The sequence below is a fragment of the Anopheles coustani genome, chromosome 2 (assembly GCF_943734705.1).
Source record: "Anopheles coustani chromosome 2, idAnoCousDA_361_x.2, whole genome shotgun sequence".
NCBI classification, from domain to species: Eukaryota; Metazoa; Arthropoda; class Insecta; order Diptera; family Culicidae; genus Anopheles; species Anopheles coustani.
This window is the reverse complement of record NC_071289.1, coordinates 73,082,651-74,187,444: the sequence shown is the minus strand read 5'-3', so window position 1 is coordinate 74,187,444 and position 1,104,794 is coordinate 73,082,651. Positions and strand designations below refer to the sequence as shown.

At 44.8% G+C, this 1,104,794-nt stretch overlaps 36 protein-coding genes across 49 annotated transcripts; 15 read left to right on the top strand and 21 right to left on the bottom strand.

The window, feature by feature from the left end:
* Positions 1-28,841: 28,841 nt before the first annotated feature.
* On the bottom strand, positions 28,842-34,060 carry LOC131266993 (uncharacterized). Its single transcript, XM_058269714.1, has 4 exons — positions 33,949-34,060; positions 29,630-29,904; positions 29,408-29,561; positions 28,842-29,331 (listed from the first exon to the last, which is right to left on the bottom strand). The coding sequence occupies exons 2-4, from the start codon at positions 29,870-29,872 to the stop codon at positions 29,231-29,233; spliced, it is 498 nt and encodes a 165-aa protein (XP_058125697.1). The 5' UTR covers positions 29,873-29,904; positions 33,949-34,060; the 3' UTR covers positions 28,842-29,230.
* An 11,935-nt stretch (positions 34,061-45,995) lies between these two features.
* Positions 45,996-56,771, top strand: LOC131266980 (antichymotrypsin-2-like). 7 transcript variants are annotated; one of them, XM_058269691.1, is made up of 5 exons: positions 45,996-46,126; positions 46,237-46,427; positions 46,508-47,308; positions 47,379-47,520; positions 56,435-56,771. In XM_058269691.1, coding segments are annotated over exons 1-5 (1,278 nt in total). In that variant the 5' UTR covers positions 45,996-46,125; the 3' UTR covers positions 56,578-56,771. The 7 variants fall into 7 exon arrangements, with proteins under 7 accessions (XP_058125674.1, XP_058125679.1, XP_058125678.1 ...); XM_058269696.1 differs by lacking the exon at positions 56,435-56,771 and adding an exon at positions 53,404-53,828; XM_058269695.1 differs by lacking the exon at positions 56,435-56,771 and adding an exon at positions 53,150-53,389.
* Positions 56,772-63,559: 6,788 nt separating this feature from the next.
* On the bottom strand, positions 63,560-75,467 carry LOC131264994 (longitudinals lacking protein, isoforms N/O/W/X/Y-like). Its single transcript, XM_058267256.1, has 3 exons — positions 75,305-75,467; positions 70,003-70,294; positions 63,560-63,572 (listed from the first exon to the last, which is right to left on the bottom strand). The coding sequence occupies exons 1-3, from the start codon at positions 75,465-75,467 to the stop codon at positions 63,560-63,562; spliced, it is 468 nt and encodes a 155-aa protein (XP_058123239.1).
* Positions 75,468-77,377: 1,910 nt separating this feature from the next.
* On the bottom strand, positions 77,378-90,145 carry LOC131264993 (protein lingerer-like). Its single transcript, XM_058267255.1, has 4 exons — positions 90,133-90,145; positions 86,395-87,306; positions 78,207-78,642; positions 77,378-77,534 (listed from the first exon to the last, which is right to left on the bottom strand). The coding sequence occupies exons 1-4, from the start codon at positions 90,143-90,145 to the stop codon at positions 77,378-77,380; spliced, it is 1,518 nt and encodes a 505-aa protein (XP_058123238.1).
* A 17,443-nt stretch (positions 90,146-107,588) lies between these two features.
* Positions 107,589-176,578, bottom strand: LOC131266963 (longitudinals lacking protein-like). 3 transcript variants are annotated; one of them, XM_058269668.1, is made up of 8 exons: positions 176,460-176,578; positions 143,231-143,515; positions 142,800-143,099; positions 142,557-142,707; positions 141,232-141,924; positions 140,931-141,020; positions 113,760-114,533; positions 107,589-111,253 (listed from the first exon to the last, which is right to left on the bottom strand). In XM_058269668.1, the coding sequence occupies exons 2-8, from the start codon at positions 143,402-143,404 to the stop codon at positions 109,767-109,769; spliced, it is 3,669 nt and encodes a 1,222-aa protein (XP_058125651.1). In that variant the 5' UTR covers positions 143,405-143,515; positions 176,460-176,578; the 3' UTR covers positions 107,589-109,766. The 3 variants fall into 3 exon arrangements, with proteins under 3 accessions (XP_058125651.1, XP_058125650.1, XP_058125652.1); XM_058269667.1 differs by lacking the exon at positions 176,460-176,578 and adding an exon at positions 148,781-149,135; XM_058269669.1 differs by lacking the exons at positions 113,760-114,533; positions 176,460-176,578 and adding an exon at positions 148,781-149,135.
* Positions 176,579-199,967: 23,389 nt separating this feature from the next.
* Positions 199,968-260,284, top strand: LOC131266964 (protein bric-a-brac 1-like). Its single transcript, XM_058269671.1, has 9 exons — positions 199,968-200,198; positions 200,275-200,439; positions 254,409-255,170; positions 255,406-255,550; positions 256,446-257,156; positions 257,245-257,429; positions 257,503-257,960; positions 258,049-258,346; positions 259,840-260,284. The coding sequence occupies exons 1-9, from the start codon at positions 199,968-199,970 to the stop codon at positions 260,272-260,274; spliced, it is 3,390 nt and encodes a 1,129-aa protein (XP_058125654.1). The 3' UTR covers positions 260,275-260,284.
* Positions 260,285-289,343: 29,059 nt separating this feature from the next.
* On the top strand, positions 289,344-300,330 carry LOC131266982 (uncharacterized). Its single transcript, XM_058269700.1, has 9 exons — positions 289,344-289,550; positions 290,866-291,007; positions 291,317-291,349; positions 292,839-292,961; positions 294,091-294,309; positions 294,402-294,487; positions 299,370-299,550; positions 299,619-299,752; positions 299,837-300,330. Exons 1-9 carry the CDS (start codon positions 289,344-289,346, stop codon positions 299,999-300,001), a joined length of 1,290 nt encoding a protein of 429 aa, XP_058125683.1. The 3' UTR covers positions 300,002-300,330.
* Positions 300,331-303,420: 3,090 nt separating this feature from the next.
* Positions 303,421-313,941, bottom strand: LOC131266975 (uncharacterized). The gene is made up of 5 exons (XM_058269685.1): positions 313,038-313,941; positions 308,278-308,591; positions 307,514-307,864; positions 305,021-305,354; positions 303,421-304,940 (listed from the first exon to the last, which is right to left on the bottom strand). The coding sequence occupies exons 1-5, from the start codon at positions 313,126-313,128 to the stop codon at positions 304,543-304,545; spliced, it is 1,488 nt and encodes a 495-aa protein (XP_058125668.1). The 5' UTR covers positions 313,129-313,941; the 3' UTR covers positions 303,421-304,542.
* Positions 313,942-314,492: 551 nt separating this feature from the next.
* Positions 314,493-316,431, bottom strand: LOC131266991 (uncharacterized). The gene is made up of 3 exons (XM_058269712.1): positions 316,251-316,431; positions 315,489-315,623; positions 314,493-315,412 (listed from the first exon to the last, which is right to left on the bottom strand). Exons 1-3 carry the CDS (start codon positions 316,282-316,284, stop codon positions 314,925-314,927), a joined length of 657 nt encoding a protein of 218 aa, XP_058125695.1. The 5' UTR covers positions 316,285-316,431; the 3' UTR covers positions 314,493-314,924.
* A 1,220-nt stretch (positions 316,432-317,651) lies between these two features.
* LOC131266984 (uncharacterized) lies at positions 317,652-319,560 on the bottom strand. Its single transcript, XM_058269702.1, has 2 exons — positions 319,392-319,560; positions 317,652-319,234 (listed from the first exon to the last, which is right to left on the bottom strand). The coding sequence occupies exons 1-2, from the start codon at positions 319,459-319,461 to the stop codon at positions 318,243-318,245; spliced, it is 1,062 nt and encodes a 353-aa protein (XP_058125685.1). The 5' UTR covers positions 319,462-319,560; the 3' UTR covers positions 317,652-318,242.
* Positions 319,561-319,898: 338 nt separating this feature from the next.
* On the top strand, positions 319,899-321,236 carry LOC131266986 (solute carrier family 25 member 35-like). The gene is made up of 4 exons (XM_058269703.1): positions 319,899-320,035; positions 320,118-320,293; positions 320,367-320,502; positions 320,576-321,236. The coding sequence occupies exons 1-4, from the start codon at positions 319,964-319,966 to the stop codon at positions 321,116-321,118; spliced, it is 927 nt and encodes a 308-aa protein (XP_058125686.1). The 5' UTR covers positions 319,899-319,963; the 3' UTR covers positions 321,119-321,236.
* A 530-nt stretch (positions 321,237-321,766) lies between these two features.
* Positions 321,767-322,846, top strand: LOC131264992 (double-stranded RNA-specific editase B2-like). The gene has a single exon (XM_058267254.1). It carries the CDS (start codon positions 321,767-321,769, stop codon positions 322,844-322,846), a length of 1,080 nt encoding a protein of 359 aa, XP_058123237.1.
* Positions 322,847-323,224: 378 nt separating this feature from the next.
* On the bottom strand, positions 323,225-325,407 carry LOC131264991 (solute carrier family 2, facilitated glucose transporter member 3-like). The gene is made up of 6 exons (XM_058267253.1): positions 325,390-325,407; positions 325,036-325,301; positions 324,007-324,619; positions 323,722-323,934; positions 323,552-323,654; positions 323,225-323,478 (listed from the first exon to the last, which is right to left on the bottom strand). The coding sequence occupies exons 1-6, from the start codon at positions 325,405-325,407 to the stop codon at positions 323,225-323,227; spliced, it is 1,467 nt and encodes a 488-aa protein (XP_058123236.1).
* Positions 325,408-325,813: 406 nt separating this feature from the next.
* Positions 325,814-330,013, bottom strand: LOC131266972 (solute carrier family 2, facilitated glucose transporter member 3-like). Of its 2 annotated transcripts, XM_058269680.1 has the most exons (7): positions 329,684-330,013; positions 328,097-328,201; positions 327,657-327,817; positions 326,951-327,593; positions 326,650-326,862; positions 326,486-326,588; positions 325,814-326,355 (listed from the first exon to the last, which is right to left on the bottom strand). In XM_058269680.1, the coding sequence occupies exons 1-7, from the start codon at positions 329,777-329,779 to the stop codon at positions 326,096-326,098; spliced, it is 1,581 nt and encodes a 526-aa protein (XP_058125663.1). In that variant the 5' UTR covers positions 329,780-330,013; the 3' UTR covers positions 325,814-326,095. The 2 variants fall into 2 exon arrangements, with proteins under 2 accessions (XP_058125663.1, XP_058125664.1); XM_058269681.1 differs by lacking the exons at positions 328,097-328,201; positions 329,684-330,013 and adding an exon at positions 327,924-328,003.
* A 1,663-nt stretch (positions 330,014-331,676) lies between these two features.
* On the top strand, positions 331,677-332,952 carry LOC131266990 (sugar transporter SWEET1). The gene is made up of 5 exons (XM_058269711.1): positions 331,677-331,938; positions 332,004-332,081; positions 332,141-332,367; positions 332,443-332,618; positions 332,692-332,952. The coding sequence occupies exons 1-5, from the start codon at positions 331,862-331,864 to the stop codon at positions 332,818-332,820; spliced, it is 687 nt and encodes a 228-aa protein (XP_058125694.1). The 5' UTR covers positions 331,677-331,861; the 3' UTR covers positions 332,821-332,952.
* Positions 332,953-333,765: 813 nt separating this feature from the next.
* On the top strand, positions 333,766-335,638 carry LOC131266994 (alpha-(1,3)-fucosyltransferase C-like). The gene is given in 3 exon segments (XM_058269715.1): positions 333,766-334,251; positions 334,254-334,311; positions 334,412-335,638. Coding segments are annotated over 3 exon segments (933 nt in total). The 5' UTR covers positions 333,766-333,815; the 3' UTR covers positions 334,851-335,638.
* Positions 335,639-337,600: 1,962 nt separating this feature from the next.
* LOC131264990 (alpha-(1,3)-fucosyltransferase C-like) lies at positions 337,601-338,907 on the bottom strand. The gene is made up of 2 exons (XM_058267251.1): positions 338,153-338,907; positions 337,601-338,050 (listed from the first exon to the last, which is right to left on the bottom strand). The coding sequence occupies exons 1-2, from the start codon at positions 338,905-338,907 to the stop codon at positions 337,612-337,614; spliced, it is 1,194 nt and encodes a 397-aa protein (XP_058123234.1). The 3' UTR covers positions 337,601-337,611.
* An 18,786-nt stretch (positions 338,908-357,693) lies between these two features.
* LOC131264989 (glutamic acid-rich protein-like) lies at positions 357,694-358,599 on the top strand. Its single transcript, XM_058267250.1, has one exon. The coding sequence runs from the start codon at positions 357,694-357,696 to the stop codon at positions 358,597-358,599; it is 906 nt and encodes a 301-aa protein (XP_058123233.1).
* Positions 358,600-360,610: 2,011 nt separating this feature from the next.
* LOC131266970 (uncharacterized) lies at positions 360,611-364,899 on the top strand. The gene is made up of 5 exons (XM_058269678.1): positions 360,611-360,700; positions 362,786-362,860; positions 362,920-363,080; positions 363,155-363,328; positions 363,402-364,899. The coding sequence occupies exons 1-5, from the start codon at positions 360,611-360,613 to the stop codon at positions 364,858-364,860; spliced, it is 1,959 nt and encodes a 652-aa protein (XP_058125661.1). The 3' UTR covers positions 364,861-364,899.
* A 2,193-nt stretch (positions 364,900-367,092) lies between these two features.
* On the bottom strand, positions 367,093-371,359 carry LOC131266967 (uncharacterized). Its single transcript, XM_058269675.1, has 4 exons — positions 371,083-371,359; positions 368,935-369,496; positions 368,528-368,852; positions 367,093-368,453 (listed from the first exon to the last, which is right to left on the bottom strand). The coding sequence occupies exons 1-4, from the start codon at positions 371,357-371,359 to the stop codon at positions 367,236-367,238; spliced, it is 2,382 nt and encodes a 793-aa protein (XP_058125658.1). The 3' UTR covers positions 367,093-367,235.
* Positions 371,360-380,570: 9,211 nt separating this feature from the next.
* Positions 380,571-396,987, bottom strand: LOC131266971 (uncharacterized). Its single transcript, XM_058269679.1, has 6 exons — positions 396,831-396,987; positions 396,496-396,627; positions 382,884-384,149; positions 382,286-382,476; positions 381,661-382,207; positions 380,571-380,713 (listed from the first exon to the last, which is right to left on the bottom strand). Exons 1-6 carry the CDS (start codon positions 396,973-396,975, stop codon positions 380,571-380,573), a joined length of 2,424 nt encoding a protein of 807 aa, XP_058125662.1. The 5' UTR covers positions 396,976-396,987.
* Positions 396,988-427,948: 30,961 nt separating this feature from the next.
* On the top strand, positions 427,949-429,223 carry LOC131266983 (snurportin-1). The gene has a single exon (XM_058269701.1). It carries the CDS (start codon positions 428,005-428,007, stop codon positions 429,097-429,099), a length of 1,095 nt encoding a protein of 364 aa, XP_058125684.1. The 5' UTR covers positions 427,949-428,004; the 3' UTR covers positions 429,100-429,223.
* A 634-nt stretch (positions 429,224-429,857) lies between these two features.
* LOC131266968 (uncharacterized) lies at positions 429,858-432,462 on the bottom strand. 2 transcript variants are annotated; one of them, XM_058269677.1, is made up of 3 exons: positions 432,285-432,462; positions 430,839-432,214; positions 429,858-430,757 (listed from the first exon to the last, which is right to left on the bottom strand). In XM_058269677.1, exons 2-3 carry the CDS (start codon positions 432,201-432,203, stop codon positions 430,005-430,007), a joined length of 2,118 nt encoding a protein of 705 aa, XP_058125660.1. In that variant the 5' UTR covers positions 432,204-432,214; positions 432,285-432,462; the 3' UTR covers positions 429,858-430,004. The 2 variants fall into 2 exon arrangements, with proteins under 2 accessions (XP_058125660.1, XP_058125659.1); XM_058269676.1 differs by having other exon boundaries at positions 429,858-432,214.
* A 1,353-nt stretch (positions 432,463-433,815) lies between these two features.
* LOC131266973 (uncharacterized) lies at positions 433,816-435,717 on the bottom strand. Its single transcript, XM_058269683.1, has 2 exons — positions 435,577-435,717; positions 433,816-435,506 (listed from the first exon to the last, which is right to left on the bottom strand). The coding sequence occupies exon 2, from the start codon at positions 435,493-435,495 to the stop codon at positions 433,930-433,932; it is 1,566 nt and encodes a 521-aa protein (XP_058125666.1). The 5' UTR covers positions 435,496-435,506; positions 435,577-435,717; the 3' UTR covers positions 433,816-433,929.
* Positions 435,718-436,160: 443 nt separating this feature from the next.
* LOC131266981 (isocitrate dehydrogenase [NADP] cytoplasmic) lies at positions 436,161-439,735 on the bottom strand. 2 transcript variants are annotated; one of them, XM_058269698.1, is made up of 2 exons: positions 439,607-439,735; positions 436,161-437,568 (listed from the first exon to the last, which is right to left on the bottom strand). In XM_058269698.1, the coding sequence occupies exon 2, from the start codon at positions 437,559-437,561 to the stop codon at positions 436,320-436,322; it is 1,242 nt and encodes a 413-aa protein (XP_058125681.1). In that variant the 5' UTR covers positions 437,562-437,568; positions 439,607-439,735; the 3' UTR covers positions 436,161-436,319. The 2 variants fall into 2 exon arrangements, with proteins under 2 accessions (XP_058125681.1, XP_058125682.1); XM_058269699.1 differs by lacking the exon at positions 439,607-439,735 and adding an exon at positions 438,917-439,038.
* A 998-nt stretch (positions 439,736-440,733) lies between these two features.
* On the top strand, positions 440,734-442,224 carry LOC131266977 (uncharacterized). The gene is made up of 2 exons (XM_058269688.1): positions 440,734-440,952; positions 441,019-442,224. Exons 1-2 carry the CDS (start codon positions 440,734-440,736, stop codon positions 442,207-442,209), a joined length of 1,410 nt encoding a protein of 469 aa, XP_058125671.1. The 3' UTR covers positions 442,210-442,224.
* Positions 442,225-445,310: 3,086 nt separating this feature from the next.
* LOC131264988 (RNA-binding protein Musashi homolog Rbp6-like) lies at positions 445,311-681,245 on the top strand. Its single transcript, XM_058267249.1, has 6 exons — positions 445,311-445,807; positions 524,179-524,219; positions 649,979-650,060; positions 674,891-674,975; positions 678,492-678,533; positions 681,234-681,245. Exons 1-6 carry the CDS (start codon positions 445,737-445,739, stop codon positions 681,243-681,245), a joined length of 333 nt encoding a protein of 110 aa, XP_058123232.1. The 5' UTR covers positions 445,311-445,736.
* A 3,963-nt stretch (positions 681,246-685,208) lies between these two features.
* LOC131264987 (uncharacterized) lies at positions 685,209-687,454 on the bottom strand. Its single transcript, XM_058267247.1, has 2 exons — positions 686,263-687,454; positions 685,209-685,240 (listed from the first exon to the last, which is right to left on the bottom strand). Exons 1-2 carry the CDS (start codon positions 687,452-687,454, stop codon positions 685,209-685,211), a joined length of 1,224 nt encoding a protein of 407 aa, XP_058123230.1.
* Positions 687,455-718,981: 31,527 nt separating this feature from the next.
* On the top strand, positions 718,982-972,839 carry LOC131266988 (RNA-binding protein Musashi homolog Rbp6). 3 transcript variants are annotated; one of them, XM_058269709.1, is made up of 13 exons: positions 718,982-719,266; positions 720,426-721,073; positions 777,154-777,193; positions 795,496-795,588; positions 906,751-906,799; positions 943,209-943,291; positions 943,364-943,448; positions 945,811-945,813; positions 950,243-950,275; positions 952,450-952,533; positions 971,720-971,785; positions 971,918-972,159; positions 972,285-972,839. In XM_058269709.1, exons 3-13 carry the CDS (start codon positions 777,185-777,187, stop codon positions 972,324-972,326), a joined length of 789 nt encoding a protein of 262 aa, XP_058125692.1. In that variant the 5' UTR covers positions 718,982-719,266; positions 720,426-721,073; positions 777,154-777,184; the 3' UTR covers positions 972,327-972,839. The 3 variants fall into 3 exon arrangements, with proteins under 3 accessions (XP_058125692.1, XP_058125688.1, XP_058125689.1); XM_058269705.1 differs by lacking the exon at positions 945,811-945,813; XM_058269706.1 differs by lacking the exons at positions 945,811-945,813; positions 950,243-950,275.
* A 41,984-nt stretch (positions 972,840-1,014,823) lies between these two features.
* LOC131264986 (uncharacterized) lies at positions 1,014,824-1,031,672 on the bottom strand. Its single transcript, XM_058267246.1, has 10 exons — positions 1,031,564-1,031,672; positions 1,020,549-1,020,975; positions 1,020,079-1,020,450; positions 1,019,525-1,019,797; positions 1,017,895-1,018,043; positions 1,017,598-1,017,793; positions 1,016,730-1,017,536; positions 1,015,487-1,015,716; positions 1,015,239-1,015,419; positions 1,014,824-1,015,157 (listed from the first exon to the last, which is right to left on the bottom strand). Exons 1-10 carry the CDS (start codon positions 1,031,670-1,031,672, stop codon positions 1,014,824-1,014,826), a joined length of 3,078 nt encoding a protein of 1,025 aa, XP_058123229.1.
* An 8,295-nt stretch (positions 1,031,673-1,039,967) lies between these two features.
* LOC131264985 (3 beta-hydroxysteroid dehydrogenase type 7) lies at positions 1,039,968-1,049,245 on the bottom strand. Its single transcript, XM_058267245.1, has 4 exons — positions 1,049,212-1,049,245; positions 1,041,144-1,041,251; positions 1,040,648-1,041,061; positions 1,039,968-1,040,578 (listed from the first exon to the last, which is right to left on the bottom strand). Exons 1-4 carry the CDS (start codon positions 1,049,240-1,049,242, stop codon positions 1,039,968-1,039,970), a joined length of 1,164 nt encoding a protein of 387 aa, XP_058123228.1. The 5' UTR covers positions 1,049,243-1,049,245.
* Positions 1,049,246-1,055,789: 6,544 nt separating this feature from the next.
* LOC131264983 (protein rogdi) lies at positions 1,055,790-1,065,749 on the bottom strand. The gene is made up of 6 exons (XM_058267244.1): positions 1,065,663-1,065,749; positions 1,058,831-1,058,886; positions 1,058,258-1,058,660; positions 1,057,345-1,057,548; positions 1,056,775-1,057,263; positions 1,055,790-1,056,359 (listed from the first exon to the last, which is right to left on the bottom strand). Exons 1-6 carry the CDS (start codon positions 1,065,747-1,065,749, stop codon positions 1,056,291-1,056,293), a joined length of 1,308 nt encoding a protein of 435 aa, XP_058123227.1. The 3' UTR covers positions 1,055,790-1,056,290.
* A 4,125-nt stretch (positions 1,065,750-1,069,874) lies between these two features.
* On the top strand, positions 1,069,875-1,076,659 carry LOC131266596 (troponin C). Its single transcript, XM_058269179.1, has 5 exons — positions 1,069,875-1,069,968; positions 1,070,983-1,071,010; positions 1,073,645-1,073,788; positions 1,073,862-1,074,113; positions 1,075,839-1,076,659. Exons 1-5 carry the CDS (start codon positions 1,069,966-1,069,968, stop codon positions 1,075,862-1,075,864), a joined length of 453 nt encoding a protein of 150 aa, XP_058125162.1. The 5' UTR covers positions 1,069,875-1,069,965; the 3' UTR covers positions 1,075,865-1,076,659.
* Positions 1,076,660-1,076,711: 52 nt separating this feature from the next.
* Positions 1,076,712-1,078,832, bottom strand: LOC131264982 (putative sodium/calcium exchanger 7). The gene is made up of 7 exons (XM_058267243.1): positions 1,078,761-1,078,832; positions 1,078,476-1,078,696; positions 1,077,988-1,078,403; positions 1,077,553-1,077,879; positions 1,077,127-1,077,480; positions 1,076,985-1,077,052; positions 1,076,712-1,076,918 (listed from the first exon to the last, which is right to left on the bottom strand). The coding sequence occupies exons 1-7, from the start codon at positions 1,078,830-1,078,832 to the stop codon at positions 1,076,712-1,076,714; spliced, it is 1,665 nt and encodes a 554-aa protein (XP_058123226.1).
* A 143-nt stretch (positions 1,078,833-1,078,975) lies between these two features.
* LOC131264981 (mitochondrial sodium/calcium exchanger protein-like) lies at positions 1,078,976-1,080,883 on the top strand. The gene is made up of 4 exons (XM_058267242.1): positions 1,078,976-1,079,230; positions 1,079,294-1,080,059; positions 1,080,140-1,080,496; positions 1,080,570-1,080,883. The coding sequence occupies exons 1-4, from the start codon at positions 1,078,976-1,078,978 to the stop codon at positions 1,080,881-1,080,883; spliced, it is 1,692 nt and encodes a 563-aa protein (XP_058123225.1).
* Positions 1,080,884-1,083,026: 2,143 nt separating this feature from the next.
* Positions 1,083,027-1,089,735, bottom strand: LOC131264980 (uncharacterized). Its single transcript, XM_058267241.1, has 8 exons — positions 1,087,361-1,089,735; positions 1,087,106-1,087,289; positions 1,085,190-1,085,535; positions 1,084,486-1,085,104; positions 1,084,247-1,084,418; positions 1,083,993-1,084,163; positions 1,083,756-1,083,914; positions 1,083,027-1,083,478 (listed from the first exon to the last, which is right to left on the bottom strand). Exons 1-8 carry the CDS (start codon positions 1,089,733-1,089,735, stop codon positions 1,083,149-1,083,151), a joined length of 4,356 nt encoding a protein of 1,451 aa, XP_058123224.1. The 3' UTR covers positions 1,083,027-1,083,148.
* Between the last annotated feature and the right edge of the window lie 15,059 nt (positions 1,089,736-1,104,794).

Sequence of the window (1,104,794 nt, the reverse complement as noted above, 5' to 3'; positions counted from 1 at the left end):
TGACACACAATTTTGAAGTTTAATAAACAGGTGTAAATTCTGTCTAAATTCTGTCACCCTGATAGAAGAATTGTTTCTCTGCCATTTTTCTACTGAAATTTTGCATTTTTTGTATACTTCCTCACAAAGTTTTCAGCTATATCGTTGAGCAAGAAATTTTTTTCCTGTTCGCCTAGTGTTTCGATAGTTTCCTCTCACATCATATCATTGCACTCTTGCATTTTATTCCTTACTTTACGATAAATTGGATGATAAATTGGCGTCATCGAAGAAATGTTACTCAAATGTTACTTGTAATTTCAATATTTTTAATTCGCTTAATACATTATCGAACTTCTTCTTTACTTTGGACAATGGTTCAGTTAGTTTGTAAAAAATGTTATATCACTCCAGGGCTCATGAACATCATCAGGAAAGTTTCACGTATTCCATCGAATAGAGTATGTGCTGCGTAATTATTTATTCCATTTGTTCCTAGCACTCGAAAAATCAAACTATATTCAGAATTAAATTACAGAATCACACAAAATTCACCATCCCACGAAGGTGGGCATTCCCATCGGTAATGCATCTCAGCCCAACCTCATTAACGGTGCGCCCGGTGGGCAAAATCCACGGCAATGCACTCATCATCAATCACGGGTGCTTTGATGTAACACCGGCTGCATTAGGCACCGACTGTGGGCCGTGGTTTGCTGCTCTATTAACGGGCCGATCGAAGCCTAAACCAGCCGTGCTTTCGTCATTTCCGCCCGATCTGACCGCCAAGTGGGATCGCTTTCGCATATTACGCGGGAATATGTTCGCACCGTGGGCATAAATTAATGACACGCAGAGACATTGGGCCCCGACGATTTGTAAAGCCTAGGTGCTATTAGCGAGGGATGTCCGCAAACGAGCGTCCTTGCAGAGATATACACACATACCTGAGTTTGCCGATCCGTGCCATCGTCCCATTTCCCAATCATGGTGATTTCAAAACAGCGAGTTTCCGAAGCGTTGGTAGGACGTGGAGCTTAAAAATACCCCACTGGTACACGGATGTAGCACGAGCTTGACCCAGAAAATTAACCTCCCCCTAACTTAGGGCACTCATTATTTGGCGCTTTTCGAAGTTCGAACATATTTCCGTATTGGGCCACTTTTCCCCCGCAGCGACCGCAGCGAGACACAAATTGTCTTGGACCAATGGAATTTGTCGAAGCACGGAACCGTCCTATCGCCGCCGAAACAGAAAAACAAGGTAAAGGAAGGTGACAGCCTGAAGCGAGGCTTGGGTGTGTGTGTGCGAGAAGAGCCTGATTCTCATTAGGCAAATATATATTAGGCCGGTTCCCGGGCCGGTGGCCGATGATTTTCCGCTTCAACGGAGCAGCCCCCAGGGGAGCATTATTCCGAAACCGGTGGTTTGGAGAGTCGGCAACCGCAGATTAGGCTCGTTAGATAAAGATCCAGCCAGTCCCCCAAAATGCGATCCTTGAGACGTAGGTCTCAGCAGGAAGCCGATGCGTGCCGAGGACGATATGGACCATAAATGACCCCATAACGGACCGGGCACGATGTGCGACGTTTCTTCGAACCGAAAGGTCGACGTCTCGTTTTGCGACTGGGCGGGGGGGAGGGTCAAGGGAGCTGGACGGAAACGGACGTAATTAATAGAAATCATGATCCGGTGACACACCATCTGGCACCACCGTCCCCGGAATCAGTAGAACAACTTCCCAGCCAATATCCCCCATCGTTGACGTCTCTTAGTTTCCAATGGTGGAAACAATGGCGGCGGTGGAAAAAATCATTACACAAAACCAATAGTAATCGACCCCCAGACTGGCGGAGGCAGAGGTAGAGCAGAAGCTAGACAAGATAAAAGAAAATAAACAAATCTAATCTCGTGGGAAATAAAACAGACACCCCATCTGGCAGCCGGTCGCGGACTCGGTTCGATTCTGATGAGCGTTGTCTAAACGACAGCATGCAATATGGGCCGTCGGTATGCAAACTCTAATGGTTCCCACTGTGATAATTGGATAAGAGGAGCGATATCGGTCCTGGGCAGGCGATTACATTGCAATCCTCTCGAAAACCTTGTCCGTTTCGGGACAAACTAGGCCAGCCGAGCGTGATGTAGAGAACTTTTCACCAACGCGCAACTGTTGCGTATGCGGATGTTCACGATTTGACTAGCTGAACGGATCGTAAAGCCGGACAGTGAAACGAGGCGATGTTTAAAACTACATTTTTTTGTACTTTCTAAAAGCCTAGCCTATGGCGGCTAGAATTCTTGCCGGTTGAGTGAATCTTTTCACATGAATTCGTGAACACTACGCTGATTCAAGATTTCTAAATATATTATCCAAGTGTAAACATTTATGAAAAATCTCAAATGAAACTCAATCATCAGATATCTTTTGACTAGCGTTAGTTAACAATAATATGAATCATTTTCAATACCCTCGTACGTGATGACAACTCTAGAACGAAGATCTAAATGATTCGATTTTTTTTTTGACCTATTCTGGTTTGTCATGCAACCAACATAGAATTGTCTAAAACTTAGCAAAGTACGCAACAAAAAAAACTATAATATTGGACAAGGACTTTTACTGTCATCTTTTCGCAGAAATTTTCTATTAAAATAGGCTCTGGCAAGGCGTCATCTTAAGTTGTTTTGTGAAAAAAATGTCTACCAAACAAGATGAGCCACGAGAATTCTCTTGACGTTGTAAAGCTCTCACGTCAGGCTTTTCAAATTCCAAGGAAAATTACCTGCATTCGCAAAAAAAATCTTCAAAATAGCTGACTCAACACAGCGGTAGTTAATTTAAGCGAAGCGAAGTGTTTATTTTATTTTCGTTTTGACCTATAAGAAACCGGTCCAGGAATCAAATTCCATCAGCGCCAATAGTGCCGAAGAATTTGAAACACATTTCGGAGACAGTCGGCTCGGGCTCGGAAACTCGTGCCGTTGTCAACGCGACACTCCTGCCAGATTGAAACACAATATGCCCTCCCAATTTCGCCAAATCTAGCTCGTTAGGAAAGACAGCCCCGCCACAAGCGCCAACTGTTGGGCGACACAACCCGGACGGAAACGGGCCGTCTGTCTTCCCACGAGAAGCGGCGGAACAGCAAAAAGGAACGTTTACACGCTGGAGGCGCTGGGCAAAAACACAGGTCAGGTCTTCTACAGCCTTTATTCTCGAAAGGTTTACGGTAGGCGGACGGACGGATGGTGAAACACGGTCTGGATCACAACAAACGTTTGCCAAATAAAACTGTTTGTATTTACTGCTACGACGACGACGTCAGCCCCAAGCCGATTTGCTGTCCCCTTGGACGTGGACGGGAAGGCTGAACCGTTTTTCCTTCCTCGGGCTTCCGCTTTCATCTATGCGTCGGTGCGCTCACCCGAGTTTACCCCGGCGGAAACGGTTAACCCCCTTCAGTGAAGCATCCCAACGAGGAGAAAAATTGAGTGCAAATACTATGTTGAAGGGTGTAAAAACCAACCCGGCACGTTGAGAGGCAAACTCCAGCATGCCAGTTTGCCGCCAGCTTGCACTTAATTAAACTTACGTAGGGTGCTTTGGTCGCATGGTTACTGCGAGCTTTACTCTGGCATTTGCTCCCGATGCACTCGGTTGAATTTATGCATGTGTAAAATTCACTTGCAAGTACTGGAAATTTTGTAAAGTTTTTAAAATTTGCACAATATTTGAGCTGTATAATTTGGCATATAAACATAATTACAGAACCGATAGAATTACATTTATTTCATTATATCGATCACGTAAGAAAAATGGCAAGCATAAGATACAGAAAACTAAACTGTATATACAAAAAACAATATGCGCACAGTTAGAAAAAATAAATGATAATATATTAGAGCAATAAGGATGATAAATAATCTCCAATCTCCGATATTCATCAGATGAAATGGTGTCCCGAGATAACAGCTTTAAAAAGCTGTGCAAAATAAAGAATGTACTTCACAATGGTTAAGAATTAATCTAGTCCTTGAATGTGTTACTTTAGGGTGTACCATGGGAAGCATTCACCATATGTTTCTTGTTTTTACAGCCACCGCCTTTTGGGTTATATACTTTCTTTATATATATTTTCCTAACCTTGTTGTTCCTCAATACTTAAAATATAAAGAGAGAGAAAGAAGGAGGAGAAAGTTCTCAGTTAAGACGGATTTCAGAATTTCAGTCTTTCAACAGAATCAATCGCGATTTTGTTTTAAATCACAATTTTTTTCACTCAAAAATCCGTTATTTTCTCCCACAAACCAAACGTCACTCAATAAATGCCAGCTGTCATTAAAACTGAAATGAACAAGGATAACGCTTTTGTTACGTTCGCATATCAAGATGTTGGCATCTCTAATACGCCATTGGAAAACGGATTCAATCAATCTTAACATGAGAAAAATAAAACATGTCTATCACATTTTAAATGACAAAACAATAAATGTTTTCATTCGCAAAGCCCTTTGCACTTCGAACAATCAATGATTTCTTAAAGCGAAACTATCAGAATTGTTTTAAGCCCTCTGCAACAAAACGATATATTTGTTTCCAGTTTTTTATTCATTCTTACAGATTTTTTATAGGCAAAGTGTGTTTTATGATCGATGTCAAAAAACGAAAACATTGCACTTGCTATAAAAATGGATTCGGTTGTGAACAGTCCAAAACTTTCGGCACACCGAAGCTTATTTGCATTTCAATAGGAATAAATATCTTTTTCGAACCGTTGAATCTGCCAGTTCCACGCTGGTTCTCAGTGTTGTTCCACAGCCTTTTGAGCCTACACGGTTGGCTTTCATCGTAAAGTACGCTTGATCGCTTCTAACCATCGCGATTTTTCAACAAACTACGCGCCCGGTTCCCCGTCTCCATGGGGTGCGCTGCCTTTAATTGCATTTATTCGTCCGATGAATAGATAAATGAAATACATTTATCAAACCGAATCGAGCAAATCAATCGACTGTGCTGAGGGGTTGGTCACTGTTGCTGCGACTCGGTGGTTGAGCTTTTCCTTTCATCTTGACCATCATTTTTCCACCATTCTGCATTTTGCGCAAGGGGCAGCACAAAAAAGGAAGCTTTCCCCGAAACTCGTGGAAATGATGGGATCCCAAACAAGAAAGGAAGCCCATCGACTGCGTAAACCATAAATCAACCTTACACTTCAATGATTTTTCTCCAACACGCCGAAATGGATGTAAATACAGCCACAGCAATTCACGGCACATGTTCACGAAGGACACCTTTGTCTACTTGCTTTTCCCATTTCCCGTGAGATCGTTCCCAAGTGTTCATTGCGTAATGGTGGCCGTTCAAAGCCGCGCCGTTTGTACGATTATCTACTTCTTCTGCCCGGATTGCAGTTAACCTCGTGCGTTCCGTTTTCCCTCCCACTGAGGAAAACTCGCTCAGAAACGCGTGCCACGCCGGTGGGTGTATATGTGGCAGGCTTGTATCTTGCGAAAAATGGGATGATTTATCGACATTAGAGAACTGCGTCGCTGCAAACGGAGCTGCACGGCGCGAAGAAGCAACTCCCAGAAGCGCTCGGTTAGGTAACGCATTTACCACGAATGATACCCCGCTACCTACCCACCATCACCCAGCGCACCCCCTTCCATCTCCTTCAACTGCACTCGGTACCATCGGGGCCGCTTTCCCACGGCGCTCGCTTCCGTCGCAGAAGAAATAGGATCAACTATTAACATCCTCATCATCGCCATCAGCGCCCAAACAACCGATGCAATTTATCACCACCAACACCACCACCACCACTACGACCAGGACCATGGTATCGTCTGGCGGGAAGTTTTATTTACTGTTTTCCAGAATGTTATGCTCGGAAGTCATTACAAGTTGGTTGGCCGAGTTGAGTTCGTTACGGCAAAGGAGAGGCAGTGATTGACGGGGGTTTTTCCGCTAACGCGGATAAACGGTCGCAACGATTGTTTTGAATGTGTTTTCGACCAACTTGATTGTAATAGTCGATCGAAATAATTTTTTATCCATTCGGCGTACCTTTCTCAACTTGGAAACATGGGGAAAATTACTTCATGCAAGCTATGTATACATCCTGATTGTACGTTTCTGACAGCACATTGGTTTGTATGGTAAAATTTTCGAATTAGTTAATGTCAGGTGAAAGGCATGTGTTTAAGTTGCATGCGAAGAAGGGGTTTCAACTTTTAATTAAATTTAATTTCGTGTTACCCGTCGTAACTACTTCACGACCAGGACCACTACTGATACGAAATAGTTTTACGTTGAACGCACCACGTTATAATTCACCTGATACTTTTCATCAAGGATGGTTACCGAAAAATCTTTCTAAATCTAAATTTTAAGTGGTTCTTGAATCTTGAATAAAAACATCGAATCACAAACGTAAATGGAGATATTGAAAACTCACGTTATCCCTCGAGACAAAAAAGTTCTAAATTATTATGAATACCCTAAATAATTAATGACAGTTATTTCAAAGTTATTGATTGATTCAAATCAGGAATTTATCTACAATTATTTTTGGTTCATCGAATGCTTATATTTTGTAAACAAAAAAAATAGTTCAACTGTTTTAAATCATTGATTGTTTGCATATTCCAATCCCATTACGACTAAAAAAAGTTTCGTATCAAAATTCTGTATACGGAAGAAATATAGTTTCCATATATTTAAATTTTTAGTGAAACACAACACTAGCGAATCTGTTTTGAACACAGTATAGTTTTTTATATGCCTGATGTTATATACTTTTTGTCTATACTTTCAGTTCAATATGAAATTTTCAAAAAAATTGAACGCTCATGAAACAGTTGTTGCAATTTATAAACATAATTTTACTTAGATGAACTCAGTTTCATCTATAAGTTACAGGAAAGTTAATCGGAAGGGATAAAAGGATTGGCTATCAGTGGAATGTTCCCATCTAGTTTGACCTGATCAATAGCTTTAAGTAGTCTTCTCCAGGGAGCAATAAACCTACTATGGGAGGATAATTATCACCGTATAACTTCACTCAACCGAGCAGCTGAAGTCTAACGTTCGCCCAATAAATCGAATCCGCTGGCTTATGGAAGCCTTTACGTTGTACCCTTCAAATTAGGAGCACATTGATTATCCTAATAAAGTGGTAGAAAGCTTATGCTCACCTCTTAGCTCATTTCGGAGGCCATTTGCGTCTCATCATAATTTGCCCATTGCTGTCAGATTTTTGCCGTATGAGAGCCGAACAAAGGGGGACGTCGTCCACCGAAAACCCGCAACCATTACCGGCTGGATGTCGTTAAAGGAGGCTGAATCTTCACTTAAATCTTATCCTAAGCACGCTGCTCCGGAACGCCGAGCCTTTTCAGCCGCAAACCGCGCGGAGTTGATTTATAAAGTGGAAAGCTCAGACGGATCTGATTAAGTCAACCATTCCGGGTTGGTGGACCGACTTTTACTACCTTTCCGAAAGGGGGGATTGACCAAATTCGATACGACAAATCTGTTTAGGCGACACCGAGCAACAACACCCATTAAGCACTTATCGTGTCGAGTGGTGGCGCGGTGGCTTTCATAATGAATCATGCTTGCATAAATAAATTTGCAAACAATTCCTGTCACTTTTTCATCACGAATATCCGAGCGCTCGTGGAAAACCTATTGCTTTATATTCTGATTTTATTATAAGTATGAGTTTTTTTAATCATTAAAATCGATAAGCACACCTTGCAGCCATGACACTGATGGAACGTCTTCGTCTGAAAGGAGGACAATGTAGAGAGAGGATAAAAAAACCTCCAAATAACATCCTCTACCCCGAAAACGTTCGTATCGATCTGGGTGGAATGTGTATATAGTAATAAAATTCTAGTAATCCTACCTTTCGCCAGCTTTTCGGCCAGCGCCCGCGGAGGTGTGGCATGAGAGAGAGGGAGAAGGTGAGAAAGGTGGGAGGATTTTATGACGACCCTTAAATCTAAAATGGCGAAATAAGAAAGCCTCGAGGAGGATGCGAAGGGGAAAGCGTCCATAAGCAGCATAACGTCCCTGGCCCCGGGAACACAACGGGAAACATTTTCGGATCGGCCGAACGGGGCGGCTTTTATTCCGCCGGCATTAACTTGACGCCCTGCAGCATTGATCTGCCCACTTTCCTCCCCCGCGCGCCATGGCAGCCTGCCCGTCCTGCTCCGGCCACAAACCGAAACACCCGGAACCCTTCCATTTGTGATTCAATAAGCGTGAACCTGTGCAAACTGTCCGGACGAATCTGTCGCTTGGTTCACTCGCCCCCCTTGTACCTTCCCCATCTCCCGCAGGCCACGAACATGGTTCGTCTTGAAGGAGGCGAAGAAAGTTTTCGTGCGCACGAATCATCAGCGGGGCCCGAGAAGCCGTCATTAAAATGGAAAATATATCCTATATCACGTCGGCCCGATCTGCTTGTGGAGGCATAAAAACACTGCCCCCGCACCCCGCGGGGTATCCTCGGGTTGCCACTGGTTTTTCCATCCCCGATGATGATTGCAACGCGCTGTCAGTTGTGCGTTCGTTTTCCACGAACTTTCGTGCGTCGGTTTTCCCTGCGTTGGCAGGCTCAAGTCTGGAGTGTGGGCAACACTCCCCTCCGGCCAAGGAGCCCACGGAGGAGTTCGGTGGCTGGAGGCCGCGAGACGCAAAGATATTTTTCCTCTCCATCCGACACTTCATTGCACGGTGAGCCACGTACTTCCGGGCTTTAGCACACACATAAATAGGTTTGTGTTCCGGAGCCGGCGTGAGAAAAACCGCACCGTAACGCCACCATAACGCTTCTTTCGCATCCGCACCGAGGGCGGTAAGTAAGTGTACGCAGTCACAAATTGCACCATTTTCCGAGCACAATGTGGAATAGTGAGGCAAACGGAAGTAATCGAGCGTCCAGGTGGAAAGATTATTTTCTAATTGAATGAGCTACGTTCCTACAATTTCAGCAGCATCCGACCGGGAACGGCGAGTCCGTAGGGTTTCTTACTGTTTGTCACGTGGCATATATTTATTTCTCCAACAAGCGACAGCACCTGACGGAGCCATGTGCCAGAAGTTTCGCACGGGGAACTGCGTCCGGATGTTTGAGGAGCACTTTAATTACCTCAAATACATTATGCAGCCGGACCGGAAATAGGAATGCAAATAGCCGCTCCCGTGCAAATGGAAAGCATGAATGCGTTTCATTCAATCATCATCATAAAGGCAATCGTCAACAATCGCAAAAAAGAGAGTGGTGACTCAATCAATAAGCAGTTGGCTTTTGTAGGAAAAACCGGGTTTGAAGGATAAAAATAAGATTCAACGAAAGCATTTTCTAATTTTATATTGTTAGAAACTTACCCCAGCGTCCGTCATAAACATATAACAAATTTATGACACTTGTCAACTTGTGCAGGGAGCCATAATTCTGATAACTTAAATCGGGGTCGTCAAAAGAAATACTCTTCAATTTAAACGTTTATTATTATAGATTCCGGTTGACTGAAAACAAAAACATAGTTTGTTTTTTCTTCAGGTTGCTTGAATTTTCTGTGTACAGACTGGCCCCTGTTTTTAGAATTGTATCCAAATTGTGTGCGGCTAGAACAAAAATCTGGATACTTCAACCTGGACTTTATTTTTAATTTATTTAAGATGTCGGTCCGATCTCATCGACCTTTTTAACACTCTCTGTCCCATTGCTAGAACCCTGCACAAGTGTAAATCAAATCATGTTATTGTACATTCAAATCTATCCGTATTAATTAAGATTAACACTGAAAGTCCATTTGAAAACATAGAAATCCCAGGAAAAGACAATCCGGATAGGGTTTAAAGAAGAGCCTAAGTCAACAGGGAAAGTTTCTTCCAAAGTCAATCAGGATAAAAGAAACCAATCTAAGGTGGGAAAAGAGGACCGAGAATATCCTTTCCGTACTAGACTAACAGTGCGCTTCCACTGATTTGCTCCACAGCCGGGGTGTGTTCGAAAGGTCGAGGGCGGTACTTTGAACCGTCAGTCACTGGAAACTGGAACGATTTCCCTCGATCGTTTGGACACAAAATCCTTTCACTTCTAGGCTTCCATAAAGAGCTGCGTTGAGAAGAAGGTCACCGTAGACTCTTCGCATACCGAAAGTAGGTAATAAAATTTAATTTATTTATGCATATTCCGAGCGACTGTTCGACTCCTCCAGCAAAGCTCCGTGCGTTCGGAAAGCATTTCCGGCCAATTTGCAACTTATCTCAACCACCCCATATGCGTCGTAGGTTCGGTATCGGTCGTGGCGAATTTATTGCATTTCCGCCCACATGGCCCCACTCCACCCCACCAAAAAAAAAGAAAAAGGCAATCGAATGTCCCCACACAAACCCGATACAAAGTTGCACTCGTATAAAACGATAATTTATGTAACGGTAAATGGACATCCCCAGTGCAAAAGAGATAAGCCGCGTGTGTCCCGGGGCACCAACACATCGAACGGCCGCAACGATTGTGGTCGCGTCTGGGAAAGGTATTCGCCGGAAGACACCAACACCAACCTAATGCAAACGGCAAAGTGCACACTTCGGTCCCAGGCCAAAAACGAGCATAATTGAATTTGGGGATCAGTAAATCGGATGGAATTATTTCGCCCCAGACAACACAACTCGCCGAGTAAGCATAATGTTTTGAACGGTTCCATAAAAATGTCGAACCATTTGCTCGACAGCGATGCTTTTTATGCGTTGCCTCTCCCGCCCGGGGTGGAAAGATGGGCTCAATGTCCTCCGGGAAAAACGCTAGGGTAGGAAGGTGGAAAAACATTCAAATTCCACAAATTTCTACACCGCTTCGTACCGCAAGGAGGGCTTTGCCGCTCTCCGTCGGCGAACCGGCAGCTCGGTGCGCAATTACCATCGCAAGCGAGCGGCAGCATCCTTTTCCGGAGTCGATTGAGTTAGCTCTCGAGAGGATTGAGGAGTTTGCACGAACAGATTCGCTCAAATATCATGTTACTTTTCTACCAATTTATCGTAAGACCAACTTAAGCAGCTTTACTTCTACGCTGGTTTGTAACGCGACCATGGTCTCAGACCAGGGCAGCCTTTTCCCCGGGAAACAATGTTCTCCCCTCGGGCTACGGAGCTTCCTGCCCCACGGACGCTCGAAGCGTTCCGATAGACGCCAGCTAACGGCTTCTTTAATATTCATTATTTTTATTACTTCGAGCACTGTTCGGTCCGGGGCGAGCGATTGAAGTAGCGCAATCGCTTTGCCGACGCCACTCAAGCGCACGATTATTAAATTTTACCAACCCTTCCCCAACACAACAAATTAACGGGCTTCCGAACGGTATCAGTTGTGCGAACGGGAAACTTTTCCATCACAAAGTCTAGTCTTCTCTGCCGGCCGCGCGGAACCCATTCCCGAGTCGTCGCTCCCGGGTACGAGGAGGGATGCATCAAAAACATTGCTATTTCATTCTCTGCCAACCATATCGACCCTCTTACAGATTTTTCGTCCAAATCCAGCAAACTTTCGGGCACAAGAAAATACATCAAAAAGCAAACCCCCTCCCCGGGGTTCCAACAAACCCGGCGTACATTAAAGCAGAAACGAAGCACCTTCCGAATGCGGTTCGTCGTGCTGCATTTCAATCAGTTTGACCTGTTAAGATTTTCATTTACGTTTGTAAAATGGCGCGCTATCAAACACAAACACTCACAGGGCCATAAAACGTTCTATGTCTGCACCGGAACGTACGCAACTGGAGCTCATCCGGAAGGATAACAAACAAATTGATTTCATATGCAAACCTCGAGAAAATCAATCAACATGGTATTATAGGCATATTTGATTCGGCGTTACAATGGAGAAGTATAATGTTGGAATAACCACGAACGATAACCCACGGATTGATTTGTTTTACAAAGCAAAGCGTTTTGCTTCTTCTCAATGCCTTGTTATTTCAAGTAGTAACATTGTTACGAGCTGTTTTATACTTTTAAAAAGTGACACAACTAAAATGTGTGCGTTTATAGGTTTGATTTGTTGTCCTTTTCTTGTTGAAATTAATAAAATTATACATATTTTCATGGTATGTTCTCTAAAAACCTCTTCATACTCAAAAGTATTATCCAAAATCCCTGTACTTCTATATATTTTGCTTTGACTTTAAAAAAATAAAAGTAAAGAAATTAAAGTTCATTGTTGCAACGTGATTATGTTATTCTAAAGTTTCATATTATTTTAATAACAAGTTACTATGGTTCTAAATCATCCACCGAGCAAGTATGTACATAAAGCGTCACGGCTAGTTAACTGGGTTCGTGTAACTATTCAGAACGAAACTGCAAACTTCTACGGTCATCACAAGCGCCTGGTTTTCTCCATTAAAGCCCGTAATTCTCCATTTAGTAGAATGGTAATGAGTGTCAGCGGAAGGGTAACTTTTATTATTTTTTTAATACATCTTCTCGTTTTCTCCCCTTTTCCCTGTCATATTCTGGAGGCTTTCAAAGACCTCTGTACCGTAGCAGGTAACAACAGTGCTGCCACCGATGGATGACATTTTTTTTTTGTTTCTCTTTGCGGTGCTCACCGTTAATGATAGACACGGTCTGGTGCAATTGTAACAGATGTAGTAATTTACATTCATCATTCCATTGCCTGGATGCGAAAGTTCTCGGCCATATTGCAATTTTCTCGTTCTCGTTGCATGGTATTGTCCGCCGGAGCTTGGGTTGCACAAATTTATTCCATGCATATTCCTCTCCAGGCCCACGAAAACACAATGTGGCACGCCATGAGCTCAGGGTACGGTGGACGAACCGCCGGCACGCCTGTGAAGCCCCCGGGTTGAGCCTGTTTTTCTTTACTGCACACCTGGGACCTGTTGTCGAGACAGCAAGTCGGCAAAACAACCGGAGTAAAAAACAACAAAAACACAACACGTCTTCGGCTTGCTTTCGGCCCCGGGAACGAGGCGGAAAGAAAAGCACATTTCAGAAACTGTCCCCAGGCTTTCAAAACTTTCACCGACGCACACACCGTTAAGCCAATGGATAAGTCGGGCTGGAAAGCAATTTGTCATCGCTCGGGTTGCTTTTTTTAGAAATAAAAAAGGGTCATTACATGCATGCGTCGCTCCGTCCCCGTCTCCTGTTGTCTCGGTTTTCTTATGCGGAACATTCGCTTTGGAAAGTTTCCATTCGGTGAAAATATAAAAGTTTTGCTGAGTGATTAGAAACCCCAGTGTGGGCCGGGGAAATTGTCTGACAAAATTGTGTTTTAAAAGTGTTGGCAAAAAATCGGCCCAAACCATTGCCTTCGTATAAAGTTCTGACTTACTTACGCAATGCAATAAAAATGAAATACAACTGTCGTTTCACTAAACAATTCGTTTTTCCCTAGTGATAACCTTAACATGGCAGGTAGAGGAAAGTATTAACTGTATTTCTTATTGAACTGTTTCTTAAAGACTGTAGAAGAATTGGCAATAAATGATCCACGTCCTAAATATCAGAGCGACTTTTTTAAAGCGACTTTCATTTAAAGCTTAAACTCGGTTACGATTTTAACTCACCAATTGTTGTAGAAAAATATTGACCATGATAATAATTTGCTTTGCATTTTCACTGTAAACATATGTAACGAAAAGTCGGACTAATATAAAGATAATTTACATGAGTATACTCCATATATGTGTGTATATTAGTATTATTATGATAAAATTGTGCCCCACTTAGCTATTGTACTATGATAGGTTTTGTTTCAAACTTAATTTTGTTTCAAATTCCGTTTAAAATTCCAAGTGTAATGTTATCTTTTATAGAAAAAAAGATCAATAAAAATCATGAGTAATATTGACATCAAGTTGTTAATTACAACTGGACAGATTTTGCATTGACAAGCATAAATGGCAGAATGAACAAAACAATGATTTAATTACGCCTGGTATGATTTTACTTTGAACCATTTCGTTGGAAACCCACCGAGTGGTTTCTCCCCAAGCGGGAAATATTAATTCACAAAAAATGTCATCCTTCTGCTCCAATCATTGCAAATGAAACACGAGCCAAAGTTTATCGTACCCATGGGTCATATGTTGCGCCTGTTAAATATACACTCAGATTGTTATGTCTTCCTAGAAATTGGTCATTTTATAGCCAAGAGAAATCGTAAAGATAATGTTGTGCATGATCCATATTATGTATAGTTCACTGATGAATAAACTTTCATACACCGATTTAACAACCCGACCCACAATATGCGGCCGGGAGGTGCAAGCGGGCCAATCTCAAATACGTTTTCCATTTCGGGGCACCGCTTTGGGGCATCTTAATCCTAATCCTTCACCACGATTTGCCCAGATGACCAGACCGAGGGAATGTGTCGAAAGTTCGTTGGCCCTGAACATTGGGACTGCGGGAAATGGCCATCCATTTCCCTACGGCGACTTTCTTTTTTCACTATTTCGCTTCTCGTGCAAGGGGCATTAAGTTTAAGCTGCTTTGTGGAAAGCATGCATATTCACGTAGACGGAGAACCAATCTATAGTCATCATCGCATGAGATCACCATATTCCGGATCTAGCTAAATCGATTCACATGCATGAATCCGTAATGATGACCCACATTTGCCGGTTTCGTGATTTTTGCCTTTTCCACTTTGCTCCACTTTGCTGCTGGACAATGGGCTGGGAGAGCTCAGCCAACGTTCATTGGGAGTAGCGGATGGGTCCAAGTCCCCAGAGAAAGGGCATCAAAGCGGTTGGCTTCGGTTCTTTGTAGCACTGCACCAACGGCGAACCTTTGTCCGCTAGTGCAACAGCATGCGACATCCTGGGGCAGGACTTGTTCTCCACTTACTCTTTGTTGTCTACAACCTCTACCAACACTCGTACGAAGTCCTGCTCGCCACCCGCAGCTATTGACGGGGAACAGGCAAAACGAGTCGACGAACAATGGCCACCCTACCCTTGGTTTAATTGCAAGGACTTCCGAAATCGGGCCCCGACCAGCGCCGACGCAACAAACGAGCTACACGACCGATTATGATAATGGCCCAACAGTTGATCTGCGTTTTACGAGCGGGTACGATTTCGGTGCGAATAAAAGCTCCCCAACACACAAAACCACTTCAAACGACGACGATGTCTCCCGGCCCGAACCGCACGAGCCACCAGGCGCCTCCATTATTCACGCCACCGAAACGCCGCTGGCTCCGTGACTCTCTGGTGACGATCTGCCGATACGAACACGCTCGGTACGACCTTTCTTACGCCTGTTTGGGGCTCGACAGCTCCGAGGATTGCATCTGCCCTGCTATCGTCTGGTTGACGGACCGGATGTGGCAAGGACTAGCGCCAAACTTTTCCCCGACCGCCCGGCAGAAGGTGTCACCGGAATGTCACATTCTGCGAATCGTGTACGGTCCATTAGAGCAGATATTACTTTCGGAACGGTAAATACATCGGTGGAATGCGGTCGTTGCCACCAGCTTCGATGCCTTTGAAGGTAGGCGACGAAAGGCCAAATGCTTGAGCACTTTGCAAGTAGTACAATTTATCATACTAGCTAGCATGTTTTCGCACGCGTAGCTTACTGAATAAGGTTCAAGTTGTTGGGGAAATATATATTTGTTCTGAGAATCGTGCTTCTCTCGCACCATTGGTGTGGGTTAATTTATAATCAAATTAATTATATTTGTAGGAGCAGCAGAAAATTGAATCATCTCCTTTTTTTTCATCTCCTTTGTAGCATTATTTGTTATTTCAATTACACGACACTTTTCGTTAATGTTAAAAATTAAGCATTAACAACTTTACGCCTTTAACACTAGAACTACCGCGGTTTTGATGCTTGAAACTTTACCGCTTTAATATTACAAAGAAAATTTCATATTTCGAATACATAAAAATAAAGATTCCATTGGATGTGTGAAAGTCATGCATTGATATTTGGTAGAATTGTTCAACTTTAAGAAATAAATGTGATTGAAAAAGTACCTGACCAGTCAAAATGACTGGTCCGGTGTTTCTAGTGTTAAAATTCAATGATTTGGAACAAAATAGTTTTTACTTTAAATCATAGTTTTCATATACGTGGAAATATCTTTTTTCAGTTAGCTGATTTTACTTTCCTCCTTTTTACATTTATAAGTTTTACTTTCCGTAGTATTATCATCATTGAAAATAATTTTTTAAGGTTTCATCATTGCGGGTAATTCAATATGGCGATTTGGGGCCATATTGCACCAAACAATGAAGGGAGGAAACATAATTAATGTTGGGTCAAAAATGTTGGCAATTTTTACGAAATTACAACTTTGATAAGTTTTGATGAGATGTCTGAATAATATAAAAAAATATAAATTTCTGTCGAATTTCGTTTTCGTTAATATAAATGTGCTTTAACTAAATAAGAAAGGCAATCTTAATATACAACTATCAATTTGAAGACTCAATAAAAAAAAACCGAAGCATAACATGCAAAACAACCTGAGTAGTGTCTGCCTTGAGTAACGGTATTTAGAAGCGAGCAGTAAACATATCTAACTTTCAATTGGTGATCAAAACTCCCACAAAAGTTTGTGAAAAGGATCCTCTGAGGTTGTTGATGTTGCTAACGCCGGGGGTCGTACTTTAATTACTTTGATTGTTTGAAAACATAGTTTGAACAGGTATAAACCTTGCCGCAACTTCATTTAGAGCGAACGCATTACAGTATCGGATTCCCAACCAACCTTTCACGGTTACTCCCCGGGGGCGATTGCGAGACGCAGACAAATCGCGCGTGCACAACTGTCCCCCCGGTCCGCCACGAGGTACCAAAACCCTGGCCACACCGCACAACAGGTTCCAATCCCATCCGCTTGCCGTAACCGAGCCTTTGCGCCCTAAAATTGGCCAGGTGGCATGGCAACCCATCACCACCGTTGATTCCGATCCATCACCGCACTATATCCCACCTAATTGCGAATAAATCTGTAACGCCCAGCCAAAGCTGTGGTTACGTAGCGAGCGCACACACACACACACAAACCGAGGACCGAGGAAGAGCTCGAGCTTACATTAATTGGTTTCCAATCACAACTCGTTAAAGCAAAGCGCCTTTCCCTGTTCAACATAGCTCTTGCAACCCTCCCGATCTGCCTACGTGTTTCGGATTCTCGAGCAGATTAATTCCTGCCGCTCCCATTTCCCGCCCGTGGAAGGAAATGCCATTCCTGGGAATTATCCCCGCTACTCTGCGACGACTTCTTTTTTTACCTACTTCCATTTTCTCAATTTCTTTCCGATGGCAGAGGCTTTTACGTAGGACATGGACGGCTTTTGGTCGCTTCTTTCACAATTACCTTCCCCGTGTTGGGTATTGAAGATGCGACAGTCGGTAGAAAACCGCAGCTAGCTCCAGAGCGTATCCTCAGGTCCAACAATTCACTGTTTTTTTCGCACTTCTTCCTTTGCCCCCTTTGCTTGCTTCGATCACACGTTGCCGACCATTCTATTGGCTGAAAAGCTCGGCGACATCTATCTCCTCGACAAACTATCCCCAACACGCACCCGGTCCGGGGCGCTTGTGTGACGATGGAAACGAAGGACCAAAAAACCGCAATTACTACTTCACTTAGTCACACCGGCTGCGGTCGGTGCGGTTTTTGTGGTGTGCGTGTACAGTTCACTCGAGTGTTTCTCGCTGCACCGCGTCGTACGGCTGCACCACACGGCACCACGAAGCAAGCACTCCCAAGACCACCGTGCAGCGACTTTTCCCCCTGGTTCCGGCCACAAACACTGCACAAACAAACTAACAAACAAACAGAAGAAGTGAAAACCGACGGAAAAGCACTGCTCGGCGTACTCTATTCGCGGAACCCGCTGGACTCGTCACTCTCGTCACCCGCAAATTTGATCACTCGTACTCGGTTGCCGACCCGGACAAAGTTCACCGCATTCGATAAACTACCACGAGCGACCAGGACTCGACGTTACACAACCCAACGACTACGACCCGTGTTTGCGGTCGTTTCGATGAAGCTAGTGGAGTTTTCTTTCTTAGTTCTCCACCGCAGGACGCTTGTCAGGTGAAGTTCCCTCCGTGCAAAGGACGACCGAAAAAGAACTGTCAAGAATGACCAACGAGCGGGGGAGAGAGTGAGAAAGAGTTCGGATGGACGAAGTCGTCGCCGCGATGTTGGTGCGGATTTTACAATCCGTATTTTCACGGGAGTTGTACCTACGCGAACCACGCGCTAGCGTACCCGCTTTCCGGAAAAGCGTCCACGCACACGCACCAGCGTAGGATGCGACACACGCGAGACACTCGAAGAACGCGCACCCAGAATGTAACCCTCCGGCACCCCCCCGTGGTCGCCCTGGCGACACACCCACTAGTGCTGGGTGGAAGTAGAAGTCCTGCTCGACTCGTCGACAGCTCGCGGTAGGGAACGGGAACACGCTGCGCACGGTGTTTGCTACTACTCGCAGCGATGTTGTTTGATACTCTGATGGGTCGCGGGTCTCGCCAGGCAACGCCAAGCTCGTCGGTCGCATCCCCATGGAGGCCAGTGCATCCCATCGGCCGCTGCTTACGATGGTTCGGCACGGACGCCCGAACGCCGGTCCGGGTTCGGCTTTCCGAGGTCGCCATGGCAACGCGCCCGACGCCGCTGGTTGCTGGCGGTTTGCGTACAGTGCAGGCCGTAGGAAACGCAGATTGTTAAAATATTAATATCATTTAAGTTTCCTTTTTTTTTACTTTGCCAACGTTTCCAGTCAAACGTTTAATAGAGTATTAATTTGAGCAAAAATCTAAATAAATAAATCCGTATTATCACATCATATTCTATCATACATAGTTTCGTAAGTTTAATGGTTTTTACTTTGTTATTTATAAACTTTTATAAAGAGTCAGCTGACCGTGTGGATAATATTATTTTTATTCTGTATGCAGATTTATCGAAAATTAATTTCGAGTCTTTTAACCCTTTCAGGACCATAAGCTATTCAAGACTAAAATTGGCAATACAACACAATATTTTGGCTATTTGGGGTGTACAATAAGAGAATATCATCAGAAAAACCTAGAAGTCTGTGTAGGTTTTTTATAATTTAATGGGAAATATTTTTCCCTATAAACCACAAAAGTTAAAAAATGACGAGTATGGTGATGATATCCGAATTTTTTTATTTGCTTCCAATACAAATTTTTTATTTGAAATTCTAAAAAAAAGATCTAAGCCATTTCTATAAAAACATAATAAATTCATCAAGTCTAATAAACTTCCCAAATACTAAGATGTTGTTGTTAGCTGAACGCACGAACGGTTTAGTTTTGGAGCAAGTAATTTTGAAAGTTCTTTTTGTTTATTCGTTCAGAAAGACATTTGCCGCCTTTGACATAATGTTTTCTTTGATGTTTCATTTCGAAAGTATCGTTTGGATGATAGTTGAACAAACAGTAACGAGTTTTGTAGATGAGAAATTTTTTTCCCTTGGTCGTGAAAGGGTTAAATAAAATCAATTAGAAAGGCCACCAACAGCTTTTTCCTCACATTGTGAATCACAGGGATTTAAGCAACAAGTGATATCTCATATCTTCAACGCAGTTTTATAAGTTTTTTATTTTGAACTTCAACATTTCTCATCGGAATGAAGGCAACGAAATAACAATATTAAACAGTAAAACTTTTCATGCCTAAATACGCAACCGCTGTAAACAACATTGAGTGTAACAATCTTGAAATATGTAAAACTTGTCACCTGCAGTGTAGCACAGACCGGGCCCCGAACGTAAACCGCGACAAGAAGTTTACGAACGTTCCCCACCTGTCGTTACAAGCTGGCGGGGAAAAGAACCCGAAGCCCGAGCACATCCTTGCGCAGTGCACACATCATCGCTTGTCGTCCTCCGCTGCGACCGCTCCCCAGGCTTCTGGGGTGTCGCTGGGTGGAAAGGCGAGACGGGCGAGAAAATTTACAACCGACACCCAAACACACCGAGCGCAAAGTGTCCGCGTACGCAACAAAGTCCAACCGGCGCCGCGAAGACAGCAGGCCTCAAAAGGACGCCGAGGATGTGGGTCGGGTGAAGTTGTGCGAATTGGTGGTTTTTCTGCTCGGGGCTGGCGTACGTTCAAATTACTTACTGCACCGGCCGAACTTCCGCGCACAGTGGGGAGCCTCTGGTAGCTGGTTCGGTGGACCTCCGGACACCCGAACCCCAAACTCGTCCTTTCTATCGCCTCGACAAGCCCGGCATGTGCCAAACGGGAGTTCTTTTTCGCGGATACCATGTAGGCCGGAACGCTCGACCGCATTGTGCGGGCAATGACTGCTTACCAGACCGCGTCCACCGCTCCTGCCGGTCCTTCGTGCTCCCGCGTTGCCTTCCGGCGCGTCTTTTAAAATCCGGAGCGTACGGAGTCGGTCTTTCGGTGGGGAACTTGCAGAAGCGTACGAAGGATCCACATCAACCGACGGACGTGTGTTTTTTTTCTTTTCACTCCCCTTTTCGCCCTGCAAATACCTCCACATACCCACTATGATTGCACTTTGTGTGCAAATGTACTTATTCCCACGCTGCAGCGAGCACCGTTGCACAATGGATCAAAGCCTGGGTGAAATTCAACAGCCCAAGTTTTTTACCGCACGAAGTTGAGTATGTTTAATGAAAACGATTGGAAAATTTAGAAGTGGATTAAAGAAAGCTTGTGAATGCAGCTCAAATTTTAAGAAAATTCAGCTGGATCAAAGCCTGGGTGAGTCTCAACAGCTCAAGTTTTTTACCGGACGAAAAGGGAGTATGTTTTATGAAAACTATAGGAAAACTTTAAAGTGGATTAAAGAAAGCTTGTGAATGCAGCTCAAATTTTAAGAAAATTCAGCTCACACACAGCGTGTTTTAAAAAAACACGGAAATTTTACCAGTTTCATATTATAAACGGTATTGGTTGGAGTTATTTTTAGCACGGTGTCATGCATGAAATTGTTATTATTCTTCATATAAGAAGCGCTAAGTTTATCACCCACCAGGCGCCTCCATTACGAAAAACTACCTTGAAGAAATAGATGGGAATAATCCAAAGAATGATGTTGAAGGCATTACACATTTGAAATGCATAAATAAAAAAAGATTTTGAGCATAACCATAACCAACGCACGATGTAAATCATTTTGTAGCTATAAATGATATCACGTATTTATTTTTACAAAAAAGATATAAATATTTCAACTTGAATATCATCCGAGAAATTTACTCTACTTTACCCACAGTGCTTCGGAGCGATCCAGGAGCATCTTTCAGTGCTCGTCCATTATCTTATTCTTCTCCCCGGACGGTTGTCAATCGGCTTTCATAATGTTCCTTCCTTTTCATCGTTCGCCGCTCTTCGCTCGCTCGTTTCCATTTTGTAATATGAAAATATTTTGCGTTTTGGAATGCAACCACATTGGCCATTGCGCGCTCGGCCACCTCGGCTCGGTGTGCCCTGTATTTCATCTGTCAGAGCGTGCGGGCGTGTGAGTAAATGTTGCGGCGGAAATGAGTGCGCCCGGTTGAAATGCGAGCCAAACGTGCCCGACAATAATTTGATGTCCTCTGCTCGCCTTCTCGGCCGCTTCAACACCGGAAACTCGTGGGGCTTTTCCCTGCTGTCCCGAGTGAACAACAACCGGTTCCGAGGCCGGATGGGCCCGCACTTTCCAGCCGCCAGCGTCGTTTCGTCATCTCCGTCCATCGGCACCTCGTCGTGCTTCATTGGTTTCTCTTTTTCTTTCTCACTTTTCCCCCTGGCGAAAACAACCACCACATACCACAAGCTTCCCTGTTCTCGGTGTACGACGGTGTTGGAGATCGATTCGAAATTCGTCGACAACCGATTAACGCCACAAAATCACTTTTCGCAACTTCCGCCGGCACGCTGCGGCATTCCGTCAGACCCTCCCGCCACATCCACCTTCCCGAGGGAGGAATCCTGCTACACCGGAAAAACGGTTGGATGGATCTTCGTCCACGATGGACACCCCCGGAGGGAATGGAGGGCCTATAGCGTGACGACGATAAGTGATCTTCCATTCGACCAGGGTTTTTCTGTGTTTCTTTTTTATTTGTCGGGAAGTGGTAAAACTTTACCAATCATCGAACACATTTACATCACACCCACACAAACAAACACACACACTTGTAAGCAATGAGGCCGGCAGATGCCAATTTGACGGTGGCGGAGTGTGTGGCACGGAATGTGGCCTGCGGGAGGCCCGCATAGTTCCGAGGAGTTTCCTGTATCCACGTGCCCCAGGGGCGTATGTCATGAACAGCTTCTTTTTTAATTAAAATCATCATGCAAACTGAAGCTCGTTGCCGTGTGTTGTTCCGTATCCATTGCGATAGTTTGAAGAAACTTTCAAACACGTGCATACGAACTTGATTTGAAAGCACGACCGGTATTTACAAGTTTTGTTAGGGTAGGTTTTGTAAACTCAAATGAGTACTTCAATGTTGATGCATCATATTTACAAGCCAACTATTCGATAATGTTGAAATCTCTTTTGCAAATTTGTTCGTTTAACTTTCAAATAAACTTCATACTCTAATTGAACCGAATTCAAACAAAGAATTTCTTGTTCTTCTTGAGTCTTTGATGGTTGATATTTAACGTTTTCAAGGCATTTTTGTTTTGGTTCGTTGAACTAAACTTGCTAAAAGCAGCTGATATTTTCGCATTCACTGGCCTTAATAAATAAAATACAACTGAAACGTATTAATTACACGTAAAACCTTCACGGTCAATTTATGCTTTTAATTCTGTGCACCCTTGTGCAAGAAATGTTGTTTAGTTTTATTTATTTTTATTTCTCATGTTTTGATTTAACATTATTTTATTAAATTATCTGCAATCCACTTCTCAACCATTAAATATAAGTTTTAAAGTTACGCTAAAGACTTCCCTGAATACTGCAATTGTTAGGTTAACTGACTTTCGGCTAGAAGCAGCCTTTTATAATGAACAGTGCACTTGCATAAAAACTGCATTTTATTTCTTTTTCTAGCATTTTTTAAACCTCTTACATAATCCGAAAATTGACATTCCAAAGTGCATAGTAACGCTTCTTTATAAACAAAACAGGACACTCTATCCATACCGACAACACTTTACAGGCTTATATTAACTCACCATCAGTCGAAAAGTTTGCTGTATTATTAATATTTTCCATACCGAGCAGCACTACTTCCCAGAGGCTCCTCACTTTTATCTTTATTTTGTTTGCCATAACTTTCCCGAAAACCCATCCGGTTCATCGCTCCGCGCCGTCCCTAATAGGACAACTTCGCGTATCGCAAAAGTTACAACAAGCTTACGATGAAAAGAATTGCGCCACTCCGGCGGGGTGCGTTCGCGCCATGCCGAGCTTTATTTAAATTGCTAGAAGTTGCTGCCCCACCACCCCCTCGCCTCAGCCGGAAAGTGAGCAATATCTTCATCTTTCCGAAGTACTTCCTGTCATGGGCCACATTTTTGCTAAGCAACGGTAACAACCTCAGTGCAAGTTTTTACACAATTTTAAGTTCAATGTAATGGAACAATGGGTACCTTCGGCATAAGTACGTATCGGCAGCATAGAATCATTATAATTCTATTGTAACGATTTTCCCGGAAACGCTACAAGATTAGATGCTTTCGGGATCCTTCGGGGAAATTAACTTGCTAGTTAGTAATGGAACGAAGTATTGTAAACATTATGTTTCCGGTACAATTAGCCTCCATTTCATGCTGCAGCCCAAAAGGTTCGAATGAAAATATGAACGCCATTGTTTGAACGGCACCTTGAAATATCCTGAAGCCCCACGTTAGGTACACTTGTTTGATTTCCGCATTCCGGTTGGGTAAAATTGCTTTTTTAAAGCCGAACCCAGAGCAGGTTTTTTAAGGTAATTTAAAATAAATTTACTTGCCCGGTCGTCTTCCGTTCCCGTTCGTTGGTTTGTGTTCGCAATGAAAGGCAGCGCTAGATCAGCGCAAGATGGAAACGCAATGATTGATTTTCGAATGTTTCATTTTGCCAATGGTACACCATCGAGTGGCGAAAGGAATCAGAAACGTTTCCCACTCAATCGGGCGGTGTGCATTGTTGCGTGGCAGAAAAAAGGAACTGCTTTTGTGCAATTGCCTTTCCTCCGAACCGTCATCCATTCCCATGGGATGCTGCTTGTTTATTATTGATCTTCCCGAGGTTCCCCGTCCGGCATGGAACGTTACCAGGCGTACTGTGCCATGGGATGGTTTGGAAAATTAAAAAACAACCACTGAGCTCCAACTCGCTGGGGGTTGCGCTACCCGTTCCAAAGCATGCGCATGGAATTCCTACGGCGTGTAATTGAATCACTCTCGGTCGAGCGGAAGTTTTCAACTGACCTACACAGCAGCCCGGATGGGACGTCTCGAGGACTTTTCCAAGACAGCTCCTACACCGAGCTTCGTAGCGAACTCAATCGTAAAAGACGTAAATGGTGGCCTAAATAAAATGGAAATCATTTCCGTTTGAAGATTCACCCAATTTCCCGGAGATCGCGCGCGAATTTGCGTACGCGTTTCGGGGGCATATTTGCCACCCAACGAACCGTCGAAATTAAACATTCCCGGACGATGCGACAGCCGGTGGTGGCGAAACCCGTCCAGACGGTTTCCATGAATTTGACAATTTGACACCGAGCCGCGTGAAAAAAGAACCCACCCTCCGGTGGGACTCTACTTCAAACGATTCAGAAAAGAATGAAAATGATTGATGTGCCATCAACCACTAGCTCCCTGTCTCTCTCTATCTGTTGCGTAGTTCCAGACCGAAAAAATTCACCCGACATGGGCGAAAGCATTCCACACTTTGACGGCGCTGAATTTTGCTCCATTTCCGATAGTGAACGGAAACGGAATTTCCAATTTACAGCCGGAAAAAGTTTGACTCGAATTTTACACTGTCATCGAGCGTCGTTTTGGGAACAAAAGTTGCGGGTAAACGACACTGGCCAACATTGATCGGAAGAAGTCAACTGGGTAACAAACATTTTCTAACCGAACGGAGTACGTTTGTCAAATCGAATCGAGTCAAATAATCGAACCGGGTCCAATTATAGCTAAACCGTTGAGATCTAGGTTTTCCTAAAACGATATCCGAGCTTCAACTTGTTGTTGCAAAAGAAGCTTTCTTTATGGGTTTTCAGTAGAATTTTCGGTTCACTTCTGATGGTAATCTGTTTCTGAATATTTCTGATGGTAGTCGTAACAGCTTCTGTATCGTTTTCGTATGGATTCGTTTCAGCAGATTATTTAAAATGTTATAAACAGTGTTAAGGCCAGTATGCTAAGTAGAATTCAAACAAGGAAAATATAATTGATAAATTACTCACGTTTCTATTAACACTCCTTTAAAATTGATATGACCTGTTGTTCGTTTTCAATCGGTTTGAAAACAATTGTGTTTAATGTGGTTAAACATGGGCTGTTTGTTAAGATAAATCAGCAAATTAATTCTGATACCACTTTATCACGTCAAACAATTTGTGGTGAATTGTGAGAGCGAATGCGAGCTAAATTTAGAAGTTTGTTCACAACCAACAACGGCTTATAAAATGTCTTAAACTCATAAAACCAAGTATTCCATGCTGCAGTGGAATTCATTTTTGCTGAAAAGCACCCAAAACAAACTTCGTACAGAAATATTTTGAATCCGACAGCTTATTTCTATGCTGTTCCGTGGCGTATCTAAAACACCTATGGGCTCATAAGCATCGTCTTAATGCTCGTGTATAATCCCCCACTTGTCTAACAAAGGTGTTAACAACTTCAATATCTGTCATTATCGTTCATTTGATTCTGGTATTTCGAACTGCGATTCCACAACCAGATTAATCCAGCATGTGGTTTATCGTTACCTTTATCCCTTTGCTTGTCTTCGAAATGAAGGTGAAAAGGTTTAAGCTTTCCATTCGGTACAGATTCTTCCCGTCCATTTCAGATCTTTTGAAGCGTAGCGTACCATCGCAGAAAGGATCGTTTGCTGAATCCTATAGGATCAGAAATGAATTGATGTTATACTATCTACAAGAGTCCAAATCATCGTTTTAGCAAACTGTCCAATCGGTAAGCATAGGTCAAACGAACTGCGCTTCTCAAGCTCAACGGAACAATTTCCCAAGCCGCGTTGTACAATTTACGCTACAGACTGAAATTCAAGACCGATAATCCCACAAACAGCACAGACCAAGCGAAACTTTCTACATCCACCGACTTCTGAACACCATTAATCATACACCGTCTTAACGGCCTGCATGTGGAGAAGAGGATTCCACGAAAAGCCAAGACAAATTCTTTCTCCTATGCGGCGAATCGTCTGCCAGAGTCTTTTTCTATCAGTTTAAGTTACCGATAACTTCTGTGTAACCACGCGAAAGGGATGAGTTCGGTTTGAATTTATGTAAATATTAGCTCTAGTTCAGATTTGAACCTTAACAAACGGATAGCATTTACCTCTTGGCACCGAGGGGAAAGATTCTCTCGCGCTGATAAACGAATTTAGGGTTTAATCGTGGTGAACGAATCTCAAACATGATAGAGTACACGGAGCATGAAAATTCATTAATATTCATTACGTTTTCATTTCTTTATACATTCCGTGGTTCCTAGAAGGCATTGGATGCTGTTTAATATCCATCCCCCTTTTGAGTTTACGGCTACAAACCATATATTAACTGATGTTTTAAGCAGGGCCTATTTGCAAATTTTACTCTGATTCGAAACACACGATGCTGCAAGGAATTTTAATGAAAAATTAATTAAATTCCTCTCTTAAGCAGTGTCCGGTTTACAACTCACAACCAAAACTGAGGTGCATCTTCTCAATCGGATATTTAAATTGTACTCTTCCCGATTTCGAAGTTACAAAGAAACAGCTCAGCTGGAAGCAATCATGTCATACTTGAGATCGTACTTGACCTACGGCCTCTCCAGATTGAACCAGTTAGTAAGGTTCAAAAGAGAGGGCAAAGATACTAGTTTGAATTTATTATCTAAAATTTAAGCTTTAATTTACTTTTCGATCATTTTGGTGAAGATAGTAGAAATGTGTATCAACATTTATTTCAACGAACGTGTCCATTTCATACGTTCTATTCTATTACGGTTTGACAAGCATGGTTCAAAGCAGAAGTTTTTTGTTATATGAAAATTTATCAGCAACGGTAATCTTCCAACCAACCACTTAGGAAAGATGTACCATGCACCAAGTACCATTCGATAGTAAAGCGTTAGTTTTGATCTCAAATGCCTGGTCCTTGTGGTTTACAAAGTACTTCTAGGAATATACCAAAAGAACAATTTCTGATGGTTGTATCGTTGTGTATCGTAGTGCATAATGTAATGAAATGAATCACTCCACAGCTCCATTGCGGATAAATGCACTCTAAAGCGTCTCCGGAGCAGAGCAAACTGTACAGTTTACTAGTGAGTGTCCTGCCAACCATTGGCAATCACTATCAACGAGCTTAAACGGTACCGGAAACGATGGCGATGAAGTCCAGGGCACCGCAAGCTCTGCAAAGCAGGCTAAAAATTACATCAAACCCTGCCTGAAACGGGCACAGATCTTACCCAACCTTTGAAGTTGCTCTTTATCGAATTTGTACGAATTAGGTTCCTTTCTGAAGGGTCTCCCCGGAGGACACCGAACCCTAACGGTATGAAGATGGAGAATGTTTGCACATCCGTCTGCCGGTACCGTTACCCGAGTCATCGTATTATATCTACCACACAACCCAAGCTTTAAGCCAGCCTTGAAGCCAGCATTCAATGGCCTAGAATATGAACGGAACGGAAAATGTCAAACGAGAAAACCTCCCCACAGCAACGAACAACGACACTCGCCTGAACGTCTTCCGAAACCGGCTAACGTGCATCAGTCCTGCCAGTATCGCCAGAAGGCCTTAACATGGTCCCCGCCAGAACATAATATCCATCATTTTATCGGCCTGTTTTCTGCCTCGTTTGGTTCGGCAACCGCACATCCCCCAACCACCCCACCTTCTAGCCTTGCTCTTGGCCTCATTATCGATCCGACACTCGAAACTATGCCTGCTTCGCCCCCCGTTCTAGGGCCCAGAACCGGTAGCTCCATGACGGTATGCTTAGCATGTGACATACCGCAGGCATCCCTTCGCCCACAGGGGTTCTATGACGTCGAACCCTGGCGCCCTGTGTAACTCACGTCCCAAACCGATGTGCTATTTTTATTACATCCACCTGGCAAATAACGGTCCGATTATACGCAGACACACGAGCGGCGCAGCCTCCACCGTTTTGCCGTAGATTGGATACAATTCCTCGTTACGTGATTTTTTTTGCTTCGACGCTTATGAAAGGTATACCCTCACCGCGTTACCGCTTGTATTTTCCTATATCCATTAATTTATATTTATGTACGTGTTTGTCATCGGCTTTAGCGTCGGTAGTTTTTCTTGACAGTTTGCTACTGTTTTCCATCATGCTGACGCTAACATGCCAGAAACTACTTGAGCTGATGGTTGGTGGGATGAAAGTATGAACAAGCTTCGGTTGTAGCTGAAGGTGGAAAGCTTCTTTCACGCATTGCTCCTTTCTTGCGCGACTCCGAAGCCGAACGGATCGCACAAGCTTTGTAAAACCACCAACGGATACAAGTTTCCAAAGTAGCAAGCATGTGGATAAAGCGAAAATTCTTAGGCATGATGTTTTTCACTACGAAATATTTTCTCAAGCATAGTAATTAAACTAATGAAGCCATCGACGATTCAGTGGGTCAGTATGACGTTTAGTAAACCAAAGTTTAATGAATACAACAATAAGTCTCACAGTGGAACCGAAAAAATGTTGTGAATAAGTTAGTACTACGTGTAAATAATTATCAATCTTCTTCTAACAACAACTGACGAAAAAACGCATCTTGTAACTACCATTTGCGCGGTTAGACATCGCTGTCTAGCTTATTAGTAATTCGATCGCACTCTGAACCTCTCTTCTTCCTTTTTCTGATTTTTTTTGTTTAATTTTATCGCTTAATATATACAGTGTAATGACTAAGCAATTGTATTGCGTTGTGATTTGTATAATTTTGGGTTTTTAACAACGAATAAACTTGTAAAGTACAAAAGTAGAGTAAGATGGCAGGCCCTTTTAGCAAGAGTATTGCGGCTTATCGTCGATATGGCTGCTTTGAGTATCGCCCCCGATCGTTCTCATTCTTCACCGTCACGAAGAAGCTGTAGACCACGATCCACATGTAAACGTATATAACTGGAAAGGGTAAAGAAAGGAAGATTGGATGAGCAAATTCAGGCACACACAGTGCATAAGAGTCGGTGTGTCTTACCGACGGTAAGCAACCCAACGACGAGCCAGAGCGTTCCACCCAGGACGAACCCATCGATGTAGTACACCACCGCGTTGTAGATAACGCTGATCAGCAGTCCGATCGCAAGCATTAGTCCCAGCACTACCCAAGGCATCATGAAGTAGTGGTTTTTCTGTAAGAAATAGCATTTGACAAAATTAACCTCCCGCCGGGTTTGTCGCTCGTACCACAAGAGCTCACCTTCATCACACCCATGATCATCAGAAGAGAGATCAAGATGGTCATCACCAGGTTCAGCGCATAGATGATCTTCACCACGTTCTGCGGCAACCAATCCATCAGGATAGTCTTGAAGTCGATCCGGACGGTGAAGATAAGGATGATCGAAATGATCGACAGAATGATGCCGAGAATGCCGGACGCAATCGATCCGTTCCGGAGCGAGAAGCACCGGCAGCAGGAGTTGACCATCGGTTGTGCCATGTTGATTGTTCAGGAAATCTCACTAAATGCAACTGAAATATGTATTTGAACGAAAGGTAATTTATCATGATAGTTTTTTTAATCTTATCTACATTGCACTGACTCATAAAACTCTAAAAATTGTAGGTTCATATTGCTGGAACTTAAAATGAAATGGATACGTTCCTTTTAAAATGGAATGAAATGGATATAGTACTACTAAATATACTGAATAAATTTAAAATGCATTAGACTGTACGATTTTAACCACCCAAAAAAGTGCTCCAAATCCTTAATATCAAATATTTGTCGGTTTCTTTGGTGAGTCGTCCCAAGAACTTTTCTCGAATGCACATTACTTCCAGTTCCCATTCTTTTCCCAAAAAGCGCATGAACGTAGCGGAACGAAAATAAAATACGTGTGTCACCGTTTTGGCAACGACTTCAACCCATAGATTACAAAAAATCCGGCATTCCGGCTGCCAACCCCGGAAGTGTGTCTCGCCAGCGAGCAAAAACCGCACCCTTTGCACTATCCGCTATACGAAATGCATCACCGATTACCTCTAGCTCGACAAACAATAATACTTTAAGCCGAACAAACGTCCTACCGTAAGAGCGCAACGAATGATTTTATCTTCTCTCAAGGGATCTGAAGCAGGTGGGGAACAAGTTACCCCTATCATATCTCGCTATACTCCAACGACGGTTTGTTTCGACGTACGGGTTTCCTTGCCATTTAAACAGCCTTTGCAGTAGTATCATGCGGTATTCAACAAGCACAAAAAAGTGCTTACCCATCGCTCGGGCATTTAAAGAGCGGAAAGTGTCCATAATGAAGCAGCACTTGACTAGACGAGGTGCAGCTGCCATACGACGGACGAGAAAACTGCGAGTAAGTAAGTTTTTCCTTTTGCAATCTCGTCTTGTTGCACCCTTTTTTTTTAAAGGGAAGTTTCGCTCACCACAATTGCACTCTGCTCCACCAACATCCGTTTGCCCGTTGGCCGAAATGCAAACACAGTATTTACCTTGCTTAATTTCTTTTCATGCGTATTCAACATTAGCTCCGACTGGTACCAATCAACTACTTTTGCGTGATAGGTTTATTTACTTTTCATTTGCTGTTGCAGAAAACGCGCTAGCATCAATGCATGAAAAAACACACATACACAGATTTTTTTTCTGTTGAAAGTTAAGTAAATATGATTTTTCTACGCTGCCAAACTTGTTACATTGGTTCGAAAAAACATTTACCCTTTGCTGGATTTTTTGTTTATGATATTCGTGCTAAGAATACACTGTTGTGCTTCGTACAGTATCGTAAGGCCATAAGCTTAATCGTAAATTAATTAGTAGGACACATTTTTATTATACTATATACGCTGGCGAACGCCCGCACTAGAATGCTTCGCGTACCGGGTGCCATTAACTGGATCGAAAATCTGAGTCTCGGAAGAGTAGATTTAATTAACTTTCGTAAGCCAATCCAGCCGAAAAACAAAGGAAATCCCTGCCATTGACCTTCGTAAACACATTGCGTCAAAATATTCAAGAAAGAGCAGCATACGTACTCCAACTCGCCATTTTATATTTTCCCCGGTTTTTCGAATAAAACTTCGAGAAGATTCGTAAATAGCTATTGCACCAATGATGTTGGTTGAATCCGTGAAAAATCTTGAAATATATTCTCTATCGAACAACTTTAAGTTCATTTCTTTAGATTTTTTGTGTTGGTAAAAACATAGTTATAACTAGCTAAACCCAATGCTATTTCTACAAAGCAAAGTAGTTATCATACTATCAAACTAAAAGTAAATTTAAACAAAAGTAATAATGCAATTATTTCATGTTATCCAGATTTTTCTAACAATAATATATGTAAACATTCTGTTCGCTCATCGTGATACGTTTATTAAAAAACGGTCATTTAAAAGCAATGGTTTCTATTTTATCTGTTCAAAATTTCGTTCGTATGATAAATTTGTAAGCTGAGTATTAAGTGCTTAGGTATGTAATTTATACGTATTATTTAAAAAACCTTTCTTTAATCTAATCCATCCGAGCATTCTAAAAAGTGCAACTACTTCCCGCACGTTTATAGGACATATTTTATAGGTTTTCTTTGATGAGCCTTTCATCTTTAAGTTTTGATTGCATCATTAAATTGACGACTAACGACCAGCAACTTCATTTCAAAACCGTTATGTTTTCGCAACAAAAGCTGATAAGAGATTCTCAACAATTCAATATTCGAAGAAATCTTCACTTATGAAACCCTGCGCAACCATAAGCTCAGTTCAAATTAACGATGATATTCTAGGCCACGTTTGATTAATTCTGTGTATCTTTCCATCCGTCAGCAAACACCCAGCATAAAAACGATGCTGCGTTGCTATGCTCTCACGGACCGCGCTACTCTCCCACACCCGCCAAAGAAATGGGCCAAGTTGATTTTGGATTGGCCTCCAAAGAATTGAGCAAAACAAAAAAAAAGCAACAGTAAGCGAATCCAACCGACGGTTGGAAACTCTAAAACGGTCGCGACTTCGAGACGAATATAAACAAAAATTTCAAGATCATCCATCGCCGTCCGCGGTTTCGTGGTGTGGTGATGAAACAGGTTGGAGTGGCGCACACCGGTACAAATATGCTCCGCCAAATACACACACACACTGTCACTCGCGTGGGGAATGTTTCTTGGTATACGTTCGGGGTCGCTGATGACGGCAGATGCGTCATCCCGCGACGCTTTTGCGTTTCCTATCGCGGCCACGGTAAGTTCGGAAGAAACTTTGCAAACAGAACGCCAACTGTTAACCCATTGATGAACGTTATTGCCATAATGGTTGAAAATGACTAATTATATAACGATAGAAAAATAAATTCAAAATTATGTTTACCAGTGCTCCCTCATGTTGTTTTGTTATAAATTTTTAAATGTTAAAGTTTGTGCAGTTTGTTTGGTTTATATATTTGACAATGGATTGAATAACACATGTATTTAGAATTCCATTGATTTATCCTCATTTAGGTTTGCTCAACGTTATTTCGAGGTAATTTTCCGTTTTCTTTTACAATTTCTCACTTTGAACGCACAGCTAGTATGTTTACAAAATCAAAAACCATTAAAGCTATTGGTTACATCAAATGTTCGTATTGTTAAATCTAAATGCAACCCACATTTTAGGGGATTAGTATATTTTCAAAATTTCTTTTCCCATTGTCATTCGTGACAGTCGATATTAAAGCGCATCTATCCAACATAGCGAAATTAATCAACAGATTGTTTGACTGACGATGCGTCAAAAGGCTCCAACTCGCTGCACTTTACACGCAAGAGTTAACACGCGACCTGCGACTTGCGTTAGTGGTGGTGCTTCCGCCGCCGTCATACGGTTTCCGAGTGTTTCAATCACTTCACTTGGAGTCTCGTTAACGGCTGGTAGAAAAAGTGAAATTTTCAAACGCCCGCCCGGCTCCACCCTTCCTGCCGGCCGCAAATGGCAACGTGCTGGCCGAGAATTGTACCGAGGTGCGGTTTTTATGCTCCCTTCCGTTGCCGTTTTTCTTCCCCATTTTCTTTGAGCTAAAAATAAACGCTGATCGGTTTCGTGCGCTGCATCCGATCTCGCAAACCTCGACGCGCGCGGGATGTTTAAGTTTTTGTTTTTGTACCGCACAGTATTTCACCGATTGCCAACCGGAACTGGGGCGGCTGGGAAAGGAAGCTGGGCGCAAACTTGAAATGATTGCAAGTCTCTGGGACTGAATCGAACCATCACAGCGCGGAGTTTGACAGCTTCAGCGATTAAGGGCTGACAACGACACATTTTCGCATCGCTTATCAACGTCGGCTGCGAAGCGACAGGTTTTATAGTACCCCACACCGTACGACTTTCTACACGCACACGTTGGGCCGGCTGGTGCAGCACACGGTGTCAAAATATGCACCCCGATGCACCCGACTGACTTGATTGCCCGACAAACCATGTGTTGGCCTAGTTTTTGCCTTTTTCTTGGCATTTTTGCGTGACGGATCGAGGCACTCGGACCTAGGACACACACTCTGTGACAAGGTGGCTGCTGACACTTACTTAGGTTTTGGCTAGACGCAGCACAAAATCGCACAACACGCCCACACACAATGACACACCAGCCTGTGACCGCGACACGCAGATGGATGGAGAACGTTCACGAACGCGCCTCTGTACACACGAAGCTCCCGTGTTCAACTGGCGAACAGATCATCAGTCGCGCACCTCGCGGTTCCAGCAGCGTACGGCTTCGCGACACTCTCGTGTGGTGCGTTTTGGGGCGAGTCGCGGGCCACGACCACGATCACGATCACACACAAAGAGGTCTGCGGTTGACCGCAACCCACCTCGGCCCCATTTTTTGGATCAATGAATGAACGGCCTTTTTCGTCGGAACTCCCCAACGCGCTGTCACGCTGCTCTTTGAAGAGAATTCTCTCGCGATCATTATGGCGCCGTGTAACGCCCCGTAACGCATTCAAGAGCTCCCCATATGGCGTGGGAACGATGGCGGGGTGGTTGCTGTGTACCATGTAGTGCGATCGGTTAACCCACGCAAATGCGTTAGTGCTTGTTCATAAATTCCCTGGCCGATCACTAACACAGCACGCATGCGGATTCAATTTGAACGCTTGTTTATACAACCAATAACCTTCCTCGATCACGTTAGTTCTATGATGAAATTGTTAATCAAGAGCAGACCAGGGTAAAGAAATTAGGTACATTCAATTAGCTCAATAAAACGAGAACAATTTGATTTATGTGGCTACTTTGGGCTAACAATTAATTTTTACTCACAATTCTTGCTCAGAAGCTCACCAATTAAATCTTTCGAACAAAGCCAGATATAGAAAACTCATACGAACTCATGCAAATGTTATAACTATTCCAAATTTGATGTTTGAGGTCTACATAAACTATTCAATCAAACAATTGACTTACCAGGTAGCAACGTATGGTTAACACATTGCATTTTTAAGGAACAATTTTTAGTTGGAATAACTTTTCATCAAATAGAAACACGTTATGACAAACTAATTACAACATGTGCACATTGTACCAGGCGTCTCCATCGTGCCAATACGATTCATTTTCCATGAGAATTGCATTCCAATTGCAGGAAGACCTCATGAAACGTGAGGAGACTCGATTTCGAAAGTTTATAATATGTAATAAAGACAACTAAAGTCTGATGAATACGAATGCATCGGGAAAAAAATTAAATCCCATTTAAAATTATTGAACCATTCATTATGATTTTTTTATTGTTCAAAATAGCACACACGTTCTGAAATGAATTACGGCTCAGGTCGCGCTAAAGATAATTAGAAATCAATCGTTTGTAATACCCTCCAGCGGGTGCCATTGTTCACCTTTTGCTGTGCATGTAAAATGAAGAAAGCTCATCAATTTTATGATACCTCCCTGGCTGCGAAAGCGCATAAAGCCCTGGCAAGGCTACTCCAGCATTAATTATGATGCTGTTATTCTGTATTGTCACATGCAATCTCACGTTCGAGTGGCTCGAACACTGGGAGCGCAACTAAAAGGCGCTTATAGCTGTGCCATGTCGTTATTTGCGCGTTTTATGCTCTTGCTCCGTTTTATGGCATCGCAAAACAATGTCCATGAATCACCTCGGTGCATCCGTTGCAATAAAAGTGCATGCGGCGGGCGTCCGAATGTGCTGCGGCGTGTGCCAAGTGAAACACGTTCCGGCCCATGGACCCTGCCGTCCACTGGACGTGGTATAAAAATATGGCACTCCGTTCGAGTAGCAAATGTATTATCGCAAAGGAAGCATGGAAGGAGACAATATGGTGCTAAATATTTCGAGCTATCTTTCAGCCATAGTTTCTTCAATTAAATCGTTCCATTTATTCTATTTTCTACATGTGCTTTCCTCCACTTTTCACTTTACTCACACTCGCTTCCGAATGGCTATTAGATTTGCAATCAATAATTGTAAAACTAAATTTAAAGATTTAAAAAAATTGATCAAATTATTTATTATGTATTAGCTTTAAGAAACAAAATAACCACAAATTTTCTTTGGTTCCACCTAAGCTGGCTTTGCGATCGATAAGAAACCCAAGTGTTTATTTATTGTGTTTTTATTACTTCCACTATCACTATGCGACCTTAAAAGGCCATCATCCTTTACCCGTCTTGAAAACTCGGGAAGTACCTTCGCAAACAATAGAAGGTCCCAGAACAGGGCGGCGTGTAATCCCTTAGGCATCTCGAAGAAACCCTTTCCCATCGTTTGCGCCCATACTTGTCCTTTACATCTTTTGCCAAGCACGATCCGTGAGCAAACAAATTGATACAATATTGCGTACACTTAGCACCAGGAAATCCGAAACCGTCGTACCGAGCACAAGAATTGCCGTTGCCTCCAATCGGGGATAAAGTTCAACCGGTAACCGGTGGCCATGGTTACCGAAGTTATCGAACTCGACGATGGGAAAGTTTTAATTAACCGCTTATGCCGGTTCCGGCGAGCCAACTCCTGGATGCGCCGAGGATTGGGTTGACTTTTCGTAACCCGTTTCACACCAAGCGACGAATATTCTCGTTGTCAGGAGGAACAAGTTCGAAAAAAAGTTTTTCAGCAATTCACAGCGACGAAAAAAGGCAAACTATATGCCATTCTTCGAAACTACATTGGGTCGTGTAAATTTTCCAGCTTAACTCCTCCGACAATGAAACTTCCAGTGCTTCTACTTGCTCTGCTTTCTACACGCTTACCCCAATCGTCCCGAAACGAGCGCTCGAACAGTGCATCGAGTGCATCGTTGCACTTGTTGCGAATGCTAATTAACAATTAGTCGCCGGTCAAATCGTTCAGTTGTGAAAACACGCCACGCAGCACACGATCCACCGCCCGCTAGTGAAAAGGGTGTCCCATTTTCCACTTACCAAAGCGTAAATTGTTAATTAATACGCACCCGAACGAGAACGTCGGGTTATGCTAGAGGTTTCCAGTTCCCAATCATCGTTATCGTCGTTGTCATCGTCGGCGACGGCATCATTGGCCCGGAAGACGCTGGTGTGAGTTTGTGATCCTTTGAAGCGAAAATACGAATGCATCTGCACCGGTCCGGGAAGGTCCAGTGATGATGGTTCCTATGAAGACAGTGCAATCCTCGAGTGCAATGCATCATTCTTGATGATTCGTCTGGCTGCAAAATGGCCCAACCATTTGGAGGGAAATTGTCATGGGCTGCTACAGTTCTACCGGTTAGTCGTTGTCCAGTTAGTGATTATTGTCTCTAGAACTGGGAAGCGTTACACACTGGTATGCAAACTATTTTAATTGGTGGATAACTGGATGGTGCAACAGTTAAGCTTATCATTTCGTTCTAATGGTTCTTGGTTTGGCACCCTTTTCTCTGGTTTGTGGAAAATCGTTTATTGGTTGAGCACATCCAGTATTCATTATTTGCAACAGTCAACTAAAAAGTATGAAGCTTTTACTACAAATGTATATTATCAATTTTTTGCACATGTAGGATGATCCTCCACTAAACCAAATCTCATTCACTTTTAATTGAATAATGAAATTGATTCGATTCTTGGAAAGCAAAGCATGTGTATGAAATACAGTCCAATAACTACAAATAAAACTAAAAATAGAAAGTAGACATATTGAAATTATTAGGTGCAAAACCGAGTGCATGGTGGGAGATATACAGAGAGTATATAAAATGGACTCCAAACGATGTTTATGTTGCAATTACCTGCAAAATAGAATACATGGAACATCTTTGATCTATACGTTGCATCTATTACCATCACTACCAGACATTTTCGATGTTTGAAAAAGCATAAACTATTAGCGCAACCATGCAAACATTATTATCAATGGGTGCACTTTTCAACAACACCTGACTACAATTAATGTGTATTACGAACGGTACGGTACGCTACTAAACAGGACTTTGCCACATTGTCGGTATAGTATCTCCGCCACCCTGCATTTCCCTCCAACCCCGCTGACATATCTTTCCGCCGCATCCTTTATTATCGTTCACTTGTCTGGCGCTGCACGCTTGATCGGATCGGAAAAGCAATGTGCCATTCCGAACATACTCGTCTGCCACAACAGGACAGGGCGAAAAAGTGGAAAGAAATACATCGCATCGAACTGGGGGTGGTAAAATAAGAAAGCATTTCCAACACGAGCGATACAACATCAGGCACAATGTCTGCTCAATCAAGTCGAATGGGCGTCGGTGGGGTCAGGGTACAGGGGAGCATCGGCAAGTGGATTTAGATTTTTCCCCTTTTTTCCACCACCGCTACGAAAATCAATATGCAGCGCGTTCGCTTCACTGCTCATTAATACTACAACTTCTGTTGATCGGGAATGTTGTTACCTGCTCTAAATACTTATTATGCCGCTTGAGTTGGCCGAAGCGGAAACGGTGGTGAGAGGGAAATGAATCAAAGCACAAACTGCCCTGCACTCTTACATTGCCGGTTGCCTGCACTTGAGGGCTTGACCTCAACCTGCAAGTACCAGATGCACCGGGAAACTGGTTCAAACGGTTTTCCGGACACTGTAACGCTTTGAACATTGGTCGGGCGCGAGGAAATCCTAGGAAGGACGGTGCACAACGCAGGGAGGGGGGGAGCGCATGCTAGTGAATGTAGGAAAATCATTAATCCATGCCATTGCACCGACGACGACGTCCGCACACGCTGGAGGAACGAGGCCGACAAATTCGGTTCGGATCCTCTCGAATCGACCAACATACAACCCGACCATGTTGCATTGCAGGTTGCTTCACACAAAAGTCAGCAACAGAAACCGATGGACCGATGAATCGCGATGGCGGCGGGCTCTGCCTTAAACATTAATGCCCCACAAGACATCCGGGGGCGAAACGAAAAGCGAAGGTAACGTTAAGCTTGTCACTAACTTATGTTGAAGAGACATATTTGTTTAGAGAACCGTTTTCTTAGAGAAGTTGTGAAAATTTATGCATTTCATTTCATTTAAAAACTTGCTATGTAGAAATCAATATTTATAACAAAAATTCAATCTTCAACATGTACTTATTTTGATTTGCAATTTAACTTTGTAAATTCATTAATAGTTTAGAACGAATATTGCTCTGAAACTATGGAAGCCTATCCTTATTTGAAAATATTTGTTATCAACAGTCGCTAACGAAAGAATCGAAAGAACTTTAAAATGTAAACCCGAAAAACTTAAGATGTACTTTACTTGTTTCTATTAAACTCGTAATAAAATGAAATAATTTAAAAGTTCACGTTATTTTTAGTTCACTATATATTAATTGACTTGCATTACATCCTCTTCTCGCTACTAATAAACAAGAAACAAGAGGAAAAGGAAAAAAAAAAACAAAATAAAATCGAATCCCATGAGCGTCGGTACAGTTTAGATCAGCCATCACGCGACCATTCCTTCAGAATCGTTTGGCAAGCTCGAGCGGTTAAGCACCCTTCGGCCGATATCTACCGCCATGCCAAACTCAATTACCGATCAACCCAGCAGCAACATCCGATCCCGGTCTGCTGCCATCGAGCCGGAATTGGGTCGATCTCGGTCCCGGAAAAGGTGCACCGGCGGCACTTTATTGCTGCGCTTGCTGCAGCGTACGGAAGTGACGTCGGGCGCTAGCTATAAACACAGACCGCCTTCCGAAACGATGCCCAAACATGCGCAGCATATTTCATAAACATAAAAGAGAATCATAGCTATCGTTTTATCCTGTCGGTCGATCTATCACTGTAATATGAATCACTTTCAACAGGATCGGGTGCCCTTTACAACCCCCGCTGGATACTACTCCACCCATTTCCGTCGTCCCATTTTCTTTACCCACCACCACCGTTGGATGGCCCGTTTCTTGGCCGTAAGGGATAGTAGACGTGGATTGTATCGTTGACAACAACATCAACCACCACGTGCCGGATAGAACAATAATCCTTAATTAACGTTTCCGAGGAAATGGCCCACTTCCGGAGGGGAGACCGCACTTTTTGGTGCATTCGGCCGAATTCAATTACGTTTGCACAATTACCGATTCTAGCAGTCATCAATTTCACCTCATCAGTGACGTTGTAAAAACTGTAACTGTCTTATCACTTATAATTCGTTAATTAATTAATGTAATTTTCAGGAACTATATGTCAATTGCAAACAACAATCAGTCATCAATCTGATAGCTTTTGAGCTACATTCACAGTGATGTATAGGTTACGAAACAGTAAGTTAGAATGTAATACGTTAGAAAATTAGGAGTATAAGAAAACCAAATATATGTAATTCATTCACATAAAATTTTGGTATTGTTTATGAACATCACATTTCGCCTACAGTCCCCTCAGTTCAACACAACGGTTTGAAGACACAAGTTAAAATTATGATTATCAAAATTCACCTTTCGCCTCTCGTTTAGAAAGGTAAAATCGTTTTCATCGTACCCATACCATCAATATTCTTGCTTTAAAATATAAATAAAAACTATTTGCACTTCCCTTACTACTGTAACTAAAATAAAATCAGTTGGATTTCTCATTATTCTCTGGGAAAAAAATATTTTGCACATAAGCGAAACGTAAGCCATTCCCAGAGCAAAAGTCTCTAGTATGGAAATAATGCAACGGAAAACGAGAAATTAAAATAAAAGTTTTGTTTCTTTTACCTAAGCAAACCTTACTCTGGTTAACGTTGGAAAGAGTGGGCGGTACAGTTTTTTATCTAACCAAACAAGTGACGTTAAAAAATTAAACGCCTCAAAATAATACCGAAAATTGGTTTAAAATCAACCGTAAACAAAATCCAGGGGAAAACCAAACAAAACTAGACCGTATAATTCCTTCCTCTAAATTCGCAATTCAGCAGCTTTGTTAAGTGAAAATCCCCCGTTGAAAGGGTGTTAAAAATAGAATCAACTTAACGACACAAAGCTGTGGAGAATTCTGACGACGCTTGTACTGCAAACATGTGTAAATTAAATGCTCACCCAGAGCTTCTTTCCGAAGTTTGCTTCGCACATATTTCTCAGGCCATGGATTAATTAACACCATACTCCATTCCACAAACCGCTCGAAACAATAATGTACATAATCTACCGTAATCGTTGCAAATGGCGGAAGCGAAAATTTCGAACATGAGCGAAAACAATAGCATTATCGGAAACCCTGACGAACGGCTTTCGGTGTCCTTTTGACGGAGTTCGTTACTTTGATGAAACGTTGACATCAACCGTTGCCTTTCGCTGGGCGCGCACTAACTAAGGTGTAATTGAATATATCCTGCGCGAATGCTCATTTTACGGCTCCGTTCGTAAAATCCATTATACGCTGTTGCCGCTCCATGAGCACCCACAGCATCAAACGGGGGGAGGGAGCTTCAAAGGAAACTTTTTTCTCTCCTTTTGTGTTTTCCACCCACCGCCAGCATCGTTGATAAGCGGCACCGGCAATCCTATCCTCGCCCCTTTGTTTTGCTCGGTTCTCAATTATTTCGCAAATTATCATAAACGCAAACATGCACACACACACGCTTCTATCCATACGAGACCCCCAGTTTCGCGTGTGCAACGGTCTTCTTCTGCCTTAAATTCTGCGAACAAACAACCCTAACAACGATACACCCTGCTATTCCTTTCGTGCGTGGGAAATTGTGGGCTCAGCGAGGGTGGGAACTTTTCGCAGATTTTGTTTTCCACCCGTCCCATCCCTTCGCTTTTAACGGCGACTCAAAAAAAAACGCACTCATCTTCCACTCGCGGATGAACTGTTATCGCATATCTCAACAGATCAGATGATCTCGAAAGCTGCCTGTGTGGAAAACACCCACCCAGTCACCCATTGGTCCTCGAGCGCATTAAATCGTTACCGATAGTAAGCACAGGAGCACAGTGCCAAGTTGACATATTCTGGTATTGTTTTGTCCTTGCCGTACACGCACAGTGGGTTGAGCGACGAACATTCCGGGGAAAGACAAGTGTTTGAACGATAGTAAGAATTAGCATTGATGAAAGTCTACTAGAAGAAGAACGAAAAGCGTGAGCTGAAAATTGCATCCATTGCGAAGTTCACAAAATCCGTTTCCAAGAGTAGGTATTTAGATTCATTTGTAAGTGTTTTGTTTACTAGAAATAACGTATTTCCTGCTTCTATGATGAATTTTAACATCAAGATGGAAATATCGTTTTTGTCAATTTCCCTGCATAAGCAAAAACAAAATGCTCAAGACAATAAACTCTTAGTGTTAAACTACCAAGGCTTTTTTGCATTTAATGTACAGTCATTTCAAACATGGTATAGCCTAACGTAGTTATTTACGTTTGGTTTGATTGATCATCTCATCTTAAAGGAATACCGTTTTGAATAAAATGGTTACTTCTACCCGAAATCTCCTCCAAATTATCCCACTGTGCTTTCGTTAAATAATGGTAATACCGTTACCCATAGTAACCTACTCCGAGTGTCCCTTGGCATATAACTGTGACATTGGTACACATCAACTTTCTTCCTTGTCTTCCCCCAACTACCTGCCCCGTCCGGTCCACCTTGACAACATCAATTGCAGGCAATTAGGGGACCGGCGAAAACTTGGCTGCTCCAAAGGAAACCTCCGTTGGCTTCGTTCGGTACGGCACGTCAAATTAAACTTTTCCAACTCGCGTGTTGCGCATGTTTTTCGGCAAGTACGCACTTTTGACTGTACTGCCGACCTTTATTGTTGACGGCAGTGTCGGCCACGCCGTGGATCCTTAACCGTATCGCCGTGCAAGTTACCATAGGAAACGCACAAGGGATTGCTGTACCAACGCTTGCGACATTCTTTTGGGTAATAACTGGTTTGAGCGACAAAACAGAGTCATATTGTATTCAATCACGCTCCAATAGAACGTAGCGACTATTTATATATTGAGACAAATTGAAAGCTGCAAAAATACTCAAAGTTGTGCAATGGTAAAATGGAGGAGAAGTATACCCAATTGTATAGAAGAATTTTAACAAGAATCGGTGAAATTTTTCATCCTGAATGAGATGAGAGTGAGAATTGGTATTTTAGCGTAACCATACAATGCAGTTGTAGTATAAAAATGTTGAAAAACACTGAAAATAACAAAAGCTTAATTTAACACCGTACTCTCGTGCTGTGAATTGTCTGGCCGTCGTGTTTTCTTACGTTTCCGGATTGCATCAGACAACAAAAACGAGAAACCCCATCTTGGAAAAACCTTGTCGAAGCAAAATAATCTATTGTTTCGCCTGATTGTACTTTCGTTGCATGTTTCCACTTCTCATTACATGGGAAATTGTTAGTGATGCGCTTGGTAAAAAGCGATCCGAAACGCGATTTAAACCACCAGAGTACACGCGGTCCTGCTTTACCGGGAACGCCATTTATCATTTATCATCGTTCGTGAATTCTTTGCCCATGAAATGCTTCCCTCATGTAGGCTGTTTGAAAAGATTTCTATCTTTTTTTCGCTACTCTCTTAACGGTGCTCGCATTTTCGTACAACCGAGGAAAACTATGCTTTAAATAGTACCTTTGAATGCAGGTTTCTTGTCGTTCTCGTCGAGCGAGCGGTAGCCTAGGAGCGCATAAATCTTGACATTCCAGGCCGCCACTGAAATGCTCCATTTTCCAAGCGTTGTCCTCCTGGACTGTGGCCAAAGCCATAGCCGCCACGCCACAGGAAAGTTTGTGCCTAGAGCTGTGTGTTGACGCGGCAATTTTGTGTTTCCTCGTGACAAGTTAAATTCTTGTACTGATTTTTCCATCGCATACATTCATTCGCGACCGAAGATTGAATGAGGAAATAATAAAAGCAAAACGGATTCAGATGCGATGTCCAAGGATCTTGGTCGCAGCAACTGCACATGCATTCCAATGTTTATTTTGTATATCATTTACGTAGTTCTCAGCTTATTGCTGAACAATACTATTTTTAAGTTTCAAAAGTGTGTCAAAACAAACCGATCTTATGATTTTGCAATTTATTCAAACCTTCTAGAAATTTTCTACAATAAATAAAGAAATAAGGTAAGTCAATAGCAATCGCACAATCTGTTACTTGATTTTTGTACTGTGGTTTAGTCAGCCTGTGTACACATTAGCCAGCTACTTGTTGTTATGTACTGCGTTTTCTTATCAGTGTCGGAAAGGAAAATAATTAACGCGAGATCGTTTTATACGTCATTGCTTGATTTACATTGATGCCGGTTGGCCGTCTTTTCAACGTTAGTCATGCCTGTATAATGGCAACCACAGATAAGGGATTTTCTGAACATGTGCGCAAGTGTGAATCTAACTGAATGTTGTAAAGTGATTTTTATTTCAAAAATAAATCCCGTTTGTAACAATTTGCATATTTGCTTCAATATGGTACAATCCTAAATTAAAAAAAAGAAACCTTGGCCTCAGTCTTATCGAATGCCAAAGTCAAATTTCACGCAAACATGGTTGAGAAGTAAATGGTAAAACCTTATTTGATAAACTTTTTATTTAAAACAATATATTTCAAAAACGTTTTGCTATTCAAAAAAAAAACCATATTGCAGTTTTGGAAAATACGCCTCGTGTTGACTTGATTTTCTGATCGAGTGCAATATTATTGATCCGTTTGAGTGTACGATTGTGTTCGTTCGTTGATGGTTTTATCAGCAAGGGGTTATCAATAGGTTCAAGGATGCTGTATTCTTGAATTACGAAGGACGGTTAAGAAATGAGAGCAGGGTCTGCGAAGAATAATAAAATTAGTTATTCGTCATGGTAAATCGGAAATTTCCATTTTTTTTGTGAAACTGTTTTAGAGGATATGCAAGAGTGATAGAATTGTGATTTTTTCAAGGCTAGATTGCGATATTTTTTTTCGAATGTTTAATCAAACATTCACTTTAATGACCACAACTGTACCGTTATCGCCTCACTCGCATCGCTCGGTGGGAAGAAATTTCTGGCGGTGATAGGAGTGGGAATTCTACGTTGGTGGGAATTTCTACGTCTAGCGCTTCCCAGCTGAAATCCAGCTTAGGGAATGCTTGTTTCGAAATCGGACCGTTAGTAGATCATTGCGCAGCGAACAGCACGTACATAAAAATTGTTAAAGGTGAGTTGAAGAAGCTTAGTGAGAATTTATATGTGAAAATATGAGTGATGTAGCTTTAATAGTGGAACAATCGATAGTGTTTCATTTGAAAGGGGTTTATGAAAGTGTTAAAGTATTACTGTGTTACCGTTTTGTGTTGTAAGGTTTTTATGGTTTTGTATTCTAATGTGTTTTTAAGTTTAAAGACCTTGGACCTTTGGAAATATATCGAGAGTCCGCACTATCCGCACTATCGAACCGTTTTTCGTGAGAAGCTAAACAATGCTGACTTTGCTCGCTCATTATATTCTTTACGGAGAAAAACTTTTTCTAAGATCCCAATTAATCTTATGCTTACGTGTGAAAAAGTTTTAGAGGTCTATTCCCTTTGCATACGGGAAGTAATTAACCACATTTGAATACATTGATATGATGAAGAGGGCGAGGAGTCACACTTTGCTCTTTATGCTACCGAATCGTTGCCAATTTCTGAAACGTGTAACTGTGTACCTAAAATCGTAGATACGCAAGTGTAAAATTAAGTGGAGCTGACAACTACTTGCGTCTAGTAGTTTTTCTAGTATTTCTAGTTTCACCTAGTTTGTCCGGTAGTCAACAGCCAGTTTCAACATGTTTAGAAAAGTTTCATTATATGCTTCGGATTCATTTTACTTTGTGCACGGATGACCTATATGTGTGTTCCATTTAACCGTCGTTTCAAATCCATGTTCCGTAGCGTACCGTAGGGAACTTTTCAACTATCGTCTATAAACGAAACGCTAAAGCTGGCTGTCAACATATCGTTTGTGTAAACAAGTGTACGTGAAATGTTGATAAATGCTACGCAGTTAAATACTTGTTTGTTTGTTATCAGTTTTTTTCTTAAATCTATTTGATTCTATTTTTCCAAACGCAGTACATTACTTATCGAACACTTTTGTTTTTTTTTGTATTTTTTCGAACGCTGTTTGTTTTCTGTTGGTATAATCTTCAAAATTCGTTCAGTTTTAGCACCCAAAACCTTTCGTTCTTCCGAAACCAAGAAACCGGTTCCGGTGCAACCGCAACCCACCGGTGAAGCTGTTTTTGTTGAATATCGTCACAATTATCCCCAACAACAGTGCATGACTCATCGCCAAAAGCAAGTAAGTGGATATGTGTGAGCGTGCCGGGCGTTACAATGTAGGCAGTATAAAGTATTGCCGTTGTGCTTGTGCCAGATCCAGTCCCAAAGTAACCTTCAAACTGTCCACAGTGTCCGCTGCACGACGATTCAACGTTTGGTCATTCCGTACCACACTCGCAGCAATTCTTCTTGTCCAATTGCGTTTGCCGCTGTCTTTCGGTCAATCACAAGGTTCAAACCAACAAAACAAAGCCATGTCCGAGGCCGTCGATACGCAGTTTGTTGGACAGTCGAACGATTTCGCCATCAAACTGTTCCAGGTGAGTCACGGTGATGAGACACCATGTTCGAGGAAAAATTCCAATGCATGCTTCGATTTTCTCGCGCCTTCCAATTGCAGCAAGTAAGCGCTCAAAATGCCGGTGAAAATGTGGTCATCTCTCCGTTTTCGATCAGTGCATGCCTTTCGCTGGCGGCCATGGGTGCCGGTGGCCTCACCGCGGAACAAATGTTCACCGGCCTTAACTACGGTTCGGCAGCAAGCGCAAAGTCAACGGTGGCGGACAACTACCGGCGTCTGTTAACGCGGCTCGAATCCGACAGCACCGTAAACGTGGCCAACAAGATCTACGTGATGCAGAACTACGGCATCAAGAGTGCTTTCAACGCGATCGCAACCAACAGCTTCCGGTCGGAGGCGGAATCGGTTGACTTCTCGCAGAGCGAGGCGGCAGCAAAGACCATTAACGGTTGGGTCGAGAGTAAGACGAACAACAAAATCAAGGATCTCATCTCGCCCGACTCGCTGGATGACCTGTCGCGTATGGTGCTGGTCAATGCGGTTCATTTTAAGGGCACCTGGGCGTACCAGTTTAACCCGCAGCTTACCCGACCGTTCCCGTTCTGGACGAGCGAAACGGAGTCCCGCGACGTGCCGATGATGAACTTGAAGAAGGATTTTGCGTACAACAACTTCGAGGATCAAGGATTCTCCGCCCTGGAGCTGACGTACAGTGGTAGCGACATGACGATGCTTGTGCTCTTGCCGAACGAACGGACAGGGTTGGCCGCACTGGAACAGAAGCTGCCCAGCTTGAACTTTTCCGAGTTGACCGCGAAGATGCACAAGCAGGAGGTTGAAGTGTTCCTGCCCAAGTTCAAGATCGAATTCACGCGCGATCTTAACGAAGATCTGAAGAAGGTATGTGTCCAAAGTGCTTTCAAGTATCAGCAGGAAGTTATCATGTTTTTTGGTTTGTTTTCCTTCGCAGCTTGGCATGGATCGCATGTTTTCGGATTCGGCCGAATTCCCCGACCTGCTCGAGCAGGATGAACCGTTGAAGGTATCTAAAGTGGTCCACAAAGCATTTATCGAAGTGAACGAAGAAGGCACCGAGGCGGCCGCCGCAACCGGTAAGCACACGTCCTCTTCCTGCTATCTTTATCATCCGTGTATTGTCCTCATCTCCATCATTCCCTAACGCTCGCTTCTTTCCACCCCTTGTGTGGGCTCATCATTCATCGTCTCCGTATTCCCTTTTTGTAGCGGCAGTTGTGCGCATGAAACGGTCCTTGCCACCCAGACCTGTTCGATTCGTCGCCGATCGTCCGTTCTTGTACGGTTTGCTGCTGGGGAATACACGGCAGGCGATATTTTTCGGTCGCCTTGCGAAACCCAACTCGGCCACCTCCCCTGCGGTGGCTCGCGATGAGCTGTAGATGCGGCGACGCAATCGGGCGGCCGTTATCTATACTAGGGCAAGCTAGAGCATTAGCAAGGGCTCGAGGGCGGACACTGTGTCAGCTTCGATCGATTAATCACCCTGCACGTTATCATATTCGAGTCACAGCCGCGCCATGAAACGGAGTAGCTCAGTATTTGTCATTGTAAACGAGACTTAGCAAGCAAGCGACTACCGCCATCTCCTTACCTTCCCTTCCCATTGACCTACATGGTGCACTCGATCATCCTCTCTCCGAAGTTGCAGTATTTTATAAACTCCTATTTGTTTCTTGTTCTCTTTTACATGGACTCATCCAACCTCTCACACTACATCGCACTACACGTTCTCTATAACCAGGCATGATCATGATGTTGCGCTGCATGCCGATGCATCCGTACTTCACCGTCGATCATCCATTCCTTTACATGCTGCGGCACCAGCAGCAGATCTATTTCGTGGGCCGCACGGTCAAGGTGGAGGCCTAGGGCCGGTTTTGTAACCAACCAATGTCAATGACAACAAAAACTCCTCGCCTTTGTAGCGCGCATACGATGCGAAGTATATACAGCTGATCTAAGTCTTTGTTTGTAACAATCGTAAACATCAGTACAAGAAACAAATAAAACGTTAAGCGTACGTTCAACGCACCATAATTCGTTTGTTTGTTTGTTTGATTGGTTGCTTGCAAAGCGAAACATATAAGAACTTTATTTTAAAGTACACTCACGAAAAAGCATTCTCAGTGGTACAATTTACACCCGCTTGCATATATCCCTTACCGACCAACGCTCCAAAACTCGTCATTGCACATTCCAACCTCACGATGTTGAGTAAACCCCGCTAAACCTTGTTTCCCCACCGGATAAGCCCCGGGATCACTTCAGATCCGATAACATCCGAGCTTCAAGCACAAATAATCAGCCACAATGTGGATTACCGTCTGGCGATTCGAATTTAACCGATTTGATAAAACCCCAGACGGGTTTGTTATCGCAAAAGGGACCTCTGTTATTTTATTATGGTTTAGATAAAGGGCTGCACGTCCAATGGCACATATTTTGCAACCTTGCATCTTGAACTTCAAGTAATGCTCAAGTCGCTGCACGCATTTTTAAAGTCGTTTCATAAACCCCGCAAGATATGTTTTCATTACGTTTCCTATGTTGATAATTTAAGAATATTTCGTAACCTCGGTACGTTTAGTTTTATTTTTAAATATTCTTGATTTCAAACACCCTCCTTTGATTTCCGTTGTAAACTGTCGGATTTATTACCCCAACGCATGTTCCCGATTTAGAGTTGTGTGTTTTGCGTGTTTAACATTCCAAATCGGTTTTTCAGAGAAAAAGGCATGACCTCATCGGACGCGCCTGGTTTGGGAAACCTAAACAAAGCTGTTCCCGGCTTATTAACACTCCCGCTAAGTGGGAACACGGCTGCAACCTTGAGTGCAATTTTATTTTTATTTTCGCTGGTGTCTGCCGATGATCGTGAGTTCATCGGATTGCAAATTCGGTTAGGAATGCGTGCCGCGTGTATTGGCATGCGCAAAGCGTTTAAATGTACAACACGACGCGCTGCAAAACGATATAAACAAACAACCAATGGGAGCAATATTTTTAATGGTTCCTCTTTTTGGTTTGTTTGCATTTCGAGTTGATAGCGAAACAGCAGTCGGCAAAAGATATGAACTACACACAGTCGATGAAGAGTCACACTCGGAAGGAATGTTATCAGTGAAACTGGCTCTATAGGCCTTTTTTTATTTTTAATACAGGGAAGTTCGATATCTAAGTTTCGACTCACCCAGGTGGAAATTGAATGAAATTTGACAACATAAAACCATTGTGGATGCAAGTCTAATCATTTGAAATTGAAAAATAAAATCTTAATTGGCTTGAACGCTTTTTTCTACGCAATGTCTTCCAAACATCATCACAGCAAAACCTGTTATCAAAACTACGACCTCCTATCACACATCACTAGAAGGCTATTCGACTCATCTCACTACACACTACATGTTCAAAATTTTACCCATTTCAACCTGCACATCCTAGCCCGCCCTTTTTGTTCCTTTCGCTTCTAGGTATGATTATGATGGCCTTCAGCATGATCATTTCGGAGCCACGCATATTCAAGGCGGACCATCCGTTCATCTATGCCCTGTTGAGCCATGAAAAGGGTGTGTTTTTCGTCGGCAGGACGGCTAAGTTGACCTAAATCCATGTTTTATGGTTTATGGTTTATGCAGTCATTTTCAATGTTAGTTTTTGCGGAGTATATTTTTGGTTCCCAAGGAACAATTCACCACCTCGACGGCGTGGTTTCGAATCCCAACCGAGACCGGACCCTCCCCTGTACGAGAGGACTGACTATCCACGTACTACAACAGGGAAACAAGTCTCGTAAGCCCTTAACGAGCAGGCATGACCAAGAGGTCGTTACGCCAAGAAGAAGAAGAAGGAACAATTTAAAATATTTTAAATTCACGTACAGCACATAACAACCAGTTATGTTAGAAAAGGCCGTCTTGAAACCGCATCATATGACGTTCTCAAATGTAGCACTGCAAAGATCATATAATATACAATTGGTTTATCCACACACTTCATACGTGAGTTTTCATTGAATGTACTTGTGTTTATTTTTGTAACTAAACTGCACCTTTTGTCCGTCAGAACTATATATACCAAACGGTATCAAGTTAAACAAAAACAGTTTATTGCATCAGAAAAGGTCGTCTTGAAACTGCTTCACCCCTGATGCTTTAACGTACCAAACAGAGCAATTGTTTGTATAAGACACTATTGCGACACCGCTCGGACTTCAACATTGCTGCAATCGGGATTTGGCTTTGTTGGATGATCATTTCCCAGCCCAACGCTTTTCTTGTGATCATCTGAAAAATAGGTTCAGAAATTATCGAAGAGCACAAACATACAAGTTAAATTTCTTTTTGATGCAAGATGATGTAGTCTTGGAATACGTTAATCAGTTTAGAGCATATAATGTTATTCTGTCGAGCAGATACTTCAAGCACAACAAGTTAAAAAAGGTTCCCCATTCCACCCGATACACCCAACGCCCATTTGTTTCTCTCCTCTCCTTCTAGGCAGCTTTACCAAGATAGGCAGCGGGATCTTTTCGGAGCCACGCATATTCGAGGCGGATCATCCGTTCATCTATGCCCTTTTGATCCGCGAAAAGGGTGTGTTTTTCGTCGGCAGGACGGCTAAGTTGACCTAAATTCATGACGGTTTACATAGTCACTTTCAATGTTAGTTTGTACCGAGTATATTTGTGCTTCACGAAAATTAAACGGAACCGTTCCTATCGAACAATTTTAACGATACGCACAGAACATAACAATCAGTTTAGTTAGAAAAGGTCGCCAGCATATACAACACTATTGGTTTTTCCAATATCTCACACTCTATATGTGAATTTTCATTGGGTATACTTAAGCACAAACATTTTCTATCGCTAAGTTCTTGTGGATGCAAGCGAAGTTTTGGAATACGTTAATCAGTTGAGACTGTCATTGTGTCGGACAAATACTACAAACACAACAAGTTAAAAAAGGTGCCCCTTTCCATCCGATACACCCAACACCCATTTGTTTCTATCCTCTCCTTCTAGGCTGGTTTGGCGCCACGATAACCAGCGCGATCATTTGGAAGCCACGCATATTCAAGGCAGACCATCCGTTCATCTATGCCCTTTTGACTCGCGAAAAGGGTGTGTTTTTCATCGGAAGGACGGCTAAGTTGACCTAAATCCATGTTGGTTTATGCAGTCACTTTCAATGTTAGTTTTCGCCGAGTATATTTGTGGTTCACGAAAACTAACCGGTTCCTATAGAACCAAATACACGGATATCAAGCGATATGAAAGGCAGCGCGATCATTGCGGGGCCGCGCTCATCTATGCCCTTTTGTGTGTATACTTGGGCACAAACATTTTCCATCACTAAATTCAAATTCTTGTGGATGCACCCGATACTCCCAACGCCCATTTTTTTCTCTACTCTTATTCTAGGCGGGTATGCAACCGTGTTAAGCTCCGAAAACTATATGGAGCCGCGCATATTCCAGGCGAACCATCCGTTCATCTATGCCCTTTTGATCCGTGAAAAGGGTCTGTTTTTCATCGGAAGGACGGCTAAGTTGACCTAAATCCATGATTTTATGAAGTCACTTTCAATGTTAGTTTTCGGCGAGTATATTTATGATTCACGAAAATGAAACGGAATCGTTCCTATGGAATCAAATACACGGGATATCAAGCGATCTCAAGGCAAACAATTTTCAATTCACGCACAATCAGTTTAGTTGGAATAGGCCGCCTCGAAACCGCATCATATGACGATCTCAAATATAGCACAACAAAGAGCATATATAACACTATTCGTTTATCCAATATCTCACACTCTATATGTGAATTTTCATTGGGTATACTTGAGCACAAACATTTTCTATCGCTAAGTTCTTGTGGATGCAAGCGTAGTCTTGGAGTGCGTTAAACAGTTGAGGCCATATAATGTCATTGTGTCGGTCAAATACTACAAACACAACAAGTTAAAAAAGGTGCCCCTTTCCAACCGATACACCCAACGCCCATTTGTTTCTCTCCTCTCCTTCTAGTCGCGCAAACCAGGGTTACTAGCTACACGCCGCCGAGGTTATTCCAGGCGGACCATCCGTTCATCTATGCTCTTTTGATCCGCGAAAAGGGTGTATTTTTCATCGGCAGAACGGCTAAGTTGACCTAAATCCATGATTTTATGCAGTCACTTGCAATGTTAGTTTTCGGCGAGTGTAATTATGATTCACGAAAATTAAACGAAATCGTTCCTATGCAAACAATTTTAAATTCACTCACAGAACATTTTCTATCACTAATTTCAAATTCTTGTTGATGCAAGCTTTGTCTTGGAGAACGTTAATCAGTTGAGACCATACAATGTTGAGACTATAAATACAAAAAGTTTAAATATGTGCCCCATTTCACCCGATACACCCAACGCCCATTTGTTTCTCTCCTCTCCTTCTAGGCATGTTGTTCATGGCATGCAGCATGATCATTTCCGAGCCGCGCATATTCAAGGCGGACCATCCGTTCATCTATACACTAGTTAGCCGTGAAAAGGGCGTAGTTTTCATCGGGAGGACGGCCAAGCTCACCTAAATTGCTGCTAGAATATGCACACGCTTTCAGTGTTTGGTTTCGTCGGGCATTCATCCGCCTTGAAACGATCCATCAGACACCGAACACACTAATCCGCCATTATCATCCAATGCGTCACTTCACCAATACAGGAATGATGATTATGCTCTGCTCGATGATCGTCTCCGAGCCAAAAGTATTCCTGGCGGATCATCCGTTCCTCTACATCCTTCGGGGCCATCAAAAGGAGATTATGTTCCTCGGAAGAACCTGCAAGGTCTAAATTGTCTCCGGAATTCCAATTGGTACAAACCTAAAAAAAATGTCCGTATTTTGGCATGCTGCATGATCATTTCGAAACCACTCATATTGAAGGTGAACCACTCATCTATACGCACCATTGCAGGAATAGAGATCACTTTTCGATCGGGGAAGCTTTCCGAGCCAGAAGTATTCTTTGTGGATCAACCGTTCCTGTTTATCCTTCGGGGCCATCGCAAGGAGGTTCTGTTCATCGGTAGAACCAGCACGGTGTAATTAAAATCTAAAACTAACATTAACGTCTACACCAAAGGCATAGATGTAATTGAACCCAAATAAGGGAGAGGGATAATGTCATAAAACGGTAACTAGTTTTAATAAAACATATAGATTTCAATCAGGTGACGAAGAACTAATACTGCAATTGATAAGTGTTGATACCTCTCATCGTAAACGATTTCATGAAAACGTACAAAAATGAAATTCTGGTATGCATTGTTAAATTTTAAAAATTATTGTATTATTATATGCATTATATACTTAAAACAGACACAGATTTTACCACCTTTTTTCAACTCTATATTGAATTATTGGTACAATAAACATAAACTGAGTTCCAACACAAAAATTACCGTGTGCATAAGATTTCGACGGGTGGATTCCATCTTTGACTACTAGCAAAATTTGCAATGCACTGTTCTGCTTATGCTTTTTCTTCTAGGCACTTATGTGGCATTTCATTGTGGCGGTTGTGAACCCGAATTTGTCACAAATCACCCATTCCTCTACGTCGTGATGGACGGCAAGAGGCACATAAACTTTATCGGAAAAACTATCACATTCCCAAGAGAATCTACTATGCTCTAAAAAGGTAGAGGCCATTCCATTCCTTCCCAAACATGACAAACGTTCCTTCCATAAGGCGTGCCCTTTTGAATACGATACCATTTTTTGGCTTTCACTCATGCATTATAAAAACCAACCTTGCCACAAGCGTTTGCAGACAAAGTGAATTACAAAAATAAACTAGATTAAATAACGCGAGAATAAACATTGACTATGAAATTAAGTTACATTTGTGCACACTAATCAGAACTAAATTTTCAAATTTTAGATTAAATTATAATTTTTTTAAAACTGCATTATTTAACAGGTGTTACAAATTCGAGCCTAAACGACTAAAGTCTGTAACATAAGCATATTTTATTTACGTGTTGTTTTTCTTTTAGGCACAGCCTATCGAATCGCCTGCGGCGGTTGCGGACCCAAAATTACCAGATTTTGGGCAAACCATCCATTTATCTACGTTTTAAAGATTGGCAAGAGCCATATTCTCTTTATCGGGAAAATTGTCACATTACCCAGACCATAATCTACCAGGCCGCCAGTGCGAAGGCATAAAAATTAAACCTAAATGGATGGGACTTTTATTTGTTGCAATTTAGAACAATTAGGCATTCAATTATCCTTTTGTTTGCACAATTCACCATTCTATAATGTTTTATGTTACTTCAAATAGAATGTAATGTGAGAATATACAGTTAATTGAGCATAATAAAAATAGACTTTGTCACACCCGTTTTAGGACGAAGATTTTAACACAAAAAATAAAAACGGGACGACATTTCCAAACTCTAGCCAGGATCCATCGAAATTCAAGTAGCTAATCGTTTTTTGTTGAAATTATGGTATATGATTGTTTTATACTAAAACAGTTTTTTTATTTCGTTACGCACACAAAACTAAGGTTTTCTCCAGCTTGATTATATTCTTGACTTCTTGATCGATTTTTTGTCATTTGCAAACAAAATATCACGAGTGTAATCGTGTAATTTGAAATAAGATCACATTTCCACTTGCTAATAAGCATTAGGCAGCAGTATTCCAATATTAACCTTCCTACAAAAAAAAACCCTAATCTTTATTGTAACATGGCAAAACTTTTGTACAAACGAGCAGAGTCTGCAAAAAAGTATGTTTTAATTTACGGCTTTATCTTTTAGGCATATCCATTGACCGAATATGCGGCGGATGCCAGCCCAAATTTGTGGCAAATCATCCTTTCCTCTACACCCTCATGGACATAAAGAAGCACATGCTATTCGTAGGAAAAACTGTCACATTCCCAAGAGAATCTACCAAGTTGTAAAAATGTGGAAGCTACCTTCCCACTCAAACCTGGCAGACGTTCCTTTCCTTATTGCCCCCATATTCCCTTCCTTAATTTTTTTTTTGCTTTTACTCATGGATTATAGAAACCGACCTTGTCACAAGTGTTTGCGAACAAAAAGAATTACAAAAATAAACCAAATTAGATTGATTAAATATCGCGAGTATGAACATTACACAACAGTTACACAAAAAATCAAGTCTGCAACACAGGCATATTTTATTTACGAGTGTTTTTCCTTTTAGGCACGTTCCCGCGCCCTTTCTGCCGCGGTTGCGGACCCAAAATTCCCAAATTTTTGGTAAACCGTCCATTTATCTACATTTTGAAGATTGGCAAGAGCCATATACTCTTTATCGGGAAAGCTGTCACATTACCCAGACCATAATCCATAAGGCCGCCAATGCGAAGACATAAAAAATTAAACCTGAAACATGGAACTATGTTTGTTCCAGTTTTAGAACAATTAACCTTTTGTTTGCACTATCTCACCATTCCTACACAATCATTATAGATTGTATATTAGAATTTACAGTTAATTGAGCATAGTAAAAATTGACTTGGTCACATCCGTTTTCGGACGAAATTGTTAGCACAAAAACTAAAATCGCAACTACTTTTCCGAACTCTAGCCAGGATTCATATAAATTTAAGTAGCCAATATTTTTTTGTTGAAATTATGTTTTGTTTGCTGTTTTTGCTTTAACATTTGCTCATTTCGCTACGCTTATAATACTAACGATTTTTTTCCAGCTTGATTATATTCTTGAGATTTTCTTTTCATAAGGCGTGCCCCTATTGAATATGATACGTTTTTTTACGTTAACACATGCATTATAGAAACCGACCATGCCACAAGTGTTTGCGGACAAGGTGGATTACAAAATTAAACTAGATTAGATTCATTAAATATCGCGAGTATAAACATTGGCTATGAAATTTAGTCACACAAGAAATCAAGTCTGCAACACAAGCATATTTTATCTACGTGTTTTTTTTCTTTTAGGCACAGGGTTACGACTTTTCTGCCGCGGTTGCGAACCCAAAATTACCAAATTTATGGCAAACCATCCATTTATCTACGTTTTGAAGATTGTCAAGAGCCATATACTCTTTATCGGGAAAACTGTCACATTACCCAGAGCATAATCTTCCAATCCGCCCATGCGAAGGCATAACAAATTAAACCTGAGAGATGGAACTATATTTGTCCCAGTTTTAGAACAATAAGGCTCTCAATTAACCTTTTGTTTGCACTATCTCACCATTCCTACACAATCATAGTGTTTTACGTTACTTGAAATAGAACGTATGTTAGAATTTACAGTTATTTGAGCATAATAAAAATTGACTTTGTCACACCCGTTTTCGGACGAAGTTGTTAGCACAATGTTTCCCCATTTTATCCAAACCATGAGAATGTAAATGTTTTTTTAATTTAAAAACTTGTGCGTTACTTCCTTCTTGAAAGTGGGCTTTTCTTCTAGGTGTATTTCTTCAATTTTACAGCGAGTATTAATTTGTGGTGCAGCATAGATTTCTCTACGTCCTGATGATTGCGAACATACACATAATATTTTATCTAGAAAACTATCACACTCCTATGCGAATCTACCAAGCTGTTAAACTGAACTTATTTAATTCAAGCGAATAAATGTTTAGAGGATTAAAACACTAATATTTCGAATTTGGTGTAACTCTACTCTACGTATGCATGATTTACTTTAATTTTAGTCTAACTTCACTAAAGTAAAATAAAGACAAATTACTAAGAAATTAATTCCCATTCGTGCATGCTAATAAACAATAAGTGCTCAAAATAGGGTTACATTTTGGAAATCTTTATTTTTCTTCTAGGCATAATCATTGAAGTACGTTGTGGCGGTTGCGGGCCCCAAATTAAAAGATTTGTGGCAAACCATCCATTCATCTACGTTTTAAACATCGGCAAACGACACATACTCTTTGTCGGAAAAACTGTCACGTTACCCAACGAATCTACCAACCCGTCAATATGATACAAAAAAAATTAACCCTGAAGGAATGGAACTATTATTTGTTCCACTAAGGAACAATACAGCTTGGAAAATGCACCCCTGAAATAAAATTATCTTTGCGCTATCTTACTGTTTCTAGTCGAGCATGAAATGTAATTTTCCATCGAATGAAATATATGTCCAATTTATTTATCTAGCTTTAGTACGCGCTACAAAACAACGTACATAATAATTTTCACATACAAAAGCATCGTTTCGCAAAAGTAGTAATTGTAAACATTCACTCTCTTTCAAAGATTCGTCATTTTTTAAATATTCAAACATGATATTTTTTCTCAAACGTAAGTTACTATCATTTTATATGTGGTGGTTTTTGTTCCAATTTGATTGATTGCTCATGATATTGCCTCTATCCGTTTAGATAGCAAGGGTGTTAAATGTGCAAGAGTGTGGTAAAAAATTCAATCAATATATAAATATAATAACGATACGTGTATGGTTTTAAGCATTATGCGTTAACATGTTTAGCTAAGTTCATAAACTTAATAATCATTGCAACACGACAGTGAAGGAATAAACATTAGCTATGAAATTAAGTCTCATTCCTGCATGGTAATAAAAACTAAGTGTTCACATTTTAGTTCAATTCAAAATTTTTTTAAATTCATTGTTGAACAAGTGTTATAAATTCAAGTGTAAAGAAGCAAAGTCTTCAACACAAGCATATTTTATTTACTTGTTTTTTTTCCTTATAGGCATAACCATACAACTTCTCTGCGGTGGTTGCGGACCCAAAATTATCAGATTTGTGGCAAACCATCCATTCATCTACGTTTTAAAGATTGGCAAGCGACACGTACTCTTTATCGGGAAAACTGTCACATTACCCAAAGAATCAACCAACCCAACAACCATACGAAGACAAAAAAATTAAACCTGAAGGATTGCCACCATTATTTCTTCCACTAAGGAACAATACAGCTTAGAAAATGCATTTCTGAAATAAAATTGTCTTTGTACTATCTTACCGTTTTTAGACGAGCATAAAATTTAATTTTATATCGATTAAAATATATTTCAATTTATTTACCTAACTTTGGCACGCGCTACAAAACAACGTACATAATAATTCTCACATAACTATGCATCGTTGCTCAAAAGTAGTAGTTGTGAACATTCATGCGAAACATTATGCATTAACATGTTTAAGTTCACAAACTTACTAATCATAGCAACACGACAGCGAAGGAATTTTACATATGATCAAACGAGCGAAGTCCAAATAAAGGAGAATGCTGCGTGACACTTTTTCTTCTAGATATGACCGTTCATACAATAAGCGGAGATCCTGCATTTACGGCAAATCACCCTTTCTTCTACGTCCTGATAGATGGAAAGAGCCGGATACTCTTTATCGGGAAAACTATCACCTAGGACAGCCTGCTAAACTTTAAATGCAAAGAAGACACAAACATGAATCCTTGTGGGGTTAAAAATATGAATTACTCAACGAAGTACAGCAAATGAATTAAGCATTCCTTTACACTACCTTAGCATTCCTACCCGAATGATACGATTTATTATCGCACGGATTGTATTATTTTTTATGATGTACAACGATTGTGATACTGAATTTGTGGCAAACCATCCTTTTTTCTACGTCCTTGTCACAAGTGTTTCCGAACAAGGTGGATTACAAAAATAAGTCAGATTACAATGTTTAAATTTCGCGAGTATCAACATTAACTTTGAAATTAAGTAACATTCCTGCATGGTAATAAAACTAACTGTTCACATTTTAGTTCAATTCAAATTTTTTTTAAATTCATTATTGAACAGGTGTTTTAAATTCAAGCGTACACGAGCAAAATCTTCAACACAAGCAGATTTTATTTACGCGTTTTTTTTTTCTTTTAGGCATAACCTCACATCGTCACTGCGGTGGTTGCAGACCCAAAATTACTAAATTTGTGGCAAACCATCCATTTATCTACGTTTTGCAGCTTGGCAAGAGGCATATACTCTTTATCGGGAAAACTGTCACATTCCCAAGCGAATTTATCAAACGAAAATGAATACTGATGGGATATTGTCCCCAATTTAAACAATAATTTTCGTACTATACGAACATTCCTTTTAAAACATATATTTTAGTGTAGTTTTTTTTTTCGCTTACAACATAACAAGCTTTTCCACACGTGTTTACTGCTCTTAAAACGGCTCGCACACAAAAAGAAACCCAAAATATGCCTTATCAAACTTACCAAACAAGAAAAATGTTGCTCTAACCAAATATCACTTCTTTGCATGTAGCATCATGTATCACAATCAAACGAAAAAGAAAGAATAAACTTTCCCCAACTTGCCTTTGTGAGTTGATTTTCTTTCGCTGAGGTGTCTCGAATACTATTTAGATTTTTTTGTTATTTTAGTACTGGTTCTGCTTTAAAAAAGGTAAAAAAAGTCGATGTATGAACTTACGCTTCAAATGCGGTTTCAAAAAATAGATCACTTTGAAAACTGCAATATTATTTAGTTGTACACGTTAGAAAAGTAGTACATTTGAATGCAGTACCGATCGTACTTTTTTGTTAAAGACAAAAATAACGGTCCGAAAACCTGATAGCAATATTGATAGTCAAAATGATCTCTACTCAGTTACGTGCAGTAGCAAGTCAATAGCCCAAACAATCCCGGAAAAGAGATAGGGAGCAAAAATACAGAGCAATGATTATGCGCTGTTATTTAATGAAAGCCGATCGCTCCGTAAAACTCTCCGTTTTGTAATGATTTTTACCAAATTTGGTACACATACTACTTAAATAGGTAGCCATCCTGTAATAAAATTGCATCCACCTAGACTCTAGATTCTAGAGGAAGGGGTAAGAGGGGCTCCTATCCTACCCCCTAGCTCAACAAAGGTTCAAATGCAATATGGATATCATTTTCGTAGTATTTGGGGTCACTAAATCGAATGGTCGAAATCGAAATCGGCCCATGAGCGCCGAGACCGGACTCTCCTCTGTACGAGAGAGCTGACTATGCACGTAAACATAGGGTAAAAGTCTTGTAAGCCCGTAACGGGCAGGCATGACCAACAAGGTCGTTACGCCAAGAAGAAGAAATCGTATGGTCACAGTGCTCAATCTCTACTTAAACTTCTTAACATGCTTAGCTAAGTTCATAAACTTAATAATCATAGCAAGACGACAGTGAAGGAATTATACATACATCAAACGAGCGACGTCCAAATAAAGGATCATCCTGCTGATACTTTTTCTTCTAGGTATGACCATGTTTATACTGGGCGAAGATGCTGAATTTATAGCAAATCATCCTTTCTTCTACGTCCTGATTCATGCAAAGAGCTGTATACTCTATATCGGGAAAACTATCACACCTCCAGGAGAGTCTACCAAATTTTAAATGCAAAGAAAACAGGTGTTATAAATTCAAGCGTAAACGAGCATAGTCTTCAACACAAGCGTATTTTATTAACGAGTTTTTTTTCCTTTCAGGCATAACCTTACATCTTCTCTGCAGCGGTTACAGACCAAAAATTACCGCATTTGCGGCAAACCATCCATTTATCTACGTTTTGAAGCTTTGCAAGAGCCATATACTCTTTACCGGGAAAACTGTCATAGTCCCAAGCAATCACCCCATTTATCAAACGAAAATGAATACTGATGGGATATTGCACCCAATTCAAACAATAGTTTTCGTACTTCTTCTTGGCGTAACGACCTCTTGGTCATGCCTGCCCGTTAAGGGCTTACGAGACTTGTTTCCCTGTTGTACGTGGATAGTCAGTCCTCTCGTACAGGGTAGGGTCCGGTCTCGGTTGGGATTCGAACCCACGCGGTCGAGGTGGTGAGCCCCGGCGCTCATGGCGCGCGTAGTTTTCGTACTATAACATATATTTTAGTGTACTTTTTTAAACATAACCACCTTTTCCACGCGTGTTTTCGGCACTTAAACTCTTCCACAAAAAGGAAACCAAAATATGCCTTACAATGTATCAAACTTACCAAACAATAAAAATCTTCCTCTTACGAAATATCAGTTCTTAACATGTAGCATTATGTATCACAATCAAATGAAAAAGAAAGAATAAACTTTCCCCAACTTGCCCTTGCGTTTTGATTTTCTTTCGCTGAGGTGTCTCGAATAATGTTTAGTTTTTTCTGTTATTTTAGTACAGGTTTTGCTTTAAAAAAGGTAAAAAAAAACTCTATGCATGCTAACTACTAACGCTTAAATTAAATTTGAATTCAAAACAAACTACACTTTGAAAACCGCAATATTTAGTAATACACAGTAGAAAAGAAGTACATTTGAATGCAGTACCGATCGTACGTATTAGGTTAAAGAAAAAATTAGCTGTTCCAAAAACTGATAGTCAAAATGATCTCTACTTCGTTACGTGCAGGGGCAAGCCAATAGCAAAAACAATCCCGGAAAGGAGATAGGGACCAAATACAGAGCAATGATTATGCGCTGGCATTTAATTAAAGCCGACCGCTCCGTAAAACCTCAAGCAATAAAGCAAACGATCACGCCACATGATGTCATTCGAGGCGTTGCTAGCATAAAAGACGACTCTGAGGCGAGCAGACTTCAGTCTTCGTTTAACCACAACCGTTTTCGGCCACTCACGGTTCAGTAGTGTGGTAATCGTACGTCCGATTAAGTGCATCGTTAGTGCAGTGTTAAGTGCGAGATCACGTGAGGGATCAGTTATAGGGAATTTAGTTTTTCTTAACCTAGCTTACAATCAAACGCATCTAAATACAGCCAACAAAGGTCACTCAATCAACTCTAGCTAACAAATATGTCTCCCGCCGAACTGGCTGAGGTAATTTCACGTATGTTCGCACTCGTAGCGGACATAACTCCTAATGCTTCCTACGACGATCCTCCCTTGCACATCACGCACAGCGATGGTACCCGAGTCGACACGCCGTACCTTGACAACATCCCAAACGTCGTGTTTGATTTGCCCGAGTTTACGGGAAACCCGACCGAACTGGCCAGCTGGATAAGCGATGCGGATAGTTTGGTGAAAATCTTTCAAACCGACTCCAACGCCCCTTTGGAGCAGCAGAACCGGTTCTACACGGTTTGCCGGATCATCCGAAGAAGGATACGAGGAGAGGCGAACGATTGCCTTACGGTGGCGAACGTTGGAATAAACTGGCTCCACATTAAGCGCACACTGGTGACCTACTTCAGACAGAAGTATTTGATAGTGCACCCGAACGTCAGACCGCGAGGTTCACGTGTGGGGTACAATTCAAAACAACAAACGGCCACTCGAAACGATGGTTTACCGCACCGACAGCAGCAGTTCTACAGGGCAGCATATGATCGGGAGTGAGGTTTTGCTTCAAAAGCACTAGAACAAAGGAGATCCTGCGATCGATCAACCGAGTCCTTCACGTTTACCAGGACTAGAATCTATTACTGAACGGTTTTTTTTTCTGGGAGGGGAAAAGTTTAGTAAGTCTAATAAATATCTCATAACCCTCTCCGCCACATCATCCCATTCTTTATGTTTGCAACCAGAGCAAATATTCATATTCCACACGGGCTACCAGATAGGGGGACAGTCTCTCTAGGCACAGAATATTGATGATCTTACTGAAACGTAGGTTACATCACGACCAGTTGTTATTTGTTTGGTACATGGAACTTCTTATGTCTTGTTTTCGCAAAGAGATTATTCAGTCAAGTCGGCACCTCCTGACCTGCATCGATGATACGGCGTTCGAGCCGAGTCAGAGGACCTCGAACCACAATCATCGTCGTCTCAGCGCTTGTCGCAGTCCTTCTAATAGCAAATAGTCGGCGTCTGCTCTTCGTTAGGTTCGGTGTACGATGTGACATTAATATTTACATACGGTTTATTTAAATAAAAAAATGAAAGAAATAATTTTATATTTAAATATCGTAATATTTTAAATAAATATCTATTGAATGATACGAAATGGAAAACACATAAATCTTTGTTTTAATAATTGCAGCCAATCATCTTGATTTGATTCACAGATCCTTCTGAATAACGCATATATTTATAAAAATATATATTTATAAAGGGTTACGCGTTGGAAAGAAGAACTACTATTGAAAACTTAGGACATGGAACTGAAAATCCGAAATAGTAGCTTTTCAAGACGTTCAAGAGGAGACGTTGATGATAACGCACTCAACAACCGTGAGGTATAAACGACTGGTACGGGATAACCACGGGCATATATGCTACTAGATCGCATATGCTACTAGATCGTTCATCTCGTGAGCTTGACGAGCACATGATTAAGTAACGACCCAGCCTTCGGTCAGTGCTGCGCTCCTTTTACTTGGTGCCAAATTTTTCGTGCAAAATCAACCCGTAGTCGGACTGGAGTTTCGTCGCCACGACGCAAACTGTACCAGGGTAACATACCAGGCTAGGAGGTAGCGCAACTCGGACGGAGTGACTTGCGTTTGCTTGCGTAGCATATGACGACAAACCCGAATCTAATTTTTATGGATTTTATGCATAAGTGTACTTTCTTAAAATGCAAACATTTCTTAATCTGCAGCCGTACAAGGAGGTTTTGAAAACAAAAATCGAATAAAAATCGTTTAAATGTTTTCGGATCGCTCTATATTAAAAACAAATGATATTCATGTTGCTTGGTAGATTTTTTATTTTTGTTCGTTATTTTTTCTGCATTTTCTTGTGCACACAGAATACATAATAACTTCCGCCTTGTGGCGCTCTAAAATGTTCGCGTTCACACCATTGCGCCGTGTCTCGACAGTTTTCATTCCGAATTAGTAAAATCAATTTGTCAAAAAAAACACCGTAGCCGCTATGATAAAACTGTATCATTTACACCCTGACCTTCCCGTATCTGTATAACATGTGGCACTACTAAGTGCGCCGTTTGTATTTTGTTTCACCCCTTCCTGCATCAATGCACTCGATCATCACTTTAATATTGATCCAAAATGATAAAGTTTATCATGGAAGATCGTCGTCGAACGTATTTGCTCGCGTTTGTGCACCGTTTATTTCCATTGCCCTGCCAGTGTTCAGCAAATAAGCTTCTGCCTGTCTGCTTGTCTGTTTTTCTTTTCCTGCTGCTACAGTCTTCCATTTCGTCGTGCGATAAACTAAGCATTTCTGCCAACTTAGCACTGTTTTCCTAACGGATTAGTTCGGTACTGTACGTTTTATTCAATCGCTCTTTTGAAACCACATCTTTCCACCTTCTTATTGGTAATGTACTTTCTTGTGATGTGATTGTGTATTGTGTTTTACAGTTTATTAATTTATCGAGCATTCTTGTGGTACTCATGTTTGAACAGAAATTCATCATTCGTGCCCTCCCTTTTCCCATTCTTATCGTGGTTTCGCAACCACCCGAATACATATTGTAACTTTTTGATTCTTATCGAAGTTTCACGTTCTCTTTGACAGTTCATAACTTTGATGTGCGTTCGGCCTTACCTTAAGTTGTTTTACATTGCATAAAACTAACGTCTCGAAGATATCATCATCCACTTCGCCTTGCTTATAATTTAATGTAATCAAATACAAACTATACCCCGCTTGCATCGGTATAGAGCTTAAGAAATCTTTTATCTTTTCGTCCCGCAACATTTTAATAACGGATTCGAGAATAATAAAATCGATATTATCAAACAATCTTGTTCATGTTTTCTGGTCATTTTTTAGTTTTCATATCAGATGTACGTTAGTTGTGCTGGTTTAGCTTTGTTCGTCTAGTGTGTCTTCTCGTTAAAATGAGTTTATTTGGTAATTAGCTCTTTGTATCAAACGGAAAAGTTGAAAGCATGTTTAGTTTGCTTATTAGTAAAGATCCAAACACTGCACCATAGACTTTGGTAGAGTAGTTAAAAAAAACGTTACGTTGGATGGTATCCTATTTACAGGTTTGTAATAGAATTGTCAGGAAAGTTGAGATTGTTTATAAAATTTAAGCCTGCTTCATTTTGTCGTTGATTGCAAAGAAAATTAGTGAAACCCGAAAGAATTGATGTACGGTTTGGCTGAACTATGATTTACGAAGTATAAGTTTTTAATTTGGAAGCTCAGCTGATCCAACATATATTGAGTGGCTTTAAACATAAGCTTCTAATATTGAGCCACTTTTAATAAACTGTCAGTACTACATCCTAACCTGTAATGCATAACTTGATAAACACAAAACTTAAAGAAAAAAAAAACGCAAACTACTCTGAAAATGCGTCAGGACTTTCCTGACAATCCATTACTGTTGGAAGATCAATCGATCGTGATGAGATGCCCGTTCTGGTTGCCTTAATGCTACTACCGATTGGTTGCCAGCCCACTTCAACTGTTTTACCATCCTGCGGATGTCCAATGCTTTACATAACTTTAACGGTAATCTATAACGATACACTGGTTCAACGACATTTGATTGTTTCCCGTCCTAGAATCCGTCCCTTCAGTTTCAGGGTTCGTGGTTGTTGGATGTGTTAAAACAGTTAAAATGATAATATAGTTATTAGCGTGTTACATAAATAGGTCTATTACAACGAAAAATAACTAGCATAGGTTACTCTTTCGCATCTGCGTGTTTCTTTTTGGTGTAGGTACTGCAACAATAAAGTGCGTTCAACAAACGTGTGTGACCCTCGGCATGGAGGTTCCCCTTCAACGATACTTTAGATGTATCAAATATACTTTACCAACAGTGCGTGTGCTCTGCGTCTAATAACATAGACGAGTGTAAGTTTCTGCTTCGCACAGCTCTGTTGCTACTGCTCCTAATAGATTGTTTGACTGTGTTATCCTTTGGCAACTGGTTAATAGTATAATCATTAAAAAGGGTTATCATTAATAATTTAATTTAACAGTTAATAGCGAAATAAATGACCCTGGGTTACGAGAAAATAAATAGTACCTTGGCGTACATGATGATTGTATCCGTTTTTTTTTTTCGTGCGTTTGGTTTGGTGCCTGGTGAATGACTTTGCTTGCAACTCGACGATATAGACACAGACACACGGTACGTTCTTATTCTCTAAAACTCGACTGCCAAAAGTGAAGCTTATAAAATATCCTTTTGCCTTTTCATAAAAGATCTTTCATTTGCACTCGCTGATCGTTTCGATTTTATCTTTTTTTTTTCTTTTTGTTGCATAACTTACATATCCAAAACAAGTTTAATGTTTACATTGTGAGTATGTTGTAACGGGATAATTGTACGATTACGAAACATTTTTAGATCGGATTTGCCCAAAACGATTAATGATGTTGCATTTTTTTAAATTTTCTTTATGTCGGTACACGCAAACGTAAAGCACGTTGGAGAGGTGACGGCTGCAAAAGCATGAGTATGTTATTCAATAACCAAGGATGGCACGTCTACTGCGATTGCATAGGATTTTTCCAAGCAATGTGTTCTCTATTGGTGTGTATGTGTGTGTAACAGTGTTATATGCTTTGTGAGTATATGCTTTGTACTGTTAATGGTTATTGGAACTTGAAACTAGTTTGGTTTTTCAACTTTTTTCGTACTACTCTGCACTGTGTCCTGTAGCATAGTAAAAAGCACCTTTCCTGGGAACCAATAAATGCATAAAAAGCGACACGGAGTCGTTTGTAACATCGTTACAGCATTATACAACTAAACACAATTCCAAACGCTTGTCTCTGAACGGAAACGCTATAGCTGCGGTGGTTGTTAATTTTTCCCCTGTTTACTTCTGTTTATATTGATAGTTTCTTCGCTTTCGATAACAACAATGAGGAAAATCCTCCTTCTCTTATGGCGCTGAGTGGTTTAGAGTAACTGTTTCATAACAAAGTAAAAGATTTCAATTTAAAAAAAAACTTATGGCAGCCGATTTTATCTTGACCGAATGGCACAAAAGTGATCAATGTTTGTGTGATGATGATTACATGTTACAAAATATATGCTCCACGGAGCCGCTCTATTTTATCTGTCCCGTTCTTTGATATAAATCATTCTCTGGCTTCCGGCATAAGGCTGTGAAGTGTAGGAGTATTTGGAAAACTTTCTTTTTTCTTTTGTTTTTATAAAAATCGTATGAAAAGTATGGCATCACATCTATGATGATTTGTTTCCTGTTTGCTCGCATTAAAATATGGCAGTTTTGGTTGTGCATTGCTTTTTCGTTTTTCTTGAGTAAATAACAGTGACTAATGAAAGTTTCAATCGTGTCCGCATTCGACCGATCGCGATCACATTTTCATCGTTTCATTTCATTGGCTTGCTTTTTTGATTCGAATCCTTTTTAAGAATTGGTTGCGTTCACTTTCAGTTGACAATTAATTCGTGTTTGCGTTGCATTACTCGCTCGGAAGTAAAACATTTTACAATAAGACGGAACCACTCACGTACTTTTGACACGCCTTTAAATCGAAACCATTGATAATTCCAAAGCATTATCGGTTCCCTTGTTTTGGCACAATCTCAACAACTCATCTCGCTCTTCCGAGGCGCGTTTTGTCACCCGGGGGCAATTCTATAAGAATGGCCGAATATTTCGAGCACAAATAGAAAACAGAAAGCAATACCCTTTTTCCCACAAAACGTGCACAAAAGCGCACCCTTAACATTATCGTATAAAAATATTATTACATGTTACAGTATTCATTAGATGTATCGTGTATATATATAATGTATATATATGCATAGAAGAATATATAAATAGGAAAGGTATAAACTATTGATCATGACACAACACATTTCCCACGCTTCTCGATCGTCACGCCGAAATTCCCGCGAATCGGGCGCGCATAAAGTCCTACATCTAGGATGTCAAAAATGTTCAGTGATCGGGGGATTGGTGTTGATGGTATTTGATTCGATTAGGCTCCTGTTCTAACCTATTTAATCTTCCCGCTTCTGATAAACTAGCGCTATCCGCTGCTCTCTTTGTTTCTTTTGCCGCTTCCACTTTGTTAACTCGCTTTAACCATGTTAATTTTTGTGGTGTTACTCTTTGGTTTTCGGTTGATTTGTATCTGTTTTAATTGCCCGTTCGAGTTGTTTTCGCGTTTTGTTAAACCTGGTGCGCGACCACTGGGCTGCTAGTACTGGTAGTAGGAAAAAAAAACTGGTCAACTAGTTTGATTTGGTTAGTGCTACTAATTATATAAGTTTTGTTTGTTGGTTGGTTGGTTGGTTTGTTTGTTTGTTGTTGCTTTATATATTCGTACCCTACAATTGCTGCCATTTGTCGACCGAATCATCCTCGAACAGCCGACTGACGGCATCCTTTAACGGTATATTATGGCTCACGGACCACTCCAGGGTCTTGCTTAAAAAGGACACTTGAGTAGTGTTCTGCAGTTAAATTCTCTTTTTTGCATTTTTCTTCAATGAACTTCTGCGCGCTTGTGCCTTTACCTTTTCCCCGTGAGCTCCACCGGAAGAGGTGCGCCCCGGTAGACTGTCCGTATTTTGTTTTGTTTTCCTTAGCATCTAAAGACGATCATAAATAGTACACTGACACTAAAGCATACAAGATACACACACGCAATATTAAAGTACGTAACAGTGGAGATGAGGGAAATAATTTATGGAGATAAAAAAAAGGATATTTATATAAAAAAAAGGTGATGAACACTACTGTCGCACTACATTGGCTGTTAAAAAATTATAATAATTTTCAACGTTTCCGTCAGATTCTTTTCTTTGCATCGGTTCGCAAACTTGACTTGTTTAGCCAATTGGAAGCACACCGTATAAGCAAACGGGATCGTGCCTGGGCGGACCACGTACTGCGTACCTTCTTCCCTTCGCGAAGGGGAATGGTATTGAGATTGAGGTGCCCTATGGGGTTCATCTTAGCAGTTGTCCCCAGTTCGATTAATTTCCATTTCTATCCCTGGTTTCTTACATACAATGTAACAGAGCCCATAAGTGAAGGGGGGGTTTAGCACCAGTTCTGACATTTACCTCCTCCAGCTTCGAGCTCGAGTGGTTTCCATGTTACCTTGTTTTATGTGTGTGTGTATACGGTTTGGTCACTCACTTCTAATCGCCCACTGGCATATACATATCATTAGATTTAAATAAATTAGAAGAACAAAATTTGCTACGATTCTTATGAGAAAATAAATAGAGCTCGGTAAAAATGAACTAAAAAAACGGTCAATCAACACAAAACGAAACTTATAAATTACACCCCCAAATTAGTCTGCCATCGACCGTCAGTCCCGACGACCCCTCGCCGCATGTCGCGATTGTCAAGCGCTTTTCCGAACCGTCGGCGCCGTAGGGCCACTCCTAGTTTTTGTTGGCACACTGTCCCACTGGGGAAGGCCTACAGCTCCCAACCGGTGCCACGGTCACCCGGCTGCACCTTGACATCGTGCGGTACCGCTTCCCGCTCCGTGCTGACCCGTACCATCGTTGCCACCGGATACGTCACTGGTGGCGACTGTCAATTCCGGTTGGACACTTCACTTTGCTGCTGTTGCTGCTGCTGTTGTTGTTGCTGCTGCTGTTGCTGCTGTTGCTGTTGCTGCTGTTGCTGCTGGTGATGGTGGTGGTGATGCTTCCGCCGTTCGCTCATGTGCAGTCGCTTGATGTGCTGCTCCAGGTTCCATTTGCGGCGGAACTTTTTGTAGCAAAACTTGCACTGGATCTTCTTCTCGACGCCGCACTCGTGGTTCATGTGCCGCAGCATGATGCTGCGGGTCGAGTACCACTTGCCGCACTTGAGGCAGGGAAAGTTCTGACCGTTCTTGCGCGCCGCTATTAGCCGGGCCTGCTGGCTCAGCTGGCGTCCCGGGTCGCTCCGCCCGTACAGGTCGTCCGTCAGCGAGCCGAAGTTGTAGTAATCGCTCCACAGCTCTGCACGGACACACCAGAGCAGGTGGTGGGAAAACGAGGTTGAGGGAAGGGAAGTGGCAGATGGCGGAAGGTAGAGACATTCGCCATCGGTTGATGATGGGCCATCAGGACGACAACGGGCGAACACACGGAATTTGGCAACAAAATAACGATGGGAAAGAGAAAGAGAAAGAGAGAGAAAAATAGAGAAAAGGAGATTTGGAAGAGAAAATAAAAGAAAAACAACCTTTCTCATTAGCAACCATCGTGACCATCATCTTAAGGTTGGCAAACAGAAAAACCCGGGCGAATTACTTATCCGAATTTCATTTACCCTTTTGCCAAAAAAAAACAAAAAAAAATCATTCACTGCAGAATAATCGAAAATCCAACACAACATTATGGATATTAAATGTGACAGGCAAAACGAAACAGAATAAAAGAAAAGAAAATGGAGCCTAGGTTTTCTTTTTCCTTGATTTCAGCATATTACAATCCTATGGGATGAGGTTAGTGGTGCTCTGCTTTAGAATGGAAATGGGAATTGGTTTTGTTTCGGTTGCGCATTAGATTTCATTTGCAGTTGTGTTATGCATCGGCATTCGGCAGCAAGTTAGTCAACTGTTTGGTTTATGTACAACAAAACGAAATAAAAAATATATTTTAAACACACACACACACACGAACATAGACACACGACAGGCAGGCAAGAGAATTAAAAACTGATTTAAAATATTTTGAAAACGACCAAATGTGAAAAAAAACCAAAAAAAAAAAAAGCGAAACAAAACTCTCCAGAAAGAATATCGCTTCAGCTTCAGAATTCCAAAAATTCGCCACGCAAAATAAAAAGACAGCTCGTATTTGAACCAAAACAAGAAGGATCGAGCCCGAAGCGTCTGCAAGAGTGGTGCATTTTTTTTAGATTTCACGACTGACCGATTCGGAAAAGGAAACAGAAGGACCGCACAGGTTTGACAGTTTTATTTTTCTTCTTCAGCTCTTTATAAAAAGCGGAACCGTGGCGAACATGACCGAACGCGGAACGCGTAGTAAAGTGTAGTGAAGGAAAAATTACGCAAGAAAAACGCTAAAGTTTGACAAGAGACAAAACCAAAAATTTGCCACTAATGACGTGAAGTCGTTTCACGGTGAAACAGATAGGTCTTTTATCTAACATGATTTTTTCTTTCAGTCCTTGCAAAGTGCATCACACCCAGGGTCCAGGTGGTTTTTGGTTGGTCACACAGAATAAACTCATTGGGCACATTGTACTCTTCCTGTGTGTGTCCTGAAAGAAAAAAAAATGAAAATTCAAGTTAGCATACTTTTGTCTGTGTTTAGTTTAAAAAAAAAAAACCTTGTTCCTTGAAACAACCAGAAAATTTGGTGAAAAGGAGAATTTACTTATGCTTCCGTGTTGATGGCTGAAATGTTATAAAAATGTAATATCATTTTCTGCAAAACTAAATGTGAAAGATAAATGACAACGCGTGCTTTATACAAATCTTAGTAGCTCTATTTCATTTGTCACTTGTCTTAACCAGCTCTCACTCACTCGTTTTCCTTTTCCACAGTTTTTCTGCTCTTCCTCACACTACGGTTCATGTACGTAGTAGGCTATTTCATCACTGTAACAATCATGCAATCCAATGCGCGGAGGAGGAGCAGCTGTTTCTTGGCTTACACTGTTTTGTCCTGACAAAGAACAACCAGCTAGGACACTCCTGTACACTTGCAGACTATCTGTTTTTCAGGACAGCTAACATTAAGCTTGCGCTTACACACTACGCTACGCAAAAATAGTTAAGTCTCTTGAACTGCAGCTTCACCTGGCTTCCTCAGTTCCGCACACTACGTTGTCGTTCGTTGGCGAATGTTATTGTTTACAATATGCAGTGCAGTGGAACGAAGGTGGGCAGTAAAACCTTGGCATCTCAGTTTGTTTTTATGATTTAGAAAATCTTTGAGCGACATTCCAGTAAAACTTTGGAATCGAGATTACACCGTTGAGACGATTGTAGATGAAAATTCATTTTTAATGACGGCCACAAGCTACACGCGTACTGATTCAATCTTATCTGATAAGATATAACAAGTTAGAAACGCGACATGATTACTTGTGTGTCTTAGAACAAAAGAGAGAAAAAAATATATCATTTACTCGTCTGATTTCTGCCAAGGTTCCTGTGAAGTCTCAGTCTGTTTAAAACAATTTTTAAGCTTGCTCAGCTTTTCCGCAGCATTCGTGCGATCTTCCATTTTATATTCTGTTCGGTGAAACTGATTTTCTCCACTCAGTTCCGGTGCAATTCTTATTATTCTGTTTTTCAACCATCGAATCGAATGATCAAGAGGGAACGTAACTAACAAACGAAATAGCTGCTACCATAGCACTCGACGGGTTGGCACTTTAAAGAATAATAGTTTATCTGCATTCAATGGCATGTTGCCATTACGAGAAGCTGGGTCGAACGGAAAATAAACTGATTTGAAAAGAAGAAACATTTTTAACAGTTAGTAGAGTCGATATGACATTTACAACATAATTTCGTTCCTGTTCCTTAACATCCAATCGATATTGACGTACATTAATTAGTTAATCGAATTGGAGAAAAATTTAAGTTACCGCATACTGAAGAATGAACTCAACTTTGATTGATAACTTTCAAAATTTTGAAAAACAAACTTCTTGAAATTGACACGATTTGAAAAAATTTAAGCATTTCCAGTTTACAAACTTTTTCAGTAAACAACCAACACTTTTGGTTGATAATAGTACCATTACGGATCAGGAAAAAAAGAGAGTACGCAGAGGCTACAGCTTTAAACCTTATTTTACTCGACCGTCCAAGTCCTGCATTCAAAATTGATCTTCGTTTCAATCTACGTCCCTGGCTATGAACTATAATTGGTTTTGATTCGTTTGCCATCAATGTTTATCTGCTTCACGTCGCTTTATTGGTTCACAAGTTTTATCTTAAATCTGCGCTTACACTGTCTGTGTTAAACTATTCATAGTACAGTAACATTAAGATTATAACCGCATAGTCAAAGTTTAGTTTCTGTACCCATCGTGTACCTTTCAGCTGTTGAATCAGATCTGATTCGATTAAAGTAAAATTTTGAAAAATATAATCGCAATGTAAAGAAAAAATTAGAATCGTCTGAACCAGACGTAACTTTGCCAGCAAAATAATGCTACACCCATGTAGTAACGTTAAAAAATCAACGCCAGCCAACGCTCGGTTACGGTTAACGCTTCGTGACGCCATTCAGCATTACTTTTCCATACGAGGGATGAGGTAGTAAATTAGAAAAGAAAATTATCGTGTACGATTACCGCAATTACCGTACGTAAGCATTAAAGGGTTTTCTTATATGAATTTCACCTTGCTTTCTGTGACATCGCAGTGACACTCGCTTATGTCTGGTTTTACTTATTGATTGAAAGTACAAGCAACACAGCTATGCAGCGCACAACTTGTATCTGCCAAAAACAATTGCTTCAAATTGCGACGCACATGGTATCATTAGCTATGCACTTTTGAGGGTACAGATAGTCTTCAACAAATGTGGTTTTTCTTCCTCTAGGCGTAACGACCGTCCTTTGGTCATGTCTACCTTTAGTGGGTTTCCTATACTTTTTCCCTGTGTGTGGGTGGATAGTTAGTCCTCTCACAAGGAAGGGGTCCGGTATGGATTGCGATTCGAAGCCGTCGAGGATGCGCCTCATCGCTCGTGGAACGATTTTCAAACCTGCGTACCCGCTCCGTTGCCTTCTAGAACTAAAGTCACTGCGATGTCACGGCAAGTGTCGAACAAGTCAAATCGAATCTTTGATTATCAAACATTAACATAGTCGAAATTAAACTTAACTAAACATAAAGGCTTACATTAGGGTCAAAAGGATAAAAGACAAAAAAGCAGTACAGCGCGCGTTTGTTTAACACTCTGATGGACACCGGGCTTTAGGGGGCCGCTCTTCAGCTGAGTCCTACGCTTCCATCTGCTTATGGCACTGGCTCAGCTGAACGTGCCTAAAGCAGTCCCCGTTTACATTTCATTTTGAAACAAGAGCAATCAAGATGAACAGTGTCATTTCGTTCGTGAATAAATCAATGATCAATTTGACTTTGCGGAAAGTCTCTTATCTCCCGTCCTCAGTCTCAACTGGTTGTATCTGTTTGTGCGAGTTCTTGTTGTACTCACTACTCCTATCTCAGAATATGAGTTTCGTAGCTGCATGGGCAGCATTCCTAGCTATTGTTCCTAACCGAAACATATCGCCTCGTTTGAGATTACCATAGTCCTATAGACGTGTGCCGTTCTGAATATGTGCTTGTGTTTTGTTTTGTCAGAACTAATCCGAACCGAGGTAGTTAACTTTTCTTATCGCTGTCATTAGGTCTCTTAATTTTGTTTTACGTTCATAATACGCTAGGTAAATGCATTCGCGCTTTCGCTGCTACCTGAACTTAATGCACCGTATTTCGGTGTAGAAGATCCTTATTTAGATGTATTAATCAATACATGATTGAACGTATGTAAATCAAACTTAGCATCTATGATGTGTAATACTTGGAATGCAATATAAACTTAAATTCGCCATTCTATTTGAAATGCTTTAAGATGTAAAACTTAATGTAAATGGGTCAAGTTGAATAAAAAATATACGCAAGACATGCAAAAGATCTCAAAAATATATCATACACGTTAAAAATCTTTGATCAGACGAACGGCAGATCGTCTCGTCCTGTAAGTGTCCGATGGGTAAAAACCGAAGAAAAATGAAATAGAAATGAACTGTTTTGCTTAGCTACTCGAATTATTTGTCCTCTCCTGGCCCAAGATGTTATCCACCGTAGCCCTCGAGATAAGTCACAACTTAGCCTGGGCGAGCTGCTGCTGCTGCTGCTCTAGATGCGGCTGCTACCGCTCAAATCATCAGGTTGTGTGAGTTGTCAACGAAGTGAAAGATTTCCAGCAACCCATCGCGACGGTGGCGCTCCATGTGCTTCGCAAGGTTACGCTTCTGTGTTACGATCTTCGGACAGACCGGGCACTGGGCGCCCTTGCCACACTCCTTCATGTGACCGCGCAGGGCGCTCATCTTTTTGTACTTCACGCCACACTGCGGACACACGTAGCGTGCCAGGCCGTCGTCCATGATCATAACCTTCGGTTCCAGCATTTCGATGAAGTCTAGACCTACCAAAAGAGCAAGCGCACACAAACACGCAACCGTACGCACACATACACACACACGCACACACGTACATACAAGCACACATGCCAAACCAACCGAGCGTGATGCATCAGCGACCCCACCAAACAACCAACATCACGTGCAGGTTTTTTTTACAGTTGGAACGAGTTGGTGGCGCGATGGCATCGTCGTATAATGCGGTTTGGCAGAAGAGAAAGAGAAGAAAAAAAAAATACAAGAAAAGTGCATGATTAGTTTCTGTAACACTCGCTTCAAAAGTAGATCGCAAAAGGAAAATGAGAAACAAAAACTAAGAGTTGCAATAAGAAAGCATTCAACTAAAGTACAATTTTGAAAACAAAACAAAAAAACGATAAAAAATTTGAAAAAAAGGAGCAACTACAGGATGTACCTCGAAGGGAAATGATAAATAAATTTCAAAACTATAACGTACAAACGTACCAAAAATTATGTTCGTAAAGGATGTTGGAAGAAGAAAGTGTACTCGAGCGATAGGGAGAATGAATGGGAAAAACAAAACAGAATGCCAATCGATAGTAAAACTAATAAGGAATCAAACAATAACTGTAATGTAAAGTGGAGTACAAAATAAAATAGAGAGGAAAATTAAAAAATAGAACACGTAACAACAGATAAACGACAATAATCATAATTACCTTCGGACTAAAGCCAAAGACTAAAAGTTCGAGAATAGGATTACAATCGTAGCTAGAGTGAGCGAGACCAAGCTAGAACTGTAGTGGGGAGGTTGTGTGGGGCGCTACAAAAAGACGGATAAAAGGATACGAGAAAAAAGAGAACAGCGAAGAAACATAGCAGCATACGGAAGTGTATAAGAGTAGGAAATACTTGCTAAAAAAAATAAATAAAAGAAGGTGAAAGTAAGATTAGGCGGAAAGTCTCGGGTTTGGCTGCGGTTACACGGCTTTGCCCACGCAGAGTGATATGGGGGTTGTGGCTAAAATACGCACGTCAATAATATAACAGGCAACACACTATGCACTAAACACGATTCAAGGGGAAAGGATGATGATGATGGTCACCCTTGGGTGGGTGTAATTTGTGTCGCCCGCTCAGTCGAACGGATAAACGCGGCTGGATGGAACGCAATTCGAGATGTTGCTACAGTTCATCTGAATTCTGAGCGACATCTAAACCTAACTTACGGACGGAAGAGCACAACATAAATACGCCACCAGCACCTCATAGTCACCGTATGCACTACTACATCGTCACCAAGTCAGGGGGAATGGTGACCATTCACTAACTATTTTCACGATTCCACAGGACGATCCGGATGGACCGATGAAAATGGTAGATATTATATCCTATGGCTTACAACACAACTCAAAACTGCTGCCGTGTACATTCATTATTGATTTTATTTTATATTGTCCTACCTTCGCTCGCTTCAACAATTGTCTGTGCTTACACGCAAAAGCTCATTTTGTTCAGTTTCATCTTCCCTAGACCATTTCAGGTCTACCAAATGTGTTGCCTTATCTGCTCGCTAAATCTTAAAAGTCCAATGCTCATTACACAACTAGCGGCTTTCTTTATCAAGCCAGCTGATGATTGTTGATTCATCTTTCTCCGTATTTCCCCCTAACGCCTTCAAATTTTGTTACATCCCAATTTCATCCCCTCCTGGCGCCAATCCACCCATATGGGGAAATGGTTCGATTTGGTATTCCGTTTTTCTTTTTAGATAACTATCGAATATCACTCAACAACGGTCACGAGGCATTATCGTGCCGACTCTCTAAATCTGTTAGTTCTTGGAATGGTTCCCTATCTTGCTAACAATTAAAGCGCCCCTTAGCCTATCAAGCAGCTGGTGTGTGTGTAAAGCCACCCGTGAACTTCCGGGGTCTTCAGTAGTAGCCCGGACTTTCCTTGTGCACCTTCAGCAGGTGCCGGTTGAGAATGAAGGAGTAACAAAACTTCTTATCACACTTCGGGCAAGCGTAGCGCCGATCGGCGAGACACTCGTTGCGCAGATGGCGTAGCAGCGAGTATTTGATCTTGTATCTGCCAAAAGAACCGAACCACCGCACGTTCGGACGATACGAACAGCGGTTTGTGGTGCGCAATTTGTTGCAAGTGGTAGGTGGCGAGGTGAGATGAAGCAGGCAGGCAGATGAAAAACGGGTGAAAAGAGAAGAGATGGAAGAAGAAGAAGAAGAAAGAAGAAAAACACAAATAAACATTTGCACTTCCCACGCGGTGGGACACGGTGGTCCACGAACATTGGTTAGAACAAGGAGGGAAGGAGGCCAGTGATGAAGGGGACACACACTTGAGGTAGATGGTAGCAGCTTTGGACACTGAAGTCGGAAGGTTTTGAGGTTCACTGTAGACTAAACGCGTCATTCTCTCGCCATCACTTTTATTCGCAATGGCAGGGAGCGGTGCCCATTTTTGAGCCTCTTCCCCAGCACAAGTTAGTCCCTTGCGTCTGGGAGGAAGCGTCAGAAACGGCACCAAACTAACGCTGTTTAGCCGGTATTGAGTGTTTCCTTCAAACGTATCCAAAATTCAGTATGTCTTCCACCACTGCACATGCACCCGCGAGTAGCTACCCGCCTTCCGTTCGCCTTTGGAGCACTCCGGAAACCATTGAGTCCCTTCCAAAGGGGAAGTAGATCAGGTGATGCGAGGGGGGTGGGGGTATAGGGTAAATTGGCAACAGTTCTCTCATACTTTCGATCGCACGTTCCAATCGGACACTGAAAGTAGCCCAACTCGTCCGGGCGCCCCACCATCAGCGCTATGTCGTCGCTCAGGGTATCCTGCGGCACGGGCGGGTGCATCTGATGGTGGTTTGAACCGACGGGCACGAACGACAAGGCCCCGTGCGACTCCTCGAACAGCGATGCCGCCGTCGTGAGGATGCTGGTGCTCGTGCCATATCGCGCTAGGCCAGACTTTTCACTCATCACATAGTCTTCATCATCATCACTATCGTCGCCATCATCCTCATCATTTTCGTCGTTCTGTTCGGGGGGGTTCCTTTGCCCACCACCATCGTCATCCTCCAGCGGTTCAACCTTTCCCACCGATGGGACAGTAAACTGTGCTTCCTCTTTCACAATCTGTGTCTGCAACTGGGCATTCTCCTCCGTCGCCGCATGCTTATCTGCAAAAGAAAACAGAGAAAACTATGTTAGTGGAAAACGGGGCAATCTTTGTTGTTTCTCCGTGTGTTTGTGTGCGGGCAGCACTATACAGCACTAGTTTGTCCACAGCACAATCGTGTGGAACACACTATGTGTTTTGCCCCCGGCCATGGAAACTATACCAAGAAAGGAAAGACGACTATTAACACAATTATGAACACGTTTTAACGAAAAGAAAATCTTGGGATGGGTTGGGGTGTTGTGGGTAGGTAGGAGCAGGGTAAAATGTGTGTGCAAGGATAAACGGTCGTTGTCATAGTCTCTGAGAGATGTCTGTCTAGTACGGTACCGGACGTCATCAGCAGGCGGAGGCGGAACAACAACACACACAAACACGCACGCGTTCACACACGCACACACATTCCATCACTCCAGGCAGAGAGAAGAACACACAACGACCAGACTAGAACACCTCAGCAGTCTCATCCAGTGGTCCGCCAATCGTTGGGAGTGTTCGGAGGAACTTTGGCAGTGAAATCGGCCATCAAACAACGTTTGCGCCACAAACATAGGCGAAACGTGCTAGATGGACGGCTGAAATGTGTTTTTCTTTTGAAAGTTTTTTCCTTTTTCTTCTTCAAAATTGTTATCGTTTTTTCCATTTTATATTTCTTTGTTTTTACCTCCTCTCACATTACTTTAATTTGATTACTTTTGTATTTTTTTCGTTTGTTTATTATCCAGTTTTCTTCCACCTTCTGGTTTTCCATTCAGATTCGCTCAAACAAATATCGATGTGTTTACCTTTCTTTCCTTTCTTGTTCATCTCTACCTTCTTTGCCATTTCCTTCAATCTCTTTCCACCTCACCCTTATCCCAATTTTTCACAATTTTATGGACGACCTGTCGTTATGTTTCTTAATAGTTGTATATAAATATATAGCTATGTATATGTATATGCATACAATGTTGCTCGATTGCGATTAGCAATGGCTTCGGCCGCCTTCATCAAATTTCAAAACATCCTCTCTTTTGGTCGACTTCGACTAGTGGCGCCAGCTAACAAATGTCGATCATCCATTGCATGTTTGTTTTACGTTCAGTGTGTGTATATATTTATATACATACATATATGTCCGTATATATTCTATGCGGGTGTGTCACCACATTAATTATTACATTATGGTTTGTTTAGTATTTTTACGCCTGTCCCGCACTTTTCACTTCTTATCGCGAACGTTAATAAACAAACAAAAAAATAGTAAACGATCATTAGTTTTGGTATAAAATGTACACTCACTCTCTTACTACACCATCCTCCCCCTTCGGTAAATCTATTTTAAGGGCGCCCATGAGATGAGCCCAAACAACACTTCGCCATCGCTCACAAAAAGCTTGTATTGGTTGATTTACCCACTCTATTACATTACATGTTTTTTCTTTTTTCTCTCTCCCTCTTTCTCTGTTTAGTTTTGTGTCTCTTTGCTTCGTTAGTAGTGCATTTAAAATACGTTGTTTAACATTGTTTAAATTATTAATTACGCTACTGTTCATTTCGCCCAGCGTTTGTGTTCGTTTAGTATCGTGTTTCTTAACGTTCGCGGATTTCAAAAGTAATCATGCTTCGTTTTACTCTTCCGCGAAACTAAAGTGTCCCTTCTCATCAGACATCCCACCGGGTAGGAGCATGTTATGGTAACAGAAATTACAATCGTTATTTTGGATAAATTCATTCGTTTTTCTTCGCTTAAAGGCCATGCAACTATCGGGCGTTTTGGTTAACTGTTGCATATATCTTATTTAAAAATACGCTTTTGCTCTCGTGGTAACTGCAATGTGTTTTTTGTTTGTTTCGTTTTGTATTACTTTTTGCTTTTACTTCGTTATGATAAGTGCATGATCGCGCGGTTTGACTGCGCTCTTGGTAACTTTCTTCGTTTTATTTCCCCCGTAATTGGCATAGTGTGTGGCGAGTTTATAGAGACATTTAGTTTTGCTGCGAAACTAAACACACTAACGTGTGCTCCTTTCAACGTCTGAAATCTTTTCCACTTCTTCACTACTACACAACACATTTAAATCCTAACACAACATTTTGTGGCGGGCATTTGTTTGCTATGTTTTTTTCTCTGTTTTGGAAACAGAACTTCAGGAGATCCAATTCGTTGATTTTTTGTTTGTTTGTTTTTTTTCGTAAAATGGCGACATATTCTCAGCATGTTTAAGTAAATGTGTCCACTATTTTTCTTTTCTTTTTCTTAGTATAATTTCACTTCGTCTACCACAAGATAGTAACATTTCAGTACCATCCCCGCTAGCCCTCAACGCACACAATACACACCAGATCAGACACGTAGGTCTATGGATATACGGAAGGATAAGAGCTAAACCTTCTGTTTGGATCCGTATACCAGATCCTTCTATTTAGGATCATACAGGAACATTACACTAGCAGCAATGCTAGCAACCAACCGACCACCATTCACAGGGGGAATCGTCGAGCCATAAATTCAAAAGGGCTAACAACGTAACGCAATATAACCCATGTCCAGTAAACGATTCGATACAAGAGGCTACATATCGCAACAAAACTCGACCAGCATACAGAAACTCCGTGCGGTCTATTTTTTTTTTTTGTTGCTATCCTCTATCGAAACTCCTTCGTCCCCCGTAACCCAACTTGGCTGTTGTTTTTACCCACTCCTCTCCCGAACCCTTTGTTTGAATATACTGTACGTTGCGCGCCTATCTTCTTGTTGTTCGTTCATTTCTGTTCCATTATAAATCATTTTTCCTTAATTTGATTCTCTTATTTTTATGATTACTTTTGTGTTCGTAATGTTTTTTGCATTTCATGATCCTCTTTTGATTTCCTCTTGGTGTATACATAGGTTTTATACCATCTTATAACGGCAAACTTTTCTTACACACCCCCTTTTTTCTGGTTTCTTTTCTGTAATAACAATAACAATCACAAAAAATCACATCAATAGTATCATTCACAGCACTTTGATTTTTTTCTTCTTGTCTCTCTCTCTACTGTTTAATGTATTTTTGTTTCCAACTTATTTTGTCTTCTCCCAATACGAAAGCCCGTATCGTTATGTTATATAAGTATAACGTTTTAACAACATTGCTGCCCGTTTGGCGTAATTTGTATCGAGGCGTCTGTGCATGTATGGTGGTGGTGGTGGTGGTGGTGGTGGTAACTGAAACAGGGGTAATGGTCCGTATAAAAAGTTTATGCTTTTCGTTATACGTGGATTTGCAATAACCAACAAATAAAACGAAACAAAAAAAATGGTAGCAAAACTGAACCGTGAAACCTCCTATCGACTTGCATGCATGTCGAATGGTATATCGTGATAAAAACTGTTCCCTGCCCACGTTGGGAATGAAAACTCCCTAACCGTTTCGTGCGGGCCGAGAGAGATAACCGAACGATCGCAACAATCCTTCCCCGTCCTTCCTCCATCAACTTCCTGCTCCAAATCCACGTTAAGTAACTTCTGTTCTGTTGCAATCCTCCACTCGATCGCTTCATGTGCGCGTTTTCGTGCCCCTTAAGTGTGTTTCTCAACAGTGTTTGTCTAGTGGTGTGTACGTGCTCCACTCGGTGGAAAACAGATTCCAGTCGATCTACAAGCGATGAGAAAGTAAGCGGCCATACGCTTTGCTGGTTAAACGGATCACAAATAACAAAACTATGATTACCAACAACCATCATTGTAGTAGTGCTCGCTGCAGGCTCGTGAACTGTCGTTTTCGCTTAGACTTTATCCTTTTCTAACGGCCGGCACATTTGCTCTCTATCTCGTATCCTATATCCTGTTTGCCATCCTCGCTCTTGAAACCCCCCTTCTAAAAGAGACGCTGAGCACTGACGCCTATTTACAATTGTAAACCAATGAAACTACCATTCCTAATCGTTATAATTAAACCCATGTGACAATGGAGTTACATGGAGGCGCGTTCACACGATAGATGGATTTTTGTTGCTAAAACCCTACGTGGCTCTCAATTGTGGTTCGTTTCTGGATGGTTTTCACCTCTCGTAAAGGTAGTAAGCGAGTTAATAATATTACTAACTAAACCTCACATATCGTTTTATATCGCATCCGGTTCATACCCGATAAGGCGAGCAAATCGAACCGTGATCACGATTCGTTTTTATATGTTACATTCTCATTTTCTTAAGTGTTTTTTTCTCTGTTTTTACGTTGCGACCTTATGTTTACATACATTTATATATATACCCCAAATATCCTCTAAACACTCTCAGCGTACGCTCGTTTTCGCGAAAAATTAAATAAGAACGACTATGCTCTTTTACAAATATCACAATCCAATTTTTTCAGTTTTCTTTTAACTACCACCCATGTATCTGCTCCGCTACTAATGTCTCAAACCTCTCCCCTCCCACCGCTACACTAGTGGTCACAAGTAGTAGTAAGGAATTCGTGCTGGTTCGAAAAAGAATGCGATTTCAACCACACACACCATTAGGCCTATGCATGCCACTGCCAGGTAAATGCATAAGCGTGTCGTATAGTTCCATGTTGTATTACTTTCCCATCTTTACTCCTTTACGTACCCCCCGAGAGACTGTACTCCACCGCATTGGCTAGGACCCGCCCCCCGGTACTAGAATTTACCCAAATCCCTAGCATATTGTTTTACAAAAGCGTAAACAATATTTAATGGTAACATTAATGGTGCTTCCTCGCAATTTGAAGATTGCTTGTGTCGGGTGTGTCCTCTTGCCATGCTGAAGGATTTTTTAATTCAGTAGAATATATTTTTTCTAAATTGCCCTAGTTCGTAGTAGATTTTGTGCCGAACGAAAAAAAAACCAAAGAAAAACAACAGAATATTTGTGTTAAAAATAACGAAAAAAAAAACAGAAAACCAAACAACGACCAACCGGAATCCAGTGTTACTGCTGCATGCATGAGTCCCATGAGAAAGCATCGCCTCACTTTCACGGGAAAATTTCTTACTTGCAATGCTTTCTACTACTTGCTTTTGCAAATCATCAGCTACCTTAAATCTTACTTTCATTATTGCACTGCATTTTCCAATCACTTCTGCGCTTCTTCTGACTTCTTCCTGGACGTTCTGTTCAACATTGCAGTATTTTTTTTTAAATAAATATTTTTTCCAACTCACATCCTCTTCCGCTCCCACCATCATATCACTTCCTGTGCACTCATATTCTGTAACTGAGTCTGGTTGGTTCTTCAATGAACGCGTGACTTTTATGAAAGTAAAAAACAACATCGACTCACATTGGATGCGTACTGCGCTACCACTCTACCATGGATTATTGTATACGATGTGAAATAGCTAACCTCTAACCCAACAAATATGCATATGTGTTAACCCGTTCCTAATGATTATTGCTACGCTTAAGGACCTTATCGTCAGTGTAAGTATGTATGTGTGGGGGAGGATTTCCAGGGGAGGTGTCAACCACCCTTCCTGTATCCAATGTATGGTAACCGAATTTTGCAAGTTCAATTTGTTTGACTGTTTTGTTTGTTCATTCAGATGTGAACCCTTATAAACTAGGTTATTGGTACGGGGAGCTTTGCTCCCTGCTGCTCGCTCGCTTTCCTAGGCGTGTATGAATCATTATGCCAAGCAAAGACAAGAACACAAAACACCGATTGACAGTTTGCACGTTTTCGTTTAGAACGAATTGTGGGAGGGGGCAAAATGGCAACGTTGCGTCCTGAATGTTGTACGCCTGGAGCAGAGTTATATTTTACACGGTTTTAATCGTATGACTCGAATTGATTAGTTGTGTTTACGCGTTCAAAACGTACCTGCTGATAGTTTGAGCAGGGTTTGAATTTGCTGTTGGTATGGTTAATTTGTGAAAAACTTTTGGGTTGAAAGTTGTACTTTCGAAAATCGTACCGCGCGCGATGGAACGGAAACTTCCATTCCAGGAGCATTCCAAAGAAGAAAACAAACCGATCAAATAGAAATTTAGTATTAAAAAAAAAAATTTAGCTGCTCATTATTCATTTCAGTAAGCGTTCGTCAAACTGTAACGTATGGATATGGCGGCACTGAGCAAAACAGCAGCAAAATTCACTGCACTATTTAAGAACACGTAAGATACAAAAATAAAATAAAATAAGAATGTTAAGTAACTGACCCACCTTAAAAAAAATATTCATATTTAGTTCTTCGCCATATCTACTCTAGTAGTTATATATATAATGTTGCTGCTTCCGTAAAGTAGTTCTGTAATTTGTATCCTGTCACCTGACTATGTAGTAGATTTGGGAGTAACGCTTCGTTTGACGAGTTCACCTATCTTGTGTTGGAAACAACGGTACGTAAAATTGGCAATTCGTATTACTGTATCATCTGGACCAACGTTCTTTTTCGTCTAAGTAATGTATTTCGGAGACCCTAACTGGAGGCTTCTTTGTTTTTGTTGCTGTTATTGAAAGTTGTTGTTCGTTCTTCAGTCCTTCCCTAAAATTCGTCTTTTTTTTACCCTGCTAAATATGGTACCGTTTTGTTTTCCACTATCTTTACTGCTCTGCAGTATCCTGCAACAAGGAGCAATACGATCGTGATCGTAACTACACCCTCTGATCGCTCGTTTTCTTGCTCGATTGCTTTGCAATTGGCATTTTTCCCTTAGTTCGTGTCGCGTTAAATAGCTAAACTCTACTGCTGATCAATATTTCACCGTCCATTGATCCTCTTTGTCAATCGATTTGATTAGTTGAATTTTTACAATAAGTTCAATTTTTACATCCCGAGAGGATAGTTTCTTAGTTTGAAGGTGTTAAACAGTATCTGTTTGTTGTTTTGTTTCTCCCACTCTCTCACTTGTGTTTCAATGTATATATAATATATATCCACATCACATCTGATCATGCCTGACTAATCTGTTCCCGTATATATAACTATATTCCTCAATCCTATGCCGCGTGCAGCAGCATCGTGTCGCACACGCACTGACCGCACCGCTCGCTCCTCCTCTTTGCTTTGATGACTCAGACTGGTGGATAAGTTGTTTTGGTTAATTCTGACTACAAACAATTCAAAGTAACGATAATTTAAGTAATATAAACATAGGAAGAAAATAAAATAGTATAGCGGCTAGAAGTTAAACCGTTAGATAATGGTAACGAGAAGCAAATAAGGGGAGAAAAACAAAACAAGAAAAATAAAGGAAATAACAATTAGTTCATCATATGCCCTCTTCCGTTCTTCCCTCCCTTCGTATCGCAGACCCTTGTTTGTTCCCCGTCCCTCTTTTTCGTGTATTGTGGAATCGGCCGTAAGATTGGTTTTGGTGCGTGCGCAAGCAAAGCTCCCATCCAGTGGCGGAGGTTGCGTGGCGCGGAATCCGGAATCAAATCGAGCGCGGTCCGATTCAGGTGGTAACATTTTCGAAATTCATCACTAAACTAAACACCGTCGTTGTCCAACCGTGTTCCGGCGGATAGCGGTGGCGCACAGCAGCTCGAAAGGTGAACGTTCGCCCGACATGATGATGACAAACACCGCAACACTCAATCATCGATGCTGGTGGGTGCGCATGTGCAGCACCAGGTTGTGTTTGTGCTTCGACTTCTTATGACACACCGGGCATTCAAATTTTGGCTCCACGCCGCACTCGAATCGAATGTGCCGGTTGAGGCTGTGCGGCCGCGCGTACGAGTTGCCGCACCGCGCGCACGAATACGTTCCGCCGACGATCGGTGACGGCACGACGGGGGGTGGCGGTGGCGTGGTCATACTGATGCCCTTGAATATCGGCATCGGCAGGGCGGCCGCCGTGCTGGCACTGCCCGTGTTGGCCGAGGCGGCCAGCTGCACCGCCGCCACCGCTGCCGACGCGAGTGACTCCTTCGAGACACCGCTGGCAAGCTCGCGCAGATAGGTGGCCGGCGTGAGCATCCGTAGATCGCACGGTTGCTCATCGATCGGTGGCGATTTCGGGGACAGCAACGGCATCGAAGCGGATTGCTGCTGCTGAAGCTGCTGATGCAACGACAGCGCCTGCGACTGCGATGGCAGATGCAACGGGGTTGCCGTGACCAGGTGTTGCTGCTGGGACTGCTGCGAAGACGGCCCCTCGCCCTCGCTGCTGCCGCCGCCTAGTGGTGGTGAGGCCAGGGAGGTCAGCGGAAAGCCACCCTTCACGTCACATTTCATGTAATCGGCTATCACGTTTCCACCGACCAGCGCCGCCATCGCAGCGGCCGTCGCAGCAGCCGAGGAGCCAATCGACAACGCCGGCGGTGGTTGCTGCTGGTGTTGCTCCTGATGATGCTGCTGCTGATTCAAGGCGAGCGCAGTGGCCGCCACAGCAGCAACTACCACTGCGGCATCGCTGTTACTGCCAACAGAACAACTGCTGCTGCTACTGCTACTGCTGCTACTACTTCCACCACTACTGCCACCACATTTACCCTCATTGCTATTACTCAGGTTGCCACTGTTGGCACCACTGTCAATACTGTGGTGACCACCAAAGCTATGACCACCGCCTCCTCCCCCGCCCGTGCCGGAAGAACCGGTGCCACTATGGTGCTGTTGCTGTTGGTCGTCACTACCGGGCGCGTTTGACGAGGGGCCGCCTGCAGCTCCTTCCGCTCCTACCCCTCCTCCACCGGATGGTCCATCATCATTTCCGCTCGCTTCACCACCTGCGGGTACAGAAACTGAACAAGGTTGGGTTTTGGTTTAAATACAGCTCGGTTGCTTTGGTAGACCGCGTTTCTTTTTTTTTTTGTTTTGGTTTTAGACCCCTTCCCATGGTAGTGTGGCAATGGGCGTCGGAAAAATGTACGGTCGACCATTACTTTCCATCTAGAACCTTTTTAAACACATGTTTTTTTTGTTTTGCCTATTATTTTTCTCTATCTCTCTTTTTTTTTGTTTCAGCTTGCTTCCATAGGTAAATCATTTTTTTCACATATTCACATCACACCACAAAATTGATAAAGCAACATTCAATTTATGTTCGAGCTTTTTGTCGTAAATAAAATTTACATAAACTTTTCTTTGTCGAATTTTACGATAATCTTCTCAACAAATAATTGTGTCCAAATGTTAACACTGTTTACACCAGCCAAATGTTGCCAAATGTGTTCCTGTTACTTTTTCTAGTACTGTTCATTTACTTTGGGTTTCTTTTTGCTCTACCATTTTAATGCGCTCATTTGAAAAGAACTTTTGTGTAACTTGTACTGTGTTCTACTATTAATTGTTAACCAATTTGTTAAATGTTTTCTTCATCTGGGAAAGTCCCCTATATGAAACCTTTCGAAACATTTTGGTGTGGTGATTGGTTTAAAACTGATCTTTGGCCTAGAAGCCTAATTTTTAATTTTCTTTAGTAAAAAGCTTACATTTTAGTGTTAATAACTCCTTGTTGTTTGAGGTATAAAGCTCTAAATGGTTTCTATTTGTTTGTTTTTTAGATTTCCCTTGAATGAAAAAAGTACAACGATTTCACATGAGATAGCAAAAAATAGAGCACACATGATAATACATACGCACACACATACATATTTCATTACATTGAAGAACGCGCACACACAGACTGACCACCACACTGGCAAATGGATAGCGCCATAGAGCTTGTCCAGATGGATCGCGTCTAAGGAAACAGAAAAGATTATCCAAAAATGTTGCTTCACAATTTTGCTGCTCAAACTTGCTGACCATTTTCAGTGTGTGTTCTAGTGTGCATTGACAAGTTGTTTTTTTTTCTTCTTGCCTTGGTAAAACCCAGAAAAAAAGGAGCGACAAATATTGCACCGACCCGTGTGCATGTGTTCGCCTCTGTGTGCATTTTGTAGTGCTTTAGGTACTATGCAACGTAAATAGAAAAATTATACATGTTCACGTGACGGCGGTGGTGGGTGCGTTAGGCCAGGCGAGCTATTGCAGATGAACATGTTGGGTTGTTTGTTTGTTAACACTCAGTAGGCCACGAGAAATTCGCGAACTTTTCGCGACATTTTCTAGCGTTTTTTTTTATTTGCTAGTGTAAAGCATGTAGTTTTGAAGCGCTTTCGCCCCACTCCAAACACCTTCCCACACACACACACGCACGCACACAGATACAGACACATACACATGTAGAACACAAACGAAGGGATACATTTATAGCGAGAAAAAGAGAGAATTAAGGTAACATAAGAATGATAAAACAGATTGAACAAAAGATAAACATAACAGTTCACATTAAGAAACGGTAACAAAAAGAAAAGATTTGCAGAAAGAACATAGAAATCGATTAAAAAACATATTGGGATATATAAAACATATCTTTCCACCACCAAAGTTGCGTACTTTGCTATTGAGCAGAGGGGAATGTATGATATGCAGAGAGACGGTAGAAAAAAAATAAGATAAAAGATATATGTGGTGTGTGTGCGTTTGGCTGTGGTTTACATGATAGCGGGGGGTGTTATTGTGTATGAGAGCTGTTTTTGTTCTTCAAATTAATGATGTTGTTTGAAAAGAGGAATCACGTGTGCCGGTCGCAACGCGGATTGCAGGTCACGGAGGCAAACAAGTCATGGCAAAGGGAGAAGTTTTTCCATCTGCAATTGGACACAGCAGTCTCGCTATTCTTACGATAATCCCAGAGAAGGATCATCAGTAAAACCCATCAGCCCTAGCTAGAACCATCGAACTATCTCTCCCGAAGAATGAATGTCTTCCTAAATGGTACTGATTCTATAGTTTTGTCGATGGATGTGTCCTGCTTAACTACCACCTAACACTAACGATGTGTGCCCAACTTTTTCTGTTTCTAGCTATAGACTAATCAGCATAATCTGAGAAATCAATACAAAACCTGTATTGCTTTAAACCTAATTCACACTTATCTGATTGATGGCAATCATCTATTTCGTTTCGATTAGAACTCACTACTATCTTCTGGAGTTGGTTCCGAAGGGCTTTACGAATAATACAAATCAAACACTAATCTCTGCTGTGTACCGATCGACGACCAACCGTGTTGCACCTGCGAAGGCTGACGAAAGAAAAACAAAACCAAGCGGTTACACCTTTATTAACGAGAGTACACAACATAACCAGTAAACGCTAAACGGGCCTGTCGTAAAGAAGCTTTCACGGGCAAGAACTAACTTGCATGGGACGACGATGACAGTTCCATTGATCTAATCATCATCGCTTCATCGTTTGAAAGTTGGAAGTTGAAAGTGGTGAGTTGGAAGAATCTTCTGCTGCTCGTTAATGATGTTTCGATATTTTATTCCACACTCAAAGCGGAACTTAACTGGACCATATGTATCTTATGTGACATCACATCCTTTCCCAAAGACGGTGACACTCTGTATTTCGGTTCGTGTAGCGCTGCTCCTCGGTTACCTAAAAGAAAAATAAATCATGTTAATAAAAATTCTTTTAAAAAAAATGTGTAAAACAAGCACAACATCTCAACATAAATTATTATATGCATAAAACGGAATTCGATCCATGGCCTCATTTACCTTCTGGTGCCATATCTCGGATGTGGTCAATTCTCGAAGCGAAATGTTTTTTTATGTTCTAATTTAAATTCACGTGCGGTTAATTATTTGCGCAGAACGAAATGCAGACACTGCAATGTGCTTTCTTTATTGGTTTCATATCATGTTGTTTCGCATTGCATAGCTCTCAACCAGTTTTTTGTTGTTTTTTTTTTAGATTTTTGTTTTTTGTTTTTGTTCAGTTGCACTCTGTTTCTTTGTCCTATACTTTTCTATATCATCAGGGTTCTGTGTTTTCCTGTTGCACGCAAACTATTGCTCACCCTCAAAAAAACATCTACGCCCTGGTGTGGCACCAGGCTGATGATAAATAGTTACTTATAAATACAGCATTATTGTATTGTATTACCGCGGTAATTTTATGCTGACTTATTTCGCCCCCAAACTTTCGCCATAAAGTGTGTACGTGAAGTTGTCTTCTGAAGGTCTCTAGGGAGAGCTTTTCTAATATATGTGTGTTTCTGTGTACTTTCTCGCAGCTATGTGATGTATTATGCATTTCTTGTTAAGTACTATTTTTTAAATATTATATATAAACTGTTCCTCACTGTAATGCAGCTCATTTTATTTTCACTTTTTTTATCTTTTACTGTCGATCGATGCATACATTCCCTTTTTTAACCACTCCCTCATATGTTCGGTTAAGTCTGCAAATACGATCGAAACGTAAGTCCACTTCCAGACTGAAACTCACTTTTGACTAATCAATACTAGAGAAACAGAACGGGTTCTACTATGTTCGCTTGTACATGCCACCAGTCATATTTTCTTTTTTCATGCCTTTTTTGGATTTTTGCACCTCGCCTAATACACGAAATCCGTGCTACGCTCTTCTCTGCTGCTCCAAAAGACCTGCCCTGCGCCTATATTTATCGCTACTTTACGCTCTTACTTTCTATTATACAGCGTTTGGAGCTACCAAAAGGGAATGCAGTAAGAGTCGGAAAAGGTGCTGCTTGTTGTTCACACCCGGGTGTGTCCCATGGAATGTTCGCAGTTACTTTGCTTTCAGGGTTCACAAAATCTTACAGATAAACTAGTCCCACCCATCAAAAGGAATGATGCCACTGCAGACCAAAAGGTGCCATCACCAAATTGGCGATGACTCAAAACTTGGCGAGCAAAACAATATAAAATAATATAAAAATAAAAGAAAACAAAGACTAATGCGCACCTATAAAATAATGAAAGAAAATACTTTTCTTATCGTAAACCACTCCACGATACATACATAGTAAGTACATCCGACTAGAAAAGTTAATAAGAACGCTAGGATGTTTTTATTTTGACTTAAACAGATCGAAGAAACAAGTTTCGATCGCTACGGTACCGGGAATTAACCTGATTATGGCAATTGTAGACTATTTTCTTTTGGTGATCGTTACCCTAGCGCTTCTCCGCCTAGTGAAATGTTCAGTTCTACCATCTATTCTCTGTTGTTGTCGCGCAACATCGCTCATCATATGGCACACGTAGCTAATGGCTTTTTCGTGTATTTTTTGGAAATGTTTGTTTGGTTCCTGGATCTTCTATTACCACAAAAAGAGCAGAGCAGGTGTTGATGTTCTTTTCTAAAATATTCCAATTTTTAATTAATATGTATGGCAATTGGCCATATTGATCGAATGGCACTACAAAACTAAAACAAATGAGGCGAAACTGAACCGATGTTTCAATTTTGCCTTCGTTCTTTTTACGTTCATTTCAGTTCGTTTTTGGTTTAGACTGCAACACCTTGAAGATGGGCTTATTCACATTGACTTATGAAAAAAATATTGTACTACCAAACTAATACTTTACTAAGCTTTTTGGTGCACTAACCTAGCCTCCGGTTAAGGTACTTAAAAAATGGCAGACGATAATCCATTTAAATAGTAGTGGTAAATAAAAAACAAAAACCCCCAGTTAAAACTAAAAAACAAACTGAACAGTACAAGAATTGAGCAACATTTCATCCTCTTTTTGGTTTGATTAAAAATTAAAAGTGCTCGCGGTTTAAGCTCAAATTAAAACGAAAGCAAACAAACTGATTGGCAAAACAACGGGTGGTTAAAATAGGTTAAAATAAATTAGCAAACTAATTCTAACGTCCCTTTTTGACGTGTCTTTTTTTTTGTTTGTTTTCTTGCTTTGTTATGTGCCCCTCATGAGGGCTTTTGAACCCCGTAGTAGTTATGAACTAAGTTTAAGTGTTTCCAGGCAGAAGCCACACACACTGTTAGTTGGTTGAATAAATAGAGGAAAATATTGAGCTACACTAAACATAGACAAAATAAGGTGCACAGAAACCATGCCAATGACACTAACTGTAAAAACCGTCTTTCAAAACGTCCTACTAAACGTCCTCGCTCTCAAAGCACTCCCGGGCCCCACTCATCTTATATTCTTCCTGCATCACTTTCTTCCTTTCCAAGAGGAGTTTTCATGTACATTTGTAGGGATGCTCTATTGCGTGTGCATGTGCGACAGATTCAATGGTCTGTTATAACTTCTTATGTTCTTTTTATGTTGTCCTTCAATGGTCACTCAGTGGCAACCTAACGAGGCATGTCTCTAATGTGGTTGACTCAAGGTTTCCATTGTGAGTTAATATGAACGAAAATATTAGGAAAGTTTTGAGAAGCGTTGAAAATCAAACAAACATGCGTTTGTTATAACACCAACACGTTAACGGAGGTTAGTTCCCAACAGAAAACGAACAAAAAAATGCCGCATACAGCCTTCCCAATCCTCGGGAATGTGTGCTGCGCGAGAGCCCTGTAAGGTCTTTAGTAGTATAAAATATGTGCACGGTGACTTCCTGTTGTTCCGGCCACAACCCGGCGAATGCGTCGACGTGATAGCCGCGTCGTCGGCTGCTGTTCTTCGGCCGCCACGTCGGTTTCGTCCGTTTTGACTTCCACTTCCGTGATCGCCGCCGGCGGCGCCACCAGAAGAGCGGTGGTAGTGGTGGGGATCGTGGAAGGAGAAGCGATGAAAGAGCCTTGAGAGGACGAGCAGGCAGAAAACGAAGACGACGATGACGAAGAGGAGGAAGAAGCGGAGAAGGAAGAGGTTGATGAGGACGTGGAGACAGCAGCAGCAGCAGCAGTAGTGGCAACGCGCGTCGATGAGGACGAAGAGGCAGTCGCTGCCGCCGCCGCCGCCTGCACCAGGTCTCAGTTGGGCTTGCAGAACTTGGAGTTCAGATGGCGCTTCAGGTTGCTGTGGATGTGCGTTTTGTAGCCGCACATGCGCTCGCAGAAGTATTTCGGCGGTACGCCGCACTCGTTCTTGATGTGACATTTCAGACTGTTCTTCCATTTGTAGTTCCGCCCGCAGCTCTTGCACTTCCACGGCTTGGCGTCGTTCTCGTGCAGGAACACAATCTTCTCCTCCTTCGGCGGTCGACCGGAAGCAACGACGCCACCAGTGCTACTGCCACCGCCGCCACCATTGTTATTGCTGTTCGCCGTACCGCCACCTCCGCCGGTTGTCGTTGTCATGATGGTCATCACGTTACCGTTGCCGGTCGACGCCTTCAGTGGCTTCATGAACGTCACCATACCGCCCGGGGACGACTTCTTCGCCACCATCATCCGACCGACGGCCATCGGGGCGAGCGCTATCTTCGAGGTCGACTTGGACGTTTTGCAGCGCCATGCCGGTATGGTGGCCAGGTTCGCAGCCGCCGAACCGATTGCGCTTCGCTGGGACTTTGGTTGCGAGACAATTGTGCCGGAGGTACCGTGGTTCGGCACCGGGTCCGCGATCGCAATGTACTCGCTGTCGGGCCAGAAGTTTTCCAGCTTGATCTTCGTGATGCCACCACCGAGTGAGCTACCATCCTCCGGGTCGTCCTCTGCCTTGTCTCCTGCAGACGCATTTTATAGCGCACGCGCAAGCAATCATACCGCCACACACGCAACGCGCGGTAGTCATTAGGACAGAGCAGTAGTAGATAGCAGGATAACCGTACAACAGGGGGTGTTGCGTTAGTGAAAGATGCATTATTTAAAATATAATATATATCAAGTAGTAAGTAGCAACAGTGGTTATGTTATATCACATTAATCAGCATTCAGTATAAAATAGTGTTCAAGTGTTGTATTGATGAATAATCCGAATTATCGTCAGATTGACATGTGATAACAAGATACGTGTTTGCAAATTTCCGAAGAGGCGATCACCACGGGGCATGTGTAAAACATTTGGTAGGAGATAAAGAGAAAGAAAGAGAGAGAAAGAGAGAAAGAAATGTTATGGTTAGTTGCTGTTAGTGCCGTTAGTTGCTATGTTTATATTAACGTACTACGAAACGAAGGGTTATTGTTTGCGCTGTCACACTACGATTAGGTGCGCAAAGTTAGACAAAGTAAAACCAAACGGACTGTTGCTTCCGTTAATACCTTCAACCGAATCAAACATTATAAAGCCAAATAAAACAACAACCAAACATATAAGGTACCAGATAACACAGATCAAAAGCACACAACAAAACACAAAAGTCATTGTACCAAACAGAAAATGGTGAAAAACATTGACTCACAAGTGAAGGATATAAATAGAGAGCCGTAAAATGAAAGGATGATTATGAAACGAACGGAGTGTGTGTTTGAGTGTTTGTTTTTTTCCAATGAAACTACACAAAAGATATAAATCAAGAGCTCAGTGGTCCGTTTAAGATAGTGAAGAAACGATTATTATTTGAGAGGACACGGGCAAAAACAAATCCTTTCTTCTACATGCTTTACATTGAGCTCTGACTTGGTATATGATTGAGATAACACACAGTGAGTTGACAAACGTTGAAGGAAACAATTGACGGAATCAGTTTATGTTGGTGCGTTACACAACTTTACTCGGTTCTATTCCAAAAGGCCCATAATGTTATTATAAATACAAAATTTCGTAAACAACCTCACGAGACAAACCGAAATTTTACTTTTTAATAGTTGGTTAATGGTATTGAATGTAGATTAATATCGCGTATTCACGCGATAGAGGAACCAAATCTTGTAGAAAAACAGGGAAATAATTAGCGGACAATACAACTTTGGTTTGTGTATTAGTCATAACAGCACATCGTTGGACAGCCTGATGTCCGTTAGGTCGGCCGTTTCCTCCGGTCCGAGCGATCCTGCTGCTCCAAGTACAGGGATTTATTGATCATTATAACGCCAGCAATACACCGTTGTTTAGTTTTTAGCAACTGCCCAATATTTGGTTATTAGCGAAATTGTCTACACAACCGAACCCTAAACTCCACCGACCCGAGGTAAATAGATGCCATGCTTCTACGAGTTTTCCCTGTGCTGGAACTGAACGTTCAATTAAGGTGGGCAACCTACAAAAATGTGTTAACCATTACCCATCTCCCGCCGCCCATTTGTTCTGTGCACTATGGCTTTTCCTTCAGCGCTCTCCGATCGGTCCGAGTGCTCTCGGGTTTACCTTCGATTGCTTCCGTGTGTGCTGACAACTTAACATCGTTGCAAACTGGACTATTGTTTCTGCTGACGAGATTAAGGTACCTCCTCTATGTGTCCGTGCCTGTACAAAAGGAATTTCAAATTTTAACCTACAAACCGACGTGACTTTAGGTGCCGACGATCAGCGATAATACGGAAACATGCTCCGGGGACACTCCTTCGAATCCAGAGATCACCCGTTTTTGCCACATGTTCCGATGCCACCGTCGCCAGCCCCTTTCGACACGGCAAAGAGAGCGGGAAGGGAAACTATTGCTGGCCGGACACACAGGAAACCTTAGATTACGTCAGTAGCGATCAAATTTGTTACGATTCTGAGTCGTCAAAACACGGTTCCATGTAGAAGCCCAAACCATAGCCAGAGCTGGCTTCCCTTCACTGTCCTCTTCTTTAACCGCAAATCGGGATTTTTCACGTCAGCCGACACGTCGATACTTCTTTCCTCAGCCAAACTTTGCCCACGAACGGCGAACGGCACCTGAAAGAAAGAAAAGTAACATGTTAGTAAAAGGAATTGGTAACGATGCCTTTCATTGCAGTATCCAAGGAGCCCGATCCGTCAACCCTTCCGCGATGAGATACCTAGGAAATAATGAATGAAAAAAAGGGAAGGAAAAGTTAAATGACGTCATATATTGTCTCTTTCGTCCAATGTCTTTTTCACCGAGGAAATAAAGCTGCAACAAAAGATTATCCACGCCGCTATTCATAATTTACACCACATACAACATTACAATTTTTTTCATTATTTTTTGCGTATATTTCTATCAATGCATAAAACAACTTAGGATTTAAATGGTAATAATGTATTAGAATTAATAAAAAAAAACATTCGACCTTGCTACCGATTATTCAATTCAAACGATAACGTTCGGTCCTTTTGCTCATTATTTTCACTGTTGCTTCTACAATCACTATTATGGCTATGAACGCATTTATATGTTTTTTTGCAGTTACAGTTGCGCAATGTTTACTGTCGACAATTTAAAAAGATTTGTTTGTTTGTTTTCCCATTAAAGAGTACGAAGAGCAAAACGAAACATTCGATACAAGAACAGTAGTAGTAACCCCGTAGTAGTAAAGTGTCTTTTTTGCTTGCTTCGGAATGTTAAAACGATCGTGTGATGAGTGAACGCGATCGCTGTCACCACCTGTGTGTGCCCCAAATTCGTTTGTCTTTGCACCGTGTCGGGGTCGTAGATATATTGCGATTGTCCTGTCCTGATCGAATTTTCATTTTCATTTTTTTTCTTTTAAATTAATGAGTATTCAGAATACATAGTTTAAAACAACGAAACAAAGGTAAATAAAAGATTTATAAAAAAAGGCTACCTTTAGACGGAACGACACAGAACAGTTGGAATAGAAGGTAGAAAGTGTCTTTGCTCCTCTCGACCAAGCCGGTGTGTAATTGCTTCTCAACAACCGCTCATGACTTATTCTACTTTTACGCATATGTGTATGTTTGTTTTGCTTTCTGTTTCTTAACCCACTAAAAACTTACAATTCCATGCTTAACGATGGTATGTTCACTTTTTTCATTACATCCTTTTCCGGTTGGCGGAAATCAGAGGAAATCAGCAAAGAAAGCACACTCCTTTACAGGGTGCTGTGTTCTGTTTGCGTGATGACAAGAGCGCTGCACCGCATGGGGGGACCGGCCCCAAATACATACCAGAAAGGATGCAAACATGCATTGTACTACATGATTCTGGTCGTTGAACGGAATTCATGACATGGTGTTTTTTAAAAATTTTGTTTTCCCCAACATGATGAAGTATTTGTTTCCCGAATATAACTTCGACTTTGTCACCTTAGAGTCGCCTAGAACGCAGAATTAAAAGCACACACACACGCACTTCAGCGTATGGAGCGTGAAGTAAAGATGAAAGATGTATGTGCCAATGGCAAACTATTGGCAGTGGAAATAGAGTGCGTAAATAGGGATGGGATGGTTACTTCTTTAAAGCAGCTCGAAATGTGTTTTTGGAAAACCCGAAACAAGTAAGCGTCAGTAAACGCCAGTTTTTTACCGTTAAAAATGCAACGAAACCAGTATTTATGTCATTTACATGAACATGTCGAGCAACACTAAACACGAACGGTTCGTCCCGGTCGATCACACGCTATTCTGTCCCTACTAGCTTTCCCTATGAGTGTCCGTGTAGCGAACGATCTAGTATGCCGATGCGATTGTCAGTATTAACCGTTTGATTCGTAACATCGGACTGCCTGAGATGATGATTTGTCTGTTTGATTTTCTTCTTGCATTGACTCCTTTCCAACCGCACGAAATACGCTCCTCCCTATATCCTATATATTCCATGGTAGAGTTTTGCATTTTTACGCTTCCGCGTTTCATATTGTCCCGATATGCCGATGAAATTTCTATATGGGGGTGCCGAGTATGTTGCTTCCCTGGTTCTATTTTCACCTTGGTGCTATTACCGTAGCGCACGTGTTCTCTCGAGCCTGCCGAACTATTTACAATGAAACGAAAAAAGGTTTTATGGCATGTTTATCGCTGCTGCAATTTTCTTGACCAGCACTTCTCGTGCACTTACTATTTTGCACGCCTTCTTTCTCAACTGCAGCAAACGCGAACCGAAACATAAAAGAAAGACTCAACAATACCGGATTGGGAACCAGCTTTATGACACACAGGTCTGTCTGCTCCTGCATCCTTCTTTCGCTCTTTTCTATCGGCGTTTACGTTCCGTTATAGTGGAATGAACTATTATGCTTCCCCATTCGAGGACATTCTTTTCATTCCACTATGTCCGCATCGCTCAGATCGGATAGACTTTATGGTAAGATTAACACTATGCAACACATCTCGTCACCTCGCCGTCCATCATCGCATATGGGCGCTTGGGATCGATTGCTTATGTCCTTTTTTCATGCTCCTTCTGATCCCACTTCCTTTTCCTTTTTCTAATCTAAATGTATATACCAACTAACTGCTCGACCTATATGCTAGATATCATATCAATTTCACTGAGTGATGAATAATTGGCGGAGGGGGTTCGCTGGGTGTGGTGTGCAGGTATTAGGATTCGGGAGCATACTTTTGTTTGCGGAATGTTACAGCGAAAAAGGAGTTTATTTCGTGGGAAAACAGGATTTGTGCACAAGCTGTGATCATCAAAAAAGATAAATTTACTTCTGTTGCCCCCGATCGCAACCCCAACATACACACACGCACACTTGATCAGCTTAAAAACATGGCAAACATTCGAAACACGCGCCTGGTCAACGATCAAGGCGTTCCTTTTTTTCATTTTTTTACAAAATTGCTTACTTCACTATATACGCTTTGCTCGCCGGTGTAAAGGGGATTGTTGCGCGAGAAATATTTGTAACACCTTTTTTTTCTTGTGAAATTAATCAAATTTTTCGATTTAAACACTCTTTTCCACGAGTGATCCTTTTCCGATCGCTTCTTATGATCAAGTGCGAAAGCTTTTCTAGTTCGATGATAATTTTTGTGTCATTTTCACATGTCCTTCAACATAAACTTTTTGAGTTTTTTGTTTTCTCTGCGTCCTACTGCATTAAAAAATAAAACCTAAACAATACAAATAACAAGTTAAAGAACAAGGCACATATGGTAGGAAACATCTGTATACATAACGCTTATTCTGCGTGATCTGCAGCGCTTTAAATGTGTTTTATACATCCTTCATCACTCTCTGTTTCTCTTTCCGAAACTATCGCGTTGCAATGAACCGATAGTGAGTTGAGTTCATTGCGTTGCCAAATATACTCTCTTCCAAACTCCATGAAAATCTTCGATTATTGCGATCATTCCATCACCATTCTATTTTTTTTTTTTTTTTTTTTTTTTTTTGTCATATTTGTCAACCTGGATTCCTGCCCCTGATTGTGTCGAAAACAATCGAATCCCAAATTGTTGCTAATTTAATTATTTGTCTTGCCCTCTTTTTCTTCCGCCCTTGTGTCTCTTTTCCATTTGTTAGTTATGAATACAAAATGCATATTATTTAGACCTTACATTAGTGCATCGTTCATCGCTAAAGTGAAAAGAAAACTAATAAGAAATTTAACAACACGAAAAGAGAAAGCCCTACTGCATACAATGAACTTCGTTGAGGTAAAACGTTGTTTTTCTTCACTATTAATTAATCGCTGTGTATCGCACTAACGTAACCTAATCCTGTTGCTAGCACCACACACCATACCCGCGCCACAGGCCACCACCCCACCCCGGTCGCGTATCAGGTTTTCCAAACTCCCAACACGTCTTCCGGATTGGGTGGATTAGCGGATGGTGTGTGTGTGTGAGTGTGCGTATGTATAAAAAAAAAACGGTAACAATTTTTAGAACAATAAAATCCTAATAATCTGTCGCCCTTTCAAGTGTAGGCGATTGCCTAATGAGGCTTTGTTAAACATGCGCTGGGTATTGATGTTATGTTGCGTTTTAAAGAGGTTTTAGTTCCCTTGAGCAGAACTTCCTCCGAGTACAGGGTTCTGTTGAATTATCCTTTAATGAATTATTTCAAAAATTCAAAGAAACAAAAAGAAAGACCCCAAAATATCAGTAGTACGTGTCAGTGGATTAAAAGCCATGTGTACAGATGAGTGGTTCAAAACAAACAAAACCGTAAAAAAATATTTAATTATGCTCATAAGGGGAACCAAAAAAACCTTATTTCAGCAAGCTGTTACACTGCACGTGCAATTTACTGCAAAATGCCAGATACTGTAAAGTTAATTTTTTTTCTGATACTCCATTCAACTTGCAAATTTCAAATCCACCGTTGGACTATCCTTTGCATGTTTCTTCTAAATAAATGCGTTAATCTTAAATCAATTCTACGCTACGTTAGACCTAATTTCGGGTATCCTGTGTGTCTTGTTGACTTCGTTGATTTGTGTTTGCTTGTATCACATTCCCATTCTCATTTAAGCGATTCCTGGCTGTGTTCTTTGTGTCAAAACATTTAACATCCTGCAGCAGTTTTGATTGCGATGGCAATATATATATTTATATCTCTAACTGGAATGCTAAATACTGATTTTAGATGTGTAGGAGCACATGTATAACAGACAACAAACAAAACGGTAACCACCCAGTGGTGCAGCACAAACCAATAACGGAACTAAGAATGGCTCAAATGGTGAATACCAAAGAGGTATATCGTGATGATACTGTTGTGCTTAATTTTGCCGTTTGTGCATTTAACATATTTTCGGTCCAAAGCCGGTAGTTTTCGGTACGAGCACGAACTACCTTTTTCTTCTGACGAACCAACCATGTTTTACAGATTATATTGCTTACTCGTATTTAGTACCCATTAAATATTTCAAGTTTCAGTTTTTACGGGAATCTAGTTAGTTTAAAATCAAATTTATGTTCACACGAACATTACTTCGATTTCGCATTTGGAAAAGGGATTTGACCAGGCCATGTCAGCACGACGTGCTCAACTGCGAGCGGGCCATTGAAGAAGAAGGAGAAAAGAGATTTGAGCTTTTGCGTCCAGTGTGGGGATGTTGTGTCAATAAAAAAGTCTAATCGCTGAGTTCGATTGAATGTATTGCGACATTGCCTTTCAGCCGTATTATGAGTATTAGGAGTTTTATAAATCAAGGGCTAACCATTGTACAATATAATCCGTAAAATACGGCAATACGTTGCATGAACCAAATCAATTTCCGCATTGTAAGAATTCGTTTTTACTATCCGAAATGACTAACTGCTACCGTGTTTAATTTTTTTCATTGTTTTTGAGGTCATTTTGAGACCTGTACGTATCGTAATTGAACAGAGGAAAAAAAAAATAATTTTTGTTACAATTTCGCCTCACTATTGTTGAATTGTGCTACAATTCGATTCATTCGGTCTTTTGCTTGGTAGAAATTTATATTCAATCGTCTTTTACAAAGTTGGAATTCATTACATAACAAGATGAAAAGAAAAAAAAATGGAATTCTGGTTTTTGTGTCTTAAATTCACTTACTTATACTCCCTCCTACTCTGGTGCTCTTGGTCAATAAATGGTCCTTTTTTCCGTATCAATATCATATCAATCAGATTGCAAATGGAATGCTTGATTTTGTTGGTGTTGGTTTGTTTTACCATGATCTAACAATATTATATAATGCGTAACTTGCAAACCCGCACAATGTTTATAAAACTCGCCACACCCACTTTTGCCCCCTTGTGTGCGCGCTGCTTCTTAAGCATAAACCATAAAACTCTAACACGATCTCTACTTAATGGCGGGGAATGATAAAGCTGAGTGTTTCTCTGTGTGTGCGTTTTCTAAATCATCATATACAAATTCTTTTTTGTTTTGCACTTTGTGTGGAAGACTGGTAAAATCGAATAGTTCAGTTACAAATAGTGCAAAAATGCGAGAAACGTTTCAATTCCGCTGCTTGCAATCGTTCCCCAACGATGGCATAGATGTTAACTCTCTCTCTCTTTCAGCAGCGTATGATGCATGGTATGGTAAGTGCATAAAGTATCCCCAACGATAGCTCATGCGCCTAACCTAATAGTACGGATATTTCCTTTCTCATTGAACATGATGAGATGAGCTCACATTCCTGCAGCCCTTGCAAAGCAAAACAATTATCATCTAATTATTACGTCTCAAATGAGTATGGGGGTTTATCTGTGCGCATGGGACCACCACCCAGAAAGGGTTCTCTATCCTTTCTTGCTATCAATCACTCACATAAACTCTCGCTTTTCTCTGTCCCCGTTTTGCCTTCCGGTGTGGCCACACACATGCATGCACACAGTATAAAACGGATTACTAGCAATAGGTTCTCTATATCAAAACTCTGTACTATCGGGTGCGAAACACTAAGTCGCGCACATCAAAACTTCACCTTCCTACGCTCTGTATGGCTTCCGATCCTCCGGCTATCCCTGACAAGATCCTGCTTCTCCCGGTTTCGTCGTCCTACTGCCTACCCTTCGTCTTCTTCTTCTGCTCGTGGTTGTGCGATGGCAATGACGTGCACACTCTCCCCCCGTCGTCTCCTCTTGTACTCCACGATTGTTTATGTCCGCACCACACACGACCGCATGTGATGAACGGCGGCTTGGTTTGATTGTTGCTTTGTTTAACACTTAACGGCTAATGGTTGAATTGGTAGCTCGCCTACCTTGCATGTCCGCGCTAACGGCGTACATGTGCCACCTGCTCCCTGTTGCTCCTCCTCAGACGGTATGGTTCAGGTCCAGCGCCAAGCTAGCCGGATCCTCGAGCGCTATCACCTTGTCGCCCTCGACCTTGAAATATCGCTCCTTGTGCATGCGCTCCATGTGCCGGCCGATGTGCATCTTCTGCTTCGCCCGGTACACGCAGTACGGGCACTGGAACTGGGGCTCCTTGCCGCACTCCCATTTCTGGTGATTCCGTAGCGATGATTTCAGCTTGTACGTTCGACCACAGTCCGGACACGCGAACCCATACCCGGAAAGCTCGACGGCCAACTGCAGGGACGAGGCGCTGCTGTTGTTACTACCACCCTCACCGCCCCGGATGGACCCTTCCGCGGCCGATCCACTCCTGTTGTTGTTGTTGTTGTTGTTGCTCGTGTTATTGTTGTTGTTGTTGTTGAGGAGGCTGGCACCCCCGGTCGCCCCGTTGCTACCGGCTGTCCCCGTCGTCGCCGCAGTGCCACCGCCTCCGCCACCGACGGACGAGGACGAGGAGGATGACGCTGACGAGGTGCGATTCACGTTGACCGGGCTCACCGAGAGGTCGCGAGGAAATATCAGCGGATGGTGTCCCTCGCGGAGCGTGGTCACCAGTGGCATGGGGCCACCAGCCGCCGCCATCGAGAGGCGCGCATCCAGCTGGTCCCAGGTAAGGCCGGCTATTTTTGTGATGCTCAAATCCTCCGCTGCACACCGCACGGACACGTGACACGTGCGAAATGCGGAAAGGTAAAGGGGACCGCAAGGGATGCACGATTCGGGATGGGGGATCAAGATATCATACATACATACATACACACACACACACACACACACACACACATTACATTGCACACCAAACGCAAACCGTTCGCAAAGAAGGAATGTTCCATTTGGCAGCAAATTTGTTTGATTGCGTTGCCATAATTGACATCAAAACAAATCGCGCGCGCGCACACACACGCACACAGCAAGCACAAAAGCAACACAACAAACACACACACAAAACATACGAAAAAAGAAAAAAAAGAAAAAACATCAATTAGAAAAATAACAAAATAAACACTATCAAAGGTCTAATAAAGGAATAAAAATTAGAGAAAATAAAAGGAATGACAGGGGAATTGAATGAAATTAACGGAAAAGAAAAAGTACATCACAAATACAAATCCAAGTTTAAGATAAAAAAAAATAAAACAACTCGAAACATAACTTATTCATTGTACAAAGACGTAATTCCAGGAAGAGATGGATGAGTGATAGGAATTAAAAGCTGAATATTAGTGTTAATCCTAGAACACCTCTTAAAACCAACACAAACAACAATGGCATTGCTTGTTTCAGCTGTTTGCATATTTGTGTTATACATTCAACCGATAAAGAAAAATAAAGAACGACCAGTAGGGGTTTCGCCACAGAAGTAAAAGAAACAACTTTAAAAAGCTTAACACACTAAATAAAAATTCTAGCTGCCGTTCTCCTTATTAACACGAAAGATTAGTAAAGTTAATGGACAAATTTACAAGGCACCTGAAATTGTACAGTAAATGGAAAGCATTAGCAAGTAACATAATATTGCAAAAGCCCTTATCTGACACGCTTGGCAGAGCTTAAGCACTCAACAACGAAAATACAACGCCGAACTAACGAAGTCGAAAACATGATGTTGTTTTGTGCTTTTAATGTTTGTTTTTTTATAGCTTACTGAACTACACACTTGTTTCAACAAATGTTTCGTATAAATATAAAGAATTATCTTGCACTTTTTCTGTATTTCTTTTGGCATAAGTTTAATATATACCCCGGCGGTATATACTACTCTCGAAGAGATATGATAATATTGCACATTCTTGAAGATTAATATGGCTCTACATGTTGATAAATATGGCACCACTTTGCGCGTACAAATTACAATTATTCTGAATAATGCTGTACACCAAATGATACCTCCTGTCGAATCCGATTCAAAAACACATTTGGGGTTATTCTTCTGTGTTTTTATCTCAAACTACAATTGGTAAACAAAATACTTTGCTAATAGCTATATAAATTGATTTATGTAATGTTCCATATTTCTTAGGTTTTTGGTTTTTGTTTCGTAACTTTGAAATCCTTAACCTCTCCAGCTTAATCGGGAGCACACTAGGAGTTCGTTTTCCGAGTTTACTTGTCAATTTGGCACGTGTTTGTGTATTTTTTTTTTAAATTCGATCATATATTTAATGCACCTTCTATGAAGCAAACCATCTATAACTCAAAATTAAATTTTAAATCTCCATAATAACCATACAAAAAAAAACAATTTAAATTTCAAAAATTTCACTAAGAAAAAAAAAGATTGTGCTTTGGAATGTACAAAACAAATGAAAGCGATAACAGAAGCAAGCTTTGCTAAAATGCTTTGAATAAATAATTCAACCAAAACAAATTCAAAATGGATGAAGATAAAGCTTAAAGTAGACAATGAAATCTGCTTACTTTGTAAAGGAATGATGAAAAATATTATTTTCAACAATGAAAAATAATAGCAAAATTTATAACGATTTATAAGAAGGAGGACACCCTACGTAGCTTGAGAAATGCAATATAAAATGCAACTAACAATCAAATGATCAACTCTGTTGGTGGGTTGTTCTTGCTTTTGTTCCAGGCGTCATTACGACAGAACCGGTGTGTTGCTGGTACTAGTACTACGGCTACTACTATTGCTGCTACCTGCTGCTAAGGCACTAGTGTTTTCAGTTGGTTGTAATCGACTTCCGGTGGTATCCCGGTCTGGGTCGTTACTACTACAAACCGCGACGACGTTGCTGTCAGAGTTAGACGCAACAGTGGCAGCGTTACCACCAATAGTTTTGGGATGAACGCTGTCGTTAGGACTGTCATTGCCTGCCGGCACGTTATCATTGACATCGAATTCAACTATGTTGGTCGGTGTGATACGCATGGCGGCAGTGTCAGTACCGCTAACGACAGGTTCCTTGGTACTCGTGCAAACTGTAGCCGCTACGTCCGCCAGCACGCTTAAGGAACTCGATGTCGCAACCGTCGTTTCGGCTGGAGGATAACTAACACCGTGCGGGAATGCTCCGATTGCATTCCCGCCAAATGGTTCTTCCTCACCATGCTTGATACGGTTGTGCGTCTTAAGATTATGTTTGTATTTGGTAGCGAAATCACAGTGGCCACAGTGAAACTGGGGCTTCACACCGCACTCTTTGCGCTCGTGTCGCTTCCAGGTGTATTTGGTGCGGTACAGTTTGCCACACTGGCGACATTTGTAGACCATATTTCTCGTCTCAGCCCCGACGACTACGCCAGCTGCCACTGCCTCTTGTAGCTGCTGTAACAACTGTTGTTGCTGCTGCTGCTGTTGCTCGGCTTGCTGCTGATAATGTTGCGGCGCGTCCTCACCACACTTCCCGCCACCATCGATCCGGCCCGATCTGCCACCAAAGGCTTGGGAGTATTTGTATTTGTTTTCCAAATATTTCCACATTAGCCACGACTGGCTAGACGAAGGAGTCGATGATGGTGAAGGGGGTTGGTGTAAGGATGCGGCATTATCGCGCATACGAGACAGCAACTCTCCCGATGGTCCCACGGTCGAGGCGTAGGCAGCCACAGCCGCAGCCATTACTACGCTCGACGTCGTTTCGATGAAGTTGCCTGAAAATGCGGTATAAGTTGAGGAAGTTGATTTGGTGAAAAAAGAAAAGGTGGAAGGGGATTGGTGGGGATAAGGTATTAAATATGGGTCAGAAACGAAACGAAAAATCAGAATTAGTTTTAATCTAAGACCGTTCATTCATTTCTTGATCCTGGCAATCACTACTGCTTCTAGCAGTTTTTCACTTCAATGGACCAGACAATATCTCAAATGTCTTTGCTTTGGTTTCTATCCTCGTCCAGAACAGTGGTTTACCTGAAAAAGAAAGAAAGAAATCATGTTAGTGAAATATTTTTTTCAATTAATTTGTTTTTTTTTTTTGTAAACCGTCAACCTAACGACAAAGAAGAAGAAACTTGTATAACGATCCCTGAAGGATATCAGGAACATGAAGGAAGGAAGGAGAGAAGGAAGGTAATGAAGGTGTAATGACGTGTATGCTGATCGACACAGTAAAGGACATACATAAAAATGATAAGAGATCTAGCAACGGTCACATAAATAAATAAAAAAATAAATGTCGACGTCTTTACAGATCTTTTCGATTTTTCTCACATTCACACATTCAACGCCTACTGGGGCAATCGCTTTCTTACAACAACAGTTCTGTTCATCCACTTTCACACAAGCTCACACTCACAACAAGTCTTAGGTAGTCACTGAATCGGGAAAGGGAGGCTTTGTGATATTTCATCACTCTAAGTCCATTGCACTTATTCGATTTTTCCGTTACAATTACACCGTAAATAAAAACAAAGTCGATTACATGGCTTGTACTAATAACTTGTTCTGTGTTTTTTGTTTTTAAATGTGTTAAACTTACGCGAATATTTTGTTCCTGCACTAATTTTACTTTCCTTTTCCCACTAACATCCGGTAAATTTTCATGATCAGCTAATCTTTTTTGTTTTGTTTTCTTTGTTTCATTTTTTTCTACCATTCTTTGTACTCATTTAGAGTTGCTCGGGTGTGTGTGTGTGTGTATGTACGAGTGTGATTTGTATAATTTGTTCAGTGTTTTTTGTAACCTTTCCAACGTTTTTCCATCGTGCAAATGATGTTATAATACGTTCACATTTACTTGTACATCTTCGAGTTCTATTAGTTACACGTTTGTAACACATAGCCGCTTAAAATATGGATTTTTTCCTGTGTCAGTTTTTTTTATGTTTTTTTTTTCGTTTTACTTTTTCTGCACTTTTCAAATTAGCACACAAATTTAACCGTGGTCCCCTCCCCCCACCCCTCCTTCAAACACGGCATCGATATTTGGCTTCATTTTGCTGCTTGTGGTGTGTGCTTAAACTTTTTCTTATCTTTTTATATATAAAATACGTGTTCTTGAGTGGCATCCATCCTATACAGAAAATAAATGTTGATGCTAATCGTTTACACGTTTGCTACCGTCACAAGGATACGACAAAGGATCATATACTTCTACACTCTCTTAAATTACATACTTTTTACTTTTTTCTCCTGTATTCAACAGTTGTTTTTGCATCTTCGCTTATATTCTTACACGCATTTTACTCTAGTAACTGATTTGTTTTAGCACGATTCTTACTCCCATTCCGACATTTGAATATTTTCATTCCTTTTACTTTCATGTGCTTTTTTTTGTATCTAACTCTCTCTGTGGCTCTTATGAAGCTCCTCCGTAAATAATTTTGTGTTCTCTTGTAAAGAACATTGCTCTCTTTTGATCTTTTCTTATAATAATATTATATTCTCTTTACGGCAATATTACATCTGCTTTGTTGCTGTTGCTTTTCTTTTCCAATGCAGATGGATTAAGGTTCAGCAAAAATAGTTACTCCTTCTGCGAATCTTAAAGATGGTATCGGGTGTTGAGCACCTTCCCATCATATTTTGCATCGCCCACAAATGATTTGTAATGATTGAAAAGGGGAAAAAACAAAAACAAATTTTTGACACAATCGATATAATACGATGCCAATCAATTCTGCCACATAACTCCATACAAACATAAAATGCACTCTTAAATCTTCCGACAGTTGTGTAATGTTGTATAATGTTAAGGAGTGAAGTTTACTTTAACACACACATTTTGATATTATTTACCATTTCATTTCTTAACAATACGTTCCAGAAATGAAAGCATTCCAGTGAAAACCTTCCATGCCTTACTTTAATCGATACGATCTGCGATCCTATGTCTAAATAAAAAATACAATAAAGTATACACACAGCACACCCTTCTTTACCCAAAGCATCTGCGGATCCGCTTCGCTGGTGTGTGTTTTTGCGTGCCAATTTATGTATCGTATAACGATAATTAGACAACTATCTCAAACGCAAATGTATGTAAATGCTGTTGTGTAAACGTTCACAGTGCAAAAACCGAACTTTGAAATGTAGCAGAACGAGAGGGGACGATCGTGTCGATAAGTTGCTCACTCCTTGAACTTAAGCTTGAAAATGGCAAACGCAACAGAGATAAAGTAAAGTCGTGAACTAAACTGCTATTCTACTAGAGACTATTATTAGCGCACACCGGGACACACATACACTTAAGCTTAAACGGTACATCAAACCGATAGATAATAGTCATAAGTAAAATACTTAAATCATTTAAACTGTCACTGATCCAGCTAGCTATAAGAAAGGAGAGCAGGTTAAAAGTAATGCGACCGGGCCACGTGACGACGGGCCACGCTCCGTACGGACGCGATCGGTCGCAGCAAATTTGGCTGTTATGCTTTACGATTTAAAGAAAATCCGGTTTCCATGGATGGCAAAATCCCCACGAATAAGGAACGAGGAATGGTTGGCAAGGAAGGGGTCGGGAAAATGTTATGTCCATTGAAGCAAAGGATACTATGATCTGTATATTTCGATTTGTTTGTGGATCTTTAAATTCCTGCAGTTATACGTTTTCAAAACGATCAAATGCGTTTTAATTTTTATGTTTTTTTAAAATGACTGGTGATCGATTTTAACCAAACGCAAACAACCAAAAACTATCCGATTCATGATCGCAACAATGAACCATTTCGTTTAGACACCTCGTTGTAAAATAATATCATTCTACAAGAGAATTGTGGTACAGAAAGTTTTCGAAAGCAAAATCTGTCCAGTGAGGTAGAAAGAAAAGTAATTTCAGTCGGTTGCACTTTGCTTCATAGGCGATGGAAAGTAATGTGAACCCTCTACGCCGGGACACACTTTTGCATCGGGGATGGTTCGAATTGATTTTGGTGGAGGCTGTTTAGGATGTGGGGCGAGAGGAGAGCCGGCGTACCGAAAAGGATTACATCGAGTCACGCGACTTGTTCGACTTGCGGCGACTCTCGAGCTGCGGCATGTCGGCGTGATGCTTGCGTATGTGTACACCGAGATTGCCACGCTGTTTGGCTTTGTAGCTGCAGTACGGACACTGATGGGACGCCTCCTTGCCACCGCACTCGACGTTCTCGTGGCGACGCAGGGTCGACTTCCAGCGGTAGCGCTTGCCGCAGTGCCGGCACACGTACTGGCGCACCTCACCATCGTCCGTGTCACTTACCATCGACGAGTCGTTGACCGTGTACTCGAACTTTGTCATGATGTTGGTGTTGGCCAGCAGCGCGTACTTGCTATCACCGACAGCCGTGTTCAGCAGCTTCGAACCACCGCTCGCACTCGAATCCGACTTCCTGCCCTTGCCACCCTTCTGCGACAGATCATCGTCATCGTCGTACATGTCGTCCTTCATATCCTGATCACCGTCCTCGTCCTCATCATCGCTCTGAGATCCGTTGTTGTCCAAGTCCGATGGGGAGGCCTTACCAGTGGCAACCAGTGCCACCGTTTGATGTTGCTGCTGCTGTTGCTGTTGCGCGGAAGTCAGATTGGTGGCTGCCTCGGAGGCCGCTGCAGCAGCCGCGACCGCGTTGCTAAAGTTTGTCTGCACCTCATCGGACAGATCCATGTCATCGATCACCGAGTAGTCGAGATCGTCGATCATGCCGGGCGGAAAATCGGCACTCTGCGAAGTATTCGAGCCGGACGTCTCGTACTCGTTCACCGCGGTGTAACGTGTGACCGAGTTGCCGCGCCCAAGGGCGGCCGCGATCGGGATTTGCTGGATGGCACTGATCGCGGTCAAACCGGCCGGGCCTCCACCACCTCCTGCCGCTATCGTGACGTGCTGCTGTGGATGCTGCTGGACCCCGCCGAGCTTACGTGAGAGCGAAAAGTTCAAAAGCTGCCGCTCGGATACGGCCACGGTGGTGGTGCTTGTTGGCACATCTTGCACCCGTGCTGGAAGACGCACTTCCTGCAGCACCGCACCGGACGATGGTGTCACTGTCGGGATGGTTAGAATCGGCAGGGACACCGTGGAGGAGGTTGACGATCCCGTACCAGCAGTGATACTGCTCTGGAAAGGGTTTTTCAAGCGCGAGTACTTGATGCGCGGATGACCGAGCGGTTTTCCCTGGGTCACAGAGACCAGCTTCTTGCCCGACATATTAATACTCGCTCCGTCCGACCCGCGCAACGAGTTGGACGACGGTACCAACTCCGGTGCACCACTACGATTCGGACCAGCATCCATTTTCATGATCGAGATAGTGGTCGGCGATCCACCGGCGTTTGTGACTATCGCTGTTCCTCCCGAGATACCGCCGCCACCCGGAGACGAGGTGATGCGCTTGCCAACGATGGCAGTCGTCGACGCAGGTGCAAGGGCAGGGACACCACCAGCTCCTTTCAATATGGCGCTCGTCGTGGTCGTAGTCTTGAGCGGTAGGATATCTGTAGTAGTAGTAGTAGCACATGCATGAGAGGTGTTCCGCCGAGACCAAGAAGACCAACGGACACACACAAGGGGACATAGCCAATAAGGAGTAAAAAAGGGGAACGGGGGAAGGAAAGAGAAATAAGAAAGAAGAAAAGATGACCATTAATACAAGTGATTCCACCACCATTTTGATGCTCGTCGGTTCTCAAACACTCGGATAGTACGAGTGCCTCAAATGGCACGCGTATCAGCAACAAACACACACGCGGATACGGAGGGTGTTTACAGGGTGGGAATTGATCTATGCGATACCAAACTCACTGCCACACAACACACAACAATCGATCGCGACGCAAATGGTTGGGGTTTTAACTTCCCCCCCTTCTGTGCTCATGCGATGCTTTCGATAAGTGTATGTATGTGTGTATGTTTATGCTAAGTGAGCTGATAGAAGTTGTGCTCAGCTCGACATAGTTAAATGCCGAACTTGCAACATTCGCACGCACAATACTCTGTAATAGAAGGATATTCTAGAGAGGAGAGCAGTGTGATTGGATTGTGTGAAATTGTAGTTTGTGTAATGTGTTTGTGTGTGTGGTTGGTGAAGTAGAGGATCTTAAATGAGTGTATTGTATACTAAATCAGTTCAGAAACGAAATTCGTACAATATGCAAAAGGAATAAAAAAAAACAAAAAGAGAAACCAGAGAAATAAAACGCATTTAAGCTGTCATGTCACAAGTCACTCAACACGATCGTTAGAAATATATAATAGAAAACATGGCTTCAAATACTATGATTAGTAAAAAAAAAAGTAGTAGAAACAAGTATAACAGAAGTAGTGGCAACGATCATTGCAAACGATAGCAATAGCATTAAAGTTGTTGTTATAATAGCAGATTAACTAGTCAAACAGATTGGTAAAATACTAGGCAAGCGCGATTAAAAGAATATGTTGTGTTTGAAAATGAAAAGGCTATCGAAAAGAATAATAAGAAGTCACGCAGCACACTAAAACAATGCTTCAAACGCAATCGTAGGAAAATTATATAGGTATAATAATAGCATTTTTAAGGTGCTTCTATTATTCACCGGAACCGAAGAATAGTAGAAACACACTTGAATGGCAACAAATTTCGATGCGTTATTGCATCGTACCAGAGTAATATGAGACTTATAAAATGATAGATTAATAAGTGAAATAACGAAATCCCACCACAGACAGTAAAGGATACCCAAGACCGACGAAATAAATCATATAAAATACCGCAATACTTCGTGATGAAATTAATATCCATAAGAGACAAACGGAAGGAGCGAAAGAAAAACGAAACAACAAACCGCCGATGTAATGTTTTATTTGATTACGATACACAGCACCCAGCAGCCCAACGAAAGAAGGTAAAAAAGTAAGTCAACAAACCACCAGTCGTCGAAAATGTGTGAAACTTTAGTAGAGAACGAAAGATAGAGAACCCGGTTAATATAGCCAACTGTATTCCCACGATTAGTCAGAAGAGATAGAGTAAGACGGGAAAAATTAATTCCCAGTCATAACAACGTTTGAAGAAACTAAAACGAATACCGGGGATTAGGTTTTACTAAATATTTTCGAACAAATACCATTCACCCAGGTTTAGTGAGTGAAAAATGCTTTAAAACAATAAAAGTACAAAAGTTCGAAAAGAAGAAATAAAAATCTTTCCTGTTTTACAAAACTTTTGCACTTTCTTTTGTTTCCAAAAAAGAAGGAAATACTGAACTAAGTAATTATTAAAACTACCTTTCCATAACGTTGTTAGTGCTAATCCAAAACCAACGAGGATAACTTTCATTTCAAAAGATAAAAGTTATTCCAGAAACAAATTCAAAACAGCACTCCTTCACAGCACTTATCACAAATTTGATATAAGACTCATTAAAGAAACATTTAAATTGTTCAAATGCAAAGATAAATGTGGAAAATCTTGTACAAGACTTCATAAATTCAAAGAAGTATATAAAACAAAATATGACAACTTAAACTTAAAAAAAACCACCACTATAAAAAGCAATAAAGTCAACATACTAAAATCACAAATAACAAAGAGAAAAAGAAAGGAGCGTTTATGTTCGTCTGTAGGTGGTTGAGACGTCATAATGGTTGTGAGAGCTATGTGAAGTGATGTGCTTGTTTTGCTTTTAGACGATAAATAATGTTTTAATTTTCCAATTCACAAAAAGTGGAACTGGAAATCCCACAAAACCATGTCCTGTTGCCAACCATGGACATGTTTTGTTGAGAAGAAAAGAAGAAAGCTAAGGTGTAAAGTGACAGATAATTGTAGTATATGTGATAATGTTGTTCGTGGTATGTAGTGCGTTTGTGGAAAACTTTCGTTTTTATTTCCTCCGGCGACTCTTCCGGTTTTGATTGTTTGAAGAGATAGTGCAAGAGAAAAGGGGGTTTAGTGTGTATGTGGTGTTGTTGTGAGCGAGAGATGTTTTCATGAGGGTGTGTTTGTTTTTTTGTTTGCATTACCGCACTCATCGAATATGTACGTCGTTGCCGTGGTTCCGTCAGGGTGCAGCTCCGTTTGCTTGATAATTTTCTCCTTCTTCAGAAGATCCTCGAGCCGCACGGTGTCGATCACGGTGGTGGTGGTGGTGTTGACAGCGTTGCTGGTGGTAGTCATGCCACTCACTCCGCTGCCACTACCGCCGTCACCGAGTCCACTACCGGTCGCCACCAGTGTAGCGCCACGCATCGGTAGCACGAGCGATCCGGATGCCGAGGACATCGGTTCCGGATCGGGATCGGCCGTGAAAAGGATATAGTTGTTGTCCTTCTTCGTGACGACGATGTTTTTGCTCTCTAGCAGACAATCGTTCAGCACGACAGGGGTGGCGTGGGTTATAAGTGCCGTAGGTACAATGCCCGAGCTGGTGGTGGTTGTGGTGGCGCTGCTGCACGTCGGTAATATGCCCGAGTCGGGGGCTAGCGTTATCGATATCGTGGAATTGCCATTACCACTACCACCACCACTAAAATTGCCGCTTGCAATCATTGCATTTTGCAGTCGAGCACTTTGGCGTAATTGAACAGGCTGTTGTTGCTGCTGTTGCGGTTGTGACGTGTTGCTTATATACGAGAGATCCTCTTCCTCAACCAACAGTGCCGGCTCGGAGGTCGTTACCGTAATTGTTCTTATCTTTTTCCCGCTGGACGTATTGCCACTTGCTGTACTTGGTTGCTGATCGGAACCACCCGCTGCGATTTTCTTTGTCAGGATGCGCACCACTTTTCGTTTACCACCTGAAAGGAAACGGAGAAGAAGGCCGTATGTTAGTGAGGCTATTGTCCCTGGAGCACTAGCAACAAACAAAAATAAAACAGCGACGAAAGGAATTATTACTGCATTCACCAACTCTACAACGTTCTATTCTGTATGCTAGTTTCAGTGTGTTCTTTGTGTAATGTTGCATTTCGAAAGGCACCTTTAACCTTTTATCAACTCTAAATGTTGTGATTTGGTACTTTATTATTTTATCGAGAAGAAAGAATCTTCTTTTGATCTCATAAAGATCATTTTAGTGATCTCACTGTGTGTAGTGTTCGTGACTGTGTTCTTTATGTTGTTCAGAATATTTGTTCACCATTTAATTTGAGGTTTTACTTACAGAAAACATACATGAAACCAAAGGCACTTTAATTAAGAATTTATGTAGCATGACAAAATGTTGCACAGTACTAGAGTTCAACGTTGATAAACCAAAAGTAAGATGAAACGAGACGGCACGAAAAACAATGTTTACTTTTACTTGAGTCAACCGAAACAGAAACACAACATTCGGTTTAAACATCGAAAACGTGATAAAAATTGCATAGCAAACTTTTACTCCATATCAAAACTAGAAAAAGAAAGCGACATTGCATGAGGTTGACTGCATTGGTGATTAAATTGTAGTTTGATGTAATGTAACATTATTGGGGCATTGGGAAAAAATATTACGTAGGTGAATACACAATTACGAACAGAATAGTATCATGAAATAAGGTTGACTCTTATGGCGATGATTTTTACAAGCAAAATGGAAAAAAGCAACATTTCGTTGGCCGAAACATGTGACAAATATTTACAAAATGTGTGCCTTTTCAATTGCTATCCTTTTTATGGAAATAATTTACACAAAATGGCATGAGATGGGTTTTAGAAAACGATCTTTCAACATGTACACTACGTGGGACAGTCAACAGACTGACGATTCAGACGGTTGGTTATCCACTTATGACCGTACAAATGAGGTGCTTGTTTCCACTATATTACCCCTCTTCACACTATTAGGAACACCGCGTACCAATCCGACCAACCAGCCCGAGATCTTGTTTACAAATCTATTTTTGTTTGTTGCTTAAGTCTCTTAGAACTACCCTGAATGTTGTTAGGCGACCAAATGGCGTTGAGTGTGAGTTCGTTACCAAAGGGGGAAGGAGAAGATACTGATAGGTGTTGGCAATGAAGGAATTGAAAGAAGGGGGTAAGCCAGAAATGGAAGATGGAAGTTGCAGTCAATAGCATAGACACACATTGCAAATGAGAAGAGCATGATTGGGTGTTGGGGGAATGAAAAAAGGATACCGATGATGGGCACACAGCTGAATATTGACAGGGGAATTTTATTTACACTTTCTGTAGCGATGATCAAGTCTGATGGTGTAGTTGCATTGTGGCGCGCGCGATCGTGTATGGTGAAATAAATGGATGATGTAATGAAGATAGATGGATAAAGGCCAAACCCGAAAGCAAATGGTTGTTTCGATATTTCATTTTATTTTACGGTAACTGCAAGAAGACATTCGAAATAGGCGGAGAAGAAGTGGGAGGGGGAAGAAACAGATTGTAGCATAGCAAATACGCGATCACTGATCCCCGCAGGCAAAGACGATCGAATTCGAACTTATTTTAATACTTTGTTGCCTTTTCCTCGACACCAAGCTGTCGTGTGTATCAATCCAGCAAAGGGCGAGTATATTCATTTAGCCGACACACACACACACACACGATGGACACCTTCGATCGTATCTTGCGTATGTTGTGCAACTGGCTTACGACGTGATCGTGGCGTCTGCAGCGATATGTACAGTGCGCACAGAACAATCATGGGCCGTTGTCCACACTTCCGCGTGTGGAGTGTACTGCCACGTAGGAGTGTACTTTTTTTTCGTAGGTCGTATCAGACCCTACACCGGTACCAATTCGTTGGTTTATTCGACTTGGGTGGAACGCTCGACGCTTCTGCCGAGAACGTTACATTTCTGACACTTTTTTTCTTCCGTTTCTCGGCTTCCTGAAGGGGGCTTAATTAGATGCTTTGTAGTTTCCAATGTCCACTTCGTAGTAGGTACTGTCAGTTAAGCTAGCGAGCGACGATGGTTCTAACATTAACGAGTCCCGAGTCTCTCTTCCTTCGTCTGCCATAGGTAACAGAATCACAGGGCATGAAGCAAAACCGGAAAGTAGAAAGAGAAAAAACAAGAAAAGAATGTTATTTATTAGAAAAGATGAACACTTGAGTATCGTTTGTTTAACAAACAAAACGCTACCACCAGACGAAGTAAAAACAGCACAGACAAAACATTATCAGCGTAGATATTAATACAAACCTTCACGAGTAAAGTAACCATCGAAAAGATTGACTAGAATCGAGGAAGACCCAAAAAATCAGTTGCCCAAACCCACACGAACACAGAACAACCCAAGGTCTAGTAAGTTTTTTTTTGTTTTTTTTTTGGCATCAGCTATTCCTGTATTCTGTTTATCGTTTGGTACTTATATGGCGATTTTCATTACTTCACTTCACTGACTACGGTTGGTTTAGAGATTTCGTTTTGTTTTGTTTCCTATTCTTCAACAACGGCACCTTACAAAAACCATTTACACAAACCTACCAGCAATTGATTTCACCGTTTTCCAACGTTTATTTAATCTATCCTGCGTTTTACTACTACCGGCTATATAATCGTATGATTCTCACTGCACTCTCAAACATAACAACAACTGGACGTGGTAACACACCACACCACAAAGAGTTCCATGAGGTTTTATGACATTTTTAATGTATATATGTATATGTATATATCACACATTCTACTAGGTAATCGTTTCACCTTTTTTTAACCAAAGGTATATTTTGTTTGCTTCCCTTCCATCATTCCATATTCAGGACTAGATTTTTCGCTAAGGTTGTTCGTTGAAATTTTGTTGTTACGTCAATTTTTTTACATTGTCTGCTGTTTTCACCTTTCCCTTTTTAAGGATCTACAACACGTACTAGCAACCAAAAAGATTTGAAACTGACAGACACAGGACATTCGGCCTCACGGTACGACTGCGAATCTTTGTATGCCGTGGACTTATCATCACTGTTGACTCAACCTTACTAAAGCACCTCCCCAACCACCCTTTCTCCTTCTCTACCTAAACAATAAATAACAATTTCTTCTCCCCCGATCCTCGCACGACACTCCAACGCAAGACTCGATAATCACTCGTTCGCGGTGTGTAAGATAACTAAAACAACACACCAGAGCATAACAATAATAGAAAGAAGGGGGGAAAACAGCTTGGATCCAAGGGGGTTTTCCGTTACCGCAGATGATATGTAAGCAATGATCGAGATCGTTCACCCAAGTATAACCCGCAGATCAGGTGGCTTCCTGATCTTGGTGCATCGTTTCCACAAGCTGAAACCGAGAAAGAAGACTAGGCGGGGGGTGAAGTGCCGGCTGAGAGCACTTATCATAAGAGTAGATCATACTGGACACAACCAATCTGCGAGTGTGTAACGATAAAAATTAATAACAAATCAATCGCATTACCGATCGAAAGATGGTCTTTTTGTTTGGCAAATATATGTATTAGCAGAGAATGGTGTTACATCAGAACAACACCTTCTTCTACCGAGCATTTTTTTTTGAGCATATCAGCGCAACACAGCAACATCGTTCAATGCAACATCAGCAGCAGTTGAGTGCTGCTGCTGCTCGTGCTGCTGATGATGTTGCTGCTGCAGCAGTGATTGCTGTTAGAAATAGTACTTAATGCAAACGCCAGACTCAAGGTGTCGTTTTAGGTGCGACCCTTGCGAAAACGCTTTCCCGCACATGACGCAACGAAACTTCTTCATGCCACCACATTCGTATCTGTAACGAGAAAAAGGAAGCAAGCAAACGTTAGTCGGCTTAAGTTGGGAGACAACTCTAGAAATGAACGATCAAAAGATGGTTCGAATTTAAATGCTGCAAGGATGAGATGAAAACGAATATACACACTCCACCAGCTGGTTGATCGACGATCCTCACCTGATGTGCCGCTGCAACGAGCTGGCGTCCTTGTAGTTCTTATCACAGTTTCGTCGCGGACACTGGTACCGCCCGCTGGCGTTGAGAAACTTGGACAGATCGGAAAACTTCACGTCGTACAGGAAATCGTTCAACTGCAGCTGGAGACTCCGCATGGTGCCACCACCGGCACTACCACCACCGGCGCTACGGCACCGACTGTTACCTGCCCCGGTGGCCGTCACCGTTGTCTCCGATGCCCCTGCCGCTGCCCCCGTCGACACCAGCGAGCCTGCCGGTGACGTTTTGAAGGACTTCTCCATCAAAAGCCCTACAGATTAGAAGAAATGAAAAACGAATCCGGAGGGACCGTGTTCAACAAGTAACCTTTGCGCACACTGAACAGAGAGGCGTGACACACACACACGCACACAGAGACAGTTGGGTGGGGTTCAAGGAGGGGTGGAAAATATACTATTGTAACGACGACGACGACGACGATTGAGAAAACAGTAGGATTTTTTTTCGTGTTTTAATCTAAACTAGATCTAATACACAACGAATGGAACATCAAGTGAAAGGGACACAGAAACAATCCCTGCGTTATGTTGTAACGGTTGTGTTCAAACCAAAAATTGAAAACAAATATCTGTAAAGATCCATTTTTAATAACTTTTCGCTTCTTGACCACGCACCACAAATATAAGAATTTTCTTGACGAGTTGTTTGTTGGTCAAACAAAAAAATTAATGAATGTTTGTGTGTGTGTTTGTGTGTTGATGGTTTTCTTTGCTCTCTATCTCTCCATTAGAAAACACTAAGCACTAAGTAAAGCGACACTATTATTAGATCCTATCATCATGAAATGAAAAATTGGATATTCACGTGAAAGTGTTATCGATCATTTTTGCTAGCAGATGAAAACAAAAATGGCAAACAAGCCACACGCAATAAGGACAAACCAACGGCGGTGGTAGGAGGGCCTGGCGCTTGCCAAGATCTTGCAAAAACAATAGAACAAAACACACACACAATCGCGAAAAACCATCACACGCATGCGTGGGTAGACTTTAGAGTTGGAATGTGGTTTTTAACGGATTAACTAAAAGGACACTTATGGCGGTGTGGTTGTGGTGGTGGTGGTTGTGAGCAGAGAGCGAGTACTAGCATTTTTGTGATGTGTCGTTTTTATGGGTTTTTTTGTTCAGCAATTGGCGGCGCGTACATTATCGTACATATTTACTAATCACTAAAAGAACACGCTAGTATTTCTATCGCCTCTATTATTTCTGGCAGCTACACACACACACACACACAGAGTTTCTGGTGAAGAACCACGTGTGCTTCTCTTAAGAATGGGAAAAATTAACGTTCGCAGAGGCCAAACAAAAATTACATAGAATGATGATAATGCTGCTGATTTTGGACAGAGCCGAAAAGAAATGAACTGCTACCGAATTAGCTGTATTTTTGATGAGAAGGGAAGCTGGAAAAAAACTGAAAAAAAAAAAAATTTGGTAATTAACCGTTCACATAAACTCGACACATTATGGCCTACACCCATCCCCGATTCCCGCGTCTACCCAAAAGGTTATGATAGGGAAAGGCCCTCTACGGCCCATCATAATGGGGAGGGGTTCGTCGTCCAGGAAATAAAAAGTCGTCCCACTTGGGAGACACATTGGTTAGTTTTTGCTTAGGAGTTCATCCATAAAATAATTTGGCGCATGTTTATTGGTATATGGTTCATTGTTCGCTTTTTTACTCGCTTAACCTTTCCTCTTTGACACTCTCCCTTCTCTATTTCATCTATGGTTTCGCACTCGCTGCCCTGTCTAGTAAACCTAATACACTAAAGAACTATAATATCATATATGTTATCGCCACAAAAGCAAAAGAAAAAGAATCTCTCTAGGGTGACTCCCTTTGGCAACCTCCGTTCGCCGTCACTTAGGGCACTAAAGGAAAGTAAGAGAACTAACTTAAGTGGTAGATGAAGAAAAGTGTTTTTGTTTAAGTTAGGTTTTCGATACACAGCAGAAGAAGATAATGAGATGAGTGGTTTGCTGTTTTGAGTAAATGGTAAAAGCGCTTCGTAGGGCAAATATCGTTTTCATTATTACTTCTAAGTAGCCGTTCGGTTGTTGGACACACGCTTGTCTGTCTTGTGCGAATCATGGTCCCACCGCTTTGATAGGTGTCCCAATACTTGTCAAAAAAAAGATACAAAAAATATATATGGCAATCTGTTATCGTTCACCACCTCGATCGTATCTTCGCAGTGATGTAAAGAATACTAAAGTACGTACAATATCATTAAAAAATTAGTTATATATAAGAGATCTCCTAAGCCTTGCGCATAGATCGTCATGTAGTAGAAATAATAATGTGCGCAGTCACGTTTGTCCTGTTGTACTGGTTGTAAAAAAAAAAGTTCAAAAATTAAAAGCCAAACGATATCCGACCGAATGGATTTTTCCTAACGCTAACGCCCATCCCCCCTTTTCTTCCTATCCCTGACAATGTTACACAACCTAGTGGTGGCTTGAATGGCAATATTTGTTGAATTTGGTATAAAATAATTGTATCTTCTAGGTGTAAAAAAAAAAATCTTCCCTCGCGGTGCCTCATAATTTCTTGTAAACCATACCAAAGTTTCGTTTCGTTGGAACAACACACTTGATGGCACCAAACTCCTTCGCTCCAGTGGAACACGGACACTAATTTGGATCAATGATTTGGTATATGACGTACGGAGGAAGTTCCTAACCGCAAATGGCACGTGAAAGGACTTCAAAAGACGGAAGACACACACACGCGCGCGTTTTAAAATCGTATCACTTAGTGGTGTGTCATTAAAAGGTAAAGAAAATAACTAAGACTAAGTACGTAGACAAATGAACGGTCTCGCAGAAAACTGGTGCCGACGCCACAAAACGCGAAAAAATACAATAAATCATGAGATACAGCTTAAAAGTTGGAACGTATCGTTGCGATTGAAAATGAATGGAGGTATAACCCTTTGCGGCGGCAGTGACAGAGACGTGAGACGATAGAGAGCAAGCCAGTTTGTGACAGTGAGTAAAAGTTCCGACAACACACACAACACACAAAACGATGGCCAACGATCCCTTATCCCTTGCTTGGCGAACGAAGCAGGAATAGTTGGTACTTCTATATCCACAAATGGCACGGCGTAGTGTTTCGTCAGCGTTAGTATGTCACCGTTCTGAGCCAGCGTATCATACTTGTCTCTTCGTCTCCGTCTTTCCTATCAATTCGCTCTGGCAGGCGCTCATTGCATCGGCGTGGGAACATTCTTCAGTGCGTAGTCGAAGAAGAGATTCTTGAAGTTTTGGTACATCGTCGACTGCGCGCCATCCGCGTCCGTCATCACCTCCTGCTTTACCATGAGCGCATCGACGGAAAACTTGCCATCGGCACTGTCATCCGGCCCATCGCCACCGTTCGTTGCACCAGCGGCAGCAGCAGCGGCCGCCGCTGCAGCCGCCGCAATGGTGGCCAGATTGCCCCCACGGCCTTTGCCCTTCGCCATCTTGACGTACTTCTGGTGGTGCTGTTCCTCGTTCTCGGTGCCACTGCCGGAACCGCCGGCATCACCATAGCTGCCACCACCGGTCCCACTACCGCCACCACTAGCACCCCCACTGCCTCCACCACCGCCCGGCTTCACTATCGGGCCCGGGTCCATCTGGATGCCGTGCTTGGAGGCCATGTGGCGCACCAGGTGGTACTTGCGCCGGAACTTGGACTCGCAGTGATCGCAGTGGAACCGGGGCGGAATGCCAATGCACTCGTCGCGCATGTGCCGCTGCAGGTGCCGCTTCCGGAGGTAGCTCTTGTCGCAGACCGAGCAGCGGAACCGCTGCAGCGTGATGTCGAGGAAGTTACTGTACAGCAGGTTGGTGGACATTTTATAATCTACATAGTTTAATGAATTATTTTGTCACCCGATTTCCAAACGACGATGGTGTCGATGATGATAGGTGTAGCGATGCACGGTGATGATAGTGATGATGATGATGACGACGACGACGACCACACATATGATCGGGGGGTATGAATTAAATCACACACACGCACACAAATCATTTTCCGAATCATGCGCGGCCCAAAACGGAAAGGAAAACCAAACCGGAAAGGTCACCGAAGGAAAGAAAAAGAAGTGGAAGAGAAAAGAAAACAACAAAATGATACTATCGGCTTTGAATGAAACCCATAAGGATAACGACAAATGTCTTCTGCTCAGCTGCACGGATGCACACACTATCCTCTACCTAAGAAAGATACTGCTCTTTGTTTTTACTTGAAAACTATCTCTCATACGAATACTGGTAGTTCTTTACTGCTCGGTACACGTACAAAACACCCTACGGTGCCCCTTGCTAACGGGGACGCAGAGGTGGGAAACTGGGGGAGGGTTCGACACACATTCCCAGGGTAATAAACCGCCACAAGGCGGGGGTGTTCGACAAGAATCGCAAGGGAGCAAACAAACGAATAAAATGAAAACAGAAAAAAAACTAAAAATATGGACAAACACAAAGTACTAAACTAAACTAAAATCATACTAACTAACGTCGATTCGAACGAACAGTTGTCGTTTGGAAAAACAGAAGGGCGACAGCCTCATTTGTAACGCTAACCGTGCAAAAACGAAAATACAAAACTACTCTATACTGGGTAACAACTGAACAATTCAACTAAACATAAGAAAAAAATAAACTATAAAAAATGTATAACTGCTTAACCAGAGATGAAGGACAACGAGAAAGAACGACCGGTCGAAAACACGCATCGATGGGTGAAAAAAAATAGAGAACATTAAACGAATAGGCGGAAGCGAAATTTGCGCGACCAAGACGGAGATACACGTTGAAGGAGATCATATTGGATGTAGTTCACAATTGAGAAACGGACTATTCTGTACCACAGTTCTTGTATTCTTCTCTTCGTTGTACAATTGCTTTTTATTAACTAGTTTCTTTTTTTCCTGCCGTTTAACAGAGCTCAACAACATTAATTTTTTTTTCTTACTGAAACCACAGTAAATTCTTGACAAAAGCGATCCCGGCTTTTATTTTCCGACTTGGGAAAGGTGGGAGAGTTACACAGTGCGGATTTCCTTCCGGCAACTTTATCAATAACAAAAATTTCCAACAAACAAGGAAAGGAAGTTGACCCTTGACTCCACTTCCATTGAGATTCTACAAAGGCGATCTTCAATACGATCGTGTGTTTTACCAGATTTTACACATTCTTCTTGTGAATGCCATGCTTCTGCTTCAGGTGTAGCTTCAAATCGTACCGCCAGGAGCAGGAAAATGAGCAGTATTCACACCGAAATCGCTTGCTACTGCTGGCCAGGGTGGCGGTGGACGTAAGGCTACCACCACCAGCCCCGATTGTGGCGCTCACATCGGCCTGTAACAGGCCAGAGGTGACGACTTTAATTCTCCCACTAAGCCCCCGGAGTGCTCTACCTCCGCCATCTTGGACAACGATGTCACCCAGCCGTTTGCTACTACTGACAGCGGCGTCGTCCTCGGTGGACACCGGGGCAGTAGTTGTGGAAGGACAGGCGCATGCACCATGCGCCTGATGTGCGGCCAAGCGGCAGTAGCAAGAATTCACTCCGTATCGCCGACCATCGGCCGCTTTCTTTCTACTATCGCCACCAGTGTCAGCTGGCATCGACCAGCACGAGGACGACGAGGAGGATGACGAGGAGTTTTTCTGCGCCGGTGCTGGCTGTAGCGGTTGCCTCTGATGCAAGGATGCTGGCGACGTTGCGAACGTCTGAGACCCCACCACCACCGGCAGCGGCGGCGGTGAAGTAGACGACAACGAGGACGTTAGCAACAACGCTTCGGTGACAAGACTGGTGGAGTGTTGGTGGTGGCTGTAGGCGGACATCATCATGTCGGTAATTGCACCTACCGAGGAGAAAAAAACAAAGAGAGGGAGAGAGTGGAAAAGGCACTGATGTGTTGTGGTACAACGGAAGCGACCCCTAAGATTGATCTTTTTAGCGATGTGATCTGATCTTATGACCAAAAAATCCCACAGCGGAAGGAAGTAAATAGACGCCCCTCCATTGGTGGGTAAAAATTACACAAAATATGACTCTTTCTTCTTCTCTCAAATGAATTAAAATATTCGTTTGACGTAAATAAATTAAACTATTGCAAATACTTTTAAAATGCAGCTCAAATCTGTGTGTGTATTTGTGTAGAGGAGGGGTTGGGGAGAAGGAATAGAAATCTAAGCATAAGAAAGTTTCCTCCCACCGTTCTCCTCCTTTATCCATTAAAAATCATATAAAAAAAGGGAAAAACCAACACTCATTACAAAAAAGATCGTGATGTGAGCGGGCCTTAGTAGTGTGCGCCAAAGTGCAAACAACAATTGGATGGGGAAAGAAAAACAAACACAGCCAACCGAAACAGAATTAGAAAGAGTGATATAATGGAATATTGAAAATAAAACAGAGGAAAAAAAAAGAAAAGATACAACCATAGCTTATGATTTATGCTTTTTGTTTAGCACAACAAGAACATGGGGGATGGAAACAAGGAGTTATCCAACATGAACACCATCCATCCGCCTACCCACTCCCCCCAAAGGCTGAGTAGTAGTAGAGTCTGCCACCATACAGCGAAAAGTATCCTGATTTGTGGGTGGGCGTTGTGTTTGGGGAATTGTGTTTTGTTTGGGGATACAAAAGGGATATGCAGAGAAAACAAAAGAAAAACAGGATGCATCGGTTAGGAGACACCACCAGGAATACCCCTACCTATACACATTACATTAAACGCTCCGATACCGGCAAGTGTGCCTTTCTGTACACCACAATCTGTGCTCTCTTTCTCCCTCTCTTTCTCAACGTCTTAAGTAGTTCTACGAAGATAACTAGTGGATTTGCTTTGTACAACCAATATGATCTCGCTTGGACGTATTTCGCGCGTCCCGATGTCACGGGAAACAACAGACAAGTAGGTGGGGGCCAAGAGAGAAAATGAACAGAAACACAACATCTACAACATCCAGGGGAATTCTCTTCTCAACCGGACTTGATCGAAGGCTTGATTCGCAGTGGTTTTTTTTTGTTTCAACAAAATTTCTTTTATTATCTCTGTAACCGTTTTACAAATATGTGGTGTTTTTGACGCTTGCAGCAAGTGATTCCCTGTGTTCCGCGACTATATTTACATTTCGTTCTTCTATTTGCGTAAATAACCACAAAAAACTCGCATCGCTCTCCCACTGCGCTCTGCTTTGTTCGTTTTTGGTTCTAAAGGATTGTTCTACTAGTTAAGCCCTCGCCGGTCTCCGATCCTTCGGATCAAGTAGTTGGAATGTCCATATCCACCCACAATATCTAAGTTGGGTGGTATTAAGTGTCCACTTGGTGGTGGTTATAGTATTCCTCCTCCTCCTCCACCTCCTCCATTACAGTAGCTTCACGAGGATTCGAAGCCGGTGGCGGCAACGAAGGCGGCGGCAGCAGCGGCCGCACAGTGCGATTTGGTGTTGGAAATATGTGCCTTCAGGATGTCCTTGCGCGAAAAGCGCTTGCCACATTTGAAGCAGCCGAACTGCTTGGCCACACCGCACTCGTACTTCATGTGCCGTTCGAGCGTGTACGAGAGGGCGTAGGCACGCGGACATCGGGGACACTTGAAAGCGGACGGTGACGACGCTGACGAGGAGGAGGAAGTATTGGAGGACGAGCTGGCCATTGCAGTTGAGCCGTGCGAGACGGTGACAGCGCCACACCGTCCGCTGGTGTCGCTTCCGGCACACATCATACCGGGACAGTTGGAACCACCATCACCACCAGTGTCGATTGCAGTGCCACCGCCTTCCTTCTCTTCACTCCCGCAGGTCACTTCCAGGCGATTCTGAGCTGCCACCGCAGCGGCCGCACGCAACGTCGCCTTGAGGAGCCGCTGGGTGCTCGTGCGCGGACACACACTACTGAAGTCGCACACCGACGACATTATGCAGGACGGTGCCATTGGCGGTGGCGGCAGTGGCAAGTGCGTCTTTGTCTCACTCTGGAGCAGGCAGCAGGAAGAAGGTCGTTCGCTGTCATTCGAGGTCGATGATGCTGTCCGCGGTTGGAATGCTAGAAGTAGAGAACAATCGTGTCGCGGGAGTTCGCGGACCGATCGCCGGGTGGGTGGAGAGAGAGAAAAGCGAACAAACGGGATAACTCGACCTGTTGGTACAACCAGGGGGAAGAGTGTAACGGTGTAGCATAATATAAGGATAAAGGGAGGAACGAACGATCGAACAGACGAACTAACGAACGACCGAACGCACATACACACAAACGCACACGAGGACGACCCGTGCTAGCACACATACACACGCACACACACGCGAAAACACGGCTTGGATGAGGCAAAACAAATTAAACAACTCGGGCATGGTAGATTTTCGTTGCAGAACTCAAAGGATTGCTCGAGACGACACGACAGAAAAAGGACGAACGGAAGGGAGTGAAAAGTATAGGAAAGGTTTAAGCCAGATGAGTGTGTTTGTGTGTATGTGGGTGGCAGGGTGGAAACATTAAATTGGATTTCAGATAAACTATTCTTTCCACTTAAATTGTGCAGTAAGAGAATTCTACACCTTAACTGAAAGTTCCAAAAATATGGCGGAGTCTGCTATAGTCGTGATCGCGTAATGGAAACATTATTTACAGTTTATTCAAAAATATAGCATATCCAAGAGTTACAAAAGAGTAACATAAAATTTAAAACCAAATCAACGATCTATCACCACTAAGGATTGCTCTAAAAGAGAGTTGAGTTTTGTTGGAAACGAGAAAAGATACGATCCGCGATTTTCAGAAACAATATTTTTTCAATACTTTAAAAGTGAATAATTGCCGACACAGGAGAACACACACCCACACACCCAAGACTAAGGGAAAGGCGGAATTAGGAAGGCGATTTAAGGAGCAGAGAGACTTTTAACAAGATTCAGTTACAAAATAAAGTACACAAAAAGGACATAACGAATTGTAGCAGTGTTGGCGAGTTTTTTTTTGCGAGCGAGCGTACGCATTTCTCCTTTAGAAATGGATGATTTGGACAGAACACTTTATCGGGTGACAAAAAAACATGACGTGTGGTGGGAGGATTATGGCGGGGGTATGGAGAAATGTTAAAATTGATTTTTGAAGAACAGAAACTTGAGAGAATTGTGTGCTTTGGGGCAAAATAGTATCACAATAACTCATAAGAGGAGAAAATAACCCGGAGGAGCGCCAGTGATAGGGCAAATGGAGGCGACTTTTACTCCTTTTTCTACTCGAGAGAAACATATGCTCGCTGGTGTCGTAAATTGCAATCGTTAAAGGAATTGGATATGCACCATTAAAAGAGACTATTCTTGGCCGAAAAATTCCCCCACCAGACGAATGTGATATTATTATTACCTCACTTTTCACACCCACAGCCAACGATTACACCCAAATCGGACAACAATACAATCGCACACGTATTTGTTTTTGTTTGATTTGTAAAAATGTTCATAACTTATTTTATTGACCTTCTTTTGTGTTGTTACTGCTTTTGCCCCGTTTCCCAACATATTTCCCCAATCTAATGCGAGCCTCCTGGTTTTTTTTATGAGAAGTAGAAAAATACTTGTCGGCAATATGTGGTTTCTGTCATACAATCCATTTTCAGTTTTTTACTTTCGCCGACGATCGTTTTATCAAAACCGATGAAGTTACACCAAACTACCCGTATCAATGTTATTGCCGGGAGGAAAATCTGAGGAGAAACAGAAACGGTCCAAACACTCCTTGTCCCCCGTGAAAATGTGCATGGAAAATAGGGCGGGGCGCAATTCAGGCCCAAACGAGTACCATAAAATTCCACTCTTCACAAGGATTTTATAATAATCCCCACTACAACACAGCAGAATAGAAATGCAAATCAGTATGAAGTTGTTTCCTTGACCTATTGATGGACGGTAGAACATTTTATACGATCAGGGATCAGCCTTTCGTTTTGTAGGTAATGTTATATTGAGACCATAAAAATACACATTTGGAAAGTATTTTCCAATGATGTGTCCTGACCTAATTTGTGGTGCTCTCTGACAAGGATAATTATCCTGGATAAAAACAAACATAGGACGCACATAAACAGCGTAAAAGGAAATACCCTTGCTCCTAAATGATCAGCTTTAAACAATCACAAAGCATCGCCCGCAGCTCCAGCCATAACGAAAACATTCAATTTTGAAATATGCAAATGAAAAATGTTTTCAAATAAAAAAGCCTCCGATGGTTTTGTGCCATTACAATCGTTTGCCATGCCTACACAATATACTCAACATAGGCATATACAAAACAACGACTAGAAAGCGTGTTGTAAACTAGACAAACCCTTCAATTCATGAGAGGCAATTCAAATTCCTACCTAAATTCTTTACCAATCGCTGGCAAACTTGCAGAAAAGATTCCCAGAGCTCCCCCATAATGGACCGAACTTGCAGCGCCTGAAAGCTGTGATGTATCTAATAGGACAATAAATGTCTACCTCGGGCGGCACCTTGTCGCCGAACGAGGCAACAAAAGCAAGTGTACTCCTAAGGACACACCTTTCTTTAAAACACACTTTTCGCGCGCCTCTGTGCTTCCACCATAAATGTCCATGCGTATAAACCACGAAAAATATTACACTCCTGGCAAACGTACGCCCTGAAGAAATGAGGAAGGAGAGCTGCAATGTCTCCCCACCGCCGTGACACAAGGAATTTGATTTGAGCTCAATCACAACCTCGCGATCATTTTACACATCCGAAGGACGCAGCACCCAACAAACGCACCTCCGCGGGGAACTTGTAAATAGAGGCAAAATTTGCATAAATCGGCGCCTATTGCAGCAGCTTTTGCTGTGCCCGTAACGCGAAATTTACGATAAGTGCACACGATCATTTGGGATATCAATTGCGCGGCATAATGCTGACTCTAGCTGTACTGACCACTGGAAGGATTGGTCAAGGCGCCGAGAGCCTCAAATTGTAAGCTCATTATCATTGCATGCGCCGCGCGTGTAGAAGAAAACGAAATCTATTTGAAAACCCGCACCACTTGGCTTCAGAGGATCACGATTCCAAAATCCATCGATTACCAGCCACAAATGAGGGCGCTTATAAATGTCAATCTTCATAAATTTGACTCCATAATGTCAAACCTGCGATTGTCAGTGATTGTAATAAATATTCCTAGGACCGAATCAACTAGTCGATCGTCGATCCGGGGAAGATAACTTGGAAGCACGAAGCGTTTCTATTTTAAACTCTTGTCCAATCACATCCACTTGGAATGCTATGACGTTCAGCGTGAAACAGTGGGAAAAGTTTGCATATTTTAAACATTTGTCATGGAATGAAATATGTGCAGGCAATAAATTTTAAACTGCATCACTGTGAGAGTTGCTAACAACGACCTGTCCCACGAAAATACTATTTTTATGATTTTATCAAACCAGTGCACAAAACTGAACTATTAACTAGCTCGTTTCTGCTTGCAAATGAAAACTGACAACTTTTGTCCAACATAAACATTCCTCTTGCTAAAACCTGACATCATTCAGCTAATGAATTTATAATTTTTCTGGCTTGCACTGAAGCCGCAAAGGTTGAATTCTAACTGAATGTAAACTCCCACATTTTATTCCCTCCTCCATGGAAACATGTGCGATGTTTCGTTTTTTGTATTGCCTTGCCATATCAAGTAATCAATCGAATATACTTACACTTTTCCATTCCTTCCTCAACGTTTCTGAAGCGGGTTTCTCGTTCTATGTCTTTCCAATAACGCATCGACCGACCGGCAAAGATCTTTCCATACCAAATGCGATCATCGAGTGAGCGGAGAGAGAAACCGAAACCGTCGTGGTTTTGTCACAGTCAAAAGTCGGTCAAAACGTCGTCAATCTCGAATGTGATTTCTTGCCAGTCGTCTAAACTTCGTCCGTGTCTTACATGGACAGATAAAGCAGAACACAATCATCAGAAACGATTATGTATAAGTGGAACATCTCTATACGAAACAAATGAAAATATCTGAACATTCAAAATGTAGATCGTGTAATGCTGCAAAATCGCAGTTAAAAAGTGTAACTTCTATTCCAACAAACATAAAAGGACGTTTTTGAACAAAAATCAGTCGTAATGAAATAATAAAAAATGTAGCAATAAAAATACGTTTCATTTTTTCAAACATATCACGGGATATAATTTTGTGACATTCAAACAACCTGTTTTCTTCGACGTTGAATTCGAGAGACAGTTTCCATCCTAAATAATTCCACCAGTTAAATAAGTTTGTCCAGTACATGTGTCGATAGATACTTGTCCGTGTTTTTGGAAGTTTTTGAATGTCAGTTGAGGATGACAATTCAACAATAGGATAGGTAAAATTGAAAGGGGACGATGTTAACATAAGGGATAGGAGGAAAAAAGGACGGTGGTAAAGGGATAGGCTGAAATGCATGATTGTGGTGGAATATAAATGCATCCAGGGATGGTATCTTCTATCCTAACCATAAAGATATTCTTCCTCCGCAACGATACTATTGCAATGGAGGAAATATACTTACCTGCCAACGATGAACTACCTGACACACACATAACTACACCGCTTCCCACACACCACACCGATCTCCATCCGACGATCCAGAAGATGTCCTCGCCTCTCGCCGGGTGGAAGCAAATCCCCCAAAGGTGGAATGGAAGTGGTGTTATCATAAGACTAAAAGGGGGCTAATTCTCCATACCGTTACTCTTTTTTTCTGGTTAGCAAAAAAAAATTGCTACGCGATGTTTGTTTGAAGTATAAAAACATTACCCAAGGACTGCCACCACATTGGGGGCTCGTTATTGCACCGTTTTGCTTGATGTCAAAATTTCGCATACAAAAAGCCACAACGGAAATTGATGCCATTGCAAGGGCAAAATGATGGACAAACGGCCATTAACCTTTCCGACACCTTGTCAAAAGCTTCGTCAAGGAAAACAAGGAAGGAAGGAAGAAAAAAGAGTGTATAGTGCATTAAATCGTTAATCCAAGACATGAAACCTACTCGGAGTGCATCAGCAAGATGATGATGATGATGATGGTGATTCAAATGCACCAAACAAAATATTCCACACGAGATCTTCTTACTTACTTGCCAAACTTTTCGGTTACCTTTGGAGGATGGGAGCGAGGAAACGTATAGCCTTCTCCTCGACCCTCCCCCTCCCTGTATTGATTTATTAAAAATCATTATGTTACGATGCCAGAACAAGAGGCTTGTGAATAATATAATGAAAGAAAATATCATCTTCTCTTAGCGCGGGAGTAAAGAGTAACGAATGAAGAATTAGCGTTCGACCTCAAAAAGTCTTCCTCAAACGCTCGTGATACACCCTTCGATTCGCACCTTCCCCGAATTACTTACCATATACGATTGCGTCCACATCGGCGAGGAACGGCGAAGAGTGCTGCTGGAAACCTTTACCTCACTGCAAATCCATCGATTTGCAGCTACAAAACCAACCATACGAAGCGCAGATGATGACAGGAACAGGTGGGTGGGTGTGTTGTTCTGGGGGTGTATGGATGTGTGGTGCTTGATGTGCTGCAACTCGACGACCGGAGATGATGCTGGATGCAGTTGAACGACCCCTGGAGCTTCCGCCAACGTTGCACAACAAACGATGCACAAACCAATCACGTCTCACTGACACAGAAGGGAACTCACTTGATGATGCACTTGATATACACACTGCCCGAAAAGCACTTGCGCGTAAAGAGAACACAACGAAATATTTCCAATACACTCACAACCGGAACACACGTCGATACACGCACCACACAAGAAACACTGAATAAGGCGCACGAGAAGAACGAATGCACTGATATATGAACACTGGACAAAGAAAACAAAATATCGCGGATTGACAGGACTTCGGCATCGGAACGAACGCAGCAGCTTCCCCGAGAGAGTATGCAAATTTGACTGAATTTTAAAGAAAATGAATTCTCAGAAGGAGAATCAAAAACTGCATCGGCATAGCAGAAGAGGAGGAGCGTTATGCTGCAAACAATTGATGATGGAAGGAAGGAGGGTTTTTTTTCACTCATTTGAAGCGCGCGCGAATTTATTGATCACGGTTTTTGACAGCGACAACCCCCCAAACCTCCTTCTCATCCCCAAAACCCCTTATATGGGCATCTCTCGGAGAGCTACGTTTCGCGAACGGAAATGAAGAGACAAACGATTACAATACAATATATCGGCAAGACACATAATACACACAACGAAAAACATAAGTAAAAAACAACGATGTCGGGGGGGGAATGACGGAAGACGAACCGGTTCCTTTCGTTTTTTTTTTCTTGGGCACCCCCTATCCGGTTTTGACATTTTGACAGATTTGACAGCTACGAACACGCATACACCCCGGACGATTCGCGATTACGGGGTGGTTCTTCAATTTCAATTTATACTATACACATGGGGGACAAGAAAGAGGAGGAAGTAACAGATAGTAGAAGACAGCGACGACCGGGGAGTAAAAAAGTGGGAAAAAGGAAAACGTGTGGAAGAATGAATAAAATAAATCGAAAATATCGAAAGGACACACCAGCCAGCGTTTGTTGGTGAAAGGGAGGGAAAGGGAAGCGACGCAATAGAAGGGATATACATCCCAAGACACAAGATACGAGGAGATTCGATCAGAGAGAAGTGATGAGATTGTTGCGGTTTTTAAATGTGATTTCTCTCGTGTTTTTTTATATTTCTCTCTTTTTATGATGTGCAAAAATTAACTCATCAACTTTTTTTCGCATGCGAATAACTGCGTGTTCCTGCATGAAAAATGCAGTTCCGGGAAAAGGTAACCACGCACGCTAACAAAACAATAAAAAACGAACGCGTATGGAGGTCACACCCATAAAAGGATATTCACCCCTTTTACCAAAACACCGTTCATTGTGAAGTTACTCGCGAGTGAGAGAGAGAAAAACAAGCGAAACAAAATGAATATAAAGTGTGCAATGATGCTAACGAAACTGTTGGTGATTTTATAAATCGAAACTGCAACCAATTGCTTCCGCAACGACAAAAGTGTGCCACGAGATGTATTAATCAAAGAAATCGAAAGACTAAATGAAGGAGTAGATAACACGACACGAACGACAAACGACGCAGCGAAGGCGAAAGGTGTATAAAAAATGGAACAAAATCCAAAAACAAAAATCGGTCGTTGTTGTAAAATAAACAAAAACATGTTAAATCAATTAAATGCACAAAAAAGATAAAAAAAATCAGTAACATCATCATGCATGCACGCAGCAAGGATAAACAAACAAACAAAAAAAGGAAAAGCTAAACGACTAAAAGTAGTAACTAAACAAAAATGTGTTTTGTCATTTGTCGCGGACGAAATTGAGATTTGGGATTACTTGGGTAGATGCAGGAGTGTGGTGGTGGTGCATTTATGTTGCTGTGTGTACAAAACTAGTGACAGAAAGAGTTGGGAAACTGTGTGGAAAGAAACTGGGAAATATAGAACGGAAGGTCGAAATAAAAGAAAAAGTGACAATCCATCATAAACCCACCCGTAAATAAAAAAATTCAAGAGATTTAAAAAAAAACGTCATCCTTTCAGTGAGCTATCAGAAATTTTAAGTATCCGCTCGTTTGAGTCATGGTGCTTTTATACTAATCCCCCCCTTTGTTTGAACCGTACGGCACAAAGTAATGTCTCTTAGCACGAGTGATAATAACAGCCAGAGTCAAATCTTGCTTCTTACATACGAATACGGAGAGTTTCATAGCAGAAAAGATGAAGATGGGGGAAGAATTTTTTAATAATATTTAGCAGAGAAAGGTGAAGCGATGGTGAACGACGTGTAAAAGTGTGTATAATAATTTTGTCGGTGAATGATGAAAAATTTTTGAACACGTGAGAAATAGTAATGGGAAAGGAGAAAGGCGCACAGATACGCGCAAAAACGCACACTCACACACACACACACACACACACACACACACACACACACACACACACACACACACACACACACACACACACACACACACACACACACACACACACACACACACACACACACACACACGCACATACTGCACACAAAATCGTGTCATGGTGTTCCGGTTTTGATAAGTTCTAAGGGGGGGCGACGAGAATTGCAACACGTTTTGTTGTTGATAGGAAATTTAAAAAAAGGAATCGCAAGGAAACAAGGATTGTGTGCTTGAAGATAACAGGGAATGGTGGTAGTACATGATGGGAGTCCGGCGTGGGATTGAACAGGATATTTTAGATAGATAAAAAAACCAGGAAACAGAAGCGCAACACAATTCCGGTCAAGCAACAACGCCGCAGACACGACTCCTTCACGCAACACACAACAACGCCGCAGAGGGGGGAAGGAAAAGAAAGTAGAGTACGGCGATAGACCGGAAGAAACACGGTTGTGATGGCAACAGCGATTAAAAACGACAAACGCAAGCAACCTCCACCACCACTAGACACTAGAGCAATAGTAATATTATGGTAGAATCATCAGCTGTGCGGAAACAATCATGTTCTCACAATCAACATAAATAGGAGGAACGGGGGGGGGGCAGCAGGTGGGCGTCAGGCTGTTGCGCACCATAATTCCGTTCCAATCCACCAGCCGCATAACAGTGTGTGTGTGAGTGTGTTTAGCGTGTACGTATGTAGTTTAAGCAGCAAAAGCGGGCCCAGCCAGCCATAGCCCAGAACGCAAGAAATTTTTGTTGTTGGGGGTGGTGTGTGTGTTTGTGTCTCAACAATCAATAGACGCTCAAACAACACAGCATCTAGAGCTTCTCGCGCACATATCTCTTCTTATCGCGAGACGAAAAACGGGAGTTTAGTTTTAGTTTACTCTAGAGCGCGATGCGCATGAAAGTGAAGGAAAGGTGTTGTTGGGCGGTGTTTTGTGTGAAAGGGGGGGAGAGGTTGGCTGATTTTCGGAAGGCAACAACACACTGCACACAAACTCCAGGTTAAACCGAAAACTAATATGATAATGATGATGGTGATTGGTGGTTGGTGGGTACACAACAGCATAAGTAAACGGAAGGTGATAAAGCATTTATGGGTTGTAAACAGGAAGATAGAGATAGAGATAGAGAGATAGAGGGTTTGGCGTGGTAGGAAAATGCGGTAAAAGTAAGCACTTGATATTTAAAAACAAAATCGCAACAACATGGTTAAAAGGGAGCGGAAGGATATTGGGTGTTTGGGGAGTGGGTGAGGTGAGAGATTGAGATCCTTCACAAAACACAATTACAATTGTTTTACGAACTAAATATCGAATGCAGAGTAGAAAACAGAAAAAAATAACAAAACTAACTAAAACTAGACTAACTAGGGAGGATAGATAGATAGGGGATTTTGCACAATATCTACGAATTACCGATATTGCAAACAGCTTAAGGGTAAGATAATTGTCACAACACTACACAATCACCAAGTTGCAATATATAAAAAAACCCGTAGGCTCAATGTGTAACTAAAAACTATGTATAAATGTACTAAACGATTACGAAAAAAAAATAATGAGAGGTACACAATACAAGAAAAACAAGGGTATGGAGGTTGATCGGGTTCTGGTTATAAAGTTAACGTTGTGAATTCCCTTTTAGGCATTGCAAATGAAAAAAATTCGGAGGTTATGATGCCCTGGTAAAAACCATTTGTATGTAGTTCTTTTTTCCTTTTTCAACCAAATATAGCAGCGTAACGTGTAGAACAAGCAAGAGAAAACAACTGTGATGCCAAACGTTCCATGTAAAGTGCATTCATCATGTAAACACGATCATCCCTGGTGTAAGTTTCTTGTCTAGCCAATATTCATAACATTCTTCCTCCTTCTTCAGAAGGTGCCTCTCATGGGAATATAGAAACATTCAACACCACCTCTTGACAAGAAAGATGTTTTTTACCAGCCGACCTACAATTATATGCATAACACATTATTCATTTCATAAAGATATCATTTCGCACATATTAGTACGGTACACGGTTGGTGCTTCCATTTGCTTCTCCACCAGCAAGATGGTGGAGCAAAAACCATCAACGGATACCCGGGCACATTTTACTGTCCATCGGAACACGGCACAGAAAAGGATACCGGCCACTCCTCGTGTGAGTGTTCTCCTTTTAATTCTCCTCATCTTCTTCTCAACTCCATCGGCTAAAAATAACTACTCCTACAAGCAGCAAACCCTGTTGCTGCACTGTTGGAGAAAATCACGTCATCCAAGGAGGAGGAGGAGTTTGGCCAAGTTGCACACACCTCGGTGTGCCAAAAGTGCATTCCTGCCGACGGGCAACACACAATTTTAGAGCGCACGTCTCCGTGTGCAGAGTGAGTGTTGCCGGAACAGGGAGGGGGGAGGAATACACGAAAGGAAGTGGAAACGCATTCCCCCAAAAGGAAACTCGTCCATCTCCAGTACCCACAGGGACGCATTATTGTGTATGGGGGCCAGCGAATAATTGCATCCAAACACGCATCGGCGAGAGATTGAAGGTGAATTACCACAGCTTAAAGGACAGCGATAAAAAAGAAAAAAACAACAATGCTGCTGGGAAGGGTAGCAGTAATGTCACCACCGTTAAGACACACCTGTAGTAGCACACATTAACAACCACTAGGTGAGATGGAAAGAGAAACAAATAGACGATGGCGAGTGAATAATTGCACCACGCGAAAGAACGTCGTCGCTGCAGCGTGATGCAGCTCTTAAAAAGAATAAAGCTTTCCGCCGCCACTCCACCTCAAAGAAGCGAGAGTGGTGTTTCAAATTCCTTGCGGATGGTGGTACATATTCACATGTACCATCCGGACACCACAAGCATACGCGGTCACGCGTGCAGGTCATCGATGATGGACGTGTGCGGGGATTATAATAAGTAGCGCCGACAGAAGAGAAGAACCTCGCCAAGAAGCTCGTAAATCGTCACATTTTCAAAAGACAGGAGGGAATAAAACCAAGGGACGGTCGTCGTAAGTAACCAAAACAAGAATACAAGTTTCGCGCGTCCATTTCAACTCTCCCCATTCCCGCGGCTCCGGGCTCTTCTTCTCCTTCGACATCTTTGAATGTCGCGCATGTTCGTGGTGTATCTTTTTCATGTCGCCCACGCCTGCGCGCACCAACCGTCGATCGAGTGCAATAAACACACGACATGGACAAAGGGAAAACACACATACACGCCATAGGCCTGCAGGCGTTGCATATACCGGCCACTAAAAACCACCCGCCGCCGATCGGATTGACAACCATGACATGGTGGTGGTCGACGGTCTCGACCAAGGTAAAGCAGGAAAAACGACATGTTTTAACTGCCCAACCCAAAGTACCCCCCACCGTTACACAAACACCTCTATCCCCGGTCGCATCTTGGAGCGAGACAAGTACACGAAAAATTATTCGCGATTACCGCGCGCGCACACACACATCCACTGGTAGAATGCACCAGCAATAACCTCCAATGAGTGGAGGAGGAAAGTGGAGGGCCACTGCTGGCTGGCTGACTTTAGCGAAGGTTATTAACACCGCGTCATATTTTGTCGTCTCCTCCAACCGTTTCTTTTTGTATGGCCAATTTTGGTCAAGGTGCTTTTGGATGAGACACGTTTTGAATGCATGAAACGGCTCTGATCATCTATCGAGAAGCAACGTGCGACGATCGCAATCGCGTAGAAATGCGCCATCACTTGTCATAATGCACAACAAGAGCTTTTCATTTCGATATGTTCCTCTTTGGGCTTCGAATGAAAATAGAGACGCCGCTCCGAATGCCGTGGGAGGACATTAAACATGATTCTCAAGGCGCACCTGTGTCGGAGGTCATCTGGGGAGGAGGAATGTGCCGCAGTCGCATTGCTAAAAGTGCATCATCCAGTGACGCACGCACCGTAACAAGCTGACCTAAGCTAAAAGAAAAGAACACACGACCAAAAACATATTACAAATGGCAAAGAAAATAGCACAACGTGCACACCCACCCAAGCCAACCTTTGAACATGGCAAAAAAAAACGATCAACGCGCCCTCATACAAGGGAAACACGCCACACAATTAGCAGATCGCCTTCGTTACCATCGTCCGCTGATCGGAACTTCCAACAAAGCACACAACACACCCACGAAATGCATCTCACTCGCGATCATCGCGAAGAAAATATGACCGTCATTATTCGTACACATACTAGATGAGGACGACATAGAAACACGCCGTGTTCGCATGTCCTGCCCTTCCGCTCGATCATACTCTCTTGAAGGGGCGCGCGCAAGCCAACGCCATTAATATTCGACACCATCGTTTGCTGATTATATTTGGCTTCTTCTCAATCGGCCGATGATGCTGTCATGCCCAACACCGCGTGCGACGTCGCACGTTGACCTCAACCCTCCTCCCGCGGATCTACCAGGGCCAAGCCAAACAGCAACACACAAACGCGATCATACGGCATCGAGCCTTGTTTAAATTTCACTTCATAATTACGGATGCCGATGGTGCGCTAAAATTTAACTGGAGGGATAAATTAACCCATCCTTCCCCCTTGTGTACACAACCGCACACACTTCCTTCCCCACAGTGGGCCATAATTTCAAATTAAGGCTCACAGAAACCTCTCGCGCCTTTCCATCTTTTCACAATTGTCGTTCACAGAACGTTGCATTACGTGTGCATTAATTGATTTTCTCTTGCCTGCTTTTATACGCTTAACTACTACTATTGGAAAAAAGAGCGTTAGAAACAACAGGGAACGGGAGGCAGAGAGCCATTAGTTTAACGGGTGACGGTGAAAACACTTTGCTGATCGGTGGCGAGCGAAATGCGTTGAAACAAACATATTTTGCGACATTAACTCAATTTCTGTTATTGCAGTGAAATATATCTATATTTACAATTGTGCTCGCGTGATCCGGCCAGCAAGTGTTAAGTTTAAAAAAAGAGAATTTATTAGAAAGTAAAGCAGGGAAACTTGTTGCTAACATTGTTTCGACAAAGGAAAACGAAAACTATTTGTACACATTTTCTAGGCGGGATTGATTATTAATCATGTTTTAGTAGCATGATTTGGCTTTTGCTATATGTCTAGGGTTTTTTGCTTGTGTTGTATTGTGATTATACTTTTTTTCTTCTTTGGGTTGTTTTACGGTTTTAGACTTAAATTTGCAAGTAATAATAGTACAGGAAAAAAAATAACAAACAAACAAACTATGAGAGATAGAGAAAGAGGTAACAAAAATTTACATGTTTTTCGCTTTTGGAAAGAAATACGATCAATAAAACACTACCCACGGGCGCGGCACAACTAGGCAATAATATGGTAAAAAGCCCCTCCTCTTCCGTCTTCTCCCCTTCTCGCCAAGGATCCGAGAGGATCAAGACGCCTTAGATCCATGAAGAGAGGCGGAAAAGACGAGATGTGCGAAAGCAAACAGAACGAATACGCTAGAGAGAAAAGGGCACGCGATATGGTTGATGATTTTTTGTTTAGTTATTTTCAATAACCTTTTTTTCCTCGCGAATAATTAAAGTGATCTTTAAAGAAGGATCTTTATATGCTAATGTAATAAAATAAATGAAACTCCGAGCTTATTAAAGCCGCCTGTCACGGACTCAGCGGCAAGCAACAAAATATGGGTAATGGATCGTAAAGGATATGCAATTCTAACGACGAGTCGGCGTTGCATATTATCGTGTTGGTAATAAAATAACTTTTAACCGCGAATGTAAAGAAAGGCAGCAAACGAGGACACCGCCCTCCATCGCTGTGCGTCGTCGGCGGGAGATGGGCTTCGGGGGTTGACCCTACAACAACACGCGTGGTCATACTTTGAGGGAAATAATGCTGCTGCTTCTGACGCGGCCTTAAAGGCCACACAACATTCGTAAATAGAGAAACTTATTTTAACGATCGACGTTGATTTGACCCGCCTGTTTGTTCTTTTTTCCTTTTCCCTGCTTCATCTTGAACGACACACGCGCGCGCACGCGCGAATCATTACCGCGTGGATTACCATATCTTTATGAGTATATCTCTCTTTGCGCTCGCACTGCTCTTTTCTTTCTCGTCGGAAGAGAAGGGGGCACAAACACACGTGCGGTTGTGTGTATTGTAATGAAGATAATATGCTGGGGACGCGCGCGCCAGCTCATGATGTGTAATACCTCGCGCATATGCAGATAGTTGCGCGTTTTATGTATCGTAAATCTTGACCAATTTGAAGAAACGGAAAAAGCTCGCTTACCTTGTGCGTCTCGATGTTGTCCACCGACAGCGTCCTGAGCGGCAATAAACGCTTCGTTCTGTTCACGATCCAACGGCCATTGTGCATACCCTGTTGTGTTGTGTGGTGTTGTCCACGGCGTATTGAAGAGGTTTTTGTTTTTTGTTCATTTTAAAATAAGTCCCATCATAAATATCACCAGCATCATATATTTGTGTTGCACACAGGTTGCGTTGTCGGTACCGATGGGAATGGAAAAAAAGGACGAAAAACACTTCATTAGCAATCCTGAACAACCGCTTCTCCACGCCGTTGCACCTACCTTGACTAGATACATCGCCACCGTGGCTCGGTCCGGCTTGGTCCAGTTCGTCCATTAGTTCCTCGTCGTCCATCGTCAAGTCCTCAATATTTTCGTCCTGTCCGTCCTCATACTCGCTCTTCGGTTCGATCAGCAGGTCGCCGACGGTGGAGGTGGACGTCTTGTTGCCGCGTCGACCACCCTCCCGGTGGTGGCGGGCGCCCGACTTGACCGATGAGCCGCCATCGCCGTCGTGTTCGTTGTCCGTGAGCTCGTTGCCGTCGTCATGTTCGGTACCGGTAGCGACACTGCTCGGCCCACCGCACCGCTCCTCATCGTCCGAGGACTGGGCGGAGGCGGCAGCGGCGGCGGCGGCTGCCGCGGCCGCGATCTGCTGCTTCTGGAGCTGCAGCTTCATTAGCTCGGCGGCGGCGGCGGCCTGCTGGGCCGTTTCAGTCTTTTTGATGGCGGCGGCCGCGGTGACGGCGGCAGCAGACAGTACGTTCACGGCAGCATTGCTGCCCGCTGCTGCTGCTCCACTCGCCGCACCTCCACCGACCGCGGCTGACGAAGAGGACAGGGACGAGGCTCCGGCGCTGGCGGCCGCGGCTCCGGTGGCGCCACCGACAGCTGCGCCAGCCGTGGCCGCTCCAGCAGCACCCGAAGCGGTATGAATTGAATGTGATGAGGAATTTGAATGCTGGTCATGATTATCTGCAAAAGTCGGAAGGAGAAATAGATTCAATTAATAAATGGTAGAACACATTGCAATAAAAACATTCACCGGACAACAATATTAACAGCTCATAAACAGGAGGTGTTTCCCCCAACCTATGTAAGCTCTTCTTCATATTTGCACGAAGAATTCCGTTTTCTAGTCACAAGCTAGCAGAGCGAAAAAAACCCCTCATTATCATTATATCGATGCGACCGACGACATTGTCAAGAAATAAAATCCGATAAGAGAAGTAAGACCCGAATACGATTCATCATTTTACCACAGACTGGTTTTGTTGTATGTCTTAGCCGAGGACAATTAGTCATGACGCAAAAGGCTACAACAAGACGATCATTAACACCACGCGGGTTGTGTTGAAACAACGGAAAAGAGCGAGGCGTCGTAAAAAGAAGCATTGACATCAACTCAATCGGGGGAAATAAAAACAAAATTGCCAACCATCCCATTCCCCTTCTCTTTGGCTTGAGAAGAAGATATGACATCGGTCAAAAAGATTAGATACGGGAAGGTAAAGGGAACGAATCTTCTCGCACGCTCGGGGGAAGCGAACAGGAACCGACATGTTGCGCGCACTCTTTTGGGTGGGATGAGTACACTGTTTTCTTACCTATTAGTAGGTTGTTCGTATCTACACTCCTTCTGCGGACTTTTTTACGCTTCCTCGTTGGACTAGTGGAACCTTCTCGCGAACCGGACACGTCTGACTCCAGCAGCTCCGACTTTAAAGGCCTTTTGTTTTCAATCGTCAGACCTGATGCCTGCGGAAGTGGAAGGAAGAGGAAAAGCGTAACGCAGCGTTAGTGAAACGAGATCTTATGAGCCATCAGGCAGAGACGGGGCGCATCCTTACCTTGCTTGCAGGTACGGGAGGCTGTAGCGTTTTCGCGGAGGCGGAGGCGTCACTTTGCTTCTGCTGCTGAGTCTGCTGCTGCTGCTGATGGGCGGACGAGCCCGACGACGCGCTGCTGCGGTTGTCGGACAGACCCTTGATCTGCAGCGACTCGGCTGCCTTCAGCAGCGCGGCCAGCTGGTCCTGGGAGATGTTCACCTCACCCCGGTACATGTAGTCCATCATGGCGCGCAGCTCTTGAAATTTCACATCTTTGAGTATGAAAATTGGGTGTTTGTCGTACTGTTGTGAGAGTAGGGTCTGTCGGGGAAGGGGAGAGAAAACATGTAAATCATTAGTTCTCATTCATTCAAATTATTACAAATGCATCTTGATTCGTGAATCTGAATCTGAGTAATCCAACTCGTACTGCATCGTTTTGCTCAACTTACCGCAAAGTAGGGACTGCAGGCCGAGAGAACAACTTTGTGTGCCTTCAGGAATTTTCCTTCGGCCGCCAATGTGCAATCGACCAGGGTGCCATTCTCCAGCAGTGTGTCGAACACCGAGATGAGTGTACTCTGGTGATTGTTCCATCGGAGACAGAACTGCTGATCATCGTCCATGGTGTTTTCTCTGTCTCGAGACCAATGGACTGCGTTGTGTATTTTTTTATTTTCCGTTCACTAGATATTGTGGTGCGTCAGATTTTGTTGTCTTGTTTAATCTTGTCGGTTCTGTAAAAAATATTGAAAAATGACATTTAATTGATTTGTTCACAAGGGTTTGGGGTTAGAGTATTTTCTCCACTTATGTAGGGCGATCGTTACGTGATGGGAACCTATTCCTCCAATATTCAATTTATCCTGTCAAATCATCAGTATCCCCCCATCAACTCGTACAATAATGTGGGCCCAGGACATTTGCATCTACAGCATATGTGAAAGATTTAAGAGTCCATCGCAAACCATTTTTTTTTTATGTGGCACGACATCCCTTAGTGGGACAAGGCCTCTCTCCGAAGAGAGTTTGTGTGACCGAAAGACGGTATATTATAGATCGGTGGTCAGCCGTTCGTAATACCGGAGGGTGCCAGACTCGAGATTCGATCCCACACCTGTGGTGTGGTGTTTCCTCGCGCTACCGCTGCGCCATGGGCACCCCCCTTCCATCGCAAACCATACACACAAGTAAATGAACGTCAATCATTTTTGCCATTTTCCTTCCATTCCAATCACTCATTCTTTGTCCCATTCATGACAAGCGTACCAGTGTAGAACAATAAATTATGGTTGAGGTAAGAAAAAAAAAAACAGTACGATCCTCAGAGGCCCAACCAAACCCCAAAATGAGGCTAATGAATAATGCCGCGAGCGATTATAACAAAAAAAAATGAATCGGCTTGCACAAAATTACCGAGGAAAAGTCAACCAAACCTGAAAGGGTTTTACACATCGTAACACATGGAATATTGAAGTTACGCTGGTGTGTTTCTAGAAAGAGGATCCCCACACGTGCGGTAGAAGGTATTTGCAATGGAAACAACAATGGCCCAGCTGAAGGGGCGGCAGGTAATGTGGTAGGGCACGTACTGACACAAATACAAATATGCGGGGTCAAGACGGCGCGCGGTGGGCGGTAAAAGAAAACGGAATAAAATACAGTCAAAACATGGTGAACGAAACCGACAAGAAAAATAAAAACCCCGCCTAAGAAGTGTGCGAGTCCAGATTTGTGCGTTCACCATATCATCGTGTGTATGTATTCTTCCGTCGATAAATGATGACGCTAAAGTTCGCCTTCTTCAAGACATTGCGGTTGGCTTTGTTGTGTGCGTGCGAATGAAACGAAAGCTTGAAAATATTTACGTGTGACCCACATAAAGGTATTTGATCCGAGGAGATATGGCGCGCAGCGGTGACGAAGAAACCACCCATCATCATCATCATCATCGTCATGAACGCCGTGTTTGGTGGACCCGCGTATGTTTTGTATCGCGCCACCACACACGAAACCACGAAACGCGACACCATCATCATCATCATCAGCGAGGGACAAAAAAGAAAGACCACAAACCAGAGGTTCATCATTGTCCTACGACCGGTGAAAGGTGTTGTAGCGGAAGGGTGGATCGTTTGTTTTTTTTTACTTTTGGATCAACCTTGCAAAAACGAGATAAAAACTAGCAGACACATCGAAAATCAACCCCGGAACAGGTAAAGAAACAAACAGAACTACAACAGCGAGAGAGATAATCATAATTATCGCGGCGAATCGAACCATTCATTTCGCGTTTACCTTACGGAACAAAGGAAAGGAAAAATCGGCCACACATTTTCGAAGCCACCCCACACCACAGCCAAGCACATTCCACACACCTCTTTCGGTGTCTTTCTTTCCGCTCCTCGTGTAGACCCCTTCATCGGGCTAAGACGATCCATTCCAAATTCGTTAACTCGAAGAAATTCCAACCTTCGAACGTACTCACACACATACGCATACGAAAATACCTCCAGGAGCTCCAAAGAGTTCGTGGCGATCACGTGGAATTTGATTCATAGCCTCAGGCGATATATTTGCCGAAGTGAAGGAAATATCATTCGAACGAACATCGTGTGGCTGCTCCTGCTGATCAAACTACGGCAGGAACTGTTCCAGTTATCATTGAACAAACACACAACATCATGTTGCGACATTGGGGCACTTTTTTCTAATCTTGTGAAATAACTCATTCAACGTAAAACCTACAATGAGTACGAAAGAAATCATAATCGATCGCTTCCACAATCAATGCCGTGGAAGCGGTGTAACCGATCGATAAGAAAAGTTGGTTTTATTAGGGTCGTCGTTGCCTTCATCCTCTGTTATGTACGAAGAAATACACAGTATTGAAATTCATTCATGACTGGTTAAAAACAATTCCGCTTTCGTAGTTATTGGGAAAAGGGGAACCAAATTATAGTAAACTATTGGGCCCCCCGGGGTGTTTTTTTTCAGTAAAATTTCCATTTAATTTTTCGGTTTCTGTTGTTGGCCCCGTCTGCTGTTCGCACTCAAAAGCAACAACAAAAACAACATGAATGATCAACACGATTCCGCGTAAAAGAACCGTACGGACTCAGATGGTTCCGCGTTCTTCGTTCCGCAGCAAAATAGCAATGAATGGATCTATATCTACAGAAACCAGCAGGTTTGCCTTTTGAGGCCTTTTTTAATGAACTTCAAGTACAAAATGATCTTTAAAAATACAAACCTGTTTCGCAAAAAATGCTCGTGTTTGCAAAGTTTTCGTAAATTCTTTTTTGTAGTGAAAGCGAACGCGCTGGAGATCGTTCGGGAAGGAAAAACAGGGTTCTTCATCCACGAAGGCAATGCGACGAAAGCAAATGTGAAAAAACATTCAATCGACGGTCGCTCGCTTTCTCTCTCAAGCCAACAAAAAAATGGTAGAACATAAAAATCTCGCGCGGACAAGCTTAGCTGCGCGTCTCAGACGACAAGACACAGACGACAATCATGGGGAAAACCACAAGAAGGAAGAAAAATGGCGACCCACTTAGTGGACTACGAAAAAAAAATAAGCCAAATGAAAAGAGGGAAAAACGTTAAGCACCATCAGCGTGAGCAGGGGGTAGTATCACACGCAGCAGAACGACGACACAAAAAGCACCGATTGAGATGTATTTTCCCCAGGAAGCCCCGCCAGTTGGGGGTCGGGCGCGAGTAAGATCGACACTGGTGCGAAGAAACAAGCAAAGTAAAATGGCAGCAGGCGCATCGAGAGCGACAGAGCGAGGGAAAACCTGAACCGTAGGCGCCATATTGCGCGCCTTTCGAGAACTTCTAGAACGACAAAACGAAGGGTTGTTGGTTCTAGCGGAGCGACCTTTTTCCCTTAGCACGATCGATAGTGAAGTAGTGATGGTGTAACCACCAGACACACCACGCTCCGTGTGCACTACCGATGTTTCATGCCTTGTGAAATTCTCGATCATAAAAAAGGAAAACGAAACGCCTTTGCTGGCGCCGTGAGAGCACCAGTAGCCTAGTAGTACATACTACTCCTATATGATGGCGTACCTGTAAACTCACACACACGATTGAACGACTGATTCGATGCTCGATCGTACTTTTCCAACCGAGTTAAACATCGCGCTATCGATACACATAAGTTTTACAAAACGCGGGACCATGAGTCAAGGGGACTGGCATTCCTGTTTCAATACCTTTTGCTCCTCTACCTTTCTCTCCGCGTGTGTGTGGATCTTCAAGAGAGTGAAAACCACCAACAAGAAAATATGGCGACTCTGATTCTCGAATTGGATCTTCCTTCGATTCGCGCCTCGAATACTACACAGAACACCATCCGGTCCAATTGTGTGAGAACAGCACTAGGGAAATATGAACCTCGCGACATCTACCATCGCTGCCGACGGTTACACGTCGCGACGACGATTATTAAAGCCTACATCGCAGACAAGAGGGAAAAACACATCGGAACGGTAGCGAAACGACGTCAATTTTTCAAGCTTATTCTCCCCTTCGGTTAGTAGCATATATCAACAGCCCACCACACTGCGAGCGCCACATTTTACGAAAAGCACACTGCTGGGGAGCGGAAGAGAAGCAGGCGGCTATCGGCGGAGGGTTGTTTTTTATGTTGCTGTTCTCTTTTTACTGCTCAACGTTCTTTCTTCCTCCTCATTCAACCGCATGTGCTCGGTACGACGAGTCTCTTTAACCCTCGCGGCACAAGCTCATTCAAGCTACGGCACACAGAAGCGCACACACCATACACGAAAAACATAGGAAGGGTCGCGAGAAAGGGATCCCGCGGAAGGGAGACACAAACACACACTCAGGACAAATATGTACACGATGCTTGCATTTTCCATCGCATCATCATCGTTCCTTGCAAGACACACGCGCTATTTTTCTTCGACTCTTTCGCTCCTTAGGTCCACACTGTGATGTTCGTTCTCTTGGAAATTCTACTACCAAACAAGCGTACGACGGTAGGAGTTATATGAAGCGACAATACTCGCGTTGTTCTCGGTCACGGGTAGTGCGTGCGTTTGATCGCCGCCATCGTGTTTTTGTGGGACAAATACAATATCCAATGATTCCTTCAAAACGCTCGAACACTGGTTGTAGCAAAATCTCTCCAGGGGGTACTGACGGGTACTATATGACGTTTTCACACGCTGATTTCACCAGCATATCTCATATTCCAAACACCACCATCCACTGCATTCGACAACACAATAAAACTGATATAAACGAAAATGGATGCTGCAATAGCAAACCAAACCACACCACACAGTTTTTGAAGTTGTCAAACAGCGTGGGCGATGTTAATCCCGTTTGCAGTCTTTCACTCCACCATTTGACAATCGATCGTACTGAGAAGACATTTAAAACCGACGGTAAAGAAGGCTACATTTCCAAGGGACAACACAAAAGCGCACAACTTTCGTACCCGCGAGCCCCATGGCATACAACACCCTCAATTCGTCAAGTGATAAAACCATTTCATTCTAAAACGTGCTTCCACCGAACAATTTCTGACTTCCGCCATTCAACTTTACAACACCACAGCAGCCCGCAAGCCAACTAGATCAGAACTTTTCTCCCTTTACCCCGCCGCAACACAGCTTGATAGGGCCACCACACACCGGACAATAAAGCATGATGGAAGCAATCACACACCACTTGAGCACGGCCAGCACGTCCCCGGAGTGTGCTTGGATGTGACCCCCTAGCGGTGCGCGTGCTTATTACAATTGCGATGATGATCGCGCGTCCATCCGTCGAGGGACATCATCACATTGGGCCGCAGGGCAGGAAAAAGTCAACGGCGAGGGCTGACAAGACATATTGCATACAGAAACATAAAACACCATCCCCATTGCTTTTTTCTAGCGGTTCACCATCGCACGGGAAAATCAACCCCCAACATGGATAAGTTGCGAAGAAAACGAAATGGCACAGTGAAACTTTACCTCACACATTAAGTATCGCATCTGATCGTCGCTTGGCCGTTTGGTACGGGGAAACAAACTGAGGTTGGTGGTTTTGCGTCGCGCGTAGGAATGAGAGAAAATGTGCGGTATTTCCAAAATTTTGCTGCTTTTCCTTTTCTTTATTGGCACTCTTCACGCTGCACACAACACACACAGTAGGCGCGTACTATTGAATACACTCTTTCTCACTCACTGTCTCGCTCGCTCTCAAGCGGCTGTGCTTTATCTTTTTGCTGCTTTTTTCTGCTTTTATGCTTCTCTGACAGTGCGCCACTTCTCACGCACGCCGCATCCGAGGCCGTAACCACGAACCAAGCGACACGATTTGATCGACGCGCCGATGGCAACTGAAAGCTGTCCGCCGAAAACTCGACGGAAAAGCGTACCCGAGCGTTACTCTCGCGGGCACAAACACACACACGCATGCAACCTCCCGCAGAGAACGAGAGAAAATTAAAGAGTGAGAGCGATTATTCTGAAAAGCGTGAGAAAGAGCGAGTGAGACAGCGTGATCGGCGGAAAAGCAAGAGCCGCACACTCTCTCACACTTCCCTCGGCGACGGATCGGTGTGCGGCAAACGGTACTACTACTAACGAATTCTCTCCGTTCCGTTCGAACGACCAATACCATCGCAAGCTCCGCACACACCTAAACGACCCACGACCTCGACCGGATGGGGCGAGAAGTCGAGAACATGGACGTCGTCGTCTTCGTCGAAAGGAGGAAAAGTGAAGCAGGAGAAAATAATAAAAACGATCTCACTAAAAGCCACTAGCAACGCGACCGTCGCTGTTTGGCAGAGGCTGGCAAAAGTGTGCGCATAAACACACACAGAAAAACACACATACAGCATCCATATCCTCCATCATCGCCGATCTAGCAAGTACCCACGGCGTGCGTACGTGCCGTGGGCTAGGCATAGTGTTTTGCGCTTTAGAATTGCCGGAAAAATGAATAACGCACGCATAACAAAATTCTCACCTTTGACACACCACAAAATCATAGGCCCTTTTGGACCAAAGAACGCGCCCTGCCGGACGAGGGGCACACGCACGTACCTAAGTACACTACCTGCGCCTCACCCCGTCTTCCCACGTTTTTGTGACCAAAAGCGACGGGCTTGAACTTTTTTTACATGAAAATTGCCATCATAGGGGACACCTCAGCCCGTAACAAGTACGGCAAGTTTCCCGATAATGTGAGTGTGCGTGTGTGTACGTAATGGAGAGCATTGATGAAGCTGGGGACGGACGCTTCCCGAGGAAAAATAGGGTGATCATTCGATGTCGTAGTGCACCAAATCTCCCTCGCTGTTTGAGGTTAGGGCTTTTCAATTTACGCCAGCCCGAACTAGGAGAGCATTTGGCTGGCCAGTTGTGGCTGGTACGTTTGAACCGCTAACCCCCAGGCAGAAAGAAAAACCAATGCCACACGCTGCACATTTTCCCGAGTTGCGTTTTGTGCCATAGCTCGGCGCAGTACAAGGAAGTGTGCCTCTGTTCCTTTTCCTTGCGGACACACGCACACCACAGCGCTAAAGGCTCACGCATACCAATGAGCCGTTGCAAAGATCTACACGTATCCCTGGGCTTATCCATCGTTGGGACACCTTTTCTCTCCTATTGGATCGAATATTGTCCGTGAAGGTTGAACGATTTTCAGTAATTTATGTTGAACAAACGCGAGTTAATTCGAAATAAAGTTGGATTGATTCATTCATTCAACTAATCACATCGACAAGGACTCGACATCAATTGTAAGCGATCATCATCATTTTCGTGCTCCTAAGAACACAATACAAAATGTCAGATGAGAGGACTTTTAGATGTATTTTGTAAAGCTTGCAAAGAAAGAGAGAGAAAGAGCGAATCGTTCCTGTATAAAATACAATTATGCATACCAAGGCTTCACAGGGTAAGGTAAATGTTATTACAAAAACTCTCCCCACTAATCGAAACGATCGCCATGACAGTGATGATGGATGATGGATATGGTCGATCTAATGCCCAAGAGAGGCACGCATACATCCACGTACAGCAGTTAGCACCGAAAAACAAGAATCCACATCGCTCCGAGGACACATACCACTCTCTCCCAGCCTCTTTCCCCCCCCTCCAGTGTAGACTTTACTCTGGTGGTTCTGGACTGTTCCCCCTTTGTTCCACGAAACTTTCCGTTGATGATGACGGACACCGGCGTCAGATCCAAGGGTTTGCTCCAACACACATACATGGGGGAAAAAGGAAACCCCCGTTCTCCCCGTTCTCCCCGTTCTACTCCGCGTATCCGTTCGCACGGTGGAAGGTGAGCGGGAGAGAGAGAGAAGGAGGCTGCCATTATAAACACATCCCTTGACGCCTTTTAGTTTCCGACTTGTGAATAGCGGTTGAATATCCTCCCAGGATTTGTCCTTTCAAAAAGCTCGCAGAAGAAGCTATCTGTGGATCGCTGATGGTAAAATGTTGAAATGACTTTCCAAGCAAAAAGGATACTACAAGAAAAAGGTTCACGAAGTTTGACATTTTGGTACTCGCGTCGATCATACACAGTGGGGTTTTAAGCTTTCGTCATGATCAATAAACCCTCTCTGTCATTAAAACCCCTATATTTCCGAAGCCCAACAATGGCGGCTTCCGATGATTCATCCTTTAGCGATCCTTTGGTACGAAATTGTGTTCCTCCCCCCAACCTCTACCAAGTCCAGGTTTCTCCAAGAGCGAAACAAAGGAGAGAAAAGGGAAAACGCGAGCGTTTTGTATGTATGTGTCAGCAGCACCACAGCCGGAAGATGTTGATGATGACGACGGCGGCGACGGCGACGGCGACGATGATGATGATGATCTCGCACGCCATTTTCTTTTACCGAGAGGAAAAGAACCTGCGTTTTACTAACACAACTACTACTAGTAGCTACCCCGCGCCAGGGCAAGCCATCCGCGGGCAGGTAGTACACAACGCTTGCCACACCACCACAGCTGCGATGAGGCTGCTGCGGTGGTGCTCCATCGCGGATGGCCTCGGCGGGCGAACACGCGGGGTGGGATTTGTGTGCAAAGGGAAAAGGAAAACGACAAAAAAAAACCAACAAGTGAGCATTTGTGAAGCTCTCCACATACAGGAGGAACACCGCGCGCGGTCATAAAATGTGCCTCGAGAATGCCAACGAGTCAAGTCAAACCCTGCTGCCTTTTGCCTGCATGGGTCGCCTTAAAAAGCACTTTATTATTGGACGTCGCGGGGAGGTTGATTTGTCTTTACTGTCCTTTAGTTGTTGTTGTTGTTGCTGGTGTTGTTGTTTTGAGTGTTGCTGTTGTTATGCCGCTTTTCTACCTTTTTCGTTTTTCATGTTTTTGGGGCCACCACACACCGCGAACGCTCGTTTCCGAGCCGCGCTTATGATTCTCTATTTTTCCTCGTCGCGCGCTTACCGCGCTGCTTCTACCCTACCTCCCCCCGGCCCGCGCGCACATTTTGGCAGAGCGTTTTTCCTTTCCCTGGCTCCCTCTCGAAGCAGGAGGAGGTTGTAAGGTTGTGCTGCGGGGCGCCGTGGGTTCCAGAATATACCGCCACCCCCCGGCCCCGCTTCGCGATCACCATCCACCAATGGGGTCGCGGCGCGTATGTGTGTGTGTTTGTGTGTGGAGGTTGGAAGTTGGTTGATTTTTGCTGCGTGGGACGATGCTATTTTAGGTTTTATGATGCCTTCACATAAAGGCGCAACCTTTTCACAAAACATGTAGCGCGCACACGAGAGACACCCTTGGAACCGCGCTTGCTATAGTACATTCGCGGCCGGCTGTTGAAGGGGGATGTTACAGGACGAAAGGGAAGAGGGGGATACGAGATGGAGGAAAAAGGTCGAGAAAGATCCCCACTTCCAATTCGCCCAACTGGACACAACACGCCGATGATTGATGATTGGTATATGCCGTCCGGATTTTGAATCCAATATAATAATCATTTAGTGATCTCGTACGGTTTTACTTGCCCAGTGCAAATACTCAACAGGACACAATGTTGTTGTCGAGTATTTTTCCACCGGATGTGACTAAAACCTCCAGCGAACCAAAGAAGAGAGAGTCAAGCATATACAAGTGAAGCACCCAAAATATACACCATTATAAGACCTCCCATAGGCGAAAATATGATCTCCATCTTCACTCCATCCGGGGCCAACATATAGAGTCTGTCGTTTACCCGCGTGCGTGTATGGGTTTATGTTTTGGGGCAGCTGGCGGCTCTCGCCGATAATAATATTTAAACGAAATCTGTCCACGCACTACCTGCGCCCTTTTCCCATATTTCCTTTTTCTTTCGACCCCGACACGACCGATGACGACCGCCCAAAACTTTGGGAAAGGAAATGTGAAACTCGATATGGGACACCCTGGTGCGTGTGTGCGTGTGTGTAGCTACCAAGGTTCGTTTTTTCACTGTTTGCGGTGGTGGATCACATACTAAAACTCGAAAAACTGATCGAAATTCAGTAGGAGCAGGAAGGGAAATCGCGACACGCCTGGGAGGGAAAAAGGAAAGCAAAGAAGATCGTCAACAGAAACTAAAAAAGGAAAAAACATTCACATAAGCCTTACAGTGGCCATTGAAAACCCCAACCGTAGGAAGCGCATTTTCTTCCCTCGCTCACGAAACGGTAAGGAGTCGACGGGAGGAAAGCGATGAGGATCCAATGCGAAGAGAGGGAGGAAAACGAATGATAAAGAAGGAGCCAGCAATAGGCAGGAGAGAAGATGGTTTTCTTGGAAAGAACACACCCGAGCCTCGATGGAAAACACGTCTCGTACGCGATGATGGCGATGATGATGCTTCGAAGCGATCTCCCCGGTCGGAAATTTCGGGAACAGACCACTGCGCCCGGATCAGGGAGTGGGCAACGCAAAAGGAAAACGGTCAAAGAAGAAAGCAAAAAGGGGAAAAAAACGACGAAGGCAAAGCACAAAGCAGCAGCAGCCTCTCGAAAAACCGTGGTGCCACTTTTTAGTATACGAACCCCGCGCGTCGCCGCCGTCGAGATGGAAAACGAAGAAAAGAAGGAAAAAAATGGAACCCACAAAAACCGTCCGTACGTACGTAGGAGAGGATTCAAAAATAAAACGCAACAGCACACAAAAAATGCTACTCCACATATGCCGGGTAGGGGGGGAGAGAGTGACGGTGGGCGGTTAGAAGTGAAAGAAACCCACTCGCCGACAAGTTTTCTTACATTCGGCAAAGGAAACAAGGGATGACACACACTAAAAAGCACACGGAAAACCGCAAATCTACATATCGTTAGTCTCTCTCTCTTTCTTCCCCCTTCTCTCCTTCGTGGGTCTTACGTGTCGAAAAGCACTAAAAAAGTTTAAAAAAAAGGAAAAACCCCTCCTTTTCTTTCCGGCACCGTCTACACGCACATCTTATTTCGATTCCTTTTCCCCATCATCATCATCGTCGTCAGCTACAGGCGGGTGGCTGTGGTTTTGTCTTATCTTGTCTTTACCCAAATGAGGGAAGGAAGAAAATAAAACAAACCGGCACACAGTGGGTCAAAGCGGGTGCACTTTGCTGGACGTTTCGTAAAACGAATTTGGGAAAAACTAGTGTCTAGAGTAGGCTTACCCAAGAAGGATGTTGTTGTTGGGAAATCATACCATGTTTGGTTTTGTTCAGTGAACAAACACTTCAAAGCGAGAAATATTTTAAACATAATGCTTTTGCAACAAACAAATTTTCGATTGCCACATTGTACAAAACAATACAAATTGTTTTGCAATAAATATGAAACCAATAACAACCAACAAAATGCGAATGAAAGGAAGGAATGAAAAAAACCGGCTGGAAAAGACACAACGTTTCGAAAAAAAGCTCAAAACTTGGAAAATAAGCACGGAAAAATACACCACAAAACGACGGGCGGCAAAGCAGCAGTATAAAGTGTGGCCGGAAAAAGGGGCTGCGTGCACGACGAGACCGAAATCGGTCCGTAAGGCAACGAACATTAAATCCAGACACGGACACACACTGCCTCTACGCCACAACGGAAAGAAGCTGCTTCATTTGCTTTCCTCTTCAACGATCGCGCGAGCGAAAAACGCAAGGCGAAAAAGGAACAAATGACAGATATTTAAGCTGGCATGCAGCAGCGGAAGGAGAAGGAACCGGAGAGATAGTAGTGCAGCAGCAACTTGACACACAGGCAGAGGAAAAGCGGGGTGTAGTGTGTGTCAAAATGGAAAAATTTTACCACCAGCCCAACAAAAAACGGTGGACGGACCTCAGCGCGACCCAGCAGCGCGCGGGTGAAGAAGTGAAAGAGTGGAGAAGATGACAACAATACGGGGAGGAGGGTGAAAGGGGACACCAACAAGGAAAAAAAACCCGCTCAAGCTAAGCGTGTTGTGTTCGTCCAAAAAATCAACACACGAACCAACGGAAACCTGCCCTGTTGCGCGAGCGCGCGCCCACGTCAAGCGCCTTTTTCTTCGGGCCCCCCGAGGGTGTGACAAAAGATAAAAAAAATGCACGAAAGAAAAATCAAGAAACAAAAAAAAACCCGGCACCAACTGGAACCCGGTTGAAGGAGGCGAAAAATCGACGGACGCCCAAAACGGACGAACCATAATATTGCAAGAGATTTGGGACTCGAGAGAGTTGGGATCTTGGGACCACCACGGCCCGCCCCCTCCAACCCCCTTCCTTCCCTTCCGTGCGGCCTGGAGCGACTGAGGTTAAGAGATGCTGTGTGTGGGTTGATCTTTTCTTCCAAGATCGGGAACGAATTTCGGGGTGGGAGGGGGAGGGAGAGTGAGAAAAAAAAGAGAGAACGAACTACCTGCAAAGATCGATCGATCTCGTACGAATGCTTTTTCTTTTCCTCTTCCATTCTTTTCCTTTCCTTTCTCTTCCTTCCTTCTTCCCCGGATTTTTCGGTTAACACCATTCCGTGGAAGAAAAATGAGTTTGTCTTTTCTTTTTCCCAAAAGCAAACACACACACACAAACACAAATTATTCCCGTAAGCACACCCCGTTTTCCGAGTGGACTCTCCTCAGGCGCGCTTGCTGCTGCTGATCCTGCGTTTAACACCACAAAACGGCAAGCTCGCAAGCAAAAGCACCACCGCGGGGACAGGTCCATTTCATTTGCAAAAGGAAAGGAATGCATAAAAAATTAACCCTTCCTCCAACGCTGCCTGTGTGTGTGTGCACCGTTTTCTTTGCAACAACTTCTTAGCCCATTAGTGGAGGAGTGGTGGCGCGGCGGAACCGGTGCCTTGTGCTGGAGGATTACTTTTTTTATGCTTCCTGTCTCAGGTGTCGACGAGATGGCGGGGAGGGGCAAGAGAGGCCATACTATTTTAGCAAGACATCCGCCAAGAAGCCTGAGGGTGAGAGCAGCGAGTGAGTGGCAGGGGGCGCAGGTAGCGGGGAGCGACTTGAAAATTAAAAGAGAAAACAAGGTACAACATTCGGTGAAACCTCACAATAAAAACACGCACACAGCCGCAGATGTGGCGCGAAGGCGAAAATAAAAACCACAAAAAAAAATGATTCACACAATTTTGCCAATGGATTCACGTTGGAATGTCACTTTGATCACTTTGGAGGGATAGAAACCTTTCCTTTTTGGCGGTGTGGCAACATTCGGGGGCAACGGTTACCGTCGATCTTAAGGATAGTGCAACGAACTAGACCTTAACCCTTGCCAACAAGATGCCTGATACCATACTATGGAGCTTTTGAAGTTCTAATTAACTTGACAACCCTTTGATTTTGGAGAAGGACATCATAAGAAACCTATTGAAGGTTACGAACCTACAGTGCCTATTATTTAGCATCTTGAGTATGGCTAAATTTATAAGATTACTCAATATTTTACATAACACAACAAACGCAATTATGCAAAACAAACAAACAAAGTATGGTTACAGATGTAAAAAAAAATTTAAAAGTAACGAAAGGCGATCGAAATGAGCTATTGTAATATTAAGAACTTCTTTTGCATGACGCAACACATTGCCTGCATGTCATTTTCCGAGCTTTTCAAATGATTAAATGAACCATACCACAAAAAAGCTATAAAACCGATAATGTATGCAATTCCTCGATCGTAAGGAACACAGTTGCGTACTGTTTCTTCACAAAGTAAGAAAAATGAAACACAAATGCCCGTAAGATACACAGATTAGTAACATTGCGATCTGCCGTTGTTACAAGACAAGACTTGAGGCAAATGAAAGCAAAGGGAGGCAAGCAATGAGCGCGTCTGATGCATTAGTCATCCTGGCAACGGAGGGAGTTTTCGAATTCACTCCATTTCCGGCCTCGAATAGCTACAGGTTTCCGCGGTGTTTCTTGGAAAATCCCACCGTCAGTATATGGTGTTGCGGTTTCAGGAAACGCGAGATCATCGGAAAAAAGGCTCGGCGAAGGCGTCGTCATTTCGCATTTAAATAACCGCTCCAGAGACCGGTATATGATCATTGGTATATGAAGGTTAGCAAATGCTTCGCAGAATCCGCTCGAAGTGAAGAAAAATGCTAATGAAAACGATTGCCTCCCCTTCCCTCCCCTCGCTTCCCACACCGCACACGGTTGGGGGAAAGGCCGTGATTTAACGGTCAGAAGTCAACGTTTCGCGAGTTCAGGCAACAGATCCTCTCCCTTCGCGGTTACAATGACCTCCAAAAATCCAGACAAGGATCTCGTCGCTGGCTTGGTTTGGGTGCCCTATGCGCAATCGCAACTTCTCGAACCCTCGTCCGTCATACCACAAACCCGCCGTGGCGTTTTCCTTCGTGAAGGCGTTGGTGAGAGATCGATCCCCTCAAGCAAACGCTATACTTCCGATGGACGCGTCCCGGGGGGGCAGGATGACGCATCGCGCGTGAGGTAAGGAAAACGAAAGGGCAAGATGAGGGAGGAGAAGGGGGCAGCACAGTGCAAGAAAGTCGTAGAACATCGTCATCGTCATCGTCTCACCGTCATCTCTCAGTGCGAAGGTAGGTGCATTTATTTTTCCGACAAACGCGCATGAGCCGTTCGATCCGTCGTTTTGCAGCAGCCTCTCGGTGTGTGCGTGTGTGTGTGCGTGTTGTAGATCCTCTCTCCCTTTTGCCATTTACAACCACAAACACCATTAGGGTCCAGCAGCATAGCCGGGCAGGGTAGCCGCGAGGAGGGAAAGCTCAAGCCCAAAACGAAGAGAAAAGGGGGAAAGGTTGAACACTTTCCGGTTTTCCTTTTGCACCACCAAACCCACGGGCTGTTGTTGGCTGTGTGTTGTGTGTGTTGCATTGCAACTGGGGGAAAATATACTCTCCCTCGTTCGTCGACATCGTCTTCGCCTTCGTCGTCGTCGTCCTTTTTCCACCCCCCGTCGGGGAAGGGGTGATATATTTTATCCTGCGATGTGATCGCGCAAAACCCCGAAAGCAAAAGCCGGGAAAAGCTGTTGCCATGTTGGGAAATGATTTTTCCAAACGTTCCCGTTGCTTCTGTGAGGTCCTATTTGAAAAGGTAGAAGCAACATTTCTATAAAAACAGCACGATCTCTGTTGATTTCCGTAGCTTTTTCGATCTGGGACATGCGCTAGTGGTGGGTTTTCTTTTTTCCAGTGCCAGGAAAAAGGGTGTCCTATTACACACTACCTGCGTTGGGAACCAAGCCGCCACAAGCACATCGAAGGCCGTATACTAACACTTGGAAACACGCTCCAATCATCGCCATTATCTTCATCATCATCATCAGCATCGGCGTCCATAGTAATCATCCCCTAAGCGTTCGTTTGCAATCATTCCTAGATCCACCCCACAACCACACACACAAACAATTGTTGTGGCGTCGTTAGTAGCGCTAGTAGTGTTGGTGGTTCAGTACCGATCTCCCCCTTGTGATATTTTCGCTCGCAACAACCAAACACACACACACACACAACACAACAATGTTGGTGTTAGTCCTTGTTGTTTGTTGCGAGGGGACGCCAAGAACACGGACTGAAGGGACCGACCGACACATACAGCGGCTCTCTTTGGGAGCTTGCCACCCCGTGTGTTTTGAGCCGACACGATCCTTCGATGACGGTGACGTTCGTCCGCACCAACACAACAACCGATCCGAGCGATGCTCCTTTTTCCCGAGGTACGCGCGCTTGGGTACAAAACAAAATGGTTGGAGGCCCTTCCAAGTTGGTCGGGGACAACCAATGGACACTGAAACACAAGGACAAGACAAGGGAGACAAGGATAATGGCGCAGTAAGGATAGCGGTGGTGTGTGTGTGTGCGGGTTCATGTTTCGTCCGTCTTGTCGCATGGATGCAGGAGGTACAGTACCGACCAAAAACGGGGAAAAGCAACTGCAGCGTACTCCATCCATTGTGCCCCAAAACAAAACGGGAACCAACGGAAGGAAGCGCAACTGGAGGAAAACCACACACAAACAAAAACAATGCACCGGAGGAGCATAAGGTAAGCGCGGTGCGGGTTCGTGTGACGTTGAACATCTGCTGCCTGTGTCTGTTTGTTTGTTTTTTTTTTGTGGGGAAAACAAAAGGGATCCTTCTGAAGGGGATAAAATGCTCTTTCCGAACGCCATCGGAAAGGATCCAAGCAAGCGATCGAACAACTGGTGCGTTTTCCGAGCGTATCCAAACTGTCACACGGTATAAAAAAGCGTGGTAAAAACACATGGATACCACATATAATAAGCCATTCAATGTGCTTCACAAAGCGACGATCGATCAGAATTCGGTTCACATAAGCATCTGTAAGAGTGAAAAATGAAAATGTCCTCAAACAAGAAAACTTCCATTACATTTGTCTCCTAGTCCTTACATCGTAGAGGATTCATGTAATGTACAAAGAATTTATTTTAAACACGTTATTTATACAGCAAGAAACGTCCAATGTTGGTTTGTCGTCTCTTTTTGGATCCAAAACACTTTCTATAAAGGATAAGGAGTCGTTCAGAATTACAGAATATTTACAAATCGTATCATTTTTAAATGAACATTTCAAATGTTTGCAACCCGAAAAAGGGGAAAGATTGAATAAATTATCATAATCCTTTTTACGGTGAAAAATAATCGGAAGCTTCCCCAACTTCCCACCGTGGGTTGATGCTTTTCCACTATTTCAATAGAAAGCTGTATTTTTCTTCAATTTTCTTTTTAAAATAAAATTATTCATGATCGGATCATTTCTGTTGTTCGGCTGACACAGTGAAATGAATCAACAGCATGATGATAAAATTATAGTGAGTGAAAAGATAACCAGCGAATTAGATTAAATATTGGGAAAAAATTTTCGTCACTGGTAACCTATTTAAAAAAAAATCTCATCTTCGAAGAGGCTTTTACAAAACAAAGAGCATTAAAAATAACATTAAAAAAGGCATCCACAATTTCCATTTTCGTCGCTCCCGCACCTTTCTGCATCCTGTTGTTTTCGAGCACATCACTATTCTTGGAAAGCGCCACATTCTTGGCGGCGATCGCACCAAGGAAAAGCTCAAAAGGAAAAGAAAAAAAATCATATCTCTTGGAGAAAGAGAATGAGCCAGACCTGGGGGCAAAGAAACAAACAAACCGAGCCAGCCAAAACTTGTTGCCCGGACTACTGCTCGCACCTATCTTTCACCATTCCTTTTCAATCTACCTTCAACCTCCGACGTCTGCAAGTCGTTTGCTGTTTTCCTTGGGCTTCGGAAAAGACGCCAGAAACAAAAACTCATCTTCGCACCAAAACAAAAGAAAAAGCATACGGAGTGCGGGAGTCTCCCTTGTGTTTTTTTTTAGTTGAAACCCCCGAAGCAGAGCATAGCTTTCTCCCTCTTCCTTCGTCCTTCCCTTTAGCCTCGGGTTTCGGGTACACCCTTGCCCATGTTTTGCCCTCCGTACGGCAAATAGTAATCTCTCGTTTCGAAGTTTTTGCGCCTCTCGTTACCCCAAAGGGCAATAATGAGTTATTTCGCTGCGGGGCAAGGATATGTTCCAACAGCACAGAAAAAACACTGTTAACTGCAACCGAATGCTACAGCGCACCAACACACACATTCGCTTAGAGCATAAAGCCACCCCACAAAAGATTACCCGCGTCCGACTTGCAGTTAGCGCATCCGTCGGCGATAATATCCCGCTTTTCGGGTCCGTTTTCCCGTCGCACGACGGCTACAACTACATAGACCCCGCGACCAATAAAGGAAGAAGCCACGACCTACGATAGAAGGAAACCCACGGACATCATGTCCCGCTAGGGAGGGAAGAGGATCGTCGTCTCGTCCGAAAAGGGTGTCGTATCCAAAATCACGTACCGAATCAGATCCACAAGGGACTGACGGTGGCGACGGCAGGCGGATAGAGCGAGAAAGCTCCCGCCACGCGGGGTGTAAGGTAGTAGGCGAGACGTTCGTGGAAAATATCCAACGTTGTTGTTCCGCTGAAACCGCTCGCTACCCCTCGGGAGATCGGATTCACGACACACGTCCAGTCCTCCACCACCACCACCACCACCACCACCACCACCACCACCACCACCACCACCACCACCACTACACCCCTGCCGTTCGGCTCAGGATCATTCCCTGTCGACAATAACGAGGGAAAAAAGGGACTGGATCACCGCCGCCCGTCGCTTGCTGTCGGTGGTTTCACAGTTTTCCAACCATCCCCGGTGGAAACGCTCTAAACGGAATAAACACCCCAAATAAAAGCACCCCCTGATTTCGGGAAACCAAAGCATCGCAGCATCGTGTATCCTGTTCTGCAGTTGCAATGCAAGCAGCATAAAAGAGACACGAAAGAGAGAACACCAACGGAGGAAAGCGGGGACAAGAACAGTGAAGAAGGAAACAACATGCAAAAAAAAAGGGCCAAAGGGAACACAGGCAAAGGATCAGCGCACATTTCCTCCCCGATTCTTTTTTTTTCCTACGAGTGTCCTCGAGGTCCCGGGACGCCCCTCAACACACACACACGCACACTTTCGTTACAGAAACACAAGGGCCCCTCTCTCTCGCCTATCCTCATCCCTTTTTTGGCGTCGGTTGGGATTGGATCTGGCATTTTTTTGGGAATTTTCCATTCGTCCTTCGTCCCTTCGGTGCGTGTGCTCCGTGTCCCAACCCGCGATAATACCCCACCATATCCACACGCGCACACACACAGATACACTGGCTTGTACACCCATTATCCCTGGAAAAAGAAATCCCTGCAGCGATCCCTTCTGTTACTGTTCCTGTGTGGATCGACGGCGTCAAACGCTTTTCCTGCTTGTCTCGTCCTTTCGTTCGATCCACATCGGTAGTTTGTTGCCCTAGGCATGTGTGTGCGTGCCCCCTGGGTGTCCCTTTTCCACAGATTCCTTTTTTTAATAAATTGTTCACGGAAAGCGAATACAGGCAAGTGGAATTTTACCTCATTTAAAGAGCTTGTAATGGACGGGAAATTTGTACAAAAGCTGCTTGATATATTCGTTTATTGCATTCAACATCAACTTATATGAAAATGAATTGGTACAATCAAATGACCTAAAAGATCACACTTTCGCAAGATAAAGAATATTCAAAGAACAACGATCGTTTCCTAATCTTTATGGTTAGAAATAATCATATCCCAAAAATATACTTTAACCGTCACAAATGATCGAAAAAGGATAGTAGAAAATCAACTTTTGTTAATGAAAATGACTTTAGGTAAAGCTGAAGAGAGCTTATGGTATATTGAAAATTAAGTTGATTTTATCCTTTTAGGTTTATTATGGAACCGAATAAGTATGTCCTTTTTCGCTTGATTTTTTTTCCTTTTCCATTCGATCCTGCACCACAATCAGTGTATCGTAGGGAATATTTTCTCCTGCTGCGTTACTGCTCCATCCCTCGGAAGAGCTGGAGATCCTGTGCCCTTTCCTGTTTGAGAATTTGTGTGTTGGTGGTATCCGTTTTCCTTCCCTGCCTTACTCGATCCTTCGCCTTCTATAATTCCACAGGGGATGTTGGTTAGACCGTTTGTTCTATCTCCAAACAACGGAGGAAACGATCCCTTCCCGTTTGCAACAGGACATAACCACTGGAAGAACAATGCGCCGACATGTGTTGTGAATGTGTGTGTGCGCGGAAAAAGGGCCCATATGCGCCGGCAAATCGGGACAGATGGTTGCCTTTTCCATTGGCGGCTCACAAGGGTATCCCTTTGCATTTTCCAATCATTGCGGCTCGCCTGCGCGAGGGGCGACCGGGCTAGCGGTGCGTTGGGTCGGGTCAGGGCATAATAACAACAACAGGCACCAAAATGAAAGCAACTCCAGCGTTCCATCTAGCCTGCCAGCTGGCGCTGCCCTTCACCGCTCCTTTGGACCACTTTTTTTCTTGCTTAATTCGCTCCCGAAAACTTTTCAAACGGACACGCTCTTGCCGAAGGGGAACTTATTTGGGGCGGATATTATTGCCGGGGTTACCTCTTTCGAAGGGTCTGTGTGTGTGCTGTGCCCATTGAGGACGAGGAGGAAACAACGTGATATTTTCTCTGCTCAAGGAACTTAGAAAAAAATTCAACTTCCTTTGCGCAATACAACAATGAAGGCGCACTCTTTATACCGCGATCACTACCACCAATTAAAAAACTTAATCTTATCACAGCGTTGATTTAAAATTTAAATACACAATAGAAAATTATACATCGAATAAAATTAACAAGTACAGAAAACAGCACGTTTCTAACCTAAATAAACAAGCTGATTTAAATAAACAAAGACAACATGTAACGGGGAAAAATGCGGAACATTACCTCAAAGAGTGACATAGGAGCTGTCTGGAAATACTAAACCTTGTCTGGGCTCATGCTTTATAAGAGTTAGGATTAATATGAAATAATCAGGCACTTAATTTTGCAATGGGAAAAACCCAATGCGCTCCGAATTTTCAAACTTTCCCATTTAGCTATAGTACAAAATTACTTCGGCTGATGGAACAAATAATGAAAAAATCGTAAGGTTTGAGAAAAAATTAAGAAACACCGAAACATTTGATGGAAAAGAACACCTCATTAAAAAAAAAACAAAAAGAAAAATCCTGCCGACTTCTACCCTCCAAAACAAACCTAGAGGTCGGAAGAGAGGCGGTGTAAAATTCGCACAAAGAAAAATTCTTGTGTTTGATCCAAAGCCAGCACACAGATGTAAGGAGGAAAGAGCAAAAAAAAAAGTGCAGCTCACAAAACCGGGCACAAAAATCCCCATCTCGTTTATGGAAAACAGGCCACAACGAGGGGATGGCGGGGGTTGGTGGAGGAGACGGTTGAGGGTGCGAAAGGAGAGTTCGAGTGGCTCAGAACAGGAACAACCCTTAGCGAAGTCGGCGCACTAACACACACACTCACCCGGACCCACCCCGCAACACGGCAGGGGTCGAAAAATGGCGCGTGCATCATACGCACCCCTTCAATCCGCTTCTTTCTTCTGTGCAACAACCCCTGCACAGTATGTGCACACACCAACACACACATCCAATGCGAGTGTGTTATTTTCCGCTAAAAATTATTTAACGCTCAGCATTGCACCCGCTTTACCCTCTTTTCTGCAGCCCCAAAATGCATCTAACCCCCCCGGCGCTTCCACCTTTGGCGCATGCCTCCCGATGGTCACCCGCTTTCCTTGCGGGAGGGAGGTTGTTCGCAAAGGCGTGTGTGTGTGTATGCTATGACTTGGCGCGCGGTTAATTCGCCACGGGGCCGCCGAGAGATCGCAAGCAAGCAAATGGCTGCTGCTGCGCTTCCATTCTGGCCACAACAACAACACAACAAAACGCGCTCTCGGTGGTGCACCGTCATGCATGGGTAGCAAACGGTGAGGCGGAGGATGGTGTAGTGAATTTATTAAAAAAAAAACACACTCAACCGCCAGTCACGAACCAAGTCAAACGGCAAAGTCAGGGCAGGTTTTTATGTATTTCTTGGATCCGTTTGGACGTGGAGATGGATGTGTGGTTTTTCCTTCAAAGTTTCCACGTCTTCGCCGAGTGTGATCCGGTCCTGTCACGCCGCCACCCCTCGTCCCGGCGGAAGATCGAGAACGTTTTTTTGCGTCAATTCGAATATTGCAACCCGATCGCGTCAAACTAATGTCGGGGAGGTTCGCTGGCTAAAGTTCTATATGAGTGAGGTTGCCTGCCTGTGTGAGTGTATGTATGTGCGTTAAGACCAGTTTTGCATACCAAGTGGAAAAGAGGGGGTGACCGGCAAAGGGCGACGCGTGAGGCAAATCCATAAAAAACCCACCCAACCTTAACGTCGATTGAACAAACAGGCTTACAACAAACAACCACTCACACACACACACACACACACACACACATGTCCATGCCAGAATCCATCAAATCCCAAAAGCCCAACTGCAGGGGTTGCATACACCTCCCTTCCCATCCATCTCCCACCCCCTCCCTACACTCAGCAGATTTTTTTTATGTGAGTTTCGTGTGCACACGTTTGGTCCTCGTGGCTGATTAACAAAACATAACGCGCTAATGCTCGCGAAGGTCACATGTAGCCTCCTCCTCTCCGAAAGCACAATGCTACCTTCGAGACCCCGCCGCGTGTAGCCTTAAGCCGCGGGCCAAAGTCATCATCTACTAATAAAACATCACGAGCATGGACTTTCGGACTCGTTTCCTTAACAAAAAAAAATGGCACGAACCAGTGATGACGATGACATTCGTCGCTCAAAAGCAACATAGACGACCGGTCAACATAGTTCCCCCGTTCAATTAGCCAGCCCCCCGCAAATAAAAATGCTTCTAAAGCCTCCGTCGCGTGTTGAGAAGGTCTTTCCTTCAAACTCGACCACCTCGCACTCCCTGACAATGATGATAAATGTTGGCCACTAGTGTAAAAAGTAAGACACACACACACACACACACACACACACAGCACACTAGTACACCATAATTTGCCGAACACCTCGGGTGGTGGAGGTAGTTTGCGTACGCATGCTGCTGCTGCTGCTACTGCACTAATGGCAAGGTAAAGCATATTTTCCTCCCTCCCCCCCTTCCACCCATTTTGATGTTGGCCTTCACACACAGTGGGGAAGCTAATCATTTTCATACTGCCTTACTAACCTTCACCCGCCATCAATATTGGTTTGAAAGAAGTGTATATCTGGTATGCTGGCCCTGTTTACAGTAGAACTAGTCTTCGAGCAAACGAGTTCTAACGAGCACATGGGAGAGAATAACTCTGCAAGGGCAGTGTTTCTAACAAATTTATTAGGAACGTGTAGGGGAAAATATGTTGCACTGCAAATCCACATTTTATAGCCCCTGTGATGGGCGATTAGTTTGAAAAGCAAAAACTGGTTGTTTTTGCCAAAAACATGTTTGCTTTGGACACACGAGTCAAAAGAATCATAAGTAAATTGAACATGTTTCTACTGTGTTTCTTTTATGCCTAAAAAAAGAATCTGAAGTAACTATTATTTGCCCAAAATCACTCATTTCCATTTCTTCTAGAACCTCTACCCTGTATGTTTAATCAAAGCACATAAATGTTGCAATCAGGTTTACAATTGATACACTTTCATTGCTATAATTGAAAGAGATTTTTCGAATGAAAATATTAGCTAAAAGCGAGTGCGTGACATTTTGTAAGTAAACAATTTAATTCTTCACAATGTCAAAAAAGATAAGGAGAATTTATTACATGTGAAAAAATAGCATACAGCTGTTATAGGTGTAAAGGATTGCAATAAGAGATATTTTTATTAAGATTGTAAATTATGAACAAAAACAAAAAGCTTGGATACAATGAAATAAAAAGGAGGTAGAAAGCAAACTAAATTTCGTTTCGTTTCATTCCATGCTGTTTTAAAGACAAATAAAAAAAACCAATATACTCCTAAGCATAACTCCAAAGAAAAAAGTGATTTAAATATCTTCGATGCCAATCACATTCCACCATTTGGTAAAAATGTAGCTTAAAGGCACGACGACAACCATCACGGGTACAAAAAAAAACCCATCAAGATCAAGTACAACCTTTTCATGGCCTCGTAAAAAAATTGGACGAAACCACCACCACATGGAGCGATGAGGAGGGCGCCCTTCTACATTAAACGAACTGCAAAACGCAAGTTTAAAAAATATCTCCTCCCCTCCCGCGATGTCGATGTGGAGGGGCACCGTTTTCGCGTTGGCCTGGAGACAGACTTGGTAGCATACTTAGATTAATCGATATAAGTTAGAGAAGCAGACAAAAAATGTGGAAAAATGAAAACTGGTTGAAATGTGGTCTAAACAAAGCCACACGACGGAGACATGACGAACGACGACGAGTTAAGAAACCGAGTGAGAGGGAGATGGACTGATCGTCACGGGATGCTGTGGGTACGGTGGTTGAGGTAGGAGATGGGAAAAGCCCCCCTCCCAGCTCCCTTTCCACCACCTCCGCTAGGCCCTAGACGGGTCGAGAGTGGGGAGGTACATGTAAAATAATCATAAATATAACATGCAAACAACAACTACACATTTCAAGGTCAACCTCCTTCATCTCGGCGGCTGTGTTCGTGTGCCGATGTGTGCGTGCCCCAACCATGTGGAAGACAAGGTGATGTTGTGCGACACAACCAACTCCACGAGCTGCCTATTCCGCAAACCCCTGACAGCCCACCTTCCCCCGCCCACATAGTTTAACCCTTGACGAGCTGCGACTTGTCATGTCATACTACTAAGCGCAGCTGCGCTCCCCAATACTAAACATTATTGCCTTCGAAATTAGACCCCGTGTGGAATGTAACATACATTTCGGGGGGATGGAAGGAAACCGGAGACACGTCAGAGGTTCGGTGGGCTTTCTTGATTGTACACTTTTGAGCGATTAGAGGTGCAAGTTCGGGGAAGGAAAGAAGAAAATCTGCTCGCAATTGAGTGTGGTGTGGAACGGTATCGCACACGACCAGCGGCCCATCCCCCCATCATACGTGTGAGTGGTGCTAGGCAATAGTGGAAGAAAACGATGTTGCGCGAGCCCGTACACCACACAAAATCACCTAGCGCAATGTCATCTCTAGACGGAAGGTACATATACACAGGGAAAAATAAGAAGAAAAAACAGGCTGAAACGCCACTGGGAAAACACACAACACGCCACCAGCGGCCGTCGCCGTTGGTCAAGTATGCATTTTGCACCAGCGTCACTCAAGTATGACAAATACGCCGTCGAACACGGGGCGACAACAAACGGTGCAACGGTGTGTTGGACGACGCCGTCGATGTTAAGGTTAATGTTGCACGAACGTCGGCTGCAATGGAAATTCTAACGCAAACAGGTACTCGATGCGGTTTTTTCAAGCAGGAAAGACCCTGAATTTGCTGCCTACGAAAACAACGGCCGTGCGTCGAGCTTGGACTCGGCCCAACTACCTACCAATGTTAACCCTTCGATGTGAAGGTACATTTTAATGCCATTTAGTTTCAACCTGATAACAGTACAAGAAGAAAATTTTAAGAGAATCAGGTTTTTTTACTTGATTTCAAGAACGTTTGCGTTTCTCAACATTCTTGATGGGGCATAAAGATTGAATTTGTTTTTCTAGCAGATCAGGAACGTCGACAGAACCTGAGATAAGTATCTGAACACAAAGACATTGTGAAACTTTCCTACTGCTTTCGAGAGAATCGAGTCCAAATAACCAACAGCTAGTCCTAAACGGAGGACGGGGCATGCGATTGGACCATAATACAAGACACGTTTGGCCAACATCTGAACATTTTCTAATCCTTCAACACGTTGACTGCCAAGCGTTTTTAGCACACTTCTTTAGTACAATCGTTTTTGATAAAATTTATCTATGATATTAAAAAAACCAAAGATTTTCTAAAGCTAACCAACGACTTAGCTTCCCAAAGAATTAGCTTTTAATATTGCTACAGTTTTTATGTTGCATTTTCATTAATTTATTGGTCAAACACTTTTTAGAACTAATGACAGCTGGCTATCAAAAATACGTCAACGTGTTAATCGTCCACATGATTTGAACTGGTCACCAGACAATGCACACAAACTCAAGAATCGGTCTTATCAACGAACAGGATAGAGATTTTAACTAATATCCTAATTGACTTAGGGCTTTGACAAGCCTTCACCGTCTCGATGAAAACTGAAAATAAAAATAAATCCCAACATCAAATTGAAGTCTGCAAATGTCACTTTCCAGAACAAAATCAACAAAAGTTGATTTAAATCATGCTGCTCCGTGTCCAGTTGATATTCCATCGGCCAAATATTCACCAAACATTTGTAGAGAAGATGTCAAAAACAGGCAATTTTCCTAAATCGTGTTCGAAATCGAGTATACTTTAAATATTTTTTTGGATGGAAAATTATCATACAAACTCTCCAACGGTTAAGAAAAGCCCTGACCGACAAATTTCGAATGGCATAAATAACGACCACCGCATGTCCATGACGGTCATTTGGAGAGGCTCCATCGATACGTTCCTCCTTTTATGCTGCCCATAATAATGCGCCTAACGAACATATAGACCATATATAAAACCCATCAAACCCCATCAAACCAGGCATCCTAAACGCGACGTGACATTCAGCGGAGTGGAAGAGTTAATTTGCTAAGGTTGGCGACTTTGTTTTCTTGCGCGAAAAATAATTACACACACCCGTTCGCACAAACCCATTAGCGATTGAGAGAGAGGGAGAGAGAGATAGAGAGAGCGACGTGGAAGGGTGGATTTTATGCGAACATAATAACGTGACGAAAGGCCAGGCCACGACTTGCCCTCAGGGGGAAACCTTTCCGTTTGGAGTTGGCAAAAGCGGTTCGCGCTAGAGCTAGCTTACTCATATGTGTATATGACTTTTTTAAATGAGAAAATTAAGCAAACACATTTTCCACATTCTTGTCCACTACCAACACGATAGTCGTTTCCAGGGCGCGTGGGGCGGCCATGTTTAGTGCTTGCTAATTCCTTCCTTCTCAATGCTAACCCGCCACCTCATGTATGCTAATAGTTTATGCAAATATACGACACACTGCCATCTTCAGCCACTTTCCTTCTTGACTCGGCATTTGGGAATGGCAAGAAAAAACCCAAACATTCCCGCAGGTACTTTAAGGGTTTGGGAAAAAACCCCATTTCTTCTTGGTGGAGGAATGGAACACGTACGAAGGTTCTGGATGAAACCCTAGAATGATTTTTTGCATAAAAAGCAGGTACGGAAAGCGGAGAGCTTAATTTAAGTGATTTGAATTTTAAAAAATAACGCGTACGTTTACTGAATGATTTACTGGAATAAAGAAACATGTTTGATTACATAAAACGACATAATTTGAGATAAAGTTATATCAAAGAAAATAAGAAATAAAGTCGCAGTGGTGTTCAAATCGAAGCACTATCCATTATGTTGTAAAAGATGGCTATGCTCTCTAAGCAGCATAAATGTTTCTGATTCAATAATGGTGAAGGCGGACGTGGAAGCACTCACACTTTCAGTGGGATTTTCCATTTTCATCATCCTATTCAAGAACGACCATAATTGAAAACGTGGGTTTTACCCACCACCCTTGAACACTCCCGAACGATCGGCCCCAAGCCTTCACCAGCCCCCCGCCGCTCAGAGTACGCAAAGGCAACATAGGAAGCCCCCTAAATAACCTTTGTGCCTTTTCCACCCCACACGTGCCTGTGTGCGCGCGTGTGTGTGTATTTGGTGGAGAGAATATTTTTCAAGAGAGAGAGACCAACAAAAACCACCCCACAGAGTGTGGTTGTTCGTTCCCTCCATGTGTGCGAGAGCGTTTAATTTTTTGTGCTTTCTTTCTTTTCCCGGACATGCGCGCGCATTAGAAAGAAACATGTATGTGCCCGAAAGGAAAACCCAGTCAACCATGAAATGTGCGGCCTACTTAAGTCGGTGCTTTTTTAAGTTTACGACGATGCTCCCCCACCATCGCTGTCTCCTTTCCCGGCCCTTACTGACGATCGGTTTTCCACCAGAAGAAACGCACACACACACACGATCGTTAGAGCGTGCTAGGCATTTGGAAGACGATCTACGCCGGAAGGTGGTGGAATGGGGGAGAGGTTCATACTTTTTAGTCGCTGCCCATACCTAGCACTAACCCCGAACTTTCCTTTCCCCAAATCCCCCCCCATCGCCCACGAGGGAAGGAAAAAAGAAAACATGGTAGTCGACGATCGACGTCAGCGCGAAGGCTCTTCTCACTCTTGCTTCCTCCAAAACCGAACCGCAATTGAGCTTACAGCTAAATGATTCGGTGTGTGGCATTGTAAAAAAGGAGATAAAAAACTACGCAAAGTGATAGAGAGAAAGGGAGAGAGATAACTCGCGGGAGGCACACTAATAAACCGCGAGTTCCAATGCATATATGATGATTATAAGCATACACGCATGAAAACTGTGATGCGGAGGGAGGGATGGGGTGAAGCAAGCGGGAAGGTAGTTGCCGACGCCCCATTCTGCCATTTATGTTCCTTCCTTCCTACCTGCCCGCCCGCCCCCACTAACAGTGTGATCATTCCATCATTCCCTGCTGGTAGGCTTTTAAGCTAACTCACCCTTATCGACACTTGGCGAAACGCAAATTCCATTGCGACATACGCGAGCCGTGATCACGCGGGAGCACAATATATGCTCCCCAACACCACCACCACCACCACCACCACCATTCAAACCCCGTGAGCATAGACCCCCGCGCATGGGAGGTGGTGTGCGTGCTTCGCTTTTTATTGTGCGAGCAAGGTTTCACGTAGGTGGAAAGCCATCAGCAACCCCATCCAAGGCGTCTCCAGCAGCGAGCAAGAAAACACTGGTCTCCGAAGGGCCTCTCTGTGTGTGCTGGGCGGCTTAAGTCCGCGTATGTGTTTCCCGTGGCGGTGCTGTACAGTTCCCCGGGTCGCGCACGGGCCAACAGCACACATATTTTCCTTCCCTTTGGCCGCCGGAGCCATCATCGTCAGCCTCAACACCACCGAATCTCCCCATGTAAAGCGGGTGGTGGTGCCGCACGCCTATGTTTGGTGGGGCGCGTTGAAGAATGTGTGTTGGAACGAAGGGTAGTGTCTCATGAACCTCCAGAGCATATTACGCGCGGTTCCGCGAGGTTCCGTTCGCTCTCGCGCTCCCAAACTGCCACAGGGTCCACACCAAAACACCCTCCTCCTCATCCCTTCCGTGAGGCGGCATAAGTATGCTCCATCCATCGACGATCTGTTGTGTGTGCCGCCGCACAAGGATGACATCATCATCATCATCCATCGCCCAAGCCCAGAAAAGTGAGCGAGTGGGCAGATTAAGATCCCTCTTTCTTAGTCCTCCTCGCATGCCGTCCTGCTCTCCCTCGCACTCCAATACAAGATTTCGCCATTCGCCGATCCATCCATCTAAAAAAAAGGAAAATAAAGCAACGCTCCACTCCTGCGGAGGAATCGCAGATGAAAGTGATTTATCTGACTTCGCCTGGAAGAGAGGCTACCCCTCCCGGCCGTTTTTGCTCGTAAATCGAAAGCCCGTAGAAAACGCCCGAGTGTTGAAAATGTGTGGAAATCCTTCTGGAAGCCACACACCAGCATGAAACTCCCGTGGGATTCAACGATCGAGATGTTTTTCCACTCCCAACTCCCCGACATTGAGAGGTCTGGAAAAAAGAAGTGTTCTAAAAAAAGAACGAACCGATCGAACGTTACCCTTACTGCATTTGGGAACGAAAATGTGGTTCACAACCACAGCCTTTTCCCAAAGCCACAGAACGACCGCTCATATATGCTGGAGGAAATTCTTTTCCCTTTTCAAGCACACGTACTATGTCTGCCCTTTTCTCCTACACTGAGGTATTTTCTTTTCCACCGTGACCACCAGTACAAGCCACACACTCTCTTCTTGTGGTTTTGGTAGTAGATCCTCGTTTGTGTCCCTCTTAGTATCGCCGCTAGAGCGAGAGGGCTGCCCCGCGCGGAAGCCATTTTCATTCTCGCGGTTCTGAAAACTCGCGGGTCGCGGAATCGAACGATCTTCTCCATACATGTAGCGACACAAGCCAGTAGACGACGCACACCAAACACGCGCCCCAGTAGTAGCCACATACAATCAACCCCATCATCGATGGTGGTGCCTACCTGCGATTCCGATTCGGTGCGCGAGTGTTCGAGTGCGTTTCCACACGATATCGCGCCACCGCGACACGGATCTCCATCGTTCCCCCCCCCCGGGTGCCTTCCCGTTGTTCTTCAAGGGCTATGGCGCGCTCGAGCTCCACACACGCTAGCCGCCCTCGAATGGAGTGGTGTGGAGCTGCGTGTGGTTGCGGCGAGCTTAGTGTGTGGTGGGCGCACGAAATAGTAGCGCGGAGTGAAGCGGGAGTGTGCCGTACCACACACAGCCTTCGAATTTGACGTGCAAACGCGGCTCCACGGCGGCGTTCTCGCGCTTTCGGGGAAACGGCGGGGGCACATTTTATGAACCATCATCATCATCATCATCGTGGTCATCACACACCGGCAGAGGCGCGCGCGCTTTCGCGACTGTGTGAGTTCGGTACCATCGTCGCGTGTACGCAGGGGTCGGGTCCGGGAGGAGCATGCGCGCACCGTCGTCGATGGCGATGATGATGTTGAGGGGACACAAACGGACGATTGACGATTTCCGATGACGATAATGCGACCGAACCGAACGTGGAGAGATCCGTGAAGGAGCCACCTCCTCCTCCTCCTTCCTGGGACCAAAACAGGCAAACAGGCAAACAGGGACCCTCCCTTTAGTCGCCGGCTCGAACACAGTGGCTGCTTATCTAAGGAATACATATTTTCTTCCCGATCGTTCGCCGGTGCGGAGGGCTGAAAATGTGTGTGAAAATAGTATCTCCACCCGATAGGTCCACGCGGCCCCATGGACATCACACACTCTTGGGGGCTTTGGGATTTGCAATCCCGAAGGTTGATTTGAGGTGATCCTAAGAGTTGACGTTTTCCCATCGGCTTACTTACTTTCTGAAGTGGCCCGATAACCGCTGAGGGATCTTGGCCTGACGGAACTCCATCCGAAACCGCTCACCAAACTGGTCCTATTCCGTATCCCAGCTTTTCCGGAGGCTTCAGTTACGCCATCTATCCATCACAATTTAGACCTACCACGCCTCCACTGTCCTTGAGGACGGACTAAAACAACATTTTCATGACATGCCCAGCCCAACGAACCCTGGTGAGTCTAATTCACTGTAAGACAGTGAAGTCTCAGCGCAACTCATAGAACTTGTAATTGTTACGGATCCTCTATTTACCGTCCTCACATACGGGGCCAAAAACCCTCCTGAGCATCTTCCGTTAGAAAATGACTAAGAGGGTTTCGTCAGATTTGGACGGAGTTCATGTTCGGAGGCGTATGTGAGCACTGGAACTATACTAGTAAATGTCCGGTTGAGTCCAGGTTCGACTGTCTGTCACAGATGTCGTGAGTGAAAGAGTTCTTTCACCCTTTGACCTTTGACCCAAGTTAGACGAAATTTTAGAAAAAATTCCGTTAACCTACTTATACGTTAGCCGGGCGTAGGCCTTTGGCAATTGTTCATCATTTTAATTTCAGTATCGGAAGTATTCTATAGAAGCCAGCTTATCTCAACACAACAAACATCATCCTTAATGCCTGATGATCCTAGGAGCAATACAATTCCTGCAAATCATCCGAAAGTGTTCGAAAAACTGGGAAACAGTTAAACGTAGAAAACCAGAGAATGATAAAACACTGCAATTACCGCCGGTTAGATCGAAATACTCAGCCGTATATTTGTTTAAAAACTTAATAGACATCTTCATTCCAAAATTTGCCCATTCCCTGATATCAGTTTGTTGTACAAAATTAGTAAATTTGAACCACTCGTAATCGAGCTTTTCCGTTTTGTTCCCTACTTTTTCAAGTCATATCGAAGGTGTCAACAATAGTCAGCTGTTTCAATATTGTTATGTTCTCCTCATTCTAATGCTCAACGCTCGTCTCCATCCGTTCATAGCATGCAACGGACGAGGGTGCAAGAAGAAATTCTATTCTGAGTGATAACAAACAAGGAGATAACAAAACAAAACCAGATTTCAATTTCTCATAGAACTGTTATTGAACAAAAATTCATTTGATCCCGTAAGAAATTTCCACGATTTCCATTCCAATTTTCCTTCATAAAATTATTGACAAGCAGATCATCCTTTTTGCCATTATCGAATATTTAAAACATGTTCTATGCTTAACTCATGATCAACATTATGTTGAGTTTTTTCTACCAGGGAGACGTGCGGGACTTGAGTCCTAGAACATGCTCTTTCCGCTCAACCCGCTGGTCTCGAAAATGGAGTGCAAAAAACTCATCCAAATGTTTTTTTACATCCGTCAATCAGATGGTTCCATAGAACGGTCGCTAGGTCCCAACACAAGCAGATTTTTGTGCCCACATAAATTTGAAGAAAACAGGCACCACCGAAAAAAAACCCCAAGCCAGCTAGTCATCGAGGAAAAAAAGAACGTCATTACATGTCTCTTTCTCTCACTCTTTCTCACTGCTCTCTTGGCGCGAGGAAACAATTTCTCTGACTCGCGCTCATATCCCCCCTCTCGCTCTGTCTCACCGAAAGGACTGCTCTCCTACTCTGCCCGATCGCGACAATCTACTACTCCAATATTACAGCAGCCGCTCGCTGAATGCTGCACGCACACAGTGACACAACAAAAACACACACACGTGCGCGCGTGCCGCAGAAAACCACTTCTACGTCGCCTACGGCGATGTCTGATTTTCCGAAAATGAACAAAGCCAACATAAAACAAAATGGCGGACAGGAGGCACTTATTTTCCAGAACGTTTTCAGCTGCTACTACGCATCGGCATCGGGGGAGACTTCCGGTGTTGGATTGGAAATGCTTCGTAACCATTGCGAAGAAAAGGAAATTGAAGGTAAAATTTTCATTTTCCGCCAACCCATCCCATCGACGGTGCCACAATGAGAATATTATTCCACTGTCTTCCTCCAATGAAACTCTAAAGCTGGCAGCGGAAACCGTCCGTTGGAAAGCGCTTACGTTCGATCAGGTTTTTTCCTCCTCCGTTTAACCTGTGATGGTAGCAGGCATTGATAGGTTAGGTTAGAAGAATCAACACCGAAAATGACCAAGCATAATCGACGGCGATATCCCGCACGGACAGCAGCGGCTGACGGTTGCCAATAGTACACGAAAAAAGGTTCAATAATACGCGAGCCTCCAAAAGAATTTATTGCGTCTCACATAACTTGGACACAAGCGCAAAGCGGTGGTACATTTTAATTTCATCAGCCCGAGAACATCGCTCGCAGGGGGGCAAAGGATGCTTTGCTTTGCACTTATTTTGTGTTTCATTTGCTGTTCATTGAAACTACGCAAATCACGCTTATTGCAACCATTACTACCCGGTGCACAAATCAGACATTTCCGATTCTCCGAAGTCTGTACGGCGTCCATTCTTAAAACCCTTGGTCAACCGGTGTGCGGTTCATTCAATAATTTTTCTCTCACCTAACACCACACACTATATCCAATCAATCGCAACGATCACCTCACTTCCGTTCGACGACGTTCGGCAGAATAGATAAGATAAAAGATAATGAATCACAAAGCACTTACCTTAAATAGCACAGTCTTCATTGAATATCACAAATTTAATACTACACTGCAGAACTGTTACTTTTATCAACTTGTCTCCCCCGTTAACACAATGGCGTCTAGTATGTCCTCCTTCCCAACTTGATCTGCGATTTAGCGACAACAGATCGGTACAAGTGATGGCAGAATCGGGATTCGGGAAGATCCGAAGATTCGATCTCTAGACGGATTCGGAAGATTGAAATCCCATTTGACGGATTCTAAAGATTTGGAACGGATTTTGACGATTTGATTCGAATTGGGAAACCGGATTGTCATTAAAAATATCACTCTCCTTTGAGAATATTCTTTAGACAGCGTTACAAACAAAAATAAAGAATCATACGTTAGTTGATTTTCGACATCATCAGAACTACTTGCAGCGGTGAACCTTACATCGTATATGTATGGATTGTTTTACTACGAAAACAGCGAGGTATCAGTAGTGATTTCATGGGGATTCCGATTAGTATAAATGATTTCCAGACCAGCATTGATTGGTTTATATAGTATCTCAACTGTTTGATGGATTGGGAATCGGATTTGAGGATTCGAGTGCCTTGTAGGGATTCGATTTCCCCACCTCTAGAACGAAGCTGACAACCAGCCACGGTTACTTTGACAAAGCTAATTGATTAAATTAAGCTTTGGTTGAAGAACCTGGAAAATGAAATATTGCATACATCGGTTCGAAGGAATAATAGTAGTCAAGAGAAGGCAGAGGAAAGGAATCATTTATTAAGAAAAAATGGTTTTAAAATAGATAAATAAATTAATAATAAAATTAATAAAATAAATGGTAAATTCCCAATTTGAAGCCCCCTCCGACCCATCTGTTCTAATGAAACATTTCACGTTTGTAGTGAAACATTTCACATACAGCCAAACCTCGCTTGCCATGACACAGAGAGCATCAAAGCGTACCTGATCTAATCTCCCGGTTCCACTGTGGACAAGATTTCCGCATTTCTATGGCAGCGTCCACACGGCATCGTAGCGTAGCGATTTTGACACTCCGTCGTAGTGTAAATGTTGGTCGAGAGGCCTTAGCCACGGCCATAAAAAATAGTTGACACTACGATGGAGTGTCAAAATCGCTACGCTACGATGCCGTGTGCACGGCCAGTATGCGTTTTGGCCATATCATTCAGATTTACAAAGCTTTCCAAACATTCACAAGAATTTTATTAATATTACTCAGAACTCTCAGTTTTTAGTTTTTTGTGTTTCATCTGTCAGACGTGAGTCGATAAACGCATTATACTAGGGAGTAGAGTAACGTTTGAGCTTTCGCATTTGTGCCAATGCAGTCGCTTCAAAAGTAGACAAAAGTAGCCCAATAGTCAAAACTTATATTGTTCTTCTGTCAGTTTTGTCAACATGCATGACCAGTATACTACACTGTCTTTGAGCCGGTGCATTAAGGAAGTAGAGATGAAATCAAAAAACCAAAACAAAAAATTCCTACACCAACACATGGACAGCAGCAAAACTTTGCTTTCTCTCTTTCTCTCTCACCAGCTGGCCTGTTTCTCTCCCACTCCACTTTGAAGTACGCGTACACAAGGGAACATGATTTCCTCTTTTTTATACACACCACCAACGTAGTTAAAGGGTCGGAGACGATAAACACACTTTCCGAGGAGCCCGTCATCAGGAGTAAACAAATGGAAAAAGCACAATTTGTTTGATATGCTGCGCACTTACCCATACACACACACACACACACACACACACACACACACACACACACACACACACACACACACGCAAACACACATTAAGTGCATGCGCAACGACCTGCAAAAAACCGAATAAGGTACGAAGCGAAAAAAGCGACAACCGCGCAATCCTCGCATACAGGCACGTGCACGAAATGGGGAGCAAGAAAAAATAAACAAACAAACGAAACTCTCAGCATTTTGTTCTCTTTTCCCCTACCTTGTCTTCTTTCTTCTCCCTTTGCCCCACGCGGAATGGGCAGTTCGCTCTCTTTCCCGCCCGACTGGCATACTTTCGGTCTCTATTTCATCTGCTCCCCCTCTCCCTTTCACCAGCCCCCTTCTTTCATCTCTTTCCATTCCTTTTGATGACTTTCCGCGTGATCTTTCCACACTGCGCCATCGTTCTCGCTATCTCATACTGCTGTGTGTTTGTGCGGGGCGGTAATAAAACCGCTCGCGGAGATTGAGCCACGCTTCTTCTGCTTTCCGTTGTGCGGGAGAAAAGAATGAGGAGGGTGGAGGAGAGCAACAAACATCAGCATTCGTTTTCCTCTCTCTCTCTTTCTCACTCGACGTTTTACGCGCGTGCTGAGAAAAAGTGTCGCTGTGTTGCTTCACCCTCCGTTCGGTTCTCCGTTTAAAGAGACGGAAAGAGAAACGTCGAGACGATGACGTCCGGCGGTGGCGGTGTCGGAGGCAATCCTCCTCTCCACCTCGAGGACACAACGAGCACGTTGACGAGGGGGTGGAGCACGAGCATCGCCAGTAACGTCTGCTAGGCGAACTTTATTTCATCTAATCAGCAACTCTCGGGCGTACCGCTGCTGCGTGTGGAGCTCGGTCGCACTACTCAGAGCAGTTCGCGCGGTCTCTAGGAGCGCCTCTAGTCTCTAGCTCCTATTCCGGGCGGGAAATAGGAAATCCGAAGGGCACGACGAGTAGCGGCACTATAGTGGTTGGTAGTGTAGTGAAGGGTGGCGGTAGGCGAAAGCGAAATTATTCTTCAACGTTTTTCCCGTTCGGTCGGTCGCGAGGCGGAATGTGTGCCACTTTAGGGGGGTGGGGGACAGTTATAACAACAACTGCCTTCGCAGATAAAGCACACAGGCCGTGAACGAACGTGGCGATTTCTTTAAGCGTTTGGTTCTGCACCACAACGGACGTGCGCTTAGGTGAGTGAGTGAGAAATAGTCGAAAAGCATACACGCACGAGAATAGAACGCACGTTGCGCAAAAATCAACCCCGACCAACGGGTGCATCGGCCGGGAGCAGCGAAAGCTGTAAAGGTGCAAATAAGGTGTTCCTTTTCGGTCGCAGTAGGCGAACGAAGTGAAGGAAAATTGTGAGATTGTGCGACGAAAGCAAAAATCCAAATAAAAATAACCGTGCCATTTGGTGACAAAGTTGCGGCGAAAAGAAACCCCCCGAAGAAAACGTGACAGCGCGCGCGTTTGTGTGTGTGTGGGTTGGTATTTTTGCGTTTTCTGAACAGCGATGCAACTTTCGTTCAACAGTTTTTACAGGTGCATTATTTGTTTTATTTTAGTCTCTTCCGTTCGTTCCCTTTCTTTGTCGTCCACTCAATGGCCGACCCGTTTAGCGCCTTCTAAGAAAAAAGGAACGGAATCGGTTGTGGAAGTTTGCAACAATGGAATGGTCTAGTAGGTGCGTATTTCTCAAATCGGCTGTGGTGCTCTTCTGCTTCGCGTTAGTATCCTTTGTCGACGACGGCCTTATCATCGCAGCACGATGGTAATGTGTGGTGAGCCAGTGAAGTGAGAAATAAACAACAAAAAAGACGACGCAAACAGCGATGAGGAGAATCCGGCAATCTTGCGCCGCGCACGGGGTCAGCAAAAGGACGAACGAACGAACGAATGTGTAGAGAAGAAGCGACACACTCTTTGGATTGCACACACCCAACACCCAGCCCTTTGTGGGGATAGAAATTGAGTCGATGAAACAATCGCGCGCGCACAACGAACGAACGTTTGGCGCTTGAACGACGACGAAAGAAGACGACGTCGACGACGGCGATTACGATCCAGCAAAGAATGGTGGATGAAGACAGTTGTGCAAACAGTTGTGCTCCGCTCGGCAACGGGATCTTAGTAGTCCGAAAATGTTTCCCGTTCGAGTGTGCAGCAAGCATCCACACGGTATAAATTTCATCGCAAAGGTTACCTTCTGCGAACTGCTAAGTGTTTGCAAAGTTTTTAGTGTACCTTACTGTCGGTTCGTTAAAAGTTCGTAACATGGTAAAGTGAAACTTTTGCCACGAATCTTTGCTTCGAACGAGGTTTTACTTTCCTTCCCGGCTGCAGCCACCACGGCTTGGTAGTAGGCGTTGTTAGTGGGCAAATTCTTGCTGCTTCGTTCGTTCGCAGTAGCGCTGGAAGATTGCTGCCTCTCTTTCCCTTTCTATTGCCTCCGCGGCTCCCTTGTTTCCTAAGCAACCCCGAACCACCAACGGCGGCGGCAGTACCATCATCGCCTTCAACAATCCCTTGTGAACCAGTGGCCAAGTATTGTAGCAATACTAGAGCTAGCGAGATAACAACTACATTACAGTGTGTTTGTTTGGTTCCCTTCCCGCCATCGCTTTCATACTTCCATCGCTTTAAGTTGTCGTTTTGGTGCCGGTGTGGAGTGGCGCGGGATGCGTAAACGTATAATAAAGGAATAAATTTTTATTGTGATTGGTCGTGGTCAATTGTTTGCGCTGTTTTGTGAACGCGCTCTAGTCGCGATCGGGTGAGTCGGTGTGTCGGTCAGAATTCAACCCTGGAATGTATTGACAAAGCTCAAGAGACGAGAAACGAAGTCGAAACTGCGTGTGTGAGCATTAGCTTCCCTCCCCGATGTGGTGATAGTAAAACCGCAGCATCCTTGGATCCGATCCTCATCTCCACCACGTCTATTATTTATCTTGTCCCTCGGCTAGGCTTAGCGGGCGAAGTGCGGCAACGAAAGTGAAGTAAGTGTGGCGTGCGTGCGTAGAAAACACAATTTAGTTGCCACTGCTAGAGTGTTCTCCGCAGTTTTCGTTTTATTACCATCTTCCGCCGCGGAATAGCAGCAAACAGCGAACGGTTCATTGAAGTGTGTTTAAAATAGGGCAAAAGTGTCCGCGTGCGTGTGTGTGTTTTTCTCTTGAGCCCCGTCTCATTTTCGCTTTCATAGCAGTGTTCCTCACAGCAGCCCCCGTTTAGTGCGCATACTACTTAGATGTATTAATCGCAAGCAAAACAAGCAAACAACCCGACGAATGCTGTGCGCGAACTAGAGAAAAACCCGTGAAGTGAAGAAGTGAAAAAAGAGTGAACGTCACTATCACAGCCGCGGTTCTTAGTAACGCGGGCTGACGTAACGCGCGATATCGCGTAAAACGAGTCGAAATAGTCGAGTGCGATCGCTGCGATTGGTCCAGCCAGTGTGTGTGTTTGTGAGCGGCAAAACGCGTTCTACTAAGCCTTTGGCGCTGCGCATACTAAACTCGCCTACCAATTACCATTCAGGCGTAACACGGAGAATCGGTTTATGTCGACCAGATTTTGTCAATCAACGATGGATTCGCGGAATCTTGCCCATATGATCATTGAACTGTACCATCGCATGCTGTAGAAGGTAAAGATAAAGCCGGTGAGTAACAGAAGAAACCCATAATGGATGGGACATGTCATCTTTCAAAAGCGCCCGAGAATTCAGTGAGTCGAAGTGCAAGACGAAAGCCCATTTACTCTACAAACTGTTGGAATAACAAGCGCGATGTTTTGTTTGAAAATTATTCATAAAAAATAACTTGGAGGGTATTTTAGTACACTGAGTATAAGTCCAGAGTAGGTTTTGTGCCGACCATAAACAATGTATGAGAGATTCACATAAGCATTGTGCAAAGTTCAAATAAACACGCCGTAAAAAATGGTGCAATCTGTCAACGCAGAACATTTAATTTTGAATGTTCAAATCTTTTCAGTACAAAATATTCTACACACCCGAGTGTTTTGAATGGTGATTCAATTTGCTTTAGAAGACTAACACTGACACGTTCACGTTGTATGTGAACAGGTGCAATTCTTGCTGAAGGACGCAGCTGTTCAAGAAATGTGTATTATTGTTCTGTGAGATAAACAAATCTGGTATGTAAGAGGAAGATAAAATTAAATGCTTTACTTGATCATTGCTGCTACAATAACAAGAACGAATAACCCTGTTAGAGGGTTATCTTCGAAGATACTTTGGTTGTTACTAGTGCCATATCTACAACACGCTGTTTTATGGGATCGAACTGAAAAGAGGTTCTTTCACCTTCAAGCAAGGCAGTTTAATATTTCGAACAACACCGGGGGAAGGGAAGATACTTTCCAAAACAGTATCGTAAGGTAAGGTTTTGAATAAAACCCACTATCATCGTCCTTTCCAGGATACCTTGTCAGCGCGAGGAAGGTATGCTGGTGGTTGGGTTAGATGGCCCCAAAAAGCGGGCAGTCAGCAACAGAAACTAAACTCATGGAGCGAGTAGCAATTCGGAGAAAAGCGGCCACACTCTTGTGGAAGCAAGAAAGCACGGGGAGACGGATATGGCGGGGGAGATCTGGTGGTTCGTCCGACCCCGGAAAACGGGAACCGGCGCGGGTGACGCGGGTGTACAAAGAAAACAGGCTAAAAATCAATATTTTATGGGCAAACAGCGAAACAGAGCGAACGGGAAATGTGGTCTCGCGAAGGCCACGTCCGCGTTTGAGTGAGTGAGCGAGTGAACGAACGAACGAACAAACAACGCAGTTCGCGTTTCCACCGCAGAAGAGAACGCACAAGAAAACTGGGAAGAAAGACGAAATGGTGAATTTCCATTTCCACACGCGCTTTGTATGTGTGTGATTTTCCTGCCAGCAGCTGTTGTTGTTGATGCTGTTGTTCGTTAGGTACGTATGGAAAACCGTTACCAACGGGCGCAGGGGAAAAGCGAGGGAAAAGTAAGGAGAACGCGCAAAGAAGAAGCGTGGTGGAAAAAGCAAAATGAGAAAACCAATTTCCATGAACAACCGAGAAGAGAATAAGCAGCGAACGATATAATACTGGAGGAAAATGTTGCGCCATCGGGGAAAACCCCCGGTGGCTGGTGTGGGGAGCGTAAACGGCGGGGGGAAAAAGGACTAAGAATAGGAAAATGGGGAGCTCTTCGGGTATGTGCTTTCGAAATGCGCACACATACACCCCGACTCACATGCACACACACAACATTCCTTCCGCGAATGGCAGAAGAGTGGAAAATGTCAGAGCCGCCCGGGAGTGATGGAAATAGGAAGTGGGAAGCAGGAGGAACGAAATACACAGAAAATAGTAACTGCGAAGCTCGATGGGGAGCGGAGGCTTTTATCCACTTTCATCGCACTAGGGATGTACAATGGAAAGGAACAGAGGTGGATACTAAGGAGTCGAAAGGAAAAGCGGTCAGGGCACCTGAGGAAATGAGGGTTCGGTGGAAGATAAAGACGACCGGCAATAAAGGAACGCAAAGGAACTGTTGCAAAGGGTCACGGGAGGATGCGACAACGGGTGGTAGGTGGAATGTGTGTGTAGCGGGTAAAGAGATTGCGTCAAATGCAACAACGAAATGAAACGAGAACATTGAATGGATGGGTGGTGGGAGGGGGGGGGGGGGAATTCAGGCACGGGAGAAAGTGTGGAGCGAAAGGAAGATACGAAAGGAGCAAGAATGTGGCCGGAATGGATACATACAGTGCGAGCCTATTTTTGTATGTAGCCAACTTTTCAAAACTGATCTGATAATAATAAATTATATTCATGGTATTTTTGTCCGCCAACAGATCTTAAGTGAGTAGTAAACGATGCTCACATGCAATATTTATAACAATAATGACGCAATTTAAATTGCTACTGGTTTTTTCTAGCTTAGTCTCAGAACGTTAGCGTTTCTGACCTAAACTAAATCCATGGAGTTGAACTACTAGTCCTCTGATTAAACATTCTACAATTATTGATCGTATATATTGTAAGGGCCCGTAATTAAAGCCGATTTAGACGATATCAGTCCAAAGAAACAAAAAAAAATCAGGATCCTGATCAATGATCCTCCATCCATTAACATGAATAGGATCAGGAAGAAATTGGACCAGCGAAGTGCAAAACAGGTTGTAAAAAGTATTTCATGGTATTTTGAATATTCAGCTTCGGAAAACCACACCACGAATGGGTCCCCAAAAGACCTTAAAAATAAGTGTCCAACTTAGTGTTTGTCTGGCAAAATTTTGACTATCGTAAGACCCATTTGGTGACAAAAAGCGAAGCCGGTTCTTTTTTCTAATGTTTCAATTACCCTTCCGCACAGTGTAGCTCTTTTATAGTATTTTGTCACTACGTTTCTGATGTCTCCGTTTAACGTGCTTATCGTCCGGAGTCTCCGCAGTAGAGGTGTTGAAGACGTACTGATTGACAGCCAATCACACCATGTTGAAGTGTTTAAAAGGTTTGTTTTTATGTGGCACGACATTCCCTAGTGGGACAAGGCCTCTCTACGAAGAGAGTTTCTGTGACCGAAAGACGGTATATTATACCCGAAAGTTTCTGTGACCGAAAGACGGTTCGTACCCAAAAAGTTTATATTTTAATAATTTCTACCGTTTTATCTGTGCATTAGATAAATATAACGATTGTTTTGTTCGCTAGCCCGAGAATGGGGAAAGAAAGAGAGCATGAATAAACAGCACGAACATTGTCAGAACAAAAATATGGCAGGAGAACGATGTAAAATTTAACTCTTCATTTTATTTATGCAACTTTTGGTTTTTTCACCAAGCAGTATCCGACGTTCAGCCCTTTGGTGTTGGCAAAAACGGTACCGAACTGTGTTTGTCGTTCGGGGGTCCATGCTTCACTCGCGGTTCCGTCGCTGCAGAGTTTCTTAAACGCGCAAGAAAACAGGAAGACGGAAAATGTGCTTTCCATCGTGGTGCCCATTTCCCAACTGAAATTTTCCCGAAACGTGGAAAACACTTTTCTCTTCCCGCGTCCCCATTCCGGCTCACGTCTGGCCCCACACGTGTGGAAAGAAGCCCCTTGGCGAAGGTGAGGAAGAAAATTAGGAAATACACATTTTCATTTGCTTCCATCCCGTCGCGTTCGTTCGCGTTTGTGTATTCCCTCCTTCCGTTCGTCCTTCATCCATGTTTCTTGCTTGGGGTCTCGCCCTCCCTCCTTCCCGCTAGCTCCATCTCTCGGTTTGCTTTTCTTCGTCATTCGTGTTCTCTTGCGCGCGCGCCCACTGAAGACACAGTTGGGACACAATCCTGCCACGTTTCTTCCGCCCGTTTTTTCCGTCCATTCCTCTCGTTCGCGGGCCAGCGCTAGAGAAATGTCCGATTTTTCCGCCTCTCTGGCAAGCAACCGAAATAACACAGCTTTTCCTTCTGCGTTCCTTCAAGTTTTCCTTCCGCGTGCTCCGGCTCCAACTGCTGTTCCACTTTTGCTGCTGTCTTTTCGTTCTCTCTTTTCCCCTTCAGTTCTGCGGCTCCATTCTGGTATCACCATACCGTTCTTTTCTATCTCTTCCTATCGTAATGTAATCGCACCTCAAACGTCATTCCCCCCATTTTCCCCCCATTTCCTCCTGTTCTTTGGTCTGTCCATAGGTGGTGGACATCACCTTGTTACTTCCTTTGGTTCGTTCAGTTTTCCTCGTACACACACACACACACACTTCTCGCGCTACATTCCGCGGAATGTGGATCCCGTGGCGCCCTTCCCCCTTTTTGCCACGTTCCCTTTGTGTGTGCCCTTCGGCGCGGGACATGTTCAGCCGCATTTGAGCGCGTGCCCTCCTTAGTCTGTTTACTTCGATTTTTGCCCCGGAGGGCATTTTTCCCTCCTTTTTGTCCCATCCCACCACCCACACGCCTCGTTCCATTTCCTTTTTAGTGCTTTCTTTCGATGTTCGTCTTGGGCTGGGAGTGGGTGGAAAGATTAATGTAGCTAAACATGTGTGTGTGTGTTTGTGGGTGGGTGGGGGGGTTATGTGTGCATGTTTGTGTCACTGCTCCATCGTTCGCGCTGTGCGCTTGTAAAGTACTCGTTTCCACACACATTCGCTTCTGAGCGCTTCCACCTACGCTTTTCATTTGTTTGTCGTCCTTCTGTTGTTTTTTGTTTTCTGCTTTTCTTCTGCCTTGCAACCTTTGCAAATGGCTCTTGGTAACCAACAACCTGTCCCTCAACCAACCGTTGGGTGTTGCCCCCCCGCCGTTGTTGTTATTGTTTTTTCGCGTTATATATTCGCGCACCGTGGACACACTATGCCCAGCACAATAAGGCTGAGTTTTTGCTTTTTTTTTAAACATATTTTCCTTTTTGTTGTATCGTTGTACCGTTTAATCCGTTTCGTTCCTATCGCGCCATGTATGCGTGTGTGTGTTTGTTAGTGCGCCTTATTGGTGATTCTTTCTTTCTGCTCCGTCATCAAACTAAAATGCTGCCCTTTGCGTTCGTTTGCGCGAGGCCGGGTTGCCATGGGGCGGCTTTCTTTGGTAGGGTTTTTTCCCTTTGCGCGAGGTAATCAGTACGACGGGGTGGCCGCAAAGTCACACCATCAGGGAGGGCAGGTAGTTTTGCATTATCAAATAGCACTAAAATTTGCCTGCAGGCTGTCGAACGGCTTTTCCAGTGCGGTTTGATGAGATATAGGAAAAAGCAAACGGAAGGTTGTTTGGAACATTGATCTCTGATCATTGATTAGTCATTTTGATCGGTCCGGTACCTTTTAGTCACATTTATTTCTGAAGGTTAAACAATTCTACCTCGACATTGGTGTATGACTTTTACACATCCAGTGGAATGGTAATTTTTATGTATGAAAATACATTATTTCATGACCCAATTCCAATGAGAAACAGCTTGGCTCTGCGCAAAACATTTATAAAAAGTGTGCTTGTTTATCAATAGCCTTATTATGAACTGCAGTATAGCTTGTAAATCAAGATAACAGAAGAAAAAAAAAATAGTTTCACAGTTTGACGAGTAAACACTCTGCCACTTTCATTATTTTACTCTAAACATTGCGTTTGATATGGTATGTCGATCTAAATCTAACATCAACCTAAATCGAATGATTTTTTCAGCATGATACAAGTAAAAATTTATGAAACGATCATCAATCAAAGTGTAGAACCTAAAACACATATGAAAATAACAGGTATATTTTGAAAAATGTTGACTAAGTTTTCACTAGTCAGTTTTTACTGTTCGCGGTAGAGTTGCAAGCGTCAAAATTGCGATAGTTTTAGTGTTAACCCTTTGCGCTCGAGAGCGTTTTCGCCTAAGCCCACCAGCAACTCGAGGGGAAATTGACCAAATTTCGGCGGATTTAACGGTGCGCGGACTGAGCCGCCGCGGTGGGCCCCGATCCCGCAACGGGGCCTGAATCTTCAAGGTTTCCCTTCATATTTAAACAAAAATTATATAGACTTCATCATTTTTTTTAAAAGATCGACAAGTACTCAATTGTAACCGGACAATTACGGATATGTTTACTGCATCTTATAACAATTTTTGCCAAAAACCATGACGAAATAATCGAAGGATGGTGCGGTATATAATCAGAGTTGAATAGTATCAATCGTAAAAAAGCAAACATTTGCATAAAACCCACAGAATTTTGGAATATGTCAAGCATAGGCAGTTTCAATGCAAGCAATGCGTTTTTGACATGTCCTTTAAGATGTTGCCATACATTTGAAAAAGCTGCAAATAGCGTAGAAAAAGTTTACAGTTATGTAGTTTATTCATGAATTAATCGTAAATATAAAACTGTCACTTTTAACGATGAAGCGCGTGGATCAAGAACTACAAATTGAGTAAGACTTGATCGGCTCACCAGCTTCAACCGGCTTGGCGCCGTAGCAGCGCCGCTCGAGTTGGTGCTACGCTACTGTTGGGCGCCGTATCGGCGCCGCTCGAGTGGAAAGGGTTAATAGAGAAACGAAAATTTGCTGAAAAAAGTGTTCAAATAAACTGACATCTGCTATAAGGTTGACTTTTCCAGGTTTTGTTCTTAATGTAGATAAAACAGACGAGAACAAAAAGAATGATAGAGGAATAATTTAGGGTGGATATAAATTGGTAAACATCAGAGAGCAAAATATGACGAGAAAAAAGGATACGTTGAGATTAATTTTGAAATATTTGTTCCAGTTCTTAATATCTTATCTTTATCTTCACTCAAAGCTTAGTAAAACTAACGAATCAATTTACATTTTCAATAACATCTGACTTTTTTGTATTAAGCAATTTATTGGTAGCTTGTAATATTTGTGGTAAAACGACACGTTAGTTAAATGCACCATTGTGTTGTTTAACATTATCCAACATCCAATTTTCTTCTTCATCCACCAGTCCATTTGAAAATCGACCCGGGAAAGTGTTTAAAACTGTTTGGCAATGTTGTAGCCCCATCGTTCGCCGTTCGTGGAGAACGGCAAAGCACAGCCCGAACGATGCTTAGATTTAAGCCCATCACCTCCCCCGCACCTTCCACTACGGCCATCTTCTTCAGACTCCCCTTCCCGACCAAGCTCCCTCCGTTTCACCCGCACGATCCGTACGCCAGCATATAAAGCAAGCAAACGAAACGGAACGGTTTTCCGAATCGTACCATCCTCTCATCGCACCGGCTGCTGTTCTCTTGTTATTCGCCGTCCCTATAGCAACGGACCAACTAGAGAAAGAACATAGCCTGCTATGAGGAAAAATCGAACCAATATATTGGCCGAAACGAACGGGCAACGAAAGTGTTGCCAAGTGCCGTTGTGGAAAAGGATGCTGACGAGCGAGGGAAAACATAATCTAAAATAGAAAAGAATGACGTGTATCGGCCGGGAAAGACAATGGGTAACAAGAGAAAACGAAATGGAATGTAGCAGCAAAACATGGAAAAACGGAAAATAAATGAAACTCGAAAATGCCACCAGAAAAGGAACACAACGTAATAATGGGCGAAAAAGAAGAAACCACCAGCGGTGAAGTAAAATTTTACAGCACAACATAGAGAAGGCTGTGCGGAAAATGGAAAACCTCCGGAAAAGACGAACGAATAAAAGCACACCGGAGCACCGACCGGGAATGGTTTGGAGGTTGTGTAGAGAGACAAAGAGAATGGGAAAGTAATTTTAGGGAAATTCGTTCGTCCTGCACAAGGATGGCACGAAAATCGACCGAAGAGCGACGAGCATGTTCCGTAATAAACAATTCTCCTTTGTGTAGGTCCTGTTGTTGTTGTTGTTGCTGGTGAAGAAATAACAGAGCAGGTCCTCCTGAACATTCGAACATAGCATACATACACATGGCTAGGGGCTCACACATGAACTTTTAGTGCACCGGCTTTCAGTGGAAAGAAATATGTACAGAGACGAATAGAAAAATGTCAGTTAGGTCAGTGATTCTCAAGCTAGATATGCATGTCATAATTGATATTAAGAATTTAGAATATTTTTTTGCCCATGGAACACATGAGTACAACAACGTGTTTGTTGATGAATTATCTTTTGACGATTGATTGACGATGGCCATTTGATGCAATAAGGGAGGTTTTTGATCATAGTTTTGTTGGTGAAATCTTCATGTGAAATCAATGTTTTAATGAATGAAATTTTTTTCATCTTTATTATGTTTATTAAGGATGAGTACAATTAAAATATGACAAAATTGAAAAAAGCAAGTTCGTCAAAGTTGTATTTTGCTAGAAATTCTCCGTTGCCGATTGTCATTTGATCGTTTCAAGTTAAATATAATCAAAGTATGAAGTGTTTTACATCATTTGAAAATAATAACTTTAGGAAGTTAGGAAACCAGCCTGATAAAACTAGGAGCTTGATCAAATTTGAACAGTTTGACCTCCACATCTGGTGATATGCGATAATGGTGTTGTTATATAACACTAGAACTCTAGTCATTTTGACTGGTCAGGAACTTTTTCAATCACATTTATTTCTTAAGGTCGAACAATTCTACCAAATGTTAATGCATCACTTTCGCACATCCAATGGAATCTTTATTTTTATGTATTCAAAACTAATATAATCTTTTTAATATTGAAGATAAATAGCGGTAATTTTTCAAGCGTCAAAATTGCGGTAGTTTTAGTGATACAGCGTTTTACATCTCACCTAGCAATCGGGGCAGTGTATGTAGAACATCAAGAATGATAGCCTACTGCAGAGTATTTGATGTAGAATAGCAAAACCCACAAGTGGCAACACAAACCAGTAAGTAGAATATCCATCAGTTTCTAGGATCTACCAGTATGAAAGTTGTCGCGTGGATGTTCGAAGTAGGCACGACCAGTCGAGGGGTGCAGGTAAAAGTAGGGGAAATCGCTTTTTCGCATCAGAAAACGAGCGCGAATCACAACAATCCTCGCAAAAGTATGTTTTCGACCGGAAAGCGATTTTCCCCTACTTTTACCTGCACCCCTCGATTGGTCGTGCCTACTTCGAACATCCACGCGACAACATTCATTCTGGTAGATCCTAGAAACTGATGGATATTCTACTTACTGGTTTGTGTTGCCACTTGTGGGTTTTGCTATTCTACATCAAATACTCTGCAGTAGGCTATCATTCTTGATGTTCTACATACACTGCCCCGATTGCTAGGTGAGCTGTAAAACGCTGTAATGTAAATCAACCGTGCTTCCACCGCATCATGTCCTAATCATAGGTGTTTTTAGAATAGATTTATGATGCCATACGTCAGATGGCGTTCACACAATGTCGCGGCCAAGCATTGCAACTCTCATGCCGGCGTATATAGGTTGAGAATCACTGGACTAGATTTTGTGCTGAAAGGGGAGACAGAGAGAAAGAGAGCCACAGAGAACGATAAAGAGATGGGCGAAGAGCGAAAATACCGGTGGAACGTTCGTTTTGCTCGTTTTATTACGATTTTGCCCTGGAAATTCTCTATTCGCCCTTCCCGAGCCCGAGATGATGGGACGCTCTATAGTGGCAGGCGCAAAGGGTGGTGGGAGGGGTGGTACCAAGACGAAACGTGCCTCTGTTTGGCGAGAGTTGTTTTACCTATTTTACCGACCACATCCTCGCCCGCCATCCACCCCCGCATTCCTCCCAGATGTGCTATCACGTTTCATCTTCTGCCGCCTTGTGTCTTCGTCGTCGTCGTCGTCGGTTCGGTTAAACGCTTTTCGCCCTGTTCCCGACAGTCCTCGAAAAGTCCGCTTTTTACTACTATCCTCCCGGGTTTCTCCTCCCTTCGTCGGCCGTCTCGGTCGGTACCAGGACATTTTCCTTCCACCCTGCGCTCCGTACGGTTGGAATGCTGCTCGAGGATGCCTATGCTCCCCTTTTTCGAGTGCACCCGAAAACGGGTGGGATGGGGTGGGGTTTTCCGCGAAGGGGTTGATGATGCGGGACCAAGCGCAGCGAAGGGGTTGCTGTTGGATTAGGTGGGACTTGGGTGGCGGTGGTGGGAAAGTCTCTTTGTACAGGCCTTCCGATGTGCGGACCGCGTTCCGTTTTCCATTACTCTCTTGCTTTCCGCCCCCTTTCGCTCATTCTTCCTCGCCGTTCTGTGTCCCTTCGCGTTTTCCACTCACGCGATCTCTCGCTCTTGCTATGTTTTTCCATCTCCTCTCCTTCTTTCGGCTCCGGGCACCGCACACCCCGGCCGGCTTCATTCGGCGTCGTCGTTGTGTTGCTGTCGGAAAAACGGATCGTGTGGCTGAGAGTTGTTTAAAAACCGACCGAAAGCGTTGAAAAACGTTCGTTCGTGCTTTCCTGTGCCTCCCTTCCGCAAAACGCTGCGCCGTCTCTGCAAAAGTGCAAAAGAAATTATGTTTTTCTGCACGATGCTAGTGTGCGTGCGCTGGCGTTGGGAATGTGCGAGACCGGCAGGGAGTCGTAGGGCAGCTAGAACTAGAAAATGTGTTCACCAGGGTCTCTCGACACCCACCCCCCCGGGTGGTTGGTTTTCAAGTCCCAGTACTACAGGCACACACACACACACACACGGTTCGTTTATAATAGGCCGGGGTGAAAATGCGTTCCGAAAATTCCCACAACCAAACGGTTCGCTTTTCCCGGCTGCCCTCACGCCTTGGCCACCGCCGGTTTCCCTTTTCGTCGTCGTGCCGGGTCATCCTTTTGTGCTGCTTTTGTGTGTGGAAATGGCGAGCGCGCTCATGTGGTGGAATGTGCCGGAGTTTTCCCGGGCAGGCGAAATAACTATCGGCCCTAGCACACACCGGGGTTCGTCCGCCTCATGGAGGACCTAAGTTTTTGAGCGAAGAATTATGGCAACTGCACGTGCGAACCCTCCAATCCTCCTCCTCCCCATTGTAGGACCCATTGGCCGTTCCCGGTGGTTCATGAAAAACGCATCGGAAGCGCACCCAGGGCCAGCAAGATTTGCCTCCGTTTGGGAGCATAACTATTTTCGCACTACTCCGGTGTTCGGTCGATTGCGATTGGTCCCGGGCTGGGTTTCAATTTTAGATGCGGAAAATGTTTGCAACGTTTCTTCTAAATCTAACACTCAGTGATTCAAACAGAGGGCAAACGCTTTGGAAGGTGGTGAAAAAAATGATTTCACAAGATTACTGTATTTTTAGTACTATAACAATTTGTACGCGGTTACACAAGGAACTTATCATTACTACTTTTCTGTTCTTGGGAAATTTGGAACCAAAACTAACCAGTTCAAATTAGTATTCACACACCATGTTTTCGATGTTTTGGTCGTAACAGAAACTTTTCATTGAATTATGGAGAGAAGCAAGACATAAATGAACGTCACTGGACACATTCTAACTTTTAAAATAGTAAATATAGTTTGTACTACTACAATCGGAATTTCTTGATTGAATGCAACAGGATGAATCTATTAAAAAATCATCGTTGAGTTCATCACAACGATTATGAAAACTTAGCCAAACAAAGAAAAACAAAATACCTTGTGAAAAATCAAATATTAGCAGGTAAAGGAAACATGTTTTACAGTTTGTGCAATCTGAATAGCTGATTATTCAACTTCAGCTAATTCGTGGAAATTGCAATTAAAAATTGATGGATCGACTTCTATTTTGCCATTTGGTGGAGAAAACAGTTTTCATTCTCTATAAGCTTTATTTGCGAAGAACTTTCTGCTGAATAGAGTAAATATATAATGTTGATTGATGAACTTTGATTTGAAACATGGACTTTTTCAACCGCTTTTTGCTTTTTTAAAACGCTTTAGACTTTTTTTTATACTTTTTGTAAGTTTTAACTATTGTAAGTTTGTTCTAAACCATAGTCAACTATTGTTGGTTTGTTTGAAGTAATTTTTAAATTTTTTAGAATAACCAGCAAAAATCCTCGAAACAAGACTTAGCTGATATTATAAAAGTGTCTTTTTAGTGAAAATATGTAAAATTTACTTCACCTTAATTGTACTACCACAACCATATTACAGTAAATCTATCTGAACTAAGCAACTTATCAGCTTATTCGTACGAGTTCTAGCAAAGTAATGCGTGCTTCCGTCAAAACTGGCGCGCTTTGCCTTTTTCAATAATAAAACACGATCCGGAACAAAAGGGAAAACAAATGCCCATCACGGGACCCAAGGAAAAACAAACCCCCCCACCCGACACATTGAAACGTCAAACCTTCAAGCAAACATAGCGCGCGCTGCTGTGCAGCCAAACGAAAAAAAGGGAACATCAATGCCAAAACAAGAAACTAAAGAGAAAAAAAAACACACGCAGTACTGTTGCCCTAGTCTCCACTGGCTGCTGCTGCTGCTGATGTTGAAGGCGTCGTCTGCTGTCATAAGGACAAGCAAGAAAAAAAAAGTACATCAGGGACACGGACCCACACACACACATACACCGGGCGGCTGTGGCACAATTGGCGGGGTGGTAAAAAAAAAAGGAAACGGACACCATCAAACTCTACCTAGCGCCGGATGGATTGTTGGAATATATTATCAGTTTTGTTTTTATTCGCATGTTTATTTATTCGTTTCTGGTCGTACACGTTGCCAGCTATTTTGAAGACCGCTCCGCGCACCTTTCCCCACACTCTCTTTCTCTTCTACCCCCTATCCCACCAACTAGCGAATGTGTGCCAAACAGTGCGCAAGTGTGCGAGCATCTGCTTTTGTCTGGTGGTGGTTTGTGCGCGATGCTGCGATGATCCGCGGGGAAGAGAACCAACATAGCCAACAATTCGCGGATGACTCTCATCAGATGTACCTCGCCTGTCTCTGTGGCCACTCTCCGCCGCGTCTGTCAAAATGGATAATTGTCATCTCTCCCAATCGGGGCACGACGGTCACTTTGGTATTTGGTTTGTTGCCTTTTTCCACGAACTACACGCGGTCAAAGTCGTCGTCCGTGAGGCAAAAGTTTAGCTTGTGTTTTTTGCTAATTGAAAAACAGCACTCTCTCATACACGAATACCAATGGAATGGTTGTAAAAAAAAAGAAAAACGCAGCCGCTCGAAGATGCAATTCGAGAGTGCAAAAGTTCCGCTTGCTCAGAGCGGCCTGTGCAGCGGCATGCTTTTTTTCGCGTAGGAAAAAACCCACCAACATCCTAATAGCAATAGAGAACAACAAAGCAATCGTGAAGGTTTGGCGCGAAGGAGAAAGAACGATGGGAGAGAAAGAGCGAAACAACGCGAGAAACGAGAAGAGCATGGCAAGATTGCACAAGTCTCTATTTCAACAGATGCGATGAAAAGAGAGCAACACCATGTGATTGCCATTCCGAGAGAGAGAGAGAGAGAGAGAGAAAGAGAGAGAGAGAGAGAGAGAGAGAGAGAGAGAGTGAGATGCTGCAGCAGCAAACGAGCGGAGGAACGTTAGTTGAAAATGAAGTGCGAAAAAAACATGTTATTTCCACTTTCCGACTGTTGCCACATGCCGGTCTCGGAATGATAACAACGGGGAAAAAAAACAACAGAAAAAAACCATTAGGGATATGTTAGTGTGCCTGTGTGTGTGTGGGCATGTTTTGTGTACGCACAAGGCATAACGAAAATGAAAAACAAAACTGTGTTCGCTACTTTACGCGCGATGTTGACTGAGTTGTTTATGGGAAGCAAAACAAAAAAAAAAGAAGAAACGCAGAACAGATCGTCAACATGCGACGGATCCGACCGCTCTTGGGGAGGGAATGTTCCCTGTGGGCGTCAATATCTTGCGGCGGTGTGTGGGTTCCTTGGGGTTTACTTCCGGAAAACAAGCGGTGAGAGAAAAAAAGAGCGGAAAACGGGAAGGAAAACGGTTGCTCGAAATGGAAAGTGCCAGATGAATCCAGATGGGAAATGCATTTCTCTCACGATAAACAGTTTAATTAAGGTTCCAAATGCCTAGTCGCCGTTCTTTGGAATGAAATTTTCCAGGTTCTGTCGAAAATATATGTTTTGGTGCCGTATCTCTAAATCAAATTACCATCCAAGTCACATGCTCATCTTCTGCGTCATGTTTTTTTTTTTTTTTTTGAGGACAACTGTTGCTCTGCATTCCTCTAGTGTACATCTGGCTTAGAAGTCTTAGTTTTTATTTTGGCCACGTTTGTTTCAATCTCATCTTAAAATGTGGTTGTTATTTATTTCAACAACACGTGCTGTCAATTTTACCATTAAATTGATTTTCAATTCTTGAAATAGTCGTTGAGCATAGAAAAAGTCGACAATTAGATATTCATCTTTTGCTTAACAGTTTTGTTTCACATTTTTAAATATATAATTCAAGTTCTTTATGGGCATTTACAATTCAACATCCAACTGAGATCAACTAAGTATAGTACAACAATAGAATAATTCGTACAGACTGTATCGGCAACGCTTGCCATTTTTATACCCGAACTGGTCCGTACTCCGGGTAGGATCCCAGTCACTTGAACACGCGGGTTTTGGATACTAAATTGGATATTACACATAGAAAAATTGGATATCCAATTGAGCCCCTAAACAATCGCCAAATTCAAGATTTTTGGGTGTCGCGGTCGAAGCGCGCCGCGTTATACACACACATGAGCACTTGCCATCACCCGATTTTTGCGGTGTTGCGGTGTGTTTAGGGTGATGTCGGATTGATGACGTCACAAACGCGTTGCATAAAAAAAAAATCTATGTCGTATTTGTTTTGCCCGTGTTCTCCCTCTCTTCGATTATTTCTCCTGCTTTGTACTTTAGCTCCGTGCTCCGTGCTGACTCAGAGAGTCTAGACAGCTGTCTGCTTCTCGTTTGCTCTTACACGCGCGGGTATTTCGTGCCTGTGGGCCTGTGGCGGTGGCGTGAAAGGAAGCGTCATATCATATTATTCTAATTGAAGAGCTAACTTTTTACGGTGCAATTGTTACTGAAAGAAGGCAAGTAAGAATTGATTATCGTTATTTGATGGTTTATATTTACCCATGGAACGAAGTGTTTTCCAGTTGTGCTATCGGCTGCTCTTCTGCATGACCAGTTGGTGATTCAATATAAATAACGAAATGTTTGAATGTAAGCATAATTCAGTTTACACCTTAAAGTGCTACGCAATCTACTATCTAATAATTTTTCGAATCTAGTGCCATTACATCGATTCGTGTTTTCTTTTCCGCTTTGTGTAAAAAGTTCTCCGCATTTAAATTGACAATAATTTTACTAGAGCCAAAGTTTAAAAATTTTCTATGCATGCAGAACGAAAGAACGGTCGTTCTCAAATCCACCAACCAATTCGGATTTGTCACAGGTCATTGACTTGTATCAGCTGATACAAGTGCATCCTGATGCATCCTCAATAACTTGTCTAGATACCAGATAGTAGAGTGAGAACGACTGGTCCTTACTCTCTCATCCTTAGCAGGAGTTTCCCTCTAGCGGCAATTTGTTCGACTGGTCAACTGTCATCGAACCGTTCGTGATCGATCAAGCAGCATCCAAGATCGATTAAATTACATTATTTTCATTATTATTTGTTTATCCAAACCTTGCTCTTCATTTCCATCATCATCACCATCAAACTATCCTGAAGCAACGGATCCAAAAGCGATGGAGTTATTTGTGTTTCTTTTTTATATTTGTTTGTTTTACAGCTGTGTAAATTAATTAGCAGAATGTTATTGTTAAGCAAAAATACAATTCATTTGCTTTACCTACCCACACATTGTGCTCTACACAAAATCTAATTAGAATGGACAACAATACAACAATGCAAACTCTAAGGCCGCGTCCACACGGCATCGTGTCTATGTCTGAAAAATTTGAAGAGAAGTTCACTAAACTAGAAAATCAGAATAGAGAACTTCGACTTCAAAATGAGAGGCTCGAAGCCAAACTGGATTTAGTTCTGCGCAACACTGCGACTACGAATGTCACTTTGTACACGATGGTGGCAGTCAGATGGCCTAGAGAAGGCTTCATCCGTAAGTAGACGGATTTTGAATTTTCTCCTATATCTAGCACAGAAGAACTTTTGAAGCTTGAAGATGACCTAAAAAACGTTCAATTCAAAAGAAAACTGTTGGCTTGGTTGCAAAGTCAAGTCACGCGCGCAGAACTTTCCAATTGTATGCACGATTCTATTGATATTATTTTTGCTAAGCCATTTTCTGCCAGTATTAATTGGTCGGGTATCAGTAGGACACCTAGGCAAGCAACGACAGGTTTGATTAATTTTAAAGAGGTGGTGAGTATTTTTAAGGAAATAGGCAGTAACGAGCATTAAAATAGTAGCTGACAAACATGTTGGTAACTTTTTGATGAAGAAACTGCAACATGCTGCAGCCAGAGTGCATATAAAAGATAACAAGAGGACATCCTGTCATACTAATAGAATTCGATTCTAAATAATCCGTTAAGTTCGGATCTTCGGAATGAATGGATCCTTCTCCTTGATGCTCTTGTGGTTCAGATGGCATATCGGTGCTATCCGAAGGATTAACGGCATGTAATTGTTGTGACACTGGAAAATAAAGCTTTAACACTAATTCAATATTACTAAATCATTATTTTCACTCACTCAATCCACTTGACCCTGCTTCTTCATCGACTGGTAAATCCATCTTCAGGTACTTTGCGACCCTACGACTGAAATTGCCAGTTTATTTTCATTCTATCAAGATCGGACATTTTGGTCCAACGCAAATTATGATTTTGCACTTTATAAACACTGGAAAACTTTGTTCACTTGTAATCAACGCAAATATGGTTTTATATCTACCGCAAGTGATAACTAAAATCGTATTAAACAAATGCAATGTGACGTCACTTCATAGTTTTGGCGCGAAGCGAAAGATGAGCAAAAGAGAAAAAAAGCGCATAAAAGACAGAAAGCGATTTAAATCGACAGACGCAGGGCAATGGCCGCGGGGCATGAAGAATGGAGGAAACGAACGATGCAAGTTCGTGGGACCCAAAAAGGGGAAGCGTGATGCGGGGAGTAAATTCATGCATGGCTCACGCATACACTCGCAGCTCGGTGCCGCGGCAGAAAGTGGTTGCATACCCTTGTGCGAGTGGAAGCAAGAGAGAAAGTGCAAATTTAGAGTGAGAGCTCCGAACAGTATCCGATTTTTGCGATTGGGATGATCAAACCGTGATGCCAATCCAATGGGGAACCCAACTCCTAAACCACGAGAGCAAGATAAACTTACGAACTAGCGTGCAAGCACAGGCGCCATTGTGACATTTGTTTGCGTTTCTTCCCGATACTCTTTTCTATACCCCAAGGGAACGTTTAGAATACGACGCGTTGCTGAACCGCGTCGGATGGTAAACAGTAACAGTATCCCACTGTCGTACATCCTCCAATGTCGCCTGTGGCCAGGCAGGGAGCGCGGATACGTTAGTATCCAACGGCACACCGGGCTGTCTATTTGCATTGGCACGCCGCATGTGCCATCCACCATCGTTTTCCATGGTTGTGGTAAACCGCACTCTCGGTGGACTCGTCGGCGTGGCGCTTGTGGTGAGCCCTTTGTAGTCGGACGATATGGTCGGCACATGATTTTCCCTTATGTTTTATCATTAAACGTATGGGAAAGTAAGCTAGCTTCATATGATCTACTGCGAAAAGGACACATAAAGTAAATTTATACTTTAAGCACCTCCACCATCCTTTTGGTTGAAAGTTGACCAGGACCTCGAGGGCTGTTACACCCCCCAATCCTTTCGTGGTAAAATAAAAAAGAATTATTTCATAACATTCGTAACGGGTCATGAAAATATTTGCCCTAGAAGTACTCCAGTGCAACACGTTGCAGTAGCGATGCGTAAAAATGACGAGCGAATGAACTTTTGAAAGCTCACTTCCGAACGAAGCTGGTAGCTTTCAAGTTGAGTTTTTAAAAAATCTGTTGAACTGATCATAATACGTGAACTCTCTATTATAATTTATATTTCGCTTCTACGTATAAATGGTGTTTGTGGGATTTTAAATTTACCGACGTATGATGTGCAACAACCCTAAAGTCTCCACCAGTTGTTACAATTTGTTTTTTTTATTTCTTTTTTCAGATTTTCTGCGCAACCGAGAACTGCTTGATGCACCATGTATATTAGATAGTCAAACGGAGCCATTCAATCAAAGAAGCAATCAATTAGTCCAATTGTAGTCATTAGCAAAACCAAAACAAGGCAAACACATAGTCAAGCAGTCTATGAGGCTGCTATAAAAAATAATGCATAGCAAATTATTGTAACTAAAGCCAAAAAGAACCGATACAAAAAAAAAAAAGGGAAACGCTCGCGAAACCGAAAAACATGGATACCAAAGCATCATCGTCGGGCCCGGCTCCGACGCACCTGCCATCGTCCACATATCCTGCGACATCGCCGTACTCGAAGGCGGCCAGATCTTCGCATCAGTATTTTAGTTTAAGATGGAACAACTATCAGTCGAACATGACGTCCGTGTTTCACGAGCTGCTCGAATCGCAGTCCTTCGTGGATGTGACGTTGGCCTGCGAGTACAATTCGCTGAAGGCGCACAAGGTAAGGTGCAGCTTTGCACGGTTGGCGATTCTCTGGCTTATCCTGCTAATTTTGTTTCTTTCGGTGTTTTGGACAGGTGGTTTTGTCGGCATGTTCAGCGTACTTTCAGAAAATATTGCTCGATAATCCGTGCAAACATCCCACCATCATTCTGCCCGCCGACATCTGCTTTTCCGACCTACAGTTCATCATCGAGTTCGTCTACCGAGGGGAAATTGATGTGTCCGAGGCCGAGCTGCAGGTGAGTTTGAAACGTAGTTTTATGCTTTGGATTTGATTCAATTTGTTTCGATCGTAACGAAAGCTGCATTTCAATTTTGTGATTGACGGCTCAGTACGCAGCCAAATGCTCTTTGAGCTTTGATTGACCTTTCATTTGTCTACACCTCGGCCGCCGAGCTAGGTTTGGAGCTAGAGGGCGCTAGCTGATTCAATGATCCTCGCTAGAGGGCGCTAGCGGCGTATTACACGTCTCCGGACCGTTCGAAATGTTGCATCATATTTCAGAGAGATGAAATATTTCGCTGGGAGTTTGAATTCAATATGTCCGATTTTATTTGTTGGTTTTTTCGGTTACATATGCTCCGTTTTGTTTTAAAGAGTAGTCTAACTAACAGTGTTCACTTAAACAAGTGCTCCTATTAATTTCATGTGGAAACCGTTCTTCTAGCCTGACTGCGTTCGAGAAAAATCAGCCCTCCTGGGTTTGGATTGGTCGTTGCTTTGATTAACGGTTTGCTTCAACAAAGCTAGCATATGCTCTATATATAGAGCTTCATTTGTTTTTGCAGTACGGCTGTTTTTGATCCGGCAGCATATGCAACCTGTTATTTTACAGGATTTACCGCCCGGTTCTTATCAACAGAAGGACAAAAATAACCAAGTGGGCAACATATGCCATTTGGTCGAAAAAATTTGCATGCAGTCTGACAATTTGGTCAGGACACATTTTTGTTTGTTGTACTCAGTATTTGATCCTGGATGAAATGACTACTGGAGAATGTACATCCTTCTCGAACTTGATAACGGATAAGATCGTCTACTATGTAATTGTGGCTACAGAACGGAACAATGTTTTGGAACATAGAATTTTCTTACAAAACCTGCAATGCTAACAAAGTATTTCCGAGTGACTGCGAACAGTCACTTTTGGTCACCGTTTCGTCCTATTGTCCTATTCGTCCAGCCGTCATCGTCATTGCCAGGGGCTGCCTCCGCTCGGCTGTCGATGATTATATTTATGCCTCATTGAATAACGTCGAGTTCGAGTAGTTTTTTTTCCCCTTTTTTATCTCCTCGTCTGTATAATTTTTATCGACCCGCAACAACATACACACACAAACACGCTTGGCCCCATGCTGCCATGTTCGTCGAAAACCGATGCTCCATCGCGCTTGCACTTCCTTATGCTAGGCACGCGTACATATACGCCCGTACATATTCCGTCTCCCTTTCACCCACGCCGAACTTCGGCCGGTGACCACTAGATTTTTAATTCGCCATTGTTATGTACTTGAAAGAGATGCTTTTTTTTCTCTGGTCCAGTTAATTTCATTCTTTTTTTTGCCTTTTCCTGCACCCCTTAAAAAACCCACCCCTTGTTTTCATCCTTCCCCGCCCGTCGTCACTGCCTTTTTTTATCGAATCTTTTATTTACGAAATATTTGCATTTTAAAAAATTTAAAAAAAAAAAGTTCCAATCGTGATATAGTGAAAAGTCGGGTAAAAAGAAAAGACAGCGAATGAATAAATACTTAAGCCCCGAAGTACATACGAGACACTGCAACCAATGGAATCGGTTTGACACGGGTTCCAAAATAAAAAAAAAAGAAATTAATAAAAGGAGCAATGTTTCCTTGCCGAAGTGTGGCCGGGTGCAGAGTAAGCAATCCTGCCCGGAGGCTGGAAAAACGATGGCTCGGGTGGAAAATTAAGCAACTTAAATGATACTATTAGCACACAAATAATATAAGTGGAGGACATAAAAAAGGAGTGAAATTCCTGGAACCGTTTTTACAATAACGAAAGTTTTAATTTGAAATACCGTTTCTTTTAGAACCAGAGGAAATTTGTTTTTCATTAGGAAATTAAAACCAATTTCTTTATTCTTGCTGATCGTAATGATCTAATGAAGTTCTACAAAAATTGAATGCTTGAAGCATAAATTCATAGATTCAAGATGTGAAGGATTCTCAAAAAGTTCGATGGAAATCGAAAACAATTGTGTCTTCACTTTTTGATCGATAGTTCTTGCTTGACGATTCAAATGATAATTATATCTAGGATTTTGGTTGGTTGGTTTCATTTTGGAGAACGGTTTCTCCTGTGCCTTAAGGTTCTGACACTGATCTTTGGCATAGCAAAATTCGTTGAATCGGACGAAAATGTTTCACGATTCTCGTCCAGAACGTTGTAGTCATAAAACGGCCTCGTACTGTCATCAAAATTCAGACACGCTCCAGTATATTTGGCTCGCCATAGTCAAGCCGACTGTTGTCGGTGGTAGTCACCGCCGTCTTGGTAGGTGTCATTGACATCCAAGGAAGGAAAAGAACAAAAACAACCACCACTCGCATCATCGCCACCATACCTTCGCACTATGGAATAACTGGTGGTGTTTTCGTTCTGCAAGATCGAAAAATATAAATTTATAAGAAGAGTAAATTAAGAAGTGTCATTTGAGCAATGAGAAAGAATCTTTAGAGATTTAGAACGATATTCTTTGTATCCCTTTTCAAGTGCCCCGGAAATATCATGCATTAGTTTAGTATGGGCAACCAAATAAAACTTTGCCTGTAATTTCTTTTCCCATCAATCCCAACATAAAAATCATTGATTCGATCTTATTGTTTACCATAGTGAGGTGTCATCGTCATCGACCTGGAGTGTGCAAATGAGCATATTTCGACCAGCCCGATCGCATTTGACTGCCGGAGAATACGCGAAAGGCAAACATGACGCTAACTCGGGGTCCACACTACAGCGCGACGTCGCCTGACAGGCGCTGAACTCCATATAAAAAAAACCTTGCGCGATGTCGCGCGAATCGCGCTAGGTTTTTTTTGCATGGAGTTCAGCGCCTGTCAGGCGACGTCGCTCTGTAGTGGACCCCGAGTAACACAGAATCAAAATCGACAACCCACCCAAAACCAAACTAAAACTCTTCGACGCACGCTCGTAGACAGGTGGAAGGTGTTAATTCTTAAACCGTCTGCATTGAAGGAAACAAGGGTATGAAGAGCGGGAGGGAGAGAACAAACAAATCTTTCTAAAACGCAGCATTCCGCGAGGCCCCCGTAGTTCCAGAATGAAAGGGACTCGAAATTATTTGCTATGGTGGCCTCGGTTCGGAACGGAATGATCGGAAAAGAGAAGAAGGAAAACATACCCGGGAGTGCAAGTCGTCGTCGTCGCCGTCTTCGATCTGTCGAGCAGATGGTGTTTATTTCCTTGCGTCAGCGGTGACGCGTTGATGGATCAACTCGAATAGAAACCGGCAAAGCAAAAGTCAGAAACGATAAAATTGTGCCTTTTTGTTTTGCTTCGGATTTTTGTAATGTTCTACCGCCTCGTGGTAAGGATGTTGCGTACCCACACACTCCGGCCCTCGTTTGGGATCATGAAAACATGGCTTTGCCGGTGCTCTTTTCTGGATTATTTGGCGATGTTTTCTTACCATATGAAATCGGAAAAAAATCTGATATTTTGTTTTCTTTGGATCAGGATGAGGGAGGTTTGGAAGTGAGAAATGAATTTGCTTATTCCATTGACAACTTTCCTCTTCAAATACTTAATCCTCCAAAAGTGTGTGATTCTGACGTGGCCTGTTTTACATTCTGGGTTATGAACCCAAATTCTCTATTTCCAAACATTTTTTTAAAGGCATGACAATCACGAAGTAAAGCTTCATGTTAAGCAAAAAACATAGCTCATTTTTTTGGAATTAAACAGGCAGCAACGTACAAAACTACCTTTGCAAAGCAGTCTCAAAATCTCCGATTTTTGTTCCTAGCTAACGGCGTTTCGCTACAGCGTTACAGTAGCGTTATGCGCGTTACTATGGATTATTTATGTTCGCCGCATACCGCTGCATACGACCCGGTAAGCCGGTAATGGAGGGGCAGAGCAAAACAAAAAAAATCTATATGTTTACATAGCATAACTCTATACATAAAGATGTTCGTGAACACGAAGAACCTGCTCGTAGATACTTCGCACTTTGCCGGAAGGGAGAGGCATGTTGGGGAGCCTTCTCACTGCTGGAATTCGAGCAGTTGGGGCACCGGAGGATGACGAAACCACCGGCATCGCTTCGTTCTCGTTGTTGTATGTGAGATTTATCTGTCCATGCAGACCATGTTTATTTTTCCAAATCCATTTCCATGCCTCTTCTGGTCACCTTACACTACGAGTGACGAAAGAGTGCGAGATGGATATTTCCATCTTCCTCACGTTCATTGTTGCCCCCCTATTGGTATCCAGTTGGCCGTGGTTTCTTGGGTATTTTTTGCTTGTTTGAACCATCGTTCTGCACCGCGTGATGGCGGTGCAGTCCATAGCTGTCCTAGTCTTTCTCGGTTCTTTCTCACCGATCATTGTCTTGTGCCGCGTGTGTGTGGAGAGTTATTGCTCATCCAACGCCATGTTTGGCATAAGCAACCCGGTGTGTGTCCCTCTATTGGCATCCCATTCATGGATTCAGTCCGTTTTCTACACGATTCTCTCCAGTTCGCCTGGATGGATGCGTGGAAATTCGAAGAGGTACTATTGCATACAACAACCTAGCTGTGCTGCTGCTCCATATTCGCTGCCTTCTTCGATTGATTGCTTCCAGCTGGCGAATGGGAGATGGGTCGCCTCGTTTCCATTCGAGCACCGATGCTAAACTGCTCGAAACCGCTGGCTGCCATTCGGCTCCCTGATATGATGTTGCTTTTCCTCTGCCGACTGGCGTTTGCAGGTCGTTTTGTTTGTTGTTGTCGTCGTCGTTTTCGTTTGTTTTCTTTTTCGGCCAGCTGAAAGCAGCCGGTGCATCGCATCATCACCACCATCATTGTTCGTTCGACCACGTTTCGCGGCAGAGCACTGGGACTCCACGTTGTGTGTGTTGTGCGGTACGATTATTGGATTGCGATCGACGGCGACCATTTGCGCTACGTGGTGTGCTGTTTTTTGCAACGCTCAGTTGCAACTTCCCCTAACGCAGTCCTGTGAGTTTCAAAAATAAAACCCCCAAACAGGTGTATCTATTACCCAAAGGACAGTCTTTTGCTTTATTTCATTAAAATAAGTAATGTTTTAAATTAGGAAAACAAATTGGAATAAACTTATTGGAGCAAAACGAAAAGACATCACCAGTTTCTTGAATGATTAACTGCATGTTCCACAAAGCCTGTTAATGAATACGCAATAAAGTTGTGTGGGAGGTAAAGGAAACGATTGTCTCGTTATCTTGTTTTAGATGATTTAACGTTCGAATTGGACTTTGGGGATTTATTATTTCGACTGAAACAAAAACCAGTACATTAACCGTTCGTTGTCATCCAAGTCTGCCAAGTGCCACATCAGTCCGAGTGCTGGTCCACGGTTCCAAACTGTGCGCGAAATCGCAACGTCAAACGGCGAAAGTGGACTATTTATCCGTGATTCTCTTGCGGGACTGGTTTAGGTTGCTATATCCATCCGTTTCTCACCATCGGTTGAGTACATAAATTTATATACTGTACGTGTGTATGTGTGTGTGTGTGCGTTTGTGTACTTTGTTGTAACGAAACAACGTGATTTGATTGTGAGGTGTTTTTTTTTAACAAACTGGGCAGGTGCAAGTGTCAAGTGTTTCTTGCTTCTCAAGAGTGCGATCTTGCGGCGGAAGAAACTTTTTTACAACACCGCTGTCTGAGTTGCAGGCAGCTTGCCTGAGTCATGGTTTGGCAGTGAAGAAGACATTCGAAATTGGAAAACTATTGGAAATCCCGCATGCGAGCACGGTGTGTGCAAGGCTGAAAAGCTTCCGATTTTCAGGTAAATACTGCTCTAAATCATATCTTTTTCGTCGTAGGATTTGCGTAATTTAGAGATGCATTGGATAGTGCCTTATTTATTAAGAGCCCAAGAGAACAATTATTAATTAGAGCTAAGTTCATCAACACGAATTTCAATATAGTAAGATTTTATCCCTTTCTGATGATCCTCTTCGTAATTTTCTTTAATTTTGAGCCTTAAATTCTTGCCGAATCTAATCCTGTTCAACCAAAAAAAAAAAAAAATTGCACCCTCCAGTACTTCGTCGATCGCCAAACTTCAAAATGGCGATCATGATGCCGGCGAACCAACCAAAGCCGCATATGCAGTATGTCCAAATCGCACATAAAGTTTTGGAGGTTCTCCCGAGCGATGATCAACGGCGTGCAGGCTGTACCTGTATGGGTACACTTGTCTGTATCCCCGTGTGCACGGTGTTCGTGTGCGTGTGGGCTCAAGAAACCCGCAGGAAGAAGCGTCGAAGCGAAATGTTCTGCTCTCCAATTTCGATGATCGTACCCCGTACGCGGGGTACTACCAATCCCATGATGTCGGACCCATTCCAGGTCAAGTGACTCGTGTGTGCACTGGAGTGAAAATGTAGGTTCTGCAGAAGATCATTTCGAGCTGAAATAGAGTCACCATTCCATGGGGTTGGAGTGAGTGCCAAAAACCTCGGATGTGGCTCGTTGTCCCATGCAACCGTCCAGAACTTTCTCTCCAGGTACAGGGGTAGGGTTTTGTGACCAGCTACCTTTCGGGATTTTGGGACGCTGGAATGCTACAGAAGGACAGGTAACGGTAGAAGTTCGGTCCGGTGTACCCCGTCAAAGGGATCATCCGAGTTCGGGGAATACCGAAAGCCATAAACAGGCATTCATGCTGCCAAGGACTAAGCCTGAGAGGAAATGTAGAATAAATGGTTTACTGTCGAGCTTATATGCAACACTGGATTCAGTTGGTCGTCGAATAAACAATTTATTGTCGGGAGATTTTTTACTTTCCTCAGATATGCTGACTTTTTGTAGGCAATCTATACAGAAATGCATACATCGGACCATCTTTAAACGTAACAAATAAGATCTGCAATGTCCCGTCCACAGCACCTGCCCATGTTCTATCGCTAGCCGCAACTTGACGCTATAATTGAATTGAAACAATCCGCAAAATGCTTCGGTAACTGGACCAAGAACCCGGGAGCTTTTCCGTTCTTCTGCTGACTCCGAGACGTTGTGGTTCGGTACAGGCGTCCCTGCCTAAGAATCGATCGACCATTTCGTAGGTATTGCTGATGGACCAGGGTGTAAAGACGTGACGTGACTCCTTCCAGGTGATTTTCTTCCCTTAGATCTTCGAAGGGACTTTCGGCTATCTGTGTGTGTGCGCGTGGTCGGACTACGCTTGACCAGCTTTGTATGCCGCACGACGATGACGCGGCCACCTCAAGCTCGAGCTGCAGCGTTGCCTCTTCTTCTCGTTCATTCCGCCGACGGCTTACGCTTGTTGGGCTGGCTTTCTTATTGCGTGTCTCTCTTCCGACGGGACAGCGTTCGGAGCCACCTGAGCGCGTCCGTCTCTGGATCAAGGGAAAACGGATGCACCACCACCGAGGGAAAACACCCGCCGCCTGGTGCCTGGTGCAAGTGTGAGCGGGACGGGGGACATACATAAAGTAGTGGATCGCTGGGCTCCGAAGCTTTACAAAAGCGGGGGAAGACAGAGAAAGAGAAGAGTTGCCACCGTGGTTGACTGGTTATTACAGTACGCCTCGGTTTGGCGTTACACCGGCCGGCATCTTGTGGCCATCTTTCATTCAATGGGGCAGCATATGGTACGGCATCGATTCGATCATCCAATCAAGGTTTTGCTTTTTCACCTCGATCTCGGAGCAGGTGTTTTTCTTCTAGGTTTTTCTCCCCACGATCGCGTACGGTTTGGACTGATTTCGGACGCTTTCGCCGCTTGGGTTTGAGTTCGGTAAAGGCAAGATGATGAGAAACTGAACCCTTTGCCTAAGAAAGAATCAACTCGAGTTTTCCATACATAAATGTTTAAGATAGTTTTAGTGAAGCTAATTTGTTAAAAGTTAACAAATGGAAATTTTAAATCAACTCTATTATGAGCTCTATTCGTACTTTCTGCCCACTGTTCTGCCTTATCGATTGTGTATATGAAATACTTATAGTCATAATCGTGTCTGCTTTCTGGGTTTAATATTCTATTACATGGTTAACAACAATAAAAGTGCTTTAAGTGTTTTCAACAACAGATTTCCTATACAACGATAATTATTTCCGAAGGCGTCAACCAAACTGAAACATAAAACTGGATACATATAAAAGAAACGCGATTTCTATCAATAAGGAAAAGTTTATTTAATGACCTTTAATTTTGAAGATTTAAAATATCCAGCGTAACAGGCTATTATTATGCTCTGTTTGAAAAATGCTTCCCCTTTTTGAAGACCATTTTCCCTCATTTTAGGTCTAATTAATCAAATCTCAATTGAAATGTATGAAGGTGAGCAATTTATTGTACTTGATGAAGTAAATAATATTATAAATACTGTTTAAACACTTTACAAACAAGCATATTTGTTAAAATACCAAACATTGCTCTTCGATGTTGAATTCCTTGCTTAAACTATTTTCTCAATCTTAACGAAACTGTTTACATGACGTTTGATGATAAGTTAACTTACTCGTTAAGTTGTTGTGGTTTACACTCATATTCGCCGATTGGTTACCACATGAGGCACATGGAAAGCCAAAGAATATCACCCTGTTTTGATCTGTGATGTGGTTTTAATAACTTTTTACATAAACACCTGGTGTCGGGTCTTTTGTTGTGAACGAGACGAGAATGGAGTGGCCAGAAAATCCTCCAGCCGTTCCACGAAGAAGCAGCCAAAACTGGGTGAAAACCATGCAAAAGGACCACGCGATAAACCATCGTCCGCCTTCGCACGGCTACAGAACGCTACGGAAAGATTGTGCCAGCGTTCTCGCATGCTGCTCGTCTTTACTTTCAGCGAGAAGACGGGGAATGGGGAAGACGAACGAGAGATGTTCCGGAAGGAAAGACGCCACGGATAAGGGCGGATAAGACGTTTTGCTCCGGTTGCGCGCTTCCCACACCGACATTTGACCAACAGAACCACATATAAACGTGGCGGCGTTGTATATCATTTCACTTTTATCACTTCCTTGCCTCGCCGGATCGTCGATTCGCTTCGTGGTTTTGCTGCTCAAGAATGCATGCGAATCTTGCGGCGGATGCAACTGTGTCAGACTTTTCTTGTGCGTTCTTCTGGACTTCCCTTCCCGCAACCACCCCGCACATGAGCAACTCGCGAGGGACTTCCAAGCAGCTTCATAAAACTCGTATTGACATGCATAAACATTTTATGGTGTTTCGAAGCGAAGTTTTACGAGCATCGGTGAATTGATTTTCACATTGGTTGGTTGTAATTATCGCTTAATTTTCACATTTGCGGGACGGTTAATGGCTGAAGCAATCGAAATATTGGAGTGTTTTGCTTAACTGGGGATGATTTATATGTTTTTTTTAAAATATTAAATATTTCATAATAAAAACTCTCTTCATTATCCAGTCTTATGCGGATTACAACCGCCCTTTTGAAGAGTTTAATTTGTATCTTACTTGCCCTGGAATATCATAAGAGATAGTTACATTTAAAAAGTGGTAATAAATCTAATTTTAGTTGCATCACAATGATTGTTTTATGAATCAAACAAAACATGGAAAAAATATGTTAAGGTTATAAAAACTCTTCTCACCTTTTTTGGTGAATTACTTGACGAATATGATTTATGTATCTTTTAATTTTACAATTGTTCATATATTTTTCGTAATCATTTAAAGAAAGGGATAGTGTTTGTTGAATGTAGCTTTCGATTTTCAGTTTATATCAAGTTATATCTTTTTTCAATATAAACGAATCTTTTCTGTTACAACAATAGTGTTATACTTAAACGCTCAATTGTTAGGCAGTTTATTCTGCAAATTATTGTTTATGTTGTATTGTGCTTCACATATTGTTAAAGTAATTATGGGGTTTTAAATTTATTGTACAAAAGATGTGTTTGTTTAACAGTTGTTTTACTTTTTTGTTGTCTACAGTTTGGAGGTTTTAGTTTCCTGCACTTGCTTAAAACTAATCCCACTTCCCATGGCATCAAAGTCTGCGGATCATAAAGAGGTACAGCCGTGGCTTGGCCTGGGACCGGCCGGCAAACCGACGCACACCATCGCATCGCGGCCGCAGCGGGTCGTGGCGGGGGGGCTTGGGGGGTGACCCAGGGTCGGCCGGCGAGCAAGGAGAGGTTGTTGCCGGCAGAAGGTTCAAGGTCTAAACGTTCAAAGCGATGATCAGCGTCTCGTCGCTGCTGTTTGGCTCCACGTAACCGCGGCGGCGTCGCTTATGCGTCTGTTTGAGTGTGCGCGCGCGCGCGTCCGGATGCCGGCAACCACCACCAGCACCAAGAGCCGGTCGCGCCGCCGACGCCACTCTCGCAGAGGCCGTTTCCTGTCGATCCCCCCCACCACCCGGGAGGGGGAGCGGGTTCGGCGTGTCGCGGACGGGGTGGATTTTTGCAGACTTCTGTTTCTGCGCCTTTGTTCGCCATCTTCTTGGCGATGCGAGGCTGCGTGCGATTTCGGCTTAATTGTGCATCGCACACGATGATGGAGCATTCGATCAGTCCGGTTAATGGTGGTGGTGGTGGTGGTGGTATTTACTTCATCGTACACGATCAAACGAACACGCTGCGAAGTTGGCGGATACTCGCCCATAGCATTATATGCTCGGATCATGACGGATACCCCGTTTGTGTGCCCGAAATGTTACTTGAATGAGTTTAGTAATGTGCGCCACGACCACGCAGAAGGTTCAGTGGGCCTAAGGCGTTATTCCAAAAACCCACAATAAATGGACAAGATTACAAAGACTCGGTTAACATAACTTTATCCAAAATGTAAAATATGAAAAATAAATTGCTTGCAATTGAACGGATCTTGTTACGAAGGTTTTATCACACGACGAATTTACCTCAAAAACCAAAGATACGAATTAGTTTTAGCTTTTTTTTTTTCTTACTTGCATCAACTTACTAAAAATTCAAACTTAAGAGTCGTCAAATACGATTAAATGCCAACACAAATTCGCTTATGCTTTTATGTTGTACATAAATGCATCCACAGAACCTTACTTTTGAGTGTACTTTGATGAAAAGAAAATTGAGCCTTTAAATTTATTTTTACTTTTTCTCAATACTAGCAAGTTTTTGACTAAATTTGGAATGAAAAAGTGTAAAGCAATTTCATTTCATTTTAACTCTTTACCCATTTAAACTAGCTCGTTGTTCCTTCGTCTCCGAATGTTTTTCAGCGTTCAACGAAACTTGTCAAATGGAGGGCAAATGTTGCGTTTTTGTCGTTGAGTTGCGATTTAAATTTTCTTGTTTGTTTGTTGAATTCTTTTTCGTTTAAGTAATAAGATTACCAATTTCTTCTTGGTGACGGAACAGAGTATTTTTTAAGCTAACTTCGATGCACGCAGTGTATTACCCAAGTTTCCATGGGTACAGCCCGCTTTATTTGTTGATCTTCTCCAGCGTGACTATTATTCGAACATCAATATTCAATGAAATAAATAAAATTTACTTTTATTTGCACTTTCACTGTGTGCTCTTTCAATGTTCCGGAGCTCAAGTTTGTGCATATGCCAACGTATGTATCCGCAGCGCTAACGTCAGCTGGTAGAATTTATTTTCGCGATCATTCGCGAAACAGCCAACCAACTCGCGAACGTTGCCATTGGCTGTTTTGGCGTCCGGTGCTTTTCTAATGACCGCAGGTTGCGTCTTCCGGTTCAATAAACTTTGATGGCGTGAAGTCGAGAGGTTCTTCTAATGGGGGTTGGCGGTTCTTGGAAACAACTCACACTTGCTTCCAATGGTTGGACTGTGGGAGAAGTTGGAGCACTCCGGTGGGTTTGATCTTTGAAACGGTAATGTTTTTTTCAATAATTTGCATTAAATTAATGCTTCTGAACTTCAGCTGTTATTTTATAAAATAAATGTCTTTAAACTAGGTACCATTGTAATAATTTGTTGATGGATATCAAACATGAATTTGCGTTAACATAGAGCCTTTTGGACTTTGACATATGCTCATGGAGCATCCATCTTTCCAGTAATTATTATCTCCGCAATCGATTTCGTGCAATCTATCATCTTCTGCGTTTTATATTGCCCCTCACGCTGAACTAAGAAATCTCGGTCGAAGATAGGCGGGATAGGCGACATATTGCAAGACATTCGACGGGCGGCTTTCGCGCAGGCGTGCATTTATGTAAGCAGCTGTGCGATTAAAAACTGAAGGCGTAGATTTTTCTTTTTTTTGTGCGTGCCACCATGCCACGTTGCTTGACCGTTGAAGTGCAGGACATTGCAACGGACGGGAGTGCCCACGTCCATAGCCTTTTCAGGGAAACTTATCGTGCCCTCCTTGTCAGGCATCTGAAAAGCAACCATAGAATAAGGGCTCGAAAAGGTAGTTGACCATGAATTTTTTTTGAATGATAATAAAGTTGTTGAAAACTACTTGAAAATGTTAATCTTTAAGTCTTTGCATAAACGACAACTTAACTTTTTAATACACCTTTTCGTCCCATTTCTAATTGGCCTAAAGCATGTTCCCTTTGAGCTTTGTGGGACTTATTGCCTGTTTTTTGTGATCAAAATTACTTACGAATTAATATTCTCTACAAATGTACCTAGTTTACCCGCAACTTTAATTACGAAAATGCTGAAAATGTTTCATTAAATTAAAACTCTGTTCCGCGGGGATTTACAATCAACATAATAAGTAAGATTGTTCCTTATACCATACCATTTTTATTTGTTCAAAGATTAATTAATCTACTGGTGATGGCATTTTCGTCTTTCTGATTTTACTGAGCCAGCAACGGAATTTTTCCCGCACGTACCGATATTCATTAATCATAAGGACTCTTGCACATCTTCGATTGATCTTGCGATTTCCCGGCCATATAATTTTCCGACAAAAGCTGTGTGCTATCCCACCCCTCTTCTCCACCCCGGCATTAATTACCAATCCGCGCGGCGGCACATCGATCGATCCACTATTACCTAATGAGCAAAAGGGGGAATGTCTTATATTGGTTACCTCATCGAAGAAAAACCAAAAATGAAAAGGCATTTTTCTCCCAAACGCGAGAATGAGACGTTGGCAAAAATGGCGCTTCTGCTGCCCGCATCGATTCGTCATCGGGTTTCCGGCGGAATTTTCATGGTTGGCCGTTGTTGTTGGGGCTGCCTGCCGTATGGAAGAGTCCCTATGTTCAGCCCGGAAAAGCTGTCCCTAATAAAGACGATGGCGTGCGATGATCGTGAACGGCGACTGACTCCCGGTGACCGTACGTGGAGTGGAGATACCACACACATATACATACATGCCCGCGTGGTTCTTGCCTTCTTGCGAACTAAACGTGGCGCATAAAAAAAAAAACGCGTGTCGTCCTTCGCAACGTTTGACCAGCGGCGCATCGTTTTCCCTCCCCCTGGGGGGAAGGGAGGCGGAAGTTTCTTCACCACGGCAACCCTGGAAGAAAGGGAGGGGGTGTGGGGGGATGGGTTGGATCTTCCGGAAGGAACTGACAGGACGATGTCTGTCGATATATTTTTTTTTGTTCGTCTTTCGTCCAGCTTCTCCATGTTCTGGTGTTTCCTGTTCGTTTGTGTTTGTGTATGTGTGAGTTTCCGGGGTTTTTTTTGGTGCCCCACATGGTTTGACCATTGCCATTGGTTCCCGTTTGCAGCTCGCGCTCACCGCAACCCCTTTTTACAGCAGCCCCCTTACGTTCCTTTTTCCGGTTCGGGAAGGAGTTTTTTCGCCGCTGCACAAAAGTTTTCCCTCAAGCACACCAGCATGAGAGCTTGGGGCTGCCCAGGGGGAAGGAGGGGGGAGGAAGGTCTTGTTTTGAAGATGATCGTTCGTGTGAAGAGGCAAGAAATAGAGCCATCGCTTCACAGTGAGGGATGAAACCGAAAGGGATAGTGAAAAGTTGGGAAGATGGGGCTGCAAGGCAGGAAAAAATCGAGTTCATGGTGGTGGAGCTAACCAACAGAATGAAAAAAATGAAAGATGAAAAAACCAGGAGAAAAGCAGCACATAAACATTTCTTATATTGTGCTGCGTCGCCCCTTCCTGGCCACGTCCTTCCCTTCCCTTCCAGGATACCACCGAGTATCGGGGGGAAGAGGGATTTTTTTTTTCGACCCCACTATCTTACTTCGGCGAAGGATTTTTTCCCTCCCATGGCGTGTTGCCGTTTCGATTAGTATGTGTGTGTGTGTCTACTTTTTTTTTACTCCTCGTCTTCCGTTATATGTGCGCGTGCGTTTGTATACATCCGAGGGAGAGTTCTACTATTTTTTCCTCCTTTCGAGTAAGGCTACTCCGGGTGTGTACGTGGCAGAACTGTGTCTGTGCGCGCGCGTTGTGGAAACTGTTTCTCGCGGGTTCGGCAATCCATCTGTTTTTCACTCCTATTTAAGGAGCAAACTGAACCAAAACAACAACAACAACAGTGAAATAAAAAAACGGCCAAGCATTAGCTAAAGGCCAGGCAACGCTTGAAATGAAGGTGACGAGACACAAACACACACTGAACATCGTCTTCAGACCTTTTGCTTAATGACAGAAGGTGTGCGTGTGTATGTGTATGTGTGTCTATTATGTATTGTTTTCCCGTCATTAGGGTGGAAAAATTCGTCCAAAGTGAGCATGATGATGATGGACCAGAAAGATGAAAGAGGAACAACACTTTCGTCCTCGAACACGTCTCCATTGGGTGAATGCTTTCCGTGCTTGCCCTCCGCACCGAGATAAGCGCGAGAGATGGGACATTTTCATTCGTGGAATTGATCTGTCTCGTACTTCAAACGGTGGAACATTTCACAGCTTACGAGCATAAAAAGGGGCCACATTTAATCACGGTTTGAGAAGAGGAAGCTGTGTCCACTTCCAGCCAAAGGGCAACACGCCATAGATCGGGCGGGCGCGCGCAAATCACGAAAAAAGGGCGTCGTTTGTATTGATTATTTATCTAACCACCACCCACCACCCTCCCCGGTCTTAACCGTCAACGAACGCGAGGGAAGCTGACTTTCTTTTTTAAAAACCCGGAATTGAGCTCGCTCAACCGTTCTTCTCCGAGGAATAATTTGAGAAAAATGTTCCATTGGTGCGGATGGGTGGGGGAGAGGGGGGGGGGGGGTGAGAGCGGAGGCGCTTGTGAAAAATCCCCCCTCCCCACTGTTTTGCGAACCATTTGGCTTTTCCAGAAGGCGAGTGAGAGTGTTCGGTCCTTTTCTTTTATGTATATTTTTTTTTAAATGCACCACCCCCGTTCGGCGGTGGAGAGAAAATAAAAATCTAATACTCCTCCACCCGGTTTTGTGGGGTGGAGGGGGGAGGAGGCGTGTGGCGTGGCGGGGGCCTTTCCCGGAGTAGTTGGTTGTTCCGAGTGGGAAATCCTTTGCTTTCTTCGCTCTTTCTCGGCTCTATGCGAGGACATACAATCCCTCGCCTGCCCCAAACCCCCCCCCCCCCCCCCCCTCCTTCCACCACAACCAACGCCCTTGCTCCAGGGATCCTCTGGCCGTCTCGTTTTCGCGCCCATTCGTGATCGAGGAGCGTTTCTTCGGTAGTTTTTAATTCCCCAACATTTTTTTTCGACGTGTCTCTTCCTTCCTCCGTCGGAACCCTTGTCCTCGGGCTCTAGTCTCTGCTAAAACTTCTGACCAGCACTGGGGTCCTTTCGGCCCCTCGACCACCCACCCCCCGTTCCTCTGCTGCCACGTTCTCGCCCGCGTCTCAATTTCCTCGTCCATTTTCCACCATTTAAAAAGATTCCATTTTTTCCACTATCGTTCGAAGGGGAAAGGAGGAGGGGGGGTTGCGGTGGAACGCAGGGAATTGTGTTTGAAATCTTACCGAATGGTTCTCTCGATGGCCGGCCACTCCTCCGGCCGGGGGGAGAGGGGGATCATTCAGCTAGCCCCAAGTCTTAGGGACATTTTTCTCATTTCAAGCTCTCTATTATGTTAGTTTTTTTTTGTGTGTTATCCCATCCGCTGGAAGAACTGTGTGCTCGATTAAACGAGCGGTGGAAGAAGATGATTTTGAACTTAGCGAGGAAGAGGAAGAAAAAGCTAGCCAGGAAAAGAGGAAAAAAACATGAGAAGTCCATTGCGAGCTGCCTTCTCGGACCTGAACCTGGACAGTCGGCATTCCGGTTCGGTTATGTACGTACCACCGACGAGGGGGAGAGTGGGAGGGTCCACCAACTCAACCTTCCCTTCATCCCGTCGTCGTCCTTCAACGCGAAATGGGAGTTCCGGTGGGAGCAGAAAAATGTCGGTGCAAGGATGGAATGAAATATGTATACCATGCTGATACTGCTGTTGCGTTCCCGCCCTGCACCGTCACTGGGAAGAGGTAGGTGACCGAGGTGAGGAGGGTAGCAGAGGTTTCCCTTTTTTTAATAAAAAAAAGTTTTTGGTTAAATTGTGAAACGGGTAACGGGAATGAAAAATTTAAAAATAAAGGATACAACCAAACCGGAGAACCACGGCTCGGGGTTTTTTTGTTTGCATGTCCCATTTTATTTTTTTTTTTCTATAGTAATTAAGTTTTTTTCCCTCTCTCGTCTTTGATCGGAGCCCATGTGCACACCCTTCCGCTCCTTTCAGCCTCCCTCCGGCCCCTCCATTTAGTACGCACTATACTGACCAGGTCCGAGAATGGCGCACCGCCATCCTTTATCGTGCAACCCCTTGGCAACCCCTTGTGACCACCGGGGTTGGGGATAGCACTGGCATGGTGCCGAGGACGAAGCGCATCAGTTTGGTGTGTGTGCCTTTGAGATTCCCTTTTTTTCGAGTTGGTTTCTCGAAAACCGAACGCGGGTGTCCCATTCCCCAAGACACGAGCGCCACCATCGGCGTTTGGGTCAGGGGGATGTATTATGGTTTGCAATTGAAGCAACTCTTTCTGCTGATGCTGGCGAGAAAAGCCCGGGCCAACTGGAGCCCGGGAAAAAATCACCGGATCGATAACCGCGCGCGCTCGTCGGCCAAAAAAAAAAAAAAAAAGAATACAGAACGGAAAAGTTTAAATAAAAATGTAATAAAAAGAAGATACACACACTGTAGCGGGAAAAAAAGGAAACGAATGCGCCATTTTCCGGTCGCAAGCCAAACAAAAACCCCCGCCCAGGAAAAAATAATTTTACTCTTTCAACAGCATCAGAAGTTTAGCCGAACAAGAATGGGCATTAACAGTAAAAAATGCTATAGGTCACATGGTATTGTAATTCGTGGTCATTTTTATTTGTCAATTCAAATTTGAAAAAGAGCTACAAATTTTAACAATTGAGAAGCCTATTGATGTACAAAAGATTAAAAATTACAAAAAACATTTAAATTAAAGCAAGACCACACTAGCATATTCTTATGTAACTAACAAGAAGGATATAATTGCGCGAGAAAATTATGCAACATAAAACCTAGTGGTGAAAGTACGGAACAGGAAAATGGAAAAGAATTGCACAACAACAAGGTACACCAAACAAAACAAAACGAAATGCTAGAACTGAGATCGTGTGCAAACGGATCGGGCCAACAAGGAGGAATGCAAAGATCAAAATGGAGAGGAGGAAAATATCAACAAACAGCTGATGGTTGTGACCAGCGACGAGAACGAGCCGATAAAAACAAAACTGACGAACCTGGCTCCTCCGGGTGTGGGGGTGTTCGGTGGTATTGTTTGTGCGTGAGCACATGCGTGAAGTGGCAAAGTGGGCAATAAACCGGGGGGAAAAAGACCAAGAGGACAGCAGTAACGGAGGACAAGACAACAGCAACAAAACATTAAAGTTAAATATTACGAAACAGCGGAGCCCGGCCAAAGGAGCACCGGAGGGAAGCGACGATAAAGGCGTATGTATAAAGGGGGATAAAAATAAGCCGGCCGGAGAAGAGAAGTGTGTTAAGCGAGCAGAGTCGTCGGGTTTTGGTAAGGGATGAGGGCCACCGAGAAAGCGAAACAAAACAAAAAAGACCAAAACGCATGGGGAGAAGGGGAGGGGAGGAGGGGTGAAAATGTACTCGAGAATGATAAAAAGAAACGCTGGACCAAATCGGCGCGCTAAGTAAGATGTTGATATTCTACTCTCTTCTATCTGTGCCAAGCCCTTCCTTCCGCTAGTGTGCCTTGGTGTGTGTGCGTAGGAAATAAACAAACGAGAATCCGGGATGTGAAATGGTTGTGTAGAAAAGGGGAAAACATTTTGATGTTTCTGTTTTGCGCCAGCTGGCGTGAGAGAAAGGAGGGTGAATGGGAAATGAAACAAGGAAGAGGATCAAATGTATAAAAATGCACACCTATACCCACCAACCGATGGCCACGTGGCGAAGATGGAAAGCGGAACGGGAGGGAAAATAAAACCAACATTAACAATTGACGCCAAATGTAGAACCATAGAAAGGAGGAGAATAACTGTAAAATGAAAACAAAAAACACAGATTTAATAATGAAAGTCAAACGAGAGAGGAAAACACAGCGCAAAGGAGAATCCCGCGCGTAAAAAGGGCCGCACAAGAGTGGAAATAGCACATAAAAATAAAATTTCGTCACTCGATGCCGGTTTGTTTACGAACAACGGGGCAGGGAAAAGCGATGGGTGAGCGAAAGAAAGTGAGCGTGTGCCAGAGAACAGGGAAAGTAGAATACAACATAACACAAACGGCTTCGACACCGGCTTCGTGTGGGGGAAAGGCGATAGGGAGACACAAAACACACGCCGTTCTGGCACGCACCATGAGAAATATTGCACAAACAAGTATCGGTAGTCGTTCTGTCCTATGTTTGCCTAGACGACGACGACGACGACGAACACGGTGGTTGGCCTCGACCGTGAAATTTTGGCAAATGTCTAGCGTGAAGGCTAGACTCTAGACATCTATCCCCGAAGAGGAAAAGGAAACCCAAACCACGCCGGGGCGCGCACGTCGGGGAAATGTGTGTGAAGGACGAAGGACGAAATAGTTGGTGATGGACAAAAACGAAGTTAATCCCGGGTTCGGAAGCACAAGTGCGTTTGCTGCTGCCTAGGAGGAATAGGACCACGATTCGATTTCACGACCGACTGCGAGCCACTTAGATTGTTTTATTTTATCGATCGAGTAACTCGTTTGTTGGTTGAGGTTACTTTATTTGTGACCATGGGACGTTTTCTGCTTCCATAACATTGACTAAACATGTTATGCTAGCCTACAGCCTAATACCCAAAAGATAAAAGTTTACACAAAGTGTACACCAATCGGAAAATGTAAAAAACTGTTTGATAATTGTTTGATATTGAGCTGATAAAGCAATTTTGTTCCACATATTGATAGTCACCGATTGTTTATCAATTGATTAACATAAACGGTTCGCCGAGCAAGAAACAATTTGACAAACGTAAACAAAAGATTGAAGTAATGTGCAACACTTGCAGCTTTTCCAATCCTGATTTAGTTTCGTTTGTTTGTGTTGTTTTCGTGTAGATTTCGCTGAACGCAAGATTAAAATGTATGTTTCATTACACTAGTGATTTTTATGATAAAGTTTTTTCGTGTTTAGTTATTTTAAGTTTTTAAGGACGACAACAGACCTTAAAAAATACTTTTAAATATTTCCTGATCTGTTCTGTACATTTAGTGATGTTTTGTTCGTTTCGAGAAATGCTTGTTGTGTGTAAAATTGATATTATGTTGTTAGTTAGTTAGTTTGCTTTCAGGAAGTTCATTTTTCACATTTTTGACATGTTTAATATTAATAAAACATGACAAACAAATTCATCTCCTTTATTCATGTTTCACTTGCTTGCTAAATTAGCAAAAATTGCATAACTACCTTTACATAAACATTCTTGTGAAGCAAGTAAGCTTGCATATTTTCCATTGACTTGTGTTGAGACTATAGTGAGAGATTTTTGTTGAATGCTTAGTTTCTCGGGAAATGGATGTCATCGTCGTAGTTTACTGAAACTTAACCCTCATGGTGCAATCGCGCCACCATTAACCCTCGTCATTAAGGCGAGATACTATTCTGCGAGCGAAATTCGAGCACCTTCAAGCAGCAAAACCCCTCCATATGTCCAGAGTCTGGAAAAATAAGTCGAACAGGAAAAAGAGCGCCACCGCCACCATTGGTCAATTTTGATTGATGGGTTACGGGCCGTGGAAAAGTCATTGACTTTGCGTCGCAGCATCGCGGAACAAGGCCCCCCTCCGCTCATTCCACCACCGTCGGAAAAGGCGTCCAGTCCGGTTCCACGCTGTTGGCTAATGGCGCACGGAATTGTCGGCATCCAATTTGATCCACCATACGGACCTCGACACGTCTTAAGCGACCGCCTGACCGGGGGTGAGGTGTACAACAGACAACGTGTCAATCGGCGAACAGCAAAGCGCATACAGTCTCACTCCGTTCTTGGTCCGTTTTCTTCCCAACCAAGACAATCGACTCGTAATTGAATTGTGGCTGGGTTGGCTGAACAAAGAATAGCGTGAACAACAGTCAGAGACCCTAAACAGGAGGTGTACACGAATGTGACCAGGCCTCATATATGCTCGATAAATTTCGCGGTTCTATGTGATGTAACCCTCATCGAGCTCCTCGTCCAGTGTTGTGTACTACTTCCCATAAAGCCTTTGTAAAAGCTTGCCAGAGGAAGAGCTCAGTTGTTATATGTTCTGATAATTCTTTTTCGTTCTTCGAAGAAGAGTTTTGTTGAACAATTTATTTTTCGTTATCCTTTTTCACATTTTACTTCTTTAAAAGACTTTTGAACTCTACAAATTTGTTTCGTTCCCATTAAATTTGTATTGTCTCATCAAGCCATAGCAACTATAAAACAAACTCGAATGCAGTGTTGTTGTTGTTTTGAGAACCTTGCCAACGTGAAGAACCCAGTTGTTTTATGTTCTGATAATTCTTTTTCATTCTTCGTAGACGTTTTTATATTTTATATATTTTTTTACGTTATTCTTTTAAAACATTTTACTTCTTTTAAAGATTTCTAAACTTCACTGAATGTTGATTGATAATTTCTTTTCTGTTTCCCTTAAGACTTATCTTATTGTTCTACAGTTACATTGTCTTGCTACACCTTGATCTCTACAATGTATGAATTTAAAAAAAATGTAATTCTTAAATTATCATCTGTTTGCCATTTTTTGTTTTTCAACTTTTAGAAGTGCTATTTTTAGTTAGAGAATATGAGTAAAAACTGTTAGCATGTACATAAAGAGCATTTGGAATTTATTTGTATGCTTTCATGTATGCAATACTGTTGGAGCATTACGTGAATCATAAGCCTTCGTATGCGATGCTGTAGGTTTATCGATTTCTTATGTTTCGGCCTTGTCGAATGCCAGGAACAGAAAGTTCGGTATGTCCGGGGCAGGACGCGGGCCAGGCAACAGGATGGATAAATTAAAAGGGACAAACATACAGCTTTCCACCGACACGAACGGGAAAAGAACTGCTCCGGCAAAGATGTATGCCAGCGTTTATATGAGCTTATGTGTGCGTGCGTGTGTGTGTGCGGCTCGTTTGCCTGGGAATCAGTATTTAATCAATCATGCAAGCCGGGACCCTGCTTGGTTGGTTGCGCTCCCCTCCCCTCGCTCACTCTTTTCCACCCGAATCCCGTCCTGCCGTCGCTTCTCGCTTTCTCCCGCAAAGGCGACGTTCGATTTCTTCCAGAAAACGCAGAATAAACGGCTTGTGCGCGCGACGGAAGTCCAAACCGGTTCCCGATTTCTTTCTACTTCACTCCCGGACCGAAGTTTCTCCCCTGGCCTCGCCCAAAAAAACCCAAGCCACGACAACGACTTGGTGGGCTGCCTGCTCTTGGAGTGGATCGGACAGGTCGAGATGTGCCCGCAGCCGTCGTGTCCCCCGGACTAGAATTGACCACGCCGTGTGGTCGTGTGCGTTTGGGTGGGGATGGGAGGAGGGGTAGGAGTGCCATTGAAGGGAAAGATCTTCGCGAAAGATTGCCTCCAAAGAATGCCTGCCTTACAGGCTTCATTTCGTGCGCTGCCTGCTGTCCGTTCCGTTCGGGTGTGTGTTAGTACGAGTTCCGCGCCGTTTGCCCACCACAAGGAATGGTCTCCCTTCTTGGCCTTCCCGTCTGCTTTTTGAAGCCTTTTCAATGCCGCACGGAGAATACGAGGGCTCTCCAGGAACGGGGATTTCTTTTTTTTTATCTTCACCTTCACACAATAACGTAAGGGCTGCCCTTTGAGGATCTGTCTCTACCGTGTTGGTCACGTCCTCCAGCTCACACGCATACACACAGAGACCTAAGTTCTTAAAAAAGTTCTATCCTTGACGTACGATAATTTCCACAATTGTTATAAATTTCCTTATTGTAAATATTTATTTATAGTGCAATCTTAAGTTACACCAAACATAACATGTTTTAAATGTGTTCAAAAACATGTACCAAATAGATCATTCACATTTGTCGATGGGTGAAGTTCAAGCATTTCAAAGGCTATTGCCATCGTCGTTCTTGATCACTTCAAGCACCGAATATAGCGCTCACCTCAACGTCGATTGAAGGGATGTTGAAACTCTTATGTTGTAAAACTCTCTTCATTTTCTTCTTCTTCAATTCAATGTCCGGCCGAAGCCCGAAATTTTGTATGCTCAAGATGAGGTTGGTTGGGTTTTTTTTTCATTCCGTTTCTCAAATCGAACCGATTGAAAACCACGATTGTTCTGGGTTTAGGGCACATACCTTCATTCGTCTCGTTCTACCATCATACATTCGATGGGCTTTTCAGTTCGCCAGCGGTTTTTGGAGGAGGAAATAGCGCCTTATCCCCGAACCGCCGAACCCTTCCGATGATGTTCGATCGATTTGTTCGGCTTCATTGAAAGCGATCGACCGGAACGCGGGAACCGCAGATTGATCGTGCGGGATTAAGGTGGTGTTTTTTCTGGTCTTGTTCCACTTCATCATTGGAGGATCACAACATTACTTGATCATTCGTATTGGAAACTAGCGACGATCGACGTGTTACAGCATGTTATGTTGGCGTTTTAATCCAATCCAATGATTTTTTTTTATCGATCATTGAACGTAATTTTATTTTTATGCGATGAATAACTTTATCTCTTGTTTCACAACTTCACAACAACCGATTATTACTTATTGTTACTATATTTTTATTTAATTTTGATTGGATTGGTTTTCTAATTTTCTTCTCCTACGCTTCCCTTTAAACAATTCTTAACTTATGGAAGTTTGTTGTGTCCTGCCAAAAACTTCAAATATTTTGATTTGAGTTTCAACACTTTATTCAAAATTATCAACCTAAGTGCAAATCAAGTGCGTCTTGCAGACAGATTGCATACATTTTCTAAACGCTCGCAAACATTGGATAAAAATGAATCAGTTTTGAGTTTTAAATTAAACTTCTCTGTTTTTTCCTCGGTGTATTGTTTTTTCAATATTCTTCGAATATTGTTCGATGACGAAATTATTTTTTTTATTGATAAGTTTGGCTAGTTCGATGTAAGTTGAAATAATATTTCCATATTTCTTAGCAAAAGTAGAAGGTTTGTAAAAAGATGCGTAACTTTTCTCATTCGGTTGTTATCACCGGTCACATGTTCGCAACGCTATATGCTAGACTAAGCGTTGTGCACCGCGTGATTACGAATCTGTTCGTGAGGTGGACTGAACAAAAAATCTTTCCAAAAAATTTTCCTTCATAAAAACCGTTTCATTCATCGCAAGTTCGCCGATAGAAATGTTGCGTCCCGACAAAAAAAAAAAAAACAGCAGCCGTTTGTTACGAACGGGAAGCAGCAGCGTAAGGAAAGTGTTTGTGTACACATATTTTTCTTTGCCCACCAAAAATCCATACGACGCGAACGAACCACCGCCCGCCGCTCGAGAGGGACACAAGGTCACAAAACCGTTGGCAAATTTCCATCCGTTGCCGTGTGTGCGCGGCTATGTGTGTGTAAGTGTCGTTTATTGCTTCGCACTTGTCGTGGCGTTTATTTTCTCTAGCCACCCGGCTTTTCCTAAGCGTGTACGCGCAGCGTTCGGCACCGTTTTCGGCACGATGGAGCCGCCTGGTGCGTTTTAGATATCGCACGTTTTCGGCTACCGCACACGCATGAAAATTCCCCCCTCTACCCGGCACTGTCCTTCCTTTTGTCCCCGTTTTTTTCGTGGAGGAATCGTCGGAGGGAACGATGCTACTATCATAACATCTCACGTGTGGATGTGCGTGTTCTATGTATCATCCGGTACCTTTCCTCCTCCCGGACAGATTTTCCGCGTTTGAGGGTTGATTTTCTCTTTTCCATGTATCCTTCTTCTGTCGAAGCGAATCTCCTCTCCTCGGTCGTCGGCGCATTTTTCCCATTTCTCGCTCGTGATGTTGGCATTATCTAATATTCACGGTTTAGCTCTTACCACGATATTTCTCTCTCTCTCTCTCTCTCTCTGCGATCCTTGTATGCGATTCTCTATCTAAAATTACCAGAAACAGATGTTTTTCGCTCGGATTTTTCATGTCACGTGGTACGTAACGGCTTCAACGTGGATGACCCTAGAATAGATGAAATTCCTAGCAACGACCTTCGTTTGATGATTCTTATTTGGGCCTTTTGTGGTTTTAAGGATGCCGATAAATAAACTTGTTACGGACATTTCACACGATTGAATGTTCGGCATTGTAATGTGTGATCGAGGGATAGGAAGATCAATATACGCCGGATTTTATCGTTTAAAAATTTGCAATTTCAAGTGTCTTACTCTTTATTGGGAAAATTATGTACTATTATTTGCTTGGAACTAGCTTTAAGTATTTATTTTAGGGCATTTTTTCGCCTTATTCGTACAAATAACCGCTAGTACAACATAAATGAAAACAGCTTTCGACCTTTGACCCAATTGCAACACGTGTTGTTGGTGTTTTCCACGCACTTTACCATCTCGTTTGGCCTTGAAATTAAATCTTCTAGTGCGTTTCCTCTAATAGCGATGCGCGGTTAGACTACGACCACCATGAAATGAGGATTTTTTTTTGCAAACCGCGTACACACACACGTACTACAGAATAGGTGAATCAAATAGGCGTAGGTATTTTTTTTTAAACATATTTTCCACCCTTGCTCTGTTTGGTCGCTTTTCTAGATCGGCGTGTTGCTGCGTGAAGTTTTTCTCGAGCTCCGCGAATATTGCGAAATGGATCCGTACGGAGAAGCGTAGACACACATCGTCGTACGCAAGGACCGTTCTATTTTACGCTCGCGTCTACTTTCCACTGTTCCACCGCCATCCCCCCTCCTTTCCTTCTCTCTTGGTTTCCTTCCATTCGCACAGCTGTTGTTTATTTTTTTTATCTCCTTCAATATCCCACCTCGTTCACCCAACACAAAACGAGCATACTTATACGTCCGTGCACACCTACGCGCTGGTGTCGGAATCCGTCCCCAACGCAACGGTTTTCCTTTTTTTTGTTTTGGTGCAGTGTGCGAATGTAATTTATTTTTATCTACCATACGATAGCTCCATTTTCAAACCGTGTTCCGTTTTGTAGAGCTGATTTCAGATGTCGAAAGCACGTCGCTTAACTACGTCTTTAATCCAAATTATAGACTTTTCAAGGTACAGTAAAACGATTACTATTACTTTTTTATACTTCTAATGTTTCCTAAGTACGTAACAGGCTAAACCAACGGAAAAATGGACAAATAAAATGTATTCAAAAACAAAAATACTGCAACTTCTGTTTCTAAGGAAGATGGTACAGAGCATTCTCCATCAATTTTTGAATGAGGCCTAAAAGAAAAGAAAAATTCATCAAAATTATACTCTAGATTAGTATGTATTTTTTATACAATAAGAAAAAAGTTGAATATTAAATGTAAAGTGTCTTGTCGGAAGTAAGTTGGCTCGAAACATCCAATGTACTTTTGCGAATCAAACCAATAGTTGAAAATGCAACCTCAAGTGTGTCAAGTCCTTTTGGTTGTGGCTGCAAAATACCAAACCGTACCGTACGCCTTACGTACTTTCCCTTTTTTCGCGTGCCATTTTACCGGCTGGATGATGATCCTTCGTCCGGTCCCGCCACTTGCACCGGCGAACCAAACAACGAACGATGGTGTAAACACACGGGTGGAGCAGGATGGGCGGTGGGGGTGTGAGCCGTGCAAAGCATAAAATACTACTACTCCGAGGCCCTTTGCCTAGTTTGGCCGTCCGTCGTTTCCCTTTCATCGAGAGCGCGCGCACTGCCCTTCCAAAGTCGATTTCGTTCTGATTTTACCGATTTTCCTTTGCTCCCTTATGTTCCTCTTCGGATAGGGGAGAGGGGAGGTGCGAGTGTGGGGCGCTAGAGCAGGCTAACCTCCTAACCTTGAAAGCGTAATAGTAGAATCGCGTCCCGCGGGTGGCTCGCTCGCGTTGGCCCAACAGGATCGGGATCGCCGAGATGATGTGGAGGCGTCGCGGTGTGGTACATGTGTTTATTATATTCTCTCTTGTAGCCATCGTTTTCCACCAGCTGCGTCCCTCCCTCCCTCCCCTCCCTACTACTAGGCCCGTCTGTGCGGTGCGCTTTTATCGGTCGTTCTCGGTCGTTCTATTTTCACTACGATTTACGACGATGTTGTGTTTGTTGCCGCTGGTTCTCGAGCAGGCGGGAGCGTCGTGATCTCGTCGTTGCACGTGGAAAGCGGGATCCAAGAAACGCTGCAGCCACCGAGCAAAACACCGAGAGGTACTAAGTGTGTCGGTATGTGTTTGCCTGTGGAAATCAAAACGCTTCAGCCAAAGCTAAAGGGAGAAGCTTAAGAAGCGAAAGAAAGCCATCAACATCAGGCGCGCACCCCACCGAGGCCCGCGATAACGCGACGTGAATGAACGCGCAAAAGGGCAAGGACGAAAGGGGAAGCGAAGGGAACGACGACGAGCATATTGCGTTAGAGAGATGTGGGGCGAAAAGGGGGAAAAGGAGGAAATAAATAGAGACGCAAAGTGCACACACACACGCCGAGGGGGGGAGAGAGAACAGGCGGCGATATGAATGGGTGGGGGTTGCTGCGAGGACAGAAGAAATGAAAATGTGAAATGAGGATTTTCCTTTCTTTTCGGGTGCGCGCCTTGCTTTTATGCTGCCACACACACACACACACACACTCCTTCTTCCTTGACCTAGAGACTGACTTTTCATGTGCCGCTTTTGCCGTCTCTCCGTCTCTGCGAACGTTTTCGTTTCCCAGCCCCCAGTGTTTCCCGCACCCTTGTCAGCCGCTCCCTTTTGTCGACCCGTTTGGTATTATGTTATGTTTTGATATTATGCTGTGTGCCTTGTTTACTTTCCATTGCGCCTCCCCACGGCGGTTCCGTTTGGGCCCCCGATGTTGTGTGTTGTGTCCCGTGGTCGCCGTGTGTGTCGTCCCCGGGTTTTCGGTGTGTTTTTCTTGCTTCCGTTTTTCCCGCCCTAGACCGACCGACCGACGACCACGTGGCGTGAGGGAAATTTTGCGTTGCGTTTTGTTTGGCCCCGGCAGCCTCGACGCGTGTGTGTCTTTTGTGTTTAGAGTGTGTGTGTGTGTGTGTTTCGGTCTAGGGACCGGTTTTTCACCGACCGACGTTTCCGTTTTCCGCCGTTTTCTTATGTCGCCCCGGATGACCTGTATGTGGAAAGGAAAGGAAAGTAACCGATTAGGAAAAGTGGGTGAAGTAATTTCAAGTGGCCAAGGGGCATGTGTGGTAGTTGTTGCATAACGCTCAGATCAGCTGATCGACCTTTCGGGGTGTGGGTTTGCCGGGAAAAAGTAGGGAAAATCTTTCTCCTTTGGTGAGGGTACTTTTTTTAAATAAGGTTCCGGTAAATTGTTACCATTTTTCTTATTAGTGTATTATTCAATCTAAACCGTGAAGTTGTAGGATGAGGTTTTATTTTCCAATATATTCGTTATTCGTTTATATTCAAAAATAGTTAGTTCTCTTTTATAGTTGTCATGTTTATGATTAAAAATATAATGTGAACAATAGTTGATTTTTACAATACCGCATTTCTACGCACTCTGTTACCTATATAAGTGTGTTTTGTTGTGCCGTATGTTATGTTTAAATTAAAATATTCAGATATTTTCTTTATTTGATTGATTGTTTTTTTTTAAGGCGGGTCTGCATTTAATATAATCAATCCAGGACACTTCGGGCACATGCGAACAAAACCGCTTCTTTTTGCGAGCTAGCTGAAATTGCTCGCGAAAAACTCGCTGCATTATATATGCCTATATAAACAGACGCCAGCGCTATTTAGCTACCAATGTTTTTATTCCAATTTTTTCGTTTAATTTCTTTTGCCCGATAAGGGCCAGGTACGTTGGTCGCGTTGCGATAAAAAAGTAGTTAGTTTTATCATAAGAAGCATCGCACACGGTGCGGGACGGGAAGGGTACGTTCAACGGGGATAGGGGGTTTTGGTGCGAAAATAATAACAAAAAAAAATCCGGAAAAACATAACTGTCACACTGGCCACGCCAACATTCGCCAACGCGAACGAGACGGGTATGCTAATGGCAGAGCAGAGGGAGTAAGGGGAAGCATGGGAAAACGAGATTAAAATCGAGCGAGAGGAAAAAGATGGAACGAGGGTTTGCAAAAAGCACCTTTTTTTTCTTCTTCACTTTTTCCTCCAAGCTGAGAAAGTTAAAATAAAATATTCAGAGAAAAATGTTAAAATGCGAGTTTTTCTGTATATGAGGGAGTCGACGGACGTGTTTGTGGGCGCGGGGCGCTTGAGCTCTCGGGGGCGGTGTGGAAATGGCGCAGCGCCGTGCAAATGGCACCCAGTGGCCCTGCCGAACTGGAGAATGTTTTAACTAACCGAAAATAAAATGCTGGAGTGGAGGGCAACAACAAAAAAAAATTAGACGAAAAAAGTTTTCCGCGCAGCAAGGACCGCTGCTGCTGCTACTGCTGGCAGCGCGAGGAAAATCGATAATTACTACATCCAGACCATCATGAAGCAATCTCTTTTTTTTCATATGGTTTTTTTTCTTCGCATGGAATGGCTGGAATTTTTTCCTCCCATCCGCCGATGGCGCTACATAAATATATTTATATACATAATAGGGATCGGAAGTAGTTGCTGCAGCAGCAAAAATACAGTGACGGTATGAATAATCAAATTCTAGCGCTCTCGTCGGTACCCGGTTTTGTTTGCTTTAATTTATTTTTTTAGCAGCATTCACCAATACGTTGAAGTATTGTATACGTACTATTTTGTGCTTTAATGTAATTAGTTGCAAAAATCTTATGTAATATGATTTTCTTTTTTATATTGTGATGTATTAAACCCACCCAATCGATTTTTGGCATGTTAAACCTTTTGATATCGTTTTCCTTTTTTGGTTATTTGAACTCATTTGCGTTAGATTTCGAAGTGTTCCCGTTGGTTTCATCTGTTTGAAAATATTGCTATGTTTTAGCCACGGTATTAGTGTTGGATGATTTCTTTTCTTATCACTAACCTTTATCGCTTCCATTACTTATCTTTTCCAACTTTGTAAACATCTCTCACACGGTTTTCTATCGTTGGCATTTTACTACAATCCTAGAGCCTGTCGTAATTGTTACCCTTGCGTTTGTGCAAGTACTTACCGTCTGACACATATGGAAAAATCGGACTTCGCCATCGTCGGTGGAAAACGTGAGCACTCGAATGGGAAAAAAAATAAAATATAAAAATAAAGGCGAATATAAAAAGAAACAAAACTGACAGCTCTCAGGCTGCGTAATCTGCGGCGAGTGTGTGTGTGTGTGCGTGTGCGCCCTAGTGCCTGCTGCTGCATCCTCCCCAACGCACACCGACGTCGATGACATTTTCCCGACCCGAGGGGTGGAACAGGAAGGGCTGAGGGTGGGTGGGTGGGTAGGATGCATGGGAAAAAATGCCCGAAGAAAAAGGATAGCTTATTAAAAGTATGTTAGTAGAAATGTGTGAGTGTAGCATTTTTTAACTGGTCCTCTCTACCGAGTGATAGAAGAGGGGTGGGCCAAACGTGGCGCAAGGGAGGGTACTGTGGAGTTGAGAAGCAGTATTGCTCTTTTTTTTCACTGTTTTTTTTCCCTGGTTTGCATTTCATTGTTGGAGCTTCCCCGTTTTTCCGTGCCCATCCCATCTCGACGGCCGACCCGGAGCCTTTCTTCTTCCTAAACCTTGGTTTTCCCTAGCAGCCGGTCGCGTTTGGTGGATTGTCCGAGCGCACAGTGGTACGACCGGGGTGCACGTGCGGGATCGAAAGACATTTTGTTCACTTTTTCCGAGAGTATTCACTGAAAATGACAGCACGAGGTTGCACTTTACATAAACCACAAATGAGTTTATGTTTATATCACTTATTTTTCAGGGTTCTACTTTGTCGATACTTAGTTAATTTTTCTCTCTTATGCAATAGTTCTCTGCTGCAAGACTATCAGTGTAGAAGTTTGCATAGCATTGCGTAACACCAGTAAAACGAATTTATTAGAAAACATTTTTAAAATATTATGTTCAATATGTTTTTAAGTAATTTGAAAAAATAATACATTATCAGTTTGTTTTCAATGTTTTTTTCATTGTTTTTTTTTTCATTTGCTATGTCTGCTACTTAAATCTTTAAGCCAGTAAACATTCTCCTAAACAGTAGATAATAAAGATCTTAATGAGGAACCATCTATTCTGTCAAAAAGTACAGCTGTTTAAATAATGTATTTCTCCCGAAAAAGTCCACTTCTCGATCCCACTGTGCGGTCGGTGGAAAAATGGTTGGCGCTGACACGTGGGTATGCGGGAATGGAAGGCAAAGCGAACCCACTGCTCCACTACTGCTGCGTTCGCTCGTTCGCCCTCATTCCTGTGCACATCCGTATCGGTGGAAAACTCATCGAATCGGAAAAACCCCTCCGGCCCTCCGTGCACCATCTTCCACCGGAGGACATGGGGAGGGGGACGGATCGGGGTCGTTGGAGCCGGCCGGGAAAGCGTTACGGTTCGATGGAGAGCTACAAGACGCAGCCAAGTAGGGGAAGAAGAGAAAAAAAAGCTGCCTCGGGAAAACAGTAGCAGCAGTTGGGGAGAAGAAAAAATCCGCAGCCCAAGACAGACAGAGACACGAACATTTCCAAGGCGTGAGGCGAAGGCGAGAAAGAAAGAGAGAGAGGGAGAGGAAGAGAGCGTGGCAAATGGCTGTGATTTTTTTCCCACCGGGCGGTCTCGGGTGCTTTCATTTCACCATCGGGATCGGGAGGGGAACCAACGGCAGCAGCGCGCCACCAACACACGCCTATTTCTACGGAAAAAATACATAATATGGCGCGTGAGTTTTTTTTTCCTTTCGTCCGTCATCACCGTTTTCCCGATGTTCCGTTCCCCCGCTTGCTGGTGTTGGGGAGTTGCACTGCGAAATGCGAAACACACTAGCGGAAAAGCGACCAGATCGAGAGAAAAAGAAAACCCACCACCACCACCACCACCACCATCACCACGATTGGATGGTCCGGAAGGTTATTGATTTGGCTCATCTTTAGTAGTGCCTTAGTGTACGTTTTCTCGCATCTTATCGTTTTTTTTCTTCACTTTTCTCAGCTTCTTCTCTCTCTCTCGGGTAAAGCGTTTCCGTTCCCCACCACCATGGCATGCCAGGAAAATGCACGTCTTGCTGCTGATGAGGGTTCTTTTTTTTCCGCCACCCGCTGGAAATCGCCACCAATTTTTCTCCGCGCGGCGTTCGTGTGACGGAAGGAAAGTGGAGCTCGGTTCACAACCTACAAGGGAAAACACCGGCGAGAACAGGCCAGAAAATAAAAATCCAACCACTATGAGTGTGTGTGTGTGTGTTTGTGTGGGAAAGCGGGCAGCTCAGTAAAATGAAAAAAAGGAACTCGGGGCAACCGAACGAGCACCAAAAAAAAAGAAGTGAAAAAACCTCACGATATCGATTTATGTTTCACATAACTCACACGAACGACACCGAACTCGGGCTCCCGCCACCACGGTTAAAGGCTTTTCCGGCCGGCGAGGAAAAGCGTCGTCTTCTCCACCGCAGTGTGTGGTGCTGGGCCAACCCAGCGTGTTTGTGTGCGTTTTCTTGAAGGCAGAGGAGGGAAACAAGTAGGAAAAAAAATATTAAGGAATAAACCTTGCCCGAAAAAATAGAGTTTCGCGTAAATTTCGCGCGTGGCACTCTCTCTCTTTCTAAATTTAACTTTTTTGCAACACGTTTCGGAACTGGTTGGCCAAAGAGGGTGAACCCCCGCGTGAAGATGAAGATGCTGGCAATAAACGCCTTCTTTGCGTTGTTTGCTGAACGCGGTCGTCGTCGAGATTGCCGGGCAAGGGGTTTTGTACTTAAAAATTCTTTTATTTTCCAACCCAACGTTCGATCAAACTACCACCCCCCCATGGAGAGGAGCGGTGCCAAGGGTCGGAAAACGGATCATATCTCGTTGCCGATCGATCCTAGGCTCGCTCAATTAATGGCGAAGAAAATGCCCCTAGTCGATAAATAAGCGGGCGGAATCACACAAATTCAAACACGGTTTTTTTTTCTTTCAAATAAAGTTAAGGTGGCGAAGGAAAAATAAAACCACCCCTTAAGCACCACTACATTTGTCCGCGGGTGATGGAGAGCGAGGGGATGGTGGAAAATAAGTGACACCACTACAAAGTTGTGCGTGTGAAAAGGACACAAGGGGGAGGGATGGTAGAGGAGGGGAACATGATAAGAAAAGGGGACATCCTTTCATCCTTCCGGCCGCCCCCGGAAAATGGGGGTAGGAGAAAAAAAGCAATTACTTTTCTGCAGCAAATTAGTATACACGCGATGCGCAGGCAAATGAAAATCCGATCGGGAAAAAAATCCCAAACACACACACTCACAGCACACACACCGCCCGCATGATGGCCGGATGGGTGGGAGGTTGATGAACTAACATTGGAAGGGAGGAAAAATCCTTTGAAGGAACTGAAACTGCTTACGGCGAGCGGCGAGTCCTTCATCCGTCGCAAGGGACCAGAAATGGGATGGGGTTCTCGGGAAAAAGAAATTTTCCTTTCCTGCCGAACCTCCCCTGCCCCCCGCTCCCCTCTCCCAATGTATCCGCTTGAAGCGACCTTCGGAGCATCATTAGGCGAAACGAAAGGTTTCAAAAGAGAGTACACGGAAGGGTGGGCCGGATGGGGGATCGAAGGGGGGAATTCGATATAGAAGTAGTCGTTCGAATCGCGGGTTCGTTTGCCTTCGAGGCAGAAATTTTTGCGCCACTGTCCTGTGCGCTTTCGGTTCATTAATTGTCTTCCAGACAAAAACCGGAAAACCCTCCCACGAGCGCACAAAACGTGGATTAATTTAGTTGCCTTGCACATTCCGAGGCGAGATTATGAGGAATGTGCTGTTAGGAAAAATGAAAATTACATAACCAACTGCTCAACGGATCCTGCTTTTGGTTCTGGTGGCTGTAATTATGAAACCACTCGTCGATGCCGTTAAGCCAACGAGCAGCACAACGACACAACAAGACGGTGGTGCGGCCATCTTTATTCGAGCTATCTTTCTTTTTTAATCGCTCCTTGTCAATAGATCGATAGCTGAGCGGAAGATTAGGCAGAGACGCCGCTCACACTCTCGAGTAAACGAAAGCAATCCCCTTGGGAGTGAAGTCAATGATGTTTTATCTAAAGAAGCGCCATGGTAGGTAACCCTTGATTGCGCCTTGGTGTGTAAACTCCAGCTTTTAATTCTCAAGTCGTTGCACACTAAAGTTGATATTTATGAATACAATATATTTTGTATTTGTTGTACGGGCAACTCTTTTCCTACTGGTTTATTTTTTACATCTCAAGCCAGACGATATTGCATTCACAAGTATGTACGGGATGTTTGGGTAAAATAACTCTTTTAAGTTTCAAAATTTTACAGCAGCGTCAAAATTATAATTGAGAATGATGAGAATAGCTTATGAGAATAATCTAACTTTTCGGCTCTAATTAGGAAAAATCCAGCAAAAACTCTAAAAAAAATCTCCGTACCTTACGAATCATTTCATGAGGAAAACAATAGGAATTTAAACATTTATCAATTTAATTTTAACCAATATTAACTAAGTTTTATCTCTAAAACTTTCTCAAAAAATCTCAAAACAACTCTTCCGCTAACCGGATTTAACGGACAGTTATCAATTAATTTTGCAATTACAAAACAATAAAAATCAACGCATGCCAAAGAAGCTTTTCTAAAGGGAGGTTATTGTACCCCTTTGACCTCTACCTATGATCGCATAAATGATAATATTAAACAATAAAAAGAGGTGTTATAAAAATTTAGAAACACTTTTGCTGATGCACATTGGATGCAGATCCATAAATTTTACGAGAAAACGCCGGTTTGTCCAAGCTTTTGTAGGTTCAATGCTGTGCAAGTTGTTTTGGTAAGCCTTAAGGGTTAATCAAAAGGGAAGAAAGAGGCACAAATATCGTTTCGCACGGAACGAAGAGCTGCTGGTTGGCATCGCATCGGCTAGCATTGGGTAGGAAAATGGAGCACCATCATCCAACCGTTCGAAGGAAGTGGACGAGATAAAAAAGATGCGTATGCAAAAAGTATTTACGTCATCGAGAAAATAAATTATAATGACATTCACCACCACCACCACCGCCGGTCGCCGCTTCGGATGGAGCCAACCGAAATAAAAGGAAGACAAATCCATCGTCATCAGTTACACCCGCCTTCGGGCTCCATCCTTTTTTTTTTGCATTTGTCGCCACTTCTCCGTTACCGGATGGAAAACCCACCCAATCCATCGTCTCTCCACAGCACACAACACCACCTTCCCGAAGCGATCTCTTGATCTTGCCCTCCATATAGCTGGCCGTGCTTTTGGGGTGGCTGATTTTCATTTTTCCATCAACGCATCTGCAAACCGTACCGTACGCCAACAACCGTCGACCGACCGACTGTGTTGTGCGATGTTGGTTTGGGGCAGAGGAAGAAAAAGGCACCGATGGAATTTTCTTTTCCCAAAGCAACTCCTTTCGTAGTAGTGTTCGTGTTCGGGCCGAGATGGGGCCAAACTCATCATCATCCTACTGCAATTGGGTGTGAATTAGTTGACGAGAGAGAGAGGATGGTATGCGGATGGAGTTGCTGGGAATCCATCCCTCCTCCCGCGCACATGATGAGAGGGGGGAGTGCGTTCGGAAATTGGCGAAAAGTTCGCCAGCCGTGGAAACGCAAAAAAAAGGCCAACGCATGCCAGCGAACTGCATTCGTTCACCGCCAACGAACGCCAGCCTCCGGATGGTTTGGAAATTTCCTACAACGTCGGGCAGCTTGTAATTTTGGTGCAAATTGTGTGAAAACTTAAGCGTGGCTCACTCGCTGTGTGGAACGCACGGAAAACTCTCAATGTGTAGGGCGATAATGGCTCGAAATTGTGGTGGAATCTTCGCGACAGGAATTTGCAGTTTTATGTTTTCTGTGCTACAGTGAATAAAAAATTTCCAAAACAATCGAGCGACGATGGATAAACATCATCCATTAAACTTCATTTTAAGTGTTTAATTTTGTTGTAACAATTCTATAATGGAAATTACATGACTAGAGCAAGCTTCAAACCGCATCTTCAAGAAAGTGGTTTTGTTCAATCGCTGTGTGATTTGTTTTCATAGTCTTCGCGTGAGTGAATCTTCGCTTTACTTTTTGAAATTTCATACTAAAACTAACAAACTAACTAATGTTTAAAATGATTCAATGCCTTTTCTTAAAGTTTGTGATGTATTTTGTGAGATTATTATTAAATTATCATCAGTAAAAACATCTTTTTTTCAAAACAATGAAGCTAGATAACAACATCAACCAGGAAACTCTTTGGTATTTGATTTTTTCTGTGACATTTGTACAAATTGCACACTTGTAAATGTGTAATGTCCACTCTTGATATACTTTACTGCTTCGCTTCTAGCATTTACCGTGTTTCTGCACTACGGTTTCTATTTTCATGATCTCCTTCTTGCCACTTGATCTGAACTTGTGCGCGCACTTTGGTGGGATTCGAACATTGCGATTGAGGAATGTGGTTTTTTGGTTTCGGTTTCTGGTTTTGGTGCATCTTCTTAGCTCGACGGTTCTACTACCGGTGCCTTACGGATGAGAGCAAACCACCGTGGCGAACGATTCCATTTCCGCCAGCCACGGAAAGCGAAGAAACGGTATAGCGAATTCGGAAAAATCTCTCCACCATCGTTCCTTCAGTGTGCCCAAAGACATCGACTCGGTAAAACGGTAAAACTTTTTTTACTCCTCGTACGCTGGTGGTGCGCATTGATCGCGAATAGAAACCGATTTTGGGGAAACAGAAGGTAGAGGCCAGAAAATTTGGAAAATTGCATCGAGATGGAATACAACCACCGAAGAAAAAAAAAAACGATAAAGTACCAAACACCAATTTTAAACTTAAAAATGGCCGAGAAAGCCGTAATCGGTGTTGATTTTTGATTAGAAAAGCATATAAACTCGCCTTGATTGCAAATGGTGACACCTTTAAACTATTGTTATAAACTTAGCCCAAGCTGTTGTTTAGTTATTCTTTCAGTCAATATCAATTGATATTGTAAGATGAAATACATTCAATACAAATATTTCAACATGAGATCGGTAAAAACCTTTTACTGAATTTAGTTTTTCCTTTTTCTACACACAAATTATCTTTGTTGATTAATAAAATGATGCTCATTGGAAGGCGGTGGATTCTGCACGGTTCAAGCGAGAATACGGACCATCCTTCTGCCGATGCCTTGTTCATTGCATTCCACGCAAAAGAAAATTAGGGACCGAGAATGAAAAACAAAAAACCACTATACGTAAAACAGGCGCAACTTTTCTTTGACGAAAGGAAGGCTTCCGATGCGCAAAGAAAGCAGAAGAAGGAAGAAACTGTTGAAAGTAGAGGGCCGAAAAGACGAACAGTGGACTGGAGTGAGTGTCAAGTGAGTGGGAAAAATTATCCTTTATTCTTTGCTCAACCAACGTTGCTGATCATCCGCATGCATCGAGCAGCAAGCCGCGGGAACGGGTTCTTATGGCCTGAGGGCGTGAAAGGGCAGGCCCAAATAAAAAAAAAGACAAGAATGTGAATGTGATAAAAACGAGATCCTCGAAAAATGCACATCATGTCAGAGCAAAAAAAAAACCGGTATGAAAAACGTAATTTTCCCCCCCGATAACCTTTCCGTCCGTTTTCCCGGGGCTTAAAATTTCTCCTCATTTGCGTATATATACATACTTTTCCAATGTTTTTATAAGAGTTGTATAATTTTAAAATCCATTCCATTCCATTTTTTTTCCTACCGTGCCTTGCCGATATAGCGCCCATTTTTTAACGCTTGCTTAAACCTATTCCTGCTGGAATGGTTCTTGTTTTATTTTATTTCTTATTATATTTTTAAGCTCGCTCATTTTTTTTTTGTTTAAAGGAAACACATTTATATACCCTGTCGGGTCTGGCTGGATTCGCTTTTAATTTTCACCAGCGGAGAGGAAAAAACCTCTATTGTGCATATTATGTAGTGTACAGGCACGCGCAATGTCATATCGAGCGCGAACCGAGAGTACGAAGCCAAACGGTTGAGTATTGCTTCAATTTTTTTGTAAAATGTATTTATGGTACTTCCTTTTTTCTGATTCTATGTTTTTTTTAAACAACTTTTCGCGACAAATATTTTATTTTATTCCATGTTTTTTCCGTCCAAACGCTTTGGTTTTGCTTTTTATAAATCGCTGAGTTCCCTCACAAAACTAAAAAAAAAACATACAAATCAATAAATATATAATTGAATTAAGTTAGTATTATTTTTTCGTTTCTGTGTTACTTTTTTCTTTCCGTCCGTCCTGTCGGTCAGGGACCCACAAGGGAAGAGTAGAGTATGCGTAATGGATTTCGGTGGTGTAGTAGTTAGTGTGACTGTTCCATTATTCATCCTTGTGGGCCGACGATCGATTGGTGCTGGCGGAGGACTCCAGAAAGAGGAGTTGGTTGGTGTATGTGTGTGTGGAAATGAATAATCAATAAGCACAAATCGTGCAAAATGGAGCAACGAGTGAGTCGCAACGAGAGTCGGAAAGTGTCGGATGGGTTTGATGGCTAGACGAGAAATCGTAGAAACAATAGAGTCGTAATTTTCTATCACTGATCGATTTTGGACGTTGCGAATTTTTAATTAAAACCGCTTTTTTTTAGTGTGCGAAACCGTTTGCCTCCACCCAAACCACTTAACGGGTGATCTTATTTTCTACATTTTTTTTGACCATCAGTGGACAAAAAAGAAAGCAACCGTTATGTAATTGCAATGGCTTGGCCCAACAGTCGTTGCAGGCATTACAAGGATTTGGATACTTGACACGTAATTATTTCATTTCATGTTAGAATTGAACAACTATTTTCCTGCTGTATTCGGTATGCATTTTTTTAGAACAAAAAGTTAGAAATAGACCTGATAAAAGTGTTCAAGTTACTGGAGTTTTTTTTTCGATGAAGAAAGACCTGTCGTGTGTGGCATTTCTTATCTTCTACAGATTTTGTATGTTCAAAACATCTCTAATAGTTTCAAGCTCTTAATTCGAAGTATATGACGAGTTTGTTGCTAATGAACGAGGATGAATTTTATTTTTATTGACATATTTTTACAAATTGTACTGTTCAAAACATAAAACGGGTTCTAATATTCCAAACGGAACATTAACTTGATTTGCCCTTGGTTTATCGTTTGGAACAAGCGAAGAAAATTGCACCAATTGCGGGCATAAACGCTTGGGATCGTAATATTAACATAACCTTTAGGATTTGAGTATTCAAAACCGACGGAAAACATTGACGGCAAGCCGCTACCTGACTTCAGTGGCTTACTTTTACCTAGCGGGAATCTGAACGGGGGAGTTATTGCCAAGACAAATGATGATAAAGGCATGACCTGGATCTATCGATGGACAGACACTTTAAAGGAGTAAGGGATGTTTTACCTTTTAGATGTTTTCCACTAAATTATGGCCTCAAAGAAGCTCGATTGCCTGTTTATTTTAATTTGTTTTATTGTGTTGGACACTCTTGATCCTTTGAAACATGTTATAGTTTACTTACACTTGCTTTCACTATGTTTTTGCCTTTGTTTCTCAACTCGTTTGCTTGCAACAAAATAATCGTATGACTTTCATTGAAAGAGTCTCTTAAATTCGTTTAGAAAAGTGTTTGTCAACTGCTAAACCGGTTAAAGCAAACGATCATCCAAAAACTGTTCCCTTCAATCGAAGGTCCAAAAATGCCTCGGGAACGTTGAACTCACACCACCACCCTCCCGGGTGCCTGAACTCAACGGATGAGCTTAAGACCACTTACTGGTCACCACCTTTATCCGACACCAGAGCCACCACCACCGCTACTAGCAACCGCTCTAGGCTAGGCAAATTAAAAGTTTGCCCGAGCCAAACGTCGAGCAGGAAATGCGAATGGCGATCGTGGTGTGTAGATTGGAATCTTGGTGTTCTCCGCTTGGTGGTTTTCTTGATCGTTCCTTAATTTGGCAAACGTGAAAATTTGCCTCCAGAAGTTCTTCTAGCCCCAACCAACCGGCTCCAGGGGGAGGGGTTAGCTTTTGGTGGCCCATGTTCTTCACATGTAGTGTTCCGTGTGCGTGACGTGGGGGAGAAGCCAGCACAGGTGAGACGAAAGCCGGCTACGCGTCTCTGCTGCTGAGTGTGTTATGCTGCTCTAAGTTTGCGCTGCCGTGTATCATTAACCTCGGTCAAGGTTAGGCGTTTACCATTCCTCTTTCGTTCGCCAATAATTCCTTCCGTCTGCTGGCGTGGCTTGGCGCGCTTGCTCTATTGCGCTAGCTTTGTGCCCGATATGTATGTTGTTGAGTGCGGATGTGGTGTACACGCGGGACGTGCTTCGCTTGCCGTTGCCGCTGGATAATTAGCTTTCTTATATTCATGTTGCCATGTATGCGGCGTTCCATTGGCCACTGGCGTATGAAAACGTTTCGAGTACGACAGTTTCGTCATTCTGTCCCCACGGGACGAAGAGCTTACAGACTTTGCACACAAGTTGTACTGATCTCCCACTTGATATATCTCGTCTTTTGGATCATTATTCCTCTGAATATGTACGTTTTTTGGTTGACTGTTTTGGATCGTTTCATTCAGGAAAGTGTCTCACAATGAAAAAAAGCGGGAAAAGAGCAACAATTTGATACTTTTTAGGTTGAGCCGCCGGGGATTTCGAGTTGAACATATTTGAAAGGTAAAACAGGCCGTAGCCTTTTCGGTCGACCGTACAGCGAGCACAACAACACACTCTTGGGGGGTTAGAATGACGCCAAGAAATGCCATCGCGTCGGCGTCGTTCCCTCCTTCAGACCGGGTTGTTGTGAGCCACGTCGGGGAGTCAGGAGTCGAAATTTTTCGAAGGTGAATGCCCAACATATGCAAATAATTAAACCCGTTTGTCGCCACCGACGACAACACCCGGCTTCCGTCGTCGGATAGGGTTCGTTGGTTGGTCGTTAGGAAAGAAGGGCTGAGGGATGGTGGAGAGAGTGAATTTGTATTTGCGGCGGTTTGTTGATGGGCGCGCTTTCCCGATGGGCTCGTCGGAGGAGCCAGAGCCTGGATGGTTTGTGACATTCAGGGCGACGAGTGTGTGAAGAAAAACGGGCTTCACGCGCGTCAAACCGCGACAAGAAGAAGCGCGCACTGCGTTACGCTAAGCGTTACGTCGCCGCTAGCGAAGGAAGCCGGCACCATTTCGTACGCGCTCGCTAAAACCCGCTGTCCATTGCGCCGGCACTGCGGTGTGTGTATGTGTGTGTGCATTGTGCGGTTTTATTCTTTCCGTTTTTTTCGCGTTCCGATGCTAGGAAGAAAGGCAGAAATACAAAAATGGGGGAATGAAAACGACTAGTGCGCTCTCGAACCCACGGGAGCCCCCTCGGCTCTAGGAGGAAAAAGGGGGAAACAATGAAAGCAGCAACGGCGGGCAGCCGCGACAAAGCATTACGAAGGCAGGACAAGCAAGCAAAGACGAAAATCCAAAATCAAGGTCATTGTGCACGTTTCGCCGGTCGCCGTCGAATGTGCTGCCGTTTGGAAGGTATAATACGAGCGAGCGACTTTCAGCGGCCCGTGTGTGCGTTGTTTGTTGTGTCGTGTGTTTCGTATGTTGGTGGGGGGGGGGGGGGGGGGGGGGGGTACCTCGTGTGGATCTCCCCGCAGGGTGTACCGCCTTCGTTATGCTTCGCACATGCATGTATGCGTGTCGCGGCTGTGGCTGCTGCCTTTTTCTACCCCTACGAGATCCGCAGCAGCATGTTCTTCCTTTCTTTGGTTTTTAAAAGACATAATAATTTACCCGGGCGCATATTGTGTGTGTGTGCGCGGAGTGGGGAGGGTGGAAGGATTTCAAAGAACTGTTGACATATTTCCTGTCCGTTGTGTCCGCAGCTTCGTGTCGTAAAACCGTCGTAGATAGAAGAACAGGGAGGAAAAAACAGAAGCGCATAACTAACACAACAAAGAGAGGATGCAAAAGACCTGCCATCCAGCTTCAATTCGGAAAGAACGCACAACAAACAGTACGATTGCGTGAGAACGAATTATTGCAAACGATGTGATAAACGGGAAGCAGAAGAGGAGAGTAAAATCATAACTCGCTGATAACAAACCACAACAGGCGGGTTGACCCCCGGTGGCCTGTGCAACATGTGCATACAAGATTGCATCGTTTAGCATATTTCCCTCTTTTTCGCACGAAGTGGCGCTTCAGTAGGTTTTTATTATTTCCGTTGAAATGCGATAAATAGCCAACTCTAAAAAAGCAAATGAAAGAAGGCATGTCTTTCACAACCTGCACCAATTTTGTTTTTCATCATCAACGATTTGTTTTCCGAATTTGAAGAACAAACATTGTTGTGCTTGCGTGGCGCAGGATTTGTGTGGTTAATTCTTTTCCGCTGCTCGAGAAATCGCTCGTGAAGCGTTGTGGTGTCATCCAAGCAGCCGTCGCTTGCAGCCCTGCATGAGCATATGTGTAGGTGTGTGCGTTCCGCGGGTTTCGACGTCATATGTCGCGTCATGTGCGGGAATGCGAGTGTTTGTAGGACTTTTTTCTGTCTTCCTTCCATTTTTTTGATATGCGAGCGAGCCGTCGCGAATACCACCATTTACACAGGCGAAATCCGCAGGACGCCTTCACCAGGCGTCGCGACCGTCGGGACACTTCGAATGGGCGCGCGCGCGTGTGTGTGTATGCATACGTGCCCGAGCATAGGTTCTTCGATATGGGACTACAAAAATGAAGGGAAAATTATGCTCCCCGCGAGCGAAAAAAAAAAACTTCCCCTGTGTGTTCGTGAGGATGAGAAAAAAACGGGAAAGGACGGGAAGCGGAAAAAAATCGCTGCTGTGTGTTGGTGGTGGCCGAGCGGTGAGAGAGGGGATGTGAATGTGATGGATTGTTCTATTGCCAGCCCGTGCGTTGTGCGTGTTGACGGTACGGCGGAAGGATGCGGGCAGAGCAAGTGCCTCGGGTCGGGTGGCTGTGTGTGCGGCAGCGCTTTGATACACACCTCACACCCCTCGCGCGCGGGAGGGAACGGTAGGGCAGAAAGGAGCAGCGGTATTTGGACGTGCCCGAAAGGCAGGTTAGGTTGGCACAAGTGTACATGAATGCGGCCTTCATGGGTGTGTGGGTTACATTTTTAACTTCTTGCTACCCATCCCGCTCCCACGCGAGTAGTTTCATGCGGTTTGCTGTACTGCTTTCGCGTACGTCTCGCGCGCCGAGAGATACCTCCACACGAACGCATTCGAACGTTTGCGGTGGGTTGAGATAGGGAAACGCTTTGTATTTTTTTTTCGTCTTCTTTTTCTCTCCACTGCACGGCTCTGTAAACCGCGTGCGCAAACGAGACGGCACGCGAGGTGAATATAAAAATGTGCTCCATCCTCCTCCCAGAGCGAAAAAAAATCCATCCCATGGATGCGTCTGTGTGCGTGTTTATGTGGCGAATTTTTTCCTGACGGATTTTTTTTTCTCCTCGCGCCGCTGCTCCTCTCAGAGGAAACTTTTTATTTATCCTCTCGCGCTCCTGCTCCCCACCACCATGTGGCAAACCCACCCGCCCCCAGCCGCTAGCCCGCTCGTAAAACATGTGCTGCAGCAGTGCCGGTGTGAAGTGCTGCCTCTCCTCCCGCTGCAAGCTTGAACGCCTTTGACATAGCCTGGTGTGCGCGGCGGTGTCCGCGTGAATGTGTACGTGCTGCAGCGCATAGCGCCCGTGTAGATCGGACGGTGAGAGAATAGGTGGATTTTTTTCGGGGCTTCAGTTTAGTTTTTCGGTTGTGGCCCTTCGGTTCGGTCGGGTAGTGAAGTCAGTCACTTTGACCGTTGGACGCGTGTGCGCCGCAGTTTTTGGCCCGTGTGCTGTACCCGGAGTGCGTTTTTACTTACCGGGCTCGGTAAGCAGCCTACCCACACCCCATCCCCACCCTTTAAGTGGCGGGTAGCAGAGAAAAGGATATCGCATCGAAAAAGAGAAGAAAATCAAGAAAAAAAGGCTTAACCAAGCAGTCAAGGTGGACGAGAGCTTAGATTATTTTTCGTGATTACGCTCGTCCTGGCGATTTGTTGTTGCTGCACCTACCTGTGAGGAACCAGCGAACCCGTCGCTGCAAACTAGATCTCAAACGCTGGGTTAAGAAATCGACAACTCGTCGTTCAAACGGTAAGCAGCCAAAGCAAAGCCGGCTAAGTGTAGTTTACAGTAACCGCGTTGGAGTGGAACGATCGTGGATTGTTTCCTCAAAAATAAATTTAAAAATGTGCTATCGTTCGAGATCACCCACCCACGGGTGGCTCAGCGAAGAAACGGAAAAATTTCACAGTTGATGTTCGTGTACGTGTGTGTATGAAAAAAAAAGTTAAAATATGGACGATCCCGTTGCAAGGAAACGACAAGAGTGATGCAGTTATGTCGGGAAAATGATATGATTTATTCGTCGCTGGACAAAGTGCGCATCAGCAGGTTTCAGTCATTCTGCCGGCGTTTCTTATGATGCGCACTTTCCAAAAAAGGAGGTGTTTATTGTGTATGTGTTTTATTTTAACGGAACTGGTAGCGTACTGGGGTGCACAATGCAACAAATTCCATCACTATCCGTTACGGGGAAAAGTCGATCAAACTCTCTCTAGTCACGCTTTTAAAATCGATTTTTTTCCGAACGACCATTTAGCGGGTTTTCTCGGTTCCCGGCGGCATCCGTCACTTTGTTTTATTTTGGTTTGAAATTAAATTTTTGGTGAATCGCACTCTGTACTTCTTCGCGAACGGTTTGCGTTAGTCGGAAGATTGTTCGTATGTGGAGTTGCTCGGTGGTTGAAAAGAAAGCGAGAAAGTGTCAATTGTGGGGGAAAGCGATCAAGGTTAGCGCATCGATCGATTTGGGAACGATGCAAGAGTGTTCAATTTATTTCCTGGACAGTGTAGAAAACTGTTGAAATTTCCTTTCATAATATAATATTAGTTCAAAACTTTTTTTCATGGTACAATTAAAAATTCGAATGTATAAAAAAAAGTGTGTCGTAAATCATTCCTGTTCGTGTGTTGTAACATAAGAGTGCTAGTGCATGATTTTCAAAATCGATACATGAAGATCGTCCACGATGCACCACAGTGCGAGGAGTATTTACGCAGTAAGGACCAGTGTCAAGTCGATCAAACACAGTCCTGCACTACAACGCACACCCGCCCTTCAAGGCGAAGCAGCAGGTGTACGTGTTTTTCCATCGCAGCAGGCATCCCATCAAAATCCGAAATAGCAGGATTTCTGTCGGGCAGACAGTGCTTCGAGAAGGACATCTTATACCCTCATGGTAGAAGTAAACGCGGTGTGAACATGTCCTTCGTGCTGTTTTTGTGTTTGTGTGTACGATCGAGATGAAAACAGGATCTACCCGTCCCGATAGTATCTGTGAAGACTGGACTCTTCTCCTTTATGATGCTTGTGAACGCACCCTGTCAGTGGCTTTGTTTCTTTTGTGGTGAAATTCAAAAACTGGAACGACTCGAAGTTGATTTGTATAGAATATTCGACGAAAAGGAAACTAGAAACGTTTTCATTCAAAAGTTGTTTGCTGGAAGGGAAAATGCCACGCATACGACGGATTGCGCCGGACTAAAGAATGCCACTTCATCTTTTAGTTTCGTAAGATGTGTAGGCGTAATGTTAAGAATGTCCACCAAAAAAAAATGTATGTGCTGCGCTTTGATTTGTGTGTGCTTTGGTACGCGTTCGTCCGTTTCCGTCCGATCGTCGGCTGATCTTCCCTCTGCACCCCTCCCCCCCAACCAGCAGCATCGCTTCCCACACAGCACTGGGAACGCTTCGCTTCCGCCAATCGTAGTGTGCGTAAGGAAACGGTCCGCGATCTCTCTGCCCCGCGATCGACGGTGGTCAGTTTCTTGTGGATTCTTAAGAGTATGCTGCCCGCGGGCGCGTCCATTCGCGCGTGTGCGTGTATGTGCCGCTAGAAGTTTGAACCATCGAAAGGAGTGACCATTTCGGTGTGGGAAGAACAAAATGCAGCTCCTTCTCGTAGGAATGACGATGGACCATTGGCATCTTTGATGACAGAGCGCCGTAGCGTGGTGTAATGGTGGTGGTAGTTTTGGTTTCATTTTAATGGATGGCCAGTCGAAATTTTGAGTTTTTGGTGAAGCTTTTCGATATTAATTTCCCATGAATTTGTTAGTTTGAACCGAAAGATCATTTGCGTTTTACGCAAAATAGAAATATCGGAAAGAAAGCTGCCTTCACATTGCCTTCAAGGACAACTAGATTTGTCCTTTTATGTGTCGAAACGAAGTGGTTAGTCATCTTGTAGCTGGCTTCGTCCAATTTATATTCGATGCTAAATATTTCTCCATGAATCAAAAACAATTCTATTAAGTATGAGTTTGTTTTTTGTTTGAACTTATATAACCTTCTTCGTCTAGGATGGTTCAGTAAATAGTAGTATATTTTCTTTGTTTTTTTTTTAATCATGTTCCGAAACATCTTCCTTACCCGAACATTCTTTTCACCGATTGTTGTGTGCGTGCCCCAAGAGCAAATGTGTTCATTTATTTTTTTGGGGAACTGTACATGTCCACTTTCTCACGACTCGATATAACCTTTACCTGATTTTCTTCCCACTGGCTGCAGTCTGTTCTTATTTCGGTTCTTGGATTGGCCAGGTTGGGAGTGAGCGGGAGGGTATATGCATTGATGCTGGTTCCTTGTGTCCCTTTTGTGCTGCTGTAAGACGCTGGACGCTGTAAGATTTTTGGACGAACAAATTGAAAATCGTGGAGTGGTGAAGAAAATCGACAAAAACAGGTTTTTTCTGCCTTTTTTTTTGTTTTATCCCTGCACACGGGACTCCTATACTGCTTTTTAACTGCGTGTTTCCTTGCAGTGATCACCCAACAATGGCTCCCTCTGTCGGTGTGGAGTTTGGGGTCTGGCGGCGGTCTGGGCAGCGATGGTTGTACAAGCTAACTTCATTTTTACTACATCCGGTCCCTGGTTCGTGTCTTGCCGCCGGATGTGAGTGCCTTGTGGTGGATGGCTTTTGTATTTAAATGCGCATCAAATAGCGTTGGCGCCCAGCAATGCAAAGGTTTGGTGCTACTGGAGAGGGAAGCATAACGGGGCGTGGAATGTAGATTGGGTAGAAGAGGCACGTCCACTTCCGGCGATATGCAAAAATTATTCGCCTTAACCCAACGCACCCCTGTGCCCAACGCACATCAAGCAGTTTAAGTTGGCAAACTTTTTTTCGTTTTGTGTCTCACCGTTTACGCATTATCATTATCCAAGTTTTGACAAGAATGATGAGTAATTAATTCAATTTAATTCGAACGCAATTCGAAGTGCAATCAACAATGGTGAATCCTAACACCACAGCTGCACCTGTCTGTAGTAGAAAATGTGTGGAATACGTTGCCCAGTGAATTGCTGGCTAGGTCCAATTCTACAATTCTTTTCATGGACAGCCCGAACAAGGTTCAAAGCAAACGAAATGATTTCCTCGAATGCGAGAGGAACCGTACCAAACAATGCACCCCGCCGCCCATGGTCAAGGCCATTGTATCGCATATCGCTAATTTGTTTATTGATGTGGTATGAAACATAGCGCTGAAGCGTAAGTTCGAAAGATATTCAATTTAGAAACAGATACTTTTAAAGTACAGTTATCAGAAATTGTTTTATCAACCTCTGTCCCGATATTCGAAGGCGTGCCGTTTCAGTGTTGTACTCCATTTTTATGAAATTTATTATTGGTAGAAATTCGGTCAAATCAACATTTTTCAGTCATTCTGAAACATTTATACTTTTGCATATACTTTTGCAGCATCGTGTTTAAATGCGAGCGATCGAATAAACCGTCCGCATGGAGCAAAGATCCCACGAAAGATCGTAGGAAAAGCACAATATAATAAATGTGAAAATTGAAACGAAAATCAAGTTAAACCACCGATCTGTCATTCCCGTTACTCTTGAACGTTACTCCCGTTACGTGCACACCAGTTACGTATACCAAGCCGTTACGTGTCGGTGGGTGGGGGAAGGTGGGCGCACGGGCGTTATGTGTATATCCTTTTTGGTGTGCCACAGGGTTTCTTGGATTGGTTGATTCGTGTGCCGTTGGTTGGGTTTTTTCTGCTGTTTGTCACCGTGCTCCACTCACTTTCTGGAGCAGGTTTTTATTTCCCTTGACTGTTTTTGTTGTTGCTTAAGTCTCCTTTTTTCCCTCCTCATCGACGACCTCCATTTTCCCTGCCTTGTTGTTGGTGGAAACCGGTGGCTGGCGCACAGTTACGGTGGTCCTTAGGTACATAGTGGGCTTCTCCCTTTCGCACTCCCTGTGTCCCTTCCCGTCTTGCGGGTGGCAAAACATTAAAAAACACGTTGAAGTGCAAATGGCTAGGACGCGTTTGTGCAGCTGGTTGGGGCAGAGAGGAGGGGGGGGGGGGGGGGGAGTTATGTAAAGAAAAGTTGAAATAAAAATTAAGGGGTGGCACTAATCAATACACCACGAGCACGACTGGATCGTTTTTTTCTTCCTCCTTCGTGGAAGAAAATTGTGTGTCCGCTTTGGTCGGGTTGGGCCCAGGGGGGTTATGCAGTAGAGCTGGGAAGTGAAGAGGTCGAGGATTTTTTTCCCTCCCGCGAATCTTTTCCTTCTCCGAAAGACACACGAGAAAGGCGCGAATAAAAAATCGAAATCCCAAACGGGAAAAGAGAGCGAGAAAGAGAGAGAGAGCTAGTGCTGTGTTCGTTTGAATGTGTGAGCGGTAACAGGAAAGGATAAGGCAAAAGGAGCACAGCGAGAGGTAGAGTGTCCCGCCGGTCGAGGTTAAGGGGTAGGACGAACCCAGCGGGGGTTGCGACGCTAGCAGGTCAGGTAGCCGCAGGCAGGCAGGACGGCGAAATGTCGTCGACGTTTGTGGTTCGTATGGAGGAAGCATGCAGCGGGGAAAGAGGGGAAAAAAAAGAAAGAATAATCCAGTTCGAGTGTAAGTGGCGCGGCGGGGCATGAAAGGAAAGATTTTTTTTCTTTTTTTTTTTCTTTTTTTCCCGTCATGCTCCTCTCGTCTCCTTCGATGGAAAATTGGTCCTTGCTTCCTTCAGCCTGTGCGGGGTGTGTCTGTGTATGTGTGTGGGTCCGGGGAAGGTGGAGGGGGGTGGATGGTGCTTGCGGTGTATGTATGCAGCGGAGCGTTTTTAAGATGAAGAGAAAAAAAATCTGTGATGAACATCAAGTAGTCGGTGAGAAAGCAAGAGACCACCTCTGAAGGAGGAGTGATAGGGAAGGAGAAAGGGCGGATTGTGAATGCAGAAGGACGTCAGCAGAAATCGGCGCTTGCTTGCTTGCTATGTGTTATTGCCGTCGTCGTGTGGAACCGTTTTTTTTAAACCGTGGTGCGAAAGAGAGCGAGTCGATCGGGTCCTTATGTGTGTGCGTGTGTGTATCCCGTATCCCTACGGATGTGGGCAAAAGGAGTATGGAAGGGGAGGAAAAAATTGTCTCACTTTTTTTGTCCACAGACGCGCGCGGCTTTCGTCTTCTCAACCCTGCGAATCGCAAGGAGCATCCTTTTTGGTGGATTCCCCTTGCCTTTCGTCGTTACCACAAGTGCGGCCACTATTTCCCAAGAGGTGTGTGCCAGGAGTGGGAGATTACGCGTACCATCATCATGAGAACAATCCTAGCAGGCGAGCCGTGATTCGGACGTGGAAATCTCCCGGCTTGCAAGGAGAGGGACGGGGGCGGAGGCCCGCTGAAACGAGTGCTGGCTCGTAGCGATCTGGCGAGATTCTGTGCATCGGAATTAGCGCTGGGAAAATTAACGGGGAAAACGCAGGAAGAAGAACAGAAGGCAACCAACTTGAAGCATAAACACACACATACACATACCCCTACTGAGACTGGGATGAAGTGTACGCGCTTCATCAAACTTTGCCGCTTTTTGCAAGGAATTTTTCTTGTTCCTTGCCGCTTACACACACACCCCGTCCATGTCCTCTTATAGACCCGGTATATATTTTTATTTTTGCTCGTTCGGCGCCGTCCTGCTCTTACTCTAAGGTTGGCTAACTTTTTTCCCCTCTCCCATACACTTGATGATACACTTTTCTTATTTGCGGCAGCAAGATGCTTCTCCAGGGGTGGGCAAATGGCGATGACAGATTTCCTTCGGCGTGGATGAATTTTTCCTTTTTGCTATGCTATTAGGTTGTAATTAAACTTGGGTCCAATTAATTTTTTAGGAGATTTTTAGTGTTGTTTATGCTGCCCATACTCGCATATCAGTCCCATTTGACTTTTCATCACTTTTGAGTTAGCCTCATCACTAATGTTCATTTTCAATTTGTTTTCCAAAAAAAATCTGAAAGTTGCCATTTAGTGCAAGGTAAACAAAGTATGCTATAGGATGGGATAGACTGATATGCGAATACTTTTGCTTTCGCCTTCAAAAGTACCAGCATATCGGGTCTCATCTAGTTTATTTTCACCATTTTAATATTAAAAACGTGTATTTTATATAAAATGTCATTCTCAGCGAAATGCTTATGTTACAATCCAATAGTTGTGATCAACGAATCATGAATTTTGTATCACTAATAACAGCAAAACAATATCTAATGTAAAATGTTCAATCGTTATTTTCTCAAAATGGTGATTTTGCAAATGGGACTCATATGCGAGTATGGGCATTATAATTTACAATGTATTTCCAAATCGTTTTGGCTGTTGTCCCAAATCTGTGCCTGTAATTATTTTTGTAATTAAAATACAATTTTTCAATGGTGCGTTCATCACCCTCTTGTTGTTTTGATAAGAAAGGGGCTGTTGTACTGTGCTGATTTCATAACGTCCTTGCGAAGTTGCCGACCCCTGTTTCGCAAGATGCGAATGGCAAGTAGTTGTTCGAAGGAAGAGTGTATTAGGGTATGGAGGAAGGAGGAGGAAGTGTGAATGAGAGGAATAAAAACTCCTATCCTATACGCACGCAGCAGCGTCTACGAGATATCCTCCACACATGAAGGTTCTGCGCACACTAACAAGTTGGATGGACGCGCTCTGGACGGACATACATCAAGTGTGGTGCTGTGTGTGGGTTTTTTTTTTCGTTCATCCCCGTGCGGCTTTTTTTCCTTGCCCTCCTTGGAAGGAGGTGTGTGGTGCGTCTCAACTCCTCTGGTGCATCTGTAGTGGTTTCTGTTTCTTCGATTGAAGCTTTTCTTATGTTCAGCATAGCTTGCGACTTCCGTCGGTTATGGGCTGGTGTGATGGTCGCCGTCGTCGCCGTCGTCGTTTCTTGTCTGTCGTTATTCGATTTGGTCGCGCATTTCGAAGACGTTTTCTGGGCCAACCACTAGTTAGTGGGGAGTTGTGTGTTGTGTGTTGTGTGTGGGTTCTTGGGTGGTTGTTTAAGTTTTTTTTTGGGGTATGTAAAAAACCGATCGCGAAGCCACGGATATCTTCGAAGGATCTCCTTCTATTCCAACAATTTGGGGCCACGTACTTTGGTTTTATTGTATTTGCTGGGGAAATGTAGTGTTTATATTTGTATGGTGTGTAGCATGATTTGTTTTGTGTTGTTGTTGGACGTGCTGTGGGCAAGAAACTCCAATTGATTATTGGTATTGATTATCGGCGATTGCATTGGAATCTGGAATCAATAAAATAATTCGATTTTTCTATTCGGGACACAAATTCAATAGTTATGGTGTTATGCAATAGAAAGTTGAATGTTCGATACAAATTAGACAGAATTCCCAACTTAGAAATTAGTTGTTCATCTGGACACTATATTTTTGTTACTATATTTTGGCGTTTACTGTTAAAGTAAAATGTGATGTTTATTCGCCAGTGTGTGTTGAATTCTTTGCTTACCTAAAAATCGCCAAAAAAAAACAACCTGCAAATTGGTGCAATTTGAAATTCCAAAAGGAACATTTGCAGTTTTGATAAGCATTTTATGAACACATTACGATGGATTCGAACGAACGAACATAGGCAATACATGAAACTTGCAGAATTGTTTGCTGTGATGATTCGATTTTGTTTTCGGGGAAAGCTTAATCGAATCAAACAAAAAATTGCGCACCGGACTGAGAGCAAACAAGCAAACAAAACACAAATATAATGTGCATCACGACGGATGTGACACTATCAGTGTGCCATTTCACCACGAAAAACCGTTGGATTATCAGCCGGGTCGTACGATACGCGCGCGTTCCGATGCTGGCAGCATCCCGTCCAGGCCACCACCGCCTGTCAAAACACTGTCGGGCGAATGGAGCCAATTATCAGGGAGCAATTTTGCGCTCGGAATTTCGGGCTCAAACGTCGACTGATCTGATTCCCGGTCATTGGCTGTGTTTGGTTCAATAGGGAATGTATTTCGGTTACTTACTTGTTGTGGAGATTCTGTGAATCAAGGGGAAAGCGAAGGCTTATGTGCATGATGTGGGACCAAATTTAATAAAAAAAATTAAATTTAAACAGAAATCAAGAAGCTCTTTTGGCTTGTAATATAAATAAGGCATTTTTAGTTACCTAAACGATAACAATCGGGCAACAATTGAAAAGACGAAAGAACGGAAAACACCCACACCTGGTGTTGCAAAGTGGTTAGGAAAAGCATTAAAACACACCCCTAATGCCGATACGTCGTCGTTTCAACATGTCGGAACGCCGTGTAGTGAGAGAAAGCCTACCGAGAAACGGACCGACGGACGGTACAGCATAACCCAGGAGATTACTTCCACGGACGACACCATCATCATGGCCATCCCGGGCCAGCAGTGCAATGTGCAGACGATGGCAACAAACCGTTCTACGAAAAATAAAAAAAAGCCCCAGACTCCATCACCACCCGACTCAGCGAGATATGTGTATGAAGCGGGAAGAATCAAAACAAAACCGAGGCAATAGGTGGCGACCGATAAAAGTGGCAAGAAATAAATATAAAATACACAAGTGGTGTGGTGGTGGTTAAGTGGAGGAGAGCAGCAGGAAGCGGCGGCGGGGGCTTGTTGTTGGTGGCGCTTTGCCTTTTGCGCAGGGTCGTCGACACCGGGGGGAGAAATGGGAATCCAAGGGGTCGTGTTTAGAAAGAGAAATGGGAAAGATTGCGATGATGGAGGAGAAAACGGGGATAGGGGCTAACGTGTTGACGAAGAGTGAAGGGGAGGATGAGGGGGGGAAGTTGGCGTGGCGAGAGGAAACGGCAAGGACGCGCCTCTCGATAGCGTCGCGTTTGGAAATGAAGATGAAAATGAATAGCGTAGAAAAAAAAAACCATAATATGGGGCATAAATGTTGTTAAACCAAACCACCGAGAGAGTAGGAGAGAGAGAAGATGTGTGCGGAGAAAAGACCGCGTGAACGAAGTGCAAAGCACGTGTGGTGGAGTATGTTGTGTTTCTGTTTCCTTGTTGTGTATGCACACAGTTATCGTTTTGCTTCCCCCACACCAATCCACCATCGCTTTCCATTCTTCCTTCATGTTGGGTGCGTTCTTCATGCGTTCGTTTGCCTTTTTTTTGTTTACTACAATCTTTTCCCCGTTCCCCTTGGTTCACCATCCCCAGTCCTCCCTGGTCTGGTTTTGGGTTTGATCCGCGGAAGGAAGCGCGTGTGTGTAAATATTGAGTGTTTAAGGTTACCGGCGGACAAGGTCACATCTGGTGTGAAGGGAAAGAGATAGGGAAAAGCAAACAAAAAAACAGCAACAGCAGCAACAAGAAACTATGGACTATAAACAAATGGAGAGATTTGCTTTGTTGTGTTCACGTTGCTCTCTAGTGCTGCTTTTCTGCTTCTGTTGTTGTTTTCTACTCCTGTAATTCAGAGGTTGTTTTCGCTGCTCCTATCCTTGTCGGAAATTTAGCTGTGTAAATTGTTTGTGGATTTGGTTTATTTTTTAAATCTATAAATATCATTAAGTCCTACAGTTAGTTCTTTGCCAAACCATCTGTTGGAAAACATCGTTCTACTAATTGCATAAATAATTTATGCGTGGACGGCATTTTATATTATGCTGAGCTGCAAATCGTTTCGAAAACTAAAACCAAACTAACACCAAAGTGAAGATAAATTTATAAAAAATGTGTACTAGCCCTAGTTATTGTTACTATTTTTTCACTGGCAAAAGTACTGTGAAATGAAAAATACACTGAACTAGTTTTTGGATTTTACGTTTGAGTCCAAGGGCGAGAAGAAATTTTCGGATTGAGAGAACACAAACTATTTATTATCGAAGAGACCCCCCAAGCTCTATATTTATTTGCGTGTGCTTCTATCAACAAATGAATATGTAATAAATAGAAAGAGTGTCTTTGATGGACTTTGACAACTAATGCTGTGTTATTCTTCCATCGTCTGTTCCACAGAGTTTACTACGGACGGCGGAGCAGCTGAAAATCAAAGGCCTTTGCGAGGTGGGCGAACCGCAGTACGAGCAGGACTACTCACCCGCGGTCAAGCGCTACAAGCCGTACCGATCGCGATCGCCCCCGGACAACCGGCATCAGCACCACCACCACCAGCAGCCACCGCCACCGCCCCCACCCTCGTCCGGTTCGGCGGGATCGGCGTCTACCGGCGGCGGGGGTCGTACCGGCTCGGGAGGTGCAGGCCCACACGGCAACAACACCAACACCAGCGGCTCGTCTTCTTCCTCCCAGTCGACGGGCTACAGTGAAAACGGCAAGGGCGCCAAAGAACGATCGTCGGCCGGAGGAACAGTAGTCGGAGGCGGCGGAGGAGGAGGAGGAGGAGGAGGAGGAGGAGGAGGAGGAGGAGGAGGAGGCGGCGGTGGCCGTAGCCATTACCACCCTTCCCAGCAGCAGCACCACAGCCTGCACCATCACCACCCGCACCTGCACCATCCGCATCATCCGCACCACCATCTGCATCATCTTGCCGGAGACGAGGACGATGGATCGCCGTCCTCGGTCGTAGTGGTAGAAACGCACGATTTGACCACGACCGGGCCGTCGGCCAGCTCCGCGACAAAGGATAAGCTTTACCACCTACAGCAGCAACAGCACCACCACCACCAAACGCATCCGCAGCACCATCATCATCATCACCCACCGTCATCTCAGCAAATTGGAGGCAAAATGGCCAGCCTAGGAATGGGCGTTGGAATAGTGAGTAAAATATCAAACGCCTGACCCCCGAAATATGTGCCAAAACCAAAAAAAAAAAACAATGCGTACCAAACCTCCCTTTCCGGATCAGCCCGAAAGCTACCGGCCGAATCGGCCGAGGGCGAATGTGAAAGAGGGCGTTTGTTTGGATTTGGCATGGTGCATTTTACCGCACACACCAGCTTCCACACTTGTCACTGACCAAATTTGTTCTCCATTTCCACTGCGCTTCCAGAATGGCTCCGTGATGGGTGTAGTACCGATGGGCTATTTGGATTTTGCACCCGAGCCGCCCGCCCCGACCGCGACCCCGGTGACGGAGCATGTGGACATCAACTGTGCGCCAAGCAGTCACGATACGCGTGATCTGTCCAGTAAGTGTTAGTAACATTTTTCTGTTTTATTTTCTTCATTTTCCGATCGTGCGCCATCCTTTTAAGTAAAGGTAGTTTTCGTTGACTTGTGCAATAGCGTCGGCGGTCGTTGTTGAGGGTTTTCTTATAAAATCTAAAAGTTAAAGTTCAAAAGCAATCGCAAAGAAAGGTTGAGGGACACTCAACAGATAGATAATTTTTAATAATTAGGTCTTTACGAATAAATTTATTTAATTTCAAAATTTGGTTTAAAAAATCTTAATGTGCAATTAATAATTTGAGTTTGATATAAGTTTGTTGTTTTGTCTTTTGAAGACTTGAAAGTTTATTTCTGTTTGACGTATAAGATATAAGGTTTAAAAAAAAATTAAATAAAAAATTAATCATTTTCTAGTTAGAAACTTATCGAATAGAGTTCAAACAGCTACTTTTATTATTTTCAAAAGGATGCTTTTTTCTTACATTTTTTGCTTGTTTTGAACGTATTTTCTCTTCGAGTTCTACAGAATTATAAATGTCCTTTTTTGAATAAATATGGATTTTCATGATGTTTAAATTGGTTACGGTCTCTGGCCACGTTTTACTTTGATTTAAATGAACTGATTAAGTCGTTGCAATGCTACGACTAAGAGTGTGTTTGCTTATTAAATTCATCGAAAGCAATTGCAATGTTGAACGTAGTAATGCAAACAGCTTGCTTTCCATAGCAAAGAACTCTCAATTGTTCAAGAATTAATGGGCTTCTTTTCACGTGTAAAATGTAATCGATCGCGACGTTGTGATGCACAAATAGAGGTAGCCACCAATCCCGTAGTAAACCACCCACCCAAGCGACAGACAACGAATGTAAGGAAAATAGGTGAATAAACTAACGCCAAGTTTATTCCTTACTTCCGGATAGATTCTGTGCCAAACGATGGTGACTTACGAGTGAAATTCGAAACGTTACGTTCGCTAGATCCTCCCAATTCGGTGCAACTGGACAATCAGGCCGTGGCCCATCAGCAGCAGCACCAGCAGCAATTGCATCACCAGCAGCAGCAGGCGCAGCAGCAACTGCTACACCAGCAGCAGCAACAGCATTTACTCCAGCAGCAGCAGCAGCAGCAACAGCAGCAGCAACAGCACCGGCAAACTCCGCAGCCAGCAGGGGCGTCGGTGCCACCAAATGATCACCAGCGAAACTCGCCACCCCACATTCAGCAGCAGCAGTCGGCCCAACAGCAGCAACACATCATGATGGTTGATCCGCAGCAGCAGCAGCAACACCACCCGACAACGCACAGCCCGGCCTCGAGCGTGTCGTCGTCCTCTTCCAGCCAACATCCGGAGAATCTGGTTACCGGTAGCGGTGGCGCCGGTGGTGGTGGTGGTGGCGGTGGATCAGTTACGCCCGGTCCTACCCCAAACAATGGCAACAGCAACGGTGGTGGCCCGAATGGGACCGGCGGTGGTGACGAGATGAAATCGAGACTGAACCTGAAACAGGAAATCATTACCGACGCCGCCGACCAGCAGCAGACGATGGAGGTCGAGCAGGATCAATCGTCGATGCATGGCATGGTCGTGACGCCGGAAATATCTGGCATTATGAACCAGAGCCAAATGAGCGGTAAGTTTTTCATCATAACTTCTTCTTGTGCTTGTGATATGTTGGCTTAATATGTCCCATTTTCTACCTATTTCAAATTTTACTGTAGATATGTATCAATCAGATGCCAGCGAAGACTCGAAGGCGGGTATTTTGGATGGGTCGTCTATGCAGTACACCAATCTGACCAGCCCGAACGAAGCGAAAACCCCAACGGGGCCTAAGACGTGGACCGCCGAGGATATGGAATCGGCACTAGAGGCCCTGCGTACACATAACATGAGTCTGACGAAGGTATGTAAAGCCTTAATTTAACTTTGAAATTGATAAACATTGAACTGAATAAAATCCATTTCGATTTTCCCAGGCATCGGCAACTTACGGTATTCCATCGACGACCCTGTGGCAGCGAGCCCACCGGCTCGGCATCGACACACCGAAGAAGGAGGGACCGTCGAAAACGTGGAACGAAGATTCACTCAACAGTGCGCTGGAGGCGCTGCGCACCGGTACGATCTCCGCCAACAAGGCCTCGAAAGCGTTCGGCATACCGTCTTCCACGCTGTACAAGATCGCGCGCCGAGAGGGCATTCGCCTGGCGGCCCCGTTCAACGCGGCGCCAACCACCTGGTCGGCGGAGGATCTGGATCGTGCCTTGGAGGCGATCCGCGCCGGGCAAACGTCGGTGCAGAAGGCCAGCACCGAGTTTGGCATCCCGACCGGCACGCTCTACGGGCGTTGCAAGCGCGAGGGCATCGAGTTGTCACGCTCGAACCCCACACCCTGGTCCGAGGACGCGATGATGGAAGCCTTAGAGTCCGTTAAGTAAGTGCCATCGTGCGTCCCACAGTTGGAACCCCGTTCACTAATTCCTTCGCCTTTTGTTTGTTTTTCCTTCTTCCTCCATATGCAGACAGGGACACATGTCGATCAATCAAGCCGCCATCCACTACAACCTACCGTACAGCTCACTGTATGGCCGGTTCAAGCGGGGCAAATACGATACGCCCAGCTCGGGCGGCGGCGGTGGTGGCAGTTCGACAAGTGCTGCTGCTGCTGCTGCTACCGGCGGTGGCGGTGGTGGTGGTGGTGGAGGCGGTGGTGGCGGTGGCGGTGGAGGCGCTGGCGGAGCAAGCGCTAATGTTGGCGGTAGTCCCCAGATGGAGTTTAAGGTAGAACCTCAGCAAAACGATCATAGTCCAGAGAACACGGTAAATTACAGTTATTATTAAAATCTCAAATCAAGCGACTCGTCAAACTGTCCCCACTATAGTAGTAGCTAAGTAATTTCTCACTCACAACGAGGTGTTAGGCTCGGAAGCTAGATCGAACGAAAAAGAGTCAAGAAAGAATTAGAGTAGCGACGAAAACAATCCCTAAACTTCCCAACCATCATGCTCTACTGGATGAAGGAGAGAGATAGTGGAGTTACAGCATTGATCTAGTATTATCGGAGACGTACATTGTATTTAGTATGTAACTAATACTACTCCTACATTTGCCTATACTAACTAGTCACAAATTAGTGTAAAGAAAGTATTAACCAATTCGGGGGGAGTATGTGGTGTAATTGGAAGAAATCGGCAACATTACTGCACAAAAAGGCGGGCCTATACCGATAGCGTTATTTGGACCCCTTTTTTAGTGAATGCGTTATATGATTTTCTCTTCTTCATGGTTGTGTACATTTCATTTTCCGTTATTAGCGAAGACCATTTTTAACAACATTGTATATTATCATCATATTGGTTTTGTATTTTATCGTCAAACTGTTCATTACGTCGTTACCCTTTTACTTCGATTCATGTTTCGTACAATTTCGGCCGCGTAATATTTGGAACACCCGCTTGCCTGGTGGATACATTTTTCGGTGGTCCCCCTGTTACTTACCTTTTCCCATAAAATGTGTATTATAAAGGACGTTCAAGGAATCGATAAAGCTGTTGACTTTTTCATAATCCTACCCCGTAGCTGATCCGTTGAATCTTCTATCCCTGGATAGTCGTCATGATCGCGAGGAAATTGTTAGAAAAATTTCTTTCGTCTCGCTTTTTATAACCCAATTAAATATTTGTTCACCGCTAATTTGAGTTCTCGCCAAGGTGCTGTCGGTTCTAGTTTCTTCTTGTTTTTTTATTATTATTAACACATTGCATTTAATAATTCAGAGATCCGTTCTTCGAGTGGTCTATTTTTGTTTCAATGTGCTTTAACGAAATTAGTTATTTGAACATGTACATATGGATATCAGTTGTAGGGGTTGGAAGGCCATATAAAGATACAATTTAATTCAGCAAATTGTGAAACAAAAAGCGCTGAACCTAGAAGAGTTCGGGTGTCGGCGCTTCGGTCAGGTGTCGTGTAGTTTGGTCGTTTCTATCCCCTCCTCTCGGGTATTATTTGTGTTGTTTATCGGAAGTGGTTGGTTACTGGTTGGTAAACATAGTTCAGCTCGGTAGACATTTGCATCTGGAATGTACGAACCCTCCCTACTACACCCTAATGATTGCACAGCAGTGAAACCTATCCGCATCATCCGTAGCCCACATCGTCCCAAAAACCACGACGCATATACCATATATACTATACATCCATATACTTAGCTAGTCTAGTCTGTACAAACAAAAAAAAATCAAATAAAACTGGTCGGAACGTGAATGATGAAACATGAATCCATAAACCCTCCCCCCACCCGATATTCCAGCAACATTACAATCCTGCACTATCGACGTCCTCGACGCCTACGAGCAATACTCCAACGCAGCAGCAGCAGCAGCAGCAGCAACAACAACAGCAGCAACAGCAGCAACAACAGCAACAGCAGCTCACCCACCATTTAGTCCAACAATCACCGGCACCAGTCAGCATTCACATCAACGATGCCACCCATCACCATCTGGCGCACACTCATCAGCAGCTCCATCAGCAGCAGCAGCAACAGCAGATGGTGGTGATACACCAGCAGCAACAGCAGCAGCAGCAGCACCATCACCTGCACCATCAGCCGCAGCTAATACAGCATCACATCATTCCGCAGCAGCATCACATCATCTATCAGCAGCCGCTGCAGCCGATCCAGCAGCAACCCCAGTACCATCCAATGTACCACATCATCAAGCAAGAGAACGATAGAAGTTGAAAGCATCGACGCCCTCGCCAGCAGCAGCGGTTTGGCCAACACCAGCAGCAGCAACAACACCATCAGCATCATCATCAGCAGCAGCAGCAACAGCTGCATGATCTTGATCTCCTTCAACATCAGCAGCATCAACAGATGCAGCACCATCATCACCATCAGCAGCAGCAACAACAGCGGCATTACGAGGAAGGAGCATGATGCGAAAAGCAACACACTGAGATTACGGGGACATTGTATCAAGAGGTGGACATGTGATGGAACTACACAATTCATACTGGCACAGTCTCCATTCTTCCTGTTTGAAAGAATGACAAACAAAAGATGGCTCCTTGGATCCAACAACCTATCGGAGGTAATCATTATCCTTGCGGTATCGAATCCAACGCAAAAGTTGTAAAGTTTTATGCCAATCGTCAGAAAAGCTGTTGTGGTGCGCAGGGATAGGGATGTGCGTGTTGGGTGTGTGTGTTGGCGCATCACGAGGCCCCGTATGGGAATCCGCATTATACGTCCATAGGTGAGCCTTCCCTCCTTTGTCCGTAGAATGTTCGTCGATATGTAGTGTAGGTAAAAACGACAGACAGATAGATATAGAGAGAGATGGAGAGAAAGAGAGAGTGAGTATCAATTTTATCAAAACAGACGTTACATCAAAACAGACCCACATTGATTAATCAACCCAACCGCAACGATAGGATAATGTAATATCCCTCACTCTCCGTTTTCCCTCTCCCTCTATGCTGGTGCGTTGATACTATATTAGGGGGAAAAAAGGAAGAAAACAATAAAAACCACAACCACATGAAATAACAGCAAACAAGGAGTCACTCGCTCCAATATCGTGTAGAACATAACTGGCGAGAGATTTAGGAGGAATACATCATGTTGGGTGCGCTTAACTGTTGATGTGTACGAACGCATTGTTAATGAGCGGTAATTTGCCTTACGCAAAAATGGACAGTGGAGTGCAAAAATGGAATGGAGTCGTCGTCGTCGTCGTGGAGTAGTAAAGGATGTTTGGCAACATTAGAAAATGTTTGTGCGCAAACATTCAAGTGCAACAGTAAAGAATATAAACAGAAATTCAAAAGGTTTTTTCCGAAGGTACTTACGTTACTTTCCAGTGAAAAAGTTTTCGCACTATGTCATCAAAGGTGAATATGCTACTGGTAGGAAAAGCTTGCCTCTCTTTAGGAAGTATCGAAACAGGTAGAGGGTAGAGAATGCTTGAAACACAATCAAAATACAACCGCGTCGTAACAGGAATAAGTTTTCAAATAGTAATGGTGCAACAATTCTCTCCCGAAATGGATACGATCATTTGTGGATACGAGAGAGAAAGGAAGGTTAACAGGTGCGTCGAAATCCAATCACAATGTATTGTTTGTTACTAGATGAAGAAGGTAAATTCTGTTTTTTAACGGGTGTCGATCAAATGAGAGCGCCAGATTTTCCTTCCAATAATTACCTTCAATCGATAGTGGATACGTTAGTGGAAAAAATGAGAGCGATTACACTTTTTCTTTATTTTTTGTTCACATAAACACGTTTAAACAATGTTATTTTTTAACCTTAAAAAAAGCGCGCTACGTCAAACGAGGAACAAATGGCGAGAAAAGGCTGCTGGTTTGGAAAGTGTTTCTTTACTCGTGTCCAACGACCCATCTGAGGGCACACCGATATATACTACTTACTTACGACGCCCTCTCAGGACTGTGTGCATTCCGTTGGACTAAACAACGCCAACAGTCACACTTCTTGTGCGGCACGATGTTTCAATTTACAGCGATGTATTTCCTGCTTCGTTACGTACGAGATTATTGTCTGCGAGCGAAACGCCCCAGCAAGTAGAAAAGATCACATTGGTAGAAAATGTAGTGCGCGAGAGACGATAACAGCAGTAAATGCCCGACTGAATTACAATGATGATTATTTTAGCTATTAGTTATGTTGAAAACATGTCAAAAAGAAAACAATCTCATTAATCAACAACTCAAGGTGTTAGGTTTATTTAGTTGAGAAATGTGTGTGTGAATACGGACCGGAAGGTACTACACTATCATTGAATATCGACACAAAGGAAGAGCAACAGGAAAACGGGGATCAATTTGGTTGTTTTGTATTCCATTGCTTGCACCAGCTTGGCGATGAACAGTATGTTTTTTTTTTCTCTTTCTTGTTAACACACTACTTTTTGCTAGGTCAAGGAAACTCCAATTTCTGTGTTGTCGGGTAAATTTTATACCTGAACATATTTTGATCACGTAGGATGCGAAGCACCAGCGATGAGTGCTGATCGATATATCTATGGTTATCCTTTAAAATATTCTTTAATACCTACAATAACTATAATTTAAATTGAATTAATTGGATACACTTTTGTCATAATAACTATTATTATTATTCAGTAACTGCAATTATTGCTATTTTTTTAGTTTATATATTTTTTTTAAAGGCTTCATGTTTGCAACCTTTTTGAACGAACAATAAAAGAAAAAGAATCACCTAATCGAGTTACATTGGAGGAAAATCTAAAAAGAGAGATCGTTTTCACGGCGTCTCAATTTCATCAAAAACTGCTTCCAACCCGGGGGAGGAGGAGTAGGAGAGCTTCCAGTTCGCCCAACTTACTGAGCGTTTAGAACGTGTTCTGTTAATTACACAGTAAGAGCGACAGATTGTGCAGGGATAGTGGATAGGAACGCGCGGCAAGCTCTAGCCAAGCTTTCATGTGTAATAGTAATACTTCCAAGCCGTGTATTTAGGAGGACAGGACACTTATTAAGTGGAAAGATTTCAAAAACTCCCAAGCTGGGTAACGAACCTGCGGAAGTTTAATCACGATAACATCACGTAAAGTATTATTGGAAAATATAGTGGACGGATGGGAAAATAATCCCATTTTTGAACCGTTTTCAAATGAATTCCTTATGCCTTTGGAGTTTCTTATTTAATTCGACATTATTTATGCCAAGCGATTTTGTGGCGATCAAAGAGAGGGTCTCATAAATTGTGCAGTGGGCTTCAAAAAATGTGAGAATGGGAGATTCCTATTTCCCACAATTATCCATATTCATGCCTTCGTTGCGTTCAATTCGTTTGAGAATGGTTCTTCCGCCTTTCTTCCAGTCAGACAGCTCCGTGCTGCGGGTTTCGGATAAAGTAAAGCTTCTCTAACCAATTGGGCCCATGATGAGGAATGTTGGGCGCGGAATGATGATTTAAAATTGCATGCGGACAAATAATCCACGTAGCGTGAGATTGCAAAAGATACTTCGGAACGTCCTTCCAGAGGGACTAATATAGGTAAAACATACAGGGATATTCGAATGATTATATATGTAAAAACAAAAGAACAATGCCTACCTTATTGGCCACACTTGGGTTGAAGCGTGGAAGACATGTCAGTCCACTCCAGAGTACATCGTGTGACGAACATCATCGATAGAACGAACCTAAAAAAGGGCTAGGGCTCTACACTCACGCGAGCACGTTGGTCCCTTCTGAATAGTCGAAATAATCTGCATTTATAAATAAAACAAAACAGCAACAGATCTATCCGATGAAATGCACCTTTAGACGATTTACGCTGTAGAACCACGTAGAGCGGCAAAAGAGAAATAATTCGTCCTTTAGGCAAACAAAGATGATAATCTTGAAGAATAAGGCGGTAGGTAAGATGGGGGAGATTGTACTATACATAGAGTAAGCAACACAATAAATCATTTGAAAGTTAAATATTTCCGTCGCGATGACATAAATTACCATGAACGAAATTGAGAACGGTTGCGGAATGCGGTTTGCCGACAAGTAAGTGGTATGTTGTATAAAGGCAAAATAGAAAATCAATCAATAAATGGCATAACATAGCAGGCGAGAAAATCAAACAGCATTTCGCAGAATCGTAAGTGAATCTAATGTCTACCAGAGCAGTGTAGGAATTGGACGGAAATATCGAGAGCGTTCCGATTCAACGGTGGTTCCGAATTGAATCAAACACAAGAAAACACAGCAAACACAAGGTAACGGATACTTCCAACACAATTGACACACGCATAACCAGCTCGATTGATTGTTATTGGTTTTTGTTCATTTTGTAATCGTTGGCGTTGCAGCGGGTTAGTTCGGCCTCGTACTCAATTGACAGTTCACAAGACACCCAACTTAAACAGTTCAACGAAATCCTGTTCCATCGCGTCGAGCGCACCTCACATTCACTGGTTCGACTAAAAGTACGATCAACTTGTAAATTAATGTGTGCATGTAGATGCAATAGAAGAGAAAATGATAGCGAAAATTAAGTGCTTCATATCTAATGATATTAGAACACCGTTAAACGACCAGAAACGAATCTCACGTTTGGCATAGAAAGCAGTAAAAAACAATGGTTTTGGTTTCATTCCCAATCGAAACGACTTGATGTCCTGTGTTCAATCGATATTCATTTCTGTTGTCTTATCTTGTTGTTTGTAAGCATTACTCGTTTTACAATATGTCTTTTATTCGATCGTTGTAGGAGTGCACGTTAGTTATATTTAACATACTACTGTTGTTTCCTTTACCATTAACAAACTGAATAACTATTGCTTGTTTAATGTAATTGTTTTTTCAATATTTTTTTTAAGATAACACATAAACTGATTTGTAACAACAATGTATTCATCCGCCTAGAAAACGTAACAACTGAGTGTGCTGCTCGTTGTATCTATTCAAATCATAGTAGGATTATGTAATTAGAAACAACCATACTACAGAAAACACGAGCGGTAATAACGTAACACACATTCGACAAACATTGAATGCCAAAAATACGCGAGCGGTGGCAGACAAGCATTTATAGTATCAAAGGTACGGAGATAGAAATCAAAAAACGCACTGGAAATAGGGACGTTAATCTATCGGACGATGCGATATATGGATAGTATCGTACGTGGGAAAATAAATCACCATGCAAAATATGAATAGTCGCTGAATGATAGCAACACTAGAAACGATCAAAAAGATTACATATACCTTAACGACGCAAGCAACTAATCGCGAGCTGTTTAGAGGAGTAGAGAAATAATCTAAAAGATAAATCCAAATGAAATAAAACCTTCCTTCTAAGCGGTTACGGCAAGACAGCAAGTGCAACAATATCCAAACGAAATGCAGCAACTAGGGCCGAACGCGGGACAGAAAATACAACTGATATGTGTACAAACTGTAAAACCAAGATTAAAAAAGGAATATATACATGCAAAATCACTATATTATATATATATACATAAATACATACATATATACTTATATATATGTGGCGATAAAAAAAAACAGAAACGACAAAAAATGACGAATATTTTAAATGGCATTGAAGAGTTTCATTGAACGATTGTGTGTGACGAAAGAAAAATCACTTCATTATGGTGGGTTTCATGGGTGATATTAATGGCTTACGTTGGTTTTGAGCAGTAATTTAGGGTTTTCCTTATTCGCATGATTTCCCTTTTTCCAAGTTTTTCTTTTTAATACGTTATACTGTTTTAATTCTCAAATCACATTTCAGTATAATAACATTTTGTTATCCAGTTTGCCGTTAACTTTCAGGACTTTTAATACTTCAGCTTCCATATATATTAAAGTTATGTAATTTTTACTCTTTGCTCCGTTTTTGAGAATCATGAATCCCAAAGATTCAAGCTGAGAATCATGAATCCCAAAGATTCAAGGGAACATACGTTGGTTCGAACCGCTCCTAACATGGAGAACAGACAGGTTTAAATGACTACACAGAACACGTGCAATAAATATTTTCACAATTTTCCAAATTTTCTACCACAGTAGAAGCTCACAAGACAAATTTTGCATGCAAGATTTACATTGCACATCGCAGGTGCGAGTCTTGGCTAGAAGCGAAGAGCGAGATGTTTCGGTGGTTTGTTGCAATCTTTCGTCAAGTTGTCGACACCTCACGAAGCATGTAAACGATGACGTCAAATACATTTGCCCTACCAAATTTCGAAACTAATGTGACTAAACAATTCGGGAGAAAAGAATGTTTGGAAGGTTGTTCTGTGAACCTTAGAGGTAATTTAAATAACAGAAACTTTAAAAGTAAGACTGACATTATGAAATAAGAAAAAACATCGCAGCGTATACAGCATATCTACGCGGTAATAAAAACACATTTTGCCATAGCTCATATTGGTGGAAGTAGTTCGATGACCCAGCCAGCTATATTTACCGACACGTCGTAACGCATTGGAATGTGCACGGTTGCATCATACCTGGCTTAACTGGTCCCGATGGTCGCGGCGCACCTATCAGCTGGCGTGCAGTCGCATTTAATTTATAATCCGAGTTTTTCCCCCAGTGAATGGAGACTTCTGTCCTCACCGGATGTAGCAAAAGAACGAGGTTAGCATTCGGACGCAGCTTCGTTTGCTTTTTCATTTAGAAATGTGATTCTGTTTTTCCAACAGATAATTGTAGGCAGTGTGTTGATGATTTTAATAAGTTTATTAATGCAAATGCATACTTATTACTGTGTTTTCACCTGTGTCACTTTATTTATTTGATGGTTTACTTGTTTACTTGAAGAACAATTAAGTTAAAGTTTAGTGTAAAATGCTGTTTACACAACAACACAAATTTAAACAAATTGTTGGATTTGTTTTGTTTTGTTTTGTTACGTTTAAGAAAGCAATTCAAGCAGTTGGTTTCAACCGGTGGAGGCGCCTGGTGGAATGTGCAATAAGAAAGTGCACCATAGAGTGTTGATTTGAGTTTTAATCTAAAGTAATGCGTTTGCATATGTATTAGCTGTGTAGTCTATTGCGGGAGTAAGAAGTTGCAAAGCAGTACAGCAAATAGCTTAATTAATATTCCAATCCGGACGCCTTCAAGGTCCAATTTGGCAAATCAATTAGCACAAACGATAAAAACTTTAACGACCGCGTTCGAATGGAGTGTTCGCCAAATCATACCATTCGCTCAAGTGTAGAGCATCTTGATCTGCTCATTTTTTGGTTTCGCTTTGCCTTTCGAGAAGGTTTACCCGAACCCTGCAGCAGAGTAGCGTTCTTTTCACACTCCATTTCGGGGCGGTGCGAAAAGAATAAAATAAATATCGTGAACGAATCTTGAGCGAAACATTTTTATTTGGTGAAGTGCATTCGAGGGGCGAGATTGTGGAAGCGAAATCTTTACCTTTACCAGACCAACGTAACCACTTCAAAATGCGTTCAAAGGCAAACCGTTTCCGGCGCCGTGCGGTAAGTGTGAAGAAGCTCGGACGAAACATGTTCAATCTTTGGCACACTCGAGCGGGTGTTACATTTGGGAGCTGCAAAATTTCTTCCGAGTCGCCTTGCCTCCATTCGGCACTGATGAGCTGCAAAAGATGGTGATTTTTGGAATTGAATTACAAACCGCAATCGAACGCGCCAAGCTTCGCCTTCGATGGTGGCTGGTTTTAGAGATTGACGCATTCGAACTAGTTGTTTACGCTAAAGCCGTTCGAGGGTGGGAGGAACGGGTGGCCGGTTTCGGGGTGGTGAGGCCCAAATTGCCAACGCGGGAGGTTTGTATCGTGTTTTATGGCAAATGTGGCAAAACCAGTAGCGAGTGAGAAATTCGATCATCGCGAGGGTGGAAATGGAAATAAAACGAAACAATCTGTGTGAAACTTAAATGGAGCACACGTAAGATAATCGTTTTTCGGGTCAGAGTCTAGATGCTTTCAGCAAATGTGTTTGTATATTAAACCCTTGATTGTTTGATTCGGAGCTGTGAGAATTGTATTGTTTTATTATTTATAACTGTCTGAAAATATCATAATTTTCCCGTTGCCTCCTTTGATTTTAAATTAAACTACACATATGAAACTATTCATCGTTTGTTATTTGAAATCTTAGCGTTCAGGTAAAATGTTTCTCTTCTGATAATGATAAAGATGATGATGATGATTCCATATTTTGCCCCTTTTTTGTTTGACTGAAATGTAAACACATGCTTACTAAGAGCGATTATTTGAGATCGTTTGCGAGTTTATTCAAAAGTTACAAATTATTTGTATGAAAACAAAGCCAATTTATATAAAGAACGTACAATGTTTAAGCTAGTGAAGAGTTGCTCCAAACATCTAGGTATCACGATCGTGAGTTTATTTTGCTTTACTACGGAAACCACTGAAAAGTTCAAGTGATGGAGGCGCCTGGTTGTTTGAAGCCTTTCAAGTCCACGCGTTGCGCCATATAGAAATGAACATATGTTTTGTTAGTGTGAAATTTTCCCACGTACAGCATCCCTCCGCAGCAGACTGATATCGTGGTGGCAAATTTATTTATTTACACAATCATCTACAGTGGCCCCTGATCACGCCGTTCTTGAATAATACTCTTTCCTACCCTTGCGGAACATTAGTGTATTGGGAGATAAAAGCCAGAAGGAAGATCTTGGTAGCGCATAGTAATTAAAAGGCATCGAGAAATTAACATCAACGGGGACGGTTACAACATTATGCTAATGTACATCGTTTTGGTCGGCAATCAAGGGTTAATTGATGTTTAGACTACCGACGCGGTTTCTAAAACGCCAAGCGGGTTCCGCTTGGTGAACCGGGAGGAAATAAGTCACTACAATCGCTTGATGAAGCGTACGTCGCTCGTACAAGATGTCTGTAACTACACCCAACGAGCACACCGATGTCCTTCCAGCGAAAAGCAGGCAACCCTGACGGTTCCACGGATCTCGGCACGAAAGCGCAGCACCCGGGGATAATATTTCAACCGAAGCAACAAAACAATTCCGCATGGCCGTGAATGAGGGAAATGTATAAATTTTTACGACGCCTTCATCTCGGCGAAACCCTTCCTTGACCTAGTCTGGGGGCTTTGAGCCGCGTCCGGCATTCCCGCTCGATCGAGACGGGACGGTGAAAGACATCGTTGAGCTCGCCGGGGGAAAGGGGGAAACAACAATGGCCCCCGCCTTCCCCACACACACACACACACACACACATGCACTATCATACAACATTTACATGGCAATCCAAGCCGAAGTCACATGCCGGAATACGCATGGAAACCTTGGCCAGATCTGGTCAGTGTCTTCCGTTCGCTAAAGGTTGATTGTTTATACAGCAAGCGTTTTCGTTTGCGCGTGTGCTTCTTGCTTGCGCTCGTGTCCTATGTCTTGCGTTAAGAGAAATATTAATAAAACAAACAAATGTTTCTAATCGTGTCTGTGAGGCAGTGGCCAACTGTCATGGGTTCGAATCTGCATTATTAAAAAGAACCTAACGGGTCTCACATGTCCATACAATACGCTTTTGCTGATTATATGGTTAACATTTTCCTTGCTTGAAAATACTCAACTTTTTCAGAAAATGTCGCCCTAATTTGGAAGTTGAGAAATGGAAAATAAATCTCTTCCTGTTTGGATTTGGAACATTTTCTAACCCGAAGCTGTGCTGCGAATACATTGTAAAGAATTTCTAAAATAAAATGTGTTTATATTATTTATCTACAAATTTACCATGATTTAAAATGATAGAGTTTTCACTATTTGAAAGAGCTTATTAAGATAAGGATAAAAATAGCTGCAGACAGTTCACAAAAAGAAAATCCTCAAAAAGTAGCTAAACTATCAGCAATAAACGAATAAAAGTTATGGTAAATATTGTTTTCGTTTCCTACAAACAAAGCATTTCTAGTAGAAACAACATAATAAAGCTGTACATAAATACTCTCCTGAAGTGGTACTGATCATGTTCAATAAACTACACGACCAGTAAAATAATCCTTCTAATAAAATCATTCCAGATAAAATGTCCATAATGTAGGCTCAAGCTAAGAGGGTTTATTTCAAACAAAGACAAGCGTTTCTTTGCGTGCATTTAATCCGGCAGGTGGTTTTCGTAATCGTTTGTTGTCCTGTCGAGCGGTACGTTTACCCCCACAAACCCTAAGCTTCAAATTCCGACCGAATAATAAATGATGATAACAGAAGAGAAAAACCACCACCATTGGAACGAAAAAAAACGAACTTCACAAAAAAGTTCATGATGATACCGAAAAACGTGGAAAACGATACCATTTAGTGAGAGCCAGCAGCAAGATTGAAAAAAATGAATATAAAAACTCGAGAGCGAGTTACTTCAGAGGATTTATCAAAAAAACTCCCTCCCACTTCCCACTGGCGGACATTTTCGGAGTGCTCCAACGATGCTGGCCTATTTTCTGTGCTAGTTTTAGCTTCGTTTTCCGGACCACTTTGTCTCGTCTGCGTTTTCACCACAGCGTCGGTATCATCGCCGTTGTCGTCGTCGTGTTCGCCCTTTGGACATACTTGTAAACTTCCCTTCTCCATCGACGCACTGCTTCTCCAGACCTCTTTCTTCCGAGAACTCGTCAGCAGATTGGTCTCATGGAATGCCGGCTGTGTGTACGAAAGTGTTCTCGGAAATGTTGACGACTTGTAGTCGTTTACTATTTCTACTACTAGTGCCATGATTCGAAGTCATCTCTTCTCTATTACTCTCTGCATTTTTTTTTTAAACTTTTCTCTTTTCCCCTCTCTCCACTATGCGTACGGTGCCCTGAAGTGAGTTGCATTTTCTCATTTTAAACAGCGACAATCTTCCCGCTCCCCCCGAACAAGTGTGCTGGCGTAAGAAAATGCACGCAGGCACGTGAGGCCACTCCGATGCATTCTCCGTTCCTCTGACGCTCCGTGACGTCACCGTGTAACAAAAAAAGAGTAAAAAGAATAATGGTCGGACAAGGGAAACGCTAAGCATTTCTTCACCGTGAGTGATGAGAAAAGAGTTAATTTGTATGCGCTCCAACCGATGGAGGCGCCTGGTGTGTGACGAGGAAAGAAAACAACAAAAGAAGTTTGTGTCGTTTTATGTCCTCGGCTTGATTTAGTGGTAGTGACTTCTTAACGTCACTCGGCGGAAGCACAATGAATACAAACGAAGGCAATCTCACCGTCGGCTTCTCGTCATCGTCATCAACGTGACAAAGCAGGCTCATCGCTCATGTGCCTGCTTTGTTTTTCCCCTTTTTGCTTTCCATTTCATCCGCCCATACACCTTCCCTCCCGACCCCCGACGGAAGTGAGGACGTGTGAAAGTGAACGGGCTGACGGGACGAATTAATCGAGAAAAAGGGTACACTTTAGCGTTGAGCATCGTGTGTGGACGTGTTTGTGTGTGTGAGTGTTTATGGTTTTTTTTTTTCTAGTGTACGATGCTGACTACTTTTTACGTACGATAGTGGAATTAGCAATCTTTCCTCCCCTATGCTCGCATTGTGAGAGGGAAAATCCTCGCTCTCGGTTCGGCACGATGTGTTTTGTGTGTTCATTGCGTGCTCACAAACGTGGAAAATCGCTCGGTGCTGGTCGGTTCTCGAGGAACTGCCCCGCGCCGGATGCCGGAAGGCACTCGAGCGAACGTCGGTGAAGCGCAAACGCGCGCGTCGTCCTCACAGCACGGTGGTACGAAGCTGACCGAAAGGGAGAAAGACATTTTAATTGATGTGCTAATATGTTATAAATTTGGTTTCAGTTGACATTTTCTGAAAACGAAATGATTTACTCTTCTTTTGCCAAAGTTAGTTTCGTTTGGCATGAATTAAATTTTAAAAAATGTCGAAAATAGAAACACTGCACATTAAATAGTTAAGTCCATCCATTCCTTCGTAGTCGAAAGCTTGAATTTCATGAATTTCGTTAATAAGCAATTGTGGAGTGGAAACGAATGGAATGAAATATTGAATGAAGCAAATAAACTAACTCTAAAACATTATGTCAAAAATAAAGATATCGCATCGCAATGAATTTTGAAAGTAATCACTAAATAACTTTCCCGTTTCCCATTAATTTGTCAGATAATAAGAAACAAAGAAACCGTGAAATTATTAAATATTGTGGACACAGTTGACCCTTTACGAAATCGCCCTTCAAGTACCCACAGTGCGTACCGTCGTGCCTCCAAGTGGTCCGTCGAGCGGGCGGAAAAAGGCGCGAATGAGCAGCCAGAGAGTGAGAGAGACCCCGACCCGAAAGGACGGCCAACATGTTCGGTTCGGCCTTCAACGTGGGACCAGTTTTCTCGGACCGTCCGGAAAAACGCTCGGCGAAAGGTCCACACGACGACCGCTCATCAGTTCAGTGTCGATCGTTGGTGCGGTAGGTGCGTTCGCTTCCGCTTACACGAAACAGACCATTCCGGGGCACAATTTTCCCCCCGGCAGAGCAACCGCAACCACCGTCTGGCGTGGCTTTGGCGTGACCGAGGGAAAATTCACCCGCCAGCCAAACGAGGACTTCGCACGCGGGCTTCGAGCGGGACGCCGTTTGCTTTGAGTTCACCTTAAGTTTTGTGAATTGCCCCCGTGTGTGTCTAATCAGTTCCGTTGCAGAAGTGCGAGTTCGAGAGTGGGGTGGGGGAAGGGTGATGCTCCAGTGAAAAGTGGAAATGGGAAAACTGGAACTGATTGATTTTGCAATGCAAGCTCAAGTGCAGACGAATCTATGTCGAGGACCTGTTGTGAGGCTTGTAGCACCATGTTTAAGCCAGAAATATAGTGAAAAATCGAACCAAGCAAAATTGAAACGTAATTTGTCACAAGCGTTGGGTAAACTAAGCTACATCCATGTAAAATTCATCTGTTCTTAGTACCACGAAACATAAGAGCTAAACCCACGGGTGGCCGATCAAGTATCAACCAGAATGGGATGGGAAAAAAAGCCCGAACCGGAAGATCGGATGGATGGACCTTGCGAGAAATGAAAGCGAGAAATGCAAACGAATAGTATAAAATTCACATACGTCCACCGGGTCCGGACCACCCCGTTGTCTGTGCGCGTGATTTTCCCACCCCAAGGTGAACGGGAAACGAACCCTCACCAAGCAAGTGACGTCGTCTCGGGAAAGCGAAGCACAAAAACAGAACAGCGAAAAGTGCCAGTGGACGAAAATATCTTCACCGATGGGGCTAAAAATAAACGTCGTGTTCAATGTTCATGAGTTGCCCACCGTCAACGTCCCCACCCGCCCGTGATCTCTCTCTCTCTCTCTCACTCTTTCTCTCTTCTTCTCTCTCTCTCACACTCCTTGGATTCCCCCCATCGGAGAGTGTCAGCATCCGTTCGGGCGAGCGTGCGGTCGATCTAGGTGAAAAGTGAAAATCCTAACGACCATCGAATCGGGGCTTCCCCGGTGCCCCACATTCAGCCCATTCAACCCTGTCCGGTGAACGAGATGCTTCAATTCAAATTCCTCCCGCCACCGGTTTGTCTCCACTTTCCACTACCCCCTCCGGTCGAAGGTTTGGGATGTGAAGAATTTTTCATCGAAATCTGATGCGACACGGGTCGCGCTGGGGAAGAAAATGACCGAGTTGAAGGAGGTTCACGAGGTACCGGGTGGGAAAGTGTGTTTTGTGTGTAAGAAACCCCGGTCCCCCACCCCTTAAGGTGGTGAACGAACGCACGAAAGGACGAAACGTAAGTGAAGGCGAGTAAAGGAAGAGTCAATACGGAAAAGAAGAAAAACTCGAACGCGTTTTGTCGTGTTGCCTTGACACAACAACCGACTACTGAACTCTAACTGACTTAAGCGGGCGGGCGAAAGGCGTACCCGACGACCACGGTTGACAAATGCGCTTTCCAAATGGCTGACGTGCGGAAAAACAGGGAAACTCTTCAAAACCTTTCAGTGTGCAAGTGTTTTGGGAAAATGGAACCTCGGCGTGTGTGGCCCCTCAGGTCGAAATAATTGGCTGTGACTAATCTCAGATCCAGCGAACATCGGGTGGAGCACGAGGAGTAGCGGCGGGGGGGGAGGGGGGGGGGGAATAGTCTATTACTGATAAGTGATAACGTGCGAAATATTGCGTCTGCCATGTCAGCAGCGACCATAAACGTCCGCCACGAGTGCGATAAGGCCGAGCCGGCATTAAAGGGCAAGCAGGAGCTAACTTTTCCCTGCCTCGAACCGTCGTGTGTGTGCGTGTACGTGTGTGAAAGTGACAATTTTCCGTGTCTCAGAAGAGGCGAAAAAAAAAACAACGCCACCGTCCCGAACCGAGCGGAAATAAAACCCACCACATGGTCACCGGGAGGCGCTCGGAAAATTGAGTGAATTAAAACCGACCGGATATGGATATGATTGAATTTCTCGCGATGATTGGGGGGCTTTCTTTTCGCTGGTTGTTCGTTTCCGTTTTAAGAACAAACCTCACGGTTCGGATTACGCTAGGACAGAGGGTTTCTATATCTATCTTTATGTTTGTCTACGGAACTCAGTTTGTATTTCGAACCGGTTTTTGTGTACAAACAATGGATTGAACTATCGAGTATCTTAAATATTTTGCTCACCCATTTCTTTAATCTTATTTTATTTCAAAAGTTTTTATATTTTTGGTTTACACTTACTGAGCTGTTTACATACTTGAATAAGTAGAACCTTTTCTTGACTATTTGCAATTCTTCGTACAATTTTGCAAAGGATACTTCGTTTTGTTCGCTTGTTTATTGAAAAATATATGGTGTACCAAGGAAACCAATTGAAGATTGGTGAAAAAACTTCTATTTGTTTTGAAATATTTTGCACAATTTTGTCTTAAAGAAAAGCTAGCTTTTTACTACATGTTTGATTCGTCAAATCCGCTAGTAATTGTTGAAACGAACACAAAAAAACGGCAAAAGTCAAAAAATCAATTTATCTAACTCAAGTGGTATGTCACTTCCACTGATTATTTACAGAAGAAATTGCTAAAAGTGATTCCTCAGCTCGAGTGCGTGAAACTAAAAAGGTTCGGAAACACGCGCGTAGTTAACTTCCCAACGGGTGCAGTTAGTTGTTTCGTGCCTGAAATGTCAGTGTAACGCCCGCGTCACAAAGTGTTTGCAGCGAATCGGGCAAGCGAAACGTTTCCACCCCCAAAACGGAACTCGCACCACACGGACGCTGGATGACTGAATGACAATAAATGGAACAATACCCGCAAACACTGGCGGCGTCTGAGGAGGTAAGTGAGCCATTAACAGCTTCTCGAATGGTGGCGGTTTGTGGTGTCGCTGGGGAGTAAACCGGTCTGCAGGCAATGTGCTCAAGCAAGCGGGAGGGGAAACGATGGTCGGGAGGGAGTCCAGTGGCGCAGCTCCACCCAATGTTTCCGATGGAAAACTCTACAAACACCCCCGCCACGCCGGGGAATCGAGGAACGGTGGGAGGAGTCGTTTATTGGGCAAAACTCATTTAAATTCAAATTTGATGAAGAAAGTTTAATCGACGAGTGGTTTCATCGGAATCGGGCGAACGCACACAAACAAGCGCCCGCCGGCCCCGGACCCTGTTCGCCTGTTTCGAAACGAATTGATCAGAATCGTTTGCACTTGATTTTGACAGTTGACTTGATTGGTGTTAAAAGTTCTGTTAGTTTGTTTTGTGTTTTGTTTTTTTGTTTTTTGGTTTGAGCAAATAGTTGCGGTAGACAATGGGTGGAATTAATTAAAAGATTGGCTCACAACATCGGTTCAACGAAATGGGTAAACTTTTAATGAGACAAATAGAAGCTGGCGATTCGCTGGTCGTCTTTTCATGCCAGCACGTGGTTTGGGTATTTGCTGGTAATTTATTTAGACTTTCTTTTCTTCTTTTGCATTTCTTTTTCTGTGAATTTGACGAAAGTAAACCACTCCTAGAGTAGCACATGAGTGGTTCGAATGTGTGCTCCCTATCATCCCTTATGATCCCATATATGTTCCTCTTCGTCCTAGTGTTTCTTTTTACCCCATCGTCATTCTCTTCCTCTGTCTCTTCTCTCTATAAGTTTTCTTAAGTTCCTGTATTAGGTTAAGGTTTTGTTAATAAATCGTGAAGATTCTCAAACTTTTAAGGTAGACAATGTAAATTAATAAAATAACAAATAACATCCTTAAGTGCTTTGGTAAAAGTCTCTAATGGGATGACATTTTGTACCAAATTTTTGTTGTGTAAACATCTGCCCTTTGAAAAGTTTGCCCCAAACAGTGATTTGTTTTTCGTTTTGAAGTAATTTTGTTTTATGTTTAAAATCTCCTGATGAAGGGCTGGACCGCTGGTGTACCGCTTTTATAAACACATGTCCATCTGACAACTTCAAAGTGAGGAATTAACATCAAAGCAATGAAAAATTAATTTCCTAATGTGCGCTTACACAAACGGAAGGTTTAATTTTCGGCAGGCAGATACATTTCTGTCCTCGGTGACCAACCGGCGAAAAGTGAAATAACGATAAAGTCCATTTCTGGCCACCGGCCAGAGAACCGACGTCCGGTCGCGTAAAGGGGTACCGGGCTCCCGGTTTGCCGGTAAATCTGGCGGATAATGATGCAATGCAAGATTAGTGGTTGGTATTATGCTCGCATGTCACGGCGGTCCAAACGATGCCAATTAATTTAAAACCATTCCCAACCGCAGCCGGCTCGGCTCGCGCGGGAAAGGGGGAAGGAGCAGTGGCTGTGTTTTTCCCGTGGGAAGAGTGCGGTCGTAGCCAAAGCCGTCCTCCCGTTTTCCACGCTACGTTTCGCAAGGCGGCGGGAGGAAAAATCGGAGCCCCACCGGTAATGATGATGAACAACGATAATAACGGCACGGAAAACATGAATTTGTTTCCACTGTCTCCGTCCGAGCGTTCCTTTGTGCGGAAGCGCCGCAGTCCGAGATCCGGGTCGAACGCCGCGCGGACGACTGTTTTCCCGGGCGGCGAAGGAACGTGTTGTTTTCGCTTGCATCTTTCAACCTGCCCGGCCGGCGGGGTCCTAAGGAGGTTGTTTATACACTAATGGAAAGCAATCGAGAAGATGTAGCTCGGAAAATGATCATCCATTTCGCATCCACCACGCTCCGCACGGTATCACTTTACAGACGGGGGCGATTTATTAATGCAACAAACGGGGTCTCGAACGGAATACATTTAAATGGGAGATCGTTATTTTGTATCACTTGGCTTGAGGTCGTTCCGATGCAAGCTTTATTGCGTTGAGTGAAATGTATTCAATCGGCGGAATTGTATCGGATTTGATCGAAAAATACGGTGCTCCGCTTGTTGCAATCGATTACCGGGTGGAAGTGTGCATCTTTCCGCTATGTATTTGTTTCTACGCAGTTCATTTTCTACTGAAGACAGTTAAAACCATTTTCTTGTTTGTCTTATTTGTGAAAACGTCATAAAAAGCAGCACTTTTATGACTTTACTATGCGAACATGCTCATCCAGTTCGAATTGATATGGAAAAGTGACTACGGAAAACCATTTCGAGCACGCAAACCTTAACGCTCTATTGGGTTGTTGGTGAATGTTGGGTAAGGAAAAATGTTCCAGCATGAACCAGCAATAGATTGTTTGTAGTGCCTAAGTGTTTCTAATGAACATTTTTAGTGAACCCAAACTGACCCACGACCTTATTTTCTTCCGTATTCTAGTTTTGTATTTCACATATTTTAATAAATGTGAGGAGTTGTCAACTATTTCAGTAATGGTTTAAATAAATAATGAAAAATGTGGTTTTTGCAACCTTTTCAATATTAATTAATAAGGAAGACACCACGTAAGCAACCAGGAGATAAAAACACTTACCATTAACACGTAAATAAATAAGATTGACTTGAAGCTGTCTTAAATAAACATTCGCTCTAAAATCTATCTATTTTGGAAAATCATTGAAATATGTTCGTGTAGTTTAAGTTTTTTTCCTTAGAAACAACAGATTTTATGGTTGTTTTCTATCTATTTACTTTGTTTATTTTCATCTATACATCAATTTATTGTTGTATACATCTATTTATTTTGTTTACGCAAAACCTTGTCAACTAACTAAATTATGTATCTTTACTTTTCTTATGCATAGTTAAAAGGTTTGGTGTGCTTATTAGTGTAAGCTATTTTCTCTTGTAAAAGGTTCGTATTGGGACACTTTCCCCTAAACGTAGCTTCTCATGAACATTTAGATTTTATTGACCATTTCTGTTTTCGTTACGCCGTTTACAAAAAAAGAGAAAAACGTTCGTTATAAAAACACTTCGGACTTAAATTTTAGTTTAGTTTGACCAACACCTTCCAACCTACGTACTAAGGCACTTACGAACACCAAGAAAGGTGACGATTTTCGTGAGATATTATTATTAAGCTTGACTAATTACACTTGGTTGAAAAACAATAATTTGACTATCATTTGCGCATCCAACGCTTGCCTGACGGCCAACACGACCGATGGCATTTTGTCTCAGCGTCTCATCGGCTCACCAGAGCTCTTCGCCAGCTCTTAGTACGTGCCGACGATCACGAGGCCGGTTCGGCTCGATGAAACCTAACGGCCACACCATTACGGCCGTCTTTTGCCTCTTCGCCGGTGAGTGAAACATAAATAAAACGCCAGCCAAAATGTCTTGCGATGTGGCGCAGACGGTACGAAACTAGCTTCGATCTTACGGCCCGGTCGGTGTGGCGCTTTCGAGCTGTGTAGCGGGAAAATTCTATCGGATATCGGTCCCAACACTCGGTGGCAAGTGTGCGGGTCCATTTTTATTGCATGTGCTCGACCAACCACGGGCGCTATCGAGCGATTTAAAGCAAAATTTTATTATCTATAAACATTGTGTTTGCGGTTTCCGTGAGAAAACATTGTGTACGGTTTTTCCGTCGGTGAGAGGATGTGTGGAACCCCTGCATGCAGCTGTTTATTGATTATTTTTCCTGAGATTCCTCACCATCAGTGGCGAGTATAAATATCGAACCCATCATAAACGGTAGGAAAAACAGGTCGAAGATGTTTTAATGTGCAATCATGTGTGCGATCGCCGTACCAAGCGGAGAAAACTCGCTTCCAACGTTCTGAGCACGGGTTCTAGTGTCCTCTTCGGCAAAGAAATGGCTCAAGAAAACCGGCAAAGATACAGCGGTGACGATGAAGTGGCTGCTGCTGCCGGTCGTGGTGTGAAGTTGTTTGAAGATTATAAAAACATTACGCTATTTATAACGGGCCCGATCGGGGCCAGAAAAGCGCGTTGCGGGAAAGACCGCGCCATCCGAAAAGGTCGTAGATTGTTGACTTGACTTTGACGAGGAGACAAGGGGAAGATTTTCCGGGAACCGACAAGGCGGTGCATATGGATGGGGGACCACTTACGACATTCTCATAACGGCTCGAACCAACAAAGCATTGCTCTTAACAACGAACACCCTCCTTTGCCGACCAAATGGCACTTGAGCAAAACAGGATGAAAGGATTTTTCCACCACCACCTCCTTCTGCAGTTATTGTTTGGGGTTTATGTTGTGTTTTTTGGGAATGTCGCGCGAAACTTTTGCATGACGAATTCGAGCCGCCTGGCAGCTTTTTGAAATACGGCCCATTGCTTCTACCCATTTCCGTGACTTATACATTTATCATGTGAGGAAAAGTACGAAAACGACAGGAAAAACATGAATTATTGAATTTCAACATACAATAAACGGCGAAATATTCGCAAAAATGTTTTGCGACTGGGTAAGCCAGTCATCATTTATTTTCAATAGAGGTTTTTGGCCCAGTTGTACCCTATCTTTTCAATTTTGTTTTATGAACAGGTTATTTTTCTTTCCGTTATTAATTTCGCTCCATGTTTGATTCTGGTTTTTTTTAGTAAAAATCGAATATGTGCCAAGTTATATTTTTAAACTGATAGAAGACTAATCTTATTCCATGCATCAACATACCACCCAGTTTTATACAATGAAAAAAATACATTAGATAAGCCATTTCTATCCACTTTTACGATCTTTTCATAATGCAACAGAATTTTAAAAAACTAATGCGTCCTTCCAAACCATGTTGAAACACAACATTTCGACTTTATAAACGCGCAATAATAAAATATCATCCCGTGTTGGTTTCAGGCAATAAAAATTCTAACTTTTTCCCAAATAAATCCTACTCAAAAATAGTACGATAGAAATAAATGGAAAATCTCGCAACCAAAAGAAATTAAAGGATAATGAGAAGAAAATTCTTTCGTCCACAATCTGTTGCTGCGTGGTGCGCGGAAAATGCACGTGCTAGGAATCGGAAATACGAACGTTTCGCTGCCGACAGGACAAGCAGCCAGCGACGAGCAAAAACCGCGCCCCGTAAGTGGCCAATCTGAAGTCGCCAGCTCTATTTCGGTCCCGCAGGATGGCAAGTGGGGGAAGCGGTTCAGGCCGGACATTTTATCACGGCGTTAGAGGGGAGTGGAACGAGTGCTCGCACGCTCTTGGTCTTAAAACACACTTGCCCATTTCAATCATTAGAACCATTATTCATCCATCCAACGATTCGGGCGCGCTTTGCGCTCGAGCCCGCGGTGCGGTCTATTTCGAGCCGGAAACCGGAAACCGAGGGAAAACCGTTGCACAACCACCACCACCACCACCACCGATGCGCACCGGATGGAAAGTGGTTGGTGCAGGTGTTGGTGGTGGTCGCAATATGACACGCTACCGTCACGATTTCCCAGCCGCGGCCGAGAAAGCATGAAGCAAGAAGTAAAAGAAGAACGTCCGGTGCGACAGTTCCTTTCCTTCTCTCCAGGGATTTCTTCGCAGTGTTTGCCGGAGTCCGGCGTTTACTTCACCTTCCTTGGTACCGTGCGTCGTGCTTATCACTAAGACCACATTGAATGACCTACCATGTTTTCCGCGATTTTACTTTAGCAAACCTCAACGTGTCGGAAAATGAATGGTATTGGCGAGTTTATGTCTACAACGATTAAATTGCAATTTAATTCGTTGCTTGAACAGATTCCAGAATAGACTTTTTAAGGACAAATAAGAGAATTATAGCAAGTCACCGAAAAAACTTAAACCAATCTAAAATTTTCAACTTAAATTTGTATAATATGAAAAACGAGAATGACAAACTTAATAAGGAAAATTAGTCCCCAACAACATGAAGATCATTTTTTTGGCTATGTTTGAAATTCGCAATTTGTTATCGTTAAAAATAAATCATTGTTTCCTAATCGAGACAGATTACATTTTTACTACATACAGATGCCTTTTAAGAACATTGCGGAAAGCTATTATAGCTAACCTCGATTTCTGACATAAACTGTTTAGATTTATTTCTTCTTTGTTGATTCTAAATGTAGTATCATATGCTTCACGCAGACTATATTATAATGGTAAGAATATAAGGTAGAAAAAAGTCAAACAATTATAGTTGTCGAACAAACTTCCCCGAATATACTAAACTACTGATGTGTTTGATGCACAACCTATATGTACATTATTTACTAAGGCTTTTGGTGGAATTGTTTTGGTAATTTATCATGTTGGTCTTAGCACATCATGCATTTGGTCCGTGGCACAAGCGCCGATACCCTTTGCCCGTGGTTTAAGCATTCCCGGCACACAATATGTTAGCTGACAACCATGAGTTACCATTATTCCGTTGAAGCTCTGTTGATATCCACACCCTTGGAGCATCGTTTTTGACACGGTTACAAGCATATTTTCCTCCGACCGTCTATGTCAGCTTGTAGTACTTAACGCGCACTCCCATCCCCACTTATCATCCAACCACCATGCAGGCACACACATACAGACACACATACACAAGGCGCACCTGTGGTACATGAGTCCTTTAAAACCGCTAGCGAAAGCTCACGGTCCGTTCCCGAGCAGATCGTTGTTATTAGGTGCATACTGTTTGTGTGTGTGTGTGTGTGTGTGTGTGTGTATTGGTGTGTTTGTACGTCGTCCTGCCAGTTCCGCTGTTTGTTACATGCCCCGGGTTGACGCGGTAATCGGGTTAAAAGTTTGCAGTTGTGACACGGTGAATAACGGAGACAACTGTGTTGTGCACCGAACCGTCCCGGGCATGATGGCGCTGGGCTGGAAAACTGTCACCCCACTGCACGGTGCCCCGATACGTTGGCCGGGAGTAAACGTGAAGTGAAACAATAGTCCAACAACGGTGTCGCCGTTATGACGAGCATCCATGGACGGTCGTGAAAATTTGTGTCCAGCTACAAATAAAACCCGACTTCCCTGGTCGGCCCGTGTCCGTGTCCACCGAGCCGGGGTCCAGGGAGGCCGAGTGGGGGGAGTGAGGGTATGCCTTGGCAGGGCAACCATCGCCGGGTGTTGAGTTGCATTCAATTATGTTGCACTGCTTGCTCGGCGCTGTTGGCGGTTGAAATAAAGTTGCACCTAAACTGATTAGTAGCCGTCGAAAGATGAACACCATGTGCGTGTGTACACGTGCATTTTCCACAAGTCCAAACCCGGGCTGCTGCTGCTCCATTCGTCCACTGCAAGCGCTTGCTGCTTCAGCCAATTATCATCCTAGTTACCGTTTGCCATGCGGCGATGAAACTGGAAATTATGATTGACAAAAAATCCCTTTCCGAATGTGCCCCAACTTCCAAAGCGGCCCAGGGGAAAGGGGAAAGGATTAGAGCAGCTTGGCCGTGAATCATTTATCACCGGGACCAGAGTGGTTTCCGGCGCAGCCAACGGGCGCTGTGTAGTTTAATTAAAAATTCCATTAAAGAAACACCCGCAGAAACGTGGTCCGGGACGGATGAAAGGAATTGATTTCTAACCAGAGAATTTTTGCATTTAATATATTACCGATTTACCGGTCTGCGAATTTTAACAATGAATTTGCGGTGTGCGTTTGTATGAACCGGATAATTATAGAGTTGATATTTGTCTACCTGAAACTGTGACTAGGAATGAAATAATGGTCGTTCATAATCGGTATTTGATTAAGGATAAATTATCATCTGTTTAAAGGCTATGTTTTGTTTGCGATACTTTTTAGAGTAACATAGTTTAATGAAATAAAGTTAAAAGTAAACACGAAACTGTGACCGACATTCAAAATCAATGCATTCATCTGTAGTCAACGCAATGTGAAAATAGTAGAGTTGTGTAAATCTGATTCAGATTAATGAATCTGAATGAATCTCTGCCTTATAAGGGATTCATGAATATTGCGTCGAGAGATTCCTGATCCAACTGATGAACTAGCCAAAAATGGGTTGGAGGCCCCTGTTTTTTTTTAGTCGCATTCTCTACGCCTATGAAAGAATCGGGGAGATTCGTGACAGATCCATGAAAGATTCATGAAGATTCATTAAGGTTTCGAAAGATTCATTACAGCGTTTTACAGTTCACCTAGCAACCGGGGCAGTGTATGTAGAACATCAAGAATGATAGCCTACTGCAGAGTATTTGATGTAGAATAGCAAAACCCACAAGTGGCAACACAAACCAGTAAGTAGAATATCCATCACTTTCTAGGATCTACCAGAATGAAAGTTGTCGCGTGGATGTTCGAAGTAGGCACGGCCAGTCGAGGGGTGCGGGTAAAAGTAGGGGAAAATCGCTTTCCGGTCGAAAAAATACTTTTGCGAGGATTGTTGTGATTCGCGCTCGTTTTCTGATGCGAAAAAGCGATTTCCCCTACTTTTACCTGCACCCCTCGACTGGTCGTGCCTACTTCGAACATCCACGCGACAACTTTCATTCTGGTAGATCCTAGAAAGTGTTGGATATTCTACTTACTGGTTTGTGTTGCCACTTGTGGGTTTTGCTATTCTACATCAAATACTCTGCAGTAGGCTATCATTCTTGATGTTCTACATACACTGCCCCGATTGCTAGGTGAGATGTAAAACCCTGTAAGCTTTGAAGATTTGAATCCGCAAAGATTCATAAATCCATCGGAATGAATCTTACGTGAAAGATTCATATGAATGAATCTCGCAAAAAAATTCATTAAGCACAACACTAGAAAATAGTTCACTTTTATATTTAACTTTCATTAACATTTTTAAACTGATATTATGCAATCAGAATAATTTATTTCTTTTCCTCGAGAGATTCCCATCTGTTGACAGATAAATCCGACAGTGGTTTAATTCGTGTGTAACTTCACAATTTACTTTTTATTTTATTAGTTTCTTTCTGGAGTAATAACTATAAGAGGAAAGTTGTCCCTAAAACTCATCTGTTGACATCATTTATCGCGAATTCCATGGTTTTTAGCTACAAATGTTTTTGTGAAAAATGTTTTTATTATTCAAATCGTTTAGCAGCTAGCGTTCAGGGCAAATAAGCAATGCTGGTAAGCTTCGTGTGGTGCGCTTATCGCAGCCACCCCAATTAATCAAATCAACTTCCTTCCACTCGTTAGCTTTCCCTTCAAAACAAGCAAGCATTTTATTAATATTTCACTTCCTGCATGCAGGCCAGCAGCGCTAGCCATATTAAACACGTAGGTGAAGCTGAACAGGAGTCACAAAAACGGACTAATGAGCATATCTCGTTTATGCTCGGGGGCAATAAAGAGTGCGTCCGCCCGTCGCGCCTCCATGCCACGGCTTCATACCGCCCTTTTCTTCGGCGCAAAACGACGCAGGGCGCAAGAAAGCGACTACTAATCTCCGATCGTTGCTTGCTGATAATTCATTTTGCAAATAAACGGCTTATGGGATTGGGGTACGACTGTCAACGAACGGGACAGGACCTTTTTTCTGTTTTATTTTCTTTTATGCTTCCCATCGCCCTCGCGTCGGAGGGCGTCGTGGAGTGAGGGGTGATGGGGTGGATGAGAATTAACCCTTTTTTTTGTTGTACTACGCACTTAGCTAAAGCTCGGTACAGTGGGCTTCAAAGGTTCACCGAGCGTTATCCTTTCTTTGTGTTTCTGCTGCCCTCCGCCGTGGACGGTTCCCCCTCCCCCACCGGTATGGTTAATGGTTTTGTGCCTTTACAACATAATCTTTGGTTTAGGTTTTTTTTTGGTTTTGTCTTTTGGGGCCTGTGGAACCTTTTTTCTGCTTGAGCTCCGGAGGGACATTAAGAAGGGAAATTACTTAACGGAAACGGATGACACATTCTTCGTGGTACGCGTCAGTTTATTCGGGTATTTAGTCGTCGGGACGGTTTGCGCTGTGCGTTCGTTCGCTTGCCTTGTTTGTGGTACGCATTCGGAGCTTTCGTTCGCAGTAATGAGGATTAAGTTTGTGCCGTACAGCGAAAGGACCGTTCCGTTTGTTGTTCAAGTGCCTTCAAAGGGGGCCACATTTTAACCGCAGTCCAACATGCTACGCCCTCAAGGAGCTCCACTGTCTGGGGTTTTTTCTCACATCCAAACATTCCACTCAAACTGTCTACCAAAGTGGTCCTATCAGCTGTTAGGAAATCTTAGATCTTACATTCAGGAACGTTCAAGAAGCTTCCAAAAAACGTCGCTTCATGTGGAGGTGGATAGAAGGTGTGCCTGTTTTTATCTTCGCTGCGTCGTAGGCTTTGAAGCGCGGTCTTAAGGAGGAAGGATTCTTCAAAACGGAAAAAAAGTTGTTGGAATTTTCTTTGATAAAAAAACTAGAAAGTTTGAAAGATCCCGTTTTAATGCGCTTCAGCTGGACATTATACTATATTTCCTTTATTTATAGTTATACTTGACATATTATTATACTTTGTATTTGTTAAGTAAATTTCTTATTCAGCGTGCTTTTCTCCAGAGATTTCACCTACACAACAAGTGTTGTAGTCAATTTGATCCATTACATCCACTCTTGATTCGTTTTTCTCATTGATGCAATCAGAAATCGGAAGCAATAAATTTGTGTTACAGAGCGATACATAAAGATATTTGTAATCAAACACACTACAAAAGGTTGGTACTTAGGAGAAATTTATCGTTACAGAGCCTTTCGGTATCCAAACGGTAGCAAGTAGTGAGCAGCAACTTCACTTTACCGAAGTTATTCTTTTGAATAACTTTCTGCCGAGAAAAGCCAGTGTACAGGGAAGGGAAAGGGCAAAAAGAAGAACGGTGAACTAACTTAAACAAAATATTTCGCTTGGATAACTGTTGTAAGGGCGTCGGTTTTCCTTGACCCCACGGCCGGGACCGACTCGATACCTTCCATCACGGCGAAGGTAGACGGTTCACGTGGCACAACGTTACAGACGGCTTGGGATTTTGTTTTTCAAAGGCAGGATTTTTATTTTCTTTTTGTTTTTTTTTGTTGCTTCCTCTAATGCGGTGTGGTGTGAGAAAGTTTTCGCAAAGCGGGCAAAGAAATCCCTCAACGGTTCTTCTAGCCATCTGGGAAGTAGGGCATGAATGTGCAATGCAATGCTATGGGTCGTTGGGGGGGGAACGCTTCTTGGCCGAAGTTTTCCCTGAGATTCCGTTGGGCACAGGGTGGCCATGAGTAACTTTAGGGCATTATATTGATCTTTACAATACTTTACAGGTTTACCGTTGACCGACAGTAACCAATGGCAACTTAAAATACACAGAAAGAATAAACAAAAAAGTATTTCTTTTTAAAATGTGGGTTTTCTGCATGAAGTCGTGCGTGATTTAACGAGTTGCATAAAACATGACACACTGTTTAATTTTACAAAAGTTTGCATATTTTAATGGATGCTTACTCAACAGAACCTCTATCATTTCTACATTCGCTGGAGGCAGTGGATGTTAATGGAAAGTAATTAATTCTTTCGCGTTAATACTACAAATGATCCCGTGTCATTCCGTTAAGTCATTTCTAGTGATCACTTGCTGAGAGCTTCACGCGGAACGCGAAACATCAAAGCAACCGAGAAAGTTCCTCTCGTGAAGATGAATGTATTGACATTTCGCGCCTTACACAACTGGGACGAAATCGGACGTAAGTGTTTTCGTTCCGATTAACTTTCGGTAAATTAAATCGCCCGGCGGCAAAAAACAAAACCCCCTTTTACCGAGCAACAACTAATTGAATTCATTCAAGAAACGAAACTTCAAAGTGACGCCAAGGCCCGGTTCGAGCGAAGTAGCACCTTCTGCTCGTGCCACGATGCGGGTTGTAGGATGCGGTGTACTTACAACTACGCACGGCGGTGTGCTTTGTGGTCGGTGTATGTGCGAAAACATTAGCAAACAACGTTTCCTCCGTTGCCATTCCGGGGGAATGTTCTCGAAAGCCACCCTCGGGGGCTGAATGATATGCGAGACGGAGACGTTCTACATTTCAGCTCCGACGTTGAAATATTGAATTCTTCGGGGAGGATTCTTCCACACCATACCCTCCCCCTCCCCCGTGCCCGGGTGCCCTGGGGCCGCGATGTTCCGTTCGATTTCCACGTCGAAAGGACGCCGCGTTTCCCGGACTAGGGCATTCCTTGTACCCATCTTAGAGCCCGCACCGGGAGGGAAAACTTACATCGCCCGTGACGCTTTCCACGCCGTATGGTGGAAGAAAATGTGTGCCATCGCCTTATCAGATACGGCCGGCTCGTGTACGTGTGTTCCCGTGTCCCCGTTTGCACTGATATCGACGGTGCACTGCGGAAGGGAGGGAGGGTTTTGGTGCAACTTTTAACTAATTGAATTTGCGGAAGTTCCAACAGGAACGCCGACCGGTCGCGGGCGCACACGTCCCTTCGTAAGGAGACGGAGTTTTCCGACGCAAAAGTCAACCGTCAAAGGGGTTGTTTGCCGAGCGGCAGGAAAAAACAGTGTCCTATCCGTTTGTGTACGAGTGTGTACGCGCGTGTGTGTGTGTGTTTTCCCATGGGTGTACGTGCGTCAAACGCCGGGGCTCAGGCGTCGGATGTTTATTCATGGAGCACCATGGCTGTGTGGGACGCGATTTTGTGTCGGGATTTTATGTCCCTTGTGGGGGACTGCTGTCATGTCGTAACGGGCGGGAGGGGAGAAAGTGGGGAAGGGGTTCGTAACAAGTAGTCCAGTGTCCTGTAATACCGGGACCAGCCCTGTTTAGTGCCCGTATGGCGGGAAAACCTTTTCGGAAATCGTGCCGAAACACATCGTGCTCCGATTTCAAAGGTCTCGTTCGTGCGGCCTGTTCGGTGCAGGAACTTTTGCATTTCGCGGCTTATATGCTCGGATCGGAAGGGAATAATGGACGCAGCCCGAGTTTTAATGCACAAACAGGTTCAGAGACCACGTCAGAAGAGAAGGAGTTTGCAAACGGTAGGAATGGTTTACTACAGGGGTCGTCAAAGTTTTGCTGGATTTTTATATTTTGAACTAAAGTGAACCAGAATGCCGAATTGAACTACACACACTGAGTAGAGTTGTGTAATTCAGATTAAGATTCTTGAATCTGAATGATTCTTTGCGTTTTAGAGATTAATGAATCTTTCAATGAGAGATTCATGGATCCGAAAGATGCCTCAAACGATGAAAATTTTTGAACAAAAATGGGAGACCCTTTTTTTGTCGCATGATCCACGCCAATTGAAGAATCTGGGAGGTTCGTGAAAGATCTATGAAAGATTCATGAAGATTCATTAAGGTTTTGAAAAAATCATCAACCTTTGAAAATAAAAATCCCACAAGATTCATGAATCCATCTGAATGAATCTAAGGGTAAAGATTCATATGAATGAACTAACACTGAGTATTTGAATCTGTTTTCTCGGATGTACTTTGGTTTAGATTAGTTTTCTCACTAAACTTTATTACTTTAACAATAAACTATGTAAAATATTCGTTCTCTTTACCATAAATGCCCATCATGTAAATAATTCTGTTCGTTTTACCGAAGTTTAATTGTTTAGTTTGATCTTATAGTTGGGTGAATGTTGTGAAACTGGTTTTTCCTAAAAACCTCTATTTTGAAAGATTTAAAATATTTACTTTTATGGGAAAGTGACATTTATTGCCTTGAAGAAAAAACATAGTTTCACTGCATCGAAAGTATGGAATTTAGGAAACAAACTTTGCCGACTACCAGTTTCTAATATTTTTTTCCTATTTCTGTGTCGTTTCATTTTCAGTGCCCTAGGAAACCATGCACCAAGCAGCAGCAGCAGCAATAGTGAGCACATTCAACCACGGTGATTAAGCACAAGCAAGACGTAGAAGCAATAACTTTGGAAGCAATTAGAGGAGAACGTAACAAACCTTCATACACCAACCACGTAGAGCATAAGAGTACACAGGGTACGAGCTAAGTTGCGTTGAGCTTTTGGGAACTTGTCGTTGAAGCAGACGGTTTAGCACGTAGCGTCTACCACCGTAGCGTAAGAGCACACCGATGACCATGGCGGATGAGATCGGCTCGTCGGCGCGTCCCGCGTACAAAAAGCGCAGCTCGTCGATTTCGGCCCCGGCCTGCGCCAGCCTCGAGACGATCATCAGCCCGCCGTCGGAGGGCGACACACCGGAGGGCGGCACGCCCGGCTACCGGAGGCGGAAGCCGGCTACGCGCTCCCAGAGTGCGCGGATGACGGGGCCACGATCGGTGAGTGTTGCGATGCTCGATGCTGTTGAGTATTTCTTTACATAGCATAGTAATTGGTCGATTGTTGCGCACGGAAAGGCAACCGAGGATGGCGCGAAACTAGTCCCATCTCCATCTCCACGAAGAATGAGCGACGACCCAAGAAATGTGCAGCAAGTAAATATGCCCTTTTTTGTTCGTCATTTCGATCCCCTAGAAAAGCGGCTTGGTTGAAAATCCTTTTTATTGTAAATTCTCTCACAGAACGCTACACCGTAAGAAGCTAGACATTACACCGTAGTCCCTGAGTTTGACAGACGAAATCGTTGGACATGACGTTTGGACATTAAAAGTTTATTGCTTATTGCACCATCAAACTTATTACTTATTGCTCCTTCAGAAATGTGTTATAAAAGAAAAGTAGCAACAACCATAACATTGTTTACGATGTGTAAAGTTCTAAATGATAAAATTTGGAAAACAAACCATTCCTGAAAGAGGTATAATAAGATTTGAATATTTTGTGTATCATTCATCATTTGTCATTTGCTTGAAATGTGTTTGCTAAGATATTAGGTGAACACAGTGAAAGGCAAGTTTTTCTTATTTCTAGAACGTGTTAGAGGCCACAACCTTTTCTGCATTGCATGGTACACAAATACAATTGAATTTATGAATTTATTTTCAAAAACCTCTTGAATTAGATGGTGTTGGATAGTTTCGTTTCGCAATTAATAGTAACATCGCCATTATGGAAGCAATTATGGGTTCGTAAAAAGACTCTGCGTTATTCCATACCTCACCTTTGAAAATCAAAAAAGTAAAAAATATGTTATGTCTGCGAGAAGTTTGTTGTCACGCCAAAGACGCAGAGAGTCTACGACTTTACTCAATAGCTCCACTTTGTTTGATGATCGCTAGTCATGTAGAACTCATCGACGTGTGTCGTATGTATGGTGGTTTATGATCTTTATCCTGTTAAACATCTCACTTTCAGGACATCATACTTTGCTTAAACGCCTATTTATTTAGGTTCCTCATGTGTCGGTGCTGAACTTTTGCTTTTTTGTAGGTGCTACACATGATCGTACCAGCTTTAGCGATCCATCATAAACGATTCACCAAGGATCGGGGTATTTTTTACCTCGCTCATTTCCTACTCGTGCTATTTTCACATATTTATTTAGGACGGCGGCTCTAGGGCGCCTAGAACCATTCGGCTTCAGATTACCATTTCTTGTAGCTTGTAGTTTATTATTCTAAATTCCCAGCTTTACAATGTTTTGCTTCCTTCTTTCTTTCTTCCCACCATCGGACCAACTTGCCCCCACGATAGGTGCGCCGTAAGCCGCAGCCTTCGCCACAAACACTACAAGACTCGCGGGGCCACTGTACCAGCGAGCCCCGGTTGAACGACTCCGAAACTCCTCCGCCACAGAAACGACGCGGCTCGCAGAGGCGCCCGATGCACAATTCAGGTACAGAGCAGTGTGTTTTCCTACTTTACATCAAGTATTTTTGGTTGTTTTCTCAATATTTTCGTTCTTCCAATGCTTAAATAACAATTTTCAGTCTATATTTAAGCATTATTTTATCGATGGTTCATTTTAACAGTCTTCTGTTGTTTATGCGAATGTTATGCGCCGGTAGCCTTTTTTGTTCCCTTCAAAGGTCAGCAGTTAAACTTTGGCCATGTCCGTGCAATTAATTTAGTTACCTTCAAACCAATTACTTTCCCCCGAAAAACGAGTTCAAAAACGTATTTTCCGAAACTTTCCTCATTGCAGAGCGGCGTCACCAAAATGTAAGGATCAAGTTAGGTATGGTGAAATCGCGTGAAAGCCCACTTTTAATCGAGTTCAGCCCTAGGTTGTACTGTATTTGTAGTGCACACTGTGTCCCCGTTTTCCTGTGCGTGTTCGTCTTCCTTCTCCATTCCGATTCCGGTGTTACACGCGTCCCGAAAACAAAATTGGTTGCGTCCCGCTGTAGGGGATTTTTCTCGTAAATGTGTTCCAGTTGTTCTGTCCTTAGTTTTCCACTAAGCACTTCACTCTCTTTCTCTCTTTGTCTCTCTGACACTTGCTATTTCTCTACTACTCTTTCTGTACGTGTCTGTTTGTCATCCTTTACTGTGTTATATACTTCCTTCAGAATTTATATTTGTTGGTTCCTTTCAAATCGTTCGTGTTGCTCCTAATATCTAAATTTTCAAACGACAACTTCATTTGTGGCGTTTTACAAAACAAACAAAAAATGTTAAAAGCCGTCGTCTGGTTTGTGTTGTGATGGTAGTGTTCGTTCGTAGTTCTGTCTTCCGTTTGCTTTTTCCCCCCGTTTTTCACGTGATGCACTCTCGACAACTCCCGGATGCAAAATTTTCCAATTTCAGTCCATGTCACCATGGGTTGTGGGACAGCTTTGAATGTGCTACGCCCATCGCAGCACCGAGGTGGATGTTTCCCAGCACAAAACCCCTTGTTATGCGTGTGTGGGTTTGTTTGTTGATTCCGGCACCCATCGGGTCGGTTCTTCCATCTTGCACCAAGCACCGGTTTTGTAACCGAACGACGGACGAAGAAATGTTACCAGACTCGTTACGAGAAGGTGTTTCGAAACGTTTCGTTGGTCGAACCAGTCCCTGAAAGTACTCCTCATCGATCGACGGGCGTTTTGTTCGAACAGAGGAAAAAAAAACCGTAGAACCAGAAACATCCACCGAGCCGATGTAAAAAGGAAACGGAAGGCAAAGGGTGTCGAGAAAAAAAAAGCAACCATAACTTTCTCGTCAAAGTGTTTTTCATTTACATCGTACGTAATCGTTAATGATATGGCCTGATTATTTCTTGTTTCACCCACCTTCCCACGCACCTCCCCCCGTTGAGTCTGTGCATGATAGTTTGCGTCAGTACCGACCGCCGGTTCTGCATGTTCTCGAAGGACATTCTACTCAATGTCTCTATCGAGGCTTTGCCTCAAAGGATTCCGCCGTTCCGTTCGGCCTTCGTTGGAAATATGTCCCACAAACCAGGCCTTCCGGAAGTGTAAATCAAAAGCATTCCTCTTAGATTCTAAACTATTGTAGTAAATTCCGATCCTTCAGAGTTTAGGTTCCTTCGTTGGCTGCGGCGATAAGCAGCCGGGATGCATGTTTGATTTGCTCGTTCGGCTCCCCGCTCCCGCCAGTAGCTCCTCGTTCCAGCGCCAACCGGAGACACTTCCCGGAACTTGCCACTTAGCTGCGCCCGTTAGTAATCGCTCAAATGGGTTTTCGTTTTCTTTCTACTCCACTCCGACGCGATTTTTCAGCTACGCCAAGAAAATCGAATGCATTTCTGGACGTGCCACAGATCAACCTACAGCACCTGCAGCTCGACGACCAGGAGGACGACGACAATATCAGACTGAGAACGTTCAGCTCATCGAAGCAAGGTAGGACGCTGGGAACGTTGCGGTCAGGCGCGGTAGATTCGCCATCTTTTATGCTCCATTAACCGCCGGTTCCGGGTGTTTGAATATTTCCGCGGGGTTTTGCCCGTTTTCTGTTTTACTTTTTCAATGCCGGCCACCCGCGTCCGGAATTGTGTTTGTGAATTCACGACCGGTTCCGGTCCGGTGACCCTTTTGCCATTCCCGGAATGCCGTTCATGCTTTTCATCTCCGAACCATGACGCATGTCGGCACTTTGGTGTGGTTTTTTTGTTATATAAATATAAAGGAAATAACTGAAAGCTTCCGATGGAAATCAAATAGAGTAAGGTTCATCTCTACTTTTGAAAATCGAAAACGAAGTGATTTTACGGCGAAAATGTTTTCGATTGTCAAAGTAGGTTATGGGTATTTTAGCTTTTATTTAACCTAGTTTATCTTGTATTCGTTCACTTGAACTCTTTATTGAAAATATACAAAACTCAGTAAATACTTTCGATTCAAGTTGAATTTCTGCTGAAGTGGCTTAATGGTTTTGTTTGCGTGATGTTTGCGTGAAAGAACACAAAAGTATTAATTTTATTTCTCCACTGATTGCCATCAGATATGCTACTTCTATTACTTTTATTGTTGAAATTTCGAGTGTAACTCTTTCAGTATTACATTTTAAGACAATATTTTGTTATTTCAATCAGTTTAAAACATCCCACCGTAGACGAGGAAAAAGGGACATTTATTCCGTGGGTCAATCTATTGTAGGATGCGCAATCTCAGCTACAATAAAGACCCTTGTGGGACACATTTATCTTGTTTCGTTTATACGACCCGAGCATAGCAGAATAGATGGGCAAAAATCCCATTTTTAGTACCCTAAATTCGGAAACAAAACGGCACAAGCCGCCATTCAGTTTGCTCACCGTTCATTGTAGGTCACGTTGAAAATCATGGAAATGGCTCTCGGAATCGGCGGTTCAAAACAGACCTCTAGGGTACAATCCACTAACGATCAATCTCACTGGCTCAGGAAGAATGCGGCAGGCATTGTTTTGAGCGACTGTTGTCGAAGTTTTCCACTTGATGTTATCTGGGTGTTCTCTTTTCCGGGATCGTGGGTGTGCTTTTGCCCTTGCAGGCGTCGTGAACCGGGGCGACTCGTTCCGCAGGCGGCGCTCGAGAAGCAACAGCTTGGCCCCGGTCAGCCCGGTGCGGGTGGTGGACGAGGTCCTGACGCCCCCGACCGCTCCGATCGATTCGTTCCGCGTGATGATGATTGGCGCACCGGGCGTCGGCAAGGGGGCGCTGCTGTCGCAGTTCCGGTCGTCGGAGTGTATCAACGCGTACGACACACGAGGTAACCGATGGTCGACAACATTTCCTCACCGCACCTTGATGCTTACCAACCCCACACAATCTCTCGTTCTCTTCCCCTTGCGTTCACCACAGAGTCCCCGGGAGAGCAGAACATATCCATCATTCTGAACGGCGAGGAGTCGGAGCTCAAGTTTGTCACCGATAGCATAGGAAACAAGGTAAGCAGAGTTCATGTTCCAGCACCGAGCGGTTATTTGTTCTCCAGTTCAGTGATTTATTCGGGTTCTGTGCTGATGAACAATTATTTCCCAACAGGTCAATACATTCCGTGACCGGACCGGGGACAAGGGGGATTTTTTACAGGGTTAGGACGGGGTGTTCTTCGTCTTTATTGAAATACCCCCTCTGGGAGCCAATGGAACCTCGGTGTAATTGGTGATTATTTTGGCACGGAACTCTCTAATCAATAGGAACCTTTTTGATTTATGAGCATCACTTCCCCCTTTCAAGTGGGCTTTGTTTTGTGATTTATGTGCTCAGGCAATATTAATAAATACATTAAATGTACACTCTTGCTTAACTAGATGAAGCACTTTCAATGGAAATGTCATTGGGATGATAAATCTTAAGCGACCTTTAACTTGCGATAAGTTTGTGATTTGAAATGTTAATGAAACATTGTTTCCATATTGATTCAATAGCCCAATAACCCATTTGTAAAATAATCCAGTATTTTGTCTTGTTGAGTGTGATTACTTAAGGTTAACCAGAATGAAATGCTTAAAGCTAAAAGTACTATTTTATGATCCATACTTAAATCTATATAGTTAATACTATCTAAATTAAAGTTCACAGATTTTATTAGTACGATTAATTGTTTGATTAAATTTCTTTTAGTTCTCTATCTGATCAAGCTCCTTAAACGCACTTGTAAAAAGGAATTCAAAGTTGTTATGTTTCGGGCAACTTATAAAACGTGCATATGTGAACATGTTTAAAACATTTAAATGGAGTGTTCATATTATGTCCGTTCAATATTTTAAACTGTATAGGGATGTGAGTTGATCAAGATATTGTGCTATAATAAATGCAATGACCGAAACTACAATAGGAAAAAGCGTAAAGTATGCATCATCTACATTGTACAAATGTCAAAAAGGCGTAAACTTAATTCATTTTCATATCACTTCCATTCCCATTCTAAATTTTAATCACACTATACGCAAACACTCGCACAACAATCCAATCAATATGACCACATCCCTTCCAGAATCACAACTACCCCATAAAACATGTGGCGTTCTCCGTTCTAAAATCATCCCCACTTCTGTGCTTTTTGCTTTTTGGTTTTATTTTGCGAAGTGAGAAGTCATTGTCGGAGAGGAAAATTAAATTTTCCCTCACAGCCCGGTTACTGTGGGCCATGTAATAGGCGTGCAATTGAATGGGGGAAAAAATAATCAGCCCATTCAAATGAAATTATCCTTCGCTCGGGGGGCAATCCGGTCCGGTGGACAGCAGTTCAGACGTGCAAATCAAATCACGCCCAGACAAACGAAATGCGCAAACAGTAGAACGAAATCCAACCGGCTGGCACGCGAGAACAAAACATTGAGCGAGGCATCGAAAGAACGAAACGGATCACGCCTCCGACACTAATTACGAATTCATTGGCGTTTATTGCGGAATCATCACTCCCGCTGGTACTGGTTTTCCTTCCGAGCCCCCCGCCGAGCTGAGATTCAATTCCTTTTTGCACCGGCTTTTCTCGCATCGCCAAGGACTTGGGTGGACTGGGCGGGGCAAGCAGTATGCATGATAATTATTTTATCAATCTCGAAGGTCAGCATTTGCCGTTGTACGCTGTCTCGGCTTATCCGGCGTACGCTAGCGGAGGAAAAACGGCGCGCCTCTTCAACTGTCATCTCGATTGGTGACGGACCGTTTTATTATTTGCGTCAACCCACCGTGGGCTAGAAAGTTGAAGGATTCGAGTGAAAGCTGTCGCTTCCGTGCCTTCCTGGAAGCTTACGTCGCTGATCTGCCCATCTGGTCGTGCGAACTTTTTGAGCGACCGCTGGCATTCCAAAGGCTCCCCTTTGGGCAGCCTTCAAAGATACTTGACAAGCATTTTTCCAGCCAGTTTGGCTTGGTTTGCTCGGTTTTTCCAGCCGAGCGGTATTGATACTTTTTTTTCTAAAATATATACAAGACGCTCTGAAAGACACACGTGACATAAACCCTTCAATGAACCTGTCCTTCACAACCAGAACATGACGTTAAGAATACCTCGATAACACAAACCAATTTTCATCGTGAAAGTTGAAGTTCATGTATTGATATTACTCTAACATGTAATTTAATTTTTCTGTCAATCATTTTGATGAAAATGCTTAAAACTACCAAACGAACCAATTTTTAAGAGCTATCCGTTCATTTGCAAAAAGAAAAATAATCGATGATTATTTTCTTTTTTACGTTTGGATGTTTGGAGGTACATTTTTAACTACGGCTTTGAATTCGAAATCGATAGCCTGTTAGAACTTGTCAAGATTTGATTAAAAAGTTTGAATGTTGACCACATCCGATTAAATAAATATGAAATTAAGAAATGTGTACCTTTCATAAAAGCACTATTGTAAAAGAGTTGTGAAATTTATATTGAAAGCTGCAGTCAAGCTATTCTAGAATATTTTTGGCGTATTTTGTGACGAACAACATGGAAGGTTGCTCACTTACTTTTGTGGGGTGGACAATCGCAGTTCTAATTAATTCATTTTTCAAGCATATTATTTATATAAATAAACAATACGAATCGTTAAGATTGTCCCGCACGATTAGAAAATGCCAATTAATCGCGCACCATAATAATTCAATACCACTGCAGCATAATTGATCGCACTGAAGGGTTAGGATGAATTTTCAAACCATGCTATGGAAAGCCAACCACTCACCCCAAAAAGCAATCGACTCGCTCGACTACCTCACGAGCCGTTCTAGATCTACGGTTCGTGCCGTTCGCCTAAAAGTCATCCTACGGAGAAGGTCAGCTTGGGACTATCGCATTACGTCCTAATCGGTGCACAGCAAATGGAATCGTTTATGAATTTTGAACAGCACCAAAGGCACATGTGACTCCAAATTGGGTGTTGAAAACGGGAGTGAACTCGATACCGTGGGTCCTCCGGGCATGCAACATTTATTTTCGGTCGTCTCGAGAAAGCTGCCACGGACGGGACGGAACCGGTACGGAAGACGTGTTTAATCAGCAAAATTAAACCGTCTCGGTACGCCCCACGTGCCGAAGGCGTCCTTCCGGTCGGGAGGTCGCTTCTGGTGGAAGTATATTTTTATGAATTTGAAATTCACAAGCCATCAGGGAAGCCAAGATGAGATGCGATGAGGTTCACCTTTCCGGGGTCGATAACAGGGCGCTCGTCGACCGTGTTCTACCTTGTGAGTCAGGTCGAGGGTGGAATATGTAGATTTCTTCCCCGGTATGCTGTAATAAAACAAATGATTTACATGTAGCTGAAGAGAAATGCTAGATACCATGTGATGGCAGTTCTAGGGTCTGGCATTATTCATTTAATCTGAACGATGCAATGCTGCATAATCATAACTGCAGATCCGTGGAACGCTGATGGATGAGATATTTAAGCGATATAAACAGTCTTGTGTCTTATACCCGTAATAGTAACAATATTTGTAAGTGTTTTTTCTCGATAAGTTGATAGAAATATAGTACAAGATGAAAATTTTGCCGCAAAATCACATGCTCAGAAGTTTATTATTACGCAAAATATTTTATTTTTGAAAGTACAGTCTGTTCTCGAGTTACGCGGTTCTCGACTTACGCGGATTCGGAAATACGCGGTTTTCAAAATTTGACAGTAGATTGGGTTTATTACATCGATTTAAATTCCTGAGATGTACAACCACACGAATAAATATGTAAATTACACATTTGCATAACTTACGCTTTTTATTTCGTTTGTTGCAATTTATGTTGTTTAAATACGCTTGCATTGCATTCATATTAATGGACAAAGAAATTTTTTGAATATTCTATGATACATGCACACAAGAGCTCGATTTCTTAACTCCTGTATAAGCTATGTGTCAAGCAATATTCGAGATACGCGGATTTCTCTGGTCCCCATTATCCGCGTAACTCGGGAACAGACTGTATTAAAAAAATGTAGTACTTTTCATATTTCTTTTGTACAGAAATTATAACCAGTTATTCTTCTCAGCACAATTTCACATGTTTCAGACTGTTACTTCATATTTTTAATTTTATATCATTATCAATAGTTTAAAGTTTATTTTATATCATTATCAATAGTTTAAGGTTGATACATTTATTTCATTTGTCAAGATTGTTTAACAATAATATCAAATCTGTTCCATCAAACTTGTTTATGTTTAGTTTAATACGATTTTATGATTGCTCGACAATTGGTTCATCAAGAAAATATAAAATCATCAAGTTAATTGTACAGTTGATGTTTAACTTTCAACTGATTCGAAAACAGTGAGCAACCCTTTATAAATCAAGCAGGCCAAAAAGGGGTTAAATGGACTGTTTGCCGGTAAGGGAATTAAATTCAACCCAAATGTTTTAATCAAAGAAAAATGCTCCCGATGCAAGCGAGGAAATTAAAATAAAGTTTCAAATCCCACGTCCCCATCGTTATCCAAGATTTTGGGGGAGCGCCAAATTGATCCGATTGAAGCTCACGGCGCAGATTCACGCACGACCATTTGAATCGCAAATGCGACCGCCGACAGACTGCGGAATAAGGGAGTGGGAATGCCACTCCCCGGTAGATAAACGTCGTGACTCCAGTGACAGGTCGGGTGATTAGAGGCGATGGTTCGAGGGCGGTGAAAGGAATGGGAGACCGGCCGGAAATGAACCGGTCGCCGGACGGAATACTAATGCGAACCCGGGGTTGACATAATCAAGCTAATCGTGGTGAAGAAGAGATTTTCGCGCAGAGTGAAGCATTTCTTTCATTCCTTTTCTACATTTCCTTTTCCACGGGCACGTTTTCGACAAGCTTTTCCTAACGGTTCGCTCTTTCTCACCCGCAGGACGAGATGCTGAGGGCGGACGCGTTCTTGGTGGTGTTTTCCGTGGTCGACAAGGCCACGTTCAGCCGGGCCGACCAGCTGCTCAACATGCTGCACGACATGGACGTTAGCCGGTCCCGGCCGACGATTCTGGTCGCGAACAAGATCGATCTGGCCCGTTCGCGGGCCGTGTCGACGCAAGGTGCGGTAAAGGCCTGGCAGGGTGGTACGAAATCGACGCACTTTTCATTTGCACGTCTGTCCTTCTAGATGGAAAATGTCTCGCCTGTACGCACAAAATCAAGTTCATCGAGGTTTCCGTCGCCATCAACCACAACGTGGACGAGCTGCTGGCCGGCATCCTGTCGCAGATTCGCCTCAAGAGGGAACAGTCCGCCTTGCAGGTGAGGAAATGGAAAGGGTCCAGTCGGGGTCACGCTTTGCGACATTTTGACAAGACTAACTGCCCGCGATTCTTTCTCCTCCAGGGCACTCGGGAGCCATCGTCGTCGTCCTCGTCGTCGTCGTCAGCGCATTGGTACAAAAATCGCAGCGTCGTCCGGGCCTCCATGAAGGCGCGTCAGATGATCACGTGGATATTCGGGAAGGAGGACTCCAAGTTCAAGAACTGCGAAAACCTTCAAGTGCTGTAAGAGCGGAGGACGTGAAAAATTTCAGCTGCCAAACTAGAGACCAGAAATTGGCCAATCATTGTGCCGCTTATGGTTGGAGTGGGGTTAGAACATATGATGATGACGGTTCACAGTTTTTCACTTGTGTACATAATCATCCATCCGTGGTGCCCCGCCAGAGAAGAGTCCATACCGACAGAAACTCCAGAAGCTTTCGCGATGGCAGGCACGTTCAAACAAGAGGATCAATCAATCATAGGCAGTGATGCTAATACCTAACACGTCTACGTTAGGGGTGCTAGCTGTGGAACATAACCAAGCATATATCAACATACCACACGCAAAGTGAACAAACAGAGACAGAGGCAAGCAGGAGGAACCGTAAACAAAGTTTAGAGAGAAATAAAAAACGAAACTTAAGCAAAAGTTAAGCAACAACATCAAACCGTAACAATATCGTTATACATCTTGCTAAAAAAGTGCCTTCGTCAGCGCGTATCTGAAATTGGGTAGATATGTTAAAAGAAATGAAAGGAGCAGGAGACATGAAAAGGCGAAATTACGCACCGAACGAGATAAAAAGTTGAAAAATAAGTAAAAAGTCGACAGGGGACGAAAGAAAACAGAGAAAATGTGACAGCAATAGATGAAAAGAATAAAATTAGGCAGTAGCAAACCACAGACGCACCAACAGTTGATAACTGGAGGTAAATCGGAATCCAGGATGATAAATGTATCATTACATTGTGCCATGAAGCAGTTTGTTAGCCCAATCTAAGCTACTTAAGAGCTCACTTCGTTTTCCAATCTATTTTCTAAGAAAATTGCTATTCAGAAATCTTGCAACATATAAATATTAACGAATGCATCTTTTTCTACGTACATCATCTATAGATTTTTTTAAAGTAGAAAATGACTTTCTGAACAATATGAAAATATAAATCATAAGAGAACAATCTTTACAGTAGCATGAATGGAAGCACGTAGCAAGAAGTGAAAGGGACAGAAGTATCGGTTAGGTGCGAAAAGTAAAGAAGAACATAGAAGTGTACTAGTTCATAAGACAAGAAAAAAAAGAAATACAATTATACACTCCTTTATGCAAGTTTATGGCAAACTTTACTTCGAAACAATAACCATGCGCAAATGTAATACTTCTTAGTGCTTAAGCAACCTTGATCGAATATTCTAACCGTTTATTCGTATCCGTAAAGCTAGAATTACAAAGATTAACACCATTGTGTCGTACACATATACAGCCGTGCTCACAGTCAAAATGATTAGGGCAAAAAAAGGGGGACGAGCGTCATACGTGCAACATTAAAAACACACATACACACGGTTACTATAAGAACGTAAACATATTTTCAAATCAACGGCTGTACCCGATGATGATGGTTTTGATGAAGGTGATAATAGAAGAGAAAATAAAATAAAACAAATGTTTATACTATCGTTACTCGTACTAGGTCAATGTTGTCCGTGAGAGCAGTAAATCATGAAGCAATGCATAACGTCGGCGGCAAAGTCGGTGGACCCGTTAGAAGAGTGTACATTTTGATTAAACAATTACAACTGCGGACGAGTCAATATTAAAAACAAACTTTAAAACGCACTCCACAAAAAATAACAATTTACTGGTTGACGATGTTGTACGTTAATATATTCATGCATATAATATACAATCACATGCATAACTAGGGGACATAACAGAACCGATGGTAACGCTATACGGACTATCTTTTCCAACTATTATCAGAATTCTTCAAAACAAAAAACCTCAATTTGATTTAAATTCTATATTGGTTTGACTGACTTTTTCAAACATAACCTCACCCACAACATATCCATGTTTTATTTTTATCCGTTTGCTAGTTTTCAAGTTACTTTAAAACTATATTTCTATTAATAGGTATTATTGATATCTTTTAATTTCTTTTGAAATTTATTTGTTTTGTATATCGACAATTTTTTTTTTTTCATTTGATTCATTAGTTTTTCTTCATGCTACCTGTTGATAGCAATCCAATAGGTTTTTATTATTTGGCACATACTTTTTTAATTTCTTTGTTTACAAACGCTGGTTAAATTATAAGTTTTTTCTTTCCTTTAACAGAACAACTCGTGGCTGATGCCAGAATAAGTTATTACATACAAAAGAATCTTGTTCAGTTATAGCTGAGCCAGCCAACAAAACCAATTAGATACATTTAAATATTCTGTTTTCTACATCCCTAGCATGCTTCCAATGAACTTTCCCACTCGTGAATGCCTTGTTTTTGTAGAGTCTCCCTTTACATTGCATTCCCTTTCGTCGTCACTGGAACGCATCAACTTTTAAATGTTGCCAAACAAATATGTTCGAATAAAACGTAGTAGTTCTAGTGTGGGATTTTGTGATGTTGAAAACTTTGTTATGAATCACCTCGTTTTGGTGTCAGCTATTGAAAGCTAATAAAAAATCTATATTGCGTGGTTATCGTGTACTCATAACGTCGTGTGGTATCGAGTACACTAATAGGCTAAAAATGGAGCAATAAAACTACACTGAAACCGAAACCGAGACGTAGGTATTCAGGACTGATGTAAAGTCAGCAAAAAGCGTGTAATGCGACACAATAGTTATACATAACGAGCGAAAAGCAACCCAAAACGGAATGCGCTACATATAATTGTACAACAAATGGAAAAGCAAAGTTGATAAATTGTTAACTGTGGGCCCAAAGATAATAATAGTGTTAAATGGTTCAGCAAATTTAGTCCATTTGCCGGTTTGCCCTCACAGCGCGAGGGGAAAAGAATTTGTAGCTCGGTACGGTTTTCCTTCCTCACCATATCCTCAACACGGGAACCCTCGAACACGTCCAGTCAGTCCTTTCCCGTTTGACGAACGGAACTAGCGCAATGGTTGGGTGAAACCAAGCTAGCTAGTAGAGTAGCTTATTTAAAAAAAAAACAAACAGTAACAATTCAAATCTCCTCTTATACCTAGCCTTCGGTAGTGTATTTCTATAATACTAACGTAATCGAACAGTTTATCATCACACAAAAAGCCGAACTAGCGAGGAGGGTAAGTTTTCCGACATTATATTTTGTAACAAAAGGTAACAGCCACCCGTTTCCATAAACTACAGAACAAAAAATCAAATTCATAAACCATTGATGTAAACCAATGAACGCTGTATGTACGATGAAATGGAATCAAACAAATGTTATAAAGCGTTGCTAAAAACAATAAATTAATATAATTCTATGGACGAAACAAAACACGAGAAGTCATGCAAACAACGTATATGATAACATTGTTTAAGGACTATCGTTTTATTAAATTTTTTGGTAAAAATAAACGTAAGCTGTTAACTGACTGCCAGTTGTCTGTTTCATTGGCGGGACGCCGAGCCAGCTGGCGCGTCTGGTAATTGAAACAACACTGACACTGATTTCCATGTGAAAGAATTCGATGCGTTTATTTCGTTTTTGATCAATAAATTAATATCACATTACGTATTGTTGTTTAGTAGTTTCTTATCAGCGCACGCGTGTAGCCACCAAGGCCGAAATCCTACGTGGTTCCTTAAATGCGTCCCTTAAACGTTAAGTGAGAATTTTTATATCGGTACCTCCTGATTGGCGTGGATTGGCTTTCCTAACTATTTCCGCTACGGATCTATGATTGGTCTGTGAAGTGTATGTCTGGGTAAATATTTGTTTCCTTTTTTTGTAATGTTGTGGTGTCCATATGCGGCATGTCCTCGCTTCCTTAAACTACTACGAAAGAAACCCTTATCTACTACAAGTAAATGAACGCCGTATTTCAAAACCTCCTCATCGGCTAAATCCTTAAAGGGACACAAGCAAATCTGAACAAAGAACCTGAACAATAATCCTCAATGACTAACTAACCGCTACCTTCTAAAACATATGTTCTTAAACGCTTTATTTATTTATTTACCTTTTTGTTCATTCTTTTTGGCATGTACTAACAACCATACTGTTCTCGTTATCTCCATGCTTCCCCCTCTTCTTGAGTTTCCTACAATTTGATCAATGTGTCTGCTAAAACGCTACCGTGCTAAAAACCTCTCGTGTCATGGTGAAATGCGTCGTTGGTATTTGGTTTGTTCGTAGTCGGGTTTTTCGTGCCTCGCGTTCACTATCATTTGGTCCCTCGGTCTGTGCGTTTGTGGTTCTCAGCCTATAACAGCACCCTCCTACTATAACTTCACGGCGCACCTGTTGCCTTTCGATCGAGATGATAAACGTGTATTGTCTTAGTGGAATGTTGCTGGGAGGGGGTGTTTCGCAGAGAGTTTAAATTAATTCTTCGAATATTTCGTTTTAGTAGTTAAAAAAAAGGTTTAGAAAAGAATATAAAAAGAAGAAAAGTTCGTTGTTTTCTCAGACTTTCATCGACGAGTGTTCCGCGTCTATAGGTGTAGCACGCGGCAAAACTAGTGTTGTAAGACGGTCGTAAAGAAAGGGAAATATAATATCATATCCTAACTATCCTAACCTACCTCAACAGCATAGGCTTGAGGACCACCGCTTTTCAGCCTCCAATGCTAGAGCGAGACGGATAATGAAGCGGTCGACGAAACGGACTGATCGGCAACTTCATCACCTTCCTGCGATTGGCTGCCGGTTTCCGCATCCATTATCACGCCGGAACCGTCCGGTGGCGGTGAATCAGCTAGCCGGGAGGTCGACTCTTGGCTATCGACAGTGTCGGGGCTTGCGTCGTCGGGGTTAACGTCGGAGGGTTTTTGGTTCGGAAACAGCACCGAGTAGGCGGGTGGCGGATCAAGCTCCCCGTACGGGGGCGCGGTGAGACCGGGCGATGGTCCAGCCCCAAGCCGTCCCCCATCGCCACCGCCCGGGGAAGTCTGTAGAAACGATGGCACCGGATCGGGCAGCGAATCGTCCGGGCTTTGTTCGGGTTTGTGCGACCGGCAGCAGCATTCTGTGGGACGGGGAGGGGGACGAAAGAAAGTAGATGTTAGAAACACGTACGCACGGTCGACCGGTGGTGCCGGAACTAACCCCACAAACCGCAAATCAGCAATGCGCTACCGCAGATCAGCATGCCGAGAAACAGGTAGCCCCAGGGGCCGTACTTCGAGAGGCCCGTCAGCGAACTGCGCTGCTTCTTTGCCGGCACCGAGGGCTCTGTGGCGGGAACGGCCGGAGGTGCAGGAGTGGGCAATCCGGTTGGCGAGTTCACTGCCAAACTGCCAAACTTTGGCTCCAAGCCTATGTCGACTGTGCCGTCCGCTTGTGCGGTGCCCGGAGGCAGCACGTGATCCGGTTCGCCACCGAAGAATGACTTGATTGTGCTTTGAATGTACTTGCGGAAGACCGACTGGACCGGATTTTCCTGCAAACAGAAACAGGACGATGAATATCACATTGTACATTTTTTTTAGATGACGACTAAATGGAATTGTTAATTTCTATTAAGAGGTTCAACGTTTGTTATGATTAAATGTCATTTCTAGCTTGTTTAGTACTAGAATCTCTAATCAGTTAACGCTGTTTTCCCATCCAAAATTCAACATTGTCTTAACTCAAACCTACCGTTTTGAGTTGCTTTATTCCCAAAACGAGGTCAACCTTCGCGGATGGAAAAGCACATAACCACCATTCGAGAGAATTGCGGGCTCAAGAATGTGAAACAAAACAAAAAAGGTTAACCACAGCACCGGGTTCGCAGGGCAAACACAAAAAAGCCTCAACCGGCAACCTTGCAATAAATTCGTTTCATTTCCATCCGTTACTTCGCTGTTTCTGTTTCACCGCCCGGCTTCGTGTTCAAAATGGAAAGCCAAAATTCCCCATTTTCACCCGTTGAAACAGTGCATTTTTTAAGCGCGTCCCGTCGAAACGGAAGTAATGTTATCTGTCACAGATCCGGGGCGGGGGAAAAAGAACACCAAAACTACCGGGCAGACTGCGTTTGCGGTTCTCGGTCTTGAAAATATCGCCATGTCCGGTTTTGTGTCTGCCACCACACAAAGGCCCCGCGTAAGTAGGTGAAATTTAACAATCCATCATCGGAGGTTTTTTTCGGTTGTTTACGTTTTACGAACATGGGATCGGAATGTTGAGGGTGTCCGGCCGCGAAGTGGCCGTTGTTCGATGTGGTAAAAATGACGATACGAAATAAAATCTATTTATTTATTTCTTATCATAGTACTCTTGCAACGTTTTACAAGAATTGATGAACCTAGAACCGATGATAAGCTAGCTCTTACCAGCTTATGTTTTCTTATTCAATCATCTCAAATGCCAATCTACAAACCACCAGTTCAGCCTTTTTTTCTAATTGCTTGCATGTTTCGAGAAGAGTTATTTTTCTGTCTGGATCTTTAACCCTTTTTGGTAAAGAATAAAACCGGTTCGCCCACCCCAGTTTTACCCACGCTTGTCACGTAATCCCATCAACAAGCGACAATTTCTCACACAGGTCACATCGTCCAGACCAAGCTTGAAGCTCTACGAAAGGATCCCTCGCTGCATCGTGTTTGTTGTTGCGCAGGTCCCAATATCGAGACTGTGCATTGGTTCTGGTTCTATGTCGAAGGAATTAAAAACAAAATCAAACCAACACGGCACGAAATCGTTGTAGGTTATCGAGAAACATGGCTTCGGAATGAAAACTTACAAAATAATGCTTGTTAATCGGAGTTAAGACTCATTTTTTCTTGGCCTGTATTCTATAACCGCATTAAATGGCAAATTCATTTGCAGAGACTAAAGTTTGAATATACCAGTTTAGATTACATTTGACAACTAAGCATCTTTGATCCTCGATTGGTAAGAGGAGAGCATCTTTCTATTTCCTTGCACACTATTAAACTTTCTGGAATCACAAACCCTATTCTATTTAGCACATGATTTTTGTCATTTTAAAGACAATTTGCTCAACACCTTTGCCATTTTGAGATAATCATTCGTTTAAGTTTTATTCGTGTAAATTGTGAACGTTTCAACAACATGTACAGAGTGTGGGTGGATCTGTATGGATCGTAAATGGCCATGGCTGATTACTCCATGTAGCCCATATGCCCATGGATGGTTTTCGTAAACGATTCGTTATGAGTCCCGGAATAATATCATCACCCTTTTAACATTATGCAACATTAAGTGTAAAAATACCATTGGCAGTTTTATAGAACAAGGGAAAGGTAACATAAAACCCAGGATAACCTGCGACAGATAGAGGCGTCGAAATGTTTTTTCTATAATCAGCTTACGCAACTAAGTGTCTTAGCGGACACGATCGTGATGGGATGCCACAAAAAAAAAATCCAACTTCGCTGTCGGAAAGACACTTTGGGGGTTTAGAGTTTACTTCCAGTTACGCAGGACGTTACCCAAGTTAGTGTTTGCACAACATTCGGCAATGCAATTGAAAACGAAGATAAAAACAAAAGTAATAAAGGATGGATGGAGCCGAAAACGACGTTTAATAAACCGTTCGAAGAGGAACTTTCTAGGTGTCGGACTTCTCCTCCACCTTCTTGCAGGACTTACCGAATACTCCTCCCGGAGATGTTTGGCGCACATGACTTCATTCTCGTCGAGAACGTCGTTCCCGACCGGCGGGCAGTTTGGCTGGCCGTCGCAGATGAGCTCGCGGGCAATGCACAGCAGCGGCGTGCCGGCGTAGTCCAGGCAGGAGTGCTTCTCCCGCTCCACGCACACCGTCCCCTGCCCGACGACCGTGAGATGAAGCCGGTAGTTCGGTGCGTTGCCGTCGTGGTTCCAGACGATGTTCAGCTTGCCCTGCAGCAAACGCATCGGCTCGTCCGGCAGGCCGCTCGTCTCGAGCAGACACGGATCCAGGCGCCACGCAGGCAGCAGCTCCCCGTTGGCCGATTGTGACTGGTCGCGGGAAGGAGAGCGAGAGGCAGAGTTCAGTTAGATCAATTAAATTTTACACCAACTCAGTTGCGCCAATTAGCACCCCCGTGCCACCCCGCGGGGTGAATCCGTTCATCGCGGGGGGGGCGCGAGCGGGAGCCAGTTCGTGTGCCCCGTCGTTACGCTTGGCCAGTTGTGCGCACACTCGCCCGTGCCAACCTGCCCATGTAGTGCGTCTTGGTTGAGCTGGTTTGGCCGAACCGCGTCAGAATGGGCAACATTTACTTCAGGTGGCAAAAACTGGCCATTGCTTAAAAGTCGAGGAGGATCATCATTGCGCAACAACGTGGCCATGTAAATTCACTCCAGTTTTTATTTAGCTCCACACGCGCACGGTGAACGGAGAACAAGAATTTCCCATCCCGCATACTTACGATCGTCAGCGGGCAGCTGTGCGTGCTGTTGCTGGTTTTACTGCTGGCGTACTTCTTGCCCGCCGAACTCCGGGGTCCCGGTGCGGTGGGGGCCCGTTGCAGCCGGACGAAGAAATTGTACGCGTCGGGCGCACGGAACTGGCGCTTGCAGGAAGCGGCCACCGACGCGGATGGTTTGCCATTTTCCGACCTCAGCGCCAGCAACACGCTGGACGATGGGCCCTTGTCGCTCACGTACTGCTCGCTGGATTCCCCATTTTCACCACAAAGCGAAGGAACGGCGGTGGATGTACTGCCGGAACTCGAATCGGCAGCTGCGAAAGGGAAAAAAGAAAGAACACAAGAGTTATTCCACAAGAAATTGAAATTGCCCGCGATACAGTTTTATTATTTAGGTACGTAATTTTTAAACGAATCGGGATTTTTACGATCCAAGGCAGGATATTTATTAAAAGAAGAAAAATTCAATCGCAGCCGGAAAAGTTCGTTTACGCTTGGGTGCAGGTGTTGATTATTAAAAATTCAGTTTCTTAGAGTTCGTCCATCATACATGTATTCAACGTTTAATGGTATGATATTTCGGGCCATAAATTTGTTATAGGTCCCTATTATTTTGTAAGGCATACATTTTAAAATTTATTTCAATTCAATAATTAGTTCTTCTACTGGTAAGGTTTCGTTTCTGATGAAATAAATAACGAAGAAATAAGGGCAGGCGATGATCTGTGAATCATGCGTCTTTGATGCAAAATCTCCCAAATATAGCTTGGGATCATCTATGAATCATAAGTCTTTGATGCAAAATCTCCAGAATATAGCTTGGGATCATCTATGAATCATGCGTCTTTGATGCAAAATCTCCCAAACTCCGAATTTCCATTTCACAATATCTTCAGTTTTTTCCACCGCTCGGGATGAAATCCCCAGGTGAAATCGCGACGAGTTAAAAACGGGATAATGGAAGCGGTTAGTCAACCATGTACGGTCATTTGGCCGGTTACGTTCAAGGGCTTTAAGTGCGGAAGAAAAGAAACAGTGACTTTTTTTACTTGCGGTAAAGGCATGACAAATATGATCCCAGATTCTGAAAGTGAATTAAGCGTTCGTAACTACAGCAGATCGCGTTCATGCTTTATTTGGGATCATGGACGAATGTACGAGAAATTAAAAAAAAAAATGCTGATCACTGTTGGCCTCAGATGGAGTAAAGGCTTCGACAAAGAGTGTTGTTGATCTTTACCTCAATATATAGTTTGTATTTGTATTTTTTCCTGTAAGATGGGTAGGTATTGTACAACCAAATTTGTTTACTCAATAGCAACGTTTTAAACATGTTCCATAGTTGGTGCAGTAAAATTTTCATGAACAATTTATTTTTATTTTTGGCTTCACACACGAGAAGCGCACAAAAATTCCAGGGCAAAAATAGAAATAGAAGAGAAAAAATAGAAACAAGATCAAAAACAAACTGGTAGGTGTTGCTGATTGTCCTCAATGTTTCAAAGTAGTGCCATCAATTATGCGAAGGTTACCGAAAATGACCTGCATTAAATTGATACCTACACATAGCGATCGTCGTTTTCCGCTCCGCCTGGCCGATACTGGATGGATTGGCTCATCAGAGCCCTCGTAAGATTCGGACAGCCAAGTCGAACATGGTTCAAAAAACATTTGCTTAGGCAGATATGAGATGCAGAATAAACTATGCGCAAAAGAAAACTATTCTTAATGCTGATGATGATGCACGAATATATTTTCTGAATTCAAATCACAAGACAGCGATGTTTGCATATCTTCTTGGCATATTTAAGGCATGATTAAACTATTGGGTGATAGTTTTAACATAACTTGGAGAAATTTGCTTGAGAAAAAATGCGTTGACAAACGCTGTAAAAGTGTAATGTTAAAACAACCTCGTTAGTTCGACACACCTGCTTTGGAAGTTCGTCTATGTTCACGTGTCCGGCTATGCGCGAACGAGACCAGCGGAACGATTGGGAATGTTTGCGCGAAGAAACATCGACCCGTTCGTTTTACCAAAGACCCACACAAGCACGAGGTGGGCCCAGTCAGCACGAACACGCATTCGCCGGCGCGTCTTCCGTGACACCCGATTGATCTTGAAGATGTTTGTCGACTGCGGTTGGTGCTGCGGGGCGGATTGTATTTGCCGCTGTTAGTTCCGCCCAGCCGGCCAAGTGGTCATGTCATGTTTGACCGGCTGATGCAATCGCGAGGTATTGGGCAGACGCCGGTGATTTTTTAGGATTTTTTTTCAACGCAATGGCTTTTCAAGTGGCTCGTGGGACCTGCTCCCGGGGTTCCCGCTTGAAGCCAAACTTAAATCTGGCTGCTTCCTGAGTGACTAAGCAAATGTTTGAAAGGAAGTGCAATGCCTGCGGTGCTTGAGTTGGTTACGATACAGTCTTGTTATTCAATTGTTTACGCTATGTTTTACAGTAATAAACGTTTCAATCAAACAAGTGGGTCAACATTCCGAAGTGGTTGTACTTGGTAGTCATTTATTAGTTCATCTGATAACTACTAGAAAAGGATACGCAATAAACGGCATTTTACATAAGGAGTCAGACATCATCACAATGTGATTTTTATTACAAATACTGACTATTCTGCCTGAAGAAAACATCGATTATCCCTAGCCTCTCCCCATAAGAAATTAGCGATAGTTTTATTTTATTCTTGAATTAAATGACAATTTGTGAGGTTTAGACCGTCAATACATAATCGAAATCAACTTAGTTGAAGCGACACGGGTGTTTCGTTATGTATTTCCAAATCCTCCGGTGCGCATGGTACAAAAGTCGTGAATAAAATGTGTGAAATCAATCCACTGAATTTGCATTCAGTTGGCATTAACCAACCAAGCATACACCGGAAGATCGTTGGCCCAGCCGGCATTCGCATTTCGCCGAATGATGCCAACACAAAATGGGACAAAATAGAGTGTTTTCTGTTGTATTTATCTTCCGATTTCATCACGAGCCGGCCGCACTGAACGGTCGATCTGTTGGTCAAACGAAACCGATCAAGTGCAACGGATCGAGTGGCGTGTTTTGAGGTCCATGGCAATGGTCGAGCGACTTAAACGAACGGATTGGGCGGAATTTTGACATGAATTTATATTGGACACACCAATGTAACGAAACGCCCCCTGCGCACACGACGAAAGATGAAATGTGGCACCAAGCGGAAAACGCCGAACAAACGGTCAACGCTCGGACGGAGCGCTTCCGGGGTTTTGGAGGTTTTGGTTCGCAATTCCGCAAAGTAGGTGTTTGAGATCTGAAGGAAAAAATTGGAATAACAGCCGTACTACTGGCACCTCATTTGGAAACGAATTATTTCTTACCTTTGCAGCAACAGAGGGTTGCCGACGTTTATAACCTGACTCATTTCAATTTGCCCGATGAAACCTCAATTCAAATATGACCAACAATTTACTGCGTAAGGTGAAACTAATGGATCCGCAAGACTTATTCCGTGTGCCACTTAGTCTACAGCTGGCGGTAATGAAAGAGAAACTTCTTCCGTAACTAACAAAAACAAAAGTCGCCTTATTACAGTGAGGCGCAGTACCGCATAGAAAATGAGTCAATGAAGGGTGTGTAGTCGATGTTTGCATATTATAAATACGCCGTGAGATAAACAGAATGACGTTTCAATCATCTTCTCGAAAGACTTGAACGAACGGCGTTCCTAGAGCCGGCGAACGATTACGTTGGTTGGTGGGGGGTTTTCGATCGATCCGTTTACTTCGATCACATCAAAGAAGGCTTTTGGCGAGGTTAACCGCACAGGCTACGTGATCTCAGGCCCGTCGTTGGCTCCACTGCTTTGTGAACTTCGTCGGTCATCTGGGCGACCCCACGAACCGAAGATGCTTGCGCTCGCAGCAAATGTGTCCTACATTTTTTTTTCGCGAAATTTCTGCGGATCACAAGACGATCGTGAATCACCCCAGCAGCGAAGGAAAACTTTCATTAATTCAAGACGTTGCCCGTCGTTTTTTCTACCGGTTCTTCCGCTCGGACCGTACAATAGGCCACCTTCTTTCTTTTTCATCCAACATCTAACGATGTAAACCGGAGTGTTCCAGTTTGTTCTAACCGTATGATGGCCGTAGCGAGTGTGTTTGTGCGTGTTTATACAGTTATTGAATACGTACAGTCACCATTTTTAACTTTAAGCCTTGGAGGCACAGTGAATAAGTGACCTAAGAGAAACGTATTGAAAAGCATCCTTTACTTCATCCTATTTTCCGATAATCGAGTGACAAAGTGGTCGTAGAGTAACACCGCAAAATGAAATTTCATTGAACTGTACAGAGCCCATAGGGTCAAGCATAGGTTTGTGTTCAACAGACTTGCCCTAGGTCAAGCAGTCATAGCGATAACGAGGAAAAAAGTTAAAAATGGTGACCGTGCGGATACTTTTAGAGTTACTGTATGGAGAATGGAGGGACGTTGAGAAAATATAATAAAAGCAAGATTGAGATGTAGGAAGCAAACACCAAAGGAGGATGGTACCGTTTCTATCCGTCCGACGATTGCTGGTTCGCAGAACTAAAATGGTAGTTGTAACGTCGCGGGACAGTGAAGGAAAAATGCTTTTGGAAAAACAAGCGCACACATATGCGACCGCGGCAAAATAAGAAGAAGAAAAAGACGAACCACATCGCATTAGTTACAACGCATCCAACGGATGCTTCCCAAAAACGGATGCTTAGAACTACGACTTACTCGAGAAGAACGATGCACATTCGGCGCGTTGGGAATAGAGTATAAAAATACACCACCACTGCACGGATATTATTTTATAGAAGATCATCATTTTGATATTTTTATCCCCGAGCTCCAGCTGTTGCGCCTGCTGCTGTTGTTGTTGTTTTGCCACACGCCGCGCATTTATCGCGGACGGCAATGGAAAAAAAAACGAAACACACACACAACTCGCCGCGCGTCAAGAAACGCACAGTTTCTTCTCGCCTCCTTCGATGGTCGAACGAGACACTCGGGGTGCTTAGACGTTACGGGATTTCGTTGTTTTTTTATGCTTCCTAGAATACCACTTTGTTACAGCACTTCTTCTGCTGGATTATCCACAATTGCCACCAGCGTTCCACTCGGCAGCAGCTTTCGTCGGTCACAGTTGATGGTCATACTGAACACTTCAACATCCGCACGTCGAATGCCCTGTGTATCGGCGATGGCAGCGGTTTGGAACCTTTCAGTAGCAAAGAATCGCACCCAAGAACTAAAATACGGCACAAACGATCGAGCGATCTCGAAGGCACACCACAACGGCAAGCGCTGGACGGGTCAAAGCAGCTGGAATTTCAATCTAGCACCACCGAAAGAAGATTAACGGAAGCAAGGGAAGGTTCACGCACGGATCTTAAAACGACGCCGGACAGGCCGTTCCGTAGCAAGCTTGTTGTTGCTCGTTGCGATTGTCTGACTGAACTGACGACCAACCCTCAGATCCATCTCTACTCCATCCGCATGATGGGATGCGAACGCACACACGCGACTTTTCTTGTGCATACAGACCACGCTCTGTCAGTACGCGTGTCGCGACATGTGCTTCCATGAAAACAACAATGTCGGAAAACGTCGTATTTTTTAACTTTTCATTTACAAAACGATTTCTTTAAACCATGACATAACTGCATTTTAGAATATTCTTTAAACGTGAAGATATTCGAGATTGCCATCAGTGAGCACACCGGACACAATTCGAAGTATAGAAAGACAACAAAAAGCACTTTAAACATAATAAATCCCCAGCCAACCTTATTGGAAGCCTCTTGGCGTGTTTTATCACATGTACACAATTTTTTTTCCAGCAAACAAATATTTCATCGGAAGTCATCGGTAGATATACCTTCCCATGGGCCGCTTATCTGTTGGGTTGTGATTCAGGCACGCGTCTAAACATGGCGTTTTTTATCACCAACCACATCAACTTATGCAGACGAAAAAATGGTTTATCACTTGCTTATCAGCTTCCAGAATTTTTGCAAAATACATAAAACAAAGATAGGACACTTCGGGTTTCGTTGGACGTTGAAGAATGAATAATCACCACCATTAATTTTTGTACTCAAAATCATCTGTATTTCATTTGTTGTATAATTTGTCGTATAACTAACTAGCTTAGCTCCTATCGAAACAAATATGTACACTGGCACAGGCCAAAGGCAGCGGGCTTGATCATCGCTGCAGAATCACGATCGATTAGATTACATTATTAAACCATTTCGTATGGTAATGTTTGAAACGTTGCGTTAGAACCGCACTGTCATGAGTACAGGAACACGTGTGTTTGTTGCGCACGGTAATCGTAAGTATTCCCGCATTACTGCCGGCTTATCGGTTTCCATTTTCCCCCAAAAATGGTATCAGTCGAAGATCAGACGGCTCTGCTGTGCAGCATTTTTAAGCTGTTTATCGTCATCGTTATGACAAAGATTACCGGTTTTTTCAATGACGCATTACTTCGCGGTAAAAACACACTATCGAAGCAAAACCACTCAACGGCCGATCGAATGCAGTGCAATGCGAATTCACACGTTTGCAATGCAATTTTGCGCAGTTTACCCCCGACGTCAGCGTGTACCTTATCACCTAATTAGCGCGCACTGGTTCACTACTACATACTTCGGGAACAGCGGTAGCATCACTGCCTGCATCACCATCCTCTTCATTCCTAATATCACTGGTTGGCACGTGGTCGTTAGACACATTTGGCTGGACTATAATCTCTTCCAGATCATTCGCCAGACTTTCGGCGTACCGCTGATGTTCACTCTCGATCCGAGCGTCGTATGGAATGATGAAAATACTGTCGTTATCTTTCTCGAACACTAGCGTATCGTAGTTGGGAGGCGCGAACTGGCGGTAGGAGGGTGCCGGCGTTGGCGGTGGCGTCAACTCTTCCTGGGCGGGCTTACGAGATCGACACCGGTTGCGGTCCGCACAGGCCATCACCAGGAAGAACGCTACGAGTGCGATTAATGTGGCTAGGTACCATACGATAGTGATCGCATCCATGATAGGTGTCTCCTTGAACAACGCACGATCATGTGTCGTCCCGGTGCCTGGAGTCGTTGAATCTACAACAGTCGGTATTAAACATTAGAAAGATTAGTTTCGAAATACGTAGTTCGCGTACTGGCCGCATGTACCTACCGACAAAACCCTCGTCTGCGGTTACAGTAGCCAAGTTCTGGTCGTAGGATTCGTGTGATCCATCGGCACGGTGCAGGTTTGCGGCCACCGGCAGTTTCTCGTGTGAGCCTTGTACCGTCGCGGACGCAGAGAGTACTGAAATCGGAATGAAAACGTTTGTCAGTTCGCAGAAATGTAATCGTGGGTTGGTTTTGAACACGACGCAACCCTTATCTTATGCTACTTAATACTATGATTAGCAAATAGGAAGCCTCTTGCCATGCAACCAGTTGATAAGGCCGATAAACAACGCCTTAGTTGGATAAAAGTTCAATAAATCAATGGCAAAGTCCCGCAATGGTGGATCAAAATATAGAAATTCGCAGACCCATGGAGGGCTTTGCACTGTAGGGTGGTATCCTACTTTAACCAACGTGTCGTCATAGAAGAAGCGATTTTATTGCAGGCATGTTGAGCTGCAGTCTCAATCGACTGGGTTTCCTGATCTGATAATCAACACACTGACGTCTGCTGACGAAGTATGTTTCGAGCGTAGCATGAGATAATCGTGCGCGATAAGCTCTACAGAATGTCTAGCTAAAAATGACTCTACTTTTTTGGCATACGGGAAGTCCCATTGTTTCGTTAAGACCAATTGAATACAATAGAATTCCCTAGGATAAATAGATACTAAACATAACATGAGTCATCTTGACGCGCCCAAACATCCAGTAAAAGGATATCTGGGAAAGGATACTTAATAGTTAGAGTTAAGTTACTTACCGACCATAATGAACCATTGTAGATAGTTTAGCATCTTGGGATTTCTATGTTCAAACGACAAAATCGGATGAAATTCTAATTTCTATTTTCCTACTCTTTCTTAGCACAACAATCAACTCCGTCGAAATTGGGATGTGGTTCGCTTTGGAAAACATTGACACCAGCGTCAATAACAATCACAAGTAAAAGAGATCCATGTCCTGGAGAGATGCTAGTTTGTATCACAGCAACCCGTTGATATTTTTTAACTTCTGCGAGATGGTAGTTATCAAAGGAAACCCGAGAAGGCTAATCGTTTGCAGTTTCACTTTTCTTTCAGTCCTTTAAAGCAATAGAACGTGGCGATGGATGCACCATGTACGGTCAAGCACTACGCAGCCAAAGATTTCCCATCGGCGAAGAGCATCTTTTTATACCCGCTGAGACGCGGCATCAAGATTCAGATAATACGACAACGATGGCGTAGACGATTCGCGCCACCAAGTGGGTGATCTGGTTGCCGGCTATCGTAACAATAACACACACCATACGTCTCCAGTCGCGCTATCTCCATGTTATCAACGCCCCTCCCACCCTTGATAACGGGGCATCCCAGAGTGGGTCGACGCACACAATCCTGTAACCGGCATCGTACTTTCGCGAAGGTACCATATCATAGCCCAAAAAATGCGCAGAATCTGATAACCGAACGCCAATGCCAAATCTCTTAAAATCAAGAAAAGGGCGGTATAGTCCAGCAGCTCCCATGCATCCGTTTCCAGGTTCAGTTGCCGGATTGTAAATGGTTTCCCGACATCTTCCTTTGCATACCTGTTGATAAACAACGTGGAATATCAAAGCGCGTTATCATACCCTTTACTGACACACATATTATTTTCTTAAAGGGAGCGTCTTGTGCAAAAACAAAACAATTGTCGTAATGCTGACGACACAAAGACCCCTTCTCCTTTGTGTAGCCATAGAAACAAAAATAACGCCATAACCGCTTATCGGGAAGGTGCCGTTTTATGGGTAGAGGTGTTGGCGAGGAAGAGCATTTTCTGTTACGCCACCGACCAGAGTACCGGGTTTATGGAGATGCCAAACAAGGGCGCTATCTTAATTGGCCGCGACATACCCCGATGACAGTAAAATGGCCAAGACTAGATTGGGGCACAATCGAATCGAGCGCGTGCCATTCGCTGACGAATGAGTGGGTAGATACCATCTTCAATGAGCCCGGGACAAAAAGATCCCTGTCATATTAGAGCCCATTTCGGAATGATGGGACGATAAGAATTTCGGACAGAAGTGCAGGATGTTTGTCTACAGGTGCATGGTAAAGTAGGTCCAAATAAGGCTCAACCGTTGAATTCAGTTTCCAAGTGAATAGTTTTATTTTCAAAATAACACTCCACCAAATCGTTTGCACGGGAACGCTTAACTATATACTTTATTTCTCTCATTTCTAGGCATCGCTCTAAATCGTTCGTTAAGACTATTATGAGTTGGTAGAAGAAGAATCCCGAATGTGGCCCAAGTTGTAGACCAGTACGGGCGGCTGCATTTAGTCAAAAATAAATAGTTCCATAGTTCATTTTTAAGTAATGCAGTTCGATCTCTCCTCTTAGTTATTAGCGTTGGCACACCATTCGAGGCACCATCTTTGTTGCATTTACGTACGTTCGAGATTTCAATCAGAACCATCGCTAGGATGTAACATTAAGTAATGCTGTTCAGTAAATGCACGCAGCGTGAGATTTGAATATAATACCGAATCTACGAAAAAAAACAATCGAACCTAACATTTGCGCGTATTTTGGTTTAATACTGGCAGAGCGTAGAACACTCCTGCCCTTTCTATCGTCGTTGAAGACGTCGTTGTCCTTACTCTTTCGTTAATTTACTCGACCTTTTCTTACCGATAAAGTTATCCTACCTGAACATACGTTAAAGCTTATGTACATCAACAGAGTAACGAAATGCGATTGCTAGTCCGATCGCGGTAGAACGTTATTTCGTCGAATCCAGTTCCCGGCCCACCTCGGTTGACGGAATTGTTGGCGATGTGGCCGTGGATACCGTTGTGGGCCCGGATGCGGTAGAGGCATCAGCGGCAGTAGGAAAGAGTGCTTCGTAGCTTGGCGGAAGGTCCTTTTCGTCCAGCTTGGGAGCAGACGGTCGAAAGTCGTGCGAAGCGCCAGGTAGTTCAACCGAAAGGATACCGGAGGACTGAGCCGTTCTCCGACCTCTGAAGCGAATGTGTGTCACGTCATTGTCCGTTGCAGCTCCTCCCCCATGGTTGCTGCACGTTGTGATACACCGTCTGTTTTTGTACAGGCAATAGATACAGCAGCAGCACACCCCCATCGTGATCACGAGCGATACGAATGCCGTCACAGCAATGCTTTGCTTGTCCGCCACGTATACCGTCTCCAAGTCCGTCGAGCAGGCACCCTCGTCGACACAGCTGGGACAATTGATCGTTCCGTCCCGACTGAACGATACGTCGATGCACGACTCTGAGTCAAACGGCTCGCATCTCAATATGTTAGCCACGGGCAGGCAGGTCACTTTTGGTGTCGCTATCAGCTGAACATGCAGCATACCTTCCACCGTCGGCATTGGTACGAAATTGTCCAACTTGATGGTGATCTTCAGGTGCGAATTATCGGAGAAACTTCTTGGCACATCCGCTGGCGTGTAGCAGAAGGTCGTTTTCTTTTTGTTGCTCTGCTTCACCGTGATCGTGTCGATGCAGTTCCCCTTCGAATCACGGCGAAAAATCAGCTTTCGAACGATCAGATACAGTCCTGCTCCGGGGGGTGTCTGCAGCGTAAATTTACACTCATCGTAGCGCTTGAAGGAAGATGAGTTCCAGCTTTGGTTGTATATGATGCCCCTTTGCGGGTCGGATAGAATTCGGATTTCCTTCGGCTGGAACGAAAACGCCTCCAACAGCACGTTCTTTCGCGTTGGACAGATGCCGGTGCTAACGAAGTCATCTGCAAGCAGGGGAGAGTAATGGCAGCAAATTAGCATCAGTTCACCTTGAGTTTGATTGCAGGAGATTGCAGGAAATAACAAAACAGCCCCCACTCCATTACGCATCAGCGTTGGGATGCGTCAACTCTGACTCTGGGCATTTCCCTGCGTACTTACGAAAGTCGTATCCTGCACCGTAAGCACCGCAGAATGCCGCGAATAGAACGATCAAATTATATTGCACCATTTTTACGTGGATTTGAGGCTGCTAAATGCCATGTAAATAGCTGCTTGTAACTAAATTAGAACCATTTCTCAACCCGACGACACTTTGTGCGACTTTGTGGTGATTTTATTTAGAATTTTTTTATTTTTGACAACTATACAAGGTTGCTACTGCAAAGGTGTTTACTCATCGTAGCGTATGCGCTATGCGCTTCAATTCTTCACTTTGCTCAAAACTAATGTCGACATTCAATGTAGTAATTTCCTATTTTATGCATACGCTTAGATGAAATGAAAAGAAGTGCATCTATTATTACACTTAGAAAATCTATTTTAGTAATTTATATAAATAAAATCAGCATAAATTCGCTAAAAATTGAAACTGGATTAAAGTTGCTACTATCCAATGGGGATAACCATCAACATCCACTAGCCGATGGGATGCGGAACGAAAAAAATGTAAATAAATAGCAGGTCTGTTTCGCGATCGCGCGAAACAAGTCTACGTTGTACGACGTGCGAGGATGGACGGAACAGATTTTTTACTTGGCGGCTTAGGATCGATGGGAGCCACGCTGATAACGAATCCTCTCGAGGTGAGAAAATTAGAACCATACATGATCGGGTCCAATTTCGGTCATCACCCTGTGTTGTAATGTTTTGCACTGCTTGGCTAAGGTTGTGAAAACAAGAATGCAACTGCAGGGCGAACTAGCCGCGAAGGGAACCTATCACAAACCATACCGAGGTGTCGTGGACGCGTTCGTCACAATTGCCAAGAACGATGGCTACATGGCACTACAGAAAGGACTTGCACCTTCGCTGTGCTTCCAGTTCATCCTAAATTCCTGCAGGTAATTTTAACCAGTGTCAAAACCTTACCAATGATCACCAGAAATCAAAAAGAACGTTTATCGTTCAGATTAGATTAGGCATATACAACACGGCCAATGAACACGGATGGACAAAGCAAGCCAATGGCAAGCAATCGGTGCTGAAGAGTGCCTTCTGGGGCGCAACAGGTGGTTTCGTCGGGTCTGCCCTGGCCAGCCCATTCTTCATGGTACGTTTTGGGGGGCAAGGGATTGCACAAGAAAAAGAAATAGCCTCCTCAAGTCTGGTGTTTTTATTTCCAGCTCCGTACTCACCTCCAATCCCAAGCGAAAGCTGTAATTGCAGTAGGCTATCAGCACCAGCACACCGGGATGATGAGCGCATTGAAGGAAATCTTTCAAAAGCACGGTGTCCAGGGGCTGTACCGGGGAGTGTCCGTTACCATGCCACGTGCTCTGCTCGGAAGCGGCGGTCAGCTAGCGGCGTTTGGGTACACGAAAGATTTTCTAACACGACGTCCGATTATGCAACACCAAAGCGAAACGTTCGTGTCCACGGTGGCCGGTGCCGTCGGTGGTACGGTCATGGCCATCACAATGACTCCACCGGATGTGATAGCAACGAGACTGTACAACCAAGGCATAGATGCAAAGGGGAAAGGAATCTACTATAAGGGCGTGGTGGACTGTTGTATTAAAATTTTGAAAACGGAAGGTATCGGGGGTCTCTACAAAGGTTTTTGGCCCCACTACATGCGCATCGGGCCACACGCAACATTAGTGCTCTTATTTTTCGACGAACTGAAATTATTACGTACAAAGTACTATGCTTCGAAGATTTTATGATTTGAAGTTGTCACCTTTCGAACAGTAGTTTTGTCTTAGTTGTCGTTTGCCTTGGGGGTATGCGATCAATCTCTGAACCAGAAAATATAAAACTCTACCCCAGGGTTATTGTTAAACTTTATTTCTCGTAAACGCATTCTCTAGCCTCTGTATCCGAATACTCAAGATTCAAATTTCAATTAAATAGATTTTCTGACGCAGGAAGCATATGGTCGGTAGCAGATGATCAATATAAATGTTTTTTACAACCTGGATTACCTGTTTTTTGTTACAGAATTGAATTCAAACGTTCATTACGAATGCTTGTTTTGGTTATCATAAATTCCAAATGGCGCTATGTTTACCTGTCAAATCGCTCCACATAAACCAACCTTGGGAGTAACCTTGCTCTGAACCAGAAAATACAAAACTCTACCCCAGGGTTATTGTTAAACTTTATTTCTCGAAAACGCATTCTCTAACCTCTGTATCCGAATACTACAAATCAATTCGTCGGATCAATTCGGATTTGGTGTGCGCTTCGATTGCTGCAAATGTGAAAATAACTTCCATCTTTAAAGCGTCGAAAATCAGTGGTTTATGTCGCGTGGAAAATCTAAGCAGCAAATCGAACGAGAGTACAAAAGATTTGTTCCAGCAGGAGGCAACATGGAGCAAGAACAACAGCAATCGGGCTCGCCAAATAACCGCGAAAAGAAAGAGGAAATGTCAGTGCCACTGTTTCCGGTGCAGCAGCAATCAGAACAAGAGCTGTCGAAGTTTAATATTCCTATAAAACAGGAAGATACCGATATGGCGAACGTGCCACAGGACATCACGAGCAGCGAAGCTACATTTTCCAAGTTTAGGAAGCACTTGTTGAAAAAGCCAGGCACATCGGCGGAACGCAAAAAAAACGAAAAGGAGCGCAAGGCGCGCCAAATGCGCCGTCTACGCAAATGGCTTATCCCTAAGAACGCAATTGTCGCTCTGCATGAGCTGCAGGGACCAGGCATGACGGAGTTCGTGATCAACACTGTCGGTCACCTAACGAAGGCGGAAATAGTCATAAACAATGTAAAGTACGAGGCGGTGGGATCCAGCAAGAATCAAGCGAAGGCAAAAGCATCCGAGAAGGCTCTGCGCGATCTAGCGATATCGCAGATGAACCGCCTGAAGCAGCAGCAGGAGGCGAAGGCGGCGAGCAAAGCAGTGCCGCCCATTGCCCCGCCTGCTCCAACGATGAGTGAAACCGAACCTGACGGCGAATCGAGCTTGCATGACTCGGAAATGGACGTCGACGATAGTGGCGAAACGGACGACTTACCCATGGAGCATTTGGCCGCGTTCGCGCTGCACAAATTGTTCTCCGAATGGGAAAACGAAGGGTTCGAGGTGCCGACACTAAAGCCACAGAAACCCAAACTGGTGGCGCCACCGGTTGAGACGGGCATAGTTGGCCAACCGTCAATGCCCAAGGTTACAAAAACGGTAGCTGATTTACCGGCTGATGCCGCCACCCGTCATCCTACTGAACTGTTTGCATATATGCGCCCGCAGGTCGCATACCAGGATCTCGGATCGAACGACGATCCACTGAACCGAGAGTTTACCGCTAGCATTTCTGTCGAAGGAAAGGAGTTCATCGGTCGGGGTCGCTCAAAAAAGCTTGCCCGAAAAGCAGCCGCTATCGATGCTTGCAAAACACTGTTTGGTGTCGAGTTCGATAGTAGTGTTCTACAAGCGTAAGCATCGATTATCGCCAATTCGATAAACGATCGTTAAATTTTGGAATGAGTGTAAAAGTTCTTAAGTTAATTTAATTTAATTCATTATTCAATTTCATCATACTGAGAAAGCTGTAAAATTAAGCTACTTGTCATAATCTTTCATTGAATTCGACTAAAGCGGAGGAATATAGTAATGTCGTTAACTACTTACTTTTGTAAAATAAGGCATGGGTTTTCTTTTTATTGACGATATACATTTGTTTGGGGGTCAGTGACAATGGTTATGCCGGTGTGGGTTTGAATTACAACCGGGTCCGGAGCATATCCTATAAAAGAGGACTGACTATCAACGTACGCAACGGGGACAATTAATAAAGAAGATTCTTTTGTTTGATCTTTAATTAACAGTGGAGCGTAAACCATGGGATACTTTCTCGGCAACATCGCTTACTGCTTTTCCTCTTGTTTCCGGAAGATAGCACCGAACCAGCACAGTCAGTACAGCACACGTGATCGAGAATGGCACGAACACGAGAGCACCCCAGGCGTGTTGAAGGCTTGGAAATGCCATTCCGACGATGAAGTTGCATCCCCACGAGGAAAGACTACCCATGGCCATAGCAGTCGGTCGGGGACCAAGTTCGAAAAGTTCTGAAATCATATATTGAATAAAAAAGAAGTAATATTCAGCATTATTCATAGTTGAATCCTATTTGGAGCTCACCGGTTCCTATGAAGAATGGAATGGGCCCGAGGCCGATCTGAAAGAAAATAATGTACAGCAGCATCGATCCAATGCAGAGGTGAGAAAACCAAGAGATGGAGTCCTGAAAAAAGAACAAACTATTCTAAACAGAACCATTCATGGTGCTGAAGGAATCCGATGTGACTCACAATAAAGTATATGGACATGGTGAGAATGAGCAATGTGACGGCACATGACGAGCAGGACAACAGCGCAAGAAAGCGACGATTACAGCGGGCCATCAGGAGCGGTAAGGGTAACGAGGCAACTAAGTTGATACAACCGAGACCCAAGTTGGCGAACTTGGCCTCCGTCGAACTGAATCCCACGGACTCGAAGATGGATACCGAGTAAAAGAAAATCTACAAAAAAAGATGAGCAAACAGGTTGATTATTTGTAGTTACCGGCAGTGAATCCGTTTTGTTCAACGTACCGCATTAATTCCCGAAAGCTGTTGGCCACCTTGAAGTGCGCACACGAGAATCAGTGGTAGCGTGAGTGCTGGATCGCGCAGTACGGACCAAAGCGAACGGGCTGCTTGGGGCTGACCGTCATCCACCGGAGAACCACCATTTGCACACTCCACCTGCAGCTTGATGTAATCGTCACCGATGGCGTGACGTCCGAAAAGCTTCCGTATGGCCCGCAACGATCCGATCTGGTCACCCTTGACGCTGTACAAATACTTTGGACTTTCCGGTATCCAGAAGTAAGATCCGTAGGCGGTAAAATTCAAAACCGCCACGCAACTGAGCGCGTAGTGCCAGTGGGCTTCAGTACCCAGCACCTGCTCCAAGCTTGCCGCCTGGCCAATGACCACCCCGACCGTTAGGCCTAGCGGGCAGAGTACACCCATGGCTCCGCGGAGTTTCATCGGAGAGGCTTCGGCCAGGTACATCGGAATGACGCTCGTGGTCAACCCCGCGGCCAGTCCTACAAGAAGCCTTCCTAGAAGCAACAGTTCTACCGATTCAGCGATCCGGCAGGACACGAAGCACACGGAGCCGGCCGTCAGTAGAAGTGCGCAGATCAGGAATGATTTTTTCCTAAAATTGAAATGCAAAAGGATAGGGTTTAAGAAATAAAGCTCCATCAGAGTAGAGTGTCAAGTAATTGTAACCTGCCATATTTAGTACAAACGTAGCAACTGAAATGAGATGTGAACATTCCCCAGATCAACATCACCGACACGATCGTTGGCCTAAAAATTCGCAACGTGTCTAGCAAAATGTGCGTAAAGTAACGATTCCCCACGACGTAACATATCCATAGCTTAACGAACTAGTTAGGCTTTAAAACAAATCTTGAAAATAAAAATTAACGTTGAACCAACTGGTCAGACAGTTCACTTCAATAATAGAATGGCTTCACACATTTGCCGGTGCATTGATGAAAGTCAGATTTAAATTTTAAGTAAATTTAAATTTTTAATGTGATGAAACGCTACAAATTTCCTACGTACCTTCCGTACTTATCGGCCAAATAAGCCCCTCCAAGTGATCCTATTACACCACCGATCAGTGCAATCGACACGATCGCTGCGATCAATGCGCTCAGGGCACCATCGGATAGCTGTACATCATACTTTCGAACAATGGTGCCGTTGCTCCACTGTTTGATATACTCGGAGGGTGCATTTATGACGCCAATGCTAAAACCAACCGGAACCGAGGCGCCCAAAGTCGTGATGATGCCCAGCGCTACCAAACGAATCGTCCAGCCGCTTTCCTAGTGGTTGACCGAGAAATCGAACAGGAGCACTGAAGAACCTCGAAAGTACAATCTGTCTATTGGTTTGATGCCACAAAGAACTTACCGGGAGCGTAAGGTCCATTCCGCCACTGTTGGTTTCCCCGGATCGAGTGTGCGCACGGACTGTCCGGTTACGTGAATCTCATCTTAACATTTTCTTTGTAAATCCGAACCAAACGATGACCAGGAAGGAGTGTGTGTACCAGGCGATCCGTACCTTCTTGCCAAGGGATCAGGGCCTCACGTTTGCTTGTGCTTGTTATCTTGAGGGATTCGGTGAAAATTTATGACTTGTCCAACAAACCGGTTGTTCTACGGGGTACTGAAATACTCCTGTAAAGCTCCCCTATGCGATAAGACGAAGAAAAGCTTTGTCGAACGCATAACGGAACACAGAAGCTCGCTTCCACTATGGCCCCTCATGGGGGATGTCTTCAACCAAAGGTACACGAGTCGGTGCATGTGAAAGCGTAAATTGTAAATCCGTCTGCAATTTATTCGTTTTTAATTTGCGCACAATCCGGTTGCATATCTTCCTTATTGAAAATACAATTCACCTTAAATCTAAGTACTTTTAACATAGGCTAAAATTAAGTTTACGTTTAAGCCACTTTGTTTTGTGTTTCTGGTTTTTTTCTTCTTCTCTAGCATTTTTCTCCCTCACTAACAAGACATTTTGAGCAATTTCAAATGAATCACAAGATTTTCCCGAGTAGCCTTCGTTGCTTGTTTGTCATTGCTGTTGCTGCTGTTGCGGTTTGCCACTACTGCTAAGGCACAAGCGGTTTCGAGCTAAATCCTTTAGCGACGAGAGGTACGATTTGAGAGATGTTTTTGCCCCGGGTTTCGGGCAGGTAGGTTCTCAGTAGTAATGTAAGCGCGACGCACGTGACGGTAAACGGGAGAAACACGAACGCACCCCAGGCACTCTGGAGCGTGGTAAAAAGCATCGCCACAATAAAATTGCATCCCCACGAAGCTAAGCTGCCCAGGGCCATTGCCGCCGGTCGTGGTCCAACTTCGAATAGTTCTGTAAAGAAATAGTGGAAAAATTGATATAAGCTACTAAGTGTGTGATCACCACAAAGTCGCCCGAAATATGTCACAACACCCCAAAGTAATGTAATGTAATGTAATGTAACACCATAATTTATACCTACCAGAACCAATGAAGTATGGAATCGGCCCAAGCCCAATCTGGTAAAAGAGTATGTAGAGTAAAATAGCGACAATGCTGGCGTAGGAGAACCATTCTACGTCGTCCTGAAAGGGGAATGATGCGTTAACAATTGGTAATTTCGTTTCAATTAGATCCATCACTTACAATAAAATATACGATGAAAGTTAAACAGAACAGAAATATTGCACACATTGAGCAGGAGAGCAGTGCCAGGAAACGACGCGTGAACTTCGCCATCAGGACGGGGCTGAAGAAGGCAACGAAGAGGTTGAGGCAACCGGCACCCAGGTTCGCAAACTTTGCATCCGTTGAGCTGAGCCCAACGGATTCGAAAATTGAGACGGAGTAGAAAAATACCTGCAGGAGCAAAAGAAAAACCAATTGTGAATTTTGGAAGTAACTAAATGGTTTTCACTAAAGCGAGTTTTACGAACGAGAAACATACAGCATTGATACCGGACAATTGTTGGCCACCTTGTAGAGCGCACACGAGCACAAGAGGAAGCAGCAGTGTGCGGTCCTTCAGAACCGAAATGATTGATCGCTCTTTTGCCTTCTCTTCTCGCCTTTCGCCGTCTCCTACGCTTTCCTCTTCGTTCTCCGGTGTGCACTCCCTCCGCATTGCATCGATCTGCTGCCGGACGTACTCGTCGCGTACCTTCCGGCCCGCCACACGCTTCAGTTCATTCACGGCCTCATCATGCCGCCGCCGGATGACGAAGAGATACTTCGGGCTTTCCGGTAACCAGTGGTACGGCACGAAGAACATCACCACCAGAATGACGTAGAAGCTAAGCGCAAACTGCCAGTGGTCATCGGTACCGAACACTTCCTCAAGGCTCATCACCTGCCCGACCACGACGCCCCCTGTGACGCCCATGGAGCAGAACACACCGAGCGCACCGCGCAGTCCCAGCGGGGCCAGTTCGGTGAGGTACATTGGAACCGTGCTCGTCGTTAAGCCGGCCGCCAGACCAACCACTATGCGTCCAATCATGAGCAGCTCGACGGAACCGATGGCTTTGCAGAACTGGAAGCACAGTCCGCCCAACACCAGGAGGAATCCACACAGGAGAAATGAACGTTTCCTATAAAAATATAAATACGTCAATGCGAGAACACATCCCTGTGTGGGTTTAAACTATACCTACCTTCCCAACCTGTCCGCCACCCACGCTCCACCCAATGAACCTATCACGCCACCGATCAGAAAAATGGATACCACGGCGGACCAGAACGTCTCAAGGTTTCCCTCGGTGAAGACGGTTCCGTACGTTTCGTATATCGTCTCATTGCACCAGCTTTTGATAAACTAAAAAAGAAAATAAACGAGAAACGTTCGATCAGTATCTAATGTTGCATACTTTTAAAGCGTACTACTTCTACGACACATTGAACATTGAGAACGGAAAGCTTACTTTATGTAAGCACATTCGACGATGCGTAATTCACGGCAATCCTTTTTTTCGGTTCCGCTGTCGCGTGGGTATAGAGAAAGCTGGGATGGATTTTAATTATATGTGAGCCCGGATGATGCAGGTGCAGTGTGGAAAATCCGCAAATGGGAAATCGTTTTTTATCGTAAACTTACGTTAGCCGGCGCATTGATAACGCCTATATTGTACCCGGTCGGAACGGCGGCGCCGAAGGTGGTTGCAATACCGGCTGTGATCAACCAAAACGTCCATCGGCTGTCCTGTTGGAAGTGTAAATGGAAAGTGAAATAAATTAGAAAGGGATTATGTTTTCTTTAGTTATATGCCAAAGGTAACGTTTAACAGAACTGTGCAGGGAAAGAGGGGTATCCAGTGGAATATAATCGTTACATCCCCCCCGGGGGGGATGGTAAAAAATCTATTGGAGAGCATTGTGTCGTTATCGACAAATCGTAGTTGATAAGCATTTGGAGATATTTAGGTAGATCCTGGATTTAACGTGTGCAGTATGTCTTATCATGTGCCCGTTTTCGGTTGTGAAAAGTTAGATTTCTTCAGTTTTAGTAAAAAACTATTTGACGGAGGCTGAATCTGTAAAAGGCGAGTATTTTGTAATCTTGTAATGATTGCTCTACCAGAAATCGTTAAAGTTCTGGCGGCCATTCTTCACAGTTAGCGATAACGGCCAGCTATATACGTATTATCCCCGCAAGAAGATGACTTAGTGCACGTTGTTGTGCGATCAGTTTCTTATCACTCACTTCACGGTTCTCTTGAGATGTCGGTATTACCGTCATCCTGTGCTAGTTTTTCAAGGATCTTTTGCCACCAATTAAGTTTCGGCGTTTTGCTTTACCACATTTTTTTTCACTCAACCGTACGCGAGCTAAGGCGTCCGGCAACTAATCTTAACGACTTCATTCCCAGCTAATTGGGATCGGGTTCGCCTGGCACGATCCCACATTATCGTCTGCAGTAAATGAGTTCCTAAATGGGGCGATAATCCGCTATCGATTGCCGGTACAGGGGCACGGCACATCGTCCAATTGTGATCCAATCTGTGCGGCTCTCAGATCTGGATTGTTGAATCTGTGCGGTGAGGAGGTTCATAATCAAAATACCAAACAAACCGTGAACTTGAATCAACCACGCCGGCCTACTACGGGCGTGTTTACTTTTCGCGCGTTTTCATTTCATCCACTATGAAGCCGCCCCTGGCGATGCCTGGTGCACAAGTTTTCATTTGCTGAACAAATATTTAAAGGGGGCTGAGAAAAGTAGGAAATAAACAAGAGATTAAATGAAATATTACAACACACCACCAGACGGACGTTATGCTTCCCGCGTCTAGCCGCTGCATTTATGACGTACACATTTGAGGCGTGACGCAGCGTGCATGTTTTCGCACAGCGATGTCGTCAGCTGTTTCTGCCGCATTCATCATTTTTCACCACAGACGGTAGCAGGCACCAGCGCACCACGGCCTCCTTTTCGCACATGGTGCACTACACTTGACTCTGTCGGCAGCGCCGATGTTTTCCCAGTCTGGCCTGCCTCGATGAGGGAACATTTCGCGATTTCACTATTTTTATTCGACGCTAGTGATCGTGAAGCATGCCTTTTCCCCCGACTCACAGCGTGCCGCTGCTTCGTTATGAAACCAAGGGATTAACGCCGCGATAGATAAAGAAGGGCGACTTATGTGGGGAGCTAGAGAAAAAGTAAAGGCTTTTAAGTCCTACCTTGCGAACGTTTATGGCGTTTACATTCTGCACGATTTTCGAACCCTTTTCGGGGCTGTACAGGACACGGCCCTCCTCATGTTCACCAGGATCCATGCTACTGAGGTACTAGGAAATCTTCAGCAAACAATTATTTACACCGTACTTGCACCACCTGCTTAGCGCGTCGATCAAATAGCACAACACTGCTCCAAAGAAGTACTTTCACTACTAGCATAAACTATTCGCACAACCTTCGGCATTTAGCAAGACGTTTCGCGGCAAGCACCACCAGTCACAGCGGCCTGTTCCCGACGAGCTCATTACTCATGTGATCTGCTTATGCTGTCTACATGTAAATGAGGTAGAATTTGTCGAATCCCTTAATCAAAGCAACGAACTACAACACCATATCGCTGATATGAACCGCCGTAGTTGGTGTAGCCAAGGTGCTTTGAAAGGGAGGTGAGTGCATCCAGAACAAATCGCGTTGTAGAAAAATAAACGAACTTTTGACAACATCGCTCAATTCATTTGTTGTTTCGTCGGTTCCAGATTATGTTATTTACAACATATTTGTGGGAAATTAATTGATTAAATTACGGACTTTATAACAACAACTTTCCTTTATAAAAATAACATATTTCCTCAAAGGAAAACGCAAACGTTATATTAAGGAGTTACAAGAATGTAATTATGATGAGAAGTATATTTCTTGGAAAATTAGTCCACTTTTTGAGATGCTTATTTGGCAAGTTCATGTTTTAGGTAAACATAAATCGTTTATTAATTACAAATAAATGAAAATTGCGGGAAGTTTACCTGCTTTAAATACACTTTGGCCACATCGATCAGATGCGTTCTGTCAGAATACTAGTGGTGCAAACCCCAGAAAGTTCCTACAATCCAACTCCGATCACTCGGCGGTAGCAAAGAACTTTAAAATCAAGTTAAATATGCATAGACAGGAAGTTCCACACAATGATAGTTCACTGCAGTGCAATTGTGCATATGAGCAAATTCATTTCACCAACGGACCAGCTTTCACTCGAACATCATTCACATTTTACAGCCCAGCAGCTTCACCATGTCTCTAATGGCCTTATCACACTGGTCACCAATGGTGGCATGGAAAAAGCACTGGTTTGTCAAACGACCATCGAAAACGAATGACGTTGGAGTGGCTGGGGGTCCGTTGGTGAATGGGCTTACCCGTATCACCGAGCTGTCATTGTGTGGATTTTGCTTATCTGGCATGCTAAGCTTGATTTGAAAGTGATTCATGTTTTTTAATTTTATTAATAATCAATTATAAGCATAATAAGATTATAAAATTTCGGTATTTTAATCTTAAACTGCCGAAAACCGCATGAACCGAAAGTGAATTAAATAAACTCCCACTCCCAGGTGGCCTGCCTTATCACACTACCAAGAGGCACCATTGTGTCAAACTGGATGCCAAAACTAAATTTTGACAGATAGGTGGCTTTGCAAAGCCACCGAACTGTCAAAATTTGGTTTTGGCATCCAGTTTGACATACTGGTGCGTCTTGGTAGTGTGATAAGGCAGGCCACCTGGGAGTGGGAGTTCATATAATTCACTTTCGGTTCATGCGGTTTTCGGCAATTTAAGATTAAAATACCGAAATTTTATAATCTTATTATGCTTATAATTGATTATTAATAAAATTAATAAACATGACTCACTTTCAAATCAAGCTTAACATGCCAGATACACCAAACTCCACACAATGACAGCTCGGTGATACGGGCAAGCTCATTCACCAACGGACCCCCAGCCACTCCAATGTCATTCGTTTTCGATGGTCGTTTGACAATCCAGTGCTTTTTCCATGCCACCATTGGTGACCAGTGTGATAAGGCCATAATGGTGACCTCTGATAACTCGGGATCCGACTCTGCAGTGCACTAGAATTGAATCAATCCGACTCCCACAAGGGGGACTCTTTTCCCATCATTCGTCACGATACACGTATGTTTTGACCGAGAAGATAATAAACAAAGTACGTGAGCAAATGTGTGAGCCGCGTAGTGCTTGAAATTATTTGGTTTCAGGGATAGAAATGATTGCTTGCGTGCTGCGAAAAATTATTTCTTCCAATGGAGTGTAGACTGACTGTATAGACGGTTTCAGTTTCGAGCAAATTTACCCATCGGGCTTTATTGACCAAATCCACGATGGACGGAATACTATCCAAAGGAAGTCTTGCAACGTTGGCCACGGTTGCCACGGTGTTGCAGTTTTTAACCGGCACGTAAGTGTAAATGAAGATGTTCAGAAACTCAAACTGTTAATTTAATCATTTTTGATCGATTTCAGCGTGATTTGCAACCGGTACATAAGGAAGAAATCTACTGGAGATACATCCGCATTTCCCTTCATTTCCGGATTTCTATCGTAAGCTAATGTTTAAACATTTCCCCTTTGTGTACTTTTAATGCATGTTTTTGTTTTAGTTGTTTCATGTGGCTAAAGTATGGAGTTTTGACCGAAGAGAGCACATTAATTCTTGTGAATTTCATCGGCTCTGCATTGTTCTTTTCGTACACCGTGGTATTCTTTGTATTCTCGGTGAACAAACGAGAAGTTGTTCGTCAAATGATGCTCATATTGTGCATAATATTAAGCGCTACGATTTATACCTCCTTTGAGGTTGATACGGAAAAATCAGTCCGCATCATAGGTACATATAATGAGTAACTTGTGACGCATTGAATGCTGTTTGATTTCACCATCATTTTATCTATAATTGCTACAGGTTTGCTCTGCTGCTGCCTAGCGGTCCTGTTTTTTGCATCACCGTTATCCACGCTGGCTCACGTTATTCGAACGCAAAATACCGACAGTCTTCCTTTTCCGATTATTGTAGCTTCCTTTTTTGTATGTCTTCTATGGACTGGTTACGGGGTACTTATTGGTGATCGGTTTATTCAAGTAAGTATGTCCCGGTCATTTACACTCAACACCATAACAAGCATCACAACTAACTTCGTTTTTCGTATTGTAGGTTCCAAATCTTTTAGGTGGTATATTAGCAGGTATTCAGTTGACACTTTATGTGATATATCCGAAGCAGAAGACGCCTTCTAGTGGACCACGCTATTCTCCGCTGGTATCAGAAAATCCGATTTTGTAGTATTATGGTAGCGGGATTAAGCTACAGGGCCAGTAGTGTGATTACGTCTTGTACCAGTATCGAAATGTGTCAACTCCGATGTTAATAAATTTTATGAGCATAACATAATTTAAATTAGCTGTATTTATTCACCTTTACTTCAATCGCCATTGAGCATATTTCTGTGGACATCAGCAAGCATTGGCCAGCAAGTCGATCTCGAACATACTAACGAAAAAGTCCTTTCAGACCCGTGTAAAATGATAATTTATGTAGCAAAATATCAAATAAATACAGTAGATATCCGACATACGCGGTAATCGACATACGCGGATTCGGAGATACGCGGTTTTCAAAATTTGACAGAAGATTGGGTTTATATAAACCCAATAAATACCAAGTTTTTGGTATGGTACGCCTAATGTGGTCACGCGGTGAAACATGCACACAAGAACTCGATCTCTTAACTCCTGTATAAGCTATGTGTCAAGCAATATTCGAGATACGCGGATTTCTCTGGTCCCCATTATCCGCGTAAGTCGGATATCGACTGTACTCTTATTCGTTCTCAAATTTACTTGCCTACAGTTTATTAGGTATCATCCTAAACCACGTTTATGGTTATTTCCGACTGCTTTATACACCACGTCAAGGGTAATATAATATTTGTATATTATTGGGAAAAAGCCTCTAACCACTGTTTATAAAAATAATAGAAGATTTACCCAGAAATAAATTAGTTTTATCAGTATGTACAAATGTAAAAAACAACAAATACATACTTTTTTGCATATCTGACACCAACACAATCACGCATTCTTGTTCAAATCAGTTTTAACATACGAGCGGTATGATATCAGCCCGGCCACTTGGGTGTGTAATAGATATCGGGATAGCTAAAGTAGAGTAAAGTAGAGAAGATTGTCCCTACTAAGTGAATATAAGGTGTATGGCCATTTGATATTCGAGTCCTTTCATGGCCTTTCTCATCGGCGAATGACCTCAAGCTATATGAGATGCGTTTCCAAAACAAAATCTATTTGTTTGTGCCATTGCTGGTGGCCATTATATTTCTCCGTTGTGTGGTATATGATCGATGCTTAAAGCAAGCCGTGAACAGTTACCAAGTACTTGCTGACCACAATCGCGCTCGACTTCAGGATGGAAGCACGGTGCACCGAACACGGTACGTGCTGCTCTACACAAGTTTCTTCTCCGAGAGCTATTGGGGATTACCGGCAGAAACGCTCGGTCCGGATTACTTTGCGTTGAAACACTGCCCGGTAACAAACTGCGTCTTGACGAGCAACCACGGGCTCCTTTCTTCGGTGGCGGAGTATGATGCAGTTGTATTTCACGTCGCCACCCCGCTGGACGTGTCGCTGCCAAAAGTTCGCGCCCCCAAACAAATCTATGTGGCCGCCATTATGGAGTCACCAGCGCACACAATGGTCGCTCGATGCAATCAGTTGGTCTGAAAGTAGACGTTTACGGCTCCTGTGGTCATTTGAAGTGAGTTATTTTTCTTAGTAGTATTGAATAAAAAAATAGTATTTTATTACCTTCATCCGCTAATGTTCACATCATTTTAAATCTTACTTTTTTCTTGCAGATGTCCTCGAGGAAACCCTGAATGCGACACCATGCTTGACACAACGTATTGGTTTTATCTATCGTTTGAAAACTCGCTCTGCGTTGACTACGTGACGGAAAAGCTGTACATGGCACTAAGACACACGATCGTTCCGATTGTCTTTGGAGGCGCAGACTACGAGCGCTTTGTCCCTCCAGGATCTTACATCAACGCACAGGACTATGCGACGGTGAACGAGCTGGTCGATTATCTCTTCTACCTGATGGATAACCCGAAGGAGTATGTAAAGTACTTCTGGTGGAAGGAACACTACGCGCTGGACCACACGAATTCGTACTGCGAGTTATGTCAGAAGCTGCACAGTGTAGGTACGAGGGAAAAGGTTCAGTATTACCAGGATATTAAAGCCTGGTGGTACGATGATGCTTGTGTGGAAAAATCCAAGATAGCATTGTGAAATCTAATGCCGGTAATTACATAAACAGGCATCCACCGATTCTCGGTTCGATCCTTATTATCAGTAGAATATTCTTTATATGACGATCGTGCTGTTCAGAATTCCATTAAACTCAAAAGGGATATTTAAACCCATGCTACAAGCGTTTAAAAAATAGATAAGTAGTATGCAAGAAAAGTGCAAAGCTACTAATAATTATCATAACTCCAAATAATTTCCTAGAGTGGAACACGAAATGTTTGAATTAAAAAGGCTAGGAATACAAAGTTATACCATTGAAGTATAATTCTATATCCATCCTTGCATATTGGAAATTGATCAATAAGCGGTTATGCGTGATTGAGGAAATGATATGTGAAATTAATTGACCCTTAATGTGTGAAATAATATGTGAAATTAATTGACCCTGAAATTAATTGAAATTGAACTTAAACGTCTCTTCCTTTTTTCGTTGTCCTTCCGTTATATGTTCTCAACTTGAAACAAGAAATAAAACCTTACGAGAAGAAACTCATATGTTTAACAATGTTAACGTACATAATTAACAGATTTATGTAGTTGTGCTGTAGCCATTGACTGGTGGAGATTTCGGATTCCTAAACCCGAACGAATGTAAGAAAACTCACGCGGTTGCAATTGCATCGTTTCGTCTCGACGATCGTATGAAAAGAGACCGGCCTTAAACTGCGGTGTTTATTTTACATGTTTAGCTACGCTACCCTACTACTACTTCTCACTCTAACTGTACCTAACCTATCGTTATCTTATAATAAATCTATAAAACCTTACCTAGTCTTGCTTTGGGCGCTACATCTCCCCCTTTTAGAAAGAAAAGCGTAGGCTGTTGGTAAACAGCATAGCTTTTCGGTACTTTATTAATCTATTTTTATGAACAATACTGTTTTTATCCGTAGCTAAAAACGGCGCTACATAGTTTAACAACTTTTTCTGTTGTTCAGTTAAGGCAGCATGCGTATGAAAACAAATCCAGGTGTTCAAAATAAACAAACAAGTACCTTTAATTGCATCTTGATGATTTTTATGCAAATACACCATATGCCCACCATCACCGACCACGGTGAGTAAACGAAGCATGGAAAAACAGTGAGCATATACTAAAGGACTCGATTTGTCGGGGTCGTTCGACTTTACGCAAGTCTTTCCCTAACATACGGTCCATGTTGCGCATACGCATCATGCTAGTGCGCAGTTTGATTGAGGCGCATGTGGCATGAACGCGTAAAACGTTACGCCAGAAGTAGGGTGAGGGTTCCATAAGGATGTTGAAACTTACTGGTTTTATTCCACATACTGTTGATTGAGGGAAGGGATACAAATGAAAATCAAAACACCCTTACCGCAGCTGCATTGCCCGTTTCGGCATTTGAAGGGACCGAAGTTGGGTTGATTTCGTCTGGCGATATGTTGTCAATTTGGGATTTGCAATTTTCATCGCAAAAAAAGGCAAACACCCATCAGCATCGAGAAGTCATCTTCTACGAATCAATCCGAGACGGACAACCAGTTGGCAGAGGACGTAGTCATCAATCAGATATCCTTAACGGTATTTGAGGGGTCGCCAGGAGCTGCACTGTGCAGGGTTTTCCAGTGAACGATGAGACATCGGACTGTGTTAGCATTCTGGACGCACTTCGCTTCATTGACACGCATTGTCGTTTGACGCAATAAAACTGCTAGTTGCAGAAATAGGTGCGTTAATTTCTTTATTTGGATTCGAAACATTTTACGACCTCTTCACGGTTCCCTGTATGGTAGGGTGTGTGCAAAATTTATCGTTAAAGCATAGAAACGCTATCACTTTGCATCTGCGCTTTTGGTTCAACTGTTGAATATTACGCATTTTATCATATTTCAATTAAATCTGTTAATTTTATGGATATGTTCGTTTTCATTGCCACTGGTAAATTCACAAAGTTTTATAAGTATATTCGTGTTCGTGAACCGATTTAGACAACTCTTGCTTCAGCCCATGCTGGGTTCAAGCTCATCTCTTCGTTTTTTTATGATCATAGTCTGATGATATTTCAATTAAATTTGTTAATTTTATGGGTATTTTCGTTTTCATTGCCACTGGTAAATTCACAAAATTTATAAGTATATTCGTTTTCGTAGACCGATTTAGACAACTCTTGCTTCAGCCCATGCTGGGTTCAAGCTCATCTCTTCGTTTTTTTATGATCATAGTCGTTTCGCGAAACCTGTTAATCAGTATCCGTTGTTTCCTAACTATTCGACTTTTGAAAAGTAAGTGGTAAGCTCGGTATTAAGTAGTAGACATGATCTTAACAAAAGTTCGAACTTCCATCGGGTGTGATCCAACATTAGATATAAATTTCAAATATTTTGAAGCATTAAGTACAAGAAGAATGTATTTCTTATGTCCTAAAACCTACTGCATGGTTTTTAAACATGATTCTTTACTAAACTTTTAGCTCTCGGTGGCGAGAAACAAAGGCTCAAAATCAGTCTCCAATCAAAAATAAATAATGCATATACGGTAGAACTATTCAATGTGGAAGAAGATGGAAACACCAATAGGAAAAGAGAAGTATTAAGAGATGTTAATCGATAAATTCGTTGTCTACTTACTGGGTAGACAACCATTTAGAAATGTGTTACTAGGCAACTATAACCATTTAGAAATGTTTTACAGAACTCAATCAACATATACATATGGAGTATATCTAGGACGGAGACTTTAAATTTTATGCTACTGGTTTTTACACATGTCAGTTCATAATCAAAATTTAATCTTCGATTTTTCTACACAAGCATCATCGTACCACCAGGCTTTAATATCCTGGTAATACTGAACCTTTTCCCTCGTACCTACACTGTGTAGCTTCTGACATAACTCGCAGTACGAATTCGTGTGGTCCAGTGCGTAGTGTTCCTTCCACCAGAAGTACTTTGCATACTCCTTCGGGTTATCCATCAGGTAGAAGAGATAATCGACCAGCTCGTTCACCGTCGCATAGTCCTGTGCGTTGATGTAAGATCCTGGAGGGACAAAGCGCTCGTAGTCTGCGCCTCCAAAGACAACCGGAACGATCGTATGTTTCAGTGCGTTGTACAGCTTTTCCGTCACGTAGTCAACGCAGAGCGAGTTTTCAAACGATAGATAAAACCAATACGTTGTGTCAAGCATGGTGTCGCATTCAGGGTTTCCTCGAGGACATCTGCAGGAAAAAAGCGGACGCGATTTAGGCAGGGGTGGCATTAGTTTGATTGTCTCCATTAATAGCCCTCTGTTTAATCGAAGAATTAAATATCTGACTCACTTTAAAGGACCACAGGAGCCGTAAACGTCTACCTCCAGTCCTGCTGATTGCATATGCTGAACCAGACGATCGCGTTCGGATAATGCGCCGCAATGCGAGACAAACTGCGCAGCCATCTTCCGCTTTTGGCTCACGGTTGCGATAAGTGACTCATTGACGTACTCACGGTGCCCATTGCGCCACGTGGGACTTAAACCTGGACTGATCACTTCACCGCTTTCTATATCCACAATGTTTAAGTAGTTAAAGAGCACATCCGAATCCAAGCGATAGGTCATGGTCCAGTTGAAGTAGTCCGTGTCCAACGCCAGAAGGTGCTTTGTGTGCGCTGGTGACTCCATAATGGCGGCCACATAGATTTGTTTGGGGGCGCGAACTTTTGGCAGCGACACGTCCAGCGGGGTGGCGACGTGAAATACAACTGCATCATACTCCGCCACCGAAGAAAGGAGCCCGTGGTTGCTCGTCAAGACGCAGTTTGTTACCGGGCAGTGTTTCAACGCAAAGTAATCCGGACCGAGCGTTTCTGCCGGTAATCCCCAATAGCTCTCAGAGAAGAAACTTGTGTAGAGCAGCACGTACCGTGTTCGGTGCACCGTGCTTCCATCCTGAAGTCGAGCGCGATTGTGGTCAGCAAGTACTTGGTAACTGTTCACGGCTTGTTTTATGCACTGATCATACACCACGAACCGGATAAATATGATGGTCACCAACAATGCAGTAAACATCATAAAAAGTTTGTAATACGGACGCATCTTTTGTAATGTATAACACATTGATGATAATGTGGGGAATCCTACCATACTGACTAGTCTACACTTGAATGAAAATTTATATAAAAACTATCGCTATCCAGCTAGATGATATCACTCTTGCCTAATACCGGCCACTATGTCCAGCCAAAATAGCCTCTAGATTACAATGCAATTACATTATCACATCGCGCACATGCTCTGAAATGAATGACGATGCGTCAGCTATGTCTGACAAATCGAAAATATGAAGTCAAACCGATACGATGAGAGCCTAAAGCTAACCTGACCAGTTGGTTATCGATGTTGAACCCATAAGGTGTTGAAGGGTGGAAGAGGTGTGACGATTTCCGTTACTTCGTCTCTCGGCGTGCGTATTGATAACGGCTCTAGGCGCGTCAGATAAGGTTCCTTTCGTTCGAATGTGGGCCTGAGGCTTCGTACATTTACAGCCCAAAGAAAGTGCTTGTGTGTTTTTTCTTTTTGCTTTGCATTCTGTTAGTTTCCCGCGTGGAGAGCAGTACAAACAGGGTTTTATCTATGTTTATTGAAACCCTTCCGCCCATATGGATAGGATATGGTAGAATATGGTTAGGTGTATCTCGTCGTGAATTTTCGTTCATTTAGATTTTGACGTTTTGCACGCAAATACAGAATTTAAGAAACTCTACCTAGTGATGCTCATGTTCAGTTTGTTATCCGTTACAAATACTGAATGTTTGCTACATGCCAGCAAATAAGGCCGTCGCGAACATGTTGCCTCCACGCGCAAGTTCGGACCGAAGGGTGGGTTCTTCCGTTTCGGAGAGCGCAATTGGAAGCGGACTAGCCAGCTTGGTGTACCGCACCAGTGCTGATCGCTGCGTTGGAGGATCTCTGGCGACACCTAACAGAGGTAATTTAAGCCTTTTTAAGTTTTTTCATGAATATTTTTTCCAAATTGTCGTTAACACGTTGTACAATTTGTGTCATATCTTTTAGTCTAATGCAATTTAAGCTTATGATGTAAAATGTTTTTACTTTTGGCTCAATCCAGTTAAGAAATGTTCTGATTTATCAATTTCTATTTTCCCGTTTGTCTGTTTGTGAAAATTTGATTCTATTTCTTATTACTAAAAACAAGTAGTTTTCAGTGTTGATCTTGTTATTATTTACCTACTTTTTATGAGTTATGAGAGAATAAAAGACATGATGATTGAAATATTTTCAAATTTATGTCGCTTGTAACGAAGAGCTGATACATTTGGTTCTTCAGTACAATCTCCCCTTGCTGTGTTTTCGTAATGTAACCAAAATTTGTGAATACTCTGAGGTACGGAGGCAGAAAAATCATGCATAAATTTGCATGAAAATCATCAGGATGCACGCAATCAGAGGTACTTGTTTGTTTATTTGTTTACTGTAAACCCCGGACCACGTGTTCATTCTAGAGCTAGAGTAGATTTAAGTTGTTGCAACGAATAATCTGCTCCATTGAACCGGTTTTATTTTCTACTCACCCCTTTGTAGCGCAAATGATGATGCATACGTGCTTGGTTGAAATTTATAGTTCTTTAAATGCTTTGCGTAGGTTAAGCTGATTTGGTAGATTAATTTCACCTCTGCTTGTCTCTGTGACGAACTAGTTTTGAACCGATGTTCAGGAACCCGGGACGAATGAAACTTGCAAACTTGCTCTCGTAAAAAGCTATAGTTGCCTAATATTGGGCAGTTGTTTATAATGACCATTTGGAGTTATTTTAACATTTCACATCGTACGCTCAGTTAACAACGAAAACAAATTTTTAAACGGGTTTTATGCACTGCATACGTAAGATAAGAGTTTAACTTAACAGTGCTATTGTGTATTGATCTATAAAGTTATCGAATGGATTTTTAGTGATTTGATACTCTGTTGAAAGTGTTGTCCGTTTGTAGAAGGACGAGTAGAAAATACAATCATTCAGATATTTGTTGATAGCAGATTCCCATCGTTTAACACGGGATGTTTGTTTTGAAACTCGATCGAAGCGACCACAAAACTCAAAGCCCACATAGCGAACCAGGGCATTTCCACAGTACGTAGTGATGATCGGCAAAGCAAAAAGGGGTTCAACGGAACGAAAAACACCCAAAATTCATCGAGCTGCTGCTGACTGAGAATATAGGGTAAGTTAGTTAGGGAATTAGAAGAGGGTAGCCCAAAAAATGGTATTGTTCCTGAACAAGAAGAAAAAATATAATAATCGTTGATAAGTGCACTCCTGCGGTGCAACAATATGCGTACTTTCGATTATTATGCATCGAAACAAAAAAACGGAGGCACAATCCCTTTTACAGCCCCTTTCATACCACATGTCACAGTGACTTCCGATGCGCGTGAATGGCCGAAAGGGAGCGCAAATGATTGATCCCATTTTTTAAGGGTTGCCCGCAAATCATCAAACTGTTCTTGCATTTCGGTGAGGTTTGAAAACGTGTAAAAAACATAACGGATGGATAAGAAGTTTAATCGGTCAAAATGAGCTTTGTGCTAAATGTAAAAACAACCTATCCTGCTTCAAGAAAGTATGTCAATTTTTCTAATAAATTTTAATTCTATAAACTATAATAAATTGTAACCAAAGAGCCGACGGTCTTGATCTATAACTTTTTGGAAACTTAATAAAAATAAAATATTATTTATTGCAAGGTAACCTGTAAAATGTTCAGTGGACTTGAATTCGCTGAAATGTATTTATCGTACGATCAAACTATGCTGAATTCTAATAATGAATTCTAAAATTGCTATATCGACACTTTATCTCTTGTCCAACGCAGATTCGATAATATAATCTATAAGCTAAAACTAGAGAGTTTTACTTGTTTTGTTTCGTAAAGCGAATGTTCGAAATCTCATCTGTAACGTTTTTTTTTAAACTACATTTAATTGCAGGAACATGACCCCGCGTCCACACGGCATAGTAGCGTAGGGATTTTGACACTCCGTCGTAGTGTAAATGTTGGTCGAGAGGCCTTAGCCACGGCCATAAAAAATAGTTGACACTACGACGGAGTGTCAAAATCGCTACGCTACGATGCCGTGTGGACGCGGCCTGATATTAGTTAGCTAATTGTAATTAATTTCGAACTTAAAATATGATACGAATTACAATTATTGTAAAAAGACCAGCTACGTAGGAGAGATAACAACAGCGTTCGAAACGTATATTAAATCTCGCAAAATGCGTTTAAATCTGATTATTTTTAAAAGTAACTGCACTGGTACCTACTACTTTACATTTTGAGAACCTAGCTACTTTTGTTGAAGCGCTGAAACATCACTATGATTCCCTACTAGTGATGGGGAAACTGAATCTCTACAGGGATTCGAATCTTTCGATGCGCGTCTTGAAAAGACCTTTCATTTAAGGGGTCAATCGTGAAAATCGGTTGAAAGAATCAATACTCATTAACAAATAGGCAGATTTTCGCTTTTTAGAAATCGAAGTTTATTCACCTCTTTCCCGGTGGATTGCTGTCTCTTTTCCACACAATTAGCTTTCTCAAAAACTAGAAAATATAGAATGATCTATTGTTACACAAAGTTGTGTGTCTTGAGCAGACCTTTCATTTAAGGGGTCACATGTACAAATCGGTTCAGCAGTTGTAAAGTTATTAACAAATTTGTTATTTCAGCAGAAAATACCAACCAAGGTTTACACAGGTACAGTACCTACGCCTCTGAATTTCATAAACTATCTATCCTTCCCCCTTCACGATTCAGTTTTATTTCAGCCGTTGAAGCGAGCGGTTTGTAACGCGCGTTCCGTCGGTGTTTGGTGCTGGTTGGCTTGGAGTTTTTGTCGGTAGCTTGATTTTATTGTGATGAGCTGAAACCGGCGGATAGTTGAGCTGAGAAAAGGTTTCCTCTAATGTTGGAAATAAATGTTCTTCGAAAGTGTTTGACGTACAACGGAGTGGAAGATTTTTATGAGAAGACTACGTGAATGTGTGTGCTGGGTGTGGATAAAACAGATAAGAAAATAAATCAAGTTGTGCTACAAAAACATGTTTGTGAAATTCATGTTTGCTTGATATCCTAGTGACCGTTCGTTCGTTCCAGTCAAGTGATATTTTAATGTGAGTCAGTAAAGCCGTTGCACGTGGAAGTAATGTTGTGAAATTTGAGTCATCCGAAAAATTCAGCCAATTTCCGCAGACAATTGAAAGTGAAGCATCTTTAGAAGGTAAGAGCGTTATGTACAACTTGTCCTTGTATTCGGAGCAACAGGATCATTGGTGAATGATGTTTTGAAGAAAAACGTTGGATCGATCGTCCAGGCTGGCGGATCGAATGTAATTTAGTTCCTTTTCACTTTTGTACATTCTCCACACACAACTTCCTTCCACTTTATCGTTGTTTTCTTAATTCCATCGTTCTTGCCAGTAGAAAGACAGCAGGAATGGGAAAGTGTTTCCTGTGCTGCTTTCCTTAAGTTTTGTACGGTTTGGCAGGATCAGGCAGACTGTTTGCTACATTGGATGAGGGTGGTCTGCCAAGTTCCGATACGTAAAGCGATACGCAGGCGAACGACACTACACGTAAGGGCTAAGGGTAGCTTAAATTGTTATGTTTTCCCGCTTTACTTCGCGATTGCATTCTCTCACGCCATGAAACGATCAACGACAATGACGATGGTGTTGCTAGGTGGAAACAGCCTTCAGTTACGATCCCCTGCACCTGGGCGCGTTTCAGAACTGTGGGGTCTGCGGTATTTCCTTACGCTTTTTCTTCCTTCCGTACTTCCTGTGCGAAAAATGATCGCCGTTCGCGGCACTTGTGCATTGCCGTGCCGAAGGGACGGAAGACAGAAGAAGGACAAACACATTTTCCCGTCCGAAGAGGGGTTTGCCAAGAACAATTCCCAACATTTTCTGCTCCGAAGCATTGCAGTTGTTTTCTTTCTTCCTCCTTTAGGGGTTGTTGATGTAAACAGTCCGTTTCCCCTCAAAAGTGCACGGCGCACGCCGGCCAAGACGTCGTACTCTTGAGGAAGATTTATGTGTGTTCACCATAGAAAAGGGTCAAGTGGTTGTTTTATAATTTACATACATTCTTTGAGCGATATGCATAAACAAAATTATACATATAGTTTGCTTTTTGAATCGTATTTCTGTTTCGTCTACCAAGTAATGCAGTTAAATGTTTTCCCATATGTTTAAAGTAAGTTTTAATCATTTCATTTTTTTCTTTTAAAAGATATCAAGGTATTGAAGAATGACAATTAAAATTCTCCTATCAAAATCTTCAATCAATAAGAAAACACCATGATTAGTTTTCCTCTTTACCAACCTGTTTCATAATGTTCAAGCTCCCTGTTTTTGTTTTGTCAAATGTATTTTCCCTTCCCCGTCTCATTTGCATAAACATACTTCTTACTAAAATTTGCATTCGTTTATAAATTTCAATTATACACCGTTTAATGTACCGCCATCTAAAACGTTGCAACGCAAACGAATGAATCGAGAAGCACAATCCAGGAAGGAAGGGAGAACACACAATGAATTGTAACGTTTAGCGGACGCCGGATCCCCGTAAACGGTTGCTTCACCAAAGCCTCCGGTGGCATGTCGTAGCAAAACGACCCAAGGCCGAGCGCCTTTGGCACGTGCTCGAGCAGACCGAATGGATCGTTATGTTTTCGCATAACTTAAAAGTGTCATCGCCGATTAGTTGAGATGGTTTGAATGCGGCTTTGTGTTTCTTTACGGCCGTCCGTGGCCGCTTTGAAGGTGTGAACCTGCGCCGGCAAGGGAAGGGGGTTAAGAAATGCCACAATCCCGCGTCACCCGCCACCCAACGAACAATGCGGCACGTCACACGAGATCTAGGAAGGGTTCGGAAGCAGGTGCGCAAGTCTTGACGAATTCCGGTAGATCTGCATCTGATCTCGTGAAAATGTGTGGCCAACGGGTTTGGTGAGAAGGCGTCGAGGTCGGGTGGGGGGCGTGGTGTAATGGAAGTGGCTGCAAATTTTACGGCGAATGGAGCCGCATGCCGCCGAGGTTGCGCAATCCCGCCGGCCCGGAGACTCCGCAGGCTCTGAGCTGCGTTGTCGTCGCACAAAGACGGATTTTCTCGAGCAAGCTTTTCCGCGTTGGCGGCTACCACTGGCTCTTTTGCCGGGAAATGCTCGAGCAAAACTTGATATAACTCGCGTCAGTTTGGTCTTACGAAATTCAAGAAACACACACCACCGGCAAAGGGTGTCCAGACTGGGGGTTTGTTTCGTTCGCTCCTCGCCACCCGAGGGTTATGATCTGGATTTTAAAAATCTTCACGCGGAAAACGCGGCCGCCGATGCCAAGAATGTGAAAATCAGACTTTAATCGACGAATGAAAATTGCGCGTGAAGATCGGAAGGTGCAGATTAAAGCCGAAGCCCCTGCGACGTGTGTGTGCGCAAACTCTTGGGGGTATTCCGGGGTGAAAAAGAGGGAAACGCACCATCGTTGAGCTGAAGCTGATGATGATGGTACACATCTGGAACTGGGAAAATGTTCCTCCCAATGAAGGAAAACAAAAGCAAAGCACGGCCCAGCAAAGGGAAAAATTGTATCTATTCAGGCTAGCCAAACAAAAGCCTCCCCGCCGAGCATCGCCAAGAAACACAACTGACCCGACGATATGTAACGTTATGTTGCGTTTCGAGGGTAACAAACGAAAAAAAAAATCTTAGCCACAGGCCGCAATTTTACTCGTTCAGCACTCGATTAGCAGGCAGATTTCGAACGCCAAGAGTGCTTTCTTTTCCGAATCGGTTCGATCGCGTGAACGAGAGCATCTTTTTTTTCTTTCCGAGCTGGGAATCGTTGTTGTAAGATAAAAAGCATGGAAGCAAGCTAAAGAAAGACAACAACAAAAAACATCTGCTGACGATAGAAATACGCATTTCCGTACGCGTCCAGTGCAAAACTGGAAACGGATGGATGAATTCCAAACAAAAAAAAAAAAAAGATAGAGTGTATTGATTCATCTATAGTGAAGCTACCGGTGGGGTTCGGTGGAGGCTTTGGGTGTAATTTGATCATCGAACAATTGGGTCACCTCCACAATTATTACCAACACACGGCGTCGATCTGGATTCCCGGGGGAAATATGTTTGTTTCTATCAAACCCGGTTCGATGGAATCACATCGATTCGCCCCGAACCCCCCTCCCAGACCCTGGACATTCCCGCATATCCTATCAGCTTTTCGTGTAAAAACCATGCAACTATCTTGCGTCTTCGCCTCACCGGGGAGGTTTGGAAAAGATAAGACACGGACGAAAAAAACACTGAAGAAAAAAACATTCCCCACCAGCGAGCTACATACCTTAGAGCGTTCGCCCCGGAGTAAAATGTATCGGAATGTCGAGCGGGAGGTTGGCTTGAGGATTGATAGGCGGATGTTTTTATTCGCCTGCCTACCGGGGCCATCCTCTCCGTAAGCAATATGGGTGCTAAATCATGCGAAAACGGTGCGTTGATGATCATGATCGTTGCGCTTGTGTATGCAACGCACGAGTTGGCGATTGGGTCGCGATTCACTTTGTGGCAAATTGTATGATGTACGGAAAAACGTCTTAAGTTAATTCCAAACGGAGCGTGTACCATGCGAAATTTATGAAATTATGTAGAACTGATTGGGAAATGGTGTGGAATGTAATTTTCATGTAAATTTTATTTACCTGCAGGACAGAAGATGGGATCCTTTTCAGAACGAATCAGAAATAAGAATAATGTTACCGGGCCGCTACACGAACCGAAAACTCCAACCGAGAACTCAAAAACCGTATAAGTTTACGTCAAAATCTTCTCGGTTCGTGTAGCCGCGTTTTGTGGTACCAATTCTGTGAGCCACGCTACACGAGCCGCAAACTCAAAACTTTGCGGCGCAACGAGGTTTTTGTTTTTGATTTTTCAGTTAGCTCAAAAATCTTCCTTCAAAGCAAACAAGATCTTATTTCAATTCACACAAAAAGTAAAAGATGGATAATCTGTTGAAGTGTGGTTAACTACCCTATCGCGGGTCATCGAGTTGAGTACCCAAAACTTGCAACAACGCAACAGGCGTATTGTGCGGAGGCAAGAAGATGGCAACCGTTTGCTGGACAATACTGTATCAGAGCAAGCAAATGAAACTATAATCAACTTTCTTCGCATGAAGAAGGAAGATTTTGATGTTCTCAAGTTACATAAAAAGTGGTAGAATAACATATTTTAATCTTTATCATTAAACTTTTTGAAACTTTTAGATTTTGGAATCAGTTGGTGGGCCGGACTTTGCGAACCCCTGATCTATAGTGAATTTATAATTGATATTCTAGCTATAAAATAACAAAATATTAACTAACCGTAACTACAAAAGAAACACGTAAATTTATCACCATATGTTCGTTTATTTTGTTTTTGAGATTTGTTATGTTTACATTTATTTCTTTTTCGTCTTCTTCTTCTGACGCATTTGAGTTTTCGGTTAGCTGCCAAAAACTTCTCGGGTGCAGTTTTCAGCTCACGGAGCTGAAAAGTTTTTGACGTAAACTTCTCGGTTGTTCCCCTCTTCTCGCCGAGAAGTTTTTGAGTTTTCGGGTCGTGTAGCGGGGCTCTTACAGTCAGAGGGCTGATATATTTCTTTGAAATAAATTCAAAAGCGTAGGGGTTTGAATCATGAATCTGATAGACAGCTACAGCTCACTTCATCCTTGGCGAGTCGTGATTCTGTTGCTATGAAAACATCTTTGGTTCTACTTATTTACGCCAGGCCGGGTTCTGTGGAACAATTTGTTGTTACTGCGAAGTGTTGTCATATTACAATGAAGGTTCATTCTTCTTTATCACGAAGCAACTTTCCGTTGTTATGGAGTGGAATCTACCAATTTCACTGACTCATACTTAGTGCTTCTCGTATTTTTCTATGGAAATTCCATTAGATGGCATAGCTATAGTGTTGGATGACGCTTTATGTTCCAGGGGTTGGCAAATGTTTGTCTGCCAATACACAGATTTTCTGCTGCCCAGAAGGCATCATACTACTGCAAATTTAGGATAATTTGGAATATTTGTTTTTATTCACTCAATGACCTTTTTTGTGCGTTAGCAAATACTTTGTGTTGGAAACTGTTCCAACTCTGTGCAAAGGGCAAAGAAAACAAGAAATTTTATTATGAACCGCTGTTGTGCGGAACCAAAAAATTAGTCTTTTATTTAACGCTGATGTTTGCACCATGCCTCATCGCGCCCAAACGAGCCTTATTTAAAACCTTCCCCGGGGAAGCCGACGGCAAGGGTCATCGATCCTCTCGATCAGCTGATCCGTCAGATCGATAAAGTTCCCTTTTTGGCTTATCACTTTCACCGGGCACTGTTTTTTGGCCGAATTGACAGCTGGTGTAAACAACTTTGTTTTAAGTACGTACGAATTTAAGAAATACTTCGTTGAAGGTGAAAGAAACCTCACTCCGTATTATTTCTGTCCGAGGGAAAAATCCTTTTAAAAAACCCACCACAACAACAGGTGATCTTATAAGACGTGATGATTAGAATAAATGCGTCAACACCTAGCGATACTGGAAATCATCGATTTCCGGCTCGTATTGCCAGGGGAGTGGGAGCGAAACGACGGACCCGTGTGTGACGCATTGCAAATGGTATGCTCGATCGTTCGTATAATGACACCAATCGATCGGCGCGGCCTGGCGAACCGGTCTTGGGTCGTCTTATACGAGGCTAATAAATATGCATTGACACACTAATGCTCCAGCGAGGGCACAGGAGGGTCGCAGCACCACCATGGGCGATGACATGGATGAAGTGGCACTTGGCGAATGAAGGACATCAGTGGTGAAGCCTAATCGGCGGATGCCATCGGATAGTTAACCTTGAGCTTCAGCTCCGGTGCCTTTGCGGAGGAAATAAGTCGAGTGAAAGCTTGGTCCGGATGTTGTTCCAGGCTGCAGCGGTGTCTAATTTTCAGGGTCTGCTTCACGTACTTGCTGCTTTGTCGAGTTTCCTTTATTAAATCTCCAGACGCTCCAGACAGTCGTGGCGGGGAAAACTAATCGTTCCACAAATTAGGCCAGATCGATTGAACCAGATAACCCGGAGCTCATAAGTTAAGTGCACCGCTGGATGTCGGTAGGAGACACTCCGCCGTAAACGGCAGTATCGGATGTTCGGGAGCGAGTCAACAGTCTGGCCTTTACCGACCTCCAGCGAACTTGGGGAGATGTCTCTGCGACGTCGGACGCGAAGTAATGACCCTTTTTTCACATCTTTGTTGGTCCGATGAGAGAGTGTGACGTTTGCAAGCCCCCTTTCCGGAGTGAAGGCGTCCTCCACACATCAGCTCACCTCAACACCAGGCAACGCCGGTGCTGCTCGCTAGCTACTAATGCACATTAGCGTCAAACGTTCACGGTGTGCACGGTAAATTGCATTTATAATTATAGCGATTGTTGCGTGGGGGAATTCGAAGATTGATGTAGCCCGGGACACATAAGAGCCCACGACGACGAAGGGTGTTCGCCGTTCCACACCCACTCCGAGGTAGGCGGGGCGGATGCCAAGTCATCTCCAGTCCAGGTGGAGCTGCCGAGCCGCCCCCTGGTCCGTCCAACTCCTGCCACATATTTGGATTAGTTTACATTTCATTCCTTTTTCTTCCATTGTTATGTGGAGCATGTTTTCGCTCCTCTCGTGTTACCATCCAGCCCCATTGTGGTGTGAAGAGACCATGCCAGTGGTAATGTACCTCTCCCCTCACTGTTTACCTACCCCCCACTCGATGGTGTCGTGTGTGTGCGTCGGTGTTGGCTATGCGCATTCCACTGTTTGCATAAACCCGTCGACGCTGGTGGTGGTGGCCTGTGTTTTGATTTGTTGCAATTGTTTACACGAAGTGGTTGTGTACATCTCACAGATCATTAAAATCGCTTAAGAAATGGGTACGGCCGTGCGTCGTATGGTGTATGGTGCCGAGCTGGATCGGTTCGGGCCTGATTTATGTGTTTACTGCACGCATGTTCGGAGCGGGGTTCCCATGTTGGGCCGTTTCGTATTGTTGGCTTTTTTTCGGTATCGGGAAGATACGCTGCATTCTGTTGTCATGATTTGGCGAAAACAAATTTTCATTCGTGTCCGCCTCGAAGGAGTAGTCTGCATTTTGTGTGTCATGCTTGTTCTCCCACATCACGTTCGTGTGCGTCAGGATCGCGAGAGGGCAGGATCGGGCCGGACGCACATTTTGAAGGTTACGATAAATTAAGCCATCAAACTCGGTTGACAAATGTCCAGAACAAACGCCCTTCCCCTCCTTGCGCCGTACCGCCCAAATGGTCTTCCGGTTTTGATCAACCTTTTAAGGTTTCGGTTATGCTTGACTTGTTGTGTTTTGGTTTCTTACTTATTCTACGGCTCCAGCTTCGCTGCCCTCCGACGGCGTGGTCTTGGCGAGCCGTAATGAAATCCTTAGATGGAACTGCTTTGTTTTAATCCACGTGCACGTCGCTTTAGCCGTTTTTTTTTATTTTGCGACCGCGTGTGCAACCGTCTCGTGGATGACAACTGTACGAGAAGCTGTCAGTTGCGTTGGATTGGCGAGCTCTAGTCGGATACGCAGGCGTGAATAAAATGTTAGCTAGTTAGATGGCAAGGGGGAGGGAAACAAATGCAACCATATAAAATAAATGAATGAAAAAGCGCTCGGCTAGAGTTTGTTTTTAATCCGCGTCGCAGAAGTGGAATTGGAATTAAAGCATGGCTGGAAACAGGTTTCCAACGGTCATGCCGATTTTGAATACTTTATTCTTCAGAGAATATTTGATCAACTAGTTGGAATTAATTTTTATACTTAATACAACATTCAATTTTAAGAATTTCCTTTTGATCAAATAGAGTCAGACATAAAAGTGGAACGCATTCATCCCATTTCGGTTAAGTGGTGAACTTCAAAAAATCACACCCAATCAAGTTCGAAATATATTGTGTCTTTTATTGTCAATTATAGTTTACAAATAAGGGGAATCAACTTTTAGAGACGATTAACGCCGTTAAACGCTCTAAAATCTTTATAACCAAAGGCCATTTAGAAAAAAAAATCTCAGATAGAAAGGATAATGAAGGCTTGCTAATTTGATATTTAATAGTTCAAATATGGAATTTTGTTAAGCGTGGGCTTTACTTGATTCTTCACGGGTTATTAACGTTATTTACAGACAGTGATATTTTAGGCTCTCGATGATTTTTGATCAAGACTTACGGTATACAAGTATTTGTGCTCGTAACGAAAAATATCCTACATGTGTCATCCGCAAGACGAAACAAAACGGTTGTAAATTCAGTAAATTGAATAATACATAAAAACCTCATACTTCCGGATATCGTTTATCATTTTCCGTTGCATATCTTAACCGAAACAAGGGTGCGTTTGACCTTTGATTAATGCTGCCATTCGCCATCCCTGCGCTGTCATCCGGACTGCGGTCTTCCTCACCCTTGCATGCAGTTTGTGTCACTCGTTGCAATTCCCACCGGGTGCATTGTTGTGCAGTTGCGAGCGCACCGGTGCGTATCGGTCGGTGTTCCGCTCCTTCGCACCCTACTCTCCCGGTGGTGCGCGTGGAAACCCTGCAGGTTTTTCGAATTCTGTTTTATGCCACCGCCTAGGGGCCTAGGGAAGAAGACCCCATCCAGTCCTTCTCGTTCGGCATGGAAAACACGTTGCGTGCGATTGAGTGCCACGAAAAACCACAACGAGGGTTGACCGAACGGTGCGCGGATCGCGCTGAGGGATCTTTCGCGCGTCCGGATACGTTTATCGACCTCGACTTCGGAGGCACGTGCCTCCGAAAGGCGCACTTGCGGCCGGCGGAAAAGCCAACCTCCCCCCGACTCGGACTCTCGGATCGCTGCCATCCGAGAAAGGAGCGAAATCATGCGTAACATTTTCCGAGGTGCTTTGTTTTGTTCCGCGCGGCGAACCGAGCGGACAAGTTGTGGTCAAGTTCATGCATCAGCGCAACTCGACTCGGATGGTCGTTGGTCCGTTGGTCACCTTCGCGAACGTTGGTGCCGCCCTCCCGGGGGGAGGGTCGGGTGCCGGCATAACTCGTGATTTATCATCCATTAGCGTCCATCGAGTCTCGGATTGTCTCTCGCCCCGTAGGGACAGAGGAGCCTCACTCGTTTGGCGAGTGAAAGACGGACACGTTTCGACCTTGTGCCCGGTGAAAATTGAATGGGATGGAAGTTGCGAAAGTGAATGCCACTCCTCGTAGGCAGCTGGGTTTTAGCAAATAGACAGGGGCCACCGGCGACTGCCCGGGCCAGTTCGTCCCTCATCCCTTGTCAAACTCCCAAACGCAGTGAAAAGAAGAGGGGAAGGGTGAACAACGACAACGATAATTTTTCCCCGGGCGAGTGGGAAAACACTAATTGCTCATCGATAGTTCCTCTCCGCTATTTGCTGTTTGATGAATTATTCAAAAATTGCCCTTCTAACAGCCAGACGGCCGGCATTGTTCGGTTCTGGTTTAGAACGAAACTAAGAACTTTAACAAGCCTTCGGTTTCAGCGAGCCGTGAAGCCTTAAACTGCGCGTTGGTCATTTTGCTAGAACCAGTTTGATATGATCATGCTGTTTCTTGGTGTTTTTGTTGTTGTTGCCGGTGTTTGCTAGCCTTGCGCAAATGGAAGATTTTATTATACCGTGCGGAAATGGAATGATACACTGCTTTATCCTTCTGCTTTTAAGCACCACAAGAATGTTAATCTGGGTGTTCTGCACCGTGAAGCCTGAAGGGGAATCATGATCATGGACAGATGAAAAAAAAAAACACTTCAATGTGAGTCACAGGGTGTTTGAAGGGAAACCAAAATCTAGATTCTAGAGTGTTAGAAGAATTCCTATACACACACCAAATGTTTGAGAGGTTTGTGTTTTGAAAGATTTTATAGAATCAGAATTCTTTTTAGTTGTTTATTTTCATCAACTCCTGATATAAATACTTATAAGACTATTTGTTATTTTAACCATTATCATTAGTGTCCATTCTAAAGTAAATCGATAATATGCTATTAATAATAGCTTCAGACCTTTTCTTCTTGCTTTAATAAAATAGTTTCTCCAAATGTAACTCGGGTAAAATGTCCCCCAAGTCATTAATGTCCGCTTTATCGATGTGAGAAGTATTTCATAATATTAATTTATTTTACGACTTGCTGCAATTATTACCACTTTCGCTGTACGCTCGATATTTGTGCTACCGAAATATGATGATTTGTATAATGAATTTGACCTCGCTGGAACCGAAATGTCAGCTTAATTATGCTTCGAGTTGACGAATGGGATAAAAATACTCGTGGACGTGTAGGGAAGGAATTAGGTTACGACTGTGTTTCGGTATGAAGAAACAACACTCGCACCAGTGCGTGTTCTGTTCCTGTAAAGTGTTGTTTCTTTGGGCGTCGTCAACGCTAACGGGCTTTTTGAACCGCCATGGTTCTTTGCCGGACCGGAAGTATCGGCCCATAACTCGCCACAAACTGAACGCCTCCCTCGTGCTAAGTGTTGAACACCCGGAGGGTGGATTATGGGTTCAGCAAAAGTTCACACAATTATGCTCACAACCTCGAAGCCATTGTGCCCAAGTTGAGACCCTTTTCTTCCTTTCTTGTCCCCGCGCGCGCGGTCAATCTTAGGGTGAGTAATCCAACGCGGGGCCGAAGAACTAATAACCTTTTTTTCGGGTAACACGTAGTAGAATCTTACGGTCGGCGAAGGTTCTCACAGCCGTTGGGTGGGTCGGCTCTTGTGTCAAACCAACCGCAAAGCAAAGTTCCTCGCTTGGTTGATCGAAGAATTGCGTGCCCGCACACCACCGACAATCGGTCCTTTCCGCGGTTCGCGGTGAATAAATTCTGTGTGAATGAAAGCCCTCGCCTCGGAAGGGAGACACAGGAGTTGGTTCTCGCTGAATGACGGAAAAACGTTGTGGAAAAGTCCATCATGGATAGCATAAAGGCAGCGAGAAGTGGAGGAAACATAAAGAAGAAAAAATACACACACTAACACATAACTGGAGAAACAAAGAATCATTCATAATACATAGGAAACCCACATCGTTACCGGCGACACGGTTCCCTGAGCAGAGACAAGAACAACATTCAGGCATACAGTTTCGTTGTTTTTTAAAATGTAATTTCCAAGGTGGTGTGTTAGTGTGCGCGCAAACTCGCGCAAGGAAGGGACGAGGGATCCGGATGGTGTGGTAAAAAGATCGTTCTACCAGAAAGAAGTCCTCAGAAGAAGCCAGCTGGAAAAGGGACGAGAAGCGCAACGCAACAGGCCATCATCGTAAGGGATGGCGGAGGGAAAACAACCCCTTTTGGTTGAAGTTTTTTTTTGTTTTTGAAAGTCGATGGTGACTTTTCGAACACCTCTTGTCCTCTCTGCAGCGCTTACCGGAAGACGGTTTGGTCGAGTGAAGATCGACCCATGATAAGATGGACGGAGTTTGTTCGTGGAAACACAAAAAAAAACTTTTATGGCCACCAGCCAGGACGCGTAAGACTAGAGGATCAAGACAATTTTAAAAACTGAGCAAGGACGAAGCCCATTCTCAAACTGACTCGACCGGGTGTATTTAATTGGCATCAATATGGGACCAGTGTACCGTCCCTAGCTGACCGCGTTCCCAGGGCATTTTCCTAGCAGTCGCAGATGCAGTCCCTCGATAAGAAGGAAGAAACTAGTTTAACTTTATTTATTACCAACCTTTTCCAGCGAGGATCAAATGTATGAACATAAAGATTATTGCTCGCAAAGTAATTCTCACCGAGTGCGCGACCCGATCGGTGCAATAAAGCAAACGTTCATAAAGAAATTATCACCTTTTCGCCAGCACACTACCGGTCATTAGCATGGGGTCCGAATTTTTCCGACCAGATGGTTCCCGCGCCGGTCGGCAAGGGGTAGCGGCGGCAAAATTAAAGAGGCGCCTGGCAATACTTTCGATTCGAGCTGCTTAAGACAAAATTTCTCTTTCATCTAAGTTTTCACTACGGCACTAAAATCGCGCCATTTTTTTCTGTTTTGTCCTCCCTTCCAACGCCGCATCGCTGGTGATTCGGCCGGGAAAATGGTTCGCGATGCGCGAAGACGCTTTAAACCGTACCGAGTAAAAATACGAAATAATAAAAATTTAACCGTACGCAGTCGACGGTTGGTGTAGGAGTGAAAATGGGAAAACTGAGCCCGGCTTTCCGGCCGAAAGTAAAGGTCAATTAGGCACACAACCCCTGTGTGCGCGCGCGGTCAGATTGAGTTAGTTAGTGGCTGGCGGCCGGTCGTGGTTTGTTGTTGTTGTTCCTTGTTGGCCGTTGGGAGTCGCGAAAGTGTGCGATAACCAACTTGGATGCTTCAAAGATCGCGCAGAAAGCTGGTGGTGAACTTTTTTTTGTTGTTGTTTATGACTGGTAATGATTTGGTTTGCAAGCTACATTTCGCAATTTAAATTCCTCGTGCTTTATTTGTAATGGAAGAGAGATATTGAATGGTAGTTTCATCACGTCCAGCATAATAATAATAATGAGAAAACATGCAAAAGAAGTAGCATCAAAGGTAAATTTGGCAAAAGTAGTAGTTGTTTTCGTGGCAAAGCTAATCTTAAGCTGAAATTTTTAAATTTGTCGAGTTTTGTTTCTGTTGAACAGGATGTATTCTTTAATGATATTTATGGCTATTGATCGACATTCCATAAAAAGATGATAAATTATATAAAATATCACTTAACTACTGTCTGGATGTCGTTTGTTATATGGAAGATTATTCAAATGTACGCTATATGATGTTAATCAAAGTAAATTTATTTCTTAACTAATTCATCTTTTGATGTATAAGTTGACATGAAGTAAGCAAAACATATTACATGTGAGTGGGGCGAAAAAAGTAATCGAGTAGACATGGAAATAGAAATGGTAGGATATAAAAGGAGCAACGAGCAGTAGTAGAGCAGAGTTTTAAGTCAGAGTTTAAAGGAAGAGGTTTATAGAATAAAGAAGCTACACCTTTAAACCTTACATGGGGGCTCAACCAAAGAAGAGGTCATCGGATCTTAATAGAAATTAACGGGCTCAACCAAGAAGAAGTCTTCGGTTTGGAATAAGAATTATTCATACATTCGTGAAAGATAGTCGTCAGAAGTCGTCCGTGAATAGTTGGTCAGGAGAGTAAGAAGCATACCGGGTCTGAAGTCATCCGCGTAGTTCTTGAATAGTCTTCGGAGATTGGAGTAAGGAATCTTCCGCAGTCAGGATATAGACGGAGGTCATACAGCAGAAGTGGTCCAGTGTGTGCACAGAAGTTTTTCGTCGGAGTTTAGTAAGTTTGCACTGTGTGTGCTGTGATTTGCGCTGTGTGCGCTGTAGATTGCACTGTGTGTGCTGAAGGTTACGCTCTGTGCGCTGGAATCTGCTGGTGTGAATCGTCAATATGGAATCTTTACGGTTGATGGAAGAATACTCTCGTTCCGAATTAGTGCGAAAATGTCAAGCGGCAAGACTAGCAACGACCGGAAGTAAGCAAGACTTAGCATCCCGCTTAGTCGAGGCTGGTATGGATGAGGTGGGAAGCAACCCGAATCGATCAGTCAATGAAAATGAGGAACCGGACATGGAGGATGAAAATATCGTGCATCATACAACGTACGTTAACTCATTCTCCATACGTGATAGTGAAGATAGCGTCGAAGAGTTCGCTGGAGAACGAACGCAGAATATCGCGATTTGGTTGAATGATTTAGAAGATGTCGGCCGTATGGCAGGATGGAACAACCAACAACTGTTTATCATGTGCCGAAAAAAACTCGTGGGAACAGCACGAAGTTTTCTAAGAACATTATCGGGAGTTACAACGTTCTCCAAATTAAAAAAAGAATTGTTAAGCGAATTTGGCGTGTTGGTGCGACCGCGGGACGTACATAGAGAACTTGAATCTCGACGGATTAAGAGTAACGAAGGAGTATTGGAATTTGTGTATGCTATGCAACAGTTGGCGAGAACAATTAGCTTGGATGAGACCAGCTTGTGCGAATATATCGCGGATGGTGTCACTACTGACCCACATGTACGAGCTATTCTTTATGACGCTCAAACTGTTCAAGAATTGAAGAAGAAACTTCTCTTGATGGAACGTGCAACACAGAAGAAAACAGAAAGAGTACAGCATAAGCCAATAGAACAGAGTAAACAGTTTGACCAAGATTTGAGAAAACCAATGAATAAGCGGATTGTGAGGAATGATGAGCGAATACGTCGATGCTTCAACTGTGGAATGATTGGACATGTAGCAACTCATTGTATGAGGCGTGGTGAAAGAAGTCCCAAGTGTTTCAGTTGTGGTGAACTTGGACACCGGTCGAATCAGTGTCAAAAGAAAGAAATACAAACAATTGAGACAATGAATGATACGTGGATTTCGATGAAGATAAAGGATGTAAAATTGAATACCATTTTCGATAGTGGAAGTTTTTACAACATCCTTTCTATGGAATCACACTGCAAAATTGGAAAACCAGCACTAAAGTATACTACTACAAACTTCAGAGGATTTGGAGCTAACAAAGTAAACTCCATCGGAACGTTTATAACAAATATCTATATAGACGGAGTAGACTACGAAGACATACAATTCTACGTTGTGTCTAATGATTGTATGTTGTGCGAAGCTATTCTTGGTCGATCATGTTTAAGCTTGTTTGAAGCAAAAATATCGTCCGAAGGAATTAAGATGACCCCGCGAGAAAAGAAGCTCGACATTAAAGAACATATCTTCAACATCGTTATAGACGAGAACGAGAAGGAACAACTCGAGTTTAAGATGAAACAACAGGGTGAAATCATTGCAAATCGAGATAAGCAGATAGAGGACCTACGATCGGATCTGACCGGATTGGAACATAAATTGAAGAAGGAGCGTGATCTATTGACAAGCTCGGAAAAGGATCGGCTGGCGGAGAAAACGAAGCTGATCGAGTGTGTAGCGAAAATACAGTTTTTGGAAGAAAAGTTGAAGGACAGTCAGCAGAAGCAGTGTCAGTTGAATGATCGCGTACGAGTACTATCGTCAGAGAATGGACGACTGGAGAGAGAATTGCACGAAGCTTTTGATAAGTTGGCGAAAGCGAAAGAAGCAAGCGATGATCGTGAACAACAATTGGTCGGTGTTACCAAAAATTTTAATTTGTTGAAGGGAGCCTGCAACATAACGAGAGCTCAGCTAATTGAGATGGATTTCCTCGAGAAAGAATCAAAACGCAACATGAAGTACGCTGCGCAGATGGAAGTTCTCCGAAAGCGCCGTACTGAGCAGGATAACGAAGTATTTAAGACAAACATTGGAGGACGGGAAGTAATAGTTACACCAAGGAGCTTGGAGAATGCTGAAGATGATGAGGATGAGGAGGAAGAAGACGAAGATGATGAGGGCTATGATAGTGAGAAGGAGTCGAACGAATATGGTTCCGAGGAGGATATTGTTTCGGAAATTGCGAGTAGTCACAAGAACACGAGTGAAAAGGATGCACCGGCAGGACAAAAGGAGCCGTGGCCTCCACCGACTAAGTACAAACTAGGAGATACAGGAGTGATTCAAAGAACCCAGATCACTGTAGGCAAAAATCTTATAACCGATTAGAAGTTGAGAAAGTAAATGGTAAAGTAAGCAAAGCAAGGAAGCAAATGCAAGTCTTCCGGGTCGGAAGAGATAAGTCAGGAAAGGCCGTGCGGGTAGGCTAATGTTATCAATATTGTATAGGAAAAGTATAGGTCTTCCGGGGCGGAAGAAATGTCAGGAAAGGCCGTGTGAGTGGGGCGAAAAAAGTAATCGAGTAGACATGGAAATAGAAATGGTAGGATATAAAAGGAGCAACGAGCAGTAGTAGAGCAGAGTTTTAAGTCAGAGTTTAAAGGAAGAGGTTTATAGAATAAAGAAGCTACACCTTTAAACCTTACATTACATTTACTACAATTGTGAAAGAGGGAAATAGTTTCTTTTAAAAAATTAGCTTGAGTTCTCAATAATTGTCTCATTATTAAAGGGAAACAACCGTTGTCTATCGCGCAGGCTGCCTTGCGTGTAGTTAAGAACCCTAACGAAGATCATCCACTCCCAGGCGTTTCAGCACCAACTTGGCTACCGCCTCAGTAAGTCAATAAGTCTCGCTTGAGCCCTCTTGCGAAGGTCGGTTTCCCTTCTTGCGGTCAATTAATTTTCTGCCCACCGGCACGCAGGGCTGCGGGGTGCAGTTTTTGGAGTTTGTGTGTTTCATGTTTATTTTTCGCTAATCGCAAACCCGCTCCCCGATCACGTACTCTTGCGCTGTGGCCGCGTGCTTCTGCTGTTCTACACCCCGGCATCGCCCCAGTGCGCCGATAGTGTGTTGCGTGTCGTTTGGGCTTTGCCCCTGACGGTTATGTCTTCCTCTTGGACCGCCCGATGCTCGCAGAGGCCCGCGCCGCAAGCAAAAAGGCGCGCGATGACGAAACGCCGACGCGCGCGCACGGTTTTAAAAGAAGAGCAGCAATTTCAGGCTACATTATATCATCGGGGCGCTGAAGGCGAGGCGGCTGCCTTTGGGAAGAAGGCGAATTGGAAGAATTATGAGCAAACTGGAGCGCATCGCGCAAAAGTGGCGAGGATCAGCCGGGCGCGCCAGAGCCGAAAGTGAACCACAAACCCATTAGCATTGTCTCATCTCGCCACCGCGGGGAAATGGTAAGGCGGGGTGAGGTGGGGGCCGGCTCTCTTATTGCTGTAGAACTTTTGCAAAGCTCATTATACAATATGTGGATAGACGATAAACGAGGGAAATTATGCTACAGTTAAAGCCCTTCAACCGTGGATGAGAGTTGATTACCGACTGCTTCGCTGGGCGCTAAATGATTTTCCTTTCAAAGAAAGATGTTCAGATCGAAATTCTTTTTTATTGAGACATCAACCTTATTTTGGCGTCAAGGTTTTTATCAGTGTCATTTGTCACACCATCTCAGCTCATTCTCACATGTTTTCTTTTGGATTTAGCATATCTTCACGTTAAATTCTGTTACTCTTTGTTGGATTTAGAAAAAAAGGAAGACAAACAAAAATTGACTCACACTTACATCTTGCTTCAATCACTCGTCAATCAGAGGTTAAATGGTCACTTGACCGAATGTCCATGGAATTTACATTCCCTAGATATGCTAAAGTCATTTCGTTCGGAGACATATTTGACCTTAATTTATTGGATTTTTTAAACGCGACGGACAAAAATTGAGGTTTTGTTTTGAAGTCACTAATATTAAACGAATTTATCTTTACGTTATCTTCAATTTAACTGTTTCAACTAAACCTAGCAATAAGTTAACTTTAAGCTTTTCTTTTGGTCTTCTTGTTAGAAGACAAAAAAATAAAAATAAAAATCCTATACACGAGTGATCTCCAGAAGAAAATTGTATATCAATGTATAGAACCTCGTTTCGGTAGTGAATCTTTAGTATCAAGCTCCTCATAGTATTGATCCTGAACCTTATCCATTTTGGACTTAATTCTTCTATAAGGATCTCTCTATATAAACTCTTTATAATTTCTATTTTAGATTCGTCCGGGTGACGCTGACACACCGCACTGAGCAGGCTTCCCGTTCGCCCATCATGAGAGTGTCGTGATGGAATCCGGAACCATCGTCGTCCGCCAATCGCCCGCCGCCGTCGCCACCGTACCGAGAGCATTTCTTAATGAACGTTCTTCCTCGATGGTAAGCAAGACAAGTGGAACAGTGACAAACGAAGTGCGATCGACTAACCGAATGCTCGCAGAGCTCCCACAAATCAAAACATGTGCTACACTAATTTTCCTCACTTGCTGGTTGGAAAACTCGTAACCATGAAGCATGCAGCAGAGGGAGAGTGCATTAAAATGCATTTGACATCTGGTACGGTTCCCGTCACTTGTCGTGCATTTAAGCTTCGCTTCGATACTTAGCACGATAGGAGATAGGAAAAAAGTTGAAGTTGAGTGTTTCGCCAGGGCTACAATTAAATTCATATTCATCTGGCCCGAAGTCGTCACCAGAGAGACACCAAACACGGGGGACGTACCCTGATCGTTCAGTTTTCCGCTGTGCCAACAAGTTCAGTCCGAGCTGGCGGTTGTTCCGGACCTGGTGTGGTCTGTCGGGTGATTGATTGTGTGCGTTGCCGCAAGGGATGATAAATGATAAAACGGTGCTTCCATCATTCCCATCCGTTCGATCCGAGGGGAAAGTGAGCGGTTGACACATTCTGTTCCGCGATCGCGTCAAGATAAAAAATAAAGAAAAGAAAAAAAAACTACCCTCATCGATACTAAAAAGAAGGGTGTAAAACCACAACGGTATGGCAGCGGATGGGGAAGAAGTTGGCGGTTAGTGTGGCTAAACTCATCAGATGCTGGTGAAAATGTGATCATTCGTGAATTCGAAAGTGATGCTGACTTACCATTTGTTGCGGGATGTGATTTATGGCTTTTGCTGGCCCGGGTAGGATACGTGATAAATTTATTGACGGCATTCTCCGTCACAGATTTGGCAAAAGATGCGATCAAATCGAGCGAATCGTTGGGCGTTCGAAACCGCTGTCGGTTGATTTTGTTTCCATTATTAAATCCCTTGATGAAGTTTCGTTGGTGTTGTTTTATGAATTTTATTCAAAATCAATATAATTGCTCGCACTTCGGGTCTCGTATGGACGGGTGGGATTTAAATTATTTAAATTGGCCTCAGCGTGGTTGAATACATATAATAATTCCCGCCAGGGGCTACAGCGATTCGAAAACCGAACAAGCGAGCGCTAATAGAGCCGAGCCGCAAATCTTGAGAAAAAGTGCTACCCTATTGATATTCCGCGCTCGGCATCTGCATTATGCCACTGCAAGGAAGATCGGGTGGTTTTGAATGATAAAAAAGGGCGGCACTTAACAACACTCAAACGCACGCACACCGACCGGTCGGCGTTGCGCAATGACAGTAGTAATGCATTAGTTAGTGATGTTCGCCTTCGTGTTGCGCACCAGTTTGCTATTCCACGTGCACGAACGATGAATCCTAATGCGTCGTTTCTGTGTCGATGTGATTAGATTAGCTTGCGTTTTAGCGAATATTTACAGATCAATCACGTTTGATGTGTCTCTGGCCGGAGGTGAAACTATTCGGAGAGAAGCTTTTAATACATATCGCGCAAGACCATCCAATCACGAACAGCGCGTCCGACTTGTGGCAAAAATAATTTAATTTTAATTTACACCATTTAACAACTTTATGCAAATTCTGCAATGCTTTTATTTGGATCCTTAAAACTCATTGTACCGAGTTTAAAGGCTTACAATATGACTCCCATATGTTACGCTGAAAGTATTCAATAAAATCAAAAAAAGATTGTGGAATATGTAAAGAAAGAAAGAAGAATAAATGAGCATAGAATACTAAATCTGGGAATGCGGACCAACAAAAATGGTAAAGCTACAAACGATGTAAAAATGAGTCGTAAATATATGTAGAACAATTTTTTAAATTTTATGGCAGGCGAAGGTAATAAGGAGAAAGTCAGTTAAAAACCAATAGTAAATCAGTCAAGGTATTTGATAAGCATACAATTCGAAGTTGTTCATCTAAAATGATAAATATCTTCTCTATTTTTTATTTGATTTACCGCCGGTTAAAAAATATTTAAAAATAAATTCTGTCAAATTTTTAGAAAATCTGCTCTCTGAAAATGTTTCAAATAGTGGCATGCATATTAACCCATTTCATACTCATTTCATACTTATCGTACTTATAAATATTAAATCTTTTGCTTACTTTCAGACAATTCTTCCGTCGCAAGGAAAGTCGCATCAAAATCCTCCCAGAATGTCACAACTGGAAACTCTAGAAGCAAAGGTAAGGATCGTTATTTAGCTTTCGCTTACCGTTCGCTTAATGTGCAATTGATTTTTCAGATGGCTAATATCGAGGTTTCACTGTGTTCCGGCACGCCGAGGCGCCGGAAAGGAACATCCCTTGGAGGCTCACTGTCCGCTCGCTCCTCACCCCGACCGGATTCGGCTCCGGCACGGGAACTGCGAACTGCACTTCAGGACCGGGAAGCGGTCATACAAAGGTGAGGGGGAAAACCGATAACATGATAATGCTCGACATAGCCGAATAACCGGGTTTTTTTTTCTTTTTGTGCAGCTTGAGATTACAGCTCGGGCTGGGAAAATTGCCCCGACCGACCGGGCCGCCGCTTGACGATACGGAACGTCCGGTGGCCGAGCAGCGGCTGGCGAAGTTGAAATCCGACGCCGAAACGAAACGGCAAGTGATAAGAAACCTAAAAACGGCCCTCGAGAAACTGGACGTTACGGAGTAAGTTTCGTGGAAAGCGTGTGCTGAATGCATTTGGAAATGCTTGTTAATATATGGACGATTCGCTTTGCAGCAACATCGATGTGCGGATACGCCAGGCCGAGCTGGAGTATGCCCTCGGGCGGGAGGAGCTGCAGCTGCTTTCGCTGGTCGAGGAGGCTCGGGCGCTGCAGGGACGGCTAGATAAACCAAAGCAAGAACCAAACACACTGTACGGACTGCTGCAGTCGGGCGCGAACCTGATGCTGCTGGGCGTGCGCGCATCGACCGGTCGCTGGAACGCGAGCACGCGCAACGAGCAGCCCGGCTTCTGGGTCGACTGGGTGCTCGAGGGCGAGGGTCTGCAGCGGGGTGATCGGATCATCGAGATCAACGGGAAGGCGATAGGCGGAAGGAACCGGGAGGAGATGGTGCGAGCCATCGGGTCACACTCGAAGTCGGAGATCGTGATAGCCCGGATGAAGAAGCCTACCAACGGGCTGTCGGTCTTGCCACAGAGTCAGCTACAGCAGTCCCAGGCGGATAACGTACGTCTGCAGCACCGGATCTCGTACCTCGAGGACCAGGTGAAGGAGCTGCTCGGTTCGAAGGAACTGCACGCTTCCGTCGCTCGTTCTGGCGTCGCAGTTAACGGTACCGGTGGTGCGCATATAACGTCCATTAGCATCACGTCGCCACCGTCGACTCCACCGGAAGGGAAGACTCCGCAGCCACCTTCGGCCCAGCATATCTACAACTACATCGACGAGAGAGGCTCCTCGCGCAACGGAAGCCCGGCTCACGTGACCACGACCACCATCATCAAGGAGTGCGATCGCATCAACGGCGAACTGACGAACGGCGGAGCTGACGTGATGAAGTACAACCTTCGGAATTCTCTTTCGTCATCCAAAATCAGCATCAACGGCAATGCAGGCGAGTCACTGGCCGCCCAGTACTACAGTCGCAAGGAGCGAGACAAGCGGGAGCGCGAAAATCGCCGGCAGGATCGCGAGCGCTACCTGCAGCAGTTCGGGGCGAAGCTGCAGCGCAGCACCACCGACCTCGAGAGCGACTCCGAACGCGGTCGGTTGCAGCACAGCCACAGTCGTAGTCACGCGCGCAGCGTCGAGTATCTGAACGGGGAACGGAAGCGGCTGGTAACGGTACCGGGGGTGCTCGATTCCGCGGCCACGACGGGCCGTCGAGGGGACGCGCATCGGACGGTGAAAAGCTTGGACTTCGAGTCGGACACCAACGAGCAATACGCGTCGGAACCGTCCGGTCCTAAACTGGGCACTGGCGGACGGCCGGCGCCTCCAAAGAAACCGCTGCGTCTATCGTTGCAGCGGGCGCAGAGCCTGCAGACGGTTGATGGGATTGTGCTGGAAGCGATGGGCGCCAGCAACGGCCACGATCGGAAGCGGGCCATGAAGCGATCTCACAAGAGCGGAACCAAAGCGGTCGATCCGGGTGCACCGGTCAATGCACAGTACATCGAGAACAGTGCGCCAATGCAGACGGCGTCGCTGGGACGGCACAAGTATATTTAGCAGTCTGGAGTGAACCTACGTGTTATGATGTTTTACTGAAGTGACAGAGATTATATAAGCCAGCAAGCGGGAAATGAATAGCAATAAAATATATCACTATATTCAAATGAACCATTGCGTGTTAAAGAAAAGGCATTTTGAGAACATTTTGACATGTGTTGATTACCGCTGGTAATAATGTTTTAGATTAAAAATAATAGACAAGCGTATTATTAAATCACTTTATGTTGTTATACAGGTATGTGCAATGCCAATTGTACGCGAACGTTTGAAAACATGCGATAGGGATTCAAACGGTTGCTTTAAATTTTCTAATGCCTACCCTACTGCAGCGCCACCTAGTTGTCGAATATGTCAAATTCACCACGTTGGTTTGACATTTAAATTTAATTCACCACATCGGTTACAGTCTGTTCCCGAGTTACGCGGTTTTTGCGTTCCACAGAAATCCGCGTATCTCGAATTTCCGCGTACCTCGAATATTGCTTGACACATAGTTTATATTAGGAGTTAAGAGATCGAGCTATTGTGTACATGTATCATCGAATATTCAAAATTTTTCTTTGTCCATTAATATGAATGCAATGCAAGCGTATTCAAACTACATAAATTGCAACAAACGAAATTAAAAGCGTAAGTTATGCAAATGTGTAATTTACACATTTTTTCGTGTGGTTGTACATCTCAGGAATTTAAATCGATGTAATAAACCCAGTCTACTGTCAAATTTTGAAAACCGCGTATCTCCGAATCCGCGTAAGTCGAGAACCGCGTATCTCGAGAACAGACTGTAGTTGGAAGTTATGCGATCAGGGAGGGGAAAAAGAATTAAAACGAGTAAAATTGTGATAAACGGTAATAGTTTGAATAGATATCAAAATGCTGTGATATTTGATCAACTTTATGCAGTAAGTAACCCGATGTTTTGAATTTTTAGTGTTTCAAACAATTTATTGAATCTCCGCTATTTATCATGCCTAATTCAACTATTTCATAAATAACAAAAATGTAAAATAGTGTTCATCTGTTCAGCCCACCGCTCACTTCGTTTGATGTTCGGTTTCTTTGTTTGCGCATGTAAATTGTCTCTAACCTGCCCCCTGCCTCGTAGTGGCCCATTCGCCCGCTGGCCACCACTACCGGTCCGGTGGCGTAAAGCGGGAGCGTAAATTGAAAATGCCTTAAAGGGTACGCTACTTGGTTTCCTAAGACTAATCACTAGCTTATATTCATTGTTGCATGGTGTGTAGTTTTGTTTGTTGCGTTGTATGCTTGTGTTTCGTTCGTTAATTCATCGATTGTAGGTGTCATTGTACCGAGTGGTTGAGAAGGAAACTCTCCTGCCCGCAGCGCAGTGTTTCCACCGTCGTTCTAAAGCAATGCCTCCAGACCAGACGGGTGTCGGGAATACTGGTGAGATCGTATCCAGATATCGCCTTTAAAAGGCGGTCTAGACCTATCCGAATAAACATCACACTCCACACAAGCACGTTGGTCCACGCCGTATCAGGCAAACTAGTAGTAATATCATATGCACTCATGTTCCACACTGGGTCGCGGAAGAAGATTCAGAACCTTCAATCAGCAACCAGCTGTGCTGTTTAATATGTCTACGTCAGGAACATCCTGAGAATTCGCTTCTCATCTTCCCCAATAATACATTATTTTACTCTACGCTAACCTTCTTCTGAACTATCGATGCCACAGCAATCATTCGTTTGCGATGGGGTTTGATTTTCTAACTCATGCTTTGTTTTTGTATCAAGCTAATCTAATCTAATCACGATTCTACGTCACACATTTCCTACCCTCCTATTGTCTCCCGCCCTCATTGGCACTGGTTTGTCTTCATGTAAGGAATACACTCTTAACGTACAAGCGAATAGGCATATTTACTTGTGGTAATCTTAATTAAAATGACATGGTCTTAGAGCACCCTTGTGAAGAAAAGTTACGATTTCGTTTGATTGGAGAAAAAATGATGGTATAACTAGAAATAAGAACGTCGAAGAAGTTGATTTTCTTAAGAATTGAATTAGCAATAAGAACGAATTGGATGTTGGTTGTCTAGGAGATTTGGAATGATGTAGGAAAGCTTCGGAAGCAAGTAAAAAAAAACTCTGCAGGATGTACGGTGTAAAACATCCTACAGCTTAGGCCGCGCTATGAGTTGTACGAAAACAAATGCAAGGCCGTATCGGAGGACAATCCCTCAGTTCACTCCGCCCTTTTTTGTCGTTGTCGCTCTTTTGTTTTTACTTAAGCTTTAGCTAACCGTGGCAAAGTCATAACTGTGCTCCTATTATTGTCCCTTTGGTTGGATTGCAGGTGGCCGAATGGAATCGGTGAAAAAGGACATTTGCGTTACGGTGGATCTACGATCGCTGGCAGTAGCAGTACTTGCGCAGGTAATCGATGTGCATACACTCGCTCTGGCTGGCGTACTCGTTCAGCCGGCTGATGGATCCCGTAATCTCGAACGCATCCCGGTGCTGATAGTGGCGCACGGTCGACTCAAACTTCCCGCCGCCCGGTTTGCCCTCGAATATGAGCAGATAGTCGTTGTACGGCAGCTTGCCCTTCGGCTCTCGGGCCATCTTGGCGAGCGTGATCGAACCGAGCGTCAGCTTGGCGCACACGTAGCCGCTCGTGGTGCTGTTCCGATGCTCCTGCAGGTCACGGTTGACGTAATCGAACACGAAGGCAACCGCCCGCCGCACCATGACCGATCGTTTGTCGATCGGTTGAAAGTTGGAGCAGGTGCACCAGTGCGACTCGATCGCCGTCTCCTCGCACGACCGGTTCCAGGGCACCTCGGTGAATATGCTCTGACAGTTGGGGCAGCTCAGCGGACCCGGAAGGGTTTCGATGCGGCCGGACAGCTCCAGGACGTGCTTGAGCGTGGCGTGCAGATCGTACGGATTCGTCAGCCGGTTGCGGTTGATCTTCAGCGCTTGCACAATCTCCGGGTGCTCCTCGCGGAACCACTCCGGTAGCCAGAGGAAGTTGAACGGTAGTCGCTCCTCGAGCCAACCCGTCAGCAGCATCCGGACCGGGCCGAAGCGAAGCCCGTGGTCGCTGAAGAACACCACCATGCTGCTGTTCAGGATGCCCCGCTCGTCCAGCTGGTCGAGGTAGTACTTCATGCGCTGGTCCATCGACGACGGGTCGCTGATGTCGTTGTGGCTGAACGTGTTCGTCCAGAACAGCCCGAAGTACGGCTCGTTCCGGTACTGGGACGCAAAGTCGAGCGCGTACTGGTAGATGTGGTCGGCGTAGTGCTGATAGCCGAGGCAGAACGTCAGCGAGTTTTTCATCTTCTTCGAGAGGTTTTTCTCGGCCGCCAGCGCCACCGGACGGAAGTAGTGGTCGGTCGGTTGAGCCACGAAGCCGTACTTGTGGTAGTTGAACGTGTTGATGCTAGCCTCGTCCTCCGCGTACGCCGTCGCGTACCCATTGTCGGCGAAGTACTTCCACATGAACGGGCACTCTTCCAGCTGGCCCACCTTCTTCGGGTTGCATATCGAGTAGGCGAGCGAATTGTTGTACCCGGTCAGGATGGCCATCAGATTCGGGTAGGTGTTATCGTCGATCTGGAATGGAATGTCATGGCAGATGGAAGCTACCGTCAATTGACTGACTCTTAACCCTCGCGCTGTCCCCTTACCTTATTGTATCCCTTGAGCTCGAACCACCCGGTATCGTAGAGATGCTGTGCCGTGTGGGGCATCGCGCGGATGAGATTCAGTCTTGAAATACTATCGATACCGATCATGAGCACGCTGAGCGGTCGCTTTTCCGTGCGGCCCTTAAACTTGTCCATTCGCTCCTGCACCTCCGCCAGGGGGCGCACCAGGGCGTGGGTGTTGGTGTAGATGGCCTTCTTCGTCTTGCTTGCCTCCGATACGCCCGCCTTGCAGCGTATCAGAATGCCGGTGCGCACGGACGGTGGCAGTAGGAACGATTGGTTGAACGCGATGCACTCCCCAACCCTGTGTGTTGGAAGGAAAAAGGAAACGAATGTCAACGTTGTGGAAGCCGCGCTTCAAACGTCGGTCGTACGGAAGCACGTACCAGAAGTTTTTGTCCGCCTTATCCTTCGTCCCGGAGCGCTCGATGCTCTGATAGCAGCAGCGGAAGTAGCGCATGTAGTGCGGCATGTACGACTCAACCAGCTCGCGGTGGAACCGCACCAGCACCGTGTCGTTGTCGAAGTTCTGCTCGATCGTGGTGAGCGGCTGCTTCGGGCTGCATGGCTCGAACCGCTCCTTGCTGAACAGCCGCATCACATCGTTGGCCAGCGGGTCCAGATCCATGATCTGGCAGCCCGGTCCCCACACGAGGAAACCCTTCGGAACTGGTGCGTTCGGATGTGCGGTGGTAACGGGGTGCGAGAGGTTCGCGGAGCAGGGCCCGTAATGGTCCGATCCGTGATCGTCGGGACAAGCGACGACGACGACGGTGTTGGTGGTGTTGGTGGGGATGGCGGTGACATCGGTTCGGGTGGCGTTGGTTTGGGGAACGATTGGAATGATTTGATTGGTATTGGTTTGGGTGAGTTGCGGTTCGGTTGCGCTCGGACGCGCGGCGGGATGTTGCATTTGCTGCTTGGTAGTGCATTTTGTTGCAATTTGATCTTTCGATTCAACCGCCACATTACATTCGGGTACGTTATTGGATTTTAGTACGTTATTTTTTAGTAGAGGATTGTTTTTAATTTCAACAAATTGCAAATAAAAAGCGGTGTAGGTTTTTAGTTTTTTTTTTGTTTTCGTTCGTTCAACGATACATTACGTTATCAGACACATCGAAAAAGGGAACGTGAAATTGTGAGTGCATTAGAATAAAAACGAAAGTGTTTTACGGTGGTGACGCGCGGGGACGTGAACATTGCGTGGGCGGGGGCGTGATTTTTATGTTGCCACGAGAAACGAAAAGGACCCATCATTTCATTTACATTTGTACATGAGTTCAACATTTTGGGGCGCGGGTTTGTGTGTTTATTTTTATTGCGCCACGACACGCCAGCGGATACGGAAGAAAACAGTGAAATGAAAAAAAAGAAAGAAGGGAAAATTCAGGAGATAAGAAAGACGAGTTAAAGCCCAACTGAAGGCTCGCTGACAGGGTGCTCTATAACTGGACAATGCGGATGAGAGATTGTGTGTATTTGTGTATATATATAAAGAAGGCGCAGATTGAAAACTGCTCATAAGAAGAAGAAAAAATAACGAAAAAATGGGAAAAAGGAAGTCCATCGCAATTCTATCAGGCAGAAATATCTTCAAATGGGTATCTCTAAGGAAAAGCAAACCGAATGAAACATGGTGGTTCATGGGGTATTTCAAATGAAAATTCGTTTTATGTTACTTCCACACTCAAATTTGTTCCAACGTGGCAAAATAAGGAAATAGCATGTGTCAAAAGGTAGTTTTAATTGTGGCAGTCAAATAATATTAAATAATAGTTAGTCGAACCGCTTAATGCATGCGTGCAAACAATCGACAAACAGGAGTTAATTTGTATAAAAGAATACACACTACTATTTTGGGGTTTTTCCATACAATAGACAGGGGTCGGGTAATTTTCAAACAAGGAATGGCCAATAATATTTCCGCTTACAATATTTTAATCGAAAGTCATAGGAACGAATTTGGAATTTATTATAGCGTTAAGTTAAACTTTTTTGATTCCTCTTGTTTCATTTCGCTTCAAGGGGGCCAAACATGGTCCGTTGAATTTAATATAAAATAACAAATTAACAAATTTATCATGTAAATAATGAGAAAATTTTATGGGACTTGAATTGGACGAGAATTCTCTCATTCTATTGATATATCCCAATCAAAAACGTTCTTTTCTATTTGAATAAAATAGAAAATTGCTGATCCCTGAGATTTTGTTTTGGAGAACAACACTTTAGTGTTCGCCGAACAACTATTTAGTGTTCACATAAAATATGTTTTGTTTGGAATGTCATAGTGTTAACAGTTCATATTTACTATAAAAGGTGGTCCGGGGAACACAAAAATAATTCCAAAGGAAAATAAGGTAACTAAGAGTGCAAATGGTCGATATAAATAATCACAATAACAGAAAACAGCATGCTTTACACAATACACACACATCAAGAACACCCATGCGATAATCATGCTCGCGTGGCAACCTCGTCCTGCGAATGTCCGGTCAACTAACGAGGGCGAAGTACGACGGTGCGCCTACCTTTCGGGCCGGGAAGATCGACATCGTCCGCCGGGATGGTGACGATCATCTGCGTCGTGTCGTTCCACGTGGTGGTCGTGAAGTAGAGGTACACGGTGACGCAGAACACGAGGGCCCCGACCAGCACCGGCATCCGGCCGCACTTCTCCTGTGCCAGCAGGGCCCGTCCGTCGCGCCGGTTGTTGGTGCATGTTGGCCGTGCTTTCTGCTGCCTCTTACCGTGCACTGTGGTCGCTGTGGCAGGCTCGAGCAGTGTTTGTAACACCGATTGTTTCATGTTGTATGCTCATTGCTGAAACAGGAAAGAATACAACAAATCATGGAAGCGCCAAATCCTAAAGCGTTTTATAATTGATTTGCCAAGAACGTTGCAAAAAATCCGGAATTTATGGACCCGGTCGGAATCGTGTGGCAATGGCCATAACCTTGAAGAATATTTCTATGCTTATGCTGTTTGTGCTTTTTAGATTCATGAGCCACTTACTTCTTTTCCGACGGTTGAGTGAAGAATGAAGAGTGTAATCATCTTCACATTTTCCAAATGTTCGTCCATCACCTTCAGACAAACGATAGCGTCTTGAGAACTTCCTTTTTTTAAATCATTGTTAAATTTTAGCTTGGACATGTCTCAAAAGCCAAGGCTAATGATCTCATGCGCCAGGGGGGTTTTTTATCGAACGTAGGACGCATAGTTCCTTCATCCATGGAGACTACGAAGCGAATGGATTTTGCACATACGAGTGTGCTGCTTCACATTTTTAACACCGAGACACGAAACCCGTTTGGGAATTGGGTATTCCGTAAGCTGGAGGTCAACCGAATTTTATTGGGACGAACATTTGATGTGTGTCGTTTTTTTTTAAACATGCCGGCATTGGGAGGTCGTCAGGGTGAATTCTTAAAATCCAGTTCCGAGTGTTTGCCAAGCGTAGAAAAAAGAAAAGGAACGAGCTCGCATAGAATTCGGATCGGTGGGAAGATTCGATAATTACTGCCGGTTTCGTGCTGATCCGCTGGACGGCAAATCGTTGCACAATGGACCCTTAGTAGAATAAGATTTTCGCGCAGTCGACTAGTATAAGGCCCGGCGCACCGATCGCCGCACATCTAGTCCGATTCGATGCAATTTCTCGTGGGCCTGAGCGACGGTCACGAACGGCGTTGCATCGCAGTAGCATTACAACATGAGTTGAGTTACAACAGAGCGTAATTGAACACAATCGTGCGTCTATTCTGGGCAGCTTCCCAGCAGCGCCCTTCGGTCACTTCCGTGCTATTCGCGTACGGGAAGAATTTATTTCACGATGCAATCGTTTTTCCCATTCAAGAAGAATGCGTTTTTTAATTGTGACCAAAACTATGAATTTCAGATATTTAAATTCTAAATTTTAAATTTTAAAACTGTTTTACAACAAACTATAGAACGACACAATGGACTGTCTAACTAATGTTAGACTGATTTGTCTAATAAAATAGATCCAATTTTTAATAGCACAAACATAAAACAGTAAAGTTTTCAGTAAATGGTCTGATACGTAATTTTTAACCTTTCATTAAACTAAATTTCATACACAAATTAAGACAAACAATACCTAGCTATAACAAATGTTGGGTCGTATGAACAAAAATGAAACAATTTGATTGCAATAACGAAATAAGAAGATGATAAGAAAACGAATCGTGATTAAAACATTTGGGAATTTCGAAAAAGTTTCAAATTCGCTTTATGTGCAATTCGATAGCTTAAATGATTTCTACGTTCAGCAAACGTAAAGGTTATCGTAGAGCTAAATACTATAACATTTGATAGCTAACAGTTTATAGTTGTGATAAATTTACTAAAGGAAATAAGTAAATATTTTGAATAAATAATAACTCATAAAAAATGGAAGAAAAACTTATCGTTAGTTTTATAGCTATGTTTTATAAGAAAAGAAAATAAAATCCATTATCGCTAGCGTTAGAACGATATGTAGATACAATATGAAACTACAGCATTAAGAATATCCTTCTTCCACGTCATCCAAATTGTTTTATTTTTACTACCAGCATTAAGCTGTTCCAAGTAAAATCTTGATTCCTCTACTCTACTCCTAGTTGCATCGTCAATTCACTCAACTCAGCGAAGTGAACTTTGCAGCTGAAGTGGAACCTATAAAATCCTTCTCTTAACGGCACGGCCCGGTTCGGTAATCCTTCCGGAACGAACTTCGAACCCGCGGACGTATCAACGGCAGGCTGAACAGCTTCCCAGTGGCAGGAGCATACCGGGTGTGCAATTGCACTCCATGGCGAACAAAACCGTCGTCGTTGGTAGGTTCATCCAAGAGAGGCAAAGAAATAAAACGACTACATTTCCATGCCCTACTCCTGGCTGCCCTCGGTTACAACCACCGCCGCCCCATCCCACCGAACCCGGTTGGCAGGATCTATTCAAGGACCTAACGAGGTGGCACAATGCATCAATAATTCTGTGACCTATTACGAACTTCTTACCACACTGCCAGCGGCGGGCTACGGAAGTGAGTCGTTGGGGATTGTGCTCGACCTGCTTCGGTCCTTCGTCAGCAGCAGACAACCCCGAACCACGGACCAGGCCCGGAAAACGGGTGCAATTTTCCCCATAGGCTGAGTAATTGCTGGCCTCCCCATTGAACGGGAAAGTTTGACGTTGGCAAAAATCGAACTCCTGGCAAAAGGATGCCCGCGTGGTAAAGGCAGCTCGTTGTTGGGCACTGTGTGTGTGAGTGTGTGTGTTTGTATTGTTTGACTGACGCACACGTAACATGGCATGGCCATGTTTTCCCTACGGTTGTTCATGGACCTCCCTTGGTGCGCAAAGGCCCGTTTGGAAATGGAGCCGTTGGGAGTCATGTGTATGTCTGTATCATGTATGATCGTTCACTCTTGGTGACCGTTGGCCCGGGTTTGGTATAAAATTATGACGTCCACGATAATGGACCAACCCTGTTTCTCGGGGCAAGCCTTGGCTTTGGGCCAAACGAAAGGGAAAAGTGACCTCAGCTACCGGTTTGAAAAAGTATGCCAATTACAGCTAAAGTAAATTTATTTATAAATCGTGCACATTTGTTTTCTAATCAGAACATAAAAACTTAGGTTTAACTACATGTGGAATAATCATTAAAGTAATTAACAATTTTAATTGTGGTAACAATTGCTGCGATCTACGACAACTTCTTTGGAAATCCAAACAGAGTTCCGCAATTTTTGTGCAGTTACCAACCGTTTAAATTATCAAACAATCCAGTAAAAAAGGCTATCTGCTTTTGATGTGCTTTTAATTGCTTAATAGCTTGGGAATTACGGGGGTTTTTTTTGCGAGCTAGAAGTCAACAATTATCAGTAATTATTCCACCTAACCGTGGCGAAGCGAAGTGGGGACGGAATATTTGTTCGTTGTTTAACTTTTGTGACACACTTTTTTTCCCGAACGCTCATATACAAATCAATCGGCCCGTACCGGCACGTCCTCCCGATTTAGGCCCAGACTGAAGGCGCAAATTTTGCCAATCGGTGACGCGATTGGCACGTCCGGAGACGGTCGGGAAACATCCGGGCGTCGGTACGGTTTCGCTGCCGGACCTCGGAAATCATCATTCGCATGTGAATACTAATGAATGTTTACTCTGGCCACGCACGGTGTGAACGAGCGCTGAGACGGCGAAACCATGAGCCGCACGGCCTATCAATTCTAACATTCGGGATCATTTTTTTGACATTGTGGTGTATGAATTGGTGATCTGTGACCTTTCCAGACGATGTAGAAAGTCAGCGATTGCTGTTTGGTTTTTTCTTTACTAAACATATGATAAGAATCGGAGCACAAGCGAAGTATTTACGGGAAATCCGATCACCCCCCATGCAGACGGAGGCGATAAGACAATCGTGGCCTCAGCATCCCCCGAACCGATTTTCTGCTAACTGACTACTGACCTTTTGCACAACAACTTTGACCTGCCCGGATTAGGATGGAGCAGTCAATGATGCCACGCTTCCATAGGAGATGTTGAGGTAGAACGGCGCGTGGATCTCGCAACATACGCCAACCGGATTAGTCGCGTATTTCACCGGTTTTGTCCGGTGCTCTTTTACGGGAGCGTTTTTGTGTTGTTGTTTGGGATGTTTCGCTTCACACGATGCTTGACGCGAGGTAGACACTTGGTATCCTTGGTGGCCAGGCGGCCGGTGGGGCAGGAATTTTCACGCTCACACGTTCAACTCACACGCGGAACATCTCACGCAAAATTTCTCTTCGCACGCACGAACGGCGTCTTTCACTGGCGAGCTCACCAAGAGGAACGCACGATGAGACTCTTACGAGCAGGAGAGAGTGATCTTCTCAGCGTGGTGTGGATAAATTCTCCACTTTTGCAGCATCCTCGTGGTCTGCGGTCTATTCTGATACACTACTGCTAAGAAACGCCAGCAAAAACAAAAAAAGGCAAAGAAAATTTACAATTCCACACGAGGAAAAACTAGTGCCACTACCAGCGAGGGCAAGCCTGACGAGCACTTTTTAGCATGCGATGGGTTTAAAAATAATTCACTTCATAAAACGCTTCCGCCTTTGCCGTAGGTCCACAGGCTTGTGCTGGGCTCCCCCGGGCCGGGAGATGATGGATGGGAATTTGAGCTCTATTTACCACTGGTGTGTTTGTGCTTGGTGAGATAAATCTTACCACTTGGTCACTTATGCAAAACCAGCACACTTTTTCCTACGCAATTGCGACAAGATTGAACACTAAAGAAGCATCGCAGTTCGATCACGCGGATGTGGAATTGGACACCACGGCACGATGCACAGCCTCCTCGGTTTCCAGATGCGAACTGCGGATCGTTAGAAACTGCCGCGAACTCGAAACAATTTCCAGATGTTTTTACATAGTGGCCGGGGAGAGATTGTGCTATAAGCGCGAAATCTTTCCGCTCACGCGAAGCAACGTAACGTATGGTGGGGTTAAAGTGATCATCGTTATAGACGAACAAATTATTGTTTACTACTTCGGATTCGGTGACCCTTTAAAATTTCTTTGAATTTGTTTAGAAATTGTAATCGTAATTGATTGGTCTGGTGAGAAGAGTGCAAAAAAATAGTCGAGAAAGAAAAGAAAAATGTACGTGACAACTATGATGCTAACGTTGTGCAAAACAGGAAACTTAAGTTTTCAGGAAAAAGTGATAAATGACAAAAAATCACATAATAAGTTTAAATTTTTTTTATAATTTTTTATAATAAATTTAAAATAAATACCAACATGATATCATATCATTTGTATAACAAGAATATAACCGATCTTTTGAACCATGTCCCATTTTCCGTTCCTATATAGAAATAAATACAATAACGGTATTTATCAAAGTATGAAATGCTCTTAGATCTTTTCGGAGTGTTCGACAGATCAATCTTTCCAGTCCGCAAAAAAAAGGCTCCAAAATTCATATTTTCTAAACAGGTTATACTATTATGCTGGATTCTTATAGAATTTATAAAGGATGTCATGATTTCTTAAGGCTTGAAATCATTCGAAAAGGCATTGGTCTATGAGTAATTTTTGCGGGTTTTTTTTTTTTTGAAATGTATGGGAAGCGCACTCTTGCCCTACGTTACTTTATAAAACGGAGCTAAGCTACGGTTGGAGCTCTCAAATCGGCATACACAAACGCGCCACCCCGGGACGACGACTTCGGTCGGTTTTGCGCGTCGTGCGTCAGCTTTTTTTTGCGATGCCTTCTCCGGAGGTTCCAGTGTCGTTTCCACTGCAGCCTTGCGGGAGCCTTGGAAAAAAGGAAGCAGCTATTCCTTAAGCAGTCACTGCATTGCACTAGATTTTCACGCACACAAACACATCTAGAGCCATCGCACAATCTGTCAATCGTATGGCGAAGAATGTGCTATAGCAGCACATTTTGTGAACAGATTTACTTCACTCAGTAGAATTCGGTGTCGATTTGGTTGGCGAATCGCAGCCTGCAACCGCATGACTGGACTGATACAGGATTAAAATCACACACATTGCACACCGCGGGAATAGTTACGACACGACGCTGCGAGCAGTGACCGACTAATACTGACCGGGTTCGCCAATTCACTCCGGATACTACGGCGGACCAGGGAGAACAACGGCTTCGGCGGCTGCTTCTGCGCACAACACACGGCATACCATCAACGTGCGTAGTTTGTGTTTGTATGGTTTGTGTCCATTGTGTGAAATGTATGAATTCAAAATAAACAATGCAGTTTGAATTTTAATACTTTGTTGACGGGCGTTTTTTTCCCAAAACTAGCTGCTGTCACCGGGGCCAGCCGCTCCGGTAACGAACGACCGATCGAAACGGATACGACGAAACGAACGAAATACCCGAACGCTCGACTATGCAATGGTATGCGTGCAACGTACATGTCCGTCTTTCCGTCCTCAACGTTGAGTCAAAAACAGACGAAGATCTTCGTCTCCCGTCAACAAGGTGTTAAGTAAACGCAGCAAGCCTTTCCTTTCCAATTAAATTTTCTATTAACACAATGTGACGCATTGCAATTCGTCAACTTATCGTAACTAACTGAGAGGAAAACTATATCAACACCTTTTACCAAATTGTGGTTAAAAGTTGCTCGAGCAGCGCTTCAGATTCACTTTGCTTCTTCTCTAGAACAGCTTTGTCTGCAAAAATACTTTCACAAAATCATACGAACTACGATTCCAAAACTACAATACTGTCAAAAGTGGTCAATTGTCTGATGTGCTGATAATTTCATATACGCTAAAAAACCACAATCCAAAATAATTATAAAATAAAATAAAAAAATCGTTACCTTCAGAATGAAGTAGGTGACTGTTTGAACACTTTGAACCGATATCATAAAATGGTAGTATAAGCCATACAGTTGACTTTCACAGTTCCACTAATGCCTCATTGCTTGAATGGTTTATTCCTTTCTGACACGCTCTGAAACCAAGGTCCTGCGAGAGGTCGTCGAACTAGAATGGTCACTGGCTCTTAAAAAGCCTTAGGGAATGCGTGTTATTCAAATTGGTTAATTTTTTTCCGAATAGTATTAGACCGACGTTGGAGAGAACAAATTTTTATCGCCATTGAACCTATCAGAGCAGCAGACTAACAGCCGGCTGTTAATCCCAAGGTTCTTAATTACTCGAATAAATTACAAAAAAAAGTAATAAAATGTCATGTTAAAATCCAATTCAGTACGTCTAATTAAAAGTCCAAATGGCGTCATAAACGCTCTTCGTGCAAACAGCATGTGCTTTATTGAGGCGCAGCCACAACGCCACAATACATCATCTTCGCCTTGGATAGGATGCTCGTTGTGCAATCAAGCGCGTACGACAGGCAGACATACAAGTGGATGATGTTTAAAAATGGATATAAAATGACGACATCATCCCAGGCTCCCTGGAGCCTCATCTCCTTCCGCACCGGTGACGCGGAAGCAAACGTGCGAAACTGTGCATCATCGATTGGAAGGATGTTTCGTTGCGTGATGCCACGATCGTGGTCAAGCCTCGCTTCAAATACTGTCTGTCGTAGTTGGTCAAGGGAAACGAGGAATCGTTCACTCCGGTTGCAAACTCCGAGTGTACGCAACCGGCCGGGTATGACCTTCGCGATCTAGAACTCCGTGACGAATGGAGCAACAAGGAGCGCGAGAAATATCGGCCACCGGTCAATTTATTTCATATCATCTGGTTTAAATTCCACCACCACTGGCCCCTTTCGCCCCTCTTGGCCGGCGACTTCATCTGCTTCAGATCAGTGGCAGAACGCAAATGGCAGCTTCTTGCGCTCGCCAGCGTTTGCTGAACAACTTATCACGCATATCCGTCCACCCACAGACTTCTGATAACTACGATCGCCGTCGTTGCGGTTCTGAAGACGACTCTAGCCGGCTTTAAACAAACAGAACCGTAGACGATGTGGTCTGCTCAGACATGTGCAAAAAAACAGAAAAAGAACCACGGAGCGATATGAAGCGAGCTGAACTTATACTTACCAGTGGCGCAGTTGACGAACCAAGCACACATAAAACACACCCGGTTGTTAGTTATGATTAAAATTTCTATTTTACATAGTCGACGATACAGTTTACGTACGTTCTAAGTGTCATCTAACGCTGATGGCGTACCGCTAGCGGGCTAAATAGTGTTAAGTTATCATCCCGTCTCAACTAAACTTAGTTGTTCTTTCGACTGGCTATACGGGTTTACTTTTGTTTCCCCCCTCGGCGGTGTAAAAACATGGCCAGTAGGGCTTCGGAGACATTACACACGCATCCGTCGGGCCGAAACGTCAGTGTCATTAGAAAGTATAAATTAATAAAATTATTCCAACATCAATCGTGCAACACTGGCTCCGCAAATCTATTGATGTGCATCATTCAACGACATTCGATCACTTTCTAGCGCGGGTTCCGTCGTTGAACCAGGCTTCCAATAGCGTAAAAACCCTGTTCTAAAAGCGTCTCCTCCTCTACTCGGCTTGCCTATCTGCTAAAATAAATAAATTTCGTCTCCACCGAAACCCGGCCGGCGAGCTGGCCGAGGTCCGGCCGGTTGGCCAAATGTAAAACAAACTCTAATCTATCGACCACAACCCCACCCTTCATTCGTGGTCTGGCGCGGCTGACCTTACACGCACCCTTGGCATAAGGTTCCTTGCGTTTGTTTTTCTTTATCGTTCCGTATTTGGCACTCCTCGGTGCAAATACACAAACACGCAGACACATGCGTGCTGCCAAGGGTCGAAGGGAAGTGAAGTGTTTACTCCACCCTCCCCACGGTCCGCGGAACCGGATGCCGGAAAGCTTTCCTCAGAGCGCCCCTAACCCCGAACCTTTGACCTGTTTTCTGTTCACTTCCACTTTCGCTACTATTTTATCGTTTGACTGGCGACGACGTTTCGTGCTACTCGAGAGTATTTTGCTCCTTTCCATAGGTTTCTTAGGTCCTTCCTACCTTCGCGCTACGGACACTACAATCTTGCTAGTGCTACATTTTTCACCGCACGCCTGTCTACTGTAACCGTATACGTTAGTTTGCTAATGGACGTTAAATATAAACTGGGGGTTTGAAAAGTGATTTCGCTTACTCAACCCCCGACGCGGAATGTATGAAACAGTTTGTAGTATTTGCCATCGACTCGACCTGTCGCAGTGTCGAGAGGTGTGCAGCATAGAAAAATAATGGAATATAAAACGCGTGCATCTACTACGTCCCGGTTCCTAAACGACTCCTCCCTCCCGTTAGTGTCGGTTTGGTGGCGCATCAGAGTAGGACCTTTATTTACAAACTAATAAGAGCGCACCTTCCGCACAAACTAGTCGATTCGGGTCGTGGGCGGAACGCGGCTACCCTTGACGGACGCTTCTTATCCTCTTTCCCCCTGCCACGGCGGCCATTTCCGGATGCCGGGTGATGTCGGGTTTATTCGACGCTTCGGCGACCTTCGAACTTCTATGTCCGCGACCAGTGTCCACCGGTGATGCGGCTCGTCCTACTCCGTTGCTTCGGGACGACGATGGCGGCTGGGGCGGGGGCGACGGCGGCGACGACGGGTGCAACCGACAGGACGTGGTTGTAGGCTGGCGCCGGGCATCCTGTTGGGGGAGGGGGGGGAGGAAGAAACTCACATTACAAACAGCGCTGCCAATAGTGCTGGAAAGTGTTTCCATTTCCAGTGTTTTCGTGCCGTGTCGTGCTTCAAAGTGGTTCCGCTCGGAGGACATAAATAAATGACCGCTATCGAACGCGCCATCGAGAATGGCATTTAGAAGAACAAAATTATGAACACCCACCACTAAAGGGGGAAGTAAGTGGCCTAGCCGGATAAATTATTCAACCCCTTTGGTGCGGGTGGAACGATTTTCCACCGCGTAGGTGGAGTTTTTTGTTTAACGTTTTAAAAGCTATTTTCGTTCGTCAACAACCGGTATCGATGGTAGCATATGAACGAGAACTAATATGCACTGATGAAATAAAATCGATTTGATTGACGCCGAGGTTATTTGCTTGTTATGTTGTTTCGCGCTGTTGGCGTTAATTTAGGTTGCGTTTGTGTGCTTCCTCCCGGTGGTCGTTTGTACTACCAGAGTTGAGTTGGATAATTAAAACGAAAATATTATGCAAAACCTATCTGTTGACGATGAAAATAAACATTGTTTTTTTAAATATCACCGGTAATTAAACGGTGACAAAACAAATAATTCTTGATTCGATCGTATTATTCTCGAACCACCATAAAATGGGAATACATCAATACCATTATTTAGTTGAATTTAAGAAAAAATGGAAATACAACCTTATTGTTTCATCGAACCTTACTGTCTCTCTTTAAATCGATACATTTTTGAAGTTCTGATGTAAATCTGGTTAAAATGTTCATAGTTCTTCAACGGTCATATCGACATGCTTTGTCTTTGACGCACTAGACCGTTATACTTAAAAGATTATTTGTGGACTCATATCTAAGTTTTTAGCACACTTTAGAACTATTTTCAAACACAAAATTAGATTCATTAATAGTTTAATTCAGCTGCATACTTACGGCAAACGGAACACCGATCCTCATCGCTACCATCTCCGCAACCGTCCCGTCCGGAGCAAACTATGGCGGTCGAGCGGCACCGTCCATTTCCACACCTCATCGGGCAGTAGTTGCGTCCACGTGCCGTCGGACCGCTCAGCAGCTTCACGAAGAAGTTCGGCACGGCCCGGGATCCGCAGAGGTGCGGCGGTTCGTCGCTGCCATCCCGGCACGACACGATGGCGTTGCAGAACTCATACTCCGGCAGACACTCGCCGCTGCGGCACATGAACGTGTGCTCCGGACATTTGCGCGACTTGCGGAAATCGCAACCAACCTCATCCTCGCCGTGCGGACACTGTGCCTTGCCGTCGCAGATTCCGGCCCGTGAAATGCACCGGCCGCTCGTTTCGCACCGGAACGACAGCTCCGGGCAGCTGGTGGTCGATCCCAGCAGCGTGCCGTTCGATTTCACCGCGAAGTTGCACTCCTCGTCCGATGCGTCGCTGCAGTCCGGTCGGCCGTCGCACACGAAGAACCAGCTGATGCAGATTCCACTCGAGCGACACTGTTGGAAGAGGCCAAGGGGAAGTAGTTTGATTTTATTGATGGGCAAGACAGGGCCATATAAAGGCTAGACACCTACCTGGAACGTTCCTCGCGAGCATCCGGTGTTGGTAGCCCGGCAGGAGTCGTCCGGCTGGCGGAAGGAACAATCGCACCGTCCCTCGTCACTGCAATAGCTGTAGGGATCGGCCAGCTGGCACTGTTCACTGGTTGCACAAGCAAGTCCGAGCGAAACGGGTCCATCTCCCAAGTCGACGCGTGTGCGAATTCCTACCAATATGTGGAGATATTAATTCAATCGGTTTAAAAAAAGGAAGCTAAAGCAGTTTGGACAAACAAAACGGGCTTACGTCTGCTCTTTTTAATTTTAAAATGTTGTTGGGAGTGTTCTTTTTTACTTTTTTTTTTTTAATTTTATACGTGTATTCAACGGAAATTTTAAACTCCAACCACCTTGGGTAAAGTAAACAGCTTTGTTGTACGTACCTTGATGCTTAGTTCGTGTATCTGCCGCACTCGTCGTGGCCGTTGAAAAGGGATTGATCGTAGTTCGTCTCGTTCGCCGCGTGGTGCTTGGTGGCGCTGACGTCGTTGTGGTGAACTCGATACCTACGTTTGAAAAAATAACGGACATTTAGTTCCGAAGGATTTAATTTCGTGAGTACACTGCATACCACGTGTTGTTGCCGTGGTGGTAGCTTCAGCCGCGAGCACCGATGCCACCGTCGTCGAGAGTGGAGCTTCCGGTTCCATGGCCGTCGTACGGCTTGCCAGTCGGACCAACGTTTCGGTGGTGGTGCGGAGCGGTCCGGAGTCTGCGATTTCATTCTCGCGCGGTTCCGCCCGCACTTCGTCCTCCTCCACTATCAGCTCGTCCTCGTCGAACAGCTTCGAGTCCTGGCGGCGCAGCTGCACGTCGTGGTACTGCTGTAGGAACTCGGTCGTGGTCATCTCCTTGCCATCGTTCGCCAATTCTTCCTCCTGCTCTTCCGATTGCTCGGCGGAGGAAGCGGTCGTTGTGTCGTCGTACCGTTCGGGACGCTCCGATCCGAGCTCGGTGGTTGTTTCCTGTAGCAACGAGGCGGCCTGCTGTGTATTACCCTCCGAAGCGGTGGTACGGTCGTACTCCACAATTTCTACCTCGTTTTCCGTCTCGTTTGGCTCCGAGTGGTCCGATTCGAACTCGGTAGTTGTGGGTGAGTCATTTGAGGCCATTGCTTCCGGCTCACCACGCACCGTTGTCCCATCGCTGTCCGAAGTCACCTCGATCGACGTCAGAGTGGTGGCGTCCTTGCCGAATGGGTCGAGCTCGTGCTCCTGTGTGGTGATGGCCTCGGCAATCTCTCCGGCCCATGCGGCCGCCGTCGTCGTCGAGAGGGCATCCTCCAGCTCCTGCTGCTTGAACTGCTCCTCGACGTCCTTCTCCAGGTTCACGTACTGTTCGGTGTTTTCGTACTGCTCCATACCGTTCCGTGTCGTCCCGTCGGTCGCCGCTTCCTGGTCCCGCTCCGTGGAGTATCCGGGTGAGGTGATTTCAATGAAGTCCGTCGTGCTGATACCGTCCTCGTCCGACGCCGACGGTTGGTACTCGGTCGTAATGTGACCCTCGGCCGCACTCATCTGCTCGTCGGCCATCGCGCCATCCCGAAGCACCAAGTTCTCCACCACAATCACGTCGTCCTCGGTGGTGGTCGACATGCGGTCGATCGAGCCCTCCTGCTGCTCCTTCTCCTCCTCCGCCGGACTCTGCTGCTGAGGCTTGGCGAACCCGGGCAGCTCCGGCTCCGTCACACTCTCCGTCACACAGGTCGGTCCGTTCTGGCGCGCCGGAGACGTGCACTGGCAGCGACCGAACAGGTTCGGGATTAGGAAGTCGCAGTGACTTTCCCTGTCCCACATACGGCAGTGCGCGTGGCTGTAGCACACCGTGCCGGGTTGGGCCGCTATGAAAACATCGAGAGAGAAAAAACAGTTCACATCAACGGTCGAATGGGGTAGGAAGGGTTCGCATTTGTCATCGGGCACCGGTTTAATTTATGTACATCGACGCGATTTTCGATTTCCGGCTTGCGCACCGGTGCGGCAGAGGTCTCCCGAACGCCGGGAAACCGATACCCACGGGCCGGTCGGTGCAGCGACAAGCATTTTCGATTAAAATATTAGAACCCAGCCACGGTTGAGTTGGCGTGCTAATAAATGGATGCATTTTTATGGCGGTGCGAAACGATCTAGGACTGTGGTAGGGCCCAGCAAGGGACGAACGAGGGGAATGAAAGTGTGCTGGGCCATGACGCCATCGCCGGGTTTTTGGTTTTTTGGTTTGCCGTGGATTTTATTCATTCGCGGTCGGCGGAAATTGAAAGCGGAAGCTAATTCCATCGATTAGACTATTCCCGTCAATTGAAAATCAAAAGTAGCTTGATAGATTACTTTCAATGGGGAGATTAAACTTTAAAGTGTTTGATAATAGGTTTATCATACGAGATAAAATTAAAGGTAGTGAAAATTTAAAGGCAAACTGATTGTACATACAATTGTTAGATTTATACTCACTTAGGTTAAAAAGAAATGGTTCTAAAGTCTAAATAAAACATCTATTAATTGAATTTAAATTGTCAATAAAACATCACTTCACTTTTATGATGATGAAGTCACATTTTCGAATAAGTCAGGGCGAATTAATTTCATGCAAAAAAGTTCGAGCTTACCAACAATTTCATGTTAAACATTTAGTAAAACTCGAAATTTTTATCTTTCCCAAATTTTCACCTCATACAGATGAAAAAAGTACAAGTTGATAAATGAACAAGAAAATTGCCCAATAAAAATATCTATAGAACTACGCTGCAGAAGTGTAAAAATAAAGTCAAATTTCAAGAGAAAGCAATGTCTTAACACAACTACATAAAATGTTTATATATTAGAATAAAAAATATGACGAGGTTTCAGCCTATATAAATATCTTGGTTGTAATTTTACGCTATATAAGATACATTTTTAAAGGTTTGATATTTAAGATTCAAAGCTTCAGAATCTCCACAATCTCTGTCATGTTCTCCTCGAAAGAAAATATTCATTGCAAGTAATATTTATCCAACGGGATAATGCGCTTTCTCTTGGCTTCCGACTGACAAGTGTTTTATCAGAGATCGCATTCAAAATTCCCCATCGGAACACAAAACAATTGTCGATGACCGTCCACTACAAGCGCAGCATATAATGCTCCAAGATGACATCACATCGTTAGCTCCCTGACAGCACACTCGTCCCCCCGGGGGAGCTAACCTTGCCTGTTGACCTACATAATCGGTACCATTCCCAGGAGGTCTACCGTTCTTATGGGTTGAAAACACACACAATTCGCACGCCACATAACGATGAAGCCGATGGTCCGAAGTCGTACGCAATCCCAATTGCAGACACCACTCGACGACTCCCAGGCCCGTTGCGGTGAAATTATGTCACTCGTCGGCCGGTGTTTATTCCACTGACATAAATCGAGTGCTGCAAAACCTCGGGGACCCGGAAACGCTTTACGTACCATCTACCCCGGACGTGCGGTGTAAGCACCCGTCACTCTTCTCTTATTTACAACCGTGCAAGTTCTTCTTGTGGTACGAACTCCTTTCCCTCTGCACCGGGCCGGAAATCCGCTGCATGTTGGCACGCGGGAGTCATTGAGAAATTGCATTCATTCAGCGAAGGAACATGCAGCGTGCAACGTGAGCCACGCAGAGATTGCTGAGATTAGGGCAGATAAGTTTCCATAACCGCATTCACCACGGTATCTTTCTCCCCATCCCCAGGGGGTAAGTGGTCATTTGGCACCGTTTACATTGTAATCGCGGGAAAGGAAGTGCACTGACACCAGTGGCATGTCATAAATTAGCGAGCTCTTTATTAAAACCAACATGTTTTCTACCTCATTCTGCAATGACCGACATGTTTATACCCTCACGGATCATATTTCGTCGACATGTGTTTCATCCAAAAAATGAATCACCGCGATCTTTAACATCATTTTTTCAAGCAAACAGACTCTTACCGAGTCGGGCAAAGGAAAATAATATTGGATCCCGCCGAGAAAAAAACCCACACCAACGATCGGTGATAAATAGGCCTAGTCCAGCGTATCGACTTCGTACCGTCGGCTTTCCGATGCACTTATTGACGTTCGACACGCCACGATTACCACCGTTGTCAGCTCCCATTTGGCATATGAGATGAGGGTCATTTTTCTTCCCTCCAAACGAACCACCAGGCTGGCAGGGTGCTTAAGGCGTTAATTACCATATCACGATCGGGTGGCTCCTTTCATACTTTCATACGGAAAAATCATGCGTGACCGTCGATCGTGAAAAAGAGCCTGGTTTACACTACAACATACGAAGCAAAGGCGTTTACCTTAGTGCGTCAACTTGACCCTTGAAAATATTTTCAATCTTTAAACAGTATTTGAAAAGTCGTTCATCACGTTTTTTTATTGTATTAAAATTGTTTCTTCTCCTTCACGATTTCGAAGTTTCAAACCAGCGCTCTTCAAACCCGTTTTGAAGATAAAATATGGTGTCAAAAATTGATCTCATCTTGCTAATTTAAAACTTTTTCACCACAAGTTTTCGAACATTAAGTATCCTGAAATATTCCTTAAAAAATATGTAATTTTGAACATCTTTTTAAAGATTTATAGTAACATTGAATAATTAAAAAATAATACAGACTTTGAAAGCAATAGTGTACGATTCATCGCCATTTGAAAACTATAAACATCTTCATTACGAAAACGTCATCAATGTCATCAAATAGATGCGACAAATTTACCCTTACAGTAAAATTGGGCATATTCTGTCTAAATCTCATCGATAGGTGATTTAAAATCCGATAAAACAAGAACAGTACGACCTGGACAAACAACGCCTGCGTTTTGGAAATATCGCCACAGACGTTGGGGAAAAGTGGCGCGACAGTACATTCAGTGTAGATCCCACACTATGGCCACCGCCAATGGTCTCTTGGCACGATCTGATCCAATTTCGATACGCATCTAACGCATCCGCGTCGCACACAATTACTCCCAGTGTCATCGCTAACGAGCGGGCATAATCGTAAAGTCAAACGATCACGGCTGCTGCAATCGGCGGCGGCGGAAAACGATGCGAACCGGTCAAATAAGGAATATCGCCAGCAAAACCAAACCAAGCCACGCGGGATGCACTTGCGGCCTGACCTTGATTCCTGGTGGCTGATCTGGCGCGCAAAGAAAGGCACCTTCGCCAGCATAGGCCAGCAGCCCGCTTTCCACGGGTTACGCCCGCAGGCTTCCTTCACAGGACGGACGGGCGTTGATAAATGGCAGCTAAATCGTCCCATTCGTCCCCCCAAACAAGGAGCATAATTCGTGTTTGTTATGCAAATTGGCGCGGAAAGGCCGTGCGTCTTCTGTGCACGCGAAAATCGGAACCCGCCACCGGGGCCCACGTGGGTGCGAAAAGCCTCTTTCCCTGACGGAGGGGGGAGGGGAGACAACAGCGAGCCATCTGCCTTCCCATTTTGTGAACGTGTCGCTGGGAAGGTCTGGTCGGGGAAAGATAAAAATTAACCCAGATTTGGGTTTGTTTGTTGCGATGGCAGTTCGCACTTTTATTCATGCATGCTTTATGCTGAATGCGATTGTGGAGACCGCGGGATGAAAAATCGTGGCAAAACAAAAAGAAAATAATCGAGGACAGCAAAGAGCGGAGGAGCAGATGAGAACTATCGCACATCGCGGGCGGCCTTTTGTATTTCTTTCCTGGCGTGGCTTTTTTTTGTCTTAATGCGAACGATGGTTTTCCATTTCACACACATAAGTGGGTTCGCGTTTGGGTTTTTGTTTTTTACGCTCAGAAACGGACGATGGAAATTATGGCACAATTTTAGGCCTTCAGGAATGGAAAGAATCGGTGCGGCATCTTTGTTTGAAGAAAGACTAGACTAAAACTACTCGAGCGGGAGGAAATAAACGGCAAGAACGATGAAAAGCAGGTACACTAGGCATGACCACGGGCGTTTTTGTAGGGAAATGAAAATAAAAAGATAGCTCTTGAGGTACCTCAATCGTCTTTCTCAAACAGAGTCGAGCTAAACCGTGGTTAATGCACGTGTTCGCGCCGGTTTTCCTATCGCCATTGGTCACACACCGCGGTGTCCCTAAAGAGCTGGTTCGGTTCGCTCGGCCACACCACAAAGCGCGAAGCAAATTTTGAAGACTTTATTAGCGGGCTGTTATTAAAACATTTGTCCACCCTTTACCGACCCATTTCACTTTTCTTTTCGCATTATGCTCGACCCTTTCTCCCGGCGTGGCGACAATTGTCCGACCAATCTCTTGTCGGTTGGTCCCCGGCCGCAGTACGGGTGTACTACGGGCCGACGGGCACTTAATGTTGAACAAATTTTCTCCCCATCCCGCTAGATTGGATGCAACAAATCGCCTTCATAATGAGCGAACCGCGGACCGTGACTGTCGTTTTCTGACGAGTTTGTAGCCTTTCTTTACTTACGAATCTTACGGCGAGGGAAAAGGGGGGGAACGAGTGATTGGGCCTTTTGTTGTCCGACCGGGTGCAATGGTGTTGCTGTGCTAATAACACTCTGACACACTTATGCGCGTAATGCATGGGGATACGCGTTTATTGCCGGGATTGGCCTCTGAAGTCCAGAAGACAAATTATAAAGAAAATAAACATTTACCTTTAACCCTCAAAAGTACCGTGTATTTATACAAAGACAACCATGTGATAAATCTGGATGGAGGACTTTTAAGCTTGTATTTTTAAATAAGAGTGTATAAATTAAAAGTTGTTTCAGCATTTTACAAAATAGAGGACAAATAGTTTTGTCTCAATCTTACACAAACAGCTAAACATAGAAAAAGATAACAATTTTATCTCTAAGTTAAAAGAGTAATAACTAGACGTCAAAATAAAATTAATATACAGCTAGACAAAACTAAGCATGATAAAGTTTTCTCAAATCTGACTAAAAAGTTTGTTAGTGTGTGCCAAATTTACTATACATGTGTATATATCTTTTTAATAGCTAAAGGGACGTTGAAAAAGTAGAAAATTAAATCATCAAAACACAAATTGAAAAAAAGCACTAGAAATTACTGTTACTTTTTTAACAAATTAAACAATAGATACACTAACTTGTTAAGTAAATGTACTTAAGTACATTTTTGTTCTAGTTTTATTATTTTTAAATTATAAATCAGACCATGTTTGGCACATATCATGTAGGCAAACCATTTCCAACCACTTTATAATCATTCAATAATTAAATATGATAACCTGGGTAGGTTTGTATTATTCGAAATAAATGATAAAATTTTAATTCAATTATGCAAGAAGGACTAGGGACTAGACAAGATTAAATTTTGGCAAATGATTACACTTCGCTCAAACTACAGATTGAATGAGTTTGTTGCTTACGTTGAAGTCACTTGTATAGCAATACACCCTTATCTAATCTAATTGTAATCTGCAGCAAAAACAGAAAACTATTACAGAAATATTATTCCGGGCGAATTTGCGAACTTTTTGCCGGAAGATCAAACTTCTCGTCCGGAACCATGTTTACTGCATTAACATTTGGTTGTGGTCATCGGGGGGCAAACGCGATGACACTCTTATTGGCTGTCGTCACAATCCGCTCATTATCCGAACCGATGCCGACGGTGCTCGTTACCGTCGATGATATTCTTTTGTTCGACATTCTCATCCGCTTCGGCGTGGAATTCCGGAATGGCCGGATCAAAATGGCCAAAGTTATGTGATTTAGCTACCAACGGAGCGTATCTTGCGTGCTCGGGCAAATCCTGCCCAGTGTTATTCCCAGGAGGAAAATATGCTAAAGATGTAGCTCTCAGTTCGGTTGTGCGTTGAACGGATTCCGATACCGCAGGATATGGCGTTGGGGGCCAATTAACATCCCATCCCGGCGCGCGCTACGCTCCACAAAAGGGCTCTCGGTGTAAAAATAATCAAAACGGCTAAAGAGGGTCACTTTTGGAGGAAACAAATCCATAACTATCGAGTCCGGCTGGCGGTTCGCATTAAGGCGAGGCGGACTAAACGGCAAAGCGGGAGGAAAATGATTTTGTTGATTTTGTGTGGATGGGTTTCCGCACGTGGCCTTTTCCCCCCAGGAGTCTGCGTCCACCTGGTCCAGCTGATTGGTGCAGCTAAGAGGTGGCCCTAAGTGGACTGCAAGTGAACCGCCGCAACGGGACCGTGTCCGGGTTTGGATAATTGGAACCGGATTTTCGTCAATTTTCGCCGTTTTACGTTTTTGTAAATTTCTTCGCCAGCGCCCTAAATGTGTCCGCGGGCCGGAGCTACTTCGTTCGGATTATGCTGGATAAGGAAAGGGTGTTAAATGGCTTTGAAATTTATCCCTTGCTTGCTCTCCTTCTATCTTAGTTTCTCTCTTCCGTTGGACGTCTTATAAAACACCTTGAAATTTGAAGTATGCATCGCTTCTGCCTTCGCCGAGCCACAAGAAACAGTACAAGATGCTGCATAATTGAACCGAAGACGGGCTCCGTAATCGAATATCCGCTCCGTTTTGTTCGGACGGTAGGAAACAATGCCACGCCGCATCCAAGCACCCCGGTCCGGGATTGAAATTGTTCGCAGCAGAAGGGTTTGTTTTTCCAGAAAAAGGACGGGTGGAATGGCGGTGGCATTTGTTGTTGATGGGCGTTTGTTGAATTATGTAATTTTCGTGATCATTACCGCCTTATAATGGAGCACTTTTGCCTCGATGCCTCTGGTTTAGGTATCTTCTTTTCTTTCCCTCTCTCTCTCTCTTTTTAGGGACCCCGCGGGCCGACGGGATGGATTGTTGCAGGCGAGGCGTTTCTGGGATGGGATGGAATGCAACGCTGCGGTTGATTGGAAACCACGCCGGTGGGATGGTATGTTTTTTGATTATTATTTTTCTACCCCGTTCTGAACCGAGGGCACCATTTCGAAGGCACTTCGGGGGGGTTGGGAGGTGGTTCTGCCTTCCTTTTTCCTTCTCCCCACCACGGGCCGAAGTTCCTTAGGGCAGGAACCTGGACCTGGAAGCGGAGACTCCCGGGAGTCAGCGCGCCAGGAAGTGGGCACTCGGTGGAAAGCGCTACGGCTTCGGGGGCATGAAGTTCAAGTTCACGAGCAGGCCGCCCTGCAGCCGAGGAGAGATTCTTGACCCGTTTGAACCGAGATTACATTAGCATAGAGATTATTGTACAATTTACGTGCCAGGGATTGGTTTTCGTGAGTAAAGCGTGCTGCATAAACGTGTGTTGGAATTGAATTCGAGTGCTACGTAATAAAATAAGGCACATTGGTAGTAGTCTATTATTACGTGCCTGCCGACTTTGGCGGTCGGTTATGCAGCGAGCTTTGATAACGAGTAAAACGAGTATTTTAGGTGAACTGAATGTATAGCTTAACATCAATTGGACGCAGGTTTTGATGGTTGGTTTTCAAACTGTACAAACCAATAACGGGGGTTAGAATGTATCATATAGTAGCAAAGTAAAATTTTTATGTAAATATTCTCCAGTAGCAATTTAATTCGTTTCATAAAGAATATTATGCCACCATTTTATTTTAAAAAGATTTGAATGATCATATTTTGTTACGGTTTTTAGATTGTATCATTCTGTTGTATTTGGTTGATGGAAAACGAGAGGAAAAAACATGTTCCGGCACACCCAAATCAATGCTCGTTATGTTGACTAAAATATGTAAAAATAGTGTTTACACATGAAAATACGGGCCTGCATGATACCGAAAATTTAACGATGGACATTAAATTCCCGAAGCTGAGCATAATTAGAACGTTAGAACGTTTTACATTATCAACAAGTAGAGCATGTAGATTGACTAGAACAGCTGAAATGGGAAATTTGAAGGTAAAATAAAATAAAATGCTCATTCTCAATTTCAATACGATCTGGCAAATTGGGTTGCAAAAGTTAAGCCACGCTAATATATGAATATGTCAACGTTTTTAATAAGTTATTAAACTATCTTCAAATAGATTAGACTACACACAATTCTAATGACAGATCATTACTTATTTTTATATATTAGAGGGTTTATCGGTTATCAATATCAAAAAATACTTTATTTCGTAAATATTGATAAACATTCAATAAAGGTATAAGCATAACATACGTCAGCCAAACGAACCTTGGCATCGCACCAACTGTAGCGACGTCAGTGATGTTTTTTTCCAGGTCATGACACACCTGGCAGTTTGGCAATTATTGTTTCATAAAAATTTTGCACTACATTTTCCTCGAAGGTTCGCTTTCGCACGGTACAACCTGCTTTTTTTTCTCGGGTGTTATTTTCCCGCGCGTGAATGGAGCAATCGAGATCGAATCAAGAATTTCTCCGATTTCGGTGCGTACGGTGGCCGTGAAAGTGGTTTGCAAAATTTCTCCACCGTGCAGAAAGGCCAAACAAAAGCTCCCATCCGGTGATGGGGTTCACTTTCCATCCCGGTTCGTGGCTGCTTAATCACAGGAGTTAGGCAATGCGTATCCTGTTTGTGTTTAGGTGAAAAATGAAAACGTTCGTTTGAAAAAGGAAAACTTTCACTGAGCTCCTACCCCCCCTCCCGGGACCAGCTGTGGGAGATCGTAACGGGAGGCTCGGGATTATGTGGCGGGCCTTCCTGCTCGAGAGAGAGAGGATTTTCCGAAACGAAGCAAAGGGAAGACAAAAATAAAGGCCGTAAAATCGGTGTAAGGAAGATGCTTCGATCGCGGCTTGTATCGTTTCCATTAATGTAGTAGTCTTTTGTGACTTCCGCGGGTGCGCTTAAAATTAACGCCCCATCAAAAAGCTAACCAACGTGTGCTACACCTTTAACCACATTGGAAAACGAGCGATCCGTATGATTATAACTATACGTCGTGACCCGTTCGAGCGCGATGGGGAGTATTATTCGTTTTAAATTGGTCGAAAAATTAGCATGAGTGAAATCGAGCAAACAGCCACTTGGTCAACCGTGCGTTTCTTCTCTATTTATCCGTGAGAAGCCGCGATATGTGTGCGTTTTTGAAATGCTTCACTGCATCAATATGCTTCCGCTCGCCGGGTTTGATGATGATAATTGCGAAATGTGAGCCTCAACCGGTGGGAAAACGGAGCAACATCATCGGCACGCCACGCCGGCCGGGAAGCTGGCAAATCGTTCGTTTGCAAAGCAATCGCATTTGTCAACCCGAGGGGAGGTTGGTGCTCCAAATACCTAATGGCATAGATTCGTCTCCCCTCTCACCCTCGCCAATCGATAATAGCTCGCGAACGACGGGGTGGTATCGCATCTTCCAGCCGTCCCACCAGCAGCCAGGAGTCATCTTCCACGAACACATAAACCAAGCGGCTGATTCAGCATCAAACTCATGTGGTGTCTGTGTGGGACTACGATGTTCATTATTATTTCGGTAAAATAGCACTAATCGTCCAACCATTACTGTCGCTGGGACCGCGTCGTAAGTTTCTCTCCACCGAAGGGTGTGGACCGCACCCCACCGGACCCTCGAGTGAAACAAAACATACCCCCCCGTCGACGCAGTGAGGAAAATTGGACCAATCTGTTACCCGGTTACCCGGCTGGTCAGCGAGCAAAACTTCACTACAACGCACTTCTGGCCAGTAGGTACGGAACCGACGTCAGCTGTCAGAGCGGAGCATACGGGCGGAGCGCAGAAGCTCTGTTGTCACTCGTCGAATGGCTGTCGGGAGCATTGCCATCCATTAGACCACTTGATGGACGTTTGCGTGGTGATTTTTATTTATCTTTCCTCGCGTTCCCTTCCGCGTTTCGCTTAGAGATCCGGAGCGCGCGCGCTGTTAAATTACGCATAACGTTCGGCAGGCGCAAAATCGGTAGCAACGGCGAGATAGCAGGCCATGTGTTGCATGCGTTTCGGTTTGTGGGTGCCCTTTTATCTTTCCAAATGTTTCATATAAACTTTCAACTCCAAAACACGCAACCAGAAGACCGCACCGTGGGCACACCGTGAACTCTAAATCGTCGGTCAGACTTTACGTTTCCTGCCAGCCAGCATCGCCCCCGGTGGGCACTCATATGCTAAATTGGTCTTCCTTGGTCGCTTGGGGGCTTGGACGAAGAGGAAAATTAGAGAGAAGATCATTGCGGGTGTGTTTTTGTGTGTATGTGCGTGTTCAAATAACCAGATAAGGCTTAATCACGCATCCAAGCGTTATTAGTGCCAACTGGAGGTCAGCTTCCCGTCACCATCGTTTGAGTGGTTTTTCCAGGTCAGAAAACTCCAACAGCGCCCTTCCCTGGGTTGGCATTGACTGACCGATATATACATATTTATTGGATAGAAGTTTTCCCGCATGCCGGAAACATCCCTTCTCGTTTGATGGTGTCTTCCTCGAACACTTGCGAGGCAATATCTTAGCCGATAAAAGCCATTGTTCGGGATTCGAGCTCATTAGCTGTCCAAAGACCAATCGATGGACGGCGGACACAAACACACCGGGAGATAATCTTGGGTGGAAAGGTCATTAGCGAATCGAAGCCGTTAACCGGACCAGCTATTAACGAGTACTCAGGACTTTTGTGATGGTCGGAATCTTAAGAGGGAGTCGTTGGGATGACATGTTGCGAGGAGCTATGATGGTTCTGGGAGTTTTATACTATTTACAAGGCACTTCAATCCTCTGTAAGAGAACTTAGATGCTTCATTCATAGTATTAGTCAACCGGAACAAAATGAAACGTATAAGCAATGAGTTAAAACGTCTCACGTTTCATAAACAAGATCGATGTAGGTGTTAGTTTTAAATGAATTGAACGTTAACATTGGAAAGGTGATTATTCTAACACGACCCGTACTTCAAGAGACATTAATCAGGATGTCTTCCTTGGGCAATAACCATCTCCTCACGTTACATAGAAAAGGGAAAAATTGAGAGGGGATAGTTTAACATCTCCGAGTCTGACGATAATGTTCTCGGTAAGTGAAACATAAACCCTAACAACTGTAAATCCATTGAATTTAACGACATCCATCAATACTCGCCAATTCGTTTGGTTTCAACTACTTCCATTCGTTCTTCCCATCGAATGATTCTATCCCCGTTTTGCTTAGCACGATTCCAGCGGGAACATATCGGTAGGCATAAACGTTGCGATTGTTCTGTCAGTCAGCTCCCCTTGTCATACTTATCAAAACGTTTTGCGAACGATCATCCGTCCCGGCCCGACGTGCTGCTGCCTTTCGCCATCCAGCAATCCGTCAAACCTTTCGCGGAATTGAATCTCGCTGTGCTGTGCGACCTGAAACAATTGCAGCGTTCCTGGTAAAGATGGGCGCTCGTGAGTGTCGTGATTATCCATTTTGGAGCGCGGCTAACGTGCCTCGGTGGCCATTTTGCGTCGGCATTAGCTCGCTGTCAATCAGATTCGATTCCAAACGGTAGTTTCGAAACGCATCCGTGGTTTGTCCCAGTACCGTTAACTGTTATTAATAGACGTGCGATGGACAGTTTATGCTGTTTTACAGCCGTCACAGGTTAAGCGTATGTTTTCAGCTGACCAAGACTGGTAGCATGTTAATATATTGTACCGATGTGGGAAACAACATGTTTCATACACTACGAACATTGACATCATGTAGTTTTCTGTTCTAGAACATAATTTAATCTCATATTAGTGAGTCCTATTTACCACCAACAGGTTTCGATTCACCTTAACTCTCATTGCCTCGGGGCAATAAAATAATATGAGGGAGCGCATCAGATTGCATGCACGATGCGTTTCCATTTGCAATTCGATAGCTCTTTTCATCCTTTCGCTCAGCTTTCCGCCATGCTCTTCGTCCGCAAAACGTGATCGTGCGGCGCAGAAATTCGCCTCACCTCGATCTGAGGTCGCGTATGGAAAAAGCACCTTCCACGAACGAGGCCAAGTCAGTGAAAAGCGGGCGGCAGCAACACACTGACTGCATTGGCTCTGGCCGTCGTTCCGTGCCGATCGTGCCGACAGTTTTTAAAAACTGAAGACCAAATTCGAAGCGAATCGAATACCGTAACCTGAAGAGCTAACGGTCGTTGTAAACCACGTGTGATCGAGTGAGGTTTTATTTAAAGGAATTAAAAAACAAATGGGTAATTTGAGAGATTTCTGGAACTCTCTGAGGCATTAAATCCGGTGTGTGGATGTTTTTTTTTTTTGCTGTTGAGGACTAGCCCGGTGGGAGACTTACGCGAGAGACAGGTATGTTTACGGAACTGCAGGAATCCACCGTCGCACTGACAGCGGCCTTCGATGCAGCTGCTGTTCGCCACACGCATCGAGCACTGCTCGGACAGGCTACACTCACTTTCGAGCAGTTGTGCTAGAGAGGGAAAGGTAGAGAGAGAAATCGGGAAAACATAGAAGATGGGAAGAAAATTAATTAAACGACGTCGATGTAGGTCTAGGCGGCATTTGATTCGCATCATTCAAATGTCCAGCCCAGGAGCGCCGGGATTTTCCCAGGCTCCACTTGGCGGGCATTCAAATGATCCCGCCCGCGGGGAGACCGCTTCCGATACTTACACGGCAGGCAGGTGGACTCGTTCAGCCGCACGTAGAACGGGCTGCACTCGCAGACGCCCTCCAGGGTGCAGTAGCTGCCCTTGACGCTGTCCGAGCAGTCCATATCGTGCTGGCAGGTGTCGCCCAGCAGCAGTCCGTACGCCATCGTCACGCCTATCATTAGCTGGAGTAGGAAGAAGAGCCGAGAGGGAAGAGAGATGATGAGCGAAATGGCTACGATGGAGGAAAACGCTAGCGAAAGGTCGACCGTGACGCTGAGGCTCGGTATATCCCACGAGCTAATGAATCAAATTAGGATCCGATAGCGGCTGTTCATTCATGCGATCCTACAAATGATCGATAATTTCTGTCGAAGGAGTGCATCACGAGCGCACCACCCTGTTAGCGTTAGCTGGAACACATGACCTTCATTAGTGATCGTGTTGATGTTGTTGTTTGGTGGTCCAAGTCGAGTTTGGTACGGAAATGTAGGCTACATGCCAACTCCTCCATTTCAACAGAGGAACATGCAAGCCTGTCGTGGTCCTAAGACTAGGGATTAACCGTCTTAACAGGCACACGTGTGGACATGCATGCGGATGCCGCGATTGTATCTATGTTCCTTCCTCCTCGATCGGGAACCTTTGGGGTAGACTTCCGAATGATGAAAATCGAAATCATCCCGTGCCCCTCCTGGGGAAGCCGGGTGAAAGTGGCCGGAGGAGCGGAAAACGTGTCCGGATCGTGATCAAACATGCAGGGCTCGTAATGGATTTAATCGCTGGCTCTAGTACGAGCTCCACCGCGGGCTCGGCGCATTCTTCAGGCGGGAGACCTTTACCGGCGCGGCACGATCGGTGGAAAAACAGTGTGCGAAAGTGCTAACCCTCCGGGTAGTACCCGAGGTCCCACGGGAGGATCAGCTCGGATTCGAGCACGGATTCCCCTTTTCCCGGCGGAACCTGTTTCGCCCGATTCTAGGCCGTGCATCGTCAGGAATGGCACAGTTCGCGTTGTGTGCTCTTCGGCCAAACGGTGGAAAACAGGATGGAACCACCAACCTAGCGAGTGGCTTCCCTTCCCATTCGGCGTTGAGTGCCCTTCTGGGTGCGAAGAAAGTGATTTAGGTCAAACGGAACCGGTGCAACCTCGAGCGAATGCCAAACGCAGCTGATTGTGGGCACTAACGTCAACACGGGCCCCTGTCGACAATGTTGATCCCGCTATTGCCATCGGGACTTCTTCTTGGCGATCGTGGAATCGGTGCCATTAGGCTGGTGTTTTCGCCTTCGTTTGGCAGTTCCGCTCCACCTCTTTCTAAACCCTCCCTTTGGTCTCCGACATTCCTTAGACTTGGAGGTTGAAACCGGGAGCGCACTCGATTTCGCAGCATCGCGCAAGGAAGCTCTCACTCGCGGCGGAATGTGCAAGCACTGGTTGACCTAATTTGATAGCCGGTTGTCGGTGTGCAGCCCTCTCCGAGCTGGCTTGGCTGGTTTACTGGAACCATTCACTCTTAATGGCGTGTTGGTTTTGCTTCATTAGAGTCCAACCCCATCGATAGCCCGTCCAGGAAGTGACGACGAACATGAACGGCGACATGGCTGCCGATCGCCTCAAGGGTCACCCTGACTTGGGAGGGGTAGGTAGAGACTCGATTAGCCAGTGTCGCCTTTTTCAGCCCTTCAGGTGGTTGTGACAGTTTTCCACCCTTCCTCCACAAGGTCCTTTAGTAGCGGGAATTCCAACACACCGCGTAGCGTCAAGCCGATCGAGTTGATGTCTTATTTATTTGATTGAAATTTCTCGCCCCTATCGGAGTGTATCGATTTAATTCGTGATTACGCTCGGAGCTGTCTCTTGGAAAAGGTGGAAACGAAAGCCATGTCAATCAGCCGATGGCATTCGTGTGATACCCGATCGGATAAAGTCGCCGAAGTGATTGACTTAAGTAAATTAATTAATATTTTGATCAGTTTTCAGGCTGACATGCGATCGACGTTTCCAAGTAGGAGAAGAATTTATTTACGTGCGAAAAATATGACTTGTGTCGGTCGGTTTCTGTCCAGCTTTCACGTGAAAGAAGTAATATACCGTATGCGTGATAATGTTTGCACCAGCGTACTAATATAGTTCCCATTTTCTCTGGGCATACAAATCTTTGGCTTTCTTTGCATCCAGTTGTGAACGAAAAACCACGTTTTACTTAGTCTAGTCTCATGCGCAACTATCGCAAAAACATATTGTCGATGCCTTAGGAATATCCCGGTGGACCGTGGTAAAGGTCTTGGACAGGGATATGGTTGGATAACTATCCATGAAGCTCCGTCCCATCGCTCGAAACGCACCCAAAACTACAGCTTATGTTCTGGTCGAAAGATATTGGGCCACCATGCTGGATTCCGGATTACTCAATATGGCGCTTTATGAAGGCAAAGGCTTACTCTAAACGTCACTCAAGTATGAGAAGCCTCCGAAAAACATTGACCAGTTTTTGGAGTGAATTAGATCTAACCTACATTTTTAGGACCTGCAGTGCGTTCCGCAAGCGCATGGAGACTATAGTGGCCACAAATGGCAACTCAATCGAAGACTTACAAGTTTAACAAAAATGAACAACACGTCATCCTAAAATTTGTGAGGATATTTCAAAATTTTGTTATTGCTAAATGGTGCAAACATTATCACGCATACGGTATATCATTTGTAGTCCCTCCTAAACTCCCTAAGATATATTCCGCGTCTCAACCAGGCCAAACACTGCATTTAGAATGTAATGGACGCCAAGATTTGTGCCCTTCGCTTCACGTAAATAGCCATCATTTACAACAAACCACTTCACTTCAGGTGCTTGACCCAGATTAAGTTGAACATTTATCAGGCCCTAAGTGGTACCTCCTGAAGCCTCGCATGTAACCGAGCCGCATTTGTAAAATATGTAAACGACACTGACACACACGAGGGGATGATGCTTCGCATTCCATTGTGACGCCACGGGTGAAAGAACGGGTTCATTTCATCCATTGTGAAGTGAAGCCTCGAAATTTGTAGCATCCCGTTACACCCGCCTTGGCCGCTACCGCATCGATGCACCGATCTGGCAGGCTGGCTGGCTTCTGGGTACATGATGGTGACTTATTTCCCGGTGCGACTATAAGTGACCGAGAATATTCAATCCTACTTCCACACATACACCTTCGAGCACCCACTTGTAACGACCACGAGTTTGTCATGCAAAGTAATCGGCCGAAATTTGGAAAAGGCGAGCGGAATTCCACCACAACCGAGTTTCCCTCAAGAAGTCGATCGATCGCTTCGTTCCGAAGGGCCATCGATTACGCCCGCAGAACCGTTACGGACCGTGCCTTGCCATAGGGACCGGTACCATGTCGCACTCGCACGTGTCCGCTGACCGGTCTCGTTTGGTGGAGTTGCTACATTTTTTACACCTGACCGTTCCGTTGCGAAGCGGATCTAGTAACATGCGTTGTTTTCGAGTGTCTTCCCCTCTCCGATATACTACTTGGGCCCGGCTTGAGCTGCACGTTGTTGACCTCGTTGAGGCATTCCAACACGCGTCGCTGATCGTTGGTGCGTTTCTTCCCGATGCGATGTACCATATGTGTATATGCGTTCGCTATTTGCCTTAACACCCGCACGCGGAGTGTTGAAAGTAATTTATTGGGATGTAAATTTGTAACCACACGGTTAGCGGTACGTTCGATTTCAGGTGTTTCGTGCAAAGGTGATGATCACTCTCTCATAGCAATTGAAAGACTTTTTGCTTCCACAATGTAGAAACCTTTCGAAGGGAAAATTTTTCCCATATTTAGTTATGGTAGAAATTTAATAATTTAATAATTTTCTTCCAGAGTTTTTCTTTTCCCTTTTTTCATTTATTATACCCAATTGACTGTAAATGTCGATAAAAATGCTTGCAGTAAAAAATACAACAAGCGTGCATTTTCTTCTGCATTGTCATGTCTTGCTTGCTTGTCGAGCTTGGTTGGTTCCCAAGTTCAACTTTGTTCCGGAAAATGTTTCTGCCCGATTTCGCCTCACAAACCGTGAACCACTCTGGTGTGAACGCAAGCGAGCACATTCGGTTGCATTCAACTCCATTCTTTCCGAAATTGCGTATCAAAAAATAATTATAATTTAAAGGGAAACGTCTGGCGCTTAATCACACGCTAGCGGGTACTACACATTTCTCACACACTATCACACGGATGGGGGCGGGAAAAAGGTGTTGGCCTCCCAAGTGAAAGTGGTGGTCATCCGAGGGGGGGAATCAATTTGGGCGTTTGTGTCGTGGGTGTCGCAGGGCAGGAATGTACGCGACAGATGACCACACAATCGAAATTAAAATCGAAAAGTCGAAAGCCAGGAAGCTGAAAATTGCCAAACACCCGGAGCGGGGCGGAAAAGGTCAAGCGCTAACTTTCGCCTGGTCGGGTCTTGAACCTTTGCTAGCATTTCTTGTTCTTTTTTTTTGTCGCTTCTTCTCGCCGGTCCGGGCGCGGGGTGGTGGGAATTTTGACCATTTTCATCGCATTTCGCACCTGGTCCGTTCGCGCACCGGAAGCGAAGCGAACCGTAGATGACATCGTCACATTGTGACCACGGGTCGCTTGATGGTAATCGCCCCGGCCACCCTCGGCGCAGTTTCCCCTTTTGCTGCCAACCCGGACGAAGGCGCGCTAATAATGACCTATTGTTGCCGCCGGCATGCAACATGGCCGCTGGTGCTAGATTGCCGATTCGATGGGACACTTCGCGCCTAATGTTGCGCATGCTGCAGCGGTCACCACCGGCTTTGGAAAGCTGTGGTCTGGGGGTGAGATTTCCCCATACTAGGCGCACATGAAATATGGAAGAAATTTCTTACTTCGGTCACTTCGGAGTTTCGTACACCGGAATGGAATAGAATGGTTGGGGAGAAAGTGCGTCGATTGCGTTTTCGTGTAGGTCTTTTAAAGTTAAAAGTTCATCGACTTTGCAACCCACGCATCATCGAGTGGAAAGTGTGTGAAATAATCATACGTTTTGTTTGACTGCATTATGCTTTTACCTCCTATTGGTTGGGTTTGACGAGTGTAATAGAGATGCATTATGAGACGAAAAGTTTTCTCTGGTAGATAGAGTTATTTGACACAAGCTATCAATAGATTGTTGTGTAAAAAATGTCGTTCTTTTATACGCTATTTGTACAAACACAAACATAATACATTATCAAATCACGTACAATAAACATGCCGAACTTTTTAAAACAATGTTAGGCATGTCTTGTATTTCTAATGATACCACATAAGGAAAAAGCACTATTTTCCTGATCAAAATCGTGCAATATGTTTGGAGTTATTCTTTTTGCTATCTTTAAGATTTTTTAACTCTTTCGATGCATGACCGTGGGAAAAATGCTTTATTCGTTTACAAATTCCATCATGATTGAAACGATAGAATTCTTAATCGAACAAACACATTGTAAACCCAACCGAACAGTGCTTTTACCGTTATCCTAAGGTAACGCAACATTGATTGCAATTCTGTTATCGAACGTTATCATCTAAATTGATCGTTCTTTCGAACGATGCGTTCCACATTAACTTATTCTTGATTGCCCTCTTCCCTGGAAACGACGGTTTTCGTTGCGTGTTCTATGAGAATCAAAAAACAATTAATCAAAATCATCAAAATCTCACCACCAGAAGAAGTTTTCAAAGCAGAGGTAAATTTTCCTTCTGGTTCCGCTACGCTGCACACTGACTCCACTCGATCACGTCAATCCGTCGACCCGCGACACATACACAAACCGGGTGGAAAAACATAAAAAGTAACAAAACGATACAACATCATCTACACGTGTCCACCGGTTTTCCCTCGCGCGCGCGCGCGCTCACCAGCACAACACACATGCACACACACACACACACCTGCTCGGTAGCCCATTTGACGCCGGCTGGTCGTAATCACCGTCAACGACCCGCGCGCGCCGGCCAAGTTGTAGCATAAAATAATAAATGAATTAAGCGCAAAACATGCGGACACACGAGAGGATTCGGAAAACCGGAGCACGATCGGGAAGGGGGAGGGGGGAAACCTACACACTCGGTGATTAGCTATCTGAGTCCTATCTGTTTATTTCTTTCAATCTTTCCGTTTTTTTTTTACTTTCTCTTCTCACTTCGTGCCTGCGAACTACATAATGACCGTTTCCGTTTATTTCCCACCCGAAACAAATAGGGGCAAAAAAACAGTCGTGCTTCGATTTTTTTCATCCGGTTTTTTCCTGCCATCGGCAACCATCAATCGGTGGAAGATGAAGCCGAGCGAATGTTTACAACATTTTAATCAAATCATTCCGATTCGACGCGGCTACGAAGCCAAACTGTCAGATGATATCACCGACGCATGCTACCGATTGTTTGTTATTGTTTGCCAGCTGTTTGTTGTTAACCGTTGAATACGTACTTTTTTGTCCTTTCGTTTACTGTACATAAATTCCAGAAAATTGTAATTACGGAAGGATAGATAAATGCACATGAGTATGATTTTTTGTGTGTAATATTGAAAAAAATTGTGATATCGAAAAATAAATGGAGAATGCGGAGGCAACGAGGTAAATTATGTGAATGCATTACTCGGTATCCTGTTTTTTCCCTTTGCGACTTGGAAGGAAAAGCATGATAGTTGGAAAATTATTTTAACGACCTGCTACACAACCGTGTGTGTAAGTAACTAAGTAAGTAAGTAATAGAATCTTATTAATTATAATAACAACTGTTCGCCTAATGATGGACGGTGGAATAATGAAGGTGCGCGGTAATAAAGCTAACGGTATTGGTGGGTATGTTTTTTTTCAATCACGTCTCATGTTAGCCGCCAACGGGTGGAAAGTGGGTGCACATTCGCATTCCCGGCATCGAGGAAAAGCTATCGGAAATTAAACGAACTGGAGACAAGTGATTGATGACAGAGCGAATAAGTAAATATGGCAATCACTACCATGTAATCAGCTATTTAACAAATTCTGCCTCAAATTTTGGACTTTAATAAAAAAGTAAAAAAGTAAATATAAAAAAAGTAACCAAAGCAACTGTTCCAAACAACAAACATTATTTCGGTCGCTCCGAACTCGCAATGCAGAAGTTTATTGAATGGTTGGTTCCTTTAATAATAAAGAAAACATAATACAAAAATAACTACTTGCAAAACAAAAATATGGCGTACCCCATGTAACAAATGGACAGCTAAAGTAAGCATCAAATTACTTTAAATCGATCGCATAACAGACGCCCACAAACCTCAGCGGGAAAGCATACAAGCGAGCCGCATTGGGACGCTCATCGGCGATCGGGACCGTAACAAACTGATAGCTCATGGCATGATTTTTATCTGCACCGGCCTCTGCATGCTCTGCTTCATTTGGCTACGGCCGATGGTGCCTCGCGGCGCAGCTTTAATGTTTTCCGGTAACCTGATCTCCGGACCGATCATGTGATACGATCGGAACCGGACCCAATGACTCAATGTTTGGCCCGACCGGCTCCGCTTGTCGATGATTATGATTACTGGCATTATCGGCTTATACAGGTCAGCGATGACCCACATTTGATGCAGCCCCCGACGCCAGGGAATGAGGAAGGACGATCAAATGCCATGGAACCAACCGAAACGGCGGAAGGTAGTCGGGGTGTATGTTTGTTTTATTTTTCTTGTTCTGTTCTCGTATGAGAAGAGAGTTTCGTTCTACTGGTGGATTAAAATGGTAGTCGATAAGAAAAAGAAACCATGAAAGTTCATCCGCAAGAAACTGAAGCAAATCAGAGAATTAACGACTTTCCAACGCTCGGAATCAATTTCGTAACAGGTTTGTTCGCGGATATAATACCACTAGCGCCGGTTATTCAATTTCTCGCCACTTCCATGCCGCCATGGTACGGTTCTAGATCAGGCCGGCGGCACGGTCGGCGGGTTGACAGCCAACGCAAAGTAACAGCATTTACAATCAATTTATGAAAATCCCACCATTCGGGAAAACGCCATCCGAACGGCGGCGATCCCATCATTCGACCTCGTTTTCGAGTTCCGTCCACGAAACAAAACGGCGACCCAGTGCGGAGAGGGGGAAAACCATTTGCCGGATATCGATCATTTGAAGAAAACCGTTGCCGATTCCGCGTGCGGCGCCCCGGCAGCTTCCCACTACTTTTACCCGCACCGCGCGGCGTCACGCTGCGTGAGAATTGGGGTTCGTCTGCTGCGCGCCCGTTGATGTCTTTCTTTCCACCGGCGCAGCGTGCGAGATTCCCGGTTCGGGCTTCGGGTGGCCTTTGTTTTACTTCCTTCTGCGTGTTTCGGTCGCGTAAAAATCGATGTCATCGGATGTGGTTGCGGCACGAATGACTGCTGGCGAAGCTCGAAGAACCGATCGGCATCAGAATGGACGAATTAACGGAAGGAATACCGTTTCGGGTAGAACTGTGGTCCGCCGGTCGTAGCAAAATTCGGACCGGTGTATGTACACGTTGTAAATCGTTTTTTCCCACCTGTCGTAATGTGTTCAATTCTCCTCTCTCGAGCCCTTGACTGATGCGCTTCTTATTGTGTCCATTAGTGGTAGAGATCGAGTGTTAAGTGTTCTCTGTTGGAAATGACGAAAACCATTTCCCAGGCTCCGTTTGATTTGTTTCCCTGAAACCGGGATGTATGTTGTACCTCGTTAGCTATGTAACATTCGTTACGTTATGCATACATTTCAGCTTCAAGGTAAAATCTTTGCGTACCAAATTTCGCAACCCCACGTAACCTTGACGGGGATCGAATTCGATCGGAGGTTACGAAAGAAGCTTCTCCCATATGAGAGAGTAGGAACGGTACAAAGTCAAACCCGGAAAACTACGGCGCTCGACCGTTTGTTAATTAAAACAACAACCGCCGAATCGGAAGTCCACCTCATTCGATCCGCTACGGCCGGCGCACCAGCTGTCCGGGGCTGCTGTCAACCTTGTCACCGTGACACACTGTCGGCCTTTTCGGTCGCTGTTCCCGTGGCAGGAAGTGAGAAGAGAGCGGTGAAAGCAAACCCACCCTGAGAAGAGGTATGTTTGTGCCGGGGAAAAAACAGTTAAATATAGGTCAGTCAAAGGTTTGCGATTCCACCGGAGTTTGCCCTTCTGGTCCGATGGTGGCGGACGATCCACTCTTCCAAACGGTATCTTTACGATTGGCGTTCTTGCGTAACACCTCCTCCTCGACCACCTCGTCAACCTGTTGCCAACCTGTTACCGTCGATGCTAAGGCGGCCGGTCTTATGTGACAGCTCATTTCATCTGATTAGTCCACCGGAAAGAACCGTCCAACCGAGCGACCATTTGCGAAGCAAATCATTTAGATAAGCCTAGGACGATGAAGTTGCAAATGGATTCCGTACAACCGGAAACGGAATCCCAATAAAGATAACTTTTCGCACTACATATCTCGCTGAACATCCTGCTTAACACTCCGAGCTACCGACAGTGGAGTACAGATAATCTTATCATTTGCGTTAATAAAAATATTACTATCCCTCCCTTCAATCATACTCGTTTTAAACAACTTCATATTTTACAATGAAAATACAACTATGAATATTTTACTGATTTACAAAATTTGCTAGATGTTTAGCAATTTGTATGCGTTAAAATGTTGTTTTTAAAACATGAAGCCATTTTTATGTTTGTTGCAACAAGCAGAGTAAATGAAAAACATTACAACAATCAAATTTCCATTTTATTTTCAAGTAAAATACCAAAACATTGGCATGTAATTGACAGCAATTTGTTTGTTACATATAGAACTCGCACAGACTAACTGTGAATGCAAATCGATTAGAAAATTGGTTTCTCTAAACGGTTATACGTTATCCCTCATTGAAACCGCGCCCATGCGATCGGTACATTCCGATAAGTAATTTTCAGAAATTCCTCACCGTTCTCAAATCTAGATCGAGCAACTGGCCGCGTAAGGCTCGGGCCGTAACTGCACTAGCCTAGTGGTTCATGCTTAATTGGGCGCAGATCGACAAATTAGCGTTGCACACGATCTTTCCAGGAGGACGAAGAAGTGGATGAGCGGTTGGGAAACGCCTCGAGCAAATAGGAGAAAACTGGCAAAAGGTAGCAAACAGTGCAGCGAGATTAGATAATAATTAACTGCAAGCTGGCCGCGATTCGTTTGCGTTCCTGCTGTGGCGAACATTCGGTGCTCGCATCTAGTCCATCCCGATGCACGGCTTCCTTTGGCCAATGCTCGCGTGCAGAACGATCGCTGCTAACGGACCCCGTCGGCTGCCTTCTGTGGTTGCTTCTCAGAGGGCTCTAATTATAGCTACACGTCCACCCAGCGCCCCGTCCTTCCGAGCCATGGCAAACCGCAGCCCTTCCCTACCCAGTGGGTGCGAGATTCAATTTCACATGATTTACATCAAATCTCATGATACGCCGAGCATGACATCGAGTACATCGTCGTAGGCCGGCCGAGTCGGGGGAGAGAACGCTTTTTACCTACGGTCATTCGTAGTCTTCCCGGTACGTTCTCGAATTCCCTTTCCCGAAAAAAAAAATCTCTAAACAGACAAACTACTAGCAAATGGGGAGAAATTATTCCCGTTCCGGTGAACGCCGATGCAGGTCGATTTGTGGGCTCTCTGTGCAATCAGTGCAATGCTAACGGAAGGCATTTATTAAAACAGAATTGTAGAAGAAATTTAAGAACACCAGCACAAAGCAACGAACAGGCCTGATGCAACTGGAAAACGGGGGTGCACTTTCGCTCGCTTTGCAAAAAAGTCTGTTAATTAAGTGCGCTTGTGCATGCGCAAGGAGTCTCCAGCGAGTCTGCTCGAGCTTGGGTGAAAGAATCTTACCATCGGTGTGGTTGTTTTTTTTGCCCAAAGATCAAAATCTCCAGGTGTTCCGTCAGAAACCGAGAGAAGCCAGGTTCCCGGAAATTATTACTCAACGCACGGTTGGAAAGGCACAATTGACACAGGACGCTTTTCTCGGAATGCGTTAATTGATTTCGCAAATCGACATGCCACCAGAGAAGATACTTCATTAGTGGTAAGATGAATGTAGCCAGCAACGTGGTCGCAACTTGTTTGCTGCACTCGATGGACATAATATATTCTACAACTTCTTCACGGAATCGTGGAACGACAAAGTGGAGAAAATAAATTCAAGAAGGTCCAAATATCAATACCTATTGATACCGTTGCTCGTTGTCGGCTCCATAAATATGCAGTTATATAGCTAGTGTCCAAACATACAACATCAAACGATAGAGGGTAGGAGAAAAAGAACCACACAAGAGCAAACTTCCTCCCCGATGGCGTCGACTGGGTGGCACGTTTTTAAACGTACTTTATTTTAGGAAATGTGAAATTTTTTCTCCAGAACTAAGCCTTGGGGCTTTTGGCGGGTGATGTTCTAACGGTGCATCCCGACTCGGGACAACGCTGTCGGAGGTAAAGAGGGAGTTAAGTGAATAATCAAACTACAAACAGTACCAAACGCGGATGCGACTTCACCTAAAATTCGAACGCCAAACAAAACGGACCGAAGTTAAGCTGCACCGAAGCTGGAAACCGCTTTTTTCTCCCATTATGAGAAAGGTAAATACACATTCTCAGGCTGTTTGTTGCCCCGGCCGGTGTCGGTGGTGGTGCATTTCGGGACGACGGGAGGCATGCTTTTAAACAGATTTTTCGTATTAAGCCGTGAGATGTCTCTGTTCGTCTCTGGTGTATAATTACTAGCCCGGGCGCTCGGTTGCATCATCGTTCGTTCTGGAAAAGGAATACACTTGCACCTCGGTGTGCATTTACATTGCGCCCGATGTTACCCTCCTTACTTTCACGTCATGTTTGAAATGAAACGGAAATTCATCAGCATGTCTTTTCCCGCACTCCATTTGGGGGGATGGAGGAAACAAACAAATCTCTGGAGTCTTTGTCTTCCGGTTCTTCTCAGAAGATTTTCATCAAATTGCATGCTGTCCCATTGAATCGTATGTTATTAAAAATGGTATCCCACCGAGCGGCTCACGACATACAATTGCAATCCGCTTGAGGAAAGCAGCAGATTAGATTCATTGCTGAAACCTCCCATACTCCATATTTTCACATAACCCATTACTCGGTTCGTCAAGATATGAAAACAACAGATCTGTTATGAAATACTGAAATACTGTAAACTATTATTAACTTAAAGTCAGTATAACTTTAGATTAACGTAGGTGTTATGATAAAATAAATTTTGTTCATTTCTAATGTTATTTTTCAATTCGCAAATATTCGAAAAAATATAATGTCAACAGTAATGCCAAATATGTTTTCTTCATTTCCAGGAATTGACTGAATCATCTGAACAATTTCAAATGTTTCTCTCGATGTGAACCCAATCAAACGATATGCGTTTTTTTTAAGGAGGATTTTAAAATGTATTCACATAAACACGACTGCTTTTAGTGCTTTGAACTCCATAAATAAGTCATTTAAAATTAACAGGTACTTGCAATAAACAACGGAGAGAACTCGTTCAGCAGATCACGAATCTCCCAATGATGGTGAGTATTTTATTTGTTTCCCTTACTGCATCATTATCCCAGCGGCGTGCGATTGTTTTAGCGATGGTCGCAACTGATCCGCCACTCGGAAAACGCACCAAAAGCAATCCGGAATCCGTATGGAATTGCGAAACATAAGTGCGAACGAAGAAAAGGGCAAAAAAAACTGGAACAGCCGGGTGGGCAAGAAATGTACATCGAAAATCAGATTAGACCCTTAAATCCAAATTGATTTTGTTTGTTTTGATGCCATTTTCGACGTTGGAGGGTGTTTTTCCCGGAGGTATTTTCAATCAACGGCTTACGCGACTAACAACGACATCGATTGCCATGGAATACACCGAGTGTGGCCCGTGTCAGATGGTATTGGTCGGGTCCCGGTCTCGTCACTTTACTGCCGCACGATTTCGGAACAGTTTCCAGTTGATACGGTTTCAGTTTCGAACTACGCCGGCAATTAATCCCTCGTTGGTATAAGTGTGTGTTGCCAGGTTTCATCTGGGTCCCGACGGCGCCAAAACGTTGAAACCACCCTTTAGGAAGCATTAAAACCGACAACGAGCAAAGACACAATAAAAAGAACAACCCTTAAACAAAGCCTGTCTGCAAATGCGTCAACAGAAGTCACCCACGACTCGGTACGTTCTGTAACGCACCCGGGATGAGCCCGGAAATGGCAGCTAAACCGGAAGCAAAATCATAAAATCTGTCAACGATAATGTCCACTCCAGTGCATCGCTTCCTGCCCTCCCTCGCGCATCCCCCGCGCCAAAACGTACGCAATCTGGTGCGTCCCCTTTCGTCGCACGCGAAACCACGCCGAGAGAGGGTGATTATCCCGACCATGGGAGCCGGGGCTCTTCAGGCGAAACAATAATGACACCGAAGGGGGAATGACCGACGTGAACGACACGAACTCACTGTCGCGGGGTAATGGTTTTCTTCTGTCATGCCGCCTCAAGTGCGTGCAGCCCGAACGAAGGGATCAACCGCAGACAACAAACAACCAAACAGCGAAATTGTCCTTAGACTCCGGAAGTATCGAACATGACGCGAGCGCGCGTGGGGAACATTTACTTACACCACATCCAGCGGTCATCAGGCATTGATGTTTGAGCCACATTCGGCGAAATGCGGACGCTGTATTCATCAAGCCAGCGAATAGCAATCGGGATCGAGTTTTTGCAAAACATTTCCCGCCACCCCAACCGTTCGACATTGCGACGCAAGAAAAGTCGGGAATAATGGAGGGGATTTTTCGGTCTCTCGTTCTCTTCCATTCATCCAGCCTCACCACCAGCCGGGCTCGTTTCGGCACCGGGGAGGGGAAAAAGGAAACCCGGTGGGAAAGAAAATGTGTGACCATAATTAAATCATCAAGCGTCCACTTACGGATCACACACGACATGACACGACACGACGCCTCGGTACCGGCTCCGTCCCGGGCGTAACGCTAATATGCTGACGATGATAATGACGCCCGAAGGCATCTGGGCAAGATCAAGATTTCGCCCTCGAACACTTCTTGCGCTTCTATGCCGATTTCACCCACTAGCTTGGCCTTGTGTTGGCTTTCCACCGCGTTCCGAGGGCCAGGGAAATAATCGATTGTCAACGGCAGCCACGTTATGCGGCCACAATTGTTCTTGTTTGCTTGCTTCCCTTAGCAGCCTCGAGCGCAGAAGAATGATTGGTTCCGTTTTCCGAATGACTTTATTTATGGTTGACATTTCATTGCAACGGTTCTTTAGGATCTGCCCTCCGGTCGTCGTTGTGTTTGTGCTCTTGTTTTTAAAACAGAGGCGAGAAGGTTTTCTGCAGTCCGTTTCTAGTGATGATCGTAATGATTATACTTGTAAGTTCAAGTGGTATGGCAATTGAAATCAAGCAGGACCATGGTTTCTTTAGGTTATAATAAACAGAGCGCATTTTAATGCCTCATCAAATTAGAAACGCTTTAGGGATTTCTTTGTTGAGTTTAACTGGTTCATGAGGTGAAAGAAGCCACCCTGCTCAAAACCTCTATAAACCATACATACTTCTACTACTTTAACTGGTTCATGTTTTTATTGGGAGTGAAAAAATGATAAGGATTCGACAAGAAAAGCAGAATCTCAAAGATTTGCTACCCTTTAAAGACTGTTTTACAACCGTTTTTGGAGTTTCTCCAACAGTTTTTTCAATTCTTATTAGTCATACTTTTTTGTTTTACTAAGTATTCGATATTATTTTTACTTCGCGTGATACTTTTTTGTGATACGTCGAATATATTTTTTTCGGCTTTTATTTTTTTAAAGTTGTTTGTCAAAAAATTGTTCGAAACTGGTGCAATTGAGTCAGGAAAATGGTTAAAAGCGTTATCTACTACATATCCTAGCTTTTTTATGTATGGAGTTCTGTGTACACTAAAACACAGAATGTGACAAAACAAAACAAATGTCAAGGTGTATCCAACATAGCTACCCTCAGGTTTATACATTACGGGGAAATTGATGAACTATCAAAAATTTTAAATATGTCGTTATTGTAACTATTAAATTCAAACATATCTTTCAAGTATCAGTTAAAACCATAGTTCTTTGCTCAATCCCTTCATCACCGAGCAACGCCGGGGTGTCAAGCTAGTAGTAACATAAGTTTGGAAAAATAAAAAATATCTATTTAAATTACAATTCTTCAAAGATGGTTAATTTCTTTCCACTGAACCAATGCTCGAAGGCGTCGGTAACCTCTTTCAAATGATGTAACACCTGTTTCTCAACTTCGCCAACATACACCAATCGACCGTGAAAAACTCGACCATCCAAAAGCCAGCCAGCGGCATCGGCCAGTTCATCGCACTCGCGTGAACTCTGAGCTGCAAAAAACCAGAAACAAAAGTTCACTGTACCGACTGGCGGCATGCAGCACATAGCGCGCAATGGGTTGCCGCAGGATCCTCCGCAAATTCATGCCACTATTGACCGCTCGGAATGCAAATCTGGACCCCTGGAAGACCTCCCCGTGGGCAACGGAAAAGCGAGCCACCGTGGCTGAGGCGGAATTAGTTACGCTCCAGTGATCCGCCTCCGGGGAAAGATGGCGATAGTGGTGTGTTTTTGCTGTAACACACGCTGTTCGATAGTTTTCCGGGCGGTTCGGTTCGCTGGCGGACCAATCACACCTACAGTGCGCGTGATTGAAAATGAATTCGTACAACTGTAGCCGGGCTGATAATCACCCTGTCTGGAAGTGCCCTGCCTAAGAAGGTTCAGCATCCCCGCGCAGGAAACGGACGTCCACTGTTAGGGAGCGTATGGGAAGAGGAACTAAAGGTGCGCGTTAGGTTTTCCCTCCTCCCAGAAGCTCCCACAGATACGATGTTTCGATTTCATTTCGTTTCGTTTCAACTCTGACGAACGAAGGAATTGTTGCTTAAACCAACATTAATCAACCTCACGTGAGCACTTACTCTTCCACCGGAGTCTGTCCGATCGTGATCGCTGGTTGAGAACCTAGGAAATGGTCTATTCTGAGCACTTTTCCTCCCGATTGAATCCATGCGTCAGCATCGGGAAACATTACTACAAAAGAGCATTTCCGCCACCGGGAAGCGGCCAAACACCGTACCAGGTGGCGAATCGTTGGCAATTGCGCGCACGCGGGACGGGTGAGTCCCGCTCGATGGATTCCGACTTTCCATTTCACGATCTGCGCGGCGCCTTGCGTAGTCTTGTTGCGTTGATCGCAAACGTTGATCGCTAACGGTTTCTAACGAGAACGTTAAAGCGAAATCTGCCGGAAGCTGGCTAAGCTGTTTCGAAATCGAGCCATTGTTGGCTTCGGCGGCGACCCTCTCGGGCGGGGGAAACTGAGCAAATCCTCGTGATGAAGATGAATGACCTCTCGCAAAGACCGGTAACACCTGCCCCCCCCCCGAGGCTCCATGGCGATCGGGCGATAACGAACATCCAAATAAACGTCGGTTAGGAAAGGCTGTTAATGCTACCAGGAAAAAAGTGGCTTCCATCACCACCACACACAAGCATATGGAATCTGCCAAATCAAATTATTGGGGGGAGCAATAAAATTCAAAGTTCGTTTCGCAACGCTCCACCATATTTAATCATCGCGGGTAGTTTTATCGCTCGCTTAGTATCCTATCAAAATCCGAACGCGCCGTGGTCCATCCGAAGTATCTTCCCTCTTCAACGAAAGTGACGGAATGGCAGTGACATCTCTATTCCATCTCTCGTCGTGGTTCGATGAGATTCTGTCACGATTTCAGGGTGAACGTGATGATCGGCATCTTTTTCAAGGCCAATCGGATTGGCCTTCACGCTGTAGCCGGGAGCGAACGGGGCTCCAGGGTAACGTTTGGAATGATCTTTTCCTCCTGCCAACGACGACGATCGCTCTCTTGGCTGGTCGTAAGTCATCGTTAATGGATGCAAGGAATAACGATTCCGTGTGCTTTTCTATTCGTTAATGTTCGATCGTTTTCGTTTCTTTCGAGCCGCGGATGCCGACGATCGTTCAATGGTTTTTTTAACCGCAACATCGAAATTTGTTTATAATGATACTCCATTACGAGACGATATTAACCTGAATTACTATCTTGACATACTCGGGAAACTTATCCAACGACCGTTACTTTAAGGTGCGTAAGGTATGCTTAGGAAAATCAAGTTATATTTATGTAGCAACTATTCGTGGTCAAGACGGACATTTTTATTTTGTTTTTGATCCCTGAAAAATATTTTATCATGCTGAGCGCTTCCAATCGAAACCCTTCGACGGGTTCCTTCCGTGGGTGTCGATAATTAATGCTCGCTCATCGCTCTCCCTTACATCGTCGCCGCCACCGTTCGCCGACCGATTCGGCTTGATAACGTAATGAAAATGTTTAATTATAACGTGAGTGCTTGATTTTTCAATCATAACCAGCCAAGGGGGCGGCGGCTTTGGGGCACCCTTTTTGGCTCAATTCGATCCACCGTCTAGACACGCCGGCTTCTACGGAGCTCCCGGCGCTGGCGCTATCATACCATTTTCCTTTCACCCAACACTTCCAACTTCCAAACTTTCCACCGCTACCGGACGCCGGAGAACGGAGAGAACGGAGAGAACGCTGAAGCTCAATCAAAACCGTACCCTCCCGGGCCGAAATCTTTGATGGTCGGAAAAAAAGGTGTTAGGGGCTGAGCGATGCTTACACGCCGATATACTTATGTCAGATTGCGTTCCACTATTAATCTAGGCTGCGCAGGGAGAGGTAAGGTAAGCAGGGAGCCGGGGTTGTTTACGGCCAAGTCGTTCCAGCCGCTCCTCTGAACGCCATTAAACGATGACGATCGAATGTTTCATCACCGCCAGCTAACGGCAGTTTGTTCTTCCTTTTTCTAGGGGTCTTGTTTTTTAGGGTTGAGTTTGACTTTACGCCGACCATTTTTCGTCTCATGCGATCTTCGGGCATGACGTTTCGCGGGAGAATTTTTCGATCGTGGAAAATCGAACCCAGCAACCCACCGTACCCATCGATGGTTCTAGCAGAACCCGCTTCGGGCGCACTTTGCTACGAGTGACTGCACCGCGCGATCAAGCGAAGAACCTCTGCCCGACTGTCACCTGCTTTCTTTGGCTTTGGGAAGCTGATTGAAAGGCCGAGTGGAAGGGGGAGGGCGTGGATCCGTCGGCCATTCACTCAGCGAAGTTAAAAGTACAAAGCGCGGCGTTAGACGAGACAAAAGCTATTTACGGTTAGATTTAATTGGATTTCCCCCGCGCCCTTGCGTCCTCGAAAATGGGTCCAATGAAGTGAAAATCTCGCTATATTTAGCCGGCCCGGCCGGTTTTGTTCTACGCTTTTTTTTTTGGGAGATTGTTTTTCCACCGTTGGTTGTTTCCATTTGGTTACGCGCGTTGCTTCACAGGAATAGTGAGGAATTTAATCAAGCCAACGGTTCATCCGGTTGGTAGAACTTTTGGAAGAACTTATCAAATGCAAACAAATTAGACCCGACCACTGTTGTTTTGCCGAATCTCGTTCGTCCAATCTTGTCACCTTCCCAGGTTCGGATGATGGCTCCCCGCGGGAGCTGCTCTTGGGAATATGGGTTGATAAAAATAATCAGCTGGAAACTGGACCACTCCATCACTCTCGGATCTAGCGGGCTAATGGAGAAGCGTTGTCAAACCGTTGTTGTGGTTTTGGGGCGTGCTATTCTTCCTCCGGAAACAGCATGACGTAACGCAGGGAGCAAACGAAGAAAAACGGTAGCTTTATCTGGTGGCATTTTCACACATAAACTGTGCGCGATAGCAAAGACAAAAAGTCCCATCTTTGCCCGCTTCCCAGCGCGGTTGCCCACGAAGAAACCCGATGATCCGTTTCAATCCGGCCAACGTGCAATTGCTTTTCTTAATGGGCGGTTTCGACGAAGCAGAAAGTTGCTCGAAATGAGATCATCTTTTGCGATGACGATCGCACCCACCTTACACGGGGTTCGATTATTAGCTCCGGTGGTGGTGGTGGTGGTGGTGTCTGCAAACAATATTTTCCACTCTACGGCACAACATTTCCCTTTGGGTTAATGGCACCATGACGTTGATATGCAAATTTACGGACCAACTCCTCCGGCGGGTGAAACTGGTTGCTTCTCGTTCGCGCGTGCAAGTGTAAAGAAAGCACTCCCAATTAAGCGGGAATAGATTTACCACTTCGTTTTACAAGAAAAAAAAATTTACATATGTTTGTTTAGTGGCGAGATAACTTCACCGGGGTTCAAGTTTCCCTACAGGCACTTTCTTTCTGGTGACGTTTTTTCAAACAAATTGTGGCCCGCGGTTGACCGATTTTGTATGCCTTTGTCGCAGTTGGAGAGCCGGACGGGGAAACGCGGTTGAGAGTTTGCCGAGCTGGTGACATTCATCATAAGCCGCAGCTAGAATTAAGACGTGACCGACATTCAACGCTAAGTCCGCACACTTCATTTCCACTTGACCGGTTGACCGGGCCGAGCGGGAAAATCGGAACCTAATCCATCGTACCCCCCGGAATGGACGATGATGACGCTTAGGATGGCAGTACAACACACACACACACACATACACTTCCGCTCCGAGATGTTCCGAAGAAGTTGTGCGCTAATTGGGTCAACCGTGTTCGTTGGGTTGGGATTTTACCGGCACGCGGGATGACGTCGGGACCGGTCGCCAGAAAGCGGGACCTGTTGTGGCTTCATATGCGGTCCTCCCGCTGCATGATAATAATGTTTGGGAAGCGCTCAAAATCGATCGTGTGCCCACGAAGCGGAATGCCGGCCTGCCATGCTGCCCGCAAACCTACCTTTCACTTTTGTGTAGTATTTGTTTTCCCTTGGTATTCATAATTTCGGCCGAAAGATCGCGTCGGCTGTAGCGACTGATGATGATGATGATGATGATGGTGGCGCATCAGCGCGTTAAAATGGCCCGGAATAATATCCGGAACAAATCCGGATGATCCCCACAATGCGGTGCATTGATTGGGCCTCTAATGTTCTCCCGCGTTCGACAAGCGGGAAAGATGGGGATTTTGGGGTCAATTGAGACATCACCCGGTCAGAATTCCTCGAGGAACCGTAATTTAGAGGCTAAATAAAAATCCCTTCCCACCCGATGGAGAGGATTATTTAGCCCATTAATTCAAATCAGCCCAAGCGCGGGCTCTAAAAGTCCCATTCGATAAATAAACCCCTGAAGAAAAGCTACCATGAAAACCGTTCCGTTCATCCTTGACCTTCGCACGCGGACGCCGTTCTGTCCGGGAGCAGCACTCATTAAAATCGCATCGCCAATGGGGAAAACCAACCGTCATGTCGAGCAGCACCGTTGCTGATCATCTCCTTTCATAGTGATTTATGTTTCAATTACCGAAGAACAGAATCGACCGCGTTGGAAAGGAAGGAAAAAATGGATCAATCACTTGCAGATTCTCGCGGTAAGGCCGTTGCGGTTTGGAATTGCGTGCTCGATGAGATTGACGAGATAGACGTCGCCAGAACAAAGGCGTACAGCTGCAAATGTTTGCGTACATTTTCCGACTGCTTGGAATGAATGCGCTTCTTTCGCCGGCAAGCGTCCCACGGAAGGAACTCTCTCCACCATCTTTCGTAGGCAAGCCGTAAAGAAGAGAACAAAAGGATAAGTGAAAAATAAACAGCACTTTTCCTTCCACCCGGCATCGGGACGTTCGGATGGACCAACAACCCGCCAGGCACGCAACCAGTGAGTTTCAGTTCGAGGCAGCGAAGGAAATGCTTCTTTCGTTTCAAACCCGATTGAAGGAGCAAATACGAAGAAGTAACCGATCAGCGCGTACCAATGGCGACGTGTCTGATTCACTCTGAACGTGCCGGATCCTTTACGTGGAAAGGATCGTCCGTTGTGCAAATTGTTTGGTCAAGCGCGCAGATAAACAATCACCAAGCAAAGGCGGCCCGCGAGACGCATGCTGTGTGATCAATGGTTCTATGGTCGGCGTTCTTGAGCCAACGTCCGGCGATGATCCGATCACCACAATGAGGTGGAAACGATTATATGGCCCCACCATAGATGTTTCGCAAAACTTCCCGAGAAGCGAGGCAAATGAACCTTCTATACTAAACCTTTTAATCAAAGAATGGGATTTAGAAATCTAAAAACTCCAAATTTAATGTGGAAAGAATATCTTGTCTATCAATTTGCGTCACTCTTAACTCTATTAAATTTTTTCACACTTGACAAAAGCGTATAGAAGAGATTGAAACTACCTTCCATCGATTTTCTATCGCATACAACATATTTCAAGACACTATCATTATGATGCGATTTTGATGAAGAAAAAAAGGAGCACATTATTATTCTTTTCCATTTTGATAAAAAAACACCCCAGTCAATCCCCCGCGGAGTTTGTGCTATATTGGCAACGATTTAAATGGTAATTTTCTGACTAGCAAACCTAACTCTTGGGCAGAGTAGAGCTCGTGCGACAGTTGAAAGCGGGCGAGAGTTTGGGTTTATTTTATTACCCATGGTGTGTTGTGATCGGATCTGGATCTAAGTGGATCTTAAATCCATCGATAAACCAGCCAGCACCGATGGGCCGCTCAGTGAAATCGTAGGAGCTTGGAGAAAGTGGTGGAATATTTCCACAAATTAGTTCACCCAAAATCTGCCGAATTTCAGCCAAACCGCGGAGCAGGTAGAGGAGTTCTCCACGAGAAAAACCACGCGGGAATGCTTGTCGGTTTTAATTTTAGTTTACAGTTCTCCACCGAAGATTCTTCTTCGGAAACTTTTGGCCTCACGCTAATCGGCATCGGATGAAGCTGTCGAAATGTTTTGCTCCGCGAGAATCTCTCCGCACCGGGCAAGATTAACACTGAAATATTTCAAATTAAGCACGGTTCGCGCACCGAAATGAGGCGCTGTTATTATTACGCACGCTTTCGCCCTCCAAGCTAGTTTGGCTGGTTAGGCAAACTGCAAACAATTATCATAATCTACCGCCCCAAAATGGGGAGCATGCACATATAAATCAACCGTGCATAACTCTAAACCACATCTCGGCTGGGCGCTGAGAAGCGAAAGGTGTGGTGAATCTAATCATGCACTATTTTTTATTTCTTGCGTGTTCATCATCTTCTGCGGTGCGATTTGAATTATTTTCCGCTTGCCTTAATTTTCCTCCCAATCTTTCCGGCGGTCACATTTCGCTTGGTTTTAAAACCCCCGGTTCCGCTTACCCGTGACCCAGTTTGATAAATAAATAGAACGATATTAAATAATCGTTTCGCAACACATGATCGTGCCTAGCGTCTTATGCTATGTTTATGGCCCCCTAACGGAACGCTCGGGGGTTTTCTTGGGGCAATGTTTTATTACCTTCGCGATGCCACCTGCCAGATAAACGATGTGCATGTAGTTCCCATGGCGGTGCAAACCCCGCACGAAAGACGCGGTGTGGGAAGAAAGAACACACAAGATACATAAACCCACAAAACATACCCGCTGACCATTGTGTGACCCGTCGATCGAGGCAATGCAGGTTTAAAATATGCGCAGTCTCATTCCTGCATTTAAAACCTACCCCACCGGTACGGTACTCGTTCGTCTTGCATAGATAAATATAGCGCGGGTGTATTTGGGAAAATTGAGAACTTTAGCGAGGGCGAAGAAATCGAGTGAAATGGTACCAACCATTCATTGGTTGGCGTAAGCATTTTTCGGTTTTCTTTACGATCGCTTTGACCCCGAAAAGATTTAACGCCGTGCGCAACTGTTTTGCTCTCGGCCGGGACAATGCGTACAAACGATGTAAATGCGGTCGTTTGGGGCCAATGTGCTAGCAGGCGGTATGCATCCACGCAACGGTATTCGATCAGCGTTCATCGTTCGACTTCAACTCAAAAAAAGGGGGTTCGTCGCTTTTCTGGAGATGCAGTCTTTTGTCGGAAATGGCTATTTTCAAGATCTTTTCCGGCATAAACGGTTAAGTCTTGAGTGTTGAATCATGTTTAAGACTTACCACTGAATGTTGCAATGGCAAAAGCTGGCTACTCAATGTTTGCAATCGCATTTAACCCATTTCTTTTTACTTAAATTCCTCTTAAGAATTTTTACGATATCATTTGTTACCCGCAAACGTGTTTTTGTGTAATAAAAATTCTTTACAACCAACACCCTCCTACCATCTCTCCCTGTTTATTGGTGATGTTATATTTGTGTGGCCATTTGCACGGTCCATATCCATTCGTTTTAAAACGCACTCAACATGGGCTGAATCTTGATGCACGGTTTTGCCCACCGAGTGCTGCCGAGCCCCACATGCTGGTCGTCGATCTGCTAAATAAAACGGCAGAACTTCTCGCTAGTAATTGACCTGCCTGCTGGTGCTTTCGGTACCGCTTACGTGGGGGTATCGTTTTATAAAGATTTCCGTCTCCTCTCCGTTTCTACAGCATCGTTGTTCGGGTGCTTTTATTTGACGGTGGAGCCTTCATTTCGCCATCCAGCAGAGAGCCGCTCTCCTGCGGCTACCGGTTGCCCGCGTGTTTCAATGGCTCGCCCGGGCGTCTTGCAAGACCTCTCCGTCTATTATTTTCGTCCGCATGCAATCGAAGAAGCGAAGTGGAATCTATTACTGGCGATCATCCATAAATCTCAGCCACACCGTGCCAACATAAGCACACACACACACACACATACCGCATGTCGCGCAGAGGTCGAACGAGATCCAACCTACCACACACATGGAGGCAAACGGCGAGCACCTCGTTGCCAGCAAATGTGCCCCGAGACAGCACCAGAACAAGGGGCATTTTCTTTCTTCCTTGGGCGAGTTTTTCTTCTGGTGTTTGTTAAACATCCCTCGACGGGGTCCATCGCCGCTGGGCCGACACTGTCTGATGTTGATTGTTGTTTGTTTGTCTGTGCGGCCATTCTTTCTCGGCCTTTTTTCTTCTACCGATTTGCCAGCGATTCCTTACAGCCTCAGCATGTCAGGTTTTTTTTTTCAGGGAGAAATATTTTACGGAGGAAACTGCAGTTTTCCTCCATGAGGGAAAAGGGATCCCCCATCTCGCTCGGTTATCGATGCGAGACTCAAAGAATAAACAATGAATATTGTCTTTCTTTAACTCGCTTTGCCGCGACGTGTGTGATTTTGGAGAAATTGTGTAGATGAAACAGTTTGGATTAAAATCGTTAAATGTCCTATTAAAATCAACATAAAACAACTTAGAAAAAAAGTTACAAAACCCAAGCTGGGGCTTCCATAATCATAATGCACATGATAACTAAAATTATCAAAACTACATTCCTCCGACAAGCTGGGCCACCATAAAGCTCACGGGCGATGAATTCGAACTTTATGATGCATGAAAATTAAATTATTCTCCACGTTTTTGTTGTTTTTTGCTGGTCTTAAACACCCCCTGTCGTTTTTTTTTCTTTCGCTGTAAGATTGCTTAACAAACCAAGTCGAATATATTTAGATAAGAAACGCACGTTTGTAATAGGCACGGGTAGAACTGTCAAACCGAGCCGAAGTCACTATTGATGGCGTTTTGCATATTTTAGCATGCGTTTCATCCAAACCGTTGTGTGGTTTTTAAAAGTGACACAATACACAAGACACGGAAGACTTACGAGTCGGCCAGAAAGCCTCGTTTGCGCGGAAAGAAAGTTAACGTGACTTTACCGCACAGTTGTCCGCACTTCCTTAGTAAGGAAAAGAGGTCCAACGGTTGACACCGATCCGGTTCACGTTTCGGGTGCCGAAAACCCATGCAAGTTCGGTCACCCCGATCTTCGGAGGCGTCGGTGATGAGTCTCTCGCAGCAAAACTCCCACACTTTGGCCTTTACCGGCTTTGCGGGAAGTGATGCAGTCCCCGACAAGACGGAGCTCCACTTCCCAGTCACCTTGTCGTGGCCAGAATATCCCGTTGCTTTTACAGCACGGTTCCGAACGCTGGCAATGTTTTGGCAAGTGAGGTGGTTTGTTTGTGTCGTTTTTATTTTTCTTCACACTCCAAACCCAATGGCGGTCGATAGCTGTTGAAGCTGGCACACTTCCACATTCCGCATTATGATTCGCACATTTATTTGCTGTTCGGTTTTTCTTTTCCTTCATCTCCATCCTCCTTCGTATTTCCGAATGGGTAAGCTTTTTGGCAAGTATCATCACCGCGTGAAGTCCACCATATCATAGTGCGGTGTTTTCTTCAGCGAGGATGGCTTTTGTTGTTACATTGCCTGGTCCTGCACTAGTTCTTTGATGTCCGTCATCACGACAGGGCAACCAGCGGAAACAGATAAAGGCTGTGTGTTACAATCATGATAATAACGGCCGTTGCTAGACGATGAGCTATATCTATCCACTACTAATTAGACGAAAAATAATGTTAACACTTACCATTAGAGCTATTAGTGATATTTTGAGCTTCATGTTTACTGCCCAGAGAACTTGCCGTTCTGCTTCTTGTGCGGTACGAAGGAATCACTGACCGAATTTTATTTTCACTTAAAGTTAATCTTTCACTTCCACTATTTTTGTACACTTGTTTACTGAAATAATTAATACATTTTCAAATAACTGATCTCAACAGGGTGACGGGTTTAAAAAAGTTTGTTTATCGATTTCTAGTTCAGTGTTGTGTTATAAATTGAGATTACGTGAGGCTTCATTAATCTTATTTAACAAATTGATTGGCTTCGAATTAAACCATTCATTTTCCATATCAAATTAATAAGCTTTAAATTTACTGCCTAACTGAATAAAGCCGAGCAAAAGAGTTGGTAAAAAATCCTAAACCGTTGGAACTTGTTGATCGAATCACTAAAATATCTCCACCTAATATCACCCGTCCGTGTGATGGATTGGAGTTATTAATTTTGATTTCGCGCCAAACCGATCTTCCCGCTTCGCCACAGCGAAATTAAATTCCTATTGCATGCCGTACCATCGCAAACGGACAGCAACGGACAGCAAACAAACTCCAGCACCAATTTAGCCAACCTAACCACACGCAGCACTGATACAGTTTGTTTCGCTGCTCGTACGAGAGGCGCAGCAAGGAGCAGCCCAAATCCGGTCCCGCGTGGTGCGCATCAAACGGTTATGGAAGATAACGGAAAGATAAACCGATAAGTTTGCCGGAAAATGCTGCCTACGCGAGCGTCCACATGGGAGGGAAATGGGAAACGGTAACCGTTTGTACCGAGAGCCTACACAGGGCGCATGCCGTGGGGTTTACTTAATCTGGGAAAAATAATCTCGCCTTCGATGCACCGTTCGTTGGGATGGAAAAAGTTAGGAAAACCCCCCACAGGCTCCACATCACAATGGACATATGTTAAGTTTGCATAAAAAATTATTTAATAAAAAGAACTAACTTAAAATAGTCACAAATTCAATATTTTCACAAAACGCACCACTCCAATAAAATGCGTACAGTTCTCGAACACTCGCAGCGGACAGCGCGAATCGACGAATCACTTTTCCACGGAGCGACGGAACGAGGGAAAATAGTTGCGCACTGCACCGCACGGTGGTCAAAGCTTAACTGAACTGATTTCGGTGTATGAACTCTTTTTACTTCGCTCGCGGGACCGTGATGGAGTCAGAAGAAGGGTCCACGCGGGCGATGGCGGTGGAAGTAGGGTGTGCGGCGTGGATGCTCGCTAGACGCCGGGAACGCACACTAGGGAGCATAAACTTTAGCGCACGGAGAGGAAATCTTTTAAAAGGGAAAATATAGTTTTTGATGGTGGTTTTGGAAATTAAGGCAATCTACCTGATTTAAAATTTTGTTAATTTACATTTCTGAGTTTTTCTGAGCAATATTCCAACCCATTTTCATTTGATAAACGCATAAACTAGATTAAACAATTTTATAACAAACATATAACCTTTAGTCGACTGTGAAATATAAATAAACAGTTTAGTTGGTCTTTATCTAATCATAAAACTATAAGTACTCGTTGCAAATCTACAAACAGTTCTATACATCTTTATTTTTATTTTTTATTTATTTAATAATGAGTTAAATAGTTGTTGAGTACCCGTTAGTTGTTAGTTGAGTAGCCGCTATCAATAACAAATTCTATTTAACATGGCTATCAAGAAAGCCAAAAAAGATTTAATTTATTTAGCTCTAACAAAGTATCTTGAAACGTATTCAGCAATATTGTGCGTTTTACCTAACTTCGACCTGGTTAATCTATGTCAATAAAAGTTGGACAATTTTTTTCACTTTGTTTTGGAGCACAGAGCGACACTGGTTAATTTAGTTGAGGTTTTGTAAACCCAAGATTTTTCTTGATTCCACCTGTACATTTTTCTTGATTTCATGCTATGTAGATAAGTTTGGATGTTGTGGAATAATTCATTACTACCTGGAGCAGTTTATATTGACAATGTTACTAAAGGTGCACTCTTCAATGAAAGAAACGAAATTAAGGGTCGCTTTTTTATCTTCCCTCTAACACCAACTGCACACGAGACTTCCTTCAGGCGAATGCGCATAACATTATAGTTGGCAGTGTAATGATTCCAGTGTTTCTCTAGCTCCAAACAGGGAGAATGGGGCAACAGCAGAAGCATCGAAGCTTTCTTCTTCGAGCTTCCCGAGCGGTTGGACCGCGAATGCTTGAGAAGTGCGCAAGGGGGAGGGGGAAAAAACATACGGAACGCGAAACAGATACGGCGAAAGGTGAAGAACGCCGTAAAGATATCGGAACCGGCAGCAGAAGCAGCCTGAAAAACACGAGAAAAACCCGAATGTGGGAGAGACGCGGGTTGGAAAATAGTGCCAAACAGAGAAAGGTAATGGCACACGCTGAAAACGTGAAAATGACCGCACAGAAATCACTAACGATGGTGTTGGAAAAAAAGGGGAACACATCGCGGGAAACTGGTGAATGCATGGCAGTCGAAAATCTAACATGGACCGAGAAAAACCCGGACCCCTTTTCTCGCGGTTCTTCTCACCGAAGGAGAAGTTGCACGATCGGGATTCAGAATCGAAAGTGAAGCGCGCGCCCGCGCGTTCCTTTCCGTCCCGGAAGGAAAAGGAAAAGCTGTGCAACGGGTTCCTTCACCAAATGGGAAGCAAAGCGAGAAAATGATTGGAAATGAAAAATTAGCGCTTGCAATCGAAATTAACACTACAAATTAAGAACATCGAGTTGGATTGTGTTGGGGTTGTTTTTTCCCCACCTTCTTCACCGAATGAGCCGATCGTTTGACTGAGTTCATGATCTGTGATCACGTCACCCTCATGTTGAGCTTCTGCATCCGCTTGTCCTAAATTTCGCAAAACAAAGCCAGAGAGGCAGAAATCTGCAGTGTTTATTTTCCATTTGAGATCCGCCACCAGCACGTCGATCAGTTTATCCTCTTCTGTGACCCTTGACAACGTTTATTAAATTACATATTTTACCAAATAGCAATAAAAATATCATTGAAGTAAGGTTTACACATTTTAAACAATTCCAAGTAGAACATTTGTGTAATCAAATCAAATATTTCACGAACGACTCATTTATTTTCTTGTGATCACATTCGTGACATAATTGTTTCCATAACCGAAGAATGTTAATTTAAATGATAAAGTATTTTGAGCTGTTCAGCCCTCACTACTTCTAAATCAATTATTAGAGCTTTTTTCAATTATTTATTCGTAATTCGTCTTTCATTTAAAAGACAAACATTAACTTTATAGGAACAATTTATTTTAGTTTGTGAAAAACCGACAGGAAATGGGACAATTGCACGAATGTACATATTGATCCGTTGATTATGTTGTTGTTGTTGAAAACCCGTGGGGGGGGGGGGGGGGGGGGGGGGGGGGGGGGAATGTCTTTCACTTTTTCTTCCATCCCGCGGAAGCAAGGGAAAGAAGGGCGAAAACCGGAAACGAAGGCAATCGAATGCACGACTGCAGCCCATTGATGAAACGCATTCGCAGTCAACTTTTACTGCCGGCGCACGAAGATCGGCCACCATCGTCACAGTAAATCGCATTTCCCATCCGCACCATCATCACCCCTTCGGGGCATCCTTGGATTCGTGGATTGTGTTGTTTTTGGGGCCGTGTTTATGCGTCGCTTGCGTGTGCGAGCCGTATCTAGCGCAACGGGCCAACCTCCGGGCTGACCGTAATCGATCGAATCCTTCAAACTAGATTCCACAAGCGCTTCCTCACCGAAACCGGCCGAACGGCGTCGTTAAAAGCGAAAAAAACATGAGCCGGAGAAAAATTGAAATCCAGAACGAGTGCCAGTTTAAAACGAGTTCTGTATTTTCCTTTGAGCCGACGCGAGCTTCCATTTCTACTGTCGTTTTCCCTCGGTCACTGTTTTTTCCCCTGTGTGGGTCTGTTTGCAGTAAAGGGTATGTAGTTTACTTTTCTTCTTCCCTCTGTTTCCAGTAACATTTAAGCTCGCCACCCGATGGGACATAACTGAAACAATTGCACTTGCTCCGGCACGTGGGAAGATGCGCGCTCGAAGCATTAAAACTTTCCTGCGTGAGCACATGTGACGGTTGCGTCTTGCGTACGTGATGGCGTTAATGCCCGAGGAATGAGTTTATGAGCTAACGTTTTACCCTTGGATGGCGTTTCCCGGTCGTCATTGGGATGGATTCATGTCACCATTTCAAGGAGGTCAGGTGAGGTTGAAAAACGAAGAGCAAACCGTTCCCGTTGCAGACAGTCGTAAGTGTTTCGCAGGGGATCTCTATTTTAGGAGAACTTTTGCCTCGGGGCATCTTTCCCAATGCACTCGACGCTAATTGGACCGGGTTTAGCTACTTGCATTTTCAAGCCTAACAATTTTCCGTTGGGTATTTAAATAATCTTGAATTATGTTATGCTACTGCAGCCGTTTGGCTACCGTTTTTGTCTACTTGTTCTTCTATTTCGCAATGGTCACATCCGTTCAACGTCCCCGACGTCGGAGGCAAATCATGTCTACTGTCTGTGTTTCGCAAATGCTATGTGCCATGCGTGGCATAATGATCGGAAGCATCGCTATGAGCTTAGCCCACGTGAATACTACATAATCCGGTACACCTGAAACTGGGAGGGTCGATGCTACCGAAACGACCGTCTGATCGCACCTCCCCGGTCTGGTCTGGCGGCTTTTCCATGCAGCATACGGTGGTTAACTTGACATTCGTCCGTGTTCGGAATAAGAAATGCAATCCACTTCCGCTGAAAATGCATCAACCCGGAGGATTCGATCAGCACCAGACATGCGTTGATTGGCGAGGAATGTGCGATCCCCGTCGGTTCGTGCCGGCCAGCCCTACTCTGCCAGAGGTCTCCGACCTTGGCCATGAATCGTGTAAAGGAAGTTGTTTGGTACGTTGTGCAACTGGTGGGTGCGTTATCCGTTTTTCTCTTGCAGTTTATTTCTGTTAGACATGGAATGGTCCGGAAGAGATTTAAAAAAATATATATTTCATTCAATCTTCAGAAACAATTCAGTCTAGGGGCATCGTTCATTTTTCTCTAGATTACCATGATTTCTTTATGATCACTATCTTGAATGGACATGAATCATGCAACCTTTCTATTTATTTATATTTTCCGTTATACAAAGCATGCAGTAATGTAAAGTTAATCGGTTTTTAACTTATTTAGATTTTTGTTTTTTGATTTTTTCCAATCATTTCAATAAATTTCGAATATGAATTACCAAGTTGATGTAAATTTTTTTTTTTATTTCCTCAAATGTATTTTTACTTTTGCTACATACTGTTCAAGGTATTTATAACGAAGCTCAGCCGCTCCAAACAGAACGTTAGGAAGTATTCTTGAATTGAAATTTTGGAAAAAATAATGTGATGGACAGAAATAAATGTTTCGCAGCCAATATTCAGCACACAACACACAAAAAATTTTTGATTTTGTTTTACAGTTTTTAGAAAAAAAGCCGTTATAAAATATAAGTTCACCTCTTCCTTGAGGACCTTGACAATAAATCAAAACAACCTCCAGTTGTCAAACGGTGACTCCATTTGTGTTGATAAATTTCGTTGTTTATTTGTGTAAAAGCCGCAAGAAATCTGTATTTTTATGTCCGACCACGAAGAACCTCCTTCGAGATTTATCGACCAGTACAAAAACTATGGACGAACGGAGTCTGCCCTGCAGGAAGAACGCCGGCTGCGTTTGCTGGAAAAGCAAAAACAATCGCGCCACGAAGAGCTCGACGCAGGACGCCCGGGCCTATTGGAGGAGGTTGATGACACCCCGCAGCAACAGCGAGGGGCAAAGAAACGGCCAAAGTTTGTCGTCTCCAAATTGTTCGCCAACAAGGTGCAACTGTCGGAATGGATGCACGAAAAGCCGACCGATCTGGAAAACTGGTTCGTCGTGCCGTGCCCGGTTGGGCAACGGTGTTTGCTCGTGATCCGAAATGGACTGGCCGTGGCGTACAACAAGCGAGGTCGTTCCATCGCGTCGATCAACACCAGACTTGACCACATGCGGGGAACAATCGTCCTAGACTGTATCCTCTCAAAAACTCGCGTATTTTACACACTTGACGCACTCGCTTTCCTGCAGGTGGACTTGGTAAACTGTGAGTGCCAGTTTCGGTTCGCCTGGATCGCGTCCCAGTTTCACGAAAAATACCTCGCAGAAAAATTTAGCGTAAAAACGATGAAGGACAATCGAGGTTTTCAGTTAAGCTTGCTGCCCGTCTACGATTTGGCCCGGCCAGAATCGATGGAAAGTTGTTGGTCGCGTTTCCCAGCATTCACCGACGACAATCCCCGGTTGGATGGGTATTTGTTCTACCACAAGGAATCACACTACGTGTACGGACAGACGCCGCTCGTGACCTGGCTTTTCCCGTTCATGCTGAACGATGTGCTGAAGCTTCCGCCGGGGCTCGTCAACGAGCAGTATCTGCTAGCTAAACCAATCTCATACACCGGAGACTACGCGGCATACATAAAGGAGTTTGATCGACTTCAACAACTTCGCAAGCGCAGACCGCGTGGCAGGAAGGGAAACGGGCTTCTCATGGACACGACAAACGACGACTCGGTACCCGATGCTACGCTCTGGGAGGCGATGGAAACCGCCCCACTCGACTCGGACGACGAGGATCTACGTCCAAGGGAGGAGGATGCAATGCGTGAGCTTGAAATGGAAGGGTGTTAACTACGTACATGCTCTATTTACGCCAGCAGAACCTTCTTTTTATATGAATAACTCATCGTTTGTGATTTTTGTTTCATAAGGAATGTATGTGCATATAATAAAAACATTAACAAGAAACTTATTTTGAAAATGTGTAGTCACGCTCATTGATGTTTATTACATTTTTCCTCATCGAACATTTGCATTTACATCGTTTCCCTTACTCAAGCGAATGCAAGTCTATCTTCTTCCTCTTCTTGGCGTAAATACCTCTTGGTCATGCCTGCCTGTTAAGGGCTTACGAGACTTGTTTCCCTGTTGTACGTGGATAGTCAAGTCCTCTCGTACAGGGGGAGGGTCCGTTTTCGGTTGGGATTCGAGAACCCACGCCGTCGAGGTGGTGAGCCCCGGCTACATTTCCGGGAAGAATTTCACAATGACTTCACAGACAGCGAGATGAATAAGTAAAATTGTGTACGGGTTTGTTGAAAATTATTATGATAGCTCTTTGTTGTGGCGAAAAGAAGAAGCAGTGTTTAAAATTTAAAAAAATTATACTGCGTAAAACATTTCTTATTACAAATAGTACGAACAAAACCGTAGATTTGCTACGCTCGAACCGCTCGAACCGATCGCAAGCGATCATTCAAGTTTGTGCAATTAGCTTTTACGCGGTGCAGTCATAAATATTTTAGGATTTTACACTCATGACAAAGTAACTAATGTTTGTTTCTGTTTTTTTAAATCACCCAGCACTACTTAATGCAAAAATAATGTAGTTTGTTTTTCTTTTTCCATGAACCATGTGACTATCTCCTGTTCGAGGTAACGATGAACACACCTTTTTACACTTAAAATCTATTTATACCATTTACCCGCAAAAGGGTAAAGGGATGCGTCTTACCGTCTTGGTAGAATTACCAATACTAACTCTCGTTAGTGGACAAAGTGTTCTCGCTAGCCGCCGCCACCACGTTGTTAGCCTCACCGACTTCTTCGTTACCGCTACCAGCTGTCGATTCTTCTGGTGGATCTTTTTCCGAACCACTTGGCGACGAACCGGTAGTGGATCCCGTGCGCTTACTACCTCCGCTCGGCGCACCAAGCGTCGTTTTTGCTTTCGCTTTTTCCAACATCACCATAAAATAGCCTCGAATACATCGACGTATGTGCACCAGAAAGCACGTATCGATGAACAACCGGAGCGGTCCGTTCTTCGGTTGTCCGCTCGGTATGCGCATCTCGACGTTCCCGTCGGCCATGGTCAGATCGACGCGCGTACTAAACCGCAACCCGTGGTTCTTTTCCCAGCGCATTTTGGAGATTTCAATTTCCTGCTTCAGATCCGCCTCGTTCGCGATGTTAACACGCTTGCGGGCAATGAACACCTGCCGTTCGCAGGACATTTGAAACCGCAAAACGGTCGGCGATAGAGCATTGCTTCCCGTGTTGGTGGGCTCGTTGTCGTTGTCTTCGATCGGTTCTAGTTTGACCATGTACAGTTTGCGCAGAATGTCCACGATGAAGTCGAGCATACACTCACCCCACAGCTGCCTTATGCGCTCATCAGTGATGATCACCTTTCGCTCCGGGTCACGGGCAAGCAGGATCTCCTTGACGAGGAACAGCTCGTACTCGATCGGTGGAAGGCGGCACATGTGCCAGGAACTGTTGTTGACCTGGGCGTTCGGTTTACCTGTGCTCGGGCCCGGGCGAACAGAGGAACCAGCATTCGTTCCGTTCACCTGGTCACCGCCAGCACCGGAAGTGGACGGAAGGGTAGCGTTGGTGGGGGATTTTTTCGTTGATTCGTCTTTCGTTTTCTGGTACCGCTTCGTGTCGCTAAAGAGGGCTATCAGGAGGTCGGAAAATTTACTGGTCTGATGCGTCTGGCAAACGTCGTACGCATGCCGGAAGCTAAGCGTCAGCTGCTCGTACAACATTTTCATGCGCAACACCTTTCCCACGTTCACATTCAACTCGAAAGGATCCTGTATCGTGACGAACGGTCCACAAGAAATCTCCGGATAGTCTTCACGTTCCACTGCCCGGTAGTAGGTGGCCAGCTCGCGTATCGTTTTCTTTTCCAGCTCCTGCAGCGAGCAGAGCCTTCCGACAAACGGGGAGATGAGATTGTTGGCAAAATCAAACTCCGAGTAATACTTGAAGAAGCTCACCAGCAGCTCCCGCACCGTGTTCACGTTCCACGTTTTGTACTTGATCTGCACCGGGTACCCCAAGTTCCACGGACCATAGTTGATCCGCTGGATGCCTTGCTGCATGTCCTCCACCGACGGGATCACGGGTAGTTTGCGCGTTTGAAGGAAAAAGATCAACATCATCACCAGGCAGTAGGAGTTCATCTGCTTGTGCACCGTGAGGACGTGGGCACAGCGAGCCCAAAACTTTACGACCACCGCCAGCTGATGGATCCGTGGGTCAAACTGCATCACCGCGTGGATGAACTTGCTATTGTAGCATCCGCGCGCGTTGCTAAAGTTGATGTCACACTGCAGGTTCGTACGCACGTGCACCGCCCGCAGCAGTGGCACCTTGGCGCCCAGTATTTTCGTCATGTCCTTGAACGTACGAATCCGATCCATGCGCCCACAAACGACGTGGATCAGCTTGATCTGCTCTTCGCGTTCGTTTCTCTCCTGCGAGAAGTGGACGTAAAAGTCCAGATCGCTGTCTCGCAACAACAGCCCCGACTTTATCGAACCGAACTCGTAAATGGATGGTTGATTGTCGGAAAACGTCAGCACACGCAATAGGTCATCTTTCACACTGTTCAACGCCATCTCCACATCACGACCGGATGGTTGCAAGGCGCTTACGAGCGCTTGAAGTTCTTTTCCGTCGGGACAGGTGCGCAAAGTTTGGAGCAACGATTCGAGCAGTGCATTCGGTTGCTCCTCCATATCCTCCGCTTTACGGGGACCTTTTTTGTTTCCCTTCTTCCGGTTCATCGAAAGCCTTCGCTTTCGTGCGTTTTGTTTTGCTTCCTGTTGTTGCTGCTGTTGCTGCTGCTGCTGCTGCTGCTGCTGTTGTTGAGGTTGTTGTGGTCGTTGCTGTTGGGATGTTGAACGGTTTGCCTGAGATGTACTTGGACCCGGATCCGCCATGGTGATGTAGGCTATAAGAAAGAATATTTTACCGAAATGCACATGACTCGAAAGGATCATATGTTCCTTTCATCAACTTACCTATGACATGCGAGCACCTGCGTCGGCAGGATTTTATAAAAATTTACCCGTTTGTTATAACGATGCTACAACATAAACATAAACGCATTCGGAAATACGCAGTTTAAGGTTTGATGGTGTTACGATAAATCGTGGCTATCTGTTTTGGTGCAAAACTGCGTGGTTTCTATGTTTAACTTCCTAGAGTCTTTTGTGTTTGATGTGTTCAACCAAGATGAATGGAAAAGCGGTCGCAGCGTAACGAACCAAAAACCGTGGGAATATTTTTGACAGTTAGTTGAAAATTTGTTTACCTCTTACGAACAGCCAGGGAACAACTGCAAAATTGTTATCAGTTCCAGTTCAGTTCCAGTTCGGTAGTGCATCAGAGCGGATTGTTAGCAGTGCATGAGTTTCCTGAAATAGTTAGCGGAAAAGTAAGGTTATCTTACGGCACGACCGTGTGGTGACGCCGAGCTGGAGCTCAAGTCAGAGAAATCCTAGCCGACGCACATCTCGTGCTGTTTGAGTAATCAAGCGGATCACGAGTTTCGTGCGATCTGACAAACGGAAGGAAATATTCAATTCACAATTTGACAGCGCACTAGCGTGGTTGGCTAGTAGTGCTCGTGGCCGCGTGGTGACAGTCAAAATCAGGACAAATGGCTTTTAGTAGCCGGTCCTTAACCAATGGAGTCTATGTGTCCAGGTTAGCTTGCGAAGGCCCAGGAAGATGGATTCAATAGTCGTACTGGAGTAAATCCTCGCCGGAGCGAAGAAGAAGAGGAAAAAAAATTTGGTATGTTTCATCAACAGAGTGGCAATTGAGGCATTCGTAATATGTTCTGGACCGGCCTGTGCGTGAGGAAAACCATCCAAAATTTTCAATTACATATTTCGTTTAAGAGATTTAGCGAAGATCTCCCACATACTGCAAGTATGTTTGTAAACATTTTTTCAACCAACTGTCTCAACATTGGTGGAGTAGAAAATAGGTTTGACCCGACCTCTCCTTTTACTGATCTTGTGTTCAACGTTGGACAAGAACACCGCAGGTTGTGGTACTATCAAGTATTGTGACAGTTCCGTCTATTCCAAAAGTGTTTGAAATGTTTAAATTGCAGTAATTCAAAAACACCGTTTATTACAAGTTTGTAAACTGATGTGTTGAATGATAATTTAGCTAAGTTATTCTCAAAATCCATACAATTTACTATTCATAAGTATAAAACAACCTGTATCTTTGAATAACCTGGGTTGTTTTAGTGTGGTTTAAACTGGTACACAGGTGGAGCCAAAATGGAAACAAAAGATGAGTTTGGAAAAAGATAATTTTCAAAGGAATCTAATGAACTGTTAAACTCGAAAATATGAATTTTATTGCATTCTTAGAAATCTTTCTATTACAAGCTTATCGTAATACGATCGATACAATGAGTGCAACGATTTTTTTGTGGTGACCCTATGCTAAGTAAAAATTTATAAAAACACAGAAAATGAATCTTGTAAAAATTACACATTGTTTGACGAATTAGAATTTTTATTTCGTGTTATAGAATCATTGAACTGGAATCAATTTGGTATCTGATATGGTAGCAACAATCAATGGAAAAAGTCTAAATAACAAAAATTTAAATATTATAAGAAATAAATCTAAAGAAATCTCCTATCTGTAGATGCTTTGTTTTGGGTAACTTAGAAAAAGGCAAAAAAGCACAAAACAAATTAACAACCATCCAGGATTCGCTAGCAATATTATGGCGAACTGTCTTATAACAAATGAAATAATAATTGTTATTAAAAAAAAACCAAACACATAAGTAATGAAAAGTTTTGTGTCGGTCGATAGGTTCAAAAATGCATCAACTATACAATTTCCAGTGCCGACAGTGGAAAAAGGGTGAAGAGCAAGTGGATGAGGGTGGGTTTTGTTCTTTGTTTTTCTCTTCGGTTTCTGGTGCCGCTTTGTGTCGGTATAGAGACTTATTAGTAGTTTGGAAAATGTATTGTACTGCTGCGCTAGGCACATTGCGTACGCATGACGGAAGCTAAGCGACAGCTGCTCGTATAATCTTTTCATGCGCATCAGCTTTCCCACGTTTAGATTCAGCTCGAACGGATCCTGTATCGTGACGAACGGTCCACAAGAAATCTCCGGATAGTCTTCACGTTCCACTGCCCGGTAGTAGGCGGCCTGTTCCGGTATTGTTTTCTCTTTCAGCGCCCGTAGTGAGCAGAGTCTACCGGTGAACGGGGAGATAAGATTTTTGGAAAAATCGAACTCCGCGTAAAATTTGAAGAAGCTCACCAGCAACTCACGTACCGTGCTTACGTTACAAGTCTTGTACCTGATCTGCATCGGGTAGGCCAAGTTCCAAGCGCCATAGGGATCTCGCGGGATGTCCCGTTGCATGTTCTCTACCGAAGAAAGCACGGGTAGGTCAAGTGTTTGAAGGAAAAAGATCATCATCATCAGCAGGCCGTAGGAGTTCATCTGCTTCTGCACCGTAAAAATGTGGGCACGGCGAGCCCAAAACTTTATGATCATAGCAAGCTGATATATCCGTGGATCAAACCGCATCACTGCACGGAGAAACATGCTGTTATACCAGCCGCGATCATTGCTAAAGTTTATGTCACACCGCCGGTTCGTACGCACATGCACCGCCTGCAATAGTGGCATTTTGGCTCTCAATATTTTTATAATGTCCTTGAACGTGCCTTTCCGAGTCATATTAGCACAAACTATGTGTATCAGCCTGATCTGCTCTTCGCGTTCTTTTCTCCCCTGCCGGAAGTGTATATAAAAGTCCAGATCGCTGTCTCGAAACAACAGCCCCGATTTTATCGAACCGAACTCGTAAATGGATGTGTAATCGTAAGAAATCGGCAGCACAAGCAACAGGTCATCTTTCACGCTGTTCAACTCCATCTCGATATCACGGGCAGACGGTTGCAAAGCGCTTATGAGCGCTTGCAGTTCTTTTCCTTCGGGACAGGTGCGCAAAGTTTGGAGCAACGATTCGAGCAGTGCATTCGGTTGCTCCTCCGTGTCCTCCGCTTTACGAGGACCTTTTTTGTTTCCCTTCTTCCGGTTCATCGAAAGCCATCGCTTTCCTGCGTTTTGTTTTGCTTCCTGTTGTTGCTGTTGCTGTTGTTGAGGTTGTTGTGGTCGTTGCTGTTGGGATGTTGAACGGTTTGCCTGAGATGTACTTGGACCCGGATCCGCCATGGTGATGTAGGCTATAAGAAAGAATATGTTACCGAAATGCACATAACTCAACAGGATCATATGTTCCATTCATCAACTTACCTATGACATGCGAGCACCTGCGTCGGCAGGAATTTATAAAAATTTACCCGTTTGTTATAACGATGCTACAACATAAACGCATTCGGAAGTACGTAGTTAAAGGATTGATGGCGTTATGATAAATCGTGGCTATCTGTTTTGGTGCAAAACTGCGTGGTTTAACTTCCAAGAGCGTTTGGCCTTTTGTGTTTGATGTGTTCAACGTTGATTTTACGTCACGTATTATGACAGTTTCATCTTATCTGTTTTCGTTTACTTTGTTTCAGTTATCAGTTCCATTAAGTGTTTGAAATTTTTAAATTGCAATTATTCAAAAACATCGTCAACTGCAAGTTTGTAAACTGCTAATGGAAATCTGGGAAAATTATTAGCAAACCCCATTCAACTATCTTCGAACAACATGGGTTTCCTGGTTTATGCCTCAATTATGAATGAACGTTTGACAAACAGCTAGGTAGCGCAATTACTTCTTGATTTTGAAAACATATTTGAATGAAGTAATTTTTATAATTGCACTGACTGTAGTTGTCTGCACGAACGAAATTACCAAATCTGTTTATAAAAAAAAAAAAACAATATTTTTTCCAAAAGATGGTTCTTTTTTATTTTATTAATTTATACCAGCAAAAATCACCTCCCCCGTACTTAGACACGAATGTATGAATGAATGCACCAAAAAACGCTGCGTTGTTGAGTTGTGTAAATGCTCTCCAGGCTACAATGGCTCAGGCGTTCTGCTTCCTTTACAGCCGGCTCTGGGTAAGGGCGGCCTTCAGGTTCTCGCCCAGCTTGTTCATGAACTCGAACGTTTCCATGTAGTCTGAACGCTTCACATTAGCCATGCCCTTAACGCAGATGGCCAAATCTTTGGTCATGAAGCCCGACTCGATCGTGTCAATGCACACCTTCTCGAGGGTTTCGGCGAACCGCTTCAGCTCGGCATTGTCGTCCAGCTTGGCCCGATGGAGCAGGCCGCGCGTCCAGGCGAAGATCGATGCGATCGGGTTGGTGGACGTTTCCTTGCCCTGCTGGTGCTGGCGGTAGTGCCGCGTGACGGTACCGTGGGCAGCCTCCGATTCCACCGTGCGTCCGTCAGGGCACACGAGCACCGACGTCATCAGACCGAGTGAGCCGAATCCTTGTGCCACGGTGTCGGACTGCACGTCACCATCGTAGTTCTTGCAGGCCCACACGAAGCCACCCTCGGCCTTCATGCAGTACGCAACCATGTCGTCGATTAGGCGATGCTCGTACCAGATGCCGAGCGCATCGAACTGCTTCTTGTACTCCTTCTCGTAGATCTCCTGGAAGATGTCCTTAAACCGGCCATCGTACTTCTTCAGGATGGTGTTCTTGGTGCTGAGGTACAGCGGGAACTTGCGATCCAGCGCGACCTTGAACGACGAATGGGCAAAGTCCCGGATGGAGTCGTCCAGGTTGTACATGCCCATCGCAACACCAGCACTCTTGTACTCATTCACCACGTACGTCTTCGGCTCACCACCGTCGGCCGGGGTGAACTTCATCTCCAGCTTGCCCGGTCCGGGCACCAGGAAATCGGTCGCTTTATACTGATCACCGTGCGCATGACGGCCGATGATGATCGGCTTCTCCCAGCCCGGAACCAGCCGGGGGATGTTTTTGCAGATGATCGCCTCCCGGAACACGGTACCGCCGAGAATGTTACGGATGGTGCCGTTCGGCGAGCGCCACATTTGCTTCAGCTTGAACTCTTCCACGCGCGCTTCGTCCGGCGTGATGGTGGCGCACTTGATGCCAACGTTGTAGCGCTTCACGGCCTCGGCACATTCAACCGTCACCTTGTCGTCGGTGGCGTCTCGGTGCTCCATGCCCAGATCGTACGTGTGCAGCTCGATGTCGAGGAACGGCAGGATCAGTTTCTCCTTGATCGAGTCCCAGATAATGCGGGTCATTTCATCGCCAAGGATGTCGACCACTGGTCCGGCCTTGATTTTGGTTGCCATTGCGTTACTGTTGAGATAGAAAACGACGTTATTTACTTTTTCCTATAAACAATCCAATGATGCTTTGCTCGTCAAAAAACAAGTTTGTTTATTTTTTAAATATCCTTGGAAACAACAAAAAGAAGCATTATCGCATAAGCCCTCGCTAAGTAGGCGCGTAAATGATCGCTTCCCCTCAATCATGTTACTTTTTGCATGACTGTTTATATTTAACCTATCCTATCCATTTACATGTCGCACATTTCAAACAAGCTGCGTATTGCTTTAAGCCGCACAGTTTGAAGGTCATGATGGAGCGAATTTCATTAACACCGGCTTTTCGAAGGTCTTGCGCTACATGCGATCTTCGATAAGGAGATCAGACGGGGTCATAGACAAAAAAAAAAGTTAAATGTAACAATGCTAAACGCGTCTTCTGTACGTGCGCCATCTCTTTCTTCTGTAATCAACCATGAGGGCCATATTGTCCCTGGTTAATGAAGACGATGTATCGCTGGAAATAGGTTCCCATCGCAGCCGATGGTGACTTGCGTAACGCTCGGAAGCAACAGGCCACTTCTTCTCTTGGTTCATTGCAATCTTTGTGGTTTTTATCAAATGTGTATGCTGATAAGCGGATGAATCGCCGGCAGATGCGCGCGACAAGGAACGACAAGGTGCTTCAAACTCGTTCTGGTTTGTGGTTTTCGTTCCGGACGATTGATAACGAATGCCGTTATTGGTGGTTTTGTTTCATTTAAAATCGGAAACATCTAAAACCTGCTAAGAAACAGCGCTTTTTTTCCTGGTTTCACTTCGAAGCCAAGAATCACAGCATCTAGCGTCTTTTGGAGCTGCCCCGTCGAACCACGTAATCACCCAATTCCCGGGAGGTTGGGAAGTAGACGATGTGGAACGGTGTGGAAAGGGAAAACCTGTTTGCTGGAAGCATTTGGATGGTGATTATCGCGAGGATCGACGAACTGACCGGGGAGTGTACACACCCCTCGAAATGTACAACCTCTCTAGAGGGCTCGACATCACCTCAGGTTGCGCTGTGGCTAGTTGCCGGGGGAAGTCAGTTTAAAGTAGTCGGTGGATACACTTGAGGCGCTTTGAAAAACTTCCCACCGGGTGTCGATTGAGAAGGGTGGTCTCGTAATTCCAAATCCGTGGGACTGTTACGAGGGCCAACTTCCGACTTTCTACTTGCTACGGAGTGAAACTGGTTTGGTTTAATCTACCCCACCACAACTACACCATTAGATCCGGCCTTGGACTTTGTACACGTCACGATGGCGAGTAGGAACGATCGAACAATTGGTATTTCTCACAGTGACCAACAACCCGCACAAGTTAAGTTAATGAATGCTTACTTTAGAGACTTGTCTGAAGTTTCCCTGATGGAGTGAGTGTAAAAAATTCAAATCAGTGACACGATCGAGCACAACTGCAACCGAACACTGCACCGTACGCCGTGACCGCTTCTGGCCGGAACTAAACGAAGACTGAGCGCGTCGCTGGCATCGGCTTCGGTTGTGACTGCAGTTGGTCGGAACGATAGGTTTCGTGGCCCCCACCATGCGGGGGGAGACGCAAGAGCAACGGGTAATGTGGATGAGGAAGGCAGACGATGAGATTATTACTACGGAACTCTAGTGGCCCGTTTGTGTATAGAGAAGCAGTTTTTATGTTGATTTCATACAAGAATTCGATGCATACAAAATGAAAACTCATTGAATCACCTCCATTTTCTATGGCCAACTGGAATGGTAGGCAATTGATTTAAAACCTTATTCCGTGCACTACTCCGGGACAACCTGTTTTCCTATACCAAGCCCTTTTCATGGTAAGTTTCCCGAGTCGGGCTAAAGCGTGGTTTAAATGTTGACGTCATTATGTAATTCGATATGAATACTTCACGTTAAGACCGGCATTATTGATTACACATCTCTTCCAATGGAGTCGATGGAGTCACGGTGATAAACAATTTTCAAGCAAAGAAAAGATAACGAATTGTAGACGAATCGCATTGACGGTGCGGATATTATCTGTATTTGGCTTACCTTATTCGATTCTTTCCGAAACTATTGCACAGACGAACGTACTTTAAGCGATCGCTACTTTGTAAGTAAAATCACAAAAACGAAGGAATGGAATAGACCGGCACACGAATCGCCGAGTTTATCAAAAACCGCCCCAAGTTTATTCAAACAACCGGAGGTGCGATCATACGATGTTGTCAACTCGGTGCTATTTGTGCACCTACTGTCAATGCAATGTGAAACTTTTAGTCACGAAGTTTTTTCCTTTCCGTTTCAAACTAATCTTTTCATAAAAAACTGATTTATGTGACGATTATCTGAACGGTTTTTACACGTTCACCGCCAGTCAACTTGTTGTATTCTCATGAAGGGATTATAAAACTGGTGTTCAAAGGAACCTTCAAAGCTAGTTGCGGACAACCTGATAGTTTGGGTAGCTTGTTTGCCAAGATGGCTGGAGCCAAGGGTAATTCATTTTATTGCATGCGATTTAAATCCTTTTATGATTTTTAATTGTATTAAAAACATATTGCCATACTGTTAATGATTTTTGTACCGAACGAGCAATGCTTAGAACATTTTATTATCCATTCTAAGACCGGCTTGTAGTTTTTAAATTACTTTTAAAAAATTACTACTTTGGCTAAAACTTGCGTCCTAGACTGACGTTGTTTGTTTGCAACTTGCATGCTTGGAGTTTGAAATAAACAGAATTTGTAAAATTCATATCATACTCACGTGTGATTAAAGCAACCTACCGTTTAATGAGTTTCATGTATTTAAAATTTACTAACATATCCTGTACCAGCCTATTACAAAGTCAATTTGAATTTGTAACGGTATATCTTTCAATTTAATTTGCCTGCCAATTCGCACGCTACTCACAACATTCGTTTTGCGCAGAATCCTATCGAAAGACGAAACTGTCAAATCCAATGAATCCTTTATCCTTTGTAAGGATAGTAGCACAATATCCTTCCTAGCAGCACATATTACCGTAGCTTGTTTCCCGTAGCTTTGTTTGGTTAAACTATCCCTGAAACGAGTATTCCCTTTTTTTTCCTTTCACAAAGTGCACGGTTCCTTTAGCAGCGATTGTTTGCATCGCGAACGTTCCTACAATCCCGCCGTATTCGTAACTCGGCAGCATGGTAATACAGCGTGTGTGGCGCAGTTCTACAGCTTCGTCGAGCAATGCTGCTCCACCAGCAAGTGCAGCTTCCACGGTGGGAGTACCATCAGTGGCAACGGTATCCGCGGCAACCACGGCGGTAGCAACAAGTGCCTCTGATTTGCATTCGACTAACAATTCGTCAACCAATGCATCCGAAGTGGAATCCAATAACTCGACGCTGTTTGTGAGACAGGTGCCGTATCGGTGCGCACTCTCTACGCAAGCGACCTTCGTATTAAAGGCCATTTTTGTTTTTCAGAAACTGAAAAATACCTTGTCCGGAGAAGCCACACTGGAAGCTCTGAAGCAAAGATACAGCTCGGGACGATCTTTCATGAGTCAAACGGCAAACGATGCGGCCATCAAATCGTTGGAACTGCTGCGAGCAAATATTCAATGCTACTTCGACAAGGAGGTGGATACTATTGTGAAAAAGTTTCATCAGACTTACTTTGTCCCGGCGATAAGAAACATCAAGGAGAACCTTGGCGAAGGAGCCATCTCGGAGGAAGCACTGAAGAGTGTGTTTTGTTCGTTGCTGGAAAACACCAAAGCCCAATACGGTAGCCAGCTTTCCTCACCGGCCGGGAATTCACTTTCCCGAGCGAATACACCCGGCATGGAGCTGAGTGATTCCGACTCCAGCACAGACAACACTCCTTCCGCTGGCGTGGCGACAAGTTTACTACATCAAGCGCTGAAAAGGAAGCTACCGGAGCCGAATCAGCCGGATTTGTTCAAGCGCCAGTATTTTCTACACGGTCCCATTTATCCACACGTTCAGTACCAGGGTTTGCCGTCTCAACCTACTGGTTCAGTTTCCGCTAGTAGTTCGGCCACTGCTGCCTCTCGTGTACCACTCCAATCCATTCCAACCACGGCCATCACCCCGGATAGTTTGTTTATACTGGACTTTAAAGTAGCTCGAGCACTTGGAACGCCAGACTTTCGCGAGCGGTTGGCCAACAAACACCCCGAGGTGCTACGATACTGCCCGGATGCGCAGGATCGAGACTGGTTGCTGCAGCAGAAACAGGTGACACCATTGAACAAAAATGGTCGCTTTTTCTTGCTCGCGCTAGACGACATCAAAAAGCTGATCGAACGAAACGCTTTCGAACACTCAAGCAACTTTGGGAAATCGATCGATCTACAAGGTTTTAAGGTAACGGAACTGATCTACGCCAAAATTCAGAAGCTACTAAAGGAGTTGACCGATCGACAACGGTCGACGACGGATGCCTTCGAATCTCCCAAAGCCCCGATAGGCACCGCCGCGTCGACGGGGTTGCCTGCAAGGCAGCGCATTTCCTCACTCAGTTCCTCGCATGCCACGCTGACCGCGTTACTGGCGACACCACACACGCAGCCCGCCGAATCCGTAACCAGCTCGTCCTCTTTAGGGGCGGCATCTACTACGGAAAGTTCCGCTGATTCTCGGCGAACTTAAACAGTCGCCATACTAGTTCCTGTACATATCAGTTGTGATCGATGTGTGTGCGTGTTATATTTTTAAATACTAGAAATGATGGTAATTGCACTGGGGCGACACGTTGGTTTCCTTAGGTCTACTTACTCAAACTGTGTACGCTTTCGGTGTATTTTATGGTAATTTTGTGTAATAAAGATCGCATAGTATAAAGATAATAATGTTTAATATATTTTTCTCAAAGGAAATTTGTTATTAATTCAAGAAACAAAGAGAAATGAAGTACAATAGTGTTTATATAAATACATCCAATGGAATCTCAAATTTTCTAAATTGAAACTATTTACTATCATTTTAGTTTAGTTGCAATCAACACAGTCCACTTATTCGAATACGAGCAAACTGTTGAAAATAAGACCACTTTGTGTTTTCTTTTCAATAAGCTGTTTTTAAGTTTTACTTTACTTCTTTTACGTACTTCGAAGTACGTAAAACATTCATTTAAATTTACTTTTAATTATATTAATAACACATTCCCTCACATAAGGCATTCAGTGTGACAACAACAATGTTTTTTTTTTAATTTAAAATACTGTGTATCAAACTGTAAGTTGGGTTCTTTGAATAATTTTCAACCAATTTAACGCTTGTATGAACGATTGAAAAACGATCCTATTGTTTTCCACATCGATCACGTGGTCGGTTTTGAATTTTCGAACGCTATGAGTACAAACGAACTTGCTTTGAAAAGCACAGAAAAAGGTAAACGACGCTCTTTGAAGGATGTTTTAAAAATAAATTCAGTTCGTCATTGTTGCTGATTCGAATAGAGAAATAGCTGTGCTTTTTTCTTCCTTCAAGGTGCACGATGAATGAAACTCGCCCACGACGCCGTTACACACACTCGTGAAACTGCACCATGCAGTGCATATACATGCCCGGCACATAACAGCCGAGTGCAGCTTTCAAAGCTCCAACTCGCGGCGGAGCGATAATAAAACAACAAACATCTAATCAGTGCATCTCACGCGCTTCTGCGCCGCTTTTCTGCGCTGTTTGTAGCGGCTGTTCGCCGCCTCGCGGGACGGTTTTCATCTCTTCTCGCCGAAGACCTCGTGATGTCGGAATTTCTCGGAACTGGGTGCACTCCGTTCCGTTTGCCGGGAGCGGCGAACTCGGTCGGTGTAGCGATCCGCACGGCACGACTCTCACAACAGTATCGTTTTGGAAGTCGTCGAGTGCACTTATTCGGTCTGCTTCCGCCCTGTACTGACTAGCCGTCGCTGAGCCAGCGTGTGTGTCTATTACATATAGTGTTTTGCCGTCGAGGAAAAGCCAGTCGTAGTAGTTCGTTCTGCCGTAGTGGAGTCTCATCCGTGCAGCACTTTAGCCACGCGAGTTTTTAGCGATTAGCCGTTACGGTTCTAGTGAGTTATATTGGCACCGTGCCGTACGGTGGCATTTTTCCTACCCATGTTTTATCTTTACCCTCGATTGGGGCTCCCGATATCCACTCCGCGACGGTCCGGCGAAACAAACACGGATTCTTATCATCAACCACACGGCAACGACGTTGCGCCCCTGGTTTCAGCGCAAAATTCGATGATTTATTCCTTACGCGGCCCGTTTCTCACCACCACGTGTGCCAGCTCCTGGGTCGCCACCGGTGAACTACATTTTTCCACCAGCCGACCTCCGGTTTAAAACACCCGCATACCGATACTGGGGGTTTTAGTGTTGTAGGGATAAAAAGAAGTCGCCCGAGTCGTTGCTTCGTGGTTCCCGCACGCCAAGGATACCCGAGAACCAGTGTTGCGATTTAATCCTTTCCAATAAGGATTTCACCTATCGAAAGAAGTGAAAAACTAGCTTTAAGCTTGTACTCGAGGCCAATCGTGGTGACATTTCATTTGATAAAGTATTTTTAAGTGAAGGCCTCGTCTCCGGCACATTCCATGCGAAAGCAAACCCATCGCACGCTCCAGCGCCAGTGTGAATGTATAGGAATTTTCGACACACTACCACCCACAATCAGCACGTGGTTTCTATCGATTAACCGGCGTGCTAAAATTTGCAGCACGTACCGGAGGCGGCCCCATCCGGTAGGCAAATGGCGATGAAATTTTGCGATGCCATTCATACGGCAACCCGTAGGGTCTCGGCTATAAATGTGTGTTTTGTTTTGCGTTTGTATGGTCTCACCGAAACCATTCGGATCCTTTGGCAGGCGCACCAAAATGTCGGTCGGCTTTAGCGCTCCATTTTACAGGCCAGGTGTGGTGCGTCATGGAGGTCATCGCCATTTGGAATGTCGATCGGAATGGAGCGTGTGGAATTATCTATGTGTTATCTATCGCTACCGCACACGGGCACCTAAAACAGTTTACAGGAAGATTTGCCCTGCAAAGCTACGATAAAAATAAAGATATCATAAAAATGTAGCTTATAACCGAAAGCTTGACAAAATTAACATTGTCCAATGGGGGTAACATTTCTGTTCAATTTTGTACTAAATCTGGTTCGAACTTACCGTTTAGCTATCATTCTATTTATAAGATAGTTACGATTCATTGAGAAGCTCTTAAAGCATGTAAAAACGGAAATTGAAAAAAAAACTCGTTCAGAGTTTTTCCTGTAGTTTTCCGGTACTTTACACTCCCCTTTCAAACTTGCTCGCGTATGTTATCTGTGCTACGGTTTTAGTGATCGGTGAAGTAAATTAAAATGCGTATATGAAATATTCAACCAACTCCCGCTCGGAGTGTGTTTGTGACGTGCTTCGACCGAGCGATTCGATACAATAATTTGTGGAGAATAAAGTTGCGAAAATTCGTTTGGAAGTGATTTTACGGCCCAAGTGGAACCATCCCACGTGCTTTCTACACGTGCGGCAGTCGCATAAATTGGGGCATGTGTTAAAAAGAATAAAGAAATGGAAGTTGTCACTGAGTGGTCCTAACCAAGGAGTATGTTTTGTGCATTTTCAGGTTTGCAGGACATTATTTCGAAAAATAATAGTCCGTGCGTCCAGCTCCCCCCCCCCCGTTAGCTGTTTCTTCTCGGTGTCAGTGTGATACGTAGCGTTTGAAAGTGTGTGTTGTTCAAGGGAAAAGAAATAGAAATAATCATATTGCGTATATTTAATCGAAGCATTTAATCGTAGAATTCGTCTTCGTGCATCGCTTTCATAGTGCGTGTTTTCCCCTCCACTCGAATCAGCAGGCGTTTGTAGTAGCAGAGCAGTAGATCCTTGCAGGTCATAGAAGGCATAGCTCGAAGCGAAGAGAAAATCCTTGCGAAGAAGCTGAGTTTTTCCGTGTGTCCAAACGCCCGACGCCACGGTCTCGTGTGAAAGTTTAAGAAAAAAGTGCTTCCGTTCGCTGCTGCCTGCGGAATTTCCAGCCCCGGCCTCAGTGGTCCGTTCGCGAGTTGCAGTTTTCAGTTCGACTTCCGCTCTACGCTCCCGGCACACCCCTGCTGTACGACTGTTTTGCGAAACCACAACCGCGCGCGTAGTGTAACCTAACTTAATCTCCCAAGCGGCAACGATGGAGCACCAGAGTCAGGACCTCGGCTCGCACCAGGGCAACAATCAGGCGGAAGTGCCAAATGACCCGGGGTAAGTGGATGCTACTTCGTGGCAGAAAGTTGCCCGGTCCGTCGATGCTTTCCCTTCCGAGATGGCTACTTAATAGCCTTCCCTGCAGCCTTCGAGCCAACTTTGGTAGCGAAGTTGGTGCAGAAATGGTAATCGAATCAATCGATCCACAGTGCATCAGTCATCTGGTACTTACATTCCCGGGCTGTCCCCGATGGCTGCGGAACATCTGCAATCGGGAAAAGTTTTTTGAACTGGAAAGTTCCTTAGCGTGAAGAAAGGAGTTATTCGTCCCTTCGGATACTGCTGTCAGAAGCTGGGTAATGCTGCGTCTCGACATTCCTTCGCTTTGGAATGTACAAGTTTTGGGGAAGGTTTCGGCGAAGACGGCCGGATACTTTAACCAAATCTGTTGATTGATGTAATGGGTTGTTTTACTTTCGAACACTTTGTTTCATACGTTTGTTTATGGCTCATACATACATATTCTTTCCCTCGACCGTACGTTCTATCAGTTAGCGGCAGAATTTGGTCAGCAACGCGTTCGAAAACCTGCTGCCATCCGAGCCATCTAGCACGGGGTCGTTAATTTAGTCGGTAAACAGAAGAAACACAACGTCTTCCCTGGCTGCCTACTTCCGCCGGACCATGATGTTTGCTTATCTCCGCTTGTTCAAACGGAAAGGAGAGCACCGACGATTACGAGACGACCGAGTCTAGCAGGTGAAATCTAGGTTGGATGTGACGTTGTAGGTATACATTGATTCGATCTGGTGAAACTGGTTCATTTGGGAGTAAAATATGGTTCGCTAGATTTTCATTTCGTATGATTTTGTTGCTACTTAGGTCGCTAGCTTGCAGTTAGCGGGTATTTTATCCGATTTTAAGGACAATAGCATTTGAAAAATATCGTTTTCTCATGTGTGAATCCCATGAATTTGCTTCAGAAAGAGGTATAGATTGTTATCCTACTCGAAATGTGTTTCAAATAGTAGAGAAGAGCTAACTTGGGCGTGTAAATAACATACCGACCAGTTGGAAGGAAAGGAAATCGGGAATTTAACGGATGTTAATTTATTATGGAACATAAACTTTACTTCTTAAGGAGCCTGGTTGGAACAGTTTTGTAAATAAGATTGATTGAAATTAATTAAATTTCAAAGGAGAAACATAAGTTTCTATGTCTGTAACGTGGTCATGAAATGCAATTATTATATTATTGATCTTAAATAATGTTAGACGCTGGGTTGGACCATTTTAAACTAAGTATATTACTTGTCGCTGAAAACTTTTGACTTCGTTAGTCGTTAGGAAATGTGACTTATTTACGAAAATGTTGAAATAATACATGTTACGGACGGTTTTCGTGAGATTACACGCTGTTTCAATCGGTGTCGTTCTGAGGCCGAAGAGTGATGACGTCCATCCGACGGAAATGCTGGCGTGTTCGTCACTGCTTGTGCATGGTTATATCGGTTCTCGGTTTCCAACCTGCACGCCGCAATTTCGCTCCACGATACTTTTTGGCCAACCTAGAACCGGGTGAAGGGGTGGGAGGGAAGGGGGGGGGGGGTTTAACAGGCAGGAAAAATCGCAACCGCAAGTCCGGTAAATGCGGTCTAATTAGATATTTTTAAAACCATGGAAGAACGTCCCTAGGATCATGTCAGAAGGAGCGAGCGAGACGGCGCAGCGGATAGCTAAGTATCCTCCGAGCGCAACTACGATTGACTCATGAGTATTGCGATGCGAACGGTGGCGACTCCGCCACGGGACCCATGGATGCCTCGGGCGGCGATTTTCAGTAGAAAGTAGTCGCTATTTTTAGTGCTACTCTTTAGCCGGTGTGCATGTGGCTACAGATCGCGAGCGATCGTGCAAAAAAGCCGTGAAAAAACCTCCAACGGAAAATTGGCATGATTGGAAGGACGCGGTCCCGTCCACCACCACCACCACCTCGGTTCCAGCCATCTGCCGCGGTGACGTCGCAGACCTGCAAGGCTGTCGCTTTAAGGCCACCTTAAGGCGGTGCCATTTCCCGAGGAACTTTAATCCTGTGTTCGACACATCCGCCCCATTAGAGTCATCCGTTTCCTTCGTCCGCCTCACCCTCGGGTCCACCCGCGAGAACGCACGCATTCAAAATGCCGGTCGTCGCGGGTGAACGGGAAAAAAGGACGGCGGGAAAAACAAAGACGAAAAACAGGACCGGCCGTTACGATGGCGCGTGACCTTTCTTTGCCGCGGCGTTCGCGTCATGTTTTCATGTTTTACGTAACACGCCGCAACAAACGTGCCTCGTGCGATCGTCGGTTGATGACAAGATAAAGAGAGGAGAGAGAGAGAGATGTAACCTACCATCCCGCTGATCGTCGGTTTTCCGTCTAGAACGCGATCGTTGGTCGGAGACAGAAGGGGGTTTAAGCTGAAAATGGAAAACCAAGTGCTTGAGCGGTTTGAAGGTGAAAAGCGGAGCGCAATGTTGCGTGGAAAATCTCCGCCAAAGGATGTGCGCATGCGTCCATTGCTTTGCTCTCGGTGGGTTTTCCGAGAAGCGAGCGAGAAGCGCGAAATCGAACCATGGGCGATGTGTTACGTTGGTCGTGGTGATACGTTACTAGGCAACGAAAACACGATCGTTACGTGAAAAACACCTCAGCCTCCCCCGAACTCACAGCCTTCCCTGCCTCCGAGAAGGTCATTTCGAGACTCGCACTGTCATATTGCACAATATGTGAACAAAGTGTACCCGCCTGGAAATGCACACCCACACAGCTGAGCCGGAAACCAATTGGCATCATGGAAATTGCAGCATCTCGGAAGCTGGAGACGGAGGGGGGTGACGATCTCACTTGCTTAATTTTCGGACCATCACGAACGTCATTCAGCTGCCTCTCTTCCAAAGGTACTCACACACTTGAACACATACACACACACTAGCTTTGCGATGCACTTCGCTGCACGGAGCGGAACGGAATGGAAGCGGGTCGAACTGTTCGGGGACAACGGTTTGGCCACTAACGATCGTTGTATGCACGCCGTCCCAAGTGGCGGTTGACGACAACCTTCAACGGGGTCGTGTGACGAGGCTCGGGGGAGGGGAGGGAATGGGAGGGAATGGACTGCACATTAGGCCAATTGTGTGCGATTCATTTTACAGCCAGTTACAAATCGCCATTTATTCGAATCTGGGATGAGGGGTGAGTGCGATCGAGCTGAGGTAGCGGAATCTTTAATCTTGTGCTGGAAATCAAATTTCCAAACCGCGTGATGTGCGATATTACCGCAATAATTACCGATTTTGAACCGCGCCAGGGGCGGCTTATCAATGTTTCATGAATATCGATTACCGAAGGTTAATTAGGTTGCTCTCCCTAATTTTCGACGTGTATTAGCGCAAAAATTTCCTTGGATTCGCTTTGCTCTGAATAGTTATATAAATTAAAAACCCTTCTTGTTTTGGTTTGTTTGATTTTCAAATTTTATTTCTTCTGTTATTTGATCCTATTTTATTTATAACTTTAGACTCTTTAGACTTTAGACTTTAGATCTTTAGACAATTTCTTTGGGTATGCAACAAATATCGAAAATTCATTAATTTCTCCCAACTCTCAATCGTTGAATTATGGACTAGTGTCCAACATCACGAATTCTGTTCTGTTTATTTTTATAAAAAATGATTAGATTTTCCGTTCACGGATCTTTTAAAGTTACTATCAAATTTTTGGATGATTTCCTCACTTAATTTACTACAAGAGAGTAATATTGGAACGATTCCATTGATGTGTAAACTATGTTAGTTTTTTCTTCATTCTTGGCAGAAAACGGCATAAACGTTCTTTGGGAAATAAACTTTTCTTTACATTTTATGTACTATTCCATGCTTGTAATGTGTTTCTATTGTTCAGGATTGGCAGATAAATTTGAGGTTAACTTATTTGGAAGTAGATAATAGTTTTTCATTCAGTGTATGTATAACTTTAGGCTCACAATTTCTCATTATGATCGTGTCAAGTGAAATCGTCTTTGGGTATGCAACAAATATCGAAAATTCAATAATTTCTCCCAACATAATGCACTCTCAATCGTTGAATAATGTACTAGTGTCTTACATCACGAACTCCGCTCTGTTTATTTTTATGAAAAAATGAATATGTTTTCCGTTTGCGGGTCTTTTAAAGTAGCTGTTAAATTGTTAGATGATTTGCTCGTTTAATTTACTACAGGAGAGGAATTTTGGAACGGTTCTATTGATGAGTATACTCTATTAGTTTTTTCTTCTATTTTGGTTCGAAACGGCATAAACATTCTTTGAGAAACCACTCTTCTTTACATTTTACGTTGACTTATCTGTAAGTAACTAGTATGTTATATTCAGTGTGCAATAAGTGATACTCTCGCTCTGCCATTAATGTAGCAAGTGTTGTGACAATATGAAAGAGTTTGAATATTCTTAACCTACCTGTTTTCTTGTCACTTAGCAATCGTGGTAATTATCATAGATAAACCTCGTTGTAGATTTGTTTCCAATCTTTTATTCCACGCTGAATCATCATGCAATGTTCTACTTTGTTCTTCAATTTTAATCCCTATCGCTTGGATCATTAATGTTATTATTTTACATCAATCCTAGTTGTTCCCTTTTGAGAGCATGCACGAGCTGGGAAACAGTTTCCAGTTCTTTTGCTCGCTGCTAATTGGTTTACGGCGAGCAAAACATTACCTCCTAAGTCGTACGCTAAGCAGCCGCTTCCGGTCACAGATTCGACCACGGCTGTCGCATGCAAAACAACACCACGCAGCCGGTTTGGTGAGCGGTGGGTAAGAAAATTGCTTCCCGCTTACCGCCATAATCATTATCCGCCGATTATCGTTATTACTTTGACAGTGGGAAAACGGTGCATAACGATTCGCGTCCAACCGGCTCGAGACGCTGACGTTCGCCACAAGAACCGCGAACCGCTCCGAGGGGTGGAAGACTTGTGGTTTGCCGAAAATGTGCCTTGGAAAAACGACACTGGCAGGAGCAGCATCTTGTTGTGTGCCGGCAGGAGGTCCGAACCTCGGCGGATCAGTCCGCCGGATGGTTACACATGGAGGAAGGAACATTCCCACATATCGCTTTCAATTTGTTTTTGTCATTTCTTCCGGTGGCGCGGTGCGACCGACCGCGTGGGAACCACCGTGCTGGAGGCTCTGGGAGGGAAGGAGTTATCGGTTCGGTGCCAGTCGCGCGGTCGTCGCGTCACTTTTCCGACAGCGTCTGATGACATTTTCGCGCAGCAGGAGCTTCCCATGTTCGGTTCCATTGTTGGAAAGGGAAGGGAGGGGGAACAGGGAGGGGGACTACATGAGTTGGCGACGGCGGAAGACATGAACATGGCGGCAAATTTTGTTCGCACCCTTTCTCCCATTCCGACCGGCCCGCAGTCGATCAGGTGGGGTGTATCTCGGAGTTGGAGTTGGGAGAGAAAAAAAACCCCACCGCTTTTCCGCCTGAGCCTGCCCGATGTGTGGTTCGCGTCACGGAAAGCTGATGCTCATCGTCACCACCTTCCCGACACCTCTCCTCGTTCAAGCTTCGCACGTTTAATCAAACAGACCAGCATCGTGCGCCAAAACCGGAGGACCGTCTGTTCGCGGCGCTGCGGAGGATCGACACCGATGCAGTGGCTCGTTGCACCAGTGCACATGTGCATGTGTTCGATGCAACCGGTGCAAATCCTGCCGTGCCCTTCCCCAACCGACACCAAAACGCCAGCGCATCGGCACCAACTGATCCCGCGCTGGATGCATAAATTTACACGCATTGCACCCACGGATGCACCTGGCTTCGGCGGATCGATTCGGCTTGGAGCTGAAGCACCGACTCCACCGACGGTTCGGCGAAGCAATTACCCGCTGGCCTAAATGTTGCCGTTATTAATACTACATTAATGGTGAACTGGGGGACCAAGGGGGAGGGGGCGTCCGGGAGGCATGGCGGTTTTCGCCACTGAATACAACATTTCACACCATCGGAGTTCATTGATATCGATGTGGTATGTGTGTGCTTCTAGCAAAAGGACCCTATATGGCAAAAGGATTTCTCTGTCAAATGAAGGATGGGGGTGAGCGATGGGGTGGACGGGACGGGACGGTACGGGAAGCAATCCTACAGCTAAGTGCAGTTTGCAGTTTGGCATGTGCAATGAGCTCGCGATTGATGCACGCATGGAATACATGCACTTCATGCCACGCGTTGTCAATGCTTTTGAGATGAGTTATTAAAGTCGAGCTTCGCTGCGAGTCGTAGCCTGTGTCCGTTATGGATAGTACACTCCACACCACGAGAGCTTAACTCACTCTGGCGTAAGGATTGTTGTGGCATTGACGTTTTCAACTATCCTTCCTAAGTTTGTGAAAAATCGCTGTCTCTCTTTGTGGTGCCAGTTTAGGTTGAGACCATGTTCATTCGTTAGCTCTTTTCATTTTTTCGCTCGTGAACTTTCGACATGCCTTTGTTTTAACTCGATTTTGAAATTTATTTCTATCATCCCTCAGCGTGCTGTAAATAAAAGCGATAAAACGCGGCGACAATAAATTATTGGTTTAAAGGAAACACAAACGCGTCGCCGATAATTATGTAAAGAACCATATAACATAATCCGGTCCCAATCACGCGTGTTCCCGGCCGTCATTATTGTACGTCATGGATAATCCGTGTCTCATATTGGAACAAAATTAATTTGTATATTTATTGTTGAGTAAACCCTGTAATTTCCTCCCGTTTCTGCTCTCCGCACCAAAGCATCGCAATGTGTCAAAAAGGTTGAATAAACTATAATTTCAGAACTGCAAGGATAATCCGGGGAATTGGATGGCCGGTTGTAATTAATTATAACCCATTTTATGCTCGATGTGAGTGAGAAGGTTATGGGTCCTTTTTTCAGAATCAAAGTAAAATAACTTTACAGGAAAAAAAAAAATGAGTCCAATCAAAATCTGTTAACATTAAAACTAGTGTTGTGCTTAATGAATCTTTTGGCGAGATTCATTCATATGAATCTTTCACCTAAGATTCATTCAGATGGATTCATGAATCTTTGCCGATTCGAATTTTCAAAGCTTAATGAATCTTTCGAAACCTTAATGAATCTTCATGAATCTTTCATGGATCATGTCATGAATCTCCCCGATTCTTTCATAGGCGTGCAAATAAAAGGGGTCCCTCAATCCATTTTTGGCTTGTGTCTTTCCATCATTTGGTGTGTCTTTTGGATTCATCAATCTCTAGACGAAAGATTCATGAATCCCTTATGAGGCAGAGATTCATTCAGATTCATGAATCTGAATCGGATTTACAAAACTCTAATTACAACGTGTACGAAAAATAAAAAATACGCGATTCCTATATTATTGAATTCTGATAAAATCAATTTGTTTAATGCCGTTGCTTATTGAAGCTTCACTTCTATTGTAATAAAGATATTTACTACTAAAAGAAGCTTCATAAGAAAATCCGGAAAACCCGTCCAATTGCCCTCGGGCTTTTCTCGGGAGTGCTTAACCCTGGGACAAACAATTATGAACGCGCGAGAAACGCTTCTCGCTGGTTCGCAGTTGTTAGCGACACAATCGACACAGAACCGGCACCACCGTGCATCACGCCTCGAGGGTCCTAAGCAGTGTCACCTTCAGCAACTTTTCCACCCCGTTGACAACGACGCCAGCGACAATAGGAGCGCCTCGGGGGGAGATGAAGCGGCGGCGGCATGTAGGCCGCTCATCGCACGACTTATCAATCAAATCTGACTGACAAATCGGCGCTGCCATTGGCACCGGAGTTGCCAGCCCCCCACTCCACCCGTGCCCCTCGGACCAAGCCGTGGCGACAGTTTTCAGACACCACCCCGTGACGACTCCACCAATTCCGTGTCGTGTCGTGTTTGGCGGGCCTCGGGCACTGTCGTCACCGGGCTTGGTCTGGTATGCTGTTCGTCCTCGTCGTGTCACCGCATGTTTCTCCACTACCCCCACACGGTGCCAACTCTTCCTTCCGTTGCCGCGAGTTGTTTGTACAGTGGATTTTCAATTATTATCGGCAGTTCTTGGCGACGCGCGGTGGAAAGACGTCGAGGGTGGTGTGGGCGGGGATGTTGATGCTGCGGTTGATTACAATCGCAATAATTACTTTCCTTTCCCTTGGCAACACGTCGGATTAGGACTGACGGACGAAGGCGGGAAAGGAGCGGGCGCGTCCCAGGATTGACGGATTTACGCCTAATCAACGATTCATTCCGGCTTCTGGCGCAATGCGTCCATGCAGCGAAGGGAGGATCCTGGCCTTTTGCGGGAGAGAGCGAGAGAGAGAGAGAGAGAGAGCTGGTAAGGAGCAGGGATTGATTGTGTTTATCCATCAAACAGTTGATTTGCGGTTCGAGAAATCTTCGCCACCGGTTTTGATTGCTCGATCGTTTTCGATCGGGAAAGCGTGTGCAAAGTTACATAGGGCAATTACCATAGACCGAAAAGAGCGGTTCCTAATGTTTCATTAGTATTTCGAAATTTCGGACCCATCCACCAAGTAATGAACCACATTACTACTATTGTTTTTGTGTCGAATTATACTAGAGGCTTTTGTGTCAAATCTAGTGTTGTGCATAATGAATCTTTTCGCGAGATTCATTCATATGAACCTTTCACCTAAGATTCAAATCTTCAAAGCTTAATGAATCTTCATGAATCTTTCATGGATCATGTCATGAATCTCCCTGATTCTTTCATAGGCGTGGAAATAAAAGGGGTCCCTCAACCCAGTTTTGGTTGGTGACTTTTCATCAGTTGTTGTGTCTTCAGGATTCATGAATCTCTAGACGAAAGATTCATGAATCCCGTATAAGGCACAGATTCATTCAGATTTATGAATCTGAATCAGACTTACACAACTATAGTCAAATTTCTTGATTTCTCTAAACCACATTAAATGCGCATCGGTTGTCAGCTGCAATCGATTACTCCAGATTCCACTCGGCATCGGGAGGTCGGTGCGTCCCATTTCTCACCAATTTTTGCAAAGATCAGCCCGCACGACGCTCGACGCTGAACGACGGCATTTTGGTTTAAAGTCGCAGTGGAAAATGCACACCTCTGCCGCCGCCAGCATTTCACCCCGCTGTTCGGAAAAGAACACTAACTTCGGATGGGGGTTTTGCAGCTATTTTAGGATCGTTTCGGCGGTTACCAACACGTTCACGCAGTGATTGAGTGATTGAGGGAAGTCTCCGGTGGCGTTCGATTGCGTTCGAACCGGTACGGTGCGTTATTTCTAGCGACTACTGCTGCTGCCGCTTTTCCACCCCGTGACACAGAATGATTGTGGCAAGGGGGGGAGGGACGGTGGCGCGGGTTGGACGCTGTTGGCAGTAACCCGAAGCGATCGGAAATACATTTTAAACAAGAGCGACCGAGGGACCGAGGCAATGAAATTGAAGCGTATTTAAGCGTATTTGTGTGAGTTCACTCACAAATTTCGTGCACTTCTTTTTGACAAAAGTAACACTCTTTAGCGTGAACTGCTACGAAATCTAATTACTTATGTTTCGAGGGTACACACATCTTGCCCATGGTTTTGTCCACGTACCGGTACCCGGTCGGCCCAATGTGCAATCCGTCAAAGGTTTGACCCTTCCGTTTTGGATCGCGTTTCGTCGTTCGAACATTTGACAGCTTGGCCCATCAAAGCTTGTGCCGTGTTTTTAGCTCGTTTGCCTTCTTTTCTTGGCATTTGCGGTTGCACCCAGAGGCGGATTTACACTCATGGGGGCCCTAAGCGATAAAATGAACGGGGCCTCTACGCAATACCGCAAAAAATGATAAATTTTCATCTTGTTTACATGAATTTCAACAAAATCAATGTTAGATATTACTTTTATCCTACAAACAATAAGTTTACTGGCTGACTTCTCGAAGCATGAGAGGAAAGAAAGAGAGGAAAGTTGTAATATGTAATGTATGAAACACGTACCTCGTTGTACAAGGACTGACGATTTAGTTAAAATGGTATGCAGCATTGGCAAATGCAAGAAATTGTCTAACAGGATATGTCAAAAGCGCATCGCTTGTATTGAAATTGTTTTAGTATTTCATAGCATTATTTCAATCCTATGCTTGATGTATAAGGAAAAATCTTGTGGTTTTGATGCAAATACATACTTGTTTCCAATTGATAAGCTATAAAACATTTATCTTCTGTTACTCGTCAACTCTGATTATACACCGGACCATCCTTTCATTATTTCGTTACGGTTCTTAGCAATAGTTTTTATAGGATACAGTAAAATTACCATTTTTTGTAATATTGGTCCTATTCCAATCTGTAATTCTATAGAATATTTGTTTAAGTATAAATTTTGAGAACTAGTCCCTTGAAGGTCCGGGCCCGTTGCGAGCTCGGGGCGTTACATCCGCCACTGGTTGCACCCCGAAAGGACCCCAACGGACGCTTGTGCAAAGAAGGCCCGGCTCGAGCAGCTTTCCGAGACAGAGCAGCCTCCTCTTGCCAGAGGAGGTTTTGCGTTGCGAGTAATACCAAAATAAATACACTTCACCCTCAGAGACCGTCTTGAGGTTCTTTTATAGACTGCACACACACAGAAGAGGTGGCGAAGATGGCGAAAGAAACAGCGTTGGGACGCATCGTGGTAACACGCCACGTGCTAATTGCTTTGTCATGCATTTGTTAAATGGAGAGCAGTTTATGTTTTTTAATCGACCGCGTTGCTTGCTAGGGGCGACGAAATTGATACTCTCGGATCATATCTGTCGTTGTACGGGGGCACAATGCGGGCCCCGATGAGTGTTAATCGAGATGGGAATGGACGTTTTTTTACATGCTGGTCAAAGTGGCCAGCCACGTACCCGAACCGAGCCGTTGCATCGGTACGAACCGAGGTAATGAATGCTTTTTAAAATGCATCCGCAAAGGGCATTTTATTTACGACGCAAGGGGGGAAGTTGTAAAGATCAAAAAAACCCGGCTCGTCTCTTCGGAGTAGAACGTGTTAGGTTGAACTGTTTGAACTGTCGCTTAACGCAACATTGATGTGGATTTTAATTTTAATCAAACGTTGAGGGTAAATTGCTGTAGCTTAGCTCAAGATTAAAGTTCCTTACGGACAACAACAATCTATCAGCGTTGGGCTGAACTTTCGAAATAACCTCGCCCGAATTCAACGCTCCTCGTGAAAAGCTGTACGCATTTTCCCTTCCCACGTGCCATACCGGTTTCCCCCGCGACGCTGCGAAATGGCAGCCAAATTACCTTCATTGTGATTTCGCATGAACCTAAATTTAAATATCGAAAACCCGGACTCTGCCCGGCTGGTCCTGGACGAGTACGTGGTACCGCGTGGTACCAAGGGCCCCAAAACGGCCCCTTCACAACCCCCCACCCCCTTCCCCCCCATCCGGAAGCCCCGAGAGCGATAAAGTTTTATTTCTTCTCGCCAGCAACAAACAACTCACCGCTCGCACCGACATTTCGACGTTCCTTCAGCGTTTTGGGGACCGAAATCCAAATTGGAAATGGAAAAAAACACACGAGCAGAACGGAACGGCAGCGGAAAATCCAACCTAAAAAACGCCACTTCCCCAAAGGGGACTCGGAGGCATTCGGAGGAAGTACTTCGGTGGTAAACTTTTCCGCAGCGCGGCCGAACTTCACCCCCACCGAGTTTTGGGGCTACGATGTTTGGGCGTGTGTGTAAGGGGCCTCCGTCCGGCCATTTTATTGTCTGTATCGATGTATCGATGGAACAAGGGGAGGGGGGCAAATGGTCCTTACGGCAAGGGTGTTCGAATCGGAATGGAATGTAAATACGGCAGATTGAAGTCAACGTGGTCGTACACCGGACGTTGCGTTGTGGCAGGATTGAAATCGAAGGATGACACTCTTGAAGCCGGAGATCACACCGTGTGTCTGTTCCTTACGAGATAGCAGAGTAAGCTGTCGTGGAAAAGCGTGTTCACCGTTACGAACCAGGAAGGGACAAGATGAAGCAGAAGAAAAAAAAACAAGAATGAGGGAGGGTTAACCCTTTCAGGACCATAAGCTATTCAAGACTAAAGTTGGCAATACAACACAATATTTTAGCTATTTGGGGTGTAAAATAACAGAATATCACCAGAAAAACCTAGCAGTCTGCGTAGGTTTTTTTTTATAATTTCATGGTAAATATTTTTCCCTATGAACCATAAAAGTAAAAAATGAAGAGTATGATATCGGAATTTGTTTTGTTTGCTTTCAATACAACGGTAACGGTACCGACAGTGGTGCACTTAGTAATGTAACTAACGAACTTAAGAACACAATATTTTACATATTTGTACCAATTATGGTCGAAACACGACTTTTCTTCTCGAAAACATCTATTTTCACCGTAAAACATTAAAAATAGACGAAAAAAACGTATATTTCTTCGGAGTTTGTTGCTCCTATAATGGTGGTATGGTTCCTATAGTTGTGGTATCGTGTTCCTATAGTGCTTGGAAATGATTGAATATATTTTGACTGTGACTTATTTTCGAAGCATATTTAAAACAGAATAGCCAAAATACTCATAGGCGAATGCATTGTCTTGGTCAAAAACCAATGCATGGGCATCATAGACCTCTCATAAACCAATGCATTTTGCAGCGATTAGCAGCCTTAAGGAAATCATGGCATACCTGACAAATTCTTCAGAAATCCAGCATACTAGTATAACCTGTTCGGAAAATATTAATTTTGGAGCCTTAATTCATTACGGAATAAGAAGTTTTACCGTTTAAACACTTCGCAGAAGATCAAAGAACATTTAATAGAAGAACAAATATCTCCATTGTATTTCGTCGTAGAGCTAGAATTTTATTCCACTACATTCACTATTGGTACTAGGTACCAATAAGTACTACCACTATAGGAGCACTTACCCTACATATTAAAAATTCTAAAAAAAAGCTTTTAGCCATTTCTATAGAAACATAATAAATTCATCAAGTCTAATAAACTTCCCAAATACTAAGTTGTTCTTGTTGGTTGAACGCACGACTGTTTTGGTTTTGTAGCAATTAATTTTGATAGTTCTTTTTTTGTTTATTCGTTCAGAAAGACATTTGCCGTCTTTAACATAATGCTTTCTTTGATGTTTCGTTTCAAAAGTATGGTTTTGATAATAGTTGAACAAACAGTAACGAGTTTTGTAGAAGCGAAACACATTTCCCTTGGTCGTGAAAGGGTTAAGTAAGGAGTTTGGTTGTTGTAAAAATGCTGGTCCTCGCTAAACCCCTCGCAAACAGTGCGGCTCAGATGTCACACCCGGAAGAATAAAAGTAGGGACGAATGAGGCCTCAACCCAACTCCAAACGCTCCGGTGTCTCTTCGGTTCAAGAGCCGCAACAAATGTTGGGCCTCAGAGTTCGTCCGAACCCAAACACAACCGGCTGCGAGTGACAAGGGCAGGCATTCTTGTGGGATTTCCTGGCGTTTTGGAGCATAGAGGACGAGGATCCCCGCGAGGGTGTTGCCGTTTAGGGGCCGGATTGACCTGGGGGTTTCTTTTTCAATCTCGCCACCGTCCTATCGGGCCATCGCTTGGTCCGGGTTTTGCAGGCCGGTGTCGGGTAGTTTATTTGGGTCACGGTGAAGAGATTGCGAGCCCACGGTGCGCTCGAGGAAGCACCGTCGAAAGGCCATCTGTAGCGGCACCTTGCTGGTCCCGATGGTTAGGGGTGTTTTTATCCTTTCGGACTGTAGCCGTATTTCTTCGTGCCGAAGTAAAACCCACCCCCTCTTGTCGTTCCAGTCCCGGGAGAGTCGACGCGATGCGTTTGGGCCTCCAGAGCCGGTCTGTGGAGATATCCGGTCCGTGCATTCCTGGCACCTTCGTTCCCTCGTTCTATCGGAGGTGGCGGTTGGTTCGGTTCTTGCAGTTGCCGTATGTTTTATTTATTCCCTCCGGACCGTGTACAGGCGTTCGGTGCACTGTTGTCCCATTCGGAACCGGATCGATCCCGTGCCGGGGAGTCGTTCGCATAAGAATTCGGGGGGGAGGTAGAGTACGGAGTAATGATGGTGCTTGCGGCCAGAGGTCGAGTGGAAAAGAAATAATAAAAAGAACTAACGAATAAAAAGTCTCACCGGATTGGAAAGCACATTCCCAGGCAAGCCTATGTTTGTGTTCCCGGCGAAGGCAGTTATTGTTATTTCGCCCTAATGGCCGTTGCTGGACGGAACGACCGAAAAAGGGGGCGGAGGAGAAAGTCTGCCAGAGAGAGGCGGTTGTTACATAACAATAACAATATCAAGGACCGGCTGTGCTGGCTCGTGGCACGCTGTTGGGAGCTTTTTTTTTTGGGTAGCCACCCGAGGGGCATGCGAACGGATTTTATGCTTTACTAGCTCGAAGCCCCGGCGAAGCTCGGGGAGGAAAAATGTGACTAAAGTTTTTATTCTTGGTTCATTTTCTATGCTATATTCAGTTTGCCTACATACATATTAGTAGCAGTGATATCACGCGGAAATTTTCTTTCATCAATAGTCTAGGGGGCTAAGTGCATGGGTGTTGTTCCGGAGGATCGGAGTTCAAATCTAGGCTAGGAAAAACTTTTTTGTTGACGGTTGTAAATTTTTTTTTTTCAGGATTGTTTTTAGATATTTAATGTACTTTTTCAAATCCGATCATATTTTGATACATATTTTTCAAATTATCATAACCATTATTAAATTAAAAGCTTGGTGGTTCAATTTATTCACATAAACATTTATACCTGTATTTTCCCTGTGCTATCCATTCGTACAACTGGTGTATTGGTAATGGTGCTCGAGCCTTGTATCAGAGGTTTGGTGTTCGAATCCCGATTGGGAAAACCTTTTATAGTACGAAATAAAATTTTTCTTCAAAATCTACGTTTGCCATTCAAGTAGCGATATTTCCTCGCTTTTTCTAACTTGTGCTATGGTTCCTCGGCAAGACTACGGCTTCGCTCTTGGTAAACCCGTGTTCGAGTCCCGTTTCCTCTTAGAGTCAGATTGTAAAAAGCATGCTTCACGTGCACTGTAAAACTGTAGGGTTTATTGCCTGCCACATCTCATCACGGGACTTTGAAACTGAGATTTATAAAGTTAAAGATTGCGGGGCCACAACCACCGTTCGCCCAAAAATCTCCAACGCCAAAGGAAGGCTCGGCAAGAGGATCGCTCTGCAATTGGACTCCAGGATAGGGCTTCGGGAAACTCCGCCTCTCCTGCCTGGCCATAATCTGCGGAAGGCTCTTAACGGTTCAGTAAAGATCTGGTCTGACCTGGTCCTGGTCATTCCCGTTAACACCGTATGTCGCCGAGGACTAAGACGCCGAAACTTGGAGGACCGCAGCTGTCTTCGGGAGTTCGTTCGCCCTTTCTCCTCCCTCATCCGGTTGGTCTCCCGCGTGCCTGTAAAGCCATTCGCCCGGTTGCTACAATTACTGCCGTTTACTTGCACTCCCTCCGCCCCCTGGTTCCACCCTCCAGTGGGCGCGGTCATAAAACGGCCTGCCGGTAACGACAGATTTTGCGTTTGCCTTCCGGTCTCTCAGTCCCCCGGGCATTTTCCGGCGTCGGATGCCACGCTCATCCGCAGAAGGTCCACTCGGTGTGCTGGAGGACCTCTCCCGCTGAACTACTCGACCGTCACGTGCTGCAGTCATTTCGGTTCGCTGTCCTCCTCGCGTCAATTGTTTCTCCAACTTCCAAAACCTTGAACGATGTGACTGACCATCCTTGCGGGGTATTACTTTGATGACGCACCATTTTCAAATGGAGCTATATTTTACGAGCGCCGGTTTTTGACCAAAAATATCAACAGCGAATCTAGGTTACGCTACCGAACAGAGTTGATAACGCAAGACGTAGCCAAATGATTTTAACAGAAATTACGCAGCAGATGGTTGTTGTCCTGCAAAAGCAATAAGACTATCCTGAGCTTTTCCCCTTAATTTGGATGTTGGTGTTGGTTTGAATTTTCCAACAAAAATATGCTCAAAAATGCTGAAATAACTACATAATTTTGAACAAAAAAGTTAAAGTGGCACGAGGAAAAATTAACCAATCCAAAAGCCTGCAATGTCAACGAAACTGTAGTAATCTGTAATTAGACTCTGTAATTAGAAGTTTTTAACAGCTAGCTATTTATAAAATACTTTTCATCGTGATTGTGGTTTTTTTTTATTATGTTTTATTTTTGCAATATTTTTATCATTTCGCTTTCAAGACGTTTCATACCTTTTTCCGTGTTTGATATTTTTAAAAACTTTCGTTGCTTCTGTAACTTTTCACTAATTTACTAAGTGCTAATATCACGTTGACTGCCAGGCATTTTAGCTTATTTTTTAGTACAATTTTTGTAAATAAATGTTGTGTACTAGATTAAAACGACAGGTTTTGAAGGCTTAGCAAAGATTTAGGTCCCCAAAAAGTTGCTAACAAATATTACTATACTGTTTATGTTGTAAACAAATATCTCGACAAAAGGAAGAAAAATGAGGCAACCGAGAAAAAATATCAACGAATGGTCACAACAAAGCAAAACAATCAGAAGGTACACTCCCCTTGGAAAGAAATAGGAAGGTGAGCAACAACCGATTTGCCGTTCAAAATGGAGTGAATAAAAACAATTTCGGACGAATCGGAGATCGTCGAGCGCGGTGTAAATCATTCGCTCGAAACCGGGATTGGTGCAGCCCGAAAGGAAGCTGAACGAAAAGTGGAGCGCAAAAGACGAAGAATCGTAAATGGCGTGCGGCCAAAGAAGGCCGGAATGAAACGCTGCAGCGTTGGTCGCTTTTTGCGGAGCGGAATGAGGAACGGGCGATAAGCGACCGGTAGCGATGTAGCGTAATCGGACGAGCCTGTGCGTTTGTCCCTTGCTCGTGCCCGGAACAGGACCGGGAAGTGGCCGACCGGTTTTGGGGCGAAAAGAAAGCGTGGCCTTAAGATGCCGCCACCAGCAGCCTTCGAGTGGAAGGACTTCGTTGACTCCGGTAAGAAAAATGGCGGGCTTAATTAACCGTTGCAACGTTATTTAGCGATCCGTGCCGGAGCGGATCAGCTCTGCGTTGCTCTGCAGTTGTCGTGTTTTGTGTGATTCTTTTTTTTCTGCTCCCTTCGTTCATTTTTCCTCCCCATGCATTGTTTTTCCCGTCCCTTGGGGTGGTTTTCCCCTGGCCAGTAACCCACGGTGGCTTGCCGCCATGGGGAAATGGAATGCCAAAAGAGAAAGGAAAGCCGACGTCCAGCGTGCCGAACCGGCGCTGGATACAGTCGATTACTTCATTAAGTTTCACTCTACTCGAAAGTGCCATTAATTTCAGGGCGCTTTCGAGCTGCCAGTTTAATATTATTAGCAATAAATTCAAATCTTTTGCCCAGTTCCCGGTTAATGAAACAATTTCATTAGCTGTGGAGGGTTGGATTAAGGTTTTCCTTATCCGCCCTTTTCTCTATCTTCCTCTCTTTTTCCCTCTCGATAGGCCGACACACCGACACCGAGCTTTTCTTGTTCTTGGTTCGGTCGGGCGCTTTTCTTTCCGACCCGGGGAAGGAAAATTGCTACCGTTGTTGTGTAGGGCTGTGCGACCCCGTCCGTGCGAAAGGAAAATCCACCCGAAAGGAGTTTGGTGTTTCACCGGCTCGGGAAATGGTTCGTTTTCCAAAACCCCTCCCACCACACGCTAGGTGCGATTTGACGAATCCCTTCACGGCCGGATCGGCCACAAGCCGCAGGGTACAAGTTTTTATGCAAATAAACGTGAAATTATGAAAATTTTCACCTTTCCCCCCATTGCGTTTTGGGGGGGAGGTGAGGAATGTCCCGAGCTCGGGGCACAACTACAACTGCTCTGTCGAATGTGCACGATGTCAATTTAATCCAGTTACCGAATTCGGGGTTCGGGGCGGGAATTTTTCTACTTCATTTATGTTCGACAAACGGGCTGTGGAGGTGGGGGGTTGGTGCCTTGGGGCGCTTCCAAAACTCGTGTAAAATCGTGCGACCCAATTTGTATGATAAATTGATAGGAACCGATCCGGCGGGCGGGAGTCCGGGGAAAGCCTGTTCCAAAAAAGGATGGCAAAGCAAAATGGGTAAAGCAAAGTGTGGGCAATTGTGTGTATTTGAATGAAAAATTATACTTTTGATGAATGTGTTGGTTGGCAGGTTCTCTCGCCCCGTACCGTTCGGTTGCCTTTCGTACGCGCCTTTTGCTCGCGTGTGTGAATTGCGTCGGCTCAGCCTTGGTGCCCTGCTAATCAGGATATTTATTTATCGAATTAAATAAAACTTCACGCTCACCGTCGCTGCTGAGAGCCGAGCTTGAGCGACCGGCCCGAGTACCCTAGGCAAATGGAACGATTTGTCTTATTAATGCCTCACTTCTCGGCGTGGAAAAATTCTCGCGCATGTTAGTTTATATTATTAAGCTCCTCCTCAAGGGGTCTCCCGGCGGGGGATGGGGCAATAAAATCTTATTTCCCTCCCGGGCGGGCTTGGGCGGGAGCATAAATTAGGGGGCGAAATTAGCGCGCACCGCCACCCCCTGCGCCCGCTCCAGGTAGCGCGGGAAGATGAACGCACTCCTTCGGGGCCGTCATCGGGGCACAAAATTTCAATTTCTCTACACTCGGCATCAAAAACAATGTAATTACATTGTCGTAATATCCTTCATCGGGGGGCTGGCCGAAAGAATCTCAAGCCACCATCCCGCCACGGGTGCCTCCCACGGGGGATAATGATAATGGTTATGGCGATAATGAAGGTAATGTTGACGACGACGACGACGACCGGCATGCTGGTGTGCGATGGCCCCGGCTGGTGACAACGACGGTGTGATGCATATCGCGTCGGTAATTAATTTTCGCTTTCACATTTCAATTTGATGGCTGAAACGATCTTCCGGTGCGGAGGGTGTAGTCGTTATCGTCCGGCTGCCATCTTCCGGGTCCTCCCGACTGCCTGTTATCTCTACGTTCGCAAGTTGCTACAATGAAGATCCCGCGATTTTTTTTGCTGCCGGAAGTCACGTTTATCGAATCAATAAAACTATTTGTATTCACTGTCTACTTCAAAGGCTTGGTACCAGGCTTTGCAAAAACCACCTCGTGTGGAATTTTGTATCGAAATGTGCCGTTAAATTTTTGTTCCACGTGACTTTTCTTTACCACGGAAAAAAGAAAACAAACGGACCAATATTTATAGGCGTTCCGTGTCGATCGATTTTCATGGCTTCCATTTTATTCATCCAGCGGGAAAAAAGCGGACCACTTCTCATCGCTTGGCGGAAGGATGAAACATGTATGCCACCGCTCGATACATCATCAACGTGTGCATTCCGTTTAGCGACGGGCCAGTTATGCTGTCCCCTGACCCCTCCCCTCCCCTCCCCACCAATAGCGAGATGATGGAATTGTAAGCGCGCATTCTCGTGGGAATCATGAATTTCAATGAATATTATCACGTCACCTCGGCTCGTGTCGCTTTTTTTTATCGGCAGGCTGGGCGGGGGAAAATCGGTTTGGGACGGGTTTGTTGTTTTCCCAGCGCCGATTGAACCGATTACGATTGCGTCCTGCTGGTGGTGGCTGGACTGGTCGCACCTTTAACGCACCACCTGGGGGACAAGCGTTTATTTCCCGATGGGATCTTTTACCGGAATCAGATTTTGTTTCATTTTGAATGAACATATTCTGTATATTGAATGAACATATTTCATTTTTCCAGTAAACCTCAAATTACCAGAAAATCATCGCTGAGTACCAGGACCGGGAGTGTAAACAGTAAGGATTTATTTATTTTTCTCACCCCAAAATATGCCTGCGCTGTGCAAAATACTCGACGCTGATTTGCATACATAATTATGTATCTGCCGAAAGGGCAAACGGTTTTTGCATGGAAAAAGTAACACATAAAATCGGCTTCTCATGAGATTTCGCAATCCCCAGTGGCGCGATCCTCGGCCGACCGTCGGTTGATATTTGTGATGCTGATGAGTTCGCAATGCCTGACCCGGTCGCTGACAGTGAAGTGGCAGATGCAAAGAGCAGAGCAAAACAAAAAAAGCAACCAAAGCAGAAAGGAACAATTATGGTAAAAAAAGAAGAAACTTTTCAAAACCAACCATACAACCCATTAGAAAGGCGGAAATGGAAAATCCACCGGGTCGGACCATAGGGAAGGACACGGAAAGAGGGAAAGGCGCAGCGAAAGGGATCGAGGGGAAAAAAGGTCATAAGAAGATGGAAACTAACCGCGATGCAAGGAGCAACCTGAAGCAAGGGACCGAACCGGAAACGTACACGTGTTTAAACATAAATTTAAATTTTAATAAGTGGAACGTAGGACGAAAATAGCAACACCGGAGGATGAATGTGAGGGTGTGTGAGAGTGCACTTGAAGGACGCCAGGCCTGGCGGGAGAGAAGAGCCGAAATGAGATGGGTTTTAAAGAACCGAAAAGACGAAAACAATTCACTTAACCACTGTAACCGGCGATGGCATGGTTTTGCCTCGGTTTGGAAAGTTTTGATTTGTTCTGTTTATTAAACGCTGGAAGGAGCTAACCCCGGTTACAACCATGCTCACCGTCTCCCTCCCCCTCCGTAAATGTAAACAACGAAATTGTTCACCGCACTTATTTAACAATCAAATCTATTATTGAAGGTTGTAATGCTAAGCAAAGGGAGACTCTCTGCTCTTCGCCAAGAACCGATATCTAAACCGACTGTATGTTTGTTTCGTCACTCTTCAACTCCTTTCGCCGTACGCCGAGCTGAATGTTTTCCGTTCCAAGTACGCTTCGATACGCTCGAGCTGTAAGCTGAATTCAATATGCCCTCGAACGTTGCTCAGGATTTTCCCGAGAACCGGTGACATCGTTACTTCAAGCTATTTTATCGCATTTTAAGCGAGTCCCTTTTGGAGAGCCGAATTTCACCCACTCACGAGAGCCATCGGTTTCAGCTCGAAAGGATATTGTTTAAGTTGCACCGCAAACCGACGAGAAGCGGGAAGCTTTCCCAGCAAAACACTGTTACAGCGTACGCGAGCTGGGAAAATGTGATTTATTTTTATTTCTCGCCTCACTTCGGCTTTGGCCCGATGCTCTTTTCGACGGAGTATTTTCGACGAAAGCGAGTGTCCCGTGCCGTACCTGTGAAGTGTTTTCGGGCTTTCGTGCACACCGCCAACGCCCGGGACGGCCTCCAGTGGCCGACTTTGGGCAAGTGGTGTGAAGGGTTTTTCCCTTTATTTTCGCTTCATTTTGTGCTAACGAAGCAAACTGGGTGGAACCGGAAATCTGAGCGAACCCCGGTCGATAAACGAGGCTGTGTGTTTTTCCGGGTTTATTTTGTTTTTGTTGGTGTCTGTGGTCAGAGGTCAGCAGATTGAGTCGCGGACCTATGTGCACTACTGGGTGGAGTATCCTTGCAATTTTCTTTCCTACTTTCCTGTTACCATCTCCTATCGGGATGTTTTTATTCGTCGAAACAACAACAAAAAAACTCGCTCCTTCGGGCAGGTATTAATTTGCGGTAAACCTTACGGCTTTTCCGTTTGGTATTTTTCTACTTTTCCTCCAATTAAAGGTGCGCACGGAAGAGGTGGCAACTGGGGATGTGGAGGGTACGAAAGAAATAAAAAAATATGCTACCCGCTTGAGCTGAATCGACCACTTTCATTCATCGGTGCGTTGCGCTCCCGTGATAATCGATAACTCGGTCGAAAGGAAACAATTTTATTTCGGTCCTGCGTTCGCTTCGAATCAATCGCCAGGATCGATCAACTCAGTGTACTAACTTTTTTTTTGTTTAAACCTGGCCCTGGTGACGCTATGTGAGACAAAAACCAAGAATTACGAACCTCTACACGTGGACTTGGGGTACAAAAACCTGGATCGGAAAAATCGGCAGGCCCCGATAAACGAAAACAAAAACAAGCAAAAACTCTATCGAGCTGGATGAACAAGAGCCTCGACCTCGGTCCCCCGGCCGGCCTCAAATGCGCGCTGAACGGGAAACCAAAACAGGCGAAATTAAATCAGCCTTTTTGACGAATCCGACCAGCCATCCATCCGTCGGCCCCTCCCCTCCAACGCCTCTCGCCTCTCGGCCGGGCGAAAGAACGAGCTTTTCCGCTGCATGAATGATGGAAAATGTTCTTTGTCGAGCGACGGGAAAAGTGAGCAAGCAAGGGATACCGTGTGGGCGGAAACAAAAAAAATCACAAACGAGAACCTCCGCCGGGAATCCTTTCGAAGGTTAGGGGTGCTGGCGGATGTGTGCTGGTCGGTCGATTTAAAATGGATTAATTTGTTTTGATGTCGTCGTAAAAGCCGGGGGATCGGTCGGCGGGGGATTGGAACGCGGCGCTCGCGGTGGTAGAATCGGCGAATTTCCGATTAAAGCGAACACGATAAAATTAATGGTTCTCACCGGGAGGGAAACATTTTCAACCACACCTTGCACCTTGCCGACACCGCCAGCATCATTTGTGGGGGTTTGGATTTGGGTTTTTTCTTTCCCTGCTGCTGCACTTCCGCCTTTGCTTTGGGAAGGTAAAGCCGTCGGGGTTTTGAAGGAGGATTGAATTTAGGAAAATTTGTTGTTTTTTTCTCCTGCTTCCGCTTGCTCATATTTCCGCCAGCATGTTTTAGTTTTCTTTTTTCGGGGCTTCGCAGAATGTTGATGATGTTGATCCGGGCAGCATTAGTCAATCGAGTGAAAATTCTGATTATCGATGAGGTATTAAAAGGTGTTAAGAAATACAGCTTAGACAGCCAAACAACTCAAATCCGCTTTTCAATATAAAAAAACATTCAAATTACAATGAATCATGTGACCGGCAATGCGATGTTCATCGCTGGTGGAAAACACTGAACAACTGCTTAGACAATTATGCAGCAAGCAATAAATATGATGGGATCGAATCTCGAGTCTGGCACCCTCCGGTATTACGAACGGCTGACCACCGATCTATAATATACCGTCTTTCGGTCACACAAACTCTCTTCGGAGAGAGGCCTTGTCCCACTAGGGGATGTCGTGCCACATAAAAAAAAAATAAATAAATAAATATGAAGTAATATTATATAACCTTCAAATATGCTCTATGAAGTATCTCAATCTATTTGCAAACCAGCTGAAAATGTCAAAAAGTACTATTTATTTAACATTCCTAGATTAAGGTTTCTGTTTAATTGAAGCAAAATAAACCAGACCTCCATGATTTAGTTTTTAAAAATAAAAAATAGGAGTCCAATATAATAACAAATACACCAAAATACAAATGTCAGAGTGACAGCTATTCAGTCGCTTTCTGTCGACGAAAAAAGTTACTTAACACTTACTCATTTCGACCCCAACGGAGTTTTCGATTTTAATATCTCGAAAACGGCTGAATACTTTTACAAAAAAATTAGGCTTTTCTTAAAATCCAAAGCTATATCTACAACAAAAAAATTTCAGATTTTTCTGTACGACCAGTTCCAAGGAAAAAAAAGCTGAAAAAACGCAATTTCGACAGTTTTTGAAATACACCGGGCTAGCGGAATTATGAAGAATTGCTTCGAAAAACCAAAAACGTCAAAAGATTGTCAACAAATATACTAAGTAACAAAGTAACAGTTGACGAGTTTTAAAATTTTTCAAAAATAGTGAAGTTATAGCGTTTTATAAGTAGGGGTCAAAATGACCCCAAAAAAGCATTTGGGCAAGTTTCCAAAGCAATGCATTCTATTGTTAAGGGAAAAAATAATTTAGGAAAATATGTGTTGTCAATACCATTTTTCGATCAGTCATAAACCAAACTTTTGGCATAAATTATCTTAAACCTTCTCTATATCACACTTTAAACATAGACAAAAGTGTCGTGAGATCTCTTTCCACTCCAGTGAAGAACATGTTTTTGAAAGAACCGTTGCATTAAATACTGCCACAATGTTCGTTGCAACAGAATGCTCCAACCGATGTGGTTTATGTGGCATTTTGATAATAGCTCTATTGCCCTACACTTCGACGTGCTCTCGTACGCATCCCCGCAGTCAGGGATGAACAATTATTGACAGACGCATTTGCTGCGGAGAAGCAAACAAAACCGACGTTTCATAAAGAATCCTCCGAGACGATCGCTATGCTGAGCTCGTCTACAAGCTAATAAACATTAAAAAAGGGTAGAGATGTAGAGGGCAACAGTGATTTTGCTCACTGGCAAACTACTGCCATAGACTGCGGCTCATGCGGCCAGGGGCATAAAGTTACAATAAAGATTAGCAGCGACAGCGCTATCAGCAACAATCCGTTCTCGCTCGCTGTTTGCATAGTTATGATTGCCGGGTGAAACCGTGGCAGTAACTAATTTTATTACTATTCCTTTACTGAGGTTTTTGTTAATCATTCATGATTCAAAAGTGAGAGAGAGAGAAAGAGGAATGTTAAAAAATTTGTAGTAAGATTCGAGGCCTTTGCTCGTTATTTGTATGAGTTTTTAAATAAATAAGTATTAAAAATGTAAATGAAACAGAATATAAAAAAAAAATGAAATGAACATGAAGTATCTTTCAAGGTGAATATTAAACTTAAAACAAGTAAGTTAATAATTGGAACGGAAACTACTGACGGTTGTTACAAAAAACGATAACGACGATCCATTAGAGCTAACGAGAAATACAACAAGTCATGCGGAAAAGCTACCGATGCTACTGGAAACGTGGTTAGCAAGGAAATCGGCATTGAGGAGATGATTTATGAACTGTCACCATACGCGCAGCGCCATGTGTATTGTGTCAGCATGTTTTGGACATAAAAAAAAGAAAAACCAAAACGCTCCATGGGGGGGCATATTTTGTTGGAGTGAGGTTATGCAACCGGGCACTCATCCCTTGGTGTAAGACGGTACCCGCTCGTTCCGCCGATCTCCCTTCGCCCTGTTACAGGTGGCCATTTTGAGGGTTGATGCATTTTTGAATGCGCTCCGACCGCCCCGGTTGGAACTCCATTCCGACATGTCGTCGGCGAACGTCAGAAGTTATGCTTGATTTATGGTCGAGCAAATGTTTTCGGACGTGAAATTTGATCGAAGTAATTAATCTGCCGCTTGAGTCGCCCCCTTCGGTGTGTCGTATATGCATACGGCAAGGGGTTGCGCCGGCGGATCTAATCGTTGTCCGTGGTGGTTCTACGACGCGCACTGCAGAAGACACACACGTACAGCCGCGAAACTAACCGACCCTGGGGAGTGTAACTGTTTCTTTCGCGTCGTAACCTCACCCTGCGGGTTGAGCGTCGGAGCCGTTTCCTTATCAGCCCGGCGGTTGGCGTCAGACGATGATAATTGAAATAGACAACAGCGTACGCGATTCGTTCCTGTTTTTCGCGAGCGAACCCAGGGTGGTGAAGTACTGCCCCGGTCTCGATTGTGGCAGCTAGTTTGCGCTTTTTTTTGTTGTTTTTGAAGCGTGTCATTGGAGTTGGTTACATCCTCGCACATGTTTCCTCCGCAAATGGGGCCAGGCAAAGGGGTGGGAGCGGGCCCGCGCATCCCACAGCAGCGGTGCTTGGATGAGAGAGTTGTTGCGGTTAACGAACTCGTGACGAACACCCCCCGGTTCGCTGTTCAGCTTTTCGGGACGTGCGGTCGCATATGCACGCTGCTGAGGAACCCAGAAGCACTGCGCATATTTACCGATGATTTGTCTTGTTTTACAATGTGTTTAGCTTACGGTGGTTGCGGCAGGTTGCGCGCTTTGGGAGTGGGATGCCGATTGTGGTTTTGCGAAAAAAGTCACGTGCCGTGGCGCACCGTGGTTCGCCAACGGAGGCCAACGAACGAAGCGGCATCCGAGCGGTGGCGTTCGCTAGGCCTTTAAGATGCGAAACGATAAGGATGGCATCCACTTGAAATCCACCCGCACTCTCCCCCCCCCACCCCTCGGGTTGGCTTGAATAATGGCAGCGCAGGGGGCGTTAGGTGTAAATCGGTTTCGCGAAAATTAATAAAACTTCCATAAAAGTCGATTTGGGCGGGAGGCGAGAAAATTTAATAACTTGCCACGATATCGGGACGGAATAAAATAACCGCTCTTTCGCAAAAGGAGTGAGCGTGTTTTTGCGATAAACGCGGGCGGGCAAAAAATATGGATGAGGTATAACTTGCAAGGAAAGAAAAAAAAGGTACAAACCAAACACCCACCGCCTTACCGACAAGCAAATGCTATCAACATCCTTGCAGACATAACAATACCGCGGTGGAGGGTGGATGAGCTGCGCAAAGAAAACTAAATAAAACCCGCTGCCGAAAAGGCGGGCGAGCACGTGGTTTTTCGCGGATTGGATGTTACATTGGCGGCCTGCGTTTCGGACGGCGAGCACGAGCTGGTTGCGCTGCGGATACAACACGGATAAAAATCAGCTGTGTTCGCGAACGGAGAGCCCACCGAGGAGATCCGGCGGAATGCAAAGCACCGTGGCCATTTGGAACGTTTTGGGTGTATTTCATAACATTTACCCCCCGCTCTGGTGGGAAAGCGCAAATCGGTGGGAAAATGGATTTCGCACAGAAAACCTCACCAGCGGGCCCGGGATTGGATTGGCGGAAGCAGCCGGAAGGAAGAAAAACATTATCGGATCGTTAACGTTTATTGGGTTGTTTGTAGTGTTGGGAATGAGTTTTCTTTTTTTTTTTTTGCTTCCCCGATACACCCTCGGCACCGTTTAGCACCCTTTTTGTCCCGGCTGAGAGTGTAAATCCGATCGAAAATTGCATTCACGAAACAAAGGCTGCACGGTGTGAGGTTTTTTGTTCCATGCGGGTCCGAAGGATCCGGGCGTTTTCTGTGGTTCAATCGACGGAAATGAAGGAAATGCTTGCTGCAGTAAGACGTTAATAGATAATAGTTTTGCGGAGCTCAATGATTTAGGCCATCAGCCCCAAACAACGGTGAATTAAAGCGGGCACATTTATAGAAATCTCTCGTTAAATTTGGAATTATTAACACGAATTAAAATCAATTTTATAAATTAAATTTCGTCAGGTGCTACTACTTTCGGAATTTGTTCAATTTTTATCAGGTACAACAGGGATGTTCATAAAAATGTTTTGAAGTAATATTCACCATTACTTAACAGTGGTTTCTACTCATTTTATGACTGATATAAAGTAAAATGCTTAGAATCTGGTACACTTTCTTTGCACGCGAACAAAACCCCGGAAAACCTTCGAGATTAGATTGTACCCCAATCGGGTCGACCCTCATTCGACAGCTTATGGTCGCACGGGTTAACGGGTTCTGAGGTGGCGGAATACTCCCGCAAGCACATGGAACGGACAGGTCGACACGTAACACCGTCACCAAGCACGTCCGTCCCGGGGCTCTCAATCGGGGCGGGAGTGTTCCAGGGTGACTTGGAGTTTTCGGAACGAAACTCGAAAGCAAATCCCTGGCGAAAATCCCTTCAGATTTGCCTCCATCGATGCTGCGACGGGCTCCGAGGTGTGGGTGTGTATGTACGTGCGTGTGTGCGTGTCCACACAATGTTGGTCGGGTCCTCCCGAGGCAGGTGGGCGCAAGCGACACGAAGTCAATTTTCGGATCCCTCACGGGAGCTATTAGCATCATTTAGAAAATTTCGCCACGTGATGCAGACGAGGGTTCGGCTTGTTGCGGTTTTTGTGTCTTGACATGATGCAAGCGGGATGTGAATGTTGCGAACAGAAATAAGGTCATTTGTTTCAAAAACGTTTGTCGGAGGACAAATTTATTCCTAAAAATAATTTCATAGTGTAACCACCGTTTTCAAAGTGTTTGAAGCGATAGGTAGAAACATATTACTACTGCAGAGGACTAGTCCCTTCAAAAGGAGGTCCCTACAAAATTGAAACGATAAAAAATCTTCTTGCATCGAATAGTCTTATGCACCCTAATCTGATTGCGCAAAATCTCACCGAGCTTTTCAGGCTCATATTCTGAACTGACTGGGTATTTAAGTGGCGCTCTATGTAGCAGTTTTCCGCAAGTGCAGGCTGTGCCCAGATAGTGACTTTCAGCAGACGCCAGCAAATAAGTAATCCAACTCTATTTTGGCCCCCAAAACGATGCTGAGCGATACACTTTACTCGGCGCCGGACTCCATTGCCGTTAGGTTTTAGTACCAATTATTGCAAAATTTCGGTAGACGATTAGCCAAGCATGTCCGCCTGTGTGTGGCGCCTATCTAGGACTCCACAGCAGGTTCTAATGCAGCGCGGCTTCACGGTGCGGTTGAACGAGTTCCAGGGAGCCAGAATTTTGGGATGCACCGGCAAAAGTGCAATGAAGCTGTGTGCTTCATTATTATTATATTGGACATCATTGTACCGTAGCGCTTGTCGGCCTTTTTACGGCTCCACGGTGGCAAACTCTGCCTGGCCGTTCGACGTAGCGCGCTGGTTATTATTGACCACTCGCGGTATTGCTCTGCGTCTACGTCCGGGGTGGAACGTCCTGCTAGCCGTCTAGAATTTGGCCGTGGTGTTTATTATTTTTGTTTGCCGATCCGAATGTCGGCGGAGCAGCTGCTTTTTAATAGCGATTTCGATAACCGGTTCGATAATGAAGTTGCTCGGCAAAATTTATTGTCCCTAGCGCACTCGCCGCAATAAACAGCCAATATCGGTATGTTCGCTAGTTCGTAAATTGGATTTTCGGAAGCTATCCGGGGGGTTTTGCGAAGTTTGTACATTCGCACCGGCTGACGTATGCAATTCAATTACCATGATTACGCTTGCCTGGAGTTGTGGTACCGGAGGCCGAAACTGTGAACAGTTGTGGAAAGTTTTTATTATTAATTATTACCTACAAATAATGTTGTATTCGAAGCATCTTTTTCAACGATTTCTATAGAAGAGACCCTAAATCCCAGGCTGGTATTTAAATAAAAGCTTAACCGTTTAGTTCCCTGTAACTCCAGGTGATTATAGACACCCGTAGTGGATACATAAAACGAGTACCAAAGTGGATATCACTTGCTTAAAATCTTGTCTGCTCGTCCGCAACTTTGCCTGCTATCAATGTTCAAATGTATCGGGAAAGTTTCGCCACCATCAGCTATGTCAACAAACGAACCTACCTTTCCGGCGTGCGATGGCATTGTCCGAAACGGACTGATAAGAACTGGTCGCATGTGGAAGTTTCATGTGGAAGAAGGGAGGTATGTTATCGTGAGATTTTTTGTTCTTGTTGTTGTTGCTGGGAGAAGAGCCGTGATTCCCGCTTGCTGTCGAACGACGGCTGACATAATTAAACAGCGGGAGGGCGCCTGCTTCTGGCGACTATGGCGGTGCCGTATGTCGAGGAGATAGCCATGGCGGTTATACTCGTAAACCAGGCCGGGCGATGGCTATGCCAATGAAGATGATAGTGATGATAACAGAATAGAGCAGAAAAAAAACCTCGGTCTATACTTGAGTCCGAGCTGGTAATGGACTGTGTACCACTGCGGAGCCGTTGAGTAAATTTTTGTTTGGTTGTTTCGCGTTTGTGGATAAGCGCAACTTTCGGTTGGAATGGAGCATTGATTCGGTAGAGATAAGGTTTAAGGTGCAGTGGATGTAAAAAGAGGAATTTTAAATGGAGTTCTGAAAACGTGAGACGCTATACTTGTATATGATATTGAAATTTTTCGGCTTAAGACATGTCTAAGCAACATGTTTGGTAGGTGTTACCTACTTAATTCCTGGCCTCAGACCTATGTTTTCACACTTAAGAGCCTTACGATACCGCAGAATGTTTGGAGACCATAACGGGGGCCGAAAAAAGCATTGCGGTTGTAAGATTGCTATCTGCTACCACCACGTGATTTGATAACGCGCCGTTAGCGCATCTTCGCTCGACCACGCGTACGCGGTACCATGTGCTCTCGGTCGCACTCTGGCCCTAACCTCAAAAACCGTTTGACTTTTGGCAGCTCGTTTTGGGAGGCCGCGCCGAGGTCGTGCCGCTTGTCGGCGCTGTTCGACAACTGCTGTCGCCACCGTGCTGCCGTTCGGGGTGGTGTGTTTGTCTTCTTGGGTTTCTGTTTGCCCACGGCTAGCGAATCGCCAACTCAGGAACTGACTCAGACGCTCGATTGTTTGAAGAGGCGTCGGGTACATGGGAGCGTGGGGTTGGGGGGTTTCGTTTGCCCGGGCTTGGTTTGGGTTCTCCTGACCACGTGTGATTATGACGAGCTGGCTTACGTAAAAATGTAATCTTTCGAAATGGAATTTTGTTGCTTTGGATGCTTTCGAGAGTTGAGTGAGTCTTATCTTTTATGAAGGACCTAAAGTTTGGCTTGTTTTACCAAACCACATTAGTAATTGAAAGGAATTGGAGAGGGTTTTTCATAAGTATACTGTGGAATGGCAAATTAAATGGCAGTTAAATTAGAATTCTCCTTCTTTGTTTGGCGAGTAACTTCTGGCGTATATTGAGGATAATGTATAGATTACAATTCGACTTCAATTGCGAAGAGACTTTTTCTATTTCCAATAACTACTAATATTCTGAAAACTGTTGTGGATAAATAATATCAACCCTATTCCAACTCTCCATGCTGTGTAGGTATTTAAATTTGAAAATGCGTATATTTAAAATAGATTATTTCTCTTCCAAACTAACTGTTGTTGCCATGCTGCGTTGAATTGGTTGTCACTCTCTGTATTATTTGAAGATTAACGTCTGAATATAAACCGTCAACTAGTGTCTTTCCATTAGACATTCTATTACTTTGTCTAGTAGGAGAGCAAATCTTACGTCTTGGGTTTTTTTTTTCTTTGTCAAACTGCTTCCCAACGTTGCCCGACGAGCTGCCTTCAGTAATGATCTGGTGACGCGCTCTCCTACGATCTCTGCGATGGTCGATGGAGCGCGACGGGCAAAGACTAATCCAACGAGCGTAAGAAGGAAACGTCCTCCTCTTACGTATCCTGCTCCGGCTTTGGGGTGGAGGTTGGCTCGGTCAAACTCGTCGGTGCTGGCTTGAGAGAACTTTCTGCGGCCCAGCATGTCATCAAGAACCCATCAATCAAAAGTCTTTCAATCACACTTCCATAGCCAGGCCCGGGTCCCTTCTTCGCAGCGTTGTCTCCTGTGGACCCGATTTTTGTTTTCCGTGCCCATCCTTCTTGCGCCGGTCATTATTTAGTTACCTCCCGGGTCATGTCGGAAAACTCCCGACAACCGCAGGCCGGGAAATGCTAATGTAATGCCACTTGGATGACACATACCCGGGCCGCTGTCGGGATGACGAAATAATGGACGGGACGTGGGGAAGGTAAGGTAAGCCCGGCAGGACGGAGTTCGTTCCCCGGTGCGGTGTTAGGTCCCAAACGCGTTCACTTTCTCTTGTTATCTTTATCTTTCTCATCCACTTTTTCCTCGTTTCGTCGTCGCTAGTCCTCGTGATAATAGGGTACGAATTGTCTGACAATTTCCCAACACCAGCCAGCAGCAAACGTGGTCAGCGGCGTCGGCTGACGGAGGTTTCTGTGCCGGTGCTAGACTTTTCACTGCAGACGTCGCTCATTTGTAGCACCACGATCCTTTTTTGTCCCTCGATCGGCCGTTTTTTTTTGAGGCCACACGGCATCCTCTCACATGGGCAAACCTTCCCCGAAACCGGGAAACCTCTTGAAGTCGTCCCCAGGCGGCGACCTGTCGGTCGGTATCAAATTTCGTCCGTTGACAAATATTTTCGTTGCCGACCCTGCACAGACTGTCCCTGTGTGTATGTGTGTGAGGAGTTCTTTTTGGAAGATAAAACCTATGTTCGCGGTTACTGTGGCACTTGGGTGGATCGGCAGCGCTGACTCGGGCGATCGGGATGTTTGCAGTGCCTAATGCTCTTGTTTGATTTGATTTATTGAATGTTTTCCCACCAACATAAATACCTTCTCGGAATGGCCGGTGCGGAGGGTGAGCGGAACCTGGAGGGTTGTTTGTTTGTCATGTGTGAGGAGTTAGTTTGTTAGACAGATTTTATCACCACAACAAAGTATTTCGTTGTTGTAAGCAAAGCAACGTGGGCAACAACGACGGATGGGTTGATGGACTGTGCTGGTTCTTGGATTTTATTGCAGTTAACCTTTTTAAAAGAAATGTATTGTTCCCACTCTGTTTCCGTTATGGAGCGAGTTTTATTTGTATTACAGTTTGGGGGAAATTTTTCCCTCAAATAAAGTGGATCATACAATCATGAAACAACTAGTAAGCAGTAGAATCTCACGCAGACTATCTTAAACGATCTCTGACATTACGCAGAATAATTAGTTCATTAAGATGTCATTGTATAAACTGGAGGAAACACGAATAGCACCACCCTGGTTTTTGCCAAGATTTTTTATACTTCCTTAAAATTGGAGTTTTTTCGAGTTGGGAACGGTATTACAATCAATTTCACAACGTTCCAGTTGAATACGATCGTATTAATGTGGATTGATAACTTTAAAACCAAAAAATCCTGAAAACGGGGAGGATATAAAAATAGAATCACTTTGGTTTTTTGTTCAGCAACGTTCGATTGTAACGTTATGGAAGTTTAAAAAATATTGGCAAAAACCAGGGTGGTGCTATTCTTGTTTCCTCCAGTGTAGTGGTTAACGATCGTGTCACTTGTCAGTAGGATCATCACCTTGTCCACGTCAGGGTTTTCGTAAAGGTTATGTGAGATTATCTTATCCTTGAGTCCGTTTATCTTTTGGTTGGTCCATTTGGATGACTCGATCTCGTTTGACTTGACACGTGCTCTTCATCCAAGAATCTTGACATAATCAAAGAATTCAACTGTAGCTATTTGTATTACATTTTCATCAAAAAGAATTATACAACCACCAACTGAAGACGAAAAAACTATAAATTTACTACATATTTTAGCTTTTTTTTATGTATGGAGTTCTGTGTACACTAAAAACTCGACCAATACTGAACCGTCGATTCTGTAACTTTTCACACATTAAGTTTAAGTACTGCAGATGTTGTTGAAGGTTTGTTTGATCTCTATTTTTTTATAAAATCATCTAAATTTTACCATTTAATTTCAGTTTTTCTAACGCAAACAAAGCAAACATGTAAACAAATGTCAAGGTGTATCCAACATAGCTACCCTCAGGTTTATACATTACGGGGAAATTTGTGAAATATCAAACATTTTAAATATGTCGTTATTGTAACTATTAAATTCAAACATATCTTTCAAGTGTTAGTTAAAACCATGATTCTTTTCTCAATCCCTTTGTAGCCTAGCAACGCCGGGGCGTCAAGCTAGTATATTATAAAACAACATTTTATTTTCGTTATAATTGCCATACACCCGTTCATTGTAGTTGTTTAGTTGTGACAATTTTATTAACGTAGTAATAAACTGAATACTATAACGTTTCTGTTTTTTGTTTTTCATTTTCAGGTATGTTTCCTGCAGCTACTGCACATCGACATCGAGTGTTGCAAAGGATTAAAATGGCGATCGGTGTTTGGAACGCTCGTAGTAAGATCCCTCTTCGTACAGCGGTAACACATACAGTTCGTTTTGAGGGCCAATGTTTCCAAATCTATAAGCTGAGATTAAACTCGTAACGATAATTTACATCGTTCGATCTTGCATCAACAGATACCGCACACAGTGCTGCAGGATGAATCCTATCAGTCCTGCACCATACCCGCCAGCTGCCGGCTATCGATGCGATCCTGCACGCATGCGAAAGTACGCTGCAGCGCAAACAATGCAAGCTTCTGCCGAAACCGACACCACGCGGTGCAATAATAGTGGACGCATTTGTGTGTGTGTGTGGGAATGGGGGGAGGATGAACAACGTGTATGCCTTGCAGCTACGGCTAGGCAAGACTCTGCATCCGAAAGTGTTCCAACGATTCGGATGGCGCCGGCAGTGCTTACTGCAACTCATGAAGCCATTTTCGGTAGCGCTGGCAAGATTTCTTCGCCAGTTCTTCACCTTCCGCATGTGGGCGGGGGTGGGGGAGGATTTTTCTTCCGCTTGTTTTAAGCGCTAGGCTCTGGAAGAATCCTATTGTCGAGGAGTTGGAAGGATGGAAGACACACATTTTCCTACACACACACACCGATGCACGCTGCAGCTAGCGTGTGGTGGGCTTATGTGGTAAAGAGGATTGCTTTTAACTGCCGCTTGAACTCGGTGATTCTGGTGGGCCTATTTCTTCCCCCTCCCCCTGGAGCGCTGGCCACAGGGTAGGGGTCGACGTCCTGCTCCATTGTTGCGTTATGGTGGGAGGGAGTTGGGAGGGTGCAAGCGCGCGTATTTCACTTCTAATGCCATCCATTATTTATTGCCTCGCCTACAGATAGCCTGATATTCGCATTCTTGCACCATGACTCGCCCTTCTCCCCTTTCGTACGTGGGTGTGTGTCATCCCGGGGGGGTGGCACCACCATCCAACCCCACACTTCATCCTTCTCCACGCGACGAGCAGCAGCGGAAAGTATGCGTTTCCCGCAAGCATTTCAGTTTTGGCATATTTCTCGGAAGCCTTCAGACAAACCGAGGGCCTATCTATCGCTCCTATCGGGTGTGTGTGTGTGTGCTGTCCCTGTCTTTCGCATTCCCCGTTCCGGCTGGCGTATCCCTGTATGACACTGTGTCTTTCGAACACGGGAGAACCGGATCCTTTTCGACACTGCAGCAGTGAAACAGGGCCGGGAATGCACCGGCAACAAATTTCAAATGCAGATAATATATAAAAGTTTTATTGGATTTTAAAGATCTTGTTTATTTGTGTGCGACCCTGGACGCCCGGAACTGATGCAGTCGATTCTAGTCGGAGGAGGAGGAGGAGGCCTTCTTTCTTTGATTTGTGGCCTCCCGTATTTCTTGCCTGCCAGAGTGCAGTTTTCCTTTTCGGAAAAGCTGAATCACACCGTCGAGCCCGGAAGCGTGTGGCCCCCCGAGGTTCCCAGTCGGTTGCCCGTGTTGACGTTTTACTTCGCTTGCCCGCCCGCCCGCCCGAAACTGTCCGAATTTTCCCGGGCTCTTCGCTGTTTGCTCGCGTGCCTTCAACTTTCGCAATCAGCGAGGAAGTGGACCAAAACGGTGCTGTTCTTCTCGGCCCGGTGGGTGTTTGGCTTCTTCACTAACCTGCCCCGAACTTTCCAACATTCGGGGAGAACATGGTGTGGGCTTTTTTCCTGTTTCGTGAGCAACCTATGTTTCCAATCCCGTGCGCAAAGATAGACGGACAGACATGAGCAGATTGAACGGTGATTGGTATGATTTATTTCGCTTTTGGAAACTTTTATAAACGGCCATGGTAGGAAGTTCTTTTTTCCCTCCCGAGAAGCGGAAGTCACTGTGCTCGGGCTAAGGTCAAATGTTTATGACCGGATGGAGGAACAAAAGGCAGCAGGAGCTCAACTCTTATACACTCGCCGGTTGAACTTGTGAAGGACTTCCGATGATAACATAGTTATTTGTATCGCCTCACCACTCACACTGGCTTAGGTGTTGTGAGGAAGGGGGAGGGTAGCAGAACACGCAAGGCAGGACGAAAAGGCGCTGGATAAATCCCTGGAAAACACCCTTGCCACGGCGCGTTGATCCTGGCAAATCTCCTTCCGTCTCCACCCGGCTCGGGGGCGGGAAAAGAAGGCCAAAGGACGGAAGGTGGCAACCCAATGCACCCTCACGTCGTCCGTTTCCGGTGAAGGAGCGAAAAAAAATAACGCAACCGAAAAGGGTGCTGCCGAAAAGTTTTTACTCGCTCATTTAGGAAGCAAAAGGGTGACTCGCTAGCAATTGCTGCTCGTCTCGAAGAACTCGCCTCGGCCTCGAATGGGAAACTTTTGCTCGATATTGAGCCCCCCGGCTCGGAGACAACAACCCACCCACCCCCATGGCTTTCATCCACCCCGGGTGCGAGCAGTGAGTGAGCTTTTCTGGGCTACCGAAAGTCGCATTTCCGGGTGTCACCTTTTTTTTTTGTTCTTCCAACTCGACGAATATTTTCAGTCAAATCATGGGCCTTGAATCTTTTCCAGCTTTGTTGCGTTCGTTAGCCTTCTGTTTTCTTCCTGGGATTCTCCACCATTCCGGCCTGGGTCAAAGCTTCCGGCAATGAAAAAACAGCCAAAGGATCCACCATCCTGGTCGTAGGAGTTTTCCGTTCGGCTTTAGCTCAACCGGCCTGTTTGCGAGAAGTGCCTGTCCCGTCCGATTATATACTGACACTGCAAAATAGTTTTAAATGGGATAATATCATTTCCAAGACACACTGACTGGCACGTCTTCGTTGTCGCAACCCGGCGTCGACCGGGTTGGTTGGATGCCATTTCCGATTAGTTCCGATTCCGTTCGGTGGCTTTGGCCAGAGAACCCGTAGCTTGCACTCGCGCGCAAAGTAACCGCTCCGCTGCTCCCGTTTCGTCGTCCCGCCGATTATAACCAACCACCTCGGGTTTCCTCGTTTATTATACAACGGGCCCACTTTCCGGTGGATTACTTTTTATCGCCCCGGTGTCCGTCGCGGAAAGCGGCGGCCATTCCAAAAATCCTATCTCATTCTCGAGCGCCACTGGAGCTCGGTTCGCCAGCTCGCCATTTTGTTGCGCTTGTCATTTTGTCACACGTTCCCGGGTCGGGACCGGGTTAAAAGATCAGGCACACGCAGTTGGGGTTAGGAAAATGTAGACAAAAAGAAAAAAAAAATAGAAAATAGCATCGAAACAGGAAAACGCTACTGCCGGACCTAGCGTTAGGTGGCGCTAGGAAAAGTCACACGTAAGCATGCACATACAAACTATACAACACGGCGAAGATAGAATAAACAAAAACACAAAACGGGAGAAACTTGTGAAGTCCAGGGACACAGGGAGGGGGACAAGAAAAAAAAAACAAAAGAAGAAGATAAAAACGATTTAAAACTTTGCTAACGGAAATCCAAAAAACCCTCATTCGGTTCCGGTTGGGAAATGGACTGCGAAAATGGTGCGCCGTAGGCAACCGCACCCCAAATCAAACCGACGCTCGGAGCGTCTCCCGTGAAATGCTCCGGATGTCTCGGGAAAAGGATTGACTTCTCGCTGTTTTTTTTCCCCTGCTGTCTCCATTTCCACTCGACCGCATAGGAATCGTTGCTTCCGGAGGCTTGCCTTTTTTCCTAACACGCTTCCCCGAGCCAATGGTTTTTTTTATAATAAACGCACGGGTGGGAGAGAGGGGGGAAGGACAGAAAAACATACTCATGAGTGGCCTCCTGCCCAAGGGAGAGGGGGGGACCTGGCTTCGTTCTCCCATCCCGAAGGCAACCGAGCGTCGTGGCAGGAAACTATTATCTCGTTAAAGGGAAGATAATGTCTCATCATACGGCTCGAAGTTCGCTGCTGGCCCCAAAATCATGGACATTATCGCCATCATCATCATCATCATCATCATCTTCTTCATGTTCTTGTTCGTGTTCATCTCTCGTTGGTTCGTCTCGTTTGGCCCATCGGATTGTCCTATGCCAGCCATGACATACCACTTCTAGAGGCTCCTTCAAAATGTGTGTGTCCTGTTGCACTTTTCACAGCCCAACCCGTCGATGGATCGGAACGAGGGAAAATAAAAACTTTTGCGATCCGCGCACCCATTGCCAGTGGACTGTGATAATGGTAGTAAAAAAGCAGTTTAAGCCCGCTCGGTTGGTTGGACCTTCTTTTTAACAGGAAGCCAAAACGAAGAGATACCGGATGATTTCTTCCAAACGAATCGTAGAGCCGTTACACCGGGTATAGTTCGTTTTATGGTCCATCATCTGTTGTGAAGCATAAAATCTCATTAAAGAGTGTTAAATTATTTCAAATGTTTCCCCGTAGCATATTCCAAACGGGGTAAAACTTAGTATCATCGCTCATTCGAGCGTAGAAAGTGGCAGCAGGTATGGAGGAATAGTTTCTTCAGAAACGGAAAGGAATCCAACCAGTCCAATTGGACCCAAACCGAGGTCATTAACACACACACATATACACACGCGCAAACACAGGCCACGGGGTGGCGACGGTCGAGCACAACGTCTCTATTAATAATTTCCAAAAATAATTAATGACGTTGTCAAAACTCTCGGAGAAGGACCGGCGGGGCCAGCTGCTGGAGGTCGAGGCTGGCCCTCGCCATTAATGCATATAAGATTGAAAGAGGGGGCATTTCCGTTGGGCGCATTTGGTTCGTTTGCGCAAAGTTTTGCATGTAGACAGCCTCCGGTCTCTCGTCCTGCGCAAACTTCAGCTTCGCAGCTGTGCGCGTCTATTTAACTCTTAATGAACATCCGTTGCATCGTCGGGTGGGGTGGGGAGAAGGGGGTAAAAAAAGGTTCTTCATTATATGCACACCCGCTACCATTCGGGTGGAAAAATGGGCGCGTAGAACGCACGGTGGAAAACCCCCTCCGAATAAGAGGAAAAACAGCACCAGAGAAATAGACACGGGATCGCCACCGAAAAAGAAGGATAAAGAACGAACCGTGCTGGTATTGACGGGACACGACCGAGCCCGGTATCTGGTGGGAATGTCTTTTGCATCCCCCATTCCACCCCGGCCTCTCCTGCATTTCCCGGTGCGGTGGGAAACTAATCTAGCCAACCACCGCGAACGGGAAAAATGTGTGCAACAAAGTTTGGACTAAACGGTTGCGCACTTGTTGTTGGGTGCAGTTTACGTTTTTCCCGAGATTGCAGCGAGGCGGAGGGGCGGCGGGGGCAGCGTTCGACAGGAGGTGGTGGTCGATGCACCGTTTCACCGCAGCTGGGAGGGGCTGGAGCCGTGACCCGAGCCGGTATAAGCCGTTAGTAGCGTCGTGCCCAGCACACGATAGCCTCTCGGGGAAAAGTATCATTTTTCTTCATCCCATAAAACCCTCAACCGCAGAACCTAGGGTCGGCCCTAGTTTTATCGAGTGAAGAGGGACGGCTGGCCGCCGACCGGGAGGGGAGGGCAACGTTTGTCAAAACCAACTGACGGTTGGTTGAGTGATAAATTAAAATTCACACCAGCCTCGGTTTTGGTTCTTCCGTTCGCTCGCTTGTTGTGTGTTTCACTCTTTTTTTTTTGCTGTTTGGATCGTTGTTGTTGTCCGCTTCGGTTGGTAGTTTTTAGGATCGCCGGGCTGCCGACCACTCCACTCGTTAAGCGAATCGCTGAAACGCGCCAAAATCACACGGAAACCTGCACGTCGGTGGCACGATCCCGGCAAAATCGGCTCGTCTCACTCCGCGCGGTCAGGGGAGGAATATTAATCAAAATATTCAAATTTTGCTCCCTCGGACGGACGGGGCACGCTGACGACGACGATAACGGCCATGCACGGGTGAACACTGTTTGAACTATGCCATCACCGCCATCACATATCGCCGGGTTTGGTGTCCTTCTCGGGCTTACCGGTGGGACCATCGATGCAATTGAATCATGGCGCAAGTGCACCAAGTGATAAGAAATCCGATGGTTGGAAGCACTTTGGCCAGGTGGTGGTCTTGTTCGGTGGTGATGCATGGGTTGCATCTTGTTTAGAGATATGATCACGACGTGTACAACATCTGAACGATGGAGATTAGGTTTTAGTGCGCCGGCACAGTTTTTGGATAAATTTTAACAAGAATGTTGCTGATATTTTACTCTTATCTCATATTGTCCAAATCGTTTAAAGATTGTTCAACATGTTGCATTTTTGACCGTGTGTGCAGACAATTTTTATTTTTACAGTACACTTTGTTTTTTGAATTCTGCCTTTGATATTTTTGTAACATTTCAGGTTATCTGAATTAAATCTGCTAATTAAAAGCATTTGTATAAAATCGTTTAAAAATAGGTATAAATAATTTGGCTCCCAAAAGTATCGGAAAATTAAATTAAAGTAATGAGAACATAGAAAACCGTTCAGAATTAACCTCTGTTTAATAAGTTGCAATTCTGTACCTGTATGCAAACAATTTTTATTTTTTTGTAAACTTACTGCAAATCTGCTAGCTCAAAGCAATTTTACAAGGAAGACTGTTGAAAAATAGTTATAATTATTTGAAAAGCTTATCTTCTGACTCCCAGAAGTATCGAAAAATTGAACCTATGTAATGAGAACATAATAAACCGTTCACAACAATGTTTGTTTTGCTGTAATCGTACTGTAAATCTGCAAGTTAAAAGCAATTTTATAAGACTGTTGAAAAGTAGCTATCAATATTTGAAAAGCTTCTCTTTTGGCTCCCATAAATACCGAAAAATTAAAATCATGTTTTAAGAACATAATAAACCGTGCAGAAGTACAATATCCTGAGCCTACGCATGCAAAAGATCATTAGGTTTTGGGCCGCCGATCCACTTAAATAGACTTCCGTTATGCCATAACCGCCAAGCGAGTGTTCTAAGGAATTCCAAAGGTTGGTAGCAGTTTACGCTCACCAGGATAACCCTCTTCATGCCCAAGGAAAACATTGATTCAAGGGAAAAAAAATTCGATTCGACATCCACGGTTCAGTCGGAGCCGTTTTTTTTTGAGTAACCATATCGGCCTCATCAAGGCATTGAATTGGTGCTTGGAAAATCTGCGCGCCCTGGTTGTGGTGTGGGTAGCATCCATGTGCATGCAAGAAGATTGGAAAGGATAAAGCGACGGTGGAAAACACAACATTACGGGCTAAAAATCTTCGCATCAACGAAAAGTGCACAATACGCGAGTGCGTATATGTTTGATCTTTGCTAAGCGCCACCGGGTGAAGTTGGGCCGATGTGTGTGTGTGTGTGGCAATATCACCAACGGTGCTTTCTCTCCCATACACAAGGTCTCCCTCCCTCCCCCGCTGTACTCTGTTTTTAGTGGGAAGCTTTTTAGAGACCGGTGGGTTTTTCCGGCCTTTTGCCAGTTCGTTTGGTTCGCTCTCGTTCAGCGTCGATGTCTTTCACTTTGATGTTGTGTCATTGATGTTTATATAGTTCCTCCGTTTTATCCACCTCTTCGCTTCGTTCTCTTTTTCGCTCGTAACGTGGCTTAGCGGGCAAAAGGCGAGGTGGTACGGATCGGGTTAGGGATTAAATGCCGCATAAGAGTGTCGGAAGTGCTCGGAAAAATCCATTCATTCCGTCGCCGAAACCGATGCCACCGGAATGTTGGCTCACTGTTTGGGGTACTTGGTGTGTTCTCACTGCCGTATGTTAACCTGAGCACTGGGACTGAATTTTTGCGACGTTCGGGCTCGAGAGTGTCGTTCTGTACGATGACGAAATCGTATCCGCTTTCCACATCCGACCGTGAACCCCGTTTCACGCTTGTTGTTCGGTTACGGCCGGCGGCTTGACTTCACAGAGTGAATTTACTTCACTTTAATGAGATGCTGCTCTGATCCACTTTTTATCGTTTCACATTCTCGTCCCGCGTCGCTCCCAGCGCCGTTCGTACGTTCGAGTTGTTGCACGATAAGCCACGACACCTCGTTCGGCTGAAACGGATTGCGAGGCGGGGTCGACGAAGGCGAGACATCGAGGGTAGCCTTTTCGCCTTTCGCCGTTCTCCCATCCGTCCCGACGTCGGGCCGGAACCAAACAATCAATTCACACCAGGCAGCGCCTGCGAGCAAAAAAGCATATTGCGGAATAAAGCATAACAGCATTAGCATAATTATATAATACACACCAAAACGTGCAAGTAATTCACACTTTACGCCTTATGAATATTATGTGCCGCTCCATGTCGCCTTCCGCGCTCACCGTTTTGCTTTATCTGGCACGAGTTTTCCTCGATTGGAGGTTATTTACGCAGGCTTTAACCGATCCACAAACCCCCCCAGAAGGAGCTCGACTGCCTCCTAGAGGTATGCTTACCAAAACCCAACGTGTGGGGGTGCGTTTTATGGGTGCTTGTGATGAAAGCGATAATACAATCCTGTAGCGGATTGAATACTGCTCGGTGGAGACATCTCCGCATGCATCCTTTGTAGTACTTATTTTTTGATCCTGGATTTGTGTGCCGATGCGGACTAGCTCGTGTTGGTTGGCGAGACACAAGCAAGATGATGAATCACTACCAGAAGCTGTCAGCAAAGGTGAAAGATGCTTCATCTGTTACGTCTTTCCCCAAGTTTGGGTCGGTTTGCCAATATATAAACGTTTGTTATTTATTTCTATGTTTGGACTGGGAAATCAAGAAAACAAAACAAGGTTCAGAATATGTTAATTTTTGGGTTGAGTCGTATGTAACGTTACCCAAAATCTTCCAACAACCTATAAAAATGGATGACGCGAAACAGGAAGCTACTTTACCTAATGGCCATAGGAGTTGTTAATCCGTTTTAACTAACGTCTTTTTTTTTGGGACAACTAATAGGCCAACGAAAAACATCCATCAAAGAGAAGAACATTAGCCTAGAAGAAATAGGTATGCTTTTTTCGCACTCATTAGTTAAAAAACGATCGGTCGACAGCAGGTCAGCTAGAGTGAATGAGTATGCCAGAATGGAGTTTCCATCACCTTTAATGATGCTACATAAATCAATCATTTACTAGGCCAACACCCCCACCACCACCACCATCCTTAACAACGTCACCCGCCCTGGTGTTATTTATGCTTCGTTGCGCCTCGCTGCGAGTAGTATTTATAGTTTTTTCCCACTCGTCCGATGCTCGTCGCGTGATACCTTTACTTTTCAATACAATCACTTTCTTTACTCCTCCGCTAACCGACTCCATTTAGTAGTTTTCTCGATTCATGTTTAATTTATCACGGTACCACTTGCTTGCCATTTGCTTCGGTGCGTTTCGTCCGTTTGCTGTCGTTGCGGTTCGGATCGGTTTTTCCTCTAGCGGCAATCTTTCATTTATCTATCTCAACTTTACCAATGGTCTGTACATCGTTTGCCCGAGCGCGAAGTGAGTCGGGGCGGAAACTGTGGGTCATTCTCTGTAACCTGCTTCTAGTCTCCATCGCCTGTCAGCGCGTTTGGGTGGAGGCGCCTGGTGTCTTGTGACATTCGGGGCACCAGTCGAAGATGGAAGTTCTGTCACTGACGGCCAACGGAAGCAATCGTCACATTTGAAGCGACACCGCTTCTAGCAATGGAAGACGCGATAAAGAAAGTGTGGTATTGTCGCCCGTTTCCTGCCACGGAGCATTCCGAAGAAGTGTTTATGCTAGGCAGTGATTTTGTTCCAAACAGAGTGTTAAGTACACTTTCAACAAATCTGTTTGGGAAGCACAAATTTGGGCAATTTGATCTGGATTGCTTGTAAAATTATTTGGAAATAAAGAAGATTATATCTTTCACCGTTAATTTCTAACCATGTTTACCATTCGATTAAGTTATTTAGTATCGTTGAAAAGCAAAAGAAGAATATTTTAAAATAAAATATGACTCTTTCTTGTTTATTTTTTGACTCTTTCTTGTTTATTGTCTTACATTGTCGTTTTGCAAAATGTTAAAATATCTTTAAGAAGAGTTAGTTATGGAGTATCCTTAAAGTCGTATATTCAAACTGTTTCGTTCTTCTTCTTTTCCGTTAAGTAGAGATGAATACGAAAGTGAGTTATTCGTTGCTTGTGCATGGAAAGTGATATATTTAATTCAGGAACGCCCACAAACCCTTCTGTTAATTTAATTATGGTTTTGCAGCAGAGTGATATTTCGATTGCATTATCGTTACACTAATGATAGTTTATCAATTTTTTGTTGTTGATACTGTACGGTCCTCAGCACACTGAGCTGATTAATTACAGCGATTTAGTCATTAGCAGGATGGCTAATGTTGCCCAATTACTGTACACTTTGATTTACTGATTGAAGCTATCTATTGATACGTTTACCGTGATTTGCGTTGCTTAACGACATCTATTATTCAATGATTACCTCGACGATGATGTTTATCCAGACTAGATTGGTGTGTCCCAAGCTAGAAGTTGTTGTTCATTAAAAAAAAGAAAAAGGAAAATTGTGCTACGAAGGTTCGGTACGTCTCTTTGCGGCACGTTAATCAATAGTGGTGTTGATTGTTTGGTGCATAAATTAAGGCAATAGATTTTATTTTTACGATATGTTATAAAATCATTAGCTCGACGGTGTGGCAGCATGCAGTTGCAGTCGCGCTGCTGGGGTTGTGTGTAGTCGTGACCATGGCGATATCGTCGCCTGTTTGCCATGCTGTTGTGTGCAGTTGCCATGCAGTTGGTGGGCGAACCGGCGAACACCCGCTCATCAGCACAGTAATTCACTGCACGCAATAAACAACCTTCCCAAACCCGCTCCGATGCTTCCCTCGTTTGTCGCCGGTCCCTCACCCACTCCATCGGATGGTTCACTTGGTTTGTCGGTTGCACATTGTCCAACTGCCAACCGCTTTGATTGTTCGGCCGTTTACGTGCGTGCTGGGTTGGGAGTTTCTCGATCGAATGTGATGCGTTTTGTGTTGTCAACGGTGTAGTTGCTACCATTGCCATGTTCCAGGGCCCAACCGTTCCCACTCATTTCAGCCTCCCTCTTCTGCAGCCTCGACCGCTTCGGTGGGATGGCGTTTATTTTTCTGAATAAGTCGTTTTCCGAAGCCATCCGTCGTAAATCTGGCATACAACACACTCACACTGACCACGATTCGTGCGCAATAGAGTGCATCGCAAAAATGGAAGAAGAGGCTGCATGATGGTGACAGATAGAGAGAGAGAGTCAGTTAAAGGGTTCAAAAGAATTGACCCACTGCGGGACGTGTGGAGGCTGCCCTCTACATTGACGTACTAGCACGCACATGTTTTTTGTTTGTTTGGTTTGTTGCAGCTTTTCTTTCATTCATACATCGCAATGCTATGTTTTTATGCTCGATTTACATTGCTGTGGGGTTGGGAGGGATGGGGATGTTTTTGTTACTTATCCGAGTTTTTACACTTGGCTTCTGCCATATTTGACCGTTTTTCCACTTCGCTTTTATTTGTCCCCCCCTGGATGAATGGACGTGGGCCTGGTTTTCTGCGAACAATTGGAAAATGATACAGCAATTATGTAATCAAACGTTGCACGCATGGAGAATAATTCACGCAAACAAGCAACGGGAAGAAGCAAAACAAAAAAAAAAAAAATTGGTTCCATCCCGTGTCTCGCGGGTTTTGCCATCTGCATTTTATTTTACTGGGCGCAGTAAAATTCCAAGATCGTCGGCCAGCCCTGGTAACTGACCTGGGTTTTGCAAATTGGCCCGCCAGTGGGCCGCGAGTTTTCCAGCGTTTTCATTTTCATCGGGTGCGAAATGATCATGTGATTGTTTATTTGTTTGCAGTATCGATTTTCATCATCCACGAGAACGAATCACTCACGTTCGGCGGTGGTGTTTATGTTTACCGTAACGTCCTGCATCCACCAATCTTCCCACCCCTGACGTCCCCTTTCTCCATGCCAAAAGCGCCCCCTTGCGTCATACTTGCCCATCGTTTCGTCATCCCACGAAGGGGCCCTATCTGGGCCGATTGATTGATTTTTTGCCCTCGTAGCTCCATTCATTTATACCACATGCCAGGTAGTGTGTATATAGGTTCTGGCTGCTTCTACGGGTGTGTGTGTGTGTGTGTGTTTGGATGTTACGGACGCTTCGGTTACTACTGCCGGGGTCGTTTGTTGATTTAGTGAACCGTTAAATTTTCGGTTGGAAATTGCGAACCAAGAATAAACGAACTGGATGAGCTGGCCCCCGGCTGCGATGGCGATGGTCGGCCACTCGCCCTGATGGGTCTAATGGTTCCGGCGTTAATTGTTGCCACAGTCGATGAGCTCGCCGTACGAAAGTATGATTGACTGTTTATATGTGTTGTTATCGAGAATGACTGGTCATCTCACTTATTTGAAGAATTGTTTTTTGTATGGTCTAGATGAGTTTATAATTTAAATCAAGCTTCTGTTGCGTGGATGTTATGTTGTCGGGATGAAAAAAGTGTTTGCTATTAACGTAAGTTAGCAACTGCTATGATTATGACTGTTGTAATCAATGGTGCCTGTAAATATAGTTGTTTTCAGGACAAGAAAAATCCTCAAACTATGTTTTTGTAGTTATTTTCAATTCTACGTAAATGTTTCGCACTACTATGATTGATGGTTATCGCGTCTTATCTGAATTCGTTGCTACCACTTCAATCTTCTTCGGTTTTCAGCAAGAACAGGTTTGAATGATATTTTTGTTAGACCAAACAGGGCAAATGAAGTTTTTTAGATGTTTTGTTAGATCAAACAGGGCAAATGAAGGCGAACAGACGAATTTTTTAGACAACATTTTCAAAAGGTTTAATCAAAAATAAAATCTAAAGGACGTTCCGTTTCGACCTATGGATTTTATTTTTGATTAAACCTTTTTAAAAGGTTGTCTAAAAAGTTTTAATAAACCAAATTGAAGAGATAGGATAATAGAACGACTTCATCCTAAAAGACTGTATTCGTCCAAAATTATACTACTTGATAGCTTAAAGGGATTACCTTCAAAGTTCGCTTTGAGGTGATTAGCATCGGATGTTCGAGAAGTTGGTCCTAGATCTTTTAGGTAGCTTTTCCCTCGTATGATCCTAAAATTAAAAAAATAAAAAACAGTATCAAACAATTTCTACACTTAGGTTAAGGCTCACTACAGCGTAGGAAAGGCAGGCAACATACCAACGAAAAATGTTCACCAGTCTCTTCAAAACCACACACATACCGATCCACATCGCTTAAGTTGTTACTCGAACATAGCTCCGCACTGCTACACATGCAGTTTAAAGCGGAAGTGCATCATCGATCCGGCAGTCTCGGGGGCCTCGCCGAGGTCGTTCGTTTAAAGTTCTCGCTTTGCAACGAACACTAGAACACCCGTTGGCGTAGTGGTTAGACAGTATAGGAGACCGGGAAAAAATCCGCCCCAAAGTGTCCAAAACTAGGCGTGGGTGTTGAGCGCTTGGAGATGTCGCCTCACTAAGCATATCTATTACGCCACCGGTACCATTTGTTATTTTCACTGACATTTTCCATTGGCTATTGTCACGGTCGATTATGGGGTTTTTAGCTCGGTCGGCTAAATCATGTGAAGGCCTTCGGACATACGTGCGGCTGTACGTAGACGCGCTACTGGATGTCCGGTTACAATTGCCAATATGTAGCACACAGTCCGCGAAATGGATCGTACCGTCTGTGTAACTCTGTGACGAACGAGAGCTGGTTGGATGAAACGAATACTGTGTCTTGCAGAAACCATACGCGCAGTGTGTTTGATTACGACACTGTGCACTCCTCTCTGCAGCATATAGCATAAAAACAGGGATAATGAAGAAGAAAAAAGATGATAAGAGATCCGAGGTATACGTTTTTTCAGAGTACAGAAAGCAATAAAGCATCGATTGAATCGATGATAATTAAATAAATCAATCATAATCAGAGCAGCATGTACGCCCGAAGCGTCTGAGTGGAAGGAGGAGGAGGCACGTTTGCTGTAGGCCTTGCGAGCGCGTGATGAACCAAAGTCGGCCAATGGAAACGGTGTTTCTTCGCCAATCGATGCCGGGCCGCATCGGCAGGAAGCGGGACATGTGTGTTGGAGTTCGGCCTGGTCTTCATTAAACTAGCGACAGCGAAATTGCTCTACAAGCTGTGCAGGGATCGGGTGCAGGGTTGGGTCGGGTTGGAACTGCTACAGCGGCAGCACCGAGGGGTAAACTTTGCTGTCGACGGGTGTGATTGAAAGCACATGCAGCACTCGTAGGTAGCTCGACTTGCCGACGATGAAGTTCGAAGTTCTATCTCTTGGGCCGAGACTTGAGTGGTCTGAGGTAGTCTAAGGTCGTGTTCATTTTACGTTACTGCACACACCCTCCATTTTGGCATCGGTCCCACACACGGCCGAACTTATGCTTTATGTCCTCCGGAGTGGGTGGGTTCGGTCGGTTCGAGGTCGATCGGAAGGCAGAACTGAACAGTCCGTGTAGCGGGCATTGCTTGCGAAGGAACATGTGTTACGAATCGGATGTCAGTAGTAGTAGCTGCAGTAGAACATCAGACAGCCGTACAGTTGATGACACCCATTAAACGGGGCATTTGTTGGCACATTCATTGCTAGTGCAGTCTCCTGTGTGGTTAGCTTAGCAATCACCGACTGTCATTATGGAGAATTAGATTTCTTAACAAATCGTTCGCGGTCGATACCGCCGAGACATATTAAGTTTCCAAATGCCATTCCATCGGCCGATTCTGCCGAATACTGTCAACCGTTGTGGCCTTTGCTGATCTACTAACCTATGAACTTAACGTTCCTAATAATCTTGGAATACCGCCTAACCCATCTGCCAAGCGGCGTCGTTCTGTCCGATGTGTTAAAAGGCCGTCCATGGATATGTGCTACAGAAGTACGTCCGCCTATATGCCGTGTCCAAAGGCCTTTTTGCCGGCGTAACGGGAGTCAGCACGATCATGACGGGCACGTTTACACTAATGTGCATGGGCAAAAAGTTCGTTCTAATTTTGAACCGTTTCCCCATGCCTGCCGGTTGGATCGGTGACTTCTAATTACTTTAATTAAATGTGCTCTTTTCCCAAGCTGGATGCGGAAGTGGGGAGCAAGGGCAAAAGGGCGCGTATCGAGAGGATTGAAGTGTTTCAGTCGGAAAGGTCTGATACGTTGATCCGAGTAGTACGTCTCCAGGGAATTGGTTTCCCAAGCATGCTATTAACTTCACGAGGGAACCCTGATCGAATACAGCAAACTTCAAGGGAGGTAGTAACGTTTTTCTCCATTCTCCTCCAAGAAGTAGATTTCCCGGTTGAGGAAAGCCAAATACGCCCGGGTGCTGCCAGTTTTTCTCCTGACAGTATCCACAACTCATCAGTCAGTCATTTCCAGCGCTCAGGTTTTGAGGAAGTTCGCCTTGTTAATCTTACACCATAATCACCGACCCCCGGGTCCTGTCGTTGCGCCCGAATACTAACTCCCACTCGACGCGCGCAAGATGGTGCGCTGGTTAATTGATGTTAAATGACTTCGCGCTATACATTTCACCTTCTCCGAACACCGGGACTTAAGAACCCCGATGGTTCTCAGGCCGGAACGTAAATGGGACTAAAAGCGGCAAAATTTTGACATGAGAAAGTGGAGGTTCCCCGGCAAATGTGGCGAAAAAGGGCCGCTGGCTTTGCACCCGGTCGGAAAACGAGGACGGATGTGTGTGTATAACTAGAAAATGTCTTCAGGTAACGTACCGTCAAATAGGGACACTTGACATTCCACTACGGAAACATTAGTTCCACCCCCCCAGCTTGAAGCTAGTGCGACCCAAAACTCAATTTCTCGACCCTCGACGGAAGTGAGATGAAACTATACTGCGTTGTTACTTCGAAGCCTGTGCTGCGGCTCCAGAAGGTGTGACTTGAGCTGGTTTCCTTGTGTGAGTATGACCAAGCTGTTTTAAATTTCCTTCAGCGACCCCTAACGTCTTGGCGTATCGCTTCGGTATGTTTTTGCAAATGGTATGATCCGCAAATTAATCAGTGGAAAATGTGTTGGGCTGAACGTGTGTGTTGTTCCTTAAGTTATCATTAAACGAAACTCATCTAGTTCTAATCTGGTAAGACAACAACATCTGGTTTCGGATTAGGATTAAGGAAATTGGATGTCGAGGTGTCTTTTCTCGATCTTTACTTATTACCAAAAAAGTACTTAACATAAAACACTATTTAAATACGTTTTGAAATACTGAATACTCACCTGGTCTTCACCATCAAAGAAATTCAAACACGGAAACATGCACTTCAGACTAATTTCGGAATGTTGGAGTTCAGACCTTTCAATCATTAAAGGTTGTTCAATTTTAATTGAGGAAATACAGTATGTTCCCACTCCCCCGCACCGCTCCTCCTCCAGCGGCGGTGGTTAGATTCCTCGCGCACATATTCGCTTAATTTGACTCGTTAGGAAGCGATTCTTTTTTGTCCTCTCGCACTCTTTCCACCTCGTGATCACCACTCCCTCCGGCGGCTGACTGGTTCACGGTTGAGGTAATTAAATTTAAATCTGTCACACCGTCAAATATCACCCGCACCGAAGGACTCCCGTGTGGTGCCCCACTTCCCAGAATAGCATCCCTGCCGCGAACCTGGCACCGAAGCCACTCAGGAGCCAACACCCACACCGTAACCGCGGAGTTCTCACTTTTTGGCCGGTGCGCCTCGTCAGCCGGTTCCGTCGGCAAGCATCACGTGTCGATGGGAGCGCTGTTCGAAATCAAGTTGGCCATCCTGCGGTGGCCAGTTGATTGTCGTTTAATTATCCGCTCCGTCACGATACATTAAAACCTGATTATTTAGAATTCATGCTGGTGCTGGTGCGGCAACTGGCTCTTTTTCTAGCTGTCACCGTTTTCCGAAGCAAAGAGCCCAAAGAGCAGGTTTTTTCCTAGCTCCTTGTCGAATTTCAAACCGGATTCCAATGAGCTATGAAGAGAAGCGGGAAACTTTTCTAAAGTTGCTGTTTTGTCTAGCGGTTTTATTTTTCGGTACTCCGAACCATCGTTCAAGTTGGCGTTCGAATCCGCACCGTCTGTGCTGCATCGGCAAACCGGAAGCGTTCTTTCGCCGGGTTTCTTTTAATGATCGTTTTTGGCCATTCCGTCGGTCACCCCGTTTTCGGCCTGACACCATTTTTCTTCATCGGCCCGGGATGCTACCGGGTGACGGGAATCTGAAGCGATCCTTTATCCTAATCGGTGGCGATAACGACTACCGGTTTTCGAACCGGATCCGTTGTGACCTTTGCCTCCACCCTCGAGCCGCCATTTTCCAAACCTTGGCACGTGACACATTCGAAAATGTTCGGTTTCCCACTGCCAACCTTTGTGTGTGTTTTTGTATGTGGTTTCGAGCCTCTCAAAGGACATCCATTAATTTTACACTTCCCCGAGTCTCGTACAGCTCGGGCCGGTGTTCAGGGAACCAACAGTTTGGGACGTACACGTCCTTGGACTGTGGTCGATCCAAAGTGATTCAAACGAAAGACTTAGGAATACGGAGCGAAGAATAAACGAACCAACGAACGAACGAATGGGGACCCCGAGTGTGAGGAATATATGCTTCGGTTTATCTGCACTCATTATTCATTTGCAAACGAGCGTGTGCAAATTGGTCTTGGTCAGCGGTGCTAATAGTTCAAGCGTTTTGTTTTTCAAGCAATGTGGAAGACCGACTGCCTCCTCGTGTGGAGGAGGTCCCGGTGTGCCGTGAATGCATTTTCCACATGGGTTTTGATGTCCGGAAATTAAGAGATAATGGCTCCCCGGTGGTTCAATGCTTCCGTGAATTGTTAGAACCGGTTCGAATTGATGTTGTCCGGAACGGTTAAGCTCTTGCAAGATCCTAAGGATCAATTGTCTTTATTGTATGTTTTTTACCTTTGATTATTTGTTTCCTTTAACTTTGGGATTTACTCTTCGATTATTTCTTTCAAGTTGATTTATTTGTCTGCAACCCTTTAAGTTACACCAAAACCCTTCCATTCGGACGACTTGTCCTTGGCTGAGAGATATTTTTCGCAAGTCCCTTTTACTTTAACCATCTTTAAACATCGATTAACAATTCAACAATCCGTGACACTCCATTGAATCGCCTGTTTGCCAGCAGGTTTAGCAGCATTGAGGGATCCTCCGCTAGATTTTCCTCCCAAGCACCCACGCCGCCTTGGTGTGTGTGTGTGTGTGTGTGTGTGTGTGTGTGTGTGTGTGTGTGCGTAAGCTACCGAGCGTTCCGCGCGATCCCCTGAGGCGTGCCAGCAAAGTTGGCAAAGCCGAAACACCGGTGCGCCCCAGCTGCTCAAAGTTTTTCCCCTGCAGAAAGGTAAACGCTGACACACGCCGTCCGCTGATCGGTCGCCGAGTCGCCGTTTTCGTTTGGTTTTCTTACGCGGGAAAGAAAGCGCCGCCGGAACGTCGGGTAGCTGGAACGCTGGTTGGTAGTCTGACGTTCGGCCGTAGATTGATTGCACCAGATTACTCCACCAGGGACGGAAATATAACGAACCTTGGCTGTTCGTACGCGCGCGCGTGTGTGTGTGTATGTGGATTGGCAACTTGGGAAGTAAGATTAGAGTGCTCGGGGAGGAGGAATGCAAGGCAAGGCGAGTGTAAAGACGCCCGGCGAGAAGACGAACGAGCCACTTGTTTGGATTCGTCGGCAATCTTCCGCGCGGAGTGTGCGGATGAGGCCGGCAATGGCACCAGAAGACGCGATGTGCAATTGTACAGGAAATGACAGACCCTTGCCCCCTCTCCCTCTCCCTCCCCATGCCCTGGAGTTCCACTTCCCCAGTTCCCCGGTTCCACGGTTTCCCCCGTCGAAAGTTTTGTCGCTCTCGCAGTCGGAGCAAGTCGTAGCAATTCGCCACTGCGACGCATTCGCTATGCAAATGAAGAACAATTCATGGCAGTATGTCTTACCGAAGTTCTCGGCGAGCTAGCTGGATTCTTTTTTCCTCCCGTTCGGTGTGTGTGTCAGGTCTTGGGGGGATATTGTCAGTCGTTCTCGTTGTCCGCGGGGAGTTCTCGGTGGGAATAGATTGCAATCGAGACTCCGAAACCGGAGGAACCGACTCTGCTTTGCCATCAGTTTTCCTTCCCGTTGAAAAGGAGAGAAACCCCCCTCCCTGCTTTCACAGCGCTCCGGAAAAGCTACCTATCGGTGGTCTTTGCACAAAGCGGAGATTGTAAACTGACCAGATTACTTCTCGCCGGCAGCAAAAGGAGAGCAAAAATGTCTGTTCAATGTTTCGAAAGTGAATTGGACTGGCGTGCACTGCGATGGTTGCGTCACCCGTCACGGCGTGGACGTCTTCGGTGCTTGCGCTACACGGGAAATTGGCTCATTGGCCGATTCTAGGGTCTGGGACTTCGAAATGCGACTTCACTCGGAAAAGATTACGTTTCGCTCCAAGGGCGGGAAAACGAACCAGGAAGCTGGCGGAAGCTGTTGCCGCTGGAAAATCCGTAGCGACGCTGGCAAGCTCAACAGTTTGGTAGTTTATTTTTGTTGCGCTTGCTTTTTATTACGTCGCCAGCAGCAGCATAGTTCCACCGCCACACTCTCTAGCTCGTTGGCGTTTTCCTTTTGGTCGAATCTCAGCGCTCTGCGTTTGCTCGAGTGAGGGAAATATCTGCCTTTATTTTTCTCGATTTAATTCAATCCACTCCTGGTGTGGCTATAAACGTATAACCTCCCATAATGGTCGCTTCTATTGGCCCTCGCTGGCGCAGCAAGTATCGGGTAACGCAATGCCGCCATCGGTTCGGTTGGAAATAAACAAAACCAAGTGCTCGTCGGTTTTCCCTGGCCTGCCCCGAGGAGCGCGATGGGATTGACGATTGAGCGCCATGGTCGCCCCTCGTACTCGGCACCGACCGACGGATTATTTCGCGGGAACATGTAAAATGTGTTGCAAAAATGGGAGATGAGAATGGTGGGGTTTTTTCCCCGGGAAACCATGGTGAGATAACGATAGCCACTTGATGAAACCACCGGCGGGAGGGTGAACCGATTTCGTTGGCCGGAAGATGGTGGTGGAACGGATCACTTTTCCACCAAACGATGCAATCCTTTCCGAAAAGGGTGTAAATTTGAACCGAAACGTTTTAACAGGCTCACCTTACACACTGCACTTTCCTTTCCCTCCCTTGCACGATAATTTGGTTTCACTTCTGTACCTCCATTTGGCACACTCGAAAAGAAAGAAAAATGACTGTTTCGTTTCCCCACCGTGAGAATTGTGATGGCATTTTGTTTTTGGAAAAGAAAGAATTCCCATAACACCTCCAAACGGTTAGGCGCCCTGAAAACTCATTTCTTCACGTGTGGCCTTGCCTTGGACGGGGTGTGTGTGGGGGTTTTCCTCCGGGCGGCAAGAAGAAAAACGGCACTGGCATCCATTTCAACATTGTTTGTAAATATTACACGCTCGTTGTGTTTACCGCCGCGCGCGTTGCGTGTGCCGAGCGTTTTTGCCTTCGCGCTACGATACGCTTTTACGAGCACCGCAGATAAGTTAATAAAAGTTAAATTACTCCTTAATATTCCACTCATTTTTCTCGACCGCGCCGCCAGCCCCCCTCCCCCACCGCACACGTCTCCTCAGCGTTCACATTTGCCCCGGCGCGGAGGCATGGATTTTCCACCGCGTCACGGCAGGTTGTGGTTGTGTGTGTGTGTGTGTGTGTTTGTGCGCGTCTGGAAGCCCGACTGCCACCGGCTGGAGCAATGTGATGGTTTTGGGCAGGATCCGCTTTGTCGGAGACTTTTTCCATGACGGTATTTAGATGTTGTTTTTCCACTTTCTGCGCCTCCAGATTAAGGCTGTTTTTAATGGAAGAAATAAAACAGTGAAATGGGGAAAGAGTATCTAATTTTTCTTCTCCTGTTTTTGTATGATTTAAATTAAAAAAGTAGGTAAATTTTAAAAGTAGATAAAAGGAAAAAATATTATTTAACATTAATTTCTGTGACACTTTATTAAGTTTCTCAAATTTTCAAAACAACTCAATGATTTCACGAGTCTAAAGTTGTGCAGTGTCATGTAAACAAGCACGTTGGATGTGGATAAAGGAAACTTTCCTCTTCGAACTTCACATCCAACTGGAAGTGAATGGAAATCATGCCCGAGCGAAAAATAGAAAGAACGGCACGCTGGCATCTGTGCGTTACTGTTGCTATTTCTCAAGTGCCTAGCTTCTGGTGCCAACATCAATCGACTGTTCATCGACCGCCATCATCGAGGAAAGGAGGAAACGGAGAAGATACTATCATTTTCCAGTAAAATGCTAATAAATTTATTGATGGAAAATCCGCGCCCAACAGCAAGCCCATCACCGACCGTCTGCCGGAGAATCTTGTCTGATCGAAGGAATGGAAGAAAAGAAAAGGAACGGGGAACTGGGAACCAGGGTAAGCAAATCGATGAGCAAATCAGGCCGATGCAAATGGAGTAGTTGAAGTGCGGGGGTCAAATCGAGGGGAACTCGGGACGATGGCAAAGGCCCGCGGTTACGATGGAGGAAATTGGGGTGAATGAATCTTAATGGAAACTATTCTTCATAAAAGTAACGCTAAACTCTTATTGGGAACGTTTCCCTTGCGTGCGGTGCCGGAAAGGGGGAAGGGCACGGCAGCGTAAAATTGCGTGGCAAGGGCGGGGGTAGCTGGGGGGTGGCACGAGGCACAGATTGATTTCCTCCACGAGCGTCCATTAAGATCCATCATATTTGAATCGTGCCGGAGGGTTTGCCGTAGTGAGCGAACGGAAACAGATGCCTCCCAATAATAACTGGCTCGTCGTTCGTGCCGTCGCCATTGTATCGGCCGCCATTATCGGCTGCCACCGCTGCTGGCGCGCTATCACAGCGATCCTCGGTAGCGCCTCCGCAAACACACGCAAGGCACGCCAAACCAAGTTTGGCTGAGCGCGAGCCCGCAATCTGGGTGCGACGTTTGTGTTTTGATTAATTTATTGTTGATTTGTTGAATCGACGCAAGGATGCCGACCGGGTTCGCCAGGGGGAGGGAAGAGGTTTCCGCGGGGTGGGCGGTGGGCTCGATTGCTTGTTGCGGAGCGGTGGAGCCAGTCGAATAAAATATGTCAATAATTGAACTTGCGCCAATGCGTGCGATGCGCTTCGATAGTTGTGTTTATTGCGATCTGTCACACAGCGAGGGAAGCGTGGAAACCCGGTCGGACGTTATCGGTTCTAATGGCGTTAATTGGAATGGGAATGAGCACATCCTTGGTTAAGACAGAAGGCGACTACTAGCTGCACTGGTGCTGATAACAACTGCAGGGATGGATGGAGCAGTTTTTTGTATTTTAACTTGCCGACAACTTCATTTTATTTTAGTTTATTTGTTCTTGAACTTAAATTTCTATCTTCTAACGTTGATTGCGCCTATGATTTGTACCTAAGAAGATGTACAGTTAGGTGAATCGAGTAAAATCGAGGACTATTTCCCTATCAATCTTAACTTACGGCTAGTCACTGAAGTCAAGCCGGAACTTTTATTTGAAACATGGCTATACTTGTTATATACCACCATAACCTCATAAAGGTTCCATACGTAGTCTCTACACACAGGATTCTGGAACTGAATTCATTGGTTCATGTTTTGCTGTTATAAACTTATGGAGTAAACCCCTCCAAATTGTAATAGCAAATCATTCTGATCTCGTTGAGATATGTCATCGCAGACAAGATACAATTCTACGTTGAATAACAAAGTCGTTGACATTTCACTTTCATTTGTATTATGGAGAAGAATCGTTTGACAGACAAAAATCGGGAGTTCTTGGATGTTTATGTTTGAAATCTTGTGAGGCTCGAAAAATTATTTGGAAAAGCAATGGTACAATTTTCCATAGAAGATCATACATGTGTACCCATTAAAATTATGGTCCAGTAAACCTAACCTATGCTCTTAACTTTTTCAAGAATAGATCTTCAAATGTGTTCGGACTAAAAACTTTTGCCGTAGAAGGGATACGCGTTTCCACCTATTTAGGATATTTTTCATTAGGTCTAGAAACCCTTTGCCCAATTAGACTTTTCACCCAAAGTTCATTAAGTTTGTTGTTTGTTTGAATTTAATGTCCTAGGACTTGCTTCATTGCCTTCAAGCCTCGGAATCCTAAAATTATCCTTTATGCTAGAAAACTGATGTCGTTACGAACTTCGATTTGGCCACACATATCCAGAAATAACTTAAGAAGTTAGTTATCCGTGATGTCCATGAATTGGTTTCAACATGATGATCTCAACGCTTTAGTCTTACATTTTGATCTGGATAAATGAGGTTTGACTGGTATAATATGAAGAAATAGAACGGTTTACTCGGTGCTTACAAATTTCCGGATCCCTCGGAATTCCTGAATCACTATAGCTCATTTAGAGAAAATGAAACACCTTGGCTTCTGGGGAATCAAAGATATGCTACCGAATAAAAAAAAAATACATTAGTGCACTTTTCGTAGTCGTTCCACCCGTGCGCCTATCGGCTACCATTAAATATTAAGCCGAACAAAATCGATTTAATGAAGAAATTCTATTTATAGCGTCGATTTCGATTTCACTGCTAGCGCGTTCCGGCTCGAAAATGGCAAACGCACGGGGAAGAAGCTCGGAAGAGACCTATTGCTCGTCGAAGACGTCGATGTCTTCGACGACGACGACGGCTTCGTAAGGAGGGGCGCGTATGTGTGTGTGTGTTGGGGTGTGTGGTCTAGAGGGCGAGTTCCGTATCCGTTTTCGTGTTGTTTTTTGTGTCTTCCCCGCCGCCCTTGCCCCGTACGTTCGATGCGATGGGGTTTCTGCTGCCATCGTCCTCCATTTGGTGCTCCATTTGCACCGAAATGTAGTTTGCGCTTGCTGGCGGCCCGGGTCGACCGGGTATAGATAAATGCTCTCCGGTACGGTGGCCAAATCAGAGCTCGATAAATCGATTCGATGGCAGCAGTGCGCAGTAGAATCGGCCACACTTGCCCCGCCTCAGGACCCGTCGATGGATGGATGGCGGGGTTTTTAGCAGCAAGCTAAATCGCTTTTACCGAAATAACAGCAGCAGGCCGCTGCTTTCGGCAGCGATAACGGAAGGACGCGGCCCGGTCCGACCCGAAGCAGCCCGGGCCATGTGAAGATATTACATTTCAATCGATTTATCTCCCGCCCCCCTCTCCCCAGACCCCGGCGTGCGTTACGGAACGCTGGTTCGGAAGAATATCGGTCATTTTATCTTCCTGGTTTTCCCGAGCAGCCGAGGGCAATTGAATTCGGCCATCGTTTTGTCTGCTCGTTTGCTCGGCTCGGTACGATTCACCCGAATGATGTGCCCCAGATCCTCCGCCACCCGCCGGAACCAACCCGGGACACCGGGTTTTCTTTGCAACTGTTTCCTTCCTCCCCCGAGCTGGTGCCGGCTCTTGGTGGGAAATAGCGTTTTTCCGGGCGGCAAGGAAACGACATAACGGACCGATCCGGTAATCAGGACACTTAGCCCTGTAATCCGTTTAGCAGACGGGGACGGACTCGAGTGACGCTCGGGAAACTGTTTCCTTTTTTTTTTTACTAAGTCCTCAAAGTGTCCTCGTTGCATTGTCCTCGAGGTCCACTTCCAGCTGGAATGGGGAAGTTCTGCATCCAACGATGCAACAGGAAGGGCTATGGAAATGGAAGATTTAGAAATGAAGCGGCGTGGAAAACTTTAAAACGGGTTAAGAAAAATCAAGCAATTTCAAGCAAAACTCTTCCCGTCGTTCGATGCAGCCTTTCTCTCGCTTCGATCGGTGTCCGTCCGTTCGTCCGGCAGCAGCACTAGCAAACCGGTAAGATTATAGTTTTGTGGGGGATTTGTGTTTTAGAGAGACAACAGCACCGGGGGACCAACCAGCCTCACCGGGTTCGGCTGAGCCATATGAAGTTCTAGGACCGAGCTTGAGGCAAACCGGTAAGCGACGGGCATCTTAGTGTTATGCTTTTCCGTTGAGTTCATCGTCTAATTGTGCTTCCGGGGTTTCCAATCGAATCACACCAGTTCGATATGAGGTCTGGTTTGGGCACGTCGAGGAAAACCGCACCCCCTGATGGCCTGACAGAAAAAGTTAATGGCCAGAGCCCGAAGGAGACTGATAATGAGCCGGGAAGTCGAGGGCAAGTGGCGGAAAAGGAAATCATTAAACGAATTCGTTCGAAACAAATTGTTTTAAGAACAGGAGCGTAATTGCATTTTTTCTCTTTTTGAAAAACTAAGGTTCTTAGCAGTCTGTTTTTTTTAATTCTCTGTTAAGTTTTATTACTTTTCAAAATCTTATATGAGGCGGTAATAGTTTTTTCGCTGACCATAATCAAGAAAATACTTTTATAATATACTCGTTATGATAATTTATAATGATCGTTTTTAAATGATTGCCTTCAAGGCGTGCAACGCAGGACAGAACACTTATCAGTGGTCCCATCCTCTTAAATTTTGTAGATGGATGGAGACCTCAAGAAATTTCGTTCGTTTCTTGCAACGCATTGTACACTCCGCCTTCGCCCACGTTTGACGATAAAAGTCCGGGAGAACTGTGGACATAATTGAATTTGCATGTCAAGAGATAGTTTCCCGTCACTTCCGCTTCCGAATGCTCGCATGTCACACGGCACACTGTAGACAGTTTGTGTGTGTGTGTGTGTGATGGTGAAGCAAAAATGCACTAAGAGGCTTTTAGTTTTTGGTTATCCTTTGCCGAAGCTTACCATTTGGTGTCTTAAAAATTTCAGTGTGAATTAATGACACATGCTTTTCCACCTTGACCGACCACTTAAAGTGAGGTTCTTTTTTTGTGATGACTGACGAAAACTCGGGGAACTCGTGGAAAATGGTAGATAACTGGTTTGAATGAAGTTCTTTCGTGTTGGTAGTTGATGTACCTTTTCAAAAAGCTCTGCTAAATGTTATATTTAATCCTTATGGGAGTCCTGAAATGTTTATTCGAAACTCGCCGTTATGTTGGAAAAGTCGTACCGTTCATCTCTAATAACGTCGCATGATAAAATGAGTTCACCAGAAAAGTTGTAGAGCAGCTCGGTTTTTTGATCGCAAATCCCTCAGGATGAAGTTACAAAAATATTAAACAATAAATTTGCAAGATAGTAATCCTTCCCGGTCGCTCAAACTAACGTCCGACTGTGCAGAAGGTCATGCTGTGCGCTAGTCTGCATAGGAGTTTCACAAACTCAATTACCGCGTGCAACAATGACTAGCTTTGGCCGACAATGACTCGTTGGATTGTTTTTCATTTCGCCGAAATTTGAGAATGATTTAGAATAAACTAATGAAGTGGAATTGAATATTCGAAACGGATGCAGGGATTGGATAAGGGAAGCTCGAAAACTATACTGTGCTGCAATGACCGTCGGAAGTGAAGCTGGTGTTCACTTCTTTTCGCTTCTTAAGATCGCCCCATCTGCTATCAGGCGCAATACATTCGGGTAAATCATATCTTGCCCAATTTGGTTGAGATTCACTCTCCAGAGCCGGTTTGCGCTTCCTGTTCCGGTGGGTCTTGTAGTCGAATAACTGTGAGTAAGCGGAGCGCTCCATATGTGCTTTTATTTTCTTTGACCCTGGATTTTCTCACCTCTTGCTGCACTCACGTACGTACCCGGGGGGAAAACTGACTCCCGGAAAGACACCGAGTCCTTAGGGTACGGTCGGTGGAAAATTATTCTATTCGTATTGGTGTGAATACGCTGGCTCGCCGTGGTGGAGCACGAGTGATATCTTTTTGGTGGGAAAATCCGACCACTACATTGCAGCTTTGGATTATTTTACTTCGCCTCGCCTCTCCCCTTTCCTGTTCTCTGCCCACCTGTGCGCTCCGGTTGGTTCATTCGATTTTACGCTTGAAAAGGTTTGTATTGGATTTTCCCGTCTGGTGTGAGTGTTTTTTTTTATTCGGATGGAAGCTTTCCCTTACCAAACGATCATTCCGCTGCTCGGCTCCGCTCTCGATGTATCGCATATACACAATTGCAAATTAAATTTTCGTCCATCAAATTTGAAAATGGACTTTTCCCTCCTCACCACCAGCTTCCGTATCAGCGTCGGAGTGACTCCGCTGGCCGTCTGCTGCTTGTTCCATTCCGTGATGACGTTTGGAAAAACGCTTTTCCATCGTCCATGCTGCACCTGGTGTTCTATTTTCCCGGCTTCCCGACCCAGATGCGATGCAGCGACATTCGTCGTTGTCACCGGTCGTGCCAATTGTAGCTGCACTCTTAAGCATTTCGTGTTTGGCTTTGAATAAATTATACTAGCAGAGATCAGACCGGTTCAAACCCCCCGTACCGGTGGCCCGGAAAATGTCGAACGGTGGGACCTTTTTCCGTTCGCTACCACCGCTACATCCTTCGGAACTAGGTTGGTGGATTCTCTTTCCATCTTTTTCGATTGTGTCTCATGTCCATCAATTTTCGGCCGAATGTTGCAGCATCCATTAGAGAACCGTGCATTAACGCACAAATTGTCAGTACAGGATGGTGGAAATTGAACAAGTGAATTTTAAAATTTACAAAGTGTTTGAACCTGTGAAAGGTGGTTTGTATTTTAAGTTATTATTAAGTACGTACATTTTTAAAATTTAATTTAATGTTGGTTTTAACATGTTTACCATTACATTTTTCTCTATACTAGTGTCAGACTTGACCAATAGTGAATTTTCAAACAAAACATTTGACGGTAAATATTTGTATCTCAAATGAATCCCTACATATTTTCTAGGCAGCCCTTGTTATAAAGTAAGTTCCAACAGTGGCGGATTTAACGGTGAGCGGATTGAGCGGCCGCGGCGGGCCCCGAGCTTGCAAGGGGCCCCGAACCTTTATGGGCCAAGTTCGTAACATTCATACTTGAACAAATATTCTACAGAATTCATCAATTTTCTTTAACGATCGACAAGGAATAAATTGGAACCGGTCAGTAATGGATAGTTTTACCGCATGTTATAAAAATTCCTAATGCTTAAAACCATAACGAAATAATGAATGCAAGGTCCGGCATATAATAATTAGCGTCGAAGAGTAACAGAAGAAGAATGGTTTATAGATTATCAATTGGAAACAAACATGTAATTGCAAGATTGGAAAACAACAAGATTTTACATCAAGCATAGGATTAAAAATGCGTTGAAAATATTAAACAGTTTCGATGAAGACAATGAGTTTTTGACTTATCCTTTTAGATGTTGTCATTCATCTGAAAAAGATGAACACCATTCAAATAAAAATCGTTAATCCTTGAAAACGAGGTACGTGTTTAACTAATATTTAAAATAACTAATTTATAAAAATTATACAAATTTTCTATTTTAACTGTTGAATAAGAATGGTAGACAAAATTGATAAAATCAAATTTCGAGAAGTCAGCTAGTAAACTTATTGATTGAAGGACAAAAGTAATGTTTAACTCTCATTTTGTTGAAAAGCATATAAACAAGACGAAAATTAATCATATTTCAGAGTATTGCGTTGGGGTCTCGTTTATTTTACCGCTTAGGGCCCCGATAGTTGTAAATCCGCCACTGAGTTCCAAATGAATGTGCTTTACCGAAGATTTTAATTCTATGTATACTTTTTTGGCCCAAATTATTAAAATCGGCCCATGAGCGCCGGGGCTCACCACCTTGACGGCGTGGGTTCGAATCCCAACCGAGAACGGACCCTCCCCTGTACGAGAGGACTGACTATCCACGTACAACAGGGAAACAAGTCTCGTAAGCCCTTAACGGACAGGCATGACCAACAAGGTCGTTACGCCAAGAAGAAGAAGTATACTTTTTTGAAAGTGCTCACCTTAATAAATAACTGGAAAATATCTTGTTCCTTGTAATGCATTGTAAACATCTTTCTCACGCCATCCGGTAATATGACAAGTGACCGCAGGCAGGAAAATCTTAGCAAATATTTTACCATAATCATTTATCATCCATTTCCGGAGCGGCAAATTTGATGCCTACTTTCGGCGGCCTTTTTCCACTTGGCCATCTTGCTAACCCTCACTTTGCGCGCGCTATGCACGACCATCCCGAACCTTTTGCGGGACAACGAAGTTGAACCTGCTTACATCAAAACTTCAATATTTATTAATCAATCTCCATCATAACCTTCCCACGGTAAACATTTCCGCCGCCGAACCTGGAGGTAGTGGGAGGTAGTGCCGCCGCCTCCGGGTGGGCCCGGCGCTAAGCCGCTTCGATCGGAAATCAGGAAGTTATTTCGGGGTGGCCCCCTACATTCAATCACCATCCGGATACAATTTGCCCCGTGCGGGTGGAGAGTAAAAAAAAAAGATAGAGGAGGCGAGTGAGAGCGTGGGGTGGGATCTATCTTTCGCCGGAAAGGCCGGTTGCTTTTGGGATAGGAATTACTTCTTCGTGCGTCCGTGCGATGGAATGTCGTGTTGGTTGGTTGGCGAGTGTTTTTTTTTCTCTCTTCGTTCTTCGCTCTGCATCCTCCGGTGGTTCAATTTTATTGCTTTCGTTAATCCCAACCGGGAGGATTATGGAGAGTATTACGGTTTTATCCTTGCCAGAGACAGCACACTTCGGTCCTGCTCGGCCCGGTCAAGTGGTGCAGACGGCGGAGTGTGTGTGCGCGCAGCAGAAAGCGGCGGGACAAACAGTCAGAATCGATTATTCGGTGGTGAGTGCCTTCGCGTAGTGGAGGAGATTTATTTGCCTGACGAATGCCGGCCCAAAGGGAGGCGAGCAAAAGGTCCTTCCGAGCGTTTGTGTGTATCTGCTCTCGAGCGCTACATGTTGTAGCCATAGTCTGCGGTGGAGTAAAGTGGGTAGTAAGCCGACGCCACCCGCTTGCCAAGGGTGCCAGCTTTCGCAGATTAATTTCCAGCAAAGTTTACTTAATTAAGAGTTTTTCACTCGCCCCCGGGTATACAATTCCGAAGAATCTTTTGATGAGGTTCAACAATGATTTATTGCAACGGGGAAGCTTAACGTTCGGTGCGTAAGTCTTCTTCGGTTTTAATCCAATTAGAACGGAATACTTTTTCCCGATTTCTTTGACATATTTCACCTTCCTTTCGGTTCTTCCACATGAGGTAGTAACAATCGAGAACCTGTTCAAATCATTTCACACACGCTTGTTTTGGTTTCACTTCCTGCTAATACTTCAGCAAACGCTTAACGTCCATTTCTCGAGGACCAGCAAGAATTTCCCCTTCCCCGGCAGGTGTCGTTCCGTTGGAGTGCTTTCGATTTGCTGCCAATGTCGCTGGCGCACCGACGTGAATGGCAGACGTACAGCTACTCCGCAAGGCGTTCCGGTGGGCGTGAAGTGTGAAAATGCCAATCCCCGCCGGGCGTGCCTCACTCACAAGGTTCGCAGAACGTCCTTCGCAAACGCTGCATTACGCCCGCAGTTGGCCGGACGAACCGTGCTGAGGTTGAGGTTGCAGCAAGCCATAGCCAGCGAGAAAGGCTAGAGCTTCTTCAGAGCGTTGCAGCTGGGCAAAAACTGACCATGTGGACTCCGGTTCTACGGAAGGAAATTCTTCCATCCATTCTGACGGCGTATGCAGCTCACCTGGAAGCCTCCGGTAGTCTCCGCAGCATCCGACCATCCGTCCATCAACATTCGATGTTGGTTGCATAAATATTATGCTTTCGCCGTGCTCCCGTCCGGAGTGCAACGTTTTCCTGCGCGGCTTGGGATCCGTTTAGGGTGAACTTGTTTGTCGAGCGACACCTAGCGAACACCGGGGGTGAACGCGTGCGGCTCGAGCCTGCAGGTGCAACCGGTCGGATCAGGGCCGGCAAATAGACAAGCAAATTTTGCAGATTATGCATTCCCCGTCCTGGGAGGGGGAGGGCCAGTTGGATTGGGTCGTCCATCTCTAGACAGTCCGCATCATCCCGGAGCGCCTCGGAGAGCAGCGTCGGGGAGTTATTAAATGCTGTTTTCTAGGCGTCGAACTGTGCAACTGTGTGTTCGTACCTTCTGGCGCTAACTACATGCATATATTTGAGTTAGTAGGATTGTTTGCAGCGCTCCGGTGCGTCGAGGAGCTGGATGCTGTGAAATCGTTGGGATGAGTTTCTTTTCGTTTTTCGTTTCCGTTGGAACGAGAACTCACGGCGGGTCGTCCGTTTGACCTGGCGCGCCATTATACTTCCGCCCAATCAGCGCAGGATGATTGAAGCGTTTTTGATGTAGGCAAACTTTGCACAATTAATTTCCAATCGTGCCAATGAGCGTGGCCGAAATGCTGACGAGCCGTCCCGACTAACGATCTCTCCGATGCTCGTTTGCGCCCTAAACTTGCGTACCTTGTGATATGACGTACTGTGGATAGGCGAAGGCTCTTCCGGCAATGTCATTAATGAAAAGTGTTGTGCAATTAATACGACGCATGGTCGTCACCGATCCCCACCTGCGATAATGCTGGGTTAAGGGCGGAAATTATGCTCCCGAAATGCGTCCGGAACACCCCAACCAGGAAATTAATAAATTGAATCACACACGCTTTCGAATGCGCAAGGGAAGCCAGGGAATTTGCGCTCTGCCAAATTTATGCCTCTTGTAAATGTATGCCAAATACGTTCCCATCAAATCAACGTTACTGTCCAACGTGAGCCACGCGCTGACGTCGATACCGAGGGCTCATTCACAACTCATAAATCAGCCAGCACGCGACAGAACCGTCACTGGGATTCGGGTAGTTTGATGTATGGCATCTCCCGCTCTCCTATGCAGCGTGCGAGGCGGTGTGCCTGTCCGGTCGGGAAGGTTAGATCAAAAGTTAGCCTGCCCAGCGGCCCGAAAACGTCATCCTGACATCCTGGATTGATACACAAAATTGCCCACAGGTCGATCGGAAGCGCACCGACCGGGTTCGCTCCTTCGGAAGGCTCCCCGTGTTTGTTTGACCGGTCGGGTGTTTTGTTGCGGGGCCTTGAATTGATGGCAACAAATTTATGCGTATGCCGGGCATCACATGCCACATAATGGGATGCGTTTAGGGCGCAATATCGTATCGGTGTTCTATCGGCGATCGTTTTGGAAACTGCGTGATAATCATGTGCAAACGGGCTATGAGTTATGGCGTGATCATTCAACGACGCTGGGTGTGAGCTTTTGGGGCGGTGAAGAGGTGGTTTGTAAAATTGATTTTAATTTAGATAATTTGTTTGACTGGCAACATCTTTCCTACGGCTATCTGTATAGTTGAGGTTCAAACTACCACATTTTAATTTGATTTTAAATTATTTTTAACCGTCCTAAATAGTGTTGTGCTTAATGAATCTTTTGGCGAGAATCATTCATATGAATCTTTCACCTAAGATTTAATCAGATGGATTCATGATTCTTTATGGATTCGAATCTTCAAAACTTAATGAATCTTTCGAAACCTTAATGAATCTTCATAAATCTCTTGAATCTCTCACGAATTTCCCCGTTTCTTTGATAGGCGTGGATAATGCGACTAAAAAAAAGGGGTCTCTCAACCCAGTTTTGGCTGGTGACTTTTTATCAGTTGAGTTGTCTTTACGATTCATGAATCTCTCGACGAAAGATTCATGAATCCCTTAGAAGGCAGAGATTCATTCTGATTCATGAATCTGAATCAGATTTACACAACTCTAGTCTTAAACGATCTAACGCGTTTACAAAAATATTAATTTGGCATAACTTTATTCAAGTACTCTGTTCAAAATAGCAACAGTACCACCTTTTCTGATTCTCATGAACAGTCCATGATTCCATCCCGACCACTCATACTGTAGCATCCATTCGCGAAAACTGCATTTCTTAGAGACACGCACTAAATTTACCGAGTATGCGCCTCTGTAATGCCGCAAAATCATGCGTGACAAGATGTTATTTGAGCAGAACGCAGACAACCGGGACCGTTGACGTTTCGAGTGGATCCTGTAATACTTGAGATATAGCATACCGTCTGGACCTTTTTTTCTATTTCTGGTGCACTTGAGGTCTAGCGTATAGCAAAGGACCAGGATTTGAAAACTTAGAGTAAAAATTGTTCAATAATGTATAACATATAAAGGCTAATAAAAATGGGATAATATCGGAAAATATCATAAAATTTAATATTTTTGAAGTAATCTTTTCAATCTAAACAAAATCGTTTATGAACATCAATTAGTATGCGAAACGATGTTGACTTTTTTGGATCAATTTGTTGTAAGAAGAGTTGAAGATATTAGTTGGAAATAAATTACTCACACCCCACCGACCAACAGTTAACGACCGCTTCTTTATCACCCAAAGAACGATTCAAAGCCAGCGAAGAAAACATCGTAAATACTTCGATTATGACCGGGGCGTGCTTGCCTCCCGCCGCCCGGAACCTCCGTCGACCGGCACGCTGCAAATCTTACGCCGGCCCAAACGCCCTGAGATAATCTGCAACAGATCGTTCCCAGAGATAATAAGTTTATTCCCTGTTGAATGCTCGTTTTGCGACCGAGCGGAGGAAAAAGGGTTTGTAATTTTCAACCGGAGCGACGCGGGCGGAATGGCAAACAGGCTGAAATTGTCACTGTTACGCTGTGGCTTGCGGAGCAGGACGGTGTTGACTCGGAGGAGCTGGGATACAGGGATGCGGCAGCCGTGTATTTATAGTCCACAGCCAACACTCCGGCCTTTCCAAGAAGATGTTTGCGAGTGGTTTGGGAGCGTGCGTCTGAAGAACCCTTTTCTTCGGCGGGCCTATGCGGCGCGCTCGGGGATCGACGTCGAGGTCTCTGACCAGCTGTACGTTGTCGGTTCGCTACATTGTCTGGGTCAAACACATATGCCGGAACGCGCGGCATTATGGTTGCAGAAGCTGGCGCATGAGGAAAGAAGCGTGCAGTTAAATTAATGTGGGAAATTTTATGCCACCTCGTGTTTTGCCAGTTTTTCTCAATCCTCTTCCCTGCTGTTCACTGGTGATGCTTCTGTTGTTCTGTCATTTCTTTATCATCGGGCGCGTTTAAACACGTGCTCTTCTATATTGTATTTTTTTGCCCGCAGTCACATGTTCGTTTTTCTCGTTTGTTTCATTTGTCCGTTTCTTGTTCATCTCTTAATTTCATCGGCATCTTGCTTATTTTTATTTCCCGACACCCATCACGGTTTGGCGTGCTCGGAGTAATTTGTTAGACAAAGCCTAGAGTCGTCGTGTAGGCTTGTAGCACGGTGGAGGGGTGTGTGTTTTTACTCAAATCGTAGGAATCTGGATTAGTTCACATTTTAGGGTTTCTTGGTTTTTTTTCCCACTTTGCCTTTTTCATTCACTTTTCGTCTCCGAGCAGACGATGGTTTCGTTTGTCAACGAAGTTTTAATGTTATTTTTCTTTTCGTTTCGTTGTGTTTAGTTACCAAGACAATGTCTATGTACGGCGGAACATGAGTTCAGTTCATTCCCAAAGAGCATGGCAATCTTTGGGAATGAACCGAACATGCGGTGCATATGGTGGCTTTTGGATGGATTTGCTGAGGTTAATGCAATACGAAGCAATGCCTCAATGTGCATTAGTGTTTCTTTGTGCGATGGGAGGCATTTAAGAAAAAGGGCCAGCTAATGGACGGAACGTGCCTGTGCCTCGTGTTTTGGTGTTTTATTATTGGTCTTTAAAATCGCGCGGGATCGATAACGGTCCATTAAGCATTTACAACAAACAATGCTTGTCTCTACATATGTCAAGCTAATTAGTATATGTTAGGAGTTAGTTAAGTAATTCCAAAGAATGGATATATATGAATTTTGCTGTTGGCAAAGGTAAAGTTTATTTTTTTTCCCTTTAGCACACGCTTTTTCATCTTTGAAATACTGTTGGAGACGTAGAACATTCACTCAACCCATTTTGATGCACATCAATACCTACGGAAAAGAAAACGGATGGCGCCATTGGATCGATTGTTTGCGGCTGTGGGATGGAAAAATGGTACTTCCCTTTGGCGGTAAACAGCACTTGACGACGACGCAAATTAAATTTTCATCTTGAGCCCCGGCCCGCACTGCGAGAAGACGGTGGAAGATAATTTATTTAATTATTCACTTTCATACCGCGTGCCGGCTGCATGCATGTGACTGTGCGCTGCAAGTGACGTGGTTGTTAGATGGGGTGGTGGGTTCTGGCTGCAGCCGTGCCGAGGGTCGTTTCGGCTGGAAAGTTTCCAATTCGGAGTGAAAACTTCGCTCTCCACCCGCGCCATCAAGGCGATGACGCTGATGAAAACGCACGAACGAAGGGAGGTGATTCGTTCAGGCAGAAGTTTTCCTGACCCAATTTGCGATCGGATAGTTTATCTTCTGACCTGACCTCGGCAAGCCAGAAACGTTTCAAACGGTATGTGCCACGTGATGGATATTTTTATTTGATGAATTTATTTTCGATAAAGTATATTTGGGGAATCTACACCGTGCCGGTGTTCACGAAACTGATAAAATGCTCACGTACTATTCGAATTTTATAAGTTGATCTCTTTCTTGTGTTAGACATGTTTTCTTGTTTAAGAAAATTATAAAAACAAGAACGGATCGAAAGTGAAAAATTAAGCTTCATTTGGGAAATGATCTCCTAAAATATATGGAAGTGGAAGAATTCCTAGCTAGGCTGAACGTTTTTCCTGCTCTTCTAGATCTTTTACACTTTGCTCACTGTTCGTTTTAGTTTTCTATACGACATTGAATAAAATTCTCCGACGAAACGACGATTAAAAGCGCTGCAACCTTCCGAGCTGAGTCGATGTTGCTCGACGCAAGCGTTGGAAAAACAACATTAGATGAACTGTGTGTGTTTGTACTTTTTTTTCGTATTTCTTTTGGAGGAGGTCCTTCCGAAAGCAGCCATTCTAAAGACAAGACCTTTCAAACGGTTGGCAGGTTCGAAAGGAAACCGGGCCGTGCCGGTTGTCAGCACAACGACGGCGACAGTTCGCCTGGACGGGTGGAAAATGCAGGCAGACGAGAAGCCCACTGCCGAAAAGGTAAAACCTCGAAGTGCAGCGAGCACCACAATGGAAAAAGGTTTTTGCCCTTGCCCGATGAATTATTCCGTTCGTCTGAGGCGCAGTCGCGGTATGCAGCTCCCGCTCGAGCCGCTTTTTGAGACACACATACACAACCACACAAACCGTATTGGAAGGAAAGGTTCTTTCGCCCCCTCCCCCCCCCCCCCCCCCCCCTTTTGCTCGGCAGGTTCTCCTGCTTCGAGACTGTGTATTTCGCTGCCTTTAATTGAACGGCACCGCAATGCACGGGAAAATGCCTTCCCGGGGCCGAGACCGGTGCGAGACCGGAGCCGGGAAAAATGTCGGCTATTTTTCGGTAGCAGATTCGTAACCGAGCCGGTGCGGTTTTGACCTTACTTTAAACGGTTTGGAGTTATTTATGGGCAACACTTCCCCTAAACAATGTCCAGGGTTTTTGGTTTGGTTTTCCCTCGAGGGAAGCTTTAGTTTTTTGTTGTTGTTGTTGTTGTTCGGTGTTGGTCTAGCTTCGTTTCGCCGTTTTCCCCGCCACCTCACGCGAGCATGGACGAGGGCCATCGGCAACGGTGGTCCGCATATGAAGTCATTAGGTAAACATCCACCTTTTCCACATGCATGCTCATTTTCAACCCGCTGTCCGCCGTCGATGACCCCGACGGCATGCAAAAATATGCCAAAGAAGGTTCAAAGCGGTGTGGCTAGCTGCTAGCGCTCGTCGTTTCGGTACACATTCAACCCGCCGCCGGCCTCCTCGAAAAAGGAAACACCCGCACCGCAATGGGCCGAATTCACGCTCGGTCGGGTGTGAAATATTTCCTGCGGCGCGATGCACCAGCACAACGTTCCCCACCAACCCACTCCCCGGGCGGCATTCGAGCAAAAATTTATGCACTTTTAAACGAGAATCCAACATTCAAAACATAAAACCCCCGGCGTATGCATGAACACACACACACACCCTCCGATGTTCCTGCATGGCGGCGATTGGGGCGGGGAAAACAATCTGGAAACAGACCATCGCCACCGAATGGTGTGGAGAGGGGGGGAGGAGTGGCGGACATTTTCGGAACGTAAGCGGAGGATGTCTACAATTAGCGATGAATTTATTTTGACATTTATGAGATGTTCACGCCATCACGGGGAAACGACAGTGTGAAGTGCTTTGCGTTGGTGGGAAGTTCTTTACGATCTCGTGTCGTCGTCTCACGTGCTGTCGATCTTGTGCCTGTGCCGTCACGTGTTTCTTTTTCCTTCCGAGATGCCGTACCGAAACGGTTTTACCTCCCTTCAGACAGATTGATTCATGAACTGATGGTCTCGTGACCTACCTGTAACAATTCGTTGCTCCTTCTACTCTTCATTTAGAAGTGAACCGATTAGGAGGAAAGAATGGGTTCCATTTGGCCTAACAACGTTGAAAGCATAATCGGCTGCTCCTCCGCCTCCTTCTCCCTTCCCATTCCGGAATGCACCCAATTTTTGCACGATGGTGGATAAAAAAGTAAGACCCGTTTCGCCCTCCTTGGATGCAGTTGAATGTGACGGTTCAAATGAAGACACCCGAGCCGAGGATGCTGGCTCGGAAGACAAATGCGTCTGTCGCGGGGTTTTTGCATGCCCTGGTGCTCGGTGTTGATGTGGCCCGATTGTCTGCTGCAGATAGGTGGCCTGCCGTTCACGGCATTGTAGCGCATTAATCAGTGCACCCATCGGTCGGAGGAGTGGGAGGAGACGAAAAATGGTACCGTTTCTCTTGTTGCTTTCTTCTGTGTGTGGCCGAAGGAAAAGCAGTGTTCGGGGCAGGATGGTCACTCGAAAATTATGGAGCGTGCCAACGTGGGTCGTGTGGCTGGTACAACTTCATTCTTAAAGCAGAGGACAACGGAACGAACGGAACCGCCAACCGGGTCGCCCCGTGCCTAACGAGCTGGAACCGTTTGTGGCAACGATTGTGGATCGCTTCTAGAGGCGCTAGAGCGGGAGAGAGAGGGGAGGGACAGTGGGGCGCATCCTCCCGGTGAGCGCGTTGATGCGTAGGTCATGGTCGCAAGGCTACAAATCTCCCGCAGAGCGGCGCCAGTCCCCCAGCTGTCTGCCCTTTAGGCCTCGTTTGGCTCCGTTTAGCTCAACAACAACAGCATGAAACGAGTCAACAATCGAGATTCATCAAACCAACTGCTGCAAGCGGCCGAGCCCGGTTTCTTTATACGCAGATTTGTAACGAGAGTGCCAGTACGAGTACCGTTATACTGGGTACTGTATCTATACATACTGATTTGCAATTTGTTAAAGATGCATGTATGTTACAAAAAATATACCAACGGTTTTAAAACACAGAACTTGGATGCATGTAACTGCATTTTGTCATATGGTTTTCGTGCCGCATTCCATGAGGTAGAATATCTGAACTCATGTTTGGTTTCCAATTTTGGTTTGATAGGCCGGAATAAATTATTCAGTGATTTCTCCGTAGAAAAACTGTGACTTACATGACTACGTACATTTCACCAGTCTTTTGACGTATTCCGCAGAGCAGTAAGGGTATGAGACAGTTATCTTAGTGTTCACATCATGTGAGGTTAGTTTCACAATACAGTTTCGTAGTCCGTAACTGTCAGGGAGCTGTAAATTGAAACGGAAGGATGAACTTTCCACAACGTAAGCAGCTCCGTTTGTGCTTGTTTTGTGCAGAGACAGTATCCTATCAAGCAGAGTGGAACATGATCGGGCAAAAGAGACATGTATTTTTAAAAACTTAGACGCCAAAACTGCGATATCCTAAAACCTTGTTGGTCTTTTACGATACCTAGGGAATTTTATTTTGCAAATCATTTGCATCAAGGAATTGCCAGAAGAGAGTATCTTAATACGATGAACTACACACGAGTCTGTTTCCTGCAGTGATGAGAATAACAACTCTTTTTAGAGATTTGAATCAGAGTGAATAATCATCACAATGACTCGAATCTTTAAGTCACTCTTTTGTGATTTAAAATGTGTAAAATGAGCTTTTAGTCGTCAAAGAGATTTGACTTCTCAAATCCCAATAGAGTGAACGAGTGGGTAAAAGAGTCGCTTGTCGTCATAGAGATTTGAATCTCAAGTTGTGATTCGAATCTCATGTAGTGATTCGAATCCCAGTTTGGGAATCATTACATGGGATTCGAATCACAACTTGGAATCGTTCAATCTTTTGGGATTCGAATCCCTGTTAAGGATTCAAATCAAAGGGAGTAACAAAAACTATCTGTTAGGATTTAAATCGTTCGTTCAATATTAAGATTCCAATCACTCACTCATTCTCACTCAGAGCGCACATCACTAGTTTCCTGGTCATTGACAAGTAAACATGCAAAGAAGACAGTTTAAAAATGATAAAATTTCTGATGGCAGAAGTTATTTCTGGTCTTAACAGTATTTTGTATGTAAAACAAAATTGATCAGTAGAACAGATATGTAGCGGAACTTATCAGCAGGTTGTGTGCCACTCTCAAGTATCTGGTAAACATTGCTTAAGGATCGGTAAACATAAGTAAAAGTACGTCTGCTGGAACCAGTGTTGAGAACGGTGATGTTCATTGACATTCAATTGCTGACATTCATTCTGCTTGAAGCTCTACATTCAAATTTCGTTCATTCACTTGACCGTCACGTCAAAAAATGTCATTTCATACGACGACATTTTCTTGGTGAAATCCTATGACACTAATTTTTCAGGGATTCAAATGATCAAGTTAGCATACGAATATCCACCATCCAACATTCAGTAAAACCTGTCATACGATTCTTTTGGTCTCATTCTTTGTGCGTTTCCAGAGCTAGTGCTAAGGTTTTCTTTTTGAAATAGAAAAATATGTGTGTTGTGATTAACACGTAAACTGCGCAGCGGTAAAACGAAATGAAGTGGACAGAAAGAAATGAAGAGAGTGCATGAAAATGAAGCACACTGGCAGACTGACACTGGCGGACCAACACTGGCGGACCGACACTGGCGGACCGACACTGATGGACCGACGTGACGGACGTGGCGTGAACGGAAACTTCACTGTCAGTCCCCAGGGACTGACATGGCGGTTAACGTGTTAAAAACCGTTTTTATAAGTTATTTTTATATGTTACGGTTGTTTGACGCTACGAAATTAAATTTGACTATCGAAAAAAGTGATTTACATTGCATACGAAAAATTCAAATGACATTCACAAGACATTCATTTGAACGAGGATTCGATGGCGGTAACTACAGCAAATGAATGTCGTATCATTGAATGTCGTTGACATTCATATGCTACTACGGTGATAGTCTTAGACGATTCATGTCACAAACCCATAATTCGTTTCATGATCATATTCACTGTCGTTCATAAACAATGATTTCGACAAGTAGGCTACAGCGAATATAAAAAAAAATGTCGACAGTTTACAACACTGGCTGGAACGCAGAAGACGGTGAAAGATTGGAAAAAGACCGGCACGTCGCCGATACTAGCGCTGCAGGAAAAACAACACTTCGAGCGTCACACGGTGTGCATTATGGGCCGCCGACTGCATCGGAACCAAGGACCTCCGCCGCTCGTTATGCAATCGGGCCACACCTACCGACGACCAAGATTGAAGCGTGTATGTCCCCGAGCTGCGCTGGCCGTTCCAATCTTTATCAATGGTTTATTTGGTTGCTTGTTTTTTTGCCTCGCTTCTGTTGTCCTGTGTCATCCCGAGCTAGCCGGAAGCGAGGTTCTGTCGTGGCCGCCCGGTCGTATCTGCCGGCTGATCGGTTCAGTAAATAAAACCAATGTTTATCGATTATCCGTCGCGTCTCGACGGCTTGCCCGGGGGAGATGGGGGGGAGATTGCGCGGCAACTTGTTTGTTGTACTCTGCTGGTTGCTTTCCATTTTTTCATGCCGAACTGTGAGCTCTACCGTTCGAACCCCTCGAGGAGCGTCGTTTTCGTTCCGTTCGCAATCGAAGTATGGTGTAAGCTGCGGTCTGGTCGAGGGTTTAGCTGACGTGAGCAATCTGGTCGAGTGTTATAGCTCATGCTACCCTCGGGAGCATCGGTTTGGTAGCCGCACAACGCGGTGGCGTCCTTTCTTTCTTCCTCGACCAACTGACAGGGCGTCGTTAGTCCTGCGAAGAGCTGTACTAGGTGGTGGAAAGTCAACTTTGCTTGTGGGAAAATGCACATCACCGCCTTCATTTCCGTGCTACTTTGAGTTGCAAATCTGCGACTCCAGCTATGATATCCCACTATTGCCGGTTGAATTTTAAATTAGTAAAAACACAGCCTCAACTTGCATATTGTGTGTGTGTGGTGGGGATATTTTTTTGTTAGAAGCACTTGCAATGGCCGACGTCGTAATAATACCCTTCAATGATGCCAATGATGATGGTTCGTTGTAATAAATTATCATAATAGGGATTCCACGCTGACACTATAGATGACGCGTTTAAACTCCGACGGCCAGCGCTCGAGCTGAGGGAAGTGAAAATACCACACGGGACCGTTTCGGACCGGTCGTAAACTTTTTCCCGGTTTTCGGTCAGGTTGGCGCACAATCCGCGGGCCAATAAGAATGCTACCATTGCTTTCCCGTAACCCGCGCCACCTTCTCTGCCGGTCAGGCCGCACAATCATTGCGCTTTCCTTCAGTCGATTAGCCGCCGGGAGGCGTGCGGAACGTGACCACGCAAGGAGCGACAAAATGATGAGACAAGTTTTGCAAAAGGTGAAATTTGAATATTTATTACCTTGCGTAAACTATTTCGTCCGGAGGTGGCTGGTGGCTTACTTTCGCCGCCATGGCCGTCGTTGAGTGGGTTTGGGCCTTGGTGACGTGGTGACACTGGATGCAAAGTTTATGTCTCGCTGGGGGAAAAAAAACGTTCTTCCCGGGGAACGTTAATAAATTCAGTACTGAATCAATTTTCACACAAAAGTTCTAATGGATGTACATTTAATTTTATTCGCCGCGAAGAGAATTTATTTTTCACCAGAGTCCGTGGAAGGAGAAATAAAGAGATAATATTTTTTTCTAGTTTATTCAGTTGAATGGCGTTGGCATACGAAATGATATATTTGTGGAGTTACATTTTCAATATTTGTGAGTATCTGAATCCAAATAGTTAACGATTTTTCTACGATCTTTTGGGATCTTTTCTGGATCATGCTTTGAAGCAAGAGACAACATTTTGACAAAGTCATGCAAAATAAATACATATGGAGGCTTGACGCGTCCTACCAAAATAAACATTTAATGGCGACTGACAGACCTAGAAGCATGCTTGTAAAAGAAGTCGGATCCTCCACTGTCACTTGCTACTTTCAATGGCCCGCTGAGGACCTTGCATGAGGACATTCTGGCCACATAGTGACAGTCTGTGGCGTGCAGGTTCTCCACAGGAAGTCCGTTGTTTTCCTTACAACTGACCGGTATTACGTTGCCTCAGTTCAGAAGATGGAAGGAAGGAGTGGATAGAATTTGTCGAAGTACAAAATACTCAACAAATGGGATCTCAGTGGGGGACTAACGAAAGATTGGCTTCGTTGAACGTCACAAAGTGTTTGTTAGGAGTTGTGGAATTAGAGACGGTTGGAATGAGGTAGTAAAAAGAGTTGAAAAATCAGTGATACCAGATTGTGAAGTAGCGTGTACTGACTCCGACGTTAGTTCTGGAACAACTATTTCCCCAAAAAAATGAAACAGAACAACCTGTCTCCACCAGAATGCAATGCATCCTGCTAACTAACACCCGACTGTCCGGTTTGGCCGGAGCAATCAGGAGCTAGTTTTTAATAACTATATCCAATGCCCGCCACATCCCGCATCCCAACCGTCGCTCAAGCTTCGACGACGCGAAATGCCAGCGAGTGGCGTGAAATAGAATACGTGACATTCCTCTGATAGCGCGCGCCGTCCGACGCACTCCATGTATGACTCTTTATAGCTGCCTTCGCTCTTCGTCCGGCCATACCTCTCCCCCTCGGGCACGTCATTCATTTGACTGCTCGGTGCTTAGTTTGTATTATTAACGTGCAGGGGAGGGGGGGTTGGACACCCTGTGTGGGTGTAAAAGGACCCGCGGGCAGAAAGGAAGAGAGAAAATACCAACGGAAGGGATAACTACGAGGCAAGTTGGTCGCGTTCCGCGCATCTATTTACACAAGCTCTACACTCCCGGTGCGATGGCGATGGCGACGTAACGTACGTAACGTTGCGGTTAGATTGCAAGCGCCTCCCCCATCCACCCCGGGCGCCACCCTTCGTCCGCGTTAGGCTCCTTCTATTATCATTATTTTTATTCACATTGCTTGTGCCGTGCTCTACCACCCGCAACATCGCCGGTGACATTTCCTCCGAAAGGAGCGGAACGCAACAACGAAATAGAGAAAAAAAGCCCAGGAAAATGGTCCTCCCAATGAGTGAGGGTTGAGTGGTTTGAGTGGGATTTGGGAGATGATGTTTGGATTATGGTTTTGCGTATATTTCCTTCGTGTTTTTTTGTACCCGTGGTTCGCCGTGGCTTTTGTTTTGGCGAGCCTTCGTTTGGTCGTTAGGTTTGTTATTTGCTTCAGCTTTTTTTTTTCCTTGTCTCATCCTCGCTTTTCCGTGTGGGTTAAAAATTATGAGTGCGCAGCGTCACGAGGCACATCCGTCACCGGACGACGCGTGTATCGGGCGCGCGTGCATACGTGTGTTTGTGTGTGTGTGACAGCAGCCCTTTCCGCGGGACGCGCTATCGTTTATAATTCATAAACGAAATTGTATACAGTTGACGACGCCATCCGTCGCCATCGGGTGGGAGGGCCGCCTGGTGCGCTGGTGTGTTTGTGAGCGACCTAGTAGAATCCACCCGCTACGGTAGCATCCGTTCGGCGGCTGGCTCTACACGGTCCACACGTCGTCCTCAAGTCGTCGAGCGTCAAAGCGGAAGAAGTCACGTAAAGAGTGTGTCTTTCTGCGTCCTTCGACACTTTGGCGATGACCGGCGCACTGCTGCGAGCCAGTGCCAGACTAATCCGACCGGGTGCCGGGGAATGCCCGCTGAAGTAGACAGTTGCAGCCGACGCAGGGGGGGGGGGGGGGGGGGGGGGGGGGGGGCGCAAATATTGTCTGGGCAGACCGAGGGAGCGGCTTGCGTGTTTTGCATAGCCGGTGGAATTTAGGAGACAGCTGTGTTTACCTCGGTGTATGGAATACATTAGCGCCGGCGTTCGCATTTGGTGGACAGTGAGAACCTCTAGGTTCCCGGCAAGGTTCTCCGTTCCCTCCCGCGTCCCATCGGTTGGTCCTTGGGCAACGGTGACAAATGGAAGAGATTCTTTTTCTTCCGACCTGAATAGGGTTGCAGCGCGAGAAGATCGACCGCAACCTTGCAACCGTCCTGAGTTCCCCGTTGGCTCATGTCTGGTCTATATCCTTGGACGGATCGTTGCCTGCAACATGCTTTCACGCTTTTAATGAATTTTTATTGAAAACGTTGAAGCTGCACGGAAAACGTCGAAGCGGTGATATTTATTCATGGGACTCGGCCGGAGGTGATTTGCTTTTCTGCTTTCTCATCCGTGCAGGTTGTTTGTTGTCCGTTGCAGCGTATCTCGTGTTGCAGGTTATCGCAGCGTTTCTCATTCCACCCCTGTCGGCAGCTTTTCACAACTTCGTGTCATTCACGCGGCTTCACTGTTTGACTTGTCTAGTCTTCATTTACGCTCGGCAAAAGGAAGATGTAAATGCGGCATGGTAATCAAAGGATCTCTCCTTTTGTGTATGGCTTTACTTCAGTACATGTGTCCCCTTTTCCGTGCCCCTCTCACTTCCGCTCACTCATGCTCTATCGTTCTTTCTATTCGCAGGAAAATGTTCATCGGTGGTCTCAGTTGGCAAACAAGTCCAGGTAAGTAAAAATGCTAAACCAACGACCCCAGCCCTTTTGCGAACGCCCGAGATATACCAGGAGAACGTACGGATGGTAATTGTAAGATTAGAAACACAGCTTCTCGTTTACAAACTGCCAGTCTGTGCCCCGGTTAACCTACCGGGACCCACCGCAACCCGGACACAACCTCTAAGCGGCTCAGTGGGGGTGGTATTAAGTTTAACGGCGACTTGAATTACGTCGAAGGAAATACGCCGGTTGAAGACGGGGACTCTTTAAGTCGCACCTGTGCCCAACCTGTAGAAGGATCGTTTCCTGTTGTTTGTGCCACGGTTACGGCTATCCTAACCTCGGGGGGATTTTTTAAACTCCCCACTATTTATGATACGTAGCTAATTCACCTACCTTAGGACAGACTGCTGCTTTCTATACAGATAATACCCTCCAGCACATCTTGTTCGATAAGTATCGATGGTTGGTTGACAGTTGAATTAAATTGCAACACATCTTATTATTGCATCCAGTTGAACTGAACCTTGCTATGTTCGTGATATGACAATCCTAGTAAGTTTTAAAATTAATTTGATAAGTAATTGAATACAACGCTTGTTTTTTTCTTTCTTGCGTAGCTTTAAAGTTGCGTTCGTAACATTTTTACCTTGACATTAAACAACAGTGCACCATTAATTAACGATAGAAAAGCTCAAAACATGAAAAATCTATAATAGTGTTTATTGGATTTTCCGCTTATGGGAATGGTTTGAAGGTTTTTTTGCTGTTGTATGAATTTGCGGTTTTCCCCCACTTTTGATGGTGATTTACACGCAGTCATGTCACATGATTTTATTGTTATTCAAATGGATTAAATGACCGGAGGCAGAACATTTTTACTGGTTTTCATTTTTCTATTTCCATTGAAGCTTTCAGTGGCTATGACATAACAAATAAGCTTCTAGTGGGTAAACTTAAATTAGATGAATATTGTTTCAACTCAGCCACACGTTTGCTCATGGATTATTCATGGTTGTCACATTAATTGTCAACAATTGGCTGGTTTGTTACGCATTCCTTATTTTGTTTTCTTTTTGATAAAAACTACAGCATTCTATTGTATTTACTGGGTTATAGGTCACAATGTACATGCTGCCAACTTCTTTGAAACTCTGCACACGGCTATTTATAAATAATCTCTGAATGTGCATACATTGAGTTTAAAAATGTAGTATTGTAATGTTTCTTTTGATACCTAAAATGTGTGTTGGAAAACATTTGGTGAGAGATAGATTTTTATTTGATAGTTTTCCTAAATTAACTTCTCCTCAAAATTGTGTTTTTACGCACAAAATGTGAATGGTTCTTAGATGAAAGTCAACCAAATGGCACAGCACATGTGGATAGGATAGGAAAATGGTAGAAAAAAGGTTCTCGAGAACCTTGAACCTTGCAACCGTAGCTGCTCTGCAACAATTTACCCCCTCCGTTAGGAAAATGTGAATTTTATTCCCATCCTCAAACGCAGCCATTCTGTGTCTTCCTCTCCGATTATTTCCTCATCCTTTCTTCGCAAGCATGGAAAATCGATTCGCCAAGGAGCGAGAACCGTTTTCTCCGGAGGAAATGAAAACAGCTGAGACCCTCCCCCGAGACGGAGGATGGTGTAGGTGGCACACGCTTGCGATGAAGTCGAAAGTATCAATCGTCTTAACATAAGCACCCGCCTCGGGCATGCCCTCGAGCCGACGACTCCTTGCCGGGCGCGACCCGGGCCTTTGGTCTTTTGGTGCCTTGGGTGGCCCACCGAGAAGGTGGTGTTTTATCGATGAAAGCTCTTCAACGACGCCAAAGGTGGCCCGATGGCTGCCCGGTAAGGTGCAAAAAGGGCGCCCGGACTCACTCCTTAGGCCGCGGTACGACGACTCACCCGACTCACCCGACCTAGTTTACGATGGTTTGCGCTACCGATGCCGTGGTATTGTTGCCGTTGCCCTCTCGAACAGAACACGTTCCGGCTTTTTTTTTTCTCTCCGTTCCGTTTCGTTCGATCGCACCAAACCCCGGTTGTTTCTTTAAAGAATATCCCCTGAAACAATTCAATTCACATGCCGGGAAGCACCGGGGACGTGGTTTTGCAATTTTGTAAGCCCCCGCAGGAATACGGTGGTGGTGGGCGTGCGTTGTTGTGTAGAATTTTTGAATATTTTATCCCTAAACGATTCCGTCGATTTATGTAAACACCCGAAATGGCCCGAGGGCTCTCGGCGCATTCCCCACGGCGGGGTTTCGGTGTTGCCTCCCGAGCCGGGCTCGAGCCGGGAGCGAAGAATTCAATCTGTGATGCCGGACTGGCAGCTGCAGCGCAAAATTCAAGCTTGGTTAACGGTGAAAATTGATGGATGATTGGGCGAACCCAATGAAGTTGGAGCCCTGGAAGAGGCGAACGGATTTCCATTTCTTTTTTTTTTCTTCTTCGCTGGGATCGGTTTTTCATTCCCTCCATCCATCCATGCAGGGTTCGGTGAAGCTGATCACCTGCGGCTCATCAGTGTTGCTGATTGCCAATTTTTTATTTTACCATCATCAACACCCTTGAGGTACCGCTGGTATCGGTTTTGAGCTGTTTCGACGCCTATCCACCTCCCACCCCTCAGTAGGGCAGCCACTTTTCTGTCTGATGGTTTTCTATGCATGAATGGAAATATAATTCGATTTGCGCGCAAAGTAAGGAAAAGGATTTTTACTCCTTATCACCCTAGAGCCGAATTCTTCCGGAGGCCCATCGAAATTGCTCCTCGCGGGGGGACCGTGTCTGATGTTCGTAAATGGGCATCGATAGTGGGGAAAAATTATCCACTTTTCTAGCGAAAAGTTCCGGCTTAAATTTATTCCCAATTTTCGTAGCCGGTGGCGCGATGAGTTTTTCTCTCCCGATCGGGTCTGCGCATCTAAAGTCCTCCGGTGCGGGCGGTTCAGTGAACTCCCAGCAGGATACTAAAAGCGGAGGACGTGTGAGGTGGGGGGTTGTGCACACCGGGGGCCCAAAGCCAACCGACCGCGACAGGCACAGCGGTGCGGAATCGCTAATTTATTGCACACGGTTGCAATTCGGTTCCGTACATTATATCCTCATCGATTTCCGCGCCATAAACAATAGTGCGCCTCCCACCCGCGCTAAGGCCCGTTCCCGCGGGGTCGGAAACAGGGGAAAAACAAAAGTACACTCCAGTCCCGATCGCTTCGAGTAGGTTCAAACATCGACTCCCAGGTTTACCCAACGTTTGCTGGCGGAGGTACTTCGACTCGAGCGCGATGGCGTCGGTGTCTGTCATGGACTTCCAAGAGGCGGGGTGCATGCTTCCCCTATCCCTCATTCCCCAACATGCTCAGCTCTAGCTGTTACGGCAGGGCTTCCGAGGGGGGCTCCGTGAGCCCCCGAAAATTTCGCAATACGAGCAAACAGCCGAAACCGAAATGATTCCGAAGGCTGCCGCCGCCTAGCGCCTGGCGCGAGATACTGGAGGCGCACCGGGGGTAAGGATTTCGTGGATAATAAAACTCCCTAACGTGGCAACGCTCTGCGCCAGGGCGCGTTGCGTTGCGAGCCAAAAAGTACCGCACCCGGTAGCAAATGTTTTCCGCACTATTGGCAAAGCAGTCCCATTTGGCATATTCAGATATTGGAAAGCGCTCTTATGGGGGTTTTTCGGACTTTCGGTCGGGTTTTTTGGTGTTTTTACTTTCGTCTTTCATTCCGGGACTGACTTTTTCGGAACCCGCTGCGGTTCAATTCGTGGGGGAAGGGGGTAGGAAAAGGTAGTTGATGTTTGTGTTTGCGTGGGCGACTGTTTTGCAGCGGTTTTTCCCCTTTTTTCTCTTTTGGGCAAGGTTTGTCGTGTTCGACATAAATTGCATGCATGTTTATTGGGTTGGAGTGACACGGAGTGAAATCAAAAAATCGGGGGAAAATGGGCCCACCTAATATGACTCCAGGGTCATCGCCAGTAGATTTATGAGATCACCTACGCTGTACGAGATTGGTGGGGAAGCTTTCTAAGAGAGTTTTCAAACTGTTCTTGCCCAGTTTTTATTGGGCAACGGAGGAAATCTAAACGATTTCCTCAGCTTCAGACAGATTTTCGTCGTTCCTATCGAGAATGCGATTCCTGACGACGTGCAATGTTGGCTGGGACAGCTGGGAAAATGAGTATCATTCTGCATGGGCTGATAAGCCAGTTCGGCCACAAAGTAAACCACCTATTCTGTGGCCAACGGGAAGTGGATTATGTCAACTTATGTAAACGCTGTTGGCAATGTCCGGTTCGCGAGGACATCCCATCAAGAGTTCAAGGCGTGCACGTAGATCGTGTGGTTTGCCGTTGAAATGCACAATACGTGCCGCCCGCTTCAGCAGCGATTAGTCTGACGAACACCTCTCGTCTACACCCTCCCCCAACCGCAAAGGTCCTATAATCTTCTTGCACCACCAAGTTCAGCAAAGTTTGAATGTCCTTTACGCGGTCGCTTCGCCTGATGACCGCTCGTGGTGTTGCCCCTGATAGGCAACTCTTCTGACGTTTTGCGCGCTGTTTGAGTATTTGCGAGTCTTGTCGGGGGACGCAAACAGCACCGCTTATGCCTGCCTCGCTGGCTTCCAACCACTCGCAGTACCCGGGAGCGATATATTGATTACTTAATCAATCGCTCGCCGACGCTAATGGCCATTTCGGAACGGTCGCTTTCCTGTTGCCAAAATGGCCAAACGTGCCGTTCGGAGCATATCGATTGTGCATACCGCGCGAAATGTGCAGGCCAGGCCCGAGAAAGAATCTCGCGAAACTGCAACGCTCGGTGTTGCGCGAACGGTTTTAATGGCTGGGCACGAATTTTACGTACGGCCGGCAGCAAATTTGTGTACGTTGCGTAAATCGCGCGATGCCTTCGGGTGGAAAATGTGCTGATATGAATTTGCCGTTTCCCCATTTCGTTTGTCTGCCACCGAGGATGGTCCTGTTTTTACTCCTCCATTTCAGCTTCTTCGACGCTGCACATTGCATCCAGTTTCGTACCTGCACCGGGAGGAGTAAATGCAATTATGAGTTGACCCGGACACGCTGATCGACGGTTGGTGGCGATAATTCGCCTTCGAATATAAATCGTGCCCGCTGCATTTGGATGTGTTGAGCCTAGTTTTAGTCGTTTTGTCACGCAGCTTTCGCGTACGAACTATTTAATCTCGTAGCGGTTGCAAATACACTTTGATCAGTTTTGTTTACTTAGCTGAGACTTCCCGTCTTCAGGTTATTCAATTGAAAGTTCTTCGTTTTCCATGTCTGGCAGGGTTGGATTTAGAATGAGGGTAAGAGGTAGATCTAGAGTTGTGAAAATCTGATTCAGATTCATGAATCTGAATGAATCTCTGCCTTATAAGGGATTCATGAGTCTTTCGTCTAGAGATTCATGAATCCCAAAGACACACCAACTGATGAAAAGTCAACAGCCAAAAATGGGTTGAGGGACCTCTTTTATTTCCACGTCCATGAAAGAATCGGGGAGATTCATAACATTATCCATGAAAGATTCATGAAGATTCATTAAGGTTTCGAAAGATTAATTAAACTTAGAAGATTCGAATCCGCATTCGAATCCATCTGAATGAATCTCGCCAAAAGATTCATTAAGCACAACACTAGGTGGGACTCATCATTATCATCATCATGAGTTTCTCGGAGTAAACGGTATCTCCCTAGTATGACTGGCTTTTACAATAAAAAATGAAGATATAGGGTTAACTTTGCTGAGAGGTTTGGTACAGATTTAAGAATCCAAAGACATAAAAGCTTTTCATATTTTTCTTAAAGTTTACCAATGCCAGTCATTACCGACAAATTTTCACTGTCTAGATCTCATCGGTTCTAGCGAACATTTTATGTAGCTAAGATTTATTTCCCATCAAGTATGAAAAAGTATAAGAATACACGTTAATGGCTCCTATTATGCCTAAACCATCTTCTGACGATTAATCCAATAATCTTTCATTCAAAGTGTTGTGCTTCTAAAATACATCATCAGAAGATAACAGGCTTGATTTCTTTGAATTTTATTCATCTGTGAGTTTTTGTGATGTAAGCATCATCCGTAAGCATCGAGCGTGAAGTGTAAACATCCCTGTTTCGCTTCTTTTCCGTTCGGTACTCAATTATCTACATTGTTTCAGTGCTAAGCGGTCTCTTTAAAGGGTGAAAGATTTGGTCTAATCTTCTCCGTTGGATTCGGTTACTTTCCCTAGCGCTTCTTCGTGCAGCATCAAGGAATCGCTTGCACGAAAAATAGGCTCCTTTCTTCAATGGCGACCATCCAAAACGCGTCGTTTATCATGTCGTGCTGCCCGTGCTTAGACCATCCTAATGCTCACCGATCCGGGATTAGTCGGTCCGTGAAGTCGGCACCCAGTGTGACAACCATCTTCCGACGAATCATCGACAAGTTTTGGTTCCACCACTTAATCCAGACTGTTTGTGGTTTAATGTGTAATTAATGGATCACATCGAACGGGATCGGCGAAACTTAATTTGCAAGTTTAGCCCAGGCACCGGGAGAAGGGCGTCAACTACCAGTGCGGTGCCTTGAGATTTCCTCATCAAAGACTCGCCATCCGCTTTGCCGGCCAACGGTGCGCATTGGCCCCAGACCGTCCGAGGAGGTTGCCGGAGTGCTCGATCATCCATCGGTGAGTCCCGGCCCCATTTTGCACCGCTTAAAGATGGCTCCCCAAATAGTGGCCACTGCACCGGACCCCGGACAGGATTGCCGGATAATTACGCTCAGGGAGGTTAATTAACCTAAATTAATTATGTCGACGGCTGGACGGACGCTCTTTGTCCCGTGCACTTTGTGTCATTAATTTTCCGGCCTGCGGAATCTCTGGTTTCTATGGTCGCACTCCAATTCGGGCGCCGGGTGATCACTGTCAGCTAGGCCAACGAGCAATAAATCCTTGCTGAAAGGATTCTTCTGCTGCCCCCGGGCATGATGAAGGTCCCCGGGTACGCAACGCTTGATTAATTTCGATTTGTTTCGATGATGCTTTTAATTTTTCGGGGCAGCCTTAAAACATGAAGGCCGACACTTTCAACCAAAGGATAATATTTGGGGCTAAGATTAAAGAGAATTTCTGGTATGACAAGTGAGTGTAAAATTGACAAATACTAAATTTAAAATGGTTTAGTAGATCTGTGGGGCGTTTATTTGACGTTTTGGAAAAAAGAAAATACCTTTTTATTTCGTTTCAAACGATTTGTCTAACACCTCGTCGTAATCACTCCAACTGGTTTGAAAGCGTTAGAGAGGGTTTAAAATGTTCTACATTACAGGTATCATCTCATTAGTTGCATTCCAGGTTTATTGCCACCGTGTCGCAACTCCTTTTTCTTCTATGAAAAGATTTGCGCCCTTGTTTCGATGCAATAAAAATGTAGAATAGGTAGCCGTTTCAAATGACTCTACTGTTATTTTCATTAAATTCACAAGGCAAGGGGTAGCGCATACTTACACTCTCAACCTGAGGGAATTAAAGAATTAAAACCTACTTCCTAGTTTTGGTACGAGCCATGGCACTTTGTTGGAGGAAAAAAAGGACATGGAATTTGAAATAAACCATAGACATTAGCAAGTAATCTCCTTGCTTGGGATTGAAGGGGTAGGAAGAAAAGAGTCAATGTGTGTGTGTGCGCCGCTGGTGGAGAGAGAGGTTGTTTATGGCAGGTGAAAATTGCACAGGAAGGAAGCATACCGAAGGAATCATCGGTGGCGTATGTCACACTTCGGCAAACGATGGAAACGTGACGAAATGTAATTAGCATTGAGCGATGCAGCAGCGTCCTACCTGACACCTTTCTACCTGGCGTTGGGTGGTGAGGAGAGAAGAAGGAAGTCTGAAGGTATGGCTCGTTTTCTCATCCTCACCGCCCCCACCCCCCCTCACCATACCGTACGACTTTTCATTAGTCTGGCTCGCCGAAATGGAGCTTGATGGAGTTGGTTGACTGGCTTTTTTCAATTATTAAAAGTCTCCCCACACGGGCTGCACTTACCCTTTGGGAGGGTGGCTTGGGTTTTTCCTCGCACCCACCGAGAGTCCTGGGTGGGGGACTTCGGAGGAAAACGTGTAAAAATTGAGCCTTTGCCTTTGCCGGTTGACGGTGCGCCGTTGACGTTGTCTTAAAACCTCGTTGACAAACATGAAAGACGACGTGTACTTTTCATCAACGCTCGTTTGGATTCCGCCCGGGATGCATTTCATCATGTGAGTATGTGCATGTGTGTGTGTGTGTGTTGTTTGGCAAGTGAATGGCGTAAAATGCACCCTTGGAGGCCGCCGGGGCGAAGGAACGTAGCTCGTCGGTGGCGCTGACGTGTTTGGTGGAGCATTCTCGCAGGCGAAAGCTTTGAAGACTATGCGACGACCTTTTTCCCGGGCCGATGGCAAGATTCCTGCTGGCATGCAAAACCATTATGCTCGGGCACGTTAGTCTAGTCCCGGCGGTGGCTGTGCTGTGATCAAATCTTTTGCGAGTGACGAAGATTTTCCTTTTATTTTTTTCTAATTTACACCATCTGCCTCGCATTCGTCGTAGTCTTTATTGTAGAACCCGACGAGGAAGGCGCACCAATACGCGTGTGTGTGTGTGTGTATGTTTTCCCTCTTCATCCCATTTTACAGGACCATGTAGCCTTGGATGGGTTTGGCGTTAAAATGTCAATGGAAGGAAAAAAAAAGGACACATACATACACCGATCCCATAGAGAAGCCATCATCGGAATGAGGTGGTAAATTATGACCGTCGGGAAAATGTGACGCTCGCACGGACCGATGCACTTGCGAACACGTTATTCCTACGGGGAGGGACTACGGGAGTGGAAATATGAGAAAGCAGTTAACCCCTTTACCTGCCACCACTCCGGTCCTCTCCACCGAAACCCCTCCACGATGTAACAGAGCGAATGGAAGGGCGTAAATGAATGTCTAATGACAGCGAGCAAATGTTTGTCTGTTTGGCTAGCGCTGTAAGGACGGACGGACGGAGTGTAAAGGATTAGGAGGATCGGAGGTCGGGCCGGAGGGGGCCAAAGGATGCGCACGATGAATTGAACCCTGAGCCAGTGAGTTCTGACGCCCGTGGCTGACGTGGAGCCCGAGAACGACCGAAAATGCCATCAGCGTGCACGGGAATGATTTGTTGGTGGCAACTGCAAGGGCTCTGCTTTTGTGCCAAGTGACTTTTGCCTGCTCAAAAGATGCCGGAGATGGATCACACCGGATGGGCGGTTAGGGGAAGATGAACGCTAGTTGAAGGTTTGATGCAAGCCACACATAAAACACGCAACCTCTGTCGGTTGATCCTTGGAATGGAAGCTTGAGAAAGGTTTTTAATTTTCTTAAAAAAATGGGACAAGTTGTCAAGTGATCCATAAACTAAGTGTGGCATAGTTGACGAGGTAGAGAAAAATGCTGAGTTGATTATAAGATGGCAACAACCAACGGAAAATATATTCATGTAAGCAATCTATCAAATCAAAAAGAGCAAATCATCATGAAACAGGCTAGATATGCTAAGCGTACAACTAATTTGTGGAGGTCTTGCACATCGTATGACTTGACTGTACACGCTTGCGTTTACCGGTTGAGATAAATTGCAGATGGAAAAAGGCGAACGTACAAAAAAAAAAAAGAAATCAACAAACCGCCGCGTACAAAACACATTCATTCATTGAGATTTATGTCGGACACGCGTGTCTGGCGGGAAACATGCGGTTTTTCGGTCGCCGTTTCGTTTCGCCTTCTTCCGATGGCCAATTGCAAGCACTTTCTGCGCGTGCCCACGCTCGCAGCATGTTTCCCGCTCCCTTCCCCGCCCATCCCGCTTCCGGTGGGATGGTTCGTACGTTAACGAGCAATAAAGAATGGCAAAAAATTAAAAAGAAAGAAACCCCAACGAAGCATTCGCCAAGTTCGGCCCGGGTCCAAGGATAACGTGACCCGCCAGGGCTCGAGTGCGACAAATGCCATCATAATTGCGGAAGCAAAAGGATGCCCCGGGTGGGTGGGTAGCAACCGGCGGCAACGTTATCGCACTTAGCGTCCACAGCTCCACCTTTTGGTGGCTGGAAGGACACTGTCCCTCCACTCGCTGTGTGACATAAACGTGGATTATTATGTAGTGAGATAATGAGGGAAGAATAGATATTTCATGTTCCATAAGTGATACACGTTCTTACACTTGACCGTGGCGTACGAGATGGGGAAAGCCAAACATGAAGTTCGAATAGTTTATTTTTCCTAACGTGAGCTCAGTCTTTTTTGAGATTCATATGAGGTTGACTCGATTAAGTGTTTGTTGCAACATTACATTCATAATTCGAAGCGTGCTTGGAATTGCAGTAGATTTTATATTTGTGTTGCAAGTTTCTTCAACCTAGCTAGTAGTTATTTAAAATCAAAGATCTTGTTTTCCTTTGGACCAGCCAGTTATCTAATAATGAATGTTTCAAGATATGTCTTGAGTAAATTGAAGTACTTCGTTGTTTATTACCACATAACGTAGTTTAATTCCTTTCTAATATTAATCTTTCCAGTATACATGTGAGTTGGGAATAATCAAGTAGACATTGAAATATTATAGAGGAGGATATAAAAAGGAGTGATGAACAGCAGCAGTTGAGTTGAATTCAGGGAGTGAAAGAATTTGGTTGTATATTATAGGAAGTATCTAGAGAAGAACCAATATATAGAAAACCTTACATACATGTGCTACCAAAATTGATAAACATTGGCGTGTTTTTGTAATCTGATCTTCTGTGGCTTCAAAATTTTACCTAGATTGATTGAGGCTCTATTCTTTGACCTTTGATTTCATTAATAATCCTTGGAATAGACTTAGAAAACATTCTATCGCAAGTCGTTATCTTTTGGCACTCATTTAGACTTTAAGGCGTTGCATACCATCGACTTTTCGCGGATATCAATTAAAAGAAATGCTTCCCACCCTGTTTCGGACAGCCCTCCTCATCGTACATATTTTATACCATCCGCTCCACCTCACCACCAGCTCCGCGGATCCGCTAGCTAAAGTTCATTTCCCTTCGAGGTAATTACTTTCTCCGTTGGACGTAATCAGGCGTGTTCGTCGTTTGCGTTTTACGTCCGCTTTTCCACCTTCAGCGGGGAAAAACGCCCGCCGGCGAGGAATATCGGTTTTATGGTGTCGCTTTTCGCTAGATAATACAAATGGAATTGAAATTCTATGCACCCGGGCAGGAAGGATTTGAGGGAAAGCCAAGACCACATGGCTGTGACGGGCTCGGTTTGACGGTGGCCACTCCTCGGAGCGCGCGAGCAACGACTTTTGTTTTTATCTTTTTGCCCACCACCTCGGAGTTTGTTTTACTTCGGTGTAAAAATAAGAATCTTATCGCTTAGCTTCTGTCTTTACTTTCTCTCTTTCTCTCTCTCTCTTTGCCCGGGTGCTCGATAACGGGGCCCCTTTAAGGGGTGTGTTTTTGTTTTGTTCCGCACGCCGGTAGCCGATTGGAAATGGTCGTATCGTAAATTGTGCACTACCGTGCGGCGCTCGTTGAACCGAATGACACCCTTGCAACGTACCGACTTAATGGGCTCGAAGCGTGAAACAATTCGAAGCATTTTATGGTCATTCGATATCTTCTGCGGCTGCCACCAGCAAGCCAAGCCTTGCGAGCCACTATCGTTTCTTATGCTCGACACCCCCCCGAAGGAAGCCATGAAATGGGTGCTTTTAAATTCTTTTCCACTTTACCGACATTTCATACGTTTTGCGATCTTTTTGCTGACTCTTTTGGCAAATGAGTCGTTTGTTGTTTATAATATTTTTGACTGCCTTTTTCTCATTTTGAGCTCAAGGAAACAGTTTAAAACTCTTTTCCACTTTACCAACATTTCATACGTTTTGCGATCTTTTTCCAGACTCTTTTGGCAAATGAGTCGTTTGTTGTTTATAAATTATTTTTTTGACTCTCTTTTTCTTATTTTGGAACTCAAGGAAACAGTTTAAAACTCTTTTTCATACGTTTTGCGATCTTTTTGCTGACTCTTTTGGCAAATGATTCGTTTGTTGTTTATAATATTTTTGGCTCCCTTTTTCTTATTTTGGTACTCAAGGAAACAGTTTAAAATTCTTTTCCACTTTACCGACATTTCATACGTTCTGCGATCTTTTTCAGACTCTTTTGGCAAATGAGTTTGTTGTTTATAATATTTTTGATTCTTTTTTTTAATTTTGGAACTCAAGGAAACAGTTTAAAATTCTTTTCCACTTTACCGACATTTCATACGTTTTGCGATCTTTTTCCTGACTCTTTTGGCAAATGCGACTCATTTGTTGTTTATAATATTTTTGACTCCCTTTTCTCATTTTGGAACTCAAGAAAACAGTTTAAGTTTGTCGTTTTGACGAGTAAACTGTAGAATATAGCAACAATCTAATCGCTTAAGAAGAACCCCTTTCTTCCACTCCATTTAATTTTAAATGAATTGATAGAAATCATTCCAAACAATGGTAAACATTCTATGACGAGCAATTTATATCATCTCCTTCTATTATTGTTGTAGATTTTTTGCATTCTTTTGTTGGAGAAATAATGCCTAAATGTATCAAAGAATAACTGCCTTTGGATTAATTAATCATCATTTCTTCAAATAGAGATGAAAAGAGCTTTAATGTATGTAATCGGATGAATTAAATTTGAAAAAGAAAACTGAATTACATTCCAGAATTAACTCACTTGCAGATAATGGCCCGAGCAACATGGAAATGAACAAATGTTTACCACGCCAACGCAGAAGTCCACCTACAAAGTGTTTGATAAACATTTGTTCTTCCCGAATGAGTCCATTATCCTATTTCTTCCAGTCTTTTATCCTCACCTGGGAAACTTCGCCTTGTGCAAACAGGCAGTAGGTTAACTTCTTCCTTTTAAAAATAGACTTACAGTCTGCTGAATGAACTTCATTCAAACCGGACCCGTTGCCTTGGTGAGCGGGTGTTTTCCGTGCCGGTATGTGCGTATCTGCGCTACCTCCCCATCGGTTAAAGTGTCGCCGGATGTGATAACTAAATTCGACACAGTACATTTACATCGATTATTTCCTCGTCGTTCGTTCGTCCTCGGTCAAACACGCACCGGGCTACCGATACCCGGCCGTCGTCAACTCATCTCGTGTAGACCTGTAATCTTCGGCACGGCAACAGCAACATCATCACCGTCATCCACACGCAGGACACGTGCGGCAGCAACATCTCCTCTGCGGAGAGGGTGAAGAGGTGGTCGTGCTTTAGGTGAAGATTTATTTCACCGCTTTCATCTCGGTTGGCAGGACACGCCGGACGGTGGTTGCTCTTGCGGTAGGTGGTGGTCCCTTCCATTCGCCCCCTGGCCCCTCTCATCTCCATCGATACGGAAAACCGGATCAAATTGTTAGAGTTTAGGGCCTTTTTCCGGCCCGGTTGGTTAGCATTGAGGGAGGGAAGGAAGGAGTGGAGGATGGGTGCGTTGGCACCATCATCGTACATCGTAATGATTCCGGACGGTAAAACTTCGGTGTGAAAATCACCATCATGCAGTTGCCGGGCATCACTCAATTTCAATCAAAGGGGGATGGTCGCGGCCAACGGAAGTCGAGGGGCGGCCGAGGAAGGAGAGGGCTGGATGTTTTACTCTCTCTCTGCGGTAACCCAAAACCAAACGGGATGGTTATTTGCGTGATTCGACGGTTTTGTAGTAGCATCTTTCTTTTCTCTTGTTTGGGTGTTGTATCTACACTTCTCCCTTCGCTGTGGGAAAATTAACTTCAACAATCCAGCTGCTGCTGCTGTGGGGGTTGGAAAATTCGAAAATTGACTTCTCACTGCCAGCGCCCACCTATTGTTGTACAATTTCCTGCCCGTGGCCCTGGTACGGGTGGGTTTTCCGTTGGCATTCGAGCACGTTCCGATAATGGATTTCCTCGCCTTGCTGGTTGGTTGGTGCGAAAGGGAAGGAAAGGCATGGGAGAGGTGTACGTTTCCCCTCGAAATGGGTCTAAGAAAAATATTAGTGTAGTACCGAACGCACTAAACGTTTCGACGGAGATGGTGGTGGTGGTGGTGGGCACGAATGGCCGTTTTACGCCAAAACGATGAACTCCGGCGAAAGACGAGCGCTCGATTCACTTCCGGGAAACTGGGTTACTCATAGACTCTACTTTATTCCTCACAAATTTGTTGAACCCCCCGGGTTGCACGTTGCGTCCGTCATGTCCTTGGCGGCATGCCGCTGACGTGGCGAAATGTTGCGAAGATAAATCTCTACCGAGCGCGTCGTGAAAATGATCGTTAATAACTTATCGATGGCGTGGTGAAGCGTCTCTCTTACTATCGGTCCGCTTAAAGGTAGCAGTTGCCAATACATACTCACTGATTCAATGAAACAGATGGCCTCTCGGTGGTTAAGTTCTGGTAGAGCGCCGTTGGGATACCGTTCTGCCGTAAGGATTACCGAATATTTGGTGAACCAGCGACGGAGGACATCTCCATCCAACAGGCGTCTTCTTCGTGCGCTCGGTGATGGAAAGCGATATAATTTATGGTACATCCATAAAAAAGCACTTCCCAAGATTTGGCCAGCGCTCCTTCGCGTCGCGTCGTTCCTGCTGCGGCCATAAAAACCGACCCCTCGCCTGCAGACGGTTGCCTCTTGCCCTTCCGGGCCTCATGAACCCCACGTTGATGAACCGGCATTTGTCCTTTGTGCTTCGTCGAGGGGGCCACGTCTTAAAGTGCAGCAATCATGAGGCAAACAAGTGCCGGGGCCATCATTACCACCACAACCGTGACCATCGGCTGGCGGTGGCCGGGTCGGGACCCGCTTTCCGGCGCCTGCCCGAGACGGCAGGTCACATTATCAACCAGCTTGAAATGATATATTAATCATTTGTTCCGCCACAGTGGCATCATCACCGTTTGAGACGGAACGGTCCTGCCCGACGTCCCGCTGTCAGCACGACAAAGGATAACGGCTATCAGCATGCGAGAATCGAACATGCGAGGGTTGAACAGCGACGCACGTGCGTACCGCAGCACAACGCGCGATCCCGACGACGGATGCGGAAACAATTGACCACGGCGGGTGGGGGAGGGTGTCGAGTAGGCAACGCGCTGCTTAGGACGGTTTCGGACGGGTCGTTACAAGCAGATCGGGAGGAAGCTGCATTTAATGGGGCTGACTGGAATCATTTTCCAGTCCACTGTTTTTGTCATGTGTCGTGCGTGCGAACTTCTGCGGACCAGGTCAGCCGGAATGGCAGATGAGTGATGGCACGATTGAGTTTGACTCGTCCGAGGTTTGCACCGCATGCAACGTGGGGTGGGTGTTGAGTTGTTTATGTTTTATGATGCGGTGTGCCATGTGTGTGTGTGTGCGTCATGTTGGTCAACCTGGTGATGGCGCGTTTTAGAGTTTAGTTGAACGTTCAATTTATTCGAGAGGATTGAATTATTTCGAAGTGTTTTCGATATTGGATTTAACTCACAGTTTTTATCTAAATTTCTACTTTTTTATTCTTAACAGTTGTTGATATAATGTTTGTGACATTCGAACTATAACAAGCTAGAAAAAAAAAATAGAGTTGTGTAAATCTGATTGAGATTCATGAATCTGAATGAATCTCTGCCTTATAAGGGATTCATGAATCTTTCGTCGAGAGATTCGTGAATCCCACAGACACACCAAATGAAAGGCACCAGCGAAACATGTTTTTTTTTTGTTGCATTATTCAAACATCGGGGAGATTCTTGATTCAGATCCATGAAAGATTCATGAAAATTCATAAAGGTTTCGAAAGATTAATTAAGTTTTGAAGATTCAAATCCGCAAAGATTTATGAATTCATCTGAATGAATCTTAGTTGAAAGATTCATATGAATTAATCTCGCCAAAAGATTCATTAAGCACAACACTGAAAAAATCCCTCCAAATAATTTAACAATTTTATTAGTTCAAAATGAATCGAATAGAGTTAAAATCATCGAACGTAGAACTGCATTTTCAAAGCGTTGTGTAGGGGAGTAAGGGGTCTTCAGGCTCTCAATTTGAACTTCCGATTAGTAAATTTGGTTTACAATTGGATTTACTATCTGCATACTGTCATATTTTTGAGATGTGAAACAAAATTCCTTATGGAAGATTTCTTTTTAGATGCTACTTTGTAGTTTTAAGTCAATGAGTTAAATTACAGGGCTGGTCAATTTTGTTTGAAATGCGTATATTTTGTTTGAATCGTTCAAGGTTTACTATATTGGTATATTCTAGCCGAAAGATAATGTGTTGTCAGGGTAGCAAAGTCTAAATTGATGAAAACAGATCAGATCTAATATACCTAAATCTAGCTAAAAATAAATTGAGTTCTACTCCGCTCGCAAGGATCCTTACTCACATTCCAGCTGGAGTCGATCGACGTACGTAAACATTCCTCAAACATATGTGTTTGTGTGAGCCAACTCCGGAGTGGTGACGAATGTGCTCGGGATTATTGTGGAACACCGGAGAGGAAAGTGGAGCAGCGGATGTAACTGACGAAATATTCTGCCTCACCCTCCATTTCGTGTGCCTCGGTGGCGACGGAAAAGCCCATTATCAGCTGTTCATATTCCACCGGTATTTCGTTTTCCCGCTCCCTACCGGGCAACTCCCGAACCGCACGCATCGAAGTGTTGACGGAACACGTCGGATTATGACGCCTTTTGGAGCTGTCTTCCGGCCGGCAGCAATCTCCGGCTCTTTGGCAAAGAGCCGGGCTGGCTGAATGTGTGTCGGTGTTTACCTTCGCTCTGCAACCGGGCTACGCACTCGAGATTCCAACGGTACGGTGGTACGGTGTGCGGTGCAGCCTGAGGTAAAACAACACCTTGCGTATCGTCGGCTTCCTCCCAGAATGGGTGGAGCCAACGCTGAGCCCAGGCAACCACTGCTGGCATCCGTTCCCGCAGGGAGGAAGCACATTCCTGTTGGCTTTGGGCTCCATTTCATTGCTACCTCGCCACCCCCTCCGAGCCGTCCGCTAGTCGCGCTTACAATTGTGTGTATAATTTCATTAAATATTTACTCCCAAAATACACACGTTCATTACCGTCCCGCATTTCGGGCGGAAGTGTGGCAGCGGACCGTTGGAATTCGCGGATCACGCTATACCGCCCGGTGCCGAGTTGAGGACTCTTGTCGAACGTAGCGGAGACTCCTTACGGGTAGGAAGAACGCTACAGCGCCGAGTGGTTGACATGAATCTTACATCTGCCGTGTGCTCTTTTTAAAGCGGAGGATATCCGGCACCGGTTGGTTCCTTCCCGGATCCGGCCCTCCGCACCCTAGCGATTTGGGAATGGGAATGTTTCTATGGAGGTCGGCATCGTCTAATAGTAGCGAAACGAGAAAAAAAAACATCTGAAGCCAAACAATGGTGGTTCTAAATTTTCAATTCTTTATTTTACTTAATGTTCCTAATTGGAAAGCATCATAGAGAGTATTTGTTTATCTCCCAGTTTTTTTTTTAGCTATTACTGTTATACGTAAAAGTAAATAAAATTGCTTTGGAAAGTACGTCAGCCCAGCAGCCAGCTTTTCCAATGCCAGATGCTTTCGTAAGCTGATTGCAGAAACGGCGAAATGTGAAGCGTGAAAGAAAAAACCAAAGCCTCCGTTCCGTTCGAGCTCGGGATCGTATGATGACATGCTCGTGAAGAAGTGAAGTTAGCGTAAGGAGCAAAACAATTGCAACCAGGCGAAGGGACCTTCAATTTCCGGTGGGCCATAGTTCAGCTTTCCTTTCGGGGAGGGAAACAAAAAGGAAATGAAAACAAAACAAAACACCGTAGACCCCATCTCGTTTGGGGATTCCTTTTTTTCCATTGCGGTTGCTGGTTGGAGCGCCGCAACACACCGACGCGCGCCGGAATGTGTCGGCGAAACACAAATTTTCCCTCGGGGCTGAAGGGGCCGAATGAGTGGTGAAAACGGCATGAAACAGTAAAAAAAACGAATAAAAACTCCACTCACACTTTTGTCGGCTGCTGCGAACAAGGTGCAGGTTGGCCCTCAGCGAAGCGGATTACAAATGCGCCCGAATGGTGGCGCCCGTACACTTCAACGACGGTGCCGAGCGTAATGAGAATGAGATTAGTTCTCGAGCCTTCGGGGGGTTAGAAGTTGGGGGTGAAAGTGAAATAAGAAAGTAGTATCAGCAATTCTTCACTACTACTACCACTACCGCGCCGGTGGAGATGTTTTTCCTGCCTGTTTTTCTCACTCTTCAACATGGTGAAGCAACAAAAACATCGCAGCTAAGATGGGAGTTTTCCGTTTAACTTTGTTTGCGATGGATGGCCGTTGTTGTGAGTATGAGTGCGAAGGTATTGTGCATCGCTTGATACAAAATCTAATTAGCACCTGAGTGTTAAATCAATTAGAAATTCGAAAAATGCCATCGTTGGCTTTTATTTCATTGCTTACCGTTTACCGGTCCGGGTGTCCGAATGTTTGTTTGTCTTCTGTCAGATGCGATTATCTTGTTTGTGTTCCGACGGAAGGTTTTTTTTTGTTCCGAATAGTAGAACACTGACTGTTAGATTGTTTTTTAAAAATTTGAATTGATGAGGTTGTTAACGTTTTACTACATAAATTCCAAAGGAGCATTAAATATTTTAAAAAATATGACACAATTTCAGTATAGTTGGTTTAGTTTTACTTGAAAATGTGAAGAGATTGTTTGTCGTAGGAGGGTAAAAATGAAAGTTAAAGTGCTGTACGGCTTTTGTTCTATCACACGTCCAATTTCGCTTGATCTCGTATGTGACCAAACTGGAAATAATTTTTAATTTCTGGACTAGGAAAGCTCCCTCAAGGCAAGGCTATTTTGTTGTCCTAGTGAATGTGTACAACTTTTTTCATAAAGCTGCACGGTGCTCCTAATGCCGGACGCGTTCCCACCCAGGATGGACTCGGGCGAGATGAGCTAACACAACGAAGCAATAGCGACCGGTTTGCGTGTAGCGCACGTCAGCCCGATGGCCGGACAACCTTTTCCCCAAAACGTCCAACCAATTTGTGCCAGCGCTCGTTCCGCGTGAAGTAACCCTCGTCGTGACCGAGGGCCTCCGGAACACAAATGGCAGCCACCAGTGGCAGTGACGAGGTTGATTGTTTCCGTTTCGCTTGAAATCAACCCATCAACGCGCGTGAACGTTTCCGGTTTGCGAGCCTGGAGTCTCTCCCGAATGGAGACTTCTGTGCGGCAAACATGTGCCTCCGCCTTTCGAGGCCTCGACAGCAGTTCGGACAAGAAGTGAACCCGGTTTCCGGACAAACGTGCCGTTTGATAATCCATAACGTCAGATGCTCCGTAGGAGAGTCCAATTGGTGCTGAAGCCGGTGCGATCTTTTTGCCATGATTTTTCGCAGGCTTTCCAAATTAGGCACAGTGCAATGCAGGGGTTGAGTAACTCATATCACTCATCGCTCCAGTACGAAAAATTATAAAGTTTCATATTAATTCATATAACTCCACATTAGATGATCCACATGGATTAAGTTGAGTTTCATGAATTTGGTCGCTAATAAATAATCGTCACCAGTCAACAAATTATGAACGGATCTGTCGAGCTAAACAGTTGATAACGAATTAAGTGAATGGATCGCCTAAACGAATCATTTCCACCATCGTAGGCAAGGTCCGGAACCGATCCTCTGCTCGTGACACTTTCGATCAATTCATCTCACGCTAACGATGAGCCTCTAAACGTGACACAGTTTTCAGCGACGGCGTAAAGCAAACACCAAATCGTCGTGACATTCCGTGGCGCTGTTTCGGTGAAGCCACATCAAAGGTTTGGCTTGTTGATGAACGAAAGCGAGTCGGAAAAGTGAATCGAATCGCAATTGGTGCTGGGAAATCATGTTCACCGACGTAAGCTCGATAGCATCGATGTACGGCTCCGTCCGGAACAATCGTGCGGATCAATTAGTCCCTACGAGCGTGTGGAATGTGCCGTTTGTCGGATAGAAGTGGGAAAATTTTGATTGGGTATGATCGATTTTTATGGAGTGGACCAATCCGATCAGCTGTGGCTATTCTAAACTTCAACCAATTTGCATCCCACTTGAAATTCTACCAGCATAGTTAGTGCAGCAAACGGAAGGTAGTAATGCATATTAGTTATATAATTCCGATTCCTAATTTCATTTCCACTATAGTTATCCTCAAAATTTAATTTATTGTCGTATTAGTTTTATCAATTTGAAATAGTATCTAGGAAAAAAGTTCGCCATATGCTCTCTTCCTATAACTGTTAGCAGATTAAAGGACGGTTGCTCTTTAAACGGAGATTTCTTTACCGTTCCGAGGATATAGTTGTGTTCAATGACGCCTGGAGAATTATTAAGGCATTTTATTGCTACTTAAATGGCCAGGTGAACTCAACATGACATCGATCTGGTTCCAAAATCGGGAGATACTTTCGTTGCGTCAATCGGGATAGGAAAAGTCAGAAAATGACCATTCTTTTATAGGTTGCTACCGTTGCCTTATGGTGCGGACTAACGAGATGGCCATTCCAAACGACAAAATTTGCTGACTGTTCTCGAATAACTGCTCGAAAAAGGGGACTTTGGACCTGGACTAAGGAACACCGAGAAATAAATATTTATTTGTGTTGCCTTTTTTTATGCACAATAAAAGTTTCATCAGATGAAAAAGGTTATTATCATTGTTTCTTTCTACTGTGCAATAGTTGACAAATTGTTGATGAACTTTGCACAAATTTGGACAAACAAAAATAGTATTCAAATGTAGTCATGAATGAGTATAATTTTGACTAGTACACCGATGACTTGCATACATGTCGTAAGATGTATTAGAAACACGTTAGAATGATATTTTATCGATTCCAATAATCAATTAGAGTACTGAGCACAAAGGTACTTTAAAACCTCTCTCAGATAAAATTTCGATTCAGCCAAAGTATGAAAAGTTTAGTCATAATTTTCTGCACCGTTCAACATTCCTTTTTACCGCTGCAGAATCCAGGAAAATGGAATGAAATTCACCGAAGCACACACAAACACACCGTGAGCAGCAGTTCGATAAATTTACATCGGTAAAACTTTCCCCGAATCAATAGAAATAACTAATCCCCAGAGTCCTTTCGCCATTCACTAATCCCAGATCACGATCGTCTGGTTCGCTTGTCGGTTCGGAAGTTTTTGTAGGTGAACCGCAAAGCGACTATTTTTCCCGATGTCTGGTTTAAAAACATTTCGTATTTGATAGGCAAACTATAGCGTACCTTATGCCAAATATTTTTTTGAAAATGAGATTTAAAAAAATCTAGTCCATTTTAATTCCTTCATTGATTCCTTTTTATTTGCTTTACGGTCACCCTGGGGTTGCGTTGCATCGTGTAGAAAAGCTTTTTTGAACACGAACTATACCTCTCCCATCGGGGAAGTAGAATCGCTCTTATAAAGAGATTATTTAATGAAAAGCGCCGCACCTGGCAGGCATTATCCTTTCAGTGTCCACACGCCTTTTCAATTCGAGCGGAGGCTTTTCCTCCACCGGATGCTCCGGCGACGATGCGATCCACACCTTCAATTCCGGACGGGAGAGGCAAAACCAAAGAAAAAGCCAACGGTGCTCATGAAAGTGTCGTTTGTCTGTTTTGGGAATTTATCGCCGTAGCGAACGGCAACTGATCGTTCCATTTGGGGAGAACGGAAAAGCTTGGCTTTCGTTTCACCTTTGCAAACTCCTTGCTGATAATTGTGGATTCGGATGTGTGAAGAGGGGCAGTATGGTTTTTTTTTTTTTTTGGCGTGGTTATGTGTGGAGTGGAGATAAAGGCGGCCATTTCCACTGCTACTTCGGGGCACCTAAAGCATGACACCTAGCCGGGTGTGTAGCGTGCAGTCTAAGGCTTTTCTCGTCGCTCCGGGTAAGTTTTTCTCCGCCGCTCGGAGTCGTCCGCATTCGCGGCTCGCTACTTCCGGTTTGAGGCGCTCGGGTTTAATTTTTGTTTCTCTTCCGTGCGCCAACACAAGGGAGGGAATTAAAAGCGTTTACAAATGAAAAGCTCACTTAGTGAGCGATCCCAAGTTGATCCTGGCATTCACGAGGCTAGTTCAAGCCGGGGCCGTACCCCGGAACTGGAGCGAACGGAGCGAGGCACACTCGGGTAAAACGCCGCCAGATAAATCGCCTTGCTCGAACCGGGTTAGCAGAGTGTGTGTGTCGCCCGGGAAATGAGGTCGCCACTTGAGCGACCTGCATTCAATTCGTTCCCGCCAGGAACGGATGTGGCACTGCGGTGTTGACGGCAAGGACACCTTCGGTATGGTGACAGAAACCTCTTTGTTTTCCATCAGCTCTGGTCGGTTCCGTATCATCCTTCCATCGCGATCCTTTTTAACCCCGGCATAAAAAGGATTCCGTTTTGATGTCCCCATTTATTCGACTGTATTTTTTTTCTCATTCTGTTGCTTTAACGACCCCGTAGGGTTCGTTTGTTGGTACACCATTCATGTTGGCCTTTTTTCCTCCATGCGAGTTTGACGCTCATTTCCTATGATACAATTTCGAGCGGGCACGGGCCATTAGGTTCCCCAACCATTTTAGGTTGAGCATGGGGTTTTCCTTTAATCGAGTGGTTCGAGTACCGCAGCTCGCATCAGATCATCGCGAAGGGATGAAATTACAATGCTTTACCCTGTGACCCAGTGCCCGTTGGTTGGTGAGGGGAGGGTGTCCATGGGTTTGAATATTTATGTAATCCTGTTTCATTCTCCGTTAATGATTAAAATCCGATAAGATTGTTTACTATCCTGGGATGAGGAAAATGAAAGATTGCCGAATAATTACTTTTTTTGAAATTATGTTTCTGTGTTTCATTTGATTTCATTCTAGTTCCGCCCAGCTGGTAGCGGAATTCGATTTAATTGGAATTTTAAGAGTAACATGTGAAATTGATTAAAATTTTGATTTAGAAACTATCTTCTTTTGTTTTTGTTTCGTATTATGATTCGTTGCTTGCAATAAAATGTCAATAAAACTTCTATACTCAACTTATTTCATATCTTCATGACTCAGTTTGACTACTGTGTAATCATCTTTCATAATGTTTAGCAACAACTTTAATCAAATAAGATTAAAGATATTCGATTTACATTTTTTATCGGTTTCTTTACGATGTTAATCACTTGCAATAATTGATAACTTAATATCTTCGTTTATGCTATACAACATTTCTTTTTACAATGTGCTCCCTACTCTTGGAATAATTAACATTTCGGTCAAATTTATGGCTGTCCACCAAGTATGTTATACAGCATATACAAAAAATTGTTTAAAATTTTGATAGCAGTGGTTGATGTATCAAGCCTAAATATAGCACACAAGTTAATCTTTTTATATACCGTTTACTTAAATGTGTAAGTAATTGTGAATTGACATTTTTATGCATAATTTTCCACGTCATCGATTGATCGAAATCGATAAATTAATAATGCAGATTAGATATTTATACATGATCAACCTTAGCGCTCTAAGTCGTGAAGTGTTACCTTTTTCCTCTTTTTGGTTTCGTGAACAATTGTCCATAATATTGTTGAGTGCTTGAAACGCTTATAGCCGGTGTTCTTCTAGTTAGTCAAGGGGATTTGTTGGATCAGACCGACGATTTACCTTCCTGCCAACATTTCCGTTCAACAACTCCCTGGTTTGTATTAACTCTCATATTGGTTTTCCATGTATTGCCATTTCCGGTTGACGGTTGACGAAGCAAATCTCTGTGGCCCATTGAAAGGGAAAGAAAGAAATATTCCACGTTGCACAGCCTACAGTGGATTAGTCGGAAACTCGATCGGTATCTGAACGGAGTCGTACGAATGTTCTCGATGCGTTTGCCGGAGGCCGCAGAATTGTGGGCAGCTAAAGGAAATGTCTCCCAGCAGTGAAACGCTGGGATAGGAAAGAACGGAAAGTTGCGACGAAAATCGTGCCACTATTGCGTGAGCCGATAATGTCCTGCTTCTATCACTTCGATATCCGATGTGCGGAGACTCCATTGACTCCAGAAGTATTGCACAGATGGTTATTGCGGCCATGTGCGAGATGTTTCTGTGAACGTGGCACGTTTGCTCGATGCCTTCACGACATTGATGAAAAACGATCCACCACCGCGATGTCGGGGTGGATTGAGGAAATCATTTATTGCGGATCAACTACAGTAAATCCGGTCTGAATGCATACGGCCGTGCTCTCCCTGCCCTAACTCCTTTCATATCCGTGGACATCGAGTCCGTCTCATCGTGGCCAATGATATTGCGGAGAGGATAAGCGGCAAGGATTAAAGGATACGTGAAATTGAAGGAGAAACGAAACCGAAGCGTGATGGTACCTTTGGGGACGATGTAAGGACTTATAACGATTTGCAGTGTTTGCACGATTGCTTAAGTTGACAACAACGATTTTGAGTCGATTGTCACTTTGCCGGAAGATGTTTTGCTTAAATTACTAGCAACTGTGATCCCCATATATTGGGGCGAAATTATGGCAACTGAACACATTAGTAGCGACAAAAGTTAAATATGATTTAAATAAGAATATGAATGTTATTTATTTACTTCTAATTGATTAATTAATCGTTTGCTTTATTTTCCAAAGATATGAGATAGTTTTTCTCGCATTACCAATCTAGAATTACGTCATCTAGTAATCAAATAAAAACTTAAATATACTTGTTAAAGACATAGTCCCAAATGGATAACCTTCAAATCGCGAGATATTTTTGGTGCATACGAGAATCAAACATAGAGCAGTAAAGTTATGACTGCTTAGTGTTATCCTTTCGGCCGATATCGCTAACATACTTTTTGCTCCACTGTAGCCTTCGACTCACGGAATAGTTGTTTGCGAGAGAGGACAATATTCAAAAAACAAAGTTAAATAAAAAATCTCCCCATCGAGCGAAAAATTGTGGTTTCGATGGTGTGCAATAAAATGAGTTTCGAATAGTTTTTCGTCGTTGTTTTTACTGATGGTTGTTGCTTGCCAAATCGTTCGAGTCGTTCGGTTGCTGGTGGATTCAGTTAAGGGCGGAGGGCACCTCATCGTTTGGTGGTCGGTGTTTTGGTTGGAACACACAAACAAGAAGCTTGTATGTTTTGTTCGGGAGGAAGATGGGGACCATAGGACAAACATTTCCGGTGGGGATCGAAAATAAATACCAACGAAAGGAAAGGAATCTGAACCTCGTGATTCAGGATTAAAAGTTGCGCAATGTTTCCCTCTGGTGCATTATTTTGTTCTAGCTGAAGGCTTGTTTTCACACTTACACTTCGGGAAATGGGAAGCATTTTTAATGGGAGATTTCAACAACCGCTGCTCCTCACAAATATTATTGTCAAATGTAGCTACGAAAGCCTGGTATGTTTCCATGTTATCCGATTGAATGTTTTCCTCCAATAATGTCGCAATCAATTACGTAACCATTGTCGGTGATGTTTTCCGGCTGGTTGAACCGTTAATCCAGTCCCAGTCGCAATCAAATTACCACTCTTGATTGTGCATTGAAGTGAGCACACTTTCGTCACTCTATTTTTCATCAATTCCACCGTATCACATACACCCCCCCCCCCCCCCCCCCCCCCACCCCTAAGCCAGCGTTGACTCCAAGACGCTCCCCAAGACGGAGCTGGGAATTTACGAGCTCGATAAGGAAAGTTAACATGGAAGCGGTGGCGGTGGAATATGTTCGTCCACGCAGATCGCGGCCCAAACATACAATACCCTTACGGGATATACGCGCGTAGCTACGAGGCAACGCCGAAGAAAACGGACACTCGGTGTGGGGCAGACACGACGTAGTCCATATCGTCCTTACTTTCTCCTCCGACGTGGAACTAACCAAGATTGATGATGTAATGTGATGTGTGTCCTGCCCGGGGCCTGTCGCATACAATCGAACATCCACACCCAGCCAGTTCGGGGCAGTGCAGCTCCTTCGGCAAGAAAAATGATGGTTTCTTTGGCGAACAACCATCCATTCAATTGGACATTGATTTTTTTTTTTACTTCATCGTTTCGTTATGTAGACGACAACAGTGTGAAGTCGTAACTGGACTCTGGATGTTTGCGATCTGCTTAAGCATTTTTGTCTTTGTTTCGTTTATATTTGTCACCGTTTAGCAATATTTACCTGTTTACCAAAGCATTTGATGATAGGAAAAGAAATTGTTTATTTAAACCATTTTTAAACATCTTTTTATACTAATTTTTATTAATATTTATTGCAAGATAATATCAAAAAGATGTTCAGTTTATAAGTGTCGAACTGAATTTCCGTTCCATTCAGCAGGTTTTAGATTTGTATTAGTATTGGTTTTGTTTTACTCTATTCGACGTTTGCACTGTTTTGGAAGCACCTTAAGATATGTTTATTTTTAGGTCTAAGTCTAAGCAATAGATTAAAAATAGTACCGTTCGATACAAAAGGGATGCTAGAAACTAAATTCAGAACAATACCTCTTTTGTTTTAATTTGACGTTTCTCATGGCCATGGATTAGTAGCGTATTGTAGGAAAATGGAAACACATCAAGAGAACAGTGGTTAAAATATTCGAAAGCCACAACGCATCTTCTTGTTTTCTTAGGAGGAAAAAAGAAATCATGACAAAGCCAATGAAGTCATTTTTCAAGCCGCTTCAAAACAGCGAAACAAAACCAATGAAATGGCTTTTCACAGTGCGCCCAACAGCCGGCTCGGAATCCTCGCCACATGGGTGGAAGAAAATCGCCCTCACCCCCTTCTGCACCCACCCCGCGCAGCTAAAGGCGACAAACAAAACAAAACTGCCACGAAAAAACTGTCGCCCGGCGCTCGGTTTCCTTTGCTTGTAATTTTGCTGATGGAAAATGAACGGCACTAGCACAATGGTTTAAAAATCCCTACCCGCGCATGGTGGTTGCTCGGTCGCAAAAGGGAAACATACGTTCACACGTAAACACTCCGCCTTGCTGCGGGAGCAAGGGAGAGGTTGGGGGCTTGAGTGGTCGCGGCATTTCCTCGCATTTGGCATTCATTTGTGCGAGTTTCCCTGCCAAAGCCGGTGGAAAGCCGCGGATTGTCGTTCGCGTAGTTCTGATCCATTGGATCTATCTTTTCGCCGCTACCCACCCATTGTTGTCCGTTTTGTTGTGAGAGGAAAGCTTTCAATAGTAAAATAGGAGGGAGGGAGAGACAAAAAAAACACACTCATAAACCAATCCCAATCCACCAGCCGGTGGAAAATCTCTTTCCCTATTGTCTCCGTCGATTCCATTGCTTCATCTTCAGCGAATGCGATGCCGCTAGGATAAAAAAGAAAGCAACGCGAGATTGAAAAAATGCATTACAAACAACAACGATGCTAGCCGCATTACTGTGAAAAGTCAGAAAACAGTCATTCTTCTTCTCCACCGACGGCGAATCAGGCCCACCCCCCCCCCCCCCCCCCCCCGCCTCCCGGTAGCGTGTGGGAGTAATTTTTCTAGTTCGTTTTTTTACTCTTGTTGTGTGAGAAAGTGGAAGAAAACTTTTCACTCCATCTTTACGACAATTTCCGGCAGCGCGATGACGCGACATTCGGTGCCGATGATGACGGTGGCTTTGTGGTTCGGAAAATCGAGGAAAACCTGCGGCACACCAGGATTTCGGGCGCGGAAGAAAACTTACTCCATTTCACATTGCTCCCACCCCCCCTCCCGGAGAAACGGGGTGGGAAAGATAGTTGGGAAATGCGAGAAGAAGAAAAGCGGTTGTGGAAATGGCAAGTAAACGACGAACAGTGCTGAATGCGACCAGGAGGTCCGCACAAAAACAAAAAAACCCGCAACCGGGGCGGGATCGGATGGAGCGAGCGGAAACGAAATGAATGAATGGGAAAAATCATAAATTGGGTAATTTATAAACGTCGTGTCATCATTAGCGCTACTTCCTGAAGTCCTCGGGCAGCGGGCAGGTGGAAGGACAGGCGGCAGAAGCTATTCAGACGTGTAGACGGGGGACAATAGTGTGATTTTGGTGTTGTTGTTGTGTTTTACTTTTCCTCCGATGCAATGGGCAGGAAAAGCTGACTGCTTTTCACGAAGAAACCGCGAAGCAGCTTGATAAAAAATGATGTAGAAATGACTGTGCAATTTCTTCTCTGCGGCTTTGTGGCATCGGTTGGTGTCTAAAAAGGGGGATAAAAGATATTCCGATATGGAATGCAAAAAAGTAAACCATCAACAGACGTTAAACATAAAATTCCGGTACGTCAACCGACACCAACCCTGGAGGCCGAGTGAAGCGATTCCCACCGAATCGAAAATTCCGTCTGTCACTGTTCGCCATTGGACCAGCTGCTCCATTACTTGCTTAACTCCAACCGATTCAAATGAATGGTGTCCTTTTGAAGGATAAATTAACTGCTATTAAGTACATGCACACATACACGCACGTCTACACATGCGCATATTGCAAGCAATTGCCTTTCGTTCATCGCCCGACGTGTTTCACTGCAACCGACGGTGTTCACTTCAGTAGCTTTGCTGGTGTGCCCTTCCGGAAAACCCGGGAAAAGTGAACACTACGGGGACGCGCAACCACTTCACCGCAGTTTCCCGTGCGGAAAGTGATACGACGGAGCGCAGTCACTTCCGAACCCTACTGACACGATTACACACGTCGACTGGGTGAAATAAGTCGCTGTAGGATGGCCACCTTTTTCGGGGTCCTTTTTCCGGAACCCGTTCGTGCCGGGCGCGATGATGCGGGAAGGGAATTGGTTGCAGACACAAAAACTCCAGCCCAGCACTCATGGTGATGGTGATGGGAAGCGCTGCAAAATACGTTCGATTGTCCGTTCGTGGTGAGGTGGAAGCAAATTTATGTTAACCTGGCTCGTACTCCATCCCGATGGGACAATGGTCTGCCACGCTCTGGGTGGAGCTGGAAACCAAAGATATCTGTGGGGAGATGGACAGATGCAATGGAACGACAGAATGTAAGATCTACGACCCACGGCATTGTGCCGGTTAGGCGATTTTGGCTAACATGTTTGCCGCACTGGCTTAATTTAAATGTGTGTGTCTTTTTTGTGTGTCTCGCTAAATGTTGTTTCATTCAGTTTATTGGAAAATAAAGCCCTGGAGGCGATCCCTACTACTTCGGAATACATTCATAATAACATTCCTCTTTGTTTGTAATTCTATTGAAACGTTACGCCATACTAAGTAGATTAAGTGACGGAGCAACAAACGTTACACTTTCACACAATCGCTTTATCTTTGTAGCCGTTTTATCCTAACATCGCAATAACGGAGCACATTCCCATGAACTAGCTTAACAATAGCCTGCTGCACCAAACACTCGAAGGTGGTCCGAGTTTGTCGAGCGACAGAATAAAGAATGACTGTTTTCTGGTAGACTGATACGAACAAATCACTGCGCCAGTAAAGGCAATTTTTCTTGTGGCAGGTGTCTAATATTACTATTTTTTTTGTCATTTTTCTTGTCCTATTTCAGGTAAGCGGCAAGTTAACTCTCTCTACTTCTTTTTGGGTTCTATTTCTACTGAGGAATATGAACATTCGAATAGCTTCCGGGATTAGAAAACGTTTCAAGGTACGTTTGACCGAGTTTAAAAATAGGCAATTTAATAATTGTGCCACATATTGTATGTTCCAATCAAAACTCACTTACGTTCACCTCGCTGAGTTCTAAAACTTCAGGGTTTCTTCCGGCAAAAGCGGATTTCGAAGGGACGAGGCATCTTCGAAAGAAAAGCAATAAAAATATACATCTTAATATGCTCACGTGGCAGGCAACCACGTTTTGGATGTGCGTCAAACAACAGCGCTAGGAAAGGAAGGTTTAAGTTTTTTCACATTTTGTTCCAAAGTTATGGTTCAAAAATTATGATTACAATGTAAAAATACCTGTTGAAGTTTCAAAACTTTGAAAAGCACCTTTCTCCCTTTAGTCATTTTTATTATTACAAGTTGTAAACTTTTAAAAGCTTTCGTTTACTAGAGAAAAGTTGGTGTTGATCTTTACCACGAGTTGTTGCAGCAAATTTTTCACTTTTCCAAGATTTTATTTGAAACCCCAGTTGATGTGAAGTTTAAAATGAAATTTTACATAAACTTTTTAGATGAGAAAAAAAAAACACATGTTTGAAACAACACAATACCAACATCAAAGGTTCAATCTTGTGTCTCTCTCTCCCAAACACCCACAAATGTTTTACCGAAACTCGTAGGCAGGTTGCCACCTGATAAGCATGTTTTTTTGTTTTTCCGAAGAAATGTTATTGCTTTTGAGCCTTATTTGAAAATGGGGTTTTTCTTCCGGTTCCGAATGTGGGGAATTATGGATATTTTGTTATAGTTTTTTCCTTGCAGCTTGTGTTGGTGTGGTGCGTATGGACAGATTTTTATGTCGCCACGATTCTTTCGTACCTGCCATAAATTGTGTTCGGAAAAAACAAACCCTTCCTCATACCATCGTATCTGTAAACCCCACCAAAAAATACTTCTTTCCTTTTGCCAATCGATTTTATACTATGTAGGAAGTGGTGTAGCCGTACAAATGTAAGATGTTGTTGATCTGCCCTTTGCAATTGCTTGTATTAGTTGGACTAGTCCAACTTACTTGAATTAATTTTTATAGTTCTTTTTTAATATACTATATTTCTGAACTTACTACTTGATAAGTTATTGGTTGGATTGAATTCAGACAACTTAAACCAATATTTCTTGAAAAGAGAGATGTAACTCGAACGCGAATCGATTTCAAATCGATTGGAATGAAAAATACAAAAATTATTTGTTAGAAATATTGTTATATGACGATGGTTTTTTTTGTCGCAGATCAACTTCATTGAGAATGGAGTTTCACAAAAAACAGAGCGTTATCGACAAGTACTTCGTTCTGCATGTGTGCATACAGAACTGACAGATATGGTGGAAAATTGCCAGAGTGTACAACGACGTGTTTGTACAACTTCCGAACCTTTCCCGGCGGGCTCCAATCCAGCTGGTAGAGTTCCGCTAGTTTTTCCGGTCCTTCACAAGACTCGTCGCGCTTTATAATAACCACATTGTTGGTGGAGCTACTCTGGTGGAGAAAAATAACATTTTGAAAGATTGCATTTTCGGATGCTACTTCTGTTGACCGTTGTTGTTTTATTTTCTGCACGCTCTTCGACCGTGGAAATATCCCAATAGAGACCTTTGGAAAAAGTTTTCAGCCAAACAACCAACCGTTCTACCCCCTGCGAACTGCTTGGCGCATCAACGGAATAAACTGGCTACTTGTAAGAAGCATTTTTGTCCCTTGGCGTGAGTATAGCGACTGGAATTAAGAGTCAGTGAGATAAAATATTTCTTCTGCAAAGCCTTTTTTGCCCGGCCCCACGATTGCCTCCGCCTGCATATTGCAAAAGGGTTTCCACACACATGAACCTACATACAGTCAATGGGATTCGGTTTTGTTTATCTCGCGAGGAACGTTCCACAGACGGTAGCTAACCAAACGTAATGGTTTGGTAGATATGTCGAAAAAAGTTATATTGGCAATGGATTCAGATTGAAAAGCATCCAAACTGTGATTGCTCCCGAGCGCGGAACACATCGGTGAAACGTGGTTGGTGGCGAAAGATTGAACTAAGAAATTGATATGTCAAACGATAAAGAATGTATGAGAATTTTTCTTGAACAAACGTTTTTCTTGTAGAACATTTTGACAAGTATTTACGAAAAGCCACCTATGGATGTGGTCAAATTTTCTTAACGATTCTCATAGCCAAGTTTTATATATAAGAAAGGATTCTTTAACATAAATATAAATTTCCACCTATAACATGAAATTAAGCATAATTGATTGTATCAAATCTGAATATGTTTTTTCCGTAATTTTTAGTAATATTTTTCTCTTAATGTTGCTCTACACAATCTTAATGTTTTCCTCAAAATCATACAAAAAAAAAAAAGATTTTAGTTATCGCTCTCTGGCAGTTTAGTCAAGACCGAAAGTTGCCACATGAAAAATGCAATCCCTTGCCAGGAAAGAAAGATTAGTGGGTTGCATTTCCATTTTCTAAACAGCAACATCCGATGAGTGAAAAAATAATGCTTTCCAGGGAAAAACTTTATGGTTGTCCGGAAGAATAAAAAAGAACGTACTGCAAATTTATTCAATGTGAGTAAAAACTCTAGACTGGAACATATCTTCCTTACCGGTAGACGGGGATTAGTTTTGCATAATTGCACTATTTTCGACGACATGGTCGGACGATTTGTTATTTTCGTAGAACATCTCGATGCCTGCCAGCGGGGCGGGAACCTTTTATTTGCAGAACAGTTATGATCCAGCGAACGCTGTCGATATGGTACTGTAAAAGTGTGGCATAAGGAAGGGCAGAAATTTATGTTTTGGGCTGAAAGTTTTCCGATAAATTTCATTCGAATTTATAAGTAAGAAGTTCCCTTTTGTAGCCGCCATCTTTCGACATATTGGCATGGCGAGAGCTTTCTTGTTGAGGATTCGGAATGGATCTTAAAGATATCTGTTTGCATCGATAAGTGAACAAGGAATACTCTTTTTTCTCTTATCTCTAGATCCTTTTAGTGATGCTTCGATATGACAAGATATTGTACTGAGTTCATTGGACAGGTACTTTTATGTTCAGTTTAGTTTCTATTTCAAAATAGACTTCAAAAATAGAATTTGTAAGAATGTAACTTTCTAAGCAGTGATTACATGAGACTTTGAAGTACGCGGAGAACAATTTAAAATGTTTAATGTTACTGTTATGTAATTGAGCTATATTTGTTTAGCATTTGCTGATGTAAAAGCTTGAGAAAGTCAGCAATTACATTACAGGGTCTTACTTTGCGGAAAAATGGCAAACATTCGAGAGTTTTCGATCCGCAATTGGGAACAAACAAAATATCATCTTCAATGATCTGAAGTGCAATCTGGTCTACGTTTTCTTGTCCACAGAATGCAGAAAGAATATCTGATTCTGAATCGAAAAACTCAAGGTGCTTTAGTGCTTGTTTCAAAGCGGCAAACTAGCTGTTTTCCACCAGTCTGAAACTCCCCTGCAAAGGGTGTAAGCTCGTCAGCGGAAGCCAGACTTTCATTTCACTTTATTCTTTTTACACCATTTGCCCTTTGCCTTGTGGCGTTCTGTTCAGTGCTGTTGATGACTGTACGGATTTCTTTTTATTTGCTAAGCGTCAAAGAAAACTGAAATTCAAGGCAGGTAAGCAAAGAAAGCCGCACACTCTTCAAGATCTGTCAATGGCAGGTCATTTCAGTTGTACAGAATTTAATGGGACAACGGTGGGAAACCCTTTTGAATGCAAATAATAGGTGAAAAGACCCGACCCGCCTGCGGACACTCGATTTACGTCGTCGGTCTTTACGATGTTGGCAAAATCTCGATTTCGCCCTTGTGTACAAGGCATGAAGTTCGCGGGGTCTTCAGAACGGTCTATTTGAGTCAAAAGGTGTACCTTTGGAGTTGGTCTGCAAATGTTCCTGATTAATAAGTTTCATGCTTGTTTGTATTATTGTATTATGTATTCTGTCAACCAGGTTCTCATTAGATCCTTTTAAGGACTGTTTACGGTTTTATTAAGATTTCAACCTACTCTACCAACCGATTTCCATCTCTGGCTATTAATTTTTCTGCCCGTAACCTACTTGGAAAAATTGTGGGTTGATCGAAAACAACTGCTAAAACGCTTAGCATGCATTTTATTACTTCCTCGACGTTCTGTGATTGCAATCTTATTTCCATACGGATCCGACCGGAGTAAATGGGCTTACCATCGATTTGTGTTATGACGAATCTGGGACCAAAGCGAAGCTGGACAGCTCATCGTTTGTATTGGGTCGTGTTGATGGTTGTGGGGATTTAGCAATGATCCGAGGATGGGGCATCGAAGAACGAGTTTGAATCATCCGCTTGCAGATCGTTCTCGGAAACGAGGCTGTCGTTGGAAAGCCTCTACAAAAAAGCGTGTTGGAAAAACGGACACCTAGGGGCACAGCATCATAATCATAATTTTCAATTCCACACGGCACTTGAGAACCGCTTCAGTGGATTAGGTTGGGTCGATGGCGAAAGCAGATTTGTACAAAAATATGCCTTCCTTTCCGTTCTGCAATGTAGGTTTTTGGAAAGGTTGGGAAAGGATGCTTACAACTTCACTCGCGTGGAAATACTGTTGCATTAGTTGTCGCAAGGGCACACATACACATATTTTTCTCCTGAAAGTGTCATTCCATAGAACATAATTTAAAAATAATGATGAAAAGGCAATTTAAGTGGGTTGTTTCTGCTTATTCTGCATTTACCCTTGTAGAATATTTAAAGCGTAAAATTAAAGTCATTACTTTCGCGCTTTGTTTGCTTTCATTTTGCCACAGTTTGGCCACAGGATAAATATATCCGCCACCATGACCCGACCCGACATAGAATTAAAGAGGGCGAGATTTCATGCCGATAGAAGAGAAATGTACACGAAAGAAGATTATGTTTTCAAGCGGATGGAAAGCAATCGATGTCAAGAGGTTTCTTTTTCATTGACTCAAATCAGCGGAGAAGATATTCTATACCAGTTAAAATGTGCGTTGGTGGCCCGATTTCTTCTATTATCTTCCCTATTTTGAGATCCACAAATCAATCAACGTTGCTTTGCCTCTCAATTGATGGAAATGGCTCGAAGAATTGACGAGTATGAGTAGACAACTGCGCTAAAGCTTTGATGCTGGACGATGCTTCGATTATGGTGCTCTAAGTAAAACTCATCAACAATCAATAGGCTTGCAAATCATATTACTCCACGTCTTTTTATTATCACAGGCGAAAAAAAAACATGTTTTCAATATACAGCGGCTTCCCGGACGTTGACCGTTTCGCTGGACTCTTAAAGCTATCCTGTTCACGTTTCTTCATCATTAAAGCGGTCAGGTTCGCTAGAAAAATAATCGCATAAATGAGGAAATAAATAAAACAACAAAAAAAAACTCCCTCGCCAAATTGGAGCAACCCCACGCTGGCGAAACTTTTGGGAGCAGTTTTAAATACACTTCCAGAAGAATTCAAATCTGCGACCCATTATGATGGAAACGAAAAAGTTTCCCCTCGTCTTCGGCACTTTGCGCCCCATTGTTGATAATATTTCGTTGAGGTCGTACGATTTTGAGAACCAGCGTGGGTTGACGGAGACGGTGGAGTAATTTAATTAGAACTCAATTATATGATTCTGCCTTGTCCAGTGTTGTGTTGTGCTTACTGCTCAAATGCTACAAAATGTGTACATTTCTAAGGCTGCAGTTATCCTGATACATTTATGAAATTGAGCATTTTCATAGTGAAATATGTTAATCTATAAAAATTGATGTTTTTTTTAAGTTCCTTCATAATATATAATTCGTAGATGCTACTTGACTAGAGCTTATTTCGTTTACGGAATTGATAATATTTCGAGCAGCAAGTTTATGTTTCATTCGCTTTTAAGTTGTAATATCATTGGTAAAAATTGTAAAACAGACTACTGAAGAAGATCTTCGATTGTATTACATACTTTTAGTATCTTGGCGACCTGGAAATAAAAATAAATCCATCAAGCAACAGTTTCTACCCAACGGCGTTAACTCTGGTCAACACAGCCAGCAGCGAACGCCACATGCTTTCTGGTGGAGATAAATAAAGCCGTTAATATTCCTTCGTACCAGTCGGCGGCTGGAAACAATTCGTAATTGAAATTATCTGTAAGAGCCTCACCGACTCTTTGCCAGCGCGCCGTCTCGTTTGTGTGTGTTTATTGTAATGTCCCGTGGCGGAAAGCCATTTCCTGGCTAGGAAAAGCAACTGCGCTCTATCAAGTGCTACGGCGCTGAAATGGCAAATGCAAATGAAAAGCAGCGGGCAAGCGTATAAAGATGGTATATGTGCTTACGCTTCAAGATGTCATCCTTTTTCCCCCCCGGCCATTGGAGGTCAAGTGTTCGTTCCGGGGTGTGGAACTACAATGCGCACATCGCTGTTGAAATGCTGCACTTGGCAAGCGGAAGGAAAACTCTACGGCCGAGTTACAGGCCTTCGAGTGCCCCAAATGAATGGAATATGTTGCTGGTTTTTTATTCTTCAAGCGGTTTTAATATTTATTGACTGTGGTCCAAAAAATACCACCATGCGCTCGTTAAACCGTTACGGTATGGTCGCAGCTTCTCGTTCGCCTTGGGAGCTGTAATCGCAGGGCTTAGTGCCAGACGCAGCAGCAACAGGTTCATGGTGAGATTTTACAGTAGTCCTTCGAGGAAGTAAATCTGGAAAACGCTTCGTAGAAAAAAAAAAATACAAGAAACAAAACGAAACGCTTGCCAAATTCGGTCACATGAACCAAGTGAATTATGATAATTGATTTGAAAGCGTATTGTCCAACTGTAGTTGGTAATTTGATTTACTCGGAGCTCATTATACTTTATCTTATGAAAAATTTATTTTTTTGATAACCCGATGTTGGGACTGCGGAAATAATTTGATAATTTTATATTACTTTTATCCACTTTTTTTTTTTTTTATGTGGCACGACATCCCCTAGTGGGACAAGGCCTCTCTCCGAAGAGAGTTTTTGTGACCGCAAGACGGTATATTATAGATCGGTGGTCAGCCGTTCGTAATACCGGAGGGTGCCAGACTCGAGATTCGATCCCACACCTGTGGTGTGGTGTTTCCTCGCGCTACCGCTGCGCCATGGGCACCCCCAACTTTAGGTGCTAAGAATTTACGATACATGAAGTAAATAACTTTGCCACATTCGTACCCAATTATTTGTGCCGTAAATAGGAGGTGTATCAAAGAATAATTTCTCAAACTAGGTAAAGCCTAACCGAGCCGTGGCCAAATTGAACCCACAAATGCCTTGCACTCTAAGCTACTCCAGTACGGGTTACATTTTTTGTGCTACGCCTTCAGATTCTTTGCGGCTTAGGGTGGATTTCGCTGGATGGTGAATGAATGAAGATGGCAAAGTTACACTTACACACACACACACACACACACACACAAATACGCACAACATGAGTCACTCGCACGCCGATGAACTTTTCACTTTCACATCGCACCGACAGAGGGTCGGCGCGCTCCACATCCGGTGGGAAAAATGACGCCAAAAGTTACTTGTCCCTCAAAAGTTAGCGCCTCGCCGTACCCCCGCCGAGGCAGGTAATCCTTGCCAACTTTCGTACCGGGGGGCTTTGGGGGGGTGAGGGGGCTGTGTTTAGCGTCACGACGAGGGTTGTCACGATGTTCAGCCATCCTCCCCCGAAAACGGCTCACCGCAGCGTGAGCCCACGTTTCGGTTACGTGTGTAACAAATTGTGCTCCGTGCGCTCCAGTTCGCCAACTTTTGACAACTTTGCAAAAACTTCAAGTGGCCCCGGAATGGTCGCGCCCGGCGAGGACGGAAATCGTTCGGGCGGCCCTTTGGCCCATTGCGATGCTCCGCCGCGATTGTTCTTCCACTTTATGCTCGCTCACCGCACACGGCTCACGGTGCAAATGTGTGTGTGAGTGTGTTTGTATCTGTCCGCGGCGGTTGACGCTCCTCGCAGTCGCTGTTTGCCATTTTTCACCTTCACTATTTTCACTGGAGTCTTTTCCGGGTGCCAAACTTCCCCTTCAGCACGAAGACCGGTTTCGTTCGCCAGTGGGAGGGGGTGGAGGGGGGGGGGGATCTTGGTGGGTGACGGAAACCCTGCCCTCGAACTCTCGACAGACAGACAAACAACTTTACAGCTCGTGAAACAAAGTGGAAAGTTGTTTTCCTGTCGATGCTATGAATATCAGTCGGAAATGAAAACAGTTTTTCCGGTTTTCTGTTTTTTCCAAACTTTGAAGTAAATCCTTTTCTGTTCTATGTTGTACTTCTTTTTATCAAACATACTTAAAAGTTAAATAATTTAAGAGCTTGGAGTGTGCGTAGTTTTTTTTATAAGTTTACAAATATGATGATCCACCTCTTTTTCGTGAACACTTATCCTTCCATACATCAATTCTCTTAAATCGATCGTTTAGGTCTAAGGACAGAACAGCACGTACCATTTACCATGGAATAAAGCAAAGTCTGTGTGTAATCGGGTACATTTTCTTCGTTCTGATACTTCATGGACACACCAACATGCAACTGGTGCAGCAATTCTGTTTGAACGAATTTAACCCACGTGCATCATTGGGTTTTCTCTCCGTAGAGTCAGCAAATCTTTTATTGGAATCATAAGGACAACCGTCCGTCAGCTGGTTTGCATGTTTAAAGTGTTGGCTAGGCAACATCTGATTGCAATGAGCTTGGGTCAGTACTTTTGCAGAAAACCAGTGTCACAGGTTTCCATCAGGTTTGGTTGTTACAACTGTGTCCGAAGAAAATATGCATCAAGTTTCTTTTGCTTTTACTGTAGCTGTTTGCTCAATATTTGCATGCTCTGTCGGAGCAGAAGATGAACTAAATTTCGGTTTTCACTTGAGACTTGTTAGACGAACATAAATAAATGAAATAATCAAGGAAAGTTAGACGATGCTTACGAGCAAATCTGATGAAAACCAAATCATTTACACTAAGATTTATGAGACCGACATTGGGTTTGTGCACAGCCATAAATTGTTTCTTGTGGTGATTTTTATGTTGGGTCCCCTTTTGGAGCTGCTTTTCCGTAGCTCTCCTCCATCGGTCAAGAATCTCTTTTTCGCAATCTCTGCTTCCAATGACTACATTTCATCACACGCCAAAAATAGCAGCAGCCTATTTGCCGGTTAAACGGACAGGCGATTCATCATCCTGTGTGCCCATGCCTTGGAGCCTTTCCGGACCTTTTCTTTTGGTTGACGTATTCAAGGGGAACTGGCGTACTTGAATTTCTTTCTGCATCCGCTTCCGCTTTTCAGTTTTCTTCAATGTAGCAGATGTTAGCACATGAACAAAAGTTAAAGATGAACGAGATGTTCAATGGACGAGATGTAGGTAAAACTGCTGCGAAAATGAAGTCAGCGTAATGTTGTTATATTCAAGAAAATCGGGATATTTTACCATACCTAGTAAGGTTAACTTTTGTACAAATTGTGTTATAAGAGAGATTTGCTTGGATAAACTTTAGAAAATTGATTTTGAGCTACCATGTGTGGATTGCGGCTAGTGAATTTCATTACACAATCATTTTCACGTAATCAATTGGCAAAACTTTCGATCGGTGATAAATGGCCGAATGGCGCGTGTTGATCGTCCACGACTTCACCGGGCGTTATCTCTTCCACTAGATTTATCCTTCTCGGGGCATTGCATTTTACATTCGTCATGGGTAGCGAATGGTACCATTATCCCTAAGCCAACTCGGCAGAGGAGAACGGAAGTAAAAGCCATTGAATACGTACTAGAGGAAAACTTATCATTCTCCCGGGCCAGATGGTCATAGATGTTGGTGTTCCCTGCACGCCCGTTGTGGTTTCTCGCAAGCAATAAAAGTAGAATAATATCTTCATTACGGCACGGAACAAATGGTGGTGCCTAGTTCGGGTCGCGAAGTTGCAAGACTTTTTTCTCAAATGTTGGACAGGAACCAATAAGCCATTGAAGCTGTTTATAACGATCCCTTTCTTTTTTTCCCAATAAAATATAAATTAAAAGGCATCATTCACTTTCACGCAAGCCAACTTCCAAGGGATGGCTTTTAAATAGGGTTGAAACTTTATCCGGTTCTTCGCCGGTCCGTCGTTTTCATGCTGTCTCGCTGCGAGCTGGAAGCACCAGAAGAAAAGTCGTGCAGTATTAAGCAGGAGTCATGAAAGAAAAATAATCCTTCCTCACAGAAAGGGGTTTTAATCGAACAAAGATTGTGGAAGTGTCAGGGAAGCATTCCAATCAGTGCTGGCAAAAGGACTCTATGTCGATGTTCGATAAAAGGTCAGCATCGGGGTAGAAGTTACTCCTGATCGTGTGATGATTACAGCGGGCTGAGTGCACGGTGATAGCGGGATGATTTGCCAGATCGATTGAGTTTTCCCACCTTCTCATCTCATCCCAATCGACAGGAGGGCTATCATCTTCCCGTCTGGCTAGGAAAATGGCTTGGTCGCTTTTGCTACGATATTAAAGAAACCATTCCAAAGATCCTGGGCGAGGAGAGTTTGTGCCATTAGAAGGAGCAGAAATTGATACGGACGTTCGCCATCATCATCGCTGTCGAGTGAAGGTGGGACGAAGATCAGCTGAAACGATGATAGCAGCTACCTCATGCGCTTACCATTTATCTACCGTACCGTGTTTCCTTTCCATTTGGTGAAGATTTATCCACACACATGCACGTGCATGTTCTCACACATGTATGTACTCTTGGCAGCACCTCAAGAGTTAGGGGCACAGTCTTGTTGGATTGATTTGCGGTTTTAATACGTTAAGATTGACAGCTGGTCCGTAGCTCGTCCATACGAAAACTCGCTTCCTTTACCCCAAAAGAAACCTTTGCTTCATTGCTGGTTTGACTACCTACTACTAATATTTTAAAACCTATCTCACAGATTCTTTCAGAAGTTCCAAAAGCCAACGAAAATATTCAAAAGTATCAACATAGGAACCCTGAAGGGAAGCACATTATAAATTAACTGTAAAGGGGGCGGGAAACGAAGCGTAATCGCTAGCGTAATCGTGTTATTCTGCTGGTCCATCTGTCAAAAAGAATTTTGGCTCACCTACCCTATAATCGCATGCGTAATCTTGTCAGTACGTAAACAAACGAATCAATAGTTCATTCATCGTAATTATTTATCAAATTTCTATGATTATTTAGCGCAGTTTTTGTATTTTTAACAATAAACAACAATATAATAGCAGTAGCTTCAAGAAATGTTGCCATTTTTACCAAATTGCAAAACATAAACAAAGCAAAGAAGGCGCTTGGCCTGAATATCGACGATACACGAGAGACCAGCGATTACGCTTCGTTTACCGTGCCCTTAAGAATAGGACAAATATCAGAATGCTACTGTTATGGAGGCGCCTGGTGTTTCACGTCTCAGATCTTCTAATAAAGTGCACTTTAAAATATAAAACTATGCCGGATCGATAGAGCAACATTAAAAAAAGAAACGAAATTATTGATTTCAATAATACAAACCTTATCATTCTTTGAGGGAGGCCACAACACGCCATACGAAACGACGAAACCGAAGTGGAAATCTTGGCTACGCTGAATGTAGAGCGATCGATATCGTTGTCTGCCGGTGGCCGAATTCATATCCGCTTATGCCGCTCTATGCATCCACTCAGAGAGGGGGCATCTCCAATTTGAATCTAATCACACGAAATCATCAACCCACCTGTCCTTGCTACGGCTGGCTTCTGTTGTTCGATATGTGGATACGAACCTTCGCCACGGGATGACACGCCTCCATTGCGTTGCGCATGTAGGCCAGGTGTACGTGTGCAGCTTTGCTGCCAAGCACCCGGAGCCGGAAATAGTTCTGGAGGCTGCTGCAAGATGCTACGAACTAATTTCCATCACAATATAATAAATAATTTAAAGACCTTCGCTGGATGGGATGGAGAAAATTGACCGAGTTTAAAATAGGAATGAGATAATCCAGGTTATTAAATTATGTGTTTCATAGATTATAATTTCAGATCAATTATTCACTCTGTTATGCAATCCGTATTCTATGCAGTTCAAAGACATAATTTTTGTGATTCGTTCATATCAATTAATTAACATTCACATTTGTTTATGAAAACATAAAATATATCACCCTAGCGGGCATGATGCATAATATTTGAGTGGTTTCAGAAGCATCTTACGTTTAACTGAATAATATTTCATCGCATAAAATACCATGCTGCTAAGCTGGAGAGAAGACGTTCTATACCGTTCAGGTGCAATCACACGTTAGCGGAAACAACGACCTAAACGTAACACCCTAAACGTGCCCGACACTTGCCGTTGATGTTTGAGTCTCATCACATGGTGTTTCGTTTCTTTAATCTCAGTGCTTTGCAGCACAATTTTGCTGACAGACTTGTGACGGAAGCTATGAATCAAAGCCATCGTGGAATGGTCCTCTTCGGTGCCTGCTATATACACAGCTGCAAGGCGCATGAGGAAAACGTGCTCTACTTTCGTCGAAGGGTGTAGTTTTGGAGCAGCCTCTGTGACGTCGGAAAAACATTCTGAAAGCGTGTGCGATAAAAGCTGCACTTTTTTTTCGGGTTTTTCTCTATCACTTCAAATACACTCTTGATTGCTTTGAGCCTGCGGTCGGTGAGATGCAACACCGCGTTGATGTGTAATTTTATTCCGGTGCAATTTTCGTGGAAAATTTATGAAAATCCCACCCCGCCCGTAGTGTTGCCATAAATTCCGTTCCCACATCCGTCAAAAGTTAAGGTTTACTTTTAATGCGTCCTACCGTGCAATCACGGGCCTTGACTATCTCCCTCCGTGCAGCCGGGCATCCGTTGGCATCCAGGTGTAACAGGGGCTGCAAAACAGTGCCGAAACAGTCAAACCCACTGCTTGGTGCACTACTACGTTTTTGCCGGTGCTGGAGACACCTGCATCGGCCTGCGAATACCACAACCATTACAGCCGGCGGTTGAAGGTGCCACTTTGCAATTTTCTCGGCCTTTGGCGCGTGGGTCACGACGCTCCGGTTGCACTCTTGGAAATAAGCACGAAGCCAAACTCGACCCTATCCTCTTCCGCTGGAGGGCGTATGAAGGTGGACGCTGTGGTACTAAATAATAGAGTTCTTAATCCAGCCTGCGATGCTGTAGTTTTCGGAGCGCTTCACGTATTTTTTTAGTTCTTTCTTTCCTCTGTACATGGGTAGGAAACCACAGCTGACATGGGCAACCTGAGAGGGTGTGTGCGGTACAGCCTAGAAAGTTGATGAAAGTATTCAAAGAGTGAGGTAATTTTAACCACAGCACATTTTTTTATCTCTCCAAATACAGAAGGATTTTTTAAAAGGTTTGCATCTGTTTTTTTTTACAAAATGTGAAAGTTAATTTGTAAGGATTCAATTATTAGTATGTAGTTTAATTATATTGGTTATTTTGTGTATTATATTTTCAATATAAAACATTCAATCGTTTGTTTAACAAATGAAAAACAAAAACAAGTTATTTCGCGCTTCTCCTACCGTTGTTGTAGGAAGGCGCACGTTCAAAATCAGTTTTATACACGTTCGCCGTGCTTCGCCTGAATGGAAGCGAAGCATCAATTAACTAGATATGCCTGGAATTAGAAATTCCGTTCGAGTAATTCGAAACCCGAAGACCGAGAGTTGCCCTGGGGGAATTTTTCCGTTCATTCCGTAACACGCTCTGCTGTATCGCCATCCACCCTGGGCATCGCAACGAGTAAGCGATTACTGGGCTAATCTGTATGATGTAAACGATTTCAGTCATGTTTGAGCAATCGATTAACTTAATAATCATCATTCATAGACCGTACTTCGTGCCAAGCTCTGCACCAGGGCGCCCCATCCACGAGGTCGTCCCGTGAAGGCGGTCTTTCGGGAAAAGGCTGCCTTTCGCCCGACCGAGCAGAACCTAGGACTGGTGTTTTAGTGTATGTCGCGTCGCAGCTGGCGGAAATGGAACGTGGCTTTAATGGGATTGGGCACTGGGCAATCAGGAAATCAAACAAGTACGATGGGTTGTGATACCTCCCGGGGAGCTCAACTTGAGATTCGCAAACAAACGATCAAAACCTTCGGGTTCAGTACGCCAAGAGACCGTACTTCCTTAGCTGGAAGGCGTATCTGATCGTCTGCATCGCTTAAATAGACTGCTTCTTCCTAATGGACCTATTTTAAAAATCGTTTATTCATTCGGGTATATTTTCAACTGCTGTTGAAAGTGATATTTATAAAAACGGGATGTTAAAGGATATTTGTAAAAGCAAAACGTTGCATTTAATTTAAAAAATGTATGAATAAATCTATTTTACTAGCTAATTGTTTAAAACATGTGCGATAAGATGTACCCAAGTTGTTTTCACCTTTCGCCCGGTTCTTATCTCTTTAAGCTCACTTGCAGATCAGCTATCGGCCGCAAAAGCCACAAAACGAACCCACAATCGATGGCAACCGGTCGCTTTAAGCTTTTCGTGTAGCCGGAGGCTGCGGATGATAGTGTGTGGTGAAATTTATATGCTAATTTTTGCTAATATTGAAATGTATTACGGGCTCGAGACACCCGGGGACGTGATATTGCCCGGGTTTGGTCGAGTGGTGCGTACTCCATGTGGTAGTGATCTTCGGCGAGGCATCCGCCTGTATGCGCACTTGGACCGCGAGCGAGCATCTTCCGTGCTCTTGAACGTTGGCCAAAGCGGACGGGGTTGAACTCCTCCCATCTCATGTGCATGCTTACATCGGTTCGTTGGCTAATATTTCCTCTTGGCGATTGGAAGAGGCCATGTTTTTCTTGCTCGTAGTTTTTTTCTCCCTACTTTTTTCAAGTGTTGCAGCGAGATTTGAGACGAAGGCTTTCGGTAAAGGCTGGGCAGGAGCACTTTTCTGTTGCGTTCGTGTTGGTCCGAATGGTTTTCCATTTCTCTCCCATTGCTTGCGCGTTTCTTCACCACAAAACCGGCGCCCGGGATGGAGACGACGCTAACAACCACGACGACGACGACGACGACGACGACGACGATGTTGAGGGCTTTCGACTTCACACTCGACTGCATAGGTGACTGCCTTTTCCGTGTGCCTCCCCCCCACCACCACCACGATGCCTGTTTGGTTCGAGATTAAATTTACATATGTGAACAACACGGCAGTGTCAGGGTAGCAGCCACATTTGAATAGCACTGGCCTGGGCTTTTCCTGCCAGCTGGCTCACTCCTTGCCGTTGTTCCTACCCCTGTCGCCGGAACCTTTTCGGCGTGTCCTTCCTTCCCCGATAAGTAGCGGAACAGCGAAACGAAGAAAAAAGGGAGGCAAAATAATATTCTAGATTTTCAATTTGAAATTTACATTCAAAAGTTGTACCCGGCCGAACGCCTGGCTGCGATTTTCTTCGCTCGCTCCTGGCACCATTTGTCGAGTCCGGGTCTTCCGGGGAAGTTCCCATCCAGCTTGCAGTTCAATATGTCCTGATAGCTTCCGGTTGCGAGCCGTACCGGTGGGCGGGGAGCTCGCTTTACAATGTGTAGCGATGATTTCGAACGGCAAATTTGTTTGTAGCTCCAGCAACAAGCTGACAGCTTAGCGAGAGGCAAAAGGGATGTGATATAGGATATAAATATCACTTGCAACGGCCATCATCGATTTGTCTGGATCCTCTTCAGTCAACTCGCATCATATTAACAGGAGATTTATGTGCGAACAAATTGATATGTTCTTCAATTCGCTCCATTTTATACTGACTACTACTTGCTTCAAATTGTACTTACTTTAGTCATTTGATTATAGAAATAAGCCTTATGCAAAGTAACTAACAAAAATGAGTATTTAATCCCGCCCAATAAATTGCTTACTTATAATAGTTATGATTCTACTCCCCTATTGTTAGTACATTTGTCATTGTGAAATTTTCCGGTTTAAACTGTCTCAAATGATGTTGTTTTTCCAACTATCTATCAAAAGCGTTAGAAAAACCAAACCGTTAAACAACAGGTTAAAATAAACCTAACCTTAGTTGCGGCTTCTTTTCAGCAATTACCAAGTTTAATTAAACGTTGAATGTGATTCGGTTAACCAGCACAACCACAGGTTTCAATGTTGCTTTTGAATTGTTTTGGTTCTTTTGCAAGACCGGCTCAGCCTCTATGATTGTTATTTGTTTAATTACGGCCTCCGGGCGGCAAAAAGGGTGTCGAACGGAAAGTGAGCCTGTTGGACCATTTTTGAAACCAATGATGAACGTTTATTTTTAGTTTCTAGAGGTATGATAAAGTTGATATTTTGAACTGATGCTGGAAATACTAAAATTTAATTATAGAAAGGAATTAATTTATTTTTAATACTCGGTCAAAAGTGCGAATTTGTTGCCTTTCTTTTTGCAACCCCTCGTGAAAACATCACAAACGCCTGATGGCCAACGCAACACGGTTGCTGCGCCACGCCGCAGCTCAGGAAACGCGGTCGGAAGCACGGCGCTGGCTCGGAGGTTGTGATTCCCAGCGCAAAACTCCAGCTTCAACTACGCTACACGTTTTACCATCACTTACGGGCTTTCAGTGCGGTTTGCTTTACTAAATACCCTTGGTGGTATAACTTTCCGAGCAATCCGTTTTTCCCGGGCTCCCCATCTCGAGGGTTCCTTTTGATGCCCGGTCCTGATTCGTGAGGATGTTATCGAGCTCGACGGGGAAAAGGGTGCGCAACCGAAGCGGGTTTGCTCTCATTCCTCGGCCCCCTTTTCGCCACTATTCTCGCTACCAACGGGAGGAAGCCCTTCTTCCATCGTCGACCGTCGGTCGTCGGTTCCTGTTGGTCTAGGCCGGTTGGGTTGGCTTGTTGGTCGGTGGGTTTTGTTTTACATTCAACAAACACCCTTTACGACACTCGACGCAAACACGGCCCAGGCTCGCAGACGTTCCTTCGGTTCCTTCCACTGGAACAGTTTCTTGACTAAACAATGGCCAGCTTCCGGTTTCCCGCTCGCAGACCGGCCGGATGCTGCAACAATGGAAACAACAGCCGTTAGTTTCAACCAGCAGCCAGCTTCACCAGGACCCCCCCCCGTCCCCCGTCCCTCCATACGGCACCAGAGGGGCAGAGAGGGAAATGGTTGCGAGCGGATGTGAAAGTCCGAAAGCTTGGTGCGGTGGTGAGATTTAGCTGGTGTCTCTTAATCGCTTTAAATTCGTTTATAATACAGACCCGGTCCCGGTGGTTTTCTTTCCATTCCATCCTTGTCGTGGGTCTGGTCGGATGTTTCGGCCGGTTAGTGGAGCCCCAAGCCGGTTACTGTTGAGCGCAAGAAATTTTCGTCTTACTTACATTCGGTTTGGGTACGAGAAGGAGAACCAAGTATTTAAAGTTTTCCATCGAGTGTGTCACTGGAGGAAGGCTGAACGAAAGCTGAAAAGTTTTGCCATTTGTTTTAGGCTCTGAAAGAAGGGTAGCAATAAGGGTTCCACTCTTAATAAGGTTCATTAAAAGACACTAGAAGTATGCTTTTTTTTTATACAGTAACATCCGAATAATACTTAAAATATTCACCTTTGCAAATGCCCTGCAAATCGTCTTATTCCAAACGGAAGGAAAGTGGACAGAGAGCCGACGAGATTATGCAAAAGCACATTGCGATTCGCTCTCAAAAGGGTGTCAGCTCAGGACCTAGCGCACCATGCTCTCTGTTTACATAATTTTCCAGGAATTACGAGTGCGAAAATTTCTGTAGTTATCATCATTTTCCCGTTTGCATACCAACGAATTGTGTCCCTCCGTGGCTTACACGAGCGACTGTATTTTGTGTGTATGTGTTTTCGTGAGCTCTGGCTGTTGCGAGGGGAAAATTTCCACCAAATCAACCTGCTTGTGGGTGGTGAGTGCTACTTTTACGCCATCAGCCGCATTGCAGCGTGCTGTGCTTGGTTGTGGGAGTGTGTTTGCTGAAAATCACGTGTACGAATATGCCACCGGAGTCGATTTCCGTGTTTGTGCGGCGGGCGGTGAAGTGTTGGTGAGTGCTTTTTGTTTTGAAACACACCAGCAAGGACGCACCAGCAGCCTTTGAATGGGTTCGTGCAAGCGGTAATGTTTACGACACTCACCTCACGGTCCACATCCTGGCATGGAGAAAGCCGGAGAATGTTTATAAACACCGACGCGAACCTGCTCGGGTTTGGCGGCGTAATCCTTGCTCTGTCTAGAGTTTGGCTGTGCCGGCTGATGCCGAGAATACAAACACACGAACGTCAAACCGTCAGGATCTGGTCCTGGGGAGACTTTTCCTTACGTCTGCTGGTATTTTCTCTTACCCGATTGCTAGCCCCGGGGGTTTTTCTGTGTCCGATATCTTTTTCTCACCCGGCGAATTTTTACTCCCACGCGCGCGTACCTCCAATGAGAAGGAGAACGAGGGAGAGGAAGAGAGAGTGCTTAAAACAGTGCAGATTTGTGTGTGAGATTTTTTCCTACTCCAGACAAATCCTGCTGAGTGTTTTTGGCATGTTTAAATCGAGCCCTTTTTCGAACGGGAGTTGGGAAGGAAGGTTGAGGCTAGGTAAACTAGAACGATTCGAGAAGAGTTGTTCTTGGTCCTGCAGCTCGTATATTTAACATTCACAGAACTTCCACGGAACGGGAGAATTTCTACTATGAATCACCTCCTTGCTGAGACATTTCGGGTTCCGAGCGTATTCTAAATGTCCTGGAATTTCTCGAAAAGGAAACCTACCGCATCACGAGGTGTTCGACTGGATGTCAAAGGAATCTTGTTTATCCAAGTGCCGGACGCGATTACTTTCGTTTCGGTTGATTCTGTTTCGGAATCGGACCGATACTAATTGCTAGAGCTTCTTTCAAACTCCTTTCGAGCGTGTTGAGTCCACTCGTTTCGAACCGCTGACCAGCGTTTCTGCATATGTTTATATTTCATTCTATTGGCTTCGGAGGTGGGTTTATACTTACAAGCATTGGTTAGAAACATGTAGCTACACTTTTCAGAGGATTTTCAATGAACATTTCTTAATGTTTCATCTTTCTTCTATGTAGAATGATAAGTGGTTATTCTTCAAGGCACAAAATGAAAATAGCTGCATATGCTAGGATGATCAGTGAATCGAAGTCAACGGTTTTTTTTCATTTCTACTCATGTGCGAATATGCAATGGAGGCGCCTGGTTGTTTGTCTCATAAATCTTATCCGAATACATGTGGTGAAAACAAATAGTCTTCAATGTTTCATAACAGCTACAAGATCTACTAAATACATTTGTACAAACATTTATGACCTAGAGCCGCTCATGGAACTCCAATCGTGTGCTTGTATCTGCGTGATGATTTATGGAACAATTTAATTAGCGCTTCACACAAGCTGTATCATTAAGTCGGTACCAGTGGGTCACAACAAGCTGAGCCTAAAGTAGACCTGAAAGTAATTAAACAAAGATGCATCCAAGGTGAGCTATTTATACAAATCTCCATTGATGCCGGCAGTGTATGAAGCATCTGTTTAAATTCTTTATTCTTTCCACAAGCTCGAACAAACCGATCGAATGATTTATTGGCAAACATTAACTTCTCCGTGTGGCAAGTACTGAGACTATTAATCTCCGTGAGTTATGCTTGTAAAGGTCATCATTATATTTCACTGTGGATAAGATATGTGTCTCTATGAACTCACATAATCCTGAACATATCTTTAATCATGCAAATAGACAATGCTACAGCAGGTTAAAAACTGCTCATCGAATAAAAAGAAAACAAAATCTGTTTTACTATTATAATAAATGTTCCGATTTCAGGAGGTCAAATCCAGCTTCTATTTTTCATAATGATCATTTTGTGAGCTGCTACGTTTCGATGGCATTTCTGTATTCCCCAATCACTCATCGGTGGCGTCAAATTTGCAAATTATTCCGAGTGTTTTTTTGTTTTGTTCGCCGAAGTTGAAACGAAACTCGGATTGTTTTTCTTATTTTATCCCGATTTCCGCCATGAATAATCAATCGATGGAGACAATCAAAAAGTCTAGCATTATTATGCTACGCTTTGGTGCAACTCCGCGCTGATGTGATTCCGATTCCACTCATTCCGGTGGGCAAGCGTATTAAACGATTTTTCTTTTCGTACCTGACGTCCGATTAGACGCCATTGCGAATGATTTGCAATATCCTCGGTGAGGAAATTGCGCTCGGGTTCGAGAGTTTTGGGCCCCACTCGGTTGATCCGTTCAAACCGTTTCATTGTCTTCGACCGACAATCCACAATGTGCCGTCTGGTATGGTTACAATAAGCGGTGTCAATCGAAACGAGATCGGAAAAAAGTTTCAACGAAACCCCCTTGCAAATTTTGAATATTTTAAATGAGGAAAATTTAATTGAATTCTTCACTATCATTGTCTCGAATGAATCGGTAAATTTGCCAAGCTTGATATCACTTTTGGGACTTAAGATTCACAATCTTAATGAATAGAAACTGGCTAGCTATATACTATGGGATAATGATACAAAAATGCCCAAATATAATTATTCTCTTATGGCATTTTCACTGATTCCATTGTCCAATGAAACAATTATGATAAAATCGATTCATAAATTAGACTACACCTCAAATCAATTGGAATTGAGCGATAACGTGGTAACGCACGGAACTCATAACGTGTCCGGGATTGGCTGGGCGTGTAATTGTGTGCTGTTCCCAATTTCCCTTTATCTCACTTCCGGCAATGCATCCTTCATTCGCATCCAAGATTGTGTGAGAAAAAGGTATGAAAATTGGTCAGTTTGTGTAAATTGCATGCAAAATCATTCAATATGAATCGATCGAATTGGCTTGCCTTTTTTCAATCATTCTACCTCAATCAATTCTATTGTGATTCCGGTGCTAGTGTGCATCCGGTGGACGTGCTGATAAACACCATGTGGTTATTTGCTGTGAATTCAAAACTGCTTTCAAAGTGCGTGTGAATAAAATTACATCGTTTCGGGCTTAATGTTACAATTTTACAACACCTAAAGTAGTTGATCGCAACTATTATTTTGGTGAAAATATAATTATTGAAAATAGTTTCACAAGCTACTGTGAACATACGTTATGAAATGGAAATGAACAACAATTTCCACTTGTACGATAAACCTCACTTGGCTCAATCAGTTGGAAATGCATTTCCCTTTACCCAATTCTAACCGAATTGACTCATTCATTTTGATTTGAATTCAACTGCATGACTCGATAAAGCCATTGATTTTTAGAAACGCTGCATAGAGTCAATAATCAATACGAAAATCTAAATTCTCGTGTCACGAAAAAAAAACGTTGTGGTCGCACAACTGCAGCATAATTGCATGTTACACAGTTCCTAGCCGTTTGAGCAAATTTAGCAACAAAAAAAAACTGGTCGTTTACACTACAATGTCTAACATCATGTGCTTTCGTCCTCTAAAACGCATATCGGTGGACAAAAGAGTCATTTAAGCCTCAACCATCAACACGGTTGAAAGGCCAATGAACAAGTTTGATGGTTCTTTTTGGTTCGTTTCACAAACCGCTTGCTTTAAAATTTATGACCTTTGCTGAATTATTTTGTACCTTTTGTACGGATTTTCAGTAACGGTTTTTTTACAATCATGGAACAGACTTTACTTTCGGTATCAGATTTTGGGGTTATTTCACAATTATTAAAATTTTTCGTTTTATTCATTTTTCATGAGCTATTATGTGCTCTTTTCTACCTTAGTTAACTCAAACATTTAGTAACTGTTTTTATCTTGTTTTCTTTCCAGGTAAGCCGAACCTTTTTAGGAACTAAGTGGTTTTTACCAAATGAGTTGGTTTGTGTTAAAACGAATACAAATAGTGGTGAGTTTTAACGTCGATTCTCTTTTATATTTTATGCTAAAATAAAAAACTTGCTCATTTCATGAAGAGACTTGTTTTCAAGCCAACAAACAAATACCGTGTTACACTATTCAGCAAAACGGAAAAATGCTTATTTCCGTGGAATATTTTTATTATGAAATTCAACCACTTAACGGTTTTCCATGGATTTGGTTTCTCGCTTAAATCATGTGAGTCGTCGTTTTTTGTCACCTTCTCCAACATTCTAATCCGGTGTTCGTTCGGGGGCTGGGGAAAATATTTAAACCTTTGTACATAGATCCGCTCACTGCCAGACGGAACGACAATGTTATTGTCGCTGCCATTGTTTTGCTCGAACGGTACGCTTCCGCAGCGATTAGGCTGGGAACTCCAGCCATGCCGGTGAAGTACCTTCTCCCCCGGAAAAACCACTTCAACGGCCGATTTGCTGATGTTGGTTTTTTATCCCTTCGGAAAACCTACCAGCGATGGAGGGTTTTTGTTCGATTTTCTCAACCACGCTCGAGCGTTGGATGTTCTACGGGAGGGAAGTAAACGGTAAAGAAGGCCACAGACAAAAGGGACCACCTCCCGCCGGGATCGAACATAAATCATACGCAGTGTGCGTGTTTGAGAAATGTTCGAGAGTCGATGGAATAGAGGGACGATAGCCACTTGACTTCTTTGGAAGCGGAAACGCGCACACCGATGGTAAAGGTTCCACTGGTCGGTATTTTCCTTGTCTGTTATGGAAACATCTTCTTCTACATTTCACCGCAACGGGCGAACCCTACGTTTACTGGCAATAGGTGAAGAATTGTCGAGCAGGACGCTCTCGCCTTGGAGGGGAAAAGTCTCAGATAGAAATATCTTTTTAACCTTCAATCTTCCGGGGGGAATTGGCTGTGATTTGTTCCGGCAACTTCACTTGCCGGCATGTCACCATCTACACCTAGCGCTCAGGCATTACCAGGGCTGGGTTCACCCGGCGAAGCTCTGCAGGGGAAAAGTTGAAAATTGAATTTAACCTCCATAATCAGATCGGTGATAAAAATCAACCGCAACACCCGCACCAGCGGGAGCGAAGCAACCAACAAACCCGGTGCTGGGCGTTAATTCCGAGCTCTGGGTCGTGCCAGGAACCGTTCCATATGTCGCTAGGAAGGTCTACAGGTGGCGAAAACCCCGTCCAGGAATCTGCTGGAACAGTACCCCGGGCGCGCCTCAGCTTCTCAAGCCATCGTCTGGGGTTCATGAGTCCTGAACCCGTCCCTGGGACGTAACAGCGTCAGCGCTCGGCGCCCTCATCATCTGTCATAATCGAATCATCTTCGAGACGACGAAACAGAAATCCAATTTAAAGCTTCCTATTGCTTTCGATTTCATTTTCGTTGCCGCCGGCCAACGCCGTCGCCATCCGGAGCAGGGACGCAAACCCATCCCGGAGTCCGGAAATGAATGAAAATGGTTCGGTTCGGGGTCGAACCGAAAATTACAACATCCATCCGCGACCCCCCACCAGCGGCGCCCTTGCGCTTGCAGGCCGGAGGCTTCACCTTCGCCTTCCCAACCCGTGCAGCCCGTGGCGGCTTAAATTGAATTTCACGACAGATTTTCATTCCCGCTCAACCGTGCAGGCATTTTTCCTACGTGTAATTTAACATCGCTTATGGCGTGCTCGGTTTTGGGGGCGGGGCTTGGAGGGGGTGGTCGGTGGTGCCAGCAGCGTTGCGCGACTGGATTGCTTCCGGATGGGTTTCCTGTCGAATGTCCGGCAGCAGGAGAGCGCCCAGGATGCCGACGATAATGACGATTGGGATCCGCCGTCCTTCGAGCGTCGACCAAGGATTAGCAGTTCTCGTGTTTGATTTCCTGTGGATGATTTATTGTGATTTCATAAACATTTACCTGTTCGTCGATTGCGAATTTGAGTATTGGCGTAATATCCTGGCATAAGATTGCTTGTCGAGCAGGAAACAGGCATGGGATGTTCTAACTTATTTTACAAAAACGTTTACTTTGATATTCTTCATTTGTTTTTTGGTTATTTTTCACATTGTTGGTGAATACAATCAATTTGACCCCATTAGGTATGTGTAATACAAGCTGACCCAACGAACTTCACCTCGTCCCATATTAATAATACGCCAATATTGAAACTTCAAAGCATTGGAAGTCAAGAAAAGCCTTATAGATTCGGTGCATGAGGCTGTCGACACATATCTATTACATCTTTAACTCGCAGCATATCAGGAAAATCTAAAGATTGTTTTGAAATTCCCCTTAACGATTCACGGCTTCGTCTTCATTTTCAACACGATGAATTGATTTGTATGAGCGCAATGATTCAATGACTAACATCGATATTTTAGGCAGCTAAATTTGTACGTGCACTCAAACAATCGTAGTTTCGTTACTGTTAGGAATAGTTTTCATACCTAACGCCAGCTGTCAATTCGGCTCAGAAAAGAAAGTGATGGTGGAAGTTGTAGTGGTAGTGATGATATTTTGAAGATGATGATAGCGTAAGTCGGATCACCTTCTTATGCTAAAATTATAAACTTGTTAGATTATATAGAAAAAGGCTTTTAGGGTTTTTTCTATTCTAGTAATTTGGAATTTTAAAATCTTTCTTTTAGCCTAAATCATGTTTAGTTCAAAAGGAACAAACCATTCCAAAACTTCGTTAAGGTTGGGCAAGCAGCTTCTTAGTTTACAAATCTTCCCATTTTCAGCTTTTCCTTAGGGAATTTCCAATTTTTCCTTCTTTTAAAATCTTCCTTGGGTAAAAAAGAACAAATCGTACGAAGACATAGTCAAGATTGAGCCAGTCGGTTTTGAGTTTTAGAATCACGAACAAACAAACGATCGTAGAAGAAGATTAGTATTAGTTATATTAGTAAAATATAACTATACCAAAAAAATGTTAAGATTTTCACTACAACAATCCGCTTCTTGTTACTCACAAGCTTTATAAGACGTATCATGATGCTGCTTTCGTTGCAACTTTCCGCCTTCGGTTTGGTTTCTGCTTGACATGGATAATCGGATCCAATGTTATCAGTGCAGTAACGGTGCGCCTTAGCAGACGTTCTTCAAACAAACCCAGAAAGCTAGAAAACGCTTGCAAATCCACCCGGTTGCAGTGCATCGCCTGATTGGATGTCTGGTTTTGTGGTGTGGTGCCAGGTTGGATTCGGAATCGATGTGCTTTCTCAGGCTCCAACTTCAGCTCCGGTTAACTTTTGCACTCCGGCAAAAACTTATCGGCTGCGTCATCGAGAATTTTACATTAACGTTCTCGGAAGGTTCTGGCTTCTGTGATGTGTGATACTTCTTTGCGGTTTGGCAGGTTAAGTGGCTGATCGTTTCGGCGTGGCAGGAAAGGATTTTGACTGATTACACAAATATGCACTCTGGCTTTGCGTTGCTGTGGGAAACATCTTAACAGAAAGCTGAAAGCCATTGCTTAGGGGCAATTGATTGTGGAGTGGAGAATAAGTGTTGAAAACCACACTCCTTCGTTAGTGAAATAAAGGCAGACGTTTGGAGCGTATTATTTGTTTCTCTTCCACAAGACAAACTACAAAGCACGAAGCAGTTGATTGCTTTTATGCAGCTGGAAAGGCTTTTAAAACCGCCCGTGCAGTATGATTTCAATGGAAAAGGCTTTTCCGATGACGCAATGTTACCACGGGGGTGGGGACAAATGCAAACACGGATGCGCGCTTGTCGCGTAGCGAACGAATTTAATAATCATCGTTATTATTGTTATTTTAGGCAAAAAGTTTGCAGATCTGCCGAAGCGTGCATCGGCCACAGAACCAACCGACAGGCAAACGGGCAACACCAGCGATTTGCAAATCTATTTCGCCGCGACCATAATCCACGGCGTCAAAATAAGCACGACAGTTCGTTAGCGACAGAACCCGGGCTCACCTTTCCTCATCGGGATGATGGGAGCGACGGGAAATGTTTCCGCAGGTGTCAAATTAAGCAAATTTCCAACCAGTGAAAACGTAACGCCGGTCTCCTGCCTTGGGAATGCCGAAGGCGACGGCGGTCTGATTATGGAACGGAAAACTTTGCACCCTCCCGGCTTCGGGGCTTCGGATTTAAAGATGGAGGTTTTGTCTCCAGATTCTTCTTGGATTCTTTTCTTCCATTTCCCGTGCCGTAAATTAAACTTTCAAATGACACGCATGCATTCCGGCCCGTCCCGGCCCCGGTTCTCCATCGGAAGATTGTGCATTCTTGCCAAACATCTTACCTTTTTTCTGGTAGTTAGATAACTTATTACTTGCAAACGATTTGGTCCCCCCGTTTGGTTGGGTTTTCGGTTTCGGGAGTGCTCTTTGGCTTATAAAAATAGTTTGGACAGAATACGGTTCCCGCTGCCCTTTCCTTCGCCTTTTCCGGCAAAAACGCCTGTCTAGCTCGAATTTTCGCTCCCGCACCACGACGCGCCCCGGCGACTAACGACAAACCCAAGCCATTCGGTCGCCGAAGGTCGTTAGTTAGGGTCCATAAATCTCATCAACACAATGAGTAAGGAATTTAATTTTCCAAACAACGTCTCAACTGCAATTGCCGACAGTTCCCGGGGAACGGAGGATCGCTGTTCGTGGCGAACGTGTGCTCTCGGTGTGCCTCCTCCCCCTCCCTCCTCGCCCGCCGGAGCATAATTTCATGTGCATGGAAATTGCGCTGCAGTGGCGAAGGTGGCGAAGATTTACCACGCCCGGCGCTACCGGAGTCTTGCTCGCATGTGCAGGTTGAGGCACTTGTCACGCTGCTGAATCTGCTGCTGCTGCTGCTGCTGCTGCTGGCCTTCGTTCTGTCCAATTGAGTTTGCCGGGCAGGGCTCTTAACTACTCTCGGTAAATGATGTTCACCGCGTTTGCACTGCAGCTCGCAGTTCGGCTGGAAAAGAGAGATGGAGTGTTGCTTCATAATTTAAGCGAGACAATATAGTTTACCAAACGCGAATGGAGCTTTTGCATAAATTTCTTAAGTGCAACGGGATGCTGCACGGGAGTATTTTTGCATTGAATGCATGATTTTATGTAAGTTTTATTAGTTTTTTTAAAAATTCATTGCTCAGAGTGGGGTTTATCAATTATAAAGTCAAAAGTTAGCATCAATTTAAAATGGTAAATTAAAAATGACTTTTATTTAAAGCGTTCACAGACTTAGTTTGCATTCAAACACATCGACACACACACACACACACAAAATTTGGTCGGTTGCACGAAATTGCAAACGGTTCCTAAATCCAGGTGAAACCTAGTTGAAGGATTACGAACGAACGAACGTTCAAACTGATTGCGCGGTAGTGGAATTTCCTTTTTCTTTGCGTTTGAAGTGATAACAGTGGAAATTTCTTTCCGACAAACCGGTAGCTGGGGCTCTGTTTTCCCTCCCATCAGGGTACGGTTCATCGAATCGAGCTGCTTATGAAGATGTAGAATCCCGTTGAGCAGAAAGAATAAACGAACGAACGACGAATCGAACGAATAAACGATTATTTCTTACTCGAAAAGGGATCATCATTTTCCTTTTTCAAAGCTTTCTTTTCTCCTTGCTGGCCCTGGATCACACCGCTTTTCACGTGGCGGTGGTGGTGGACGCTTGCTCATCATTTCGATTCTCCTCCGGTTCGCCTATCCATTGATTTTCCTGTGTCGGTAGGACGGGAAGGACAAATCTCGACCTCATTGTAAAAGAAAGTGAGGTGCTTCGTTTGTTCCATCTTCCCGAAGCACCCGTTTACGGTGAGCACTACTCGAATGATGCGAAGATGGCAAAAAAAAACAAGGACACACACACCAAACGGGGACGGGACGTACTCGATGAAAGATATCCTTGCTGCATCCTGCCAGCACCTCTTCAGAATTTTGCCGCACCGGAGAGGACTTCTTTTTTTCCCCCAATGCCGTCATTGTCAGTGAACGAGGAAAAAAAAGAACCACGCAGGCGAGTGTGAAGAGTAAATGAACGAAGCCGAAGGGAAGCGTGTAGTTTCGCCCCTAATGGGAGGAAACTTTTCCCGTCCCGTTTCTCGTGCCGGGTTTTGGCGAAGGCTCATCCGAGTGGAAAAGGGAAGATAGCAACTTGCTTGCGAGGTCGTAAGATATGCCGTTGCTCAAGACGCTAGCTTCAAAATCGAAACAGTTTTCTCCCCCACCCCCCACGCAACGTTCGATCTTCTCGACGGGTCGGTTTCGATGGTGGTTTCCTTCAGAGCTCGCCCGGTTCACGCTCCCGGTAGAGAAAAAAAATCCCCAACGCCGTCTTGCGGGGTTTGGTTGGGATCATTCGAGAAAAACGGCTCACGCAACACGGCATCGCTTGGTGGTGGGTGCGCACGTCCTCCGTATCCAGCGGGTTCGAGACCGCACGCTGAGAGGCCGAGGAAAAACGGAAATAATAATAAAAATCCCTCATGTGAACGTAATACAAAGGAAAGCCAAGTTAACAAGCTCTCCTTCGCTCGCTTGTAACGAGGTGGTTGGGACATGGCAGAGTGTGGTGAGGGGGGAGGGGGGGGGGGGGGAGGAAAATCTTTAGAAAATTTTCACCACTCAGAGGCAAAGGCTGGCTGAGTGGGGTCGCCTTCCCGCCGCAAACCCTCTTACAAATCTTGTGAGAATGGGATTGTAAGTGAGAAGTAGACACACACAAACGAGTTGGACGAGCTGCAGTGGGTGTTCCTTGGGGTTTCCTGTTGTTGACGCGATAGTCTTGTCTTGCCTCGCTCGTGGTGTAACGATCCCCCCCCCCCCCCCCCCCCCAGCACCCTCTCTGTTTTCCCCTCCCCCACTGTGCCTTTTGTCACTTTCGTAACTCTTATTAGTGTCGGTGGAGTATTTTGTAAATGCGGAATAATGGTGGTTCGCTCGCGGAAGTAACTCTTCTCGAAACCTATGATTTTTTTCTTCCGTAACTCCCCAACGAATCTCCACCCTGGGTGGATGGTGGATGATGATACCCCTTTGGGTATCCCATCGGAATTGGATGTATTGTTTCCTCATCTTGAGCTTTTCCTGCCCACCATCGATGGCAAGAAGGTGTCAATGTGCCATTCTGAGTGTCTATGAACGTGCCCCCGCAGAGGAAGTATCGTTTCGCGAAGTGTTTCTCTGGTCAGGAGACCCGTACCGTGGTACGCAAATAACTATTGAACCCATCGCGCCACGACGCCAACCCGTTCGACGTTGCGCTCCTTATTAGCGACCAACGAGAAGGCGCTCAATTAGCGATAATAGGTGATTAGTGTCGTCGTGTAGTGCCCACCGGAGGGTTTTAATTCGGTACGGAGCGATGTATTTTCTCATTTTACTACCAGGGGTTGGGTCCTTCGGGTGAGAAAGACGGCTACTAGCCGTTCCGTTTAATCGCTTTGCAACATCGGTGAGTTACAACGTTTTCTTTATTGCTACCCGCAAGCTGTTTCTCGACGATAGTGGCGAACAGATAGCGTCGGCAGGGTTGCGCGATCTACGAGTGCAATTCACGTCCACCAAACGGCACCTGTCTTCGACCATCCTTTATGCTACTTAATGGTTTCTTGTGCGATAAATGCATCGCTCGTAAAAGAATGGCTAGAGCGGAGAAGTTTGATTAATGATCGCGATAAAAACTTTAACGATACCATGTAGCACATTTTATAATTGGCAGATTAGCCGTGGTACACTACACGTTTGAAGAAGATTTGAAATGCAGTCGGTAACGGTAGTTTTATGACGCCGCTTCGTTGTTCGTTCCATCGAGAAGATTGCGTCAATGAAAGGGAAATTGTCAGACCATTCTATTTTCTTTTTGTTCCTTTCGTCCATCGTGGACGCTATCAGCAGTTCATTTTCACGTCATTTTTTAACCGATCTGGTCCACCCAGTTGAAGCGCAACATTAGCAAGGATATTTTGCACATAATCTTACCTTCGTTCGCTGGCTAGTTTCCACGTGCTGCTTCGCCATCGGTTCCGCTCCTAAAATCTGCTCCCAAAATCTAGAACACCACTGTTGACTGCGTAATTGCTAATATTATCGCAACGGCCATTCCGAGAAACAAGCTGCCACAACAGATTCGAGATTTCTTCGACGTTCGAACGACGTCGGCCACCGGCTCGATTCCAGCTGGATAATCCACAAGAAAATGGGAAGGTAAGGGCAAACGAGTGCAGAAAGCGAGAGGGAAACACAACCAAAAAACAACTTTCCTTAAATTGATCCGCACCGGGATCGAAAGGACGGAGCCACTCGGCGGACGACGGAAAAAGCGAGCCCTTACAGAACCGCAAGCCAAGGAAAATCTCTTTCCCAAAGCGGCGTGTGCGCGCGCCCGAGCGCCTGTGAAAGTAGCCCGATAAGATTTTAATGAAAATTTTATTCACCGACACGATCACCGGAATAATTAATATAACTAGCCTCGCGCAAGAGGGCCCCCGCGAAAGGTTCGAAAGCTGGAAGGCCAAACCACTGTGGCTGGTGAGATTTCAAGGATTTCCCGATGAGTAGCGCGGGATTGAGAGTGGGTGAAGGAAAAAAAACGACGTAAAAACAGAAGAGTTTCGTTTTTCCATTACCATAGACACACACACACATTTTCAGCTTCAAGTGCAACCGCCGATAGGTTGCACCTGTAAATGAGCTCACCAACAAATGAGAGACCGACTGAAAAGGAGTGAAAGTTTCGTCACCAAGAAACGGTAGCGGGGATTAAATGTGTGCACAAATAAGCTACCGATAGAGGAGGAAAACGCATACAGGGCCCTCCATTAAGTGGAAAGTGTAGAAAACAAAACGTATAAAGAACAATCTTTAATCTTACAGCTTCAGGAATGCATCGGGAAAAGGTTCGGGCAGAAATGCAAAACGAAACTGGCGTAATCAACTTGCGGTTGATCGACAAAGGGTAAAACAAAAACAAACTGCAACATGCAGGGAGCTACTGTGAGGTGTGCAACACACTAGACAACAGCTTGGATAAAAACACGAGATACTGTAAAACACTCGCATATCATTAGCATAAGAAATTGTGCAATTCCGTCGAGGTGCATTTTCGCCGTCGTTGTTGGGTTTTTTTGTTCACTACTCTTTACTTCTCCTCCCGGCTGCGGTTGTGCGGTAATGTGCTTCCCCGGACAATGATGATGATGATGCCATCAGTGGACCGCAGATTTGCCAGGTGCGGCGGATTTCATCGGATTACAAGGTGTAGCGTTTTCCGCGGCTCGACCGCCTTCGGCTGCATTCCGTTGTAATGGCGGCGCCGACGATGGTGACGATGATACTGTAACCGGCAAATAATTATGCGGTCGGTAAAAATCTCATCTCATCTTCTTGTGTTTGTGTTTGGGGTTTTTTCCTTGTTTTTCCTTCCCGTTACTTCATTGGATTCGTTGCCGGACGGAGTTGTAACGTGGGCGTAAAAACAAACCTGCCAACTGTCGGTAAACTTTTGTGCGATCGCATCAAGAAAATCCAATCAGGGATGGTTGATTCTATTTACTTGCTTTCTCTGAAAGGGTTTTCCACACACATTCTCCTCCCTTCGCTTTCGCCTTCTTATCGTTCATTTTCCATATCTTGTGCTACATCCTACCTGTGATTCTCTCTCTCTTTCGAGCGTACAAATCCATTGGCTTTTTGTTCCCGATGCTCGATACTGTCCGGCGACTCCTATTACGGCCCGTCAGCTTAAAACCGATATAGCCTATCATAATTCATCATAATTAAGCGATGATAATGGGGAATTGTGATGTAGCATAAAAGCTTCCCCCGGCTGGTGTTTACAGTGACGCTCCAGGCACAACTCATCTCCGCTCATCGTGAAAAAGTGCATGGAAAACGGAACCGATTTTCGTCGCTCTCCGTCGTCGTTTTCCCGCCGCACCAAGGCTGGCTTCAACTTCGAACCTTTCGAACCGATTGACCCACAGCACAATGGAGTGGCTCTTTGGGCGTAGTCAGCAGTTCCGATTCGGTTCCGGCCCAGCAAACCCGTACCGGCCAACGTCAAACGCCGCCCCCCTTCCCTGTCCCATGTGCCGGAAAGCGCACCATAGGGTGGAGAAAAAACAATTGATTGTGTTTAAAATAAATGACAATCAGATAACACCAGATACCGAGGGTCTCCCCCCGGGGGAGGAGCTTACGTACTGTACCCGACCGGGAGGGTTTGATGATTACGCAGCCCGCGCGGTGGAAAGTGGGCCGGTGAAAATTAAATCGAGTCCTGCCGGGAGGGGTCGGAGTGTCGTACAACTTTCGGCTATTAAATTACGGCCCGGTTTAACCGCAGCACCGCTGGGAGGTTGACTTTGGTGAAGATTATCCCCTAGAGGGGTTGAAAATGATTTTCTCTAAACTGTCACCCCAGCTTTGACGGTAGTTCTGGGCAGCTTGGGAGTTGGTTATTATGTATGGGTACGTTAATGTGACCCTTGGAAGAATTAGGAAGAAAAATCAATTAGGATTATTTTAAATCAATTAGCATTATTTCAAATTACTTTTGACAAATGCAAACCCCTTTTTATGAAAGAAAAAAATTAATCACATCAGCTGAAATAAACAAAAAATTTGGTTTTTCTACATCCGATTAAAATATGTTTTAAAGAACAATATGTTCCTATCCGTGCAAAAAGTACTCACTTGCACAATGGACATCGATAGTCCGTGAATTGCTTGAATCATGCTGAAGCGTTAAACGGTTCAGTCGTGAAAATCACCGTTGAAAAGCAATAAAAGTTCTATCGTAACTATCAACACCCAAGGGGGCATGTGTGTGTATGTATCCCAGGCTACCAACCGTACACTTACAGTCGGAAGTGTCCGTTCAGTTTGGATCAGTTTTACCATAATTTATGTACAACCCTTACAACACCCATCGGCGACCAAACCCTTTGCAAGTGTTCGTTTGTTCAGTTCGGATTCGTTGGTTGCTGCTAGAGTGTCCCTGCTCGTTATGAAAGCACTTTTCAATTCAATGGTTGACATTGGATTAGCTTCTATCATTTTTTTTTTGTTAATAAATAATCCGTAATAGGCATTTCGCCACTTTAGTTGAGGTAAATATTTTTTATGGAAAAATTAGTCAAGCACCCACCTGCGTGTAACAAGCGGCTTAGCGATCACACCTGTATTGAGCTGTGGTGAGTTTGAATTCTGTTTGCTTAAATTGTTGAAACAATTGAGATTAAATTTACCGCCGGAAAAATCGATCAGAGGTGAGAATAAAAATAAACAAACCAACACTGGAGTACTTTTTAGTGACCACCACCGATCGATGGGTTCGCTGTGCAGCAAGGGGTGAACTTATTCAATCCGATTTGGACCCTCTATCCCTCACCCCCGGTGCTGACGTTTGCCCAGCTATGGTCGGTGCGATAAATTTATGCATTGGCACAACATTTTTCCAGGGAGATGGTTTTATTATCCTTATCCGCTTTTTTCCGCTTACCGACGGTGTGTATGCGGGAGCATTTTTTTTGTTACTTCAGCACGCTTGTGGAGTCTATTATTTTGGAAATGGTTCGAATTCAAGCGGACAGATTCGTTCAGAGAAGGATTTATAGGATGTAATTGATTTGGTTCGATGAAAAATGCCAATTTGCATTCTGAACGAATAAAAAACCAACATGTTTAAAGCGTTGATGAATTGGGGAATCAGTTTGATGGATTAGTTTTTGATGAATCTAACAGGTATGCTTTTATTTACCCTTTTATTAGCCATTGGGTTGTGTAAAAATTAGCTTCAACCGTTGATTTTGTTTCGTGAAAAAAAAATTGAAAAAAAAGTTCAAGCTAATTTTTACTACTACATCTCAGTAATTTTAAAGCCTTTGAAGAAACATGCCTTTCCAATTGAATCCATCAGTTAAACGAGGAAATTCACCATGCAAGTACTTTCGCATAATTAAACTATGCTTGCTGAAAAAGAGACAACATCGGTAGGCAAAACCTCACAAAGGAAAAACATTTCCCCACCACAATGTCCAATTTTCATTGGCTTCCGCTTTGGCGCATTCTTCCACGGCTAGCGACATGCTTTCACACTTTCGCCGGTGTTCGTTCTGATTAATCCAGAATGAAGCCAAATTAACACCACTTCACCGACCGAAACACCGCCGGGAGTGGAAGTTTGCTGTCCACCGGCCTGAGACCAATTTGCACCAACGGTTTTCACTTGCATTTGTCTGTCGCTTTCGAAATGCGTTTTTGCGCACCAAATAAGGCATTAAAACACTCATAAACATCACGAACATCGGTTGGAAACGGGACGAGACCGTCGGAATGCAAACCCGAACGGTGAAGAAAGAGCCGAAAAAAACATCGCAACGGTTTGCATTGCCAACAAATCTTATGCACTTGTGATACGAAAAACACGCACGTGGCTTTTTTTGCTGGTTGTTTGTTGGCTCTGTGGTTTGTTTCAAACCCTGAACGCATTCCAGGCTCTCGTCCAACATGAGGCTGATAACAAAAACGACAAGCCCAAACCATCGATAGGAAGAGGCGGGAAGGGTAAGCATATGTTTATGTTTTATTTTTCGCACCCTGCAAACCGCGTAGAATGTTGTCCGTCCGTTGTTCTGCTGCCAGGGCACAAAAACTGGAACCATGTGTTTGGGAACATTTGTGGAAAACAAGTGCGTTCAGAGCAGAACAATTGCGTTACAAGCGGATTTGGTTACCAGCGTATCGTAAAACAATTTAGGAATTTTTATCTCCGTTATGTCTTGTTTTATATGAACGTTGCCACCATATGGTGAGTTCAACATATGATTGAGTCAATATTAGTTTTTAAATAAAACAAATGTATTGAAAAGAACTCATTTATTTTCAAGGAATTAAACTAAATCCTGTATCCAAGAAATTCTTACGCCTTATTCATAAAGCCGAGTCTCCAAGAGTAGCTTACTTCTTCGTTTACTAAGTGAAGTAGGATTTTCATGAGCGTCCTTCTTTGTACGTCAACTACCAAAAGGAAAAAAAATCCCGCTGAGTACCATTGACTGACAATAGCTCCTATCTTACCTCCTGACTACTCAAGAACAAGACGTACTCGGTCGGAGACGGCACTGGCAAACGAAACCCTGTAGCTCCAGAAAGCTGTGCGACGGAAACGGAGAAAGCACGAACGATGGACTGGACTTTGAGTCGTGCACTTCACGGTGCCAGAATTAATTCACTCAATCACGTACGGTGCTGTGGCGTGACGGCATGTGGCGTGTTAATCGGTGAATGCGCTGACAAATCAAACGCGTTCCCCATTAGGCAAGTGGTGCCCGCCGTTCCGTCCCGGAAAAAGCATCGTCTGCTAACGCGTTTAATCATCAAAGCGAAAAACTTGCAAACGAAACCCTTGCGTCTTTCTCGAGTAATTTGTTGGACAGCTTGGAGTAGTCGATTTAGGGACATTTAAATCCTTTAAATTATAGCAAGATCCATCCAGATCTTATCCAAACTGAAAATTATAGCACGAGTCTTATATGACCAGGCTTTGGAAATTTTCTTAGACAAGAAGACAGCTTAGTAAGACAGCTTGGAGTAGTCGATTTAGGGACATTTGAATCCTTTAAACTATAGCAAGAGTCTTATCCAAATTTTAAATTATAGCACGAGCCTTATATGACCAGGCTTTGGAAATTTTCTTCTGATCTTGTAAAGTATCATCACTTTCTGTAAAATACTTTCTCAGACATCGTATGCTTTGGAATCGATACTTACTCTTCTTGTGTTATTCCAGGAGGAACAAATTCTCTGTAGACACAAATCTGCGTTTTCAAGAGTTAACCTTACGTGTTTGAGTACCTTTCATAAGTCAAGCAAATTTGCCTTAGCTCCATTATCATTAGACTTTCCTTCGTTCAATATACAAGAGTAGAAGAATAACACTTCCTTTGAAGAAGCGCAACTTTTCTCCGGCGTACCATGGCGGTACCATAAAGCATTCGGGTGTCATCCCCCGCGGTGGATTATGGTTCCTTTGACGTCTCTTTAGCGAAAGCAGTTGTCCGCAGGATGAAGAGTCTCGGTTTTGTTTGTATGTTTTTTTTGTTCGCTCTATTTCTCGTCCCCATTTCAACTTCCCAAACCCAACCACGTCCGCCAAGCAGTTGAAAGGAAACGAATCTGATCTTTCACTCGCCGACTTCCTTACGCCGTTTTGTCTTGTTTGTTTGCGCCCGGTGCTCCGTTCTGCAGTGCTGCAGCGACACCGGCAGACTCCTCCAAAGCTATCGAAGGTGGCAGCGAACGAGCGGACGCGGGCAAAGCAACAAGGTGTCGGAGGCAATGAAATGAAATATTATTATTTTTATGATTTATGCAAATGAGCAAAACCAAACCATTCCGGGCGCTCCGTCTCGGTCGCTTTTGCGGTTGGGGGGCCCTTCGTCCGCCGAGCCGTGGAGGAAGTTTTTCGTTGACCTGGACCTTTTTTGCAACGCCACGGCTTTGCTTGGCTAAACTCTTTTTTACAGGGAAAATGGAAGGAAAAACAAATGAAATACACTCCTTGACTCGGATTAAAGTGAGATGAATTTGCAGAAGCAGAATCATGCAATCAACGGTCCAGGTTATCCGGTTGTTTGCGTTACGCAAAAACGCAAACGTTTTGTTTTTCATGTTTCGTTATTAATTTAAAAGTTTGTACTTTCTTTACAACCGCTAAGTTTTTGCATATATAAGGTTCGTTCATTAAATTTTATTTGTGATCCCCTGAAAACGTCTGATTACATTCCTAAATCTATGTTTATCAAAAGCGTAACCAATTTAAGCTCATAGCTCATCGTAAGCCTCACTTAAACAAATCACTGTCAAATATTCCGAATGGCATGCGACCACAGTCTTTTGCCTGACGTTCGGATCGATCATTACAAACCGCTTACGCTCGAGTGCCATCTGGCAAAAGGACTGACGACTGGTCCTCGTCCTCGAGCCCTACCCTACGTCCTTATTGCATATGTAAAACTCATCTGTATGATTGGTCAGGCTATTACGGGTAGTTCATCTTATTGTAGTTTTATGAGCAGCCAGTCTCATTATTTCCACCCTTCTGGCTCGTCAGGCTAAGGCAAGACAGCTTCCACCCGAGTACTGGCTGCTAGAGCCATGCCATCCTCCGTATCGTAGATCGGTCCCATCCTCGGCTGCGGTCCCATTCGTTGCTGGGACGACGTCTTATCTTGCCGAGCGTCACAATCTCGTTGAAATCTCGAAGTGAAATCGCACCATAAACATCGTTCCGTCTGTTTCTTCGGGTCAGCTCCCAGCGATATCAGCAGGCGTGTTGCGGAGTTCCCTCCGTCAGTAATGTGGCTCACATCATCTCCTTTGCTCCTCGGGGCAGAGAGGGTGGAACCGATGGCGGTCGCTTGTTTTCCAAGTCCAATTTGGATTTTAGATATCTTCCGGCACTTTCTTCCGTCCGGACCGGAAACCATGTCCATAGCCCTGCCGACTGTCGGCTGCCATCGGTGACATATACTCAAGTGGACGTGTGGACTTCGTGGTTGCTGTGTTTGTGGTGAAAAATCATCTTCAGTCCGTCGGTGAAAACTGCAGCCCCAGCGACGCGTTGGATCCTGTTGCGCGCCACCAGCGATAGTCCATTCCATATGTTGCCCGGGAGTGTCCGTGCAGAATGCTGTCTCCGCTCCTTTTGATGGTTTTTGCCTTCGTCTAGATGTCATTTCCTCCAACACCCCGGACTCCCCGTTTGGAAGCAATAAGAAAAGAAATTTCGTTTTATTGCGCGTGAAAATGTGAAATATATTCCGCGATGATATGCTCCACCCGCTTCGAAGAAGCATTCGGAACAGGGAGCGATACAGTGCTCGAGAACGAAAACATGCTGCCCTAAACTTATCTTCCGCCCTCTCCGTGTGCTCGCTCCAAATAGTGGCTCACAGTCGGAAAAAAGGACGATGACAGATAGTCCATGCCGCCCAGGGGTAGATGTAAGACCGAAAGGAAAAAATTGCGACAAAAATTGAATTCAAACGAGCAGGATATGAATTGCAGAACTTGAATTGAAGTGAAATTGAAATACATTTCCCAGCGGCAGCTGGATGGACTTTGTTTGAATTTCTGGAGCTAAGTTTAGCACAACCGCGGCAACCATGAAGTTGACAAATACATAACTTAACAGTGTACAGAAGGTTAGTTTTAACCTAACGCTCCACACTCAAACAGTTGAAGGAACGACAAAATTCTTGCTTGACCTACGATCCGACGCTGCACTAGAATGTTGAATTCGTAGAAGGTAAAACTACCGGTTCCGTCTTGCGCCGGACGAGCAAATGGTGCACCGGTTGTTTCTTGCTTCGCTGAGCAGAGCAACCTTCACGTCTGCATTGTCGGGTCGCCACCCGCCCGCCAGAATCATAGCCTTACGTTGATGACGGGGGTGGACCGCAGCCAACCAAACAACCGGGAGCATAAGCCAGCATAGCCTCGAAATCGCTATGAAGAGCTTACGTCCGGGTTACGCCTGTCGCCGGTCGTCTGTGGTCCGATTTCTTCCGGTTCCCTCGAAGGTCCCCGCACTAGCACCACCTCGATCATGATTCCGTGGAAAGCGTTCCTCGGTTGGCGACTCGAGCGTCTTGCTGAGCTAGAGAATGGCCGTGGCGGTTTTTTTGTTTTGTTCTCTTCCAGGAGACAGAGCCACATGCGGTGACTGCAACGTCGGCGAAGGGAACCAGGTAAATGACCTATAATTATCTTGTTTGCGGTTTCACGTTTGAATTAACCCGGACCATTGCGTTGAGAAGCTACTGCTTAGGTGGAGGCACCCGAGTATATTATAACCGTGCAAAGGAGAGAAAAAAGCATATTTGCTTCAATTTCTTTATTTTCCGTTTTTGTTTGAGTCACTCAAGCAGCAGTGTGGTATGAAAATATAAAACGAAAAAATAATTTTCCAGACCATTACAATCATTTCGAACATTTTCTGCTTCACAGAGTGTAGAGAATGTTCTTGCGTATGCCGAGGGGAAAATTTTAGTTTTATTCTGGACTAATTTAGATAAAAATGGTACTGTTGGGTAAGAATTACAACTTGATAAAATTGTGATCTCATAGTTTTCTCTTCAGCCTTTAGGCGAATCATAGTACTTAATCTTCCGAATCCGTCTATAAACACAAGAAAAAGTATTTGAATAGCATGTGTATTTGTTGAACTATTCCGAGTTTGGTAGAATCGCATGCATTTCAATCAGCATTACTTCTTCCAACCCCCAAGCACCGCCTATCTTCAACCACCGTCCCAATCACTGTTATGTGCAGAATGAATCGCCAAGCAAGACTGTCGTAGCGAATTTCACAAATCAGCTGTTTCGCAACGAACGCGTCAGCGGAAGCGGAAACGGTAGTTCTATCACTTCTTATCGCAGCCTTTTTCCGACCGAGCTTTGCGGAAGTTGTTTTGTTTCGTTTCACTCCGTACCACGACCTCGAGACCAGCGGCTCTCGCAGAAGTATGTAGAAAAGGCGCCCCGGCGTAAATAAAACAAACACCGATTCAGTCTCGGCCTGCTGCCCATCGATTATCGTCATCGAAATAAACCGGAAAACCCGGAGTCGTTTGCTTTCGTTTTTCGTGTTCCTTCCAAGGAGCTCCATGGTCTGGTTGTTTCTTTTTTTTTTTTTGTTTAATTCCGGCACCGGGTTCATCTCTTGCGCCAGTTCATTTTTACTTCCTGTGAGAACTTTTTCGAGCTCAGCTTTTCTATTCCCGGCTGCAAGATAGCGCCTTGTTGCTTCCGCTGAGTTTTGCTGTTGCTTTGCTGACACATTTATTTCTGCTGGTTTTTCATTTCGTGCCAGTTTTTCCGCCGTTTTTTTTTTGTATGTGTCCAGTTCGATTTTCCGGACTGTTGTGTTTCTCTTTGCCAATAATCTAAGAGCGAGTTCCGATGCGAGTGTAAGTATTACGTAAATGGTGTATTAAGCTGCAACTGTTTGTTGCTCTTTTAGTTAAAGTAAAGTTGGTTGATGTTGTTACTTCAATGTTTTATATTAATTTTATCACTCACCTTTCCAAAACTTAACTAATATATTTACGTACGAAAAACACCGGTGTTTAAAATTACCATCTTGAATTAAGTATGGAAGCACAACTACTTTCAATGAAACGATGCTAAGAACGTCTCATGTTGAACATGCATGAGGACGACAGGTGCATAAATCAAAGCAACCATCGGGCGCGTCCTTGTTGAAGGTTTGATTTATCCGAAATTCAACTGCTTGCCTGCAACCACACATATGCCGTTCTCCCGATCAATTTACTCACATCGGGAATGGTGTGTTTTCCCCCGGTCGTAGCCGTTTTTTTCTTTACTCTCTTTTGTCGCTGTCCCATCTCTTTATCACACGCCATGACAATGTACTTCAAATGCATCGTTTTCACAGGGCAGTAAATTATGTCGCTCCCGTCACACACGACTCGGGCGTTCTTTTGCGTTCATCGGCGGGGAAAAGCAAGCAAAAGGTTCCACCCGCGCCAAGGACACGCCGAAGGATTGGGTTTAAATAATGGAAATGAATTACGGCGATGATTTTACTGATTTTTCTTCATTCTTCCCAACACCCGCCCGCCGAATTTCCCACAGCTCGTGCAGCATATTTGTGTGTCGTCTGTTGGGCCACGGAACACGTGGCAAAATATGTCGTCGATAAACGGAATGGCTCTGGAGGAAATGGAATGCTAGCGGAAGCAAGGCAAACGGTTAGATTCCAATCACTTCGAGCCATTGTTGCCTCGTGGAGGATGATTCCTTTTTTTGAGCTTGTAGCAATCGCCAATCGTTAACTATTCAAACGGTGTAACTTTGCTGACTCATGGAAACTCTATCAAATTGAAGTAGTGGAGGATGTCTTTGCGTGGTTGGCTTTTTACCAACGTTTAAGTGATCACTCGTTCGGTGGTATATACGTTCGGTTGTCTTTTATCTTCCTCGCCACGGTATGTTATTTCAGTTTAGAACCACCTTAAACAACCTCAACGTACTCGCGGTGAAGTGGAAAAATAGCAAACGGATGTTAGATTTGCACATTCTATTAACACTTTCATCCGATGGCCGTGCAGTTGCATATTGCACTCTCGGCAACCTGGTACTTATTGGTCATCACGACATCGTTTGTGCTTTGCTAATGAGCTAACACTGACCCGCGCAAAAAGGTTGGCACCTTTGGCGCGGAAAGCGCAGCGACACGTTAATTATTGAGCTTCGATCTACTTACAATGCAACCGCGCACACACACACACACACGAGCTCGTTAGGCGAAGACGATGGCGTGGAAGGAACGGTGGACGGTTTCCTGCACGAACCCGTGCACATTGTATGTTGCCATTTTGCGGAACCATTCCGAACACGGGCAAAAGTGTCATCTGCAGCCGCCCGGGGCCACTGATGACACCGAGCAAGGACCATGCCTAGCTGCGACGCATCGAAGCCTGACCGTTTTATGTGTGTGTATGTGTGATGCAAAAATAATAAATTAATTACCATCATCATTATAATGCTGCCTCGCTTCGCTATCGCTCATTTTCACGCACCAACCACCATCGGGCGCACCGCATATGCTGCGTGCGTGCTTCCGCCCCCTCCTTCCACCCCCTTTCCACCATGCGTGTCATTTGCATATGGGCCCGGTTGGAGTTTTGTGCGCTCCGCGGTTGAATGCAATGGGTAGCTGGTCAATTTTCGATCGAGCGTGATGAGAAAACCGCTTTGCTTAAACTATCGCATAAACGCTCGTCCTCATCAGCTGCTACTACGTGCCTCTTCCCCCCCCCTTGCGGACATTCAGTCAATTTTGTAGTAAAAAGGAGCACTTACCACCTCCCCAGGGTGTGTAATTAATTAACGTCGAATGTCACCAACACCATTTTGTGTGATCGGATTTTGAACGGCATTAAGCGCTGGCTGACTGGCTGTGCAGCTGTGTTGGCATTTTAAACTTCCTCCCCCCTCCGAGGTGGGGGATCGGGAGACGAGGTGTTCGGAAAACTTACACTCTCCTAACGGAAAGTTGAAGTGTAACTACCGACGCCATGGGGAAGGCGACCATTTTCTCGCATGTTGTGCACAATTATGATACGATGAATGTTGTTATGTTTTATAATCTCCATACCGACCCACCCCGCCCCGGTTCCGTGGGGGGGTTCGTTGAGTGATTTTATGTTACCTTTTGCTCTCTTTTGTGGCGAGAGCCATGACTCGGAAACGAAAACGGCGATTCGCGTGCTTTGCACCGCTTTGCGTGCGTGAACTGTTTTTTTGCATATCATTCGTTAATTGGTGGGAAAAACTAAACGGCTGCTTCCGGTTGGGTTTTTCCTTTCGAGGTGCAGTAAAACTAACCGCCTTCACGGTGAAATAGTAAATATAGTTAAGCTATTCGAATTTCCATCTCAATTTCATTGCAATTCAAAATATCGTACCTTTATTTATTCGCGTTGCATGTGGGTTGTTTTTCAGGAAATTACACCTTCTGATACGGAGATGGAGAATTAAATTGAAATATCCTCAACATACTGATGAATTGAGGATGTCACTTGCACCTCGTAGATTTTTGCTTTACGAGTGCACGAAAAACACGGTGTTGGTTAAACCTTTTTTCGTAGGAGAACAGGAAATTGAAACAAGAGCTACGAGGTACAATAAAAGGTTTTCACATTTATGCAATGTACCAAAAATAAAATCAAAAGTTGCAGTTAGACTTTGTTCATTCGGGAAATCGGAAAACTCGGTATTCGTCAAGTGGAGTGGTACTAGAAATTATTACTTTATAACGGAGTTCTCGCACTACCGCTCGCACCGCACGTACCATTTGCACACTCCGCGTTTATCGTAAGAAATTTTAGTGAAAAACACTCCGGCAACTTGCAGTTTTTGGCTCTAAGTTACCTCTGTACCCCGTACTTGGCCCAGTAAGTTTGGTTGGGAGTGATTTGCCCGCGTTTGTTTATATTTTCGAGCTTTTGTCTACTTGGTGCTCGCTATGGTTGAAGTGTGTCGCGCCTGCTCCTCGCCTGCCTCAGGCACCAATACATACATTTGTGCTGGCTCCTGCAAAGCCGTTTATCACTGCAAGGCGGGATGTCTGGGTGTTCCTGCATCGGTGCTGAAGGAGCTTAAACGCCCCGCTTCCGGTTTGTCCTGGAGATGTCCGGATTGCCTCGTCTGTCCTCGCGGCGAGTTGGCGGACCTCCGGGGCTTATTGGCCTCATCGATCGCTGACGTCCGGAACGACATCATGGCGCTTGAACGGCGCCTTACTTCACTGGCTTCTAGCACCAATACCGAGACATCGCTGATCGACACACCTACGCCATTGGCCTCCACGCATACGATCAGTACCACTGCTCCCAGTCATGCGTCGGATGTCGCTCACACCATGCCTACCATCGTTGGCGCTAATTCTGCTCCTATGCCTAACGGACCCAATTTCACGCACACGCTCGTTGACGACATGATCAGCCCTTTGCTCATCCCAGCCGACATCACTACTACGCATTCCCAGCATCCCGTACTCACCATCGCCGATAACAACACTATGATGACTAATCATAACACCATCCTGAGCGTTACTCCCGTAACTAGCCACACGGAGAATGCGTTACCGCTTGCCCAGCCCGCCCCGAGGCTCCTCCAAGGTACATTGCCTTCCCTCTTCAAAACGGTGCCTCAAAGACCTCCGCGGTTTTGGCTTTTTATTACCAGGATCGCCCCGTCGGTTTCCGACGCTGAGGTGGATTCCATGGTCAAACAACGGATGGGCACTAATGACATCGTGACAACTAGACAGTTGCCGAAAGATCGCGAACCGAGCACCGCGACCTTTAATTCCTTCAAGGTCGGCGTGCCGCTCCCTCTTCGCGACAAGGCTTTGGATCCAAGTACGTGGCCTCTTGGCATGGGGTTCAGGGAATTTGTGTTCCACCATGCCCCCCGGGAGGGATTTCGCGACGCAACGCATTTCCGTGGCTCACAGCAGCCTTGATTCACGGCTCTCACCATCACCACCTTGCACCACGCCAAGCCTCCTTAGTTCTGCACAGCTGGATGGGAATGTCGGGCCTCCCCAGCCCACTGCATTGCCTGCCGATATTCACCTGACTCGCCGCCACACGTCCGATCGTTACTCACAGCCACCACAAACTGATCTTGTTATCGACGTCCCGGCTACTACCGCTGCCCTGCACTTTACTTACCAAAATGTCCGAGGCCTGAAAACTAAGGTGAATGACTTCTACCTTTGCTCCACGACACCGACATTCGACGTTTGTGTGATAACTGAGTCCTGGCTCGACGACACTGTTCCTTCGTCGCTTTTGTTCGACGATGCCTACGTTGTTTATCGCGTTGACCGTAACTCCAGCAATAGCCATCGTTCCCGTGGTGGTGGTGTGCTGGTCGCCTGTTCGTCCGGCTTCGTGTCGTCGTTGGTGCAGCATACGTATACCTCGCTTGAGCTTCTATGGGTGCGCATAAAGCTTGGCGGGCCATCACTTTATGTTGGGGTGGTCTACATCCCACCCAGCATCAGTGCATCAGATGCCGTCTGGGACGACCTATGTTCTTGCGTCGAGGAGATTCAATTGCTGATGGGAGATCGCGATTTGCTTTTGTTGTTCGGCGATTTCAACTGTCCATCGCTAAGTTGGTGCCCGCACCCTTCCTCGCCGTCCACCTACGCGCCGTCCCGCATCACTTCCGGCACTTCCTGCCTTGCCGACTGCATGGCGCACAATGACCTGCTGCAGCTGTCGGGAGTTACGAACTCGCAAGGCCGGCAGTTGGACCTTATCTTCGCCAACGATAATGCTGCTGGTGCTTGCTCTCCTGTGGCCACATCACCGCTTCCCCTCGTTCCTGAGGATCACTATCACCCGGCTCTCGACGTGTCACTGCTACTACCGACTGTTACCTCTGCTAGGCATGTACACCACCGAATTCCTGAACCACGATCGCTTTGTTTCCGGAAGCTCAACAAACAGAAGCTCAACCGTTTGCTTCTCGACACCAACTGGACGTTCCTGGATGATGCTGATACCATTGATGAAGCTGTTTCTACCTTTTACACTGTAATAACGTCGTTTCTTCCTCAATGTTGCCCGCATCAGAAACCCCTACCTAGTCCTCCCTGGTCCGATAGGCATCTTCGTGTACTGAAGGCCGACATGAAGCGAGCTCAACGGATTTACCATGCACATCACACTCCGTTTCGTCGGGATGTGTTTAAGTATGCCGCGTCTGCTTACCGGGCTTACAATCGTATCCGTTACGGCCTGCACCTTTGTCGGTTGCAGGCTCGTTTCACAACTAACCCCCGGTCGTTCTGGCGCCACGTAAACTCCCGACGAGGTAACCCTCAAATTCCCCCTTCTTTATCCTCTGGCTCAGTAACTGCCTCCACCCCTTCCAGCATATGCGAGCTGTTTGCAACACACTTCTCGCAAGTGTTTGTCAACCCCAGTTGCTCTACGGCGTCCCTCTCACTGGGCTTAGCTCGGATCCCGTGTTCCGGCTCGTGCCTAAACAATATTTCTGTCTCAGAGGAGTCTGTACTGACTGCACTAACCAAGCTGAAGGTCTCTTTTGCTCCCGGTCCTGATGGCATCCCTTCGAATGTGTTAAAGAGCTGCAAGACTGCCTTCGCCCCGATTTTGGCTCGCCTTTTCTCGCGTTCTCTGCGAGAGGGGGTGTTTCCGGTGATGTGGAAGGCGGCTTGGTTAGTTCCGACCCATAAGAAGAGTTGTCAATCAACTCCTTCCAACTACCGAGGAATTTCTCTTCTATCCTCCGTTTCCAAAGTCCTCGAGTCTGTTGTTCACTCCTTCCTGCTACCTTTTATCCATTCCTTTATATCCCCCAACCAGCACGGATTTATGCCTCGCCGCTCCACCACGGCTAATCTCATGTCGCTCATGGCTAGGTTATACCCGGCCATCACTTCGGGTCGCCAGGTAGATGTGGTCTACACAGATTTTAAGTCTGCTTTTGACTGCCTGCCCCACAGCCTGCTGTTGGCGAAACTCGAGCGACTCGGTGTGGCTGATCCGCTGCTTTCGTGGTTTAATTCCTTCCTCTCATGTCGCTCCTATAGGGTGAAAGTGGCGAATCACCTCTCCCTCCCCTTTGTGGGTCCCTCTGGGGTCCCTCAGGGAAGCGCCCTGAGTCCTCTCCTGTTTTCCATCTTCATCAACGACTGCGTGAGTGTCCTTCCTGAAGATGGGCACTTACTATATGCCGACGATGTTAAGATCTTCCTTTCTATCTCCTCCCTCCTTGACTGCCACTCCCTCCAAAGATCCCTGGATGATTTTTCAGCTCGGTGTACCATGAATGGTCTTGTGCTCTGTCCGCCTAAGTGCTATGTTGTGTCGTTCGGCCGCACGCGTGATCCCATCCGTTTCGACTACTCTCTCTGTGGCACCTCACTTACGAGAGTGTCTGTGGTGAAGGATCTTGGTGTGTTGCTGGACGACCGACTCACCTTCTCTGACCACATTAATTCAGTTGTGGACAGAGCGAGCAGAGCACTTGGCTTAATTTCGCGCATGTCAGCGGAAATACGGGACCCGCTCTGTCTGAGGGCGCTGTACTGCTGTTGGGTCCGCCCAATACTGGAATACTCCTGTGTTGTGTGGTCCCCGGCTGGGGTTACAGCAATGAACAGGCTGGAAGGCGTGCAGCGTAAGTTTACTCGCCTTGCTGTGAGACGTTTCCTAAATGATTCCACAGCTCCTATTCCCCCCTACCCCTCGCGTTGTCATCTGCTTGGGCTTCAAACCATTCAGCAACGACACGTGACCTCCCAATCCTTGTTTATCGCGAACCTCCTCCTCCATAACATTGATGCCCCTCTCCTTCTATCTTCCTTACCATTCTACATCCCTTCACGTCACCTTCGCGATAGACCTCCTTTCCTACTTCCCACTCGTCGGACTACATATGGCCAGAACGATCCGCTGCTTCGCTCGCTGTCGGCCTTCAATGCCGTAAGTGACCTATTCGATTTTAACATTTCCATCTCCCAATTCCGTTCCCGCAGCCTCTCCCAGAACCCTTATCCCAGTTAACCTATATTTAAGTTGTATATTGTATAGCCCCGGAGGCAAACAATTATTGTAAATAAATGTAAATGTAAATGTAAATGTAAATAACACGAAACTAAAACTTCCTCTTCACTTTATTTCAATAAATTTTAACATGGGTCGTTTGCTACGTCAGGAACTTTGTTTTCACTTTTTTCATGAATAATGTCTTGAAAAATTAACTAGTTTTATTTTTTTTCCAACCGTTATTTTTACCTCCTACATGTTAAACAAATTCACCCCACCAGCATCGAAGCTTTTGGGTTGACTCGTTCATAAATGCCTTTCCCTTCGAGTGGTTTGCGTTAGGAAGCTAATGCATTTTCCATTTGATTCAATGAAGTCACTTCACATTTCAATCCCGACCCGTCCACAGCAGCCCACAATCCCCACCCCACAATCGCGTCTAATTTCGTGTAACCGAAAAGCACCCTCCAGAAAAGCCCTCGAACCCGCCTATTTTCGCGCCCTATCCACCTACCTGCCCCCCTCCCAAACATTGGCTTGCAAACATTTAATTTTGAACTTTAATTTCCTGTCGATTTGCCAATTGCGATTTCGCACGAGGGCCAGAAAGTGATTTCCCTGCTTCCGGGCGGAGGCGCACGGAGTTGGAGTTGCCTGGGATTGGCAAATTTTGGGCTAAGCTGCTTTCCAACGCGTTGGGTTGCAAGAAGATTTCGGTTACGCCAAGCCCTGTCCTCGCTCTGGCGTTGTGTAGTGTAGTGACACATTCGATAAATCATTCTGTCATGCATTGCTCCTAACGAGCCGGGGTTTACCGAGGGTGAGGGTGGGGGCACTTTTGCAGGGCAACACAATTTTCCCTATCAAATCGGAAACGATCGAACGATTAGCAATTCCCGACCATCCGGTTGCCGTCGGTATTTCGATTGGGTTACGCCCCGCGCTCGATGGCAGTAAATTATTTCGTCGTTGTAAGACGTACCGACGGTTTCGAGGCTTTCCACCGACACTGGGTTGTGGCCTGGTGTGTAAATTTCCTTACAACATCGAACGTCTCTAGCCACGGGATCGACCTTCTTGGAAGTCAAAGATGCAGGCTTTCCACTGGGGGTTGGGTTGGAAAATGGGCGACGACATTCGACAAGCTGTCAAATGGCCCGGTGCATGTTCGGCAAACTTCCGGGTGCAATAATTCAATGGAACAAATGCCTCGTCGGAAGCGGAGGATGGTTTTTGGAAAGAAACTAAAGCCACCCGGAGTGCACTTTCGTTCGGATCGATGCGGGATGAAACGCTGTACGAGCGTCTTGCGAGTTTTGTGTGAAATAAATGCAGAAAAGCCGGCGTGCCATCGTTTCGTTCTGTTATCGCCAGCCGGGAAGCGGCAGCTTACTATACCGTGAACAAAACGGCAGGAACGCCTGTCCTTTTGCGTTTGCTTCGGTGAATCGATGCACTTGATCCATCGTGGCAGCACCATTAGCGTAAAGACAGATCCAATTTGACGTTGGGGGTTTGTGATTATCGTTAAAACAGTCATCAGTACACGCCGGCGTGATTGCTGAAGACGACCCATTACTCCGGCATGTAAATCGTCAGTCAGTTGTTCGTAGAGTCAAGAAGGGTTTAATCTGTTAATTAAGTGTAGCAGCATCAGAAGGCTTCTTCTTTAAATTTTAACCCGATCGAACGGTTGACGGTGCACACTTTGGGAACCGGGAAAACTCCTCCGCCGAAGGCGTTAAACCGTAGAATGCGGACATCACGTACATCCCGGCTCGGAACGCAGGACGAACGCAAATTTACATACTGATTTGCATTTGTTGCGTGCTCGCTTCGACCTCCGGGCGGAGGGTTTTTGTGGGTCAAGCGCTCATGGAAGAGGGATGGACATTAGGGAAGCGCCCAAAACACTCCCTCAATCTCAATATGCCAGCCATTCGTGGGACTTCCCCAATCCCGTGGGCCGCTTAGTCATTGTTGTTATCATTGTCGTATTTTCGCCTGCACACATCGCCGGGCAGATTCTGGAAGTTCGGCGGGTCAAGTCACGCCGAGTCAATCTGGCCTCTCACGTAAGACAAGCCAGCACTCGCTTCCGATGGTGTGCCATTTGGTTGAGTCAATATTGATAAGCGACTTGTAAACATCATCTACGAGCGCCATGGACGGTAGGGTGGTTGATGATAGTTCGGTTCCGGAACTCCTCGCACACAAATATAAAGCCACCCCGCGTCATTGCTTGTCCCCCCTCACGGCATATATTTTACGATGTTTCGCTCAAACTATGCGTCGCAACTAACGCCGGTTGGCCGGATTTTGATGAATCCGGCCGCGCCACCCACCCACACTGCCCTCGCCCGCCCTCTAGGTCCACATTGTCAGTTAATGACATCGACGTTGAAAATTACATTACCATAATTTCCTGTTCGTTTCCTGCCGCTTTAACTCTAACCCGCCGCACGAGGAAAGAGGTGAAGTTTAAAGGTGAAAATGGGATGGCCAGGCCATTTTCATGGTATGAAAATCAGGACGTTTGACGTACGCCGTGCGTTTTCCCCCCTTGGACAGGTGACGATGCGATATGGCTGGCGGACAGGGAAGCGAGATATGGATGAATTAATGCATTAGCATCGATAAATTTGTCAATTAAGCGTACAATCCTGTGCATTCCTCTACCGATCAGGATACCGGACCCCATTATCAAACGTGGTTCGCATCAATAAACAACACTCACGCACACACACACACGCCCCACCGACAGGACCAACCGGAAAGTGTGATAATAGTGTTAGTTTCGTCGGGGCGGGAAATTTGATTAATCCGCTCCGGCGAATGGCGTTTATCGTTATTTTTTCACACTTTAATCAATTGATCACATTACGCATCTTTCCTACGCGGGTTTTCCCCCGACCCCACATAATAGACGTCAAATTGATAGGCCCTGTTCCAGCTCGCATTTGCTGCGGCAAAGTCAAACCCGGCACCGACAAAATAGTTTCATCGGAAAAGTGCAAACGATGGAGTAAGGTTTACGAAAAAAAGTATTATGTTTGTAATAAATTGATTATCTACCAGCGCCCACAAATCGATCGGGCTGCCACTGGCGGTGGTTTGAATTTAATTTTCTCTATCTATTTACTTTTTAATTATTTATTTTACAATTTTTCACCCCGACTCTCCACGCTTTGTCGACCCAAGGCATCACCAATTCTCTGGCCGCAAGCTCATCGCTAGGGATCGCGCGCGAAGGGTAGCACTGGGAGTAAATTACGTTTGCGGTTTCGGAGGCCAATTTGCAATCAATTATGAAGGCGGCCGCCCTTGGAAGAAGAAGACGCAGGGGGGAAGGGGCTTGGGTAAGGAGGGCAATGGGGGGATCGGTAAACATTTGGTGATTGTTTATGGTTTTGTCGGCGTGTGGCTACCGAAAAACACAATTCGTCTCGGTTGATTGACTGCTTGTGATTCCAGCTGAGAGTGTTATGTTTCACAATGGATCGTTGGAAACTTCATTGAAGGGTTTTAACGAAGCTCTCTCCAATTTTATGTTTTTAAGTCACATTTTACCTGGCTGGATTTACTTTTGTTTTCAACGCAACGCTAATTATGTAGTTTTCTATCTAATGATATAGTTTTATGCTACTTCAACTGCTAGAACCATGAAAAATACTCCTACATTTGAATTTAAGAAAATCCACATATTTAAAAGCCTAGCTTTAGTTCAGAGAAACTGGTAAAACATTTCCTTAGGGAATCCTACGAGTTTTTTTTTATTTTAGACATAAAAAGCATTTCATTTTCTTTTGAATTGAGTTTAAGTTTTAGTTTGTTCGCCATGTTTATATATCTTTCAAATTGACAATGTTTATTTTGTTTTTTATGTGTTTCTTATAATATTTTTTGACACTACAAGAGAGATACACTTTGGATACCTATTGCAATATTTTTTAAATAATATATTATTGCTATTTTTACCAACCACGCATTATGTTTTACTATAAAATTGATTTTCAGGTAAGCTGGACATACGTTATTCAACAGAAATCCCCGAAACGGGCCCTACTTTGGTGAACCGTCATGCTCGGAAAGAGTGGAAAGCCCAAAATATAGAGCCTCACCTGAACTGGTTGTAGTGCCTAACTCATGAAAATTATAAATTAATTGAAATTATCGACGAAACTAGCTGGAAACGATATAAATGAAGTGGGTTGTAATTGAATTAGTGATTTACTAGCTACATGCACTTTCACGTTTCCAAGCCTTCCCGACCGTCCAGCACACATGCCGCCCTCGAAAGTGTCCGGGGGAAAGGCGGGAAAAGGCCAGGAAACTGAAAACCTCCAACATCACCGGGAGGCGTTTCCCGCCGCGTGGTTCGAGAATGTTGGAGCTGGATATAAATTTGACAGCTTGAATTACGCCACCTGTCTTGTGCACTCTCGAACTGCCGACATTTGTCTGGCGTCTCCCGTACGCCTACCGCCGTCTCGAACCACCCAGCCGGAAAAGGGCAACCGCTGCCGTGAAGGGAAAATGTGCGGGAAAACCGGTGCCAACCAGCGTCATGTGGGGCGTAGCGTCTAATGAGTGCACCGGTTCGAACGGTAGGAAGATAAGACCGGTTAAGAAATCAACCCGACAAACGCAAGGAGTTTCTTTGGCTAGCAAAGTCTTCATCGGTTCAAAACTCGGCCGAAGGGAGGAAAAGGGACACGACTGTGCCAGGCGGGAATGGCACAAAACAAGTGGCTGGCTATTAAATGCAGCACCGCTCGGGCAACGGGCATCACACGCCTTGTCCTCCGATATTGAGCCGTTCGAACTTTATCGACTGTAAATTAGAGTACTCTCGAACCCTCGATGTACACGGTTTAACGTGCGTGCATCCTTGCGGATCCTGGTGCTTCTTCGGATCGGAACATTCAACCTGGTTTACAGGTTTCTTGTTTAGCCTCAGAGGATGTTGATAGCGAGGTGCAGTTAACGAGAAAACGTTAGTTTATACCATTGCATGTTATGACGTTAAGGCACTTAACCTAAGTTTTTCTCGAGTTATTTACCATTGTACAATGTGTTGGACGATTGGATGAAGCATGTTCGTCTGGATTTCAAACGTGCTATGTTGAAAATGATAAGTGAAAATGAGAAGTAAGAAAGGAGTATGACTCTGAGGCGGACAGACTACTGAGGCTCATATTTGTTATGTCACAGCATGATACTAAATAATAGCCAATACTCTTTATGTACACGAGATCGAGATCCTCTGAGTTAAAAAGTATCTGATTTTATCAAATGACAAAAGTATTAAAGAACTTATTCCGTACGTTATGAAACAAATTTTGTTCTTTGGAATGTTGCTGAAAGCGAACGAGTCGATCGACAGGGATATTTTGTCAACGTCTGACGTCACTTCGCCGATTTTTATAAAACGATTTTATTCCGGTGATAATTAACGCTTATAGCCCGTAAGACGATGATCGTTATATGCTAGTGCATATGTTTTCGATTTACGTACGCAATTTGTAAACCTGTGCTCAAAATGTGCAGTGTGTAAAGCGGTCGCTAGAATAATTGTCGAGCGGTCAAACTGGAGCACTGGCCCTGGCATGATTCTGTTTTTCGTTGTGTAACTTTCTTTATGTTACCCAAGTAACATTTCCAAGACCTATTAAACTTTAACAAGTTTTATCAATGTTTTAACATGGGTGTACCAAGTCCAATTGGTTTTATAGAGGTTTCTCAGCAGGCACAATAGTTTTAATAATTTTGACATCCTTAAAACCTTTTGAGGATAGCTATAAAACCGCTCATTAAGTCTAAAATCTTAGTAGACTTGAAGAGTCTGTAAATACGCTGTTAAGTCCTTCTTAAAACCTTCTCTTAAACCCAATCCGTGATTTTTAGTCTAGAAAAGGTTTTAAGGGATGGTTTTGACAACGTTCTGTAGAGTGGGCCCTCTTACACTTAAAACGGGTTTATGAAGGTTTTATCACAGCCTTTAAGATATTTTACTCTTAAGATGAGACTCAATGATGAGAATGAACAACATCGTTAGAACCATGATAAAACTTAAAATGTTACTTGGGTTAGTAACACGGTAAATATAGCAATATTTTATTGGAAAGTGCCCTAAAACAACTAAAGCCGTCAACAAAACGCACGCAATCACATGTTATTGAAATCAAACAACAAATCGCAACGGTTTTATTTGAAAAGTGAAGCAAGTAATATCCGCTAGAGGGCGTCATACAGTGAGCTAGCGCCACGTGTTGGATTATTAGAGAAACACTTATTTAGCTATATATACCTTGGTTTTTGTCGTTTATCTCTGCACTAGCAACCGTGTTTTCAATGCAATCAGTCTAAACCTCAGTCACAGTGTAGCTTGCTACAGCAACCTTGGCTGATGGTTTTGAAAATGAAAATGAAACGTTGAATCAATGAAGTATTTGTTTTAATTTGTAAGCGTTAAGACCCAAGACGATGTGGTTTCATGATGATATAGTTGAAAACAAGTTCTTTGAACCAAAATTAATGTTAACTCATTAAAACTAGTCTTTACAGCAACAATTTTTAGCTTTAATTACTGACAATTAACTTGTGGGATGTTGTCCACTTGTCATTGTTTGTGTCATTTTCTCTTTCGGAAAGTTTTATAAAAATATCACCACCGCAATGAATGTACGTTTACGTCTAGACCCTTAAATATAGTCCAAATACGCACACCTGCCCAGCCCGAAACTCACCGTAGGACAATGTCACACACGAGGCGACGTCTGTCAAACACATTTCCGTCCGAATCGATACCCAACGTGCATTAGAGAGGAATCCCTCGCAAAACGACCGCTGTTGTACTTTAACCTTAATACCCAATTCTAGCACCCCCCTCCCCCCTTGCCAAATACTTACGGGTTTCTCATGAGTTCCTGTGCAATTTCCGCTTCCCTCTATCCGACCCGGGGGTGGACGATCGACGTGCGGGACCCGGATCTGGCTACGCTTTCGGCTTGACTCAGTCAGGGCCGGCTTAATCGGAAGCGAAAGATCAATCAAACTTTCAAATCCACGCAATCAAAAGTTTGCGACTGTGTTTTTGTTTGCGTTTGTTGCTTCCTTCCCCCCATGCCACTGACCCACCGAGGTAACCCGTTCCGCCCTTCGATTATTTTCCAACAGGATGAAAAAAATAAAACCCAGTAGACCAAGCGTGGCCGATTTTCGGCGTCTGATGTTTGGTGTTTTAAAAGCCCTCCCAACGCTATCCATTGTTAGCACCATCAACGAATCGATCGCTCGCTCATGATGAGGGATGATAACGGTTGTATCTTTGGCCTTTGGAACAAAAAAATCGCACCTAAAGCGAGGAAACATCGAACGAGTTTGAGTTTTGGTGGGAAATTAAAGTGCTCCCTTCCGGTTCGGCTGTATTTCACAACCGTGGCAGTTATGGGTTAATGTGGCTGAGGGCGGGAGGCGGTTAGTATTGCCCGGATTTCCGGTCGGATTGGATTTAACGAGTTTGGATTGCGTTTTACAATTTAGATGTTTTTTGTTCCACGCTAGGTCTGAAGAGGGTATGCGATACTTTGATATTCGTTCCAAGGACGCGTTTTATGCGAGATTCTACTGAATACGTTGGTTACAAATGTTTAACATTAGGTAAAACTTGTGTATCAAAGGGCTTGGATAGTAAAAGTTGGCGAAGGCCGTTTGATTGAAAAAAAATAGTTAAAATGAAATGAATGAAAATTCTTGGCCAAACTCCAAATTTAAATAAAACAAACACAACTTCCTAAAAAGGAAAGATTGCTTTTAAAAACACTTTTGTCAAAGAAAAAACATCACTTGGGAAGGAATTAGAACTATGAATTAGATAGCGATTATTTTGACACAGTTTGGAACGCTTCCAAACCAGGTAAAACTTCGGATCAGTTCAAAAGGAGTGTCCTCCTCTTGTGCCACAAACGATAAAAGGATAAAGAGAATGTCCACCGGTTCGGTTTGCTAATTAAATTACATGCCAACTCTCGGTAGAAAGCCGGTGAAGTGAGTTTAAGCACGAAAGTTTGATTTCCTTGTGGCCACAAAATAGTTGTTTACCTCGAAGGCTTTGGCCGTGAAACTATGTGTCTGTGATGGTGAAATGTGTGCGGGTGGTAAACAAGTAAAATTTACGATTGAATATTTTCGCTTTACACATTCCTTATACCACGTTTCGGGCTGAAACTGACAAGGCGTACACTTTTTTCTTGACGTGTCCGTATCTTGAAAATGTTTTTTAGAAGAGAATCATGCTTTGATCAGCTAGTATGATGTTTTACAAACCGGAGAAGCATTGCAGGCCACCACGAAGTTCGAGGATCTGCGCCATGCAACATGAACTAAGGCACGTAACCGTTTATTTGCTTGTTGAAAAATAATCGAAAGAATTTGCAAAGAAAATAGTGGGAAATGTAAAGGCGAGAGAATGGGCAAAAACAACCAGAAGTAACATGCAGCACTTTCCCCATACCTTTAGCGCCTGGCGTGGACATAAACCATCGGATATACATCATCTTTCCGTGCATGTCTCTTCCAGGATAACAGAAGAAAAAAAAAATACTATCAGAAAGAAAGCCGCAAAAGCGCAGCTCTAAAACAGGGAACGATAATAAAACGAACGATGGGAAACAGGTGAAAATAGAAAATCAATTTTCACTTAACGTGCCACACATACTTTGCCCACGTGGGGGAAGGGTTTGAAACAAGGAACAACGACAAGGGATAGTTCCCGTCCATGCCCGATTGTAGTGGGTTCTTTGAGGGTTGCGCGTTGTGTGTTGTATTTAGCTGACGTACCGGTCGGGACTGGATAAGGGAAAGATTTTCTTTGCTAGTTTCCCACCGTGGCAGGGTTTCACGATGCATTCCGGGAAAATCCCTATGGGTTGATTGTTTTCATCGTTTGGTTTTTTCTTTCCACAACCTGTCGATGAGGCGCTTCAGCTCGAGCATGCAACTAAAAATAAAGCAAAACGCAAGTCCGCCGTCACGAACGGGTAAGGTCCCTTTTGGGAAGAGTTTCCACCGTTGGTGGTGGAGGAAACACGTGTCGTACGGGCTCAAGTGCTACAACACGAGCAAACCGCATCGGCGTAGCAATCATAAACATTATGTCGGTATAAAAATTTTATCGCTTCGATTTCAATTCCACTTTGAAATTGAGATGCTCGTTATCCTGCCGGGAGGCCATCCTCACGAGCAGGCTTGCTGCCAAAATTTTGGCGTCCGTCTCCTCCAATGTCTCATCTTTTAAGTTTCACGTTGTTGCGAAAACTTTACTTTGCCTTTTGCGTGAAATCGGAAAACGCTCTTTCCAACAGATCACCGCGCGCTTTACTACAGTAGGATTTTTGTGTGTTTTCTTCTTGCCTACTATCAATATCCACCATTTTCCGGAGTACCTTTTGCCAAGATGCTGATGAAAATCCCCATTCCCCGATCGTTATGTGCAGAAGCAGTTTCGGCCGTGCGCTATTTTACGACCAGCACCAACCCGTGGCATTTTCCCCGAAAATGGTTCTATTTATAGTTGGCCACTGTTTTGGCGCGGGCGATTGATTCCTGAACACCCCTGGGCGGTGGTCCAGGTGCGCCGCTCAGATGCTGCACCCAATTACGGCAGTTAAAGCCGGCCGGTTCCCGGGGCGAAAGTGGCAACAACAAATCAGTGGCTCAAATTATCTAAATTATGTCCCATCAATTCCAAACCGGCAGCTGGCCCATGTCGTGGGTGTCCAATGAGGAAGGGAGTGCTGGGGGTGTTACCCGGTAGGTTCCAGTTTCTTTCCGGCAGTCGTCAATAAATCAAAATTAATTCGCCCCGCACCCCGAACTCCGCACCCCGCCCGGTGAAAGTGATTTTTATTATCCTCTTTAGTCAAAAACCACCTCCCCCGGGGCGGGTTTATCAAACGTTCTAACGGCGTGGGGGAAGGGAGGAACGGTTCCGACCGCACTCGCTTTCGGATGGTGAAAAACAAGCCATTTGCCTGCGGACCAAATAAATAGGAAACTGCAATTTGGCTTTCCCTCGGATGGCGCCATTCCGGAGCCGTAGCCGGAAGTCTAATGAGGCGAAATTTAACTCACAGATTCGTGGGTGGGTCGTAAAATGGTTTTGATCAAGGAGGAAACTATAGTGTAGCGCTCATGGAAGGTTTCTTATTAGTCCACAAATGAATAAAATCCTCACTCGGGGAGTTTGGGTAAAGATTATTAATAATTTTACTACCAATCGGGAGTGGGAAATTGGAAAGCAGAGAAACAAGGAGCAAGAAAACTGTAGAAAACAAACTTATCGTAGAGAGTGAGCACGGGGTTGAACAACTGGCTGCCTTGGTAGACCATTAACAGTATTTTTTCTTCATATGTGCCACTGTGATTATTTTGCCACGCAATACATTTTAATTAACAGAAAACATCGGTCCACATTAAGATATCCATCTAACGAAACGCTTAGGCAAACATGCGTTTACACAAAACCGTTTCTGCCCACCTCGACGGCGAACCGGGGTCGCGTTTAAATTCCGCAATTATGGTGATAAGCCAAGTGTTCGTTAAGTGCACGAATGCTCGTTTGCTCACCGGTGGCCTCACTGAGATGCATATCGTATCCGTTAACTAGCTTCGACTCGTCGGCCTCACAGTCAAGTCAATTGTCCACCACTTTACTGTCTGTCCTGCGTGCTGAACATAGGAATAGAGACAAAAAAACATAACGATTTCCCAACCATCCCACTGTTTGGGGAAAGGAAAAAAACGAAACAAAAAAGTAAAAACACTGTCACTCTTTCGTGTCAATTGGCCATACGCTGGCCAATTGAAAATTATTTCCATCAGGATAGGCGTGTTCCGGAGGTGTCACGCGATACGTTTTCCAAAGCATGCCACAGTCCTCTGGTGCAGTAATAAAATCGCTACGTTTTCCAATCATAGCAGATTTATATACGTTTTTTTTTTCTTGAAATTTATATATACAAAGCACAGAACAGGAACAACTAATACATTGACCCAGGAATATAATGGGTTTAGTTTGGAAATGGTCATTTGATTACTGAATGTAGTTTCGCTAAAACCATACTCAAATGAATGGTTGCTCGTTACGCTTCCTGTCTATGGTTGACAGATTACTGTAATAATCACGTATTAACACTGATATGTATTTTGCGATGGTGAGGATATTAATGCTGTTTACGATAAAAATCTCAATACAGGTTTGATGTTTGGATGGATTAAAATTACTGACAATATATGCGAGACAACAGATTGAAATCACAGATAATATGTTCCCAATTAGCTGAATAAGTTGTAACATTAGCAACAATGGTATAAATCATGTGGTATTGCCTTGGGTGAACACCTTTTTAGTCCTGGTTAATTATACTTTTAAATCCAAACGCACAAAATATGTTTTAGACAGATTATTTTTCCGCATTTTTTGTTTAGGTTTGGACAGAAAATTTGCGACGTTTTTAGTAAAAGAAAACGTAAATTGTACTTAATAAAATTGGACCTGCTGCAGCGATCATGAAATCGATCTGTGATGTTGATGATGATGGCGATGATGATGGAGAAATTTATTATGTAGTGCTTTTCGAAACGAAGCTCCACCTGGAGTAGCTGATCGCAAAGTTGTTTAGCAATTATGCCCTTTTTTCGTTTTCGGTTCGACCAACCGCAACCGCAAGCCGGGCGTTCCTGTTTTCCTCCCCTGACCTCTGTTGGAAATACCGGATGGACAGGTGGTAATTGAAGTGAGGCAGGAAATTCAATTGCTGCCAGTCCGAGTGCGCTTGGGTATCGGTGTTAGTTACCATCCCGTACCTTGTATTCGTGCCTCCGATCCCGTCCCACCGGAAAAATAGGTACAGGAAAATTCATGGAAAAATGGGAAATAAAATACACCCCTACTGACCGGATGGTACCTTTCAGGTAGCCATCGTTCACCCGCAGGAAAAAAGGACGAAGGAAAGGCAAGTGGCGGAGCGGGGTCTGTAAAGTGTTCGCAAGAAGAATATGGAAGAACAAATACACGAGCTACGATCGCGCGGCACGCAATCGTTTTCCCTAATGAAGTAAATGCAGTGCGCCGCTCAGTGAAGGTGCAACCATTTCTGGCACTATTTCGATCATTTTCCTGCCTCGAGCGGAGTGAGGGATCGGGGGGGGGGGGGGGGGGGGAAAGGTGGCGCAAACGGACATGCACTATCGCGACCACATCAGGCTCGGGCTTGTGTTGCCGTCACATCGTACGACGTCGCCTCGTCGAAGGAGTTTATATACCCTTCAACTTCGCGCGAGCGGTCACCATCAAAGGGCGAGGGAGGAGAAGGGAAAATTTAGTTCCCGAGCAGATTCCGGTGGAGGCGGAGACCACCTACAATTAAATCATGTCCGCTGTACCGCGTGCGGCACCCTTGCCCGTTCTGCGCATAAATTGTGTGCCGAGGATCAGTTAACTGCCTCTACCAATCCGAACACATCAATCAACCCCTAACAAAAATAGTGCGTTGGTAAGCGTCACTTTCTCGGTTCGTTCTTTTGTTGGAAAATCGATGCGAAGGTGCTGGTTGTACCTTGAAGGGAACGGCACAAACAAATTGAGGAACACTTTTGTACCGATTTCTATGCGTTCAAAGCTAGAACGATTTTTTTTGCTTTTACTGGCATTGAAAACAAATGAAGTATTTTTTCTACAAGTAGTACTATACACTTACATATCAATGTTTAATACGCATACGCATTTTATGTTTTTCTAATTCTTTTGAGTTTAAGATAAGAAATATGTCTGCGGTTAAATATACTGTTTATATTAACGATACTAAATAGTTTAAGTAGGAAAGCTATCAGGCGCCCTTCTTGATGAACTACTATGACATCATTTATCTCATTATAGATCTAATATATTCTGTTTTATTTTTTTATGTATGTTATGATTTAATTTGTACATTTTAATTCTTTGTACTGAATAATGTTATACTTTATATGGGACTTCAACTCACGTTTTCTTATTTCTTTTGCTTCGTTTCAGGTATGAATGCTCAACTTCTGTACTTTGATGACCGAGATGACTATGTTGGTATGATAGGCTGTTCTGGACTGATGCTTGCTGGTAAATAAATATCTTTGAAAAGCTTTGGAAAAACGATTTCAATATGATGTTCAGTTTTTTCTACTACTTGTAAGAACCGTTTTAAGTTGGAAATTTTTTTAACACGTTGACTGCCAAGCGTTTTTAGCACATTTTTTTTAGTACAATCTTTTTTAAAAAAATTCTACATATAGGTACATTTGTTAAACCAACGATTTTTTAAGGCTAAGCAAAACTTAGCTTCCCAAAGAATTGGGAAGTGGGCAAGTTACCCACTTTTGGGTGACATGGCAGTCAATATGATAAATTTGTTTGTTTTACTCGAATAAAACCTAGTTAGGATATAAACATTTGTAAGTGGACATATTGTTCCCGATAAAACTTCCAATATGGAAATGATACTTTAAAACCGGTGATATCTCTTCCTACTGCAACTGTATTTTTCAATTTCTCCACACTAAACACTAAACCAGACCACACTAAACTGTGGAACCGCCATTAATCAAAAACGATTTACTCTAACAGCATAACTGGCACAACATAAACGCCCGAAGGCGAAGCTGCCTTCGCCGGGAACTGATGGTGGGGGAGGAGGCGCGTTGGACGAGTGAAAACTTTCTCCCCCGCCGGTTCCCCCGCTTCCCGTTTCCGTTCATTACGCTCCGTTGACGCGTTGTTTCGAGCGCACAAATTTGCCTTTTACTCCGGTCTCGTAAATGCGTAAGTCGGCGGCCGGACGCGGAACCGGGGCGGCTCAGTTCCGTACAAAACTTTACCTCATCCGCATAAACCAAATCAACATCGGTTGTTTTGTCGCAAGTTTTGTGCTCCGAACGTCCCACTCCCACCCAGTCGAAGAACAAGTGGCTTAATCTGTGTGAAAGCGAATTGAAAACCGCCGGACCCACTGGGCGCCCGGGAAACCCCGGACGGGTGGGGAGGGAAGGTGTTTGCTCGGTGGGTTTTTGTGCGAAAACGGAAACCGCATAATGAGATAATGTGCGCCGCTGCGGGGCCTGCGAATTTGCATATTGAATTGCGTTTAGTGACAAAGTGACGTGGGGCAGCATGCAGCATGAATCGAGCCGCGAGTTCAAAAGTTTTCGCCACGCACCGGCGTCGTCCGGCCATCGCTCGGGGGGCACGCCTAAGGACGCCTCGGTGGGTTGCGTGGCCCGTTAAATCGACTGACAAATTCTTGAGGTCCCGGCGGGGATCGGGCTCATTTCCTTTCCCCGCGACGCATGCGACGACGCTCCTCAACACGGAACGCCAAAGGAAATGGGCAAGTTTGGCACGCTGCTCGCGGTGGTTGGGTGGGAAATTAAATATTCCAACTTTAGCCCAAAGTCTGGAGTGGATGGGGAAACACGCTGGCGCTCCGTTCAGAGCTCGAGGTTGTAGTTTGCGAAGTGGGCCGTTCGGCACGTGGCAACAATCACCAGCACCAGCGTCTTCCTGTCGGGATAGTGTTACGAAATATCCTTTGAAGCGCTGGAATAGCGGCTTGCCGGTGACGCCACAACGATGCGAATGACGTCCTTCCCGGGCTTCCTGATGGTGCAATCCTCCCCCGCTCGGCCTATCGCTGCGCCACACTCGGTAGAAAATAAAAATAGACCAGGCAACTTATTGGTTTGAAAAGTTTCAATTTTCTCGCAAACTGATTTGAATAAACGGTCGGGCGCAACATGGACCCCGCACCGTGCCCTGTGTTCCCTGCGCCTCTGGATGGAGGATTTAACAAATCTCTTACGCGGCGACCTTTCCTGGACACTCTCCTACCTTGCCCTTTGTCGTTCTACCCGCGCTTCTAATGATGAAAACAACGAATAAAACGAACGTCCCGAACAGCTCAGGGGATCAGTTCTCAACTTCTTATCACCCGGATTTCGGTCCAAGCCACTAGCGTTTGTAGGTCGCAGGAGCAAACAAGCAAAACAAAAAAAAAAAAACGCTTGGGAGAACTTTTTTCCCCTGAGGAGGACTATTTTACGCGCAGTTTCATAATCTCGTTGTCGGTTTGCAATTTGTTGCCGGGACCAATTATCACCAAATTCATTTTCTCTAAGTCGGGCTAATCTTTGTCGCACAAAAATGGCTACCAGCGAGTTTCCCGAGAGTGAACTGAGGGGAAAGGCGGGAAACCGACTGCACTCCCAGCGCCACCTAGCGTGCCAATCGAAAGTCAAATAAAGTTAATCAGTAACGAGAATGTTCTTGCGGGCTTGAAAATCTATTAGCTGCTGAAGCGGCTAAAAATTTTGCCGGATTAGTCCGGGGGATCTAAGTTGCGGGGCCAGCCATCTTTTAGGTGACAAACAAAACAATTTCATCCCCCAGCCCGACCGCATGAAGCTTACGCGACGCGAAAATCAGCTAAATGCCACAGTGAAAGTTAATTAAAATCTGGAGCGAGAGAGAAAAAAGTTCCAAACCCATCGGAAGGTTTCGGAAGTTTTGGGGCTAGATCTTGATTCCCACGAATGTTTGACAGGTCCGCGAAACGTAATCCGCGCTCGGTGGATGGAATGTTGTTGTGCACAACACAACTTACCACCGATAAACTTAGCAGCTACATTGGGTGGCCCTCGACATACTCGTTGAAATTCTCGACTCTTTGCGTTCTAAAATGAATCCTTCGTCCGGGGGGGAGGTCGGAAGTAATCCTCCTTAGGGATTTGTTGGAATTCTGGCGAGTTCTGGGAAAAATGCTTGCCTCCGCGCGGTCGGGTGTCCTCTAAATCGAAGATTTTATTGCGATAATTATCCACTCCTGTTTCGGCAGCATAAGGCTCCGGCCATCGTATCGCGTCCCAATCCCACTCGGTGCTTCGGGTTTAGCTGGACCTCCGCCTCAGAGGGTTCGGCCAAAGGTTGACCCGCACGGGAAATGGCGCTCCGTGAAGCACGTGGTCCCGCGAACGCTATCATTTATCCATTTAACGAGCTAAACACTTTAATTACTGCTGTTTTATTTCCGGCCCATTTTGTCTCGGGGGTGCCTTGGTTCGCCGGAATCGGAGTGCCTTGTCGACGACATTGTGGCCGCCCACGCGTGGCTCCTACGGATGGTCGTCTAATGTTTTTCCTTCGGCCCAGAGTCGGAGATTTTTCACTCCGCCAGGCGACCTAGCTCGAATGCGAAGCGTTGTAGCGAGCGCCATCGACCAATCGGCAGCATTCTGAGCGGTACCGGATCGAATGAAGCTAGTTTAGGGGCCGACCGGGGCAATAAAGAAATACCTGGTTATAACGATCATGATTATGGGGTTTTATTTCCACCATTAGCCGCGCGTCACTTGCCCCGGGTAACGGAGTGCGGCGAAAGTTGGCGTTGGCTGCTCGTTTGCTGCCCGCCTGAGTCCTGCAACTGGATGTGTGTTTGTGTGTGTGCGTGTGTTAGTTGCTTCGAAATTCTCGGCCTTCGTCGATCGTCCGGCACAGGAACTACTCCTCCAGCCGTCTGTGGGTTGGATTTGGATGAAAGAAAATTAGTTGATAACCACCGGTGTGATGAGTGGATCCTTTCCTGCAGTTAGCGGTTGCGGGTGCTTGAACCTCAATGGTGCTCTCCGCTGGAAGACATCATGCTTCATTCCATTCGGTACCTAATTTCATAACATTACACATTTCGGGCACTAGCTTTGGCTAAGGCACAAGTCCTTACATTTACGTACCATCATTAAACCGGAGGCTATGTGGAAGATGGCAATGAAAGGAACTGGTCTTTGGTAGTGTGCCGATGCAAGTCCAAGTGAAGTCGAGCACTGCTAATGGAGAGCGAATGATCTTCCTCCCGGTACATTTGTTCTCGTGCGGCTATGAAATGGCTTGTGCATTACATCATCCAATTTGTTAAGCATCATGCGTTTTAATTATGCAATCGGCGCGAGAAGGTTATCGCTCAGTCACTTAGGAATAGGTAATGAGCTTTGTGGGATAGATCGGTAAAGATACGAGGTCATTTTTAATTGATCCGAGCGTTTTTTGCATGTGTATTATCCTGGTTGAAAGAGGATTGGTTCAACTGAATTGACCTACAAATTTTACAGTTTGCATTTTTTTAATAAAGGCTTTCTGCTATAAGCAACATTTGTTTAATGTCTTAACTCAAATCAAAGAAATTTTCTGTTAAACAAAGTTTTTAACATTAGTTTTTAGTTCCTTTTCAATTCATGGTTATGATCATCTCATACTTGTCCTGTAAATATAAGTTGGGATCTCTTTTCACTTGTATAAATTAGTGTACTATCAGCTTCAACTGGTTTTCTAAAACTTTTTTGAAGTCTAAAGAATTGTATTTTATTTTGATATCTAGAAGCTATGTTTAGTACTTACCGTAACTACTAACATTCATTAGTTTGTTACACTTATTTTATTCCATCAACGATGATTATCGGTCGATATTGAACTTTAATATTTAATATTAAACATATCTTACTATAACATAAATTTAAGACAAACGTTGCCAGTTTTCACAAATGATGCGGTTACTTCCCAAATTGTCTGTACACCATGTACGTATTCATCCACTTAAATCACCCTCCTTTAGGACGAAACCCACCCCAAAGTGGACGACTCGTTCAGGTGCTTCCGTCTCGTTAGCGCCAACTCTATTCACTCTCTCCAAAAGCCACCGCAAGCGTTCGCCGGCAACTGAAACACATACACACCCCATTTTAAAATAACTGTCTCGTCAGATTGATTAATTGAAAAATTCCGTTGACAAAACATCCAACCCTCCAGGTTCGGGCGTGCTTGTGCCCTCACGCGACAGGAGAGTGTCCGGTGCTTTTTGCATTCTGCATTTGCTAGCCAGCGCGGGTGCGTGGTCAATATGAATGCAGGAAGGAAACCAGGCATGATTTTTGACCGTAACGAAACGAATTGTCGGGCGAAATGAACCTTCCCGGTTTTCATAACGAGTCGAAAGGTGTCGGTGGTTCGGAAAACCCCAAAAAGGTGGGGGGAAAGAAATAAAAACTACGGGTAGCAAGTGTCCGGAAAGTGTGTGACACCGTGATCGGTGCCGTGCCGCGTGCACCATCTGTTGGTCGTTGGCCGCCATTGCTTTTCCGTTTTCTCATTTTGCATGTGGGCGTGCATGTGTTGTGGCCCCGAATTGAAAATTCCCCCCGCCCGAAGGAGCCACCTTCCACTGGTTCCGTTTGTTATATCGTATATCAGCGATTGGACAGCAATCTACCTCGGCACGCGGCCGGCTAGTGAACCCGTCGACTGGAAAATGGTGCAAAGTTTTTCGAAAATATATTTCTTGCGGTCATAAATAACCTCCGGTGTGGCCCGGGGAGGGGAAAATAAAGGAGACGCGAGCCCCGGCCGAGCATCGTTTCTGATTTCTGACTCACCCTTGCAGGAAGCCCTCGTGAGGATGTTCGGGGAGGGGTGGTGGTCCATTTGGAGTGTTTTCCCGCACACCCGGGTACAGGGAAATATCGTGCCGTGCGCCTTAGTCCGTGCGCCAACTCCAACGGACGGTGGTCAGCGCAGCGAAGTCGTGACGTTCGTGACACTTTGGACCCGTTCCGAGCGTTCCGCGGTTCCCAAATGAAGCGCTGAGTCCGGGCTAACTTGGCGAGCCAGCGGTGTCGGGATGACATTCCAATAAAAAGCCACCGGCTGGCGTTCGGCTGGAGTCGCGTCATCCATTGCGTCCAGCTGTGCCCGTGGAGGAGGCTGGCAGCATATAGCATAAAATCGAATGCACAGATTCAGCGGGTCGTTTCGGAGTATACATGCATACGTACATGCCGCACGTGCTACATGACAGTACAAAGAGACAGAGATGAGTGCAGTTTTTATTTTTGCGGGAGTGGAAAATAAAACAACAAAATAATTCGCAAAAAAAAGCTGAACTGAAACACCCACATCAGACGGCAGGGAAGCGGTCGTTTCCGGGAAAATGAAAGCAGCAGCCGAATGCGATTAAAAATAACCATCATAATGCATAAATCATGAACCATTCGGAGCTAATTAAATTGGACGGATTTTTAAATTAAACTAATTGATATGGTCGGCGAGAAATGAGAAATAAATAACGAACGTGAAAAGCTGCTCATCGCTGGGAAAGATTTTGTGCCAAGTGCGCACGCCAGTGTGCATCCGTGTGTGTGGGTTGGTGCGCCCCCCCGGGAAAACTGCGCAAACCCCGCGCGAGAACGGGGGCGAAATTATTGATGAAGCCAAAATGCAACGCCAGCCGGTCGGAGAACACATTTTCGCGACACTGGCAGTTCGCGTTCTGGCGCGAATGGAAAACAAAAATCAGACAAAAAAAATATCCCTTCTCTTCACTGACGGCCGGGGATGTCTTCCTCTCCGCGTTTGGGCCGCCAGCTGCTCTGGGCTCGCGGGGTTCGGGTGTCAAGCTGCGCTTCCGTTTGACGCTGGTCATATGTTTCGGAGTGGAACCGGGACCTAAAGGAGGCCGGGTCTGGTGCCATTGACAGTTGGGAATGATCTGTCTGGACCTTTAACCTCGATGTGGAAAGCGGTCGATACTATCGATCGCGGCGATGGACCGCGGTCGGATGTTTTGGGGGCTCGAGAAGAAGAGTGTTTAAACTGGTATTAATGCGTCAAAACAACATGAATACATACGCCGTAGTTTTGGAATCGACTGCGTTTCAGACGAATGTAAATTATAATGTAGCGTACAACCTAGAGTATTAACCCTTCAAAAGCAACTCGGTAAACAACTTTGAAAATGAATAATTTTTGTAATTTTGTTTGTGATAGTTTTTATTCGATAAAAAGCATTATTATCATTTCTTTCACAAACTGCTTCCAACAAACAAAAATTATAAAGTATCATAATGTCTCCTACCAGGGATTGCTCACTGAATAAAAGGTTTCAAAATTTCCCTTACGAAACAAAACATTGTTTTCAAATGTGTTTTCTATAAACTCAAAACAAACCGCAATACAAAAACCCAAAGTTTTTCTCCAAAAAGAATATAGTGACCGAACAAAGTCTGCATTGTTTAGCTTCTCACGAAAAACGGATCGATAGTGCGGATTTCTAACTCTCGATATTTTTCCAAAGGTCCAAGGTCTTTGAATTAAATGTACAATCCGTAGGAATTACTTTAATTTCGTACTAACCCAACGTACAAAACATTATTTCGCCAATCAAAAGCATAATTAAAACAACGTGCTCTAACGCCAAACAGTTGTCTTCCAAAAAGTAAACGAAGTAAATGAATATTTTGTATTTAGGAAGCCGGAATATTGTTAAAGATCTGAAGGAGGTTTTAAGTACAACTATATCTTGCTGTAAATAATATGAAATATTTTAAATCGTTTTATATTTCTTATTCTAAAATAAATTCTACTATGGTATATTACAATGGTCAATACGTGCCTTTAAGGGTTAATAGAAATGCCAAATATATCGATTGAAATACGTTCGGAAACAACCTACCATGTAATTAGGTGTGAGGTGTAAATTTCTACGAAATGAATTTTCCATTTCCCGTTAGTTAACAACGAATGACTCTAGGTTTTGGTAGTTTTCAATAATAAATAACTTCGATACAATGAGATGAAATGCATTATGAGTTAATTTTGTTTATGAATGTTTTAAGCAACAGTTCTGATTTAATACGGTAGTATCCGAACCCAGCGGTAGGGAAAACCTTTTTCCGCTCTACACGTTACTGATTACCCGCTTGCAGTTTGTCCGAGTGCAACAAAGTGGCATTCGGACCTGGTTCGAAGAATTTCCATTGAATAATTGAGATCGCAACTCCGGCACTTACGGTCTCGTTACGGTTCTCTCAGGCGCAGAAACTTTATGCAAAAGTTCAACATCGGGCAAGTAAGTGCCTTGGGGTTTTTTCAATCGGACCCGGTCATTATCGATGCATTCGCTTGGGAAAGTTGCACCGATGAAGTGGAGGGTGAGCCGTATTTTTCTTTCAATTTCATCAATTTTTACTTCGAGCCCGCGTGCGGAACAATTGTTCGCCCGAAAGGGTAGCTAGCGATAGGTAGCTTAATTTTGTAATACCACGGGAACAACATCCTCCCCCTATTGGAGGCCATTAGGACACCTGCCGGGTCCATCCTTCCCCGCGTCTCGCGGCCGCCTCATGCGAGCAGGAAAATGCACACCGAATGACTAACAACCGGAGCGCTCGATTCCTAAGTCTTATCGTTAGTTTAGGTACACACGTAACCATGCGCGCTCCTGACCCTTTCGCGCCTCGAATCGATCGGCCCTCGGCCCGCGTTTCTCGCCCTCCCCGCCCGCCAGCCTACGGGCCGTCCAAAATGTTGCAGTTTCGTTTTAATTTATTTCGCCTACGCCACAGTGCCCCAGTTGTTTTCCACGCTTTTCCTTGCATTCTGCTTCAACCTTCCCCGGCTACTCCGTCGTTGTTTTTACGAAGGGTGGTGGGAAAGGAGAACTCCCCGCCATACCAATGATATATTTTTACCGTCAACTGCAATCGAATTCGTCCGCGAAACGAAAGGACGAACCCACCGGGCGCGTGGAAGGGAACGGGCGAACGGTATGGAAACCATCGTTAGCCTGGCGCAAGGAAAGGAAAATGCATTTTCTGCATCGTCCCACGTTCGCGTCGCACTCCGCATTCTCCCTTTCCTCCCCACGCGGTCATTTGTTGTTGCCATTTGTTCCGTGCCGGTGGTCGGTCGGTTGGTCGTTCGGTGCTTCGCGTTGTTAACTATCAGTTGTTTATCGATTATTCGCTGCACTTCGGGAGCTCCATTTTCCGATCGGATGGGGGGGTTGGTGGGTGGCTGTTCGCGTGCGGAACCATGGGCCAGCGCCATCGATGGTGGGCGAGTCCGGGCAAGTGCAAGGCGAAACGGAACGATGCTACGGTAGGCATATATGCGATGCGATGCAATTTGCTCCACGATACGGGTTTTCCAGCGCCATTATCAACATCAGCGCGATCATCAACGTTATTTGATGCCATCAGTCTGCCCGCTGAACGGTTGAAAGGTGAAATGAAATTGCAACTAAATATACACATTCAAAACATCCTCACCCCCACAACCACCCGTTTGCAATTGCATTTGTTCAACCCCGGGGGGGTTCGTTTGGATGGGCCGCTTTCTCCTTCTCCTTGAATTTGAACACATCACCCTTCGCGCTGAACGGAAGAAGCTCCCATGGAGGTCCGTCGTTCGAACGGGTCGGTATCCGGTTTCAGCGCGCTGCAGGAAAATGTACTCGCAAACACACTGGCGAAGAAGCTTTCCTTACGATGGCACCGATCTTACCTTGGAAATAACTGCCTAAATTTTGAATTTTATGATACCAACCCACTCTGAAAGCTTTCTACTTCTTTCGTAGAAGTAAAATAGCATCTATCAAAACAGCGCTTTGCCAAATGTGCGTTGAAATAAATAAATAAAATTGGAGCATAGCCTCGCGAGGCTCAATGCCGGGCCTGGTGACGTTGATGGTGTTTTCAGCTTGTTTCGGGGGTTTTGCAATCGGTTTTGCCTTCTGCCTCGAAAAATCCCGCCATTCCGATGAAGCTTTTCCTTGCGGCACACCTCGGCCCAGAACTCCATTCTCGATGCATCAATTTGGCGTTTGTTTGTTTGGTTGATTATCACGAGAGCGCCTTTTTTTCCCTCCCCTCGATCTCTCTCTCTCTCCAATGTGCTATTTTTTTATCGATTTTTAAATCCCTTTTTTCCGACCCGCGCAAAACGCGAAACAGATAACACCTCGACCATATCGGGCGAAGGGGGAGGAGGACACTTGCGGTGCGGGCATTTTCCGTTTGTTTTCCTCCTTTCGCTACGGCGTTTTATCTGCGTGCCACCGGATGATTGCGAATAGATGCGGCATTGAGCTGAAATGCCGAGCGGATGATGTAAAAGCGATTTGTCCATCATTCACTTAGCTTGACAATCGGAAGTACATAATTTCCTCCGGCACACAGCGGATTTGCCGGCGATTGCGATTCATTCAGCCGTTCAAATGGATTACGGTACGGTTGTTTTTTTCCGTTCGTCTATCGAACAATCAAAACGCTGAACGGGCGCTGAAATACTGGGTGTGGAAAATGGCTGCCAAAAGCGGGAAAAGCGGCGTTTTAAAATCCGTTCGATCGTTGCAATACATTTTCTAACAGTTACACAGGCAGCGGAGATAGTTGTTGTCCACAAACATTGTAGGAGTGAACGAGCTGTTTGAAACCTAAAACAACTACTACTAACTATTGGACAAGTTTTGCAAGTTTTGTATTCAGTTGTATCGGATCTAGTTCCAGTGAAATGAAAACAAAAATGAGCTGCTAGGAATGATTTTATGCTGGAAACTACTTTGAATGATTGAAAAATATTTTTTGTTTTGAAAATTCAACTAAAAATTTCATAAAAGAAACGAAATAATGAAAAGCTTGTTAAAATACCAAGTTTTTTTTTTAGTTTTCGACACTAAACTTCGAGAACCAACATATTCGGAACCATTTCACGTTCTGAAAAAGAATGAAAGTTTTATTTTTTCTAAACTCATTGCTTCGTTTAAATTCTAAAACTAGTGCCGGGGTTCATGTATGCCATGTATGGTCGAAAGATGTGTCAAGTGCTGGATGAAAAGAAGAACCTGGTTTTCACAGGCACAAACTATGGAAAATGTACTCAATCATAGCCTCTGTTGAAACTTCAATAGGAGCACCAACTATGCTTGCGCTCAATTTCCCTCGCGCAGTGGAAGTTTTGTTGTGCAAAACGGGAGTTCCCCCTTTTCACTTGGCACCCTGGTCATTTCCGGCACATTCTGTGGGTTTCTCCATGACCCTCCCGGTGGTTGGGATGAAAGTGACTCGAAAAGAGAGAGAGGGAGAGAGAGAGGGTAAAAAAACATCTTTTTCGAACTCTGTGGCAGCCATTCTTATGCATTCTTATTCAAAGAATATCAAATGACACTGGCAGTCAACTTTTCCACAGCTTTTCCCGGGCTTCTCTTCGAGCTATCCATCCATCCATCCATCCATCAGGATGTCCAAACTCCGTGCTCTACGAGGACTTCATATGCCACTTCCTCTTCCGGGTGCAAGAGGAAAACGAAGACATATCTTCCCTTTTCCTAGATTGAGCCGTATCTTGACCAAATGTTGCAATTAATCATTTCCTCTGATCACCCCCCCTCCCTCCCCCCTCCCCACCCAAACAGCCCGCACCGTAGTCGAGCACACACATACACACCAATACAAAACCCGTGCAACTGTCCATCGGAGACGAAGGTTGGCTTGTGTTGGCTCGATTGAGGCAGAACTTGCTGTCGGTCGGTAGTTGTGATGTGTCAGTAACGGATGAGTTTTTCTAGAGTTCCGGGACGAGTGAGACTGAAAATCTCAACTCCCCATGGCTTGCAAGATGCTACACAGTAACACATCTAAGCCGTGCTGCTAGGTGGTAGAAGTTTTACTATCCCTGGCTTCGATGCAGTTTATGCACCGGACTTTGGCCGCCGCTGTCTGCAAGAAGTTGCTGTTATTGTTCACCAGCGGTCAGGAGACCCAAAGTCCGTTGTGCTTCGCCGGAGATCGGTGGTTCTGACACTCTACACCGCAACCGCACTCGGCAGCATGTGTACTATTCCCCTTCCCTCCCCCCACCGAGAAGGAGCGGGGGCATAGTTTTTGATGAAGAAAACTTACTTTTCCCTTCAATAATTGAGCAACACTCATGTTGTTCTTTTGTTGATCTTTGGACTTTTCCATACGCTACCGGTCGGCAAGCGGGCGAAGCGCAATCGACATAAGAGACCAACGAAGGCCATCGCTCCTTGCACCGATACGCCTCACCCAGGCGGAAGACAAGGGCAAGTGGGCGAGTTTTTCGAAAACCGCTTCTAGTTCTAGCTTCGGAGGGAGTTTTCTTTTTCATCTCTCCTGCTTTAAGCCTTCTTTCCCCGCTCTCAAACATGGATGACTAACTATTTCCCGGTGTTGATGTAGCGCACGGTGCTTACTCGTGCTCGTCAGTGCCAATGAAACAATATCATACATAACCATCACCTTCCCCAATGCCCTCCACCCTCGGAGCAGTATATTAGCAGTTCCCCATTGGCATTGGCGTTCGGGTCGAGTCGGTCAAAACTTGAGGCATATCAATGGGAAAATTTATTTCCCCACTCTGCACTTTTCTAAATTATCCTGTTTCGGTCCCGCTCCTGCCGTTTGCCGACGGTTGGTTGGGGGTTGATTTACTTTAGCCGGCTCGTGCTGGGGGGGTAGGGTTGAGCGCTGCAAGAAAATGGGAAAAGTTATACCATCGCGTCAGGCTGAGGCTGACCGGGGGGTGGGTATGAAAAGAAATATCATTAAGATATTGCTGCATGCACTTCACAGTTCGAAGAACTGACCAACGGGGGATTGTATTCGGCAATCAAGGATCGTCAAGGCACAAAGATGAAAGGGATCTGGTTGATTGTTCTCTGGTTGCATGGAAGTACTTATTGTTGGATTTGATTGGATGCGCCAAGGTTAAGACGGTTTTTATTGCCTAGCAAGCATAGCAATGAAAAATGTAATAATTGCTGTAAGGCACATATTCTACACTTGCTAAAATTTGACAAAAAACCACAGTGTAGATGATTTCTTGGTACAAAAACGTTGTGTCTTTTGAAAGTAGAACATGTTTTTCTAGGTGTTTTACATGATAATTTTAATTATTAGTAAATTTAACAAGGAGATAAATAAGTGAACGTCAATAGGAAAAAACTGGAGCAATACATTGGAGGGGTTCATATGTCTCGAAACAATAATCAAATAAAAACCGTGCATAAAGTTTATTCAGTTCTTAATATAATCCAGTGCGAATATCTCGTGCAATCGTTTATTTTTTAAACAAAACAATAGTTTACATATTATTAGCTTTTTTATTATATTTGCTAGAGGAAATGCCACGCTACAACTAGTTTTAAGCATTAGGTTAAGAAAAATGTAATATTTTTGTTACAACAAGTAGAATACGGCCTGGCCGTCCAAATATATATATAAAAAAATATATAGTTCACATACACTTTCCTGACAGTTTTTACTTTTTACGAAATACGGTACACAAGTTTAAATTATAACAATTCTGTTACGTCAAGGCGTTTGATTCAAACCATAACAGAGATGGCTTCATCGATGTGGAACCAATTCATAATTGAGATATAAATCCGACGGAAGGCGTTTCGGAGTAGCCAATCGATGGCTCGTTGCGGTTTCCAAAACAACATTTTACATCAACCTCAATGAGTGGAACGGGCTGCGTCGGGAACTTCGAAATAGGTGGTGCATGTTCACACGAAGCAGCGGTGACTTAAAGTATAAACAAACAAACAACAAACCCCCACGCTCTCTATCGTCTGGTTGGGAAACTTTGCCCCGGCTGGACTAAATTTTTCCCTCTTTTCCGCCATGGTTTATTTTGTTTAGTAATACGGGAAAGGATGTTCCACGGGCCGGACGTACTGGCAGCGGCGTGGTTAGTCGTCGCAAGTAGTTTTCGGTCGAGTTGAGGTTTAACTGACGTGTTTCTCATCCCCGTGGATGAGGGCAGGGAAAGCAGAGCTTCTTGAAGGAGTTGTACATCCGAATGGTCGGGGTCAGAGCAAGAGAGTTGAGATTACCGCAAAACTAAAAACTTACTCCACTGTAACCCCCCCAAGCCTCCGTCACACTTTTGAGCCTAACCTTTTAGGTCCTCGTGCTACGTTTGCTCGTGCCTATTCTAGCAACGACCCGGATTGTCCTTTACAGAAGGCCAAGTGCGATCCGTGGGGTTTTTATAGTCCCGTGCGGTGAGCCCATCGGAAAGGCTTGTCCTACCGGGTTTCGGTTTCGGGCATGGATGACGTACCCACGTATCGCCGGTGGATGCCGGAAGGCGTCATCGAAAGGATTTTTGCATAGTCCGTGAAAATCCCTTCACCCACACTCCAACCGCGGGGCGTGATACGGCTGCCCGGTTTCAGCTGGCTGGTTGTGTGAAAAGCGTGCCTCGGTGTTTGTCCGTCTTCGAGCTCGAGCGAAGAAGGCCCGGGTTCGCATCTCGCCGGAGCGGGCACTTCATAAAACCGACATTATGCAAATGAGTCACATGAGTGGTTGGTTGGTTAGTTTTCGGGGGTAAGCAGGACCGCACTCGACTGCCGCTACTGCTGCTGACCAGTGTGTGCATGCTCGAGTGTGAACTCATAGGGCCCTTAGGCGGAAAAGGGGGAAAAACAGAATCCCAACTCAACCGAGAGGTCGGCGTCGGTCGCCTGCGACTTCCCCGTGCTCTTCCGATGGCTCTGGGTGGGCCGGATCGGACAAATATGCGAAATTCTAATGCACGATCATGAAGTTATAAGCCAAAGCACCGAGCGGCAGGAATAAATTACGGATTGGATTAAGTGGTTACGGGTGGCTGATCCCGTTTTTGCTGGCCGACCCGGGCGATACTCCGAGCTGGCCGAGGTGCCCTGCTGCAGCGCAACGTTTTCAGGAAGCATCTTCCGCCCCCATACGACTCCCCCGAGGGGAGAGGGCCTCAGAAGTTGCGAGACTTCGGAGAGTAATTAGAACGACGGAAGCGGTGTAGCTATCTGCTCCCTGGCAGGACATTTGATTTTGACCTCAAAAACCTCAAACGAGATTTTTTGTTTTTAGAATTCGTTGTGCTTTCCCCCTTTGGAAAGCGATTTTTCCCGTTTCGGGTCGGGTCTTCTTGAATGACAACTAATCTATGACAGCTGAGAAGGCAACTTTTTTGGCAGATTGCTGACATTATTGGGGAGAAGCCATTGCTGAGGTTGCTCTCTAATTTAGTGCTCGATTGTTTCGCCTTCCGTCGGGTGATTTGATTTTTATTGGTTCACACTAAAAAGTTGCCTGATTGCTCTATAACTAACGAGATAAAGGGAATTTTGTTAACTATCTAGAAAAAAACAGGGCTGACTCTCTGAAATCAGTTAAATAACAAAAATTGATGCTTCCTTACTTTCTTTTAATGTTCTGTTTAATGTTTCTTTCAATTCCAATGCTTGTTAGGTATGTTTTATTTGACTAATGAATGGAATGGGTCCTTTAACATAAATTATACTGCGAGCCTTTTCTACGCTGTCTAAAAAGAAAAACCTTATTCATCTCTTACCAGTGCATTTTCCAGAAAATATACATGTTTCCTGTACCAATTCGTTCACTGTTCACTCCTGATTCATTCACTGTCGAGTTTTTGCATCAGTTTACATTTCAAAAGTTCCCATTTCACTAGCACTAGCACTTTCCATTCTCCAGCTTTCCACTGGAGCAGTTTGCAGGACGGTAAATTTTATTACTGCCGCAGCCGAAAGGACAGGCTTTTATCTTCCGCAAAGATAGATTATGTTGTTCTTCTACTATTCCGTGTGCGAATGGGAAAACCAAAGCGCGTGTTTTTGTTTCACTGTGGACAGCCGGCCTCAACAAACACCCACTTCCAACAGTGGTTTGTCGATGTGTGCACCGGGTGTTTTTTTGTTTTACCACCAAACCTACTCCCGCGGGCTCGTAGCTTGAGAGAAAAGAATTTTTTCTTTCACTACGATCGCTGAAAAATCCTCAAAGGAAAGCGGTGGTAAAAGGACAACGGAAGAAAAAAACAAACCCTTACAATAAATCATACCACATAAGCGAAATCGTGCAGCCGGAAGTGGTAATCCCACGTGAAATAGAGGATATCCTTCTTGCGCCTCCCGACTGGTGACAAAAGCATTCTGTGGAATAAAAGGTGAACACGGCGTGCGGGCTCTCATGCTTTATGTACATTTTATGTGCGGTTATTGGACAGCGGACTATTTCTCATTGTTTTCTTGGATTGCTACAGCCAGCGCACGAGTAAACACAAGAAAAAACAACATCGTTTGAATGAGCAGAGGGAATGGAACTTTTTACAATTGGCCAGCTAAACCAAGTGAAAAGTTAAATTATTTTTCAAAATACTTTTTAATTTACGCACATAAAATAACAAATTGTTAAAGGAAACAGACCTGCGTTTCGATTTTGCATTTCATGTAGGAGTCTTCTGATGTCCTGTCTATTTTAGCTAGTCAGTACAATGTTCCATAGTTAAAATGTTGAAATACACGCCATTTCAACCACATCAGCTGTGTGGAAAGCTACCAGAAAGCCTTTGCTTCCGATCCATCCGATTTGAAACATCGTTCGGAACGGTAGTGAGAGTTTTTGACTCAGCAATCACCACCGTGACCGGAAGCTGCACAGCAGTTTACGCCTCCGTGCCGAGGGCGTTGCCACGAAGTGTGACCCGGCGCTTCTCCGAGTTTGATCCTTTTTTAATTGAAAATATTTATTTGCTCAAAAGCACATTTTTGCGGATGTATAGAAAATTTATTCTTCATCCTTCGGTGGCCACCGCTTAAGCTCCCCCCGGTGCGGTGGGCATCGTTAGAGGTGGTTCCCTCCAAGGGAAAGTCTGTGATGCCCTGCGTGGGATGTGGAGGAGATTTTGAGCAAGGTTGAGCCCTTCGGCAAGCTGACACTTTCCGCATTTCGCTTCCGGGAGGCGGAGCGGAGTGTTTAATTGTGCTTCGGAAGCATACACTTGCTAGCCCTCTCCACCCACCCCACCTTCCCCCCCTGGGAGTGGGAAATGCTGGGAAGAAGGACTGCCCTCGGTAGTAGTGTGGAAAGAAGACTTTGGAATTTTGGCAGCGCGTGGAGGGTTGGGGATTTAATCCTCTGCTGCCCTGCTGTCGCCCGACGATCCGCTCGTTGTGGTCCGATCTGGGCAGCACGGCCAGTTGGAGTATTTCATCATAATTTTTCTTTTTCTCGGTGTGTGTGTGTGTGTGTGTAGATACTTTCAAATGCTCTAGACAAAACATTGCCCAATGCCTCACGTTCGGGGCGGAAGGAGATGATGATAAAAGTGCTTAGGTTCGTTCAATTGTAAAACTCTCGACGTCATCGTAGGCCACAGGCGAAGGGACGCGGTCCTTTCGGTAGATCGGCAAGTAGTCGGGGGCCGCACGTGGAGGGAGAAAAACAAATCCGAAGATGCGGCCCGGACTGATCTTACCAAACACGATGACGCCTCCGCGGTCCGCTCTCCGGAAGCAACCCAGCCCAACATAAAGCATTCGAAATGTGCTGAAAATGCGTGGCGCTATTTTCTCATCTAAAACGCATTAAATGGAATATTTTCGGTTTTTGTTTGTCAGCTCCGTCGTTCGGATTTGGACTTGTTTTTGCTTCCGCTGGTTTATTTTCGTTTAGGTTTGCCACCGGACGAAACGCTGCTGCTTTTGGGTGAATCTGTGCCCTGTGGTTTGGCTCATCGGTTTACTTAGCCCAACAGATAAACGAAGTTTTATGGAAAGGCTGAGGGACGATTAGTTTTTCGTTTTTTTGCTATTTGTCTTGATCTGTTGAACTGAGCAGTCTTCAATTGCACGCTAAGGGGGATAATTTGGCCATGAAAATGACAGTTTTAGTATTATGAAAGCACATCGAATGTTCTATAGATGAAGTTATTATCGAGATGTTTATTTGAAGACTCTAGTTTATTTTAAAAACATTTTAAAAGAAACTTTTAAATTACTGTAACACTGAAGAATAATCCACAGTATCCACGCCGGCGCTATTTAGTTCGCTTGCAAAATCTCCACCAGTAAAATCTCACCACTCTTACGGTCGTTAAATGGCCGTATCGTAAACGACGCTTATATCCGCGTCGTTCAGCCACCGACATGGCAAACTTGTATCGCACGAAAATGGCTTTGATTTCCCGTTTATCTAGCCGGTGAGTTAATCCCCCATTTACTTCCTCCGTCTGCACGCGAAAACCACAATGATCCGGAGCGAGGAGTGTATTCACGGGCGGCGAATGCAGCAGTGGCAAAATTGTCTGCGCCTTCCGATGGCAAATGGATGGGAAGGCAACCACCCACCGCAACAGTGACTGTAGCGAGTTGAATTATTTTATTGCGGATAACAAATTGTTTTACGGCCGCCACATGAAAGCAGAACGTCGTCGCAGTGTCGCAATTTTTGCACGAAAAAACTGCCTATGTGCGATAGACGATGTCATGTGTTATGGCGCGTCGTCTTCGCCGTTTCTGATATCAAACACGTAGTGGAGTGAACCACTTTTTGACAAACGGAACCAATTGGACATCCAGGCGATGCGGTTAAGAGGTGTGAGAATATCTCAACTCCAAAAAAATGCAGCCAATCCTGGAAAAACCCTCTATGCGAACATGATTCTATAACTATTACACAATTCTATTGCGGAGATGCGGTTCATGTGTATTCGTTTGAGAAATTAAACGAACACAGGTGATTTTCGAGTAAAAATTTAAGAGATAATAACTTAAAAGATAGTTATTTATACGATCTCTAGCTTGAGGCCCTGACGATGCTCGGTTACTTGTTTGTTATGTTTTAATTTAATACTTACATTAACGGAATATTCAAAATGGTAGCTATTTCTTCGATTTCCTTGTATAAACCTTGTTGTGTAACTATGGTCGATACACCTTGACATGTACATGCTTATTTTATTTGCTTTATAAAACTGAGTTTCAATTTTAAAATTTAGATGATTTTGTTAAAAAATAGTACTCAAACAAATCTTCAATAACATCTACAGTGCTTTACCTTAATGACTCAGTATAGGTCGAGTATTTAGTGTCCACCTAAAACTTCAAGCAAAAGCTAAAATATATAATAGATAAATTATGGAAAATTTTAGAAAGTACTTTATTCTGGAAAGATTACCTCTAAAATGAGGCCATACACAAGATATGCTGTGGATCGAATGATAGCAGGGAGATAAACAAGTTATCTCTAAAACCGATTTCATTTGCCAATGATTTCAATCATTTTCACGCGTGGTAGAATCCTTCACTGTATGATGAAGTTGTCCCTTCCTGTGGCGTAATTTTTGAACGATCTCGCCATCCTCCGCTGCCCCCAAACGGAACCAACAATCAACTGTTGTGCTTAGGCTCCGATTTTCGGGACATTCCCGAAAGCTCAGTAATTAAAACGAAAGCTCCGGCGCTATTTATCACACGGAAAGCGCAAACCCATTAACAACGCCAGCGATGGCAGCAGCCTGGAGCTCCGTGCGGCGACCATCTGGTGGACGTCAAGGGTGTCAAGTCAAGTGCCAATTTGCCCCCGGGCTTCATAATGCGAGCCCGGGCGCAGCAGCTCGCACGTTGTGCCAGGTGGCTCGCCGTTCCGGCACCGGGAAACGGCTAGCGAGTGACATCGTCCACGTCCTCGACGCCGGAATACATCCTTTGTGGATGATGATGATGATGAGGATGATGATGACGACGGTGACGGTGGATCCCGTGCGATGGTAGAGCGTGAACAGGTTTGGCTTTTGACGAACTGCAGCCTTGACTTGCGACTGCCGAGTTCCAGAGGCGACGCGGGCCCGGTACCTGCTTATGAATATGCGAAACCACCAATTGCGCGCAATCCGTGCACCTCGGCAGGTGGACACCGGAGCGCGGAGTGTGTGCTTGAGCTGCTCGCGAGGCCATGTGGGTTCCGTGCCAGCGCTTTACAGCGCCTGCTGGTGCGAGGCCACCTTGCCATCGGGTTTACACGCTTCCGTTGCTTTGGCGTTACGCATGAATGCAAGGTTAAAATCAGAACGTCAGGCAGGCAGCCACTATGGGCAGAGCCCATCTGGAGCCGCAGTAATAAAATCCTGCTCACGTACATGTTTTTCCGTATGCGACGCAACGCCCGGCACGCAGCCAGCAGCCCGAGGATGCACGCCGTTGCGTCTCACAATCGCCCGGAACTGACGAACGCCCGGGGGCCTATTCTAATGAAACTCTGAATAGCGCCCCAGCAGATTCTGCTGGAGGTGACTCGTGGCGTCGAGAGGATTATGTTTTTGCCGTCCCGCGTGCCATACACTACCGCGCGCGCGTGGTGTCGGTGTGTATGGCTTTAATTAGTAACCGGGACGATTGCAACAACATTTATTATGATTTGTGGCAACAAAGCGCATCGTGCAGGCGAAGATCGCGCTCTGCTGACGAAGGAACGTGCTCTTATGGCATACACTTGCAGGGTCAAACATCGAACCAGTGTATGTTGGGAAATGTGAACAAGAGGATTTTTCCACGCTTTGTTCACTGTAGTTATTAAAATTTGTTTAAGTACTCACATTTCAATCGCACTATTACAATTACATCTGCTTACTCCCTTACATTACGAGTACCAGATGAAACGACGAATTAAAAGTACTTCACTACCCCACTCGGCACTCGGCAAACATATGAGCCGGCTTGTGGGCACATTGGATCATTTTCCACACATGCCAGCCATTTCTGTTTGATGTTCTGGTTCCGGTACCGCAAAGCAGAAATGTGTGCGAAATAATTGGTCATCGGTTCCAGTAATTGAACGGGGCCGTAATGACATCATCCAGCTTGATTGCAGTAATTATGCCTGCTTGTCCAGAACGGCCAGCAAACCGCACCCGCAATCCATCCTTAGGACCCGGTCATGGCGAGCGGAACTTTCCCCGATTGGGTGAATATGTTTGGTGAAATAATTCGTACGAGTGAAACCGGTTACTTGGGCAGGCCGAATGAAAGATTTGTCCTTGAGGGTAGTTGTGCTCCTTCGGACTACGGCTACTTCCTGGAAGACGCCGGATCCTTTGCGTGAGTGCGTGTGTGTGTGTGTGTGTGCATTCAGTCAAACCTTCACTGGCCATCAAACGGAAAGGAGATTTCGCTCCAAACGTTTCAAGCTGCCCGCTTGTCTGGGTCGTCCTAGTTTCGCCTTCCCTTGTGCAGGCCCCGATGCGGTCGGGCTCCACAGAGAGTCACCGGGAGACCGAATGTAATTAAAATTGAATCCTGGCTCTTAACGTTTAATCTGCCCCCGAAACGAATCAACCGACCACAGCGGCATCAGCAGCTTCAAACCGAATCCCCTTTGCCCATCGATTCCCTTTGCCCAACCGGTGCCAGAAACCCCCCCGTTTCGCCGAAACGAAAATGGCAGCGACAGCCCGGAATGTCCTTCTCGAGTACCCCGAAACCCTTCGGCAGTGAAGAAAAGACGCGTTTCCTAGACGCTGGGCGACTCCCCCTTAATTCCCCCGCTCCTTCCCGTTCACACATACACACACACACACCGAGGCCTTCGAGCGAGAGCCATTAAAATGGAAATGGAAACATATTTAATTTCCCAGTCCCATTATGTGTTATTACTTCTTAAATAGTTTTATTGTTGTGGTGTGGTTTTCTGGTTTTGCCACCGGTCTGGATGCAAAATCTGGGAACTTTTCCAAGCAACAACTGCGACGGTGGGGTGGTATGGGGTGTTGGACGGGGGCTCCTTCATTTCGCAATTCTTTGGCAGTAGTTCGAGGATGGTGCTCCAGAGGTGGTGCTTTTGGGAGATTGTTTCTGCCTTGAAGACTACCATCTTTGAGCTGGTCGTCTTTGTCGCTGGCGAATGGAACCTCGAACTGTGTGCAAATCGTTGTACCATGCATGAACTGCTTAGGATAGATGGCCTCTTTGCTGCACGGTTGGATTGTTTAAACGTTGTATATATGGGGGGATTTCTATTCTGCGTAGAATGCCAATCATCTATAGGTAATTTTAATAAAATGTCTGCACTCTCAGATGCTGAAATAAAATTCAAGCAATTCTCTGTTAAGTCACAATTTTCATTTTTATAGAAAAATAAAAGACCCAATTAAATCCATAAGATTGCAGGCACTGTAAGACGAACTTCACTTGTCAAAGGCACGACACTTCCCAAAATCACCCTCTTTGGGTCGGTTCTGGATCGAAAGTTTTCAATCCATAAATTATACCGCTGACCTTTACCAGCGTCAATCCAGGACCTCTTGGATCCAGCGTAGGGAACAATGGATGGACAATTTTCCACGCTCCAAAATGACACTTCCAGGCTGTCGGAAGTTCAAGAAATGATCCCAATCCAAACTCTCATTGGTGTGAGGAGGTACGATGTGACTATAGGTGGAATGATTTCTTTGGTCATGCTGCTCGATGTGGTCATCACCGTGGCATCGCCTGACTGTCAGAAGGGGTCTCCATCCTAGCGTACCGTAATGCAATGGTTTGCATTTGATTTCGGCTACAAACACACACACCAATACGGCTGGTTTTAAGATTTGGTTGGCCACTAGGGCTTGACGGCCGACGTTCGCAATCAGACCCAAACATGGGAAGTTCGGTCTTTCGATGCTTCCAGGATTCCCCTCGGGCGATTCGGAGTAGCGATAGCCGGTGCAAAGTCCAGTCTGGGTGATTTGGAGCGTTTGATGATGATTTTCTACTCTTCGGAGGTCCTCATAGGGGATGGGAGGTGGGTATCACGATGTACGCTATCTATCACAGCCATGGATTTGGTCATTCGTTGCCGCATCTAATCTCTCCGGAAAAAAGGCATCGGGTGGAGGGGTTTTCCTAGCACACTGAAGAAATGCCGCATTATGAGCATTGCGGTGGAGATGTTGATTTCTTTTTGATATCTGTATTTATACTCGAACGCAAATGTTTATTTCAGTGACAGTTTTCACGGCCAGACCGAAAGTTTATAATTGAATGAGATCTTTGTGATCCACAATTAACAGTCTTTTGGAAACGAACAGTTTACGATCAAGAGTTGATTATCTTTTGTTGTTTGTTGTTAGATATGATAATATTATTTTATTGTAGATGCTCTTGGATTAGATTCTGATTGAAATTAACTAACTGACTACTGACTATTTCTCTATACAACAACATAACCTTCCGCCTCTTACAGGGGTTCTGTTCTAGGCTGTTGTTATTTATCCCTCCGAATGTTTGTTGTCAGACTACCTGACTGATTCATTTTGTCTTCGCATCACGACCGTAGCCAGCAAACCGTTGTCACAGCACGCGCAGTGTATTGGCAGAAGAACGAACGTCACTTCACGGGCTGGAGCAGGGAGCTGGACCCGAGGCTAGCGGGCCAGCGTCCACGGCCCCGGAGGCAATGGGTTCAAGATTTATCGCTACGGGAAACGAAATGAGAGTGACAGAAATTTATATATTCCACGCCCTGTACCAGTTCCAGTGCCCTGCAAAGTAGGTCCCTGCCGCCGGAGGGCTTGTACCGGCACATCCCGGCAGCTATCTGCAAGCGATAATAACACGCGCCCACCACACTAATCCTGAGCGGTGCGTTCCTTGAGTGACGGAGGTCTCTAGGTCCTTCGGCGGCACGTTGTTTCTTTGGGCCGCCATCAAAGTGCCAGCTCCCTAGTATCTGCCCTAGTATGTGGATTTCGGCCGTGTGAATCCTCAGCTGGGGCCCCTTCTCTTTGACAGGTTGCTGTCTTTCACAAATGAATTGAAATGTTGCCCACGTCACGGTGAATCCATTTCGGTGCGCTTCCGCCGGTGGCGAACTCGGACCGGAACTGCCAGCGAGTGGTACCTAATTTATGGCACGAGATTGAATGTTTGTAAGTGTCCATGTGACTGAGTGATAGATACGAAGGTACGTTTGAATGATTGTTTAAAGTGCCTGTTTGTAATTCGTATGTGCTGCTCATAGAGCTTGATTACTCAATATCTTAAAACTCGTATAAACCAACGAAAATGAAATTCATTACACAATGGAACAACTACTCTTCAAGCTCAAAATCAGTATTGCAATCCATCACAACATTGTTAACTGAAAGTGGTAAAGAAATACGAAAAAGAATCGACTTTTATCGTATGTTTACCAGTTTTGCGGTTTCTCACGGGCAACCGCGTTTCATGGTAAATCCCGGAATGGTGCACCGTATCTCGAGAAAACATACATTTATTATCAGTTGCAAAATGTAATTCATGCATCAACTTTTATCTGCACACCCACGGGTCAGACGTGCATGGATGGGGGTGGGCGTAAATGTGGTAATTTAATTCATTTAATTTTCGCCGTAGATACAAACTTCGTGAAACATGAGTACAATTGCTATTCGCTGCTGCTAGTGGTTCTGTACCAACTTTGACGTACCGCGTCTCCAGCTCTCTCGCGCGCCTCGCCAACACAATATAACACGAATAAGGAACGTTCGTGATTATGATGATGATGATGATGATGATGTGACGGCTCGTTGCTTGAAAGATGCTGTTTTTGCTTGCTAAAGGCGATGATGAAAACCAGCGTTTACAACGACGCGCGCCGGGAGAGGGTACGAACCTCTGCCCGCCATATTGCACTTTGATAGACAAATGGTTCAAAAAATAGATTCTGACTTTCGGTGTCGGTGCAAACGGTGTGTTACGTGTCTGCATGGTTCAGGCTTCCGGAAGTAATTCCGAGCCTGTACAGTGCACAGTTGAATCATAGATATCGTGGAGGCATATGACGGGTTGGCTTTCACTGGTGCAGAGCATTATTTTAAGAACGAAATTTAGCACAAGCTTGCAAGAACAATGTTTGGTATACGTTTTGGTGTGAGGGATAATAAATTGTGGGATGGAGATAAAGTGAAGGCTCAGCGCAATTGTTTTCTTAGTTGCTGACTAAGAGGTGCACACAGCACACTACTTACAGGTTAGGTCTAATATAGCGGAAAATGAAACAACGTGGAGAAATGCACACACGGTAATGGAAGTTGATTTCTTTGTCGTGTCGCTGAGGGAGGAAATGTCAAGCGATGCATTTTTTAGTGACTTCGATCAAGTGTGTGACAGGAACACTCCGAATAAATTACAATAAGAAGTTTTCCATGATTTGATCTGCGATATGTGTGGATTTCAATTATATTTTATTAATCGCAAAAAATAAAGATAAGCACTAGTTAAACGTGGCAGAAGTTCCGTTTCCCAAATGCAATTATTTTTCGAGTTTTCGATTAAAAGAACTCCTAAACCGTCCTGTTGCAAACACTAACATCACCGAATCCACGACCGCAACACATCTTCAGCCATGTTTCGGAAGGAACACACTTCTTTCCCGATGTGCTTGTTTGGATGACAGTACTGCTGATAGGCGCTCCGAGTTGACGAAGTTGATAATTTCAATCGGGTAAAATGAGCTTTCCGTGAAACCGACAACAAGCGCCAAACCATTCCGCTCTCCTCTTCCGCATGGCTTTTCCCTTGGACTATGGCAAGGGTTTCCTGAGCGTCATCCGATGCGAAAACCGGCTGCAAAACGGGCCCACGTTTCCATGCGCGATAAACTATACACTGCAAACAGAAAACGAAATTAGAAAACGGCACAACTTCTGGCGTGCCGAGGATTTCTGTTTGTTAAACATAATTTCGACTCAAAAGGAAGACAAACAAACCGGGTCGGGTCGGGTTGGCAGTGGCTTATGCAGTGCAACGGCTGACGGGTTCGTGAGATAGCTGGGCAGACGGTCGGGAAAAATATTAGTCGAGTAGTTCTTGATAAATAACCACCGTGAGGAGTGAGTTTCTTATGAAACGGATTAGTTGCACAAAAAAACGTCGGAAACCAAAGCGCTCCACAAGAAATTTGGAATGGAAAAATCTGAAACCCAACATTTTCGCATCAGAAAGCCCTTCAAGAGACTCAAATTGATAGTGCTTGTATGAGTATGACCTCTATGGAGATCATAAAACGGATCCCAATACTCTCCCCTTTCGAGGTCCCTATCAGACGAATGCTTAGGTTGAGGTCCAGCATTTTGCTCACTCCTTTTCACTGCTACAGCGTCAAGTTCCGCTTGGAGTGTTGCCTCCGACCGTCGGTTCACTTAAACGATGACCACAACCCAGCTAAACGAATAAATTTGCCCCACAAGCCGGAACGGGCCCACAATTTTCTGGTCATCCCGTCGCCTTCCCCGCAGCCTTTTGCACAGGCGACGAAGCGACCCAGTCCCAGTCGACAGCCGAAAGCTCCCATCAACCGTTCTACCGGTAAACCGGCGCACCTAACCCATCACCATCGTCTTCGTGGCGGTCGGCAGCGTGTCCCAAATAGAAAGCGGCACCCGGGTTCGGAAAGGGGGGGGCGAGAAGGTGAAAAGTTGAAACCAGCTCGAAACGAAACCAAAGTCCACCGCTTGGTGCTACATTTACTACACCCCTTGCGCTGAAGGCGGCCCGGTTCCTCCGGCTCGGTCCGAACTCTCGTCCTGCAAGATTTATTATCGTCTAAATATTAAATTCGCCATACTTTAGTCGTCCTGGCCGGGGGGGGAGGGGAACGGTGGAGCTGCAAGTTCGGGCCGGAACGAGCTCGGCGAAGCGTTGAAGGAAATCGTATCGCCACCGGGAACGAAATCATGTTGAAATCGAGACAATCTGAGATTCCATGTTGGCGAGCTTGTGTGCGAAAGTCTGCGGGTGCGATACCGTTTCCCGAGCGAGCAGAGAACTTTCCCCCCTTCTTCCAGTGCAATCCCGGGCCCTCCCTCCCACCCCCGGAGGTTGATGGGAAAAGTGCAGACACAACAGTGTTCTTGTTTCTCGTCCAGCAGCCGGTAATTAATTGTACTTTGTTCCGTTTCGTTCCGGTTATGTTTCGAAACTGTTTCCCCACAAGGGCGGGTAGAAGAAGGGTGCGTAAGAGGGGAAAACTCTAGATATCTGGAGTGGCAAATTAGGGACTTCGAACATCGGAAGCACAACCGTTCGGCGTTCGTGTGCTAACATTTTATTAAATGTACAGTTTTTGCTAAACGTTGCTCGCATCAGCAGAATCAGGATCTCAATTGCGTCGCTGTTCGTAAGGCTTATCGGCATCCCAACCGGAGCGCAATCATCGTACGCTGCGTTACGACATACTGTTTTCCCAGGCGGGAATGCATCACACGCTGCAAATCATTATTGGCTAAGTGCAAGGTGCAGTCGAATGCCAACTAAAACGCCATTAGGCCGTCGATTGACGCTTGCCGAGGAGGTTGATCCTTTCTGCCCGGGACGGTGTCGGATAGTGGGATCCAACGCGGAAACCAAAGTGTATTAGCAAGTCTACAACTACATCAATTGTCACTTTGTGAGCTCATTTGCGGGCCCCATTCGGGTCTGGAATCGAGCCATCTCGCGCGGAACCACGGCCGAACCGAGTGTCCTTCGTTAGTGCGATCAACCCGCGTTCAAGGCCCGCGAGCCGAACGGAACGGTGTGACAGTCGCGCGAACGTCAGCTGCCTGGGAGACCGTGATGCGAGAGCGTCCATATTCCGTACAAGTAGAATTAATTTTCTCACATCCTAATTAATCACATGAAATGTGCTGAATCCGGTGACATGCATAAGTCATGATGCCGTCGCCGTTTTGGGATCGGACGGTCGACCAGCAAGCGGGCCCACCGGACCCATTACTCATCTAATCCCATCCTTCGCGTCCGAAGTGCGTCCGACGATGATTTCCCACCGCGAGAACGAGGGAGCAAAAGGGAGAGTGTCTAACCAAACGCATAATGTCATATCCTGGGTGATTTTCACGTGCCCGAGCTGCCAAAACCGCAACTGGGAGCAAATAATCGGAGCGCCAGCAAGCGCGGGGCAGCACGGGACGACGCTGCCGATTGAGTGTCAATTGAAATTTTAAATGGCTCCACTTGTCTAGGTGAGCCTTTGCGCGAGATCATTTGGAACTCTTGTGGCCTTTGGTGGGGTAGAGAGTTGGGTTGTTACCCGCGCCGTTCGGTTGTCGTTGGGGGAATATTTGTACCAACAATCCAATACACGCTGAGTTCTTGCCCGAGCTTGGTGATCTCCCTGATGAAGTTCACCGATGGACCGACTAATTAAGGATGGTCTGTAAATTGATTTTAATGGAGAGTTCTCGGCAACGTAGCGTAACCTGGACGGTAAGTTTTCAGTCAGGACGGCAAGAATGTAAAAAATGGGTATATTAGATTTTATTCGCAGGAAGTTCGAGACATCTTCTTCTTCTTCTTGGCGTTCGAGACATCTTATATCTTAAATATCTTATGATAACTCCGCCATTCTCAAGCCTGTCTTGGGGTAGGAGGTGGGACTCATCATCATCCCAGCGATAGCGCCTTTTTAGAAAATCGGCCTATGACAGAACTGACTATCCACGTAGGCAAAAAGTACAAGTCTAGCTATATATTAATCCAGTTTTATAGGTTCTTCTGTTAGAATTTTACAAATAGATTAAGGATTGAGTACCTCAAATTGTTTATTACTTAAACTCAATGGATATTCACGCTCTCAAACTCAGTTACTTTTTCAATGATTCCCCACGACTATAGTTAATTCGACCGTTCAAGATTCTTTATCAACTCATCATCAAAGAATCTTAGTTTGAAAGAAAAGAGGAATTGAAACAATATTCCTTCCTGCCTTGCTCCTTATTTTCCTGTGACATACAATCGTTTCTGTTCCCTTCAGATCAGCTGGTGACATTCGTTCATCTTTTCTTCCAGCAATCCCGACAGCAAGGGTCGCGTTTATCCAAGTTGCGCTAAGGCAGCCAGTGGCACTGAAATAAAAGGATATTAATTCACCCGACTAATTGCATGTCATTAATAAGCATAATGCTATCGAACAATTTGAGCCACTTTGCCGTTTCCCCCACGTCGGTCGGCTAAAATCGTACCACCGACGCCCATCGCATGTTCTTCGATAGTATATTTGATCGCCTCTGCTCATTACGATTGCGGCGACCCAGGACTGAGCCGTAAGCAAGCGAGACGAGGGCCCTGGGAGACATGGGCTTCACCCTGCAGCAGGCGCCTACGGAGTGCGACCATCGCGAACGGGTGCCTGACGTCCCGAACTACGACGTCCGAAGTTGAATCGAATGCTCGGCGGGCGGTCGATGTCGTGTTTCACTTATTGATTAGTCAGGTACTTTTCATCCCGAGGTGGGATCGATCGAGGCCGGGCTGGAATCGGGACAATCCCGACCATCGAGCAACTTTGTAAGCGACCCGGAGCAGCCGAACCGGATGAGCTGAGGGAGGCAGCGATTTCGCCTGTCAATGTCACCGTTGCACAGCGGGTCTCCAACCCGGCCACCCGAGAGGGGTATTAGTTTCCATGTTTTCCATCCACATCCCCCGGAGCTGCCTGCGGGGGGAGGCGGGTATGAAGTCGCAATATTGTCTCACCATGACAGTTGAGTCTTGGCGTGGCTTAACAATGTCCGTTGCCCGCTGCGAGACCCCGGGACGGCGGGACGATAGCTAGCGGGCCCTGAATCGAACTGTATCGTACACGGAGATTTAATAGGACTATGGGCCCGGTAATTATATGTGTTCGCCTTGCAAATGGTAATGGCAATTACGCGTTGCAATATTGACAATCTATCAGAAAGCGGTGATTAGCGATTTGAGCGTGTTTTAGTGGTAAAGGATGTAAATCACGTCAGCTGACGTTACGGACTGTCGAGTACTGGCTGGACTTCAGTTCGAATGTTTGGATTGCATTAAATTTTCCGTTACACTGGGTGAAATTGGAGGGTACCAAATACATTTTCTTGTATCATTTCACTTCACTCTTTTCAATCAATTGACGTACAATTGAATATCCCCGACTGCTTTGTGTCTTCCTGCAGGAATCAACTTTAATCTCACACATTCATTTACAACACGTCAGCACCATTTTGATCCAATTGATTGCAAGACGAAGCGCGCCGAAAGTTCATCACTCTCCTGAGTGAAAGGGAAATTTAGCTAAGCTGTTCAACTGCCATTTACACCCCATTTCAGCAACTTTAGCCCACCCAATCACGAAGCTGGCCTGCGTCTCCGTGCTGCGAACAAAGATCTCGCCAGCCACTTAATCTTACGTGTGCCAAACGAAACAAAAAACAAACAAACAGCTAACGCGATTAGAGCACACCAGCAAACGACCGCTTTTTTCAAATCCGCCACATTTATCGCACGACAATTGTAGCGAGCCGAATGAAGCAATCAAGGCGATGATAGCAATAGTATCGAAACTTTTGTCGCTCGCTCTCATTAGATTTAACAGTTCAGAAGAAATAAAACGTATCCACGTTTATGCTAACGCACGCAGAATCTGGTAGCACTTGGGAACGGCCCATTTCGTTCGGCGTGTGTGTGTCTGTAAGAACCTTCGGGAGAATGGTTCGTATGGGTTTTGAGCCGGTTCGGTTGCATTGTGTTCGGCGGGCAAACCAATTTTCCTGTAAATCACCATTTATTACCCCAAACGGTATTGAGCACCATTCAGGCGATACATAAAACAGCGGCTATATGTGCTGCCTGTTGGTGAAAGAGTATAAGTGATTGAAGCAAACAAAAAAGTCGCTTCGCCATGAGCTTTAAACTTCGATTACTTGCAGATAGTCGAAGCAACTCTCACTAGTAAAAAAGACAATACACTTTCCTGTATCGTTCCCAGCTTGAAAAATTTCGATGATTGTTGTTCCCCGTTTGTTGGGCCAGGATGATGTTGTGTAAGACAAAGTTTCCTAGCTTTCTACCACCAAGCCCGGCTCGATACTCCCCGAGCAGCAATCACGCACCACCGTAGGGATGGGATGCATGAAGTAGGTTTCTTCTAGGCCAAACAAAACATTATTATCCTTAACACAATTCTCGCACAGCATCGTGCATCGTTTTGCTTTACTCATCTTTCGGGGGTTTCTTTTTTCCATTCCCCGACCAGGGAGCCAATTCAATTCTCCCTTTTTTTGTGTGGCCATCCACTCCATCATCTCAATTGCAAGAGGAATCCTGGAGAGTGTATGTGTGTGTGTGTGTGTGTGTGTGCTCCTGTGGAACCGATAAGTCCACCGGAAGGAACGGGAGCAAGCAAAGGCTCAATCCAAGAAATTGGGTTCCGACCGTTCTCTCCCCTCAGCTTCCCTCAGCCAGCCCCTCTCGGGTGGAACTGTCCAGCCAACGATGATGACGACGTTTATCATCAAGGGCATAACAATAAAATCGTACAAAATGATCGCCTTTTCTCTACACTTTCTTTCGGTCCGCCGTTTGGAGGGTGTCGGAAATGCCTCCATTTAGATCTCCCACCCGAGCGGAGCCGGCGCCCTTTTGGAGTGAGTGAGTATGTGATGGGTACGTACAGCAGAACATCGGGAAAGAAAAATGAATTGAAGCACTGCCCTTTTTTACACGGTGACTAGGACTACTTACTGCCTTGGTGCTTAGGACTACACACTCGAGTAGCGGAAGGATGGAATGGGATACTGGACGGGAGGAACAAGGGGGCATCAATGGTCACTGGAGACCCGGCCATCGCAACGATTACGAAGCGATGAATGACCACTTCTGCTGACGTAGATCAGTAAAAGTAATCTTCACCGACTTCACTTCTCCATGGCGAGACAATTCGCTCCGTTCGTTTGTGGTTATAGGAATTCGCACGGTGCAAAACCAAGCGGTAGCGATAGGGACGGGGACGGTTTTGTAACAGGCCCACTTTCGCCCACCAGGCCCATGGTGGACGGACGCCCAGCCCCGATCTCGATAGACACCGGCGAGTGATTTATCTCCGAAGACAATGGGAGACAAACTGGTCCCACGTTCGGGACCGAGTCGGGACGCACTTGGCCACATCCTTCTTGACTCAATCTTTCATCCACATATGTTCTTCCGGAGCACTAGCAAACGTTTCAAGACCGGTCAACCACCGGACGCACTGGACTGCTCTTATTAAAACTCCCACCACATTGGGGTAAGACGCAGTATCTCGGGATGGGGACAATTCGATCCCTTAAGGACTGTAAGATTTTCCGTATTATCTCTGAAGGCCCAAAACTCTTCGGGCTCTCGTTTCGAGTGTTTCCTTTTCCCGAGTTCTTCTATGTCCGGAAGCGAAGAATTATGTAAACCTACTGCTGTTTGGAATGCCATAATGTCCAATTAAAGTGCTTAACCCATCAAGTACGTCGTGTCATATGTGTCACTTGAATAAGTTAGGCTGACTGTTGAAATACCAGAGTGTCTTAGACCACTATCGCAGTATGCCATACAATGCCACACACGCAAATAGTGATAATTTATGTCGTTTTATTTCAAATCTCATAAATAAAATAGCTGATATTAACCTACGCCGTTTGTCATACATAACGTTGCCTCTTGTTTATGATGTGTTTCAAGACTTTAATTTGGTAGAGGAAATTTCCTTAAAGCCTGTCTTTACAGGTTCTGTTGTATGGATTTATAATCAACTTAACACACGACTTGGAAGTAAAAATAACATCATAGAATTTGAAAGCTTACAATGGATAAACTCCTAGTATTGATGCACATTTAATTTACTTATAGTCCTATCAACGGAATGTTTTGGAAAGATATTATCGCTGCAAAAAGGCACTTCAATCAAAACGTATTGGCAACATTTTTGGTAATAGAAAATGCCTCCATTGTGCTGAGTTCGTAGCACGTTGCAAAATACGCCCCATAGAGGTGAGGAAGCGGTCAGAGCTAATGCAAGGAATTTAGGGAATCGGGTTGATTATGGTGAAAAACCCCCTTTCTTCATGCCCAGAATGTAAGCTCACCACATGGCTGACACAATGGCTCGGTGGTACGTACGACTTAATGATTTTGTTTTCATAGATTCAGGGTGTAATGCTACTTTTTCCAGCACGTGTGGAAAATTGAACCCCTCCAGCTTTTCGCACACCCTTGGTAATTGGGCCACCTTCACTGGGCCTGTCCTGGGTATCGGTCCACTGTTGGGATTAGCAGCCCGTGCAACCGGCAGCCTAGATGAGGATGATGATGATGATGATGATGATGCTACCGACGAATCATGATCACACTCGGGATGGGAAAACTTTAATGAAACAGAGTGAAAGCACCTACTTTTGGTTTTAAAACAATTTCGATGTTCGGTTCCGATTCCCAGTGGAAGAATTTAATAGGGTGGGCGAGGCACGAAACGAAAAAACCAAACCCACCCGAAAACTAACCCCAGCATTCCTTCTCCCCGCCCCCGAGAGCCTTTGAGTTGCGCAGCTTTGGAGGACTCTCGCTTTGGAACCGGCATTGTTGGTTTCGGGCCCATCCAGGCTCCGGGAATCGGTATGAGCCTTTTGAAGGTGCCTTTTCTGTGATGCCCCAACGCAACTACAAAAGGGGTTTTCGTTTCGGTACTAGCCCCGAGTTGGAGGCTGAAACCACAGACTACGCACGCCCGTACACCGCAGCACTGGCTCGTAGTTTTTCGAAAGGATAGTGTCTCCGGGTGCGTATGCATCTGTGTGCTGCAAAGTTGTCGAATTCCCAGAAGTGTTTTGTATGCCAATGGAATGGAGATAATGCCCCCATCCAATCAGGGCAGGGAAGATTAAAAGCCTTAACCGTTAAAGATATGCGTTTGTAAGGATCTTAATGCTATGTCCAGATTTTAGAGCAAAGTTGAGCGTATATATCCACGTGCATTGTTATGGAGATGAAGGACATTGTATCTTTTGTAACATCATAGTATTGCATTGATTAGAGGACTCAGAGGTGGGGCTTATCAAAACTAATTGATTTGAAAAGCCAATCATCTGATTTTTTCTAATAAATCATCATAGTTTTTGACACTATTTAAATAATTTGCCACACAATTTCCAAATGTAGTTGTTGTTTAATCGATAACACAAAACATGTTAATACAACTGAATTTGTTTAAAAAATACTCTAAGTTGGTACTACAATTGGTTCTTAACATACTGCTGTTAAAACTGCGCTACCAGGATGAACATAACCACACAGAGATTGCAACACAAACCATTTTGTTGGGAAGCGGATTACCACAGACCATCGAAGGACCTGCCGAGGTCAAAGAAAAGAGGCTGACCGTGCTCTAACGGACCCTGTATGTATCCTCGGTACGAAGGATTCTCAAGAGTTCCGGTTTTTTAATTGTCGTTCCTGCTATCCAACACACACCCACACACACACATACACATAGTTTCCTTCGTTGCAAACCCTTGCTGTGAACATACAGCCTGCGTAAATGCTGTGGTCACTTGTGAAAGCTTTGTTCTGTTCTAATCTTCATTACAAAATTTAACACGACCAGGAGGAGGTGGGCACTCCTGTGTGAACGTGCTGCAATTTTCCTCACCAATAGACGACGCACTTTGGCAAAGTATTCTAATTTTAATAAATCTGTTCAACATAGTCCCGCTCCAGTGCCGAACGCTCGAAGTGTACCCCGACGTGGCAAAAGTCGGTTCAACTGGTACAGAGAGAGAGAGAGAGAGAGAGAGAGAGTGAGACAAGAAGCGGGTGGGGGTAAACAACACCGCAAATGAATCTAGGAGGTAAAAGTTTTACCCCCCTTTGCAGTCGGGGTCCCGCGACCCACCGGAGGCGTCTTCGTTTGAAGTTGGGAAAATATTCAAATTAATATCCTTACGATGGCTCGCCTTGTGCATACGCCTATTAGGGTACGGTGCGATGCGACGATGCGTTAGGTTGTATTACGAGGCACATACACAACCCTGTGGTAATGGATCCCTCGAACGCACACACACACACACACGCTGCATGTTGGGGTCTTGTGAGTGGAGAATAATTTCATTTGCCCAACGTGCGCTCGTTCGAAGAAGTCGAGACTACACGACGCTCTTTTCTGCACTCGGTTAAGGATGCTCCGAGGGAAAACTTTACCACAATTACCTCGGCAATCCAGCAGCCCATCCATCCGTCCGGCCTTTGTGCAGGTTTGCCCCTTTTCCCCCCTCGCACATAATTCCTTCCGATAAACTTCCCGGGGCCGATCCGCTGGCGGGGAAAGCGGTTGTAATTTAATTCCTATAAAAGTAAGTGTTAAATGTTTCGAAAAGATTAATCTAAGAAAGTTTAAATGAATTAAGTAAATTTATTTCTAATTCGAATCACGAGTCCGCCCAGCGGAATGTCTGCTCCGTGCGATCCTTCCGGGAAAACTTGGACGGGGAAAACGGTGGGACATTTTAAGGACACCTCTCAATAAGTCAAGACCTTCCAGGGGAACGCCGAGATGAAATAAAGGCTAATCGTGAAACATAACGACTTCGAAAGGGGCAGTGCCAGCAAATGGACCTTTTTCCCGTAGTCCTCCCCCTCTCTCTTTGTAAGACGAACGCATGGGTTTACCTAAAATCCACCCCGCTTGCTTTTGGAAAAATTCGCACGATCCAACCATTTCCGGTTGCACACGGCCGCGGCTATGGGCGCGGGGGGTGGCCTCACGGACGGCTTACATTGTCACGTTTTTGTAAGCGAGCCCATTTCGGACTTCGCAGAGCACAAAGCTGCCTGTTCGGGGCGAGAGCGACACAAAAAAAAAGAGAAACCCGTGGCATACAACGAAGCAGATTACCATTGTCACGACGAAGGAAAATGGATTATTGCCGCATATTTTGGAGTGGAGGTGTTAGAATTCATAAATGTCAGGCCATTAAAAAAGTTTTATCTTTTCACGCGACCCACCCACCCCTCGCTATGCCCGCGGTCGTTCATGGGATGATGAAGAGGGGGGGGGGGGGGGGGGGGGTTTGCAGAAGAAAAATAAAATCATCAAAAACGGAGCAAAAAAGGACAGGAGCACCTTATTGAGAGTGGTCTGGGCCTCCCCCTTTTTTTCCCAACCTCCGGGAGAAAGGACTCGCGCTCGTGACGATATTTTGTTTCGTGCCCTTTCCCCCCCTCCCTTCATTGTGACAGCTTCTGTTTGCCTAATTGAGGAGCGCAAAAAAAAGGATATATTTATGCTAACGAGAACAATTCAATCCGTTCACGCACACGTTTCTTGGAGGGGAACCAAGTTAGAGCTTGCGCGGGAGGGCGGGAAAGGTTTATTACGACATAAACTGTTGAAGTTGTGCTTGTGCGCAGAGATAAATGCTACCACTTTGAATTTCCACCAGATTGAAACGATGTCGCTTATCTATTTTAAATCATTTCGCCTTTCTTTCCTTTCCCTTCTACTTGCAGAAAGTTTGAGAGACTACTTTAGCAAATTTGGAGAAATCACAGAAGTAATGGTTATGAAAGATCCCACCACCAGACGGTCAAGGTAAGTAGAGCGCGTGACGGGGAAGGGTACCAATTGATTTAGTTTCCATGGATTTTTTAAGATTTTTATTTAAAACTGATATTTTAAGTTTTCTTCTTCGTTAACGGTATTTTTGCTTTCAAATCATTTACGTATTAAAATATAAATTTTTAAATGAACGGATTTTCCGATCCACAACAAAAAAAATAATTAAAATTTCATTATTTCGCATGATTTACTCTAAAATTGCTTTTCAAAACATCGTATGCGTGAAGAATGCTTCAGCGGGAAAAAAAGGCTCCTGGCATGAATTTACACAACCGGGTAGTTTTGGTTAATGAGTTCCGTTAATCTTCACCAATTCACCCAACCGCTCCCAGCCCAAAAAGGGAATGCATAGAAAACCGAATCGAAAATCAAATCACCTGGCCACGTGCTAATTCCGTTGGCTTTTGGGCGAAAAGTCCACTGCAGGTGGTGAAATAATTGGAAAATAAAGAACATTCACGGTGGCTATAAATTTTCCGGGCTAATCACGCTCCGAACCGCTTCTGGTGGTGGTCGGTGCAACCCATGAAAAACCCACCGCCCGAAAAAAGGGAGTGCTCGCGCGGATTTTCGACGTCAAAAGTTAGCACACCCGGAGCTCCTTTTCCCCGGTCGATGGGGTGGTGTGTGTGTGGGGGGTTTTGAAAGTGGGGGTGGGGGGAAACCTCCCAGCAAAGATGTTGCTTCCGTGCCGCTGGCCGGCGATAGTGCTGTAACCTAAATCTATGCTAGTAATTAACTGTTTCTCGATACCTGCCTAATGGGATTTCGGGTGGTTTCGCGTGAATTATGTTGCATGTGTAAAACCGGAAACCGGAAAGCAGAAGAGCAGTCCCGCGACCAAAGATAGCAAAAAAAAAACACAGCGTAGAACCACATAAAAAAGAAATAAATGACCATAATCGCCTTCAGCGCACGGACCGGCGCATGTGAGCAAACCGGAGCATTCGGCAAATAAAAAGGACGCCGGGTGCGCTTCCGTTTTCCGGGATACGTTCATGCCGCGGCGGCGGCACCGTTCGCTATCAGCGTGCTCATATTTTATGACACGTTGCAACTTTATGCGACTCAAAGGTAACATTTCCTGCGACATAAGCGAGAGATTTGGGCATCTCTATGAGCCATTTGAAGCTGTCTGGTGGAAGTGCGGCACTTTAAAGGGTATCATCACGCAGCCGGCCTGCACAATGGGGTCGTAGATTTCCATTTGTCCCGCTCGGTGGCAGGCTATCAACGAGCTACGGGAGAGTTAGATTAAGTTTTCAGTAGTCGCGGTTCGTATTGTCAAATTTGCGTTTTTTGTTTTCGTTCGCTTGAAAGCTCAAAAGATACATTGCTCTGGCAGGCGGGAAGGAAACAGAAGAACACCATGGATAGAATATTGGTTTGTATCGATAAGAACCAATGTACTGTAGACCATTATCTTGCCGATCCAATAACACTTCTTCTTCCGGTAACGATGATCCATCGATGGAGAGAAGCATTGGAATATTTGGGAATGGGTTTATGTGCATCCTGGCAGTAGATCCTGCCGTGTCTATTGTAATTTAACATGAAATGATTTTATTTTCATCTTTGGACTGTTTGCAGCATGCAAGCTGACCTGCCTAATGTACAGAAAATAAATCAAGGTATTTTCCCCAAAAAGTCACATGGTTTGGCCTCGGTAGTGTCATCTTGTATAATTCTCTTCTAATGACACAAAAGGTTCCGTTCACACCGAACCGACTTTAAAAGAGGACAAAAAACAGTTCGCCGACTTAAATAAGGCGAGAAGTTTGAAATTTATCACTATCAATTTTCCACAGCCAATGGCGGACTATTTTTTTTACTTATCGGTTCAGCCAACGAGGCCGCCATGGTTATTTCTCTTTTTGTTCCGATCAGTTCATTTGTTAGTTCACCCCCGACTCACCACGACTTCCAGGGTTCTGCTTAGCGAATCTGGCGTTTCCTCGTTTTCCTCGCTACTTACGCTGGGGGAAAAAAAAATCGCTCCAAGGCGTACGGTCAAGCAAAGTTCCTCTCTGGCCGCACTGTCACGTGCCCGAGCGGCGGAAATAGGAATTGAACCTTTTCCCCGGGCCGGCCGGAGACGGATGAAAACCGCCTCACTTGGCGAACTCATTCCAGCGACGCGCGCGCGCGAAAAAGGATGCACTCAACTTCGATATCCCCGGTGGCCATCGTGATTTCCGGCCCGTGGGAGCCCAAGTGGGAGTAATAAGGAAAAGCGGCAATGGAAGGCCAGGGTAAAAAAAGATCCATCCTCAATTGGTTCATTACTTATCACCGGAATGCAGTCATTCTTGCTGTCCTGAGGGCGCTCGAGTTTCATGGTGCAGCGGAACCGAAAAGCTTTCTTCTCCCCGACGCGGCGCGGCCTTCGAACACTAGCAAGATTGAAGGGATCGCTGGATGCTTGCGTTGGGCATGAAGTTCGAAACAAGGTGGGGTCCGCTGGGGGAGGAAGTGGGAACTTAATTTCCTATAATTTATTGGTAGTTAGTCTTTAATCAGAAGTTGGTCGATGAGTTTAAGAAGGCTTAAAAGTTGAACTGTGTCTGGGTTGCGGCTGCGTCCACCACCAACGAACAACACGGCCATAAACAGGAAAGTTCAATTGAGCAAAAGTTGCCCTAACCTAAGAAGCTTTAGAAAAGGATTGAGCCAAAAAAGTTCACATAAGATTTACTTCAAATTGAACCGTGTTTTCAAGTTATTTTATTTCAGCTTACAATTGATGTTGCAAAGATATACTACTTTCTAGAGGCCATGAAACATGATTACAAAGAAACTGAGCAAAATGAGTAATTCAAAAATTAAAAATAATTATGTCTTGTTTGAGTATGTTTTCATTGATTCTATATTATCTTTGTACGTGTAATAGCCTTATTAACTAATATATTTAAAATAATTCTCTATCAAACAACCTGTTTATCGGATGCAGAAAAAAGGTAACACCTTTCAAGTCATTCGACATCGACATTTTTCTTCAGTGAAAACGTTCAAGATTCGCTTAGGAAAGGACACGATATCGTTCTACTGAAAAGTGGAATCAATGAAATTGTTTTCCTCCTTGAAACGTCGGTAAAGACCGGTAAAGAAAGAACCTTCGTCCTAAACATCCCATGTGTCAAGCAGACGCTATCGCATCGACCAAAAAGTGATGGGTGGGCCATAACGCTTATAGGTGCCAGTGCATGCCACAACGATTTGCCGGCCGATACGGCTTTGACTTTGTTGGTTCCAGGCCGTGGGACGATCTTCTGATCGTCGTTTAACTTTTTTTTCGCCTTGTCTCCGATGGCGTCCAACTCATTCCGGTCCGCTGTCATTCCATGCTGCTGACCAACCTTCACCGCCGTACATCATGGTGGACGTAAAGGACTGCGTGTGTGTGTGTGTGTGTGTGTGTGTGTGTGTTTTTTTGTGCTTTTTTGCCTCTGATGTTGTTCCTTGGTACCGCTATTTAAGCAGTTACTTCTCCCCGCACAGGAACTCGATGGAAAAGCTTTATCGCGGCGAGCGTGCCACAGGAAATTGAAAAGCGAGCGACTCGGCGCGGATCTGACCTGCCGGGAGGGGAGGAGGCAAAATGAGTGCGAGGGACGAAAAATACCGGGGGAAACACGGAAAAGGAAAACGGATGTCCCTGGGGACCGCACAGGAGTTGAGGTTTTACCGGGACCAAGGAGGTTTCAGTTAAGTGAAGATCGTGCGATGGCGGGGATGAAAAATGAATGGAAAAGGAAACCGGAAGTCGAAGTGGGAAAGCAAAGGGAAGCCTTTTGTGGGTGGGGGAACGGCGCTGGACACAGCCCGCGGAGTGGGTCACCAAGGAAGGACGGAGCCACAGGACGAAACACAATCAAAATGTGTTCCTCCAACTTCGCCTCGTCCACGGCGTCACGGAAAGCAGCCCCGTGAAAGCTGCCGACAAAGACGCGGCCAACGTTGCTTCGGGCAGTACAAGGGAAAAAAGAACGTCAGCGTTGGCGGAAGTCTAGCGCGCGTGAAAGTTACTAAGCCAATTGAGCAGAATTAATTGAGTGTTGGTAATGCGATAAAATTTAACGAGTTTATAGCAAGGGTAAAATATTAAGCTGAAAACGCGTCGTCAATGATGGCACGTTGCGAGGTGACCGCCTCGGTTCTAACCGTTGGGCTCCAGTGCAAACCCGCCGAGATCGAGGCACGATGTTGGTTTTTCATCAACCTAACGAAAACCTCAACTGAGCTTTCACTGAACTTGGGTGCAGATGAATCACATCTTCGCTTTCGGGACGGTTTTATTAGATATTTAACCGATAGGAAAATGGAATCGGGTTGAATGGTCATACGTTCTACTTTCCTCGTTTGTTTTGGAGCCAAATGCGCCCAAGAGAAGCTATTTTTGTTCACTTCCAGCACAATACTTTGCATGTACATCCGATCGTGCAAAATAGAACCACCGGCAAAACCCATCATTTGCAGCCGTGCGCGAGTTTAATTTTTTCCTCTTACGGGTTCCTTTTTTTCTGCTGGATCTTGATTTTTCTCACACAATTGCGCTGTTCACTTCGGTCGCCTGTTTTTTTCGCCTCTCTCTGCTCACGCCCAACACGCACCACGTGCGCTATTCAACGCGTTCGCAGGACATCATTCATTTTGCGTACGAATCGTTTACTGGCGGAGGTTTCCGTTTTTTTTTCGGGCACGCGTTCCCGCCCCCTGGGCGGGCGGGATGTGCTGGTGGGCGGGTGGGGAAGTTGCTGGGCGTTCGTGCATTTTATGGGTGCGTATTATTGCCAAGCAGCCGTGTGCCCGACCCCCCGAAACTCCTCCTCGCCGATTTGCCACCAGGCGATGTGTTGGCGTTGAAGCGCAACATAAACAAACGCAGCCGAAGAATGCTTCGGCACCTCGGTCTGGTGCGTGTGTGTGTGTGAGGGGGGTGTGTGCTCTTCATTTGCAAATGCCTACTTCCCTGCCGGCTACCCACGCCCCCCTCCACCGGAGGCCAGGCAATCAGAGTCACCAAACTGCCCGAGGCAGCGGCGACGATCCATTTTACATGAGAGCGAAAGCTGCCATAAATTAACGATTAATAAAAAAGCAATAACAGCTCCCGCATGATAATGATAAAATTATTTAAATTTATTATTTCTGTGCTTCTGTTTTGCGTTCTCCAGCTTTTTCTCCGCTCCTTGTGCGTGTTTTCTTTAGCCCTCTATCGCTTCGTCCACCGGGGAAGGATTCATCTTCATTCGCCCGGCGATGGCTCGCATATTCGGTGCACGTTCGGTTTGGTTGGTTTTCCGATTGGCGTAAGCCTAACGGACCTGTGCTCCGCCAAGTGCTACCACTTATTGATACTATTTTCGGTGGGAAAGAAAACAGCAGCAGGGAAGGCTTTTTGCCGATCGTTACCGGATGCCGTGGCGAAGATGTAAAACGTGCCGATAACGATAGGTAAACAGGTCAGCGAAAGTGTTGAGTTGGATGTATGCGGTAAGAATTACGTTTTAAGATTAAAAGTTCAATTGTTCACTTGGTATTACCAGAAACAAAACAAGATTTTGTTCACAAGTCCACAAAATTCTATAGATACTATTTCGACTACAATTTTCCATTTATTTATTTTATGTTTAACTGTATTTTAAAGCTTGAAATAAATGGTGGATTCATTTTCAATGTTGTAACAGACTATTGTGCTACTGTAGAAAACATACACGGGTCGGTTAGGAAAAAGGACAACAGATAGCAAGCGTTTCCGGAAGGGTAATAACGGAATTTTTAAACGCCATAAACACAATCTGTGACTGTGACACATACGAATAAATGTTCAACTTGTGACCATGATGATGATCGGGACACTTTCCGGAAAGCACCACTTAACCATGCATGTGAGTGAGAGAGAAAGAGAGACTGTGTGCGACCTGGACAGTGTAAAATGCAGGCTCCTTGAGTTTCTCTGTTTTTTGTGGCGAATACCAGGCGCTAACCGCCGAAATATAAAACACAACATGCCGGACAGGAGCCATCGGACGCAATGGTAGCGAAGATGAACTCCAGGCGGGAGGCCGCCTGGAGGATTGGTGCGACACGTATCGCACGTTATCATCGCACCATAACCTCGACCCCGTTTCACAACCCGTTCGAATGGGGTTGCGTTTCGAAATGAGAGCAAAAAATAATCCGCTCATTTTTTGTCTACTGCATCGAGACAAGTGTCATTTGCAAACGACCCTAGTACGTATGAACCTCCTTAAAAACTGTTTTTTGTTTTAAGTGCTGGTCTTCATTTAGTGGCTCCGAGGTTGCACTTGTGTGGGGTGTTGGGAGGCTGGGGTTTATTTATGCTTAAAAGGTTTTGTTTTTTGCCGCGACTGCAAATGACATAATAAATTCCTACACGCATGTTAGTATTCAAACGGGTCATATTCACTAATTTATTCAATGTATCTTAATGATGGGTTTTTATAGCTTTGGTTGGGCATAGCCAGGGTAAAAAAAAAAATTATTTTCATCGTACAATGGATGGTTTTCCACGTATTTTGTTCATACTAGGTAAAACGGCCCGGTTACACGGGCCAGTTACAGGACCTGTTTACAGGGCCCGGTGAGTGGGCCCGTTTACAGGTCCCGGATACAGGGCCCGTTGACAGGTCCCGGTTACAGGGCCCGTTTACAGGGCCAGGTTACAGTGCCCGTGTACAGGGCTCGGCAACACGGCCAGTTTACAGGGCCCGGTTACACGGCCCAGTTATAGGACTCAGTTTACAGGGCCTGGTAATACGGCCCATTTTTAGGGCCCGGTAGTAGACCCGTTGGCAGGTCAAGGTTACAGGGCCCGTTTACAGGCTTATGGATGTAGTTTTATGCTTAATTTTATTCTGCGTTGGTTATTTCCATCACGTTGCAGCACCACTTTTCGCAAGAGTAAATGCAATGTTCGATTCGAAATTGTCCCCAAAATTTCAAAAACGTTTCATTTTCTTCGAATTGCAAACTTTGAATGAAACTGTGTAGCACGTTCACGCTTTGCTTTGTTTTATTTTGGCAAAGTAACCATCGATTATCAAAAACTATTTCAGCGCAAGAAAAATTTTCCCTTCCATCGTGCATCCAAGCATCCTTAGCATCAGCATAGCGCCTGGGGAAACCTAAAAGTGCGTGGGAAAACCGGAGCGTAGGAATTGTGCATCTCACTTTCACGCTTGCTTCGCTCGTTCAACGGTGCTATTGCTATCTAAGCTCAAGGTAGAAATTGTTGAAATTTTGCATCTCGCTTTCCCGCTCACTTCGCTCAATCGTACTGTCTAATGGAACCACTCAGTTAGCGGAGTTTGTATACGGGACTAGGTAAAACGGCCCGGTTACACGGCCCACTTGCAGAACCCGTTTACAGGGCCCGTTTACATGGCCCGGTACCAGGGCTCGTTTACAGGGCCCGTTTACATGGCCCGGTTACATGGCCCGGTAACATGGCCCGTTTGCAGGTCCCGGTAAACGGCGGTAACACGGCCCGTTCACATGGCCCGTTTGCAGGGCCCGGTAACACGGCCCGTTTGCAGGGCCCGGTAACACGTCCCGTTTACATGGCCCGGTTACAGGGCCCGGTAAAACGGCCCGGTAACAGGGCCCGGTAACACGGCCCGTTTGCAGGGCCCGGTAACACGGCCCGTTTACATGGCCCGGTGACACGGCCCGTTAACAGGACCCGTTTACAGAGCCAGGTAACCCGGCCAATTTACAGGACACCGTTACATGGCCTGGTAACACGGCCCGGTAACACGGCCCGTTTTCAGGGCCCGGTAACACGGCCCGTTTACAGGGCCCGGTTAAAGTCCCGTTTACTGGGCCCAACTTTATGGAAGTAGTTTTATTATTAATTTTATTCTGCGTTGGTTATTTTCATCTCGTTGCCACCTTTCCGAAGAGTAAATGCAATGTTCGATTCGAAATTGTCCCCAAAATCACGAAAACGTTTCATTTCCTTTTGTATGCCCAGAGAAAACGGAAACTATTTCAGTAAGATGGTGCAAACATCATCACGCATAGGGTACATGGTGTACACGGTGGTGCAAACATTATAACGCATACGGTATTTGGTTTCCCTTAGCAACGGCCTAGCGGTTAAGGGGAAATTTCTACGCTGTAAAGGGGAACCTGACGCGTCAGCACAGTGCATCTCATTTTCGCCCTCCCATCGCTCGCTCACCTTCTGCTATTGCTATCTAAGCTCATGGCATGGTGTAACAGTAATTTGAGAGTGGACTAGGTAAAACGGCCCGGTTACACGGCCCAGTTACAGGGCCCGTTTACAGGGCCCGGTACCAGGGCTCGTTTACAGGGCCCGTTTACATGGCCCGGTTACATGGCCCGGTAACACGGCCCGTTTACAGGGCCCGGTAACACGTCCCGTTTACATGGCCCGGTTACAGGGCCCGGTAAAACGGCCCGGTTACAGGGCCCGGTAACACGGCCCGTTTGCAGGGCCCGGTAACACGGCCCGTTTACATGGCCCGGTTACCTTGCCCATTTACAGGACCCGTTTACAGGACCCGTTTACAAAACCCGTTTACATGACACGGTGACACGGCCCGTTAACAGGACCCGTTTACAGAGCCAGGTAACCCGGCCAATTTACAGGACACCGTTACATGGCCTGGTAACACGTCCCGGTAAAACGGCCCGTTTACAGGGCCCGGTTAAAGTCCCGTTTACTGGGCCCAACCTTATGGAAGTAGTTTTATTATTAATTTTATTCTGCGTTGGTTATTTTCATCTCGTTGCCACCTTTCCCAAGAGTAAATGCAATGTTCGATTCGAAATTGTACCCAAAATCAAGAAAACGTTTCATTTCCTTCCTATTATAAACTTTGAATGAAACTGTGTAGCAGATTTCCGCTTTGCTTTGTTTTATTTTCCAGCAAAGTAACCATCGATAATCAATGTAACCATCGATTACCGAAAAAAAAAATGATTCCCCTTCCATCCTGCATCCATAGTATCCTTAGCGACAGCACAGCGCGTAAGGGGAAATTCCTACGCTGTAGGGGAACCTAACGCGTAGAAATTGTTTGCATCTCACTCTCGCCCTCCCTGCGCTCGCTTTCCACGCTATTGCTATCTAATGCCAACGTTACGTCTAACTGTAATTTAAGAGGGCGATGCAAATTCTACTAAACGTTATTAACGAACATAACAAACCATTTTCCAGATCTAACGGAAATCATTGAAAAATGGGGTGGGTATACTAATCAATACAAATTAGCCTACCGTAAAAGTGCATCATGCCAAACCAACATGTTTGACATCTAACTCACATAGAGACCAATGAAGTTGTGTTTTATTTAATTTGAAATTACTCGCAGAACGTTGAATATTTTCATAAGCCGTTTTAAAAAGATAAACTTTCTACTTTTTTTTCTACGTTTATGAAACAAGTTTAAAATAACATTGTTGTTACAATAAAGTTTTGAAAAATAAATTAATTTGTAATCTCATATTGTACCTGCCCTTCTTGATTCTTCAGGTAGATGGTTTTTGAGAAGAAAACTTAAACCATTCGTTGAAGGGATGAAAGTAATACTTTAGCAAGGGTCAAAAGCGCAAGAGCGTGACAACCGGTGGTTTTTGTTTCCTCGCTATCGGCTGCTAATGAGTGTCGGAGCAGAATGTCAACGGCCATTTATCTCATCCCGATCTTGTCGCATCCACCGTGTTAACCTCATTATGCAATCGCTCGCCAAGCGATCAGCAACACTAAGCGCGGGCCTGAAGCTGGTGTTGGTTGGCATGATTCTGACTCGTTTCTTCCGCTGGCTGAAAGTTTTCCCCCGAGCCTTTCTCTGCAACAAACATTAAAATAAAAAAAAAACAAAGAAAATGATAACCATTCACTGAAAATGTTCAGCCGGCCTCGGGGAGGGAGGGAGGGAAGGGAATGGTGGGAATGGGAAGCGACCGCACTCGATTCCGGACACGTGTCAAATTTCTCCCAGGAGTATTTAAAAAATCATCATCCATCCCGAGCCTGCAACCGTCACAGCCGGAGACAACTTTTTCAACCCCATTAACGGAAAAACTGTCCCTGGAACATTTGCTCGCCCCCCTGCGCCCCGCCACGGTTCGCTCCCCCGGGCCCGTCCTGACAGAAACAGAGTCGATCCACCAAGTTTTCCCCAACCCTGCCACTCCCGGCCATGATCCATGGTGCCCAGGGGGAAGGGGGAGAGACCGGCCGGTGATGAAAGATGTCCTTCCTTCGCCGCTTGCCGTTTGTCAGAAAGATAACGTGCAGCGGTAGAAAGATTCGCCATCCTGCCAACGATGCGAAAGCGGTTCGAGCGGTTTGCCGTCGGCCGTCTCCGGCGTTTGTCTGAATTCGAATGCTACCGGGGGGAGGGAGGAAAAAGGCGAACGGAACGAGGAAAAACGCGCGCCGGATTACGATGGAGGCAAATCTTCGAAACGATAAAACCAAGATGGAAATTGAGGAGATAATCTCTACCGATGACATTTTAATAAAGTGTGGAAATATTTTATTCACACCGAACGACAGTTTTCCGGATGCGGCTGCTGCCGAATGGTCATCAAACCGATGGTGGCCGCTCGGCAACTGGCCTGGTTGGTAGGGTTTTCTTTTTTCGTTTTGTCTTTTAACATTCCCTTTTTTTTTTCTTTGAAATAAATTTCAAAAAGGCCCTTTCGTCACACAAGTCCTCTGAGTATGAAATAGAAATAAGGCGACCGATGAAATCCAGGAACATTCCTTGCGTTCAAATTCTCAGTTTAATAGCCCTATGTATTGCTTGCTTTAAAAGAAAAAAAAACGAATTGAAAACGAATATTATTCACAATCTTTGCCGCACGAAGTGACAGGTTCGGGATATTTTCGCGTGATTGATTGGATGTAGGCTTAATTTTCCACAATGGGCGGCACAAACGATAATGTTGCATTCGTTTCGCCTGAACAAAGAGAATAACAAATAAGAAGTATTTCAATTGATGTCACGTTCAAACATTAAATTTGTTCAATTTCAATCCCAAACAACCGGGAAACCATTATTTTACGCACGACTGGGCGCTGCGAGCGGGTTTATTATACGTTTCCGTTTTCTAACGATAACATTTTGATCCCTTTCCGCTTTTGGGATAACAAATCATTTTTACAAACCTGGCCGCCATATTCGATGTAACTCGTAAATTCATCATGTTGTAAATATATTGTTGAGAGTTGAAGCTCCGAAGAAATTGGCGAAACAATTTCCTGCGCCCATTTAATTTTCTCGTACGACAAGTACAAGTCGGCGCCATTCACTTTTGCAAAATCAAGGCATACGTTACTGTATACCATCGCCGTTTAATGCGATTTTCGCTGAAAACGAAACTAATCCGTCATAGAATGAATTGGTGCTGCGGTCTCGGTCCTTCTTGCGAAAATGTTTCCTGCATTTCTTCTCAAGCTTCGCACCATTCGCCTTAACCCTCATCGCAGGTGTGGTGAGGTGGGAAAAAAAGCGCGTGCGACTATATATTTAACCGATGAGCGGATGGATGGTTTTTTTTCCTCGTTAAGAACGTTCCGTTTTCGGAGGAATCGCGAGGTGGAGTGTAGGCTTGCCGACACACCTTAACCGTCCCACACGTGTGTGCGGTTTACACCCCGGTACGACAAATCGGTGTAAAATATCGCGCGCCCGAAACGTTAATCCGCTTACGTAATCGCATTTTTGGGTGTTTTCAGACTGTTTAGGTTTGATCGAGCATGATGGAGGAGTGCGTGATGCTTCGAATTTCTTCAGCATTTTCTTGGTTCACTTTTTAGTGATGAAAATGAATTACAGAGAAGGAAGAAAAAGGGCTAAAATGAACTGCAAGCAATTTAGCTGAAGATCGTTTCGTTAACGGAAATTCGAAATGTGTCAACAGATGCTAAAATTATTATGCATATACATTCTCGCGTGTATTGCTTCAGAAATACGGTGAATCTTTGAAGGTATGTTTGATAGGTGTGTTTGAAAACCCCTCTCTTATACGTTTTTCGCAATTCTAATTTGTCTGCACCTCATGCAGGTCGAACCAACGAAAAGTGAAGAAAAGTATTTTTCCATCTCCGTGAAACACTTTCAATTTCAATTTCAATAAAATACCTTTACGATGCGTTCGGTTTTTCATGATTTCATGGTGAAGGTGGTTTGCTGAAGTGAATGAACCTTTGCACGATGGACAAAAGCAAATGAAGTCTCACTCGTAGCATTCTATTCTCCTACAGTTCAGTCAACGGTAGAAGACAAAAAATTCAACATCGGAAATATCACCGGCATAATGTGAAATCATTCCCCATTTCGCTGCTGCCGGAAAATTCACTCACCCACCAGGTGAAGAGAAAAGCCGTCTTCTTTGTGCGCCCTCATTTAATCCGATGCAACGACTTCTACCGGTGGCACCCCCGAACCGGTTTGGCTTCGGCAATCCATCGGCCGTCGTTAGGTTTGAATAATTTATGCAATAAAATTTAAATGTGCTTTCCCGACGCGCGTTGCAATGATTTTCCTTGGGCGCGCGGATGAGATTTCCACGGTGTAATGGTCGTGTTATGGTGGCTCGTCGAGATTTTTCGCTCTTCGAATTTTCACCGTACCCGCCGGAGCCGCAGGAACTACAATTTGAGCAACCCGTCACCCATCGCGCACGGGGAGGGAAAATTTGCATCCATAGTCGTTTTCAATAATGGACGAAGCACAATTACGTCGAACCATAGGGGATTTTTTGTTTAAATGATATATTCCGCAGACGAATCAGTTTGTGCAAGTGAGAGTGAAATGAAACTTCAATGATTCCGAGCGAGAAACTGGAAGTTTTATTCAGATTAGAATGCACTTTTTGGGGCAAACAGGAGGTGTTGAACGTTTGTTAAACACAAAGGGAGCCGTCACTGATACCATCCGTTTCGCAAAATGTCACCTATTTGTTAAATATACTAAAACTTTAAATTGTCACTCCACAAATCTTAGTCTTTGCAAGCGCTTTCTTACCCTGAAGCGAGTATCATTCACGGCCACTTGCTCCGTCGCCATTTTTCTACCGGCACGAGACGGCAGTTGATGAAAAACTAGTTCATATCTTGAAGTTTCCCCGACTGGACCACGACTCGCCTCAATGTTTCCCGTGCCGGAAGTACCACAAGTTTTTCCACTTCCACCGGTTGGGATTGTGCAGTCATTTTCTGGTGAGAGAACTCCCGCACAAAACTGCCCGGACCGTCCGGGATTGGGCGGGAAAATTACCCATCGCACAGCGGGAATATGATGAGTGTGCAAATTTCATGCCATTGCTCAATCACGAACGGTTGCTACCGCGATTATGGTGGTCGTCCGGGGCTGCACTACCGTGTCCCGGGTGTGTCTGCTCGTGCGTGTGCATTTCTCTTCCCGAAATTCGAGTGAACCGCAGTCGGTTTCTTACGAGCCGTTCTTCCCGATTCGTATGAAAAATTGCTTACCTCCGAGTGAGTCGGCCAGAGGAAAGGGAAAGAAAATCTCCCAAAAACGTTTAGATGAAAAGGGGGAAAGTACCGTACCAAACCGCTTTCGAGTGCCAGTAGTAGTTTTTCTCACCATCACACCGACCCGAGCTGGCAAGATGAACCCGGAAAAGATTTTTCAAACTTTATCTTCACCTTTCCCGGCTACCGACACGTTTTCCCCCCGTGGAGATGGCTGAGATTTGACCGGGGGAAGCAGGGAGCCGGGGAGGGAAAGTGCCGAAAAGAAAGAACCATACACTCCAGCATCCGATCGGTCGATGCAAACGATGACGAACGAAAGCTCATCTAATGTAGTGTTCACTCAACTCCGCCAACGGAAACGAAATCGAAGACGAACGCTGTACCAGATAAAAGTTAATGTTTTGCTCATTTATTTCGATTAAGTCCGACGGTGGTGTCCGTTCGTTTCCCGTTCTTGGTGGGACGATTCTTTTCGTGAAAACACCACAACCCAGTGGACCGGCAAGAAGCGGAAAAAAGTTCAACTGCCTTCTCTTGGTCATTTTTCAATACCTCGCGCTGGACAGTATTGGAAGAAATATTTATTTAACCACTTTTCCCACTGGATGGTCGAAAAATATACAATGTTATCGTTTCACTGATCAATTCTTTTGGAAAGCATTCTCTCTTGTTATTTTTGTGTCGCAAAGGCAAAACTTTCTGGTAAGTGTTTGGAATAAACCCCGTTTTTGTTATGATGGCCGTGGATTGTTTGATAAAAACACTTAGTTTGTCTTAGCCATTTGCCAAATATTGTTGATCCGTTTAGGAAAGAAGAAAGAAAAATAATTCAATTTTTCCTCGTACGACACAGTTTCGATCAAGGATATTGTTTTTCATTTCCCGAATGGAAAATTTGACGGAATACGTCTCACATGTTTGGCTTCACATTTTAATTTAAAGAAAGTGTAACGACTTCCACAAATAGCAAATTCAAACAACGTTCGAAGAGACACATCTTGGGTTCGGATTAACTTGTTAAGTCAAACATTGTCATCAACGCTCGGCCCATGCATGCTCTTAGCGCTTGTCTCATTTTCCCCGCTCACTCCAGCACGGGGTTTTCCACATGGCCACCGGCTAATGACGAAGGCAGAGCAGAAAGTGTTGTTTGAGTAATACGTTTTACAAGCGCCACGCAAGGATGGGTGTGTGCGCGAAAAATGTCAAATAGGGTTCTCGCTGCTATCCGCCCAGGGGGTTCCAGGGTTACTGCGCCATAACCGCGCCCGGTTACCAACACCAAAGGCTACGCGTGGAACCGCTCCAAGTGTGCACGGCACTTTCGGGTCCCGGGGCCGGGGCGGTAAAAGCTGTCGACTGCAGCAGATTTTCAATGTGATATCGATTAATTAATTTAAACAGGCTGACAGCTTGCGAGGGATAAGCCCGTGCTCAGCAGCGTTTAGTCGGGGTCGGGGCTCCGTGGTGCGGACCCCGGTGAGGAGGAGGAGGAGGATGAGGAGGGGGGGGGGGATGGGGGGTCAAAGAAAGCCGCACAGCAGTTTGAGCAGCGTAAGCAAGGTCCTGTAAACCCAAGGAGATAGTGAAGTGCTGGTGTACGTCCGAGAGGCAAGGAAAGGTGAAGGACGGTACGGCACAAACACGGCACGGAGTTTAGTTAGTACCAATTTCCCGGCTCATAACCGACACCGCACTTGGGCACGGACCGTGCGGACGTCGCTGCGTGTGTGCGTTTTGCTGAGCTAGCCATCCTCCGGACCGAGGCTCCGACCCGGCGCAGGTCCAGGGCAGCATCCGCAGATTGCTGAAGCAGGAGCAAACTAAAACCCGACATTAGCATTGATTGAACCGATCCGGCCACCGCCCAGCGCCAGGCGTCGAAGTTGCACCAGTCAGCCAAATTCCCGTCCGCTCGCCAGGACTTACACTTAACTCCACTTTCGGGTAGGAGGGGGGAGGGGGGGGGGGGAGCGCGGAGGACCCTGGTCGGGTTGATGTTACCATACCGCAGAACTAGAACAGCGCGCTCCTGAACATCCCTGAACACGGCACCGCACGGGCTGGCGCACGGAATCGGTGTAAAATGAATCGTTAACACTCGGGCAAATGACAGCCCCGTCCCGACCGTCGCCTTTCCCGTCGTCCACCATCTGGCGCGGGTGATTATCGATCCATAATTAGGATGCAATCGACGATGAGTCGCTGTGGCAGGAGGACGCCGATTGGATCGTGGTGGGTTAAAGCAGCGGTGTCCGTGTTTGCAATGGCGAGAAAATCGACTGCCTTCCGCCGCTCCGGAAGTGCGCCAAAGACACTTGGCGCTCAAGTGCTGCCATTAATGTGTTTCGATGACGATGTAGTATCCCGCACACACGCACACACACGGACGAAGGATGCTTGGTTAAGAAGGTTGCTTAATATGACGAAAATGGAGCGAGCCTCCATTGCCGATAAGTGTGCATCTAATGAAGTTTGCCGTTCCGATCTGTTGATTAACGATCGTCGGGGAAAACTATGTTGCCAGCGAAAGGGGCATGGGTTTGGGTGAGGTAGATGTGAGTATCGTTGCATAATTATGAATAACAAGACCAAAGGCTAGCATTCGATTTGTGACTATTTCGGAAATCATAAAGTAGTACCACAAGGCAAATTGAAATTCAAACATTTCATTAACAACAAGTGATAATTCATTTGTAAATTGTAGTAATTAAATGAATTCATTTCAATGCGTTCACGAAGTGATAATATACTTGTAAAAACTGTTGAGGAAGCAATCATAGTATCCTTAGCTTGCGTTGAAGTGATGGAGTCTTAAGCTAGCAGCGAGTAGAAGCAGTCGTTATCTTCAGTTAATAAAAGAGATTCCAAACCACACATTCACAAATTCAACTGGTTATGGGCCCAGAACGTCCGGAAATGGAGGAATCTCGTGTTCGTGTATATCTTTTCGACGGGACAAATTTTTCAAATTGGAGCTTTCGGATTGAAGCCTACCTGGAAGAATTGGGATTGCTTCATTGTATTGAGAAAACTTTAGAAGAAGAAGATTTCTACCCGGAAGTAGCCGAAGATTCAGCGGCTGTAAAAAAGGAAAAGGAGGAAAAACGGGCTAAGCGGAAGAAGGAAGACGCTAAGTGTAAGTCCGTCCTTATCCATAAAATAGCGGACTCGCAGCTTGAATATATTCGCGGGAAAACATCACCCAAGGCAATTTGGACTACACTGCAGAACACTTTCGAAAGGAAAGGAATTTCAGGGATATTTTATCTACTGAAAAAGCTGGCAGGAATGAAGTACGACGGAGGACAATCAATGGAAGAATATATTTTGGAATTTGAAAAGACCATTCGGGAATTGGAGTCGGCGAACATAAAATTCGACAAACCAGTGGTAGTATTCTTTCTGCTCCAGTCAATGTCTACTGCGTACGAAAATCTCATCACGGTACTTGAGACGTTACCAGCAGAACAGTGTACTTTGGAATTTGTAAAGTCGCGATTGCTAAGTGAAGAAACTAAGCGAAAATACGGTGAAGCTAGACCGGAATTGAGCACAGCATTTGCTGGAAATACTGGAAAAACTGGAAAGTTTCAGTTCAAGTGTCACGGTTGTGGAAAAATTGGACACAAGCGAGTTAATTGTCAAGAATTATCGAAAAAGGAAAACAGCAGTAAAAATTGGAACAAACCGAGGAAAAATAGTAAGATATACACAGCGGATACAGGCAATGAAATTGCATTTTTATCATGTAATGCTACACCAACTGAAGGAAGAATTCGTTGGATCCTAGACAGTGGAGCATCGGAGCACATGGTAAATGATAAAACATATCTTGAAAATTTACGGAAATTGGAAACACCAATCATGGTCCATGTAGCGAAGTCAGGAGTATCACTTTCAAGCAACCTAGTCGGCGAAGTGAAAGTAGTATGCTCTGTAAATGATAAAAATCAAGTGTGCAGAATATACAACGTCTTGTATGTTCCTGAACTCTCCGCCAACTTACTATCGGTAAGACAATTAACAGAAAAAGGAAATGAAGTAGTTTTTGGAAAAGAAAATGCGCGAATAACACGTCAAACGGAAGTAATTGGTTTTGCAAAGAAGAAGGGTCGGTTATACGAAATAGAAATGATTGTTCCGAAAATCGTATCTGCATTGTCCGTAGACCAAGGAAGCAACATAACATTATGGCATCGACGGTATGGACACATTGGAAATGCTGGACTGGAAAAGCTTGTACGAGGCGAAATGGTTGAAGGAATCGATATTAGTGGAATTTTGAAACCGGAAAAAGAAGTTTGTTCTTCCTGTATGATGGGAAAACAATCCAAGCTACCGTTTAAAAAATCAACTGAACATCGAACTTCTCGTCCGTTGCAGTTGGTTCACACTGATGTCTGCGGTCCTTTTACACCAGCTTCATGGGATGGAAAGAAGTATTTCATCACTTTTATTGATGATTATACACATCTGACAATAGCATTCATACTAAAGTCAAAAGAAGATGTCGTGGATGTTTTTAAAAAATATGTAGCGATGGTCACGGCACACTTTGGCAGTCGAATCAGCAAATTAAGAAGTGATAACGGCGGAGAATACATAAATGCTCGATTTATGCAATTCTGTGAGGAAGCTGGAATTTTGATGGAGTCGACAGTGCCATATACGCCACAGCAGAATGGCGTTGCAGAACGAATGAATAGGACTATCATGGAACGTGCCCGCTCAATGTTAGATGATTCAGATTTCAAACGATCAATGTGGAATGAGGCAGTTTTGACTGCAGTATATTTGATCAATCGCAGTCCAACTTCAGCGCTACAAAACAACAAAACGCCGTACGAAATGTGGTTCGGAGAGAAACCAAATGTATCTCGTCTGAAAATTTTCGGAAGTAAGGCATTTTGTCACATACCAAAGCAAAAGCGAACGAAGCTTGATGCCAAAAGCCAAATTGGTTATATGGTCGGGTATGGAAGCAACGCATATCGAATATGGGATCCTGTGAAAAAGAAGATCTTTATGGCTCGAGATGTTGTTTTTCAAGAATCGAAAAGCAAAGTTAAAGTGTTCACTGAGGATCACCTAGTGAATGATCATGTGGAATCACGAAAATTGGAAATAGTACCGGAACAATCTAGCGTGGAATCACTTGAAAAGGAGATCTCGGAAACACAGAAAGATTCGATTCAGGACAGAAGGGATTTCTTGGAAACGGAAGATCAAGAAGTGGAACTTCGAGAGACGGAAGAAGAATACAATAGCGCAGAACAAGTCGACGATTCACTTCGGCGAAGCGATCGGAATCGTAAGGTGCCTGAACGCTATAGTGATGAAAAGTTTGCAGCTTTTGCATTACATGCGGAAAATTATGTAGACGCATTACCGGAAAACATCAACGGTTTGCGAGAACGTGATGATTGGCCACATTGGAAGCGTGCAATTGAGGATGAGATGCAAGCCCTCAAGAAAAACGAGACGTGGAATTTAGTGGATCTACCAGTCGGTGCAAAGGCAGTGCCCTGCAAATGGGTATTTAAAATCAAATATGCTGATGATGGATCCATTAACAAATACAAAGCGCGACTTGTGGCTAAAGGTTGTTCTCAAAGAGAAGGTTACGACTATCAGGAAACTTATGCCCCCGTGGTGCGAATGACAACTGTAAGAACCTTATTGGCAGTGGCAGTTAAGCAAAATCTACATTTGCACCAGATGGATGTACGTACTGCTTTTCTCAACGGAAAATTATCGGAAACTGTTTATATGCAGCAGCCACCAGGATTTGAGAGGGGGAAAAAGGTATGTCGTTTGCGCAAATCCTTGTATGGACTAAAGCAGGCGCCGCGTGCATGGAACGAACGTTTCAATTCATTTGTGCTAAATCAAGGATATCGGCGGTCACTTTATGACAGTTGTCTTTACACTAGAATTGTTAATGGTGTATGCATTTATATGGTATTGTACGTCGATGATATCATTCTGGCATCCAGTTCAATGGAGGAAATTTTGAATTTAAAACAGCTTTTGAAAAATGAGTTCGAGATGGACGATATGGAGGAGTTAAAGAACTTTCTCGGCATACGAATATTACGAAATATAAATAAGGGAATATTGAAATTAAATCAGACAGCCTATATTTCGGCATTATTGCAAAGGTTCGGAATGGAGAATTGTAAACCGGCATCAACTCCTATGGAATCGAATATCAAGGTGAAAAAGAAAAAGGATAGTGAACCAGCAACAGAAAAACCGTATCGGGAACTTATTGGATGTTTGATGTACCTGATGCTAACGTCGCGCCCCGATATAAGTATAGCAATCAATATTTTAAGCCGTTTCCAGAGTGGTGCTACTGATGTACACTGGAATTATCTGAAACGTGTGTTACGATATTTGCAAGGAACGAAGAATTATTGTTTGGAATACCATCGTGAAGCTCGAGTCGAACCAATCGTAGGGTTTACTGATGCAGATTGGGGTAGCGACATGGACGATCGTCGTTCAACCAGTGGTTATTTGTTTCAAGTATACGGAAATACGATCTCTTGGACTACACGAAAACAAACAACAGTGGCTTTATCCTCCACAGAGGCTGAGTACGTATCATTGAGTCAGTCATCGTGTGAAGCAATTTGGTTGAGGAATCTGCTAAGCGAATTTGGAATAGTCATAAATGTTCCATTGGTAATCTACGAGGACAATCAGTCATGTATATGCATAGCAGAGGAGCCTCGTGACCAGAAAAGAATGAAGCATTTGGATATAAGGTACAACTTCATAAGAGAATGTATTGAAAATGGTACCATCAGTGTGAAGTACATACCAACCAGCGAACAAGTAGCAGATATGCTTACAAAGAGTCTTTCGGCAAGAAATTTTAAAAGACATAGATTAACTTTGGGTGTTCGAAATCCGGAAACTGTCGAAAGATCTGTGCTTGTTAAAGAGGCTATGATTGAGAGGGGGTGTTGAGGAAGCAATCATAGTATCCTTAGCTTGCGTTGAAGTGATGGAGTCTTAAGCTAGCAGCGAGTAGAAGCAGTCGTTATCTTCAGTTAATAAAAGAGATTCCAAACCACACATTCACAAATTCAACTAAAACACAGTACAAACCAAAGGGTCTTCGGCAATTACATAAGCAATATGGTTCCAAAGTATCTAGTATCTTATATTTAGCAATTAGAATCAGTGCTTACGTTTTCTATAAGCTATAAAGTTCACTCCAGCATGTTAATGACAGCATGTCGCATACCGCGCCTACCGTTGCATAGTCGTTAGCAACAGATCTGCTTGGTCAGATCGCTTTAGCAGCTGGGGAAGTTCGGACTGGAAACACAGGTTTGTCAGTAGCTTGCACCAGTAGATGTAAGCATGGGCAGCAACACTTGAGCAACACAATGCCCAGCACAAAGTGTCTTGAAAACACCTTCTAGACATAGGTCCTACCTTTTTCGAGAATACCATAAACAACCTCAAAAATGTACATTCCATAAACGCCCTCCATCCCTCTCACTTCCACACTTAACCGAAATCAAACTTTTATTCTTACCTTCACAACTAATTCTCATGCTTGTTCCCTTCCTTGTACCTTGATTACGCAGATTGGCCATCACAGCCGTTTGGTTCGCACTAGATCGGATGTTTGCTGCGCGTCTCGGCCGTTGGCGTGGCACATCACCCATTCCGCTCTAGCACCGTCTCTAGCAAGCGTTTCGAGCGTCCTTTAACTATCAATCAGTATCAGAAACAAGGGTTTTTCCAATTGGTAAGAGTAAAGCGATCAGAATTAAAATTCTACCTAGTCTAGCAAGCATCGGGGCAGTATAGTCTTGTAGACCAGGTAGATAGATACATAGATAGATAGATGCATAGATAGATGGACATATAGCAACAGATGTAGCAAACTTGATATTTTGTAACTCCTGTGTAAATCATGGATTGTGGATGGAGAGGTGAGATGATGTGTTCCATTTCTAAAAAGTATTCCATTCCTGATCCATTGATGATCATTGTTTTATTTGATAATCAAAATCGATCTAGAACCAATTTTGTATAAGTTTTAAACATACTAAAATGCATTTAGGACAGGAATTTCACAACGACCGAATTTTTGCACACAAAAACTAACGTCCCCTAGGCAGCCAGATGTAAATTGTTATGCCAAAAACGAACATGAACAAAAGCAAAAACAGTCAGCAAGCCACGCATTGCCACGCGAGATGTTCTTTTATCGTCAATAATAAAACATTTTTCCGCCCCGGTGGCAAAACTGTGTGCGCTTAAGCCTCGTCAGTCCGTTTCGGCAACCGGTTCGTGGCCATTCAAACACACGCCAACACGGGTCGCCTGACAATGGCGGCGGAAGCGATGGATGGGGTAGGGAGACGGGGGTAGGAAAATGGACGGAAAAATATCCCTTGATGGGTTTTCATTACCGGCGGCGGTCGCAGCAGATGCTCGCCTCCAGCAAGAGCCCTCCACTCGCAGGACGGTTAGAGCCGAGACCATAAGCAAACACAAAATCGAATCGAACTCAACCATTGCTAATGTTTTTTTTCCAAGCTTTTCCGCTCTTCAACGGAAAGCTTATTTTGTTTGCGACGAGGAACAACGAATCGGTTATGTTTTTTTCCTCCCATTCTCACTGTATGTGTATTTGTGTGGGTGTGTGCGACTATTTTTCTTAACAATTTCCCACAACAAAAGCCATGGGACCCCTTTCGCGTCAAACCCGGCGTCGCGGGAAAAGGGAAGATTTTCATCGGCGTTCTTGCCGATATCGTTTTTATTTTTCCCAAATATCATCTTCCCTAGCCAAACCCACCCAACCACCCTTCGGCGGAAGACGTTACCGACCAACCGCAGTGACAAGAGTGAAAGGTAACAAATTTTCCGTATGTTTTCCACTCATGTCGCGCAGCACGTCCTGTCGTGTTCCCAAGGATTCTTCGGCTCTGCTGTATTCCATTTTTTGCTGCTTCCATTTTGTTTTGAAGCTGCCTATTTCTTGTCGCGAAATTTGTTGCAAAAGAAAAACTGGCTTCCTCGGGCCGGGAGGGCCGCTTCCGTACATGTTTCCTCCCGACCGCATTCAGCTGCCGTGAATGAAATGAGACGTCACCCGAAAACGGAAAACTACGGCAAAATTGAGAGGAAAATTCATTATCGTCATATGATTGATGAGGTTTTTTTTCTCCCCACCACGCCGTTGTTGTTGTTGTTGTGGCCGATGCTTCTGCTGCATCAACTTTTATCCCTTCCCAGCACGGGAAGCACCAAATCCCTGCCTTAGTCTGCCAATGGGTGAACGTATTCTGGGCCGGTTTTTTTTTTATTCCTTTTGAGGCCACTTCAGCAATGTATGTCTCAGCGCGATCGGTGGAAAACTGGGGCGCTATTGCCCGTGGTTGTGCCGGGCGATGCCGGGCGGGTTTGGGAATGTTCTTTATTTTCAATTTTTGTCTCTCACTCCCTCTCTTACCCCCCGTCCCGTGGTGCTCGTTGTGGGAGCTATCAGAAAAAAGTAACAACAATGATTTACGCTTACGACTCATTCGAGCATTCGGGCTGCTGTTCTGTGGTGCTTCGCGTTCATATTTTCGCGTTATTGTTGTGCCATTGTTGAATTTCTTGCGAGCGCGGGCTATCTTGTGCGATACGTTTTTTCCCCCCCATTTTCGTTTGGCTCTCTTGATATCCTTTCATCTTTTAAACACTTGAAGCGATGCGATCGGTTGGTAGGAGGATTTTTTAAGACATCTTTCTTTTCGGGGAAAACCAAACACACAAAAAAACATTTTCCCAACTGCTGCTCGGAGCGAACGAGAAAAAAAAAACGCTCAAGAAAGAATGTCCGCGTTTGGCAGCAAAACCTGCAACGAATTGGTGAAAATCCTTGAACATTCTACTTTGTCAGTATGACGAGATAAGGAAATGCGGTGGGGTGGAGGAAGGGTAAGGGGCCATCACTGGGATGTTGTGCGAGGGGGCTCCTCTAAGAATACTTCACCAGTTCCGGGCGGGGGTATTGCGCGTGGCGTGATATATTGTCAGGAGTTTAAATCTAATCCATGATACTTTAAATTGATTTAATGCTTTCCTGTGCGGTGATGGGATTCGGTGGGGTGGTTTATGTTTTGCAATGCATCCAACCGGGCACCTCGTCTGGACCGGACGTGCTGTTGGTTCGGTGGTTCCGTTCATTTCGATAATTCAAAATATGTTTCCTTGCACTTTCTTTACCTTTTCACGGGGTAGAATTCCTTCTCCTAATTTAGAACGTTTTCTTTGTTCGTTTTTTCTTCTTTTGTTTACGTTTGCTTCATAACAACTGCTGAGTGCGAAATTGCTTCATGTTTTCCTTTATTTATTTTTTTTTCAAGTTTATGTTTCGTTATCCGTTGACGTCGTCAGCGAACTCGTTTTGTTTGCAAGTTCACTTCCAGCCTTTTTCTCTTAACCCTTGTTTTCTTCTTGAACGATTTTGCCAGTAATTTCCTTCACACTTTTCTTTGACCAACTTGCATTTCGTTTCGCTACATTATTCCATTGTTTCCGTTGGTCTAAATTATACAGCAAGAAAAAAAAACAAGACTTGTAAACGTTCGTGGTCATGCAACTAGTTTGAACGAGTACACCATTCTCTTTCAGCTCGTCTGCGATGGGATTGGCTGATTCTTCGGCTCCACTGTACTCGAGACCAAGGTAGGTGTGCTCCCGTTTTCTAATTGATCGGACTGCGAGTAGAGTTTGTAGAATCGCTTCGAATACCTTATTTACAGCCAGCGTCCTCCAGAGCAGGAGAGTTCGTGCATAGCTTGACGTTACTAATAATAATAGATAAAAGAAACATGAAGCAATCGACACTCTAGCTATTGTTCGGTTTATCTGTTAGGTATCACATATGATAGTAATGCTAATTGATGTTTCATTTCTATTGAATATCGATTCCGAGTATTAAAGAAATACTATTACATTAAAAAATAAATTGTGATAGTTTCAATGTTTTCTCTTACCACCGTGTTTCTGTATGAAAAGGATTAACTTGCTTGATAGATGAGATAATCATGTGTGATATCTAAGTTTCTTTACCTTTCTGCTGCCTTAACGTTGCAGAAGAACATAAGATTGTTTCAGTATGGCGCTTTCATACAATCAACTAGTGATAAATAGTGTGATTGAGAGCCATTTACCAGTCGGCATGCTAGCTTTACATTTCCCGCAGTCAGGCTTGTCTGCCGTTGACCCTTTATTTGCATCCTAACTTAACTATCGAATGTCATTCTCTTTCCAGGGGTTTCGGCTTCATCACATTCGGCGATCCCGCAAGCGTAGACAAAGTGTTAGCACATGGTACACATGAATTAGATGGCAAAAAGGTAACTTTCTTGTTCTATAATATCATTTCTGTTAGCTTTTTAGTTTAATGTTGTGAAAATTCAAATGAGCTGACGTCACGTAAAATAGTTTCTTTTATTCCAACGGTTGTGTAATGTGTCTCATCATGTTTTTATACCCCTTGAAAAGTATTTTCCGCATTACTTACAACTATCGTTGTCCAATCGTTTCATAACGACAAAAATCCGTCATACAAGCGAAGAAATTCAGCTTTTCACTTTCCACTCCTCAAGGCGACCCAGGCCGTAAATCCTACTTGCTAAATCCCTTCTCCAGCGGGGCTGAATGCGGGAGGCTTGCGTCATAAAACCATTTCCACATCGTTGCGCTGAAATAACAATCAAACTTTATTTTCTTTAAATTATGCTGCGAATGTGAATGCGATTTAGTCGCGGCCGGAAAAGTGTAATATAAACACTATCCTCTCGCCTACCCACCCACCACCCACCCTGGCCAGTATGATAACGGTCGGTTGGCACGTTTTCACCCCTGGCCCATTGCGCGCTGGGCCGTCCGATTGGCCATCCCGCTTTCGACATTTATAATCGACCTCAACCAACCTGATATGGTGACGGAAGGAAGAGAAAAGAAGATGAGCTCTATATCGTTAGTTCTTTGCAACGAGCGAGAATAAAAGGATGCCGAGCAGACGGGCCATCGTCCGTAACGGTCAAATGCCACCGTTAACGATTGCTTTATTTGTGGTGCCCAGTTTACATTTTATGTCCTGCGTGGCATGTGTGCGTTTCTTTTGTTTTTGTTAGCATCTTTCTTGCAAATCCATGCCATCCTATCCACGTGCGCACATTGACAGAGGGAGCACCTCCGTTAATCTTGCGACTCGAATTTTATTTCTTTCCACTTGTTTTTCCTGCGAGCCTGATGGTGGAATGAAAATAAATATACTTCCCTTTTTTTGTTTCGGCAAGGAGGAAGATATTCGCGCAAATAAAACCGGTGAAGATGCCGGTCTTCCGCATTACGCCGGGTGGTTTTTTGGAACGTGCAGCATTTTTCAAACATACTCCCACCTCCCCCCCCTCGATCTCGTGGACTTGTTGGACAGTGATAAAACATTGTCCGCGGTTGGCCCGCCTGGCCCTAAAGTGGACTTCGCTTAGTCCAGCATTAAGCGGCAGATTGTTACAATAGCCTGACGTGGGCTATCCGACCCGTTATCCGGCGCACCGTAAATGGTACCCGCGTTGTGTCACCCACGTGTCTATCTTCCGATGTGTGCGCCGAATTTCACCACCCATCCCTACCCCGTTTGGTTGGCCGAAATGGGACGAAAAGGGGGACTGGTTCTTGACCGGAGCGGCAGAACGCTATTTGATGGTCGCCAGCCGCTGAAACATCCGGCAACGTGTGGTCCTCAAACAAACATAATTCTTGTTAAACCATCTCGTGGGATGGCAATATTTTTTATTATTCATTTTAATTTCACTCCCCGGGAGCGTCCGTACCGGGCAACACACTTGACTCTGAAACACGGGACCTTTGTATCCCTCGCAAAGTGGAAAAGGTAGAAGCAACTCCCGGCTCCAGGTTGGGCAAATCTTACGTGTTTGCCCGATGTGCGGCAGCGTCCAACCTTCTGGAAGGGCTCTAGTGAAATAGCTAAATAAAAAACAAACCTCCACTGAGTTCTTTCCCCGACCGCTAAGGGTTGTTGAAGTGTGAAAAAGGGTGGTTTCGGTATGACGTCAGTGTGGCTTGTTTCGGTTGTCGATTTTTCCATCTTTGAGCGCCCGGGTCCGGATAGCATACTTCAATCCATTACCATTGCCTTTCCCAGCGAATCGGAACAGTACGAAGCCGGGCCGAATGTTCGAATGCGCCTCCTCCAATGTGCGACACGAGGTGACATAAGTTCAAGCTGTACTTAAATGTAGATACAATATTTGTTTTTGGCACCTTTTAACGTGCATCGTAAGGATAAACCCGGCCCCCGTTCGTAACCCGTTGCCCCGCACTTCGGTCAGAATGTGCGTGAATAAATTCTGGCGAACGAACGAATTTAACCTTTCCGGCAGCCATGTGCCTGTTTTATGGCCTTTCAATCACCTACACTTTTTGGCACGAGTGCCGGATTGATGGCGAACCGAAGCCCGGTTCAACACCGCATACCGTTGCGCACGGTTCGATAAAATTGGGATTCGCCCCCGGTCCAACACCCAGCCGTGAGACGTAAAAGATTGTTTGCTTGCTCGGTTGCGAGCGTGTGTCTTGCCGTGGCTCTTGAATATGTAAATTTCTCCTGTTTTTTGTATGTAAATCGTTTACTGGCTCACCGGATATACATTTTTAATCAGAAGGATTCCGGGGGCCTTTGTTTGAAGTATTTATAAGATTTGGCCTCCCAGGCGGCCTACCCTCCCCCCGGGGCCGACCCGGGGCTATGAACCCAGCGCGGGGGGATTTCGAGCCCTTTCGCGCCTGGAATTCGGTGGGTGTGATGGTCCCGTGCACAAATCAAACACCTTGTCGGTGCGTTTTTACTTTCGCTTGTGGATTTATTTTTAATGTCAACACCTTTGAGCGCCTTTGGTTCTGGGCCGGGTACGGTTAGTTCGGATGGGGCCCTGCTAAAAAAGGAAAAGAAAAACCACTTAACACGAAAATACTCGTAGAAGACTCTATTGGCTTTGGGTAGCGGAGAGAGGTGAAAGCCGGTTTTCAAATCACTAAACCTGACTTATTCAATGTCGATTGAATAATCGTAGCCAATTGAACTACGAAACACAAAACAAGAAACAAAATGGATGGAATAAAATTTGCACAGATTTCTTCATTTGAGGTCAGCGTTGTTTCAATATTATTTGAAAACTCCTTTTGGAAGTTTTTTTCTTTTTTTCTTACTATTTTGATAACTTTGTTGACCACTTATTTGTTTTTCATTCGAAATGTGTAGACTCATATGGATGTTTATCCAATTAATCTTCCTTTTTTTGCGAAGTTTAAACAACTTTGTTGGCTGGCACCTTTTTTAACAATATCCCGAATAGTTAAGTAATTTTTTGCCACTGTAACTTTGATTTATTTCTAACCAGTGGAAATATCACACATCGTACCACCATTTTGTCTGTTTTTGACGAATCGTTTAAGTTGCCTTATTTTGGAACGTCTTATTCAGCCTTTACTCCGGTTTCATTTTTATCTTTTCTCACAAAAGAATGCACACTCACGAATAAAAGTGTGGAGAAGTGGTTTAGCCAACGCAACCGATGGACCGGGTTGTGGATGGGGTTTATTCGTATTTCCGTTGCCCAAAACCACCCCCACCCCCCTTTCCTCACGTGTTGCCAAACCGTGGTTGGGAGGAAAAGAAGATGAATGGTAACGATGGCAGGAGAATATTCGTGCATTTGCATGAGAATCAGCTCATTTGAATGATTTCCCTTCTTTATTGTTTTTTTTTTGTGGCCGTACGGCACGCTCTTTCGCGTTCATTGAAAAACCTTCTTCTTCTTTCTTCGTGCTCTGTCTGCTTTCAGATCGACCCCAAAGTAGCATTTCCTAGGAGGGCACATCCAAAGGTAAGTGAAGGACCGTTACTCATCCCAGTTACAACCCGGCGCGCCGCGGCACGATTGGCAGCACGGATTGGCGGTATCGCTGATCCGCATCCGCTTTCCTGTATCTCTTTCTATATTTGGTTTAATTTGAAGTATTATTTATTCGGAAAACCATCCGAATTGTTTTCGAAATCTATGCATACAGGGGTATGTATTTATTTTTTCTCTTTTTTCCGGAAATCGTTTTATTTTACCGAACAGATATTGCTCATGAATCTATTCCTTCGTTTCGATGGGCGAAAAATATTGCTACGGTTTTTACGCGAGCGTGGTTGCGATTTTCCAGAACTCTTGCAAATAACAAATTTTTCAGAAATCAAACCTTTTACATTGACAAATACTTGTATACTCCTCTGATTAGCTTACGGCCACTTCGAAACGACGAGGACATGCTTCTTTTTACTCTGTTTTTCACGGCCGTAGAATTTCCGTTCATGGGATCGAAAGGTACCATCACATGAAAATAGGAAGAAAAGAGTATGCTTGAAATGTAAATAACTTCACGTTGCAGAACGTGCATATAAAACACGTCTAAAAGGAAAGTGAAGTTTTTGAACAAGACTTTCGACTTTACATACCAGATCTCAAATCGGCCCCCACGGTAGTAGTTGTCCCCCCACCCCATTGTTCGACCCGTTGACTGACCAGACCAAGGCTAGAGTGTGATCTTCAGGTCACCCTGCCGGCGATGGTGGAAAGTGTGTTTTCTTTCGGAAAATTCTTTCGAAGCGAGGGATGACACATTTTCTATACGCTCATTTTCTACCACACCGTACGGCGGGGAGGGATCAGATTTGGATCACTCTGGAGGAGACCAAAGGATGGGAAGAAACGGAAAAACAGGAAAAAGAAAAAGATACCCAAGCTGTGAAGCTTAGGACAACTTGAACACAACTTCACCGTTGACGAAGGAGCTGCCGAGAACACGATTACTTCTCATCAACAGCTAGCCCGGGGCCACGGCCTGTCATCAGTGTTCGGTCGGTGTTGTATCCCAGTGTTTTCTGTCGCTTATATATGTGTCCCCGGTCTCACGGTTGACGCTGGAGCACTCTCAGGCCCGCGTTTGAAGCGTATTGAAAGCGTAGCTATTTGAGCGTACACCATGCAATTCCTTCAACTCCCAGTCGATCTTTTTACTTTGGCTTGCTCGTGTTCACTCCACGTCGTTATCCCGGCAATTGCTTGCAGCTACAACACCGCTCGACCTTGTCCACCCCTTCGTCCCTAGTGTCTAAAGGTTGATAGCCAAAGTAACGGGCAGGACACGGGCAGGATATGCTGTCCCGATTGTTCGAACAACTTCTTGCTTCACAGCGTGCCGGGAGTGTATCCCTGCGATGGTGGTCATCGTGTTACAAGGCGGTGGAAAAAAAGCACCGTGACACATTTTCGGTCAATGGCAAGCTTTGTAGCTGGCAAATAGCGATGAAAATATCGGCATGCTTTTTCTTTTCCGACAAAAAATAATGTTCTGGGGCGAGTTGTTTTCAAGATCGTACAAAAACTTTTCCCTGAATGTGCCAAGCGTGTGACGATAATGCAATACTTACACGCATTTTATTTCGGAAAGTACCCTTCGGTCGAACGAATAGTAATTTTTGATTTGAGTTTCGTGCCTTCGTGCTGCTGCGGAGGAGCACACTGTTCGTTGAGTGGAAAGTTGCCGAAAAAGTTTTCTACTAATTGGAGCGGTCAGGGAGTTTGAGGCGTTTCTTGTATTTTGGTTTCGGTGGAAAGTTTCACCTTCAAGAAGAGTACTATGAAAAGTATGATGAAGATTGTTTGAAGGTGGATATTTTAGTATTTTGAATTCGGGGAAAAGGGTTCCTAGACGTCAGTGATACGAAAATAAATTTGCAACTCTACTTGTGTTAAATCCTCCGGAGAAATTTTCTCCCACACACCGGGGGCAGGTTAAGTCCTGAGGTTGTGTGCAGATTACTACTGCCTCACCCGCGCCATCGGAAAACGAGCTCCTTATTGATCGATGAAGAAAACCGCCGGAATGGTTTCCGTTCGATCCCGCACCGACGCTCCGATAGCACCACTACGACCGATGGGGTTGCAAGAACCCTGCGAACTTCTGATCTCTGCCATCATAAATCATTGCCGAACTGAAGACGCCGGCCTTCCAACCCCCCCCCCCCCCCCCGCCCCCCCCCCCCGCCCGGTATCATCCCCACGGCCGCATCCGGGGTCGTTCCGTCCCGGCTTTTCGTCGAAAACTTCCGGATAGTGCTGAGGGTACGTCCTTCTCGTTGGCTACATTCCGATTTCCTTCGTTTTTATTTTTTTCTTTTGTCGAGGTGTTTGATCCACCAAGAAGCTCCCCCTCCAGTTGTGGCAAACATACGGGACTGAGGGCTGAAGCAAACCAGCTTCTTCTGCCTGCCCCGCTCTAAAGTACGCCCTGGATCAAACGGTAGCATGCAGTCAAGGCGACCTCCATCGACGGAAGGGCGCAGAATATCGGGTACAAAGCGTCGGTTTCTACGCCTTCCACGGGGTGGCCCGACGGGTGGGGTCAGTAACGGGAAGCGGTACCGGAAGCCCCGAGGTGGGTTCGAATGGGTTTCTTTCGTTTGGAATGTTTTCAACTATGAATAAATTTATCTAATTCAATGAATTTGCGTTTCGATGCTGGTTCTCTCGGTGCAGAAGTTCCCCTAAGGGACGGCGGATCGGAGAGACGATGCCGGTGGTAAACACGCCGAGCATGGATTTCGGATTCCATCGATTGGGCTCGAGAATGGATGGATGTATGGATGGGTTGGCACCGTTTGAATCGCTCAAATGAAAAAGCATTACTCAGACATTTGAGGCGATAAGAACCGCGTGAGTTCGAAAGCAGAAGTGAAGTTCATTTGATTTACTCCTGCCAACGATACACATATTCTGTGAACCATTCTAGGTGGTGCATCTAACCACTCGAATGAGGTGAAGCTCAATGAAGTCTTCACCCAACCCGTGATCGTTTTAAATATTTCACTGTAACAACCGAGTCCAGGTTGGAAGTTGCGTTTGAAGTGGCCACCATTCGGTTCGTTGGAATGCTCCGAAACGACCATGCCTCATCAATCATCTTTGAATGGACCTGCGAGCAACATCGCCGGTCGCCGATATTATCTCACCCATCCGAGGGAAGACACTTTCCGTCCCGGCACCTTTCATGAGGTTCTAATTGACCCATCCTCCGGACACCGTCGTCAGTCAGTCAGTCTCATTACGTCAGGCTCATAATCTTCCACCTCCACTTCCCGGCCCACCCTCGAGCGGGACAGTAGTGTGCCACCTGCAATAACTATCGCCCGCATTGTGTGTGTCCTTTCCGGGGGGCTGAAGTTAGTCATTAATTTTAATTACTAGCGCACACCGGTAATGAAGATTGACAAATTAATTAATGTTTTAACTTTCGCCGGCCTCGCTTAGAACTAGCGAGTAAAATTATGAATAGGAAAAAAAAGAATGGAAAAATATGCTATAGAAAAATAGCAAAAATATACCGACCCCCTGCCCTCCCTCCCGTTGAGAAACAAAAGCTGAAAGTCACCGTGTTGTCGCGTAGTGCGTGGTTAGTCCTATGCACGCGTCAACTTCTTTTTTGTTGACGATGTTTATCTCCTCGCTGGCGACGCAAGGAAACGTTTTCTTCTCAAGTGGATGGAAGGATGGCTCGTACCTACTTTTATAATTCCATCGGTATGATGGTATACGACTTTTTTGTATTTTTTCCTTCCGTATCCTACGTGCCGGGGATCCAAAGAGACGCGTATCTTTCTGTTAGAAGTGGCTTTTATTCTCCCAACCGTACTTTTTTTCTCCTTGCTGGTAGATGGCTATTTTTCCCATTTTAATTAATGTCGAAACATACGGAAGGTACGAAAGGTGGGTTCGCGAGTGCGGACAGCTCGTTGTCGATCACTCATCGTACCGCAAATGACAACTGTCCATTATCCGGAGCCACCATTGAACGAGCCCCTAACAAGCCCCGGACCGAGTTCGATTGAAAGTGGGTCGGCCTTAACGATGGAACCCGATGCCAACGAATTGTCCCCATTCGGCTGAGGCCTCAAGTACCGTCTCCTTTCATAATGACCTTATCAATAAGCACTTTAGATTGGTAATGACAATCACGTAACAACAACAAAAAAAGAACTCGTACAAATCCACCTGGAGCATAAACCGGGCACGACGTTGACATACGCTCCGGAAGGGAACAACGAACAACGGGACTCAAATCAAACAACCATTGGAAGATCAACCACCTGGAAGTCTTATGCCGGTGGGTCAAACCGGTTCGAGCACATCTTCAAGCAAGCGAAGGACGTGATGAAAAAAACAGTGGAACGTATGAGAAACAACCTCCCCGGCAAGACAGTCGAAGTTGGAAGTTGGTCGGGCCTACGCCCGCCGACGGAAGTATCGAAGGATAATATATCATTCGGAAGCACCGAACGGTCCACAATTGTTTTCGGGTATTCTCGAGCTCGGTTTCGGTGCTGGCAGATGATCCCTGCTGTTTGGTCGTGGTGTTGGGTTATTCTTATCACGATGGTGGGTGGCAGGGGGTTTGGTTTCACCGAACTGAAAGCCTCCTGAAGAGAACTGGGGGGGGGGGGAGTTTCTCTAGTTTCGGGTATATTTCTTGTCTTTTGAAGAAGCAAGGAAAGCAAAATAGAAGGAAAAACAGGAAGATAACCAACCTTTTCTCGTCCGGTTACGGTTATTGGTAACAATTTATTAACCATTTTTCCTCATCACAGCCCCAAGGGGAAGGAAAAAGGCTCGGGTAGCCCACTCGGGAAGAGGCGAGGGTATGGTGAATCTTCACGTCAGAAACAGAAACGCTAACGTCGATCGGATTCGGTTGTGGGATTGTTGTATATTTTTTTCGTGAGCGCCTTCGATCGGTTCGATATTGGTTGTCTCGGAGGGCGTGAGAGGTGCCTTCCAACGCCACAAAACAACAACAAACAGAGGATCCAAATAACAAACAATCGTCGAACGGATAAGAACCTTTGCGATCGGGAGGGTGGAAAAACAGGAACCGTTCTCTAAGGAGTACCGGACCCGGGGCAGGGAAACACACTCATAGCTCATGCGAAACGAAAGCGGAAAATTTGTGCCACGCAGAACTGTCGCGTTAGCGGATGGGAAAACTTTTCCCCTTCCAGTGTTCCGGCCGTTCCTTTTGCCACTCGAAAGTGTAGTGGCGATGTTCGGTTGGAGTGAAAGAAAATGCCAATTGATTAATAATTTTCCTTTCGAGCCGTGGGTTGGTTCGGTTCACTCGTGGGACGACGAATCGGTTACGCATACGTTCCGACACTTGAAGAAACAATGTCCTTGGTTGGGTAACCTTCTGCGGAAAGTTGAGCTTTATTGAAGTTGAAAAGTTGAAAGCTTATGAGAAGCCACACGGTTTTACCGCTTTGGGCACTCATACTTATATGAAGTTAGAGATTTAGGAAATCTTTTCCGTTTGATAACTACGGAAAAATGTCAACTATGGAGTTGATCTATGATCGAATGCCTTTTATAAAAAAAATTTCCTCATAAACAAGAAATTTATGTTCTTTTTTAAGTAATCTCATTTATATTTGAACTCAGTGGTCAAACTTATGCAACGTATTTAAATTTTCTTCTGTTGCTTGAAAAGGTTTAATCATGATTTACATTCTCTTCTGTTTTCATTTTGCCATGGTTACCCATGTGTTCACCATCCTTCTGATCGTCTTAAGATCGTTGGCAACCCACACATGCTTACCTACGCATTCACAAAACATAGTACAAGGTCAGCAACGCCAAACACTAGCACTATCAGCCAACACTTCGATTCCGTGCGCATACGTGAACTTCAGCAAACCATCCTCCACGTTTGTATTGGGAAAGGGAGATGAGTAATAGTGCCCGGCATTGAAATATTAATGCAAATCTGTTTTGCTCGGTTCGCCCACGGAGTTTTCCAGTGGCGGATTGCGCTGGATGCTAATTCCATTTATCATATCTCTTATTGGTTTTCGGTAGCCCCAAGGAGGGCTATACTCCCCTTTCGACTCCCGGTTCGAATTCTCTTGTCCGGGTTTCTTCTGCGACTAAGAGGGAAATACGTTTCTCCGAAGCGCTTCCTTTCTGCAAAAAAGGTGTAAGACACCAGAAGCAGCACAACGCGGACCAGGAGCAGGAGTTAGATTCTTCGAATGTGCCCTTCACTGCTCCTTACGGTTCCTTAATGCGAGCCAAAGGATGGAACGGAACGGACCAACTCCCCGGAGCAAAACCCAAACCCGAAACACTGGTGGGCGGCCCGCCTCGCAGAACTCGGAGGAACCGTTCGGACGAACGGATTGTTCCGTAATCTCCAAGCCTACTGGCAGGTGGAAGCAGGATGTGCGTCCTGGTGGCTATCCATCTCGCAGCTCAAGGAGAACCGGCCTAGACCGGCGCTAGTCTTGCCATCTTCCCCGAGGTACTTTTCCTAGCGTTCCTTCTACGCTTCCCCATCCTAACGGTAGACAATGATGAAAGTGCTATTAGTTTTCGTTTCTCGGGCGTGTAGTTTCCTCTGGCTGGTTGTATTATAAATAAATAATATGATAATTTATTAACAATATACCTATAATCATCCAGCGTTTACGGTTTGCGACGGATATGGCCAAGGAAACCTAGTCCGCAGGGCACCGACGGAGATAGCAGCGTACGAAAAAGCCTAGCAGCAGGCGAAATGGCCACCGCTCTAGGTTGGTAGGCCCGCCGAGGGGGGACGGAATCTCCGGAAGGGAGCACCGGCACACCGAAAGGCGCTCTGAAATTATGCTACTCTACTGCGATGCGCATTCGGCATCGTCGGCTCATGGGTAAACGCAAATGTTTGCTTCAGGTAAACGTCGAACGAATTTTCCCTCTACGAGCCCCCCCACTTTCCGGAGCGCATTTGCATCAGATCGATTGTACTTTGTCCCTGGCGTTGCTTAGTGCTGAAAATAAGAGGCCATCACGTGATGGTGCAAGCCTGAAGTACGCTTATAACGTAACTAGCGACGCATACAAAGTATGTGTAAACACTGTGGATGTGTTTTCTCTCCCGGAAGGTCCTGCAGAGCGTTCTTAGTAAAGGTTCGTGCATGAGGGCGGGGTTGCATTTTTTCTGCTTCTTTTTTCAAACCCATATATATATATATAACGGACTAGAGCCGTCGGTCGACTCGTGCCGTGAACAAAATGTTGCGCCATAACGCCCGGTCCTGTGCTGCAGATCTCCAACTCGAAACACCGATCCTCCGCAAGTCTGCCTCGACCTGGTCAAGCCATCGTACTCGCTGCGCCCCTCTCCTGCGCGTGCCTGTTGGGTCCTTTTCGATGACCTCCCTGGCTGGATAGCTAACAGGCCTCCTCGCTATATGTCCCAGCCATCTTAGTCTCCCGATTTTTACCAGGACACCAATTGGGGGATCACCTAGCAGCTCGTACAGCTCATCATTCCACCGCCTTCTCCAAGCGCCGTCCGCGTCCCGCACCCCTCCGAAGATCGAACGTAGCACCTTGCGTTCAAAAACGCCAAGTGCGCGCAGATCGCCTTCCAGTAAGGTCCATGTCTCATGTCCGTAGAGCACAACGGGCCTTATTAGAGTCCGGTAGAGCGTCAATTTTGTTCGCCTGGAGACACGACCAGATCGCAGCCACTTACGTAGACTACAGAAGGTGCGATTTCCAGCGAGGATGCGCCTCCGAATTTCCAAGGATGTGTCCGAGTCACATGTGACTTGGGATCCAAGGTATACGAATGAGCCCACCTCCTCCAGAGTGTCGTTATCCAAGGTGATGCCGGGAAAGGTATCTGGGGTGTTATCCCTAGACCCTAATCCTTGCATGTATTTTGTCTTTGACGTGTTGATCTGGAGTCCAACTCGCTGAGCTTCTGACTTAAGTCCAGCATACGTTTCCGCAACCGTCCTCTTGTTGATCGCAACAATGTCAATGTCGTCCGCGTAGCCCAGGAGTTGAATTGAGCGCCAGAAGATGGTACCTCGCGTGTCGATGCCTACTCGCCTTATCACACCTTCTAAGGCCACGTTGAACAGGATACATGAAAGGCTATCCCCTTGCCTCAGCCCTCTCTGGGAAGCAAACTGAGCGGACGCGACACCACCGACCCTTACAGAACACATCACATTGCCCATAGTCGCCCTACACAGCCTGATCAGCTTGTTCGGAAACTGAAACTCCTTCATCAGCATCCACAGCTGTTGCCGGTCAATGCTGTCATAGGCCGCCTTGAAGTCAATGAAGACGTGATGTGTTCTGCAGTTATACTCACGGCATTTTTGTAAAATCTGCCGGAGCGTAAACAGCTGGTCAGTTGTCGAGCGTCCATCCATGAAGCCGGCTTGATACTCCCCAACAAAGTTTTCGGCCAGGGGCAGCAACCGGTGGAGCAAAAGTTGAGAGAAGATCTTATAGGCGGCATTTGGTATGGTAATGCCACGGTAGTTCTCGCAGTCCAACCTATCCCCTTTTTTGAAGACCGGTACAACGACACCGGTCATCCAGTCCTGGGGTAGTTCTTCCATCTCCCAAACTTTGCCGATCACCAAATGAAGCACTCGAGCTAGGCTCTCCCCTCCGTGCTGGAAGAGCTCACCAGAGAGCTGATCATCACCCGCAGCTCGGTTGCTTTTAAGCTTCCGCATCACTTGCACGACTTCGTACAGGGATGGAACCGGGTAATCATCATCGTGCCCAGGTGCCCCAAGTGGTACTTCCGCATCCATGTTCCTATTCAAGTTAACCCCATTTAGGTGCTCCTCGAAGTGCTGCCTCCACCTTTCAACCACCTCGCCAGAGCTGGTGAGCAATCCACCCTCCCTATCCCGGCACATGTCTATGGCAGGCTCACTAGACCTTTTTCAAACCCAAAGTTGTCCTAATCAACCGTAATGTATTCTGTATTACAATGTACAACTATTGCCTACCCAATCGATAGCTGATTGTTCAAACATGTAAATACCTTTTGCCCAACGAAGGGAATCACACTTTCAAACGCTTCTTCTCGTACGGGTTTTCGACGAAGGTGCTTTCTTTCGAAAACGTATTACGGCCAAAGGGATGATTTGAGAACATCATATTAGAACTACAGTCATCCTTTAATAAAACACTATACAGAACATGTTGATTGGAAGATTTTTTCAGTTGAGCCAAGAAACACTTCGTTTCATTTTGAGCCTTTCCGTTCCCATCACAAGTCACGGTGAAATGGGAAAAATGTGTATTCGAGTAATGCCCAGGAAGGGCGAATCGAATTCCAGCATTTCAATTTAACACACCATCACACACATGGGCGACGATACTGTTGTCTGACGTTCCCGACGGGGCGGGAGGATGCTGTCGGGCGATTTATCCTCACGCCAGTAAATTACTTGCTTGTCCGAGAGCCCGAGAAAGAAACATGCTACACTACCGAACAGCAATAGAATAAAAAGACAGTGAAACAACATCAGACCGGTCAGCTGAATCAAGCCGAACAAAGTGCACTGTTTGCACAATTGCACATTTTTTGTGCACATTTTTAGCCACCCCCGTTCGCTTCCAGGTGCAAGCTGCATCTGCTGGCATGCCGTGTCGATCAGCACACATCGGTGTAGGTTCGGCAAACGGCAAACGGCACGTAGCCCGGGGAATGTACCGCAAAAGCCGAGACCGAAAACCCGGGCATCGGCAGCACTCGGATCAGTATGGTTGGGAGAATCAATTTTAATTCCATCATGTCACTAGACTAAACATGTTACTTGTACAAACTGTCTGTTATTGGACAAATTATGTGTCCTCCTACGTGCTGCTGCTTTGCGGGCGCCACCCCTTTCGCAAAACCCCATGCCCCATGGCCACCGCCCTACTGTCGGGTTTTCCATTTTGGGTGCAGGTAGAATTAGTTGATGAGCGGTGCTCCCGGCAGCCGAAAGTGGCATACAGTGTCGAGGGTGGTGAGAAGGGTTGGGACCATGAACGATTCATTGTCGACTGTGTTGGCCACGTGTTCGTGTGTACGGTGTCGCTGTGTTTTAAGGCTTTCCAATGGGCAACGGGAACGAATTTACCGACGCCCACCTTTTGGGGAAGCAGACCGAACCCCGAACCTAGAGGGAAGGAAGTGCGGGACACGGGAAAAACATGTTGCCAAGTATGCATGTTGCATTGTAGGTTTCGGGACCGACTGGAAAGGAGGGGGCAGAAGACAAGCCGAGGGGGGTAACAGTAACAGTTCGATTCAGCATTTTAACGTGTCACTTTGCACTACTTTTTCGTGACACGCATCCCAAAAAGGAACGGGGTGGGGATGGCTGTGCCGAGCCTAAAACATGGTTGTAAGAGAAAACCAAACCTCCAGCAAGGGGAACGCAAGCCACCGGAGCCCATAATGTTCCTGTTACATTAATTTTCAAGCGTTCGAGAGAGAGCATTTAAAACTAGATCGTACAGAACCCGTTTCGCTGCATTGAACAATACATATCGAGCTTTGTATATTTGCTCTTGAATAATGCTATGATAACCATTTTAAATTTTCATGTTTCGAAGCAGTTTTTATTTTTTTAATAGTATTTTGTATTAATTATATAAAAATTATACAGCCTTTGATTTTCAGAATGATTGCTTTGTGTTAGATGACTATTTAAAAGAGTATCTTTTCTGTGCAATAAAAAGCAATTCCTCCCCAATTTAAAACAGGTCTTTAATTGGATTTCAAAAATTCTTATAGTATAACATTACGGCCAAATAACTGTTAAAGCATATTATGGAAAGTTTATTGGCAGATCCGCTTGGATTCAAAAATAATACTGGTAAAGTACTGGGCGCCTCCATCGGCATTGAACAAGAAAACTTTTTTTTTCCGTATACATCAATGAATATTTTATTGAACTGTGCAAATAAGTGTTTTTTTTATTTTTTAATAACAATAGGAAACTCAATAATAAAGTTTTACCGAAATTTTATGATTTTCTCATGAAATTGCTGGCAAATACATACAGTTAATAAAGCATTACCGACAAAATATTTGATTCTGAATGGGAAATAATTCTATCTGAACATTTGCTCGAAGTTGTCTACAGTTCACTAGAGAATTTGAATAAAACTAAAACCTTATCGTGGAACTACACCGGAAATGGAAAATAAGTTCGATAAATTGAAATCATATTAACAATGTTTTCCATCTGTTGTGTTATTAATAACCGTCATTCCTTTTTTTTTCTCGAAAACTTCAGCATCTGATTGTAGCAACTCTAAAAAAAACCCTGTGTTTAATTTCTCTCCACAAACTTGAACCTGTCCGTTCTACTTGTGGGCTAAAACCATCCACGTTCTGCTGGCATTTAGCCACATGGAAGGGGTCAATCCAGCATTTGAGACACCACCAATTACGTCACCTTGGCGCTCAATTACACCAAACGGAGGAATTCGAAGCGGGAAGGCCACTTCGCAAAAGTGGACTGCGAGCGCGTTTAAGGGCGAGCTTGGACGGGTGCGGGCGACGGTATCGCATAACTTATTAAAATCTCATTACGAACAATAATCTGAATAATGTTGTTCATAAAAGAGTCGTTTTCCTTAGTTTCAGCCGCGCGGCGGGAGGGTTTTGGGTGGGCGTGCTGTGCCCGAAGACTTTTTGCTCACTCATTCCGCCCGGCCCGTGGGTGGGGGCTGAGGGCTGAGCGAAAGTGCCGAGGAGCGGCACTTGGGAGGAGAGAGTGGCTAGCCATTTACTACATGGCCATTTCCCGTTTCATTTTCCTTCGCCGTGTGCCGCAACGCTGGCCGGGGCAGGGAAAAGTTTCATCGTCGTCCTGCGTCTTCTTGCTGGCTCCATTTGAAGCCATCTCCTGGGGTGTATGTATGTATGTGTGTGTATGTGGGTGTGTTTTGTTTTGTGCCCAAGCCAAGGCAATTGGCAAGACGACGCTCCTGGTCGGTCGCTCACAGCATATCGCACCCGGTCTTGATTTTCCTTCAACCAAAGAAGTTCCGGAAAGCGATATCATCGATGAGAAAATGTGTTTCTGACGGCAAGCAGGACGTGACTCGGCCGGATTGGGGCACGCGCGGGCCGAAGGGCGAAATAGAAACAGTAATATAAATGCAATTAATCATATTGAAATGAAACCACCCGCCGCTGGATAGTTGTGTTCTGCGGGCCAGTGTTGCACGATGTTTTGTTTTCTCTTTTTCTATCTCTCTTCGTTTGTTTTGTTCTGTTTGTGTGCCTTTATTTTATCAGTCCCACTGATTCCGACAGGCTGAGGCGGATGATGTGCATATTTACCATGGCACGGGGATTTTTTTGGGGGTGGCGGAAGAAAACCTTAAGCTAGTTCGGCTGCACGCTGGAGTATGCTTCATTGGAAAATAAACTAAATCATGGAAGATAAACAACTTTCTTTCGCGAGGATGACAGTAATGTAAACATGAGCAACATTTATAATGTAACTGCCTTGCATCTATCTGGCTAGAAATTTATTGGGAAAGAAATTTACATTTTTCTACATTTGAGTAAGCTATCTTAAGTCTTTTTTCTCAAGCAGAAACTTTTTAAGTTTTATAGCTTTGTATATTTTAAAGATTCAATCCTTGTTTTAGAAACAACTAAAATTATTTTCCTTAACATTCTACCCCATAAATCGGTTTACGCTTGGTCTACATCAAGTATCGTTGTGATTGATTTATGAACTAGTGGTTGGAAAACAATAATAACTACATCCACTTTCCGGACAGCTACAAGTTTTTGCCTGTAGCTTCACTTTTTCCGATAAATTGTTGCCCGAAAGCACCCAGCTCAGCCCTCGGAAGCCTTTTACCGGAGGGTGAACGTATGTTGTGTGTTTCTGCATGTATTTTTTTTATTGTTTTGGTTTTATCTGTTGTGCTGCGAGCCGTTTCATGTGATGCTAACAACCGCATCGTATTGGAATGGCGAACCGAACACGCCCTTCAAGCGATTGGTTTCTTCTCGTGGATGCTGATACTCGTGCAATGATCGGAGGGCCAAAAGAACCTTCCACCGTGAGAACCACGAACGTGTGTGTTTGTGTGTGGTTCCCATGTTCCCGACAAAGCTCCACCAAAAAGCTTAAGGGTCGAGAGAATAAGCTCGAACAATTTTCGACTGCAGGCAGCCGCCGAGCGTTTGGTGCGGAAGAAAAAAATAATCGAACTATACTCTGGTGGAAAACCTCCATCGTGAACGTTGGACAAATTCGCATCGCTGGCCAAACGATGCACAATGCTGCCGGAATGTCCCCCGCACCGGAACGAGATGTTGCGGGAGAAATTTCCCACCCCCTTCCGTAAGTGGAACAAATTCACTACAGCCATTTTTCCGAACCACAGTCACGCGGGGCGAGCGAAGCATACAAATAAAAATCTCGACGGGATCTGATAACCATCGTCACCATCGTTTGGGGAACCATCCCTGGTACAGTGTGGTTAATATCTTGAAGCTTGAAATATGTTGGATTTGTTTTCTTGAACTTCTTTTATATTATTTAAATATATTTTCACACAACTCGTCGAAAGTGAACTAATTATACACTCGCGGAAAGTTTGATCCAATGACATTTTGCAAAAAACATTAATTTCAACTACAATTCTCTAGCACTACACTGTCCCATGTACCTGCACATGTTCAAAGCAATAGCGTAAAATGTGTGTCTATTGTTCTTCCAAGCTAACCTTATCATCAAGCGGGACACAGTTGGGACGAATTCTGGCGACGGTTCGTACGGCTTTCCCAAGACCCTTCGCCAACTCGTTTGTAAGCAACCTCGCGACGATCGTTTTGGTGTACCTGTGCGTGTGCCGAGGAGAGCACTTCAAAGCTACCCTGCAGCAACGTTCCACACCCTTTCCGCCCCTAGCGGTTCGAGCGGGTAGCAATAGAGCTGGTGGCGAAGAAAACCGGAAGCAAGTTACGCTTTTGGTTTTGGAAAATTTACAATTCATTGACTATCGATGTTCCGGTTTTACACTTGTCCTTGTGCCAACTGCATTCTCGTATTCCAATGGTCGGGCGGTGGAATGAGGAAGTCTGAGGGAGCGTGGAGTGGGGTCTCGGGCTGCGGATTTCAATCGCATTTTCCTGCCGCTTCAGCAAAAAGAAGCACCGCAGTGGCCGGGGGCGGGATGGAAGGGCGTTCCATCATCAGTATGCCGAGCGGTGTCCCGTGCGCTGGTCAGGGTTCTGACATCGTCGCAATCGATTTAGGATGCTGTGCAACGCCACTTACACTCACGTGGGCACGTCAACGGAAGGGACCGACGGACGGTCTGCTGCCGTTAGTTGATATAAATTGCAAATTTGATAAAATACCGTCAACGTTTGCCGAGCAATAGATACAAATACAAAATACGGCTTGAGCTCCGGGTTAGGGTTTTTGGCTGCACCAGTTCTTCCTCAAGTTTCTTTTTTTTTTCTCTATGCGTTCTTTGCAGCCGATCCTTGAGCAGGCGATTTTAGCAAACGGTTTTCCCCCGCACAAACTCTGAAAATCGATTGCATGATTGGCAGGTTTGTCTCGGTAAAGGTGGAAATTTGTTTGGGCACGACCTTAACGTGCCACCTCGTTTGTGGATATGTGGGTGTGCATTGAGAATGGACACGGACAGTGAGATCATCCCCCCCCCCCTCTTCCTCTTGTCTTGCCTGGTGCAAATGGAAGCGTAGAAGCATATTCCAACCAAATGGCGCTGGTGAAGATGAAATATTCCGTGAAAATAATGCTTCGTCTGCAATGATGGACGACTTCCGGATGATTAGGTGACAGGAAGCGGTGGGATCGAGTTTTGGGTCCGTGCGCTTGGGTTTGGTGCAACCATCGCAACAAATCAATCATAACTTACGTTATGTCATGCGGTGTTATGTCGGACGCGTGTTTCCGTGTTGTGAGCTTTGGTGCGATGAAAACAAATTGAAACAATGTAGACATCGGTTCGGTTTGTCCAGCTTCGATTGCACCCTCAAATAAAAACCATTTCTTTATGATATAAATTAAAACGTATTACTTCATTCACCACCCCAGAGTACGTTTGGCTTCGTGCCTTTGCCCATCGGGGGACCGACTGGTTTTTTTGTGTTTGGTTGTATTGTTTTGTCTATCTACGTCCCCGTGGAAAGCCCAATCTGAAACTATACAAAAACATTCATCGGCTCCCGGGGCTCAATCGCGATCATATTGCACCACGAGCAGCAAATCAATATCTTTCGAATCAGCACGCTTTCAATAACAGAAATCTGTTTCGATTTCGTTCGCTACGAATCCCCGCTCCTGGCCGTTCCTTCCGTCACTCCGATGGCCACCCACCTACCCCTCCCATCCTCTGGATAGGCAATCCGGACTGGTCCGCGTGCCGCATCGACCCATGCACTGGCTTAGGCATTGAGTTATTGACAGTGCTAACAAAATACAGCCAAATTGTACCATCAACGGTGGCTTGCGGCCGGGCGGCAACAATAACAGCAACGGCAGCCGAAAAGGGCTGCAATCGGTTGCTCGGTGGAGGGAGGACCACCGTCCGGGGGGTCGAGCGATAGAAAGTGAAACAGGGGGTTGGGAACGATTGCGATAATAAAACACGCCGCCAGCAGCAACGACGACGGGGCTGATAAAAAGACATCCGATGGAAGCGAGCAATACAAAAAATAAAAAAAAAACGGCAAAACTATTGACATTCGGCAGAAGTAAAAACATAAAAAAGGCAAATGAATACGACACAAACACACACGCTGCGTCGGTCATACAGGGAACACATAAAAACTGTCCCCACCCCTGAGGGCGTATAGGGAAGGAGAGGTTGATGGGGGGATGAAAAATGAAAATCAGCACATCACCAGCAGGACAAAGGAAAATTTCGTGAGGCGAACAGCCCAAAGGAAAAAACACTTATTTCAAGGAATCAACAAAAAAAACCAATCAAAACCAATCGATTGAACTATGAAAATAAAAACGTGAAAATCAAAATCGAAAAACAATTGCCCGCGCAAAAAAAACCCAAGTACAATACTGGCGTGTACGAACCAGTCAAGGATAAAAGAACAAAAACCGAACCGGGAAGCGAGCAGAAACGAGAAAATGAAGTGTCTATCTATCAGTCGGCAAATAAACTGGTTGTTTGTTTGAATAGCGAAAGGGTTTTGCAGTGCGGATTTTTCGTTTGTTGCTCATTTCAGCGGGGAGGTTTTTATTTCTGTTGTGCATCAATACTGCACTACCGTCCCCGCACCCGGGTTGCTAGTTTGTGGGCGGCGGGGGGTCCCCTTGGTGGGAAAATTGTACGTTTTACTGATTAGAAACGGCAAAAGTCCCACCAAAGGGAGGAACCATGCGAGCCTGCGTGCCAGTAACAATAGTTTTGATGTGTTGACAGGCTGGCAAATAGTTACATTTGTATCGGATTGTTTTACGATGTGCTGCATTGTTCGGGTATTAATTATAAAAATGGTTCCCTTTTCATGCGACGCAATACGGCTTTTGCGGTATTGGTTCAGTTTTATTCCAAAGCAATGTTTGTTCTACAAACATATGTTTCTACAATGAGTTTTTATAGGAAAGCAGGACGGTCTTGGTCATAATAGAATCGAAAACAAGGTAGGACAGATTGGGTAGTGGGCAAAAAAAAAGTGTTCGAGTTAGTCATGTTCACACTGAGTAAGGATAGGTAAATGAATGTGGTCTTACTAATAAAAACAATGACTAAATTTAGCTACAGTCTTTCGAAACTGTGTTACTTTTTAACTACCGAGAAGAGAATTCATCATTACACTTTCTATTTATAGCATATAATCGGTTTGGAGTGACTTGTTAATTATTTGTCAACTTGTCCCGGTTTTTTTTTTAAATTTTCATCTTTTTACACAATGAATTTTGATTTTAAATTATCTTTGTTGATTATGAACGCACCCACCAAAAAATTATAAATTGAAAAAGAACCAGGAAAGAAAATGGTGAACATCAAAACACAAATTTTACGTACTTTTCCCACTCCATTTCATGATTTTGTATACCCTTTGATCTTCTTGTAGAACTGTAGCTTCAAATACTGGTTAAATTTCTCTTCAATGTGGGTTCTGGTTGTGAAACCTCCTTCAGTTCTTTCATCCGTTGATGGATCAACACTTTTTATTTTTTCTTACGTTCAAATTTAAGTACATCCTACCTGATGGAAACTATTTCGAACATCCTTAAATAAAGGTTAATTGATTAAATTAAAAATCTCAATTGTTGTTCAAATCTCTTTCGGTATGATGGTTGGTAAACAAACAAGCAAACAATCAAACAAATACCACCGACATGTGCTCGCTTCTTTCGTGCACGAGAATGCGACACAATGACGCAGCGACATTCGCCCTCAAATGCATCCAAAACTGCACACAAATATGATCCCCGTTTGCGTCCGTTATTGATTCGTTCACCCAACACTCAAATCGTTTGCCAATTGGCATGCAGCTGGGGATCAGGCGCATTGGCTCGACAATCCTCCCCCGATCGGTGGGGCGAGAGCGGGCGGTGCGGTCCGAAAATAGCAGTGAAATCGACTGGTCAAATTGACACATAGTGTTTAATGAATAAATTGAATTGCGCCGTGGTAAAACGGAATCGGGGAGTACTGCCTCGCTGGACTCGCGCTAGCCGGCGCCGCGTTTTGTGATGCGGTTTGTAAGAGTGGGTTTTCCACGAGCCCCCCGACCCAGCAGAATCGATACGATCCACGACGGTCGCCAGTGTCCCTAAAAACCTGACACCGAAACCCCGGCTAGGGAAGGGAGTAAGCAGCACCCAGCTTTCGTGAAATAGTTCTTCCGTGCCGCAGGAGGGGGATGGAATGGCATCGAACGAAAGGAAAAACTAGAGCACTCCTCCCCCCCCCCCCCCCCCTTCTCCACTGCCCCAGCAGGCAGGCAATATTCTCGAGTGCGGAGTGTCAATCGAATCATTTTTGGCACAAAGATAATAAACGTTAAATTAAACTGTGCACCATTTTGGAGTGTCACCTGCTGGCCTCCCCCCGGCTCGTGGAAATGCAAAATTGGGGCGAGTGGGGCACTTGTCAACCGGGCAGCCCATGGCTCAACCCGGACCGATGCAGAGGGAAAGCGACGACACAACGAGCGAAAGAGAGGAAGACAGTATGTGTGTGACTGATGTGATTGTACTAAATTGGAAAAGCGACTGCAAATATTCCAACCAACGATATCGTGCATCGATTTTGCGGATGGCAGGGGAGGGAAATGGACACCGAAAGGAGGACGTGCGAGAAAGAGAGAGTGTCTAAGCACTAACGATGAATCAGCAGCGCCCCAGCTCACGGTAGGATACCGCCAGGCTTCGTTCCATCATTTATCCCATTTTCATTTATCAAGTCCAGCGAAACAATCACGACACACGGGGTATTGGTTCACTGTTTTTCCCTCGCCCTCCCCAATCCGCACATTTGGTCTCTCACACTGGCGGGAACGGGGGGAGGGAAATCTGCCCACCAGTATGTGGACGTTTCAATATTTGACAGGAAATGACATTTTATTCAATAATTCAGACCATCCAAACGCCCGAAGAAGAGATCTCTCCGCCCGCGTTTTGTGGGGGTTTGGTGGTGGTGTGGGGGCACGCGGCAAGGGTGGCACGTCCGTCCGAAAATAGTGCGATAAACCGTTGGGGGGGCTGATGAAAATGATACATACACCGGATTGAAATAAAATGGGCAAAGCAAGCACACTCAAGAAAGCGGATGCGGTTCAATCTGAACCGTATTGTTGAGCCATCGTGAACCTCTTCGTTCGGTCGTTCTCGGGAAGCTTCCAAATGGTCGGACGGGTTGTGCAGATGATGCTGATGCTGCTGCTGCTGCTGACGATGATGATGATGATGGTGGTGATGAGCTATGCACCATTTGCAGGGCGCTTCGAGGCAGACGAAACACTCACATATCCCGTTTTTTCCGTAAATTAAAGAATGATTGGGCAATGCTGCGACATGGCCTCCAATGCACCAGACAATCGACCTAATTTAACACCTCCACGGCCGGGGCCCACCGAACCCCACGGTTGCAAATAAACACCCGTTTCCGTTTTTCTCATCTCATTTCACGACCATTATGAAATTCAAATGACATTGCGCGCCGTTCGAATGAAGACGCGAAATGGTTTCCTCCTTCCCGGGCCGTTTGGTGGTGGTAGGATTTTAGTGGGTTTGTTTTTATGAGGTGCTTTCACCGCCACGGAAACATTATCCATCCCTCTCCCCCCTCCCTTCCTACAACAATATGGGCCAACCATCGTCGACTTTCGTTCGATGCGATGTGACTGCAGTCGTTGGGATCAGGAGGTGCGGCGAGGGACGAAATTGCACAGAAAATTGAGCGCACTCCCCAGCCAACGTGAGTTTGTACCGAATTGTTGGCAAAGCGCGGATGGAGAAACCCGAATGGGATGTTTGGGTTAAAACTTTTTCCACCACGACCACGATCGTATCAAAGAAACGATAGCCTCTTGCATTCGTATAACGATCCCCTTAGGAAGCGAACCCAAAGGCGTGTGCTCGTGTGATGGTACTGCTTTAACTTCAGGCAGTCCTCGGCGACGTGCGATGGCTTGAGCGTTTCGTGAGCCGGAAGCGGGAGTCTATTCGTGGTTGTCTTCGCCGTCGGAGGAACCTCATAAACTTAAACCCGCGCCCGTAAAATCCTCCGGTGAGCCAAACTTGGATGCAACTGTCTCAACCCCACACACACACACCAACACACACGCACACAAAGTCACACCAGCACGCAACTTTTGACAACTCACGAGCAATAGCTGGTGGTGAGTGGGGTGAAGAAGACAAAGGAGAAAGAAAAAAGGGATAGGAAAAATAGTCATCTCTTTAGGCAATTTGCATAAAATGCAAACCAGGACCAAATTAGAGTTTGAATTGCAATCTGCACCGTCGGAGGTCGGTGGAGAGTGCATTCGCGCCTTGCCCGGCAACAAGGAAAAGCAGGTCCTTTGACGATGTGCACTTTTGGCGCCGAAGGAAAGCACCCTCCCCGCACCGCCTGGCATGTGAAGTGGTTGTTTCCAAAGCTCGATCATGTGTCTAAGAAAACGAGATGAGTTGCAGAAAAGTGTGTGTGTGTGTGAGAGAGAGAGGGAGAGAGGGCACAAAAAATCAGTTAAACTTTAGCCGTTGCACAACTTCATCCCATCCCGCACGGGAGAGAGTGTCCTAGCCTTTGGTTAGGATTTTCGTCGGTAAACTTTCTTTCCCATTCAAAAGAGTTTTTCCCAGTGTTCTTTTCCCTTTTTCTGTCTTCCACACTCACCGATGTGTCTCTGCTTTTGAAGGCGAAGACGTAACCCGTGACCATCGCGGCTACCCTCCGCTAGCAAAAGGTAGTTTTTTAATCTTTCCATTTCAGAGAGTGTGATAACGACCGCAAAGGGAGGTACTTGTGTGTGTGTGGGTGTTTTTTTTATTCACCCACCCCACCCGAAGTGGAAGCTTATGCACGGGAGTGTTTTGAGGATCACTTGATTGTCAACCTCGTACACGGGGTTTGCGGTGGCGGTTGGCGGAGGGTGTGAAACATTTTCAGTTCTTAAAAATGTCATTATGATGCACCACGAACTGTGGGTTGACCGCTTCTTCGCGGGCGGAGGGCGCCGGACCGGACTCAGCTCGTCTGACTGCCTACATAATCATGCCAGACATCATTGGACCTTTGCCACTTTGCCGGGCGATTAGTTTTCTGGGAAAATTTAATCTGAAAGCTGAGGTTATTAAAAGATACTGCAGGTTAAAGGGTAGTAATTTTTCTAGGAGAAGGTTTAGCTCTTCTTGGGAACGTACATTTATTTAAAAAAAGGGTTTGGTGCGCCTTTGAGAAGATTCAAAAATCGATTTGGATTTTCACCCGTCATAGAATTCTGGTAAAACTGAAGATTCCATATCCCTCTATTTAGAACGTAACCATTTGGCTACTCTACTGATTGCTACATATTTGAAAGGATCTCCGCACAAAAGCAAGAATTTGTATAAGTATAGTACATTCAGGACACCAAAAACATGCTTAAATTTTTATTCGAAAATATGAAAGAGCCACTTGCATATTATCCTTAAAATCGGATACGATTTCCAATTGCGAAATGCACCCGGCGAAGGCACGTTACAATTCTCTTGTTTCCATGCTGAAAGGGTTTTCTCATACGGCACGCAGCGTTGGTTGGTGACGGTACCTTAAAAGCAATCGCCAATTACGTGGACCCAAGATTTTGGTTTCGACCGGACGGGTTTAAATTTTAATCTGCACGGTTTGGCCGCCGTAAGTTCTGCGGGCCACCACCTGTCTAAAACATTTACCGAGAAGCCACGGTGGAAAGTCGAAGTGGAAGAAGTGGGTATACTCAACCTGTTTCGAAAGTTCCAGCATCGATGGTGGGCTTTGAAAATTTCATTGGCAAATAACTACCTGAAACGAGGTTGACTACACTCTTACACAAAATAACCGGGATTGAAACAGAAAGGGGGAAAAAGAAACAATTCCTTACGTCCAGGGGGTGACAGTTAAAAAACAACTCGAAGTAAAAAACAAAACGGGAAAAGGCAAGGAAAACGCAAACCGTATGCCGCCTAGTACCCAATGATCAGAGATCGGGGAAAAAAGGGACACTCGAGCAATCGAGCTACCGAAACGAAAAAGGGTATGTGTCGCCGGCAAATGGCGTCGTAGTGCTGCACCTAAATTTCGTCAATTACCTAGAGAGTGTTTCTCTGTAATTGAAAATCTTGTAAGCCGGAGTCATATTTTATTCACGACGGTGGTTTAAATATTTACATCGATACTGCTGCTTCAGTAAAACGGAGCTGGCTGCCACTACTTTTGTTTTCGCACGATTATTTTCACCGTTGGCAACATTTCTGCCCGGTTGAATTTTATTTCGTTTGGGTTTGGGGAGTAAGAACCTTTGTTCTCGGTTTTGTTTTTTCTTTCTTATCGGTTTTCTAAAATGATAAACTAAAGAATATTCTGTCTGAAATAAACAAAGTTTTGTAGATACCTTACAGCTTCCGATTGAAATGTGGTTGAAAAGGAATTTGTTTTAAATTATTTAAATTATTTTAAAAATATTTTTCCTTAGAGATACCAACACCAAAATGGAGTGAAACTAATCGTAAAGCATAATCACGAGCAAGCGTCCATTTTTTTAATTACCACTTAGGGGCTCACCGCGAAAGTCGTTTCTGAAGAAATGCTTACCATTTTAAAACCGCTTAAAACTTTCCCAAGAGAACGGATTCAAAAACAAGAAAGAAAAAAACGTACCCAAACGGTCGTAAAAACTTGCTCAAACATCGAACTCGATTCGGTCACTTTGGGGGGGATGATATTTGCTAAAATTCATTTGCTTCGAGGTAATAGCTAGTGTTTTGTAAAGCCATTTCTTTCTCACAGTTGCTTATGCCTTGTTTTTGCCTCTTTCTTTCCACTCCGTTGTTGCTCCAATTTTCACGGAACCATCATTAAGTCCACGACGTTTTTGGTGCGTTTTTTTGTTGTTGTTGGTGTTGTTTGGCTACGTTGTAGAAATTAACGGACAAAGATTTTATCGCTCATTGGTTGGCTGGAAACGATTGGGAATTTTTTCACACCTCTTGGGCGCACTTCTGTCCCCGTGCCCCGGGCCCCTCCGCGGCTACGCCCCTACTCGAGACTCGGCCATTAACGAGTGAAAGTACATCGATAGCGCGCTGCCCCGTTGGCGATTGCCGGTTGGTTGTAAATATAAACGGTTGGCAGTCAGGGCAAAGATGCGTCGGGGGAGCAAAACAAAAAATCCCTTGAAAAAGGGTTTAGCTCTAAAACGAACGCTGGAAAGTGCAATGAAAAAGCAAGTTTACACGCGAAATCAAATATTTTTTAGCGCTCTCAAGCCAGTGAGCAAGGTTTCGAGCTGTCGAAAAAGAAAAGAAACAAGTGAACCCCTTTAGCGCTTAATGTTTGCGTTGGTTCCCCTTTCCCCACCCGGGTCCCAGGAGACTCCCCCTCCCCCGGGTCGCTCCGGAAGATGATGGTAAGTTTCGGTTTTATGACCGGTTCCGCACGCACCTTAGAGCCCATAAAACGAATCATTTAATTTAATTGAAATTTTTTAATGCTCCCAACATTCTCTCACAAACGGATCAACCAAGCCTGCCGTGATCCAGCCAGGGGACGGGTTGGGTTGGGTGGTGCCGTACGGGAGGGATTAAATTGTCACTCAGGTGGAAACTTCCCCGATGTTCGAAACCCGAACGTGTCATTCCCATTTCTTAAGGCCTCGCTCTCCCCGTCGGGAAAGGACTTTTATCGGACTGGCGAGTCAACAAACGGTTCCTATTTGTGACTATTTGATGGGCTTTAGCCAAAAATTACCTACAACGCGAGGGGGGTGGTTGGTACGAACACCGAAACACTGCGCTACCCAGTTTAGTGACCGTTTTAATCCTTGTTACTACACGGTCTTAAGCTCCTGATATGTCCACCGACGATTGGATCAATCTTCCTTCGTTGGGGGTATTTAAGGACGGTAAGATTTTCGAACAACTGCTCACCAACTTACATTACAAGAACCTGGGATGGAGGTAAACTCCAGCCAACGGCAAAATGCAAACATACTTAACCAAAGTGTCGACGGAGATACGGACAAAGGGAAGCGGGTGGGATGTTTAATAGTTTGCCCGTAAGGACCTCGCAAGTTTCTACAGTTGCCCGGGGGGTAATCAAACAACACTTCGCACTCCCTAACGCACGGTGTAAGATATTGGAAGTTCATAGCAGTTTTCCTTTCGGTTCGAAGAATAAGGTCCGTAGGAAACGAACATCGTATTTTTCTCTGTCGACAATTCCGACGATTATATCTCTGTTTTCTCCAAACCGTAACTAGTGGCGGGAGGAATCCGAATCCGGGTGGTTGGAAGTTTTCCAGCAAAGGTTACAAGATATTTCATCCCAAGGAATCGGAGGAATCGAGTCGTGTCGAAGGTGTGTAAATAAATTTGAAATATTTACTCAATACCTTACGGTAAGCCTTCGGTTCGGTGGAAAAGGGAAGCACAGTGCTTGGGTGGCTTATTGAGGTTATGTTCATCGTTCAAAGTGTGGGGAAGAAAACTCTCGACCCGAGAACCAGTCTGGCACATCTCTTTTCCCATTGACGGCGACGAAGAGGAAGAAATTGATGATGAGCCAATGTCTTGGGAGGACGGTTTAGTTTTTTCTCCAGCGCGCAACGAGGACGTAGAGAGTAGAGTGCGAATATGAGGCAATACTAAACCACCTTGGTTCGCAGAAGAATCACGATACCTTTGTGATGATGAGAGGCAACACCCCCACCCGCACCGCACCGCCGAAGATTCCGGAAGATGATGGAGTACGTGGCGTGGAATGGTAATGTTTCCAAGAATCCACCAAGTACATCACACCCGCCCCAAAACGGAGGAAGGGAGGAAAAAGGAGAGTTTGGTTGGGTTTTTCCCGCGTTTTCTTGCGCGCGCTGAAGGAACACTAACTCTTCCTTATTTATACCTTACCCCGTCGTGCCGCCGACGTTCGCGTGCTGTATTTTGTGCGGAAGATAAATTTCAAGAATCCATCCAACTATTTCAACCCTGGCGGCTCCATCCCGGCTGCGATGTGGTGCATTCGGATCCACCTTTCCCGCTGGATTCGGTGGGGGAAATATTCTGTAAAATGCAATTGTTGCACCCACCCCCACGGTGGTGTGCGTTTTAGTTTTATTATATTTCTTTTCCCAAGCTCAGGAAGGCGCCAAAGGTGCTGAAAGTATCCCACCAGTCTGGAAGGGCATTGCTTTTTCTTGCCCTCTCTCTCTCTCTCTCTCTCTCTCTCTCTCTCTCTCTCTCTCTCTTCCTCTCTCTACCACGCTACGCTACTGTTATCTATTTTTCTATCCCGTTTTCCATTCCATTTTTCCCCGAAAACCCCATCCAGGAAATTGCATCGAGTGACAATTTATTTTGCTTTCGAATCAATTGATCCACACGACGCCACCGCATACCGACGCTCGTCTATCGATGTATTCGGTGTTTGCGTGTGTGTGTGTGTGTGTCGATGCATGCCCAAGGCCTCACTTCTTTTACGATGTGGCGCCACAAGTATTACGGCTACGATGCACTTTTCACCAAGATATCGCTCCTCTCAAGGCGTTTTCGTATGTTTTTTTTATCGGGTGTGTGTTGAATTTTTTGAGGAAAAGTTTGCTGGCGGCAAATTTGTCTACGTGTAGTTTTCCAACGGCGTGCGGGTGCGCGTTGGGGTCAGCGCGTGCGGGATGTAGTGGGAGGCTGCACCAGAAGCGAAGGGAAGAGTTCTTTTCCTCATCCCACCCTGTCCCTTGGCTTGGGGGAAAGCTTGTTTGCGAAAGGTGAAAGCTGGTCAAAGAAGTGGAAAGTTTGTGACTTTTTTCGCGATCGTAGCGACGAACAAAGAACGGCCCACCTCCCGCCCGCACTGTGGCCGGAAATGGAAAAGATACTGATTGAATAAGAAAGGCAAGAATAAATACGACACGCTACAGTTTATGAAGTTTTGCTAACTGTCAACGATCCCTAGTGCGACGTTCGAGTCGTGAGGATATTGGAAATGCCATTATGGTTGTGTTTTTCGTACAATTTTTTAAGAAATCTAAGTGAAATCTATTTCATTTTCTTTTTATTATTTCACTTTGACAAACCGTTTCTGATGTCTCTGTTTTGCTGTTGCGGAAGCTGAAGCAATCTAGCGAATTACTAAAATGGTCACGATAATGTCACCTTATCTGCAGTCGGTGAGCAGGGAAACAGGGCGGTAGGTGAAGCGGACGAAACTATCAGAGCTGCAGGACAATGTGATTGGAAAACACAAAAATAAAACAAACACCTTTTCGGGGCACTCATGTCTGAAACGTGATGGAATGCTGTATCACTGAACAATGAACGAAAAAAAGAAAGCAAAACCGGGGAAAAAAAGAACGACTGAGTAAACGGTAATACAGAAAAATAACTTTTTCATCCCCTCCCCCATCGTTTTGACGCTACAGAACTGACCGGAGGGCATGGGCAGGACTATAAAATGGTTTCGCCCGCTCGCTGCAAACAACATAACCAGCATGAAATGACGGTGGAAAATGGCTTCACTTCACGTTCGACCGGACCGACCTGGAGCATTCACACTTCTTCCTTTCCCCACATCGCAGCCTTGTCCAACACCGGAAACTTACTGCCTTTACTGAAATGTCAGCGCAAACCACGGCCACCGCCAGAAACCCTTTTTACGCGGTTCGGTTTCATTTTCTCCTGTCCCTCTCTCTCTCTCGGTCCCTCTCCCCGGTTTGCTGGACAACTTCAAAAGTTTTTCGGGAAAGCTGTCTTTCTCATCACCGTCAATCGTCTGCTACTATTTTTCATGCTCATAGTCTTTTCTTCCGACTCTATCGGCCCTTTATTGCATTTCGCCGTTGCCATAATGTTCGACCAGAGTGACTTTTTTCTTTCACGTCCATTCTAGGACGGTTGCCTTCGTTCGCCAGCTTACCGGACTGGAAGGAGATGAATTCTAACACAAACACACACACTCAGAAACTCAAACTCCCTGACAATGTTTCGGAAATGAGACATGACAAAAAAAAAATACAACGCGAGAGGGCAGATGAAAAGAAACCGATAACATTTTAAACTATGGGCAACAACGAGGGGTAGGTAAAAAATATCCTTGACCACCGTTTTCGAGCTGTAACATGCCACGGCCAAACATGGCATCATACATTGTAACGAGTGTAACGAAAACGAAAGAAAAAAGGGATCAAGGTGAACAGGAACGGGAGAAAGAAGAGCATCTCGCTGACAAGAAATGACAAGAGAATGGAAGTTGGGGCAGGATAAAAGTGGAAAAAATACAATTTGTTCATTCAACCGCAGAAAATATTAAATTAAAAAGGAAACAAGCGATTGGTGAAGCACGGAACCTTTTGTTGGTGGAAGGGATCAGGGGTAGAGGGCTGTTAAGGTAGTCGGACCGCTCCATTTCCAGCAGCTAGTGAGCCAAGTGATCCGATAATGTCCCCCCGTGTCGTGTCTTTGGGCTCGTTGAAGTCCTCTGTTCTGCATGTGAGAGAATAAATACACTATGGCTGGATGGAGAATTCTCCCTGGCGATGCACTACTGCACTGATGAACGCGGAATGCACTTGCTCGTGTCCCTGATCGGCTTTTGTGTGTGTTTTCTCGGCGGAAGCGCACTTTGTGATGATGACGAACCGCGGTCCAGCGAGATAATAATGGCAATGGACTTCATCTTACGCTGGAAAAACCGGAGTTGTGAGCATGGTTTACGGATGAAAAGTTCGGCAGAATAAACGTCCGGCACGAGATTGCAAAGAACCGAATAAAAACTGACCAGTTGATAAGTAATTGAATGGAACCGGTCGGTTTCCGTGCCGCTGGTTCGATTGAGTAACGATTGCTCGTTATTGCTAGTCGAAGTGTGGAGTCAATGAAATGTTTTCATTTGCTAAAGAATAAATCATTCATAAAAGGTACCCGAATGAAATATCAGATTAATAGAGGCATACTCTATTGCTTTGTGATTTTTTATCAATGTTATCAATTAGTGTTTTTTGCATATTTTATTGCAAAGAAAATTTATGTTTCAGTATTGTTTTTGCGTTTTTTTTTAATGTTTATTAAGCATTTTTACCGAGTAGTTATACTCCACTATTAATAAAAATAAGTTTGTCTATTTTGTTGTTCACTAAATCTACACCTCCCATTTTATGTTTGTTTATTGTTTATTGTGTTGTATTGTTTATTGTGTTTGTTAATATCTCTTAATCATTATCTTTTTATAATACATAAAATAAGAGACTTTTATTTAAAATAACGGTTTTATTTCTAATTGGGTTGATTATAATTATTCTACTCTTTTGACAACACGATCAAAAATTGTGTACGAACAAAAACAGACCTCCCAGTATTACGAAGACATTACTTAACAGTAAAATGACGGCTGCTTGTGCAATGAAGATGTTTGTGCGCATTCCTGCCTCTGTGCTATCACTGCTTCTAATGACAGATGACAGCGATGACACAATGACAAACGGGAAAATTATGCTAAACTTTTCACTAGGGATGGCTGTTGCGACCTCGGGCGAAAGATAGAGAGGTCTGTTGGATTTGTCGGCTCAGAATCCATTCGACACATTTGACCCGGCTGCTGGTGCTGGTTTCGGTCTCCGGTGTTTACTTGTTGGGCCATCCGGAACCGAACCACGCATCAGACGTTCAGGAGAGTGCTGCTTTTCACCACACGCTTCCTATGCCATCTCGCCAGCTCAAGGAACTGTAACTCCCATTTGTGTTTTCCTTCTCCCTCCCTATCCTGGAGTCAATAAGAACTTGATTTTCGAGATTTTTCATCTTTTTTTTGCTGATTGTGTGTTGTGTGTGTTTCCTTCTTATCTGCAAGCTATTTGCAAAACCACTTCCGACGTAGAAGGGGCACAAAAAGCTGTCCCTGTAATTCTCCAATTTCGGCTGCACAACATTTCGCAAATAGTTCACAATAATAATATATCATTTTTCCCACATTTTGCCCCACCGCCCGCCTCCTCCCCCATGTCCCTGGTGGTGGCATGTTCTTCCGAAGAGGAAACTGTTATAGAATTTTATTTCGTAGATGGCATTTGAAATGGTGGGGATGCAAAATAAAAAGAAAAAAGATTCCCAAACCAAACGCAGTAGCGGGAGGGTTATTTTCGCAACATATGCGAACGGCTTCGGCCATCGCATTCGGTTGGAAGCGCTCGCCGGGAAAGCCATATGCAACCGGAATATTACCAAACCAACATGGTTCACTGTTTCATATACTTTTTTCTTCTTCTGTCCGTTGGTTTTTGTAGATTTTATTCCTCCACATTCCGGTATTGACTTTCCGCGGTGGCTTCAGCTCGGGCTTGAGCATCGTCATGTGACATTGGGAAATTGGAATAGAACCACCCGATTGATGGGAACAGAGTTACCGCTTGAGTTCCGTTTCTACACTTGCGATGGGAAAATGCACGACGGAGTGCTACGAGGGAGGAAAAAGGGATTACCACGGAGACGAAAAATGGATCGTTCGTGGTAGGATGTTTTTACGAAACAGTTGAGTGAAAGAAATCTACCTAACGGATACAAAAAAAAATTGGGATCGACAACGAAAATGGGTGAATGCGTCCTCAGTTGGAGGGAAGACGGAAAAAAAACAACAAGGAAAAACTGTCGTCAACCAAACGCGACCTACAAAACAACCACCCATGGACAGACGTACAAGTTTGGAATCAGAATTCAAATTTCGCAAGTCTTTTTTATTGAAGTTGTCGGTGATTTAGCTAGCTTCTTATTATTTCCACGAACCCGGCGAGCTTCACGTATCTCTGTATCTTCAACATATTCCGTTTCTGGATTAACCCGTCAAAACAGATGGACAGTTTTCCCAGCATAACAGTTTCGCTTCGCCGTTGTTTGTGGATGCGATACGGAAGAATTTATCTTTTTATTACATTCCCCTATTAACTAACGGATGCTAGCAGTGACATGGTAACTGCATATTTATTAAAACCCTGTCTGTCCCTGGCAGAGACATGTGCGAAAAGATATTTTCCCAAATACTTCCAAAGGGAAGAAATTTCCGAAAACAGAACGACCTAATTGACGGATGATGATTGCTTACTGGGAGGGTTAAAGGAGAAAAATCCCGTTTCCAAGGATGGTTGGAATCGATTAGCTCTAGTCCTCTTCACGCCAATATGAAACTATGCAAATAGACCGGACGTACGTTGCCTCTTTTCCAGTGGAAATGGAATGAAAAACACCACTTTATTCTACGGAAAAATTGGTCCCTAGGCTAGGCAAACCTGCTGCTCGGGAAATGAATCAAATATTTCAGTCACAGTCTTTCATCTGTCAAGCGGTTTGCGGAATAGACAGCCCATCGGGACTGCAAATAGGCACTGTATCAGCGCTTCCTGATCGTCTTATCGTTGGAAAGCTTCGGACCGGCGCTGCATATGACGTTATTGACATTTTACGGCTCGATTACTTTTTTGATGTGCTTGAAATTGGGTCCCGCACGCTCTGATCGATTTATTGCACCGGGAGTTTTGCCTTTCCACGATGCGAACCCTTCACTGGCCACCGGAAAGCGTGACGTTCGATTTGACAATTTTATTTGCATGCATAAGCAGCGTACCAAATGTTGGTTTCTTTATTTTTAAACATAATTTTTTCTTCCCCATGCCGAAAACTGTTCATTAACTGTGACTAGATGCGGAACGATGCCGAAACAATAAAAATTAATTTTCTTTCTGCTCATGCGCGTTCTTTAAAAAAAAAAGTGCCAGCAATCTGATTGATAATTTCCCTCTGCTTTTCTCCTCCCACAGGTACGTAAGTAACAGGACATGGTGCCTACATAATTCATGCTGCTTTGTAAGTACTTCTAAATTAACACACACACACACACACAAACCCGTAGACACAAACAAATGAATTTAATTCCGGACACCATCTTATCACGGTTTTATTGTTCAAAATCGAACCATTATGAAGGTACGAAATAAAATATTCCTTACCCGATTTCCCCCGCCCGAGATGGATCATTGGATGACATTTCACCCTCCCCCTGTGGAAAGCGGGTCGCATGCGGGTGACGACACGGGCCGGGGCAAACTCGGTCGTGAGTGGTTGCATCCGTTCGCTGAAGAACGAGTACCGTACATGCTCAAGTAGCGTTCGGTAACGGTCCCGGGTCCCGGGCCCCTCCAGATTCGGCCCGGTTTTTTTGTTCTATCGCATTCGCCGGGCCAGGGAAAACTTATTTTTGCGTGTTTTATTTTTTTCCCTCCTGCTCGTATTTCGCACCTTCGCACGCTCCACCGGCAGAAGGATGTACTCGAAAAGATATGCACTTGAGGCACGATGCTATACCCTCCCGCTCGAAGGGTCACGTCGCTTTTCCCGTTGGTTTTTTTTCTTCTTCCACACAGGGTGGGAGCGAAGTAACATTTCCCACTGACGATGATGATAATGTTAATGATGATGATGATCAACTTTGAAACGCCACTGTCTGCCGGAAGTGTCACCCATGATTTGATCTGTGAGCATTGGGCAGGAGTGTGAAAACTTGCGACACGCTGAACACGGCCCGAAGAACTGTCACGCGGAATGAACGAGAGAGAGAGCGCGCAAGAAGAAAATGCTACGACATCGACTCAAAAACGTTCTACGGGAGGTTCTGGCAGCCGGCAAAAAGATAGCAATTTATCCTTCAAAGCCTAGCCAGCACCATCTCCCTGGACACACACACACATACTTTCACCCAGTTCCTCCAAAAAAGTTGGTCGGCCGTGGCCCTCCCTTTGCCTGGAAGCGCCCCGAAACGTCCCGTCCAGCACTGGGTTTGGTGTCCAAACGTGAAGATGTCGTTTCCAGTGGAAGTGATTGCAAGAAAACAACACCCAGAACCGACTCCACTTCACACGAGCCGGCCAGCTCGATGGGTCGGTTTGCATGCGATCGGGTGTTGTGGAGGGGGAGGGGGAGGGCGAAGGAAAGTGGCCGCCGAAGAAGGAGCAGTTTTTGGCACACACCAACCAAAAACAACAGGGCAAAAAGAGCCTTCTCTCAAGAAGTGGAACATGACAGCGAAACTGCAAAAACTGTACTTTCCACCCTCGCATCAACTAAGGGCGGTGGTGGGGAGGGAAGACGGTAGCGGAGGTAGGCAAAAAAGTCCTTCCTTCTCGTGTGCTAGTTAGCAACGGCACGGCGTGTCTTCACCCCACCCCGCGTTCCGTACCGCCGGAGGGAGAGAAGCTTGCCGTCGCTGCTACGAGAGCTGTCAATTAATTGAAGTGATTTATTATAAACTCTCGCTGCACTGCCATTTTTCCGTTTCATTTATCGAACGCCGGGATCGGCACGGTTCCACCGCCCGGGAAAGTTTCCTGCTTTCTCTTTCCCTCTCTCTCTGTCTCCTTCTTTCGTTTTCCCGCGACTCCCGGGAAGACTATGTGGAAGTGAACAACTTTCCCGAATTAAAGGGCAAAAGAAAAGAAAAACCCCCCGACACAAAGAAAAAGGCACAGAACGAAGGCTCAAGTGAGATGCCAATGCAGCGGCAAATTCCATCCCCTGGGCCACCAAACGAGGGCGCTTTCCATGTTGATTTTCATCACGGAACCGTCACACGCTTGGCACGCTGAAATCATCATTATTATCATTCGTTTAGAAGCTCGGACGGCGCAGCTCGGAGCTATTAACGTCACCTCGTTGTTTGTAAAGGGCAGAGTGTGTGAACGTGCGAAGAGAAAAAGAAAACTCGAATCCACCCTAGATTGATCCAGTCACTTGATTTACGTCGGTCGGTTGAGGGATTCCGAACTCGAGCGTTACCTCTTCAAGGCTTCAGTCACCTTTCTTAATTAATCTCGTCGGCGAATGATCCGAACCTATCACCATCAGCACCAAGGACCTTTCGAGTTTTGAAAGATGCACAGTATTCTTTTTCCCGATGGATTCATTACAGAATTTGACGCTTCGGCTCGTGAAATGACAAATTGCATTCGCCTCCAATTTTTCGTCTACAAGGGAAAGGCTAGGAAATGTTTGACTTCCTTTAGCCTCGAAGTACCTGCATGCGAAACTTAATTTGATTTTTTTTCAACTCCATGAAAAAGTTTTTTTTACTGTGGTGGTTCATTTCAAAACTAGGTTAGATTTTTTGTGTCACATCTCCTTTTGATACTTAATTAAAGTTGGCATCGAAGCAAGAAATTGTTTAGAATTTTTTTTTAACAAATTTTAATTAAATAATCGTTGATTGAGATGTCCCTCTTTGTCAAGTGAACTCCGAAGAAGTTGATAAACTGAATTGTCCCAGTTGTTCCCTACAGTTGTTTTGATCCAGTATTTACAGTTACAGAACTAATTACACAGTAACAGTATTAATATTTCATTTCTTTGCGCCATATGCTATAATTATATGTCTGAGAAACTTTCAAAGTGAGACTCTTTAATGTTTTAAGGCCTTGAAACTCTATCTCTATAATTCTACGGTGGAAAATATACTGTTTCGTGCGACAATTAAGCCTTCCCGTCCCCGCTATGGCGCGCCCCGGCGCAAAGTCACAATGGCACATCAATTAAACACACTCAAACCACTGCCTGTCGGAATCCGTCCGTCGACCAGCGTGTCGCACGTCGGTCCCAGTGGCACAGTTTAAATATTTACTTTACAAGCCACACGATTCTCAACTCCCCCAACAGCCCAAGCGGTTCCAGAAAACTACCCCTTCCTGTAGATGTCCTGAAGGATGTCTGCCACTTCTGACACAAACACACACACACAAACACACACACACACACTAGCAGGATCCCTCCGGTGGGCCTTGGGAGTGACTTACGGTGGTGGACCGAAAACCCAGTGTCGGGATTCCCTCCACTTCGGTTCGGGGTGGTTGAAATAATTACAGAAAAGTTGACCTTAACATGCTCGCTGCACATACGTGTACGTGTTTGTGTGTGTGTTGTTACGATTCACGTCCAGCAACACCAAAACTGTTGTGGCCCGGTTTCGGTGCTCCACTACGACCGGGGAAAACCCTTTTCGGTACAATTAGATCAATAAATCTCATCTTCGCGTCGCAACTTGCGCCTCGCTGTTTCGGCCCCGGCACAGACGGAACCGCTTCTGTTTTCCCGGCCCGGCCTCCCACTGGCACAGTGCTGGCTAGCTGACCCTTTTGGTCCAACTGGAGCGAGGGAGGAAGGGAGGAAGGGTTGTTTTAGACGTTCATGCAGCAGATGATGATCCGTTCCCTGGCCTTCCCCAATCGACGCAATCGTTTGGTGTAAAGGATGCTCTCACGATGATGGGCCCAGCCGAATCGAAGGGACTGGCCCCGAAGGATGAACGCCAAATGGAAATGGGAAGTTGCCGGGACGTGGATCGCGCGGTGTGGACGAGCGGCAAACGTTTGTTTGTGAGGGCAAGCGAAAGCATTACAAAAGCATTTTGCGAGGTGGAAATGAGTACTGGAGGGTGGGGGCAGTAGCGAACAAACACACAACACGAATCCGCACACACACATAAACACATGAACACGGGTGTTCGTTCAAGTGACAAATGTAAATCACTTAACCATGTGACCCTTGCCTCCACCCCTTGTGCATCCCCATAGGCGACCGTTTAAGGACTCTTTCTCGCTCGCACACCCCCTAACCCCCGCGCCCCTCCCCTCCCTCCCCGTGAAAAGTGACGGCAAACAATTGTCTAACCCGGAATGGATGGAGTGGAAAACCGATTTTCCACCGTCCCGATGCAAAGTGCCTTTCGCAAAGTGCTGCCCGAAATCGGTCGTAGAAAGATTTTCCGGCGCAACGGATAACCGATTTACTAGCTCCAAGGAGGGTGCGAGTTGTGGGTGGTGGGAGGTGGGAAAACTTTGAACCCTTCCCGATCGAAGCAGCAGGCCAACGGTTAAAGTCAATGCCGTGGCGTGGGTTTTGTGGGGGCCCACGGAAAGCCGATTGTGCCGGGGATCAATAAAGCCCGAGCTGCACGCTTTTCCCGCCAGGTTTCCGGTTGTTCGCTTCGAGGTGTTGGCATCGAGTTACTTTTCGCCGAAATCATTACCGTCCACTTTTGGGAAGATGCGTCTCCCCTGCCGGGTGATTGTAGCGGAAAAAGGGATAAAATGGGCCAGAAGAGTTAGTCCAGTTAGCATGCTGCCACACACCTAGCGGAATTTCCACGACATCGTCCTATTGTGCCTACGGGGCAGCTTTGAGGGAAGTTCGAGCGAAAAGATGCTTACAAGTGAGGGAGAAGTCGACAGAAAAAAAAGTAATAGCTGAAACACTGAACATTAGGATGAATGTTTTCCACTTCCACATCCACTTTTCCAATATTCCAATAATGTCAGTTTTATTGATTATCATTTTTCTTCTCAAGACTCGTCTTCTTTATTTCATACAAATTTAACTTAATTAAGCGTATTTGTAATGATTCAGCTCTTACACTTGGATTGTTAACTACTAGACTTGCCTGAAACCTACATTTTATTCTTTTTTATTTATAATTTTGTTCTTTCGAACTTTTATTCAACTGTTGTTTGCTTCGCCATTGGAACTTTACAGTGACGGTGAATAAATTATAACGATTTTTCTCATCTTGCATCGTACAATTTCAAACGGTGTAGTTTAATGTTGATATGTGTTATGCTAAATGGTTAAGCTGACCTGCTGCTGGTATTTTCCCATCAAATACCAAACCGGACAGACTGACCGGCACCGTTTCCAAGCTTGGGATATTGGGCAAAATGTTTTCCTTAAAGTGGTCAAAATTGCCTTGTCTACTGTTTTTGTCCTTTTTTGGTTCTATGACATATTACAGACGATCTCATCATTCTTACAATGTATAATTTTTGTTACAAACTTTGTTGTAGCATTCATGTTTTTGGGCAATCTACGACTTTCGGGTCCCTTGGCCAGTGTTACAGTTGCTGTTTCTGATGTTACATGCAGAATGGCTCAATTTTGTTCGCCAGCTTGCTTCGGATCCCTTGCCAGGAGTTTGTCAGTGCAGAGCAGCGCCACTAGAAAGTGTCACGACTTGCCTTTCCTTCCTTCGCCCTCCTGGTCACAAATGACCCTTTCAATTTGGGTGGAAATAAATGTGCTTGCATCGGAGCCCTTCCAGCGTCCTGCATAATCACCGTGGGAATCTTGGTGGGGTGGAGTGTAAGTGGCTTGTGTTGAACGGTGCGTCCCACCGTCTCGGACCGCCCGTAAGACCAACGCGTTCTCTGGCTGATGCTGGCATAGCATCCAACCTCGACCTTACGATCCTCCGTACGCGAGCGAGACACGAAGTTCTGCTTGTAGCGGGCTGCGATTGTCATGTTTGTCCATTTTATGTATGCCATGCAGAGCGCAGAACTCGTGCATCAGTGCTTGCATGCAAAGCCACCCTTTCCCGCTTTCGAAGGCCGACTGTGTTATGGCACTCGACATTGTGACCGTCGTCGCCGTCGTCATCGCCGGTGCGTCTGTGGGTGTGTTTGTATGAGCTGCACAATGCTGGACTTCAAACGCTCCAGAAATGGGGAGGCAGGAGCAGGATATACAGGCCAAGATACAATTGTTACACACTACCCACCCCCCGCTGGTCGAGGGGCAGGGGTGGGCGGTTATGCTTATGTTACGAGTACGCGTTGCCACCGAAACCCGCTTGCCATTTGCAGATGATGGAAAGCGTCAGCATTTCGGTGCCCTGCCCAAACGCCCAACCGAGCGCCTTCCGTTACAACGTTTCATTCAGGGCAATTTAATTGTAATAACGTTTCATAAACATGTAATTGTAATGGGATTATAATGCAACCCTTCCATTGTCTGCGATGTGGTCAATTTAGCTGCGCTTTTCCGGTTCGGGCCATTTTTCCCGCCGCCCCTGCTGGGAGCTCTCCCGTGTTGAACCGCTGCGCTGCGTTTCGGGGCGACCGATGCTGGGCGGTTTTAAATTCATTTGTTTCATCCACCAGCAACAAAGCGGCGAGCTTTGATGCGCGTGGGAAGCTGCCCCGATGTAATGAATTGGCATGCTGCTGCTTTTCGCTGACGAATCGAGGCTCCTGCTGGGTGGTGAAAAAATGCATGCTGACTTGAAAGGTTGACTCCGAAAGGTATTGGAGAATTTAATTAACTTTAATTGATAAATTGCTACTGAACTCGATACCATTGTTATTCTACATCAGCGAACAAATGTGTTGTGCTTTTTTCAAATAGGGCCAATTAGTTTTCTCTTTGTTACAACAAATATTTTTTGTGTGTTTTTGCCCCAAAGAGCTCATTTGTTTGAAATAGAAATCAATTGATTGATATGTTTAAAATTAGCTGAATTACTTTTTACATTACATTTGGTGTTTTTTCAATGTTTATTTTTTCATTCATGTATAATCATCATTTATAGGTTTCATTGTTATTGACCAACTATAATTCTGTTCATTTTTTTACTTCTGAGTTCCTTTTTTACTTCTGAGAGCTCTTCTGTTTTATTAACTAATTGATGGAAAATGTTTAAAATTACCACTTTTTACATTACATTTTGTCTTTTTTTCAATGTTTGTTTTTTCATTCATGTATTATTATGATTTATAGATTTCATTGTTACTGACAAAGTATAATTCGTCTCATTGGTTTTTGATTTAAAACTCTTCCAAATTTAAAAAGTCAAAAGCCTGATGTAGGCTTTCCAAAATAGGTTTTAAACATGGCGTTCTATCGCATGATATCCTTAAATCCTTTTTCGTCGTATGACATTGAAACCGATGCAACGCAATTTCAACATCATCCCCATCATCATCATCATCATCATCGCTATCATCGACAGTGACATCGGCGTCATTCATCCCCCTAATGCACCAGCGTGGTGCATCGTTTCCCGAATGCAATTTTCCCTCCCCTCTGCGTTCGCAAGGCCTACGGACGCGCGTGTGCCTACCTTCAGGCGCATAGTAAACACATACCGGAAGTATGTAACATTCACCTGCCGCGTGTGCACCACCCCCAAAAAACCACCCAGCCCGGTATCCCGTTGCGAGTGTTCAGCTACATTCCTTAGCGGGAGCCGCCACCACCCACCGGTGTTTCCTTTCGGGTTGAACTTTTCTCACCTTAACCTGGTTTTTCCAAACACTGGCACATCGTGCCATCCTTTGCCCGCCCGTTGCCCATCGTGCGGCTGCACTGTTCACCGGCTCACGTGGAGTGAGACGGCGTTCGTAGCTCGGTGGCGCTCGGTGGAAAACCGGAGGATCCTTCGTTCCTTCGCCTTGGCCGACGCTCTCTCGGGCAAGTCACGTGGAAAAATATGCACGCGCGTGCGGTAATACTCCCGGGCTGGGAGCGTTCGCGCGAAAGGGACGAACCGTGGATGCGTGCGTGTGCGACAGAGACGTGTCCTGACTCGCCACCCGCCGTCGACCGCTGGCGTTGGGCGTCGGCGTTCGGCGGCGTCGGCGGTGGCACTCGAGTCGTCTCGTTCCCGCGTGCGTCCGTGGCGTTGAATGTGAGCGCCGGAAGTGGCGGACTTAGCGGCGTGTACGCACGACACCGCGCGACGATGTGTGTCCTGTACGCGTGCGTACCGCAGTGTTTGTGTAAGGATCCAACAGTGTCGCACGCGTTCCCGGTTCCTTACTCCAACCCTTCGGGACTGCTGACTGATGAATCAACTCGAGTGCTGTTTTTACATTCCATCGAATCCACGGGACGTGTTGAGGTTGGTTCAAATCGGGCCAGCTTTATTACATGTTTTCACCAAACCCGGACCATTTTCCGATGCTTCTACGAGTGTTCAGTAAGGATGACGACTTCACTCAACTTTGACATCCGGGACTAATAGCTTCATGTTCTTGGAATTTTTCCAAATAACTTTACCAATCCGATGGATCCACAAAACGTGCCCTGCCTTGATGCCCGAAACAACCGAAAGTGTTTGTGCGGGTGTGGTAAAGTCCACGCAGTTTTTCCGTCACCGAGCGTACGAACACATCTGCCCACGAGTTCGATAGAAAACGCATAAAATCTTGATACTGATTCCAGCCGTTTCGTCGTACCCTTCCTCCAACCGGGGGTTCGGGGTTACTGCCTAAACTATAGAGGGAAACCCCTATGGACGATCGGACTGGAGGGAAAAACAAAATCAAGCTGAGGGAAAGCCGGGGGAGTGTGCTGTTAACGGTGTGAGATTTACTGTCGGCATGCCAGTCGTCCGGAGGGGAAAATTTGCGTGCGTGCTGCCGTCTGTATTGGTGGTGGGGCAAATTTTCCCTTTTTCCAGGAGGGGGCAGTTGAAGTGGTGGGGTGAGAGTGAAGGATATTTTCTGTCGTAATAGCTGTGATTGTGGTACTTTTGATCAACGGCAGTGTCGGAAAATTCCCTCTACTCTACCGAGTAATTCAACTTTTGGAAATAAAATGCACAATTTTCTTTCCTTGCAAAGCCACAGTTGCCTTTTTTTCTTTGCTACCATTTTCACCGAAAAGAAAAGTTAACCAAGGGTGGCAAACAAACAACGCACGCACGCACCTGCAGGCAGTATGCAACAAATCTCAGACACGGCGGTCAATAGTGCCCATGCCCATATTCCTCTCGAGAGCAGCGCTTGCTGGCAAGCTGTTGGCGAATCCATGGCGGCCTCTCATCTGTTTGGACCATCGCCGCACCGGTCCGCGGCCAAATCCCGAGTGCGTGGTGTGTATTGCGCCTTCCCAGGCCGAATCCGAGCCGCGCTTCGAGTCCACTAGCCGTCCCGTTCGCGCGCAAGAGACCAATCGGGGTTCAAATTGCGAGCCGTGGTGAATTTCGTCTTCGTCGTCGTCGAGGGAAAACTCACCACCAAGGGTGAGATGATGTGGGTGGGTCCGGTTTTCGAAATAGGAAGGGAAATGTTGTTCGAATTTCGAAAGTCTCTTTCACACCACGACCACCGTGTGTCGGTGCCACCGACACCACTACTACACCACCCTCGACCGGGCGGTCGGTCGGTGAAGGATTTTCCCGAACGGCGAACGGCGGCCCCGGATGCGGAATGGGACCAAGGGAGTGAAAATTTCGAAAGGAAAAGCGCAAACGGGCGCGCAGAACCGCTCCGAACCGTCGGGGACCTCCCCGAGTCGAGGCTTCGGGTTTTCGGGTTCGGGAAAATGGATAGACACGGCACGCTGGGGGGTGGTGCGCGGGGCCAGGGTGCAGTGCACTTCAAGTGTCCCTGTTCGGGATCGTTCGCCCCGGGTTCGGGCTTTTGCGGGCCGCCACGAGCGCACGAACCGTTCGCCGGACGAAAGGGAGGAACATCGGCTCTGTGGGGGAGGGGGGTGGGAAAACTGGAGGGAAAATCGTTCCATCGTCCTGGCGCTCGCTCGTCGAACGTCCTGGCCGACTCGTGGCGTGCGTTTGAGTGTTTGGTTTTTGGACTTCGTACCCCACTTTGTTGCACCTTATATTGTGGTGGGCCCTGCCCGGAACAGTTAGTATTCATCGTATCCTCCTCATTCGCTGTTTAGCGCTAGTCGAGTTTACGTCGATTAACCGTCCCGTTGTTTGTTGTTTTTCTCCACAACACACAAACCGCGCATACATACACACATTTACACGCATACGTCCGCGTTCGTACGTACATCCGCTCGTTCGGTCGGTCGCACTCCAGGTGTCTGTCCCGGCACACCACGCCAAACATCCACGCCGTGTCCGTGTGTTCATATATCGCGGTAGTTACCCCGTGTCAACGAGTACGCCTCCCCCAGAGCGCAGAGGGCAGGCCCCGTTTGCACGCACGCACGCACGATCCAAAGCCGGACCTCTGAGTCCCACTGTTGGCGACTCGATTCCACGTCGATCCCGTTCGCGGTTCGAGCCCGGTGCCGGTTGACCAAAGTCTCCCCAAACGTTGTGGCAGAAGTTGTTCCCAAAGTTGTGGCGTCGACACCGACGTTTGCTGTTTCGTGATTCGCGGGCGCGTAATTGTTTACCGTAGTGTTTCGTTTGTTAACCGTGTTAATCGTCGTCGCCAGGCACGAGTAGTAGTTCCCTCAGTGGTTAGTATAGCGGTTGAAATCGTAGAGTGAAAAGTTGGCAGTCTCCGCACCATCGCAGTGGGACCTTATACATCCTAAGCCTCCGAAAACAGTGACAATCCATCTTGTGGGCCACTCCCGTTGACAGGATTTTCAGCTGCGATAAACATTTACATCTCGCAGATGGGGGAAAATTAAAGAACCTCGAAAAACAGCATCAAATACCGTATCAGATTAACCATGGGACTTCTTTTCTCTTTCGTCATTAGAGTATCATTCATTACTCTTTATAGAAAAAATGTGAACTTGCTTCTAAATTACTCAAAACAGTATACAACTTCAGATTGCATGAAAACTCTTTTGAAAATGGTTCTCTTCAGAAGAAACGACACGATGACGGACGTTAAGGAAGCTACTGCGTGTCGGGCATTAACTTTTTAAAGAGTACGACTCCACGTACGGAAAATCGCGTTTGGCAACAACGCGCAGCTCACGTTTTAGACAGCCCAGGAATTGAAGTCTCCGCCACATTAAAGCCACACCGCAGCGATTCGCTTTTTTGTGCGAGTGCGGCATCTCAAGCGCTGCGATCCAACGAGCCGAGAGAACTGGAGTATTGCGAATACTTCTGGCGAGCACGGTTTTGGAAGACTGTGGGAAATTACAGCCCATTTAGGGCAGGAACAATCGCTGGAAAACTATGGGCAGAACAATTTCCTACCGTACTGCGTATTCGAACTGACCCACGCTTCCGGTTTTGCAATTTAAACTTGTTTAGTTATTTCCCAAACTTGTGCGATTCTCGCGTGAACAAACGTAACACTAGTGGCAGGCGGAAGAAGAAGTGTGTGATTCCTTGTGGAGCAGTTTTTGATTCCTTCCAAAGCGTCCTTCGTGAAGCGCCCGAATTTTGGGAATGTTTTCGTTTGCTTAGAAATTGCTTTTTTGGCAAGAGATCAAAAACAAACATTAATATGTGTGTTTTCCTCCCTTTTCGCATGTCGGGCTTTATTTTCCTTTGATTTTCCTCGCAGTGAGAGTGAAAGAGAGAGAATGGTTGATGAATGGACGGGGAAGGCGAGAGGGCGTGCCTGTGTGAGTTTCGTTCGAACGAGAGGAAATAAAGGAAAATAAAGTAACGTTCCAAAATAAGTAAAATGTTTTAATTCACGTTTCACAGTAACGAGCCAAAGTAGTCGACGGCAACTTTCTAAATCAAAGGAAAACTAAGCGAAAAAAAGCGAGAGCGAGAAAGGAAGAGAGAGAGAGCGCTCGCGTGCGAAGAAAGAAAAAAGGAAACCCGAAAGTAGTCCTTTTGTGGAAAAGAAAGTCGCCAAGAAAGTGTGCAATTCTCCTCAATCACTTAGCAAATAATCAAAGGCGAGCGGCGAAAATTCCAGTTAAAGTTGTTCAAAGTTTATTTGGTGCAAAAATACTCCGCGATCCGTTCCGCGTAGTGCGTTCCGCAAGTGAAGTTAGTAAAGCGCGTAGTTGTTCGAGGCGAAAGTAAGAAAGAAATCCCGACTCGGCGAGCCGTTCGTTGAGGCGCAGAAAGCAGACCGCCCCGTTCCGGAAGAAAAGGCAAAAAGAAGAGAAAAAAGAAAGCAAAGAAAAAAGGTGTGCCCTTTGCCCGCGCTCGGTTTTGTTCTACGCCGGTTCGTCAGAGAAAGCGAACGGCAACCAGGCACCATCCCAAACGGATTCCGGAGCAGGCTGAGGAAAATATTTGAGGACACTCCTGTACGACGCTAACGGCCTCAAAATTTTCCCGTCCACAATTAAGGAAATAGCGGCTCCTGTAAACTACTTCCTTACGAAAAAAGTCATTGTAAGTTCCTACCGAATGCCCATTTAATACCGTGCAAGTGCAAACTTATTGTCCGTTTGATGTTTTGTGGTGTTTGACGTACTTTTCTTGATAACTTGGTAAATTAAAAGGTCAACCAATGAGTTTTCCACTAAATGAATCCTTAAAAATGGCATAACGCTGGACCTAGCGCGAGAAAACATGTGCGACCTTGCAAGGAGTGCGTGAGGATATTCTTCAAGCGACGAACTTTCGATGGAAGGCTAAAAAATACACCAACTTAAAGAATGGAGAAAAAGGACTCGTTTAGTTTTTTCCTACGCAATGAAGCCATACGGGTTTTCCTTTGCGCCCAGTGGGACACCGTTGGCTGGAAAAAGGAAAGATAAATAACGTTAAAAAATATCGAAAGAAAGGGAAAAAAATCGCACGGAATGACGGTGACATTTCCCGTTCCGTTTCCCAGCGGCTGACTGAAGATTCGCCGGATTTTCCTCCGGAGCGTTTTTTTCCCCCGTCGCTCTTGCTTTCTTACGTATCCGTTGGCAACACGAGGGAGTGTAGAAGTGTGTCTCGTGCCGCGCATTTGTGTCCGTCCGTGCGACTGTTGGAGTGTGTGACGCGATGAAGCAGAAGCAGTTCCCCCCCTGCTTCCGCCCACCAGGCAGAGATGACAATGTGGAGGAGTTTCCACACCCCACGGGCACCCCGGACACACGTCCTCACCATTTGCCGGCCGGATTCAACTTTTCATCATACCCGATTTTTACAAATTTTTATTCCACCAACGATGGCACCCTTGTATTTTCCGTCTAAGTGTGTGTGTATGTGCTGGCGTATTTTTCCACCCGAGCGTTTTGGGTTGGTTTTTCCTGTTTTTTTTTTATTTTCTACTTTGCGGCATGTCATTTTTCTGCAGCACCCAAACGCGGTTACTTTGAAAGCTCAGCTGCTTTAAAACGGTGGAGCGCAATATTGGGCCACCCGAAAGCTTTTGCCATGACGGTGTCCCTTTTTTCCGGCATGAAAAATCCGCAAACTTACTTCACATTCCACTCGGCATGCAGACGAAAAAGTGCACAAATACATCACACCGGCGGGCGGGCTGGAGAACGGAAGAAAAAAATCAGAGAGGAAACTTTATGGGCCAAATGGTCGTTAAAAAATATTTCTTTATTCCCGCTCGCGCTGCGGCTTGCTTGCTGGTGGACAGTTTTCCCCGGGCACTCGCCCACAAATGTTTTTCCTCACCCAATATTTTCGGGGGGTGCCGAGAAAAACAAACCCATCGATTGACGTAAAATGTGTAGGAAAAATCCGTCCAATCGCGAGGGCACGCGAATTGTTTGGTGGAATGTCGGTACAATGAGTCAAAAAGTGATTCTTTCTTTCGCAACATTAAAGAGGCCGCCGTAGTTTCTGCAACTCGGGGTAGTTTGCTGTGTCTCTCCGGTGATGCGCCTCATTTCATCCTCCTCCTACCGGACGAAGACTCGTAGGAAGATGGTACGGTTCACAAAGTCAACGTCGTCGTCGTCGTCGTCGTCGTCGATGTCGAGAATAGCGTCATAACTTTTCCTTGACTGCCGGAACGCAACGACGGACCGTGTCACTTGACCGGAGGGGAATCCATAAGCATAAGCAGAGTCGCTCCTTCACCGACGTGATAGCGTTCTACCAGCGAGCCAACCAGTGGGTCGATTGATTTTTCCAACCGGCTGCCTCCTCCGTTTGCCCGGGGAGGGGCAATCGATGTGTGCGAAGGTTCTTTTTCCCCGGCGGTGGGGAACTCGAAATTCAAGGGCACCAAAAATAAATCCCAAAAGCCAAAACTCCCTCCGCTTCCGGGTCCGGCGCGACGGGTTTAGCAAACGCTCCCAAGAACAATGGGAAAGCAAAGTTTCTAACCTCCAGAAGTGACTGCGTGTGGATTTCCCCCCTTACATCTAAGGGACGAAGGTTTTTTTTTCTTCTTCTCCCCTTAGTGCCATTAGTTTTGCGCAAGTGATTTTTCTTCACCTTCCACCAAGACGGGAGGGAAAAGTTCGCTGACCCTGTGCCAGTGAAGGGATAAACAATGGCTGTTCGAGAATAAATTACGGTCACTTGCCGAACCCGACCGGATCTTGTCGGATCCTTTGGATCACACACACACACTCTCGCCGATTGATATCGTTTGTCTCGACACATTCGGGGAAAAATGCACAGGGAAGCAAAGCAGTGCGAAGAATAAAACATCCACCGCCCGCACGGGACATCCATTGCAATATATCAAAGCGGAAAACTCACTGGGGGAAAGCGTGAAAGGGAAAATAGACCCCCCCCCCCCCCCCCCCCCCCAGCTCCAGCGGTACCGAACGGATCTTGCTAAACAAACAAACACCGGGACGACGAGTGGTAGAACAAAAATCGAAAAACTTAACCGAAAAACACCCACGATGCAAACAATCCGGAAGTGACCTTTCGTCTGTCCCATTTTTTCCCCCGCCCGGGCGTTCCCTGCCGACGCCGAGGAAAGGTGGAAAAACGAGGGAATCCATTCGATGGACTAGTGTTTCCCGAGCGGTTCACCTGGTGGGGTACTTCGTCCTCCTCTGTTATCCAAAGCCAAACAAGCCGTTGTAACGTCGGGTCGATAATGTTTCGGCACACCGGCGAATTCCCGGTTGCCCATCACGTGAGCACCTTCCCCCGCGCCCGGTTCGGTTCGGACCGGAACACGGCGAGGATACATTACACAACGTCACGCCACTAACTCCAACACCCGATCCACCGATCGCAATCCGTCTGGCGAAGGAATTCCGCCTCGGAAGTGGAGCTTCGGTTAGGGAAAATAGTGCTTTTCCACCTCCTCCTGGTCAGTGGCCCAAAACAGGAGTTTCGCTGACGCATCGGATTGGAATGTAGGTTTAAAAAAGGAAACCCCCCAAAAGACGATTCATTTGTGTCGCACGAAACATGGTTGCCATTTCCATTTCCAGATGTTTCTTCAATTCTTTTCTTTTACTCTTCATCCAAACCCGTTGCAATGGAGTCAAATTTTCCCACTGTAACTCGCGTGTAAAAACAACAAATTTGTAACAAACGAGAAGCACCGCCTTCTCTTAGGACAACTTTTTTTCGGTCCACTCTGCCACTCGTTCGGGGGCATAACAATTCCGTTTGGCGAATGTGATAAACAAACTTCGTGCCTTCGATTTTCCACGACGGGGGGGTCCGAGTGTCTGAGAGCGATACCAATTTTTCGCCAACCACCTAAGTGGCGGCCTTCGCCATCTCTTGGTGGTCCATTGCTGTCGAGGCAATGCTGTCGTCGTCGTCGTCGATTTTCGGATCCACTTTTGCCTCTCGAGAGGGAAATCCAGCATCCAGCAGTTTGAGAGACCGCCACTCTTTTCACTCGATTCGCTTGGCGCTCGGTTGGCTCGTTCGAAATATTCCGTTTCGGGCAAATGGGAGAATTGAGCCAGCACGTTTCTGTGTTTGGGATTTGGTGCTTGTTTTGTAGTCGATCGATTTGAGTATGGTGATGTCCATTTCCTTCCGATGGTACTCGTTTCCATTGGGGAAAGTTTAACCTACAGCAGTTGTTCAACGATTCACCAAAAGTGCTCTAGAATCTTGAATGAATTTCAACCCCTTTGCACGGAGGTAGAAACTGGGAGATTTTTTCCTTCGAGTTTGTTTACATGCACACTCTTCCTACTTACTATGACAGAAATCACTTTACAAGGCGGGAACCCTAGTATAAGGATGACTTCAATGTGTTTCAGAGGGAGTTTCGTTTATTTGTTCTTTGCTTTGCTTAGTACGCACGAACGATGGTCTTCAGAAAACCCTTCCGTTACTCTGGACTTACTTCCGAGCCAAAGGTTTTTGACCTACCGGTGCGTGGTTTGCCTTTTGTTTTTCACCATCCGCTCCGGAAATGGATTTTTAATCTGCCCGGATTTCCACTGTTGATCCGGGAAACAGTGGGGATAAAGCCAACATGCTCAAAAGAACGGACCGTTAGTTCTTGAGGACATTTTTTCATGGAAGCCAGTCACAGGGTCAAATATTTTATCTTTGAAATGGGTTCATTTTTAAATTTTTCATTCTCGGTTGAGATTATATAGGTACGGTCAAACACGTGCTTGGTGTGTCATTCTGGACGTAACCAAATTTCTACGCAAAGAAAACGCAGGCCCGGTTTGGAACCACTGCACTTCCGCGAGGAAGTTGGGCTGACACAATTTCATCGACGGGACATTAATGCCAATGTCAGCGTGGCAGGCGATCAACTTCCGTCGCGTTTTTCCATTCGCAACTCTGTATGTATGTGTGGTACCGTTCAGTTTATAGTTTTCCTGCGAAAACCCTCACCCAACGGGGAAAGAAAACTTTATCAATATCGGTGGCGAAATCGATCCTCGAGCGTCTGGCGACGTCGATTGATCCAACCGAACGTCCGCCTTAGGAGCCGCTGTAAAACATCGTCGCAAAAGGCGAACCATTCAATCGATACGGTCGGAGGTCGACGTTATGGTGGTGCTGTGCGTTTGGCAGCCGAGTTTCCTGGATGTTTCAATTTCGCAAATTCCACCATCGTAAGTCGATCCGACCGGCCGCCGTCGGTGCATAAAGAGCTGCTGGCACAAGGAGCGGCCCGTTCAGGCCCTGACCCCGGTTTCCATGGCCGTTAATCACCACGGGAGGGGAATGTAGGTCAGCTGGGAAAATGGAAGGAAATCGACGGTTTCAAGTAACGTGAATAATTAATCTACCGGTCTGATGTCACTGGTTTGACGCTGGCGTTCGAAATGACGTCGACGCTGGCGGCGATGGTTTGGGTTGTAATGGGGGCAAAAAAGGGATGAATAAATTCGATTTCATCCCATAAAGCTACCCTCGCAGAGTTCGGTTCCGAACGGAGTTCGCACCAGAGCGAGAGAAGTTTCTGGAAGGTGTTTTAGATGATGAAAATTACGTTCGACCTGCTTCAGTTAAAGATAAGCTCTTTTAAAGTTTGGTTCATAGTAAAGTTCATTTAAAGCAACAAACAAAGGGTGCATTAAAACTAAAGCTAAACAAGTAATGGGACTGCCAATCTGTCGCCTAATAATAATCTAGGTGATTAACTGTTGAAAAAACATGATGTTCCAAAAAACCCTCTACCAGAATTGTTCTTTACTGTTTGCGGAAGAAAATTTGGAAACAAAACTTTTGCATTTCACTGTCAGGATGCTTTTTTTCCAAGTGACGAATAAACACCAGTGTACATCGGAAATAGGTAGCTAGGCTTGGCTAGAAAATGCAAAATACAACAAAAAAAGCAACACGAATAATCTCACACCCTGCAGTGAAAACTTCGTTCATTTAGCGCCGTTTCCAATCTGTTCGCTGATTTTCCTTTTGCCTTCGTTTGCATTGAATTTATTTGCACCGCCAGGCTGGTTTGAGCGGTGAATTCCGTAAATCTCGGATGTCAGACGCGAGCGCACACTCACACACACACACACACACACACACACACACACACACACACACACACACATACACACACACACACGGGGAAATTTTAGTGGAAAACAACAAAAAAACCAAACTCGACAATGTTTGCGTTTCACCGCAAAAAAAAAAACATTCCCTCACAAAAACCTCTCCAGGAAGGATAATTAAAACCAACGACCGACAGCAATCGTCTGTGCAAATGCCGGACAGGGCTTATTTCAGCCCCGCCCTTGCCTTTCCTCTCCTTTCGTCTGTCAGGGGGGACGAGAATCGGACAGAACTTTTCCTCTCAGGTCCCTTTTTCCCTCCTGGGAGCACTTCACTTATACCGCGAATCGTGATGGCTTGGGAAGGGGGTGCTCGGGAAAGACGGGCGCGGGTAAACAATGTGGCCTAGGGCAGGAGCGGAAGGAGCAACCCGGGGCCGGTCTAATTTCCCTCATAAAAAATGAACACACCGGCGTGCATAAAACAAACGGCCCGAACAACTTTACATGGACTATATTAAAGAACGATTTTAATTTTCACTCCTAATAAAAGTTACCCAAAACGCCGGGCGCGCCCGCGACCGCGCGGGTTTTAGGGAGAGTTTTCCCCGGGTTTTCGCCCGGAATTTGACGGGGCTCGGGCAAACTTTTCACCGAACCCGTACCCGAACCTTCCACTTTCCTGCACTATTTGGAGCGCGCCCGTCGAGCACGGAAAGGTGTTGCCAAGCGGTGGAAAACGAATTTCCTTCCGTCACTCCGCCCGACACGAAAGACATTTTCCGTGTGCTACACCGAATGCGCTAGCGAATGGCAAAGCCCCGGGGGTCGGCGAAAGGACACCGGCAGGAAGGTCGTTTTCAATCCCGGGAAACGCGGCTGGCGAAGGTTCTTAAATATGTTGAATGAAGAAAAGTCGGCGATGCTGAGTGCGCAGGAAGGAAAACTTCTTCGCCACCGGTCCACCTCACTTTCATTTATTTCTTTTGTTCTCCAGCCCTGGCGGAATGGAAATCCTTCTTCTTCGGCCCGGAACCGAACGAATGGGCATCGGGAGGAAAGAAAGAAAGAAAGAAAAAACATCACTAACGAACCTTTCAAGGCGTTTAGCCGGAAAATCCGGCGGTCCTTCCGATCTTGACCTCACTGGTCCGACCTCCCCGTGTACGGCTTCTCGATCCTCGAGTTCGCCTTCCTTTTTGCTTTCCCGCACTCATCAGGACTCTTCTCAGTGCGGGCAGCTGAAGAAATCTTTTTCCACAGAAAAACAAGAACAATTCAAGTGGATCGGACTTAATTTTTAAGCCATAATTTTCCTCCGTTCCGGTTTTTTCTTCCCCCTCCCCCGTAACCATGTACGAAGAGGGCATAAAAAGGGTTTTTACTTCCCGGCCTACGTTCGCTGGCACAATCCTTTTCTTTAAAAAAGCAAACCTTCCTTTTCAAATAATTTAAATGCAACAACCGACCGCGAATGCGTTGTTCGATGCTGAAAATCGGCCCGTTTTCCCCCGAAACCGGTCCATTTTGCGGTGCTTCATTTTGTTTGCATTTCGATGTTTCCCTCCCCCCTTTTGCTTGCCTTTTTAATAATCGTCCGCGCTCGAACGGGGTATTCAAATCTCATCAAATGATAAGCGAACGAGCGGTGGACGAGGAACTAAAAGAAATCGGGTAGCGAATTTCCCCCGGGGGGCCTGGTGGAAAAACGCCGGCCAAACCCCTTTGCGTTTGGCTGAGGCGACACTTTTGATGAGCTAATTAAATGGAATTACACTGCACGGTCACGGTGTGAAGGAGGGGAAAAGCCGGTCGGATAAATGAGCTTCTGTCATCCGTTTTTCGCCCCGAAGAAGAAGGTTCGAGGTAATATCTTTGTCATACGGATTTCCATTCGGGAAAAATTCTGTTTTGTATCACTTTGTGCGAGCAAGAGGAGGATGGTTTAAATGGGGATGCGACGGGTTGTTTGCTTAGATGATGGCACCATGTTCTTGCTCTCTCTCTCTCTCTCAGCTCAAGATGGGTGAATCGGGTTGGAAAAAATAGGCCCGAGTGCCCCGAATAGAACGGCGTGCTGGAACAATATTTGTTCGCGCCTTATCACGCTAATCGTGCTACGTTTCTACTTGCGTGCGTCAACATACCGGTACGCGTGTGGTTCCAAACGTGCGAAACGTGCACGAAATCCCGTGTGCCTGTTCTAGGCGAGAGGATCGTTTAAATGGCGCGATTCATTCGGAAACCCCCGGTCCGGACGATAGCCGGTGACGGCTTGCTCCGATGGGATCGAACATCAGGTACCACCTTTCGAAGCTGCACGAGCAAACATAGGCCCCGCGTATTGGAACACAAACTCGTCCCATACATCAGCCCCTTTACACACACACAAGAGGGTGGAGGGAAAAAAGTTGTAGTCCCACGAGATGAGGTCGATGGCTGCACATCCTCTTTTTTCCAATCCCCAACGCTAGTTCGCCGATAGTTTAGATTAAAACCTTTCCCTGTCGGCGACACCGGGCCATTCGAATGTATCCTGGCTTCGCGAGGCACACGGAATCCTTCCACCGGGAACGTTTCAAATCGATATCCATTCAGGCGTGTCGTTATCCTGGACATCATCGTTACGCCGCCCTCGGTCCTCGAGGGTTCGTTTTTGCGCGCCCAGTTTTCCGACACATTCGGCAGGGTTTTTGGACCATGAGGTACCTGAGCTTGTGGGTGTTGTTTGCTCCACGGCAAGGTACGATTTTTCCATCGCGTCCATTTGTCCGCGGCCGTGCGCGACCATAACGTTTTTCCGCGCGATGGCCACCTGGTCGGAGAGTATCCGCACGAATATATTCCGATATTTTTTCTCCTGCGTGTCTCTTTTGCGAAAAAGGTAGCTCTATTTATGCAGGGCCCTCTGTCAGGGGAAATTTAGAGCTGCCCGGACGGACATCCCGGACGGTGTGAATAAAAACTGTTTGCCCGTCCGGGCCACCCGGTTCGGTTCGGAACGGATCCCTCCCCCCGGATCGGGAAACGGCTTAGCGTTGAACAACTCCGGCAACGGAACTCGAGCGTCCGAGCGTTCGAGGTGATAGAGTGAGGTTTGCTGCAAGCTGCTGAGAGCCTCTTCCAACGTTTCGCAACGAGTTTGTGGGTGGATTTATTCCCGCCCGATAATACCCGTCAGCGGACGACGATGGCATCCTCCGGGCCGGTGAACGGCGGCTGAAACTGGAATCCAGCGACGCTGCAGGGTAGTAATTAACTGTTTAGCACACCGTACCGAACCCTTAAGCCAGGCCGTGACCGTGTTTTTCTTTCCATCCTCCCACCCTGACAGAGGCATTTTTACCACACGGTTAGGGAAACTTGGCCATCTTTCCCGATGAGCGGGGCGCTTCCGGGTTCGTAAAAAGGGGGCGAAAAATGGCCGTTTAACGACACGAGTCGGTGAAAAAACGATTTTCGGAGGCTTTTCGGGCGAGTGCAATCTTTTCGTGCGGTGGTAGGGGAAAAATGTAAATCACCCCAAAAGGATGCCTCATTTGTTTCGGCCCGCAACGGGAAAAACCCCCGAGGAGCAGAATACACACCTAATGTCCCTGCTCGGCGCTCTAAATGGGTTTGCTACAAAGTGTTACATTTGTAATCGATATTAAAGCTCTTTGCAACGAGGAACGAGCGGGAGTTACTGGAGTTTTTCAAACACGAATTCTTACCTACCGTCGCACAAAAATGCTGGGAAGGGGGATCGCTTTAATGATGCTAAGAAGACAAGAATTCGCATGAATATTCAAAATGAAAGAAGCGAACATTAAATTTTATTTTGTTTACTTCTTAATCATTGAGTATCTATTTTTAAAGATGATAGTATTATCGTAAATACGAAATATTTTTTTTATTTAAAAATCAGAAAGTAATTTAGCACTTTACCTAACTTCCTGATGTCATTTTATAATAATATGTGATACTCGAGAGAAACATTAATACAAAACGCATTAAACAATTCAAAGGATTACTTATTAATTAACAAAATAGTAATTAATTGTTGCAAGAGAAGTCTTACCATTTTTTCATATACACCGTGCGATGGGAATAAAAATCATTGTGAGACAAATTATTAGAAAATTGTTCAATAATTTACCCTTTTTTCGATTCAAAACAAATGCAAACGGCAGGCAGAGCTTAAAAGAAAACTCTAAACCGAAACATGTCCGTGTAACACAAGAAAGTAAAAATGAACTATTTCGAGCTCAAGACAAGCAACAAAAGCAATTACATTTGCTAAATTATTGCCTCATATTCGTCTCTCCCTCGCTAACATTTTTTTCCCCGTTCGGGAAACTGTCCACCCACCGAGAGAGAGAGAAATCAAAAAGAAAGATGCAGCCCTTTCGGCGGCGTATTTGGCGAAAATCCGAAGCACGGTTAAAGCCATGCTTTACGGTTACGTACGGAAGAGGATCTTTTTTGTTTTCCCCCTCCCACTGGGATTCGTGGTTTTTCCTGCACTTGGCGCGAACCGTCCGAGAGTGGATGAAGCAGAAAACGCTCTGAGTCACTTTGCTCCCGTGCGTGTTTGCCTTCGGGGCGTGTGTGTGTTTCAACCGCCCTTCCCTGGGACCGAAATCCATTTGAGCCGACTTGGAAGCATTTTGCTGGCCTTTAGTTCGTCTTCCACGAAACTCGACACCCCGGAAAAGCCCCTCCCCCCAACACTAGACACTTAGGTGAAGAGTAGTTATGCCGTTTGCGAAGTATTTATAGACGCGAGTGCGTTTGTGTGGACGTTTGTGTGTGTATGTGAGTGTGCCGCGGGCGTACACATGCACCAGTAAGAGTTTCCGGAGTTTGGTTCGCCCCCGAAATGGCATCGTGTCCTTTCGCCCGGCCACCCGGGGAAAGTGCTGGGCGAACGAGTTTTGTTTGGTGTAAGCGATTTGTGGCCGCTTTTCCGTCTCAGGCTCCCTCACGTCTTCACGCGTGTGGTGCCGGATCGGTGGATGAATTTTTCCCTTTTTGTAGGAGGTTTTTTTTTCGTCTGGCCACGACTTTTCGGGGCCCGTTCTGTTGGTTCCCGGTTTCCATGAATCGTTACCACGTGCCGGACGTGGACGGACGAGTCGGAATCTCGTGCCACTATCGTTGTTTTCCCGCTGGTGCGCCGAAGGACGTGCCCATATACATGCGGACGTGTAATGGGAAGGCAAAAACCCCGAGCGCCGAGCCTAGAGCGACTTAAGCGCCTGCCGCCGGGAAAGTGAAAGTCCGTACACCCTGGTAGCCTTCCTTAAAGCTATGGGCACGTACGCGAAGGAAGGAAAAATTCAACAACAACAACCAGCGGACCGGTCGGAAGACGGGCGAAGCCCTTTATCCCTGTGAAAACGCTTAACGAGAGCTTCTTATCCCAGCAAAAGCAAAAAATACAAGGAAAAAACGACACATACATGCACACGAATGTATTAGTTTTGGGGCGAGTTTTGCGCGCAGCGAGCGTCTGGAGAGAGCATTAGCAGAAAACAAAACCGAAAAAAAAACAACGGGCGAATTCGGAACGCAACTGTGAAAGAAACAAAGTTACACGAACATCGGACGGAATGTGTGCCATTGTGTGCACGCCCATGTAACGATGGTTTGTTGAGGAAAGTTTTGCGTTTTTCCCCGTTTGCCAGCTTCACCGATAAGGCCGGAAAAACCAGCAACCCGGGGGGAAGGAAAAAAATCACACACAGATATTACACATGTGGAGCTAACATTCCCAAGTCAACCTCCCAAGAGGAAGGCATGCGAGGGGAATGTAGAGACGGACGTGGGTGGGAGGGGGGAGGGGGGGGTTGGGTGGTTGCGAAGCCAAACAAATGCCCTTGCTCGTCGGGCCAGTGCCTTTTCGCGCCCTCGTTCTGGGTTGCACCCTGGGAAACTCTCGTCTCTCGGCCGGCGGAATACATTACCAAGTGGGAAGAAGGAGGGGGAAGGGAAAACGCACACATGAGCGCATAGATTATGTACACACAATGGTGGCAAATCGTTCCGACAGATAACGGAAAATTATTAGAACCCAGGCGGTGGAGTTTTTGGGCAATGGAATTGAAGGAGGAAAACGTGTGTGTATATGTGTTTGTATGCACGCCAGGCTTGCCCAATTGGGTCTGGCGGGAAAGCGGGGGGAAAGTTCGCGCAAGTGGATGGAAATGGATGAACGGTTTTTCGGCGGGGGTGGTTTCGTCCGAACGGTAGGGTGTAAAAAAAAGCTAGGGAAGCCCCCGGAAAAGCGAGGGGGTGTTGAACGTCACGAGGTTTTTCCGTCTCTCGCATCCACGCGCTCGTGAGTGAGTTTTTCCTAACAAGAAAACAGACACCCACCCTACCCGCGCACCGGTGGAAAATACGGCCTTCGTCTCCACCTCGGCTCGCCAGTGAACCAGACCACGTGGCAAATCGGGTGGAAATGTTTCGTGCGGCACCAATTTTCCCTAGCTGATCGCTGAAGTGCGCACGCAGAATTTTGGACCCCGCGTTTCGGGGGTGTTTGCCACGTGACGGCAAAGAGCCCAGTGAGCGTTCGGGTAAGGAAAAACCAACGACGAACCTTCCGTTTCCCAGCCCCCACCCCCCACCCTTCGTTGAGCGCAAATAGATGGTTTCCAATTTTTCTATTTGTTTTAAATTTAATTTTGCAAAATTTCTCTTCCCACTCGCTTACTTGCCGAGCCGTTGTTATGCTGTGTGTTTTTCCTTTGCAACATCGAACAGAAGTTTTTCGCTGGTTAAAAATTGCCGACGATTTAGATTCCACGCGAGTGTGCGATTCGGGTGTTGATTCTGCGTGATTGAGGACGGAATGGACGGGCCTCACTCGAGAACTCAACGCCGCGATCGATGGGCATTTGTTTTTCGTCTGCTATTCATCGCGGTTATATTCATTATCGCGACTCATCATGCCGCAGTGTTTGTAGAAGCCGGATACAACATATATAATACGAAATAAAAATATAATCCGTTCCTCAATACGTCGGGCAGCATGAAAACACAAAATCTGCAATGTCTGCTCCGGGATAAATTTAGCACACACACACACATAGACAAATACACTCCAACGAGGGCAGAAATTATGATGCGTCGGCAAACCCCGGTAGCAGAGAGAAACACAACGTGGTGCGTTTAAAAAAAGGGATGACTAAAATACATTGGCTCGAAAAAATCGACCGACATTTCCTCAGCCTGATTAGATAGCCCTTCTGTTTGATTGTCTGTAGGTAGGCGTGAATGTGTGTGTGTATGTGTGTGTGTTTGCAAGGTGCTTGTGTTGCTGTTTGTTATTTAAATGAGATGTTTGTTTCGCGCTATCAGCACACCACACCGGTGGCACACCGTTGGGGAATGAAAAACCCTCAGTTGATGGGAGGGAACGTGTGTTTGCCGTGGGGGAGGAAAATCTCTCCAACCGTTGGTACAAAAACGAAAAATATTGCTGTATGTGTTTTGAAGCGTTGAAGTGGACGAAGGATCGGCAAAAATACTGCCTCCCGAACGTACAGCTCGAACGAAACCCATTTCAAACCATACGTAATTTTGGGAGTTCGATGAAAAACCGGTCCTGGTGGGGTTTTTTTTTTGGTCGAATTCGGGAAAAAAACCGTGCTTTGAAAAACCCACCCTGGCGTTCAAATAATCGCGAAAAACGCGCACAAGCCGATGCCGGTGGTGCGTTGAAATGATTGAAGAGTTTAATTTATTTTTTCAAACAAGTAGCGAACACGCCCGCTATGAAAAGCGGGTGAACGGTTGAAAAACCGGGGCGGAAAAGTCGACGCGTGAAGTTAAAGGCCTCCGGTGCCACGCAAAGGTTTTGGCCATGCGGCTTTCTGTCGACCCACGCCCGAATGTCTTTGATTTTCTTTTCCCCACCAAGGCGTGGCATCGGGCGAAGTTGAAAGGTTTTCTCGGCTTTAAAGAAAACATCCTTCCGCGGGCGGGCGACTTTTCCGTTTGCCTCAATTTCTTCATTAAAGTCGGTGTGGCAATCTTCCGCGAGGTGCTTTTTTCCTCAATCTTTTCTTCGCACCAGCAACGCCCCAAACGAGGTTGCCGGTCGCCTGTTTGTAATCCACGCTGTTGAGATGGTGCCCTACATCATCATCATCATCGTCATCCGCACACACACACACAAACACATAAGAGTTGTTCGTCTCGGTTTTCGAGGCCGGGAAAAAATGGGAAGCATTCACAGGCAAAGGGCATCGGTATGTCGGTGCACGAGTGTGAGTGAGTGTGTGGAAAAGTCAATATGTGTAAGCCGAGCTCGAGCCGGTTGCCTCAACCCCCCGCAGGACGTCATCGCGGTTGGCCGTTGTTGAGCGTTGAAGTACACTTTTCAAAATGCCATTCTCACATGACTGGTAATCCATCTTGCAAACCAAAGCCGCCGGTAAAGTGTATAGTGTATATCGTCGCCCCCACGTTGCCCCTCCCCCCGGGCCCAGCGTCCTTGAACGACAACAGATTGCGAACGGGAGGGTGGCGTGCGGCGTCCCATCTTGCTACTCGACACACAACACACAACATCACGCTCGATGGCGATGATCCTGGAACCCCGGCAAAAGTCGTCCCGCTTATGAATAGGAGTCTAGGATTTTTTTTATTATTATTTTCCTCAATCCCTCCACCCCCCTCCTCCCCCCCCCCCCACGCGGGCTCTCGAGATGACTCCATCAGGACTTTGTTTTGCGGCAGGCGATACCGATCCGCCTGCCTTTGAATGTCTTCGGCATGGGGAGGTGCTTTTTCCATCGCTGAAAGGACAGCGTAGGGTTTCGCATCCGATTTTCGTTTCGCCGAGACTGCATTGCTTTTTTTCCCCCAACGAGGAAGATTGATTTATCGCTTGATAGACTGTACCAAAATATTCAATTTCTGACTCGTTAAAATGAAGAACGGAACTCAGACAAACTTCCTCTGGAAGAGCAAACATGGCCGTTTTTATTTTCCTCTCATGTTGAAAGAAATTTTATTTTCGACAAACATTTCATTGCTCGAAATGAAAGGATGTCGAAATATCTCCGAGCAAGCCATAGGAACTGTATTTAATTTTGTATTACAATGCTCACATAAACCAACTTCCTGCAGCAAAGATTTTTATGCAGAGTAGTATCAAGTATGTCTACCATATTTGATTCTATGTTGAGTTGCAAACCAATATTTCTTGTGTTTGAAAAGTTCCTACTTAAATTTACTTTCAGCAGAAATAGATCCGAGTATAATACGAGTTGGATGAGTCCTTCCTTTGTAAAATCTGTTCAAATACGATGCTGTATCGCTATACTTATCCTACGTCAATGTGTGCTACGAGTGCTCCCGGGCATCCGTACGAACTCCAAATGGCTTCAACCAGTAACTAGACGGCTGATGTTCCTAATTCCAGGACTGTGGCTATTGAAAATTGCTACTGCATTACATCTCCCTCACACACACACACACACACACATACACACACATACACAAATACAGGAGTACACAGGCACACACGTGTGCATAGGCGAGGCGCAGAGGAATGCGAAAATTGCCAATCAACGCCACCACCGATGGCTTTAAGCTGCCGATAATCCTTTCGACATGGGGATACCGACAACGAGCGACTGGGAGAGGTGGTCCTCGCGTGCACTCGCAAGCACCCATGCCGGCCATCGTTACATGCCATGGAATCCGGAATGAAACCAGACCTCGAGCCGCACGGCACCGGGTGCTCTCGGTGACGTATTTCCCGAGTGCTTTCGAGCACCTCGACTCTCGACCGAACCACGGGATGGATATTTTATCCACCATTTCCATGCCGGCGCGGGAGTGTGGGTGGAGGGGGGCTTCACCGTCCACCAATCGGTCGCAAATAAGCTCCCTTAAGGACGGCTGATGATGATGCAGCCGATGATGATGATGATGATGAGGCCGATGGGCGCTCGCCACATTCAAATCCAGCCGCAAAGAGTGTGGACACGAATTACGCAGTGGTTATGTTGTTGCCGACCTGGGGAATGGGTGACACCGGTGGGGTTGGGTGTATGGAAGAGAATGCACCGGATTTGGCGGACAGAAGTACGCGGGATAAAGAGCCAAGCCAGGATGAACGCCTGTCGGTTGGGTGTACGAACCAATGTCCAATCCTCGACGATGTCTGGATTTAGCAGCCGAGGTTTTGCAGGAAACGTGAGGTGAGGTTGTGGGAAGAAGGGGGGGGGGGACTTTTGTTTTCGCTCCTGTTTGCATTTCCGCCTGTGCCGGTCCCAGTCCACCACAGGTTCGGTACCGGTTCGCTCCAGCTTCCGGCCGCGTTTAATAAAGTATGCCGGCGTCCGAGTTGCTTCCGAGCGGGAATGTCCAGGCACAGGTTCACTGGCATTCGTAGGTGTTTCGAGCCCGGACTCGACCCTGCGTCCCCACGGTCGCAAACATCGAAGCCATTGAAAGTGATTCGCAGCTGAAGGATGGACGCCGAGGATGGATTGTTAGCGTGCGCGCTTTTCCGACGGGACGGTGTGTTAGTGCGTCCCGGAATCCTTGCCGGAGTCTGATTGCACGCACACACACATGCATCGGGGCGCTACTGTGCGGGTGTTCGTGGCCGCTTCGTAAATAATTGCAAATTATGGAGATGTCTGTGCCAAAAACCTGCGCCACACCGACGATGTGGGAGCTCCAATTAAATGACGTTCTGCTCTCGCAATTTCGTATACATTTATGCAAGTCGGGCAGCCCGTTGCCGATGGGAATGGGGACCTGGTCCAGACGAGTGAAGTTGCGCACAGCTCTCTCTTACACACACACACACGGAACGCGTGTTTGGAACGACGCAAAAACGACGTTGTCCCTGCAGTAACGAGACAGTCGTTCCTCCCCAAGCCGTAGAGAAAAATTCCGATTGGATGCGGGTGTCTTTCACTTCATTTTCCGCGTTTTTATTTTGATTCCGTAGACACGCTTTCCCTTGATTCTCGGTGTGATCTACAGATTTGTTTTGTGCCTCGTATTCTTTCCCTCCCTCCCACGAGCCTGCCAGACTGGCATCAGCAAATGTTTCGACGCCACCAGAAAGCATCAAAACTCGGGTTCGTTTGTTTGAGATAAATTTTGCGTCTGCCAGACCCGTCTCGCTCAAATGTTTCCCCACAGCGATTCTTTTTCACTCGGTGATTTTCCTTTGAGTCCAATTACTGCACCAAGGACCCGTCACCGAAAATGTCCTCCACCTTTTCCTCACTCTCCGTTTTTTTTCTACTCCTCTTCATTCCAACGTTCGCGTGTCGAATTATGCTTTTCCCCTGTTCGATTGTCGTTCATTATGCTTCCGGGTTGCGAAATTATGCCTTCCATCATCCGCGCCCAGGCGGCAAGGCCAGCCAGTTTTGTTTTCTTGTTTTCTCCTCGTAGTTTTCGCCATCCACCGGACCACGGTTTTTATTTTCCCGGTGTGAAAGTTTGTTGTGCGGCTGACTGGATCGTTCCGGTTTGATTTTTCTGTTTTGCGACCGGCGGTGGGTCATTAAAAATCAGACCAGAATCATTATCGTTATCAGTGTCACCGTAACGACTGTGGGGACGCGCGGTGAAGCACTCTCGGCGAGACTCTCGAACGGTTTTGGAGTGAATGTTGAGACCGTTTTTCTGAGTGCTGTTGTCGGTATATTGTCGTGGGTATATTTTTGCAAATAAATTCATCCTCGGTAGTGCAGAAAAACCACAGCTCATGCGCGTATTAATTGCTATGCTAATTCGGATTGAGGTTTTTATTTTTAACTTCACTTACACCGATTTTTTAACCCACAAGGAAATACAGCATAGGGAATTATCGTGTTTTTTTATTCTTCTCGCACGTTTACATTAATTTTCATTCGGAATAAATATGTTATAATGAGTTTATAGCTCTTATTGACATATTGTCTATTACCTGTTTTTACTCTAGCATTAACTACTTTATTTTTTCATCAAAAAAAGCGTATTACTTTATTGGTTTAGTCAGTAGGATTTCATTGCTTTTGCAATCAGTTATTTATAACTCAAAGTGATCTTTTAAACAATTCTTTGTTGAATTTAACCTTGCAGTAGGTATTTCTTATACAATACCAAAAAGTGTGTTTATATCAAAGGTCAGATCTCAAATCTGAATATGTACTTCACTCTAAACACTCCTGACAGGACCAATCCGCAACAAATTATTGAAATACTCGTAGCAAACACCTCCAATTAGTATATTTTTGGTCGATTGTTTTATGGCGTGATAGACTAGGCTGAACTCTACCTTACCAAAGAAATGATATTGTGGCCGTTTCTTTTGTTATACCGAGCCAACGCTGTCGGAACTGTTGCGTGACGAATTCGTGATATAAAACGGATATTCATTAGAGTTCTATGATACACTGTATAAAGGCTCCACTTGTTACAAAGAATATTATTTTGATAACTTTTAGCGGGTTTTTCGTTCATAAGCTGTTGATGTTTTGTGTGTGTGTTTTTAGCACCACATTAACGATACTATTTAGCATGTGTCGTGATACAACGCTGATGTTTTTCTTTCCATTTTCCGTACACTTTCCATGGAACAAGTATTCTTCCTACAAGCCACATTTTTCAAGCCTCTTGGTGGTTCAATAAACCATCGCATATCCTGCTGAATATTCAGCGACCTTATTTTTCCCTACGCTTGCCCACGGAAAATATCTCCAAGCGCGTGGTGTCCTTGTACCCGGCACGTCACCATGCGTTCGGGTGGAATTTTCTTTTCCTTCAACACACCAAATTCGCCACCCCACACCGAACGGCACGCGAAATATGATGGACTATCTTGGTACGGTGAACGGACGAACCGAGGGGTGGGGGAGAGGGGGAGGGTATTTTCCTTCGTGGCAGAACTTTGTTTATGTATAGGATTTTTTTCCTTTGTTTGATTATTTTTATTCCTTTCGGTCCTTTCCATCGTCTTGGAGCGTTGGGCGAAATGGCATGGAAATGCGGGTGGAAAAGCGTCCGCAGGGAGTCTTTCTCCGGCTCCTTCCGGTTGAAAGGCCTTCTTTGGGTGGGGCGCGGGGCTGCGTTTTGGGCCGCGCTTCCACGCAGCCGTGGGTGATAATGAAGTAATTTTGAAAGGAAATTGCTTTGTGAACCGCTTCAAAAGAAGCGAAAAGTGCCCTCAAAGTCTTTGACACGGGACGCGCTGGTCAAAGAAGGTGGTCCGGGTGGCGGTGGGGAGGGGTGCAAATGGTTCGGCGAAGCGGCATTCTGCGGAGAATTCATTCGCCAGTGTTAGGATGTTGTTTGCTTTCTTCTACTAACGCCTTCTCGCTCCAACTGGCGCTCGTGCGACGTGTAGCGTATTTTATTTTTATTCTCGGGGTGTAAATGTTGTCGAAGCGCATCAAAGACTTCATCATCGTCTCTTGCTTCGTACTTTGATTGCTTTCTGGCGCGAGACTTCTTAAGAACTCGCCGCACACAGCTCTCCTCCAGCAGGGCACGAGGCAAACGAAACCGAAACCAGTTCATCTCGATGAAGGAAACGGCGCAGACAAATCCGAAAAGGACACCGGACTGGGTTCCGTGGGTCAGTTGGGACCGGAAAAGATGCCCCTGATGTGTGCCGGAGCATTCTCTGCCTTCGCCCTCAGCGAGGGACATTACAATTCGATGCACGTAAAAAAATGCGGCACCTTTAAATCTTCCCCCCCATGTCTGGCACCGTTCGTCTCCGCAGGACGATGTAGTCCCCGAAACCAATCGTTCAATTTATTTCTCTCCACTGTGTGTCGGCCTGCGGGTCTCATTTTCCCTTTTCTGGTCAGCTCATCGAAGGTTGAAATATGGGTGGGGATGTTTTCGATTTTTTGGCCTGCCAACGAAGCCAGCCAAAGGAATCGAATTTCTTTGAGCCGCATGTCGCAATGGTCGCCCTTGCCGACGGTATTGATATTGCTTATCGACGCGCGGTACGTCAAAGCGGCAAGAAAGTTCACAGTTTTCACTTTCAAACCTCGGAAACCCGGCCCGAACGCCCCACGCCAACTTGTGCTTGTGGACTCTCTCCCCGCAGATAGGAAATTGTTCTCCGGGGCATCCTCTGGTGGACGCGCGCCATTCGCATGATGAGTAGGATGGAAAAAAATCCCAAAAAGCAAAAAAGGAGGTCGGCGGCATCCGACGCGCGATGGGGCAGGCACCGGACCTTTTCCCTCCCCCGACAGCGGTTAAAACTTGTTTGGTCAGAGGACAGACCGGTGGGTGGGAGGGGCAGGTCGAAGGAGCAGAGGAGGGAAAAGTCCGAAAGTAATAAGAAATAAATCCCAGCATACCATAAATATTTATAGATTCACTTCGGGTATGCGCGACCATGCGGGTTCGCCCCGTTGGGTCTTTAGTTCGTGTTGTGTTTTTCCGCTGTGGCTCATGGCTCTTGGTGTGTGTGAGTGTGAGCGGGTGAACGTGGTTTTGGGGGAAAACATTTTTGTTTCCATTTTCCGGACTGCCATAGTTCCGGCGATACTTACCTCGCTGACTCGACGATGACAAGCGGCGAATGGAACTGCACGGCAATGGATTGGAGAAGGAAAAGAACACGATCACGCATCATAACCTCCCCTTCACTGTTGCCCCACTTTGTGCCCTTTACCAACGCACGCAACATGGGTCACTGGCCACCCGCAATCAAACGTTCCTTCGTTGTTGAATTTCACTTTGGTTCGAATTAAATTGTGGATTCACTGGAACAAACAGAAGTACTGCTGAAAGTCCCATTGCTACAAAAAAGTCCTAATTCCCCGTTCTCACCATGGAGATACTCGCTGATGAAGGCATATCAAATGTAAGAACTGATTGCAATTGATTTACCCCGAGATGAAAACTAATACCACTTTTAATTATTATGGTTTGAAATTCCAATTATTATTTTTTTTTTTATGTGGCACGACATCCCCTAGTGGGACAAGGCCTCTCTCCGAAGAGAGTTTGTGTGACTGAAAGACGGTATATTATAGATCGGTGGTCAGCCGTTCGTAATACCGGAGGGTGCCAGACTCGAGATTCGATCCCACAACTTCGGTGTGGTGTTTCCTCGCGCTACCGCTGCGCCATGGGCACCCCCAATTCCAATTATTTGCTTGCCATAAAATACAGTAGTTAAAAATGTGAAATATAATATCGCAACTCCTATAATCCACGCAAGTCTTCCACTGTTTATATGAAAGTTACAATATCTTTAATGCTGGAGGTACCTCAACCACCAAAGTTGGAGGTTCCAGCGTTTGCTAATAACATCACAGCGTTTTGGAGAACATTGCAATCCATCTAACACTGGAATCAAGTTATTTTTCTTCGCTCCGGGAATCCCAATGGAAATCGTTCGCTTCAGCTCAAGATTCGTGCCCCTAAACTGTGGCACACCGCACAGCCCAGCGGAAGTAATGGCGACCCAGCCGGCAATGCATAAGAAAGCAATAAAAAGCAATTCTCTGCCAGCGGAAGGTGGAATTTCCTGTTTCCCCCCGGGTTCCGGAGCCGTGCTGGTTTTTCTTCGGGAAGTGTTGAGCCGGTTCGTGGTTTCGACCAAGGGCTAAGGTTGTAATATTTTTTATTACCCTGGATTTTTCCCGTGCATTCCCGCGTTCCCTCCCGTGGGTTCAGCCGTGGAAAAAGGGAGCGAGTAGAAAATAAACCCACCACAATTTTCGGTCGCCGTAGGCGTCGGTAAGCGGAATGTAGGATTGAATGGTAAAAGAGGGATGAGCGAGAAGGAAAATGGGGAGGTGGAAAAACTTCTCCCGATGCCCGGAGAGCATCGATTGGTGGGCAATCGGATGAAAAACGTGCTCCACATGCGTGCCGAACGGTGCAGGGCGCCTCCATCGTCCACTCCCTCGGGAGTCGTCTTCATTGCTATCGGTTCAGCTCGTGCGGCACCCCCTTCAGCCGCGCCCGCCCATTCCCTGACCCTTGGAGCGGTGGGACACTTAATTCCGGTGTACCGGATTTTTACGACTTTTCGAACGATATTCGGAGTGTTTTAATTATCATAATGCACTTTGTGGCGGTGTCGTTATTATTGTACAATAATATTATTACTGTTTGGCTTCTTCGCCTTTCTGTCCGGCGCTGCGCAGTTTGTGCTGTTTTCGTGGTTTTATTGCATCTCGCCGATTTTTATGCTACCTCCCCCCCGAGAGGTAAAGCGTTGCGTGCCCAGACCGTTGATGTGTACTTTGGGGTTGTTTTGGGAACCGAAGAAAAACCCAAAAGCGAATTAATTCGGTCCGCAATGAAATCGACTGCTTCTCCATTCACAGGATGAAGAAAATATTGATTACTTTTGTGTGTTTTAATTGATAAGAAGTCAATTTAATCTGAATGTATCATTATGTTCACTCACCGTTGAGCCACTCAGTGTTAAGAAATTTTATTCCTATTGCAGTCAATCATGCCAGTTGCTTTTCCTCTTAGCTCAGTGTATTTTTTAAACCGCACAAAAACCTTTTTTTTACCAACCCCAAAAGAAGAAAACGAATTATGGATGATAATCGTCCGAATAACCGCCAAAAGCATCGTTCGAGCAGCTGTACACAAAAAGAAATATCCAGGGAAACACGAACCCCATCATCATGAGGCCTTTTCCAGGGCGCGGGAAGAGGTCGATTCGTCGGCTCGGGCCGGAGCGATTATGTCTTAAATATTGAAATTAATTACCGCTGAACCGTAATTGTTTATTATTAATTAAAAATAAAGCGAGCAAGAAGAAGAACGATCGGCCGCAAGAGCATCGGTGTCGGGTAGGCTGGCTTGGTGGTGGTGGCGGAAAATTGACCCAAATCAGCGGAAAAGTGTTTCCTTCTATATATTTTCCGCCTGCCTACGCCACAGGTATCTTGTCCGACGGACAAGGTGGCAAACAATGTAGGAAAATAAGGAATACGAAACGGGTTGAAACCTCAGCCCAAAGTGAGCTGAGGGGTGGGGGAAAAAAACAGAACAAAACAGGAAAAAAAAATAAAGAAACCGGGAAAAACGAACCGATGCTCCAAAACCGGCGATGAGGAGAATAATTTGTTCCGATTCGCGCTAAAACCTGAGCCACCGGTGAAACATTAGCAAACCGGGGAAACCGGAGCCGGCCGACCGGCAAAGAGCAAAAGGACGAAATTACCAGTACCGTTGGTACCCGCGCCATTAACACACAGCTGCGCACACATACAGGCCACATAAACACACGCGCCCCAGCAGAACGCTTCCCACCACGATCATTAATAAGTAAAAGCTCATATAACCGTAAAAGAGAAAGCACCGGAGCGAGTGAGAAAAATTGCATCCTTCCTGGTCGTTAATTTTCCTCGCGCCACCGAACCCCACACCTTTCGCTTCTTTCGCTGCCCGCTTTGTTTTACTTGCTGGGGAGGGAAAAAGCAGTGGTGGAAAAAAAAGAAATACTCCCGGCCGCAGCGGACACGGACTCATTTCCACGGTTTCCGTCGTCGTCGTGGAGTGGAGCCGGCAAGTCATAGGCGGTAATTTTGCTGGCCGTGGTCCGTTTGTTCGGTTCGGTTCCTCCCGGACCTCGAATGCCACCGTCCGGTACCCTCCACTGGGGCAACATATTTATTTTCCTGATTAGCTAATAGACACACGGACACCTCGAGAGGCGCTGGACGAATGAGAAGCTATAACAAAAACAACCAAGGGAAACTCGACGGAAAGCGATGGGCTCGGATTTAACGAATACGAAACCGATGTTATATCCCGAGCGCATTCAATGTCTTAGCTCAGGCAGCAGATTTAACAGGTTAGGGGTAGGTAGTGGGTTTTTTTTATTGCATCTTTACTGTACTGATGTTAAATTGTTGTACATTTCATGTTGGTTAGTAAAACTACTGACAGATGAGTTATATTTGTAAACACCAACAATAATTAATTTTTTAGCCAACACCTTTAGATTCTCTTGGAGTCAAAATAAGCTCTGAGAGATTAAGATGGAAAACTTCCTATTAACTCTTGTAATATTTTGGAACACGCAACTCCAAATAACTTCCCTTCAAATAACTTCATTACGTTCGTTTAAAATGTTCCGTTTAGACCGAACGTCGCTTGTTTGCAGACATTTTTCCTTCGCATTCTCCCAATTTGTGTCCATCATTGCCTCCACCCCGGTACGGTGGTGTCCGTAATTGTCATTGGGATTGGAAAATCTATCAGCCAAGTCTTGCCGCACCAAATTCCATCCAGTGGAGTTCCCACGACGATTCGCAAACGACGCAACGACATCGCACGGCTCAACCATGACACCGAGAAAGCGCCCGCTCGGATCGTTTGGAACTGACAGTGGGCTGTCAGTCAACTGCCCGCATGTCCGTACGCGCCCGGTCGTCCTTTTTTATTCGCTTCACCACTTCCCAAGCTTCTTGCCGTGCGGTAGTGTTGGTGCGACCATTCCGGTTCGATCGTCCTCGGACCGGGGGCAGCTAGCAAGTCATTCGAAATAGAGTCACCATGGAGTCAGCACCGTTTGGTCAACGCTCCGGCCTCGAGCCGAGGGGTTGGCTCCATCGAAACACAAACACACGTTCAAACCTACCCGCCCTAATGAAGACGTCCTTTTTTCCGTGGCCTCGACGCCACGCGTTTTAGTGGAGGGCGCGTGAAAATCCTGCGCGATTGCGGATCTCGTGTCGGCGCCAGCCGATGGGATTTCCCCGCCGACGCGCTCCCAATCATTAGTGATTAGATCGTTAATTGTCTTTTTTCATCGCCACCCGGGTTCGACCCCAACCCCCCTCTGTGGGTGAAGTCGACAGAAATCGAACCGTTGGACTGGGGTTTCTTATTGCCATCGGCGCTCGGAAAATGATCCGCACGGCGTGTGATGGATGTGGCGTCTGTGAAACGGGGCTTTTTACCACCTTGCTTGGTGGAAGAAGTGTAAGGTATATATGCTCTTTAAAAATGTGTTTTCATTTAACAAAAGAAGAAGCTTATTAGAAATTTAACAATGAGACTTTGGTAAAATAACTTGTTATCAAAAGGCTGTGCAAAGGCTGAAGTATGTGAATTTGAAATAATATTAACGTTAATGGGGTTTCACCTTGGCTAGAACATTCATAGACAAATTTCATTCAATCAAAACATTCAAAAATTAAAAGGTTCAAATTGAATTATTCTTATGCTGGCAAAACAAATCTATCGAGACTAAGGCATGACCATTTCATAAATTAAAATTTGGTCAAAATTTAAAAATCCAATTAGGACAACAAGTCTATTCGTTCGGGCATTCATAGACACACCACGATTCGGTGTGTTTTGCATATCCTGACGAGTGAGTGTTGAGAAAGTTTTACCAACGTCACCGAAAGCCTTCCTAGAAAACGGCGCAATGCAAACAGAAACGTCCGACTGTCTGAGGCTTAAAATTTAAAATTACTTTACCGTGCTTTAGCCCACCCCACTCGCCTAAGTCCCGCCGCCGCCCGGGCAGCGACGTCAGCTGAATAATCAATAACGGTCGTCGGTGGAAGAAGAAGTGTGGGCCGCTTTGTAGCCGGAAATAATACACCCGTCGGGGGGAGAACCCGTCGTCGTCCGTTCGCCGTAATGCAGCAAACCAATTTCCGTTCGACAGCACGCGCGCGCAACAGCAGCCGCGACACGCGGGCTTATTAGCGGTGAAAATTTACTTTTCAATTAATCTTTCATTTTGAATATTATTCCCTGGAGCGGGTGCGTGTGGGTGGGATGGAACGATGGAGGATGGGTTCGCGGCGTCACCTGGGTCGCACTTGTGCAAAAAGGCTCTGCTCTCTGTCGTCGCATCGGGTTTTCAATCAAACTCGTCCCGGGCTCCCGTGGAGATTGATGGAAACACGTTCGGTTTTCGCTCGCTTTCGATTTGAGACGCACGCACCAGACCATGAAAATGCTACCGATGCTGGAGGGATCGCTGAACATGGTGGCGATGACAAAAACCAGCGCATTAGAACCTGCTCGTCATTTCGGGAAGGATCGACTGAACGGATTGAATCGAAAGCAAACGCACGAGGGGAACCTACAAAGCGCTGCAGAAAATGCCAATATTAATGCCGGCGCTAATCACAAGGACACCCGCATCCGGCCTTAGACGGATCGGTGGAAAACTCCGGCGGTGGTTTTTCCAAAACCCGTGTGTCCTATCGTGTCACCTTCACAATCGCACCCCGCTGTCCACGAAAAAAAGGAGTCTCCGACAAGGCCGGAGGAAAAGCAGTCGAATCAATCAATCAACTTGCCACGGAAACGGCAGCTGGTTCGAAACGCTGGGCTGGGCACAAAAACCTTTCGAACTCGTCCATTTCCTTCCGTCCACCGTCGGTGGTGTTTTGCGACGCATAGATTTATATCATCGCGGTGCGTCCGGGTTGGTGTATTTTCTTGCCACCTCCCCCACCAATAAAACCCTCGCCTTAATGTGCCACCCGGTTTCGGTGATTCCGGAGTTCCCGCATTCGGTTCGCCTAATGATGATAATTACACATCACCAAATTCCGCTGGACGCTCACTACGGCGCGGCCAGGAAGTCAGCGGAAAACTCGGTGAAATAAAAACATGCCACCATAAAACCATGGCACGCACGTAACCAGCATTCCGCCAGCCGATGGTGATTAAATACCGATTTTTTTTCCCCGGGGGTTCGGAAAAACGAAACCTCAACCAACCTTCAAAAGCCGGGCAGGGCCAATGCGTTCCGCGTGTGACTCGCGAAAGGGTTCGTTAGTGTAGTGGAAAATGTCACAGCAACGTTTTCCCTCCTCTGGGACTGTGTAGTGGCCCTTCCCAACCGTAGGAAGCCCATTTCTTACACTTTTATTGTGCTCTCTCTTGTTCCAACGCCGAAAAAAAAGGATTCCCCTGTGTGCGCGTGGGTGTTGTTGTTCTGCGTTCTTTTCTTGAGGTTTCCACTCCGGTCCAACCGAGTCCGGCCCAGTCGGGGCTTTTGCGAGCTTTCTTGATAGCATTCCATTTTTTATTCGCTTTCCACCCCGCTTTCCGGCAGCAGCAGCAAAACTTGCACCCTTAGCCCCTTTGCGGGCTACCCCCCACAACCCCCCGGGCCGAAATGTGAGCAAAGAAAGTGATTAATATTGTTGTGCTCGTCCTTTCGCTACTTTTATCAATCCGAGGCTATCAAACGGATTTCTTCGCCTTTTTCCCCCCCTTTTTTGGGATGGGAAATCTTTGAAAAAGTAAGTTTTTGCCCCGGTGGCAAATCGGAAATGTCTCCGCGGTCCTTGATCGGCAATCCCCGCCCCCATCCCCGTTGCAGGATATGATGACGAGAAACGAGTGAGATACCGAAAGAGCCAGAGAGAGAAAGAGAGAGATAGAGAGAGATGGAAAAAAGATTAATTTAACTGGTGGTCTAAGACTTGCGATGAATGGTCAAATAAATGGTCGAAGGACTCCGGGAAGAGTGACCAGGGTTTGGCGGCGGGGGAGGAAGTGGAACCGGTTGAGGAGAGCTGTTCCGCAATGTGACGCAAAAAATAATGGGAAACAACGCCCCATGCGTCATCATCAGCGCCACCACCACCGGGCGCTCGAAGGTTTTCTGGTCCTTCCGGAACAGAAATCCCTGCCGCGTTGGGCTCTGATGGTCCCCCCCCCCCCTCCCCCACCCTCCTCCGCTCTCTTCATCCTCTCACTCAGACGATGGCAAATAAATTTAGCCATGTGAAGAGACGGAAACCGAACAAACGAAAAAAAAAACCAAAAATAAGCAAGCAAGGGTGTCCGGGCGTGCATGTGCGTGTGAGCGCGTACGGGTGGAAAAGTGTAAGAGTGATAAATGATCCAGCGTTCTCATTAGACAATTGTGTTTGGCATTGGGTCGCCGTGCGTACGGTCCTGCCGGATCCCTGCCCGTGATGCTCGTGATGATGATGATGATGATGATGATGATGACCATAAGACGTTTGGTTGTGTTTCCGTTCCCGGCCTGGCGTGCCTATCGTCTCACGGCGGGTTCGGGTTGAAAAGTGCCCAAGAAGAACTCGGTGCAACTCCAGCGCGAAGCACTCGGAACGAATCGTTTACGCTTATGAGTCATGTGCCTTTAATCTTCGCTCGGTTCGCTGATTACTTGTGTGTATGCGGCATGATGGTGTTATTTTCTTAATGGGTTGGTCCTTTTTGCCTTTTTTTCCTTGCGAACCGCTTTGCTTCATTGTGATTGAGGAAATGGTGGGTGAGATTAAGGATATTCTGAAAATTTTCTGCGAAATCTTATATGTTCTGGAATTAAGTTCTTCAATACTTAAAGTTCCGCTTCATCCTGTCAAACAATTTTAGTTATTAAGGCAAAATAGGGAAACAGAACAAATTTATCAGTTTCCCACAAAAATCTCTTCAACAAAAATGAACGTTTTACCAGTTGAAAGATTTCTACAAGGAACGTTTGTTTACACAGCTTATGCAAATATTTTCCCCCCCAGCGTGCCCCTCAGCATCAACTTAACACAGCTTCACTCCAGCGCATGCTTTGTTGTTGAAAATAATAATTATCCTACACCAGGATGAACTTCATCCTTGAGAGCTGTGAGTTTGAAAATAAGGTTCACCAACTCTGTACGGTTTGGTCGTAGGACGTTTTCTGCTTCCTATCAAATGATAAACGCACCGCAATCAAGGTCAAGCTGATATCTTCCGGAGCACGATAACGATGAACCTTTTCATCCCTCTTCTCTACATTCGTTCACTTGGGTTGCAAGGTTTTTTTCGCACCGTAATTTGATGGATTAGAGAACTTAATGAAACACTTTATGAATCCAAGTTCAAAGTCGTTTACAAGAGATGAATTTGGAAAAACGAAATAGAATATTACAAGGCTGGCTTAGCTGACCATCGTTCTCATCTCGTCGAACAAGAGTTTTCGGGAGTGTTCGTTTAACTTGGTTATGCCTAAAGTAAATTTAATCCCCAACTATCCGTCGGTCGAAGGAAAAAAAGGGGGGCCAAAAAGCATCAACGATGTCCTCGAAAACGCGGTGCCAGTGAACCGTTTAAGATAACGAACATGTAACACATTCCCAAAACGATGGTCGGCTTTCACTCAGCTCAGCTGGAAGAGCCGGTCATGTGACGGACCGACCCGACCCGACGGACGAGCCAGTCCAGTGTCCACACAAATCCAACCGGATGGATCTAGCCACTGAGCGAAGAATGAGTGAAAATAGATAACCCAAAAAAAAAAGAGACGAACGAAACGGTTGCTAAAGAACGAACGGAAGGTGATAGCGGTACGAGTTATGAAACGAGGCGGCTCCATGTTGTGGGCCTCAACGACATAAGCGGCCACTCCGAATGGAGCCCGGTCTCAGGAGTCCCCGTTGGATGTAAAGAAAATAAACTGGACCGTTGGGGGGAGAAGAGGAAAAAGTGAGACGAGTCAAGAGCATGTGGAATGCAACCGAACCGGGGGAGGGACGACGCGCGATAGCCGGAAAGGAAAACCTTGGGCAGGAAAATCCGTTTTCGGGCAAGATATGAAGCGTTATCAATCATTGAGCTGACGGGGCGAGAACTCACTCACTTCACTACAACGGGTCACTTTTTTTTTTCCTCTCCCTTCGGACCACGGACGGTGGGTGGACGTATCCAATATAGCCGCATTTTCGGCTGTACGGTTTATCATCATCATCATCATCATCATCATCAGTGGTGGAGAGTTCCCTTTTTTTATTTTTGAAAATCATCCAGACTCCGACTGATGGTCGGTTGTTGGTCCTTTTCTGCTTCCAAAGAGTACGCGGGGTATCGTGTTGTTATCGTTTCCTGGCTCTTACTTCCCTTCCCTCCCCCCAGCGATGGTCCCGGCCTTCACTTTCTCTTCGGGAAGGAGTTTATCAAAATTTAGAAACACTTCACCATCACACAGAACCGGAGCGGACTGCCCATCTTCACCGGACCGCTTGGTTGGCTCGTTTTCCCATCGTGGTGCGGCAACGGTGTCGGTCCATCAACCTCACCACCCTTCCGGTTGTTGACGAAAGGAAACATGCGAGGAAAAAAGCGGTGGATCATCCATTGGAGGTTGGGATTTTAGTTTTTTCCTCCCACTTCCACCGCTGGACGTGCACGGGCGCATCGTTTGGGCGGTTTATGATTTTCATGTTGAGTTGCTCGTTTTTTTTTCGCCTCCCTCTGCCACACTCCAATAGATGAGCAAACGTTTTCCATCCACCCCCCTGGAGCCGGATGCAGCCCGTACCTTGTGCTGTAGGGTGCTTGAGAAGGGATGCTCGTGTGGCAACACGCTTGCGGATAGAGATCCTCTTCGCACCGTTTTTACTATCTAACAGCGAACTGGTGTGCCTTGGTGGAGGAAGAAAAGCAAAGCAAAAAAAAAAAAAACGAGCACACACAAAATACGCGTGGTTATGATGAGATAAAAATATGCTCGTGCTCAACCGGTTCGCACCACGCCACAGCTCCTCGTCAGCGAATATCGACGAAGACTTTGCGGATGCTGCTGTTGTGCTGCCGCTTGCTGCTGCTGCTGTTGAGAAGTGAAATATGGTTTCAAGTGGTTGTAAAAACAAAGTGGCCAAACTCGTACACCCAGAAGAACATACCAGCGAGCTGTTGTGGAGCGGTTGGGGAAAAAAAAGAGTAACGACCAAACCCACCCGGAACTCGGATGTACTCGACGCGTTCGCTTTTGCGGTCTTGCGAGCGGGCAGTGCCGATGGATTTATGAGCGTGTAGCTTTATGATGGAAGGGCATGACTTTTTTCGCAGCTCGATTCTGCATCATTTCTTCGTGTCCGTCCGGCAGCGAGATTTGAGCGCCCGGGACCGTCTGCTACCCTCGCTTGCGGAACACGACTGAGACAGTAAACTTGTTGAAGCTTTCAACCGCAAATAAAGCAAATGGATTGATTGCAGCACGGCCTAGTGAACCGGTGCTAGTTTACCGCCGGGGCAGCATCGGTCATCGGCTCATGCCGGAGGAAATGGCCAATGATGGAGGCTCGTGTGCGCTGGATCCGATCCGTTTCCCGGGAGCTACAAAGTTTCTCCCGGGAAGTTATTTACGATACCGAGTAATTAGGCAACCAGCTGGAAGGTCGTGCTATCTCTATTAGAGTTGTTTTATCGCTTAAATCTTCCATTTATTCAACTCTGTGTAAAACTTTCTCGTGCTCAAAAATGTGTCCCTTTCCTCCTGGAAACATCTTAGAAAAGTTTCCTTACTTTGAACACAATTTTGACATTAGACTAACTTCCGGCAATTATCTTCTAAGAGGAGCTTTTCCGAACGTGCTGGCGTACTGCCTTCGGTGGAGTTGTAAAACTAGAAACCGGGTTGAAAAATCGCTCGAAAGCTGTCAATCGGAACTCGAGCGAGGTGGCTCCAGGTTTGAGATGGGTTTCCTTATCGGTGCTCATTTAAATCAGTGAACAATCAGTTCTCCGAAATCGAGTTCACGCCGGAATGGCGGGCGTGGAACATGAAAGATTGTCACACCCCGTGTATTGCATCGGCTGGAGACAATGTTGGTTTCGAAGAATTACGATTTGGGTTTCTTTTTCGACACACCAGTCATCATGATGCTGCAGGGAAGGCACATGAATAAGCGTCATCCGAGGTGCGACGAGTAACGCCATAACCGTCAGCGTCTTCTAACCGTAAGCGTTTCGATTGATGTCCTCCCTTTTGGACGGAAAAGAATCACCTTCAAAGCCCTAGCACCTTACAGGGCACGTGTTTCTTGGCCTTTTTTTTCTTCCTCTTTATTTCCGAATCCGTACTCTTTGAAACACAAAGAAGCTTCTGGGAGAGAATTAAACCCGAGGCATCAACCGTGCGCCGATAAGCCTGCTCGGTTCCGTGGATTATTCGATGTAAAATATGAACGCTCATTGCTTTTCATTCGTCGCCTCAGAGGGTGGGTTCGGCGGGAGGATTGACGGGAGGGAGAAGCGCACCGAAAAGAGGCCCGTTCAAAGGAATTTTATTGGTCGTCTGGATTCGTTCAAAGAGCAGCGTTTCTCAAGGTTCACCGTGTTCACCGGGGGTGATGCTGAAATTCGTTTGATCTCCACCAGAACCTAAGATGCCCGTGTCTTAAAGGCTCTTTGGATGTAGGTTAAAAATAAATCCATCTCATGCGGTTGGTGATTGTGTTTTTGCGTACCATTAAAAGCTTGCTTGGTCTTTATCTTGCTTTCTGAAAAGCCTATTTCCATGAAGCAAGGACTGAGGTTGCATTTTTGTTTTTGAACACTTGAGATCTTTGAGGTGTAAGGATATCAAACTTGCGGAATACTTCAGCGAACCCCAAAATGTATATTTCTACAACTAAAAGTTTTGTCATTTCCCACAACAAAATATGGCTACGCCATAAAGCGTTTGGGAGTAAGTTATGATGTTCTTAAGCATTAAAATTGCTTCGTAATTTAATCCGGCTTTAATTCGAAAACGTTCAAACTGCACGGATAAATGAATCCTTTTTTAATATCCAATGGATGATGGGTTCCCGCTATCAAACGTCACAAGCACGTAGCTAACTCTTTCGCTGAAACATTAATACCTCAGGCCGGTGTGAAACCGGAGGCTCGTAACCCTCCACTAATGGTCCCCGTTCCGGGGCCGCGCTCCCATCAAATGTCCTTCAGACATTTGGTTTTTATTACTCAAAATCCGTTCTCCAATAACAGGGACCCGGCCGGGTATCCGCGCCAGGGGTAGTAATAACAGGGGTTTTACGATCGTTCGAGTTGAAGTTAGTAACTCTAATCTCACCGGGGCCCCGGGAACAAGGAAAAATATAAACGAACAGGTCGCCGCTCAGGCTTCGGCTAGATAACGGGCGCAAGATTCGCCTTTTCCGCCAAACCGAAGATGTGATTGGTGGGGCTGGCGGGTGTGTGGTGTCTACGGAGGCGGCTTCTGAGCCGTTTCCGATGATCCGCTTTAAAGCTAGCTGCCATTTGTAATGATTATGCTACACACCTTCGGGGCACTCCCGCCTTGGACCGTTTACCGGATAGCATTAAAATTTATCCCGGATTAATAAGCGCTACGACATAATCATTTGTCGCCGGCTGGAACTGCCGCTCAACTCAACGTTTTGGGTGGCTGACAATGTCTTCTGACCTTTGCCGTGCACGGACCTCCAAAGTGGTTTCCTCCAAGCATCCGACTGGTTTTCGAGAGTGTGAACGGTAGGCTCAAGTATGAATCGGGCGGCTTAGCTCCGGTGACAGGTACGCGGTTTCGGAACTACGACACCTTCTCCCTCGCTTGGCCGGCAGGAATTGGCGTTGCTGAAGCGCAGCGCGCGGTAAATCATGTTAATCAATTGTGGCATTCGGGGTAAATGTTGCCCCCAGGGCGTCTCGCCTTGATGGAATGTCTATCCGTTTTCGAGTCTGGTGGAAAACCGGCGAGTTTTAAGCGATTATGCAGATGTGGGAAATTCCTCACATGTCGCACGATCTGTCTTTGTAGTTATCCCTCTTTCTCTCACACTGTAGCACCTTTCGTCCATCCCTGAACGTACTGGATCTCGGTTCCCGGTTGTGCCTATCGTCTTATTAGGAGGTATTAATACCTGCAAATTCAGTTCGATGAAGCATCTTGCCAGCTCTTTTCCCTAGCGACCGGATACCGATAAGGAATTAAAGTTATCAGCCAAGATCAGGGGAAAGGTTTTATCTAAGAGCCTTATCCAGCGGCTCACCACTCGGGCGTGTAAGCGACGCCTCACAAAGGACGTATGCCAACCTCTACTCGAATGGAGGCAAGGTTCTTGCGAACGCGAACTTCAAAAGGGACGGGAAAGGGCGACGATATGTGTGTGTTGATATCAAAACGGGTTGCTCGTGGGCAGCAATCAGGGGCCCGATGCGTCCGTCTCGGTTCGTCTCCTCCGCCCCACATGCACATGAAGATGCTTCAAACTCCCCCAGCTCCTATCAACAGCACCATGATAGCCTTCGTCGGATTTCCTCTCGACTGCGTGTACGTACGTGCAGGCCACATCCGTTGAGTTTTATGCGCTTAGAAGGATTATAAAATATGATAAGACTGGAGCCGCTTCCACTCGTTGCGCACCATGGATAAGGTTTCTGCAACTGATAGGCAAAAGCCTAGGGATTATCCAACCGAGAGGCACAGTTGCCTTTACAGGACAGAGGAAAATAGCTCGCCACACGGGTCGCTTTTCCGTTAGATTTTCCCCATTGCTGTTACGCGCTCCTTCGGGATCCGGATCCGGACATACCGTTGGCCAAGAGTTCGATTTAATCCAACTGTCCGGCTAGTTGTTGGCCGCGTGCAGGAAGTAACTGCCAGGATAATGGTGTGGTTATTTTTGAGGCCAAAATCAGCCGACCGTTACCGAAGAGGTTGGCTTACAGTTCCCGGGGCTGGCGGGTCGAATCCCTTTTCGGTACGATTAGATCAAGTCGGTAATTTTCTCGGGAGCACCACGAACAAACCCTTTGAACAGAAACTCTAGACTATCCATGGTTCTATGAATATCAGCACACTATCTACCATCTCTAGCGTCGCAAGACGGACACAGTGTTTAAAGTTGCAAGACGCTACCTGGCACATTGATGGCATACATCGTATTGCCTTAACATGAAGCGCTCGGGATGTCTGACAAAGGTCCGCCGCAATTCCCACAACGTCCCCTCCCCATGCCCCTGGTCATAATGTCGGTTATTATCGTGAACGAGCTTATCAATTATGCACGATATTTTCGACGCTGTTTGACAAAAGTTTGTCGAGCGATAAATTCTGATTATCCTGCCGGTAGGATCATCGACTTTAACGTTGTCCGCTTTTGATGGTCCGGAAGAGTCAAGGTGGTTTCTTCATTCTGGTAAAAGCTGAAAGATTTTCTAGCCAGATTTTGCAACCAAATAACTGATGTGAGCAATTTGGAATCTTTGAGTTTTTCGTGAATTTCGTGAAAAAACTGGACCTTCACTTGATCATTAAAATACGAATATGTAAATTACTTCTCTAATAAATTACTTTGAACATATTAAGGTTAAAAACTAGATATATTTGGGTAAACATTGAACAGATTAAATAGCCAAATTAGATACCCCACCGATTGTTTAAACCGCTCTCCAAACGGCACTAACCAAGGATAGGCGTTAAGCAAACCGTGTCGCGTTTCAAATGTTGCACTTTGCTTGGCCGTTGTTGAAATTGCTTCTCAGTGAATACTATACAACCGTTTGCATTAGTTGAGTTTATTGTCAAACAAGCAACGCTAAAACAACCGCCTTAAATTGGGCAAAAAACTAGTTTTCAACGGTGACATAAAATGCTTCCGAATTTCACCGGTCGTATGTTCGTTCTGCAAGGATGCTCCTATAAACTTGGTGCCCTGGATTTAGCGGTAACAGTGCTCTCCGGATCCTGTTTGTGCGCACCTGTATGTTTGCTTTAGTGGTTTTGCTCAGTTCAGTAAGTTGAGAAAGGGGTTTTCAGGCAACCGCTACCGCCTTTCTCCAGCCTGCATTGCTCCCATCCTTAGAGCCGGTCCACCGGTGTGCGGATGTGTGAAAAGTTTGGTCCTGTGTCAGCATTTTCCCCTACCGAGTGCGTTGTTAAGTCTCGGCTGAAAAACGTCCCAGGATACGCCGGGATATACCTACCCCGCGATCGTCACCACTCCGGGCCCTGGCGCAACGTGGTTATGAGATACGAACACGGTCGGACCTATAATTTGCTGTACAATCGAGTGTGACAACCCTCCTCGGGTGAAAGTAGTAGTAGTCGCAGTACGTGGTTTTGGTTGACTACAGACCGAACGAGGTTGCCCTGGAGCCGGCATTTCTCCCTAGGAACTAAATCTGGAGCAGAGCGAGAGAGAAAGGGAAGGATAATGTTTAAAATTTTAAACAGCACGATAATCTGCAGGCCCTTTCAAGAGTCGTTCCAAGCGGCGTGGAATCTGAACATGTGTTTTGCAAACCATGGCATATAGGGCTTGCTAGTGCGGAGTCGTTTGGAGTTTCTTGAAGACCGTATTCCCATACATTGAGCCCATCGACGACGGGTCAGATCCGAGTTTGGAGAGGTTCTTCCCGTTGGTCTAGTTAGGTAGACCATCTTTAAGGACATCCTCTATACACGTTGTCGAGTTTTGGATTCAGTTATTTATATGAAAAAGTTTTTCGCTCTTTCGTACTTCATACGGACTACTTGAAGGTAGAGAAGTTTGCAGATGTTATTTGACACAATATATCGGTTTAGTAATTCTAAAGATTTTGAAGTATTGGAGTATTCACCAAAATGTTTGTATAATTGTCGTCGGCTATCAAATTGTTTCACATAGTTCTAAAGTGGTTAGGTCGATATCTGCACCCAGAATCACATTTTAAACAGAATCTCACAAAGACCCTGCCGGTAGCTGTTAAGTTCTTTTACTCTTTAGTATATCTGATACACATTGTCGGGAGCAAATTGAGTGTACGGTACAATTGAACAGCGGTACGGCTGGACCCTGCTATCGGCAGCACTATGCAATTGTGCGATCCTGACCAGTTCAACCAAGAAGTAGAGGGAGGTATTAGATTATAAGTAAATAAACGTATGAACGAATATCTTTCACTACCGTTAAAAGGCCGCTGGCGAGTACACAAACCTAGCACACGCTGCCAGGTTGGAGGCAATATTAACAGCAATAGGACATGATGCCGTCCCGTCGAGCGGAAATGGGAAAGCTCGACTAGGGAAGCAACCAGCTGGCATGTGCGCTGGCTCGATAACGCCAGGTATCGTCCCCTTTCCCGGTTGCCTCGTGACCACAAACGAGACCCGCACCTTCCTGCCGCTGTGGAGAAACCTCTGGGACTGGATGGCAACGACGAGACGCCACCCAGCCGCTCACGGTTGGACAATTTTGATTATTTCATTTATCGTTTCGGTCACAACGGGGATTATAAAATAGTAATTATATGGGACAAAAACGAAAGGAGATTGCTCCGGCCAACGCATGGAGCTGGCTTGCCGTTTCCTGCTCCTTTGACACGGTCCTGTGTGCCGTGGCCGGGCTGTTGTTAGGTGATGTTTGTTTTCAACAAAATAGCGGGCACTTCGGGTTGAGGAATGTCCTCTCTTTCTTCTATTGTTAGTCTCTTTCTAGTTTTAGAAGAGCCTTCTTCTGGAGTTCCAGTAAATGGACTTCGTACGGCGCTTGGTAGTGTCAAAACATCTTCTGCTTGTGCTGTGCTCCTCCAGGCACCTCCCACAGGCGTCAGGGAGCCCTCGCCACCGAGCGGAGTCCTTCTGTCTCTAGCAATATTATTTCCCCCGTGTCAACACCACCGGCCAACTTCACCTCCGCAAGGTAATGATGATGGCCGTTTTTGCTGCCATTTCAATCCTGGCAACAGGTTGCCTCGGTGTTCTCCCTGTTCTCCGGCTCGTACGCCCCGGTCTAAATTTGAACCAACCCGCATGCCGGCAGTACGTGTCGTTCGGGCTACGGTTGTGCTTGTTTTTTTGCACCGAGCCTCAAATACCTTAACGTTCCGGTCCCCTCCGGTCTTACCCGGCTGGAAGGTATATATGGTTATAATTTAAAGATTTTATTGCCTCAAGAAAGTTTAGCGCGCGTGCAGTCAACCGGGGATCTCGAATTTTGCTCACGGCCCGGTATGGGCTTTTTCTTCGGGAGTGGGAAAGATTGTTTTCTCCCCTTCCCCCCTACCCACCGTTAAGGTTGGTCATCCTGAACGGTGAGGTGTTGCCATTGGTATGTAGTGTGTCCCCCGGTGAAGGCGAAAAACCAACAACAACAAAATCACCGCTTCGTGACGGAGGGTTGGTAACAATCCCCGAAATTGTCCCCACCGTTACGAAATCACCTCCCCCCCCCCCCCTCACACACACACACACCCCACGGTTGCCATTTTCCAGACTGGCCAATATCATCAGCTTTAACTTTTCTCGTTCACGCAGCGCGCTCTCGGGTGGCGCCGCCAGTTTATTCGTAGACTTTATTAACTAATTAGTGTTGTTTTCTTCTATTCTCTTCCTCTCTACTTTTTAGGTAAGTGGTCCCCTAAGTGTACCTCGAAGACCCTCTTCAGCGTGGGCGGCTAGGAGCCCGGTCCATTGTGTGCCCCTAATCAGATCAGTAATAAAGGGAAACGCGGGCTCGCAGGTATTTCGATGGGTTTTTTGGAGGAATGCCCGGCGTTATTCGGTGGAGCGGTACCGGCTGACATTGGCAGTGGTACTAATTATGGAATGGTCATTCCATTAGTATTGTGATGGGTCTCGTGTTTTCTTCATTCGAGGGGTAATCTAGATTACCGGCGCACGGTTTGGGCTTTAACAGATTTTCGACGAAAAAGTCCTTTCGAAGGAGTGTTTATAATGGTATTGCCTGAGAGTTATTACTATTATTAGCGACTTCAGGTGTGTGTTTCTGAGTTTTGTATATATTTATGTTGATAGTTGATAAATATTTCTCCGGTCGAGGGATGATGGAAAAAGAAGCGGAACGTTTTAGGGTTGCGTTAGCAACACAATAAAAATCCAGGGTGCCGCTCACACATCAGCTGAACCGCTGCTTTATATCCCTGCTTCCTTAAACCAGCCTGTGTAACGTGTGTGCGCTGGCCTACCGTAAGCGTACCGGCCCTAACTACCTTCACATCGTTAATAAAGCCCGCAAACGATGTGTATGCTCATGCTTTGTTTGAGCTGTCACTTTCCCGTGCTGACACAATATCTGAATCGCTCTTATCGCTGTCAATGCATACACGGGTCCCCGACGGCCCAGCCAACGTTTCGTCCCGCACACACATGCACACACACACACAAGTACGGCTCGTGCCCCAAAAACCGCCACGAACTGTCGTCCCTTCTATTGCGAGTAACGCGGCCATGTTTACCGACGTCGCTCCAACGGACGGCGCGGGATGTGCGTTTACTGAGCCCGTTTGTGTTGACGTTAATTCTATTGACACTTTACAGATAAGCCGAACCACTTTCGCAACACCTTTCGCTGTAGTCGGCCGGGGTCGGTCCGCTGTCGATCACGCCGGCGTTTCGCGGCCGGGGTCCGCACTCGTCCCGCAAACCTACGGCACATAAATCGTGCAGGTAGCGCAGGAAAGGGCAACATTAGTCAGTGGCCCGCGCGGCGCTAAGACACCTTTAGCTGGACCCTCGTCACGAAGACAAATCCTCCTATCGGAGGCAATTGAATGCGAGGCGCTATCTCCCGCGCGACGCCGGCAGATGTCTTCGGGTACGCACTGCGGCGCCGAAGGTTTACAGCGATAGTATTTGCGTTTGACAAATGTGTGCTTAGCGCCGGCGGAAAGTTATGGAACCGGTTGATCGGTTCGGTTCTTATGTCGCCACGCAGACCCTAGGTTTGCGGCGGAGGCTTTTGGTGCGATAATGTTGCGGATTTCTCCGGAACACAGATGCGCTGGTTACTTCATTTACTTTGGGGTTGGTTAGAGTTTGCTGGAAGGTCTTGTGGTCTAGAGTTTTCGTAAGGAAGTTCGGAAGCGCCATTATTTCACAACTATGGTATGCCGAACTGACTCAGTTGGAAAATGGCACGGTGGATTGTTGTTCAATTGATCAATATCAACAGATCGATAACAGTCTCGATGTATTCTGAGATAAACAATGGGTCTTATAATTGACTTTAGATTTCCTAGTACAAGACATTGCCACGATTAAAACCGACCAATTCCTGAAAATGTCTGTTTAAGCAACGAATTCTTAGCATCCATTACTTTTTCAACTCAACTGCTCGAAACCTTGCGTTCACCTTAAAGGTAAAACTTCACCCTGCCGACGGGAAACCATTTGTCAGGCACGAAGGAATCTTTATGGTCCTCCTGCTCCTCCTCACCCTCACCCTCCTGCCCATTCGGAGCAGCGGCAAGCAGGTAGTTTAGTTTGGCACTTTGGAGAGTAATTTAGCGCGCGCTAGCGAGGCATTTGGGATGCTCATTTTCGGGTGTTGCGATAATGATGCTGAAATACGATACCGATCCGCGGTTACCGGCATAGTTTGTTTCGCCTCCTCACCCTTCCCTCCCTTCTTTCTCGCCTTGGCAGATTCGAAACGATTTAAATATTTCCTCCAGCGGTTTGTGAGCTGTGGATAAAGGTTGCCTCGCCGAGCGAGGAAGTTGCGGGAAAAGCCTCAGGAGCTTTGCTGCTTGGTGTTAAGGAAGTCGCGACGCATGTTTATTGGTTTTGTTGGGTTTTTTTTTTTGTATCCTTCCACCTTTACGGTGCGGTGGTGAGAACATTCTTTTCGCAGAAGGAGTTGTAGCTTGTACCAAAATTATGCGCCCTAGACGGTACGTACTCTCGCCTGGCGCTAAGGAGGTGATATTCTCTTTTGTGATGGGGGAATACGTAAGACGTCGAGGATTTGCTCGGGAAAAGCGTACGAAGGGAGCGAAATGTGCTTACGTATGTGAAAATTCTTTTTTCAACCCCCTTTGGTGTAAGCAATACCACTACCATGAACGAAATTGTGTGTTTACGTGGCCATATTTAAACCGACGGTGTGTATGTTTCCAACTTGGCACGGTGGAAGAAAACATCCCACATGGAAAGCGCAGCTCGGGAATGTGACGACACGTGGTGTCCTTTGACTGAGCAACGATTCACCGGCCAACATCCTTATCAATCTTCTTAAGGAGTACCTTCACGTCTTTCACCTCCCCCCACCACCTACTTTCAACGGAACCCTTCTCAGTTGCAAATGCTTCCACACATTGTCGGAAACATCGGAAAACGGCACCCCTAGCGCACACCGACAACACGCGCGGCCTCTCGAAACCGACGAGTGCTGCGAGATGAAACCCGACCGATTCCGCCATTGCTGCCATCCTTTACACACCCTCCGAAGCGGAACGTGTTTCGAGAGCGTATACTTGGAGAGGTCCTGGCCAAGGCTCTGCACGACATGTGTCACCTGGTGTGTCTGATGCCCGAGTTTTGCATCCGTTTCCTCACCCTCCCCCAGCGCCGTACCTCCTAGTGGCCGCCATCATTAACGAGGCCCGGTGCGGGGGTTCACATTTTCCGGTACACCACAGCGTGTGGTTTAAGTGCGCTCTTATCCTGCCCGAAGACGATCGTGACGGGGTGGTGAGGGATCCGGCAGCACTTAACGTGTTCTCACAAGTCGACGGTTTCTGCGCGCGAGTGTGGCAGTTTTTCCATGGCCTCGCAAAAGACAAGCCTCACTCATATGCAAACTCACGTTAAGAAAGTTCGAAAGGATTCGCGATGCGCGGAGGATGCTTGGACACAAAACGGACAGATGCAGTCGTGAAACAAAATGCCACCGATACACACCATGTTCGTTTTCATGTCTAAATCAGCACTTTTTATTACCACTGCTTTGCGGGAGGAATGAATCCACTTTATTTATATTTTTACTGACATTGGCTTTTTTAGTTTTTATTGTGATATTTCTAACGAGAAAATTTCACAGAAAATCGGGTTAGAATATTTGCGTTGTGTGCACACCATATTGTTCAATTTATAAAAAAGGCTTAAAGCTCGCTCGAAGTTACTTCTGGAACAACCTCTTAGTTTCATATCCTTGAATTTATTTAAGTGTGCGAATGCGTGAATGCGTTCCTTGTCCTTTGTACAACGTTTTGTTTTGGCTCCGCTGTGCCGCGCGAAACGACGGAAGTTAAAGAAACAATTTAACCGTGGCACCATTAAGTATGCAAAGTTCTCGCAACCGGGTTCACCGAGGGGTTTTTGGCTGGAAATTAGGGAAAGAATTCCCGGATCGTGTCAAAAAGCACGAAACAATTATTAAAGCGCAGCGCAGCGAAAGTGAAAGTCGTTCGCGCGGTGTTCATGTTCTACGCCTTTTATTTCCTTCAACCTTTCTCTCCAAAAGTTGGCGGAACCAGATGGTTTCTGCGTGTGTGTGTGTCTGCTGGGTGGGACGGGACACGTTGAGGCGGACTCAAATCGCACAAAATGTACTCTGTTTCGGTTTGGTGGAGCGTGGAAAATGAAAGTTTGCCTCATCTCTCCACGCAACCGGCTGCGGTTCGTTGCCGACAGCCTCCACTCGGTCCCCGGAAAAGCCCCGGGACGGCATCAAAAGTCGGGCCAGGGTAACAGCTGCTGTTCTGCGCTGGAGGGAAAGCGAACGGGCTGCCAGTCGGTTAGGAGGATATTTTTAATGAATTTAACGTAATTCCGCTAGCCTTCGAACGGTCCCGCCGATTCCGGGAAATGCTGCGTTTGGCGACGTCGAAACGGAAGCAAACGAGGCGAAGGCGAGCGATTTTGCCCCCGACCGGGAGGAAAGATGATTTCTCTCGCGGGTGCGTGAATGTTTCAGGGAAATCACACCTCGGTCCGGGGGCTTTGGAACGTTCGCTTCTTTTCAACACGCAGACGGCAACGGTTAAGGCTCGCTGCTGCTGCTTTCGGGGGGCTTTTCCGGATGCTTCGCCTCGGTTGAAGGTTGATTACGTTTAGCTTGCACACTCATTTTTCATCCACCATCTCAGCGCCTGAGTTGTGCGGGGATGAAAAATTGTGGCCAACATTAAACAACGCACACACATAGAGCGTACGGCCTCGTGGCCCATTTACGCACACACAAAAACGCTACTTTACCTTCGATGCCCGTTATGCGTGTGTTAGCGTTTGTGTGGCACACGCATGGTGAGATCGTTTATTATTAATTAGAAATTTAATTGAGCCATGAACGGGGCTCCACGTTAGCGCTCCTCGGGGAGTTGCACAAGGCAGCGTACAAATTTATGGCGCAGATTTTCCGCGAGCAAAGCGATTTTTCAACCCACGCTGCGGTGGAAGTTACTGCCGACCGAGCCAGGGCAAATGATGCGATGAATTTCGTTCTCGTAAGCATGCTTAAACCAACATGTTTACGACCATTAGACAACTAGCGCGTTACAGTTGAAACTCACGAAGGCGAGCGAAAAAATTAACCGAAACGTTAAATCGTTCGTTCAGCAATATTTTCCTTTCGGCACAGCGGTGCTTGTTTTTCCAAGTTTTCACAGCCACTCGTAGTTCATTGACGTAACTATCAGCCTGGCGATGGTGTCTGTTTGCCTTGGCACGAAAACACACACACACACACACATGCGCGCATTGGTACATCTAGGTTCGGTCGAAACGAGGTTCCTATCTTCGGCTTTGGAAACTTTCTCCACTTGCGAATATCTTACGGTTTCGTTGCCTTCTCGTTGTTGAAGTTGTTTCCCGGCTCTTAATGCTTCGCCCTGCCAAAGCGGGCCCTGGATGCTGAATGGTAAATTTTAAACAAATAAACTATTTATTGAAATAATATTATCAAAATAAACATCCATTAACTTCATCCATCCATTCTTCCATTCAGCGCTGCCAGAATTTGTCTATCTTACCAATGCTTCGTTGGTTGGATTTCTTCTCATCGTCGGTCGTCGTTCAAACCTGCCGGGTTCTATCTTCGGTCGACCGTCTGCCAAAGGCACACATTTATGGCGGTAGCACGAGTGAGATGAACTTACCGAAGCATTAATATCCGAACGGAACCGGAGTGTCTGTCGAAGTGAGTGCGAGAATGAGGCGCTACTTCAAACCATTGCCATCATCATCGTCGCCACCGTCATTACCATCCTTACCGTGGAGACGACACACTTGATGATGATGACGAACGGCTTCCGCACTAGTTTTTTTTTTCTTCTTCCTTTCATTACTCGGTTTCTCATCCCCAAAACGTGCAAGATGCTTATGACGAGCTGGAGATGCTTTTAAAGTGGTGGAAAACTTTCCTTCCCCCCATCAAAGAGCCGGTATATGGAAATAAAAGTGGCTTTCGGTGCGCAAATATTTTTGCACTATGCAAAACTTTTCACTTTCTGTTGACAGATATGACAATGGCACGGTCGAGGCTTTAGAGTGTGTGTGCAAATACACGTATCTTCACTGTTAGATGAGTGCATCGACGACAACTTTTTGAAGCTAGTTAAGTTGAAACAGCCCAAGGGAACTAGTTTGGGTAGGCAAGCCTTGCATTTCGATTTCATTTCTTTGTTAAAAAGTAGGCTGAACTATATGTTGTAGAAAGTACAGACCATTGTCAGGAATATAAAAACAGATCACGAACATTTTGATGTGTGGATTATGGATATTTTGCAACCCATCACAAAAGTGCTTTCTAGGTCAATGGATCACTGATCTGAAAATCTGAGTTCACAAAACCACTATCGCATTCCAAAATGGCGCTCTTTAGGAATCTGATTTCAGCGTCAACGTAACCTGGCAACCCCCGTGGAGTGCTGATGTCCGTACGCAACAGAAATATCGATGTAACGAAGCTGCACACGGTTCGGAAGTGGATCATCGCATTTTGATTTACCAGCTTCTCATCCCCATGAACATGTCTGACCAATGCAGAGCGTTCTGGGCAAAGCATCAGCAATCCTCACTAATGGCATTGGTGGTAACTGTATGTGTGTGTGTAAGGGTGGAAAGAATTATATCGCACACAAAAACCGTAGATGCACGAAACTATCACGGAACTGCTTCCCGCACAGGGCATAAGAAATAAAAGAGTAGATGACAGAGAGGTCTCGAATCCGGAGTTATTGGATGTTCATCACTCTTACAATTCCGCCTACCGTCCGAAACGGTGCGGCAAGAAAACAAAATCGATAGACCAGAAATCGAGCCGGAAAAGTGAAACATCAATTCCGCAAATGGAAATTTCGGCCCATTTCCGGCGAGCGTTTCGCAAACCCCGTCCGGCGGTACCTTACTCCCGGACAGGGATCGTTCCTTTTGGTTTAGTGTTGGAAAAAATGAAATGAATCCTTCGCGGAAACTTTCCACCCGTTAGTGGGCGGTGCGGCGAGGAAAACGATCCGTGTCGGTTAAGAGGATTCGTAAGGGAAACGAGAGTCCCACACGTGTTCACCATCGAGGGCAAGGAATGCAGCCTAGCCCAGAGCCGGTGGACGGTTCGCTGCCTCAAGGGTGGAACGACTCCGCGCGGGCACATACCACCCCAAATTCACGCCCACACGTTGTCGACGTTGTTCAGTCATTAAATATCGATCCCTTCCATCCACGGCGAGCCGTTTTGGAAGTCCGCTTGTGTTTTCCTTGAGCCGTTTCTGCCCAACCGTCCCCGTGGTTCATTCGGCTCTTCAATATTTGATTGCTTTTCAGGCATGCAGGTATGGAGGCTTCGCAGCGTCGGTTGAACGTATGCGATGGAGACGCCTGGTCGTTCGTTACGTTAGTAGCGCAAGGAAACGAATAACGCTGCAAACTTACACTGGCCCAGGCAAGATCCCTACTTTTTCACGCATCATTTTGTTTCGCGATGATGCTTGAACGTGGAAAGGTCGCTGTTTTTCATTGCAAGCTTCCACTTCTTTCCATCAGTGAACGTCGAATCGGAAGGCGTACGATTCATTTCGCTAAAAATAACTCTCAATCCATGACTCTACGGTTTCTTTTGATTCTTATCCGCCGATGCGATAATTCACACGGATGCACTTTGAAGCGATCAGGCGAATACCCCAACATTCCTCGGGGAAATCAATTTTGCAAAATCTTTATAGGTTCTTGTGAAAATTTGATATTTTTAACTTTGGGACGTTTTTCAAGATTTGTTTGGTAAGTAACACAAACTCTTCGTTTTTCTATTTATCATACATCGAAGGTTTGCTTTTCTTCCACACTAATTCTATGTTATTTTGGGTTGTATGAATTCTATGTTTGTTACACAATTATAGACCTTGTTGTAAAAATTGAAATTTCAACACATCAATAACTTGTTACATTTTAAATCCTCTTTCATGACAACGATGCAAATGGTACTCAATTTTTTAATTTTGAAGTGACATGGCTAATAAAAGATAAGTTTCCAATTTGACAAATGTTTTTACTAGCTCAAAGGGCTGAGAAGCTTACTTTACTGCTAGTACTTTAGACTACTAGTACTTAGATATATACTTTTACTACTAGTACTTTAGATATATCCGTCGGATTCATCTGACAAAAATAATATTCAAAATACAAAAAATTAGTTTTCCAAAGACGGCAAATTTTTTTTTTACACAACTTCATCTATTTTGTTTTTCAAAATGTAAGCTAGTTTAATGTTATGAAAAGTTTTGTACCAGTTGTGAGCTTAACATTGATGATAAAATTTAAAGCATCGGTCGTATGATTCATGAAGCAAAATGTTTCCATTTATCTTTCCTTTGGCTCAGCGCAGTGATGCATTTTTCTTGATGGTCCTCGTCGAAATATTCAACAACTTTACCTCTCGCCGATGCTGAAAAATTCCTCTCCAGTCAATCGGTGATATTGCGAGGGATGATTTATACGTGATTTTATGCCAAAAGAAACCCAGCGCCGTGTCTGCTGCACCTGGAGCTTATCATGGCGCGGGTGTTTTTGTTCATTCACTACGCGCTCCATTCCATTACGGTGAGCAAACCGAGAGAACGTCTCCATTTTTTTCAGATTGAATTGTACCCACGCTTCATTGCCGATCCCCGTTTACTGTGTTATTCAAAGCTGCGCGAGAGAAAACCTGCGAGGAATCGAACAGGCAAAAACGAAAGCCTCCTGCATCGGCTCGAGTTCAGCTAGTTTGGATCGGATTTGACTTTTCCCTGCTGCTGGAATGCTATGACATTTTTCCTCATCCTTCCCAAAACGTCGCCCCAGGACGGTGAAGAAAGTTTGTTTTCCACCGGATAATTCCCTCCGACAGAGAGGTATGCAGAGCGGTTGTTCCTTTTTTCATTCATTGGCTTATCTTTCTGGCTTCGTTCTTTTCCTACTCCGGGACCTATTCTCTCACCGTTCATGTTCGCTTCGTTCTTGCCCTGCTGACAGTTGCCTAAGGATGTGACTTTTTCCAGGCGTCGTGTCAATATGATAATAACTTTTTGATTGAATTATCTTTGATTTTGAACCTTTCCCTCTCGGGGCCGAACAGGGGCACTGGTTTGTGTGCGAGAGCAAGACAGACGGCAATCGTACAGAGACACTGGTTCCGGAGCGTGAACTTTGTACAACTTTACAGGCGAAAACACATGCATACCATGTTTATCCGTAGACGGTAAAAGAAAAAAAAATTGGACACATTTCAACATGAAACATAACTGCACGAGAAAAGAAGGTCTCGGGGAAAAGTGAAACATCTTTGACAAATTCCGAGAAGTACACGGTATAAACTCATGAATGTAGACGAAGTTTAAGACAAAAAACAAACTAAAATAAATCGTAAAAACAGAACTCTTGGGATTACCATCACAGTTTTGTTTGGTTTTATGATTACGCTAATTAAGTTAATGTATTCGTTCTTCTATATAATTTGTATGAACGTAGGGGAAACTTTTCTCGTTCTTCTTTTATTATGTTCACTATTATAAGCATATAATCAAATACTTTCAAAAAATACAAATAATCTAGTTTAAAATATGATATTGAAATTTGTAATACAATAAATCAAAATGGAACCATCCATTATGTTTGGTTGTAGTGTATAAATGCAACCATTTAAATTATGGTTTAATACGAAAGAGCTATAGAAAAGATGGGAAAAGCTTTATTTTCCAAGATCACATTAAGAAATGGAATCGGATTCGGTGATATCATTTCTCTTGCCGGCTGCCACTTTTCTTTCTATACGTCATTCATTTTCCACTTCCTTCCTTTCCTTGCACGGAAAGGGTTGGCGTCGTCACTGGTGTCGCTTTCTGTATCATTTCCCTCGCGAACTCTTTCTTTCCACATCGTACTTTCCCTCTCCACGTACCGTCGTTTCAACTCCCACTCCCCACGTATTTCCGTGTTCGACGGGTGTGGGATCTGTAATCCTGAAAATTGCATGACTTGCGTTCCCACCCGTTCACGGACCGGATCATTTCGTCCGTCTTCAGCCTTCGTCCAGCCGGCTGGGGGTTGCGAGCCACCTGCCAATGTTTGACGGTACGCTCCCCACCACGCTCCCGGCCGCTCCCTGCCCCGCATGGGAATGTATAATCTGAAATATCATAAATATCACCGAGCACTCACAATTTCCTCCCGAACACACGACGGCACGCAGGGACCATCTCCGGTCCGGGAAAGGGCATGTGCATGCCGGGAACAATACTTTTGAAATCTTTCACACACATACACACACACTTGTACAAGCCAGCAGAAGAGAGAGCGTTATGGGTCCGCTGTGCAGCCTTTGCACCTAGTGCGATAAACTGGCGGAGTCACGGACTTTGATTTCAAAAATGCCAACGAAAAACCTTGAGCTCTTCCCCTCGGAACGCTTTGGCTGAACTCAGTGTTTCATTGTGGATTTTTCTTTGCAGTAGTTTTTTGCGACCTTTCTGGGCTGCTCGAAAAACGCATGCAAGGGAGGGAAAGACATGTTTACAAGGAATAAAGATAAAGGAAAGCACGAACACACACTCACAGGAGCTCCAAACCAATGCCAAGGATTCTTTGCACCGGAATCCTTTCAGTGCAGCGAAGATATGCTCCATAATCAGCGACTGCACTGCGTCCCTTGCGCTGTGTTTATTGACCAACATCCACACGCTTCGTGACCACATTTTACTTCGTCTGTTTTTGTGAAAAGAGACGATAAGGGGGCCCATGACAAGGAAAATGGCACACCGTTCCACAATGGCGAAAACCTGAGCTGCTACAGTCTGGTCGAAGCAAAAGGCCGGAACGCTACCAGGTAGTACCTTTCCACCGGAAACCCCCGATCGGAGCGCTCGCTGGAAAAGCGATTCCCTTGTAGGGGTCACGCCAGGTGCGATCGCCAGGTGGGGGAAAAAATATGAGCTTTGATAGCTGGATGGATGGCTAAGCGCGCACGGGAGGAAAGTATGGGTAGCTTTTGGAAAAACAAAATATTACAAATGTTTCGCTTACTCACCCGAAACACGGCGCTCACCTCGCCCTCGGTTTTTGGGGTGGAAATCGCGGTTCTGTTTGCTGACGGTCGGAATGTGCTTGTTTTTGGATTTTCCGGCCCATTCCCTCAGCGCAGTGCATCCATCATCGTACCGAATCCACTGTCGATAGTTTCCAATTCGGGGCATAGGAGTGGCTTTCAAAGGAGTGGGGATATTCTGCTACAGCATTAGTTGTGTAACCACTTGCATCAGACAAATTTTGTGAATTTTGTTTGAATGAAATTTCTCAGCAAAGACTTCCAATATTATGTATTGATTGGAAATTCACAAGAAAACTGGCGAGATGTGTAAAATTATGCAAGGAAGCTATTATAAAAGAAATATTTTCAATAATACGTTTCTACCGAAATTCGTCGAAGGAGCTGGCGCTGGAAAAATATGTCAATTTCAGGTTTGGTGCAAAACTAAAGAAGGTTTTAGAGTTTACTTCCATTCTTCTACCAGCCTTCAATATTTTTCTCTTGTTTATTAACAATCCCATCTCTCACATTGAGTAGAGAAGGTGAGAATGTTACTGGTTAAAAGCTAATCTGTGGGTGAAAACTGTAAATCACGTCGGCTGCATCGAACTGGTACGTGGTGCTACAACCTCTCGGCGATTGTGATTTAGTTCGCAAGAAAAACCATCGCATTGTAACAGCTGACTCGTTCGGTTGTTCGGATTGTTCGGCGCGTTGGTTTGTTAACCAGCCAGAGATTGATTTTTCAATCATTTATGAATTTCAAATTCATTGTTGTGAATAGTCAAAGAAGTATTTTGCACGTACGGCTGGCGCATGGATCAATTTCAATCAACGAATGTTCAATAAAACCTCAAAAGAGAGAGGCTTGTTGTAATGTCTAAGAACATAATACGTCTAAGTACAATCTATTCATTTAAAGTTTGATACTCATCAATTGTTAGTGGAAAGCCACCCTTTTAACAAAGTACCGCCGTTATTAAATTAAGCTTGCGGTATGCAAACCGGTAGCTGCAGGCAAAATTATTTCACAATCAAAATTATCACCTTGACTTGGGAAAATTATAGCTTATTCTACACGGAAATAGTGTGTTCTTACCGTTCGGACAAAACTTCATCACGTTAGCTCGATGAGACTACAAAGCCAGTGAAAATTTTCTTCCACTTCTAACGGACACATTTCTAGCAGAGGGAAAACAAAAATCCTCGCCACTTTCGGGAATGTTCCTTGAGCTAAGGAAGCCGGAAAAGCTCAAAACCGGGAGCTGCCAAATGTTTGAGTGATGCATTATTCATGCACGTACACATTTGGGGCCTTTCCCGAGCCTACTTCCGACGCGGGAGGTGGGCGTTAGAGGTCCCGCAGCCCGCACTGAAACTACTGCCAGCGGCCAGGTCCTTTTCGCCCGGGTTGAAAGCTGCGGACCTTGTCTTAGCTCGGCCGGCTCGGAGGCGCTCGCGAATCCTTTGCAATGGCCCCGTCGGAAGTCGCTTCAAATATTAATGCCCCCAAGGTGGAAGTGGTCCCGGTGTTCACATTGGTACGGGGGTACGGCGGGCATGGCCGCAACTCCGCAGCGGAGAAAAACGGAAGCAACCGTCCTGCTCCGGAACCTGGACTTGCGCATGTGCGTTCCCGGCGAGGTGCGGCCTCGCCTGCCGATTTATGCCGGACGTGTGTGTACACACTCCGACCCCGCGTGCGGTGGGTTGGGCTTTTTGCCCCGGCCGAGCAAACTTTCGCCAGCGGATCGAAAGGCAAAAGTAACGCCGGGGAAAGTTTTTAGTGTTTTGTTCGTGATTTTTAACTGACCAACTCTCTCCGAAAAGGGGAAAGATTATGTTTACTTTCTAGCGGCCGGTCTCGGTTCGTTATATCCTCAGGTTCTTGTGCTTTTCGGACAACCCACTCTATTGCAGAAACCAAACTCGTATTCTGCGACTTAAAGATACGATGACATACCGTTTCCTCATTCGTTTTGCGGGAATTCGACCTAATCAGGAATTCATTCTTTATTCTTCTTCTTCTCAAATTAGCAACTAACATGATTGTTTCCGCACAAGCCAGTCATATTACTGTGGGCTTTCGTGTGATGGCCCGAGGCAGCGTCAGCTTTAGTTTCCAACTATGGCGTCCGGGCTGCATTACTCGTACCGGAGGCCACACTTTGCCACAGCAGACCGTTTGCATAATTGATCAGATCGTTTGCGAACCGAGCGAATCAATATTGCCGTCGGGGACAGAAATTAGCCCCTCCCGGAGCAGCCCATTGCCTGGTGCCTTATTTGCAGAGGTCCGCCGTCTGGCCTTTTGCGAGGGAGCCTTTTACAGGGTTTCGATTCATATAATGGAATGTTTCAATAGGTAGAGGGAACATTTCAAAAGCATAGGGGATATTTTCAACCGGTAAAGATAATTTTGCAATCATATAGGGGAATGTGTCAGACAGCTAGGAGAATCGTGCAATGTCACCGGGGAGCTTTGCAACCGGTTAGGGGAGCGAGCTGTCAACCTCACAGTTTGTTTACTTTGACTCGATGGAAGCGACAACGTTCGCGCCAGAAACAGGGAATCAGTATAGTTTGATAGATCAGGTAATTTCATAATAGCATTGCATCAAATTGTTATTTATATTAAACATGTCTTCTCTTTAGTTTTTTGTAACTGTAGGATAGCATTGTTTCACAGAACCGTTCGTAACAAGTCGAAAGAAACAGATGCAAAATTGGAGAATGTTGTTGTATTTCAGTTGAAAATAACTTATACGATTTTCGAATATTTTACTGTCCATAGTTATAACGTTCCTTGACATAAAAATGATGAGTTTAGTGAAATTACCAACTCGCTCCCCTAACCGGTTGCAAAGCTCCCCGGTGACATTGCACGATTCCCCTAGCTGTCTCACACATTCCCCTATATGATTGCAAAATTATCTTTACCGGTTGAAAATATCCCCTATGCTTTTGAAATGTTCCCTGTACCTATTGAAACATTCCATTATATGAATCGAAACCCTGTATGTTCTGCTTCATCAGAAGAAGTCTCGGGCGCACCGGTCAACGTAAAAGCGATCCGGGTGGTTCGCAGGCAAATAGTGGCCACCTCGCCACCCGTCCGTACCCCGCCGGCCCGTTTGCTGATTTCCCATCGTGCTATTGATGGCGCTCGCCTTGCGTGGAGACAAAGGAGTAGCGCAAAGAATTCTTTTCCCGAAAGGCTCACTTTATGATTAATTTATGATGCACCTCAGGGCAAGAAATCAATAAAACTATCATTATTATCCTCCGCGTAACGGTCGCCCTACTGCTAAAGGGGAAACGCACACACGCACAACGCAGGGAAACCCCTTTGTGAAAGTTGTCTATTTTTACTCGGAAGTTGATACGCCATCCTTTGAAACTTGCAGCTGCAATGCTTGATTTTTCTGTGACATCAGAGCTGCTCATACGTGTTCTTGTCAGTAAAATATGCATAAGAACGATAAGTTGATTGTGCTACCAATTTCCATGTGAATGTCTAAGATGTTAAGTTAAGTTTTAAGTATTTTGAAAATTGACTGATGATATTCATTTCGCAATGAAAACATGCAGCTAACCTTAAAACAGATGAGTTTTTTACAATCTAACCTTACTAAAATATCTGTCATAATTATCCTTACTTTCCTCTTCAATTAAATGAAAATTACTATGAAAGCGCAAAAATTGGTTAGATATGCCTACTTTGATCTTGATTTCACGGTTGCGACTAGATGCCATCTTAAGATTGTGAACTTAACTTTAAAAACCAGTTTTGTATTCAATTTTAATACATGTGTTCGATGTTTTTGAATTGTTTATTAATTTTCAGTGCATTGTAGGTTGCCACACTCTAAAATCTGAGTTATGAGAAAAATATGCAAAGAACTGAATAAAAACAAAATTTATATCAAACACTTGCTTCTCATGGTAACATGCGGACACTCTGTCCGGTACATGATAGCACTTTGGTTATTTTTCAAAATCAAACAAAACCACCATGTCCGGTTGAACAAACCGCAACATTTCAACAGCCCGTGTCCTTGTTCGGTTTTGCAGATGTTACGTTGCCCACCGGTCGGATGTTACGTTGTTGTCCCCGAACCCTCTTGTGTACTTTTCCGTGGCGGGCATGCCTGCGGGTGGCTGATTATGCCTCATCACGTTTGCACGACTGGGTTCGATGGGCGAACGAAAACAAGAAAAGGAAAAAGGAATAAAAAAGCAACCGGAAAGCATAAGCCCACCGGGCCCACCCGGTCCGCCCGGAACGTAGAGGGAGTAGGAACGTAACTAAACTAATAGCATGCCCGTTTTTCGACTTCGAAGGGGCGGCAGATATTTGGGGTTTTGGTCGCTCTTATCAAATTCTTCGTTGGTTTTTCTCGTTGCTTTTTTCTACTCCCATTTTCTTGGTCGGCTATCTTCTTCGGTCCGTCCCGGGTTTCTATGTCCGCTCGGAATGGATTTTCGGTTGGAAGTCTCCCAAAATGGCTGCTGGGTGGCCGAAAACAGCACCAAACCTTAAAATCATTGCAACCCAGCGTTTGGGGGTTTCCCAGTGGAGTTCCTTCGCGTGGCGTTGGTTGCGCAATACCCGAACCAAGGTAGCCAACGAGGGTTTGGTTTGCCCAAGTGAAACGCCAAGGCGAGGCACCGTGCACAAAGGCCTGACCCTATTATGTAACAAGCGGAGCGGGTCTACAACAATCGATCTAAAATTTATGATAAACTCGATGGAAGTGCACTTAAGCAAACAAATTGATTGACCTTGTTTTCGTGCCACGCTCGTTGTGTTCGTGGATCCTGGGAGGGTGGAAACTTCACCCCAAACGTTTCCTCCATACCGTAGTGGTAGCCAACGTGCGATGTGAAGGGGCATGTGATTTCAATGGCTACAAGGATGTGGTTCGTCGAGATACCTTGCTTCTTTCTTACACTCCTCAGAGAAGGAGCTCTCGGGTCTCTGAGTAGTGTTTCATAGTTTTCTTGCGGATTTTTCCAGCATTCTTTCCGACTTTCGCCGGGGCAAGGGTTGCCTTCGACCGTGTGTCATCGGTACCTACGCTTCCCTGCCGACACTTGAAACCCACCATGACCGTCCTCCAGCTGTCACCACATCATGGATTGGCTTCGAAGAAATATTGAATCGCAAAATCAACCCACCGCTCGGGCTGCTTGTCCTCGCCAATCCTTCTCTAGTGGTGCTTGTCCTTGCACACAACCTTCCAATTCGCCTCGAGCCATTCGACGTCGATGACTTGCCGCTCTTGTTTCCCACTTAGTAATAGTGATGCCACCGTTGTTTCGCTCGTTGCTCATACAGCACGGCCGGAACTTCTGCACAGCTTCAAAAAACCTCGGGAACAGAGCCCGAGCCCAGGTTATTCAATTGTGTTAGATCATTTTTTGTTTTGTTTGTACTCCATCTACCCGTACGGTGATAGAAGGGCTAGTTGAGCCCAATCATGGGAACATATGTGTGTTTTATCGGGACGAGTTTGTATGCTTTTCTTCGAGTGCAAGAAGGAATTGAACAATTTCGACAGGCAAAATTGGCTACCTGAGGCAGTTGTTCACATGACATGAGCATCGGACCAAAACTCCAAGGCTTATCCAGGCGTTGTTCGGTTCAGCGGCCAGCTATGAAGTTTTCGAAACGAAGTACTGGACTTATTGGAAATAAGTAGGCCCGACTGCCTGCAATGGAATCAGATTCACAGAGGATCATGAATGGGATGTCAAGCGTTGTTAGTTTGATATTGGTAATGGTTGTACTTAGACGGACTAGTGGTGCATTCTTAGTCGAACAAGGAATGCGCTTGTTTGTCACTTGGGACATTCTTTATACTGAGATATGTACTTTACACAAGAGAAAACAAAGAAAAACAATATTAAAATAAGACAGCTAAGAGTTTTTACAATTGAGTGTGAAAAAGCAAGCGCTGGAAAAAACATAAGCATAAGTTGTTAAGATTTCTACTGCGTGACTGCAACAAGCTTCCCTTATTCCAAACATAATGATGGGTACCAGATAGACAAAAACGAACATTAAAAGAACCAAGAACAATAATTTCCCTTCCCTGAAATATCTTGCCATGTTTATCTTACTACGAAAGCTGTTGCAGGGGAAAATGTTCGTTCTGTTTCTCGAGCCGCTTCTGGCAGTAAAAATTTGCATAATTAGTCTTGCGGAGAAGGCAAATCGTGAAGAGCAATGTTTTCACAAATCTCTTGTCGTGGGAAATTCTTAGCTTTTTTAATCACTTTAAGTGTTAATAAAGCGAATGATTAGCATGTTTAGGCTTACCGTAGCTGTCAATGATGAATAAAATCATTGCGTTCATGAATCAAGAGTGAACATACTGTTTGTACACTAATGATAAACACTTGGATGTATTTTATTTTATTCTATTCCATACACTGAATGCTAGCAAAAACGCTCCTTGAACATTCTTACGAAAAGTAGTTTTTCCAAAACTATTTATTAAAATAACTATTAAAAACTAAACAATAGTAAGAGTCACCTTTCCAAATGAAGTGCGTATAAAGTTAATAGCTAAGCTAGAGATTTAAAGAACAAAAAGCATCAACGATAAGACAAAGAAATGTTGGTTTTTATACAAACGCTCAACCGTAGGGATGAGAAGTAGACTGATGTTGTGAAAAACAGCTGCCGCTTGAAGCGGGTTATGAAGAAATGTGAACGGGCGAACGCGCTGCTGTGAAAGACGATGGTGGCTTATACAATGCCGTTTAATTTATCACGGCCCAGAAAACAAGGACTGGTCTGGTTGTCTACTAAAGAAAGAATAAAATGGAACTGTGTAAAAACGCAATGAAAAGAAGACTGAATAAAAAAGTGCAAAACGAAAAAATGAAGCGAAAGTAAACTAAAAAAAGTCATTTGATATGACGAAGTTGCGGTAGGAACTGTATAGCGAATAATATGCTTGAAAAAATATGTTTCAAACTGTTGAGATCCTTTTGAGTCAAGGCAGAGATGAAAGTGTCTAGAAAATTCAAGAGTCAAGGGTAACCGCATTGGGTTCTTATCGTATTTTGAAGATCGCTAGAGGATTTTGAAAGTGAAGTACACCTTTCGGGCTGCAGAATAATTTTAAAAAGAAAAGTCCAACTTTTTATCTCTTCTGCTTCACATCGGAGCTGAACTCATTCTCCTACTTACGAAGAAAAGAAAAGAGTTAGCGGTAATAACAAAAGAAACGGAAGTCTCTCCTGAGGATAACGTCTACTACGGTTCCATCACATTCGGCTACTGCAGACGGGCAGATCTTTTTTTTCCTCTGTTCACGCTGTTATATCAATTAAAGCAATTCTTCCGCACCACTAATTGAATAATGAAACCAACTCTTCTCTGTGTTATTGTGTTTATGTTGTCGAATTCCAAATTATGTAGTTTTCAAGAAGAAGTTTTTAGCTTAAAGCTGGGCTGAATATTATTGAATTATAATCATTTCATGCTTTACACGGTCATGTAAATTACTTTCTTGAACGAACAGTTTACGAAATAATTAATTGACTCAGCATATCGAGTAATTATTTATCCTAACATTCGCTGCCACTTTGCAATGACGTGATTGCCCATCGTGTCTTAATGCACTTTTCTATTATCTTTCATTACAGGTAAGTTCAAAAGCACCACAGGATCCTAGTAATGGATTGCGTGAGTATTCAGCTTGATGAATCGTTACTTTTGCCGGGCTGCTTTATGTTTGCTTTCGCATTGCCCTACTAAGCCACTTTAATTTGCTATTCAATCGCTGGTCAATTGGCTGCTGGTCAATTGGCTGCTGTTCTTTTCAAACAATCAAATGATTTATGATGGATAAGCGAGAAGTTCAAATGCTGATACCGTGGACTACGGCAGCCCCCCCTTCCCACCCACCTCAACATACCCGCAATGAAGACGTTCATTATCATAGACAAGTTTTGACAGTTTGTATTGAGTTCGACCGATTGTTTAAAAGATGAATTACATGCTTCACAATACTTCCTGGTTCAGTTTTTGTGAATAAGATCAACCGTAACAAACTCAATCGCTTTAATTGTGTACCGATCAAGAAACACCCAGTTGAAAAAAAGCAATCAAATTCAAATTAACTTATCACGTGCAAACTCTTTGCTCAACAAAAGTCCCACATTAGGTTATTCCAAGTTAGTTTGTAAGTATTGCATTGATATAAAATATTACAATGATTAATTTAAATGTTTTTATTATAACTATCGTACGGTTGTTAAGTTGTTAGAATCCATTTAGCTTTGATGATTGTTTAATTCAAACAAACAAAATTAATGTCTATATCCAATTAAGAAAAGTGTATATAGAAATTTTCCCTAGTTTTTAAATTGTCAATTTTAAAATATAAAGAATGACTTTGGATTAACGAAAACATCACAAACTTCTGGTGTAAGACCTCATCCTTTAAAGAAATAATGCTCTTTCTTCAACCCTTATTTCCGTCCCCGGGTGCCATTGTCTTGGAAACAAAAGAGAACTTCCTTGCTCAGCCACACTCCCACCGATTTGCCATTCCGTGGGTGCGTTTGACGGGAAGAATTAAACAACACCGGCATTCCATCTGCAAACTCCCATTTCGCTCCAGTTGGTTCAGCTTTAGTTGCCAGAAAGTCAGTAAATTTCACTCACAAATCCAGCACCAACAAGGAGCGTCCGGGAAAACCCTTTCCTTCACTATGTGGGGGTCGACGCAGCGCGTAAGGTTTAATTGACGAAAAAGCGTGCGCGGGGAGACGCCGTGGCTTTCGATGCAAAGTAACAATAGGCACGCATACGCACGCAAGCACGCACGCAAACACAACCGAAGTGTGGTGTCCTGGGCGCACGCACAGCAGCACGTAGCCACGCGTTGTACAATGACGAGTAGAACAGTGTTAAATGATGAAGACGGTACGCCCGGGGGGAGGTTTCAACACTAGAGCGTGGAAAGCAGGATCCGTCGTGTAGGACAATAAACAATGAAATATGATTTTTGCTCAAGAAAATTCAATTAGTTCTCAGGCGAAGGAGGAAGCCTTGAAGTGGGATGGCGGTTGCGGCCTGGTTCGGTCTCGTTCGCGCTGCAGAAATGATCTTCAATGAAAACGCAAATTGGAAGGTTTGAGATATCACCGGGTTGGGTTTGCAGGGCTGACGGGGGGAGAGGATGCCGGGGTGGTACGGAATTTTTCCTCCACCACGTTGAGCAGTGGAAGCGTAGCGCTAGAAAGCGTGCGACTCGACATCGAGCGAGAAGGAACGTGTGAGATTGTGCAGAGTAAATTAAAATGAACCTGCTTCTACGCCCGGCGGAAGTGAAAGCTGGGAAAATTAATCTTAATGTATGTTGCGCGGCCCGCGTGTGGCTAGGATGTCTCGTGGCCTTAGACGCCACCGAATGTTGAAGAAACAATTAGTACCAGAAGCGAACCGACGGAGGGCGCCTCCGGATAAGACCTCGCTAATCAGTGCACAAACGCGATGGTGGGCGGGCAGGAAAGGGGCCAGGAATACCACCTTTCCCCAGCTGGCCATGAGGAAGCGTTTCCCGGCCAGCACACCACACCCCAGTGGAAAAACTGGCTTATCCGACCGGAGCCCGGATGGAACCGGATCCACCTCGAAGGCACAATCCGGTGCGTACCCTCGTAGTTCCGGGGGCCTGTTGAAGTGGGAGGTGAGGCGCCACCGAGGGCAGGCGGGCAAGATGTAGGCGCACCACGGTTGTGCGAAGAAAGCATTTCGTTGTTAAACTGTCAGCCGGTCTTACATGCGTAACCTCCTGTGCTCGGCGGCCGTAATCATCGTGTCTTGCGGACAAGAACCAGGACGAGGGACGGGCGGCTCTGGCATCCTGGGACGGGGGCCCGTAGGTTGTGCTAACGGGTTTATTCAAACCGCTTTTCACACACAAAAGGTAAAGTGTTTGAATGAAGGGACGAAGGTGATAAGTTCGAGTCGGATTTCCCTTTTAAAGTGCGTCATAAAGCCATTAACGAGACATGCTGGCGTACAATGCTTGACGGGGAACGGGGTTTGACGGGGCCGGAGAGGATAGAGAGCTTAACCAGTGTGCCAGAGGTGTGTGGATATCTTTGGCTTTGTTCTTGTTGGTTGGCAGTGATGTGGTAATAGACGTAAGCTTCATGAAGAAAACGAGTTCATAATTAACATATTTTAATTTGCTTTGAAAATTGTATGTTTATGAACTCAACATAATACTCGTTTTTTTAATGCTGTTTTGGTTTCTAAATTTAACTAATAATATTTAAATTTTATATTAATAGATAAATAATTACCTGACACCTTCTGTTCTTTTACATATACCTTTTTGCTCCTTGTAACACAAACGAACTATACCCCGAGTTCGAAACCGTGTTTCTAGCAATTTCTCACTACCAGTTAGTGGAAACCCACTCCACCCCCTTGCCGCAACCATAAAAAACAACAAAACCCACAACGAAAAGAAACCATGTTGGCACCTTTTCTTCCAGCAGTTTTCCTTCCACGACTCCAACCGTCCGTTTCGGCGCCCGGCAAAGCGCCATGAAGGATGACGACGACAAGCACGACAACACCAGCGTCACTCGAGAAGCGATGGCGAGCTCATTTCGGGTGTATACATATTATGCTCGGCTAATATTTGCACAGAATTTATGTTTAATTTTATTTGCCTATGCAAAGCCCTCCTCCTAACCTCCTCGGCTTCCGCTCGCCCACCGTTCGCCGGGGAGGGTTGTTTGTTACCGTGTGGGGGGGTCGGGGGTTGGCTGTGGGTGAAAATCAGAATGAATAGGGCCATGCCGGTTGCGCACGGTGGGCATGGGCATGAAATAACGCACCGAGTGGCTGTAATTTAGCGTCCTTTTGTCGCTCATTGCGGTCTGCCGGTGATGGGAATGGATTTCACCTCGCAATAACGTGCCTCGATGTGCGCTTCCCGGCGTGACCAGGACGATACGTTTAGGCGACCCGTCGGGCTCCGGTTCGGAATAGTGGCGCTGTTTTGTTTTTATTCGAAATAAATAATAGTAAATTTATGCTCAAATTACTCATCGTGATGAACACATTTGCGAAATTTCCGCTTTCCATCCATCGCCTGCGCCTTGCGGACCTGGAGGACCTAGAGTTTCCCCACCAGAAAACCTGCCAGCGATAGAGTGGAGCGAGTCGTTTGCAAACCCGGCGCGGCATGTGCAAGCTTGTTGAAGTTGCTTCCGACCGGTGATGAAAGTTCCCTTCCACTTCTTCACGCTCATTCGACGGTCGAAAGGGGTTGCGGCACGAAGGAATCTTAGCGCTCGAGAACCTGCACACAGAACGAAGGCTGCTCGCCGCCACCAGTAAGTGGTATTAGGTACAAAAGTGCTAAGACTTGTTCTAAAATATGCTGACTAAATTGGAAGCAAACGCAGGAGCGAGAAAAGGTTTCGGCAAAGGGCTACACCGTGCCGGGGTTGGGAAGTTTCCCGGTCTCGTGCAAGGAAGTTGTGCAAGTGAAGTATGCTTCCTTTGGCCCGGTTGCGAGAGATGCCTAAATTAATTTAATGTCGTAAGCACGGAAAATGGATGGAACGGGCGTGGACGGGGACCAGACCCAAGGCAGGGGAAAGTGCCTTCGTATTCGTCAGGCTGCCGCAGCTCCCCCACGAGCCGGAAGTAAACGTTGTTGCCGATGACGCGAACTGGGCTGAAGGAACTCTTCTGCTCATAAAAGCTATACCGGTTGGGCCCATTTGCTAGCGCTTTGAAATATTTAGCGTAAAAAAACCCGAACACACATTCCCCAGGGAAACACAATATGACCGAGCAAGTCGAGGAGGAAATGGAGGGAAGCAAGGGAACGCAAAACGAACCGCAATTCGTGCACGTCAAGAGGAATACAACATTCATCGGAAGCTTTCCTCCATTACAATCCTCCCCTTTCAAGGATAGCCTCACATATGGAGCGGAATGGGGGAGGGGAAAAACACACACACAAATGATAACTTGGCCAATGGAGGCTGAAAAACTGCGAGAAGAAGAAACCCCCGAAAATCTGCCTTATCATGGTTCCATCTGACGAAGATGAACCTACTGTCGAAGGCACAAGAGAGGAAAAAAACAAAGCCGGAAAAAGAGGAAAAACGACGATCACGCACGTATGACGGGTGACGACGTCCTATTGCCGCTTGTCACGACGTGCCATCACGACCCGGCACGACGCACACGCAGATCATGATGAGGTATTTGACGATAATGACTATGTTTGAGGAGCGAGAGTGTGTCTGTGCGCCATTGGGAAGCGGAAAACTTGGGACGGAAGGAAAATCCCGTAGCAAAGTGACCAGGAAATACCGTCCTCGTTTATCATTCCGAGGGGAAATGGAACCGTGGGCGGCTTGGTGGGTGAATTTAGCACAGTCCTAATGATGAACTGATTTCCCCTAAATCACGCCAATCGCCACTGTCATCGATGTGTGTCAAATCGAGTTTCTCCCGGCCCAATCCCAGTTTTTCGTTCATTAAATTCCTGACGCCGAGTTTCGCTTTCCACCAATAATCATTTAGTACCGAAATCTTAAATGTACTACATTATTACGCTGTTTTCTAGCGAAGTGAATTCGAGTGAATTTTCACCTCCCATCCGTGGACTTCGTGTTTACTTGCGCACATCCGAATCGCACCAACAGTATCGCGGGTTTTCAAAGGTCCCATCGAGCTCCGGGGACGCATGCCGGTGACAGGAATCGTTAAGCAGCAGCCGCAAGGGCCCGGTGGAAGCGACGCAAGCGAAGAGGCAGCGAGTAATTATTTGACATTAAATTCATTTGAAATTTAAATATGTAACTCAGGCGCGAACTTGACGTGAGCCGTGAAAATTTCTCTTCACGCTCCGGCGATGGCGAATATTAACCCCACACTCGGTCTCCCGATACCGAAAGGGACAAGATGGTGTCCTTTCCGTCACGTTTTCTGTACGAGACGTGAGGTGAGGATGCCGCCGGGTTTAGGGTTTGGTTGTGACCGGGAACCTTTTGTGCTGGAAAGGGCGAAACCCATTTTCAGTGTCGTAACAGATGGGTCAGTCTGAGGATGTTCCTGGAAGAAAGGAAAGAAAAGCTTTTTTTCACCGTAATATATGGCAGCTTCACGAAAACAGACCATTGACTACGATAACATTGTTGACAAAATATGAAGCTTTAGGAATGAGTCATATTAAAGATAAATTTAAAATAAACAAATAATTGTCTAACTTTCCAGAAAACAATATTTTCAATAAATTGGTTTTCAATCTGGTAGAGGAAGGTTGCAACATCAATCATATTATATTTTGTTTTAACGTTTCTTGTTTTAATTTTTTATAGAAGGTTTTTATAAATCTAGTGTTGTTCAAAACGTAAAATAGTAAATTACAACAGCTGGTTTCTGTGACAGTTTCATATTTTTTGTATTTTTCAAACAAGTTCTGTACAAAACAAAATATACAAAATGAAAACATCCGTAGACAGTTTCATTAGTCAAAAAATAAACTATTCTAACACACACTTTGCCAATATTCACTGCCTAAACCGACCCATATATGGTTGCCTTACGGTCCTCTTTCTCGCCAGTTGTAGGTGAAAATGTTACATCGCACCACCTTCCGATGGAAACATCGAAGTAAAAGATCCCATTTCCTTCCCATCGAAGCGGCTGCGTTTGGCGTTCACTTTGGCATCGAGTTCGAGAAATTCGGTGCTTCGGTTTTGAAGTCGACCTCAGGCAGGTATGCGCGTTCGAGTGAGCTGCTAGAAATTGGACTCGCCCGTGCGTTGGCGCGTCTAGGTTCGAGGAAAGGGCGCATATTCATGTGGCCCCCTCTCACCTCCGAGCGGGTGACGAGCACCGATTCCATCAGGACCGCACCTCCTCACAACGGGTTGGTTTTGTTGAAAAAAGAAACCCGGCTGGATCAGATGCAACTGCATCCGTGCGCCGGTCCCGCCCGAGGAGAGGTTCCGGGGAGCGGGTGTGCGTGGGATGTTGTGTGCATATTTGCCGCGGTAAAATTGCAGTTTGCAACGGGAGCGAGCGCGAAACGAACGCACACCCGGTGTCGGCTACCGCGATTTTGGTGCATAATTTATTTCGGCTCCTGTTATTTCGGCAACCGCGCGAATGTCCATTCGTCAGTGCGGGTGTGTACCACTTTGGACTCGACAGGGTTTCCGGGAACACATTCCGGTGGGTGGGTTGGAAAGAGGTGGGGGGAGGGAAAGTTGATCACCGGAGTGGTGCAGTGGACGCAATTTAAATTCAGATTTCGAACCCATCGTCCCGTGGTGTTGGTTTGCCTTCCATGATGACGATGATGATGATGATGATGATGATGATGATGTTGATGATGATGTTGATAACGGTGGTGATCGTGATGATGCAGTAAGCAGAAATATGGCACTGGTCAGATGACTGAAGGAAAATTGAAGGCGCGAGGCATGCGAGCAGCAGGATATAGAGTAGCCTAATAATAATAATAAAAAGTATAAAACGGGCCCTATATTGCAAATAGCATGCATACATGCACGGCGGAGACGAGTGGCAAATCGCGTATGGCACCTCGTGCGAGGATGTTATTGCGCCCAAAATGATGCACGTGGCAATACGAGCTGAGCGAAAGAGAGGGAGAAACACCCTGGGATACACAGGACGGACGAGCGGGAGTCCATTTATGAGAAGAAAGTGATGCGATATGATTGAGCGATGTTGCGTTTATTGTGTTCCACCAGTTTTCCCACCCGAGTCCCACCGTTACCCCCCCTTGTACGGCTTTTCCTGCCGTCACTAAATAATACGTGCGCGTTGAGCAATTGGAAAGCCGACCGCAGCCGAGCCGGGGACGGCGGGTGAACTGCGGGGGAAAAGCGGGTGGAATGTGCCCCGCGTTTTCACCGGCCGCAGAATGAGATATTTTGTTATTTATTATTAGCATTCACCGTGTGCATTTTCATACAGTTTCAATTTTGTTATGATTGGAAAATATGTTAATTTAAATATTTTATATGCTGCCGGTCATATTTTATTTCCTGTACGTCCGTTTCGATGGCCCGCACCGCAGTCCTCTTCCCGTGTGAAGCCACCAGGGGGGTACTTTATGGCCACAAGTTTGTCTTTCTGACGAAACTGTGCTCGTACGCCGTTCACTTCCGCGTTCTTTTTGCCGAGAGTTTGAGCTTTTCTAACTTCGGACTCGTTTTGCTACAGACACCGGTTAATTTGCTGACAGGCAACGCATATTTACTTGCCACTGGAAAGGGTTCTCTCCCCCCCCCCCCACCCTTTTCTCTGCAGCACGTTAACTGGTGGGAAGGGCGGCGGGAAAATAAAAATAAAAACCCATGCCGAAACCCCCAGACCGGAGCGACCGGCGCCGGTAGCAAATTACGCATTCATTTTGCGTTAATTTATTGATGGAAATTTCGATTTTTATATCGTTTTAACGGAAACTTGTACCGCTCCCGTGGGCATAAATAAAATATTTTCGTTTGCGCTGCCCGTTTTTAAGGTGGCAGTAGCTTTAATATCCACCCTGCAAAACAAAAAACAAGCAAAACCGGGCCTGGAATGGGAAAACAGTGCGGGAAGCGCGGGTGTTGGATGGGTGACGGCCGTGATTGAAACTCTTTACCACATCGGGTTACTTATTTGCAGCCGACCCCGAACCCAATCGGCGGGGATGATTTTATTTATTAATATTTTTACGACACTGTCACACCAGGGGTTTGGGTAAGCGATTCAGCGAAAGGCCGCATGCCTGATTGGAGCTGGATGCTGGCAATCGCTCCCGGACCGTACAAAGTATGTAGAACCGACGAGAAAAAAACAAAACCTGCGCGTATAAAAATGTGCAAGCTCGATCGTTTTCATCAAATTAACAAGCGGAAAATTGATACCAAACCGGACTGCAATTTCGTCGAAGTTAAAATAAATGTGGCGGGGCAACAACAAAACGACGGAAGTGAACGAAAAATGATGATAATAAAAGGAAAATATGAAAGGGTGGGTAATGGAGCGCGCTGCCTTCGGTGGCACCTGATGTTTTCCCTTTTTTGACGTACTGCGGGCTACCATCACATCCTGGGGGAGAGGTCAGCCAAGTGCGTGTACTTTTCGAAATTGAAATGAATGAATCAAAAAATAAAAACAATTTACTCAGATAGAAATAATTTATTTCCTATCGAGCAGTCAAATGGATTTGTGAAAGTTTAAAATCAATTTCTGAAACACCGAAAGAATAATCCCTTCAAAAGCAAAAAAACAAGATTTAAGAAACGTTAAAAAGTAGTAGCCCATTCCGAGGGATTTTTGATTCCATCGGCCGGTGGAAACAGGCACAAGTAGGCTTTGAGAATTGTTTCTAGCGCTTAAAGTTCAAGTGCGTCCACTTTCTCGGAAACGTCAACTCGTGAACGAGGGGAGCCTCTTATAGACTACATTTTGGCCAAATGAACTTCAAGCTCTTCATTCACCCGGGAACCGTACGTACGACGTCAGCTTGAAACGCTCGTGAAAGTGAAAATCTCAACAATGGAGCCTCAACCTTCGAACGCCAGTCGAAAGCCAATCTCAAGCTGCTTCGCTGAAAACTTCTTGAAACGGCATCGGTACCCCAAAAGCCGGGAGACTCGTCGATTTTCGCCGGCGCAAAGTGTAGGTACATCGTTGAGGCAAAAGCCGAAGCACTAAAACAGCCACTTTCTTCGGCCTCATTGGCCATTGTGAAAGTGTGTACGTGTGTGTGTGTGTGTGTGTGTTTGGCTGTGTGCAGTGGCGTTCTGGAGAGGAAGCGAGCGAGCTTAAGAAGTACAGTCTGTGCCGGTTGTAAGGATAAGATTCTTTTCTTTTCCATGGGCCAAGTATTTCCCTCCCGCGAACTGACTTTTGTTCGCACGCGCCTTCTTAAGGAGCTTTCCCAAAAGTACGCAAAAGAGAGGCCCGCACGCTGCGCAGCCCGGACGCTTTCGTTTCATTTCATCATCCAAATCCCTGAGCATGGCATTATTATAAATACAATATGAATTTCCACTCCGTTCGTTCCGACCGGCGGCGGCCGGGATGGGCATGGAGGCCTTATGCTTTAACCGTCCGATCAATAACCGGGTACCCGGGTACCCATTTCAGCTTCCATGGGAGAATTTTGTAACTTTTCTTCCGAATCGTTTTACGCCACTTTAGATCCCCAGAAATGAAGGCTTTTTGCACTTAATTTGGAACACCGTGCATAGTACTTAATAACTCAATAATAGTTATAAGTGATTAAACAAAACTTCCTCCATACAATAACCGGGTACCCGGGTACCCATCACATCACTTAGGTATGAATGCTAGGTTTATGGACAATAATATACCGTTTATCCGCGAATGCCTGTAATTTGTCTTCTGAATACATCAAATATAATAAATTGTATTGTCTTTCAGGCCTTTTAGCAATTTTAATTATAAACAATGCTGTTAAAAAACTAAGTCTTACTAAACCGCTTAGTAACTTTTAACTTTTTTATTTAGGACTTAAACCTTAAATACTTTCGAGAGCTATCAGCTGATCGATGAGTAATGGATAAACTCATCATTCGCTGATTTGGCAACAAATGCAGAAGTAGATAGAATATAGTTTTTATACTATAAAACATTTTATTCCACATATACGTATTCGCAAATAAAATTGTGCACTGCTCACATGTACTGCTTTATTGATTTGTTGTTTTCATAATATAATATAATATATAAGATGCAAATCAAGCGACTTTGAATAGATCTTTTGTAGTATATCTACCAAGCATACTGTCCATGGTGTCCACTCCAGCTTTTGACCAGTTAATCAATTATTCCTGTTTTTTTCTATTCTCCATCACCAATTTTCGCTTCCAGGTGCATTGAGGATAGCATGATCACGGTTTTTTTCTTTTTTGGCATGTAGCTGCACATGGTAAATTTTTCATTGAAGCCGAACAAAGTAGATAATTCTTCACGTTGTTTCAAACCTATCATGGAAGGTGGTATAAATGGCTTATTTTTTCCAAAGTACCAACAATGGTTAGGGTCCAGGACAGTAAACATTTGGCTAATGGCAACGAAGTGAAAAAAATCCATTGTTACGTTTCTGACCCTTTATAACAAGCGACTAAATCCTTAACAATTCTCTTCCCAACGTTCTTTCCACGACCAGCATTCGATTACCCAGTGTAAATCTAGCCATTGAGAGGATACGAATTCACAGCGTCACAAATCCACCAGACTTTAATCCCATATTTGGCTGATTTGTAAAGTATGTATTGTGTAAACCTGGTTCGTCCACGGTACGGGAAAAGCTGCTAGCCGACTGCTAAGTACTCCGATGGTTTATAATTTTTTGCCAAATTACTATTTAGTATAGCCCATATATGGCGTATCGGAGCAGCTTTGTCATCTTCAATGCGCTGGGCATGAGTATTCGCATCATCGAATCGGACAAAACGCATTATGATACTAAACTGATTGATGAATATTACTGCACGATATAGTGGATATGACCACGGCTTACACATATCTCCTGCACTATCGGTATTAGAGTAGTTGACGCTAGATAGACGAATAGCCAGGATAGCATACATTTCTTCCAAATCAATTGCTTTCCACTTCAATAGGTACGGTCACACGAGACGAACCTTTGATGGCGAACCTTTCGCACACTATTACAAACGAATGCCAAAAAAAGGTTCGCCGAACCTTATAGCGTTCACACGTAACGAATCTTTGATGTAGTTTCATTGATAGTTGGTAAGAATAAATCAAAGTAAGCATTGTAAACAAATGGGGAAATCGAACGGAACGTCAAAAAGGTTCGCGGCAAAGGTTCGTGCTATCCACCAAAATCGGTGAACCTTTTCTGCTCGAAAAAGGTTCGCGAACTCTGCTCGATTCACTAACACATTCAAGAAAAGGTTCGCCGAGCGTCCAAATTCGAGCAGGGTTCGTCTCGTGTGACCGTACCTAATGGTTTCTTCCTACATTCTTTTGGTTATACGCATCATAGGATGACTAAGCCTGCTTGTTTGAATGGCGTATTATGTATCGATCATTTGTGGAGTGAAAAATAATTTGAAAGTATCGAGAATGGATAGCATTCTAGTAATCTTCGAAGGTCTACTTTTTTGTGACACTCATCAGATTCTTATGAATCAGAAACGAATTCTTCATTCACATACACTCTTGTAAAATGTTAATTTTTATTAATATACGATCATCTTTTCAACTTTTGGAATGAGTAGGTGCCATCCACGAAAACTACTAGGAAATAGCGCCTTACCGTTTGGAGCTTGATGCAACAACATGCGTGGGTAGAACCAACAATCTTTTGTGCTTTAATTTTTAGCCGTTACTCAAAAACCACCTGTTTAACGGTTTGATGGACTACAAATTTGATCAACTTTTATTTTTCCCACCTTTTTGTTCCCGTTTGACATACAACGGATCAGTGAAGTCCTAATTTTCCCGCGTTTCTGTTCTTGCATGACAAATTACGGAATGACAAATCAAAGTGGATATAGTAAACAAATTTGGTCATGTGATAATACCTAGTACTATAGCATTCTTAGCATTTAACATCAACTTCGATTGCCGGTTGAAAATCGACAATGCTTACACAAAAATCGCTCAACTTTGTAGCGCGCTTCTGGTGGGTACCCGGGTACCCGGTTATGAGACGAAGGGTGAAACTTTGGTTAGTGATCGGACGGTTAAAGCTAGTCTGGTGCAGGAAAAGAAGCAACGAAGGAGCCATTTTCCTTTGCCGATCCACCGCATACATCTTTGCTCATAGTCTTCGGCGTAGTTTTGTTTCGGCCTTGCCTTTCTTTAAAGCGCGCTGGATTAAGGTCGGCAAGCCGTAGTGAGAAGAACCATCTGGTATTGTGGAAATCTCGCTCGTTGCCGGGAACATGGTTTTCCGATTGAAATCCTTCCCCACCCGCACACGGGTAAGCCTTTCGGTTCCCTATTCCGCAGGCATCTTTCGCGCGAATTTCGATTTTTCATCTTCAATTCAAGGCGTTTTCCTCCCTTTCATTCATCCAACACATTTCCCCCTATCGTTCCTGTTGATCACGTCCTTGGGCCGCCTTTTCGTGCCGCTGCCTCTCCTCGGCACGTGCCCTCTTGCACAAAACGGCCCGACCACCATTAAGTATTCATAAAGATATTTTTAAATTATTATTTTTCAATTTCACCCTTATAAAAAATCACATAACTATAAATATCGTATCCATCGTTTTTGCTCCGTGGGGGCTTCTGTTCGAACGGTTTTCCCCTTTTTCTTTTCTACTTGTCGGCTGTTCGAAGTACTTGGTTATCGGTTGAAATGCGAACACGTTTTTCACCTTAGCACCAGCATGAGGAGGTCTTCCTTCTCGGTCGGTTTTGGGGCTGGTCTTTGCCGGTCGGCCATTGAACGGGTCTAATTTGATTATTTATTTTCGACACCTCCATTCAATTAACCCACTTTTGAAAGTGCCAGGCGGTAGTTTTGGGATGAATATTTAATGCATTTTCATTTCGAACCATTTAATACACAAAAATGTGGGATGAAGATTTGACAGCAGGTCTTAAGGATTACAGGTAATTTTTTTTTTAATATCATCGAAGTCTACTTTGTGTAACATAAAATTGCATTCGAATGTAATCCTTTAAAATATTTATGCACTCTCAAAAATACTGCAGTTTTCATGCAGTTCATCTTATTCATGCGCATTTTGAGACCCATTGAAAACCAATTCCATAAATCATTCCATCTCGTTCGACTCGAAATTGCAGAGAGGCCAGTTGTTATTTAGAATATTCTTCGTGAATTCATGCCCGGCAGCAGATAGCTCCTGCACGCCGGAATGGCAATGTGCGACTTAGTACAACTCGTTTGCCTCGGTTGGCCCGTTTTTTTTTTTCGTAGTTTGTTCCATTTCGTTTGCATGTCAACGGGTTCCGGGGGCGATGAAAGCGCACTTTCGTTTGCTAACCCAACCGACCGAAAGTGTACGAAGGTGATTTCATTTCGTTAGCGTTTCACGAGCCGGCACCGGGCTTCAGCACTGTGCCCGGGGCTCGAGGATCCAGTTGCACATACTTAAGAAGGAGGATACCACCATCGTGCAGCATATTTTGTATGCAGTTCACGTTCACGCAGCGCCTACACGGCACATAACTATTTCACCATACATATGTAAATGAAAGTTATGCTCGGCTCTGCCGTTTGGCCCTACCCTTTCGCTTGAAATGTTGCCGATTTTTAGAGGGAGATGTTTTTGTTTGCCCCGTCCCTTCCTTTTTCTTTCCCCTCTTGTGGCACAACCGGGAGTTTCGTTACTCTCTTTTTCTCCATCCTCCAACCGAGACATAACAGCGCCAGCATCGAAAATGTGCGGAGCTGTGGGAATAAAATTTTATCTACCAAACCCTTTGGCATCAGACGAGCATTCTCATTTGGGTTCTGTGTGTATGTGTGTGCGCGCGTGCGTGTGTCTGCCATTTCGGCACGGTCAAGTTTCAGTGCGCGGACTTTTGGACTCCACTTTTAACTCAAGTCCTCCAACGTCTCCTCCTTCGGGCGGTAGGTTGCACTTCGAAATTGGATTGTTTGTTGCTTTCAAACTTGTCTTGTCCTTCTCCGTTTCCATCGATCCCATACACTGAAAGGTCGCTATGGTGCACTGGAAGCCGATGTGAAGGAAGCTTGGGTGGAATTTCCCTCCCAGAGCCGCCATGGAAACGCATCATTACACACTCAGCGCACGTTCGTGTCCCGGGCAACGCGTTGGCGGCTTCTCGTTCGTTACAGTATGCAAATCTTGGAGCAAGAAGATCGAGACTTTACCCCAACGGAAACATGTGCAGTCCCGCAGCGCCAAAGGGAGGAACGAAAGATCATTTCATCCTTCAAGTTTAAATCGATTTTTTGTTTCACTTGTACTTTAAATTGATTTTGGAGTGAAAGCGAATCGAGAATAAATTAACACGGGAACCACGAGCGGTAGGCCAAGCTGAATCGAAATTGATTACAATCTGGGTATTGTTTAATCACTCTGCCCAGCGGTTGTAGGTTGTTTTTCCGCTTAACAGAGCAAAGATATACTACTCCTGATTGAAACAAAATCATGGTAAAGTTTCAAGGAATCAAGACCAGCAATCACGCTACTTTGTGGCCAGTTTATCTTCTTGGTTTCCAAGCATGTCCTCTCCCTTCGCATTTAAACCACTTCCAGTAAAGCAACAATGAAGGTAAATTTCGTTCGAATTCCACTCACGTTCACGCAGGCTATGTAAAAGGAAAATAATTTTACTTTAAAAATACGCCAGCTTCGTGCGTGACCTGCGAAGAGCAGTGAAAAGGTGGAAAATTGCACTTTGAGTATTTTGAGTCTCAGCTAGATAAATCTCGGGCGTTAAATATCACACTTTTGCCGTGAACTTTAAGGATCTTTCAAGCTGTGTAACATTGTACGCTGAACATTTTTGTAACTCCATAAACTTTAGGAATCTTTATTAGATTCTAAAATAAATCTCAAAGCTGTACGTAATTCCTTCCTGCAAGTAAACAAGAATCGACTGACCAACTCAAGGCTTTGCAGAGCCATCAGGCAAGGCTGCATGATTTGGATATATCTTCAAATTAGTCCACGATATTCCTATGTCCACTTTCAGTGATTCGAACACACCACTTAAGTGCATCATTTTGTTGCAATCCACTTACCGCGCAGCGGCTCGCCATGGGACTCGGCAAAGCGATGTGATGTAAAATTCATCCCGTAATCACGCAATGTCATTTGATATCCTGCGGGGCAACAACCGTGCGCCATTTTGCCAATCAGTACTCCACTAATTTGCCCTCCCTGGAGTGTCGGTATTTGAGCTTTCCCCATGCCCATCTTGTTTTATCCCGCTGTCACCGTCCTTCCCCTCGGGGTGTACGGGGGGAGTGGGTGGTACACAACCGTATGGTGGCCAGCTTGCTGGTTGATTTCGGGACACGGACGCGCCGCTCGCACGGCTGATTACATGTCCATTTAATAAAATAATGTGATAATAAAATAATGAATTAATCAAACACGGAATTGAATTTCTTACTCTTCAGAGGCGTCGCTGGCACCCCCTCCCCCTCCTCCCTCATCCAATCCTGGGTCCGGAATTTTACCCGGTCAGTCCCACACCTCGGAGCACGATGCGATAATTGCTAAGGTGATAGCCGGGAGTAATTTCCCGATTGATCCACGCGAGAATTGCCATTTGCTCGTTAGTCGGCTGACATCTGCCGTGCCGTTTGGTGCCATCCACCATCGCCACCATTGCCACCGTGGACCCGGAGGCAATTACGAGCCTCCAGATGCCCATTTGCTTAGTGGACCGACTTCCACTGGGACGGACGGGGGGTGGGGCAAGGGTTGTTCAAGGAACAAAATTCAATTAGCATCCACCGGAGATGTCGATCGGATGACGGAATGGATGCACCGTTGGGAGTTTCCTGTCCATGTGCGCTGGATGGCATTGCCGATTTTCTTTTGCGCATGCCTAGGAGCATATGTTTACTTTGCTTTTCGTGGCCTCTCGTCTGGATGTGGAAGAGGGTTATGAGGGGAAAAAGGAAGCTTTACCGGCTGATTGAAAATTGCTCTTGCAACTTAATTTGTTAATATCGTTCGCGTCCATCGCGCATGTCGGACGTGTGCAGGGTGTCCCTTCGGAAATTGCTTGATGCTCGCTAGCATGTGTCAATCCGAAGGCTTTTTAATTAAAACAGCTTGGAAAAACTGCTTCCAAATTACGTTTACATCGTTTATTTGAGTGGTATGCTATTCTATGACGGATGAAAAATCTTTTGCATCAGACAAAGTTAAGCAATTCCTATACTGGAATCTTTAAATCTGGAAGAAGCTTTACTTTAGTCCTTGACGAAATGCTGCGAAGAAAATTCCATCGTTGACAGTTGTTCCTGAAACACATTCTGGCTTCGATTCATTGTTAATAACGTCGACCTCGTTTTCTTCCTTAGACCCAAAAAAATTGTCTATGACATTACAAGGCCACAAAAGGACCCCGAATCATTCCATTCGTGTCGTACCGACCTTGTACTACATCGTTTCCTTTTCGGATCCGTGGGAAATGACACACATGCTACAGCCTTAACGTCTTCCGACGGATTTTTGTAGTGAGTGGAAAAAAGAAATGTATACACCCACTTCCCATGTCGACAACATCAAACTTTCCATTCCTTTAGCGTCGGGCAAGTTCATGGTCAAACCCCACCTTCTCGGTCGGTGCTCCTCCTCGAAGTTCCTTTTCCAACGTGGACGAAAGTGTCGCCAGTAGCATCTGTTCCGCAACCGGCAAAGGGACTGAATAAAACCCGCCGTACTCCGAAGGCGGAGTGCCACTTCCGTGCGGTAAGGCAGCTTCCCTCTTCGTCGTGGCGATGAATTATTCAGTCGGCCAGCAGGGAAAAGGGTCGGAAGCGGTTAGCTCCGTTTCAATATTGGTAATTTTGTTTGGTAAATTTCTCATTTCTTTTTATTAGATTCCGCCGCGAGTTACCAAATGTGTTTCCGAGGCGTGCGTCGTCCCGCGGTGACATTAGTTCGACACGGAAAAGGAGGGAAACTTTATTCGTTTCTAATTTTGTTTCGTTTCACCTTCTCTTTTTTTCCCCCGTTCGGTCGATGATTTTCTTCTGCTAATGTCTCTCTGTCCGGAGGCCCCGGAGGCCATTACGTGGCGCCCCAACTGTGCGACATAAAACTTTTTACTACTCTGCCCGCCCCACCGACCAAGGCGCACATACACACACACGTATATAGACACCAGGACCGAGAGCTTCAAGGGTGGCAATAGGATCGCTAACAAGTGTGAAACGAAACGCCCTGGACTCGACCGCCTCGGAGTCAACTTACGGAGCGTGCAAATTCCTTCCGGTTCCGCGCCTCATACCAATCCCACCACGATTTTGTCGCACACCACGACAAAGACCACGTGTGGTTACGCTTCCCGAGCGGAAAGCATTCTTTCGGCGTATATCCCAGCGTGCGGAAAAATGCTTTTTCAATCGCATTTGATCCTGTCGTTCGCCTCTTGGAACGATGTTTAGCTCCTTCAGCTCTTCGGTACACGCACACACACACACACACACACACACACACTCAGATTTGGCGCCGATTGGTGGGGCTCTATATTTTCCCCCGGACGTGTCTTGAGACATTTTTCTTCCGATCCATTTGAGTATCGGCAAATTTGCACGAAGCATTTCGAGGCCGCAAAACCACCGAGTGGTCCTCGAAAGGGACGTAATCCCTTTTCTTTCCTTCGCCAACGGCACTCGAAAGCACTTTATCGTCACTCCGGGTCTATCGCGTCTATCTGTCACGATTGTTCAATAAAAATATGTTTCGTATTTATACGGTCCAGCCCCCCGGTTCCATCGGTGCAATTGAAGATAATTTATAATCGTTCTCGCTTTCCGTGCGGCCAGCTCCTTCGGCAGGCATTTATGTGCTTCGCCCCGGGAACCGGCAATAGGAAGGGGAAAATCTGTGAATAGCAGCACAAAACGAAGACGACCATAAATAACCTTCGGGGCCAAAAAACCCCCCGACTTGTCCATGGTCACGGGTAAATCGCATCGTTTCGATTTCATCGGTATGTCTTATCATTGCTGGCGCTTTCCTTTGCGTTTGCGTTTTTTTTTTCATTTTCCTCCACCGCGCTTCCTCGGCACAAGGGCAAAATTGCCGACCCATTTCCATGGCCACACGGCTTACACATCTTCCCAATCATTTAGTGACCATCAATCGTGACCGTTTACGTGCTTATTCGCTTATATTTTTCCCGTTTAACCAGCCGCCATGCGATGCCGCATTTTCCACACAACGACCGTTTCAATTAATTCCTTTTTTCTTTCTTCTTCCTCTCTTCCGCCCCCCCTCGTCGGCGTGCAGATGGTGACGAGAACGAAGAAAATATTCGTGGGAGGACTATCCGCGCCTACCACGCTGGAGGACGTCAAAAGCTACTTCGAACAATTTGGACCGGTAAGTTTTCGATTTTCCTTCGTGTTTTTTTTTTCTTCTCCGCCAGTTTTCTCCTGCAAGCGATTCCGTGAAAGGTTCCGGTAAGATTACCCCGCTCGACTCGCACAACTGTGTCCCTGTAAGGGGGAGAAGCTGAGGGCTATGCTTCGGGGTCGTCTACTACGGGAAATCCTTGTCAGTGGAAAACTTTTCTACTTAAGCTTTTGTCGTGAGGTTTAAGGTCCCCAAATTGGGAAGTTGCGGTGGACAGACGGTTGTTGCTGTTTGCCTCCACGTTTCGCTCATTTGAGCAGATAAATGGACGTACGGTAACGGGCCCAGTTTTTCCCCGTTCACTTTAAGTACACCCCGGGCGAAGCGGCTTTGTGGGAAAATGTGCTAATCATTTCGATATCAGCCAGAAATCTCCAGCTTCGCAGATTGGCTCGAAGCTAAACGGGCGAACAGTTGCTTGACATAATCCAGCCGGGGTGGGAAGACAGAGGTTTTTTCTGCCGCTTAAAAACTGTTCTCCAGTGACAAAGAGAAAAAAACCCGGACATATTCCAACTCGCCAGCCACAACGGCCAAGCGATTGGCGAAGTTTGCATTCATCCAATTGTCCAAACAAATTCCCTGGAGGTATTTTAAGTTTCCCCCGGCCCGGATGACAAACCCGGCGTGGCCAAACGTGGACGTAAAGGAGGGGCCACGGTGGCCGTTGTGTTTTCCGTGTCGATGTCGCCATCCCCGCCCCCCCACCCCCCCCCCCCCCCCCCCCCGCCCCCCGCCCGAGGGAGGTTTGGGAAAAGTTAGTCGCCATCCAGCCGAGGGGCTCGGGATCAACATTGACCGTGTGGCTTTACCCTATTTGTCCGCCGTTGCCTTCCCCCCTCGGGGGGATTCAAATAACCGAAGCAAAGTGCCATCCGTGTCTCGAGGACCGAACTAGCGGAAGCTAACGGAGAGTTTTCTCCATTTCACCACACATTATGCCGAGGGCGATTTTCCACCTTCACACCTAGGCTTTGGTTGTTGGGATCCAGTTTTTTTTCCCGTATTCTTTTCTCCCACAGAGACTCCAGCGTTTTCCAGCGCAGGTGAGAAAAAACTAAGCGCACACAACACCTCCCCTCAGCTCCGGATTCTTTCTCCCTCTCGTGTTGCGGAAAAGACAAACACAAAACCGTACGTGACGCTAGCTGATAAGCTTCCCGGGAGAGTGAGAGAGAGAAAGAGGGAAGGGAAGAAAAAAGGGCTGCATCAGGCGAAAGCGAAAAGTCAAATTAAACAGCCCGAAAATTCATGGCGAAGGGTGGCATGGTGGTGGTGGAAAACTCTCTGCTCGCCACAAAAAACACGTTCCCGGGGCTTTTCGCGAATGACAAAGTGCGGAAAATAGCTAATAGCGTTTAAGGAAACTAAAATTAAATTCATATCAGTTTTGGGGGAAAAGTTTTTTGCCTGCATTTTCCACTGCTGCCCTCTGAATTCTTCTCTAGCCATTTTCCCCCGAGGTTATCGTTGGGCTTTTATCTTCGTGTGCCAGGTGAACGTTCCGTGTAGAGGGTTATTTTTATGAACGGCTTAAAGTCGACCAGTTACTTTATCTTCCCGCTTAGGGGAAGAAAATGCCCCCCCCCCCCCCCCCCCAGAGGGTAATCACGTATTGTAATTTATTACCCAACATTTAAAGAGTTTTGTAGGCAAAAGGTCAATCTTTTCTTGAGCGAAACACGTCCGAAGCGTTTACTTCGCTCATCGTTCACTTGCACAAAGAATCTTATCGTACACCTCAAACCTTCCCACGAAGCATATGCAAAGTTTACGTGCGCAACACAACCGCACACGCAAACAATCAAAGCCAAATCTAAATACCCCTGTTGTCGTTCGGTGGGAAATCCTTGGATTTTCGATCCCTCCCGGTACCGGATTGCCGAAACGAAGCCGGATCAATGAGCGGCGGTCGTGTCTTTGGGTGGCGTTCGTGTTCCCGGGCCATTGCACACGCACCATTGTGCGCGATGGCTGCCGTCACCGTCGACGCCCGATGTCGAGCACCGGGTTCGATTGCCAGTGTTCGCCATAATATTGCACCACTTGTCAAGTGCAATCGAACGAAAAATACCGTACTTTTGCCTGGCATTTCGTACGCCGGAGATTCGGTGGGGGAAAAACCGCGCCGGGCGTTGGCGAGGAGGTGGGAACGGTTAGACAATAGTTACGAGAGAAACACTTGTTAGTCAGCATGCTCTCGAAAAGTCTATTGATTCCCGTGTTGTTGTTTGTTCAGTCTGCACATGTTTATTTGTTCCCCGCTCGCCTCGTGCCGGAGGTTTGGAGCCGGGATCGCATGCACTTCCGGTCGAATCTTTGTTTGGTAGTTTGGCAAGAAACCAAGGGGGGAGTGGGGAGAAAATAAAAGGAGTGAAAACGCTAGCGTTCGAACATATGCTCCACTCCAGCGACACATTTCCAAGCAGTCTGAAGCTCGGGTTGGGTGTGCAACGGAATTTGAACAATTTCCCATCACAATAGCCCAAAACCGGTCGACTTGCATTCAACCCCCCTCCCTTCCCTCCACACCACCCCATCGTTGGAGGCAGAAACGTCGACGGAACGATCAGCGTCTTCATCGACGACCCGGGGGATTTCTCGCCCGAGAGCGCGTTTTGTGAAACGTGCTCGTTTGCTGCGGATTAAATTCATGTGCAATTGATTTTCTCAATTTACACTCTATTTATCGCCCCCCGTGCCGCACCCTCCCTGCACCCCCTTTTTTATAGATTCCCCCCACCGCAGGATTGGCGATGGTTTTCCTTATGCATCGCTTACCATCGGGCGCTTTTCTTTCGCCCAACATACGCTTCGCTGGATTCTCCGGCTCGTTCCACATAAACCAGCATAAATGGGCAATGTTCCTGGAGCGGAATCTCTGAATCGAAGCGCCATGCACGCTGCTCAGCTGGCGGTTCAATGTTCGTGTCTTAGGGAAAATCGTACCCTTCCACGCCCGCTTTCCGCGGCTTCCATCTTTCCATCGGGGTTTTCCATTGTGTGAAAGTAAAATCCTTTCCAATATATGCGCTCATGTTTCGTACACGCGCTTTGCTGCAGATGCGTTTCTGCCCAACGAACACTACGTTGCTAACGGCACACACACACCCGACTCAATCCCCTCCTTCCCCGCTCATTATCCCACATTGCATTTTATCCGTCTCGAAAACTCGCAATAGCTTTACACTTGAGCGAAGAATGGATCGCTTCCAGCTGCTCCGTTTCGTCGTCGAATCTTGGTTCGATCATCATCACCATCATCATCATCATCATCGTCATCGTCGTCTAATGTCGTTTCGGTGAAGCGTTGGAAAATACGGGCATATTAACGGCATATGAAGCGATTGGAACGGAGAAGCTCGGCATGGAATTGTCGTCCGAATTTATTGCGGTTTCCCATTAGATGGCCGGATAAAGGCTTTTCCGGTGCGCTCGCGAGTCACGCCGGGTTGCCAAGGTCCTGCTCGATGGTTTCCTTCGATACCCGTCGTCTGTGGCATGCATGTTTGCACTCGAAGGTTCCTTGTTTCAGGCCTTTCGCGGTCGGTAAAGTAGAAGTTCCGTTCTTGTGTTGGAGCAAAAGTTGCTGTAAGACTGACTTTGGCTAAAATGGTAACGGTAGGAAATGAAGAAAAAAAATGGTCCGTGATTCTAGAACGTTAACGGCCTAACCAACCGCAAACCCGGACGGTCGGAGGAAATGCAAATTAAGCGAAAGGAGAAATGAATTTTCAAAACTCATTAATTAAATCCGATGTCACGCTCGATTGATTCTGTCGTCGGTCGGAGCGTTTGTCGGTTTCGCACCATCGAGACGCCGTACTTCCGGCCGTTTGCGTTTCTTCGTCGGGGGGAGAATGTGTGATTCCTTTGCACCGCACCCACACCGGTTTGCCGGTTGGTGGATTTATGTTCTGTTTTCTCTTTCATCGCCACTTGACATGCAAATCGGAGACGGTTTGATTGCGCGCGGTTGTCGGTATGGAAATAATTCCTTTCGCTTCGCAAACCGTTCTTGCCGAAACGAAATCTAACGCCATCCCCTTCCGGCTCAGAACAATATAGAAAAAAAAAGTATTTCCTCTTAAGCATCGAACAATTGTCCCATACTGTTTATGCTCTTAAATCTGCTCCGGAGATAGACAAAGCGGAATAAATACGACCGAAGATAAAAACGAATGGTGCCTGGTGGATCTTCAACAAGTAACGACGATGGCAAAAGGTTTTTTGTTTTTTCTTGTGCGGAATTGAATTCCAAGCGCATCGCCACCGAAAGCAGCCCGGCATTATGTTGTTTCAAATGGCCGTAAACATGGCAAAACTACATTCCCAGCCGCACATTCGAGACACACTTAATGTATGCAGATCGCTGCATGAAATCCACCGAGCGTGCTCTGAGAATGGAAAATATCGTCCTTGCTCCTTGAGGCATCCCATCCGTATATATGTGAGTGTGTGTGTTTTGTTGGTGTGTCACAAATCGGCTTGGCGAACCACGCAATGGGGGTACTTCGAATGTATGCTACGTTCGTACCCGTTCTGTTAACGGTTTTTTACGACGCCCGTTTGTTCGCAATGTTGTACGATAATGTGCGAAATAATTGGGACGATTTGCGTTTTCCGTTCGCCCGCTGATCCAAACGGCTCAACGCTCCTTTCCCAACTAGGCGGTAGTTTTTGTAAGTGAAAACCCGTACCCGAAGTAACAAGTTTTCCTAGTGCTACTGCCCGAGAACTATCGAGATGGGAATTTTGTATGCCTTCTCTCTCTGTCTTGTCAACTTGAAGCTTGTGGTTTCTAGGAAAGTGTGTGTTGTGCGACCCGAACAGCAACGCTTCCTGCAAAAACATAACGTCCCGCAAGTGAGCCCGGCTTTCCATGAATCGAATGCAAAGTTTTACAAGAAGAAAAGTCATACGCATTCGCATGCGGTTTGCAAAACCCGTGCTCTTTTCCTCTTTTGCATTGAAACCTGGCACTAGACGAACATGGTTCGACATCACCAAACTCCCCGCCACGAGGCCTCCTTCACGGCACCAGGCGTCTCCATCATGTTGGTTGTTGTCGACGTCGTCATTGACGATCCGGGGTATAGTTTCTTATTTTATTTTATTGAATCATTTTATTTGCATATATTATTGCACATTTGCGTCAGGCCAGATATGAGCACACAAGGGTCTCACAAGTGGGTATTGTTTCCTTTCCTCTCTCTCTCTCCCCCTCCCTTCTTTCCTGTCTACCCGTTAGCTCGACATCACTCTCGGAACTATTTGCAATGATTTCTTCACCCGGTGTCACTATCGTTGCTTGTCGTATTGTTGTTATAGATGTTCTGGTGGTGTGGCGGGGGTGGCAGGCTCTGTGTTCAATGTTCGCATTGTACAGGCATCGCTATTACAAGGGTAAAAACTGTAGCCCCGGGGCGTAGAGTTTTCCTTCCCCGCGGGGGGAGCGGAAAGTTCGAAGCTCTTTCCCGGGAACAAAGAGAGGCCAGAAGGCCAATCATTGTTGGATTGGTTGGGTTTCTTTGTGCAGCGGAAAATGCGACGGATTGTGCCGAGGGAAGGAAGAGGACCCGGTCTCGCTCTCTAACGGTGCGAAACGTCATGCAGGAAGTGAACCACACACATCGACCACTGTTTTATTGCCACTTGTACAGTCGTTTGATGGTGTCGTATGGATTTCCGGCGTTGCTCCCGCGAGTCGGATTTTTGAAATCAATTTTTATGATATAATTTTACCCCTCGCAACACACAGCCACTAAAACGAAGAGAAGATCGAACAAAAGCGGTGCCTGTGTAGGGATGCTTTCATATGCCAACCGAGGGCAGGATAATAAACAAGAGATTGTATGAGTGGTGGGTTTTATTTTAACTCACATAAGATAATTTTTTGGCATCATTTAGGTTTTTTTTGCTCCACTTAAATAGTTCTCGAAAGTAATATAAATTATGCAAAGAGATTCATGTTAGATATACTTTTTTAAGTTTTAGATATACTTTCTTAAGTTATCGATCAAGAGCTTAGTTTGGTAGTAAAAATTTAATATAACAAATTGACTGAAATTTCACGAGTATTTAATGTGAATTGAAAAAGAGTCCAATTTCCGTGACTCATTGTGCATCCATTGCGCGTCTAAAATTTCTTTTGTTTGAGTACAAAAGTAAGAAGGAAAAACCTCAATCAAATTTTCTACAGACCACTATTTGCGTTCACCACTAGTCGATTTTCCTCCATTTACATAGTTTCACAGCATAATCGAAAGCTTGTGTGGGCAAAGGAAAAGAAAATCCTTTATTCCCACAATTCGATCCACCGGTTAGTTCGATTGGCCGCAAAAGTGCGATCGTGGATGTGAATGACTCGTATTTCATTTCGATTTTCGACCAACTTGCACGAGCTGGGCAAATATTGACTTTGCCGCTCCAGCGAACGACGGCGTGGTGTGCGCTAGGGAAAAATCTAAGGTTCAAACACGAAAAAAAACCAAAACCTCCCGCGCACAATCCAGCTGATGAGCGGCTGCCGAGTAGTAGTGTTCGGTTGTTTGAGCCAGCAGATAAATGGTATTAGCCCTTTATTTTCCGGAGCGCCCCATTCATCTGCGGAACGGAGCTGGATACTTCGATCGCTGCAAGGATTAGCCGATTTTGCCAGCGCACATGCCGCATGCACAAGTTACACGAAACAATTGGAAAAAGCGAGTGCAAATTTTACGACCACCGTCGCGGGAGAAGAATAAGGTAAAGTCTGATGAAAGGTTTCGAGCACCCGAGGAGGAGAGTAGAAATGGAATTAAAAATCAATATTGAAACAGCACACGATAATTGATTCGTACCGACTGCTGGTATCGCGAAGATGATCTGCTATTGGAAGTTGATTAAACGACCTGAAGGGTAGGTGGAAGGATTAAGACGATTTATCCGTTTCTGCGGGTGAAAATCGTGCCGTTTGAAATTCGAAAATTTTGAAGGATCAACTCATCGGGGGAAAAAAAAGCTCTCCCATGCTGCAGATGAAAGTGCTCCGTTCGACGAAAATTTGGGTGAAGCGCTACATTAAAAACCTCCCAAGCCGAGTTTTGCACATGAGCGAGCTCACGAGAGTGCTACTTAAAAAGATTAACATTTGACGGGTGGTCGGCATCAGCGGGACCGTTCTTTGCGGCTTTCCTCGAAAGCCATCGTCAAATGGGATCGTCAACGTGGGCTGCGAGGATAGACACGGAGGACCGGTACCCGTTTGGGCTACGAAAAAACCACCGAAAGAGGACGAAACCTTAACCCAACCATTGCCACTCGACCGTGTGCTTAGCGATTATCTTCGGGATTTGTAGCGCAGACCGGACGGGGCCAGCAACATTTTTAAGAGGCGTCACCGGGAAAAGAGAAACAAGGCATGAACAAGGCTCCGACATTGCCGGGCCGTCAGTGTTAAATGAGGGAGTGTATGGAAAAAAAAACCAAACCTCCCATAGTCGCACAACCCACTCGAGCAGCCCAATGTTATGTCCATGGTTGCAAGCCGGGAAAGGATGCCATCCGAGTCGGGCTTGCGCGAAACATGTTGAAAAGGAAAAGTGCAAGAGCGTTAACCAACCAAGATTAAAAGCTCAAACTCTTCTGCCACCTTGGTGTGTGGGTTCGCGAAAGGGGAGGGCCCTTTTCGAGCCATCTTTAACCACGGATTGGGGGGGGGGGGGGGGGGGGGAGGGTGGTTGCGACGCGCTGTTCATTGTGGTCCTGGTGATGGTGGCTTTTTTCCTTTCCCTTCTTCCTCCCCATCGTTCTCCATCCGGAAACGGTGAACCGTGCGAAGCGAGAGCTGGTCCAACGACCTGCACATAAATAAGACTATTTAAAAATTCATAAAGCATCTCTACCGCTCCACACCGTCCTCGCCGACGACGTTTGCCCCACCTCCGGTTGACAATATGCCCGCACGAAAGTGAACACCGCTTCAAAACGGGGTTGCACGTAAGGCATATGGCAACATGCAAAGTGTAACAAAATCTCGCATGTTCGCCGGAAGAGATGAGTGAAAATGAATGGTCGAGTCCACATAGCGCACGCTAAACGAATGACACCCTCGAGGGTGTACGGGGCCGGGTGGCGCCGAATGTTGAGCCAGGTGGATTTGCTTTGGTTCACATTTGTTCCGATTACTTTCGTTTTGTTTCGTGGATCTGTGTATGGCTTTGCCGATGTAAACACTACTGTCACCGAAGCTGTTCAATTAAAACCAGCAATCATTGCATTTTTGGAAGGTTTGGGATGCAATTCTTTTATTTATGTTTTGATTTGTAATGAAAATTGCAATGAAATTGTTAAAAAGGAATGATATTGAGAGAAATATTAATTTTTCAAGTCACTTAACTCGCTTCAACCATTGGAATATACTACTTTTCCATATCACAAAACATATAACTTTCTTTTAGCTTCGAAAACCGTTTTTCCCTGTTACTCCAGTGAAAATTATGAAGTTCATGTTTTCCACCCATGTACTACTTACTAAGCCTCAATCGGAAGTCGTGTAGCCACGATTCACCTGCACATTGTAGTTCTATCATCACACACCACCACCACCATGCTCATCCTCCTCCCACTTGCCCGTGCTTTGTTACCTTTTTAACGGTACTTCGGGAAAAGCTAGCACCATGGTGAAAACCATTTTCGCGGACGCAAGAACGTCCCATTATGTTGCGGGGGGCCCACGGTAGACTTCGCAAAGTGGGTGCCGCAGCCGAGAACCGAAACTTCCCTTGCCCAATATTAGATAGAACATAAATAAACTAAATCATTTTAATGTTTATGATCATTATAATTATTGCTTTTAAAGTATGTATCACCATTAGCGCACGTACGGGCCGTTACGATGACTTGCGGCCATCTTTTTTGAACCTCGTTTCAGAAGGACGTACTCCGGAATGTCATGCAGCGTGTTCGAGTAGGGCCCCCCCTTTTATGTGGGTCGTCGATGAGGTCCCACAGAGGTAGTATGATGTCGAAAACGATTTCGCTTGCTCAGGCTCATGTGTGTTCGGCGATGTTTCGACATCGCCGTCGATGGGATGGGTTTTATTGGGTTAAAAGTTTGGCAAGTAGAACACACGAGAACAGAATAAGGTGCATTTTACATGGCATGCCTCTAAAGAGGACGGTGGACGTTGTCAGTGTTAGTTTATGTTAGCCGACAATAATCAACGATACTGACATTGCTTTTTGGGGATCTCTTACCTACAACGCATACAGTGAACCTAATTCCACTTCTATGCAACTGAGAAAATCATATCGTCTTACCAAATTAAACTAAAATATAGTAGAAGGTTGATCAGAGATTTTTAAAGTGTTGTTTTAAATCCTTATTCTACCAGAAAAGAATAAATAATTAGAACGAACTGCATAAAAGTGGAACATGATAAGAAAGGAAATCCCGAGAGAACAAAGCAATCGTTGAAGACAGTAGTGGCTAATTTCACAACTACTTAGACGCGCCCGAGTATTCTCATCATAGTAAGCCGCTTTTATGTTACAGGCTCAAGTTGGCCGAAGATATCCATCAGAACCAGCATTCTTTTCTCGAAACGATAAACCGGCCTAGAATTTCCCTTTTTTTTGTGCTTCCCTTGTAATCGTACTCCACAGCCGGACGGCGAGCAAACACAAAATCCCCTCGTGGAAACGGTTGAATGCAATCCCCTCCAAACGGGCGCTTCCGGGACGTCCTCGTGGCAGCCATCATTCCAAAAGGGATGCTGATATTTGCATTCTAAGCATTTCTTTTCCCCCTCCCTTATATTTATCCGACCCGCCGGTTTTTCCGTCCTCCCGGTTGCTCGTTCGGACGGGTTGTGCGGTGCCTGCTGACACAGGAAGATTTGTGTTTTATGCTAGCTCTCTGCGATTTTTGTGCTCCAGTTTTTTTTTCGTTTTGGTCTCGCAAACCCCAAACCCAAACGTACGGGTTGCAACTGCAGCTTCCTTGTTTTTGTTCCGAGTCAGTGAAGAGCCGCTCGCTGCCGATTGGCCTCGGAAACGAAATTCTTTTGATTTTTCTTTCGCTTTTCGCCAGCGGAACGGAGGCAGGCAGGTACCGTTGGGTGAAGGAGCGAGTATTGTTGCAGTGTGAGTGTAAGTTTTGCGTCGTCTCCTCCTTGTCATCAACATCATCATCCACTCGGGCAAGAATCGGGGTGTTTCTTTTGACCGAGATCAACCATTTCCTCCCCGCACCGATTTCCAATCCCCCCCCCCCCCCCCTCCCCCCGTCACACACACACACGGAAGGACTCTTCACCAACGATCCCTTGCGTCTTTACAGGGATGATCCGACGGCAACAACCAACATCCAACATCTGACTCCGAACGGCTCGCGAACACTGATTGCAGCACTCACTGCAACGCCGTGAGGATCGCCGGAACTCGGAAACATCTCTGTACCTTTTAAGGGAGGTGGGTGGCAAGGGGTGGAGCGGTAAAAGTGTCCTTTCTCGGGTCGGCCTTTGTTCGCGGCCGATAGGGACGATGGCTGCGCCGTGTGGCAACGATAACCAACCAAGTCCTCGTCCTTGCACCAAGTGCACTGAAGTACCGGAAACCGGGCGGTGGCATCGGGTGGGGTGGGAGTAGGGGGAGGAGTAAGAGGGAAAAAGGATAAAAGCTAAGCTTGTTACACGAATCCTCTTCTCAAAAGGTTGATTGTTTGAAGTGGATGTGCGATGAGTATATATTCCAAAAAGATGACTAAAAGAAAGAAAATAAAACATATACACACACATATACGATGGGGAGAAAACTGAGTGCGAGTGAGCGGGAACGATGCACAAAGTGTCATTGGGACTGGTTTTGTGGCCTTGCTCACACACACACACACACACACACACACATACAACCGCTTGCCTGCATGCACCATGCACACTACAACGATGTCGGTTGGTTCGGACGAGTCGAGAGCATGGTTTGCATATTGTTTCACCTTCCTGCACCGTCCCGGCGCTTCCTGGCGGCCATCTGGGTGAAGAACCGATGGCGCTGGGGTGTCGGCTCTTGACGCGGTGCCCGGTTCGCTTGCGAAATAAATCAACCCCTTGGTTTCTAAGCTTACCAACTGCCATAGGTGAGGCGTGTGTATCGTCGTCCTTACAGGCTGGAAGGTACAGCGGGAAGGTGTAAGGGGTTCGGGGAGGGAGCTGATAGTACGTGTCATTTTACAGTAGATTTAATTGGGAATGGCTGATGACGAAGGTTGTTAAGGCTGCTGCCACCAATATATATCCTGGATACGTGCTGTCACCGATGATGATGGCGCTGTTTGTCTTTATCATGGGATTACATAAAAAAAAATGAAGTCTTCTTTCGATGGGACTTCTCATGGCGATGGCGTTACTTTGAGCAAATTGAAAATCACAATTTATGCTGCTGAGATTTGCGATCTTTTCTGTTGTCACGTCACACTCTGAAGAATACAGAATATTGGAAAGTACATACAGTTACAAAAAAGAACAAATCGAGTAAAAATGGGTTTGAGTTGACTGGTTGATAAATTTCTTCTCAAACCTTATAATTAAAATTTTATTTTCAAAGGAATGACTAGTGATCTATGTATAACTTTATATTTTTTTTAAATACCATGCAGACAAACAATCGGCAATGATGAAGAAAGGTTCTTTTCTGCCCTTAAAAAGAAGTAAAATTAGTTTATAATATTTTAAAAGATATTTCATTGAAGTTCAAGCATTTTGTTTTTATCGTCAAACAAACAGATGATGTGAAAAGCCAGCATTGGCTACATGACATTGTGTGCTGGTTGGCATTACTTGTTGAACCTTCCTATCAACCCCCGAGCGAGTTGATATAAATTAGTTTGCCTAACAAGTCCCAGCGGGGGGGATAAAACAAAACAGTTCGTAACAGTTAATATGATTTAACAGGAAAAATATCTCCCCCAACACCTCGATTTCCCCAAAGCGAGTGATTTTCACCACCCACGCCGGCTCTGGTGAGTGTCGTTTACAATTTGTGCGACCATCCAATTCCTACGAGCACTTCCTAGCCATTAAAAATAACTGCTCGGCAACTGTCTTGCGATAAATGTCTTCGCCGAACACGGAGAAAAAGCCGCTGGAAACATCTTTTGGCTATTAGACTACTGTGCGGCGGGAAGAGGCACGGGTGGTAAGGGCAGCTATTCTTGTTGTGGCAAAACATCCCGATTGTTTTCCCCCGCTCCGCTTCCTCGCTCGCTCAGGTACGGTCGACCTCTTTCGCTTCGCTTCCTCCTAAAATGGATAGCGAAAACCGGGAGCCATTCTGCAAATAACCAAATCATCATCAATCCCGAAAAACGAGAGTATCGTCGGCCATTAAGCTTAACGATTAATTAAAACCTGATCTACCCCGGTGCGGTGCGATGGCGTGCCGGAGGAGCGCCCCGAAAAGGGCTAACAACGGTAACTGCGAGTGTCTACGGTTGGCAATACGGTATCGCAACTGCCATTTTGTGTTGCGCGTTCGTGGGCTGGTTAGTTTTTCCTTTTCTGTGTTTCACCTTGCCAGTCCGTTTCCTTTTCCGACCAGCGTTACCATAATCTGTTCGTCGTAAAATACCGACAACCACTTTTCCTTATGTTTCCCCATTCCAACTGCGAGGGAGGAGGGCGCATTAACGAGACGGCTAAAAACAGTTTTCTAATGAGGAACAACCATTTCCCACCCGAATGACCATTTCTGACATCATTTTCGTGTTTTTGTGTCTGATTCGCTCGTCATTTTTCGCCTCCACAAAGCATCCGACAGCTTCTCGGAGGATATTCACATAATCTTACAGCACATTTGTGTGTGTGTGTGTGTTTACACGTGCTTCTTCTTGAAGCGCTCAGGACGACAGTGTTCGGTTGGCATAAACCTCAAAGAATGTATGGTGGTTTCCTAACAAAGGAACCCCACAATGGTCGTCTTCTTGTCTCTCAATGTTCGGTAAGGATGAAACAGAGAAACCATCCAAAAACGCCGTAACGCTTTGTAACGCATCCTTAAATCGCTCGTTTGACACTGTTGTCGCATCGCCATAACCATCCGAGACGGCTTTGAGATTACGAACGTCAAATTAACCGAACACAAATTTCACTACTCACACCCACGCACACACACGCACACATGCGTGCATTGACACGCTTCCAACCGGTTCTACCTGTCGTGGCATTTCACATCAAACCGCACCGCATTTCCTTTCCAGCATGGAAAACGAGGGGAATGGAAATTCGGTGGTTGCGAGGATCAACCACTCGAAACATAAACATCGCGGAAGACGTCGTGAAACGATGCGAAAGGATGCCGCGCCCCCGGCTTTCCCCAGCCCCGTGCGCTTCAGGCGTCTTGGACTTTCTTTAATGAGGCTCAAGTTTTATGCGTACACTCTCGCTTCACCGGTGGGTTGGGGTCGAAAACATGGCTATAACAGTTATCCACCCTGTTTCGCCTCCGCTGGCAGCCACCCGCCGTTGCCGCTGGTTTGGCTCAGGTGAGTGACTTCCGTGAGGAGGCGTCCGACGCCGGGTTGCGGAAATAGTTTAAAGTTGCACCTAGGGGTGGGAAGAGGGGGTGTGAGAGTGGGCGAGTGAGAGTTCCAGCCAACCCCATGATGTGGATGGTGACTATCCGACGTTATCCGATTCCGGTGGCCTCTGATCTTGACGGGGGCCCATCTTGTAGCGGAAGATGAGATCCTTCCCGCACTTTCCCTTCGAACCTCGGCTTTTGCAATCCGTCGGACAGATAATAGGATCGCAATAGGACGGCGACGATGACGACGGTGATGATCCTGATGCTGAAAATGATTGTTATGGTGATAGACGGATGGATAGAGATAACTCTACGCCTGTCCCTCGTATTCCGAGTGCTTTCGACGAATGGGCTAGGAAAAATGGACACGCTTAGAGTGAAAGGCGGGGAAGGTTTCCCGGGCCCGGGTTGTATTTTCACAGCTATCCTAACAATCACACAAACGACCCAAGTGTTCCCACACACACGCACACACACACAGCCACACACGTACACAAACACTCCCGAGATGGTGCCGTCTTTGATGGGCACTCTGTTTGAAGGAGTTGCACGATGGTGGCGTTCGTACCGGTTCCCAAGCTGAGAGTTTTGCCATGTTGTGAGAAATTAAATGAATCCCCCTGAACTCACTGCGCACAGGTAAGAACGTCTTATCCTTCTCTCCGGCAAGGCGATGCGAACCGATGTGTGGTCCCCGGTGCGGTTCGGAAGAGTGTAAATCTTATGAAAACCTTTTCTTCACCCGTTCGTTAACCCGCAGGACCTTATCCGGTGAACGTGTGTGTGTGTTCTGTTACGCGTGGAAAATTTTACCGCACACAAAGACGAGTTGGGGGGTGGGAGCTTTTCCCCTAGAACCTCACCGGTGCCTTGCACGGGTGGAAAAACTTTCCAACCGCTTTCACCGGCGGGATTTCATCATCTTCCATGATTTTCCCCAGCGGCCGTAATGTCTTCCCGGGGCCACAGGGGCAGGGGCGCATCGTGAGGTACGCGCGAAACACAACAATGTAATTAAAATTTAGTTTGTACATGGTGTTTTTCGCCTCATAACGGTGGCCTGCAGTTTCGTTCGCCGTTCGTTGGATGCGATTGCGTGTCGGAGGACACTCTCCGCGGAGAATACCTTCCCGAAAAATTAGTACCTGAAGTCGTTCCACAACCAACGACGGTGCTCTTCTGTGCGACTTTTCGGATCTCGGCAGTACGATATATGGTACCACACAAACACCAATCGCACTTGCAAGGGTACGTCGCTTAAGCCGTAACGGTGTTGGGGCGTGCATTAAGTATAATTATATTAATAATCGTGACAGGTTAAAAGCATGTTACATTCTTCGGAATAATAGAACGCCCGATGTTCCTCCTCGGTGTCCCAATGGACATCACCTCAACGCCATAGCGAAAATATCAAGAATATACCACGGAATGTAAACTGTCTGCCCGGACGGGGAGTTTCCTGTCACCTTCCTGGTTATACGGGTTAGCTTTTAGTTTAATTAGTACTGGCACGTGAACTGCGAACATCTTGTTCCGCGGGCGAAAAGGGCATCAGCCCAGGGATCTTCAGGTGCAGAACGCAGAGTAACAAAAATCTCTGCTGCACTGCCGAGCGCAATTGAAGCTTTGCGTCTTCCGCTTTCTGGCCAAGTAAAATGCATACCAAATTCGAGGATATGGCTTGGGTTTTGTGGTTTCTCTGGTGTTGACACTGATCGAAGTCGCTTCCAGAGCCGCAGTCTCATAGTGGCGGTAGTCTCATCAACATTTACGTCCTATTGAAGCCCCGGAACCGGATTTTATTTCCATCTTTTCCTTCTGCTGCAATTTTCTCCGCAAACCACCCTCGGCTTCCTGCACCACAGGAAAGTTCAAACGGTGGTCGATTGCGTCTTGTTGTACGGTTCCTGTCCTCTTCGCTAGATCCACTTAGAACGATAGCAAGCAGCAGAAGCGCCGGCTGCAGCAGGCCGTTTGATGAAGTACTCGGCGTCTACTGGAAGTGCCATAATCGAGTGAGTGGAGGACGATCTAGGGGAATTATGGTTCTAGCCGTCTGTCGTCTCAAGGGTGCCTGGAATGGAATCATTATGAAGGATTTGACAGTGATTCGAACAGCAGAGTGATGAAGAAATATTTTATAAGAGGTATTCACATTGTTTGTTAATCTCTATTTTATTCTCTTTATTTTCAGGTAAGTTTCGGATTCGATTGAAGAGTTTTCCATTGTGCGTAAGTAGTTAGTTGATCATATAAAAACGAGGGAAAGTGTATCAAATTTCAATGTTTTTCCAAGGCTGCGATGTCAGGGCATCGGTTAAGAAAGTTGCAAAGTATCGACTGAAACGAACCAACCGGTAGGTTCTACCTGACTTTGCAGAAATTGCAGCCGCCTGTCGGAAGGAAATTTGCTGCGCACGATTTTTTCAACCTCGTCCATTCTTCCTTCGTGGAGCTCGAAAAACTTTCCAGTTAAGCCAGGCATTCTGCATTTGGCCTCCAGTGGCATGCATGACGTCAACGCCGCCTCCGAGTCGATGCGTACCAAGGGTTTCCACTATGTCTTTATGCTGACGTTCGATAGGAGGTGAAACTGACTGCCCTGAGGGAAACGAGTCGAATGGAAATTAGAATGAGAAATCAGTTTTCAGTCAAACCAGGCAAGATGGGAAAATGGGAAAATTCCGGTTTTCGGAAACATTTTACGCCGTCGACGTTGTCGGGCGAAGCATATACGATGGGACGAGGGGGGGGGGGGGGGGGGGGGCAGGTAGAGTTCGGCCAAGTTATATTCCCTTGGGGTCGTTGACGGGGAAAACTGTCTTCCGATGAGACGCAGGACGGGGAAACTGGGAATGCCGAAACCCCGGCTGACTGAAGGCTTACAGGCAGGAAATAAGTTTGCTGCAAAAATCGAAGGGAAAACCTGTCAACTTTTCACCAGTCATGCTGCCGAAAAGTCAGCCCCCGGCCCCCACTGCCTGCCCGCCTTCTTTCGTCGCCATAATTGCGTTGATGGATTGAAGTTTTACCTGCGTTGTCGAATGCGTGTCAATATAGGAAAAAAAGGCCGAGGAAAAAGGGAACAACCGAGACAGTTATGAGTGCAGTTGTTGAAGGAGGCATTTCACTATTGTTTAGTGAAAACGTTGAGGGCTCAGGAAGTTATCGAGGGAAACACTGGTGGATATACTTGTTTAACAGTCAATATCAACAATTTTAGCCGGCCGTGGACGAGAAAGCAATTTTTAATTTTGTTGCACAAACATTAGTTTTTGAAGACTTTTGCTTTATGTGAACCTTAGGTTTGTATATTCCTAAGCAAGCACGGCGTTATTTGGATGGAAAAGGAGTGATTCAATTCGATTGCGAAAATTGCAGTCATCAACAATGGCCGATCCTTTCACTGGCAGCACACAACCGCCCATCGTAAGCACTCGCCCGTCGGTGGCTGTTGTGTACTGAATAATACCAGCGAATGATTAATCGTCACCAGCGAAATTGCCTCACCGTGCTCAGGGCTTCAATATTTATCTTCTTAATTACCAGCAACGGCCGTCCGGCGGATGGTGAAGCCTCCGCGCGCACTTATGTGCTGGTCCGAATGGTAACGAGTCGAGACAGTGATGGCCCCCGGGGGCGTTCCCAGGGCCCGAAAGGGGAACGGGTCGAAGGGGCGGGCGTGCATTGAATCGTACCGAAACCGAACCAACTGCCGACCATTCCCACCATCTTACACAACCGGGCCGAACTTCCGGCCGAACACAGCACATCCGTGCGGCGAAAGCGGGGAGAGATAAATCGGTCCGATCAAAAAGAGGATTCCTTTTTCCGGCGCTTTTCTTTGCTTACTTTTGCCCCCCCCCCCCCCCACCCCTACGCCACCCGGCCACCCAGGAGTGGCCCATTCGGTAAAAGGCTGGCATAATGGGAAAACAGTGAAGCGGAAGATGCGCTCCGGAGAGCTTCCCCGGAGAGTGGGTCGCATCACTTTGGGAACGGCCCGGGGAAGTTTCGCGCATCACGGTGGCCGGATCGGGCGTTGTCGACGTGCTCATTTTCGGTGGCCCTCGGACGGTGAAAAACTGTCGTCATCAAGCACTCATTAAAAGCAAATATCAATCAAGAACACATCTCCCATTCCGTTGTCTTTCTGTCGCTGTTTGGTTCCAGTGGGCTTCTTTTTTTCTTCTCTTGCTTCCATCGCCAAGGAAGGATTTTTCCCGAAATTGCCTTCCACCCTCTCACACACACGTGAAGCGAGGGCGGCTTTTTTCCGCTTTACGTATTTTCATTTCCTCTGCCCCATCCGGTATCGGATCGCTTTAGCTGCTATCGATTTGTGCTCGCTCGAATCTGGACGATTGATTCGATTTTTGTCGATTTCTCGAAGGCAAACCCGGCACGACGGGTGGAACGTTTCGAGCAAGGACAAATTTCCCGCTTGCCCGTAGAAGGAAGCCCATCGGGGAAGGGAAAACAACAAGCAAAAGACTTTGGGGGCGTTTCTCGGCCACGCATCTCATCTGGAAATATAATCGAAAACAAACATTTCTTTAAGCACTTCGACGTTAGCCACCGAACGCAAACGATAATAGAAGTAGAACCAAGATGTTTGGGGATGGAGGGGGACGCGTTGTCTTTGAACTGAACTTGTGGATATTCAGGAATTTTTGAAGAAGGTTTGCTCTAACATTTTGGGTATTTTTACAATCAGTTTAAATAGGTTTGATAAAGAGCTCGTTTGAATAAAACAAGTAGTATGATGTTTATCCACAATAATATCCATTACGGATTCAGTTTTAAACGGTTCATCGAGACAGAAATGTTTCCTCCAAAACAACTTTTTCTGTCTGTCGTTGGATAGTTGTTCGAGTTTCTATTTTCTGTGAAACAAAAACCGTCTAGGGTTCAACCTTCTTTTAACATGACATGCCTATCGCCTCACTTGTATTTTCCTCCACAACCGGACGTCTTCCCGAGCGTAACACGGTGTAGAGGTATTATGCATAAAGTCAAATTTAATTTCAATCTATATCGTATCAAACGGTAGTCTACGGCTGCGATATAACCTCAAAATTGATTGAATAATATAGCAGGTTATCATCATCATCATCGTGATCATCGCCGTCGTCAGCGCCGTAGTCGTGTTGATGTCTAACGGTACGATTCGCCATTTTCCACTACTATTTGCTCGTACGGCGTCTCCGAAAAAGGTTCCAAGTCGGTGGCGAAAAACGGAAGCACACGTACGATCCGCCAGATATCGATAGTATTCCCCCACGATGTGCAAAACCCCCGGCGAAGGGATGTGGAGCGATTTCGATTCCATTTATTATGCATGAGTCCCCGACGCGTCCCGCCACTATTCCTGGGTGAACGCGCGTTCGGTTCGGTTGTTCCGTGCTGCTCGGGAAAGAGTTAGTCGCGCCACCGTTTGCCACTGTATCAGCGTACGAAAGTGCTCGTATTACTATTGGCTGCTTCCGGTTTGTTGGGCTTTTGCGCCGGATCTCGTGCACGAAGCACATGAGCGCCGTGCGGAGGGATCAGATAGTGATGATTATGATGGTGACGGTGATTTTGGCCATTACGAGGGAAACCCTTCTCGACGAGATTTAGCGGTTTCGGTGGGTAATTAGGTTCGACGGGGGAGTAGTGACGCTGGGAAGAAGTCCGGATGAGTGCTACCGACTCTTAATTGTTTTTACATAGAGTGCAAACCAAAATCAAATTCGTCTGTGGCGTTAGGTTTTATGCAACCGACCTAGTTTTTATTAATTTGTGACACTTTTGTTAAGTCTCAATTTGTTTTGTTTCAAATAGTTTTCTGTGTCTTTTAACACTAGTATTATCCAAATGAATGCTAATAGATTTCAACATTTAATATCATTGCAACATTAAATAGGTTTGGTAAATTTGTTGATCCCAACACGAATCATCTTCGTTTCGTCTATCGAGCATTTAATTTATACATTCAAATCCTAATCATTGCTCCATGGTCGGTCGACCGATTCATGATTCATATTGAGGAATATTTCTGTAAAAAGAAAGTTTTTTCCAACATGATACACGAATCGTGTGGATGCTCGGTTTGAGTGTAAAGTGAAGGCAGCTTCAAGCCATTTATGTTCCCTTTCACCGATTATCTCGTCTGGTTGCGAAGCTCGAACGTCTAGCTATGCACGTGGAGCGCCAAGTGTCGACATCGTTTGATGAGGGTTTTGTTGCAAAGAAGCGCAACACAGTTCTGCAAAACCATTGCATTTATTTTACCTTTTAGTTTCTCATCTTCTGCACTCTGTTTTTCCACCAGTTTCATTTGTAGTTTCCACCGTTGGTTTCGTGGTAAGCATAAAAGGGTTGAAAAATAAACGAACGAACGTAACAAAAAAAACGCCATGTCGCGTCTTAATCCTTAAAGCCTCGGTGATGAAATAAGCACACTGGATTTTTCCTGTCGTTTAACAATGGTTTCGTTCCATATAAGTTCAGAGCATAAGCTGTATCATGATTATGGCATCTAGTACTGGATTATTACGTTTACGTGTATGATATAAAATACATAAGTTTCATCCGGGAAGACAATGTAGCCAACAAACATTTGATGGTTTATCTTAAAGCTTACGATACAACATGTCCATTTTGTATAAAATATATATATATATATATATATATATATTTTTTTTTTTATGTGGCACGACATCCCCTAGTGGGACAAGGCCTCTCTCCGAAGGGAGTTTGTGTGACCGAAAGACGGTATATTATAGACCGGTGGTCAGCCGTTCGTAATACCGGAGGGTGCCAGACTCGAGATTCGATCCCACGCCTGTGGTGTGGTGTTTCGTCGCGCTACCGCTGCGCCATGGACACCCCAAAATAAAAATAAAATATATAAAGTGTATAAAAAAACCATTTGTTATGTTAAGTTGTCCTTCTAATAATTTAAACTTTTTCGGTTTCTATGCGGGATATTTCAATCTCTAAAATTCTGTTTATCTGAGTGTAAGATTTGTTGATGTATTGCTGTGCATTGGATGATCCCGTTTGATGGATAAGTAGTTTCCTGTACCATTCTAATGGAAACACTATTTGAATATAGGAAATAAAAATAGAAATTATGGAAAGTAGGTCACAAAATGGAACCCACAATATCCACCGGGAAAACCTAAAATGCAACGAGCGTCCTTCAAACGCTAAACCAGAACGATTCGTATGACACAAAACAACGGAATGGAGAAATCATATTTTCAAATTGTTGTGGCAAGCACCGAGAACACTTCGTGGCAATCGTAGTGGCTGCGTCTAGTACCGCTGTACATGAAACGAGGGAAATAAGAAAATAAAACCTGGCCGAAATCTAGCCACACAAGAGGACTGCACTGTGGAAACAAAGCGCACAAACGCACATACAAAACTCAAGCATGGCCGGTACAGCGATTACAGAGAAGTCCTTCTAATGTCGACGAAAGACGAAAAGTGGAAAGCCCTGCCACAGCGTTCGTTAGTTGTTGCTGGTTAGCGATTTACATACGCGAGCTCGCTGTTCCAAGCGTTGCGCATATCGTCACATCCTCATTTCGACAATCCTCGCCGTCCGCAAGGCCCCCTCCCCACCGGTCTGGAGACCGGAACGGTTTCGAAATCCCTTCAAAACCTAGCGATTCGTGCAATTGTTGAATATTCATATTCGCTATGAATTTTTCAGTGTTGAAAATGTTTTCATTTTTCCTCCGCTCCGTGTGTTTTTCCTTGCACTGCTTTGCCTAATAGATGTTTTTAGTTTTCATTTGATTTTTGTTGTTCTTTATTCCATCATTCGCTGGTCAGCAAGCGTACTTGTTGGTTTCGTTTGGTTTAGAAACTCCATCCAACTTTAAGCATACCCTGTTGTGGATTTCACGGAGAATATAAAAGTCTAAGAAATTCAGCTCTCTTGAGGTCAATCCGACCCAAACCCAGTATGAGCTGCATGGAAGTAAAACCGTTTTATGTTTTCCATTTTTTTGTTTTGCATGCGTTACCCCATGCATCCATTTGGAGCTATCATTGTGGCTCAAATAAACAGCCATTTGAATATGGTTAGGGTCGGTTTATAGCTCCCCATAAGCACTGGATAGCTCTCTTCGGGATCACTTCATACATGAGTGTATTCGCACATTATCTTAAAATTATGAAATTATGACTCAAAGCTTCATTTCAGACACTTACAGTGTCTACATTGATAACTCTGTGGTGAATTAACCAGTTTGATGTTTCGAATAAATAGGAAGATGGTCGATAATATCCATTTGAAGTTTTAATCACCTTGAACAACGTTATTAACCGATATTTAATCGAAGGGGATATGAACTCCTCTAATAATTAGTGTGATACGTTAAAATCATGGCGAACCCCCAATATGTTTCTGTATGAATTCATGAAGAATGGGAATTCCCAAGACAAAAGGCCGTCGAATCACGTTTAGCTTTTAACGAACGGTGATTCTTTTCTGGAACGAGACACAAAATAAAGAAGTAGTTTTGAAAAACACCACACATCTGAAAACTCCTGGAACGGGTCTGACTAAGCGGAAGGAAGATGAACAGAAGCGTATGATCCGTAAATGGGTGAAACCTACGGTGAAGAGAACCGCATTTAGGGTTGAACGAATGGACTGTAAAAATAATCCCGAACCTGTGGAAGCTCCCCACAGCCTTTCCAATGGCCAGTACCAACGCAGTTGGACACGTTTTATTATCCCGTCGGTGTGGATGGATGATGACGATAGTTTTCAACCCGCCACTTCTAACGAGACATAAAATCCTGAACCGATGGGGTTGCAAATCACACGCTTGGTTTGTCAGGACACTGTGTGTGGTGTGTGGTGTGTGTGTGTGTGTGTGTGTGTGTGTGTGTGTGTGTGTGTTTGTGTCGAAATTGTGTACCAGGAGATGCAATATACACCCTTTCGCATCGAAAAACCCACACTCCCCTGGCACCGGTAATGACACAAGTTAATACGTACACTCACATTACTTCAGCTACGACCGATGTGAGCCCGAAGTTTTGTGGGACACTAAGAGGATTTTTGGGTTTTTAGTTTTTGACCATCACTCAAAAGTTTGGATCCTCCACCCGATCCACCCCGGGTTTGGCTTTCCCATTCGGGGGTCGCATTTTGATCTCTCCCTCCCCACAAAATTCCACCGCGTTAAACTTCATCCGGTAGTTCGGGCAAACCGAGAGATTGCTTGCCGGTTTACGACTACTAGCGTAGTACATAGTTTTGCTGTTTTGATCCCATTTTCGGGTGGCTTAATATTTTATTTCAACCTTGCCCCGACCCGTCCCGCCCGGCAGCCGAGCTTCTTGTCCGCCTAAGCAGCGGGGTGAAAAATATTTTCCGAGCGCGGTTCGTGCGAGTCGAAAGTTTCCCGAAAGTCACCGGTGGCGAGTCCGGTGGCAGCTTTTAATTTTTCACCATCAAAGGGCATTAGATTGTGGTATTTTGCCCGACCGGGTTGTAGCCGTTCGAGGGATTGCTTTTATGGTTGGCCGCACGTCCTGGGCGGTAGCGAGAGGACGAGGGGGATGGAAGCACATTCCGTTGGAGTAGATGGTGTCACGGTTCAGTCCCGGAACCTGCCACTAAAATGGGTTATTGGAATGTAGACTGAGTAGTTTGCATGACGAAATAGTTCGACCACTCGGAAGAAACGGTTAGGAAGTTTTATAAATATTTGTTAACCTCGACTGCAGAATGAGTGGGTTTTTATTGTGCATGCTTTATGTTGTTTTTAAATCAAATTCAGCTTAAGTGATCCAGATTGCCGTGTGAATCGGTTTTTTATGAAAATAATTATTAGTCGCACCAATGTTTTGCTCTTTTCAAAGCCGGTTGGTAAATTTCAAACAGATTGAAACGCATGCCTCACGTCCGCAATCGAGTAGATAAGATTCATGCATACGCTGAAACCGAAATTAAAAACATACATAACACCCTCGAACGAGATTAATATTCTCCGAACTGCTCTCTGTCATCTATCGGAGCCCCCTTTTTTGTCGTTGGCTGGAAAATGGGAAAAATAGTGCGCTAGAATCTCCGGCCAAAAAAATCGAGCCGGAAATAAAGCAAAACTGGCCCTGACCATCTGCCCTGCTGTCCTTCTGCAAGCAGCTGCAGTGATGTATTCATTAGCCCGCTTCGTTTTGTGCCCTGTGCGGTTGAAACGGAAGAGGACAATTTTCACCGATCGCGACCTTATCGAGGCGCGACCAGTAGGAAAAGCCCCCTCCTACTGGGAGTTGATGGGTTGAAAAAAGCGGGCTGCACAGAAAATGAATGATCAATTTTCAACCACCATTGTCAGTGGCATTGTGGGCGCCTTCCGTCTGCCTGTGCCACCTGATCCGTTCGATCGTTCGGACGTTCGGAGGGAAATTGGGAAACTCGATTCAATTGACTTTCGGCGAGCTTTCGTGTGCGCCCGCAGGTCACAGTTCACAGTTCGGCACTCCGGATGGTGGCTGCAGAGCAAAAACAATCAACATCGAATAAAATATCACCCACCCCGGCGTATTTGATTGAGATCGAAACGTCAAGGGTGCATCGTATCGCAGCGCTTTTGGTTGGGGCGCGTATATTTTGCCGGTTCTGTGTCGGTTGGTGGAATCGGTTTTCATGTGCTTGTTTTGTTTTTGCTCCCATTGTGCAGGGTTCGATTGAGGCAAAACAACCCGAAATAAGAGTGGCAAAAAGTTGGGCGAATTTCCCCTGGCACAATTAATGGCATTCCGACCGACGAGCGTTGCGATAATCGATGTGCAAAAGAGCATTAATCTGCTTTACCGGTTTTTTTTTCTCTCCCCCTCGTGTTTGCGCACAAATTGGAGTTGACTGCAACGGAAGGAAACGAATTTTCCCATCACTTTTTCCCGCGGGCTTCAAGGTTCGGGGGGCGACGCGCAGTTGCATTTGTTAAGCCGCCCGGCGTAGCATGACGCGAAATTAAACAAGTGTCCCTTTTGGGAAGGGAGAAGCCCGCGTTGATATTGAGATTACGCGTTTTATTTCGACTCACCATCGACAGCATCCACAGTGTACGCTCGATAGGGCCTATAATCAACTTTTCGGCTTGAGGCAGTGAAGTATCCGACCGGATTCTCGTCGATAACCGAAACAAGTAGCACACGCGATAAGTAGCACTGGAAAGTTAATTCCGTTTGATGTTTGTTCGTTCGTCCTCGGCCAAGCCAATATGATCTAATTATATCTTTACTCGAATCCAGAAAAGCTATCCGATATGGATTCACATTCAGCTACCGCACGAATAGTAACAAATTCATTTACCGAGCCATCAATGTGAACTTTGATGGAATTCGGACAGGCAACATAATAGCAGTTCGCGCAATTTATACTGGATATGTGTATCGTCTCGTATTGAAATTTCACTTGAGACTGATTGTGGCATCAACCGCCGACCAGAATCGGCCATACGTTCCCTCATCCGGGATCAGAATTTCCCAAGCCGAATGGTGGTGGTGTAGTTCGCTAATTCTAGTTTGAATGACTGATAATCACACCACGTTGGAAAGCCGATACCAATTCGCAGTTTATCCGGGTGCGCACCGGTATTGTGGGCCGCTCGTAAACAACCCGACCCGGCTGATCCGGCTCTGACCGCGCGCGCTCCCCGGCCAGGCAGCACGTATAATCGAGTTTGCTAAATTATGCCATTAACCCTTATTAGAAAATTATACGATTATAAGATGATCTTAATTCGGGATGCATTATGCAAAGATAATTACGTTTTCGGGGAGCCAGCGCAGTGTGAGCACTCAATCATCGAAAATCCATCGCCATTCGAGGTCCATTCGTCACGTTGAGGGAAATCTATTCACGATGCGCAGGGCGCGGTTCAAGCGATGGGTCCGGAGCGTGAGGAATACAGGCGGTTAGTGCCGAACTCTGAGCAGTTCGAGATCAATGAACCTGGTGAGTTCACGAGAAAATCGCGCCAGTGAAGTCTATTGTTGCAGTGGCGGTGCAGTTGGGAAATGCTTTCGAAGTGTCTAAATTGACCACATTTCAGCCGGAATAAGTACTCTCCCCCACACGATCCGTGGCGCATTAAAGCCTGGACAATAATCCAGCTTGCGAGGTTGATAGGTTGGACGGCGGAAGGGATTTGCATGGAGACTAAATTTAGTTCTCTTGATGGAGTTGTCGCTTCACACCAGAGATTTATCCATTTGCAGCCACTCAAAAGTAAGAAGATTTTGGATTCATCCACTCTATTGTAATCTGTTGATTCATTCGGATTTCCATTGTTTTGTAGATAAGCAACGTAATCCTTCGAAAAACGTGTTAAATCATCTTACAACAGTAACACACCGTATGAAAACACCGGGCTATACCGCGGATTAAATCCTCACGATCTAATAACAAACCTTGTTCTTCCCGTCCGCTGTCGCTGTCTTCCATGGCATTTCTCATCACCCACGCCCACATTCGAGCTGAATCAATCCGTCGAGTTGATGCCCACATAACCCTTTCATCCGGGCAGCTCCAAACGTTCCCATACCATCCGGTGGACGGCGGAAAACCTATCGAACGCAGCCACGCTACGGTCGAGTGGTTTCTCTGGCAGGCCGGAATTGATTTCAAGGAAAATGAGAATTGAATTTTAATGGCACATGAAATATTCAGCCACCGCTTCCGTTTTCACGGCTACAACGGTAGCATGCACGCGATGGAGCTGGTAAAACCCGAGTGAATCGATGGCCACGACGATGTGCATGTGGGGGTTGAAGTTAGATTAAGACAAAGTCATTTATTTAGTCCAGTAAGCGTAATTTTGTTGGAAGAATGTGATACTAACGATTGTTTTTGTCTGTCTCGTTTTAGGTAAGTGGAATCAACCTGTCTCTGTTTCTAGAATTATGAGTAAGTCAAGTAGACATTGAAAGCAATACTCAAATGGGTAGACCTGGTTGCGGTAACGTGTTTAAGTATGGATGAGGTAGCCGATAGAGGTGCATCTCAACCAAAATGGTTGCAATTTCGTTGATTAAACCACTTGCAATGTCGGTTAAATACGCAAAAACCCGATCTCAAAAAGAAAAACAAACCCAAATCAAGATTTGTTCGTAGTGCACGCGCTCCATAATGCAGCCAAAGCCATCACTCCGGCACGTGCGATACCTCGACTAGTTCCCATTAATCCATTATTTAGTTTTATGTAGCTGCCTTGGGTATGAAACCTTCATCAATTTAATGCTTTGTAGAAGCTTTTGTGCTACTTGAAGCCATAAACGTGCTTAATGGAACTATACGCCGAAAGCTAAATAGCTTCAAATCTTTCAGAACATCCCCCACCCCCCAACGCCTAGACATGCCTTTCTCCTCCTGGCAGCACTTTACCATGCGCTTGGCAAGCAAATGGATCTGCTTGTTTTTTTTTGTAGTTTGTTTTGCCGCCAGTCAAGCTTTTGTTTCGACTCATAGTAAAGGGCAGGCATTTTCAAGAGGTTGTAAACAATTTGATTGCTGCTTCCTGCACCACTATCCGAAACCGAGCCGTACTTCGTTAAACAGATCTATGAAGTACCGCTGCTGTTAGAGGGGCGGAAGCCTCGATGGCTACCATGGAGCTCGTATTAATAGAGTGACTTGGCGCAGACTGGGTTGAGCGTTGACGAGGTCTTCCGTCTCACTTAAATGGATAAGCTATCATCTGTTTCCCCTTTGGTAGAAGTAAAAGTTTCCGTGGACTGGCTTGCAAGTGTGTTTTTATTATTCCTTTTATGGTAATTGAAAATTCATTTTGCAGTCAAAATCGCTGTTTAAACTCTTCAAGATGTACCTGTTTCGAAAGTACTTGCAGGAGAAGTATTGCTCTGTTCTGTGGTGGATTAATTTATTACTCCAAGTTTTCTTTTGTCTTGAAATGCAACAAAAGATTGGTTTAACAAAATCAAACCGCCTCAATGTCGAGATTAATTGGGACTGTGATGTTCTAGTATACGATTTTGTTGTTACATCCGACGAACCAAGCACGACGGGTGAACTTTCGCCATAAGCTTAAGATTCTTCTATGTTGTAGTTATTAAGAAGCTACAGTTTGCTTCGCCTGTTTAAGACATGATCTCAAGATGTGCTTACAATTGCCTTACAGAGATGTGCTTACAGATATACTTTCTGAACAACCTGAACCTGGTGCTGTGTATGTTGCTGTGGTTGAATGAACACTCTTAGTTTTTGCCTGCAATGCTGTTTTAAATGTTGTCTTGAACTGGTGAGAAAATGATGATATAATTTAAAAGAACAGGGTACGTTTAAATATTGAGTCGAATACACTCTTAAACTTTCCTTATAATCCTTGCAGAACGCTTAACTTCATAAGGAGGTTAGTGTTCATTATTTATTCTCGTTTACAGTCGGAAATTGTGTCGCTCCCAGAAAAGGCTCTTGACCGTTTGTGTTGTACAAACTCGGTGACTTTTGAGATATTTATATTTCATTTTCAATCCTTCTCTCATCTGGAACTGATTGCAAGCATTTAATGCAAGTGTTTCAAATTGTCACTTTTTATTCACCCTCCGGTCCCTTTGGGCCACTCTCTGACCACTTCCAATTCCCACACCCATCGTCTGATACGATTCTCCCTGTTTTGGTGGATTATCATAAATTATGCCAAAAGAAAGTGGAAGGTGGAAGGGGCGATGAAAACAAACTGTTCCGTTTTATGCTGGAACATGGAAATGGGAAGCAACAACGACGAGCTCCGTTGGATTTTACAGGAAACGTTTAAGTATCCGTTCGGCACAGTGCAGAGGGGCCCGAGATTCGGGCGGAGTCCGGTGCTGGCCCAAACTTTTCGCCAAGGAATGCGCGCAGGGTGTCTTGAAGAATGCTTTCGTTTTCACGAACGTCCTCGCACGCAAAGCAGATTCTGCTGAGGATGCTTTTCCGCTACAAGCGGTCGGTAAATTAAGAGATTTGTCAGCCTGTTTTATTTCCCACTTCCTGGGAAAAACTAAGCCGTCTTACCAGTGAGGCAAAGTGGTGTTATTGAAGTAAAAGAACATGTTTGTTTGCCTAAAACTTGGTTAAGAAATGAATATTGCACAATTTCCAACACAGTATTTTTTAAAAGATTTGTCTTCTGAAGTCAAGTTTGTGATTTACAAGATTTAATGGAATGGAAATTGATCATGCTTTTCCATTTTTAAAGTAGTATACACAAGCCTTAGACATGCTTAATTATAGATTTTTTAAATAAATAAATACACTACTACAGTATTTAAGTCAAAACTATTTTCATCTGAAGTTCTGTTATAGATTTCCCAGAGATTTTCATCGAATCGGTAGCCATTCCTAATTTAATTGTTCAGCTCTTAACAACTTGCAGCGCAATTAGATTGAATAATTTGAAAATTTCGTCACCCCATCAGTAACACCATTAGTGTGTCGTCCTACAACGACGTGGGGATGCAATTTGCAACACCCTCCCGGCGGGAGGTTTCGTTCTTTTTCTTACCTTCCCAGCCCGCCTCTAGGTGTTCCTCCCCTCGAATCGAAGGGAGGACGAAGAAAGATGAACTTTTGGACGTCTGAATTAATTATAGAACTTTTTTTTTTCGTTCCCCGTTCATGGCCGCCGTGTTCTTCTCCGAAAGCCCGAGGGGATGTGTCGAAGACCTCGAACTAATGCTTCACCTCCGACGAAAAACCCCCGTTGGAGTCGATCCATTCCGTTCGGGGGTGGGAAATCCTTACCTGCGTCCTCAAGCAGTGTTCCTTCCATCGTGTCGGTCAGGTCTCTCCTGTCCGTCCGGTGTGGGTGAACGATCCCCCGAAGGAAATGTGGTGTGTACAGGTTTTATTATTGCACGTAGAGCGACCAGAATGTACAACCAGATTTGTTTGGGACGCCGCTCTGATAAAGTCGGTTTGGAGACGGGCAAAGGCTGGCGTGGGGGGGGGGGAAGAACTTGATCGAAATAATATCGCCCCTCCCGCGTGCGGCTGACTCCCTGCGACGAACCCCTTCCCGGGGGGGTGAGTGAATGTTGGCATCGTTTTCATCTAATTACACTCGTTCGACCAATTTGTTCGTTTGTACGTCGAATTGTTCGAACCGGGACGAGCGCTCCGGGGGAACGTGGGGCAAACGATGGGGATGTTTTGTATCGCTTTTCCGATTGGCCACACCGACCACCAACCGGGCAACCGGGTCCGATTGCTTGCTAATGCCACCCGGGACAGGTGTGGAGCACGGTGAACCGGGCGGTAAAGGTGCACCCTGGTTCGTTTCGTTCACCTTCACTATTGATTTTGCTCTTCCACCGTCGTGCGTCGGTGTAGGAGTATAACGTTGGACGTTGGTTTCTGGGGGAGGAGAACCGAAAAGTCGACCCGATTAAAATGGATTCCGTGTGGTGACCACTAGGAGGGTTGGTTATCCGCTGCCTCCCTCGATTTCCGTTCCGTGTGTTCCAAGCAGTTGAACCGAATTAGGCAATGGTTTAACGATTTATTTGGAGATTCAGTGCGCTTGACAGAGCCCTCGGGTTTCGGGTTGTATATTCTCCTGGCATCGTCTGGGCGGGTCTCCGAAGAAAACAATATAAAAAAGGCATCTTGATTGCGTTAAGCGCTTTCGACGTTCAGTCGATAATTACCACACTAAAGGTTTTCGATTAGAGAGCGGGCGTCCCAAGCAACAGGGACAGGTACGGAGGCGCAAACTAAACTACAACTCCAAACGAGGCACATAAAATGGCCAGATTGACGATAGGAAGGCATCCCGCTAATGGGTACCGCTTCTGCTGGCTAAAGGTTGCTGGATGTTTAACGTCCCGGTTCGGGGGCCAAAGGACTCATAAAATGGGTTTTGTGTGTTCGGAGAAATGGTGCTATCGAGTAATTCAAATCTATCCCGGTGTTGATAGAGCTAACTTATTCAAAGTAATGTACCAGTTTCGATCCGGAGAAACCTCTCCTAGGTTGCATTTGGATCGATTCTAGTTTAGCCAGCCAACATTTTTTGTGCTTCATAGCGACCGTGCACATTGAAACTCCTTCTAGAAGATCCTGTAAAACAGCTGATAGAGCAACAGAGAGGGGAGGGGGGGGGGGGAGGGAGGGGACAACCTGGGAAAATGAAAATTTCAGCACTTTGCACTCAATGCCAACGCAACGCCCAACGAAAGGTACCGACAGGTCCTACGAGCATGCTTTTCCAAGCCCGACGAACGAAAATGGATCGGTCGGGTGAATTCGAGTGAAAAGTTTTCCTCTCCTCCTTCGAGAAAAAGGGAAAAACAAATTCAGACCAAAACCGAACGCAGGTTGTCTCGAACGTGCACAATGTCGTGCCACAGATGCTTCTTTAAGCCCGGTACATCGGTTCCCGGCTCCATTCCAGGGATCAGCTCGGGTGGAGGATGACGGACCGGTCTCCGAAATGCTGAGTCGGTAGAATAGAATTAAAATCCCACAATGTGATGAATTTTTTACGATCCAAAGCGACGAGCTGACCGACTGTAATTGCTTGGGTTCCCCCTCTCTTCGGAACGGCGTATTTCTGCCCTCCTCCCCCCTCTTCAAGGGTGGTTCACCGAAATTCGCCTTGCGTGCCAAAAATAGTGCTAACCGCTCCTACCCGGGAATTCGGTTCACCGAAGTCGTATCCGTAACGCAGGGATGTGTTCGGGGCCAGTAACCGCTGGTGTGTTGGTCAGGTCTTAGAAAGGGTGCGCTACGTTACGTGCCCTCATCCGAGTCTCTTAGAGTGGAGAGTAGGAAAACCTTAGGACGCTAGTTTTGACAATAACTCCCGCACCGAAATGAACACAGCGGACCGGACTCTCCGGTGGTGACGCAAATTGAATGTTACGGAGTCATCAAAAGTGCACTAAGCAGGGATTTTAAAGCCACTCCAAGCTCCGGCTTAGGGCGTGGGTGAGGGCAAATATAAAATTACATGCCAATCTGACGTGCGGGGGGGGTTTGTGTAAAGCTTTCAAGAAGATGCGCTGAAAATTGGCTACAGAAAATTAGGTGTTATCATTCGTTACCTATCCTCTGGTCCAGCTGCTATGGAGTGCTTAGCGGTGTGTGGTCCTGTCCACGGCTCTGCGGTTCGTTGGTCGTCCGAACCCGTTAAAGCTGCTTTCTTGTTGATATCCCTGGGCCAGCCACATTCGCGTGCACGGTGTGTCACTTTGTCACCGTTGGAGCAAACGTTGCCGAACGCTTCCGAGCCGGCCTTGGCTGCTTTACGGTCGATTTGATGACGCGCGCTTGTTTGCGCTTTTCATGTCTTGTTAATTCAATTTTGGCTGAAGCAATTTCATGACCTCGGCCAGCGGCTTGCGGTTCACGCTCTCTGCGCGGCGACCACCGATCACGCTGACGACGACGAGAACGACGACGATGCAAGCAGTGTCTTCGTCTTCATCTCCATCGTCATCAACGACTGCGATTGTTGTCCGTCCGACTGAAGGGGGAAACGGTACAGCACGCCAGTCACTCGCCCGACGATAGATGGATAAAGTTTATTGGTCCGCCCGTCCGATCCGTGTGCACCGTTTGCAACACGCCGGTTTGCCTCGGTCGGTGTGTGTGTTTGCTCACCCCAGTAATGGCGCATCTCGCGACGTAGTGGAAGTGGCTGCATGGCGGAAAAACATGAAACCCCTCCGAGCGAACCAATTTGTACGCGATGTTGTAGCTATTGCAGGGCCGGGCTGTCCTTTCAGCTGTCCTGTCCCTGGGCTGGCGCGCGCTCCTTGGAATGAACAATCGAAGCGACCAACGTTGAAGATGAATAGCAGAACGGACAAGTGTCGCCCGAAGCAAGTTAAGAGCAAAGGGTCTGTCGAACAACGGGCGCACACACACACACACACACACAAAACACAAACCCCCCATTTGTTGATCCTCGGCGTTGGCTTGCGTTGGAGGAAAGAAAGGGGGGGGGGGCGGAAAAAAAAGGAAACGAATAGCAAAACATGTTTGCTTGCAGCAAAAAGGCACCAAATCAGGTATTATTTTATTTGGTGAGACGATTTTTCCCGATTTATTCTGGCAACCTTTTTTTTTTTGGTCCTTTTCCGAACGGCGCACCGGGGGGAGGTGCCTGCTTCCGGAAGGTGTGGTTGACAACCGTGTTTCCGTGCGAGCAATCAAGCTGCCCCGACCCTTCTCTCCCCCTCGCCACCCCCCCTGGTGCGTACTTCTGCTGCTTTCAATCGTTCAACTTTTATTGCCACACAGAGCCAAATCTTGGCATGCTCGGGGAGAAAAGCATGCGGAAAAAAGATTCAACCGTGAACGCAATTTCCTCCCCTCCCCCCCACCCCACTTTTCCCGCTCGTCCATCGTCGTGTTTTATTGGAGTCGCTAGGCAGCAGCGGGTTGGCCCATAAGGTTCATAACGCCCGGTGACCAGAAATATCGAGCACGGCGTTTCGTCCGGCAATCGATGGTCAACGGTCCCCACGGTTGCGTTTTTATGAACATTTTATTGCCACCGGCGGACCTGGCGATCGTTCACTTGTTGGGAGGGGAATTATATGTTTGTCGATGTTTTCCTATCCCGAGGAGAGGGGGCAAGAATATTTTTGATAACATTTTTCGTTGGTTCGTTATGAAACGTAACGCGAAGGAATCGGAAACGATTGGGAATTTATTAACAGATGCGTTTAGTTTAGATGAAAAAATGCAAATTTTTCTAGCAGTTTTTTTTGTTTTGAAAAAGAAACATGCGATCGAGGATAGCTGATTGAACTCTTCCAAGGAATAGAACTCACATCACATTATGCAGATTTCAATTAGCTTGTTCATTCGGCATGCGTAGCAGATTGCACCGATCAAACTTCAATCAATTTTTCATCCACACCACCATTTTATTCATATGCAACGAAACGGCGAAAGGGAAGAGAATCGTTCATGTCTTGCTTGCTCAATGCATAGCATTTAGAGCGAACCTCCCCACCCACCACCCACGAATGAATGAATGAATGAAAAATGCGAAAATAACACTCGCAGATCCATTTAGCTCCCGCGTGAAAGAAAGCTGATTTCTTTTATCTCCTAGTGCTCGCGTTCGTTATGTTTTTTTTTTGCTCCATTCCAGTGTTCCACTTCAGTTTCGCCATACTTCGGCGTGCGCGCTAGCTTTCCCGTCGTTCGCACGGCACAGAACCTGAGATGAATTTTCAATTGTGGGCAATAATACCGATGGGTATTTTACGATTATCACCTCCCAATTTTGGGCCCCGCATACGAACAAGACGCAATCGCGCCGCCCGAGGAGCGATGACTTTGTTGGATGAGATTTGGTGGTTCTTGTGTTCGTTCTTTTTTTTGTTGCTTTTGACGGACAGTCAGGTGGTGGTGGTGGTGGGAAAAACAAATGGAGCCAGACATGCTTCGTCGAGGAATGAAGTGAGAGTAAAAAAAGCACCAGAAAAATTACAATGGCCAACCGGCACAGGGAGTTGGGGGGAAGCGTTGGCGTGGGGGGGGAAGGAGCAACCATTTAGCATCCACCACACGCAAGGATAACAAATTCTGCTTCGCTTGAAACGTGTGGGGCCGGGGTTGGGGGAAGCGAATAGAAGCCAGATTCTCGGGATCGGGGACCGGGTCCGGAAAAGCGGTCCTGGCCGAGGCGGATGTGTTTTTTCTTCCTCCACCCCCGCCGCCACCCCGGCAAGCGTCAGGAAGACGGTGAAAAGGAAAATATTTTCATAAGCAAAGTGGTATTAAAAGATATTATAATTTGATGCGCCACCGACAGGCGAGCTTGTGCCTGTGTGGCCGATTTTCCCGAGGTCCGGGGCAGGATTGGTGAGTGCACAAGTGCGTATCTGTGTGTGTTTGTGTATGTACGTGTGCGTCATAAGAGTGAGCTCAAAGGTACACAGTAGAGACATCGCGTGCGTGTATCATAACATGATAGGAAAATTCGAGCTCGCATTCGCTCGAGTACACGTGTGCACGCGTGTGTATGTGTGTGTGTGGGTGCGTGTTTGTGCTTGTTTTTACCCGTTTCACCATTTTATCCCTTTTCCGCCCGGCGGGCTTACTTTTCACTCAAGCGGTTATTGCTTGTGAGGCGGTGGAGGTTTTCCTCAAACGCGGGTGGCAACATCTGAAAGTATTTTCGTGGAAAACCCTCGAGCGAGAAGGGGCGCAAGTATCAATTTCATGCCAATATCGGCAATCGACCGTAAGTAGGCCGGCCCTGCCCGCCCGTGCGTGCATTATTATTGCTCCTCGAGAGATCGACCGAGGAGGGCTGGGTGGGAAATTCGGCCCGTTGGCCACACATATGTTCGTTCGCAGTGTTTTCGTTTGGTCGACCGAACCCCGGCTTTTCCGGGCGCGGGCTTTTTTCCACAAACAAATGTGCTCCTTGCTTGGGCGATTCGGTGTTCACGGCTAAGACTTCGAAAGCCACGGAAACAAAATGTAGTACGGAAAACCGGGAGGGAAAATACTCGAAGCCATTCTGGTGACGAGTCAAATGTTGGGAGCAGGTTTCTACTTTTCACATTTTTGTGCCACGGCAGAGCTTTCGATCGACCGAGAAAAACAAAACACAAACCAAACGACTTCGTTCTCGTCTCGTTGTGTCGGCAGGAAGGTAGGAAAATCAATGGCATTTGCAGCGAACCTGTGCTTTGAAGAACGATTTTCATTTGCTTCCCTTCTTATGGGCACTTTTTTCTCATTCACTCACGATCATCTATGTAGGCTGTATGCATAAAAAATAAAACCAGAAGGTTCGTTTCGGAGAACGGACGGGTCCCGACGCGCGAACCAACTTCAGCTATGAATTACTTCAGCTACGAGCAAATGTTGCTCGCTTGCCGTGCTCCTACTACTTACGTAAGCAATGTGCCACCGGGTTTTGCCTTACTCATCCGATATAAGTGGATTAGGGAAATGTGATTTCCCGGGAACGGCGGAAAAATCGAGTGCTGGTCAAGCCACCGTTCCGGCGAAACGGAGCGAGCTGGAAGAACGTTTGAGGGTGGAACGCAACCAAGGCAAAGGGGGATCTTCCGAAACGTCAGCGAACGGCGAACGCTTTCGCACAGTATTTTCACTTCGTTTGACTTTGTAATCACGTGAAAAGCGATAAAACACAACGAGGGTTCTATGCCTGGGAGAAAATTTGATCAAAAATTAAAGTCTCATTTCCGAATGACGCTTTTCGAAAGTCGCATCATCTTGCAAGTAAATGTACGTTTAGTTTTCCTAAATTAGTCGTGTAAAAAAGCAAGATCATTGGAAAGGAAAACCAAAACTGCCTCAACTGCTATCACAACTTTCCACACGCAGCCGCATTTTACCGCTCGGCCGCTGCTAATCGTTTAAATCCTCGAAATGCGTTTTTCCCATCCTTTACTTGTGGTACAGCTTTGAGGAAAAACGTACGATTGAGCGCTGACCGCCGCCGGGCAACGCAGATAAGTTAAGTCGTCTTCGCGCTTTTCTACTTCGCCACGATGTAATTATCACACTCTTAAGGTTTTTATTATTATAATTCCGGGGCGAATGCTGGGCCAGCGACCTCTACCTCCCTTGCGCCGGCTTCAAATCGGGAGCCTTCCTCCGCACCGGGAGCGATGGAAAGTCTCGCGTGGTTCGTTTTAAGAGCGGGTTTTCCCCACCATCCGACTCCCACCTCGGTCACCTTTTTATAAGAATTTTTGCCCCGTTTGAAGTGTATTTGTGTCCTGCCCATTGGCAATTCGAAACGGAACGGCGATCCCGGTGCGCGCTCCGGGACGAGGAAGTGCTTTCGCATAAATTTAATAAGCATTTTATCCTCTCTGCCCTCTGGAACAACACGCTGCCGGCGGTTTTTTTTTCCCGTAACGGTTCGGCGAAGTTGCACTTCCAGTCTTTCCTTGGACTGGAGGATTTCAAAATTTTCCACTTCGCTCGTGGTTTTTCGTTCCTTCCGTCCGTCCGGTGGATTCGTGAGAAAAGATCGTTCGACTTATCCGGGGCCATTTGGGGAATGGTTTTTCTCGTTGGCTTCCCGCTTCGCTTCCGAGCTGAGGCTGAGTTTGTGAGGCGTTTATCTCCGAAGAACATTCCGGCTGTGAAGCCAGGCCCGAGGCTGTTTGTATTTATCCCCGGGATGCAGAAGCTGCCTCCGTAAATGGGGCTTCGGCCAGTAAGTCCCCGGACAGGAAGTGGATTGCAATGGCATTCGGTGTTTTCGTCCGGTCGATTCACGCTGGCTTGCGTTTCGTATCTTCCGAGCGTGAGGAGTGGATGCAATGCCAAAAGAAAATAAAAAAACCGAACACAAACCAAGTCCGACCGAAAAACACACCGGCGTAGGAAGAAAATGCTTCCCGAAAAATCGGTACGAAACGTGATATTTTTCCGTTTTCCCAGACGACCCGGCGCACCATCGGCACCAGGTTCGTGTTATCTTCAAATATCGTTTCGATTTTCCCTCGGCCTCCGAGCCACCTGCCGTCCAGCCACCCGTTCGGGCAAAGGAGAAACACCCAGCGAAGGTAAAGCCGGAACATAAGACGTTCTTACCGTCCGTTTCAAGGGGACGCCGGATTTTCGGGACCGAGTAGTAGTCGTAGTACACTCTTCAGATGGAAAGTAAATATCGTAAAAACAATATAATCAAACCTTTAGGCTAAGAGCTCATTCTTATTTCATAAGATGCTTCTCGCTTAAGCTGCGAACACCGTGACGAACGCGTTCGCCAACGCAAACGACAGACGGTGGCGATTCGCGGGACGGTTGGGGTCTTCGCCTCGACGGCGTGAGGTTTGGGTTGGTTTTTTTTTTTATAGAACACACAGCAAAGCGCTGGAAATCGTGGAAATCCGCACGTTGGTAGCGTGATTCATTTTGCGGCACGAATCTGCCCACCCTCGGGCGGCATGAGAAAAGCTAATTCGTCGTGGGTAAGTCGCGATTTCAATTGCTTCTGGTACCTGGCGAGCAAATAATTTCCCCGTTCCCTTAAGAAGCTACGCGTCCGTAATGTGATAAAGGGAATGTTGAAGCTATTTGATTTAATTTCTTGGAAAAAAATATGTGAAATTTGAGCTTGAGTTGTATATCCGTTGGCTTTGAATACTTCTCACTGTAAGCCAATTTAATATGAATAGATTTATTTAAAACTAGGATTTTTAGGCCAGGTACCTGGCCCGTCAGCAGTCCCTGGCATTGTAGCTTCCATGCCGTCCCTGTTACAGTTTCTAGGTCTTTCCGCAGAAGGTATATTGTGTTGACAATTACCGAGCGGTAAATGGGTTCAAATACAAATACGAATTGCGGGATAAAAAATTACGAAATAATCTGACTCTCTCTCTGTTCGACCAGTGCCTGATCTTCACGCACAAGATGTCTCCCTTTAATTGAAGCCCCCATCGATATGTATGCGAAAGCACTGTTATATCGCAAAATGTAACCAAAAAACCAAACACGTCTATCGAACAGCTCGGTTAGTAGGAGGTTTTTCGAAGACAGGGGCTTGAACCGAATTACAGCATATTGTACCAGTTTCTGTGCCACACAGCACATGCAAAATCTGCGCAAATGTGTTTTCGGTCGTCGAGTGACAAATAGGTTTGCAAAAATTTGCGCAACTGGTATTGATTCCAAGCCGATGGAAAATAGTTGTTTGTGATGATGTTTAATGTTTGTTCAAAAGATTTCGGTGAACATATTCCTCCTCTCTGTAATTTTTTACAGTTGAACATTCAAATCAACACTGAATGCGCTTTCATTTGGATCGGCTCACGAATAGTAGCATCGATACGAAACGAAAAAAAAGTGACAGCAAAACTGACATTCGTGCGTGTATTTTAAATCTGTTACGTCTCGTGTAAATTAAGCATGAAACTCCTGCTACGCATGATAATCCACATTATTGAGATTAAAATTGGGCATTGTTTCGGCCAATAGCACAAATCAACTCAAACAGGAACAAAACAATTCAAAGAAGTCAAAAGCACTTACTCGCAGCCTGAGCTTACCGAACAGTCAATGTTGCCGGTGCACATCCTTCTCTCTCCAGACCATACGTGCTGGAGCTATTCCCCTCGTTTCCGGTTTCTTCTTTCATTCGTTCGTACTGTAGAACCCTTCCATGTGTGTGATGATTCGCGAAAAGCGCAGTATCGGCTCGACGGCCAGCACACTCTTCCACTTGCTATCCCTCACCTTCTGTGTATCGCGGAAGCAACTATCCCCCATCTCTTGCGTAGTTCGTTTCGCGGAAGGTAAAGCTACCTGCTCGCACAGCTCGGACATACCGTCCTATGCCGCTCGCATTCTCGCTCTTTCTTCCTCTCTCCTCTCACTCTCTCTTTCTTTCTTTCTCGTTTTCTCCCCATCCCTCTCATTCTCACCCAATCCCTCTCTTTCTTTGTTCACCTCTCTATGTCCATTATTTACCCAACTCTCACCTCTCACCTTCCACCACCCATTTCCAGCCACCCACCACCCCACCCCACCTCCTTCCTCCCACCACCCATCTACCACCACTGATGACCATCCACCCACCTCCAACCGCCCACCAACCACCACCAACCGCCCATCAACCACCACGAACAGCCCACCAACCACCACGAACCGCCCATCTCCCATCTCCCATCTACTCTTTCTCACTTTGCCAACCATATCTCTCATCGCATTCACACTGTCCCTCTCTCTCTCATTATCTCTCTCTCTCTCTCTCTCTCTCTCTCTCTCTCTCTCTCTCTTTCTCTCCCTAGTTCTCTCTCTTTCTCTCTCTCTCTCTCTCTCGCTCTCTGGCTATATCTTTCCCTATCCCTATGCCTTACCTTGTCATACTTTCCATTTTTGTCTCTCTTTTTCCCACTATGACTGCCTCTATCTTTACTGTATGTCTCTCTCTTTCTCTCTCACTTTCTCGTTCTACCTTTCCCCATTTCTTTCTCTCACTCTTACACACACTAACAACACAAAATTCCAACAATTACGCACAGAAGGGTCGGTTTTGTTAAGCAAGCCCAGTTTTCTGATTTTGAATTAGTAGCGACATCGAATCAGACTTCGATCGAATAAGGGTTACTTTTCGCGCGCGTGTTTGTTGGGCCATGGTCGACCCTCGGAAGGAAAATTATTATATAGGATACCGTGAATCAGGTGATTGTCTATTTTTAATGTTATTTCACGCACTTAAAATATTTGTGGCTAACCTTTAAGATACACTCAAGTCAAAATAAAAAAAAAAATCCCGCCTCATCGCTAATGGTCCGTGAAAACTGTCAACCTTTTGATTTATATTACGTCACGAATAGACAGAAAATCCCGCTCATCACTGGTGATTGATGTTGGTGACCTTTTCTTCGATCGCTTTTCCTTCCCCCTGGTGGACGGAAAGAGCGGTTCCACTGTTCTGACCAGCGGCGAGCAATTTGTTGGCAAATCTTTTCCGGCTTGGCATGTTCCCGGCTTAATCCTTGCCAGCTTATTTGCCTTCGCCACGAAAGACCCCCTTCGTAAGATCTATGAAATGACTCAAATTAACCTCAATTGCATTCGAAGTTCGTCTTCTGCAGCTCGACGGAGCTGGTGGGTGGGTTGACATTTTTCGCTGAACCGATCCGTTCGAACTTCTTCAACCTTTAGCGGGCGAGTTCCGTAAGATATGGGGTTTGTCTTTTTTTTTTTATTCTGGTTCATTCTTCCCCGACCACGGGTGGGGGAAATAAAAAATCTCATCATCATCAAGACCATGGTGGCCGTCGTGGTCCTCTGCGGTGTCGTCGATTGCCGTCTTGGCGCTTGCCGCCGGTCACGACGCTGCTGTCAACCGTTGAACGGTATTGACTTTTCCTCTGACCATTAAGTTTTCGACAGGATCCTCGCCCTGACGGCAAATCCTTTTGCCCAGCGGTGGGAAAGGGAGGACGACTTGATAGCAAAGATCGGTCGGTAAACATTCACCAGCACCATCCTACACTCTCTCACACATACACACACACACACACACTAATTCTTTGGAAAGCGAGTCAACCGAACCCAATCTGGACCGAAGAAACACGAACCGTTTCCTGCTTCGCATATCAATTTCTTCCCAGTTACAACTCAATTTGTAAGTCATAAAATTTGCAGCACATCAATATATCCTTTCTTGTCTCCGAAGGTCTCCGCCCCGCCTCCTCCTTCATTCCCGTCCCGCTTCGGGTCGTTCATTCTACTTTTCTCCTACCGATCGATCGATTCGGTCGTCTTTCTTGGGGATCCTTCCCGACCTGGTTCGTACCGTCTCCTGTCCCGCACCGAAACCTTGCTTCGATTCTCCTTGTTTAAAAAATATTTCCACTTTCCACACGATTTCCCAGAAACGCACCTCCCATGTTCAACCCTACGCCCCCCTCTTTCTGCAGCGCAAGAATATTGACTTTTCGGTCGTAACATTTGCTAATGGGGAAGTCGCTCTCGTTTGCCGTCCTTTTTCCTGCTAGAATTTTTCCTTTTAAACTGGGGTGGGCTGCAAGCAAGAAAAACTATGGACCCGTTACGTTCGGCCAACGTGAATGATTGCCCGGAATGAATGTGGAAACCGTTTGCACGGATGAGCCAACCGATGCCGGGTGGAAAGTTTACTCAGTTCGTTGCAAATAAAATGGAAGCGCCAAAAAAACCGGGGAGGAAAACACCCACGAGTGAAACACGTCATGAACACTCCCCCAAGGCTCGCATCTCGGCCCACTTCTTTTCATCATGTTTGTTAATGATATTTCATTTGTACTCCAGAATGTAAAAATTCTTATGTATGCAGATGATATGAAACTCTTTCTGGAGATCAAAGAAGTTAACGATATCGAACTATTTCAGGAAGAAATCAATAAATTCTACATCTGGTGTAACAAAAGCCTGTTACAATTGAATATTGGAAAATGCCACTCTCTCACTGTAAGCAGGAAGCGTAACACCCCTACAAGTTCAATATACTTAGGATCCCAAGTAGTCGGTAGGTGCGAGAATGTAAGAGACTTGGGGGTCATCATAGACTCCAAGCTCACATTTATTCCACATAACAACTTTATAATAGGAAGAGCTAGGAGCATGTTAGGGTTCATCAAACGTTTTAGTCTAAATTTTCAAGATCCATATACATTAAAAACGTTATACAATGCCTATGTCCGATCCATCCTTGAATACTGCAGTGTGGTTTGGTCACCGTTCGCTTCCTCTCGACAAAACTTGATTGAATCGGTCCAAAAGCAATTTTTATTATTCGCCCTTCGAAAATTAGGCTGGACACAATATCCCCTTCCGTCCTACGAGGCCCGTTGCAAGCTAATTGACATGCAAACATTAAAAGAACGCCGCGAATTTGCTAAGGTATCTTTTGTTAACGATTTGGTCTCTCAACGCATTGACGCACCAGAAATTTTGTCTAAGCTAAATATATACGTACCATCCCGACAATTACGAAACAGAGAACTATTTGCAACGAACCAATACCGTACCGATTATGCTAGATTCGGACCTCTTAATCAAATGATGGCAAGTTATAACAAACATTCTGAATCTATTGATCTAACAATGTCAAAGCCAATGCTTAAAAATTATTTTAAATCCAATCACCGGTAATTTTTGTTGTTAGTTTTGTTTTTATTTTTTGTTTAACTGTTTTAATTTAAACTAGAAATAAGTTATCTCTAAGTTTGTACATGGTCTACTTGTTTGACGACAATAAATAAATAAATAAATAAATAAAACCAAAATCTGCACAATCTCCACCGTAGCACCCAAGTCCCAAAATTGGGCTATCAAAATTGGGCTAGCGAAACCGCAGAATGGATACTCGCTTTCCCCTCAGTTTTTTTTTGCTACATTCTTTTCGTACACAATAACAACTCGGTGTTTTTGTGGGGCTGTGTGTGTGTGGACACGGGTTGCGTTGCTACGGATCGAAGAAGTCGTAAAATATTTGATTGATTTATCCGTCACAATCCCACACGATTCTGGTCAGCAGGGAAAAGCGAACGATTTGCACAAACCCCTTTTTCGGCCCCGCATGGAAAAGCCCGCAGTGAAATATTTATTCCTTCGATTGAACCTACAGTTTTCTTGGTGCACGCGCTTGCTGAAAATTGCCGTGGGGTAGATAGGCAAGCTAAACGTTACATCGAAGGCCTTCCAGGAATTGGTTGAAAGGATACATATGCACTGTTGCAATGCACAAATTGAACTGTTTGAATTTAAATTAGATTATTTTGTTTCAAACAGTTTATGGCTTTCTATAAACAAGAAGTAGACTCACAATTTTCAGTAGAAAGCTGATAAATAGTAGCTTCTACGCACGATAACATGATGTATCAATGTAAATGTTTCATGATTTACGTTTAGCGAAACAACCTAAAATAAACCATTATAGCAATTGAAGATAAAACAATTATGAAAAACATTCAATTAACCAACACTTCACTTGGCATGGTTTGAAAACGAAATAAACCAAATCAAATTTAGTATGCAAGGCATATACTTTGAGGAAATTCTTCCGCTTTCCACACATCCAGTGCAGTACTTACCATTATGGTAACATTTTCTCCAAGAACCAACCAACAATGGAAGAAGTCTCCTGATCTATTTGCATCTCCACAGACCGTTTCGGTGAAAGAATTCTTCGGAGAGAATAAAATGTACCAATCCACCACTCCACCGAACCAAAGTGAAGGGACGAGTATTTGTTTCTTCGTTCTTTTCCTTCCCGTGGTTCTTACACGCAAACGCAAACGATGATATAAGAGCTGCCAGAGCTGCCGTTGAAAGTGGCATTAGCTGAGCTGGGAAGAGCACTCAAGGAAAAATAGAGGCAAAGAAAAGGTTGGCGAAAAACAGGGCCACCGATTTTCCTCGTGCAAAGCTTTTTTTTCCACACGGTAATCACGCAACTTTCAACAACCGTTTGTCTTCGGTTGGCTCATTCTGCATGTGCTCGGAGGGTTTTTTCTTAATGTTTTATTTTGGTGCGACTGCATGTGCCATTTCTTTTTGTTTTTCCGTACTTCACACTTCCTCACTAACTCAACAGTAGGCCACAAAGTTTTGCCACCGTTTTTCACTCTCCCTCCGATTGGTCCACGAAATTCCGGAGTCTTCGGTGGGGTGTAAGGATTGAACAGTGGGCGGGAGGAAGGGCCGGAAAATACCGTGGGAAGGGGAAAAGACGCCCGGAAGTGTGGATGGCGTTTTACAACTGTCTTCCCGTTTGACACATACCGGCCCGGTGTGCACGTGTTTGTCGGTCGGTTTGGGGGAGGCAAAAGTGCACACTCGCCTAGTCCTCGCAAACGTTTCGCTAAATCTTCCCCACCCTTTCGCTCGTTCGCCCTTCTGGAGCGGGGAAAATGCCGTCACCCGTCGAGCCACCGGGCTCTTCGAAAGCATTATTGCCGAAGATGGTAAACAAGCGCATCCGTTCGTACGGGGAACTGTTGGCCCAGCGGGAAACCCTAACGATCTCGAGGACACGAGCGTGCGCGAGCGGGCCTTTTCCAAAGACGTGTGAACATATGCAATAAGCATTCCAACTCGCTCCAAGTGCCATCAACACTTGGAAAACCGGGGCTGCCGCCTTGTCATAACTAAATCGCACGCCACATCCTCCGACCTTCCGAGCGGAGGGCGTGGGCGGCAAAAGGCGGTGGAAGGAATTTTCCGACACTTGCCCATCAGCTAAGCTAACCGTTTTCCTCCGGGGGCACCTCGTCCCTCGGAACATTGAAATTGTTTCAAAAATTTGTTTTATTGATAAAGTTTATGTATATTTTATTGCCGGCGCCGAAGAACGCTGAAAGGTGTATTATCGTGCACAACGATGGATGGGTTTTAAGGGCCCCCACCGTATTCCGGCCCCGGGGGTGGATCGAAGCGCTTTCCCCACCCACCCCCCATCTTCTTTTTCGCCCCCTCAGACAGGTGACGTCCTTGACACCAACATCGGCCAAGTGTGTGGGTGTTTTTAAGGAGCGAACATCTTGCTTTGCTTCCATCGCTGGCGCTGTTTTCTTGGTCTGTTTTTCTTCGTGTCGCACTAGAGAGCGAACACTCGAAAGACGTCCTAAACTTCCACGAACGCTTTCGGGCTGCACGAGCGGGCCACGAGTTATGCGATTATTTAGCGAAGGCAAACGGTAGTTTATGCCAAACAACTTTTCACTTGTCTGGCCGTGCGGTGTAGAAAAGGTGATCATCACTCTGTGGGATATGAGCTGCGAGGGGGGGGAGGGAAGAATGGGTTTTGAGATGCACTCAGTTGTGCACTAGGTTTGATTGCTGGTGATGGTGTGGAATTTTTCGGTCGTGTCTGAGTTATTCCACCAAGCCGGGGAGGGGGTTTGCTTAATGAGAAGTGGTAAAATTTATTTCATCCCCATGCCAACGCTCGGTCGCTTTCGCGTGCTGGGGTTGGTGCAGGTGTCTCACCAAGTCGAGATTAGTCAAGTACTCCCGTCGGAGAAATTAAAGCGGCAGCGCTGGTTAGGATTTATGGTGGAGAAATCAAAGTGTTTTTGTGCGTTGGCGTTTTCCTTTCATTAGAATGCAAGCCATTTTGTTTTCATGCACAAGTTTATGGTGGTTGGAAAATTTGGGTGCCTTTTTTCTCTGTTATTCGGGTACCCAATTATGGCTCATAGCTGCTACAAAGTCATCGGTCGATCGTCTGGTGCGATTTTGGTTTATCCTCTTCAGTGTAGACACAGTTCCATGAATTTATTTCCACAACTGCTCTCCGGCAATGAACTGTTATTGTTGCCGGTCCGCTAATCTGCTTTGGCTTAGTCGGTCCGATTTCCAGCCACCGGTGGAAAGCGCATAATGCTATTTAACCACCCCATCCAACCTTCACCCACCCCTCCGCTTGCTAGCCATCACCGAAGGTTCCGTACCTCAAAACTCGCAACGCTCTTCGCCAAACAAAGATTCGACATTGGCGTAAGGAGTACGAATTAATTTTCTCCCTTGCCACCCGTAAAATCATCCTTCCCCCCCACCCCCCACCGGGCCGGGTGCGTCTCGGTAAATGGGTGGCCAGTTGTAAGTGAGCAAATATTTGACTCCTCACGAAGGCACAACAAAACCTCCAGCGTTTGGACAGCGTCTTACGCGGGAGTGAAATGTAACGAACAAATTTTTGGGACCGTTCTCCCGCACGACCCGCTTTAACGCGGTCACACATCCCGGGGCAAGGATCGGGGACTGTTTGCCGAGCAAATTCACCTTCTGCGCCCACCCGTCGGCTCAGGGGTTCTCGGGGAATTTCCTGCGAAAACAGCTAGATTTGAAAATTAATTTTCCGTCCAAAACGTACAAACCGGCTGCGACCAGAACTTGTTGGTATTATTTTGAACAACAATGAGAGGTTATTTATTTAAGTGTGTCTAACGACGTTAAAATATGATTTCTTAAGAGGTAAGAGGTTGGTAAGAGATATTCTGCATTTGTTAATCCCCTATGATTTATTTTCACATGTCAGTTTTGATCGAACTAACGTTAGTGAAATCCCAATATATTTTCAAAAAACATCTCCTTAATCAAATAAGTGATATGAAATAGTTGAGCCTATCAAAGCCACCAAACATGAATGGAGACACCAACCGGTCCCCCTGTTGATTTTGTTGAGCATCGTTCTTTAATACCACAAGAGCGTAGGACACTCCCGACGGCGATGTGTTTATCGAAATAGAAATAAAGCAATAAAATCGGTTTATTTACTTGATTCCGTTTCCAAGGCTTGAGGGACTTTCCACGGGGCAGCAGTCCAGGCTTTACTTATGACTGAAAACTCGGGTCCTAAGCACGGTCCAACGAGCCACCCACACAACACGAAGTCGTATTAAGTTGAAGAAATTGAATCACATATTAGCATTTTTCGAATCGGAATCGCAGTAAGCATAGACAATGTACGAGCAATGTATATTCTTTGTTCTATATGATGCCGATTAAGAATGTAATACGATTTTCTTTATGCATACGTATAGATAAACGAGCAATGTCCGGCTGATGTATATCGTAAGTCGTATATGATGCCGACTTAGAAAATATACGACTAAACATATACATTTTGAACAATGTACGGTTAGCGCCTCCACTTTTGTACGTATAGGCATTATTTTAGCATCATTTACGATTCAATCATATTGCATAGAAGTACGATTATTTCAAATTGATATTCGATTTACATGCATATGTGTTGTGTGGGCAGTATGTTTTGCTCTTGCGGGAATCCGTAAGTGTGTCAGAAAACTGTGAGATACGCTCACTTTACTGCTGACATTTTTAAAGCGAATGAATTGCCTTTGTTCTGATTTCCACCCAATGATATCGGGCGATACTGGCAGCGGGAAAAAACGTTCGCGAACTTGGTCCGCTTGGTTAAAAAGCGTAACCGGGGTAAGCAAGATGTTTTCGCCTCCCCTTTCGTTTTCTCCATTCCGCCTGTCTGGCGCGGTTGGTGCGTTTGGAGGGAAATGCGAATGTAAGCAGTTATGAAATTTGTCTGTTTTCGAGAAGTTTCCGCACCTACCATCGGCATTTTCCGCTCGAGGTTTCCGTTCCGCTCGAAGAAACTAGTTTGCCGGCAGCTGCTACCCGTGGAGGAAAAACAACATCTTGAGCCACCCACTCGGTGTAGGTTGTTGTTGTTTGTGTCTCGAGGCTCGAATGCGACTCACCGATGCTAGTTTCGGTGCGGTTCCGTACCATTCGCCGAGGCCGTGGTCCTTCGAGTATCCAAAGCGAAATCAAATCGATTGACTCGGGGATTATTTATTGCACACACCCTCGAACAGGGTTGGGGGCAAAAAAAAAGAGTTTTCCCCACCGCCGCCTTCGAAGCGGCCGCAAAATAGATTTGATGAGAAAATCTTCGTGCATGGAAAAGCTCGCCGACGAAACGGAAACGTGGTGCCCTCGTGTCGGTGGGACACGGAAAACCCCGATGGTGCGTTCTTATGGCATTCCCTTTCCATTCCTCGATCGAATGGAGGCGCCCGGTACTTCATGGGTGGAAAAAGAAAAGGTGTATAGAAGAACCGAGCGCGAACCTTTGCGAGCCGGAAGGGTGTTTGCGGGCGCGACCGGCAGCCGCTCGACGGTGGTCGGAAAAGTGGTAAAGACGTTTCCAGACGATACGGGCTCGTAAATCATTTGTCAACCTGAACACAACCGAACGCTCTCGTGTGCTTCCGCACGTTATCCAACAAACGAAAACCTCCGGGTGGCGGGGTTTTTACTCCGGCCGACTCCCTCTTGTCATTTCCCCGATGGGACCATGAAAGGAGGAGGGGGGGGGGGGGGGAAAGATGATGGGGCACCGGGAAGGTTGATTGCGGTTATGGGTTCAAATCGGAACTAGATTCCATCGCGGCGGGCCAATGTGCCCGATTCGATTCCGTTCCGATTTTCCGAGCCCCGGTGGCAATGGCGGTGGGAAATACGTCACGTTTTACCGATCGACAAAATATCGATTGATCTGAGCCAAGCAGGCCGGATGGCTCTCCCCACCTTGCTCCCCAGCCCGTGATTGCTGTCGGGGGAAAATCCTGCGTTAATCAAGTGCCGGGGCACCTTGGTGGGGCTTGCGGTGGGTGTATGTGTTATTTTTCTTTGTGCGAACGCTACTTTGCGGTCGCCCAATTGCACGAAATGCGGCCGAGGTGTGGGTTCGCCGTGAGATTAGGGAGCGAACGTGGTGTTTTTGTTTGTTTCTTGATTTGTTATTGGCCCCGCTTGGAGACCTCTCACTCCACGATGAAGGAGGCCGACCACCAAGAATAAAAACACCATGTCTCTGTTAGACCTCGACCCATTAATCAACCAACCTTATCGGCCGAGCAGAGAGAGGGAGTGCGTTGAGTGAAAATGTGGGAGCGCTTCGATGAAATACACGCACACGGAGGGGCGCAATTTTCGGAAAAGCCTAATCTATCAATTTTTAGAACCCTGCGTTCAAGCGTTCCCCCAGAAGGGTTTGCATTATTTTACCTTTTATCCGGTCAATGTATTTTTTTTTCTTTTTCGTCACCAACGAAAAGCTGATGAAGGTTTACCCGGGATTGACAAAGGAGTGGAATCAAAGGTTATTTGTCAAGTGTTTTAAGGTTCCTTGCGTTACATTCTTTATCCGTTTGTGATGAATATTTGCATGCATTAACATCGATCGTTGAAGGCTTCGAAGCAAAAATACGGCACACATCAGAGGTCAAAGGCTACATTGTTGCGAAAAGAAAATTGAAATTGTTTACGCCAAGCCTTTGGAAGGAAATAGCCTTTCGATGTTAAATTTTTCAAGCATTGAGCATAAAAGCAAATTATATCTATCGCTCCTCGAGAGACAACACAAATAAAAAGTTCTGATATCGCGTGAAGTGTATTTTAACGATTGAAATATCTCTTCTTTATCCCTCCGAAAAGGGCTTTTCAATTTCGAAGGCTATCAAACGGTGTGCAGGGCGCATTTGTGGTTTTGTGTTGGGTAATTTTTTACGGCCCCCCTTCCAGCTTGAAAACAGCCCCCCCTTTGCCACTCCCCGCTCCTATGACGGTGGGAATCATTCTTTAGGCTTTTATAGTGGGGATTTTAGTATCCATTTGCTTATCATTTCGGTGGCCTTCGGGCTTGCCTCCGAACGACTAGAACGAAAACAAAGCACATAAAGCCTCGCCTTCTGCCATCCAACTCCTCAGCACATCCCCCCACCCTGGCTTCAAAGCGGCCCACATTTCTCAATGTAAAACCATAAATGTCTTATCGTAAACATTCGATATTTCATTTATTGATATCTCATTCCGATTCACGGCGCACCCCCTTCCACCAACGCCTTCGTAGGGTTGGTCGCATTGACCTACCGTAATAACCGCACGCCGGTGGACCTTAGGGTTCTGCTTCTCTCTGTCTCAATGGATTATTTCTCGTTGGAAGTAGCACTGGTGGTCATATTTCAACACTGTTTACCTCGAAAAGAACTCGGAGACGGGAAGATTCCAACGCTTCTTCCGTACGTTGCTTAATAGACCGTAGGTAGGAAAGAGAAAGAGCTTTTCAAAACAAGAAAAAGAACCTATACTGAAATGAATAGAAGACTATGTGGCCGACATTTGATGGTAGGATAAGAAAACCCAGCTATAAAAGCAAACAAAAAAATAATAATCCACTCATATCGTCAAAACCCATAAATGCATCAGCCACAGAAAGTCACATTCCTTCGGAGCGGAAAAAAACAACAGGAAGGGCAGCAAGGACCGAGAGCTTTGCGCAAAACGAGTGATACTTGATGGGAGATTCTGGGACAAAAGATTGGGCATTTGGTGGCATCCCCAATCGGCCGGATGGTGGTGGTGGTGGAGGTGATGACGATAAGGCCTTTCTCCAAGTTACGACACTCCCTAAACCGACGCCCGGTGGCTCGTTTTCAATAGCTAAAGCTGTCAATAGAATGCCGGGACGCCTCCCCTTCGCTATTTAATGTACCAATAAAACAATAAATTTATATTTTTGGAACTCTTCTCGGTGATGGGGCGAGTGGAAGACCAAACAGAGTGCGTTAGGATCAAAGAAGGAACAGGTTGACTGTGATTGGATGTGCGTTATGTTTGAAGGAAAGAAGGCAAAAAAAATAAACGCAATCTGAAAGTGGATTGCGTTAGGGACATTGAGGTGTCATTAGTGTAACTTTAAACAACAAAAATACTTTTTACGGAAAATAACTATGAAGTCGCTTTCATTTTCCACCTTCAAGATTATGAGAACCTTATTATGGATGACTTTCTTTTGAAGCTCCATGCAACAACCGTGTGTTTGTGTGCGTCGGGAAAACTTTGGAAAGGCAACTCGATCGCAAGCTTCTGAAAAGGGTTTTTGTCAATCCTTTCGAAAGCCCAACCTTGCAAACCCTCTAAATTCCTTCGCCAGCGGACGGACAAAAAATCCTTCTCCAAGGAAAAACGGGGAAAATCCTTCTGTAATGCAGGTCCTTTCTTTTCGTGGTGCCACTTGTTTTTCTTCTGCCGCTTTTGGCCTCTTCTCAGGAAAGAGCTTTACCCCCACCCCTCTCGGTTCCGGCCCTCCCCGGGTTCAAGCAAATGGCCTTTTCCTACCGTATCGCTCTCGCCTATCAGACGCACCTGAGAAAAGTTTACCTTCTTCCTGCGACAGGTTTTCTTTCATCGGGATATTTCCTCCCCATCCTTCCTGCTTTTCCACCTTTTGGGGAATGTGTGTATGTGTCTTTAGTTTTCGCTCACTCGAGCCGGGGTTTGTTTTTTCTTTTGGTTGGTTGGTGCGCCAGGAAAAGCGGCGCCAGGCGCCCCGAAACACACACACACACACACGCATACAGGCCCAGGTACAGATGCACAAGATGCTATCGTAACCTGTTCCCCGCGCGCCAAAGGAGTACGGGGTTGTGGCGCCGGGAAAGGTGGTCCCTCCACAGCAGTCACACATTTCCCGAGTCTGTCGCCTGTCGCTGGGGAAAACCCGCGTGGAGTGGCGCGAAAACCCCTGGCCAAGTTTTGCCGGCGGGCGTAGATATCACTTACCGGCGCGCACACTCCTCGGTGTTTCCGAATTGGATCGGACCCAGTGGAAATGGGGGGCGAAAGGGAAAGTTTTTTTTTCCATGTCCTCCTATCTCCACAAAACCCGAGGCTAAAAATGGTCGGCGGAGGGAAAAAAACTTGCGAAAACTATATCGGTATCTTTTTGCTCCGGGTAGAAAGTGGACCGCCGAGGCATTCGCAAACAAGACTCAAGATTCGACCCGCTCGACTCGGGAAAGACAAGGGCTGGTGAGCAGCGGGAGCGGGGAGGATTCAGACTGTAGCCGTCCTGTAGCCGAGAGGAGATGCCCGCGTCTATACGGGTTACGTAAAAAGGAAGAGAAAAGATCGCAAACAAAATCGTATATCATAACTTTCCTCACGCAACACACGGACCCACACACACACACCCACAGTTTCCTCCCGGGTCTCGTTGTGATTTTTCCCGTTTTTTTCCCCCTCGCTCTTGCGTAAGAACGCTGGCCACCCTCGCAGCCGGCCCCTGTTCTGGAGGAGTTAGAAATGGTTTTACTTCTCGCAAAAAGCTATCTTTTCCCTATCTGTTATCCTCGGTTTCACTTTGTTCCCGATGGGTTTTCGTTTCCGCTCTATTCCGCTTAATTCCCTCGGATAAAATAGTGGGCCCGGGGCCGAAATAGAACGAGCGCTTGCACAACTCACTGCTTAATGCTACGTTTTTCCTTTCCCACTCTTCCCTCGTGCGGCTTTTCGCCGGGCACATTACTGCCAGCAACTTCCAAGGCAATCATAGCTCTTCTTGACTCCATGACCCGGAAGTTTGTTGATGGAGCAGGCCTCGGAAGAGTCATGTGCCTTCGGGATGGCATGTTTTCGATTTCCCACTGCTGAACTCCAATCCGCTCTGTCGTTGACACTTTCTTTTGGGGTTGGGTTGAGTGGAAGAGAATATTGTTTGGCTATCTGAGAACAAGTTGTACTGTTTGTAATTTGAACCTAATTTAGGGGTTACTAGCCCACTCGTTTCACATAAAGGACTTGTTAATATTCAGTATTTATATCAGTTCAGTCCTTTTCACTTATCTTAAATCCGATGAAAAACATCTTTTCAATAAATTTCTATGTTGACCACCTTTTAAATGTCTATTGAATTTCTTCTCTTCTCATTCTCTCCTCCTCAGGTACGTAGCCAAACATTTTCCAACCAGTGCCAATTAGCCGTAAGTAAAATCGCACAGCGTTGGTCACGTTCGGCAGCAGCAGGTGGCCCTGTTATTATTATTACTAGTACGATACCGAAGCAAAGCGGTGTTAGCAAATTATGGCCCCGTTAAGTAGAGTGGAGCAAATCTCGGTTGGTCTGTTTATTTTCCACTGCGGGTTTCCGTGAATGACCTTTTTGTTGTGTGTATCGTCTCAGCGTCCGGTGGGCCCAGTGTCTTCCTTCCGCTGTGGACACTGATTGTCTCACAATTAGGATATTTTCCTATCGCTTTTTTTCCCTACCCCCGCCACCACAATGACACTTTTCCATGGTGGTATTTTCCATGGAAACTCCATGGTGCCAATAGTGCCGATGGGACGGAGTTTTTTGTGGAAAGCAGAAAGGAAGCAACTTCTTCTAATGTTTTTACCATTCGCCGAGTGGTTGTCGTGATGCTGGACAGGAGGTTTTTACGATTATGAGATGAAAATAGTGGGAGCTAAGTTTTTTCGTTCATTGTACGCCGAAGCCTTTGCCTAACTCCTTCCGGGTTTCGTGGGTTAAGTGCAAGGAGAATATTTTCGAATGACCTCTTCGGGACGGTAAACAGAGAAGCCGGAGTTGAAAGTGTTTTCCTCATATTGTCTACTTACATTAACACGTGTGGCACGTGTTTGTGTGTCTGTTCTGTGGGCTAACAACATCACGCCACCGGAGCCGTTTGCTTCTTGCCGGAAGATTCCTGCTGACCTGCGGAACTCCGTGAAACGAGACTGGAGTGGAACGAAAAAAAAATAACAAACCACCATTGGACAATTCTCATTATGTCCTTTTTAGTGCAAGCACCTACGGGTTTCAGCTAGTGTGTCCAAGGTGTTGGAGGTAATGCTTTTTGGCACCCGCCCTGGCGTACGTAGCAGTTCACCGTGAGAGGACGTGCTTGGTCGAGGCGCAATCATTCGGCTTGGTGTGGTTTTCAGCTGGGCTCGTGCTATCCTCATTCTGTATGCTGGGCACAAATGCATAAGCACACACACACATACTGGACGCATAAAAGCACGCGTGCCTGACGACGGTGCGCGGTGCCGCAGAGTGTTACTGGCACGCGAAAAGCTGTGGTTGCAGGTCGTAGAGCATTTTCCCAAGCACTAGGAAGCTGCGCCGGTCGACCCTGCCATTTGCTGGCACCGTCGCGAGCAAACTCGTGCCCAAGAATGCTCTCTGGTTGTGGTCTCCTCTCCGTTTGCCGCCCTCGTCCGGTGACGATCCGGCTGCTCGTCTGACGCTTCATGTTTAACGAGACCGTTCCGTCCGAGGGCAGAACTCCTTTCTGAACCAAACACTGAAGGGCTAGCCACATAAGAGTGTGTTTCTTTCTTCCTCTCCGGGGCGAGACGCTGTTCTGGTTGGGTGCCGTACCATCGCAAACCACGCTTCGTCACGAGCACCTATTAGAAGTAATTAGAAAATGGTTGAATATGGTTTTGCTCTATTACAAAGGGCAGCGCAGTGAGATGGAAAGAGATTTGGTCAGTGTGACTTTTAAAGCTGCCAAGTTTTAAACCAAACTTAAAAGACGGAAAACAACTAAAACATGTTTAACAAGTCAACGTACAATAAATATACTGATGTTCGCAACACAAATCTATAGCACGTCTCAACAGCTTAATGCTGGTTTTGAGAGAAAAATTTTCCCAAGTGCCATTCCTCGGGGTTACCCGACTCGGTTAAACCTTGCGTACGTTAGGGATTCAACTTCAACTTTTACCGGCGCATCCCGCAACAACTTCCACCATCCATGATCATCTCCTGAAGAACTCTTTTTAAAGTTAAACACGCTTAATATTTTAATGGGTAGAGCAGAACTTCCCGAAAGGGAAAAAAGTGTAATGTTGGAAAACTTACCAAAAAACCTTGAGATAATGCGAGGAAGAAGAAAGGGAAATTCCCAGTTCGCCCCGGCGCTTTTCCGAGCATAGGGTTTTGTGTTGTGGTGTTCGCCGTCCATTCAAACAACGGCACGAAAAACCACACTAACACACAAAAATACCGAACAACGCCGTTCCAGCGCCCGTCTGCGGCGGATCATTGTTAGCATCTTGGGGCGAGATAAAAATCTGGCTCGAAAAGGGATTCTAGGCAAGAAAGGAAAATTGAAATGACCAAAAAACTTCGCTACTGCAGCTATTGACAAAAAGTATATTGCTACAACTGGTGCCGACAGATAACAAGGAAATCATTAGAAAACCATGGATACAAAAAAACGCGCGCGGAGGAAAAGTCTTGCTTTGTCACTTTTTCTCGCCGGCTGGCTGCGCGGGGATTGAGTGCACTGCCGGAACCGAATATGGCTACGCTGGCGCACTCTCCCGCCCGTTCTGGCCGCTTGTAATGGTCGATAAAATTTTAAAGCGGAACTATTTGGGGCCCGGCCTTTTTTCTTCCTTTCTTTGGTGGGAACAATTTTAATACCGTAATCGGGGGGACGACATGAAAATGGAAACCCCATTTCCGGTCGTAAATGTCCTACATTGCACGAACGGAAATCGAGACTTGTGCGTTAGAACGAAGCGCTGCTATTGAATGAAGACATTGTGTGGAAAAAAATAGTGATCTTATTGAATATTTTCAAAATTGTCTCGCGTATTTCTTACATTCTAGTTGTTTTAAGAACAAATTATACTTAGCAAAATGTAACAGCTTACATTTTCTGAATATTTTAAATACAAAACTGAGAGTACAACCGTTTCCCAGTTCCTGTGGTCTTCCCTTGCGGCCTGCTGGAAATCTCCACTCCACTGTATAAGGCTGGAAGGGAAAGAAAGTGCTTAACATTTAAGTTTATGAGCAAATTTATTTTATTATCGATAAATAAAGTGCTGAGCGGAAGAGCATAGAAGCGAAGAAATCTTCCCTTGCCAGACATACTTTGCCTTTGCCTGGTGGAGTAACGTTTCGTTCGTTCTGAGCCACTACCGATTCTGGATGATCCGGTCCAGTCCCGTTCGGCAGGGAAAGTGCTTCGGACAAATCGGCGGAAGTAATCGACCGCTGGCAACGCGAAGGGAAAACCGTCGGCGGGAAGAATATTTTAGCTAGACTTCGTTTGATTCTTGGCAGAGTTGGATCCCTTCCCTTGTTTATCGTGACCAGTGGCTTTCAGCTGTAGAGTCCAGAAGTTATTTGTTTTACTTCTATCCGGACGTGCCGGAAAATCTCAAATTTTCAGCGATTTCCTCCGCAGCTGTTAGTGTGTACGAATGTGGGAACGCTCGTTTCGTTCGTCTTACAACTGCACGATATTGGTGTTATTTCTTGTAGCATTGAATCTGACGCTTGTTTTTCTTCTCTCCAACCGCATGCCGAATGTTTGTGTACGGTTGCCCTTTTGGTAAACATCGATTTTCAGCTCGACTGTTGAACCAGATCGTTTGTTCTAGTATTTAATGGGCATGTATCACGGAATGACTCTTGCCCGATGGTGCGTGATCGTTGAAATCACCATTAACATCATCATCAGTAGCGAGCTTTATGGCAATGATTGTTATCCCATGATCTCGGGAGGGTCACGTTTTATGATACAAAGCGAAAGTTTGGCATTTCGCGACCGTCTTCTGAAGTTAGTGCGTGCCACAATAAACACTAGAACTAGCAAGATTCCAATCTATGAATCGAGAATTGCTTTAGAATATGAAAAATTCAAAGCATGTTGAAATGGAGGCGATGAACATATAAAACAAGAATCAACGGCGGGAGAAAAATGCCTGACATTTCGTTTTTCTTTCGCTGTCATCAATCGCGCACCAAATTTCCATCAGCACGCCTGACTTCATCGAAATGGAAATTCAAACCTCTTCCCCGTTCCAACCGGTACCGTCGGCCTACATTACGCGACACTCACTTCACCCGCCCGTGCCCAACCATTAAAGTGCCGCTTCGGTGGTACATCGAGTGATATGGCAGACACGGGAGAATCTTTTAAATCACTTTACTTGCAAACACGCCTGCCTCGGATGCCGGTACTTGCCTCGGCCCTGGTGGGAGGCTGTAGAAGAAATCAGCAAAAAAAACGGAAAAATACACTGTGATAGACCACGGGTTTTTAGCATGCTACGGTCTCGCTCGCCGCCCTCCAGGCTCTATCGAAAAGTAAAACATCCCATCAAAACGCATCGCGTGGCGTTTCCGATGGGCTCACCGATTCCGTCACCGGGGGCATGGTGAAAGCTTGGCATAAAATTTGCATAACATTGTCATGAAAATTGAAATCACAATTCTCAAATTTCACACCCATCACGCCCACCCGCAACCTGCCGTCTCTCAATCCCCGTCCAAAGAACGCGTGGTCGTCGTGAGGCGTTTGAGCTGCTGGTTGGGCCCGTTTTCGCGGTTCATCTCAGCATCGCAGGGCAAAAGAATTGTGCCGAGCAATCGGGCACAATGTCTGTCACGAAGGAAAGCGGCAACGTCTCCATTAAAACGCGCGCTCCGCTAGCCCAACCAGGGCTGAACGCGGGCAGAGGCGAATGGAAATAAATCTAGGAAAAAGACACAATTTTCTTACCAATTGCACCACCTCCCACCACCTCCTCCTTGAGTTTTTTCTTGGCCCGGTCCGGATCGGGCAAACAACAGTCGGTTGCGTTTCGTTTCGTTGCGTGTCGTTCGTGAGCCTCACGGCTTTTGGGCGCGACGGGGGAAAAGCGAAAGCGAAACATGTACTTATGCTATCCGCTTTTTCGCTTTCCGTGTGAATTTTCCAACGGCCCTTTGCATGCACGAATGGGAATGAGGATGGAAAAATAGAAAAAAAAGGGAAAAACAGGAGAAGGTCAACCGGATCCGGGCCGACGGTCCGCCGACGGGTGAGCCGGAAAGCGTAAGCGTTACTGGAATACAACACATACTTACATTGTTGCTGCTAGGAAATTACCATCATTAGCATGCAAATTGAATTGTCACTTGCCTTCGCAGTGGTTTTTTTTTTTTTGTTCACGCCAGGCAGCGCTAGCGTGCGAATGTCTTACTGGGTGCCTTTCCTTTTTATGCTCCTTTTCAACTCGCCAAAACTCGGAACGCCGCTTTCTGCTCCGCGATTACATGGTTTGTCTAGTATTTGTCGACGTGAAGAATGTATCACATTGCAATTTATTGCCTTTCTTATGTCTTTTTGCTTTAAAAGTATGATACGATGGATTGCTATCCGAGTTTGCTTCAGCTCTAGTAAACCTTATATGTTATTCTAGATATACAGAATATCAAAAATAGTCTAAGATTATGGGTATGATAACGAAAAAATATTAAAAATCACCATGATCAAATATCTTGCAAAAAAGCACCCAATACTAAAGTATCTCTTGACTTCGCAATCTCCCACCATAAAATATCCTCATCTATTATTTGTACTGGAAAATTTTGTCACAAAGTTCCACAATTTTCTAGCAAACCTGGCAAGCTTTCCCTAGTATAACATGATGGATGACTGCATATCTCCCCTATTCAAGCCATTCCAAGACAAGCCGATAGGTTTAGCTCCATGTTCAATTGCGCTCCAGTCCCGAATGGATTCAAGTGTGTATGTCATTACCCGACTAGCTCCCTACGACACACTTCGTTGCCAGTTTGTTACTCTTTTCTTGACTTCCTGTCGCGAGACGGACGGACAGCCATGGTTGGTGGCTCACGGAAGGAAGATACTAATGAAATTTGAAGATCATTTGGTAAAAAAAAGGAAAAGAAACCTAGAACTCCTCCAACTCCCCAAGCTTGTGCGGGTTCACGGTGAACGAATTATGGGTGACTTTCTTGGTGGCGTATCCTCTCGAGGGATATTACCGACGGTCGTGTCCCGTGGCAGGAATTACGCGCATGCCTGCGCCCCTGTGGTACATGTATGTGCGAGTGGCATGTCAGGTCGTAGGAATTTTTCTGCCCCTCGAATACCTGGCTTTGTGAGTACTACGTCTTTTTTTTTTTTTTTTTGGTTTTCGTCTTTATAGGAAAAACTCCACCGGGGGACATGATGATCGTGCGAAATCAATTACGCACTGATTACTCGAGAGGAATGACTTCGGATGCCTTTCCCTCGCGTGTCCTAGCCATTATTTTCAATTACGTACATAATCGCCTTTTCCATGTGTCCCAACTGAAGTGCTTTACACGTTTGAGTTGAATATTTTTTCATTTTTTGATGTAGGGTCTTTGAAGAGAGTACTTCACATGACCTAGATTGAAATATTGTGAAGGACATATTTTATGATCCTTTTAATTCATTCGGAAACCTTTTCTTCCTGTATTTTAAACATCAGCTCACAACAGTTGCAGTTCTTCAAACATTTCTTTGTGCAAAACACACCAGTAGCAACTCAGTGTGGCGAAATGCAGTGGCTTTCACCGCTCTGTGCGACTTAGCAAAACTCGATTGTAAAGAACAAAAACCGGATTTTGTAATCGGATGCCAAAGATGTTCCTTCAAGGCTTTCTCCGTCCAGGCGTACCCGGGTGGAGAAGTCAATTCTCGTGTGGTACGGTAGCAAATATCAACGTGAAAGCAGATCTCTTCGGTACAAGCAGCAAGCTTGGGCTTCAGTCGTCATCGCTTGTGGAAACCAAAAACCAAAAGCGGCCACTCTAAGCGGATTAGACGGGGATTGGAAAGCGGCTGCAAATACTTGCCCGTACGTCTACCGGCTGTGGTTAAGACAGTTTTTCCGTGCCCGGGCCCGGTCCTATTTATCATACATTTCCCAAACGGTACCACAACCCGGAGTGGGTACTTTTGTTCAGCACGTTGCTACGAGGCTTGCAATTGGGCAACACTTGGCCCAAACTTGGCCAGCGTCAACGTACGAAGAAACGTTCGAGACCCCCGGAAGTACTTGGAGAGCGAGTGAAAGAATGCTGAGCTGCAAAAACAATAGAATCCCTTGGAAAAAAGGTACATAGCTCACTGGAAGTGAATTGGTAAATTTGGATGCGTCAGGAATCTTGTTTCTGTGTTTCGTCCAAATTTTCATGCACGAACAACTTCGACAAGAGATTCTCCGTTTTATTGAGCCCAGCGCAAGGCTGGGAGTAAAGAAAATGAACGAGTAAGAAGGAAGAATTATTTGCCTTTGCCTAATTCTTTTCTTTAGTGCTTCTGGAGACGCAACAATAAATAGGATTATTTATGTCTGAAATTTTCCACAATTCACAGTTTTATTGCGTGAGTCTTTAAATCTTTTCTTGTCCGATTGAAATACTTTTGAGCGAGGGCATTCTCAAGCAAGTGAGTAACGTCTCAAATGTAACAAAAATCAATAACATAGTATCAAATTTACTTCGGTTTGCAATAGTTTTAAATCTTAAACCAACCCATTAATATTAGTAAGAAGTAAATGAGGCAAAACAAACTTATTCATTTTGAAGTAAGACCCTCAATGGATCCATTCCTTCAATGAAACAGTATCGGGACTGCAATTTTTCATAATTGTAACAACAAAATATTCGCACAAACATTCCCGTTACTTTAAAACCCCCTCAAGTATGCAGATATTCAAAACATGGAGCGAAACGCGATAATTGGCAAAACACCTCAACCTTACTGCCCGGCCAACCCATAGAATGCTACTCAAATTGTAACCACTTGGCCGAGGTACTTCATTTGGTAGCGAAAAGGTAAATTAAAACACAGCCATTTCTATTCACAGTGGAAGAGTTTTCTCAGTGTGCTTTTGATGAAAAACGACGACCTGATTTTGTTAGCGATTTCAGTTAATTAGCATGGTATTGCGATTTCTGAAGCATTTGGTGCAGCATTTTTCTTTGTTTGAAAACAATTCCGACCAACTGCTGGGTGGAGTTGAAAGTTCGGCATTCTTTCGGTCTGAATAAATAGTTACACAGTTTTTATATTTCATGATTTATATTGACCAACCAGACTGTCGAATGTATCATTTCTTAAAGTATAAATAAGTAAATCTCTTTGACGTTATTTTATGGTTCAAAAAACTCCTTCGGTTCCCTATTTTGCACTTTGTGTTCTCGCTAAAACAATGTTTTTCACTGTCATTGCTTGAAAGAAGCATGCGATAAACTGTTCAGCTTAAGTTTGTGGGATTTTTGCTCTCTGTACATAAAATAAAATGTATCAACAAAACGCAAAAGACGCTGGTTGGCGAAAACCTCGTAGGTTCAGCCGCTCGTTAAACACTCCGGCATCGACTCCTTAACGGCTAATGATATTACTCATAAATAATCATATTATCATAAACCAGGCTATGTACGATTTTCGAGTTTATCTGGCATTTTCTTGCGTTTGCAGCAGGGTTTTATCTCACTCGCGTAAACTGTCTAGCTGTGTTTTTTTTGTCTGTAAAATTGTACAGTTGTTTTTTACATCTTCACCTCATCGAAATGAAATCAAATGTAACCCTTTTCATGATGTCGTAAGCTCATGTGAAATTTCCAAAAATACCTTTCGAATGGCGTGTTTCTGAAATAAGATACACTTGTCAATTGTGAAGTTTTTCTTAAATCATTTTTACTTCGATCACCGCCTGCTGATGCAATGAAATGATTCAGTAATTTAACGGTTCCTCCACATGTTTGCAAGCTAACAAACCTCCCCCCCAAATGAGTCAGCCTTAAGTACCGCCAACCCGTCCCAGAGCTAGCTCTCGGGCGCTCCCGGATCCATTTTGCGTGGTGTTATGAGGTTTCCGTGCGCACACTTTACGAGTACTAAGAAGCGAGCAGTCGAAGGCACTGTCAACGCCTCAGCGCTGGCGCCCGATCGATGCGAACCATAAATTCTCTTCTTGCAGCCCATGAAAGGATGGCAACATATTTATGTCATCAGCCGGAACGAAGGGAGCAAGAATTATTATCTTTATTACTTTACGGCATCACCACGCCCGCCCTTAATGCGTAGAAATGGGACAAAAGTATGCTCGCTTCTCATTTTTATTTCCATTGTAAAATCGTTGGTCGTTGTTCACGCAAGGAGAGAGGAAAATTAATCCAAACTATTGATTTTCATGTTGAAAAAGTGTTGCGATTAACAACTTTGTTAAAATGTAAGACATTTTCCGTACAGCAGATTGATTCGTAATGAAAATTGAAAAATCAATCGATGGTGGTGTGTTCTCAGGGTATTAATTCAAATTTCAAGAAAAACACACTTTCCCTAGACGTATTTCTTTCTTTGTGCCTTGAGTGCCCCCCCCCCCCCGCTCAAACCATGTGCCAATTGGTTGACCGTTATAATCCCGGCCGAGGAAACGAGACCAGAGATCGGATGTAAATCTTGCGGTATTGATATCCCAAATCGATCAGCATATCCCACTCTTCCAATTCGCCCAGGCCAAAAGGGACCGAGGAATTTGATTCCCAACAAAAAAAAAAAGTTTCTTGAAAGATGGCCCTTTCAGTGGCCGGACCCGGACTTGCAAAGTTCGAAGAAGACGCTCACAAGAATTGGTTCAACATTCACCGGGCTGTTCAGTAGCTATTAATCTTTTTTTTCTTTCGTTTACTTGTGAGCTGCGTCCGTTGATTGGTATGCCATATTTCCGTCGAAGCCTTTTGGTCCCTTTTTGATAGTATTGTGTTGATGAGGGGAGCCCGGCGTGGGAGGGGAATGGTTTCGCATAGGAAACCGTATTCAAAATTGATGATGGCCCATTACTACTGACAGATATTCGGCCATCTTCACACGTACTAGCATCGATTTTCGTCCATCACGGAACTCCCGAAGGAGTGCGATTTTATTGTTGCAGTTTTTCCACTTTCTTTTTTCCCCCTTTTCTTCAAAACAACCCCATGCGGCTGCCACCGGGGCGCAATATGGTGAAAAGGATGCCCGTTCGTATTGACGAAATGAATCAGATCTTTTCCTACTTTCCTCCGTAGCCTAGCGATCGTAAATATTAATAATGTGAAATGATGCTTCTGAGCGCTTGGGTAAATATTTATTGTTGGGGATCAGCAGTATTATCGATTCCCTTACGGTAGCCATTTATTGTGTGCTCGTTTATTGTTTTTTTGCATTAACATTTAAACACAAATGTACCCACTTCATCAAAGTAAACACTCCGTGGTGGAGCGGGGTGTAATACAAAAAACAACCAAAAATAAAAATAAAACACACGGAAGTTATTGTAAACCACTCCGGGAGCCAAAAGCTCCGGAAAAGCAGCTCGGAGAAGGTGGTGGTGGTGGTGGTTGCAAACGGAAAACAGATTTATCATCAGTACAGCTTTTTATCTTAAATCATTTAACCCGCTGCCGGTGCCGATGGTCCATGGTCCAAAATATGCTGCATGACTAAGATAGATGAATTATTAAAATTAATTATCACTTCAGCATCAGCAGAAAATCCACTTAAATTTCGAACCCCTGCGGGAAGTGGAGCGGAGAGGGGGTGCGAAAAAGGTGGATGGGTGGTGGGAACCCTGGTTGCTTAAAATATGGAAACCCATGTCCATAGGTCATCTTTGCCATGCCGGGTTGCGCACGGTTACGGTTCCCTTTCTCTCGCCCCGACTCTAACGTGAACCAATTCGAAAAGATTAATATTCACAGCTCCTCCGTCGGCAGGACCAGCAAAGGGTTTCAATTTGGCCCGTTTTGCGGACCGTTTTGGGGGTGCCGAGCGGAGCGTCCTTCGAGGAAACGAGCCGTCCTATTTAATGGCTAGTTTTGCCCAACGTAAGAGAAACCGGGCAAGTGGAACCGGCAAAAACCGAATCGAGAATGTTCGCACAAGGAACACACTCGTGCCGGGGCGAGAACGGTAGCACCCATCGACTATGGGGAATCTTGGGGCCGGGAAGCTTTGAGCCCCCCCCTCGGCGAAGGCTTTTCCGCGCTGGGGACAGTTCCGCTCCTGGGGGAAACCCTCAAGTGGAACCGAACGGCCACGGGAAAGTGACGAAGTTGGATTCGGTTCGAGGGCTCGGAGAAGAACCCTAAACAAATATCATTAACGAAAAAGTGCTTTCCACCCGCAAACCGGGCTCGAGATCCGGTAAGTGGCCGAATGCTTTGGTTATGCGATATTTTCCCACTTTTGCGCCGCCCTCCCTCCCCCACTCGATGGCGGGGACCTTGTTTCTTATCAACACAACTGGTCCTTACGTTCCCAAACACGCAGCAATGGTGGGCGGTCCGATGCGAATTTGATCTCCTGTGGCTGCCGGGTTGTGGGACGCTTTTCCGTCACCTTTGTTAGCCTTTTTCCTGTTTTTTTTTTTTTTGGTCCGACGCTGAGCGGTAGAATAGAATGTGGGTTTTTGTCTGGCCCGGCGACGAAGTTTGTTTGCGCAAGGATAAGAGAAATCCTTCGCACTAAGCACACACATCAGCCGTTGCTTACACTAACGCCGATAGCAGATAGCGACGGAAGCGGGCAAGAAAGGCACCGTCCACTGCCCCTGCCTATGTTCGCAACATCGGAGCAGGCCGAGGAAGCCATAAGACATCTTTCGGGAAACAAAAAAAGGCCTCCGCTACAACCATGTACAACATGCTCTGCGCTCCTCGCTCAAAGGGCGTTTTTGTGGAAACAAATGGTAAGATTTGAAAATCCCTCCTTCGGCCCAGGCCCAAGGCCTGTTTGCATCTGTCTTACGACGGAGTTCTGCTCAACCTTTGGTGGTGACCGTTCGAAAGCGATCGCATCGGAAACGATTACTGTCGGCTGTCGCTCGGACAACCTCCTCCACCCGAGAAGCAAGCATCGGGAGGGCAAAAGGAACCTCGCTCGGTGTACTTCGCCACACGAGTGTCCGTCGCTTCGGACGTTTAATATCGGTATTAAGTTCTGTGTTTAACTGCTCGTTAGAAAGATTGTACTTGCCGTCAAGGTAGGAGACGATGGTGACCCGCAAACACATTGCTCGCTTGCTTGTCAGTAATGGCACATCGGTATAAAACGGAAGGACCGACGGAGTTCTCGTTAGGTCTTGGAGAAATCGGGTGCTCGAGCAAGGGACTCTCTAGTTCAAAACCCTTACCGTCAATCCTCGCCCGGAACCGATGGTCCTGAGTGTGCGAAAGGTTTGTGCGTTTGTTGTGTAGTCATCATATTATATTGCTGCCCTCGAATCCACTATCTCCAGCCCACCCAGTCCCTTCCTGTCGGTGCCAGACGCTGTCCGGCCTTTCTATAACACATGCAGAATGCAAATATTTATTGAAATTATCGATTGAAGGCAATCCCTGAGCCTTCCCCTTAATCGCTAGTGACAGTTACGGGAATTGGCAGGAGCTGTCGAAGCCCGTTTCGGGCGTGGGGAAGACTACGACCGTAGGACAAGTTATTACTAGCTGCCCTGGATCAACACTTTCTACTCGCACCCGCACCATCGAGCTGATAATAGCCCTAACAGATGCTTAAAATATTCGTAAAAAGGAAAACCAATGGGTAGGCATTTTACGACCGGCCAGCTCACTACAGCCGGACGGCACTACAACAGGGACACACTGTTGAGCCGGGATGGTTGTGACAGAACTCTGAAGGGTCCGTGCAGGAAAAGGACCATTCTATCGGCAGGTCGTTCTGTATGTATCTATGTTTTTTTGTTGTTGTCAGTTTTTGCAGATAATCGAACGAACGTTTTCTTCCTCACAACCGGATCGTAAAACACACGGGAAAGGTATTATGGGACCTTGGAGAGAATGTATTCGGAACATATTTACTACTCTAAAAATAGATGGGCTGTTTGTTTCATCCTTCAAATTGCACCACTTGTATCGTGTCTACATTAAGAAAAGCGATGACGCAAGCTGGTGTGCGTGTTATGCGAATAGTTTTCCTACGATAGTGCTGATATTTTACACATACTTTGAAGTATTATTTTGAACTTTTAAATTGATGTTTTGAAAACTATTTTAAGTCGACTAGATACCATCAAAACGGATAAGGCTAAAGCATGTCGATAAGAAGCTAACAAGTATATCTACCTCACAATGAGTACCTACTCGTTTTCCTATCGCACCATGTCTTCATCTCCTTGGCACGAGCTTCTAAGCATGTGTGAAACATATGGGGGTGGCTTTATTCCGCTGACAAATAGCATCAAGAGCAGCGGGGAAGGTATTTTCCAAACTGTCAAACTAAAATTCACAGCAATATTACTTTACACAAGATTAATCGTACCCTTTTCAAAAGTTTTCCTCGCCGAAAAAAGAAGAGGAAGCAAATTCGAACCCAGCAGGGTTTAGGCCCAAAAGGGGGGAAAATATGCAAAGACATGCATTTTTTTTTACTCTCCACTCTCGAGGAGTTTTCTCCGCCAAGGGATAAAGTTTTCGTGGCGCCAGCGTTTGTTGTCGGCTTTGCTTTGGCCGGCAAGCCTCGAGCGAACGAGCCGATGTTTTCTTTTCCGTCTGACCACCGATTTTGCTGGAGCGGGGAAGAAGAAAGAGGTTAGAGCGATTTCAATTTATGACACATACTGACACGAAGGAGATGCCCTGCTGGTCGTGTTTTTTTTTCTTTCCATCTGGGAAAATCCTTACATGGGGAAAAACTAAGGCCGGAGAAGCCACACGGCCTCAATTGAATCGGAATTTTCAAGCCCAATTTTGACAGCGACGTTCCACGAAATCTTCCACCAACCGGGCGGCAAGTGGGAGGTAGGCCTTCGTCCTTTTTCCGCTTTGGATTTGTTTTGTCTCAGCCCGAGCATCCCCGTTGGACAATCGGTCGTTCGAGATCAGCCAATTTATTCCGCCATCCATCTCCATTAGCCGGGCCGTCGGAAAAGTTTCGCATGTATCCGTTTCCGTTCGTGTGGTGATTTTTTTTCCTCTCGGTTCGATTTTCTTTGCGTTTTAAATTTCCCTTGCAGATTTGGCTCTCTATCTTTTGCAGCAAAAATTAGAAATTAATGTTTAAAATGGTTTAGCGTTTGTATTTTTATATTAGAAGCTTGGCTTCATATGTTTCATATGTCTTTTGCAGTTTTCTTGGAATTAATATGATTTATTTTTCAAGTCAAACAATTATGTTTTAATTTTATAAACAAATCATACTTCCAACAAAAAATCTAAATTGTATGGTCTTGTGAGCTTGTTTTGTTGCAGCTTTAGTATTGTTCTTCGTTCAAATGCTTAGCAAGAGAATGGAAAAAAATGCTTGCACACGGAAAAAGAAACATTGCCCGAACATTCTTACGATCACAGCCGACTCTGGTCTGGTGCAACGTCGCTTGCCAGTGAAAATGTTGGCAAAGGAAGATGGTATACCAGGCCTTCGTCGGGCCACTGTCACAAACTTTTCGAAGTCAAGATGGAATTGAAATAGTTCTTTTCCAAACTCTTTGCTCTGTTTTGCCCACGTGAACGGCTTTTTTTTCGCCTTGCCTCACGACTGTTCAACCAACCAGCTTTTCCTTACGTTTCAAAATTTTCCACACGGATGCCTCCATGTCGGTTGGAAACTTCGTTCGCCATCAACTTTGAATATCTTCAACGGGACCTGGGAAGCGGGAGTAGTGTGAGTGTTATTATAAAACGTTGCGTTTTCCCAGTTCGTTTGTTTTTTTTTTTTTTTTGAAACGGTACAAGACACGAATCCTGCTCCGGAGCAGAGCCAAAGCATCTGACTGGTGCAAAAGTATAAATCCGTCAAAAGTTTATGTCTGCGTGAAACGTGAGTTGAAATGTATATATTTGTGCCCGGGCTAGTGGTGCCCAGCCTCGGTTCCAACGCCAACGCTGACGCGATGACATGGAACGCGGATTTCGGTCGCTCCGACCGAGGAAAGGAAAAGTTTATATCGTGTTATACCGACGCGGGAGTACTTGGTTTTTTTTCATTCCTTTCATGCTCCACTATTTCTGACTGTGCATTTCGCTAAACTGAAATAAGTTCTGACACTCGGAAGCCGTGCATAATGCTGTTTCCTCTAGTACTTTGTCATGAGTCAAATAGTTCCCTAATGGACAAATTGGAATATAATTTCATGCATCATTTACTGCAATCTAGATTTTTCTTTTCCGTTTCTCCGAACTTTTAAAGCGTAATGCTGTTTCAGCTAGATGGGAAAGCTTGATTTTATACAAGCTTTTCGTAAAACACCTGTTTGTTCGATACTATAACCTAAGTATAGTATCGAAAAGAAAAAAAATCCACTTTGCAAAATAATCTGCAAAATTCATTCTCGATGCTATTGATTCTTATGCAAATTAAAACTAATGAACTATTAGATACGGTCCCTTGGCCCTACTCCGAACTAGCGCATGCACTCCTCTGCAACAATGTCCTATGAAAACGACCAACAGCATGGAGCCAGTAATGGCTACCTGTTTGCTTTACCATTGACCATCGGCCCATTATCTGTCCTTTCCGTCACTAAACGCTTGGAAGGACATCACCACGCAAGACTTACTGTTTCGAATCGATTAAATTTAATCAAAGGTCCAAACGTAGCGAGTAACAATCGAGCGAAACGGAAGCAGAACCTCCCGCGTGACGGCGTAGTAACGGTTGATAGCAATCGATATTGTAAATGCGCGAGCTGCAGTAGAAAGTTAATGACATGCAACGGATCCATTCTCTTTACTAATGGAATACCTACTTCATTTCCTCTTCTATTCGCAGGTAAGTGTCTCGCACCGCAAAGCTACGTTCCGTTTTGCTTAGCAATAACTCGGGAAAAATGCTCGATGTGAACCTGTTCGTAAGTTAAAACTGTTTTTAATTTGGATGGAGCATATATTCATTATTGTTTGTAAAACTTGTTAATGAAAAGAGGGTCAACTGTTGTAAATCATCCTCCGAAGCTCAACCCGTTGAGTGCGTGGAAATGATTTTTCCTACCTGATCTTATCCTGATACACTCAACGTGTAGCGCGAGGTGAAAGATTTATGTGCCAATTCTCGTATTACCTACATTCATATTCAAACACACACACACACACACACTCACTGAAGCGCTCTTGTGTTCCTCAATCAGAATCATCCCTCTACGGCGTTTAACATTATTGCATTTCCACCGGCAAGGGACCTTCACTTTTCCAACGCTTGTGCCGCGGTATGAACCCCCATGAGCCCGGTTAATGGTGGGCAGGACACACACACACACACACACACACTCACACACGAACCGTGGATGACCTCCTCCAAACCCAACGATCCAACTCCCAGTAGGTGGATTGATAATAATTTTCCACCGAGTGCACTTGCTCACACACGCACACCAAAGCCCACATACACACGTACTGTCGCCCGATAAATGATTCGAAAATGAATAGAGTTAATTGAGCAATTAGTGGAATTTTCGTGCGAAATGATTAATGCATACGACGAGCGGTGTCCTGTAGGTGAAACGATCCGGCAACGGGGGTGGTTTGGGGAGTGGAGTAGTGTTGGCTAGTACCACCCCGATAGAGTAGATTACGGTGAATTTTCCCCGATTTGCGCGTGTCCTTTTCCACCTGCCTCAGGGGAGGGGAGAGTGCACATATGGTTAACTAACGGGCATAAAGTGTGCACCGATGTTGGTTTAACGAAGTGATTGATTGACCGAACCGCTGTCCGACCGAGTGTCCTGAGCCTTGGGACATAAGACGCACGAGATCATCACTCTCTACCGCGAACGGTGATGAAGATTTGTGGTTTACCGCCAACTTGAGCTGATGCATTCCCGTAATGTGCTCTGAACCGATGGCATTTTCTTTTTCTCCCCACGGTATCCGAACCAACTTGACTGATTGAACTGTAAGATGTCCTACCCCGTTCTCCTTTTGTTGCCAAATATTGGGCAAAGGGTGCCTGCAGCTGTTTGGCAATTTTGTTCACGTGCTCAGAAGCGCGGATTGCACCGACATTCGGCGAAGCTCGCGGAAAACCTGCAGCTGCTGCATACGAGTTTCCCGAAGCTCCAGGGTTGGTTGGTTAAGCATCGCGCCCGGAACATCGCCCGGCCCAGGCTTCATATGCATGCCAATTAAATATTTAAATAACATTAAACATATGTTTCGCTGTTGCGAGGAAATTTCACTTCGCCCGTACCGGGAAATTCGAGACCGCCCCAGCGCTCCCCTTCCTAACCCACCGCCGCCCTCAAGCCGGCGTGCCGCTTCGGTAGTCAGTTTATTGGATCTACTGCAGCTTTCTACGCCATCAATGCAGTATGCTGCGCACTTTCGAGCGACATTATCATTTTGGATTAGATGGAGGGGTACGAATACGTCGTATCTACGGCCTTTTTTTGTGTGTTTCGTTGCTGCCTAACTGCCTTTCAGTTAGTTTTCCCTTTCGGGGTTCAGGCTGTTAAAGCCCCGGTATCGGTGCAGCTACGCCGATAGCGAGCTCGACCAGCTGGTGCACGTATACGTTCGGAGTGTTGCAAGCGTTCTCTGGCGGACGGTGGAGGTTAATAGAGAAATTCCTCATTTTTTTTGTAGAGCTCCCAAACGCGCCGAACGATGCGCTTTTCCGATGCACTGATGAACAACTACGTTATATCTTTGCGCAAAAGTGAATCCAGCTGTTGCTGGTTGTAGCTTATCAGCCGTGTAGAACACCCATTTTGAACCACAAATAGCTTCTTGAAAACTCGTAATATTCTTACCAAATGCTTGTCATTATTTATGATAACAGTTTGTGACAATAATGCTAAACTTGGCTTAAAACGAAACAGATTAGATTGAAGCTACATCAATCTAGCATAACTAGAATGAATAAAACTTCTCCTTGCATAAAGGTGTCAAACATTTCAAAATGCCACTGAGGAACTCAGATATTAGTTTGTCATTGATCATTTTCGAATGTTTTAATTTGACTTGAAGCCTACAATTGTGATTTTAGTTTCAAGTTGGACAAGCAAATCAACATGTTAAAATTTAAATTACCAATTGATGTTTTGAGTACAAAGGTTATGATATTTTGAAACATTTTTCGGTCATCAGTCCTTCGCCATTATGTTTGAAGATTGCTTAACGAGGTCAAGGGAAGCAGCAGACGATAAAATGTAATACATTTCTCATCCACAAGCGTTCACGAGCGTTGCGAATGAAATCCTATTTCGCTCACTCGAACCGTTCGTACCGTTGCAGTTTTTCATCTTGCTAACTTTTTCACAACCACTTCTTCTTTCTTGTGTTTTTTCCCCGTTCGTTCAACTTTTTGTTGCTGCCGTTTCCTTTCTTCCCTTTGATCGTGTGTTTGAGCTACCTGGCGTTCGCTCTCATAAGCATTTTCGCCCCCGTTCCCCCGGTCCACTTTGAACAGATTATATGAGCATTTGTACGGGTTTACGGGTACATCATGTGGCCACGCGCTGGAAGGCGTAACGCGCGGTATCTCTCTGAAGTTCCGTTCCGTTTGGTTCGCTTCATATTTTCCGGCTACACTTCGCCTGTTTTTTTTCGGCATCACGCTTTGCCATTCCGTCAGCTTTTCGCCCGCTCACGGGGGTGTAGGCAAATTTTGGCTTTTTCGAGCACTCGCGCAAACGATGAGGTCCTGGCCTGGGTCGGTGTGGGGGGCGGTGGCGGCCTTGGGTACGTTTGTACGTCCGCATAACAACATCCACTTATCTGCGCGTTCCGCTTTTCGGTTTCCGGTGCGGTGAGCAACCGAACGGTGGGGGTGGTGAGAGGGAAGGTAGGTGAATCCTTTCCCCGGCCTGACGTTTCCCGGCACCGGAAGACGCGAAGCTGATGGACAACCCGCGCTGCCACCGCCGCGCGACCTTACTGTCTCCAATTCCTCCGACATTTTGGGGAGTGGTTTTTCGGAAAATGAAATGATTGTGGTCCGGTTGCGCGACCCAAAGCGCGGGGAGGGGTTGTTTTCGGGAGCGGGTGGGATTCGCGCTCCGTTTAGCGTAGTTCCGGTTGGCAGCCAGCGTTGGCGGCATTGGGAAGTATGCAAAAAAAGCGCGTCCTCTGCGCCCGTTACGTTGGAGTTTGCGAAATAAATGTACAACTCTATTCCCCAGAGTGGCAGCAAGCACATCCACCTACATGTGGGGGAGTTTTTTTTTTGGGGCCGGATAAAAAAAAGCACGAGGATATGTGTTCCAATACAGACACAAATGTACATGCATAATGAAATGATTGGGAAAGATGTTTCATTCGCCTCCGTATGAAAATAAGCTAGCAATTTTAATCCGATGGTAAGAACATGTTAATGGATTACCAAATCTGCCTATACCCGGCGCAAAAACACCATTCTCGGACGAGTTATGGACGCTGTTTGTTAAATTAGTTCAAAGGTGTATAGCATACACACGGTGGCTAAGCTTTTGATTTCAATTTACATAAGCCAATGTGTGTTTTGTTTTTTTTTTTCGTGCTGCACAAACGTTGTTTGGAAGCTTATTAAACAGACACGTGCGAGACCGTATGTGAAGCTCCAACCAACCTCAATCAGCCCTTGGCTTCAAACAATTCCACCACTCCATACACACGGCGAGCTAGATGAAATTTTAATAAATTTAATTCAATTGCTACAAACAACGCTTCGGGTGTGGCGAGGCTTGCCACTCCACCTTCCGTACTTATTTAGGGTAGCCATTTGCCGAGAGATTCAATTGAAATTTATTCATTTATGCCACTGTCGTACCTTGGAAGGTTGAGCCTGTTTTCCCAGGTTTCTTTCCCGGTACACGCCCTTAATGCCAAGCTCTGTTTCTCTGTTCTGTTGCGGGAAGCAACATATGTGCGCCTGGTCGGTCGCGCTCAAGATGCTCGCCGTGCCGAACAAGACCCGTAAAAGTTCGATCACGCCGCCTCACCTCAAGCCTTCCCCCACAAAGTTGGTGGCATTACGGTTCTATTGTTATTACAAGGAAAATCTTACCAGCGTGCGCGTCACCGGCGCTTTACCCATTCGGCAAAGCACGATATTGATTCGCCTCTGGACGGCTCCTCTGCTCCCCACCGGGGATTGAGGCAGTGATGGTACTGGGGTTTTTTCCCCCTTCAGACGTCGACCAACGCCTCGCATTCGTTTGACTATCGACGGCCAAGGATACTTTTATTCCTCGTTCGACTTGTTTCCGCCATAGTTTCCCTGCTTCCATGGGAGTGTTGTCTAGCGGGGAAAACCCCACGAGCGTGCCATTCCCAAAAATAAACTCCGACCAACCTTCGCCTCCAACCCCCCTGGCGTTTGCCGTTTCCCCTGGCCGTGCGGCGTTTTCACGGCGTGAGATAAAAGTATTAGCCGGTTTACCGTTTGTGCTGCCCGTGGCGCACGAAAAACCCCATGGTGGAAAGTCGGCATGGAAACGGCAAAACCCGAACGAAACTCCGGTGGACCACGGGGGGCGTCGAACGGGTGGGGTGGAAACATTCCTCGAGCGCAATGGCCTTGCTTGCCCGTTTTCGGTGCCACAGCAGATTGGAAACCGTTGGCTGAGGGAAGGGGAAAAAGTCAATTACAGATGGAAAATAGTCCTCGGTTGCAGCCGGCTTTCGCCTATCTCTGGCAAGTGAGAGCGCGCGCACACGCCGAGGACCTTCAATTGGATGGGTTTGGTTTGGCTAGTTGGATGCTTCCTGTCCCGGTTCCCACCAGCATAACACAACCACAACACGAACCGGGAGGGGGGACCACGGGTGGAGAGATTGTTTTCCCAAGCACCGATGGCAAAGCTAGCGCAAATCGGAACCAAGTCTCGGGCTGGCGGTGATTTTACGGTAAAGATGCCGCTACTGAGCTGAGCCAGACGTAGAGTACAGATACGGGGACGAGGTTGGCGAAGGTGAAAGGAATCGGTTGGTAAATTTATATTGCATGCTGTTGCTATTGGCACACCGAAAGACTCTATTTGTTCAACGTGAATGTGATTGAATTTTTGCATATGCGAACCCATTACGCCGACGTTTCCGATGGGATTGTGCTACAATATTCCGAAGAAATGGGCCACTTGTAAGAAAATTGCCAGGATGCATTAGTTTCTCGACATTCTCGTGTGACGGTCTTTTACTCGTGGTTTAGATTTTTACAAAACGAATAAAAGGATGTTCTTCGAACCCACTCGCCTTTACGACCGTAAACGGAATTAATGTTTAGCAAACAAAGGATAAGAAGGAGTACACATATAACGCACGTACCCCGTTACCAACGCTGTGTGTTTCAAGTTTTCTTCACAACTTGAAATTGCCTCCCGGCTTCCAGCGGCTGTTTCACATTTTCCCTGCCCCCTTGCAACACCCACTCGGCTCGAAAAATCCTACCTTACCATCATTAAATTAAAAGTTGTCCAAAATGTATGAGACGATCATAAATAACGAATGATTAAATTAACAAATCTCTGGCGCATAACGATCCCTTCCTCAGCGTTCGAGGGATGGTTGGTCCGGGGTCGGGGGACTTTGCAAACTCGACACTACCGCAGCCTCCACCCCCGGCTTCGGACCGGAAAGGAATGGAAGTAATTTTACGACAGAAGAGGCATGCATGTCTCCGTACGTAGGATATGAGTGAACGTGTACAGTCGTACACGCTGTGCTGCGTAACGAACGCGGCCTGTGCTTGAGGTCTGGTCGGGTTCTTCGTTATGATTGCCGGCTGGTCCGAGGGGGTTCGGAAGACATCGGTAGCGCCATGGAAAAGGATGTTCATCCTCTACACGCCAACGGAAGCCGGGCGGAACGGCATACGATGACATCGTACTCGTTAAGATTTTCTCGTCCCCAAGCTCCGCGAAGGTGATAAGGAGTGCGACGGTGTGTAGCGAGACCTGTTTTTTTTTTGCCCCAGTCAATATGCGGGGCATCCTCCGTCGGGCGAAAGATGCGGCAGTAAAATTAAAAGGGCATGAACGGAATATTAGGAAAAATGGGAAACTCAACGATGCCCGTGTTTTCCCATCAAAAAGGAAGTTCATGGGTTACAAAGCAGCTTTGTTTGATTGCAGCTGGAAGATTATCGAAAGTGTATTAACCTAGAGTGGGAGTAATTTGTACAAACACCAGGTACAAAAACTCGCTTCAGTGTCTTTAATTTAGAGCAAGAGCCATGATGGAGAGTCCTTTTACAGCCACTCGAAAGAAGAACCTAAATTTCAATACAAGATCACACCGATCATCCTCAATTTTTGGTTCACATATTTGCCTGTCCTGACCTTCAGCGTCACGCGTTTAAGACCGTTAAAGTAATGAACCACAACATCGCTGCCATCCATAACCTTCGACATGGGCGCACGTCGGGTGAAACCGCCCCGGCCCCGGTTGGAAGATGGTTGGAAGTGACAACGATCCATCCCGATATTGTGAAAAAGTAATTAAAAATTGTTAATGAAAGTATGAAATTTTGATGAGGCTGTTTTTCTTCCCCCGTTGATTGGGTTTCACGGCGGCGGCGAGGGAAACCGCGTAGTGTCGGTGAGGAACACCAAAGTATGCGGTAAAGTCGCCCCGAGGGTGCGCAAAAGTCTGTATGAGAGTGCAGCATCACTTCTTGTCCGTGCACTTGACCATCCAATCATCCTCAGGAATCACTCGGAGAGGGCATCTTATTAAAAAGCGAACAAAAATACCCGATTAGCAGGAACTCGTTTAAGAAACGACAAGGGATGAGACATGAGTGCCCTTCCTCGACAAGGGGCTTCCATGGGAGACTGGAGAATGACAACATGCATGGATGATGACGGAGACATTCACCACGTTTCGTGGCTAAGTATCGGACAATGTTCACCCCACGGGGTTTTTACAAGGGTTTAAGCTTTAGACGAACGGTGCAAGGTTCTCTCCCCATGTTCTTTCCTTTTGAAAGCATGTAAAACATGATTTTTCCTTCATTTTATCAGCCAAGGCTTACAAGAAGGACAGCCAATTTAGAATCAAGCTTCCCTAGTGACAGATTGTGCGTGGACATCGCAAACAAAATGGATGCCGGGAAAAAAAATGTACATACCACGTCCAGCCAGTTCCACAACAGAGGACACTCATGCACGCCAAAAAAGGATGCGACCCAAACGCCGATGAGATGAGGTGCGAGCAATATGTGTTTCTACATAATTGATAACAAGGACCGGAGGTTTAGCGGCGAGGTTGTGTTTTTGAGTGGACGCATTTCATTACGCTGTTGGGGTAGCTTGACCATCTGCTATCCTCCCTCCCCAGCCGGAGGTCAAAGTGCGTTCGGCGAAACACACACACACACACACACACACACGCTAATAAGGTTGCGTTTTCCATCGGGAGTCGACGAACCAACCACTCCAGCACCGCGCGAGCAGTTGCGAAAGGTAGAAATGGCTTCTCGTAAAAAAGGTTAATTTTAATTATCATAAAACCGAATATGAAACAACCGAAATGGTGCGCGTTCGCCTCCGAGAAGGCACGCCGTGAGGCAGCGTTGTTTTGCCGGCTGCCGTTTCTGCAAACGATGCTGCACCTTAACGTGATGTTTATACCTCTCCGGAAAAAAAACATCCTTCGCATGCGGAAAGGGCTGAGGATGGCAGACATTTTGCGGCCCCGGCTCGCGAACTGCCGACCAAATTACCGCACCATAGTGTCGCTATTCGACGTTTAATGGTGTGCAATGATTTCGCAGGGAAAGAAACTGCGAACAGAAGTCGCCCGTCGACGATTTCGGACAATAAACTGACGGCACGCTTTAACAGCGAAATCATAGCTGTTGCTGCTGTTGCGAGCTTCCTTTCATTTATCTTTTCCCATTTGTTTCGGGTGTGCATTACAACGTTGACCTTCGAGTTGGGGTTGCTGCATTGTTGTAAGCATTGAATTTCTTCCTCTTGCTGCAATCTCAAGGGGTTACCGAGAAGTGGTGATGAAATCAGAGGTCGCAATGAGGTGGTGCTCATTTTAACATTTTTAATGACAACCGTAAGCCGTCTTGGCAACAAACGTTGGTTTGTGGTGTCGCGCGGCAGATTGTCGTAATTTCATCATTTGATGGCCTTTCATCTCATCATGATGGTTACTATTTTATTAGACGTCCCAGAGATAGAGAGAGTACAGTTAGGTGGAACGTAGATAAATTTGTTGCTGTGAAAACATGATAAGAATTTTAAAATCATGCTGTAGAATTCTTTTCTAACCCTATCTATTTATATTAAACGTGAGAAAAATGTTGAAGAAAGTTTGAATCACCTGTAAAACACATTGTAAGAAGAACCAAGTCCTGTTCGTTAATAAAATACAAGAACCCCTTGAGAGGGCGAGCTCACTGGGTGTAAAAGTAACTAGAACTTGTGAAAACAAGTAGAAAGCATCACGCTAAGTTATCGCCCGTCCGCCGGTCAGATAACGAGCTGGATTAATTTTCTTTTGTGGTGGTCATCCACCATCACTTTCTTTTGATTCTTTTTTCCTTCCCCCCCGTTTGCACTCCCTTCCCAAAGTGGAAAGCCAAAGGAAGCAATATTGTCCCGGATGAACCAAGCGTTAGGGAATAATGGGGCGGCGAGCGCGAAGGGTGTGAGGGAAAATAAAAGTTGTAATTAAAACACGGTGCCTTATAAAATGTTGACTGTTCATAAAAGAGATGACTAAGTGAGTTCCCTTTCTTGGCCGACGAGGGAGCGGTTCGTTATAGCCGTCCGCTCTGCTCTGCTCACGGGACGAAGGACTAAATTAAACATAAAATATGTTAATTTCACATGAGATTCTGATGTTGTTTTCGTGTTTGCTGTCTCTTTGTTGCCGTAGGGGACGGCGACAGGGAGGGGAGTGGGGAGGTTGATTTTGAACCAGAATTGCTAGTCAAAGAAAAGTCGTAGCCTGTACGAATAAATAAAATAGAAAACGATGTGGCGCTTCGGGCGTTTGGCGCTTCGAAACAGATTAAGGACGGTGGCTTTCGGAGCCTGTTTGGGCCGATATTGCGAATCCGTGTTCTCTAGTTTGCCCCGTAGTCTGATTATCCTAAACAATGTGCGGAATTGTTGATGCGAGTGGAACGGTGTCACACACCTCCCACCCTGCATCGTAACGTGTGAAGGAAACAACGATTATTGTGCGAGCAAATCGTAATCTAGGTCCATTTCGGTGTTTGTAACGCAAATTTGAGCATGTTAAAAAGCGTAACAAATTATGTATCTCATTTTGGACGTTACAATATAGCCCCTTTCCATGGCAGAACCCATTAGTGTACCGTCTTGTTCTGTTTTTCAACTTTAAATTAAACCAATAATAATATTTGTGAATCACAGTCTCACTGGGTGAATGTAATTATTATACTTAAACACCTATTCCACTTGGTTCACGGTACAACAATGGTTGATTACTACTGGCTTTGACCTTTGTTTAAAAAACAATGACGGTTGTTACGGCATCCATCCAGTTTTCCACCCACTTGACTATCCCAAACCAAAGGACCGTGCGTCAACCCAAGGATATACCCCCGCTCCCGTTAGGGCCTTAATTTTCCACCGCACGCATCGCCTCTGGAAAAACCCCACTCGGCAAAAAAGGGTTACATACCTTTTCCGGGCGAACCGAACATTCCAACCGGATTGTGCCACGGGAAGCGTTACCGACAAATTAACTTTCACCTGGTGCCACGTCGCTCGAGCGAAGTGGATTTTCCACCCTCCCCCCACAAAGGTTTCCTTGCCATTCATGACGCCTTTGCCGGGTTTCCTCGGCAAACCGTGCGGGGTTTTCCTTGCTCGCCGGCGAACAATGGTAGTTCCAGCAAACCGCCGTCCTTCACTCGTACCGGCCTACGTCCCAAACGTACTTAGTCGCGTGCGGACCGTTTCGTGTACGCACTGGCTCGGCCTTCCTTTCGGTGGATTCATTTTCATTTTCACCATTTCCCGCCCCGAGGCGTACACTATCGAGGGACTGGCATTTGCCGAGAATTTGACACTTTCAGCATTCAGTTCGCTGTACCACATGGGTTCGGCTCTAAAGGCACTGTATGAGAAGCCACCGGAGCAGCGCTGACGTTCGCGTGAAATGTCTAAGACTCTCCCGGGACGTTCCCGGGGACGAGGCAGTCCTCGAAGAAACGAGCCACTACTCCGGAGGGCGAGTCACTCAAGCAGTCAGTTAGTTTTTGGACCAGTCACTTAACTCGCATCCTGTGCCACGTTACTATCAGCGTGTATGTGTGCGTGTGTGTGCAGTAGCAACCAGTTTATGGAACCGGTTATTGTAGATACTTTATCAAAATGAAGTCTCCAGCCGGTTGGGGTGAGTTTGGGGGAGGGCAGTTGATGCGTTCGGGGCGCGCACATTATGGGACTGTCGTGCGGATGGCATCGCCCCAAAGGAAACTGTCGCGACACACACATCCGGCAGGGGGGAACATCCTCTACGTACCGTCTACAAATCATGCTCCAAAGCTCACCTTTGAGCCTTTCGGATGGCGCGTTTTGTGGCGGTAAATGGCGCGCAAAAGAACGATTTCATTCCGCCTTCCCGCGTGGCATACATACTCACACACATACACACCCTTGGTGCGTGGCGTCGTGGCGCTTCCCGGACGCGCTGGTCGTCCCTGAGATATCGCTCGGGACACAGTCACCGGCGTTGGTAACGGTGAACCGTATTGTAAGACGTATTGTGTGCACGGGCGTGAAATCGGGACCATTTGGATCTTCTTCTTCCCACACATACGCGTACACACACACACAACCGACCTTCCGTGAGCACATGGTGGTTTAATTTGATAAACGACTTGACATTTCATCTTCCCGCATGGCACTGCTGGCTACCTATTACTGGGCGGGGCGCCATTGTGACCGCATGTGCTGCGCTTTCCTGCGGCTCTGCCAGCAACTAGTCCGCTTATTACACATATATCTCTTCACTCTCTGGACCACCGACAACGGCCACGGTCTGGTCCGGACGTGGAAATTCCAGCAAAACGACACGGCGCACGGAACGATTTCATCGAAATTAGACTCACTCGCGTTTTGCTAGAGTCGGGACGCAGTTTTTCGCCCTCCAGACACATTTTGCCTCGCATTTGGAAAATTGCTGTCGCAACGGTTATTATTTCTTGTCTCTAGCTGCCTCGGCTGTGTCGACTCAACCAGTAGTAGGTAGTTTGGGGATGGGTCACATCTTAGTTCACCGTTTTTGATGATAAATAGTTACTAATTTAACATTGCAATTGCTTTACGATTGTTTTCTTCTCTCTCTCTCGCTTCGTTTCAGGTGAGTGCAAGGAACTTATGTTTGGCCAACACAAGGATAAAATTTGGAAACTTACAGACAAGTACAATTACTCCATGTTTGTTATAAACCATATAACTTTTTTTTTGGAAAACCCATACCCGTCTACTGTGCTCAATATTTTTCACATCAAAACCATTCTTTTGTGAGTACCCATTGAATCCATACCGAAATAACCCATTTTCCTGACGAAAAATTATAGTTCGTCATGTAAATCACAAACCATGGAGCACACATCATGTGTAGTAGTGCGAAGATAAAATTGCCCAAGGCCAGCTGCAGCTGAGTGTGATGCATTCCCAACGACATGGATGCGATGAAACTCCGATGCCGGAAAGGATAAACAACCGACTCCGGTGGATGTGAAAATGATAATGTGTGCGTGTTGGGCCCATTTGCTTTTCATATCACACGGGCAAGTGTTCAAACTGCTTTGTTGAGCTAATATCCTCTCGTGCCGGATGCACGATGGGTCATCATTTGCCGAAAATGTTGCATAAAATCAGCGACACTTCCAGCTGGGAGATGGTTCAAGCGGGCATAAATTAAAAGCTTCCCAGCAGACCCACTGTTTCCTCCCACAAGGACATATTTTACGCGGGGTTGTGCGTCCTGGATGACGATAAATAGATCGTTGGGGGATGTTCTGGCTACAAGTGCTGAGTTTGGAGTGTCACTAACTGACACCGATGCCATCTGTTGTCGCTTTCCGAGCATCTGGATTGGTCACGGTGTGACGTAGACGTATTATCGGTACCTAAAATACATGAACTGTTGTAAGAAACATCTACTAGCGCACTTAAATAGACGTTTGTTTATTAGAAATCACGTTGTTGTTCATGAAAAAATTCATAAATTTAACAATAACTGCTGCTGTATATGGTCTTAAAAATAAAATTAGGGCTGACTGGATATCTCACAACCATAACAATAATTTCGAAGCGGTATAGAATGGTTAGATATAATACAATTTGCTTCAATTGGAATCGTTTGCATCTGGTGTCCGAACACACACTGTTTGGTTCTGATTTACCGACAACTATTGGTGGCCACGATGAGGATTATAAAATATCGAATGGATCAGAGAAATCAATTCGCTGCCCCGGGTAATTCTGCCCCGTCTCCTCTATATTTGCGTTCCTTCCCCACGGAACTCATCGGGTGTCGAAAGGTCTTAACCATAAGGTGGACATAATCGGTCCTGGTTGGGTTATTTCACGCCACCACTCAAATGCAGCCAGCTTCTCCTTATCGACTTATCGGCGCAAACCCCGGCAACACAAAAAGGACCCACTCCTGTATCACACCCCTCCCCCCCTCCCCCTGGCAACACTCCTGCAGGACCCTCGTTTGGCGATGGAATGGACAGCTGGGCTACATTTACAACGATTTAAATAGGTCGTAAAAGAAATGTGATTTATGAGGGTTCTTGGTCGGTGAGAGAAAAAGAAAATGCCGCTCCCAGCGGCGTCCCGATCCGGACACGGCCGGGAAACGCGGCACCTACACCTCCGCACCGCGTTCCACCGCGCCATTTGAATGTGAACCGGCATGGCCGCCTTTGCCTTGTGTGAAAGGTCACCTTACCTTGATGGCCACCGACGCACAAAACTCCGGGGCCGGGCGGGGTCCGACGGAGGCACAAATTTAGAAATGCCAATCCACCGGCCAGCCTGTAACGGAATTGAGCGAATTGAATCCACCCTTCCGATTGATAGCCGAAGCCTTATGGGAGGGGTCGCTCAGGGGGAGAAAGTGGGCGAGGAAAAGGTTTACGATTACAAATGGTGCCTTTTTGCTCCTCCTCCGTAAGGATTCCCGATTTCCCGGCAACGGAATGGATAAGGAAATCGGCCGCAAGAAATCTACGGCTGATCGAATGCCGACAGCACACCATTAGGTCGACGTCGACGTCGTCGTTGTCGTCTTGGAGGGAATATTTTAATGTGCGTCAGACGAGGCGAACCATTTCAACGGTTCGGGTCAAGAAACATAAGTCAACGCTGCACGTAAATGGGGCTGTAACGGGTGATTCTTTTATTTTTCACCACCACCTTCCTCTCTCTTTTCTTGCCGTTAGCTCTATCGTTCGGTTTCAGTTGACCTCACGTCAATATCCAATTTGTTTATTTGCTCCATTCTGACCTGCGTGTTTGGCTCGTGGATGAGGGGGGGGGGTGTGGGTGGCAGAGGAAAAGGTAAAATGAATCTTTCCTCCCCCCGCCACACGGACCCAACCCGAAGAAAGGTGCTGCTGAAAAATCAAATAACGGGTGGCAATAGATTTTGTTCGGACACCATTCGGCTTCTTTTTTCCCTCTTCCCATTCTGCCTGCTTCCTCACACTGTGTCCAATTTGATACAGCTATCTTTTTTTATCCACCCATTTGCCGGGCAGTTTTGGGTGATGGAGCAACGGAATGCCGAGAACATAATCGGGTTTTACATGATACGACCGAACGGAATCAATTTGGGTCGAAGGAAATGGACTTGAATTAATCCTTTGGTAGCGGATGCTTTATTGTAGTCGGTGAAGTGGGTTTGCTAGTGTGTGCGCACATGTTTACGTATGTTTGTATAAGGGAGAGGGGCTCTTGTTAGAACCTGTCGGTCTTTTTTCGTTGGCCTGTACAAATGATGTTTTCTTTAGCAGACCTTGAAGTGCAGTATAATTTATTGTTATGGGCGTTTTTCCTTCGGAATGGTTCAACCAATCGTTGGACGATTTGCATTTGAAACAATTTGCATTTTATTTTCAAGCGACATGAAATGCCGGTAAAAAACATATGAAAAGAAAAATCTTTCTTTTCTTCTCATTCGGGTACAAATCGCTCGAGGAGTGAATTAATCAAAATAACAAAAATCATTCTGAATCTCGTCAAATGTTACTCGCCGCAAATCTTATGGTAAAACTATGATATTAGTTTTATGGCCAACATCAAAACATGTCCGTAGGCTTATGTTGCGATATTTTGCAGTAAAATCTTGTCGTGCAGTAAACGAATAAAATAAAACCACGAAAGCAACAGGCACATGACACGCTTTTTGCGACTCGCAAAGCAAAATCCTCTCTATGGCATACGTTTTTAGCGCTTCACGCGTATGTACTTCACGTACAAAATCACCCGAATTATGGCCGCCAAATGGTGCCTGCTGTGGGTCATCTGTTGCGGATAATATAGACGTTGACTCTAGTACGTAACGTGCCCATCGCAACCGGTTGTCGATAGAATTTGCGATAAATAACCGATTTTCTCGCGAGTGAAACCATCGAGGGTTGGTTTCGAGGGCGAAGGGGGTGCTCTAAATTGCCCACTAGAGAGATATAAACTTTTACCTCCCCAGTCCTCAAGCGTGGGTTTGGGTTTCAAGTACGTGAAATTGAATCGGGAAAGTGGTGGAAAAAGTTCCGCGAAGACAGCACCGGGAGTGGAAAACATATTGTGTGCAAAAAAAAAAGGGTTTTAATATCCCCCCTAGATCGCAGCTTCGAAGTAGGAACCACAGCTGGGCATGCGATGTTCAACTCGAGCTTCCCTTCTTGGTTGAGATGGTGGTCAGCGGGCGAAAAGAAATGGGAAAAAAGGTGAAGAAAAAAAACCAACAAAACATCACCAGCAACCAGGCGCCTCCATCGGGAAAAGAGTGTTTGAAAAATTGCTCTCGGTCAACAACTCTACCGGGTTCGGGCTTAAAGTTTCCACGCTTGTGGCCCCTTGCACCGGCTTTCTTCGATGGTTTCTTGATTGGCACCGTGCACGAAAGCGGGCGAAAGAAAGCCATTCTCGGGCGAAGGAAAAAAAAACTTGGAAACAAAATGCGTTCCCCCGTCCACCTCCCGTTTTGTTTCCCCCGCCACATTTTTCTTTTGTTCACCACCCGAACAGATGGGCACTCACTCTTTTTTAATGATGATGGGAAGCAAAACGAACGAGCAGCGTGCAACTGAACGTGTTCATTCAGTGAATTAATTTGACAGCTCAGGTGCTTTATGATTGTAATTAGACATGCCCGGCACGTCGTCGTCGTCGTCGTCGTCGTCGTCGTCGACGTTGTCGTCATCGTCCAAGCCGTCATTCCTGGGCCCCGGGTGGGTAAACGATGGCAGAAACATCCACCTACACCACTCCATCACTTCCCGGCCAAGGATAGAAGTAACTGTTTCTCTTTTAACAGTTTCTCTTTTAACAAAATAAAAATACACAGTCAACTTCGCTCCGGCTCTGGATGGAAAGTGTGGAATGTGTTGGTGGAAAGAAAATTGTGTTTCCGTTCCCTGTCATTATTTATGCTGCAAAAGCGATGAAGAAACGACTGTGCACTCGCTGCACGCGAAAGAGAGGGAGGACACCCTGCAGGGTACCAGCACGGCGTTGTTCGATTGAGTTTTGTTTTTCCTTGGCGTAACGCTTCGTCCAGCGATGCCTTCGCGAGGTGAAAGAGCGAACCGTGGTATCGCTGGGAGCAGGAAGCGAAACTAGATCACTTTAAACGCAATCGTGACATTTTCGTCACGAGACACCTCGGGGGAGGTTGTAAACGGCACGGAAGAGGAACAAAGTGACTGGATGTTACCGTACGGAACCCATTTACGTCCCTCGGTGATGAGCTTTTCCTTTTCTTCCGACCGGGAAGACAGTTTATTTCTCCTGGCAGCTTCTCTGCTGCAATTGAGAAAACTAGCGGAAGCAGAAGCAAACAAAAAATCCAGCGCAAAACTTGTGGAGTCGAGTTCGTTCTTTATTTCATTCCACCGGAGCAAACCGTCAAATGTAACCAGTCGTTCTGGTCGTTTGGGGATCGTTTTACTCGATTCCACTCTTTTGCTCCCGTCTCGTAAGTCCCCCTCCTGCCCTGGGTTCCATTAGTGGTTCGGAAAGTCACCAGTTGATGAAGGCGATTAGGATGGTTACTCATGTTACCTTGAAAGTGCTGGTATCGATTTTACCCGTTCGATTCGCCTCGGGATGATTGACTTAGAATGTGTACGTTTTGCACGGAAATTGTGTGACTCGCTCATTCATTGGAAATAGTGACAAGGGGTTGCTTTCGTAAAGGTATTGACAGGGCAAAGGATCGATTTTAAATCAACGGGGATTATTTCATTTGAAAAACTTCTTTTGCTGGGTTCAAAGCATATGGATCAGAAACTTCCAACGTCCACATTCTCTCACAAATATGCTTTAAGTTTACATCACGAATTTATTGTGATGGTTGATTTTTCACTGAAGAGGAAATCGTTTTTATACAATCTTAAATTCTATTCTAGTTTAAATACACTTTCATGTTTATTAAATACTAGCAGCAGAAAGAAAACTTGGGCGTTTAGACAGTTTACTGGATTAATTTGTGTGAATGTTTTACAATTTCTTAAGGAACGAAATATTTCGCACTGTTTTTAAAAAACGCCACATGGACTCTTGAATTAGTTCCCACACCTCGATACTTTTGTTGGCAAAACCAAGCACAGCCAAATGCAACCACACCTTTCGCCAGTTTCCCAACCTGTCCTTCTTCCCCCAAGCCATCGGAAACGGCACCAAAGCTTGAGCAGAAAGCATTAGATAAATTGAATAACCCATCAACCTGTCAATTAATGTGTGTCCCCCCACTCGCAGCAACTCCCGACCGCGCACAAGACAATCGCATCTGTAATCTGATGATAAATTGGCAGAAATAATTATTGGGCAGTGAATGGCTTCGAATAAGCAAATTATAGTGTCCCGGGTGGGCATCATGTTTGAACATGTTTGAAATTGAAAGGGCCTACCGGTGCCACCGATTTCGCAAAAGCTCCTACGGTCTCGTTAGGCAGGGTAAAACCCCCGTCTCGGTGGGAGAACGGTAGTGCAACCACTTTTGCTGCCAACCGGAGTTGCTCGGTTGCATTGCTTCTAGCGGCTATGGGAACACGTGGCCACGGACAATCGATGGACGTTCGAACGTTGGTGAATTTGTATACAGTTTTACGAATTATCAGTATCACTGTCATACAGCAGCATCATCGTCATCATCATCCCACCACCACCAGCGACGTGGAAATCGTGCAAAGCCGATCGCTTTCCGAATGCCTGCTGAGCTTTCCAACTACGTTGCCTTCAATTATGGCGTAGACCGATTTTCAATTATAATTCTGACTTCCGCAGAATCGCGGTAACCTGGACCGATTTCGATTCTGGGTCAGTTTCTGACGCACTGGGGATGCGCTTTTCCACGAAACTTAATTTGCGGAAGCTATTCACTACATTCAGCAATCAGAGTCGGCTTAATTTTTGACCAACTCGTGGGCATCATGCTTGGATGCGGTCCTTGGACTGGTTACGATTGTCTTGCCAGCTTCCACATTACCACAGCTTGATGTAACATATCAGTTCACAACTAATTGACATTCAATTGGTAGTGTAATTGTTTTTCGCACGGAAAAATCCTCCCCGATAGAGATTTCAAATCTAACATATCCATATTAAAACGAAGAGGTAAAGGGAAGTGTTCATCAACATATCCCAAACACTTGAAAACGAACTAGTCGATCCGGATAGTAAATTTTCAATTATTTTCCGTGATTCCAAATCGATTTTGGAGCACTTCCATAAACTCTTATTGCGGATCTTAGTGGCACTGGCTCGAAATAATTCGTGCTAGCTTATTCCTGGACCATTAATGTTCACTTGAACACACTCACGTTTGCATACCAGCGCGTCCATTACGTGATCATTCTTCAGAACTAGCGTACGGCAACAGTTTCCCCTCGCCCCTCCCTCTCCTCTCGTGGGCTTAGGACGATGCTCCGAAGATAGAATGCGCACATGGAAATGGAAGGAAAACGCAGACTTCAAATATATTTATAACCTTTTATTCAAATCTGCCTGGATTTATGGCGACTGCTAGGGATTCCAGCGGTGCACATAGCCTGTGTAGGTTTTTTTTTAAACCCCCCCATTTTCGGTTGTTTGCGTTGGGGTGTGTCTGTGTGTTTCTCCGGCAGGTTGCTAAGCATCGATTCCCGGTCAACGCTGTTCTCGCGCAGTGTGCGACTGGTGGAATTTTCCGTCACCATACTAAACTCTGAACCAAGCTACCTCGGAACGTGGGTCAACGGCGCTCGGGAAAAGGGGACCATTTACAGGCGGGAGGGGGGTGGCTAAAATTGGCATCTGCAAAAAAGGGTCAGTTTCTTTCCCGAGTCAAGAGCTTAACGATTGCCACAAGTGCAGCGGACCGTGGAGTAGTAGCGGTCGTAGTGCATTCGTTCGTTCGTTCGTTCGTTCGTTCGTACGTTCGTTCGACTGTGTCTGTATGGAACGTTTTGTGAAAATTCGCGCGCCCCACACCATGCCGTCGGTGGTTTTGCCTTTGTTTATTCACGAATAATACTCTTCCATAATTCGCTGCCCGCGTTGGTGACCGATTCACACTCGCACACAGACACACACACACACACTCAAACACATGCACCACTCGGACCATTTCCCACTCGGTGGAGTGTTTGTGCTCACTTGCGAAGTCGCTGCGAAAAGATGGAGTTTGTTTTGTCTGGACCGTCCGGAGTCCGTCTAGCAGTCGTTCGCCCGCACATTCAAGCACAATCCCAAAATCCTCCAAAAGACTCCACTTTCATCCCTTCTCCCCGACCCCCTCCCCGGCGTATCTCACTGAGTGCCGCGGTGTAGCATTCTGGCCGCGAAAAATCGTTTATTTTCACATGCTCCGATGGAGGCGCCTGGTTTGTTGTTGCCATAAATCGGTAGTCGGTGCAATCGGTTTTAGCATACCCCCGGATCCGTCGCCTCCCTCCTTCCCACTCGCTAAGCCATTCATCTTTCTGCCATTCACGAACCCTTCGCAACCAATGCAAACGTCATTCCCCGAAAACAACCATTCTCGCGCGAAACTCATCGATTTGTTCAACCCGCTCTCGGTTGTTGTTTTACTTTTCACGTGCTCGTGTTACCCTCCCTGCAATCGGTACGGTCCTGTTGAAGGTGCCATCTTTATGTTTTCGTCATTTCTGAAACGCTCGTTCCCGAAAACATTCCGGTGGTAGTTTGCGAAAGGGTTTAGTGTGGGGGTTTTTTTCTTCTTATGCACTCCATTTTTGTGTGTAATACGCTTCGAAATGTGTGTTGTCCGGATTGTGGCCAGCGGTGTGTGGTTCATTGACTCTAGTGGAAAATAGTCGCACAGTTATTGCAGTTCATCGTTTCGCAAAACGACTTTTCAATTGCCGTCCCATGATGGCGGATGGAATAAAAACGGGATATAAAATGGAAAGAGAAAAAAAGGAAAATAAAGCAAGTTGATGTTGAAGTTTTGTTTCGAATCGTACTTAATGTGTATTCGATAGTTTCTATTAATTTTGTTAGATGATCCTATAATGATCCTTCTTTATTGAAGCATTTGTAAAGAGTGGATCATTGTTGAAGATAGTTTTTTGTTCCTTCGACTTTTGAAGTTCTCGTTATAAATTTTTGTTAAATATATGAAAAAGAAGTGAATATTTTGCTTTGTGATTTGAAATTTTAAACTTTGCTGCAGCATGAAATAATAACCACTTCATAATACGATTGGCAAGCCAGAACGTCCCACCGGGAAAACCAGCTGCAATCCTCTCGGTTTCCGAAACAATTCCACCAAAACGATTTTGTTTTTGGCCTATTTGTGGTTGGCAAGCGAAATGGTTCTCGCCCTCCCAGTGGGAACCACCGGTTCCTGTGCGCCGTTGGGTCTGTTCTGCAGCAGAATGGTAGCGTCAAATTTTTCAACTGCTCATCATCGTCATTCACTTAATTGAGGCACACCAAACGGAACGGGCAATGGCCATATCCGGCTCGGAGGCCATCTCCTCCACCAGCCCTCGGCCGGACCGGCTCGGCATAAGTCTGCTGGGAAAAGCGTGGCAGTGAAGTCGTTAGAAGGCTGACGGGTGGAATGTTTTGTACCGTCATGCAGAACATACAACTGTCCACCACAAACACACCGGTCCGGTTGGGGTTGGAGTGTCCCGGGAGCGGGAGGATGAGAATTTTCGTGTGCGAGCAATGTTTCAAATTTTTAACCCCCGTTTCGTACGCACACACCTGCACCCTTTCGCGTGCACACCGACATGGTTCATGTTCCCCCCTCACCACCACCCGCCCCACAGAAAAGACTCCCACCGGGTGGACCAAAAAACTTGCGAAAAACCCGCCGGCCATCGTCGCTCATCGAAATGAATAAATAAATTATGAATTTTTATTCCCAGTAATGATAATAATTTGCATATTATATTAGCCGCTCCATGTTCCGGTTTTATGAACACACATACTCTGCCGCCTCTCCCTCCCTCTGCTCCTTCAAAACCGCGCGCCATTATGGCTGCACATTTCTGAGTGAACGCGAAATTCGCTCGCTAACGCGACGCCCGGTCCCTCCGGAACCGGACCTACCGGGCCAAGCTTTCGTTCCCGCGGGACACATCTTTGGTCGGTTTTCCCTCCGGGAAGAGAGAAACGGGTCGGGGTAGGGGCCTGCAGTGCGCCGCGCATTCTTCCGGCGGGCGGTTTTTCGGTGGAATTTTCCCCAGCACTTTGGCAGCGTTGGCGCTCCAAGTGCCAAGTGGTGGGCTTCCTGTCGAGGTTGCGGCCGTAATGGGTAATTGTGTTGGTGTTTTTTGGTGGGCTTTTTTCATTTTTTTCCACCCGCACCGTGCATGCTTCATTTTGTGTGTTTGGTTTTTGTTTTTTCTTTGTTTGCGAATGAAAAAAGAGCTTGTTTTGTTGTTTGTTGCTCGGTGATGCTGCAGTCCGGTAGTTAAGTGGAACGTGTCGTGCCTTTTCTGGGCGGTGGAGCATGTTTGGTTTAGTGTTACAATGTTGACCACGGTCCAATGATTGTTTCGTGTATCTTTGTTCGCTTAGCAGCGGGGGTTGGTTGTAATTTACCCGTGCTTTTCAGTTTTAGCAACAATAATCTTTTAATGACCACTTAATGATGACTTAATGCAGTGTTCGATAGCATTGTAGCATAATTTATTCACAACATGTAGAACTAAAAAGTATTTAAAACTAGCTTATTTTAATATCATTGGAAAAAATGACAAAAAGCAATCATTTATAGTCGAGCTTTGTTTCGTTCCATGGAAACGTAAAGCTTGTGTCCAGTTGATGACCACTTCTGAGAAGAGTGGAAAAAGTGAGTCGTTACATCAATGTGCGGTTGCCACTAAACACTGAACGGTGGTTGTCGTGTAGTTGTTACCCGCCCACCGCAACCCGCCCCGGGTTTCCTCGGAAAGCAACGCCGAAAAGTGAAAAATAACGACATGCCACGATCGAGGAGCTGTAGCTAGCTCAACTTTGAACTGCGGGTTTTGCATTACAACGGCCCACGTTCGCCGCATCGTCAAGCCACGACCACAACAACCCGTTTTTGTGGTGGCGTATAAAAATATGCCTCAACCGTTGGCAAATGGGAGTGTCAGGGAAAAGGTAAAAACCGAAAACAAAAAATAAAACAACCATTTCACCCTTGTCCGGCTACATCCAAAAACCGTGCTCCGCCAGCGTACAGCGTTCCGCCTTTCGAAAGGACTTTGCAATTCGAAACGTGTCCCATGGTCCGATGTGTGTTGTTTGGTTGATTTTTTTTTTCGAGGAAAGAAACGGCCCGGCCAAAGTGACCACTAGTAGCATTGTGTGGCGCACGTGGATGATTGTTGTTGACGTTTGGCTGCAGAAAAGCGAGACGCCATCCGTTCTTTTTTTTTTTCGGGAAAACCCGCAACGGTGTCCCGGGGTCCGACCACTTCAATCGCAAATGCCGAGGTGGTTTTGCTCAAAACTAAACACGTACTTTACCATTCGTCTCCAATTTCACAAACATTCTCGTATCGCGTGCGGGCGTGCGGTTTTTCGGCGGTCCATGGGAGGCGGGTGGTACCGAGGCGGCAAATGTAAACGCACCACCGTTTTCGGTGCGGTCGGGATGTGGGAGTCTGCGGACATGTTGCCGTGTGGGGTTGGTGAACGAACCGAAAACGAGCTTAAATCGGTGGTCAAATTCCTTTGCGGTGTGTCGAAGCCCTCGGTGGTGGAATTACTACTCCGCTCCGGGGAAGTTTATATTTTGTGGGAAGATACTTAGGCGATGCGATTTCATTCGACGCCGCAAGGCTCGTGTAGGCTGAAGCTGGAGGGTTTTTGAGGCCGTTTCGCTTGGAATGTGATCATTTTGTTTCTGTGATGGACCCTCTCTGTGTTCGGTCGATTGCGTGACCTTTATTGAGGCACTTGGACTTCAGCATGGTTGTAGATATGAGGCAATATACCAAATTACTTTGAAAAAACTACATCATGATTAATACACAGATAGATCATGGATATAATAGTGGCCTCAAATGACTGTTTAGCCACCATATTTTAGGCTTCAATGCGACTATTGATCTAACTCACTAACTATGTTTACTATTTTTGAACCTCCATGTATTCTGTTTGTCAGTTTACTTAAGCAAATAGTTGTCACTTGTCTTGCATTTGAATCATATAAACGAATCAAAAAATGTAATCAAACATCACAAAAGCGAGAAATTAAATTAAATTAAATTAAATCTCTTTCATTCTTTACTATCCATTTTGATAAAACGACTTTTAGGATTTAGAAAATTAAGTGAGAGTTCGAACTGTCTCAAGTTATTGCATGGTCTATATCTAAAACTTTTCCCCCAAAAAAAGAGAAACGAAAATCTAAATTCGTAAGAGACTGCGAAGGATCTGCTGTGCAAGAGAGACCACTCAGGCGACGTTATTATCCAGAGCTTCAAGTTGATTAACGTGAAGTAAACAAGCTAATAAATTACCGATCGTTGGCCGGTTGACTCTCCTCTTTACGGGCGAGAAAGAGTTTGTCCCAAGTCCCTATCTATTTCCTGTTGCAACAGAGAAGCGGACCGTGGGACGACAACCGGCCCGTTGTGTGTATGTGTGTGTGTGACAGTGAGTAACGGACCTCTTCCGATTCCGATTAAACCGGTCGCCTTAGAACCTCCGCTGGGCTTGGGAGCGATGTAGGAATGTTTTCCTTCCAACCCGTTACAATCGAAGTATAAGATAACATTCTTTTCTCACTGCAGAGGAGTCTCGTGCTCGCATCGAGCTTGTGGCATTTGATCGAAAAGTTCGTCGTTGTGGAAAAGTAAAGGGCAAAAAAAGGGATAAGAACCGCTTTGCACTCCTGTCCTATGTTATCTCCGAGTAATGCCAATTTTCTTTTACTTTTTCTTTCTGCTCTGACAAAATGTTGTTGGCGTTGGTTTGCTTTCCTGATTTATCCTGTTCAAAGTACCTCCCGCCGTAAGCCGTGTCAGACGGTGCGGTGCGGGGGAGGTGGCAGGAAATGGAATTAGGATAATTTTATTATCTCATCCTCCGGCATGCCATCGATGCAAGGCCCCGACGAGGCACGATGATTTGATGCGAGACAGCGAATTAAGGGTGGAACGATCGGAAAATTGTGCCAAAGCGAATAAAGTATTCTGACTCCGGGGGTCGAGGGTTTGTCGACAACGAAGCACAAGGATAGCAACAGTTTCGATCCGTTTTAGCCCGGTGGTACACCACTCCGGAACGTTCGGTAGGAAAATGTAATTGACTCCCTGATGGGTTGATTTGACTAGTGGGGGGATATTCATCAGCATTCGTTTCTCCGATCCCCCGCTGTTGCCTTGTGATTTTTCACCACACATGCTGCCCTTGTCTGGTGATTTGTCTAACTTTTAATCCGTGTCTTCAAACTTTCCTATTCTGGAGATGTTCTTACCGGCCAAGTTTAAATAGTTTCTTGGATAAAATAGAACTATTTTTTTATTTGTATAAAATAGAAGAACAACTAAAGATATCCCTCCGATTAGTTGACATCATTAGATATGTTGATGTCAGTTAGTAAACAAATTCTGTTAAAAATTAACTATATGATGGATATGATAACATGAAGAAAAAATTAAAATATGTTAACACATTATAGAGAAGAAACCACATTCAAATAGTGTTGGTAGCAAAGAATAAATATATAAAAATGACATAAAATTGTGTACCTTTAATATAATCTGTCACTGATTCTATTCTTTGTTTTTCATTTCTTGCAGGTACGTGCGCTTTCTGAAATCATGGAGAAAATGGATATGAAGGATAGTAGGATAGTTACCAACTTCAAGTTTAATGAGTATCCTTAATCCCTACATTAAGCAATGTTGTTTAAAGAAACAAATAAATATCATTTCAATGAAGCCATCAACTGGCAATAACATTGTGACGGTCGATTAAACAACGCACAACCGTTGCTTCAACTGTCAAACAATTGACGGCTTTCCACGTGACCCCTACGCCAACCTCTCATTTTATGTTGAAGAGAAAGCAGGAAAATGTCCAATCGACAGAAAAGAAGAAAATCAAACCAAAGCACACACATACACAAACGCGACGCAAACACGACGCAAACAGAACTGTCACTCGGAAAAACCCGGATCCTCTTGACGGGCGGCCGGAAAATCCATTTCCCTTTGCTGTCACTTATTTTGACGGCCATTTTTCCACTCGTGTCGCACAGAACGGACAGACACACACGCACACAAACACAGAGCAAACACCTAAAGCGTGTTCTTTACGTTTTCGCCTTCAGTTTCAATCCGATAATCAGTCCAACCGGAATCGACGTCGACGAAAGTTTGGCCTTTTTTGTGCTTGTGCTTGTGTGTGTGTGTGTACTTTGGCATATTTCTCCCCACTGCACTCTGTCCCGATGACCTCGTGCCATCTGCGGCGCCGTTTCACTGTCATCGTTTTCGGCAGCAAGTCTTCCGGAGTCGCCGTCGATCGGCGATTGCAATCCGATCTGTAACCGGATGCTCGTTCCGGGTGGCAGAATGGCGGGGTTCGCCTTCGATCGGCGCCGAGTGGCGTAGGTCGAGCGTATCGCAGCCGCGTTGTCCATCCTAGTGACACCGGAATCGAGGCGGGAGCTGTCGCCCTGTCCGGAACAGGGAAAGCGACTCGAGCGACTATCACTGGAAAGGGGAAGCTGAGACAAGAACAAACGATTTCACTTCACGCTATGGGCCTAGGCGACGTGTCCCGTTACCGCAGTTTACTTACCCGACCGAAGGGACGTAAGATGTCAAATGATTTTCTCCGTGACATGCGTGTAGTTCTTTTTTTTCCTACTGGTGTGTGTAGCTGTCGAGTATTCACAAGGCAAGTGGAAATCGATTGATCTTTTCTCTTCTGGAGTGGGCGGGAGAAAAACCTTTCAGCTTCGAAAGGTGCCGAGTGACACGAAATCACTTAATGTCAGTTCTTTGCCACCTATTGATTGCTTCTCGATGTAGCGTCAAGGTTGTGATGGAGATAAAGCTGGTTTGTAGTTGCGTACGCTGTTAGGGAATTTTACAAGACAAATCCTCGCCATATAAACTGTTTTTTATATCTTTACATCACACAATAATACAAATTTGCAACCACATTTGTGATAGTTAAGAAGTGCGTTACATGTCATAAAACTATAAAATTCCTTTGTGTTCGTTAAACCGTTTATCCTACCGATGTTTTGTGGTTGATTTTAATTATTTTACATTTTCATTGACGAAAAAACATTAAGTTCTTCACGTTGTAAAATACATTGCACCGACAAGATAGTGAGTAGCTAAGGACAAAAGCCTGGTTATCACCACTCAGAAAATCGCTACAAACGTGTCTGTATTGGCGCTTGGTCGAATAAAGAAAATTTATTCCAAAGCCTGTCTAACAAAAAGAAATCAAAAGCGATGAAACGGCTTCATTTATACATTGTAAATATTTCAAGCCAACGTCACAAACACCCGAAACGATTTGGAAAAGAGCGTGGAATTCCCACACCACCAAGTCATCACCCGCGAATGGCATATGCATATGGTTTTCTTTTTGTTTGAAGTGTTATTTTTTTACCGTAACAGTTAGAACAGTGACGCGAGAAAGACTGGTTTTCTCCAAATTGAATCGTATTCCAAGGAAGAATCAAATCCAACGCCATCCAGCGATTGTTGCGTCAGTGTCGTGCGAGGTCGTAAAACGATTGTCCTGTGCACGCGTACGTTCTTCGTTTCTTCTCGCCCCGCAAACCCGCATTGGAGGACGGGAAACGGGGAATTGGCATACCTCGGCAATGCTGTAAGATTGCTTTTTTGTGCTCTTATATTTAGCTTCCCCACGAAACGTGCGTGACGCCATGACGCTCTGCGGGGATGAAAATTGTTTTTCATTCTCAATTTTCGATTTTATTCTGGTGCCGTTTCGGTGCGAGCGTAAGGATATCCTAACGATATTTTTATAGCTCTCGTGCGCAATGCCTTCGGCCTGCTTCGTTGCGTTTTAATGTGGCCAACATGGGAGCAACAGGACGAAGGCGATAGGATGATTGCATGTTTGATTTGTTTCTTTATTGGGAACCGTTCACCGGGACCCGGCATTGGCAGATCGTCCGAAGTGATTTGTCCTCATCCATAAATTGTACATTTTCAAACGCATAAAGCTCAATGGGCTGGGAATAGTTTCTAAAGACACACAGCACTTCAATATCTTCGATGGCTTAAAGGTTGCTCTAAACGTCACCCGGTTGTGGCATTTGAAATGCATTAAATTTTACTATCACAATTAAGTCGACCCTACTTGCGTGGTGTTCGTCGAACGTCGAATGGGAAACATGATCCTTCCACCTGATGGAACGGAACCCTCCTTTCCCGTTGGACGATGTAATTTATTTATGAGACAAGAAACGAAATGCACAATTCAATCGGGACCGTCTCTCATGCCATGCATCGGTGGGATCGGTGCCACGATGGGCCGTAAATGAACCTATTTCCCGAAGGAGATGACACCCCCTCCCTAAGCACCACTTTGCCACTCGGTGGCCCCCCCTTTCATGCGCTCGGGGATTTCAGCAGTCCGAAAGGATTAAACCACCCGTGGTGCTATGCGTGTCCTTTGTCCCAGCTCGGCTACCGGTTGGTGGTTGGTCGGTTGATTGAAACCACATCAAAATGTAGTTACTAGTTTCACTGCGGTTTCACATTTCATCTCTCGCCCGGTCCCCCCATCGTCCGCCCGTGCATCCAGCCATTTATCATCACCCAGTTACACAGTCGGTGGAAGTGCAAGACGGTCCAAAATAACTCCCCCTACCGGAAGGAGGGTTTGGGGCTGGTCTCTTTATACGTTATTTAGTCGTTTACAGCAAGCCTTCGCCCTGGCCCTGAACGAGCGGCCGGTTTGGACTGGCTGTGATACCTGAGTTTTGCATCGGTCGGTCCAACGTCCGGTACGGATTAGCTTTTTGCATCGGGAGGCTGAAAATGATTGATTGCCTGTCATCGTAGACTCTCCCGAGGGGGGTCCGGCAGGATTGGGTCACCCGTTTCGAACGACACGTTGGGACGTTGTTTGATGCAAAGGATTGATGGTTATTCGATAGCTTGCCGGAATATGCCCACAACATACGGCTGAGACTGATGCGTTGAAAACGCCTCGTTTTCATTAGCTTTTTCCTTTCTCTACTCTTTTAAACTCTCGTTCATGCTGAGCGACCTCACAACAACACGCTAGATACCTTGAGAAACACCACGCAAGGCTGAAGTGTCGGGCATGTTCGCCCACAGGCTTCCCGAATACCCGAAAGGGATTTAATTAAATATTCAAATTTGTTTCATTTTATTACGACCAGCGAAGCCCACTGCAATCCCCACAAAGACACTCACACGGTAGTGATAGTCACTCCTAGTTGCGGTAGGAGTACAGCTTCATTTGAATTTTGGTTTTTACTCCCGCTTTTCCTGGTACGATGTGTGTGTGTTACTTGCAGCATACTACATTTGCAGTGGAATCGAGAAAACCACAAACGGTTACTTTCGTCAATCCTCCAGAAAGGGAAAACCATAACCCGGTGACGGGTTGGGCAGACAAAACTACCCTTAAACGTACATCCGACGCAGGTTGACTCTGCCACTCGGAAAATATCCCAAAATACTCTTACGTCATGTTCAAGCACATATGCACTACATTTTTCCTCCCTTCTAAGCTCTCGCTGTGTGTTTGTGTGCTTGTGTGCGAGTTTCTAGACGAGGGTTTTCCATTTATCAACATCTTTCAGCAGTAACCACAAAGCCTGTTCATCCCGAGTTTGCATTTCATCGTAGAGCACCGCCGTGTGGTTTATTTTTCCTTCTTCTTCTTCGGAGGTTAGCATTTTCCCCACGCCTTCAGCTTAAAACCCACGGCACGGAACAGCTTTGCCTGTCGTTGTGCTGGTGCTGCTGCAATTGACTGCGGCCGTCTAATGAACCGTCATTGTTCGGAACAGAAGGGAAATCACGGGATTGGGAAAACGATACCAAATGAACAATCCATTGAGGTTCGTACACTTGTCTAAAGGTATTCGGTAAGGCAAAAAAAATAAAAAAAGCTCGTTTGACCAGCGTTGGCTTTCCCCACTACGTCTAACATTGGCAAAGTAAATGGAGAAAATGAAAAAAAAATAGTGCCTAGTAGCGAAACCTCTTCCCGCGGTCAACAATTGGAGCAAGAAAAATGAGGAAGGAAAAGAAATGTTTCAAAACTGAATCTAAATTAAAACAATCACAAGCGAAAGACAATTCCGAGCGAAAGAATCTAACTTAAATAAACGAACACATCGGCAGCTAGGAGGACAAGCAAAAACGAAAAGTTTAATGAATGAATGAGCTTAATTGAAACGGGAAAGGTAGCAAAAAAAAGTTGCATAATAAAAGTCACCCCGGACGGACAAAGCATCACGGACTTCGGGCTGCCAAGGACTAGCTTTCACATTTCAATGGGTACTTTGGCTTCGCAAGGAAAATGAAAAGAGAGCGAGAAAAGTAAAAAAAAAACAAATGCAGCCAGTGTGAATTTTCACTCCGTCGAAACAGTTAATAGCTTTATGCGCGATTTTCCGACCGGTATGTGTGTGTGGGGGAAGTATTTGCTATTTGCATTCTTGCAATTTTCATCTTCCAACCCTCCTTCGGTCCGATTTCTTCCAAGTTTTTAATTTTGTTACCCGGTACAAAATGGCCACCAAAAAGGAACGAGGGAAACTTTTTCCACTCCAAATGCACTACTTGGAAATCGTACATATGTTTCTCTTCGGAATGAATGCCATTTCCTGTCGTTTTCAACAAGGCATCTTGTCCTACCATGCAAGAATATTTAAATGCTCCACACGTGACTAATTTATCATAATTTGCTCGAATACAGCAAAGAACGGACATGAAAAAAGTTTCCTTTTCCTTTTTATTTTAGCCAAGTGAAAACATCGCTCAATGCAGGATTGATTGTCGGCGATTTTAAATCCACTTCTCTTAAAAGAGAAACAATTTTCCGACCAACACCTGCCACATTTGGCGAAAAATGTGCTTCACACTGCCTCCGGTGCTGCCGCGTGGAAAACAGTTTTCCTCCACGGACTTTTATCATTACGCATCCGGTCTGCTGGCAACGACCTGAAACGGCTTTTGAAAAATAGCCTTCAAAGAAATCAACGAACGGAGGTGTGAATGGAGTACACACTTTCTTTCCCGCATAACAACTCCTTCCAAACGGTACACATCTTACATGTGTGTGCGGTGTGGAAAGAAAAATGAGCGCACATTCACACATTGAGAAAAATGGCGCCACTCTGATCCCGGTTTTGGGCAGGCAGGCAAATGAAATCCACTCAGCCTACGCGGAGCGAAGTAAAAATGGGACTGGAGCGATGAAAAATTGCATGCAATTAACGGCATCGCGCCGCTTTTCTTCAGTTCTTTCACGCTCGCGAAACTGCTCAAGCGCCATCGCTTTCTTTTGCTCCATTGTCAAGACTTAAATCGGAACGAACTGTGTGAGTGCTTGCATTATTTTCAACCCCCTTTTGGCATTATTTCCACGGCGAGAGCACATTGGGAAAAGTCTTCGAGGATGAATTGCCCCAAATTTGCACCTGAGATAACCTGAGTGTGTGCCCGTGAGAAAGGGTGAGTGGAAGGAAACTGGCTGTTCGCTTTTCTTAAACTTCTGTTGGCCTGGAAACGGCCGATTCGAATGTTTCCACTTTTCCACCGTCTCAGCTGGATGATGGGCTGCGGGTTTCAGTAAATGGAAAAGGCTCCCGACAAAAGCCTCCGTTTATTTTATACTTTTGCGAACGACTACACCTAGACATGGTGGATCCGTTTGGCTGGATGTGCATACAATTGAATACCATTTCTCACCACGAGCCGCACACCACCTCAAGGCAGCACGTGGCACTGAGGAGTCTTGGAGGAGGCGTTATAAATTTTCTCCATAATAAACTGAGCGCACACTGGCGCGTTCTCCTGCGCCTATCGCACTTCTGCTGGGGAAAATAAAGGCCCGACCGGGTCCCTTTTGGCGCCCTTGAGGCAAACATGGAGCCCATTACTCAGCCACAGCGAATGTGCGAAGGTGACGCGTTAAAGAATGGCTCAGTTTGGAAAAACCCCACGTTTCGACGGGAGCCCATGGCCGAAGTGCCACTTTGCGTAGACCATGAATCTCATGTGGCACCTCCCGCGTTTACTGTGTGGCAAGCTTACGTCTATGTCTGCTAACGGGGGCCGTTAATTCACCCCCCCTGTCACAATCGCCCGTCGTTCAAAATAAAACAGCGAAAAAAAAAAATCACGAGGCATTTTGGGGAAAATTTATTTACTCTCGCTCCTTACTTGAGGTTCGCTCGAAGTTTGCGCGAACCGGGTGAAACCTGTGTTTCGTGCAAGCCGTTGGCGTAGCCATCGCCACCCGAGGCAGAGTGCAACAAAGATCCGGAATGGGGAAAAGGCCTTCCTTCCCCCGTACCTCTCGATGCCCGTTCCACAGTCCGCGTCATGTCATTTACAGTGAAGAAGTAAGACTTTATCGGGCAACCGGCAAGATATAGCGCCCGACACGTTCCCGCCTCGTTCGCCACCCCCCAAGCCTCCCGGAGTGGTTTTATCTATCCTAAACTGTTTCCATATTTCTCTCACCTGGCTCATAAACCCCGGTGCCACCGGTATAAAGTGTGGGCGGAAGGTGTGAAAACGACAAAATGAAATAAATTACAATCCTTAAAATATGACGTCGATATATCTCGTGCCATATCTCGAGTGCCGAAGCGTGCACGAACGTTCTGCTGCACTCACGCGCAGCCTCGCAGCGTTGTTTATGTCGTTGAGGTTTCCAAACCAGAACCTGAATCCGGAAGTGCCCGAACGGTTTTATTTTAGACATTCCCTTTTCTTTGACTCTCAACAAAACAATCCTTATTGTTTGGCCCTTGAGTAAACCGCTTAAAAGCTTAAATTATTCTTGGAAAATGTTTCTGCTCCAATAAATGGGCTCACAATAAATGAGATATTTATCTTTATTACTGTTTTTTTTAGTAATTTATGCTGATGTTCCAATAAGAAAACTATTGGAAGTAAAATTGATACAATAACTACAGATGATAAATGTTGTCTGATAAACGTTTTCGTTACCTTAAATGTGAAACCTCCGAATTATGATACTATTGAACTGACGATTTACCTTTCGATATGTTCACTTTTTCGATTGCAATAATTACTTCCACCTGACCGCCTCTACTACCTGAGCTGTTAAGTAGCAAAAGATTGATAACAGAATGTGCTCGGATCGCTCTGAAAGCAAAACGACGCAACTGCCAAGAAAAAGTCATTTAACTTGCACAAAGCAGCCGAGTTGCTTCTGAAAGAGATTTCGTCTTGTCTTGATGTAACTCCATCAAGGGGGAAAACTGAAACTGCGTGTAGATGCGAATCTTGGTCTTCCGGGGGAGGGGAGGGAAGTAGGAAACGTTCCAACTAAACGTGCAAGGGAAAATCGAAACTGCCAACTACCGGCTGCAAGCTGCATCAATGTCAGTGAGAATCATCTTGCCCGCCAGGACTGGTAGAGGAGAAAATAAAGGCAATAAAGAATATTGAATCTTCCGTCCGGCACAGTTTCTCCTTTGTGCTGCGGGAAAACTTTCCCACTAACGGGATGGTGTTGGGGTGGGGGGGGGGGGGGGGGGTGAATCCTGCGGGGGACGAAAGTACGGGAACGGATGGGGGAAGTATCATTCGCAGGTAATTGGCGTACGTAATGGAAGTTGCTGGGTCGAATGTTACGATAGCTTCTTGAGTGTTGCGTTACGAAGGCAAGAAGAAAAACGTACCTCTGGCGTTTCCCTTTGCTTTTCACTCCATCATTAGCACCTGATGTGGGGGGAGAAAAAAGTAGACGGAACGTTGTGAAAATATGTTGAACTTGTTTTTGCGACAGACAGTCAACTTTACGATGAAATATTGTATCATAATGCTGGATTACGTTACAGGCTCTAACGCCAGGCCACTTTCCAAACGGCTCAACAAAGCCAACATGCCCCGGTTACCCAATGGTCAGTGAACAATTGAAAAATAAGTGCTACCTATAAAACGACGTTCGCTAAGCGCTGGGATTCGAAGTTCGATCCCTCTTTACAACCGGTTCATCCGGTATGAACAACTTTGACTTACTTTTGCTCCGCTGCGTCTAAGGCCCCGGATTTCGATTCAATAATCCCCGTTTAACTTCGTGTGCTGAATCCGAAACGAGATTCGATTCGATTTGTGTAGTTTCGCCCGCTTTACTTACTCGCTGGTTTATGTGAGTCCGTGAGTTGTTTTCCTCCCTCTTTCCTATTTATTCCTTTCTGAGACACTCGGGAGTGGTTCGATTTTCGTTTTATTTCCCTCGCGTACCTGAGAGTGCCAGGTTTTTTCTCATGTTGTTTTGTCTGTAAAACTTTTTCATTTCATCCCCTCCGGCCGCGGGCTGCTTCCATCCCGCCATGCGAACGCGACTACACCTGCGCAAGAAAAAGGAAAAGTCCTTGCCGGAGTGGGTTACGTCGTGTAGTCCGCCCGATGAGTTCGCAAACCGATTTTCTCTAAACAACAACTTCTCGACTAAATGATATAAGTTTTTAATTTCCATTTCACCGGTGGATTTTTTATCATACTCGAGCGCACAAAAACAGGTTCCCTGAGTTTCTGTTTACTCTCGCGGTGCTTGGGCCGGGTTTTCCGCCCGCCGGGTAGTGTATTTTTCCATTCCGACGGCGATCCGGTCGTTTCGTTCCGATTCATTTCAACGGGACACCGGCGAAGGGTGTTGTTTTTCTTCGCTTGCTCTTAGTTCGTGCTGCCTGGTTTATCGTTTTCCGATTGAACAACACGAGGAAAAGTGTTGTCGAAACGGCACGTTTGTTTTTATTTTGCCTTTCGTTGTCAAATCACGGTCCCTCCCCGGTGAAAAAAGGAGCATTTAGCATACACGTGCGAAGCACTGGGATGTCGCGAGTGTACGTAAACACGGAAAAAGGTATTAGCCAGCGGCAAGTAAATGGGAAAGTTTAAATTGACTATTTAAATTCCGCTGATTAAAACAGATTTCATTCCGTGTTTTAACCACTGCGAACTGCGAAACAGTCGAACGGAACAACCAAGACGTGAACAGGCTACAGGAGGAAGTGTGAAAATGTACAGCCGGTGAGTGGAACATCTTCGCTGACGGACATTTCAGCAGGCCGGGATATAACTGGGTGGTTTGAGGTTTCATGGAACTCTAACAATCGGTTCCTGGCTTGTATTTTGATGTAGTAATGTTCCTTTTTGAGTAATCACAACACATTGAAATAATAAAAAAAAAAGAAATTTAGAATCACAACAATAGTTTCTTCAAAGCTTTCAAGACGTTCACAAATCATGAGAATTAACAAGGGTTTAATAACTAATCAAAACCGAATGCAAATATACGTGTAAAACTTGAAAAGCAACATAAAAACGACCCAAAAAACAGTACTTAAATGCAAACGAATATTTAACAAAAAGGTTAGGGCTTAAGGGTTACGAAAGCATTTTCAATTCATTGCAAGGAAAAACATTGCCGAATGCAAATCACATCAAAGAATGTTTTAATCGATGTTTGCTCTAAGAGAAAACCGAAACGAGAAAACTGCTTCAAAGATGGATCACGTGCACATCAACGCGTGTGTTTTTGTTTGACTCCTTCTTTATTGCAGGGAGCGATTAGAGCTATTCGTCTGTTTTGCATTTGATCGAAATTATCTGTTGGTGCGGGTGAAAGTTTAGGTGGTTGCTTTTTGATTTAGAAAAGAACCAAATTTACATATCGAAATCGAGAATGCGCTTCGATGTAGCAGAAACAAAGGACCGTAGGGTGTGCATTTTTCTTGTGGCGAGTGAAAAATAGTTTAGCGGTGATATGTGGGAATAACATTCTTTTTACTTCTGCAAAGCAATATTGTTTTATATTATTCCCCTACTCTATCCTGCTGTCTATATTAGAACTTTCTTATTATCTCTTTAAAATTTTGTTAACTGTGATAGAGGACACAAAAGCTCCCTTTTAACCATTTTTATTTACTAAATTTTGAATAAAGGAACAAATAAAAGGGTATCTCGTCAAACAAATAAATCTCGTTTGAATTCGATACAGATTTGCTATTCCAAGCTTATCATCAAACGCGCAACAATTTATACCATTCCTGGAGAACAAAACAATAAAAATGGAAGTCAAACTCGAACCATCTGCTTAACCACAGTTTATGGAGGGCGCACCAATGATTCGCGTGCCCAAAGCCCCCGCACCCCGACCCTTTCTAGCAACAGCCTGCCAACGGGCGAAAAAAGGGCGATATAAATCTAACCCGTCCAATGTTTTGTCATTCCACCGAGGAGGAAAATTTATTTTTCATTACAGTTTCCGTTTTATGACTTTGGAATTCCAGCCCGAACCCCGGGACTATCCGGGAAATCCGATCATTCCGGTGGAATGGCGATATGGTGATGCGATCGTTGATGGAGACGAAGAAAACGGAGAAACCACAAGGACTTTTGGGGGCCAATAGTTTCACCCCACACGGGTTATATGGCCCATAATTATCGGCCAGTCCGCTTGTTTCCGGTCGCCTGACGTTCCGCTTTCTTATGGTGGCGTTTAAATTTATTGCCCCGAAAAACTTGTTGCATCGGATTGTTATCGTCTCCGTCGGTGGCGCCATTTTTCTTACCCTCATCGCGAACGGGGCGATTATTCTTCTTCGTTTCGACTGGATAAACACACTGTCCTTGTTGCCCGGATGGAGGATGTTGGCGTCAAGATTTCCTACGATAGAGTTGCGTTGGCCGAGTGTAAAAACTCACCCTTTTATCCGCTTGTGGAACTCGTTCCAACGAGACTCTTTCCCACGGTCGGTTGCTTCGTGGATCTTAATGAGATGATTTATGCTGCGACCTGAGCCGGTCCTACGCTGGCCTGGAGTGCCGCACCACTGTATCGCCACTGCAACAAACAACAGCTTTGGCCTGGACGGCCAAAGGTGCGTCTCGTTGGAGCCTGTTTAAACTTCCTGTAATTAAGATGTTGAATTACTAAAAGCATTTGTTACCCACCGAAAAGACAAAGCGAGCGCGTACGATGTTCGGGTGGAAAATGGATCGGTTGGAGATTAGTAAATTACACCATGAACTATCCCGGTTTCTTTTGCTCCAACGTTTCTACAAGTGCGTCGTGAGACAAGCCATCAATTTATGGCACAATATTTTAAATAAGCGAGCTAATTTTAATCACGCCGATGATTTAAAGTAGATGCTGCAACAAAGGCTATCCAAGCGAAGTATTTTCTTGATTATTATTGACAAACGCTTATCACGATTGTCAGTTCTAAGGTTAATAAAGTGATCAATCGTTGTTCGTGCTTATTTCAGTATATCTCATCTTTTTATTGTGCACAAAGTAGAAACTAAAGTTGTGGAATTAACAACTCAAAGTAATAATGTAATTGCACCTCATCAACATGATTTTAATTGCTATCTTTTGGATTAAATACTAAACACCTCGAAATGAAATCGATAAAAATAGTGATTTACTGCTATCGCTTCTAAGTTATATGTTACAAATGCCATCAGTTGTTGTGATCGGATTATGTAAAATTGAATGCACTCTGAAGTGCAGGAAAATGCGATCGGAAACATTTTATTTGAGTCGAACGAATCGATTTATTCGACAACGAGTTCCCTGAAGAACAAAATCCCCGAACACCACTCACTCAACCTCCTTCGTAAGGGCTCACGAGAACCGTCGTTTTCGTAACGACCCTCACACCGCCGAAAACCGTTTTAACAATTATTATTTTAATCTCCTGCCTTCGCCGGAAAACGCTGGTGAACCGTGTTGCAAAAGCGTGAAAACTACTTTCAAATTGCCCATCACTTCAGTCACCGCCCAGCGAGGTAAGGTCGGTGCATCCTTGGTCCCGTTGCCGGACGCATCTCGCATGGCGTTGCCATCCGCATCTCGCATGGCGCCACCGGTGAGATTATAATATTAAGCGCTCTGCTTCGAGCTGGGACAACGAGTCTGGTCCTGATTGGCGTCCGCCGATCTCTCCATCGCATCGCATCGCCAGTTAATGAAGGTCCCGGTTCCCAGAAGCGTCCTCGGCATGTGGCGACTTGGTTTATCCAGTGTGCCAGCGCCGTCGGTGTGCTGACGCGATTATCCTGGAGGGCTCACACAAAGTTTTAGGCCGCCCCGGTTTTTCGCCTCGTTTCGACAAATTGTATTTTGCACTCAACCGTTGGCATCAGCAAACGAACCTTCGGGCTGCCCCGGGTTGAGTAAAGCCCGGGCAAGACGGGTTAATTTTCCGCTTATCGGCGAATTATGATCGAACGGGAAATTTTGTGAATCTCACATTTCCCGCCCGCTGCAAAAGAGAGTAGGTGGGTGAGGGTGAGAACCCTCGACGGATTTTCGATTATTTTTATTATCATTCCCAGGGAGCGCTGGAAGGGCCGGCGAGGTTCTCCTTGTGGGTCTTAGAGGGAGTGAACCGATCGGGGATGAATAACTCTCTTTCCCTTCCCGCCTGTGAGTGCAGCTTTCCCGACAACCCTCGCTTTTCAGCAGCTTCCTGTGCTTTTTTTTTTTGCTGGCGTGCAGAACGATGCTCACCTGCATGTTCACTTGCATGCGCTCGTCTGCAAACGATACCGAGGATCCCTGGATCGGCTTATAAATATGCCTCGAGGGGAGTTTTAATGGGAAGGCCTCATTTTTCCTCCCACTCGCCACCTTTCCGGGGCGTCCGGAACCGTGCTCCGTTCCGGGGGGCAGTAAATCGATGATCCTGGCTATCATCTGGATGAGTTTGTGTGTGTGTGTGGTTGCGTGCATGAAGATACCGTGTGTACGTGTGAGTCCGTGTGTGTATGTGTGTGTTTGTGACTGCATCCTGAGGATGTCAGGGCAGAAACCCGAATGCCCCGCGGATGAGCCTGGAAAAATAATGGGTTTCGAAACGTCGACGGGAAAGCGGATGGGAAGGGGGGGGAAAAACCAACCGATGGTAAAATGGATTAAAATATCGTCAGCAGGCATCGTTTCCCCTGATCCGGGGAGCGGGAGGCACGTGGAAAAGCTTCCCAAATAGACCTCCACTAGCTTTTCGCCACTAACTATCCGTGGGGCATGAAGTTGGATCTATTTTTTCCGTGTATCCATGTATGTATGCGTGCGTGTGTGTCTGATGTTCCACCCTGGGAACCTGCTCTTCGGGTACGAGTTACACCGGGTCATTTTTGTATCATATTTTCCCGCGGTGGTTTCCCCACGTTCGCCGGCTGCAGGGAGCTGCACTCGGAAAACTCATTCACCGTGCTCGATCGGTAAAGAGCCCGATGTAGTAATGTAATAGTGAGGGTGGCCGCCCTTTTACCCGGAAATGCACGAATATGTGTGTGTGTTTTTGTGTGCGAAGGGGGAAAACGTCACTGCAGACGGGATGGCGTGGAAGCGAAGATCATGCTTCCGGGGGAAATGATAAGGATTGTACGAAAAGAAATGAGGAGAGGTGGAAAAATCATTGCGTTCCGAATAGGTTCGGGTACCATTCCTCGTAGGGGGAAGAAGAGATGAAGATTGGGAGACGATGGGTTTGCATTTTTCGTGAATTTCCTTCTACTTTTCTATTTTGGCCCCTCGCGCTCGCTATGTGTTCGATGGAAAGCTCACAAACAGCATGTTTCTTATCGACGAGTTGGGTTGGGAAAAAACCCCCACCAGAACTCGGGGCAGCGTGCAGCCTTTAGTTGCACGCTTGGGAGCAGCTTGCAAAACCGCTCCGAATGGCTTTACGCAACGGTGTATCGGTAGCCTCGGTTCCGTGATTAGTATGTTATTGCCAGCGCCATGGGGATACGTCGAGAATCGGGAGGGGGGGGCTCGGAAAATAGATACCAATACGCACCAACTGCCATGCATAACGAGCGTTCGTTTGCTCGTGAGGCTGTTGGGGAGCATGTGGAGATTTTCTTTACAATGGTTCTTGCCAGAAGTCGGCATGTGGGTTCGACCGAGGCGAAGGAAAATCTCATCCAAAAACCCAACTCACCCCTCCCCTATATTCAAAAAATCCTGCAGGTGCGTGTGTTGTACGATTAAATAGCAAATAGACTGGTCCTTGTTTGTGAAAATACATCCATTGAATTGGAAAGCTAGCAAAATCAACGATTCGGAGTAAGAAGAAAAAAGAAAACACCACACGTTATTCGAATTACTTTGTTTTAGGATTTTTCTTTTGTTTTTTTTATGCACTCACACACATTCCTCTGCGCGCAAAGCAGTGTCCTCTGCGGTGAATCCGAGTCCCCGATTGTATTCAGCCTCCGACGATGCCGAACACCGAACGCCCCACGCTTGCCGGAAGCGGAAACCGGAATCCCTGGAAACCGATGGTGAACAAACGAAGGAAAATGGGGTCGAACCAAACGATCTCGCTTCGCGGGAAGAAGAAGAAGGGAAAATATAAAACCGAATTTATGGGTCAGTAGAAGATTATAGTCCGATAATTACCCAAACGGAACCGCTCGGTTCGCTCGGCGAACGATGCTAGGTTTGCTGGAGCTTAGCCGCGGGTTTGCGGAAGTGTTGTGGTGAGGAAGCCGAAACGCAGTGCGGAATGGCAAACCAATCCTTTCTCGGGTGAGCTTTTATTCGCCGTTTGTGCCGGGGACACAGCGTCGGTGGTTTTTGCATTTTACTTCCTGACCACGACGATATAAAGGCGACGTCCGTTAGGGTTAGATTTCTGTTAAACCCCACTTCGTTTCCGTTTTCGGACACGTTGGAATCCATTATCCGATTCTCATCCACAGACAGTGTCGCGAGATATTCTGGGCCTCCACCGACACACTGCCACCAGCCTTGTCGATGTCGTTGTGATTAGTTGGATTTATTTTTCCTTTTCGTTTGTCTCGAACCAAAGCAAGGATGCGACATCCATGTGTGACGATTTAGTTCATGTGAGTGACTCATGCCACACTGCTAGAATCCGCTGTTGCTTGCTTCCACCTTTTGGTGACGGGATGGCCATTAAAATCATCCAGTTCCAAACGCCAAAGGCCACCGAATTTTATCGGTCCACGTTCTCGCCAACGGGCGAACGATAATTAAACATAAAAGAAGCCACCCGCTGCCCCATACGCACTCATATTCTGTCTATTCACGTTTTTCCGCGCGTGCATAACTTTTTCCGCGCGTGCATAACTTCTTTAGCTTCCCTTCCCGAAAGTTCCCCCAATACGACTCTCGTAATATGCGCCCGAAATGTGACTCTGTTGTGCTCTTTTAGATGATTATGATTATCGTGCGTGCGTGCCGAGAGACGTGAGCGGGAAATTCCACTTCCGAATCGATCCACCACCGTCTCCCGAAGGAAAACGGAGTCCGAAAACTGGGGAGTAGAGTGCGAAAGTTCGTTTGCTTCATCTGTTTTATGGCGTACAATATTGTTGCCTTTGAAGCTGGGCTTTTGGAGAAGATTATTCATACAGTGTTTCCGTTTTTTCTGGTTCACGAGACTTAGATAGAAACAGAAGATTTTAGTTTCTCTTTAAACGAAGCAGTGGTTTAATCAAGAGTGTCTGGAACCAATAGATTTATATTTTTCGTTTTGTGAAAAATGAGTCTCGCAATTTTTAACTCGTTAAATTAATACTTCCATCACTTAAAAGCTCCCTGCTTCCAGGCTTTAGGTTAATAATTTCCCGGCACAAAGTTCCCAGTAGAGTACTGTTAAGCCGACACCATTGCGAATGGTTACTGTTAAACCCTAATTCGCAAGGTGCGGTCCGTCTAAAGTTTGTAAAGCCGCTTTTTAACTAAATGAAGCAGCAATCGTGACGGTGAAGCCTTCGCTGACAGGCCGATTTCCTGGTCACAACCACGTCGAAGCCCAAGCTTCATACCGACCGTTAGGTGATGCTTCATAGTTCATAGCGGCCAAGACATTGGTGGCCCCCGTCGGGCGTCAAGGACGAAAGTTTTCCATTACAACCTGTTCCCACCCCTTTTTCCCGGTATAATATTGCTTTGAACGTTTGGTTGAGTGTCGAAGGGGGTGAAAGGTAGAGGCATAAACCGTCAGCAACCCATCCATCCATTGAGCACATCCGTGCGGCGGCACATCACGGAGCGGAACTTGCTTTTAACACAGGCTCACAGGTCGACTAAAGTTCTCGCAGGATGGGAACGAATGCGAACAAACCGCAGAAAGAGGCGCAGCATTGGAAAAAAGCGCGCGCGGGTAGGCTGCTCCACTCACTACTACACCTAACTCTTGCCGTTCCCGCAAACTGCCCGACCGTTCCACAATGTGTTTAAAGATGTTTTTTGATGATCGTCTTTTTCGCATAATTAGAAAAGTTTTATTATTTATGAAATCACTTTAGGAAAATGCTTTACGAGCAAAAACGCCAACTTTTGACTGTTCGGTTCTTTCTGGTTCGGTGAGCGTAAGCCTTTCTGCACCGTCCGCCCGCATCTTCGCCACCATCTTTTCGGTACGCCCCGAGAAATACGTTCAGGGGTTTTAGTTTTTTTTTTTTTGTTTACTCTGCTTTCCTTCCCGATCGGTTTGCTTTTCTTCCGAAATTGAAGCTTTCCTTTGGAGTTTGGCTTTTTTGAAGCTTCGACCGTAACGGAGAGTTTCAACAACCTCTTGTGATGCTACCCTACATATTTCTGTGTGCGCGTGTATGTGTGTGTGTGTGTTAGGCCTGGCCAAATTTATCCTCGACAGATGATGCTGACTGGCAGACCTGAGCTGGTTGGGTTTTCTCTTTTCGAACTGCAAAGGGTCAAACAAGTGCAAAAGAGATGCCACGGTGTGGAGTCGACAGCTGGCGGCCCGGGTTATCAATAGAATGAGATAAAATTAGCTCGAACGCTGTGCAACAGTGTGTGAAGATATTGATTTTCTCCTCCATTTCCTCCAAAATAAGGCGCCCATGTGGTATAGCGAAACCAGCTGGAAACAAATTAATGCTTTTGATCGATTTTTATGGGTTCATCCATGGATGCTTGGTGTTTTTTTTTTTTGCAGTTTACAGTGATTAAAACATTTATTTCTAAAAACTACATAAACGACGAATCTTACTGCCCAGCCGTAAGCTAACAGGCAAACGTAGCGAAGTGTTAAACGGAATCTCCTCTAACTTCCCTCGAAATTATTTTGGTTCGTGATTCTCAAGGACATTTGCAAGCAACGCGGAGTTCACTACGTAAAAAGGCAGCCAAACATGGCGAAACCAAAAGTCAAACTACGAAAACGAGCAGCTTTACGGCACCCGGTCACTGGGAAATGTGCTCGGGAGTGCGCGAAAATATGGTCCGGGATCAGGAGGGATCGCAATAAAACTGACGCTCGAATACGAGACGAGGCGGGTTTTAGGAGAATCCCATCCATCCTAACTCCAAACTCTCGCGCACACTTAAACCGTATCGTGGGCCGTTCGTCCTTGGACAAGAGGGTGGTCATAGTTTTTAGGATGGACTGGCTGCCCGGCTCACCCACCTTCCGCTTCGGTTGGGGGGTTTGTACCGTTTGGACATTCCGCGAGCACTCCATTCTGGCGTGAAACAGACGTCCTAAAGTTCATAATCCCACCCGTTGCAATAAAGAAGCGTAGAATACGACCCGAACTATCACCGGGAGTTCGCGGGTGGGCGGTCCGTTTTTTGCAACGTAAAGTTGTGAAATGCAACGTCCCGCCCGACGTTTCCCAACTTTTGGACGCCGCCCCTAGGACTTGAGGACGTGCTTGTGTGTACCTTCGGTGGTTGTTATTAACGCCAGAGGAAATAACAAGCGCGGTTTGGTACGCCCCCGGCAGCTCCCGTTGGCCCTGTTTTACTACTAACCAATGGCTTTTACTACCACGTGTCTCGTCCGCGTTCACCGCCACAAAGACCCACAACGAACCCGATGCGGTGTATACGGTCGTCTGAACTCAATTTGCCAGCGAATGCGTTCGAACACTTTAACACAGACCGACGGACTTTGAGCTCCATTTCGGAGCATTCCAATTTTGTGCGATTACTGCACCTGTCCGACAGCCCTTGAACTCGACCTCGGTTGTATTTCTTTCCTTCTTTTATGCTACCGTTTGCCTGTATATTACATGATTGGAGCTGTAAGCCATCGATTTCATGCTTGGACAGATCTGTTTTATAAGTAAAATAATCGCTTCTCTTTCGTCTACTACAACTTTGCTCTCTACCTTTTTTTTTTGTTTCAGATTGAAGATGCGATGCTGATGTTTGACAAACAAACCAACCGGCACAGAGGTAAGTGGAATCACTCCTTAATGAGAAAACGTCAACCCATTCATTTATTTCAATCGCTCCATGGTTCCTAAGTCGGTCAATTTGAAATATTTTACTTTATTATGCCGAAAACAATCGGGCAAACATGCCAGTTGCTCTACCACTGTGCGTTATTTGTGCAGCAGCAGTGCACTTTTGCACTTTATTTCCTAGCGGCAGAAAATATTGCATTCGGGCTAGAGATAAGCTTGATTTAAATCCATTTAGAACACAAAAGACAATTACCACACACTACCAACCGTACACAACTTCATCGTGTGCATCACAGCAGGAAGCGTCGGCCCAGAGGACTTCTGCTTGTGGTTGATTTCGTTGCACTCCTTTCTTGCTTTTCCTCTTGCCCCCTCTGTGTATTGCGAAGAGGTTCCGAGACCCCCGTTGAAGCTGGTGCTGTTCTTCAATCCAGTGTCTGGTACGGCAATGGCAAGATTTTTACCTCTCGGAAAGCTACCTTTCATTGCAAGACGATGCCTTATTGCAAATGCAGATTGCAAGCGCCGGAGTTTGATCTGCAGAGATGCACCTAGCAAACAAATCAGCACGAATTCAACCAATCGTTAACAAACAACAATAAAATCCAAGCACATCATAAACAAATGACAACAGCGCAGCACTACATCTGCTTCCGCCTCGAAGCGTCAACTCCGTTCGACGCTGGCTGACTCTTGGACGGGAAAGAAGCTGAAACGGACGATCGGATGCCATTCGGATTCGGTTTCATCGATTCGGGGAATGTAATGATCGAACGCAAATGAACCATGGGAAATTTATTCTTCCTTTGGTGGTCGTATTGGTCCGCTGGATGGGTTCTAAGCTTTAATTTTATCTTTATTTTACCACAAAGAAATTTACTTTTACAATGGCTAATTTTCTCTTGCTGAATATGTTCATAAAGATGGTAAAGTTAATTGAGGAAAAGTTTGGATTGATTTTTCTATTAAAGATGTTCATAATTTCAAGCTTCAAAGTTGTACTTTTTAAATTTTCAAGCTGAAAACCGAGCTCCCCGGAACATTTCAAACCGGCCTCATCATCCATGCACACCGCTACAGACCTTTATCATTCAACGCTTGTTTCCAATCCCACGGAACGGTAAGGGGGAGAGGAGAAAAAATGTGCATCAGCAGCATTGCACTTTCGCCGCATTGATTGGGGAATGCATTAAAAATATTGCAAATTTTGTTTGGTCGATGAATCATGAATGAGCGAAGCGCTCGGAGCTCGGTTGACCGTTACAGAGACGGGTTTGATGGTATACCGGATACGCTAGACGGCCAGCCCAACCGTTGCAATCATATTGCCCACAGAAACGACCCTATTTTCCCGCCCCACTTTTCTTTCCCGCCCGTACAATTTTTGCGCCGGTGCATCGCAAAATAACGTTAATGGTTGGCGCGTCAACGTTTCGAAACCGGATTGCATTTCCGATCCTGTTACGCGTTTCCACAGGAACTTTGGTTTCAGCTCGTTACTTTATTTTTGTTGCTATTGGTGGCGGGTTTTTTCAATTTCATGATGGGATGAAGCTGAATGCGAGTCGGTTAGATCACACAGCAAAAGGGTAGCAAACAAAACACGATTCAAATGACCCCTTTCGATGGTAGAGGATTGCTTTTCGATGGTAGCTAATGTTAACGAGGCTGGAACATCTGATTGTAACCCCTTTTGCTTGTATTTATTTGTTTATTAGCAGGTATGCATTTCCCTACCTTTGATGAAAATGAAACGTATGAAGAAAATTAAATCTCGTACGAAGCTCGAGATAAAAATCATGTAGAGTGTCATCTAATATCCAACATGAGTTCAATTAGATGTTAGTCATTGACACCAAACGTGTCTGACAGGCAAACAGCTAATCACTCCACTGCCAGGGATACTTTTCAAGAAAGACAAAAAAATTCAATCAAGTGACCGTGTTAAACGTTACATGATGTCTCGCAAACGACAATCGATGGAACTGATGTAAGCCAAAGCAACATCGATCGGAAAGAAACGTCCAACGAAACGATATCCAGCATAGGTCAACCATTGGCACTTGTCGTCTCTAGACGATAAAGAAGTATATTCGAAGATATGAGAGAGATCAAGGAGCAGTCAAATGGTGGTTTTCCATTATCCACCCATGGTTTATACCTTGAATGGACTAAAGCGTCTTTTATGGTTTTTCTCTTCAGCTTTCCCCCCTAATTCCAGGCAACTAATCACACTACAGTGACAAAGAAGATCCGAAACGGGACAGGATTACTACCGACGGACTGGAAGATTTATTAAATTCGTTTCCACTTTCCCAATGGAAAAGCTATCTGTTCTCTTTCCTGACATATTCCATTTCTTTGAGTATGGCAAATGTGTGTATTTTTGCCAAAACAAAATTGAATTTAAATTTAGTTTATTTAGTTTTGTTACTAAAGTTGTGTTGACTTTTGCACTATCATTGACAACTCTTATCCTAATGCATTCTTTTTCTCATTTCTATCATTTTTCAAAATGGGTCTTAACTATTTACTTAATTGAAAACTCACGTAAAATTCATTTTGAGGATCATAATTGAACCCAAAAATTCCTCGTTCTCAAATATAATATACCAGAAGAAGAACGGTGACACCGGAAACGTCATTCCAGTGTCCATTTATTGTTTCGCTATCGCTTTATCCTCATTCGATTTTCGACCCAGACCGACAACTTCAACTGCGACGAACTTTCTTTTTGGTCCAGCAATTGTAACTTATCGAATTAGGCCGGCATCATTGTTCTGGCGGGCGGACCACCGTGTCAAATTTTCTCGCTCGCTTTTTTCGCCCGAAAAGGTTTCCACTGGGCTCGTTCGTTTTCTAAGTCGGTGTTTCGCTGCACCGGAAGGTGGACATACGGCGGAATGACTAAGCCAATAAGCGCCATCGAATGGTATTAATTTTTGCTACTTTTCAATTAATGCCCGGAGAGCTCGGGCGAACTGGGAAACAAAGCATCAGAAATTGCTTGTCGCCCTCCGCACTCTCCTCCTGCGGTCGGGATGAAAAGGGTCCCCGAATGGAACAAGCTCGGCTTAAGTAATCGAACTGATTTCTCAATTCTCACTGCAGAACACTCCCGCTCATTGGCCCTTCGTTCACTTCAAATTATCCTTTTTTCCCAACAAAAGGCTTTCCCCGCCCTTCATCGGGCGTTCCTAAGGATGGGAGGAAAGAGCGATAAACTTTTGCCAGCGAATAAGAACCCGACGCTGGGCCGGGCTCATTTGAGATTGGATTTCAATTATAACTTTATCCTTCACTTTCCACGCTGCCGCTCGGAACCTTGTCGGTGCATTTTCGGTGCAGCTCGTGATAGCAGTGCGCCACCGACACCGCACCGGGTTCCTTCGTTCGGGAGAGCGCCAGTGCAGGAGCCACCGATCCATTCTTGAGCGGCACTTTCACCGAAATGAATTGTGAAAAATTGGCAAGCCCGGGCGAGTGGTTGGTGCCTAGGAGGGGGTTTTGAAAGCATTATTATGCTTTTATCGGCTGCCAGGCACCGACGACTATGAACGATGGTTGCCGCCAAGGGTTAGGATTGACTTTGAATCGTAGAGACACCGAAATGGATTAAGAAGCAGTGTATGGGTTCACCAATACTCGGTTACTCTTGTCGCATTGAGTTATAATATTTTTGGACTCCCTTTGAAAGGAATACTTTTGAATTTTCTTTCTATATGAAAAACCTTCGATACATAGAAGAAGAGAATGCTGTAAATGCTACATCACGATCTCAGTTCTGGATAATTTAAACGAGACATAAGTTCACAATGTCAAAGAGGTTCAGAACGCCCTCATCACGTACGACTATCTTAGAAAGCGTTAATCTACCAGATGTCAATCGTGGTTTAATGTACTTTTTCTCACTCACCCGATTTCCCCGAAAAAATCCTCTAGTTTCTGGAACCTTTTCTCCTCGATTGACACAACGCAACGGTGTCCGCAGCTGTCTTTCAAATAAGATCTCTTGCTAATGAAATGAACCGCTTTGCATAGCACTAGTCCTCAGGTTTGATGACTCGTAAGTGGAATTGGAAAACCAGCTCTCGTGACGGTGCATCACTTTTCAATCGAACATTTTCCAAAATATCCATTCAGCTATCGTCCATCACGTATTACGTTTTTCCGAAGCTAAAGGTCACAACTCGCTCGAGAGGAGTGGATGGCACAGGCAGTTTTAGTTTACGCTGGACACGCTGGTGATGGGCAGAGTTTTCTTGATAGTACCGTCGCCTACCGCTCGCCTTCCTGGGAAATGGATGACAAACGTACGCACTGGTAGGATGCGGATTCAGAGGGAATAGGTCTTTTTTTCCTGACAGGCCAGCTGGTGGCGGCCAGCGGAACGCCGTTAGTAGACACGTGCGTCGAATGAGGTACAAATTGATTGATGGAAGGACGGATGGATCGATCGGTCGGATGGATGTGGATTGTGCACATGGATTGACAGATGGGATTTAGACGAATCCTTTCATTCTGCCCACGCGCTGACCCACCTGAAGGTATAAGCTGTGGTTGTGCAAACCCCAGATTGAACCGCCTCCATAGTTGCGCATTCGTTAAGGGTTTTTCTCGAATTTTACTTAAGGATATCATCCAGCAAACCTCAATACATGGAAGGTTCTAGATTGTTTTGTTCACCAAAAGCAAGATTTATTTCTGTGTGAGAGCGAGAGATGGAAATGGGTTGAGGAAATGTTTTTATATGCTTACTTTTCAATATAGTGTTTCCAAATTAGTTTCAAAGCCGTTATTGCTATTTTGAAATGAATTTTTTATTGCTACTGTAACACAAATACATGTTATGAGGAATATCTCTGTGTCAGAAATATTCCAGATCTGGTGCAGGATACACTTAGTAATTTGTATACATTCCAAATTAGTAGTAGATATGGCAACCTTCCATATTGTCTCCATAACTTGTTGATGAACTGCTCTTAGATTTAACAAAACCAGAATAATATGAATATTCTGCCATTTTGTCCACCGAAACTAAGCATTCTGACGCTCAAATCGCAAGCTTTCTGCTGGCAGTTACCCAGATATTGAAAGTGGAATAGAATTCAAATTCAACAAGACACATACACACACATCCTTGGGCAATACAGTGGAGCAAATTGAAAGGAAAATCTTTTGGGATTTTCATCTTCATTAGGCCACCTTTCAGGTGGGACTGAAGCAAAGCGAAGCAATGCGCCTGGGAATAAAGGATAAGGTGGCATCCGTCGTTCGTACGCTTCGGTCTGATTGAGATGCGAATACATAGGCAACGAACCGGAACGGATCTTTCACATAGGAACGTGTGCTCACCGAAGACCGAAGGATCTATCTTGCCCGTGTAGGGGTGCTTTGGTTTTGCTCACGTTTTTTTTTTTTTTTTTTTTTGAGGGATTCGGCCGAAGACGATGTGAAAGATGTTGCTGGATGGTACATATCAGCTTTAAGTCCTTGGTTCACTACATCGTTGATCGCATCCGACGTCGTAAGTCGATGGCTAGTTTCCTCATTCTTGTTTTAGCACCATTGCAGATGAGTTTAATTTTATCGTCAAGGAAAATAACTCAATGTCTATGAATAATATCTCTTATAACATCTGAAGAACATATGTGCAGGTGCCTTAACTATAAAAGCGTCTATTATTCAATTAATTTTCACTACTATAACCCTAGTCGGGGGTTCTGGTTTGTTAAAATTAGTTGAATATTTTTTACACGGAAGATCAACATTTTTATTTGGAATTTGTGTGAGAACTACTTCAGGTTTTCACGTGCAATTATGGTTTGAAAATAAATTGGCGTCGACCGTAGCAAACAACAAACCACTGTACCATATCCAAGCCGACGGGTCCACGGGGTGAATTTATGAATTGAATTAAATCGCTAGCTAGCTTATCATGCCGACCGGAAGCCGCTGGAAAAGCGCTACGAGCAATCAACATCGACAGCATCCGTTTTGTTGCGTAAATTTGCCCCGACCGTGTGTGAGTATGTTGTTGTGCGCGTGCCTTGCAGAAGGATATTTTGTTGGACACGGCTTTTGCGAAACCGAAAGACCCTCTGAAGCTCCCGTGCAGGCGATGCATGCCTCGCATTGTTGTGAACGGTTTCGGAGCGTCCAACGCGGACGCAATGATTGCGGTAATTCATAATTTGTATGAAACGGAAAACGTTGTAGTGTCTTCCCATAGTACAAGCGGGGGGAAAAATTGCTTCCCGGAAATATTTGCTGACCCAACCCGAGTGCGCCAGTTGAAATGAACGAGGTATGGTGTAAATTATCATAATAGGTCTCCATGGTGTTTGAATGTTCAAGCAAACAAACCTCAATGCTTCACGAACGCACGTGCAAATGTTGTTGAAGAACATTATGAAAAATACGCTCAAAATGGTACAATTACGTAATCATACACACACTCACACCCATGCCCCAGCCAAAAGGTTTTTTTCCCAACACCTATGGAGGAAAATACCCATTTTCGTAATAGCTTATCTGCCCCGTACCATTTGCTGGTAGGGAAATCGGAAATCAGAATTTGCCCCGACTTGATCCTGTTGAACATGGTCGGCACAATTCATTTTCCCCAAATGGAAGTCGACGAGAGCCGGCTCCGATAGACTGGGAAACTCACACTGGGCGTCTTATTTGTATTTTATCAATTTCCGCAAAATTATTTGCGCATCCATCGGCTACGGTTCGAAGGGACGTGTGTGTATGTGTGCGTTTATGTGTGCGGTCGGTGCACTTTAGTGGGCTCTGATTTGACCGCCACTGCGTTGAATAACAATTTTATCCGAATTGATCCTTAATTGGCCGTCTGGTAAAATTGCCGTTCGGGTGCTGCGGGCTTTTCCTTTCCAATGGCAGCGGTGGCATTCTCGTTGACCACCATTTTGGTTTTTCGCGTACGTGTTTTCCATCGAAACACGATTGGTGTTTCGTTAATTTTTTCCTCGCCCCTGTTAACATGGTTAAATGTTTTGATATGCTTTGGGGTGGATAATCTTTAATGCAATATACATTTTCAGCTACGTCTATAAGAACTACCTTTCGAATTATTTAACTAAATTGCGTTATTTTTGCTTCTTTTACTATACTTGTGTAACATATCAAATATTGATATAACTGTAAAATTCTATCTTATGGCTTTTTTATTCTCCCCTCTTTTGCTGTTTATGAAACAGTTTCATAAATTGTGCTATGTAGTAAACATTTTACATAGCACAATTTATGAAACTGGTCCACTTGGTGAAAATATTAATATTTTCTATTGCTTGAACACTACTTCCGTTCCACTACTATTGCAATCAATACTATTTCTCCTCTCTGCATCTTTCGATCACGGCACACAGGAAACGTACATTTAAATTATTATCTATTTGTACGTTGGGTGAAGAAAAACGGTAATTCTCGGTGCGCGGGAGGTCAGCGTGTCTTTCAGTGAGTCAAGCTGGTCATTGAGAGGGACTTGTTGTTTGGTAACTGTATGCAAAGTTTCATATAGAGCAGTAGGATGTGGGACGAAACGGAATGAAAATATGTACACAAAGTAAGAGGTGAGGAAATAAATACCCAATCATTTCGCAGCCTCGCAAACGAGAAGCGTCAGTAGTAATGCAAGCGTTAGGTAAATATTTGTGCCAAGCTTATGCATTACGCGCAAACCCCCTTTCTGATGGTGGAGTGTTGAATATTTTTTGCAGTGTTGTGAACGGATGCTACTGTTGACTTCTGTTACGAAATGTATTGCAATCCTTCCTAAAACGATCGAGTTCAATTCTTGATCGACTGAGATTGACTTTGAGCTACAATTTCTCTATGTTTTCAAAAACGTTTTTTTTGTCTTGGTGCTAATGCCAACTTCCCAAACCTACCTTCAATCGTTACGAAATCTTTGAAGCAACAATTGACTCCTTCCCCATTGATCGATATGGCTTTCCGTCTGTCCCATATATTTTCCATTAATTCCCATTCACCGATAGGGAGCGGGCCTATCGAAAAGGAAAGCGAAGACCGGCCTTTATCGTGGTCCATTTATCTGGCCGGTAAGCTTGGTCGGTATTTTTATTTACTCGCGCTTTCACCACGCGGCAGATGGCACGCGATTTAAATCACACGCTCATACACTCGTCCCGAGTCAATATTAATGCATCAAGTGATTACTTGGGAGGCTTGCCCCATTTGCATAATCCGACAGTTGTGTTTGGTTTACAGTGCAACGCAGACCGCAGCCAAATCATTGACGATTTCCATCGGAACTGTGCTGACGGTGTATGAATTTCCAGCTCGCGGAGACTCTTCTTATCTTTAAATTCATGGCCATTCGCTTAACGGCGCCACGCAATTGGGCTCTAACTGCCGTGAGAATAATTGTAAATGGTTCCATTTTTCCATTCGTACCTTTTCGTACCATTCCTCCACCGGTCCGCTATCTTGGAGAAAATGAACTCGCGGTGGGTATTTTTTGTGCTCTTCGGGAATAAATTGCGATTTTAGAGCAGATTGCAAGCAAGCGATAGCGAGGCGTAAGATTTCCTTAACGATGCTTCCAGAAGTAATAAACGGATTGCTAGGTGTGGTAACAACCACCCCGGGAAAAAAAGGAAGGACAACACCTACATAATCACAGGACATCTTTTGAGCCACTTATCGTGCTCGTTATGCGTTACCACCGGAGGAAGCAACTCACCATGGTGGCATTCCGACGGTGGTCTCCGTTGGCATGGTGTCCTTTTTCGGCGCTGGTGCTGGGATCCTCCAGGCTATGAAACGAGACTTGCTCAGGGTTTCCGTTCGAGTTGCATCAAAAAAGGGCATGTTTGCAACTTTCCAACCACTACACTAAACATTCAACAATGAAAAACTAAAAAAAAAGAACTCCAGCCCGATCTCAAAGGACAAACCACGAGCAAAACATAATGCACACTAGTAACGAGCGAGCGGGGTGGGGGGGGGGGGGGAGGGGGGGCATAAACTCAACGGCAAAAGAAGAAAAGAAAAACAAATAGTCTCCATAACAATTCCGGAATTCCGTCACCTTCTTTTGCCACCCGGCGGCCGCGAGCAGCGGGTGACAATAAAACAGGAAGTATGCGAGCTGTATCATGGCGCACAGTTTAGCCCGGACTCGAGCTCGAGCTCGACCACGGCTGCCATGGGGCCATGATGGTAATTTTACAACATTTACTGGGCGTCATTCCTTCCGACCGCGCAACAGACTGGCGGCCCAACCGTTTGCGAGATGCACCCGAGCTCGTGTTTGCCCCGGGTGAATATGGCTGTGGGATGAAATTAAAACTAATTGTAAATAATAAACCTCATTTTACATGATAAGGAAGAGTTTATTGTTTCCTTTAGGGACGGGACGGGGGTTGGCTGGATGCTGTAAAACGGTTTCGAATGCAACCGGGAGCGGAAGATGCAGAATGCACTGGCGTTTTGCGTGGAGTTGCAGGACGATTCTGCAAAGTGATGGAGCAATTGAAATGAATCTCTACAAGATGTAGCTATGAACCGCAACGTCCCATTAGGACACTTTAGGACCTGGAGGATTTAAAATGTTTTTATTTTATTTACTTTTATTTTTTATTTCACGAGTCACAGCAGCTTTTTTCCTCATGCGGTTTGCTGCAAGTTTTCCACTGTCAAATCATCTCTCTTGTGTGACGAAATCTCCAGTTCATTCATTTTTAAAAAAAATTTCTACTTCCACCGCTGGATTGAAATCCAGTCACAACCATCACTAATAGTGTGCAAACTTACAAGTAATGAGATTGCGACGAGACGGGACGGCTTCTGCCACTTCTCACCACTAGCAGTTGTCATTTAATATTCCGGTTCGTTAGCTTTTCCTCGGCAGCTCACCGCCCTCGTCCGCTTGTCCACGCGCTGGCGAGTCTTGCTTAACGTGGACTCGCAAATGCGTCTTTGCGACGCTTGTTGGTTGGGTTAAAGTTTGGGACGGCTCGATATTTCGTCTCCCCATTTTTGTGCTCCCGAAGAAGTCCTTTTCGTCTGACCTTGACAAGGGACGCCAAATTTAGTCGATGCTCGCTCGAGCGTGAATAAGTGCAAGCATTTGTGCTGTCCTACGTACGGCGAGTGTGATCAAAAGAGTGTTCTTTTTCGTGATTTGTTGGTGTTTGCGTAGTACGTCTTGTTGCGTGTAGTTTTTCTCTGGTGTATGCTGCTAATGGAGCAACTTGTTTGCTTTGCTCGTTCGTGTCACACGAAAACTCTTCACTAAGGGAACGTACATTTTTTATCTTTTCCCTCAAGACGTGCTTATTTACTTTTCTGAATACATTTGGATGCCATATTTTGGACTTTCAATAAGATTTCGTGTGTTTTTTGGTCTTGCTAAAGTTTTTTTCTGATTTACCTCGGTTTTGAGTCTCTTGATGTGCACCATTTTTGCAGTGAAATTTTAAAATGACAGAAAATATCACACTATTATGGCAGGTGACTCTTTTTGAAACGCTGAGTCCTTGTGAATAAGGTAAAATCAAAGAAAAATAATACAAAAAAGTAATACAAAGAAATCCAGAATCACACTTTTGACCACAACCTTTACAATTATCTAGCGAAAACTTGTGTTGAAAAATACTTTATGACTGTGGTTTTCACCAAATGTCCCCTTTAATTACAGTCATTTTTATCCATTTCAAACCTTGAACCAAGAGGAAAAGTATTTAAAAAACCACATTTCCCGGTAACATGACTGGAGCTTGAAAAATTAATATAATGAAGCAAATACATTGGGTAGGGTATAAGTGTCTGTCCCTCGTTTAGTTTTCTCTGCCAGGAAACATTAAGTGTTTATATGTTCCTGCTAAGTAGGTGACTTTGATATTTTGAGGTTGATAAATATTTGTTTTAAACATGATTTTTTAAAAAGATAATACAGCTAAGAGTAAAGAACAAGAGTGCAAATATGAAACTGTCTTGAAATATCGCATTTCACTGGGAATACATCACCATTATTTATTTCACCGCTCATTGCCTTCACAGAGTTTTTTGTTTCATTTACCTGTCGATTCGGGGGGCTTCTCAAACGCACACATCCGTTCACTCTCGGCTAATAACCGTTGCGGACAACTGGTGCGGATGCTTCGGGAAAATTACTGCAATAAAAGCCCCAGCAAGCCCCATCAGAAACCGGTTGTACCACCCACACCGTACCCGGGACGGCACGAAAATGAGTCCTGTGAGTGAAAGATTTACCTTTGCCCGGGAGCAGCGATGGCTCAGGGCAGGGAGCATCGGGTGGCGTGTGTATTGTCTTCGCATCTTCCCTCCCATCCTCCCGTCCCCCAGCCCCACCCGAGCCATTAGCGAGTGCGCTGCTGACAGGAGGAAAAACAAATGAGCTTCTTTCCCGGGCGAATCCACCGTCGACGCCGGATGCTCGAAGACGGCGAGATGAAATGTAGCGAGGCGGGTTTCCTGGCGGTGGCTGTCGAAAAGGATCACGCAGCGAGCCGGAGGTTTTCTCTACACCCCGTCGAACCGGGCGTCTTTTCATTTCGGGATTATTTATGGGTAATCTGGAAAAGAAATGGGATACTTTGTCTTCCGTTTCGCTCGTCCCGGGCGCTGAGGTCGGGGAGTTTTTATTCGGCTCGGCACGCACACGCACGGTAAGGATGCCATTTCTAAGCGCCCATCCGCAGATATCCATCCTCGAGTGGCAGCCGAGCAGCACGTGAATGGTTTGGTTTTGTTTATTTTTCCGTACCGCTTCGGGCGTATCGTTTCAATGAAATCAACTCCACTGGGTAATTGCACACGATGGGAGGACAAGTAATTACACAAAATTTGATGAAACTAACTCCGGCTGCGAACGCAGATTTTACCTTGATTCAACAGATTTCCTGTCTTTCTGAAAATATCTGCCCAGATAAACGCCGTCTCCGGTACGTTCTTTGTTTGCGCACGCCACAACAGTGCCCCAATCGGATATGCCACGAGCAAATAGATGTGTCAGCAAATGGGATTGAAGCACGGTTGTCTGTATTTGCGACAATTTTAATTTTGCTAAACCGGAACTCCTGCCACGATAAATCATGTCAACTGTCACGTTTGTGGTGGGGAAAAAAAAATAACACAACCGGTGAACATCGACATGAACTCACGCACCATTTTCTAATCCACCACCCACCATCAAATGACCCCAACGGTTGGCACTGACTGAAGGATGACATGTGAAGTGTACCGCTTCCGCTGTGGATGCGCTTTGTCTGGATGATGTATTTTGTTTCCGTTCAAAAACTAACCCCATCAACTCGACCCGCCTGTCACAATGCTCGAGCTCGAGCTAATGCTCGTCGGTAAAAAAAAATAACAGTGTTCATATCAGTGACCCCCGGTTCGTCCATGGGGTTGCATCGCAGCGCTGTGGTTGCGATAGATTTGACATTTTAATCCTGCGGAGATCCATTTGCTGAATCGACTGCTGTTGTATGACGCGATTCTGCATTTTTATATTCCAATCTTTCTGACCGAGCATAAATCATGTATCGGTGTATATGTGTTTTTATTGTGTTTTAATGCTCACCATGTTGAAATTATGATGAATTGAACTAACCAAACAATGTTGTACAAAATGTATGAAATCTATCAAACATTTAAAAAGTGTTGATAAAAATGGGAAAAAGATGAATAAAGTTTAAATAATTTTCACATAGATTTGGTTTGGTTCCACAGTTGGTTCCCCACAGAATGGTTTCCACAGAATAAAAACAAGTTTACCTTACGACCAGCTTCATATGTTAATTTCTTTGAAAATTAACTACATCAAAACGTTACTTTTAATATTTTCATGTTTTTTTCTCTAGCTTTCCTGCTCTTGCATCGTAATTGCAAAACATACGTTTTGCTACTGCCAAATGACGGCGAAGTTGAGAAATCGTGAAAATGGATAGGAATGACATGAAAATGGCGACGATAGTAACATTTGGATCCTGTGCTCAGCAAATGAGTGTTCGTTGAGGAAACAGACACTGTCCGCTTCCGCTTTGCAAGGAGGGCATTTTTGACATTTTTTAAATGGTTTTGTTCATTTTGGCGAGTTGACTGTTGGATCTTGTTCCGGCAGAAGTCTCTTATTAGCAACCAAAATGCACAACCATGGACATTTGGAATGCGAAAAACGCAGGATGGAAATTGAAACGAGATCATCGTGTCCAACAGAAAACCGAATACCAGTCGCTTCTGTAATTGTGATGGTATGAAGCCAAACTATATTGCAACATGAAAAGAGTCACTTTTTGTAGCAAGATAAGAGGATAATTGCAGTGGTGAATTGATTTTTATTAGCTTAGCTTTGTTAAACACAGCGTTTATACCTTACACGTCTTCTGTTTAAAGTAGAAAAAGTGCTCTACCAAATGGATGCTTCTATAAAAATTTACTAGTGCTTGTACCGTAATCCTTTCTGCAACAATTCGTCCATAATCTAACGGTATCCCAATTTAAAATAAAGGAATAAATAGAAACCCAACCCAAGTGACAACCTTCGCCATGGTTCGGAACAATCTCCTTAATACTTTGCGTTTGCATGTTCAGCCGGAAAATTGTCTTAATCGTCTGTCAGTGCCAGACAAGAGGAAACGCATCAACCGACTGGCCGGCCTCGTTTCCACCCGCTCCCACTTGCTTCTTGGTGTAGAATCTGCAGCTCAGCGGAACACCGATTTTACTTAAGCACCAAATTTCCCCACCCTGGGAAAAGCTAATGAGAGCTTAAACGGTTCTATGCGGTCTGCTGCTGATGATACAATCGTCCATATCCTTAGCAAATGCCGGCACCGAAGCTGACCAAAAACTGTCGTCCCTGGTCGTCCCTTTCTCCCGGTTCCACTTGTGCGTCCCCTACCGCTTCCGTTCCGTGCAATCGGCTTCCTCATCTTCCTGCAAACTGTTTTTAGTTGTCGCTCGTTCCGGGCGTTTGGTGACGCGAAGGGTTTGGAAGGGGTGTTGGAGGAGGATCGTCTGACATTGCAAGAATTCTTGTGGCTTCGTGGCAATCGCAGAAGGAGGGTGTGTGTGTGTGTATGTATGTGTGTGCTTTGGTGCGCTCATGTGCTGTCCGTGTGATGATAGCATTTAAAAGTACATTTGCCTGTTTTTATGTATCCCTCCCACGCTCCTCCTCCTCCTGGCGTCGTGTCTTGGTTTTCCTTTTAAGTGCTTCCCCCGGTTCAGTATACCAAGCCGTGGCCAATTCGTGCGCTCCTTTTTCCCTTTTCCACTCGTCCGGAGTGGCCAACAACAAAAAAAAAGGGAATAGAAGGTCCTCGCTCGCTAGCAAGCAACTTTGAAATGGGCTAGAAATCCGGGATGCAGTCCGGGGGTGTCTTGTGTTGGGCTCTTGTTTATGGTCCCAGTGCGACGTGTAGAAAATTGTCTTGTACACATAGGAGACACCCTGCTCCGGGCTCGCAAACTTCGCAAATGAAACGAAAGTGAACGACAATGACAAACACACTCGTGTGAGTTTAGCTTTTTTTTTTGTGCAGCCCGATCACACCCCCGGTCCTTCCCTGGCTCGGAGAACCGATTTGAGAGGTAGACACAAAAACTAGGCAGACTAGGAGTTCGGCGAGGACATGTTCGTTCGACATGCGAAAGCCAAGAAGCTCGAGTGTCAAGAAGCGTTGAAGATGAAATCGAGCTCCCTGACGAAGTGGAGGAATGAAGCGGTGGGAGCGGAACGGAAACTTTGAATCCTTTCACAAGGAAACGCCACAACTATCCATGAAACCATTAAAGCAAAAAGCGTACAACATAAATGTGATTAAAACTAATACTCTACACCCGTGCTGTCGGAGTTGTTGGAAGAGCTTCGAATTTTCCTTCCTTCCACAAGCCATCGGGACCGCTGCATCTCGGTCGAGATGCGCTAAAGATGCACCGGAGACCAAATAATCGGGCTGGAATATGGGGATACCACCATCAGCTCGAAGAAACCAGCCAATGGATTGTTGCGGTTATCTTTGCGTTCCCTTTCTTCAGCAACGCTTTTGGAGAAGTTGTTTTCCCTTCTTCACCAAAGTCGCACTTCTGTTGCAGTCAACAAACCCTTGCGAGCAGTTTCGTACAAGCAATGGGCTATAAAAAAAGTAAATTAAAAAGCAACCAGAACTGCACAGAAGGATTAAGCCTACCGTTGAAGCATTTGAGAGAGTATTAAGCACGGACGCTAAACGTCATCTTCAAGATTATCATGCAACTGAAATGTAATTGTATATTAAGTGTCTTATAGATGTGTAAAGTGTATCGTTGGCTTACTTATTTCGTGAATTCAAATATCCAAATGATTGGCTGACGTTTTTAACTAAATTTTAAGAAATTTCTAAAATTTTAATTTAATATTTCAAAATGTTTGACCCTTCAATACTGCACTGTATGGTTCCAAACAAAAATTAAAATACTAACAGAAAACCTGTTGGTTCCATAAAAGAGGAAAAGGTTTCCATCCAAGTCAAAAAAAAGTCGCAAATGATTAAACATCACCAATCTAAATTCATTCAAAAGGATCTGTCACAAAATCAATAGAATATATGAAAACACTTGGTACTTTCTTCTGGAAAGCCATACCTTCAGGGGTTACAGCTTGAAAAGTAAATTCTAATCGGTTGTTTGTTTGCACAGACGCCACGTGTAGTCACAGAAGAATCAGAGCACTCCCTGCATAGATTGATGACGAAACATAGAAAATAGGGCTCCGGTGGAAACGTACTACGACTCCCTGGGAACTCTAGCAAAAATAATTTGCGAAATAAATCAGATGGAACAAGTTATTAGTGCTTGCTCCCGACGTACTTCGCGACGCAATACGCAAACCGGGTTTCCCGCGTGCACCGTGCGAAATTGGAATTTCCTCCCCCCAGGGCAAGCAAACCCAAACAAATAGCTACCAATGAGTAACGATTTCAATATGCAGGATTTAATACCAGCGCGGTTCCAGGGTGCCTTTGAATGATCTTACTTTCATTTTTTCCATCTGCTTGAACGTTGCGAAAGGGAAGTAAGAAAATTTTGGTGCGTTCGCTTGGCATTTCTCAAGCCAATCATGCGACATTTGGTTCTCTCGTGGCCGCTAGCAGCAGGGTGGTGGAGAAATTAGAACATCGTCAATATTTCATTCCCTTCGTCGCCCGTCGCTTGCTAACCATCACGAAATTGCTCTGCCCTGTGAAGGTCATAAGCCATGAGACGTTCAACAATTCACCAATCCCTCCCGAAGCACGGAATGCGTAACTAATGGTTCGCAAATGTCACACAAACGTCGGACGGGGGCTTCTTGTAGCAGCGTGTGTTGCCTTCGCTACTCGAGCCGGAGCTAAATAATTTACCAAAACCATTCCAATCTGCCAGACAACCACGGTTGGTCATCGGTGGGCGGCAGAGTTGCGACGCGGAAAACGCAACCCGGGTGGTCATTTCGGATCGCGAATCAAACCCCGAAACCTTTGCCAAACCACGCCACACACACACACCCTCACTTCACCAGCACGAGCTGCTCGGGTTGTGCGCTTTTCCACCATAAGTCACCGACAGAACGGCTGGTGGTCGTCAATAAATAATCACAGCTTGATTTCAATTACCTTTACCTATCATTATTTATGTTATTAATATGTTGATAATTTATATCATCACCTCCCGCTGCGAACTTCGAGAAACCGAAGCCCGAAGTTTTCCCCGGTGTGGCGAAGTATTTGGGGGAAGGGGGGGATACAGAAATGAAACCTACGCCGTCTCATTCTCTCGAATAGATACGTCGCTTAGTTTCCCTACCCCCGAATAGCGACACGAGACAGCTGGTGAAGGTTTATGCTGGTATGTGGGTGTTTGTGTACGTTCAAAGGTGTGTTTACAGGTTATTAGGTTATTGGGAAACAGCTAAAGGACCCTCGGTGGGAAGTACGGAACCAGCAAAGCGATCCATTTAACGCCCACTCCGTTTTCTTAATGTGTTTCTTCGAGAAAATTGATGACGCACCAACAACGGCGAGCACCTGATGGCCGATACCGGCGGTTAAATTTGTGGTTAAAGAAAATCGGTGGAAAATTTATTACTACGTGGTATACCGATGGAGAGTGGGAGGGGAAGCTTGGGCATGATTGGCTGGGCTTTTGTTTATGTTCTTCTTTGTTGTTGATCATGCACAAAATTTTCCCATTTTTGCCATCAGATTGTTTCCTTCTTTCGAACAAACGGGCGTAATAATTATCGTGACAGGGAATTGGTAGAGGCATCGTAATTACGGCCGTATCGAATAACATCGCCCGCATTCGATGTACGTCGTGTGAAAAAAAGAGGTAACTCGAACTGGAGGAATCTGAAACGTCTGGGAAAATTCTAGGAATCGTGAAACGAAGCACATCGTTCATATTTCGTTACATATCGGCGAACGTTGGCCCTTTCGAGAAACTCATTCACTTCGGTGGTTAATCGACCTTTTGGAGGCGGGTTCCCTTTTGATAGGCATTATATTTTCTTTCACCGTAATTGTGCCTAATTGTGTTTGTAGCGCGAAATCGGAAATGTCGGTCTTTGCTTGCGAGCATAAATCGAGTAGAAACCACTCCGGCGAAAAAAAGCCCACCGACAGGACATTCGATCGGCCGGTGGGAGGGCCCTCAAAAAGGGCCCATTAAAGGGCAAGGTATTGATCCTTCGGGCCCCAGACGATCGTAAATTCGTAAGAAGGTGTTGAAGGTGGCAAGAAGGCCTGCCTGTAGTTCTAAGAAAACAAATACACACGCCAACGATGCGGAAGGAAATTGCGTCCACTTGCTGAAGAAGTTGAAATGAATCATTTTTAATGGCCGGATGCGAGTATGGTGTGGGACTCTCAGCCCCACGAGAGATGACATGGACCGGCTGAAACCGACTCCTGATGGTTTTTTTTTTTTGTCCAGCTTCAACAGGAAAAGGGGCGGACCCGTTTCAGGATTTAGATGACAGAATTATTGTTCTGACCGGATTCTCCGCCGGCTCGACGGAGAGGGGGTGACGGAAATGAAGTGGATGCAGAAGTAGGCCCTGGACGATGTCGGTACTACCCCGAAAGCAGTGCCGCAGTCGTTATTAAACCTGTAGGTCACGCATTTTGTGTCATATTTTAATTAATCATCAAACATGTCACAAACAGACGAAAATGTTACTGACATGCCCGGCCACACGCTACAACCTTTCACCCTCGCCTCGGCCCTCGGGTTTTGTGGGACGGGTTGGAACAACACACCTCTTCCCCCACAAACGAGGCGCGTGCACATCGACCGCTGGCGGGACATCCGTGTAGCTGGCGGTGTGTATTTTCAACATTATCTTCCCCAATCGGACAGCCTTTCGAGGGTTTTTTATTTTATATTTCCGCTTATCGCTTTAAACCGGGATGGAAAATGGCAGTGGCTGGGAAATGGTACGCGATTTCGATAGCGTGAGTGGGGGTTGCATTTATCGCCCGGCCACCTTTATCGTCGTCCGATATCGGAACGTCCAGTCGGTGTAGATGGCATTAGGATGATAAATTGTTTCAATGTACTGTCCTTTAGTTTGCGTGAGCGCTTTTTTTGTTTTCAAGCGACACGATTGTAATAAATTGAATTTAAACGAGGGTTGGCAATGGGCAGCAACATCAAGCGCGACTGATAACTTACGATAATGTTGGAAAGTGTCACGCCTGATCTATTGCCGGCATGAAGTTTTATTTTCGCTTGATAAAAGTTGCTGCCCGGAGAAGGACGTTGAAATCTGGTGTTGAATAGACTTGTAAAATGAGCTTTAAACGCAAAGTGATTAGTACTTTAACCTTGCAACATGTCCGTAACATTCGAAAAGAAAAGCAGTTTTGTTAGAAAAATACTTTATACATAAAAGATAATAAAAAAATTGAACAATGTTAGAAAATGATAGATTTTTTTACATCAAACCTGAGAGCAAATTCCATGTAACAAAAAAGAGCTTCGTCGAACCACCAACATAAGCACTTGTGCAAGAGAAACGAACACGCAAGAACGGGACGGTTTGCCCGCCTTATCAACTCAAACAAGCGTTCATGTCAAAACATACTGTCGTAAAGCTTACGCTACCGATCGGAGGTCAAACAAAAAGTGGACGCCCAGGGTGATTACAGCGCCATTTGTGTGCGCCGGTCGCCTTCCGTTGGCATTAATTCTGCTGGACGTTTTGTACCCCCTTGTCGTTTGCCACGTCTTTTTGCCAACAGCGTGGTGCAAGTGTTCGCCCATCGTCTTCGCCGGAAACCAGGCAAAACACGCGAGGGCGAGTGAGAGGATCATTTTTCAAAATCAAATCAAAATTGATTGAAGCCATGGCTTGGCGGGATCTATAGCGAGGCCAAGACTACGGCTCCGAACTCGTCCACTATCGGGCGATCCGAAAAAAAAAAACAAGCGGAGGAACGAAGAGAAAAGTGAAGAACACTCCGGTGGAAAACACAACCTCCTGCATTATGAATGAACGGAAGAGGGCGTTCTGGCGTGAATTCTGGCACAATCTGTTTCCGGCCCGGGGATGCTGGTCCGATGGGAAGTGGCAGCGACTTATCGATCCCGGGCTTTTTTTTTCTTCCCAAGTTTTGCTCCTTCCCAACGGAAGCAGTACAATTTCCACCCAGTGACCGAAGGAAAAGGGCGGGTGCAAAATATAAAACCCTCCGTTCGAGTGACTTCGATTATTTTCCGCACCGTTCTGCGAGAGAAAAGAGAAGAAACTCTAGAACCCTTGCCACACATTCAAATGCCGGGATTGATGGAGAGAGAAATAACCCTGGTGCACAGCATATGGCGTCCGCGTTCCCATTTTCCTTGAGTACTCCGGGAAAACCTCCCCCGGATAGCGGTCTGATGCCACAAGTAACCAACGTGTCATACGCGAGCCCAAGATCGTGGGGTGTCGGTTGCTTGCACTTTGGAAAACATTTATCTTATTCGACAGATTTTGTGGCAGCCCCAGCGTGTGTGTGTGTATATTTGCCAGCCGGGATTGGGTGGCGGGTCGAGATTGGGAAGCGTTTTAAAAATAAATGGAACGTTGGAGACGAACACTCAAAAAAAATACATGCACCGTCGAACGGTGGACCAAAGGGCCATGAGGACGCGATGGAGTTGATGATTGTTTTTGTTTTTTTGGGGAGCCCTTTTTGTCGGATGAGAAAATAAAAGCCGTGAGTTGTGGTGTAGTCCTTTTTTTGGGCTAGAGTATCGCTGAGAAATTGATGATGATGGAATGAAATATGACGGACGGGTGACATTCACCATTACCATCACCGATTTTAAGTTGCCAGTGTTTTGCCCATGCAAATATTAAAGGTTCGTTGAAAATGTTTTTGGAAATATTTGTAAAAAAATGACTAGAATAGTTAACATACTCATTTTAAAATGCGTTCTTCCGGCGAGGGTTTATGAACTTTATTCCGAATACTATTTTACCCAACATTTTTTAAAACATTAGTTTTGGGAAAACGGAGTCCAAAATGCTAGTTACGAAGCAAAATGAACATTATAATTCAAAATTTTAATTTTTTTTTAGCATTTCATGGCCGAAAAAAGCCAATTTCGATCCAAGTATGATAAAAAAATATTCAAAATATCATCGAATAATAGCAGCTTTTACTTCTACCATCGTGGGTCAATGGAAATCCCCTGCTATGCCGTGCGATGATAAACCCATTTGCTAAAGGATCCCGATCCTTATAACGACAATAAATCCTACAAGCGTTTCCGCACCCCTCCCCCCGTGCGAACGCATTTGTAATCGTCAGCCGAGGGATCCTAAAATTATTGTCGCTTTGTCGAGCGTCGCCATACCGTCAGGCTGAGTGTCTGATTATGCCACCGATACACGACTGCAAACGATGCACTTTGCCACGCTCGCTCACCCTTGTGTGTGTGTGGGGAAAAACAGAAGCACTTTAGACACGCCAGGCTTCAAGTACCACCGAATGGACGCGGCTGGTTCATGCCAAGGATCCGATGTATTATCCGGCTCCTTTCACACAGAAGAGCTCACGGAGCGCACCGACTTCCGGATCCTTCCGTGTGGAGCCAGAGTACGAGTGGAAATGTAAAGAAAAAAGCATAATGACAGGACGGGAAGGGGCGTACAGGGACAAGGAAGGAATGGGAAAAAAAGTTGAATGTCGAGAAACACAAGCTCACACCAATGCTAAATACGCTCATTTTCTAAAAGGAACCAGCCAACGATGGTGGGTCAGGGGAGCTGATGCCAGAGCAAGGCATGCACTAATGATAATCATTTGTCGTCAACGTGATTATTATGCTGGTAGTACTGCGATCATGCATCCGGTACGGCCTTCTGCTTCTACACCGGAGTTTTAGCGTTCTCAAAACATCAGCCCGACAATGAAAGTGCTCCAGGTTTGGGGGTTGGGGGGTCTGATGTGTACTGCTTAGGAAAGTGGGGAGCCGTTTTGTTGTTGCTTAAATTGCTGGAATATATGGAATGCTTCTACGCTGTGTGTATGCTGCAATTGCTACGATCGTTTGTAGCTTACACAAGCATTTCTTTTCTCAAATGTCATCCTATTCTTGGCGATGCTTTAAAAAACCCTACGATGCACAACATGCTTTGAAAAAGATGAATGTATTTACAAACAATTCCAACATTTCACCTCCCAAAACAAAACCGAACTCACCGGCACTCCGGTGTATGCGCCCTTGCAAACAGTTTACGTGATATTTTAATATTCCGCTCAGTGTGGCGCATGGCCCGGTTTGAGCTACAAATAATCTACCGAACCAACTGTGGCAACTTTTATTTAGAGCAAAACTTTTGTCAAACTCCACCCGAAAACGAATCGCTTACCTGGCGGCCCTCCCGGCGGCCAGCGTGCTCTCCCGAACCCGGTGCCCATAATTCATCCTAATTAGGCAATGTATATTCCAGTGTCATAGAAAACATTTATGCTCCGCCTCGAACACCTCGATGCGCAGCGCAGTTCGTTGCGGCTCGATGGCCGAAATGGAAACGGTATCGTGGAGGGGGGGAGGAAAAAAAGTTCCGGACTTTTTCCACATGTCACCTGGACCAACCCAGAGGATCCCACGACCATCTGGCTTGAACTAGTGTTTGATGACTCTCCCTGCACGGAAGTTTCCAGCTCCGACAGTGCAGTGTTCAAGAAGTGAGTGGCATTATTTTTTTTTTTCTGTTTCCGACCTAAACCACGTGCACATCCTAATCCTCCCGTGTGTTTCTTGGCGTTCGCTTTAGAAGCCAACCAAACCATTTTCCTAACTCCACAGCAATCTGAGACATCACGCCTACTCGCGTCTGGCAAGCCGTCTTCTCCCTCCACATCCCGACTTGGGAAAGCGCCCACCAAATGCCAAAAGCCGAGACAATGGAGGCGTCAAAAAATGCGCACCGACAGCTATATATTCTGTCAGGTCGTTAACGTTATTTAGAAACATTTTTATGAGATTAAATTTCATTATAATTTATGCTCTTCGTAGCGGCTCGCTGGAGCGTTGGATTCGGCACAGCACAGACTTGTCAGTACTCTTCTTTACCCTGCTTATTTTTATTGCTTCGGATTAACTTACCGTTTGTGTAACGGAATTTCTTCACGTTTTACGATGCTTTAATAGTGCTTAGACAAACTGTTTCTTTACTAAATCGAATGATCCAAATCGAATCGTGAAAAGTGTAATGTTCAAATCGTCGATGGAGAATGAAAAGTAGACAACAACTATAAATCATTTCATTTTTTTTGTCCATTTACCGAAGCCATGCTGATGGTACACAGTATTGTACAATTGTTTAATCGTGTCTTTCTTTTCCTTTTCCAGGTAAGTTTGGCGACACGCTTCTTCGATTGTAAGTAAGCTCCAATCGGTGATCAACAATGTTCTAAAAGGACTCTTTTTGACGGATGGCTTAAACCTACCAAACTAATCCAGCTCATCGTCAACTTGAAGCACCAAGGGCAATAGTCAAAGTTTCTCTGTTCGCAAATCACTTGTTGATGTGCTCCATACCATGAAACGATAAATGTTATCTCACGCGTACAAACTACGCTAGTTGAGCGTAACCTGATTAAGTTCTTTCAACAGGAGCTTTGCTCTTCAGTTAAAACACCCAACACTTCTTCTGTTGTAGCTCCGATGCCAACCGATAGTCAAATGATCCAACAGACATAGTTTACAGTTACAGTTTGTCTCGTTTGTGTGACAGACAAACGAACGTTAATTGTGAGCTGATCTGTGTGTGTGGGTTGCGGTATGTGATGGGCCCGGTTCGTACTTGTGTGCGATTCTGATTTCAACCCCTCATCGCACTTTTGTTGCGTGACGAGCTTTCCTTGCAATACCTCCTTACTTCTTTTTATTTTTGCTTACCGCACCAAGATAAAGAAACGAAACATTTCTTAATTAACGAAATGTGAATGTCTTCTAATCAGCTTTCCACTTTTACTCTGGCACTCTCCGGTAGTCCTTTCTTTTCCGCCACTCCCGGTAACCCCCTCCGAACCGGTAAGCGGCTACAGATCTTAGCGCACATCAGTCATCTTTCGTTGCGCTGGCAGCAAATTCCATTACTCACCTAAAGACCGATGCCCTGCCATTACAAGATACGCTCAATTTCCCCCATCTACCGCCCCCCTCCTACTGGGGGATTATTTTGCCCACCGAGAAGAAGAGCCAACCACGGCGGGGTGGGTGGTTTGGGTGGTGGTATGATTGACGAAAGCCAGCGAACACAAGCGCCCTAGATAAGCACGTAAGTGAGCGCGCCCGTCGATGGCAAACATAAATTGTCGTACACCCACCGCCTCCCCCGACGCTGACAACAGTCGCGAGCCCGAGTGGACGGCGACGACGACGTCGAGGTTCCTCTTTGTTCAGGTGATAAAGGAGCGGAAAGTTCAACAGAATGCTTTCGCAAAATCAACATCTTGCTGCTGGCGGCGGAGAAAAATATCTTGCCCTGCCGGAGGAGTTGAGATTTGTCTTTCGACTTTACACCTTCTTTCGCGTCGGGTTTGTTTGCGTTCCCACACACGCACACCGAGCGCCGTGTGGAGCGAAATGCATGTATTCATCCTCGTGCTTGGTTCAGTTTCTTGTTTGTTCCCTTCTTTTTTCCCTGCTCGGCAACCAATAAAAATAAGCGAAGTTCAAAAGGATGCTGCTGGCAAATAAAACATATCAGTTTTATGCTGCACGGGGCGGGAGCCAAGCCTTTACTTCAGCCACCCGTTTACTTCAATTCTCGGTAGTCACTAATTACATTGACTGTTCACTTTAACCCCTACCCCCACGCTCTTCCCTTAGCGGTCTCTTTCGTCCTAACTGTATGAACAAATAGGAAAAATCCTTTGACAACCCACTCGACGGTGGGAAGAGTGACGAAACTCCAGTTGTTTCGGTAAATTATGACGAAAAACCCTTCGCCGGCAAGCATCGAGATTTTCCTCCCTTCGAAGCAACCGAGCAAGAAAAAAGAAATCCTTTGTAAAAGAGCCTTCCGCCTTCACCGGAATGAATGTTTATCCTTGCTTTTATGGATTGTTGAGACATCCTTTCGTAGGCTTATCCCTCCGCCGACTAACTCTCTCGGTACGCAGAAGTACACACGCTTGGCGACGGCATGATTGTTTTTATGCACGTTCATCCTGCCGCTTTCAGTGAGACATCCGTCGACGGAGGCTTCTGCTGGGCGTTCAAAGAAATCCTTTGTACTAACTTTGTTGCACCAAACGAGGGGAAGGGGAGTGCGGTTGGCCGAGAGTTACCGGAAGGTGGTGCAGGTGAAAACACGAACATAAATGCTGCCACCAGCGTATCACTGGCACATCACGGTCTAGCATTGTTTGTAGATCCATTACCGCAATGAAGAAGTTCCTTTGGAATCCCTGCTAGGACATGTGCCAGTTTGGAATGATGTTTCTCGTTTTGATGTGGCCCTAATTTATGTTTTTACTCAATAGAAAATGGTTTTTCCCTCCATGTTAAATGGTGCATGATCTTGGAAGATTATTTTCATACATGAGAAAATTTTATTGGCCTTGGAAGTAGCCTTTTAAATAGCTCAACTCTTTCAAAAATCACTAGTAACGGCGAGAAGAAAAAAAACCTTGATATTTCCAGCATCTGAAATTCAGCTTCCAACATCCATTAGCCTTTCGCAACGCCATGCTTTGACAACCGTATGTCCAAACAACTTATGGTGCTGTCTGAAATCGACGCTTCCATAAACAAAACGGATAAGCGTGCACAAAAGCATCATCGAAATTTAACTTTCCACCGTGTCAAGCACACGGACGGAATGACGGATGTAGTTTTCATTTCGGTTTCCATCCCCCTCTCCGTGTGCGTTTCCTCCCACCGTTGTTTCACGCCCAAGCATCGTGCGCCAAATCGGTGGAAACCGTGCGGAGGAAATCAATTTATCAACCCGGATGTTGGATGAATTGAATTTTAAATTCCCACCATTCAGATTTTGGGGTATCAACTGTCACCACCACCAATGGGCAGAGGAGGGCACGGGGGATGTCGTCGCCAGACGAAACAAAAGCAAACGCTGATTTCCGAACGAAAGTGAGTTGTGGTGGTGGCGAAGGGTTGGAAAACCAGGCGACGAACCTTCCCCCGATCGCGAAAACTGCAACCGGGTGCGATTCGGACGCGAGCGAAAAAGATTGATGTACACATCAATATTCGTCAGCAGACGAACCTTACTAGCTTTCCATTTTGTTTGTTTGTTTGTTGCCCGTCCTTTCTTTCTGCGGCCCGGAATAAGCTCCTTCGCAATGCACGCCCTGTTTGTTTATTGTTGCTGCTGGCGTTGTTGACTTCCCACACTGTAACCTTGTGCAGTGACGGACAGGAAACCCCCGTTCGGGCATTTGGCAACGATGGGTTTCGATTTGCATTCCATTAGAGTCCTTTACCGGATGATGTGGTGGTTCAGTCGATGCAGTCCTTCGCGTAGTCGTACACATTCTCGTCTTCGTTCGTTTTGCGGTGCCTTGTCTTCGCTCCCCTAGTCCTAGACGGCATTCCCGTGATCACGTCGGGCGAACGTAAGAGACTCAGGAGCGCCTTCTGCGTGTCATTTGCCGACGAAAAGCTCTCGCATTCCGGTGGACCGGTGTGTCCTTCGCCTGCGTCGTGACAAATGTCGGCGACGTTGCCGACCAAGCTGATGATGATACTACACCAGCTTCGATTGGTTTTGGCCCCGGTGACTCCTCGAAATGACACTGCCCCGCTCTCTTTCTCTCTCTCTCCCCCTTCCCACGTTAGGTATCAACTCGTCCTAAGTCCGCAGTCTCGGTCTAGAGTCGCCCGTAATGTTGTCAGGAAATCGTTTACGTACGTGCTTCCTTTCTCGGCAGCCGAGCCGAGAGTTGTCCTCCTGCGTTCACGCATGCATCGAACGGCATCGGCTGCGGGTCTTCTGCATCAACAATTGTTTCCAAAACGTTGTTCCCGAAGCGACTCGGGGAGGAATTGCAGAAGAAGATTCGACCGAGACTGTCCGCGCGACGACTGCACTCGTCCGTCATCATCGGAATGCAATTGCGAAACGTTCACCGGGTGGACGTGCGCTACTTTCCTTCGCTACGTTCGTCCCTCAGGGGGGAAAAAGCCCTGTCACTTGAGCCTCGGTGGACGTGGAATGTGTTTGTCATTTTGATGAGCGATAAATCATTGAGGAAAGTTGTTCCTAGCCCGCCCAATGCCAATTGGAAACCGTCATCGGTTCGGGCAAGGTGGCCGGTTGTGGTTGGGCTGAAAACGGAACGTGTGCTTCTTCGCACTTCATTTGCGAGGGTTTTAGAGCTCGACGCAGGTACGAGCAAACAGACATCGTCCACCTGGGCACCGTGCAGCAAATGGCTGTGTGTGTGTTTGTGAAGAAACTTCAACCGGAACAAACCACGGCTTCTCGGGCTGCTGTCGAGACAGAACGTGTCAAATCGGTGGCCAAACGGTGCTGTACCGTTTTGATGGCTTCAAATGGAAGGACTTAAGCTGGGCCCGCTTCACACCAGCACTTATTAGCTGTGACATTTTGGATGCTTCCAGTCGCGTAATGACTGAAGATTTAAGGTGCTTTGCATGTTGATGCTTCGATACGAGATGGAAACCCGTTCATTTAAGCTGTAGAGAGGCTTGAAAGCATCTCTAAGGCTGATAAAATATTTGGTTAACGTTATTTTACAGTGCTGCATTCAATGGAAGGTTTGTCTTCTTTCCATTCCCTACCAGCACTCAAAAGTGTTGTCTACATATGTTTTATTGCTCGAGCTACACTCCTTCAAAAGTGGGCCGGGAATACATTTTAATTCCCTTCGCTACGGCGCACGGCAGGTGGGTGGGTGGGTTCGTCCAACACGAACAATCAACCACATGCGACAGGCCATGGGTTTTGTGGATCCCAAAAATCCCGACGTCAAATGGACCGCCGGATGGATGGACACTGATTGACAGCTTGACTGACTGACTGCCTGATTGATGTTTACTGAGCAACCACCGACGGCTTTGTTCCATAAACTGTATCACCGGGCGGGTACAATTGGGGTGGCGGTGGAAGAAAAGAAGGCGACCCTCGACACACGGGAGCAAACGGAGAAAGAAGCATTTATCACCCCCCAAAACCGTTGTGCGCCTCGGGTTGAAGTTACACTTTTTCCACTTCCGCAACCGAAATTGACTCGCAAACACTCGCTTCCACTATTAGTTAGGAGTCATTACGTGACACTGAAACTGTCAAACGCGCTCGACACTTTTCTTCTCCAAAAGGCTGCCGATGGAGACGATGCGCTCGAGGACTGGAGGAATGAAGATTTTCCCGGAGCCACTTGATCGGCCACGCCTGTCGGCCTTGGTGGTAATGGATGGGAATTTTTCCACCAAACCGATGGTGGAATAACTTTCATCAATCGCTTTTGGCAACCCGTGACACTGTCAGGTAGGTTCGGTACGCCTGAGACAAGTGGCAAAGAGTTCCGAACAATGAAGTGCCGCAAATTGTTGGTAGAAAATTTGCCTGAAATCAAGTTGTTCACCGCGTTCGCTAAGAAAATTGCGAGTTTTATCAAAGAATTTTTTGATTCGATCACACGGCTAGGTGTGAGGGTTTTACCGAATTCACTTTAACACATTTCCCCCAAAGAAGGTACTAACAGAGTTTAAAATTTTCCACCTACTCTAATTTCCCACGCAACTTTAACAACGCATAAAAGTATGCTAATTTCACCACATGTTCTTCTACTGCTGGTCATATCTTCCTTACGTCAATTTCACCTTCGTCTTTTCTATTCAAATCGCTATGGGTGTGAATATTATCTCCTTATTCTTCCCACAAATGACGCAAGTATAAAACGATCCAGTGTACTGTACTGAGGGTTTTGAACGTTCCATTTGTTAATTAAAATTGATCGATAATGTAAAGACATTTTTTACAAATGCAACCAACTTCCAATAAACTTAATGGTCAACAGAGAGTATTCAAAAATTTTATTTTATTTTAATACACAATATGAAAACCTTTGCAGAATAATTACTTTCGTGTTTACGACCACCACATTTCATGATTATTCAACATATTTTTAACAGTAACTATCAGAATGATTTAATAAATTCGTCGGAACAAAACGTGTCCATGAATTATACTTGACCTTTTAATGAGGTAATATTTTCATACGAATGATGAAAATGAGACCTGACAAGTAGGCAGCCGATGGCTGAAAATCAAATCCCGTGCGGACAAAACCGTTAGCCTTGCTGCTCACTTTCGACGTCACCATGCAACGAACTATTTTATGTTTAACCTCCAACACCATCATCGAAACCCTTCGCGGGAGTGGTCGAGCTGTTCCCGAAGAGCGCGGCCGACTCAGTACCACGACAGATGTCGGCAATGACATTTTAATGCTCTTACTTCTTGTTAGTTTTCACCTTCCTCCGGCCGGCATGGAGTTGCTGCGCTATAGTGTGGGTTGTTTAAAATTCCTCCCCTTCAGCTCACCGGTTGCTTGGTGGCGATCTTCAAAGTAAGCACTTAAACTTTTTTCCGTCGCTTTTTTCCCTTTCCTCGAGCGTCGAGGGCTCTCCGACCGGGAACCGAAATGAGCGGTCGGTGTTTTTTCCTTCTTGCTTCGCGGAAGAATTACGACTACTTTTTTTCACTCTCCTGCTTCTCGGCACGTCGCGGAGCACCCGTGAAATGTGACGCAGTAACATTGGCAGCAGATCGTCTCGTCGTTTTGCGTCCGGGGGAAGCCGACATTTCTGCTGGTCTTTTGTCAGTGCGGCGAATTTCTTCGCGAAACTCTCACATTCCTTTCCCGAACCGTCCGGATGGAGACGCCTGGTGGCTGAACTTTGACTCAAACTGTCATTTGACGGATGGCGAGCACTTGGACACTTGGGCCGCGTGGGTGGATGATGTGGGGGAAAAAACTCCTCCTAAGTAGTACGAACCAAACCAGAAACACACACAACAAGCGGAGAAAGAAAGCGAAAAAAATATGCTAGCCTCCGCTGACGATGTAGAAACGGGCACCAAGTGCACGCGCGCTAAAGTACGGCGCTTCACCGTGGCCATAAATCCCCGAATGTCCTGTGCGGGCTAGGGAACGCGAAAAAACACCGTCCGCTCGATGCTGCCCACGGAAAAAGTGATTCCTCGGTGCCGTGAAAGCAACGCTGTGAGCTCTTAATTGTACACTTGCTTCCATAAAATAAAAACCATCCTTCTGTCTCACCCACCAGCTGTCTGGACGGTTCTAGGCACCTCAAACCCAAGACGCTTGAAGCTATATTTCTCCGAGCCAGCGCAGGGCAACAAACCTTCCTGATTTCGTTTTTCGCCACTAGTCGACGGCAAAACTGTAGCACAAATAAACTGCAAAAGCTCAAATCCTAAAGAACAACAGGAAAATCTGTTACACCAACAACAGCGAAATTGGCCACTTTTGACGAGACGGTTGAAGAGTTTTTACCATCAGTTTCTCGACGCGGATTTTCTATGGTTATGACGAGAAAAGTGCAACTTAATTTCGTCAGTAAACATGGGTCAACGGCGAGTTACATCTCAGTTTTTAAACACTTTTGACTTTCCTTATTTTATATTACTCTCAGAAACATTGATGTTTCAATGAAATGATGGAAGTTAAATGAAAGCGACAGATTTGTAACGAAATTCGCATGAGACCATAACATATTTTCGTTTAGTTTTAACCAATCTACTATTAAAAGATTAAGTAAAGAACAAGGGAAATAAATAAAAGACAATTCTGTGGAGAAGAGTTTCCTTCATGGTCTTTAAAAATAAAATTTATTTGATTCTATTGAAAAAGTGATGTTTTGGGAACCATAATTAAACTTTCCAGAAGTTGTGTTTAAATTTGTATGTCTGTTTTTAAGATAAAATTTACGTCACTTTCTTTAAATTGTAATGTTAGTTTGGTGCACTATAAAATAACTTGTTAGTTATTTACATAAATTTTAATTAAAACGTTATTTCTCAAACTTTCAATAGATAATTTAAGTGGCATAAGATCTCATTAGAAGGGAAAAGAAAGTTAGTACATCACGTCTTCCTCTGCGTTCCAGTTTACCGGGAGCCCCTTGACGTAAACATATCACTTTTTCACTTTTCCCAACATTGGTGCACATCAATCGCTGAAAACTCATCACTCTCTGTTTCTTTTTGGGGCACACGTCTTCCCCGCCCTTCGCACCCGCGCCCATCCACTCCCTGTTTTAAGGATCACTTCTGGATGCGGATTTTAAATGAGCATCATCCATCGCATCATTACGGAAGAGATAGCGTTAGTTATTTTTGTTATTATGAATTTTGTGCACGCTAGACTTACTCTCAACAAAACTCTCGGGGCGGGGTTGATGGGGGTTCTGATGAGGGTGGTCCGTGGGTCCGGGAAAATCCGGTCCGGAATGCGCCCCACAAAAGTTGCACAATTTAACCTATCGTACACAACGGGATTGGAGTCGAGGGAAGGCCGAGTAGATATCCAGTTCGTCTTTTTGATGGGAGTCGTCCCCTTCGTGCGGATGGATGAATGGATCGGAGACACGAGATGGATCAAGTTTGAACCATTCGAAAAGTTTTGATGTATCTTTAAACTTAATCCTTTCCAATGGCGAACGACGGCACAGGGGGCGCACACACACATGCACAAATCCGGGGTGGGTCTGGAAAAACCCGCATGCCCTAACGCCACAACCAATCGAACTTTCTTGCCCGATGCTTTGTACTTCTGCCCGTTGCTTGGGGTATCGCTAAACCCGTGAAAAACTTTCCACTCCACATCCATTCATGCAGCGCGGAAAGATGGTGTGCTATCCGAAAGGAGGCCTCTCCCGGGATGGGTCGGAGCTCATTTGCAGTGAGCCTTGGGAAAACACACACACAACCCCGGGAAGCACCCGAAGCGGAACGTTTTTGGCCTGCTTTAGTTCCGGCTCCCCGTCCCTTTTCGTATCACGCTTCACCGGACGTAAACAATCAATCGAAAATCGCTTACTGACCATCGCGCCTCGGAACCGTAAGGTAACGGTTTTCACTCGTCCAACTTTACGGCCGACAAAGCGAAGCGGGTAAAGTAAAATTTATTACACAGTCCAACACGATAAATTGCTCTATCGTAAGGAATCACTATCAACCGAATGGCCACGTGCCTGCTCGGGGTTGGAAGGGAATTTATCAGTCATGAAATTTCAAACAAGCCGTTTGTTTGGTTGCGCATAAAACACATGTTTAAACAAAGGTTGTTTTTCTGCACCGTCGGTTCAATATGTATGTTTTACTGTATTATCAATAGCGAATCTGTCAAAGCACATTAAAAACTTTCAAGATAATATTTCAATTGCATAAGTTTCAGCCGGATGATTCCACCATCACGAATTAGTACTTAAAATTGTTCTACTTTAGTCTGACGTCATTTTCCACACCATCTGCTGGATAAGGTTTTGGGCCAGCGAGGTACACATGAGACGTTCATTAATTCCGAGCGAAGCATCGAAACACAACCCTAAGAGAATCTCTTGCGATGAGCTTCAGAGCGGAATCGATAGCAAATTTCAGCATCATTTAATTTTAATGATCCAATTTATTTCCTTCGTCGAATCTAACGATTTTGTTTGTGGCTTTCACGATCTCACCACGTATCGACGACTGAGGGTGGAGGTGGAATCCACTGAAAGATGATATTTTCTGCCTTCCTGTGGCACGTTATTTTCTCGTCCTTTTGCCACATTGATCTTTCCCACTCTTTTACCCTCTGTTTTTATGTGTGCTCAATATGACTATTACGCTTCTTGGGTAGAAGTCGATCCCCGGAAGCTTATTGCACCTACACGGAAACAGTTTTCTATCCTTCGATTAAGACTTGTCATCGATTTACTTTATCTATTGCCCTTCATTCTCTTTCCGGTTTTTTTTGCCTCATCTGCCCCGTTCGTTTACGGGTTGCGTTATGTCGTGCGAGATACTTAAAATTTGTCAAGTAATAACGATAATAGACAGCACAGTAACGAAAGCGATCAACGAATCCGGGTTGAGCAATCAATTTCAATGAAGTCAATGGCATCGGTGATAATCGATTGGTGTGAATCATCAATGTGTCGACATCAATTTATAACTCTTCACCAAACAATTTTAACATCAATATTTGACTTGAATTTCAGTTTGAAATCGAAATTTCATAAAACGGACTTAGTTTCCAAAGGTTTCAACACGCAACAGTCTGCTGATGATCTGATTGACTTAAGAGTGATGAAAGCAATCGAATGAAACTGTATTTTCCTGCTACAATAGTGGATAGAAGATAGGATATCTTTTGAAAAAAAAAACTGAAAAAAGTTCTTAAGTAACCTTGCGTTACATCGTCACTGAAAAAAACCTTAGCGCAGTTTACCAGCACATAAAATTGCAATCCCCTTTTGTTCTAGTTGGATCATTTGCATGATGCTCTTTCTGATCATCCCAATGCAACAGTTTGAAGGTAGCGCTCGTTAAATGCATCTTTTCTTCCCTTATCTTATCTTATTCAGTTGAAAGCTTTTCGTATTAGGATTGTGGAGCTATTTGGGGAGACAACATAAACGTGAGCTAGTGATGATCGAAAGAAACCGTCGAAGAAAAATGGTTGCGTCACAGCTTTTCATACGAAACACATTACCGGTAAATGGGATTGAACAAATTTACATTTTTTTCCAAATGGTTCTCATTCGGTCCTTACCATCGAAGTTTTATTTCCAAGTAAATGCAACAGTGGATCAAATGCACTCCTGAAAATATTCAATACTCCTACGTTGGATAGTCTCTACTTAACTAAAACCACAAAATATGTTGTGGTAGCAGATATGGTTGAAGTTGAGAATCAGCTTCTTCATTAAAGTCTCATAAAATATCATTTAAAACAAATAATAAATGTCGTTGAATAAGAATCTGTTTAAAATCTTATTACTTGATAATTTTAACCATAGAAACTTAACCTTGATTATGTAATCTGGGCTTAGCTCAAACTTATAATACACCTGACGCACATTATATAGCATCCCATCGAACCACCATTTTTATGGTCAAACAACACGAACTATGCTTTTTCGCTTGACCTAGAGGAAACTCATCGGTTTGTGCTGTCCGGCATTCGACTCTAAAAGTACAAACAGTGCTTCCATCAGATAAGCAATAAGGGTGAAATAATTTAAAAAAAGCTTTTTCATGGAAATGAATCCATTCGACAGACCGATTCAAACGATTCCGGAGGTTAGCTCGCGCAGAACAGAGCTTGCATCAGTTATAGCGTGTGCGCTTCACCGAACGCTCTGTGGGTTATCCTTTTGTATTCTTATTAAAAGGTTCGCTTGTGCATGGTGTATGTGCATAAAAATGGTAACAGAAGAAACCACGAGCGAATGACCATTGCATGGTCCGATGGCCGCATTTGAATGGTTGGATGTGTAAAGCAGTAGTAGCATGTTTTTAGATATTTTGGTATGGTAAATAACTACCCTTAAAGAAAATAGATTTGAATGGAATATTTTCCAAGCTTAAATTACCAATAATGATATCGAATATTTTTAAACATTCTGTTATTGCGTTATTTTGACTATCCATTTCATCCATGGTTCAAGGCCTCAAGTCCCAGCGTTCATTGCCGGATGCTTTACTTCCGCGTCCTGCTAGAGGTGACCTTTTGACGAGCGGTAAACCACTGGCCAAGCGATTCAGCGTCCGGCTTCACTCAATACGAGAGCCGTACGTCGATGAGCGATAAAACAGCTCCGAGAATGCGCCTCTGAAACGCAGTCTCTAATTTATGGTGCCTCGAAAATGGAGGACCAGTCCGGAAACGGTCCGGGCTGGACCATCCGGCCGGTGGAAGGTGGTTACGTTTTATGACAAACGATGCAGCCGCAATTGAAGGAGTTTCCAGGGAGGTGAAATAAAACCAAAAATGCCACAAATACGACCTTTTACGAAGGCGACCGCTATCGGGGACCGCTTTGAGTTAGGCAAATGAGAAACAAATCAATTCAAGCACGATGAGGGCGAGGTAGGAAAAAAAAGGAAGAAAAACCTCCCAACCATCCCACCACTCGACTGCTGGCCTTTCCTAATGGTGGCAGCTTTCCTTCGCAGCAACAGAAAACAGAGTGGTTTTGCTGCCCGATCGCTTGTCCCAAGGACAACAACAAAGTAATGTGGTGGGGAAGGGCGTGGTAAGGGAAGAGGGAGGCCAAGTGGTTGGCGGCAAATAATGCGCCGATGGGCCCGTTGATGGGAAAGGAATCATAAATAAAACAAGCGACATAATTTTCCCACTTTTCATTTCACCTTCTGATTCTGATTATTTCGGTATGCGTCAGGATTCTTTTGCTGTCGAATGAAGAATTGTTTTCCCAATCCCCGGTCCGCCTCTCTTCCGCATTTCCTCGCCATTGGTTGGTTTCCATTTGGTTACCTTTCTTTTATTGTACCCGGCCCGTTGCTGCCCCCCTTCGGCTTTCCAGCGATACTTCGCTGATACTCTCGTCCGTTTTGCTATCTTAATTTATTCGGTTTCTCAAAAACACTCGATGCTAATCGACAAAAAAGGAATACATTTAATTAGAGTGACTTTTTTGTGATTCAATTTCGGGTGAAATAATCGGATTCTTTTCTCGAACGCTCGAAAACGAGCGAACCCAGGAAAGAGGGAGGTTTCCGTGCTTTCGGAAGCGAAAGCAAAGACCCCTTTCATCTTTTGTTACAATGTAAAGCCATCAGTGATATTGCAACAGTAAGTTCGGAGGGGAAAATGTTCAATAACAATCCAAACACTCCGTGCAGAGTTGATTTCCAAAGATATTGGAGGGAAAATATGCATAAATCAAAAGCAATTCAATGGTGACACCGTGATGTTCCATCTGCGCTTGATTTACTTCGAAAGTTGAACACTCGTGGATTTTTTTTTCTTTAGTTCTTGTCGAAGAAGTACCCTTTTCGGGTGGAAAATTCCTCTCACTAGTCCTCCGGAGCTACGAAGGCAAATGTTGCTGCAAATGTGCATAAAATTACAGTTGCGTAACTCCGCCCAGCTTGTTCGTGGCTTGCCCTTCCAGTCCTCCCGCGTCCTTGGCGAGTTCTCGTGTCACACAATTATGCCAGCTGGAAGTGAGAAAACCCTGCAAGAGCACAACCCAACACTGTGGAAAATGAACCGACCTCTAAAACTAACTTTCAGCATAGTTTTGCCACAGGATTTTCTCCCTCCTCTTGGAGTTGGTACAGCTGAACATGTTGTTTTTTTTTATTTTCTTTTGTTTGTAAATTCAGGTCAACGAGTTCTCTCCATTGCACTTCCCCATGGATTACGTTAGATGCCGCGTTCTTCTGGACTTTGACCGTTGAATAGTGTGATAACTAGCATCCTGTGCTTTCCGTGACGTTGTACTTTCGCACATGGAACAAAACAAACTTCATTAACTGCCCGTTAAGCACCTCATCCTCGTGTTATTTACATGTTTTGTAAAAGGATGTGGCGTGCTTTGAAAGTTGTTTATCTGCCACTGTAATCTAATTATCTCTTAAGCAGACTGAGATGTGCTTCGATTGAACCAAGATCGATTAAAAGACAGGTCGGGTCAAAGCTTTTTTCTGCTCCGCCATTATTGTGACAGTTTGTTTGAAATTTTTTTACAAACATAAGTACAGTATGTTATAATATTTGTCAAAAATCTTATATATGTTGGATTCATCCTCACAGGATCCTTTTAATCACAGTTTACTTGGATGGTATAATAATTTTCATGTTGTTTTCTTTCTTGTCTTTTCGCAGGCTTCGGATTTGTGACATTTCAGAGCGAAGATGTAGTAGACAAAGTTTGCGAAATTCACTTTCACGAAATCAATAATAAAATGGTAAGTGGTCACCGACAAACGTTGACGTCTCCAGCTTTTTCTAATCACCTCCGCCGTCTCCCTTCCCCGCAGGTCGAATGTAAAAAAGCGCAGCCCAAAGAAGTGATGCTTCCAGCGAACCTGGCCAAAACGCGCACCGCTGGACGTGGGACATACGGTGAGTTTGTAGTGTTGAGCGGTGCCGGTCCATCCTCCAGCTCGCTCGGGCCCGTCGGTCCGTCCACGAGCTCCGCGGGCGCCACCTTGCGCTACGCCCCCTACCCCCTGCCCGCCACTATCACGAGCCAGCAGGCGGCCGCGGCCGCCGCTGCCGCCGCCGCAGCCGCCGCCACCACCACCCACATCTTGCCCCTGTCGGCCGCCGCCGCCGCCGCCTCGGCCGCGACACCCTCGCTCCTGCAGTACGCGGCGGCCGCCGCCGCCAACGCCAACAGCCAGCAGCACTCGGCCGCCCTCGCCTACGAGCACTCGCTCAAGCGGCTGCTGGCGGCGAACGCAGCGGCGGCCGCCAACGCGCTGCGCCCACATCCGGCCGCGGTGGCTGCGGCCGCCGCCGCCGCCAATCCGGTGGCGGCCGCAGCTGCCGCCGCACACCACCACCACCATCATCACGCCGCACACCACCACCATCAGCCGCGAGCCACGGCCACGCTGACCTACCCGATCGGGGATCTGCTCGGGGCGCAAAGTCTCGACCTGGCCAGCGTGTATCCGCTCCAGGCGGCCGCTAGTCTAGGCCTCTGACAACCAACGACCACCATCATTCAGGTGCAGAGACCGCAGTAGGATCTCTCTGTGACGATGACCGATGGTCACCAACAGGGATGCCATCGCGCTGTTGCGTGGCTTTCCCTATCTTGAAAACCTCTTCTTATTTCCATCCTCCGGGAAACACCCTTCCACTTGGATGAATTACTTCAGATTCCTTCGACATAGCCAACCTCAGAAGGATTGAAACGTTCTAGAATAGTAACCGCGCGATAGAGTTCATCCACGGTTCCGGTTCATTTGGTTTTTTACATCTCGCTTGTAGTCGCGTTTTGTTGTTACCTCCGTAAGTGACCACTACCGAGGTTCACTTGCAGATGAGTTTCCTTCCGCTGTCTAACATTCCTACAAGCATTACCATTACCTTTTCATTAGCTACCTCTCCATGGTTCGCTGTTACGTAGAGCACGTGTAACGACTAAATGCCAAATGCTGTGACCTGATCTTCGCCATGACCATGAGTGTAGTGTGTAGCATCAGTGCACCATCGAACCAGTAGCCGATGGTGCCGGATGGCGAACGTTTCTACGTAGATCATCGACCATTTTTTATACGGCCGTTAGGGATATTTTACTAAACACTCCGTAGGGTGTGCACAGGATTGTGATCGTTTTAGAGAAAAAAAACAACAACAAGTAGTTTAGTTGACAGCGCGAGAACAAGAGATACTTGTGGCTGCAGGGATTAGATCACCGTTTTAAGATGCAGCTTTATCGATGAAGTTGAATTTTTTTCTTGCCCGGCTTTGATGATTATTTTGCTACCAATCGACAAGCCAATTACATTCCGGTCCGCATGTGAAGAAGTTCTCTTTAATTAGAAGTACATCAAACCAGCAGCTCGTAAAATCATCAAACATATTTCTTTTCCGACTCCCTTGCTTCCCCCTCCCCCGTGTAGGAACTCATTTTGAGTCCACCGATACGCTTCTCCACGTCGAAAGGACAGAGGTAGAGAGAGAGAGAGAGGAGGCAAACTTCACCATTCCAATGACCATTATTTACCAACCTACTGGCTTCTGGTGGAAATGAGAATCACGCGCCGGCCCACCGCGGACCCCGTTTGCGAGCTGTGGGCGGGAGTTGCACCAAGTTTATTCCTCTTCGAATTAGATCAAGTGGCAAAATTCGAAAGGTATGCTCTCGTGGGATTTCATGAAGAATTCCTCCCCGAACCGAACCCGGCACCAGGTTCTTGCGCATCCAAACGGGGAAGCGCTCGCTGTCTTATCAGTCGTTGCCTGACTGGCGGGGTGGGTTGCCGGGTTTGGGGTTCGGTTGTCGGAAAAGTTTTTTAATAAACCCAAGGAGCACTGCTCTCTTCTCGAAAGACTTCCGCCCACATAGCCGGCCGCATCCGCACATCAACGGCCCCCCGCGTATTCCCAAAGCCAATAGGCAAACCATCACTTTTCTCATTAAATCTCCCGCAGAAAACGGAAAAACTTTTCCTCTTCTGCACAACCATTCGGTTGTGCCAGCCGGCATGGAGGCACCAGTTTCTGATGAGAGATGGTGGTTTGTTGAAGTGGTTGGTCGAATGTGCTCCGAGTTGGTTTCTTACGATTGCAGTTTCTTTTCTTTCGGCTCACCAAGTCGTTTGGTTGGTTTGTTTGTTGGTTGTTTTCCTATTTTGCTTCCTGCCAACATCTTTTCGGTTGATGGAAGCAGGGTTACTTTGTTTCGCAAGATGCGAAAGAAGAACCTCATAAACACATGCAGACTATGGCACAAATTGAGTCCATTTTAAAGATAGTAAATCTTTCTAGAAAAATATCGTAATCCACCTATCCTGCTCTTCCCCGAACATAACAATGATCAACGAAACGTGGCTCGCCGGCTTGATGAATGGAAAAGTGTCCGATGTGCAAAAATAGTAAACTCATCACTTAACTATCCACCCCAAAGTCTCGGATTGGACTATATGAAACATTCCAAACCGATGTCGATTTTTTAAAGCATCAGCCCACAAAATTGTGCTTCTCTTGAGCATTCTTTTTTCACATGATTCAATCGACACATGCACATGTTAACCACTCTCCGTCGCTAAGGAAATGATCTGTAAATGTAATCTGAGCCCGCAGGCACCATTTTAGAATGTATGATTGTATTATGCGCTCCGATGAGTCCGATTTCCGAATTTGTATGTGTCTACTTAAAAATCTCCAATCTAACATTTGCACTGAAAATGATGAAAAGAAAGCGTATATAAACTGAACCAAGAACCACAGTGTCGCAATGAATGATTTGTTACATGCAATTGCCTAATGTTATACCTATGCAAACCTAAAATCAAACGTGTCAACGAATTATTACCAAAAACAGCCAATACTTTTGCCATTAACCATGGATAATCTACGCTACCAGCTTGTAACATATAACAACGCAAATATATAGTACGTGCCGGAAATCTAAATGAATGTAAATCAAAAACATCTGATATAAATTTCATGAGCTGGATTGAAATCATAATCATAAAGCACAAACGAGTTGAAGAGCAACAAAATATGCTTAGAATCGATGTGAAGGAAGACGTTCTTTGCCACAAATGTGAAAAAATACTAGAATATGAAATCTCCCAAAATGTTCATGAACAAACATGTCGAAAAGTGTACGCTTAGAAACGGTAAAGTTTGCAAATGTGGGCATATTTCCTAACGAAAAGACATTTTTCTACAATTATTTCTTTACATAAGTACATAAAGTTTCTTGCTACTTCAACTATGAATTGGTTGTTTATGAACGTTATGAACGTTCTGTAGTGCATAATGCTTTGACTTAATCATGCTAAAACGTTTTTTGCAAACGGTATGAATCATACAGACACCACGGACAGTTGTAAATTTAACACAAAACCCCCACTGAAAGTAAGGAAGAATCCTGCAATTTCTTTTATTTAATATACGACCTACTTCATACGCATCGTGAAACAAACATAAAAAAGCTTCCCTACCTTTCTTTGTTACGGATGACTGATTTTCAGAGCAAAAGCACGGTTCTTAATGGTGTAGCTCAACCAAAGAAATGCAACGCGCTTTCTTCCCATGTGACAAGTGAAAATGTACAAATGGATTATGCTGCACAGGTAGCCACCAAAGGAATTTGCTCCGTCGGTCTGTATATCGTGTAAAAATATTCCTTGCGCGACATTCACGTATTCGGCGGCCTCTGCGAAATAACATGCAATGTGTTTCATCCCGGTTGAAAAGAATTGTTTGCCTTGGTGAGCAAAGAGATGCTGACTAAAAAAACCCCACTCGTCACTGAATATAGCTTCACTGAATGTAGAGTTGAGTTTATGCATTCAAACATATAACTGTCTAGTTTATCCTTTGCTTTCTTTGTGTTTAATACGATGGAAGATTCCAAATGTGATACACAGAGCAGTAAAAAAGTTTGGTCGACATCTCAACGGCATGTCTCTGGTCAGCTTAAAGCATTTACTGCTCATATTTTAAGCTTTGGCTAAGAAAGGTAGTACGACATTACTTATTGATTTTGCTTCCAAACGAACTTGTTACGCCGATTTCCTTTCCGATCTTTTCCAACCCAAACTTTCAAAATGTAGTTTCATTCGTAATCATTCATCGTTTGGATAAGAAAATGTGGTAGTATTAAAATTTGCATTCCCCCTTTGGAGTATACCATCTCCGTTATACCTCCATTTGTATACTCATGCAAGTGACAGTAATGAAAATAAATCTTTCATCTGCACATGGAGAAATAAAAAATGTGCTTTCTCATTTTGACTGAAAAGTTCCTCTGGAAAGTAATTAACCCAAAGTATGAGCATTGTATTAGATTTCCTTTGTCAGGCACATTCATTTCATATGGAACAGTTTTTTTAATGGTTGAAGTCCAGCAAGTAGCTTTTATGGTCCAGTAGTAGTAGTATGGACATAATATTCTTTTTTTTTTATTGCGCTCAAGAAAAAAGGCTCACATTTGCAAACCTATAACCTAACCCGTGGTCAGTGAAAACATTATGAATTATATTTTGATACAAATCAACGACCACAATCGTAAACCACCTTTGTATCGACGAAATATGCATAAAAAGTCTAAACATGATTTACGATTGATTCGATCAAAGATATACAAGCGTGCCAAAAATTTTGGAAACATTTATTGTTAAGTAAGCCTTTCCAAAAAGTTCAACGGTAATCGTGAGACAATCTTTTCGCACTGTATAAAATCTCCCCAATCTGCCAGTATCCTGGTTTCGCTACATATGAGATGGAATTAAGTTGTCAAATTAGTTTACCAAGCGATATAGTTGCATTCACCGTAGGAAATAACCGAACAACGAATGAGTCTGTTTAACAAAAACGCGTTATTTAGTTTGAAATCGAGTGACTAGAGTAGACACAGTTTGTTGAGTGAGTGAGTTATAGTTACTGTTTGTTGTTGATTTTCTTTTTAACAAAAATTCTTCCATCGAGCGTCTCCGCTCAATATCGTACAGAGACGGCTTAGCAGAGAAAATAAGGATGAAATGCACTGATATGTGTGTAGCCCTACTGCGAGATAATCCTATCTGTTTTGCCTAGAGTTTAAGTTTAGCTCTATCTTACCATTTAACATAGTGCTTGCTTGCAGACATTCGGAGAAGATTTCCGGAATAAAGTGACCGACGACAGGCCCAGAATTAACTGAAAGGTAAGTCTAAGCCAAAGGTCCTTCCAAAGAGCGAACCGAAGCCAGCTTGTGACCCGTCAACTACCGTTCGTTGGAACATCGAGCATACGAGGTTGAGCAGCTGAAAATTCGTCGAAAAACTCCTCCGGAAGTCTTTCCAGGCTCCGGCAACAAGCACTCTTGCAACGGAAACAAATCAAAAGTTGATTCAAAATCAATCTTCCACCGATCGACTATTTGTGCGTTGATCGGTTTATCAAGTGATTATTGTGGTGTGATAATAACGTTTAGCTTTTCCTTTTTGACTACTCAACTTACTTTAGAATAGTTATACATAGTGTGTTACAAAGATCAATGGTCGTGCGTTGACCGTAATCAAAAGGTTTTTTTTAACTTAAGCACTAGCCTACACTATATCTCTGCTGTGTTCTGGTCTCCCTAAGTGGACCTTTGTGTGGTTCCTACATATCCCGTTTTGAAACTAGATATAGAGTGTTTTACTGTAGCTGAATTTCTGAAGAAGTTCATCGGAGACGACGAGAGCAACGAAAATTATAGATTAGATGATGCAACGTTCGAATAGAAGTCAATCATGACACAATAACAAATGGTTCAACAAAATTCGTAGTTTATAGCAAATCATTAATGGCACTATTCGATTCTGGCAGTAAATAGTACAATTATTTCTTTCCTTAGCAACAGAGCGTGTGTTGTGTTCGTGTGTGTTTGAATTTGTGTTAGCTTCACTCTTCTATAGAAGCGATGGATTTTCGTGAGTGCGTGTGCGTATGTGTGTGTGTGTGTGTGTGTGTGTGTGTGTGTGTGTGTGTGGAGCGTGAATTTCCCACTGAAGGGTAGACATGGGTGGGTGGAGCGTGAATTTCCCATCCACAACTTCGCAAAGTCTTTCACTCCAACGCTCAACGGATATGGCAAACATTTCATTTTAAAACCTAAATTCAACCCTCGAAAGATCCTTTATGTAACTAAGCAGAAGTTAGCGTTTGCTGTGTTTTTGATTAGTTTATTATGTTTTACGAATCAATCCAGCAAGCTCATTCCTTTTTATTGGTATATTCAGAGCTCGTTACTAGCGTTATAGTGGCAGTTATTGTTTTCAGTTGTTACATTGTTGTTCAGATTTGTATACTGGATGTAGTGTTGCTTTGCTATACTTCTGTTATTGCGTTGCCAGTTTATTTTTCTCGAACTGTTCCAGAACTCATCAGCTCACTTTCCACCTCGCCTAGAAGGAGATTTTACCGCGAAATTCTCCCGCTATCCTTCTTGTTAAAAATTCACTACCTTTTCCCCAAATCTTTCCGCAAATCGGGCCTTATCGTTCCGTTGGCCAATGACGATATTCGGAGGCGGAATTCAGCGAACTCTCCTCTCGTTCTTATCATTGAACATTGACTCCTGCCGTCCGTTTTTCGTTTCGTTTTTTTCTTTTGATTGACCGTCTCTTAACCCAATTGGTAACCCACCCCGTTTTCTCATTAGAATGTGTCTAAAAGTAGCATTTTTTCGTTTTCTGCATTTATAGATTTTATGTGGTCGCTGGGGACTTTACCTGATGGTAAGAAAATTTAAATTTCTCTATTTCTACTATCAAACAAACTCTTCCTACCGTATTCTCTTCCTTTCTTCAAAGCCGTAACGAAAAACACATTGGTGGGCACCCTTTGGGGTGCCGACCGGCGTTTGCACACTTTCGCTAGGAAATTCGACATTGGAAACATAAATAGCAAAACATGAAAATCGTTGCAAATTGATTGCCTTTAGTCAAAACGATGGGCGATAAATCAGTACCAGCTGAGAGACAAAACAATGACAAAAGTTTTAATTTTTCTTACTATCAATCTAATCACAATCAGCGAACATTTCCAAAGAGTACGCAGTTTTGTTTCAGTTTCTTAAACGCATCAACAAATCATTTTTTTTTTAATTTTTATTTCGTATTTGTTCTCTAGTACTCGCATAACCAACTTTCTTCTGTTTCCACATGCCCCGTTACTCCGACATAATAGGCGGTACAATTATTAACTAAATGCGCCGATTAACCGCTTGTTGCCGGTGATAAGCAAAACACCAGAAAACATGCAGAATTTATCATCAACGACAGTTGATCGACTTACATATCGCCAACGCGAGTATCGGCTTGATTTTGTTGCATCCGCAGGGCTGTCCGGGAAAAGCACTTCGGAAAAATTCATCAATCATTTACATTAGATGTCAGTGTGCTTTCGATGGTTGTGATTGAAAAAGTGTACCGTAATACAACGAACTGCTTCATTTGTTTCGTCATTCAAGTGAGATCTGAATCAACTGCTTGTGATGATAAACGATAGCATGCCAATTCAGTTTTATGTTAATGATGTTCACCCTTCATTGCTTCATGCAAACTCGCTGTAATTTATCACTTTTTTGCAACCTGTGACTACTCGTCATGTCCATATTACATTACATTGTAGAGAACAAACATCATCGTTCCACATTAATTGTTCCACTTTTATATAAATACACCCATTCTCATACTGTACTGCACACAGATCACAAGCGCCGAGGACAAATTATTTTTATTTATTAGTGCAAATTTCCAATTGTAGTTGGTTATCAATGTTCGCTAGATGTTCTGTTAACCTTTTACCCTTTTTTTTTAAATCTGTTTCAACACCCATTTTGTCTAGTTGTGATAGTACTGTTTTTAAACTTTAACAAAACATGACTTTGGCCCGATGCTAGCAAAGTGGCCCATTATTTACACTCCAAAGGGGGAAATCAGCGAAATGCGTGCCAGCAGCGTGACGCCGTGTTATGGCACGCTGCTGGCCTCGAGTGTAAGTATGCATCAATTAAACCTAGCTGAAGAGCCTCCAAGAGGCATAGAGATCCAATCCATTCAACCGGGGGACAATCTTCGCCCGAGATCAGATCAACCGAACGCTTAACCGTTGCTCTGATCTTGCGGCTCGTATTAACGTGCTAGCCGTTGAAGCCTCCTGTTCTTTTCACTCTTTTCAATTTCCCCTCTCTCTCTCTAAACTAGATTATAGAAAATAATAAAAGAACACTACAAAAACTATAGTCTCGAATCCTTTAGCAATAACAGTACAACATGACGCAGCGTTGGTTACGTTGTGTACGAAACATGTAGCCAGAATGTAGATGATCATTGAAACTAGATGTTTGGAAGCAACAAACCTAGCAATAGTTTGTCGACAATATTCCTGCGAAAACTAGGATATTTGTACTTTCCTCCAGTTGGAGGTTACAAAAATGAAAACTCTACTAAACAAAACTAAAACCATCATACGAAATGTGTCATTCGATTAACTTTACGCTTTTCCAACATGCAGTGAAAAAACATTTCTCATCAGCACAGAAAAGTACCTCAGTAAGGAGCAACGTTAGACGATACAGTCAAACAAGGAAGTGTGAAATTGATGCATACAGCATTCCGCACGTTGATTTCGTTCTTTGTGTCTACAAAACGTATTTCCGTCGTTTCTGTTTTGCTACTGTTGTTTTCCCGAAGTTAGCTCATCCTTTCGCATCCTTCTCCTCTAACAAACATGTATTTTAAATAAACTAAAATACTACGACAAGGAAGATTATTATTGGAAGAATACTTAACCCACCGTAAACATATCGAGTCGAATTGTGAATGAATTGTTTTAATCTTATCTTATCCTTTTCTCTTTTTCTCTCTTTTTTCTCTCGTTTCATTCGCTACCGTTTCTTTCCGAACAGGTTTCCCCGCCGCCGCATACGCCGCGTACGCAGCCGGTCGTGGCTTTTCCGGCTACCCGAGCTTCGGACTACCGTACCCAACAGGTAACCTTAACTTGGCCAGTTTGCACGCACACTTGACAGGCAACCTCAATCACCTGCACCACCAACACCCGACCTCCACCAATCCCGCGCACTCGTCCTCCGCCTCGGTCCCGCCAGGGGCCGGCAACACTTCCACTGCGGCGGCGGCGGCGGCGGCTGCCGCTGCTGCTGCCGCCGCAGCCGCCATCCACCATCCCTTGCTCTCCTCCTCGAGTGCCTCCACCCTGTCCCCGTGTCATCCGCTGCATCACCACCATCACCATCACCATCCATTCGAGCACCTTGGGCATCTGTTTTCCCACCACCACCATCACCACCCGGGGGCGGCCGCCGCGGCTGCTGCAGCCGTCGCCGCCGCCGCCGCCAACCACCACCATCACCACTCGCTGCACTTGTGAATGCAACCGAAGGCGCGCCCACCGACGACGCAGGCCCTTTCGTGCGCCTCTGCCTCCCGGGGTTCCGGTGCGTGTGTGAGTGTGCCCCCCACGACCACCATTACGACGGTGGATCCGACCGTGGCGGAAGACGCGGGTCAAACTGCCGACAGCAACGCGTCCGCCATCTTGTCCAACTCTGCTTCGTCCAAAGACGGAATGGCCGGAAGTTCAACAGCCGAGGCCGACGGATGTAGGCCACGCTCGGGGCGTAAATGACGCGAGCTGGGGGCAAGTGGGGCGCGGGCGAAGATAACCGCTTCGTCCTGCTGCCATTTGACCTCCGGCGATCATTGTTGTACCTGTTTGCTTTGCGAGCAGCCATTTTGTTACCAGTGCTATCGTTGATACGGTTTCGTACCGACGATCGCCTGTTCGTCCATTTTGATGTCGATCAGTCGGAGAACCAGCGTGGTTAGAGTGTACGACACGAAACTTTGCCTAACTCTTTGGTATTGGTTTTCAAATGATGAACTAAATAAATTTAACGCACGTTTTTTGCACCACATAGTATGTCGAATACCAAATGAAACGTGCCAAAAATTTAGTTGAAAGCACATTAAATAATACGTAAATATCTATCAAACCTCGATAGAAAATTAAAAAATAAACATTAGATAAACATGACAACTTGTTCTTTGATGAAAGATAGCAACACGCAAAATTCAAGGACCGCTAGCACATTATAATACTGTTAGAAAAATTATATCTCTTCCTCTATAGTTAATTCTCTTCTTATCTACAACTAGCACACTTCACTTGTTAAATGAAATGTAGCCCGATGTACCAGATTAACTCACAAACGTAACGAAAACAGAATGTAGGCAGACACTTACTCTTACTTATCGATAAACAACTTGTAGCTCTCCGTAAACCAAAATAAAACAACAAACAACGTTGTGCTTAACCCATTCGCTGCTTAGTATTGATAACATGTTTACGACACTAGTGGGGTAGGGAGTGTAGTCTAAATATATAAATAATGCCAGCTTACAGTTGAAGGTACAATCCGCTCGTTAGCTAACGTAACTTACACTTCCAAAAAGTTGATAGAGTATAATTGATTAGAAACGTAAAAAGGTAGGCACACTTTGGTATGAAGGATCGCTATATAAAATGTTGGAATAAAAAAAATGGAAACACATAAGAATCAGTTTTATGGAGGAAAATCCGTCCCCAGAAGCTAGGCGTCACATATTCAATGCTTTAAAGGATTAAACAAAACGCGACGAATGTTAAAAAATTAGTCCAAATTGAATCAAAATGTTCAATTAAATGTGGTTTTATTATGTCAACTTACGCGCAATAACAATCTAACCTCTTAACCAAACGAGGTTTGAAAGCCAAGTAAACAAATTCTTTTTTGTCAAATCAGTTTTCCATCTAATCACAATTGGATTTGAAGGAAACTCTCCAACTTTAACTTCAGGGTGTCTCTGGGAAATGTCGTAGTTAGCGTGTGGCACGGGTAGCTTACAACTTTCCTCTGATTATTCAAGAAGTTGTGCCAAATTTAAGGAACCGTACTGAAGGAACGTGTGTCCAAAACCTCGGCAGTAAGTTACTTCATTAGTGGTTTTCAGACCGCGGTTGCCCTTCGCCTTCCAGTTGCGGTGGAAGAGTTTTCAAACGGGTTCCGCAGATGCTTCTGATGAAGAGCCGGAACGGAAGCAGAAGAAAAAAAAACTTTGCTGCTACTGCCGAATTTTGAATTAAATCTCTCTTCTCGTTACGAACTGAAGAATCATCAAGATCGCGAAGAAATATCACGCAAAGGGTAGAAAAAACACGCAATAACCCCAAAGAGAAAGGATACGTCAGTTTTTTAGCCCTTTTTTTCCACCCTAGCGGAAGGATTCTCCGTTGTTGAATTGTATCCATCTAATGTCCTGAAGATTCATTTTGCGGTGTTTTTTTTTCATTTTTCCCTAAGGCTTGTTTTTTGCTGAAAATCTTTTGTACCACGAAAAATAACGAGTTGTTCGTCATTCGGTCAACGTTAGAAAAAGTGATGGAAATGACAGAGTAGGAAAAAGCTCACGGAAGCGAAAGTAATTCCACCGTCCTTTCGGTACTTGCGGAATCCGGGGTGAAAAAGAAAAAAGAACCAGCTACGTCATGCTCGAAGGTATCTCCCCGAAGGGTCCGGGAATTTACAGAAATTGCCTAAGGACCATTGTCAAAAGAACATCCCCGACCCATCCGTCCGAATTATCGGCCAGTTTTTGTTTTCACCCTGCCGAAAGAAATGGTGGATGGGAGAATTTTTCTTTTTCTTCCCGGGCTGCTCGGAGCCCAACCTTAATAATTATCGCCAGGCCAAACCGGGCGACCGGAAATCATGGCCTGCATGTCATCCGACGTCGCCGAAAGGTAATACGTTAATCCTATACTTGCCCCTATCTTGCCGCTAGACACACTTACACGCACAAATTACTTCTTGCTTTAAACATTTTTATTTTCATTTTCAAAACAGCCACTAATCCTTATGATGGCTGCAGTTTCTAGCCGGTGCGATAAACCCAACCGCGGACTTTCGACGATGTTCGGTGGATGGGTTGGGTTGTCCATTTCGATGGTGACATAATGTTTTTCCTCACATGATTATACATTTTCATACCCGGTTGGTCACCGCGTCCCTGGTTACCCCCTTGCCTTACAGAAAGATAAACATATCTAACGGTATTGAATTCCATCACACACACACACACACACAAGTTCATTGCTTGTGTATGGGTATTGAGTTGTGTACTTTTTCCACCGTTTCGGCATGTAACGAGCTGAGTTTTTGGCGAGCTCGGAAGCGGGGGTTGGCGTACCGTAAATATTTACATAATTCATAAAGTGATTATAATGCACGGTGAAACCCGTTCACGCGGGCTGTTTGTTTTTCTATGACACTTTCTGGAAAATCCGATACGCTACCGTTGGCTGCCATTGCGTTGGTGCTGGCCGTAGGGAGGGGAAGTTTTTTCTGACACACTGGGAGTTGTCTCTAAAACGGTGTTTGTGTAACCTTGTGACCTGGAGAAAGAAGTAAAACCCGTTACGTCGGAAGGAAAGCCTCTCCTGTTTGAGTGACGACGTAAGAATCACTTGCTATTTCCATTCCCACTCTAATGATAGCGTTGGAATGCTTGTTCCTTGTGAAACCATTCACCGGTCGATCTTGCTTTCGGAATGACGTGTTTCAGTTAGCTTGTCAAACGCAAAGGACCTCGCGGAGTGGCAAAGGGCCGAACGCTTCCACTGCCTTACTGTATTATAAAACAAAACATCAAATTAGTTCGTCGATGGCTCACGGACGATAGCGATGATGGACTGGAAAAACTAATAACCACCGTCGTCGCCAACGTCCTTTCTCTCCTCCTATCTCGGTACGTTCGTTTTCCCACGTTTCCCAGCGACGAACCGAACGGCTGGTGTGAAGTTTTATCACCATAAATTTACATATAATAACACGGTGACAACCGGGCCAAGGTAACACGGCGTGCGTTGGGAACACGGGGTGGCTTGGGGCGGCCGCGGTGATAAATTGAATTATGGCACCGCGGATCAAGGCACGCTCCGAGTGTGCGTCTCCGTCTCGGGAACCTGTTCGACCCGCCCCGCGGGAAATCGAAGACCAAGGGGAAACAAAGGTGAGATGATAATACCCTTTTGTGTCCGAAGGCAAACCCGGCCCTTTTCGGTGGAATGTGTTATCGGCCGGCCACGCGGCGGATTTCCCAGACCTACACCGTTTTCCACGCTCGGCGAGTCGTGGTGGAAAAATCTAATTGTTTACCAGCTGTCGGCGCTAATCGCAGTCATTGTCACGCTCACCAGAATTGTTCGGATTTTGGGGGTTGAGCAGGAATTCGGTTTTAAGCGGAAAATTACTCGCCACTTTGTTGTTGGATACGCTTTTCCCAAAGCTGTGAAATCTCAAGCATTTTTCAAACCGGATGCTCTGCAGTTTCTTCGTTCGCGTTTGGGTTCTCTAGGGCGTGGAGAAACTTTTCTAACACTTTTCAATTAAATTGATCAATGTTAGTGGAACTCGAATGCTTCAAGCGGAACCGTATAAAGGCTTCATCGACATCGGACGCCTGCTAAACACTCCTCACACGAGCCCTTGCATGTGCATGGCGCGAGGCCGATGATGATATGATTTATAGGAAAAGCTGCTGATAGCCTCGAGCCTCAGTTGGTTGTGCCGTTCGACTCCGGAGGCCACACCCAACCTTCCGCCCCATCAAGGTTCAAGGTGTAGATTTGCATTTTAATTAGTGGTAGTTAACGCCACTGCTGCCCGCCGCTTGATGGTTTTCGGTGGCGACGCGGTTCGCTCGAACGTTCGTTCGCCTGCGTTGCTCGCTGTTGGCTATTTTCTTCAGCACCTCTCCCGGTTCCTCCCCTCACCCCGGCGAAACTTTGTCGTCCTTCCCCTTTCCCCGAGGGAAAGTTTCCGAGAGGGCGCACCGAGATGCCCAAGTGCTCCGTTACTAGTTTTCAGATTTATGGAGCAGGCAGCGAACCGTTCCCGCTCAGGTTAAGCAGTCTTAATGGAGCCACACTTGTACCCTACGTGCGTGTATGTGCGCCTCCTAGCCGTTGGTCTTCAGGATTCCGCCAAAGCCGGCATCGGTGGCGGTCACGCCGAACCGAGGGCTTTGGGTTTAGCGTTAATTTACGTGAACGCTGTTTTACATCCCGTCCTTAAACTTGGAGAGGGGAGAGTGTCGATAAAAAATGGTACGGAAGGGGCGGGAAAAAAACAAGATGCCCTGGCACAAAACGGTACCTCCCCCCCCCCAGGGGGAAGTCCATGCGAAGTGCATGTTTTAATTTCAATCAGATAAACTAATTGAGCAATTATGGTGCTCGTTTGTTTACCGAGCGATTACTTAACCGGGTTGTGTTCGAGAACGTGGTGTACATGTTGTTACGGACATTCCAGCGGAAGTGGCTTTTCCACTACCATTGGTGAACTTGATGCATAACGCATAAGTTGGTCTTTGAAAATCTGCTCCTTCTTTTATCCGTCTTTTTTTGAAATTTTCCACTTAAAGGATTTTTTTTCACAAAATACCTGCAATCAAATTGTCAAATTTTCAGCATTTTACGTTATTGTTTCAAATCAATTTCGTACACATCTCTTTTTCAAATAACCTTCCATGAAGTGGTGCTTCTAAATATGCCCGGTTTATAAGCGTTTTTATTCGCTCGGAAAATACAGGACTTAAAGGAATGTTCACTCGGGCCAACCGGGGTTGTCCACTGGAAACGGGGGTAAAAAGTGTAGCAACTTCCATGAATTTTGGATGAAGCAATTGAAAACCCACCGACTATGTCGCTCAAATGGAGCGGGATTGTGGGTAGCTGCAGACGGTACGCAAATATAGAAGTGCATTCCCGAGCTGACGTTCCACTTTTTTTTGTGTTTAACAGTGGTCTCGCGACTCGAATCGCGACACATAACCATTCGCGCAGCCGTGTGTGAGTCGTTTTCGGGAATGGAAGCCGAAAGGCTAAATTACCTCCACCACAATGAAGTCATTCCAATGCAACGCGGACTAGGTAGCTGCGTACATCGGTGGCCTGGTGCGACTATCCGGTACGGCATTCCACACGTAGCGGGGCAATTTTCCACAACACAACTGCGGTTTGCCAGAATGGACGGTCATGCATGGCGTCCACACGGGGTCGTCTTCATGCGCCTTGGTGGAAAACCGCTCACGACGAGCTGGCAATTTCGTACACCACACGCCATCCCGGCCGCAGATGGTTCGTGCTTGCGAGCGTTCAAAGGTAAAAAAAGAAACGCAAATAGAAGAAACAAACAGCACGAGATGAACAAAACACGGAGCATATGTAGGGAATGCTTCTTGTATGTTAATTTGTTCACTTAAATGGTTTTTATTGTTCCGAGGCTGCAGCGTTTTGTCTGCTGAATAAACTACGGAAACTTTACCGAAATCGCGACTCGTTTTTCCCCCACTGGGGAGTGGGGGTCTTGCCACGATCGCTAGACTTTGTCTTTATGACTGCCGACACGCCGAAATGACCCCCAATGCGAACCTTCGTCCGTGTTTAAGTGGAAAGAGAATGATGCTTTCTCTGTTTTGGAAGGAAAAAGTGCGCTTTTCAAGAAACAAATGTTAATTTTGTTTTTAATTTGTTTTACATTCATGTTTCTTTCTACGGTTTGTGCTCTTCCCGGTTTGCGTTCTTTGTAGTGGATGTGTTGTAGAAGCGTGTTACTTTTTTTCTTATAGTTTTCTTGTGTTTTTATTCCTTTCCCACCATGGTTTGTTTCTTTTTCCCTTGCTTTTGGCTCTTAACCGTTTACTTATTTGTGTTTTCTTTTCTTTCTTTTCCTTTCATCTCTTTTCTTTCTATTTCCCTTTCTCTCTCTTTCTTTCTTCTTCTTTTCTTCTTCTTCTTTTTTCATCTCTCTGTGTATTGCGTCATTTCGAAAATGTATCATCAAACATTTTTCACCGCCTTTCGGGTTCCGATGTTGCCTACTGCCTACGTCATTACTTTACTGCGCGCCAGGCGTCATGGGAGTCATGCCCGAAAACCGAATCATCATGAGTGACTATCTCAGTATGGGCCCGTCGACGTCATCGTCCTGAAAATCGTGTGTGTGTGTATGTGGGCAGGCAGAAGACTGTGGTGGTGCCATAGAGAGGAAGAAGCGAGAGATTCGTTTCGCAGATTTAAAGTGCAGCTCGAGCATTGACAAACTTCGATGGGTATTCTACCAGTGTTTTTTTTTCTTCTCATGCAAGATTCGTCCAAAGCAAGTCGGTTTTGGAAAGGAACGAACAAACTATTCAATCACTTTTACACACTTTAACGCACTGGTTAAGTGCTGCGTAAGTTTCCAGCAGGAGAGCTAAGGCAAATTTGCTATAAGTTTTGGACAACGGATGTTGAAAGCACGATACTGTTAAGGTTCTTTGCGATACAATAAATGTTACATTTAAACTTCATGACGATTATTTCTTTTTTTTTTAATTAAACTTGGTCAAATATAAATGTTTTCTTTTGCTCAGTCTTATCAGTCAATCTCAACCCACCTCACTACTGCTTAAGTTTGATAGGCTGTCTTAGTAAAATTTATTCATTTGGTGAAAAATTGAATTGCTAGTAACATTGGAGCTTCCATAAAATGTTACCCCAAAAACAATTGGCATTAGCTGCCTACCCTGTAAGGGTTGTGTTTATTGTTCGGCTCTTAAAACAACGAACGATGATCGGCAGAGTTCGAATTTCTCCCGTTCAATCGATCGGTCAACCACCGACCTGTGCGAAATGGAGTGCAAATTGCACTCACGTGCATTACCAACGTGTTGGGGTTCGATTAATTTTCGAAATTCATGGACGCACACGAACACAGCCTCCCTGAGGTGCGGTGGGAACCTGCAGTGGGAATGCATTTTAAATGATGTTTTCGGTTTTAGGGTAAATTAACATTTTCATTACAAATTCTAACATCGTGATGAATTCGGTCGACGCACCCATTGGGGGGGCTTCGGATGGTAGGGTGGTAGATGTTACACATTTACGACATGAATAATAAACGATAGGCGGCTCGATATAATCTACCGACGGTAGTGAGCAATCGTGCGTCGCTTGCGTAGTATTAGTGGCCCATAAAGCTTCTGCATTTTGCATCATGCGTAAAGATGCAACATAGAATTCAAATTACCTTTGATCGGAAGGGATCAATATTAAACAGGTGCTAATGTTTGCGCTTGCTGGTCATTTGGGGAAGAGCACTTTATAGTGCTGTTTAATTGATTCGAATATTTTTCCAGGACAAACATTTCTAAAAATCGTACTTCTCTCAAACCTGGTGGTGAAATGGTAAAGGTGACAGATGTCCAAGCTTCATGAAACAAATTTAACAGTATTCCATCCTTTTCCCCTGCCTTCATTATCTCCTACCTTTTCGTAATCCTGCACATTAAACACAAAACAGCAAATATCCACCTCTGCTACATTGTTGTCTTTTCCACCTTGTCTTCCGAGATGAAAGAGAATAATAATCAGTTTTGAAAGTCAATGTCCATGCATCGATGAACAGCATATTCAATATTTTTTTCATAGTAAAAATGGGTGTGAAAAGGATTCTCATATGCGCAAAACAAATATGCAAACGTACGTGCAGGTTATAAAATTACGCAAAAATGTGCTTATTGTTGTGAAGAAAACGAGGTTCTTTTCTTTCAACATGCCACAAACGGCAAGCAGCAAATCAAAATTTTCAAACCAATTTAAGTAATTTTTATTTTGATTCATATTAATAAAAAACGGAGTTTTGTTCCACACAAACGATAGAACACAGTGGACACGGATCCCTGAAGTATGATGTTCAGTAGGAAATTTATAAAAAAAAAACACACACACAAAAAGCAAAACCCAACAATGCTAAAAAAAATTCGCATTCTATTGTCGTAAAAGTGCATTTTTTAAACGTTCAACGACTAAAGGGATACATTCAAATGCACTTGATAGAAACCCGGGCAAAAACTAAGATAAAAAAATGCTAGAATCAACAAATCGAACGAAACAAACAACCGATTGCAAATCCTTTGGTGTGAATAAATGAAAATGATGAATAAATGAATAATTTTTCGGCATACATCAGCCGGCCCTCCGATCGAAAAACATGCCCCGAGTGGATGAATGATGGTTCCTGATGAATGAAAAAAAGTCGTTTGAATGAGATTCCATCGATGATTGTATTTTCCCTCGTACAGCCCCACCCAGGCTCGGTACAAGTGAGGAAATCAAACACAATACTCATCATTCATCGAGACGCCACTATCATGCGGGGCCTTTTTACCAGTCTCATCGGAGTTGGTTTACGTGGTTGATTATTAATGCAGACCAACTCCAGGACCGTTTCTAACCGTTTTCACCTGAACCAGATAATTATTCCACCGCGCGCTTCGGTTGCGGACTTTTGCTTTGCATGAATTGAACGGGGGAGAACGAAGAGGAGGTGTTTATGGTAGTGATCCTTTCCATTGGACAGTGCTACATCCCATTTGGAAACCATTTGTAGATTACAAGTAGCATCAGTAAGGGGGTGACGCTTTTTGTGTTGATGAATTTTTAATTCATCCAACCAGATAAAGGCAGGCGAAATGCTCCGAACTGGAAAACTAATTGGTCAGAATCAAAAATTAACTCCAAGCATGCAATTTAACACCAAAATCCGATCCAATCTACCCGCGTAGGTCAGGGTTTTTTCGTTTTTGATTATTCACCCTAGGAGAAAATCGACAGCGGTAAAAATGATAGTATTTCTATACCAGGGTAACAAACCTGGTCGTGTTTCGTTCGTTTCGTTGGCATTGTGTGTTAATTTTGTGAATGAAGATTGTTTCTTGATTACGTCATGAAAGTAGAATTCATAATACCACGAACAACGATCAAAGACGTAAACTGGAGACATTTTGGGAGATTTCAATACCATTTAAGATAAACGTCCGTTACTGAGCGTGGCAGAACTACATTAAAATCGGTGGAGACTGTAAGTCCTAGCCAAAGAAGGGTGAAGGCAAGCAAAACACAGGTATGGCTGTAAGGAGGCAATGTTTTAGCTAAATACAATTACTCAATTTTAAATCAAATATAACGAATCAAAACCAACAACATGTAATCGAACGAACCCAAAAACAAGGCACTTACGAAGAAAGGCAATTTTATAGCAAGCTTAAAAGTGAAGGCGGCACGCAGTAAACTTGCCATAAAACATAATTTTTGAGAAAGAAAATGAAAACGCTTTCGCTTTATACTCGAGTATCTAAAATATCAAAATCAAAGTAAAGCTGGATTTTCCAGGATGTGGTTGTTAAGCTTTGTGAGACGAAAATCGTTCGCTAATGCCATAAGATGCGATAACACTTTCCCAAAGCTTGACGCACCCCGATTTAAAAGCTGTTTGGCTTATTTTAACTGATATCAATTTGTTTATCTGGTAAAGCAATGTCAGTAATAAAAATGGAAAATCACATACTTAGAGAAGCACACGCAAGCACAGAGACACTAAAATAACAAAACCAAATGCAAGCAACATAAATTGTCAATGTTTAACATCTCAATTTGCAATCAAAATGAAATGAACATATTAAACAAATGTCAACCAAAGCGCGAACCGTTCTAGACTTTTCTGAATGTTTTGAAACTTTAAGTTTAACAATCGTTGGACGTTTGAAAATGTGAAAGTGTGTGTTTACAGAGTAAATTAAATTCGATTAATATTAATAATGTTATCAAATCGTCAGAAAAAAGCTATAGTCACTGATGCAACTAGAGTATTGATGAAACTCTTGAACAAAGCGGTACCAAACCAAGTTATTTCTATTGCGCTCAATGAATGTTTGCAAGCTGGATGGATCTATTCGAGAAATTCACACACTTCTCGAGGAACAGTTTCGAAAGGTCTTTTGTCTGGAAACAAGCCTTCTTGAACCTTTCACAACCGAATTGCGATGTTCCCCATGTAACCGACAAACCGTAATGACACATATTGTCACCTTTAGAATGGCGTCATTTAACTACTTGCTGGTCGTGCTGCTTGCGCTTAGCTCGTGCCTAGCTTTCCTCCACCGTTACGATGAATCAAATTTTGGAGCCTTGAAGGTTTTTCGTTCGTCCCCTCATCTACCCGTCCCGAGTGGATAGCAAAGGAGCGAAGGTTTGCGCGTTGACTGATTACGACATATGTCGCAAAAATGTCATTAGACGTCGTGCCCGCACTGTAGCAAACCATGAGCGAACGGAGTGCCCCGTCGGTCCGGGAAACGTTTAGATACCCATGGATCTTTGCCTTCAGCAAAGCATCACGAAACCATGGCATCGGCTGACGGCGTCATCGTACCCTTGTTCAAACATTGACATTTATCCTCTATCGCCCTAATTACTATCCACCTCTTTGGCGTGAAAAGCGAGAAGCGAACGGTTGATCGCCCCACGGAAACCCGGTTGTGCTTGCTTGACAAAAAGGCGCTCGCTAAACCGGGGGTCTGCTGGCAGAAAACCTATGACATAACCTGAACTTATGTTCAATTTCCCCTCCATAGCACCCGGATGCTTGAACTAACTGAAAAACACCAGGCGCCTCCATCGCCATTCGCTTGCGTAACGAAATGAAAAGTTTTGTTTTCTCTCCTGCCGTTTTTGTACTGTTTTACTACACCAATTTCCGATTTAAACGTAACGAAAAGTGACACATTTGAATTGTGCCCATGTACGCGTCGGTAATGTAATGATTTTTTCACCCGTCGCCCATGCACCGTATCCCATTTTTCCCATAATCAACACAGATATGGAGCATTAAGGAGGGAAAATTCAAATTCCTACCCCTTATCAGCGAGGCCCAAGCCGAAGGTAAACCAATTTCGGGTGAGCTACAAACAAAAACAACGAACAAATTTGCCCTCTGCAAATTTCAAAATGGATAAAAGCATGCGTGCGTGATACGATGGGGGGAGGGGACCGGCTGTCATACCCAAATAAGCGGTTGTCCAAGATTATTGTTGACACATTACATTGTGCCCATTCCCCCCGAAAAACTTGGGTTCATCGTGGCTTTTTTGTTTCGATGGTCGAAATTTTGTGGATCGAATTTAAAGTGACAAGGGCCTCCAGTACGGTTTACTTCAATTGTTTTGTCACATGTTTTGACGTGTGTTGTTGAATAGAAGGGATACGGAATGAAGAAGTAAAATAAAAAAAGGTCAGAATAAAAACCCGGATAACGTCCCCGAAAAGCTAATTCTATTTTCCAAACCAGCCGCAGCAGTTCGTCAATTGATTGACTTTTTTACATCCAACATCGGGGCACATTTTCTTTCGGCAGGATTGAGATTTTTTTTTTCTGCAAGCAAAATATGAAAAATCCCGTAAGGTAAACATGCTCCCCGACACCCTACTCACAATTGACATCTCCGGTTCCATCCTTTCGGAAAATGTTTGGCGAGGCTTGGTTGTGCCCGAAAGAAAAACCCAGCCGATAGCAAAGCGATGTCTTACTCTTTGTGATGTAAATCAAGCAACCGTTACCGAACACCAATCAAGCTGCAAATCGCTACGCCGATGGCAAGGTATTCATTAAAGCCAAACTTCTTATGCTGCCGCACGAAGTATTACATAATTTGAATACGATATGGCATTTGCATTTTTGGACCATGAAGCTCTCGGCTCGCGAGCGAACGAACGAACGAACGAAGGAGCGTACGATCTTCCGTTGAGCAACGTAGATGTTTACCTCGGCATTTGCCCGTGAAAGGATCCACTAGGTTCGTAACGAAGCAAAGTATTGAACCGCGCGCCAAAAGTGGTACCAGCGCTAAGGCATTCACCAAACAACAGCAGTTCCGGTTCCCAGACGACGACGGAAGAGTATCGCTTCCACCGGTGTGTTGTGTAATTACGCCGAGTTTCGATGAAATATTGATGCCACGTCTGGCATCAGGCCCCCTTCCATCACGGGGGCGAATTCTTGGAAAATCGTGAACCATTTCCCCCCCCCCCCCCCCCTTTCCATCGCAAACTTTTGCTCGCGTGAGCGCCACTTCACCTGGGGATGGAAGTTTTCCATCGCTAGAGTGTCGATAAATTTTCACGTTACACACTGCCGAAGAAAGCATCCCACTTTTTTGCACTTGCCAGCTGCTGTGGTTATGAAAAGTTTTCCCACAACACCACCAAGACCACCGCCTCCTCCCACCGTCTCAGTCCCGTTGGCAAGTTAACGGAGATTCATTGCGGAATCGGATTACGCGAATTTTTCCACCATCTTGAGCAGGAGGGTACGATCGGCGGCCATAGAAACGATCGACTTCGGTTGGTGGAATTTTCTTTCGGCTCCCGGCGTGAGGCACCATGCGCCTCCATTGGTTTACCTTTTCCAATCTCAACCAGCACCAATCATTCCATCAACGGCCAACTGGCATGATTGCAGCGGGAGATCATTAATATAATGAGCAAAATGGTGCTCATCCCCCGAGGGGAAAGTACGGCCGCGGATGATTGAAACCGCAACCGGATCTGGGAGCGAAGGAAAATTAGAAACATGTGAAAATACGATGGAAAAATGTAAACGATACCGTAGCGAGTCGCGATGGGCGAATGGACAACTGTTGCGAGAAAATATTTGCAAAGTAGTTGGGGTGCTTTTTCAATGCACCGGGTGTGGATTCTACCTTATTGAAACATGAACATGTAGAAAGTTTTCCAACTCAATGAATTACTGCAGCTTGTGCAGAGCGTCGACACGCGCATCAAATATAACAACACGCCAAAGAAAAACTTCTTGTTCACCAATCAGTAGACTAGCAGCACATCATCGTGTGAGAATATTTTTTTAAAAATTCAGTTTTGCTTACAAAAGAGCACAAAATACAAGGAAAAATGAATATCCGGAGACATATGCTAACTGACATGGTTCTTTGTAGCCATTTTTTTTCTCTACTTTTCCCCCCACACAATAACCATGATTTTCAAACGTCAACGGCTTATGATTTTCCCTGTACATGTTTTGCTTTGTTCTGTTCACGTTGCCACCAGCGCCTTTTTATCGGCAACCGTCAACGTCAGCCAAACGGGGTTGATGGGTTTTATAACTTTCATTTCCGCCTGTGATTGGAAAGAAAATATTATTTCCTCCCCCCATTTCCGCCGGTGCTCACAAAAGCGCCTCGCCATCATGGAGAAGTAAAAATGAATAAATTGAACCATAAGTCAAACAGCGGCGGAAAAAGTGGCGCGTGAACTGCAAAAACTGCAGCAAAATGTTCGCAACGCGACGCAATCGACAGTAAAAACCACCACCACCAACAAACGGGACAACGGAATTATTTCCTTCTCGCCGCCACTTCGTCGGTTGGGAATACTCAGCTCTCGATGGAAGCACGTGGGAGGGAACTCTTTGTTCAAGCGACAAAAGTAAGCAAACAAGGCATCAGAAAGCCAATAGCTTGACGGCGAGGAAAACAGAATATTGTTTGGAACGCAATAGGAAAAACGCACCCTGCAAAGGATGAGGGTGAGTTTTTCCGTTTGTCCAACAATTTAACATTTTCGGTGATCGCGGTCGTTTGCGTTGTCAATTTGTTTCGCGTTGTATGGTTTTGAGAAACTCTTCCTTGATGGCAAGCGAGCAACGTCAAATTCTTGTGTTCTGGAAGTAACATTCCACTATGGGAAGTACAATAAATATTGCACGGGAAGAATAAGCACAGCTTACGGCACAGAGCAAAGGCAATAAAAGCTGTCAAAATACCAAACAACCAGAAGCAGAAAAGGGCCAACAAGTGCAGTGCAAAGCCGATGCCATAGTCATTTGCGAAGTCTAGAAGCAGCTCGAGCTAGCTAAGTATCGTAAGTGTAAAAAGAAAACCTACTCCCTCTGATATTGCTTTTTTACGAACCTGAACTGATAACTTACGAGCAGCAAAACATTAGATAACACATTGTAAGCCGGCCCCCTTCTCAGCGCTATCGCATCAATGTTTATGGATAGCGAAGCGATGTGCCTAGATGTTGGGGGTGGGGCCGGCAGTCCGAAGAGATTTCCATAGCAACCTAGTTTATACATAGTGATCGATAAGAGTGGATAAACTTGTGGTTTTTTTTGTTGCTCTAGCTAGAATAGAATTTCGGAACGTGTTTGAAACGAAACAAACAGTATTATCATAACATCGCTAAAACCAGAGAAAAAAAACATACAGGTCACTAGAAGTGTTTCCTAGCGTTTCATGGATCATTTACGTACGTTTGCGTGTGAGTGTGCGTGTTTGCGTGAGAGTTTAAGTTGATCTTCTAGAAACCAACAAAAAAAATAGTCAGAGTAGGCATACAAAACATATTTTTCTCTTTTTGTGTGTGTGCGTGTGGATTTATTTTTCATATCGAGTGACTTTCGCTTTAAAAAAACTGTTTTTCTCCAGAGGGGAACAACTCGACCGTATCAAATCCGACGGATATTTAAAATGTTGCAAATTTTTTCCTTAAACCTTGGTCTTTTTCTTTTTTCCTCCTCTATCTTTAGTAAATTTATTTAGAGTCTCTTCTTTAGATGAGTTATGGTCTCATCCGATATCCATCTATCTCTTGACGTTCACTTTAGAATAGAATCATTATCAGTAGTTACTCATCCACCTCGTCGCATATGATCTTCTTTAGCTCAACTAAATGCCGTGTTGGTTGCAGATTTCTAGACTAGAAAGATTTGGTTTTCGTATTCTATACGCTATATAGAGTGTTTTGTTCCGAGTTTTGTTTTTCTTTCCTTTCCAAATGGAAATATTAAAAAAAACTACATATAACAAACAAAAAAAAATACATAAACTTGCGCCCATTAGGTGATTCGATAGTGCTCCAAACGTTTGAACTGCCCAGCCGTAGACTGTATTTGTAAGGCAAATGTGATTTATCGTTAAACAAAAACCAAACTATACAACATTTGAAGCAAACGGTAATCGACATTAAAAAAAGTAAACAAGCGTTTCAATTGAACGCGTGCGGAATCGTAAAATCGCCACGTGCAATGAAACGTTTTGTAGGCAACCGAATCTATTACATAAAATTGATTTAAAAAAATCCCCACTGTAGATATGTTACTTTTGACCGTTACCGAACGACTATCTTTACTCCTTAGGATTAGATGCAGAGATGTTTCCTTTAATCTTCTTCTAAGACAGAATATAACACACCCACACTCACACACACTCATATATAACGCACCCTTCTTTCGCCTAGCGTAGGGAGTTTTGTTCTGTTTCTCGTACGAGTTTCTTTTATTGAGTTTCGTTTCTTCCGAAAGGAATTGGAAAATCAAACCCTCCGGAAGAGGACTAGAAATGGGCCTTGTTATTCGAGCAGCAAGTAGCTAGTGAGTCTTAGTGAGTTGTATCTTCATACCGAGCCAAGCGTCCAACGTTACGTGCCCACAAGAGCAGCCGACCGGCAGCTACTTTTACTTAGCTTTTTCCTGACAAAAACTAAAATAAAATAAACAATCACCTCGGGGTGTGATAAACAATCGCACGCGCGCCCGAAAGGTGTCTGTTGCGTGACGGGCCGACAGAGATTTCCGTGTAGATAGGGGTGTGAGAAAACCACTCGCAACTTTCTCCCCCGCCCTCCTGGCGTGCGCTCGGTTGGGTGGAAAACTCAAATGCCTTAATTTCACGCCCAAACTCCCGAAAAACCCCTTCTGGTTTTATTGCCGAACAATTTGCACGATTTTTTAATCGAAATGTCAGACCTTGAAGAAAGCTGCGTGATCCATGCCAGTTGAACCGTCTGGCGTTCGTTTTTTGGGTTGGGGTGGGGGAGGGTGTGGGGTGGTCGTTATGACGCTTATCAGGTACCTCAGGCCAAAAAGTTAACGAGTCACCTCATAGGCCGTTTGTTTATTTTCCACCCCCTCCTTTCGAGCGGGTGGGGAACGGATGGGTGGAAAATGTGCCAGTGAAAACCCGCTGTGATATCTTTCCACTTCGGTCTAAATGCGAGTCGGAAATTTCAACGAGCTTGTTTGACACTGGTTCGGCAAAGTAAAACTAATCAACGCTCGTCATAGTTTATTTTCCCCCCGGTTTTGGTTGGAAACTCCCTTCGGTTTTTTGTGTTGCTGTGTTTGCTAGCTCGCAGTCCGAGAACACATGTACAGCAACATTGGGCCAAATTAATTAAGCGTACCAAAGATGTACTTTTACAACTTTTGTCGCCGACTTTCGAAAACAAAACTAAAACACTCACAAAAAAATAAACCAACGTTTCGGTGGGGTGGGGGGGGGGGGAGAGAGAGGGGGGCCATGATGGAAACAACGGCACCGTTTTCGATGCAGAAAAAAATGCGTTTCCACAAATGAAAAACTAACAAGTTAGCTCGGGCGTAAAAACTCTCCAATAAGGCACCTCCGCTCGCCCCTTTTTCTCCTCCAAGTCCCCCACCGAACCAAACCAGTTTGGTTTTTCCTGTGCGCTATTTGTTTTCCATTCGCGGAAAAATGTAGCCAAGGCAAACTTTTTCGCAGCTAATTTATGGCACATTCTTTGACACAACAAACCCAACCGATCCGGCGGTGGGTAGAGGGGAGCCGATGTACCAATTGCTTCGGGTACTAATAAAAGTTAAACGAAAGAAAGGAAAAAAGCCGGAAAATTATCCTCCCCTCATGGGCCCCTTGGAAACAACACACCATCGACATGATCGTTGGTGCTCGTTCAACCTCGCAGAACCAATGAGCAGTAAACGCATTACATTAAGTATATTAAAATAATTTCCCTTTGTCGTCAGCGCCGGACGGGGCCGGGCAAATGTAAGGAAAACTCTTACTGCTTACCCTCGACCCCACATGGGGCTCCAACCCCGGGGAAGAGGGAGGCTGAGATACTTGAGGCACGTCGAAAGAAATCCCGGTACAATGAGCACAAACATGCTTCTGTTATTTGCTGGTTTCTTCCGATTTTAATTCACTTTCCACTCGCACTCGGCATCGGAAAAACGGGCGCACCGGGGCAGAATGCGGGGGAAAACTTTCACCCGCCAAAGATGCTGCCGTGGCCTGCCGGGAAGAGCAAGGGAGGCACGGGCAAGAAAAAGTTTAGCGGCGCCAGGAGTCTGTTTTTATTTGCCGATAACGAAAGTATGACTATTTTCCGTCCTCTCAGTCGGAGGTCGCACAACATTTCCGTGCACGTTTCCGCGCTTCCCTTGCTCTGGCGTGTGTTTATCGTTCAATGAATGCATGTATACACACACAGACACAAAAACAGAGGTTATTCTCCCTGAAAAACATTCGCAGCAGGCAAGAAAAGCGTGAGTGACATCCAACATTTCTTCTGCCAGCGCTGGGCAAGTTTTCTTTTTATGGCCCTGGGCGAGAAAATAGGAACTAGAAAAATGGAACCTATTGGAAAACGATTTCCCCCCACCCGACACGGAAAGAAGAAAAACAAATGGGATACTAATTGTGGGGCAAAATGATAATAATCACTACCGCCCTCTCAAACGCTCCGAAGGAAGCGTCGTCGCGCGAAGAAAGGTCGTGGAAAATAGAGTAGGATGGACGGGCTCGGCAATGGAAGATGCTGTAAATACGTTAATTGGTCCACCGGAGTGCCAGATTGCCAGTAGGTTTTACTAGCTCATCCCCAACAGTGCGTTTTTATTTCACATTGAAGTTGTTTTCCCCCCACATTTTCGGTTTGCTAGCTAGTTTTTAGTTGAACTTCTTGGTTCCGACTTTAGGTATAAACTCGTAATGCTCGATCTGTTCGTAAGACTTCGAAAAAGAAAAACATAAGGCCGTTGGAAAACAAAAATAAAATAAACATAGCTAATCAGGAAAATACAAGGATAGGAAATATGAACAGGTTATGTTTACTTACTGCAGGTGTTATTATCGGTTATGACGTAAGACTCATTTGCTTTGGAAATTACAAAACACAATTGCGGGACGGCGTTTCAAACATTTGGGGAAATTATCAACAATCAACCTGTGCCTTTTCCATTCGCGCCGAAAACCATGTGGTGTTCGCTTTCAAATGCAAAGGAACGTGTTTTGATCATATTTTTAGAAGTGTTTTATTTTTCTTGTTCGTTTTGAAAATCACTGTTTAGCTATGGAATATAACGTTTACTTATCGGCTGCATTTCCGTTGAGGCATTTTCTCGAACTAATCTCGACTCGATCTGTTCTTTGCTTTCTCTTGTTCGGTTTTTTCCACAGTTGACATCACGAACGGACAATTGACACCAAACAACAACACACCACTGTTGACGCAGGCTCTATCGGGTAGGTGTCCAAGAAGATGTTTGTAATTGTTTTGTTTGAGACGTTCTTGAAAATAAATTGCTTATGATGTCCTTGGTATCAACAATTCTGATCGTTATTCTCTTGCTCTTCTCTCTCCCTTCGTCATAACAGTAATGAACAACTACCAGGCTGCGGCCGCCGCCGCCGCGCAAGGCTTCGGACCGCCAGCATCGCCACATACCACCACCACCCGGACCGCAGCCGGTTTCCCGAACGCCAACTCGCCCGGCCCGACGATCGACATGTACAGCTCGAGCGCGGCCGACAGCGTGGGGTACGTTCAAGCCACCAGCCCGCAGCCATCCGGATTCCCAGCGATCGCCGTCAGTCGTGCCCCGCTAAATTACAGCCCGGTAGGTGTCACCCCTTTTCTCTCCTCGTTCTATTTTTCCCCCCAGTCAAACCATATTTCAACGAAGTCAAATGATACGATCGGTCCCTTTTCTAACCCGCTCCTCTGCTCTCCAAACCTCCGCAGGGCCAGCTTATTCCAGCGGCATTCACCAATGGCTACCATTGAAACTAACTAAGCAATATTTGATCACCATCGCTAGTACTTTGGAGCGGGAGTTTGAGAACGCTAGCACATTAGAGGAGCTTTCCGCGAGGCAAAGGAAAATAAGAATGAAAGGAAAACGCATACAGTAACGCAGGCAGTGTAAGGAAAGGCATTAGCAAAGGGTAAACGAAGGGAACCACGGAACAACAAGCACGCAACCAAACAAGCCAGCAACGGGGGACCGACGACGACCGGTGGCGTTTTGGATGGAGAACCATTTTATTTCTTAAAAACAACCCACGAACAACAGAGGACTAGCGGCAGACACTTTTCTACGACAACAGCTAATGCATCCAACCTTTCGACGACAAAGTGAACGCGGACGGGGAGAGGGGCTCGTAAGTGTTAAAGTCGGTATGCTTTTAGCTCGTACTCAAGGATGTGTGTATGGTATGTTTCATTGATTTGCCAGGTGAATGAAGGGATCGTCAATTTGAAACCAAACTATTTCCAATCGACCATTGGGTAGAGTTCGAAAAAACAACTCCTCCTCCTTTTACTACTAAAAAGTAATTGAAATGACTTTAAGGCAACCGTTTGTGTACCTTGATTTTTTTATCAGCAATTTTGGGCCTTCATATGTTGTTTGACCTGGATTGTATGTTGTTGTTCACTTTCTTCAACTGTTGAACAGAAGACTTAATCCTTCTGAGCGCTCGATATGTCTTTTACTTCAGACATTAGTGCTTTTCTTTGTTGAGATTTTGAGAAAAAAATTCTAAAAGCTTGTAAGCAAATTTATTTTTAAACTTTTCCTTTTTTTAAAACACATGTTGTGAAGAGACAACAAATAGTTTTATTACGACATTTTCATTGACACTTTTGCCCGTGGGATAGGACCAGCTCTTCTGATGGTTGACTTTCCCGACGGTGCATTTGATTGCAACCCTTTTGTAACATTGCCCGGTGTATGTAACACATTAGGTTCAACTCCTCTGTAAGCTGAAAGGAGAAGCGGCAATCGTATTCCCGATGTTGCGCACTTTGCGATGGTGGTACTGACGGTGATAGGGAGTGATGGCACGAATTAACATTGGGTCAAAGATAGGAACACAGTTAGATGGAGTGGGAGACGAGTTAAAGAAGAAAAAAAAAATATACATAACTCGATATACTAATTAAAGAAGAAAAAAAACACATATTTTAAGAAAATTAAACTACATTGTTTAAACTATGAGCTAAACAAACAATTTGTTTTCAAAACCAATTTGTTATTATGAATAATTACTATTTACTTAAAGTCTTTTTAAATTTGAGCCAATTTAAAGAAACAAATAATTAGCGAAAGGGGACAATGTGGAGGGTGAAAAAAAAACACGAAAAACGAAAGAACCAAAAATCTACCATACTTTAGCGGAAGCGGTGGCATTAGAGCACTGAGGCGGCTACACTCAACAATTACAACATTCATATAATGTGCACACTCACACACACACACACACACACACAGATACATGCAGGAAGAGAATGAGCTGATTGGTTTTGTTGACCAGGTCGCACAGGCTCCTCCACAGACCTCCTAGGGATTGCACTAGGCAAACCGTGGGCGCTTACGGAGAACCGGACCGCCACCAAACTCTTTAGGCAGATCGAATCGCAGGATAAACGATCAACGAGGCCGTGAAATAAGGATTAGCCAATCCACCATTTTGCATTATGTTTAGACCTGGCGTACCGCGCATTGCGAGAAGCCCAGGAACAACTCACTGCACACACACACTCAGACACACATACCATCCCCACAGCAGTACACACAGACGACACCCAAAGAACACACAAACAAACACACACGTACACATACACTAACAATAATTGAACAATTATTATGTTTGCTACAAGCATATTAAATATAATGTAACTTTTTTTATAATGTGAAACAAATGAAGCTAGTGGTCTTAGGTATATTTATATATATATTTATATATATAAATATATATTTATTAAAGACAAAAACGGAGGAAACAGAAGTTAAAAGAAACAGCGCCACACCGGAAAACAATGGACGACGAAAGTGCAAAATGCAGGCAGCAATGCGAGTGTAAGTAGACGCAAAACGAAAGCATCTGAACACTTCAAACCACACAAGAATACACCACAAAAAAAAAAAGAACATCCCTTAGGCTTCGTCTGTCGTTGGGCCGGTAGACCCTGGAATGCGGGGGCACCTTTTTGCAATAAGTGTAGACGGGAAATGCCGAAAAATGCAGCGCTGTGCCCGGCAGCGAAACAATTAAATACGACCAGCGCCACCGACAGGCGAAGGGCACCAAGAAGTGAACGAAACACAAAAAAAAACAAAGCAACATCAAACAAATAATGAGATTTTACCACTTTTCATCGTCACAGTTACTTTTACTGTTTCTTCTTCGTTTAAATTCCCCGTTTCCTTTTACACGAAAGAAAGAAAGAAAGAGAGAAAAAATATACAATGTAAGCTAGCAAACAAGCTGAACAAAAAAAAAACTATGATATAAAAATCACATACACACAACAATTTATTATAGTATTTGAATTTTTCCCAAATTCGAAAAAAAAGATTGATGTTTGTATGAAATAGATATGGCGAAAATATTAAGAAAAAACCAAACTGGAAGGTGAAAACGCAATAATTGTTATTAGTACGACGAAGCAGTCGTAGGAGGGAGGCGTAAGGCGTAGGTGCAGGAAGTGCTATGAGGCAAACATTCGTCTGACGCGTACGATGGGCTGGCAGGTTCGCCCAGATAATTAAATTAAATAAATCAATGGCAGCCGATACGGTGCGGCAGGTAGCGTCCGCATCGCTTCTTGACCGGTGGGCACAGTTTTGTCCAATCACCCCCACTCACCCACACAACATACTCACACCATATGAGAACCAACAGTGTCGGAAGCAAAGATGAAGCTAATAATATATAATGAATAAAAGAAAAGTGAACCATCCGGTCAGCTGGTCGGAATGCAGCAGGCATCCAATTTCGACGAACCTCTCATGCTTGACGAGAAAATTCACCACACGCACCATCTAACCATCACCCCTAGCGCATCGATGGGCAGGTGCAATAAGTAATTAAACACTTCATTGAATACCCGAATCCTTCAAAAATCGATCCCTTCGCAAGAAGCTTGCATTGCCCTCACAAGAAATGAACGTTGGATAGGTCATACACACTTGCAACGAGCGTAACGTGCAGCATGGCGCATTTCGAACCCCAGAAACCAAATCTCACTCACAGGCACACTATTGTTCGAGAAGCAACTCATCTAAAAACAACCAAACGACACGGAAAAATATTCACAGTCACATTAAAAACTACGTCACGTTATTTTAAAAGAGTTTAAAACTACCACAAATACGAATCAATTCATGAAACTCAACCAAATTAATAATGGAAGCAAAGCGGAAAACATCCATCTTTGCATCATTCGAAACAAAACAAATAAAACAGCAAGAATCACAATTGTAAAATATTATAAATATATAACTATTATGTGAGATACAGCAGGATGCAATGAACATGAGGTAAGGGAACGAATAAAACAAAAAACAAAAAAAACTTACACGACGAACAGACACAGGATTGTAGGTAAACAAGTAGGTGGGAACGCTCGTCGTGGATCAGAAGGATAATAGATAAAACAAAACTGGATGAACTCCGCAACAAGATGCCCGAAACGCAGCCAAGCAGAACGTTCGGCAGCGAGGTTAAAACAAATAAACAAAACAAAAGGGTGTGGAAAAAAGGTGGGGTGAAAAAAAAAACACAAGCAAAGGAAATCCCCAAACCACACAAAGAAAAACTGCGCATAGGAAGGGAGGCAGAAACAAATCTTAGTTAAATATAAATTATATTAAAATTTAAATTAAATAATTGAAGGAAAAAAAGTAAAACAAATATTTAAAAATACTAATGATAATAAATTACAATTATTATAAATTAATTTTTATCATAACTGAGCAAGACAAACGAGGAAGCAACCGAGCGGATACCGAGCAAACGTTAGCGAAGAGATTGCGGTGTGTGCGGGAGTCAAGAAAGAAAGAAGACAGAAATTTTGCCAAGTCTGCCTCGTGCCGGACACACTCACACCCTCGTACCCTACGCTTCCGACGCCATCTCCGCGCCAGTGGGGCGAACGGGGTCGGGACCGGGTGTTTGGGGTGGGCCCTGTTTGATTTGATAGTGTACCGTCTCGCTCGGTGTGGCCCGAGAGAGGAAAGGTGAAAGGTGGGGAGGGGAGGAAGGTCGTTCATCACATTTGCCTGGTCATACATATAGTATCTACCTTTTTAATTCCGGTCCGGAAAACGAAACACAGGTGGAAAAACACAGGGGGCACCGGAGACTCATCGGGCGGTGGTCAGTACGCCGGAGAGGGCCGGAAGGGAGAAGCCTACTACCCTGTGGCTGTGGATGGGTATACTTTTTTTCTCTCCCCTCTAATGGAACATAAAAAGTAAGAAAAAAACAAACAACCCAACAACAAATACACAAGCAAAGCTACATACGAAAAAAAAACAAACGTAAGAAACAAACCATTTTCTCTAACTCTATGCTAAATAACGTAAAGTTTAAAACCACACATCCCAAAAGCAAAGAAGGTAAATCATACCGAAACCGCGCAACCTAACAAACAAAAAACCTTTACTGCAGAAACCGCCTGACTTGAGCGAAGCGTCGTTGGACGAGTGAGCGGAGTAGAGGGGAGGGTAGATATTCGTACCCAATACGAATGCAAATAATAACGCTAAAAACAACTCCAAAATTTCCTTCAAAACAATGAACAAAACCTGTATGCGGCAAAGAAGCAAACAACAAATGAATAATAAAAAGAAATGAACAAAACAAAGAAAAAAAACCAAACCATCACTCAAACACTCTCACACTCATTCTGAAACGAAAAAATGAACAAATACAATTTACAATTGTGAATTATAATGATGATTATTACAATTATTGCTAGCTAGTAAAAGCAGAAAGAAACCGAAATACCGCTCGGAGGAGGAGGAAGGAAGAAACAGAACAAATAAATAAATAAACAAAAAAAATACAGGAGCAAACAAAGGACGGAGAATGTTTTTCCGAGGAGCGCACGCACTTAAGACATATTCTACTTTTACGATGAAGCGAGTTGGCTCGTCCCCACCAAAAGAAAAAAAAACAAATGGAACAGTTGCGTCAGGTACGGCAACGGTGACGCAGAGGTGACGGAAGAACCCCCGTTTCGGGAGGGACCTCTCGTAGTTTTTGGGCCGAGAATTGTGACACATAGCGCGGCATAGCGGAAAAACCAAATGAGATACAGACAAAGCCGGAAGAGGAGGAAAACGATAAAAGAAAAACAGGAAACGCCTGCGCAAAACCGGAACAAAGCGGATGTTATTAAACACGGGAGACATTTTGAAGTGAATGGCATCAAAGTGAAAAACAAAAAAGAGCGAATAATAATCAATTTCACACACATCAAGAAAAAAACCAAACTATTGAGCGTTTCTGAGTGTTTTTTCTTAACTTGTTTTCTTCTTTGATTTGCACATGCGATAAGAGAAAGAATTTTTCCTGCTCGTTTTATCTTGATTTGTTCACTCTCTTGTGGTACGTTTCTCATCATTGTATTCTCCATTTGTGTTATCGGTGTATCGGTTGTATTTATTTGGTCATCCATCAATCGTTTCACACTTTTTGCCATTTTCTTTTTTATTTCTCGAACGCCACTCGTCCTTAACAAACGATCGATATTATTTTTTGGGTTTTATCTTGTCTACTCTCATACATTACCATGGATTGTCATGTATGGCAGATCACTCGCAAACCTTTGCAAACGGCGGTCCACTTCCCGAATGTAACGAATTCCGAAAATCATTCCAGGTACGAAAAAGAAACCCTGTTTATATGAGAAGACATTGACCGGTAAGTTTTTTTTTTCGCTAGCTTTGAACTTGAACAATCTTCTTTCCCACACAATTTAAAATCTTTAATGGTTTAATAAATGAAATTTTCGCAAATCCTTATTAAATCTTAGCTCATCTTTTGACAAGCGACTGGTTCCCGCCGTTTTGGGTTTCTCTTCCTATCCGGTCATTTCTTTGTTTTGCACTTAATTCCTAGTTTTTGAACAATTTCCTACAATACATTTGACTCTTTCTTTACTTTGGATGCAATACTTTTTTATGCAAATTATTGCTTTATTTCTCGGTGAAATGTTGCTCTTTGTTGCAGTTTTCATCGCTACTTCAATGTATTTCTATAATGCTGTTTACCAATTACACCAACAAAAGCTCTATTAGTTGTGACCGATTTGTTATTACACAAGCGCGCAACACCGTTTATGTCGATTACATTTTCAATTACGTGTTGTAGTTGCAAAAATTTCGAGGAAAACCCCTACTGAAAGTGATATGTAACAAACATTTACCGTTTTGCTGCCGGATGAACAAAAAGTGTCACCAGCATTAACGGCGTGATGCAAATAATTCACTAAAATAAGAGCAAACTGGGCACAATTAGCGAAATGCTGCTTTTCCACCCCCCAACAGTCACCTGAGGACCGAGCCTGACGAGTCGTGTGGGTGGAAATACTGTTTTAAAACATGTCCAGCAACAACATGAAACACTTCCAGCGCACGCACCAATGAACAACATTTCGCAATGGTGATGGGAGGGAATTGTAGAGGCACAGGATCAAATGGAAAAGCGAGGGAAAACAATCCATCCCACCATGAAATTAAATTATCCAATCCAATTAGATCGATAGGTAATTGAAATTAAAATTCTACAAAAAACATCCACCGGCGGGTGGATGTCCCTGCCCCCCTTACGCCCGCCAGCTCCTAATCCAGTCACCGTCTGGCCGAAGCGGGAGGCTAGTGAACAAAAAAAAACAAAAATCAAACAGACCCGTCCATACTCGCCGACTGAACCAATCATTTCAAACTTTTCCGACCCACTCTGTTGGCTGGCTTGGTCGGGTGAGACAGGGGTGGATGTCGTTCGAGTGCACGTAGGGACATTGATATGATCCGCATAAAATGACCACGGGAAGCATCTCATTGAACTCAGAGAACGCATAGACGCGAGGAGCGAGGAAGGAAAGAACACAAGGCCATCAAACTGGAGCTCTAAAAAGGACAAAAAATTGAATCAGTATTACCATCCCATACGATTGACGGACTCAGGAGATTTTTGATGCCGTTTTGATCCGTTGGGAAAAACGGGGAAAATAGAAATACACGCACAAAACAAAAACTAGAATTTCGGGACAGCATCAAATAGGGAAATAACACTTCCTTCCGCCAAAACACAATCCCACGGCCTGCCGTTTGACTGAAATGGAAATAAGGCAGTGCGAGAGACACAGGGTTCCCGAGAGGTGACGGGCGGGTCAAAAAACAAACCCGATTGAACAAATTAGCATAATCGCAATACCGATCAACGGACCTTGACAAGTTGCATTTTCGATGAGGCTTGTGTTTTGAACGTATTGTTTTCACAAAGCGAGTGCATTGTTCCTCGAAAGGAAATTTCGGTTTAGTAAAGAAAGCACGAACAGTTGTTAAAATTTTCTCATTTTCTATGCACAGCTTGCATTTGAAATTATCTAGCACTGCATGCAATCCATTAAGAAAATGGAAGAAAATGTCATTTTTAATGTGAAAATTTCATCATAATTCAAATGAAGTTCGTTTCGTTTTAAGATGGAATTTAAACCAGTAGAACGAAATCAACCAACGAAATATAAAAACAAGTTTCTTGCCGATGGCTAATGTTGTCCAATATGAAAACAAAAAACACAATTAAACTCATTTCCGTTTTATTAAATTTCGTCGGGGCTGCATATCTCGTGCTATTCTTGGCTTGTCAGTTGCCTTTCTTTTGTTTTCCTTCTGCTTAGTTTCTGAAGTGAAAGTACCTTATTTTTAGTTCGCTGTTTTGCACATGTACGCTATTTTGTTTTGCCCTGGTTTTCAGTATGTCTTTCCTTCACTTTCATGCACATATTTATTGTCGTTTTCGAATAGTTCTTTGGAGGTTATATAAATAAGATCTACATTATTTCGTTCAAATTATGCCATAATTCTGTACCGATTTCGACAACAAAACTAACCAAAATGGGCAAAAACTAAACTGTTTCATACATTAAAGATGTTGAAACTTGCAACAAGCAGTCTAGGCGATGCTAAAGATTTGAAATTACTTCTCAGCCAAGTGGACAAGCAACATAAACCAGCAAATTACACACCCTCACAGTCACACACGATCAAACGATAACTCGCGTTTGATAAATGAATCTGCTCAGGACATTATAAAGAGTTTCTGATTGCTTGATCGGATTCAACCGGCCTTCATTTTCAACCTGGGCCGAGATTCGATTCGGAAGCCCAAAACTGAACGTGCTAAACGGATTGAATGGCCAAAGAAAGCACTCGGATCGGAGCTGGGAAAATCAAATTACGCACACTTTCTCCCACACTGAGAGCCTCGGGGTCAATGGTCTGGGTGATAAAAAATGTTGAAAAAAAAAACACCCAAGATTTGTTGGCGATTGAACATTCGAATCTTTCAAGTCGGACACCACAGTTTTAAGCCAGACCTATCGATGCCTAGGACTAATACGATTCTTGTCACATTGGCGACCGGTTCGAGAGGGAATGTGTGTGTCCATTAGACGCATCAGAGGTTGTCCTTGACAGGAAAGAAGGCTGGGTTCACGGGAGGTTACGAGAGGTTCAAATTAATTGAAGATCCGGTATCAGAAATTGGATTGATCCCTGATTTCTGTCCTTCGCTCCGAGACCGAGATGGGCGGCATCAAAGCAAACATCACTCACTTGAAAGTCCACTCCCTTGCCTCTCCGCAAAGAAAAAAACCCATTCCCTTCACACACTCCCACACACTCTCATGGGCACATGATGAAAACTATGATTTTTCATCCATCGATGGCCATTAGCGTGTGGCTTCCGATATTGTTCGCATTGTTGTTGCCGGTGCGAGGATAAAAGGAAAGCTGATACCTTTTTCGGGGGGAGGGCGCCAAGATTTGTGTTATTAAATTTATCGATCCCCGGTCCCAAGCCCCGGTTGTCATCCTTTCGCTCGGATGTATGTGTGTTTTTGAGAAATGTTTTGCTCCTTTATCGAAGCTTTTTGGCAAATGTGCCGGGACCTCGGCGAGCGATAGTGGATGAAAAGTTTTATTGAATTTCTTAACGCTTGCCCTAATCTCTGGCGTAAACAGCAGAAACCCATCAGCGACTCAGAGAGATGGCAATTTGGCTGATGTACGAGCCCACCCGGTCTCGAATGGTTTGATGCCAACCCACACACACGCGCACGCACGAAAAAATATGCCATGCGGCCTGCAAATCGGCCCCGAATTCGAAGGCGATCGTGTTTTTCTACGCAACTGTTTGACTTTTGAAGGCCGTAAAAAGCGATGAGTTGGAAATGGGAACAAAACTTTCCCACTCCTGCCCCTGCCTCCCTTGGGGACGGCCAATGCAGGACGACACAAACACGCACGTTTTCCCCCAGAAGAACGATCGGGTCAGGTGGAAGTGGTGAGAGCGCAAGAGGCAGGACACGAGATGATGACTTTGCGATTGATATCGGGGTAGGGCCGTCTTCTGGACGGGGCAGAGAAGGGGGGCTAACGTAAACAGAACGTATGGGGGGGAGGATGGTAAACATGACGCCAGAAGAAATCCGGCACCGGCGATGATTGATGGTAAAACGATACCGAGCCGATGGGGGAGAAAAAACAAAACATGGTTGATGGCGAAGCCACCGACGTTCACTATAATCAGTTTATCTGTTTCTCAATCAACTTGCAGGCTTAAAGGTTTTCCTTCTTACTTTTTAAACTTTTAACAACCCTGAATCTGAAGGGAGAGCGTCAAACTGTTTGACAAACATGCCGGAATTATTACTTTTGATCAGATGCAGACGAAAAATAAATAAAGGAATAACAATACTCGACAATATAACAATAAACCAACAGAGATACAATAAACTCAGCTCTAGAATTCCTTGGACTGATTTTTAGTTTGTTAACGATTCTAGAGAAATCTTTCTTTATTTCAAACACAATGATGGCTGCTGAGATAATTCATAACGAGACAAACTTTATAACGAGAAGAATGTCATTTGTCAAGCAAGTGAAACGTCAAAACAATTTTCAATAGTATTTTTGGCGTACAACAATGCTCAGATATTTCCACAGATAGCATAGCTCAATAATGAGAATGATTTTCGTTTGTACGCAATCAACTGCAAAACACACATAGTTGTTCCTTAACATGTTCTGGTAATCTTGATAATTTACACAGAAAACTAAACAGTAATTTGTATTGGATACGCTCCCCAGAACACATCCCCTGCCAGAAGCTCTTGGTCAATTTGAATTGTGACAGAACTGTGATGTGAACTGACAACATTTCAATTTTGTTACACCTTTTTTTCGAAACGCCTCGAATCGTGTCAAATTATCCAGCGTTGAAACAATGATTAAAAAAGTTAACGATACAACAAAACAAAATGGCCGGAAAATGTTGTGAGAAATAGTTGACCTCCGTCGGCTCACCTCTCTATCATTTTTATCGTCTCATTTTGTACGCGTTTATTGTGCCGTTGTGAAACACACACACACTCACACTTACACACACGGGGTGAACCCACTGGAACATAGTAATTTTCACAAACAACACACGGTTCGGAGCGCATCCGAAAGTGCATCGCAGGTCGGCCGAAAAGTGACGCCGTAATTAATTCCCTTTGACGCTACATAACTTCAATTAATCGCAAAGCTACCGCTCGCCGTTCCTCACCCGTTCCCGTCGTGTACTTCGTCCCAATGCGTCTGAATGCAATGAAAAAAAAGAAATTTCAACCAAGTCCCGTTCCGCGTGCCTCACTAATTTTACAATGCTTTAACTTTCGGGTGGCAGAAGGTGAATTTTTCACTAACTTTTTTCAATGTGTTTTTCCCACAAACGGAAATTCGTTTAATTTTTTTGATTTGTTCTTCCTTTGAGCGAACCGTTGCCCATGTCAAACGTACGTTGGATTATCCTCGATAAGTGACGTCATTGCTTTTTCAAATGTATCCACTCATTTGCAGAGAGGAAAATGTGTGAAATGGAAGGAAAATGTGCTTACTATCCAGCAACGAAACGGTTTAAACTAATTTCATTCATCACACAGAAGTGAAACGAAAAGCTGCACCGACCTAATTGTTGTTGGTTTTACAATGGTTCAGGAATAGAATTTTCTTTCTTGAATTGTCGGTCAAATTTTAACTTTTAAGATTGAAATTTTTTGCCAAACCTTCTCTTATTTTTGACACAATCAATCTACGGCTTTAAATTAAAAGTATCAGTTTTACTAAATTTTAGGAATTTCGGATTTTTACTTTTAGTATTTAATTGCTTTGTGCTTATTTCTAGTTATGAAATATTCTGTCAAATTTCAAGTGTTTAAATGCTTTGTCAAACTTTCTCTTAATTTTACACAAATAATGTACGGCGTTGAATTAAAAGTTCAGTTCTTTCATCCAAATCATAGGATCCAAACGATTTAAAACGATTGCCCACCATTCCCAGCACAGTCCATTCTGTTCGATTAAAGAGAAAAAGCTTTTCCATTTCCTTTCCGACCACCATCTGGGTTGGGTTTTTCCACATACCACGTTTCCCAACCAGAGCCAGTGCGTGGTACAATCAGATCACAGATTCGTGTCTCAAAAAGTAAAAGCTGGCCCCGTACCACGAGGTACGTTTTTTTCCTGTACTTTTTCAACGCTGGCATGAGTGGGAAGAAAATTGGAATAATAATTGAAATGAATTTAAGCGCACAGATGGATTAATTGCTTCTGCCTCCCAACGCCCGGAGAGAGTGTCGAAGTAAGGATAAAAAATGGCAGCAGTTGAATGCAGATGGGAAAGCTCACGTTCGGTGAGGCTGATAGAAAAGACAAGCCAGGCAAAAAGGGAAAAACAAGAAATCGAAAAAAATATCCTTCACACGTACGGTGCGAAAGTTGCCGGCCGATTCGTCGATCGAATCGACACTTTCACGGGGGAAGGTTTTGATTTTATTTTTAGCGCGTTACTTAGTTTGCGCGCACTAACATTTTCCCGACCCTTGCCGTACCGGTTGCAGCAGGCTGTGGAATGGTTCCGTGCGCTCCAAAGTCTTGCCGTGACGGAACCTGGGACAAATGATGGTCATTACGCGGAACTGTTTTTATGCAGTTCCGGTCGGCGTAAAATTCATTTCTACCTGCTTTTTTTTTTGGCTCCGTCCAACACTCCGTCGGTTCAGCAGCTCGGAAAGTGAAAAGGCAAATCCAACTCCGGTCAGCATTCCCGAACGAGCGGACGTTAATCGAACCCTGTGCGGGCAGTGCGTACCGAGTGTGGGAGAGGGGGAAGAAAAAAAGGTAGCAGAAGGAAATGGAACGAAATTGTGAACTGCTTCCGGCCGGTATCCGGTCACTTTGGCGCTTGGAAAATTCAACGGGCTTGGGAGGCTGTTGAAAATGAAAAATCTCCAACGGTGGGTAGGGTGGGGTTGGGGTGGGCGGATGGGTGTCGGTGTCCGGCGGGATTGGCAGTTGCAAAGCGAGGACAAAATCACCGAATCAATCAAATGGGTAACGTGTTTCGACAGAAAACGTGATTCGATTTGACGCAGTTTTTCGCCGCTGGCACGAAATTGCTTTTAATTCTATGTAAATGGTACGTAAGTAAACGCTTCGAAAAGTAAAAATATTCGGGCAGCAATGTAAATGTATCACGGTGCGTAATACAACACTTTACGTTGGCTGAAAATAATTTTATTTCTATAGAATAAAAATAGTTTTCACAAACTGATATAGACAAGAAAAATTTATAATCAAATGATTGTGATAGAAATGGCAAAAATCATAAAAATCAAATACATTCATCGTGCCAGGAAAGGAAAAGTCATCTAGCTTGGCTTGAGCTTAGTATAAATTGAGTCTTGAGAGAATATCATTCCAAATCTCATTCAGTTCGAATGAAACCATCTTTCATAATGAAATCCGAAAATAGAATTCGGAATCAACCATCAACCAAGAGATGCAAACGGGTAGAAGTCCTGTTGCAAATGCCATTGGTGCATAAGCCTCTATCTGAGCAACCAATCGGCATGACATATTACATTACGAGTTCTATTTGCTAATAGAATTCCTTTCCTCCGGACATTGCTGCCCTGTCATTCAGCTGTCCATTTCCATCACCAATACCTACGGTCGAGCCGACGATGTGACGAATCGGCCACCGATTGGCACCAAACCCTTTGTTTCGTTTTCCATCATGCACTTCTTGCTTCAACCCACACGCCCTTCGTTCGGTCTTACCTAACCAGGACGAGATAAAAGGTAAGCGGAAGCGGACGGACTGCCCGAAGGACGAGTGAACCATCCGGTTGCGACCGAAACCGAAGCGCCAAAGTTACAACAATGTAATCAGCTACTTCTGCCTGATTAACCCGTTTCAATAACTGTGACAAATGCAAACGCCGGATTGCTGGATGGTTGCTGCACCTCAACTGGCCACACGGAACGAAAGACACGTGCAGTTGATAGGTGACGGAGTGAGCTAAGGTGGATGGGATGTGGTTTATTTTATTTTGCATAGGAAAACAACACTAAGCCAAACATTCCGACGCGGAGGGAAAAGATGATGTTAGTTCAAAACTAGGAATATTTCCAGCCGTCTGTTTTTGGAGACTGTTGGTTTGGGTTTCGTCGCACAATGTGCAAATTGACGAAAAATATCGGAATAAATGTGAAAGTAGTGCTTACTTTATTAAGTTTATCAAATTAACCAATAACTTATGTGCAATGAACATGAACAGCCTGTTTTTATTTAAAATATATTGTCTTTTTGGTTTTTATATAAATATTTTTTAAACAATGTATTGAAACAGAGTTTGAATATGGACACAACAATAGGAATTTTAGGACACAATAATAGGAATATTTTTCTATATATTCAATGGATTATGACAAGTTTATTTTACAAAATCATAAGAATTCGGGAATTTTGTCATTTGATATTGAATTTGTTTCAAGTTCAAACGATCATAAATAATTAATTTATAATTTTTTAAAGTTTTTAACAAACATGGGTTTAATTTACTTTGAACTTTGTCTCGGTTTCAGTTCAATGATTGGCACAAGAAGTGTCATTTTGCATAACTTCAGATGTAACTATTTGACATTCATCCTTGTGGTGGTGTATTGTGCATGAATCAGTCAATTGGTAGCCATTTGCAGCAAGTGACAGAAATAGCAAGCGGCGCGGATAAGGCGAAGCCATTCCTCGAATGGAAATGTAAAAAAAAAAGATAAAATAACTCACCGATTGACCAAGATCAACCCTTCCGACTTGTCCACTACCGAACACATGGAAGGACTGTGGAAAGTTAAATTTCACTAACAAAACAGCTGCATCGAAAACTATCCTTACCTGACAAACAGGAACGAAAATACTCTCTGGCCTGAAATAACCAAATGTTGTTGTCCGTCGAAAGTGCACCTGGCATGTCGGGAGTAGGTGGTCGTCTCCCGAATGCCACTTCAATTTGAAATCGGTGTGATGTCTCTCGCACGTAACACCACCTAGACACACACACTCTCCCTGACGCACGCTGCAACCGAGGTGGAAAATGGAAAAAGTTTTATTTCACCCACAACACACCCGGTGCGCCATTCGGTTGCGTTCGGGTGGAGACGAGGGGGAGTTGGCCCAAACGGAGCTTACGGGACGATCCGGGGCAGTCTAAATTGAGACGAAATAAATGTCCGTGCATTCTTTCGCCCATCGCCCGTCACCATTTCATTCCACCTTCTTTGGTATGGGGTGCTTTTCCCGATTGTGGAGTCTTCCAGTTGATAAACAAAGGTAACTTCTGCCTCCGGGGCGAATTCTTCGGAGCTAATTTAGCAAGAGAAGTGATAAAAATGGTCAAATTAAACATTCGTCGAATGAATCCAACACACCTACGAACGCCGTCACGCGAATCGGGGCGACCAACAAATTACTCCAAAGCTGCACAAACGCCAAATGAGAATCTAGGCGAACATCGGTGAGATTGGAGGGAAATGAACAGAGAAAAAACCAACCCCCAAGTGAAATGAAAGCATGAACCAAAACACAAAAGCAAAAACCAAATGAAACGACGGGATGCAAACCCGCCTCGGATGGACCGGGAGCGGACCAAAACCGGACCTCGATCCGGACGGTCGAGCAAAACTATCATCGAAAGTTTTAATTAAAAACATATTTCCATACGAATAGTGATTCCTGTCGGTTTCAAGTGGTGAGAGTTTTTTTTTTCTCTTGAAATTTTGTTTTCTTTTTTCACCCACAAACAAAGAAAACCTACCGATGCAGATGCTAATGTCCAAAACTTTCGGAAGCGAACGTTCGGAAGAACAAAAACCGAGAAAAGCCCCCACCCTGCAAGGTATTGGGAATCACGAGCCTAAAATAATCTTCGATAAATATTCTTTTTGTGCTACGTTTTCGTTTCGCTAAAAAAACTGACACGTTTTTTTTGTTGGAAAAATGCACCAGGTGTTTGGTGTGAAGTTAGATAGTAATGAAAATGTTGGCTCATATTATGATAACCAAAGCATGTCCCATAGTAGTTAAATTGTGCTGTGGATTTTTTTTTTAAATTTTCATCGAAACTTCGAACATTTGTTCAACAACTTGGAAAGTTAAACCTGAATAAATAAACCAAAGAGAGACCATTTTTCATCTACATGAAAAATAATTTCTACTAGCAGATGGAAGACAAAAAAACCCCGGTAGCAAGACCAATCGTTCAATGGCGGGTGGATGATGGGTGCAGGACTTTCCAGGGCACACGAAAAGAACAAAGCACCGAGTGTCCGAGCAACGAACCTTTCTGCACGAGAGAAAACCGCGTGCAAAATGGTGAAAAACCAACCAAAAACTGATCCTTCTGCTATTATTCTTCCCTTTTCCTCTTCATTTCCGTTCCGGCGTATACTTTGCTTACCACTACACTCCCTTGCGTGACACAGCTCTCGCACTTGTTTCATTTTCACGTGTTTGCTTTTGTCATCCGGGTGCTTTTGTTTGACCACTCGTCCCAGACTGCTAGGGGAAGGGCAAAAAATTTCACAAATCTTAGGTAAAGGCCAGAAAAAACAAAAGCACATAGAAAAAAAGAGCTCAAGAATCATGAAATTCGGGCAGAAGGATGAAAAACGCACCGCCTGGAACGTTGTACACTTGACCGGTTCGCTTTTTCATCCCGCGCCGATGAAAGGGTGTACGCTGAAGCTTGTGGTTTTCTCGCGTCCGACGGAGCTTTTCTTGCATTTTTATACGGCTCCTTTCGCTCAACGCCGGGGTTGCGAACGGAAACCCGGAAGAAATAAGGAGGTGACTATGAGCGCTGAAAAATGTCACCGATAGCAAACTTCCACCGAAATGACAAATAGAGTCTATTTGTTAAGATCAAGATTCTTATCCGAGCCATTTTTTTTTCACTCTTTGGGCAGCCAGGAAAAGTTTCGGCACTCTTTCGGGGTGGACGTTTGTTTTAGGGACTGCTTCGGGCCACATCAAAGGGGAAACTCCCTCGGTGGGTAATGACCGAGTGAAAGCATTTGTCGTTTAAAGTTTTTGGGAAGTGCAGTGATTTTGTTTCGAGTGACTACTTCATTAAAAACGCTGAAACTCGGCGCAGTTGATGTGGATTTAAGAAATGAAACAAATGTATCAACCGATAAAACAAGGAAAACAACGCCTTGTTGCTTTTATTTAAGGTTGTACTAACTGTCTGAAGGGATTCTCAGGACTCAACGGAAATCCCTGTAATTTACTTTTATTGTTGAACATAGTAACTTCGTCGGGATATTAAATTATTCCTTAAGAAACAAGGATCAAACTATGGTTCGCGTCAGCTCATCACCAGGTGTTCGTCAAACTTCAGTAATCTATCAGAAATGAATCGATCGTCCGTAGCGTTTGCTTAACGAATCAAATTTCTTTCCCAAACCATTTCCCTCCACTGAAGTACGGAGCGTCCCGCTCCGGAAGCGCACCACTCCGCACCAACGAAAGTTTCGCTAATTAACTTCATTAGAACTTTACCTTGCTCATTCTTGCAGCACCGCGTAGAGCTCCATCGCTCCCGATGCACCTGGCCAACGGCAAGGATGTAGGAGCCTGGGCTTGGGAGTCGCGTGATTGGTGCTCGATTTTAATAGAATACGAAGCAAACCCATAAACATATAATTATGTGGCCTCGAAAAGCAGTTGGTTTCTTCGGCTTCGAACAAGGGTGGAATCTTCTCCTACTCAAACAAAATTATATTGAAAGCCTTCATCTTCAACTAAAAGGGCGTGTACAATTCTATAACTTACTCAACATGGCAATATGGAAGAATCGAAGAAATCGATAATAGCTCAAATGAAATGCATTTGTTAGCATAAGCTTATAGTATTTTTTAATTGTGTTGTTATTTATATCAGCTTTAACTGAACCAAGTCGTACAGATGAATACAAAAATAGTTAAATTAATAATGATACCCCTTGAGAACTTATCTAAAACGTGTTTATTTGTCTATGATAGAGTCACCAATGCACAGTGGTCATTTGCCGGGATGGAAATCAGAAATCCAACTTACGTATAACGTTTACAAACCTTTTTTGCTTCAAACTACAAGATCAAACTAAGAACTAGCCAAAAACTTGAGCCTATGCTTCCAGCCAGTTCTGAGATTCAAAAGGTCAAAGTCCAAAGTTGCGATTTTTCGCATTTTTTGCGACCGACCGAAAATTTGAAAAGTACGAAAAGAAATTTTAGTTTTAAAAACGTATTTCAATGTTTTCATATTTTTCATAAGTACAAGAAATTAAATAAATCAATTGAAAAATCATAATAAATGACTCGATAGGGCAATAAAGACATTTTTACGTAACAATAGCTTCAGTAAAATGTGCTAGTCACCATAGGATATAGCGCTCCCTTGTGCGATTGGCTGGAAATACTCTTTTGAGTATAAATTTCATACAAAACAGTTATAAAATACAGTTCGCAATGTGAAATAATTGAAAAATAATTTTATCCCGATATTTACTCCAAAGTGGCCATTGTGCGATGATCGTGAAAATACTTTGTATTTTTATTCATTCCGAACTTGCTTTAGAACTGTTGTTTATGTAGAGACAAAAAACAACATGACACTAAAAATTGAGATTACGATATTGTTCTAAAACTTTTACTTAAATTGCTTTCAAAATTAATAACAACGAAACATTCGGTAATATCATCGCGCGGCTTTGTGGAAAATGTTGTACTTCCCTTCGATTCTAGCACTATTTTGTTCACCCATTTCGGGAACGTTTTTAGTAGGGTTCTTTGTGATAGTATCGGTGACACACGTATTGCTTTGAATCTACTCAGCTTCGTTCGCGAACAAACCAACCATACGGACGGAGAAGTCATTGCAATTACTTCAATATCTTCGACCTTCGCTAAATCTAACCATTATCGAGAAATGGCAGCTACGATTCGCAGCCCATTTTTCCACCGCACGCGAAAGGTCCCGAAATAGCCCGGAGAAAAAACCAAAACGGAACAATCGAACGATGAGAAACCTCCTTTATTCCACGAACGGCCAACGCCGAAGGAAATACGCTGCTGATAAAAGGATAGTGATTACTTTCCCCGCCACCGGGATGCTTCCATTCCCCCCGGCGCTTTCAAGGTGGAAAAAGCCATCCGAGGCACCCTCCAGCTTCCAGGGAACTTTTCGGGTGAATGCGATGGACAAGGTAAATATTGGTGATTGACTACCACCATTCCCAAAAACCCGCCGCTTCGACCGCTGTAGCACCTTTCGTAACCATCCCTCCCCCCGGGGGAGTCCTTGAGCTCTCCCCTATCTCCCTCTCGAGAGGCCTCTCGAGGACTTTCCTCGGGATCTGCTCGAGCGGAAGCTTACGCTCGGTCGAGCGAGATGAGTGAGGATGTGGCAGCGGCACATCTTTACTTATAATAATATCTATTATCCCGATTATCCTGCAACAACAATCCCCTCGTCGGTTGCCGAAATGTGGCGGGGTGTGGTGCACACGTGCGCCTGGACTAACGCACACATCGGAAAGGATATCATCCCGACGTCGATGGCAACGCACTCCAAGCTCATTACTGATTATCGGTTTCCGCCGCATAGAAGGTAGGAAAAATAACTTCCCAAGAGATTGGATAAACAGTCGAGAAGTCCTTGCTGCGGGGGAAGTTCTTAATACCTTTCCTTCCATTGGCCCCGGAAGATGATCCCTGTGTGTGTGGGTGTGCGTTTGTGTACAGTTAATAATGGCACACCGCAGGCCATACCCTTTCCCGGGCCGGCCATCGGACCGGAAGTCAGGTTGGCCCGACCGAAAAATCCCCCTCAACCCAACGTCACGTGATTCATTCGATCAGAATAACCACAAACGATAATGAGACTGGATTCGCGTTCGGATCAGCGATGAGTTTAATGAAAAATTTACCATCGCAATTAAAAATGGTGGTAAGTTCAATTGATAGAAGCGTTAGTGTCTGCACCACCAAAGCTACCGCCGTTTTTTACCCTGTCTCTATCTCTCTCTCTCTCTCTCTCTCTCAGTCACCGTCGTCATTTTGTTTGTTGATGCAACCGTTGACTTCCTTCCACCCGTCATCCCACGCCGCATCCATCCGCCATTGTTTTTGTCCTTTTTGTTAATGATATCCCATTGCAATTTCGCTCTTATGCAAGTTCGCGGGATCCATCCGGACGGGAGAGAGGGGTGGAAAATAACCAAAAGTGATGGCCAGAGCCGTGGGGAGGAAGGTGAAAGTTAATTTGTTCCCTTTTTTCCCCTTTTTGCCAAGCGCCATCCTTCGGGCGCGCGTTGTTTGGAGGACTTTTCGCAGCCAATCGCTCGTCGGAACGAAACTTCACAGAACGGCCCTCCGCACGGCCCTATTTTGTTCATTTGACAATCGCTGAACCGTGCCACCCGTGCACAATCCCTTGTTTATGTGTGTGTGTGTGTGTGTGTGGGTTCGCGGAAAAGCGTGATACACAATGGATTAATTTTCCAGTGACCGTCCGCGGGCATAATGCAAACTGCGGCGGCGATTGATGGAAATTGCCCTCCCCCCCGGAAAGGATGCGCAGGGAAAACAACTAACGGCCTTCGGATGGCAAAACATCAAACGCACATGCTCGCACGCGTCGCGAACACATTAAATAGGAGCTTTGTGCAGGTTAATCGATGGTTTCGACCGGCGGATTAACGCCAAACCGGGCGAGCCTCGGTTAATGGGGAACGCGCGGGGTCAGCAAAAAGAGAGTGTGATTTAACTTCGTACCGAGAACCGCGGGGAAGGGCCATTCCACCCGAACGACGTGCTACTACTTTCTGGAGAAGGGGTGGCACGGTTGGATTGAACGGGGTCGGTGGTTCGAATTATGAACGGAACGATTAACGTGATTTCTTTTTTCTTGTTGTGTTATTGTCGCATTGTATGAAACGAGGACTGATTAAAACGTACGCCAAGTAATCACGATTGCATCGAGCGTTTCCGTTTTATAGCGTTGTCGCTTATTGCGCTCGATTGCGAATAATTTCACCTGACTTTTTAATGATTGCGAAACCGTTTTCGGCCTTTTTGGGACGGGCGTTAACTTCAGGCCCTGGCAGTATATTCTTGGAATATTGTTTCTCAGACAAAATTTATGGGGTGATTACATCCATCAACGGTTTAACCTTTTCGGCAGGATAGTGTCATATTTTGTTTGCCTGACTGCATACCTTAATTTGAGGATTTAAGGTTCTTACTAAAACATAAAATAATCTGTTTGAAATTCTACAAAATTTGTTTTACTTTTCAATGGTTCTAAAGCGTCACAAATGAATAATGCATCACAAGTGACACAATAAAACTTCTAAAAAAAAGTAAATTGTGCGGGCACTCAGACAAAACCATGATATTAATGAATGCAAGTAAAGTAAAATGAAATCTGCAAAAAACAGTCCTGATTGCTCCTTTAATTTGGTGATTGATCAGGCAGGAATTTACACTAGTAAGTTGTAAACAAAAACACTGCATAAGCCATTATCCCGTCATAATCAAAAAGGGGAACTAAAAGAGTTAGGAAAAATGTTGTAAAAGCTAGTTAGAATAAAAATTTCTCACTCTCTTCTACCAAAAAAAACACCCGGGTAACAATTCATCGTAACAGGAACCATCCGAAATTATCCCGAAAGAAACTCGCGCAAGAACATTAATATTTGTTAACTTTTAGTTGCTTGTTACTTACTAGTCAAATAAGGATTCCCTGTGAAGTAACCCTTTTCGCAGAGCAAAACATTTTCTATATGGTGCATGCTTATACATTTCTATTCTTTTATGATTTCTAATAATATTTAGATCAGGTTTTATGTAGGAGGAACTAACAATGGTATTTTACACTTTTCAAAAACAATTCAAAATAGAAACGAAAATCGATACATGCTGTTGTAAAGCTCTTAAACCAAGATGCAAATGTAATCAAATCAAATGGTTTATGTGTCGTTTTATGCGAGCTTGACGTTAACTTTTCCATACTCATCGATGAAAAGCATTCCATAACACAAACACAATATTACAGTAATCTCCTCCAGTAAATAACTCAAGGTAGAGGTCTTCCGAAGAGCATTATCAAAGCTAATCCCATAGGCATCTTTATTGGAAAATGCTCTGAATTAAATGTCTGATGGACACTGTCACCAAACGGCTGCTTCAAGACAGTCTCTGCTCCTCATGCGCAGTCAGTTAGTTCTCTCCGGACAGCCAACACTTGCTTAATCAAATCCGTACGTCATCATGCAAAGTGTATTGAAATTATCTAACCAAATTTATTTATTTATTTATTGTTTACCACACGTCGGCAGCATATTGCACGGGGCAGGCCTCTACTCGTCTGGATGCATTCCCAACTGACGATGACGATGTTGGTGCCAGTCCAGTCGACGACAAAACACTTCACATTCCGACCCAAACCCATCTGGAGAGGAAGAGCAATGATTTATTTGCTTTTGTGACGCTTATGTAACGAAACCGGTGCCGCCCAGGGGGAGGGGAAAGTGGTCAGATAAATATAATTCTAAACATTGGAAAATGTTGCCACAAACAGCTGCAAACTGTTGCTTCCCATTCGTTCGATGCCGGACGACAGTGTCCGTTCGGCAAATCTGCGCAGGAATCTGGAATGGACAAAGATGTAGTTAGAAAAAAAACATCCAACTATGATGGATGCATTGGAAAATGCCCGCTTCGAGGGAAAACAGGCAGCCTGAAAAGCCTGCACCTACGGCATTATGCAACAAGGTGTATTAATAATGCATTATCAAACAACACTTGGTCACCCCCCTTGGGGGGTGGTCGGTGGTTGGGTGAAGATTTCGAACTTGAATTAACCCCCGTCGGGATTTCGTTCGACTTTGTCACTCCAAACCCTTGGCCACCCCCTCTCTTCCCCTCCCACATCGGGGTGTTACCTTCCGGAGAACGAGGAAACACACACCCGATGGCCACTTCGCACATACACGCCCTGCATCATCCCCCTCATCACCAAACGCTCGGATCCGATCGGATTCCACCCTTCAACTCACCAGCTTTTCACCAATGAAAATTCATCACTTTCCACCCTCCTGGCCGGTGGGTGCACGATCTCTAAAATCCGCTCCAAAATGGCCACAACTAGAGGTTCAACAAGGCTTTGCTCCACGAACCACTACCACCACCGCATCTCCACACCGGTGCGTGGGGAAAATCCGATATTATTTCACATAAAGCGGCAAATAAATCATTTATGATTGCATAATCTGGTCCGGTCCAACGTGCAACCTGCAGCAAGTGCAGCAACCTCCGGCAGCACCGGCTCGGCAGAATACCATTTCCTGCACCTCCTCCCTAGCCCTTCCCGCACCTCATCGCAGGATGGTGGTAGATTTTGTTCACTTCCTGCTTGACGAACACTCGAGCGAACGAGAAACGGCCGGGACGCCAGGTGCGAAAAGGACCAAATCTAAGCTGACCACATGGGCGCACGTGCGACAGACGCATTCACACTCTCACACACACACACCCACCGACCTGAGATGGGTTCCCTTGAGGGCCGGGCTCGATATCGGTGTAAATAAATTCATTGGCTCCGCCGCTCCTTGGCGCAACCCCGTTTTCTTTCACCCGGCGGAAAACCCTCGAGGCAAAAAACTTCGCCCGCAAAGATAGCCACTCTGGCGGTTTTTGCCCGAGCGAGGTCGGTGTTTTTTGTCCATCCTTTTGGCCTTCCACTCGAGTGTTTCTCGTTCGAGAGGATCGCATCTTTTTTTTCCATATCATAAACGGACGATAGAAGCCACGAGATCGGGTCACTCGCCACTCCAAACAGAAAGGAAAAGGCAAAAGCACAAAACGGAGGGCACACATATATTCACTTTTTATTTTCCGTTAGTCATTCCATCATTACTAACGTTCCACATTTTCACATCCCCTTTGGAGGTGGCCGCGCCCTGGTTGGGATCTTCCATTCCGCTCCACAACCCCCCAAACTCCCAATCGAAACTCCCACTCACCTTTCGTCGGGGGGCGGAAAACAACGGAAACAAGGTTGCATAAACATCCTATCGTTATTATTTCCACATTCATTGATAACACTCCCCACTCGAGAGCCGGGCGGAAACGTGAGCACGTGTAATCTATTGCGGGGAAAACTGGGCGGCGGAACACGCTCCTGGGTGTGCACCCTCATCTATGAGTGTGTGTGTGTGTGTTTGAAAACAACAACCTCGTTCGTTAGCACGGACGTTAGTCACCGTTGGCGCGGGAAAGGCGCAAAAACACCCCGCGCACGGAAAAGCACGAACGAACGGAGCGAAAATATCTTTATTTGTTCATTTGCCGTATTTATGGTTTTTCACGCTCTACATCAACCCCGTCGGGGGCCATCCCCCGGCCGGAGGTGGTGAAGATAAACACTGGTGGAAAAATCCAGATACCTCGCGGCGGAGGAAGAAGATCGCTACCTCTTTGCTTCTCGGTGGGTTTCTTTTTGTTTCAGTTGAATTAACAGAACCAAAAATGGCCAACACTGCGACGCACTGTTTGATTTGTAGCCGAAAGGTGTGAGAGCATTTGTGTTTCGGTATCGGAAATAGTGTGTTCAGACGAGTATTGAAGCGAATGGTGGAAACTCTTCTTTTTTCCCTTTCCATAAACGTGCCAAGGAAAAGCGGCCAAGCGAGGAACGGTTCAATTAAATGAACCAACAAATGAACGCTCCCCCCTCGAAGTGTTTTGCAGACGATCGGCACTAATTGAGTCTGTAATGTTGATTTGGGTGCGTAAAGGGTGAAATCAAACTGATTTATTGCTACCTTAAAATGTTGATGAATAAAACTTTGAGGAAGACAAATAAATAAATGCAAGAGAATCTTTCAAGAGCATAAGAAAGGAATAGTGTTGTGCTTATCTATCTTTCGATGAGATTCATTCATATGAATCTTCTGTAATGGGTGATTGGATTCACGAATCGAATCTTGAATCCGTTTCGTGAGATTCATGAATCCCTAAGATCTAACATGCAGATTCAGATTTGTTGATTCTTTTCAAAGATTCATTAAGATTCATGAATCTGAATCCGATTCACACAACACCAGAAAGCAAGTGTTGAAGAAATTAACAAATCAAAATGGTTTGATTGGGTCAAACTAACCCATTCCAGTCCATGATTGGTACAACCAGAAGAGCACCAAAAAAAGGCATTCCGGAATGTAAAACAAATCCTCTAATGAAGAGGAAAAACTAGGCCCCGGTAGTCACTCGTGGGCAACGGTTAAAATTCGAACACATTACGCCGCTGCCTAAGAAGAACCGTTCGACTCGAGCCTACCGGAAAGGCGCGCGGAATTTAATCAACCCGAAAGGTTCTCGGCGCTGATGGGTGGCCATACATCACCTTAAGCTAGCCATTTTTTTGCCACCCACTGCTGGCGCGGCGAGCAGCATTAATCCATCTCGCAACGCACAACCTTGCCACTCACGACGGAAGACACGCAGCTGACAAATGAAGGAATTTCGACCGTGTTTATTCGATTTTGTGTTCGTGGACTCTTTTTTTTCCTTCCGTTTCTCTCTTTCTCTCACTTTGTCTCTCTTCGAGTCGCTTGATTCCTTTTCCATTTCGACCGGATGAGGCGGCTAATCAGTGAGTGATTTTAATTAAAATATAATTAATTACGGTAATTCAATACGGTGCGGCCGGGTTTCGAGTAGCTCCGAAACCGAAACCGAGATGGAAACCAACCACCCAACGCGAAGAAGAAAAAACCAAAGTAAACCCGGGATGCAACGTCAATCCAGGTGGAGCGTTCTAATCTTCCATTTTCGGTAGCAGCTGCCGTGGCGTGGATTCACACGTAGGCCAACTCGTTCGCCACGAGGGTGATTCGCTGCGATACAGAGAAGGAAAAAGGAAAAAGAACAACCAAGGATCAAGCGGGCTTTGGGTGAATTTGCAAATAATTCTCCCGATTTCGTTGCCAGCTTTTGCGCCTCCAAGCGCCTGCTGTGGTTTTGTTTTACGTCGGCGCAAAAATTTTGATGAGCTTTCGCACGTACGCACGCCCCCATCCACCCCTCGGGGAAAGCAAGGAAAACCAACCCCCCAAATCCAGCCCATCCATCCTTCGACAACACGGGTTTGCCCGATACGCTCCTGTTGCCAATGCCCTCCTCGGTTCCACCTGACACCGGAACGACAGGGAAAAATGAGTTGCGAAAATTGAAATCACCTCACCTCACGTGCAGAAGAATTTTCCTCACCGGCCAAGCCGAGGAAACACATGAATCAGTGCCTTCTTGAGCCTCGACAGTTCGGGACATGGGGTGGTTTTTGTTGCTTTTGTGTTGCCTTTCTTTGGCCTTGCACGAGATTTTAAAATACAACCAGTGTGTGTTGAACCGACGTCACCCCCTCTTCCGTCGATGTGAGGTGGGTGAAAGAGGGTGGAAAAATTGTGGTGTTGTTGCGCCACCGGTGCAGAGCAACCACCGTCAACAGGCGGATCATGTCTGGCATCATTTTAATCTAAAGACCATATTCCGACGATGGTAAACTCTTTCCACCTTCAACGGGGAGAGCTTTCGGGATTTAAGTGGTTAGCTCGGTGCTCCGATGGGAAGAGGGGAGGTGAAGGGGGCTCGAAATCAGCCACCACGAGGCACCCGGGATGACGATAAACTAGCAAAGGGGAAGGAAGAATGAAGAGATAAAACCGGAGAACCGGCGTGATAGTGAGACGAAAGGAACTCCCATGCACCTGATTCACGGTACACGGTACGAGATCGGAGTATGCTTTTTTCTGGCAAACGCTTTTTCCCGAGCAGGGTACGTTCCCTACCCTGGGAAACTACTGGGAAAGTGCCCACTCCAACCGGTCCCGGCCATGACCAGTCGTTTGCTGTGTAATTTCATTTTTGTAAAAATAATTGGATTTTACTCGGGATTTTGATACTGATACTCTGGACGGCCCGTTGACCGTCCGCCTTAATCCAGACAGTGGGAAAACAAGGGGTCACTGCTGGCCGAAGGGTTTGGGTATTTTTTTCCCCACTCGGATTTTTCCCCCCCTCCCTTTTCCATCGTACCACATTTCGAAGTAAATGCATGTAATTTCAACCTCTTCAGTGGTGTATCCAACGAACCAACGAACCAACGAATCCAACGAATCCAACGAGATATCTTACAGTGCAGGAGGGCACGGGAAGGGTTGCTACTTTTAACTCCTCCCTCCCCTTGGGCTCTGATGGTCATTTTTCAATCCCTATTTGCTACCGTCTAAAATCGGGGTGGAAGGTAAGCTCGGAAAAAAAGAAACGTATATCTTTCCACCTGACGCAAACTCCGCAGACTCCTGGATGAACTATTTTTTCTCGACCCTGCACGGCGGCCAAGCAAAAGGATTAATTAAAAATACCTTATCAGAATAAATGAACACAACGGACAGCTTTACAGGGCGGCTAATAGAAAGGAAAGATGCAAACGTGCTTCTCGCATGAGCGGTTGCTGGATCATGTGTGTGTGTGTGTGTGTGTGTGTTCTGGACGCGTCGAAAGAAAACTCGGTGGAACGCTCAAGCATCAAATAAATTGTCTCTGCTCATCCACCAGCCAACAATGTTAGTTTGAATGAAAAATTAATGTGAACACAAGAATTTTATAACTTTCATTTAAAAACAGGGACCTTTTTTGTAGCGACCGTATCTATACAAACGCTAAATAATTAACATCAACGATTTTTCTTAACTTTGTGAGTTTTCATTTATTTTCAAATTTGTTAGCACAGCTTGGATCAGAAGCGGATTATGCGTTCTAGGGGCCCCAAGCAGCTATAAGTTGAAGGCCCCAAAAACATGAAATGCATTTAACATACAATTTTTAGTTTCAAAATTTTTAAAATTTCCATTCTGATTTTCGAATTTGAATAGAAGTTCAATTTTTCATTAATTTTGAAAAATGAATTGTTTGGTTATTTCACTGAAATGTTTTCATCGCCAAAAGTCTGACTTACAAAGCATTTTTCAATGCGAAATGATCATTTTCGAGAGACTTATTTTTATTGAATTAATTTTTTTTATGAACCAAATTGCCAAGTAATTTATTTTGTAACTTTTAAATTTTTTTTAGGTGAGTTAAAATTAACATTCTTGAAATGTTAGAAAAAGAAAAGCAGAAATTATGTGAAGCAAACATACTATATTTGCAAATGAGCAGGACATTATTTTTCATTTCCTTGAAATGTCAGCAGGACATTTTTGCTGATCCTTGTCCATTATACTTAATCAATCTCATATTTTAACCCAAAACATCATCAGGCATTTAATAAAACAAGCAACTGTTTCGCTAAATAATAAAAATATTTTTATCATTGAAGCCTAAAACACAATGGACCAAAAGGACGAGGCCCACGAAAGCTTGGGGTCCAAAGCAGCTGCTTAGTTTGCTAACCCTCTGATCCGCCCCTGACTTGGATAAAAGTTGTTTTACCAAAGTTTTTATTTAATAAATATACCAGATCTGATTATTCTGGGGACATTTCTGCACACTAAACAACTGGATTCCCAGAATCAGATATGATGTTTCCATATTGTGTTCAAATTCTCTGTTTTAGTTAAAACATGTTCTTAATTTTTATTTGCCACACGCTTGGATAACAAAACCGAAAAGTATTGCCTTCATTCTTTATTCATATTACTTATTTTGCGAGGTACTGAAAACTTTAATCCAATTACAGTTGGCAACGTGATTGAAGGCACACGTTTCACATTAGAAATATTCAAGCTCGTTTACTTTAATCTTTTCATCCGCAGAATATTTTCGATTATGTAATACGATCCCATCTAATACACTCACACTGCAGTGGCTAAGTACTGCGGATCGATACGCAAACAGACTTGACGCGACTTGTGCAACCACATCCCGGCCCCATAAAGCTGTCACCGTATCAGCATCCGACGTCAAATTAAGCTGCAAACCGCATAGCATAAACCGGGGCGGGCGAGATATTGCAATATTCTCGCAGGTACTCCTTCCGTTGGGTCGCAATGCCGCAATGCAAAGATTAAGAGGCCGAAACGGCCAGTCCTTGCCGTGTTCGCCCGGCAAGTGTTTTCCACTAGTGGCCACTAATCCGCTTATGAGCCCCAGTCGGGTCTGGCGGGCGTATTCATCATGTGGCCACAAGATATCGATGCGCCACGGCCGTCCTTTCCACACCGCAACGACGGACCGATAGTGTTAATGAATTCAAAAGTAAACCGCTCCGTTTACATGCCACCGTCGGAAAGCTCGGCACTGGCGCACGGGCCATTCACGCCGGCCCACGTCGGTAGGCAGAGGGAAGTGCCACTCAACTTTCATTGCGCTCAGCTACGGGGCAAACTTTGACTTCAATCTAAACATCTCTCCGTTTGCTCACGTTTTGAACGCATAAAATTAACCACAGGAAACGGGCGCCGGTCCGTGACCTTTGCGTCTTGCGAGACAGCTTAAGCGGTTGGTCCAGAAGGTAACGTGCCCGGCCCAAGTACAGGTGCAAACGGTCAGAACGCGCCAGCCGGAAAGGTGGTAATTCCGAGTTACCGTTTGTGGTTTCGCCAGGAAGGCTCATTTAAATTTTCATCAACACCGTCGATGGCGAGTGAAAAGAACCGGGCCGGTTGGAGAAAAACTGTTACCATTACCGAGACCGGGTGCGATCCTCTGGACACCCCCTCGCTTGGGACACCTACCAATGCGCAAAGTTAGGCTATTAGCATCGGATTAATAATTAAACGGGGGTGTCCATTGAAATAAAATAAAGCTTATCGCAGCCGAAGCGCTATCAAATCGAGAGGAAAAAGCGATCGAATCGGGCCGCCTCTTCCGGGCGGATGGAGGAAAAACCCCCTGCCCGGGAAAGGTTAGAACCGTAATGGGTTTTGAGGTTCGATGTTTGCTTTCCCGGGGATAGTTTCCTTTATTGGGTGGGTCCCCGCTAGATCCGCCCGCCCGTTTGGGGCAAAAGTAATGAAGGTGAATCATGTTATGTTCATCGATATATACATTTTAATCTACACACGGTAATGGCCAAACCCATCCACTCTGGGGTCGTATTAGATACATTTACAAACGACTAAACCTAGACGCTGGTATTGGAATGATCGGAGGAAATTAAAATAATCTTATCGTTAATGAAACATTGCTGCGCTAAAACAAACCCTTTTCTGATTGAATTGTCACTGACCAGATAATTAAGAGAAGGAAACAAACATCGCCAGTAATCTTTTGTTATGCATAAATACAAATATCTTGAGAAACGGAATCCGCAAAACAAAATACTGGGATTTAATTTCGACACCAGTTTCCATTTCCCCAGCGTCGTCCCATTTTGGTGGCATAATTTTCCAATTAACCAAAGAGCTTCCACGTTTTTCCACTCGAGCCTTGGGTGTGTTCTAAAGGGACACATGTTAAGCTAGAAGAAGCAAGGACGAACTTTTTTCACCATTTTCCAACCAAACCATCCGCACACACACATATACACACCGGCTATCAATTTCACTCGGACAGAAGAAAAAGGGATTTTAAGAGGTTTATTTAATTATTTCGATTTAGACACTTTATCTCTTCACCGAAGGGCCATCGGGAACAGAAAACCGTCCACCCCGAAGCCCGGCCTAACTTACCCTTCACTACCATTCCCCCCGTCCTGCCATGGTCACGTTTGACTTGGGTTCGATTTGGGGGATGTTTGGATTCGGGAGTTTTTCCTTTACTTTTTTGTTGCTCCTATACCTTGCTTTGTTTTAAATGAAATTATCCTTTCTCTTACTTAACAAAACAAACCAGCAAACCGAAGATATCACGGGTCGGTCGCAAACGCACACACGTACGAAAAGTGGTTTCAAAACAAGAAGGAAAAAAAGATACTTCGAAATCGGAAACCTACTTTCCTCCCAATCGAGGGAATTGAAGTTTACTTCCCAGAAAACCGAGGGGGTTGGTGAACAAAAAACCCAACTAACACGCACACACACATACACACACCACAGAGAAAACCCATGAATTTCAACTTTTCCAACCTTGCCAACACCTTGCCGGCCCTCGTTGACCCTTCGGCCGAGGGATCTCGAAAAGGACTGACAAGAGCCCGATGGCTTGTTGACCGGCCGGCGAGAGGGTAGGAAAGGCCTGAGAGGAGGAGTTAGAATTGGGTGTATTGATTTTCCACTTGCTTCGGTGCAGCAGTGAACCGGCAAAACCTCTGGCCGGATGTGGATCGCTAGAACAAAACTGTCTCCATCTCTAATGAATCCCGTTTTCCTAGGACTTTTCTTTTCCGCTACCAGCAGGTTGAGGTGGTTCCGAATGCGTCACGCTCAGCAAGACGACGACAGAAATGACCATGTACCATTCGACCTGTAGCATTCCGGGACCGCCATGTAGGCCAGAACCTTCCGATAAATTTACAATATTTATCTCTCGCTCGCCTTCCGGACCTGATCCGGTCGTATTTGCGCTCGATTCATCTAACTGCGTTGAAAAGTTCACTCGTGACCCGGCCACGTTTGCCGCTTTTCCTCTCCGGTGGGCAGGAGTCCTTTTTTCCGATGTTAACAGAAGGAACCGGGACGGAAGAAAAACAATCTCACCGATTGGGTGACGATGGATTTGCGAGGATCGAACCATTTTCCAGCTTGCTCCGTGGGTCTGTGGGTGGAAATTTTTTCCATTCCACGATTTCCGTGCGGTTGTGCGTGCGAATACCATTTTTTTTCCTCTTCTTCTAAGGGACCCACCGTGCCATCCCTCGGTCCATTTCGGGTCACTTTATTCCGTAACTTTGTGTCTTTAAAGCAAACATTCTCCGTGGCCGGATTTTGGGGGGAGGTTAGAAAACACGGCGGAAAAGCGTACCCCGGGAAGTACCCTCGTGAACCGTAAAATTATTATTATGTGAGAAGGTCCCGCACAAAACAAATGGGGTACCGAATACGACGCGGACGACAGTATCAATTCGTTGCGAATTTTGTTGCTCGGGCGCGTTTTTCCTCCCGTTGTGCCCGGTTTCCTTTCCGTTACTTTATTTCTGGTAAATCTTCTTCTGCACGGGTTGCCCTCAGGTAGACTTCGCGGAAGGCGGCGGTCGGGGAAGGCATTTCGAAATGATATTGGACGTTTGCTACATGAGTGGTGCTTTTCTTTTCGGTTTGTTGTGCTGATAACTTTCCACCCGGTCGGCAAAGCTTGGGCTCGTGAGCGATACGACGATATAAAAAGGAAAACCAGATTTTTCGCCAGCCTTGCGATTTCTCTGCCGCAGAGTGGTGGCGGAAATTTACGACATCGTAATTGAAAACCCGGGATAGAAATGTGCCAATGTGAATAAAACTGTCAAAAACGGGCGTGAAGTCTCGCCACGGGCAAGCGCCCGAAACCACCCATCGCCCCCTCCCCCAGCGAGAAGGTGGTAATTAAATAATTATTTATGCATCGTGCCTTATAGGAAGCACCTGTGCTTGGGCCCGTCGTAAGACGCGTGCTCTCGGAGTGCTTCCAACCGATGTCCCGCTAGAGTTCGACGGAACGGACGGGACGGTAGGAAGGGTGGTTGAAAAGATTTTCCAACTCCTAACTGCTGGCAGCCGTGGTTTTGGTTGTTTGGCAAGGAAATAATTATGCAAACAACTGTTTTTAATTAAACTCCGCAATAAAATGAAACCACTTTCGAGGCCTACGCACGGACACTTTTTCTTGTGGCATGTGGTGAGTGTGGGGCAAAACAGAGCGTTTGGAAAACGATTGAAATACAATTTAAACCCCATTTAGATACCTAAAAATGATTGAGAAATTTTAAAATTATGGCGTTGTCTTGTTTTAGTAAAAATAAATTTGTTTTATTTTTGTAAAAATACCCGTCACCTGACAATAATACATTCGATAATTTTAGAATAGAGTGGATTGTAGAGTTGTGTAAATCTGATTCAGATTCATAAATCTGAATGAATCTCTGCCGTATAAAGGATTCATGAATCTTTCGTCGAGAAATTCATAAATCCTAAAGACACACCAACTGATGAAAAGTCACCAGCTAAAAATGGGTTGAGGTGCCTATGAAAGAATCGGGGAGATTCGTGACAGATCCATGAAAGATTCGTAAAGATTCATGAAGGTTTCGAAAGATTCATTAAGCTTTGAAGATTGGAATCCGCAAAGTTCCATGTATCCATCTGATTGAATCTTAGGTGAAAGATTCATAAGAATGAATCTCGCCAAAAGATTCATTAAGCACATCACTAGTGGATTGCTCTTTTTTATACTATTTTTGAGACACTAATTCCCTGAGTTTACCACAACTATTAAACATAAACAAACAATAAAGCAGAACAGTTGCATAAAAGACATAAGAGATTCGAATTCGAATTCGAAAGAATTCGTACTTCCACATTATTCTTGCTTCGATGCTAAAAATATCACATATAGAAGTGCACTTTGCCTCGTTTTCCCCTATCACATTAGTACACATCTAGCGTGTGTGCCTGCGTGAATATATGTGTGGCTGTTTACGCAAAGGTACGGTAATAATTTTCCTCCGTAAGAAAGGTTCTGCTTCGCAAAGTTTTCCAATCGTAACCATCACCATCATCGTGATCGTGCCATCATCCACGACCGGGACTACGGGGTTCAATGTGGTGCTAGTGTCGTATGGGGAGGGAAAGTTCGACTCCAAATATGATATTAAACATTGAACTGAATTACATTTGCGTGTCGACTTGCTGTACGGTGGTAAGGAAAAGAAAATAACAACCCCTACTCCTCACCATACACACGCACACGCAAACATACACTTGAGGCTCGCTTGGTCACCCCTTTTTCTGAAAAAAAAACACACACACAAGAGGGAAAATCAGGCTACGACAGAGATTTTCCCTCCCGAGAGTGGCTTGCAGCTCGTGAATCCTTCCTCTGGTGAACTTTGGAATGGAATAAAGTCACCCGGAAAATGTCCCCCGATGGGATTGCCTCCCTCCAAAGCCACCCCGCTTGGGTCCGTCTTGCCGACGAACAATTCACAATTTCACTATTGAATTTTCCCGGGGACACCAACATCGCAAGGCGCAAAAGGCGGTGGCTACTGTAAGGTAATCATACAAATGGATTCCGGTGGAAAGTTTTCCGAGCACCACGAAAGTGGGCACAACTTTCCATTGGAGGGTGAAGAGGGGGAGGAGGATGGGGTAAATTTCATATATTCCCGTGCGTATTGCGTACACCCACACGCTCCGGTCATCGGATTCGATCTTTTATGGAGCTTGTTAGCTAACTGAAATTATGCCAAGCACTGCGTGCTTGAGGTGGAGGGAGGGGCCGGAATTCAAACCATTTCACCCGGCTACCCCCACCCCTAGTCCTTCCTCCCCACAACCCAACGATTTGAATGGGACATTACAATTTACTGTTGCAAATTTGGACCTGTTTTTCCCCGGGCGAACCGCAGCCGAGCGTGGGCCCAAGGAATCCGAGATGAATTTTTCCTCACTGCTGACGACAACGATCGAGCCACCGGTTCGCCGGACTGCGCTCTAATGTATTAGCTCCCCACATTAATGTAACTTATTTTTGCCACAGTGTTGCCAACTGTCCCCCCGGAAGTGCCATTTTTTCACACATTTTACTACCCATCGTGAATGGAAAACATAATTTTATGACCGACCAGGAGGAAAAAGTTTCCTCTCGATCGAATACGAGTATGATTGGTCAATTTTACAGCGGCAGCATCCAATCCCCCCGCCCATCGGTGTCGTGATCCCTTTTTTCTATTACTTTAATGGCTAATAAAATCGACATGCAACCGCTCGACCGCTCCCAGAGGTTCTCACAAAACATGAGCTCGATTAGAATTATCCACCATGCAGCATGTTTCCCTTTTCCCGAACCTTGCAGTAAGTAATCAGCACTTCGACTTCCCCGTCACTCCGAAACGGATGCAACTCCTCAATCATTAACCGAGTGGAGTTTCCCCGTTCGCTTCTCGAGTGGGGTTGTTAAATTTCGGAATTTTCCCAAACCTCCCCAGCATTAGGGAGGCTACCAGCGTTCGAACCGATGCACTTGTTTGTGGTCGGTGTATTTCGCGAGCTCCCGTTTGCCGCACGTGTCGCGTGCGCTGACATGCATTCCGGAGGCCACAGACGGGCGAGGTGAAACATAAGAAATAAAACAAAGCGCTCCTCACCCGAAGCAGAAACAACAAAAAAGCTGCGGTTTCTCTATTTCCTATGGCGCCAGCTGGTGGAAGAAAAAAAAAACGGCAGCCTGGGAAGCGAAACCGGGGTTACCATGAATTAATGAATAAAATAATTCATTAAACAGTTTTGCACCGGTGTCGCCAAACCGGGGTGAGTTCACGGGTGCGACACTTTTCGGACCGTGCACCTGAAGTGCGCACGCCACGCAGTTCCCTGTGCACCATGTTCCGGTGCGGTGAAGCTGTGGCTGGTCGCAGCAAATTGCCTAACCAACCCGGACTCTACACGGTCGGGAAAATGGGGATGCTAAAAATAAGGGGTGGGAGTTGGGCGATAATGAATCAATGGCGCTAGGCTCAAATAGCACTAATTCAAAACCCAAAACCCAACCCAAACGTTGCTCGCCGCGGACGGGCCTTTCGCGAGGATGGATGGCTGTTTGGGCTCGCGGATGTTGCGGCCAACGCTTGACATCCATCCATTTTGTACCCCCCCACCCCAGCACTTTCCATCCACGGGGGACACCACCATGGGAGAACGAAGCCGGAGCATAGAAAACTTGAGTGATTATTTAAATGGTTCATCATTAGCTGCAACTGCTTTAATTAGAAATTAAACGATTCATTCGCTGCGCGATTCACTCGGCGCGTTTCGGCGCGGCTCGGTTGAGCGAGTTTGTGCGAGCTGGGGCCGTTCGTTTCCATTTTCCCACGTGAGGATTTCCACCCGGCAGTGGTTGGACCGCTCGGGCGGGTTGACAAATGGTACGTTCTTAGTGCACGGGGCCAAGTAGTAGTAACAGCTCGCCCGTCACGCATTCCGCGGGAAATTTCCCCCACCTCGAGGAGGGGAAAGCAAGGCGAACCGCGGAGCAATCGGACCGTGGTATGTATCTTTCACTCCCGCCTTTTTTTTTGTGCTTTCCTTCCGTGGCCAAAGCATCAGCAATGACGCTTGTAATGGATAGCCATTTCATCGCCACCGGTAGGTTGCTACACGGTGCACGCTGTTGTAGCGACGGATAATGGCCACATGAGCCCACACTCACACACACAACTCGTACGTACGGGTCCCATACGACCCCTGAGCCGGGGCAGACAGAAATCATATCCATTTATCAAGCACAATTTGCAAGTTTAATGAGTTGAAATTATTCTCTCCGAACTCGCCGAATGCGTTGCCTTGGCAACTCGGCGAAGTTGCATGCCCGGGCGTTGAAGTTTCACATTCATCTCGCACACCGGGGCAACCCGCAGGTTTGGTGAGAGGTAGTCAGTGGCAGATGGAGTTAAGATCGGGTTTCCCGGTTTTCCTAATCCTTTGGCCGTTTGCAGAGACACCCACAAGATCTTGCCCGAATGGAGCAGGTGAAATCGACTCCTCGAACCCAGAACCAAGCCCCGGCCCTGGGAGCGAAGATTTAATTTATAGTTTTCTCCAAAGGCTAGTCTCCGGTTGACGCCGGGTTGAAGAGGAATGGAAGTGAACCGTGCGGGTCGGATTCGGAGCCCTGGATTCAAGAGCCCAACGAAGAGTCTCCACGATCAAAAGACGGACTGAAGCACCGGATGGGGAATGCTCCTGGGTTCGATTCGCAAGACTACACACCTTTTCTTCCCCACCCCCCTATCACCGCATCCCTCCCCTCTACCAGGTGTGAGCTTGCGACGACTTTGATGAGCTCCGGCAGTGGAAAGCATGCTGGTAGTGCTGGAAAACGCAATCCCCGGTTCGGTCGCACACGGAAAATCTCCCCATCCACACTTCCCACCCACAACTACTGGTTGCTAATGGGGTTCAGGAGGTGGCAAGCCCCTTGGTTGGGGGCGGGGTTGGTAAGTTTTCGTGAAACAAACGGGAACAAAGAAGTTTACGGGTCAAACACGAAATTATCTCACACTGATTCGTTTTCCTTCCGGAAACACCCCGGCACACGCCGGCTCCTTTCCTCCAGATGCTAGAACCACCGGAAAATCGTCCACCCACCGTCTTTGCCACCCGAGCGGGCCCGAGTGGATTGCCGCTTCAAACTCGCGCGAGGATAATCCGTCAAGAATGAATCCCACCGGATCTGGAAACGATCCCTACCGATGACAAAAGGGGATCAGCATTCGGGGGCAACACTGTGACCCGAGATGGGTATGAGTGTGTGTGAGTGTATTTCCCAAGAGTCCCACACCGACATTGCGCCTGGCGATGTTGAATGTGCAGCTGAGCGGAAAATGATAACGATGAAAAGGAAACGATGCTTGGCCGGACCTACGCCGCTGGCTTGCCGCAATATTTCTCGAGCTCCGGGAGAACGACTCCGGGGCCAGATCTCTTATGCCCGGTACGCTTGACGGATCGTCGTCGCAACGACATGAGCCACGCCGAACAGCGATTCGTCCACTCCCCTTGCCCTGGACCCGGGCTGCTATCTGAAGGCGTCCGGTTTCCTTGGCAGAACGAACGGAGAGGGTGGGAAAGGTGCCGGGAAAAATGGGGAACCAAGGGTACTCATCACGGCCTCGGAGGGATCGGATGGCCGGAGCAAAGTTCGTGTGCTTGTCTCGCTTTTCGCAATGCATGGATGCCGGTTTAAGGACGGCGTTCTAATGATGCAGCACGCTTCGAACGGAAGAACGTTTCGAAAATATGGCCTCCTTCGGGGGTTTACCGTGCCATCTCGATGGCCATTTTGCGGTTCCAGCTCAAGGCTACTCTATGGAAAGGCATCTGAAACGGGAGATGAAGCCAGACATCTTCAGTGAACTTAGTTTTTTTGCATCCTTTGCAGAAATGCAGAAACATTCGGTTACTTTGATTCGGTCTACATTTGAAATAGAAAACTTTTCTTTTCAACAACTTGTTTTAATCTTTTATAAACATTCAGTCATAATTTATTGCCTTTTAATTTTACGTTCTGTGCGATATTTTATTATTCCTAGTTTGTACTTATGTAAAACATATTCAGCCGTGTTTTATATTTATCTTTTACTTTTTCCTTTTCTTTTCAAGATTAGTTTTGAGTAGGATCACTGAATAAGAAAATCAAGGTTGTTTCAGTTAGTTTATTTTTTTTAAATAAATAACCAAAAACGAAATATCGATCTACAATCAGTGACTTAAACTAATACTCAATACAAAGTACGCAATACATCAACGAAACATATTTCTCAAACCACAAAACCCCTACCACCATAAACATCGTGCCGTGGAACTCATTTCTAAATGCTAACCGTGAATTATTTCTTATTGTCGTGCATCGAACTGCGACTGAACCAGAAAGGAAAGAAACACGATCGCAATATTCCCTCGGTGGACAAATGGTCATCATTAGATTCTGGATCAATGTCGCCTCGTACCGCCGTGACGCTTCGCAATTCGAAAGTATTCAACTGCAGTTGGTCGACCTCGGGTAGTATCTTTCGGTGCTTCCTTACTGTTCCAGGCCGCTACCTTCTTCCGCACCGTGCTGGCCTCCGTCACCCGAACCGGAAGGTGCAGTAATCCGTTTGAACGAAGGTTTAATCCATGAAGCGTTGCATTTGCAATAAGGAAGGACTCGTTTCAGGAGCTCAAAATAGCAACAACTACACATACACACACAAAAAAAATGCTGGCCACCATAATCCACCAAACGGATGATCCTTTACCTTCATTTCGGGGCGCCCGGCAAGTTGTGCGTTCTTGGGGAAATGGCGCACTGGATTGCTTGCTCTTTTGCCGAACAGTGTTCGCTGCAGCTCCGGAGCAAATGATGACAAAAAATCTGTTTCCCAACTCCGGGCTTAGGATTCCTTCCTCAACAAAAGCTCCAAAGGTCGGTGCTTGCAAAATCCCGTAGCGAGCCGAACCGTACTCCCGGTCCTGGCAGAACTAATGATGATGAAAATGCCACACCGGGCCAGAGAATGAGGTTCCATTTTTCCAATCTTCATCCGAGCCATGCCTCCTGCCACGGTGTCAGCTCGGGTTGCTTCAAGGCTTTTGACTGATTTGAGTCTTCGAGACCTTTACGACCCGGCCCGCCCAGAGAGTGACAGACGACCCGGTCCCCCGGAACGATGGACACCATGGACGGATTGGTTGAGGTTTTGGCTTAAAATGAAAATAACCCCATTTAAAATTCATCTTTGATTTTCCATCACGAACCTTCTCTCTATTTCTCATGGCTCCTCCTCGGTGCAAGGCTCCAATTCACCTGACGATTATCAATATTTGGCTTCCGTCGACGCAAACGAAATGAATCGAATCCAGTCCCACTCGAACGCACTGCTCTGCCCCTGCGCTTCCTCAAACATTCCCCTCTCCGCACCTTCGTCTTGTTTTGAAATCCAGTTCGAAATTGGTAATGTCCCGTACCGAATCCGATTTGCTCCGATTCGTCCTCGGAGCGCACCAAAACCTGCAGCCACAGAGATGCGTTGGCTGAAAATGGACAATCTTTCTCCTTCCTGCTACTTTTTCCATAATTCTTCCAGTTGCTCCAAAGGAAAAGGGCTAGTGAATTCAAAGTATTGATTCAATTGCAGACGGAGGCGAAGGAATCGATTGCATTGGTTGCTAACATTCTTTGTGGTCGATTGTCCCGGGAAGTTTGTCTTCCTCGATGTTCGTAACCTGGATGGATTGGGACGAGTTTGGAAAAAAGAAAAATTTAGCTGCTCAAACAGGTATCGTCCAATTATACAAGGTTGTTACTAAATTTGACAGCAAAAATTTCAAAAAAAGAGGAAAAAATATATAATTCTCTATAAAATCTGGTTTTTGAAAAGTGAGAAATAAATTTAACTTCTAAGGACCTTAATTTATAAAGAAAGATCTATTTTATTGGTCACAAAACCAATGCTCGACACTGTCTGATTATGAATACGTACGTACACATGAACGACACATCTCTGTCCGAACTGCAGACGACTTATTAGCCATATCCTCGGACAGGCCGGTGTCGTCCACTTTTAGGAAAACGAAACTCGCTTTCATCCGATCCGGATCGATACGAATCGATTGAAGACATCCGAATGACACCTACTGGGTCCAAGAAATGGGGACATGATTCTAATTTAAAATCATCACCTTTCATCTGTGATGAAATATGCACCGAAGTTGTCAAACCGGTCCCACATCGGAGAGTGTCTCTGGTGACCATCGGAGGTCCTTACATTCAATCATGTGTTATAATTATATTTATGCCTGCAATTGACTCTCCCAATAAACTATTCAGAGCTATTGACGAGTCCAATTTTCCTTGGAGTTCTGCAAGGTATTTCATTTTCATCTGTTCGAAATTTGATCGAGTTATTGAAAATTTTAAATTGGAAAAGACTTTTAAAGGTTTCTTTCGAGTACACTGTGATACGTTACCTGTAAATAATCGTTGATGCAACTATTTCGAACACAAAAATGAAACACTCAAAATACAGGACCTTTCTCGCTAAACCTGATTGCAAACAACTTTCGGCTAAGTAGGGACTTAGTAGTGGAAAGTTTCAACTCCCAGCGGTAGCTAGCTGTAAGTAACACCACCAATACCAAGCCAGCGAAGGTAGATGGAAAGTTGCGCCCAAGAAATCAACCACTCACCTAGCTGCACAAGAAGTTAATCTAAGATGAGCTGACCAAACGAAAGTACGCCAAGAGAAGACTCGGGAAAGACAAGGCAATCGGGAAAACATATCACACGGAAGCTGAGCGAAAGCGAGCGTGTACAGTCTGTGGTCAGTGAAACGCCCGGACTCGAAGTTTTCCCGCACCGTGGCGAAGCAAAAGTCCAAGCTCCGTGCAACATCTTAAAAGCATTCGCGATCAAAGAGAAACGTGCTGACCACGGAAGTTTATCCACGCTTTCCACTGTGGGAAACCCGTCAGCAGGTTGTTCCGCCCGTTCGTAGACAACGTTGCAGCGGTGTTGGATAAATGATGGAGATGGTCTCCACAAGGTCTCACAATTGGCGAACAAACCACCAATTGAGTTGTAACAAGCAATTGGAAGACAGAATCGGATTCTATCAGTAGCGGGAAAATTCGTTCCCTAGGAAACCATCGTTACATTGCACTCATAGCACACACACAAATGTGTACCCACAAAGCCGGACGAGTATAGCGAATCATGTCAGCAAAGCCGTTGCAGCATTTATTACTCGATATGATTTATTGGATTAAAAAGAAATAAATTATAAAATAGAATTCGATTGGTGCTAGCCGAGCGCGTTCGTGCTCGTTCCTTTCTACAGTGGTGGGCTTAAGATTAACACCAAAGCTTACAGTCCAATTATGGCCAGCAATTTATAATAAAAAGAAAACATGTACAAAAATGTTATCAACTGACTTTCCTCTTAGTAATGACAATTTGAAGCAAGTTTAAAACATACCTCATATGGTCCTCGTATTATGCTCCCCAGTGTGCCACCGTACGAATCATGTACATTTTCACTTTTCTTATTTTATTTGTCCACAACCACTCCGCACTTCCCCCGCCCGGTGCCGATGGCTAAACAAGGAACTAGGAAAGGGCAATGAAAAAATCATAAAATCGAGCAAAAAGGATTATTTTTCTTCACCGCCCCGGATCCAACCGCAACAGGCCAACAAATCGATGGCAGCATCATTTTGCTAGCATCCCTTCTCGGGTTTCTTCCCCCAGTCCGGTTGCACTTTTCCCTTGGTGCAGCCTTTGCTACCGGTTTCGGAACGGGACAGGCGGGATTGGAAAATCCTGTTATGTCCCGGTGCGAACCGGTGTTCGAGTGTTCGCACGAAACATGACATTTATGATGCTTTGAAAAATTGCCGCTCGCCGATGCTGCTGCTGCTTTACGCGATATGAAACGATAATACGTCCACTTCTGGTACCGGGCGATCCGGGAAAACGGTCGGCTTATGTCCTCCGTCCGCGCCATACGCGGGTGTTTTATTCTCGAAAATGCTTCGGATATTAGGATAGTAAATTCGATTTTAACTAGGTAGAAAATTCGTCCAGCGGATTGCTTTTCCGCATTTACAGGGCGGGAGATAAAATCCTACTTTTTTGTGTTATTCAAAAGTTTCAAAAACTCAGCACAAACATAAAACAAGCAGGATTTCACTCGCAAAATGGTAAACCTATTAAAATACTTTTGAAAAAAACAACCAATGACTAACTAAATTCGATTGGATGCCACGAACATCGGTAGATACCGTAGCACGTACGATATATATTTGCTTACAATTCTACGCATTCATCCGGGTTTTGTTTCGACCACCATTTGGATAATCCAGATAAACTACGTGCCACTTTTGTCACCGCCAGCAAAAAAAAACCGCTCCCAGAAAATCGACCGAAAAAGGGAAACTACGTTAGAGGCAGATAGGTTTTATTCGCTTTTACGTTTTCCCGGCTCCCGTCTGAACACTTTCCGGCCGACGATATGCACGACGTTACATTCTAGAGGTTATTAAATACGCGTAGTGTATAAATACGTATATGTATAAAAACCGAACCGTTCGGCGTTTGACCGAACCGCTTCGAAATACGAGACGACAGCGTTACGACAGAGAAGGAAAAAACAAAAACCCGAAAGACTCTTCCCGAATTTCTATTGCTCATTAAATCCCCATCAGTTCCCGGCGGCGTTCTATTGCGGCTCGTTGCGAAAACGCTTCAGTTCCTGCATGATGTTCTGCAGAAGGGGCGCCGTGGAGAGGTCGGTCGACTGCAGGACGCTCTGGGGGGCCGTAATGCGCGTCACCTCCAGGGCCGGAGGTCCCTGAGGGCTGTGGAACGGTCCGGCACTCATCGGGCGCACCAGGGGAGAGTGAGTGCCACTGCCCCAGGCACCGCCGCCACCACCACGTCCAAGGGCGGCCCCGGGTGATGGAGGGTATTCGGACGGTTTGTCCATCCCCGGTTTACGACCCGGGGCGGCCGTCACCGGGCGGATGGTTGCCGAGGAGGAGCGCGATGTTTCTCTGGAAGCGAAGGACACGATGTTAGGAAGCGGATCGAAAGAAATATTGGATGCATCCAGTTCGCTTCAGCGAATCTCTAACCTTACAACGACAGCTGATTTTCCTCGGTTTTCCACCGGCCTGATGACTCCCGGCAGTGGGATGGAGTTCTTCTGCTCCTCTTCCCGCTCCGGCCCGTCGGTGTACAGTTGCATTGCGCCCTCGAGCAATCCCTCGAAGCGGTTCCTCGTGACGACGGGATCCCGCATGGGACTAGCGATCTCTGGAAGATGGCGGAAGTAAACTCTCAAGTAGAGGGCATATATTTCAAGATTTTCCCACACCCTTACCATCCATTTCCCGCTTGTGCATCTGCCACACGATGGGACCGACGACGCCCGGATCGGCACCGTCGCTCTGCGTCCGCGACAGGTGCACCTCCGTGTCGGTATTGTATTGACTAGTGCCGGCCGTATCGGGCCCGGTGGACTTCATCCCGTCGGCGTACACGTCCGACTGATCTAGGTGGGTCATGGTAACCGGTTCCAGCACACGACTCAGCGGTTCCGGTACGAAGCATCTGGAAAAGATGCAAGGACATAGAGGTAGATACATTGTATACAGGATAAAACCTTAAAAGTATGAAGCAAAATGTTGAGATTGTTCAGATTTAATGAAATGAAACTCATACAAAAAACCTTGAGTTTCTTGAGCAAAAACCCCCAACACAATGAAAATAGTATTCAACAAAAACCCTTTGTAGTTCTACTACTTTTTAACACTTTGCGTACCAAGCGTTTTAGCACAATTTTTAGTACAATTTGTTTAGTTACAATTTGTTTATGATATTTGTTAAACCGATTGTTTTCAAAGGCAAAGCAAACACATAGCGCACCAAATAACTGATTGTTAATATAACTATACATTTTATGTTGCATTTTCATTTATTTATGGGTCAAAAACTTTTTAGAACTAGAACTGCTGTCACCCATATTTGGGTGACGCGGTACCGAACGTGTTAAACGAATCAATACTAAATTGATAATAATAGCTCTTCATGCTTATAACGATTGATTAGTCTAAAAATTTACAATACAAGAAAATATGTGTTCTTTTGGAAGCAGGTTGTTTTGCAGTCATTCAAATTGAGTTCTCCAAAGTCATATTCGAGATTTTTTGTGTTTAACAAGTTGACTGCCATGTCACCCAAAAGTGGGTGACAGCAAAAATCAGTTTTAATTTTTTTTGACCTATTAATAAATGAAAATGCAACATAAAAATTATAGTAATATTCTATATCAATTCTTTGGGAAGCTAAATTTTTGATTAGCCTTTGTTCGAAAATCGTTGGTTTAATGAATGTTATAAACAAAATATATTAAAAAAGATTGTACTAAAAAAGTGTGCTAAAAACGCTTGTCAGTCAACGTGTTAAACTGCAGATGACTTATGGTGTTAAAGTTGGATAAAAAGGTAACTTCGTTTTAGGTCAGAATTATCTGTTACTGCAGCATTCCGTTTCGCACTTGGAGAGGAGAACTTCACACCCTTCTTATAGTTCGTCTGTGTCACTCTAGGCCTCGGTTAGCTCACCTGGGGAAACTTTTCACCGACGCCATGCTCAGGTACGACCCAATGCTCCCGGAGTCTACCGACACGGTCCCCTCCAGCAGTCGGATCTTGTCCCGGTTGAGTGCCTCCACCGGCAAGCCATGGCCATCGCCGTACCCCACCAGCGGCTTTCGCTTCAGGTAGTGCTTCAGGATGACGTCGGTGTTGAGCGTCTCGCTAGGATGATGGCCGTACGGGAGCGCCGGCACCAACGCCGGCTGGCGGCCATCGTACGAGCGGTCACTCGGACTGCCGCTACTGGCGGTGGTGGTCGTAAGCGGACTCCTCGGAGGCGGTGCCAACCCACCGCCCTCGAACGATCCGACGCGATTCTCGCCCAGGTACTTCCGGCGCCGCTTGTGCTCCTTCTTTGGCTTCTGCACCGAGGCGTACACATTCTCTTGAGCGCCCGTCGGCGGGAACTGTCGCTGCAGTTTGTTGCTCAGATTGACCGCCTTCTCGTCCAGCAGCTCGTGGTGCAACGGTTGCTGCTGGGTCGGATGAAGGTGGTGATGGTGATGATGATGATGCTGGTGCTTCAGTTTGCGCTTCGGATAGTACACGGAGGAGTCGGACGAATAGCTCGAGGACGATGAGGTGGGCCGCGTCATCGGAGGCAGCGGAAAGTGGATCGTCGGCGAGGGTTTGTGCGCCATCAGGCTCACCGAGGCGGACGGGTCGCGGGCGTACGGCGAAGGCTGCCGGCTGCTACCACTCTCGCCCGTCTTGAGCGCGTTCAACTCCTCGCTAATCGTGCCCGGCATCACGAGCGCCTGGGTGGACTCCAGCCTGCAAGGGAACGAAACGTCAAAAATTGCTGCGAACGTGACAGCCTTACGACCGCACTTACTTCTTCAGCTCGGTGATGTGCTTCCGTTTACCACGCGCCAACAGGAACAGCCCCACGCAGAGCACCAACAGGAGCAGGGCGGCCACACAGGACACCACGAACAGGCTGGGGTTCTGGCCGATCAACGCTATCACATTCCCGCTGCCATTCTGCGTCGACGGAATCAGTGGCGTCGCCTGCGGTTCCTTCAAGTACGCTGCAAGTACACAACGGCGAACAAAAATGCAAAACCAGAGACGCTCCAACTCCATTCACGCGCCTATTAGCGGTCAGTTGACGCGCGCTCTGTGTACGTACGGTCGGCCTTGAGGTAAACCATCGTCCCTAGCACGTGCTCCATCTCGTCCTGCGACATCAGCTTCATGTCCTCGGCTGCGGTCGTGGCCAGCACCGGCAGACCGCCCACGAACACTGAGTAGATTATCTCGGTCTGATTCAGCAACGGGCTGCAACGAGTACGGATTCGCAATCGGTGGAAAGTTAATCAACTTCAGTTTATAGTTTACCACAATCCTACGCTGAGTCAAATGGCTCGCGCCCCAACTGCTTAGATATCTCAAAGCCCACAACTACCTCCCGAATGCAATCGTGTGGTTTTATTGGAAAGAGCTCTTGTAAAGTGTATCACGATCTTCTTCAGTTGGTTTTAAATCACAATCTTCTTAAATTTGAACAATTTTTGCTTTGTTTTACTAGATCTCAAAACATCTCAAACTGTTTTAGGTCAGATTTCTCAATGAAATAATATTATATTAACGTCCTTAGCATATGTTTCAAAACCCATTCGTTAAATCATCTTGCAAACTAGTTACAAAGTTTGAAAACACTATCAAACATTTAACCTGAAAAAGTATTAAAGTATCGTTTTTGAAACAGCTTTTTTTTATCCACTCTAAAAAACACTTGTTTATCGATTTTCGAAGTATCTATTCCAGAAGATTTGAAAAGATTTAAGGATTGAGATGATCAATTTTAACGAGAAATGAATAAAGCCGGCTAGAACAAGAGTTGCGGGGACTAACTAACAATTTGCCAAGTTTTTCGTAGTACTATCTTAATCCTTAGGTAGATCAAAGAGTTTTAAGAATAAATGTACTAAATAAAATAACGTGTGAAAAAGTTAGAGGACTGTTTGTACTTACTCTTCTGTCCTTTTATTATTAAATTATCGATATCCATTTTAAGCCGCAGGTTTTACCAAATTATTAAAAAAAACTAGTGATGTGCTTTATGAATTTTAAAACGAGATTCAATCATATGAATCTTTCACCTTAGGAATCATTCAGATTGACTCACGAATCTTTTGGAATTTGAATCAAACTCTGATGAATTTTTCGGAACCTTTATGAATGTTCATGAATCTTTATGAATCTTCGTGATTCTTTCATTGGCGTGGATCATGCGACCAAAATGAAAAAGGGGGTCTCTCTGACTATTTTTCGGTCTTTAGTTTTCTGTTTTTTTAACTTTAAGGAATCTTTGGGATTCATCAATCTCTCTTTAAACGATTCTCTAAAACGATACAAAGAGTCATTCAGACTCATTAATCTGCATCGGAAGTACACAACTCTAGACATAACAAATAAAATAGGTCTACGGAATGGTCATTTCATCTACTTGACCCGCACAGGCACGCCAGAAAGATGCCTCTAATTCCATCAATAAAACGCTGTAAAGCTCTTCTCGCAGTCAAGAACGCTTTGCATCGAATACCGCCCCAGCTGCCAACATTGGGACTGAATCCAACGGCAATCGATCCCTGCGGAAACTACGACGATGACACAAACAAAGCCCTCCAAGCAGATCAAAAGCATATTTTTCGGTTTTCACTCCGATGCCGTTTCCCGCAGAGCTCTATTAGTGCGCTCCACTCTACAGTATCTCTTTCCCCCCACACCGCTTTTCCACGCCACAAGTACGCACTTACTTTGCCGTGTCCGGGCTGCCGTCGCCTCGCCTCCTCGCACCTCCGCCCGCTGCGGCCGGCGAACCCTTCAGCCGATTGTTGTTTGCGTCCCGACCATCGGCCTCGTCGTCATCCATCGACAATCGATCCTCCTCCCGCAAGTGGGTGGTATTGTGTATCAGGATCCGCACTTTCCGCCGCCCGGTCGAGTATGCATCCTTGTCCTGGTTGCGCCTAACCACCGTCCGGTTCGGGCCCGGTTCGCCCTCCACCGCGCCGTCGACGTTCGGCGAGCTGAAACGATTACCGGCGGTACGTACAGTCGACGATCGGACACGGAAGCCATTTGTTGAAGGATGGAAAATCGTTCGAGAGCCTACTCTCTCTAGAAGAAGTCTTTTTTTTCTTCCCTCGGTTCTTTTTCCTCCGAGGAACGTTCAGGCTAGGAGAGTTGTTTTGCATTTTTGTGAAAAGAGGGACCCCGACCAACGACGTTTCCCCGAAGACAAAAGAAATAGGACATATGGCGAAACAATGGCGACCGAAAAGTGCGCCCCAGTGATTGAGCTACGTACCGTAACGGTTCCTCGCCACCGCCCCCGCTGCCCTCCGCCGACTGTTCACTTTGACTTCCGATGATTTCCACGACGGGCGGCACCGGCAGGACGTCGCTGGCGACTCGCTCCACCAAACCGTCGAGTACCGAGCTACCGGTGTCTCTTTTGTGGAGTGCGCTTTTCCGTCCCCGGTGTCCGGTGCGTCCCCGGCCACGGCTCCACCCGCCTTCCCGTGCGATGACATTTTCATTCCGCGAGCTTCCAGAATCCTGCTGCTGAACCCGACGCTTGGTACGCCACAAAATATCCGAGTCCATCGATTGCCTCTCGAGTGTATTGTTGTGCTGGTTGCTGCTGCTTCCGTTGATGCCGAGATGTAATGCCTGTTGTCTGCGCATGGAAAACCGGGGGAAACGGGACGAGGGTGGGTGAGCTATTGTTTTTTGTTCCGCCGGCTAAATCACCGTCACTACACGCGGCGTACATACCTGGCGAATGCAACGCGATACAGTCGGGCCAGCTTGCTCTCGAGCATCGGATAGTCCTGCCGCCCGTACAGCCCGCCCACGACCGTCATCAGCCAGAAGCGTCGATCCGTCGGCGTGACGTTATCGATGGACAGGCCGGGCCCGAAATCCACGCCATCGTCGGACGGGTAGTCTCCATCGTGCTCGTGGTGGTCGCCGACGGACGGTGGACAGTCGAAGATGCACAGGTCGTCGTAGCCGTCGCGGGGCGCATTCCGATCGATGTAGACGGTCGCGACCACCGTCGCCGTCTTGATGATGGCATCTTCGCTGATGGGAAATCGCTCGAACGGGTTCAGAGCACTCGGACCGTCGCCCGATCCGGTCCAGAAGAAGTCCCGGATGTCCTGGTCCGTGGCTTGCAGGTAGTTCCCGATGATGTAGCCATCTTGGAGTCGGTCAGACATGCATGAAACAAGATAATACGTCAATAACCTTTAATAAATCACAAATTTACTATAATTTTAGTGCAAAGAAGATTAAGAGTTCGACAAAAAACTTAAAGTAGACATTTCACATAATCCTTATTGAATAAGAAATATGTTTGTCGAGAAGCAATGTTCAGTTATAGTTCGGAATGAACTGTCCGAGATGGTTGCGCCACTAACAAGATCAACACGCTTTTTATCGTTAGACTATTTTATAGTCTTTTTTTACTGAACGCCTTAAAATTTAATCTTTATCACGTATTCGATCCACTCTCTCTGCTCTTTTCCTACGCTTTCCTTAAATTCCCTTTTCCTACTACTTATTGCTATTACTCTTCTCTATCAGTTCCGTCGTATTCTGTTCTGTTACTGCCGTACGAGATCGTTAGTTTTGATCTTATTGTTCTGCACTACGGATCAAATTGTCAATACATGTATCTCCCTTCTTGCAGAGTCTCGCTCATTCGCCAAACGCAAAGCCCACAAAATCCACTATTCTATTTTAACAGTTAATTAAAGTAATGAAACATGAAATAATAAAATCGGAGCATATCAAAATGAACAACCAAAATACCTCAAAGCTCAAGTAAAAGTAAATTCCTCATTATTATTGATAATAGAAGATGTCAACTATTTAAGCGAAAAAAGGCCAACCATTTGTGTTTGATATCGAAACGTGTTGTGACGTGTCTAACACTGATTAAAACGAAACAAATTTCTACCATGACACAGGATTCATTGAAAAAAAATCCAACTTTGTGTGGAATGTATGGAATTTTACAGTGTGAGAGCAAAGTTATGCTGGGTTGGTTTTTAATTATTGGAAAATACTCGTTCAAATTATACTGATTGAAATGCAAATATAAAAACCACACTTTTCATTTAAACATACTGTCTCCTGAATCAGCCTGCATCGACAAACTCAACAGACCCTCCTGATTGATATTCCAAATGCTTTGTAAGCAATCGGTGGTTGTTCAGCTACAGTAAACAAACTCGTAAAATGTAAAGAGGAAAAAGGAAACAAATTCGCTCGCAGAAAAAGCACACGCTTTCCATGCCGAAAGCGATCATGATTTATTGCCATAGAGCCTTCGAATCAAATCAAAATAATATTAATGCACACGAAGATGAACAACCATCGCTTCCCGGGTAGGATTTATTGTGCGTCGCTTTGCTGGACGCGACACAGCTTCTTCTCGAGCGTTGGTGTGTGTGTTCCCACCCCCAGTTCCCGAGCCCACGTTCATCAAACCGGAACGAAACGAGCAGTAAATCCGCCAAACTACTGAAGAAAAGCGCAAAAAAGGGATCTCTTACTTTAAACGTCTCCTTTCTGCCTCCCTCCCCACTGACCATAAGTAGCTCGCCCCCTTTTCTTCCCACCGTCGTAACCTGAAATCCGCTTTCGCTGAGCAAACATATTTCGCACAACAACAAGTGAAGGCAAATTGGCAATCGGGAACGGGGGACCAGGGGGAGGCAGACAGATAGAGAGTGCGCTGGAGTGGAGGAAAAGAATAAATAGCCGAACGAAAGTGGATGGATTCTGATCGGTTTTCCGGGCGGCGTGGGGGGTGGTGATCCGGTTTGCGGGAAAGTTTTCCGCTTACTTCGCTCACTTTCTTTCCCGGCCCGGGCTTGCGGTCGCAGGCGTTGTTTCGCTGACGCGTGAAAGAAGCGTAAGCGGCCACCGTGGCCATCCTGGCCGCAAAGAACCGCAACGCCAGCGAACCGATCTGCGTGGCTAAAACGGTGGAAAATTCCGAGCTTCCGTCGTCGTCGGTCGAACCAGTTGAGGTTGAACTTTCACCGGAAGGCCGGCGGAAGGGGAAGACGCGAAACTAAAAGTTGGCCGTCATCATCGCCATCAGCAGCGTCGTCTTCGACGCCTTCGAGCGCAAGTTATGAAAAGTTACCTCACACAGCCTCAGACGGTGGAAGCTAGGTTAAGAAGCAGGTGGTTTCCGAACGATGGTGGCCAATGGTTTCGAGAAAACAGCATTCTAATAAGGCCAACAAACGCTGGAAAATCCCGGTAACCGTCCGGGAGGAGGGGAGGGGGGAAGTACAAAGGAAGCATCAATTTACTTCCGCCTGTACACGGTTATCGATTCAACAAACACCACCACCGCTCGACGGTTCCCCGAGGCGCTCAGGTCGATTTTCCCGAGAAAAGCCCCTTCCTGTCGAACCAAACAACTGCCGTTACTTCGGAAACATTGACTCACCAGACCGGTTGCGGTTGTTTCACGGATTGTTATCCCTAACCAGGAGTGAGTGAGGCTAAACGCTGAACCCGCGGAAGGCAAAACCCTTCGCCAGGCTTGTTTGTATCCAATGGATTTCCCATCCGGGAAAATTCTTCCAGAAAATAAAACACAAATGCTTCTCGTCACGATAACTGTTGGTAGTTATTAATACAATCTGTGTGGTCGGGGATGATAAACAGCCCACCGTGTGGAGGAAGAAAAACGACCCCGTTTGTTTAAGTAAAGCCGAAGGACAATCGAACCCGATCCATTTAATTTTTCGCAAGCCGGAAAGCGCGCTGTCAAGTGACTCCATTTGGACATTTGTTTCTACATTAATTCTGCACCATTTGCGCACCGTTCGGCGTCGGTGTGTTTGTGTTTGGTGGATTGGTTTATTGTAAACAATAAATCTCGATCGTTCTCGAGGCAGCTGAGCAAGCAAACTTTCACTTCCCAAAACTAAATCCCACAAGGGTTACCTCTCACTAAACAGATCGGAACACATTGACGCTGGGGCCATTCCATCCGGGAGATATCAATCATAGTGGGTGACCGCATTCCTGCCCGGGGTGAAATCCTGGAAAATAGCCCTTTTTTCTGGGAACTGTAGGCTTCCCCGAAGGGGGTGGGAAACGAAGTCCATCTTCACCGCATTCAATATCCGCTTATTTTTTTCCCGCTCTCCCCTTTGCGGGCCAGGAAAACGGGCTGGAAATAATGTTGGCCGTACATTTACTTTACACATCTCAGCAAAACCACCCTCCCGATGGTGAAGTTGGCGCGAGTGCGCACGGGGCTTCCCGGAGACCATAAAAAGGATCCGGAAAACGCTTAGTTTATTTCCGCTAAATTAATAATTCCCTTCAAAAATCAATCTTCCACCGGACCGGGGAGGGAGAGAGGGGGAGGGGATGGGGCATCAGGGCCGGAAGATTCACCCTCCGGACGAGCGGTCGGGACACAAAGTACACTTAAAATTTATCTTGCCCGCCGGCTCACGGGCTGGCGGGCTTGATGGATTTTCCGGCAGCCCGTGCGAAACGCCACCCATGCGTAAATGATGATCGACCCGCCGGATGGCCCCTTCCACCTCCCTCATATCCCGGTTCTGTGTCTAATCGTGGCTAAGCTATGGCCTTCCCATCCCCTTCTCCTCCTCACCGCGTGTAATAAAACACTTATCTTGGATTAAAATCTGCCAATCGATTGAATTCAAGCCCGGTTTGTCCGAGTGGCCATTTTCAGCGACGCATCACTCACGCATTTCCATCACAATTTTCATCTATCGCGGCCCCCGGCGAACATCCATCGACTCGTTTTGCCTAACGACTTCGCGGCTGCGGTCCCGAAATTGACGTCCATTATTCTTCTCTCGCGAAAAATTCAATCACCTTTAAACCAAAGGCCTGGCAAAGTGCAACCCGTCGAGGGAAATCTAAAAACCGACCACTAAAAATCGGCTCCCCAAGCCGGACGGAAGGGTCAATAAATTTGGCAATCATGGCGCGATACTGTTTTCCTATTTTTTTTTTTTTGTTTTCCCCGATTCCGCTTCCTTCTTCCCACCGGATGCCGGGCGTGAAGGAACGTTGGGCATCGTGCCAAAAACGGAGCCAACTGGAGCCCGAAAGGTAAGTGTGATTTAAGTACCGCCCAATAAAATCCATCATCGGGGTTTTCGGGAATCGCACCGCCAGCAACATGAGTCGGGCTGTTTGGTACCCAACTTCCACCGTTACTCGGTAGGTCAGTTTGGCGAAGGACGCCCCAAGACCAGCCTGTTGGCATTTTGAGCCGAGGGAGCTTCAGGAGGCCGAAATCTGTATCAATATCAAATCGGCATCGCTCATCACCTGGTGACGGTTTTTCGCAGCCGTGGTTCCGTTGACAAGGCCTCAGAAGGTGCCCTGCCACAGCTGTCGCCATCAGCAGCATTCGTTTCACTCTCTCCTTCTCTCTCTCCCACCCGGAAATGGCCGGTTGAATCGGGCGACGATCGAATGAACGCCCGCGAAACACCGTATGACAAACGATTCGCACACGTGGTGCAAATGACGGTGCCTTCAAGTAGCACCGCCAGGGGCCGGAACAGGTGGCTGCTCTTCACACACAAACGCACACAGACACAAATACACACCCCAAGCCCAATTGCCGCGAATCGTTGCGAACGGATTAATATCCGTTGCCGGAGCATCAAAATTAGATCAACGCTCGTTGAATCGAAATTTGTCAATAGACTCACCAACCACCCGGTGGACCGGGTGACCATGACGACTAGATGATCAACGGTGGCCATCACCTCCCTCCGGGGGAAAGGAGGACGGGGAATAGGGAGTGGCACGCACCGGGAGGACACTTTTGCACAGCTTTTAGCAGCAGAGGTTCGGACGGGTTTTTGGGAAACCCAATCCGATCACGACCGGCCCAATATATGAGCGGTCCCGACGGTCAACAGGAAGTGGCTAAAAATAACACCACATTTATGCAGATCTTCTTGCCAGTAGAGGATACACATTTAAAAAAAAATAATTTCATTTTTCGTGAAGGGAAGGAGGATTTATTTACTGAACTTCCTCAAAAATAATGACAAACGCTTCTGTTTGAGAGCCATTATCAAAAAACACTCAGATTTTACTTCTACATACAACAATATTTAACGAAACATGCTTTAAGGGACTCGTCAACCAAATATAGTATCGATAAAATTATATATATTAAACAACTACGAACTAGTGTTGCATAGAAAAACCACAATGTCCAAGTCGAACGAAAAAATCGTGACTATTTTTGCCAATTACTATTTGCGCCACCGCACTTGATGCATCCAACATAGTGCCCACATTTAGGCTTTTCGCGGAACGCAAATGACAGCCCATTGTTCAGGCCACATTTTCCGACCACCGGGGGAGCAATCTGAGAACGCTTCAAATATGTCGGTCGGAGATGAAAACCAAACCAAAGTGGGTGAAAAATAAAATCACACTGCCCAAAAGCGAACTAGAGTGTCCATTGGGGGTTAAGTCATTAAAATGGCAAAAAAACACACACAACACGTTTGATAACAATTACAGGCAAATTCGAGTGAAATCTCACGCGAGCAAAAACAGACACCGCTAAAAGTCACATGAGCATCATTAGCCTCAAAAAGCTGAAAATGAGAGCATGGATGGTCATCCCAGCGGAACGGGAGCAAACACAACAAGCACTCACACTTTCAACGCTGGTTTCGGGGACACGAATTGAGCCTACCATCAAACCCCGGGGCCACCACGGATGACACCGCTGGCCGACCGGACCCGGAGGCCACAATTCAATTCACGTATCATAATAATGCCGGCGCCACCTCGCCCCTCGGCACCAGCAAGCATCGACATGAAGGCCACTTGGGCACACGCACACTAAACGCACTGAAACGCGCCAGCAAACCGTGACCGACCATCCCCTCGCTGGAGCCCATCGCTTTACTCCCCATCCCCTTCGCGCGGAAGAGATGGATTCGCTGTTAATTTATTTCCCACCACCCGTCATACCTACGGACATCTCCCCCAACCATAATGTTATTGTGCAGTGGGAGGAACGATTGTCATATTTGGGGGAGGTGAGACAGGCACACTGTGGCATACACGCTGTTTTTCCCCCGCTACCGAATTATGACCACAACGGTACCGGGAAAAATCTTCCCGCCTGATGCGCAGGGAGGAAATGATTAGCGTTTTAATGAGATCTCGGACGCTAATCACCGGGAGGGAGGTGATGGCGCGAGGAATGTCCGGGGAGAAAGGAACACACAAAGCAGGAAACCATTTCCGAATGCATCGACTGAAGGTTACTGAAACAAATGTAAACCATATCACAGCAACTATCGCCCGGGAAGAACAAATACAACATGACGTTTGAACTAACATCTGAACGAGTGAATCCAAAATCGGATGGTAATAATACGGGTTCAATTGGAAGGTTCTTTGCAGAATCGTACACGATTCGACTAAAAATACGAAATAATTTAGTGAATCTTCCGTAGCACTTTAAGAGCGAACTTGGTAAAATAACTACAGTTATAATATTATAATAACTTAATATTTTCTCTGTTACTATTCCAATCTAACAGCATTTTTCACTGTTGTTCCGTTTTTCTAATTTACATAATAATTTCTAATAATATAATCTCATCTTGCCTCGTGAGGCACAACAAACTTGCTTTTCCGTTGAACATGATGATGTTTAATTATAGCTTTAAATTGTCTAACAAGCCTCATCAGTTGTTTCTGAAGCCATGCAAATTTATTGCGTTTAAATTCAAATTCTATCAATTACCAAAACAAATAAAAAATTCAGATAGAGCTGCGGTACTTCTCATAAATTTACGCTGCGTTGGAGTTTCTCAGAACCTTTCCAACCATACACAGAATAAAGTTAACCCACAAAATGTTTCCTTTCCAGTCACACATCCCCTGTGGCTTAGTTCAATAGTTTACTGAGAATTTTAACATGTGTTCCAAATAGTTAAAATATTATCATGGATTCAACCAATGTGTTGAACAAAATGTTTCAGAAAATATTCAGTCAAAAGAGCCCGAAGCTGCCAAACAACCTTTTGTACAAAAGCATATATGCACAAGTGCACATTTCGATCACTGTATGTTCACATTGCGTTGCATCAGTAAAATAATTGAATTTTACCACCACGGTACTACTGTTCCCACCCCTCACCAACACCACCCTCCACTACTGCTAGCCCGCAGTGAAGGCCGAGAAACGTCAACGAGCAAGCGATTAATTTCCAATCATTGGCAGTTAAGCATGCCAGCATCTATAACGCTCATTTCCACCCCCGAAGGCAGCTAACAGCGCCCGGGTCCGCCACGGTCTCGCATACATTTACGCGGAATGGCGCAAATAGATCACCGGTCGCAAATGTCGCAACGCTCGGGCTGATTATGGGTTTCACAAACAATTCGGTTTTCGTTCCAGTCTGCTAACCGGAAGCGTGCCTACTCTCCCGCCAGCCCACGGAGGTGGCTCCGTTGGATGGTTTGCAGATTAACCCGGGCTCGGAGGTTCCGAGGCTGCTAGGTTCAGTAATCAAGGCGCACGAGCTGAAACAAGCTCGACCGGTTCGACCCCGGCCGAGACGACCGTATTCCGTATTTGCATACATTCAATATATCACCAGCCTAGAGTCTCATCCGAACCATTCTCTGGGGTCGGTTTGCACCCGAACTCGAGCGCCGTTAATACGCCGCATTATTTCAACAGAAACGCCACCGTCGCCAGCCGGGTGGGCGAGCTTTCCTTTCGGGGAAAACTTTTGATTTAGGAAGCCCGATCCTGCGAACTCCCCGAAGAGCGAGCCATCGAGCGAGAGATTACATCGTTCCAGTTTTGCCCATTCCGGGCACGCGTCCATCGCCGTCGGCACCGCCCGCTCCCGTGTTCCGGGCTCGGAAAAGTGCCACCGTTTGCGCAAGGTGCGACCATAATCCATTACCGGACGCGGAACCGGCGTTCCGGAGGTGCTTTCGAAATCTATTTTCCCTACCATTGATTCATTTGCAAACAACATACGACCGATAAGACGGGCGGCCGCGATCGGAAGGACGAGGAGGCCAAAAAATAAAACAATATTTCTTACCGGGTTCGGTTCTGCCCAAGAGCGCACGCCATTACATTCCCCGCCGGTTTTTCACCCTTTCCCCGCGACAGGATGTGATTTTCTTCGACGACCCATTTTTATTCGTCGTCCTGCGTACATTTATGTCGCTTATTTATGGTGCGTTCTAACAAAACTCATTTTTATACGCCCCCTCACGGAGCGTCGATACTGTCAAAGGTCCCCCCCCCTCCCCCCCTACACACCCACACCAGCACACAAAACTAGATAATGGTTCCCGAGGGAAACAGACAGTTTCGATTCTTTGATGCCTTCGGATCGAAGTTTCTCGGAGTCGGGAGTTTCTTTTGGATTGTTGTTTGCGTTTTTGTCTTTCAGGGGGAGGCGGATTTGATTTCTGCTCGGTGGAGGAACTGAAGGAAAAACATCTCCCACCAGCAAAACCCCGTCGGAAGGGAAAAACCCCCCGTCGAGTAAAGTTCGTTCCGGATCGCAATGAAAACAAAGCCTAAAACTCTATGACTAATGTGCCGCGTCCCGATGGATGGCTTATGAAAAGTTGTGACAACCTGGTTATGGATGTTTTGGATCCGGCAAAAAGGGGACGCAACGGGCCAGGTAATGGTTGCGCCACATTACATTTTATGTCCATTTCGGTGAACGATGCAACGGGGAAATGGTTGGGTCGAAAAAAGTTCTATGATTTGTGAAGCGTCGATTGCGTCGTCTGCTTATGCTACGGTACATATTTTGGGTAAATTTGTCGGAGGCTCTTTTTCTTTTTGAACTTGCAACCGGAAGGAACGAAGGCCTGGCTATTAGTACTACATTTTTTTCATTGCTTCCCTGAAATATTCCTTTATGAAAGTATTCTGTTTTGTTTTTTTTTTCTTTTTTTGTTAGAAAAGATAGATGTCATAAATAAAAAGAAACGATAAATTAAACAAACTGCGTGAATCGTTTTATATATCCAAGCTAAAATGCAGAAAAATGTATACGTATGCAAACAATAGTACTTGTTGGCCAATCGGTACACTTTTCAATTTGGTGGAGAATCATTAAAACACCCTAAAACGTGATAAGAATTACGAAGAAGAATGGATATTGTTGAAAGAACAGTAACAAAAAGATAAAATTAAGGATCACATGTAAAACTCGCCGTTTGTCAACGTAACATCAATAACCTGTATGGCATTATTCTACATGTAGAATATCGTATGTGAGTTTATTCAATGTGACACTATTGTTCATAACATTCCTAACAAATTTTAATGTTTTTGAATGAAACAGCGATGAAAAATCTTCCCATATTTGATAAGATGACAATTATCTAGCCCAGCAATAAATGGTTTAATACAAATAATCACAAAACAACAGATAGCAAACGAACCGTGTTTGTAGAAGTTAAAATTATTTCGTCCAATTTATTTCGACTCTTTCGGTTCGTTACTGAACCCTCTAAAGTGCCATCCGCTCTTCTTTGGCAACAAGCAGAGCAAGTTAGCAGAAGCACCGTAAAGCAAAACAAATCTTGCACATATTTTCCAGCCCCTGGGAGTAGGGGAAAACTATTATCATACGCCAGTCACTCTCGAGTCAAGAGTTCGTCGTCTGGCGGGGAGAGAAGAAGAAAAAACAACTAATGTCCTCGGAACCCAGCAGAACGCTAAACAAAAACTCCACCAAACACATTTTCCTCTAATGCTAGACTGACCGAACCGTGGTATGCAGACTGCAGCTGCACCACCACGAGCACACCAACGATGACGATGCACCTCGTGTTCGACGCCGCGCGCTGGACAGCGCTTAATTCAATTAAGTTGTTGTTTTGCAAGCGTAATTAAGTTGTTTTGCTACCCCGGGAATGTCACCCCGGGAAAAGAGGGGCTGCAGTCGGAACAGGAAATTCGCCTCCTTCCGTCATCTTGCGCCCTTTTCTTTGCGCCCGATCCGACTTGTGTCATCCGTTTATTTGCCCGGACGCTTCCGGTGGCGCAGCAGATCACAAGCAGCAGCCGGGCATGGAATCCCGGGCCGAGGCGTGAGAAAAAAGTCGTTAGTCACTTCCGCCGTCTTGCAGTGGCACTCCCGGCATGCCAATAATGGCGCCGGGCCTTGTGACATACGCTACCCGGCGGCTATTCGGGGCCCGTTGAAGCATTTCAATTATCTTTGTCAATCAATCAGCTGCCGTTAGGAGACAACAAAAACACACGCCGGGCGGTACGGGATGCTGGAATCCTTTTTTTTAATGCTTGTTTGCTATCTACTTTCTTCTCCGGTCGCGCGAATGTAACGATGGAAAAGCGAATCCTTGCACCAGATGACGATAGCAAGATGCACCGAAATGCATGTGAACGAACAACACGAAAGGACGGCCAGTAAAATTTGCGCAAAAAACGGCTGAGAGATACATGCATAGCTAAAAAAAAGAAGACAAAATTACCATCGCGAAGAAGTGACCGTAAAATTGCATCCCCGAGCGGGTTGCGCTTCCGAATGGAAACTGTTTGCCCCGTCACGCGGCCGGTTGAAAGCGGTGAAAAATCGAGTAGCGAACGATCGCCGATTGTGACCGGGATAATTTCTCTTTTCGGTTGCATTTCCGTTTTCCCATTTTCCTTCCGCCAACTTCCACCGCACGGGCAGGTAAGCGAAAGGAAATTCAGCAGGAAAAATTACCTCTATTCTCGAACAGATGCGGATCGCTGCTGTATCCTTGCGTTCCTTGCGTGGTCATGCTCAGCACCAACCCCGCAGCCACCATCAGGGCACGAAAATTGCACATCATTATTTCTGCCTGCGTTCCTCATCAATCCGTGCAACAGCATTCGACTGCCGGGTCCAGCTCCGCGAGACGAAGTTTGATCGGGTTAGAGCCGGTGAGTCGCTTGGATCGCGTGTTTTGCGTCTTTGCTGGTACGTACGTTCTGTTTTCTTTTCACTTCGCTCACGAAATCACATTGCCCTTTCTGGTATTTCGGGCAACCGGTGCTCAACTTGTTCGGAAAAGCGCTCACTCAAAACAACCATATTTTTTATCGCGCGGAACCCTTCACTACTTCTCTCTTCGGCGACGGAAATATCATCAATAAAAGGTGCACTCCTTCACGAAGATGTTAGTAAAAACACACTCTAACCACAAAAAGTGTTACTTTGGCAAGCAAAAGCCTTCTCTTTGGGACAATAAAAAAGATTCAAATAAAATCGAATCTGATTATGTTTTCACTACAAACATTGCTTTAATACACATCTCATATCCATTCTCTTCACTAGTGAGTAATGCTTTCAGCTCATGCTCATCCCGCATACTTCACAATCTATAATCATAACTCATTATATGCCTTTTCTAGAGCTTTAGATAGCACACATCGGGTGTTAAAAGGTTATTTTACTCAAAGAAAAGCAAACAAACACTGGATTAAACTGTCGAACAAGCTTGTAACACGTCACTTTTTCACGTTAGTCAATATTCCCGCATACTTTCATCCACTTTGTTTGGGGCTTCGAAAGGTCAAACAGTTTGTAAACATAATTTACTTTAACCGAACGAACTAGACTTATCAGTTTACATGTCATGGAGAAGAAATGAAAGTTCTTTTTCACATTCACGTACTCGACAGTCGCTTTCTTAATTTTCTTTTCCAACATTTAACGCTATGTCGGTTGGATGTGTCTGACTAAACCGTACTGCGGAACGCGTTCGAAGTGACTGCCTCCCTCCGAAAGTTCACAAACTCCTCGGGTAGTTTTTCAATCCGACTTCCATCACACTTCCATCAATTTTTCTCCACTACCGCGTGCACCTGTATGAGTGCCGTCGCGGTGGATTTTCCTTCCAAACGGACCCCCTGCAACCGACGGGGGTTTCGGTGTTGTTTAATTCAATTGTTGTCATGGAAACCGCGCCCGCCTTTTCGGTTTAATGGACTCCAAACGCGCCAACGAGGCTGAGTAAAGGGAAATCCACGGGGGTTGGGTCCCCGGAGAAAGGGGAAGAGAAGAGGGTTAGAGGCAGAGGGTCACTGTTATTGTTGTCATGCAGTTGGTGTAGGTGTTTCCATGTTGTCAAGGGAACAAACAAAGAATGCTTTTCAAACAGCTAAGCGAACACATACGGCAACACAAGCATACAAGAACGGAAGTATTTCTACGTGCTTATGGTTGGATTTAAATGGACCTCCGGTGCCCGAAGCATGGGGACCCGTTGCTTTCAAACCATAAGTCACACATTGAGAGCGAATATTGAGGAAAAACATCGCCACGATTCGATGAAAATGGTTTAGTACCTGCACCGAAGTCCGAAACATCTTTAGTACATCCTCTGTGAGCATAAAAATTGGTTTTCGTTCCTGCAACAAGATATTCACAATATGAAACAAGAACTATTATTTACAATTTTAAACAAAACATAATTTTAACGTTATAATGCAATAATTTGAATCTTTTCGAGGAATATTTTTTGAACAACTGAAAAACTGCAAAAAACGGCAAAATTGAACTCTCATAACAGCAAGAAATGTTACTATTGACCACCAAACGAAGCACGTTTGGTTACATCTCAAAACGTAAAAATGTAAGTGTTACCCTGAAGAAAATTTTAAAATTTGATAAAAGCCTATAACAATTCTTTATGCTTTTTTTGTCTTTTTGTTTTTGCTCGCTTTTTTTTCTATTGGAATGCACTATCGAAACAATGCAATACAATTTAAGCAAGCTTTTGTTATTCCCATTGGAAAAATGTTTCCTTTATAACACATTTGAAAGATATACTATAATATAATGCCAGTAAAAATTAAAAAAAATGGCTATCATTCCTGTGTTTTACCATTTCAATAATTTTGAACAAACATGTCGGAAATAATCCACTTCAAAAAAACACCATAGTACGCCGTTTCATGTTTAAAAAAAGTGTATGAGTGTTCAATTGATTAGCGAAACGGAGTGTTGTCCGGAGTGAACGATATTATTTTCCGGAATTAAATCACCTGATTAATTTTTTTCCAAGGCTCGTAAAAATTACACCTACTCATCAATTTGATACGAAAACAAGATAATAAGCGCTGCATTATCACAATCATAGGCCCGAATAGGTATGGTTCTATATAGGAAAATAATTTTGATCACATTATCCATATGATGTACTTTTTAAACCCAATTGTTCGTCCGTAGCGGGTTTGGGGCTCAGTGGTGCAAACTAATTCCATTTCACTAATTACGTTCCCTCTATTAAACGATGATCTCCCTAACCCAAGCCCAACTGGAAAGCGGTGGCCATTCTGGCGGGTTCCCCGGTGACCGATGATTTAATTTCGATGATTAAATTATTATTTACACGCCTACCGCGGACAATTTGCTCCGATCCATCGATCATGTTCGGTCAGGTCGGGGTTGGTGTGTGCAATATGCACGCAATTAAGTGTTTCATAATTCAATGAAGATTTTTTCAATACTTTGTGTCCCCTTGCTATTCATTTCACAAGTAGATAAACAGATTCACACACTAATAGTGGCGGACAGAAAAATTTGTCTTTCGATGTTAAACTTACCTAAACGTATATTCAACTTAGTCGTAGTTCGTCAGTCCTCAAATTGTGCATACATTTCCTTGCGATGCACACAAGTACCGGATAGATTTCCTAGTGTGCGAGGATACTTTCAGTGAAGTTTATGTTTGGAATACATCAACGTGTCTGGTGTCCTGGTGTGAAACCCCTGTCTTCTGCCTGTTTACCGATCCTTCCAAATGTATGGAAGAACCATTTTGTTTGGGTTTTCCCGCCGTCCTGTTTGTTTTCCTCACCATGCACATCAAGCCGTTCTATCAGGCTAGACGTCAGGTCAACTGTCAAAACAGCGATTGAATTGAAGCATCGAATCGTCGGTTGCAACCGGCGTGCCTACAAACGACTGATCGTCCCAATTCGCGGTGCTTATGCAAAAAACTAATAACCTCATTGCCATACCACTTCCACGATTCTTACTCACGATCGAGAACTGTCGCGTTTTTGACTCAGAAAACACAACCAAACGTACGTCAAATTCGAATGGTGCTATGAAGAAGCGGGAAACTAGGGAAAAAGCGTTCACTGAAATGCATAAAACCGTGCGATGGAAAATCGGTCACCTACTTACAAACACACTTGCACAATCACACCCACGTAGACAAGCTAACAAATCAATGGCGTTGCAATTCCCGATGCAAGTGCATTCGTTCAAAAAGAATGGCTTCGCTCGAAGTGCCAACGCAAACGAATTGTCAATGGACAGTTGTGGAATACAGGTGGTATTCGGTTGGTCTTCCATCACTCTCTATCTAAGTACAGATGTTTCCACCTGCTGCACCATGCAATTGTGCCAACTGCAAACAAACCGATAAAGAGGGCGGAAGATAAGCATAGTTTTGCATTTGCATGTTTTTCGTTGACACATTGAAGCTAATTTTATCTAGATTCATTCACAACAAATCCACGCCAGTAGATGGAACGAGAACGAGTGTCAATATATTGTTTAGAATCAGAAAATCGTTCATTTCCATACCAGCTATACTGGATGATCGTGTTAGTAAAATAAAAAAGAAGTAAAATAACATATTGACTACTTTACCTGAAAACCGTTTATTCACAATATCAATATGAATTTTAATCGTCGGCAATAGAAGGGATATTGTTCTGGACTTACTCGGAATAGAAACAAACGAGAATATTAATTTGCCCCTCAACATTGTATAATCAAAACATTTTACAGGGAAAAGTGTTAGGAGAAAATCTATCAAATTCAATAAATTTGATGAGGTTTTTATTAACTTTTATAACGACAGGAAATGAACATTAAAAGGTTAATTGCTGACGGAAGTTTATAGTAATAAGATGCATACATTAAACTATCAATTGCATCAATTAGCATTGGCGACCTGTAATCAAATTATCATTGTAAATCGAATTGAATTGATCGAACGATCCGAAACCGCTCCAGATCCACTTGAGACAATCGACAGCTCGGTGGCGTCGGAATGCAAGTGGTGCATCTTTTTAGAAACATCCGCGTACCGGAAGTGGTCGATTGAACGAGGCGTTCATCAATCAGCAAGTTTCGCAACCACTCGTCGCCAAAAACCCTGCCCACAAACGGCTGCGATTAGAATGCAAATTAATATAATAAACCACCCAAGAACGCGGAGTGACTCAATTATGGTGGTTGGTCGCTTTTATTGCTCGCCCATCGTAATTGGCCTCTCGGTCGGGTGGCATAATTATCAACCAACAACCTCCGTCCGAGGTCAGCCTGTCAGGTCATCAGTCAGCGTCACAAGAAGTAGGTCTTGGGATGCAAAAAAAAATAACAAACCAGAGCCTACCAGCATCTTACCTTCTAATCGTCTCTCCTTCGACATGGACCAAATCATCGTCAATCGCGGAAGTCGCACATTGTGAAAAGCTAAACTAACTCTACGCTCGCCCTAGCGTTTGGGCAAGGCTAACCTGCGACCGTGAGGCTCACCAACATTAAATATCGTTCTCACTTTTGCCGGTGCGGGAGGGTTCCTAATTTAGCCACCAAAACTTCCTGACACCATCATCACACTCATTATCAACGCCGTCGGATCGCACCACCAATCGCACAGATCATGCAGATGGCAAAACCGTTCCTCCCAAAACCCATGGCTGATGATAATAAATTCAGATCACAAAAACCACGAGCAAAGCCGCGGGCCACGAGCGAAGTTCTGGCGAAAATCTTACTCGAAAATCTCATTATCATCATCACCATCGCGCGCGCGTTCGTCATTCGAATGCAAAAACGGTTATTTTGGGGCACCGCGGTCACCGATTGCCCTGCGCGCTTAGCATAGAACCATCCGCCCCGAGCATCCTGCCATCTTTCACGGGCACCCTCGCACACAGACACCCGCTCTTCAGGGCCCCGCCCCCACGGTACATCATAATCGGGAAACTTAATTCCAAATTAATTTGATAAATTATTTATCAACCGACTCCATCTTTCGTTACATCTTAATGCTCGGCAATTACAGTCAGTCATCCGAGCCCCGTGAGCCACTTCCATCTCTTCGGTTGAGCCTTTCGTCACCTTCCCGGTGGTTCGAGGGTGGTTCGCTGGAGAGCCCATTGTGATTGTGGTGGCGTTGCGATATCTTTCGATTTAAGATTTAGCCGCATTTACTCCTCACAACTTTGACGTTTCATGGTGCGATTCCTACCGGACGGTCATTTTGTTTTGCCTCACTGCAATCCATTTGATTTGTTGATGATTCAGCGACGAAAGTAGCGTCTGCTGAGTGCTCCGATTCCAATTCCCTTTCCGCCACCAGCCCGCTCGAACGTGGCAAATATTAAAGCCGACGAGCGCACAGGTTCAGGTCTGTTATCAACCACCAAATAGCCCTCCGGAGCTACCAACCACGGAGCTACCGCCTTTGCCGCCTGCCCCAGTGGCCGGTGTCTGTTTGGTTTGTCACCAATTGCGTGAAGCGAGTTGGCTCACTGTTTGTTTGTTTTTTCAACACTCCGCCACGACGAGGCTCCGGTTCGCCCCGGGGGTGGGGAACCGTTCCGTGCTGTGGCCACATTGTTTTCTCATCAACACCGAACCGAACCGATGCCCGGTTCCCGCTTTCCCCGACGGCAAACCGATTGCGGGACTGTACCGATTTCCACGCAAGAAGCAAGGAGCAAATCGCTGCTTGTTTTCATTCGGCCACCGGCGGTTTCGGTTTGTGTCACTGCGGAAAGCAACCGAGGGAAAACTTGCCATCAGGAGTGCAGAGAGTGTCTGTCTTCTTTTTTTTTACTCCGTTTTCCATCCATCCCTCCCATTACAACGGTTATCCCACGGGCGTAAACACACCCCGGGACGAGTTGGTGCGCGTCTGAAAATCTTAATTTGTCGATTTCTCGTGCTCTGCCACTATCGTCGCATCGTCGATAGCAATCTATTCTTAAATATTTACGAGCGTATATTTATTTCCTATCCTCCACTCGAGAACCCAGGGACTCGGCTGAAGAAGACCGGCTCCGCACCCAGTTGCCTCACCCGGTTTCCCGTGGTCCAGCCCGCCCGTACGAGCGTTACTTTCTTTCGCGTCGCATCACGACGATAGGATTACTTTCTTTCGATTGGCTTCCGATGGCGCCGTCGCTGCCTTTGCCGATGCCTGGAGGATGCCGCACTCGTGCCTTTTCGCACTGGCAGCAGAAGAGATTTATTGCTTTTCAGCTACGTTGATTATTTTCCTCCCAAACCCGCGGGCTTCCAGCCCTCAGGTGCCCCGCCGTAGGTTTCGTAGGTGGAAGATGGCAGTTTCGATCGCAGGGAAAACCCCGGGCAGCGGCAGGGTTTCCCCTCCGAGGGGGCGGGGAAGGGAACGGTGGACCGACGCTATTATTGCTTCATCCATTTAGAGTAAGATTTGATGGTGGAAATTTTAATTCATGCCCGTAATCTCTGTCGTTCCAGGCCCGTCCGCTCAGTGATGGAGTTGTGTTGTGGGTTTTTCCGCTTCCCGTTCTCTCCTTTGTGGCCCGGAATCTCATCACCCGCCATGAGACGAACGCCTGCAATAACAAATGAGTTTGTTTGTGCATTGGAAAAATCCCAACCTCTACGACACAACGTCTTGCGTTACGAGGGACGGGAAAGTTCTAACAACGGTCGAGATTTATGTTCCGGTACGCTGAGTGACCCGTTAGCGTTTTTCCGCCATTTATACACAAATTAATTTTAACCTATGATTGTTAAAAGTTGCTCATTGGCTTTCTTTCCTGGCGTCACCCAAACAATGGGTTAATATTTCAGAAGAAAATCAGAATCCACCCTGGAAAGGGATGAAAGCAGTGCCCAAACCAAATACCAGACCAATAAATTTTATTTATTTTACAATATTTCTTCCCCCCCACTCCATTGTTATCACCGCCAAAACCTTCCCGCCACGAGCTCGGTGGATACCGGGTATACAACCGCACCATCATTGAGCCGTAGCGCGTTAAGGCCATCGTCAATCTGCTTTGAGGAAGCTCACCGTCCGTGCTAAACCTACCGCCACGCTCAATTGTACCCTCAATTTATATAAACTACAATACAACCCTCCAACCCGTAATCCCTAATGGGGTGCGGAATGTTGCGTTATGGAATCTAAAGAATCACTCCATGGTGAGGCCAAACAAGCGGCCCACGAGTGCTGCTTGAAGATCTCGCCACGAAAGGGTTCGGCGAAGAAGTAACATCACAAAAAAGGGACGCCCATCTCAGCCCACCACGATTGACCTACCCAGAAGCGAAGCGGATACATATCGGCGCTGAGTATCAGAAATTGCAGGAAATAGGAAAAATAGGAGTAAAGGAAAACCCACCGTCTACGAGTTTTGTCTTTCGCTCTTTCTTTCTCTCCGCCGAATGCGAATTGTCAAAGATTATCGTGATTATTAGAGATGGTAATTAGATTCTGTACGGCATCCCGGGCCATCAGTATGCCGGGCCGATCGATCCACATCGTAAAGGAAACTGAATTACGTCGGTATTCGCCGCTTTCCACTCTTCCGAGGGTGAGGCCAAGGCAAAACAAGTTTAATTAATTTCCACGCGATGTGCGCGCCTTTCACTGGGTTCGCGGGGGACCGGGGAGGAGCAGGGGAGGGCGAAGGAGTTCCGCAGACGACCTAATAATCGTGAAGTTAATTTTAATTAAATGGTTTTCGGAACGTCAAGCTACGAAAACCTAGCGTTCATTAGATCGGGTTCCGAGAAATAGCAGGTCCTTTTGTGGAGCACGCGAAATACCGGGAGTTGGAGACTAGGAGATATATATATTGGAAGAAAGTTAAAAGCTGTGGAGCGGATGGAATTGACCGGCTACGCCTGAAATCAGTACTTTGCGACCGGAGACCATCGAAATTAGCCAACCATTCTTCCGCGCAAGCCGATATAGGAAATACAGGAGTTAATACAGCCGGGGATCGATCGATTGGCAACCGGGGCAAACATCCGTCCAAAATACGAATCAGTCCGGAGAGCTAGTAAAGGTGACCGCGAGGGATTTGGCAATCCCTGGAACGATCCGAACGGACGGGTTTCACTTTGATTTCATCTTTTTCTTCAAACTCTGCGCCTGGCAGTAGTCCTGGTACCAGCGCTCGTACCAGAGGGCACTGTTGGTGACCGCCTTCTCCTCGCTGTAGACGGGCTCGTAGTCGAGGTAGATCGACGCCCGGATCCGGTTGAACAGCATGATGGACGACATGTACGACAGCATGCCGCACGGCGGGAAGCGGAGTCGCATCTGCGTGAACGGGTGCAGCGCCTTCACCAGGAGTTCGAGCAGGAACGCCAGGAAGTAGGTGAGGAACAGCGGAATCTGGTAGCCGGATGGGCGCAGCTTGAGCGTATCGTTCGCGCGGGAAATGCGCTGGCAGAAGCGCGTCGTGTCCTCGATGCCGGACTCGTCCGTCACGAACACCGGATAGCCGGCGATGTTCTTGGCGTTCTCGACCAGGGCGTCCTTGGCGCGCACCAGACACCAGGCCGCGTTCCCCGCGTAGATGATCTGCTGCTTGCCGCCCGGACCGGCGATCTTCGGGATGGCCCCACCGAACCGCTGCGCCACCTTCGCGATACTCGGCACGAACCGCTCGTCGCACTCACCGAACATCACCGGCGGTCGGATGGCGATAGTCTTCAGTTTTTCTGGAACATAAAACCATAAAACCAACCATGAGATAATTGGTGTTAATCGCCCGCTAGTGGACCACTTACCCCCATTTGCAAGGTCCGTGTCGTTGGCTTCGATCACCAGACACTCCGCCCTCCACTTGGAGGGCGCGTAGCCGGGAATCTGAAACTCGGCGTCCTTCGTCGGGATCTTCGTCTTCGGCTCCGTCTGGTTGCACACGATGGTAAAGTTGGCCTTGCCGAGATAGGGCGTCATGTGGATGAGGCAGTCGCTGGCGAACACGAGCCGGGACACGCTGTACCGGCGGCAGAGCGCCACCACCGACGCCGTCCCATCGACATTGACCCGCTGCAGCTCGCCGACGTTCGGTGGGAAGTCGAAGTTCACGTACGCGGCCAGGTGGAACACGCAGTCGACTCCCTCGAAGGCGGGCGCGCACGCGGCCTCGTCGCAGATGTCGGCGACATACGAGATGACTTTCTTGCTCTCGGTGTGACCTTCGGGATGCAGCGAAAAAGGGAAAGGGAAAGTTACGCACGCCGCACGATGCACGGTGTGCAAACCGGGTTGCTTACTTACCGAGACGGTTCTCGTACGGGTTAAGGTCGACCACTCGTATTTCGCCAACCTTGGGATCCCGCTCCTGCAGGAGTCTGATCAAGTGCTGGCCGTAAAATCCGGACCCACCTATGGGTGAAGGTAAGAGAGCAATAAGGAAAAGATGAAAACACTTTCAAACCATTAACTTGAGTTGACAAATGATATAAATCAATCAACAGCTGTCATAAAGATTTTTCCCACCCTTATAATTAACCCAATTAACATTTTACTTTTGTATCTTATTTCTCATTTCAATCTTCAGAAGATTCTTGTAATGAGTACCGAGAGGATTGTTCAATTCAAGCTTAACAACAGAGGTCAATTTTCACAATTTGTAAAACTATTATTTTTAATAGAAGGTCTCTTTTACTTTACTTTGCTTAAATTTACCAAATTGTGCATAAATTATGGCTTGCACGATTTTTATTTTACAATTTAAATGCTATGCTTGCTTAAAATAAAAGGTACTCAAATCAACTCATTCCCTTGTTGCCTCTGAAGCTGACTTTCATAATTTAAAGTTAGCTTTCTGACTGAAGTGTACGTATAAACTACGTGAGCCACAGTTTATACATTTTAAAACCTTTTTAAGATAATTATCATTGCAACCTACAATTGCTGAAACAAGAAACCAGTTCGGTAATGAACCATAAATAATGCATGAACTGTAAGCAACACAATCAATAAGTGAATCAAAATTAAGAAAGTAAACAGACCTCGCTCCAAAAATCTTGCACCACCCGTTCTCCACTCCCATCGGTGAGCTACGGTAGTAGTAAAGAACATTCTCCACAGTTTAGAGTCACAATTGATGGTCCAAATGTTTTCCGTACAAAAATCTTTGAGTTTAACGACAATCGAGCGTAGAAAGCGGCTCCTTCCAAAGTGTGGTGCAAAATAATAACTCCCACTCCGATTCCCAAACAAACATAGCAAACAAACGAAAAAGCCCATCGGGGTCAGCAAACTCTTCCTTGACACCGAATAGCTAAACCGGGAAAGCGGGGCACCACCCAAATGGGTCGAGGAAGCGACGGTTTGGGCCCCGCAAAGCATTCGAACGAAATTTGTGCAACCGACGAAAGAAGCTGACTGCAGCAGGAAAAGTTGTCTAGCAACTGGTCCCTAAGGGGTGGAGGAGTGGAGGAGGGAAATAGTGGGGCGGGGAATTGTTTGTCGTTCGTAAACAATTTCAACGTTCAACACCGGGGGTTTGATCCCCATGGCGCTTCTTGACGAAATCGTTTGGAAAACTTTTGCAAAAAAAACAGTCCTTGTTACACGTACGCAGGGACAAGTGGAAGAACTCACGTCACGTGGGAGAACTCGCCAAACCCTTCCCGAAATGGGACGCCGACCCATGTTTATGGAACGCTTACGCTCGATTCGGTGCCAAGTGCAATCGTTGCGCTTCCCGTTTGTGCCGGTTTTCCCGCGCGGAAACGTTCGGAAAATGCTTCAAACAGACACATAATCTGTCCACATCGCTCAAAATCAATAAGGCGTTAGCAGGACTGGAAGTATGAATAATCGTTCGCCGTTTCGAAAGTGCCATATTTTTTCCATCCACACGAGCTGCATCCGGCACTGCACTGGCTGAACGCCGAGTCGCGCTCCACACTGTCACGGTGTGATATTAATTTAGTGGAGAAAATGTTCACCAAATCACTCATCCATTACTTTGGCAGCGCGGCGAACCGATCGTACGATCCTTGCCAGCAGCCAGCGGTGCCCACGGTGGCACCGGCATGGATCCGTTTCTTCGACAGGATGTAGATTTTCCAACATCAATCACCGCTCGCTTTTCTCGTAGACTCGCCGAACGCGCCACCATCGTGCTCTAGCGGGAAAAGACCCACTCGAAATCAAATAAATCAAATCCTTGCTCCACACATGCGAGCATCGTCCTGCCCGACGGTGATGATCCGGGTGGTACGATTTGCGTGCGGGTGGTTGCGCTGAATTTGCGCGAATTAAAATGGAAACCCCATTGCAACGATAACCCGTTCGGTAACGTCACACCACGTTAGTGGAAGGATGTTCGCGAAATTTCCCAGAAAAGAGTGAATCGTAAAAAAGGCACAATCCCACAAACTCCAGCCAACGGTATAATCTGCAAAGAGGCAGAACCGAAAATTAAATTGAATAATACAAATCCACCACCAGTCGAGGAAAAAACTCACAACTCCATCACTGGCCACAACCGCACAAGGCTTCAGATTTTCACAACGTGTTCAGCGTGCGAAGCGCAAATCAACATCAATAAACGCACCTTACATTTCGTAACTCGTATTTGAAATATGTAGAAGCAGTAAAATAGATGATGAGGTTTCATGAATAACATCCATTGAAAATATTATTCCTCTTGCTATGAGCAAAATAAAAGCCTTGAAACTGACAGTCATAAATGTAAAATTTTCCGTAATTTAAATAACTCTTCAAACCTCTTTTTTGTATCTTTCTCACAGATCACTATGTATTGATTTTGTATTAATTTTGTTTGTTTTCAAATTTCGTTTAGAGTTTAAATTTCTAAAACATTGATTCCATTGTTCATGAAACCAATGTAGTATGAAAACAAAAGCTTAATATTTGAAAGATTCAGTTATGATTGAAATTAATTCTGTTGACACTGTTTATGCCGAAATATCTACATCCACGCGGCGTCAGCTAATCTGCGCACCCGTTTACTATTTCTGCACTGAAACAGAACAGAAAAAAAACCCACCTCAATGGACTACGCCATTGTAAAGGCACACGTCGTTCGAAATCCGCCAAGCAGAACAATCAACAGCAACCCGATAGAACCGGGCAAACCGAGACCCAAACTTACTTAATTAAGCCGTACACATTTTATTTGCCGCCGATAAAATGCACTGCGTGTGCATCCATAATGGCGATGTGTAGTACTAATAAAAGCGATAATATTGGTAAATAAACTGATTGCAACGAAAGCGCATTCAATAAGCGCGTAGGAGGAGTTCGGGTTGAGCCAATAGACTTCCGCTTCCCCCCCCCCTTTCGGGGGTCGATTTTCCGTGCACGAATTTCATCACTAACTTTTCGCACTCGCGAACACTAACGCTCGCTCGTCGCCTGCACACCCCGTTTGGAAAAGTAAACAGGAAAACAGTTTACGGAACAGTCAGCCGTACCACCGTGCCATGCCCGACCAGGTTCCCCTCTCCAACACGGGGAAAACACAATCCTGGAGCGTAAAGTTGCACCACTCCACCGGTGAACGGTGGAGCGAGGAAGTTACAGGAAGAGAGGGCGAGATTTACGGAGGCGCATCAAACCGGCAAAGTACACAAACACACAGTTCGGATTGAAAATGCGTTCACTTTTCCTCCACTGAAGGTGGGCTGGCGTACTGGGGGGATTTTCCAAAAACACCTCATCCTTCTCGAGGACTCCATCTCCCCCTCAAGGGTGCCAGAAACCCGGGTTCACCAACACGCACAGGCGAGGCGCGTCACCAATATTACAGATTCATTATGTTGATAGAATCATCATCATCGTTTTGATTTTGTATTTACACATAATTTGAATTTTAAATAAACCGTTCATCGAGCGGGTGGTTGTGCCACCAGCGTTCGCCGAATTCGCATCCACCGGATCGTTGGGTGCGAGCTGTCTTTCGCTACATTGCTGGAGTGTCGCTCCGGGTGTCGCTACCTCTGCCATCGAAGCGACGGCTTGCCCGGGATACATCGTACGAACCGGAAATCCATCATCCTAGAGTCAACTGTGAGTTGAGTGGAAATTCCTCGAAAACGGTACGACACTCTACCGCCCTCTCTCTCTGTCTCTCTTTCTTGCTGGGCATCGCTGGGCGAAAGGTGACTGGTCCAGTGTTGTTTCGCAAACGCGCACCAAGCTATCAGGACTAATCCTATCGGGTGTACTCGAGCTGGAACCTCTCGACTATCGGTAAGTCGAAATTGCACATCCAATTGAATGGAGGCGATCGAGTAGAAGGAAGAGCACTATCTACTTCCTTATAGGGTTATGTCCATATTGCAAAATCTTCATTTAGTTCATTCTACTGAGGAAGGACAAACCCACACATGATATAACTGGTCACGATAGATATGAAGATATGAAGAAAATATCAACATTTATTGACACAGACATAAATTAATTCCAGGAGATAGTTATAATGATTTAATACAAAAAGACAAAGCATTCCCCTGCCTCAAGTGATCTGTAGTGAGTTACACAAATTTGAAGAAATTGCTGCGTCAGTAATTGTCCTTAACCTATTAAATTGAAAATATAAAATTAAAATTTGATCTTTTCTTTCGAGAAAAGCATTCTCCACAATATCTTCTAGGAGTTGGGGACAATATTATTGTAAAATCGGTTGAATGATTGCTAGAAAACATACCACGAGCCATGTTTGTTGTGGTTTGTGATAAAACAGTATTTCATAGAATATAAATCCGAAGTTATTACAACTGTTATTTTCTTCCTCATATTCAGCTTTTCAGGCAGCCTTACATGTTGAGTCGTAAAGTTCGTCTGTTCTCTATTCGATTGAAAGGATTTGCAAAAATCAATATTAAATTCAAGGGAAATAAGTCGCATGCCAGTTTTCTCCTCATCAGAATCCAAGAAAAACTCTCTTGCATCCACAAAGAGGCGCCGGTAGAACAGAACCAAAACCACCCACAGGCTTTCAGCGAGTTTTTCCCGAATTTCCTAAAGACTTCATTTTTTGAGATCCCGGAACGGCAGTGTTTACGTTGGCCGATCGGATTTTCACTGAATATCAAATTTAAACTAATAGAAGGGGCGCAAAAAGCCCGATCGAATCGATGAAGAACTCCTGGCGTCCTACTCTGAAGATTGGCATCCAGGAAAACAGATTTTCCACAGCAGTGGTAAGAGTCGATCTCGATGGCTGCATAGTTACGCTCCAGTTGGGGCTGCCGTGTTCTAACGAAGCCCAGGAACTGTCTCACGCCATTCTGTCTGCCGCCTCAGAAGCGACCCTCAAAAGCACATCGCCCGAACCTCGTAACAACGCTCCGTTACTCGCGCGCATTTGATGGAAAATTGCTACACTTACCGGTTGAGTGGAACCAACTCTCACACGCAGGTTAGTGATGGTTCGAAAATGTCCCACCATTTGCCCGCCCCATGGTGGCGTCAAGGTGCGTTATTTATTTACCTCGCTTTTACACAGAGCATCGAGAAGATTGACGCTCGGGCGCAAAGTGGCAGAACACATTTTGTACGCGCGCTCGCTAGAAAACAAAAATGAGTAATGAACGTTGCAATACGTCACGAGGAACGTGTTTTCCGCCCCGGCAAACCGCTTCAGCCAGCCCGACACCCAACGTGGAGGGCACTCCATCCGGGGAGGCCGGGTGAAAAATTAGGAATTTCGTTATTAAATTTTCAGCCAGTCACGTTCCGGACTTATCAGATTTGCCCGGCGTGGATTGTTTATCGAAAGCGAAATGTGTGAAAACTCCTTGCACGGCGGTGGTACGTGTGAGGTGACGAGACTGTCGATGACATTTAGGAAGAACGCAGGAAAAAGCCGTACAGACAAACGCTTATACAAGTTGGTGGGGAAAAAATCAAGGATCAAACACGAACACATCCCAACTCAGCAAAAATGTTAACAATTTAATTTGAAATACTTCCACACGTGTATGGTTCCCTGTTGAGCCGGGGATGTGTGATATAGGTTCAATCACTGATTATTTTCAACAAGCTCGTGTTTGTGGAAAGCTCCTTGTTGCATGACGTGTGCTTCAGCGCGAAATTGGGAGGATTAGGAAAATCAGCAAAGACATTTAGCCTAAAACACAAAATCCAAATGCTTGACGCTTTCACTCTTTTGTAACACCTCTTGGAGCTTTTTAAAATATTCGACCTCCAAAAAGACACTGACAGAAAGATAAACTTACGTCACACCCAGCCAGTGATTAATTTATTTTAGACCCACCTCTCGTCCCATGATTTGGACACTTTGGACTCTGCGCGTCACCGGCTCGACTGTTGTGTGAGACGTTTTAACCTAATGCCTAACGCGAAACCTTTTCTATAAGTTCCCGAATTCACTCAGCCAACCCCTTTTCCAGGCATGCGGTTCAACGGCGCTTTTGCGCAACACGACACGGATCGGTCAACGGAGTCATTCGAAACATCGACAAAAGTCAACAAAAATAACCGAAAATCGGCCCAAGCTTCCTCCGCAGTCCCCGTCTTTCGTAAGCCGATCTCGCGTGGTGGTTTAGTAACAGCGTGTTTCCAAAATACCTGTCCCGGCAGAGCGGGTTTTAGCTGCGGCCGCTGGAAGACCTCCAAACGCTCCGCGTCCGATATCGGATGCAAATAAAAAGACGCACGAGAAAAAAGAGCGAGACAATGCGCCGCCGAAACTGGTTGGGTGCAAGCAACCGGGTCCGATAATATATGGCCGATGGTGAAGGTTTAGCGATGGCGGCATGGGGCAATGGCGCGGCGCTGTATTAACTAAGTCCCGGGCGATGCTACGGGCCGCTGACGGGGTGTTGGTGGTGGTGGTGCAAGCGAGGCAACGAAAGTGAAACAACCGGAGATTGTTAAATTTCGACCAGAAAACTTTCGGCTCTCCGGAGGGCACCTGATTGGGAAACGGTTCGGTTAGATGATTTTCTTCCAAAAATGTGTAACACTCGCCTCGAGTGGAAGTGGCCGTTCGTCGATACCTCGTGGATTATGTGATGCCGCTTAAAATTGGTCTATCGAACCGATGGCCAGCTTTAATTACCTCCGAAAGCAAACATAAACAACCCCCGAATAAAACTAGCCACGTTTTTTCGGACCTCAAAAGAACAACGCGTTGCGTTCACCGACCATCGCCACCTTCACGCTCCAGATAACTCCGAAGGGTTTCGGCTCGATCATCTTCATCGTCATCCGCGGGTTGGATCGAGGCGTGAGAAAACTACAAATGGAAGATGATGGAAGAAAACAGAAATATCGCGCAAAAGCAAGGCAAGGTCACGTGGCTCGGTGGTCGTGTCCAGCACGAGTTTCGACGCGCCTCTATTGAAGGAGGAGTTAAAAACGGAAGATCGAGCAAAACGAAGGGCTTTTGGTGTGGAAAATAAAAACCCCGTGAGGCTGACAAAGTACAGGGGTCGGCAAACGGTACGGGGTGATGCACGAGCTACTTTTTCTCAACTGTCAAGATCGGACAGCCTTCGCCGGGTATATTTGAATTTATATATTTACATACGGAACTAAGTCATTACGGGCTTTCACAGAACCCACGGTACATAAGCCAAAAGACACTTTTTTTATTCCAACATTAAAACATTCACAAATCATCAATCCAGTGTTGCATAAATTCCGGTTTTAAAGCGAAAATTAACTTATTTTATTATTTTCAGAAACATTCTCTTGAACAAACTGGTTATTTGTTTGAATTTGATATTCGTTTTGCATTGCAATAGTTAAAGTTTAACTAGGCCAGTAAAGCACATTGCTTAGCATTTATTAACTCAATGAAAACATCATCATGGTTCGATTAGAAAGCGTTGAAAAACTGAAAATATGCAAGCAAATGAATTTCAAACATTATACAATTTTTTTCACGAACAACATAAACAATCAGCATGGTTCACATTTAATTTTGCCAATGACATGGCCTTACAAAATACTTGCAATAATTTTATAAAATTTGACAAATTTCAATAAACGGTTGCCGACCCCCGTCGCATCCATTTCCAACACAAACGGATGTCAAGCTGTGCAATACAGCCCGATGCCATCAATCATCCTTCGTGTGTTCCAATCGATGCCAGCTCTATCCGAAGGACTTGCCAAAAACGATTGCATAACTCCATGTTGCTTAAAGAAACCTTCCCAACGAAACGTTTGTCAACGCTTTGTATGCAAGAAGTGCCATCCATGTATGACAAAGTTTGATCGTCAGCGCGATCGGTATCGGGTAGCAAAGCAGGTTGCATTGTTCATTGTGCTGGTCAAACATTTTTAAGTTTTACTCCATCAGCAACATTTGCCACTTCTCGCCATCACTCACCTGTGACTAGTACGATCTCTTTCTTATCCATGTTTGAACGAGATATTTCCTTTTGCAATGATGTTGGCAATATGCTAACTCCCACGTCTTTATCGACTTCGGAGCCTTTGTAAGTAACGGCAGCTTCAGGTGGATTTTCCAATCACTTGGCGCATATGTTATGTTTCTCGAGATTCAAATTCACCCACACACGCACAGCCGATTGACACCTTCGCGAAGGCCGAATTACGGCCCCGGTTGCATCACGATCGGATTCATTATCAGCGCGTCGAGAGATCGTTACACTTTGTTATCGAGAAGCGCTGGCGAAGCGTTTGCGCAATCAAATATTGACATGCGCACACACAAATACACACTGCACTGAGCCGAATGGGCAATTATATCCACGTGTCACCGAATAAAATGCACCAACGCACACCTTAGCCCGGCGATCGGCTGACTCTGCCTGACACACCCGAAAGATACCGTGTTGGCAAAATGCTACGTCCAGGTCGCACGCCGTCCGCTACTCGACTGATTCCAGCCAAGTCGTCCAAGTTCCTATCGAGACGTGATCCTACGCACCCCCCCTCCCGCCGAGACGCGCTCGAAGATCGTTTCACCTTTTTCTTTCGTTTCCTACCGAATGGTTTTCTTTTGTTCCACTTCCCGCGATCGGTTCCTCGGCGTCTTGTCTCGCTCCTTCTCACTCGCTTTCGAGCCACTTGCCATCCCGATAACGCGCGTCTTGCGTGACAACTTCTGGCCAGCACTGTAAACCAACCCCCAACCCGGGGGTGGATGGGTGTGAAAATGGAGGAAAATTAGCACGATCGCGGAATCGGCCTCGTACGCGATCGTCTTTCGGTTTGTCCGCGAGGTCGGCGCGAATTGCCACCGCGGAGCATTGTGATTTGGGTTCCATCCCACAACACAGGGGTGGATGTTTTCTTTTATCTTTATTATCCTACTTTTCTCACACGCTCTCCGTTTCGCGCCACAATCTCAACCCTTGGCGAAGCCTAAAATTATGCAACGTTGGTCGCGTTCGGTGAGATTTTGAACCCCGATCGATGCGAACGAGCGTAGAATGACAACGGCGGAAAGCAACATAGTGATCGTGGTGTCGGTGAAACAATTACCTTAATGTGTTTATGTTGTTATGCATAATTTGTTTATCTTGCTTTCTGGTACGAATAACAACATTAGTGCTTCGTCGAGAAGTGAAAAAGATGTATCAAATACTGTTCGTTTTTTATTTCATATTCAAACATTCATAATGCTAAGGTTTGCAAAAATTCAGAAAGCATTATTCATTAGTGTGTGCAATATATGTTCAAGTCGTTGCGAGAGTTGATAGGGACCATATTCGCTTGATTCGACGAAAACTGCAGCAATTAGAACTCAATCTATAAAGATCTACGCCAAGTGAACGAAGTAAGCTGGTAGCTTAGCACTAAATTCGACATTCGGCAGCCAAATAACCCCCAGGTCAGCCCCATTATGAATTGACTCCCGGTGCATTAATTGGCACCGCACTGTGACCCCGCGTATCGTTTTGAATTTCCGAGCACATCCGGTGCGCGAAGAAATGAATACATTAGCATGTTTGATCACAATTTGCACAGTTTTCAGCACCAACCGAGCACCAATACCCTGAATGTGTCAAGTTAATCACCACCAGCCTCGGCCGACCCATTCGATCGATCAATGCTTGATGATTATTAACCTCCTGCTCCCATATTAGCGCATTAGCATTCCCAACAGCAATTTTCCGCCCGCATCCGGTAAGAACGAATTATTGCAGGAATAAATCACCAACGCTCACTTTATTGGTTTACCCGGCACACGATTTTTGGACGAAATTTGTGCAACATCCCACCAGGCCTAAGCTCGTGAAAATTCGTCCACACACACACACACACATTTGAATCCAAACAAGTGCCGCGGTTAGCGAACGCCAAATCGGTGCAGTAAAATTGATTCATTTCCGAAATTTTGAATGTCAATAGTTTTTTGGCTCAACGAAAGCAGAGGCATGGTTAGGGGAGTGTGGGTATGGTGTCGGGAGAAATGTTGCGTCCGGCCATAAAATAATGGCTCGGAAAACCGCATCCCCGCCTCCGGACAGGTGCGGGTTGATGAATTATCTATCGGGCCGGGCCGTTTCGGGTTTGAAAGGACGCTAACTGCGGCCCACCAGCATAAGCGCATAAAACATTTCGTCCGTACGTCCCACAATCCGTCCTTCCTGGCCCCAGAAGGCCAGTAACAGGTCCGCGAACTCAATCGATGACTCAATCGAACATGTTAATGCTGACAATAATTTTCCGAATGAAATCAATTAACACTAATTTTAATTAATTTTATCATATTTCAACGTAATTATTTACGCTCCCGGAGCGGGCCGTTTGGACTGTTCTTTATTGCTGTAGTTGTTATTATTATTATTATCAGCGTTATCATTCTCGGTTCGGTTTCATATAGAAGCTGTATCCATGTTAGTTGTACCGCTATATCGATGCCATCCTCCACCAATTGCCACCCTCAACCCTCCCGACTTTCGTTCGGGTGTTGCACGTTTAATGTTTTGCAATTTCAGAAACAGAAAAAAATCATCCCCCATATAGCGGAGCGTTTTCTTTTTTGTCCTTCGCTCTATGCACCAACGGATGTGAGCACAATGCATTTCGCTTTTTATCATCGTTTCATTCGGATGAGCGAACCCTTATTCAGCTCGATTCTAGGGTACAAGAGGGAACCACTGGAAGTGAGCGGTAAGGATGGCGACAAGGACGTTCAGCATCCTTCCGTAACGGTTCCGACACCATATTGATAGAGCAATCTGTCAGTTGCAAATGTAGGCCGACCACGTGCACCACCTTCACATGTGATGAAGACTGATTTAAAGGTGAACCTTTGGAAGAAAAAAAGACGAGGTGTGTTTTGAATAAAAAGATAAATTATTTGAATTAGTTTCAAAATCAAAAGAAATTTTTTATGATCAATAGAATAAGAAAAACAATAGATCTAAGCGATAATTTTTTTTAAGTAGAAAGCCTAGACTTATTATGAATATAGTTTGAGACTACACTCGATCTCAATTCAGTCTCGAAGCAAGTAGTAGTAGTAGCCGAATGACGCTAACCATCAAAATTCATACGGTTTGATCCGCTGATGGTTTCTACTTATTTAAACTACCAAAACATATTCAAACTGCATTGATTTGTTGTAAATATTAATTGTAATTTAACCACTCGAAACTTGATTACTCGATACATCAATCGAAATTATTATAAAATTGCAATTACGATTCCGAATGCATTTTAAATATGGGCAACAGTTGTACTATTATCCAATTAAAGTCTCGTTTTAACGACCATTTCTTCTCAGTTTAATAATTTCTGTTAGCACTATAGATCCTCCAGCATTCGCAACCTGGTAGAATTCATTGCTGTTTTTCGTGGCCATGTTTTTTTGAGTATCCGGTTGTATCGGAGGTTTTGTTTTACCATTCCTTCACCGGGACCATCATTACCATCGGCGAACGTCACATACTGCGAGTTGTGTGGTTTTATGCAAACATCGACACTATTACCGCCGTAAACCCCTTCGTGATTCTTATAATTATGCTTCAATTTTATTTTAACACTTGCCTTCTTTTTTCACAAATTTCTTTCAACCGCTGTTTGCACAAAAAACTCGATACCGGTAGCCACTTTACATGTACGTGGTCAGTTGTCACCGAAAACATCGTCCAATATGGAACGCCATCCGTCGCTACAAGTTGTTACATTCATGTTCGTACACAGTTTTTACTTCCGCTTGGCAAGACGCAATTGGAATGAAAAACCATTTAATCCAGGACGATTGATACGATTGTAATGAGAATACACGGTTTAAACTACTGTTTAATGGGTATGGATTGGCAGCATTTCCTTTTGCTACATGTAATACAATTCATGTGTTTTTCACTGACTTTCAAAATATTTTGTAGAGCGATTTATCTTCCCGAGGGAAGCTATATTGGGGAAAAAATTATGAAATAATGGCAATAAAGCAAAAATCGAACAAATAGATCCGAAACAGAAACGACCATATCCATTTCAACACGCCACAAAAACCTTCTATGACTCGTTAGTTTCATAAAAACGCACTGTAATCGCTACGCAGCAAGAAGTCGACGCACAATTGATCATCTAATCATTACCGAAGATTGCCCAATTTTCACACCCGGATAAGCAAGTGGATCGGATCGGTGTTCATCTTCTTCGTTTCCTTTCTTCTTCAATTTATCAATATCGTTTGAAAAATATAATAATAAATGGTTACCAACAAAAAGATCGATGAAAAAAAAGTTGAATAAAAAGAGTAACAGCATGACTTCCATTTACGGTTTCGATTGATTATTGTTTTTATTTCATTTTATTAGGTATATAATTTACAGTATCATTATTATTGCTGCACTCATGGGGAGCCGATTCACCCGCTGTTCGTTAATCCTGTATTTAACGCTTGCGTCATTTCCGCTTTTTGCTTTAATTTCTGGCCACAAAGCGCGGCGTAACACTAGAAGAAGGTGATGCCGATCGCTTCATGGCGTCGACCGGTCGAGAGAGCCACACGTGTTTTTCATTTGTAAACGCTTTTTCATTTGTTGTCATCTCGTTTGCTTCTGCTACATTCGGTATCGTTGAATTGGAGCTCGCGATCTCGCGATACAGTTGGAATGTTAGACAGCATAGAGGATCACACCGAACTATTTCCTAGGGGTGTCCAACATTGGTTTATCGAATTTTTCTCCATTCTACGCTTCTGTTATAAATTACTGTATTATTGTCCTTACTGTTCGAGCTCTGGGTGCAGCTGAGTTGAAATCGGACCAAGGCCGTAATCGTTTGTTCAGGGTTTTTGGGAGGACTTGCCTATTGCTTCTTGCTGTACGAAAGGGAAACCGATCCTACATCCTCACTCATCGAGAGGGAGGGAGCTGTGTGGGGGTAGAGGGGGGGAGGGGGGAGGGTATTGAAACGTACATCAAGCACATCAACTGCGGTATGCCAGTAAACCACGCGCTTGCTGGCGGTATCAAGACCGGTAGTATATCAAGACTCTTTCCGCAGACGTATATGTCTCTAGCACGACAATATTATCATAATCGGTGTAAAGAACGATTGATTTTTGCTTTACAACGTGTAACGAGCTTAAATATGACCCTTTTGGATTTAAATACGTTTGTTTTACATTTGAATTCGCTAAAATTTTATCAGTTTAAATTCAGAAATCTTCAGCATAAATTTTGTTAAGCACTCGTCAAAGCTTTAAGTAACGATTTTATTATTAAGAGTTTTAACCAATCCGAAAGCTAATTTAGAACCGCTCATGAAAGGGTCGACTACCGGTTACATTTAGTATTTAATTTTGTTAACACAATTGACTTCAATCTTCGAACGTTCCGAATCTTGCTTTAACAATGTTCAGTAGATATATTAGGCTTATTCTCGATTTTTACTACTTTCACGGTTCCCCGTGTGACACTCTTTTTTACTATACCGTATGAGATCATTGTTCATATGCTTAGGTTACGTTGTATTTGCTAAAAGGTATAACATTTTTTTCTGAAAATGCTGAAAAAAAGCAATCAAAAATAAAAAAAATTAATTACTGAAAAACTGAAATAAAAATACTACGATAATCATATGCCTTTATTCCAATTCCTTTGTAGATAAACTTATAAATTAAATCCAAAATTCATAAATCATTTCATTTCGAAAACTGAGTAAAAATAAAAATTAAAAACAAATGACCGACCCTTCCGAGCTCAGCACTAGACAGGATCCGGCAAAAACCTACAAATAATGACTAAAGTGCGGACCGGGAACGAAAGCTAGTACTAGTTCATCCTAACTACGCACGCTTCCTGCTTCCTTCCTTCACATCCGACTCTCCGCCCAGCAAGACTCTACCAATTTCGACATTCTAAAAGGAAAGTGCAAATATCCTTAACAGTTTTTCTCTTCATTTAGTATTTCCTGTCTCTCGCACTCTGAGATTCGACCAACCCCAACGACATAATGATCAGTCAATGAACGGCGTTTGCAACACGCACAGTTATGTTATGCAATACTATCCTATCGGTTTACAGTAGCGTTTGTTCTGGCTTTTGGCATTATCACATGTTAAGTGTTGTATAGTACATCATCCGCCAAAACACTGATTCCGGGATTCACGCCTTCCGAATTTTCCTTGCCTTTCCCTATTTTGTTTTTTTGTTTTTGCTTTTGGTTTTTACCCGCAGTTCAATGCCACTTTTCTAAAGGGTCACTATAGAAAAGTGGTGATGCGTAAACGCAGAACTGAAACTGCCTTACCGTCCTTTTGTGGTATGTTCTATTTGGCATACTATAATGTACTATTGAAGGTTAATTAATTTACTACTGTGCTGCAGCATGATGTCGCCGGTTTCATTCATGATTCGTGATTCCAATTCTGTAAGTACCGCCCGATAATTTGGGATAGTTGTCGTGATCGGCGAGAGGATCGTGTAAGGAAAACATGTGGAAATATCCCGTCAAACCATCACGTTTTCACCGAATCCAACTTTCTGATAAACCGGACGAGTGCACGATCCATACCGTGCCGATTCCCGCTTATCCACAGACCCGCAGTTGGATGGGACAACGGGCAGAGGGATGATGAATATGGTGATAAAAATGCATTAATGGACACTATGCTTATGTGTAGTCTGCTTAATCTAATGCAATAACAACGGGAAGCGTTTGTTTAGCAACAAACATCCGAACACATACACACACACGCATCAACAATCGCCCAGTTCGATGGGACAAATGACCTACGCCAACAGCATGTGGGGAACAGGTATAACGCGACGATCGACTCCATCGCAGTGTACCCTTCTATCTCTAACAACGCGAAGATTGCCCGAGTTTTAGTTTGCGTGTCGAATTTGTCTCTCATTTTCCCCCCATAGCTTTTCACCACTTGCAACCGGGCAACGACCAACGGGACGGTATGGTGATCTACGATGGGCACGGAAGCGGCACTCGGCATGTAATGCATCCGCAAGACCGGGTACAGCATCAGTAGGACAGTGCCGATGGCGAGCGGGAGCCGACAGTAAAATCTTTATACTGCGAAAATACTGATATCTGAAAAGATAGATAAACAGAGCCGGGATTAGAAAGGAATTATTGAAAAAAACGGGTTTTTCATAACCCTAAAATTAGCACAAATATGAGTCACTGTGATACTATCGTATGTGTCAATCAACTGTTGATAAGAAAATTCCCGCTATCGAATGCTACCACCTACTTCGGGAGCTTATCTGAAGGGCATCAAACAAAAGCTCTTATCGTCCATTATCCGTACTGTCAGAAGTAAATAACTTTGGACCATTTTCTGCCACGTTCGATGACGGGGTGAGACCTCGTGCCCTGCCGAGATTCCGTCACGCCATGATGACCGTTTTCATCAAGTGTAAATTGATCTAATTGGCATAACTGGTTATTGCAGGCGTCATCGACTGTTTCGTTTTAATTTCCCCTCTCATCCTCCAAGCATTACCTTATCTTTCAGCTGCTGACAAAGTTGCAACGCGACCGTAAACAGCACCAGCACCTCGTTCAGCCACGGCACCGAACACTCCGCCTGGCACGAGTCGAACTTCATCGTGCCCTGGAAGTTCGTCAGCTGGTACGCGACGAAGATCAGCTTATGGCTCTGGATGTAGAAGCTGATGGCGAGATCTTCCGGCAGATTCGGCGAGAGCGCCTTCATGTTGCGGCCCTTCATCAGCTCCTCGATGGGCTTCTTGCGCGGGACGACGAGCGACGTGCGACCGCGCTGCAGGGCCCCAAGGATGTTGCCCAGAATGTGCAGCACCTCGTCGGACGTTTTGAAATGGTACGAACTGTCCACGTTGTCGATATGGTTGATGGCCTGCTGCAGGTGATTGGCCGCATCCTGCACCTGCTGTATCTTCCACGGGTAGTCCTGCGTGATGGAGGTCCGCTGGATTTGCTGCTGCTGGCGCTGCACCTTAAAGTTGATGTCCTAATGGGAGAAAGAAAACAAACGCGCATCATTCATCCATCCGTAGGGAACCATTCCATTAGTGGGCCGCATTTTACTTACCGCATGCGTTATACTATCCCCGGTTAGAGTGACGATACATTTCAGCTGCTCCGGGGCGGCAGTAAGGACGAACTTGTCCTGCTTCTTGCCCTCGTTACCGTACAGCGGGACGGGAAACCGGTGGGCACACTCCACCAGTATGGCGTGCAGTTGCTTCAGCACCGAGTGCACCTCCTCGTGCAGTACCCACTCGAATTCCACCTGCTGTGACGATCACGACGGGCAACGAAACACCGGACCAAACACACAGCGGGATGTCGATGGAAAATGGTAATGGAAATTGAGAAACGGAGGAGGCCAGAAGAAAAACTGATTAATATTACAACGATATTCAATTATCACGCTGAACATTCAGGTTCTAGTGCGACGATCTGCCCGGAGCCCAAGTGGACACGCCATCAACTCTTCAATGATGAATTATTGTACAGCAGACGAAGGACATCGCGGGTTGCAGCGACACAAAAGTGAACAACCTTGTAGATAAATTTAGCCTACTCAAGCAGCAGGCACACTATCAGTGCCAACACACCATCCATGGTGGGGCGCCTTGGTGATAGTTTGCACTGTGCTGATAGATGCAAACGACGATAGTAGGCGGCGAAGTGGGTAGTTTACTAGGCTTTAGCAAAACAACAACATTACCATCCCCCATACGCCCCCCGCCCAGCCAAAGCGTTTAGCGGGTGAAAGATATAGCTTCAATCGCGGCGATTATGCATAATCGTCGACCTGGAATGAATTATTGGCATGTCACGCTAGGTTCACCGAGACAGCGGCTCGAAAGCAATGGAAACGCTCTCCTTGTCACGCCGATTATGTACAATCGTGACGATCGCAACGGTCCCTGCATACTGATAATGAAACCCATCGACTTCCACAAGCACACCCCGTGGACGGCCGCTTGTTGACTCACCAGATTTAGGGCTTCCTCCTTCTCGCAATCGGCCATTTTCTGCCCTACTTTACGCTGCGGTGGCGGACGTCGGTTGTACGGTCCGCTACCAACGGACCCGTAGCTGGTGTTACTCGTCCGAACACTACTGCTTCGCTCGAACTCCCCCGCAGGCCGATTACCCGCGCGTCCGTCGGTCGGGGCGTTCCTGGGAAGGGATGACGATGACGATGGGCCAAAGATGTTCTCCAAGTAGCGCCACCGTTGTCCCGCCGACGACGAGGGGCTCGGCGTTGAGAAGGTAGAGGTGGCGGTTCCGCTGGAACTGGTGTCGGACGCGTCGAGCGGCTCCGAGAACGTTACCTTCACCCTTTTGCCACTCTTCCGCCGGGAGTGCGGTCGGCTGAACCAGTTCGATCCGCTACTGTTGTGTGATGCGCGCAGAAATCGACGGAATCGAAAGAAAACAACAATAAACGCACTCTTAGTACAGTGTCGGATGCAATCACTTCGAAGAGCTTTACGCAATCAACACGATGGCAGCCCGCAAAGGCAAGATTTTCGCAGAAAAGAGCGAAAAATGCACAAACAAACGAGACGAGCACCACGCACGAAGTGATAGAATGGAATGTTTTGGTTTTCACTGAAAACTAGTGTTGGCAGAATCACGATTCCGAAGATCCGAAGATTCAATCCCTAGACGGATTCCAAAGGCTTAACTCGATTGGGATTCGAATCAGATTTGATTTCTATGGGACTTGATTTCAATCGATTTTGTCTTGATCCTGAAATATTTGAATCGACTTAAATTGATTTGCTGACGGAGTGACAATGGTTCAGACCAGGACCAGACCATTTTTACCGAATTTAGGCTTTGGATCAATTCAACCATTGATTTTCTAAACTATAACAAATACTGTGAAAAATCGGCAAGTTTGGTAAGCACGCATGATATGACGGATTGGGATTCGGATTCGACGATCCGGATCTCAGAATGGATTTGAATCGAAAGATTCGAACCTGGGTGTAGGATTCAGTTTCCCCATCACTACAAGCGTCAAAACATGACACAACCGCAGCATGCGTTAGTGTAACCTGCAGGTTTAGATACCTTGAACGACATTCTCCATGGATTGTACCGTTTCTGAAGGAAACGTGTTTTGAACGTTCAAAAAGCCGGTAATGTGAGCACGTGTTAGACCGACATATTTTGATTGATTTTTTCACGTGACATTTATTTTCTCGACATCAGAGAAGTGTCCCAAGAAGCTGACGAAACCGCGTTTGCTTTATAAAATTCTCAAACACTCATATACAAGTTAGGAAAACATTCTCACAACAAAACCCATTACGTTGGAACCAGGCTTATCTTCGCCACTGTAACCGCAAATTTTTTTTACTCAACGTTTTTCGAAGGAATCGTAACATTATCTGTAACAAAATTTTATCTGTGATCTTCTTTACTCAGTACCGTGACTCAGTAGATAAAATTCTGCTGCAGCCAGCAACAATCAAAAACACCCTCCAATTAGCTCACTACACTCGGTTCCCCCCGGCCGGCCGGTAACATTTCGACCAACGAAACTTTTCGATCTTCCGACGTAAGATACGGGTCAGGTTAATGTACCACTTAAAAGGCAATTCACGCAGGACTATGGAAACCACACTTAATATATCACGAGACTGGTGTTCCCGACATGGTTAAGGCAACAATGGGGGAATTGGGCACTTGAGTGGGGCGAGAGTGAAAGTGTGATTGTTGGCAGCTAAGCACCTGCTATCGCATATCATTAGCTAATGATTATGGCTTTATACTTACAATCGTAGCATTTTCTGATCCAGGGGATGTACCGCCGCAACTTGACACAATGTTCTTTTTTATGAAATTGGGAAAAACTACTCCTTCTCAAATGTAGGGAGAATGAAGTGAAGAAAGATAGGCAACAAAGAAAATAAGAGCAGCTTCTCCCGACGGTGGAATTTCGCGTTCCACAAAAACCCGCGTGATCAGCGCCCGCGTGCTCGATGTATCTCGTTCCTCGCTCACATGTACGGTTTTTCAGGGGTTCGAAATTTAGGTTCGATAATTGACAAAATCAACAGATATGATAAACAACTGGTACGCGCCGACTCTACTCGGTCGGTTCGAAAGACGGACAACCACGACGTCCTCGATCACAATTCGTTTGGCACACAACTAACTTAGACACCACAACACCACAAACACACACACAATCTCGATCACTAGTCTGGCGATCCACTGACGCCGATGCTGGATGTGCCAACAACCGCCGGAACCATTGGGACGACAATTGGCTGCCGGGTTGTTGTTCGGGCCGCTTCCACTGATTGACTAGTTTGTGATTTCGTTTCGTATTTACTGGCCGCACGGTTGAATGTTGATAACGGGCGCGCACCGCCGCGCATCCCTCCCCCCAGCTACCTTTCCAGCACCCGACCCGATCCGCCGTTGCTGATAAGCCTACGATGCTATCCGAGGCGCCTTATACTATTTCTTTCCACCAAATCAGCTGGACCATGTGATGCAGATATTCGTCGTGACCTTCGCCGTCGTGACAGACAGGTAGCACACACCGACACACACACTTACGGGGCCTGGATAGGGGGCGCGGGTGCTGTCCGCAGCTATTAATCAAGCGGAACATGACGCATCGCCGTTCCACGATCGTGGATTCGTTGTCCGATGCTCCCCGGAAAGCACCGGCGTGGCGTGAGTGACAGCTGCCGGTGGAGAATGATTAGACAGACGATGGAAAGCAAAGGTTACGTCCATACCTCCCTCCCACCCCTGATGGTCCTGGTGTAAAGTTAACATCTCTCGAAGGGTCACCACCTTCCGCTCATGGTTTTGGTAATCAACCGCAGCAGCATCTTTCTCCGTCGAAAATTAACGCTCAGCATACAGCACCGATACGATCGTTACGCTCTATGTTGATTTATTGCTCCGGCTCGGCATAGTACGAATCTTTTTAGCAAGAAAAGCAAACATACACCAACGGTTTATTAGCAAGCTCCTATCAGTTTTTAGGAGGATGTTTTTTTTCGTTTGAAGAGCTGTAATAAACGTTGTTGCTTCTATATAACATTATCAGCTATTAATTTAGCATTGGTATGATCACATAGCGCGATGTTTCGACATATCAATTCACATTCACATTATGAATTGTTTAATGCAAATATTGCTCCTTAAGGTGTTTAATAAATTTATAAAGAATAAAATAGAAAAGTTTGATCAGCAACAGTTAAATATATGCTTATGTGTGACAAAACATGACGAATCAATCCTAGTATGTTTCATGGCTAAGGAACCCATAGAAATTGAACAACAAAGAAAAGGTAGAAAATATGAAAATTATGCAATATCCCAATTGATAATTTATTACATGATATAGTGCTAACAATATATTGCAAAACATAAGACAAAATTGTAAAATTTTGTATGATTCAATAGTTTAGTTTAGAAATAGTAAAATTGGATGCTAAGGGCCACTGATAATACTCTAAGAGAATGATTTTCAAAATATTTAATTCTTTTTAAGTCTAATTAAAACAAACCATTTCAACATATTTTTTCTGGGGTTTAGTTCATAGCATATTTAGAAGGTTAGATAATATTGAAAGCTGGGAAGTAAATCATCAACTCAAAAACAATAAATAAAAGTGCATCTGCAGTAGTTTGACTTCTAATCCGGTACCTTTTACCAACCATTAGCCATCATGGACGATAATTTAACAATTTCAACGGCTTTCCACCTCACCCGTTTCCGTTCCATCGGCTCCTAAGGCTCACTCCCCACCACCCAACCCACGAGCCGACCGCTTTCCTCGCTTCTCACCTCATCCACATTCGAGACAACGCGATCGCGAGAACAACTTGTTGGATGTCATAAATAAAGCTGGAATTATCTTTTCGCCTTCGGCGCGACGGTGGCGGTGAAAAATCATCATCATCACCATCATCATCATCGTCCGCGCGCAGTCTGGACTGCTGGCGTGGGTGGATGGGTGGGAAAATTCGCGCACGAGCTCACACAACCTCCGCCCAACGCATTCAACGTCGGTGTAGCGTTCGGTGACGCGATGATGTCAACCCGTGTCGGTGAAACCTCCCGGTTTCCTCCAGTTGCCGGTGGGACGGTTTTTCTTATACAAGTCGTTTCTCATCCAGCGTGACCCCGAAAGGTGGTAGTAACATAAAAAACTAAGGTGCATTAGAGCGGCGTACGATGAAAGTTGCTCGGTGCGTGCATACAATCGAAAGGGAGACAAGGATTTAGTAAGGACATCGAAAAGGGAGACATTTTCTAGCACGTTGGGGATGAAACATTTTACTTAAACCATGCACAACGTTCCACTCGCGCAAATATATTTTCAACAGAAAATTCAACTACCCTATCATCAGTCAGCAGATGGACGGCCATCGTAAATCTCCAACAGATGGTGGTTTTCGTTTGGCTGCGAGCCACTGAAGAGAATGAGAAAACGAGTTGTCTTACTTTCAGCTGGTACAGATTGTGGCCAGTTTATGAACTGCTAATTGTGATCCCATGGCAATATTGTGGCAGCGTGCGGTTCAACTTACTAGCGGCACAATGAAATTATTGCTTTCCTTGGGACACCAGGGAGGTTTCTACTTTAAATGATATTTTTTAACGAATTTGTAATGTTCATTATGGTTATTTTACACTAAGCACTGATTTGAAACAAATAAACATTTTGTTTTCATTTTTTCCTATTTGAAGCCTAATGGAGAAACTTTTGTTGCTCCTCCGGAGGTTTCAAACTCATTTCACGATCAAGGATCTTACACACCACGGAAACCTTGGACATACCAGATCAGTGCACTTCACCCTCAAGCGCGACAACAACCAGTTTCGAGCTAGCGTCAGTATGTCTCAAACAAATTCTTCTAGCAGAAACACAATAAAACAAAGAGCCAACGAGAAGATGACAAGTGCACGACAAGCTGAACCGGCTGTATCGGTAGTCCACTTTGTTCGGAGTACGTTGCTCAGGGAAAACAAAACCACAACACTGCACCGCGTTTTGTGTGGGAAAAAAACGAGTGTGGCGGGGGTGGTGAAAAAAAAGGCCTGATGTACTGTTCCGCGGCGCTACCGGTACGACGCACGACGGTTCGTAAAACCTCCGTATTTAAAAATAGACCCACTTCCAACGGTTATGATTTATGCGTCCCGTAGTTTCCGAGAAACGATAAACGGATGACGGCATCGGAGCCGAGCTGACGGTGGAAAACCGACCCAACGGTGGTCCCGCCCGGACACCCGGTTTGTCGTCGAACGGAACCGATCAGCGAATTGATACAGCTAATGGCCGGTGACTGTGGATGGGTTGAAGCTCTTCAAAAGATCGCTTTGAATGGGATCGAGTTGGTTTTTGAGCACATGAGGTAGAGTTTGAAGTTAAAGGAATCGTTATATCTTACAAGAAACGATCAATGGCTTGTGGCGAAATGCTATAAAGGGGTTTAAAAAAGTTGATGTCAGGATGAATTCCTTCAACTAACAAAAAACTATTTTAAGATAGAATGAAGACATACAACACACCAATTTTTTAAAATTATTTTTCAAATCATTATGTTAAATTAACTAAAAGAGGAATACAAACCCATCTCTTAAAAGATACCAGTTCAATTTTGATCATGAAAGATATATTTAATCCTTTGAAAAGTATTAGTATTGCACTGAATATATCTCAAGATTCAAAACTTACATATTTAATCAAACTTTGAAGTCAACATAGTTATCAAATAGTATTTAAATTTGACACGTTCCTGACTAATTTAAAAAACACAAACAATAATTAATATTTTTTCTTAAATTGTTGATCATCACTTGATTGCAAAAAGAGCAAACGACATGATTTAAACAAAATTTGTTTAAGATTCAAAAATCTACCCAACCATGTTTTGTTGTGTAAAATGAATGATGATCGAAATGTATTAAGTTTTCATGTTTATTGATTACTTTTACAACTTGTCTTATGTTATGTCGTTTAACGCGAAATGCACTTATTTAGAAATTGATTTGATGTGTTTAAAGTGTTTTGCTTGGTAGATAAATATACTCGTGTGTCTTTGAGAATTTATTGGAGGTTCAATAAATATGTAACATGGTTACATGTTGGTGTTCAAAACCTTCAACATTGGAATATACCGGACTAACGCAATTTTCAATTTATTATATTTTTTTTTATAAGTAACAATTGAACAATGTAACAATTGAAATATTCAGTTGGACCTGTACAGCGTAAGTTTGGATAGTCAGTCCACAAAGAAGATGCTTTTACCTCCAAATACATGCTTTAACTCACCCACCAACGCCGTGCACAGCAGGTGAAGATCGCCCACAGCTGAGTCGCCGCGGGAACTCACGTCCTCGGCAGCACATCGGTTTGATTTACACCGGACAACAATACAAAACGGTCGGTCGCGGCATTTAAGGAGATACCAGATACCGAAGAAAAGAAAAGATTCCCCAAGGCAACCGTACGCAAACAAAAACCAAACAAGTGGTTCAAAATCTTGCAGAACGGCCCCTCGGGGACTACTAATCAGGCTGGCTGGGTCGAGAAAAACATCCCATCACGAGTCGAACGGTTGGCACGCATGAGTGTGCGTCTGTTTGGCGGGGTGGTTTTGGGGAAAACGTTTCCCCGCCTCCGTAGGTGGACGCAGCAATAACCGGCCGCAGAGACGGGCGAAGTCATGGCGAATTGAATAACCAATAAATATTATGATTAACCGTAATGTACACAATGTAAATAAACGATTTGGATTCTCGTTTTTTTTTTTTGCTTTCTTCTGTTTTATGTTTACTCGCTTCGCCAACCTGACGGAATTTTCCTTCACGCCCATAGTTCCATGCCGCGTGCAAATGGACCCGTGATTGCAGTCGCTTTCCAAACGGTGGGAAGACAACCAACTAGGTTTCCCGGACTCTTTGGCCGCATTGCCCGCACAATGTGTGGTTTCGAGATTTAATTCTTTGACCAAACGACGCAAACAGTTGTAAGTCCATTTCAAGCGGACCAGTAGGTGAAACGTCGTTTTTCTTTCTTTCTGTGGAAAATACACTTTGAAAACACCTTTCCAGCGTGGGTTTTCCTTCGTCGGGGTCGAGTTTTAATCGCAACCGTAGTGTAATAAAAGAACACTGTTTTCATTTGACACCTGCTTTCAATGCAATATTTTGGAGGATGATTTGTTGGTTGCTTATTTTTCTTTCTTGAAAGATTTGTTTTTAGACCACAAAGCGATCCGCTCTCACTTTCCCCGTAATTTGCCAATTAAACTTGGTAGTTGAAACGATAAAAGGCAAAAGCGAACACAAAGGTGTTCTTTCATTCAAACTCCTCCGTAGCGGATTTCCTCACATTGACCCACATTGGCGCCATTTTGCGCATCGCTGGAACTGACCAGCTCCGAGATGCACACTGCGCCCTGCAGGCGGTGCACTTTGCGGTCAGACATTTCCGACTCGAAGTCCGGCGAAGCGCGAGCATTTTCCTCGGTGCAGCTATTTTTACCGGCCACCTTTCGACGGTGGAAAACCGGGCAATGACTACGGCCACGCGTCGATCTCAATCACCCTCCCTTTCCCTTCGTTCTGCCCACCGAAGAGTGAATGCAGAACACCACCCTGGAAGAAACGGGTTCCTTTTGGGTCGTACACTACTTCCACCAGGTTTTCCCGGTTTCCTTTCGGCGCTGCGCGGGGGTGGGCCAATTAAGCCGGCTAACTGCGACACTTGTAGCGCACGAAACACACGTCCAAGTCCTTTGTGCGCCGCCAGGGACAACCTTGAACCGGTTTAAGTGGCCACGGGAAGGTGAGAAAGCGACGGTGGACGATCACTTTGCTGAACGTGCGCCGATCGCTGGATGCAGTTGCACTTGCAACCTGTCACCTGTCAATCAGCCAAAGGTTCACCGATGGCGGACGAACAAACGCCCTTCAGATGAGCTACTTTGATTCATTTCTTTAATAGGTCTTAACGAAAAATAAGAGCAGAAACGAACAAAATAATTTCCTTCTCGGCGGAAATGGAACGGGAGCGAGCGTTTGGGCCGTTTTAAAAAACGTTAAAAAGTGGAAAGAAAACTCATATCAACTAAATGGAACAAGAAAATAACCTTCTTATGGTTATTCTTAACAGTATCAACAAGGTCAAAAAAACAATGATAACCAGAAGGAACGTTTTGCAAAGAGTTGACGTGAGGGAACTCTCGTAAAAATGTGCCATTCATTCGTGTCAACTCGAGAGGTATTTTCCTGTTATTTATTAACTGTTTGCAAATTCCTTAAAATCTTACTGATGAATTTGATGGCATATTTTAATGCATTCTGCTGGCCGAGAGTAGGGTCAAGGCTCGCATTTCTCAAGGCATACGGAAGGCACTTGACATTTTCTTGAACCAAACCCTTACTTCATCATAGCAAGCGTGTAGTGTAGCCATTTGCTGCAGGTGCTCTTCATTCTAGAATTTATTATTCTACTCTTATGGATTTGTTTTTCTTACCATGAGATCACGATGCAGCGATCGTGTGTTATGCCAATACCAGTTTTAACTGGTTGCACGAACGTACGAACTATTTCTAATACACGAAAGAAGCACGACACAACGCTCTCAAAGGCAATAATTTGTCAAACTCGCTCACGTTCTATCTCGGTTGTTCCCAACCTCCCCGTTGGGGTCAGGCCTAAGAAAACATTCACCCAGACCGTTGGCAGGAAGAAAACAATCATTACCGTACATCATTCGGGGGGTGGTGCTACGGTGTTGGTTTGTTTTTTCTTCCCTCGTCTTGCAGCGCAGATTGGACAAATTGTACTCTAGAAACGTAAAATGAGAAAACCCTCGAACGATCGGTGAAAGGCACGTTGAAACGACATCGTGGTACACGCGACAATGTATTTTTGCAAACAGATTTTCCAACCCCTCCCGACGGTGCGAGATTTCCCTCCGCGAGTAAATTATTCATCCTAGGTTGAGCAGACGTGGTCTCACTTCATTCAGCTTTTTAAATCCGAAATAAATTGCTCTATCACCTGCTGCCTTTTCCGTTCGCCCCATCGACATCGCCTTGTTTCTTTCTTCCCGTATTTTTTTTAGTTGTTTTTCTTCAGGTTTTTTTCCTTTTTAATGCGGAATGTCAGCCGACAGGCCGCGCTGCATCGCGATTAATCACGAAAAAGGGGCAAATATTTTTTGGGGCTCGTCCGTTTGGGACGCAATCGCATTACTTGACCGGCTAGCCACGATATCTGATACGCAGCAAACAAGAGGGTAATTATCCCTCACTCGGCTCAGATAATATCGACGATGGTGCAGCCAGTTGTAATTCACCATTGCGATGTTATTGCTTTTGACGAGTCGCATTCGCCGACGAAACCCAATACGAGCAGGACAATCCCACCAGTCCTTTCAAAATAACCTAAAATTATAGTTTTCTAGTGGTTTACACCGCCGTGAAGGAAGGTTATTGTTGGTCAACAAAGCTCCCCGATCCCCGTGTGGCCTGTTTCCTCGTGGCATTGGGCGGTTGTTTTCCCCCTTTGGATGATCACTGACGTGTTGTTGTTGAGCACGCAAATGAAAATTAACATTGACACCGAAGAACCTATTTTTCTCGTTGGTGCGTAGCTGATGTTCGAGAAAACTCGACAAACTGCGATTTCCCATGTGGTGCACAGCAAAATATTCTCATAATAAGATGTTCAATATACACGAGTGGTAAACAATCGAGATAAACAACAAACGTAAAGTAAAATACGTTACATTCAACAAATAGCTCTACTATCAGGGGAAAGTTCTACTTCCAGGTCGAAGCGAAAAGCAGAATACAAAATATTCCTTGTACAAACCGACCTAAGCTGACATTTTTAAATACTAATTTATGAAAACACTTAACACGCCGAAATTCAACGTATTGGATCATTCGTTGATCCATTGTAATGTCTGTATTTTTAACATGTGGCCAAAATAATGTACTAAATTGAACTATATTTTAGTGCGTCCCAAAACTGTAGAGTTCCAAAACTGATCTACTCACGATCACTAGCACCAAAGAATTTAAGTTTTTAAATGAGGGCAAACAAGATGATCAATAGCAATGCCAATGATAATAAAACGGATTATAATAAAACTACCCAAATAAACACTCCACTTCGTCCCGTAAATTGTTCTGTACGCGCTGTAGTTTAAGCTATTGATTTTAATGTGGCAATTTCACGTTGCGAAATATTAGTTTTCTTTCAAAATACACTCAAGCGTAGGAGAAGAGAGTATTGAAGTGTAAACGTGGCTCAGTTGATAATGTAAACAAAGTGCGGATTAAAGACCTATTCGTTGGTAATTACACGTAAATATTGCGGGCCACAAAGGTAAATTAAAAATCATGAATAACCAAAAAACATAAATTAAACAAATGCATATTTTAAATATATTTGGCAGCTTCAATTATCCAGCAGTCGCAATGCCAATGCTCCAGTTGCAGTTCGTCTCACAGCTGAAAATCGTATCCCAGCGGCAAACCCGGCCTCGAGCTCGAGTCGACACTCATTAATCTTCCGGCGAAAGGCGCAGGCAGGCAGTCGACCCAGTGTGTTTACATTCGATTGACCCGGCCGCCCTTCACACGCCAGTGCTACCGCAAACATTTTCCCGCGACCGTCCGCGTAACAAAAGTCAACATCGGCTGCATCGGCGGCGCGAACCCAAATGGCTACACAACGCTCACATGCAGACGGGCGACGGTGCAACGTAATTCGGCCTACATGATGCGGCGACCGATAGCAATACCGACCCGGTTCCATAAACGCAAACATTCTGACCGCCCTTAAGAACCAAGCGCGCTCCGTCTCGTCTCGATTTTCCGGGGAGCGTGTGGGAACACCGAGCTCGAACGGTTGGAAAACAGCTATAAGGGTGGACACGATCGCGGCTTCGTGCCCGCCGAACGACGCCGACATGTGTTTTTACCCCCCACACACACACACACTTAGGAGGAAAGTTCAACCAACAGAGTTGGTAGAAAGCGACTTTATCCACAACCCGATGAATGAAAAGAAAATCGCAGTCGCGATGGAGTGGGACGTAAGGGGTTCTGTTTGTCCCAATTTTCCGCCGGCGCGATTCCGCATGAAGCGCACGAGAAAATGCTACTGCTTTCGAGCCCGATTCTAGCCGCTGCAGTTACGCGCAATACCGCGATCGTTTGACCATCCCGTAGATACACACACGCGCACACACACTCGGTCGCTCTCTTTCCTTCTCTCTCTTCGAGACGGGAAGGGACGCATGGGGGCCATGTTTCCATTGGGTCAAGCTAATAAAAACCGTCCGTTCGTCCGTGGGCAGCAATAGTAGCGTTGGGAAAAGCGTGTACAGTGCAACGGAAAGCGATATTTGGGTCCATTCTTCAGGGCCAGCACAACCACCAGTGAACACAGCCAGTGTGGGAGAAAACCATATTAGCGCTCCAGGAGAGAAAACTCCTATAAGAAGTGTCGAGCAGCAGCAGCAGCAGCAGCACGAACCGAAAGGGAAAGCGATCAGGAAGCGAACCGTCCGACGATCAGTCGATAGTGTGCAGTCGTGTCGGCAGCATCATCCCGTGAAGCAAAGCTAGCGAAAGTTCTTCAGTTCTGTTCAGTGTTCTTCGAACTCACTTACAACACTAGCCATGGTTAGTAGATCAGCTTGGGAGTCGTTATTTGTGATCTGTGTGTCATGTGAAAAATTGAGTTTATTTTTGGAATCAAAACTGTGCTCGCTTCATTGCGATTTAATGGATCATAATTGTAATTTGAAAAGCAAGAAGTGGTAAAAAACAGTCAAAGTGAAATGGAAAAGTTTTCCAATATATTAAAAGACTATTTAAAATTATGCAATTTCAGTTAAAACAAGCAAAAGTGGATGTTAAAATAGTTGGAATGCCAAAAGCTGTGTAGCTACTACAATTTTTACCAATGAATTTTCTAGATTCCTGCAAGTGTAAAATTTTACAAAGCTTTAAAATACTAAAAGTTAATTTAAACAAAAGACAAAACAGAATTTTTTTTTAGTTAATACAAAAAAATCTTATAAAGAAATAAAAAAATTAGCTCTTTTAATAAATGATGTTCATAAGACTAAAACTAGGAAGGAGAAATAGTACATTTTTGAAAATACAGCTTTTAATTTAACACAATTTTTTCTTGGTAAAGGAAATTAAAAACAAACCAATGAAACAAAATTATATTACTCGGCCTACTAAGTTCGTCGATCTCCAGGATTTGATTAAAAAGGCATGCTAAACGAAACGAAGCACCAGGCGTCTCCATGTTGCATCAATAAAGTTTGGATGTAGCAATTTCGGGTTTCATGTATCGGATGGAAAAAAAACTCCCCGACAAGACAGACGAGAAATGGTGGACATGGAAAAAGAACACCGAAAGCCGAAAATCCAGGTCACCCGGCTGCCCTCCGGATTTTCCAACCAAAGTGTTTTTTATTTCCACGATGGAGACGCCCGGTTGGCGGTCGACACGGGGTTGACGCGGCTTCTTTTCTGTTTTGCGCGAGAAGTGGCCTTCGTCGCAACATGTCACATGGGGAAATACAATCCATTTTCCAACCCACCGAAGTGGTGAAGAAAAATGGGAAACGCTTGCTTCTTTACATGCCCCGTCCTCACCGAATCTCTTACGTCTCTTTCCAGGATGATCTCACCCCCGAGCAGATTGCAAGTAAGTATATTACAACACTTTCCAATCAAACAACACCCACTCGCGCGGGTTTGGTTGTTCTGCGTGAGGGGAAGGGGAAAATCATCACCAAGCAAGAAAAAAATACTACCACTAAAAAGTGAGGCAAACAGTGGCGGGAGGAAAAATATTAATAAAAAATGGCAGGCACATCCTTCAAAACCCTCCAAATGCGCCAACACGCTCGGGAGCGTTTCCAGTGACAAACATGGACACATTTCGAACCGCTCGAGGTGGGAAATGACCAACATTTAACATGGCCTATGACGTCGGTCGACCGTACGATCGGCCCGCGATCGGGCGCCATCTGTTTGTAGTGTGTCGTTTCTACTTCCATTTGCTTTCAAGTTCTATTTTCCTTCCACCAAAAAACACGCTGTTGCCAAAATAGCGTCCCACACGCTGGGGCCACGCGACACAAAGTCCTCTTCCTCAAGGTCTTTGCTACTCCGGTGTCGAACTGCTTCAATAGCACCGAGTGGCTAATGACTAATTGCCTGTATCCGGTCCGTCGCACGGAGGGTTAAGAAAATCGGCGTTTGGCGTCGGTTGCTGTTGGAAAAATCGCTACACTTGGCGTCCTCAATTTGTGAGCCAATGACTCGCAACCACCTGAGCCACTCAACACCGACCGTTTTCCACTTGCGGTTCAAACCGGATGGATGAGTTGTTTTGACTCGTCCTCGGACGACTCCTACCATGTGTTTTGTTTTTCCCAAACACCGTTCGGGGAAATCCATTCATTTCGAAAGACCTGCCCCCCTGATCGCTATTTTGACAGCCTTCACTCATCGCCCGGCAACGATCGGTATCGATTTTTCCGGTTTTTATTTTCCCTTCGGATCGTCACGTCACGTTTTTTCGAAGTGCTCCACATTTTTCCGCTTTTCTCCACCGGGTTATTTACCGGTTCTGGTGGTTGTGAACATTACTCAACAAATACGTTCCCTTGGTTTGCGTTTCAGGCAGTCTTTTATTTTCCCGATCAATCCTGACTCATGCGATCAGTAACCCAAATTTGTTTGGATGTTTCTCCGCTCTTCCAAAGTACTGAAAGGGAACCACCGCAATTACTTTTCTCGACCACAGACCCCTGTCGACAGAAAGGAAATGCATTGAAATCACAACGACTGGTAAAATCTTTCCCAAAAACCACCCCCACAGGCCAAAGCAAACCCAACGTGACGTAGAGGAACGATTTCGTTCCATTTGCAACTGGTCCAAAAATAAGTTATGGATTATCCCTACGATGGCAGTCACGAACTCTGGCCAATTTTAGCGAGTTTGTTTTGGAAGAGTGAATGCTTGTTTTTTTTTGTTTGATTTGTTTTGGTGTTCGTATCGTTTTTCTCTCCATCGAACATGGGTTTTTACCCTTCACCCACGTCCAGGACGAGTTGGTATTAGTTGGTGGGAAGTTTATTTATTACCTACGACTGAAGGAAGCGAAATAAATTCCGCCCAATCGTTGTGAGTAATGGAAATTGTATTGTAAATGGCATTTGAATGTGCCAATTATTTCGTTAAACCAGAGGTTCCCACAGTCTGTTGAGAAGTTGACTAATTATTTTATTCCAATTAGTTATGAAAACTATATTTTATTCTCTTTTTTTCTAAAATGAATTAAAACAGATATCAAAACAGTATTTTAAACCGATGGTAAATTTAATTTTGTTTTACACCGTCCAATCAGTTGCCAAAATTAAAAGTTGTAAGCTTAAAAACCTCAATCAGCATTAAGTCAAGGTGAATTCAATATAATAAACGGAAACAGATTTAAAAAAAAACGTAAAGCCATACTTAAATATCAACATAAAAGAGGGCATGTGAACAATTATAAACATTTCCGAAAAAAAATAATAATAAAATAAACAAATGGCAAAAAACGTAAGACATCAACAAGTCTATACAACTAATGAGAAACACAAATGTGCTACCTTAAAGAGGAAGAGAAACAATCTTCCCAAAGTTCATCGACCCCTCCCCGGGAGAGCCACGGAAACATAATATCCACCCCGAACCTTTCACGGTCCAATTAAACGTGGCCGCTTGGTTGCGAACATTTATTTCGCCGGCGACAACAAGCCACCCTGTTGCCATTGGCCCTGTCCGGTATGATCCTGCGAACAATTACCGTTTCAGCTGATCGTCGGGTTGAAGTGAAGCTGTACCTCGGTAGCACATTTTCACTTTCGTAAGCATGATCGGACCGAGCGGAGGGCCCGATTTGGCAGATGGCCAGGGCGAGCGGTGCGTGTTGGCGCTGGCGGAAAATCTCAGGCGAGCGAGTCTCGGGCAGACGTCGAGCAGACGATAGACGGCCGCTCGGTGGATGCTGTCCGCTCGATTGACATCGCTAATTGGGCGGAATTCGTTATTGGCACTGCCCGTCGGATGGACCGTGGCGAGTTAGATAGTATTCGCCGTCTCTTGACGGAACCCCCTCGCCTCCCGCGAGCCGTTTGGGACAGTTTTATTAGGTTTTAATGATTTCTCTACCGTGTTATTTCATTTTCAATTAATACACATCGACCGATGTGAACATCGACCATCCGTCCATTTGGCACTTGTTCGGCTTTCTAACCATCCGTTTTTAACCTTCTCCCCCCCCGGCAGTCCTCCAGAAGGCTTTCAACAGCTTCGACCGGGAGAAGACGGGCAGCATCTCGTCCGACATGGTGGCGGAGATCCTGCGGCTGATGGGCCAGCCCTTCAACAGCAAGATCCTCGAGGAGATGATCGAGGAGGTGGACGAGGACAGTGAGTATCCGGAAAACCCGCATCGCCAAGCTCCCGAATCACACCCATCGTTTTTGTTCCGCATCGTTCCCAGAGTCGGGCCAGATCGAGTTCGCCGAGTTCGTGACGCTCGCCGCCAAGTTCATCGTGGAGGAGGACGAGGAGGCGCTGCAGAAGGAGTTGCGCGAGGCCTTCCGCCTGTACGACAAGGAGGGTAATGGGTTCATTCCGACCACCTGCCTGCGGGAGATTCTGCGCGAGCTGGACGACCAGCTGACCGACGAGGACCTCGACATGATGATCGAGGAGATCGACTCCGACGGTTCCGGCACAGTTGACTTCGACGGTAAGTCCCTTGGCCACCGCTCTGACGTCAGTCCCACGGTCCCTCCCTCCCTTCCCGTTTGTAAACAAGACCAGCGCGACTATCATTCCCCAAAAAACCTTCCCGGTTCCGGATTACGATCCCCGATCGGGAAAAAAACGCCATCTCGTACGCGTAGCCATAACTTTGGTTTCACTCTCGATGGCCGCACGTTTGGAAAACATCGAAAACGCCATATGCCCCCTTTTATCGAGCGCTCCCGTGCCGGCGAAAACCCTTTCCCAAGCCGGAAAAGCGCACGCGAGTTGATGTTTACGAAATCGGACAAATAAACCTTCCGAATCTCGATCTCGGCTGCCACCGAAACACCGTTTAGACGAGTGTGTGTGTGTGTGTGTTAGTGTGTGTGTGTGGACCGCGCCATAGCCACTATAAACATCTCATAAATGCTAATAATAACAGCCACAACCTCGCCGGAACGAGCCCTTGCCAAACCGGTTGGCCAAGAACGTTTTTGGTGCGTTTGTTGTCGTCTTCGAACCGTTGTACGCATTGTGAAACGATTTCTCTTCGGTTTCCCAAACAGGGTTTGGGGAAAATTTAAACTGTTTGACGTTGGGTTTTTTTGGGAAGGAAGGAATCCATTTTGGAGGAAGATTTTTCATTCACAATAGGCTACCTTTGTGAGTTTTGAGTTTTATTCAAAGGCTAAACAGTATCAGACAAAGTAAAGCACCCTTTAAGCATGTGCATGGCTATGAACCCTGAACAACTCAGCCGTCTCATCCCGATAATGGGACTTCAAATTATCGTCATTCCAAGCATCTTCCTAAATGCCGTCCGCCGTAAAACTTTGCCACTTCTTTGCTGATCCGTGGTTTATGCGACCGTAAATCAGGCCCCAAAATTACGACCCATACTTGTAGCGTGCCGTAAATCATCAAACGAAGCACCATCATGTCTCGCGTACTTTTAGCGAAAGCCTGCACACAGGCATAGGCCCTCGGTGACAGGACGTTTCTGAAAAAAACGGGTCCTCCTCGGGGGGAGGATGTCGATCATCGCGACGGAACGGTCGATCGTAAACCGATCCGATTCGGGTCGGGAAAGAACAAAACCATTTCCCGACACCATTTTCCCCGTGTTCACGCTTTTTCGCGGTCGGTGAATCGCGAGGTCTCGTGTCCCACGGCACGTACGGTTGGCAAAAAATCTAAAATTAGTCCAGAGCGCTGAAGAGCAGGGGTGTTTCCATGGGGCCATTTTCCACGGGGTGGGATCGGTTTCATCGGACGTGGGGTGGAAATTTGTGTAGGACGTAAATAAAAGAGGACTCGGGACGTACATTGTCCAGGAAACCAACAGTTGGCCGTAGTTTGTCGGTTTTGTCTCAAGCGGTTGCGTCTTTTTTTGAAACTGTTGCCAACAAACTACATCCAGATGCGATTTGAGATTTGAACAGAGCAAAAAAAAAAAACCAACCCATAACTGCGTCCAACGGTCTTCGGAGGTGGTAGTAATAATTTCCAGGACAACATTAAACTCTCATTTCATGTTCCTCTCTGGTTGTGGATAGCAAACGATGCACCTTTCATTGGGTCGGTTATAAAAGGCAGCTGTTCGCTTAATGTGTCACATCTAGGCGACATCTTTTACTACAATCTTGGACCTGGACACAAACCCACAGCGATATTAAACTGCGATCAAATGTTCCTAATACCTCTCGCAATCTTTTTATTGTTTCAGAATTCATGGAGATGATGACCGGTTAAGTGCTCCATCTCCATCGTTCGTCCCGGAACTGACGGCGCATCGGGAGGCGAATTTTACTGCTAATCAAATGGTGCTACACCATCATACTTCGGTATCATTATTTATTGCATTCACACACATACACACACACATACACACTCAAACATACATACACTTTCAACTCCCTATTTTGTACCTTTTGGTCCAAAGCTGATAGCTTCCATTTCCAACGCTCTTCATTAGTTGTTTTCCCAAGACCACCACCACCTCGTTTCTTCCATCTATTGGGTGAAACAACCCCCCAGGGGGCGGACCCCGTCATCTTCCTTCTAGTCGATGCGATTGCTACAGTGTTGCTGGACTGTAGTTCTTTTTTCTTTTGTGAAGCGTAGCAAATTCTTAAATTAAGAATGGTGGACATCTTGGTCTGTCTGGCATCTCGTAGTGGAACTACCGCGCAAGTTTCGTGCAGATTTCTCAACCAGATTCTGCCGTCAGGTATTAGTTATTGGAAGATTTTTACTTTGATTCCTAGACTACACACTGTAGCACCTTTTTTTAAAACAAAATATAAACAACAACCACAACAAAACAAGATTGAGTGTTGCAAGAATTTAAATCCTTCGAATTATTTGATTTGATTTCTAATGTGTAAAACCATGAATTACCGACAACATTTATGGAGCAACTACTGTCCTAATTTTCACGAGTAAGCGCAAAGTTTTACACAGCGTTTCGCATTTGAACGACCTTTCTCGAGGCACTACTGTATTTGTCTTATGTCTTTTGTTTTCGTACTGTATTATTAATATTTAATAAAGTTACAAGTTTAATAAAGAACAGTGCACTTATGCTTCACGCTTCGGGTTAGGGATGATGATCCGTGCCGTAAGGGTGAATGAGTTCAAACTCGCCCAGGAAAGAAAAGATCAAAAACACCAGGTAGGTCACTATCATGCACAACCCGATGCTTCTTCGCCCTTGGAAATTGGTGAACAGCAACCCCATCCAGGTGGTCGTTAGGATTTGCAGTAGATACACTTCACAATTCTCTCCCATTACGCCTTTGCGAACCTACTTGTATAGGGGAGTTTAACAGAGATCGATTGTACGATGGAAAAAACCGCGCCTAACACTTACCTCTGCATCCAGATGGGGTTCACCAACCGCCTTAGCTATCAATGTAAGACCTAACCCGAGGCAAAGATCTAAAAGTATGAAAAAGATTGTGACATTGTACAATATTTTCTCTGTGATTTTGTCCTCACAAATGGACACATACTCAACAGTGGCCCACCGAAGCAAGCGGCAAACGCCATTTTACCGTATCCCTGGCGAGCTAGCGCTACGTTGGAGAACAAATCGCCGACACTGTTGCCCCAGGCGAGCAGCGACAGACCCAGGATGGACTTGGACAGCTTCAGCACGATCCCTACAGTCTCCAGCACGCTCACCACTTCCTGGGCCACGATGTAGATCACTTGAATGCAGCCAAGGAAGCTGAGCACGGTGAAGAGTTTGTGGTACCGTGGGCAGCGATCGGTACGTGAGGTCCAGAATATAGCCAGCACCCATGGAACGGACGCTAGAACAATCCAACAAGGCACAGGCACGTGGAAAATGCTCGTAAAAGCAACTAAAACCAAAAAGTGAAATAAAGTGATTATTATACAACTTCAACAGGGAAAGCATTTTTAAAGATACTTACAACCATTAACGAATGTAATGAACAGAGGTAAAGTCAAACAGTGCAAAATGTTCAGCAGCTTACACCAACCGTCACGCTCCGCTGTAACGTCCACGATTGGAATGGTAAGCAAAAGCACTAACACGAAGGGAACTTTCATAATGCAGAACATTCGCGACATCCAGCTTCCTTGCGTCCACTCATCCGTATCGATGGGGTTCAAATGAATCCAGAAATCCCGAAGCAATCCTTCATTGTCGGGTATGTTTTCTTCACGTTGAGGAATTGTCCTCTCTTGCACATGGACCGGTGCTGGTTCACGACGTCTAATGATAATTTCAGCTCGTTCTCTAAGATTTTGAAAGGACACGTCCATCTCGGGAACTTGCCCATGAAGTGATGCTTTCGAAAAAAGAAGAAGCACTCATTTTCAAAACCTTGGTATATAAATGAGACGAAGGAATTTACCTCTACGCACTTGACGCTTTGCCCGGATAAACTCCCAAACAACCAATCCTAAAAATACCACGTAGATTCCAATCAGCACCGAACTATCCAATAAGCTAAACCGTTCGTCGGATGCCCGATAAGTTATCCACAGGACAGCCACCACAAACAGGGCCAAATCCCTCGAGATTGCCCACGGTGCAAAGCTGAAGGGTTGTATTAGCAACACCACGCCACCAATCACACCGATAACGAATGCCGCCGAACCGAGCAGCTCGGAAAACATAAGCTCAGTATCGGCATCCGGGTTGGCGACGGCTGTAAAGAGATCCGGCGAACCATTACCAAACGCAAGAACAGTCACTCCAGCCAACGCTTCACTGATGTTCAACGTCTTTGCAATGGTGGCCAGCGTTGGACAAAAGCTGTAAAGCAAACATGATGACGATGAGCAGAAGCACGCAGAAGCAAGACACACAAGATCCTGGAATACCTACAACTGATCCGCAGTCGTACCCAGGACAACAAAATAGTACATGCAAACGCATAATAGTAGTAAAAATCCGAGCCAAAATAGGTACTCCCGGTCAGAGCCGATGGTACAGTACAGGAAACCAACGTAATTGAAGTAAAACCGACTTTCCGCGCACGATTCTGCCATCTCCACGAACTCACACTGCTCCTCGACACTTAGTTTGTGTAAGTAGGAACAATCATCCTGAAATTACATGGTACAAATGAGGCTGAAATCCAGTACAGTATTTGATAGATTAGGAACTTACAGCTCGAGGAAAGTTAACGTAGGTTGCATGCCGCGAAGAGCGTGTGAAAAGAGAACTCGTTTGATTACACATTGTTGTACGACAAACAACAATTTTATCCTGGCTTCTTTGATCAATTTGGACACTTTGGTTATTTCGACAACATGAACTGCATCAGAGTTGGCTGTGGTTAAAAGTTGTTCTTCAGTTCCAGTAACCAACTCCTGTCTATAAAGATGAGTTCCGGGAAGTTGTTAGATTTTTTTACCAACGATACGCCAACGTATGAAGCCCATCAGAATATAATCGTGTCCCTTAAGACTCAACCGTGCAGTAACGTGCATTCAGTACACGCGGATGAGAGGTGCCTTTTCGTGCAGGAAACCGAACATTGCCGTGAGTCGGCACATTACATCGATTATATGCACTTTATGTATTGCATAGTCGATAGCTCAAATGTGATCCTGTTTGGCCTCGCAGTAACAGGTCTGGTATGTAAGAACATCTGTTCCTATTGAGTAGTTAGTCATTAGAATCTCGTTTCCAATTCTTAGTGTTTGATAGCTCTGACGCTTGCGTGCATCATACACAACATCTGCGTTCGCCGTTACGTCGATGCGGTACTCTACGTGGCCAAGTCGTTACACCTGAACGAGTACATTGCAGGCGTCACGCTGCTCACCTACGGCAACGGACTCCCGCAGGTACTGTCCATGCTCAAGCAACACACAACCGGTGACACCGAGCTTATCTTCAACCAGTACCTCGGGACGGCCGTCTACCAAACTTCCTTCCTGGCCGCACTGGTGATCTCGATGAGGCGTTTTTACATCTACCCGGAAGTGATCGTACCGAACATTATCACCCTGCTGGTGACTGCCATACTTGTTGAGGCGTTCATGTACAAGGAACAGGTTGGGATCCTGAAGACGGTCATCTTGTTCGTGCTGTATGTGACATTCCTCTCGGCGCTCTACACAATTTCGCTCGTGCTTGACCGACAAGGGAACCGATCGCGAAGTCAAATAACTGTTCGAGATGCTTCCGGCAACGCGTTGGATATAAGTCGCACCGAAACTGATGGGAATGAAGGAGAACAGAATAGCATATGGCAAATATTGCGAACATTACGACGGGGAGGATTTCGTAACGCCAGTTTGTTTGGGAAGATTATCTCCCTAGGCAATTTGCTTATAGAAGCGATTACAGCGATGCTTCTCCCACAAGTGAACTATGGCTTACCGCTTCACGGCTGGTCGAAACATTTATTCACGGTCAATTTGAACTTGTTTCCCCTGTTCTTTATCTACACGGCTTTTGGTAAGTAAAACGTGTCAATATGAGACATCTCTAAGGGATCGATAAATAATACCTCTTCCTTAACATGTTCTGTTTTGTAGTTGATGTGTTGGACACACTGGAACTCGGATACGTTTGCCTTGGCAGTCTGGCGACAACGGTTGTATTAACAACCATTATTTATTGCACCACCAGAACCGACCGCAAACCATTTTTCTTCAACGCCTTAGCTCTTTTTACGGTGTTTGCGACCTCATATCTCGTAATGCTCCTGATGTACGAAATGGTGGCCATCCTTGAAACACTCTCCATCATTGCGAAAATATCTTCCGCTTCGTTCGTGATCACCGTACTATCCTGGGGTAACTGTTGGATCGATCTGGTTACCAGCATTACCTTGGCCAAACGAGGATATCCAAGGCTCGCGTTTGCTGCTTGTCTTGGTGGACCTGTCTTCAGTAAGTCCATCCTCTCCCATTGTCTCTCTCCGTGCGCGGTGCATTTCACTACACGATGTCGTTTTTCTTCCAGATATTCTGATCGGTTTATGTACGGTATTCTGTGTGCAGATGATACGGACCGGGTCCACCACAATCCATGTGCGCGATGGCACATCCGGTCCAACTTGTGCTGCGTATCTGCTGGTGATCACGCTAACACTGCTCCTCTCGGTGCTATTCTCCCGCTTCCAGGCTCGCACGAGTCTTGCTTTCTGTCTTTTCACGTTGTACTTCACCTTTCTGGTGTACATCGTGCTGTGCGAGTTTGAAATAACCCACGGCTATGGAACCGACCACAATGACGATGGCGAGTATTTCCTGGATAAAATTCCTAACCAAAGATGAAATGCCGTACTAACTGAAGACGAATACGAACGTAATATACGATCTACAAAACAAAGGTAATATTTGGCGCTTTATTTCTGTTTTATTCCCAAAATAGGTCGACAATAGTTGCTTTGCTTTATTTAGCTTTCAACGGTTTAAAAGATGAATAATGTATAATAACATTTCATACGTCCACTATTAGTTACTGCTTGCATTGATACATCTCCATTTTTCGTAGCTATTCTGTTATTGGTTTATTTATTGTTGTTATATGTTCGGCAATCTTCATAACTCTTTCATTCCCGCCTGACGACTGCCTCATTGCAACAACATGATCGTAACAGATAGAATTGGGTGAATTATACACGTTGTGGAATCTCTCATTTCATTTACTTCCATGCAATGGCAATTTGGACTGCTAATTATATGTTCTGTGTGCTCTCGAGCGTATCAAAGGTATTATTTAATCTTATTATATCCACATCGGATTGTGTAAGGATATTTACGAAAGCGAAAGTCAATTTCGCTATATCTCTTTGCTGCGCATTTATCACTTAAAGGCATTTGCTTCCGACAAATTGGCTCGAGTGCATGTAATTGTTTTGATTTTTATATAAATTCGAATTCGAATAATTCCATTTGGTTCCCAAATACCGATGCAGACGGACGATTTTGAAGAGTATACTTAAAAAAACAAATGATCATTGGGAATTAGGAATTGTTACTTATCCGCCCTACTGGTCTAAGTGTTTGCGGACTTGGTTTCTTTGAATGTTATTCTTCTGCACCATCATATCACATCCATTACAGTCATTAAAAGGACATGTCATTACCCGGTCACTCTAATGGTCATGCTTCCTATTGCTTGCTCTTCGTTTTCTATAAAGTTTGATTAAACGTGCAAACTGTGTGAAAGCAAGAGCAGTTCGTAGATAGTGGATTCGTGGTGATTGTGAGTTTAGGATTGATTAATAAAACCATATTTCAAGGTAACACAAAAACCTTTACCAAAACATTTGTTTGACCCGGAAACAGTATAATGGAAATAAACCACCAGACCAAACAAAAGATGTGCCTTTAAATTACAGTTAAATACAAAATGGTTTTACACATTGAATATTTACAAAAAAAAAAGTGCTAGACTAAAAGTGTTCTGGAGAAGTGGAATTCTTTGCATCTGCAACACTAAACATGTATATTTGGCGGGTGGTACTAGGTGGAGATCTATATTTTACTCTCAGCAGTGAAACGTATATATAGATTCATTTTCTCCTACACCGAGAAAAGACTATAATAAATGCTAGAGAAAACTACGTGGTCAGCAACGTGGGAAGCCTGTTGATTTTTCAAAAAAGTATATGTCGTCAACCAATTTAAATTCATTCCAGCGGATGATGATGGTGCAGAGAGAAACACAAACGCAGGGTCCATGGAAGTGTTTGTTCGTGTTTCAGATGGGTGGAATTGTTCTTCACGTTTCGAGCATAAATTCTTTTAAAATTCAATTCCGATTGTTATTTGCCTCAGTTTACTCTATCTATGATAAGGAAGGTATTCTAGAAGTTAATAAACCTACATACAGCTAAAACATGCAGCCTGGAACCATGGAAGGAAGGAAGAAAATGTCACTAACTCTTCCGGTTCTATTTGCGCAAACAAAATAGAACCCTCTTTTGCTGCCATCATTGACTTGGGTGGTGTAGTTTGGAAAGAGAACTGTTTGGAAATGCGTTTAGGAAATAAATTACTATTTTTATTACTGCTTCGATTAGCAAACGTTTGTTCTTTTGTTTACCGCGGATTAAGATATCTAACTCTAAGATTCCTTTTTGTTTGTTCTATTTTGCATACGACACTCTAATAGCGAGAACAGCAAATCACAATCATAAACTACAGTCTAAAGTTTATCATGGAACTAGGGGATTGTATTATTTCGTTATCTAGCTTCCGGGTTTTCTACCACATCAAATCCTTAGTTTCTACTTAATCTCGCTTGCTGCTCGGATGAATGAAACATCGGAGAATGTGGATGTATTTGGAGAAACTATAACGTAAGGTTGCGAATAACAAAAGAGACAGGATATCGTTGAAGCGGATATAATCATCAAAACAAAGATACGATTAAAGGTAACAAGAAAAGCTGCTGTTTTCAGAAGAACAAATGACATAATGAGTACAAAGATAAATGAACAAAGAATTATTAAAAAGTAAGAAAACTAAGCAGAACATGGAGGATAGTCAGCAAAACAATAATTACACACTTCTCCCAAATACAAGTCAATTTTACGCAGTCGAATCGATGTAACAGCTTGCATCAGCACCCTGACTAAGCTGTAGTCCTGCTACCGCTGCTGGGGCACCGACAACACCACCGGCCACATTGTCGCCCATTGTCGTTGTTTCGTTTGCGTTTAGATCGATAATACCGTTCCCGTTGCCATTCAGTCCGCCGGCAATGTTTCCGTTCGCGCCAGCGCAGTTTAGATGATTCAGCTGTGCGGCGGTCACCAGCGGAAAGCTGGAGGCGGCCGCAAAGTTCGTTTCCTCCAGGTCTCGCTGCAGCTCCATCAGGGCCGGCGTTTGTTGTACAATCGATTTTACGCTGTCCAAAGTCTGGGGGGCAAATGGCGAAAAAGAGATATGTCTTACACTTTACAGCGGAGGAATCCAAATAGTATTTTACAACAATATCAGCTTTATCAATAAATTGAACCACTAATTTAACGCTTGTTCTTAAAGCATCAAGAGGCTTTTGCAAACCTTTTGAATATCTGATAGGACAAACATTAGACTGATTCCATATCTTTACTTCTAGAACATGAAAATTAATTTCGATTTATGTGTTAAAATGTGTGTATGTTACGTGTTACTGTTCTGTAGATTACCCTACCTCTAGTGCACGATCGATGGCCTCATACTGTCGCTTGGCCTCGCTCAATGCTTGGTGCCAGCTAGCTGTCATAACGATGTTTGGACTATTCGACGCATTACTAGCCATTTTCGCCAACTGCTGCTCCTTTTCATACAGCATTGTTTTAAGCTTGGGTATCTATTGGAAGTAGGCAAAAAGAAGAGATCGACATTTAAAACAAGTTTCTTCTCCGGCCGCTTGTTGTCGTCATATTACCTCAGTACAAGCTTGTACGATGAACTGTGACAGTTCCTGCTCCGGTACAGCTTCATCTTCATTGCAAAGTTTAAATGCATTCAAGATCTCCTCACGATCGATCACAATCTTTTTGGCCTGCTTACTATCACTGCAAAGTGTGCTCAGCTGGCAGATGTCTTCGTTTAGTTTCTGCCAAATTGAAGAAGAAAAAAATAACAAACGGAAAATGAGCAATAGAACTTCTCGGCTCAAGAAATCCACCGTCCACTCACATCAATTTCCTTGCGGTGCTTTACCAATTCAACCTTATTACTATTCAGTTCACTTCCCCGCAGCTGCAGCTGATGGTAGGCATCTTTCAGGTCATCCTGCAGCTTGTAGTTCAGCTCCTCGTACTCCTTTACTCGATCATGAATCTCCTCGTTAGATATCGCCAATTTGTTCCTAAGGGGGGAAGCACACATTCGATATTAGAACAAGAAAGCATTCGAAAGGTCAACAGAACACATACTTATGATTGATCAGCTCTTGGATGCAATGATCGTTGTCCATCTGCACGATCCGCAGGACCTTCAGCAGCTTGGTGATCAGATTATCGACATCGATCACTTGATCAACCAGCGACTGCGCGTTGCAATACTCGCAGATGGAGGGCATTTCGGCCATCGATGCTTCCGCGCAGCAACTATTCTCGTCGTCGTCCAGCGAGGACGAGTGACTTGCGGTTGTGTGGTCCTGTGTGGCCGTAGTAATCGCACCACCGGCCGCCGCCGACGAGGCCATCGTTGCGGCCGAGTTGCGCGCCTGCTGATCACTGCTGGTCGAATGGTGGAACCGCGAGGAACGCCCGCTGGCGATCATGTTCGATTGCAGCTCGATCTGTTGCCGGTTGGCGATGGCCTGTGAGAGGTTGTCGAGCGATTCGTCATGTGCCATCATCATGTGTCCGCTGGGCGCGTTTGCACACACTCCGCTCTCCATCGACGACGGCATTTCGATCTGTGAAATGCGGGTCGACGACGAGACCATGTTGTGTGAGTGCGAATCCGGCATCGTGACGTCTTCCAGCACGTTGTCCATCATCAGGCACGGTTCCGTTTCCGAGTCGAGCATTTCCGTTGAGTCCGATTCTAAAGTTTACCAGAAGACACAAAAAAACAATCAAATCAGTGAAACTATAAGTCAACCCATTTTGGCAGAGCACCTCGCCCTTACCATGGCCATTACTTTCGCGACACTCCTTGTTCGCATGGCCAGCGGCCCCATTAGTAGGTACGGCTGGTTTTACACTGGTCGTTTTGCTAGTCGCGTTCTTGATCGCACTTATGACGGCTGCGATAAACGATTGGCCACGTTGCGGCGAAAGTGGCACATCGCATCCATCGAAGCCACTCTTCGCGTTACCCTGAGCCACCTGTTGCTGCGACTGCTGCTGGTGTTGCAGATGTTGCTGTTGGTGTTTGGAATCGGACGGATACTTGTCGGACGTTTGCTCGTATTCTGGGCTGCCGTCACCACTGCTGGCACTGTTTGTGTACGCCTCATTGTGGTATATTACGTCCTGTGAAAACGAGAAACCGAAACATTGATTAACATTCGGCTAAGGACTCCTGTTGAAAACCAATAAGAAAAAACACGCACACACAGCCACATTTTCTCATGCAAATGCGACGATACTTATTGCCGTTTCAAGCTAAACGGTCATTCTTCATCTATTTTAAGCAACATCCAAGCACCCAGGAAGCAACACGGTACATTAAAACGACGGACAGATGGAGCTGGCGTAGGTTAGGAGAGTTGAGGACATTCTATTGAACATCTATAGTCGTTGGTTTGCTTGTGGTTTTCATTAAAGCCAGGGACTAACGACCGTTGAAGTGGATAAAATATGTCCGATAATACTTGTCATGCTGCCAATAATATAATTATAAGCTAAGAGACACTGTACAGCAACAGTTAGAGATGATAATGATGATGATGATGATGGGCCTCAAGCTTTACCAAAGTATCGAACGACTCGTGGGCTTTTCTGGTATCTTTTACCTCTTTCTGATTTGTAAAAAAACATATTGTGGGGATAGTTCTTCGAATCGAAGTTTTTCATTTTTATATATTAGTACAGTTTATCTGCTTTTCAATTGTCAATAGTATCGTCAAGGAAGTAGATGCGCACAATTCAATAAAAAAATGAATGAAGATATTGAGAGTTTCATGTATTTAAAATGTTTCTTGTGTATAAAAATAGTCGAGAGAACAAAATTTGAAGAGTACAATAGGAGAGTATCATTTTGCCTTACAAAATTGGGTTGGCCGTAGTGTAGTCCCGGACATAAATAAACCCTATAGTGCGTATCCTACAAGTCGCATTGATATTCTTGTAAAAACAGTCGAAATCAGATGCACGTTGGGGAATATAGGATCTAACAATACTGGATCATCACAAGGGCCATTCCGGGAGACTATTCGTAGTTAAATGAAGGAAAGTTAACACTCACAAACTCACACGCAAGCACGCCTGGACACACTGCCGACTTACCGTATGGCACGTAATCGCTACACAAATTTTAATTGTTAGTCGCGACAGGGGGTTCGTTTTAGCAAACGCACCCGCAATGCGAATCACCAATTATTTCGTTTTGGGGTTTTGCAGCAACGAATCAAACCCCGTTTGGGGAAGGGGTGTAGCATGCCCGATGCATTTCATGGGGACATAATGTAAACAAGCGCAGCACACGATACGCAGCCGTCCGTTGCACCCGGGGGAGTGCATTTCATGTAAACACATTAGTACAAGCGGAAAAACCAAAACACAGAGAGACAAAGAGGTGGAGCGAGCGCATACGATCGTATTCGAAACGGGATCAACGAGCAACGGGTCGATTTGTCGATTGAAAATGGAATACACATAGAGAGAAAAAGAGGGAGAGAGAAAGACAGAGAGTGATTTGTTAGGGAAAGACGGTGTTAGTACGAGTGTGAATGATTGAACATGATGTAATTAGCCACATGATTTGATTAAAATACATAATTTCTACAACATTCTACCACAACTGCCTACAAATTAAACGAAAGACGATAACATAACTCCCAAGAACCCACAAATGTTTCACAAGCCACCATCAAAGACTCACCTCTAGGTCCTGCTCCGAGATGTTGTAGGATGCAATTAACTGCTCGACCAGGTTGTCCAGCCGCGAACCGAGTCCGGAGAGTGCCACCGACGCACCGGAGACGGCGGCCCCTTGTTGCAGTAGGATATCTTTCGAACGACTCTCTAGGGCGTTGTACTTTGCTTGCATTCCCAGGTATTCTTGTCTAGAAGGTAAAAAATGATCTCGAATAAGGAACCAAACTGCAAAGTGAAAGACACAGAAAGCTGTAATTACCTTCTCTGCTCAGATATTCGGACTAGATGGCGGCACTCTTCCTGCTGCCGCTCGATACTGCTCTCCCGCTGCTGCAAGCTTTGCCGCAGCAGGGCCACCTCCTGCTCGGCCTCCTTCAGTGCGTCCATGCAGGATTGCTTTTCCACCTGCAGGAAGTCTTGCATTTCGCTCGATTCCTCCTCGAGCTCAGTCTTCTGGCGTAGCAGCTCCTCCTGGTTCTTCAGCGAGCGCTCCATGTCCATCTGCAGCGCCCGGCAGATCGACTGCAGCCGTACGATCTCGTCCTGTTTCTTCTCCAACACCGTGCCGGACAGTTGCAGCTGCGACTCCAGCATCAGCAAACTGTCGCAGTCGCCGGTGTCGGCGTTGTTGGGAATGGCCTGCATGGACTCGAGCATGCCCAGCACCCGGTCGGTGTTGTTCTGCAGTTCCCGTTGAGCGGCAAGCTTTTCCTCGCGCTCGACCAGCAGCTTCTGCTCGAGGGAGGTCACCAGTTGGGACTTCTCCGACAACTTCGACATGAGCGTGGTGTACTCGGTGGTGATCTTCTTCAGCTTCTCCTCGAGCCGTTCCATCTCTTTGTCGCGGATGTCCGATTGGGTTTGTTTGGTGGCCGTCTCGACGGCATCGATGCGGATGTTCCTCGCGTTCCCACCGAACGCGTCCTCCACGTCCTGGCAGGTGATGGCCGTCTGTACGCTCGTTTCGTGGTAGATCTTTGTTTTCTGGAACAACTTTTTCGCCGCGGCCGACGACGAGGAGAGCGACGAAGCCATCGCGCCGAGGCGGGAGTGAGAGGACGAGATCGATTTGTTCGAGGCCATACCCTGCTGGTCCGACTTGTTGTTGGTGGTGGTTGCCGTCGTAGGCACCTTCTTGTACAGTGACATGGCCATGCGGTTGGAGACCTGTTCGCGCGTTACGGAGTTGCTACGAGAACCGGCGCCACTGCCCGCCCCAGCCTTTAGATCTTCGGCCGAGCGTTCTTTTCGTCGCCGTGGGAGCGTGGCGAATTTATCCACTCCGCTGGGCAAACTCATCGGCGAACCGGTGGTGCCGGTGGAAGGCTTGGATGGCCCGTCCAGTGCCAAAGGTCCGACGCGCGTTTTGACGGACAACCCTTCGGGCACGACCGAGCTCGCTCGGGTGGAACGGGGTGTTGTATTACCGCCGCCACAACTGGGCCCTCCCCTGCCACCAACCGACGGCCACCGACCGTCGTCGGTCGGCGTTCCGAGTGGTGTGCGCCCGCGGGTGATGGACGGAGTGCGCGAAACGGTCACCCGCTGCCCGGACGGCGAATCCTTGATGCCCGTCGGCAGCGAGTCCGGTTTCAGCGGGCGCCTTGGCGGTGGCATCGGTTTGATGGGTGTCTGCTGAATGCGATTCACGCTACCCGACATCGAGCTGCTGGCCGTCGTGCCGGTCGACGAGACGGACTTATCCCTCGAGCGTGCCCGCTCTCTGGCGGCGGCGGCCACACTCAGCGCCGAAGCCGGTGGCGTCGACTTGAGGTTCAGCGAAACCGACCGACCCAACGATGAACCGCGCGACCGCGAACTACTCCGACCACTGCTCGACACACTCTCGGTCGACTTCCGGGGCGACCGGCTGGCCGGTGGTTCCTTCACCGCCACCTTCTTCTTCACCGCACAGCCACCAGCCTTGCGCAGCGAGCTGACCGGGCCGCCCGTAACCGACGAGCTTTCGCTGCCACCCTCGCTCGCGCAGTAATCCGTACTGAGGCGCCCGCACAGCACCGTGCTGCCAGTCTTATCGTAGATATCCGAGCTGTAACTTATCATGCTCGAGTTGCACGACATGCTCATCCCGTTCGGTTCCCCGTCCAGCCCGCAGCAGCTGCTTGCGTAACCGGCACTATTGTTGCTCAGCGCCCGCTGCAGCACGCCCGTGTCCGTGAGGGAACCGGATCCGGCACCGAACTCGACCCCGCTATCGCTGCCATCGCCGCCTCCAACCACCGCGCCGCCACCGCCAGCGGTCGTGCAAGCTACCACCGTCGTCTCGCCGATGGTCAGCGCCCTCAGCTTCTCGCCACACTGTTCCAGCTCCGGCTTGATGAGATCCTCGATCAGCTCGCTCACCTTCGCGTCCAGCTGCAGCTCGTTCGCGTCCAGCTTGTCCGTGCGCTCGATCAGCGACGAGCAGTTGCAGTCGGTCACGGTGAAGGAGCTCTCCATGGACGACTTGGTGGAGTCACCGTCCTGCAGCGCCAGGATCTTCTCCAGCTGCTCCGTCTCGTTCGCGTCGGACGCGTCGGCGGGCTGCCGTAGCTCCTGCTCTTCACCAGCTTCGCATCCTTCGGTCGGCCCCACCGATTCGACGGGTTCCGACGGGATGTTCACGTCCTCCATCGTGCGGAAGGCCAAAACCGGTCGTTATAGGGTCGTCATGTGGCTCACCGGAGCCTTCGCTTGCAGTGCGCTTTCGTCCTACAATCTCCAACCCGCCAGGCCGCCGGTTGTCATATCGATTGTACAGCGTACCGGCGAAAGATGGTTGACGTTTGACGATCTTGGTGTAAACTGAAAAGACAAGCGGAGAATAAAAACCTTCCATTAGTGACACACAAGGGAGACACATACCGAAGCTAAACACTTTAAAAACTGAACTGAAGTGATCCGACTTTCTCGGCGGCGTGGCAGCTATTATATGGCCACCCACAAACAAGGTACCGACAGTGGGGGTTATCTTATCGGGACTTTCAAAGTACTATTAGCCGAGGAGATAAAATGACAACGCAGTGTTTGCAAAAATCGATAAATTTCTACCACGATGATTTCTATCAGTGGCTTCAGTTTTCTGCGAACGAGTAAAGCACATTCGATTGTTTCGTCAAACCATTTTATGATGAAGTGAAGAAGATGTTATTGCAAAATTGTGCTTATTTTGACTATTTTTATTGGTACACGGTATTATATTGCTGTATTCGAACCATATGAAACATATTTTAAACAAAATTCAATCGCTTGTCTGATTTTCGATTTCTTCAAAAAAATATGGAGAAGATAAATAAAATTGGTCGATAGTGATTATAATTTTTAGGAGGAAATCTTAGTGAGAAATGAGTACAAGAACTCGTACTATGTATTTTACGCCGGTCTACGGTGGAAATGGCCACACACAAGGTCACGTTTCACTCGGCAATCATACTTTATTCTTCTAGATTTTCCCGAAACCGCGAAAAAGACATTCGAATCACATTCCGTTCACACAAAGCAATGATGACGAGCATTAAAGCATAGGAGAATGCATTCTGGCAGATTCTTCGGGTCGTTCGGTTCAATCGCATTCGCTTCCCATGCCCACAACCAACTAACATTAATTTTGTGCATTTCGTGGGAAAAACAAAGCATGATGAACATATACCCCCAGGGAGGATCGCTTCTCTGTCGCAAAAAAATGGCTTCTTTGCTCACGATTTTCACATCAATCGTCCCCCGCTTCGGAGACCCACTCAATCCTACGCCCATCTCGGCAGACGAGGTGGAAAACAGGCGCGCATAAAGATCTTTAAACCGAAGCCTTCGGTCGAATTTGCAGCTGCGAAACCTAATGAACGTGGCCTATTACACGGAATTATGAAAATTATGATTTAACCAACAAAAGAAAGGGGAGATTGCAGCTTCACTGGCGCGCGAGCGTTCGCTTTTTCTTCTGCTCCAGATCGATTGCGACCGAAACCGACGAGAAACAACTAATGGGAATGGAAAATGGTGGAAGAGAGGCAACGAAATGTATGTGGTAGCTTAATTGGAAATTATTAAATCGGCCTTTTATAATCACACTCCATAAATGCTCGCCGGTTACTTAACTTAACGCTCGATCGTGTTTCGGTTTTTTTACGTCCAAACAGCAGTGGAAGTATCGTAAAACCTGAAAAGAATATCGCCTACATTACATTACACCACGTAATGAGGCAAAAAGGAGCGATAAGGAAAGATGAAATAATAGCTCCGAAAGATCACGCTTGAGATTGCAAAAATGGTTTGCAAATGGGCTGGTGGGACAAGAACCAAAAAATAAAACACATGGTTGACCCTGAGTACAACAACGATGTTTTTTAATGGGCAAATAAACGATACCCACTAGTACGGATTAACACGGTCGTAAGCGATGGGAAGCGAAAACCGGCCGGACGTGGAGTTGAACTTTAGAAGGTCTAAATCTTACGCTTTACCGTAAACCCTTCCCGACGGCGTCGACCGGTTATTTTGAGTTGGGAAGAAACATTTTGCGAAGTTAATTTATTTTGTAAGCCTTGCGGCATCATTCATACAACACCACATGGAACGGATTTCCTGGACAAAAACGATGCAAAACTTTCGTGAAAATATATTAACCAACCGGTGGCTACCCATTTTCGAATAAGTTGAGCAAAATGTTGCCATTACCGGAGTGGATTTGAATAATGATATGCGGACGCGTCAGTAGAAAGGTTATAGTTTCGTAAAACACAAAATCCGAGCGGAAGCAATTCGTGTTTGATTTCAGCAATAACCTGCGGCCTTCCGTTTGGGCCAGTTGGCGCAGGAGCCGTTACCGCGGTCACATTCATCCACCGAACGGAAACTGCTAGAGATGTGACATTAATGCAAGCAAAAGTTAAACCTTTTCCTTTATTTCCTTATCGCCCAGAGCGAGTGGAATTTTAGCAGGCGGACCTTCCGCCGCACGTTTGAGATGCTGGGGGAATTCAAAATGAATTTCCTGTCCATCAAATTTGCTTTCGGCGGAGCAATCTCTTCCAGTTCAACACCTCTATCTAAACTGATGCAGATACATCGGTGTCGAATCGGACTCAAAACGGCTTTCCGCACACCCGGGGATGACAAGGGAGATCTACCAATGTGTCCAACACTTTGGTTCACCAGAGACACGAAGTAATACACAAAAGTACAGAGCAAAGTTTTGGGATGATCTTCCAACCCACGTTTAGCAAATGGGGGAAATAATTCCAATCAGAAAGAGGCCACTCCTTTTCGCTTAGGGGTGAACGCTGCTGGCGCTGCACATGTTTTGATGTGTCCATTCTGGCAAATGGCCGAAATGGTCGATTCGTGCGAAATTAGGCTGTCTGCGGCACTATCCCTCGGGACATATGACCGTAGTGTTTTTTTCCCGTACGCGAAAGGCATGAGGGTAGTTTAGGGGTGAAGGCGAACATTGGAAAACGTGATATTCTGCCCAAATTTAGCAGCCGGCAAAACACCATTCACTGGGGTATTACCTGTTTTATTAACTATTTTTAATATACGCGTAAAAGCACAGGAAATTTGGTTATTGAGTTTAATGTACGTTTATGCTTTACGTGTTTCATTTTCTAGTATTGTTGTTGTATTGTATGAAATGCAATATTTTTCCATGTTTCCAGTTTAAATTACAGCTCACCGGAAACTTTCGAGAAGTTCTTACTTTCATTCTATTTAACATCATTTTTTTAAAGTTCGAAAATATATAGACTTACTTTTGGATTTAATATCTATTAATTTTGATATTTTCAAGGTGAATTATCATCGTCTCGCTTTCTACGTTCTAACATTTTTTTGGACCTGGATAAGGGCAGTTTTACCTTTGTGTTAAATCGTTTCCCGTCATTCTCGTCAACAGAGATTCGTTTAGCGAACACAAAACCCCCCCGAATGTTATCATGTTTTGTCCGAGGGGAAGGTTGTTCAACAAATGCTCCAATATATCTTGGACACGTGTAGCCCCTCGGACCGCTTGCTAACAAAAATCGCAATTCGACAGGTTCATGTTATACATTGTTCACGCCGACCACTTTCACTCACACCAAATCTCGTCGAAGAAGTGGCCGGACGCGATCGATTGCACCCAAATTGGTACGATTTTCTTACGAAGCCATCCGAAGGTGGCTACAATCGATACGGCGTGCTGGTTCGTGTGCATGTTCCGCGCACGCCACGTGCAGGGAGACTCGTCGTGTTATCTGAGACATTCCCGATATTTATTGTAGGTTTACTTTTATTACAAAACAGCGGGATTGGGTGCGTGTCATCCCGTGTATAGCATCCACGTCCCCCTTGCAACCTTATTCCTTGGGGATTCATAATGGCACGCTGCAACGCTGGTACGGATGTGCCGTATGCTTATCGCAACCCTCGCAGCATATTGGATTTCTTTATGCGCCTGCATTATGCCTACCGACCGGAATTCCCTTTATGGGCAATGTCGTTTCTCGGAGGTTTGACCTTCCCTGCAAACTAAAGTTGTGAATGTTTCATCAACGATGTCTCGGGAGTATGCGCTCTGGTCCATCAAATCATTGTTACATCTTACTGGTTGCAATCCAACAGCAATTCGTTGATGTTTCCCTGAAGACAAATTAGATCGACCACAACGCGCTGAAACATTATTGATTCAATACACAAGGCATAAGACATACAACTATTTGCACATTCCTATTTCGAATGACGTCCTCCTGGGAAGTAATTGGATCAAGAAAAATCCGAACAAAAATCAATACTATTGAGTCCAACGTTGCTAATGCCCAGTGCAACGAATGACAATAAAAGAAACCTCCATATTATTCTTTTCAAATCCTTTCCTGTTGAAGGAAGATCATAGTGACATCATCCAACGAATAAGAATACTGAAGGTCACGCGATGCAGCAAAATGCAAGCGGCTAACTATCTATTACCTTCTAGAACCCATCGGTTACGTCTGTCCGAAATGTCTACGAAACCATCGCCTTCACCAGCGTAATCAACAGACAATGACATTATTTCATTCGCCGCCATCAAGGCACGGTCGGAACGTGGCTGAAAGTTGCTCCCTCTGACGTCGGTACCATAATTCACTAAATTAATTAAAACATAAGCCAACGATAGCCAGCTGCAAAAACTGCACACACACCGGATCTTCCTTCAATCTCCGTTCCAACCACGTTTCGAGGTGTGGTTTTCTTTATGCACGCGAAAACTTCTGCCACCCAACCAAGGGATTATTTTGTGTACAAACTGTGATGAACTTAAAAATCTGACCACCATCCTTTCCGTCCTCAGCCAGGATATACCGTGTTCTCACCCTTGGGCAGCTATGTGGCATCGGAAAATTATTATAACTACCCAACGTCACGCAATCGGATCAAATTCCACCGTAATTCCCCGCGGTGGCATGCAAAGGGGACGGGGAGGCGGTTTGCAGGGAGTTACATACGATCTGCATACTTTCACACGCTAAGCGTAGTGGGGTAAAGGACTCCGAAAGAAAGACCGGGGACGCGACGAGGATGACAAACTTCATGGGAATATGGCTCAATCACGGAATGTTTACGATGGTATCGATTTAAGGTTAACAGTTGAATTTACAAACCGCACGAAGAAGCAACGCCCTCCGCGCGGGCGCGCTAGAATTAAATTACGATCCAATTTGTAAGATTACGGAAAATTCTGTTGGCGGAAATGTTAACTTATGTTGTCAGATGGGATGGAAAAATGAAAAATTATCCATGCGGTTTGGTGGTGAATATTTAAAATTCAACAAAGCACAGTGAAGCAGAAAAATTCGTAAACATACCAATTTCATGATACGAGTCTCGAGAAAAAAAGGAAAACTTTATTTAAAAAAATCTCATCATTAAGTCATTGCGCTATTTTGGGAAGCACCTTCTGCAAATTCGTAAATTGATTCGCAATACACCATCCGCGAATATTCGTTCGCATAACGAACGAGAGGTGTTTCTGCGTAATAAACTAACGACATGGATAATTATTTCATTAGACAACAAAAAAAAAGTAAAAGTAAGATATCTATCGAACACTTTTGATGCTGCCGTGCGTTGATCGAAGCGTGGAGGAATTAATAAACCACCTCGCGATCCCAAGTGGCCGAGTGTCCGAAAGAGAAGAAAACGTCCCATTTTCCTTCACCGAATGTCGAAACTACCACGTATGTGTTCCCACGTTTGGAAAAACACACTTTTTTTGGTGTCTGTCCTTAGCTGTAGTAGGAGTTAATCGGCTCCGCAATTAACAAACGCAGAAATAAATGGACCCTCTCGCATCGCGAACGCATCGATTGCGCAGAAAACGCAGAAGGTCTAAGCCCGAAACGTTGCTCCGAAAAAGGCGAAACAATGGCATCCGCAAGACGTTTTTACTTCTTCTTTTGACAACCCACGAAACACCACGTGGGCAGTTCTGCGGTGGGTGACTATCATTAATAAGGCGAATAAGATACGATGGGTAAGAAAACTAGCCCAAAGATGGGCACAGATTGATTGTTGGCGAGCGATGGCCGTCCGGGAGGGAGTTCAAGGAAAATATCTTCAGCCACACAACAGACGGACGTCGATGCTGGGTCGGACGCAATTCGGGGGCGTCACTTAATTTTGTGGTATGAACTTCAGAGAGGTAAATGATCTGAGCGGACAATTTACGGATGATTCATTTCGATTTGATTGTTGGAACGAGAGCGAGAAAAAGTTGTATATTTTTACCATGTTTTAAAATCATTTTACCAAACAGTTTGAAACCGATTTGTCTAAAAATCATTAACTACTTACTTCCCTTATAATTACTTGCTTGACGTCAAATGGGGTTTTATCTCTACAAAACACGCAATCTAAGCCTCACATTGAATAATTTTTCTTATTACTTCTCGCTTGGCTATTCGAAAACAACGAAAAGCCCTAGGTGCCATCGCCGTCGTGTTCCATCATTGGACTCCAAAACCCGGCCCTCTTCTTCGTCATCCCACCCGAGGGCACAAGAAATAACCCAGCAAAGCAATCCACCGATTCTGCAGACAACAAAAAACAAAGCGACCAGGAACAAACTCCACTTTCAACCGAACATGACACCTTTTCCTCTGAAGAAGCGAGCACCCCTGGTGGATTTTGGAAAGGTAACGAAGACAAGAGAAAAACGCTCGTCCGCTTATTGAATTCTCTTCGGAGGGTTTAACGATCGTCAGGCGACCGTCGTCTCGAAGAAAGGAGGGAAGCGGCGAGAAAATAAGACGATCTTCGGTAGAAGTCGGTCGCCGGCGGCGGCTTCGAGGCCGGCACCTTTGCGTTTGACCTTCACAAGGCTGGTCGGTCCGGCAGCTGCCATCCTGATTGCTACCTTTTGGTGGTCGCTTTTTGCGGTTCATGAGAGTTTAAACTTATTCGTCAGCTTCTTCGCCCGACGGTTTATACTGATGTTGTTCCCGTTGGCCCCGATTTTTCCCTTGCGTTCCTTCCGTCGTATGTCTTTATTTCAGTGTGTACCAGAAAGCCTTCCATTCCGCGGGATAGTGGCGTCACGCGCTCGAAAGACGCTCGAAAAACGGTCAAGCAAAGCGGTAATTAACAGTTCACCGTCGCATGATCGATAAAGTTTGTCGAGCCACTCATTAGTCAAAGGCAGGGAAGAGGATGGAAAAACACTTTCGAACCCTGGAAATGGCCCGAAGAGAATGGTTTGATCCCAATTTGATAATTCCTACACGGCAGCTGGCATTCCGAGGGTGGGTAATTATTTCCATCTCCGTGTTACGAAACTACAAAGAGAAACGATAAAAGCATTAATATTTTTTTGGGAGATTCTCTTTCCAGAATCCATTTTGAAAAACAAACCATCCGAGAGGCGAGAGTTAGTCCGCCGGAAGTGTGCCGTATAAACGTCTAGAAACCAGCGACATGCATGCTTATTACGACTTTCCGTACCGGCAAGGAAGCGGGCGTCAATTTCCTCCGGGAACACAACAATAGAACGACCTCTCCACGTTCTCAGGCATCTGGCAATTTAGTTATCAAATGGTAATAAACTTACAATGCTGATGATTCGCTGGTGAGGGTCGCCTTAGGTTTATTAAATGGGGAGAAAAATCACGCCGTTCCCACACGGGACAAATACTTTGAAGAGTCTACTAGGTTCGTTAGGCGGTCGAATCTGTTCTCGGTTCTCAGCGGACACGATAAGCCGTCACACAGTGTTTCCTTCCCCGATGCACTTCAGACTCAGTTCCGGCTCCTATTCGTTTTTTTTTTATACGAACTCTACTTTAACTGCTCCCCGTTCTCCTATGAAACACACACACCAACGCGAGATCCAAATGATTCAAGGCGGAAATCTTTGTCAGAAAAACATCACACGTTTGCACTCGTGGCAGCATTATCAACCCAAATGGGTGTGCAATCATGGCGTCCAACACATTCGAAAGGAAAGGTTTAATAAGTGGGGTTTTATTGCCCGCAGGGAAGAAAAAAGGGAGTCGCGTGTGTCAGGCTGAAGTGGCGACGACCCTCGCCAACCACAAACTCTACTATGTAACAGCGGGACCGCGCGCGTTTTACATGACGTTCGAAAGTGAGAAAACGCAAATCTACCCCCAAAATCAAGCCGATCCACCCGAGGCAATGTAACAACATAAAGGAATGCCGCGCACAATATGCACCCTCACTTGCCACCCCGGGTGATTGACGCGGTGAAGCTAAATATCTGGAGCAAGTCGGCCTTAGATAACCACTAGCGGAAACACTGCACAACGTCCCAAATCGGCAGATATCACAAACCGATCAAAACCGGCGTCGGTTGGTGGTCCATTTCATGGGAACAGTTAAACATGCTTGAGCCCCCCGAAGGGGGAAGGTGATACCCATTTCTCAGCTCACTTTATGCGCGCCCGGCCTGTCAAATTAGCTTCTGATCCAATCGCGCGAACCAGATTTCGGCAGGCCGCGTGCAGCGAACCTGCAGCGGCGAGGTGTTGCATAAAAATAACGAAAAGAAATTGACAACTACCACGCAGTTTTGGGGTTGAGCCACACCACCCTTACGTCACGGTAAGGACACTGGCGTGTGTCAAGATGATGACGTTGCGAGAAAAGCGGGCCAATCATTGAAACAGAAGACGAAAAATGCATTGCCAGACCAAATGAACACACGAATCGAGTCGATGGAAAGGTGTGATTGTTTTCGGTGCCATTTGCCACAACGAGATACAAATGGCAGGCGAGCTTCAGCGTCTCGTTCCGAAACCACGGATCGCTACTGATGATGCGCGGTAAATTAATGCATCACTTTAACCCCGCGAGCTGTCACAAGAAACCTGGGAGCCCCAATCTATCTCTCTATCTCTATCTCCCGAATGACAGCACGGTCTCGCTCACCTTCCTCTCTCGCGTTACCGTTTCCACGAACGAACGATGGGAAAATTCTGACATCATCCGTCGTACCACGAACCGAAATTTCGTCGGGCACTGGGCCACCGAGCCACCCGATCCCGCTTAGCATACAATGGCCACATTAAATCAGCTCATCAAGAAATCCAAATCGGCGGGCACGCATCTGCCCTGGGCATCACCAACCCGTTCGGAGCTCATTTGTTATGTGTTATTTCCCTCGGGCCGGCTCGGGGAAAGCTTCACGGGCACGAGGCGGGGAAAACCAACATCCGGCCCCCGGTAGCGACCTGGGTGTGCATCTGGTTTGATAACTGTTTTAAAGGCAACCCCCATAACCACGGACGGCCACGGCTTCAGCTCGCCGAGATTAAACGGTGGCACGATGGTAGCAGCCCCCGAAAAAGGGCAAGACACTTTGTCACATTGAAATGCAGCGACAACAACATGGTCTGGCCGCATGAGGGATGGAGATAAATTATTCCCCGATTGTCTTCAGGCTCGGCGGGGAGGACAAATGAGCTGCTTCACACCGTTTAACAAAACACAGGAGCGCAGCGCACGATGCAGCAGCACGATTTTGCTGCATTTAGATAAGCTTTTAGCACGCATATTTGCAATTCTGCATACGAGATGCAACGGTGTTGATGTGGAATGGTTTTCAGCGCTTAGTCTCTTTTGAAGCACAAATAAAAACCGCCAACTCAAGTTGAATCACACAAATGTAACGAGCTATTTCCGAACCAAATAGAAGCTGTACAAAATGTATGCACTTGTCAGCCATTAAGAACTAAAGACAAAAAGCTTACAAAAGGCAAACTCTCAACCGGTGAATTCTTCATATGAGGATGTACGAGCTGGTAACATGACGGAGATATGAGGCTTTCAGAAGAAACACTTCCCCCTCCAAGTACACTTCCAAACGGACCATTTTCAGTTGTACTGCTTCAGGATGAATTATTCGAGGCCGGCACTCATGTGTGATAAACTACAAACTAAATCAACTTTGATTCAGAAGTGATTCATAAGCGAATGGAGACTCCTTGCATAAATAACAAACTAAGTAAAAGGTATACATCATTACGTTAGCTGCTAACGAGCGCAGTTCTTGTGAGATATAGCACGTGATTAAGCCCCATTCTTAGCGCAATAACAAAAGAACGCACACTCGGCGCACACTTGCAGATTGCCTTCCCTCTCATCTACCAAGCCCGCCCTTCGGTGTCTGCTTATTCCGGCACGCGATGTGACAACGTCCGGTGCATAATTATGGTGCTGATAGCAGCTACCGGGAATCCAGAAACGCTGTCGATAGCGTCACCATCCAGAGATGAGACTCATCTGCATCTACTGACGCGACCAGTGAAGGCCGGGAACCATAACAAGCAACATGGACTTATACTTCTTTTTCTTCTTCTGCTTCTTCTCCTTCTCATCTTGACCTTTTTGGCGTGGAGAGTCTCAACGGTGCCCCGGAGGAGACACTAAAGTCAAATTACCCGGTACGATTTGTCGTTAGCAATCTGATGCTTGTAATTCGACCGTCAATGGGCTGAGCTTAGTCGTAAACAGCGACAGGTGGTAGGCGCGTGCTTTGGCTAGCCTTTTTTTCCCCGCGGCAAGAAAAGTTGTGCAGATATTGCCGACAAGAAAAAGGTACCGACCACAGATTGACTTCGGACTCCACAAAGTGTAAGGGAAGTGATTGGAAGAAGGAACAAAACAAGACACACCGATGCTCGGCAATTATAGCTCCACTCCACTCCGCCACCTGATAACTTCATCATGGAGCTAAAGTCGGACCAAAAATCGATCACTTAATCGATGATCATATCGCGATTCCGTCCATCCGGTACGTCCTTCACCTACAGAGTTACCCCGAGCGAAACGAGAACAAGCGATATTATGTCCCCTCGGATAGGTCTCCGGACTCACATCCTCCTCCTCCTGATCCGATGCTGGATCCAGTTTAATTGAATCGTTCCTTAAATGGAGTAAGGCTCACCTTCGAACGGCCGTACGGCGTGTGGAGTTAGTTCGCGCTTTCTGTCTACTACTCGAGTGGCGCAGCACACTCAGTGTTTTGTGTATGGCGTGAGTAATAATTCGAGGACATACGATGCTGATTGGCTTTAAAGTACCCAACCAACCCAGGTGTGTTTCTGGGTAACCTCTTTACTTCTGCAGGTTCGCCTACTGTTTCAGGCAAGGCTATAGGCGCTACATGTTCCCTGTAGCGAACTTCGTGACAGGACCTGTCGGAAGAGTCGTCGCTTCCGGACGGAAAAAAACGGACACCAATTTATCAACCTGTCCAGCAAAAGGTGTCGAACAGTTCTGGCCAATGAACTCTCTCTCACTATCGCGTCCATTAGCGTCACAACTGGACCTTGCAAACCGTCCAACTTTATTTTAAGACCCCGAACGATTGGCCCCGTGGGCTACTCTGGTGAGTCCCACGTACCCACGAAGGTCCGCTCGTAAAAGGGAAAATATGAAATTTTAAAACTCCACATACTCTCCTTTTCTGTCCTACATTTTTTCTTCTGCAATGTATTTCCGAAAGGGGAGAAAACGAACGCGTTGGACGATGCAAGGTGTTTTCTGCATGCAAATTATTCACCATAAGCGTCAGTGCATGGCCTGCATACGCAAGTGGGATGGCTTGGATGGCTTGACCTATTGCCTTGCTTTGGATCTCCGAACCGGATTTTACCGAGAACTTCACACATTCTCAAGGACTTTCGTGGCTCACAGACTCGTAAGTCGAGCGAGATGTCGATAACCCTTGGATTAAATATCCAAACTCGTTGGGATCATCCGTAACTCTTATAGATTAATGCGGAACATCTTTAGGAGCAACTTCTGGGATGTTCTAGAACAATAAATTGTTCTTCTTAATTCCCACGAACCGTTCAAAGTTATTTCCTCAAACTTCCCTACAACGTCAAGAGGGGGGGCTTTCAAAACACATCTCCTATGATGTGTTCATCTCATACGCTTCTAAAATCCCAGGTATTTCGAGCTATGTATGTCGCGCACGCTCTGGCCGAACATAAATAAGCCGCACACGAATTGTGCTCACGAGAAATGCTCCGCGCGTGTCACCATTCACGCCGGCGTTGTTCGGAAAATATGCACGAAAAAGAAAACACAATAAGACAAACAAACATACACGACACGCCCGGCATAACTGCATCCATCACGAACGGCGTGTCCTACGAGTTCTCGTGAAGGCAGATCGAAGAAAAGCCAATCGGAAACGTGCTCCGTATTTCCGCCAGACAACGGTAAGGGCGCCCTGAGCAAGATGGATTACGTTGGCCCATTTATCTTGGACCGGGCGTCTATGGCACAATTTATCTTGCTTGCCCTCCGGTCCGTTTGCTGGTTTGGAAAATAAGGCGAACAATGACGGCGAAGACCATTGGCGACGATCATGAAAAACGAGGAAACCACCGGAAACCCGAGTCAAACTCCGATGGGTGCTCTGCCGAAAACCGATACAATATACATTTGCATCAAGCCTCATAACGACCAACTCCTCGTCTATTGCGTCTAGCTCCTCAGTTCTCCCCCGTGCAAAGCCCAACGCGATTGATTTATGCTGTTCGGTTGGGCGAAATGTTGTTCCAATTTGAACTGCGGCGCGAAAACGGGACTCCCAGCACAAACCCCCGGGGGTTCGGAAGGGGAGCGCAGGGGGATGGATGCATTTATGTTTCCCTCCGAAGAACCTCCCACCTCCGCCCGGGACCGGCTCAGCACGTCGAAGCCTTTTAAAGGAACCCCACGAGCGAACCGGTAAGTCACCCAAAGGACGGGATTGGAACAACTTTCTAAACAACCGCAAATCATGACGCAAAGCTCTGGCGGAAGACCCACAAATCGGGGGGGCTTTTCAGATAGCGCGCGAGTATTTGTGGATGTTTTCACTTCCCCGGATGAAATAAAAACGACCAGTACACGTGACACCGCCATTTGGGATGGCGGTACCGAACGCGTGCTTCACGCAAGGCGTTATTGATTTATTAGCCGGGTCTCTCCTCCGGGTGCGCTTGCATCGTGCATCGCGTGGGAATGCAACGCGCATAGAAAGAAGTGGATGAAAGTAAAACGACTCCTCTCTTATCGAAACGGGGCACGCAAATCGAACCGACTCGAACGAGAGTGCCGAAGGGAAGATACTGGCTGGCAGATAAGGTGAGTCCACAATAAGAACCTGGAAAAGAAACACTCCAACTGCAACGAGCTGCAGTGAAAAGTAACCACCTCTCTCCCTCTCTCTCTCCGGGGTGCGAGATGTTGTGGGTTTGTGGTGTGTTTTGATATTTAGTTCAATTTTTGCATCGAAACCATTGCCGGCAGGAGTTTGACACAATTTCCAACCCCGATGTGGTCCGATTTGGAGCAGACACAGGAAAACAAGAAAGGAAGCAGACAGCACTCCTTAGCGAGGGCGAACATTTATGTCGACTGCTGGTAAATCAGGTCAACGCTTCGCAGTGCATGCAAAGCAGCTGAGGGGCCGACTCCTCGAAGGATAACGAACACGCACTGGAAGAGCAATGGGCAGCTGTACAAACAGATTTGTCCAGGAGCGCAAAGAGAAAGTCGGTCAGTAGAAGAAAATGCAACACGAAGCGATGGATAAGTGGCAGTGGAAAAGTGCAACCGGACACCGGGAAATCCTAAGGGTCACTCCAGAAGTTCCTCCGATGGTTGATGTGGTTATGGAAAATGACACATTGATCTTCTGTTGGCGCCGAGTACTTTTTTCGTATTAATCAACTATCACGGAACAACATTTATCATCACGAACACAATGCAAAAACAACTAAAGTACAAAGTTTTATATCAATCATTTACATTGAAATGCTATATTTTGTATGAATTGTTTAAAGTATTTTTCCCATCTACAAAATTCGTTACTGTTAGTTCAACTATTATCAAAACGATACTTTTGAAACGAAACATAAAAGAAAACATTATGTCAAAGGCGGCAAACGTCTTTCTGAACGAATAAACAAAAAAAAACTATCAAAATTTATTGCTCCAAAACCAAACCATTCGTGCGTTTAACCAACAACAAAAACTTTGTATTTGGCAAGTTGATGAATTTATAATTTTTTTTATGGATAAGATCATTTTTTAGAATTTTTATTATATAATTTGTGGGGGATAGCTAATAAAAGAAATTCCGATATCATAACTATACTGGTTATTTATTTACTTTTATGGTTCATAGGGAAAAATATTTCCCAAGAAATTATAAAAAAAAACCTACACATACTGCTAGGTTTTTCTCGTGATATTCTCTTATATTACACCCCAAATAGCCAAAATATTATGTTTTATTGCCAATTTTAGTTTTGAACAGCTTAGGGTCCTGAAAGGGTTAACTTAACTTTGAAAATTCACTGAGAAAATTTTATAGTTTAATAGTTACTTCAATAAAACTATATCGATTTCATCTCTTCATGATTAAAACAATAAGTTTAACAGTTACTTACAATATATTTATCCCAGGTTTGGTGAATACAATCAAGAGACGCACATACAGGTTCTAGAAAAAGGTAAAAATGAAATAAAAAAGATTTAATAAATAATAAATTCCACCGATTTGCATAAGAAAAATAAAAAAAATCAACACCATTTCTTTTAAACTTCTTCACAGAGAGCTTTCGTGAACATGATGCAGCTATGATGGGGAAGTTTATCGTTTTATGATTTAAAAACCCCATACACGGAACAGGGATTTATAACAGAATCTTTAATTCTGCTGTCAAGGATTTTGATGCGATAAATATTCGCTCGGTTCAATATTCCCCCCTCCCCCTGGGGTCCATGCAAAGCGGGAGTTCAAGAGCGATCGTTCAACAGGGCAGGTTCAATTCGCAGATTTCCAACATAAACGCACCCAATTGGCTTTACTCACGACGTGTCGGCATAAAAACTCGTATGAAGATAAAAAACTATCAACAAACCGAACGACACAACGACTGTTTTACGACTCTCGACGGTCAGACGGGACACGACCGTTCTCCCGGATGGATATGTCCGGCGGTGGTTTATTATTTCTGTTTTCACCGCAACCTCAACCCTCCAGCCAGTTTCCCGCATCCCGCCCGCAGGCTTCGCCCAAGGCCCACGGAAGAGAGTTGGGCGCGTGCAAAGTTTCGCTTCTTTCACTAAACTTCCGCGATTCCGCGATCGGGCCGGAAAAACGTTAGCCAAAGAAGGCGAACGGGGGGAGGCTTAAAAAAACCACCCCCTCGCAC

What these genes read in the sequence shown, in the direction of transcription:
- LOC131266993 (XM_058269714.1), bottom strand. Translation starts at nt 29,872, where the DNA reads ATGGCACAACCGATGGTCAACTCCTGCTGCCGGTGCTTCTCGCTCCGG. An exon ending in TGATCATGGGTGTGATGAAG is followed by an intron (nt 29,562 to 29,629) that starts GTGAGCTCTTGT and finishes TATTTCTTACAG; the next exon opens with AAAAACCACTACTTCATGAT. An exon ending in CGTTGGGTTGCTTACCGTCG is followed by an intron (nt 29,332 to 29,407) that starts GTAAGACACACC and finishes TACCCTTTCCAG; the next exon opens with TTATATACGTTTACATGTGG.
- LOC131266980 (XM_058269690.1), top strand. An exon ending in TCGCCATCAAACTGTTCCAG is followed by an intron (nt 46,428 to 46,507) that starts GTGAGTCACGGT and finishes TTCCAATTGCAG; the next exon opens with CAAGTAAGCGCTCAAAATGC. An exon ending in TTAACGAAGATCTGAAGAAG is followed by an intron (nt 47,309 to 47,378) that starts GTATGTGTCCAA and finishes TTTCCTTCGCAG; the next exon opens with CTTGGCATGGATCGCATGTT.
- LOC131264994 (XM_058267256.1), bottom strand. Translation starts at nt 75,467, where the DNA reads ATGCTGGAACCGAAGGTTATGATCATGGACGACGGCCTGGCACGCTAC. An exon ending in GAAGATCGTAACACAGAAGC is followed by an intron (nt 70,295 to 75,304) that starts GTAACCTTGCGA and finishes GTGTCCGTGCAG; the next exon opens with AGCTGTGGAGCGATTACTAC.
- LOC131264993 (XM_058267255.1), bottom strand. An exon ending in GCCGATATTCAAGGGCATCA is followed by an intron (nt 78,643 to 86,394) that starts GTATGACCACGC and finishes TTTCTTTTGCAG; the next exon opens with ATAAGCATGCGGCGACGGAG. An exon ending in ATTGGAACGTGCGATCGAAA is followed by an intron (nt 77,535 to 78,206) that starts GTATGAGAGAAC and finishes TTCTTTTGGCAG; the next exon opens with ATACAAGATCAAATACTCGC.
- LOC131266963 (XM_058269668.1), bottom strand. Translation starts at nt 143,404, where the DNA reads ATGGACGATGATCAGCAGTTCTGTCTCCGATGGAACAATCACCAGAGT. An exon ending in TGGCGATGTATCTAGTCAAG is followed by an intron (nt 141,021 to 141,231) that starts GTAGGTGCAACG and finishes ACAACACAACAG; the next exon opens with GGTATGCACAATGGCCGTTG. An exon ending in ACAACATCGAGACGCACAAG is followed by an intron (nt 114,534 to 140,930) that starts GTAAGCGAGCTT and finishes GTTTCCTTTCAG; the next exon opens with GTGGTAAACGAAAAGTGGTG.
- LOC131266964 (XM_058269671.1), top strand. Translation starts at nt 199,968, where the DNA reads ATGGATACCAAAGCATCATCGTCGGGCCCGGCTCCGACGCACCTGCCA. An exon ending in TAGGAATGGGCGTTGGAATA is followed by an intron (nt 255,171 to 255,405) that starts GTGAGTAAAATA and finishes CTGCGCTTCCAG; the next exon opens with AATGGCTCCGTGATGGGTGT. An exon ending in GCGTGATCTGTCCAGTAAGT is followed by an intron (nt 255,551 to 256,445) that starts GTTAGTAACATT and finishes ACTTCCGGATAG; the next exon opens with ATTCTGTGCCAAACGATGGT.
- LOC131266982 (XM_058269700.1), top strand. Translation starts at nt 289,344, where the DNA reads ATGACCATGGCGGATGAGATCGGCTCGTCGGCGCGTCCCGCGTACAAA. An exon ending in GGATGACGGGGCCACGATCG is followed by an intron (nt 289,551 to 290,865) that starts GTGAGTGTTGCG and finishes CCCCCACGATAG; the next exon opens with GTGCGCCGTAAGCCGCAGCC. An exon ending in GCGCCCGATGCACAATTCAG is followed by an intron (nt 291,008 to 291,316) that starts GTACAGAGCAGT and finishes TCCTCATTGCAG; the next exon opens with AGCGGCGTCACCAAAATGTA.
- LOC131266975 (XM_058269685.1), bottom strand. Translation starts at nt 313,128, where the DNA reads ATGATGATCTTCTATAAAATAATATCCGTGCAGTGGTGGTGTATTTTT. An exon ending in ATGTGCATCGTTCTTCTCGA is followed by an intron (nt 308,592 to 313,037) that starts GTAAGTCGTAGT and finishes TCCCTTTCGCAG; the next exon opens with CTGCCGATTCGAGTTCCGGC. An exon ending in GCTGATTTGCGGTTTGTGGG is followed by an intron (nt 304,941 to 305,020) that starts GTTAGTTCCGGC and finishes CCCGTCCCACAG; the next exon opens with AATGCTGCTGCCGGTCGCAC.
- LOC131266991 (XM_058269712.1), bottom strand. Translation starts at nt 316,284, where the DNA reads ATGCTAAACTATCTACAATGGTTCATTATGGTCG. An exon ending in ACAATGGTTCATTATGGTCG is followed by an intron (nt 315,624 to 316,250) that starts GTAAGTAACTTA and finishes TTCCGATTTCAG; the next exon opens with TACTCTCTGCGTCCGCGACG. An exon ending in CGCAGACGAGGGTTTTGTCG is followed by an intron (nt 315,413 to 315,488) that starts GTAGGTACATGC and finishes CGACTGTTGTAG; the next exon opens with ATTCAACGACTCCAGGCACC.
- LOC131266984 (XM_058269702.1), bottom strand. Translation starts at nt 319,461, where the DNA reads ATGGTGCAATATAATTTGATCGTTCTATTCGCGGCATTCTGCGGTGCT. An exon ending in CGGTGCAGGATACGACTTTC is followed by an intron (nt 319,235 to 319,391) that starts GTAAGTACGCAG and finishes CCCTGCTTGCAG; the next exon opens with ATGACTTCGTTAGCACCGGC.
- LOC131266986 (XM_058269703.1), top strand. Translation starts at nt 319,964, where the DNA reads ATGGACGGAACAGATTTTTTACTTGGCGGCTTAGGATCGATGGGAGCC. An exon ending in TGATAACGAATCCTCTCGAG is followed by an intron (nt 320,036 to 320,117) that starts GTGAGAAAATTA and finishes TGCTTGGCTAAG; the next exon opens with GTTGTGAAAACAAGAATGCA. An exon ending in TGGCCAGCCCATTCTTCATG is followed by an intron (nt 320,503 to 320,575) that starts GTACGTTTTGGG and finishes TTTTATTTCCAG; the next exon opens with CTCCGTACTCACCTCCAATC.
- LOC131264992 (XM_058267254.1), top strand. Translation starts at nt 321,767, where the DNA reads ATGGAGCAAGAACAACAGCAATCGGGCTCGCCAAATAACCGCGAAAAG.
- LOC131264991 (XM_058267253.1), bottom strand. An exon ending in CCATGTCCATATACTTTATT is followed by an intron (nt 323,655 to 323,721) that starts GTGAGTCACATC and finishes TTCTTTTTTCAG; the next exon opens with GACTCCATCTCTTGGTTTTC. An exon ending in TCCATTCTTCATAGGAACCG is followed by an intron (nt 323,479 to 323,551) that starts GTGAGCTCCAAA and finishes ATATGATTTCAG; the next exon opens with AACTTTTCGAACTTGGTCCC.
- LOC131266972 (XM_058269680.1), bottom strand. Translation starts at nt 329,779, where the DNA reads ATGGATCCTGGTGAACATGAGGAGGGCCGTGTCCTGTACAGCCCCGAA. An exon ending in GTGGCGGACAGGTTGGGAAG is followed by an intron (nt 327,594 to 327,656) that starts GTAGGTATAGTT and finishes ATATTTTTATAG; the next exon opens with GAAACGTTCATTTCTCCTGT. An exon ending in CTTTCATCGTATATTTTATT is followed by an intron (nt 326,589 to 326,649) that starts GTAAGTGATGGA and finishes TTCCCCTTTCAG; the next exon opens with GACGACGTAGAATGGTTCTC.
- LOC131266990 (XM_058269711.1), top strand. Translation starts at nt 331,862, where the DNA reads ATGGACGGAATACTATCCAAAGGAAGTCTTGCAACGTTGGCCACGGTT. An exon ending in TTGCAGTTTTTAACCGGCAC is followed by an intron (nt 331,939 to 332,003) that starts GTAAGTGTAAAT and finishes GATCGATTTCAG; the next exon opens with CGTGATTTGCAACCGGTACA. An exon ending in TTCATTTCCGGATTTCTATC is followed by an intron (nt 332,082 to 332,140) that starts GTAAGCTAATGT and finishes TTTTTGTTTTAG; the next exon opens with TTGTTTCATGTGGCTAAAGT.
- LOC131264990 (XM_058267251.1), bottom strand. Translation starts at nt 338,907, where the DNA reads ATGCGTCCGTATTACAAACTTTTTATGATGTTTACTGCATTGTTGGTG. An exon ending in GGCTCCTGTGGTCCTTTAAA is followed by an intron (nt 338,051 to 338,152) that starts GTGAGTCAGATA and finishes TTTTTCCTGCAG; the next exon opens with ATGTCCTCGAGGAAACCCTG.
- LOC131264989 (XM_058267250.1), top strand. Translation starts at nt 357,694, where the DNA reads ATGACCCCGCGAGAAAAGAAGCTCGACATTAAAGAACATATCTTCAAC.
- LOC131266970 (XM_058269678.1), top strand. Translation starts at nt 360,611, where the DNA reads ATGGAATCCGGAACCATCGTCGTCCGCCAATCGCCCGCCGCCGTCGCC. An exon ending in ATGAACGTTCTTCCTCGATG is followed by an intron (nt 360,701 to 362,785) that starts GTAAGCAAGACA and finishes GCTTACTTTCAG; the next exon opens with ACAATTCTTCCGTCGCAAGG. An exon ending in CGGGAAGCGGTCATACAAAG is followed by an intron (nt 363,081 to 363,154) that starts GTGAGGGGGAAA and finishes CTTTTTGTGCAG; the next exon opens with CTTGAGATTACAGCTCGGGC.
- LOC131266967 (XM_058269675.1), bottom strand. Translation starts at nt 371,359, where the DNA reads ATGAAACAATCGGTGTTACAAACACTGCTCGAGCCTGCCACAGCGACC. An exon ending in CGATCTTCCCGGCCCGAAAG is followed by an intron (nt 369,497 to 371,082) that starts GTAGGCGCACCG and finishes TTGAATCGAAAG; the next exon opens with ATCAAATTGCAACAAAATGC. An exon ending in AAGGCGGACAAAAACTTCTG is followed by an intron (nt 368,853 to 368,934) that starts GTACGTGCTTCC and finishes TCCAACACACAG; the next exon opens with GGTTGGGGAGTGCATCGCGT.
- LOC131266971 (XM_058269679.1), bottom strand. Translation starts at nt 396,975, where the DNA reads ATGGCGTACGGACTGCTGCTGGGCGACACCTGCCAGCACGATATGGAC. An exon ending in TAAACATACCTGTCTCTCGC is followed by an intron (nt 384,150 to 396,495) that starts GTAAGTCTCCCA and finishes ATGTTTTCATAG; the next exon opens with CGGCCCAACCCGGCACGGTG. An exon ending in TACCACCACGGCAACAACAC is followed by an intron (nt 382,477 to 382,883) that starts GTGGTATGCAGT and finishes ACATATTGGTAG; the next exon opens with GAATTCGCACACGCGTCGAC.
- LOC131266983 (XM_058269701.1), top strand. Translation starts at nt 428,005, where the DNA reads ATGTCCGACCACGAAGAACCTCCTTCGAGATTTATCGACCAGTACAAA.
- LOC131266968 (XM_058269676.1), bottom strand. Translation starts at nt 432,203, where the DNA reads ATGGCGGATCCGGGTCCAAGTACATCTCAGGCAAACCGTTCAACATCC.
- LOC131266973 (XM_058269683.1), bottom strand. Translation starts at nt 435,495, where the DNA reads ATGGCGGATCCGGGTCCAAGTACATCTCAGGCAAACCGTTCAACATCC.
- LOC131266981 (XM_058269698.1), bottom strand. Translation starts at nt 437,561, where the DNA reads ATGGCAACCAAAATCAAGGCCGGACCAGTGGTCGACATCCTTGGCGAT.
- LOC131266977 (XM_058269688.1), top strand. Translation starts at nt 440,734, where the DNA reads ATGGTAATACAGCGTGTGTGGCGCAGTTCTACAGCTTCGTCGAGCAAT. An exon ending in CGACGCTGTTTGTGAGACAG is followed by an intron (nt 440,953 to 441,018) that starts GTGCCGTATCGG and finishes TTTGTTTTTCAG; the next exon opens with AAACTGAAAAATACCTTGTC.
- LOC131264988 (XM_058267249.1), top strand. Translation starts at nt 445,737, where the DNA reads ATGGAGCACCAGAGTCAGGACCTCGGCTCGCACCAGGGCAACAATCAG. An exon ending in GAAGTGCCAAATGACCCGGG is followed by an intron (nt 445,808 to 524,178) that starts GTAAGTGGATGC and finishes TTCTATTCGCAG; the next exon opens with GAAAATGTTCATCGGTGGTC. An exon ending in CCCACCACCAGACGGTCAAG is followed by an intron (nt 650,061 to 674,890) that starts GTAAGTAGAGCG and finishes TTCTCTTTCCAG; the next exon opens with GGGTTTCGGCTTCATCACAT.
- LOC131264987 (XM_058267247.1), bottom strand. Translation starts at nt 687,454, where the DNA reads ATGTGCCGGGATAGGGAGGGTGGATTGCTCACCAGCTCTGGCGAGGTG. An exon ending in TCGCACCTTCTGTAGTCTAC is followed by an intron (nt 685,241 to 686,262) that starts GTAAGTGGCTGC and finishes CCTGCGGACTAG; the next exon opens with GTTTCCTTGGCCATATCCGT.
- LOC131266988 (XM_058269709.1), top strand. An exon ending in ACAAACCAACCGGCACAGAG is followed by an intron (nt 906,800 to 943,208) that starts GTAAGTGGAATC and finishes GTCTTTTCGCAG; the next exon opens with GCTTCGGATTTGTGACATTT. An exon ending in GCTGGGGACTTTACCTGATG is followed by an intron (nt 950,276 to 952,449) that starts GTAAGAAAATTT and finishes CTTTCCGAACAG; the next exon opens with GTTTCCCCGCCGCCGCATAC.
- LOC131264986 (XM_058267246.1), bottom strand. Translation starts at nt 1,031,672, where the DNA reads ATGATGTGCAATTTTCGTGCCCTGATGGTGGCTGCGGGGTTGGTGCTG. An exon ending in GCATCTGTTCGAGAATAGAG is followed by an intron (nt 1,020,976 to 1,031,563) that starts GTAATTTTTCCT and finishes ACCGACTCCAAG; the next exon opens with ATGGCTACATCATCGGGAAC. An exon ending in GGTTTACCTCAAGGCCGACC is followed by an intron (nt 1,017,794 to 1,017,894) that starts GTACGTACACAG and finishes GTGTACTTGCAG; the next exon opens with CGTACTTGAAGGAACCGCAG.
- LOC131264985 (XM_058267245.1), bottom strand. Translation starts at nt 1,049,242, where the DNA reads ATGGATAAGAAAGAGATCGTACTAGTCACAG. An exon ending in CCCGTACGAGAACCGTCTCG is followed by an intron (nt 1,041,062 to 1,041,143) that starts GTAAGTAAGCAA and finishes TGCATCCCGAAG; the next exon opens with GTCACACCGAGAGCAAGAAA. An exon ending in CACGGACCTTGCAAATGGGG is followed by an intron (nt 1,040,579 to 1,040,647) that starts GTAAGTGGTCCA and finishes TTTATGTTCCAG; the next exon opens with AAAAACTGAAGACTATCGCC.
- LOC131264983 (XM_058267244.1), bottom strand. Translation starts at nt 1,065,749, where the DNA reads ATGTCTGACCGCAAAGTGCACCGCCTGCAGGGCGCAGTGTGCATCTCG. An exon ending in AGGAGGAAGCCCTAAATCTG is followed by an intron (nt 1,057,549 to 1,058,257) that starts GTGAGTCAACAA and finishes TGATCGTCACAG; the next exon opens with CAGGTGGAATTCGAGTGGGT. An exon ending in GGGATAGTATAACGCATGCG is followed by an intron (nt 1,057,264 to 1,057,344) that starts GTAAGTAAAATG and finishes TTCTCCCATTAG; the next exon opens with GACATCAACTTTAAGGTGCA.
- LOC131266596 (XM_058269179.1), top strand. An exon ending in CACCCCCGAGCAGATTGCAA is followed by an intron (nt 1,071,011 to 1,073,644) that starts GTAAGTATATTA and finishes CCCCCCCGGCAG; the next exon opens with TCCTCCAGAAGGCTTTCAAC. An exon ending in CGGCACAGTTGACTTCGACG is followed by an intron (nt 1,074,114 to 1,075,838) that starts GTAAGTCCCTTG and finishes TTATTGTTTCAG; the next exon opens with AATTCATGGAGATGATGACC.
- LOC131264982 (XM_058267243.1), bottom strand. Translation starts at nt 1,078,832, where the DNA reads ATGTGTAATCAAACGAGTTCTCTTTTCACACGCTCTTCGCGGCATGCA. An exon ending in ACGTTAACTTTCCTCGAGCT is followed by an intron (nt 1,078,697 to 1,078,760) that starts GTAAGTTCCTAA and finishes ATGTAATTTCAG; the next exon opens with GATGATTGTTCCTACTTACA. An exon ending in CATTACATTCGTTAATGGTT is followed by an intron (nt 1,077,481 to 1,077,552) that starts GTAAGTATCTTT and finishes TTTTGGTTTTAG; the next exon opens with TTGCTTTTACGAGCATTTTC.
- LOC131264981 (XM_058267242.1), top strand. Translation starts at nt 1,078,976, where the DNA reads ATGAGTTCCGGGAAGTTGTTAGATTTTTTTACCAACGATACGCCAACG. An exon ending in GCCTCGCAGTAACAGGTCTG is followed by an intron (nt 1,079,231 to 1,079,293) that starts GTATGTAAGAAC and finishes TCCAATTCTTAG; the next exon opens with TGTTTGATAGCTCTGACGCT. An exon ending in TCTTGGTGGACCTGTCTTCA is followed by an intron (nt 1,080,497 to 1,080,569) that starts GTAAGTCCATCC and finishes TTTTTCTTCCAG; the next exon opens with ATATTCTGATCGGTTTATGT.
- LOC131264980 (XM_058267241.1), bottom strand. Translation starts at nt 1,089,735, where the DNA reads ATGGAGGACGTGAACATCCCGTCGGAACCCGTCGAATCGGTGGGGCCG. An exon ending in CGAATATCTGAGCAGAGAAG is followed by an intron (nt 1,087,290 to 1,087,360) that starts GTAATTACAGCT and finishes TTTACCTTCTAG; the next exon opens with ACAAGAATACCTGGGAATGC. An exon ending in CAAGAGCTGATCAATCATAA is followed by an intron (nt 1,084,419 to 1,084,485) that starts GTATGTGTTCTG and finishes TTCCCCCCTTAG; the next exon opens with GAACAAATTGGCGATATCTA.